We start from the raw sequence: 887,808 nt of genomic DNA, 5'->3' as shown, positions 1-887,808 counted from the left end.
TATCTCAACATTTTTATTCTGCTCTTAAGCAGTGGAATATGAATACTGCTAAAAGTATGATGTCATACCCCCACCTCAAATTATTTCTGCATTAAAATGGAAGATTTCATTCAAAGTGAGATGCTTTTTTTTTCTTGCCCATTTAGAAGAGTCATTCCAACAGCATTTTTAGGTCAGTGTTTTTATATAGCTTTAAAAAAAATGTTTGAAATGTGCCCATTTAAAATTTCACCTTGAGTGGGTCTGTATGCCTATAAAATTTAGTCATTTCAGGACATCCTTGAACATTTAACTCTGCTGTGCTTTAAATTTTTTCAATATTCATCCCTTGAGATAAGAGCAAATGTATAGTATGATCTGACAGTGGCTCAAATTAGGCCTTGTTACCTAATGTGTTCCTATTTAAATTCTCAAGAATTAAATTTTATCACAGCAGCAGTTAAAAAGAAGCCTGAAATCAACATCTCCAATTCAGATATCTGCAGAAATCAGTTACATAAATTTTTATTGAGCTTTAAGTGTTGAATTTCTTAATAAAATGATTTAAAATGCATTCCTTCTGCTTTTTTTTTTTTTGTCTTTGTGTTTGAGGGCATTTGTTTGCTTTGGCATTCTATTTATAATGTTCTATGCCTGTAATAATGCACTTTTTAAAAAACACTGTTTCTGGGCTTCCCTGGTGGCACAGTGGTTGAGAGTCCGCCTGCCGATGCAGGGGACACGGGTTCGTGCCCCGGGCCGGGAAGATCCCACATGCCGTGGAGCGGCTGGGCCCGTGAGCCATGGCCGCTGAGCCTGCGCGTCCGGAGCCTGTGCTCCGGGAGAGGCCACAACAGTGACAGGCCCGCGTACCGCAAAATAAAAAAAAAAAAAAAAAAACACTGTTTCTGTCCTGTTTAAATGTGGTACATTTTAATCACTACATGAGCATTCATATTGACCAACATACCCTAGCTTAAATGCCAGTTCAGATACTCCTTGGATGTTTATGTCTGTCGCAAGGTCATGCTTAACCAGACTCAATTTTTATCATCTCTTCAGATCATATTCTATTCTGATACTGGTCTAGGTCACAGTCTTCCTAGTGGGATAACATGGCTTTGGCTTTTTCTGTAAAAGATTCAGTCATTTCTATGGTTTAATAAAAGATTGAACTGCATCTCCAATGAGGTGAATGGTATTTAAATGTGGTTATCTTTGATCATCTACTTTGAACCAAAATTGGAATTTATTTATTTATTTTTTACATCTTTATTAGAGTATAATTGCTTTACAATGGTGTGTTAGTTTCTGCTTTATAACAAAGTGAATCAGTTATACATATACATATGTTGCCATATCTCTTCCCTCTTGCATCTCCCTGCCTCCCACCCTCCCTATCCCCCCCGCTCCAGGCGGTCACAAAGCACCGAGCTGAGAATTTAATATTTGACCTGAGTCACACTGATTTCCTGTTTTTTATTTTATTATATCACAAAAATAAGAGATCATCATTTATGAACAAACCACGGAACCTCTGTCTTAACCAGGACCCAGCTAGAGGCAGAATGGGAATTGAGAGTATGAAAGTCAAGACTGAACTGAAGTTGATAGAGGGGAGTCTGGAGCCTTAAGAGAATCAGCAGGGGAAAGGTTGGAGAGTTTGTGCTAGGGAATTTGTTTTAATACTTATACTATGTCATATAGACATCAATATGAAATTTTTAGTGTATCAAAATAAAGCCTACTTACATGGTGTAAAAAGCAGTGAGTACTACCACATGTAAGATAGATAGCTAGTGGGAAGCAGCTGCATGGCACAGGGAGATCAGCTCGGTGCTTTGTGACCACCTAGAGGGGTGAGATAGGGAGGGTGGGAGGGAGGGAGATGCAAGAGGGAGGGTATGTGGGGATAAATGTATATGTATAGCTGATTCACTTTGTTCTAAAGCAGAAACTAACACACCATTGTAAAGTAATTATACTGCAATAAGAATGTTAAATATATATATATCAGTAAACCAAAATAATAAAAGCAAAAAAAAAAAGTGAGTACCAAAAAAGGTAAACAGTGGAAAGGTATGTTAATTCTTTAAATCAATTTTATAATGAAACTCAATTCTAAAGCAGTTTTTAAATATTCACGTAACACAAGGTAATTCTGGTGATATTCGATAGTTTGCAAAACCTCTCAGAAATCCATTTCAGCCTTAAGGTTAGGGAATTTTTCTAGCCACTGATTTAAATTGCTCATGCTGCAATTAGAGCTTGGGTCTTCTTATTGTCTCTTTATGGGAGATGGGATCAGGTCACCGTCCTTTAAGACTAGAGCTGGGGAGCTGTGGTCCCTGATCAAGATCTGGAAGAGAGTATCCGTGGAAGAGAGACCATTCTAATGGGCTTCATTTCATCTCTTCCCCGGGCTCAGCATGCTCTGGCTGCTGGTACTGCTCCAAAAATCATTTTTTCCACGTTGGCAATTATAATATTCTGATTCAGAGCAGAACCTATGAATCCGGACAATTAAAAAGCTATAGAAAGTAGACAGTTTTATCAGCATTTTAAAGAGGAACAATATAGCTACTGCCCAGGGTATAGCTTCTATCCTTACCACTCTGCCTCTATCCTTTTGTCGTCTCACCCAGTCTTCAGTTTATGTTTATTCAAACTTTAACTGACTCTAATATAGAAATGGAAATGAGATGTATTTAGCATTTTGTGCATATCAAAGTTTTATGTTGCCTATTCTCAGTTCTTTAACAAAATAAATGAACTGAATATTTCATCTCTAAGTGATGGGGAAAATATTTTGGATATCTTTTTGCAAGGGATGTGGGGAGGAATGGGCCCTTGCTTTGAGGTTTTTCTGGTTCAATAACTGGGGGAATGTTTCCCACCCTTGTTCAATGAGCTTTCCCCACTGAATGCAGTCCCAAGCCATTAAGTGCCCACTGTGAGCAAAATCCTTCTTTGGCTTCCTTCTTACAAGCTGAGTTTTCTCTGCCTTAATGCTTTTTCTCTCAACTGATTTTCTGATTGCCCTTGCACTCTTCTCTAGATCCCTTCCAAATTCTTCACATCTTTCTTTCATTGTGTAGCCCGGATCGGGATGTTCATGTTTCATGTATCTGATGACAAGTAAGTAACAGTGACCCACATTTACTACTTTTTGTGTGGCTAAGAATGACATGTTTCTTGCACAATTTTGACCTGAGAACTAAGAATGAAAAATACATATCTTAGCATTAGCCTTGCTAATAATTTGATGAGACCTTGATTGTCATTTTTGAGCTTTAGTTTTCTCTCTATAAAATAAAGTTGTATTAGATTCTTTGACACATTTCAATTCTGAAATATATATATAACTTTTACACACAACAATTAATTTATATTGTATATATTATATATAATGTTATATATAATATATATAATATATAAATATACATGTAGTTTTTGAAGTAATAAAATCTCAATTATATTTCAGAAGAATATATATAGTCATTTATATATGTGTATACATATATATATGAAAGTGTTCCCTATATATATTCTAGTTTTATCAGGCTATGTGAAAGTATATATGGAGTGATTTCTTTGTTAAAAAATAAGCATAGCACACACACACATTTGTCACCTGGCACAAATATTTCATTTAACTGAGAGAATTGATAACTAGATGCTCTTTTCCAGACCTCTTGAATTGCTTGGAATTTTTAACTATACCTTAGAAAGAAAATATGATTTTGCCCCAATAACTCCTAACGTAATCTTGGCTTTTAAATATTTTGTCCTTCTAATCTAATTGCATTGGAAAATATTATTAAGCAGGCACGTTTGATATTCTAACATTAGAGTAGTTCCTTTTTTTTTTTTTGGTTCATCAGGGCTCCTCTCAATCTTATAAAAATAACCTAATTCAAGGTACCAAGGACTTTTATCTGTATTATTACTGGCCTCCCGGGGTATTACATGACTCTTCTCAAAAAGTCCAGTGGCCATTTCCTTAGTTCAATAAGTAATATGTCTTGGACAAAATATAAGCTGTGGTACTCTTGAGGAAAGCAATTATGTCCATTTCAGCAACGTAGGAAATACAGGAAAAACCAGCATGGCTCTCTAAAAAGGTAATGCCTATGGAGGAAAGGGTGTTTTAGGGCTTCTTTCTTAATAATTTGATTTTTATACTTACTATAATGCAATAAGCTATAAGATGCATGATATATGTAGTAAGACTTAAAAGTATAATATAATAAATACCTATGTACTGTACTTCTAGGTTGAAATGTAAAAACATTAAGTATAGTTGAAATACACTGTATATTCTAATGGTAGCCCATGTCTTCCCAGCAGAAGTTACTAATATTCTGAATTTTAGGCTTATCATTCTCAGCATTCCTTTATATTTTTACTACATGTGTGCCTATTCTAAAACAATGTAGTATTGTTCAGCATGTTTTTGACTTTTATATAAATGACATAATACTGACTTATTCTTCAACTTGCTTATTTCACTCATAAGTTTGTGAGATTCACCTGTGTGAATACTTTGTGAGGCTCTGTTTACTAGCATGTAGTAGTCCATTAACATATCACAATGTATTGATCCCTTTTTCTACTGATGACATTAAGTTTGTGTCCGGTTTCCTGCTTTTACAAATAGTCTGTGAACGATCCTGTGTGTGTCTCCTTGTATACGTGTGTGCAAGGGACTTCCTAGGACTACATAAGGCTTAAGTGCCATATCTTCTTGACGGTTTGTGTCTGTCTTATCCCAAAGCCAAAACAGCATCCTCAATATTTTAAGGATTTTAAAGTTTTGCTTTTCACATTAAAACATTTTTTTTTTATCCACCTGGTATATGAAGTCGGGATCCGATTTTTTTTTTCCATATGCATCACCAGTTGTTCCATCACCGTTTATTTAATAGGTGTCCAGGAAGGGTACTGGTAAGCTAACCATAAGGCATTCTTCTCACTTAGACTTAAAAAGAATGGAAGGGAAAAAAGAACCTCCTTTTTTTCCCAACAAAGAAAAGAATCTCTCTTTAAAATTTGTCTACATTTCCCTCCTTCCTCTAGCCTCATGTCTCCCTGCTCTTACCCACATGGAATCGGCTTCATTAATAGAAAATATATGACTTAGTGGAAGCAGTACCTTGGGATGGTATGACTTCTTATCTTCTAAGCCAGAGGTCAGTAAACTACTTTTTCTGTGAAGTGCTGGATAATAGATATTTAGGCTTTGTGAGCCAAGAGGCAGGCAAAATCAAGGATATTACATATATGTGTGTGTGTGTGTGTGTATATACACACACACACATATATATGTATGTGTATATATATATACGTATATATGTATGTGTGTGTGTATATATATATATATATATACACACACAAATAGGTATGTACATACACACCAAGAGGGAAAATAAAATTCCACAATATTTGTATTAACAAAATTATAAAAATAATTGAGTATATATTTTGATTATGCAAGTCTACTAATGTGCAGAGTAGAATTCCTGATTATCTCATTTATTCCTCCTCACAACCTGATGAGGTAGATATTATTAATACCGGTATTATATTTATAAGGAAAATGAAGTTCATATCGGGTTACCCTGTTAGCAAATGTTGGAGCCATCATTTGAGCCTAACTCCAGAGCTTGTACTCTTGACCCTCATATAATTTTGAGAGGGGGATTAATATTAAGTATTAATATTAATAAAGAATTTATATTAATATTAAGTAATTTACATATTAATTTTAAAGATGAAGAAATAGAAGTGCAAAGAGGTTGAGTAACTTGGACAAGATATACACTTTGCTGTAGGACTGTGTCTGTCTAATTTCAAAATCATGTTCCTTCCCGTCTACTCTGCAACTTCAAAACTTCCAGGAACCTCCAAAACATGGATAATAGCTGTAATTAGCAAATCAGGTCTCAATTTATGTTACCATTTTGATTGAAATATTTTAATATAGAAATTAACAGCTGTATACATTTTTCTTTTTCATTATAAAAGATAAATAGACAACACAGTGTTGTACATAAACTATACCTAAATTTTAAAAAAAGATAAATTGAGATTAAAAAGGAAAGATCATATAATACAGAAGGGTATTTGGGGAAAGGTAAAAAGTAAAATTCATTAATTCATTTTTTTCCTCTCCTCCCCTATTTGCTCTCTCCTTATTTCCCTTTCATTTTTCTTTTTATTAAATAAATGTATTTATTTTATTTATTTTTGACTGCATTGGGTCTTTGTTGCTGCACGTGGGCTTTCTCTAGTTGCGGCGTGTGTGGGCTACTCTTCGTTGCGGTGCGCAGGGTTCTCATTGCGGTGGCTTCTGTTGTTGCAGAGCACGGGCTCTAGGCACGTGGGCTACAGTAGTTGTGGCATCCGGGCTCAGTAGTTGTGGCTTGCGGGCTCTAGAGCGCAGGCTCAGTAATTGTGGCGCACGGGCTTAGTTGCTTCGCGGCATGTGGGATCTTCCCGGACCAGGGCTTGAACCCGTGTCCCCTGCATTAGCAGGCGGATTCTTAACCACTGCACATAACATAAATTTCTAGCCCCCTTTCATTTTTCTTTCCTTGTTTTTTCTCTTTTTGTCTCCCTCCCCTTTTGTGTGTGTGCTATAAGAGCTGCTCAGAATAGAAGAGAGCCGTGCCTGCCCAAGAGTAGAATTAAGATCCCAGAGAACTCAGGGTACTCCTGTTGACCAAACACAGTGGGAATCTCAAAGCAAACATAAATTCTGTTAATGGATGAATTTTTTAGTTTCCCGGCATCAAATCAATGTTCATCAAGTGTTGTTTACTGCGTGGCAACCATGTGGTGGATTCTGTGAGAGAATGCAGATGAAAACACCTACCTCTGCCTTCAAGGAGCTCACAAGCCAGTGAAATTCTAACGATCAAAGCAAACTTGAAGAGTAAAGAGAAAGACGAAGTAAACTCATGCAGGGGAGAGACTTGGTAAGCTCTGTCGCGGTCACCTCACATCCTTCATTAAGATGCAAATTAATCAATGATATAAATTGTCAGTTAAATGATGCATTTGATTAGGCGATAAGTCTTATTAACTTCAAGATAAAACAACTTGACAAAAGCCTAATTACTCTTTGTGTATTTGGCTTCAAAGATGCATTTTAAAATGCTTTGCATAGCGAAATCAACAACTAAAATGTACTTGTCACATGCATAAAATGTACTTGCCAAGTACCACACCAGATGTTTCACATGCATATCTCATTTAAAGATTACAACAATTCAATGAGGCAGGTGTTATTATTGTCACTGTTTTAGATTATTTTAAAATTTCAAAGTATTTGCCCAATTGTTATACAGCTAATAGTGAGCATAGTCGTGATTTGACTTAGAGAGTAGTTAGGAAAACTTGAAAACATGGTGACATTTGAAAAAGATCCATGCTGCCTTATAATTAACATTCAATCCTACGGACAAACTAGAAAAAATATATCACATACACAGCATTGTATGAACTGATAACTAAATTAAAGTTTTGCCTCTTCTCCCAAAGGGGTTTTTTTTGGCAACAAATCAGAAGCTGAGCTCTCTCTCTGAGGTTTGGATTAGTGATTTTTGGTTTGGTCTGAAATGAGCTAGAGATGTCTGCCTCTAGTTCTAAATTCTAGATTATATGAGAACATGAAGCTCTGTCCCTACTACGTGTTACTTTGTTTAGCAGGCTCCCGGAGGATTCCTCTGGGCTTGGCAGTTAGGTTGTATATGCAGTTACATATATATGTTCCCTCACATGGAGGGCCAAGCAGGAGAGGAAGCTACTTGCGGGAAGGGCAAAAAATCAGATTCGACCTCTGGCTCCGCTCCTAACCCATGATATGACTTTGAATAAAGTTGTTTTATACTGCCTTTAAAATGGGGATTAAAAAATGGTTTCTCTTCTCACTTCACTGGCAGATCAAAAGAGACCGTTTATGTGAAATGGCTTTACAGAGTTCAAAGGGGTATGCACATGCAGGGCGCTATTTTTTAGATAACAAACGTAGATGTATGCTCAGGAGCTGGTTATCCTGTGGGCGGGGGGGAAAACCAGAGCCCAGGCCAGATGGACTGAAGCAGGGGTAGGGCCTCGTTCACACTAATTCCAAGAGTAGGCTAGTTCAGCTGTATCCAAAATCCCTCACAAACTTTTCTCCACATTTGAAAACCTATTTGTCAGGGGAAAATATATTGGTTAAGAGCTCAGGCTTTGTAATCTGAGAATCTTGTGGAAATGTCCCCTCTCGGCCTTGGTCTTCTCATCTGCAGGACAGGGATAACTACAGCATCTGCTCATGAAGCTCTGTGGATTAACTGGGCAAAAGAATGCTAAGGACTTAATCTGGTGCCTTATAAACTGAAAGCAGGCAGTAAGTAGTAGGTAGTGTATTTTACCATGGTCAGTAGTAGTCTCAGCAACAGTAATGCAGAAATATGAGGAGGGGACTTGGACAGTTTTTTTCTTACACTTGTGAATGGAATTACTTGGGACCTAATTTGCTTGTATTATGCCTGAACAGTGGTCTTGCATACAATTTTCTTTCTTTTTTTTTTTTTTTTCCTGAGTGAGGGGTTATTACTTAAAAAAAAAAAAAACCAGTCATCTCTAATACAGATTTTCTCCTTTTGTGCCATATCTGTATTTCCTTTCATTTACATATAATTCACTATTAACTGGACCTGGGGAGAATCTATGACATTTAAATGATACGAATCTTGACCATGGTTTTTGCCCTGTGGCACAGATTCACAAAGTCACATAATGTTTGTACCTCATTACAGAGACTGTTTTTTCAAAAATGCATTCAGTGTTTGCATACTAGTTAACATTTCCTTAATGAGATATATTTAATTTGGCTCAAATAAAACAAGTGCCTGGTTATTCAACTCGATATGCACATCTGAACATAAGTTTGATGAGGTTCACTATTGGAATTTTCTTTTTGTCGTGGAGGTTTATACAGTTGAAGAATAACATGAATGGTTGAAAGTCCTAAAGCATAATTTGAAGGAGTGTGAAACAACCCATATTTATTGTAATAGCACTTGGGCAATATCTCATTTCCACTTAGCTTCAGTGCTATAAATCTAATTTGTTTGCCTTGTACACTTATTGGATTAATTACAGTAGAACAAGCTAAGTGATATTAATGTAGCAGTTGGCTAAACTTGATACAAACACGATAATTAAAATGATTATTTTTTAATTTCTCCCCTTTTCAGTAGTTTAATAAGCTGAATCTAGTGTTATAAACCTTAAAGAATTTGATTTGAGAATCTCTAGGCTCTTCTGTCAATGTGTTTTCATTGTTGATAGTGGATTTCAGTGTATTGTTGGGAGTTTCCTTCAGAAAGGAAGCATCTGGGTCCTGCCTCCATGCGATATCTGCTTATTTAAAAAGTGTATTGTTTCCGTCATTCTTGCAGCACCATGGGATAATCACGTGTTTCCATTTACACACCCAAATCGATGCTGGTAACACACATAACGCACACACGCCTGCACACACACAAACACGCATCCTTGTTAGAGAAACCGTTCCCTCTGGCATCAGTAAAAGAACATATATTTATTTCAACATTTCCTCCAACAAGCTATTTGTTGCCTCAGCATTACCCAAGGCAAAGATTGTCCTCAGCTGCTCCCCCATCCCGTCTCTCTCTTGTTGCTACATGTTTGATTATATCGGGAAAGGTACTGTTTCTGTTAATGTATAAGCAGAAGGCCTCTGGGAAGCAAGGAAGTGAAAAATGGTCACTGCCAAAGGTATACTCCTTTCATCCTAAAAAGGTTGCCTGAGCCACTCTTGGTCCTCCCATTATGTTCCTGTGCTGTTTGCCAATTAACTTTTCCCAGTGTGCAGGGGTCACTGATCTGGACAGCATCCTTTGGTTTCCCCTCTCATTGATTCCTAGCAAAGCTCTTATAAATGCACTGTACTTGCTTTTTGGTTTTCCCTCAGTGGCTGGGTTGCTTGGTGAGAATTTGATGCACAGGTTTAAACAACCTCTTTACAAAGTGGAGACAAAGCAAAAATAGAAGGGGGAAAAGTACACTCAAATGAGCTAGAACGAGAGAAAACTTTAGCTCAAAGTTTTTAACTGAAGTACCTTGATTTTTGTTGCTTTCGAGAATTTTAAAACAGAGAACAACTGAGAAATGGAAATCGTTTCTTCCCTCTGTATGTCTCAGAAGGATTTTCTGCTTCATATCCGACTCTGAATGACTCTCTCTGTAGTCTACATTTAAAATGTCAAGGAATTTCACCAGGCCTTTAGTAAATAAGGATTCAATTGGCAATTGGAGAAGCTTATCATCTGCAAGTTTCTTCAATATTCCCAACACTTTTTGAAAGAGGGAACATTCCTCAGAACTCAAATCTGGGCCCTTGATTTTCTATCTTTACATCCTGCCCTCCAAGGCAGTTCATTTGCTCTTACAGAGTCAGCTCTTGCCTCCATGTTAGACTTACCCAGATCTTTATCCCAAACACTAACCTCTCACCCACGCTCAAATCCCTATCATCAGCTGCCTGCTGGACATTTCTTTTTTTTTTTTTGCGGTACGCGGGCCTCTCGCTGCTGTGGCCTCTCCCATTGCGGAGTACAGGCTCCGGACGCGCAGGCTCAGCGGCCATGGCTCACGGGCCCAGCCGCTCCGCAGCACGTGGGATCCTCCCGGACCGGGGCACAAGCCTGTGTCCCCTGCATCAGCAGGCGGACTCCCAACCATTGCACCACCAGGGAAGCCCTGGACATTTCTTTAAGATGTCCCGTTGTCAACTCAAACTGAACATATGCACAATGAATGGAACTCATCTTCCTTCCTCTCCCCTCTGCTCTGATAGGCAGCCTCTCCACAGTCCACAATTCTTTCTGTCTCTCTCTCAGTCTCTGCCTCACCTATCCCTCTCTCTTTCACAGCAGTTCTAGTAATGATCAAAACTGCGGTCATTATTTGATCTCCTCTCTCCCCAGCTTCTTACATCTATGTACTAGATAAGTCTTCTGCATTCTTTCATGCCTCTCCTCTGCCCCCTTTCACTACAATTCTGTAACTGATCATGCAGGTTTACACAAGCATTTACTCAACCAGTGGTTATTAGTCACCTATGCCTTGCCAGGCACTATAATAGGCACACTGAGGATTTGATGTTAGGAGAGAAACTGCCATGGCAACAATCATAGCAATTATCCCCTTACAACGCTCTCCTACTTGGTATCTTGGAAGCCAGTGTCTCTTCCTGTCCAATCCACTTGTCCTCAAGTTAACCTTCCCAAATATAACTTGGATAATATTTTTCTAAATATCATGGATTTAACTATCAGTAAGTCTGTTCTATATATTTTATGACCTAAAACCTTTAGGAATCTTCATGTAGAGCATCATAAGCCACCCAGCTGCATTTAGAATCATGGCTGCATGTCCATTAGCAAAATGGAAGACCATCTCGCCTTTATCTGCCAGCCTTACTTCTCCCAGACACTGCAGGGGATGAGGGCAGGCGCTTAGAGCCTCATACTGCCGGAAGCAAGACACTCTGGGGAAGACTGGAGTGCTCAAGGGTAACGAAGCCCATGCGTCAACTTCCCAGTTGAACAAGTTAGCCCCAGTTAGTGCCGAAGCCACTGTCAGTGCCCATAACGCCAGCTGTATTTCTGAAAAACACGTTCGGAAGATTCGTAAACAGATTAATGCGGGTAGACCACACTCTGCTCTTAGAACGTCAGGGAGAACCACCCTGATGAAATGATATCCATTTCTTTATGTTTAAATATGTCCTCTTTTATGATGATTATTACAGAAGCAGCAGATGTTATAAAGCAAGCAGTACGAAAGTATATGAGGTAGAAATGGAAAGTCCCTCGTGTGACCTCTGCGCCCACAGATTACCAGGCGTGAGGAGAGAGTGCTGCACTGCTATTTTCACTCAGCTTTGCAGTCTTCCTGGTCATTGTGACACCTTTCCTTTCCCAAATACCTCCGGGACAAAAGTAGAAATGAAAAGCCGATGTAGCTGGCTCATTTTATCCCAAATTTCTGCTCTCAGTGGCATTCCCAAAAGTAGGAGAAAAGTGGAAGCCACGGAGGGTACTCAGGAGACCCTTCAGTGACCACAGAGTTCACCACCACTCCCAGGCCTGGATGCCGGTCATTACGCTGCAACACACACCATCTGAGGTCTACACTACTGGTGTCGATGCTCTTTGACCACTAGGTGGTTCTGTAACCTATCGGATGCGATTCCCACTTGCTGGCTGAAGTGAAGAACGGAAACATTAGGGTAGAATCCTGTCCCCACGCCTTCCGCATTTGTTTCTGTCTTAATTTTCACCCACCCCTCTGTGTCCAAAGAGAATCTGACCACAAAGCCAGCATGCACAATCTCACTAGGCTGCTCTGTTGCGGAAGAGAAGAGGGCCATTTCCTCCACCAGGCCAGGTTCGGGCTGTGAGGCTGCAGGCTGTTTTCTACATGTGAAGATGAGTGGGACTCCCAGGCACTCTGTCCTGGTTGCAGCAGGAATGGAAATTTCCCTTACCTGATGGCTCCACATCTGCTGCATTCATTTATTTAACACACACTTACTGGTGCCTATTATTATATGCAGGGAACCTTGCTGGGTCCAGAAGCTAGAGAGATACTGGGGTATCTAGTCCTTGAGAGTTTAACAGTCATATAGGAGCAACAAGCAAGTTGCTTGCCCAACACCCATCCTCCCTTCGCTTGGATCTCAATCTTCCCCTGGGAGCACCTCTCTTCCCTCCCTCCACCCATGGGTATCAGGTATCTGACTCCACCTCTGACTTCCTGGTGGGGCATCTGACTCCCTCCTGGCCTGAGCACTGCTTCCCCCCCCCCTCAACTGATTGGTTCAGGGACAAGCATATCACCTGATCCAAAGAGATGCAAACTGGGGAATTTTGCTGGGACTATTGAGAAACAAGCTTTATCTCCTTTTATCCTGGTCTTGAACCTGGGAGTATGTAAGCCTGAATCTGTTGGCAGCCACCTTTCCATCACATGAACTCTGAGAATGAAGCTAGTGTGGAAGAAAGCAGAGTTAAGAGATAGAAAGAGATTGGGCCCTGATGATGTCATTTGAGCCCTTGAATCAAAATATGCCTGACGCTAGATCTACTGAAGTGTCAGTAGATTTCCACTTTGCTTCATCTTGTTTGAATCACATTTTCTGTCACTTGCACCAGATGTAATAAATGATATATAATATATGTAATAATATAAATAATAAAGAGATAACTACAATGCCATGTGGTAGGCGAGTGATCTGATAGAAGTTAGTACAAGCTGTTATGGCAATAAATCGGAGAGATAGCTAACCCAGAAGCAGGGATGGCTTCCTTAAGAAGTTCATTTGTTTAGAAACTAAGAATTGAGCACTGTATTAATTTCCTGGAGCTGCCGTAACAAAGTACCACAGACTTTGGCTTAAACGCTAGATATTTGCTTTTTTATTTGCTTATTTTCTCTCAGTCTGGAGGCTAGAAGCCTGAGATAAAGGTGTTGGCAGGGTTGGTTTCTTCTGAGGCCTCTCTCCTTGGCTTGTAGACAGCCATCCTCTCCTTGTGTCTTCATGTGGTCTCCCCTCTGTACCTATCTGTGTCTACTTTTCTTCTTTTTATAGGGACACCAGTTATATTGGCTTGGGGCCCACCCAAATGACCTCATAATTCATGCTTTAAAAATCCTATCTTCAAATACAGTCACATTCTGAGGTACTGGGAGTTAGGGCTTCAACACACGGATTTGAAGGGGATACGATCCCGCCCATAACAAGCACCTAATTTGGATGCAAAGACAAATAAGAAAGGATTATTGCTATCATTGAGCATACAATCTACATAAGACTGCAAAAATAACCATAATACATAGCTAAGTAAGTGAAACACACACATTTACTGAGCACACTGCTAGAAGCTGTGGATTTGTCATTTCAGATAAGACACTATGCCTGTGAAATCACTAGTATTAATGGAGATAGTGTACATTTCCGGTCTTTGACGAAGAGGTCACTTCCAGGTAGTGTGGTATTTGCAAACACTTTGAAGAATGGTAGAATTTCAGTAGAGACAGCCAGGGTAGATGTGCCACATTCCCCCACATCACCCAAACAGACTAAGTCACTGTTTACCATCTCTTTCCACCTTCTTTCCCATTTCAGTGCATCACACCATTTTAAGATTTTGTTAAATGCTTTTTTTAAGGGTAACTTTTACTTAATGATTCCTTTGATTAGTTTGTTGTTCCTCATTTGCATTCCATTTCTGTCACTGTCAAAAAACTGTAAAAACTCTGAAATGTTTCCCTATGTGCAAGCTAAGAAGTAAACCTGCCAGAGTTTCATGGATGTTGACAGGTGACTCGAGACTGCCGGGTAAGAGATGAAGGACAGTTTTTTACTCATGGCCTTTGTTCGCATCAAGAAGAGGGTCAGTGATACCGGCTCATGCAGTGGGGTGTGTTACAGGAGAAGAACCTTGAGTTTAGGGAAGCCAGATCTTTTATAATATGAGGTAATCATGCATGTTCTTTGCTCTTGAGGGAGACACTATCTCTGTCTTACAAGGCTGTTCACTATACAAATATCCTTCAAAAGACAGCCTGGAACAAAGGGGCAGTGAGGGCCTTGCTTGCAAGATGTGCAGAAACCCAAGAGGCCCACAGGGAATTATCTTCCAATAGTCATAAGCAGCTTTGGCCAAACAAATTTCCTACTGCTTTCATGATAAATAAGTCCCAAGACATCTATGTGTGGAAAGGTTTCACCGGGTCTTGGATTTAGACTCTGGGTTTTCCACTTTTCTGTGGTTTTGATGAGTCTAACCACCCATTCCGCAATTCTCTCTCTCACTTATCAGCAAATATGTTATGCTCTCACCTTTAACTTCAGCTATTCGTCACATCTTTCTTCAAATTTCTCTAAAATATAGTAACTGATTTTACCACGGGTCAGCAAATCTTGGGCCATTGGACCAAAGAATGGTTTTTACATTTTTTAAAGAATTGTAAAAGACAAAATAAAACAAAAGCAGAAGAACATGGACAGACACTGCATGTGATCCATAAAGCCTGAAATATTTACTTGGTGGCCCTTTACAGGAAAGGTGTGGATAACAGCCATGTTCTAAACCTTTGGAAATGCTATAATAATTGAGCACTGTCCTCTTCCCTCCCTCTATTCCTTAACTATTTAGGTAAAATCATGGAAGGTTTAGGGTTAGCTATTGAGTCAGGCAAAATTTCTCTGATGATATATATATTCATTGCATTTTATTTCCTTCATAATAAATCAGGTTTTATTTTCCCTCTTCTCCCTCACATATGTCTTACCATCACCTGCCCTGTGCACCAAATGCAACAACCCATTATAACAAGTAGTATTTATTATATGGTTCAGGCAGAGTTCCAAGCACTTTAGGTACATGTTCCTACTTAATCCTCACCCTGACCCTTTGAGGTAGTTACTGGTATCTTAATCATACAATAAAAAAAACGAAGGCACAGTTTGGTTAATAACCTATCCAAGATCATGCAGCTTCTAAGTGGCAAATTAACAAGTATATTTTACTGCTCTGTCCATTCGTAGTGTCTGCCTTTTGAGGAGCAGTGATCTATTGTGATAGAAGCCTCGGGTCGCCACCAGCAGAGCAGGTGAGATGCTGACAAGATACAGGAGGAAAGATAAGAAGGACTCTTACATGTCAGGACTCCCATTAGGCACTTTAAAAAAGTCACTTTGTTTAGTGCTTGACAACAAAGGTGAAAAGGCTTTTTTCATTTTTCTACAAGAAGAAAATGGAGCTCAGAGAGCCCCCGAGATTTGCCATATACTAGAGCTAGAATTTGAATGCATATTTGTCTGAGTCAAAATTAATTTGTGAAATTGGTGCTCTGTCATTTGGAGGAGCAGCTGTCAAGGGCCAGTAGGCAGCTCCTTATATAGTTTGTTGATCATGTAGACTGGGTTTAAGCAAATGTTTATAAAGCACCCACTTTATAAGTAAGATGCTGGATGCTAGTGATACAGAGCAAAAACAGGACCCAACTGCTTCCTTTCTACAAGTTCTTGGTTAAGACATTACATGATTTAGGAAAGAAACTAGTATTTTTCAAATGTCGTACCTTGCACTTAAAGCTGGCTTTCTTACATTTTTGAGTCACCTGTTTGTTTTCTGCCAGTCAATGACCTAGAGCTGATTAGAAACAGGATTTCCCACCTTACCTTGGGAGATAAGTGGATTTCTCAGGGGAGTTAATTTTCTTTAGAAGCCATCAGTATTTTACAAATATTTTCTTTAGAAAAACTTTGTATGTCTATATTTAGCCACATCATCAGGTAGATGCTAGTAAATTCCACCTCAAATATTTGACAGATATTTTATTGTCTCTGTGTGCCAGGTGCTGTTCTAGATGCTGAGGAAACATTAATGATCAAAATACAATTTTTAAAGTGCTTTCATTAACTCTGGTATTCTTCCACAAAATTCATAACTTCAGTTTAATCATGAGAAAATATCTGATAAACCCCAATTGAGGGACATTCTACAAAATATCTTATCAGTATCCTTCAAACCTATTAAGGTCATGAGAAACAAGGAAAGACAGAGAAACTGTCACAAACTGGGGGAGATTAAGAACCATTATGACTAAGTGCAATGTGGATTCTGAAACAGAAAAAGGACATTAATGGAAAAACTGGGGAAATCTAAATAAAGTCTGTAGTTTAGTTAATAGTATTATGCTGATGTTAGTTTCTTAGTTTTGATAAATGTACCACGGTTTTGCATAAGATGTTAAGATTAGGGGAAGTTGGGTAAAGGGTATACGTGAATTCTGTATCCTAGCTTAGCAGCTTTTCTATGAATCTAAAATTATTTCAACATAAACATTTTTAGAAAATCCATGCCTTCACAGAGATTAAATTCTCATGGGAGAAGGAAAACAAAATACAGTAAGTAAATTGTAAGTCAATATCAAGACTGGATGATTTTGAAAACTCTCAGACACTCTAAATGGCAAAAGATACTAAAAGTCAGAAACAGCTGCCCAAACAGGGGTACAGAGAAAAGGCTGAATGTGTGACTGTACCTTTTGTTAAAACCTCAGAAAGACAAAAAGATCAGAGTATTTAATCACAAAACAGCCCTTTTGCTAGTTTGTTCATCGTGCATTTTTGACATTAAATTTGAATTTTTTTTAATTTGGATTTTTAAGAAAGTATCACATTAAAATATCATTTATCTCTATTACTGAGTTTTGTGGGCCCCCCATTCCATTTTGCCCAAGGCGAGTGCCTCACTCACCTCGCCCATGTCCTGGCACAGCTCACCACAGCCCTAGTGTTATTATCCCTATTTGACAGGTAAGGGAACTCAAGCATAGACAGGTAATGCAGGGCCAGGCAGCAATGATGTGGTCAAGCCAGAATCCAAAATCTATGTACTAACACTATACTCTACTATACCATCTCTTCCTTATACTGATAATTCTTAAAGACTATTTCAATATGGCCCCAGACAGCAGAATTTGGTGATTCTGTTACCTCTACTCTCACTGGTTTACCTGAATATGCAGCTTTTCACTACCATCATCTCCAGCAGAGCTTCCTGACTGATCACTAACTGGGTGACCTCCATGGTGAAGCAGACACACTGGACTTTTTGCTGCAGTATCAGTTAGTAACCCAGTTCTGTAACTCCACGACTCTTCTATGAAATAAGGGGCCTAGACTTCCTATTGCCTATTTTTCTCCCAGTCTCTTTTATGTGAGCTGTTTAGTTGGCTATAAATCAGATGGTTAAAGTAACAGTGTAGTGACAAATAATGTTGATTGTGAACCCCTAATCACTCCCAGAGAAAAGTTCAGGTCCAAAAATTGCTTTGGCTTATTATGGCCAGTCATCAAGGACACCAACAGTACATAGCATTTTTCAGTGTACTGTGGAAGGATTGCATTTTTTTAACACAGAAAAAAATAACATAATATTTTCGTTTAGAGTCGAAGAGAAAAAAAAATGCCTAGATTGTTGTTAGGGAATCATAGCCATAGCCATTATCCAAGTGGCTCCTACATCCTTCATGGTTAGTGTGACACATGGTCAAAGTATATACAAGCATACTTGAAAAGATTCTCAACCCAACCCAACCTTCCACCCCCCAAAACATCCACAATTTCTTCCCCACCTATTGACTGCTTTCTGAGACTCTTAGAATAGGAAGCCTTTCAGTCTACAATAGGAGTTAAATCTAGAATGCCATACCCCTGGAAGAAGGAGCACACAATTTAAATTCACCTCAAATTCTAAATGGTATCTATTAATCCTTTACAAAGAAAAGGAGAGAAATAGGGAAGTTGGGCTATATGGAGTCCAAATCGTAGGCTACGTGCTGACTTCCTTCAAATCATTGTCTACTGCTCTTCTTATAAAAGATGATACTGCCTGAGAGCATTGGAGTTGTAACCACATTAGTGAAGTTTGTAAAAGGTTCCGGCAGCACGTTCTTTGCTGAAATATCACAATAATGTGCAAAAAACTTTTGCAAGGTGTGAGACGTTCACGGGCCCATGTGGAATTAGTCAAGAACCCTAGAGAAGCCTCAGATGATAATATTGCTTTTGTAATTGTTAATCCAGAAGGATCCAAGTTAAGACCTTGCCAACTAGGGCCTGTCACAATTTGGAGGTAAGGATAGAGAAAAGAAAGTTCCCTTAATCAGAATTACTGTGAATTGGGCTTCCCTGGTGGCGCAGTGGTTGAAAGTCCGCCTGCCGATGCAGGGGACACGGGTTTGAGCCCCGGTCCGGGAGGATCCCACGTGCCGTGGAGCGGCTGGGCCCGTGAGCCATGGCCGCTGAGCCTGCGCGTCCGGAGCCTGTGCTCCGCAACGGGAGAGGCCACAACAGTGAGAGGTCCGTGTACCGAAAAAAAAAAAAAAAAAAAAAAGAATTACTGTGAATCTTTTACCTCCAATTAGATTGCTCCCATGGATGGCTTCCCTTTGCCACTGAAGGAGGCTGACCTCTCCGTGGCCTATGATGTTCCGCTTGACTGGCTGCAGCCGGCCTCTCTAACCTCAGCTCACGTGACTGCCCAGCCCCTCGTTGGTTACTCTTAGTTCTCAAGCACTGGGCTTCTTTCCTGTACTTGGATCAGCCTTTCTACAGTTCTTCCCCTGGGCCACTCCTACTCATCTTTCAGATACCAGCTATCAAATATCACTTCCGGGGCTTCCCTGGTGGCACAGTGGTTGGGGGGTCCGCCTGCCAATGCAGGGGACGCGGGTTCGTGCCCCGGTCCGGGAGGATCCCACGTGCCGTGGAGCGGCTGGGCCCGTGAGCAATGGCCACTGAGCTTGCGCGTCCGGAGCCTATGCTCTGCAGTGGGAGAGGCCACAGCAGTGAGAGGCCCGAGTACCGCAAAAAAAAAAAAAAAAAAAAAAAAAAAATATATATATATATATATATATATATATATCACTTCCTCTGGGAAGCCTTCCCTGATCTCTGGGACTATTCTAATGCCTTCCAAGTAGATATATTCACACTACCCTGCCCTTCCTCATCACACTTAGTGTAAGCACACTTGAATCATTATTTGCATAATCATTTGTGTGATGCTTACCTCTGCCACCAGATTAAAAGTTCCAACGGAACAAAGATTTAATCTTGTTAACGATTACCTATAAAGACCTAACACAGTGCCTAGCACACAGTAGATACTCAATACATATTTATTAAGTGGATGAATGAATTAAAGGTAGTTTATTTGATCTGGAAAGATTCTTGGAGAGCCTAGTCCAAAAACCTAATTTATAGAGGAAGAAACTAAAATCTCAGGAAATTTGCTGTCTTGTCCAAAGCCCAACCCCAAAGCAAAATTAGCGCTAGAACGCACATTTCTTCACTTTCTCTGTACTTTTTTCCCCCTGTCCTGATGGAAAGTTCATAGTCTAGTGATTCATCACACTGGAGGGAATAGCAATTCCTGGCAAGTTCTTCAGGACCTTAATGAACTCGCAGGTTTGTGTTTTATTTAATATTCACTTTATTTAAAATGAGTCCACAGTCTAAGTTTATTTCCCCATTTCTCAGTTAATTGTCAAATGTTAATTGTCATGAAGAAGAGACAATGTGGCAGTTTGGCAAGGTTCTACTGAACTAACGAATGTTTAACAGGATCACAGATGGAGTCATTTGCATACAGGAGATATTTTTTTCCAGGGTTTTGTCCCAATTAAAAGTTACAAGTTCAAACCAGGTTACCAGTTCCAACCAAAAGAAGTTTCCACATTTTAGAGCCTGAAGACATGCTACTCTTTCTTCAATATATTCCCTTTTTCCTTTCCCACATTTGACAAGCTAAGAAATATTTAATAGTGATGGCCTTCTTAAGTAAAACAGAATAGCTACAAAGTTCTTCATGCCTGCCCCCATCGATTGGACAGGCAGCCGATTTTAAGGGTCCAACAAGAAGAAACGTTGGTTTAATTTCTTATGCAGCCTATAGTAAGATCTTATTTCAGGTAAACAATTGAGTGCCTTCTTTATGCCAACCACTGTGGTCAGTGCTGGGGTTGCAAAGATGAATAAGGCATGGTCCCTGCCCTTGAGGAGCCCCAGAAAAGTAGGGGAGAGAGACACACAATCCTTTAATTCCCATACAAAGTGCTAAGTACAGGAACAGAGGTGTAAAGAGGATGCTTTTCGAGGCTGGAGGAAAGATTACAGAGATTACTTTTTCTCAGATGAAGCCTTGTGTGATCCAAAATTTAAAGCATGGGCAGGAGTTACCCAAGTAAAGAGAGTGGAAAAGGATCTCTAAGCCAGAGTTAGAGTGAGAAGAGGGGCATGGATTGTTTCATGTAAAGGAGACAGGCTGAGCTATCTCAGAAGAGAATATACTGGTAAAATAAAAAGGGTAATAATAATAAGCAAAGCTATTCTGAACTGTCAAGCCCCTGTAATCTTCAAGGTATATTAAATTAGGGCTCCCCCAAACTGATTTGCATTCCATCTTCACAGTTCTCCTTGTAATTGATTGCATGCTGCCATTGCTATTATTAGCTTAAGATTCTTTTAAATCAACCTATTTTAGCTTCATCCTAAGCAAGATTATCCATTAAATCAGTGATTTTATCTCAGTTATATTTTTCTAATACTTACTAAAAATAAGTACATAACTATTAAAATATAAAAATGTGTTCCTTCTGGAATCATCTTAAATATAACCAGGGGCATACACACATCACCTTGGTTAAAAGATTGGATCTTTTGGTTAAAAGATCTTTTAAGCAATCTTTTTGGTTAAAAGATTGGAGTAAAGAAGAGGCTGGCTAGTCCATGAGTCCAGCTCATTGGATTGATTTGATTAAGGAGGGCAATAGGGAGTTCAGCACAATGCTGAGTTTAAGGCATGATTCCTACCATCCAGGTGCTCAGTGACAGCTTGGTTTAGTTTTCCTGTTCATAAATTAATTACATTGCTATGGTCTGAATGTTTGTGTTCCCTCAAAATTCATGTGCTGAAATCCTAATGCCCAATGTGATGGTATTAGGATGTGGGACCTTTGGGAGGTGCTTAGGGCATGAGGGTGGAACCCTCGTGAAAGGGATTAGTGACCTTATAAAAGAGTTCACCCCTTTCACCATGTGAGGACACAGTAAGAAGTCTGCAACCTGAAGAGGGCCCAAACCAGACCATGCCAGCACCCTCAGACTTCTAGCCTCCAGAACTGTGAGAAATAAATTTCTGTTGTCTATAAGCCACCCAGTCTGTGGGATTTTGTTATAGCAGCCCAAATAGACTAAGACAAACAACAACAACAATAGTAGCAGCTACCATAGGATCAGTCCTTGTGTGTGTCAAGCACTGCACTTGGTACTTTACCTTCCTTTGCTTATGTAATCTTTACAACCCTCTATGAGATAAGTTTGATTGTTATGCCCATTTTAACAGGCTCACAGAGGCTAAATGTCTTGTGGGAGTTCTGACCTTTTGTTTAAGAGAAAAGATCACAAGAAAGCTGCCCCATGTAGTTGAAAGAAAGCTTTGTCCAGACTCTGGAGGCCAGGGCTTTGGTCTCAACACAGCCACTGGTTCACTGAGGACTTCAGAAGAGTCTATTAAACTCTCCAGGCTGCAGGTTCCTTCTATGAAGTGTTTACACTCCATGATGTCTAAGATCATTTGTAAGCTGGAGACTCTTTCTAGGTCTGTTTCTTTATCTGTAAAGTAGGGCTAATAATACCAACTTCATAGGATCATTGTGAAGATAAAATGTAGGTAAAGTCCTAGCCAAGGTCTGAGACATGGTAAGAATACAATAAATGGCATTATAAATAAATACACTATTAACCATAATAATCTTGATAACCACCCTGATGATTTTCAAAGTGGATAATTCATCCACAGATAAGTGAGACTGAATGAATTATACCACTATATAGAAATGAGTGGGCTATCTGCTTTTCATTTCAGGCGGACAGTTGGGTTTCTCTATGCTTCTGTATCTTTAAGTCAGAGACTAATAACATACTCTTCCCTGGTGTGGTAGTTGGTCTCCAAGATGTTCTCCATGATTCTCCATGCCTTTGGTAGTCCCTCCCATGTTGAAATGGGGTGACGTGTGTAACCACTGAGATATTGTGGAAATGCTGTATGACTTCTGAGGCTAGGTCCTAAAAGACATTGTAGCTTCTGCCATACGTTCTCTTGGATTCCTCATGAGGACACTCAGGCAGCTCCATGGAGAGGCCCCTGTGATGAAGAACTGAAGTCTCCTGTCAGTCAGTGAGGAACTGAGGTTTTTACCCACCGGCCACAGGAGTGAGCCATGTGGCACGTAGATCCTTCAGCCACAGTCAAGCCTTCAGGTGACTGAAGCCCCTGGCAACATCTTGACTGCAACCTCATGAAAGACCCTGAGCCAGAACCGCTCAGCCAAGCCACCCCCGAACTCCTGACCCCAAGGCCAAAGAAAGTCTGAGATAATAAATATTTGTTATTTTAAGCCTCTCTGCCTCAGGGTAATTTGTAATGCCGCAAGAGATAGTGAATACAAATGAATCATCGCAAAGATTCGAGAAAATATTTTAATTGAAAGCATATAGCCACATTGGTATAATCTAATTCAAGCCATCAAAGAGCTATGAATGCTCAAAGGGAAGGAATAAAGAAGGGGGAGAGGAGAGGCATGAAAGAGAAGGAGACTGCAGGCTGCAGGACAGAGGTCTCTAAGAGCATCTTCTCCCTAGCAGCAAAGGACAGCAGAAGATTTCACCAGGCATGACTCACCAAGTTTAGGGACTCATTCAGAAGCAGCGTGGATGGTGGTAAGGGAAATGCATCTGCAAACACATCAAATCCACCAAAAGCCTTTTTCGCAGTCACAAAGTCCAAGGCAATAGTTTGGAATGGATCTCATTTGAATAGCCGAAGCTTCATCTCACCAGCTATTTAGTCCTGATTCCTTATGAATAATAAAATGTGTTAGAATCATTTTCCACTTAGCAACAACTATTCATGAATGGCCAGTGTTACTATTCATGCTTCTCTGTTAAAAACAGGCCTCTTTTCTTGCTTTCTAAAAGTGAATTGTATACTGTGAGCATGGATTTGGAACACAGCAAAACCTGGTTAATTCTGTACTACTTTATCCTGTGCCAGTTTGTAATAATGCCTCTGAGGAAACTGACCTGAAGATACAATGCAAAAGATACTTTGAGGTCGGTGGGGAGGGAGGAATTGCAACTTCTTCCTTTTTCTTTCAGCTCCTGTCTCTACTGTGTAATTGAGTGTCCACTGCCTGGTTTGCCCTTGTCTATTTTGTCCTTGTGAATACCATCCCTGGTCTCCTGGTTTGAAAATTACTTTCCCCTAGAATGCTTTTGAGGAAAGCGAGCATGCCTGGTGTCTAGTCCTGGTCAGTGTTCTCTCTATCCCTAGCAACTTTACTCACCCTTTTTTATGGAGGATCTTTCGGCCATAACCTCAAAGCCCCATTACTGTCGAGGCTGTTGTGTATGGCCAACTTGTCGTGTGTGGGGATAATGAAGAAAAATTCTTCTCAATTTAGAAATGTCTCCTATTCTTCATTTAGATTTCAATTTAAATATTACCACCTAAGGCCTTCCAGGACCAATCTGTCAAAAGTGGATTCTTCCCAGTTACTCACCAAAATCCTCTGCATACGCCTTTCCTACCATTCACTATAACCTGTCATTGCCTTTATTTGCAAATCTTAGGGGCAGCCTGCATGAGTTCTAATCCCAACCCCATCATGTGCTGGCTAAGGGGTCTTAATGCAAGTTATGTAACTTTGTTTTCAAAAAAGTTTTACATCAGTAAAATAAGGAACTCAGAGAATTGCTGTGAGGATTGAAGGAGTTAATACGTGTAAAGTACTGAGCATGCTGCTGGGCACATATTAAGTGCTACATAAACACTAGCTATTGTGATCAGCCCCCTCTCTAGAACATGAAAGGCACAAAAACAGAGGTCTTGTCTCTCTCATTTTCAGAGCCCCACCCCAAGCACGTGGCCTGGCCCACAGGAGATGCTCTGTTACTAGCAGTTAACATGGAAACCCGAACATTGCTTTTCTCAATGATTTCTAAAATCCCCATCATGAGAAATTTTTCAGTGTCATTTTATTTTCTTGGGTCTGCCTGCTGCCACTTTATTCAGGCCCTCCCCTCCCCTCCCCCACCCCTCCCCCACCCCTCCCCCACCCCTCTCTTCCCCTCCCCAACCCCTCCCCAACCCCTCCCCACTCCTCCCCCACCCTCCCCTTCTCTTCTTTGTCTCTCTCCACCAGATGCAGGTGCAGACCCACACATCTTATTGTTTACTTATGTAGGACAATTTCAGCTTTCAACTCCACCTTAGACTATGCTCCCAGTCTTTCTTTGCAGATCCAAAAGCAGGCCTTTTGAGGAGATTATCTATATCTATATTATATAACCATTATATTTATATATAATGTATAAAACCATGTGTCATATATATATTAGCCATCAAAAGCATTCCTTTCTTCCCTTTGTACATGACTTCTTTTGATTTAAAAAACGTTTATGTTAAAGAAAATTACATGAAAATACAGAAGATTAGAAATAACAGAAATATATATTAGAAAATATATATCTATATTATGTATTAGAAGATACAGAAAATTAGAAAGAAAAATATAGTTTAAATACACCCACAGACCCACCACATAATGTATATAATCACTGTCAATGTTTTGGTATATTTCCTCTGTTTACTTCCAGACTTTGCTTCTCTTGACGGCTCTGGCTTCTGTGCATGTGTGTATGTGTGCATGAAAGAGAGACAGAGAGAGACAGAGAGACAGCAGAGGTATAACCAGCCATACTGCATCATGCCCTTTTCATTCAAAACTGTTTTGTTTTTTTTTTTAAACATTTATTTATTTATGGCTGCGTTGGGTCTTCATTGCTTCGTGTAGGCTTTCTCTAGTTGCAGCGAGCAGGGGCTACTCTTTGTTGTGGTGCGCGGGCTTCTCATTGCGGTGGCTTCTCTTGTTGCAGAGCAAGGGCTCTAGGCGCATGGGCTCAGTAGTTGTGGCTCACAGGCTCTAGAGCGCCCGCTCAGTAGTCGCGGCGCACAGGCTTCGTTGCTCTGTGGCATGTGGGATCTTCCTGGACCAGGGCTTGAACCCGTGTCCCCTGCATTGGCAGGCGGATTCTTAACCACTGCGCCACCAGGGAAGCCCTCAAAACTGTTTTTAAAAGAAGTGTCATAGTCATTTATCTGTCCCACAGGTGTAATTGAGTAGCTAATTCAGCAGGCACCAGACTGAGGCTGCACTGTGAGTAAGACAAGGCTTATCAGATCCCAAAGTTTGATCTCTTACTACTTACCCACCCAGCCTCCATCTGTTCAGACTACTGATTTGTGAAGCATTTAAAGCAGTACCCCAGGAGCCGTTTACTGTATAAATTCCACACGGGGCCTCGCATTAAAACTGCAGACCTATATCTTCCAAATGTACTCCGGTTACTGCAAAACTTCAAGGTTTACATGGAAAGTGTTTTTCCTCCTCCTCGTAATGACTGTGGACTTAGCACCTTTTCCTCCTTCCCTCTCCCGGTGATGGGTACCTCCAAATTCCTGCCACTAGAGACAGTATTTCTATGAAAACACCAAATGAGTCCTTTTGTAGACCTGGGAGAAAAATCCACTGGCATGTATACACTGAGTCACTGGGAGTGCGGTTTGTGTAATACTAAGTTAACTGAGTTGGGCCAAATTTCTCCTCAGAAGCTGCAGTGGTCGATACCCCCAAGCAACAATGCACGGAGGTCACTGTTACAACTCAGGAAATGTATATCAGATTCCGTTATCTAGGTACTGCAGAGAGGAGCTAAAGCAGAGGATATGGGGGAGGGGCCTGTCCCGGGAAGGCCCCAAAGCGTCCTGCGTTTACAGCATCTCCTGACGCACGGGGATGTTGTAGAATGCTTCTCCAGCTGTCTCTTCAGTGTTGTAGATGTTTAGGGGCCAGGCCTTGGAGGTCAGCCACTCCCAATTCAGACCTTGGCCCTGTCGCTTACCAGGTGTGTGACCCAAGGTGACAAGCTTGTTTTCTCTGAGGTGCTGCTGTCTGTACCTCAGAGGCTCTTTGTGAGGGTGAAATAGGATAGGGCGTTTCAAATGTAAGCCCAGAAACTCACACAAAGGGCGGGCTCAGCAAACCCTGGGGAGCGAGTACTGCAGGGCATTTCCTGTGGGCTGGTCCCTGCACAGGCTGAAAGGCCATGGTTTCTGCCCTCTACAAGCTCAGCCACATGAGGTGAAAAGATTACCAGATAGTCACGTGGTAAGTTGTGTCATCCCCACTGGAAATGCAGGCCTGACTGGGAGCCATAACCCCAACCTGGCCCCTCAGGTCTGCAGCAGGGGCAGCTGGACGCTACTCCTGAGACAGATGCTGCCTATCTGCAGCCAGTCCAGTGTGGACCCAGCCCACAGCCGGGGTGGAAGCAGCTAGTCAGCACCACAGGGACTCTGCTTTCCTGCCACTGACAGAGGAGGTTGTTGTCTTTTTCTGTAGAAGACCCACTCCTTTTCCCCTCCCTCATCCCCACAGAGCCTAGACTCTGCTTGGCAGGAAAACCTTCCTACTCACTGCTCAGTCTTAAGCGCCTTACTCTGTATCATTTTCCCTGAGTTAAGATGGCTGTTTACCCAGAGCATCATAGGGGGGACGAACTCGTACAACCTGAGGCTTAGAGAGCACCTAGTACCGGATGACAGGGAACAAGTTGTGTTTTATGGAGTCGCCATTTTGACTCCCCCGTAACTTGACAGCACGTTGCACAGAAGTAAGTCATTTAGCCAATCAGTGAGCCTGTCCAAGCAGCCAGCACCCATGTCTCATCACGTCGTTGTTAGTTCCTGCTCGCTAACAGACTTTCGCATTGACGGTGAGAATGGATACGTTAATTTTTTCCACTGTAGTTCGTGTATTTGAGATGCAGATTTGTATATTTTTGTGGTGGGAAAATATTTGGAACTGCCTGCTGTGTTTTCACTGGTATTTCCTGTGAATCCCTTGACTCTTCCCTAAATTGGGCCACCAAGCTGAGAGATTGCCTCAGGAAGGAGGAGACACAGCAAAGGCTTTTGAGTTTTTAAAACTGTGTGTTTGCATTTCAGATTGTAGGATCTGAGGGGGCGTAGAGAAGTTAGGAGCAAAGCTTCCTAGCCTTCCAGACTAGAAAGTTGCTCCAATTAAGAGCAGGTGAGGAAGAGAGTGAAGTAGGGAAGCTTAGACTCAAGGATATATCTGAAAAAAAAAAAAAAAATGGCCCTTTAATCTTTCTTCCCCTTCGACCCCACCTGCCAACCTATGCCCAGGTGGATGAAATTCTACGAGTGGGTGACAAAAATCCAGCTTGGTTTGGGAGATCTAAGAGAAGAGAGGAGCTGTGCCCTGCTTCTGGTTTTGCTCCGGGAAAGGATGAGACCCCCGAGAAGAAATAGCTACATGGTACTTGTAGGAGGATGGACCCAGGACAGAAAAGGGCAGAGCTTCTATGCGTGGCTTGAGAAGAGCAGGACATTCCCCACACACCTGGCAGGGCTCAGCAATCAGATAGAGACAACATCAAAGAAGCCCCGGGCCAAGAACAAGCCCACCCAGCAGCCCCTTGGGGCCCGAGGGACTGGGATCAGGTGGGGCTGAGGGTATCAGAGGAGAGGAAAACGGAGCAGGTAAGCCTGTTCCACAAAGCCTGGGTGCTACGCTCCCCCTCCCCCAGGAACACAGATACCACTCTCGAAAGGAGGGGTGCACCCTGAATTGACTGATCCTGGGTTTCATGATGGAAAGAGGCTCTTAGGAGGAATTACGTTATGGAAAAATAGTTAAACTTCTTGCTTACTGGAGTTTGTGTACTGAGATTCCTACCTGCTGTACTCAGCGGCATTTATAAATTTAGATAATTACAATAGCTTTGGAATATCTTCTGTGGATGTCAGGTGTCTGGTATTGCTCTATATTGCATAGCTTAATGTGTGTGGGTTGGTGGGGGAGTACAGCCTTGGATTCTCTTCTTAGAATAATGTTTTTAAATGTATAAAAATACAGGCTTACAAAGGAAATCAAATAGGGAAATAAAGTTAGCAAAATATTTAGAAAACAAATTTCTGATGTAGTAATTATGTGATTCTTTACTCATGCACTAAATAACACGATCTAGCAGTCTAATAAATATAATATCAAAGTGGTGGTAAGTACATACAATATTAACAGACGCCTATAGCAAGTAATACGAAAAAGTCTGATTTGTACTGATGACAAGAAACAGGTTGTTTATAGTACTGTGGCTTATTACCTACATGCATAATTAAAGAAAGATTCATTTTAGTTAAAGGTTAATGAAAATAAAGATAATTTTTCCCATCCAAGTTCAAAGATCTCCTGGATTCTACCCATGAACTCTTGAAATCTTCAGACCCCTGTACCATCTAACTTTCTTTATTGACCAAAGATTTCATCTGAACCTTTCAAAAAAACCCCACCAGACTCCATGTGAGAGAAAAAGGTCGGGGGTGGGGGTGCGTTGCAGAGACAATATCACCTAAAATAATTTCCTCTTAACAAAGTGTCCAAGAGATTTAGGGGTAGTCAGTTCTCGACAAACCCTTCTGCATTCATTATCACCCAAGATCATAAACTGAGGAGATCATAATCCTAGGTAAGTGTTGGGAGTATAGACAAAAATATCCCAGTTGGCCAGGGGCTGAGTTTTAGATAAAAACTAATTCCCTGGCCTTGTAAGCGGGATAAGTTTCTTAAAGGTAAGATACTTTGTTCCCCAGTGTCCCTAGGGCAGTAACTAGAAAATGGCAGTAGTTGACAAATGCTGTTCGGATGAATTAATTAACTGATGGATCAGGCAAAAACATTGAGTTTCGGTCTGGGCAAAGTGATGAGCACCCAAGTGTCATTTCCTTAGCAGCAACCTTGGCAAAGAGAAAGGGCTTGATTAAAGTCAGCTAGTGTTATTTTTACTTTATAAGGCATTCTTTCTGTATCCTAGTATCTAGCCTTGTAGCCTTAAAAAACGAATGTAGCTTTCCAAGGGGCTTCTTTATCTCTAGGGTTTGGATAGGGATTAGGTAAAAATAAATGGCACAAAGAGTATGAAGCAAATAGCACAGAGGCTGTATAATCAGTAAATGCACAATAGTTGGTATTGTTACTATGATCTGATGTAGTAAATGTAGTAGTTTTATTATTACTGTTAATATTACTGTTAATAATATCAAGGTATTGAGTCCAATTTAGTAATGTGTTAGAATCACAAGAAGAACATTTAAAAATACTTATTCCCCAATATCTCACTGAATCAGCATTTCTGGGGAGGGACCCAGAATCTACCTTTTGAAAAAGCTGGCCAGGGATTTGGAAAGGAAGTAAGGAATAGGAAATTGGAGCCCAGAGGGAAACCAAGTTATTATAGTCAACATATTAAAACATTATTTTAACGCAAACTGAGCACTTGTCAAGGTTTCACGTATTCGTGGGAGAATACAAGAATACATTTAATGTATTCATGAGAGCACTACAAGAATGACAAAGCAAGTTCCACAGATGATATGAAAACCTGGGATTTTATAGGGAGTAGAAAAAAATAAGTAAGGCTGAGAATAAGAATGCTCAATTGGTTACAAAACTGGTGAATGTCCTTTAGGATAATAAAGCCAGATTTCTGGATTATTTTTTTCTACCAGATGGAAGAGAAAAACATTGTACTTGATCATTTTTCTGTAAGTTAACTTCTAACTTAACAGAGTTGTAAAATGACTGGTTCTTAATCAACAGTAAATAGAAACACAAAAAAAAAAATTGATTCTCAAGTAAAAGGTCATTGTGGGCCCCTTAATTGCATCTGCAAAACGAACACATCAACCTGACTGATTTCCTTCACCTTGAAAGTCTAAAGTACTTTAAGTATAAGTACTTATACTTTAAGTATAAGTACTTAAAGTACTTATACTCAGGTATAAAATACAGGCCACGATTTGTATGTGATGTCATATTTTGGTACTGGGAAATGAAGTAACAATTACTCCTTGCGCCACCCCCTCAGAAATAGTTACTATGGGTGGAGGGCAAAATGGGTAAGGGAGGCCAAGCGTATGGTGACAGATGGAAACAAAACTTTTGGTGGTGAGTACCCTGTAGTGTTTACAGAAGTCTAAATACAGTTCACCCTTGAATAAAGCGGGGCCTAGGGGTGCTAACCCACCATGGATCATGTAGTATTGTATTACATATTTTTTGAAAATTATCCACATACAAGTGGGCCTGCATAGTTCAAACCTGTGTTGTTCAAGGGTCAACTGTATAACGTCCACACGAAACTTATATAATGTTATCTATGTGGAAGTAAAAGAATGGTACAAATGAACTTATTTACAAAACAGAAATAGAGTCACAGATGTAGAGAACAAACTTAATGGTTATGGGGAGGCAGGGAAGGGGAGTGGGGAGGGGTAATTGGGAGACTGGGATGGACATATACACACTGCTATATATAAAATAGATAACTAATAAAGACCTACTGTATGAGCACAGGGAATGCTATTCAACACTCTGTAATGACCTATATGGGAAAAGAATCTAAAACAGAGTGGGTATATGTATGTGTATACCTGATTCACTTTACTGTACACTTGAAACTAGCACAACATTGTAAATTAACTATACTCCAATAAAAATTTAAAAAATAAACCAATATTACCTCAATTTAAAAAATAAAGAGATAAAAATCAAAATGAAAAAAGTTACTGTGAAATATTCTCTAGTCGTCCTGCTCTGATGCAATATCTCCTTAGTTTTCCTATTCTGCTGTGATCTGAGGAGTGACTGGAGGGTTCTACCTTTTGCTCATTCAAATCATCACCACGCCGCTGCCTGTTGATGACACCTGAAATCCTACCATTTGAGATTCATTTCCTGAAGCCCTTACTTTTTGTCTAAAGTCTTTCTTTCTTTTTTCAATGGAAAATACCCTGAAAGGGAATGTTTGTGGGGACTAAGACAGCAGTTGTTTAAATATAGCTCTTCTCTGACCATGCTTCCAGCAGAGACTTAGCTTTTCCTCATTTCCTTACAGTAAGCAGTATCTTTTTCCTCCAGAGATTTAGAGAAGGGAGGGGAGAAGAAAGAACCAGCTGGAACTCTCCAAATGTTGTGAATCTGATACCATAAATGAGCTTTAATCACACAGGGGTAAGAAGCTGAGAATTTGGGTACTTCACACAGATGCCTTTGATGTACCTCCTAGCAGACGTGCAGGGTCTGACTTTCCTCGTTTTGCTTTGTCAGTGCTTTCTCTCTACTGTATGGAGGATTGAGATGGTAGGGACCATGGCAGAAACATGAAGGAAGAGGTGGTATGTTTATACATTGGCTAGATACATTGTTTTGTCTGCCCCTCATTTCCACATTACATCCCTATACATTGTTCAAAGTATTCCACCTGTCACAGTTGATTTGTCCAGAGGAGACATGTGACTTGCATTAGCCAATCAGAACAGCCTTGGGTATTTTGGACTTGAGTTCTAGATAATAAAGTCATTTTCTCCTGGAGGTAAGTGAAGCTCTTAGCCATAGAGCTTGAGGAATATCAACAGCCATGCTTCTACTATGTGAAAAAGCCTGCAGGCAGTAAGACAAGCAAAATATATAAAGAAAGAACAGAAATGGAAATTGAAGAGAAAACATTCAACGGTGTATGATCCCAGTTCCAGCTGAGACACAGATTCACCCACTTCTTAGGTTCTACAGTGGCCTTGCAAGGTCACGTGAGTGCCATAAATTATTCCAACCCAAGGCTAAATCAATGGTAAATTCCTTTAGAACAGGAAACATGTCAAGGCTAGTCACATGATTGTCACTTAGGAAAAAAAGAATATTGAAAAGAAGTTTGGAGAGACTATCAGGTAACAAGAAGACAGCATTTCTAGTTCCTCCTGTGGCCCAGAAGGGACCACAATGAAGAAAGCAAACCAATTTAATGAGTGAGAAGCTAAGCTGAAGATAAACCAACTGTATCTCTCAATGAATCCACCTTACTTTCTGAAGAAGCACATTGGAGGAATATGTGTGATAAGCAGGTGAACCTTGAGTGATGAACTGTTTTAATATTGCCCTTCAATTTGGGAAAAGGTGACTACAGGCTTGTAAGCTCACCGTCATCTAGTTCCTGTTTAGAGGATACAACTCAGGCCAATCAGAGCCTCTTTTCTGGGGATGTGGAATTGGGACAGAGAGCTAGCTTAGGTCTGCCTGGGGTGCTGGATGCATACATGTCAAATCAGGAGCTGGGTACAGCCACATTCTGCCTGCCATGGGACCAGAGGTTCCCAGGAAGCTGATCTGATAAGAAAGAGCCAGGATCCACGGAAGCAACTCACACAGAGAGGTGGAGTTCTGAGGGTTCTGGCTCATAGCTTCAACCCCTCCTGACCACCAAGCAACTCAGGCCATCTCGTGCCATCCACAAGACCCTGTTGTAACTGGAGAATAAATCCTCATCTGGAAGGTAAGGCAAGCAGAGTTGATTTCTGTTACTTGCCACCAAAAGAATCCTAATACTGCCGGCAAATGTCTTTCAAGATACTCTCAAGAAAGGCAGTTAAAGTGTACTTGCATTGTTGAAATGCCTAGAAGTTATCTAAGTTTCCGTGGGGCAAATGTTGGTGTGTGCATGTCATTCACTCCAATGTAGTACGCTACAACTAAGAGGCTGAGAATTGCCTCATGAGAGGTCCCGCAGTTTTGGAAATGTGCTACCTGCTCTGTTTCAACAACTTGATTTGCATTCAAAATAGAAACCTGGAATTCAGATTAAGAGTGATCTCTTGCCCCTCTCTGTCACTTTATAGAGCCCAAAGTGAAGATACGGGTCTGATTTTCAACAACGGTAGCATAACAATGACAATAATAATACTAATAATCATTTGTTTTGTGGCTTACGAAATGCTTTCACATACGTTTTCTTGTTCCGTTATTTTCTACTCACCCTCCCAGAAAGAGGTGATGTGAGGCAGTCGTTATTAGCTCCATCTCACGGAGCAGGAAATTGAGTTAGAGAGATGAAGTGACTTGCCCAGGTCAGTGTGGCTGAACAGTACTGCTGGGGCCAAATTCAAACCTTCTGACCTGGGGTCTGGTGTTTTCTCCAAAACCCTGTGTTGCTAGGAAAAATGCTCTCACAGAGCTACACGGGACTATCCACCCAGAGGGAAACAATGTTACAGGAGTGCATCAAACAAGGTAACTTACCTTTCTGCAGAGCAAGGAGAACCTCTTTCCCAGTGCACAGAATGGCACTGTGCCAGAGCACAGAGAGTGACACTCACCCCTCAGAGCCTGTGGGTCCCCACAAAATCACCTGGGTGCAAAAGAAGTTCACATGACTGCAAAGGACTTAGGACAGTGTTTGGTGTATCATGAGCTACATATTTGGCTGGGTGAATAAATGAGTGAGTGAATGAATGAATGGATGAATAAAATGGGAAAAAATGTATTAGTCTATAATCTAGGAATATATATATGTATACACACACACACACACACACATATATACACACACACACACACACATATATATATATATATATATTTTTTTTAGCCATGTGGTTTGCAGGATCTTAGTTCCCCAGATGGATTGAACCCAGGCCCTGAACAATGAAAGCACAGAGTCCTAACCACTGGACCACCAGGGAATTCCCAATAATCCAGGAATCTTAACCTAAAAAGACTATGCATAGGCTTCAGAGGACCCATGAAACACTGAAATTTGAAAAAAATTTCTTGTATTATGTGCATTTTTCTGGAAAGAGGGTCTGGGTTTCATCAGTCTCAAAGAGCTGGCTGAGACAAAAGGTTAAGTATGACCGGTATTAATTATAAAGGGAAAAGAAAATGTTGTAGAAGAAAATTCTCCCTTTTGTGACCAAATAGGCACCTTGCTAGTATGTTTTGGGATCGAGGAATCAAGCCCAGCCATGTTTGATAAGGGCTGGAATTAAGAAAGGTTATTTGGGTCACTTTTTTTGGCATACTGAGGGAAGATCAAATCAACGAGAGAGTTCCTTAGGATGGAATTGCACAGAGAATGCCTACAAGTTAGGCCATTTCCACCTTGGTTGCCGAATCCTGAACCAAAGTTTGAAATGAGATAGTAGGATTTTGATTCAAGCTTTGTTTCCTTCTTTTTGGCCCTCATTCTTTTATTCTCAAATGTGGTGAGACGCTGAACTGTCACACAGATGAGTGCTGCCTGTTTAACACACTGTCAGCCTAACTCTCAGGGAATTTCCTCCAGGGGAGCATAAGGCAGTCGAGGGTCCTTTGGGAAATCTTTCCTCATTCCAGATGTTAAGTATAAGACAAGATGTGTTCTAGTGTGTTATTGAAGGCAAAGACTCTGAAGAGAATGCAAAAATGAAAAATCCTAGCTAAAATCAAAGTTCCTTCATCAGATCAGAGGCATCTGACAGATGTTTAAGTGTCAGAATAAGTGCTGACTTTTTTCTCTTCTGTTACCCTTCAAGCATGTCCACTCTAGACCCCTATTGTCAGATTAGGTGAATAGCTGGAAAGTAACAAGAGGGTTAATTAAAGAAGCTTAAAAGAGAACGGAAAGCATTCTCATCATTCTTAATTGCCTTATCACACTTTCCTTGTCGCAAGGGTGTTTTGATTGACACTTCTAGTTTAGGCATATTTGAAGATGTAAACTCGTATTTGTCCTACTTGAAATCAAATGTATGTATAGTATTAAATGTATTAGATGATCGTATTATCTTTCCTCTTTGAGTCTCAAATTCTATTTTGAGAATTTAAATTCAAGCTTTCAACATTTTAGAGTTGAGAACAGGAAGTAGAACAGAGGATGTATCAATATGAGGGCATTTTTTTCTTGCAAGTGGTATCCCATAAATTCGGTGACTTAAGCAAAATGAGAATGATTAGTTTATAGATATAAATAATACAAGGGTAAGGCTAGCTTCAGTTATGGTTTCATCCTGGGTTCAAGCAATATCACCAGCCTTTCTTTCTTTCTTTCGTTCGTTCTTTCTTTTGCTTTCTTTCTTATAGTGACTCAATTCCCAGGTTCCTCATAGTAGCAATATGGCTGCATCTGCTCCAGCTCCTGCTTATTCTCAAGTCACATCTAGTGAAAAAGAGAAACTGTCTCTGCTCAAGGACTGCCAGCCAACATTTTATTGTATCTCATGGGTCTGTTAGGTTCATGTGCTCATTCCTGAATCAATCACAATGATCATGGGAATAAGAGCCACTGATGGGCTTCAGTTGAAGGAGAAGTGAAGTGCATGTCCTGTGAGGTGGGCGCAAGGGAAATTCCCTAGTTCAAATTAGGGGCTTTATCCAGAATAAGCAGGGATGGATTTGGGGAAGGCAAACGACAGTGGTCTACTCCTTTATTCTAATAATTAGATTACTAACAGGTTTAATAAAAAACAAGAGGCCTAGAATCCAGCACCCAGCACAATGCATGATATATGCTGGTTGGCTCAGTCAGTTTTGGTTGGATGAATGAATGAATCAATGAGTTACTAAAAAATGTGTCACACTCCAACACATGTTGAACCTCCAAACTCCAGGGGAGGTAACAAGTTCTCTGTGCTGTCCTCTTGGAGTCCCCCTCTTTCATTTGTTGTAAGATGGAGGTCAACTTCCTCCCCAGTTCTTCCACAAATGGCCAGGAGAAGAGGCCCCATGTTCCCTGCAGCAGCAACAAGTTCCCTAAATCTTTTCAGCCTCACATCCTTTATACCCTGGAGGGGATGAAGGGCTAATTTTCAGTGGCTGCCCTTGCCAGTCCTGTGGAGTACCTAGTACACAGCGTTTTATTCTTGGCCTTGGGGGGCCCCAACCAGAACCCAGATAGAACGTTCTATCAACATGGTGTTACGTATACTTCAACACATTCACACATACAGAAGAAAATGAACACATAGAGAGGAAAAAGAAAGAGAAAACCAAAGAAAAAAAGAAAGAAAAAGTGGATCCTGCCAGCTAGAGCTCAAAGATGGTACCTGTCAGCTGGGATGAGGTAGAAGGAAAGCATATAGATAGTGCCCACAGGAAAAAAGAAAAGAAAAAAAAAAGGTTAAAAAGCGTAACGTTTTTAAAAAAGATGTTTTTTAAAAAGATGCCTCCACTGCCTAGAGCTTGAAGATGGTGCCTCCCAGCCAGCAGGCCCCTACATGTGTGCTGAATTAGATTCATGTTCCTCAGACCGACACCTTACGATGAGCAAATGAGCCTCCTTCACATGGAGTCTGGGCTGCTTTCCATAGGCTGCCTCTTCACTGAGCCCTAACTGGGTGAGTTTGAGCGTGAGCCCTTTAAGAGCTGTTTTGTTGCAGGAAGCGGAACCCCCTTCCAGGGCCCAGAGTGGGCTCTAGTCTAACACTGAGAAATGAATTGTCCGAGGAGACACATGTGCTGACAAAGCAAGAGACTTTATTGGGAAAAGGCGCGGGACGGAAGGAAGCAGGGTCAGGGAACCCAGGAGAACTGCTCTGCCACGTGACTCGCAATCTCGGGTTTTATGGTAATGAGGGTAGTTTCCGGGTTGTCTCTGGCCAATCATTTCTGACGCAGGATCCTTCCTGGTGGTGCGTGCGTCGCTCAGCTAAGATGGATTCCAGCGAGAAGGATTTTGGGAGGTTGGTAGGACATACGGACTGGCGTCTCGTCTCTCCTTTTGACCTTTCCCGAATTCTTTCGGTGGGCGGTAGCTTGTAAGTTCCGCGTTCCTTACCAGGACCTCCTGTTGTAAGGTAACTCATGCAAGTGGTTCCCGTCTGGGAAGTGGTTCCCGGGCCTGGCCAGGGCGGGAGGATTTGGTCAGTGTTTCCCCTAACAGTTTCCCAGATGGGTATAGCCTTGCGGTCTCGTGGACAGAAGCCCTGTTGGTTTTCTAAGCTAGATGTTTTGGGGGACTGTCTCTCAGGACCAGGTCTTAAAAGCTGGGTTGCTCTATGTGGGGTTCAAACTCTGTTCCACAGGGAGAAGCTCTGGGTTTTCAGTTCCCTCCTGATTGTGGGAGGCCGTGCCGGGGACGGGGTTTTTGGCGAGATTGTGTGCCAGCCTGTCCTGTTTGATTTGATGTAGCTGCAGATTCGCAGTTTCCATGAGAGGAGGTGAGCCCAGGCTCCTCCTGTGTCGCCGCCTTGAACCAGAATCTCTCTTTCTTCTCGATCTGGGACTTCCTTCTTCTCCTGCCCTAGGACATCAGAGCTTCTGGTTCTCGGGCTTTGGACTCAGAAAATTACACCAGAGGTCCCTCGATTCTCAGGGTCTGAGACTCAGCCTGGATTATACCACTGGCTCTCCTGGTTGCATGCGGCAGATCGTGGGGCTTCTCAGCCTTCATTCATAACACTTGAACCAATTCCGATAATAAGTCTACTCTTTTTTTTTTTTTTTTTTTTTTGCGGTACGCGGGCCTCTCACTGTTGTGGCCTCTCCCGTTGCGGAGCACAGGCTCCGGACGCGCAGGCTCAGCAGCCATGGCTCACGGGCCCAGCCGCTCCGCGGCATGTGGGATCTTCCCGGACCAGGCCACGAACCCGTGTCCCCTGCATCGGCAGGTGAACTCTCAACCACTGCACCACCGGGGATGCCCTATAAGTCTCCTCTTGAATACACCTCTATCCTGTTGGTTCTGTTTCTCTGGAGAATCCTGACGAACACACTGCCATTATAAAGTAAGGCAAATCTAGTGAATTGAAACAACACTCATTTATTATTTCAGAGTTCTGTAGGTAAAAAATCCAATGGGTTTGGCTGGTTTCTCTGTTTTGAGTCTCAAAAGGCCAGAACCAGGTGTCAGCAGGGTATGTTCCCTCTTGGAGACTCCAGAGGAGAATCTGTTTCCAGGCCCCTTTGTGCTGTTGAGAGAATTCAGTCCCTCACAGCTGCAGGACTAGGTCCTTGCATTCTTGATGGCTGTCAGCTGGGGCCTCTCTTAGCCCCTAGAGCTCACTCACCAGTACCTGCACGGAACCTGCCATATCTCAGAACCAGCGATGGCGGCAAAGCCTTCTCACACTGTCCGCATCTCTCTGTCTCCTCTTCTGATTTTCAGGGCTCCTGTAATCACATTGGGCCCATCTGATAACACAGAAGCATCTCTCTATGGGAAGGCCAACTTATTAGTAGCCTTAATTCCATTGCAAAGTCCTTTTCGTCATGTTAGGAGCAAAAGCCATGGAGACCAAAGTCCTGCCTACCAGACTTGGTATGTGTTACCTTCTAGAACGTTAGAATGCGTTTATGCTGACTCCAGCATTGTATAAGAATTTCCATTTCCTCATTCTCCTCAAGCATAGGTCGTCTCAGTCGAGCAATGAAAATTGCAAAAAAACTTCACATATGATAGGTGAAAAGCCATCTCAGTGTTGCTTGAATTGTGTTTCATAGACTATTAATGAAGTGGGATTTTAAATCCCACTTTGTGAAATGGTCAATATGCTGTAATGCAGAGATCCAGGCAGACAGTGGGGCCGGCAGCTATGCAGTGGGAGTGTAACGCGGTGATTCTCTGCCCCGCAGCTGGGCGTGGAGGAGGTGCAGCTTGGAATGACAGCGGGCAGCCTGAGCAGATGGGCAGCAGCTGAAGCTATCAAGAAGCCATCGCAATCGATGGTAAGTTCACCAGGACTGCTTTCGCCAAGTGCTGGTGTGTGTTTTGACACAAAGCCCGCAAACCCCTGTCTTTTTGTTTTAGCGTCTTGTGCCATAACATACTTCACAGACTATTTATTTCTCACTTAAAAAACAATTGATGCCAGATTCAGGTTGCTTTCCAAACAAAGGATGTGAGGACCAGAGAATTTAAACTGCAGGATGACTGCTGAAGAAAGAAAAGACAAACACACTGAGAAGGCAAAGCAGAGCAGGGCTTTCGATGGTCTGACATAAACTTGGTAAGATAAATACATGCATTGCAGCAAAGTCCTGTATTTTATACATAGAGCTGATTTCATGAAAAGAATGGTGATACTCATTTCAGAGACTAGAAAACTACACATAGATTTGGATTTTATCTACACATGTAGCTAGGGAAGCATTTGGCTCAAATGACCTGGATTAGGTAACAAAAAGGCTATGAATTCAAAGCCTTTACCTTGGATTTTCTTGTACGGACAAAGTGAATGGAAAACTTGGTGGAGGCTGTTATTTTAAACCCTGCTGATACATTGTTTGAAATATCAGACCAAGGTTCCTAGCATGGCGATTATATACACATACTTTGCCTTTTGGCAATCCACAGTCTGCGTTACTATAACTAATTCATGAGCAGCCAGTGTTCATTTGATGCATGAATTTGACTTTACTTAGAAAAAAGGTGACAGAAAAATGTCTGCAACTGTGTTAATCTTGTAGGGGTGGGTAATGACTGGAGGGGGGCTCCCAGAAGGCAGATCATATTCTATTTCCAGAACCGAGTATTAGTTTTACATATATGTTCAGTTTGTGAGCCTGTGCACTTAGGACGTATGCACTTTCCTGAATGCATGCTATAATTAAATAAAATATATTAAAAAAGAAAGGTGCATGGCAGGGGTGGAAGATTCAGTTTGGCTACATTTCTGAGTTGTGGCAAAATCGCCAAAATTACAGATGGTTGTAGAAAGTAGTTCTGTCAATTCCAGAGATTACAAACTTGTGGTCTGCATGCCAGGTTCAAACCCACAGATGTGTGTGGGCTATGGGCTTAAACAAAAATTAATTGTGAACCATTAAAAATTGAGAGGCTTTACATCAAAATGTAGATTGCAGGATTCCTTTGAAAAGTTAGCAGATCCTATAGCACTTGGCTTACATTGTCACATGGCAACAATCTGGGGGAACAAAGTAGAAGCTGCCTCCGGTACACAAGGCCTGTGCTTTCCACTTCGTCACAGTCTTCACCACTCCCTGTGGTCCCTCTGACTAACTATGTGACCTCTGTTGCCTGTTAGCCAATCTAGTTGAATGTGCAATTACTGATATTCCGATGGAAAATTACAGTGGGCCTCACAGACCCAGATACCTGGTAGCTTTTTGATGTGGAGTGAGGTTTGGTTTACAAAGGACACAGAGAAGTATGGATTTGGTCATTGTATGATTAACCTCTAGGAAGTTAGTCTGAGTGGAGAATCTGAGTCTCTCGATCGATCTGTCCAATTTGGGCTCTGTAGACACAGACAAAGTCTTCATCACAGCCCACCATCCATATTGTCTGAAGACCACTAAGTGTTGCTTTTGAACTAAAGTCAGAGGAATGAATTCCAAATGAAGCCAGTGCATATGTTTGGAACAACCGCAAAAAATAGATTTTCAGGTTTCAGCTGTGGTCCTTTCATTAATCACATCTCCAGTCCCTGGGAGGTAAGGCTCACTTGAAAATGAAGTGAGGCAAGACTTGGAATTGCTGTGGTTTGTGCTGGCGCAGTCCGAGCAGCCTGCCCACACAGATCATATCAGAAGAGGCGAATGGAATCAGGATGACTGTGGAAAGAGAGCCTCAGCGGAGTCAGCTGCAGACCTCAGCCTCCTCTGTGGGAATCAGGGAACCCAGGGACACAACCTGAAAACACAGATCCTGGCCGTGGGTCCCACTAGAAAGGCAATTACAACTCCAGGGTGTGAGGATGATGACCCATGCATTGGTCATCTGTGTTCCTGCAACAACGGTTTCCTGATGTTTTTAGCTAATGTGTGAACAGGTCCCAGTTAACAGGTCCTAGTCGTTGTCTCCTTTACAAAGACAGTGGGCGTTAGAAACGAGCAGATGCCTGCAGATGTGACTGAAAAATCTCTCAAGTCCTGTAAGTCCCAGGATTTGTCTTCGTTTGTGAGCTATTTTAGAGCTGCTGACATTTTCAAAAGGCCATCCACATGGCATTCGCGTTCCTGTCCTATCTTGGTTTTAGAATAACGTGGATTTTATAGGTATTTTTTTTAAATTTTTTTATGTGGGCCTTGCTAGATTTTTAGTTCTAAGATGGGCCTTCTCTAAATGGTTCTAGGGTTTGGAAAATGGGAGTAGTGTATGGTATGCCTGAACGGAATTCCATCTTGTCACTTGTGCCTGTTGTCTGAGAGGCCCCACTGAGGGGGACAGAAAAGAGGCGCTTTACCTAAATAAAACTCTTGTGACTGGAGAGGTTTAGTAGTGAAGCACTGACATTGACATTCCTTGGGTCATTTAGACACCAGTACACAGAGAATCGAGTCACTTGCCCATGGTCCCAGGACCAGTTAGCAGCAGGAATGACACTAGAACCCCAAACCTTTAGTTAAATCAGGCTCTCTTTTACCAAGTAAAGTTGAGAAGTAAAACAACCATCTAAATACTTTGGCCCAAGGACCATTTGGAGTGTGTCAACAAGATAAATATTTCTGCAGAAAGTGAGGATTTCTATCTATCAAAATACATATGTTTCCAAGTATCCATCTTTGGTGTCAAATATATCACAGCAATTCTATTCTTTCTTTCTGTTTTCATGTCGAGGTTAAGTGACTATTCTTTGCATTAATCCAGCACCAAAAACATCCTACCTTCACCCCCCTATAACCGTACTTCTTACCCTGTGTTAAAATAGTCTGATTATTTGTCTGTGTCCCCACTAGATGGTAAGCATGGAGGGCCCACAGCCCAGGGTTGTGCAGAGCTGGTCACGAAAAACAATTGTCAGATTGTCAGGAATTTTGCAAGCCATTTCACAACAAGCTAGCAGCTTGAAATCCTCCATGGGGGAAGTACTTACACCATGCAAATCGGCACATGGTACAAATCAGAGCTTCCTCTACCTCCACAGAGCCAGTTTTCAACATTTTCCAGCATCCCTGTGGTCAGAGACCTTATTTGTTTGGTCCATCACCACATCCTCAGTTGTGCCTGGTCCCTAGTAGGTACTCAGTAAATGTTTGTTAGAGGAGTGAATGATACTTGAATGAAAGGGTGAGTGAGTGAAGGTGTCTCTCGGTTTCTTTCCCATCCTGATTTCCTATAATTTACTGAAAGCTAGTATGGGCATTGCACGGGACTCCCTTAGCAAAGATTCTAGGTCCTAGGAGAAACTGGAAGTCCTTGGCCCTTGGAAACAAGTGAATCTGGATTTGACTCCCAGCTCTGTCATTAGCAGCTATGAACTATAGGCATGTGATCTTTCTTCTCAAAGCCTCTAGGAATTTTTTTCCTCTTCTATAAAAAAAGCGTAATAATACAACTTGTGGTGTTGTCATGAGGGGTAAAGATAACGTTATGTAAGGCACCAGTGCACAGACACATAGCCTCTGTGCAAAGTCACTTTCTTGGACTCATATCACAAATACCAGGCACGTTTTCCTGCAGGCCTCAGATACTGCCCATCACACATTCGGCTTTAATATATTCAAAGCAGCTACAATTATCCAAAATTATTTGTTTACTTATTTATTGTTTGTCTTTTGTCAAGAAAATAAGTTTCAGAGACCAGGGTCCTTACCTGTCTGCTTTGCTGCTCTGTCTCCAGTGCCTTGAATGGTGCCTGATACACATAGTAACTCTTGATAAATATTCTTTGAATAAGTAAATGAAAAAACAAATAAATGATATTATTATTTATTAGGTGATGGTCTGTAGCATTGCTCAGAAACTACATCCCACAGACCAAATCCAGCCTGCCACCTATTTTTTTTTTTTATTGGAGTATAGTTGCTTTACAATGTTGTGTTAGTTTCTGCTGTGCAGCAAAGTGGATCAGCTATACATATAATATATCCACTCCTTTTTGGATTTCCTTCCCATTTAGGTCACCACAGAGCACTGAGTAGAGCTCGCTGTGCTATACAGTAGGTTCTCATTAGTTATCTATTTTATACATAATAGCATTTATATGTCAATCCCAATTTTCCAATTCATCCCCCCGCCCCTTTCCCCCCTTGGTGTCTATACGTTTGTTCTCTATGTCTGTGTCTCTATTTCTGCTCTGCAAATAGGTTCATCTGTACCATTTTTCCAAATTCCACATATATGCGTTAATGTACGATATTTGTTTTTCTCTTTCTGACTTATGACACTCTGTATGACAGTCTCTAGGTCCATCCACATCTCTGCAAATGGCACAATTTCATTCCTTCTTATGGCTGAGTAATATTCCACTGTATATATGTGCCACGTCTTCTTTATCCATTCTTCTGTTGATGGACATTTAGGTTGCTTCCATGTCCTGGCTATTGTAAATAGTGCTGCCTAATTTTAAAAATAAAATTTTATTGGAACATAGTCATGCCAATTCATTGATGAATTGCTATGGTGGCTTTTACACTGCAGCAGCAAAGTTGAGTAATTACAACAAAGATCATATGGCCTGTAAAGCTGAAAAGATTTACTACCTGGCCTTTTATAGTAAAAGAAAAAGGCAAAACTTTGCCGACCTCTGATCTATAAAATCATCGTGGAAACGTACTAATTTAAAGCTCAGAAAATTGAAGAATTTCCTCAGCATTGCTAAATAAATTGGTGGTGACAGGGAAGAGGAAATGGGTCTCAGGGCACTGAAGTATAACATCCTAAGACCCAAGAAGATGAGGAAGGCACCAACCATCCCCCTCCTCCAGGCAAAACATCTCAACTCTCAAACAGATGAATGTCTGTACCGTTTCAACATATCTCAGTACAAATCTCTTTTCTCTGAGTTTGGATGATGATTATATTTTTCCATAGGTTTTTTTTTTTTTTTTTTTTTTAAATACTGGCACCAAAGGAAAATATAGTGAGCTTCCAAAGGGGAGGGTGAAGTTTGAGATGGCAACAGCATTGCAAAAACACGCCCGGCTGAGCTCCAAACTCTCATCATGACAGCAGTATCTAATTATTGCACTAAACTTTGAGAAACCTGATATTATGCAAATAAACTCCAGCTGCATTTTATGACAGCACATGCAATTTTTATAAAAAATTTTAAATCCTTTTTATATGGAAAAAAATCTTTCTCTTACACTATTTAGAATTCACCAAAGATACAGTCTCATAGAGTCTAATAGCTTAATGCAGTACAAATGTTGGAGTACATTGAAATGCCCCTTTACATAAAGAATTCTGTCTTTCTGGCATATGTAATATTTGCTGCTGCTTGCTGTTTGGAGGCGGTAGGAGGGCTGTAGAACTTGCTATGGTCCTGTGGTGACGGTGGTGGTGGTGGTGAGTGTTCCATTTTTCAAGGCAGCAATATATAACTTGAGAGTTAAGGAATAAGAAGGAGTTAGCTACGTAAAGGAAGGCAGCAGTGTGTTCAGGGCAATGGGGGAAGTCTTTGCTAAGGCTGGAGCACAGGGAGCAAGGGGGAGAGAGACCTGGGAAGATGCTGGGAGACGGGGGAGCTGATATCTATAGAGTGCTTATTAAGTGCCAGGCACCGTTGTAAGTACTGTGCATGTATTAACTCATTTCATCCACACAACATACCTGTGAGGGAAGTGCTATTATTATCCTTATTTTATAGCGGAAGAAATGGTGGAAAAAAACACCTGAAAAAAAAAAACTTGCCCGGTGTCCTATAGTTAGCAAGTGGCAGAGTTGGAATTTAAACTCAGGAATCAGGCTCAAGAAGTCACACTCTTGGGCTTCCCTGGTGGCGCAGTGATTGAGAGTCCGCCTGCCAGTGCAGGGGACACGCGTTCGTGCCCTGGTCCGGGAGGATCCCACATGCCGTGGAGCGGCTGGGCCCGTGAGCCATGGCCGCTGCGCCTGCGCGTCCGGAGCCTGTGCTCCGCAACGGGAGAGGCCACAACAGTGAGAGGCTCGCGTACCGCAAAAAAAAAAAAAAAAAGAAGTCACCCTCTTAAACAGTGGAGCTGAGGTTAACTGTCCAGGTTCTTGAGAGCTTCCTTGTATGCGATTCTCAGAAGCATCTAGAGAACTATTAGAATTAATAAGGAAATTGAAAAATGTTACTGGATACAAGCTCAATATACAGAATCAATTGTATTTCTTTTGAGCAGCAAGAAGGTAAAAGTAAACAAAAATACTATTATCAAGTGTTGTACAGCTGCCTTCTGAAGTCCGGGGGAGGGGCAAAGTAGCTAAGAAAAATCCTGTTGAAGTATATTGGGCCTTCACTGAGTCCATTGCTACTATTCTCCAAAGAATGGAAGCAGGACAGAGGTCAAGAGAGATTCTGAGGTATGTAGAAAGCTGAAATTCTGACTGGAAAGTAAAAAGAACTCCTGAGTGACCCCAAAAGCTGGCAGCCAGGCTGTAAAGCAAAGTGAGATCTCCCATGGTTCAGAAAAATGGTGGTTCAGCTCTAAAGTATAAAAAAACCTTTGGTATCTGCTAAGGGTCTGCCCTTAAACCTTGCTGGATGGAAAGTCCTAATCCCTCCCTTACAGCTGTTTAATCAATGGTGAGCAGAATTTAAAGTGGCAATAAACCAGACCCAGTTTACCTACAGATCAATCCCCCTTACTGTCAGCCTCTCAGAAGTGATATGGCCTTTTCTAGGAATTAATAGTATTAACTTCTGTTTCTGCTGTCTTTTAACATATAAAAATTTGACACACATAGTGGAACAATAAAATGTAATCCATGGTCAAAAGGGAAAAAAGACAATAGAATCAGACCCAGAAATAGTTACGTTATTGGAATTCTCAACTGGAACTTTAAAATACCTGATACATATGTTAAAGGAAAAAAACTATTAAAAAAAGAGGGCTAAGTAGAGTTATACACAGTATTCATAGGTTAGATGACAAAATATTATAAAGATGTCCTTTATAATTGTTCTATATATTCAATGAAAAATTAAAATCCCAGCAAGTTTTTGTTAAAACTTTCCAGGCTGATTTTGAAATTTGTATAGAAATTCAAGGGACCAAAAATATCTCAGACACTTTTAAAGAATAAGATAGTTGGGAGAACTTACTTTACCAGAAATCAAGACTTATTTTTGTTATGTAATTATTACAATGTGGTATGGGCACCAGAATGAACTAATAGTCCAATAGAATAGAGTCCAGAAAAAGACCCCCATACATGTGGACATGAGATTTATGACAACGAAATTCTTATACACTCCTAAAGAAGGTGTAATTTAGTTCAGCTTCTTAGTAAAACAGTTTAGCATTATCTAGTGAAGCCAAAGTTACATGGGTTCTATAATTTGGCAATTCCCACTCATAGGTTTATACTTAGGGTTGCCAGATTTAGCAAATAAAAATGCAGGATGCCAGTTAAGTTTGGATTTCAGATAAAGAATAAATAAATCTTTAGGTAGACTCCATACATTATTTTGGACATACTTATAGTAAAAATAAATGTTTATTGTTTATCTGAAATTAAAATTTAACTAGATGTCCTTCATTTTATCTGTCAGTCCTAAATATACTCCTCAGAAATGTGTGCACAGACACACCAGGAAGCAGGACAGGAATGTTCATGACATTATTTGTAATCACCAAAAGCTGGAAACAGCCCAACATCCATCAACAGTAGAATGGAAAAGTAAATTGTGGTATGTTCCTACAATGGAACATTATGCAACAATGAAAAGAGATGAACACTAGCTAGACTTGACAACGTAAATAAATCTCAGTAACGTAATGTCTAGAAAAAGAAACCAGAGACCACAATCATCCCTACTGTAATTACATTTGTAGTCAGTTCAAAAAAAAGTAAAAATGAGAGAGAGAGAGAGAAAAAGACAAACTAAACTGGTGTTTAGGAAGGTATGTGTAGGTGGTAAATTATAAAGAGATTTTCGTGAAAGCCAAGATAGTGGTTACCTTTACATAGAAGAAGGAGATCATGTCTGGGAGGGGCCTGAAGCTGGTTTCTGTAGTGCTGGCAAAATTCTATTGTTTGATCTGGATGGTGGTTACCCAGTTGTTTGCTTTGTGTGTTACATTTCACTTCAGGCAGATTTTAAAAAGGAGTAAGAATATAATACATTCTCTTACTACCTCTTCTTGTAATAAGTGCTTTGTAATTCTCTTTCTCTTCTATCCTGAAATGAAATTCATAGATAGTATAATTTATTTATACACATAATATTAACAATAGCAAAAAATTAAAATGTCTTAACTACAATATAGAGAAGAAATAAACGTAATTTACTATGAAACACTATGTATTTTAATCTGCCACATGCTCAGTCCTATCTTCACTTAAAGACATAAGGAAGTAGTTGTGTGCTTACCTCTGTATATTGAATCATCATGAATGTGACAGGGAAGTTGTACTGCTGATTCAAATACCATGAGATTTTTCTGAAATGGGTGAACAGCTCTTGGTAATGTTCAGGAGAAAGTAAAAAAGAAAACAAAAGCCCTTCCCTCAATTTGCATTGCTGGAAAATTGCTTTATATCAAAACTGTACCGAAAAAACCGCTTTAAATTTATGTGAAAACAAAGATTCTGTGCTAAGGTAGTTATAAATAGATTTCTCAACTACAGGATTGTCCTTTTAGAAGATGAAAAATCTTGCAAATTTTGGGACAGTTCTCCCTTATGCTGACTTGCCAAAATCAGCAGGATGTCTGGAACCTCCAGCTTCCCTGAATGCAAGCGGTGCCCTCCAATCATTGTGTAACCGAGACACCACTAGAAATTTCCAGAACACCCTTTAAAGAGCTATACCGTCTCCGCTTAGAACTACTAGCCCAAATCTTTGACCTTGTGAAACTGTTAGAGTAGCCAGAGTTGCCATAGAACTAGAGTCCTAAATTTTTGTCAGTAGCTTTATTTTATTGCATTTCTTAAAAATTTCATTAAACGGCAGCAAAATACACGCAGATCCGTTATGAAGGAAATGGCCATCTGGAGCTTTATCTGGTAGCCTTAGAGTTAACTTAGAGAAATTCAACTCTCACTTTGTCTTTCAACTTTTGTGATGCCCAAAAGAGAGGCGAAAGGGAGACATAGATGGTACAGAGCAGCAGGCAAAGTCAAAACCATTGTTTTGGGGAACTAAGAGAAATGACAGAGCCCATCTAATGCCCTCTCCAACCATCCGCTGCCTGATCGGACTTCCGCTTTTCTGACCTTCTTGTCAGAGACCCAGTTGTTTCTCACTTTTTGTTTTTGGAGGCAGCTGTTTTTGGAGCCAACCAGCATCCACCTATGAGTGGGCAGGAAGTCCTGCCTCCTTACAGGACTTCTGAGGCTTATAATGGGCAAGGGGCTGGTGAAACAGGATGGGTTCTCGTTCTGACCGGTAGCTCCCAGGTAGGACTTTTAACATTTCTCATAAGAAATGTTATCAGTGTCTATCACTGTTTAATCATTTGGGAAGTTTGTTATTTATTTCTCAGGTAGGCTGAGTTGGAATTTGCTGTCTCTGCCTACGATAAACGGTAGTTAGAAATATGCTTGATTTGAAGGAGAGTAGGCCCTGGAAAGTTTTGCCATTTGGCGATGGTGGTGTGGAGGAGGGCAGGAGGAATGCAGATAGGAAAGGAAACTGAGTTATTTTCTAGCATGTTAGCTGGTTTATTTTTGAGATCCAAGGTTTCTCTGTTGGCTTATAAATGCTTTGAAGAAATTTTGCTTTTTCTTCCTTTGCAGAGAATGAAGTTCAGGTCTAAGAGGTTCTGTTATGTATTGCTAAATAAAACTAAATGTTACCTTTACCAAATGCTTTCTGAAAGCTCTCAGATCTTATACAGGTTGCAATTATATACCAGATTGTCAGCTCCCTGAGTGCAATGTCTGATTCATCTTTGTAGCACTCTTATTAGCTGAATACAATTTGTTGAATACAGAAACTAATGAAGAAATTTACCTCCAGACATTGCAAACATGGGGAGCCCATTAATTTGGCAATTAAAGGACAAAGTACACTTTCTGAAATTGCTAACCAAGGGACAATTTAAAGTGGAACTTTATATTTTATTTTTTTATTCTTCTTTTCATACCAAGTTGTTTAAAGAATAATATCATTCTTCCCTTCCATAAATTTTTAATGAACATCTATTAAGTGCCAGGTATTATATTAGGCTTTGAGAATATGAGATGAAAAATGCTGACGAAGTCCCTGTTTTCCTCATGGAGGCTGTAGTCCAGTGAATATTCGGTGTAGGATGTAACAACCTGTCTTTACATTTCCTTTATAACAATGATTCAAAAAATGGATGACCAGTCCCCAGGTCATGTGGACTTCCACCTATTGTATTGATCTACATGCTGAGTCTTTTGAGGTAACCCTATTAAGAACCGGGAGGAGGTAGGTCTACAACTATTCCCAAGCATGTCTTTTAATCTGGCTCAACCTCAAGTCGAGGTCTCCCCCAGATCTCTCCCCCGCCTCAGTTTTACACTTTCTGACTTGAAAAGTGATATATTTTTACATTATCAGATATTCATCTCTCAGTCTCACTGTCCACCTTTTACTGGCAACCGAAAACCCACCGGGACGAAAAGGATTTGAAGGGGGATGGCTTTAAATCACAAATAATCCTCAGTGGTGATAACAAACTTCGGGAAAAATGAATACCAGTGTCCTTGTGACCAAACCTTGAAAAGGCATTTTACTGCTCTGCCGACATGTATTGATAGAATCGCTGAGCCATGGAACTTTACAGTTGGAGGGATCTTGAAGGTCATAGGGAGGTCAAGGAGTGGGCTGAGGATCACCCACATCCTGATCATCTGGGAGGCTTGTGAAAGATGCAGGCACAGGCACCCATTCCCAAGAAGTTGCACTTTTAAGATGCTCCTGGGCGTTCTTCAGCGCACCTTCGCTTTGTGGATGGGAGTGCTACAGCGACGTCTAAGGACCCAGCAAGTTAGTTTTAGAGGCTACACCAGAACCAGAGGCTGGATTCCAGCCTAAGTCTTTCTCCTAGTGCTACGTCATGTGGCGGTGAAATGCCGAAGTAAAACAAATCAAGTTCCTCTCCTTCCCCTAAGTCCCCTTTCTCTCTTGTGTCTTGAGGTAGAATAATCAGTGATTATAAAGGATAAGAGGAATTTTATCCTTTCTTCCTAGCATGTGCCAGATATTTTTCCCTGATGAAGCACATATGAAATTTAAATGCCATATATTTCCTTCCTAGACAAGTGGCCACCCTGTGCTCCAGATCTTTACCAGTCTCTACACTGGAACCTGGAAGGAGATCTGATCTGGCCCTGCTATAATCCAAATAGGAAGCTGCTGGCTATGGGTGGTTGATGGCCCAGGGACTGGCCAGGTTTCTGTGAAATCTATACATATTCTGGGATTGTGAGGACTTCCCATGTAGATTATAGTTTCTCCTGTCTTCTCTTGTTTCTATCCACCTCAGCCCAAACCACGTATTCACAAGTGCATGAACGTGCTTGGAGAGGAAACAGTTGGTGGCCAAAGCTGATGTATTTCCTTCCTCAGGCCCATTTCCATGCCTCATAGACACAGGTACTGGCCAGGAACTGAGCTATTAAGAAACAGAAGCTTATGCCTAAAGGATACAAGAGCTACTGAAGCTTGGGTAATTACAGTCATCCCTTGGTATCAGTGGGGGATTGATTCCAGGACCCCTTTGGGTACCAGACATCCACGGATGCTCAAGTCCCTTATATAAGATGGCATAGTATTTGTGTATCATCTATATACATCCTCTTGTATGCTTTCAATCATCTCTAGATTACTTATAGTACCTAATACAAAGGAAATGCTATATAAATAGTTGCTGGACTGTGGCACATTCAAGTTTTGCTTTGCTTTTTGCAACTCTGTGATTTTTTTTCCCAAATATTTTCAATCTTCCATTGGTTGACTCCGTGGATGCAGAACCCATGGATACACTGTATAAAAATCAACTATATAAGAATCAGCAGAGCTAAGGCACTTCATCAATCAGACAAGGATTGCTATAAAGAGAAAAAATGGTACCCCAATGGAGAAAGATGGATCTTGAGATTCAGCTGCCCCAGCTGTCACTGATTCCATGTCTTGTTACTAAGACAGACCCTTCACAACTCTGCCTTTTTGTGAGCCATGTGACGTATTGACTCTAAGAACCCCCCTGAACAGACTTGAAGTACCTACCACAGGGCTGGGGCAGCTCAGGGCTTGGAGGAGCTCCATCTACAGGCCCCTTTCTGTGGGCGATCAGTACATGTCCACAGGGACAGGGATGTGATGGAGTCAGGGAAGAAAGGTATTTTTAACTTGCTCCTGGTTTGGGGATTGGTATAGCCTTTGTGTAAAGGCAGTTGTTTTTGTTCCAGGATGGAGCTGAACTCCTATCCTAACACATTTAATGATAAGCCATGCTATGCTAATTGTTTATATTGTAGAAATGCTGGAAATGGATTCATGTTGCTAAGATATCATACTGATTATTGAGGAGTTTCTGTCTGTTCGTTTGGTGAAGAACAGTAGCCTTCCCCGTCTTAATTAGATTAACTACAGTTATCATCATCACCATGATAGTAGACATTTATTTAACACTCCTAGGTATCAGAAGTACTTGACTTTGATTGTCTCATTTGAGCCTCATAACCATCCTATGAGGAAAATGGAATAATTATCCTCATTTTACACAAGAAAAAAGTGAGGCACAAAATGGTTAATTTACTTCCAGTAAATTACACATCTAGTAAGTGGAGAAGTTGGGAATCAAACTCAAGCAGAGTCCAGAGCCCATGTTCTTAATCTCCTATACCATTACAGCTTCCCTAATTGTACTGTTAGTGTATAAGAAATAGTGGTGGCCTTTCTTTCCATTGTCATTTCATTCATTTATTCAGTAAGCATTATTTAAGTATCATCTCAATATGAGATATGAAGCTCTGTCACAGACACGAATAGGACAATTTTTGCCCTCAACGATCTCACTTTGTGGGAGGAAGACATGCATCTAAATAAATGATTATGAATGGAGTGTGATAACATAGTAAAGGCGCTTACAATGTGTTTGGTGAGGACACAGAGAGTTAGGGAAGGCATCCTGGAGGAAACCGTTTTCCATCCGGGTCCTGAAGGTGAGGAGTTAGGCACCGAAGATGGAGGAAACAAGCAGCCCAGGCAAGAGGAAGGTCCATTATGCACTGCTGCATGCAGGGTCCTGCACTGGCTTTTGGGAGGGACACAGACCAGTTTCTACTCTCCAAGAGCTAAAGTTGAGTGTGAGAGTTGCATTGACAAATAACCAATGAAGAGTGCGTTCATAGCGCAGACCCAGACAAACCTCTGTGGAAGTATAGGGGAAGGAGAGCTATTCCTAGCTCTGGGAGAAGGAGGGGGAAGCTGGGGGCTTCTCCATGGAGCACCAATGTGAATCGGGCTTGGAAAGATGAGAAGAGTTTTTCAAAATTGAGAAGTAGAGGAGTGAAAGAATGTGGGCTATTTAGGGAACAATCTGTTATGAACGGAAGGGGGCACATGGAGGTGGGTAATGGGAACTCCGAGGGGCATGGTGCCAATGCTTCGAAGGCCTGGAGTGCCACTTGAAGAGTTTTGGACAAGCACTGATGAAAGGTGGATACTTTTCCAGCAGAGGTATTGCTAGGAATTAGAGTTTATCCTAGATCAGTCATTTTCAAACTTGCTTTTCTCTACAGGACCTTTCTTTCAAACACAGTCTGAGATAAAACCCTAAATAGTAAACCATTAAGAATGAAGCCACCCCCTTGGCAAGGGGTGGAAAGGGCTCGGGATCCAGGCTGCTCAGCCTTCACTGAGGACTCTATGCAACACAACTTAAAATCATCCTACAAATGAGAGGTCTGAGCCTGGAGAACAGGGTGTTTCCAGGCCCCTTCCCAGGCCAACTTGTTAGTCCATCATCAGGCACACGGCGTTTGTTTCTGGCAATGTGGCAACACCAATGTCAGGTTTGCCCATCAGTGCTGATCTGATATATACATAAAACAAAACAGCGGTTCACAGTTCATCAATGATGAGCTGGGCTGAGAGTTTATCCACACAGACATCCACATTACTTAAATGAGGCCCTTGAACGAAGCTGTTCACTGCTTAGAGTTCCTGTCTCGAGGATAGCTCTTCCTCAGTGGAATCCTGGGGGCTTGAAGGAGTTAACACAACTTCAGAATTACCTCTCCCTTTCCCACAGAAGAACTTGCCCACAGGGAGAATCTGGCTCCATGCTGAGAATTCACTGCCAGAAAGTGAAATGAAAGCGTTCACTGGATCTGTGCACCTGGATACCCCCAGGAGAAAGGAGAGAGGGAAGGGATATTTCATTTCTAGAGTTTCTAGCAACGTATCCCAACAGGCCAGGCTGCAAGGAGAAACAATGATCCCTGAAAGCAATAAGCCAGAAAAGGCCCAAGATACGTCAAAGAGAAGACCCCCCAAGAGAGTGAGTCAGATAAAATACAGGACACCCAGTTAAATGAATTTCTGATAAAGCACAAATAACTTTTTAGCATGTCTCGAATGTTGCGTGGGACATACTTAAAAAAAATTATTTGTAATTCAAATTTAATGGGGTGTTCTTTCTTTTATTTGCTAGATTGGCAAACCTATCCTCAAGCTGCCTCCCTCATGGAGGTGTGCCCCCTTTCTATGTGCCCTTGAATTGAACTTCAGCCCAGTTTTTGGTCCAAGGGCTCACTCCACACCCTTTAAGCATGAACTCAAGCTTCTCCACACCGCAGTGGCAGACAGCCTGTCCAACAAGGGAAAGGGGCTGCACCCTCCAAAGCCCTCATGATTCTCCCAGCATGCTCCTTTTGAAATCCTGGCTGGTTGGTCAGAGGCCAACAGGGGGGTTTGGCAGGGCAGGGGATTAAAGAGGCCTAGTGCCTGATGAATAAATGTTTACAATAACCACATTCCCTCCTTGACTAGCTGGGGAGTTTCCATCAGAGCTGCATTGCCATTAGGCAAGCTGTGTGCTTTTTTGTTAGAAGTAAGTTATTGGTGCCTTGCTGCTGCAAACAGAAAACATCTGTGGAGAGCCCACAAACAGGAAACTCTGGAGGGGAAAGGGGGAGAAGTCTCATATTGTCTGCTGACCCTGCTATATGCATTTTTGCAAAGGAAGAACCTAAGTTAAACCAACAACCCTCAAGTATAGGTATAAGCTAGGACCAGAGCATGACAAAGACTGAGTGGCACTGAGCAGGCTTCGTCCTGTGTTTCCCTTTTTATCTAAGCTGGCTGCATTGAAGAGAGGTCTAGCTTCTGCTAGCTCTGGTTCTCCAGGGATGGTGGCAGCTGCCAAAATTATCTTGCTCTGATGCCCCATATGCAAGTACAGCTACAGGACAGGGATGCTGTTGGAGCTTCCAAACATATATACCATCCTGAATTGCTGCAACTAGAGGAAAGCCAGCAAAAGAGCAGACCTGACCAGTTTCCCACAGAGGAAGTGTTTGAGCTTCGTGTGTATTGGCTCTGAGAATGACTTTCAGACTTCTGCTTTCCCCTGGGCTAGTAGGTTGAGAAAATTTTTAGGAATGAATGTCTAGTAGCCTAGAAACTATGAGGTGCCCCAAATTGAAAGGATGTGGCTAGAGAAGGGAAGCAGGTAAGAAATTTACTCTCCATCTTTTCCCGGAAAGAAAGGAGGATGATGAGGAACAGATGGAGCAGGGAGCGGGGGAGGGAGGGAGGGAGGGGTGGAGCCTGGGAGGCAGAGCTGGAGACACACAGCCCTCTTCCTTGGCCCATAGCCAGCTTGCATGGTCCTCACAATTGATGTGCCTATGGGGTTATATAACTCATCCAGAGGACCTGGCCCTCTGTGACGTCTTAATGACCCAGACTAAGGAAAAACTGAATCCAACTGGATGAAATTTCCAGTGGAATATAAAGGTCAGGGGGAAGAGTAACCCCAAGTCACCACAGGAATGTGTCCTGGTCATCAGTGAGGATGATACAAAGTTACGATTTATGTTTGGCAGTGGAAGAGTAAGGAAAAAAAAAACACCTGAAAATGGATCGTTAGCAATTCTTATAGAAAGAAAAAGCATATGAAGGTGAGATTTGGCCAAGGTATATTCCCTATTCCTGCCATATAATTTGATTGATGAATCTGTGGTTCTTAAAAGTCAGAGTACATTAGAATCACCTGGGGAAATACATTTTAAAAAAGCAAAGAGAACACTGATTCAGGGCTCCATTCTCAGGTTCTAGTTGTGAAGGTAAATCTGGTGCAAGCACCCTTCAAGAAACAATATTTAGAAGGTGTCTGGGTAATTTGCATCCTTGGGTATCAGGTAAGTCACTCTTACTGACTCCTAGCTCCAAGGAAAAAGAACCAATGGGTGTTTAAGAGTGGGAGCTTGGGAGTCAAATTTAAGCTCCACTCCTGGAGTCTGTTACTTGCTGATGATGATCTCCAGTAGTTACTTAACCTCATTGAACCTCAGTTTCCTCATCTATAAATTCAGGATATTATAATATATACTATAGTACATGCCACTTCAGGTGATTCCACACATAAAATGAGACGATGCATGGAAAGGATTTAGCAGAGTCCTTGGCCAAAGAAATGTGAGTTGCTACTATCATTGTTTCCACTCCATCATCATCACCATGACTATCATCATCAGCGATAATTTGTCCATTTATTGAGAACATGCTGTGTGCCAAGGCAGTAAGCTAGTGGTTATTTTATTTTTATTTTATTGTCAAAATAAATGTAAGGGACAGATTATTCTTCCCATTTGACATATGAATAAGCAGAGGTTATGTAGCCTGACCCCCATCACCCTGATGAGACTGAGAAGAATCATAACTCGTCTTTTGGTGGGGATGTGAAATGGTGCATTGGCTTTCGGTAGGGATGTGAAATGGTGCAACTGGTGGTTCCACAAAAAATTACAACTAGAACTACCAGAAGTGGAATCACTGGATTATATGGTAGTTCTCATTTTAAGTTTTTTGGGGAACCTCCATACTTGTTGCACAATGGCTTTACCAATTTATATTCCCACCAACAGTGTACAAGGATTGCCTTTTTCCACATCCTCACCAATGCTTGTTATCTCTGGTCTTTTTCATAAGAGTCTTTTTAACAGCTGTGAGTTGATATCTCATGTGTGATTTCGGTTTGCATTTCCCAGTTGATTAGTAATGTTAAGTACTTTTTCATGTACCTGTTGGCTATCTGTTTGTCTTCTTTGGAAAAGTGTCTATTTAGTTCCTCTGCCCTTTTTTAAATTGGATTGCTTGTTTTATTGCTGTTGAGTTATATGAGCTCATTTTCTCAGTCTCTTGCCAAAACGATGATGGTGAAAAAAAAAAATCAGTGTTTTAAATTTGCATTTCTTGTGAGATTCAGCGTCTATTAATGTTTTTATTGGCCTGATGTATTTTTTCTGTGACTTGTCTGTTCATAATCTCTGTCCATTTGTCTACTATGTTGTCTTTTACTGATTTATGGATACTCTTTATGTATTCTGGATATTAATACTCTGTATATTGTAAATGTTGCAAATTTATTCAGGTCTTTCACTTCTTATTAAACTTTTCTTATGACTTATTTTTCATTAAGAGAATTTAAACTATCAGACCATTCAATCGTTTCTGAGGTCTTATATTTTTCTAAACCCTAAATTTTAAAATTACTATACATTTTTCTAATATTTCTCTTGTTCTATATTATATGCTTAGCTCTTGAATCCATAAAGAATTTGTGTTTGTGTATAATGCTTGGTAGAGATTTAATTTTATTTTATTAAAAAAAATCAATAGCTAATTTTCTCAGCACCATTTATTAAACAGAATTTCCTTACCCATGATTTGAAATATTACATTTTTAAAAAACTATTTACTTATTTATTTAATTGGCTGAGTCAGGTGTTAGTTGTGGCATGTGGGATCTTCATTGTAGCATGTGGGATCTTTTGTTGCGGTGCTGGGGCTTCTCTCTAGCTGTGATACGCGGGCTCCAGAGTGCACAGGCTCAGTAGTTGCGGCACGCAGGCTCTCTAGCTGTGGTGCGGGCTCTAGAGTGCGGGGGCTCAGTAGTTGTAGCGCACAGGCTTAGTTGCCCCGCTGCAAGTGGGATCTTAGTTCCCTGACCAGGGATCAAACCCACGTCCCCTGCATTGGAAGGCAGATTCTTAACCACTGGACCACCAGGGAAGTCCCTGAACTATTACATTTATTTTAATACAAATTCTCTTGCATACATGGATTCTGTTTTATTTATTTTGTCTATTCTCATGCTAGTTCTACACTATTTTAACACTTTTAATTTTTAAGTGAATTCTAGCTTTTAAAAATATCAGAAAAAGTGAAACTTCCCCCTCAATATTCTTTTCTTTAAAAAAGTTTTCTTAGATATTCCAATTTTTCTTCTCCAGATAAATTTCAGAAACAACTTGTTAAGGGCTTTTTAATCCTTTTAAGATTATTATTGAGTCTGACTTGAATTTGTAAATTTATTTTGAGAACTTGGTTTCTTTAATCCCACCCAGGAATACAATATGTTAGTCTACTTACTCAGATTTTCTCTTATATACTTCAGTTAGGCTGTATAGTTTTCTTCAAATAGATTCTTGTGTATTTCTTGTTAGGTTTATTGATAGGGGTTTAATAAGGTTTTGTTGCCATTGTGAATGAGAGTTTTAAAAAATGTATTACATTTTCTAATTGCTATTACTTGGGAAAAGGAACACTACTAAAGTTTACCTATTGCTGTAGTATCTGGTCACCTTTTTGAACTCATCTATTAGTTCTAATAATTGGACAGTTAACACCTTAAGTTTTATTAAAAAAATAATTATTGAGCACCTATTATGTGTTGGAGATATGGCTGGTCTAAGCCCAGAGAGATTGCATTCTAGTGGAGGATTATGAGTCACAAACAGGGAAACAAATATACAAGCACAAGAACTGTAATGCTGTGAAGGAAATAAAAGAGAATGATGTAACAGAGAGGGAGTAGGACACTCTAAATATTACCAAGGAACGCTTCTCTGAGATGGTGCTGGAGACCAGAGACTCAGCCATGTCAGGAGCTTTCCAGGCAGAGTAAACAGCAAATGCAAAAGCCCTGAAGCTGGAAAGAGCTTGGCAGTCCAAGGAACAGAAAGTAAATCCAAGTGGCTGGAGTGGGAGTGGACAAAGTGGGAGTTCAGAGAGGTAGATAGGAACCCATATAATATGAGGTGTTTTAGGCTGGGACAAGGAGTCCAAATGTAAGTGTAGTTTGGAGCTATTAAAAGGTCAGAATAGTGCAGCCATCTGATTTATGTTTTAAAACAATTGCTCAGACTACGTGGAGGAAGAGCTTCCAGTGAACAGGAGTAAAAGTAGGAGGAGGTTGTAAATGGCCCAACCGTTAGTGGGCCACTCAGCCATTGGTCGATGCTGCAGTGGACCCCGCCCCCAAGTGAGCAGCTGTCAATGAGCAGTCATTAGAGGGGCACTGAGCCAAGGGTCGGCGGTCATCAGGTAGGGAGTGATAAGAGGCAGATCCCGGCCTTCTCCCCAGGGCCCTCCAGCTCACCCGCCCTCGGGTGAGGGGGGGGTGAGGGGGGCCCAGGGAACAGGCTGGGGCTGCGTCCTGCAGGGCTCCAGAGCCCTCGCCAAGACCGCCCACTGGCCAGGCCCAGGCCCAGGCCCTAGGGCAGCGGTGACCCTCTCCCCCAACCCTGCCTGTGCAACCAAATGGCAGCGGCAGCCTGCATGGGACACAGTGTTGGGGACCTGGCCCCCACTGTTTGGGGGGCCTGAGGAGCCTGAGGGTCCGTTGGGTCCTGGGCACCTGGCTCCCTCAGCGTTGACAGCTGGGCAGGATCTGGGGACCTGGCCCTGAAGGAGCCAACTGAGATCTGCCTCTTCAGCCAGGCCTGGGCACTGGCAGGAGGACCCAGACTGGGGGCTGGATGAACGCTCCGGGGCAGGGTAACTGCCACCACCCCCACCAACGCCCGCAGGGACCCCCTTCTGTCAGCCAGGCCTGGACCTCGAAGGGTGAAAGTTGTGCCTTGGGACCTTCCCCTGTCTTGTCAGAACAGAGAGTAATATTTGTCTGGTGGAGATTTGCAGGAACACCGTTACCTGACTTTGACCTGACCTCGAGAACAAAGGATCTGACACCAAGAAGTTTGCAGCAGCTAACCACACCCCTCCCTCACCTTACCTATAGAAGGGCTTTGCTGAAAGCTTTCAGGGAGGTTGGGTTTTTTTTTTAAGGCAGGAGCACCCATCTTCTTGCATGGCCCTGCACTAGAACCTTTCTCTGTTCCGGTCTCCGGTGTTCTGGTATTGTTTGGCCTCACTGTGCATCGGGCATATGGACTTGTGTTTCGGTAACAAGGTGATGGTGGCTTGACTAGTTTGCCGGCAGTGGATGGAGAGAAATGGTTGCATTCAAGATACACTATGAAGTAGAATGAATCAGACTCACTGGTGCATTTAATGGAGAGGATTATTAGGTTTTTGGCTTGAGTAACTGGGTGGATTGTGGTGCCGTTTTCTGAGGTAACAAACACTGGGGAGTAGTGTTTTGTCAAGGGAGAGGGAGGATCAAGGATTCTGTTTGGGAAATGTTTACTTTGAAACATGGAGTTGACATCCAAATGAATATGTCAAATAGATGGTTGCATGGATTCGTCTGGAGCTCAAGGGAACAGTCAGTCCTAGAAACATAAACTTGGAATTTGGAAGCATGTAGATGGAAGTTAAAGACGTAGGACCAGATGAGATAATGTGGGGAGAGAAGAAAAAAGAACAAGCTTTCAGTCAATGTGGCATTTAGATGTCAGTTATGAGAGGAAGAGACAGCAACCCATAGAAAACTATAGGAGTAGGAGATAGCAAAGGAGCCTGAGAAAGTGAGGAAGGAGGAATTACAGAAAAGAGTGATGTCACAGAGGCCAAGAGAGGATGGAGTTTTAAGGAGAGAGCTCCAAGAATGCCATCAAGCGCTGCTAAGAAGTTGTGAAAGAAGAAGCAGAGTTGATGACCATAAAAACAACTTCAGGGACTTCCCTGGTGGCACAGTGGTTAAGAATCTGCTGGCCAATGCAGGGGACATGGGTTCGAGCCCTGGTCTGGGAAGATCCCACATGCTGTGGAGCACCTAAGCCTGTGGGCCACAACTACTGAAGCCCGTTCGCCTAGAGCCCATGCTCTGCAACAAGAGAAGCCACCGCAATGAGAAGACCGTGCACCGCAACGAAGAGTAGCCCCCACTCGCCGCAACTAGAGAAAGCCCACATGCAGCAGCCAAGACCCAACACAGCCAAAAACAAACAAACAAATAAATAAATAAATTTATTCTTAAAAAAATAATAATAAAAAAATAAAAACAACTTCAGGGAAAGCCAGAGGGTAAAAGCCAGGTTGGGGTGAAAGCCGGGTTGGAATGATTTGAATAATAATGGAAGATGAGGAGTGGAGGCAGCTGGAGTGGACAGTTAACTCCTTAAAGAAGTTTTCCTGCAAAAGGAGTGAATAGATGAAGTTGTTGCAGGAAGGGCATAGGGAGGCAAAGAATGGTTTGCTTGTTCAAAAGATTTTAGCTATCAGAGCTTCTTTATCTGCTGAAATGAGTAAGTAATCCAGAAGGAAGGAAAAAAATCAAAGATGCAGGAGAGGGAGGAGGAAAAAAATGCATGAGCAGAGTCTTTGCGAGAAGAGAAGGGAGGAGACCCAGAGCTTGAGTGGAATGGGAGTGATCTTTGATAAGAGGAGAGGCATACCTTCTATCAGAATTTGCGAGAAAACAGAAAATATGAGTACCTCTACAGATAAGTTTATAGATTTTGCTGTGGTGGAATGGAGACGTTTCTCTCTGAAAAGGGGATTCAGATCAATCGATCATGTCTAGGTAAATGATCAAAAGATCTGGAAATAATTATAGGATCCCCTTTTCTTTTACAAATAAATATCTTATTACATTGGTTACTGACTCCAGTCCAATACCGAATGCAGTGATGATAATAATCGTCCTTATATTTCATTTGCTTTAAAGAACATAATTCTACCACCTGACTACTAAATAAGATACTTACACTTGTAGGTTTCTGGTAGATACGGTACAGCAAATCTTTACATTTACATTTTTATATTTTATTACATTACATTTACATTTCCTAGATTGAATCATACTTGGGATTGTTTATCTTGGTATAAATTCAGCAAGATGGTGCTGTCTTTTTCTTTAAATGCACTTCTTGATATCAGTTGCTAGTAGCTTATTTAGCTTTTTAAAAAATGTATATTCATAAGTGACAAGGGCATAGAATGTTTTTATGTATGTGATATTCATAAATAAATTTTGGTTTCACGGCTATGCTAGTTCCATAAACTGATGTAGAAAGTTTGCCTTATTTTTCTAAGCTTCAGAACAATTTTTTCAAGGAAGGAAAATTATGTTATGAAAGAAATCTCTTGTAAAACCATTTGAGTTTGGTGAATTTGTTTTAAAAGGAAGTTATCAGAATACATACATACATACATAGTTTCTTCTGTGATTTCTTCTGTGATTATTTGTCTCTTCAAGTTTTTTACTTCTTTTGTGGCCAATTTGGGTCATTTTCTTTTCCTGGAAGATATTCATTTCATCCCAATTTTTAAATATGTTTTAAGAAGTTTTATATGCGATGATACAATTTTTAAAATCACTGTATCTGAAATTATGTCCTTTATCTCATTTCCAAAGTGGTTTATTTGTGTCTTTGAATTTTCCTTAACTGGATTTGCCAAAATTTTGATGTCAGATAAGATTTTATTTTATCGAATAATTCTTCTAACTTTGTAAATTCAAGGTTTTAAAAAAATTATTTACTTCTGCCCTTGTAACTTATCTTTTATTTCTTTGAGTTTATGTTCTTTTGCTACTTTCTTGCACTAAATTCTGATTTATTTTCATTCTTCCTCATTTTCTAATAAATGCATAAAAAGCTATAAATTTTCCACTGAATACCACTTAGACCATAGCCCACAAGTTTTAACATGAAGTGTTCTTATTATAAATCATTTCCAAAGAGCTTATAATTTTAATTTAGATTACATCTTTAAGACTTATTTTGAACGTTGGTTTTAATTTTCAAGTGATTATTATTTTTGTCATCCTTTGTTAGTAATTTCTAATTTTATTGTGTTATATTCAGGGAAAATATATTTCAGTATTTAAAATTTTTTGAGGTTGTTACTGTGGTTTCATATATTGTACAATCAGTTTTTGAAATGTGTTTCATCTATATTTTAAAATGCTCTACATTCATTTTGATTGACCACATTTTAATATATGTACTTTTTAATTAGTTTAAGCTTGGTAGTGTTTAATTCAAATATAAGTTCTTATATTTCTTACAATACATTTTTAAAATTTAATATTAGATCCAGTGTAGAAAACACAGAAAATTATAAATAAGAAGAAAAAATCCAAGCCCTGTGAACTTAGAAATAAATATTAATATAATTTTGGCATATATTTTCAAAACTTTTAGCCTTCTTACATGGTTAAGATAATGCTGTACATATACAGTTGCATCCTGAATTTTTTCCTTTTTTAGCTTCTGTATTTCTGCATGTCAAATAATTCTTCATAACTACCATTTTAATAGCTAAATATTCCATAATAAGAATCTACTATGATTATAAAGATGTTTTACATACTTTTCTATTATAAATAATTCTGTTTAGAATTATTTATAATTCTAAATATAATGTATATTTATATTTACATCTAAATAATGTATATTTATATTTACAAAGAAAATAACTTTGTATGTAAGTCTTTTCCACATTTAAGAGTATTTTCATAGGATGACTTCACAAAGGAGAAATTAAGTCAACAAGTATGAACATTTTTAAGGCTGTTTGTACTTATAAGCATTTTATATATATATCAAACAAAATCTGTGCTTTTTTTATATAAAGTATACAGTCAAACTACTAGAGATCATCAATCTGTCTTCCTCAATCTATCTCTACTGCTGTAACAGTCAGAGAAGAAGTCATAGTTTGTATATCCTTCCAGACCTTTCTACATGTGTTTACATACATGTGTCTACATGTCTGTTTAATGTTTCTGTATACATGTGTAAGAGAGAATACATGCATGTACAAGTGCGTAATATACATTAAGCATTCACATTTTTATATAATTTGGAGCTTGTATGTGTGTGTGTGTGTATATATATTACACGTTAAGAAAAATATATGCTAGTTCAAGTAAGAAACTTTCACATTGTCAGGTGCCTAATGATTAAAAATAGACCTTCACAGTATGGATTCTCTCATTTCCTCATTAATGTTTTATAAAAGATTTAACAAAATAGTGAATTTCTCTGACTTCCCTTCATTATCTGGTAAATAATTGTCAATATTCTCTAGTTTCTTTATCAAGTTTGAACACTAGTGTAAAGGCTTGCTACTCTTGCTACTCTTTCCTTAAATGTCTTTTAATTAATTAAGAGACAGAAGAACTTGTCACAGTGGAGGAATATCTTCTCCTTGGACAATCAACTTCAAGAGAGTGGAACTCAGAACACAATAAGTTCTCCTAAGATGCCAAGAAAATGGAAATTAATAGATATTCACTAGATGGTTGGTGGTGGTGTACTAAAATGAGCATAGCATCTTCCTTCTCCCTTTGGGTTGATGTTATAATTTGGGGGGCAACCCCTAAAATAGCAAAATAATAGTTTGACTATCAGGTGCAGTCAGGCTGCAAGTTACAGAAAACCTCAATTTCAATTGGCTTGAATACTAATGAAGGCATGGTTTCTGCTAACAAGAATTCTCAAGGAGCTTAACTCCAGAGTTCATTAGTCCTGTGGCTGATGACGTCATTAGGAGCCCCTCCTTCTCTTGTTCTTCTTCCTCAGCTTGTCTGATTTGTCCTCTGCAAATTCCTTGCCTGTGGTCTCAGTACGATTGGCACAGTTTCAGCTGTCCCACGCAGACACTGAAAATGTCTAATAATGAACTTGTCCTTATAAAATTTTCAAATAAGAAAGACCATTTCCCAGAAAGTCCCTAACTGACTTCTGCTCTTGGCTCATTGGCCTGCCTCACATGCTGATCTAAATCAACTGCATGAGTAACTTGACCAGTCAGCATCCGTTCTCCCTTGAAGCAGGTGACACTATTAAGGAGGATGGATATCCAAACAAAATTAGGGATGCAGTAGGAAGGAAGAAGTTGAGGAAAGGGAAGAAATATCATGTATGCAACTGACTGTGTCTACAAAAATGTGGATAATACTGCCCTATTTACTCTATCTCACCAGTACAATACGTTCTCAGTTAAGAAAACTTTACCACCCCTTTATATGATACTGTTAAATACAAGAATAACTCATTTGTATTCAGTATAATTGATTTTATTTTTCAGTTGGTTACATGGCATAAAACAGACTTGGTCTCTCTTTATGGGGATATGTCTGAAGAATAAATTAATGATACTGCTCTAGTTTCGTTTTCTCCCTTGACCAAAGGCCACAGATTACATCACTTTCCAGGTATTCTCATGATGTAACAATCTATATCCACGAATTCCTCAGAAGCCTGGTACTGGGAACCTTTAGGCATTAATTTACTTTTAATTTATTTTTATCACCACCATTTATATTTGGAGGCTTGTGCCTTGATGGTAATATCAGCCTCTCCTGCTGCTGTTTATTAAACTCTATGAAATTACAATATGCAGCATTAAATCAGGGCAGGAAATGAAATTGAAAACCACCTTAAGTACTGCTGATGTCTTGTTGGCACAGGCTGAGCCTCGCTACTCTTTCTGTTCTGGTCTGTAATTCACAGGACCCTGGAGGCAATTACGCCTCCCTCACTGAGAAATCAATGAAAAGGATACAGCAAAGAGTGATTAACACACATCTCCATTTGTAAAGCATCCCCCAACACTACCACCATAACTACCCTGTGTATCTTCTGATCACAGATTAAAGAATAAGCCCTCACAATTTTATTTATTGGAGTGTAATTTACACGTGAAATGTTCATATCTTAGGTATGCTGTCCAATCAGTTTTTTTTTTTTTTAAAGAAGATGTTGGGGGTAGGAGTTAATTAATTAATTTATTTTTGCTGTGTTGGGTTTTCGTTTCTGTGCAAGGGCTTTCTCTAGTTGTGGCAAGCGGGGGCCACTCTTCATTGCGGCGTGCGGGCCTCTCACTGTTGCGGCCTCTCCCGCTGTGGAGCACAGGCTCCAGACACGCAGGCTCAGTAGTTGTGGCTCACGGGCCTAGTTGCTCCGCGGCATGTGGGGTCCTCCCAGACCAGGGCTCGAACCCGTGTTCCCTGCATTAGCAGGCAGATTCTCAACCACTGCGCCACCAGGAAAGCCTGTGTCCAATCAGTTTTGATAAACACATACTCTTTTGAAGACTGTGCCCCTATCAAGACACAGAACATTTCCATCAACCCAGAAGTCACATGTGTACCTGCCCAGACAATCCCCCTAACAGAAACAACCACTAATCCTATTACTTATCACTATATGATATTTTTGTATATTCCAAAGTTTCATATAAACTGAATCCTATAGTATGTCATCTTTTGCATCTTGCTTCTTTCTTTAGCATAATATTTTTGAGAATGACTCATGTTATTTCAAGTATCAGTAGCCGATTCCTTTTTATTGCAGAGTAAGATTCCATTATAGGAAAATACATGGTTTACTAATCCATTCTATTGATGGACATCTGGGATGATTCCAGCTTGGGACTGTTATGAAAAAAGATGCTATAAACAGTTTTATTTGGCTTTTGCTGTACATATGTTTTTATTTTTCTTGGATAAATAGGAGTAGAATTGCTGGGTCATAGAGTATATGTATGTTCAACTTTTGAAGAAACTGTGAGGTTTCTGAATTGGTCATTCCATTGTACACTCCCACCAGCAATATATGAGAATTCCAATTGCTCTAGTATTTGATATTGTCAGTATTTTACATTTTAGCCATTCTAGTAGGTGTGTAGTGGTGTTTCATTACTGTTTGAATTTGCTTTTCCTGGATGAATGATGTGAACACTTTTTCATATGCCTGTTGGCCATTTGCATGTCTTCTTTATGCAAAAATGTGAAAACAAATATGTGAATTGTCTCTTGAATCTTTTGTCCATTTTTTAATTGCATTGTTTGTCTTATTATTAAGTTGTGGAAGTTCTTCATATATTCTAGACAGCAGACTTTGGCAGATATACTTGTTGTGAACATTTTCTTCCAGTATGTGACTTGTCTATTTTCTCAAGAGTGTTTTGAGGCCACAGATCCCTCTACTTTTTTTTAATTAACCAAAGCCCACAGTTTACATTAGGATTCATTCTTTGCATTGTACATGCCATGGATTTTGATAAATGTTCAATAACAGGTATCCATCATGATAGTGTCATACAGAATAGTTTCACTGCTCTAAAAATCTCCTATGTTTCACCTACTCTTCCCTTTCTCCTCCCAAAACCATTGTAACCACTGATCTTTTACTGTATCCATAGTTTTGCCTTTTCCAGAATGTCATATGGTTGGAATCATACAGTAGGTTGCCTGTTCAGATTCACAGCTCCCTTTTGAAACGTATAATATCTTACAGATTCTAAGCAGAAATTGATTTTTAATGGATTTTTAATTATCTTTTTTGTTTTAGAAAGTATGTTGATAAAAAAATTATCTATAGGTTTTTTTAAAAAATTGACAGTTTGAAAGTAGAAAGAGTCCAGGAGGAAGAAAAGTAGTTGGCCTTAATTTAACACTTGTCATGTAAACTATCAGCCAAGGAGAAAAACAAATCTTAGAAAAGACTGAAGAGCATTGTTACCAAGAATCCGGCTCTCAGGTCTAACCTGGATTTGAGCCTTGGATCTTCCACTTACGAGATGTGTAACTTGAGCCAGTTATTTAACCTCTCCAGGCCTCAATCTCCTCATTTTATCATGAGGATAATAATAGTATCATAATAATAAGGTTAAATGAGAAAATACACGGAAAGTGCTTAGCAGTCATATAGTTAATTCTTAAGAAATGCTTCCAGTTCTTATAATTACAAACCATTGGAGACACACCTGAAATGAATTCAGGTTAAACACTAAGCCTGTCATTAGAGAGACTGTCTCTGGAGCTCTGGGCAACATCTGACCTTAAGGTGAGATCTTTGAGCTACGTTTTCCTGCTTCTGGTCTCCAAAAAGTGTAGAGAAATATCAATATTATAGAATGACAGTGATGTGAAGTTGGTGGCACTCCGGGTGGGAGGGGAGGATCTTGAGGCAGCTCTTAAGGATAGATCAAGCACTACGCTGGTATTGGCACGCTCAGTTGGATATGTCAAATGATGTTTCAAATAAAATTTTTGGAGCAGGGGAAGCAGAGGTGCTGCTGAAGCCTACAAAAGAAAGGTGTCTTCTTTGTTAACAGTTTATTCTAGACTCTACAGAAAGAGCATTATTTTTTTGAGAGCCTAGTTTTGAACTTACCCAACACCACGTGCTCTGCTCAAACTTGAATACATGAGCAACAAGTATTTTGGAATTCATTGCGAGAACCTCTAAGGAACTGTCTTTATTAACCATTTTTGCTTGGACTTCCACTAATATCTAAGGATATTTCAAAGGTCATAAATCCACTGTTTTTTTGAACTGGTCTAAAACTAGATACACATCCTCATCATAGAAGGTATCATTGTTACAGTGGTAGGACTTGGCCTGTAATACACAGTTGACCCTTGAACAATGAGGGAGTTAGGAGCACCACCTCTCTTCTCAGTTGAAAATCCACATGTAAGTTTTTAGTCATCCCTCTGTACCTGCAGTTCCACATCTGCAGATTCAACCAACCAGGGATCATGTAGTTTGTATTTACTGAAAGAAATCCACTTGTAAGTGGACCTTGCAGTTCAAATCTGTATTGTTCCAGGGTCAACTGTAAGGCGGTTTTCTGCTTTAATTGCAGGAAAGAGGCTAAGAGCATGTATATAACTCTTGTCATCTAGATCTTTGGTCTCTAAATTCTTTTGATAACACATCTACCAATTTTTAAAAAATAGGTCATACTCACTATAAATTTATTTACTAATAAATTAAAATTATTTAAGGTACTGTTATAGAATAGTACAGTATATACCTCTAATATATTGGCACTAATATATTATGTATTTAGAAAATGTACACAAAGTACATATTAAAAAGGACAAGATAAAAAGGAAATAAATACTATTTAATATTAATATACCAATGTAAAAGCAGCCATCTTGCTCTTCCTAAACATATCATTAATAATACTTTTAGAGAGAGAAGTGTCATTGACCAAGCTTCATTATTTATTTTATTTTTTAAGATCTCGGTTTAATTATCTGTGATAAAGTGAACCACTAGAGTGATTTTCATTTAGTTCTATTTTCTATAGTTCCTATCACGGTTGAAAATGATAGCGCCAAAAGATTTGTAGAACCAAATGGAGGAAGGATACTATTGACTGGCATTGTTGAATTGTGACACACATTGTTTCATATCCACCCACTAATTATGTAAAAATTTTTATTGAAATCTGACAAATTTCCATCTCCTCTGATGCTAATAATTTATTCTTTTAAATAAAAAAAAGGTTTTGTTGAAATCAATTCTTTAGTTGGAAGATTTTTACAACAGGTTTGAAAAACAGGGCAAGAATGAAATAGAATGCTTAGATTAGGAGTACAGAATTTGGGGAAAGTATTGGGTAGACTTAAATATAGTAGATAAATTCTGTTTAGAGGGCGGGGCAGAACTGGCCATGCACGTATGAACAGTAAACAGTTTTAAGTGTACAGATAAGAGAATTTTTAAAGGAGACATGTTCACACATATTTTCAGGAAGAAATCACATCATGATAAAAACATTTCCAAATATTTATTTTCAAAATGCTCTTTCCTTGGCATGAGTGGCTTTTGAGAAGCAGTTATTTTCTCACTTGTTATTAAAATATCAAATTGTGCATCGAAAGAACAAATTAAATAGGTGGCTCATTAAGAACTCATGCTAGAGACTTCCCTGGTGGCGCAGTGGTTAAGAATCTGCCTGCCAGCGCAGGGGACACGCGTTTGAGCCCTGGTCTGGGAAGATCCCACATGCTGCAGAGCAACTAAGCCCTTGAGCTGCAACTACTGAATCCCATGCTCCTAGAGCCTGTGCTCCACAACAAGAGAAGCCACCGCAATGAGAAGCCCATGCACCACAACAAAGAGTAGCCCCGTGCCGCTTGCCACAACTAGAGAAAGCCCATGTGCAGCAACGAAGACCCAATGCAGCCTAAATAAATAAATAAATTAATTAATTAATTAATTTTTTAAAAAAGAACTCATGCCAGAAGTAGGAGAAATGTCAGTTCTGCCATTAATATACTTGAATTATTGATGCGATCTTCCAAATTGTCTTTACAAAATTGTCATTTGTCCATTTTGTAAAGATCAGTTTAGTTTAAGTACTTAATAGTAAGCTTCAAAAATTCCCTTAACCAGATCAGTGTCACTGTATGTGAGACATTGGACTGACCAAATGAAGATGCTTATGTCAGTCTGTGTTATAAATATCAGTAGGTCTTGATTTCTTTTTATTTTTATATACAAATAAGTGCAAATGGAAGTTCTAATATTTTCTAGAATTTTCTTCTCACACTCTTTGGATCATCATGGCACACCCCCTGGAGCCATTCCCTCCCCTGTTTGGAGACCACTAGGGCAGACCGTTACTCTCCTGGGAAAGAGGAAGGCACTTCATGTCTCAAGTACAGATTTCCCTGTCCCAGCTTGGCTACACCCCTACTGTTGGCCCCTTCCATTAAGAACATTCCTCTTCACCCTTCATAAACTTTTGGTTACATGTCAAGATTCTGGTTTTGTAAGATCATGTTTACAATGTAGTCTAATTTCTTTGTTATCCATATCACATGAAAAGTTCAGCAAAGGAGAGTGTTGAGTTCCAGCATGTCCTGGGAGAGATCAGAGGAGTGAATGAAATTGATGGAGTTTGGCAGATGGATGGATGGATAGTGTGTGTGTGTGTGTGTGTGTGTGTGTGTGTGTGTGTTGTTTGATGAATTTATCTAGTATTTTTTTCTCAGTGAAATTCTGTCTTCTTGCTCCCTGAGCTTAAACATTAAAGGGTTTTTGCTTGTTTGTAAACAAAACAAAACATTCTTTATGACTGAAGGTTTTAGAAGCAATCGATTTCTTCTTTACATAATTATGTAGCTCTTTTTTTCTTAAATCAGGAGAAACATGGAAGGCAAATCCCATATAACCAAATAAACTATCCTTTGCAGTGTAGAATAATAGAGCAACCGTGTAGTTTTATGTTTCACCTATGGTTTATTTGGTCTTCAGAGATGTGTGGACTCTATGTGTACTAGTTTGGGTTCTTTACAAAGAAAATTACTCCATATAGAAAGAGTCCATGCCTACAGTCTAAGTAAGGAAGTACTGATATAAATAAGACCATTTCTTATCAGTATAAAAGTAGGTGACATACATGTTTATAGTTGAAAGGAACCCTATCTTACAGATGAATAAAATGAGACCCAGAGGGATTAGGTAATTTCCTCAGGATCACAGAGTTTGCTAATAGGAGATGGAACTGGACAATGTCTTTTGACTCCAGGTAGGTGAGCTTTCTACTAGAATGCTCTACTGGTGTTTGTTTTTACAGGGAAGTATAGACATCAACTATATTTGGAGGTAGCATGAACAGGTATTTACTTAGAGTGAAATGGAGTATCTCTGGCAGGGCCAAGACTGGGGCAGCTGTAAACTGCCTTCTTGTTGTACCAGGAAGAGTTTCCATAGCAGTGACCATGACTGGAGAGAGACTAGTTCATGTACACGGCACAAGATGACGTCCCAGAAACATGGACGAGGAACCGTAGCATTTTGGTTTCCTGGAACGTCCAGGGTCTGATCTGCTTTGGATTAACGATATTACTGGAGTTAGCTCCAAAGGAACAAGGTGATAGAAAACAGATGGTCTAGGCCTCACTATGTTCTAGACGTCCCCTTAGGGTTTTCTTCTACTATAAGGATTAAGGAATAGGATATAGAATGTCTATATACTTAATTGTAAATCAATGCCTTTAAACTCTTTTTTTACCTGTTGAGATATAAAATAACCAGGGACTGTTGGAGTTACCACATTACTAGCATTCCTCTTTTACGATCCATCCTACTCTGTCCACCCTGGCTGTACCACGTACTAGGCTGGGTGACAACTCTAGCTGCTCCCTGGTAGCTCAATAGAGCACACCTCCACTGTGTCCTACCCACAGGAGATTCCTTTCCAATTATCATATCAATAATAACTTTTAAAAATGAATGTCCATTCAAAAGACATTTAAACAGTAGCTCCATTGTTTGATTAATTTCTGTATTTAGACTCTCAAGTAAACACTGTTGCCCTGTGATTTCAGTTCTGAATGTAGACCCAGTATATCCAGTAAACTTTTAGGTGCATATAGATAGTGCTCAGCATTGCAGAATGCCTTTTGTTCATTCAAGAAATAATAACTAAGTGAGTCTAGACAGTTACTTCAAGTAAGGGGATGTCAACTCAGATAAGGCATGGTTGGGTCCTGCTTTCTTTGAGCTTACAGTCTAGTGGGGCAGGCAGACAAGCAACAACCTGGAAAGGGGTATTCTGGGGTCAGTCTGTGCAGATTATCTGTAAGAGAACAGAGAATTTGTCTTCGGGACCATCTGGAGAAGCCCTACCCCAGGTGCTTAAGAAAGACTTTGTTAAGCTGTGAAGATCACCTGTCTTTGGAAAACCCTTCGGAGTGTGGTGAGCAGCTGTGTGGATGGTACCAAGATGGAGAGCCCAGGACTGGTGAGCAAAAACAGGGCTATAGATGTGAGGACACTTCAGGTGACTGGATTAAGGAATCAGGGAGAAAACAGTCATGGTCACAGAATTTGTTTAGTTTCTGACTGTTGGCCTGAAGCTCCTACCTAGCTGAGGATAGATGGTTTTTTTTTTTTAATTGATGAGTTTTTTTTATTGAAGTATAGTTGATTTACAGTGTTGTGTTAGTTTCAGGTATACAGCAAAGTAATTCAGTTATACATATATATATCCGTTTTTTTATTGAAGTAGAGTTGATTTACAATGTATTGGTTTCAGATGTAGAGCAAAGTGATTCAGTTATATATATATAGTATATATATATTAATACATATATACTATATATAAAAATATATACTATATATAAATATATATACTATATATAAATATATATAGTATATGTATTTATATATAGAGTATATATAAATATATATACTCTATATATAGTATATATGTATTTATATATAGAGTATATATAAATATATATACTATATATAGAGTATATATGTATTTATATATAGAGTATATATAAATATATATACTATATATAAAAATATATAGTATATATACTCTATATATAAATATATATATATACACATATACACACACACTCTTTTTCAGATTCTTTTCCCTTATAGCTTATTACAAAATATTGAGTATAGTTCCCTGTGCTATACAGTAAGTCCTTAGGTGGGTTTTATTTTTAAAGCAGTTGTAAACTTTTTCTAATTGAATGATTTCACATAACAATCCAGATTTCTGACCTTGAAAAATTGGAAGATCTATTAATACTGCTTTAATTTTCCCAAGTGGTAGCAATGGAGTCAGCTGTATAGTGACGGCTCCCTGTGGCTGGAACATCATAGGAGCTGGTTCTCCCTAGGCTTCACTACTTCCTCCTCTCTCACCCTATTTATCATCTAACCCTGAGCCTATGTCATCCCTCACTCCTTAAGATTCCTGTCCCTTTTGTTTAGTTTCAGTAAAACACAATCGAGGTACTGCTGTGAAGGGATTTTTCAGGTGTAAGTGAAGTTCCATGTCACTTGATCTTAAGATACAGAGGTTACCTAGGCTGCCTGATGTAATTGCACAAGCATGAGAAGGACAGGATATGCTCTTGCTGCTTTGAGGATAGAGGGAACAAGTGAAAGGGAATGCAGGTGGTCTCTAGAAGCAAAGATCAGACTCTGGCTGACAGCCAGTGGGAAAACAGGGACCCCAGTGCTATCATCATAAGCAACTGGTTTCTGCCAACAATCTGAATGATCTTGGAAGTGGATGCCTCCCCAGAGCCCGCAGATAAGAGCCCAGCCAGCCTATACCTTGATTTTGGCCTTGTGATAAATACCTTGAGCACAGCCCAGCCAAACTCACCCAGATTCTTGGCCTATAGAACTGTAAGATCTGTAATCCAAAAATGGATTTGTGTATATCAGTAAATTTGTGATAATTTGTTATGCAGCAATAGAAAATGAATGCGTGGGCTTTGGGATCAGGCAAATAGGGGTTTTACTCTGGATCTGCCACTTGCTATCTGTATGACCCAGGGAGAGTTCCTTAAGTTTCTTTCCTCATCAGTAAACTGGGGATACGAATACAACCCACCTCATAAAGTTGTTGTGAGGATTAACTGAGCTAACACAGTGTAGAACTAGCCTGGCACACGGTAAGTGTTCAACAAGTATCAGCTCCCTTTAAATAAACCTTTCAATGTTCTGGCATCTTCAGTAAAAATGGAATTTTTGAAAATTCTTATAAAGCAAACAAACCAATTGGAGAAAATAGTAAAGTGCTGGCATGTCGTCACAGAGACCAAAACTGTTGATTGAAATACTTTGTCACTGTTTGCCTATTATGAGATCTTTTGGGCCACAGAGACCCTAAGACCCTGCACTGCCAACTTACTGTAGGATGAAAACTCCATACTTGGAGAAGGGATAAAACTTGGGTTCCTGTTTCCAGTCCTGTAAATAGCCAAAGCATCTTGGGAATACCCTTCCATTTTTCTAGGCTTCGTTTTTCTTGTCTATAAAATGAATGCAGGCTTTGTAAAGTCCCCAGGATCCTCCTTACTCTCCCTCTGGAAATGTTCTAAATGAAAGATATAAAAAAGGTGCTGCCTGCTCTAGGGAAACAACTGTGTGTATGCATTTTGAAAGCTGGTAGAGGGGTGAGATCCAGAGTAGAGAATGGAGGCTTCTCTGTTTTCCCAGGTGGTCATTTCCTTCCCATTTTCTCCTACTTCTTAAGGGTTTGGAGAGCTGAAGAGAACCTTGGTGAATGGCAGAGTAATTCATCTATCAAAAAGACTGCTCTTCCAGGATGTGCCAAATATTCATCAAGCTAGCTAGCTTCTTCTTAATCTGTACACAGTAATAATGACTTCCAGAATTAGAAGAGAATTAGGGCAAGATTATTATTAACATCTGCATCTTGTTGCTTGGTACGCTCCTTCATATATTATGAAATCTATCTTTTTGCAATTTTCAGCACTCAGGAAGCCTTACCAGGTATCATTTCAGCTAAAGCACAGTGATGAACAATGCCAACCCTAACACTGGGCAAAACACTTCGTAGATGAAAGCATTGGCATTTGGGACCACTTATGCTGCTGTCCAGTTGTGAATGATTGCTGGTGTTCATGTTTATTCAGCAAAGATCCTTGGAGACCTGTTTGAAAGGGCACGTGTTCCCTGGTTAGGGAAGACAAGCCACTCTGCTCTCTGGAACAAAAAGAAGGGCAAAGAGGAGGTCATCAGTGACCTTAATTATCTGCTACGTGTGACCTACCTGCTGGGAGCTTATTAATGAAGAACTCACAGAGGAGATGGGGAGCAGGCTTTGTTTTCAAAACAACTACTGGCTGTGTGCCTTTGAGCAAGGTACTTGACCTCTCTGGGCTTCATCTGTAAAGTGGGTATGAAGTAAAAGAGGAGACTCTTCCACCAATCATTCCTTTCAAAACTTTCCTCCACATTATTAGAATGTGAGGAAGTTCACCTATATTATTTTTCTCAATCTAAATGAATCCCCTTTGTCAGGATTGACAAGAAATCCAATATCAGTTGTTACTGGATAGTGGCATGGGCAGCATTCAGCAGTCCAGCTGAGTTAATGCAGTCCTGAAGCATGGGGAAGGGGCTCTGTTCTTCAGTCCACTGTGGTGCCCATGAGATTTTCGTTGTTCACATGGGCCATTCCAAAGTGAACAGCTCCTGTGTTCATGGCATCTATGCCTTCAGTACCTATCCTGGCTCTTGGAACCTTCAACATGGCTCCTGACACCACAGAGCATGAGTTCAGGACCCAGTTAGCCAGGCTCTGTTCCCACTCTACCTTTTCTCATGTGTGGTTGCAGATTCCTGTCATTCTTTTTTTTTTTTTTTAATTTAAATTTATTTATTGATTTATGTCTGCGTTGGGCCTTTGTTGCTGTGCGGGCTTTCTCTAGTTGTGGCGAGTGAGCGAGCGGGGGCCACTCTTTGTTGCAGTGCACAGGTTTCTCATTGCGATGACTTCTCTTGTTGTGGAGCACAGGCTCTAGGTGCGTGGGCTCAGTAGTTGTGGCTCGTGGGCTCTAGAGCACAGGCTCAGTAGTTGTGGCGCACGGGCTAAGTTGCTCCACAGCATGTGGGATCTTCCCAGACCAGGGCTTGAACCTGTGTCCTCTGCATTGGCATGCGGATTCTTAATCACTGCGCCACCAGGGAAGTCCCGATTCCTGTCATTCTTTGTCCTTCTTCTCCCTTCAGATCTCTGAGAATCCAGCCTCTCTCCTCTGGTTGCATTATTTCTCCCTCCTCCAACCTTGAAGACTTTCCACCTTGGGTCACGCCAGCTCCAACTTTCAGTAAGCCTAGGCCAGGGGCCACAGTGGACTGGAACATGATGAAAAATGGCAGCCACCACTAGGGGAAGGCAAGATGGACTGGAAAGCTCTGTGGTGAGCCACTGAGTACATGCCCATCTGAAGGAGGGAGTTACTGCTCAGTTCCAGGTGATTTATGCCACAGGGGAATAAAAGTTCAGAACTGTAGGTTTTCCAGTATTTCAGGGTAAGCAGAGATCCAGAATTTTTCAGGTTTAATTTCCTGACTTTAAAATTTCAGTGCAATTAAAATATAAAAATATCATGAAGACCAAATAGACCACATCTGACAGGGGCCAGTTTGTGATTGCATTAGTTTTCCAGGGCTGCCATAACCAAGTACCACACACTGGGGGGTTTAAGCACTAGAAATTTATCATCTCACAGTTCTTGAGGCTACAAGTCTGAAATCAAGATGTTGGTAGGGTTGGATATTTCTGATGGCTGTGAGGGAAGGCTCTCTCCCAGGCCCCTCTCCTTGGTTAGTAGGTTGTCATCTTCATATTCACGTGTTCTCCCTGTATCTTCACACCATCTATACTCTCTGCATGTCTATGTCCAAATTTCCCCCTCTTTGTAAGGACACCAGTCACATTGGATTAGAGCCTACCCTCGTGACCTCATCTTAACTTTACTAAGTATATCTGTAAATTCCAAATAAGTTTACATTCTGAGGTACTGGGGGTTAGGACTTCAACATATGGATTTGGGGGGATTATAATTCAACCTATAACAGTGGCTTCAACCCAGACATTTAAAAACAAGTTACTCTGTTTATCAACAGAAGATCCAATCTCCGGTACACAAAAGATTGGTTACTGGGTATGGGAAGGTGGAGAGTGGATCAGGAGGAAGGCAAACATCACTCATTCTTTTGAGACACGAAGCCACAATCCATTCATCAACCAAGTTATCTGCTCAGCATGGCATCTAACACATAATAGATTCTCAATAAATATTTGTTGAGTTAGAATGAGTTAAATTTGATCAAAAATGGACAGAGAGGGCTTCCCTGGTGGCGCAGTGGTTGGGAGTCCGCCTGCCGATCCAGGGGACACGGGTTCGTGCCCCAGTCCGGGAGGATCCCACATGCCGCGGAGCGGCTGGGCCCGTGAGCCATGGCCGCTGAGCCTGCGCGTCCGGAGCCTGTGCTCTGCAACGGGAGAGGCCACAACAGTGAGAGGCTCGTGTACCGCAAAAAAAAAAAAAAAAAAAAAAAAAATGGACAGAGAAAAAAAGGAGAGAAGGGCATAGACTAGAGGTGAATAGAGATATTTAAAGATGCTCATGGAAAGAGCTGAAGGAAGTCCATTCTTTACAGCAGGATAGGAGCTCAGCCACTTTGTAGTGGGCATCAAATATATCTGGTGTGGATTGGGCATTTTCCTGGCTTAGAGGAAAAATGTAGGACATGTTCTAACCTGAATAGAATTTGGGGCTGGCGGGGTGGTTGTGTGTGTGATGTGAGACTTAATTTCTCAATGTTGAACAAAAAAATGAATCATATAATTCCTAATGAATTATTAGTGCAATAACCTACATGTTTATTTTGTTCTCTTCTTGTTTCCCCATATTTGCTTAATGAAATACGTTGGCAGAGTGGATGATTTCTCCTTTTCTGATGAAGAATGCCTAGAATTTGGAGACAAATCCAGACTCACAACTTGTCCTCTTATTTGCTATGTTCGCTCAGCCAAGATGGCAAGCTTCTGAGTCCTAAATTTCTCATTTGTAGAGGATTAAATTGTGAATTCTAGGTTCCCTTTGATTGAATTCTGGTATCCATTATAGGACAGAATGACAGTACTTCCTTAGATCAAATCTTCCTTCAGCACTTTTTGAATCAATTTATCAATTTTGATTTTTCCCCTGAGTTTATTTTGTATTATGAACTATGTTAGCCAGATACCGCCCTAAACTGGCTTAAGTACAAGAGAAGAAAAAAGCAGTTTACTTGCTGATGGAACTGAGAAGCCAAGCATGGTTGCTCCTAGGAGCTCAAATAATATCATCAGAGTTCTGTTGCTCTCTTTGCATCTCTCAGCTCAGTTAGATCCTGCTTGGTTTTATTCTCCAAAGACTCTTTCTATGTAGTGAGGAAAAGATTGTCAATAGATAGCTCCATGCTCACAGCAGTCTTCCAGCTTTAAATTCAGAACAAGAGATAAAAATCTCTATGTCTCTAGTATAAAAAAAAAAGTCCGGAAGACTTTGATTGATGGTGCTTTAATCACATACCCTTTCCTAAATTCATCACTGTGTGTCAGAGGTTGTAGTACCCTGACTGGCTGAGCCTGAGACACATGCCAGGAGCAAGAGAAAGTGGGCTAGCTCTTGACTCCTAAATATATGGGATGGGTAAGGACTGACTCCTCCAAAGAAGGGGATGCTGGACTGATGAGAACATAACCGCTGTAGTGTTCAAAGGTCTTTTGCTTTATTCAAGTTATTTATTAAACCTTCTAAAAAATTTCTACCACTGGTTATTTCAGCCTCGTAAATATTAAATCTGACAATGAACATTGATACTTTGGGTGGACATACATAGCAGACTAAAAACATTACAAGCTTCTAAAGGTGAATAACTAATAAATGTGTGCATATATGCATACATATCATCACACACACACACACACACACACACACACACACACACACACCCACCCACCCCTACCTAATTCATTGTCTAGGTAACTATGTCCAAACACTTCAATGTGGCATTCATGGCTCTTCCTAAGATGTTATAAAATATAACCCTGTACAATTTGGGTTCAGAGATGGAATACCACTTTGCAGCTTATAATACTGGGACTCGGGGTTTTTTCTGAGCTTTGGTCAGAAAGGAATAAGTCAATGAATAAGGTTAAGAGAATTCTGACAGTCTCCAGCACAAAGGTGTGGGTGTAGAGGGACTATTAGAAGTCTGTTTGCATAGGAGCTAAGGTTCCTCCTAGGGAAAACAAAAAATAAAACAAAAAAACAAAAGCTGTATGCTCTGCTGGGTGAATGGGTGAATATATATGTGTGTATATATATTCACATACATATATATATATATATGGACAAAATATATATGTGGGCTGAGGATCTTCTCTGGAAAGATTCCTGCTAACAGGAGAAGGACCTCAGCACCACCAGTTAGAGCCAGCAACAAAGCCTTAGTTCTCTGTGTGGAGAACTTTCTAGAGTGTGGGTTGTCCTTTGGATTTATCCTTCTGTTATAGCTCCCCTTGGTGAAATACGAATCACCTAAAGAGCAGAGCAGCTATATAAGTAAAACGTATAAACATCAGGTGCTCCAGAGCATCATATGCACCTCTGTGGCAGAAAGTAAATCAAAGCAGAGAGAGCCGTTCTCTCTACTTCCCAGGAGACACTGCACAGTGCATTCCAGGGCCTTTGTCATGGAGCCCCATGGAGCAGAGGTGGTCACAGGGAGGCCCTGTTGTACCCTGAGTAGCAGCAGTGGTCATGGGCGGGGCAGGGAACTGAAACATCCACAGAGCCCTCGGAGCTGCAAGGGAGTTGGGGGCAGTAGCAGTAGTGCCCTCTGTGGAGCCATGGTGGTCACTAGAAGGGACCATCTCCCCAGTCCCCATGTTTGCCTTGTGCAGACAATTTAGCTCTGCCCTTACTGCTTCAATCTAATTTCCCCTCTCCCAGCTCAAAGTTATCTTCAGTTATTTGATCATTATACTGAATATCATGATGTTAATTATCAAAAGACTCTGAAGTTACCTTTACCCCATCTTGGGGAAGAAGTAGTGAAGAATGAATTTTGAGGACATTCATGTGTATGAATAATTGTTTTCTTCACCTACACACACACGCGCGCGCACACACACACACACACACACACACACAGAAAAGACTGAATAGATATACACTGAAATGTTAACTCTGGTCTGTAGTTGTCTCTGGCTGGTGAGATTATGAGAAATTTTTCCTTTCTTTCCTTTTCTTCTCTTTCCTTTCCTTTTCTGTTTTTTTTTCTTTTTTGGGAAGCATTTTTCTAAATTTTCATTTTCTAAATTTGCTATAATTAATTTGATTTGTCATTATATTAAAAAAGGCCAATTTAAAAGAAAATAAAGACACAAGAAAATCTCTAACCATTATTAAGTTCATTTGAGACTCTAGCTCCTCAGTGAAGATATTTCTAGCTTTTCCTCCACCTACTCTGCCCCTCAAATAATAAGGAGCTTTCAACCCTCTGAACTGGGGCCGCACCACCACCTCTGCAGGCACTGAGCCCTCACCAAATGCTGGCTGTCTGTTGAAAGTACCCAGCCTGGGGCCTTAAATTAGTCATGTAATGGTTCCAACTCTTTTCATTCAATTAAATTTAATAACATTTGATTAAATGTCCAAGTGCTATGCTGGGCCATGGCCCTGTGTATATACAAAGTGTAGTTAATGGGCCCAGCAGGAGTGCCTGAAGTACATTAAAGTATGATCCCACCTTCCTCATTTAATCCACCTTGGTGTTCCCAGCTCCTGTCCCACTCCACCCCCATCTACATGATTCCTAACCTCTTTCCAGATCTAGGTCCCTATGCCGTCTGTTGCCTATCCTTTTCAATAGGTTAATTCTGTCTGCTCTACAGGGGTTATCACTTGCCGTGTTCAAGGAATACTAAGGGAAGAGGATGATTTTTGGCCCACGAAGAAGTTGACTGATGCCCTCTGAATTAGTCAGCACAGGCTTCTATAACGAAATATCATAGAGCGGGTGGCTTACACAACAGGAATTGATTTCTCACAGTTCTGGAGACTGGAAGTGTGATGTCAGGGTGCCAGCATGGTTAAGTTCTGGTGAAGGCCCCCTTACTGGCTTGCAGACAGCTGCCTTCTCACTATATCCTCATATGATGGAAAGAGAGAGCTCTGGTAACTCTCCCTCTTCTTAAAGGGACACTAATTCCATCATGGGGCCTCACCTTCATGACCTTATCTAAACCTAATTAGCTCTCAAACGTTCCACCTTCAAATACCATTACATTGGTGGTTAGAGCTTCAACATGTGAAATTTAGGAACACATAAACAATACCCTCAGTGCATTGGCTTTCAGTTTTCACAGTTTAGTTCGGTGAATTTGAGATTATATTATCTGGCTCTGTATAGAGTATCCCTCACAAAATAGAATACTGCCTCAGAAAAGTTATCAGTATAAAGAATCCCTTTCACAAAGCATATGATCATATGACCATCTCAGTAGATACAGAAAAAGCTTTTGACAAAATTCAACATCCATTTATGATAAAAACTCTCAACAAAGTGGGTATAGAGGAAGCATACCTCAACATATAAAGGCCATATATGACAAACCCACAGCAAGCATCATGCTCAATGGCAAAGAGTTGAAAGCATTTCCTCTAAGATCAGAAACATGACAAGGATGCTAATCCTCATCATTTATTCAACATTGTAGTATAAGACCTAGCCTCAGAAATCAGACAAGAAAAAGAAATTAAAGGAATCCAAACTGGATAGGAAGAAGTAAAACTGTCACTGTTAGCAGATGACATGATACTATACATAGAAAATCCTCAAGATGCTACCAAAAAAACTGCTAGAACTCATCAGTGAATTTGGTAAAGTTGAAAAATTAATATACAGAAATCTGTAGCATTACTATACACTAACACCAGACTATCAGAAAAAAGAAATTAAGAAAAGAATCCCATTTATAATTGCATCAAAAAGAATAAAATGCCTAGAAATAAATCTAAGGATGTAAACAACTCATACTTGGAAAACTACAAGAGAGTGATGAAGGAAACTGAAGACAACACAAATGGATGGAAAGATATACTGTGCTCATGGGTTGAAAGAATTAATATTGTAAAAATGACCATACTACCCAAGGCAATATTCAGTGCAATCCCTACCAGAATACTAATGACATTTTTCACAGGACTAGAGCAAATAATTCTAAATTTTGTATGGAGACACAAAAGACCCCAAATAGCCAAACAATCTTGAGAAAGAAGTACAAAGCTGGAAGTATCATGATCCCTGATTTCAAACTATACTACAAAATAATCAAAACAGTATGATACTGATACAAAAACAGACACATAGATCAATGGAAGAGAACAGAGAGCCTAGAAATGAACCCACACTTAAGTGGGCAATTCATCTATGATATAGGAGGCAAGAATATACAATGGGGAAAAGACAACCTCTTCAATAAATAGTGTTGGGAAAACTGGACAGCTATATGCAAAAGAATCCAACTGGACTAGTTTCTCACACCATGTACAAAAATAAATTTGAAATGGAGTAAAGACTTAATTGTAAGACCTGAAACCATAAAACTTCTAGAAGAAAACGTAGGCAATAAGCTCTTTGACATGGTCTTAATAATATTTTTTTTGTATGTTTCCTCAGACAAGAGAAACAAAAGCAAAAATAAGCAAGTGAGACTATGTCAAACTAAAAAGTTTTTTGCACAGCAAAGGAATCTATCAATAAAACGAAAACCCTGCCTACTGAATGAAAGATGATATTTGCAAATTATATGTCTGATAAGGAGTTAATACACCCAAAATACAAAGAACTCATACAACTCAACATCTAAAGAATAAACATGCAAATTAAAAAATGGACAATGGATCTGCATAGATATGTTCCCCAAGAAGACATACAGATGACCAACAGGCACATGAAAAGAAGCTCAACATCACTAATCATCATGGAAATGCAAATCAAAACCACAGTGAGAGGGACTTCCCTGGCGGTCCAGTGGTTAAGACTTCACCTTCCAATGCAGGGGCTGCGGGTTCGATCCCTGGTTGGGGAGCTAAGATCGCACATGTCTTGCGGCCAAAAAAGCAAAACATAAAACACAAGCAATATTGTAACGAATTCAGTAAAGACTTTAAAAATGGTCCACATCAAAAAAATCTTAAAAAAAAACAACACAATGAGATATCACCTTACACCTGTCAGAATGTCTGTTATTAAAAAGACAACAAATAGTAAGTATTGGCAAGGATGTGGAGAAAAGGGAACCCTCGTACTCTGTTGGTGGGAACGTTAGTCGGTGCAGTCACTATGGAAAACAGTATGGAGATTCGTAAAAAAATTAAAAATAAAACTACATGGGACTTCCCTTGCGGATCAGTGGTTAAGACTCTGCATTTCCACTGCCGGGAGCATGGGTTCAATCCCTGATCGGGGAACTAAGATCCCACACTCCACGCAGTGCGGCCAAGGAAAAAAATAATAATAATAAAAATAAAAATAAATAAAACTACCATATGATCCAGCAATTCCATTCCTGAATGCTAGACAGTATTTGTCAATTGCCTGAAGAAAATGAAAACACTAATTAGAAAAGATATATACACCTCTATGTTTATTGCAGCATTGTTTACAACAGCCAAGATATGGAAGCAACCTAAGTGTCCATAAGAGTCCATAGATAGGTGAATGGATAAAGAAGATGTGGTGTATATATACATAGATGTATATACAGTGGAATATTACTCAGCCATAAAAGGAATGAAATCTTGCCATTTGTGGTAACATGAATGGACTCAGAGGGTATTATATTATAGCAAGTGAAATAAGTCAGACAAAGAAAGACAAATACTCTATGATTTCACTTATATGTGGAATCTAAGAAACAAAACAAATGAACAAACATAACAAAACAGAAACAGAGTTGTGGATACAGAGAACAAACAGGTGGTTGCCATAGATGAAGTGGGTGGGGGGAGGAAAAGAAAGAGGTGAGGGAGATTAAGAGGTACAAGCTTCCAGTTGCAAAATAAATGAGGCACAGGTATGAAATGTACAGTGTGGGGAATATAGTCAACAGCTATTTAATGTCTTAGTATGGTGATATAATTAGACTATGATCTATCATTTTGAAATGTATAGAAATATCAAATCACTATGTTGTGTAACAGGAACTAACATAGTATTGTAGGTCAATTATACTTCAAAAATAAACAAACTCATAGAGAAAGAGATTAGATTTGTGGTTACCAGAGACAGGAGAGGGGGGAGGGGGAATTGGATGAAGGCAGTCAAAAGGTGCAAACTTCCAGTTATAAGATAAACAGGTACTAGCGATGCAATGTACAACATGATAAATATAATTGACACTAATATGTGTTATATATGAACGTTGTTAAGAGAGCAAATCCTAAGAGTTCTCATCACAAGGAAACATTTTTTTCTATTTCTTTAATTTTGTGGGTATATGAGATGATGGATGTTCAGTGAACTTATTGTGATAATCATTTCATGATTTATACAAATCAAATCATTATGCTGTACACCTTAAACTTGTACAGTGATGTATGTCAATTATATCTCACTAAAACTGGAAGAAAAAAAGAATCCCGTGATTAAAGATATTATGAAAAGTCTAGACAAAAATAAGAAATCTATATCTCTCAATTTCTACTCTTGATCTGAATCCTTTTATAGCCACATTCATTGATGATTGAATGCTATTGATAAAACATCTATAAATATATATTTCACTGACATTAATGGTAATTTTTCCTTAAGTACATTGTCACACAAGTTTTTGGTGTTCTGATATTCTGGTAAACAGTATTTTTCTCAAGTGTTGAAATATCAGTATTTTGGGGGAGGGGTCCAATATAATTATTTTATATCTAAAATCTGAATTATTTCTGTCCTAAGAAATTCCTGGAGAGTAATAAAGTAGATTAAAATTTCAAATCAAATAAAGATACAGCTGTTTAGGAAATGTTCTTCAGTACCTTCAAAACCCTCAAGAGGAGGAATAAAAGCAAAGTTTCTATTGAAAGAATCATTCTTTTTCTAGTTCAAAGACTTCCTGAACAAAAGGGAAATAAATTGACAGTACTAAAACTGATACAGGGAACTTAATCTCCATTGGAATCTCAGTCTATATATGATCAAACTAGCAGAAGAGGAATCAGTAGAGCTTTCTTTAAAACAACAAGTATGGTTTACCATCATTTAAAAAATTACAGTTCTTGAAAAAAACGATTAATATGTTCTCAAAATAATAAAACAGTAGAGGGGATAGTTGGAGAGGAAAGAGTCAAAGGAAAACATTTAGAGTTATATCTGTCTTCTCAGTATTTGTCAATTAGAATCATAAAACTTTTCCAGAAGCTGGAACAAATTTGTGCTAACAATTATAACACTTTAGGATTGCCTTCTAAAAAATCAAATATATTCCACTTTCAGTGTTCGTAGTGTATACTGTATTGGTTTATATTTAATATTTGGGTTAGTTTTGGATAATGCTTATTTTACCTGTAAATTTTTGTTTGAATAATATATGTTTTTATTTATCTTTTTATAGATTTGCTTTAACTTGTTGCTTTTTAATATATTTATGTTTTTGTTTTCAATATGGTGAATACTTAGCTTTACTGACTTTTTATATTATGAATTTTGAACATATAAATTAAGAACATATCTAAGTGAATATCCATGCTTTTATAATATACAAAATGTGTACCAAAATGCTTTATTGTCATTTTGATATTTTTGTACTTTGAGGAGTTGGTTAATAAAAGTGTGAAACTGTCACAATTAGGGAGATTTTTAAATACTGGGTATTTTAACTTTATCTCATCCTTTGAAAGTTTCAAGTTTTTAATGTTTTATAATGAAAGCAATATATTAATAGTCCATTCAGAAAATGTATAAATAGATTCATATATTGAAGGTGGGTGTTCAGTAAGTTTTTACCAACGGGAAGCACAGCGCAAAAAGCTTAGAGACTGTTAACTCTACAAAACGATACATATTTATGTTGTCTGGGGATTCTTTAAAGAAAAGCTAGCATTCAGCAAGTAAAAACAATGAAAACCATCTGATGATATAAAAACTATTTTGGAAAGATTTCTGGGGTTCCTAAATTTATCACAGTTAGTTCAAGCCATGCTTTCTTCTCCTTAAAAATGATCTGCTCCTGCCCCACTACTCCCCATAATACTAGACAGACCCGAGGAAAGTCATTTGATTGCTTCCATTTTCCATGGCATCTTGTAGCATACTTATCATTACTGGAAGGGGAAAATGAGAAAATATTCCTTGACTTTTGTTCAGGAGATGTTTCAACTGTATGTATCTGAATAGCCTTACCTGAGTGTCTGGTGTATGAGGTCATTTAGCTGAAATCTTCCCTCTGTCACAGGGTGCAAGCAGTATGACTACCAGAGAGCAAATAGAGTCATTCCAAACATGCATTTCTCTGTGTTGCCTTAAACAAAGAAACAGGACGAGCCTGTGTTCCTAAAGAATAGAGGATTTTTTTTTTGTAAAACATTTTTTTAAATTGAAGTATAGTTGATTTACAATGTTGCGTTAGTTTCTGGTGTACAGAAAAGTGATTCAGTTAGATATAGATATAGATATATAGATACAAATATAGATATATAGATTCTTTTTCAGATTCTTTTCCATTATAGTTTATTACAAGGTGTTGAATATAGTTCTCTGTGCTCTACAGTAGGACCTTGTTTTTTATCTTTTTTTTTTTTTTTTTTTGCGGTAGGCAGGCCTCTCACTGTTGTGGCCTCTCCCGTTGTGGAGCACAGGCTCTGGACGCGCAGGCTCAGCGGCCATGGCTCATGGGCCCAGCCGCTCTGCGGCATGTGGGATCTTCCCAGACTGGGGCATGAACCCGTGTCCCCTGCATTGGCAGGCGGACTCTCAACCACTACGCCACCAGGGAAGCCCTTTATCTATTTTATATATAGTAGTTTGTATCTGCTAATCCCAGACTCCTAATTTATCCCTCCCCCTCCTGCCTCCGGTAACCGTAAGTTTGTTTTCTATGCCTGTGAGTCTGTTTCTCTTTTGTAAATATCTTCATTAGTATCATTTTTTAGATTCCACAATAAGTGATATCATATGATATTTGTCTTTCTTTGACTTACTTCACTTAGTATGACAATCTCTAGGTCCATCCATGTTGCTGCAAATGGCATTATTTCATTCTTTTTATGGCTGACTAATTTTCCATTATATATATATATATATATATATATATATATGTATATACACACATACATGCATGCATACACCATATCTTCTTTATCCATTCTTCTGTCAGTGGACATTTAGGTTGCTTCCATGTCTTGGCTATTGTAAATAATGCTGCTATGAACATTGGAGTGCATTATCTTTTCAAATTCGAGTTTTTGTCTTTTCTGGGTATATGACCAGGAGTAGGATTGCTGGATCATATGGTAACTCTTTGTTTAGTTTTTTAAGGAACCTCCATACTGTTCTCCATAGTGGCTGTACCAATTTACATTCCCACCAATAGTGCAGGAGGGTTCCCTTTTCACCACACCCTTTCCAGTATTTATTATTTGTAGACTTTTTGATGATGGCCATTCAGACTGGTATGAGGTGATACCTCACTGTGGTTTTAATTTGCATTTCTCTAATAATTAGCGATGTTGAGCATCTTTTCATCTATCTTTTGACCATCTGTATGTCTTCTTTGGAAAAATGTCTATTTAGGTCTTCTGCCCATTTTTTGATTGGGTTGTTTGTTGTTGAATTGTAGGAGCTGTTTGTATATTTTGGAACTTAAGCCCTTGTCGGTTGAATCATTTGCAAACTTTTTTGTTTGTAAGTTGTCTTTTCATTTTGTTTATGGTTTTCTTTGCTGTGCAAAAGCTTGTGAGTTTGATTAGGTCCCATTTGTTTATTTTTGCTTTCATTTCCATTGCCTTGGGAGACTGACCTAAGAAAACTTTGCTACGATTTATGTCAGAGATGTTTTGCCTCTGTTTTCTTCTAGGAGTTTTATGGTGTCATGTCTTATATTTAAGTCTTTAAGCCATTTTGAGTTTATTTTATGTATGGTGTGAGGGAATGTTCTAACTTCACTGATTTACGTGTAGTTGTCCAGGTTTCCCAACACCACTTGTTGAAGAGACTGTCTTTTCTCCATTGTATATTCTTGCCTCCTTTGTCAAAGATTAATTGATCATAAGTGTGTGGGTTTATTTCTAGGCTCTCTATTCTGTTCCATTGATCCATATGTCTGGTTTTTCATGCCATACCACTCTGTTTTGATTACTGTAGCTTTGTAGTATTGTCTGAAATCTGGGAGGGTTGGATGTTCTCTTTGGGAAATATTCATTTGCTGATGGAAAAGGGGCTGATTGCTCACATCAGTTACAAATGATTTAAAGCCTCAAGTGCCAAGAATTTATCTCATACATGAAGTCCAGCGCCACCCTTATCCACATTAATGTTTGTAACTTTGAAGAGACACTGGGTCACTGCAAGGAAAGAGAATACTTCAACTACATTGGCAGTCCTGGTATTTGTGCTAAATCCCATCCTACTGGGATTGAGCCCTTGGGCAAACATAGGGATGGTGGTCTTGATTTGTCACTTCTAAAGGTATGTCTTTCTATATATATTGATTCACAAACATCGTCTCCATCCTTTCCATGGAAGCCTTCCTCAAATAGAACTCACACTTAAACCACATGTAAATGTGGATAATGATCGCTTAAGTGTTGTCAGATAATTTGGCACAATGCCCTGCAAAATCAGTGGAACTGTAGGAGAGACTGCTTTTATCCTCAGCATGGATCAAATCAAGACATGAGAAGGAGCATGCCTTCCAAGAATGCTTTTCTAAAACATTGCTGGGGAGAAATACAATTGAAGGGAAATCTGACATGTGGCTGGAATATGTTAGGTAACTTCTCAACTTCATAATCAAAAGCAGTTGTCATTCGATTGAAGTAGAAAACCGAGGAGGAAGTTGGTTTGTTGTACTACTTGAATCTTTTGAAGTTACAATCACCTATACCTACAAATTCCCAACAAAGACCATATGTTATTAGACGTCTTAATTGTGACTTCATTTTTTAATTTTAAATTTGAGTCTTTTAAAAATAGTGAGAAGGAACAGGAGAGATTAATGGGAAAAAATGAACATCTAAGAAGCAGTTAACTAAGATATTTGAAAGTATGCAGTGAATTTGATTCATAAATGTTTTACTGTCCCAATGCTGTTTCTTAAAATTGTAGCTCATGATTCCAGTGGAGGTAGAATCTATACTCAAATAATATTCAATAAATTGAATTGAACGTAAATGAAGCTCAATTTCTCAGGGAATATATATATATATATATATATATATATATATATATATATGTATGTAACTTTCTATCAGAAGATGAAATGGAAATGAATATAGATAACTAGTAAAAAATATATGACACCTTATTTACTAATGTATTTTTATTAGCCTTATTTTTCATGTCTTTTTATTCTGTATTTTTGATGCTTTTGCCATCTTGGAGCCTTGCTAACCCTGGAGGGACTGCCTGTCTCAGGGTCAGCTAATTCCTAGAGATAGCAAATAACCTGCCTGTGAATGTGCCTTTCCTATGCAGACCAACCAATACAGAGCTTATACTTCTAACCACCAACTTTACTGAGCTCTTCCACTCCGAGCCCCTATTTCCCTAACTTAATCATCCCAGGGTCTGACTCCCAAACAACCAGGAATACCCCCTCCACCACAGAGCCTGCTGAATTATTCAAACTAGCCTGTCCTAGTCTCACCAATTACTTCCTGAAGCAACCACAATAAAGGCTCCTGACACAATATTCCCCTCTCCCTCTGCCTCCTGAGCAATCCTGGCACTTCCCCCCTATGGCGTGGAGTGCCCCTTCCTCTTGGGATCTGTGAGCATACAAACTATCTTTTCAGTGACCGTAATAAAACTTATATTTTAAAGCACAGCCTGGTGATATAAATGCTTCCTGTGTTATGGCAGACTAGATTTCTTCCAAATCAACCTCCAGGTACAAATCATAAAAATGCTGAATGAAACATAAAAACATACTTTAAAATGCAGAGCTAGTTCACTAGCTAATAAAGAAAAGCCACATTGATGAAAAGTACAGCTCCAGACAAGTAACCAGGTTGATGGCTGGAATGCCTCCTGAGGGTATTCACTAACCTCTGGTGCCTAGAGCTTCAGTTTTAGTTGGCTTTACATGGGAAGCAGAAGGCGAAGCCTAGACATTGCACAAGGTGGGGAGTTACTCTCGTAAAACAGGGACCCCTCAAAAGTGTTGAACTTGGTGGATGAACTAGAAAAGGCTAGAGCCCAAAAAACCAAGATAATCTTGGTTTGGGGTTGGGAAGGGGAAATGGTTAATGATCTCTCTTGAGGATTCATAGTATTAACACTGACCTCAAAGAAAGGTGGGGCTGGAATTCACAATGTATTTGCATCCCCCCAAAACCTCAGGCCAAGAAGTTTGTTTAAGTGGTCCTAGATTGGAAGAATATTCAGCTGCCTGGAAGAAGCAAATGGAAGTCATATCTAGAGAAACTAACCTCAACCGTGGTCTCCAACACTTCCCACAGATAAAATTCCAAAAACTTTAATGCACATCAGCACATACACAAAAACATTGGAATACATGATAGCATCTAGGTACACTGTCATAGCCAGAAGCACAGTAGCCTACTGAGTACTCTAAAAGTAGTGTTTCCTAAGTGAATTTTCAAAATAAAGAGCCTGGGCTCGATGACCCTTGAGGTCCCTTTGATCTCCACAGTTCAGACACCTAAAACACTAAACTGTGAAACAGAAAAGAGTTGCTGGAAATGCACAGCCACCTGAGAGGTCGAGGTTGAGGTTTTCAGAAGGAAGGTACGGAGTTGCTGACTCAGCCTTGACGTTTTCTGGGCTCTTCGCCTACATAGGCCGAGGAGTGGTGTATGGACATCCTACTCATGTTTGGGATGGTGTTAGTCATGCTGTCTTTTGGATGGGGATGAGGATTTCCTATTTCCTTTCACATTCCCCTCGAAGCATCAAGCATGTTCCTTTACTGCCTGAAGCAGTGTTTTGACCACAGAGAACAACCAGGAGAGCTCTGTGTCATGGACTATCTCAGTGCTCTGTGCAAAGTTCCCTTGCAGCTGCAGAGAATTGCTCAGATGTACAGAAACGCCACAGGCCCTGATTCTTCCTCCCCCTCCCCCTCCCATTGGCCTTCTCATCATGGTGGTTTTGCTGTGATTATCAGTTATTGCTTGGTTAAGCACCACACTGCCGCTTAATGGCTCTGAACCTATGGAGAAGTTATTCACCTCTTTGAGCCTCAGTTGGCATCCTTATTATCAAAGTAGGCATATTCCTAGTACCTACCTTTTAGGGTTGCTGTAAAGATTAAATAAGATAATCTCCCTGAAGCACTCAGCACAGCACCTGGTGCGATGTGTTCCACAATTGGCAATCAGTGTCACTGCCTTCCCAACTGGGGAAGATAAAATTAAGGATTTGATGAACACATCATCCCTGAGGTATGATGAGAATGACCAGATATCTGAGCTATCTAGAACCTTCTGCACATTATTAGTATGCACTGAAGTTTCAAGCCATGTTTAAGAAAGGGAGTTTTGAGCTGAACCAAATTACATATTTGTTTGTTTGTTTATTCCATAGCAACTTCTTATTCTAAAAAGGATTTGAAGCACCCCGAAGAGACTATATATATCATGCAGCAAGATATAAAATGAGATGTGGAAAATAAATTTCAAGAGGAAAATCAAGGTAAGAAAATTGAGATATATAGTACATGACAGAGAAAAATTTGTAATAGAGTCTTAAACATCTGGTATCTAATGCATTTCAGTTGTTCTTAAACCCAGAGAAACTAAATCTGGAACAGAGAAAGAAGGGCATCAAAGGTTTTGAGTCTATTTCCCTAACTCAGGAGATTATCCGTGGCTTATGGCAAAGCCTCCTACAAAAGGTTAATTACGTGCTTCTTTAAAGGATGGGCAGATGACACCTTTAAGCCTCTAAGAGGCCTCAAAAGGACCTTTACGATGCCTTTGTTAGCCTGTAGGTCCCCGAGGTGTAGCTGGAGGGTCAGAGTGTTGGGTCTTGCTCAGTAGTGGGCATTTATTTTGTTTTTGTGATTTCTCCGTGCTCTTTGAACACCCATCCTATATTTGTGGACATTTCTGCCTGTAGGGGATGCTCAGGGAGAAGCAGTTGACCCTAACATTTATTCTTCTCCTTGTGCTGTTTTCATAGTCCCTAAATCTGATTCTAAAGAAAAAAAAAAGCTATATTTTCAGGTCATAGAGCTTAAGCATAGTGTAAAGCAGAATAATATAAAAACATAGTCACAATAAATGTTATTATTTTAAGGCTGTGTTTAATGGAGCTTTGTAAATGCATGCAATAATGTTTCCGTTTTAGAAATTAATTCATGAAAAGGAGGCTTTTCTAATATCTATTCTCAAACTATTTTGCTCCTCAAATGTACATAGGTTCCCATAAGGTATTAAATGAACAATGTATAGTTAATTTTCTAGAGTTGCATTCGTATAGTTCTCTAGTCATCTGGGTATTATTAGATGTATTATGAAGAATTTAGTACAATAATTCCATTGTTTTCAGCTTGAATTGTTGGCGTTAGCAGTTTAAATGGACCACCTATTTTTCCAAATTAATTTTTCAGATTTTCTGCAGTCTCATATACTCTTTACACTTCACACTTTATCCCTCTTCTGCACAGTTATAAAAAAAAAAAAAGTGTTATTTGATCATCAAAGCATGGAGAAGATTGTCAATTAAAACAGGAAAATCTGGGGCTTCCCTGGTGGCGCAGTAGTTGAGAGTCCGCCTGCCGACGCAGGGGACATGGGTTCGTGCCCTGGTCCAGGAAGATCCCACATGCCGCAGAGCGGCTGGGCCCGTGAGCCATGGCCGCTGAGCCTGCACGTCCGGAGCCTGTGCTCCGCAACGGTAGAGGCTACAACAGTGAGAGGCCCACGTACAGCAAAAAAAACAAACAAACAAACAAAAAAAACAAAACCAGGAAAATCTAAACAATATTCCTTAAATACTTTACTTGCTTTGGATTGCGTTTTCCTTCACGCTTAAAAAGTCATTGCATTACTGGATTTCAACCATTCTAAAGCACATATCTTTTTAACAGAGCTGAAATACATATATGTTTCATAATCAGTGGCATGTCATGGTTTATTTGACTGTTTTTTATTATCTGAAAATAGAAAATAATGGCATATGTTGTAATTGATATGTCTTAAATCCAGTGAAATATGATGGAGATGTTTATAAAGCACTGTTTTCTGGGTATTCTATACGGTACTAGGTGCTGGAGAAATGCAACAGCCCCTGACTGAAGGCAGCAGCTTCCACATGTGCCCTAGGAGCTCTAGGGCTTCTTGTGAGGAGGGAGCTTGGGCTCACCCTTGCAGAAACTCTGTCCTTTTGTTCTTTCTTTCTTTCCAAACAAATGGGACTTCTCTACAAGCTTTCCTTAGAAGAGAGGCTGTGTTGCTACCTAAAACAAAACAGAAGTTTGAAAATTAGTAACCAGAGAGATTGACTACCCACAGCAGAGTGAACATAGCTCTTCTTGAGCTCCTGCTGTGGGATGGACCCAGAACTAGATACAGTACATATGGAGCAGGGGATTTTATTGAGGTACTATTTTGTGCTTTGTCGTGTACAATTTTACCGCTCTTCCTCCATGTCTAGCCACGCTTCGTTCTCTTTACCCCCGGGAGGTTCGTGGCAGGGCCAGAAACAAGAACACCTCTTCCTGGTTCTTATAAACAATTCAGTCCTTAAAAGATGATGCTGGCTGTCCTCCACCTCCCCGCCTCCACCCTGGGGAAGGGTGTAGGTATGAGCCCAGCACTGTGGCCCCCTCTGTGAAGGTGGTCTCAGGAGATGGCTTCCAAATACATATAGGAAGGTGGACCCCACTTACAGGACTCTAATTCTCTGTAGTAATCTTGACAAAGACTCTCTCCTGGACCACATTTTAGTCAGGCTCCTCTGAACCCTCTGCTCGACTAGGCCCAAACTTGGGCTACTGTCTCTGTCCTTGTAGAGTCCAGTTTTAGCAAGAATCCTGCTACGGCAGTTTAGCCAGAATCCTCCACTTTTGAAATCTGAGCACCTTCAGTATCTGCCCCAGTTCCTCATCTGCCATCATCCCGCTGGTAACATCTAAGCACCCTGGCTGCCTTCAGTAAGAATCCAGTTAGGTCAGTTTAGCAAGAATTACCCTTCTGTCTTAGTAACCTTCCATCCACCACCCCTTCTCCCCACTCTGCTCCTTGGCTATAGATCCCCACTTTTCTTTATCATATTTGGAGCTGAGCCCAATCTCTCACCCCTACTGCAAAACCCCATTGCAGTAATTCCTACACCAGTCCCAACAGTCCTGAATGAAGTCTGCCTTACCATCATAACAAACGTCAGAATATTTTGTTTCTTTGACAATCTGTGCCCCAAGAGTGCCAAGACAGAGCACAGCCACCAGACCTGCAGAGACAGTGAATGTCTTCTTGGCACCCAAGGTGGGCAGATGTCTGGAGGGGTCTTTGGTGCTTTGACAGGTACAGCATAATGAAAGGAGAGGAGGAAGATCTCTAGAGGTGGCTGTACTTGAATTTCACACCAGCCTGCTAGGACGCTTGGAGAAGATTTAAGTTGATCTAAAAAAAATACATTTCCTGTACAGCAAAATTTGGACTTGCAAATTTATATCATGACATATTTTATCCCATTCTGCATCACAGCATCTGAAACGTTAGTGTTATAGCCATTTTCCCATTGAGATCTTAGAGTCTCAGAAAGAGAAGAGATTTGCCCAACTTTTCAGAGTAAGGCCATCAATGTAGAACATATGTGTACTAAAAGGCATAACAAGGATACCTTATTTCCTGGCAGAATTATTTAATTCCCTACTTGACAATTACTTGCTTGTCTAGTCATTCTTTAAAGGTATGCTTTCTCATTGCTTTCGTTTTAAGGGTGTTGAGTCATTCAGGAAATGAAGCCAGATTTGAGGAAATATTCTTAATTATCCCCCAAATATCTGGATACAAAGTAAACAAAAAATAAATAAATAAAAGGAAACATTCAGCTTCATCTGGAGGATTAAGAGCCCTGTAGGCAGAGTCAGCATGGGAGAAAGATGAAAGACATTCATTTAAATTGTGGTATAGTGTCCTGCCCTGTGTTTATTCTTTTTCTATTCAAGTGAAGTCTAAGATGGAACCTCAATATTTAAAAAGAACAAAAATGAATGGGATCCTCAGGCAGTTTAAATTTTGACAGAGGCTGAAAATATACCATTGTTTATGCAATCTATGAGGCATCTTCCTCGGAGCTCTGAGGGCATCCTAAGCAAAGCTGAAAACTATTTTTGGGAGGAGGACCCTAGTAGAAGGACAGTAGGATAGTGATAATTAGCATGAACTCAGCAAAGTGCTAACAGATGGCAACCCATTTTTTAAAACTGTTCGGGAAGGCTGAACACAGGCTTAGGAGTCTAAATTAGTCTCTTCCACTTAGCAGCTGGTTAACTTATGGCACATCATTTAACCTCTGAGCATCAGCTTTTTTTTTTTTTTAACATCTTTACGGGAATATAATTGCTTTACAATGTTGTGTTAATTTCTGCTGTACAACAAAGTGAATCAGCTATATATGTATACATATATCCTCATATCCTCTCCCTCCCACCCTCCCTATCCCACCCCTCTAGGTGGTCACAAAGCACTGAGCTGATTTCCCTGTGCTATGTAGCCGCTTCCCACTAGCTATCTATTTTATGTTTGGTAGTGTATATATGTCCATGCCTCTCTCTCACTTCGTCCCAGCTTACCCTTCCCCCTCCCCGTGTCCTCAAGTCCATTCTCTACGTCTATGTCTTTATTCCTGTCCTGCCCCTAGGTTCATCAGAATGTTTTTTTTTTTAGATTCCATATATACGTATTAGCATACGGTATTTGTTTTTCTCTTTCTAACTTACATCACTCTGTATGACAGACTCTAGGTCCATCCACCCACTACAAATAGTTCAATTTCATTACTTTTTATGGCTGAGTAATATTCCATTGTATATATGTGCCACATCTTCTCTATCCATTTATGTCGATGGACACTTCGGTTGCTTCCATATGCTGGCTATTGTAAATAGTGCTGCAACGAACATTGTGATACATGTCTCTTTGTGAATTATCATTTTCTCAAGGTATATGCCCAGTAATGAGATTGCTGGGTCATATGGTAATTCTATTTTTAGATTTTTAAGGAACCTCCATTTTGTTCTCCATAGTGGCTGTATCAATTTACATTCCCACCAACAGTGCAAGAGGGCTCCCTTTTCTCCACACCCTCTCCAGCATTTATTGTTTGTAGATTTTTTGATGATGGCCATTCTGACCGGTGTGAGGTGATACCTCATTGTGGTTTTGATTTGCATTTCTCTGATGATTAGTAAGGTTGAGCATCCTTTCATGTGTTTGTTGTCAATCTGTATATCTTCTTTGGAGAAATGTCTAATTAGGTCTTCTGCCCATTTTTGGATTGGGTTGTTTGTTTTGTTGATATTGAGCTGCTTGCATATTTTGGAGATTAATCCTTTGTCAGTTGCTTCCTTGCAAATAATTTCTCCCATTCTGAGGGTTGTCTTTTTGTCTTGTTTATGGTTTCCTTTGCTGTGCAAAAGCTGTTAAGTTTCATTATCTCCCATTTGTTTATTTTTGTTTTCATTTCGATTACTCTAGGAGGTGGGTCAAAAAGGATCTTGCTGTGATTTATGTCACAGAGTGTTCTGCCTATGTTTTCCTCTAAGAGTTTTATAGTGTCTGGCCTTACATTTAGGTCTTTAATCCATTTTGAGTTTATTTTTGTAGATGGTGTGAGGGAGTGTTCTAATTTCATTCTTTTACATGTAGCTGTCCAGTTATCCCAGCACCACTTATTGAAGAGGCTGTCCTTTCTCCATTGTATATTCTTGCCTCCTTTATCAAAGATAAGGTGACCATATGTGCGTGGGTTTATCTGTGGGCTTTCTATCCTGTTCCATTGATCTATATTTCTGTTTTTGTGCCAGTATATACTATTTTGATTACTGTAGCTTTGTAGTATAGTCTGAAGTCAGAGAGCCTGATTCCTCCAGCTCCGTTTTTCTTTCTCAAGATTGCTTTGGCTGTGTGGGGTCTTTTGTGTTTCCATACAAATTGTGAAATTTTGTGTTCCAGTTCTGTGAAAAATGCCATTGATCGTTAGACAGGGATTGCATTGAATCTGTAGATTGCTTTGGGTAGTAGAGTCATTTTCACACTGTTGATTTTTCCAATCCAAGAACATGGTATATCTCTCCATCTGTTTGTATTGTCTTTAATCTCTTTTATCAGTGTCTTATAGTTTTCTGCATATAGGTCTTTTGTCTCCTTAGGTAAGTTTATTCCTAGGTATTTTATTCTTTTTGTTGCAGTGGTAAATGGGAGTATTTCCTTAATTTCTCTTTCAATTTTTTCGTCATTAGTGTACAGCAATGCAAGAGATTTCTGTACAATAATTTTGTATCCTGCTACTTTACCAAATTCATTGATTACCTCTGGTAGTTTTCTGGTAGCATCTTTAGGATTTTCTATGCATAGTATCATGTCATCTGCAAACAGTGACAGTTTTACTTCTTTTCTGATTTGGAATCCTTTTATTTGTGTTTCTTCTCTGATTGCTGTGGCAAAAACTTCCAAAACTATGTTGAATAATAGTGGTGAGAGTGGGCAACCTTGTCTTGTTCCTGATCTTAGAGGAAATGGTTTCAGTTTTTCACCATTGAGAATAATTTTGGCTGTGCGTTAGTGATATATGGCTTTTATTATGTTGAGGTAGGTTCCCTCTATGCCTACTTTCTGGAGAGTTTTTATCAGAAATGGGTGTTGAATTTTGTGGAAAGTTTTTTCTGCATCTGTTGAGTTTATCATATGGTTTTTATCCTTCAATTTGTTAATATGGTGTATCATATTCTTTGATTTGCATATATTGCCGAATCCTTGCATTCCTGGGATAAACCCCTCTTGATCATGGTGTATGATCCTTTTAATGTGCTGTTTGATTTGTTTGCTAGTATTTTGTTGAGGATTTTTTTTTTTTTTTTTTTTTTTTTTTTGCAGTATGCGGGCCTCTCACTGTTGTGGCCTCTCCTGTTGTGGAGCACAGGCTCCGGACGCGCAGGCTCAGCGGCTATGGCTCACGGGCCTAGCCGCTCCGTGGCAGGTTGGATCTTCCCAGACCGGGGCACGAACCCGTGTCCCCTGCATTGGCAGGCGGACTCTCAACCACTGCGCCACCAGGGAAGCCCTCGTTGAGGATTTTTGCATCTATGTTCATCAGTGATATTGGCCTGTAGTTTTCTTTTTTCGTGACATCTTTGTCTGGTGTTGGTATCAGGGTGATGGAGGCCTCTGAGAATGAGTTTGGGAGTGTTTCTCCCTCTGCTATATTTTGGAAGAGTTTGAGAAAGATAGGTGTTAGCTCTTCTCTATATGTTTGATAGAATTCGCCTGTGAAGCCATCTGGTCCTGGACTTTTGTTTGTTGGAAGATTTTAAATCACAGTTTCAATTTCAGTGCTTGTGATTGGTCTGTTTATATTTTCTATTTCTTCCTGGTTCAGTCTCAGAAGGTTGTGCTTTTCTAAGAATTTGTCCATTTCTTCCAGGTTGTCCGTTTTATTGGTGTATAGTTGCTTGTAGTAATCTCTCATGATCCTGTGTATTTCTTCAGTGTCAGTTGTTACTTCTCCTTTTTAATTTCTAATTGTTTTGAGTTGAGTCTTTTCCCTTTTTTTCTTGAGGAGTCTGGCTAATGGTTTATCAATTTTGTTTTTCTTCTCAAAGAACCAGCTTTTAGTTTTATTGATCTCTGCTATTGTTTCCTTCATTTCTTTTCATTTATTTCTGATCTGATCTTTATGATTTCTTTCCTTCTGCTAACTTTGGGTTTTTTGTTCTTATTTCTCTAATTGCTTTAGGTGTAAGGTTAGGTTATTTACTTGAGATTTTTCTTGTTTCTTGAGGTAGGATTGTATTGCTATAAACTTCCCTCTTAGAACTGCTTTTGCTGCATCCCTTCGGTTTTGGGTCATTGTGTTTTCATTGTCATTTGATTCTACGTATTTTTTGGTTTCCTCTTTGATTTCTTCAGTGATCTCTTGGCTATTTAGTAGTTTATTGTTTAGACTCCATGTGTTTGTATTTTTTACAAGGTTTTTTTTTTTTTTTTTTTTTTTTTTACTGTAATTGATATCTAGTCTCATAGTGTTGTGCTCAGAAAAGATACCTGATATGATTTCAACATTCTTAAATTTACCAAGGCTTGATTTGTGACCCAAGATGTGTTCTATCCTGGAGAAAGTTCCATGAGCACTTGAGAAGAAAGTGTATTCTGTTGTTTTTAGATGGAATGTCCTATAAATATCAATTAAGTCCATCCTGTTTAATGTGTCATTTAAAGCTTGTTTTTGTATCCATTCAGCCAGTCTATGTCTTTTGGTTGGAGCATTTAGTCCATTTACATTTAAGGAAATTATCTATATGTATGTTCCTATTATCATTTTCTTAATTGCTTGGGGTTTGTTTTTGTAGGTCTTTTCCTTCTTTTGTTTTTCCTGCCTAGAGAAGTTCCTTTAGCATTTGTTGTAAAGCTGGTTTGGTGATGCTCAATCCTGTTAACTTTTGCTTGTCTGTAAAGGTTTTAATTTCTCCTTTGAATCTGAATGAGATCCTTGCTGGGTAGAGTAATCTTGGTTGTAGGTTTTCCCCTTTCATCACTTTATATATGTCCTATCACTCCCTTCTGGCTTGCTGAGTTTCTGCTGAAAGATCAGCTGTTAACCTTTGGGGGATTTCCTTGTATGTTATTGGTTGCTTTTACATTGTTGCTTTTAATATTTTTTCTTTGTATTTAATTTTTGATAGTTTAATATGTGTCTTGGCATGTTTCTCCTTGGATTTATCCTGTATGGGACTCTCTGTGCTTCCTGGACTTGATCGACTATTTCCTTTACCATGTTAGGGAAGTTTTCAACTATAGTCTCTTCAAATATTTTCTCAGACCCTTTCTTTTTCTCTTCTTCTTCTGGGACCCCTATAATTTGAATGTTGGTGCATTTAATGTTGTCCCCAAGGTCTCTATGACTGTCCTCAATTCTTTTCATTCTTTTTTCTTTATTCTGCTCTGTGGTAGTTATTTCCACTATTTTATCTTCCAGGTCACTTATCCGTTCTTCTGCCTCAGTTATTCTGCTGCTGATTCCTTCCAGAGAACTTTTAATTTCATTTACTGTGTTGTTCGTCATTGTTTGTTTGCTCTTTAATTCTTCTAAGGCCTTGTAAACGTTTCTTGTATTTTCTCCATTCTATTTCCAAGATTCTGGATCACCTTTACTATCATTTTCTGAATTCTTTTTCAGGTAGACTGCCTATTTCCTCTTCATTTGTTTGGTCTGATGGGTTTTTACCTTGCTCCTTCATCTGCTGTGTGCTTCTCTGTCTTCTCATTTTGTTTAACTTACTGTGTTTGGTGTCTCCTTTTAGCAGGCTGCAGGTTCATGGATCCTGTTGTTTTTGTTGTCTGCCGCCAGTGGGTGAGGTGGTTCGGTGGCTTTTGTAGGCTTCCTGGTGAAGGGAACTGGTGCCTGTGTTCTGGTGGGTGGGGCTGGATCTTGTCTTTCCAGTGGACAGGACCACTTCTGGTGGTGTGTTTTGGAGTGTCTGGAAACTTAGTATGATTTTAGGCAGCCTCTCTGCTAATGGATGGGGTTGTGTTCCTGTCCTGCTCGTTGACTGGCCTGGGGTGTCTAGCGCTGGAGCTTGCTGGCCCTTGGGTGGAGCTGGGTCTTAGTATTGAGAGAGAGAGAGATCTCTGGGAGAGCTACAGCTGATTGATACTGCATGGGGCCAGGGCACCTCTGGTTGTCCAATGTCCTGAACTCGGCTCTCCCACCTCAGAGGCTCAGGCCTGACACCAGGCCGGAGCACCAAGACCCTGTCAGCCACACGGCTCAGAAGAAAAGGGAGAAAAAAGAAAGAAAAATAATTCTTTTTAATAAATAAATAAAAATTATTAAAATATAAAAAAAATAATAAAAAGTAAAAAAAGAAGAGAGCAACCAAACCAATAAACAAATCCACCAATGATAACAAGCGCTAAAACTATACTAAGATAAACATAAAAATCGGAAACAAATCATCACAGAGAGCAAACCCCAAGTCTGCAGTTGCTTCCAAAGTCCACCGCCTCAATTGGGGTGATTCGTTGTCTATTCAGGTATTCCACAGATGCAGGGTACATCAGGTTGATTGTGGAGATTTAATCCGCTGCCCCTGAGGCTGCTGGGAGAGATCTCCCTTTCTCTGTTCGCACAGCTCCTGGGGTTCAGCTTTGGATTTGGCCCCACCTCTGCGTGTAGGTCGCCCTCAGGCATCTGTTCCTTTTGGGAGGTCTGAGGTCTTCTGCCAGTGTTCAGTAGGCGTTCTGTAGGAGTTGTTCCACATGTAGATGTATTTTTGATATATTTGTGGGGAGGAAGGTGATCTACACATCTGACTCCTCTGCCATCTTGAAGGTCTCCCTCCTGAGCATCTGCTTTATCTTCCAGAAAATAGGTGTCGTAACAGAATATACCTCATGGGTTGATGTGAGGATTAAATGAGATGATGGGTGTAAGCTTTTAGCCTGAGGTTTCCACATGTTAAGCACGCAATAAATGGTTGCCGTTTTAGTGAGAATTATTCCACAACAACTGCTGTTAGTTGCACCCAGGAGTCTACAAGTACTTTGAATTAAGCTCTGGCAGCAACCGTTCTGTCCTCTTCCTCCTCCTCTTCCTTTCTGTCTTTCTTCTTCTGATCTCTTCCCTCCTCCTTCTGCTCCTCCTTCCAACATGATTTGAATTGAGCTAATGTCAAAGGTCTAGAGCCCACATCTTTTCAGCATGAGCGTGAAAAATGAGAGTTTCACAGTCTCTGCCTAAATTCATTTAGAGGGAAAGCTTAGATCTGGAGGAGAATGACTCATTATTATTCACAGCTCTGTAAAAACTAGAAGGTAAATATTGGCCTTCTGGATGCAAAGCATTACATTTCCTCTAAAATTTGTGTGAAGTGGTTTCCCGCTAAGAATATAAAATAGATGATTTTGTTTTGAGAGCAGTTATTATTATGCAGATTAGAGATTAAACACCCAAATATCTTATTTGCTAATTCACCATTCATGAGAAAATTAGACATGCTAAAATTTCTCCTTTTTAGAGCAAAGAATCTTCTAAATTCTCAACTCAAAACGAGGGCTGCCATTTGAAACAGATATTTAAATGCATGCAGATCTTTCTCAAAATCTTCAATTCAGATGAAAAGTGTAATTCAGTTTTCAGTGCTGCTGCTTTTTGACAAAGCACTATGATTTCTTTCTTGTTTCTTTTTTTATACGTATATGCAGACAATTGCAGTGAAAGCAGTAATTAATTTGTAAGACAGATGAATTGAAAGTTCAGCATTCTAAAGAGGTATTTCAGTGCCTCAGAGCAATCACAGCATTGTGTTTCCTTCTCTTTCTTAATGGGTCTCAACTTCCTGTGGCCTTTGTTGCTAGGAAACTAGTCTTTACTGAATTGAAAGCCACCTTTTTGTATTGTTGTTGACTCTATGGAGGCTGAAAGGAACCAGGCAGATCTCTACTCTTTCAAGATTATCTGTCAGTGCCTATGGATGATGTGAAAAACCCTGAGCTCAACATTATTTCTGGAGCCATTGCTGAAAACCCCAGGAGCCATCCAGTTCTCTTATAACTTCCCTTTGGAAATTTCCATTAGCCTATCCTGTGTGAAGTCAAGTACCCCAGAAGTAGATAGATAAAAAGAATCTGTGGTCCATTTCCCTTCATTTCCATATTGCATTCAGGTCCAGGCCACCTTAGGAACACTGACTGATGTTTAGTCAGGTAGAGCTTCAAAGGAATGAGGCACTCCTGGGCAAATTGCATACTTTCAGTTTAGTCCTTCTTGTATTCACAGTACAAATTCGGAATCTGAATGTATGCTGGAGGCTTTTCAGCTTCCTCAGTGGTATTGAAATTACCAAAATGCATTTGCAAGATGAATAACTGTGTTTTAGATGTCTTGGTCACAGGAAGAAATAGTGAACACAACTTGTTTCCTCCCTGGTCCAACTCAGAAATACAGATTCTCTTTAACAGCATTTTGATTCTGATGCAATTTGAAGAGTGTATATTCAGAGGCAGAGGTCATGCCTGTAAGAAGCAAATCATCTGATGGTAGAAGTAAAGGTTCAAGGTAGGGCGTTAAAGCAGCCCTGAAGTCCAATATGACCAGAAATGGACCATCAGCCAGTGGGGGAATGGGGTAAGAAGCTCCTAGAAGAGCTCAAAGACTGGCTGACTCTATTCTTTGAAGCTTTTCTGTTTTTCTTTTCCCATTCAATTATGCTCCCTCCCTTTTGTTAGTGTGTGTGTGTGTGTGTGTGTGTGTGTGTGTGTGTGTGTGAGAGAGAGAGAGAGAGAGAGAGAGAGAGAGAGAGAGAGAGAGAGAGAGACTGCACTGTATTTCAAGCTTGAATTGAGCTAATGGCAGAATTCTAGAGCTCACATCTTTGCAGCATGAGCATGGAAAATGAGGATTTCCAAATCTTTGCCTAAATTTTCTTGGAGAAAAAGCTCTTCCCACTACCCCTTGATCTCCTGTTGCCTTAAGCATATAGATGGTATATAGATGGCATGCACCAACAGTTACTAGATTTACTTCAATGGTCCCTCACAGATGACTCTGAGTATATCTAAATTATACCCCAAATTATGCATGTCTGTTGTTAGATGCAATCAGTCAGATGGGTTGAAAGAAAAACCAAATATAGACACAGCCAAATAGCTGATTATACAGCAAGCCATTTTAATATGATTGCATCAGCAGTATTTTCATTTCTGCTGTCATCAGAGCATCCCCTCAGTTTAGGTAGCTGGAAATGGAATAAGAACATGTCATCTTCAGCTGTGACCATGAGGAGAGGTGCTGGCAGCCGGATGGCAGCTGGCCCAGAGGAAAGCAGTAGGGGAGCTGAGGGGACCTCCAGCCAGTCTAGAGGACCATGGTAGCACTGTGCATCTTCTTCTGGCTTCTGCCACAGGTGCTAGTGCATGCTCATTTCTAGCCTTCAGAATAACCCTTGTTAACCGAGCCACCAGCCTGCTGATAGATGCTGGGCTCAGACGGACCAGCTCAGGATTCCTGCATCTCATGGACCAAGAGCTCTACCAATTTTCCTTTCTCCCAATCCCTTCCCAGGGGACTGGGCAGAGTCTCCTTTTCCATCCTCAAACACAAAAGCTCTGATGCTGCTGCCTTTCCTTGGCAGTGGAGCCGTTTTCCCATCCTCCTGATACACCCAGTTTTTTGAGTTCTGCCCTCAATGACTCAAAGGAAAGTTACTCTCCTAAAGGCGGTAAATGCTTCCAAAGAAACTTTCTGAGATATAGCTTGTGGATAGGAAAACAGAACTCTGGCAGGGCATCAGTCCATACTAAATAAGGATAAAACCATTCTTCCATTTCAGAAGTTACGTCTGCCTTTTCATAGTGGGATATTCACAATAAGGCAGTGCTTCTTAGTGCCGTAGAATTTGGACTTTGGAAGAAAGCCATCCGGATTCAAACTGTACCCTACTGGGAGCCATGGGCAATTACTTTACCTCTCTAAGCCTCAATTTCCTCACTCATGGAAATTATAGCATTTTCTAATATAGAATTATTAGAATTAGAATTAGCAAATTCTAATATAGAATATTAGAGGAATATTCATCTTACAAAGATTGTTGTGAGGATTCCATGAGATAATGCATATTCTTAGCAGAGAACCTGGCGTAGAATAAAATGTACAATAAGTAGTTTCTATTATTATTATCATCATTATGTCTCACTGTAGTATCCTATGAGCACTTTCCATGCATTACTGGGTACTGGGGAGGGAAGATGAATAAAACAGATATTCTACTCTCAAGGAACTCTCAGTTCAGTGAAGAAAACAGACATGTGAAGAGTAAGTTACAGGAGAAAGTGGTGTTTTAACAGAGGAAAAAATATACTGTCATGAGAATCTTGAGGAAGTCTAGAGATAGAGATTCCGGAAGTTTTCACAAAGGCGGGACGTATGATCTGGCTATTGAAGGAAGAATAATAAGGGGAGAAGGAAAAAATTTCAGGCAATGGAGAATTTATCTAAAGATAAAAGACTCTTTCTTGCTGTGTTTGGGCAACTTGAGTCAGCTTGGCACTAACCTTGAGCTTGGTGTGCCTATGGGTAGGGTGTGGTTTGGAAGTGTGAGAGCCTAGAAGAGACAGTCTTGGTGTATTTCCTTCCTCCAGTAGGCACTTATGGAACTTTCTGGGCTGTCTTATCTGTACTAAGACTGTCAGCTAAATGGCATAATCCAAATTTAGTAATTCATTAGCCCTAACTAGTAGCAGTTCAACAAGCAAATGGGCAGGCTTTCATTGGGATTGCTTGTATTCTCAGATATTGGTAAAGATAATAAATATTTCAGGCAACTCTCTTAAAAAAACCTACCCGTGGTAAATTAATATAAATCCCCACCTAAAGTTTCTACTACCCAATACAATACGTCTGGCTTTCAACAAAAATTACAAGGCAAAACCTACCCAAAACCTACCCTTGCCTCTGTGTTTGGAATATTTCATGTGAAAATTTCTCTAACTTGAATGATCTGGGGTTTTGGTTTTTGTTTTAACTTCATTCTTCATACTTACAGCTTAACATTTTCTTTCTTAAAGAAAACAATTTTCATCATAAGTTATTTGAGGGGCATTAATGCTTTTTTAACAAACTCTGTAGTTAGGATGAGAAACTCTTTCTTATGGTTACAGAACTATTGAGTGTCTAAAAAGTGTTGAGGTAGACTAACATTTGAATCCTGCTTCCACTGCCTACTGTCCTTGTGTCCTCAGAAAAGTTAGAGCTCCATGTAAGCTTCATTTATTCATCTTCAAGTTGGGAACACTTCTTCACTTAAAAAAATTAGTAGACTTCTTTAGAGCAGCTCTAGATCCTTAGCAAAATTGAGCAGAAGGTACAGAGACTCCCATATACTAATATGCCCATATATGCAGAGCATACCACACCATCAACTCTTCACTTTCGAGGGATAATTTTGCTGGGCCTAAGAGTCTAGGTTGGTGGGTTTTTTTCTTTCACCACTTTAAACAATTCACTCCATTGTCTTCTTCCTTACATAGTTTTTCATGAGAAGTTTGCTATAATTCTTATCCTTTCTCCTCTATAGAGAAGGTGGTCTTCCCATTCCATCCCCCAGCTTTTCCCAAAGTTTTCTCTTTGTCGTTAGTTTTCTGCAGTTTGAATATGATATGCCAAGGTACTTTTTGTTTTTTATTTTTCCTGCTTGGTGTTCTCTGAACTTTCTATATATGTTATGTGGTGTCTGCCATTAATTTTGAAAGCTGTCAAATATTATTACTTCAAATTGTTCATGTCTTCTATTCTCCTTCTTGTATTCCAATAATGTGTATGTTGAAACTATCTGTTAGTTCTTGGATGTTCTGTTTTTTTTTTTCTTTCCCCATTCTTTTTCTCTTTGCATTTCTCTTTGGGAAGTTTCTACTGACCTAGCTTAAAGCCCACTGATTCTTTCCTCAGCTGTGTTCGGTCTACTGACGAGCCCATCAAAGGCAGTCTTCATTTATGTTAGAGTGGTTTTGATCTCTTAACATTTCCTTTTGATTTTTTCTTAGAGGTTTCATCTCCCTGCCTGCATTACCCATCTGTTTTTGAATGTTGTTTACTTTTTCCATTAGAGCCCTTGACACATTAATCGTAGTTATTTTAAGTAATCCCAACATCTGTGTGATACTAGAGTCTGGTTCTGATGATTGTTTTGTTTTTTTGAAGTGTTCCTACCAATTTATGGTTCCAGTAGCTTCTGCTCCAGGCAAGCAGTTCTGGCAGTGACTCTCTCTGTGTGCCTATCTCTCTGTACTTCAGGGCAGCTGTTTGTCCTTCAACCTTGGTTCTCTGGAAAATGATTGATCTTTAGATTGCCCAGATTTTTGTTGTTGTTCTAAGGACAGGAGTGATAACTTACAAAACTCTTTGCACACTGGAGATGAATCAGAAGTCCAAGTTGGGAATAAAAATAGTTTGTGTGTCAGAGTTCTTTGGGGGACGATCCAGTGAGATCGTGCATGTAAACTGCTTGGCATAGTTTCAAGCACAGAGTAAATGTTTAGTAAATTTTAGCTTTTATTATCATATCAGAGAAGATTTACAATTGTATTCCTATTAACATGCAACAAAAACTAAGTATTTTACTACAGTACATTTCTTAAAAGAAAAAAAAAAAAAACTTAAAGTAAAAGAAACTATTTTAACCAGACTACACGAATCCAGCCAAGTAGTACAAGATTAAAACTGAACACCATCCAAATTCTAAATTATATCTCCAGTTCCAAAAATACACAACAATTCAGTCTTGTCATGCTTCACTTACCAAAGCATACTTGCCATTGGAAATAAACATCTCAGTTTCTAGGATCCAATGATTTTTATATTCCAGGTGCTATGTGATATAAAATTGATTTTCCCTTTGTGCTTTCTCTGGAACTATTCAATATGTAATGAGAGAAACAGCCAGGTGAACAGCTAATTGTAATACTCTACAGTGAAAGTGTGGTAAAGATATAGGAGGAATGTTATGGAGTGATTAAGGCAAGGCCTCTGAACTCATTCTAACTGCATTCAAATCTCATTTCTGTGATTTCACCTTGCAATGAGATTTTAGGCAAAGTATTTAGCCTCTCTCTGGGTTCACTCAAATATAAAATGGGACTAATGAAACATATAGGTTTCAATGTCTGTAGAATGCTTAGCATAGAGCCTGGAGCAAGCGAGGTATTTGGCAAACTTAGCTCCAACAATTAGCTATAACAAAATGTTGTGAAGAAGAGTAACTTAAGATTGATGGTGGGAACAAAGTTTTGTTTATCAAGCTCTCCCAAATGCCAGGCACGTAGTAAGTTCTCAGTACATCACTCAAGTCAGTGAATGACTGAATGAATGAATGAGTCATTAATTCTGCAGGGTGTACAGAAGGTGTCCCAGGGCTGCGTTTGAAACTGGTTTGTAGGGTAAGGAGGGAATCTCCAAGTGGAGAAAGGAGAAAACAACAATTGTGGGGAAAGATAACCTGTCCTGAAAGAGCAAGCTGGGAATTACCCAGTGTGGCTAGAGCTTGGGTACAGAGGGCGATATTACCTATTTAGGAAACATGGAGGTTCCAGAAAAACTTTCTTAGAAATTTTGCTTTAAATATGAGAAATAAGCTTTTGAGTCAGCGTCCCCAAAGTCTTATTCACCTTTTCTTAAAATTGCCCTGCCCATTCCTGACCTCAAAGACCTGAAAACTAAACTAAACTAAAAGAACCAGGTAGTGGAATAAGCAATTTGGGACTGTATTTAGGTTTTGATTTCCAAGATTTTTAGGAAATGGAGAATTTTTTTAAAAAATTATGTGGTCATGTAATTCTACTCCTCTGGTTTTGCTATCTCAAATTCTACTTCTGTGATTTTTCAATCTCAGGTATACCTAAAGAGCTGCTAAAATTCAGATTCCCAGGATCTCCACCAGACTTACTGAGTCAGGATTTCTGGATACAAGAAACTAAGAATATATATTGTAAACATGTATCTCAGCTGAGATACATGTTCAGAACCTCCACAGATGTGCTGAAGGTGAAAATACAAGACCTGCACACATCCTGCTCTGTTTTCCCTTCTACCTTGTGCTCAGCTGTTCTGGGACACAGAGGACAAGGGGGAGAGGTTGTGGGATGATACTGGAAGGGATAGAGCCTGAACTAAAGTCACAGCAGAAGTAGACAGGAGGAGGGATGGGAGGGATGGGAAACGTTAATGAAATTTCTCTTTCAGTGGAGTGATTATGTGTAAACTTATTATTTATGCCTTCTATATTCTTCCCATTCTTTACAATAATTCAATAGTACTACTCAGGGACAAAAATTCTAGTAGTTGATATTTACATTATCAGATTTTTACATCTTATTTTGATTAAATCAACTTTCTCAAATTATTTAGCAAATATTTATCTCTTTGAGGAAACTTCTTAAAGGCAAGGAAAGATATCAACACTCTAGACCATGGGTAACAAGACAAAATAAATCACAAATGAACTCAAGAGCAGTGTTATATAGATGACAGAGAAGTATATGACCTTAAGTATACTTTATACAAGAATATAAAAAATTCATGTAAATAATAACTTAGAGGTAATATGTTGTTTTTCAAAAGGATCCAACATAGGTTCCCCTTTATTTAAAATTTACCAATTGATTTTCCTTGAGTGCTAAATAGTATGTCAGTCATTATGCTAATTGTCATATATAATCCTCAAAAACGTATCCTATGAGATACATGTTCTATTAGCCACATTTTACAAATGAGAACATTTAGTCTTAAAAAGACCCAAGAGCTAGGAAGTGGCAGTTAGGACATAAACTCATGTCTCCAACAATCCAAAGGCAATACAATACAGAGTGCCATCCCCAGACATTTCGATGAGGATGTCATACTTTAAGTTAAAACATTTCAGTATTCAATAAACTGAGGAGTGACATAGTTTACCTGGGAAAAAATGCTTGGGAAAAAAGTAAATGGGGGGCTCCCCTGGTGGTGCAGTGGTTAAGAATCCGCCTGCCAGTTCAGGGGACAAGGGTTCGAGCCCTGGTCCGGGAAGATCCCACATGCCACGGAGCAACGAAGCCTGGATGCCACAATACTGAGCCTGCGCTCTACAGCCTGCGAGCCACAACTACTGAGCCCACGTGCCACAACTACTGAAGCCCGCGTGCCTAGAACCTGTGCTCCACAACAAGAGAAGCCACCGCAACGAGAAGCCCGCACACCACCACGAAGAGCAGCCCCCGCTCTCCACAACTAGAGAAAGCCTGCGCGCAGCAACGAAGACCCAACGCAGCCAAAAATAAATTTTTAAAAATCAAGAAAGAAAATAAAGTAAATGGGTTCTCTTTGTTAGTTGCTCTGATTCGTTTTCTCACTTCCCTTCAAAAACAGACCTACACTGCCCTGTAGATATAGCCAGTGGATAGACAGATGCAGTCTTGATGGTGAGACTCTCAGTGTCCTGGGATTTCTATAGTCTTCAAACTGGAGGAGACCAGGTAGGGAAGTACTAGTTTATGGTATCTAAGAGGAATTAATTAGGCAAAGCTAACTCTGCAGAACACTGGAAGTCCCTGCCTTCAACTGAGACAGGTGTCACTGTCTTAGACATCTCAGTCTGAAGAGGGATCATTTCAGGAATCACTAACATTTTCACCTTGTGAGATAGCAGGTTTGCTGACCATGTTTTAGGAAGTGGAGGTTTAAATGTGTTTTGGAGTGACAACTGACTTAGAGGCATTAGTATTTTACCGTAACACTCTAGGATCAAGCTCTCCTAATAAAGAAAGAAAAACTAGATTCTTGGGCATTGAAGCAGCTAACCTAGAATTGAAATCCACTCAAATTACCTGAACACACATTTCTCTGAACTCCTACCATGGCCAGTGGATAATTGTAACCTCTCCATGTCCCTGTGGCTGGACTTGCAACACTATAGATTTTCATAGGAAAAGCAGAAAGGCAGGTCAATGTTCCAGATGTTTCCAATGATCCAGATGTCTGGTGTGATGGCAAGGCCTATCCAGATGGTCACTGAATATATAATCTTTTGCCTGGATGTTGGCTGCCATCTGTACACCCAGGCTTAGAACCTAACAGGGCATCAGTCAATACCACGTTGTCTGGTAATTAGAGATTTACTTGGGTACATTTTGTCTACTGGGAGCCTGCTGTTTCAGTCATCTTCCAGCCAGACACATTTACCTGAATATTCATGGTCACTTAGAAGGCACTTGGCACTCACACGCTGACTAATAGTTTAATTTCTCCCACCTACCCTTCAACATCTGATCTTTCTGTCTATTCCCTAGGCTTTTATTATTGCCCCTTTCAAATTTTGAAGACCTCTGGAGAGAATGCCACAAACATGCCTTGGAGGTTGCCTGAATTTGTATTTTACCCATCTGAGCAATTTGTATTTGCTGGAGAATGAAGTCACCTGTCACACTGTTGCTCACATGCAATATCGTGGCTTTTCCTGTTATCCACTCTTGTTTGTCTGTCCTCCTCTGGACAGCCAGAGATCTTTTAAATAATCCCCTTAGGAAAAAGCCTGAAATCTTTACCATGGCTTAGAAGTCATCCAAGGTCCTATCCTTGGTCTCTTTTTAAACTTTTGTCATGCTTGCTTTCTTTTCTTCTTTCTTTACTTCTAAAGCAGCACTTTTCCTCTGTCATCTAAAGCTTCACACATTCATGGATCCCAGCTTCCCTCCCTCTCTGACTCAGTAAATTTCACTTAGATCTGAGACGAAACCTCCTTTGCTTAGAGAATATGTCCAGGAAAACACCAAGCAATGTCAGTGTGCCTTATCTACACCCCTGAAGAATCCTAGCTTCCCTTTATATATCCCACCTTGTCTGTAATTATTTCTTGACACTTCCCTCTGGACTGTATTATCCTAAGGGTCAGCAACTGTGTGTGTTTTTAAGTGCCTATCCCAGTATCTGGCACATAGCGGCACTCGCAAATATTTGCCAATTAGTGAATGAAAATGAAAGTAGAGGTTTAACTTGGCAAGTTTAGGATCAATGTAATAATATGACAATATTGAATCAATGCTTCAATTGAATCAATGATTCAGTATCAACAAACATTTTCTTGAATATTTCTCCTATTTGCCAGGTACTATGAGAGCTACAGAAATAGTAGTATATAGTCTCTTTGGCCAAAGAATGTATCTAGTTAAAATACTTGCTAGAGGATGACCACTATAACAGTATATAACTTTTGCACATTTAACCTATAGGCATACAGTAATATTAATGACTGGATGAGTGATTATTTTCCATTCTTTCTTCTCCCTTGTTGGTTTCATCATGACTGTGGTTTACATGGAGGTTTAGGATGTTGGGTTCTCAGACTTCTCTTTTGGGGTCTGTGTTTTCTCTCCATTTTAAGGAGTAATTGGTCCTTACTGGCCTTTATTGCCTCAGCCTAAGATGCTGTCTCATCCAGCTCCACTGTTCTACTCTCTTCTATGAAGCTATGGGACAGGGAAGAAAAGCTGCTCCTCTTTCATGGTGCCTGGGTTCCACGCCTAACACTTCCTCCTTGGGTTGAAGATGTTTGGAAGTACAGGAGGCATAGACTGAGATCAGGCTTGAAATTCCTCCTGAAGCCAAGCACCTGCTAGGGAGGGGAGAGGACGGTTTTCCTTTGTGGTCGACCAGGCATGTGGTGTGGTGATAGAGATTTTGGAAGAACTTTGTCCAACCTGTTCTGCTGGCCTGGCACTTGGCTTAAGGTTTGACCTTTAAAGTGTTATTTCTTCAGCTTAAATCCCATGTTAAATTCTGTTTTTCTGGACAGGTTAACACTTAACTCTTCACATGGATTGGTTTTTCAGGTTGATTTCTAACTAAAGACCAGTGTGAGACTCAGAACACACTCAAAATGTTTGACTAGGTTAAGGACAGTACAAAGAGAAATAAGTGACAGAGGGCATCTATGGGGTGTCTCTGGTAGAGTGGGGAGGAGAAGAAGGATGGGGTGGGATCAGGGTAGTTACAGGCAGCTGTGGTATCATAGGAAGAGCACCGGACTTGAAGGCAGACAGACCTGCTTGGTCTTGGCTTTGCTACTGATCAGCTGGGTGACCTTGAGCGCGTCCCATCTTTGAGGCTCAACTTCCTCCTTCATTAAATAAGAAGAAGCATCCTACTTGAAAGGATGGCAGTGAGGCTCAAAACACAAAATATGAGAGATGTTTATAGATGGTAGCACATGAAGCTGTCATGAGGCGTTATACTGGCAAAGTATTGAGTTGATGGGCTCTAGAGCCAGACTGCCTGGATCTAAATTGTGGCTGGACCGCTCAGCAGCCTGACCTTGAGTAAGGCACTCCCTTCCTTTGTCTGTAAAATGAGCATGCTAAGTGTACGTACTTCTTAAGACTGTGAGAATTAAACACGTTCATATACATAAAGCTCTTAAAACAATCCTGAAAGACTGTAAGTGTTTAGCTTAATAAAATGTACGTGTGATGATGATGATAATGATGAGGGGGATAATGATGGTGGTGATGGTCAGCAGAAGCAGCAGCAGCAAGAGGCACTGAGTTGTTAAGAGCAAAGACTCGGGCTTCCCTGGTGGCGCAGTGGTTGAGAGTCCGCCTGCCGATGCAGGGGACACGGGTTCGTGCCCCGGTCTGGGAAGATCCCACGTGCCGCGGAGCGGCTGGGCCCGTGAGCCATGGTCGCTGAGCCTGCGCGTCCGGAGCCTGTGCTCCGCAACGGGAGAGGCCACGACAGCGAGAGGCCCGCGTACTGCAAGAAAAAAAAAAGAGCAAAGACTCAGGAGATATCCAGCTGAGTTCAAATCCTGGTCCACCCCCTGTTAGAGTAAACAAGATGCTCCATGTCTCTCTGATCCATTTCCTCATCTGGAAAACAGGCATCAAATACTGCCTACTGAACAGAAACGTTTAGAAGATTAACATAACTCATCTTTAGCTCACACAGTGCTTGGCCCATGTAAGTATTCAGTACATTTTGGCTATTATTATTGAAAGGTCAATGTTAACAAAGACTCAGAGTTAACAGGGCTGGGGAAAGATGAACATCAAACCATGAAAAATCAAAAGGGTGTTAAGATAATCTCCCAGGGATCCCAGCTTTCTCCAGCCTCTGGGACTTAACTCAGCACAACTCGTGGCCGCTCCTGCTCTTTGCCAGCTCTTCTGTCTCCTTTTTGTCCATTTAGGTGACATATTTTGAGTGTTTACCACATACCAGGCAGTGGGACGCCATACTTGACAAGGACTGTCTCATTTAGTCCTCCCCATATCTCTGTATGATGACCACAGTTTAGGAATGAGAGGCACGAAGCACAGAGAGGTTTAGTTACCTTGACCAAGGCCACAGAGCTAAGAAAAAATAAAGCCTGGAGTAGAACCCGGTTCCCAGCAACTCCTTGTCATAAGGCCATACTGCCTTCCATTCCACCTTCCTACGGCGCTTGTGACCCTGTTGGGGCCATCAAGCTGGCCTCTCCCAGCCCAAACTTCAGTCGCGGTATTTTCTGCTCATTCCCCGGTGTGGCTGGCAGCCTCTTAGAAGCAGAAAAACAAAATGTCTAAGCCTTGCCGAGAACCAAAGTAGCTGCTTGAGCTGATTAATGACTAAGGCGCTCTGGGGTTATAGAACAATAGTCATTCTATTAGAAGGCAGAAGTGCACAGTTCTCAAAAGAGTTCCAGAAGCAGACAGCCCTGAGATGCCTGTGACACTGCAAAAGTGAAGTATACTGAGCCCCAACGTCTCAGCTATAGAATGTGGGTAATAATACCTATCCTAAGGAGTTGCTGTAGTCATCGAATAGTATAACATGAGTAAAGTGCTTATGCCTAGTGTTACCAGCATTTCTGAGGCACACACTGCAGAACATGGCAAATCAGAGTTAATTTATCTTGCTACCAGATAGTGTACGAGACTGGAAATCCAGAATTTGGCCTGCGTTTGGGTGTTAATATCTCCTCTGAGGGGAGACATTGAAGAACTTGTAGTGTCCACAATTTTTGCTGACTAATCTCTGAGCCTCTCTTCTGGTTCAGCGAGAGGACTCCCGCACGTTCCCAGGAATGTTGCCAGAAATGCCCAAAACAGCCCATCTGATGCTGGTTCAGTGCGGCTTCCTGTGGGATTCAGGCATGCTTCAGAGCCTTGTGCACGGTGAGGGGCAGGGGAAGAGGGTCAGCCTGGGAGTCAGGAGCCAGGGCTAACCCCAGCTTGGCTACTGCCAGCTCTGTGTCCTTGTGCCTCAGTTTCCCCATCTGTGAAATGGACATCGAGAAAAAACAGACACAACCCTCCCAGAGTGATTGCAAAGCAGTTAACTCTTAGCAAACATTTGCCGAGCACCTACTGTATGTCCAGGCACCATGTTGGGCTCTAGAAATCCAAACATAAATGAGGCCTTCTCTGCACAGTAGACAGCAAGCTGCCCTTCGCTGGAGGGGAAGCCACATAGAACACCATTCTTCCTACCATGCCTATGTGGTCACACCTGAAGCTGTAGCAGTTTGGCAAAATCACTAAGCACACAGCAAAATAAACAGCTTTGTGGTCTTAAACATGGCATTAAGCCTCTCCACCTCTCAGCTAGCTCATCTGTAAATACCACCTCTCCCTTAGAGCTTCTGTGAAAATTTGGGGGATACTGTATGCTTCACAGGAGTTATATTTTTAAATGATTAATAAGTTTTTCCTTTCAGCCTTTCAGAGTGCAAGGTCTTCTCCTTAGTTGCATGGGACATCTATCTTGGGAAGTACTTGTAAGGGGGTGTAGGTGTGAGGAAGAATGTATTAGCATTTGTTTTAGAAAAAATACAAAGAGAGAAGGGGTGATATTTAACCTCTGACATTCAAAATATGATTTTCCAGAAAGGTTTGACTTGCTTCCTGGATGTTGCCTGAACACTACCTAAGGGACCATTTAAACTATAATTATTAAGCTTGAAATGGAATTGGAACAAGAATTGTTATTTTTTTCTTCTTAAGCAGAGCATTGGGCCTTGGAAGGGACACCAGATAAGTTGGAGACAAATTGAGTAAGCTGTATTTGCTCTGCACATCTGGTTTGAAAACGGAATTAAATTTGTACCTAGCACAGTTTTGGGAACATAGTCAATAGTTAAAATTATTATGTTTGCTGTCTGAATTTATAATAATTACAATGGAAGTATGCATAGCAAAAAAAGATGCACAGTCCAAAAATCATTTATATTTAACTTTTCCTGGTAACACATAAGGAAAGGAAACCACATAAGGCTGAGAGCTCATTGTAGGCAGGAGGTGTACCTTATTCATCTCCATATCTCCATCACCCAACAGAGTCCTTAGAATAGAGTTAGCATTCCATAAATGAGAGAATTAACAAATTACTCCATATGTGGACATACCATGGTCCAGTTTTGGAGAAGCAAAACTATCAACTTACCCAGCTTACTGGAGATGGTATTTGGCGGTTATAACAAAAAAATCACAACCCCTGGTGGGCAGTCCTAAGTCTCTGAACAAGTTGTGTAACCCTGGCCAAGCTGTTTAGCCGCTCTGCACGTCAGCTGCCTCTATGTGCAGAACGGAACAGATTATCTGCCAACCTCACAGGTTGATTGTGAGAACTGAATGAGAACATTGTATGGGAAAGCAGAAAAACGCTAGAAATATGAAACGCTTCATTCCCAAGAAACCTTAAGATGAATAGGCCACCTGTGGAACTCTGAGGCTTGGCTGTTGTTTCATACCCAGGAGGACCAAGGCATTTTAAGAGATTATTTCATTTTTCTTCCCTGCCTACGATTTAGATAAGGTACAGTCTTAATGACACCTGTTTTTATAAAATTGAGCAATTAAAGCGTCCAAAGAATCCATGAAGTCAGCTAGAGAGTGTGATTTGAAATTATTTCTCTTATTTTTAACCAAGACTTTATTCTTATTAACAGTTCCTAAATTTCTGGCCTCGGTTGGCTTCTTTTAAGATCAGAGTGAAATGAATTTTATGACTTCATGACAAAGCCAAGCATTTATTATTATAACTTCAGTCAAAAACAGATGAGGCAATCTGAGCAAATTCCAATGGAGATATTGGCCCAGAACTAACCAAATCGAAACCTCCCCTAACAACCACATAGCATCTGCCTTCTCCACTCTGTGGCTGAGCTGAGTACAATACCTTTGCCTAGGAACGAGAATGAGCAATTACAGAATTCAGAAAATTTCACTTTCATAGTAGAAGCAATAGAAGATCTCTAAAAAGCTATCCTAAAATCAATAGCATCAGTGTTAATGAATAATCGATGTGCACCTACCCTTTCTGCCCAGCTGTGCTATCCACCTCCCTTAAGTCAACTGTCCCTCCCAATCAACATTCCCTCTCCCAACTACAAGGCCTTCTTAAACCAATAGTTCTCAGTGGATCTGTTCTCCGTAATAGTGATTCAAGGATGCCACCAAATTTTGTTGCATGAATTGTTAATATATTTTTGGCTTCCCAGAATCTACTTTTTTCTACTTTGGGGTTTCCTTTGGAGGACCTGCCATGTATTCCTTCTTAGTTCCCATGGTTTGGGTGGGCCTGACCCCAGTCCTAGATGTATAAGTGGGCATGTGACCTAGGCCTGAGCAAACCAGCATTTCTTTCCCTTTGGCTCAGGATTTGGTTCAAGAATGGGCACACGACCCAACTCGGACCAGTAAACATTAGGCCCTTGTTCAAACTGTTGGGGATAGAAGAGAGAAGCATTCCTTTTTTTGCTACATTCAAATCTGGGAGGTTTTCGGCCTGGAGCTTACATGCTACCATGTGGGGTTTGAGATTAAAGCCAGCTCATGATTTTCCTTTTAAATGGAGCCAGTTTGCATTGAGTTTCCTACCTATTGTGAGGGACTTCCCTGTTTTGTCATTTAAAGTCCTGCATCCCAGGAAACCTCTCAGTTCTGGGCAAACCGGGATGATGGTTACTCTATACATTGCCCACAAAACAGCCCAAGCTGACGCAAAGGTATACGATACAGTTCCTTACAGTTGGGACGACATCACCTTACTGTGCTGTGCACTGATGGAACATTGAACTAATGCCTCGTGTGACACGGGCAGTGTTTGGCACAATTTGACGTAAGAAATGAGGTGGTAGATAGAACAAAGTCAAAGAGGGTAGGACAAAGTCAAGGCATGAAAGAGGGATTCCTCTTCACTGGAACCTCTGAGGACTTTGCCTCTGAGTAGCCAGAAAGGACAGGGTCAGGCAGTAAACCTTTCCGATCAATCAGCAAAAACTGAAAGGTTGACAAGGAATGGTAATGCTCTTCTGTGAATGGGTTCCCGTACACTGATAGACATATTTTTTCCTGTGCTGTGTCATTGTAATTACCGCTCACTAGTTTTAGTGTTACTTTGAATCTTTTCATCAAGCCATTAAAAATCCTAGTTTTCAAACATGTGATGTGACAATTAAAGGATATAGAATAATTGCCCTGACCCTTAATTCTTTCTCCCTTTGTGTATAGACCTTACTTCCTCTTCTTAATTTTAAGACTCTTAGGGGCAGACGTAAGTCTTACTTATCTTAGGTTCTCCTTCCACACCAAAGTCAGTTTGAACATGGGTGGCAGTTTAATATTTTTGGAACAAATTAATCTGAACCCTTTTAGGGCATAGTCATTTTACTTATCATTTTACGAATAGAATTTGAAGGAGTTTAAAACTCTTCACTGAATATGGGTTCTTTTCAGACATTAAATTCTCCGGATGTTTTGAGATAGCTGGATCACATTTGGAGGGGTTCGAGTTATCTGCTGGGAACTGGAAAAGGTACAGATGAATTTCCAGTCTTTGATTCTTAGTGTGCAGAGAAGGTTTGTGTCTGCAACAAAGAAGCATTTCAGAAGTGGCAGATTTGTTTGATGCCAGTGGGGGTGAGAAGTGTTAGGTAAAGGAATTATAATAAGATTTCTTTTTTTGGAGAGAGGAAAAATAAAGATGGCTAGAGATCCAGGGAGGAAAAGAGAAATACGTCACTTTATAAAAAGTCAAAGATCTCTCTTTCTATTCTTATCAGCTCAGTAGATGATTCTGAAGCTGAAACTCAGAGACTGTAACCCCATGACTAGAGGGGTATTTTATTTTTTATCTTTACTAGAATTTAAATGTGTCGGATCTTAATACCTTTAAATTTAACTTTATGTGATATTTGGATTCAAGAATTCCCATGGAACTATACACAGCCACAGATCTCACAGCATAAGGCATTTATGCATATAAATTATAAACATATATGCATAGGACTATATATATCTATTCATATAAATGCATTTATCTAAATACATGTATATGTATTCAGAACAAATGCCTACAGATAATTGTATTTCAGAACTGAACAAAATGCAAATTTCATCATTGTGACTCAGTAGTATTGAAACTCTCTGTGATTCTAGCAACTCACTCAATGTCCACAGTGACATAAGAGTCAGATAATTCTGCTTCTTGGGGTTTCAGGTCACATCAGGACTTAACATCTGTTCACATAGACAGAGACTTTGCTTTCTTCAAAGACGTACTCGCTCAAGGTTCTTCTGAATAAGCAAGGCTAGTCATTCCTCCCTGTCTACAGTCCCCTTCTTGTTAAACCTGTCTTTGCTTCCTTTCTGAGAATCAGCATCCTTCCTGATACTGAAACTATGAGTGAAACTATGAGGACCTAGTTCAGGCCATGGGTCTTGTGCTCAAATTTTGGTTCTGCCATTATTATTTCCATGACTTTCATTTCTTCATCCTAATAGGCCCTCATTTTTAAAAAAATATTTATTTATTTGGTTGCACCAGGTCCTTAGTTGCAGCACGTGGGCTCCTTAGTTGAGGCAGGTGGGCTCGTTAGTTGCGGCATGTGGTCTCCTTAGTTGTGGCGTGTGAACTCTTAGTTGTGGCATGCATGTGGGATCTAGTTCCCTGACTAGGGACTGAACCTGGGCCCCTGCACTGGAAGCGTGGAGTCTTATCCACTGCACCACCAGGGAGTCCCTAGGCCCTCATTTTATAAATGAGGTTATTCATAGTGACTGCTTTGGAGTTGGTATGAATTAATAAGTGTTAGTTCTTAGAACACTACCTGTCTTGCAGTGATGTGTTAGCGTCTGCTAATATGACCCCAACGCCATCCCCTTTAACCACTGATAATTGGACCAGGAGTGGCTACCTCCCTGGGAATACGGAATTCATAGTATTTAAGTCATAATGTCATTTCAGCATTCGGTTTGGTAGTATTTTTTTCCTTTAAAAAATGTATATTCTGAGTAGTTTCAATGGGTAAAAAAAAATGTAATTGTGATTTAATGCTGCACAGGGTTTTGGGTTTTTTTTTTTTTTGGTCACTTAGTATAGCAGAGTCAGTTAGCAGAGAGCTCTAGACCTTATAAAAAACAGAATGGGCATCACCATGCTTGAGTCATGAGTACTGATAAACAGAGAAAGCTTAGTTTGAGGGGAGCTTAATAGATACAAAGTGTTGAGCAAAACACTTTATGTGTAGTAACTCATTTAACCCTTACAACACCACGAGGTAGGTACTGTTATTATGTACCATTTTACAGAAGAGGACACTGAAGCACAGATTATTTAAGATTCAAACCCAGGAAGTCTAGTTCCAGAGTCCACACTCTTACCTACTACATATATTGATGTTGTGTACCTGAGCAAGTGAGTGAGAGAGGTGAAGAGAGGGAGGGATAGAGAAAGGGGAAGGGGAAAGCCCATGCCTGGCCCCATGTCTCCTAAGGCCCAGTTCCTACTCATGGATTCAGTGAATTACTATTATAACATTTCAAGAAATGTTCTGTACAGCAGAAACTAACACAACAGTGTAAATCAACTATACTCCAGCCAAAAAAAAAAAAAAGCAGTGTTCTGCTCTATCTGGTTTGAATGGCTTATTCTTATTTGCTGATTCATGGCTCTGACTTACTTCTGCTTAGGGACAAATGGAGTCTACACTGACCAAGGGGACACCATACTTACTCATGCAGCAAATTGTTCTTTATGGCCCTGGAGGCACCTGAAGACTGTGAACCAACTCTCCAGCATAGAAGGCTGGAGGAAGAACTCAGATGCCTGGTATCAGTTTAAAGTTAGGTTCAGGATTCCTCCAGCCGCAGAAGGAACGAGAGGCACGGGTTATTGCTGAAAGCAGGATGACATAGTTCCCTCCAGGTTAGAACTAAGGTTTATTGAAGAACAGATGGTGCCAAGAGGCAGTAGCTCCCTCGCAGTGTCACCTCAGATCATTTGCATTCTAGCCTTTTGGCTTCTCAAAAATATTCTCTCAGTGACAGCTTTCACTGTTCAAGTAAATAGATAGTTGAAATTGGACAGAAGATATTTTAAATTAGGAATTCAGGCATCTCCATGGAGATCCAAGTCACCAAAATAGGTCAGAGGCAGCTATGTTTTAAAAAAAAGTTACTGGGAAGTTAGGGGAAAAGGAGAGAGACAGCTGTGATGTCCCAAAAAGAAAGAAAGAAGAAGCAGCCTTTTTCTTTTTCATATGAAAATGAGATTCACTGAAAGCTTTAAAGCATTGAAAATATTACCTCCAGTGACCTGACTGCCTCTCAGTGGTGACACATGTCATTTGAAGAAATGCCAGAGAGGAAGAGGAGAAAATTACATTTGACCCATCAAATATAGGTAGCCATTGAAGGGAAAACACTGACACAAAAGTCTCTGAGTCCACACAGTTTGTTCTGATTGCCCCAATATTTTACTTTTTATCTAAGCTTTACTCAAGTCCTGGATGCACTGAAAAGAGCCGAATTCCTGGCCTGCTGGCAATGAGCTCGGCTTCATTCCTCATGTGTGAACTCAGTTTCAAAATGAATCTCTCCCAGTGGAAAGAAACAGGCAAAGAAACAGTGGAAATTTGTACAGCTCAGTTTGTGTACAGATTAAGGAAAATGGACTCAGTGAATTTGGAATAACAAGATGGATTTTTTTTCCCTCTAGGCAACATAAAAAAGATGAAATTCGTGACCACAATAAATGTCAAGCTAATTAACTACTACAAAGCACCATTCTTACTGTGGGTCTAATCCCTTTTATGAAAAAGCTAATTGGGAGGATTGTAAAGACATCAAAATGTCAGAATCCAGAGATTTTTAAGCTGTGGGTGATTGTTCCCTGCCACAATGTGAGCAAGCGTTTTATTTTCCTACCTGCCAGACTTTGTTTCACCCCCATTCTCTGATTTTTCAAGCTCCAACTCTCTCTGCTCATTATTCTCTCCACTTCAATGTTTTACCTTTCACACATAGGATTAGTGTTGTATTTGGGACAGGAATCAAGAAAGAAAAGTCAGGATGGAGGGGAGGATGGGGGTGTGTTAGAAGATGCATCGGAGGGCCTGTAGGCAGAGAAGATGGACCTAAAGGACTAACTTCAAGGGCACGTTACCTATGCGGTGACCAGGGCCCTCTGCTTAGAAGGGACCCACCCTTGGCTTAATGCTCTGCTGTCACCATCTTGAAGTTCTTAATAATTTTGAACAAGGAGCCTCACATTTTCATTTTGTATTGGGCCCCACAAATTATATAGCTGGCTCTGAGGGCTGGTGGGAGAAGAATTCCCAAGGAGATGTCCTGAGGAGTGGCAGGAAGATAGCAAGTAGAAAGGTTTCCCAGAAGATTATGGAGAACTGGGTTGACATGGGAGGTCCCAGTCGTCTACTCAGCAGGACTGAACTCCCACAAGTCAGAAAGTGAAGGCAAGAAACAAGAAAACCAGGAAAGTGCATGTGGTCTGGTTGGTCTTGCCAAGAAAGCTACTATTCTTCTCTTTCTCCTCCATCCAGCATACCAGCACCCTCAATTCCATGCATAAAGTTAAATTCATTGGCCTTAAGATTTTGCCTGCTCTTAGAAAAAACATTACATGATGCAATTATTGATAGTAATAGTAGTCATTTACATTTATTCAATCAGACAAGAAATATTTACTGTGTATTTCCTATAGCAAGCCATTCTTCTAGGTACTATGGATATGGGGTGAGTAAGGCAGTACAGAAGACTTGCACTCAAGGAGATTACATTCTAGTTGGGAGACAGAAAATAAAACATATAAATAAATGCACAAAAATGATAATAGGTGATACTGAAAAATACTACATAAAAGATAAAGTGATAGGTAGAAATGGGCTTTAGAGTGATCTGTAGTGACCTCTCTGAGGAGGTAGCATGTGTTTGACAGCTGAGTAAATAGAAGGCCACTCTGCAAGGATCTGGAGAAAGAATGCTCCAAGAAGAAGAAGCCACACATGTGAAGGCTCTCAGAAGAGAACTAGTTTGGTGTGTTTGAGGGGCAGACAGAAGGCCAGTTTGGCTGAAAGCTAGTAGATAATGGAGAGAGTAAAGAAACATGAGATCAAAAAGTCAGTCGAGGTCAGATCACCTTGTAGTCCAGAGGAGGAATTTAGATTTTATGCAAAAATAATGGAAACCATTAGAGAATTTTATTGTAGGGGAGTAGCATGATCCAATTTACATTTTAGAAAGCCTGCTATGTAGAGGATGGACTATAAGAGGTATACTGGCAAGAACAGGGACAGGAAGATGACTTAGAGCCATGGAACTGACCAAGGGGAGAGATAGGTGGCTGCAAAAAGAGAGGTGGTGTGGAGATGGTAAGAAGAGATGGGATTCAGGATAGATTCTGGAGAAGGACTGGTAGGACTTCCTGATGAACTGGATGTAGAATGTTAGGAGCAAGGAGGAAATCTGGGTGACTCCTACACCGTTGGCTTGAGTAACTGGTGATATTGTGGCCCCATTACTGAACACGGAATGATTGCAAAGAAGAGAGTTTTGCTGTAGTGAAGGTGGGAGTGGGGAGCAAGAATTCTCATTTGGTCCTTTTACATTTGAGAAGCTACTAGGTATCTAAGTGGAAATGCTAGATAGGCCGTTAGATATACGAGTGTGGTCATGAGAGAAGAGATCTGGCCCAGAGATATAGGAGAATTATTAATGTCAAAGTGGTTTTTTGTTTGTTCATTTGTTTGTTTTGGCCACGTCACCCAGCATGTGGGATCTTAGTTCCCCACCAGAGATTGAACCCGCACCCCCTGCACTGGAAGTGCGGAGCCTTAACCACTGGACCATCTGGGAAGTCGCCTTGAAGTGGTTTTTGAAGTCAAGATGGGATGAGAATTATTAATGTATTGAGGACTGAATGTAAGCAAAGATGATGAGAGAGCCAAGGACAGACCATGGGCACTTCAAGATTGGAGGTCTAATGTGATAGTAGGGGGTAAAAACAGGAGAAGGGTTGTCACAGAACCAGAGATTAAAACATTTTTAAAAGAGGGGAACAATTGACTTTGTAGACATCCAAAGAGAATTAAAGATAGAGCAAAAGATTAGCCATTGACTTTGGCAAGATGAAAATAATCAGTGACCTTGAAAAGGACCATTTATGTATAGTGGAGTTAGAAGTGGGGAAAAAATGCCCAATTAGAGTGTATAGCATAGAATGAGAAATGCAAATGGGTGTGCAGACAGCGAGTGTGGACAGCTTTTTTGTGACTTGAGAGAGAGAGAGAGAGAGTAGATGGGATGGGAGGGATTGGGAGAGAACGAGGGAGAACAGAAATAGAATAGTAGTAGGACACAGGGCCAAGGAAGGGTTCATTTTTTAAATCTTTAAAAAAATATTATTTTAAGTCATATTTGTACAGAGTTGCAGCTCATTTAGTAGAGAGAAAGAAACTGATAATGCAGATAAACTAGATACAATCGAAATTCTCTTAATTAACCTCTACTTCAGACTGGATTAGCTGTCTTTCTCCTTTTTTTTTTTTTTTATAAAACAATGACCCCCATGGTGGTATTTTACACTCTGAAACCCATGAATAACTGTGTTTTCCAGTTTGATCTATTGTTTATAAAGAAGCAATTGTGTTCACCTTCAAACCTGCTAAACCTAATTTATAGACTGAATGTTGCCCTCCACCCCAATCCATTATGTTGGAGTCCTAACCTCTGATGTGATTTTTAATTTTTTGGGGGGGGTTCAGATTTTATTTACTGGAAATTATGTGACATTTTAAAAACACCTGTGTTTGTAGAATAAGACATATTACAGGAACTAAAAGTTATGCTGCTAAGTGACTTTCATATGAAATAGTAAGTCAAAATTATAGAGTATTTACAAAAAATGAACAATTATATCACTAAATATCAAAATTTATAGAGTTTGGTTACAGTTATACTCAAATGAAATTCATAGCCTCAAATATATTTTTATTAAATAAGCAAGAATGAAAATAATTAAACTGGACATTCAAATGGAAAAGTTAGAAAACAAAAAAAAATGTAAGGAAAATAGGAGGAAGGAAATGACAGAAGAAAAGCAGAAATTAATGAATCAGAAAACAAATAATTTTCTGAATTATTTACTTGAAAAGACCAATGCAAACAGGTTTCATGTATATGTATGGCCTTGTGCTCAAAATAGCTCCGCCTTGGTTTAAAGCTCTGCTGTTGCTGTCTTGAAGTTCTTAATAATTATACCTTTCAATTTGGGTATTATGAATAAAACACCATGAGACAATGGAGCACATACATGAGCAAAGGAGACTGGTGCAGTATGCATGCTCCCTGCTGTTCCTTACCACATCACGTGCATATAGCATTTGTGGGTGATCCATGAGTATAGAATTTCAGCAGACTCATGATATGTGGCAGTTCAGCAAGACACTGAGTACAAGGTAGGTGTGTTTTATCTGTTAAGTAAGCAAGCAAGGAAGCTGACAGCTCCCAAAGACCAAAACTTAACTCCAAATGCAGAAGAAAGACAATGACATTTAAAAAAACTGGAACAATCAAGGAATCCTACCATATCCTGTCGTACTTATGTTATATCCCTAATTAGCCAGCTACTTACATTGAAAATAATTTTTTTCAAAAAAGTAAAGGAAAGTAAAATCTCTTTTCTGTTCAGTCCTTCTCACTCAACAGTAAGCCAGAGTATCTATAGAATGTGCACATAACAATAAGTAAAACAAAAAACAGTTTAGTTACTTTTGTGCAGCATTTTCACAATTGTGGTAATGAAATTCATATGTATGCATGAACTAAAGCAAATTGTATAATTTCTGTGATTTCATATATGATTTAAATGCTCTTATACTTGCATTTAAACCTGGCATTGCACAATACAACAATGAACAGTAAAATTTATATTAGTAGCTTAAGATTTTAACTGTTTTTTTTTTTTTACATCTTTATTGGAGTATAATTGCTTTACAATGGTGTGTTAGTTTCTGCTTTATAACAAAGTGAATCAGTTATACATATACATAAGTTCCCATCTCTTCCCTCTTGTGTCTCCCTCCCTCCCATCCCCCTTATCCCACCCCTCTAGGTGGTCATAAAACACGGAGCTGATCTCCCTGTGCTATGCGGCTGCTTCCCACTAGCTATCTATTTTACGTTTGGTAGTGTATATATGTCCATGCCACTCTCTCACTTTGTCACAGCTTATCCTTCCCCCTCCCCATATCCTCAAGTCCATTCTCTAGTAGGTCTGTGTCTTTATCTCTGTCTTACCCCTAGATTCTTCATGACATTTTTTTTTCTTAGATTCCATATATATGTGTTAGCATACAGTATTTGTCTTTCTCTTTCTGACTTACTTCACTCTGTATGACAGACTCTAGGTCCATCCACCTCACTTCAAATAACTCAATTTCATTTCTTTTTATGGCTGAGTAATATTCCATTGTATATATGTGCCACATCTTCTTTATCCATTCATCCGATGATGGACACTTAGGTGGTTTCCACCTCCTGGCTATTGTAAATACAGCTGCAATGAACATTTTGGTACATGACTCCTTTTGAATTATGGTTTTCTCAGGGTATATGCCCAGTAGTGGGATTCCTAGGTCATATGGTAGTTCTATTTGTAGTTTTTTAAGGAACCTCCATACTGTTCTCCATAGTGGCTGTACCAGTTCACATTCCCACTGGCAGTGCAAGAGGGTTCCCTTTTCTCCACACCCTCTCCAGCATTTATTATTTCTAGATTTTTTGATGATGGCCATTCTGACTGGTGTGAGATGATATCTCATTGTAGTTTTGATTTGCATTTCTCTAATGATTAATGACGTTGAGCATTCTTTCATGTGTTTGTTGGCAATCTGTATATCTTCTTTGGAGAAATGTCTATTTAGGTCTTCTGCCCATTTTTGGATTGGGTTGTTTGTTTTTTTGTTATTGAGCTGCATGAGCTGCTTGTAAATTTTGGAGATTAATCCTTTGTCAGTTGCTTCATTTGCAAATATTTTTTCCCATTCTAAGGGTTGTCTTTTGGTCTTGTTTATGGTTTCCTTTGCTGTGCAAAAGCTTTGAAGTTTCATTAGGTCCCATTTGTTTATTTTCGTTTTTATTTCCATTTCTCTAGGAGGTGAGTCAAAAAGAATCTTGCTGTGATTTATGTCCTAGAGTGTTCTGCCTATGTTTTCCTCTAAGAGTTTGATAGCTTCTGGCCTTATATTTAGGTCTTTAATCCATTTTGAGCTTATTTTTGTGTATGGTGTTAGGGAGTGTTCTAATTGCATACTTTTACATGTACCTGTCCAGTTTTCCCAGCACCACTTACTGAAGAGGCTGTCCTTTCTCCACTGTACATTCCTGCCTCCTGTATCAAAGATAAGGTGACCATATGTGCGTGGGTTTATCTCTGGGCTTTCTATCCTGTTCCATTGATCTATATTTCTGTTTTTGTGCCAGTACCATACTGTCTTGATTACTGTAGCTTTGTAGTATAGTCTGAATTCAGGGAGCCTGATTCCTCCAGCTCCGTTTTTCGTTCTCAAGATTGCTTTGGCTCTTCGGGGACTTTTGTGTTTCCATACAAATTGTGAAAATTTTTGTTCTAGTTCTGTGAAAAATGCCAGTGGTAGTTTGATAGGGATTGCATTGAATCTGTAGATTGCTTTGGGTAGTAGAGTCATTTTCACAGTGTTGATTCTCCCAATCCAAGAACATGGTATATCTCTCCATCTATTTGTATCATCTTTAATTTCTTTCGTCAGTGTCTTATAATTTTCTGCGTACAGGTCTTTTGTCTCCTTAGGTAGGTTTATTCCTAGATATTTTATTCTTTTTGTTGCAGTGGTAAATAGGAGTGTTTTCTTGATTTCACTTTCAGATTTTTCATCATTAGTGTATAGGAATGCCAGAGATTTCTGTGCATAAATTTTGTATCCTTCTACTTTACCAAATTCAATGATTAGCTCTAGTATTTTTCTGGTAGCATCTTTAGGATTCTCTATGTATAATATCATGTCATCTGTAAACAGTGACAGCTTTACTTCTTCTTTTCCCATTAGGATTCCTTTTATTTCCTTTTCTTCTCTGATTACTGTGGCTAAAACTTCCAAAACTATGTTGAACAAGCATGGTGAGAGTGGGCAACCTTGTCTTGTTCCTGATCTTAGTGGAAATGCTTTCAGTTTTTCACCATTGAGGACGATGTTGGCTGTGAGTTTGTCATATATGGCTTTTATTATGTTGAGGAAAGTTCCCTCTATACCTACTTTCTGGAGGGTTTTTATCATAAATTGGTGTTGAATTTTGTCGAAAGCTTTCTCTGCATCTATTGAGATGACCATATGGTTTTTCTCCTTCAATTAGTTAATATGGTGTATCACATTGATTGATTTGCGTATATTGAAGAATCCTTGCATTCCTAGAATAAACCTCACTTGATCATGGTGTATGATCCTTTTAATGTGCTGTTGGATTCTGTTTGCTAGTATTTTGTTGAGGATTTTTGCATCTATGTTCATCAGTGATATTGGCCTGTAGTTTTCTTTCTTTGTGACATCCTTGTCTGGTTTTGGTATCAGGGTCATGGTGGACTCGTAGAATCAGTTTGGGAGTGTTCCTCCCTCTGCTATATTTTGGAAGAGTTTGAGAAGGATGGATGTTAGCTCTTCTCTAAATGTTTGGTAGAATTTGCCTGTGAAACCATCTGGTCCTGGGCTTTTGTTTGTTGGAAGATTTTAAATCACAGTTTCAATTTCAGTCTTGTGATTGGTCTGTTCATATTTTCAATTTCTTCCCGATTCAGTCTTGGCAAGTTGTGCATTTCTAAGAATTTGTCCAGTTCTTCCATGTTGTCCATTTTATTGCCATAGAGTAGCTTGTAGTAATCTCTCATGATCTTTTGTATTTCTGCAGTGTCAGTTGTTACTTCCCCTTTTTCATTTCTAATTCTATTGATTTGATTCTTCTCCCATTTGTTCTTGATGAGTCTGGCTAATGGTTTATCAATTTTATCTTCTCAAAGAACCAGCTTTTAGTTTTATTGATCTTTGCTATCGTTTCCTTCATTTCTTTTTCATTTATTTCTGATTTGATCTTTATGATTTCTTTCCTTCTGCTATATTTGGGGTTCTTTTGTTCTTCTTTCTCTAATTGCTTTAGGTGCAAGGTTAGGTTGTTTATTCGAGATGTTTCCTGTTTCTTAAGGTAGGATTGTATTGCTATAAACTTCCCTCTTAGAACTGCTTTTGCTGTATCCCATAGGTTTTGGGTCGTCGTGTCTCCATTGTCATTTGTTTCTAGGTATTTTTTGATTTCCTCTTTGATTTCTTCAGTGATCACTTCGTTATTAAGTAGTGTATTGTTTAGCCTCCATGTGTTTGTATTTTTTACAGATCTTTTCCTGTAATTGATATCTAGTCTCATAGTGTTGTGGTCGGAAAAGATACTTGATACAATTTCAATTTTCTTAAATTTACCAAGGCTTGATTTGTGACCCAAGATATGACCTATACTGGAGAATGTACCATGAGCACTTAAGAAAAATGTGTATTCTGTTGTTTTTGGATGGAATGTCCTATAAATATCAATTAAGTCCATCTTGTTTAATGTATCATTTAAAGCTTGTGTTCCCTTATTTATTTTCATTTTGAATGATCTGTCCATTGGTGAAAGTGGGGTGTTAAAGTCCCCTAGTATGAATGTGTTAGTGTCGATTTCCCCGTTTATGGCTGTTAGTATTTGCCTTATGTATTGAGGTGCTCCTATGTTGGGTGCATAAATATTTACAATTGTTATATCTTCTTCTTGGATCGATCCCTTGATCATTATGTAGTGTCCTTCTTTGTCTCTTCTAATAGTCTTTATTTTAAAGTCTATTTTGTCTGATACGAGAATTGCTACTCCAGCTTTCTTTTGGTTTCCATTTGCATGAAATATCTTTTTCCATCCCCTTACTTTCAGTCTGTATGTGTCTCTAGGTCTGAAGTGGGTCTCTTGTAGACAGCATATATATGGGTCTTGTTTTTGTATCCGTTCAGCCAATCTGTGTCTTTTGGTGGGAGCATTTAGTCCATTTACATTTAAGGTAATTATCGATACGTATGTTCCTATTCCCATTTTCTAAATTGTTTTGGGTTCGTTATTGTAGGTCTTTTCCTTCTCTTGTGTTTCTTGCCTAGAGAAGTTCCTTTAGCATTTGTTGTAAAGCTGGTTTGGTGGTGCTGAACTCTCAGCTTTTGCTTGTCTGTAAAGGTTTTAATTTCTCCATCAAATCTGAATGAGATCCTTGCTGGGTAGAGTAATCTTGGTTGCAGGTTTTTCTCCTTCATCACTTTAAATATGTCCTGCCAGTCCCTTCTGGCTTGCAGAGTTTCTGCTGAAAGATCATCTGTTAACCTTATGGGGATTCCCTTGTGTGTGTGTGTGCGTGTTTTTTTTTTTTTTTTGCGGTACGTGGGCCTTTCACTGTTGTGGCCTCTCCTGTTGCGGAGCACAGGCTCCAGACGCACAGGCTGAGCGACCATGGCTCACGGCCCAGCTGCTCTGCGGCATGTGGGATCCTCCTGGACTGGGGCACGAACCCGTGTCCCCTGCATCAGCAGGCGGACTCTCAACCACTGTGCCACCAGGGAAGCCCCCTTGTGTGTTATTTGTTGTTTTTCCCTTGCTGCTTTTAATATGTTTTCTTTGTATTTACTTTTTGACTGTTTGACTAATATGTGTCTTGGCATATTTCTCCTTGGATTTATCCTGTATGGGACTCTCTGTGCTTCCTGGACTTGATTGACTATTTCCTTTCCCATATTAGGGAAGTTTTCAACTATAATCTCTTCAAATATTTTCTCAGTCCCTTTCTTTTTCTCTTCTTCTTCTGGAACCCCTATAATTCGAATGTTGGTGCATTTAATGTTGTCCCAGAGGTCTCTGAGAGTGTCCTCAGTTCTTTTCATTCTTTTTTCTTTATTCTGCTCTGCAGTAGTTATTTCCACTATTTTATCTTCCAGGTCACTTATCCGTTCTTCTGCCTCAGTTATTCTGCTATTGATCCCTTCTAGAGTATTTTAAATTTCATTTATTGTGTTGTTCATCGTTGCTTGTTTCATCTTTAGTTCTTCTAGGTCCTTGTTAAATGTTTCTTGCATTTTGTCTATTCTATTTTCAAGATTTTGGATCATCTTTACTATCATTATTCTGAATTCTTTTTCAGCTAGATTGCCTATTTCCTCTATATTTGTTAGGTCTGGTGGGTTTTTACCTTTCTCTTTCATCTGCTATGTGTTTTTCTGTCTTCTCATTTTGCTTATCTTACTGTGTTTGGGGTCTCCTTTTTGCAGGCTGCAGGTTCATAGTTCCCGTTGTTTTTGGTGTTTGTCCCCAGTGGCTAAAGTTGGTTCAGTGGGTTGTGTAGGCTTCCTGGTGGAGGGGACTAGTGCCTGTGTTCTTGGTGGTTGAGGCTGGATCTTGTCTTTCTGCTGGGCAGGTCCACGTCTGGTGGTGTGTTTTGGGGTGTCTGTGGACTTACTATGATTTTAGGCAGCCTTTCTGCTAATGGGTGGGGTTGTGTTCCTGTTCTTGCTAGTTGTTTGGCATAGGGTTACCAGCACTGTAGCTTGCTGGTCGTTGAGTGAAGCTGGGTGTTGGTGTTGAGATGAGATCCCTGGGAGATTTTCGCCCTTTGATATTACATGGAGCTGGGAGGTCTCTTGTGGACCAGGGTCCTGAAGTTGGCTCTCCCACGTCAGAGGCACAGCACTGACTCCTGGCTGCAGCACCAAGAGCCTTTCATCCACATGGCTCAGAATAAAAGGGAGAAAAAGTAGAAAGAAAGAAAGAAAGAAAGAAAAAGAAAGAAAGAAAGAAGGAAGGAAAGAAAGAAAAAAGAAAGACAGAAAGAAAGAAAGAAAAAAGAAAGGAAGGAAGGAAGGAAGGAAGGAAGGAAGAGGTTAAAAGAAAATAAAGATAAAATAAGATAAAATTATTAAAATAAGAAATAATTATTAAGAAAAATTTTTTTTAAAAAGTAAAAAAAAACAACAACAAAAAAACGGACAGATAGAACCCTAGGACAAATGGTGAAAGCCAAGCTCTACAGACAAAATCTCACACCAAACCATACACATGCACACTCACAAAAAGAGGAAAAGGGGAAAAAATCATAAATCTTGCTCTCAAAGTCCACCTCCTCAATTTGGGATGATTCGTTGTCTATTCATGTATTCCACAGATGCAGGGTACATCAAGTTGATTGTGGAGCTTTAATCCGCTGCTTCTGAGGCTGCTGGGAGAGATTTCCCTTTCTCTTCTTTGTTCTCACAGCTCCCGGGGTTCAGCTTTGGATTTGGCCCCGCCTCTGCGTCTAGGTCGCCGGAGGGCGTCTGTTCTTCGCTCAGACAGGATGGGGTTAAAGGAGCAGCTGCTTCAGGGGCTCTGGATCACTCAGGCCGAGGGGAGGGAGGGGTACGGAGTGCGGGGTGAGCCTGCGGAGGCAGAGGCCGGCGTGACGTTGCACCAGCCTGAGGCGCGCCGTGTGTTCTCCCGGGGAAGTTGTCCCTGGATCCCGGGACCCTGGCAGTGGCGGGCTGCACAGGCTCCCTGGAAGGGAGGTGTGGATAGTGACTTGTGCTCGCACACAGGCTTCTTGGTGGCGGCAACAGCAGCCTTATCGTCTCATGCCCGTCTCTGGGGTCTGCGCTGTTAGCCGCGGCTCGCACCCATCTCTGGAGCTCCTTTAAGCAGCGCTCTTAATCCCCTCTCCAGGTACGTGGGGAGTTTCTTGCCTTTTGGGAGGTCTGAGGTCTTCTGCCAGCGTTCAGTAGGTGTTCTGTAGGAGTTTTTCCACATGTACATGTATTTCTGATGTATCTGTGGGGAGGAAGGTGATCTCCGCGTCTTAGTCTTCTGCCATCTTCCCCCTCTCTCAAGATTTTAACTCTTTACACAGAATGATATTAAACTGCTAGTGTTGGAGGGTCTCCTGCGGAGGTGGGGGGTGGCTGTGGCTCATCATAGGGACAAGGACACTGGCAGCAGAAGTTCTGGGAAGTACTCCTTGGCATGAGCCCTCCCAGAGTCTGTCCCCTCTCATGTGATTGTATTTGGAGATAGGGCCTTTAAGGATGTTCTAAAATTTTAAATGAGGTCCTAAGGGTGGGGCCCTAATCCACTAGGACTGTTGTTCTTATAAGAAGAGGAAGAGATGCTGGGAGCATGCACACTGAGGGAAAAGACCTTGTGTGAAAACAGCCAGAAGATGGCCATCTGCAAGCCAGAGGACATCATCCCATCCTATCATATGGCCTCAAGGGAAGCCATATCTGCCAATATCTTAATCACGGACTTCTAGCCTCCAGAAGTGTGAGAAATAAATTTGTTTTTTAAGCCACCCGGTCTGTGGTATTTTGGTATGGCAGCCCTAGTCAAACAGTACAGCCTATTGTACTCATTACTGTAATTATGTAATTTAATGAAATACTATATAAAATGAAGAAATCATGCAAAAAAATTGTATGAAAAATTAGCTGAATGCTTTGGAAAGACTTTTTAGTAAGTTACTAAAAACGTTGTTCTATTGTTATGAGCAACACAGCTATAAAAGATTGCAGGAAATCGTAACAATCAAGGATATTGACCTCAGATCATCTTTACGTGTCCTTCTGTTCTCACTGTATTGTAAAGAAACAAAACTAATATTCATAGATGACACAATGTATGCAAAAGCGGAACCAAAACTGCAGTTTTTGTCCTGCAAAAGATTGGCAAATAAACGAATAGGTATACGTTAGTTATAATTATTTTAATGATACCCAGTTTTAGTTAGCATTTTTGATTTATGGATCAAGTGTGGTTCCCAGCTGTATCAAATTAGAGGACATTTGCCTCAAAGTACTTGAGGAGGTGAGATGGGATGGGATCCAATGCACAAGGAGAAGTGTTTTCTTTGATAGGAGAAGGGATACTGCTTTCATTTTCACAGGCAGAGATTTAGAACATATGATGTGGGTAAACTGGTAGAATTGATAGTGGGAAGATGAGACTGTTCTGATCTTAATGCATCTTCTTCCTCTTTAAGTCTGAGGCAAAGTTATCAACGGAGAGTAGAGAGAAGAGTGTGGTGGAGATTTGAGGAGAAAAGAAAGTATGAAATAGCTGTTTTGAAGAGTGGGAAAGTTAATCTACTGAAGAAGTGTATAGGATCGTCTTGTAGTATTGAGTGCCCATCTAAGTTTTGTGATCATAAATTTTAAGTGAGTCCAGTTAGTCCAGTTGCCTAATTTTCTCCAATAAAATTTATCTGCATAGGAGACCATTTACATTTAAAGTATATTTGAGTGTAATTAGGGTTGGTGTTTGCCTGGCTAGTGTAACAGAAAGAGTGGGGCAAAGAAGTTAAGGTGTTTTAAAGGTAGTTATTTTTGTAAAGCAATTATGGTCCAATAAAGTTGTTAAAAAAAAAAAAGAATTTATCATTCATTCAGCTCTGAAGTCCTAACATTCTTAAACATGGAGTGATCCGTAACACAGCATTCACAATGAATTCTGACATGTTGCGATGGATTTGGGTGGGCTTACAAGTGTGAAGAAATTCTAAAAAATAAAATAGAAAATAATAAAGGCAATTATTTGAGTGGCGCACCATGGGATTTGGGCTGGATAAAGAGGAAAGTTAGGACATAAAGCAGTGGCAGTTCATAAAAATGATAGTAATGTGATAGAGAACTCAGTGGGGTTAAAGAACTGTTGGAGATGGAATATTAGCATGAAATTACTGGAAGGATGAGCAGCAAGTTCAAAGTTTGAAGTAGAGATTCTACAAGTGGCACAGTTTCTGATGATTAAAAAAAATCTGAGAAGTGACCACGTGAATGGGCGGCTGAGGTGAGGTGGAGAAACAATCACTTGAGCTAAGGAACTGAGAAGCCAACATGGTGGATGGGCCATTGTGTGTATGCTGGGGCCACCAGTCATGATGACAGAAGTAATCCTGAAGGAGAGGTGAGTTAGGTGCCCATCACTGATGAATGGGAAAGAGTTACAAGAAGTTCAGAAGATAACAGAAGGGGTAGGGGGCATCAAGTCTCAAAGTTTTAGTGTGGATGATTTTTCAATACTGAGAGGAAGTTTCAGTTTGGTCAGTGAAAGGGGAGCTTGAGAAGTTACTTAAAGAGTGTTACTTAAAATTGAGGGCCAAGCCAGAATGCAGGAGGCAGGGGGAGGAGTCGCTGAGGACGAATTTGTCTACATGTGGACCAGCAGACTGGCACAGTTTAATCTGTGTGTGTGTGTGTGTGTGTGTGTGTGTGTGTGTGTGTGTGTGTGTGTGTGTGTATGTACAAAAAGGCACTCTCTGGGGATGGCAGAGCACCTGTGATGGAACCAAATAGTTCACTGGGTAGTGAGAGTCCACTCTTAAATCTCATCCCCAGAACCTCTGCCTCAAAACAATGGTGTAGACATCCTCTGAGATGTTGATTCTAAGAATAGATGGGATGGCCATCCCTAGCTACTGAAAGCTGGGTACTGGAGGGTTTCTGAGTCTGAGCTCAGCTTGTGGTCTTCATCTGCAAAGCCCTTCTTTGCCCTCAGCATCTTCTCATGGTGCCAAGTGGCATCTGTGTCAGCCCACATTCATAAAATAAGAAGATAACTTGGTGCTCGGAAAGCAAATGTGGTCACTGACTGGGAGCCTTCAACCAGGAAATTAGAGCCCACAGTAAAAAAATCTTAGGTAAGAAAAGGGACATGGCCTCTGTGTTACATTTAGTGGGAAATGCTACCCAGGGCAAAGGACAACAATTCAGAGAAGTGTGTAATTATAAATATACAAAGGAAATTTTACGTAGAAGCTTTCTCCAGGCAAGTTAGTCAATAATTCATTTTGGAGAAATTGCCTAAGGTTCCATTTGGAACAATTTGGGTTATGCAGTTTGTATTATTACCAAGCTTGGATCTTTTACCAGTTCCGTTTGAGCTGTTAGATGACCCCTTGTCAGTGCAGGTGACAGTGATTGGCAGAAGTGAAGCACCAGGCAAGCTTTTCTCAGGGAAATGCCCCATGAGATTGTTATGTCTACCATATTCTGGAATGGGCGTTTGGGATGAGCTCTTCCAGTACATGAACTACTACTAATGACTGCAGTCAGTTTATCAAGGGTACTCAAACTAGGTGACATGTAGACAAATACAAATAATTTCAGGTTTTGCTGCACATTTGTGGCAGAAAGCAGCCTCAGGATAAGTTCAGCTTTGGATGGATTGGAAATATAACATCAACATACAAGTTCCCAGTGTTGACTTCCCATATATCAGATGAGTGGCTGAGCTAGAAATTCTTTAAAACCCTACACTGCCCCCAGATTCTAGGATTCTGATTCACTGCATCCTCTTCACCCAAATTAGCACATCTTTGCAAATAGAAGGGTTAGGGGCAGACATAGTCTAGTGAGTGTGACTTTCAACTGAGAATGAGGAAAGCATTTGTATTGCCTTAGTGGAATATGAATGGGGTCTTTGAAGTAGGCAGACTCAATCTCATAAGGTTATTGTGGTCATCAAATAAGATATGATATGCAGAAACTGAGGCTGAGAGAGAGTATAGGACTTCTTTTGATAACTAGCAGAACTCAAATCCAAGCAGCTTGCTGGAGCCAACGCAGAATCCATCCTAACTAGTTTAAATAGAAAAGCAATTTATTTAGTTGACTGTTAGGTAACTCACAGGCATGGAGACTACACAGAAGGGGAAAAAAGTCTCAATTAAACCCCTGACTGCCCCAGTGGACTCCCCACTGCTGTAGCTGCCAGGCACATTCCTAGCAACCAGTTTTGCCCAAGGACCCCTCCTTGACCCTCCTCCTCTGATGTCCCTGGAAGCTGTTCTCCTTTATTATACCAGAAGGAATTCCTCTCAGTGCTGGTTCTTTGTACCCCTAGCTTCCAGTTCAAGTGTTGTGTGGATGCATCTGACTGACAAAGCCTAACGGCAAGAGAACAGACTGAGAAAGTGAATTTCCTGTGTCTACCTTCCAGTGGAGAGGTGCTGACTCAAAAGGTGGGAAATTCTTTAAACAGAGAGAGAAATTTGAAAGTGTGCTGGAATCCCCAAAATAATAACAGATGGCTCCCAAATACAGTGCTTCACATTCGTGAAGCTGACAAATTACAAATACTTTCATGTTACTTTCATTTAATCCTTTGGAAAGGAGTAATACTGAGAAAGAAAGACAGTAGTCTCCATTTTCCTAAAAGGAGAAACCATTTTTGGGGTGTGGAAAGTCTACAAAGGTTAAGGACTAGACATAAATTCCTCTAGTTAATGAGGGCAGAGCCAGTGCGTAAACTAAGCCCTCTGGGTCAATGGTCCTTTATTTATTGTCATTGGGCTTCTACTTACTTAGGATGGTATTTGCTATTGATCATTTACAAAAAGCATAAGAATTTAGAAGTAAAACAAAAATTCACCTGAAATCTCACCACCCAGAGATAACACATATTTTTATCGTAAAAATGGGGATCAAGTGTTATGTAGGGTTCCGTTTCTTACTCTTCCTCTTAACATTATATCAGGGACCTTTCTCCACATCATTAAAAGTCTTCCAAAACATAATTTAAATGACCATATAATTTCATTGTACATACCAAACATAATTTACTTAACTATATCTTAGTTGTCAGACACATCACTGCAGTTTTGCTATTATAAATAACACTGGGGGCTTCCCTGGTGGCGCAGTGGTTGAGGGTCTGCCTGCCGATGCAGGGGACACGGGTTCGTGCCCCGGTCCGGGAAGATCCCACATGCCGCGGAGCGGCTGGGCCGATAAACCATGACCGCTGGGCCTGCGCGTCCGGAGGCTGTGCTCCGCAAAGGGAGAGGCCACAACAGTGAGAGGCCCACGTACCGCAAAAAAAAAAAAAAAAAATACAAATAAATAAATAACACTGATAAATGTCATTTTTACATAAATCTTATATGTAAATATAAATATATAAAAATAGATTTATAGATAGATTATTATAGGTTATAGATATTTGTAGTATCTAAATATATGGAACTTCAGCAATACTGGGTCAGATGGATTTTTGTTCTTGGTAGATGACTTGCTTTTGTTTGTTTTTGTTTACTTTTGCTTGAGTATTTTTGTCAGATTTTTTTTTCTGTACCTGGGTAACTACCAATGTTTGCCAAGATTTATCTACACATGGACTTCTCTTCATTATTACAGGGCGGTGGTTAGAAGCCTCGGCTCTAGAACCAGACCAAGTGGCACTGAGTTCCCTGATTTGCAGTATGCTTATGTGACCTTAGGCAGGATAGCAACCTCTCTGGGAGTCAGCTGCCTTATCTATAAAGTAGAGATCATAATTTTTTATAGTTGTGAGTTAATTAAATTAATATGAATAAAGTCTTTAGACAAATGGTCAAGAAATCTTTATTATTACCAAATTATCCATTATTTTCTATTATGCTAATCCATTCTTCTCTCATCTCTGACATTTTTTCCTCTACCCCTAATCCTTTCTTACTGTAACATGTATGCTGCAATTGCTCTAGCTTGCTCCTCTAGAAGTCCTCTAATTCTCAGGTATATCTCTCTATTCTTTCTTCCTTCTGCCTACTTACCCCCTTCTTTTCATCTCTTGATCTTTTTATATTTTTCTCCTGTATCCTCAGAAAGCATTTCCAAGTGTGTCCTCCACGTTACTGATTCAGTATTCTGTCCTGACAAGCCTGACTTCACTACCTCCAATGTGGATTTTGATGATCTTGTTACAATTGAACAGTCTCCTGGCAATTCCTAATGATATTATCCAGCTTCTTTTTTATCTTGGCTCGCTCTCTTTACACTGTACCCTGTTTTCTTCTCAGCTTATTCTCCTAATAACTTTCTTCTCCTGTTTCATTTAGATCATATCTTGTAGTATGATAGTAGTAGTAGCCTACTAACAATGTCACATGATATTTTAAAATTTTCTTCTGAGCTCTGTACAGATCATTGTTAGAAGTCTGTTCTTCCAAAACTTCAGAATGATGTTTTTCTCTCCATTGTTTTCCAGTATGTTTTCATAAGATCCTTGGGTGTGTTTTGGGTCCTCTTTATTCATCTTCAAACAAAGAGAGATCTTTTGGAACTTGGCATTTGTCCATAGACGGATTCTCTGGATCTCCCTTGACCCTATCATCCTCCCCTTGGGTATGCATCAAATTCTTTTCTAAGTTCTTCTGGTGGTTGTTTCTAATTTGCATTTCAGTCCCCAGTGTCAAATAGCTGTGTATCTAGTGTGGCTCTGTTGTATGGGACAAAGATTTCCCCCACATACACTGTCTGGTTCTTTGATATTCTGAACTAATACGGTATTTGGAAAACCAAAATTCCTAGCATGCAGTTTTCCTATCTTTATAGGAATCATATTCCAGGATGCAATGTAAAACAAAAGTCCCAACCACTCCTTTCTAGCCCATTATTTTATAGAAGTTGTTTCCAAATGGATACAGAAAAGTGGGAGCAAGGAAGACCTTCAAAAGTTGTAGCCATGCATTCAAAGCTGACCAGTTTTCCATTTGCTAGAGATTCCAGGTCTTTGAACCAGGTAACTGACAGTGGTAGAAGGATAGTTTTTTCTGCCATCTTTCTGTACTTGAAAAGGCTATTTCAAGAGGTAAAATACAGATATAGTTCTTCCTGATTGAGTTTCCTAAGCCAGCTCAATTGATCTTAGGTATAGTGGAAAGTCATCCTAGATTCCAGCCATGGGCTTCCTTTTAGTATTAGTCTTCAATGTGGCTAGTTTTCATCTTTTCTTTTCTTCTTAGGTACCAAAGTGGGAGATCAGGATAAGTTGCATCAGGGACTGCTGGCTGTGCCCTTTTTATAAGTGAAAGTTTCACCTGTTTATCTTTAAAATGTTTAATGTAAATACTTTTTCTAAATGACAACTCCCCTTGATATAGCAGTCTCTTCTAGCTCTTAGTTTTACGTCTTTGCTACCACATGACCACATTTTGCTATATCTCCTGTTTATCTCTATATGTGTGTCATCTTCTTCCCACCCAGCAGTGAACTTCTTGAGGGCAGCAACCTTGCCTGGGTCATCAGTATATATCTGTTACCCTGCCTTGCAGAGAGTAGTGCTCTGGAAATCTCTGTGTGAGCAATGGCAAGGGAGCACAGGGAGGCTCTTCATGGGTGCACTTATGACAACAGAAGGAAAGGTTGGGCATCAGCTCCCCCTAGGGCCATACTACAGGGGTTTTAAAAGTAATTTGAGCGAACACAATTGCAAAAATATGTACTATGCTCCTACTACATGAAAGGTATTTGGGATTCCAAGATGACTAAGCCTCGTCTGCTGCTTTCTCCAGCATGGATAGAAAACAGCCCGTGCCTGAGTAACTCTAATAGAGGGCAAACCATAGTCATGCTTTATTAGAGATTCAAATCAAGCATGGAACTCCACTGAACTAGATTATTTCCACTTGATCACCCAACAAATTTATTGAAGAACAACTTAAGGCAAGGTAATAAGCACGAAACATTCTCCTAATTCTGAGTAGCAGACTGTGAGAAGGCGCCAAAAGACTGTATTTGATTTGCCTGGATAATGGAGAGGAGCACCCATGGCGCCCATATTCCCTTGTAGTGACCCGTCGTTGGGAAACCTTTGCCCTGGATCCTCAACTCATAGTTAGGCAAACAGCTACAGCTCTGGAATCAGGTGTCGGCCTAAACATATCTATTGTGTATGATGTTCTCTTCTTCCCACTCAGTTAAGAAAAAGCCTTTTCATTTTTTAGCAGCAGTGCTGTTCATTACAGGAGAAACTAAGGTGCCACTCGGGGTATCTGTATGTGTTACTGGAAATAGCCTGTGCTTTCTTAAGCAGTTCTTAGTTGTAACTAAGTTTTGTTGCTGGAAACAGCTTTGCCTAATTTTCTGATGCCACAATTTGCTACATTTAGCATTTAGCTGATTTTTCCTATTTCCTTCTTCCTAATTAAAAGATGAAAGATTTTTCCAGAGGCCTAATTCTGGCTAATAATGTGAAGGCAAGGAGTGATTGATAGTATCAGGAAAATAAGGCATATGAATAATACAATCGTTTTTAATCACCTTGCATATTTGTAAAGGAAGCAGGAAGTGATACATTGGCCATTTTAAAGATCTGTAAACCAGGGCACAGAGCAGGAAAAGTACAGGTCATGGGTGAGTCAGTAAATTAGAGAAATGAAGCATCATGGTTTTTATCTCACACTTGTTCAACTGCGTTATCTGGTTTTCCCTTTATGTTATAGGTACCACACGTTTTCTGAAGGGCAAGGATGCACAACATTCTAATGGTGATAGTAATAACCAACTAGACTGACCTCTTATGATATGTCAGGCACTGTGCTAAGTGCTTTTTATACATTATCTCATTTAATCCGTACAACAGTGCTGAAAAGTAGGAATTATGTCCATTTCAGTGGTGAGACAATGAAGGCTCAAAGATGGTAACTGCCCCAGCTAACAGCTAGTACGTGGTAGACTTGAGATTTCTGTCTGACTGCCGAGCCCATGTGCAGCCATGCTGTGCTGTCTTGAGACCATCAAGTCTCAATCGCTCATTTTACTTTTGCCAAATCTGTGGCCCAGAGAAATTACAGCTCACTGAAAGCCTTCCAAAGGGTTGGTGAGAGAGGTGGAATAAAAATGCAGATTTCTTGATTTCCAGAAGGCCTCTTGCTGAGAGCGAAGGGGAGCGTTTCTTTGTTGTAGATAAGTGCTCCAATCAGTACTGTTTTGCTGAATGTCAAAGCAGAAGCACACTATTTCTAGCATTTTTACAGATAATATGTGGAATATCTATATTTAGGAAAGTTACTTCCAAACTTTGTCACCTACTTCAAATTAAAAACGATTAGCAGTTAAAAAGTGTGGTCTGAAGACCACTTGCTACAACCTAAGCTAATGTTCTTGTGTTGAGTCTGATATAAGAAATTTCTGAATATCAGTGGGAATAGCACTACCGATCTCCCGATCAGCACGTACATCCCTGAGAACTCAGTGCAGTGAGAAGGGCTTGGTATTTGGGGTCAGGAGTCTACTAAAGCCCCATTCTTCTTTTCCTGTCTGTGTTGAGTTTGGTGAGGTGGTCTAACCTCTCTAGCTCTCGGTTTTCCCACTATAGATATAGTTATGTCTTTTATAGATCACTTACTTAAGGAATGGTTAAAATATGGCATGTGAAAAGAAATTTGCAAATGGGAAAGGGTATACAAATGTTAGTTTCTATTCTTAAGAAGTATCATTTTCATCCTAAGTTTAAAAAAAGTCATACTTGTTTTAACTATGTTTTTTCTACTTACAGTCATTGATTCGTTCATTTTTATATACATCATTTGTTAAGACATCTGCCATGCCTCACAATGGGAGGTTATAAGGAATATATAAATATTAGAAGGCAGAATCTGACTGCTTATTCATCCTCTACTCTGATGCCTAATAGACTTCTCAACATATTCAAAACTGAACTCCTGACCGCTACCCCAAATCTGCCTCCTTTCACTCTTCTCCATCCCATTTGATAGCAACTTCATCCTTCTCGGTGCCCAGAACAAAAACTTTGGAATCAAATTTGACTTCTCTTTTTCTCACATACCCCACCTTCAACCTTTCAGAGGACGTTATTAGCTCTGTCTTCAAAATATACTGAGAATCAGAATGCATCTTTCCATATCCACTCCTGCTACCCTGGCCAAAGCTACTAGAGTGGGTTGGGTTATGTCTCCCCAAAAGATACATTTTGGGGAGTCCTAACTCCCAGTACCTGTAACTGTGACCTTACTTGGATAGGATCTTTGCAGAGGTCGTCAAGTTAAGATGAGGTCATTCTGGATTAGGGCAGGCCGTAAACCTCATGACTGATGTCTTTATAAGAGAAAGGAAAGGGAGATTTGGATACAGAGAGACACGGAGGGAGAGGACAGCCATGTGAAGATGGAGGCAGAGATTGGAGTGAAGCAGCCACAAACCACGGAGTGCCTGGATCCACCAGATGCTGGAAGAGGCAAGGAAGGATTCTTCCCTGGAGCCTTCAGAGGGAGCATGGCCCTGTCCCAAATCTGATTTCATTTCAGAATCGTAGGCTTCAGAACTAGGAAAGAATACATTTCTATTGTTTTAAGCCACTAAGATTATGGTAATTTGTTATGGCAGCCCTAGGAAACTAAGAGAGCCATTATCACGCTATGCCTGGATAAGTGCCGTAGCCTCTTAACTAGACTCTGCTCCCAGCTGCATTTCCTAAATACATTCTCAACACAACAGCCAGAGAATCCTTTCCAAAGCATAAGTAAGATCATGTGCCTCCCCGGTTCAAAACTGACTTCTTATCTCAGGGCAAAACCCAGAGTTCTTCCAATGGCCTTTGAGGCTCTACAGAATCTGACATTTCCTCCATGCCCCCCTCCTTCTCATCTTTTTTATTCATTCTATCCCAGCACACCTGGCTGCCTGCCTCCTTGTTTCAAACACCCAGGTGCTCTGCCTCAGGTCATTTGCACTTGCTGTGCCAGAGGTGATAGTCTGATATATAACCACCATGCAGGCATGGACCAATCAGAATGAAGGCTGGCGGGAGGGCTGGAGCTTAATCCTAGAAGCCCTCTGCTGTGTGAGGAGTTCACCTTTAGTCTTCTACTCCCTGGAGAGGTGGCTATACCATATAGTGCAGACATATTTCAGTATTTTAACAACCTGTTTGGTCTTACTAACCTTCCTGGATGAACGTCAGCTTCACCTCTGCTATATTTTCTGCTTTTTTTTAGAAACTTACAAGGTTTACTCTCTTACCACCTTCAGGTCTTTGCTCAAATGCTACCTTCTCTGAGAGTCCTATTCCAAGCACGCTATTTTAAATTGTACCCCTACACTGCTTATCTAACTCCTCGACTTTCTATTTTTCTGTGTAACTTACTGCCATCTGACATATAGATATATTTTTTGCTTATTTATCTTATTATATATAATAGAATATAAATTACACAGGACAGAAGTTTTGTTGTTTTGTTTTGTTTGTTCTGTTGTGCTTTGAATTTTTTGTTCTGTTTAATCACCTGCTGTGATCCCAGCACCTAGAACAGTGCCTGGCATGTCATAAAAACTAAGTGAACATTAGTTAGATGAATGAACAAAGGCTTTCAAACAGCTTACAGAATAGCTGTAAGTACATCTGTGGAAACAGTCAGAGAGGAGTCCTGAGCAGCCCACGTACTACAGGAACTGTCATCTGTATCAGCATCTCATCTGGAATGTTGAAGCCTAGGCCAAGGGAAGATGCTCCCCACTCCGCACTCTCCCGTCTCCCCCATCCCCTCTTCCTTCACCAGGGAGAGCCAGTTGAGTGTGATAGGCCCAGATGGGTTCTCTCCAGCAGCCCTCTTCATTTTTATAATTGTGATTAAAATGGCTTTTATGCACAATCCCAGCATCCTCCTTCATGGCAAAATAGTTTTATTTCTGTTTTGTCAGGTAAAGTATCATTAACAATTTGCCTTGTTTTGACAGCATGGAGCTATAATTAGTTTCTACAGGAAAATGCTCCAATTAACACAGTGTTTACTCCTTGGCTTGAATCTAAATGGAGACTGGAGGAAGCTAACTGAGAAAATTTTAAGAGTATCATTGACATTAGCAAGAAATTCACCTGTGGGTGAAATAAGATGCTGTGTGACAGCTTAGCTACCTCTTTGTTCCAGGAATAATGTCCCCTCTCCCTGTCAACCGCCAAGACATTTTACCAATGGCCATCTCATCTGTGATCGCTCCATTCTCTGAAATCCTATCATATTTATATTATCACTCCTAACACTAGGAAATAGGTACTAGTTTTTTAAAATTTTTCCATATGTTTCCTAGATAAGTTAAAGTTAAAAATAATTTACTATGCAGTAGATGGATGATAGATAGAAATGGACAGCCAGAGACAGATAGATAGTAGGTAGGTAGATAGGAAGAGATCTCTAGGGTAAGTTTAAGTGAAAAAATTAGTCTGAAGAACTGTGTATGGTAACTCTTGTGCTATACAAGTGGGAAGAATAAGAATATATATATTTGTTTATCCTTTCATCAAGAAGCACTGGAAGGATGTGTAAGAAACTATTAATGAAAGAGTTATCTGTAGAGGCGAGGGGGAACAGAGAGAATGAGGATGCTATAGGAATAAGGTTCTCAGTGTTATACCTTTTATATCACCTTGATATTTGAAGCAGGTAAATATATTACCTATTCTTTTTTTTTTTTTTTTTTTTGCAAAAGGACTATGGTGTTAGACGTACGCAGGACCTAATGCAATGCTGCTGACACCAAATGCTCAGAAGCTGAGGTTGACTGATTGCAAGTAAAGCAATAGGGCAGGTGTGGCTAAGTGCGCTAAACCAGCACATTACTCTATGTCCATGTGGACATGCTTCCACAAAAACAAGAATTCATTGTGTTCACTGAGATGATCTTTTCTCAGCTCCCTGTCAGGCTGAGCCTCCCTTTCACTCCGTGTCCTATAGAATTACTTAAAAGCTAAAACTTCACGCCACATTCTTCCTCTTATAATAATAATTAGCAGGTATGCACTGCTTCACAGTTTACATGGCTCTTTTGTAAAATTGTTCCTTTGGACTGTTACTTGTGGAGCCTATGCCTTTGTTCTCTTAGTCTAAGCAGTCACGTGTCATCGATGTTCTGGGCCAGGCTTGGAAGAAACATGCAGCAGAGCATAATTGCTTAAGTGGATGAATTCTGAATCAGAAAGACTTTGATTGGAATTGTAGATTCATCATGTATTTGCTCTGTGATCTTAGACAAGTTCCTTAAATGTTCTGAACCTTTGTGTCTACACCTATAAACTAGGTATAACGATTCCTACCTATTGAGATTTTTGTGATGCTTCTATAAGGTGAGAGAAGTCAAACATATGTCACTATATCTCATATACGTGAGTACCTAATAAATATTAAGAATGACTTGTTATTATTGCTTTTATTTGTATGTATTCATTTCAAGCACATCTGGAAAGTTTCCTCCCACCACCCTAAGTATCTTTCATGCTCGTTGGCACAATGCTCACTAGGGCATTAAAGATACATTACTTTGGTGTAGGTATGTTCTCTACCAAGGTTTTCTCATTAAAAATGCAAATTTACTTAGTTTAACTTCGATATTGTTTTTTTTCCCCCCGGGATGACTAACCAAAAGCAGGTACCAAACTGAATGGAAACTGGGAGTAGTTTTAGAGCATGGGCTTCTCCTCCTTAGGAATAACAGACCATGGAGGCAGAGGTATGGGAGTGAAGGGGATCTGCACAGCCTGGGAGATCAGACAGGCAGGAGACACTCAGTGCAGTGACTAAAGCTGAGAGCAGGACAGGAACAGGGGCTGGAGGGCCTGAGAGAGAGCCCTGCTCCACAGACCTGCCAGGCCACGCCACAGGCACCACATGGTGAAAGGTGTCAGCTCAGATCCTTGGCACCTGCATCTCTGCCTGTCAGAGCATACCTGGTCATGAGTTTGAGTCTTGCCACTGCATCTGAGCAGGTGTGACTGTGAGACTGTCCACTGTGTACGTAGCTCCCTTTGCCCTTGTAAATCACAAGCTTTGGAGCACGCGAGTCTGGGGCCGTGTTTCTGCATGACCACCAAGTTTACATCCCAATGTTGATTCATTTTTGTCACCATCTTGAGAATTTCCCATAATAATCAGCTTAGTCTTGAAGTTCTTTTATTTTGGTGTTTAGGGTTGATGCCTGTAGCCACAATTTCCCACAATTAATTCAGTCTTATAGTCATTTCAGACGAACAGGTGTCTTTCTTCCTGAGCCAGCAGGTGTCACTATTGATCATTGGAAAGAAACATGGTAGACTCACCTGGTAGGAATAGATCCATCTCTGATTAGGGAAAAAAGAATGAGTTTTTCATTTCAGGTTAAAGAGCTACTACCTCAGATCCACTGGCTTCCTGGTAGATAACTGAGTTCTCAAAAGTGTATATATTTCTTCAGCACTGACTACCTGCAAGGACAAGGCAAGTAGAGGTCTTCATGGAGAATGGAGTTGAAGAAATGGTGCTCTTGGTTTCACTTACTAGTATCAATGCTCTGAGAGTTACTTATAGCCTTATTTTCTATATTCTTTTTTTCTCTATTTAGTTAAATGTAGCCAATTCCACTAAATGAATCTTCCATGGTACATTTTAGTTCCAGATTCCAGAATTGCTTTCTTCCTTTGGTCTATTCCTCAGTTGTTAGACTTGATTTCAGAGAATTCTGTGCCAGAAACAGTCAGGTGTGTAAATCATGGAGTGCACGTCAAAATCAAAAGGTAAACTTGGGGAGAGGTATTTTTTGACTATGCGTCATCCAAGGTACTGTTCTCTCCTCCAACACATAACTCAACGTAAGACAGTTTGTTAAATGTGTCCATGCCTATCTTTCTCCTCCTGAAATATATACTGAAATATTATATGGTGACTAAACTATGGTGATTCTTCTGTGAAGCCTACCCCAACCTCCTTCCCCTCTAGAGAATTAATTCTCTTACGTAAGAGCCCTCCATTCTTAAATCTTTATTTTCTCTCACTATTTCTCTTGTTTAGTTTGCTGTATGTGTATTTTTCTATGGCTGAACTGTGAGTTCTACATTTTTTAAGAAAACCAAAGATGTTAGATATTATCTACCCCAGACCCACCTCATTTTACATGTGGATTATGACAATAGCTAGCATTACTTGACTCACTTTTGTAATTGAAACTTCTAGAGTAAGCCTTGCATAGAAGAGGTACTCAATAAATATTTGAATGTCAGGCATTTCAGATGTCAGTGATGTAACGACAAAAACCCTCCTCTGCTCCCTTAATGAGAAGCTTATAGTCTGGTAGGGGAAATAAAACATTCATATAAATAAGATTTCCTACCTTGTATTAAGTCCTATAGGAATAGTGCACATAAAGTGCATTGGGAACTCAGAGAGAAAATGTTTCTGAGTGGCTGGTCATGGAAAGTTTGTGGAAAAAGTAGTTTTTAATCTAGAAAAAAAAAATATATATATATATATGAGAGAGAAAGACAAGTAAGATGAAAGTATGTGGGATGAAGCAAACAGTTAAGCTGAAGCACAGGGACAGAGAAGCCTAGAAGATATATTATGTATGTTGTTCAGTTAGATGAAACCTTGACTAGGTTTAAAAAAAAGAATGAAATATGACAAGAAAAATAATTTAGGCCTTGAATACGTAGCATTTTATGTAGACAGGGAATTATTGAGTTTGAATCAGGAAAATAACATCTAGAGAACGGGGTATATGATATTCCACATTTTTAGAAAATGCAATATTATAATTTAATATTTTAAATGGCACTATATTATCACCTTTGAAATTCTTCTGGTGCCTGCAATAACTTAACTTCTTAGACTAATTCTAGGTAATTGCCTGGGAAAATGAGAACACTTTCTATTTAAACCATGCACTCCCAAAGATTTGGGGGACAAGAATTTCAGATAAAGGGAAGGGCAAGTGCAAAGTCCTTAAGTATGCTCGAGAAACAGGGAAAAAACAACTATTGATGGAAAGTTGGAGACCTTTACCTGGTAATGGGAAGGGAGCAGGAAGTACAGGAATGGTCTTCTAACAGGGAATAGCAGTCTGGCCAGGGAAGCACCACTGATTGGCTTTGGGAGGGAGCTCTGTTTGGCTGGGCTCTGGTCACCTGGCCGTCTCCTGGCTGAACCAGAGTAATGAGAGGAAGAATTCATGAGACAGGGCTTCCAAGGACATCTTGGTGTTTCTTTTGTTGGTGGCAAGCCTGTGGATTTAGCTTCACCACAGTACCCAATGGAGAAGAGTCAAATCTCCAATGGAAACTGAAGCATTGTTAGGAAGAGGGGGAAGGATTTCTAAGTGGCCTGAAAACAGCAAAAACCTACTTCAAGGGGAGAAACATTGATGCTTGCAACAGAAAGAAAATGGCTAGTGGAAAATGGCTAGTAGAGAGGAGTGGAGTGATTTCTTTTTATGAAAGATCATATTACTCAAGAACCATAAAAAAAAAAGAACCATATAAAAGGAATCTTGACTTTCACCTGCTCTTATCCAGACCCTCTCAGACCCAGTATATTCAGATTTCCATTGAGTGAGACATTACACTATGTGTTCGGAGCTCATGTATGTTTGAAGAGTGAGGCTAAAGAGAATTTTTAAGATCAGAGAGGCATTGAATAACTGGAGTTCGGAGGAAATGCATTAACAGTGACAATAGTGCGAGTATATTATAAAATTGTAAACCTTGAGCAAATTGTGTACAATGCTGACCCAGAAAAGAGCCAGATGGTGCTAAATAAAACCTGAGCACTTTACCACTTCAGCTATTTTCTCTTCCGCTGCTGATTTATGGAATGGGGAGGATTTATAGGCCTGGTGAATGATTACTGACCAAATATATCCTAGGAGAAACTTCCTCAACTTGAGGGTTCTAACGCACAATCCAAGTAGACCTCTTATAACATTACCTAACATTCATACCTGCATGTTGTATGATTTTTTACTATCTGTCACATGATTTTCTCTATCTGTCAAAGACCTCATCTTGTCCGAGTGTCAGCCTCCCTGTGATTTATTCTATAATTGATTCCACCGGCTAAAAGCTATTTTTTTTCTCTAAATTTCCATACAGTTATAAATGCCTTTCTCATAAAGTGCTCACTGTATTTTTGGCGTTTTTCTAGTTAACTTTTTAACCCTCACATTTCCCAAGAATAAATAATAACTATCAGGAACAGACTAATCACAATCTGTACTTATGAGAAATTTGCACATTTGTTTACCTATGTGAGTATACATTTCTATAGTAGATCCATTTTACCTCAGTAAACAAACGAGTCAGTAGCTCAGTCTAAAACATCTGCATTCAGGTCAGTAATGACCTTATAGTTTTTGTTTTTGTTTTTACAAGAATTGTAAAATTTCACTGGGTTAACTTAAGTACCCAATAAGGTGGCCTCCCCAAAGCAAAGTGAGTTCCATAGTGTTTCCATGTCTGAGTAAGAACTGCTGACAATTTTTAAATGAGGCTTCCTCCACTTTTATCAAGATTACAAGTGTATTCTAGACTGCAGACCCTTAGGGATAGGGACCATGTCTGCATTAGCTCTATACAATGCCTGCCTGTGGTAGCGTCTTGCCTCAGAATTGATAAATAAATAGTCCCTAGTGTTTCTGAGGAAGACTCTCTGTTTGTTGTGGAGTAACCAGAACTTTAATCTCTGTCTCAGGCTGGGGGTAGGTTCTGGTAGAAGGCCCATTAGAAGCCTTCTGAGGATATTGGAGAAGTCCCCGTGTAGGGGTAATGGCCCAACCTTCCCTAAGGAGGTTGAATTCTTTCTGGTGTCTTTCTGGGGGAGCCTTTCAGAACTGCTGGACTCTTTTTTTTTTTTTTTTCCAGTACGCGGGCCTCTCACTGCTGTGGCCTCTCCCGTTGCAGAGCACAGGCTCCCGACGCACAGGCTCAGCGGCCATGGCTCACGGGCCCAGCCGCTCCGCGGCATGTGGGATCTTCCCGGATCAGGGCACGAACCCGTGTCCCCTGCACTGGCAGGCCGACTCTCTACCACTGCACCACCAGGGAAGCCCTGGACTCTTTTTTAAGGAAAGCTCTAGCAGAGAGTGGTGGTTGGCCAGTCTGAATCACCTGTACCCATAGTATTAGTTACCTGGATGGTAGATGGCAGAGGTATAAGAGACTCATGGAGTTATTAACCAAGCTGACTCTGATGAGCTATCGGACTGGAAAAGGGATTTCACGTTGAGAGCCAGAAGAAATTGCCAGGATGCAAAACTATTTCACTGTACCTGGTCCTTCAGGAAGCCCAGTTCTCTCTGAAGGGGGTTTTGGTGGAGACAGTGACACAAAAACCACTAGTCAAAGGCCCCAGGCTCAATTTTCCCTCTGTTTGGTATGAATAACATATATCTAGAACAAATAGGAGAATAACATATTTACAGATAGTTAATTAAAGTTCTGGGGTAAGACTTGGGTTTGAATCCTGCCTCTGCCATCACTTACTTTATAATAAGAATGTTTTTAAGCCTCCGTTGCTTTGTTTATAATATGAGGATGATAATAATAGTATCTTCTTCACTGTGTTGTCATGAAATTAAAAAAAATAAATTATATAAAATGTTTAGCATTGCGCTTAACTGTTGGTGTCGATACTGCTGCTACCACTCTGTTGCTATTCCATAATCACAGAAAACAACCCCCACAGTGCCTTCAGGTGCTCAGATTTTTAAAAATTTATGGCAGCTTTCCTTCAGTGGATCCTCTCCTTTTCCTCTTCCTTCCTTCCTCCCTTCCTTTCTTCTATATTCATATATTGAGTATCTGGCCAAGATCTGTGCTAGGTGCTAGGGGTGCAATGATAAACTGAGTATCTGTTCCTCAGGAGGTCATAGACAAGTAAAGAAGAGAGATACATAAATAAGTGATTACAGTGCGTTGTGACAATTACAATAGTGGGCACACAGTGTATAGTGTAGCATGATGGAAGTGATGCATAACCTTAATAAGGAGAGAACGTTTAGAGGCCAGGATGAATGATTGTTTGCCAGGATGATTGAGAATGCCATTTCAGCAGAGAAAAAAGCAGGCATAAAAGTGCTTTGGGTGTCCTACGTGGTACATTTGGGAAATCATGAGCAGTTCCGTGAAGGTAACACAGTGCAGTCAGAGAAATACTGGGACATGACGCTGGGATACTGGCACAGTATGTGAAGTTTGGAATTCAGGGAAATGACATCGGTTGCTACACGTTAGGATAAACGCTCTGGCAGGAATGGGGAGAAGGAACTGTTTAATTCCACGTATTTCTTTTTTTTGTTGTGTTAGTTTCAGGTGCACAGCAAAGTGATTCAGTTATACAGATTAATAACAGATGTCTCCTCATTTGATTGGCCACGATTGCATCACACGCCCATTCCTGAACCAATCACTTGCAAGGGGAATGTGTTATTGGCTTTGCCTAATCAAAATTCACCCAGTGTTTCCTGACGCACACATGGCTGATCAGTACTTGAACAAAGATGGAATTTTCTCGGCAAGGAAAAAGGAAGGCCAGAAACACCTGTTGAGTAGACAATCAGTAGTGTCTGCCACTGAAGTCAAATAGATAGGCCTTAGTGTCCAAGGGCATGTTACAGCTAAGGAGAGAGAGATGACTCCCAGCCTTCTGTCTTAGGCCACTGAAATAAGTCTAATAATTATCTATATAGACATGTTTCAATAGGTTTAGATTCAGAAGAAGGACTGTATTACAGTGCCTTAAGTTCCTAAGGGACAAAGAAAAGTCTTGAAATGTGAGTTTATCTTAACTGCTCTATGGAATTAGTTCTGTTTTGTATGAAAACTGAATATTCACCAAACTGTTACCCTAAATTGAGCCCATTTGGGGACAATATGTGCATATCCAGTGGTTGGATCTCATTTGTCAATAAAGTAAACATGACTATGAATGTCAGGATTAATGCAAAATAAATTATTCTGCTTAGAAAGAAATTCTTTTTAAGGCAGAAAAATTGAATTTTCTTTTATATAAGATCCCTAAATAAATATTGCACATATTGTTTCCTCCTTCTATACTCACTAAAAATTCTTAAGCTTAAAAGTTTTTTTTTTTTACCATGAACTAAACATCCAGAATTCTATTTCCAAAGCAGTCAATCTTTGCAGTCATTCTCATCAGAGTCGCTGAAAAAATGATCTTCAATAAGGGCACATTTGGCCTCTCCCTATAGTGGGAGGCCTGTCTATTTTGTTGCTATGTTACAAATGCACCATCCTCGTACTATAGGCAGGAAGACGGCTGTTTGAAATTAGCCTATACAAAGCCAATAATGGGAAAATAATAAATCTGAGACTTCTGAAAGCACCAGGCCTTGTTCATGTTTTTCTTCTCTTCCTTTTCAAACAAATTTAATTTTTCTTCCTTTATCCCTTCCTTCTCTTTCTTTTCTTTTCCCCAGGAAAACATATTCAGTGTTCTTCAGTAACTTAACATAAAGAGAACTAGATGATAGATTAAATTTCAGGTCAAAAGCCTTCCTAACCTGTGAATTTTCTACCACATCTTCCATAAAAGAAACTTAACTTCAGCGCTTTGTACATAAAAATTATGCCCAGCAACATGTTAATTTCAATTTGTGGTTCAACCAGTACAAGGGACATTCTAAATATTGATTCATGTTGGAGGCAAACTGCAATTAGTGTAAACAGCATGGAGAGATTTGACACTAATTTACAACAAGAGTGTTAAACCTTAGAGGAAACACTGAGCCCTGTAAAGTAAAATTTCACCGTGACAGCCTGAAGGATCAGTGATGTGTTCAGCATGATTCTGAAGTAGATGAAACGGGACAGGATTCCACTATGTCTATGGCATGGAGAAAATAAGTTATAATTCTATAGCTTTCTAATTAAATAACATTATAATCTACTTTGTAGACTATCACATAGTCGTCTTAGAACATAGTCAATTTGGGACATTTATGTTTATAGGTGTGAAGGTGCTTCATCCCCTTAACAGACATTTTCTAGCTACCTACTATGCATATTTTTACCCCAGAAGCTTATAACCCCCTATCTACTGCAGCAACCTCCTGGTTGGCCTTCCTGATCACCTTCTCTCACCCAACCTCGATTCATTTTATGCTTTATTATTATAGGGCAACATTGATCCTATCACTCAGATGCTTTGGCCCTTAGCAATGCCTGTCACCTGCCTCATAAAGTCCATACTCCTCAGACCGACATCCAAGGTCCTGTGGTATATGGCCCCAGTCTCTCAGCCCTATATGCCATTGTTCTTCTACTTTTGTTATTGGCGTCAAGGCCCTCACTTGAAGAAGGGGTCAATCATGCTAACCAGATGTCTGCTTCTTTGAGGATAACGTATAAATATGGGACCATTTGTTTTCTTTGACTGCACCACATATTCTTCCTGCCTCTGCATATGGTCTTCATTCTGCAAGGGGGAAATCCCCATCTCACTCTACCTCCATCTTTTCTGAGTTTAAAGACTTGTGGAATCTCAGCTTACAGACATAGCAACTCCTACATCTTATTTCCCTAACAGTAAGTATAGTGGTTCCTTACTCATGTTCATCTTTATGGCACGTATATGGCTGGTACTTTGAGCAGAGAATAACATTGAGAATTCACTGTCTTGATGGTGAAAATAGCTCAGTGTTATTCTTCTGTTCATTTGGTAACAATGAGAGAAACTGAAGAATTCCAAGCATATAACCAGCTCACTGAACATTTTTAGAGGGCAAATATGAAGCTGAGGTTCAGAGCTTGGTCTCTGAAATCATGCAGACATGAGTCAAAGCTGGCTCTACCACTTACTACCAGTGTGATCTCAGGAAGGTGTTTTTAATGTACTGTAACCTCGATTTTGTCATAGAGGAATGAGAATTGAAATTGTATGATTGTCACAAAATGGGAATGTGATTTATGGACAAATACCAACAAAAACACTTAAAGGATGGAAACTCTATTTATGGAAAAGGGAATAAAAAATTATGGACATATATTACATGAAGCCAGAGATGAGGCAATAGGCTCCCAGTTGGAGATATTGACTCTTTGCAGGTCTTCAGCTCTTGATGACGTTGTAAAAATTGCCAAAGATTTCACCCCCACAGTGAAAAGATTTTGCAAATTATGACACATACTCTTACCATTCTCATGAAAGTTTATGTCTTCCACTTGACTCTTCTGCTTTGATAGTATCCGCCTGCCCGCTAGTTGCAAATCACAGGTGTAAGGCAACCATAGCCTATTCCTAAGTGTTTATTGTGATATTAGATAGGTCATTTTGCTTTAGATATTCCTGAAGTCTATTCGTGTTCTAATATTTCCTACTTCATTTGATAGAGAAAAGGATTAAATGAGATAATATGTGTAAAGCATTTAGCATGGTACTGGACATAGGATAAGTGCTCATTAAATCATAGCTGGAGTTATTATTTGAGCTTTTGCACATTACTCTTTTTCCTCCAGTGGGGAAATTAAGTGGAGTGATTTAGAGTAAGCCATCCAACTCTTTTGCAGGTGGAACTGCTTTGGATTTTCCCCAAGTCTTACCATGACCAATGGGGAATAGGAAGTAGAATGGGAGACATGATATTTTTAATATTAGGAAGTAAAGTTGACCCTTGAGCAACATGGGGGGTAGGGGGATCAACCCACACACAGTCAAAAATCCACATGCAACTTTACAGCATGTCCTCTGTATCTGCGGTTCCTCATTCAAGTAAAGATTCAACTACCCATGGATCATGTAGTACTGTAGTACGTATTTATTGAAAAAAATCTGTGTATAAGTGAACCTACACAGTTCAGACTGTGTTGTTCAAGCGTCATCTGTACATATTGTTCAAGAGGAGTGTGGAATCGGTGTCATCCTCACTTACCCCTTGAAAGAACATGCTCTTTGTTAAGGTGGAGCCAGAAAGGGTGGAGAAAGGCAATGAAGGGACAGGCAGCTGTGATAGTGTGATTTCTAGTAAGAAATATATTTTTGATCTTCGTCTCCATTTCTGGCATACAGCTCCAAAAACTTTTGGAATTTCCTGTGATGAGAGCCATAAGGTGTCTTTTGTTATGTTAATGAGGTGATTTTTGGACCTCACCTAAGGATGGGGGCTTGTTGCCAAGAGAACCAACCATGTGATTAGTGAGATGGAAGCGTTAGTCCCACCCTCTGACCTCTGGGGTGGGGAGAGGGGCTGGAGGTTGAACCAGTCTCCAGTGGTGAATGATTTAAGCAGTCATGTCTATGTAATGAAGCCTCCATAAAAACTCAAAAGGACTGGGTTCAGAGAGCTTCTTGGGTTGGTGAACGTGAAGAGATCTGGGGAGAGTGACACACTCAGAGAGAGCACGGAAGCTCTGTGCCCCTTTCCCCATACCTTGCCCTATGCATCTCTTCCATCTGGCTGTTCCTGGTTATGTTGTAAGTTAAATGTTTCTCTGAGTTTTGTGAGCCACTCTGTCAAATTAGTCGAACCTAAGGAGGGCGTTGTAGGAACCACTGATGTACATCCAGTCAGAAGTACAGGTAACAACCTCAATTTGTGACTGGTATCTGAAGCCTGGAGAGGAGTTCTGTGAGGCTGAGCCCTTAACCTATGGGATCTGCTGCCCTTCTCCCCGTAGATAGTGTCAGAATTGAGTTGAATTGTGTGACACCCAGCTAGTGTCTGGGAGTTGCTTGGGAAAACCACCCACCACACATATATGTTGAGATTGGTATTAGAACCCTTTGTCAGTCATTTGAAATCTATAGCTCCTCTGTCTGGCTATTGGAGAACTCATCTCTACTGTAGTAAATTCTCATTAAGCAGCACATAGTACTGGACACTTGCTGTGTGTTGAGTGTCCTGCTAAATTCTTTGAGGGAATAGAAGGAAAATATTTGGCATGCTGCTTCCTCCTGTTCAATCTGACCTCTTACCAATTGGAACGCTCAGAGCTCAGCTTTTAGTTTTGCTTTTTTTCCTTCTTTATCCACACTCACACCTTTGGTGAGCTCATCTAGTCTCATGTCTTGAAATTCCAACTATATGCCAATGACTTCCAAACTTACATCTCCATCTAAACCTCTCTCCTAAACCGCAGATTCATATGCCCAGATGCCTTCTACAGATCTTCATTAAGAGATCTAATAGATTTCTCAAGTCTGACATGGATTTTAGTCATAACTAAATCCCTAATTCCACCCCCCCAACTTAGCCATCCTCATCACCCGCAATAAAATCCTATCCCATGGGCACCTCACCCTCTTAGTTAGCAGTAACTACATCCTTCTAGTTACTAAGACCAATAAGTTTGGAGTTTTTGTTTATTCCACTCTTTCTTCAGATTCCCCAAATAATTTGTCATAAATCCTGTTGGATTTACCTTAAAAATTCATCCAGGGGCTTCCCTGGTGGCGCAGTGGTTGAGAGTCCGCCTGCCGATGCAGCGGACACGGGTTTGTGCCCCCGTCCGGGAGGATCCCACATGCCGCGGAGCGGCTGGGCCCGTGAGCCATGGCCGCTGCGCCTGCGCATCCGGAGCCTGTGCTCCACAACGGGAGAGGCCACAGCAGTGAGAGGCCCCCGTACCAAAAAAAAAAAAAAAAAAAAAAAAAAAAAAATTCATCCAGAAGCTGACCACTTTTAATTATTTACATTGTTACCACTAAGGTCTGAGTGATTATCATCTGGATTACTGGGTTACAATAGCTACTTAACAGGTCTTCCTGTTTTCAGCCTTGTCCCCAATTTCATGGTCTGTTCTCAGTTCATCAGAGTGATGCTCTAAGAACCTAAGTCAGACCACGTCATCCCTCTGTTCAAGATCACGATTATCATTCAGATTAAAAGCCAGAGTCCTTACAATGGCTCATGGGACACTATGCTTACCCTATCATCCTTCCAGTGATTTTCCATCAAAATCACATAAAAGCCCAAAATGCCACATATGAGCTGACTCTGATCACATTCTCTTCCACCCTCGCTTACTCTACTCCAGTCATGCTGGCTTCTTTATGATTCCTTGAAAATGTTGAGTATGCTCCCATCTCAAGGTCTTTGCACCTGCTGTCTCTGCAGCCTGAAAAGTTCTTCCTCTTGTTCAGCAGCTCAATCTCTCACTTCCTATAGGTTTCCTCCAATCAAATGCCACCTCCTCAGGGAGCTTTTCCCCGACTGTGCTATATAAAACAGCATAGTTAATGCCTATCGGCTCCATGTCCCCCATCCCTCTTACCCTGCTTTCCTTTTCTCCATGTTACTTCTCACCATCTGAGACCTTACATATTAACTGTCTATCCTGGATTTTCCCCTCCAGATTCACTCTCTTCTCTTCCACACCCATTCTGTTCACTGGGAGGCTCACCAGTATGGACTGCATCACATGGGCATTCTGGCCTGCGGCCTTCTAGATTCCAGTTAGGTTCAACCACTGGTGGACACTGGCAGAGACTGCACCATGGGAGGAGGGTGAGGTTGGAGTGTTAGCACCCATCTCCCTTCCCGCCATACTGCTTTTTGGAGTGTCTGTTTCTTCTCCCATGGCCACAGCTACTACAGAATAGTGGTCTCCCACAGCTACAGGTCTCGGTTCTTGTGACTGACTGCTCCCTTCTCCTAACCCTTGAGGCCAAGAGGGTTAGCAGCTGTCTACTATTGCTAGCCCCAGGGTACATCACCACGTCTTGTTGGTTTCCCTTAATCCTGTAGCACCTTTATAATCAGTCCCTTCCTTAAACTCTCCCCAATCTAATTACCCTGCTTGACTGAGCCATGTGTTTCCTGTGGACACCTCAATTTCTCAATTTGTTTACTTCTTTGTTGGCTGTGTCTGCCTCTACACACACACACACACACACACACACACAAATGTATGATTCCTCAAGAGTAGGGATTTTGTGACTAGAATACCTGTCACATAGTAGGCAATTGATAAATTTCTTGATGGATAGATAATGAATGAATGTGTTCTGTTTCTTATTCTCACGAGAAATTTATGAGATAGGAATTATTGTCTCCATTTTGCAAATAAGGAAATCAAGGATCAAAAAGAAGTAACTTGCCTAAGATCGTGCACCTGGTACAAGACAGTACTGATTGGAATGTGCTGTATTTGCATCGCTACCTTGCATTTTCTTTTCATTAAATTATGTAATATCTTTCATATTGCTATTAAATGAAAAGTTGTTAATTTTATCATGGTTCCATGATATTGGATTATGTCACATAGTTGGTGAATTAGTCAGTTGCCACGGTAGTTAAATATCCACAGAGAAATACCTTAGCTTTTAGCATACAGTAGAAGGCTTACTGATCCATCAGCTAGTAAAGAGAATATATTTTAAATCTAGCAAGTACATTAAATCCAAACCATATGTAAATGGCCTTGACTGATAAGGCTGTTTCTTGAGCGTACTGCTAGAACTGCTCCAGCAAAGTTGTTTTAAGTCTCCAGTCAGATGAGAGATGGGAGTCTGGGCTAGAGGAAGGCAGATTCAAAGCCAGCTAGCAGGAAGTGCTTTCAACCCTGGAGGAGTTTGCTGATGTAAGGCGGAGAGGGACCCAGTTCCCACAACGGAAAGCAAGGGCTCTAGTCCTTGTTTTGCGCCACACTAGCTAACTCTGAGGGCCATGAACCACGTTCCTCTGAAAATCAAACACTTTACCTTCTTACTCTTCTAAAACCTACCAGAAATACTCTGTTCTCCTCTTTCTTTCTCTTCCATGACAGCTAGGCCTCTGGAGACATGGGGTGGTAAGAAAAGTATGCTAGTAGGTTAATGTCTTTTGAGGGAAATAGATGAAGAAAATCATTTAGAAAAAAACCCCAGGCAACTACTGTGCATACAATTTCCAAATGAAAATAAGCAAAAGGTCCTCATTGTAAAGGGAACATATTTTTCAGGTTCAGACTGCTCTCGTAGGACTTGAGCTTCTAAACCCATTAAAAAGTGGCTTGTCTTCTCTTGGTTGCCCCATGGGAAGTGAAGGAGTCATCACCCCAGTGTCTTCTCCAACATAAAAAAAAGCAGACTAGAGGGAGGCTGCTTCCAGTCAGCGAACCACCAAATGCCTGTTGAACATCTGTCATGTTCCCTGTGCAGCACAGGATACAGAGCACGTAGTGCTGAGCTCAACGTTGTGGACCCTGCCCTCATAGGGCTTACATCCTACCAGGGGAAACAGATACGAAATAAATAAAGAGTTACTTCTGAGGACACAAAGGGCTATGGTGGAGAAGTAAAGAGTCTTGTTAGAGCTTATTAGAGGCGAAGCTTATTTGGTAAACAGAGTCAGGATATCCCTCTGAGAAGGATGAGCCTGGAAAGATGCGGGAGGCTGTGGACCATGCCTGGTGTATTTTTAATTATAAACCCAAAACTAGCACAGGGCCTGGCAGATACTCAGTTTGGGTTATCATGGCTATGTAACAATCCACTCTGAAAGTTAGTAGCCTAAAATGACAACAACTTATTCTTCTTTCATAATTCTGTGGGTTGGTGGGACTCCACTGAGGATTATTTTGCTCCACATGCCATTGGCTTGGGCTGCAGTCATCCAGAGGCTCCAATGGGCAGGCATGTGCAAGGTGGCTCACTCTCGTGTTGGGTACCTTGGGAGAGATGGCTGGAAGGCTTGAGCTCAGCAGGGATGGCTGGAACCACTGGGCCTCTCTGTCCATGCAGTGCCAGGGGCTCTGCTACTCCATATGGCCTCTCCATGTAATTTTTCCAGCAGGGTCACTGGACTTCTTACATAACAGCTAAGATATCCCCTAAGTGCGAAAGTAGAAGCTGCCATGACTTTGTAAAGCTTAGGTGTGACGCTGGAATGGAGCCACTACTGCTGTATCATGGTGGTCAGAGTGAGTCCCAGGACCAGCCCAGACTCAGTGAGGGAGAGGATCACACAGGGTATGACTCTCTGGAGGTGTGGTTCATTGCGGGAGGTCATCTTTAGAGTCTAGGCGTCCCTCTAGGTGCTCAATAATTTTATTTTTAGTAATGGGGGAAGAAATGAGTAGGAATCAATGTGGAGGGAGAGGCATAAGCAGCATCTTTGATGATAGAAAGGCAGGTACAATTATTTTTTGAAGGACCTGGGAGAAGTTCAGCTGGGCTGGAGCACAGCGAGAGAGGAGGAGGGTTATGGATGAGACTGGAGAGTGAGCTGGGAACAGGCTGAACCTGGAGCCTGACTACCCTTGAACTTTTCAGTTATATAGCCAAATAAATTCCCTTCTCCTGGTGCCAGTTTGAGCTGGGTTTCTATCTTTAAATTAAAAGGCCTGACTAATGGTAGGGAGGCAGCAAATCATGCTTCCAAGGAGAGGAAGGCCCTGGGGGTGACCTCAGCCCTGAATGCAGAGCCATTTGGAAACAACCTGTTCTGTGCAAATGTGGAACACTGTGATTACCCCAGATGTGCAGACCAGAGGTCGGATAGGATCTGCCCCTGACATCAAAAAGAGAAAGGTCTGTGGGTGGATGTTCCAATGGCTTCAGAAATCCCTTTCCACAAGCATAATTAACATCAACAGCCAACTGCTGCTCAGTATTCCTGCAGTAACTGGTCAAACGCTTTAAAGGCTCTTCTCAGATCCCCACAATGTAAATTTGCTTGTGTCAGTTTCCACAAGCCACAGTTCCAGCTTTCTGAATCCTAGACCCACACTGCCTTGGGGGTTTCTATATTACAATTTATTGAGCAGATTCAATAAGATAATTCATGCAAAATGCTCAGCAGCACGTAGTCAGAATATAATAAAGCCCCAGTAAGTGTTAGTTTTTATTTTTGTTGTCTGATTTTATTTCTGGAATCCCAAGTGGTTTGATGAATGTGGTTTAAAAAAATCCCTGGCTTTAGGCCCCCAAAAGATCTAAAAGGATAGGGGGAGCTAAATCAAATGGAAAGAGAGCTTCTCTAGGGCCCCCTCTGTGGGCCAAGCTAAAACCCAGATGTTACCCATCGTCTTAGAGATGAAGTCCCAGAGGGCCGCAGAATAAGGGTATGTGTGTGTATATATATATATATATATATACAGAGAGAGAGAGAGAGAGAGAGAGAGGGAGAGAGAGAGAGATGGATATAGGTATGGATATAGATATAGATATATCATCCCTCCCTGACCTCTGTGTTTAATCAAGGCCTATGCAGGGCTGTGGGGACAGTGACCAGGGTTCCTGATGAGGCTTCAAGCCTTCCCAGGTGGCCTGACTCCCTCTTATGGCATACTGTGTGTTCCTTAGCTGTGTCATGCTGCCGCCTGCCATGTGGTCTTTGCCTGTGCCATTCTCTCTGCGTGGAGTTATCTCACCTCCATCACATTCAAATCTCAGCTCAATTTTACTCCCTCTGCAAAGCCTTCCTAACCCCAGTCAAGGCCTATTTATGATCCTACATGGTATCATATCACTCCGGTCCTTTCCTTCAGAGTTCTGCAACACGATTTATTAATATACTCCTACCACTGTGATTCTTTGATGAATAATGGACCCCCTCACTTGACTATAAGCTTCAGGAGAGCAGGATCCATGGGATTTCGTTGGTTTCTTTTCCTTTCTCTTAAGCACCCAATATAGGGTGCTGACACAAAGTACATGCTCAGTAAATTCTGGTTGAGTCAATGGAGCGTGAGAACAATGGATGCCATCTATTGGGATTATAGACTGAACTCATCAGTTTATTCAATCAAGCCAGGCCATCCCAGAGAAATCACTGAGTTCCCAGAGGGGTGGGAAATCATTAATTCCAGAAATGATCCATTGCTCCTTGTCTAACCCTGAAATCAATTGCTTGTCGTTTGGGGATTGATCTCTTTTTAAGTGTTTCCCTCCTTAAAAGATGGCTTTTCCTAGAAGAGTACTTCTGGCTTGCAGGAGAGATACATACAGAAGCTAAGACTTTTTCCTCTTGCCAAAATGTGCAAAACAAAGTCCACTGTACACTCCATACAACATGTCCGCCTTTTCTCTGAAGCACTCGAGAAAGACATTATATAAAGATTAATAGACTCTGGTTTAAATATAGCAGTTGTCTACAAGGAGCACTCATTTTCGGCTGTGTTTAGCTGCCTACTTCAGGGTAGAGGCAATAAAGTGTAGTGGTTTAAAGGATGCACTTTTCAGGATCACGTGAGGTCATTCAAACCCAGGATCGGTCTTCCCTGTCTGTGCAACCTTAGGCAAATAAACTTACCCTCAGTTTCCTCACTCATAAAATGGAGATATTTACTTCAAAGAGTTTTTGGATGGATTGAGTGAGGTACTAGCTATGAAGCAGTCTGTGCCAGACACATAGTAAGGGCTCAGTTAGTGAAAGTTATATCATTATTCTTCTAGAAGGTTCTCTTTTTCATATCATTGGCAAAGAGTGGTGATGAGGTTGTGAAGGGGAAAATAGATTCAATTAATTCCCTCCAAGGCTGAAAGAGACTTTTCCCTCCGAAACAAGAAGCACTTCTATGGATAAGCTGGAATTGTTACAACCTAAAGTAACCAATGGTTTTTGCAGTCACCATATCCTGAGCTTTCTAGCATGTTCATAGCCATACCTCTCTTGTTTTTCACGTCTGGTAGAAAACTACTTGTGTTTTAAGGCTGGCTATTCACATTATGGCCAAGACTTTGGTGATTCCTCTATGTATTGGAAGCAGCATGTTATTATGGAATTCTCCCAGGTTTGAGTCAGAAAAACCTGAGGTCAAATTCAAAGTCTACCAGTTGGTAGCTGTGTGAGCTAGGGCACATTTCTTTGCCTCTCTGAACATTGGTCTCCTTCAAGGGATTGGCAGAGTGAGGTGAAATGATGGAGATAGAGTGGCTGGCATACAATAGCAGACGACTGGGGTAGGGTATTAGTGGGGGCTATCTAATTCCCCTCTTGGGGTACACCTTCCCATAAAAATGCTGCCTACGGCAGAACAACTTGCATGGAGTCAAAACTTGCCTGCTGGGTCAAAACTTGTCTTGTTCTCCTTTTACCAGGGCTTTGATAGTTGTACGTGACGAAAAATTTCTAAATTCTTTAAGCTTCTGTTGTTACTTGTAGAAAATGAATTATTCTTTGCTTTTTCTTTTCAGTCCTTATTATTTTGTTTATTTGTTCATTGTTTTAGTTTTTTAATAACATCTTTATTGGAGTATAATTGCTTTACAATGTTGTGTTAGTTTCTGCTGTATAACAAAGGAAATCAGTTATGTATGTATACATATATCCTCATATCCCCTCCCTCTTGTGTCTCCCTCCCACCCTCCCTAAATGGGTGCATTTAGGTAGTCACAAAGCACCGAGCTGATCTCCTTGTGCTATGCAGCTGCTTCCCACTAGCTATCTATTTTACATTTGGTAGTATGCATATGTCATTTGCTGCTGTTTCTTTGTCCCAGCTTACCCTTCCCCCTCCTCATGTCCTCAAGTCCATTCTCTATGTCTGTGTCTTTATTCCTGTTCTGCCCCTAAGTTCTTCAGAACCTTTTTTTTGTTTTGTTTTGTTTTGTTTTGTTTTTTCAGTATGCGGGCCTCTCACTGTTGTGGCCTCTCCCGTTGCTCCGGACGCGCAGGCTCAGCAGCCATGGCTCACGGGCCCAGCCATTCCGCAGCATGTAGGACCTTCCTGGACCGGGGCGCGAACCCGTGTCCCCTGCATCGCCAGGCGGACTCTCAACCACTGCGCCACCAGGGAAGCCCCAGAACCTTTTTTTTTTTTTTTTTTAGGTTCCATATATATGTGTTAGCATACAGTATTTGTTTTTCTCTTTCTGACTTACTTCACTCTGTATGACAGTCTCTAGGTCCATCCACCTCACTACAGATAAGTCAATTTCATTTCCTTTTATGGCTGAGTAATATTCCATTGTATATGTTTGCCATATCTTCTTTATCCATTCATCTGTTGATGGACATTTAGGTTGCTTCCATGTCCTGGCTATTGTAATTAGAGCTGCAATGAACATTGTGGTACATGACTCTTTTTGAATTATGGTTTTCTCAGGGTATATGAGTAGTGGGAGTGCTGGGTCGTATGGTAGTTCTATTTTTAGTTTTTTAAGGAACCTCCATAGTGGCTGTATCAATTTACATTCCCACCAACAGTGCAAGAGGGTTCCCTTTTCTCCACACCCACTCCAGCATTTACTGTTTGTAGATTTTTTGATGATGGCCATTCTGACTGGTGTGAGGTGATACCTCATTGTGGTTTTGATTTGCATTTCTTTAATGATTAGTGATGTTGAGTATCCTTTCATGTGTTTGTTGTCAATCTGTATATCTTTTTTGGAGAAATGCCTATTTAGGTCTTCTGCCCATTTTTGGAGTGGGTTGTTGGTTTTTTGATACTGAGCTGCATGAGCTGCTTGTAAATTTTGGAGATTAATCCTTTGTCAGTTGCTTCATTTGCAAATATTTTCTCCCATTCTGAGGGTTTTCTTTCTGTCTTGTTTATGGTTTCCTTTGCTGTGCAAAAGCTTAAATTTCGTTAGGTCCCATTTGTTTATTTTTGTTTTTATTTCCATTTCTCTAGGAGGTGGGTCAAAAAGGATCTTGCTGTGATTTATGTCACAGAGTGTTCTGCCTACAGTTTCCTCAAAGAGTTTTATAGTGTCTGCCCTTACATTTGGGTCTTTAATCCATTTTGAGTTTATTTTTGTATATGGTGTTAGGGAGTATTCTAATTTCATTCTTTTACATGTAGTTGTCCGGTTTTCCCAGCAGCACTTATTGAAGAGGCTGTCTTTTCTCCATTGTATGTTTTTGCCTCCTTTGTCATAAATTAGGTGCCCATATGTGCATGGGTTTATCTCTGGGCATTCTGTCCAGTTCCATTAATCTATATTTCTGTTTTTGTGCCAGTACCATACTGTCTTGATTACTGTAGCTTTGTAGTACAGTCTGAAGTCAGAGAGCCTTATTCCTCCAGCTTCGTTTTTCTTTCTCAAGATTGCTTTGGCTATGTGGGGTCTTTGTGTTTACATACAAATTGTGAAACTTTTTGTTCTAGTTCTGTGAAAACTTCCATTGGTAGTTTGATAGGGATTGCATTGACTCTGTAGATTGCTTTGGGTAGTATAGTCATTTTCACAATGTTGATTTTTCCAAACCAAGAACATGGTATATCTCTCCATCTTTTTGTGTTGTCTTTAATTTCTTTAATCAGTGTCATAATTTTCTGCATACAGATCTTTTGTCTCCTTAGGTAGGTTTATTCCTAGGTATTTTATTCTTTTTGTTACAGTGGTAAATGGGAGTGTTTCCTTAATTTCTCTTTCAGATTTTTCTTTGTTAGTGTACACGAATGCAAGAGATGTGTGTTCATTAATTTTGTATCCTGCTACTTTACCAAATTCATTGATTAGCTCTAGTAGTTTTCTGGTAGCATCTTTTGGATTCTCTATGTAGAGTATCATGTCATCTGCAAACAGTGACAGTTTTACTTCTTCTTTTCTAATTTGGATTCCTTTTATTTTTTTTTTCTTCTCTGATTGCTGTGGCTAAAACTTACAAAACTATGTTGAATAAGAGTGGTGAGAGTGGGCAACCTTGTCTTGTTCCTGATCTTAGTGGAAATGGTTTCAGTTGTTCACCATTGAGAACAATGTTAGCTGTGGGTTTGTCTTATATGGATTTTATTATGTTGAGGTAGGTTCCCTCTATGCCCACTTTCTGGAGAGTTTTTTTCATAAACAGGTGTTGAATTTTGTGGAAAGCTTTTTCTGCATATATTGAGATTATCATATGGTTTTTATCCTTCAGTTTGTTAATATGATGTATCACATTGATTGATTTGCATATATTGAAAAATCGTTGCATTCCTGGGATAAATCCCCCTTGATCATGGTGTATGATCCTTTTGATGTGCTTTTGGATTCTGTCTGCTAGTATTTTGTTGAGAATTTTTGCATCTATGTTCATCACTGCTATTGGCCTGTAGTTTTCTTTCTTTGTGACATCTTTGTCTGGTTCTGGTATCAGGGTTATGGTGGCCTTGTAGAATGAGTTTGGCAGTCTTCCTCCATCTGCTATATTTTGGATAAGTTTGAGAAGGATAGGTGTTTCCTCTTCTCTAAATGTTTGATAGAAATCGCCTGTGAAGCCATGTGGTCCTGGGCTTTTGTTTGTTGGAAGATTTTTAATTACAGTTTCAGTGCTTGTGATTAGTCTGTTTATATTTTCTGTTTCTTCTTGGTTCCATCTCAGAAGGTTGTGATTTCTAAGAATTTGTCCATTTCTTCCAAGTTGTCCATTTTATTGGCATAGAGTTGCTTGTAGTAATCTCTCATGATCCTTTGTATTTCTGCAGTGTCAATTGTTACTTCCCCTTTTTCATTTCTAATTGTGTTGATTTGAGTCTTTTCTCATCTTTCCTGATGAGTCTGGCTAATGGTTTATCAATTTTGTTTATCTTCTCAAAGAACCAGCTTTTAGTTTTATTGATCTTTGTTATCATTTCCTTCCTTTCTTTTTTATTATTTCTGATCTGATCTTTATGAATTCTTTCCTTGTGCTAACTTTGGGTTTTTTTTGTTTTTCTTCCTCTAATTGCTTTAGGTTTAAGTTTAGGTTGTTTATTTGAGATTTTTCTTGTTTCTTGAGGTAGGATTGTATTGCTATAAACTTCTCTCTTCGAACTGCATTTGCTGCATCCCATAGGTTTTGAGTCATCATGTTTCCATTGTCATTTGTTTCTAGGTAGTTTTTGATTTCCTCTTTGATTTCTTCGGTGATCTCTTGGTTATTTAGTAGTGTATTGTTTAGCCTCCATGTGTTTGTATTTTTTACAGTTTTTTTCCTGTAATTGATATCTAGTCTCATAGCGTTGTGGTCGGAAAAGATACTTGATATGATTTCAGTGTTCTTATATTTACCAGGGCTTGATTTGTGACCCATGATATGATCTATCCTGGAGAATGTTCCATGAATACTTGACAATAAATTGTATTCTGTTGTTTTTGGATGGAATGTCCTTTAAATATCAATTAAGTCCATCTCGTTCAATGTGTCATTTAAAGCTTGTATATCCTTATTTATTTTCTTTTTGGATGATCTGTCCATTGGTGAAAGTGGGCTGTTAAAGTCCCCTACTATGATTGTGTTACTGTTGATTTCCCCTTTTATGGCTGTTACCATTTGCCTTATGTATTGAGGTGCTCCTATGTTGGGTGCATAAATATTTACAGTTGTTATATCTTCTTCTTGGATTGATCCCTTGATCATTATGTACTGTCCTGCTTTGTCTCTTGTAACAGTCTTTATTTTAAAGTCTATTTTATTGGATATGAGAATCGCTACTCCAGCTTCCTTTTGATTTCCATTTGCATGGAATATCTTTTTCCATCCCTTCAGTTTCAGTGTGCATGTGTCCCTAGGTCTGAAGTGGGTTTCTTGTAGACAGCATATATGTGAGTCTTTTTTTGTATCCGTTCAGCCAATATGTGTCTTTTGGTTGGAGCATTTAATCCAGTTACATTCAAGGTAGTTATCGATATGTATGTTCCTATTACCATTTTCTTAATTGTTTTGGGTTTTTTTTTTTTTTTCGGTACACGGGCCTCTTACTGCTGTGGCCTCTCCCATTGCGGAGCACAGGCTCTGGACACACAGGCTCAGCGGCCATGGCTCACGGGCCCAGCCGCTCCACAGCATGTTGGATCTTCCCAGACAGGGGCACGAACCCGTGCCCCTTGCATCGGCAGGCGGACTCTCAACCACTGCGCCACCAGGGAAGCCCCTGGGTTTGTTTTTGAAGGTATTTTCCTTCTCTTGTGTTTCTTGCCTAGAGAAGTTCCTTTAGCATTTGTTGCAGAGCTGATTTGGTGGCGCTGATTTCTCTTCACACTTGGCTGTCTGTAAAGGTTTTAATTTCTCCGTTGAATCTGAATGAGATTCCTGCTGCATAGAGTAATCTTAGTTGTAGGTTTTTCCCTTTCATCACTTTAAATACGTCCTTCTACTCTCTTCTAGCTTGCAGAGTTTCTGCTGAAAGACCCGCTGTTAACCTTATGGGGATTCCCTTGTATGTTATTTGTTGCTTTTCCCTGTGGCTTTTAATATTTTTTCTTTGTATTTAATTTTTGATAGTTTGATTAATATGTGTCTTGGTGTGTTTCTCCTTGGATTTATCCTGTATAGGACTCTCTGCATTTCCTGGACTTGATTGACTATTTCCTTTCCCATGTTAGGGAAGTTTTCAACTATAATCTCTTCAGATAGTTTCTCACACCCTTTCTTTTTCTCTTATTTTTCTGGGACCCCTATAATTTGAATGTTGGTGCATTTATTGTTGTCCCCGAGTTCTCTGAGACAGTCCTCAATTCTTTTCATTCTTTTTTCTTTATTCTGCTCTGCGGTAGTTATTTCCAGTATTTTATCTTCCAGGTCACTTATCCATTCTTCTGCCTCAGTTATTCTGCTGTTGATTCCGTCTAGAAAATTTTTAATTTCATTTATTGTGTTGTTCATCATTGTTTGCTCGTTAGTTCTTCTACGTCCGTGTTAAACGTTTCTTGTATTTTCTCCATTATTTTTCCAAGATTTTGGATCATCTTTACTGTCATTACTCTGAATTCATGTTCAGGTAGACTGCCTATTTCCTCTTCATTTGTTTGATCTGGTGGGTTTTTACCTTGCTCCTTCATCTGCTGCATATTTCTGTGTCTTCTCTTTTTTTTAAACTTACTGTGTTTGGGGTTTCCTTTTAGCTGGCTGCAGGTTCGTCATTCCTGTTGTTTTTGGTGTCTGCCCCCAGTGGGTGAGGTTGGCTCAGTGGCTTGTGTAGGCTTCCTGGTGGAAGGGACTGGTGCCTGTGCTCTGGTGGGTGGGGCTGAATCTTGTCTTTCTGGTGGGCAGGGCTGCATCCACTGGTGTGTTTTGGAGTGTCTGTAAACTTAGCATGATTTTAGGCAGCCTCTCTGCTAATGGGGTTGTGTTCCTGTCTTCCTAGTTGTTTGGCATGGAGCATCCAGCACTAGAGCTTGCTGGCCATTGGGTGGAACTGGTTCTTAGCATTGAGACAGAGATCTCTGGGAAAGCTCTTACTGATTGATATTATGTGGGCCCAGGAGGTCTCTGGTGGTCCAATGTCCTGAACTTGGCTCTTCTACCTTGGAGGCTCATGCCTGACACCAGGCCAGAGCACCAAGGCCCTGTCAGCCACACGGCTCAGAAGAAAAGGAGAAAGAAAAGAAAAAAAAAAATAATAATGAAAATGAAGAAAACAATTTTTAAATTAAAAAATAAATAAATAATAAAAAAAGAAGAGAGCAACCAAACCCATAAACAAATCCACCAATGGTAACAAGCGTTAAAAACGATACTAAGATAAACATAAAAATCAGGAACAAATCAGTTGCCGACAGCAAACCCCAAGTCTATAGTTTCTCCAAAAGTCCATCACCTCAATTTTGGGATGATTCGTTGTCTATTCAGGTATTCCACAGATGCAGGGTACATCTAGTTGATTGTGGGGATTTAATCCGCTGCTCCTGAGGCTGCAGGGAGAAATTTCCCTTTCTCTTCTTTGTTCACACAGCTCCTGGGGTTCAGCTTTGGTTTTGGTCCCACCTCTGCCTATAGGTCACCCTCAGGCATCTGTTCCCTGCCCAGACAGGAAGGGGTTAAAGCAGCAGTTGATTAGGGGCCTCTTGCTCACTCAGGCTGGGGGGAGGGAGGGGTACACTGGTCATAATTGGAATGTGGGGTGAGCCTGCAGCAGCAGAGTCCCTTGCAACAGCTGAGGTGCACCATGTGTTCTCCTGGGGAAGTTGTCCCCGGATCACGGGACACTGGCAGTGGCGGGCTGCACAGACTCCCGGGGTGTGAGTCGGGGGGTCTGTGTAGTGATCTGTGCTTGCATACAGGGTTCTTGTTGGCAGCAGCAGAAGCGTTAGCATTTCATGCCTGTCTGTGGGGTCCAAGCTGATAGTCACGGCTCGCGCCCATCTCTGGAGCTCATTTAGGCAGTACTCTGCCTTATATGAGCACACAGGGAAGGAATCCCCTCTCCTCATGCACCCCAAAACAATGGGTTCTTGCCTCTTCAGCACGTCCAGACATTTTCCTGGTCTGTCTCCTGGCTAGCTGTGGCGCACTTACCCCCTTCGGACTGTCTTCACACAGCCAACCCCAGTCCTCTCCCTGGGATCTGACCTCCAAAGCCCAAGCCCTCAGCTCCCAGCCCCCACCCGCCCCGGCGGGTGAGCAGACAAGCCTCTCGGGCTGGTGAGTGCTAGTCAGCACAGTCCTCTGTGTGGGAGTCTTTCCGCTTTGCCCTCTACACCGCTGTTGCTGTGCTCTCTTCCGTGGCTCTGAAGCTTCCCCCCGCCACCCCCTATCTCCTCCAGTGAAGGGGCTTCCTAGTGTGTGGAAACCTTTCCTCCTTCACAGCTGTTTTTTCTTTTTTCTTTTACCCTACTCAGGTATGTGGGGAGTTTCTTGCCTTTTGGGGAGTCTGAGGTCTTCTGCCAGCATTCAGTAGGTGTTCTGTAGGAGTTGTTCCACATGTAGATGTATTTTTGATGTATTTGTGGAGAGGAAGGTGATCTCCACGTCTTACTCCTCCATCATCTTGAAGCCAGAGAAAATGAATTATTCTTTGAATAAAGATCTCACTGAGCCTAATTTTTCTCTCATTTCTCATTTGAGGGTAGACAAGGAAATGGAAAAGGCATTGGTCACTATAAAGTTTTACAAGGATCTGAATAGTTCTCTCTTACCTAATGTCCAGGTATCAGGATCTGTAAAAATTTCTCTACCTCCTGATGGCCCAACTCCCAGTGCTCACATTCCTTCCAAAAAATTCACTGCCAAGTGCTCATTTAGGACTATGTGCCATACACCCTAATAGAAATGGGACAGAGAGAGGAACGATATGGTCTAATAGAGAACAGCCAAGGAAAAACAGATGATTGCAACATAGGATTACAACATAGAGTGGTAAAGGCCAAGATGAGTACAATATGGGATGATAAGGAGGAGATGAGAGTAAGAGGATGAAGGTAGAGGATGTTGGCTCTTGAGCTCAGACTCAAAAAGAAAAGAAAGGGAATGTGCAAAAAGATACTGAGGCAACACAGACCCCAATAAGTGTATGCCAGAGTAGTAGTTTTGCAAAGCTTGAATGCAAGGTACAGTCACCCTTTCTGCAGAATATTCCTGCTATCTGGTAATTGCCACTTTCTAAAATATCCCAGGAAGAATCAGATCTAGAACAAGGGTAAGTGGAGGTTTGTTTTTATCTTGCTAGTTTACTCAGTCAGAAAAAACTGAGCTGGACTATTTAGAAAAGAAAACCCAACTGGTAAATAATAATAATTTGGTTATTCTGTTGATCAAGATACACATTCAGTTACATATTTGGAACACAATGTGACTGAACACCAAAATACTCGAAACTATTTTCTGGGAAGTTTCCCTCAATTGGACATTTTTCTTTACCTTTAGCATAAGCCTAGAAATATTGTGTGATCAATAATTACTTTGCCACTTGGTTCCTTTCAGTGAGTAGAAGAACAAACAATGTAAAACTCTAGACCATTGCCGTTCTTCCAAACGATGTAAAAAAAATAAAGTCCATCTTATTTCCGTATATTCACAACCTAGTTTCAGGGTCCAGGAAACAAAATGTTCTAATGACAGTTCTTGAGAGAGCTCCACGTGGGCTACACATTAAAATGCTTCATTAAGCCATGAAAAGTAAGTAGACCTTTCAGCAGGAAAGAATATCTGGTACAAGGGTTGGAGACTTTGTGATCCCAAAGTCACAAATTATTCGAGAAATACAATTCTGATATTCAATAAAACAAGTTAATATGAATTTTATTCTAATGCCACCGTGATGATGTGATAAATACAACTTGCAGAAGATGTTTAATTCTGTTTCTCAGAGTGTGGTCTGTGGTCCTATTTCAACAAATGTAACAGCTGTTTATTTAGGACCTTGTAGGCATTGTAATAGGAACATGAGATACATCAACAAGCCAAACAGACAAAACTCCTGCCCTCGTGGAGCTAATACTCTAGTGGGGAGAAATAACTAATAAAGGGTAGAGATAATAAATAAGTAAACAATAGTATTTATTAGAAATGGAGGGCTTCCCTGGTGGCCCAGTGGTTGAGAGTCCGCCTGCCGATGCAGGGGACACGGGTTCGTGCCCCGGTCCGGGAAGATCCCACATGCCACAGAGCGGCTGGGCCCGTGAGCCGTGGCTGCTGAGCCTGTGCGTCTGGAGCCTGTGCTTCATGATGGGAGAGGCCACAACAGTGAGAGGCCTGCGTACCAGTTAAAAAAAAAAAAAAAAAAAAAAAGGAGCAGGAAAAGGGAATGAAGGGTGCCATGGGCACTGGGTGAGGGCTGCATTTTCAATAGGTTAATTGGGATAGGCTTTATGGAGAGGGTGGCCTTTGAACACAGGACATGACAGAGGCGTAGATGTCTGTAGAAAGAGCATTCCAGGGAGAGGGGACAGTCCTAAGTCAGGAGCAGTGTGGCTGATACAAAGAGAACAAGGTGGGAGTAGGAGGCGATGAGGTCAGTGAGGTAATGGCAGGATGGGGGCAGATCATTTAGGACTTGTAGACTTGCAGGTGGAATGAGGAGCTACTGGTGAGTTTTGAGCAGAGTTGAGAAATCTGATGTTTTTTGGTATATTACTCTGGTTTCTGAGTAGTTGAGAATAGAATATGAAGAGTGAAATAGAATCTGGGAGACCAGTGGAGAGGCTGTTGCAGTGGTCCAGTATTCCAATTTATGACTCAGCTAGGGTGGTGGATGGGTGATTTTAAATGGTTGGACTCTCAGGATATTTTGGAAATCTTATCAATACAATTTGGTGTTGATTAAATATGGGATATGAGAAAAAAGGGGGAAGAGTCACCAAGGATGATTCCATGGTTTTTGTCCTGAAACGGTAAAAGCTAGATGCCTTCAATTGAGATGGGGACGTTTGTGAGTAGAGAAGATTTTGGGGGCAGGGGAGACATTAGCAGTTTGGTTTTAGACACGTCAAGCTTGAGGTGTTTATATTAGACTTCCAATTGGAAATGTAGCGTAGGCAGTTGGATACGTGAGGCTGGAGTTCAGAAGAGAGGTTTGGCAAAGAGTTTAAATTTGCAGATTTTTGGCATAAAGATGGTGCTTACAATCATGAGATTGGAAGAAATTACAATGAGAATGCAGACCTCTTTTTGATTGGGGGACACTGTTCTGCCTACAGTATTGTGGAAGCCTATCAATAATGCAAAATCCTGGGCTTCACACCAGACTTACTGAGTTAGAGTCTCTAGAGCAGGGTGTCCAAGAATATGTTTTATATACAAGCCCCTTAGGTGATTCTTATGTGCTCCATTGGCTTGCTGATGAAAATAGGTGGTGATGAGAGGGAATGAGTGAGCATCTGGTTCCAGTCCTTACCAAGGCCATGGTCCCTATGGAATATAGTGACCCTGTGTATAATCAGAAATCCCCCCATGGTCACCATTGCTGGTCATCCATGTTATATGGCAGTATGGGCAATTCTCAACAAAGGACAGGCTACAGTTCAGAACCTTAGTGGTTACAGGACCTTTAGTAAATGTTGACTATTTTTAATGTTACAAACAATGCCCTAGCAAACGTCTTTATACATATTTTTGATACATGTGTAATTATTTTTGCAGGATAGATTCCTAGAAATGAAACAGCTAATCATACTGAATATGAATTTTAAGTTGTCTTTGGTAACACCAAATTGCCTTTCAAAAATCCTTTCCTAGTTGATACTACTCTCAGGATTCCAGTATCTTTATCAAGAAGGACGTTAGTTAATTGGGGCTATTGAAAAATTTTGGACACCTTTTCTATGCTTTGATAATGTATATATTTGAATCCTTCCTTTCCAAAGAATTTAAAAACTACATTTCCCAGTTTCTTCTGCAGTTAGGAAACCACCAATTAGAGTCAGTCACATGAAACTTGGATCAGAAAAGAATTACATAAGAGACGTGGTTAGGCACAGGACATCGTTTTTGCTGGTGCTGGAGGTGGCAGACCTTGTGATTCAAGGTCCAGGATGGCAGCAGCTCCTTCATTAGGACGGTTCTGAAGCCTTGCAGTGAGACCTATTCTGTAACACAGCTTAGAGCCTGTTTCTGCAAGTATGCTAATTTTCTGAGCATCTAATAATTTTTAATGTTTTATTTCTGTTTAAATTAGCTATAGTAGATTCTATTGTGTGCAACTAAGAACTGTGATAGAGTCACAAAAAAAACAACAAATAGCATCTTTCAAATTTTTGCCAATCTTACGGGCAAAGTGAGTTTCATTATTACTCATATATTTAAATAATGACTTTTCACGTCCTTTAGAGGAAGTCAGATCTGGAAGTGATATTATCAGAGCCATGGTTTTGCCTAGGAACAAGATGGCAAAACTACAGTGTCTCCAAACCTTTTATCATTTCTTTAATAGCATTATTGTTATTATGAAAGCATTCTGAGCAACTCATTTAAAGCTGAAGTGCTTCATTATTTATCTGAGATCACTGAGGTATCGTAATTTTCATCTTCATTACATTAAAGAATTTATGTGCAAATATTTCTTCTATCTATGAGATAAGAGATTTACTCCCACCCTTAGAGTTTTCAGGGAGATTTTTTTAATAAAATCATTTATAAGGAACTCTAACTCTCTTTGTTGTACCTAATGAATGCACTGGCATGGCATCGTATCATCCATTCTTGAAGAACATGGTTGGATAATCCTCCCTCTTTATTACCTGTTTAAATCTTTCTACCATTATTATGCATATTTACCAAGCATGCAGAAAGTCAAAGTATGTTAGCATAAAAATCAGGAAGTGCTGTTTAGTGTTCAATGGGGCATAAATCTGTCATTTTCAATGGTAAAATCAATCTATAACTTCTCATAAAGCATGAAGTAACCCTATAAAATATATGCTGCTTCCCCCTAGTTGTACATGCAAAAATTTTCGGAAAGCCAAGTCAAATCAATATTTACTAATTATAATTAGTATTTTAAGTGTAACTTTTAAATAAAATAAATAAATAAGCTAGCATTTTAATCAGCTCAGGCTGCTATAACAAAATACCATGGACTGGGTGGCTTAAAACAACAGAAATTTATTTTCTTACATTTCTGGGTGCTGGGAAATTCCAGATCAAGGTGTCAGCAGGTTCATTCCTGGTAAGAGCCCTCTTCTTGGCTTACAGATGGCTTCCTTCTCACTGTGTCCTCAACTGGCAGAGAGAGAGAAACTCTGGTCTCTCTTCCTGTTCGTATAATGACACTAATCCAGTCAAAGAGTCTCCACTTTCAGGAGTTTATCGAAACCTTCCCAAAAGCTCCACCTCCAAATACCATCACATGTGAATTAGGGCTTCAACATATGAATTCTGGGGGGACACAAATGTTCAGTATATAGCAGCTAGATTGCAGACTGTAAATTCCAGCTTTTGACGAAGCTTTTGAATTTATTCCCAGTTGACCAAAGTAATTTAAGTCCCTTAACTTCACTTTGCATTTGTTTTAACAATATATTAAATTAGAACATTGGTAAATGTACTTTAATAACAAATGTCTAATTTTTTATTCAACTATCAGATTTCCAAATGAAATAAATGATCTATTTACATGCATCGCTAGACCATCTGGTTCCATGTGAGGACCCGACACGGAATCAACTAATTGTCACCCATGTTTATTCATCACGCTTAACTCATTTCTTATAAATAATGAAAATCTAGGACCTTTAGTAAACAAAAAATTTTCATCACTAGTTGAAAGATTGACCTCCTTAACTATATAATAGAACAGGACAAAAGAGCCCAGCAAAATATGTACCTAAGAAAATTAATTGCTAGTCAACTTCATTGTGTCATTCCAATTTTACAGAGAGGGAAAAAAGGGGCAGGGGCAGCGTATGGATTTTAAAAGATCTAATGGAATTAGAAGCAGAGGTCAGTATTCCAAAGATTTGAGCTTGTTGTTTAGTCAATTAAATTCAGATTTTCAAGGGCATCTTTGAAATTCTTTCTTCTGGATTATTTCCCTGACCATCTTAGAATCCAGGATCACCCTCAACATTTACATGCACCAGGATTGCTGAGCTCACACATAAGCAACTGATAGGCTGATGAGGAGGAAAAGGTACAAAAAATCCAGAACAGCAAATAATTTTTAAAATGTGATCTTTGTTTGAATTAAAATTATATGCAGAAAACCCTCAAAAGCCTAATGTATTACAAAAGCATTATAACTCATCTTTTAGAAAAGATCAGTGTGAAAAATTGTGTGGTGATTCTCTTAATTTAATGATTATGTGGCAGGCAGTCTTGAAAGCTACCTCCTAGTCCATTTTCACCTTAAACATTACATTTCCTAATCCCCTGGACTGGGTTAGTTCTCCTTTTTAGACACACGACAACACCTTCCGCTGATTCTTTGTATAATTATTTATAGTCACGTGCTTTGTGATTCTACTGTAAGTGCCAAGAGGAGCAGTGACCTCTGTTTTCTCAGCAGATAAATGGTTCTCAATAGATATTTGTTAAATAAAAGAACAGGACAGACATGGCGCGTCTTTCTGGAACACACGTTGTACTCAATGATTTGGGGTGTTTTTAAATTAAAACAGGCATAATTGTATCATGAAATGAAATTCCAATTCATGTGTTTTTAAGTTAAAACAAGCATAGTTGTATCATGAAATGAAGTGCAGAATTCAAGATAGAATTGAAAACTTCTCCGTGAGAATGTTCGCTTTCCTCTGCCATTAATGCTATTTCAGAGGAAAATTTAACGATGTGGTGAGTTTGACTGTGACGCTCCAACGATCAGGTAATCGAAGCTAACAAAGGTCAGTCATTTCATTAGGAAAGGAGAAGGGACACCTTCCCTTCCATGGAGAAAACAGGAGGAGACAGAGTAATGAAGTGCAGAGTGTGCCTTAAATGAGTTATTTTAATGCCTCAAATTTTCCAACTGTAAAATGAAAATGGCCCATGAATCTCTAAAATTCTGTTGTGCCTAAATTCTTGGGTTTTTTTGGCCTACCATCATTCTTATATCCACAAAAAGGAAAAAGGTAGGAAGCAAAAGTCATATTTCTTTTTCCTTCTTAAGCTTCTAAGTGTTGCATTCATCTTTTAAATGACATCTGTAAACACTATGTAGTTGTTTTTGCCCCTTTTTATGAACTTGTAGACCCATTCATAGATCTAAAAGAGAAGGGATAGTAGAACCAGTATCAAACCACAGAAGCACGTTTGTATGGACCAGCCACGCACTGGTTGTCAGCTGAGTTGTTACATATTTCATCATTACAACTAGATGTAATGGAAAATATTAATTTGAAATGCTACATTTAAAGAGGGAAGGTCTATTTTATATCATCCCTTTCCTATCCCATCCTTTTGCCCTCTTTTTCTTTCTGTGGGCTTGACAATTTATCTTCATGTGAAAAAGTTTCTCCAGACTGTGTCCATAGTAACTACTATACCATTAATACAATCCCTCAGGGGTAGTTAAGATAAAACAGTTGCTATGCCTCTGTACCAAGCAAAGATGGTCTGAATACAAATAGAAGGGAATAAGTCAATGTCAGTGTGGTGCCAAGTGCTGATAAAAAAGTAAGTGGTTGATATTGCAAGCAGAGGAAAGTAATGTAAAACACCAATTATACTTTTCCAAGTCTGTGCGCATTGCCTAGTGATTGCTTGATGCAGTCAAACTCCACAAAAAGAAGTACTTGTTTTGTTCTATTATATGGTGTCATAACCAAATGCATTTAATACATATCGGCTACAAATATGACTTTAAGACATCAGTGCTGTGCTCTTATGTTGTGCTCTTTGTTAATAATAATGAAAATGCCTGCCAACAGCTGCTATGATATACCCCATACACAACCTAAAGACTGGCAAAGTAAGAAATTAAAATCAGGATTCCTAATTCAAAACTCAGACAATTTGAAGTGTTTGTAAGTCTCTTAGAAATGGGAACTCTAGTGCACTGCTGGTGGGAGTACACCGCTGGTGGGAGTGTAAAATGGTACAATCACTTGGGAGAGCAATTCGGCAATTACCCAGTAAGGTTGAAAATGCAAACGCCTACAATGCAGCAATTTCACTTCTAGGTGTGTACCCTCGAAAAACACCCGTACATGTGCACAAGAAGTCATGTCTGTAATAGAAAAAATAGGGGTGGGGAGCAGTAAACGTCATTGATAAAGCAGTGCCTAAACTCTGGTGTAGTCAAGTGATGGAATACAGTATAGCAGTTAGCATAAATAGATCTTCCTGTACTAAGCTGGACAGATACCACATTAAGTTAAAAAATGAAAGTGATAGAATACACAATGTAAAATAGACCATTTTTGTAAAATTTAAAATCACAAACAATAGTAATATAATATTTGGTTTCTGGCTCCCTAGTAAAATACAAAAACGTGAATTAGAAGGATACCCACAAAGTTTCAAAAAGAAGCTGTTTCTGGAGAGGCAGAGAAGGAAGGAAGGGTGTGGAATCGTGGAAGGATACAACATACTTCAGCTTTCCCTGTATTGCTTTATTTTTCCTTTATTAAAAACAATTTTAGAAGCACATATGGCTAAATCTTACTATTAGTTAATTCTGGTTTGAGGACACAGAGGTGTTTTTATACCATGTGCTTTTCTGTATTAATTGCTTTTCCAATTAAAAAAACAAAACTTCCGTCACTTTTGGTCACTTGGTACAACTGGAATACTGTATTTCTTGAACTTAAGGAACCAAGACTCTATATTTAAATTGTTTAATACACTGTATTTTATTCATTTACAGTGTTTATCCTAGTTCATGAGTAAACTAGGAGCTTTGGGAAGCTTTCTATGGAATTTCAGTTTAATTAATTCTCACTTATACGCGTGGTAGGTGTAGGCAAACTAAAGTTTTAAACATCTGTTTATACAAGGTTTACAAACCAGAAAGCATTTTCTTTGGTTTGTCCATGTTTTCCTTTTCCAATGTGAATATTAGCATCAGTTTACAGGTTTTTTCCCACTGAGAGATTCAGAGTTAATGTTGCTATGTAAATGTCACATGAATTCCATTTTGGAACAATTTATGTAGCCACACAAAGTGCGGAAATGAGAGAATTTTAGTCCAGAGGGTCTCATCTAAGTATAAACAATAAGAAAATCACTTTTCATGCTGTGGAGTTTTAACGCTCTCTCTTTCTCATATGTCAGACATGTGTAAATCGTCTTGTCTGAGCCCCAGAACTGATATGGACAGTTACCTAGACCCTGCAAAGAGCTAGAAGAGGACATGGGAAGGGAAGGAGGAGGAATAAGCTTTGACCTTAGACAGACTTGGGTTCAAAGTCTGGCTCTGTCACTGTCATTCACTCCTTGTGTGACTTTAAGTGGACTTGCTGAAGTCCAGCTGTGCATCAGGGATAATAAGACGACCCCTCAAGGATTGGGTGAGGACTAACGTGAGATCCTGTGCTCACAGTTCACGCAGAGCTGAGACATGGCACACATGACGGGTGGTTGCCATTATATTTATTGCTGTCATCACCACAATCTAAAGGGCCTAAATCCCTGCTGCCTTTTAGCTGATGCAAAACCATTTCTACTTAGAATAGAATTCAACAAGTTTGTGCTTCTTGGATACGCCTGCTGCTGCCTATAAGGGGAAAAGGCAAGAGAGTTGTAGTCTTTGCAGAGAATATTAGGGATGAGTCTTACCAGGATTGTTATTTTTTCTTTCTCTTTAAAAAATTTTCTTTACTTTGCCTTTTTTCTTGTACTTTTTAAAAGTTTTTTTGGGGGGTGGGGGGTTATGTTTTAAGAAGCAAAAAAAGACTATGGTTACCAATTGATTACCCCTTCATTTCTCTCTGCCCACTCAGTTCATCCTCCTGACTCTCTCCTTCTAATAAATGTATCCCATATTTCAATACAAAGGGCCATTTCTTTCATTCACTGCTATTGAAAAGCAGTCTGATAGACGATTCCCTTTTTAGATGTTTACTGATAATGGCTTAAGCTCATTCTCTTTCCCAGAATAAGGAAAACAATTGTAGTATGTAGGATGTACATAGTATGTAGAAAGTGCAACCTTCCCCCCAATTTTTTTAATAGTGAAAGTTCTCAAAAAGTCTTCATGGGTTTCTAATCCTGGATTTTCAGTATTGTGACAAGATGGCAAAATAGCTACTTTTGTGCCCAAAGCCCTAATAACCCACCATTCAAATGATGCCATGCAGATGCCAAACTCTTCTGTCTGCTTTAAGATTGACCTTGATTCTTGTTTCGACCCAGGATGACATGCAAGTCATCAGCTGTCCTTCTCAAGGCAAAAGCAGACCTCACTAATTGACCACCGCACTCTTGCTGGCAGAACCTGGTTGTGACCAACAATCCTTCCTGACATAGCACTCCAGGTAGCAATCAGCAATCTTAGCTGATGAGGAAAATGAAACCTGTTTGCCCTCACTGACATAAAATACATTTGTTGTTTTTCCAGTTGTAGAAAAGGGAAATGAAAGGTGGCTCATTTAAAGAAGAATTAGAAAAAAAAAAAAAAAAAGGGAATTCCCCGGTGGTCCAGTGGTTAGAACTCCGTGCTTTCACTGCCGAGGGCCCGGGTTCGATTCCTGATCAAGAAACTAAGACCCCACAAGCTGCGTGGCATGGCCAAAAAGAAATAGAAGGGAAATTATGGGTTTTGCTTTGGTTTTATCCAGTACCCCTGAACATTCAGGATTGCGGAAGGAGCTTAAATGTGAAATGAAATAATATAATCATACACAAGTTTATATGTATATACACACATACATACATACACCCACACACATATATATATAATTTGGGAATGGCTGTTTAATGATTAGGGTACTAAGAAGGAGGATTATCTTTGTTTAAAAAAATAACGGAAAATGCTAAAACCATTTGCCTTTCCCAATAAGCTCCTATTATGTTTTAGGTTTATTTTAAGCTAGAAATAGAAAACTATTCCTAACATGATGCCACGCTGCATTTATTTCTGGCCTCATCAATTGGTCAATCAAGTGACACTCTCTGGATGCCTTCCTGGACTGAATGAAACTGTGGAGTAGGGTTAGAGCCCAGCAAGGCAGATTTACACATGGTTCAATGATATTAAACCTTCATGGTGATTGCATATGTAAGATGAGGACCAAAGAAGGAATCCAAGGTGCTCTTGAAGTTTTGAGTCTGGGTACATTGGGAAAACAGTGGATTCTAATAGACACAGGAAGTCAGGAGGAGAAAATAGCAGTTCTAGGGGACAGAAAAAGAGTTTATATTTAGACTTGTTTGACTTAAGGGACTTCAAGTGGAGACCCTCTTTTGAGAATTTGGTGTTACAGGCCTGGCCTTTGAAAACCTAGTGATAAGGATTTTGAAATCATTGTCCTTGAGCAGGTGGGGGGAAGAAACGTTGACCCATTTCAACTTCATTTGTTACCTGAAACATCTCTTGAAGGGTGCCAGAAATAGAGAAAAGGCAGATCTGAGCCTGTGCTGAGTCACTGGGATTCTGAAGAAATATGAGAGTGGCTGCTACAGAGTTTCCTTATGAGGAAGGGGAGGCAAGTTACAAATGGGAATCTGGTTGTAAGGTGATGTCATAAGCTTGTGTATATAGAAGTTTACAACAGATTGAAAAAAATAGATGTTTATTTTTAGAGTGGGAGTGGGAAATGATTATGGGAGGGCTCCTAAGGAACTGCCACTTTCGTATGCGTTGATCGGGTAGAAAGGAGGTCCTTTTAAACAAACTACTCAGGCTCCACTAGAATTATAAACATTTCTGTGTAAAAACATAAAATTAACAAGTCACTGAAAGAAATTATCAGAGCATAACGATATTAGATAATATGTAAAATATTCGATAAGAACAGTTCAAAATTTCCTTGAAGTTTTCAGTTATGTTGACACTACTCTTAGTTGGGAAATAGAGATGTGTTTATTTTAAAGGAAAGGTGACATACCTTGATCAGTGTTCTTTGGAGACTCTAATATTTACCGAGGACAGTTAGCAAAAATGGCAATGAAGACTCATGTAGGTCTGTTGAGACTCATTCTAAGCCCGGTGAGAATTGTTCTAATCTAAACCAGGTGATCCCAGCACAATGCAAATCATTGACCCTCTTAAACTATATGGGATTTGAATGTTGAAGAGCTGCTCGTTCAGTGGTGACTCATGCTCAATGCAGAAGATATTAAATGGTCTTTCCTCTTGAACATTTTAGATACCAGCTCCAATTATACCAGTCACAAGGTGATTTCATTTAATTCGACCTATGGTGAAATACATTTTGACTTGTGACCCAGAGTGTGTCCATGCCTGTGCACACCCACACATAAATTGTAACCAAAGTTTTACGAAGCAGTTAACTTCACCATATGTGTTGCACTTTCATATGTTCTATGCTCTTTCCTTTTCTTAAATTTGTCATGATGCTCGAAATTGATTTCATGACCCACAAATAAATCATGACGCAGAGTTTGTAAAACATGGAGCTGCACAGTCATATCTCTTATATGTAGTCTTTTTCAGTCTCCTTTTTTGTTAATGTCTTATGTACTCTCAGAACTAATAGCTAGTGCTGTTTCTTAGTCTCAGCATGTGAGAAGCTATATTATCCCCACAACTGTAATGATTGATTGTACTAAGTAGATGTTAGCTTGACAAGAGTTGTCTTAGATTTATTTGCATTTTTTTCTTTTTATTTAACGTGATATTCTTACCACACTGGAATCAGAGCAAAAAAGAGGAGAAAACGGGGTAAACCTGTTGATCTACAGGTGATTTAGTGATTACTGTGATTTAGTGATTACTAAAACAGAATTAGAATGGTAAATGCACTCTGATCCCATACCCTAATCACCTGCCCTGATTTCATGCCCATGACCCAGACCTGGCGCCGAGCACAATCTACCTCTTTGGTTAGCCATTGGTTCAGAAATAGCCTCTTAGCCCAGTCAAGTTAATTAGACCCCGTTGGGGGACCTTTATTAGAGTCATGAGGAAGGAGAAGTTCTCTTTCCATCTAAGATTGCCTAAACATGAGATAGAAGTCAGGACCTGCTGCAGCCGTTTTTGCCACCAAGAGGGAAAAACCTGCCTAAAGATGGAAGCAGCATAAAAGCAAACAGAGCCAAGAGTTGGAAAACCTCAGGATGAGTCCTAAGTACAGCACTGCAGTCCCCATTTCTGGTTGTACCTGAAGCTTGCAAAGTCTCAGTGAGTGCCATTTATTTTATTTTGGGGTGGGGGGGGTAGGAGTTTATTAATTAATTAATTTATTTTTGCTGTGTTGTGTCTTCGTTTCTGTGTGAGGGCTTTTTCTAGTTGTGGCAAGCGGGGGCCACTCTTCATCGCGGTGCGCAGGCCTCTCACTGTCGTGGCCTCTCTTGTTGCGGAGCACAGGCTCCAGACGCGCAGGCTCAGTAGTTGTGGCTCACGGGCCTAGTTGCTTCGCGGCATGTGGGATCCTCCCAGACCAGGGCTCGATCCCGTGTCCCCTGCATTAGCAGGCAGATTCTCAACCACTGCGCCACCAGGGAAGCCCCAATGAGTGCCATTTATAATCAAGTGACCTGATTAAGAAGGACAAGAGCACTGGAGAAAAGTTGATATGTATATTTGAGTGGTGGCATTATAGGTGATTTTATACTTTGTTTTTTTTAAAATAATGTAGATGTATTGATTTTCAATAAGAGGGTTAAAATTACAAGGTAGCATTCCTCCAAATGCTTTTTGGAAAGTTGGACAACTGAGTCAATCTTATTTGGAGATAATATTCAAGATACACCCAAATTCTGTATTTATAAAATGCTGAAATGATCTAATTTAATCATTTGATCATGCAGATTTTTCCTCCCGAGTTCCATTACCCTCACTGTTTCTATGAACTAAAATCAACAAATATGGGAACTTTTGTCATCCTCCAGCATGCATTTTCCAGAGAACACTTTCCTGAATGTTGTTGAGGAATGCAAATAAAAGCAGTAAGAGGAATTATTAATGTCTTCAGTACACAGAAACTTGGGGGTAAATGTCTTAAGTCAGACTTGATCCCAGGAATAAAGAGGGAGTGCATTCTGCAGTAACACCAGGTTTGCCCCCACTGGAGGAGCATGGGGTAGAGAGGGAGTGGAGGGGAAGGACAACAGTCAGTGTTGGCATAGTCATTTTCATGTGATTGAATCACATATGTTTTTAACTTTTTATTTTGAGATAATTATAGATTCACATGCAAGAAATAATACAGTGATCACCTGTCCCCTTGTGTAGTCTCCCTCAATAGTAACTCTTGCTTAATTACCCAATATCACAACTAGGAAATTAACATCCATCAACCTCATTTTGATTTGCCAGTTTCACATGCATGCGTGTGTGTGTGTGTGTGTGTGTGTGTGTATTTAGTTCTATGTAGTTTCATCACATGTGTAGATGCTTGTGACCACCACTACACTCAAGATACGGAAGTGTTCCATCACCACAAGGATCCTTTTTGTAACCACATCCACCTACCACACATCCCCTGACCCATGGCAACTACTAATCTGTTCTCTTTCTCGATAATTTTGTCATCTGAAGCATATTTTTCGTACCTGTATCTCATATTCTAGAAATATCTAGAATACTTGAATGTGAGGCTTAGGAGGACCCTTACATCCCTGTAGTTCACCCTCTCTTAGAGAAATCTTTTGACAGCCATCTCTTCAGCCTTTCTGTTAATGGGGAGGTGGTGGGTTTCATAATAGAGAGGAGCATAGTCAGTCATATCTCTGCTCTTCTGTGTTTGAACTGCAGGATTTCTGACCTTCAGCTGCCTTATATGTAAAATGGGGTTAATATTTGTACTTATAGAGCAGTTTAAAGTTTAATTGAAACAATGCAGGTCAAATGCAGCATCCAGCTAGTTAAAAAGGAAGAGCCCACTACCACATCACCTCAGACCATTTATCTCACAACCAGACACCCAGAATTTCTTGGAATCCTTCTCTCACAGGCTCTACTCATTGGCCTTAATTTAATTTTTAAGTACTACAGAATAAATTGGGTCCGTGTTCCTACTGACAGCATTTCAGCTCCATGAAGCCAACTCCTATGCTTGTCTCTTCTCCAGCCTCCACTTTCTTTAACTGATCCCCATACGGTTCCTTGAGGACAGAACGGGCTCTGTTTACCATCATGTCTTCATCTCCTAAAACAGTGCCTTGGTCACAGTCCATGCTCAAAAATATTTTAACGGACGGCATGCTTTATGTTCATGATTGCTGTGTTCCAGACACACTTCATTTGGCCGATTTCCCTTTTTTTAAAAAAATGGCACCTCAAAATGGCATTTATTAATCTTCCTGAATAGAAAAAAGGTCACACAAAAAATTTAATTTCTGAGCTCCAACAACAAATAGCAATGTATAGTTTTATTTTGAACATAAGAAAAAGAAACAGACTTAAATACAAACTTCTGGAACTGGAGTTACTTCATAATAGAGGAAATCCTATATTTCTGGTTAGTTTTCTAATCATGCTTATTAAGTCTCAGCTAGCTTTTTTGGCTGGCTGGTTAGTCAGCTAAACCACTAGACTTTTGCATAGGAGTAGCCAGCATAGCATCAAATGTTTCTTCCATGTTGGTTAAAATTAAATCCCAAAATCAGTGTCCCTTCTTGCTTCCTCTACTTTTTTCAGAAAAGACATTGTCATCAAACCAAGTCCAGGACTATCAGATGATCTACTTCCAAATAAATGAGACTCCCAGCTTAAGCTTGGAAAATTGATTCCATCTCTTATTCCCCATCTCCACTACCATTTCCCTAGTGCAGGTCATTATCATCTCACCTGAAAAATTGGCAACAGCCTCCTCATTTTCTCCAGGTTCCTGTTCTTGCCCAACTCTTACTGCATCTGGCATGGTCTTACAGAAGCAACAATCCCACCCTTTCCTTTCTTCCTCGCCTGATCTCTCTCATCCTCGTCACCCCTCATTTACCATGCTCCATCATTTAAGCATCTTCTAATGCCTTAATGACTTTGTGTTCTTTATTACTCCTTGATTTTTGAGGCTGTATCCTCTGCCTGGAACAATTTTCATCTGACTATAACTTGTCCCTCACTTAGACGTCTCTGACCCACAAGGTCTTCCCTGTCCCCAAGTCAAGGCCAGATAGCTCTTTTCAGGGCCCCTGGACTTCCCCCATTACAGCACTCACTGCTTTATATTCCCTTATTTCCTCACTGAAGTCAGGGTAAGGCGGAGGGTAGGAAGAAACTATATTTGCATATATGCTATATACCGTAGCATGGGGGTTATAAGAAGGTTTCATCTTTGAAAATTGAAGGAACGAATTGTTAAAATATGCAGGTTGTCATTTTTATATGGTGAGTAAATAAGATGGGGGGTACAGAATGGTGTAATTCTATAATAGTCTAAAAGGAAATGTTCCCATTATGAGTATTTTTCATAAGCATACATTATGCTTCAAATTTTAGTTCCCAAACAAGTTTTAAGAATCCTTTCTGTCACACAAACATTTTGAATATAGGACAAACAATTTCTGCATTCCCTGTGGGCTTTCCTTTTATGGAGTAAGAGCTATACATTATCTGCCCTCTTTCCACTCCAGTTATAGACTTTCTGCTAGGCAGCTGGATGTTTGAAATCTCTCCTCCTGTGTCACGAAGATCCAAGGCGTCTGAGTTTGTGATTAGCAAGAGGAATTGTGCCTTAAAACATACATCATTCCCAATGGAACTGGAACATTAAATGTTTCATTTATTTTGTAGTAAAACAATATTTTTCAACAAGGAACAGTTGCCATCCAACTCATTCTGTGTCTCTATTTATATTTTCCTTGAAAAGAAAGCTTTTGTTTTCATTTTGATTACTTTTCTTTGATGGTGTGCCCAGTACCACAAGGTGAAATTAGAAACTTTAAAGTCTCATTTCAGCTTATATTATAGCAAAATTTCATGTTCTCGTAGAAATTAGTTGAAATGCCTTATCTCCATATTAGGGATCTTATTTTGTCCTGAATAAAGAACTTCAATGAAAAGGAGTCCCAACAATTTCTTATTTCTGTTATCTCTGGAAGTTTATGGAGCAAATGATAGGAAATTTACAGATACATGTGCATGCATGTGCAAGTGTGCACACACACAAGAATATTTATTGCAGCATTATTTGAAATGGCAAAGAACTGAAAACCAAATGTCCACTTAAAAATAGTTGAATATATTATAGCACATCTATACTATAGACTATTAATAGTAGCCATTAAAGAAATCAAGTTCGACTCATATCCACAATTCATGATTTATCGTTAAGTGAAAAAATAACTCTTCAGAATCATGTGTATAATACAGTTCCTTCTAAGGGCAGCATGGGAAGTTGGGGGAAATTCTTCTGTGTCTATGGAGAGAGAGAGAGAGAGAGAGAGAGGGAGAGGGAGAGAGATGTGTATGTAGTTTTGAGGACATTGATAAAAGACTGGAATATCCTAAGCTATTAACATTGGTTATTCAGAAGGTATGATTGGAGGAGGGATATTTATATATGTTTAAACCATTTCATTTCTTACAAATAATATGATTTCTTTTTAAACTAAAAAAATCTAATGAAAATTCCTGACAGAAAATAAATGATCAAAAAAGAAGAGTAAAATGAAGAGAAGCCATAATATATCAGGGCTATCCATCTGTTATTCTGCACTCCATCAGTAGGGGAAAGGAGAGCCTGTGGTGCATGCCAGGGGAAGATACGTAAGACACAGGCAGTGAGAGGGTAGGAAGAGCTAAGGGGAGAGGGAAGATGTGAAAGAGAATGTTAAAGAACAATAAAGATTTCTCCAAGGTTTACTGTCTGCTGAGAATGCCAGCCCTACATTTAATTAACATGTGCTGAGCACGTACTTGGTACAAGGCACTATGGGGTGCTGGGGACAAACACACAGCACCCCTCCCTCCCCCCCAGTCTGTAAATGATAGTGAGGAGATAGGGCTCTGAATGGCATGGGGGCACTGGTCCAAATTGTCATGGGAGCTAGGAAGCATTCAAGAACAATTTCATTGTGGGCGAAGGAAGAAAAGAAGGAGAAATCTATATTGAGTAAACTGCCAAGACTCTTCCTAGTTTTTACTAGGATTTTTTTATCTGGAAGATTTATTGTCAACCTCCTTTCAGAGCAGATAACATGTTACCCTAAGTCAGACTGTAGGGATACCACTAGAATAAAAAGTTGACATAGTCATTACACAATAAGTTTAAGAAACATGCTTTTAAAAAATATATCTAGAAACCTTGATAATTGAAAAAACATAAAATAGGGCCATTTGTTGTTCTGGTAACATTCTGTATTTTAACCAGGGTAGTGAATACATGGGTGCTTCTTGTATTATTATTTCTAAAACTATGCATACACATTGCAAATATTCTTTGTCGCATCATGCATATGAAAAAAGTAACAACAAAAAAGTGAATTATTTTTGAGAAGTTAACCTTTCTGTAACATACCAGTTTACCTTGTATATCAAACTTTCTTGATGACATCTGGGTAAGAATGTTAATTTTTTCTCCCTTTTTTCCCCACCAAATATGCTATTTCTACCCACAATAATTCATTTAAGCAAACAAAGCATGATTTTTAATGAAGTCTCCTGGAAATTTTAAACAAAAAGCAAACAGTTAACATTAAAATGAGTTGACACATCATGAATCCTCTGATATTTATGTATTAAATTTTGCTTGAACTTAGGCAATGACAAGATAAATGGTGAATATTCTAACAGTGTCAAAATGTTGTGAATATGCAGCAGCTGAACAAGTCCTAAGTGCTTCTGGTTTCTTTTGGAGTGGGGAAGGGGTGTCAAAGAAATTTTCCTGGAATGAGTGACCAACTTCTCCTTGAAGGTGCTGAATGCTGGCCCCACTGAATACACAAAACACAACTTGTTGACAAAGTGGAGTTTATTGCTTGGTGCAATGAGAGAAAACACCCCTCAACAGAACTTTAATAGCATCTCAGAGGGAGATGGACCAAGATGAGATATTTACTGAGATTTTCAAGTCTGGGTGAAGGTAGGTGTTCCGGAACAGGGAGGGTTGGGTGAGTATCACGCTTTGGAAGAAACAGCAGGGTGAAAAATTTGAGACAAGGATTTCAAAGAGTCTTTGGGATGTAAATTGTTGTTTGATGCTTTCCATTCAAAAATGGATCAGTCTTTCAATTCTTGGTGTGAACAACAAAGTGTGTTGCAACTTTTTCTTCTGGGAAAGAGTCTTGTGGAATAGTAAAACTATGTTGATGAAGACAGTGGAATAGTAAAGTCAGGTTAATCATTATAGATAGTAAGCTGTGTGGATGATTTCCAGTCTTAGTGAGCAGAGAGTCAGAGGCAGCAGGAAAGAGGCACCCATCATTGCACCCACACATCTAAATACTTGACATCATGTAGCCAGGCCTTAGTAGCCTCCTCCTAGAGGAGGTTGAAAGTGATCTGTTATTGGTAGTCATTGGGTGTTTGTGATCTGATTCTTTCTCTGGGGCTTAGTCTGGTCCTTGTTTCGGTAATTCAAGGGCTATGCTAAATCATCTTCTTGGTGCTTTCATTCTCATGAGTATAGACAGGTGGGAGATGGTACAGGATAAGAGCAAGGAGTCTAGAGTCAGATGATGTTGGTTCAAAGCCCATCTCTACCACTTAGTAGCTGTGGGACCTATGTCAATTGCTTAACTTCCCAATGTCTTCATTCTCTTATTTTAAGAGTAGGCATAAGAATAAAACCAACCCTGCTGAGGTAAGTAAAACACATTAACTCATAATAATTGCTCATATGTTTGCAGTGGTGGTTGTTGTCATTGTTATTATTCTCACTTTGTGGGGTCAGAGGTTTCCTTCAAATGTGGACCACTTAAAATATTTTAGGCTAGAGTCAGAGAGTTTTTACTTATATATCAATAATTGATATGGGTTGAACCAGTATGTATTCCTGTATGTTAAGTTCAAACAGAAAAATAACCAAGCATATAACTAAGAACTGGTGTTTAAAGTTATTAAGGTAAACATAATGGAAAAAAAATTAGGTCATTAGTTTAATTTTTTAATGATATAAAACAATCATAAAATAATTCTAAGAAAGATTTTCTTAGCCTTTATAACTTAACATGCAGGTGTTCGATTGCTGTGTATTGAAACTGTGTTTATTAACTGGTCTGGTTTCTCTTTCTTTCTGTCATGAAAATAAGGTGGATTCTGTATAATCTTAACCAATCAGATTTAGGACTGTAGAATTTGGTCACTTCACCAAATTCCTTCCTTGTTTTGCACCCACCACTCTTCAAGGTCCAGCTGGCAATTGCACCTTTGTTTGTTGACTTGTGGCACCCCTGGACCTTTTTTACTTCTCCAGAAGTGGCTGAGAGCAGCATAAGGTACTCGGCTGTTGGCTTGGCATTGCAGAAAAGGCATCGTGGCCTGGCTTGCCTTCTGAATGTCAGTCTACACAGGATAGCAGTGGAAAATCAGAATGAGGGTTAAAATTGAAAAGTGAATCACATTTGGAGGGGAGTCAGCTCCCTGCACTAGCTAAATTTTGAGAGGTATTTCTACCCACGTGGCATAAGCATCCTAACCCCATGTATTTATGGCTAGGTATAGAGGCTGGATTTCTGTTGTGAATTTGTCAAAGACATATTTTCACCCTTAAGAATGAGAACCAGCTGAAATACAAATCAAGTGTCTTAGTCATGATTCTCTGTGTGTGTGCTCAGGCTTGATTTTCATAGATATATTGAAAAGAAAATTTGAAAGAAAGGTGCAGATATGTTTTCTCATAAACCGTCAAGGTAATTGACGTAAAACTTGTCAGGTAGCTAAATTAGACTATTATAGAATATTGGCACTTATTTAGTTAAATCTTCCATCCAAAACGAAATTATAATAACTAACCAGGATTTATTTGAACTTTTATTTCTACTTTTAATAAACTTTATAAGCTGCCTCTACTCTTATGAACCAGTGTTGAAAAGTTCTTCCTTATATTAAGACAGAATTTGTAGCTAAATAATTCTGTCTTTACCCCTACCTCTGCTTCTCTGAGCTGTATTAAATATAGATAACCCCTTTCTAACTTGATTTCCCCGCAAAACCCCAATCCACAGATAATTGCTGAATATTTATTTTACGCTAGGATGCATAGGAGAATAAAACAGAGATGGTCCCTGACCTCATGGGGTTTGAGGTTACTACCTTATTTTCACCACACCTCTTCTTTTTCAGGCTCACTATCACTGATTGCTTTCATTTCCCCCAGGTAACATTTATCTCTTACCCCCCAGGTCAGACACATAAAGCAAGAAACATAACACTGTACACATTTCTCCAGATGTGATTTGACTAATGCAGAGTACTGAGGTACTTATCTTCACATCACTATTATCATTGAAAGCAGGCCTCACAGTTGAATGCTCAATAAATATTTATGAAAGGCTCTGGGTACTCCACTCCTTCTCATGTGGTCTCAATGGTTTTAGTTCTTCTATTAACTTCTCATGGTGGATGTGACCATAGAGTATGTGCATGATTAAAACAAATGCTTGGGGAATAAATAATGAACCACATATGACTTAGAAGTTAGTTTCTTAAAGAAAAAATTAAATCCACCTTACAAAATTCCTAGGAAAATATTTGCATTCAAGTGAGTCTCTGGCCACAGTAAAGTGAGGTTTTCAGTCTAAATGATTCATGTTTTAATCTGAAATGATATCCCTGCATTGGTACATGATTCAGGGTAAGTTTTGTCTACCTACTCTCTGTTGACTATCACATGGTTGTACTGAACTAAGTTGATCAGGTCAAAAAAATTTTATTGGGAATTCCCCGGCAGTCCAGTGGTTAGGACTCAGCACTTTCACTGCCAAGGGTGCAGGTTCGATCCCTGGTCAGGGAACTAAGTTCCCACAAGCCACGTGGCATGGCCACTTTGAATCTAGGTTTTAGGAAATGCTATGTTAACATACTCTCTCAACCTGTAGAACTCACTCTCTTAGACTTCATACTGACACACACAGAGTATTGGACCTAGAAGTCTTTCCATGTGGTATTTCCCATGCTTAATTATGTCTCAAAGAGTAATCTTCAAAGAGGACAGAGAATTCCAGTGTAAAGGCATTTATTTGCAAATGCCTTATTTGATTGTAACTAGCAATTAAAGGTAGACAAGTGTGAAAAGGGTCTTTGCTACGGTAATATGATTCTCTCTCTCTCTTTTTTATTTTTTTATTTTTGGCTGTGTTGGGTCTTCGTTGCTACGTGTGGGCTTTCTCTAGTTGCAGCAAGTGGGAGCTACTCTTCATTGAGGTGCGCGGGCTTCTCATTGCGGTGGCTTCTCTTGTTGCAGAGCATGGGCTCTAGGCACGTGGGCTTTAGTAGTTGTGGCATGTGGGTTCAGCAGTTGTGACTCGTGGGCTCTAGAGCGCAGGCTCAGTAGTTGTGGCACATGGGCTTAGTTGCTACGCAGCATGTGGGATCTTCCTGGACCAGGGCTCGAACCCATGTCCCCTGCATTGGCAGGCGGATTCTTAACCACTGCGCCACCAGGGAAGCCCAATTCTCTTCTATTGGTCTCACCAAAAGACTCTATCTCTCTATTTCCTATCCTGGTACATCAAACATCTTTGTTTAATTCAGTCCTTCTCATATTTCCTAAAAAGTAGTATTTATACTAGTGAATCTTAGCTTTTCCAAACAATAATATTTATGTTTGTGATTCTTATCCACAAGCTTATGAGCTTTAATTTTCTTTCTATGGTGAGTCTTATTTAGTTTCAATAGTACTCTCAATCTCTCCAAATCATGTTTTATTTTATTCTCTGACTTCAGTAGTATAGATGACATCTTAACAATACAGTGTCTGTAGGCTTTTTAAACAGATGTCGATTCTTCTCTACAAATCATTTACAATACTGGCAGAATCAGAACCAAGTCACCCACCAGGATCTGCAGAACATCTCTCAGCTGCTTGAATTGGTGGTATATTCTTATCTAGGGCAATTTGCACAAACTCTAACATGGTATAATCAATCCATCCATTATTGAATCTATCAAAGCCTGTGGTCATCAGCAGCTATTAAGATGCTCTCAATTAAGTGGGCTGGTCAAATCAAACTCCACTCATATAGTGCTTATAGACACTATCTATGCCGAAATGACATAATTTCAAAACCCAGACACAAGTACTAGGGAATGGGGAATAAAATGAGCCTTTGTGTTGGGAGTCTGACCTCTTTGTAGATTAGTTCTTGAGAAATAATTAAGCATGGGGAATACTGCATGGAAGGAGTCCTGGGTCTGATGACAGGACAAAGAGCCTGACCAGCAGTGAACCTCCACCTGTTAGGCACCGATAATCAAAATGATTTTAGGAAATCATTTGTCAAAAATACAAAGTATTTATAATTATTTCGAGTTATAAAAAAGATGTTTCAGCGATAAGAAACTGTTTTTTAACACTTCTTTTCAAATTGTTGAATGGCTTTTGTTTCCCCTACTCAAAGCTTGATTATTATGAATGCCAAAGAACTTCTCATTTTGCTTTTGATTTGCTATACACTCCCTGTTCTTTCTGAGTAATATTTTAAATTAGCTTGTATTACCTCATCTCTAAGATATCAGTTTCATTTGAGAGATAATACAGAAGAGCTTCTGTTACTTTGCTTTTCTTATTCCTACTTCGATTCTCTTTTTAAATTCACTTCTGTTTGCAATTGCTGCTTGTCACAAATGAGCAACGACCCTTATGTGAAAAAGAGGATGAACATAATTTCCGATAAACTTTAATTTAGACAAATATAGTTTGCTTTTGAAGCAGGCTGCCCATGTGACTAAGTACATCAGGCAGAGTCCTACTCACATTGACGTTGGTGCAGACAATAACTGAGGGTATGCTTGGGTAGGAGGGAAGAGCTAGGAGATTCAGGTTATGTGAACATGTTCACTATCAGCTCTCTGCAGGGATCCAGCCTCACATGAATGGCAGGAAGAGCCTCTTCACAAAAGAAAGGAGCAAGTTCACATTCCTTATTAGTTCCGAAGTGACCTGAGAAGTCAAATGGGTCATCAGTTCATTTTGCTGTCTGCAAAACGAAAGCCCAAGGAGGGGAAGTGATTTGTCCAGGTTCCCATAGCTGGTTAGAGACAGGCTGGGACTAAGACCCACTCCTCCACTCTCTCAATCCAACACATCTTCCACTTCACAGTGACCTGGTAAGGACAGTGGCCCTTAGCGTATGACACACTGTGGAGCTTTTCTTTCCTAACCCCCTGGTGCCTATGAAGGCCCATACAATGAGCCAGCAGAACAGAAGATCATCTTTATGCTATAACATAAAGTATCAAAATACCTCTACAGCAGTCACTCCCTGGCCTTTAGCACATCAATCCTATTGAAAACAATGTTTTCCTGTACCACTGTAGGTGATCTTGTGGAGAATGCCCAAGCAGACGATAAATATACTGCATGTAAGTTTCTTCAAGGCAAGGATCAGGCCTTCCCTTTGGGTTCCACCACAAGGGCCTAGAATCATAAAATGTATAAACTGACACTCATTCCACACTTTGTGAATGCTAAATGTTGACCAGATTTTTCAGCATTTTATGCTTCTTTATAATCAGATATTCTGATCCTAACGCTGGGCTACCTTTAAAGGATACAGAAAGAAACTCTTTGGGTCTAAAGAATGAAGGATAGAACTGAGATATTTTGGCCTCGAAGAGCCAGAGGAATCTTCTCACCTTCTCAGTTCTACTGCAACTAGTGTCAAGCTATTCTGTAGAGCTGGAAGTTGATGAGATAACAAAAGAATTTCAATAAAAACCGCCAGTACCACCTACAATATGGCCACAGTTACCTAGCTCTAAATGACATGTCATGGAAGACAGAATGGCATAGTTTTAAAATCAGACAAGTCTGGATTCAGGCTCAGGTTCACCACCTACCACTGTGACCTTGGGCAAATGACTGAAGTTTCCTAGCCTCAAAATTGACTAATCTGTGAAGTGGGGATGAGAAAGCCTATCTTGTCAAGTTGTCATTAATGGAAATAATGTGCATAGAGCATTCAGCTCAGGCTCATACAAAATGTTTGTTAAATGGTAGCTCAGACTGTGACACTGAAGCAATTTATCACACAGTATTGAGGAGCCTGGCCTTGGCAGTCACAACAGACACAGGTGAACCACAGGTCCCTTCTTCAATAGCTCTGTGACCTTAAACAAATAATGTAGCCTCTTTAAGCCTCATTTCACTCATCTATAGAATGGGGATAATGATACTTTACAGTTTTCATTTTATTTTATGATTGATATAAGTAATAACTGGTGCATAATAAAATATCACCAAATAGCAATAATGTTACTGCTATCTCATAAAGCCTTCACATGTGTCCTATGAAATAGGTATCGTTTTCCCATTTTATACAAGATTTTATAGAAGATTTATAATCTTCTATTTTATAGAAGATTAAAGCTTGAAGAGTGTAAGAAACTTGCCCAAGATCAAGGTTCTTAAGTGGCTGAGCTAAGATTTGATCTGGGACCTAGGTCCCAGTCTATGCCTTTTCCAATATGTCAACCTCTCTCTCCTCAGCACGTCGCCCTCCCTCCCTACATACACCTTCTACTTGTTTCCAGGGAACCTGTCAATCAGCTTCCTCTTCCTTTTATTCCTGTCACTTTTTTTTTCAGGCATAATAGAAACATTTGTGGTAAAATAATAATTTATTAAAATTTTCAATGGAAAATTGAGCTTTTTAGAGCATCATCTAAATTGACATATTTCTCCAGAATTTTTAATTCTCCCCATTTCTTCTACTAACATGATGCATGTTAATGGCTCTCAAAGGCTCTGGGTTTCGTTAAGGCTATCTCCAAGTAGCTTCTGTTTGTATCATAATGGTTATGAGAGAACATGTTAGTCCTTAACTAAGCCAAGTGCGTTTAAATACCTTTTATTTAACCTAAGATGAGTGTACAAACTAAAAAAGATAAAATTTTTAAAATTAAAAAATCATTAAGAAATCCACTGGTATAACAAAAGGGAAAAAATTAAATAATAATATGAGCTGCTGCCTGTAACTGGCCCCACTTTACTAATGAGAAAAACTTCTGGCAGTAATACTAAGGAACGATTTGTGGGATTTTTGTTTTGCCTTTCACAGATGTACAGGGCAAAGGTAGTGATTTAGATGCAGACCCTGGACCTAGACCTGAGGCCAAATCCTGACCCTGCCAATTATTAGCTGTGATCTTAGGCAAATCAATTATTCTTCCTAGTTCTCATTTTGTCTTGGTAAAATTAGTGTAATAAAAGCATATATGTTATAAATTTTATATAAAGATTAAATAAGTTGGATCTTATAAAGCACATAGCACAGTGTCTGTCTTCAGTCCATGGTAGCTATTATTTTTATTATGCCACAGACTCCAAACCTTCCAAAATCTCCTTAGTTACAGAATATGGGATGCAATTCCATGATCCAAGGGCACATTTCAAGGTCACCAAACCAGTCAGTTAATCATTTACCCGGATTTTCCCCTTCTACCCTGTACCATTTTGAATCTTGTCTTTAAACAAAGAAAACCCCATGAGTCTTGAAATGTTAGAGAACTTGTGTCAATATAGCACCAAAACAGCTACTCAGATTGGTGAATTTGATCATGCAAATGGTGATTTCACTTCAAAACCAAGTTTGGAACTGAACTTAAACAATAAACTTTGTCTCAGCAGCCCTGAAGTCCTAGACTGAAAAAGACCACACAATATTTTATTTTGTCTGGTACCTGAAGTAGAAACTCATCTTTTCTGCCTCTGCTTTTTTTTTTTCCCAGTCATGACTTTTTTTATTTTTGCTTATTTATTTCTATTCTTTGTTGACTTGCAAAAAATATTTTTACATAGTTATGATCAAGTTGTACAATCAATTTTATATCCTGTGCATGTGTTTTTTCCATGTAATCTTTTTGTGAGGCACTGTTGTAGACTGTATTCTTCTTCCCAGTACTTCATCACTCCCTACACTATACCATGTGTAGTTCCTGAGATTACAGCTGGAGTATATTTTCCACCCCCTTGATGTCAGCTTGGCTGTATGACTTTATTTGGCCAATGAAATGTTAGTAGTTGTGATGTGTACAGAGGCTTTACCCATTTCAGTGCTGGGTCTGCTCTCTTGGGCTTCTGCTACCACCTTGTGAAGATGACGTTTTGGGCAGCCCACCAGTCACGGAGGAATGAGAGATGTGAACTCAACTCATGGCTGGAGCCAAGTTCCACTGATCCCGACAAGATTAGCCAAAATCCAGCTGACCTTCTAGCTGAGGCCAGGGATGCAGGATTCCAGCCAGACACCCTGACAGAGGTCTGAGACAGTGAGCATTGATGTGGGGAAAAGAAATAAGTCAGAGGAGGTCATCTAATCCTGAGCAGGTCATAACTTCTCTGGTTTGAGTCTTCATCTTTGAACTACAAGATAGCATAATGCCTGGGGCAGACAGAGCCAGGTCTGAGGTTGTGGGTCTCCTCTGTCCAGGGTCTGATTGTTTGTTTGTTTGTGGATTCCAATTTTCTCAGCCCCGGGGACTCATAACCCTTCCCCATTCCATTCTTCCCCTTGGGCCCACTCGCAGAGGCTCTGCTTCCCTTCTTAGACTATCATTTCCCCTCTGCCTCTGCTTTTGACAGACCAGTCTGGGTATGTAAAATATGCTGGGTTTATATTCCATTCTCAAATTTTGTGGGATTTATCAATTCTGTGGTCTATAGCAAACCGCCATCAAAATGCGTCCATCCCTACACCATGGATTGTAACCACACTGTGTAATGCGTGAACTTATTCCTGCCTCTTGGTTTGGAGTATCTGGGAGGAAGTCGGTTTAATGGCTGGGTCACACACTACATGGACATATAAGTAATAATAACACCAGCTTCTGCATCCCCAAAACTGGTCCAGGGGTTTGGGTACCTTCTTTGCTGGGTGAACCCAAGCACAACGGCCTTCTCCCCTGCCTCCCTCTTAGAGCCAGTGGTTCCTGAGAGCAGCATAGGAACTCTGTCCTAACAGTGGGAGAAGGGAGGGGAAAGCAGTGCTTACTGCTGCCAGCAATCCTACTTTCTAAACCTCTGCCAGGTCTGTGTCCTAAGGCCTCTTCTCTGCATCTCCATCACCTCCCTGATCCAGACCCCTTCTATCCATTCTCCACACTGCGGCCCATGGGAGCATTTAGAATGCAAATAGTATCCAATCATTTCCTGACTTAAAACCCCTCAGGGGCCTCTTATTATGCTAAGGATCAAGTTCAAACTCCCACAAGTGGCCCTCCAGACCCTCATCTGAGGCCTTCCCCCCTAGTCTCCACTCAACCACATGGCACAGGCATACTGCCCATATTTTCGGTCCTCAAACCCCATCAGGGCATTCAACAGTCCATCCCCTCCGCTTCCCTGAACCTCAACTTTTTTCTTCTCTGGCTAGCTCCTACAGGCCTCAATTTGGCCATTTGTACTTCCTTTTAAAGTTTTCATGATTCTCTCAGACCAGATTCAGTGTCCTCCCCCCATCCCCTTTGTAATCTGTACTTCTTCTTTGAAGCTCTTATCACAGGTACCGTTACTGAATGCAAGTTCGTGTGCCCGATGCACCAACAGACCGAAATGTCAGGGTCTAGAGCAGAGACAGGTTTATTGCAGGGCCATGCAAGGAGACAGGTGGCTCATGGCCAAAAAGCCCCCAACCCCCGGAAGGGTTTAGCAAAGCATTTTTAAAGGCAAGGTGAGGTAGGGTCATGGTTAGTTGTTGCAAATTTCTTGGCTTTGGAATTCTTTGTTCTTGTAGCTGTCCAGGTAGGTCAGGTCACCATGTTCCTGTAAACCTCCAACAAGACAAGTGTTATTCTCTGTTCTGCAACTTTTTCTCTCTATACGGATGGACTCTTAAAGGTCAGAGCCCTGTGAATAGGCTATCCTGTATATTTCAGGCTGTAGGCAACATTCTTTTACAAAAGTGCAGAGCCAGCAGGACTAAGCACAGGCAACAAAGCACAGAAGGTTCAAGTAAAAGGAACAGATCTAATATGGAGTCAGATTTGTTCTTCCTTATCACAGATACAGCTTATGAGTTGTGTGATAGTTGCTAAGTGTCCATTTCCCCCATGAGAATGTAAGTGTCATGACTCTTTCTGGCTCACTGCTCTGTTTTCAGCTCCTCACACAACTCCCATTTGGTTCAACACCCAATGCACTACTTCTCAACATGCCCAACAAGAATTTGCTAAGTGGACATGTGAATTAGTGAAGGGATGGAAGGATGAACAATGCATACTGAGAGGAGCCTCTGTCTGCTCTCCCAGATCAAGACTCAGCAGGTAGGACTCTCTTACATGGACTTGGTTACTGGGCTAAGTTTGCATTGTGATGCAGCAGTTACAGGTGGAGCCTGGAAGCTGGTAATTTCACATTCAGACACCCTCAGAGCTTTTCTCACAGAGCCCATACACGCCCTTGGCTGTGGTCTGATGTGTGTGAGCACCACGAGACCCTCATCTCCCCAAGACCAAGGACCATGAAAGATTCTGATTTTTTAACTCCGTTGCACCTAGCTCAGAGATTTGCACATATCAGATGCTACAGTGTGTTTAATGAATATATAAAATGTTTAATGAATATGTAATAAAATACACAGACAGTTGTTTTTCTGTAAAGGCTATAATAGAAATTGACCCTCTTGGCCCTGTGCTATTTATGTTTTTGTGTTCCCATTACTAACCTGTTAACCCTTTTCCCTTTCAAGTCAGGCATTAAACAGACCCACTCCTTTCCTCCTATTGATTCAGCTACAATGTCTCTGAAGCACATGTAGTGCTTGGGAGGAAAGGGACAATATATAAAAACATGATTGTAATGAGTATTAGGATGTTTCTTTCAACTTTCCTCAGATGTAGGTTCTTAGACCAAATACTGTAAGTAATTAAATATAAATTTCAAAACTTATTACAATTTCAAGACAATTCCTTATTAATTTCTAACCATTCCATCTTGTATTCATATTTATTTTATAGTTCAGTTAGTGGCATCTTGTCCTCAACTAAGCCACCTAATTACATGAAAGAATCAAAAACTGCTAGAAGCTCTAATATTAAGAAAGAAATTCAGACTCTAGGTCTATCCACCTCATTACAAATAGCTCAATTTCGTCTCTTTTTATGGCTGAGTAATATTCCATTGTATATATGTGCCACATCTTCTTTATCCATTCATCCGATGATGGACACTTAGGTTGTTTCCATCTCTGGGCTATTGTAAATAGAGCTGCAATGAACATTTTGGTACATGACTCTTTTTGAATTATGGTTTTCTCAGGGTATATGCCCAGTAGTGGGATTGCTGGGTCATATGGTAGCTATTTGTAATGAGGTGGATAGACCTAGAGTCTGTCATACAGAGTGAAGTAAGTCAGAAAGAGAGAGACAAATACCGTATGCTAACACATATATATGGAATTTAAAAAAAAAATGTCATGAAAAACCTAGGGGTGAAACAGGAATAAAGACACAGACTTACTAGAGAATGGACTTGAGGCTATGGGGAGGGGGAAGTGTAAACGGTGACAAAGCGATAAAGAGGCATGGACATATATACACTACCAAACGTAAGGTAGATAGCTAGTGGGAAGCAGCCGCATAGCACAGGGAGATCAGCTCGGTGCTTTGTGACCGCCTGGAGGGGTGGGATAGGGAGGGTGGGAGGGAGGGAGACGCAAGCGGGAAGAGATATGGGAATATATGTATATATATAACTGATTCATTTTGTTGTGAAGCTGAAACTAACATACCATTGTAAAGCAATTATACTCCAATAAAGATGTTAAAAAAAAAAAAAAAAAAAGAAAGAAATTCAGGTTAAAACATATTTATGTCCCAACTATTTAAACACTATAATAACTGTGATGATAGACAGCATTTACTTGGGATTGTATAAATCAAAAGAAATACATGCTGTCTTAACATATCAGTGTGAAAAGTCATGGCTAAAAAAGAAAAAAAAAACCAGTGCATTTTAGACTTCATTGACTATCTTGTATTTGACATTTAAAAAAGTGTCATAGGACATATGTAATAGGGCATAACTCCTATATGGTCATTTTCCAAAGTGAAGAGTACTAAAATGAACTAAATGTGGAGGGGGAAAAATGCAAAAATAAAATGAAAGTGATTCAGTGTGAGTTCACACACACACACACACACACACACACACACACACACACTGCTCTCACCATGGGTAAGATACGATCCGCAACCTCAACATGTCAAATTCACCCAGTGCTGTGCTAATTTCTGTCTGCTTTCTGCTGAAATCCAGGAGAAATTTCGCTCCTTTTCTGTTTTATTCACTTAAGTTATGGCAGACCTCAAAAGGAGCCCAGGAGACTGTGAAACCCTGAACTTGCACTGAAAGAGGCAGAATGAAAAAAACATTTTTTCACAAAGATCAAGGGAACTGAAAGCACCATTTACATAACAGGGTTCAAATTCTGCTTTACCCTCAAGTTCATCCCTGCTATCTGGGCTTGCTTTCAGCATGCAGGCTTTCATCATAGCCATGTTCTCATTACTGTGAGCGGTGCCTGCAGAGGGCCAGGTGTGGACTTTTGACATGCAGGAGACCACTAACCTGCTCAAGATGACTCCTTGATGGAAATTCACAGCATGGCACTTAACATCAATTCGTGGTTTGACAAGACATGTATTGCAGCGCGCACCTTACAATAATATATGCAGGGATCACAGTGCTTTAATTGGGAAAAGCAAGGTTATCATTATTAGAGAAGTTCTATTACTGGTCCTTTAAATAGAGGAATAACATATCTGTCCAATAGAGTCCACAAGCAGTAAATAATACCCCTTTGGGTGTCTCTGCTGTCTACATGCCAGAAAATGATAAGCAGGAAAGAAGCAAAAAGAGAAAGGTTATAGAGTGCTAACTAGGCATGAGCTGAGTGCTTTATGAACATTTTCTCATTCAATTCCACCGCTACCCTGTATAGTAGATTTACGGTATCCCTGTTTCACAAATGAGTAAACTGAGGCTCAGTTCAGTAACTTGTCCAAATGTATCCCTAGAACAGTGCCTGGTATATAATAAACACTCAGATATTTGTAGAAGAGAAGAAAAGAGGGAGGGAGGGAGGGAGGAGAAATCTGGTAAGAGCTCTATTTAATCAAAATAACAAGTAACGAAAGTTTAGCTTAGAGCAATAGTGGTGGGATCAAAGAGGAGCAAAGAGATTCATGAGATATTTAGAGAAGTAATATTATAACATTAATAAAACCAAATACTTAATACCTGCTATATGGCAGGCACTATTGTGTTTCACTTATATTAACATGTATTCAATTTTACTTAGTTATGTCAGCAGATTTTTACTTATTTGTTACTTACATTAACGTTTAAGCCTTACAACAACCCCATTTTTCAAATCAGGTCAAATGTCTTAGGTCAGGTTCCCTAGAAGCAGAGCCTGAGATGGGTTTTCTTGTGCAAGTGATTTACTGAGGAAGTGATAGAAGCAAGGAATCTTGGGAGAGTCCTAGAGCATGAATAATAAATACCACAATTTTAACTGATATAAGGCATGGGGCCTTGACATTTATACTCTACATCAGTCAGGCATTGGTTGCAGGCAGGGCTTGGGTTCAGGCAGTTCTCTGGTAAAAGGGCAGCTGTGAGCTGTAGCAGCCAAGAGTCATCATCAGTATCACCAATATCATGCACATCATTCTCATCAACATTAGCGGGGGAATGCTTGCACCTACCTGGGGTAGGGAGTCTGAGTGAGGCATCAACAGGGCCCCCTACATCCAGTGATGTGCCTGAGTCACGCAACTGGTGCCAATGCCCTTAAACTTGATGACCAGGGTATGTCACCTTCCCTAACCTTATCCTCTGATTAAGTCTCAGAACTGTTTCAGAAATTCATTGCTCAGGTTTTGCACCTTTTGCATGAGTGGGAGGGGATGCCAGGAATAGATAACAGAGGCAATACATTGAATTGGGGAGGCCAGGGAAGCCATCCTCCAGAAAATTATGACTGAGCCCAGGGCAGGAGGCAGCGTTTTCTTCCTGAAACATAGATCTGATCATGTTAATCCTATTATGGAAAACAGCAGCAGCTTCTCCCTGCTTATAGAATAATAACTTTACTTCTTAGAATGGTTTCCAAAGGGCACCAATATCTGACTCCAGCCTACTGACTACCTGTCCAGACATACATCCACATACACTAGGTCCTGCCCCATTGAACCACTCATCAGTCCTCTAACATGCCAGGCCTTTACCCACACTGTCCCTTCTGAGCATGATGCCCTTTCTCACTACTACTTCCTTCCACTCTCACCTCCTCGCCACCACTGGAAATTCTACGTACTCTACAATGGCCAGCTCCAATCTACCTCTTCCTTCACTGCAGCTTTCCTCAGCGTCCTCAGTCGGAATTAATCCTCTGAGTTGTATGCCCCCTGCGTGATTTCTGCAGGTCCCTCCCATTCACTTTTCACAGTCTGCCTTTCTCTGTAGTGATGCATTTCCTTACTAGATGGCTAAATTCTTAAAGCAGTAAAAGAATCTGGGCTCTTCTGGTTGTAAGTAACAGAAACTCAAACAAGCTTACACTAAAAGATATATTTTTTTTGTTGTTTGTTTGTTTTTGCGGTACGCGGGCCTCTCACTGTTGTGGCCTCTCCCGTTGCGGAGCACAGGCTCCGGACGCGCAGGCTCAGCAGATATGGCTCACGGGCCCAGCCGCTCCGCGGCATGTGGGATCTTCCCGGACCGGGGCACGAACCCGTGTCCCCTGCATCGGCAGGCGGACTCTCAACCACGATGCCACCAGGGAAGCCCTAAAAGATATTTTGTTGGTTCCCAGAACATGGAAGTTGAAGATGAGCAGTTGGCCCCAGACATGGCTGAGTCCAGAACTCAAATGAAGTGAGGTTTCCCTCTTGCAACTTTGACTCTGACCGTAAATATGGTCATAGCAACTTTGGTTTTACCATTCTCACAGCGAGTTTCCAGTGAAAGAGGTGAGCTGCTTCCCCAGCAAGCACGTGACTCTCCATAGCTAGTGATTCCAAATAGCTTGAAACTCTTTCCCCAGGTCCCTATTGGTCCTGCTCCATCAGTGCCCACTCCTGGAACTGTTATTGGGTCCAAAGCGTGGGTATCCTGATTGGGTCAGTTTTCCACTTCCATGTGATTGATAGCTTTACCAAAATCACATGGATGGATCACCAAATGGAACAAAAGAGGTTCTGCTACCAGAGCACAGAGAGGATAGACAAGCAAAATCAAAAGATACCCAGTCCAGCTGTAAGTATTATTACCCCTGAAGAAGAGAGGGTTTGGGAATTCACCAAGAGCAAGGGAGAGGGGAAGTAGGAAGGAATGAATAAACAAAGGATGGGGAGAAGAGGCGATAGAAAGGAGCCCAGGGCTAAGTTTGACCAATGGGCAGCCTTGCAGGAAACTGGAGAATGAAGGCTGAGGTCTGTAGGGCAGTGTCCTTGGGGAGTTCTTGCTCTGCAGAGGAGCAATAAAAAACTCTGTCTTGTTTTAAGACGAGTATTCTTATTTTGCGGGGCTTCAAAATAAGGAAACTCATAAAACTTTATGGATATGGGAAGAAATGTCAGAGGGACTTTGGCTTTAACAAGCGGTTAAAATATATTCTCTTCAATCTTTTAGGAACCTAATAAAAATTACAAGAGCCCAGAAAGGCAAGAGGAGAACATGTTACATGTTTTCCCCTTCTTATTAAGCTTTGACCGACTTACATTTAAGGAGAAAAAACAAAGAAATCAGTTCATGAAATAGTAGAGTATGATTATTTTGTGTCCAAGGTTTATATTTTCCTTCTTGAGTTTTTCTTTTCTCTTTTTTAAAGACTTCCATTTCCACGACCCCCCCTCCCCCCAATGTTGAAGCAGTTTTGTCTTTGTCTTAATACATCGTTTTCATTTAAACAATGTTCTTAGTCACACTGGGGCATAGTACAGGAAAGGAAAAGCTGAGCCTCGGTACACAAAGAGAACACCGGTGAGTCACCAGCCTCACAAGCAGGATTCTCAGAGCTGTTCTCTGAGGAGCAGAGAAATAGCCAACCCAACTTCCCAGGATAAAGGGAGCTCATTCATGACATAGATCACTAGAGGAGGATGTTTTCGTCACAGACATAATTGGTTGTGTGGGGAATCATACTTGCAGTTTGGCCCCGACACCTTCATTATACAAATATATACATGTCAGCCTTGCATGAGTTAATTCACTTTCTCACTGCCATCATGTGATGCTGGAGAGTCACTGTCTGATTATGTTACTACAGGTAGTATTCCAGGTGGAGAAAATGCTATCCTAAGCCTCCATTATAGCAAAAGTTAAAAAGAGAGAGAGGCTTTAGAAATAAGACTGCTCAAGAGAAAAGAGACTGGATGGAGCAAACACGCGGCTACTTTGAGGACCAAGACACACTCATTCGCAAGCAGTGACCAGGTCACTTCAAAACATCAGACTGCCAGAGTATTTTTAATAGAATGTACACATTGAATTCGTAACTCTCAGTTCTAATCAGCTAAGACTAGACTGAAGTAGAAAAGAGTGCTAAAGCAGAATTGTTATATCCAAATTCAAATTAAAAGAAGGCATAATACGACACATACTAGGAAGAGACAAATTTTAAATACAAACCAAACAAACAAACCCCCTGAAGCGTTATCAGGAATGTCATTGGCAGTAATGAGGCTTTAATGGAAGTAGTGATCAGTAAATAATGGTAATTATAATGGGCTCAAAAAGTACATGACACTAATTTGAGGTTGTGTGTATCACATTTTGCAATAGTTCACCACTTAATTTTAAACTCTTGAAGATTATTATTTTTCAATAAAGATTTTAACTATTTTCAATAGACGACCTATTATAATTTACTTTGGCTCTTATTTATAATTACTATGTTTTGAGCTACTGTATGCTAAGCATTTAAGTGCTCATTATTTTAATTAACATTCACAATAATTCTACAAGATAGGTTGTCACCATCTCCATCTTACAAATTATAAAATGAAACTCAAAACTCAGAGTATTTCTATGACCAAAGTGACCTAGTGGTGATAGAGATGTGATTTGAATGTCTCCCAGCTGTGATGTTCTTTCACTGTACTACACTCTCAGGGGTGATTAGTGGGTGTCCTTACCTAACTAACAGATGGGGCCATGGACCTCTGCATCACTTCTGGCCTGCCCCACACCATGACACTTCTCCATGGAACCCTTAGTTTTCAGCTCTGTCTCCCTATGATGATTAATTGAAATAGACAGTTGCCCAGTTTATACATGGCTTTAGGCAAATTACATAATCTAATTGTTCAAAGTACTTCTAGTGACCCAAAAGAGTTGAGCAATAGGAGGCTTATATCTATGGCCATCACTTTCATATTTCCTCATTTATATTAAAAAGAGAAGTAATAAAAGGGTTTGGACAGGCTTGTTCAATAAAAACAACATTCATGATAATAGTGGTTAATATATATGAAGTACATATGTGCCAGGCCTTGAGCTAAGCACTTTACATAAAATATCTTATTTAACTTTCCCAACACTGTGGTAAAGTATTATCTCTACTGTAAAGATAAGTAGATAAAGATTCAAAAGCCTTAAGTGATATGAACAGAGATTCACAACTTTAAGTGACCAAACGAGAACTGGGCCAGGGAAAAGGGGTTCATGGCTTTGTAAGCAAGGAAGGTAACACAAATGAGTAAAACAAGCCATGAAGGGGTCATGGCAAATGCCAGAGCAAACGCAGGGGTGGCTACTCAGTTCCATTTTGAGGCTGTGCAGAAGTGTGCGCCTTCCGATTTTTTTCAAGTCAGTAATCTGAATATTTTTTATGTGAAATCTCCTAATTTTAAAATGTCAGCATCTATTTATTTCAAATGTGTTTCTTTAAACATTTCAAGTACCCAATAATCATATCTGTGGGCTGAGGGTCGTCGCAGCCTTTCTGATGCCACCTCTGATCTAGAGCACATGGCCTTAGCCCTCGGCCTCTTGCAGTTCCAATGTCTCCTTAGGTCATCTCTGCGAATATCTATTTCCAGGACTATCATTTTTTAGATCTGCATCTTCCTCTTCCTTCAATAAATGGAACATCATTCCCTGAACTCTCTCTTCCCAGGAGCAAACTTCCACTGCTCTGGCCGTAAGACTGATAAATGTTTGCATCTACAAAGTACAAGGGCCAACTTTTTATTAAAAGAAATATATGATGCCCTTGAGGGTTCCTTGCCTTTTGCCCTGGGAGAGATTAAACAGATATACTTTCAGGGGCAGAATTCCTTCAAAGTTTGGAAACTGTGACTGTATGTGTGGTGCCCTCGAATTTTTCGTTTTGCTGAAAACCATCTGCCTCTTGTTATCCTGATGTGCCCAGTCCTGACGGCAGTGCTGTAGCGTAAAAATTGGTTCCATCTAGGTTTCCATCTTGGGATCCAAAAACTTGTTTCAATTGATGGATTCTCCCTTTAGGGTTTTTCCCTAAGACAGCTGGGCTCCCAGTGTGCCTAATCTTCACCTCATCTTCAGCCAAAGCAGAAGAGGAAAGCTCCAAAGGCTTAAAAAGACTGAGCAGCAGCACTTCATGCATTTATTCTCCTTCCCACTCATGTTATTAATATCTGGGCAGAAGTGTGACAATGAGAAGTTTTGATGTGCACAAGGAGGGTGGCTACAGCAAGTGAGCATTTTCAGTTTAATATAGTACCAGCCAATTAGGCTGTGCTGGGAAAAAAGGACCGTAGATCCTAAATCTATTTGCAGATAAGGATTTAGGTCCTAAATCTATGTTGCACAAAATGACTAAATGCTGGTTTGAATTAGAAAATAAGCTAAAAAATAATGTAGAAAGCTAAGAGCTGTGATGAAACATTGCTCTAATCTTGGCCTAGGGATTTATAAATGCCATTTCTCTCTGGAAAGTAAAAGTTCTTTTGTAGATAGATGTATGCTATTTGAAAAATAGGATTTTAGTGGACTCTTAAAACTACTGTAGAATTGGGAGCAACACTCTAGTTAGGCACGACAGTCGAGTTATGACTGAAAGGATGAAAGTATCTTTCTATACATGTCCACAGCCTTTCCCCTCCTCTCTGTGTGCAGAACAGTTTGGACTTTGCCTACTCTTCCCCTCCCTCATCCTCCACAGAGGGCTTTTCCACTGGTGATGCTGAATTAGGAGACTAGATGAAGGAAAAAAGCAAAAAAGCACAGAGGACATCTTATTCTGTAGAGAACCCTAAGCAGTAGGGAAATAACCTACTGGGAGTCCTTTGTGTGGGAAGGCAAAGCATGGAGATGAGGAAGAGTTGTCAATCAAGAGGGATTACAGAGGCTGAGTGGAGTAGGTGATGAGGGAGTTGGCTCTGGAGAGAGGAAGAGATGTTCCAGAGATTTCTGAGTCCATAGGCGAGAACAGAGAATTTTAATACTAGTCCCATTTATGTTGCTTGAAAGATGCACACCTTATTAGGACTCCTATTTGAATGATAGCACTTTGAATTTCAAGTTTCTCATGGACTGAACCGCATGGACCATGGCTTTAATAGGGTTACAACTGTAAATAATATTGCCTGTCTACCCCTCCTTTCCTCTCTATCAGGCCCTCTACTTCCAAAGAGACATAGATACTTCACACAGAAGCACAAACACATGTGACTTTTTCTCAGCCGAAGGTCAGGAGACCTTTCAATAAATATAACACTATTCCCAGATTTCAGCGGTGGTGACCTCAAGTAGTTTATTGTGATCTTTTTAGGGAGACAGACACCTTTGTGACTCTTTAAACCTCTTATTCATCCATTTAATCAATAAATATTTACTGACCACTTACCATGGAGCAGGCACATGTTCTTGGTTCTGAGGATATAGTAGTTAATCCCCCTCTCTCACAGAGCCTACATTTCTTTTTTCTTTTTTTTTTCTTAACACAGCAAGTTCTTATTAGTTATCTATTTTATACATATTAGTGTATATATATCAATCTCAATGTCCCAATTCATCCCACCACCCCACCCCCCCAGCTGTCCCCCTTTGGTGTCCATACGTTCGTTCTCTACATCTGTGTCTCTATTTCTGCCTTGCAAACTGGTTCATCTGTACCATTTTTCTAGATTCCACATATATGTGTTAATATATGTTATTTGTTTTTCCCTTTCGGACGTACTTCACTCTGTATGACAGTCTCTAGGTCCATCCACATCTCTACAAATGACCCAATTTCCTTCCTTTTTATGGCTGAGTAATATTCCATTGTATGTATGTACCACATCTTCTTTATCCATTCGTCTGTCAGTGGGCATTTAGGTTGCTTCCATGACCTGGCTATTGTACATAGTGCTGCAATAAACACTGGGGTGCTGCATGTGTCTTTTCGAATTATGATTTTCTCAGGGTCTGTGCCCAGTAGTGGGATTCCTGGGTCATATGATAATTCTATTTTTAGTTTTTTAAGCAACCTCCATACTGTTCTCCATAGTGGCTGTATCAATTTACATTCCTCCCAACAGTGCAAGAGGGTTCCCTTTTCTCCACACCCTCTCCAGCATTTGGTGTTTGTAGATTTTCTGATGATGCCCATTCTAACCGGTGGGAGGTGATACCTCATTGTAGTTTTGATTTGCATCTCTCTAATAATTAGTGATATTGAGCAGCTTTTCATATGCCTCTTGGCCCTCTGTATGTCTTCTTTGGAGAAATGTCTATTTAGGTCTTCTGCCCATTTATTATTATTATTATTTTTTATTTATTATGGCTGTGCTGGGTTTTCGTTTCTGTGCGAGGGCTTTCTCTAGTTGTGGCAAGCGGGGGCCACTCTTCATCGCGGTGCGCGGGCCTCTCACTATCGCAGCTGCTCTTGTTGCGGAGCACAGACTCCAGACGCGCAGGCTCAGTAGTTGTGGCTCACAGGCCTAGTTGCTCTGCGGCATGTGGGATCCTCCCAGACCAGGGCTCGAACCCGTGTCCCCTGCATTAACAGGCAGATTCTCAACCACTGTGCCACCAGGGAAGCCCCTCTGCCCATTTTTTGATTGTGTTTTTTGTTTTTTTAATATTGAGCTGCATGAGCTGTTTATATATTTGGGAGATTAGCCCTTTGTTGATTCATTTGCAAATATTTTCTCCCATTCTGAGGGTTTTCTTTTCAACGTGTTTATAGTTTCCTTTGCTGTGCAAAAGCTTTTGTTTAACTAGGTCCCATTTGTTTATTTTTGTTTTTATTTCCATTACTCTAGGAGGTGGGTCAAAAAAGATCTTGCTGTGATTTATGTCAGAGTGTTCTTCCTATGTTTTCCTCTAAGAGTTTTATAGTGTCCAGTCTTACATTTAGGTCTTTAATCCATTTTGAGTTTATTCTTACGTATGCTGTTAGGAAGTCTTCTAATTTCATTCTTTTACATGTAGCTGTCCAGTTTTCCCAGCACCACTTATTGAAGAGACTGTCTTTTCTCCATTGTATATCCTTGCCTCCTTTGTCATACATTAGTTGATCATAGGCGTGTGGGTTTACCTCTGTGCTTTCTATCCTGTTCCATTGATCTATATGTCTGTTTTTGTGCTAGTGCCATACTGTCTTGATTACTGTAGCTTTGTAGTATAGTCTGATGTCAGGGAGCCTGATTCCTCCAGCTCAGATTTTTTCTCTCAAGACTGCTTTGGCTATTCCGGGGCTTTTGTGTCTCCATATAAAGTTTAAGTTTTTTTGTTCTAGTCCTGTAAAACAAATGCCGTTGGTAATTTTATAGGGATTGCATTGAATCTGTAGATTGCTTCGGGTAGAATAGTCATTTTCACAACATTGATTCTTCCAATTCAACTTTACCAAATTCATTGATTGGCTCTAGTAGTTTTCTGGTGGCATCTTTAGGATTATCTATGTATAGTATCATGTCATCTGCAAACAGTGACAATTATACTTCCTCTTTTCCAATTTGGATTCCTTTTATTTCTTTTTCTTCTCTGATTGCCATGGCTAGGACTTCCAAAACTATGTTGAATAAGACTGGTGAGAGTGGACATCCTTGTCTTGTTCCTTATCTTAGAGGAAATGGTTTCAGTTTTTCACCATTGAGAATGATGTCTGCTGTGGGTTTGTTGTATATGGCCTTTATTATGTTGAGGTAGGTTCTCTCTAGGCCCACTTTCTGGAGAGTTTTTGTCATAAATGGGTGTTGAATTTTGTCAAAAGCTTTTTCAGCATCTATTGAGATGATTATATGGATTTTATTCTTCAATTTGTTAATATGGTATCTCACATTGATTTATTTGCATATATTGAAGAATCCTTGCATCCCTGAGATAAATCCCACTTGATCATGCTGTATGATCTTTTTAATGTGTTCTCGGGTTCTGTTTGCTAGTATTTTGTTGAAGATTCTTGCATCTATGTTCATCAGTGATATTGGTCTGTAATTTTCTTTTTTTGTAGTATCTTTATCTGGTTTTGGTATCAGGGTACTGGTGGCCTTGTAGAATGGGTTTGGGAGTGTTCCTCCCTCTGCAATTTTTGGAAGAGTTTGAGAAGGATGGGTGTTAGCTCTTCCCTAAATGTTTGATAGAATTCACCCGCGAAGCCATCTGGTCCTGGACTTCTGTTTGTTGGAAATTTTTAATCAGAGTTTCAATTTCAGTGCTTGTGATTGGTCTGTTCATATTTTCTATTTCTTCCTCGTTCAGTCTTGGAAGGTTATACCTTTCTAAGAATTTGTCCATTCTTTCCAGGTTGTCCATTTTATTGGCATAGAGTTGCTTGTAGTAGTCACTTATGATGCTTTGTATTTCTGCAGTGTCCATTGTAACTTCTTCTTTTTCATTTGTAATTTTATTGATTTGAGTCCTCTCCCTCTTTTTCTTGATGAGGCTGGCTAAAGGTTTATCAATTTTGTTTATCTTCTCAAAGAACCAGCTTTTAGTGTTATTGATATTTGCTATTGTTTTCTTTATTTCTATTTCATTTATTTGTGCTCTGATCTTTATGATTTCTCTCCTACTAACTTTGGATTTTGTTTGTTCTTCTTTCTCTAGTTCCTTTAGGTGTAAGGTTAGATTGTTTATTTGAGATTTTTCTTGTTTCTTGAGGTAGGATTGATTGTATTGCTATAAACTTCCCTCTTAGAACTGCTTTTGCTACATCCCATAGGTTTTGGATCATCGTGTTTTCATTGTCATTTTTCTCTAGGTATTTTTTGATTTCCTCTTTGATTTCTTCAGGGATCTCTTGGTTATTTAGTAGCATATTGTTTAGCCTCCATGTGTTTGTGTTTTTTACATTTTTTCCCTGTAACTGATTTCTAATCTCATAGCATTGTGGTTGGAAAAGATGCTTGATACGATCTCAATTTTCTTAAATTTACCAAGGCTTCTGGGAGGAGTCAAGATGGCCATGTGGGAAGACGCAGAGTTTGCATCTCTCCACAACTAGGGTGCCTGCCGGATGCTGGTTGGGGACCCCAATGCCCAAGGAGATGGGAAGAACCCCTAAGCGAACCAGTAGGATGTGGGGGGGCTGAGTGGGAGGAGAAGTGGAGGCCAGACAGGACAGGCACCCCTGAGGGGTAGCTGAGAGGGGGGAGGGTTTCCCACACCTGAGGGACCCTCAAGAGCTCAGATCAGGGGGAGTGGGCCCAGCATTTCCCGTGCCCAATTAGCCAGGGAAGTCTGCCTGGCTCTCGGGCCAGGGGCTATGCCCTCAGAGGTCCCCTCCAGGCTGGATTTGTCCTGGGGGCATAGAAGGGAGGGTGGGAGAGAACAGGAGAGGCCGGCAGAGGGGCCCTTCAGGACCAGAGGAGCTGGAAAGGAGCAGAGGGCATTTCCCCTGCCCACTGGGGCCCAGGGAGCCTGCTGAGCTCCCAGGTGGATCTCCCGCCCTCCAAAGCCCACTCCAGGCCGCATGGGTCCTAGGGATATAGGATGGAGACTAGGGAGATCAGGAGAGGCAAGCGGGAGGGGCCCTCTAGGACAGGAGGAGCAGGAGAGGGTTGGAGGGCGTTTGCCCACTCACTTGAGCCAAGGGAAGCCTGCTGGGCTCCCAGGTGGTGTGCCCTGCTCTCTGAGACCAGAGATGGGAGGCATGCCTGGACCCCTTCTGTTCTGTTGAGCCTAAACTCCACCCCCACCCCCCCATCCCCCCACCTTTTCCAGCCCTGTGGGTACTAAGCATAAGCCCTGCCCACCGCCCAAACCTTACCCCTGCTTACACCCTGCCATCCACAGCCAAGGCCTTTTCCACCTTTTTGTTTTTTCTCTTCCCTTTTTTTCCTATTGTGGCTCTGTTTTACCTTCCAGTTGTTGTTTCATCTATATTTTTACTTTTATTTTTTTTCTAACATAGCTTTTAGTTTCCTAGTCTAATTTTATTTTTTACTTTGTTATTGTACTCCTTTTTTAAATTTTTGCCACCCTGTGTGGCTTGCAGGATCTTGGTTCATAAGCTGGGAGTTGGGCTGAAGCTCCTGCGGTGGGAGCTCCAAGTCCAAACCACTGGACTAACAGAGAACCTCAGACCCCAAGGAATATTCATCAGAGTGAGGTCTCCCAGAGGTCCTCATTTCAGCACCAAGACCCAGCTCTACACAACAGCCTACAAACTGCAGTGTTGGAAACCTCTCGCCAAACAACCAGTAAGATAGGTACACAATACCACTCATAAAAAAAAAAGAAAAGAAAATGAGATGGCAAACAAATATGTCACAGTTGAAGGAGCAAGGTAAAAACCTACAAGACCAAATAAATGAAGAGGAAATAGGCAACTTACCTGAAAAAGAATTCAGAGTAATGATAGTAAAGATGATCCAGAATCTCGGAAATACAGTGGAGGCACAGATTGAAAAAATACAAGAAATGTTTAACAAAGATCTAGAAGAAGTAGAGAACAAACAAACAGAGATGAACAACACAACAACTGAAATGAAAAATACACTAGAAGGAATCGATAACATAATAACTGAGGCAGAGGAATGAATAAGTGAGCTGGAAGACAAAATGGTGGAAATATCTGCCGAGGAGCAGAATAAAGAAAAAAGAATGGAAAGAATTGAAGACAATCTCAGAGACCTCTGGGACAACACTAAACACACGAACATTCGAATTATAGGGGTCCCAGAAGAAGAAGAGAAAAAGAAAGGGTCTGAGAAAATATTTGAAGAGTATGTAGAGGAAAACTTCCCCAACATAGGAAGGAAAATAGTCACCCAAGTCCAGGAAGCACAGACAGTCCGATACAAGATAAACCCTAAGAGAAACACACCAAGACACATATTAATCAAACTAACAAAAATTAAATTCAAAGAAAAAATATTAAAAGCAGCAAGAGAAAAACAAAAAATAACATAAAAAGGAATCCCCATAAGGTTATCACCTGATTTTTCAGCAGAAACTCTGCAGGCCAGAAGTGAGTGGCAGGATATACTTAAAGTGATGAAAGAGAGAAACCTACAACCAAAATTATTCTACCCCGCAAGTATCTCATTCAGTTTTGATGGAGAAATCTAAAACTTTTCAGACAAGCAAAAGCTAAGAGAATTCAGCACCACCAAACCAGCTGTACAACAAATGCAAAAGAAACTTCTCTAGGTGGGAAACACAAGAAAAGAAAAAGAACCACAAAAACAAACCCAAAACAATTAAGAAAATGGTATAGGAACATACATATCAATAATAACCTTGAATTTAAATGGATTAAATGCCCCAACCAAAAGACAGACTGGCTGAATGGATACAAAAGCAAGACCCACATATATACTGTCTACAAGAGACCCACTTAAGACCTAGTGACACATGCAGACTGAAAATGAAGGGATGGAAAAACATATTCCATGCAGATGGAAATCAAAAGAAAGCTAGAGTAGCAATACTTGTATCAGATAATATAGACTTTAAAATAAAAAATGTTATAAGAGACAAGGAAGGACACTACATAACAATCAAGGATCAATCCAAGAAGAAAATATATCAATTATAAATGTTTATGCATGCAGCATAGGAGCACCTCAATACATAAGGCAAATGCTAACAACCATGAAAGGGGAAATTGACAGTAACACAATAATAGTACGGAACTTTAACACCCCACTTACACCAATGGACAGATCATCCAAACAGAAAATAAATAAGGAAACACAAGCATTAAATGACACAAAAGACCAGATAGAGATCATTCCACCCCAAATTGGCAGAATACACTTTCTTCTCAAGTTAGCACAGAACATTCTCCAGGATATATCACATCTTGGATCACAAATCAAGTCTCAGAAAATTTAAGAAAATTGAAATCGTATCAAGCATCTTTTCTGACCAAAATGCTATGAGATTGGAAATCAATTACAGGAAAAAAAACTGTAAAAACCACAAATACATAGAAGCTAAACAGTGTGCTACTAAATAACCAAGAGATCACTGAAGAAATCAAAGAAAAAATTAAAAAATACATAGAAACAAATGACAACAGAAACACAACAACCCGAACCCTATGGGACACAGCAAAAGCAGTTCTAAGAGGGAAGTTTATATCAATTCAGTCTCACCTCAAGAAACAAGAAAAATCTCAAATACACCATCTAACCCTACCCTTAAGCAACTAGAGAAAGCAGAACAAACAAAACCCAAAGTCAGTAGAAGAAAAGAAAACATAAAGATCAGAGCAGAAATATATGAAATAGAAATGAAGAAAACAATAGCACATATCAATAAAACTAAAAGCTGGTTCTTTGAGAAGATAAACAAAATTGATAAACCCTTAGCCACACTCATCAAGAAAAAAAGGGAGAGGATGCAAATCAATAAAATTAGAAATGAAAAAGGAGAAATCACAACTGACACTGCAGAAATACAAAGGATTATAAGAGACTACTACAAACAACTATATGCCAATAAAATGGACAACCACAAAGAAATGGACAAATTCTTGGAAAGGTACCATTTTCCAAGACTGAAGCAGGAAGAATTAGAAAATATAAACAGACCTATCACAAGTAATGAAATTGAAACTGTCATTAAAAATAGTTCAACAAACAAAAGTCCAGGATCAGGTGGCTTCACAGGTGAATTCTCTCAAATATTTAGAGAAGAGTTAACACCCATCCTTCTCAAACTCTTCCAAAAAATTGCAGAGGGTATGAAGCCACCATCACCCTGATACCAAAACCAGAAAAAGATATCATAAAAAAAGGCAAAAAAACAGACTAATATCACTGATGAGCAAGATGCAAAACTCCTGAACAAAATACTAGCAAACAGAATCCAACAACATACACAAAGGATCATACACCATGATCTAGTGGGATTTATCCCAGGGATGCAAGGATTCTTCAATATACGCAAATCAATGTGATACACCATACCAACAAATTAAGGAATAAAAACCATATGATCATCTCAATAAAGGCAGAAAAAACTTTTCACAAAATTCAACACCAATTTATCATAAAAACTCTAGAGAAAATGGGCATAGAGGGAACCTGCCTCAACATAATAAAGGCCATATGTGACGAACTCACAGCAGACATCATTCTCAGTGGTGAAAAACTGAAAGCCTTTCCCCTAAGATCAGGAAGATGACAAGGATGTCCACTCTCACCACTGTTATTCAACATAGTTTTGGAAGTCCTAGCTACAGCGATCAGAGAAGAAAAAGAAATTAAAGGAATCCAAATCAGAAAAGAAGTAAAACTGTCACTGCTTGAAGATGACATGATACTATACATAGAAAATCCTAAAGATGCCACCAGAAAACTACTAGAACTAATCAATGACTTTGGTAGAGTAACAGGATACAAAATTAATGCACAGAAGTCTCTTACATTCCTATTCACTAATGGTGAAAAATCTGAAAGAGAAATTAAGGAAACAATCCCATTTACCATTGCAACAAAAAGCATAAAATACCTAGGAATAAACCTACCTAATGGGGCAAAAGACTTGTACTCAGAAAGCTATAAGACACTGAAGAAAGAAATCAAAGATGACATAAACAGAGGGAGAAATATACCATGTTCTTGGATTGGAAGAATCAATATTGTGGAAATGACTATACTACCCAAAGCAATCTACAGATTCAACACAATCCCTATCAAACTACCCATGGCATTCTTTACAGAATTAGAACAAAAAATTTTACAATTCATATGGAAACACAAAAAACCCCGAATAGCCAAAGCAGTCTTGAGAAAGAAAAACAGAGCTGGAGGAATCAGGCTCCCTGACTTCACACTATACTACAAAGCTACAGTAATCAAGACAGCATGGTACTGGCACAAAACCAGAAATATAGATCAATGGAACAGGATAGAAAGCCCAGAGATAAATCCACACCCATGTGGTCACCTAATTTACAACAACGGAGGCAAGACCATACAATGGAGAAAAGACAGCCTCTTCAATAAATGGTGCTGGGAAAACTGAAAAGCTACATGTAAAAGAATGAAATTAGAACACTCCCTAACACCATACACAAAAATAAACTCAAAATGGATTAAAGACCTAAATTTAAGACCAGACACTATAAAACCCTTAGAGGAAAACATAGGAAAAACACTCTTTGGCATAAACCACAGCAAGATCTTTTTTGACCCACCTCCTAGAGTAATGGAAATAAAAACAAAAATAAACAAATAGGACCTAATTAAACTTCAAAACTTTTGCACAGCAAATGAAACCATAAACAAGTTGAAAAGACAACCCTCAGAATGGCAGAAAATATTTGCCAATGAAACAACGGACAAAGGATTAATCTCCAAAATATACAAAGAGCTCATGGAGTTCAATATCAAAAAAGAAGACCTAAGTAGACATTTCAACAAAGAAGACATAGAGGCACATGAAAAGTTGCTGGACATCACTAATTATTAGAGAAATGCAAATCAAAACTACAATGAGGTATCACCTCACACTGGTCAGAATGGCCATTATCAAAAAATCTAGAAACAATATATGCTGGAAAGGGTGTGGTGAAAAAGGAACCCTCCTTCACTGTTGGTGGGAATGTAAATTGATACAGCCACTATGGAGAACAGTATGGAGGTGCCTTAAAGAACTAAAAATAGAACTACCATATGACCCAGGAATCCCACTACTGGGCATATACCCTTAGAAAACCATAATTCAAAAAGACACATGCAGCATTGCAGCACTATTTACAATAGCCAGGACATGGAAGCAACCTAAATGTCCATCGACAGATGAATGGATAGAGAAGATGTGGCACATATATACAATGGAATATTACTCAGCCATAAAAAGAAATGAAATTGAACTATTTTTAGTGAGGTGGATGGACCTAGGTTGTGTCATACAGAGTGAATTAAGTCAGAAAGAGAAAAACAAATACTGTATGCTAACACATATATATGGAATCTTAAAAAAAAATGATACTGAAGAACCTAGTGGCAGGGCAGGAATAAAGGAGTAGACGTAGAGAATGGACTTGAGGGCATGGAGGGGAGGGGATGGGGAGCTGGAGCGAAGTGAGAGTAGCATTGACTCATATACGCTACTGAATGTACAATAGATAGCTAGTGGAAAGCAGCAGCATAGCACAGGGAGATCAGCTCAGTGCTTTGCAATGACCTAGAGTGGTGGGATAGGGAGGGTGGGAGTGGGGCTTAAGAGTGAGGGGATATGGAGATATGTGTATGCTTATGAATGATTCACTTTGTTGTACAACAGAAACTAACACAGTATTGTGAAGCAATTATACTCCAATAAATATCTTTTAAAAAAAAAATTTACCGAGGCTTGATTTGTGACACAAGATGTGATCTATCCTGGAGAATATTCTGTGTGCACTTGAGAAGAAAGTGTAGTCTGCTGTTTTTGGATGGAATGTCCTATAAATATCAATTAAATCTATTTGGTCTATTGTGTCATTTAAAGCTTGTGTTTCCTTATTAATTTTCTGTCTGGATGATCTGTCCATTGGTGTAAGTGAGGTGTTAAAGTCCCCCACTATTATTGTATTACTGTCAGTTTTCTCTTTTATAGCTATTAGCATTTGCCTTATGTATTGAGGTGCTCCTATGTTGGGTGCATATATATTTATAATTGTTATATCTTCTTCTTGGACTGATCCCTTGATGATTATGTAGTGACCTTCCTTGTCTCTTGTAACAGTTTTTATTTTAAAGTCTATTTTATCTGATATGAGTATTGCTACTCAAGCTTTCTTCTGATTTCCATTTGCATGGAATATCTTTTTCCATCCCATCACTTTCAGTCTGTACATGTCCCTAGGTCTGAAGTGGGTCTCTTGTAGACAGCATATATATGGGTCTCGTTTTTGCATCCATTCAGCAAGCCTGTGTCTTTTGGTTGGGGCATTTAATCCATTCACTTTTTTTTTTTTCCCATTCACTTTTAAGGTAATTATCGATATGTATGTTCCTATGACCATTTTCTGAATTGTTTTAGGTTTGTTTTTGTAGGTCCTTTTCTTCTCTTGTGTTTCCTACTTAGAGAAGTTCCTTTAGAATTTGTTGTAGAGCTGGTTTGGTGGTGCTGAATTCTCTTAGCTTTCCCTTGTCTGTAAAGCTTTTGATTTCTCCATCAAATCTGAATGAGAGCCTTGCCAGGTAGAGTAATCTTGGTTGTAGGTTTTTCCCTTTCATCACTTTAGATATATTGTGCCACTCCCTTCTGGCTTGTAGAGTTTTCTGCTGAGAAATCAGCTGTTAACCTTACAGGAGTTCCCTTGTATGTTATTTGTCATTTTTTCTCTTGTTGCTCTTAATAATTTTGTTTTGTATTTACTTTTTGTCAATTTGATTACTATGTGTCTCGGCATGTTTCTCCTTGGGTTTATCCTGCCTGAGACTCTCTGCGCTTCCTGGACTTGGATGGGTATTTCCTTTCCCATGTTAGGGAAGTTTTTGACTATAATCTCTTCAGATATTTTCTCGGGTCCTTCCTACTCTCTCTTCTCCTTCTGGGACCCCTATAATGTGAATATTGCTGCACTTAATGTTGTCCCAGAGGTCTCAGGCTGTCTTCATTTCTTTTCATTCTTTTTTCTTTATTCTGTTCCGCGGCAGTGAATTCCACCATTCTGTCTTGCAGGTCATTTATCCGTTCTTCTGCCTCAGTTATTCTGCTATTGATTCATTCTAGTGTATTTTTCATTTCAGTTATTATATTGTTCATCTCTGTTTGTTCTTTAATTCTTCTAGGTCTTTGTTACACATTTCTTGCATCTTCTCAATCTTTGCCTACATTCTCTTTCTGAGGTCCTGGATCATCTTCACTCTCACTATTCTGAATTCTTTTTCTGGAAGATTGTCTATCTCCACTTCATTTAGTTGTTTTTCTGGGGTTTTATCTTTTTCCTTCATCTGGTGCATAGTCCTCTGCCTTTTCATTTTGTCTTATCTTTCCGTGAATGTGGTTTTTATTCCACAGGCTGCAGGATTGCAGTTCTTGCTTCTGTTCAAGCCTACATTTCTTTTTACACATATAGTTTTCTCAAGAAGATATTCCCATTAAGTACACAAAGCAATGTGAGTGGCAAGTTATGAACCTGATATTTAAGTAACCGGGAAAATTAAATCATATTGCAAAATCCTCATGCTACAATTATAGGGAAATAAGGATTATACCAAATATTTCCTTCTTTATCCATTCCAAAATAACTAAACTCAAAGGGAATTAAAAGCATTTACCCTCCACTAAACAGAGCCTGGCATAATTTAAAGAAGCAGAGGGAGACAGGGATGCAAGCTGAGGTCCATTAGGCTATAGTTTGATCGCAGCTGAGTCCCTGTGCTTTGGGCAAGTTGCATAACCTAGGCCTTTAATCATCTATAATATGGGGTTAATAATAGTAACTACCTCATTAGCGTTTTTGTGTGGATTAAATGAGCTAATACATGCAAAGTATTTAGCTCAGTGTCTGCCGGAGTGTGTGCAATCAATTGTTATTATTATCTATTCTTATTCTTTTGTTTCCTTGCCTTTAAAAAATGAGCTGGAGGCATTCAGATCCTCTTAAGGCAAGACTTTCCACAAAAGCAATGAAAAAGAAAATTATGGATGACAAAACTCACTGACAAGTGAAGAGATACACTGAGCAACTCAAATAATGATATGTAAGGGTGGCGGCAGGTCCGTGCAAGATTTAGAACAGATAGAACACCCTCAGAATAAGAGCAGAGGTTGTGGTTTCCCCACACAGCATGTGCGTTTGTGTCTCTGTGTGTGTCTGTCTAACCAGAAAAATTATTTTCTACTAACCACAGCTAACGCTCTGACAATAAATGACAACTTTGACAAGCTTGCATCACCAAAGAGGCAGCAAGACTCCAGCAATACTAGTTCTGGGTCCAAGAGTCTGAGAAATTTCCCCTGATGGAACAAATTATGATCAGATTGACATGGGCAAACAATGCAAGATGCCAGTGTTGAGCCAGCAAAGTGATTTCCTAGGCAGAGGCCTCATTGAGTGAAGAAACATATGACGTCTCTATACTCTAGAGTCTTTCCAATGCTTGGATCAACATTTAGGCTTTCAAGCAAATTTTCTCTAGCTGTGTTTTCTTGATGGGGCAGGGAGGGCATCAGACATTCTAATTCCCAAATTTGTCTGCACCTTCTTTATGGGAATGTTGCCAAAGGATAAATTATCAGGCAAATGGTTATGCTGAGTGATCTCTAAGATTGTCTAATTTTGATATTCTCCAGGAAATTGTAGTTTCATCTTATGAATCTCAGCAATGGTCTCTCATTTGGAGACAGAATTTGTCTTCATGCTCTGTGCAATTCTGCTTGTCACCAGGAAGCAGGATGGTGCAGTAAAAGGAGCACAAGGAGGGAAAGCTGATGTGGATTCAAATCCTGGTTCTGCCGTATACATTTCCTCATACGTAAAATAATATCCATCCAGCAGTGAGGCTCTGAGGATTCAAGATCATCTCTATACACTCACTGAGTGCTGACGATTGCTCTGATTTTTCGCCTAGCCTCTTTTCCCCATCTCTGCATCAGCTTCTTTCTTATCTCTTCTTGCAAGGTTCTTTTTAATGGCAGTATTTATCAAGCAGACGGTGTACAGCAGTGGTTGTTACAATGTGCTTTGAAGGGAAACTGCCTGGTTCTACTACTGATTAACATTTGAACTTTGGGCTCATATTTTAACTTCTTGTGCCTCAATTCTCTTATGTAGAAAATAAGGAGAATAACAGAAACTACTTCAAAGGATTGGGACAGGATGAAATGTGTGCCACGTGCAGAGCTTTTATAGTGTGAGCTATTATTATTTTTTATTAGTATTTAGAAATTGTCTAACACTGGATCAGTATAAAGTCATCAACCAGTCAAGTAGGAGGGAGGGATGAGACCTGGGAGACAAAGCATCAGAGAAAGAGAAAAGTGAAAACCTATTTACTCCACATCATGCCCAGCCTGAGTGGCATAGGAGCAGAGGACAGGAAGCCCTCTCTCAGAGCCCATGGAACTTCAGTTTCCTCAGTGTCATCTCCTTGAGGCAAGGGATCATGCTTTGTTTGTGCGGGTATCCTTAATGACTGGCCCAAAGAAACACTCAAGAAAAATCGTTGGAATAAATAAATGTAAGACAGAATATAGAACTTTGAGTTATTGCCAGGCTGTCAAGCCTTCTGACTTATTTGGCAACCTGGACAGTTTACAAACTGGTAACACACAAGGTAACCTAAAGCCATTTACAACTTGTCGACAGGGGACCCGGAACTACATCCAGGTGATTTGTAGTACACTCTTCAGGGCCATTAAAATACCTGGAAAGGCCTGAGCAAACAGGACATCTGATCAACTTTATAAAGCATGTGCTCCTGGGCACAGTTCAACACAAGTAGCCCAGTCCCCTTGCTGCAGCAAGAATTCTTTTAGATCATCTTTCTGGCAGCAGAGTGTCCTCCCCAAAGGTGGGACTGTTATCCATGCGACCTCTCAAAATCCATTTCTCTACTGTGACACATTCAGTGACCTCCTCCAGTGTGAAAAATGGTATCCTTGTGGCTCAAAAGCGTTCCCCCCCCCACCCCCGCTCCCTGTTCAACATGAGTCGTCTGTTTCTTCTTGCCAGTAGGACACTTCCCGTGTTCATCCCCAAAACTTCCCTGTAAAGAAGGCAGTAGGGTATAAAAATAAACCCTTCAGAAGCAGAAATGGCTCACTGGGTAGCTTCCTGGCTGCTCTAAAGTCCTGTTCTAATACTAGCCCACCAGCCAGCCGTCAAGTAGAGAGCTGTTTAGAATGTCAGCTCTGAAATTAGACTAAGTCCTTACCCTTGCTCCAGACTCCCCAGCTGTGTTACCCAGGGCAAATTTCTTAACCTCTCAATGGTTCCATTGTCTCTCTGTAAAATGGGGCTAAGAACGGTACCTATTTCATAGCATTTCGTGAGGATTTAATACGTTAATTCAAGCAAAGCATTTTGAAGAGTATCTGGTTCATGATAAGAACACAATAAAAATCGCCTAGGATTTTTATTTCTGAGGCCACTGTGAATTCTCAGCATTGAATGCACATGTGAATGAATGACAAGTGGAGCCAAATTACTTGCAGGACTGAGAGTGCAAATGTATGAGGGCTGTAGCACTCAGCCCACTCTTAGTTCCTTCTTTCTGATCTGGTTATTCACTAATGTCAGTAGCCAGTTTTGAGAAGGAAATTCTTCTTTTTTTACACTCAACGAAATATCAGTCCCCAAACGAGTCTGAAGTGAATGAAAATATTCCATTTTCATTCACCTTTAACTCTGAATCACTGTCTGTTTCACCTAACGGGAGAGGTTGATTCTTTTAAGTAGGATTTAGAAAGAGACAGGACGTAAGTACTGTGACAGTTTAATTCTTGTTTTAAAATGTGTCCTTAGATCATGTGCCCTTGCTTTCTTGCCTTGGCACCCAGGAGTCCACTGGCACGGAGCTGTGCTCTTAGTAGAGAGTGCTGAGCTCTCAGTATGCGAATGTGGCTTGGGCCGCCTTCCCCTCTTGTTTGCAGTTGAAAATGAAGTAAATTTCTGGAAACCACTCACCACGTATTGACATCTGTGAATGGAGACAGGAAAAAAAAAGATAGTATAATCATCTCCCGCCGAGTACAGTAAACTGATCTGAGACTTTTCAGGAGAGAGCTAGGATTACAGTTTATAACTTTGTCTAGGTCCTTCTGATTTTACATTTTTCCTACTCAGAAGGGAACTGGCAGGAGTGTTTGACCATTACTGATGGATTCAAAAGCATTTGGTACCTGCTGTCATTTGTGTTTCGGAAACACGTTGGTGGAAGAAGTGAGCCATTTGCGTTTTCCCGAGGTTCTGCTGCCACGTGCACCAAGGGACAAGGATAAGAGGAAGCTGATGGCTGGAACATCTGCTGAAAGTGTCCAACAGCAGTGTTGGATGGAGAGGAGCCTAGAAGTTCCTACTAATGTTTTCCACAGAGACAATCTGATACATTCACTTTGTTCAGGCCATGAGGAGGTGCAGGGGAGATGAATGAGGCTCTTTCTGTGCAGGTCTTTTCCCTGGCAAAGAAGCCCACCATCAAAGAATACAGTGTGACTGCCTCTACCCGGAGTGGTTTGGCAGACACATTTTGTAACCAGTGATGGTGCCAGCTGTTTGTAGCAGGCTCTGCCACAGCAAATCAACTGTGATATTAAAAAGAAAAACAGCCTGGCAATGTGGAAATTATCCCATCCAGCAGTGTTTCCCCAAACAAGAGGCTTGATTTTGCTGCCCAAGTGAGAGTGACAGAACTGATTAATCCTTTATTCCCCATGTCATTCTCCTCCATCAGATTTTGGTTGTCTATTTGTTAATCTTTTATATAAAAAGGCAACATTGTGACTATTTAAATAGCCCAAGGAAAGTGAGGATTTGGCAAATTGCACAGTAAAATTAAGCCAGCCAAATGAAGAAGCAAAGAAATCGGGTCATGCAAGGTAAAGAAATCTATTGTCCCCTGAACTTTCTGGATTGGCTCTATCTATGATGAGACCACTTTCTTTTCTGCTATAGTAACTCACATAGCCATCTAGGTTATTTAATCTGTGCAGACAACTGGTCCATATACTTTTAGACCCAAAATAGATTTTTTTTTTGGCAGTCTGAATAATTTACAAGGCTGAAATTAACAGGAAATGTCCAGCTCTTTCTTCATTTTGTGCCAGTTCACCCCAGTGAGCAGCATCAGGAAGAACAGGGACAAGGAAGAGGTTTGCGCCTTTAGCTGTTGAGCAGTTCAGCTAGCCAGGTGCAGAGCAGTGTCAGATGGGATAGCTTCATGTGTCCAGCCCTTGGTGCCCAGATACTGTAGAAGCTCAGTAAGTATATGTTTTCTTTCTCCTTTGTCTCCACAGAGTTGTAGAGGTGCAAGCTCTTCATTTACAAAGCCGAGGCCCATGCCTCAGGAACCAGCAAAAGACCAGGAGCTAATGGAATCCAAGAAGAGGCCAGTCCACCCAGTGACCACTGGGCTCTCGATCTCTTCACCAAACTTTGTAAGTAAGAGAGTCACAGCTAGTACCATGCTACTCTATCAAACAACTAACTAATTGTACAGCCTTGGGTACCAACAAGCTGAGAGCTTCTGGGTTGGTGAACACATCACCATGCTAGGAGGGTGGCATGCCTGGAGAGGGCCTGGGAGCTCTGCATCCCGCCCCCATCTCTTCCATGTGGTTGATCCTGAGTTCTATCCACCCACCCCATACCTTGCCTTATGCATCTCTTTCATTTGGCTGTTTCTGAGTTGTATCCTTTATGATAAAAATGGCAAGTGTAAGTTAAATGTTTTTCTGAGTTCTGTGAGCCATTCTAGTGAATTATCAAATCTTAGGGGGGTCATGGGAACCTTCAAATTTGTAGGCAGTCAAGCAGAATGCAGGTAGCCTGGGGACTCTATTTGTGGCCGAAGTCTAAAGGAGTCTTGTGGACTAAGCCCTCAACCTGTGGGGTTTGTGCTAATTCTGAGTAGTGTCAGAATTAAATTGAATTGTAGGACTACAATGTACCTATATAACTAGCTGTAAATGAATAAACATACTCCTCAGTATCCTTGCCAGTCAATACCGAGTGAGGTAATTTGCAAGTTAACATTTTTCTAAAGTGAAATTTAGGGAAATAGGCTACGTATCTTTTGATCATTGTGCTGAGTGTGAGGAAACACAAGGAGAAATTTCCATTTCAGTTTCCACATCTATAAAATGAGCATCATATTGGTACCTACCTCATGAGGTTGATGTAGAATTAAATACAATACTACAAGTAAGGTGCTCAGTACAGTGTCTGGCGCAAGAAGCACTCAGTAAACAATAATGATAACTACCATTTGTTGAGCACTTACTATATGCCAAACGCTCTCGGAACTTTACAAACATAGATTGAAGGGCGTATGACAATCTTATGAAGTAGATATTGTTATACCTATTAAACAATAAGGAGAAGAACAAATGCTAATTAAAGGTTAGATGACCTGATAATTTCTTCTGATACAATCAACGATCAGTTAATAGACAGTTGTTGGGCACAATGCTTATTGGATGCGGGTTCTGGACACCCTGCGATGTAATCTCAGCTTTCCTACTTAGCAGCAGGCGACCTTGGGCAAATAACTTAATGTCACTGAGCCTCAGTTGTCTTTTCTGGAAAATGGGGCTAATAATCATAGCTAATAGGGTTGTTGTGAGGCTAATTTGACAATATAAATGAAGCACGTTTGGCCTGTAAGGAGCTGGTAATACCCCAGTTCAAAACATGCTGCTTGTTTTGAATCCCCGGCCACTCCACTTACTAGCTGGGTGACCTTGGGTAAGTCACTTAACCTCTCAGGCCTGGCCATGGTGAAGATTGAAGAGCTTAAAGTACATAAAGTGCTTATTTGGTAAGTGTTCAATACATAAATAAGCGTGTTTATAGACATGAGTTTTTACAATTGACAGGGTCAAGCAGGAAACAGTATCAGACTGAGATCACAGGCAGGAAAGTCTCTAAGGGTTTTAAGGAGGCAGAGGCTGGGCGCTGAGCAGGTCTAAGTTGAGCCTCAAATTCAGTTCAATGCAACATTTAGTATGGCAGGCTCCGTACTGGGTTCCAGGAATTTACACATGAATATGGGCAGTCCCAGCTGTCTGGGGGAGCAGTCTGTCTGGTGGGATAGATGGGTTAGGAGGCATCAAACTATGAAAATGTCCTGGGTATTACACTAGAGAAAGGCAAACGAAAAGGAGAAGCCAAGTAAGAAAGATGGGAGCACTGGCCTGTGCCTGAGGGAATGACGTGAGGCTCAGGGGAAGCAAAGGAGAAAACTGGGTAAAGAAGCTGGTTATCGATCTGCTAAGCCACCATGCTGTCTTGAAAGAACCCAGAGGCCTGCAGACATGAACGATGACACTGTAAAAAGTTTGAGGGTTGTTTGGAAGGGGCTTTGATCAGATCATTGAGATCATGTTCTTCCCTTCTGTCAACTGTAACTGCAGTGTCCCAGGTATTCCTTGTTTTCTGACATTTAACTTAGCTAGGGTTGTCTGAATTCCAAGCTGAGAACGTCCAGCTCGTTCTGTACTTCTGTATTAGGTAAGACTTTTTTTGGCAAATGGCAGAACCCTACTCAAACTACATTAAGCGAAAAAGGGAATTTATTGTCCCACTTAATTGGAAATCCGAGGATGTTTCTCGTTTAAGGGAGATCTGGGGCCTCCAACTAGACAACCACATGCTCACCCTCCCGCCTCATTGTTCAGTTCAGCTTTTCTCCCTGTTGGCTTTGTTCTCAAGCAGTCTCCTCAGATTAGCAACCCCTCTGAAGAGAGTTACTTTTTTGCCAGTAGTTCCTGCAGAAGTTGCCAGGATATTTTCATTGCCTTGGCTTGGGCACATGACCATTGACTAGGGAGGTGGAGTGTTCTGACTGGTCGTGTCTGGCCGGGCATAGCCTGAAAGCCATTGGGTAAGATCCGTGATACTCAAACTGAATGAACTGAGAGTTGCGAAGAGGTGGTTCCACAAAAAAACGATGAGCCAAGAAAAACTTTTATCCACTACAGTGCTTTCTAAAGGAAGAAGGAAGTAGGGAGAAGAAGGTAAGGAGATAGAAGGGGAAAGGGGTTATTTCTGCAAAACCAGTATTTCCAGATCAATCGACTCAGTCGTGGATCTGCAGTCGCTCTCATTGTGGATTGAACTCTTTTGACTTTTAAAGCTATTTCATTCCCCATTTTTTAGAATTCCAAGCCTTTTATTACATTCTTATATTGCCTCTTGTTCTTGATTTCCATAGACAGTTTTATAGTGATACAATGAAAAAATACTTTGGAGAAAAATATTTTAGGAAGAGGTTTCCTCTGTACCTAGAATAGCAGGGGCTGTGTGTGATTTGGCTGCTTTTGGTTCTTAAAGCTGCACCAGTTTGGAACTCTTGGGATATTTCTACCGAACGGTAACAGCAGTGGATTATTCAGATGTTGAGCACTGGGGTCTCTGACCTGGACTTTGATCTCTCTCTCTCTCTCTCTCTCTCTCTCTCTCTCTCTCTTCTCTGCCACTGAATACAGATGTGACAGTATGTTTACCTAGAAGCAAAGATCGTTCTCTTAACCAGACCCAAAGATCCTGGGACACATGGACTTTTTGTCCAGAATATTTGGACATGTTTTCAGTTTTTCTCCATGTGCCCAACCTTTTCTCCTTTTTATTTTACTTGTTAACAGTTGACTTTGATTTTTCAACCAGCTCACTTGTTCCAAAGAAGGGTGCTAGGCACCATGGAAAGCCTTAAAAGTAGAACTGTACAGCACAGCTGAACCTTTTTTTCCCCCACTTACCCTTCCATTGTAATTGTTATTTAAAATAGCTTCAACCCCAAGACTGGAACCCCTTAGCTGTCACCATAGCTGCCTCCACTCTCCTTGCATGTTTGATGGTATGAATTTAATGTGCCATCAGTTCCCAAAGCCCTGTTTTCCTGCCCATTCAAGACCTCTCCCCCACTATCCTGAACCTCAGAGAGTTCATGTTTAGTAATTGAAGGAGCTAAGAACCTTCCCATGTGAATCTACAAAGGGAGAGATCTACAGCGCCAAAGCCTCAAAGCCATAGGCTTCACCAGTAGGGCTGCCCCCAGAAATCTCACTTGGATGTAAGGTAACCCCTATAAATGATGCAGCTCCTTTCCACTTATAGGGAAGACTTCTGGTGTCTGTCCTGTGGTCACACATGGCCCTGGCTGACTTACGCATGTGAATTCATTTCCTCTGTGAGCACTGTGTTGAATAAGCACTGTAGGCGGTTGTGGCCAAAATGTATTTCTCCTGAATTTCATTACTGCAGTTCTTCACTCAGAAAAGTGGTTGCAGGCAAGGAGAAGCTGAACTGAAGTAACAACTCCAGGACAAACCCCACCAGACAGTGTTTTGACAGCTTAAGAGCTGCCACGGAGTCCGTCATGTGGTCAGGCTTCTCATGGGTTGTCTAGATGCCTGGCCATCCAAGCTGCCATTTTTCACTGATTCATGGTCAATTCTGAAGGTCTTTATTTATAATCCAAAGAAACTTTCACACACACACACACACACACACACACACACACATACACCAGAAAGAAGAGGGAAACCTTTCAAGGAATTTTTATAAATAATGTTCCTTAATGGACATGGCGCTTCCCACAGTTCCCCAGGCTCTGTCTAAATGGATTAATATTTTCACCTGGTCATCAAATTTCCTACATAAAGAGAGGAGAGCTCAAACATCTTATTTGAGAAAGACCCTGCAGCTGTGCAAATACAGTTTGCCTGAACATTAATCCATCTGTCAGGTGAGATTTCCTTCTTCAAATAGCAAGAATTCCAAGTGCGGTGGATTAGTGTCTAAGCTAAAAGAGTTCTCAGCTATGCAAAAGCTGAGTTATCGTGAAATCCATTCAGGATCCTCTGGGTATTCAGATTCTGAGTTTTCATGGGAACCAATGGACATTCCTCTCTGTCACTTGACCCAAGCGTTTCAGCATCGTATTGAATTCTGACCCACTCCGTGAAGGGTCCCTTAATGATTCTATGCATCTTTCATTTATTCAAAAACATCAGGTGCATGTTGTGTGCCAGCCACAGTGTTGAGAGCTAAGGAAACAAAGATGAAGAATACCTCCCTTCAAGGAACTTGCAGTTTAAGTGAAAGACGGGTATTACAACACAGTGTGATAGTGCTTTGCAAATCAAGATAAAGTAATACCCCAAAATGGGAGTGGGATCAACTTTGAACAGGGAGGTGTGTTTCAGGAAGGCTTCTCAGAAGAGAAGATACCTGAGCCTGGGATTTGAGGAACAAGTAGGAATGGTGAGGGTCAGGAATTCTAGACAGAGGGACCACCATGTGCGAAGTCATTGAGATATAAAAGAAGTGTGAAAAGGGAGCTCCAAGTGGCTGGAGAGGACCTAGTACAGGGAGCACAGGGCAAGCTTGATAGGAGGCAAAACACGTAGGGCCTCTGAATCATTCATTCTTAAGTGTGGAGCCATTAAAGGCTTTCCATCAGAGAGGTGATTTGAGCAGGTCTGTATTTCCGAAAATTTGCTTTTGGCTCTAGCATGACAGATGGCAAGTCACATTATACTTATTTTCTATGTCAAATAATCAGTAATTTATATAGCTTCTCTTCTTTATTAATTTATCCTAGAGATGGCATATATACACTACAATTCCCCCTCTTCCTGAAGCATGAGAGATATTGCTAATCAGTTTTAATATCTTTCTCGCTAAATTCAGATGCAGACTAAACCTCTTCTCTCAACCCTAATATTCAAGCGTTCATTATCCACTACCTGGAGTTGGCATCGAATTGAGTCTTGTTCTCCACCCCTGGCCTATTGCTTGCAGGGCCTCATTGCTCTGTATGCCATTTGATATCTGTCTTCCTCTTATACTTGCCCTATCCTCAGCATAAGGCAGCTCATTCCAGAGCAGCCCCTCTCCTCCTTTATCCCTTTCTCTCTCTCTTTATCTCTGTCTCTTTCTCTTTATCTCTATCTCTTTATCCCTTTCTCTCTTTCTCTCTCTTAGCATAACTAGCTGCCTCTAGTTCTTTGCTTTCTCTGGCCTGAGGGTCCTGAGTCCATTCTGTTTCCTAAATCCAGAAGCTATAATTGAGTTGTTAGGTGAGTTTGACTTATGGCTGCTCGCAGTGCCTATAGCTTCCTAAACGCTTCTGAGAGGAGCCTCATTACAGGTAACGTCAGCTCTCTTTCTGTGCCAATTATAATTTATCCCAATCTTTACAGGAGCATGTTTACCCTTTTTGTTCTCAGGATAATAAAGCAAATCAAACTGTCTTCTTTAGTTCTTTCTGTTGGCTTCACCAGATGAATTCCTATGTAGTATACTATGGCTGCCATCATAAAAGGCCATCTTTCAAGGTTAGGTTTACCTTGCAATTCTGCTGTGACCATGCAGGGGAAAGAAAGAAGAGGAAATAAAAGAAATATACTAGGAAACTGGTAGGTTGCCGACCTTTGTCAAGATCTGGATTTTAAGTCAGCAAGCTATTATTTGAGTTTCAGGCTCTGAAATGACCTTAGATATGTCACTTCTTTCCTCTCTCTGCCTTCGTTCCCTTACCAATAAAATGAAGACATAGGGCTTCCCTGGTGGCGCAGTGGTTGAGAGTCCGCCTGCCGATGCAGGGGACACGGGTTCGTGCCCCGGTCCGGGAAGATCCCACATGCCGCGGAGCGGCTGGGCCCATGAGCCATGGCCGCTGAGCCTGCGCGTCTGGAGCACAGGCTCTGCAATGGGAAAGGCCACAACAGTGAGAGGCCCGCGTACCGCACAAAAAAAAAAAAAAAAAAAAAATGAAGACATAGGACGAATTCTCGTTTTGTCCAAAATTTTCTTTAGTTCCATGCATGGAGTTTCCTGAGAAATGGTATTCCTGTATGGAATAGAACACTAAAATTGATAGGCAGGCAGAGGAATGAGAGCTAGTAACAAATGTTGGGAAGGAATGACCAGGAAGGTAGGAGAGAAATGAGAAAAGTATAAGGTCATGAAAAACAAGAAAAGAGAGGGTCTTGAGAAAGATGAATGAGCCATGTCCAATGTTCTTTAGATGTCAAATAATATAAGGACTGAAAAGAAATGAATATTTGACTTTAGTGACCAATAAGTAGTCTGAAGAGTGATTAGACGTGAGAGTAGAGAAAGGTATAGAGAGAAACACCCCAAAATATTATTATCGGCTCCCTTGGTGGCGGGAAGAGAGTACTAGAAAAGAAGGCAGTAGAGAATATTAAGTTTTTTTAAAAAAATTATTTACTACTTGACCCTATATTAGTTTTGTAATTTTTAAAAGTCCAGATCAAAGAATGAATGAGAAATGAAAAAGTAAAGACAGCAATTATAAGCTCTACTTCCAAGAAGTTTGTCTAGTGAGTATAAACGTTTGACACAAGATTTTTGTGGTCAAACAAAAGGAGCCAAAGTGAAAAAAATCTTTTCATTATTCACATTTGACTCAAATTTTACCATTCCACAACCGTAGCTCTCCTCCAGAAGTCTTTTCACTGACGAAAGAAGAAAGAGCAGGGTGAAAAGAGAAAATAGCACCTGATATATAATAAACTCCTTCCATTGACGAAAGTCATTCTGGAGGCTGCATTTGTACTACTTACAGATTTCTCCACGCCAAAGTGTCATTGCAGGTGTGGGATTTGGAGCTCTAATCTAAGTTGGTTTTGTATTATCGTGCAGCCCCTACATGTAATCTTAATGAAGGACACCTCCGAAGAGCGTGGTACAGAGGTAAGCCCGGAGCCTCTCCTTAGCCACTCTTTCTAACTGCCCTCTATAGCTTCAAGAAGCTTTAAAGCTTTAACTCTGAATGAGCTGGGATCTCACACTTGGGACCAATATTGGGCATCATCCATAAACCTAACTGGGGAAAGAAGATGTAAAGATAAGCAGAAAGAAACTACTATCTTAAGCCATGTTTTAAAAAGGTTTTTTGCATAGTTAAAAAAAAAACAGTTGGCATTTTGTCAATATCCGAAGACTACTGGGAAAACACGTTTTACTGTATAAGTGTGTTTGGAGGAAAAAAAGGAGAAAAAACAAATAGAAAAACCTTTTGAGCTCAGGAATGAAAGACAGTATTGTAAACCTGGCAACTACTGGAGCTTTGAAAAGCATGAGACAAAAACAAAGGTGTGGGGAGGTGGTGGGAGGAAAGCTCAGTCACTTAGCAGTGGAATTTTCTCATATTCTTTTAGTGAAATGCTTGAAAATTTTTTTTCTAAAATTTTATTCTGTATAACATGAGGTAAAATGCCCTTTCTGGTCACAACAGTGCATCACGTCATCTAAAATACCTCTTTCCCATAGAAAACTTTCCTCCAGTCATCAAGGCCACACATACTTTGGCTGAAATTTCTAGCTTTCAAAGTGAGGACACATTGAAGAAACAACCGGGGGCTTCCCTGGTGGCGCAGTGGTTAAGAATCCGCCTGCCAATGCAGGGGACAAGCGTTCGAGTTCACTGAACACACTATTTGCTCAAGTCATCGATGACCCCCTAACTGCCAAATATGATGGACATTTCTCAGTCCTTATTAGTATCTCTATGACCTTAGACTCCAATCATAATTCCCTCTTGAAAGACTGCCCTTCTTTGGATTCTGCACCATCAGAACCCTGTTTTGACTCTTTTCCCTCTGACAGCTCGTAGTTCCTATGTAGACTTCTCTTCTCTCAAGCCCATTGCAGCCCCTTGACTTCTTTCTCTGTGTGCCCTCTCTCTGGCTGGTCTCATCATCCATTCCAATGGCTCCAGACATAGATGTTCCTACCTACTGTTCATATCCACTGGAATGTCTCATAGACTGTTCAGACCCACTATGACCAAACTGAACTCTAATTGAAGAAGCTTCTCTTCCAGAATTGCTTCCATATCTCATTGAATGGCACCGTTGTTCCCCAAGTTCCCCTGTCCAGCAACTTGAAAATCACCCTTGAAAACTTTCGCTTCAACTTCTTCTATCCTAATTCTTCCTTCTTAACAGATGTCCATTCAACCCAGCTGCCTCTACCTACTAAACAGAACTCCAATCCAATCACTTTTCTCCACCCCTTTTACCACTATCACAGTTCTCTGTTTCCAGTCTTGCTCCTGGCTAATTCATCACACTGCAACCCATAGTGTAACTTAAAAAGCCCTTTAAAATGTTTCACTTTGTCCAAATATCTATTCAACAATCACATGATGTAGTAGTTCTCCCTGTTCTGGGATTCTCTAAGCTCTCTATAGCTTTTCTCTCTACTTTTTTTGCCTATGACTGGTCCTTGGGGTCCCTTTTTTCAGGGCAGCTCCTGTTCACTGTAGGAAGTCAAATCAGGGTGGCGAGAGATGTCTCCCTACTCACCTCCACATGCTCCCTCTGCCATGACTCTCCCACATTTATGGTCATTATTTAATTCTCATCTCCTCTGCTAGAGTATAAGCTCAGAAAGGACAAGAAAACTATTTAACTTGTTTTCCACAGTATCTTCTGGGACAGGAACAGCATTCTGTTCATTGAAGCTGCTCGGTTTGTTTAATCCTGGGTAAATGAATGAATAAATGAATGCCCTAAAATCTGTTTGCTAATGCAACAGTGGCTTTTGGTCCTAGTCATTCTGCTACTAAAATAAAATAATAGAAATATTTTCTCATTTTCAGGGAGAACTGAAGTCCAGAATTATCTTAAGCTCAAAAAAAACATGCCATAAGGTTTCCATACCTGCTACTAGTCATGTGTATACCACACTGTACAAAAGCCTTTGAGATCTGAAACAAGTTTGAACGTCCCAGCTTGAGCTACATTTCACACTCTTCTGCTCTGTCCTGAATATCTTATCTCTCTGCTTAGACTCACCCCCACCCCCTAACCCTCACATATATTGGTACATTGCTCTGCTCCACACAAAGGCACCCAGCCAGCGGGCCAGTGAGAGGGAAATCGGTCTCAAGCCCTAGGTCTGGCAGAAGGTTGCTGAGAACCCAGAGGAAGGGATGCATTTTTCTAATTTGTGTTCTCAGAAGGAGTACATTTTTGCAGTTTGCACAAAGGCTACCCAAAGTGCTAGCAGATGGCAATGTGCCAGCTTGACCCTAATTTCTTGAACTCCCAGTGCAAAGCTCACCTTGATTCATGGGAATAGCCAAAAACAGATCTCTAAACTGGCTTTTCTATTCCAGTTTCTAATTCAGATAGTCCAAAAGATTGATCTAGTTCACCACTAAGAAGCCTCACTGTTTGTGTTTTTTTTTTTTAACATCTTTATTGGAGTATAATTGCTTTACAATGGTGTGTTAGTTTCTCCTGTATCACAAAGTGAATCAGTTATACATATACATATATCCCCATATCCCCTCCCTCTTGCATCTCCCTCCCACACTCCCTATCCCACCCCTCTAGGTGGTCACAAAGCACCGAGCTGATCTCCCTGTGCTACGCAGCTGCTTCTCACTAGCTATCTATTTTACATTTGGTAGTGTATATATTCCATGCCACTCTCTCACTTCGTCCCAGCTTACCCTTCCCCCTCCCCGTGTCCTCAAGTCTATTCTCTACGTCTGCGTCTTTATTCCTGTCCTGCCCCTACGTTCTTCAGAATCACTTTTTTTTTTTAGATTCCATATATATGTGTTAGAATACAGTATTTGTATTTCTCTTTGTGACTTACTTCACTTTGTATGACTGACTCTAGCTCCATGCACCTCACTACAAATAACTCAGTTTCGTTTCATTTTATGGCCGACTAATATTCCATTGTATGTATGTGCCACATCTTCTTTATCCATTCATCTGTCGATGGACACTTAGGTTGCTTCCACGTCCTGGCTATTGTAAATAGTGCTGCAATGAACATTGTGGTACATGACTATTTTTGAATTACGGTTTTTTCAGGGTATATGCCCAGTAGTGGGATTGCTGGGTCATATGGTAGTTGTATTTTTAGCTTTTTAAGGAACCTCCATACTGTTCTCCATAGTGGCTCTATCAATTTACATTCCCACCAACAGTGCAAGAGGGTTCCCTTTTCTCCACACCCTCTCCAGCATTTATTGTTTGTAGATTTTTTGATGGCCATTCTGACTGCTGTGAGGTGATACCTCATTGTAGTTTTGATTTGCATTTCTCTGATGATTAGTGATGTTGAGCATCCTTTCATGTGTTTGTTGGCAATCTGTATATCTTCCTTGGAGAAATGTCTATTTAGGTCTTCTGCCCATTTTTGGATTGGGTTGTTTGTTTCTTTCATTATTAGTGTATAGGAATGTATATTTCATCATTAGTGTATAGGAGTGTTTCCTTAATTTCTCTCTCAGATATTTCATCATTAGTGTATAGGATTTCTGTGCATTAATATTGTGTCCTGCTACTTTACCAAATTCTTTGATTAGCTCTAGTAGTTTTCTGGTAGCATCTTTTGGATTCTCTATGTGTAGTATCATGTCATCTGCATACAGTGACAGTTTTACTTCTTCTTTTCCAATCGGAATCCTTTTATTTCTTTTTCTTTCTGATTGCTGTGGCTAAAACTTCCAAAACTATGTCGAATAATAGTGGTGAGAGTGGGCAACCTTTTCTTGTTCCTGACCTTAGAGGAAATGGTTTTAGTTTTTCACCATTGAGAATGATGTTGGCTGTGGGTTTCTCATATATGGATTTTATTATATTGAGGTAGTTTCCCTCTATGCCCACTTCCGGGAGAGTTTTTATCATAAATGGGTGTTGAATTTTGTGGAAAGCTTTTTCTGCATCTATTGAGATTATCATATGGTTTTTATCCTTCAATTTGTTAATATGGTATATCACATTGATTGATTTGCATATATTGAAGAATCCTTACATTCCTGGGATAAATCCCCCTTGATCATGGTGTAGGATCCTTTTAATGTGCTGTTGGATTCTGTTTGCTAGTATTTTGTTGAGGATTTTTGCATCTGTGTTCATCACTGATATTGGCCTGTAGTTTTCTTTTTTTGTGACATCTTTGTCTGGTTTTGGTATCAGGGTGATGGTGGCCTCATAGAATCAGTTTGGGAGTGTTCCTCCCTCTGCTATATTTTGGAAGAGTTTGAGAAGGATGGGTGTTAGCTCTTCTCTAAATGTTAGGTAGAATTCGCCTGTGAAGCCATCTGCTCACCAACAGGCTTTTGTTTGTTGGGAAGTTTTTAAATCACAGTTTCAATTTCAGTGCTTATGATTAATCTGTTTTTATCTTCTATTTCTTCCTGGTTCAGTCTCGGAAGGTTGTGTTTTTCTAAGAATTTGTCCATTTCTTCCAGGTTGTCCATTTTATTGGCATGGAGTTGCTTGTAGTAATCACTCATGATCCTTTGTATTTCTGCAGTGTCAGTTGTTACTTCTCCTTTTTAATTTCTAATTGTTTTGAGTTGAGTCTTTTCCCTTTTTTTCTTGAGGAGTCTGGCTAATGGTTTATCAATTTTGTTTATCTTCTCAAAGAACCAGCTTTTAGGTTTATTGATCTTTGCTATCGTTTCCTTCATTTCTTTTTCATTTGTTTCTGATCTGATCTTTATGATTTCTTTCCTTCTGCTAACTTTGGGGGTTTTTTTGTTGTTGTTCTTCTTTCTCTAATTGCTTTAGGTGTAAGGTTATTTGAGATTTTTCTTGAGGTAGGATTGTATTGCTATAAACTTCCCTCTTAGAACTGCTTTTATGCATTCCATTGGTTTTGGGTCATCTTGTTTTCATTGTCATTTGTTTCTAGGTATTTTTTGATTTCCTCTTTGATTTCTTCAGTGATCTCTTGGTTATTTAGTAGTGTATTGTTTAGCCTCCATGTGTTTGTATATTTTACAGTTTTTTTTCCTGTAATTGATATCTAATCTTATAGCCTGTGGTGGAAAAAGATACTTGATATGATTTCAGTTTTCTTAAATTTACCAAGGCTTGATTTGTGACCCAAGATATGATCTACCCTGGAGAATGTTCCATGAGCACTTGAGAAGAAAGTGTATCCTGTTGTTTTTGGATGGAGTGTCCTATAAATATCAGTTAAGTCCATCTTGTTTAATGTGTCATTTAAAGCTTGTGTTTCCTTATTTATTTTCATTTTGGATGATCTGTCCATTGGTGAAAGTGTGGTGTTAAAGTCCCCTACTATGATTTTGTTACTGTCAATTTCCCCTTTTATGGCTGTTAGCATTTGCCTTATGTATTGAGGTGCTCCTGTGTTGGGAGTATAAATATTTACAATTGTTATATCTTCTTCTTGGATTGATCCCTTGATCTTTATGTAGTGTCCTTCTTTGTCTCTTCTAATAGTCTTTATTTTAAAGTCTATTCTGTCTTATATGAGAATTGCTACTCCAGTTTTCTTTTGATTTCCACTTGCATAGAATATTTTTCCATCCCCTCACTTTCAGTCTGTACGTGTCCTAGGTCTGAATTGGGTCTCTTGTCAACAGCATATATATGGGTCTTTTTTTGTATCCATTCAGCCAGTCTATGTCTTTTGGCTCAAGTATTTAATCCATTTACATTTAAGGTAATTACTGATATGTATGTTCCTATTACCATTTTCTTAATTGTTTTGGGTTTGTTATTGTATGTCTTTTCCTTCTCTTGTGTTTCCTGCCTAGAGAAAAGTTCCTTTAGCATTTGTTGTAAGGCTGGTTTGGTGGTGCTGAGTTCTCTTAGCTTTTGCTTGTCTGTAAAGGTTTTAATTTCTCGGTCGAATCTGAATGAGATCCTTGCTGGGTAGAGTAATCTTGGTTGTAGGTTTTTCCCTTTCATCACTTTAAATATGTCCTGCCAGTTCCTTCTGGCTTGCAAAGGTTCTGCCGAAAGATCAGCTGTTAACGTTATGGGGTTCCCTTGTATGTTATTTGTTGCTTTTCCCTTGCTGCTTTTAATATTTTTTCTTTGTGTTTAATTTTTGATTGTTTGATTAATATGTGTCTTGTCATGTTGTTTCTCCTTGGATTTATCCTGTATGGGACTCTGCACTTCCTGGACTTGACTATTTCCTTTCCCATATTATGGAAGTTTTCAACTATACTCTCTTCAAATATTTTCTCAGTTCCTTTCTTTTTCTCTTCTTCTTCTGGGACCCCTATAATTCGAATGTTATCATGTTTAATGTTGTCCCAGAGGTCTCTGAGACTCTCCTCAATTCTTTTCATTCTTTTTTCTTTATTCTGCTCTGCAGTAGTTATTTCCACTATTTTATCTTCCAGGTCACTTATCCGTTCTTCTGCCTCAGTTATTCTGCTGCTCATTCCTTCTAGAGAATTTTTAATTTCATTTATTGTGTTGTTCATCAGTGTTTGTTTGCTCTTTAGTTCTTCTAGGTCCTTGTTAAAACTTTCTTGTATTTTCTCCATTCTATTTCCAAGGTTTGGGATCATCTTTACTATCATTATTCTGAATTCTTTTTCAGATAGACTGCCTATTTCCTCTTCATTTGTTAGGTCTGGTGGGTTTTTACCTTGCTCCTTCATCTTCTGTGTTTCTCTGTCTTCTCATTTTGCTTAACTTACTGTGTTTGGGGTCTCCTTTTCACAGCCTGCACATTCATAGTTCCCATTGTTTTTGGTGTATGCCCCCAGTGGGTAAGGTTGGTTCAGTAGGTTGCGTAGGCTTCCTGGTGGAGGAGACTGGTGCCTGTGTTGTGGTTGATGAAGCTGGATCTTGTCTTTCTGGTGGCAGGACCACATATGGTGATGTGTTTTGACATGTCTGTGAACTTAGTATGATTTTAGGCAGCTTCTCTGCTAATGGGTGGGTTTGTGTTCCTGTCTTGCTAGTTGTTTGGCATGGGGTGTCCAGCACTGGAGCTTGCTGGTCATTGAGTGGAGCTAGGTCTTAGCACTGAGATGGAGATCTCTGGGAGAGCTCTCGCTGATAGATATTACGAGGGGCCGGGAGGTCTCTGGTGGACCAATGTCCTAAACTCAGCTCTCCCACCTCGGAGGCTCAGGCCTGACATCTGGCTGGAGCACCAAGACGCTGTCAGCCACAGGGCTGGGTCAACCTGGAGAAGATGGACTGAAGCCAGGAGAAACCTAGAGGATGGGAGACCTGTCAGAAGGCTTGTTTGATGAAATCCAAGGCAAATGATGGTGACATTCTGTATCTAGGCTCCACTTGCAAAGGGGAAAGGGGTGCCTCGGGAAACCAAGTGCTCTCTTCCACGACGATGGCTCATAAGGGCACGGATTCAAATCCTCACTCTTTCAACACATTTAAATCAGTCCCAGTTAAGTGTTTTGTATAAGGGTTAAAGTGTTATTTTCTCAGCATTGTTTTCCGGTGATAGTTTTACTAAGGAACCATTTCTGCTTTAGCAAAGGCAGTGAACAATTTGTCTTTTGGTTTGTGGGTTCACCTACATGACCAATTTATGCCATTCCAGGGGTGGGATGAAGGGAGCAGTAATAACCTCAGCACTAGGGATTTAGCTCAGTGACCCAGCAAGTTGGGAATGTGCCCGGGCTTCTTTAAGGAATCATCCAACCGTGACTGTTTTATTCAGTTCTCTAAATGCAGTGCAAATCATGCAGTTATTTTTCTTGATTCTAAAGATCTTTGGTTTTCATCTTTAATTGTTTAAATGCGCTTTCTAAATTGTTCTTTTGGGGATATTAATATGCATTGCTTGGGGTGAAATAGAAGTACATGTTGGATTTGAGAAATGCTAAATCAAACACAGTTGAACAGGTTTCTCTCCAGTAGGATTTACTGAAGATTTTATTTTCAAAAATAAATTATGAATCTCCAGGGATTGGAGTCTCTAATGTGAAATGTTTTCAAACATAATTGTCCAAGAAGCCCCCTTCAAAGTGCAACTCTTCAAGGACTGATGTTCCACAGAATCCACTCTGGAAAACGTTGGCCAAAGTGTTGCCTTCCAGAATTGCTTTGCAACATTCCTTCCAAGTTTGTGGAGAACCAACACACAGGTCATAAGATTTCTTTTCAATCACCATAATGTGGAATCTTACCAAATGACATTTTGAAAGTTTAATTTCTTTAAAATCTAGTAATTAGATCTCCCTATGTGATGGACAGAGACACTTAATTTTGGGGGTTCAGGCATGTTAGAATTTAAAATCTAGCTAGATCTAGGAAGATTATGAAAAAAACCCATTGGATTTGGAGTTAAATTCCAGACTCAGGAAGGACATTTTCTTGTTCATTTTCTTTTTAATAAATTTATTTATTTATTTTTGGCTGCATTGGGTCTTCATTGCTGCATGCAGGCTTTCTGCAGTTGTGGTGAGCGGGGGCTATTCTTCGCTGTGGTGTGCAGGCTTCTCATTGTGGTGGCTTCTCTTGTTGCGGAGCACGGGCTCTAGGTGCACAGGCTTCAGTATTTTTGGCATGTGGGCTCAGTAGTTGTGGCTCGTGGGATCTAGAACGCAGGCTCAGTAGTTGTGGCACATGGGCTTAGTTGCTCTGCGGCATGTGGGATCTTCCTGGTCCAGAGTTTGAACCCATGTTCCATGCATTGGCAGGCGGATTCTTAACCACTGCACCCCCAGGGAAGTCCCTGTTTGTTTTCAATTCTAGGGTTTTGTTTAGTTTTGCCCTAAAATTCTCTATTTTGACTTTATAAAATTCTCTATAATTGCCTTTCCTTTTCCCTCTCCTAGTTTTAGGAAGCCTAATTTTAGTATCTCTGTCGGACTTCCAGTCCTTGGTTTTCAAACTTTGATATATATTAGAATCACAGGTAGGCATAGAGTGTAGAGGGAAGTGGGGGACAGTAGTTGGGGAGGGTGGTTGAGAGTTTCTGATGCCTAGTCTGATCCCAGGCCAATTACATCGGAACCCCAGGGATTGGGGGTTTCAATTTAGTCTCTACACACTGTGAGGTTAGTTTTATGTGTCAACTTGTCTGGGCCACGATATTCAGTTTTTGGTCAAACACTAGTGTAGTTGTTGTTGTGAAGGTGGTTTTTAGATGTGAGTAACGTGTAAATCAGTAGACTTTAAGTAAAGCAGATTACTCTCCATAATGTGAGTGGTCCTTATTCAATCAGTTGGAGGCCTTTAAAAAAAAAAGGCTGAGGTCCCTCAAGGAAGAAGGGATTCTGCCTCCAGACTGCAGTGGCAATAGCAGCTCTTCCCTGACTCTCCAACCTGCTGGCCTGCAGAATTCAGACAGCCCCCATAATCGTATGAGCCAATTCCTTAAAACCAAGCTCATTATATATATAGATAGATAGATACATATAGATAGATACATATAGACACACCACACACACACACACCTATACTCATATACTCTATCTGCACGTATGTGTATATATGTACATCATATCGGTCCTGTTTCTCTGAAGAACCCTAAGTAATACAGTCTCATTATCAAGCTTAACTACTTTTACCAGAACTACAGCCTCCCTAATCTTCAGCTGCATCTGTCTTCCTCGTTATAACTTATGAGTAGAATAACTATTTTTACAAAGTAACATACTGAATTCAAACAATAGAATCCTTTATATTCAAGCATGGAGAATAATACATCTTTACTTGACCAAATTAGTTTCTTAATTGGCCTTGCTCTTGTAGCTAAATGTATCATGTTAATCTTGAACATTTTTAATAAGTAGATTTATATTAGAGACCAAGTGTTAAAATTGTTTAAACTTGAAAGGCCCAGTTCACAATGAAATGAAACAGATTCTGGTGGATGTCACTGAGCTGCCAATAAGGATTAATTGTAACTCAAATGTTCTTTATTATTCGTTAATTATGTAATTGTTATTCATCCAGGCTTCTTGATTTTCCATGTTAAAGAATCATGCTTCTCTTTCACCCAAGCCTTTCTGTTTAGTTAACTAATTAATTAAGGATGGGGATATTCTGCATTTATTAGCATCCTAATGGGAGATTGATTCCCTGTAGCCCAAACATCTACATATGTTCAATTTTTGAGCTCAGCTTTCTCTCCTTTTAAGTGATTATCATTTTAATTGCAGATACTAGGAATTAAAAAACATGCCCTTAAACATCCAGTCCAGTCCAGATCATTAAAACTGTCCCTTGTAGACAAATGCAAATGTTGGTACAAGCACTAGAAAGGAATCACACATAACCAGAGCAAGGTATCAATCATCACTAGCCAAGGATACCTGTGGTCTTTGCCATTCCTGTCCTTGAGGTCTGAAGGGCCAGCAACTTTGTAGGAGCATCCACTGGCCTAAGGGTCATGCAAATCTAATTCTTTTTCTTTTCCCAACAGGCTTGGAAGCCAAAACCATAAACATTTATTGAGCTGAACTGTATCAAATATTAAAAATTAGGACATTGTCCCAGAGCCAAAGACATATCATCCATGTTTTAAAGAACCTCGGGAACGTGGGCTACAGGGTCTTGCATTATATTCAGTTAACCACAGCATGTCACATACTGGTAAAAGAGGGTTCTCTGGTTCCTGGTTGGGGGAAAACCATTTTAATCAGTTGCGTAGGTGGATAGAAGAATGCTTAGTTGCTAGTTATGCATTAAAGCCTACCTTTTTTAAAATTTATTTTATTGAAGTATAGTTGATTTACAGTGGTGTGTAAATTTCTGCTGTTCAGCAAAGTGATTCAGTTTTATATATATATACATATATATATATACACATTCTTTTTCATATTCTTTTCTAATATGGTTTATCCCAGGATACTGAATATAGTTCCCTATGCTGTACAGGAGGACCTTGTTGTTTATCTATTCTATATATAATAGTTTGCACTTGCTAATCCCAAACTCCTAATCCATCCCTTCCCCACCTACCTCCATCCTTGGCAACCACAAGTCTGTTCTTTATGTCTGTGAGTCTGTTTCTGTTTCGTAGATAAGTTCATTTGTGTCGTATTTTAGATTCCACATATAAGTGATATCATATGGTATTTGTCTTTCTCTTTCTGACTTCAGTTAGTATGATAATCTCTAGGTCCATCCATGTTGCTGCAAATGGCATGATTTCATTCATTTTTATGAAAGCCTACCTTTCATTGCGGGAAAGTGTAGAACCAGCTACAAAACTTGCGGGACCCAGTGCAAAATGAATTGTGGACATGCATAATGCACTTATCTCCTCTGCTCACCATAACACTCCATTGTCTCATTGACCTTCACTTACAAAACACAAATTCGAAGATTAAGTTATTAAGAATTTCAAAACTGACAGCAGAGTTTTAAACCAAGTGGTTCCTTCTTAGGGTGGGACCCTATGCAACAGACAAGTCCTGTTGCATGATGTTGGCCCTGAACAAGGATGAAACTGTTCACTCCTTTAGGCGGGGTGGGGGGGGGGAGCTTTGATGTTAACCTTTTTTGGTACTGAGGTGGGTTTCTTTGCAAATAATCCTTTTCCTTTAAATTCAAAGATGCCAGAAACATTATTTAGATAAACTGGCTCTACATTCTCAGGTGGTAGTAAGTTAACTCTGATGACTTTGGCTTACACATATGACTTTGGCTTACCACAAAGGATCATATCCTACAAAGAGGCAAATTTACCACTAGGACTTTAGGGGCCATGGCTGGAAGTGAAGCAGCAGAGTTTAGGAGTTAAGAACATGAGCTCTAGAACCATACAAAGCTACATTCAAACCAAAACGTTTTCATTTCTTTTTTTTTAAATTTTTATTTTATATTGGACTATAGTTGATTTACAATGTTTTGTTAGTTTCAGGTGTACAGCAGAGTGATTCAGTTATACATATACATATATCTATTCTTTTTCAAATTCTTTTCCCATTTAGGTTATTACAGACTGTTGAGTAGAGTTCCCTATGCTATACAGTAGGTCCTTGCTGGTTATCTGTTTTAAATATAGAGTGTGTATATGTCAATCTCAAACTCCCAATTTATCCCTCCGCCACCCACCTTTCCCCTTTGGTAATCATAAATTTGTTTTCTGTGTCTGTAAGTCTGTTTCTGTTTTGTAAGTAAGTTCATTTATACCATTTTTTTTTTTAGATTCCACGTATAAGTGATATCATATGATATTTGTCTTTCTCTGTCTGACTTACTTCACTTAATATGAAAATCTCCATGTCTATCCATGTTGTTGCAAATGGCATTATTTCATTCTTTTTAATGGTTGAGTAATATTCCGTTGTATATACGACCACATCTTCTTTAACCATTCATCTGTTGATGGACATTAGGTTGCTTCCATGTCTTGGCTATTGTAAACAGCACTGCAATGAACATTGAGGTGCATGTATCCTTTCGAACCATGGTTTTCTCTGGGTATATGCCCAGGGGTGGGATTGCTAGATCATATGGTAGCTCTATTTTTAGTTTTTTAAAGAACCTCCATACTATTTTCCATAGTGGCTCTACCAATTCACATTCCCACCAACAGTGTAGGAGGGTTCCCTTTTCTCCACACCCTCTCCAGCATTTATTGTTTGTAGACTTTTTGGTGATGGCCATTCTGACTGGTGTGAGGTGATACCTCATTGTAGTTTTGATTTGCATTTTTCTAATAATTAGTGATGTTGAGCATCTTTTCGTGTGCCTCTTGGCAATCTGTATGTCTTCTTTGGAGAAATGTCTATTTAGGTCTTCTGCCCATTTTTGGATTGGGTTGTTTGTTTTTTTGATATTGAGCCTCATGAGCTGTTTGTAAATTTTCGGGATTAATCCCTTGTCAGTCCCATCATTTACAAATGTCTTCTCCCATTCTGTGGGTTGTCTTTTCATTTTGTTTCCTTTGCTGTGCAAAAGCTTTTCATTTTCCCGCAGTGCTGACCCCAGCTAGACAATCTAGACATGGAGCTAGACTCCATGTCTGGATTTGCACATGCATGTACACAAAAAGTTCACTAAGACTTTTGTGTGTGTAGCCAAAGTTATGAAGGCAGGAAGTGAACTATGTTGATGTTATAGAACTATAAGCAGTTGCTCTTAAAATATTCTTCATTTTCACCAGTTTGGACTCCACCCTGCCTCCATCTCAGGAGAAAAGACAAATGTCCTCCTCTGTGTTTTTCTTACTCAGATTAATCGAGGCTTCCCTTGGTTTCACTCTCTCTTTCCAGTCTACATGCAACCCTGTAGATACACCCACATTTTTCTGAATGGAGACCCCAAGCTCTATGTTGTGCTTATTTTCAAATTTGAGGGTTTTCTTTAAACATTCATTATGTATCAGTCTCTGTCCTAAGAGCTTGACATAATACTTAATCCTCACAACAACCTTGCTAGGTATTATTATTGCCATTTGACAACGAGTTATCTGAGGCACAACAAGATTAAGTAATTTGCATAGCTAGTGATAGTAGATTTGGATTTCAAGTGTAGATCTATTGGACTTGGGCTTTTAAGAATTGCTAAGTCAATACAGTGCTCATGGGTAACTTCTTGTTTGGGGGTGTGTTCACTCACATCCTCATCCATCATAGCATCCCCTCTCTTCATTGTCCTTCCTGCCTGTATAATTTCACTGCTGCAGTTTTATAACCAGGATACATACCAAAGAGTCATAAAAAAGGGAAGAAACAAAGGGAGAAGTGAAACCAAATTAATACTTAAGAATCTTAGTGTATGAGTTAGCAGGAAAATAAATTCAGAATGTGGGATTTTATATATATTTGAGAATGTTTTAGTTTATTTTAGTAAATTTATTTGAAAATCATCTACATATTTAAAGGCCAGTAAAAAGGATAAGAAGGGAAATATGTGAAACCACAGAAGAAGGAAAATGGCTTGATTTCTTTCCTTGGTTTCTGGAGATGTGTAACAGGGAGTGAGACCAAAACCTCAAATCCTGTGTCTCCTGAGCATTTTCATTTCACATAAAATAGCTGTTGTATCTCAAGGAACATTGTTGCTCCATGATTTAACGAGATATGTGCATATACTAAGATATCCTTTGGATTTAGGATATCTTCTCAAAGAGCTTAGACTCAGCATTCTAGAAGAAGCAGATTAATAAGTATAACACTGTTTTAGCTTGCAACTTTCCCCTCCTTGACTTGATTTTCCCCACCATTCATTTATCCATTCAACTGTGCCAGGCACTATTCTAGGCTATGGGGCTACAAGTCAAGTGATATGTTTGTTCTTATTGTGTATATTTTCTACTGCAGGGTGACAGCAATAATACTCAAATTCCCAGTGACACAAGAAATAGTGTTATAAAGAAAATGGAACAAGATTAGGGTTAAAGAGTACCTGGGGGTTACTTTAAGCTGTGGTCAAAAATGGCCCTTCTGAAGAAAAGACTTTTAAGCAGAGACCTAAAGGATAAGACAGGTCCTGGATCTGGGGTCTTTGGTGGACAGGAAACAGCACGCTCTGAGGGCTGAAGGAGGTAGCACTGATAGTTCTGTTTTTCCTACGTATAATTTCTCTCCAGAAACCTCTTGTGATGTCATCAGGCCTGGGAGTGCCTCTGAAGTTTGCGGGCTTGTAAAGTACATGGCTTTACAACTATCTGTCTCTTCCCATCGCTCTCATTAGGTTTTCAAATGGGCCAATGGGCCAAAGATTAAATTATGATAACAATAAAGAAAATGTGGTAATGAATGTTAAAAAGTTATCACAGAACTGACTTTTCCTTCTCCTTCTGTTAATGCTGCGATTAGAAAATTTCTGTGATTAGAGAATTTTGAGTGTACCAGCAACAAAGAGAGGCTTCACTTCCCAAATGTATATGTGAAACCAGCATGCCAGGTGAATACACACATGCGCACACGTGTGCCAAATAATAAGGTTTCCATTCCATTAAAATGTAATGTAAGGTTTGGATGTTTATCTCTCTTCCCCACTGGCCCTCATTTCTATCTCATTCTTGCCCTGTCTCTTTATAGCATTGTATAAATTAAGGACTAGGGATCTTGGAAGCAAACAAGGATGAGATTGATGGGTGGGAGAGTAAGTAGGATTGTTTTGGAAAAAAATTGATGAGGGTCAATTATAGTGCATCCAATGACTTCTTTAAAAGAACTGGCAAGATGTTATAATTCCCTGCTCTTTTCTAGATAAAGTCAGTGGAAAGATATTCCTACAAAGAGAATTCATGAATCTGGGGTAGAGAATAAAATATATATATATATATATATGTATATATATTTCATTTAATACATACAGTACCTGACTATTTCCAATGCCCCTGTAGTCTAATTCTATTCAGTCTTAGTCAGAAAATCCAAATGTTTTGGACCTCAGTCATTAACAGGACAGCCACCAGATAAAGTGTTTGATTTCCTATAGGAAAATATGAATAACTGGTTACTGGTCATCACAATGAACTTCACATAAAGCCATGTGCAACCAGCTCTAGAACACATAGAGTGATGGCACGTTTGAGTCTGAAACATCCTTTGAGAATATCTTTGGACAACTCCTTATTTCACAGACCACAGAGCTAGTCAATGTCCCTAATGTCTATTTGGGTGAAATTGAGAACTTATCAGAGGGAAAACGTACATCAAGCAACCAGCAGAGTTTCATGAGCTGTTTCAAAATCTTGTTTGTTTCAAAAGCTGTTTCAAAATCAAGTTCTTCTGCTTCATTTCTTACTGATAAAGCTACTTTACTGACAAATTGAAATATGACTAAGAGTTGAATAACTTTGGTCACCCTAGGAAAAGTTACTTATGGCATTATGATGTAATCAGAGTTTATTTCTCCTCTTTCTTTAACCTGAACCATGAAAAAGGTTTCCCTATAGTGATGTCTGTTCTCATCACTTCGCAGGATAGTCTCTGCTTTCCCTTCCACATCCCCTTCTACCCTTTCCCCACTCCGTGCCCGCAGAAAATAAACCCCTGTTCACCGCAGCAGCCGGACTCCCCTGCCCTCCGATGCAATTGGCTAAGACAGTGGGTATTAGCAGAAGATAAAAGAGTTGGAAGACTGAAAAATGCTGGGGTGTTTTGTCCCCTGGTTCCTTCCCTGCATGGGCCACAACGCCTGCAGAAAGGAACATCTCTTTCCCTACAGCTACAGCTCTCTCTATGCTCCCGTAACTGCTTCCTCCCCTTGCCCCTTCTGGCTGTTAGTTGATAAGCGCCTGCTTCTGCTCATCCTGTTATTATTCATTCCTGGTTTCCCTTAAACTCCCTCATATCTTTGTAAACAGTCCCTTTGTTAAACGCTCTTCCATTACCCCATCTGTTTCTTTAGAATCTTAACTGATATACTATTATTTCTTTCCTGCTATTAACTAATTTCTTCCCAGCCCACAGCACGTGTATAGGTCAGCCAGGACAGAAACCCCTCTGGGTATTTCAAACTAGAAGGGATTCAACCTAGTGATTTGCAGAATCTTTAGACGAACTTGGGAAGGAGGATCAGGAAAGATCCTTGCTAGCTTTCCTAAGATCAGGGTGCTACAGAAATTTCACAAAACAGCAGCCAAAACCCCCAGCAGCATCTAAGTGGATGAATCACATCAGACTGCCCCAAAGCTGATGCAAACCTCAGGTCAGCCAACAGCCGTCACAAGGAGACAGTAGCTTCCCCTCTTGGTCGCCTTCCAAATCTGATACTGTGCCTCCTTTTAGCAGGAACTTACCTAGAATCCTCCTTTTAAGGGATTTGGGAGAATGTATTATTCCCCTGCTTTTTCCATGGGATACAGGGAGCACAGACAGGGAAGAGAATGATACTGAGCTGGCAGTAAGGAATCCACACAACGGCCGCTCAGTAAATATTGGATTCACCTTTTCAGCACAAATGATACTCTGCACCATCTACAGCATCTGCAGTGTGCTATGAAAATATCTAAACTCTGTGGGCGACAGAGCCATAGGTACTGCTTATACTACTGTAACTTGTCGTCTGCATCTATAATTGAATGGCGTGCTAAACTGCAGGAAGGCAAGTGAAAACAAGGTATAATCTTTTTTCCGTCTGCATTCACAGGACTCCAGAATTAGAGAGGCCAATGCTCCCTCCAGAAACAGAGGGACTTCCTTATAGAGCTGGAGTGTGGCACAAAGCCCCCGTCAACCCAGCCTTTCCTTCGGGCGCCCAGGCCCACTTGTCCTCCTAAGGACGTGGAGTGGAAATCAGCCCTCCCTCTTTCTCTACTTCCAACAGTTGTTTTTTTTTTTTTTCCTCCCCACCGAGGGGAGAATCACTAAAAAACCCAGCACCAGCTCATAAAAACCTGTGGGCTGCATCAAGATCATAGGAAAACGTTTGGAGACAAATGTGAACGCGATACATGTTAAACACTGAGGCAAAGAGTGAAGCAACCAGAGCAGAAGCAGATCCAGGGATTCCCACATGTGGCACTGGTGTGTGGAGATAATGGTAACGGTAGGATCTCATGGGGACTAGCCCAGGCTTGAGTGTCAGACACATTTGGGTGTACTTCTGCCTCTGCCGCTAACTCTGCCTCGGGGCAGATGACTTCATGTCTCCAAACCTCTGCCCCACCTGCAAAACTAAGATAATCATAGTACCAACCACATGGGGTTACTGTGAGGTAAGCCATACAAAAGGATTTAGCACAGTGATGGATGCAGAAGAAGTTTTCAGTTCCTGTGCGTTTTTAGAAGGAGCATTGCTATGTAAATTCTTCTTTTCTGTGTTGTTGATCAGGTTCTGCAGGCAGAGCCTCAGATGTAGCCTATCACCTGCGCAAACATGCTGCGAAATTACCGTCCTGACTCCAGCGAAGGGAATCAAGAGGCAGGCTCACGTTACTTTAAATACGGTGATATTAAAGGAGAGCCCGTGGGTGTCCCTTCCATAAAAGCAGTGTGTCTCACCAAAGTAACGACCCATTGCAATACTTCAGTCGCTGGGCTGAGCTGACTCCATTTTTGCTTTGCAGTAGACCTGTTAAATCCTGTCATAGCTGTCTGCTTTGCAAAGAGTTCGGTCCCCTGCCAAACTCCAAAATAAGATGCTCAGTAGCTTTACCCCAGCTGTTCACTTCAGTTAGCACATGTCAATACAAGTGAGGTCTAATATGGTTCGGTGATTTTCCATCTCTTGTCAGTCAGCACAGCCTTCTGCTTCCTGCTCCCTGTCTGCTCCTGGACTTCTTAAAGAATTTCTTACCATTTTGTTCTGTTTCTGTTTCCCTGATGCCTTCCTTCTCATTTTCCTTTTGAATGTTTTATCAAAAACTGGCAGCAAGTCTGAACACTGGCCAGAAGATGAAAGGCACACAAACTTGGAAACAGAAAAATACACACAGTGCCCATCTGACCCGCTCCCTCACCCCACCCACCGCCAAAATAGAGTCTTGAGCCTAAAACTTTAATCCCTAAGAAACTATTGTTTACTTGCCCAGAATTAATTAAGCTAATAAATCTACCAGCTTCCCAGGTAATAATTTGTAGTCTGAAACAAATTCCTAGTTGAGGCAAGGTATTTGCCAGGTAAGGCCTGGAATCTACTGACTGGGTGGTAGCAAGAGGCATCTGAGAGCTTTTGGCTTATGTGCACATCAAAGCTTACAGCCCACTTTAAAATGACATGGGTGGGACTTCCCTGGTGGTTCAGTGGTTAAGAATCCGCCTGCCAGTGCAGGGGACACGGGTTCGAGCCCTGGTCCAGGAAGATCCCACATGCCGCAGAGCAACTAAGCCCGCGAGCCACAACTACTGAGCCCGCGTGCCTAGAGCCCATGCCCTGCAACAAGAGAAGCCACTGCAATGAGAAGCCCCCACTCGCAGCAACTAGAGAAAGCCTGCGCGCAGCAACAAAGACCCAATGCAGCCAAATATAAATAAATAAATTTATTAAAGAAATGACATTGGTGCTTGCTGGGGGAGATAAGGGGCCATATGGCAGCACCCCAAATTTGCCAGAGGGTAAAGCTAAGAAAATTTGTGTCACAGAGGAAGCAAGTATGGCCTGGAGGTTTCCAGATTCCCACAGATAACTATACATTTATATAGGATAATTATGTAGGTTTTGACTTGATATTTTTTATTAGTTTTCTTAATGACTTACATAGGTGGAAGTTATTTGAGCTAATTTAGAGCAGAGAGAACTGAAGCTTAGAGAGGTTATGAGCTGTCCAGAGTCACATGCTAAATATGGTGGAGCCATGCCAATTTCTTCTTTGTTAAAATTAATTTTATTTATTTATTTATTTATGGCTGCACTGGGTCTTCGTTGCTGTGTGTGGGCTTTCTCTAGTTGTGGCGAGCAGGGGCTACTTTTCATTGTGGTGCATGGGCTTCTCATTGCAGTGGCTTCTCTTGTTGCAGAGCACAGGCTCTAGGCACGCAGGCTTCAGTAGTTGTGACACATGGGCTCAGTAGTTGTGGCTCACGGGCTCCAGGGCGCAAGCTCAGTAGTTGTGGCGCACGGGCTTAGTTGCTCCGCGGCATGTGGGATCTTCCTGGACCAGGGCTCAAACCCGTGTCCCCTGCATTGGCAGGCAGATTCTTAACCACTGCTCCACCAGGGAAGCCCTCATGTCCATTTCTTTATGATTTATTTACTATAAGGAGAAAGTGAAAATCCTGTTGGATTTAGTTTGCCCAGATAGTTGTATAATTCAATTAAACCACTTTCCCAGAGCCCCTGTCTACGGCACTTTGCTTTTTTTTTTTTTTTTTGGTGACAGAAGGCAGTCCATCAGAACAGGAAAACCTTGAAACTCAGTGTCATTCACACAGCCATTTCCCCAGCAGCAGAGCAGACATTGTGAATTTGGGTTTATTCTTGGAATACCTCTGCCTTTAGTCCTCCAGACAGCTATAATCTATCAGTTCAAATTGACCCACATGATATAAACCTAGTTGCTATTTCTAACTAGTCTAGTGCTCTTTCTATTTCAAACCAATGAAACATCTAAATATAAAGGGGAAAAAAACCTTTTGAAAAGGAACTTCTTCAAGTTCTGCATATAATTTTTTGACCATCATTTTCAAGACTGTCCTTCAGACAGTTATCTGAGCTTCACAGATAACTGTTTAAATAACCTGTCTTTCCATCGGCCATGTATTGGATGCCATCATGTTTGTAGAGTCTTGAATGTAAAGTAGATGGCCATCCTCTCTCCTTCCCATGTGATTTCAGCTTCTCTGCCTATGACACTGTGGGATAAGGCAAGGTGGGAGCTGCGTTAATTGACTGCTTGTTGAATACCCACTAAATGCCTGGCCTCCTTTTAGGAGTTGGGAATATAGTGGTGAACAAGATGAGATCTCTGTTTTCAGAGAGCTTACATACCAGAGGAGCAAGACAGACAATAAGCAAATAAAACCAGAAATATAGAAGATAACTTCAGTTATTGAAATGTGCTGTAGAAGAAATAAACCACCAGCAGCTGTTTGTTACTCTTCACAGACCATCTCTAGCCACTAGCAACAAATGGCTTCACCTGACAGACTCCTTAACTTCTGCTAAATTTAGAGTGAGGGTCAGAGCCACCTCCGCTTGAAGAGGACGTTCAAGTTACGCTTCAGGGACCACATTTAGCTGTTGGCAAGGGATGGCTTTACCTGACAGGCTCTTTAACTTCTTGTATATTTGAAGTACATTTAGTTAAAGAGTCATCAGCAAACAAATGTGAATTGTCCTTAAGGAAAAAAAAAAAGAAGTAAATTTGGGTGGAGGTGATAGAGTGTGCTTTGAAGACCTCTCAGAGGACATATTTGAACTGAGACCTTAGTGGTGAGAAAGGATCATTCTTTGAAGATCTTGGAGCAGAGCATCCCTGGCATGCAGCATCCACAGAACAGGAGCAGCATCGCGGACACCAGACAAGCCTGGCACGTTCAAGGACCAGGGAGAAGGCCCCAGTGACTGGAGCTGAGTAAGGAAAGAACAGCGTAAGCGTAAGCCACAGGGGTGGCTGGGCTAGATTATTTTAGTGCCTTGGAGGCCATGGTAAGGAACTTGATTTTATTTTAAGTTCACTTTTGAAGTCATTGGAGGGCTGTTAGTACAAGAGAGACCTGAAGGGATTTACATGCTTAGGAAGCAAGTAAGAATAAAGCACAGCTGCTGCCCTCAAGGAGCTGACAAACTACAGCACTAGTTATTGTGATTCAAGGCAGTAATTGAAGGATGAGTTCCAAATGCTGAGCATAGGCTCCAGGAGCCTCTGGGATCCAGCTGGTAAATGGTGTTCCGATCTGTACCGAGTTTATAAGCTAATATCAGGAGTTTAGCATGACAGAGTAAACTTAGCTGGAGTCTCTGCATTCAAGGGGAAATATTCGTCACTTTTATTTTCTTTTTGAAATGCAATCACTAACTTTCATAGAGCACAATAAAATCTTTCAGTTCCTTCAGAAAAGGCTTGTGTGGTACAAGTTCTGACACCCAATCTTTCATCTCTTTGATCTGTGCAAAAGGGGAAGCATAATCCCCTGACCATTTTGTACTCAAAGCAATCCCTCTTCTTCTGTGTTTCCTGATGGGGACATTGAAAGAGGAGTGTTTGACAATTTTAAATCTAGTTAATAAAAAGTACAGTCATTACTGAAGCAATATCCTTCGTCCAGGAGATTGTAAGGTCCACAGGAACAGAGTTCCATTAGTTAAGATCTCTGAGTTCCTGCAGTTGCTCTGTGGTGTTTTTTTTTGCTCTGTGATCTTTTGCAAACATTTTCACTTTGGGGTTTGGCTATGGAACACATGGCCAAAATGAGGGGGTTGACTTAGACCATCCCTGAGTTCTTCAACATCACTTTTACTTCCAACGACCTGCTAACTCCTCTGTATTTGCGTTGATTTTAGTCTGCCATATTGGCACTGTCCTGTACCTTGAGAAACAGAATAGAGGGCAACTGAATTTGGGAATTTTGTTATCCTGGGCTTTAGAGGAGGAACTATGTAATTTCCCCCAGCGGGGCTTTGGGACCTTCATGAAGGGGAGGCAGGTAAACTTGCACCAGCTATTTGTAGTCTGCTGAACAATGTTAACTTGCTTTGAGCATTTGAATACTGAGAGGCTTATAAAGGAATATAAGGCCTGCTTCAGAGGACTCATGATCCATCTTAGAATGGAAGACATAAACATATGAGAGGTGAAATAATACGGTACAAGGTGAAAATGGGATATGCCACAGGGAGTTATGTGATTAATTTTTAAATGAAAAAAGTATGGAGCAAACTAAACGCAGGAAAAACTGAGCTGATAACTTCTGAGGGACGTATTCATTTATTTATCTAATTTTTTCAATCATCGAACAAGTAGTTATTGTGTGCTCACTTGGTGCCAAGAGCTCCACTGGGTGCTGGAGGGAAAGAGGAGAGCTGACATGGACATGTTGTTGGACAGATAGATCAATAACTGGAATCTCTGGGAGGGACTCAGAGCTGCTGATGTGTCAGATTTCTCCTCTCTTCTGTTTGCCCCAGGATGATGTGCGTAGATCTAACTGTGAACTTAGGGTATCAGAGTTTCCTGTGAAACCATCTGGTCCTGCACTTTTATTGCTGGGAGTTTTAAAATCACAGTTTCAATTTCAGTACTTGTGACTAGTCTGTTCATATTTTCTGTTTCTTCCTGGTTCAGTCTTGGGAGATTGTACCTTTCTAAGAATTTGTCCATTTCTTCCAGGTTGTCCATTTTATTGGCATATAGTTGCCTACAGTAGTATATTATGGTCCTTTGTATTTCTGTGGTGTTGATTGTAACTTCTCCTTTTTCATTTCTAATTTTATTGATTTGGGTCCTCTCCCTTTTTTTTCTTGTTGAGTCCAGCTAAAGGTTTATCAATTTTATCTTTTCAGAGAATCCGCTTTTAGTTTCATTGATCTTTTCTGTTGGTTTTTTTTTTAGTCTCTATTTCATTTATTTCTGCTCTGATCTTTATGATTTCTTTCCTTCTACTAACTTTGGGTTTTGTTTGTTCTTTCTCTAGTTGCTTTAGGTGTAAGATTAGGTTGTCTACTTGAGATTTCTCTAGTTTCCTGGGGTAAGCTTGTATCACTGTAAACTTCCCTCTTAGAACTGCTTTTGCTGCATTCTGTAGGTTTTGGATGGTCATGTTTTCATTTTCATTCATTGGGAAGGTGGGGGAGGGATAAATTAGGAGGATGAGATTAACATATACACACTACGATATATAAAACAGATAACCAACAAGGACCTACTGTATAGCACAGGGAGCAGTACTCAATATTTTGTAATATCACGTAAGGGAAAAGAATCTGAAAAAGAATATATATTTGACTGAATCACTTTGCTGTACACCTGAAACTAACATGACATTGTAAATCAACTATACTTCAATTTTAAAAATTAATTAAAAAAAAAAGAATTTCCTGTGACTTCTCCCAAGATTTGCAGAATCAGAGACGTAAGCAATCATCAGCTACCTATTACCTTTCTCCAGTGTTCTGTGCAGAGATCACACATCATCGATTAGAATGCCTCTAAGGATAACGAGTTCCTTTCTGAGATGTCCATTTCCACTATTACATGGCTGTAGCAGTTACCCTGTTTCCTTCATACTGAAACAGACTCTACTCTCTGCCTCTTTTTTTTTTTTTTTTTTTTTTTTTTGCGGTACACGGGCCTCTCACTGTTGTGGCCTCTCCCATTGCGGAGCACAGGCTCCAGACGCGCAGGCTCAGCAGCCATGGCTCACAGGCCCAGCCGCTCCACAGCATGTGGGATCTTCCCGGACCGGGGCACGAACCCATGTCCCCTGCATTGGCAGGCGGACTCTCAACCACTGCGCCACCAGGGAAGCCCTTTTTTTTTTTTTTTTGTGGTACCCTGCTTCTTTCATATAGTTGTCTGCCTCTTCGTAGGGAAAGCTGTTGGCTCTTGCCCCAGAGAAAGACTTGCAGACCTACTTCTCTGCTGGGACCAAAGAAACAATTTAAAACAGTGTAATATCAAAGAAATAATAGTATTTTAAAGATAAATAACTTAATTAAATTACTCCATTACCTATCAACATCTGCGATTACGTAGTAGGTAAGGTACAGGCAGACTCTTTCAGGCATCCTTTAGCTCTGACTGTTCATTTCGCAAAGACTACTACGTTGTTCATTATGTATCACACACGGGTGTGTTTAATTTAGTAAGTAGGACATATATTCACATTAAAGCCAAATTCCCAGACTTAAAAGAGACTATGAATTTCAGAAGCTATTTTCTGGAAGTTTGTCATAGATTCTGCTTTCATTAGCTCAATTAGGATGACTTGGCAGTCGTTAAAAGTGACTTTCTGCATAATGACTTTCCAGTGAGCTGTGTTTCCTAGCTCTTAGTGACCCCTGGGACCTGAAATAGATCTATAAACAAAGAAAATCGTTTGCATATTTTCAGAAATGCTTTATCTTGCACCACTTAGATTTGCATCTTGTAGTGACTTTGTGACAAAGCACTCTTGCATTCATTAACTTAGTGTCCACATGCAGCACCCTGCCATGGACCTGGGATCTAGTGGTTAACAATCCCCGTTACTGCAAGAGACAGACACCCAAATCAGTAGGCTCAGGGCCTGATTGGTTCTCATGCCATTTATGTCAGGTTGCAGGCACAGCTGCTCATGCAGGGGCCCACACCATGTGCTCAGGACTAGGTCTCACTCTCTTCATCTCTCGGTTGACCTTCCTCTGGGTTGGCACTGTCCTCAGGCAGGTTTCCTTCATGGAAGCAAGATGATTACCAGCATCTCCAGGCCTACCTGGAGAGATAGTGCCAGAGGAGAGAACCACTACTCCCTAAGTCCGATAATCAAATTCCATTGGCCTAGTTGGGCCATAGGCCCATTTCTGGACCAGTTTCAGATTGTTCCATGCTGATTGGCAAGGACTGAGCCACAAGGTCACTCTGGACCAGGGGTTGGAGGAGTAGTGGGATCATCCCCCTGAACCTAGAAGTCACTTAGAATGGGAGAAGGAGCAGCTCTGGAAGAAAATTGGGGAGTTGGATGCTTGGCAGGCAAAAACAGTAGATGTCCTCTATAGAAACCTTTTTCTAAAGCAGGGTTGCAAAACTTTTGAATCAGCAGAGAGAGTCTTTTAGGTGGGGAGATAAATGAGCATTGATTTTTGTATTTAGCTAGTTAGTGGCAGAACCTGGGACAGAACCCAGGTCTTCTGACTTCTAGTCCAGTTGACCTTTCATAATGTTTCCCTTTTCAAAGTCAGTCACACAATTTGTGGGGTTCAGTGCAAAAGGAAAATGTGAATCCCTTTGTTCAAAAATTTAAGACAGGGCTTCCCTGGGGGCGCAGTTGTTAAGAATCCGTCTGCCAGTGCAGGGGACACAGGTTCAATCCCTTGTCCAGGAAGATCCCACATGCCGTGGAGCAACTAAACCCATGCGCAACAACTATGTAGCCTGCACTCTAGAGCCTGCGAGCCACAACTACTGAAGCCTGCGTGCCTAGAGACGGTGCTCTGCAACAAGAGAAACCACCGCAATGAGAAGCCTGCACACCGCAACGAAGAGTAGCCCTGTCACCTCAACTAGAGAAAGCTTGCGCTCAGCAACGAAGACCCAACTCAGCCAAAAGCAAATTAATTAATTAATTAATTTAAAAAAGAAATTTAAGACAGCCACAGCCAGGCATTAAACCAAGTACACAGATCACACTCCCATGAGGCCAGCCGTGTTCAGCCAACACCACTCCTTGTATGCAGGTCACAGTGTTTGTCACAATATAGGCATGCAAAGACTTAGAAGACATTATCTTCTATTCCACCCAGCTTTCAGTCTTATCTGGAAATGGAAGAGTTACACAGACATCAACAAAGATACAATGGTTTTAAAGAAACGCATAAAGCTGGGCTCTGTTTTATGTGAAAAAATCCACAGATCACAGGAGTGAATGTTATCTTGGCTAAATAAATAGGAGCATAAATTCCAAAAAGAGAGAGGAGATAGTCCCCCTCCATGTTGATCAGGTTCCGTATCTAGTATTGGATTATGTTCTAACTTCCATATCCCTTAAAGACATTTTTCAAAGATTTGAAACCATGTCATCTGTCCAAAGTAGCAGAGATTGGTTTTATTTTCTGCTGTTTTGTGTAAGCATCTCTTATAGATTGAATGGTGTTTCCCCCCAAATTCAGATGTTGAAGACATAACCCTCAAAGTGACTATATTTTGTGATAGGGCCTTTAAGGAGGTAATTAAGGTTAAATGAGGTCATAAAGACAGGGCCTTAATCCAGAAGAAATGGTGTCCTTATAAGAAGAGGAAGAGACACCAGGAGCATGGACATACAAAGAAAGGCCTTGTGAGGACACGGCAGGAAGGCAGCTATATGCAAGTCACGAAGAGAGGCCTCAGGAACCACCCCCGCCCCCGCCAGCACCTCGAACTTGGACTTCTCGCCTCCAGGATTGTGAGAATTAATTCTGTTGTTTAAGATACCCAGCCTGTGATATTTTGTTATGGCAACCCTAGTAGACTAATATATCATCTGATAAATATCTATTTAGCGAGTAAGAGGAATACTTAGAGAAACTGAGTATCCCAGAGGAGAGAAGATTTAGAAGAAATATTAGAATTAACTGTGGAAGAAGGAGTGTGTTCTGTGTATCCCTAGAGGGGAGACCTAACAGCAGTAATTGGGAGTTATAGGAAAGTAGGCATTGCATCAACATAAGAAAGACTTTCAACAGCCAGACTTTATTATAATTCCTCCAGGGAGGACATTATCACAGGCTCCTAGAGATTAATAACAGCTCAGAGGGAGTCCAGTTGCAGGGAAAATACCTGTGAGGAGAGACCAGTCAGAGAAAAGCTCAAAGCATGAGACTTTCTGAGAAAGGAAATGGGGGGCAAGATTTTCTCCTTCCAGGATGGTTACTGCAAGAGGCTCAGGCTCTAGAGAAAGGATACTTCCTGAAATTTAGGGAAGAAAAGTGAAGATTGTATATTTCTTAACAGAATAGCCAGTTTGCAAAGGAAATTATCAGAGATTAGACTGGGCTATTTAAAACTGTGGTTTAATGTATTACAAGGCAAGTTTTTAAAAAAGTATACCTCAAGTACTTGGCAGAATCTTCCTATTGCCTTGTTCTGTATTTGGCACAGTTTAATAGTTAATAAGGAGAACTCACTGTACTGCATTGATGTGGATACATTTCTACAAACACACACATGCAGTTGGGATATTTTCCTGAAGGTACTTAGCTGTTAATCCTAAAATGAAAGTCTAAACTGCTGTGTTATCGGAGGAAATAGTATCAGTTCATCTGGTAATGACAAACAGAGCAGAGGGTAGAGTCCAGAGGGGAAATCAGTTCATTTCTTTAAGACTCTGCTTCAACCATTAAAGATATTAAAATATCACACTAACCACTACTGATGAGTGAGGGAAAAAATAGCTACAAGAGCATGAAGCATAGCAAATTATTTCAGGTAAAGGCCAGGACTTAACCTACAAGTCACTTAGATTAATCCCGTTGCTGCTTAGCACGGAAAATACAACTAAGCAACCTTCCGTTTTTTTTCTAACACTCTGTCAAGTTCTCAAGTTCTCTAGGATATTATTATCTGATAGATAATGTGAACCACTTGTGTAATTTTAATTAAAAAAAAATGAAAAGAAACAGGTGAAATTAATTTTGATAATACGTTTTATTTAACCCAGTATATCCAAAATATTATCATTTTAATGTCATTAATATAAAAAAATCAAAGATATTTTAGGTTTTTGTTTTGGGATGAGCCTTAGAAATCTTGCACTAGCCTCATTGCAAGTGCTTAATAGCTGCGTGTGGCTAGTGCCTACTGTACTGCACAGCACAGAGGGAAAGCAGTGGCTGCCAAACTTGTTTTAGGATACACGCCCATTAGGAAAAAAGTGAACATGCATCTCAACATGTGCATGTGTATTTCTTTAGAAGTTGTGTACGTGGAGTATATTCTAAATACATAAAAAACATCTTTTTTTAAAAAAAATCTGTATCTCATTTGATTTGTATTTTTGTATGTTTTAGAATGTATATATTTATAATATAACCCATGTGTGCAATTTCTAAAGAAATAAATACGTATATGCTGGGATGTACATTCATTTTTTTTTCCTCATAGGCACATCTTAAAATTTTTCACTTACTGTTAATTTCAAAATTTTATCTCACTAATATGACTGTTATTAGTAAATACAATGTGATAAAATAAGCCTCATTATCTTTGAAAATCTCGATTTAACATTTGTAATACTTTTTTTTTTTTTTTTTGCGGTACGCGGGCCTCTCACTGCTGTGGCCTCTCCCGTTGCGGAGCACAGGCTCCGGACGCGCAGGCTCAGCGGCCATGGCTCACGGGCCCAGCTGCTCCACGGCATGTGAGATCTTCCCAGACCAGGGCACAAACCCGTGTCCCCTGCATCGACAGGCGGGCTCTCAACCACTGCGCCACCTGGGAAGCCCATTTGTAATACTTTTAATTCAGCAACCCAAAGATCTGTCACTATGTTCAGTTTATTTTGATTGATTTTAATGGCTGTCAAAGCTGAAAAAAAAAATGATATTCCCAAAGAGAAATAGATCTAAATTAAAGAATTGCATTATTGGTTGTGCTTGAAATCATGATACTAAGTTTTCATCCCATCCACCAATTATGCAGAAGTGTTTGCTGTAATTTAACATGTAAGTTTCCACTTCCCTGATGTCAGTTTCCACTTCCCTGATGTCAGTCAGTGGTTCCTTTAGTTGCATTCTTGCATTTTTAATAAATGGAGTCAAAGCCAACTGAAACTCTGTACTATGAAGATTTGTAAAATCATTGGAAAATTCTGTGTGTCAGGCGCTAAGAAACCTTCATGGTTTCCTCCTCCTGAAGTCCAGGCCTTGGTAGAATCCCCCTTCCTTGAGTATGGGTGTGACATGCGACTGGCTTCCAGCCAATAGAATATGACAATGGTGATTTGATGTCACTCTCATGATTATGTTTGGTTATATTAGATTCTGGCTTAGCAGACTGAAATGAGAGACTCTCCTTGTGGTCTGGAGGAAATGAGTGGACATGCTGGAGAAGCCCACATAGCAAGAAACTGTGGTGACCCTGAGGTCCTGTGAACAGCTTCTAGGACCTACAGGCAGTCTCTAGTTAGCAGCCAGCAAACATCTTGGGTCATAACAGTCAGAAGGAAATGAATTCTGCCAACAACCTAAATAAACTTGGAAGCAGATTCTTCTGCAGTTGAGTCTCCAGATAAAAACACAGTTCAGCTGCCACCTTAACTGCAGCATGTGAAACCTTAGGCAGTAAACCCTAAACACTGCCCACACTCCTGACCCAGGGAAACTGTGAGATAACAAACGTGTGTGTTGTTTTATGCTGCCAAATTTCTGGCAATTTGTTGTACAGCAATGGGAAACACATCCTGCTTCTAATTTGTCTAAGTGTACAGATAGGAGATTTTTTATAGTTGGCATGTGATCGTGTTTACAGAATCAGAAAGCAATGGAAATATATCCAAATATCTATTTTCCAAATGCTCTATCCAAAACAAGAATTTCCTTTGTAAAAGTCTACTTTGACAAAAGTATGTATAAAGTCTACTGTAATTTAAAAGTCTTGATTTTTGAAAGTTTTTAATTTTTAAAATTAATCACATGGGTGTAGCCATGTGTGCTTTTGTGAATTTGACTTTTTGACTGTATTAGCTTACTTATGAATGATATGATGAATGAATTTCAACTTTAGTACTATGTACGTAACATTTTCCCAGAAACTTCTTAAAAAATTTCTAATCAGAGTGTTGTAGGAAAAAATGGGGCATGAGAGGACGGTCACGTTCCAGTGAGTCCCTGGGATGGGACGCTGAGTGAGGGTCCTTGACTTCACGAAGGGAAGAATTTAAGAGTGAGCCATAGTAGAGTGAAAGCAGGTTTATTTAGAGAGATACACACTGCATAACAGAATGCAGTCCATCTCAAAAGGCGAGAGTAGACCCCAGGTGTAGAGGTGGTTAGTTTTTTATGGGCTGTGTAATTTCACAGGCTAATGAGTGGGAGGAGTATTCTAACTGTCTTGGAGAAGGGATGGATATTTCTGTGAACTGGGGCACCACGCACTTTTTGCTTTTATGGTGGGCCTCAAAACTGTCATGGCACCTGCGGGTGTGTCATGAAGCATATGCTAATATTCACGATGAGCGTATAATGAGGCTGATGGAAGTCAAATCATCTGCCGTCTTGGGCCTAGTAGGTTCTACTATTTTTTCAGTATCCTGTTTTTCTTAATGATGATGTCATTCTTTTAATGGTTGTGCCCTGCCTCCTTCCTTCCTGTCTCAAGAGAAGCCACTCTATCAGTGAATACACTTAAATATTTCTTCATAAAACATTTTTTTAATTATAGAAGTTATCCGCTCTAGAAAATATATCTTCTCTAGTTATCTTTAATTTAGTGACACACCAAAAATAGGCAATTCTTCATGTTGTTTATTATTGAAACCTAATCTAGCAAATGGCATACATCAAGACATTTAGAAATATCTGTACTTTCATCTTAGCTGTAGGATAAAACTCCTGTCATGTATCATCTGTTCTAGAAGTTATTTCTTCCAATCTTCAGCAGTATATTCTATGTATATTCCAAAAGTGTTTTGCTACTGTGGTATAATAAAAACATAATACTTGATCTTTGGCCCTGGTTTCTGGCACAGAGCTCCTAAAACCCTTGGAATTTCCTAAGTGGTAGAAGTCTTTTGTTATTCATAACAACCCCCTTTCTGACCATACCTGAATTTATGCTAATGAGGGGACTAAAGGCAGGACCGCTAAATAACTTCAAGTTAGGAGCTGGTCAGCAGAAAGACCAAGCTTGTGATTAAAGGACTGGAACATTCAACCCCACACCTTGACCTCTGGGAAGGAGTGGGGGCTAGAGATTGAGTTCAGTCACCAGTGGCTAATGATTTAATCAGTCTTGCCTATATAAAGAAACTTTGACAAAACTCTTGAATGAAAGGGTTGGTGAGCTTCTAGGTTGGTGAACACATCGACATGCCAGGAGAGGGCATGGAAGCGCTGCACTTTGGCCTCCTCTGTTCCATTTGGGTGATCCTGAGCTGCATCCTCCCTCCCCATATCTTGCCCTATGCATCTCTTCCATCTGGCTGTTTCTGAGCTGTATCCTTTGAAAGCTAAGAGGAGATAGTGTATTCAAAAGGACAGACTGTTATGCTGAATCCTGCCTAAAGAGCCACTAAGATGAGGACATTGCATTGGCAAAATGGAAGTTACTGGGAACCTTGACAAGAGCAGTTTCAGTGGAGTAACTGGGAAGAAGCCAGCTTGTGAATAAATAAGAGTGAGTTGAATGTTAGAAAGCGGATTCCACATATGTAAACAACTCTTTTGAGAAGTTTCATATAAAAGGGAACAGAGAAATGGGGCTGTATCTAGAAGAATATGTGGGGTTAAGGGAAAGTTTGGTTTTGTGATTTGTTGATTTTATGATGAGAGATCTTGGAGCATGTTTGTTTGCTGAGAAAAGTGAAACAGTACAAAGGAAAGAGAGAAACAAATGGAAGGGAAGGGGATGAAATCTGGAGCACAGAGGAGGAGCTGGCTTTGAGAGGAAGAAGGTCTTGATTTCAATGTGGTTAGAGAGAAGTAGGAGAGAATTCAAGATTGTAAGTATAGATTGGTTTGGCCCTTTGTCGAAAGATGAGGAAGTTTTCCCTGGTGACTTCTCATTTCTTGATGCAGCATGAGGGGAGCTCATCATTAGTGGAGGAAAGAATGTGGGAAATATGAGGAAATAGGAGGAGGCATGAAATAGTCTTCTGAGAAAATAGGGAATCCAACCTACTGGAGAAACAGTAGGATTACTGGAGTGCATTGAGTACCTCATGGAGATATAACAGGAATTAAAGTGAAAATAACTCTGTTTGTGAATTTATCTTATACCATTCATGTGCTCAGCTGTAATCTTAAAGAAGGCAGATGATGTTCATGTGGGCTGAGGTTTTTCCAGCAGAAGCTGGAGAAGGGAATGATGGACAGTCAAGCTAAGTGGATTTGTAAGGGAGTTATTATAATGATGGATGATGGAATCAAGACTAAGTAAGATGGTAAACGAAGCCAGAAGGGGCTTTGGGCAGGGAGTGGGGAAAGGAGCAACATGTTATGTCCTATACATTCTCTCAGATATGAAGGGACTGAGTTGACAAGCCAAAAGCTTGGATCACAAAATGGTAGGTTTGCCTGCTCAGTGTCATGCACCTGGTTTGGATTTTTCTTTTCTCTACAGTGACTGGCTTGAACACTTACTTATCTTCTTACTTAATCCTATGAGTACTTGTTTAACTAAAAATTTGGCACTGGTTTTCCCCAGTCACCTTGAGGTGAAGCCTTCATTTTCGTTATATTAGTAATGCCTCTGAAGGAAGATTCCTTTCTTTGCTTTCTTACAAGAAGCATTTAACTCAAGATCATTTCAAAGTCAGTCATTTTCACCTTTTCCACTTAGTGTTTAATGTGCAGAACCAACAGACCAGCCATGTTGCTCTTACACAGCCTCAGTATCATTTAAGATATCTACCTCATTAGTCCATTTACAGTCTCTGTCAGCACATAAAGTGCTTGAGACATGACAATGAAAACACACCTGTGATTAGCATCTAAATTAAATCATCCAATGTCCTATGATTTGCTTCTTAGCATAAATCATGTCTAACCACTAGTATGCTTTCAAGGTCAGCAAGTTTAGACTCTGGTTGTTCTACAGAAGCAGTTGAAAATAAAAATACCTTGGTGATCAATTACTTCTTGAAACTTCTGCTTTTACAATGTCCAAGACTTGAACTTGGACCTCATTCCAAAGAATGGGAGGCCCAACATTTATGGAAATGTATAAATATCTTTTGAGTATGGTCCTGCACCATCACTTTAAGGTACAAGACCCACTCTTGCACAGTGCTTCCATGATCACAAAAGAGTCATCCTCAAATATCCGCATTGACCATGGTCTTCATTCTGACCTGACCCAGCTTGTGCTTTGCTTCCTATATGTCCTCACTTCTCACTTCTCTCTTTTACATAACATCTGGCGCTATTGACCCGGCTTCATCTTTTTGCTTTTTCCTTCAGCCTCAATGAGACTCTCCCCTGACTATGTCATGTTTTTGGACATGCTGTATAATAAGCATCCTCTCTGGCTTGGAGTGGCCTCTGGAAGCTCAGACATTGACATTGGTATTCAGAAACACCACACTCCCTGGGTTTGCCTCGACCGCAGTGTAGACAATATGCGCCTCATCAATATTGTATTCAAGTGCTGAAAGTCTTACATGTCTGCCAAGAGTCAGTCTTCTATGCATAGGCCCGTCTGTCCTGAAGAAGCTCCAAGGATGGTGTTTGCCACACAGACGCCGTTTAATGAACACTTGAATGCATAATAATAATAGGTAATACATGGGCTGTTTACTCTATGGCAATATTACCAAGCGTCGTATGATTTATATAATTTAACCTTCAAAATAGCCGCATGAGGAAGGTACTGTTATACCTTCAATCATTCTGTGAATACAGTACAGGGGAAGATTTTAACTCAACTTCCTCCTTCACCCCCATTTCTGGTCAGTGAGGAGACTGAGTTTTTGGACAGTTCTAAGTCTCGTGACTATAATCATAGCATCCACTGCAGCACTCCCATTCCTAGCCTTAAGCAGTGGAGCAAGCGCTAGACCCTGAAGTCAGGCTAAGTGTCAGTGAACCTAAGACCTAACATGGATAACTAACGTGCATTGAGCATTTTCTACAAGCCAGGCCTTGTGTATTATCCCATTAAATCTTCACTGCCTCCTCTAGGTATTGTGCTTCTTCCAGTTTTAACATGTCAAGTAAGGCTCCAAGAGGTAAGTGATTCATCCAGAGTTACCCAGCTAGTAAAGTGGTGGAGCTGGAAACAAACCCAGTTCAGTCTGGCTCTGAAGCCAGTAGTATTCTTAGCCACTGTACTCTACTAAAGGAGTGAAACTTTATGTTGTAAAGTCATGTTTCAAGGCTGCTTCATCTTGAACTTTTACAAAAACTCAGTTGACCAAATGTTTACCTAAGGTGCTGCCTTGTGAAGTCTTACAGTTGGATCAAAGTTGAAGTATTGATTTAGAAATTGCCTCACCAGTTAATAGTTCCCTTTCCTCTCCCAAATATAGTCAATACTAAGAAAAAGGAGGAACAGAGTTTTTCACACACAAGGGAAACCTTCTCTGGAGTGGAAATGGGGCCATTGTTTGACCCTACTCATTGATTTGTGTGAACTTTTCTTCCACTCTTAATGTGAGTTATAGCTGGGAATTGAGATAACTGAAGCAAATTCTGAAACTTTGGGTTTTTTCCCAGCTATCATTCCTTTTGTTTTTATTGAGGTATAGTTATTTACAATGTTGTGTTAGTTTCAGGTGTATGGCAGAGTGATGCAGTTATTAAATATATATTCTTTTTCAGATTCTTTTCCCTTATAGGTTATTATAAAATATTGAGTATAGTTCCCTGTTCTATACAGTAGGTCCTTGTTGGTTATCTATTTTATATATGGTAGTGTGTATATGTTAATCCTGAACTCCTAATTTATCCCTCCTCCTCTTGCCCCTTTGGTAACCATAAGTTTGTTTTCTAGGTCTGTGGGTCTATTTCTGTTTTGAAAATAAGTTCATTTGTATCATTTTTTTTAGATTCCATATATAAGTGATATCATATGATATTTATCTTTCTCTGTCTGGCTTACTTCGCTTAGGATGATAATATCTAGGTCCATCCATGTTGCTACAAATGGCATTATTTCATTCTTTTTTATGGCTGAGTACTATTCCATTGTATATGTATACCACGTCTTCTTTATCCTTTCATCTGTTGATGGACATTTAGGTTGCTTCCATGTCTTGGCTATTTATTGTAAGTAGAGCTGCAATGAACATTGGGGCACATGTATCTTTTCAAATTATGGTTTTCTCCAGATATATGCCCAAGAGTGGACACTTTGTTAGTAAAAGAAAAACAAAGCTGTCAATTGAGGTCTTGAGTTAGGCATAAGGGTTTCCTCTGGAATGAGTGGGCTGCCTGACTCCTGTCTCAGTGGATCAGGCTCCTCTGCTGGGGTTTCATGGCCATCAGAACTTGTCTCCTGCCAATCTGTCCAATTCCAGTCCTCATACTTTTTGATGATCCAACAGGCCAGTCCCCACTTCTATACCTGCACTCATGTTGTTGCCTTTTTGTCTCTGTCCTGCTCACTTATTCAAATTTGCCTGCTACTTCGTCTAACACCAACCGTGATCTCACCTTCTGCACAAATTCTTACCTGTTTTGTGTACTAAGGGTACAAACTTTGGCGTTCAGAAGACCTGAGTTCAAATCTCAAAGCCTCTACTTACTGTATGCCATTGAGTAAATTGTTGAACTTCTCTAATATTGTGACTGATCAGACCTTCCTCAGGAGTTGTAAGAATTAGATTAAATCACACATGTAGAACACTTAGCTCAGGGTCTGGCATGTAGCAAGCGATTATTAAATGTTATTTACCTCTTATGATTTCCACTAAGAGCCCTTTATTCTAAGCTGTACTCTCAAGGGAAAGGGAAAGACTCATAATATTTATTCGGGCTGATAAGGCGGGAATGGTCTTAGGAGGCAGTCTATGGTAACTTGTCTCCAAGAGGGCCGCCATCAATCCTTTTCTATATTCCTATATTTTTATGCCGCTGTACCATCTAAATGTAAAATCTATTCGTCTCCCAACCCTCTGAACTTAGCTAGCCCTTAGTGATTTATTTGACCCAAAAAATGTAGCAGAAGTGACATTTTCTTACAAGAAGAGTTTCTGTGAAGACTTGCAGCTTCCTCCAGGTCTCCTGAAACAATCCCTCTAGGAGAAGTTGACACCAGGTAATAAATTCATCTATTCCAAAATTAACTGTTGTGAGAGACCCAGGTCACAGGGAGAACCCCAGGAAAATAAGAAACAAAATGAAACATGTGAAGAGAGGCAGAGACATCAAGGAGCATGGTGACTCCACTCATGTGAGTAAAGACCCATCTTGGAAGTGGCTCCTCCATACCCAGCTACCCTAACTGATAATCTGTAAGACTTGAGACCTTGAAATTCCTGGGAGAAAACAAGGGAAAGTCTCCTTGACATTGGATTTGGCAATGATTTTTTGGATATGACACGAAAAGCACAGACAACAAAAGCAAAAGTAAACAAGTGGGACTACATCAAACTAAAAATTTTCTGTGCAGCAAAAGAAACAACAGAATGACATAGCAACCTATGGAGAAAATATTTGCAGACCATATATCTGATAAGGGGTTAATATCCAAAACATATAAGGAACCCATACAGCTCAACACCAAAAAAAAAAAAATAAAAATAAAAATGGGCAAAGGATCTGAATAGATTTTTTTTCCCAAAGAAGACATACAGTTGGCCAACAGATGTATGAAAAGGTGTTCAAAATCACTAATCATCAGGGAAATGCCAATCAAAACCACAATGAGGTATCGCCTCACACCATTAGGATGGCTGTCATCAAAAAGACAAGAGATAAAAAGTGTTGGTGAGGATGTGGAGAGAAGGGAACCCTTGTACACTCTTGTGGGAAAGTAAATTGGTGCGGCCACTATGGAAAACAGTATGAAGGTTCCTTAAAAATATAAGTACCAGGGCTTCCCCAGTGGCGCGGTGGTTGAGAGTCCGCCTGCCGATGCAGGGGACACGGGTTCGTGCCCCGGTCCGGGAAGATCCCTCATGCCACGGAGCAGCTGGGCCCGTGAGCTGTGGCCGCTGAGCCTGTGCGTCCGGAGCCTGTGCTCCGCAATGGGAGAGGCCACAACAGTGGGAGGCCCGCATACCGCAAAAAAAAAAAGAAAAAAAAAATATATATAAGTACCATATGATCCAGCAATACCACTTCTGGGTTTATATCCAAAAGAAATGAAATCAGTACTTCGAAGAGATATCTGCACTACCATATTCACTGCAGCATTATTCACAATAGCCAAGATATGGAGACAACCTAAATGTCTGTCAGTAAATAAATGGATAAAGAAAATTGTGTGTGTGCATATGTATACATACATGCACACACACACCCAAACACAATGGAATATTATGCAGTCATAATAGGGAAATGCTACCATTTGTGACGACTTGAATCAACTTGGAAGACATTATGCTTCCAGGTGACATAAGCCAGACACAGAAAGACAAATACCATTTGATATCACTTATACGTGGTATCTAAAATAGTCGAACTCACAGAAACAGTGCATAGATTTGTGGTTGCCAGCAGCTGGGGGAAATGGGGAGATGTTGGTCAAAGGATACAAAGTTATAAGTTGAATAAGTCCTGGGTATCTAATGTACAGTACAGTGATCATAGTTAATGATACTGTATTGTATGTTTGAAGTTGCTTAAGAGAATAAATTTTAAGTGACCTCATTACACAAGAAAAAATACTAACAATGTGAGATAACAGAGGTGTTAGCTTGATTGTGGTAATCATTTCACAATGTATACATATATCAAATCATCATGTTTTACTCTTTAAATATATACAATTTTTATTTGTCAATTATACCTCAATAAAGCTGGGGGGAAAATTAAAAATGTATTTAGAAAATAAAAACTTTTTTTAATTCTAAAAAAGAAAGAAACCACCCAAACAAATTCTTCCCAAATTCCTGATCCACAAAGCTATTAGCAAAATAAATTGGTTGTTTTAAGCCACTGTGTTTGGGGGGTAGTTTATTATGTAGTAACAGATGATAGAGCATGGTCTTAGCCTCTTGAGGTTGACATAATGGAGGATGGACAAGGCAGTGTTGCAATGACATCTCCCTTGATAGCTGGTGTGGGAAACAAAACAGGATTAGGTACCCCCTTGAGACTGTCCCTTTTCTCCTGTTCCTAAAACTGGCCTGGGAGTTATCTCTGTTATAAAGAGATTTTAATATACTGTGGTAGAATGTAAAATAGTTAAGAACAAAGCTTTGGCGTCCTAAAAATGTAGGTTTACAATGTGACTTTGCCACTTATTAGCTATGTGACCTTAGACAAAGTGCCTAACATTTCAGAGCTTCTATTCCCGCATTTGTAAAATAGGATAATTCTTACCTCTCAGGGTTTTATACAACTTAAGTGAGACAACGAGCATAAAGCACCCAGCAGAGATCCAGGCACAGAGTAAATGTTCAATAGATACTAACCACGACTATTAATATGCATGTACTGTATTCACTTTGGTGATTCACCTTCTCTCCGTGATTCCACAGCAGAAAATTTTGAACTTAATACCATATCTTTAGAAAATCTAATTTGTACCACAACATCCAGCCAATATTTACTTATATTGACAATATTAGTTCTCACAGACAATGATTTTCCCAATCTGAACAAGGGGAGCTGAGTCACTGGTAGATAATCCAATTGCTAATGGCTTGAAATCAGAATATTCACTTTATCGAGGTCAAGCTGTCATTTTAAGGGGAATATTGAAGTAAGAAGTTTCCACTTGTTATTCACACTTCCTACCAGATTTGGACTGCCTTTATCTGCACTCACATAGTAGATTCCTGTGATTATTACATCACAGTGTTAGCCAGTGATCACAAGAATCAAAGGATACACAATGCTACATGGGAGTTCTTCGACTCTTACTGGCTTGTTGTACCCTGCAAGCACTAGTCTGCAGCACTTTCCAATAGTTTACTGCATTCCCCAAAGTCCACAGCCAGGGCCCAAGAGCCCCACAGGCCAGACGGTTCCCCAGTTCACTCACACTATAGGGCCATTATATGTTCATTTTGGCTTGTAGGTCCTACGAGGTTAAGAAGAAACCTCATAGGGAGGAAGAAACCTGCTTTTCAAAGACTGAAACAGGGTTATTTCTTAGAACATGGAGACTATAGGTCCCAGAGGTGGTATTTATTCATTCTACAAACATTTGCTAAGGCTCAACTAAGTGCCAGGCATGATGCTAGGTGCTGAGGACATAGCAGTGAAGAAGCTCGAGTGTGCACCAACAACCACAAATAATTTTGAAGTAAGGCAGACACTTCAAAAGATCACTCAGATAACCTTTAAATAAGTGCTATGAAGGGGAGGTAGAAGGTGCTCTCCATTAACCAGGGAATTAAGACTGAGTGTCCAGGAATGCCCCTCTAGGAAAAGAACATCTAAGCGGTAGCTTAAAGATTGAGTAGGAATTAGCCAAGAGAGGGGAGTAAAGAGCATGTGCTAAGACCAGGCCTGCCCCTTGGCTGGCTCTAGGACAAGAGTGCAAATGGAGGGTCCAGGTCCAAAGTCCACCCTCTTCCTTTCTGCCTCCATTCTGTACTGTGAGGGGATTTATGCTTATATGTGGACGCCCATCCCAAACATTCAGGCTCTTAACCCGTCACAAGGCAAACAGCCACCCAGAGTTATGCACTCTGTGATGTGGTGTGCCTTGAAGGTGGCAAACTCTGGGGAGAGGCCTCTAACATGCTCTAAAAGTTGGGTCCCCAGAGAGTGGCCTAGAAATGGATACACGACCTGGGCTCCAGGCAAGCACATCATCTTGCTCTGTGGACTCCTTATCCCATTGTGGAAATAAAGCCAGAAAAGAGCCAGAGTGGGTGTTTATAAAGTACAGGCCTGGCAGGGCCCTCATTGTCAGGCCTTTGGACAATACAAGACCAAGCCCTAGGCAGGAACTCTTCTGCAGACTCTGTGACTTAGAAGTCTGGACATGCATCAGTGAGTTCTCCTGGAACCTGGTGCAAAACTGTGTCTGAGCCTACACATGTATGCATGTTTCTGGGAGGTGTTTCACAGTTTCCTTCAGCCTCATGAAGAAATCCCTAACACCCCAAGTGTTAACAATCACTAGAGCTGTTAGACGTTGTCCAGGTGACTCTGAGATCTCTTGGAACTCATAGCTTCTGTGATTCCCAGACAACCTCTACTCACAAAGCTGGCTCTCTCACCCGAGCCTGGCTGTAAAGAATCCAGGAGAAAGGGGCTGGATAAGGAAATATTTGAACATTAATTGAAATTCCTTTCAATTGTATGTCCTTCATACTCACATAAGACTTCTAAACATTTTGGAAAAGCCATACGGCCATCCGTTGGAGAACGTAACTAACCTTCGTCCAAAGCACTAAATTTCTCAGCAGCTAGGAAAGGCTATCACCAAAATTTTATTACTTCTCCCACAGTCTAGAAAGAATGCATTTTCTAGACTGAAAAAAAGAGTGTTGGCAGGGACACATGAAAATGTGGAATCTAATACCCAGGCATCTATTTCACTTATTTTGCTGACAGAAAAAGTTTTAAAGTATCTCTTTTGAGTTTCTTTTGCTGGTGGTAAAGAGTGTTTACCCCATTCCTTCATTCTTTTACCTAGAGGGACCACTTGGAGTTGTTTTCCTCAGTTTTGTCTAAAAGTAAGAGTTAAACTTATTGCACAAAATTATGAGATTGTTCCAAAGAGCTCAAGTGGCTTTGGGGTTTTAGAATTGGATTATCCTACATAGATGATAATACAGTGCAGTCATATCTAAGGATAGTGGGGGAAGTGTTCTCTGACAGTAGCTTTTTCAGCCCAAAGAGAATTCGTTCTCATAACCATGTCTTTGCCCACCACCACTGTTTAGGAAGCAGGATCTCAGGACAGAGTTAATGTTTATTTAGTGTTTATTATGTGTCAACTCTCTATTAAGCCCTTTACACATGTTAACTCTCTATTTCACCGATGAGAAAAACAAAGTTCAAAGAAGTTCGGTAACCTAGATGGTAAGGGGTAGAGTGAGTATTTGAAGCCAGATCTAGTTGACTCCAAAGTCATTGCTCTCCACCTCCGTGAGGATATAAGGAAGAAAGAGGCCCTCTTTTAAAAAGGCAGACTCATGCGAGGAACACTATGTGAGCATAAATTCATACAGTGCTTGTAGTGTACATGAGCACTCAAGAGACAGGAAATGGGCTGATTAGTACCAGATGGGGCTCGTAAGACAAGTTTCATGTGCAGTCCTGCAGGGGGTGGACGGCAGAGTTTCTGCCTGAATGCACACCCTTGCTTCTTACTGCTCTGCTCTGCTCTGCACTGAGTCTCCTTTGGGAAACATTTGTCCAGAGCAGTTTTTCAGGTAAGGATGGGGTTGGTGTGGGTTTTTTTTGCTCAGGCATAACAGGAAGCAATGGCTTATTGTGTTCTCATGAATACACTATGATCTCCAGATGGACCTGACAGACGATCATTCTCAAGAAAGATGAACTGGAAAATATCGGGTTGCAAGAATCCTATTACAATAACATTCAACAACCTTTGACTTCATCAGTCTCAAGAGAAAGGTGGCTTTGGGGTAGTAGCTCATGATTACAATAATAATGATGACTGACATTTGTTGACGATGTCAAGCCTTATGTGCATCCACTCAGAGAATCTGCAAAACAATCCCAGGAGGTGGCTCCTGGCATCCCCGTTTTAGAGATTAGGACACTGAAGCTAAGGAGGTTAAGTGGCTACCAGCCTAAGGTGGGTCAAACACTAGGAAGTGGCAAGGCTAAGATTGGAAACCAAAGCATGCTAATTTGTAGAGCCGCAGGCTTGAGCACAAGCTGCCTTCTGATGCCTGGTCCCTGACTATTGGGAAATTAATCATTTATCTTTCCTGATGAAATCACAAGGTGAGGTGATCACTTTGGAAAATGGAAGCATGGGACCACAAGGTGATGCTTATCACTAAGTTTCACCCATTTCCTTTTTAAAGTATTGCCCCCAATATACAGAGAAAATAAATAAGTCCCTAAAAATCTATGTTGTTATCTATGGAGGATGATGCTTGAGGGAATTATTGAATGGAATTGGGAAAATCACAGATATTAAAATGGGCCACTAGGTCTCTTGTTTTACATGTTCATAACGTTAAGGGCTATCATTGATGCTAAAGCCACAGTCTAACACCAGCATCCTATGGTCATCCCTCACAGAAGAAAAGAAAGAACCCCAGAAGTGAGGATCTCTCCACCCACCCTTCCCCCACCCTCTGTCATGTCTTTCCACTGGCATTCCTCCAGTATATTTGGAAGAGAAATCTATGGAAATCTATGAAAATTCTCAACCCAGAATCTTGGTATATTCAATATGTCAGTCCATCACTGAAGAAGTATTTCTGTACTGAGCACTTGGCAAGGCACTTTGGGCACCCACAAAATAGTACTTACCTACTTTTCATGCTTTTTCCACTTAATACAATTCAATCCTCACTATAGCCTTTTGAGTTACTATTGTGTGACCACCCCCTTTTCCAGAGGAGGAAACTGAGCCTCAGAGAACCTAATTAATGAGTTTAGGGTGACAACCTAGTAAGCAGCAGACCTGAGAATAGAAACTTGGTCTGGGTGCCTTCAGCTATCTGCATGCCTCCCAACTGTACTTTGTGGCTTACTATGTACCCTTCACGTACATGAATGCATTTAGATATCACTACTCCCTAAGATGTGACTCAATGATAAGGAAAATGAGACTCAGAGAGGTCACCCAGAGACTGGACCCTAACTCCAGATGGGTCTGACCTCAAAGTTTTTCTCATTATGAATGGCTCTGTCTTGGACATTCGTGGGTATCTCTGAGCTGTGCCCTTTGCTATAGCCAACCAGTTTAGGTTTCTCCAGAAAATGTGGAGGGTCCTCAGTCTGCACAGTGGTTTTCACCTGAAGAGTGTTTGAACAGGAATGGTTCAAATTTAATTTGATTTTAAATCTGAAGATAAATGTGTTCATTCATTCCTACTGCAACTCTAACAGCTACCAAGCTGGGTAGTGGCTTCATCTCAGTTTTACACATGGCAAAAATATCAACCATGTTCAACACTTCAAGTAAACAACTAACCAAAGGCAAACATATTTACTTGAAATTTTGCAACACAGAATCAAAAAAGCATTTGGAAAACTCCAGGGTTGACAGTATAGCATCACTCTCAAGCTCTTTGAGGCAGAACTCACAACATTTTATTAGATGCTCCCAAACAGGAACCATGCCTGGCTTCCGTCATGTGCAAGATCTGACATAGTGTTTGTAACCAAACGCTATTTATTATCATCACTATTTTGTGTTTCGCTTGACATCCATGTAATTATGTTTATTCTGAAGGCCTCCAACATCATCTAGAGCTGACTCCAAAGAGACTTGACAAAAGTTGTTACAAAGATACTCTTCAGTATATCTCAGTGAAAACAAAATTTCTGAGACTAAATGAAAGGACCCAAACTTTCCCCCTTCTTTTTGCCAATAGGAATTGAATAATGTGCCACAAGAGACATTGCATAAGGGCTACTGGAAAGGGTTGGACTGGATGCCCTCTAAAATTTCTTCCAACTCCTAGGGCCTCCGCTTTGTTTTCCATTTCACCTAAAATTTGTCTTCTGTTCATTGTGTCCCACAATGACAGTGCTTTGTTGAAATGCCCCATGAACTGATTCCATTTGAGAATCTCAGCTTTAAAAATTGGATTTAAAAGTGCGAGTTGCTTATAGCAAATACTGTAATTTTTATATAATTGGAGTTAATTGGAGAAACGATTGAGTTAGTGTGACATGGTATCAGCCTAACAGTGTACTCCAAATCCTAGAAAATACATTAGAAAACTGACCCAATTCTCTTGAGTCCAGCAAAAGCATGTAGATCTACCTAAGTAGATCCCAAATGTTTCTCATTAATATTTCCTAAATATCCACTCTTAAGTTAGGTGATATTTGCATCCTTTTTGTCTAGCAATTATAAGCTCCACTTCTACCATAAGTTAAGCATTGGAGACCAGTGAATGAGATTTTAAAAACAAAATAAAAAGAAATGTTCATATTACCCATTTGAAATACTCAGGGCTCATGGGTGAAACATTTGCTTATAAGGCATGACTATAGTATGTGTACTATTGCACCTATTATACTATGTTGTAATAAGTGCTTAGAGAGCAAGTGTTCTGTTTCACTGGTCCCAGACAGGATTTGCTGTATTAACCATTCCACATCGCACATTCACAGGCAATTAACCAGATTCTTACAATGTCCGCCTATTCTCCAGGAAGCAGGAAAGAACCAAGCACAGTACTAAGCACGGAGTAAACATTCCACAAATACTCTCAGTTGGGTTGCTTAATTGGACTGGAATCTGTTTCCATTCTTTCTGGAAATGAGGGTGCCAACTAGCACAATGGGCCGGTGAATTACTAAATATTACTGACGCCGAAATTCACTTTATATCAATACGAGCTTCCATGAGGGCTTACCTACCTGCTAGAGATGAGCTTAGGCAAAACACCATCTGCCTTAGTCAGTATTAAATTCTGAGTCCTTCGAGTACAGGTTTGGGTGTATTCCTGTTTCTCTCTGTGTGTGTCATCAGCACAAAGTGTCTAATTTTGTGACTTAGAGTCCAGTACACCAGAAGGATTGCGAGGGACCAAGAATGAGGAAGGCGAGAAGAGCTTAGTCGGCCGAATTTGAGAATGTTTGACTCATTTCTAATTCTGAGTCTCTGTATGTACTGCCCATCTGTCCCCACTCTCTTGCCCTTCCTTTGCCAATCTGTACACATTAAAATTGCTAAGATCCACATGAAAACCTTTCACCTCAAGAAGACCTAACATCTACTTAGTGCTTCCTGTGTACCAGGCTTTACATATATTATTCTGTTTGGTCTTCCAAACAACCCTCAGTGGATGTGTACCAGCATCTGTATTATTGATGGGGACATGTGACATAGAGGTGAAGGTGACAGAGGTGAGTGGTAGGGCAGCATTTGAACCCAGATGATTCCAAAGCCTGTACCCCTTGTTGTTGACTGTAAAGCTACAGAACTTTTCAGGACCTGCCCTGTCCCACCCAACCACACCTTATACTGCATCCCTTTAGAACTACTTTTAAACTACAAACCACAGTTCTGCACACATGACTCTGAAAATACCTTCTATTTGTCTTGTGTTAGTAAATGTTGGCTTCCCAGATCAATGTTAAGGTCTTCTAGAACAGGAACTTGGCGTTCCGCCTTCTCCAGAATACAGTTTGTGTGGTGGGCTGTAGAACAGCTCAAGTTCAAACCTAGATCCACCGCTCACTAGTAGTGTGACCTTGGGCAACTTACTGTGCTGTGTTTCCTCACCTGCAAAATGGGTATCAAAAATATACCTACCTTAAAGTTAGGCTTTTCTCTGGGATAATGTAAAGAAGATAAATGTCTACAAAACTGGTAGTATTATCCTATAGATCTTTATTAAATATTAGCACTATGCTGCCAAGATTGCTGTGCTCCCAAAAAACTTCCCAAAACACATAATGTCTTTTCAAATTATCTGAATTATGTGAAGTATAACATCCATGATAATGGCAAATTTTATTGGATATGCTGATCCTGAAGATGATGAGAGAAGCCAAATGTTTTGATTTGGTTCACAGGAATGATGTAGATCAGTCAGCTTCCTATGTTTATTGTGAGGTTAGAGGATCAGAGGAATAGTCCACAGGGAAGATTTTATCACTGTAAACAGAATTAGTTACATCTTAGAGGCGGCTATTCAGAAAAAAACTGTTTGTCTTAGTCTTTGCAGGAAATTGGTTTCTAAGACCATAGTTGCCCATGTGTAAGGAGTTGGCTTTGCTGGGAAACTGTTTATTTTCAACAGCCAATAGTTTCTTAATTGTTTTGCTGTTAATTAGCTAAGGATGCGGTTTAACTGAGATCAAAGTATTCAAGATGCAAAGCGTATTTAGTAGAGGAAAATGTCTAATTAGCTTCCTCTAGTACATAACTCCATTGCTTCCTAGCCAACGGGGACAACACAAGACAGAAATCAGATGTGCTTACTTGTTGCCTAATTCAATCAGAAGGGGGGGCCTGAAGAGCCTCTTTGGGTTATTAAATGACAGTTACAGAAGCTGAGGAACGTATATGTGCAAGCAAGGATGCAGGTAGGGAAGAGTTTGTTTGATGCAGAATGAGAAAGGATTTTTCAATGAGGGGACCTCCTTAAGCTACCTGAAGTTGGACCGGAAAATAATTTTCCCCAGATGGTAAGAGAATCACTGAATATTCTTTTTTTCCTTCCAGTTTTGGTTGAGAGTTAAAGACAATGATAAAAATCATAATCATTAATTACATTAAGGAAGTATGGTTGGTAGGGATGCATGTGTGTGAGAGAGAGGGAGAATTACTGAATCACTCTGCATGTTATATTGAAGTGGGAAGAAATAAAACAGCAGTCACATACTGGAGCTGAAAAAACTCTGAAGGCTACTGTTTCTCCTTGGTCCCCTCAACAGGTCTTCCAGAATTAGCCCTTTCCTCTTTCGTATTTCCCACACACCTGGAGATCACAAGCTAATTGAAAATGAGCACAGATCTACCTTGTCAGAATCCAGACAGGGTTTCTTTTAAAAAATGGATAAAGGTGAGTTTTACTTCTAAAGCAAATGCATAACCCATGTGGAGTAAGGTCTTCACAGTGCCTTAGGTTTGGACACATGGAGTAAATGGTTTGAATGCTTATTCAAATAATTTACTCTTGCAGGCAGGGTCATGTCTTCACTGCTCTCTGCTGTGTCTCCAGCTCCTAGCAAAATGCATGGCTTGCAGTACAAAGGCTACAAATCCTGTCAAATGGTTGAGTATTTTATGGATGAATGAATAAAATAATTTGAAGTTCAAGTAAACTATTCAAATCTATTTTTTAATGATTAAAAATAGTAGTTAAGCCTACCATTTGCTGAACATGGGCCATGTTTTGTGTTCTGTGCTAAGAGCTTTACCTGTATCATCTCCCTGGTGAGCCTGTTAAGCTCTTGGCCTTATTCAACCTGGAACTCCTTGGTAGTAAGATTATAAGCCCCATAGGACAGAACGAACTGATGACAGGGGAAAATCTTAGTTACTAAGATTCATTTTTCAGTTCATTTGACAAAAGAATTGATTCACTGCTTGCCATATACCAGTCCTGGTACTAGGGATTCAGTAGTAAACCAGAACTCAGCTTCTGTGTATATGCCTGTCCTTGCAGAGCTTCTAGTCTGTAGGGGAGATTCACAAACAAAATAACGTTTGTAAATTGTTCAGTAACAGTGAAACCACCACAGTAATCAAGATAGTGTAGTATTAATAAAGGGACAGGCACATAGATCAATGGAACAGAAAGGAGAGTCCAGAAATAGGCCCACACAGATACAGCCAATTGATTTTTTAAAATAAACTTTTTATTTTGGAATAATTTTAGATTTATAGAAAAGTTGCAAAGATAATACAGAATTCCCATATACCCCTCTTCCAGTTTCCCTTAATGTTAACAGCTTACATTTCCATGGTACATTTTACAAAACTAAGAAATTGACATTGGTACAATACCATTAACTAAACTCTAGACTGTATTTGATTTCACAAACGTTTTTCTATTAAGATCCTTTTGGTGTCCCAGGATCTAATCCAGGATACAACATTCAAATGGCCAGTTTATTTTTGCCAAAAGTGCAAAAGCACTTAAATGGAAAGAGAATAGTCTTTTCAACAAATGGTGCTTAAACAATTTGCATTTACATATATAAAAGAATAAACCTTACACTGTATATGAAAACTTAAAATGAATCATAGCTCCACTTAGGTAGATCTACATGTGAAATGTAGACACACAACACTTTTAGAAGAGAACTTTTGAGAAAATCCTCATGAACTGGCATTAGGCCAAAAGATATTAGAAATAACACCAAAAACAGTATCTATAAAAGCAAACATTTGGAGTTCAACAAAATTAGAAATTTTTAGTTGCAAAAGAAACTGTCAAGAGAATGAAAAGACAAGACGCAGACTGGGAAAAATATTTCCAAATAATATATTCAGAAAGGACTTATGTCCAGAACATGTAAAGAAATTTCAAAATTTAACAGTAAGAAAACAATCTACCCAATTAAAGACTGAACAAAAGACTTGATCAGACACTTCAGCAAAGATAATATAGGGATGGCCAATAAGCACAAGAAAAGATGTTGAACATCATTAGCCATTAGGGAAATGCAAATTAGTGCTGCTATGAAATACCACTGAGTGAGTACCCATCAGAATGGCTAAAGTTAAAGACACTGACAATCCCAAGTGTTGGCAAGGTTGTGGAACAGCTAGAACTCTTATACATGCTGATGGTAACGCAAAATAGTACAGCCACTCTGAAACAACAGTGGTGGCATCTTATCACAAAGTTAAAAGTATACCTATAATATGACCCAGGAATCCCACTGCTGGTTATTTATAATAGAGCATGGATTGGCATATTGTGACGAGCATGAAGTCCAGTACTCTGCTTATTTCTGTAAATAAGGTTTTACTGGAATGCAGCCATCCTTATTCCTTTATGTATTGTCTATGGCTGCTTTTACGCTAGTTGCAACAGAGACTACATGGCCCACAAAGTTAAAGTATTTACTGTCTGGCCTTATACAGAAAAAGGAGACCATCCCCTGCTCTAGAGAAATGAAAACATATGTCCACCCAAAAACCTGTATACAGTGTTTTTACAGCAGCTCTATTCATAATCACCCCAAACTTGAAATGCCCCTTCAACAGATAGATGGCTAAACAAATTGTGTTATGACCATACAATGGGAATATTTGGAAGGAATTATATTTAAAAGAAGCAAGCTATTAACATAGGCAACAACTTGGAGACTCTCAAAGGCATTATGCTGACTGAAATAAACTAGTTTCAAAATGCTACTTAATGTCTGATTCATTTATATGACTTTTGAAAAGACAAACTTCTAGTAATGGAGAACAGCTCAGTGGTCACCATGGATTATGGATGGTGGAAGGATATGATTACAAAGGGAAAACTTGTAGAAGTTTTATGGGGTGATAGAATTGTTCTACATCTTAATTGCAGTGTTGGCTTCATAAATCTATACACGTGTCAAAATTTGTAGAACTGTACCCCCCAAAATGTCAATTTCACTGTATATTAATTTTAAATAATTTAAAATCAAAACTTAAAGGTGAAGCTGCCTGTCCAAGGCCACACAACTAGCCAGAAGTAGACTTTAAACCCAAGGTACCCAGAAGGGCTAAGTCATTTGCTTGGTATCACATTCTGAACGTTTCATCATGGCTGTGTTGAAACTTAGATGACCCTGTTCCTTTGGGCTTGGGCTTGGGTACTTACTAAGCATTACACCTGTGGCCAAAGCCCCTTGCCTGTTCTCCACTGTTATGAGGTATCTGGCTCCTTCAACCCATTCCTTTATGTGGTTTTGGGCAGAGATGTGAGTATCCGTATCTCTAGATGCCCAGCCAGCTGCCAGGCCATTATCAACATCATCATCCCACTCATCGGATCCTACATTTTTCAGTCCTTTATAGTTTTCAAACAACTTTCTTTTTTACTTGAACTTCACAATTACCAAGTGGAGAAACAGGTCAGGCAAGAATCATTTATCCACATTTTATAATCAAAAAAAAAAAAAAAAAAAAACCCAGAGGCTTAGCCACATCCAAGAATTTCCCCAAAGTTACAAGGTAACGTGAGGCAGAGGAGTGTTTAGACTCTAAGAAATCTGACTCCCTGCACACACTGCTTTTCCACGACTTAGCCTTTTATACAGATCATTCCTGACCTTGCTGAAACCTCTTCTGAATCAGATTGTGGAACTGTGGGATTAAGGCATTCACAAAGCTATTGTGTGAACTCTAGCTTAGAATGAAACCTTGTTGATACATGGGTGTTTTTTGAGTCTATCAACCCATCGGCCTGTTCTCTGAGATCTGCTGAGGCCAGAGTTCATGAGCTTTACCCATCAACTGAAGTCATTCTAGAGTTTTGACATCTGAAACTGAACCTCCCCTTATGTCTTGGATTCTTCCCTTCAGCAAACACAGACTACAGCAAATAAACTTTCTATGACCAATCACTCTTGAAGAGGAAAGCTGGGTCAACCAGATAAATGTCTCTGGCCTACTTGATGTGTCTTTTGATAAAAACCTTCTTTCAAATTCTGAATTAGACTTAGCATGTTAGATCATGGGGTTACTAACCTTGACTTTTCATTGTCACTGGTGTCCCTTCCCAAATGTATCTTTGAAACAAGTTTTCCTAAAGCATTCAAATCTTGAATTAGAAAGCACGTATTTCTCATGAGGAGGTTGGGATTAACACGTACACACTACTATATATAAAATAGATAACCAACAAGGATCTACTGTATAGCACAGGGAACTATAGTCAATATGCTGTAATAATCTCTAAGGGAAAAGAACCTGAAAAAGAAAATATATATATATATTCAGTTGTGTATATATATATATATATATATATATATATATATATATATATATATAACTGAATCACTGTGCTGTATACCTGAAATTAACATGATATTGTAAATCAACTATAATTTTAGAAACTTAAAAAAAGAAAGTATGTATTCCTCACATATTGAATAGCAGACATTTAAATGAAAATGTAAAAGGGCTTCCCTGGTGGCACAGTGGTTGAACATCCGCTTGCCGATGCAGGGGACACGGGTTCGTGCCCCGGTCCGGGAAGATCCCACATGCCGCAGAGCGGCTGGGCCCGTGAGCCATGGCCAATGAGCCTGTGCGTCTGGAGCCTGTGCTCTGCAACAGGAGAGGCCACAACAGTGAGAGGCCCGCGTACCACAAAAAAAAAGAAAAAAAGAAAGGGTAAAAATTATTTGGAGGCAAAAAAAAAAAGAGTATTTGACCATCACCTAAGCCAAAATAAATGCTTTTTTACTCTAAATAGAAGATAAGACCCAGGAAGGAAAACCCTGGTGTCATTAGTGGGCTAACGAGGTGGATGAGATAAACAAGTCTAGGAGACTGTCATTAATTCCATTCCTCCCCCTCTCAACTTACCTTCTTTTCACTTTGCATATACCGCAGAGAAGGATGTACAGATCCAAGGGAAATGGTGCAGGGAGAGTAAATTGCGGTCTGCATTTGAGAAAGCAGTTTGCTCTCAAGAGAGGCAGCCAAGTGATGTGTGCTTAGTGAGCCAGACTAATTCTGTTATCTCGCTGCTGTCTGTGAAAGTGCTAAATGTCTGCAGCTTCCCCGCCCCCCGGCAGGTGATTCAGCACCTTCTACACTGAGGACCAGATCTGACTGAAATATCACTCTTGTGTAACCATATTATTCTTGCTGACTCAAAAGGAGACATGACGCTGTGTGTACGTATCAAGGTGCTTCTGCATATTTCTTTACTGGGATGTTTATGTTTTTAACATGGGCATACTTTCCTACCCAGTCTTCTTTCTTTGGTGGCACATGCTATAGTGTCTAAAGACACTGGCTCATTATTTCTGACTCTTATGACTTTTATTCATATTACTCACCCTTAAGGTCCTGTTTCTTCCAGTCATTGCTGTAGGTGGAACCAGAGAAGGAAAACACACACAAAATGATTTCTGGTTTTAATTTTAATGGCAACTACAGTCTCTTTCCCCATTCAGTTATTTTTCTTGGATATAATTCCTGGATGCCTAGTTTCAGGGAGAAACAATCACCAAATAAACATAATATCAAGTTTGTATTAATGTACTGGGATGGCATTTAGTGTAACATCTTGTTACTGTGACTTACAGTGAAGAATAAGAGAAGGAATACACATTCACTATCGTAAATTACAGCGAGGCAGAAATGTCATTTGTGTAAATATATAAAATTTGGTCTGTGCGTGTATAAACACGCACACAAGGCCTGCTATGGAGGAAATGAGATCCCTTCTACGTGTTCATTCACTCAGTCAACCAACGTAAGAGCACAGTCTGATTAAGATGGTTTCGTGTTGTTGGACGTGGCGGGGGGAGCAGCTGCAAGTGGTGGAAGGTTAGCCAGTTCCACAAGATCTACAGGGCTGTTTCTCCTCCCAACAAGCACCTTTTGGAGCATCAGTGATGTACCAGACATTGAGAATACAGCAGTGGGAACAGCAGCGGGAAGGGGAGACCTCTTCTCAAGGATAGTCATTAAGCAAAGAAAGAACATAATTACAAGTGATTACTGCTGTGAAGGAAATTAATAGGGAAACATGATCAAGCATAATGAGAGTGTGGTGAGGAGAGAGGCTACCTCAGGTCGGCTGGTTATTGCAGGCCTCTCTAAGAGATGAAGGAAGAGGCAGAATCAGTCATAAGAAGAGAAAGAATATTCCACAAAGAGAGAACAGCAAGTACAAAGGCACAGGCTAGCCTTGTTGACGGCAGAGAAGAGGGGTCATGTTGGTTGGAAGGTGGACAACTGAGAAGGAACAGGTATGTGATGAGATTGGAGTCACATAGGGACGTGTAGAACGTGGTGGAGGGTTGGTTTTTTCAAATGCAACGAGACGGGTTTTTTGTTTTGTTTAACATCTTTACTGGAGTATAATTGCTTTACAATGGTGTGTTAGTTTCTGCTGTATAACAAAGTGAATCAGCTGTATGTATGCATATATCCCCATATCTCCTCCCTCTTGCCTCTCCCTCCCTCCCACCCTCCCTATCCCACCCCTCTAGGTGGTCACAAAGCACCAAGCTGATCTCCCTGTGCTATGCGGCTGCTTCCCACTAGCTATCTGTTTTACGTTTGGTAGTGTATATATGTCCATGCTACTTTCAGGACTGATCTGTGATCTGATAGCAGCTCATTCCAGCTGCTAGGAGGAGGGAGAGTTGTGAAAGAGATAGGAGGAGAGAGAAAGCAGAGGGAGTCATGAGGAGAACACTGTAGTCATCCAAACAAAAGAAATAGTGAATGGTGTTACTTAGTAGCAGATGAGGTGGTGCCCAGTGAGCAGATACATGACATGGGAAACACAGAGTCTGCCTGTTTATTGGATGTGAAGCATGAGGGAAAGGGAAGAAATAAGGATGGCTCCTGGGTCTACTATGGTCATTTAGATTAATTTCAGCTGAGACAATGCTGAAGGACATTCTATTTTATGCTGAGCACCTTGACTTTTCCTTACAGAAGGAAAGTGGTCTGCAGGTGGGCTGTCATTCAGGACCTGAGGCCAGAGTCATCGTTTAGCAGTGTGTGTGATCTTAGGCTAGACACTGCCCCTCTCAGAGCCTCTGAACCACTTCCACTGAGCTCCAAGACCCTATAACTCTTGAAGATACTTTTTCATTGGTGTAGACTGCACATCCTCATAGTAACCTGAGTAGAGATGGGAATGTGGCATTAAGAGGAACTGAGGCAAATAGAACAGTTGGTGCAGTGCACCCCTCGTCACCACCCTGTAATCTTCAGGGAGTCTCCTTATTGGTGCTCTTTCTATAGTTCATCTTTGGACCTTTCTGTCAGCACAGCACTGAGAAAAGTCCAAAGGCAGGGAAGGGGCAGCCTGAAATACCACCACCAGAGGGCAGCATGGAGCTGTTCACACCCAGAACAGCCCCTGAGGTCATCAGCACCTCCCCTCCCCTCTGCCAGAGCGCGCAGACCAAACTCATCCTAGGAAAGAGTGGTGCTGGGGTGGAATCACTGCTGCTAAAGCAAAACAGGAAAGGAAATGTTCCTTTCAACCAAGGTACCAAGAAGAGCATGAGAGTATCATTGCTGGAAAAAATGACAAACCCTAACTGCAACTGCATCTCACAGAGTCTAAACAACAGATAAAAAATCATTATTATCTTTAGCTACCATGCATGGAATGCTATATAGCCGGCACTAATAAATGGTTATATACACTATCTCATTTAAGTTCTATATAAACCCTGGGACCCATATCCTGGGTTTTGCCCCTGTTTTGCTGATACAGAAACTGATACGAAGACATGAAAATCAGTGGAAAAAGCAGTTTTGTGTAACTACAAAAGTCTGTTTAACTGTAAAACCTCCCCTCAAGGCTGCTGTGCATCTCCGTACTATGTCCTAGCACTGGGCTGGGTGCTCTAGGGATAGAAATGAAGTGTTATATAGGATTTTGAGGCCTCAAAGAGCACACACTTTCAGAGTAGGAAGAATGAATTAAGCAACTAAGGAATGATACAAATACATCTATAATACAGAGTTTGATAGCTTGGTAAAACTATGACTACACAACTCTCAAATGTTTTTCTCTCATACCACATGACTTCTATAAGCAGTCACCTTCAGATATAAAAGGATGAATGAGAGAGTGAGGTACACTCAGTAACCCTAACCCTAACCCTTCAATCATTCATTTATTCTCCAAATAGTCAGTAAGTATCTCTGATTACGATAGACACTAGATATCACACTGAAACATACCTGGTCCTTGCCTTTGAGGGGATTGTAATCTAGCTGGGGTGGTAAAAAAAAAAAAAAAAATAGACGATAGCAAATAAACCAACCAAAAAATGTGGACTTGCAGTTATATGTACCATAAATAGGGTCCAGTGGCGAGCTATTATCCCTGGTGACCTCAGTGCTCTGTCCAACAGTTTCTTGACCTTGATTCTTATGACCTTCTTCTCCACTCCAGCCACCTGGAGCAGGTCTTCTCTGCTGTGATCCTGTTTCCAAATCCTTCTGTGATGGTAGTGTCACGAGCACGTGTCTCTCACACGCCCCTGGATCCTAGTCAGTCTTTGCTATGCTCTCAGGCTCTATCCCCTTTCTGACGTCTCTTGCCCAATCTGGACTCCATGGAAGGTCAGTTTAGCAATGGCCTTGTTCCTGCTCTAAAATCCTCCTGACCTTCCTCAGAATCTTTCTCTATCTGTGCCCATTTGTCTTTTGCTCTCTAGGCAGAACAGAGAGTCTCTTGCCCCTGTACACATTCCATGATGAGGGTGAATGGTACTTGAGATGAATTCTGTCAATATCACTCATTCATTCATACCTGCCTGCGTGCTCTACTTTATTCCGCGGCTGTGTATTGACCGCTTGCTATTTTTCCAGCATTGCAATTGGCACAGAGACACCGCAAAGCAGTCTAGGATCAAGAAGGAGCAGCTCAGGTGCACTGAAGCATTATGAGAGAGACGGGGTGTCTTGCTATTAAGATGAAGGCGGCTGGGCTTCTACCCTGCAGGACCTCGAGGTCATGTTAACATTTTGAACTTAGAGAGAGAGCGAGACAAAGGAAAGATACTGGGAAGAAGTGTAACATGATTTGATTTGCAGTCTCCAAAAGGCCACACTGACTGCTGTGTGGGGAGCGGATTAGAGAGTGCCAGAGTGGGAATGGAAAGAACGGTTGAAAGCTGGTGCAGTAACCTGGGTGAGAGGTGACAGCTTCCTGTGGATAAAAGCTCTTCTAGATGAACACTAAGTTCTCTTCAACCTCTGCGGCCCTTGGACTGTGTGATTCTTCACAAGTGCCTCGAGGCTCTGGTCCCAGTCTCCCTCCCCTAATTTATGTCATGCAGAGAGTCTTGTCCCCCATCCTGTGCACTATGCTGTAGAAGAAATGAGCCACTCTGTTTTCTGAACATTCTGCCACATTCCCCCCTCCAGGCCTTTACTCAAGCTCTTCTCTCAGCCTGAATACCACCCACCCTGCACCTCGGGTCTGTTCTAGAGATCTGTTCTGATCACCGCACAGAGAATGATGATACTCTTCACAATTTGGGTTTATAACTCTGTTATATCACTAGTGTAATATGAATTGCATTTCCCTTACTTCACTCCTGCTCTCTCCTGAGTTGTGAATCTGTGCATGTTTTATTAGTGTTTTTATTTTCCATACTACCTTGCTCAGTGCAGTATGTTTATGGATATTAAATGTTTGTCATAGCAAATCAAAAAGAACACAATTCAGCCTAATCCAATTCAGTTCGATTCAATTCAGTTCAATCCAACGCTTGTGTATTAGATATTTCCTTTATAAGGTGTAGGCCCTTTAAGCTCAGACATTTGTATTGTGCTTCTTTGTATGTCCTACTTAACTCATACAGTAGGTAATTAATAAATATTTATTGACTGGTTCACTTAAATTTAAAGACACTCATTTCTGTCTATCTTATAGATACTGATAACGTTCTTGTGTCAAATATGACATGTGTAAGCTTGAAAGGTATAATTCCATACAGTTAAATGGTCAGGAAGTGTAATATGGACTTCTAAAGAATTCCAGCACAGGTCTAATAAGATAAAATGAGTTTAGGCAGCTGTGTACGAAGGTGTAACATATTACAGTATTATTGGCAGGCTCAGGTTTAGGAGAAAAAACAGTCATTACTGAAGTGGGGAAGGGGATTGTGGTTATGGTGATATACGTAAGAGATATCATGAAGAACCTGCCCCTAAATATCTACTTTACCAAAGGGAACCCTCCTGTGATGCCAACAGCTGAAGGTGACTTTTATCTCATCCTAATTGCTCAAGGATAAGCAATCTGTAACTCCAGGGACCCCATCCAATTCACTGGCATCACATTACTTTACAAGTAGGTCCAGGCTCACTTACCTGAGCTTACCTGAGAACAGGTGGCTCATCTTCAAGGCCACCCACTGCCTATTTCTTATGTAATGGAGGTGTTCCTGTGAAGGACACCATATTTTTTTATTCTGGTAAATACATAACATAAAATTTACCATTTCAACCATTTTTAAGTGTCCAGTTCAGTGGCATTCGCACGTTCACATTGTCATGCAACCACCACCACCAATCATCTCCAGAACTCTCTGATCATCGTAAACTGAAATTCTGTACCCTATCATATTTATTTTTTAATTATAAAGTAATGTCTTCTAATAGTAGGAAATTCAATGATATCAGTGTATAGAGTGAAAAGTGTAAGTTCTTTTACCATCCATTACAGGCCCATTTCTTGCTGTTAACAGTTTGTTGTGTACCCTTTGGATCTTTGTGTGTGTGTGTGTGTGTGTGTGCATTACATATACACACACGGTCATAGAGATATACTGTTTCATAAAAATTAAATCATAATATATGTGCTCTTTTGCTTTCTTCATTTAACCTAGTATTATGGACATTTTCCTATTCCTAATATATGGCTGTATGGTATTCCTTTTGCTGGCCACTTAGTATTCCATCATGTGGACATACCATAATTTATTTAACTATTGTCCCAATTATGGGCACTTAACTTTATTTTTAAGTATTTTTCCTTTTAAAAACAGTGTCACAATGAAAACTCTGATATACTCAAGCAAACATTCCTTAGGACACATTTCTAAAGGTTGTATTCCTAAAAATAAAGGTTGGCACAGGAGAGAAAAAAAGGTGATGTATACTGACTGTCGCATCACTCTACACAAACGCTTTAACTGCCTGTTTCCCAGTAATATGTTAGGAAGAAGGGCTCTGTGCTTACCAACCGTTAGTAACCCCGGCATAGTGTGGATTTGCTTGAAGTCACTGCCCTTTTTGATAGGATTCTAGATGCTCTCAGAGGAGGAGTTAACAGAAAGGAAAGGAAGCTGCTAGTCCATAGAGCACAGTGGGTTGATCCAGTTTGTAAAAATGAGAGACACACAAGCTCATACGTGGACTTTTCTACAGAGCAAAGGCGATGGGCATGTTTCCTGCTTCCTTGATTTAACCCGTCTTCACAATCAGCTCATCACCCTCGTGCATCCACATGAAAATTCTAGGCTTCCAGCTAGACCACACTAGTGTCAACATTCATAAGTGGGGGAAGACCTGTGCCACAGATACACATAATTTTCAATTTAATCAGTTCAGATGTATCTAAACATGAAGAGAGACTATGGAAACAATGGGCCACTTGAGAATTGAGCTTCAAACTTCTGAGCAGTATTTTCTGCTTATTATTAGCAAAACCCCAAAGCAGAGCTGACATCATCTGGGGTAAAGGAGACTTGTGTTAAGGGTTTTTTGGGTTTTGTTTTTGTTTTATACGGTGATAAACTGGGGCCATACTTGGAGCAATGCATGACTCTTCTGTATTTGCATAGCATAAACTTACATCCATTAGAAAAGCATGTTGTTCATTTAATTTTCCACTAAAATCAGTGGTTTTAATTAAGGAGAAAATGATGAAATCTAAAACTTGAAGAGGCCATTGGTTTTGCCAATAACAGACCATGCTAAGTCCTACCAAAAATTTTTTTTCTATAATTAGCTCACCTGTAATTCATTCGTTAGAAAGGCAGCTATGTATACAAGCAGAAAACCAGACTGCTGAGCTGGGGAGTTTCTAATAACTGGACACTGGGAATAACTATTGAATAGCAGAAAAACATGAAGCCAATATTTGTCCTGACATAGTATATTTCATGGCAGCTTTCCATAGCAACTGCATGAAAGGGGCCTTTTATTTTAGAGCCAAGCCTATCTAAAATGAGATGATTCTTTTAAGAGCAGTTTTTCCATAAGGCCAGGTTTTAAGAGCAAGAATATCCAATCCCACCCTCCTCATGACTAAGTGAAGGAAAGAGATTTGAGAAAATCTGTTCTGTGGTCATGACTCTGGGTATTTAAAAAATCAACACGGAGCTTTGGAAATAGACAAAATCTAAATTCTTAATGTACCCGCACTGATACATAGGGTATTGCCATTGTGGCAGTACCTCTCTAAACTATATGTTAAGCTGGAAAATTTCAAACACGATGGGGACTCCTCTCAGGTTATCTACCAACAAGTTGCCGGCACATTGTAGTAGATTTTCACGTTGTCTCTGCTCAGCTTACAGGGACCCGCATAACTGTTCTTTTAAGCTTGAATGGTGAGTGCCTGGAAACTAATTTATATTGTGTGTCTCTCCTGGACCTCTCTGCCACTGGCCATCCAGCTTCTCTTTCCAAGGAAGTTTGGCATTTAGACTAAAAAATATGATTGAGTCTGGGCTGGTAAATGGGAGAAATCTGTTATGAATTGTGAAATTCCCATCTTCTATTACCACGTATATAGAGGAGAGAGACAGACAGACAGACAGAGAAGCAGATGAAGAGAGGCGAGCAGAGAAAAGAGATAGGAGAGAGGTCTTTATCGTTGCTGGTTCTGGTGATTTCCTGAAGCCCGGCTGAGTTCTTGACTTTGGGTCTTCATGATAATCCTCTCTATCCTTATAACAGATACCCCACTTTTACTTACGTTAAGCTGAATAGAATTCTGTTACTTGAAACAAAAGTTCTAACTAATGCTCATGTTAGAGTATATCTTTAAGGAGAGATCAGCTAGGTATAGAGGACAGAAGAGGAAAGAAGAAAGAAAAAAATTTATTGAGATCCCTCCATGTGTCAGGCAATTTGCTAGATGCCTTAAAAATTATCTTACTACTCCTCGAAGTAACTCTAAAACATGGATGTTATTTCCCCTCATGTTTTCAGGTAAGGGATCTGAATTTCAGACCTTCATTCTTGAGTTACAGGGCTAGTTGGTGGCAGATATGGGATGTGTATTCAGATTTGGGTGGCTTGGGCTGGGCTCTGGTCTAACTTTGATAAATAACAGTTATCTTGATATTTGTGCGATTTTGAGCAAGACACTTTACCCCATTTGTGTCTTTGTTTTCTTTTTTGAACGTGGGGAGCTTGGGTTAATATAATGTTCTCTAAGGTCCTTTCCAAATCTATTAGCATAGTATCATTTGAATGATTTATTTAGAACCATGCTTCTTGATCCTGGTGGTTGGTGGGGGTTGGAGGCAAGGGTGAGTGATATCCAAGCCTCCTTGAGTGCCCTTTTAAATTATACACATCTGTCATCCCTTTCCCCTCCCCAGAAGCTCTGCTGAGTGTGGGAAAGTTGTAGGTAACAGAGTTGGGATTTGAACCCAGATCTATCTTGTCATTTCATTATGCTGCTGCCCTCTCTTCTACTATACCTGTTAGAACATAGAAGAAGCTCGATATTTTTTTCAACTGAATTGCATTAATATTGACCATAAATGACTAATGTGTTCTATTTTGAGTGCTTTGCACATTTTAGAATTAGCTTGCCAATTTCTAATAAAAGTCTCGCTAGTATTTTTATTGGAATCGCATTGAATCTATAGATCAGTTTGAGGATATTGCTATCTTAAAAATACTGAGTCTTCTAATCCATAAACATAATATACTTCTCCATTTTTTCAAAGGTCTTCCTGAATTTCTCTTAGCACTGTTTCATAGTTTTCAGTGTAGAATTTTTGTATGTCACTTATTAATATGTTTCTGGGTATTTGATGTTCCTAGATGCTATTGCAAATAATATTATGTTAAGTTCATTTTCCAATTGTGTGTTACTAGTATACAGAAATATGATTGATTTTTATGTATTAACTTTTTTTTCCTGTGACCTTATTATACTAGAAATTTGTTGATTAATGACATGAGAGATTTTGGACGTGAAAAATCCCACTTTGGGGTTCAATTGACAAAGTATACTTGGTAGGCAGAATAACTCCACTCCCTCAAATATGTCCATGTCATCCTCAGAACCTGTGACTATGTTAGGTTACATGGCAAAGGATGATTAAGGTTGCAGATGGAATTAAGATTGCTAATCCACTGACTTTAACAGAAGGGGATTATTTTGAACTATTTGGGCAGGTCTAATGTAATCAGGAGTCCTTTAAGTGGACTAGGAGAGCTAGAGGGATACATAACCACAGAAGAAAGATTAGGGAGATGAAGTGTTGTTGGCTTTAAAGATGAAGGATGGGGCTACGAGCCAAGAAATGCACGAAACATCTAGAAGCTGAAAAAGGTGAGGAAATGGAGTCTTCTCGAGGCTGTCCAGGAAGAAGAAATGTGGTTCTGCCAACACCTTGGTTTGGGCTCAGTAAGGCCCCTGTTGAACTTTGAACCTCCAGAACTGTAAGATGATAGTGTTGGCTCTAACCTTTAAGTTTGTGCTAATTTGTGATATCAGCCATAGAAAACTAATGCAGTATAGTTCAGAGTCACCCTCTGTTCACGGAACCCGCCCCATCCTGGCATCCTGCAAGTTGCCAGCTTTGGGTCAGGAGGAAACAGTAACAACATTCACGTTTTTGCCACCATCTGTGCTGCAAAGCTGAGTGAGCTTCAGGAAGGTTTGAAAGCAGATAACAGACATCAACAACATGGGAGCTAGATCAGGAGAAGAAAACTTGGTAGATGCCACGTGGTAATAGCACTAGCCAGAGGGATTTGTAGGAATAGACGAAGCACCACTTGAGAGGATTTCTTTTAGTGAGGGCAGATCCTATTTTGAGAAAGTAAGAGTCTGAAAGACATTGTAAGTTTTATGTATGTGACCCTCTATGTAGCCTCCTGTAGATGAGACCAAATGACTTGGGTTATACTAATGATAATAGTTAATTACACTAATGTTTGTTAAATGTTTTAAGTGTTCAGATGTAATTAGGGAAGTTTGAAAGTTGCCCCTATAATGAGATCATCCTTGCATATTTGTATTCCAATATCTTGAGCAGGGAAAAAGGGGGTAGAATGTGAGGGGTTGGGCTGGGAATTACACTCAGCCCTCAGCCTGCCTGTAAGTCTGAGTGAGCTCTCACCGTGGGGGATTCCTTGGCAGGTGTGGTGATTATAGATTATTGTCATGGGTCTAAGTTGTGATTTCAGTATGCTTACCGCCATTTCCTTTTTGGTCCATGTCTATATTTTTAGTAAATAACAAGGCAAGGATAGATGAGGAAAATATAGTTATTTTTGTCTTCAGTGCATGTCAGTGAGAATGATACTGTCCATGAAGTTTCAGTTAACAATAAAACAGGAGCTACACAGACCAAATCAGAAGTAAAATGAATTTGCAATAATGTTACTCATAGTAACATGTAAAAATGTGTCAGTATCACGTGTCATATGACATTTGCCTCTAAAATGAGTGGTATCTGTACATGTTCTTCAATATTATAATTGGTCATCTTATTTCTATTGCCTATGGAGCAAAAGTCTGAAATTAAAAAGTTTAAAATGAAAAAGAATACACGTATGTATGTATGTATACACGTATGTATGTGTATATATATGTATATACACATATTTATACACATACATATACACACACACATATATACATATATATGTGTATATATATACATATATTTATATATTTTCTTACAAAATGGCAATTTGGAAATAACAAATGGTCAGTTTTATAACTCACATCCTTATAAAATACTTTCATTAGTTATTCTCCCAAAAGAATCTTTAACCTTTCACCATTAGAAAAAATATGGATGTGCCTATGGGAATGAGCGCATATGAGTTTCTGAGTTAAGGAAGCACAGTTGGAAACAGCTGATTTATAGTGGCCTCAACAAATTCCATTTCCATTCTTTGCTTTTCAGTTTAGTTAAAATGTATTGACTGCTTCCACTATGCCAGGCACTGTGCTAGGTGCCAAGGATACAGACATGATTAAAACACAGTTCCTTTCCTCAGGAAGTCCAGGCTGTGAAGAAGGAGGCAAACAAGTGCCTCAAACCAAAATGCAAGACTGTGCGGGCGCCAAGGAGGGAGTGATTTAGCTTGCCTGGAGAGAAATTAAACCTTCATAGAAAGGGCGACATTTGAAAGGACCTTGAAGGAAAAGGAGAAGGTCAATAATTATACATTTTAAACAATGAAACAGCATAAAAACTCTAAAAGAAGGTTCAGTTTGTATCTTGTAAGCTGCCTGTATCACTGGAACTCAGCATTCATCCAGGGTCGGGGTGGCTGTAGGACCAGACAGACGGTTGGAGGAACGAAGTTTCATCTGGCCCCATCAGCCCTGTCTTCCCAGGCCAAGCGTCCTCCATTTGTGGAAAGAGAGAAGGCACAAACACCTCTTGCAAAGTCTGTCCAACACTTCGTGTTTCCTTAAGAAAAAAAAAAAAGATAGCAGGGCCTTTCTGCCACTTCCTGGCTCTGAGATGGCATCATACAAGTTACTTAAGCCTTAGTTTCTTTATCTGCAAACCCAGGCAACTAATCCCTCCCTCAAGTGTTTTTGTGAGGATGAAAGAGAGAAATGTAAGGAAAGCCTATGCACATTGTCTTACCCAGAGGAATGGTAGCACGGTGACAGCATTGACTGGTGGTGATGGTGATGGTGTAGAATGGTCTGGTCTCTGGGCTGCCTTGGGAAGACTCTGAACATCCCACGAGGTGGGTAAGAACACCGTGATCCAGCCGAGCCTGGCTCTGACCCAGGGCGACTTCCTACCCATCTGTACTTCCCTTGCCATTGTTCCTGTGGCTCAGATGTCTCAGGCAGCTGCTCCAACTGCTGCCACTGGTGCCCTGACAGCTGCGGTGAGCCAGGCAATGGTCTATTAAACCAAACCCCAACTGGAAACCATCAGCCCTAAATCATCCCAGCAACAGGGTCCCCTCCTCCACTTCACTCCTCTCCCCTGCCTCTTCCCATCCTTTGATTCACCCGCTCCATCACGATCGCCTTCCATCCTGACCCTTTGCTGCCCCTTTCCCTCTCTTTTCTCCCGCTTCCTCACTCCTTCACTTTTCTTGTCCTTATTCCTCCCTGCATGCTTGCTCCTCCTCCAGGTCTGGTTTGGCCAGCATGGTATACAGAAGGAGTGCTGGATGTGAGGTCAGGAGGCTCAGAGACTGGTCATGGTTCTGAGATGGTGGGCAATCGGCTTCACCCTCTTGGGATGTGGTTTCCTCATGTGCAGAAAATAAGGGGTTGGACCAGAATGATCTCCAAGTGTTCTTTCCACTGTAAGCTCCCATTCTGTTACCTTTTGTTCTGTTTGCCTCTGTGCCTGCTTTTCCTGTTTCAGCTGGCTCATCTCTCCACCTGCCTCTCTCATCTGCATCCCCACCACTTTGGTCCAAGCCACCATCACAAGACCCACAGAAGCAGCCTCCTGCTAGTAGAGTGTCCCTGCTTCTGTTCTTATCCCTGCTCAAGATGTTACCCAGGCAGAAGCCAAAACGACCTTTAAAAATGTGGATGCAATTGTTCACTCCTCTACTTAAATTCCTCCAGACTCCTTCACCGTCATTGTCTATCTCATTACCCTGTGTATTCTCTTCAGAGCAATCAGTACTGCCTGAAATGATCTTTATTTACTCATCAATTGCTCTTTGTGTTGGTACTTGTTTATTGTTTTTCTTCCCTACTGGAACAGAGACTCCGTGAGGGAGGGAACTTGTCAGTTTTATTCGCTCTGTATCCTCATTGCATGTAGTATTCTTTCAAGAAATGCTGAATAAAGAACCTCCCTCTGCCATGAGACCCATCTCCCCTCTTCTTGAGATTATCTTCTAACTACACAATTTTTTACTTAGAAATATCTCTGCTGGCTAGAAATTCTACCTATCCTTCTCCATCAGCTCTGGGATAATTACCCTCATTCATTTTTCTCATCCACCCAGGTCCATGTTCTCATAGGATATGGTAGCAAACAACGGTGACTTTGAAACTAATTCTTCTCTCATTTTCATTTCAGTCAGTGTCGTTGGGTGATTTAGGATAAAAATTACAGAATAACCCTTAGGTTCTAATCTAAATAACTCTTTTATATAATGCCAAAGAAGAAACTTATTTAAGAATATTAAAACCTTCAAGATTCTGTGCTTGGTTCTTGGGGAGCTGTTAGGAATGGCCAGGTTCTTAAAAAGAAAAAACCACTTTGAAATTGGTAATGTTAATATGTCCATTTTACAGATAACAAAAATTGGGAATTAGAGAGGTTGTGTAGCTAGATCAAGGTCACAGAGCCAGTGAGACATGAAGCCAGGGTTTGAACCAAGGGAGTGTGATGCCAGAACCAAGCTCCTAGTCACCGTGTTATTTCTTTTTGCTCTTTAGAGTATCACCCCACTTTATTTTCATCGCAGCACTCATAAATATCAGATGTTGTCTGATTTGTTGATATTTCCTGACAGTTTTGTGGGTGATTCCTTCCACTGTAACATCAGTTTCATGGGTGTCCTGTCCGGCGTATTACACATTGCTCAGTGCTTACAATAGTGCCTGGTACCTAATGGACCCTCAACAAATGTTTGCTAAATGAATGAATTATTTGCATGTTAGAAGATGAGATAATAGAAGGCCTGATAATTCTGTATATAAAACTCCATCTCTGTCGACAAACTTTCTCAAAATATTTCCAGTGGTGGCATATCTTCATCCTTTGAGAGTACATTTGATTTTTGCAATTAGCCAAAATGTTAACGAACTTGTTTTGAAGAAGAAGAACATATGGTCATAAATTATTATGGCTGTTTTCTTGCCCTAAGGTTAGACCTGTTTGCAAGGACCTAACTTTCTATGCAATTGGAGCCTTTGGCACTGTGGTGAAGCCTTTGCACTCCATCACAGAGAAGAGTTTTTAAGAGCATAAAATAAAATTCATGGGATTACAAAGGAACCAGTAATATTGAATGCAGTTATCAAAATATAAAAACTTGTGGTATATTATTTGCTACTTTATTGACACATTAAATAACAAGATCTAAAAAATTGGGCTAATATCTAATTTCTATTGGCAGCAAAGTCATAGGAATTACTAACGCTTTCATAATGAAAAGAAATATTAAATTTCATAAACAGGTTAATAAAAATAAAGATATATGGGCTTCCCTGTTGGCGCAGTGGTTGAGAGTCCGCCTGCCGATGCAGGGGATGTGGGTTTGTGCCCCGGTCAGGGAGGATCCCACGTGCCGCGGAGTGGCTGGGCCTGTGAGCCATGGCCGCTGAGCCTGTGCGTCCGGAGCCTGTGCTCCACAACGGGAGAGGCCACAACAGTGAGAGGCCCGCGTACTGCAAAAAAAAAAAAAAAAAAAGATATAATTTTCCCCCATGCAGGTATATAGGTCCCCTGAATTTTATCCGTAGACCCCATGGACCCCAAATTTAAAAATCCTGTTTTAGAGGAATTCAAAATAGACTCAACAATAGCAGCTACATTTAAATGAGTGTATTACCTCAGAAGGAGACAACTAAAGGGGTTATTCTTCATTGGTGCATAAGTTCTGACATACATGGTTATTTTCTAAATTTAGCTCCACATTTTTCATCCCATAGCAACTTTGTAACTATTGATAAAGAGCATATTTATCATAATTTTAATATATGTACTCAGTATTTACCTACACACCTATAAAGTGAAAATCTGAAAACATAATCCTTGGCTCTTATGCACTTATAATTTTTATTGATTGATTACAAATATTAATTTGAAATAGTTAATGTACCCATGTGATTCAAAATTTCAAATGATATAAAAAGGCAGAAAATCTCCTTCTACCTCTGTCCACCAGTCACTGGTTCTCCTCCCAGATGACAACCACTGTTATCCAATCCTTATACATTCTTTCACTGATATTTGATACATACAAGCAAATATGTTTACATATTCTTTTGCCTCTTACCATAAATTGTAGCATGTTATTCACAGTATTTTCCATGTTATTACTGTTTTCAATTAAAAATATGTCTAGAAGATAATTCTATTTTGGTACATTAAGAACTTCTTTGTTTCTTTTTGTGGTTGCACAGTCCATCTTTTGGAAGGATTCACCATAATCACTTAACAAGTTGCTTATGGATGGACATTTAGGTTGTTTCTAAATGATTTACTATTATGCACAAAAAGAGGAGCAGCAAAAACGTATCATTTACTATGGACATTTTGTCATGGACACCTCCATATGTGGGACTCAGAATCATGAAACCCAAATATAAGTAGGCAGTAAAAGATTTACATCACATAGAGGCAAATATACTGAGAATCACAATATTATGGACAATTCTCTAACAGGACTGAGGGGAACAATAGGACACCACCGTCAGCTATTTTCTAGCAGTCTCAGACAAGTTCACTGTTTTTCAGGACTAAAGGAGTGGTTACTGTGGATAGAGAGGATGACCCAGGTTCGAGAGCCTGATTTGGAGAAAGTGTGGAAATAGTAGCCAAGCAAATTTGCTCTGTTTTTGTTTACTGTGGCTTTCAGAAACAGAGGCTCGCTTGCGTTAATAATACTCTTTGGGGGACTGCCCTGGTGGCACAGTGGTTAAGAATCCGCCTGCCAATGCAGGGGACACAGGTTCGAGCCCTGGTCTAGGAAGATTCCACATGCCGCGGAGCAACTAAGCCCGTGCGCCACAACTACTGAGCCTGCGCTCTAGAGCCCGCGAGCCACAACTACTGAGGCCCATGTGCCACAACTACTGAAGCCCACACGCCTAATAAATAAATAATACTCTTGGTTCATGGCATGGCACCGCCGTGGATCCGTGGGAGGCTCCTCTCTTGTACTGATTTATTCTCATTCACTTCCATTTTCCATTTCCACACCCCTCTCCCCAGTCAGTCTAGTTGAATGCATTTAAAGTGTGTAATTTTCTTTAGCTACAAAATGAATATAATGATATTTTGTGTATGTGCTTTCGATTTACATAAATGAGGCTGCGTTATAACTCATTCCATTTCTTCTTTCTCAGTCACTGCGATTTACGGTCCCTCTGTGTCGCTACACGTACATCTAGTCCTTTGCCTCTCAAGGCCATGTGGTCTCATCCATCACACTGTACCCACCTGCTTTCTCAACGACGGCCAGCCAGGTTGCCTCCAGCACCTAGCCACCACAGATTATAGTTCACATCCTCCTACATAGCTCCCTAAGGGTCTGTGTGAGAATGTATTTGGTATACACACTTGGAACAGGATTGCTGGGTCATAAAATGGAGTGCCAAAATGACACCCCCAAAACAGTTCCCCCGTCAGCAACAGCAGAACACGTAAGGGTTTCTCAGCTCCACATCCCCGTCAGCTGCTGACATTATCCTGCTGTCTAATCTTTTCCAGTCAAGTGATATATTATTATTATGTCAATTTGCATTTATTTGTTTACAGATGATTTTGAGCATCTTCTCAATGTTTGTGGGTCCTTTTAGTGTACTTTTCTACAGATTGCCTGTTCATATTCATTGTTCATTCTTATAGTGGGGTTTCTTTTTTTTTTTTTTTTTTTTTTTTGCGGTACGCGGGCCTCTCACTGTTGTGGCCTCTCCCGTTGTGGAGCACAGGCTCCGGACGCGCAGGCTCAGCGGCCATAGCTCACGGGCCCAGCCGCTCCGCGGCATGTGGGATTTTCCCGGACTAGGGCACGAACCCGTGTCCCCTGCATCAGCAGGCGGACTCTCAACTACTGCGCCACCAGAGAAGCCCCAGTGGGGTTTCTTTTGCTTTATGATATGTAAGAGTTTCTTATACCATGTAAGTAAAAATCCCTTGTCAGTTTTAAATGTGACTGGCATATTTTCCAATATTGTCATCTCCCTATTAACTTTGCCTTTCATTGAACAGAAATTCTTACTTTTGGTGAAGTAATCATATTCACCAATAATTTGGCTTTATGCTTTTAATGTTTTGTTCAATAAATTATTTTCCCAACCTAGGAAACAAAGGTATTCTTCTACATCTTATTCTCTTACATTTATCATTTTATCTTTTACATTTAAATACATCTGGAGTCCACCTCTAAATATGGTGTTAGAAAGTGATCCAGTTTTATTTTGCTCTAGAGACAGAGAGAGCTTTGACCCAATGTGCCTGAAAGAAACAGAAGATGCAGGGTGGGAGAGATGGAAAAGAGGGAGGGAATAAGATATCTGGGACCCATACAGAAAGGACAGAGAAGCAGAATTCAAAGATTCTGTCCGACCTGCCCTAGGAGGCACCCTGCTCTCTGTGGTGTGTAATCAAATACTGAAAAAGCCAGCATTAAATACTCTTCTCTTACAAATAAAGCCACTTTCAGGAGGAATTCCCCAGCTGCATTGACGTTCCGGTACATGGCTTTAAATATTATATACCCTGTACACAACAGAAGGACTTTCCCAAGTGAGAGGGAGAGTTGGGTGGGTGGGGGGAGAGGAAGCTACAAGAGGGAGAAAAGCCAGCACATTCAGAAGCAGAGAGTTGAGAACTGATTGTGCCCATGATGGCCCGGATGTTAGAAAAGTCAATCATTTCTTGCTCTCAGAGATGAAAATTCACCTGTTTACGAAAGGTAACTAGTTCCTGTCCAGTGTCTGAGTCTTGAGCATTCTTTTATTTCCAGTGTACTGTTGGCTGCCTGTGGTTAATTCAAGTGCCTATCAAAGAAAGAAAAACCTGTGGAAATAATCTAACCAAACTATAGGCAAATGGTTAATATCTTCAGGCTTATGATCTACATATATTGTAAGAAACTCAATGTATTATTCTAAGTTTTCTTCTTTGTAACCCAGTGGTCAGCCTTTCATTCCTCTGCAGTTTTACCCCTACTGAGGCTTTCCATCCTACCTGCTGGGAGGCTGTGAAATTGTCCTAAGACCACAGTTCAAGAAGTATAAGAAAAAAGAAAAAATTGGGGGAAGGAAAAGAGGGCAGGAAAAAAATGTCCATTTTCAAATCTATAAAAGTGGCTCTAAAAGCTGGCATTTTCTTGTCCAGAAAAAAAAAAAAGAAAAAAAAAATTGATTACCCTGTGGGAGGAAAGAGCAGAAAGGAAGTAAAGGTCACAGGGAGTATTTTTTGCTTGTTTGATGTTCTTTCTGTTTTTGCCCAGAATATTTTTTTTCACTCAAGAGAAAATTCAAATCACTGTCTTTAATCTGTCTCCTGGGCCCTCTCTTACTACCTCCCCAGAGGAAAGACTATTTGAATAGAAGACATCCTCAAGCTTCTTCACAAAAGTCACAATTATATGAAATATACCCAACTTGGAAAAACATCAACAAGGTGGAACAAAACATCATGATTTGTGAATAAAAGTCACATGTGGAGACACATGTCTGGTCAAAAACATTGCTTCTGTACCACAGTGTGAAAAGTTTCTAGAATTCTGGGGTTAGACAGCCTGGGTTCAAATCTTGTCTCTGACCCTTATAAAATATGAGGCCTCCTGTCATTTACTTTGTTCCTCTGAGCCTTGTTTTTTTCACCCATAAAACTGAGGTAGTAATAGTACCTACTTTATAGCATCATTAAAAGATTACATGCTACATACCTATTAAATACCTAAAATTAAAAATACTGACAATGCCAAGGGCTGATGAGGATGTGAAGCAACTAAGCCTCTCCTATGTGGCTGGTGGGAGTGCAAAATGTTGCAGACATTCTGGGAAATAGTTCGGTAGCTTCTTATATATAAAGTTACCATATGACCCAACAATCTCATCTTTGGATATATTTACCCAAGTGAAATTAATACTTATTTTCACATTAGAAAATGCATGCAAATGTTTAGAGAAGTTTTATCTATAATCACCAAAAACTAGAAATAACCCAAAAGAGTGGGTGAATGAATAAATAAGCTGTGGTATATCCATACAATGGAATATACTCAGCAATAGAAGGGAATGAACTATCGATACATGCAGCCATTTGGAGGAATCTCAAGAGAATTATGTTGGGTGAAAGAAACCAGTCTCAAAGGTTATATATTGTATGATTCCATTTATTTGACATTCTTGAAAAGACAAAACTCTAGTGTCCTAGAACAGACCTGTGGTTACAATGGATCTGCTCGGGGTTAGGGGTAGGGGAAAAGTGTGACTACAGGAGATAGTGGAGAGGTTTATGGGGTGATGGAGCTGTTCTGTATCATGCTTGTGGCATTTCATAAGTTTATGCCTGCATTAAAATTTATAGAACTGGGGCTTCCCTGGTGGCGCAGTGGTTGGGAGTCCGCCGGCCAATGCAGGGGACACGGGTTCGTGCCCTGGTCCGGGAGGATCCTGCATGCCGCGGAGCGGCTGGGCCCGTGGGCCATGGCCGCTGAGCCTGCGCGTCCGGAGCCTATGCTCTGCAACGGGAGAGGCCACAGGGGGGAGAGGCCTGCGTACCGCCAAAAAAAAAAAAAAAAAAAAAAAAATTTATAGAACTGTATACCAAAAAGTCAATTTAACTGTATGATTTAAAAAATAAAACTTTACACAAGAGTATATGAAATAATGCATATTTAGTATAGTTCCTGGCACATAGTAGATTTTAGCTATTAGTTGTTTCAAAGACTGTAGTATAGAGTACATCTCCATGTGTCTAATTTAATAGAGTCAACTGATACAGTTCACAGGGTTTGCCCAGGCCAAAGATGAGAGAAAAGAAAATAGGATAAATTGTGTAAATAGTGCAGGGGATTCTGTCTGATCACCTCTCTCAATTAGCATATGCTTGGAGAGCAGGAGAGATGGGAAGAATGAATATGATCTTCTCTCACTGGGCGCCAGTTCCCACATGTGCCTCTCCTAGCATGGGCATCTCTCTACCCTGTATGTGCTACCAGTGTTTAAAGATAAAGATATTTCCTAACCTACAACCCCCAAACACAAACCAACTGCTTCATCTGGAAGTAAACCAAAGAAGCAGGAATGGCTTTGGACATTTGGAGGAAATTTGGACAGTGGAGGAAAACTGACTGTTTGGGGCTTACAGGTACCCAGTTTGTTATCTTCCTAAGGGACTGTCAAGGGTAATTCGGGCTATATGTACCTTTTACTATGCACACTGAAAATGATTTAAGATCAGCTTTGTCTTTCAGAAATCAGAAAACCAACTGATGTTTAATCCAGGCTGTCATATACACCTATTGGATTGGCTATTTGCTTATCGCCCTTATGCCATGTTCCTTGAGCATGTATCAGCCATTATGATTTTCAGTAGTGGACAGCAGAGATAGTTAGATCCAACAACAAATGTCCACATCTCCCATTGTTTCAATTTAATGGAGGCCAGACAGTCTAATGTGGTACCCTTCCCCAAATAAATGAGTCCTGACCTAAAAGAACTTCTCTTTGGGAGTGGCATTTAGAATCTGGAACACACTCTTTCCATTATTCTCTATGAGTCTACAAAGTCTTCATCTCTTAAAGATGGATTTTTATTTCCAGAAAAGCAAATGTCATTTTGAGCTAAATCTTGTGTTTAAGTTAGAAAATCCTGTTGGAAATACCAATTTTGGTTTAGGGGAAAAAAAGGATGTGGCTACAAAGCAATGAGCTGGTTTTGGGAGGGCTCCCAAACTGGTGAAAGCCCATTATATAGACTGGAAAAATGTTAACAAACTGGGAAATTGTCTTTTAAGTATCCTCAGCCCAGCGTGTTACTCTTTCAAGTTGACTTGCTTAAACGAGGCAATATTAATTTGAAAGTATACATTCCAAATCACTTTTAAGTCTCATGTTTCTCGAGTCCTTGTTTTGTTAAGAGGAGCACAGTCTTCTTGTAAGTGCCAGAGGTATTTGATTGAAAAAGCCAAACTGAGTATTGCATAAGCTTGAATAGGAAAACAACAATTGCTAATATTTTATTGCACTGTAACCATGTGCAAGGCACGCTCGTAAGCATTTGACACGTGTTGTCTTATTTAATCCTCACATTAACTTTGTACGAAAGCTACTACTGCTGTACCCATTTTATAGTAGAGGACTGGGAGCCAGAGGCTAAGTAACTTGTCAGAGGTCTGACAGGTGGTAAAGTGCAGCCCAAAGGCCCCTGGTGAGGGCAGCCTGACACCTGAGTGGCTGTTTCCCAACCCCTGTGCTAAGCTGTCTTCCCGGGAGTGCATGGAAAAGGATCAGGATAAAAGCCCAACAATCTAAGACAGGAAATGAGAAGCAAGGGGGACAACAGAATGTGAGAGGGGCTTCAAAGTCATGACTTAGGGAGAAGAGGTGCAAAGTAGCTAACAACCCCTTGCTCTGACGCTCTTCAACACTGGAAAGTTGTCAAGAGTCATCCATCATTTACAACTTTACCAAAATATTTAAGTTAGTAATCCACTCAGCCAGTATCACTGATCCCTGATACTGTGCTAAGCTCCAAATGAGCTGGGCACGCAGAGCTGAACTTAACAAGTACCTGATTTCAAGGAGTTTTTGGTCTATTATGTGGTCTATAATTTACTTTAAAAACACTTCATCATAGACAATGTATTGTAGATGCATATGCGTTCATCCACATCCTAATCAGAAATGCACACTGCAGGGTGGTCAGCCAGCACCTAACCATTAGGGCCACACCCCAGAAGCCGGGGTGCTACAAGAGTTTCAGCCTTCTTTATCTTTGATCAACAATAGCTTTTGCTTATTAGCATAATGGATGCTAGAAAGGCATTCATTCGTGAAATTAGGGTGTTCAGGATGTCAGTTGGCTAAAATAGTCTAGAAACATAACACCATCCATGCATGGCAGAATCTGAGCATCTTCTGACCTCAGTGGTCTTTGCATTTTGATTGAATGACGTAAGCTGTGTACAGAAACTTATGGAAGCTCTAGATAATGTTATCTTCCACCAGAAAGTCAAACCTTTCTTCTGCTGGGTGGATAGATTGGGGCTGAAGGAAGTACCTCAAACCTGTGACTGGGCTGGGTCTCTCTTGGGTTTGCTTCTTTGACCAGTATGGGACCCTCCTTTCAAGTGAGAGCCTGCCGTGTTGACCAGGACTCCATTCCCCTGTAAATCCTTGACTTCTCAGTACTAACAAAATACAGAAAATTCTGCTCTGCTTTTCAGAGGCTTTTGATTTTTAGTCTCCCGCATCTTGAAGCTTTAGAATTCTACACATTTCTTGAGAGGAAACCAGCTGTGTATTTGAGGCCCCTCAACTCTCCAGTTTTGTCCTTCCAGTCTCACATGAAAGTCAACATTTCTGGTTTCCTATCCCCTCGCAGTGGTCCTCTGCTGGACCGGTCTGGATTCTCAGCTCTGGCCACACCTGGAATTGGCAAATGCTCCCGGACAGGTCAGCTCACCACTGCCTCCGGGGCCCTGTTAACCAGGGTTCCTCCCCTAGCAGGTCAAAGTCTTCTCAAAACCATGAACTTAAGGAAAATTCTACTCTCCTTTTCAGAGATTTTTCAATTTGTTTTCTAAGCCTCATGCTGCACAGCTTCAGAATTCAGGAAATGTTAGTGAATTCCCTGGTGGTTCAGTGGTTAGGACTCTGCGCTTTCACTGCTGCGGGTGTGGGTTCGATCCCTGGTGGGGAACTAGGATCACGCAAGCCACTGCCAACAAGAACAACAAAGAATTAAGCAAATGTCTTGCGCTGAACAATAGCTGTGTGTGGAGACCATTCAGATCACCAGTTTTGGTTACCCCGGGGCGGCACAACTGCCACAGTTTGCTGTTTTCTCCCTCCCAGCAGGGGCCTTTGCTGGAGCCCAATTAGGCTGTTCAGCCTCTTGGTCACACCCAGACCTGGCAAATGCCCCCTGGGAGAAAGCTGCTGAAGTTCTTTAGATCACCCCTCAGGGAGGTTCCCACCTGGAATTTTAGCCCATCTCATCTTCATTGTTTTTGCAGCTCTCTGACGCCTTGAAACAGATTTTATTTTTAATTTTATCCAGCTTTGTTAAGTTACACTCAGATGGGAGTTTTAAGCTGCCATAAACCACTCCATTCTAAGTGGAGGCCCTATCCGTACCTTTTGAATGACAGCAAATGCTGGGTCCATTAGGTTGCTGATTTGGAGGACTCCATGTGCACAACGCCAGCCAAGAGTCAACTGTATCCTTCTCCATACGTGAACTATATCATCAGTGTATGTCCAGCGAGACTTTCATGTAAATTGTGATGCGAAAAGGACAGAATTGGGATTAAAGCGATGGGTTCTAGACTGTCTGGTGTCTGCTTTCTAATACATTGTATAGGTGTGGAAGGTTCTAGTTTAAGACTTTTAAAAATTTAAACCTAGTAGCACAGTTGTAGAGGAGGAGATCTTTAACTGTAAACTAGCTCTACATTTTTTAAGCGTACCAGTTCTATAAAGAACCTAATAATTGTGAGTGACCAAATTGATGTGGGTCCGTTCTTAACATGGCTTATATTGTTACTGAATCCAAGCTCAGTCTGTTCGCCTCATGACCAGCCAATAATTGGGAGATGAGGTGCTGAGGCAAGGAATAGTGACTTTATTCAGAAAGCAGGGCATCCGAGAAGAGGACGGACTAGTGTCCTAAAGTACCATCTTACTGGGGTCTGGATGCTAGTTTCTTTTATAGAACAGAGAGGGGGAGGAGGTGAGGATGTAAAGTAAAAAGGCCGTAGGTCTTACAAAATTTCTCCTGGTTTTGGCCAGCCTCTGAGAGGGTATGTGTTAATTTCTTCTTTTCTGCCGCCATTCACAGGTGGGCAGGGTCAGGGTGTTTCCCTGTGAGCTGAACAAAGTCACTTTAACATTCAGGCACAGGGGCAGGGTTCCCTGAGGCAGGCGTTATGTATGCCTGTAGCTTATAGACAGAACAAAAGCAATGGAAAAGCAAAGGTCAAAGTAGAAGAAACAGATCCAGTGTGGAGTCAGATTTTGTTCTTCCCTGTTAAAACATATAGACCAATTTATAGTTTTTCAACTTATGTCACTTCTTGGGGAGTAAATGCTATAAATCCACAAAGTGGTATATAAAGCATTATTTCCTATTTCTTTTTGTTCTGAAAATAACTTTCTGTCCACTGAGCAATTTAATTGACCTGGTTCTAGAGGTCCACAACTGTAAATACATTTGTTTTTCACCTCTGGGCCCCTTGGTTTTTGAAAACATCAATCCTGGGTCTTCTCAGTCTTGCTCTTTCTTTACTGAGTGCTTACTTTCTCACTTATATATTTACCCAAATCCCTAATTCTAGATCTTATCCAGAAACTTTTCTTCTCTAGCTCTGTATTCCTTTATTCATTCATTCAACAAAGACTTACTAAATACTGCTATATTACATCCACAGCTACAAACTTTATGTAACAGTGAAGCCGAATCTGGCCTCTGTACCCTAACACTGAATTAAATCTTAGAGACAGAGTTTTGGGTGAAGTAGAAAAGAATAGCTTTATTGCTTTGCCAGGCAAAGGGGGCCACAGTGGGCTATTGCCCTCAAAACTGTGTGTGGGGGGGGGGCGTGGCCCATAAGGAGTTTTATAGCCTGGGGGGTGGATGTGTTGCTGATTAAGGGTCAGGGTGCACAGTGCCTGCATTCCTTCCATCCAGAGATCATCTGGTGTCAGGTGAGGATAGGCAACTGTGATCTCTGGAATGAAGAGTGCTTCATCGGGTCTTCCACTGGCTGGGGGTTTTAATTCTGCAGAAGAGCAAAAGTTCCCTTGAGGTAGAACCAGGACTCTGCCCTCAAGGCTATACTATTGTTTCTTTGCTGCTCCTCCCTTGTCTCTGCATCTCCTTCCTTCCCTGATTAGCAATTGTTTGAACCTGCTCTTTGGAACTCAGACAAGGGGACACAGAAAGGCTTTTATGCCCAGAAGCCCACAGGGTCCTGCTTGGTATCAATAACCAAATCATGGTTTTGTAGCAGAAGAAAACAATGATATATGATTCCTGAAGATAACTGGTATTTGGTTGTACAATCACCCTCTTCTGTTAAACAGAGAGTCTGATGCAATGTGTACCTTTGTTCATTTTGTCGCCAAACCTTAGCATACTGTCTTGCACATAGTAGGCATTTAATAAACCTGTAACATTAATAAATTAGTCAGTGAATAATGCATTAAATTCATCCAGGGAATAAGTAAAAGGGCACAGACAATTTATAATATCTTGCATGATCTACTCCTGAACCTTATCTAAAATAAAAACCTATGTTACAGCGTCAGAGATCTGTTTGGTATTTCAGGACAAAGAAAGCAAGGAGACAGCAGAAAAAAAACACAAAAAAACTTTCTCTAAAAAAATCAGTCTTTGCTTTTGAAAGAACAGAATAATGAGGATCCAAGGCTCATCAAAACAGAGAGGCTTGCAAGCCACTCTTGAAAAGAAAAACGAGTACAGGTGAAGGTTTACATTCAAACCAAGAATGAGAAAGACCTGACAAGACAAGAATGTGGAGGTGTTGAAAAGCCCATTTAGGTTAAACAAGACAGGAAGTTGAATTGGCTTTCTAAATAGAAACTACAAGAAAAAGTTATATTGAGGAGTCCTGAAGCAAAATAGAAGGAAGCTCATTTTACTAACTTCTCCTTCAGACTCTAGTGAGACCCTTGGTGAACTACGTCACACCATCTGTACATCCTGAGTGTTCTAAACACTGTGCTGGAAGGAGTAGTTGAGAAACAGAGTATGTGAATGCACTTCGATATTCATGAAGATTTTTTGGAGGCCATCAGTATGCTGAAGAAATGATTTCTTTTGCCTGTGGGCTTTTTTCTCTCTCACTTTTTTCCCCTTTTAAATGGGGATAAAAGGAGGAAAGAAATGTTTTCTAGAAACCATTTCTCTAATCAAAGCATTTGTTTCTTACCTCATCTTCATCAGAGAACTTTTGCCCACGTTGATATAATAAATGATCAAGCATGGTGGGAACACATTTAACATAACCGTGATGTGTGCAACACACCTGATGCAGGAAAGTTAATGATGTCGGTGAGTTGCAGATGGTTCCAAATTCATTTGTAGGTAGATGCAGAGGATGAAGGCCAATGTCAAGCACAAAGCAAACATTTGGTAAATACAGTCAAATGAATGGAACAGTCAGTAAACCACAAGTATGTGGAAAAACTGTGTGTATCCAGGGAAAACATTATAGAAAGGGTCCAAGCTCTCTGCTAGGTCATAGATTTATTGCATCATCAAGAAACGAAACAGTAAAATGAATCCAGATTTGTACTGAACATCTAAAAAATTGCTTGCAGATAAAGGTGTCTCCGATTGCAAGAAAAGGACCCAGAACCTTTAAGTCATATATATAGACCCTGAATAAAAAACAAAAACACTGCTCCATGCAGTTCATATCGTGAAAAACAAATGAGGTTTGATCTAAGTGTGGACTCTGGCTTCATCTCTACTAACTTTTTAACTAGGATGTTATTTCACTCTTTTGAGCCTGTTTCCCCATCTGTGGAATGACATCATCATACTTACTTGGAAGTATGAGTATTAAGTTAGTATATATATATACACACACTAAGCTGAGTTCATGAAGGTAAAGGTCTTGTGGGTCCTTCTCATTTGATAGGAATTTTCTATTTAGTTTCTTTCCTCTTGAAATATGTTCACTAATGATCCTTTTTTACAAAATACTGTGCTTAAACTATTTTCCAGGAGAATTGGGAATTTATTAGGTTGATCACAGAAGCACGCAATAAGAATATAGCAAGTACATTGATACCAAGGAAAGGTTTCTTCTTATCTGACTACTGTTCTTGTTTTCCTTGGACATTCCATCTCTGCATCCCCATCACATTCACCCTAGATCTGGATATGACAGTCCTCTGGAACATAGATGGAAGGGGCCCAACAGAGGTCTGATCTGGTTGGGTTAGGCCCCGTCTTCCCCCTGGTTGCTGTGTCATCGGCCTAGAGATTTCTTTCTGGCTGACTGTGTATGGTCTCTATAAATGTGCTTTTACTGTTCTATTCAAGAATACTGCAATTCTCATGCTCTTGGTGAATCCAGACAACCAAGTGTATCATCTCTTTATTCTCTTGGGGCAAAGAGCCTTAGATGGTCTAAAATAAGGCTAAGAGATCATAAGGCCAAACAGAACAGTCATTGTTCCCTTTTAGCTAGAGCAGTAGTTCCCAAAGTTCAGTCATTTTAATTTAATGAATTTGATTTTTGCTGTATCAGCAAACCAACTCATGTTATCCTCATACGTTTTTATCATAGTTGGCTAATATTTACTTACTATTCTTTTAAATCACCTCTCCTTTTTAGTCAAAGTTATTTAAAAGAAAACTTCATATTATTATTTTAATTATATAAAATCACCGTAAAAAGTAATTTTAAAAATTAAACTGTAACTAGACAGTTGTCTGACTAAGGTTCTGAGCTTGTGACCTCGTTAAGGATGAAAATTATGAAGTGTAAAAGATGTGTTAAAGATTTAACAACTCCAAACTGAGACTTTCTGCTTGATGAGATCAGCACTGGAAAAGAATTTTAAAAGGAATCACTTCCTCACTCTATGGTTCAAGGAGATTTAATGCCTTATCTAAGGACTGTCAGTAACTAGGAAAAGTATGTTCCAGTTGGGTGCTAAAAGCAACCCTTTTTCTCTGGTTATAGGGAGCTACCAACTCCCTGGGGCCCAAGGAAAGTACATGTGTCATGGCCAACATACAGAGTGAGAAGACACACTTTTTGGTGAATAAACTGGCAAATAGAAGACATTTAACAAATGTTAGTTCCTTGGAAGCCTTTCCCACCTTCCCTTGCATTCGTGTAAGTTCCATTTCATGTCTCACCTTAATAAAAACAATAACAGGTCCTTCCTGAGGGCTGTGTATATACCAAGCAGTTCCAGGTTTCATTTCAAAGCACTTTTATAATTTTTTTACTTGAGGAAACTTTTATAATACATATAAAATATCTATTAATTGAGAAAAATGTTATAATTGAGAATCAGAGAGGTAAAGCAACTTGTCCCAAATCACCCAGGGCATGAATATCTTACAGTTTGGGTATTCTAGATACAATTAGAAATAAGGACATTAGTCAGCTAATTAAGTCAAATAGACAAAACACATCATAATTAGTCCAATTATCTGAATTTTGGCTTGACGGTATGAAAGTCTGGCTCAGAAATGATACTGTTCGTTTTTCCAGGAACAGTTTTGTTTTGATTTTGGCTTGGGTTATCTGGCTTATTGCCTTGGCTTCTCAGCAGTGACTACCATAGTATTGTTCACAGAAGCATTTCATAAATATAGATTGAGGGAGGAAGGAAGGGATAAAGGGAGAGAGAGAGGGAAAAGGAGGGTGGGTCTTTGTAAGCAAACCCACTTGAAATACCCACCAGAGTTGAGGTCTAAGCCAAATGACTGCAGATCAGTCTCACCATTTTCCATCTCTTTCACCACTTTAGAAAGCTCATTCAATTTTTTTTATCCTCTAGCCCCCAAATGGAGCTCACAGTACTGGCCATATTCTCCTTACAGGGCTGTATGACGATCCAATGAGACATGTTCCCAGAGGTACTTATACACGTAAACACATTGCTTCACGTGGGGTTTTCCTCTTTCCTGTAGACCTAACAGAAGCTCTTCCCTCCTGGGAAGCTGCAACTCTGCAGGACTCTTCGGAACTATGGTCATACCTGGCAAGGCTTTAGGGATCGAACTGAATAAGAAACTCAATCCTATGTAAATTCTCCATGCCTTGTATTTGCAACTGTAAAAATCCAGAAACACCATTTCCAGCTTCATGTTGTATTAATAATATTCTTTCAGCCCCCAAACAATTCAGTCACTCTGAATAGATTTAAGATACAATCACTCAAATTCAGACGTGGCCTCCCTGAAACTAAACAAAACAAGACACACTTCCAAAAACCAAAACCATGTTTGAACTCAAGTATCTGATTTGACAGTTTGGAGGGTAATGATTAGGTAGATGAATGTCTTGATTGTCTACTTCATCTTGTATATGTGTTTGAGTACCCACACTATAGTTATAAGTATAAACCATGGAGATTTTTCTCCTATATCTGATTTTTTTTTAATCCTGAATTTCTGTAATACTTGCAAACAAGAATGTTTGACCCTTAGCACTTTTCCATTTAGTTTTAAAACCTCAGGAGTAGCTTAATAAATATTAAGTCTATGTTGTTCTCATATGTTTATGGGCAAGTTATCACAATAGGACTTCTAGTTTCTAGTTATGATCTCTTGAAAATGCCCTTTGAACCTTCACTCAGAGCTTATGGAATTAATGACAGTTTGTTTTTAATCTGCAAACTAAAGCACTGAACCAACAAAAGTCATGGGTTTGCTGAATTTAGGTTTTCTCAACTCCGATTTTCGATGTCAGGTAACATCCACCAATTTGCCAAGGGCCTTAGTACTGCTGTCTGCAGGTTAATTATATGCTTCCTAAGCCCTGAAGCCCCTGGGGGAAAGGGTAAGCTGTGACAAAGCGAGAAAGAGGCATGGACATATATACACTACCAAACGTAAAATAGATAGCTAGTGGGAAGCAGCCGCATAGCACAGGGAGATCAGCTCGGTGCTTTGTGACCACCTAGAGGGGTGGGATAGGGAGGTTGGGAGGGAGGGAGACGCAAGAGGGAAGAGATATGGGAACATATGTATAACTGATGCACTTTGTTAGAAAGCAGAAACTAACACACCATTGTAAAGCAATTATACTCCAATAAAGATGTAAAAAAAAAAAAAAGAAAGAAAGAAACAGCGTCTCTCAAAGTATCCCCACCAGGAGGACCGATAACTAAGAGTGAACTCCATAAACCTCCAGGACTTGGGGACATAGACTAGAGCAACTCAGGGTGAATATACATTTAAAGACTATGTTTTATCATATGAATCTGTGGGAATTTTGCACATATAGCTGGAGTTGAATACAGAGCTACCATATACACTTGAATCCATCCATTTGTCTCCGTCTCCAGGGCTGCCACTCTAGTCCAAGCCCTCCTCTAGAGGGCAGCAGTGGTCTCCCAATGGGTCTCCTCACACCACCCTGCCCTCCTGCATTCCAAGGTCCACTCAGCAGCCAAAGTGATCTCTGAACTCTCAAATCTAATTATGTCACTTCCCTAGTTTAAGAAAAAATTATTCTCAAAACTCGTAGAAGTAAGGCCAAAGACCTCAGCATCAGCTCTCCCTGCCTCTGGGGTTTCATCACAGAGCGCTCTCCTCTGCTTTCCGTGCGTCAGCCTCCAACTCCTGTGCAACTGTTACTCCTGCTGTCTGAATGCTTCCCCCTCTTCTTCTCCAACACAGAAAGTGGTAGGGTAGTGGTTAAGAATACTGGTTCTGGGAAATAATAGGTAGGGTTGTATTGAGGAGTCAATGAGTTCCTACATGAAAAATCTTAGAACAAAGCCGGCACATACTAAACACTCCACAAGGGATGGATATTATTTACTGGCCGTTATTCATCCCCAGCTCTCAGCTCACAGAGCACTTCCCCAGGGAGGCCTTCTCCAGTTCCCTCAGAGGATGTCAGAACCACCTGTTATTCATAACTTCCTGCCCTTCCATATTTATAGGACTTGTCTCAATTTGTAGTTATATATGTACATGATTATTTGATTAATTTATGTCTCTTCTCTTCTGCTAGACTGTAAGCTTAATGAGGACAGGAACCATGTCTATTTTGTTGATTACCTATTCCAGATAGGTAACTCAGTGCCTAGAGAATATGGGTGGTCACTATATATTTAGCAAGGGATGTTGAAGGAATGAAAGGATGTATGGATGGATAAATGTATGTAGTAAAGTATGAAACTGATGAAGATAAAGTGCCAAAAAGATGATTAGGGATCTAAATACAAAACAGATCATTTCTCTGTGGAAATAGAGATGAATGTTGGGTGGTAACATATTACCAATTATTTAAAAGAAGGAGAGTTATCTGAGATTTGTTTAACAAATATTTATTTCCTGCAGAAGGTAGCACCCGGGCTGAACCGCATAGGGTGGGTAGGGTTGCAGGAAGAGGATGGTTCTAGCGAGGCCTCACGTGGTAACGCTAAAGAGCATAGACCTGGTTTGAATTCCGGCCCCACCACTCCCTACTAGCTGACAGGGAGCATGCTACTTTATGTCCCTCTATTCCATTTTTGTTCTGTAAAATAGGGTAACAATCGTGTATCCTCACAAGGATATTTTGAGGCTTATGTGAATTTTGAATGTGAAATGTTCTGCTCAGTGCCTGAAGCGTAGTGACAGGAAGCTGCCATGCTGGACTCGATCTGAAAATAGCCAAGGGAGGAGCACAGTGTGTGCTCTGTGCTGCAAGGGGCAAGAGGGATTGAAAGTGAATCACGGCCCTGCAGAAAATCTGCTTCTGCTTCTGCGAGATTGGACATAGAGCGGCCGTATATTACAGGGACATGTAGCTCCATCTACCTGGTACCGAATCCTGTTCTCTCCTTTCACCCCGTTATGAACTCCAGGTCCTTAGGGTCTCAGCTGATATTTTCACTGTTGACAAAACTGACTTCCTAATTACTTAGATCACTTGAATTACTATAAGTTGATTTCTTTCAAATATGTATACTTCTAGAGACACCACTAATTGTCTCTTAATAAAACAAAATCCTAAAACAATCTCATTGTTCTTTCTTCCCCTAGGCCCTGCCAAAAAGAATGGGGAACATGTACTTTTGAAATCACCTCATGTCTCCTTGATTTCCTCATTCACCAGACAAAATTTAATAATGAGCCCAGCACCATTCACAGGGAAGGGAGAAAATTTCCCATACCAGTCCTCAGGAAAAGAGACAGGAGACTGATCGCAGGGTGAAAATTTAATAGCTGCCTGACGTTGTAAGGAAAAGACGGGCTGAAGCATTTGAGCAGTTGTGAGCTTAGGAAATGGGTGATTGTGTTATCCCTGCTGAAAAGGGACCTCAAGCCAGGTTTTTACTCTTGTGTTCAACATGTGTGGGCTACAAAGACCACACAGATGACAGATGACCCAGAAGGGTCTGCTTCTCCATGAAGGCAATAAATAAGTTTTTTGCTTGGTGATAATATAAGTTGAATGATTATGGCTGGTGGACAGAATTAGTTTTAAGCTTGATGGCTGTGGGCAGTGAGACTTCCTTAATATAGAGAGACATTAAATTATACTTGAAATTCTCCCATGAGACTATCCTTACTTGTGAGCATACAGTTTCCTCCATAAAATTCAGATGATTTCAGATCCTTAGTGATTCTATGCCTGAGAGACTAACATTATTCACGAAACTACTTTTCTCTGGCTAAGAACAGATAATTCCAGTAACTGTGTAGCTTAACTCATTTATGTCATTTAATTTTCCAATAATCCTTTTACTGATGTCACCTCACTAGGAAGTAGTGGAGACAGGATTCAAACCCAGGTCATTTGGATGCCTAAACTTCTCCTGCCACAGTATTGTCTTCCCAATTCAGGGCATTTCAAAGAGCACAAGGGCCTTTGATGTCCAGAAGTTTCTACCATTTTCCAAAAGTCCATTTAAAAAATTAAAAAGGCATACCTATGAATGTAATTTATGCCTGGTATTTCCACAGTAAATTTTAGTTTAAAGAGTTACCCATTCATTATACTATTTAATCCTCAGAATAACCTGGAAGGTAAATATTATTTTTTCTTATTTTACAGACAGAATACTGAGGCTGGGAGGGGTCAGGGAACCCACCTTGGGTCCCACAGCCAGTAAGTGGTAATCAGGCCCGGATTCAAACCCAGTTTCTGTGTCTCCACAGCCCTCTCTGCCTTGGCCTTATCATTAGTTCTCAGACCTCGAAGGAAAGCTGCTTTATTTTCTCTGCCTTTCCTGTCTTGCCACACAGTCTTTGTGTTCCTTTACGCTTCCTGATGAAAGATCCAAGTGCAAGTAGGCAAGTGCTCGATGCTGCAAGCCTGTGATTCTGGACAATCTGATGCAATCATCTTTCTGACTGTATCCTCAAGGAATAAATCACAGGAGAGAGAGCTGCTGGGGTTTTTTGTTTTGTTTTAAACAATAATAGATATTCAAGTTGCTATCAGTGTTTGAGATTTCTAATCAGCCAGAAGTGTCTACTCTATAATATATGCTGACCTTCTAGGCTGATAAACCTGCATAATTATTGACTTCTGCAGAAGTTGGTATTGGCATATTATTTTGGGGACATAGTTCTGACAACCTCGGGAACAGCAAGGATGATAAATCATTACAGGGCAGGCTGGCTGTGAGAATGTTACTTTCAATTGTACCAAGCAAATGGCAGATGGGTTTATATCAAGGCTAGAAGTAAATTTAGGTCTTACCCACATGTTCAATCCCAGTCGAACCAGAATGGCAATTTTTGTTTCCATCAGTTGGGGAACCAGTCTGTAAGGGGTTTGTTTGCCATGTCTGTGACGGCATTTGTGCCAGCTGAAGCTGATGTATGTCACCCACTTAAATGAAAGCGTAGGGTCCTGGTTTGATTTAGTGAGACCTGTCATCATACTGGAAAGTTAAAAATCGATCAGCGGTTTCTTTTTGTATGTCATGGCAAACCAGATAGCACCCCCAGTTTTTTTTAGAATTATTTAACCTATAAATGATTGACCATTACTTAGCATGGTGTCTGATATTAGTTCCTTTATTTAAGAATAACTATTGAGTTTTACCTACTATATGGTAAGTCCTGTGCTAGCACTCGGTATACAGCTAAGTATAGTAGAGGTGATCCCCCTGCCCTCATAGGGCTTACATTCTAGAGAGAAAGACAGAGAAGTAAATTAGCAAAATAGAACATGTCCTTAAATGCTCAGGGAAGGCCTCTATGAAGAGGCAGTATTTGATCCCGCACTGAAGGATGAAGAGAAGCTGGCTATGTGATGACACGGGGAAGAGCCTGCCAGGCAGAGGATGGAGCAAGTGCCCCAAAGCAGGAGGTGCTGGCTTGTTTGAGGAGGAGAAAGGAGGCTGAAATAGCTGCCAGGCGGTTAGCAAGTGTATAAGGATGGCATGGGGGACGGGTGAGAAAGAATGGGAGGGGTGAGTTCAGGAAGGTAGACAGGCACCAAATCATGTGGAGCCTTGCATGTTTCAACTCAGTCAGGTATGTGTACCTTTATCCACTTCTTCTACTTCCCCTGAACACTAAGGAGGCACTACTGGCTCCTTCATGTTTCCTTGGGTCTTCTCAGAAATAAGTGGTGTTCTGTAGAGTAAAGCACAGGTAGTTCTAGTGTAGAAGGACTTCACGACACCAGGAGTAAACTCCATCTTGAATTTTGGAAGGAACCTCAACTCTCATAGATGGTTTTCTCATGAAGAAAATGACTCTAGAAGTTTTGTTTGTTTTGTTTTCATATCAAATTTGACAGAGAAAGGACCCTTCCTTTTGAGTAATGTAACAGATTAGCATAGAAATAAAACAGTTATAGACACATATTGTTTGACTTGGTGCTACAGTGATGGTAGCCCTTCCAACATGAGAAAAAATTACAAATACGATATATTGGATTTGGCAATATTGAGTTTTATGAAATCTCTGTAGTTGAATAAAATGGTAAAAATCCAGAAAACCCTGGGGCAGAGGTGGGCATTCATGGTGAGCCCCTTAACTCTTCTCCTGGACAATTCCTACTCATCCTTCAGATCTTAGCTCAGTCAGCGTTGCTTCTCAGAGAATGGAGAAGGTTACCATGTTGCCAGTGGACAGTGAATATCAGACAACAAAGGACAGTGATCTCTGAGAGAAGGAAACACATGAAGTGAGTCCTGCAATTCTGCCAGCTTACTGTCTAGAGTTTCCAAGCAGCAGTACAGGAAGAGGAACCCAGATAAAGCCCAGGGGTCTCCCTGAATCAAGATGTTGTTGAGAGTCCGGGGAGAACAAGGTGGCTAGAATTCAGAAGAGGAGAGAGCTGCACTGAAGGAGTTCCCCGGAGATATGCAGAGGTTCCCCCTTAAGAAGTACTCAGCACAGGACTGGCCGGCACATGTGTGTGAGGAGTCTACCTGAGCATGAAGAAAGAATCACCCAAAAGGATTAGAGGAATAGTATTTGGGACTCACACAGGGCCAAGTATAGTGCCTGTTCCTTTCAGCCAGATTGGAAAACCTCCTGATTCATCATTCATTGGGTAGAGCATTCAGAAGATCTTGCCTTAGAAACGGTGAACCTCTAGACTGATCACTGCTCTCCTGTCATCTAACAAATCCTGAAAGCAAAAACCCAATAGGATCAAACTGTTTCCACATTTGTGATTCAGAACAAAACTCAGCAATATTTACAGGAATACAAAAATATTCAGCACCCAAGTTAAAATTCATAATGTCTTGCAATGAATAAAAAAATTACTAGACAAGCAAAGAAGCAGGAAAATACTACGTGTGACGATGAGAAAAAACAATCAGTTACAACCAACCCTGAATTAGCAAACAAGGATTTTAAAAGTTACTATAACTATATTCCATATTTTCAAAAAAAGTAAGTGGAGTCAAAGAAGATATAAAAAAGACTATACCCTAATATTTTGAAAATTGAGCTTTTAGAAATGAAAAACACCATGTTTTAGATGAAAAATACCTCATAATGGCAGATTAGACTTTGAATAAAAAAAGATTCATGAACTTAAAGACACAGCATAGAAACAATACAAAATGAAGCAAAGAGAATTTTCTTTTAATGAAAAGAGCATCTGTGAGCTGTGGAACAACTGCAAGCAGCCTAACATTTGTGTGTTTGGAGTCCATAAAGGAAACAGGGGAGGACAGACAAAAAATATTTAAAGAAATAATGGGCAAAAATTTTCCAAATTTGATAAAACTAAAAATTCACAGATCTAAAAAACTCAAAGGAAAATATACTAATTTGACATCCTAGTCAAACTGCTAAAAACCAATAATTAAAAAAGAAAATTCTAAGCAGTCAAGAAAGAAAAAAGACATGATACATGGAGAAGAGCCAAAATAGAAATGTCAACAGCTTTCTCATTGTATACCTTGCAAGCAGGAAGACAATGGAGAACCATCTTTAAAGTACTGAAAATATTGTTAACCTAGAAACCTATACAAGGGGCAATAATTTTCAAACATAAAGGCAAAAATTGAAAGAATTTATCACCAGCAGACCTGCCCTTCCAGAAATAATATTGGAAGTCCTTCAGGAAGAAAAGAAATACTAGGTGAACTGTGTGCAAAGGAATGAAGAGCATTGGAACTGGAATGATGACCTAAACAAATTGAGAAAGATATGCTGCTCATGGGTTGGAAGACAATATTTTTAAAGAAGTCAGTTCTTCTCAAATAGATCTATGGATTCAATGCATCCCAAAAAAATCCCAGCAGGCCTTTTTATTGAAATTGACAGGCTGATTCTGAAATGTATATGGAAAGGAAAAGAACCTCTAGAATAACCAACATAAGACTACAGTAATCAAGACAGTGTGATAGTGGTATAAAGATAGACATACAGATCACTGGAATAGAACAGGGCCTAGAAATAGACCCACATATATATGGACAACGAATTTTCGACACAGGTGTAATGGTGCTTCAGTAGAGAAAGTGTAATCTTTTCAACAATAGTACTGGGTCAATTGGACATCATATGCAAGAAGGAAAGGAAGGAAGGGAGGGAGGGTGAACAGGAGGAAGGAAGGAAAGGAGGGAAACACTTAAATTCATACCTTACACCATAGACAAAAATTAACTCAAAATGGATCATAGACCTAAATATAAAACCTAAAATTATAAAACTTCTAGGAAAACACATGGAAGAAAATCTTTGTGATTTGACTTAGGCAAAGATTTCTTAGATAAGACACAAAAATTATAATACATAAAAAAAAAAGCAGTTGATAAACTGGACATTGTCAAAGTTAAAACTTGCTCTCTTAAAAAATACTATAACGGGCTTCCCTGGTGGCGCAGTGGTTGAGAGTCCACCTGCCGATGCAGGGGACACGGGTTCGTGCCCCGGTCCGGGAAGATCCCACATGCCGCGGAGCGGCTGGGCCCGTGAGCCATGGCCGCTGAGCCTGCGCATCCGGAGCCTGTGCTCCGCAACGGGAGAGGCCACAACAGTGAGAGGCCCGTGTACCGCAAAAAAAGGAAAAAATAAATACTATAAGGTAATGAGAAGAGAAGTCACAGACTGGGAGAAAATATTTGCAAGTCGTTTATCAAATAAAGTACTCACATCCAGGATAAAGAACTCTGAAAACTCAATAATAAGACAAACAAGCAAATTTTTTAAATTAGCAAAATATTTGAACAGATATCTCACCAAAGAAGATAACAGATGGCAACTAAAGCATATTAAAATATGTTCAACATCACTAGTCATTAAAGAAATGCAATTTAAAATACAGTACGATATGACTGCATACTACCAAAATGGCTAAAATTTAAAAGACTGGCTATAAGAAGTCTTAATGGGGGTATGAGAAAACCAGCACTCTCATACTCTCTGGTATGAATGTAAAATGGTACAACCACTTTGAAAAATGTTTTGACAGTAACCTTAAACATATACCTGCCATGTGATTAGCGATACCACACCAGGATATTTACTGAAGAGAAAGAAAGCATATGTCTATACAAAAACTTGAACGTCAGTGTTCATAGTAGCTTTATTTGTAATAGCCCCAAACTGGAAACAGGTCAACTGTCCATCAAAGGTGAAGAGATAAACAAACTGTGATATATTCATATAATGGAATACTATGCAGCTATAAAAAGGAATGTACTATTGACACAACAATGTGGCTGAATCTCAAAATAAATATTAAGTGAAAGCAGTCAGAAACAAACAAACAAGAAGAGTGCACACTATATTATTCCATTTATATAAACCTCTCAAAAGTGCAAACTAATCTCTAGTGACAGAAAGAAGGTCAGTGCTTACCTGGGGGTCAGGTATGGACAAGAAGATTCGAAGGGAAGGGATCACAGCTGGTCACAAGGAAACTTTTGGGGTGAGGGAAATATTATCTTGACTGTGGTAATGGTCTCATGAGTGTACATGCTTGTCAAATCTTTTCAAATTATACCCTTTAAGTATACAATTTGTTTTATGTCAATTATTTCTCAATAAAGCTGTCAAAAATATTCTGTTGCCTGAGGGCTGTTCTTCCTTTAATACGAGGCAGATTAGCTTGGGTTAGAGTGGTGTTAAAGGCACACCAGCAGATGATACTTTCACCTTGAAGCACAAAGAATGATTAAAAACGAGAATTCAAAAGGGAATCACTTTTGCCTCATGTGATTCATTCAATGTTATTAAATTCTCTTTCCATGGATCACTTTAAACCATCTCATATATCAGCAGGTGGTAAACATCCACCCTATGCTTTGGGAAACACTGGACCAGGAAAAACATTGTGGGAGTATAGAAACTATTATCAGGTGACTTTATTTAATAAACTTTGAACTGAAACTGGAAATCCAGACTTGCTTTTAATCTTGATGCAACAATGACTCTAGACCAACCCTGCTTATGTGAGGAACCAGGATACCCTTCCAGGTTCCCATTAAGCCACTGAGTGATTATGACTTAGAGTTTCTTCATACCCCCCAATTCTGCAGATATTAACAGCCCATTGGTCTTCCCCAAACAAGGTGGATGAAATGCCTGTCTTCAATGTAAGAGCTACAGTAAAAAGTAAAATGTTAAAATAAGTTTCCAAGAGCAATGGAGAATGAGTAAGAGAGTCAAGAGAAGGGGATTACTGTGAGCAGTGCTCTAACAAAACGATAATGGCCAAATCTTCTCCCAGTCTGTGGCTTCCTTCAAATATATATGTTGTGCATGGATTCAAAATCAAATCATGATGTCAGCCAGTGGGATTTATTCCAGCTATAAGAAGAAGTGGTCTCCCCAAGCATAGAAAGCTAGCCCTCTTCAAAAGATGACTTGAAAGCAAGAGTCGTAACACTCTTGGGATACCACAGGTCAGCATAAATGAGGAAATTAGCCAAGGTTGAGAAGCTGCAAAATGAGGCAAGTACTACAGAAGATTTATCTGAGCTATGCTTGCCTGATAAAGAGAGAAAATTTCATATGCCATTGTATTGGTTTTCTGTTACTGCTGTAACAATTTACCACAAACTTAGTCGCTTAAAACAACAGAAATTTATTATCTCACAATTTTTAAGGTTAGAAATCTAACATGGGTCTCAGTAGGCTAAAATCTGGATGTCAGTAGGGCTGTGTTCCCTTCTGGAGGCTCTAGGGTAGGGCCTCGATTCCAGAAGTTGTCTTTTCTGGCTTCTAGAGATGGCCTGCGTTCCTTGGCCCACAGCCCTCTTCTCTTCAAAGCCAGCAAGGGTAACTTGAGTCCTCGTGTTGTATCACTCTGACCTTCTCTTCTGTTGTCACATCTCCCTTTGCCTCTCTCTTCTGCCTCCCTCTTCCACTTTTAAGGATCATTTTCATGATTTTATAAATCCTTGATTTATAATGTTGTGTTAGTTTCTGCTGTACAGCAAAGTGATTCAGTTATACATATATATATATACACATTCTTCTTCATATTCATTTCCATTATGGTTTATCACAGGATATTGAATATAGTTCACTGTGCTATATAGTTGTTGTTTAGCCACACTATATATAATAGTTTGCATCCGCTATTCCCAATTCCCAATCCATCCCTCCCCCACCCTCCTTAAGGGTCTTTGTGATTACATCGGGCCCACCCGGCAAATCCAGAAAAATGTCCCCATTTCAAGACCCTTAATCACAAGCACAAAGTCCCTTTTGCTGTGTAAGGTAATATATTCCCATGTTCCTGGGATTAAGAGGTGAATATTTGGGAGGGGGTGCACTTTATCCTACCATAGGCATTGAGTCACTGATATGTGTGGAAACCATTGCCTGTATGGGGACAGGAGCGATTCTAACTCTAGAGAAGGATTCTTGGCGCAGGAACAGAAAGCAGGTCCCTTTGTGGTGTCCTACAGAAAAGGGCAAGAATATCAGACAAGTGGGAGAGCTGACAGGGAGAGCTCAGATTTGAATTATGCAGGAAAATCACGAAAGAAACAAGGGGTGGAACTTAGCAATGAGAAAGAAAAGGAAGAGAAGGCTGCCTTGGTGAGCGTGCTTTTTCAAGATCTTTTATCTCCATGATTTCTAGATGAGGACAGCAAGGTTGCGAGGCTGCCTTACAGCTGATTTAAGGATGGATTCTGGCCAAGTTTGCTCACAGGTCTGTGCTGAAAATCCACCCCCTCCCCAGTATCACCACTTTCCCTAATTCATCAGTGAAATATGCACCTTATTCCTTACTCAACATTTAGGCTTTGGGTCTGTGAAAAATGCATGTCCCCTCTGGATGTGGTAGAGCTCTGAGCTGTCATCACTGTTAGAGGAAGGAGGTCTTTCACTCTCCTCTAACTCCCTGTTGAATTTCCACCAGCCCCTGGCTCCAGGGTGGAGGGGTTCCAAATCTCTCCAGATTCCAGAACTTAGCTAGTGGGGTCAATATGATTTCAAAAGTTATACACAGATGAATAGCTTTCCTTCTTCTATGCAGAATGTATAAGCTGAGTCGGACACCCTTTAAGGTCTCACTTCCTCAGATGAGCCTAAACACATCTTCACATCAAGTTCCCATGTCAGGACTCCAGTAGGAATGGAGTATGATCCAAAGGTCTGAGTCACATGTTCCGTCTCAGCTTAACCAGGAAACCACTTGTAGTTTCTCACCTGTAACTCTGTGCTTTCCTACCCTCCTCTTTGAAACTCTTCTAGGAAACCAACTCTGAATACACACACACACACACACACACACACACACACACACACACACACACACACACACACACACACACACACACACACACACACAGCTGAATCCTGAAATACTAAGTATCAGTGAGACCCTGGACAAGGGGCAAGTTCTTAAGCTTTCGATGGTTTAGTTTTCTCACCTATAACATTGAGATACTGTGATGTTTATCTCATGTGATTGTCATGAGAATTAAATTAGTTCATATATGAAAGGTGCTTAGAACAGTCCAAGACACATAGCAAACACTCAATAAACATTTTTTTTAATATATTAGAGACTCTTCCTTTGTGCTGCCTTAATTCTCTTCTCTGTCACTCTGCTGACACATTTTCTGTGTCATTATCTTAGTCATTACCTGCTTAGACATCTCTCCTTCATGAAGCTGCAGTTTCCTGAGGACAGGAACTGTGTCATGTCTGTCCTTTTATCCCTAGCATTGAGTACAGTGCCTGACACACAGGCACATAATGAATATGAATGAATAAATACGTCACAAAGTGAGAAATATAAGATCTGAACATATAAGTATAACCTTTAATGCTATAGAAAAAAAAAAAAACAAAACGAATGAGAGGAAATATACCCCCGATTGTTAAGAGTGCATATCCCTGTAGGGTTGAAATGATAGATAATGTGTTTTCTTCTTTCAACTTCTCTGTTTTTCTTATAATGAGGGTGTAGGTAGGGACAGAGTGGACACACAGCGGTGCATACAAAGGACTGAGCCCTGCTCTAACCAGAGAGGTTCAGGGATTATGTTAGTGAAGATGTCCTAACAGCTAACAGATGAACTTGGAAATTTGGGCATCTTAATAGAATAGAAATGTATTCCTTACACACACGTTGAAGGGGATGTGTATGTGTGTGTGTGCACATGTGTGTACTCCATTCAGGGACCCAGCCCCGTGGAGGTTCTGCCATCAACATATGGTTGCCGGGTTACCCTAGTATCTACGTCTGGCCGGGAGACTGAGGAAGGGAGAGCAGATGGAGGTTCATATCGGAGGCTACACATCGTGTACTTCGGTTCTGCCTACGTTCCCCTGGTCCAAATTCAGCAACAGTGCCCCACCCAGCAATGGAAGCTGGTAAATGTAGTCTAGTTGTCTGTCCCAGCAGAACGGAACAGGTCTGGTGAACAGGCAGTGGGTGAGTTAGCTTGCCTCCCCTGCATTCCCTCCAACCCAGCCTGTTGACTCAACTTCCTAACTACTTCCTAACTGGTCTCCCCATCCTCTGTCTCTCCCTTTCAATTTATCTTCTACACTGCTGCCCAAGTGACTTCTCTAAAATAAATATTTGACTTGTCATTTGCCTTACTTAGCTCCCTGTCATCTACTGAATAAAATTCAAATCTCTGTAAGATAAATCTTTCAGTCCATAAACTCAAGTATACAAGTAATATTTCTGTCTATGATTGAATTTAACTTCAGTGTTGAGCTCCCATCCTGCCAGGTAGTAGAGGCTTAACCTTCATTCAGAGTATCCACCTCCCTCCTTTATCTGCGGTAGAGCCTCTAAGAGTTTAGGGATATCACAATGCCAAAGCCTTAAGTAGGCATAAGATTCTCAGCGGTTGTCTCGGAGGGGTTTTTTGAAAGAAGCCAAGAGCATCTCCTATCCTTAGAATACTCCAGGAAACCATCTTGAGTATCTCATTAAAATAGTCTTTGAAAGGAAACAAAACAAGTCCAGCAGTACTGAAAACCAAACAAGCAAACAAAGTAACATAGGAAAATTAGAAGTCACTGTCATGGGAGGGGTGGGGAACCATTTAAAAAGTTCGTGGCAGAAGGGGAAATCTCTTGTGCACCTATCTTAATAAAAGCATAGAAAAGCAACTGGAGATAAGGAATCTAGTATAGTAGCCAGCTAGCTAGTTTGCAGTGTGAATGAATGGTAGCATGTGTTTTAATGCTTTTAACTGGTATTTTAATTTATCTCTAAGCACCATATTTACATAGTATATATCTCCATTCAAACCTAAAATAAAACTTTCACTTTAACTTTTACTGGCCTGCAAAATAATTTCAATAAACATTATAGAGATATATCTGCTTTACTGACTTATAATCAAATGTATGAAGGAAGGGGATGTGTCCAGATAGAGAAATGACAAAACATTATATCTGGAAGGAACCTTTATCCTATATACGGACAATCTGGGGTCTGTAGAAGCAATGGGTACCCAAGATCATGCAGCTAATAAGTGACAAGCTGGGGCCCGGATCCAGACACCACACCTGCTTTCAGCTGGAACAGTGTGGATAGTTGAGGAAACTGGAGTGTTTCGATGAGAGTTGCAGAAGGTAGAAGCCTTCAGAGCTGATGGGAAAGTGGATGTCAAGGCATAAAGCAACAGTCAGCAGCTGAAGGTTTCCTTGTCCTTCACCTTCTTCTAGACAGAATCAGGACTCACTACTAGGGCTCTAAATCTCCCCAGAGCTAACGTTGCTTCTTGCTCACACTCATGGACCTAGGTTCACCACGCACATTCCCCCTCCTCTGGTAAGCACCTCTGGCGGCCTTTGCAGAATGACCCCTCCCCAGTGCGTGCAGTCTTGGGGGTGGTCCTTTCTTGGGTCTGATGTTCCTTGGTTGAGGAGAGTCCAAGTGATCCATAGGCCAAACAGAGTCCCTCTCATGGCAATTTGAATCTCAATCAGAATGACACAAAGATGAAGAAACAGTTGGCGCCAGTCACCCAGTGATACACCCTGAAGAGACCGTCCATCCATGCCTGCTGCCAAGGTACCCAGTGCATCCCTAGTTCCCGTCTTTCTGAGAACTGGCTATTTAGCTTTTCCTTCAGTCTCAGATCCTCCTTTCTTTGCCTACATTTGTTAGAATTGCCTTTGGTTACTTGCAAATAACCTGAATTGATAAAACATACAGTGGGCAGTCTTACTGATCAACCTCCACCTAACTGACTTTTTATTAACCACATGGATAAACTAGCGTCTCAGCATCCTGATCACTGATCTCTAATACGCCGTACTCCAGGATATCCACATACTGCATTTGAGTTCTATACTTAACAAGCGTCATCCTGTTCATGGCAATTATGCATGTTGTTACAGTTTGGTAACATAATTAAATATACATTAACTAATGAAATGAAAAGGCAAAAATGGTGTTTATTCTTGTGAAAAATGGGTTGAATTCTTTGGAGCCTTGATAAAATTAAGCAACTTAAAAATGCTGTTATAAATTAGGTGTGTGTGAGAAGACAATCCGAAAATGGTACCAAATTTTAAAATTCTAGGAGCTTTTAAGTTGCATTGCTTCTCAGCGATTTTAAGTTCTTGTTCCAATGTAAGCAAATCAAAACTGGAGATCACAGAGAGTTCCTAGTGGGTGATACAATCAGCAGACCGAAAATCAAAGAAAAGGCTTTGGCCCTATGAAAAATGGGGAAATCAATGAACGTTTCTGTGTGCTAAGTTAAAATACTTAAGGGATACAGTCGTCCCTTGGTGTCCTCGGGGGATTGGTTCCAGGCGCCCTCACAGATACAAAATCTGCAGATGCTCAAGTCCCTCCCATAAAATGACGTAGTACTGTCGGCCCTCTGGTATCCATGGGTTCCGCATCTGCAACCTCCTCCCCCACAGATACAGAGGGTCTACTGTATACCATTAATTATGATTTTTTGGTTAAACTATATTTTTTCAATTTAATTAAGTGATCAAATTGAATAGGAGGTCTTTGTATACAGAAACCAAGAGGGAACCACATACTATAATTTATCAAGTGTTAGTACTCAGTGGTACTGGCCTGTCTTGAATTTAGGGATCCTTCCCACAAGTCTTTGCCTCTCAAAAGATAAGAGTGGCAAAATATATGAGGGGTCATCTAGTTCACATCTTCTCTTTACTGCTGTGAAAATTGGGGCCCAGAGACGGGAAGTGACTGCTGAATCATCCAGTGGTTGATGGCAAGGTTGAGACTATGACCCAGGTCTCCTTAATGTATGAGCTCATCCTGCATCACAGAAATTTGGTGCAAAGGATTTTATCCATTTATTTATTCCCTTGTAGCTAGAGCTCTAAAAAAAAAAGGAATTATTATAAGAAGACAATGTGAAATAAATTATCAGGTCGTTTTAGAAATAGTAACCACTCAAAAAGATATGAAGCTCATTATTCAGAAGTGAAGGGAATGGGAATGAATTACTCTGGGAACACTGAATAAACTGCAGTTAACTTACCTGCAAACTTTTTAACTATCTGAATACTGATGATGGGCCATGCTATCCCTGGTCTGCTTTCTTCTGTGTCACAGAAGTTCCTGCATCCCCATCTCACTTACCTGATGCAATTCTGTAGCAAGAAAGCTACATTTTACAGTCACTGACCAGACCAGCAAGGTCTTTTCCTTAATTATCCCAGAAATAAAGATGTCCTTTTCACTAAACTAGATGTGAACTTGAAGGTTAGTGGTCGGTGAGGTCAAAAAAGTAGGATTGGCTGATCTACTTTTCACCGACTCAACTGACTGCATTTTGGGCAGAATTGACAAGATTGAATGATGGTGTGGTGTTGGGTAGTCAAGGACAAAGAAAGTTTATTTCACATCTATTCTAGACACCACGTTGGCCTCCAGTGGGGTCAATACTCTTTTCCAATCTTCCCTCCTCCTCCGCCTCCTATGAAGATAGTTGCCAGATTTTACTTCTCTTCCTTCACAAAGGAAACACAATGCTGCTCAAAACCCAAGATTTGAGGACAGACTGCCAGAGTGAAGACAGGAAGGAGTCTGCCTCTTTGCTTGGTTTGACTTCCCCGGACTCTCCAGCAATCTAGACCGGACAGGAGTGACAAAGTCAAATACTACAGAGCTAGTCAGTTAATATATGTAGTGAGGTGGACAGACTGGGCTGGGGAACTCTGTATAAACTGGAAAGTCCATAATTCATCAGAGGGGCAGCCATGGTGTGGCTCCAGCCTCCTGGAGGCATGTGGGCATCCCAGTCAGCTAGATCTGCTAACTTAATTCTTTTATTGGAGTAGAGTTGATTTACAATGTTGTATTAGGTTCAGGTGTACAGCACAGTGATTTTATATATATATATATATAGAGAGAGAGTGAGAGAGAGAGAGCGAGAGAGAGAGAGAGAGAGAGAGAAAGAATATATATATTCTTTTTCAGATTCTTTTCCATTATAGGTTATTACAAGATATTCAATATAGTTCCCTGTGCTATACAGTAGAACCTTGCTTATATATATTTTATGTATAGTAGTGTGTATCTGTTAATGCCAAACTCCTAATTTATCCCTCCCCCTCCCCCTTTCCCCTTTGATGACCATAGGTTTGTTTTCTATGTCTGTGAGTCTATTTCTGTTTTGTAAGTAAGTTCATTTGTATCATTTTTTAGATTACACATTTAAGTGATATCATATATTTGTCTGTCTGGCTTACCTCACTTACATACTTCATAATCTCTAGGTCCATCCATGTTGCTGCAAATGGCACTATTTCATTCTTTTCAATGGCTGAATAGTATTCCATTCTCTCTCTCTCTCTCTGTCTCTCTGTCTCTCTGCCTCTGTCTCTGTCTCTCTCTCTATATATATATATGTATATATACCACAACTTCTTTATCCATTCATCTGCTGATGGACATTTAGAGGGACATTTAGATTTCCATGTCTTAGCTATTATAAATAGCGCTACTATGAACACTGGGGTGCATGTATGTTTTCCAATTAGAGCTTTCATCTTTTCCACATATATGCCCAGGAGTGGGATTGCAGGATCACATGGTAACTCTATTTTTAGTTTTTTAAGGAACCTCCATATTGTTTTCCATAGTGGCTGCACCAACTTACACTCCTACCAACAGTTAGGAGGGTTCCCTTTTCTCCATATCCTCTCCAGCATTTATTACTTGTAGACTTTTGATGATGGCCATTCTGGGCTGGATCTGCTAACTTTCTAAGAGACCTAGAAGTCTAATTGTTTCATGTAAAAATCTCTTTATATTAAAATTACTTGAAATTTTAAACACCGTTGAAGCTAAATAAAACATATCTTTGAGCCAGCTACAGTCCATGGGCTTCCAATGGGCAAATCCTTGCTTCCCTAGGTCTCTCTTACTGGTAGGTGTGCTTCAGACCTGCCAGCTCCACATGGAAATGGTAAACTTGAGGAAATAAGGCCTTGAATTTTGGAGAAAAAGGTGAAGCTTCAGCCTGCTGAGTTTTAGACCACTTGAACCAATCTAGGATCAGTGAAAAGAATCCTTCCTTTGACCCAGCCTAGCTGGATTGATCAAGTTCAACGTTAGGATCTGGGCCAAAATGTCAGTATGGTAAAAAGTACCTATTTCCTAGACTAATTTTCTTGTTCTCTATTGATGAATTACCCCCATGGTCCTCTGGGATACTGGTATGGCAAGAATCCCAGGCCCTGGATGTCTTTCTTTCCTTTATTTGCAGGTAATCCTGTTACACCCCCCAAAGCCTCCTTTGTATGTGTGTGGATGAAGGGAGTAGGCAGAAGATGAGGCTCAACGTATCCTGATAAGCCATGAATCAAACGAACTATACTGTCCATTTCATTGACTCTGTATAGACGCATCAAAAATTTTGGAAGGCCCCTCTGTAGCTCACTATTACGGCTGCAGTAATCTTATGTAAGAAAAAAATATTCTATGTGTTTTCCACCTCTAGTGTTTCAGGTATCAAGCATTCCTGTAAATAAGTAGAATCCAATAGGACTAATTGTTCATTATAGAAAGATCAAAATACTTTACATAGCCTTTGGTTCCAAAGACTTCTTCGGGTAATTAAAGAATGCCATATTTTGGCATTTGGTCTATCTTATTACCTCAGTACTTGGTTAATAATTTTTTAACTGAAAATCATCTCAATGAGTGAAACTACAGTATGTTAGCTGAACCCACCAAATAGTCTGATACTCATCATTAGCAGTGTGAGAAGTCACAGGCTCTATTGTGTTAACCATTGAATACTTACGTGCAACTCTGTATACTAATATGAGTAAGAGACTCATTGATCCACTTCTTTGGAAAGTACTCAACAAACCATCAGGAAAAAATCTTTGGGCGAGATCAGCTACATTGATAAAGTAAATTCAGTCATGCTTCCTTTGTTTTCTGGACCTGTTTCCCTTGTGGTGGAAAGGGAGGGTTAGGCAGGATCTTCTCTAAAAATACTTTTCTCGCCCCTCCCAACACTGTGAAGTGGGCTGGACTCTGGACTCCAGTGTCTGGGTTTGAGTCCTTGCTCTACCCTTCACTCGCTGAGTGCCATTGGATAAGTCCTTCTTTAGGCATCAATTTTCTCATCTGTTAAATGGGAATAATAATATGACCAATCTCACTGTGTGTGTAAGGATTAAATGTGAGTGTAAGGATAACACCTGTGCTTGGAAACGTGTTTGTTATGTAATAAGCACCCCAAAAATGTTAACTAATAATATCCCAACACTAAAGTAAGCACAGGTCCAAATGAAGAGGCCACTGGCTCATTGAGAAGGAGCCCTGCCTTCTCTTCCTAGCTCACAGTTAGCCAACTCTGACCCTGAGTAAGTCAGTCTTTCAAGGCCCCTGATTCTGCATCTGTAAGTAATGAGTAGGTTGAACTGGTGGTGTTGATTCTCAACAACTACTAACTAACTTATAACTTGCCAGAGGTGAGATTTGAGAGCTCCTGGCAATGCTAAAGAGTGTATTTCTATTTAGATTAACTAACCACACCTCTAGGACGTGGATTAAAATGAATAGATCCATCACATTGTCTAGGATGGAGAATTTAACAGTCAAAAATTACAGACAATATAATACTTTTTGTATTTCAATAGAGGGAAACATTTCCCTAGGCAGGAAAAATGTGGGAGAAACACTTGGGCCATTCGCTCCCTCCCCCTCCCCCTCCCCCTCTTCTACCCTTCCCCTCCTCCTGCCTGAGCAGTTGAGTGAGTGGGGGCCTGGGGCTCAGCATTCTTTCTATAGGGAGCAGCTACGCCTCCACACACATGTGCTGAGGGGACTGTCCGATAAGAGGCCGGCAGCTGTCTGCCTCCACCCTGGCCGGGTGGCAGGGCTTCTTTCATTCAGAGAGAAAAGTGTTAGTGGTTGCAGATCCATGCTCTGTTCCAGCTCAACTTTCAGTACAAGCTGGCATTTTAACCTCGAACTATCTCATTTCCAGTGATATATTTCTCAATGAGATCTGAACCCAGAGAAGGAAGTGAGCTGTTAGTTATGTGGGCCCCAAAGTTCCAATAAATATCTTGGGATCTATTTGAATTACTTAGAAGAAAAATGTTCAAGCTCAATATGCCTTATTTATACGACGATGCAATTCCCTAGCCAGGCCAGACCACAAGGATCCAAAATTTTCAAGGACCTATATACAGACTTTCCTGGTTAAAAGGTGCAAGTCTTAGGATTCCAGCTGCCTGGCCACTGTCTTCTGAGCCAAACCTCCCTGGTTGAGGACTTTTTCCTTGGAATGTGACTGCCTCTCCAGTTCCACCCTGCCTCTAAAAGGTTCTCTGTTCCAGCTCTGAAATCCTGAGGAACTATCCATCTTGCTCTTATTTAAACATTCTAGCCCAGAAATAACTTGCAGAATGAAAGGGAGTCTTATGTCAGCTCTGCTTAGGCAGTAGCACATGGCGACAAGCATTTTCTCTGCTCTCTTTTCCATACTCCCTATACAGCACTAATCAGGAAAAAGTTCTCTCCTTCTTGACTTCACATGCCAGAGTTTGTTTGAATATCCCGAAGTATTCCAGCAGCTGAAGCAATGGCACACATCATTGCCAGAGTGACTGTATTTTGTATCCTTTCACTTTTTCTGCTGGTCCTTGCAAGTGAGTCGTGATGGATTTAAATTTTCTTATAAGGAATCTATTAAGCTGTCCAGATAATAAAAGTAAAACCAGCATTTGTTTCCCTATGAGACAAATTAATGTCCAGCCTCCCATTGCATATAATAGCCATACATAATAAGCAGTGGGATGCATTTAACCAGGGATGATGCACTGGGCTGTGGAATTTAGGTTCCATCTGACTCAGGTATCTGAGAGTAATGAAGATATATATCTTTGAACTACAGTTGATGGGCTCTGCCAGGCATCCATTGATTCTACAAATGGTTTCTTTTCCAGATTGTAAAAAACCTGATAAGCCATTTCCTCTAATTACCACAGCTCTTCAGGCAGAGCTGGGATGGCTCCCGTATTGATCCACTCCACTCTCAGCCCTCACTCCAGCCCTAGACAAGACAGAGTTTCCTTTAAAACATTTCAAAACACTCCAAATCATTCTTGTGAAATCCAGAGAAGTGCAATTCTTTCCCCTGGATTTTTTTTATTTTTCATAACGCTCAGTCTCTTGCTTTAGCCGTGCAAAAGGAGGATTGTTAGACGTGGAAAGTCAGAGAAATGTGTGTCTACCTCCCATGTCATTGAGTTTTAAAACAGGGAGATCACAATCTACTTTGAGAATTGCACACTCCTGAGAATTCCAGCTAAAGTGGCAGGTGAGACAAATAGGAATAATGTGTGAGTACAGAAATAATCTCGAGTTGTTTTATGTTTAGAGAGTATTCTAACATTTATCCTAAAGTATGAAAAATAATAAATCACCACAGATGGATTGCAATTTTAAAATAGTTTCTCCTGCTGCAGCTGGATTGACACTGTCTTTTAAGATCTGTGCCACTGAGCAGAATGCTACCAGAAAAGCCATGTCTAGACTGAATCAAGGTCTAACCAAACAGCTTCCAAGGTACAGAGGGGAGAGGGAAGCCCCAGCTCATCTTCCAGGTGCTCTGGTACCCAAAGCCCCTCAAGGGATTCAGTGACAGGATACAAGTACCTGGAGGGTAAACTCTGAAATACTTTTCATGAAAAAAACAACATTTACAGAGGTTAATACAACAAATGCTGATGCACCCACCACTCAAAATGAGCGATGTTTTGCCATAGTTAGTTCAAGATCTTCTTTTTTTCCGGTACGCGGGCCTCTCACTGTTGTGGCCTCTCCTGTTGCGGAGCACAGGCTCCGGACGCGCAGGCTCAGCCGCTTTGCGGCATGTGGGATCTTCCCGGACCGGGGCACGAACCCGTGTCCCCTGTGTCGGCAGGCAGACTCTCAACCACTGTGCCACCAGGGAAGCCCCAAGATCTTTTTTATTTAAAGAAATAAACACACACACATTACATAGAAAGCTGACACCTACTCTGCAGGTGTCAAATATTTACCTGGTTCCAATCTCAGAAGCAACTCTCATCCTAAATATGGAATTTGTCTAACCCAGCCTTTTCAACTTTTACTGTGTGTCTGTCTACATATATCCAAAAATGCTATATAGCATTACCGTGCTCACCATTTTTCATTTAAATAAACAGCATCAAAATGTAACTTGCTTTTTCTCATTCGGCAGTGTTTTTAAGATCTGTCCGTGCTGACATATGAAGACATTCCTCATTTATTTTAGCTGTTGCACAACATTCCATCTTTATCAATATATCACAATTTATTAATCCCCATCCTCTTACAGATGGACATTTGAGTCAATTCCAATTTTTTGTTATTAAAAACATTGCTGCAAAGAACATTCTTTGGCATGTCTCCCTGTTGCACATGTGTAAAAGTTTCCCTAGGATATAAACCCAGAAGTGGAATGGAGGGTAATAGGCCATGGGCATTTTCAACTATGCTTAATATCGCCGAGTCACTTTCCAAAGTAATTATACCAGTTGGCACCCCTACCACTGATTATGAGTTTCCTTTTCCCCACTTACACTTGATGTTAGCAAACTTCTTAAATTCTGCCAATTTTATGATTAGGAAATATCATCTGGTTATTTTAACTCCCTGAATATTAGTAAGATTGGGCATCTCTTCATATGCTTATTGACCATTTGGATTTCTTTTTCTGTGAAATTTCTACTTGCATCTTCTGCCCATTATTCTGTATGGTTGTTTGTCTTTATCTTTTGATTTGCAGGAGTTTCTTACCTAGGCTGCTTACCAATCCTTCTTCTTAAAACATATGTTACATCTAGAAGCTCCGCCATGCCTTGACAATTAATTTAGATTAATTATGGACATTCATTTACTCAGGCCTTTTTTGGAGCACCAAAGGTTAATCTAAAGAATTTGTGCAATAGTTATCATAAGAAGTTTCTTGGTCTGGGCATACGGTGCTCAGGAGAACCAATAAATGATGGGGAAAAGGGTGGAACCTAGAGGTTTGATGAGGAGGCTTTGGAAGACAGTTGTGTCATCTCAGGGGTACACCGTTATGACCTAACTAGAAGAGGTTTCTCAGGAAATGATTAGAATTTTAGCATCATCACCACTCCAGACATTTCTAATGCTCTTAGAATTGCTCAAGCTTTGTAACCAGATACTGATATTCTATTTTTAACATTTACATTGGTAACTTCTCCCTTAAAGGCAGAGAGGCTACCCACTGACCTGCCACAGTGACCACTGTAAATGGTATTCCACCTGAAGTTTGCTGCTGCACAATGAGAATGCCAGATTTTCCTAAGCAATGTCATCATTAAAGTTGTTAGACTGAGTATCAGAAGTATCATTTTACAAAAGCTGTATTTCTAGGAATTTTCTATAGTCTTTTTTTATTGGTAGCAGGGGTCTTTCTACTTAAAATTGTAGGAAGGCAATTCAACAACAATTAAATTTAACAAATACTTATTAAATAAATAGACAGGACCCCCCCTATACCCCTGAATAGAGGAGGGAGGGTATTGAAGGCGAACGTAGAAAGCAGAAGAATAAGGAACTCGCCATTAGCAACTGCTCCACCACCGTGGATGGAAAGCTTTCCAAGCAGCTGTTTGGGGGAAGTTAAGAATAATTAAGACTCCATTAAAGGAAAAACCCAGAGTGGCTGGCATCTCCTGGATGTGACAGAGCTCTTCCAAGACACTGAGCAGCAGTAAAGAGACCAGAAACAGACACTTCAAGTATAGGGAGTGAAAGCTGGGCAAAGTGGTAAAATAGAAAGGTGACTGCTGGTTCCACTTCCTCACCAAAAACAGGGAAGAAATGGTTCAGAGATAAAGTGGTTCCTTTGGATCTACCCACAGCCCTAAATCTTTCTGCGTTCCCAAGGAGCTAGGGGAATCGCTGAACTATTCATGGAAACTTATAGCAGTTGGGCCTCCAACTTAAAGATTGCAGAGAATATACTTACATGGTTTAGGTGAGGATCCTAAATGATGAGGATCCGCACAGAACCTGCCCACCTGTTTTGGACTTAATACTAGGCCTAAATCAATCTCTTCATGTTCGGGAATGGATAAACAATACAGAATCTATAAAAAACATTCTGGGGCTTCCCTGGTGGCGCAGTGGTTGAGAGTCCGCCTGCCGATGCAGGGGACACGGGTTCGTGCCCCGGTCAGGGAAGATCCCACATGCCGCGGAGCGGCTGGGCCCGTGAGCCATGGCCGCTGAGCATGCGCGTCCGGAGCCTGTGCTCCGCAACGGGAGAGGCCACAGCAGTGAGAGGCCCGCGTACCGCAAAAAAACAAACAAACAAACAAAAAAAAACATTCTGGAAATTCAACATAGATAAGTTGAAATCAAGAAATAGAAAAAGAACACCCATCTGAAAAAAATACTACATCAAAGCAAAAATAAAATTCACATAACACCTGTTTTGTGCTCCACAATAAAATACAATGAAACATCGTCTGTGAGGCAAAGAAGAAAGATTAGATGAAAGTCTCAAACTAAGAAAGAAAGGGAACTATGCAGATAGTGAAAAAATATTAAGAAACTATTACCGTAACTAAAATTTTTAACTAAATTATAATCAATAAAGAATAGAATTACTACTGTAGAAAACTGAATTAGTCATGTAAAGGAAAAGATTGAATCACTCTCCCAGATTTAAAAGACAAGTGAAAAGGGGAGAGAAGCACATGAAAATTGAAATAAAAGTTAGACACAATAGAAAAATACTTTCCTGAGCTGAAGATCTGAATTTGCAAGTCAAAGGAATTTATCATGTAGCAAGCAAAATTATTAAAGTGAGTTTGGCACTTACCCATGTCCTGGTTAAATCATTGAATTTCAAAAGTAAAGACTGTTTCCTACAAAGAGAGAGGGTTGGGTTCTACGGAGGGAGAAGGATTACTTGTAAAGGAAAAAAATCAGCTTGCCCTCAGAGGCCTTCTATACAATATTAAAAGTCAAATAATAAGAAAAAATATATTTAAAATAATATATGTAAGATAGTATAATAAATTAAAATAATAATAAAACAAATCCACAAGCTTCTGAAGACAAAAGTCCTAAGGAGCAAAAGACATGAATCAAAACAAAGAACCCAAGAATGAGTAAGTTATTTTAAAAATGATTAATAAGGAAGATTAATACTGTTTCAATACAGAACTGTTCATGTAATTGTCTTAAACATTATTACAAAACAGCATGAGAATTTAATAATTCTTAAAGAGGAAAATGTGTAATACTAGAAAAATAATAATTTACAATAATAAATTTTTGTGTCAAAAGTCCAGAATATGCAAAGAATTAAAGAGGGACATTGAGGTAGTTAGAGAAATAAGTAGATTTCTGAATTTTTATGAGGGAATACAATACATAAGGTTTCATTCATAATGTTGATAACCATACTTTTTTAAAATTTAAGAATAACAATACCAATTGCAGCAACATGGATGAACCTAGAGATTATCATACTAAGTGAAGTAAGTCAGAGAAAGACAAATATCATATGATATTGCTTACACATGGAATGCAAAATATGACACAAATGAACCTATCTATGAAACAGAAACAGACTCAGACATAGAGAACAGACTTGTGGTTGCCAAGGGGGAGGGGGGTGAAGGAGGGATAAATTAGGAGTTTGGGATAACATATATATACTACTATATATGAAATAGATAACTTAACAGGACCTACTGTATAGCACAGGGAATTATACTCAATATTTTTTAATAACCTATACAGGAGAAGAATCTGAAAAAATATATGTATATATATATATACACACATATATATATAACTGAATCACTGTGCCGTACACCTGAAACTAACACAACATTGTAAATCAACTATACTTCAATTAAAAAAAAAGAAAGAATAGGGCTTCCCTGGTGGCGCAGTGCTTGAGAGTCCGCCTGCTGATGTAGGGGACACGGGTTTGTGCCCCGGTCTGGGAGGATCCCACATGCCATGGAGCGGGTGGGTCCGTGAGCCATGGCTGCTGGGCCTGTGTGTCCGGAGCCTGTGCTCCACAACGGGAGAGGCCACAACAGTGAGAGACCCGCATACCGCAAAAAAAAAAAAAAAAAAGAAAGAAAGAATAACAACCAGGAAAATTTAAATCAAGATACATGCCATTCAAGTTATCAAAAGGAAAAATGATAAAATACATCATACTTTCTCTCCATCCTTATCATGGGCCAGTCCCAAAGCCTACTGTAACCGAGAGCGTTAAGCCACACTTTACAGTAGTAGTTCGTGGTTAACAACATCTTCATGAGAAGATTTACAACAAATTAATAGCCACACTAGATACATGCCATAGGAAGTCACTAGCAAGCTATGGTTTGGATTAAGAAAAACACTTTGGTCTTGACAAGCAAACACAGTATAAGTAGCAAACTATTCTAAGTGCTCTTTTCTGCAATGAGATGAATTTAATGCTTACAAATTTCCTTGGCTTGCACTAACGTTTCAATGAGTTTTTATTCCTTCTGTAGTTAACCTGTTGAACTCCTGGCTTTGAATTTTATTTTTCCAGAATTTCTTTACTAATAAAACTACCCCATAAGTCTCATGGGCTTAAATTTCATTTAGATATTCAGAATCATTAATTCCAGAAGGGATAATAAATGAGCACTCAAGTTGAATGAATTTTAACCTCCTAGATTAATGAAGACTCACTCTCCATACCCTTGGTTCCATCTCCGTTAATATATATTCAGTGCATTGATATTTTGCTATATATGGAGATGCTGAATGCACCGTTTTATTTTGTTTTTTAAATCAGTGAGTGAAATTTACAGTGTCTTCCAAATATATGTATCTTTGGTATAAGGGGAAAGCAATTTGATAAATAGAGAAAAAATAAATAAAACCCAAAGGAGTGAGTAGACGGAAAGTTAACTTTTGTATCACTGCTGAATTTATAACCTATGTTGGCAGTTCCATATAAGATACTACAAAGATGGTGTTTAAGGAGAGAGAGCTAAACTTGAGAAATATCTAAACAGTATATACTTCTTGTAATGGGGGCGCATGATGACCTCAAACCCCACCTCCTCACCAAAAACCTACATTGTTCAGGCCCAGTGTAGGGCAACAATCTCCTTTTGCCACATAACAACACCATCTTTCTCTCCCCATATAGAACACAAAGTATTTTTTTTACATTTAGAGAAATAAGAAACTTACAAGATAAACTCATGTTTTAAAGTCTATTTTTGGTTAATTTGCTCCAGTCATAAGAAATAAAAGAAGGCACACTTGATGATAGTGTAGGTGAAAATGGTAATAAATTTATTTACAATTATATAGAAGGAATGGATTTTAATTTTTGAATAAATTTTTAAGGTAATGGTTTGCTCTTTCAACAATGATCATATCTTTGACTTAAGACCTCATTGATTATAATGGTTGTTATTGCCTGCCTAAATATCCCAGGCACTTGTGACCATTACTGCCCTTTTCTTTCTTACAGCTTATAGTTTTAGGTAATAGCTACCATTAGTAAACATTATTATCTTTTACATTATAACTATAACTCTGCTAATAATTAATATATTTGTTAATCATTATTTCTTGGATTTTTAACCCAGTTTGTTAAGGATCTTGACTGTCAAATTAGGGCCATGTTACTTTATTCTTTACATGGTGATGAGTGTGAAGAGGAGGCAATAATGAGTTGGAGTCAAGCCCAGTTCCTGACACATAGTAGAAGATAAACACAAGTTGAATGACTAGGATTAGTGTCTATTGAGTATCTACTAGGTGCCAAGCAGTGCTCGGTACTTCACATCATTGTCACATTCTATCCCCCCAGTCCTTGTGTGTATTACGATTCCCATTTTTCCAATAAGGAAGTAAAAGTTTGGATAAATTAACCTACATGTTGGTTGCATTGCTAAAATTTGAATCCCAATTCATTCAACTCTAAGTCACAGCTCTTTCTACCATGTTCCTCATACCTAAACATATGTATCACTGAAAATTACTCACATGCTATGTAATACATAGGTTTGAAAAAGTTCTAGCAGCCTCAGTTCAATCATGAGCAATAATGCAACTATTTACAGTTCACTCATTTCTTTAAAGTAAAATTATTTCTAGTGAAAGATGATGCAAGTTTATATTACAGTGGAGCTAACACCAATAGCACTTTAAGAAAACGTTTAACAGAATCATAGAAGCTGAGGGTCTGAAGGGACTTCAAATTTCATATAGTCTAATCATAGTTGGAGATTTATGTCTGTTGCTCTGTTAGGATGTTAATACATCAAGTTGTAAATTCTCTAGGATTACTCTTTGCTGAAGAAAGAGAAACCATGGGTAGAGTGAGTTGCCAGGGAATCAGTGTAAGTGCTGAAGACAAATTGAGTGAGAAATGGAGAAGTAAATTCAAGTACTTCAATTTCCATCTCCAAACCTGAAGACCAACAGTAATAAATATTCAACTGATGCTGGGCTGGAAGAAACTTGAGGTCCCTTTATACCATGAACTTCTGTGATGAGACCAAAGGCCTTTTCAGAATGATGGTGATGATGATGTTGATGAAGAATTTTTAAAAACCAACATATAACCTCATGAAGCTGAGAGGGTGGAGGAATTGATATTTAAAGACTCACATTGGTTCTGTGTATTCGGCTGGGAGGGCAGTGACTTGGAAGCATATAGGGTGGATTTGTATGCAGTTGGATTTGGGTGAACATGGTAGGCTGAATAGTGGCCTCCCAAATAGGTCCATGTCCTCTTCCCAGAACCTGGGAATGTTACCTCATATGGCAAAAGGGACTTTGCATGTGTGAGTAAGTTTAGGACTTTGAGATAGGGAGTTATGCTGGATTAGCCTGGTGGGTGCAATGTAAACACAACATCCTTGTCAGAGAGACCCTAGAGGAGTCAGAGTCGGAGGAGAAGACGATGTGAGGAAGGAAGAGAGATTGGATCGATGGGCTGAAGATGAAGGAAGAGGGTACAAACGAAGGAAATCAGGTGGCTGCCAGAAGTTGAAAATGTCAAGGAAACAGATTCTCTTCTCAGAACCTCCAGAATGAGCCAGCCCTGAAGACACTTTGACTTGAGCCCAAAGAAACAGATTTTGAACTTCTAACCTCCGGAACTATGAGAATAAAGTGGCATTGTTTTTAGCCACTAGGTCTGTGGTACTTTGTTATAGCAGCAATAGAAATAGGATATAGCGAGTCACTAGGCAGAACTGAAATCCCCACCTGAGCACTTTTTCTTCAGAAGAACACTTCAAAGAAAAATGAGTTTTAAAAGACAAGTCATACCGTTAACATGAAACACTTGTATCTGCAGGATTCGTGTTATGAATAAGTCACAGAAATGTCTTTCCTGACACTTTCCAGTAACATGGTTGGCTCCAGGGTGTCTATGGCCTGTTTGTCCACTTGTGTGGACAGTTGGGCTGCTCTTTACACTTGACCTCTCCCCTGACATCTGGACTCACATTACTCACATTTGATTGCCCGCTCAGCATCTCCACTTGGATGTCCTACCATAACCCCGTGTCAACAAACCAATCCAGTCTCATCATCTTCCTAGCAAAGTATACAGTCATGCCCTGTGGTTATTTCTGATCCTGTGGAGTCTGCTTAGGAAAGCCATACCTCTGTTCCCCGGTGCTCCTTATTTCCCTTTTGATTAATAACATACCATTGCCCAGACCCAAAATGGTGTTTCACCTTTGGCAACTCCTTCTGAGTTCCTATCTCATGTACTTAATTACCGAGCACTGTAATATCTGTCCCCAACTTTCTACTCCCACCGTTCTGTTCAAGTTAAGATCGCTGCAACCTGATTGCAAAGAGAACGGTCTTCTAATGATTTTGGATTTCACTCTCCAATGCTTGACTCCATCTTCCCAGATAAATATTCCTAAAGAAATGCTCTTTCTAATCATGTCATTCCACTGATTTCCTTTGTCCACCATTGCAAGTTAAAAAGCTCATCAAGGTCTCCTCCCTCTTCCCATTTTGTTTTCCCTCTCTTCTCTTCTTCTTCTATCCTTCCTCTACCTTCTAATTTAGGATACCTGCAGTTCTCCAACAAACCCTGTTTCTCTATCTGTGTGTCCTTACTCTGTATTTGTTCCCTGCCTAGAAAATTCTCCTTTCTGGAGCCCCATGCCTGTAGGCTGAAATATTGCCCATGTAAGATAAGGTTAGAAGGTATGGTAATTGTAAAATAAGTCCACAGATTCTTTAATAGGTCTCTCTACAAGAGGGGGAGTCTAATTTCCTTCCTCTTGAATGTGGGTTAGACCAAGAGACTTGCTTCTAAAGAATAAAATATGGCAGAAGTGACACAGTGGGACTTTTTATATGTCATGAAAAGCATTGCAGCTTCTCCCCACCCCCCTGCTTCCTGTGAGAAAGCTAACTACTGTATAGTGAGGACACTCTATGAAGCAATTCTGTGTGAAGACAAGGAACTGATGCTTGCTACCCTGTGAGTGCTCCATCTTGGAAATGGATCCTCCAGCTCCAGCAGGCCCTTATATGACCGCAGCCCCAGCTGACACCTTGACTGCAAATTTATGAAAGACCCTGAGCCAGAAGCGTCCAGCTAAGCCATTCCCGAAGTCGTAACCCACAAGAACTGTGAGAAGATAAGTATTTGTTGTTTAAAGCCACTAAGGTTTAGGGTAATGTTTTATGCAGCCCCCAGATAATTAATACAATAGTCAATCATTCTTTTTTTTTTTTAATTTCAACAAGAATTTCTTGAATGCCTTCAATGTGTTGGATTTGGACCTAGGGACTGGGGACGCAGGGGTGAACTTACAAATCTGGTCTCTCCTCTTGTGCTACTTATAGTCTGTCGGGGAAACACATTAAACAAGTAATTACCCTAATATTTATCTAATTACCATTATGATAAGGTCGATAAGGTAAAAGACAACTGGGCTATAATAGCATTAACAGATCTGCTCTAGCAGAATGGAGAAGGCTTCTAAGCACTAAGGAATTAAGAGTCCCAACTGATAGTCCAGGGCTTTGAAGAGGCCTTTGGGCAGCAGTAGAGTCCAAGGTTAGGAAGGTGGGCTTTAGATCCAGCTGCCTTGATTTGAATTGTCTCTGGTTCTTACTAATTGCATGACCTCCGGCAACTTTCTTACCTCTCTGACTCTTAGTGTCCTCACCCAAAGGAAGTCATCATAATAATACCCCCTCACAGAGTTTTTGAATGGAATAAATGAGCTAATACGTATGAAATAGCTATAGTAGTGTCTGGCATATTGTATATGCTCAACAGAAATTAACTACTGATTTCTATTTTGAGTGTCTCTGTCTGGTCCATTATTGTTTTCTAAATCAATGGAATCAGCCCATAACTTAAGCCCTAGCTTTATCTCTCTATGAAGGAGAATTAGCCCTGAGCTGTAAGCGACCACCTTCTCAGAACCTAACTTTAAGTTCACTTACCAAATTGACACCTGGGATTGAGGCTTTTAGGGTGGTAGAAACAGAAGGGAACCTGTGAAGTCCTCAGAGAAGTTCTGGTAGCACACGGGCTCGGGTACAAACCTACACAAACACCACAAATTATTTACTTCAGACATACTATTTGTTCAATTTCTAGTCTTATACAACTTAAACTTCCAATATGGCAGGAGTCTCTCTTTAATATCCAACTAAAGGCTTTTTACTGTCATCACTGAATTTTCCTCGAAATACTTTTTTAAATGCTTGTCATACAGCCAAACGAAATAGGGCGCAGAAGGAAAAGGAATTGGTCACAAACACTTTGGCCTATACAAATGAACTAAGACTTTACAAGGATATATCCAGGTGAGATGAAATCTCAGAAGAGCCTAGATGTAAGATATGAGTCAGCACCACACACATAATATAATGGTGAACTGTGCATTTCCTACCACATGAACCCAAAGTGCCTGCAGAATATTCCGAACTGATAGTGGGTGTATGTGGCTGAGGCACAAAACTGAAACACACACACACACACACACACACACACACACACACACAGCAACAGATGATGGTGAAAATATCGGTCATCAAATCCTGATGTTGTGCAGATCAAGTGTTTGATTTCAGTTGAGCTTAAAGCTCCTTTTCTACGTCTCCCATCATCCCTCAACCATGCTTACCCTACAATTTAGACAAGTATTTATCAGAAAAGCATTGACTGAAGGAAAATAGAAGTCCAGCTAATACTCTGTGCTGCTAATTTGCTGATTTTTTTCCCCCCACTAATATTGTTTGCTGGTTTCTCTTCCCATTACCTCTTTTATTGCCAGGTTTTGTGTTGAACAGTAAATCCCGCCTAATACAAGATCTGAAATAATTGTTCTTGATGAGACAGGGGAACACCAGTGCTTTTCTGTTCAAAACAATTCCCAGATGAACATTCATGACTTATACCACTACAGTGTTTACAACAGGCTTTTCTAGGCATTTTTGGCCCCACAGAGAGTTGACGATAATGATGCTGAGACTGTTAGAGGCACCAAAGTGTTCACTGAAATGAACCACACCACGAAGCCTGGCATGCAAAATGAACATATTTTGTTAACTTACTCATTTAGAGGGGGCTGAATGCTCTTTAAGAAATTAGATATTTCCTTTGATCAGCCTTGTAAGGGTGAGGCAGAACTAAAGGTTGTCAATGAAAGGATGCAACTTGCTGAGATCATTCTGCATAGTTTTACATGCATGGTACACTCAAAGAAGCAGTGAGAATAGTTCCAAAATTATGGATGTGTTTCAATAAATCCCAGTAAAGTGTACAGACAGTATCTAGGGTCATGTCAGAATTTATACAAGCAAAACTTTGTATAAAACCCCATTCCCTGAGCTTAGTGCAACGTTTAGTGTGGGGTTTTAAGATGCATGGTCATGTGGAGTTTGGTGGTGTGGCAAAAAGTACATCACATTCAAGCAAGATGTTACTTTGCTTCTCTGATTCACTACATTTGTTTTAGGTAAGACTTTTTCCCCAAGTAATAGAGAGTCTAGTTGGCTTAAATAAGAGTGGAGGATTTATATTAAAGGCATGGATGGGGTTGACTTGAAACTCAGGTCAAGATGCAGCCAGTTCTTGAAAGAACCAGAACTAGGAAGACAGGTAGCATTCTCTTTCCTATCTCAGAGGTGGTGGTGGTGCCTTCCAATAGTAGTAGCTGAATCCAACATGCAGCTGTTTGAACTTAGATAGAACCAGCTTCATTGTGCCCCATCAGTACATCAGCCCCAGCCCAAGCCAGCCAGTACCTCCTCTTCAGAGTCTAACACCAGCCCCATGGGGGGGTGGTGTACTCTCTGAGCTCAGAGAGGACTGAGGGCTCTGAAACTAGGTCTGGGTTTCAGCTCTAGGGCCCCTCCTTCAAGCTCCTCAGTTTTAATAATTCCATCCTCTTCCTTTTGTTCCTCCAGCCTTGGGAGTGATAGCTGCTTCCTGCAGTTGTTACCTTCAAGTTTATCTTTTTGGTTACAAAGCTGACAACCTTATACCTGGTTAACAATTCTTTGTATTAAATTATTTTTGTTCAAATAACTGGTGGGTTTTCTGTCTCCTCATTGGACCCTAACTGATATAGGTGTCTGTTATTGAACTACATGGTTTCTGCAGTCCTACCAGCTTTAAAATTTCCTAATACACAAACGCACTTTGGTAAATCACAAATATTACACAAATATAACGCCAGTAGTTGACCATTAATGACAAATGCCTACACACTAAGCACCATGATAAGAGGCTTCCTTTCATTATCTCCCTTTGTCCTCCCAGTAATCCTATCGGGCATGGGATGAGATTATCCTGGTTTTATAGAGGAGGTAACTGAGCTCAGGGAAATTTCATAACCTGCGTAAGGCAGAAGGCTAGTAAGAGACAGAGCCCAAGATGCAAGTCTGGTTCTTCCCTTTGTTTCTTTCAATCAGCTTTCATAGCAGTTATGCATGATGTTGTGCAGATATTCATATCTATGGCATTTCCCCTCGGACTGTAAGTACAGAGTGGAGGGTTCTATTTAGCTTTATATGTCTAATGTAGTCACTGGTGTAGATCGATACACAATAACTGTTTGTCGAATTGAAACTTGAAGAAAACGATTCAGGTGAAAAGACAGGATAACTCATGAAGAGAAGCTAAGTCCTAGAGTTGTTTGGGGCAACCAAATGAAATGGCTTTCATAGCAGATGTGGGACTTGGCATCTAAACAGTATGATTGCGTGCCCAAAAAAGGAGAATTCAGTGCAAGATATTCTATATGCAGAATCCAAGTGAGTGCTCAGATACTGGTGTCACCCCAAGAAACATAGACCTAGATTCAGAGAGAAAAGTCATTCTTCTGTGGCCATAAAACTACAAGGGATCTCTGGTCTGAACTAAAAACCAGAGTATTTAATTGGTATTTAACTGGTATTAAATTGAGGACACATAACTTGCCTAATTCAAATGTAATTTTTGTCCTAAGATGTCCTCCTGCTTTAAAACAGGTGGTCCACTTTTACGTGGCCATACAGGGAACCCCAGTGGCTCTGTCTTTATGGGGAAATAAACCCTAATTTCTGGAAAGTGATAGCATAGAGTTATCCCAACTGTAGTGACATTGGCAGAAACCCTTCTAATTAAGAAGTACCCAGAGACTTAACGCAGTTATGATGCAGCATTTCCTACTGAGAAAAATATAACCATCTTTCTATAATTTGGAAGACTTGACTTTAAGCATGCTGGTGTGTTGGTATGGTAGTCGGAAATTTAAATATTTCAAATTCAAAACACCCAAATGATCTTTAGAATCAATTAACTAGTCCTGCTTTTCGGCAAAAATGTGCTATAATTTCAGGCACACCATAATGCTTATTATTGACAAACAGAAAGAAAAAGAACTACTTAAGAAATTTTAGAGCCTTCCATATTGAAGCACTTGGGAGATTATTTTGCCTTTCCTAATGTACCCATTTGTTTGTTATTAACAAATGCTCAGGCACTCAGCTGCTCACATATTTTTTGCAGCTGTTTCCTAAGAGACCTTGAGAATGTTTCAAGGTTCAACTTAGTGTCAAGCTGTTGGAAGTTTCCAAATCCAATTTCTAGGCATAAAAGGTCACAGTCTCTCAAGCCTGGTGTCATGGATTTTTTGGTGATGTTTCAATGCAAGAAATTCACTTTTTGTTTTGTTTTATGCTACAAGTATATTATACTTTATTATCCATTAAACAGTGAGTCTCTAAGAAGGACTAAACGGCCGTGAAAATATGAATTCTTCAATTTGCATTACAATGAAAACTTTTCCCTATGGAAATATGATTCAATATACTTAAAAAAATTAAGACTGCAGTAAAATATCCAATATCTGGTCCTATCCAAGTAAACTAAAAATCTTAACTAATCTTTCTCAACAATCTGGGCCTTAGTTTACCCATGGATATAGAGCAGGAAACATAAAATAATAAAACAAATTACTGTTTTGAAGTCTGTCTCTCCAAGTGCCAAGTGGTAAAGTAATGGTCTTCTTCTGAAGATTGAAAATCTGCACATGAGAATTTATAAACATCTGAGATCCCACCAGCTGGCAAAATTGACTTTAGCCTACACAGCACTTTTTTTTCTTAATAACTTAACAATTTAGTTTAATATTGTGATATTAGAGTAGGAAATCTCAAGTACTTTATCTAATATTTAGAGCCTGTTAGCTATTAAAAAACACCCCTTTGAGTTTCAGTTGGTTCCAAACAACATCTGTGATCCATATTCCTAAAGTACACAGAAACAGAAAATCCACACATTATTTGGTTTCACAACTGAATATTTTGATATTAGGCTATATTAATGAGCCCAATTATTAAAATCATCTTAAATTATTTTCCCAGGGAAAAACAATGCAGTGTGTTAGCCATATCTTCCTTTCTCTGCCAACTATCCTGAACACTAGTCTGCGCTATAAATTAGTACAGTCCATGATTGCAGCATGGAGTTGTCTGCAAACTTCCTTAAAATAGGTACTTTATAGTAACTATCAATACGCACATTGACAAAAAACACACATTTCGAGGGAATTCTGTTGCCAATTTCAGTCAATTAAAGGTGGAAGCTATGAAATTGCTGAAGGCAAATGAGGTACTTAAAAAATGTTTTTTCCCTCTTTTGTTCTTGCCCATTGCAATTAACAACAAGGGGATATTTTAAGATATCAAAAAGTTGATCCCTAGGGCCATCCAAATTATTAAAATAACTTTGATGTAAAGTATAATAAAGTACATTAGAATATTGTGTGTGAGTGTGTATATTTACAAATAAGAATACCAGTATTAACAAGAGCTGGAAAAATTGACTTCTTGGGATCCTTCCAATTCTAATATTCTATCATGATTCAGTACCTTGCCATTATTGACCAAATTTCCAGTTTGTCCTGAAATTGTCAACTAGAACCGTTACACAATTAGGTAAGCAAATCATTTCCCAATACGATGCTGGCTCACTAAACCACTGGTTATGAAAAAAAGTCCCAAATTGCCAATTTCATAATTTGATGATCGAGTTTCCCTTTAACAAAGGAACAATTTGGCTCTTCCTTGAGAACAAGCTGCTGCCTGAATGTTTCCGTTCCCCGCCCCCAAGCTCCCCACTACTCACCACACACATCTATACACACACGTCATGGACACTTCCTCCTCACTAGGGGCTAGCCTCTTCTTGGATGATGTTAAGACAAGTTTTAACCTGCTGCTGCTTAAAAGAAATGGTTTGGGTTTGGTTCTTATCAGTGCCTGGCTTAAAATATAATTAATACAGAACAATATAAAAGGAGAGGGAGTTTCAGTAACACCGCCAAAAAAAAAAAGTTAACGCACCTAATTCTCTCAATTAAGCACACAGACCTCACATATGTAGATTATGCTTGTTCATCTTATCCCTGTCTTCAAGTTTATTGCTCACAGTAACCCACTCAAAAGTTTAATGTGTGCCTGAAATGGTAGAAGAAAGGAAACTTAACATTTGTTGGGTACCCACTATGAGCTAGGCATTAAGGATACTTTCACATACATTCTCAGTTAGTGAGCCCTCCAATAATCCTTTGAGATTGGAATTATTACAACATCTCCATTTTACTTATAAGGAAACTGAGACTCAGAGAAACTAAATGCCTACTTGATATTGATCATGAGTGGCCTGGATCCGAGTTGCTTTTTTTTTTTAAAGAAAAACAAAATCTGATTCCTGGGCCAGTAATCTTCTGGGAAGATACAAAATGGTACCTAAATGGGTAAAGTAGGCAGTGGGTGTTTTGTAGTATCTAGCAGTTGTGCAATTGATAATTATTTGGGTAATTATTTCTTTAGTTATTTGCTTTCCCCTTTCCTTACAAGTTCTGTGAGGAAGATGTTGGTTGTTCTGTTGGTTGTATGTCCATCACTGTCCAACACTGTCCAGTGTTTAGCATGTAGTAGATGTTCAGGAAGTATTTGTTGACGATCTAATGTGCTCTGTCTCTCCTGTTAGCTTTCTCAGAGACATCTTCTAAGGAGGTTTACACAAGGACAGAATAATCATTGATATGCCCACCAACACACTTCTCCATCAGTTTAATCCTGCGCATAACCAATGGTCATTATCCTTTGAAAGCAGACTACAGCCAGCTTTTAGCTAATTGCTTTCAAATCGATTAGAAGTGTTTTCTGAGTAGAATAATAATATATTTAATGATTATTGAACCTGTACTATATGCCAAGTTCTGTATGTGCTTTACGTGCACCATCTTACTTAATTCCTACAGTAGATATTGTCATTCTCCCTATTTTAAAGATAAAGAAAATGTGGTTACTTTTCCTAGAAGGAAGAATAATGAAGAGTGAGGAGGCAAAAAAGCAACAGAAAGGCAAACAGCTGCTCTGGGGATGGAGAGCCCAGGAACACAGAGACTCACATTTCTCAGACTAGTAACCACAGCACCCTGACCTCCTGCCCCATCTCCCACAGCTGCCTCAGGGAGCCCACACTCATAGGGACAACCCACTCATGATCCTTCACTCTGGCCTGCTCCCCATTTCGGCTGCCTGGAGCATGGTACCTCAACTCTTCCTCTCCGAAGTGGTTCCTCTTCCCACAGAGCAACATTCAGGAGCACCGAAAGCCATAGAACCTTCCAGACACTGCCAAGAATGGCCACATTCCCTCTGGTCCCCGCTGCTCCACAGCCCTGTCCTAGGTCGCACCCAGATGTGAGGACTCGGACCTATGCTGTGAGGCCTTAGAGAAAAAAGCACCGGGGTTCCTTCCCCTCACCACTGGATTTGCCAGTATCCAAGCACCTACACGTAAAACTTGTTCTCTCCAACTCTCTCTCTCTCCCCATGAACTAGAAGTCTGGGAGGCACGTACACTGACGGACTGAGTTTCCTGGTTAGGCTTCAACATCCGGCTCCACAATCCACAAAGAAAGATCACTCTTCTTTACGAAAGGGAAGGCAGCGTGTTTTGTTTATTTATTTTGCTGCATAATAAACGCCCCCAATTTAGCAGCTTACAAGAACAACCACCTTATTGCTCGTGATTCCATGGGCTTCCTTGGCTTTATGGTTTTTGTGTCTTTCTTGCTTTGATTCTCTCACGCGCTGTAGTCAGCTTAGAGCTGGGCTAGAACATCCAGGATGGCGTCACTCCGTCCCTCCCTTCTTCCCTTCTCCCTTCATTCCTGGAGGTTCTATGGAACCTCCAGGTCTCAGCAGAAATGCTACTTCCTTCAAGCAGATAGCCCTGACTTCAGGAATGTGTCTCTTCCCTTATAGCTGAACTTCTCCTTCACAATCCTCATCACACTTTGTGCTGTCCTGTCCCATTTGCTGTCTATCTCCCCCATAGGTTATGAGCTTGATGAGGGCAGGACCATGCCCATTTTATTCATCAATGTTATCTTAGTATTGAGAGTATAGTACCCGCCTAGAGTAAGTGTCCAGTAAATATTTCACTGAATGACTGACCACTAGGAAGCCATTTCTTAATTTTCAGAAGTCATCATTTCTCCTGAATCCCAAGCCTATTCTATTTTTTCTAGGATCTATAAAGTAGGTCCACACATATGAAATGAAAAAGAAAGATGTATTACCTGCATTGTGCCAACAATACAAAGCACTCCATTCTCAATTACTTATAAATTGAAATTGATTTGTGAATATTATAAGATTATCTGGATAATTCCTCCAGTTTCTGTTCATTTGATTATATGTATAAACAGAAAAACAAAAATTCTTACACTTGATAAAGGTTTGTTTTTTAACATTTATTTCTCCTTGTTAGCAGACAGCGTTTTAGGGGACTAATAAAATCCATGGTCAAATCTATGTATTTATAAGCTGGGGGAAATGTTTCTCAATTCTTAAAAAATAAGGTTTCCTAGCTCATTGGCTTTTGACAGTTTCCTGCTTTGCCTCCAGAAATACACAGGAAGTGTTTAATTTGACGTCTATTGATACAAATGCTACAATCTGCCTTGGGGAAACCAGCTGATAGGGAAACTTGACTTGTAAAACAATTTTGCTTGGATGATCTCAGCTAATCTACTGATATTTTTTCCAAGAGTTTTATTCAGAAAAAAATATAATATAAAAGGTAAAGTCAAGCAGATCAAGAGTTACTCAAAACACATTAGAACCCAGGTTTGTCAAGTTTCTTCGCTTGAGCTATTTCGATAAGCAGGCACCATCTTTAATATTTGTTTATATCAGTACTGGCTTGTTTTCTGTCCTATTGCCTCTTAAAATTAAACTGTGATTATTATTTGGACATTTTTACTGACTTATTTATTCCAACAGGGATTTTCTTTAAACTCTGCCTAGGAAATACAGTTACTAATGCAGCTACAGTGAACCACAGCCTCAACTTCACAAAAGTAGCCATTTCTTTTAACCAATTTTTAATTCATGAAATACAAAGCTGAGAACCAGAGATACATAAATGAAGTCCCAAGACTCTTTCCTAGCTGATCACCTGCTTTTGTATGTGTCTTAATTTCACTATCTTCACTATTATCCTTTTTTCATTGTCTTTTCTTTCCTTCTCTATGCTTTATTTCCTCTTCTTCCCAGGATGGCTACCACTGTTTCTTCTATCCTTTGAGAAGAGGGTAGTCTGTGATTTTAGATTTGGTTCTATATAATACATATTTTATACTTCTGCTTTGAATATATGTATTAGACATGGCATGAAATGTATTATTGCATATTTGATTTGTACTTACAGGAATTTAGGGGCTTTGTTTCAGTCTCTGCTGTATCCCCAGTTTGTAAAATAGCCCCCAGTACATTACTGGCAAGCAAGGCATATTTTTTGCAAGAAGAAAAGAACAGAACACAAGCGAGGGTTCAAATGTGAAAACTCTCTTCTTTAACAACTTTGCAAACATGTTGCCAAACAGTTTTGCTCTCAAGGAAATGAGGGAAAACATTCCGTCATCAAGTATTTGTCATTTGTTAACTGAACAGACTGATTTCACAGGTTCTGTTGGCCCAGTGAAATATGCAGTGTTGAACATTCAGCACCTTATATAAACTCTGGGAAGTCGAGGTAAAGGGAATGGAAAGAGGATGATTTTCAGTTGAGGATTCACTTTGAAAGGAGGAGTTTTATAAGGCCCTAAAATTGGTCCTTGAGTATCCATTTACATTTGCTCCAATCCAGTTTAATTTCTAATGCAACTAGCCAAAAACATTAACAAGGGCAGGAAGAGATTTCTGGTTTCCAGAAGTGAGTGCTTGGGCCACAGCCAAAGCTATCACCTCGGATGAAAATAAAATGATTTACCACAGGAGAAGAGTTTCTGTCTCCTTTCATCCAGGGTTAGGAATAGGGGGCCATGTGGGACAAGTTTGTTCAGGATGCTAATAACTGCCGTCAGATTCTAAGTCACAGGATGCAAAGTGATGGTCCAAGGACCGAATCTGGCCCACATGTGTATTTGATTTGATCTATGCTGTTTTTTTCATTGAATTATCTGCCAATATGGAAAGGCAGGAGAATTCACATAAAACTCTGGTCTTCTTTTTTTTCCCCTTGAGAAAAAAGATTAAAAACAAAAGCTATGGCAACACTGGGCCTACAGTCCCAAATGTGGCAACAATTAGCTGGTATTGAAGTACAAATTCCCATTACTGCCTATTTCCCTACCATCGTCCCAGCCTTGCCTATTTTCACACTGAGACTGAAAATAGCTTCAGTTTGCCATTCCTCATCTCGCATTGTTTTCTTTCTTAGAGTCTGCCTATCTCACCTATTTATTTTATCTGTCTGGGCCCTATATACAACTACCATCCTAAACTATCCCACAGATGTTGTTAGATTTCCCTCCTTCTGGCTGTGAGTGAGTGCGCAAGTGTTCTGATTTGTGGCTAGATTTCCCTCCTTCTGGCTGTGAGTGAGTGCGCAAGTGTTCTGATTTGTGGCTCTACTTCTGTGGTTCCAAATCAACTGGCTGATTGTAGTAGTTTCTCCAGAACCTCTGTATACATGTGGTCACTGGAGAGGTGGGAGTGGGCTCAGCCAGAGGACTAGCTGAGTGAAAGAATCAGTCATTTCTGTGACTGTAGATATAGACAGGGTTTCCCAGCTGACGGCCTCATAGTAACCCACTAGAATCTATTTAACTTGGGTGGACTTGATATGCCTTTGGCAAAAGAGGAAAAGAAGTAGGGTTGTCAACAGAAGAGGAAGACTAATCTGAATGTATACAATGCTATCGTTCTTTTACAGCACACATTATTTATTTACATATACATATATATGAATATGAGCATACACAAAAGCATTTATGCTGTCCCTCAGGGCTATGTAAGGCAGTTTTAAAGTTAATTTTAGCTATGTAATTTTTCCCTTGATTTTCTTATTTTTTTTATTGACTTAGATTACTTTTGTTATAAAATATAATCCTAAATATATCCCTAAATATTATAAACATAAAATTAGACATTAATAGTAAATGTATATAGCTTCCAATACGTTTAAACCCAAAATACATCGACAAATAAATGCAACCCAAATAACACAAACAACACAAGTCAGATGTCTAACACCAATTTAACATGATTGATGTTGCTTTGCTGAAATAAACACTAACAATATAAAGACACTTACTACATGATACAGGTTCTTTTGATGAAATCATACTGTACAAGTTCATAGTATCTTATCTGAAATCCCTGGGGCAAGATATAATGTATAATTTTGAAATTTCATACTTTAGAAAGAGGCAGTACGCAATAGTCAAATGCACAACTATTTTATCATGTAATATATGACTATTCATAGTAAATGGGATAATTAAAAACTATAAATAGCCTAATATCAGTGCAGGTCAGTTTTTATCACTCAGTAAGTTTGTCACAAACTTGCTAATAAAATGGCTGGGCCATTTAACAAGTCCTACAACCTTGGGAGAATTATTTAATTTCAATGATCTCACCCACGAAATAATTTAATTAGATTAGAGTAACTAAGCCGTGACCTGCATCCAGAAAGAAAACCTGAATATTTATTCATGGCCAGCAAAAGTTGCAGAATAAATACTGTACTTATCAGGTGTCTTCCTTCACTACAGTGAGCCAAACTCCGGGTTAAAACAAGGACCCAGAGATAACTGAAGCCAATGGCTGGACTCCAGTAGCTCCTGTCCAGTAGAGGACATGTAAATGAACACATGACAGTTCACCGCGGTAAGAGTAACAATACCTGCATGCAGAAAAGGTAGACTAATTTTGTAAGCAGGGAGAGATTAGGGAACACTTTCTTGGCTAGTAATGTAGGTATCTAAGTGGGTTTTGAAGCATGAGTAGGAATTCATAAGACAGTGGGCTATTATTAAAATAGCTCTGACATTTTGGAGATAAACAATACTGTAGAGGGCACTGGAGGGAAAATCGATTCTCCTCTGTTGTTTACCAGCTTAATCATTTATAGTCTCCTCTGTGACACTGTCCAACTCAGTCTCAGTGCTTTCCTACACCGATCATGAAGTCTGAGGGTGCATGGCTTTGTAGAATCTCTCTTCTCTTGATAGGGAAGAACGTGCAGTTGTCAGGCCCTGCTTTGGTCCTATTTGTGTTCTAATACTGAAAATGCCAAGTGAACAAGATTCTTATCTATTTATTAAGACATTCGCAGTATTCTCTGAGAATGTGGTTTCTCCTCTCTCTCCCTTCCTTCCCCTCACACCCCTCAACCAGTTCCTGTTGGTGGGAACTTGAAAATCCTAAACCGAATTCTTCCAGGCTCTTCTAACTCAAACTTTTCATTGATTGCCCTCCCTCTAAAGGGGTGAGTTAATGAGCGTAGTTCCTTCAGTGGCATGGGAAGCACTGCTTGCACCTGGCTGGCACACTTGTAGGGCACCCCTTATCACGGTCCAGATCCATGATGGCATCGAGACCCATGTGGGTGCCACAGAAGAACTGATCACTAGCGTACACTTAAATAGCCTTCAAATAGTTGTTCCACACTTACTTATCAGAGAGGTGGAAAACTGCTCAGAGACTGGGCAGGGAAAAAGACCTTGGTGGCAGCACTCAACCTCTCCACTGACATTCTGAGCTATTTAACTCCAGCCCCCAAACTTGCCCTCTCCCTACTGAAAAAGTGAGGCCCTGCAGAGAAATGGGACCAACTTTTTAGAAGGCCATTTGGTGATTATATCATGTGACTGCCCATGTCCCTTTAGAGTCCCACCCGCTCCATCCTCAACTGGCTCATTAGAATATTCATCCAAATATATACAGTGGGCTCCTGACTCTCAGAGAGGAATCCGGGAAAGTATGACTGTCTTCCTATTGTTACACTGCAGTGCCATTTGGGTGACCCCATTAGCTGGTACCACACTGACATTCAGTCTGTAAGGATCAACGCTAATCTCTCCTAGAATCTTATGAAGAGGGCTTCCAAAGAAATAAAGAACACCATATTAACATTTCTATTGTGAATCAAAGTAGGCTCCTTTCCAAACTCCAGCAAATTCCTTCTGAAAAGGGAATCATATAGCTGACTTGCTGAGTGATTAACCTCTTTCAGGTTGAATACTTTGCTTGGTGCTAGTGTCAGAAAGATGAGGACATCAGCATCCCTGACTCACATTCTAGATTCATCACTGACTGGACATTGTGGTTTGACTGAATTCCTGATGTTAAAAATGACAGTAGTGGTACTTACCTGGCTGTCCAGTGGTTAAGACTTCGCCTTCCAATGCAGGGGGTGAGGGTTCGATCCCTGGTCAGGGAGCTAAGATCCCACACGCCTTGGGGCCAAGGAACAAAAACATAAAACAGAAGCAATAATGTAACAAATTCAATAAAGACTTTAAAAATGGTCCACATCAAAAAATCTTAAAAAAAAAAAATGACAGTAGTATAACCATTCTTTTCCAGGGTTACTTTAGGAAGTTCAGGAGTGTGATGGGTCAAGTGTCAACTCTGCTCATGCAGCATGGTTTAGGGGTTCAAGTGATCAGGAAAGGCGTAGGAGGCATGTTCCTTGGTGATGCTTTCATGTTATAGCTCACAGAGGGTCTGGAGAGCTGGTGTGGCATCTAGAGCTTAAAGTACGTCTGTTTTTTAGCAACTCGATCAGTAATCACCTCACTGCTCTCTTTACTGTTTGTAGTATGGTTCCCCTCACCACATTCACACCTGTCTGTGCAAAAGGCTTCACGATGCAGAGTGTGGATTAAAATGTGTGCAAACTTCATTCCAGTCCTCAGAGCTTGTCCATTTGTCTTTGATCTCGAAGCCAGTCAAGGAGAAAACCCATGTCTGTTTCTAATTCTACCTGGATGTAAGCTGTAGACAGACATATCATTATAGAACAAAGCTCAAGAAAAAAAGGAAGATAAATTTTCTTTCAAGTACTTAGTCTCAAAATTTTCCAGTTTAAGGATGTTTTAGATCAAGAGTGGTGTAAATGAAGGAGGCAAAGGCAGGGTAAAGTAATGAAAAAGCCTGAAGACTTTATTATTTATACAATTGGAGAAAATACAAATACAATTTGACTCTTCGGTGCAGCATTGTTCCATATTTACCCTGAAACAATGTTAATGGGGAGACAGAGTTGTTTCTCAGGGCTCTGTAGAAGTTTGCAGTGGGTCTGATGTGGGGAGAGGTGGTGGAAGAAAAACGGAAGGAGAGTGTTTAGGAGATGTAGCCGGCAAGGACAGGTAACAGCCAGCCTTATGGACTTCAGCCTGGAGTTCAGTTTCGTCCTGAAGGTAGTGGGAAAATATTGAAGGGTTTTCATTAGAAGAGTGACATTTTTTAAAATACAGTTTTTTTCATATATACATACAATGATTATCTTGCTTTTCAATATAACATTATCTCACAAGTGTTTTTCAAGTTTACATTTACAAGTGTAATTTTTTTTTTTTTTTTTTTTTGCGGTACGCGGGCCTCTCACTGTTGTGGCCTCTCCCGTTGCGGAGCACAGGCTCCAGACGTGCAGGCTCAGCGGCCATGGCTCACGGGCCCAGCCGCTCTGCGGCATGTGGGATCTTCCCGGACCGGGGCACGAACCTGTGTTCCCTGCATCGGCAGGTAGACTCTCAACCACTGCGCCACCAGGGAAGCCCTACAAGTGTAATTTTAATGCTAGTCCACTAAGAAAACTTTCCTTAATTCGTCAACAGCTGGAAATTCGTATTATTTTATCATGTATTTTTAATTATCCATTTACCTCTCTGAATATCCATCCAGACTATGAAGTCAAGGACTGAATTTTCTTTCCACTTAACCTTTGTCATCTGGTGTAGAGCTTGATATAAATAGAAACTAAACCAGGAGTCTTCCCGCCAATATCTTCCAGAGATTTGGAGGACTCTCTTCCAAATATTTCAACCTTGGGGGGCAGCCTTTCCTCTTTACTTTAGTGAGCTCCTGTGATATCCTCAGCCCCATATATGTTCAAGCAACCAGTTAACCAGTTCAAATCAACTGCAAGAATCGTTCTGACTTGCAGTATGCATTGGCCCAAGTACTTGATATACAGAAATGAGAAGTCACTGTCTCTCCTGCTGCCACACCACACCACACAAACTGGGTGCAGATGTAAATCTTGTATATGTGATTAAATTACAGGCTAACCATCTGGTCACTCAATTCAGGCTTACCTCTCTGAATAAGTCAATCCAGCTTCACGAGGGAAAGACCCACCTTCCGTTTTCCTGTGCCACCTGGGGCTGAAGCAGGGAGTTTAATTGTGTGAAGCTGAGATCAAGTTCCGTCGTCCTAAAAAACAGGAAGTTGCTGTGGCTTCTTCTAGCCTCGCCTTCCTTTTTCTCTGTTTAATTCACAGCCCTTCCTCAATCTGGGCCACCCCCAATATGAAATGGGATAACCCTGTCTGTAAGGATCAACCCTAATCTCCCCCAGAATTCCACAAGGAGGCCTTCCAAAGAAATAAAGATCTCCACATTTCTGTTTCAGTTCTGAATTAAAGCAGACTCAATCCCAGGTATATTCTTTCTGAAAAGGGAAAAGCTACACCAGGAGGATTACAATTTACAGGGAGATGACTATTCAAAAAAAAAAAAAAAAAACTTTTGGAGGGACAAATGACGCCCATAAATTAATTTTTGCCCTGGCTAAGGAAAGGTGAAGTTAATAGGGGAGAGAGAATCTCAGAAAGGAAAATGAAAGCCAACATGCTTCTGGCTTCTTGAGGATGCCCCCTGAGTTGACTAATTACCTACGAGGAGATTATGAAGTGATTTGTGAACTTCTCTTGCTTTATGGGGGGAAAAATGGAAGAACTACCATGTAACTCTATTGGGTGGGCTAGAAATTGACTTGAGAAAAAATCACCGAGATACTGGGAATGAAAAAGAAACAGAGGGCAAAAACCTACTCAGCAGTAATAAGCAGGGGGACAACTACCTTAGACAGTGGTCTCTCAGCTGGCTAATGGAATCATGATGTGGGTCCAGGACAAGTCTGGGGATTTCTTTCCTCTTCTGCCTTTTCCTTGCTTTCTCCCTTCCTCCCTCTCTCCCTCTTTCTCTCATCCAATGGGTAAACATCTTGTTCTGTGATGGGTACTTCCCAGGCACTAGGAACATAGAATAAGACAGCCCAGTAACAAATGACATAGAATAGGAGGGAGAGGGCTTCCCTGGTGGCGCAGTGGTTGAGAGTCCACCTGCCGATGCAGGGGACACGGGTTCGTGCCCCGGTCTGGGAAGATTCCACATGCCGCGGAGTGGCTGGGCCCGTGAGCCATGGCCTCTGAGCCTGCGCGTCCGGAACCTGTGCTCTGCAACGGGAGAGGCCACGACAGTGAGAGGCCCGCGTACCGCAAAAAAAAAAAAAAAAAAAAAAAAAAAGGGAGAAAACTTTTTCACCAAATTTCTCTCAGGAAAGAAACGGTATTAGTTTGTAAAAGCCATTCTTGATGAATGGGTGGAATAGAAGTGATACCTTAACAAGCCTAGATACGGCTGAGGACTACATATGAATGAGGCAAAGGGAAAAGTGCTTTTGATGCACCAGAGAGGAGGAGGGGAGGTGGAAGGGAGCGACTAATATGGTGAAAAGTCAGGCTTCACAATGTGAACCTTCACCAGAGTCCCAAAGTATTCAATGTAGATTTCTCGTGAAAAATCAGTAAAGGGGCTGAGTTCTATGTATGGGATGTCACAGAGCACAACAGAAACAGTATGCAAGGGGCCAGCAGAGACCAGAGCGGAACCAGAGAGAAAGGTGAGAGTGACACCATAAGGACTCACAGGAGAAGTTCTGTCCCATCACAGGCCATGTAACTGGAGTCCAGGCTGATTTTGACCAGATTTGCAAGATTCAGAGGGCTTATGGGCTACATCAGGGTTTCACATTCAGTTGGTCACAGAAGTACATTTGAAAGTCCATACACCCATCATCGGAGAATACAGGAAAAATATGTACTGCAAAGCCCAACTCACTGGATGGTGAATCAATAACATCATACACTTTATATCATATATAATTGTATGGCCCCAAGTGTCCATGTATGCATAGATAGGCTTCAAAGAAATCCATGAACTCCCTGAAATTACATGCAAAATGTAATTATACATACATGAGATATATGAAATATAAATACATATGAAAATAGCTCACAGTAAAAATAACTACCATCTATTGAGTGTTTAATATGTATTTACTAAAAGTTTCATACACAATTATTTCATGTTTACAACCCTGTAACAATAAAAAACAAACCTGAAAATCGAAGACCGTGAGTCACCCTCTCCAGGTCACACCACTAATGCATGGCAAACAAGGACTTGGACTCGTGGCAGTTATTAGCCTACAGCCTGAACTGCCTCCACCGATGTGCCCTCTGAACTTTGCTGAATCCCAGGTCAGACTTTGTGATCATTTCACATGTTGTTTTTGCGCAGAGAAAAAGATTAGAGCATTGGACTTAGGTGCCTTGTGGGGCTCAGATTCTACTTATATTTTCTTTTTTTTTTTTGTCCTTGAAATATCAGATTTGCCTTTTTATTCCATCAAAATATTTTTTTACATCTTTATTGCAGTATAATTGCTTTACAATGGTGTGTTAGTTTCTGCTACATAACAAAGTGAATCAGTTATACATATGTTCCCATATCTCTTCGCTCTTGCGTCTCCCTCCCTCTCTATCCCACCCCTCCAGGTGGTCACAAAGCACCGAGCTGATCTCCCTGTGCTATGTGGCTGCTTCCCACTAGATACCTGCCTTACATTTGATAGTGTATGTATGTCCATGCCTCTCTCTCGCTTTGTCACAGCTTACCCTTCCCCCTCCCCATATCCTCAAGTTCATTCTCTAGTAGGTCTGTGTCTTTATTCCTGTCTTACCCCTAGGTTCTTCATGACATTTTTTCCCTTAAATTCCATATATATGTGTTAGCATACGGTATTTGTCTTTCTCTTTCTGACTTACTTCACTCAGTATGACAGACTCTAGGTCTATCCACCTCATTACAAATAGCTCAATTTCATTTCTTTTTATGGCTGAGTAATATTCCATTGTATACATGTGCCACATTTTCTTTATCCATTCATCCGATGTTGGACACTTAGGTTGTTTCCATCTCCGGGCTATTGTAAATAGAGCTGCAATGAACATTTTGGTACATGACTCTTTTTGAATTATGGTTTTCTCAGGGTATATGCCCAGTAGTGGGATTGCTGGGTCATACGGTAGTTCTATTTGTAGTTTTTTAAGGAACCTCCATACTGTTCTCCACAGTGGCTGTATCAATTTACATTCCCACCAACAGTGCAAGAGGATTCCCTTTTCTCCACACCCTCTCCAGCATTTACTGTTTCTAGATTTTTTGATAATGGCCATTCTGATTGGTGTGAGACGATATGTCATTGTAGTTTTGATTTGCATTTCTCTAATGATTAATGATGTTGAGCATTCTTTCATGTGTTTGTTGGCAGTCTGTATATCTTCTTTGGAGAAATGTCTGTTTAGGTCTTCTGCCCATTTTTGGATTGGGTTGTTTGTTTTTTGTTATTGAGCTGCATGAGCTGCTTATAAATTTTGGAGATTTATCCTTTGTCAGTTGCTTCAATTGCAAATATTTTCTCCCATTCTGAGGGTTGTCTTTTGGTCTTGTTTATGGTTTCCTTTGCTATGCAAAAGCTTTTAAGTTTCATTAGGTCCCATGTGTTTATTTTTGTTTTTATTTCCATTTCTCTAGGAGGGGGGTCAAAAAGGATCTTGCTGTGATTTATGTCATAGAGTGTTCTGCCTATGTTTTCCTCTAAGAGTTTGATAGTTTCTGGCCTTACATTTAGGTCTTTAATCCATTTTGGGCTTATTTTTGTGTATGGTGTTAGAGGGTGATCTAATCTCATACTTTTACATGTACCTGTCCAGTTTTCCCAGCACTACTTATTGAAGAGGCTGTCCTTTCTCCACTGTACATTCCTGCCTCCTTTATCAAAGATAAGGTGACCATATGTTCATGGGTTTATCTCTGGGCTTTCTATCCTGTTCCATTGATCTATATTTCTGTTTTTGTGCCAGTACCATACTGTCTTGATTACTGTAACTTTGTAGTATAGTCTGAAGTCAGGGAGTCTGATTCCTCCAGCTCCGTTTTTCATTCTCAAGATTGCTTTGGCTATTCGGGGTCTTTTGTGTTTCCATACAAATTGTGAAAATTTTTGTTCTAGTTCTGTGAAAAATGCCAGTGGTAGTTTGATAGGGTTTGCATTGAATCTGTACATTGCTTTGGGTAGTAGAGTCATTTTCACAATGTTGATTCTTCCAATCCAAGAACATGGTATATCTCTCTATCTATTTGTATCATCTTTAATTTCTTTCATCAGTGTCTTATAATTTTCTGCATACAGGTGTTTTGTCTCCTTAGGTAGGTTTATTCCGAGATAGTTTATTCTTTTTGTTGCAATGGTAAATGGGAGTGTTTTCTTGATTTCACTTTCAGATTTTTCATCATTAGCGTATAGGAATGCCAGAGATTTCTGTGCATTAATCTTGTATCCTGCTACTTTACCAAATTCATTGATTAGCTCTAGTAGTTTTGTGGTAGCATCTTTAGGATTCTCTATGTATAGTATCATGTCATCTGCAAACAGTGACAGCTTTACTTCTTCTTTTCCAATTTGGATTCCTTTTATTTCCTTTTCTTCCCTGATTGCTGTGGCTAAAACTTCCAAAACTATGTTGAATAAGAGTGGTGAGAGTGGGCAACCTTGTCTTTTTCCTGATCTTAGTGGAAATGCTTTCAGTTTTTCACCATTGAGGACGATGTTGGCTGTGGGTTTGTTATATATGGCCTTTATTATGGTGAGGAAAATTCCCTCTATGCCTACTTTCTGCAGGGTTTTTTTTATCATAAATGGGTGTTGAATTTTGTCGAAAGCTTTCTCTGCATCTATTGAGATGATCATATGGTTTTTCTCCTTCAGTTTGTTAATATGGTGTATCTCGTTGATTGATTTGCGTATATTGAAGAATCCTTGCATTCCTGGAATAAACCCCACTTGATCATGGTGTATGATCCATTTAATGTGCTGTTGGATTCTGTTTGCTAGTATTTTGTTGAGGATTTTTGCATCTATGTTCATCAGTGATATTGGCCTGTAGTTTTCTTTCTTTGTGACATCCTTGTCTGGTTTTGGTATCAGGGTGATGGTGGCCTCGTGGAATGAGTTTGGGAGTGTTCCTGCCTGTGCTATATTTTGGAAGAGTTTGAGAAGGATAGGTGTTAGCTCTTCTCTAAATGTTTGATAGAATTCCCCTGTGAAGCCATCTGGTCCTGGGCTTTTGTTTGTTGGAAGATTTTTAATCACAGTTTCAACTTTAGTGCTTGTGATTGGTCTGTTCATATTTTCTGTTTCTTCCTGATTCAGTCTTGGTAGGTTGTGCATTTCTAAGAATTTGTCCATTTCTTCCAGGTTGTCCATTTTATTGGCATAGAGTTGCTTGTAGTAATCTCTCATGATCTTTTGTATTTCTGCAGTGTCAGTTGTTACTTTTCCTTTTTCATTTCTAATTCTATTGATTTGAGTCTTCTCCCTTTTTTACTTGATGAATCTGGCTAATGGTTTATCAATTTTGTTTATCTTCTCAAAGAACCAGCTTTTAGTTTTATTAATGTTTGCTATCATTTCCTTCATTTCTTTTTCATTTATTTCTGATCTGATTTTTATGATTTCTTTCCTTCTGCTAACTTAAGGGGTTTTTTGTTCTTCTTTCTCTAATTGCTTTAGGTGCAAGGTTAGGTTGTTTATTTGAGATGTTTCCTGTTTCGTAAAGCAGGATTGTATTGCTATAAACTTCCCTCTTAGAACTGCTTTTGCAGCATCCCATAGATTTTGGGTTGTCATGTCTCATTGTCATTTGTTTCTAGGTATTTTTTGATTTCCTCTTTGATTTCTTCAGTGATCACTTCGTTATTAAGTAGTGTATTGTTTAGCCTCCATGTGTTTGTAGTTTTTACAGATCTTTTCCTGTAATTGATATCTAGTGTCATAGCATTGTGGTTGGAAAAGATACTTGATACAATTTCAATTTTCTTAAATTTACCAAGGCTTGATTTGTGACCCAAGATATGATCTATCCTGGAGAATGTTCCATGGGCACTTGAGAAAAATGTGTATTCTGTTGTTTTTGGATGGAATGTCCTATAAATATCAATTAAGTCCATCTTGTTTAATGTATCATTTAAAGCTTGTGTCTCCTTATTTATTTTCATTTTGGATGATCTGTCCATTGGTGAAAGTGGGGTGTTAAAAGTCCCCTACTATGAATGTGTTACTGTCGATTTCCCCTTTTATGGCTGTTAGTATTTGCCTTATGTGTTGAGGTGCTCCTATGTTGGGTGCATAAATATTTACAGTTGTTATATCTTCTTCTTGGATCGATCCCTTGATCATTATGTAGTGTCCTTCTTTGTCTCTTCTAATAGTCTTTATTTTAAAGTCTATTTTTTCTGATATGAGAATTGCTACTCCAGCTTTCTTTTGCTTTCTATTTGCATGAAATATCTTTTTCCATCCTCTCACTTTCAGTCTGTATGTGTCTCTAGGTCTGAAGTGGGTCTCTTTTAGACAGCAAATACATGGGTCATGTTTTTGTATCCATTCAGCTAATCTGTGTCTTTTAGTGGGAGTATTTAATCCATTTACATTTAAGGTAATTATCAATATGTATGTTCCTGTTCCCATTTTCTTAATTGTTTTGGGTTCGTTATTGTAGGTCTTTTCCTTCTCCTGTGTTTCGTGCCTAGAGAAGTTCCTTTAGCAGTTGTTGTATAGCTGGTTTGGTGGTGCTGAACTCTCTCAGCTTTTGCTTGTCTGTAAAGGTTTTAATTTCTCCATCAAATCTGAATCAGATTCTTGCTGGGTAGAGTAATCTTGGTTGCAGGTTTTTCTCCTTCATCACTTTAAATATGTCCTGCCAGTCCCTTCTGGCTTGCAGAGTTTCTGCTGAAAGATCAGCTGTTAACCTTATGGGGATTCCCTTGTGTGTTATTTGGTTTTCCCTTGCTGCTTTTAATATGTTTTCTTTGTATTTAATTTTTGACAGTGTGATTAATATGTGTCTTGGCGTATTTCTCCTTGGATTTATCCTGTATGGGAGTCTCTGTGCTTCCTGGACTTGATTAACTATTTCCTTTCCCATATTAGGGAAGTTTTCAACTATAATCTCTTCAAATATTTTCTCAGTTCCTTTATTTTTCTCTTCTTCTTCTGGAACCTCTATAATTCGAATGTTGGTGCGTTTGATGTTGTCCCAGAGGTCTGTGAGACTGTCCTCAGTTCTTTTCATTCTTTTCTCTTTATTCTGCTCTGCAGTAGTTATTTCCACTATTTTATCTTCCAGGTCAGTTATCTGTTCTTCTGCCTCAGTTATTCTGCTATTGATCCCATCTAGAATATTTTTAATTTCATTTATTGTGTTGTTCATCATTGTTTGTTTCATCTTTAGTTCTTCCAGGTCCTTGTTAAATGTTTCTTGCATTTTCTCTATTCTATTTCCAAGATTTTGGCTTATCTTTACTATCATTATTCTGAATTCTTTTTCAGGTAGATTTCCTATTTCCTCTTCATTTCTTAGGTCTGGTGGGTTTTTATCTTGCTCCTTCATCTGCTGTGTGTTTTTCTGTCTTCTCATTTTGCTTATCTTACTGTGTTTCGGGTCTCCTTTTTGCAGGCTGGCAGTTCGTAGTTCCCGTTGTGTTTGGTGTCTGTCCCCAGTGGCTAAGGTTGGTTCAGTGGGTTGTGTAGGCTTCCTGGTGGAAGGGACTAGTGCCTGTGTTCTGGTGGATGACGCTGGATCTTGTCTTTCTGGTGGGCAGGTCCATGTCTGGTGGTGTGTTTTGGGGTGTCTGTGGACTTACTATGATTTTAGGCAGCCTCTCTGCTAATGGGTCGGGTTGTGTTCCTGTCTTGCTAGTTGTTTGGCATAGGGTGTCAGGCACTGTATCTTGCTGGGCGTTGAGTGAAGCTGGGTGCTGGTGTTGAGATGGAGATCTCTGGGAGATTTTCGCCGTTTGATATTATGTGGAGCTGGGAGGTCTCTTGTGGACCAGTGTCCTGAAATTGGCTCTCCCTCCTCAGAGGCACAGCACTGACTCCTGGCAGGAGCACCAAGAGCCTTTCATCCACACGACTCAGAATAAAAGGGAGAAAAAGTAGAAAGAAAGAATTAGTAGAAGTAGAAAGAGAGAATGAAAGAAAGAAAGGAGGGAGGGAGGAAGGAAGGAGGGAAGGAAGGAGAAAAAGAAAGGAGATAAAGTAAAATAAAATAAAGTAAGATAAAATATAATAAAGTTATTAAAATAAAAAATAATTATTAAGAGTAAAAAAAGAAAAAAAAATTAGAAAAAAAAAAAACAAAAAAACGGACAGATAGAACCCTAGGACAAATGGTGGAAGCAAAGCTATACAGACAAAATCTCACACAGAAGCATACACATACACACTCACAAAAAGAGGAAAAGGGGAAAAAATCATAAAATCTTGCTCTCAAAGTCCACCTCCTCAATTTGGGATGATTCGTTGGCTATTCATGTATTCCACAGATGCAGGGTACATCAAGTTGATTGTGGAGCTTTAATCCGCTGCTTCGGAGGCTGCTGGGAGAGATTTCCCTTTCTCTTCTTTGTTCTCACAGCCCCCAGGGGCTCAGCTTTGGATTTGGCCCTGCCTCAGCGTGTAGGTTGCCGGAGGGCGTCTGTTCTTCGCTCAGACAGGACGGGGTTAAAGGAGCCGCTGATTCGGAGTCTCTGGCTCACTCAGGCCGGGGTGGAGGGAGGTGCTCGGAGTGCGGGGCGGGCCTGCGGCGGCAGAGGCCGGCGTGACGTTGCATCAGCTTGAGGCGCGCCGTGCGTTCTCCTGGAGGAGTTGACCCTGGATTCTGGGACCCTGACAGTGACGGACTGCACAGGCTCCCCGGAAGGGGGGTGTGGATAGTGACCTGTGCTCACACACAGACTTCTTGGTGGCGGTGGCAGCAGCCTTAGCGTCTCATGCCCGTCTCTGGGCTCCGCGCTTTTAGCCGCGGCTTGCACCCATCTCTGGAGCTCCTTTAAGCAGCGCTTTCAATCCCCTCTCCTGGCGCACCAGGAAACAAAGCGGTAAGAAAAAGTCTCTTGCCTCTTCGGCAGGTCCAGACTTTTCCCCGGACTCCCTCCCGGCTAGCCGTGGCGCACTAACCCCCAATCCTCTCCCTGCGCTCCGACCGAAGCCCGAGCCTCAGCTCCCAGCCCCGCCCGCCCCGGCGGGTGAGCAGACAAGCCTCTCGGGCTGGTGAGTGCTGGTCGGCCCTGATCCTCTGTGCGGGAATCTCTCCGCTTTGCCCTCCGCACCCCTGTGGCTGCGCTCTCCACCGCAGCTCTGAAACTTCCCCCTCCGCCACCCACAGTCTCCGCCCGCGAAGGGGCTTCCTAGTGTGTGGAAAGCTTTCCTCCTTCACAGCTCCCTCCCACTGGTGCAGGTCCTGTCCCTTTTCTTTTGTCTCTGTTTATTCTTTTTTCTTTGGCCCTCCCCAGCTACGTGGGGAATTTCTTGCCTTTTGGGAGGTCTGAGGTCTTCTGCCAGCGTTCAGTAAGTGTTCTGTAGGAGTTGTTCCACGTGTAGATGTATTTCTGGTGTATCTGTGGGGAGGAAGGTGATCTCCGCGTCTTACTCTTCCGCCATCTTCCCGGAAGCCCTACTTATATTTTCTGAGGGTCTAAACATTCCAAGCACTTGGGGGAAAAAATCCCATTCCATCCTCTCAACCCATTCCATAGAGGGCCGTAGGTAGAAATATCTCTGTTGACAATTGGAAATGCTGACTTCAGAGCGGTCAAGTCACAGTGCTTTGGTCAGTGGCACAGGGGGTCTGGCACCCAGGTCTTGTACTCCACCAGTCATTGCCCAAGCAGGAGCCAGGCTGATAGACGCTTGAGTTGGAGGGGAGTCATCCAGAGGTCCAGTTGAACTGCTGTTATGAGGTACATCAAATCAAACTGCAGTTTGAATCCTACAAAAGAAGGGACCTCAGAGATGTGGCTTTATTGCTGGGGTCAGAGATCTGTACAATGTGCACAAAGCAGCGGGAGAGAACAGACAGAGTCGCTGGAGACGTTTGACTCTGAGCTTGCCAACTTAGGTGTCCCAAGAGAATCGCCATCGCACCCTTTAGAAACTTCACAGGGTCATCCTGCTTGCTTGACCCTGCCTGGTATTCCCTCACCTTGGGGGAGGGATAGCTTAGCAAGCCATACATGCAATTCCTGGGGAAGAACAACAGGTCCTGCAGACGAAATGTACCCTCCTTACAAAGACGTCTGTGCTCTTGGTTAGGGTGAAGGCCTTGGGGGTGAGTGAACCCCAGAAGTCCCAGGAAGAGAACCACATGGCCATCAACAGAAAGGGAAGGCCTATCCAGACCCCAGTTGGCATTCCATCACCAAACTGAGAGAGGAAGGAGGTGCAGGGACTGGATGATTTCCTTAGTACCAGGTGGGACAGAAGTGGTTAGGATGGCATTTCACTGACCATTGCTTAGTTAGAATAGAAGCACAGTTGAGCATTTTTCAAGCAAGAAATAAAAGAGCAGAAGAATTCTTAGGAAAGACCCACCACAAAGGGACCATTGTTCTTTCTGCTTGAGGGGAGAGGATGACATATTACACCTTCACGCCCCCCAGAAGTAACACCTGAAGTCCCTAAGGACTGGCTTAACAGTGACTTTATTGGCCCCTTGTCATGTACTTATTGGCTGAGCAACAGGGGAAGAAAAAGGAAAGCTTTTCTGAATTATCCTGGGTGAGTAGCTAGGACTGCTCAAGACACACAGCATCAGACTTCTAGAAAAAGACCCCACAGCTGACTCTAGTGCCGTAGTTCTCAAAGTCCACCATCAGCAGCAGCAGCTGGGAGCTTGATAGAAATGCAGATTCTCAGGTCCCACCCCGGACATACTGAATCAGAAATTCGGGGGATGGGGCCCAACAATCTGTTTTAACAGGCCCTCCAGGGGATTCTAATGTATGCTAAAGTGTGAGACGCTCAGCATAATAGAAAAGACTGACTCAGGGTCCAAAAGACATGGGATAGGGTCCACTTTGGACACTAACTCATGGTAAAACTTCGGGCGAGGTTCTTAAACTCTCTGAGTCATGACTTTATTCTACTCTGTGAGGATAAGAGTCGTAATAACAAGGTGGTGTAAAGGATAATAAACAGGAATAGTTAACACTTGGTCCCTGCCCACTCAGTGAACGGTAGCTTCTGTGGGGTCATTCAGAAGACCACAGTTAGATCACTTCACACTAACCAAGGTTCAGGCAGCTGTTCCTCTTAAGCCAGCACCATATCTAAGCATCACTCCTTACTCTTAAAACGCTTTATTTCTCAGAGAATGGACCACCTGTTTCAGAATTACCTGGTGTGTCAGTGTAAAAACACAAACATCAGTGCTCATTTCAGTCCTACTGAATCAGCATCTGGAGAAGTGTGGTCTGGGTATCTACAAGCTTTAAAATTGTTCCCGGAAGATGCTTCAGCAGACTGAGGTGCAAGAATCATCAATTAAAATGAAGAGATAAGACTCAGCTTGGCTGTGGTTTAAGCATCGCAGTCACTCTCCTACAGACTGAGGCTGAAGGAGGCAGACACGTGGTCTCAACATTATGCAAGGAAGTAGAACCAAGAAGTGAACTTGGTCCCTTGTTCACCACCCTTACTTGTGGTGGCCAATGAGCTACTGTCTGGATTTCTCTCAGCTGGCCGACCTGGAACTGAGTCATTTTTAGTGATTTCTGAGGGAAAATGCCCCTGGAGGTGGCAGAAGAGAACTGAGTTCTTGCGAGCCTGTGATTGCAAAAGATGCATTAAGTGGAAAATTCTGGAGTTTGGTTTTCCAGGAAGATGTGGTACCTCTTTAAGGAGGTTGTAATCTGTTAGCCTGGGCACAGCTCGAAAACTTGGTACTATCTCTTTATCTCCTCCTCCAACAAAGATTGCCAGTTAATTAGCTATTCTCCAGAAACCTCTGGTTTCAGAGGAAGGAATGGCCACCTGGGCATGTTCAGGATGTGCTCCTTGTGGGGAACGTAAGGAAGAGGGGCTGGGAGAGAGGGGCTTGGAATTCAAGTGACCCAGCCAAGCCACCAGTTTGCAATTCTGTAAGTCCCCTTACTGACGAATGTATATGTCAAGCAAAACTCAAAGCATAATATCCCAAAATGACAATAATGGCTAACGTTTGTTAGGCCTCCCTATAAACTAGTAGCTTTACATTTATTATCTCATTGAAACCTCACTACAGTCATAAGCAGTGACTACCAACAGTGTGGTCCATTCGAGGATGACAGAACTGAGGCACAGAGAGCTTAAGTAACTTTTCCAGACCCACAGTTAGTCAAGTGCAGAGCTGAGTTTTGAACCCAGGCAGTATGACTCATTGTTGTGTCAGAGCCCTAAACCCTTGCTACTCAAAGAGCAGCTCCTGGACCAGCATCCCCCAAGAGCTTAAGAGAAATACAGATTCTCAGACCACACCCCAGATCTACTTAAGCAGACTCTGCATTTTAACAGAGATTTGTGGGTACAGTAAAGTTTGAGGACTGTTGTAAAGCAAATGGGTTTTCTGCAAGTGTACTCAAGTACCACCAACATCAAAAACACCTGTGGGTGCTGGTGAACTATGCAGATTGCAGGCCCACTAGAAATCTCTGAAGCTAAGGTCAAAGAGGCTACAGCTGCAACAGTTCCCCAGGTGATTGCTATATATGCTTAATTTTGAGAATCACTGCCTTTGGTTCTTCTGCCTCTGTCCCTGCCTTGCCAGTTAAGAGAACAAGAAGGTCAAATTGGAACAGGTGAATGCTCTCTGTGCAATGATGACAAAAAGAATGGGGAGAATAGCTCAGGCAGCCAAAGTAGGAAGAGCCAAGGAGAAACTTTATCTCCCCTGACTTTCATGTTTTCCAACCCAGACTGTGCCATGGACATTTTAAGTCCTATTTCTTTTTTGTTTTGTTTTTAAAGAATGCCTTTGTGAAAACCTATACCTTTTCTGTCTCTGACTCCAAGGCCAGTGCTGAGGTTATTTCTTTACACTGCAGTGATTTACATAATATTTTCCTCCTCCACAAACCTATAAATGGAAAGTGGAGTCTCAACCTGTTTCAAAACACTCCAGAGGAAGGTACCAAGTTGAGGAAGGGACCAAGTTGAGGAAGGGACCAAGTTGAGGAAGGGACCATGTTGATCAGGCCTATATGGCACACCTGATAGGAGGATTGATGACTGATATTTGTGTCCTTAAGGACGGCTCAGCAGGATCAGTAAACAGTGCTGGTCAAGTTCTTGTCTAAGTTCTATTGTTGACACCACAGAAACCCCAGAAGTGGGGGGGCGCAGCAAAGCATAAGGAAGTGACCTTGAGCCTTGAGTTGTCATTCTGAGCAAGTGGCACAGGCTACCACGGCGCCTCTAGGGAAGTTGCTTAATTTATTCAAGCCATGGTTTTCCCGTTTGTTCAGGTGTTTCCATTTCAGCCATCTCGTGCGACCAGGCAAGTCATGTAAACGGGCGGTCAGAAGCAAGTCAGCAGGAAGTGCGCTGCGGTGGACAAGCTTCTCCTGAGGGCTTGCCGGTGCGGGTCTCCGCATGCACTGTACCAGCCAAACAGAACGCGGCTACAGCTGAATTTGACTCCAGATAGACTATCTCTCGGGGGCCTTACAGCGCATAGTCACAACGTTTAGAGTTTGTTGACCATTGGGGATCAACATGTCCACTGCCTGCTGGGAACTAGCCAGAATCAGGAGGAGATGGAAGAGACCCGATAGAAGTTGATGATCTCAGCAGTCCTGTTACTTCAACTGAGGATGACTGGCAAATTGCTGAGCTTCCCAAGGACAAGCTGAGGACACCAGGCCAACGAGGAACCGAGATTTTTCCTGAAGGTAATGCGGCTGAAAAAAGATTCTAAGGAAGATGCATTATTATTCTGGTAAAACTTCCAAGAAATTTTTGATGCTAGGATATGGGAAAGAGTGGTCACTTGTTATTTTTTTGATGTGAGAAAAGAAGGTGAAGATTTTAAATAAATGTATCCCTAGTTTTATTTTCCAGCAAAAAAGGAAAAAAAGAATGTTCATATTTGTATAATGTTCATATTTGTATAATTTCATATTTGTATAATTTATTTTACTGTTTAATGTTCATATTTGTATAATTTATTTACTTGATTTTTACTCTCATAAATATGTGTATTTAAAAGGTATTAAATCATTAGTTTCCCTTGTTTTAAAATTTTATATTGTGAACTCTTACAGATTACTGTTAATACTAGCATTTTATTCAAATTTTTATTTTATACAAAATATTTTAAAAGATTTTAAATGTTGATATGACAAACACTAACATGAAAGTACAATGGTTTGGGTGACATCTCTGGCTCTTTAAGGGCAAAAATCCACTCTGTATTTCCAGGTATATGGAGGGACTTCAATTAGGTGTTTATCAGTTTAATACTTTAGTTCTCAAAGTGTGGCCCCAGGCCAACAACATCAGTATCACCTGGGAACTTGTTGGAAATGCAAATTCCCAGACTCCACCCCAGATCTCCTAAATCAGAAACTCAGACTGGGTTTTAGTAAACAATCCAGGTGATTCTGATGACCCCCTTAAAGCTTGACTGTCTCTGATTTAAAATTTACTGTTAATTGGAGCCACTAGCTAGGGAATGGGTCTGAGCAGTACTTCAATCCTGACGTTCTTACATTATATTCCTCATACTTATAGGTATTAAACTAGAGCACTTACAAGTATAACGAGCCCCATGACCAACAACTAGGAATATGGTGATCTAGATGTCACAATCAAGGTGAAGGTACAATCGACTGAAACTGTCACTGAATAAAATCCAGGTACCTTCTGCAGGTAAGTGGAGGACGATTCTGGTTTTTTATTTATTCATTCTTTGTTTTGGTGCCTGTTGATGGTATGTTTCATTCTGTAGTAACAGGTTAAATGGTTCAGAAACAGCCTGTTTAAGCAGTGACTTGATGCAGTACGACTTACCTATGATAGTTATCAAGGGAAAAAACAGCACACTCCTAAATAAAAGGGATCTGCCACTTAATTTTTTATCTTGGAGCATAGAAGGGGGAATGATTTCATGAGTTTCTTTGGTGTGCAGGAGCAATCCATCTCCACGGAATCCTGGTTTGCTAATGCCTATTATTTGGGGATAATTAACATTTTTTGCGTATTAACCTACAGTTCTCTTATGATCTTAAAAATGTTGCCCATTAGTTGTCATTGTTGTCATATTGTGCCTGAATGAATTAAGCACATCTCCAGAGCTGCTGTATCAGTGTTCCTTTCTCGCAAGGTAGCAATTCTTAAAATTGGAACACAGTGTGGGCCACTGCCTAGCAGCGATTGATTTGTGAGAGCTTATAAAGTGTTGCCAGGCTTTCTGGGTGACATGCAATAAGTCCTTCATGAGAAACTCAAAACAGAATATATTTTCCCATTTATTCCAAAGTTCCTTGTACCAAGATACTGAATTTACGCTCTGTGTTTGCTCATGGTAGTGTTTACATGTTCTCTCTTTGGTCTCAGAAAACCACATGAAATCAAATTTTCTTCTGTACATTTACACATGCAAGTAGCTTATATAATCATAAGTGTGTGTGTATAAACGGATTATTTAGAAGGTTAACAAAAACTGAACAATTTGAAGTGAATTGCTGTAAATTGTCCTTGATTTTTGAAATTCGCAACCAAATGTTAGAAATTCATCAGCATTCATGGAGTCTAGTGAGTCTCCTTTTGGATTTTAGCAGATTAAGTTTTACCTCTAAAGTTAAAGTCTTTGAATTTTATTCTAGGCCCAATTCTTTCCTTATTGTTCATAAGATGCTTACTTCCCATCCGGTGGCTAATGTTGACTAAAACTCGACCGTGTATGAGGTACTGTACCGAGCACAGATCTTTGGCAGTGTCAGGATTGAGCATGCCTTGCCTTCCTGGCTCTAACCGTCTGGTGGGATAATACAAACACTAATTAGCCACTAAGGTCTATTTCCCCTTCTTCCCGGCTGGACATTTAGCAGCTTCCACTGCTGCTGCATGTGACAGTTCTAGCAATGAGTGGCTGAGTTCTAGCAATGAGTGGTACCGAGAATGAGCAAAAATGAGGTGTGTCATTCCAGGCCTGGCCCCAAAACCCTGCCATGTACCTAACTCTGCACATAATTTCATGTGCACTTTAAACTTCCTAACGGGTATACTAGGGAAGAAAGTCATTGAAAGAGTTATTGAAAGTGTTTTCAGTGACAGGAAGGTAAACTATTGGACATGACCTTGTATGTGGGGAGCCTTGGGTCTCAGGAAAGTCCCCAGAGAAAGATAAGAAAAAAAAAATTTACACTTGGTTTGGTCATTTCTTGTTAAGAGTTACTAGTTTTACCTAAATAAGAGGAGACCCCAAAAGAAATTCAGCTGGGTATAGTGGAGACAAAACTATCAGATTAAAGGGAAGTGTAAGATTTTATAGATTCTAAGTGGTGTACTTTATTTGTGTTAACACAGAAGGAATAAGCTAGGGCATGAAAGTCCACACAAGTGGCTTCTGCAATCTTAGATCTACATAAGAATAACAGTAATTGCTTGTTGTACAAGTGTGTGGCTCTTTTTCCTATAGTCTTTGAAATCTTTGGCTATTGGTTAAAACAGGTGCTCCAGTAAGGAGGATCTTAAAGAATTGCTTTGTCTTTGAATAGAAGTTGGTCATTTTGGACTTTCTTTGAACAGTGGCGTACAAAGATGGGGTGGGAGCACTCTGCCAAACGTAACATAGGATAAGGGGGTTCCTTGTCTGTAGAGAATTTTAAAACAATAATAAAACCAACTAAAAATTGGCCTACTTTTCACTATGGCTATGCAACGGTAATTCTAAGCAATGCCAGTAACAAAATACTTTTGCTACCAGAGCAAACTGCTCACACAACCCACTACGTTTATCCCCCAGCCCAGTTTGATAAACTGCTAGGCACCTTAAGTATCTTTTTTTTTGAATTTTATTTTATCTATTTTTTTATACAGCAGGTTCTTATTAATTATCTATTTTATACATATTAGTGTATATATGTCAATCCCAGTCTAGCAGTTCATCCCACCACCACCCCATCACTCCCACTTTCCCCCCTTGGTGTCCATACAATTGTTCTCTACATCTGTGTCTCTGTTTCTGCCCTGCAAACCGGTTCATCTCTACCATTTTTCTAGATTCCACATATATGCGTTAATATATGATATTTGTTTTTCTATTTCCGACTTACTTCACTCTGTATGACAGTCTCTAGGTCCATTCACGTCTCTAAAAATAACCCAATTTCGTTCCTTTCCATGGCTGAGTAATATTCCATTGTATATATGTACCACTTCGTCTTTATCCGTTTGTCTGTCGATGGGCATTTAGGTTGCTTCCATGACCTGGCTATTGTAAATAGTGCTGCAATGAACACTGGGGTGCATGTGTCTTTTTGAATTATGATTTTTTCAGGGTATAGGCCCAGTAGTGGGATTGCTGGGTCATATGGTAATTTTATTTTTAGTTTTTTAAAACCCTCCATAGTGTTCTCCATAGTGGCTGTATCAATTTATATTCCCACCAACAGTGCAAGAGTGTTCTCTTTTCTCCAACCCTCTTCAGCATTTGTTGTTTGTAGATTTTCTGATGATGCCCATTTTAACCAGTGTGAGGTGATAACTCATTGTAGTTTTGTGTTTTTTAAATTAATTAATTTATTTATTTTGGGGTCTTCGTTGCTGCATGCGGGCTTTCTCTAGTTGCAGCAAGCAGGGGCTACTCTTTGTTGTGGAGCACAGGCTCTAGGCACGTGGGCTGCAGTAGTTGTGGCACATGGGCTCAGTAGTTGTGGCTCACGGGCTCTAGAGCGCAGGCTCAGTAGTTGTGGCACATGGGCTTAGTTGCTCTGCAGCATGTGGGATTTTCCCGGACCAGGGCCTGAACCTGTGTCCCCTGCATTGGCAGTAGGATTCTTAACCACTGTGCCATCAGGGAAGTCCCTTATTGTAGTTTTGATTTGCATTTCTCTAATAATTAGTGATGTTGAGCATCTTTTCATGTGACTCTTGGCTATCTGTATGTCTTCTTTGGAGAAATGTCTATTTAGGTCTTCTCCCCATTTTTTGATTGGGTTGCTTTTTTTTTTAATATTGAGCTGCATGAGCTGTTTGTATATTTTGGAGATTAATCCTTTGTCTGTTGATTTGTTTGGAAATATTTTCTCCCATTCTGAGGGTTGTCTTTTCATCTTGTTTATGGTTTCCTTTGCTGTGCAAAAGCTTTTCAGTTTCATTAGGTCGCATTTGTTTATTTTTGTTTTTATTTCCATTACTCTAGGAGGTGGGTCAAAAAAGATCTTGCTGTGATTTATGTCAAAGAGTGTTCTTCCTATGTTTTCCTCTAAGAGTTTTTTAGTGTCCAGTCTTACATTTAGGTCTTTAATCCATTTTGAGTTTATTTTTTATATGGTGTTAGGGAGTGTTCTAATTTCATTCTTTTACATGTAGCTGTCCAGTTTTCCCAGCACCACTTATTGAAGAGACTGTCTTTGCTCCACTGTATATCCTTGCCTCCTTTGTCATAGATCAGCTGACCATAGGTGCATGGGTTTATCTCTGGGCTTTCAATCCTGTTCTATTGATCTATATTTCTGTTTTTGTGCCAGTACCATATTGTCTTGATTACTGTAGCTTTGTAGTATAGTGTGAAGTCTGGGAGCCTGATTCCTCCAGCTCCGTTTTTTCCCCTCAAGATTGCTTTGGCTATTCGGGGTCTTTTGTGTCTCCATACAAATTTTAAGATGTTTTGTTCTAGTTCTGTAAAGAATGCCATTGGTAATTTGATAGGGATTGCATTGAATCTGTAGATTGCTTTGGGTAGTATAGTCATTTTCACAATATTGATTCTTCCATTCCAAGAACATGATATATTTCTCCCTCTGTGTCATCTTTGATGTCTTTCATCAGCATCTTATAGTTTTCTGAGTACAGGTCTTTTACCTCCTTAGGTAGGTTTATTCCCAGGTATTTTATTCTTTTTGTTGCAATGGTGAATTGGATTGTTTCCTTGATTTCTCTCTCTGATCTTTCATTGTTAGTGTATTGGAATGCAAGAGATTTCTGTGCATTAATTTTGTGTCCTGCGACTTTACCAGATTCACTGATTAGCTCTAGTAGTTTTCTGGTGGCATCTTTAGGATTCTCTATGTATAGTATCATGTCATCTACAAACAGTGACAGTTTTACTTCTTCTTTTCCAGCTTGTATTCCTTTTATTTCTTTTTCTTCTCTGATTGCCGTGACTAGGACTTCCAAAACTATGTTCAGGAATAGTGGCAAGAGTGGACATCCTTGTCTTCTTCCTGATCTTACAGGAAATGCTTTCACTTTTTCACCATTGAGAATGATGTTTGCTGTGGGTTTGTCGTATATGGCCTTTATTATGTTGAGGTAGGTTCCCTCTATACCCACTTTCTGGAGAGTTTTTATCATAAATGGGTGTTGAATTTTGTCAAAAGCTTTTTCTGCATCTATTGAGATGATCATATGGTTTTTATTCTTCAATTTGTTAATATGCTGTATCACACTGACTGATTTGCATATATTGAAGAATCTTTGCATTCCTGGGATAAATCCCACTTGATCATGGTGTATGATCCTTTTAATGTGTTGTTGGATTCTGTTTGCTAGTATTTTGTTGAGGACTTTTGCATCTATATTCATCAGTGATATTGGTCTGTAATTTTCTTTGTTTGTAGTATCTTTGTCTGGTTTTGTTATCAGGGTGATGGTGGCCTCGTAAAATGAGTTTGGAAGTGTTCCTTCCTCTGCAGTTTTTTGGAAGAGTTTGGGAAGGATGGGTGTTAGCTCTTCTCTAAGTGTTTGATAGAATTCACCTGTGAAGCCATCTGGTCCTGGACAGTCCTCTGCCTTTTCGTGTTGTCTGTCTTTCTGTGAATGTGGCTTTTGTTCCACAGGCTGCAGGATTGTAGTTCTTCTTGCTTCTGCTGTCTGCCCTCTGGTGGATAAGGCTATCTAAGGGGCTTGTGCAAGCTTCCTGATGGGAGGGACTGGTGGTGGGTAGAGTTTGGTGTTGCTCTGGTGGGTAGAGCTCAGTAAAACTTTAATCTGCTTGTCTGCTGATGGGTGGGGCTGAGTTCCCTCCCTGTTGCTTGGTTGGCCTGAGGTGACCCAGCACTGGAGCCTACCAGCTTTTTGGTGGAGCTAATGGCGGACTCCGGGAGGGCTCACACTGGTGAATACTTCCCAAAACTTTTGCTGTCAGTGTCCTTGTCCCCTCAGTAAGCCACAGGAACCCCCACCTCCAACACTAGCAGGTAGGTCTGGTTCAGTCTCCTATGGGGTCACTGATCCTTCCCCTGGGTCCTGATGTGCACAGTATTTTGTGTTGCCCTGCAAGAGTGGGGTCTCTGTTTCCCCCAGTCCTGTCGAAATCCTGCAATCAAATCCCACTAGCCTTCAAAGTCTGATTCTCTAGGAATTCCTCCTCCCTTTGCTGGACCCACAGGTTGGGAAGCCTGACGTGGGGCTCAGAACCTTCACTCCAGTGGGTGGACTTCTGTGGTATAATTGTTCTCCAGTTTGTGAGTCACCCACCCAGCAGTTATGGGATTTGATTTTATTGTGATTGCGCCCATCCTACCATCTCACTGTGGCTTTTCCTTTGTCTTTGGATGTGGGATATCTATTTTGGTGAGTTCCTGTTGATGATTGTTCGGCAGTTAGTTGTGATTCTGGTGCTCTTGCAAGAGGGAATGAACACACATCCTTCTACTCTGCCATCTTGAACCAATCTCCCCTGGTTTTCAGCATCTTCCTTAAGTATCTTTTAAGGATAGTTTTCAAGGCTTTTAGTATACCAGGAGATGTGTCCTACTAGGAAATACAATCACAGCATTTTTGACTGAAACATAGGCTATTATTTTTGGACTGAAAAGTGGAGCCAATGATTCCAGGAAAGCTTTATGCAACAGTTTGTTCTTAAGATTTGTAAAAGGACCTGAGCAATACAATATAATTAAGAAGAAAACCATTCCATGCATTGGATAAAGAAGATGGCATACCCCCAAACTAAGTAAGTGAACCAAGAATGGGAGATGACCTTAGGTAGAATGTAGCAAACAACAGGGTAGCAGGCATGTTGGGGTAGCAGGCGTGAAACTCGGATGACGAGTGTCAAACTTTTCTGTTGTGTTTGGAAGGAAGTTATCAGGTCCCTATGAGTATTCATACCACATGGTCAAAGCAACAATAATAGAAATACCACCACTCAGCTATGAATAAGTAGTGCTGTGGTTTTGGGTAGGGAGAAAATCGGAGGTACCCCATCATGATTCATATGGAACACGTGATCAGTATTAAGGTTGTGGGGTTTGTAGGCAATGATTGCAGAGCCCTGCTACTTTCAACAGTAGTTGTTTCATACAGGTGGAATGTGGAGAACCAGTCATGACTTTGTTGACCTGCCAACAGCAGGTCTGAGCCCAGGAATGCTTTCAGGGGTGGCTGTAGGGCTCCAAATGCTAGATTCCAAGTCTCAATTAGTTTGACCTCTACCTTTTACCAGAGCTCCACAAGCTCCTGGTTTTGACCATCTCTTTTCCCATCACTGGACCTCATTCAAATGAAGTGACATTTAAGACTGACACCTCTTTTCTGTGCCAACCCAGATCAAAGCATTAACCCAGAAGCATGTGGGCATTGGAGGGGGGAGTATGACTGCTTGGTTAAGACACACATGAAAAGGATTAGGAGATAAGAGGGGATTGAGAAAAATGAGTGTTGAGTACCACTTTGAATAATGGGAACTACTTCAATAGCTAATGAACCCTCATTTGCCATGGCATAAACCATAGTCATCAGATCTCAGCAAGAACAGAAATGATTCTACTTCTCACCCCTGAATACTGTTCATGAGTCCTCCGTGAGCTCATGTGCATGCTGTCATGAATAAGCCACTCCATCATTATATTGGCTGATTTCAGAATGGGAGATGTCGATAATGAAAGTGAGCTTGCTTCTGGTGTGGTCCTTGCCCTGCTGCAGATACATGTTGCAGTTCTTTAGAGTCAACGTAGGATGGAAGGAATAGTCATCTAATCCATTGTTACTTTCCTCCACTTGAGGCACAGCATTAGAACTTCCTTGGCAGGGAGCTGAGGAAAACTTGCCCAACAAAAGCTCTGTGCAAATTCCCATCCCTCTGTGCCAACTAAACAGACCAATGTCTTTTCTCTTTCTTTTCCTAAGTGTGGCTCCAAAAGCTAAGGCAGAGAGGAGAAACCACCCAGGAGGGACACTTGAGGGAGTGATGAGGGACCGCATTTGTTATTAAGGGAAAGCCCTTAATAAATGGGCCCTACATCTGAGCCAGAATTGCAGTTCTATCAAGATCTCCACTGGTGGGTCCAAGGCTCCCAGAATTTAAGGACAAAGCTTTGCACACTAAGAAATGACAAAGCCCTCACCACTCCAACTCTCTAGGCAGACAAACTTGCAAGTGGAATTTTAAACAAGTTTTGGCAAGTTTCCAAGACCCTTAAGTTTTAAAAAATCCATTAAATAAAATCCTTTCCGAAGATCAGCATTTCTTTTAGCATTGCTGAAATTTTTTATTTAATGTGCCTCTTAGAGGCATAAACAATCTATGCAACGATTAATTTGGAGGCCTTCCTCTCTGGCAGTGGTGCAAATTGAAAACGAATCATTCAAAAGATGTTCTGACTAATCAGGTGAATAGCGTTCCTCATAGTCCAGCCAGAGGCTTTGTTTTGCTGTGAGTTTTAATTTAAGGGAAAAAAATGCAAGGAGTAAGAAAGAACAGAAAATGTCAGTACTGCTTTTTCCATTGACGCTTTGGTCAGCTTTGCCAGTAATGATATTTTTATTGGATTTAAATATCTGGGGGTCCTTTTCATTTATTGTAGCCCTATTTCCTTTTGTTTTCTTTTGCGTTATTCTATATATACCTATTACATTTTGGAGGATAGAAGTTTGTGTAAGTCTTCAGTGCTTGGAATGTATTTATATAAGTGCTTTTCTCAATTTCTGAAGCTGTACCGTTGCATTGCAGAGCTGGCAAATTTTTTAAGTTGCTGGTTATCATTCAGGTTTTCTGCCTCCCAGTGAATCAAGTTATGGTCAAGGCTTCTACACTTTCAGTCGATCTAAGACCTAACCTTCCATCCCAACTCGGAGTTTCTCTTTCTGGGTGGTGGCTAATAGCCAATAGACAGAAGAAAGGGGGCCTCAACAACATTTTATAGGAGGCTAAATATATGAAATAATCTCCACAAGCCGGAGTATAGACGTGTATAAAGCATTTGAAACTTTAGACTGCTTTCTTGAACATCAATCAGGTCACAGTACCACCTAGTCTTTGGTTTTAAGGAAATGCCTGGTGGAGTCATAACTAGTATTTTTTTCCCAACAAAAAAATAGGGTTAGAGGGAAGGTCCAGGAACTGCTGCAATTTATAGACCAATGGCCCACTGAAAGCTCAGACCAACAATTAGGAACCATGGAAATTGATTTCTAAGACATTATTGAACCACGAGGCCTTAAAATTATCACTTATAAAATCACTCTTTATTTTCTAAGTTCAAAACCTCTTCAAATCCTGGGATCTGTGGATGTGTTAAAGAGATGTGTTGGTGGTGGGTCTCCATTCCTTCTCACAGTCATTAGGAGAACTTATTTCTCATTTCAAGGTTGCCAGCTCCGAGCTCTCTGACCTAGCATGAGGTCAAGTCTTTAGTCTTTCTGGCTTCTATGACTCACCGTTACAGGTTGAGAAGCCTTCATGGATCTCCTAGTGCAACTTTCTATCCATGAAAGGCAAGTCCTTACAAAATGTAGGTACCACCCACTTGATGTTCCTGCTGCCTTAGGGTGGTAATTTGGTCACTTCAGCTCATTAATGGTGAGAAAGAGATTAGCTCAAATGATTCTCAGCGATGGAAGTAACCTGCAGGGAGTGCCAGGGATCAGGGAGGGGAGAATTTCTCAGTCTTACCGTCACTCACAGTGAAATAGAGCTCTGGAATATGTAGCCAACGGCCTAGATAGAGGCACCACCTTCTGTGGCCCACTCTCTGTTTGTTCAAATAGTATTTGTGTTCCTAAAAGCTAGACTCTACGGGCATAGGCACCATTCAACACTGGGCACTCCTGTTGGGCAGAGTTAATACCAGATAATTGTAGGGGCAGCTACCTTCCCTAAGCACCTAGTGTGACCATATAAGTTATCATTCAAACCAGGACACTTTAGAGAGGGAAAGGCGGCAGTATTAATACCCAGGAGGGACTTCTCTGGCAGTCCAGTGCAGGGGGTACAGGTTCAATCCCTTGTCAGGGAAATAAGATCCCACATGCTGTGCGGTGCAGCCAAAAAAAAAAAAAAAAAAAAAAAAATTTAGAAAAGTAACAAGAGCAAATAATATCCAGGAACAATAGCCCAGGACTTCCCTGGGAAAACTGAAATGTCTTGCCCTCCTACTTATGACCTACGTATGGGTACCATGTGCCATACATCACTCCCTGTACCAATCAGCTGCAGTCAGTAGCAGGCTGATTTCACTAAAATCTTATTAGTCATGTAAACTTAAGGAGGAAGAAACCTGTTTGGGAAATTCAGTGTAAAGGGGGAAAACTGGATGCTGGCCCTAAATCTCCCTTATCCAACCAATTATCAAGCCTTGCTGATTCTATCTTCTGAAGATTTCTCTCATCCATCCTCATTTCTCTATCCCCATTACTCTCACTTGGGTTGCAGCCACCATCATCCTTCCCCTAGATTATGGCAGCCTCCTAAACGTTCTCCCCACTCCAGCCTTGCCCTCCTCCAATCAATTCTCTAGGTATCAGACAGAACAATTTTCCTAAAACCAAAATCAGGCATCATTCTAAGCACAGGGAATCCAGAAGTAGATTAGCAAGTCAAGGTCATGCTTCCAAGGTACTTAGCTTCTAACATTCAAGACAGATGATGAACGAGTAAACTGGTGAATAATGATTTCAGACTTTGATAAGAGCCACAGAGGTGTGCAACAGAATGCGATGATTGGGAGTAAGGGAAGCAGGGAGGAGGCTACTTAAACTAAGGTGGTCAGGGAAATCTCTCTAGGAAGATAATGTTGGGTTAGATTTGAAGGATGAGACGAGACAGCCGTGTTGAGCACCAGGGAAATGGCATTCCAAGCAACAGGAAGAGGGACATTAAACACCTGAAAGCAGGATGCACTCAGATGTTCTCAAGAAGCAGAACAGGAGACCTGTGCAACCGGCACACAGTGACCAAGGGACAGAGTAATTTGTAAACAAGTCAAGAGGGTAGACAAGGGCCAGGTCACCTAATCCCTTGTCAGCCGAGGTAAGAAGTTTGCATTGCTCTTAGAATAAAAGTCCAAAGCAGTTAAATGTTAAGCAGAGGAGCTGATGAAACGAATTATCTTTTTTTATTTAAGCCTACTCATTTCTGTGTGAAGAATAGATTGTAGGTAAAAGGGGTACAGATTAGAAGCCTGTATCCCTGTTCAGATGAAAGAGGATGGTGGCTGTGGGAAAGGAATGAAGCTTTTTGATATTTTACCATATTGGTGGCATTTGTGGCTACTTAGAAAAACTTTTACAATGAAACATGTATCTTTCAAACGTGTCCCAGTCTCCTTTTATTATTCTCTTGAATGCATAATTCTTGCCATACTTTTATTTCATTTAGTGTTTGTTACAGCTTTATCCTTTGAAAAGCAGGTTTTTGATTTGTGGTTTTTGTTCATGTAGCTTTGTATACATCTTTATACTAGCGAAGTATGAGGTATTTAATTTTAGAGAATGAGAATTGAAGTTCTAGAAATTCCTACAGACATCTAGAAAATGGCTAGAAAATCTATCCCAATGTGTCTAAAACTTGGCTCCTGACTGATTTTTTAATTAGGAAAATCATGAGTATTTAAACCCACTGCTTTCCAATGTTTACATCTACCTCCAATTACAGTTGTAGTGGCTTTCTGATTGCCAGCACAATAAAGAATTTGTTAAATTTGGGGGTAAATACTCTAGTGTTCCAAAGTGAAGGGACTGTAGTCTTCAGTATCTTCAGTATCACTTCAGGTTCAGTGAGTTATACTCATGCCTGGTGGATGGATGTCGATAGGGTTAGAGATGCAGAAAATGGGGATAGATGCAGATATCCATCAGTTCATGGGTATCATCACATATACAGATCCATGCCGTGGAGAGCAGTCTCTTGCTTTTAAAGGCTGTGAAACAATGTAGAGTCCTGCTACCTTCCATTCTTTAAAAAGTTAAGATCTATGTTCTTTGTATATTTGTTCTCTCTAAGGAGCAAAGGCAGTTAATACTTGGCTGATCGAATCCTAGTTTGATCTTGTTCAAGAATTGGGCATTAGCTTGTTTGCAGAGCAACAGAAATGCTTTCCTTAGTGTCTTGATATATGTCCTTCTGTGCATGGAAGACACATGCAGTACAGATGCGTCTGGACCATTTTCAGCATGCTCCCTATGGGAAGTCTGCAGGAGGAAATACCTTCTTGATTAAATTCTCGGAGGCTGACATTTTTTGTTGTTCAGCCTGCTGAATGATTTCACATGTATTTTTTGCAGAGTCAGAATTCTTTAGCAATGTACAGAATAGTTACTTTCTTGGCAGCGTGAAGTTCTTTTGGCCACTAGGGTGGGGAAGTCATTTTAATTGTGTGAATAACAGGCAATTTCAGTTAGGCAGAAAGATATGTTACCTCTTGGTCATTTAAAATACATTTTTAGGTCAAATAATTATGACATGAGGGAAAGATTACACCATCATTTAATGAATTTCAGACTTTTACAAGCATTCTACCCACCCCACACCACCACCCCAGCCTCCCACTTTTCTTCCTAAGGAACAGCTCTAAAATAGAGTTTCAAAGGTTTCAACTCTCTTACCCAGTAGGCCCCCGAGATTCTGCCTTTTTGTGGGCACATGGCATTGACCTTATCTGCAGATCATCTCCGTGGATTATGTTTTCATTAGACATGCCCCTGGGGAAAAATATTGTCCAAAAAAAGGTCCTGTTCTGGACCCACCCAGAATGACATAATATTAAGTGTTTTCCATCTTCAACAGTGATAGAACTCACAGCCAGTTTGAATTTAGTTAAGTCCAATGTTTTCTTTCTCTTTTTGGTTCATAATTTCCCAGGGGCCTGCTACCTTCGTGCTTAGCTGGAAATGCAGCATTCTCCAGCAGAGAATGCTGTCTGGTATATTTAAAGAAATTAGGGCCTGGGACTTCCCTGGTGGTGCAGTGGTTCAGAATCTGCCTGCCAATGCAGGGGACACGGGTTCGAGCCCTGGTCCGGGAAGATCCCACATGCCGCAGAGCAGCTAAGCCCGTGCGCCACAGCTACTGAACCTGAGCTCTAGAGCCCGCGAACCAGAATTACTGAGCCCGTGTGCCACAACTACTGTAGCCCACATGCCTAGAGCCCATGCTCCGCAACAAGAGAAGCCACCACAATGAGAAGCCCGCGCATAGCAACAAAGAGTAGCCGCCGCTCACTGCAACTAGAGAAAGCCGCACGCAGCAGCGAAGACCCAACGCAGCCAAAAATAAATAAACTAATTTAAAAAAAGAAAAAAAGCAATTAGGGCCCTGAATGAGAAGTTCAGTTATAGACAAAGATAAAAGATCAAATTTTAATTAGCTATGGAAATATTATTTTGTTAAAGATAATTATAAATTATTATAAAGTTATTTTATAAATTGAAAACAAGAAAAACAAAACCTTTCATTTTATGGGCTCTATCTATATTTTGCCTTTACCTCATCATTTCGCTTAATTCTCTCAAACACTGAGTTGAACACTCTTATTCCTGTGTAAGGTATTTGCAATTGTGCTACAAATAGGTGACCAGCTAGGGCTGAGGGGTTTCTTGGGATGTGGGACTGGCAGCTAAAAGTGGGCAAGTCCCAGGCAAACTGGGACAAATTGGTCACCCTAGAAACTACCCATCTATTTAGTAGCCTAAAACAGAACGATCATTTCTCACAGTTCTGTGGGCTGAATGGGTGGTGGTTCTGCTGTTTTCACCGGAACTCTCCATATGGCTGCTTGGCTCAGGCTGGATGGGATAAGATGTCTGGGGCCTCAGCAGAGATGGCTGGCCCTCTTCCTCCATGGAATCTTTCATCACAGCGTGGGGGCCTCAGGGTTCCACAGGTTAAGTGGGGAAGCTGCAGGGCCTCTTGAAACCATGCTCAGAAGTTAAATATTGCCACTTCGACCACATAGAGTGATGAAGACACAGCGCCAACCCAATTCAAGGCATGGGAAAATAGACTTCAACTTTTAAAAAATCTTATTGAAAGATTCATTATTGATGAATTGGAAGATTGGGATTGACATATATACACTAATATGTATAAAATGAATAACTAATAAGAATTTGCTGTATAAAAAAAATACATTTCAAAAATTCAAAAAAAAGGTAGACTATATACATTATGTATAAGGAGTGAAAAAAGAATATCACTAGAGCTCTACATCATTAGAAGGATTAAGAGAATATAATATACAACTTTGCTAAAAAATTTGATTACTTTCTTGAAATGGGCAAATTCCTTGAAGACAAAAACTCCAAAGCTCACTCAAGAAGATTACTTGAATTAGCTCTATGTGTGTTAAATAAATTTAATTAATTAAAAAAATCTTATTGAAAGATAGTTGACATACAATATTACGTGAGTTTCAGGTGTACTACATAGAGATTTGACATGCATACATTATGAAATGATCATATGAGAAATATAGTAACCGTCTGTCCACATACAAAGTTACGACAATATTATTGACCATTATTGTGCTTATTTATTTTATAACTGGAGGTTTATACCTCTTAATCCTCTTTAGCTATTTCACCCACCCTCCCCTCTGGCAGCCATCCATTTATTCTCTATATCTATGAGTCTGTTTTCATTTTGTTTAGTTTTTTAGATTCTGCATATAAGTGAGATCACATATGGTATTTGTCTTTGTCTGACTTATTTAGTATAATGCCCTCTAGATTCATCCATGTTATCGCAAATGGTAAGATTTCTTTTTTATGGCTGAGTAGTATTCCATTGCATTCCATGCTTTTGATGGGAGGAGTTGCAGAGAATATGGTCATTTTTAGTCCATCACAATCCCCATGATATACATGAGATTCAGTAAATTTAAGTAACTTCTCCAAGACTACATAGCTCTTACATGGCAATTCTAGCATTTGAACCCAGGTCTGTGTGTTTGAAAAACCCATGAGTTTTTCTGAGTTTGAGTCACCATGCCCTGGTGGGGTATAACTACAACATTCGATAATCCAGAGAGCAAATGGGTATTTTCCTGCAGTGCTGGGGTGGAGTGGTGGAGAACAGAGAAAGAGACATAGAAGCAGTGATCTGTGATGTCTGGATTACTGGCATCACAGAAGTTTGTCCAGTGTGTTTGGAGAATATATTTGCCTGATACTTGCCTGATTCTATAAATATGTTCGGGCTCCTGCTGTTCTCCTGCCCCCTACTTAAGTACAAGCTTATTTCTAAAAGTAAATTCTTCAGTGGGACTCAGATATTCTATATTCTTGGCCTGATGTTTCTCTTTCCCTCATGCATTGTATCATTCTTTTTCTACATAAGCCTTTGGATCATCTTTTACAGTTTGAGAGTTTGAAAGACAGTTGTCCCAAGTCGGTTGTTTTCAAAGCGTGGGGGTCCCTGAGTCCCTTTCAGGGAGTCCATGAGGTCAAAACTATTTTTATAATGCCAAGATATTATTTGCTTTTCTCTACTTTCATTCCGTCTTGGGTGTAAAGTGGAGTTTTCCAGAAGTTACGTGATGTGTGATACTGCAACAGATTTTAGTGGAAGCAGATATGAGAATTCGACTCCTTCCTAATAAGACATTAAAGAGACTTGAAAAAAAAAAAACAAACAATGATGAAGTCTTCTCTTTTGTTCCTTTTTTTAAAAAAAGTTACTTTTCATTAAAAATGTATTTTTATGTTAGCATATAAAGAGTTTGCTGTGATTTCTAAATTAATACACAAATATTTTTAAAGTTTCTCATTTCGTTTCTCATAGTAATAAAATAAATTTTAATTTACTTTTAATTAAAGAATAATAATAGTCACAGAAGCTCTTTGGTGTCCTCAATTTAAGATAGAGTTCTGAAAGCAAAAAGTTTTCATTATTTTATTAGCTGCCATTTGCAAAGCTTGGGCAATTTGCTCTCTTTGAATCCTCCCAGCAAACCTATCAGGAAGGTTCCCCATTAATCTCCTCCCAGAGGCATAAACTAGGGCTCAAAATCATTAGCCACACAGCTTGCATGCTGTGCAGCTAGAATTTGAAGCTAGTTCTGTCTGACCCCAAAATCAAACTTGAAGGAATCAGTAACCTCCTTGCATGCAGTATACCTGTTGCTTTTCTGGACAGAGAGGTTGAAGCAGAGGTCAAGAAGACTGGAGTAATTATTTGAGATGGCTCAGGCAGCTAAAAGCCAAGACCTTCTGCTGTCTGTTCTACTCCTCATAGGGACTTGTCCTTTCAAATGGCAATTCCTTTTGTGAGAAAGGAATGCCTTCAAATTCAAACGATACTATGAACCTGGTGGAGGTCTGTTCCTCTTATAACAGGCATTTCTAATAGCACAGTATGCAGACTCTGCTGAGCACTCAACAAGGAAGAAACGTTTGTCCAGTTATCACATTCTAAACTGCCAAAATACATGTGCGTTGCCTTCAGGTTTTCAGTTATGTTACAGATCAGCTTGTGCATTTTATTTGTTCGAGTCTCTTTTGTAAAACAATTACAGTGGTAAAAACAAAGAAACTATTGAGTACTTAACTATGTGTCGGTCACGAGAGGAAGACTTGATACCAAGGTCTCTCTGAATCCTCAGAAGCATACTCCCAGGCTGGCAGTGGGGTGTCCCAGCTGCTTTACAGATACGGAGATGGGCTTGTGGAGGGGAAGCTACTTGCCTGAGGTCACCCAGCTAGTAAGTAGGCGGTGAGTCAAGTATCAAACCCAGGTCCGGGTGGTTCCCAGACTAAGATTCTTAACCAGCATTCATTGCAAGATCCTAAAAGGCAATGTCAATCTGTCTATGGAAAGGAGTTCCCCAAAGTAAACTTGAAGTAGCCCAGGTAAATTAGGAAAGTGTCACAATTTTATGGTCAGAGATTTTAAGGAAAAACCAAGTGATGCAACCTCTTCGTGTAATGAGAAAACAGATACAATTCTTTAATTTTGTCCTTAGCTTAACCCTTCACTAACATCCAGCAGCTCGGAGTGTACAGAGAAAGGCAGTAAATTCCTCATCTGTATCCCAGCGTGCCAACTGTTTTGGTTTTAATTGTGTCAGGTGTGTCTTACTTCTGCCTGGAGGTCCTTCCTTAGGTTTGAAAATATCATGATCACATCAACAGTGTGAGAGGTGGTGGGAGAGCTGAGGTTCCACATGTGTCAACAACAGATGTGCACGTCTCCTGGAGCACTGGAAAAAAGAGTAATAGGAGTTCCCTTAGGGCTGTGCTCCACGTGCCCTAGGAGGGGATAAGGACAAAAGCCTCTTGTAATTTATATTGACTGCTGAGCTAACCAGGTGCGTTCAGCAAGCGTTCCAGTTGGAAATTTGGGTTTTTAACAACCTTCCCAACAACCTCTGATTCCCCTTAAAAGTTCAGGTTGCTGCTACTGTCGTAAAAAGCTGGGAATTTTGGCCTAGAAAAGGATCATCTCTAGGCCAGCCTCTTACATAATTTGAATAGCATTTGTAAATTCTTTGAGCAATAATACAGAGGAATTAATATATTGTGAAGACCTATCTGACCAGACATCTTGTTGTTGCTTAGAAACCTAACATTAGAGACACACAACAGACAACTTTTGTCATTCTAAATCCATGCACTTAATTATCTCCACCTTAAATTAGCTCCAGAAACACAACAAGCACCTGTATACAAGTCTAGATAATGCAGGAAGATGACCAGAAGGTAGAAAGTTGTGCATGTAAACTCCTTTCTGCGGCCTTCTACCCTCTGTCTGATCTCCTGGCCCAGGAAGGCAATTAATCCATCTGAGCATTCTATTTCCAGTATTGCTCTCTGGCCATAAAACAACAATGCCTGCGCATATCTCTTTGGCACTCTGTTCATTTGAGCAACTTTATTGAATCCCATAATTCTTGGTAACTTATGAGACTCAAAACTGCAATCAAAGGCAGGAGAGTGCACTCCTCTTAAATCTTCCACTAGATTATAAGGTCAGAGCTGGGTTCTTGTCTCTCTGTCCCCTTAATAATGCCTTCCCCCCAAGGGCCTTGCAAATGGTGAACAAGTAAATAATATTACAAATAATGACAGTAACAGCTCGGGGGCTCTGTGTCTCAGATAGTACCCCAAGAGCTTTATCCAGCTCCCCTAGAAGTAAATACTAGTCCTATCCCTATGTTTTTCCCCTTTTACAGACTGAGGAGTACAGGGCAAGGCCCAGTCTCCCAGCCAACAGGCATTGGAGCCCACGCATTCAACTGTTGGCACTCTACTGCTTCCAAATGCTTGTTGACTGAATGAGTGTCTTTGTAATTCATATTTTCTTTTCCTCTCTCCTTCATCCTCTCCCCTGGCTATCTCTGTCTCCTCCATGAGTCTCAGCTGTTTGTCTTCCTTTTTCCCTCTGAATTCACTGGCTGGCTTGGAAGAGCACAGGGAAATCATCTTTTTGTTTGCCACTTGAAGTCTTCAGTTACTTTCAGACTTGTCAGTTGTTGTGGAATCATTATTTCATGCCCAGCAATTCATCTGGGTTCTAAGATATGCCTGTCATTTCTGTACCAGCACCATATCCAAGCGCATTGAACCGGGGGACACCTCGGTCCTCTGTTCTTTTTTGTTAGTTTTGCTCCTCTGTGCCTGAAGTCAAGACAAAGTGGCTTTGTTTGTTCACCTTCCTGTACCCCTTCCCAGGTGCAATGAGCCTGGAGGAAACCAGGCTTTTTTTAAGTTTAGCTTTGTTTTTGCTTTGGAGCCATGGGTAACATTTTTCAAATTCTGTTTGCTAAATTCAAGACTAGTTAAATTCTTAAGCACTGACCAGGTAAACATTTTTTTGGTCCAAAGGATGGCTTTGGGTAGGGGCTTGGGGACAGTCAGGCCAGGGTGGTGAGGAAGCAGAGGCCTGGAATACTGGAAAGCATGTAATGCGGTGGACACAAAAAACTGTAAACTGCGTTATATTTCAAGGAGGGTGTGGGGCTGAGCTAGCTACTCTCCAAAAACAAAACTTCCATTTGGATCCATGTACCCTGTTTGGTTGCCCCATAGTGCACCCATTTGCAGATACCATGAGCATAATTCAAGGGGATCTCTCACCCTGGAAACCTCATTTGGGAAGAGTATAGAAAAATGCCTACTGACAGTGACAGTCACGTGACTTGACCAATAATGTAATCTACCAAACCTCAGTTATCTCATCTCTAGAAAGGAAGTAGTGGTAGCTCTACTTCGTAAATTTGTTGTGGGGATTAAATTAGAAAAGACATGCAAAGCACTTGGCATGTTATCTGGTCCACAATACACAACGAAAAATGGGAGCTCTTTCTAACATGAGCCTGCCCTGCCATTTGACATTCCCAGCATTAAGGGACCAATTCAATGGGTTTAGGCATTTAAAAATGCTCCTCCCAAGGGTATTTATAGAGTACTCCTTTAACACATTACTGCATATGAATTTATCAGCATTAGCCAATGCTCCAGGAGCAGAAAATATTAATAATGACTATCATTGTTTGAGCACACACTGCCTCCTAGGCGAGAAGCTCAACACGCTCTCAACAACTTTATGCTCTTAAAAAGGTTGGACAATTTACCCAAGGTCATTGGACTTGAAGTGGTGGAAATGAAGTGTTAAGCCAGGCCTGTCTGACACCAGGGCCCATGCATGCCCTTGTTACTATGCTCTATGACCCCCAATATGCTTTAATGAGATAGAAGAGGTCCAGAGAATGCCAAGAAAGGCTGGGCCTCTTCAGAGTGCCAAGGCAAAGGGCATGGAGTCACTTGGCAGAAACAAAATATAAGGGTTCCAGCAATACAATGGCAGTGAGAAGCACAAAAGAGTCAGTCGGGGAAACTGTTTACAAATTGTACTTCTTCAAACACCCTTGCCTTGGCTTCCAAGCTCTGCCTGTTCTCTCTTTCCCACCTCTCCGAGCCTCTGGCCTGGTCCTACAGCTCACCATATTCCTGTGGGCCTTTGCATATGCTGTTCTTTTTCAAACAGGGACCATGTCTTCCTTGTATACCACTGATCCCCAACACCAAGCCTCATTCCTTGCAAATAGTAGTTGACCTATAGATTTAAATGGGCAAAAGATTAATGAACAAATGAGTAGGACTTTTTAGAGCTTTATCTGGTGCTGGATCTAACCAGCTGCTGTGTCCAGGCTCCACAACTTGCAATTGCTCTTTTTCTTGTGTCTTATAACCTCATTTAAACACCCACATTCATATGTTTGTGCCATTTAAGCATCTGTTCCTGCCTAGTCAACCAGACAAAGGGAAGATGCCCGAACAGGCTCTGTTGTCATCCCCCTCCCACCAGTGCAACTTGAAGAGGCAGTAAGAACTGGGCCACCTTGTCATGAGGCCTTCTGCTCCTCAGCCCCCTGCTGCCCCCATTCCCCTGGGTGGTATTCGCCACCTAACGAGATATGTAAGGGGTCTTCAGGGATCAGTGGGATTAGATGCTGTGGAATTTGGTGCAGAAAGTACTCTGTAAACAGCAAGTCCAGCCACTTGTGCGTTCCGTGCCCTACTTACAGAAAGTGACTCTCTCCATCAGCCCAAGGGCATATTAGATGGCATAAGATAAACCATTTAGATGTTTTACTCTAACATATAATTTAATACAGGGAAATAAAAAGGCAACAGTAAGGGCATGCTCTCTCTGCCCTGATGGCTTCTGCTATTTTAAAACATAAAATTAATATGGGTCAGGTCAGAAATGTTTCATTCTGATTTTTGACTCAAACTTACATTTTCAGAACTATGCTGTATCATACAAGAATATATTTTTGTTTGGAGAAATTATAAAATTCGACTGATGATCGTTTTTCATCAAAGGGCTTTGAACGGTGGAAAGGCAGGTCACGTGCATCCATGTAACACCAATGAACGTGGTATAGACCAGACTGTTTTCCCATAAACATAGCTTACAGTTGGCTGCCCAAAGTAGTGATACTGGTTCATTCTTTTTTTTCCCCAGAGCTGTGTGTCATTTAATATCTAGAATTAGTTAAAGAGTATTAGTTATCTATTGTTGTTTAGCAATACTGCCACACACTTTGCAGCTTGAAACAATACATATTTACTATCTCATGGTTTCTGTGAATACGGAATAAGATAGAAACAAGAGGAAAGGCCAGCGCAAGGAAGCTTTGTCAAGTCGGCACCTGCTATAGACTTTGAGTACTCAAATCCATTAGACCTTTGGAGGACATTTATGCAATGCATTTCCTAAGGAGAAAGGGGAGAAGTATGTATCCATATCCTCCATTGCCCAGTGTTCAACAGTGGTTCCACAGGCATTAAGTCCCCTACAGTTTGGGTCTGTGCATTTGTGAGTGCAGAGGGGGTTCCCGTGGACACCCCATGCCACAGCATTAGAAAAGACCTAAGGCTTTAAGTGGATCATCTGCAAGGCTGCAGTCAAGGTGTGGACCAGGGCTGGGGCTTCATCAGAGGTTCAACTGGGGAAGGATCCATTTCCAAGCTCACATGGTTGGTGACAGAATCCAGTTGCTTACAGACTGTCAGAATGAGGGCCTCAGTTTTCTGCTGACTGTCAGCTGGAGGCTTTCCTCAGTTCCTTGCCAAGTGGCCCTCTCCACAGGCAGCTCACAACATAGAGCAGCTTGCTTCTTCAAAGCCAGCAAGGGAGAGAGCTCCTTGCAAGACAGACATTATAATCATAAGTATTGTAACCACTTATATACCGAAATCTTTGCCGTATTTTATTGGTTAGAAGTAAGTCAAAGTTTCTGTGTACACTCAGTTGGAAGGGATTACAGCATGACATGAACACTAGGAAACAAGAGTCCTGGGGCCCACCTTAGAGTCTGTCTGCCATGGTGGCGAAGGGGGTGCAAAGTATGATGTCATCAAATCAGTACACATTTAGTTGTTTTATGAAAAACATTAGTGACCCACCTAAGCCAACATAAATTCAGTTTTATGCAAGCCTTTACAACTCCAACAAAGCACTCAAGTTTAAAAAAACACACAAAAAACCCTACTATACTATTGTATTATCAAATACCCAAATCCGCTCCTTAACAAAATCTGTGGGGTTTTTTTTTTTTTTATCTGAAAATATTCTTTCCCAATGACATTACTTCTAGCATTTAGGCTCCCTAAGGATAAATTAAGTCACTTTTAATTAAGCTCCTCTTCTCCATATAAAATTATTCTGTGGCATTTTCCTTAACACTTCAGTGTTTGGCTATTTAGCATAACTTTAATTAGAGCATTAACAAAATTACACAAATATACTAGTTCGGTCAAATCACTGAAACTTAAAAAAATAACCAAAAACAAAATTTCCTGTCCCTGGTCTTTCCCTTTAATTAGAACGAGGCAAGCCACTGTGTAACATACTTAGTTTTAATAATGTTGTTTCCGGGAGCATGTTTTGTTTTTCCTTTGTTATGCTTAACGTGGCACATCTTACAGATGTTGAGAATAGTTCAGAATGTCTTGAAGGGACAATGAAAGGCTGTGGTTTAACAACAAAGCGCTCACAACACTGAGAGGCCTGTTGGTCACAGTTGGCTTGTTGAAGTGTAAGATCCTTGTTTAGTCTTCAGAAGGAATGTGTTCCTGGTGGGGCAGAGGCACATATGTTTGTATGCACTCCGGTGTCCTTTATGGTGAATTTCCCCAAAGGCTTATTGTACTTATTACATCATTTGTTTTTATTTGTAAGAGTATTTTGGAAGGTTCAGAGAAGTTGTAGAGTCATTACCGTTTCTAGCTTTCAGTGGTTATGACTGCCTGTGGAAATTGTGTTAAAGGCAAACAAAAGTAAATAAAAGTCCCTCTTCTGTACCTTTCCTCTTTATCTGCATTTCCAACCCCTCAGAGATGGGGACCCAGCTCTGTGGGATTATACAGAGCCGAGCTCCTTCTGCTTTATGACATTTGTCTCCCGAGAAGGGCTACCTGGATTTTTGGATGTAGGTGAACCATCTGCATGAAAAATTAAAGCTGGCATATTTATTTGGAAAAGCAGAGTGAAGTTAATGACCCTACAAAATTCCTGACAAATGAATTTATTTTTCCCATCCTTCAAATGAGGTAACAAGGCAACTCTGTATCCAGTCCTGGGGAAGTTGATGCCTCTGACTAAAAGTCCATGACATGGGTAACCTGCCAGGGCACTGGAAAAGCAATCCATCTTAGGAAAATGAAATTAGTTTTAACTTTACTATTAAGTACTATAAATTACCCTCCTGGGCCCAGCCATTTAAGCACCCATTATTTTTCAACATGCTGATGTTTCCTTTTCCAATATCAAATAGAACTCAAAAGAGAGGAGTCTTACTATTCAAAACATATTTTTCATAAGATCCAAAAACCATTAATGGTATCTCCTCGATATACATATGTGTAGTTTTATATGTGTAGCATGGTAAAGCTGTTATTGTTTGTGCTTCTGTTCATGTTTCGTGTGGTGTTGTCATTTATTGTTGATTAACCATCTGTTTAGTACAATGTGTTAGAGCAGGCACTGTGAGAAAAGAGAGGAAACCCTTTTCCTCAGAAAGGTTCCAGTCTGACCAAACTCGTGACCTTGACCTTCTTAACTGCTCCAGTGAGTTCCATTGCCTTGGGAGTGAGATTGACCTCCTAGCCAGAGCTCAGATTCTAGATGATCTGGCTACCACCAGCCTCTACATAAGATGCTTCAACAGTTCAACCAGACAGGTGTTACTATTCCCACCGGGTGGATGCAGAAACTGAGGCTCAAAGAGAATAAGTAATCTTGCAAACTTTTCCCAGGTAACAGAGGGAGATTCAAGGCCAGAGCTAGTATCCCCTAAATCCCTGATCTTCTTTCATTCTCCTAATCTGTGATTATGTAATAATGCAACCAATCAATTTAGTGAGATGAGGAGCAAATACATATTTTACGAAACTGGGATTGTACAGTAGCCTCTGCGGGAAAATACTGGATTCAAAATGAAAACGCTAAGTCCCGCTCCTGGCTATGCCGATAATTAGCTGTGTGATCTTGGATAAATCACTTTACCTCATTTTCTTCTTTTATAAAAAGTGATGAAAGTTGACTAATAATTTCTAGGCAATAGTTCCTAAATCTGGTCCAAATAGGGAAGGCTGCACCTTATAGGTCCACACTTGGTGATTCTTTGCCGTGTATATTAGCATGTTAAAGGCACCATGGGTTCATGCATGAAGAAACCTGTTAACAGCACTTTTTTAAACTTATCTGACCCCAGAGCACTTAGTCATATCTTACAGAGCTTTGTCCCCTAGAAAATAATTTGGAAAATGGTTTTCCAAATTCCCTTTAGACTCTAAAGTTTGATAGTTGACATTTTCGCTTGTGAAATGTCCCCTATCTACAACCCATGTGTTCTCTTTTAATTGTGACTTTCCATCCCCTCCTTGGGACTGAACACAGTGGGCAACAAATAAATGCTATTGACGGATTCATTCAGCTTTTCATGTTAATGTATTCTAAAGAGTGCTTATTTTATGTTTGGCAAAATTTAGTCTAACTCAGAGCACTTCTGGGATGAGAAGTACTGTGTTCTGAGAACTGGGTGAAAACCACCAACTCTCCCTAGAGCCATCTAGAGAGACGCCAGGTGACAGTTCAGTACCATTAGGCTATGGAAGTTTCACTCAAATGTAAAAACAAAAGACAAATTCTCTCGTTAGCAGACTTGTGATCTAGCTGTTCCACCTGAATTTAGTCTGTAGAAAGTCGAAGTATTTGGTGTTGGGTGTCACTGAACAGTCACATTGATGTGACATTTTTTTTCATCCTCTCTCCAGTAGCTTACAAAATGTGTTGGCTTAGCTAGATTCTCCCAGGGAGAGAACCCTCCTTTTCACCATTCAAGAATGCCACTTGGTGTCTACTTCAACAGTAAGTTACCAAACACCGCCCTCCTGGTTTGAAAGAGCTTATTCACAATGAAAGTACCAAAGAGTTTCCCAGGAATTAACTTGACGATGTGACATTTCTTATTTGTGTGCGCCCAAGAAAACAAAGTAATAGTCGATATAATAAATACACAGAAACAGACTTTTCAAAGGGACAGTTGTTATTAATAAATAGCATTGTTTTTCATCTTTGGAAAGCATGTGTGTCCAAGCGATTTAATATGGTAATAAAATGTTTTACAGTCTACCAAAAAGCATAAAGATGCGTAACACCTTAAGAGCTATATAACTCCACCTGTACCTATTAATAAAAACCTCTTTTATCTTTACGTTTAAAAACCACACAAGGGCTTCCCTGGTGGCGCAGTGGTTGAGAGTCCACCTGCCGATGCAGGGGACACGGGTTCGTGCCCCGGTCCGGGAAGATCCCACATGCCGCGGAGCGGCTGGGCCCGTGAGCCATGGCCGCTGAGCCTGCGCGTCCGGAGCCTGTGCTCCGCAACGGGAGAGGCCACAACAGTGAGAGGCCCGCGTACCGCAAAAAAAAAAAAAAAAAAAAGATCCTATGTAGAATGAGATGAGAAAATAATTTTAATATTATAGGCTCATAAGTAAGAACACTGAGAAAAATGTTTCGGTTTCTTGCATCTTTTACAAGTGCAAATTGTCCAAAAAGGGCCTCTCCTAAGCATGTTATATAGTGTTGCATGTAACGCAGTTGTGTAGATCTGAAAGCTGCAGCATAGAATAGTGATTAAGAGTAGAGAATCAACTTTGAAGTAGAACCAGAGTGTGGATCATAGTTCTACCACTTACTAGCTACAAGCTTATTTTTAAAAATCTTTGTGCCTCATTTTCCTCATATGTCAGTGGAAGTATACCTTCTTCACAGGTTGTTTTAAAGATGAAATGCGATAAAGTCTATAAAACAATTACCCAGTGACTGCCTCATAAGCAAGTAATAAATAGTTATCGTATTATGGAGACCTATCAGTTCATTTGACAGGAGAGCCAGAGGTAAGGTTGCTTCATCCAAGGAGCACCATTTCCCTGTGATCCTCTTGGCTGCAACCCACTCTGGTTGGCTTCATCCATAGCAGTTCTGGGCCTCTCATTCATGCACAGTGATTCCATCTGAAAGCTCTTGTCCAGAATTCCCTAGAAAACTTCCTTGTGTATCAGTGGCCCAAGTTGGTCATTCGCCAAGTTGAGGCACATGGACCATGGTATTGAATCACAGTCAGTACTGTGAATTCTAGATAATTCAAACCAGCAAATATTCAGTTTAACCTAATGCCCATGTCAGACATTGTGTTAGTCTTTGAAGATAAAATGATTTAAACCAGGGGTTCAGAAAACTTTATTCAAGAGTCAAAAAGTAAAATTTAGGCTTTGCAGGCCAAGAAATAAAATCATGGATGTTATGTAGGGACTTACATACCCACATAAAATGTACCCATTTAAAATGTGAAACCATTCTTAACTTGCAGGCCATGTGAAAACAGATGGCCCATGGGCCATAGTCTGCCTGTCCCCAGTGTACCCAGCTCTGGTCTCTGTCCTCATGGAGCATGTAGTTTATTCCAAGTGACATGACCTATTGCTGCTTTTTCCAACCTTCCCTCCCAATCCCCTTTGTCATTTGAATGAAGCTGAGCCTATTAGCAAAATTATTTGTGCAGAGTTACCTACCCATCTACCCAAATCTCAGAATCATTGGTCAGGGGGTATGCCACAAAGAGTAGCTGTTGATGATGATGATTTTCAAGTGTTTAGGTGAAGGCCATGGCATGAAAACATAGGAGCACCAGGTCAGAGATTCTTAAGAGCTCAGTACGGAAAGAGAAAACATTAACCAGGAAATTGTCCCTTCAAAGACTTACCTTTAAAAGATCATCCTGTGGGGTGCATGATGCATATATAACCAAGTCATCATACCTACACATGAGTGAGCTCCTGCACATACAAAGCAAACATTGCTTAGCCACAGATGTTTCCCAAGAGGCCATGCCACTTAAAGCCCATCCCACATCTTGGACCACAACGTAAACTTCTCTCCAACTCTGAATTTCAGTTGAAAATAAAGCTACTCCTCAACAGGTAGAAGGACCAGAAAAAAAGATGTGCACACTGAGTCACACAGGAAGTGGGAGTTTGCTCCCAGCGCAGGGCTCAGCCATCCGCTTTCCAGTAATGCTGTGATGTCCCCTCAGAGAAGGAGATGAAGCCATGTACTGCCTAACTGTGCCCCACCCCATATCGTTTGCTTTTGCAGCTTGACTTCACCACCTTCAACTTTTTGGTGCCAGATAGCCTTTTCTGTGTTAAGACTGTCATTTGGGGATTGAAATCTGCAAAAGACTCGTTTGCTACCATGTGTAAAGTCAAAGGGAGGGTGATGGCTGGGCAGGGCTGGTGCTGCAAATCAGATTTAGCAAGTTGTTTCCCTTTTTTGAAGTAACTCATGATCATTAAACCAAATTGTTTTTCTTCTAATATTTTCTGTCCCAAGAACAGTATTCAAAACGCATGAGCTGCTCTTGTTAATTCCCAGCTGACTGATTAAAATCTATCCCAGGGATCTTCACGCTTAAAGACAGGATGCAAAAAGAAGGCAGGATCTTGAATTCATTATCTGCTTGGTCTTGTAGTTGTCTCTTTTTCTGATAGTCAAAAACCTTTCAGATCCATGAGTTCATAGTTGGCGTGTAATTATCTAAGTGGACCAAACAGTATTTATTCGCTTGTGTATGTTAGGCTGTACAAGCTCCTAACAAGGGCTACAGAAAGCAAAATAAATAGTTATGTCTTTCTTTACTTAGCTTTCAAGGACTGGAGAAATTTTAAAAAGCCAAAGTGATCTCAGCATCCAAAACCCCCAGTGTCTTCCACAGCATATCCACAGCTACTCCATCAGGAAAGCTCTCTTTCCTGATGTTCTATAGCCCTTAACAACGTGGGTTAAAAATTAGACTGCTTTGTCATTTTTCTAATTGAGTCTTGAGTCAATGAGTCTTGGCATCCCCCTAGAACGTACGTTTTTCTCAGGGTAGAGAATTCAGGTTTAGGTAACTCTTGTGTTTGCTAGTATTATGGCTAACTAAATCGTGGCCATTTTTATTTGGGTAATATCAAGAAGGTAAGGTCATGTTTAAGGGCTTTGAGTCAAAGCTCTGAGTCTCAAAGATAATAGCTTTTATCTTGGGCTCAGTTTTCTCATGTATACAATGGGGATAATAACCACACTTACCCCTGTTCTAAGGACCTTGCTTGTGAACGCACATACTACACTTGACATGCTTGACAGAAGCAAAGCATAAAGCTAACTGCTCAGTTCATGGCTGCTGCTGTTTTGTTTTTTTTTTTAAAGCACATTCTCTGCATTCAAAGACCTTATTCTTTTTAAAAAATTATTTATTTATTTATTTTTGGCTGTGTTGGGTCTTTGTTTCTGTGCGAGGGTTTTCTCTAGTTGTGGCAAGCGGGGGCCACTCTTCATCACGGTGCGTGGGCCTCTCACTATTGTGGCCTCTCCTGTTGCGGAGCACAGGCTCCAGACGCGCAGGCCCAGTAGTTGTGGCTCACGGGCCTAGTTGCTCCGCGGCATGTGGGATCTTCCCGGACCAGGGCTCGAACCCGTGTCCCCTGCATTGGCAGGCAGATTCTCAACCACTGTGCCACCAGGGGAGCCCCTGCTGCTGGTTTTATTGCTGCTCTTCCTCCCTCACCCGCAAACAAAATACCCTCAAAAATTGAGTAACAGTCTGAGTTTAAGACAACTTGGAATAAACAACACAATAAAACCTGATACCAATCCTAGGAACAAGCCTACAGCCAGCCAATGTTTTCTCATTTTCAGAAAACACGATAGGGAATAATAGCCCAGTTTGGCCTCAAGAATAAAAATTAAGGCTAATTGTTCATTTTTCGAAGGAAGTCAGAATATGATCCTTGAAAACAGTTTGCTTTCTGGGTAAAAAGTCTTACACAGAGACTTACTTTCCAGGGACAGGGTCTAGATCGAGCCAACCCTGTGCAAGTCCCTGGATTGCCTTTTCTCTGAATCATCCCCTCCCCTGGAGGGCTGCTGTGAGTATACTCTGATTGATGAGGATAGAAATAGGGACACAAAAGCAAGCCATTGCCAGGCCTCAGGTCCAGGCTTTTAACTGATAACAGAGTATTTGCTAGTGCTTCTTTTGTACTCTCCCCTTGAGCCAAAGTGGTTTTGGACATTCTTCTGCTGTATTCTGCAAGGTTTGGCCGGGCAAGAAGTATAAGCTATGGTAGCTCAACTGCGTGTGTCTTGCCAGTTTCCTTGTGCAAGATGTAAACACTGGTCTTGAGGACATTAGGATTCTGCTGGTTGCAAGAGGCAGAAAACAGAACATAAAGCCAGCTTAAACAAAAAGGTCAACTTATTGGTGCATATAAATGAAAAGTCCAGGGTTTGGGAGGTTTCAGGGACTTAACCAACGTCCCTAGGCCTTGTTTTTCTTCTCTCTCCTAGGCCTTGCATGGGATCTGGGGCATTCTCGGCTGTGCCGTGGTGCTTTCTGCAAGATGTAGGCCTGAATTGAGTTGGTGCCCCTTCCTAAACCAAGGCTGGCAGAAGGGAATTTTCTGGTGGGCTTATGCCTGGGCCACGCATGTACCCCTAGGGAACTGCTTGCAGTACAGTTAACTCTACTGCAGTACTTGAACTGTGAGTAGAGGAAGAGTTATCCCCTAACAGGGAAAGATAGTGATACTGTTTCTAAAAGAACACTTAATACCCAAACACTATTGTAAGGAGACTAGTGAAGAGGAGGGACATATGTCGCCACCTTGGTGATGTCACTGCCGGTAAGAAAAACTGGCTGCCTGCCAGCCACTGAGGGTCTGGAGAGCACAGAAGCATCTGTAGGTTTCTCCTGTCATCTACTTACCAGTCATTTGCTTCCTTCACATTCATTTCCTAGAACTTCTGCCAGTGCACAGAGCTGTCCACATACTAAAATTAGAGTCCTGTGCCCAAGCAGAGCTTTGGGGGATGGAAGGGAGGACATCAGGGGTCAGTGTAGCATAGTATATACTCACCTCGATGCTTTTGAAGGTGTTTTCTGTAACTTGAGAAGAAAACTTCTAGGAAAGTTTGGCCATTTAAGAAGAAGGTAGGCAAGAGTCAGGACTTGTCACAGCCTGTACTATCCTGTGAAAATACAGAGGCAGCAACTCTCAAATTTTCCATAATTGAATGTTCTGTTCAAACTGCACAAACAAGATGCCACTGATCCGTGATCCAGAAAACAGGTGCAGAGTTGTTTTCACAGCCATGAAGGCAGATGGCTTTGACCCCTGCACTGCAACCAACAGCACACGTTTCTGAGTGTCATCTTCTCTGCAAAATGTGTTCTGGCACCGTGGGTGGTTGCCTTTGTTGTTTCAGTAGCCACAGCAGCTGAAGTAGTGCGGTTGACATTTATTGAGTTTACATGGGCCAGTCATCATGCTAAGAGCTTTACATGTTTCACATCTTTAAGTCTTACAACAATTATTTGCGTTAGATAATACCTCCATTTTGCAAAGCAGAAACCTGAGGGATAGGGAGGGTAATAACTTGCCCAAGGTCACAGAACATTAAGTGGTAGCCACTTTTGTGCTTAACCAGCAGGCTTCTGGCAAAGCTGCCCTTCTGCTGACACGTAACAATAGCTGACAGTTAACCAAACTCTGAAACATTCACCACGTGCCAACCGTTAATGCTAATAACTTTCGAGCCGACATCTCTTTAGTATTCACAGTAACCATGTGATGCACACCCTAGTAGTACCTCCACTTTACAAATGTGGAAACTGAGGCTTGCGAACTCTCAGTAACTCACTCAAAGTCACACAGTGTGAGTCCAGAATCTGGTGCTCAAGTTCATGCTCTCAAGTATGAGCCAGTCCTGCCTGTGCCCTTTACACTTCATCCCGCTGAGCTGGAGTTAACTTGTTTAGATGCCAGCTTTCGCCCACCAGACTGGGAGATCCTTAAGAGCAGGGATACTGCCTTAACCACCACCTGGCTCATAACAGGTGCTTAATAAATGTCTTATCCATTTGTTTTCTCAGTGCCAGATACAGTGCTTAACACATAATAGATGTTCTTGTTATAAAATAAGTATAAATGAGTGGAAGAAAGAGGGTGTGAATGATGGCTATGAGGCCAAAAAGGATAATCTTTCTCCATAGAATAGTAATAAGATAATTAGTCTCTTCAGAGGTTGAACCTATAGCCTGTACTTTGCAGAACTCAGTTAAATCCAAGTGAGTTAGTCTCACAATGGAAATGACTTGGCCTTGGCCAGTCCTCCACAAATATCACAGAACTTCAGTCACTTCCCTGTTGCTGTAATTTCCCCTATTAAAAACAAAATCAAACAAAACCAAGACTCAGATATTATAGAAATTCATCTAATAAAGCACAGCTCAGGGCAGTTCTTTCTGGTCTTGTCTTTGCTGGGTTTCAGCTCTCCTGACCTTTAACATTTTTCTCTACAATAACTTTTCAGCTGTCACAGAAAATGCCATTAACACAGCAACTAATTCAGCCTCCTGAGAATCAGACTTTAAGCTCCCCGAGGGCCAAGTACTAGGCACTCTAAATACATGGGGAATAGACATGAGACTGAAGAAGCAAATGTAGCTTTTCCCAGGAGGGGAGTTTTTCCAAAAAAATAAATAAATAAACCCCGATGTAGACAATTAAAGGAGGCTGTGGTTTCCAGCCAGCTGGAGAGGTGAAGAATGCAAATAACGAGAGATGTGTTTGAGAAGAACCTGTTTGGGAACCAGAGGGAAGCCGAATATGGTATTAAGCCCCTACTTGCAAAACTCAATTGAAACAAGTCCACATTCAAACAATTGTGGTTTCTTTGAGCTCAGAAGACAGCCGTCCAGAAAGATGACTCACCAGAGAGGCTAAATGTATATGTTGCCTTGAGAGCAGGTTTTCCACATGTGAGAACGAATTACTCAACCTGTTGTGGACACAATAGATGATATTTACATTAAATGGAAGAACTGAGCAATCAACCATATTCCACCACTGCTCACCCACCTCCCAATGGGAGGATTTGCTCAGTTTCTGTTTCTCTGCTGATCTCTACCTTTCCCATTCATTCTCTGAATAGACAGGGACACAGGATTGTTTTACGAAGATCCCACCCTGTGGCAGGTACCCTTGGCTGCCCAGCTCTCAGCCTTTCCTGCCTACCTTCCTTACTGGTGGAAGCCTGACCTTGTTTTGGCATTCATTCTCCATGTATGTGTGTAGGCTCCCAGGTGATGAGTGTTAGGTAGCTTAAACCAATCATGGGAAGCCCATTCTCCTTACCGGACACTGGTGTGCACACAGCCTGATCTAGCCAATGAGATATAAGTAGACGATATGAGCAGTGGGTCAGGGAGGATTTTTCTTCCCTAATAAAAAGGCACGTGAAAGGAAATACCCAACCTATTTTGTTGCTAGATAGCTCACATCTTGTCTGCAGTAACTCCTATAGTTAAACCGTCTTTGGCTCATGGTAGCCATCTTGCTACCAGGAGGAGTGAGCTTTCCCACACCTTGAAGGCAGCAGAAAGATGGCGAGCACCTGGATCCTTGAGGACAGTGTCTTCCCACGGAAATCGTCAAACTTGCCTACAGACTTCTTGCAGTGTGAGATAGCTTCTTGCTGTGATGAAACAGACTGTGGCTAGCTAGTTTACTTGCTAAAGTGATACAAGTGAGCCTGATCCCTGTTTCAAGGCAAATTTTTATTTTCTGAAATATTCCTGCTTTAGCAGTTTTATCTAGCGTCTTTTGAGAAAATGAAGCTAACACGGTAGTCAGTTTTGCATAAACCAACTGCAACATCCAATAAAACCATTAAGAATGCAGACTTGAAAGTACAAGTTGGTATACTTTCTCTGTCAAAGGCCAGGTAGCTCATTAAAATTTTTCATCTTTATGGGCCAATCTAGTCTCTGTTGCAACTACGCAACTCTGCCATTTCAGTGCAAAAGCAACCATAGACATTACATAAATGACTGGACATGGCTATGCTTCAATAAAACTTTATTTTCAAAACATGCAGAGGGCCAGACTTAGCTTACAGGGTGTAGTTTGCCAGCCCTGGTTTAGAGTTCCCAAAAGATGCATTGCGACACCATGAAAAACCTTCTGATGGCTTCGTTTTATGACTGGGGATTGCCTACCTTTCTGACTTTGGTACCGCTCTTCACCTTGATGCCAGCCACCCTGGTCTTCTTCTTGTTAATCTGCCAAGCTTTCCCCCCACCACCCTCCTAATTTCAGGGCCTTTACATTTGCTGTTTTTTTTCCCCAGAATGCTTTTCCCTTGTCATGGCTAGCTTTTATTTTTTTTAATTGGGGTATAGTTGTTTTACAATGTTGTGTTAGTTTCTGCTGTACCACAAAGTGGAGTTCCCTGTGCTATATAGCAGGTTCTCATCAGTTATCTATTTTATACATATAAGTGTACATAGGTCAATCCCAATCTCCGAATTCATCCCACCCCTCCTCCCCCACCTTGGTGTCCGTACGTTTGTTCTCTACGTCTGTGTCTCTGTTTCTGCTAGCTTTTTTCTCACCATTCAGGAGTAAACACTGATATCACTTTCTCAAAGAGGATTTTCCTCAGCACTTAATCCAAGAATCCCACTTTCCCCTAGTCACTTCCCTGTCTATTATCTGCTTCATCTTCTTTGACTGTATCAGTGTCCATCTCCATCTCCCCACCATCAACCCCTGTACCCCTTAGAAGTCAAGTTTCTAAAGGGCAAGGCCTGTGATGATCTTGGTCACCACTCAATTCCACAAGTCCAGAAATGAAGTAGAAAGTAAATATTTGTTGATTACTGCATGAATGAAACTCTTGTGGGCTATCGTTGGCTTAAGGAAATGTTTTTGTTTGTTTTTAAATTTATTTATTTATTTTATTTAGCTTTGGCTGTGTTGGGTCTTTGTTTCTGTGCGAGGGCTTTCCCTAGTTGCGGCGAGCGGGGGCTGCTCTTCATAGCGGTGCGCAGGCATCTCACTGTCGTGGCCTCTCTTGTTGCGGAGCACAGGCTCCAGACGCGCAGGCTCAGTAGTTGTGGCTCACGGGCCTAGTTGCTCCGCGGCATGTGGGATCTTCCCGGACCAGGGCTCGAACCCGTGTCCCCTGCATTAGCATGCAGATTCTCAACCACTGCGCCACCAGGGAAGCCCAGGAAATGTTTTTAAACGTTTTCACATATTTAATACAAAACAGTGCTTTCCTAATCTTACAGTATACTGCTTTCTGCAAGATGGCTCACACATGACTCCCTGTAAAGTTTTATCTATCAGTAGCAAAAGTATGTTATCTCTAAACATGTAGCTGGACGACTAATAGAAATGTTAATAATTACTGACCACTTGACACTCTGGGTCAAGAAGTTAAGAAAAGTTGGGAGGAGGGTACTTTCTTATTCCACCTACCAAATAATTCTGGAAACACTAAAATGGCCTGTTTGTCATATTGTGAGCTTATTAGGGCTTTCTTTCCAGGAAGAATCAAAGCAGGTAGCTGTGGCCTAGATCCAGGTTAAGACCTGAGACCACATTATACTCAAAGGTTGAGCTGTGTTTTGGGAACCAGGAAATATCTGCGTCATTGAATAATACAAATAAGGGAGAGGAGAGTCCAAGCTTGTGTGAAGGATCTTTTTGCTTTTTAAAATCTTGCACAATGATTTTCAACCAGGGCTCTGACCATATGAAAGGACTACTTTACTCCGCTGACCCATAAAGGACTTAGAAAGCCCCAATACACTTACAGATAGAATGTAACACAGTTGGAAGAGGAAGGGGAAAGTAGGGGTGGAAAGTATATTTGTTCGGGGCTGTTTCCTAATGTGAGTTAAGACTAGATTTTCCAAAGTTTTGGGTCATCTTCTCCACACCCCGCAGAGTGAGTCATCCCCACCCTTAACAATCGCCTTGCCTGGCTGTGGGCCACTTGCCGGCCCTTCTCAGACCAGGAAATCGAGATAAAATACAAGCCCTGGCACTTGACTAAATTTTTCTAAGCCCTCTCATTAAAATCTGTGACTCTCCCATGAAACTCGCTCCCAAATACTCCTTTTAAAATCCCCCAAGGGATACGATAGAGAAGAAAAATGTCCTCGAGAAAGGGAAAAAAATGAACAGAGCTCTCATTAGTACTTTGCTTTTCATTGATCTCAAACTTATTCACCCACCTGAGGATCACTCCCCAGTGTTTTGAAAGTCAGCTCTCTCAGTTTCCAGTGGAAGCAAGAACCGTCTCTGTTGCTCAGGGAGTAGAGACGGAGCCAACCTATGCATGAGTGCTGGCCGTTTCAGCTGGCCACAGCCAGCTCTCCTGTGTTTATGTGGCAGGCATCGTGAGCCACAGTGGAAAAGGCTGACTGTTTTGGTCCAGCCCGAGCAGCAGCAGAGAGAGCAAACAAAAGTGTGTACAAAATAACATAAATACAAGGTGGGTATTGCGTGCAGTTGGGACAGCCGCTGCTAATTCCAGCCAAGTATGACCACAGAAGAATGTAGGCCCAAAGTTGCCAGATCTTCTGATATTTTTTTCCCCCAAATCCATAAACTTGGATTATTCTTCCAATTTCTAAATGTTAGAGCAATAAAAAAAAAAAAGGGGGCCCCAAGCCAAGTGTGTCCACAAGGCTAGATTGGGCCTATGGGTTGCCTGTCCGTGGCCACTGGGAAGCGGTCTCGTAAGTCCATATAGAGACCTAGGAGCTGGGATGTCCTCAGAGAGCATCATCCACAAACTCCCTGTTGGAAGGGGGGTTTGTAGCATGTTAAGGTATGAGTCCAAAGCTTCTGAGTTGCTACTCCCATCTTGACCATGACCAAGAAACTACTCTCTTTTTTAATTTAAGAAAATGTAAATTAAAGCATAATTTTTAAATTGAAGCATAATTGACTTATAATATGTTATTAGTTTCAGGGGTACAGCACAGTGATTTGGCATTTTATACCTTATAAACTGATCACCGTGGTAAGTCTAATAACTATCATCATAGAAAGTTATTGCAATATTATTGACTATATTCCCTGTGCTGTGCATTACATCCCTGTAACTTATTTTATAACTGGAAGTTTGTACCTCTTAATCCCCTCCACCTATCTTACCCAAACCCATTCCCCTCTTCTCTGGCAACCACCAGTTTGTTCTCTGTATCTCTGAATCTCTTTCTGTTTTGTTTCGTTTGTCTTGTTGTTTAGATTCCCCATGTAAGTGAAATTATATAGTGTCTGTCTTTCTCTGACATTTCACTTGGCATAGTGCCCTAGGTCCATCCATGTTGTCACGAGTGGCCAGATTTCATTCTTTTTATGGCTGAGTAATATTCCATTGTATGCATGTTCCACATCTTCTTTATCCATTCACCTGTCGATGGACACTTAGGTTGTTCCGTATCTTGGTTATTGTAAATAATGCTGCAGTGAACATAAGGGTGTGTATATTTTTTCGGGTTAGTGATTTCATTTTCTTTGGTTAAATACCCAGAAGCGGAATTGCTGGATTCTATGGTAGTTCTATTTTTAATTTTTTGAGGAACCAATCTCCATACTGTTTTCCATAGTGGCTGCACCAATTTATATTCCCAACAGAGCACAAAGGGTCCCTTTTCTCCACATCCTCACCAATGCTTTTTTTATTGATGATGGCTATTCTGACAAGTGTGAGGTGATACGTCATTGTGGTTTTGATTTTCGTTTCCCTGATGATTAGTGATGTTGAGTATCTTTTCATGTGTCCGTTGGCTGTCTGTACATCTTCTTTGGAAAAAACATCTGTGGTCCTCTGCCTATTTTTAATGGATTTTTTTGTTGTTGTTATTGAGTTGTGTGTGTTATAAGAAGGTTCCCTGCTTTGCTGATTCCCCATCTTTGATGCACATGAGAGCAGCATATAAAAATGGGGTTAGGGCTTCCCTGGTGGCACAGTGGTTGGGAGTCCGCCTGCCGATGCAGGGGACGCGCGTTCGTGCCCCGGTCCGGGAAGATCCCACATGCCGCAGAGCGGCTGGGCCCGTGAGCCATGGCCGCTGAGCCTGCGCGTCCGGAGCCTGTGCTCCGCAAAGGGGGAGGCCACAGCAGTGAGAAGTCTGCGTACCGCAAAAAAAAAAAAAAAAAAAAAAATGAGGTTAACTATTTGAGATTTTCAGTCTCTTTTCTATCATGGTTGACACGCTGGGAATGGGAGGGATAAAAAGCTGATTTTTACGAGTTAAGAATTTTTTTGCCTCTATATAGAAATGGTGGGGCTTCTTTGTCTAAACTTAGACTTCAGCTCAATTCCCTTGCATTTTCTTTCCTCAGGCTCTAGCCAAACATGAGCCTCAAACTGATGAAAGTTTTATGTTTCCAGTTTTGCCCCTGGTTCCCAGAAAATAAAAACTAAGACACAAGAGTATCTCTTGTTGGCATAACATATGCTTTCAGATAGGTAACAGTTTGTGTTTTCATTAATTAAATTTCCTTCAAAAGCCTATGATTTAAGTTAAAGACAAATGAGTTCTGTTCAACTAATGACTTCTAGTTAAACTATTACTGCACATGTCATGAAACTAGAAGTGCCACCGAGTTCTTTATCAGTAAACCTCTCCCTCTTCCTCGCTTCCCTCTAGCAGCTCCTTGTGCCTCCCTCGGTCTCCTCTTTGTGTTGAGAACGGAATTCCCTCCAGAAAGCAGCATTTGACCCCAACGGCTCCCTGCAGAGGTGGTCCCTGTGCTGTGGTCCCTGCTGGCACGAATTGAGGCCTGGATGTAACAGGAGTCCCGCTGTGCTCGCTTGACTCTGCTGCCCTTGCTCCAACCCCTAGAGAGTTCTGTCTGTCACACTCTGTGTTTGGGGACTTCCCTCAGATCCTCAGGGTAACCCCTCTCCAATGCACAATTATTTTGAGCTGGTTAAATGTTGCTTATAGGGATCTAAGTTTGCCTTTGTTTTGAGCCCTGTATCTCCTTCTAGATATACGTTGAGTTCTTCTTTTAAATATTCTTCTCTTTCTTAAAAATGTGGAAAACTATGCAGTGGCAAATGGATTCTCAGATTCTAATTTATATCCAGATGTAACCACTGTAGATATATTGGTTTATTTCCTTAAGACATTAAACATAGATATAATTTTGTTTTTGCTTCAATGCCCCATTTATGGTAAAAACACACCATTGATTTAATTTGTGCTCCTAGAACTTAATGAGGCTGGCTCCTTCTTATCATAGCTCTTCTTAACTCAAATGTTACCACCTCAGATAAGCCTCCTTGATGACCTTTTCGAAAGTAATCATCCCCTCACCTGTTGCACTCTGTCACATCCCCCTATATTGTTGTATTCTTAAGACAATACTGTGTGAAGTCATCTGTGTCTCTACTCATCTGCATTTATATATTAACAACCCTCACTAGAACATAAACTCAGGAGAGTAGGAAACTTCTCTGTCTTGTTCACTGCTCTGTCCTCAGAGCCTAGAATAGTGCCTCTTCTCTCTTCTCAAACCCTGCTAAAATGATAGTACAAGGATTTTTTAAGAGTTATCGATTGGCAAGGACAAGAAGCAGGGGTGAGAAGAAAAGTGTAGTGGAGGGACTGCCCTGGTGGTCCAGTGGTTAGGACTCTGCACTCTCACTGCTGCGGGCTCAGGTTCAGTCCCTGGTCAGGGAACTAAGAGCCCACAAGCCACACAGTGCAGCCAAAAAATAAATATAATAAAGTAATACGCATGTAAAAAAGAAAAAAGAGTGTAGTGGAGGTGAGGGGTGGTGCTAGAAAAAGTAAGTGCTGATGGGTTCCTGTACCAGCCCTCCAGGGTCCTGGTGAACCCATCTTCCCAGAGTGTACACTCTAACTCTGATTTAGTATCCTTTCATCTAGCCCGTGCTGATCCTGGATCTGGTCTAAGGATCATGAGCTTAAATATGTTTTTCTGCCAGTAAAAAGATGAAAGAATCAATTCCTTCAGCCCCATCTTTTCAGAGATGCATGTTGTTAACATTTGAGCAAACTTCTAATCTTGTTTCCATACTTTCTGTTTTTACATAATTAACATTGCACTCATCTAAATAGATACTGATGCTGCTGGCAAGCTAATAAGGTAGACTTCACGCTTTTGCCTCTTAAATCCACCAAATAGTGTACTTAAAAGGAAAGTCACGTCAATAATATTAAAAGAGATACAGAAGCCAAACGGGAAACTGGTAGAGAAAAGTTCCTATTAATTTATATCTTTAATACTTCTTATTCTTTGTGTCTTATTACAAATGACATTTATGTGATTAAAAACAGGTTATTTCCTAGTAGCCCTTCTCCTCCTATTACATATTTTTCATCTGAATGTATTACTTTTCAGCTTGTGACACAAAAGTTGGTGACTGTGGAAATGATTATAATGTCATGAAAGATTGTGGCTTTAGAGGGAAAATAACCAGCAGGGACAGAACCTAAGCCACAAAGTTCCAGTGTTGCTGCAAATCTCATTAGAAGAAATCAAAAAGGGCATTGACCCCATAATGTGAACTGACCCCATAAATGTGAACTGGTTTAAACCCTCTTTCATGCACATCTCTGAAACTACAGGCTGGGCATCTGTTGGGAACAAAAAATGAAGGTTCTAACTATTCCACAATCTTTGAAGTGAGTCAGGGATAATTTGGGGAAATGGATCTATAGCCAGATGAATTTCTGAAAACCAAATCCTGTCAAATTAAAATACTTCTTTTATAACTTTGAATATGGTAATTAAGGATGGAGTAAGTCATCTTTAAATGGTTGTGATATTTCCAAGTGAAGAGGGAAAAAATGTTAGTTGATATTCTTTTAAGAGAATGGCTCAGATTTTAAGCAATTCTTAGGTTCATGCTCAGTATCTTTTCAATAGTGGGGCTTCCCAGCTTTCCACATTGATAATGAATTGGTGATATGTCATCTTCTTCTGGAAATGATGGAATGAGATCTTCTTGGATGACTTCCCTGCAGAAAACCACTTTAAACTTTGATATAACGTAAAAAGCTGGAGATACTGGAGAGTGAACAAGAGACGCTCCAGTAGGAAGGATGCACTTACAGGAGGGTAGAAGGGGAGCTGTATAAATTAAGTTCCATGTTCACAGCTTAGGCTGAGGACAGATGACACAGCATACTCAAGGCAGCAGGGGTGCTTGTGAAAAAACAAAGTCTTTCTGGCCAGGAGAACCAAGATACGCTGAAAAGAGTGGAGGAATAGCCAAAAGGAAAGTTCTGGAGAGAGAGATGTAGGGAATGCCCAAACTCTGTCTACCCGTATCTGTGACTGTCTCTTAAGCTATCATGCATGGTGTAGACTCAAGGCAACTAAGCTGAAGACAGAAGAGATGAACAGAGACTGCAGCTGCCACCTAAGAAACAGTTTGGTGTTGAAGTTCATAAGATAATCACCACCCAAAACAAAAGAAATAACACTTGATGGAGGAAAATAACAACATCCAGAATCTCCACTACTTAATATTCACAATGTTTAGGATACATTCCAAAATTATCCAACATACGAAGAATCAAGAAAATGGGACATGTTCTCAAGTGAAAAGAAGATCAGTTGAGTCTGACCCCAGAATGATCCAGATGTTGGAGCTAAATGACAAGGGTTCGAACATGGTTATTATAACCTAAATGATGCATAGGATGAATGAATAGATAAGAAATTTCCTCAGAGAAATAGAAACAATAAAAAAGAAGCAAATGGGAAAAAAGGACCAAACGAAAATCTAGAACTGAAAAATATAATATCCGAAATTAAAAATTAACTGGACAGACTTCAGAGTTGAATAGAGTTGTAGAATAGAGTTGTAGAAGTGAATTTGAAGATAGCTTAGTAAAAAATTATCCACTGTGAATAATGGAGAAAAAGACTGAAGAACAACAGAAAATGAGCTGCAGAGACCTGTTAGATAATATCAAATAGTCCAATATATGTGTAAATGGGATTCTATAAAGAGAAGGGGGAGAGAATGAAAGAGTGAAAATATTTGAAGAATTCATGACTAATTACTAAATTTGGTGAAACAAAAATGTAAATATACACAATGGTCAATGAAAACCAAGCAGAATAACCATAAAGCAGCCCTCACCAAGGCTCATCATAGTCAGACTATAGAAATCCCAAGATAAAAAGCAAACCTTTAATGCAGCAAGAGAAAAATGACACATTACATACAAGGGGAGAGTGCTCTGGTTACTGGATGGTTTCATGGCAGAAACTATGGAGACCAAAAGAGGGCAGAGCATTACCCAGCAATCACCCTGCAAAATAAAGACTAAGTAATGAAATTTTCACATAAAATGAAACTAGAATAAATTATCACCAGCAGACCTGAACTTCAGGATACCCTAAAGGACGTTCTCCAGGATGAAAGAAAATGATATAAGATAGAAACTCAAATCCCCAGAAAAGAATGAAAAGCACTGAAAATGGTAAATGAGTAAACACAGAAGACTTTTAAAACATTTGCCTTTTTCCTCAATTTATTTACAAACCATGTAACAGTTTAAAGCAAAAATTGTAACATTGTCTTGTGAGATTTATAATGTATGTAGATGTAATACAAATAACCCTTTAGCATAAGGGAAAGAAGGGTAGATATGGACCTATCTGGATACAGCACTTCTACAATTTATCTGAAGTGGTAAAATATTAACTGCACATAGACAGTAAATAGTTATGGATGTATATTGTAATCCCTAGGGCAGCCACAAAAAATAATAATACAAAGAAATATAGCTAAAAAGCTAATAGATTCAAGGCACATATGTTAGGAAAATATGAGAACTCTATGCTGTTCTTGATGACATTCTCTAGTCATTCCTTGAATTAGACTAATTATTATTATTATTAATGATAATAATGAGCGAAGCCTAACTCATGGAATGACCAAAGGATGGCACCCTCATTCTGTCATCTTTAATATTTTACATTATAGATGCCACAAATAAAGGCAACAAAAGCAAAAATAAACAAGTGAGACTACATCAAACTAAAAAGCTTCTGCACAGCAAAGGAAGCCATCAATGAAATGAAAAGGCAAACTACAGAATGATGGAAAATATTTGCAAATCGTATCTAATAAAGGACTAATATCCAAAATATATAAAGAACTCATACAATTCAATAGAGAAAGACAACACAATTAAAAACTGGGCAGAGGATCTGAATAGACATTTCTCCAGAGAAGACATACAGATGGCCAGATACATGAAATGTCCTCAACATCACTAACCATCAGGGAAGTGCAAATCAAAACCGCAATGAGATAATCACCTTACACCTGTTAGAATGCCTATCCTCAAAAAGGAAAAAATAACAAGTGTTGGTGAGGATTTGGAGAAAAGGGGACCCTTGTACACGGTTGGTGGGAATGCAAACTTGTGCAGCCACTATGGCGAACAGTATGAAGTTTCCTCAAAAAATTAAAAATAGGACCCCCATATAATCCAGCGATTCCACTTTTAGGTATTTAACCAAAAGAAATGAAATCACTATCTTGAAAAGATATATGCATCCCCATGTTCATTGCAGCATTATTTACAATAGCCAAGACATAAAAACAACTTAAGTGACCATGGATGGATGAACAGATAATGTGATATATAGGGAGATATATAGATGTACACAGAAAATTGCATGTGTATATGTGTGTGCGTGTGTGTATATACATGCATATACATAAAAATACACACAAAGAAATATTAGCCATTAAAAAAAAAAGGAAACCCTGCCATTTGTGACAATATGGTTGGACCTCGAGGGCATTTTGCTAAGTGAAATGAGTCAGACAGAGAAAGACAAGATCTCACTCACATGTGGAGTCTTTAAAAAAACAAAAAAACAAAAAACTGAACTTATAGATACTGAGAACATATTGGTGGTTGCCAGAGGTCGGGAATGGGTGAAATGGGTGAAGAGGGTCCAAAGGCACAGACTTCCAGTTATCAGATAAGTAAGTCCTGGGGATATCATGTACAGCATGGTGACTATAGTTAGCAAGGCTGTATTCTGTATTTGATAGTTGCTAAGAGAGGAGATCTTAAGAGTTCTCCTCACAAGAGGAAATTTGTAACTAAGTGTGCTGACAGATGTTAACTAGACTTATTGTGATCATTTGCAATATTTGCATATATCAAATCCCTATGTTGTACACCTAAAGTGAAAAGAGTGTTATATGTCATATACGTCAATTATTTGTCAGTTTAAAAAATGTTACAGTATAAAGCATTACGTGGTATACTGTGGCGTGGACTTTCACATACATATGGTAAAGGCAAGGTAAGACCCCCCCCCCCCGTTTTAGAAAGGAGAAAACTAACTATGCAGAGAGTAATGAATTGATGATTCCCAAAGAAACATTAGGTCAAAGAATCTTTCCCCAACACCAGTCTGTGGACCTCAGCTGCCTATCTAGAATGGACTAAAAGAATTTCTTACACTGATGACTACTGAGGAAGGCCTAGTTTCAGGGAGAGAATAGATAGGTTATGGGTAGAATGACATCAGAAACAGAGCACATACCTATGGGTCATGTGTTTATGTGGAAGAATGCTTTAGACCCCTGACGCTAGTTGATTATGATGAATTTTATTTTCACAGGGCAAAATTCACAACTATTAGTAACGAAAGAGGAAGTAATCTGTAAGCAGGGCCTCTTTCAGGAAGGAGGTACAATTATCCCTATCAAGACCTCAATCTTGAAAGCCTCTTCTGCCCACATAGTCGAGACTATGAAATACCCATCTCTTTGGGACGGCCTTTGAGTAATCTTAACAGAATTTTACCGTAAATGGTCTCGTATTCATGGCAAAGAATAAATTTCTTTGTTATCTTGAGCTCAAGTACATAGAGAATGGGGGGGATGTTCTGTATAGCAGTTTGGCCCTTAATATGCTGAGCACTAAAAGTTTTAAAAAGCAATCTTTGAAAATAGATATCATATCTAAGCTGGCCATCCATTCTGTTTTTATGTCTCAGCAGTTTGGTTGGGCAGGGGGAGGGAGATGGTTGTGGGGGGGGAGAAGCTGATTATAAGTTTCAATAAATTAAACTTCATATGCTTTCATATTTTGCTTTGACTCTTAAGATATTCAGGTCACCAAAATAGAATTAGTTACCATTGATCAAGACAGGAACAATATGGGAACAATATGGGCTTAGAATTTTTCGTTCATCATCTACAGAAGAGGTTTATATAGATAGTCTAATGGAGCATTTGACTTGCTGACTAGGTTGCTTTCAATTCTTAGGTCCTAGGACTTATTGAAGAGTTCCCAAGGAAAATGGGATGATGGCGATTTGTGCATTTTGTTTGGTCCCTGTTGTATGCTAGGCATTCTACAGAGGGATTTACACTTGTCATTTCATTTCATCCTCAGATCAGCTCAGTGAGGCAGTTGATATGATGCCCATTATACAGAGGAGGAAATTGAGCTTTTACAAGTTGGACAGCTAGTAAGTGGTAGAACCAGGGTGTGGACCCAGATCTACCTAACTCTAAAGCCCATCTCTCCTCCCGCTCCTCTAAATCAATTTGTTCTCCTTCTCTTTTATAATACATACTCCTTGTGGGCCACCAGGCACCTAAATTGATTTTGAGGACACCAGCATTGCATTATAACCACCTCAGTGATGTTATAAGAAAGGATCAGGGGCATTTCAGAATTTCAATTCAAAGAAATCATTTGATGCCCTGCGTGTCAAGGTTATGAATGCCAGTTTGTTAAATGCTCTCATCTTAATGCAGATTGCCCTCCAAGAGGAGGCAGTCTATGCTTCCAGATGGTCAGGTCCCTGAGTTTCTTAATCCACATGATATCTGGCAAAGTGATGTCATCAGGAAGTGTCTCAAATATTGGAATGAAAATGATCTAAGCATAAACAGGATTGTTTGATAGGTGGCTGACTAAATTAAAGTACAATCAAATAGAACACCTTTTTCAGACTATCACATCGCTTAACATAGAAAATCTTCACTCCACTGTTCTTATCTAGTACAGCAGGAAATCTCTTCTGTTTGTCTGAATTGCAGACAGATGTTGCTTTATGCCAGTGATTCTTGTCTCCATCAAACCCAAAGTTCACTTTTCTAAAAAAATAACATCTTCTTGACCATACTATATAGAAATTCATAGATTTGATAACTCATATAAAATTTTAGAAAAGAATACAACACCCTATATATGATGTAAAAAGGGAAATAAAAGTCATAACATTTAATCAGTAAAAATCTCAGGTGTGACAACCATAGAAGAGATTTTTTAAAAGACACAGCGTATTACCATAGATATTGCTGTTACTAATACTGATAGCATGTAGTACCATGAATGCAACCACAGTGCAGCTTGATACAGGTGTGTACACTGGTGACTCAAAAACTACTTTGTGTATTGCTATCTGTGGTGTGATTTTTTTTTTGCTCTTCCCTCCCACCTTCCCAATGATGACAGCCTCTTGGTAAAGTTCCAAGGAAATCAAAAGCCAGTCTCCTTCTGTGATTTTTACAGTAGTTGCGTTCCTGGAAAATTCAGACTGCATTACAACTGTATAAAAACATTCCGTGATTATGTCTAAAAGAGTTGGTTTTAGGCTCCACGATGTCTGTCGGGACAATGCTTTGTTGTATAAGACGGCCTAATCTAGTCTACCTGGACCCCATTCACTAAATGCCAGCCGCATTACCTCAATCACTGGGGCTAGCAAAAAATGCCCCCACAAATTGCCAAGACATTTCTAGGGAGGTGGTATCCCCCTCCGTGAAAACCACTGCTTTGGGCAGCCCACTGAGTTCCTGAAAAGCTGTGTGTAAATTTAATTTTCTTACCTGGACCTGCATTTTCACATATTAAGCTTTCGAAAAATGAGGTACATTTTTTAAAAAGACAAACCGGTTTCTGTAGCATGAACAAAAATGTCCCTGATTCACTGTAAGTAACGTTCTTGATTCACCCTAGATAGTGACATAAGACACTACGCACTGATGTCTGCCAAGGGAGAGCTCAGAGTTAACTTACATATGTACAGAAGCTGGTAAACAAAGAGCAGATGGGCCACAAGTATTATAAAGATGCACTGGCACAGGTACAGGCATCTGTATATTCATCTGACTCAAGGGCTAGGCAAAGGCCCCCTGGCTGTCTCACAGGTCCATGGGGTCAACTCAGGAAAAAGGTGAGCCCAGGGAGAGGTGGATGTCTCCTAGCCCAGAGTTGCTAGGAGACAAAAAGTCTGTGAAGGAAACAGAGGATGTGAGTCAGGGTAGAGTTTGAATGTGTAAATGTAAACATAGGGTTAAGGGTAGCAGTGATGTCACTGTCAGCCCAGGTGAAGGTGACCAAGGCTCTGAGAACTACCTGGTAGATATTGCTTCCTGAGTTACGTGCTCTTGCATCTGGATCTTGAACTGGAGGGAGCTACTGATGGATGACCCAGAAGGATATTTGAGTCCCCATCCTGGAATGGTAGCAGTGCATGGTTTATTAGCTTCTTTCCCTCACTGTTCGCAAGACACCTTCTGCTACCTTTACATCTCAGGAAACCCAACCCACTTCGGCTGTGTGAGGCAGACATCTGTTCACCATATTGCATGGACCAGGGGAGTGTCTGTTTTTCTGTCTCTTTGGGAGAAGGAATGGTGGGCATGACTCCACACAGAAATTCTGGCAAGCCAATAAAGACCACCGTCCACGCTCCTTCAAGCTAACCACACACGGCTCAGTCTTACTGTAGTTTGCATGCCTGCCTTAGATTCCTCTCTTTAAGAAGCCTCCAAAAATCAGGCCCAGACAGACTCCAACACCTATTCATCTGAAGTTAACTAGGCAATGTGCCTGGTGTCATTTGAGAGAGCTGTTTGGCAGCCAGCAATTTTTTTTTTTTTTTAATGACATGATTGCCCAGGCTTTCAAATCCCATTATGAAACTTTTTATCCTTTACTTGGGGCTTTTTCTTTTTTTAATCTGCCATTTTAGTTTGATGGAAAGAGATGATGAGGAGAAATATTTGCAAAATTGCTCTTTGGTGCCAGGTGATGCAGTGAGGCATGATTGCTGAACACATTTGGGGGATCTATAGGTGGCCCATTCTTTCCTGTCCTGAAGCTCTTAATGACTGACAGAGTTGGCTATCAGGGAAGCCAGCCCTGGCATGGATAGGAAGAGGGTAGGACTAATTTCAGGGCAGCTTGGAGATTCATTAGACGAGCTCTAGGGAGCTGCCCTGGGGCTAGCTCCACCCTTGGTCACAGAAAACAAGGAGACCCCTAGCTGTGTCCTGCTATGCATTCAGAACCCTGCATGGAGACAGCCCATCTGTTATTAGAAACAGTCATCAGCCAACAGCAGTGTTATGCCTGCTGCTTCACTATGGTAACACATAACTTCAGGGCTGTAATATGATCCACTTCACATCAAGGGGAATATATGGTACATCATACCTACCCTAAGTCAGAACACGGGCTTCAGAACTGGCTTTAAGAGAAACAGTCATATCTTCTCATGAACATTCTCTTAGGTGTTTCCAGGCGTCAGACAGTTCTTCTCTCATATCAGCTTGCCTATACAAAGCTGTAGGTGATGTTACAGCATGGTACTCACATCTTCTCAAGTGTTCATATACATTCGGTTTGCTGGGAGAAGTAGATGCAGGATTCCTGGGGCACTCGGCCTCATAAGAGCCAGAAGGTTATTTATCTTCACAGCTGTGACCGAGCATCTAGCATGGTACCTGACTATGTAGTAGAAATGAATAAACATGGAAGGCAAACAATGGCTGAGTGGACAAGCCATTCTTCCGCCCTCCCACCTCCTTCTCTCCCTGACTCCCCCATCCCACTCCACCCCACTCCCATTTCTCTGAAAAGCTGGGTCAAAGTCACTATAAAATCTAGTCATAGAATAGACATAGTCAGTGTTAAGTGGCTTAAAGAAGTGGTGTACATATTGGTTATGAGTTTGGACTTGGGAGTCAGGAAGACCTGCATTTGAGTCTTATCTTCTACCACTTGTTGTTTGGGTGACCTTGGACAAATTGTTTAATATCTCTTAGCCTATTTCCGAATCTAGAAAGTGGAGATAATAAGAGTCCCACCTTATCCATTTGTTATGAGGATTAGAGATAATTCACGTAAAGTGCTTGGCACTGTGCCTGGGATTTTAGTATTCAATTTATTATTTTTCCATAGGCTGTTCATTACCACTATGTGGGTATCAGTCCAGCTAGGTGACCACAGCTAGGCCTGTGCCTCTCCGAGGAAAATAGCTATCTCCTTCATCTCTGGAGCAACTGGAATGATTCTTTGTACTGACTTGACCATTGATTAGCTTGGTTGCTGTGGTTACATTACTTAACCTTTGGGACTTCTTTGTTGTAGACAGAGATGGCTGCTCTATCTACAAAGATATTCACATGTGAAAATGATTGGGAAGGGTCCTAAAGAATGAGTTTTTGGTTTATGCTATTGTCTAGATGCCTAACATGTTAGGATTAAGTTAGGGAGTGGGAAGGAACATAGAAGTCTGGGGGTCCTGTGGAACGTACATTAAAGGCATTTATCCCAACTTTACTGACTCACGCATCAATGAATTGAAGGATTCGTGATTCATAACAATAAGGCCAACTGCTCTAGCTATGTGTAGACCAGTAAACATGTCCTTTTGGGAAAACTAAATAAGTCACATGACATCAGTTTTTATTTCAGTGATACTCCATGATGTTAAAAAGAAAATTGTTTTAGCTTTAGATAGTTAAAAAAAAAAAAACTCAGGCCATATTATTTTCCACCAGTATACAGTTTTTCACTCATACACAGTAAAACAAAATCACAAGAGTGGAAATGAAATGGCAAAGAATGTAAAAGAAAATAGTGGATCCAATCATCTTCATTATTATGTGAATGTTATTTGAGCTTACCATGCTAAGCTCTTTGCATATATTATCTCACTTAATTCCAGAATATAGACACCGTTATCTCTGTTTGTATGGGAAGAAGAAATTAAGGCTTATAGATATGAAGTAACTCGGCCAAGTCACAGGCTGTGAATTGCAGAGCATTGCCCTTTTTATGATGTCTGCTTTCCTTGTTTTGTTTTCTCAATGACGGTTGAGGTCATCCCCTCTTGGTGACAGAGCATGAGGTAGAGTGACGTTTATAGCACTGGATGACTCAGATTGCTATTAATCTCCTCCTGAACTGGCAAAAAGTCAAGAATGATCTTGTGCCGTTGACACGGGCTATGGTATCCCATACGTTTGCCTCCACAGCCATAGGTCTGAATCACTCTGCAGTGACTGAGGTTCTACCCCGCTTACATACCATCAGTCCCTTAATCCCTACAATGATCTGTTGGGTGGCCTTTTGTCCATTAGTCTACTGTTCACTTTCCTTCCTCATCATTTATGGAGCATGTCTTATAAGTAAAGCCCACCCATACTGGGCATATGGAGTCAGACAAGTGAAAAAGATTGTCCCTGTCTTCCAAGAGCAACTGCTTTAGTGAAATTGCCATAAATGACTAACTAGGTAGGTCAGTAGGTAAGTAAAGAGATGCATAGATAGATGAGACAGTGACAAATACAAAAATAAAAGCCAGAATAATGTGAGCAGGGATGGAAGGGTGACTAATTCCAGCTGAAGGCTGGAGATCTGAAAATCCCTCTTAGAAGAAGTAGAATTTGATATGGGCTTTGAAAGATGAATGAGGGCTGAATCTGGGAGAAGGATCATGCTACTAGGCAGAGAAGGCTCTCTTAACTGTCAGATCCAGAGATGGCCATCTTACATGTTTTTTCCACTGAGCCCAGGTATAGTATGAATTCCCTTCCCTATACACTAGTCTAAGGGATCACCACCAATTCAACAGAACTGATTGATTTATGGGATGAATCCTCTTGACCGTTCCTGACTTAGCACTTTAGTGACTTCAAAGGCAGGGCTGTTACGCTAAGAAACGGGAATGGTTACATCCCAGTAGACTCAAGTAAATGGCCATTTGGGTTCAGAGAGGGACAAAAATAAAGCACACAACACATGTAAGTACCTATTTAGAGATACGTCCTTGGAACCTCTAATCTCCTACCTTTCTCTCATCTATACCTCTCTGGATGCTTTATTTAGCAGAGACATTTCTTGTGCATCTATTTTGTGCAGGGCGCTTCGCTAGTTACCATACAAAGAAGTATAAGATATGGCTTCTGTTCTCAAAGAGCCATCAACTAATGGGAGTAACAAGGCCAATGTTCAGAAAACTCTGTTCAAGTCCATATAATCAAAATGTCATCTGCATAAGCGTTTCGAATTTCTCCATTATCCCATCTACCACAAAGTGAACTGGCATGAGAAAATTCTGTCTCTAAAATGTAGCACCTGGCTTCAAGAGAAAGGGACCCGCACAATAAGAAATGACTTTTTTCTCTCAAGATTTCTCAGCTTTAGTCCATCTATGTGATTTCACATTCAAATGCAAGTTTTGAGGTATATCCACAATTTCCCTTTGGACTGGGCAGCATTGTAGGCTGTGAATCCCAGTTGATCATCTTACCTGTAATAATGAGCCTGTAGAAGTAGGGAGAAAAAATGACAAGATAGAAATCCCTTTCAAATTAATGTTGGAGCCAAATGGAATAAACTACGTTTATATCTGACCCTGAATGTGTAGAAGAAGAATACAGAAAGTGTATTTTCAACTAATTTAAATAAAAGATGAAATTGAAACAGAAAGCCAATAGCCAAATTAGTCATCTGGTTACAGAGAAAACATACTCTACTTCATTGTTGTAATAGCAAACAGCAGTGGAGTAGAAAATTGACTGGTCTTCTTATACTGGGATAAAATCTGATGCTTGGTTGCTAGGGAAGCTCTGCTCATATTAGCCTTGACTACATCCTCTGTAATGAATTAGAGCCTTTAACATCTCATCAGCACATCACGAACACAAGTTTTAAGAGCCATATTGAAAAATGTGAGATGTTGCATTATTGTTAATGTTGTGAGAACAAGTGGTAAGAGGTCAAATTTACAGTTCTGCAATGGTTCTTTTGCATAGTACTTTATACTTCTGTTCTTCTTTATGTATTTTCACCTTGCTTCACATTTTACCATTTCAATCTTTAATCATCTCTAATCCATTTTTTGTAAATGTTTTTATACAGGGGTATGTTGATTATTCTTGACCGAAGCATTTGCATAAACAAGTTTGAAGCTGTATTACCAGTCTGCATATGGGTCCTTCTGTCCACTACAAATGTGATGATGGAACACAAATAAAATTTGCATTTACATACATACATATACTTTTTTAGATTCCTTTCCATTATAGTTCATTACAAGATATTGAGTATAGTTCCTTGTGCTATACAGTGGGTCCTTGTTGGTTATCTATTTTATATACAGGAGAGTTCTATAATGTTTAAAGTGAACCTATTTTGTTTTGAAGGCGTTTGACAAAGTGAAATAGCAGAGAGCAATATCCAAGATCAAACAGCAAACTGGAAAGTAAGGGATATAAGGAAAGAGGGAAATACTTACTTGCTTTGTATCCAAAGCAAGACTTCCCAGATAATTCACCTGACTGGTCCAGTCGTGGATCAAGTAGCTTGATCCTAGCTTCATCAAATTGGATTACAATTAAGACTCCAACACACAAAATACATATTTTAAAATTTCTTCATTAACTGTCTTTCTTTCCACACAACGTTCTATCACTGTTTTCTCTCATTGTGATTTTCCGATCTTAGAGTGGTGTAAATCAAATATAATAGCAAGAGTAAAGAAAACAAAATCACAACATGGAGAGAGGGAGCAGTCGAGAGTCAGGGCATGCATGAGGATAAGCACTCCAGGCACATGCACTCAGATCCTCTCTATTGAAATGGAATGTGCCACGACAGCATTCCAGGACCCCCTTTCCAACCTATAATTAATGTGTGTCTCCTCTGTGGCATGAAACTACAGATGTTCTCAGAGGAGAGCTACGGGCATTTCAGAGCATGGCACAGGGCTGGGAGGAGAGCATCGTGGGTAGATGACCACACACCATCATTTCCTTTCCTGATCTCACCAGAATGTCATCAGCAGAGCCACAGCTCAACAGGCGGGTAGTAGAAGGTATGGAGATGCATTTTAGACAGAAAATAGGCACTCTATGCATATACAAGTATGGTAGATGTTGAGTCCCATGTGTTACTGTCTTTTCTCCTAATTTGTTTCAGTCCTTGAATGTTTTATTATAATTGATGTGTTCATTTTCTGTACTTATGCCCAGGAGTGTTTCAGTGAACATAATTTTAAAATTCAAGAAATCCATTAAACAAATGGTTTATGTTGATAAAATAGATTAATTCAAATGATTGAAAACACATAGTACCAGCTCTGAATGAAACAATTCTTTAAGAAAAAAAAAAAAATCACATTATCAAAACTCTAGCCCCAGATTGCCACTTGATTAGTCTAAAAATACAAGGTTGGCGTGAAGCCCAGAATGTTGGCAAGTGGAGCTTTGATTGACCTAGACAGACAAGGGATTCCAGAGCCAAGGACCCCTTGTTAAACAAGGCCTGGCTGCAGTTGCCCAGGGTCTAAATTGGGGATCCATTAGCAGAGATCCACAGTGGACTTCAACTGTCACGATTTGTGTATACAGAGAGAACTTCTCTTTAGTCAGGATGGTGACTACATGAGGCTTTCAATAGGTTGGAATTTTAGGTAGAGTTCATGTTGAAGGGAGAAATCAAAATTTAATTTGGTTGGGGGTGGGTAGAATGTGTGTGAGAGTAATACAGATATAACTAGTGTTGTTGGTCACTTTCTTTCATGCTAAATGTTTGAGGAATTGATTTCTCATAGATCTCTGTGTCATATGTAGAATGTTGAAAGATACATGTCATTTATCTATCTATAACCAAGTGAGCCTGACTTGTACCAGCTAGCTAATCGTGGATGACTATAATAGCAGTGGACACTTGGTCTTCATAGCGAAGTATGCCTTCTATACACTTTGCCCGTGACTTTAATTGGGCAATGAGAGTCCATTGTGATCTGAGCCCCTCCTGATCCTATGGTTTTTGTTTCTTCGTTTCTTTCTTTTGCCTGTCCCAAAGACTCTTTTCATGAAGGCTGATTTGTCAGCCACAAAAAAAGTGAGATTTTGTATGATAATATTTGTGAAATTATGTGTGCAAGTGCACCATAAACGTTTATTGTTTATGCAGATCAAAGTTGGTATATTAATCTAAAAGTACAAAGAGTGTGTTTCACTGTTTGTCTTATAGATTCAAACTGGTACTTGGAGTTTATAGTATCGACTAATTTCATATTTTGCATATTCAAATTCTGATGACTGCAGTTAAATTTAATTCGTTTCAAAGGAAAAAGAAGCATCCTTTTTATCTTCTTCCACTGACTTGCTTTACCCTCGTTTATTTTTCTGGGTTGAATTGAAGATAGACTAGTTTAAAAAAACAACAACCCTCTAGAATCTCTTGACCATTTTTTCCATAACCCCAGTTGCTGCAGAGAGGATCTTTTTATTTGATTTATCATATAATCTCAGACTCCGACACTGTTTTCTTATCCATAAACTGGGATAAAAATACCCTTCCTGCCTTCTTTTCCCAAGTAATGTGAGAGTGTCCCTTATTGGTACTGAAAATTTTTTTCAAATATGCTGAGTGATACATAAATGTATCTTTTTTTTTTTAATGCCTTCCGTGTGTTCAGGAGTTTTACTAAATGTCGTGTCATATTTTCTGAATGATTTTGTTTCAGTAAAAAAGCACCAGATTTAAATGTACTTGAGTCAATTAAAATCTGGGTTTTGTTTGTTTAGTAGGATTTATCTGAATTACATCTATCTATGCTTATTCTCTGTTCCTATTCTCTCTTCCTTCTTCTTCATGTCCTTTGGACTTAACAAACAAAAGGATGGAGATGATAAAAAGAGGCCGTAGTCCAGTTGTCTGCTTTGGGGATTGGAGGGGTGATTGGGAGGAAACAAATCTCTGAGATCTTCAGTCCTGTGTCTCACTTTTGCCTATAAACAGTTGGGGAAATGGGAAACCCTATTCTCTAAGGAACAAAATTGATTAAGCTTCTGGCCTCTCCGCACATGGAGGAGACCACGCAAGGGAGGTGAAAGGGGAGTAGCATCAGGTCTGGCTGCCTTGTCTTAGTGGGGCTTGTTTTCTTCCTATGTTGTCAAGTACGGGCGTCATAAAACAATCATCTTTACTGAACACTTGAAGAGCAGTTGGTCTGAATACAGAAGGAGGAATTGGAATTTAAACCCTACAGAGCCATTTCTAAGCACAGCCCCTTCCTGACAGTGCCTTTCTTCATAGAGCTTCGTGGAGTTCATAGAGTCAGCTTCAAAAGGGCCCCCGACAGAGAAATGAGTGGCCACCGTTACAAAGCCCACTGAGAATTTGAGATGTCCAAGTGAAGTGGCTTTATAAAAGATCCTTGTTTTTGCTTAGGTTCTAAGTTACCTGCAGGAGGAAGGAAAAGTTACAATATAAAGCCAGAAACTTGACTGCCCTCTTTTTGCATGGGAAGGGAATGGCAGAATCTCCCTCAGAAGAGAGAGCTTTTCGTTCTGGAAAATACCTTGCTAGGATTCCTTGAGTATGATATGGGAACCCCTGCCCCCTTTCTCAGGGGTCATATTTCCAAAGAAATAAAAGAGGAGCTAAAGCATCACACCTGACATAACAGGAGTGAAATCTATTTATTTATTTATTTACTTACTTATTTTTGGCTGTGTTGGGTCTTCGTTGCTGCGCACGGGCTTTCTCTAGTTGTGGCGAGTGAGGGCTACTCTTCAACGCGGTGCATGGGCTTCTCATTGCGGTGGCTTCTCTTGTTGTGGAGCACAGGCTCTAGGCACGCAGGCTTCAGTAGTTGTGGCATATGGGCTCAGTAGTTGTGGCACACGGGCTCTAGAGCGCAGGCTCTGTAGTGTGGCACACAGGCCCAGTTCCTCCGCGGCATGTGGGATCTTCCCAGACCAGGGATCAAACCTGTGTCCCCTGCATTGGCAGATGGATTCCTAACCGCTGCACCACCAGGGAAGTCCCAGGAGTGAAATTTAAAAATGAGGACCCTGGCAAAGCCAGAGGGAGATGAGGAGAAAGCCCAGGAAAGTAACAGGAGACAGAGATGTGGGAGAAACAATGACAAGTGGTGGAAGGACCACTGGCTGCGTGTTGCCTCTGTCCTTTCATCAATCACAACAGCCTTAGGGGCAGTAGAGGGAATCCAGGGACAGGTTTGAGGAAAGAAAGCATGCCCTTTCCATGTCACCCTTCTGTTCCTATAGGAAAACAGAAAAAATGCTATGGGAGCAACAAGAACCAACTGACCAGCCCTCACTTTGGGAGTCTGGACCTTACCAACAAGGGGAAGGATGAGTGGGTGCTTACCACTTGTTCAGGAACTGCAGGCAGGGCATTCCTTAGAGGGAACAGGGTATGCAAAGACTTGGGGGTCTGAAGGGACCTGAGCAGCTTAGAGAAAAGCTCTTTAAATTGTGATGGCTCTTTTCAGGCATGCTAAGACATTTTTTCTTCACTGTTAAAAACTGGGGAACTCCAGAAGGAATTTAGGCAGGAGAAAGACAATCAGATTTGTGTCTTCAAAAAAGAGCTCTGGTGCGTGCCTTCCAACCATTTATTTATTCAGCAAGTATTCATTGGGCTCTGATGTGCCAGAACCATACTAGGCGCTGGGAATACAGTGATGAATTAACTAGTTCTTGCTGTTATGGCACTCACAGCTTGGTTAGGAGATAGATGTGTTCAAATTAGTCACAGAAATTAAAGTTTAATTATAAGTAGTGGAAAACTATAGAAGAGGGTGAAGAAATGCTTTGAGAATTAGAAGGGAGAACTAATTTTGTTTGGAGGTTGAGTGGGAATTGGGTGACATGAGGCCACCCAGCTGGAACTTGACAGATAGGCAGCCATTGGCCAAGCTAAGAGAGAGGTAACGTCTATGTAGACTTTGGGAGAGCGAGAGGCTTAACAGTTAGGAAGCTGTTCTAATGGTCCAGGCAAGTTCCTGTTGCCTCACCTACAAAAATTCAGGGATTGGTCTCTGTTGGTCTCCAAAGCCACCTACAGCTCTGAGTTCTATAGAATTAAGAGTCTGCTATGTGTTTGACATTGTGCTAGGTGCTGATTAGGAAGAAAATAAAAGATACATAGATATGAATCCCCAACAGAGTGACCGTCCAACAAATTGGACATTTGGTGGAGGTTCAGAGAGTTTAGCTCTAGGTTTGTGTTATGTTTTATAGAGACTTAACAGAATTCTTAAAACACTTTTAATTATTTCTTGTTGAAATGACAGATCCATCTACCACTCCCCAGGGCCCAGCTTCTGTTTCTTAAGCTTTTTCTCTTGAATTGCCTCCAGTCATGATGGATGGATGGATGGATGGATGGATGGATGGATGGATGGATGGATGGATACATAGATAGATACATAGATAGATACATAGATAGATAGATAGATGAAGAGATACAGATATATTTGAAACTTAGAATGTCTAATACAGTACTGAACACCTGTAGGACTATACTGCTCATCTTTACAGTAGAGATAAAGGTGTTATTAACCATCTGAAGAACTGCCATGTAATTGGTGACTAACTTACAGAAACAGTGCCTTGCACATAAAAGGCACTCGAAAATATTTGGATGAATGAATGAAATATTCATCTGCCTCAGTGTGTTCAATTGAGAAACAGAATCAGATGTCCGCCACAGACTCCCTAGGGCTGCGGTCACATCAGTGTGATTATGGCGCTCTTCTTAAGTGCTGCATGTGATGGATAAATTGTGTTCCCACTCTTCTCCAGCCCACTCTAAAGGAGTCTTGTCCTGCCCACTCATTTTCTCTCCATCCTTGATAAACTTCAAAGAGCTTCCCTCCCTGATTTTTTAGGGCTTTTGTATTCAGAAGTGGAAGAAAGTTGAAAAGATGCTCAGGCTAGGATTGAGGAATGAGTGGTATTATTTTTGTTTTATTTTTTCTTATTCATGGGCCACCCTTTCAGTAATTCTTACACTTGTGCATAAGTAGGATCACATCATAATTTCTAATTATGGCCACCATTTTAAATAAACTTTTACTTTGCTTATTTGTTGATATACGCACTTTAGCACCCCCAAGAAGAGTTCATTTGTCTGTCTGTTTATCTTTCTGTCTTCTCTTTGGAAGAGCAAGTTACCAAAGCAGCAGCAGTGGGCAAGGGAGGAGGATAGAGGAAAGGAAGAATTTTAAGCAACATTTCTTTAATGCCTGAATCCGAGATGAGCTATTGGGAAATTCTGTCTTGACTGCTGGACTGTTTGAATAATCAGGACACAGCTTCGGAAAGGGCTCAGGTAGGGACTGACTGCTCCCTTCCTGAAGGTAGTCTTTCCTCATGACTGCCCTTCCCCTTAGCAAGGACAGATTCGAATTTCATTAATGTAGACACTGGAACTGAGACAGATACAGGACTTGGCTAATGGGTATGAGTTATAGGGAGGCATGTTTAAGCTCAATACATTTTTCTAACAGGTAGAAATAATTCATGAAAGAGTGGGTACCCTATCAAAGTGTTGACAGAATTAATGAAATAGACCTCATCCTGGGTAGATGGTTAGGGTAATTAACATGGAAGGTCCTCCCCTTCAGGGAAATGCCTCTAATTTAGACACAAAATGCAGGTTGAGTGGAGAAATACACAACTCTTATGTAAACCCAAGATAGAATCCCTCCCCCCCCCCCCCCCCCCCCGCTCACAACTCTAAACCCAGGGTACGCTGGCTGTTTTTCAAGCTAGTTTCTCAACAGTTCTGATGGGTAGAATGTACTCTTCAAGGTTCCATTTTTCCCCCCACTTACCAAAAAGGCTCTTCTAACTTGTTGGCCTACAACTACCACCAAGCTCAGTGTCAAGGTTTACTTTACTTTTTTTTAATTTTATTTTTATTTTATATTGGAGTATAGTTGATTTACAATGTTGTGTTGGTTTCAGGTGTACAGCAAAGTGATTCAGTTATACGTATACATATATCCATTCTCTTTCAGATTCTTTTTCCCATATAGGTTATTACAGAATACTGAGTACAGTTCCATGTGCCATGCGACTATTTTATATGTAGTAGCGTGTATATGCTAATCCCAAACTCATAATTTAAGGTTTACTTTAAGTTTTAAAAAAAAGAAAAAGATTTGTTCAAGTACAGTGTAAGTGAACTTGGTTATGGGATGGTTTAAAGTGTTTGGGAAAGCCTTCCTTTATATCCCAGAGAGGCAGGAGGTCTGGCAGTGACTACATGTTGGGCACCTACTAGTCTCCAAAGTTTGGAGCATGGCAGAAAAAGACTAAAATGCAAGATTAGATTGAGAATAATACAGTCTGATGTGAATAGCCAAATTTAATTAACCACTTATGGTATGTCATGCATTGTGCTAATGTGCACTGTCTCGTGTAAATCTCGTGGTGACCCTCCAGTGCAGGCGCTGTTATTTTCCCCTCACAGATGAGTGAACAGGAGGGGGTGGGGGAGGGGAGAGAGAAAGAGCTCATCAGACATTTCTCAGTGAGTATATAGTAGTGCAATAATCAAACCTAAGTTTTCAGCTGCTAAGCTTAAGGAAAGAGACGCAAAAAGAATGATATTTAACAATGGATGGAATAGACCCAGAAGTAAGGAGATCCATCAGAACCAGCTGGAATAAATCTCAGAAGGGTTCTTGGATAAGGTACAATTTCACCCATTTCAGAGGGTATGTGGGTTCCAAATCGGCAAGAGTGGGTATTAGGGGACAAGGAATAAGAGTAACTCTTTCTGCTCACAAAGAGGACTGGCCTCTCTCAGAGCATGAATTTGGCTGGGAGGCAGTGGAGAGATGTGAACTCCCTGGGCCTGTTCAGTCTGGAAGAGACCTGAGACTTTGCACCCTGGAAACATGGCCCAGGAGGTATGCATTGTGTGTTGTCCCCAGTGCTTATTATGTTGCTGTTTGGCTTGCTTGACAGGTCTGTAGTTTACACCAGTAGCATGAGCAGTAGATCCAGTTTCCACTTAAACTACAATACAATCCACTTTGCTATACGGTATAAACTAACACAATGTTATAAAGCAACTATACTCCAATAAGAATTTTAAAAAAGAAAAAAACAACAATACAATCATCATGCATTAAAGCAGGAAGTATTCTGAGTATTCTAAGAATGCATGTACTCATTTATTGGAAACCATGATTAAAATAAATTTTAGTTTTATTTTTCTCTTCTAAGGCCCTTTTCGACAGTTTAGCTAACGGCAATCCTCAAAGACAGTGTTTCCTGTCTTTGAGGATTTGGAGGCTAGGTTAACCTCCAAATCTCAGTGACTAAACAAAACCAAGATTTATTTCCCCCTCACTTAAAGTTTGCTGCAGGTTTGATGGTTTTCCCCAATACTCTTTTCCAAGTAGTGACCCAGGATCCAGTCCTCTGATATTTTCTGGTTCTATTATCTCAACAAAAGGGCATGGAGAATCCATACCACTCTACTACACTTCGGTTTGGTAGCCCGTTGCCATGACTAAGTACAGGGACCCACGCTGCTGCAAGGTACTGGGACATACAAGGAAACACAAGTCCATAGAGTGGGCAGTAAATGTCTCTGGCACTTTGCATCCTTTGCCCCTTTTTCCTACACAGAGAACATATTGAATCCCTCCCTAAGAAAGACAACCCAAAGTCCCATCCAATAGAGGCACCGAGCTCAAAATCTAGGATTTCTGGGTGGTGGCCAATAGTCATTACCTGGTTCAGATGTGACTCCTTTTGGGCTAGAGAACTATGAATTAAAAAGGCAAGTTATCTGCCGCTCTCCAACAGATAACCCCAATGGAGAATGATGGAACAGGGACCTGGTAAATGCAATTGATACTCCCATTTGGAAAAGGGAGATGCACCACAGTCACTGGTTTGTTGCACTCTGAGATGTCCCTGGACAATGGCTGTGGTGGCTACCTACCCAAATGTGGGGGGAGGTTCCTCAATGAGACCCTGATTCTGTTCTCTGGTAGGAGAGGGCAAGTCCCCGGTCTGTTACTTTCTGCAGCACCTGGCTCCACCGTCTGGGAAGTTCTTAATCTCCCCTGATTTTCCTTTGCTCCATATAAAATGGATATTGTGGCATATGCCCTCCTTAAGGGCTTTCTAATCAAGGGAGTTTGAGAGCTAAGGGTCATTTTAAGTCTCTTGATTTTTAGACAAATACAGCTTTCTCAAAGATTCAGAAGACTTCCAGTACATTTGCTTGCAATCAGTTCCATGTGCCAGGAACCCCATCCACATCTTGTTTGAGACATGGCTTTCAAAACTGCCTCATTTCTTTGTTGGTTCCTTCCAACTGAACAGCCACACATGAAATCTGATCTTTGCCCTGAGTCATTTGGATCATGTGTGTTTCTGGACATTTGTTATTCACAGCCTTTTTATATCTTATTTCCCACAGTTCATGGTCCAGTTGCGGTGGGTTTTCCAATCTTTAAAGGCATCACATTTCTGGGCTCTGTTGCCTTTCATTTCTGCTAATTCTTTCTAGAGCATGCCTTTCTTTTTTCTTTCTCTTCTTTATAGCATGTGCTGACTGCAGCCAGTGGTGGCCAATATACACTATTGATGTTCTGTTTTCTAAAACTCTTCCCCCTACAGCCTCCAGCTCAGCACTCACGTGGTCTCCCTCCCAAGTTACCACAGATGACAGTTTTAACAAAATGTCTTCGTCACTGAATAACAGTCTCCACATTTCTAATCTTTGTTATCAGTTTCTTCACTGCCTGTCACCTGACTGCTGAGTGAATGCTGTACATTTTAGGGCTTGCTAAAGCAGCACTCCACCTTTGGTGTCAAGTTCTGCATTTGTCTTAAGTTAGTTTATGCTGCAGAAACAAACCCACCTCCAAATACCTGTCACACAACATATAAAAGTTTATTTTTTACTCAGAGTCTACCATGGGTCTAGTGACTCCCTTCCAAGCAATGATTCAGGGCTCCAGGCTGTTTCCATCTTGGAGGTTTACCACTGGAACACATGGCTTGCAGGGTCATCCGGAAACGGGAAAAGGGCACTTAGATGGTCATGCACCAGCTCTGAAACGTGTTGGCAAATGCACGTCACTTCTGCTCTTGGCCTTGCCAAACAGCCCTTGCCTCTTCAGTGAACAGGAAGTGTCTCTGGCACAGCTACTTGATCAAACCTTGAAGGTAGAGCCTGGAATCTGTATTCTAACACATATTCGGCGTTCAAGAACATTTGTCCTAGGATAAGTGGTCCTATGTTATTCATAATAAGACTGAAGCCTGGAGATGGTGCCATTTATGCAGGGCCACACAAATTTAGTGACAAAGCTGCTTGTGCTTCTTAGTTCAGGTCAGCTCCAAATCTCTGATGTATAAAAGCCCCATCGTAATGCAAGGCATGCTCTTTATTCAAGATCATACTGAGAAGCCATCTTTTCTATTCTTCTTCTTTTCCTGGGGCCCTAAGAGTTGAAAGAACTGTGTAGGAAAACAGATGAGAGCAGCATGCTAGCAAATTCGAACAAAAGCCAAAAAGACAGAAAGAGAAGAGGGAAAACAATTTTCCCAGAAAAGAGGAAGCCACTTGATCAAGCCTAAATTTGCTAATGGTTCACACCCATAAGCTTAAAAAAGTGAAAACCCCTGACTAGATATTTTCAGTCCTTCGCTGGACCAAACGACAGGGTCAGAAAGCTGTGTGTGTACCCAGGTATCCATACGGTAATGGTGAGGATTTGGGGGATCCTTTGCACTTCTGTAGAGCTGGCTTCACCTGTGAGCTCATTCCCAAACAAAATCTGCTTCTGTACATCTGTTATAAATGTTCACATTTGCTGGGAGTGAAAATATTATCCTGTCAAAGTGAAAGGGATACGCTTCAGAATTGAGGGAATTGGCTTTGGAACTTGCAGATTTTATCCTTGGATCATACCCGCAAAGAAAAAGATAAATTGTGGGGTGAGGAAGAGGGAAACTCTTCCTTGCTAAGAGGACAGAAATAACTTGAGCTAATTATATTAACCTTAAAACGTAAGTGAAAATTAATAACAAATAAGAAAAATTTTAACTCTGAAAATAGCCTCTCCTCTGCACTATTGAAATCCTATACCCTTTGGTGGAATAAGCTTAGGTCAGGAGCTAACCTGCCAAAATGAAATTCTAGAAATAGGGAATGCTTCAGGCGTCCTGAGTCCAGCTGAGTATCTTGCAGTGTTTTCCCAAACTTTTGCGTTCAGTAAAATATGATTTAAATTTCTCCTCGAGCCTTTACTTTTGGAAAACCATATGTATTTTTTAACAAATTTAATTTGGATGTTTCTTATTTTCTTGCCCTTTAGCTCATTAAAACATTATGTTGTAGGAGTCATTTGTTTGGGAAGCAATCTGATTCTTTTGGAAAATCTCTGGAAGCCTTTGTTGTTGGGATGAGAAGCAAAATTGTGCCTGATCTTGAGTGTATACATTCAAAGTGAACTGGAACATTATAGAAATTTCTGAATCAGGGGTTCTCAAAGTGTGGGCCCCAGACCAGCACCATCATTATCACCTGGGCAGGGCCCCTCTCACTAAGAAGGGCCTCATACTTGGTTTGATGCTGTTGCCATCTTGAAATTCTTAACTTTGTTTTGTAAGTAAAGTCCAGTGGGAAAAGAGGACAGCAGAGTGCTGGTAGGAGCAGATTTCCCCATTCACAGACAGCATTCACAGCGTCCCATGAGCACAGAATTCCAGGGTACTGCATATGTGTGAGGGTTCCTTGAGATTCAAAGCAAGTATAAGGTAAGCATGTTAGGTCTGCAACTGAACCAACTAGGGGAAGTTAGGGAGATGAGGGGGCACTGACAGCCCACAGAGGTCACACTTTCTATTTGACTCAGAACTTTCTTTGAACCCAGAAAACAAGCAATGGCATTCTAAGAACAACAGTCCACCAAGAAACCCTATCATATCTTCTCTAACTTGTGAACTAGCCAACTACTTACACGCAAAGAAGGAGAGAGGGCAACACATGGTTCCTTATCTTTTCAGAACTTCCTTACCCATCAGTAATTCAAAAGTAGCAAAAGTTGGTAGAATGCATATATATCAAGAAATGCAATTTAAAACAGTAGACTCAGTTTTGTGCAGCAGTTCCACTCTTCTGGTTAGAAAGGAATATATGTGTGTATAGCATATGTATATATGTATATATATGAGCTACAAAAGATGAGTTGTATAATTTCGGTGATTCCACAGAGGAGTTCAATACTCTTTATAACTGGCATTGTGCAACTTACAGATGAACAGTAAACTTCATGCTAATAATTTTAATTTCTCTTTAGAACATTAAATGGCAAATAAAAAACACCATGACTAGTTGAAAGGGACCATGGAAGAAAGGAAACAGTTTTATCTTTTAGTACTCTAATTAATGGCACTGTTTTTTCCTGCTTTTTGGATAAGGAGTCCTGTATCTTCACTTTGCTCTGGGTCTTGCAAATTAAACAGCCCTTCCTGGGAACTTATTAGAAATGCAGATTCTCAGGCCCCGTGCCAGACCAACAGAATCAGAAACTCACCAGGAGGGAGAAGGGAGGGGGACAGCGGCACGTATTTTAACAAGCCTCCAGGTGATTCTGAACCATGGGCAAGTTTGAGAACCACTGGTCTGAATCATTTAAGCTCGAGAACCCTACAGCTGTATTTACCCAGAAGTCTCAGGCCTGTCTGACTGCCTTATTTTAACTAATCTAAGAGGCAGTTGAAAGCACAACCACCTTCATAACTGGCCTCTGAATGTCCATCACATGGTGCTTGTGAGCCTCTGCTGTGGAGTCAGACACATCTGTGTTCACCTTAATGCAGCCATGCAGCTTTGGGCAGGGTTCTCCCCCTTTCTGATTCTCAGTTTTCTCAGCTATGAAATGGGGATATTAATGCCAGCCTCATAGTGTGATAGAATATATAAATGAGTGTCTGGTACGTGGTAAGTCCTCAAGGAAAAGGCGTTGCATCTATATTATTATTAATAATAATTAGTATTATCTGTGTTGTGTATTGCTGGTGCTATTAGCCTCACCCTGGACCAGTCTCTGAGGCATCACCCTTGCTTAACTCTCTCCAAGTTGCCCCCTGTGTATCAGGTTGAGATGTAAAACACAAAAGAAACCCAGGAAAGGGTAGAACTTTTCCTTTTACTAGTAAAGGGGAGGGAATGAGAAACAGAACAGGATGTTTCTTATTCTTGATTAGGCATTTTCTCTTCTAAAAGTTCTGCCTTCATATATAATTTTACCTTACAGTTCTAAAGTAGATGAGGAAGTACCTAGTCCCCTTGCCTGGATGATGTACAGAAAGAGATTCCATGATAGCTAAGAGCCTGAGCTTTAGAGCTGGACACATCTGGGCCCATTTTGCCCTGGTGATCACAAGCCACTTGCAGATGGGCTAGAAGTCTCTTTCTTTAAATACAAAAAAGTACCAATGTATAGTCCCGGCATACCTCAAAGATATCGTCGATTCCAGACCACCACAGTAAAGAAAATACCACAGTAAACCGAGTCACAATTTTTTGGGTTTCCGAGTACATATAAAAGTTACGTTTACACTATACTGTAGTCTATTAAGCATGCGGTAGCAGTATGTCTACAAAAAGCACATACCTTAATTAAAATATAATTCTCTGCTAAAAAATTCGAACCATCATCTGAGCCTTCAGTGAGTCATAGTAGTAACATCAAAGATCACCATAACAAATGTAATAATAGTGAAAAAGTTTGCAATATTGCAAGAATTACCAAAATGAGACAGAGACATGAAGTGAGCAGTGTCTGTTGGAAAAATGACACCAACAGACTTGCTCGAAGTAGGGTTGCCCCAAACCTTCAATTTGTTAAAAAAAACATGAGATGGAGGGCAATAAAGTGAAGTGCAATCAAATGAGGTCTGCCTCTCCCGTGGAGGCAATGAAAAGAAAGAGGCCACAGCTCAGTCACAGGCTCCGGGGGGTCCATACCTGTGTGTAGCTCTAGCCCATCATCAGTCCATCATATGTATTGGCAGATAACTTCCCTGAGCCCCTTTCCTCACTGTACAACTGGCATAGTAGTAACAATCCCTCCTGCCCACCTCTAAGTTTGAGCCCAAAGAACTATCCCAAAGCACTTCATAAATTGTTGAAGCTTCAAAGAACATGAGGAAGTTTTGTTACTGATATCGCTGTCTTCAGAACGAAGGTGGTAAGAACCTGAGAAGGGTATGTTGTTAACTCATCTCTGCTCTTCCTGGGAATCCAAAGATTTTGGGGGGACCAAGTCCTATTTACTTCTGTGTGTTTATTGCAACAAGGGAAAGTGTGTTTGAGCACTAAGCTAAAAAGCGATCTATAGAAAGGCTGATGTTGAGTGTTAAATGGTCTCCTGCTTTTGCAGAGATCTTTAGAAGGAGGAAGTGTTCAGAGCAGATGCACAGTTAGCATCATGAGAACTCGGATTCGAATCCAGGACTGCCTGAGGTTTCCTCAGTGCCAAGTGTGGTACCTGAACCGCAATGAGCATGGCTGTCGGATGAGCGATGGGAGGAATCACCTGCCTTCTGCTATGCTCACATCTCGATCCTACCGTGGATTCTATGTTCCCTGAGGATAGATGTTGCCTTCTTAAGTGAGTTATTCTTTGCAACAGTCCTTCTCACACATGAAGGTACATGTAAATCACTGAGGAATCATCTTAAAATATGGATTCTGATTCAATAGGTCTGCTTGGGGCTGGAGATTCTGCATTTTTATTGATTTGAGCCTTCTCCCTTTTTTTCTTGATGAGTCTGGCTAAAGTTTTATCAATTTTGTTTATCTTTTCAAAGAACCAGCTTTTAGTTTCATCGATCTTTTCTATTGTCGTCTTCATCTCTATTTCATTTATTTCTGCCTCTGATCTTTATGGTTTCTTTCCTTTTACTAACTTTTGGGTTTCATTTGTTCTTATTTCTCCAGCTGCTTTCGGTGTAAGGTTAGGTTGTTTATTTGGGATTTTTCTTGTTTCCTGAGGTATGATTGTATTGCTATAAACTTCCCTCTTAGATCTGCTTTTTCTGCGTCCCATAGGTTTTGGACCATGATGCTTTCATTTTCATTTGTCTCTAGGTATTTTGTTATTTCCTCTTGATTTCTTCAGTGATCCATTGGTTGTTTAGTAGCATATTGTTTAGCCTCCACATCTTTGTGTTTTTTACAGTTGTCTTCTTGAGTTGATTTCTAATCTCATAGCATTGTGTTCAGAAAGATACTTGATGTGTTTCAGTTTTCTTAAATTTACTGAGGCTCACTTTGTGGACCAGCATATGATCAATCCTGGAGAATGTTCCATGTGCACTTGAAAGAATATGTATTCTGCCGCCTTTGGATGGAATTCTCTATAAATATCAATTAAGTCCATCCGTTCCAATGTGTCATTTAAGGCCTGTGTTTCCTTATTGATTTTCTGTCTGGGTGATCTGTCCATTGATGAAAGTGGGTGTTAAAGTCACCCACTATTATTGTGTTACTGTTGATTTCTCCTTTTATGGCTGTTAGCATTTGCCTCATATATTGACGAGATTGGGTGCATTCAGGATGGAATGGTATGACCATAGAGCATTTGCCTTATACATTGAGGTGCTCCTATGTTGGGTGCATATATATTTACGAAACAGACTTTAAAATAAAGACTGTTAGAAGAGACAAAGAAGGACACTACATAATGATCAAGGGATCAATCCAAGATGAAGATATAACAGTTGGAGATGCTGCATTTTTTGTTGTTGTTGTTAGATTGTGCATTTTTAACAAGCTCCCAGGTAATGCCAATGCTGCTGGTCCACAGACACTTCGTGCAGTAAAGTTTACAATTGAAATCCCATTGGGAGTTTACAGAGCCCACAGGTGAGGGCTCTGCGTTGAAGGAAGAGCCCTGAGCAAGATGAAACTTGGAGGCAGGTGCATGGCTGGGCGGTGCCTATGACCAGCTGGGGACGAGAGCATTGGTGAGGAGGTGTTGAGGGACTATAAGCAACGTGGCGTTAGAGGTGCCAGCTTGGACCCATGGTCTTAAAGAATGAAGACATGACTTCCAATCAGACCCCCTAAACTGGACACCAGAGGGGCTTCAGGTAGGGATCTCAAGATAATATTTTGCCTGGAAAAACATTCCAGCAAATAGCACACTATGAAACTGTTATAATGATTCCATTACTGCTCAGCACACTTCACAACACTCGGCATATGTCCTTAGCCTGACTCTGCCTGCTCTTTTCAAGGCTAGATTTCTAGAACCTAGTAATACTATGATAGCAGTAGTTAGAACACTGGTAGGAGTAATGGTCAAGGCAGCAGTTAATATCTGAGAACTTACGTGCAAAAGATCCTTGTATTTGTCTCATTTAATCCTCACAACAACCCTACAAGGTAATTACTGTTATTATCCTCATTTTCCAAGTAAAGAAAATAAAACACAGGAAGTATTTTAAGTGACAGGGTCACACAACTAATTAGTGGATGCCCCCACTCTTCCCCACCCCGTCCTCTCCCTTCCACCTTCCCTTTGGCCCTCAGGCTGTATGTGGTCATTAAAGGAATCACTGTACTCCAAGGGTTGCAGTAAATACCCAAGTAGTGACAGGGACATGGAAAACGCAGCTGTTTCCTTCCTAAGCATGGGGAGACGAAGTCGTGAGCAAAGTAGAAAACCTTCACTGTTGTGGTAGCAAGCACAGTGCCATTTAAACTGATCACCAAATCTTCCCCATGAGGGGAAAACACTTAAACAGAATCAGTGAGGGCTTCCCTATGAAAACAATACAAGAACATTTACCATGAAGCTTCCATGAAATCTTGTATCTGCTACTCATCTACCCTGCTGGATAGGGTCCAGAAAGAGCTTTCTGCCTCCTTATTCCAATATTCAGGGCCCAGGATTCCTCTCTAGACAGCACGCTCCTTCTTTTCTGTATCTCAGCCCTGCAACAGAGCCTGGCCCATGGGATATGTTCAACACATACCATTAATAGATTAATTAACCCGTCTACTAGTAATGGGCTCACTCTACTCAGAAAAACTCGTGGAAGTTGTTTTGGAGTTCCGTCCTCTACATAGAGGAATACAGTTGAGGGCAACAGGGAGAGATGTAACGGATTTATTCCACAAACAGTGCCAAGTACCGCCCTCAGGGCCTGGGTGATGATGACCACATGGGTGCCTGCTGACGGCTGGAGGCAGACGGACCTAGATTTGAATCCCATATTTACAAGCTGCTACTCATATAACTCTCAGAGAAGTTCTCAACATCTCTGTGCCTCAGTCGCTTCATCTGTAAAATGGAAATGATGTAGCAGTTCCGTCTTAGGGTTGTTGGATCAAGGAAGGTAAAGCATCGTGCTCAGCATATGGTAACAGGACATGTCAGCTACATGACTGTGACATGATGGTCCCTGCCCGCAGAGCAGTTGGTGGCAAACTTTCTCAGTAAAGGGCTGGGTAATAAATATCTTATGCTTTGTGGGCTACATATGGTCTCTGTCCCAACATATGGTCTCTGTCAGTTCTGCCATTGTAACATGGAAGTAACCACAGATAGTACAAATTGACTCTCGTTATCATTTTAACATGTCATGAAATATTCTCCTTATGATTTTCTTTCCATCACTTGGCCATGTATTAATAAAAGCCATTCTCAATTTACAGACTGTACAGAAACAGGCAACAGGTCAGGTTTGGCCCATGCATCATAGTTTGCTGACCCCTGGTCTAGTGGGGAAAAAGACAAAGACAAAGCTGTTGCAATACAACATGTCACAGTGCTGAGAAGGCAGGTATCTATTCTGCCTGGCAGTGAGAAGAGAAAGATTAGAAACAGCTCCAGAGAGAAGGAAACACGGGAGCTGGGCTTTTCAGAGTGAGTAGGAGTTCACCAGACGGGACAGATAAGAGAAGGAAAGAGCAATTATTAAAGAATAAGCAAATAGGAAAAACATGTCTTTCTAGAGAATTGACCAAAGTTCATTGCTACAAAGAGAAAGGACTCTTGTAGTTTCGCTGATTTTCTCATGAATTTGATTACCTTCTGTGGTTGTTTCTTTTTTTTTTTTTTTTATACAGCAGGTTCTTATTAGTCATCCATTTTATACACTTCAGTGTATACATGTCAATCCCAATCTCCCAATTCATCACAGCACCACCTTCCCCCCCGCTGCTTTCCCCCCTTGGTGTCCATATGTTTTTTTCTTTACTTCTGTGCCTCAATTTCTGCTCTGCAAACAAGTTCATCTGTACAATTTTCTAGGTTACACATATATACATTAATATATGATATTTGTTTTTCTCTTTCTGACTTACTTCACTCTGTATGACAGTCTCTAGATGCATCCACGTCTCTACAAATGACCCAATTTCATTCCTTTTTATGGCTGAGTAATATTCCATTGTATATATGTACCACTTCTTCTTTATCCATTCATCTGTCGATGGGCATTTAGGTTGCTTCCATGACCTAGCTACTATAAATAGTGCTGCAATGAACATTGGGGTACATGTGTCTTTTTGAATTGTGGTTTTCTCTCGGTATATGCCCAGTAGTGGGATTGCTGGGTCATATGGTAATTCTATTTTTTAGTTTTTTAAGGAACCTCCATACTGTTCTCCATAGTGGCTGTATCAATTTACATTCCCACCAACAGTGCAAGAGGGTTCCCTTTTCTCCACATCCTCTCCAGCATTTGTTGTTTGTAGATTTTCTGATGATGCCCATTCTAAGTGGTGTGAGGTGATACCTCATTGTAGTTTTGATTTGCATCTCTCTAATAATTAGTGATGTTCAGCAGCTTTTCATGTGCTTCTTGGCCATCTGTAAGTCTTCTTTGGAGAAATGTCTATTTAGGTCTTCTGCCCATTTTTCGATTGGGTTGTTTGGTTTTTTAATATTGAGCTGCATGAGCTGTTTATATATTTTGAAGATTAATCCTTTGTCCAATGATTTGTTTGCAAATATTTTCTCCCATTCTGAGGGTTCCCTTTCTGTCTTGTTTATGGTTTCCTTTGCTGTGCAAAAGCTTTTAAGTTTCATTAGGTCCCATTTGTTTATTTTTGTTTTTATTTCCATTACTCTAGGAGATGGATCAAAAAAGATCTTGCTGTGATTTATGTCAAAGAGTGTTCTTCCTATGTTTTCCTATAAGAGTTTTATAGTGCCTGGTCTTACATTTAGTTCTGTAATCCATTTTGAGTTTATTTTTGTGTATGCTGCTAGGGAGTGTTCTAATTTCATTCTTTTACATGTAGCTGTCCAGTTTTCCCAGCACCACTTATTGAAGAGCCTGTCTTTTCTCCATTGTATGTCCTTGCCTCCTTTGTCATAGATTAGTTGACCACAGGTGCGTGGGTTTATCTCGGGGCTTTCTATCCTGTTCCATTGATCTATATTTCTGTTTTTGTGCCAGTACCATATTGTCTTGATTACTGTAGCTTTGTAGTATAGTCTGAAGTCAGGGAGTCTGATTCCTCCAGCTCCATTTTTTTCCCTCAAGACTGCTTTGGCTATTCGGGGTCTTTTGTGTCTCCATACAAATTTTAAGATTTTTTGTTCTAGTTCTGTAAAAAATGCCATTGGTAATTTGATAGGGATTGCATTGGATCTGTAGATTGCTTTGGGTAGTATAGTCATTTTCACAATATTGATTCTTCCAATCCGGGAACATGGTATATCTCTCCATCTGTTGGTATCATCTTTAATTTCTTTCCTCAGTGTCTTATAGTTTTCTGCATACAGGTCTTTTGTCTCCATAGGTAGGTTTATTCCTAGGTATTTTATTCTTTTTGTTGTAATAGTAAATGGGAGTGTTTCCTTAATTTCTCTTTCATATTTTTCATCATCAGTGTGTAGGAATGCAAGAGATTTCTGTGCATTAATTTTGTGTCCTGCAACTTTACCAAATTCATTGATTAGCTCTAGTAGTTTTCTGGTGGCATCTTTAGGATTCTCTATGTATAATATCATGTTATCTGCAAACAGTGACAGTTTTACTTCTCCTTTTCCAATTTGTATTCCTTTTATTTCTTTTTCTTCTCTGATTGCCGTGGCTAGGACTTCCAATACTATGTTGAATAATAGTGGTGAGAGTGGACATCCTTGTCTTGTTCCTGATCTTAGAGGAAATGCTTTCAGTTTTTCACCATTGAGAATGATGTTTGCTGTGGGTTTGTCGTATATGGCCTTTATTGTGTTAAAGTAGGTTCCCTCTATGCCCACTTTCCGGAGAGTTTTTATCAAAAATGGGTGTTGAATTTTGTCAAAAGCTTTTTCTGCATCTATTGAGATGATCATATGGTTTTTATTCTTCAATTTGTTAATATGGTGTATCACATTGATTGATTTGCATATATTGAAGAGTCCTTATGTCTCTGGGATAAATCCCACTTGATCATGGTGTATGATCCTTTTATTGTGTTGTTGGATTCTGTTTTCTAGTATTTTGTTGAGGATTTTTGCATCTATATTCATCAGTGATTTTGGTCTGTAATTTTCTTTTTTTTGTAGTATCTTTGTCTGGTTTTGGTATCAGGGTAATGGTGGCCTCAGAATGAGCTTGGGAGTGTTTCTTCCTCTGCAACTTTTTGGAAGAGTTTGGGACAGATGGGTGTTAGCTCTTCTCTAAATGTTTGATAGAATTCTCCTGTGAAGCCATCTGGTCCTGGGCTTTTGTTTGCTGGAAGATTTTTAATCACAGTTTCAATTTCATTACTTGTGATTGGTCTGTTCATATTTTCTATTTCTTCCTGGTTCAGTCTTGGAAGGTTATACCTTTCTAAGAATTTGTCCATCTCTTCCAGGTTGTCCATTTTATTGGCATAGAGTTGCTTGTAGTAGTCTCTTAGGATGCTTTGTATTTCTGTGGTGTCTGCTGTAAGTTCTCCTTTTTCATTTCTAATTTTAATGATTTGAATCCTCTCCCTCTTTTCTTGGTGAGTCTGGCTAATGGTTTATCAATTTTGTTTATCTTCTCAAAGAACCAGCTTTTAGTTTTATTGATATTTGCTATTGCTTTCTTTGTTTCTATTTCATTTATTTCTGCTCTGATCTTCATGATTTCTTTCCTTCTGCTAACTTTGGGTTTTGTTTGTTCTTCTTTCTCTAGTTCCTTTAGGTGTAAGTTTAGATTGTTTACTTGAGATTTTTCTTATTTTTTAAGGTAGGCTTGTATAGCTATAAACTTCCCTCTTAGAACTGCTTTTGCTGCATCCCATAGGTTTTGGATCATAGTGTTTTCACTGTCATTTGTCTCTAGGTATTTTTTGATTTCCTGTTTGACTTTTTCAGTCATCTCTTGATTATTTAGTAACGTATTGTTTAACCTCCATGTGTTTGTGTTTTTTACATTTTTTTCCCCCCGTAATTCATTTCTAATCTCATAGCGTTGTGGTTAGAAATGTTGCTTGATATGATTTCAGTTTTCTTAAATTTACTGAGGCTTGATTTGTGACCCAAGATGTGATCTATCCTGGGGAATGTTCCGTGCACACTTGAGAAGAAAGTGTAATCTGCTGTTTTTAGATGGAATGTTCTATAAATATCAATTAAATCTATCTGGTCTATTTTGTCATTTAAAGTTTGTGTTTCCTTATTAATTTTCTGTTTGGATGATCTGTCCATTGGTGTAAATGAGGTGTTAAAGTCCCCCACTATTATTGTGTTACTGTCCATTTCCTCTTTTACAGCTGTTAGCAGTTGCCTTATATATTGAGGTGCTCCTATGTTGGGAGCATATTTATTTATAATTGTTATATCTTCTTCTTGGATTGATCCCTTGATCATTATGTTGTGTCCTGTCCTTCCTTGTCTCTTGTAACATTATTTTAAAGTCTATTTTATCTGATATGAGTATTGCTACTCCAGATTTCTTTTGATTTCCATTTGCATGGAATATCTTTTTCCATCCCCTCATTTCACTCTGTATATGTTCCTAGGTCTGAAGTGGGTCTCTTGTAGACATCATATAGATGGGTCTTGTTTTTGTATCCATTCAGCAAGCCTGTGTCTTTTGGTTGGAGCATTTAATCCATTCACATTTAAGGTAATTATTGGTATGTATGTTCCTATTACCATTTTCTTAATTGTTTTGGGTTTGTTTTTTTAGGTCCTTTTCTTCTCTTGTGTTTCCCATTTAAAGAAGTTCCTTTAGCATTTGTTGTAGAGCTGGTTTGGTGTTGCTGAATTCTGTTAGCTTTTGCTTGTCTGTAAAGCTTTTGATTTCCCCATCGAATCTGAATGAGATCCTTGCCAGGTAGAGTAATCTTGGTTTTAGGGTCTCCCCTTTCATCACTTTAAGTATATCATGCCACTCCCTTCTGGCTTGTAGAATTTCTGCTGAGAAATCAGCTGTTAACCTTATGGGAGTTCCCTTGTATGTTATTTGTTGTTTTTCCCTTGCTGCTTTAAATAATTTTTCTTTGTCTTTAATTTTTGCCAATTTGATTACTATGTGTCTCGGCGTGTTTCTCCTTGGGTTTATCCTGTATGGGACTCTCTGCACTTCCTGGACTTCGGTGGCTATTTCCTTTCGCATGTTAGGGAAGCTTTCCACTGTAATCTCTTCAAATATTTTCTCAGGTCCTTTCCCTCTCTCTTCTCCTTCTGGGACCCCTATAATGCGAATGTTGTTGCATTTAATGTTGTCCCAGAGGTCTCTTAGGCTGTCTTCATTTCTTTTCACTCTTTTTTCTTTATTCTGTTCTGTAGCAGTGAATTCCACCATTCTGTCTTCCAGGTCACTTAATCCATTCTTCTGCCTCAGTTATTCTGCTATTGATTCCTTCCAGTATATTTTTCATTTGCGTTATTGTATTGTTCATCTTTGTTTGTTCTTTAATTCTTGTAGGTCTTTGTTAAACATTTCTTGCATCTTCTCGATCTTTGCCTCCACTCTTTTTCCAAGGTCCTGGATCATCTTCACTATCATCATTCTGAATTCTTTTTCTGGAAGGTTGCCTATCTCCATTTCATTTAGTTGTTTTTCTGGGGTTTATCTTGTTCCTTCATCTGGTCCATAGCCCTCTGCCTTTTCATCTTGTCTGTCTTTCTGTGAATGTGGTTTTTGTTCCACAGGCTGCAGGATTGTAGTTCTTCTTGCTTCTACTGTCTGCCCTCTGGTGGATGAGGCTATCTAAGAGGCTTGTGGAAGTTTCCTGATGGGAGGGACTAGTGGTGGGTAGAGCTGTGTGGTTGTTTCTTGATTTGGGATGATATTACAAAGACCCCCCCCCAGAGTAGACCTTGCATTTGTCTTCAGTTGTCATGTTTTTTACCCCCAATCCCAGCCACCATTACTGACTCAAAACACCCTCCTAAAAGTTCTACCTGAAAATCTCTAAAGAAGCATCTGTTGACAGAGAACGCAACCTTTCCTTTTGGACAGTTTTGTCTTTCAAGTCTAACAACATGTGTACATCTTGAAGTAATATCACTCTCCTACTCTTTAGTAAGTTAATTAGTTGCTTCTCTGTTAAATGTTCACTGAAAATACATTTTTAAAGACATAATTGACGTATAACATGTTAGTTTCAGGTGTACAACATAATGATTCCATATTTGTATGTATTGTGAAATGATCACCCAGTAAGTCTAGTTAACATCCATCACCATTCATAGTTACAAAATGTTTTTTTCTCATGATCAAAACGTTTTAAGATCTATTCTTGTAGCAACTTTCAAATGTACAATACAGTATTATTAAGTATAGTTTTAAAATGTATTTTAAGTAGATTTTTTAAAATTCTGGTTTTTATATCTATGGGAATCTCACTATGAAAAATTAGCCAAGTCTTTTGTTTACAAAATTATGTCTCTGAATATTTTTTAAGTCAGATCAAGAATGGATTGACTTAAAGAAAATGGAGATTATTTGGGATTGTTTTTAAATCCAGCTGCCTGAAATCTACAAAATTTTTAAAAGTATTTTTAATACTTAGGATTTGTCCAATAATACCGTATTGAACAGCTGTAAAAGTTCGTGAACTTTTTTTTTTAGTTTCATTTTAAAACAAGTCTGATTTTTCAACCCTTTCAGCATCTGAGGCTCAGAAGATTATAGAAAATAAGTTATTTGAGTTTGATTCTTTTATTCAACACATATGTATTGAGTGCCTACCATGCACGAGGCACTTTGCAGGATACTGAGGATACACAAAGACTGAGGCACACTCTCTGGCCCCACAATGAGATAAAGGAACACCTAGCAGTGTATTGAAGCAGGTCCAAGGCAGAAATTATACAAAAGAGAAGATATTCTACCAAAGTCATTAGTAGATCCTTATGGGAAACTCATTTTCAGCCAGAGGCAATTCTTCTATACTCTTTATTCAATCCAAAAGAATAGTGGCAACTTGTAGTGGTAACAAAAATGATTATTGAATGCCTATTACGCGCCAGACTTTGAGCTGCTTCACTACACTATGATATCGAATCCCCATAAGATTTCTATGAGGTATGTGCTATCAATATATCCCCATTTTTACTCCTGAGATCACACAGTTACTGTGTACTGGGACCCTGACCCAACCTGGTTCAGCCTGATTCCAAAGCCCATGCTGTTCCCACCTCACTATACTGATGATGTTTTCTCTGATATATGCATCAGCGGTTGAATCATTTTTTTTTAAATAGGAACACCTCCAATTAATTTTACCCATGGGAGGGCATTAACGAGTAGCTGACTGCTTTATGTGTACATGTCTCGAAGCACCCATCAGCTGTAGAAATGAAGGCAGTGCTAAGTTGTGCACAAATGCAGTTATATGTACAGCCACATAAAAATGACCAAAGGAGGGGGGAAGGTAGGGCAAAGGGTGAGCTGTTTCAGACCATTTCAGTGATTATCCTCCAGTGTGGCTTCTAAATCCATTCCAAGGCAATTAGGATTGTTAAGTAGCAAGAAATCCTTACCTGATCATACCTGCAAGTTTAAAGATGTTGCTCACTCATCACTGATAATTGGTTTCCTTAAATTAAATAACCATCCAAGACAAGTCGAGGCTAGCACGGTGTTGGAGATCCATACTTCAAGGCAAGAGAAAGGCAGCTAGGGAAGGAGGGGTTCTCCAATCAGGAACTGCAAAAGTAGAAGGCGTGGAGGTTGTCTGTGCTTTCAAGTACATGAGTTCAAGAACAAGAGTTCCTACAGAGAGAACACTTCCCTGAGCCAGTTGTCTGGGGAAACAGACCGAGTATTGGGTCTCCATTGCTTGTTCTCCAAATCAAGCCAGTATTAGCACTGAAAGGAAGAATGTGAACTGAGAGTTGTTTTTCTCTGTGGAACATGTCCTATCTCATGCCTTTCACTTAGGGTTTTTGTGGCTGTCCCAACAAGCCACTCAAGAATCGCCCTTACCGGTGGCAGAGGGACCACAACACGACAATTAATTTCTATGATTAAATTTCTTTGCCAGTGAGTCAGCTGAGTGAGTTTCCATAAAGGAAAAAGAGAACATTCATTCTTTTTTCATATATATTATCTCTGAAAAGTTTTATTACCAAGAATAAATTGGTAGTATTTCCTGAACAGGCAATACTAAATGAAAATAATAATCAAATCTAAAGCAGACCTATTTGTCATAGTAACATATCTAATCTCAAGGTCTGGTCCAGAAGAAAAATTATTCATAGAAAGGAAGGCCATTAGGCTTGGAGATCTTAAGAACCTGCATTACATGTAAGAAGCATTTTTACTTTCTTCCTTTGAATTTCTACTGGTGGAAATTATTCAATGATATAATTTTCTTTTGGAAGAAATTTTAGGAGAAGAGAATGAATATTAATTACAACACTCAGATCCATCTTTACTGCTACTGCCCTCACCCAAGTCACCATTATCTCCACGCAGACTATAGTAACGGCCTCCTGTTTTCCCACTGCCCCTCCCTCCCCCTCAAATACCACCAGTTTCCTCCCATGGCTGGCTCAAGCTCAACTGTCAGGTCTCAGATTAAATGCTTAATCAGATTAAATTTCCTCAGAGAGAATTTTGCTAACTACAATGCCCACCATTTACTGTCTATCTCATTTAATTTATTTCCCAATTGCTTTTATAGCACGGTCATCATCTTCTTCATCTGGCTTCCCTGCTGGAGCACCATGGCTGCCTCATTTGCTGCTGTGTCTCCACCTAGCACAGGGTCTGGCATATAACGATCCTCAGTGTTTGATGAATAAATAAATGGTTGATAGAATGGGCCAAGCACTGGGCTTAATAATTTACAAACATTTTCTTGTTTAAACTTATGAAAATCCTCTGAAGGAGCTACTATCCTGACTTGGTGAACGAGAAAATTAAGGCATAGATACAGTCTTATAGCTTGTAGGTAGAAAGTGGGGATTTCCACTTTAGATCTATCTGACTCCAAAGTCACTTTTATTTCTACCAAATTGTTTTGCCTTCCAGTAGGAAATTTTTCTCACAAAAGAGAGGTTTTTGAACTTTTTTAATATCCAAAGACATCCAACTCCAGCCGACAGAGCTTTGTGATCTCAGACCAAAGTTCTTAGGTCTTAACCTTTGAACTAAAAAAAAAAAAAAAAAGTAAAGAATGAGCTTTCCATTGCTTATTAAATGGATTTGACATTCTTAACCCCTTTGTCCGCACACATGCCAACCCAAAACCGTCAGGAGGGATCTTCCGGCTAGTTAATGAATGTGCAGTGTTCAGCCAGATAATGGCTATGATAGACATTCTGCTTACAGTGCTTCTGAATTGGCTTCTTGTGCATAAATCAGGACTGTAGCCTATACACAAGCATCGCTTACAGGACCATTTTAGTTTGGGCATACGTAATCTTCAGGACGCCCATGCACAGCATAAGCATTCCCAGTATAAATGGAATGATACATTTATTGAGATACATGTGTAGGTGTGTGTGTGTGTATATATATGTGTATGTATATATGTATACACATACATATACACACCCACAAATATGCATACACATATTTGCATAGCTACATATAAAATAACTCTATCTCACCGGCAAACTGAACATGGTCAAAATTTGTTGCCAAGAAATACAATTTCCCATTCATTCATTAAGTTTCTATTTATAGCTCTGTTTTCTAATCTAGTTGTTTGAACTAAGCTTTTCTTTCAAGCTTTCATGCCTCATGTCAGTAGTGTGTTTGCCAAAGTATAAGTGAGCTTTTACTCTATTTCAGTTTTATAACAAGAGGCCCGTGATCCATAATAGATTCACCTATTTGAAGCCACATTGGATGACATTAAACAAAGGTTTGCCTAGAATATGGTACCCACACCGCGAACGGTACACAAGATGACTTAGGTGGTATGCTCCATGGGGTAGTGAGAGACGAGGAGAGGAATCAGTCTGCTCCATCAGAGTGAGAGCCAGTCTCAAGCTGCAGAGGCCAACATTTCATTGTATTTATTTATATGGTTACCTTCTATTCATGGCAAATTATATTAATTTTCCACTTATGTCAGCGATATTTCATTTCCTTTTTGGGTAAATACACTTAAGGAAAAAAATGTCAAGTTTAAAATATTATGTAAATAATTGTACAAGAGGTATGTGAGGTGGCAAAGATCATGCAAGTCATATGCAAATGACTGATGGAAAAAACTAGTGGAGGCCACAGAGGTCTGGGAGTCAGAGTTCACCACTTAATAACTGAGTAAACTTGAGTAAGTTACCTAACCTCACTTAAGAATAGCTGCAGTAACCTCAGAGCTTTCATCTGTTCAAATGGAAAATATATCAAGTGGAAAACAGCAGATGCCAGCAAATGATCTTCGTAATGATAACGTCTGCTTTTATTACTATTAACTATCATTAATGAAACGGTGTATGTGGAGTAGCTAATACAGAGCCTCGTGTACAGTACGTGCTTAGCAAATATGGGCTGACATTCCCTCATCAGCAGCTTTCTTCACAGTAGGCCTGTAAATAGATGATGATTCATGACCCGGTTTTAGCTGATACCAGTCTAGTGTGTGAATGTTGTGTGGCCTATTTTGAGATGTGCACTTGAAGGCTACGTTGTATATGATCAACATGGCATACCGAATTCTAAAAAAAGATAAATAGTGAACAACCTTTCTATGTCAGCCATGCCTACGAGGAGTGAAGAAGTTCTGTGAACAGACAGCAGCCTTCTATAATGTAGAACACATTCTCCTTCTGTTTTTACTGGTATGAAATGAGTTAAATATTAATCATCTGTTTGTTTGAGGTTCTAAATGTAAAGGTTGAAACGGTATCTTGAATTCCTGAAGTTCTTTCCTAGAAAGAAGTATATATCAGGAAATTCAGCCACAAATCCAACACAAATTGAAAAGTTTCTCAGGAAGAAAAATAAAGGGCAACCTGAGATGATTGAGAAAATAGACACAGGGTTTTATGTTATCTAAGAGCACAGGAAACTTGTTATATTTACAAGGTCCCATCTCAAGAGCCCTGTGAAGACAACAAGAGGAGACAAGTGGAATTAGACATGTGCTGACTTCAGAGAAAACTGGGAAATCAACAAAATGGAAATTTAACAAGACAGCGACCAGGGCCCTGAGAAAAAGTGAGAAACTACTAGGAGCTAGTGAAGCCTGGCTGAATATAGATATGTGTACAGTAGCAAATATTTCTCTGGAAGTGTGTACATTTATTTATTTATTTATTTATTTATCTATCTATCTATCTATCTATCTATCTACCCTTGGCTGTGTTGAGTCCTTGTTTCCGCGCAAGGGCCTTCTCCAGTTGCGGCGAGCGGGGGGCCACTCTTCATTGCAGTGCGCGGGCCTCTCACCGCCGCGGCCTCTCTTACTGTGGAGCACAGGCTGCAGACGCGACGGGCCCAGCTGCTCCGCGGCATGTGGGATCCTCCCAGACCAGGGCCCGAACCCGTGTCCCCTGCGTCGGCAGGCAGGTTCTCAACCACTGCGCCACCAGGGAAGCCCCTGGAAGTGTGTACTTTTTAAAAAATGTTTTATTATGGAAATTGTTCAGTATACACAAAAAAGCGAGAGTGAGTTTACAATCTTCGTAGACCCACCCGCCAACCTTCAACAATAATCAACTTTATGCCAGTCTTGTTTCATCTAGCCTCATAGGATTTGGGTGAGGAACGGGGCTAGAGCATTTAAGGCCAGTTTTAGACATGGTGTCAACCATAATGACACAAATACTTCAGTATGCATTTTTAAATGTTAAGGAATATTTTATATAGTTACTATGCTATTATCACTCATAGAAAATTGACAGATTCCTTAAAAACATGTAATACCTAATTTCCCAAGTTGTTTCAAAGATGTCTCCGTAAAAGTTTGGTCTAAATCAGCATTAAAACATGACCACAAGATGCATTTGGGTTTTTTTTGGTCTCCTAGATCTCTTTCATCACAGCCCCCCTTTTTTTATACCATTGATTTGTTGGAGAAATTGAGTCATCCATCCTATGTCCTGTTACATATTCAGGATTTGTCTGATGGCTTCACTGTGGTATTATTTAACTTGTTCCTCTGTCATCCATATTTCTTATAATTGGTGGCTAGATTTAGAGGCGTCATTAGATTCTAGTTCATATTTTAGGCAAGAATGTTTCACAGGTGGCACTGTATACTTTCTATTATATTATGTTCTGAGGCATATAATGTCTGTCTGCCCCACTTTTAGGGATTGAGGGATGGGTTTATATGCTTTCAGCTTGATCCCTCCTTTATCAACTTTGCCCAACAACATTTCACATAATTTTAGCATTGCCTGCATCCATGATTTTATTAAGGTTGCAAAATGGTGATTATTTCTGTCTGTCATTCCTAATTAGCTGGAATTCTTCTATGAAGAAATTTACCTCATCAACCATTTGGTTACCCTGAGATATAAGAAAGGCAAGAGAAATTCTTGATTCTTTTCCTTTATTTATCAGTTTTTGGAGCAATAAGATGTGCCCCGGAAACAGTGTTGTTGTTTTTTTAATATTATTGTTAGATGGGTTTCAATCTGTTATCATTATTCTTTTTGATATTCAAGTTGCCCTGTATTTAGTACAGTGGAAACACCTTATGGTTGGGCTCTGTGTCTTTTGGCATTTTCCCTATTAGTCTTTAATGGCTTCCTTGCTTACTAGCCCAGGCTTAAGCCAATTTCCCAGGCTCATCTCGTTCATTTCCTGTTCCAGACCTACACTCAGCCTTTTCTAAGAACTCTGGTTCCTTTTAGAGAGACATAGCATTTAGAGACCACAATCTGGGTGCTAGAATTGCTCATCACTCCTGGATGATCATTGTTTCTATGTATTTTCAGTAGGCAAAGCCAGGACATAAAAATGAAGTGGAAAAGAAAATCATGATTTCCTACTGATATTTTCAAATAATATGTTTTTTTGGTTGATTTTATACTTGCATGTATTTCCTTTTATGCTGAAATTCTAGGTCCTTAACATTAAGATAATTATTTGTTTTATAATATACCTATAATAACTAAAAAATAAGATTACAATATTACCACTGATGACTCCTGAATACAAAAATTGGTTTGTTTGTTTGTTTTAAGAGAGAAAAGGCAATATTAGTAACATACATGGATTAGTTTGAAAAGCTATTCATGTATACCAGACTGAATTTGCCATGTCACATTAACGTGAATTGTATCAGTCTCAGAGTTTGGATACTTGGCATACTGGTTTTTAGAAGACTTTACCAAAGTATTTGAAACTATAATTCAATGAACAATCTAATTTATTTTAACTGCTTGTGTCTCACTCCACTGCCCTCTCACCCCATCTAATAACACTACTACATACACTCCACAAGGGTAGGGAGGTGTCTTTTATTCACCAGTATATTTTGTAGCAACTAGCACATGCTTATAGTACTCACACATGTATGAGTCAATCATCCTACATGTTTTAGGGGAAGTCACTGATCCAGATGTACTGATATAGTCATAGGTGACAACACAGTGTCCACCTGTTTCTTCAGATTCTCTACCATTGTTTTCCAGGCAAAAGTCACAAGTGTTATTTATGGATCAAGAGCTAAAAGGGCTCTTAGAAGCCTAATTCAATCCCTTCCTTTCTCAGGTGAGACATTGAGTGAGCCAGAGATTCAGTCGTTTCCTCCAAATCACCCAGCTCACTCCTGGCAGAGCCAGAATTGGGACCCAGAGCCCTTCTTTCCTGGTCTGGGATGCTTTCTACTCAGTTATACGGTGGGCTGCTTTCTCACCCAAACCTACATCCTCTCTGGACCAGCACTGATAAACAGGGCAGGCAAAAGTTAAACAGTTAATTTATTCCCTTTCAGAAGGTTTGAATACATTCTCTCTCATTAGGCCTAGATTATTGATGAATTCAACTCGACATGCTATTGTTTCTTGTTCTAACTGAAGACATTAAGAGTGATTGAACAGGGCTTCCCTGGTGGAGCAGTGGTTGAGAGTCTGCCTGCCAATGTAGGGGACACGGGTATGTGCCCCGGTCCAGGAAGATCCCACGTGCCGCGGAGCGTCTGGGCCCATGAGCCATGGCCGCAGAGCCTGCGCGTCTGGAGCCTGTGCTCCGCAACGGGAGAGGCCACAACAGTGAGAGGCCCGTGTACTGCAAAAAAAAAAAAAAAAAAAGAAAGAAAAGAGTGATTGAACAAGTTGTCACAGACCTAGTTTCGTTCATCTCTAACTTCAATTTGTATTAGAGTGCAAAGTCCAATACTGCTAGAAACAGTAATAAATGATTACTCTGTCTAACCCAGGAAAAATTCAGTGAATTAAAAAAACATTTGACCAACATCTACAGATTTCATACTTGACTTCCTAATTTTATACTTTAGATAAAAACTGAAGTTCGCTTATTAATCTTTGTTCTTGATTACCAATTGTCATCTGACTTTACAGCATAATAGAGGACTGGCTGTTCTCCCTCTTCATTCATTAAGTCCAAGTTGAAACATCTGATCATTATTAGGTCTTATAGGCATAATGACTCCGTTGAGGTTCCATGCCGGGAAATAAAGCTCAAAAATCCTCTTAAATCATGAGATATCGAGCAATGTGGTGACTGCATTTTGGTGCTATACTTATTTTGCATTTGAACTTTTAAATTGCTTTGCTAGGATTTTAAGTACAGAAAAAATACTAAAATTTCAAGCCATTTTTAAACAAAGATTACAGAGTAATTACATGCTAATTAGGTAATGCTTTCATTTGAATGGTAATGAAAGTGGCTAGGGTGTACAAAAAGATATGGACTATTTAAATTAAATTCCATCTGTGATATGTCATATTCAGGTGCTTGTTTTTATTTCAGTTTCCTATAAATTCTTAACATCTTAACCTCCTCCAGGTAATAGACCATAATGGAAATTTTATCAGCTTCAGCTTATCACAGCAACACCATCTTTATTATTTGTAGATCTTTACTGGGTTTTTTTAATTATAAAAAAGTATACTTTTAAATTAAAACATACACATATATACAGGTATGTCAGTCATATTGCTTGGAGAATTATCATTTGTCATGGGGGAACATCTGTATTTCAGAATGTATCCAGTTGTAAGTTTTGGAAGTGAATGCTTTTGAAGAGAGATTTCTTCAGTCTTTAAAAACCAGCTTGCCACTTAAATATATTTCACAAAGATTGGAGTTTGTTTCATTCAGATAACTGAGAGTTTAGATGGCACATTCAACGTTTTTAGCAAGTTCAGCCTTTATCCAAAACAATACTACTACATGTGTAATCCTTGTTTAAAAACACAGTGCAGCAAAGTAGGAAAGTCTTTTTATAAGAAAGCAATAACTATGCATGGCAAAGAAAAAGGTTAAATAATATTTAAAGATATAAAGTAAAAAGCTACTTTCCATAACTCCCAATTCCCAGCCCCTTAATCAGTGATAACTGTAGTTAACAGTTTCTTATATGTTTTTATAGTAATAGTGAATGCATATACAAGCATAAATTTGGTAGCATAATTTTTAATAAATAGAACAATACCGCTTCTTAAACTTAATAATATACCTCGGGCATCTTTCTGTGTTAATACATCTAAAGTTTAGCTATATTTGTTATCTCCTACTGATGCCTGTTTAGGTTGTTTCTGTTTAGGTCGGAATGTTGAAGTGAAGTATAGGTATTAGATAGACAGATTTTACTTTGCTGGGTCAAGGAATTTGTACCTTTAAAATTTGACACCTATTTCCAAGCTGCTTTCTGAAGAGTTAGTACCTACTTTTAGCTCTACCAACAGGTTATAAGATAACCTGTTTCTCCACACTCTTGACCACATTGTATATTATTAAATATTATCATCTTTGCCAATCTGATAAGTGAGAAATGGTATCTTATTCTTTTGTCTTATCTTTGAGTAAGTTGAATATCTTTTCATGTTTACAAGCCGTTTATGTTTCTTTTTTTATAAACTGAAAGTTCATCTTTCCCCAGTCCCATTTGCCTTTGCGTGATTGATTCATCTTCTTGGTTTATATGAGCTCTTTTAACATTTAAAAATAGCTACTTTTTATTATATGTATTGGAAACATTTTTTCCCCAGTTCTCGTTTCTGCCATGTGAAAGTTTTGTTTTGTTTTGTTTTTCTTTAAATGGATTTAAATTTATCATTTATTTCCTGTCTGGCTTTTGTGTTCAATCTTGCTTAGGAAAAACTTCACCATTTTGGATTTTTTTCTGTTTTTCTAGTACTTTATCAGTTTCACTGTTTCAATACATATGTTTAAATCTTTGAGCTGTCCAATGGAAGGAGTAATACAGCCTTAATATTTTCTTAATATGGTTAGTCAGTTTTTTCAAAACTATTTGAATAATGTGTGTTTTCCTCTCTAGTTTGAAAAATCTTTATCATATGCACATATGAGACTACATGTATATTTAAGCTTATTTCTAGGCTCTTGATATTTATTTGTTTTATCTGTCTATGCGAGAATAAAACTGTTTAATTGCTATTGTTTTTATGTTTAATCCCTATATAAGGTAGTCTAGTCACTGAATCTCCTATTTTTCAGATTTTCATAGTTTACCCTTTTAAATTTAATTTTTATCTGATTTTGTTTACTTTTCCATATGTATTTTCAAACCAGCTAGTCAAGTTCTGGAAGAAAAAAAAAGAGCACAAGCAAGCAAGAAAGAGACAGAGACAGAGAGAGGAGCCTTACTATTGTGATGAATATCACTTTAAAAAAATCACTTTTATTTATTTTCTTTGCGGTACGCGGGCCTCTCACTGTTGTGGCCTATCCCGTTGCGGAGCACAGGCTCCGGACGCACAGGCTCAGCGGCCATGGCTCACGGGCCCAGCCGCTCCGCGGCATGTGGGATCTTCCCAGACCGGGGCACGAACCCGTGTCCCCTGCATCGGCAGGCGGACTCTCAACCACTGCGCCACCAGGGAAGCCCGAAAAATCACTTTTAATTGATCAATTTAGGGGGAATTAATATCTCTAAGATATTAAATATTTCTACCCAAGATAATGGTATGGTTTCTATTTATTCAAGTTTTCTTTTTGAGAGTAGTGTTTTAAAGTTTTCTTTATATATCTCATACATTTTTTGCTACATTTATTTCAAATATTTTATATTTTTATTATTTTTATGAATGGGATATGTCTGATCCTTTTATATTTATCAGACTATAAATGGCTTTTCTTGTGGCAGGTTATATCTACTATCTGTTAACATTTTTACTGGATACTGAAGTCTGTCACATGGATTTTGGGCACCTATGATGATCAAATGACTTTTCTCCTTTGATCTGTTACTATGGTTAGTGATATTAATAGACTGACTGTTGTTGAGCTATCCTTGCATTACCTGAATATATCCTATTCTCTTAGGATATATTATGCTGTAAATGTTCTGCTTGGTCCTATTTGCTAATGTTTTAGTTGAGGGCCACCTCAAGTTTTCAGAACAAGCAAGAGCCATATCTGTTTTATTTACTGCTATGTACCCAGCACATAATACCTAGCCCTGTGTCTGAAGCAGAGGAAATTCTCAGTAAATATTTGTGAAAAGTAGGGTGGTTCCATGAGCCATTTGATGTGATTCTCTCTTAACTCTTCTCATCTATTCTAGAAAGAGAATCCATGATTAAGAGTAGCCTAAAGGTCAGCGAGTTGGTCATGTGAGGATCCATCCAGGTCCTTTGAAAACTTCTTTGTGTGTTCACCTGATCTTTTGATTACTCATAGCCTTTTTAGGTCCTTTCACCCATTTGGACTAGACATGTTTTTCTCCTTGTGCAATCTTCCAGACATCAGCAAAGACATCTCTGACACGGGCAAGACTAAGTTTTCAGAACAAGCTGTTTTGTATTAGCATGAGGCACTTCTAGGGTGTCTGATCTGGACCAAACCCATGTGGAGCTAAGAGAAGAGCTTGAGCCTGACCTGGCAGATGCTGGTGTTGGCTCAGTGGCCACAGTTTAATTGTCAGAGCTATTACCTGGCCAGGGTTCCAGGCAGCCGCCCAGGAGCCCCACCAGTATAATTCCTGTAGGCGCCTTTTCTTTTACTCTTCTCATTAGCTTTCAGCAACGGCAAATGAAATCCTGTCCTTTAGTGTCTCCACGAGCATCTCCATTTATCTCAGAAGAGTTCGGTGGCCTGGGTGTGTGGGCCAGTTCTCTAAGTAAAGTCACATGTGGAAACAAGCAGCGTAGAAGAAAGATATGGCCAACAGCTACTTTGTGTCAAAACAGCTGTGATGACGGATGCTGCAAATGAGCAGTGACTAATTGTGACCAATCTGCTCACCTGTGGTTACTCTGGTACTCCCTCGGTTTCTTGTATACTGTTGCATTTTCCCCCAGCCTTTCCCCATAGCTTCTTTCTTAGAGTCACAAAATTGATTCACAATCTCAAAAATTCCCACATATCTCCTTTTTTCCTTTTCAGTGTTCCATATTTCTATCTAATTAGCCTCTTTTGGTGTTTCCTGTAGCCAGTTGTATCTAGTTGATTTCAGGCTATACCCTTGGGGGTCTTGTACCCAAACATATAATACTTAAACTACACTGACTGTCCAGTTGAAAATTCTGTTTCCAATTAAATATAACCTATTGTTTGTTATTCCTGAATTAATAAATAAGAGCATGCTTAAGGAAATCAGATCAAAATACTAGGTTATTGACTTTCACATCATCAACTCACTTAAAGCTAGTGTAGAGGCAATTCATACTGCTGAATAAATGGATAGGTTATTTGATAGCCTAGTGCAATGCTTATTTCCTTCCTAGGTAGAAAACCACATAAATTCTAGGGCAAGTACCTTTATTTTTTTTGATATTTATTTGTTTTCCTTATTTTTTTTGGCTGCGTCGGGTCTTAGTTGCAGCACACGGGATCTTTGTTGAGGCATGCAGGATCTTTTCATTACAGCACACAGTCTGCTCAGGTTTCTCCCTAGTTGCGGCATGCGGGCTTCTCTCTAGTTGTGGCATGCAGGTTTTCTCTCTCTAGTTGTGGCGCACGGGCTTCAGGGCGCATGGGCTCTGTAATTTGCGGCACATTGGCTCTCTCATTGAGGCGCACGAGCTCAATAGTTGTGGCGCGCGGGCTTAATTGCCCTGTGATATGTGGGATCTTAGTTCGCCAACCAGGGATCGAACCTGCGTCCCCTGCATTGGAAGGCAGATTCTTTACCACTGGGCCATCAGGGAAGCCCCTAGGGCAAGTACCTTTATAATCTAGAATATTCTGAAGTGTAACTGTGTTGACATCTGTTTGGGAACTTCAGAGGCTAAGCCTTTCTCTATAAGGTCAAAGTGAGATGCATTATTGAGTTGGATATTGGGATAATTAAAGCTACAAATAATGACCCTTACAAGGAATATCCTGATAAACTGGTGATTTCAGAGCCAAACAGTTACTCATTCTTTAAAACTATACTTTTGGGGCTTCCCTGGTGGCGCAGTGGTTGAGAGTCCGCCTGCCGATGCAGGGGACATGGGTTCGTGCCCCGGTCCGGGAAGATCCCACGTGCCACAGAGCGGCTGGGCCCGTGAGCCATGGCTGCTGAGCCTGCGTGTCCGGAGCCTGTGCTCCGCAACGTGAGAGGCCACAACAGTGAGAGGCACGTATACCGCAAAAAAAAACAAAAAACAAACTATACTTTTGAACAAGAATTACCTGCTTTGTTGATGTGGATCACATTAGCTGAAAATTCCCAAATTTTTGCTTCACCTTGTGGGGCAGACTTGGCATGGGACTACATCGTATGTTTCTTCTAAGATCTTCAATTTAAGCAGGAACCACAACCAGCTGATGATCCCTATTGAGTCACTCCTGCTTCAGAAATGAAGCCTTCCTGTACAGCGCCAACTCTCACTTTTTCCACATTACATAATCCTCTCTGTTCCCCAGCATTTCAATGCAGCCATCATATAAGTGGAACCAGGAGTGTGGTTTGGTTAATGCTTCATGTTGATATTGATGGACTACAGAACAGCGGGTCCCTTGTTGCCTAGCAACCAAACAAAGTGCCTTATCCTACTGACCTCAGTGTGAGTACCGCTGGCACAAATGCTGCTCCATCATTGAATGGATTGTTGTTTCCTTGTTCCTGGTGATTCCCAGCCATGGGGATCAGCCTACCCTGATAAGGCTTCTGATTGAATGTAATGATTCCTAAATTACTCAGTTAATAAGCATTCAAATGGAGATTTAAGTCCAGGATTGTCAAACTCCAAAGATAGTCTTTGGGTTTTTTGGCTTTACACATCAGAAAAGAAAACAGAAACCACTGGCAAAACAATCTGACATTGTTCAAAGAAGGAACATTCTTAACACTTTTGAGTTACCTATATAGCTACTAATAGTCATAACAATTATAGTAGTAATAACCATGCAGGTTAACATTTCTGGGATAACCGGGAATTCTGGGGGTTGACTCACTGCTAAGCACTTTGCATATATTATCTTACTGGAGACTCACAGCCATGCTGGGCTGTGAGGTACTGATCCTACACCCATTTTCTAGCCGGGGAAAACTAAATTGCCCCAGAGCACAGGGTAGTACATGGGGAGCTGGGATTAGCCTCCAAGTCAATCAAGCCCAAACCCCAATTTTCAACCTTGGCATTCACTGCTGCTGGGTACCAGAAGATGCACAGGGTCCCTTAAGTCTCCCTAAGGAAATGTGGGAGGACTTTTGGCTCTTCCTGCTATTGAAAAGCCGGTTCTCTCTTAAGAATACTTCCGTCCATGTGGATCTGCCTTGGCATCGGGCACAATATTGGAAGAGAGAGAAAGTACCTCTATGGGTAGGATACAGCCCACTCTTTTTTTTTTTTAATTCAAGTATAGTTGATTTATGATGTGTTAATTTCTGCTGAACAGAAAAGTGATTCAGTTATACATATATATACATTCTTTTTCATATTCTTTTCCATTATGGTTTACCATAGGAGACTGAATATAGTTCCCTGTGCTATACAGTAGGACTTTCTTTTTTATCCATCCTATATATAACAGTTTGCATCTGCTAATTCCAAACTCCCACTCTCTCCCTCCCCCAGTCCCCCTCCCCCTTGGCAACCACAAGTCTTTTCTCTATGTCTGTGAGTCTGTTTTGTAGGTAAGTTTGTGGAGAGATAGCCCATTCTTGTTTGCATTAACCAAGGTGTGGGCAGGTTCACATTGGGCCATACCTTCCCTGAAGCAGAGATGAGTGAGACTGGGAGCGATGACAAAGAGAGATGAGGGGAGGGATTTACACACTGTGCTCTCTACCCCACCCATCTACAAATCACAAGTTGGCAGGCACTCCCCTGATCCAGTTTAGTGGTGCCAAGCACAATATCCAGACTGTGTGGCCACAATGACTGAGCATACTCATTGCTCTTACAAACCATTAAAGTTTAAAGTGGAATGAAAATTATCCCAGGAACACCGGCTCTGTTACTGTGAAATCATTTGTGCTTGACTCATTGAAGGAGGCCTCAAGGTCCCAGAGCTGTATAACTAAGATCTGTGTTCCAGTCTTTCTGCCCCCGCTGGCTGGAGGTGAGAGAGTAGGGCGGCAAAAGGTGACATGACCTCCCAAGGGCCAGGGAATGCCCTTGGTTACTTTGTTGGCTGGGATGGGGGAACCAGATAACCAAGCTTATTAAAATTCCTTGATACAAAACCAAAAATGGTTTCTGGGTGAGATCGAAGCAACTCCCTTTTTAGTCACATGTACAAAATTCACTGCCTGAACTTGGTGACCTCTGTTTCGTTGCTTAAAGAATTTTACGCTTCTTTCTGGATTCTCCTTACTGGTTTGAGACCAGGGGTTTCATATATGCTCCTCAGTTCATAGAAGCTTTCGAGAGATGCCTAAAGGGTTTCGGGGGGGTGGGGGTCAGGGGTGCAGGGATGGGGTGCACCATCCTGGGTGCCTCCAGGCAGGCCCCTGCTACAACCAATGCATCCAGCAGGTTCTCCTCTCTGTGTTTTCTGAAATGGGTTTCTGCTGGGGAATGCTTTTATTTCCCCACCTTTTTTGGGTAAGAGTACCCTGATTGTCTTCTAGAAATCCACCACTCTCTGTCCTCTGCCAAACTCAGAAATGAGTGTGTATGAGACTCAGGCCTCATCAGCGAGGGTCTCTGATCCATCTCACCCCAAAGGCAATCCTGAAAAGGGCACTCGACCCACTTGGGCCAGTGAGCACTGGGCTGCCCAGGCCCCAATCTAGGCCCATCCCTTTCTAGCTCTCTGATATGGTATCTCTAGAGCCTCAGTTTCTTCATCTATAAATAGGGATAATGCTGTTTATACTTAGGGTAGCACCTGTCAAGTAGTACACATTTTACAAAATAGGAACCATTATTTATGAACCTGTGAGGGTAATTTATTGCTGAGCTCTACTAGATCCTTCCTAATTGTTCCATTTATCCGTTACCCAAAATGTCCTTTATAACATCCCCTCCCTTCCAAATAAAAGTAACAGCATCTCCTCATTTTACTCTCTCTCCACCAACCGAATCCCTAGCCAATTCGCTTTTATTTCTCTTCTAATCCTTCTCCTTCCTGCTCTGGATGCTGCGTGCAGGAGGGGCCTGGAAGAAGTTTACCTTCTGCTGACATCTCATGCTTACAATACCACACCGCCCACTGTGACGATTTCTCCATCTTTTCACGCACCTCCACCCTCAGGACGAAATATTCCCTTTGTATTATAGCATCATTTTGCAGGTGCAACCATGGTTAGGTACAATGCTCGCTTCCCTGACTGAAATGTTTTTGTTTTTGTTTTACTGAAGTAGAGTTGATTTACAATATTATATTAGTTTTAGGTGTACAACATAGTGATTCAACTTTTTTTATAGATTATACTCCATTTATAGCTATTATAAAAGACTGGCTCTATTCCCTGAGCTGTGCAATATATCCTTGTAGCTTATTTATTTCATATGTAGTAGTTTGTACCTCTTGATCCCCTACCCCTCTATTGCCCCTCCCTCCTTCCCTCTCCCCACTGATAACCACTAGTTTGTTCTCTATGCCTGTGAGTCTGTTTCTTTTTTGTTATATTTGTTCCTTCATTTCATTTCTTTTTTTAGATTCCACATATAAGAGATAACATACAGTATTTGTCTTTCTCTGTGAACTATTACTGAGGGGTAATACCCTCTAGGTCCATCCATGTTGTTGCAGATGGCAAAATTTCTTTCTTTTTTATGGCTGAATAATATTCCATTTTGTGTGTGTGTGTGTGTGTGTGTGTGTGTGTGTGTGTGTGTGTATGGCCACATCTTCTTAGATATATCCAGCATTACTTTGAATCTACTTCAATTTACTTCAGTTTTGCCCTGTGCACGTTTTCCAAAGCCCCTCCTCCAACCTTTTTATGCCACTTGCTGGGCTTTTACTATTTCCTTGCCTCAGAGAGATTTCCAGGGTAGAGAAAACAGAAGGCTTTTGAAGACAAGGGCTCTTCCTATCTGAGGAGATGGTGCTAAATACCCTCAGAAAGGAAGAGGAGGCAGACAGAGGAATGCCCTCAGGAGTGAGGCGAGAGTAAGGAGACAAGTCTCTGTGCCTGGGAAGGGGAAAGTCAGACAGCTATTGAAGAGCCAGATGTCAGTGCCACTCATAATCTCCACCCCAAGGAGGGGGCGGGACTCGGAAGGGGAAGGCCGCCTGGTACACCTGACGGGGCTGAGCCTGGGCAGGTGTTCTCCAGCCTTGGCAAAGTTACCGTCCATGAGTGAGACACAAAAATAGACTGCAGGGCTTGAAGAGAACTCGAGGGTGAGGATGTCAGCAGCAACCGTGACAAACTGAAGACTGGGCGTGATCTTAGCCTCCTGTGCTACCCAAGAAGGGGATGGCTCCAGCCATGACTGAGTTTAGCCTTCCTGCCGTGCTGGCTGGTGGGACGGGCACTGAGATTCGACTTCAGTTGAAATAAAGCACAGTAAAGACATGAGGCCTACACACAGCTGTGCACTGAAGTGTACCCTGACATCGATAACCACACGCCAGCATCCACAGCTGGTCCCCGTACGTGTGAACATTTCAGTGAGAGGCTGTATCAGAGAAGGCCCCAACCAGGAAGGGGGAAAAACAGTACCTCCCAAAGGTAAAACATCTTCATCTGAGGTCCTGTGGTCGGCCTTCAATGTGGTCAGTAGTGCCAAGAGCCAAAATACATCCTTTAAAAAAAAAAAAAAAAATCACTTCCTTACCCCCAGGAAATTTATGCATCTGGAATTTTATGAAGCCAAACCCACTAGTCAGTGTCAGAACTGGAATGAGAGGAAACTTTCTGTAGAAACACCCTCCCATCCTCTCGTGTCATAGGTGAAAAATGGTCGGCTTTGTTTTCTTTGCTTGTGAAGGGAAGAAAAAAATATCACGATGCTTAGTCTCCAGTATCCTCATTGCCAGGTGCCTTTATAGTTCCCAAGTTGTCCCATCAAACTGAGTTACAACTCCATTAAAATGCCACACTCAATATTTTTTGTCTCATCCCCTAATACTCCAATCCCTGGCTGTCAGCAGACACATCAGGAAACTCCCCTATCCGGAGGATTTGGTTTAAGGTTTATCTTGGCCTGGGAAAGAGAGGAGAAGTTAGGAAAAGAGGAGGGGCTCAGAGAGAACCCAAGCGGCTGGCAGTGGGGAACGACAAGGCTTATTCATTCAGGCAAGTCAGGCCCTTCGGGTCTCAGCAGTAGGGGCAGGCAGACGGGTAGGGACCCTGTGAAGTACCATTTTAAAGAAGAGATGCGGCCAGGCTGAAGGAGCGCCCATCAGCCCCCAAGGGGAGGAAGTGAAAGCGGTTCCCCAGTCAGCAGCTCCTCACCAGAAAAGGGGGGAAAGTGGCCCCAGGTTGACTCAACCCAGCAGATCCTGTCCAAGGACAGTTATGGAATGCAAATATTTAGAAATCCTGTGGTTGTTTAGCGCTCTTCAGAGCACTAAACACACACGGTGTGTCCCCAAACCAAGATGAATGAGCCCTGCTTCTGAAGTTCCCTGACCTGCAAGGATAAAAGGAAACAAACTGTCAGACAAGGGTTATCTTCCCCCCATTTTGTGCTTGTAAATCTCTGTCAAACATGCATTGTTTTCTGGTCCTAAGTGTCCTCTTCATGGAGGCAGGTGACTTTGGATATGCAGAGTTACTCTTCCAGTGACTCTCCCCGTGGCTTTCCACGAGAAGGGATTGGAGGAGGAACAAGAAGAGGAAGGGAAAGGGATTCGAAATGAGAACTGGATGTTCTTCACTGCGTAACTGTCTAAGAGCAGAGGATGTGCTTCAGCCCCTTTGCAGCTCGACAATAGGGCCTGGCCCTCTGCCTGATAGATGTGAGTCAGGTGGGGACGGGCACCTGGTGGGGTTGGAAGAGAGGCTAGGTGGCCGTGCTCTGTGAAAGGACAGCTGGCCTCCTGGAGGTCACTGGCCTTCCTCTGAGCACCACCATGATTTTTTTGAAAGGAAATAGAGAATATTAAAAGTCTGAATAATTAAGCCTTTACTGAAGGGACCAATAAGATTCTAATCCATGGCCCCAAAACTACAGGGATTGCTAACACAGCTAGCTGGTACTTTGGAGTTAGTGGGAGATTCCTTTTCTGGGCGAAGAGAAGTGGGGAAGGAATTGAAAACTCACCAGGGAGTCTTGAGTAGAAATCTTGAACACGCACCAGGCGCTCAGCTGCCGTGTACCTGAGCAGGAAGGAGACGACGTGAAAGTGGGGAAAATACCTATTTAGGACACCTGGGCACACAAACCGGGAGAAGGTGACAAACTTGTGACTAGAGGAACAGCAGCTCCTTCCACGAGTTAGAAATACTAAAATTCTACACGCTGAAAGCAAATGAAATCCTTTCACGAACTCACTGACGGGGTTCAGAATGGGCGATCGTCCCGTGCAGTAGTTGTCATCATGGCTTATGGCTATTACACCTCCATATCCTGCTCACTCCATCTCCCCTAAGGTCTCTGACGGCAAGTCTCTCTCTCTAGCCTGATCTCGCACTTGGCGTGCCTGGGTATGCGCTGTCTGAGATCTAGCATCGTGAACCACGTCATCGTAAAATACGAGAGGTTGGGATAATTGAGAATTGGGGTACAAGAAAAGCTATGTGACTGGGGCACACTGCTTTAAAAGAAAAGAATCTTGAGATTGACCGTCAAGCCGTTAGATGGCTTGATGGGATGCAAGTGCGAGGTTGGACGAAAGCAGGGGTCCCCCGAGTGTGGTCCTGGAACAGCAGCAGCAGCGTCACCGGGGCGTTCATTAGAAATGCAAATTATCAAGTCCCGTCACCAAGCCCGGCTGCATTAGAAACCCTGAGGGCGGGACCCAGCTGCCTGAGCTTCACAAAACCCCTCAGGCGAGTCCAACGCAGCCCGACGTTTGAGAACCAACGGACTAAGAAATGAAGCTGATGATCTAAGGAAGACAGCACAACATCCCATATCAGGACCATGGTCTTCTGGCTTCCCATGAGCACTTGCTCCAGCCATACTTCATTCTTTAGGCAGATGAACCCTTCTCTTTGGAAAGAACCTTCAGAGACTAGGATCAGAGTGGATCTTGTGTGTCTGTTTCCTTATTTGGATGGTTTTTTACAAAAAGCCACGTTCTGCAGCTAGATTACCAGGCCGATCTCTAAATGTCTCTTGTCAGGTTCTCAAACTCAAATTCAAGCCTCAGAGGACCAAGGTTTCCGTGTTGAGGGTGTTCAAAAAGAATGTGCTTTAGGCGATGGCCTCAGACATGTTTATCATGCCTTTGAGCTGCTGTGCCCGTGTCCTCTCTCGGTATTCGTAAATAGAGCACCCATCTGGGACAGTCTGAGAATGTGGCTCTTCTAGGTAGGATGGGGCCCAACTACAGGATAACAAAGGATAATCTCCTAGACTCCGGGAGACACCAGATTGTGGGTCAGAGGCCAGATGTACCAAGAAATAGACACATAACTTTTCCAGGACTAATCAGCTTGCGTGATTTCGATCCTGAGGGTAGTTTTGACAGTCATGGGCCATGAAGCAGCTGCCAGCTTCCGACAAAGATAGAGCCATGCAATGAGGGCAAAATACCACCCAGAGTTTATGGGGTAGCGTGGGGAGCAAGACGCCACACAGGCTGATGCCGCAGAATCCCACTACATTTATTATGGCTATCAGCACCGTGTTTTTCTCTTTGGCCATCACAGTGTTTCCCGGTGAAATGTAGCCTGTGCTTAACTGACATAGGAGAGAGATTGAGAGGCGGTAATGACCCAAAGTGTCCCCGTGCCATGGGAGTAGAGCAGTGCGGCTGGATATAAACATAACTCAGAGACAGATGTTTTCACAAGCTCCTGTTAAAGCAATCATCATTGCCATATTTTTTAAAAGTCCTCGTGTGCGTGCCCCCTCCCATTTTTGTGACAGTCAAGGTATCAAGGAGAACAGGGGAAGAGGTTTCTGTTCCAGTATTGACCAGAGACCTTAACTAACTTCTCGGATAGACCAAAATGTACGTTTTCACCAAAATTTCAAGTCATGTAAATTTTAGCTGCCCCGTGTCCCTGTTTCCCACTGGGGAAATATTGCAAGTCAATGTTATTCTAAATCGATTATTTAGGGAAATAGTTTTTTTCTTTTAAAGGGAACAACAAAAAGCCACTGCTCTAACACCTGATTCTATTCCATCTTGAGAACGTTCAGCAAGGACCAGTAAAGAGAGCAGATTCAATTTTCCCTCTCAGAATGATTAGACGGTGTACTAGTCAGAAATGCATTCAGCTCGATTAATAGCTAACTGACTGAAGTCATTTAAACACATAAAGGTGCATTCTCCTCTCACATAAGGAGCCTACAGAGAAGCAGTTTGGGGTCAGAAGGATGCCCTCAAGAATCCAGACTTCTCTCTCTTCTTGGTCTACCATCCTTGGCTTGAGCTGTTTGGTCTCATGGCAGCAACAGAGCTGTACCTCCAATGTTGTGTCCGTGTTTCAGGCAAAAGAAGAGAAAGCAAACTTCTACCTACATCTCATTAGCAGCCCTGTTGTATGGCCATATTTGGCTGTAAGGGAAGCTAGAAAATCAGGATTTTAGCTTTTAAACCTCTGAAGGGGAGAAGAAATTGGGTCAGCTAATCTAGAGTGTATTATTACAGATGTCATAATAAATAACAGACCTCTGCATTAATTAGTCTTGGCATGTTTCGGGAAACATCATCAAGGACCTTCTCCTGTTACAGGTTCATATAAGCAACAAATCATGATTCAGTGCGATAAATACTAAATGCCAAGTGTATTTGGCATAAATACTTCCCTGTATTTGGCAGGGAAGACTAGGCCATTGCTTCTCAAGCTTTACTGGGATATCGTTGAAATGCAAATACTGATTCAGTGGATCTGGGATGGGGTCTGAAATTCTGCATTTACAACCGGCTCCAAGGAGAGGCCAGTGCTGCTGGTCCATGAATAGTAAGGGTCTAGGTAACAATTAAACAGGGCCTAAAACAGGAGTAGGAATTCACCAAGTGGAGAGAAGAGAAGAGTGCCCCCAAGGCCGGGGGAATGGCACGCCCAAGTGCATGTGCGTATCCCCGTTCATGCAGTCCTTTGCAACACTCTTTCTAAAGAATTTTCTTCAAAGATACATATATACACATGCATGGATGGATGGACAGACAGGTAGGTAGATAGACACATACAATAAGCAGATATTATATATTCAGTCAACTGTGCTATAAACTTGTGACCAGTGTAATTCTCAGCCAGTGAACACCTTACCACACTCTTCTCGTCTGATGTGTTGGGTTTTCTCTTCTGTGACCTTTCCTTCTGCCATTGACGTTATATTCTAGGAAACAGGTTTTACCCATAACGATTGGTGAAAGACTTGCCAGTATCAGTCCTGGATTATAAGTCCCACGAAGACAAAGGAAGAGTACCGTGTTCAGTGTTTAAAAAAAGAAGAAAAGTGAGCTTTGCTTCTTGAGTCACTTCATGAAGTAGTCAAGGGCACAAACAATAAAGATCGTCCATCCCTTCAATGGCATGAGGCCAATCATAGTATAGCTGCAGCTTGGAATGATTGACTGACAGTTGTGTGACCCGTGACCTAGAAGAAGCTATGACCAGAAAGCTGTCATGACTTTAGAGGATTCGAGAAAATCTGAAGAGCCATTGCCAGTGAATGCAGCCAGACATACCTCTCTGGGGAGACCGTGCTGAAATGTATGTGCTGAAACATACAGTTGGTTCAGGCATTTCCGTTTCCAGGAGTTCACACCCCACCTACATGAGGGATGCTCTATGGGGCACATTTAGAGACTAGCACATAGTCTGATATTTTGGAGTGGAGGACAAGAGGGGAGGAATGGGAAAAGATGAGGCTGCTCTCATCTCAAAATTAGGTTGGTTGAGCCATGCTGAGGTTCACCTTACCCCATGGGTAGTGGGAAACTATCAAAGTTCATAAGCAGTGGGATAACACAGTCCCATTTGGACTTTAAAGGGATGACTTTGTTGACAATGCAGTGGAAAGATGCAGGGAGAGTAGAGCAGCTAAACTGGCGTCAGGGAGGTCAGGTAGGACGAGAGAGAAGATGAGACACTGAACCAGAGCAGTGACTCTAGGAAGAGAGAAAAGTAACAAGATGTAATTGTCATGTTAAAGGTAGGCTCACTTGGGCAGAGTAAACTTTAAGATGTATGGCTGAGGGAGAAAGGAGAAGTTGAGGATGACTCTAAGACCAGGCTAGCAGTTCAGACTCGCATGTGTTTTTTAATTTATATTTGATGGCCTGCAGTTGTTCAAAGGCTCTCTATATGCATTTGCCTTATTTTGTCCACTTCATGTATCTTTGACCCCTGCCTGAGGCTGAAAGCTTTTGAGACCGAGCACAAGGGGGTTTGGCTTGGCCAGCAGGATGAATGATAGTGCCTCTAACTGAGGGAGTTAACCCAGGAGAGGAGCAAATCTTCAGGAGGAAGATGATTCAGGCTAGAGCTTTACCAATAAAGAGAAAAGAGTAGTTTGGCGCTCATGGGTCTAGGACTAGCTTGAACCTTGATTTACTTTCTCTGTGACCTTGAGTCAGTTACCTTGGCCTTCCAGTAGCTATAAAGCAGAAGAAAACATGCACCGCCCTTGTGAATAGCTCCCCAGAGCCGCTAGGCTCATAGCATTGATTCTGGCCAGTACACATTAATCAGTGTCATCCCTTCCTCTTTATAGGCATCTTTACGAGTCCTCATTTCCTTGCACACCCAGCTCTCTAGACTCAGAAAATATGTGTTGATGACCCGGACTCCCACTGTTTCCCCCAAGCAGTGCCGCCCTGTGCAGTCAAAACCGACAGAGGAGAAAAGACAAGTCTGGTGTATCAGGTTTCCCTGGGATCCACCATCCAATTCTCAGTATGCAAGAATTTTTAGAAAAAGTTCAGTGTTTATTTTCATGGTTACACTAAAGACCTCTGGAAATACCATAGATAACCACAGCACCAATAACTATTTAATTTATTACATTTGTACATACAGATGGAAAGAAGCCAGTCTTGGCATAAAGACAACTATAAACAAATGTAAATTACAAATCAGACAGTCAGATTGGAAATTGAAATAGAAAACATTCAAAGTCCACCTAAAGTTTCCCATTCCCCTGTAGCATTAAGGTATTAAGTCCTTTTACTTTTCTTTTTTTTTTTTCCACTAATCTGAAGTCCCTCTGCAGTTAATGAGCTTTTCTTTCTTCTCCTTATGCATTCAGTTTAAAAAGGCAGGCACTGGGGATGCAAAGATCAAATAAGACCCTGCCCCTGGTCAAATCATGGTTTAATCCTGTGCCTTGTGCAAAGTTTAGGTGTAAAAAAAAATTTTTTTGATGAACGAGTAAATGGATTAATTTAATCTGTTAACTGTCGTAAAACCCTTTTTGGGGGGGTGTGGGGAGTATTACTCTTTTCAGTGAAGAATTGTGAATAAACTACAGCTGAAGGTAGAAAGAAATCAAGTTCTAAACCTGTACCTTTGTGATCACGTATTTTGGTCCCCGATTATCTCAAATATCCATTTCTCTCCTCAAGCTAAAGAATCTTGATTAGGTCAAATGTTCAAGTTTAAATATCTGAACTAGAAGCGAACAGGTGATATTTTTCTTCCAAGTGGTGCAGCTATTGTTTCCCTCCACCTGCTAACAAGTAGCCTCAGTAGGTTTAGCTAAACTCATTGGTTTCTCTTTGAAGTCAGAGCAGTGAAACTAATTTGTTTTCAGTGTCCAGAGACCCTAAGCCTGGTCCATGTTACTATCTACTCTCACTAAGCCCAATGTAATAACCGTGTAATCGGTGTCTTTACGTCCTCTCTTGCCCGCTCCATCCTATTATCCACACTATAAGCAAAGTGGTCTATTGAAAGCACAAACTAATTACATTAGCTTAGTGCTTTAAAACCCTCCCATTGCTCTTGGCATAAATACCAGAATCCCTAATGTGGTCTTACACCCAACAAGATAGCTCTGTCCCCACGTCTCCACACTGGGCTTAGACCATGCCTCTCGTTCCCCTATTTTCTCTCATTGCCCCGTACATCTCTCTTTGTAGCAGTAATCACAGGAGCAATTTTTGTTCTTTTTAAATTGCTTGATGACTGTCTCCCTCACTTGAAAATAAACAGCAAGAGAGCGGTGACCACCTCTCTTTGGGCTCATTGCTAGATCCCTAGTAGCTAGCTTAAAGCTTCACATGCAAAAGGCATTTAATATATGTTCATTGCATGAATGAAGCAATCCACAAATAAATGATCGATTGTTCTCTCAATCACCAGATGCTGTTTTTAGTAGTAAGAAAACTTATTTCAGGGATGAAAACTTGCCCATTTTGCCTACTTCTCCAGTAAAGATTACCTTCTAAATATTTCAAGGCCTTGATGGTAAGCTGTGAAAGGATTTGTATTTCTACCATTCCAGAAGAATGGAGGAAGAGGGGAAGCATAGTTATGAACTACTGTCTCTGAAATTCTCTGTGATTGTCTGCATTTATCTGGTGCTGAATGAATCCTTATCTCTCTAGTAAAGTACTGCGTATTTTGTCTGTAGAAATCAAAGATTTGGGTATCTAGTCAAATCAATTCACAAATGTTGTAGGAAATGTTCTTCCTTGCTTCAGTTTTATTTGTGCACTGGCCTGCCTTTTGTAGTTCAGCTAATTGTGACTCTAGACTTTGGACCACAAAGATGAGTAAGATACATGCGCTGTTCTTGAAGACATCTAAGCCCAGCAAGGAGTGTGACCTCTTAAACAATACAAGACAATAAGAATTATAAGTGTGTACAAGTCCTAAATGAGAAGGAATTGATATGATTGGAGAGTATAGACTTTTTAAGTTTATATAATCAGGAAACCAAAAAAGTTTATCACAGTTGGCCAGGCACTATGGATACCAAGTAAAAAAGAATGTCCTGGGCTTCCCTGGTGGCGCAGTGGTTGAGAGTCAGCCTGCCGATGCAGGGGACGCGGGTTCGTGCCTCGGTCCGGGAAGATCCCACATGCCGCGGAGTGGCTGGGCCCGTGAGCCATGGCCGCTGAGCCTGCGTGTCTGGAGCCTGTGCTCCGCGACGGGAGAGGCCACAACAGTGAGAGGCCCACGTACCGCAAAAAAAAAAAGAAAGAATGTCCTTTATTTTGTGTGTTTAATTAAACCTTGTATCCAGTTAAATTTTGCCCTGAACAAGAGCTTGCTTTTTCATTGCTTTCTATGTAAGTTCCATTGCCCTAAATGGCTTCTTCATCTCTGACCCTTAATTCTTGCTACCAGCTCTGTCTATGGCATTTTCCTTCAAGTGACCTCTCAGTAATCAACCTTGACTCCTCTGATACTTCTGTCTACTGGAACATGGACAGAACCAAAGGATGAACTTGGTAGTCCTGTAATTCACCCATCCGTCCAAATTAGGTATGACTTGTACATGCTTGTCATCTAGGTAGGGAAACAGATATGAACAGAAACTACAGCACCAGCAAAAGCAAGGAACTTGGGATGAAAGCCACAACAGCATGTACTCAAAAGCATGGACTCTAGAAAAAGAAGACTAAGTTCAAATCTTGCTGCCATCTCTTATTAGCTGGATGAAATGAAGCAAGTTACTTAACCTCATCAGTAAATTGGAATGATAATACTCATCTCATGAGGCTCTAGCAAGTGTTAAATTAAGGAATTTATGTAATATGTTTAACCTAGTACCCAGTACAGAGCGTGCACATAATAAGTGATAGACGTGACGATGATGAACAAAAGGATCATAAAAACATATATAAGATGCTCCAGGAAGCGGGTGATTCTGCTTAAGAAGTGGCTCGCTGAAGAAGAGACGTTTGAGCTAAACCTTGAAGGGTAGAAGGAAGCCAGGAAGGGGCTTGGGAAGATGACATTTCAGAGAAAGGAAAAATGGTAAACTAAAATAAAAGGTAGATTTAAGGCTAACGAGTCTACAGAAGAACTAAATGATGTTAGCTTGAATCAGGGGCTCAGCTATGGATAACAGAAAAGAAGAATCTGAACCAAATCTGGGATATATTCCCTAGACTAGGTTTCAGAGTGGTGACATAAATTATATTAAAGTATGTTGCGTGTAAAGTATATTCAGTTAACAACTTGAACTTCATGAGATGGAGCTGTTATCAAAGGTCGCCGTCTTCTTCACCAGCATTTATATGGAGCCCTCTAAGTGTTTTACAGTCAGGTTTAAAAGCTGTTTCTGTTGTTGAAAACTCTTCTTACCTCTTCTTAAATCATAGTGCACATTTTCAGGGTCACACTAAAAATTCAAAGATACAGACCACGATTTCCTTCTTTACTCAGAGGCTACATTGTTCAGCTGGGCCTAGGAAGGGAAGTTCTTCCAAACTTTTTCAAAACCTACTTGGGGGCATTACATTCAAATAGGGCATGCTCCTAAAATCTTACCATTTTGTGTCAGCGTCTCTGTCTCCCCACATCCCCCATTCTGGCCCTTCTTCTTTGTCAGCTCAAGCTCTTTGATAATTGACACCCTCACTTTTGAGACTTTGAGCAATTTGGTATTTTGCTTATGTTTGCTTTTTAGCCTCATATACTCCATAAATCACCCAATAACTTCTATTCCATAACTACAGAGCTGACACTTGAGAAACACAGTTTGCTATTTTATTCTCCTCTCCCATTATCCATTCAGCCCCTCCATATGTATTTTTCTTACACACAAACCCAGTACTAAAAATACACATATGTTGAGGGTTCTGCCAAAATACTTAGTGAGTAATCTAACTTGCCTGAGACCGAAAGAAGTATGAGGGTCCTGAAATAAATCCCTTTGAAATGAATGAACCAATTTGTTTGGAACCTGATGTATTAAGACTCCGTAAGTGTATGGCTGTGGATATAAATTCACTGGGCCAAATCTATACACCTCACGTCAGCCTTTAGGATTGACATCCTTCCCCCAAATGTCACAGGTTCAGCCATTGTTTTCGTGCACAGTGCAAGCATATCGTAGCCCCTGTTTTCTTTCTCTAATTTCTTCAAAGCTCTAATATTTACCTAAAAGTACCATGTTTATTTGTTTACTTATTTGTTGTCTGTATCTTCTCTCTGGATTGTCACTCTGTGAAGGAAAAGGGGACTTTCCCGTGCTGTTTCCCACCATATTCCCCACACTAAATCATGCTAAGTGCTCAAATTTGTTGAAGCGATTTTTCAAACCCAAAGCCCCATAAGGCCAAATTAGTAACTTTACTTGCTTGTATTTCTCCTAAAAATAAAATAATAATGATGGCTATAACTTATGAGTACCTGCTACCTGGCTAGTACCGTGCTAGCATTCTGACATAGACCTGTGTAATCCCCACAGCTACCGTGCACAATCTATACTTGTATTTTATTGCCTTTGCAAATGAGACTGTCAGATCTCAGAGAGGTTGACTAACTCACCCAAGGTCACAGAGCAGGGAAGCAGAGGCTTTAGGGATTCAACGTAGATTACCATCAAGTACAATGCAGCCTCTTGAAGTTATTAGATGCAGCCCTTTTGTATTAATTCTGGACTGAGGCTATAAAAAGGTATTGTCAGTTTCAGTGGCTTGCTTCGCTTCTTCTTAGATGTTGTGGTTGTAGGGATGATTACTCATTCTCCTGCTTCTCATCCTTCTGTCAAGTTCAGTTTTCTACATCCTTTGCGAAGAGCAAACTAAAACGGATCCCTTTTCCAAAACTCATCAGTCTCTCCCAGTTACATTTCTAAGCAAATCTGAAGGGCCCCAAGCCTTACAGTAAAGTCCCGCCATCGAACGAGTCCGACAGCTCTCCCTGATCCTGTTGGATTTTATGGTTTATCTGAAGTGTCTGACCAGCTGTGTCAGAGTGGCAAACTTTCCATACAAAAGCAAAGCAAGAGGGGAAGTATGCCCTTCGCCTACCAACTGGCATAGTTTCTTCTGAATTCCATTCCAAGTTTTGCCTGAGACTTTTCGAGAGCTCTGGGTCTATTCCCTTACTCCAGTGAGCCAAGTCAGGGCCACCATCTGTCCAAATTAGGCAGACTGCTCCTTTTATTTATTTATTTGCCTTTTGAAAAAGGTCCCTTGAGTTCTTGTACATATTTTAAACACGTCTTATCCCATTAGGTCACCGTTGTGTTTGTCTTGCCTTTATAGGAAGAAATAAATTCTAAAGAATTTGGAGGACTTCAAAATTCATGGAGTTTCCCCTGCACTGATATTCTACTCTAATATTTGAATGAGTTGTATGTGTTAACTCTGTGCAGATCATTATAAATATATGCAGGTTATTCTACTTCAACATTTCCTCAAAGTTGTTAGGAAAAAAGGCCGTATCTTGCAGGGCTGGGGGTCATTGGCACAAAGTTTAAACTCTAAATACAGTGGGAGGCTACTAATGGGTTCTAAACAAAGGAAAAGCATGATTCGATTAAATATTTAGTGTGACAGAAGCACCTGAACCATGTTTGTTTAACAATCTTATGAGATATATCCTCACACGTCTCAAAATCTCCCCATATAAGGCAGTCATACCACACTCAGCTAATACTCGCTTACATTAATTGTTAATACTTTGGATTGGTCAGAGTATTTTTCCCTCCTAAATGGATAGGAAGGTCAAAGCTGAACTGGAAGACCACATTGATTTGAGTGTCCGTTGAGTTGGCAGTGAAACAGAAAATGTTGAACCAAACAACCCTCTTTCCATGATAATAACTGAAGAGACAGAGCACATCCACTAGGGACTTCCATCCTCAGGTCCACAATGGAGCACTTGTTCCAACAGCTCCTTGGAAAGAGTTGAGGAACCCAGGAGACTTGAAGAAGCAAATACATGTTCCAGTCCTTGCATAGTGGATGAGAGGAGCCAGAAAAGAGTGGACCAGAAAGCTGGACTTTGACAGCAAGTGAGGTCACAAGAGATGGATGAGGGATGAGATCATAGCCCATGTGGTCCAGGCTTGCCGTTACCATATGAGAGGGCACAGCCTATCTGAGAGCCTCAATGGCCATTTTCTTAGGAGATGAAGCATGAAAAGAAAGGCCTGAACATCAAAGATAATCTGAAACTGAGATTTAAAAACTCATAAAATCTGAAATCACCATCTGAAAGCTAATGGAGTGTTTAGGTCTTGAGTTTGACTGTTAAGGGCTAAGGATTAAGAAGAAAGGAGAGACTGACTCTTGGTCAATGGCAGCGTGTTTCTAAGGCATGCTAAAGCCCTTGAAGAAGCCCTTTTGAACCGTGCTAAACTTATTAACTTCTCACTGACAGAGTCTGTTTCCAACACCTGACAGCTAGGATCCTGCTCTGGTTGAGGTAGAAATGTTACACACTGTTTTATCTCTCACTTCGTCAGGGCACCGTGTAAGCAGTCTGACCAAACCAAATCTGTTGTCAATGCTGGGAAATGCCTCTTGCCTCCTGCTCTGACAGGAAGTCACCACGGTTGGTTTAGCTAATAGAATTTCTTAAAAGTTCCTTTGACACGCAGCACTGAAAGTCACGCTATGCTCTCTTCTTCTTTTAAAGAGTGAGACTCACTTTTTAAATGGTCCCATTCAGGCACATTTACGAAGTGCCCGCCGTGTGCTGGATGAGGAGTATATGCAGGTGTGTGCTTTCTGGCTAGAGGAGGAAGGGTACATGTGGCACCTGGAGTACCTACTTGTGGGCGACAGTTGATTAACAGCAGAATTGGTGGGACTGCATTCCCATCCACGCCCGAACAATAAAGGCAAAAGAGATACCTCAAAGTGGAGCCTAGCTTTAAGTCAAATGAAAAACTGATTGAAAGAGTGAACTTTCCTAGGATCTACTTCAAGCAAAAGAAATAAAAATTAAAACATAGCTGCTTCTGAAATGTTCAGACCTAGGAATCGCAACTTGATGGTAGAGCTGCCTCTCTGAGACTATAAACATGAAGAGAGGTATCCAAGTTGTTCTCTGTTCGGTGCCCAAAAGACATTTTATTCCCGGGAAAACAAAGACATAGACCCAATGGCAGAAAAAAATCAAAGACTGCCCTTTAGCTGGTTACTTAAAGTCCTTCCTAGCTCTTCTCTCCCTCACTGAAAGAAGATTTAGGTGCAAGAAAAGTTAATTAAGATAGATTTTCTCTGGCTTCTGTATAAATACAGCCGGAAAATGGGAAACTAAGTTGTGGGAGTCTGGGTCATTCTCTAGTTTGAAATCATTAATTTGAATCGACACTGTTTTTTGTTTTTTTTACATGAAGAGATTTGGCTTTTCTTTGATCCCTTCCAAATAGAGACTTGTTTGTACTATGCTCTAAGACATATAGAATAATTAAAATTATCTGTCAGATCTATATCTCCATCTTGTCTCCTTCCCTGTTGCCTGTCCCTTGCTCTCCGTGGCTGCCTCCTGTTCCCAGTCTGCCCAGCATTGAGGTCCAGCCATAGATCCCCCAAGTAACCGCACAAGTTGAATGTACCCTTCGACACACAGCTTCTGCGGCCCCACTGTGACTCACAACCAGTGTGTCCACCTAACAGCTGCCCCAGGGAGGAAGGGAAAGGAAAGCTGTCCGTGTGCAGAGCAAGGGACACTCAAGCGAGCCACAGAGGGATGCCACCTGCCCCCAGGTTGAGAAGTGACTTGTCCCCAAGTTAATCTTTGTTTCTTATTGGAACTGTTAGACAGCCCCACGAAATCAGAGACCCTTCCACTTTCGCCCCGAAAGGAATTAAGAGGTAACATCACCTGCCACTTGAGTACGTCTTGTGAACTAGATACTTTCTAAACACTTTATGTGGGTTAATCCGTTCAATCCTCACAACAACCCTATGCGGTAGGTATTATTATTACCCCTGTTTTACAGATGAGGAAACTGAGGCTCAGAGACATTGAGTAGCCTGCCCAAGATCACAGAATAGTAAGCTGAGGAGGCCCTGTGAGACTAAGTAACGAGCCCACAGTGGAAAATAATCCCTCTATGGAGTCTCTTCTGGTGTCGTCCACCCGTGTTCCCCACCCAGACCCCCAGTCCAGTCAAACTGGCAACATTGTGCTTCTGCTGTTCCCTACACACAGCTCTTTCCTCGCATCCATCCCGCTTTACTGCTCTTACCTGTTTGTATTGGGTCTCTCCCTGGCGGTCCTTGGGGGCGGGGGTCCTGTCATCCTGATCTCTGTGTTCCCAGTGCCTAGCATAACCCTGGTGCTTATCCCACTGCAAATGTTTTTCTTCTCTTGTATTAATTCTGATCAATTGGCGGTGCTTCTGAGGAAGTCTCTGTCATCGTTGGGGACAGGGTGGTAAGGGTGATACGCTGTGGCTGTTGTGGGAAAGGAGAGTGGCGGTACATCCACCACCCCATCCCCTGTCCCTGATTCCAGGGGCTGGAATAGTGCACACTAAGTACATTTGGTTATGTTGTGACTGTGTATTCTGAGTTTGTTCCCGTGTCCTATAGACCCAAGAATGTTTCACCCATTAACCCAAGCTCTTCCAGAAGTACAGCTGGCCTGTGTGATTCTGAGAAAAAAATCACCATTCTTACAAATCCTTTTGATTACAAGACCTGGGAATATCAGTCTCTGGAAATCCTACCCAACCATAGCAAATCAGAAAAACCAAGGCTTTGAACAGAGGTTTGAGAGTCTCCGGGCATGGGAGGGTTTAGATGCCAGGGTTAGAGATGAGTGCAGAGAAGGAGACAGATCCCTGGGGCGAGTGTCAGGCAGACAGGTAGGAAGACGTCTAGGAGGGTCGTGGCAGGAAAGTCAAGGGGATGAGAGAGCTTTAAGACAAGGTTTATTATGTACCGTGGGAGTTTGGGTAAGTGCCAGGGCTACACCGTCTGTAAAATGGTGAGATTTGAAAGGCAGTGTGTCCCTATGGCTGTGACACTTATTAGCTGTGAGTCTTGGGCCAGTTATGTAATGTCTGTGGGATTCATATATAAGATGAAAAATAAAGGTATTCCACTGTTGTGACAACTAAGGGAGAACAGGGCTTAGAACAGTGCCTAGGTGCAAAGGACATGCTTAAATAACAGTTGTGAAGACACCTTGGAGTTATTTCAGTGCTTTCAGCATGTTAAAGGTAAAGGAATGAGTGGGCAGCAGGGATTCAGGTCCCAGCAGATCCAGGTGCACTTACTGGACATTTGGTCCTGAATGAACAGAGATGCTACAGAAGATGAAGGTGTAGGAAAGGAAACAGACATAGTGGATCCCATCACACTTCCCTCCCAAGCTCCAGGCTATTCTAGAGTGGTCTCCCCCATAGCCTCTTCAATCTCTATCTATCCCACCACTCTTCTTTATTTTTTATTTAGTGCTTGACATTATCAAACATTGTCTTGTCCATCTATTTGTCTATTGTCTTCCCCACCATCACCCCCTTCCACCCTAGAATGTAAATTCCCTGAGAACAGCATCTTGGTTGTCTTGTCCAAGACAGTCTGTATCTGCAAAGCCTAGAATTGTCCCTGACTGTTGTTCAATAAATATTTGTTAAATTAGTTAATTGTTGAATGAATGCCTTATGTCCTCAATCCCACCTAAGGGTGACCTGAGCTCATTTGTCAGCAGAGAGAAAGAGTCCAGGGGTAGGGGAAATCTTGACAAAGAGGAGAACAAGAATTATTAGGAGCCCAGGATCAAAAGCACAGGTGGAGGGATGAGAGTGGAAAGGATGGAGACTATTTCTTGACCTGGATATCGGGTTTCATCAAGAGCTAACAGCCCTCTCACTTTCACTCGCAGACAGCTGGGCTCTGATACTCGTGTGACTAGGCAGTGCTGTTATAATCATCTTTATAAAATAGATCAGAGGATTATATCCAGCAAGTAGCCATCTGACCTCCTTATGGTCCTCACAGCCTTTCCTTTACGTGGTGGTCTACTCCCTAAACTAAGCTGACCTTGTCTTATTAAGAGCAACTCTAAAAGATGCGCAAGGGCTTCCCTGGTGGCGCAGTGGTTGAGAGTCCACCTGCCGATGCAGGCGAAGCGGGTTCGTGCCCCGGTCCGGGAAGATCCCACGTGCCGTGGAGCAGCTAGGTCCGTGAGCCATGGCCGCTGAGCCTGCGCGTCCGGAGCCTGTGCTCCGCAACGGGAGAGGCCACAACAGTGAGAGGCCCGTGTACCGCAAAAAAGAAAAAAAAAAAAAGATGCTCGAGTGGTTAATGTGAACCCTGTTTAGAAAGCTCCATGCACACATGGGAAGAAGTCTTGGCTGAGATGAAACAGCTCATCTAAATGTAGTTAGCAAGTGAGTACTCAAATCTCTAGACAGTATTTAATAGAAAGGAAAATCTCCACCTATGAGTAAGAAAGTACAGCTAGGAAGACTAGCAGAAAGGAGAGAATTTCCCTGACTTCTAAGCTTTAACACCAATAAAGATACACAATGAAGTATAACTTTGTGCCTGAAATAAAGGCTACACAGTTTGCTCTGTGTTTTAATATATGCACATAGGGATAATACCTTTCTTGTGACATTTGTCCTTAATATAGTAGTTTGTCTTTGGAAAGGAATCTCATTGGAACAATTGGCAAAAATAAAATTTAGTTCTATGACCATTGGTGCAGAAATGCATAAAATTCTGGAGTCCACAGCAAACTGCATGATAAACGGTAAAGCTAAAACTACAAAAATGATCAAAAGATATTTCTCCAGACTTTGGCAGTGGTAAAGAATATAAGTTGAATTTGGTTTTCAGGGTAATTTTCATTAATAGTAAAATCAGATCATTTGAGAAACAAAGGTATCACGAGTGTTTTCTCAAAAGTTAGGAGAAAAGGACATCTGATTGAGATATAAAAAAAAAAAAAAGATCCTCTAAAGACAGCCCAACATCATTAGGAGTGTTATTGAGTCATATTTAATGAAGAGGACCCCATTTGCCTTTTTTGCACTGTAATATTATATTTCTTATATTTTAAAAACCGGCATGACCATATATATGAAACTCAACAGCAGATAATTTCCACTGTCTGCATTTCTTTATTTCCCATAAATTTTTGTTAAACTAATTATTGCTTTGAATTAATGCTAGGCTTCCTCAGTCCCATTTAATGAGCCCATTTGTCAGCAGGGTGACTCTGGGAGTCTAAGGGTGAACAATACTGGAAACCAAGAATCCTAGAGAACCCTCATTCCCAATGTTTACACTTGTTCATTCAACCAGCGTTTGTCAAGCTCCTATCCTGTGTTAGGCATTTTTATAGACAGTGAAGACAGGGGTGAACATGATGAAGACTCTCCCCTCCTGGATAAGCTCATCTAGAGAGAAGACAGATAAAGAAGAGAGGAAAGCTGAGGCCAGAGCTATGGAGCACATTTAGAATCTGACAGTAGTAAAACAAGGCAAAGAGACTCAGGAGTCCGTTGTAGGATAGAAGGGAAAAAAAAGGAGCTTGGCATCATAAAGCTTTAAGGGTTTCATCAAGAAGGAAAGCATGATCAGCCTGAGCCATGGCTATAGCAAGAGACCCAGTACGATGAAGGCAAAGAATTGGCCACTGGATTTGGTAAGATTTCAGTCAGTAAAGACATTGAAAGAGCCAATTCAGTGGAGTGGATGGGGACAAAAGCCATCTAAAGAAGGATGAGGAGGGAACTGGGAGGTGAAAAGCAGAAACACTATGTCTAAACAACTCTTTTAAGGAGTTTTGGTACAAAGGGAAATTTCAAAATAAAGCTAGTCTGGGAACTAAAGGAGTCCACTTCAGAAGACAGTAAGTCACAAAGACAGTGGTGAAACTGGAGACCCAGCACACGTTTGCTCAGCTCAGCTTCAGTCGTACAGAAATTGAAGCCCAGAGTGTCAGATCTCCAACTTTTCAAGAAAATCTTGAAGGCTGTATTTTTTAAAATCTCCCAATTGTACATGTTGACTCAACAAATCACATCTGTAGGCCAGATGGTTCAACAGATGAAAACCCCTGATTTTAGTGATTAGACCAGGGAGGGAAGGAGAAAGGTTGCCTGTCTTCTGCTCTCAGTCCTACCTCTGTTCTCTTTCTGAGCAATATCCACCTCACATACTTGCTCTTCCATATTCTGTTCTAAAGTGGAAAAAAATTTAACCACTTCATTTTTGTCTGTCATACCAAATAACTAGTTTTACCTTTTCTCAATTAAATTGATGAGTTGTTTTGCTTCATTATTTATTTCATTTATATTATTATTTACTAAACCAACAAGAAGAAGTAGAAAAGAGAACTTAAAAAGCAATAATGTTTACCTTCTTTGTTCTTTTTTGTGGTGAGAACAACCAAGAGCTACCCTCTTAGCAAATTTCAAGTACACAATACAATATCATCAACTGGGGTCACTTTGCTGCACACCAGTTCTCCAGAACTTACTCATCTTGCATAGCTGGAACTCTGTACACCCTGACCAATGTCTCCCCAATTCTCTCTTTCCCCAGGCCCTGACAGTCACCTTTCTACTCTCCATTGCTATGAGTCTGACTATTTTAGATTCCTCACCTAAGTGAGATTATATAGTATTTGACCTTCCGTTACTGGCTTATTTCACTTAGCATAATGTCCTCCAGGTTCATTCATTCCTGTTGTCACAAATGGCAGGATTTCCTTTATTAAGGCTGAATAATATTCCATTGTGTATGTGTATGTGTGTGTCTCACATTTTCTTTATCCATTCATCTGTAGATGAGCACTTAGATTGTTTTCATATCTCGGCCATTGTAAACATGTTGTATGTCACAAATGTATACGTATATCAGGTTGTCAGGTCATCTATCCTAAATATATATAATTTTTAATTGTCAATTTTACCCCAGTAAAGCTGGGGAAAATAGAGGGAAATCACCTGTAGCATACATATACACTCCACATGGATGAAGGGACAAAAGAAACTGTGTACCTGGGGAGCTGCCAGGCGTTCCAAGAAATTAAAGATGGTCTACTGCTATATGGTATGCCCTGCACCATTCTGTTAAGCTAAATACAATAAATATAGTCTTAGATTAAAACAAACAGTAATAACATTTACAATAGCAGCAAATAAAACATCAAATACCTAGGTATAAGTGTAACAAAAGATAGGCAAAACCCTACACACAATCACCTACAAAACATTATTAGGAGAAAGTAAAGATGATGTTAAATAAATGAAAATATATTTCATGTTCAGTGATTGGAAGATACAATATATAAATGTATAAATATTATCAGTTGATTTATTGATTAAATAGCTGGCTTTGAGGTAGGCAATTCCAACCAAAATTCCAGAAGGTTTTTCTCATAGAAATTGACAAGGAGATTCTAAAACTTAAATGAAAATGCGAAGGCCAAGAATGCCGAGGTATCATTGAAGATGAATAAAGTTGGATATCAGAGTTCATTGTAAAACTACAATAATTAAAACACTGTGGTATTGGCACTATAATAAACAGTGGAACAGAATAGAGAGTACAGGAATTGACCCATCCGTATACAATTACTTGAATTATAACAAAAGATGGCCTTTTCATGGTGCTGGGACAACTAGATATTGAATTTTGACCTCACCATTCACAAGAATCAATTCAATCATATTTTTAGATCTAAGTGTGAAAGGCAAAACAATAAAATACCTATAAGAAAACATAGGAGAATATATCTTCATGACTTTGAGGTAGTCAAAGATTTTTAAACAAGATACAAAAAGCATTAAAGTGCCATAAAAATTGATTAATTGGATCACATTAAAGTAAGAAGTTCTATTTATCAAAAACTACCATTAAGAGAGTGAAAAGGCAAGCCACAGGGTGGGAGAATATATTTGTGATAACCTATATCTGAACAGAGGGTGTATATATTATATCCAAAATATATATGGAACTCCTTCAAAGAGGAAAAGAACCAATAACTCAATGAAAAGAAAAAATGGGCAAAAGATTTGAAGGGCACTTCACAAGAGGATATTCATATTACCACAAATATATGAATAGGTGATCAACATTATTAGTTATCAGAGAAATGCACATTAAAGCCACAATGAAATACCACTACAGAACCACCAGAATGGCTACAATTTAAAAGACTGATCATTCCAAGTTGCTGGCAAGCATGAGGAGCAACTCAAGCGCACATACTTGTGAGAGGAATGTAAATTGGTAAACTTTGAAAACTTTGGTGGGAACAAATGTTGAACACATGCATTGGAGATTTACTCACAACCCAACAATTCCATTTCCAAGAATATTCCCAACAGAAATTTTTACACCAAAAGACATAATCAAGAACATTAATAAGAACATTATTCTTAAGAGCCCCAAACCCAAATATCCATTAACAGAAAAATGAATAAATTGTGGTCTATCCATATAATGCAACGCTATTTAGCAAGAGAATGAACAGATTTAATAGATGCAAGGATACAGATGAACCTCTCAAGCATAATATTGAGCAAAAGAAGCCAGAGGCAAATGAATGCATACTGTGTAATTCTATTTTTGGATTTTCTAAAGTCCAAAATCTGGCAAAACTCATCTATGGTGATTGAAGTCAGGATGGTGTTTACCCTTTTAGGGGTAGTGACTGGGAGGTGGCTTGAGGGTCTTCTGGGTTGCCACTAATATTTGCTGATCTTGGTGGTTGTGTTCACGTCATGAAAATTCATCAAGCTGTGCACTTATGATCTGTGCACTTTCCTGTATGTACATTTCCATTCGATAAACAGCTTTCTTTTAGACATAGCTACTGAGCACCTATGATGCACCAGGCATGATGAAGGTGTAGGGAACATGGTGGTAAACAAGAGGAACATGGGCTCTGACCTCATGGGACTCAGTCCAGTGAATGATTAAATGAGCTAGCTGTTTTTTCCTTTCTGTAGAAAGGACAGGTCATCTTGAAGCTCCGAGATGGATGTACAGAAAACCAAAATTGTAGTGACTGTTTCTTCATTTGGGTGTGTTTAAGAGATTTTAAACCTTCACTTTCCCTAAAACTGAATTCACCATTTCCTCCTCACCCATTCTCAAAGGTAGAGGGATTCATACCCTGTACAAGACTCATCCCTCCACCTCTCCTCTGAACTCTAACTTCCTACCCATATCCATATCCTTTAACATAGTACATTATTTTTTATTTGCATGAATATTTCCCCCACTGGACTGAATCTCTTGAGAGCAGCTATTACCACCCTTTAATCCTGATGCCTAGCAAGTGCTTGACCTATAGTAGGTACTCCATAAATATTAGCTAGATGGATAGATGGATATGAATATACAACTTCCATGTAGGATACTTTTATTCTTTCATTTTACTTTTGGTGTATCTTAAAAATATATTTGAACAACGATCCTTCAGTCAGTTCTTGGTATGTCAGTTGATTAAAGGCTGAGAAGAAAGAATATCTTCTGGTGGTATAAAGTGTTCACTCTCATAATTTTGACACTGCCCAATATGATAGTTGAGTTGTCTCAGACACCAAGTGACTCCAGCCTGTGTGAATTGGTTAGCTACTAGCAAAGTCAAGCCACTAAATATCAATATATCTAAAGTGAGTACATTATAGCACTAAAAATAACCAGTATTTCTGTACTACAAGTTCCTCAATGTGAACTTTCCTAGCAAAATAAATCAGTGGCACAACAAAAAAGAGTGAATTAGCGTCTTGGCAAGTAAAACTAGCATCATCTGTAACGTAGCAGCCCAGTCTTTCAAGCTTGCCAAAAGCATCTAATAAATAGTCTTGTTGGAGATACCTTTTGGAGCGCCTTCCCACGATGACTTTCCTTACCCTCAGCCTGAATGGGTCCTCAGCAATCATTTGTTACTACACGACCCAATCCACTGGCCACTGTTGATTGGACAAGGGCCGGACACTGGGCACAAGCTGAGCTAATCAAAGACTCTAAATTAGGATCATGGGAAAGAAACTTAGCCTCTCCTTAGTCTCTCCATTTGACTAGTCTTCTTTTTTTGTTTGTTTGGTTTTGTTTTAAGATCATCTTCTCTTTTTAATTTTAATTTTATTGAAGTATAATTGATTTACAATGTTTTGTTAGTTTCAGGCGTACAGGAAAGTGATTCAGTTATACATATACATATATTCATTCTTTTTAGATTATTTTCTCATATAGGTTATCCCAGAATATTGAGTATAGCTCCCCGTGTTATACAGTAGGTCCTTGTTGATTATGTAGCTTACATATAGCAGTGTGTGTATGTTCATCCCAAGCTCCTTATTTATCCCTCCCCCCACCCCTACCTTTCCCCTTTGGCAACCATAAGTTTGTTTTCAATATTTGTAAGTCTGATTCTGTTTTGTAAATAAGTTCACTTGTTTCATTTTCATTTTTTTTAAATTAGATTCTACATATGAGTGATAGCATATGATATTTGTCTTTCTCTGTCTGACTTACTTCACTTGGTATGCGTAGTCCAATATTTGGGTTTGAGAACCATGGCCCTCCAGGTTCTGCCATGAGAACTGGGGATCAGCAGAAGCAGGTGTCAGAGAGTAAGAATGAGATAGAAATACAGAGAGAAGCAGAGGCAAGAACTAGGGAGAGGTTGTGGCCTGACTTCACAATGGTTTTCTACTCCAGGTGTTTCTGAGGCCTGGCTGTGCTCCCTGCCATAAGATAAGACTCTCTTATGAAAAGGTACTCCTTTATGTGTAGCTTGAGTTGGTTTTTTGTAACTTGAAACCAGGATGTCCTAAGCAATATGTTTTCATTCTGTTGTCTGGGAAGGGGCATTAACGGCTTCCAAAACCTTCTATTAGGCTAATCTAGCTTTAACTAAATTTGATTTATATATGGTAAAAGTTAATCCATGGTTATGACATAGGCATACGAAATGAAAAGTAAAAATTGTCCTCTATCTGCAGTCCCTAAATCAGTACCCCTAATAGTACCTTATCTATCGCCTAAGAAAGCGATTATAAATATAGAGGCAGATATATTTATATCTTATTTACCTAAATGGAATCATTTTATAAATGCTCTGCATCTTGTTTTTTATAGAGTGGTATACCTAGGATACATTCCAAAGTACACCTAGGATATGTTCCAAAGTCCAAAAATGTAGATCTATCTTCTTATTTATAAGAAGGATAAATATCTTCTATAAATATCTATCTATAGGATATCTCATTGTATGGAAATTCTGTAATTTATTTAATAAATCCCCTAGGATTTAGGTTGTTTTTAGTTCTCTAGTACTATAACTAATGCAGCAATATCTTACCCATGTATCTTTAAGTAATTTTGTGAGTCTATTTGCAGTATAAATTCTTAAATTATAATTGCTGGGGCCCATGATTTAGGCATTCTACAGGTCAATAAATATTATTTAATTGCCTCCCATTCCATGAGTCTAACTTTGAAGAAAGGGGCATTAAAACCTCCTATAAGTGGGGCCAGAGAGGGTGTGGAGTAGTCAGTCAGAAGAAGCACAAAACACTGAAGTGTGAAAGGGAATATGGTTTTGTGTGTGACAGAGGCTAAAAGATGTTCGATTCTTCCTCATTTGATATAACGAAGGTCACTGAGCTCTTAATTGACCATATTGAGTCACCACGATATATATTCACATTCACCCATATCCTGCCTGGTAGATTGAGATGTGAAACTAAAGGCCAGGCCCTCTGTGGTTGAGAATTCATGAACTCAGCAGACCCTTGGGGATGGGACTTCTCCCTCTAACCCTCCACTCCCTTCCAAAAAATCCTTCTGAACAAAAGGGGAAATAGTAAGGCTTTTTCCACTCTCTCAAGGTTTATGTGGCACTCAGTGACTTAGAAAGCACAGTTCAGTCCTTCTAGGACTCTGGAGTAGCTATGACAGTAACACACACTTTATAGACAATGAAACAATAGACCAAAAATATTTGGTGACCTCCCCACAGTAATAGAACTGGTAAGTTTTAGAGTCTGAAACCAAACCAAGGGCTTATGGTTACAAAACAGGCTACCTTTAAGCGGAGCCACTTAACTGGAATAGCTGATTTTGACCCCCCAAAACAAACGATTTATTTGTAGCTAGTTCAAGCAGTTTGTTAAGCAGTAATTAGCTTTTCAATTGGGTATTCGGGAGCCATGGACACACAGCTCCAGGGAATCAGCAGGGACCTGTTAGGGTTTGAATCTCAAGGTTTCGCTCTCAGGTTATTGAGTCAAGACCTAACACGTGATAGAAAAGAACAAAATCCGTTCAGCTGAGGGTTTGTTGAGGATGAGTTCTTAGGAAAGAGATGAGTAAATACTTCTGACCATTAGTCAAAAAGTCCTAAATTAGCAAAGTTTTCTGAGAAATTTTGACATGTTAGGAAACACTTAGAACTATAGAAATGGTTTTCTGCAACCACTCCATCTCCCTACACAGACACACACACACACACACACACAAAAGCTACCAAGGGTCATTCTTAAATTTCCTTGCGGTTTGAGTTCTGTTGCCAAATCAGCAGCAGTAAATGTTGGCACACAAGGGCACACCACTCCCTGTGTCTGGTTTCTGTGGGTCCCTCTTGGGAAACACAGTTCCCTCAAGCGCCTAGGGCTTGGCCTTGCAATCATGAGTGTTAAAAATAGATGTGTACAAGCAAGAGGAACAACCATGGGAAGTGGGTTTGGGCATTTCCTTTGGTCATATGTGCATCTGTTACCGCCAACTGATTTATAGAATGTGATTACGGATAGCTTACAGTAACAATTTCTCTACCAAATACCTCACTAATAAAAACATATGACTCTTCAGAGGCAAACTATGGTGCCAAACTGAAGAAACTCTCAGGCTGATTCCTAAAATAAAATAAATCAGCATAGCTGATAGGCTTAAATATTCAAGGTGTTGACCTTCCCCTGCTTATTCATGATCTCAGTGCTTTGCATCAGTGGTCTTATTCAGAACCATGGAGTTGAGCACCATCACACACTGATAACTCCACGGCTCCTCCAGGACTAAACCTCTCCACTGAGCTCGAAGCTTGTGTACTAGTCACTTGCCCCTTGACATCTCCAAATGATCATCTCATTAGGGCCTCAAACTTAAACAAAACAGAACTTTGTGGAAGTTTTTCCCCAAGAACCTACTTCTTGCCTGTTTTTCCCCAAATGAGTAAATAGTACCATCGCTCACCCAGTTGCTCAAACCCACCCTTAGGAATCATCATTGATTCCACTTTTTCCCTTGAATCAGGTCCATCAGCAGGTGATTGACATCTTCCGCTGTCTACGACTGCTCTTCTAAGTCCACGCCTTCTCTCTTTCCCCCCTGGACTGCTAAAACGTGCCTGATTTTGCTGCCAATTCCTGACAACCCACTTTCCCCTGGTAAAACCCCCTAAGGTCTTCCCATCACACTTAGGATAAAGTACGGATGCTTTATCTTACAGGATCCAGGTCCTCCTTACCTGTCTGACTGATCTCATTCTACGCCACAGAGACTCAATGTGCTCCCATGTCATTCTTTCTGCTCCTCAAACATACCAAGCCTATCCCCTACCTTAGGGCCTTTGCCTCTTCCTGGAATAGTCTCCACCCAGATCTTCATAGGGTTGGTTCCCTTTGTCATTTGGGTCTCAGTTCAACCACCACCTCCTCAGGCCTTCCCTGAGCACCCAAATCTCTATGATTCCTCCCATCCCTCAGCCATCTTTTATTTTCAACATGGTTCCCATCACTACCGGAAATTATCTTTTCTACTTTAAAATTTTTGGTCTCCTCCATTAGAAGGTGAATTCTTTGAGGACCAGGGACCTCGTCTTTCTGTCTTCTCACTGAATTCCCAAGGCCTGGCCCAAGTTGAATGAATCCTTGCCTGACTTGGTTGATATGGTCAAAGCCAGTGTGTGAGTGTTAACCCAGATGGAGTGAGGCTGCCTTACTCCCAGTAAGAAGTGTCACTATGGGCTTGGTCTCCACCTCATGTAGGAATTTCTTCTGGAGGAGAAATGAAGCTTCCAGCCAGGGCTACCTGATCAGTTCAGGCAGTTTTGTCACAAACTTCATCCTGTTTCATGTTCTCTGATACAAATGGAACCAGGAAGCTCGTGACAGATTCATGTTTTCATTTACTCTGCAAATATTTGCTGAGAGCATACTATATGGAAAGACAGGGGTAGCGAGAGTTCAGTGGTGAAGGAGACAGAAATAGTCTCTGATTTCTTAGAGCTCATAGTCTGGTGGGGGAGACAAGGTTAACAATTAACTACACAAATAAACATTTAGTTATTTTGTGATGGGGGCTAGGAGAAAAGCACAGGAGGTTATAACAGGGAGACCTATGCCCCCTGGATATTTGGAAAAGGACTCTCTGAGAAACCATCATGCTAGGTTGACAGTGAGGCAAGAGAGAACCACCATCACCAGGCCAGTCCTGCCTCATTTCCCTTCTCTTTCCCTCCATAGTCATTCCCTCTATGAGAAAGGAGGACATTTTCTCTGCACGAGCCTGACAAGGCTGCGTGACCCTACTGCCTCTAACAATTGGCTTCGGAGAACTTGCCTGGGGCAGTAAGGGGGAAAGCAGACGGCCACTCGAGCCAGCTTATCTGTGATATGCTCACCCTCGATCCTTCCATATACTCACTAACCAGCACCACCATGACTACTAGAGAGCTGCATGTATACCCCCTAGCCTCCTAAGCACTTCCTCTCCGACTGCCTTCCGTCCTCACCACTATTGTGGTAGCTACCACCATTCATTCCCTTTACGGATGAGAAAACTGATACACAGGGAATTGTGGTCACTTGCCCAAGGTCAAAGGAGAAAGTGACAAACCCAGAATTGGAGCCCAGGTCTATCAGCCCCACTCTTAGCCACCACACTGTGCCACTTCTCTGTGGTAGAAATCAACAACTGGAAACTTCTCCAGGGCAATCTGACTTGGTCAAGAATCAGTACGACTAGGGTCCTCCAGTCCCTGAGATAATTCGGGATGGAAGGAGAAGCCTTCTCTTCAAGGCTTTGTGTTACTTAATTTTACCGGATGTGAACCCCTCCACGGAAATCTGTTTACTAGTCACTTCTGCACTTTCAAGGCACAGTGTACTTTGAAGATAAGAACTCATTCATTCTCAAAAAATTTATCTGAGTCGGAAACAATTGTGAGCACTTTGTAGATAAGGCAACTGAGGTAGAGGACGGACAAACCAATATGGCCCACCTCTCCTAAGCTGTATCGGAAGTGGATGACAAAATGCAGGTCCCATCTCTTGTGCTTCAGTCTGGTCAGACAGCATCTCCAAGCTTCAGCTTCCTCTTCCAAAGCATGAGGGAACTAGACAAGGGCTTCTCTGGGAACCGCCCTTTTCCCTAAATCGCATTACCCGGTGTTGGGTGTGGTGGTCACCAGTTAGCTCTGCCTGCCCAGCCAACGGGCTCTTTTCTTTTGGTGCCTGCTTGTCAGTGTTCCTGTGGGGACCTGTTCTCCCTTGGGAGCCCAAGTGCAAGTCCCCAGGAAGAGGAGGGAAGGGCATGTGGATAGATACAACCCGTGCATCCCAATGGAGGGGAGTGTTTTCCCAAAGGAAAATGAAGTTGTCATTAAGCAAAACCCACCCACATCCACCACAAGGGACTGGAGGACTTAAGGTTCTTCCAAACCTGGATACAAGGGGCCCCAGCCCTAGGTTCGGCCAGAAGAGAGATCCCTTGAAACAGTAAGGCAAGAAGGGCATTGCCGGGGAACAAAGGATCGACGTGGGGTTCAGGTAGAGATCTAAGGAGGGAAAGCAGACTACCTGGCTCTTATTCCAAAGTTTCTTCTAACCTGCTCCTTTGCTCCAGAGTCTGCGCCAGGCGCTCTGTTGTCCCATCGTAAAAGGAAGATCTGTGGTTGTTTTAATTTTTAAATTCCAAACAACATTTATTTATATATATATTTTTAAATCCTATTGTTTCCTCCTCCATAAGGAAGGAAAAAAAAAAACCTGGCCTAATTTAAGGCTATTTAGATGAGAGGATGGAAAGATACGAAACAAACGTGACAAAAAGCCAAGAACGAACTAGAGAGATTGTGGAAGAAATTAGCTCTAACCGGAAGTTGCAGACGTGGCTCCAGGGCTGATTCAGGCCCTCAGCCATGTTTTCTTCAGCCAGGACAGTGAGGTCTTCTAAATTGAATTAATTGCCAACATTTAAAAATCAGAGTATTTCCTATAAAAAGATTTTGCCTGGCAGCATTAGGGTAGAATCGAAGAGCACCTGTTCCCTCTGGACACCGCCTAAATTCTTGTCTGCCACATCTGTGGAAACCTACTCATCATTGACGTTAACTGCTAGCCCTCCAGAGACATCTGTATTTTGCAGCCTCTGCTTTAGATAGTTCAGCAGCTATGGCCACCAGAGCCAATGCAGACACTTCTCTGAGCTTCCCTCCTCACCCCGGAAACTGAGCAGCTCCTAAGAATGTGAACCTGTGCTGTTTATCTTGTCACGCTCTGTCAGCCATCCCTTGGAAGAAAAGAACCTAAATCAATACCCAGACTAGTTGGAGAAAATAAGATCCATTTGAGATGGGATTTCCATTTCACTTGGGCTTCTGCTACCGGAACCAGTCGTTTACTGTGAATGGCCCTGAGGAAGGGGAGCCACTGAGGATGGGAGGGAATGAAATTAAGAACGACACACAGCTGAGGATCTGCCAGGCAGGGGAGCCAGCCAGCTTCCAGAAACTGTCAAAGCCTGGATGGGGCAAAGTGGGGGAAAGGGTGCAAGTTGAAACAGCCCCGCAAAGGAACTAGAGAGTCATACAGAAAAATAAGGTATCTGAAATGTTTGTATCCAGACAAGTGAGGATTTAGCAGTACTATTTATTAGTGCACTTAAGCAATTTAAGATCATTCATAGGTACATTTTAGGTTGCAGAATTAATTTTAGTTTTATTCAATAAATTAGTTCTTTCTTCATCCATGCATTCATTCAACATTTATCGAACACCTTCTGTGTGTCAGGCACTGTCCTAGATTTTGGAAAGGCTGAGCATGGGAGATGAGCAGAAGTTCAGTTTTAATTTGTTGTTTTTATTTGTTTTCATTTATTGGTGTAAATTTTGACCTAAGTTTTCCCTAAATCTCAATAAAAATCCTAGAATAATAATTCAGGGGTTGAGCCAGAATAGCCTTTGACACAGACAACAGATTCACAGCATGGGAGGAAAAGCCACCCAATCAGTAAAAAGCTTTTTAGCACCACCCATATTTGTATATGTGTTTGCTTGTAAATTATATATACATATATATATGTATACACACATATGTGTGTATATGAACATATGTATATATATATTTATGTATTTACATTTTGTACATTATAAAATACACAAAGAAATGGATAATTTGAAAAGAATGAGATTTTTAATTTTTGTATTTGCTATTTTTTAAAATAGAAATCCTAATATTTCCCTGCCACCCTATAGTGCATTGTCTCCTGCACTTTTTACGGTGTGTCACATCATGGTGGAGACCACTGGATTAGGCCACCATCCCCTAAAGTCATAGTGGGCTCAGTGGTAAGAGTAGCAGATGCTGGCATCAACAGGACTTTAGATGGTCTTCATTGATCCAATCAAGTGATGGTGGGTCGTGGGCTTAGCACCTCCCCAAAGCTGCTAAGGTCCCCAAGTGATCCTCTAGCCCACTGAGCTCACAGAGCACATGATGATCTTTCCCAAAAGTAAACCTGCTTGCAGAACTCCATGGCTTGCAGCCCTTCAGAGGCAGTCCTTGCACGTGACAGCAAAGCACAGAACCCTGAACCAGCCTGCCCTGCCAGCCACACCTCTCACCCGCCCCCATTGCCTCTCTCCACCAGGGGATCGTTTCAGGCCCTGCAGCAGCTGCATGGGCTCTTCTGCCCCAGGCTCCTCACACAGTCCTTCCCTCTGCCCCGAAGGCCCTTCATCCATTCTTCACCTTGAATGTCACTTCCTCAGGGACCCTTCCTTGACCCTGCCATTCTAAATCCAGTCACCCGTTAATATCCTCTCAGCACGTTTTTAATTTTTTCTTTATAACAATAACAACTTGGAATCACAAATATATTTGTGTGCTTTCTGTTGAACATCTGTCTTCCCACTGGCGCATTTGTACCTGCCAAGTGGCCCGGCCAAGTGGATGGCATTTAGCATATGCTCAATAAAGATTTATTATAGGAAAGAAAAGAAATGAAAGGAGGACAAAACTGATTCCTTTTTAAATATGGAGGCACCTACGTATATAGTTTCTGAGTACTGACAAAGAGACATTTCCGAGGAAATAGTTTCTGGCAGAAATGTTGGTGAGGTTCGCTAAGGTGAGGTTCATTGCCAGTGAGGCAGACTATTAAATGTGTCTGTAATTACGGGAAAAAGAAAAAAAAATGTCAACTAAGGAAGGCCAGCAATTTTTTTTAATGTGCTCAAAAGAAGTAATTCAAATGTTCTTATGTTCTTGGCTCATGAGAAATACTAAAAAAAAAAAAAAAAAAAAAAAAAAATTGTTGAAAGAATGAATGAATGAGCCAATGACTGAACAAGGTGTAAGAGGCCAAAAAATATGAAATACTGAAATAATAAAAATAATGTTCAGCGATGATAAACTAGCTTAATAAAGATGGTAGGAAAATAGACACGATACCGTAGCACATTAGGAGTAGAATAGTAGTTAATATTTATATAACAGTTAATTTGTGCCAGCCACCACTTCAGAAATTATGTGTACGTTAACTCATTTAAGTCTCACAACCATCCTTATTAAGGTAGGTTCTTTTATTGTCCCCATTTTATAGACAGGGCAACTGAGGCACAGTGCGTTCCTAACATGCCCACTGTCTTGCCAATGGTAAGTGACAGCCCAGGGCATCTGGCTTATATCTGTGAGTTCTTAACCACTGCACTGATCCAGCCACTTTCAATTAAATGAAAATACACACACATACTGTGACATCTGTTGTTTCAAAGAGCAAATTCATCCTTACCCATGGCCCATGAGGAGTTTTATTCCAATTTTTTTATGATATTAAAGAAAGGGCTATTCATCTTTGAGGTTAAAAATATGTCTTGAAAAGGGTTGAATGTCCTGACTTTCTAGGGTTGTGTGGATGAATGCCTCCCAAACATCATACATCTCCGGAGAAGGGAATTCATTGACTCGGCAAATTTTTATTTTATATCTACTAAGTTTGAGTCACTGCTAGGACCTGGTGATTCAGCAGGACCCATAGTCCCTGCCCTCAAGAAACCTATAACTGGGGAGAGAAGCTAAACAAATAATACTTTTTAATGACTGTTGTGAGAGCTATTAGGGAAAAAAATTACATCAGGGTGCTACAAGTAAGGAGAAGCAAGCCATAGTGAGCAGTTCAGAATGAAGGGAGCTCTGGAGCCTTTGTCTCAGCCCTCTACGTGTGTGTGCCCCATGGCCAGAGAAGGTGCTTCTCTGATCAAATCCTGCCCCACCCCTGCTCCCACCAGATACGTGACCTTGGGTAGGTCTTGGCGTCTCTCTAGTGTCTCCATTTTCACACCTGTCAAGTGTGAATAACATGAATGCTCATCTCATGAATGTATTGTGAGTAGTAAATGAGAAAATAATTGCATAGCGCTCAGAACTGTGCTTACAACTACAAGAGGGTGGTCAGCAGTAAACAAGAATTAGCAGCTATGATTACTAGGAGTAGTAGTGTAGTATTCTATCAGAACCAGAAATCTGCATCTAATAAGAAAGATATTGAAGGCAGTGTCAATATGAGGGAATACTTTAAGCTCATAACCAAGATGAATTTTCATGTCATATCACTAAGGGGTTTGCTGAAGCACCTGGAAGACCTGCCAGAATGACTCTCCTGCAAGTGTTCCTGTATCTCTCCATGCTCCTCTTGAGTCAGAATTCCCAGAGTCAGAGAAAGAAGAGTCTGTTTTGGCTTTTCCCTGAAACTTAATTGAGTGTAGCTGGTGTCTAGATACTGCATCCTGATATTTCAGAGTTTAATATAGTTATTTGGGGTTTTGTAGGAGGAGTCTTGAATTCCCCAATTTTTGATGTATTATTATGAAGTGATGGGAACCATAATTATTCTTTATCCTTTCAAGTAAATTTAACTTTTTTTTAACTTTAGTATTAATCACTACTTTAAAACACAACAAAACCGTTTCAGTTTCATTGTGCCTAGATAACATGTTGCCTTGAATTTTATTTTGCATTTGCCAAGTTTCTAGGTCTCCAGTATCAGAAAATTAATTGGAGGTTCATGTTTTCTGTATTAAATAGAAAAAGTCATAATGGAGAGAAACTTCCTGTGAGTGCCCCCATTCCTGCCAGTATGGTGTCCCAGTAAGCTCTTAGGCACATCACGGAGGGGAAAGATGGGGAATTACCCACCTCAGGACTCACAAGGAGGTAAGGGTGGGAGAGCAGAGGGAGTTGATGGCAAGGCCTGAACGAAGGAAGAGAAATATTTCCACCTCCCATGAGTCAAGTCTCTCCAGCAGGCTCATGGGGCCTCCTGAACTTTGCAGCTTGGCTTTAGTCCAGACATGAAATATGGAAAGGCACTCTTGATGCAACGCTTTCATCACCACCGCTGTTTTGCCTCTCTTTCATCTTGGTCAAGAGATACAAGACAGGTTCTTTTTTTTTTTCACAAGACAGGTTCTTGTAACCGCTCCCTGTGATTGCCATGCTAACAAAGTTGTTTACATGGAAATTCAGAAGATTTCGGAATCAAAGGGCATGTGGACATTGTAATCAAGAAACTGTCTTTAGGTCTGCAGAGACTGTTCCCATATGGGAATGATTCGATCTAGCTGCTAATTCTCATTCAGTCTTTTCATGATATGTTTAATAGTGCTCAGGGTCATTGTCTGTTTGGTGACTAATAGAATTAGACCTCCATTTGGGGAATTCCCTGGCGGTCCAGTGGTTAGGACTCGGCACTTTCACTGCTGTTCTATCCCGGGTCAGGGAACTAAGACCCCACAAGCTGCACAGCACGGTGAAAAAAACCAAATAAATAAAATAATAGACCTCCGTTTATATGAGGCTATATTATTAGTTGTATGAGTGACCAGAAAGATTGTTCATGAGGATTACAAAAGTGCACGTGGGCACGCGTGTGAGTGCACAAACGCTTATCAGATAAGTCTTCAAAAAATCACTTAAGTTCCCGATGAAGAGACAGCCAGTTCCAAACCAGTAATCCCAAACTCACCACATGTGTAGGTGTCACTTTAGCAGCTGGGTTCCGGCCATCTCTGTCCCAGAGGAAGGGGCTATAATCCCACAGAAAGCAGAAGATTTGGGAACACCAGCCCTGGGAACTACAGTCTGTCCTCCCAAGGTTCTTTCCCCTTTAAGCAAATCCTCTCCACGCAAGAAATATGTTTATTTGTATTTTCAGTTAAGTTGACTATTTATTCACATTTCCTGCTGATGAGTCATTTATGCAGTTTACTGAAAAAAACAATAAATTGAGAATCAAAGCACTGCAAAATTAAGGATCAAAGACGCAAAACTGACGTAAGCCCCAAATAGGTACGGGTTAAGAATTTAATCAGCACACACATCAGTCAGCACACCAGGAAGGTGTGGAAGGTGCCAGGGAGGCGGGGTTTTTGGATTCTTTTCCTGGGGTCAACACAGGCCTGCCTCCATGGGGCACCTCTCCTGGTTTTGCTCGCCAGATACTTGTAAACAGATCACACACCGGTGTTTGGTCAAGGAACCAAACCACATTTGTCTGGAGTCCACGTGAGGAAAGATCTAGGGCTTGCTCCACATGGTGCCTGTACAAAAGGTATATGTGTTTGTCTCTGTAAGTAAGAGGCCTGAGTTGAGGGACGACCACAGGAAAATGGCCCCGGGTTTACAAGGTGTTAAGGCAGAGAGAGGCACCAGTCCTCAGCACGAGATTGCTGGGGGAGCAGGCTTGAGATCCCTGCCCACACCCTCAGTGGCTCGGTCTGCATTCCACACACAGACTCCTTTGTCCTTTTCTTCTCCAGGACTCATCTGGCCGCAAAGCTGGAGGATGAGTGTTATTTTCATCTCTTGCTCTGCGCACATGTGATCTAACATTTTAAAAGATCAGAGAGGCAGAGATGCATATACACACAACACAGTAGCTTCATTAAAATATCGAGTGATGAAAAATATCACCAGGAAGCTTAGAAATGGATACAAATAACATGTGTTTCGTGAGCACGTACTGTGCGCCACGTGCATTATCTGTGTTAATTCATTCTCAAAACAATCCTATGAAAGGGCTGCCGTTGTTACTTTGTTTTCATAGATGAAACAGCTTGAGCCACTGTCCGCAGAAAGTAAAAGGCAGTCCATCTTGACTCCAAGTTCAAGTTCTTAGCCCACTACTGTGCTGTCTCCCTTTGAAGATGAATCAATCTGTCTGCACCTGACTATATTATCATATCAATCCTTTCTATTTTGCAAAGAACCAGTTCTCCAAATTAAAAGCCTCTTAATACCACCCTAAATCCACAGTCTGTAAAGCACACCTTTGAATTGTCGAGTACATTTTCCTTACAACAAATAAAGAGAAAACTTTGAACTTTTCATTCAACCCGTTGAAACACTGACCTTCACATGTTGCCTAACATAACAGGTGAAGTTACACAATCATTTTATAGCCCAGTCCTATCTCTGCTGTTATTACCTTCAGCCTTTAAAGGACAGACCTGATCTAAAGCCCACAAGGGTCTCTGGAGCTCCGAGAGTTCTGCCTTCCCTTTACTAGCTACATACTCACCAGTCTCAGGTGTCCCAGGTGTCTTAGCTTCCCTGAAGGGAACAGACATTCCTGCTCTGTTCTCTTTCTCCTTTTACAAAAACTACTTTCAACTACTCCCCTGCCCACCTGCTTCTATAACCTCCTCCTCCTCAGTTTTGCATGCTTCGACAAGTACAATACTGTTGAACTGCGGTGAAAACTCCACAGTTTTCCAAGGTCAGGTAGTACCTACGACTTTACCAAGGGCTGAAGAAAAGGATCAGCTTTAAAAGTCAGTCTCTCTGTTCTGTTGCCTTCTCTCTTGTCTGCTTGGGCATCCCCTGTTCTCCCACTGTCTGTAGATGCTGACTAGTCCTGAAAGTGAGATAGTAGAGTGACCCACATTAGCCTTTATCTTCTAGAGCTCAGCTTAGAATATCTGGCGTGGAGTCCTTTACATGTGAAGTTCCAGTCTGTAATCCAGTAACCCGCTCTTCTTAAATGTTTATTCATCCAAAAGCACCCCTCCTCAGCAGAGCATGTTTTGAACTCACTCATGAGATCACTGTCTTCTACTCACTGGGACCCAGTTTGCCATGCACAAAAGTAAAGTGGGTTAAACCGTTTCTGAGGTCATTTCCAGCTCTAAGGCTCTTTGATTGTAACTTAGGTTTCCATTTTCCTACATGAGAATTTCCTTCCATCCATCCATTTATGTATTCATTCATTGGGAAAAAATGTATAGGCATGGAGTACCTCCTCTGCCCTAGGTATTGTTCTAGGCAGAGGGATTAAGTAATAAGCAGGATGGATAACATCTCTCCTCGGTGGGGTACATAACCTTCTGTCTTTCCTCTCCCCCAAATGATTCGTAAGCATAAAACAAACCCGTGGTAGAGTTGTTCCAACAATGTTGCATATGGAGTGAAACTTGAGTTCAAAACCGCTTACTACATGTGTAACCTCTTGTAGGTCACTTAAGCTCTCTGAGTCTTTCTTCATATAGAAAAACAGAGCCCAAAACCTATGTCATGAACTTGTTGTATAGAATAGAGATGTGTGCAGAGTGCCTAAAGGATGGTAAGCTCTCAGTCATGGTCAATGATGTTGCTGTTATTGTGGGCAGCAAGAGCTAAGACTGTACCCAGAATGTTCACCTTAGGCCATTCTCTTTGCCTTTGTTTAACTGATGGGATTTTTGCCTCAAAGGGCATCTCCTCTAATTTAATCAGGACTTCCTTGCCCACCTCCCTTGTTGAAGTACTTGGGTTTGCCATACGATGACCCAGTGGGTTGTGCCCTGTCTTAGTTCTCTATTGCTGCTATAACAAATTATTGCAAACTAAGTGGCTTAAAACAACATCAATTTATTATCTTACAGTTCTGGAGCTCAGAAGTTTTAAATGGGTCTCGTTGGGCTAAAATCAAGGTGTCAGCAGAGCTACATTCCTTCTAGAGGCTTCAGGGGAGAATCTGTTACCTTGACTTTCCAGCTTCTAGAGGCTCCTTCTTCCGTCTTCAAAGCCAGCTGTGTAGCATCTTCAGGTCTCTCTCTGGCTCCCCTTCTGCCTCCTTCCTTCATTCTGAAGGACCCTTGTGATTACATTGGGCCCACCTAGATAATCCAAGATTTTTATCTCCCTATTATAATCCTAGCTGGTTAGCACCCTTCATTCCATCTGCAACCTTAATCCCCTTTGCCATGTAACCTAACACGTTCATCAACTCCAGAAATTAGGCCAGGGACATCTTTAGGAAGTCACTGTACTCGCTACCACACCTCTCCTTAAGTTTCTCTCGTCCATCTCCATCTTTGCATTCCTGCTCTTACTTCCCTAACGTTGCCTCTAGTCCCCAACCTGTGGAAGCAATACCAGTATGGAGGGCCCCATAGGAGTTCTCCAGGGGACAGATCTGGGTCCCAGACCATAAGCCGAGGGGCCTGAGGCCCAGGGGAGTCCTTGGGTATAAGGACCAATCTGCCCTGATCCCACCCTCCTGTTGTCCTTCCCTACTCAAAACTCCTCCTTGCCTCCCACTGCTTTCTGACTACAGTATGAGCACCTCATCATGGCCTGAAAGGGGCTGCCTCCACGATTGGCCCTCCTGGACACCTTGTCTGCAGCACTTGTCACTTATTGCAATTGTGAGTTTAAATGGCTGGTATCCTGAAAACCCATCACCAAAGTCTAAAAGAAGGTCTCTGACATCAGACAGCTTGGATTCAAATCTCGGTTCCACAACTCATTATGATCTCGGAAATGTTATTTAACCTCCTTGAACTTTTATGTTCCATGTGTAAAATGGGGGTGATACCTTTCTCAAAGAACTGCTATGAGGATCTTCAGTCCTAGTCCAGTAACTGATGCATCATAAGTATTTAATTAATGGAAGCTATATAGCAAGGGTCAGCAAACTTTTTCTATAAAAAGCCAGATAGTGAATATTTTAGGCTTTGTGGGCCAGAGAGTCTCTGTCACAAACATTCAACTCTTCAACTACTCATCATAGTGTGAAAGCAGCCACAGTCAAAAACTAAATAAATGGGCATAGCTGTGTTCCAATAAAACTTTATATACAAAAGCAAGCAGAGGGCTCTATTTGGTCTGCAGACCAGTTTGTTGACTCCTGCTATATAGGCATATGTCAGAGGTGCTCAATTCATGTTCATTGGTTTGCTGTTGCCAAAGCGATTAAACAAATACTGAAGAGCCTCCCAAACTCTTCAGTAATCTGCCCCTGGCTTTGAAATCAGGGTCGGAGGTCCTACCCACACTTGACTGACCTTGGAGACCTGTAAAATATCACATATTAATTTCTCTCCACGTGGTAGGCTGACAATGACCTACATCCTTTCTTCTTCCTCCTGTTGAGAGAAGGAATCTAATTCCTTTTATCTTGAACCTGGGTTGGCCTTAGTGATTTGCTTGACCAATAGACGGTGGCAGGAGTGACATTCTGAGACATCTGAGGCTAGATCATAAGAAGACTTGAAGCATAAATCAGGATCATTTACAAAAAGGAGAACAAAGGAAAAGAAGCCTTGAAGCTTCTTCCCAGGCCTCTTGGAATGCTCACTCTGTAAAGCCCAAGCCTTACGGGCAGGCCAGTGGGCATTCCCTGCAGAGCTCCCAGCCGTCAGCCAGCATCACTCACTCTCCACCCCAGACAGAACCCAGTCACGTGAGTGAGGAAGCCCCAGTGACGCCATGTGGAGATGAACCAGCCTGCAAAGCCTTTCCTGATTTCCTGGCACACAGAATTGTGAATCAGATAAAACGGTGGTTTTAAGCCACTACGTTTTTAGGTGGTTGGTTACATCGCCACAGATAATCAGAACAACTGGGAATTTAACTCTGTAAGCGTAGCAGTCTGAGTCTGATTTGGTCACTAGTGTTTCCTAATATTCTAGTATAGCGCCTGACAGTGGGAGGTATTCAGTAAATAATTGTTGAATAAATGAATGAATGATGAATCTGTTCCACCCTGATTGCCTGGCAAACTTCTCTGCAGACTTCAAACCTCAGCTTAAATATCGTTTTCTCTGACCGTCCACCATTCACCCCATTATGTCAGATTCCTTCATTCTTTGCCTTTTCCTTCATTATGCTAATTCCTATTACAGTGCATATAATGATTCTTTTAAGTACATGTTTCATGCCCGTCCCCCTTCTAGAACATGAGCTCCCTGAGGGCAAGGATGGGGTCTATCATGTTCCCTGCTCTACCTGGCACCCAGCAAGCACCCAGCATCAATTAGGCACATAGTAAATATCGTTAAATAACTAACAGAGGTTGCTATACAAAAAAGATTTTACCTAGAAAATTCTGTTTGTCTAAGTCCATTCCAGAAAGCAGCATACATCATCACTGTGCATAAAATACCAAAAAGTCCTAAAAATCTCCTGCGGGGCCTTTTCTTCCTGTCCTTTTCATTTTTTTCGCTTAACTGCCTGACAGAGGTTTCTGCTTTCCCCACGCCGTGAGCGTCCACACAGCTGCACCATGAGCACAGATTGATTCAGAGGGGCAGCTTCCTGTCACGTGGGGCCTCTGGAATTAGTTTTCTGTCACAGCCAAACAGTCTAGAAGGGCCGGAGGCCACCTCTGCTGATCCTCAGGCAGAAGCCAAGGTCCAGACTCTCAAACCCGCCTGCCTCTGAAGGTTCAGTCCTGGCTGCCAAGTTGCCCTCTCCCCTGTGTGAAGGAGACAGGCTGGTTCTTCACAGGCATCTGCTGAGAATGGGGTGAAGGGGAAGGCTGCTGACAGGGGCTGTAACAGGGCTTACTACTGCCTGGGAACCTGGGAGAGAGGTTAGGGCACCAGTCAGGAGCCTGAGCAGAGAAATAAAGAGCTCACCCCTAGGCTAAAAAGCAACCCTTCATGTTTTACTTCAGTGCTTTGAATTTCCAGGGCACGTCCCTCACCATCTGCTAATGCCCAGCTTCCCACCTCCACGCAGGCATGGGTAACTGTAGCATTGGCACACGTCGAGTCAGAGGGCCCTAGCTCTGCCACTTACTGACTCACTCATCTGAGTAGGTCACTGAAAAGCTCTGAGCCTCAGTTTCCTCACCGTGAAATAGCCATCCTGACTATCTGATGGAGTTGTTGTAGGCCTCCAGGATTCAGAAATAACAATAAACACCGTAAATAACAACATGTGAGCACTTCCTGTGTGCAGACCTTGTGCAATAAACTCTAGATGTATTACATCACTGAATCCATACACCTGGCTTCTGAGAGAGAGCTTCTTCTTATTCCCATTCTTACTGATGGGGAAACTGAGGCTGCAGAAAGGTTTAACCACTTGCTCAAAGTCACCGGCTGGTCGGTCCACGGTGACAGGGTCCATGGGACTTTCCATCACCCCAGAGGTTCAGAGCTCAGACTTGGGGGCCAAACAGCAAAGATGAAAATCCAAGCTCCTCAGTGGACCCGCGGGGCGATCTTCCTCTGACCCCCTCACCCGTTCCGCAGCCTTTGCCAAGCAGCTCCGTGAGATGACTTTCCTGCTCAAACTGATGGTGGCCCCAGCCACGTGACCAGGTGCTAAGTGATAGGGAGCTCAGCTCAGCGGGAATGCAGCCACGTTCGTAAAGCGTTCATTTCTCCCCTCTGGACTTACAAAGGCAGTGTTCTCAACTGGGCTTTTAATACAGTCCACTGTTCCCCATACTTCAGGTTGGTCTGCTTCCAGACACAAGAAGCTGAATGTACTTTTTATACCTGCCCCTGTTATTCTGGCCTTCTAAAGAGGACCAAGAAATGGGTGGGGCTCGCTGCAGCCCACAGAGCGGCCAGACCTCTAACCCCCAAAGGATTCTCGCTGCAGCCGCAGGAGAACTGAGAGGGCTCAAAAGTAAAATTGTCCCCAGTGGTAAAAATCAGACCAAATAGTTCAGTGCCTACCTGGGTGTCTTCTTGGTAAACAGTCTGAAATCCTCTTTCCCCTGGAATTACCGGCTCGGTGAAATTTGCTTTCAGTATTTACCAGATATTTTGAAGACACGGGCAAGCTGCAGGAAACAGACTCCCACTAGGGTGCCCCCAGACTGCACTGAACCTTCCCCACCTGAACACCAAACTGCCTTGAACCTGAAGTCCAAGACATTTCTCCAGCCAGAAAAGAGGCCTTTGCTGCATTGAAAAAGGCAAACGAGAAGGAAAACTGTGGACCAGATGATAATTTCAAGGATATTCTGCTTGGAAGACAAACGCAAATGTTTTTCAATATGCTTACAATAACACGGGGATGACGTGGCTGGTGCGTTGCTAAGGTGCATTTAATCCTTAGAGCAAGCAGCTGAATGGCAGAATGTGCTGCTCATTTGCAGATGAGGAAAGTAAGGCCCAGAGAGGTAGAGGAACTTGCCCACAGTCACAGAGCCTGCAAGGGCAGCCAGGGTGCAGCTCTAGATCTGTCAGACTCCAAAGCCAGTCTTTCTCTGTGCCTCCCTGCCCACCTGCAAGCTGGATTGCTTTCGTCTCATGCGCTGAGAACTCCTTGGGCCCCCTCCACACTCCTGCCAAGAAGCAGCTTCAAAGATTGTCTGAACAAAGGAGAACCCGACTACTAAGGTTAATAGCCGGAGAGCACCACGCACATTTTTGTTTATGTCTGTGCAAGAAGGGACCGCTGCTGGTGGGAAAGGGAACGTTTCTGTGTAATAACTGGGCTTATTGTCTGCATGACAACAAGTATAACTGGTTTGACTGATGCTGTCAATGAGCCCTATTGGGGAGGGACGGGCCTGGTTTTGTAGTTGAAGCAACTAGTTAAATTGACTGAACTTTCCACTTTTCCGATTGTCCCTGTGGCACCATATGGACAGGACCAGAAGCTCAGCTCAGAGGTTTCACACATTCATATAAGCTTGGCTGACTCTCTAGAGTCCTAGGTTTGACAGTGAAAGAGCAAGTCTGAGGCCTTCTCCCTTTCGGGCATGTTCAGAATGTCAGAGGCCACTTCTGTGCAGCTGAAATTTGCCAACCATTCACCACTTCACTAGAGATTCTGTTCCTGCCTCATGCCCCAAGTGGTATTTTGGATGCCATTGGAATTTGAAATGTCATTTTTATGTTTTAGTAAGAGTAACACACAAATGCACGCTGAGTGTAAAACAAGAAATTCAAATGACATAGCAATAGATAAAAGAAAAGTGAATATCCGTTCCACCCACACTCATCCCTACTTTCAACCTTATTCCCTTCCCTAGAAATAGCTATTAACTCATGGACATCTTTCCATGCTTCTTTCTAGGTAGATAAATAGATAGAATGTATGTGTATGTGTGTAGGGTTTTTAAAAATCATAATTGGTATTAGACTATATAAATTATTCTGCAACATGCTTTTTGTACTCAACAATCTCTTTCCATTTAGATCTCTACATTATCCTTTAAAGTGCTGCAGAGCATTTCATAATTTATTTAACCATTCCTCTATAATTAGACATTTAGGTCATTTATAAGTTTTCACTATTGCAAACAATGTTTCAGTGAGCTTACTTATACATTTATCCTGTTACATTCTTCAGAATATATCTGAGGGCAGATTCCTAGAAATAGAATTGCAGGGTCAAAGACGTGTATTGTTGTTTGTTTGTTTGTTTTTGTTTTTGTTTTTTTGCGGTGCGCACGACTCTCACTGTTGTGGCCTCTCCCATTGCGGAGCACAGGCTCCGGACACACAGGCTCAGCGGCCATGGCTCACGGGCCCAGCCGCTCCGCGGCATGTGGGATCTTCCCGGACCGGGGCACGAACCTGTGTTCCCTGCATCGGCAGGCGGGCTCTCAACCACTGCGCCACCAGGGAAGCCCAAAGATGTGTATTTTTATGTCCATTTTTATTTTGATAGAAAAACTGCCAGATTACTTCTCTCCTCGAAAAAAATGAATGAGCAAATAAAAAACAATGCCAGTTTCCTCTCCAACCAAGCGTCTATGAAAGGAAAAGTGACAATTTTGTAACACCAACTCCTCAAACCTCTGCCTGAGAGTATTCCTCTGCCAGCTAAAATGTTATTCTTGGTGTCAGAACTTCTTGGTGGCTAATGCTCTCTTGGGAGCCCGGTTCTGTGGAGGTATTTGGTGAGCTGCCCCCTACCCTACCTTAGCTAGAAACGCACCCCACTGCCAGCTCGGGCTCCCACTGTTGGGTGTTCTCCGTAACAGTCTTTTCTCTATATTGTAACTTATCTAGTCCTATTTTGGCTCTTCAACTGGAGAATAACCTCCTCTGGGACAGAAACCATGCCTAGTCACTTTTGTATGCCCAGCACCTATCATACTGTCTGGTAGTGATCAGTGGTCTCTGAGCTGTTGTCTTAATGAATGGTAGGAAGGAGGGAGGGAGGGCGGAAGGGAGGGCAAAGAAAGTAGTCGGTTCCCTGAGGGTCCCAAACCCAGGGAGGTTTAGTAAAACTCTGTGTGAAGTGGAGAGACTCAGGGTTACTAGATTTCTGCTGTACCCGAGAAATCTGAGCACTTGGAAGCAAAGAGAAAATGTCTTTTGTTTCTAAAACATTACCCAGCCATGTATGTGGATTGAGGGACGCTGCCCATCTGTAATCTAAGAACTGCAAGGTAAAATACAGGATTTGTGAGACAGAAAAGCCGCGTATGTTTTGTTCTTTTGAGTTTTCCAAACACGCTTCGCTCTTTTCTTTTCCTGCGGCTCCCTTAGATGCCAACGAAGTTGTGTTTGGAACCATGAAAATCAGGGGAGTTTCTGGTTTGAGTCCAGTCTTAACCTGTCCTCTTGGTGCTCAGAGGCCTTCCCACGACCGTGACCACGACCACACTGGGTTCTCTCCCACTTCATTTTCCAGACTTCATCCAAGCTTCCTGCCTACTCCATCCCGCCTTAGCTTTCTACCCTATGCAAAGGAACTCTCTGAAGGGAATCCTCTTCTTATGATTTAAACAGCTGGAAAATTGCTTTGTCTTTTCTCTGCCCACATGTTGTACACAGGACTTATAGGATATGTTTTATCATCGATTCTTGAGCTGACTTAGGCGATTTCCAGGAAATATTAAAAATTTCCCAAATGCAGTCAAGTTCAAGAAACTGCCTAGAGCCATTCAGACTGAACTTGCACAAATATGTAAGGCCCCAGCGTGTAATGATCTCAAGTATCAGAGGAGAAGCTCTACTTAAAGGCAAGCAAGCACACACGAGGAAAAGGAAGGAAAAAATAAACGGAGAGCTGAGAGGGAGAGAGGGGAAAAGATCTTAAAAGAAGGACGTGAACACTGTCGTTAAAGGACGTGGCCAAAGGTGGCACGTCTCATTGAATCAACTAAATTGATGGATCCTCAGGTGTCCTCAGGTACTGTGTTCTCTGGAGGACCCTCTAACACGCTAGTTTAAATACACTCCATTTGCGCAAACTAGCTGCTTGTGTGTCTGGGACACTTGTTTTTCTGTTAATGACCAAATATTTACCCATTAACACCCCAGTGGCATGAATACCCCGCGCCTCTGAGATGGTTGTAATGTGTCAGCCACACTGAGCCTTAGCTTTGCTGGTTAGTCCAGTAGTGCTTTAGTGTTTCCTGTCTGGCCCCGCCGCCCGCTATCCACAGGGGCTTTCTCTTCGTCCAGCAACGCCTCTCCCATTGCTGTTCCTGAATTTAGAGCTTCATGATGGGAAGACCTCTCTGGTAACCCTATATATTTTAGAGCCAATGAAGAATTATAAGTATTTCCTCCTCTGCAGTTTTCATTTTCATCCTCTGTCTTGTGTCTCTCACACTGCATATCACAACTGCTATTACCACCTGCATCCCAGGACATCTTTCTAAATGCTATTGTTTGCTTTTGGATTTTACATATCTATATATAATATATACTTACATATGGCATGTTATAATCTCTGTAACATATATAATATTACAATAATAGTTATTATTATGAGCATATAATTGTTTTATTTGTCAAACTAGTAACATATTTGAACTTACTCTAGACCAGACGTTCTTGGCTACAGCGTTGAGAGGCTTGTTGCGTGTAGCAGTGCTTTTGGTGGCAAGTTGCCAACACCCAATTCAGACTGGGTTAAACAATAAAAGGAATGTATTAGCTCCTATAACTAAAATACAGAAATAAATAGATATGTACACGCACACACATATAGATGCGTTATAGAGACTTTTGGCTTGTCTGTGTCTGGCTCTAGCTCCTTTGAGCTGCAATGCTCTCAGCTCTGCTGGCTTCCTCTCCAGCGGACATCACTCATGGAGGCAAAATGACAGCAGTGGTTCTGGGTCCCACGTCCACACTGCACCGCAGGTAGGAGGGAGAGCTTGCCTTCCTCACCCTACCCCCCTACCCCAACCAGTACCCCACAGCCCTGGCTTTCTCTCCAGGAAAAGAGAGCTCACACTCCTTCTCCTGAACCAAACAGAATGATGAAGGGTTTGCTTCAGTCCTAGAGCTGGGGATGGGGCAGTATCACCCTAACCCCATGAGTATTATGCACTAGGAGAGGTGAGAGGTAGGGACGGGAGGGCTGGCAGCAGTGAACACACAGAGGGCAGTGGAGAAAAGGGAAGATGTGTGGCTACTGAGCCCAGAACGCTACATCTTTTGCAGAGTATCTTATCACAGTCCAGAAGTGCCCTAACTGGTAATGTGAGTGGGTGTGGCATGTGAAATACTATCTAATAGATATGACTCAAGATATCGAGAACCTCTGTTCTAACCCATCAGCTGCCCAGGGCAGGAAGCGTGGGTTATTCCTCTTTGTGGCTATAGCACGTGACAAGTGGGAACTGAATTTACTCCTGTTCTCCCTTACTGCCCGACTGCCCCTCTCTGTTTTCTCTCTTGTTAATATCCTGGTGTTTACCCTCCTCTTCCGTAAACTTGCCTCCCATCTCTTCAAAAGGTCCACCACTAGGGAAGGACAAGTCCACCATCCACCCTTTCCACTTCTTTTCTGGAGAATAGAATTTGGGAAAAAGGAACATAAATGCTTGACTATTTGATCATGTGAAGTAACCTCACTGAGAAAGTCAACTAGAGAATGATGTGTCTCCTCTGCACTGTAAGAAAAGGCCCCCATCCATGACTTCAGTGCCTTTTGGCTGTGGAGCAATGTGGGGCAGACCTGGAGCTGCCTGCGGCTTTGATGTGATTGGATTTCATAAAATAAAATCTTTATTTGGACTGACCATGTGCCATTTGTCACATGTAGACATGATACTCTGGCCCACTGTTTTAGGATGTGCATTTCCAATTATTCTTCACTTAGAGGTGGTAAGTTAAAGCCGAGCTGCAGATGTCCCTTCGGGACATGCACTTGTAAAAGATCTGTTTGTATAGTCTGGGTTATAGTCTCTGACCGTAGATCAGGACTTCCTCTACTCAGAGGGACATGGTTTAAACAGGGCTGGATTGTAATATTTAGAAACCATAAGCACTGACAAATTATGGTGCCCTCTGAGGTTGAAAACAAAGCAGTCCTTAACTGTAAAACACAAGATTTACATGCACTCAGGGATCAGAATAACTTCATTCTGGCTTCAGAGATGGCAAAATTCTGTTGGCAAAAGGCAATTAATCTGAATTCTTCTCTCCTCTGCCCTCTTTCATCTCTCTTTTAGTGCCCTTCGTTTGCTGGTGGGACATTAAGTACATGCGTGTTCTGTCTTTTGAATAATCCAGTCCTGGGTCCAGAAAGGAATCAGGTAGCTACCTTTGCCCAGTAAGTTTTGCTATACTAACCTGCTAAGTGAACTTACCCTGGCAAAACACAAGCAAAAAACGAAACAGGTAGAAAGCCTTAAGGCAGCTTGGTTCTAGCAAAAGGAATATTGAGGTCACCAAAAGAATCTAGCCTCCCAGATCCTGAACGTTCCAGTTGCTGGCGTGGTGACCTCATGGGGAGAGAAGTACCCTCTTTGACCAGGAAATACAAAAGCCATTCAAGAGTTTAGTTCCCTCAGCCCCAGTGATGAACATTCTTATCCTGTCCTCCTATCTTAAGCCAGTCTTCCTTTTCTATGCCCTTGACCTAATCCCCTCTGGCCAATCAAAGACAATACTTCAGCAATTCTTCCCTCCCTTTCTTTGTTGAATCATTCCCATCAGCCGGCAAACATGCCATTGTTTCTCGTATCTTTAATAATAATATTAATAACCTCCAAGTCCCCCAAGGCTATACCCCATTTCTTTATTCTCCTTGACAATAAAATTCCTCAAAACCGTTGTCTTTACTTAGAGACTCTAATTCCTCCCCTCCCATGAAGTCTTAGGCCCTGTGCAGCCTAGTTTCCCCAACTCCCCGACCCCATGGAAAGAGCTCTCTTCAACGTCACCAGTGACCACTGGTCACTAAATCCAATGGTCAGTATTAAGCTCTGACATCAGTTCACATTATGCCACTTGGTTTTCCTCCTACCTTCCCAGGCTCTGCTCCTTGGTCTCCTTTGCTTGTTCCTCCCCTTCTTCTCTACAAAGTTGGGGTGCCCCAGGGACCCCATCAACTCTCATTTTACTCCCTTGGTGATCTCATTCACCTTGTGACTTTAGTCTTCTGTTGGCAACTCCAAGAATTCTATCTCCAGCCCAGAACTCTCTCCTGGACCTCAGACTCATAACCAATAGCCAACCCAACTTGAATGTCTAATAAGCATTTTTTAACTCAACATGTCCAAGATGAACTCTCATTTTTCCCTTCCAGTCACTCCCATCCCTACCAAACCTGTTCTGCCCTCAGTCTTCCCCACCTCAGTTGATGGGAGCCCACAGTTCTCTTTTGCTCAAGACTCTGACCAATCTAGCAGCATATTATTATCTTGAAAACAGATCCAGAGTCCAGACTCTCCAGTTATGACTACCTGGTCTAGACCTGCCAGGTTTACTAGCCACCCTGCTTCTACTTTGCCCCCTGTAGTCTATTCTCAACACAGCAGCCACACCAATCCATGTGGAGCAAATCAGATAATAGTCCGCCAGTGGCTTACTTGGGGTCAAAGCCATGGTCCCACATAATTTGGCCCCTCTACTTCCTGACTCTTTTCCTATTACATTCCCCTTCTTAATTCCACTGCAGACACCCTGACCTTCTTGCTCTTCCTCAAGCACACCAGGCATGCTTCTGCCTCAGGATCTTTGCACTGGAGATCGCTTTTGCTTGAAATGTTCTTCCCCCTGATATCTGCATGACAGATCTTTCGCCTGCTGCAAGTCCTTGCTGCAGTATCACTCTCTTGATGAATCCTATCCGAGCACCCCACTTAAAACTGAAACCTGGGCTTCCCTGGTGGCGCAGTGGTTGAGAGTCCGCCTACCGATGCAGGGGACGCGGGTTCGTGCCCCGGTCCGGGAAGATCCCATGTGCCGCGGAGCGGCTGGGCCCGTGAGCCATGGCCGCTGAGCCTGCGCGTCCGGAGCCTGTGCTCCGCAACGGGAGAGGCCACAACAGTGAGAGGCCCACGTACAGCAAAGAAAAAAAAAAAAAAAACTGAAACCTGCCCACCTCCCACCACTCCTGGTCTTCCTCACCTTGTTCTGTTTTTTTCCAAAGCACTTATCACTTTCTAACATACTATATTATATATGTATTAGATATAATTTATATATATATATATCATTTTCAATGCCTATTATTTATTGTCAGTCTCCCAGCAGCCCATAGAATGTAAGTCCCTGTAGGATGGGGTGGGAAGCTTATCTGTTTTATTCACTTTATATCCAGGTGCCTAGTGCAGTGCCTGGCATTTCCCAGGTGCTCCATAAATAGTCATTGATTCCTAGTCCATTATCAACTATTTTCACTTTTTACATTGTGAGCATTTTCTATGATTAACACTTTTATAGTTGATTCTATGTCCAGTCCTGCGTGTATAAGTGACATATTTAAGACCCTAATTCCGTGACTCTGTCACTATCGTGTGAGTAAAAGCATTCAGATTTTCTCTGTAAATGGAAAGGACTTTCAAGCCCCATCTCTCCAGGCCTCATCCTGAGGCATCATTTCTGTTTCGGAGTACTGCAAGGAAACTAGCAAGGCATAATGAAAATCAGAGCTAAAACAGCAATCTGTTATTTCTACACATTCCAAAATTTTTACGTCAAGGCCTTTTGCAGTGGCATAGTGGTTAAGGGCACAGGCTTTGGAGTCAGACTGCCTGATTTCTTATCATGGCACCAGGATTTACTGGGCCTATATTTTGTCATCTATAACACTGGCATTACTATTTTCATCGTTGTTGTTGTTTTTGGTCCCATAATAGTTGAATGGGAGATATGGAGGACAGCATAGTGGTTCTCCAGAGATGTCCACATCCTAATCCCCGAACCTGTAAATATGTTACTTCATATGGCAAAAAGGGACTTTGCAGCTATGATTAAGGTTACAGACCTTGAGGCGGAAAAATTATCCTCAATTATCTGGGTGGGCCCAACGTAATCACGTGGGCCCTTAGAAGGAGAGGAGGTGGAAGAATCAATCAGAAGAGGCAGGAAAGACACGAAGCATGAGAGGGACTCACCCCACTGTTGCTGGCTTTGAAAATGAAGGGGCAATGAGCCAAGGACTGTGGGAGGCCTCTAAGAGCTGAGAACAACCCTGGCCAGAAAACCAGCAAGGAAACGGGCCCTTAGTCTTATAACCGCCTGGAGTTGAACTCTGCCGACGAACTGAATGAGCCCGGACATGCGTTCTTCCCTAGACCCCAGGGAGACCAACACCTTGATTCTGACCTTGTGTGACCCACGGCCAAGCCCACTGTACTTCTGATTGATAGAACTGTGAGGTAGTAAATTGATGTGCCAGTGACTCGGAACATGGAGGACAGCCAGCTAGCTACTATTCAAATACGCCATATTACTGCTGCAGAAAGGCTTTCAAGTGGGATTATATGACTGGGATATGTAACACTGTAACAACATGCTTGCCTTGTGTTACACACCATGCTAGGATCTTTACATACATCATCTCATTTAAAAGAGAGACTGGGGGCTTCCCTGGTGGTGCAGTGGTTGAGAGTCCGCCTGCCGATGCAGGGGACGCCGGTTCGTGCCCCGGTCCGGGAAGATCCCACATGCCGCGGAGCCTGCACGTCCGGAGCCTGTGCTCCGCAACGGAAGAGGCCACAACAGTGAGAGGCCCGCATACCGCAAAAAAAAAAAAAACAACAAAAACAGAGACTGGGGCATATACATTGCAAGACCTCTACAACGAGGGCAGAAGGTCAAGAGTTGGACCGTGAAAGGAGAAGAAAATTGTTCCAGAAATCATGGCTGGGGTTACTCGATTCCATAATTGTAGTAGTTTTCATTGAAATATAATATTTTTATTATATAAAATTCAAAGATATAGAACAGAGACTCTGACAGATATCATTCTACCCATCATCCAGATTTCACTAATGTAAGCCCTTTTGCCATATTTTACTCAGATCTTTTCTTTTTCTGATAAAAAAAAAAAGTCTGAGATATGCTGTAGTCCCCCTGTGCCTGGCCAGCTCTCATCCCCTCCTATTCCTTAGAGGTAACCACTCTTCCTAGATGGTGGGAATCCTCTATGTCCACGTTTCTATACTTATTCTACACGTGCATCTACCCATGTAACACAGTGTATTGTCAGTGTCCGCCTTCCACAGGTGGCAGTGTGCTGTACCTTTCCTCCTGCAGTGTGCCTTTTCCATTCTATATTATGTCTGCAGTGTTTATGTTGATATGTGTAGATCTAAGTTATTTGTTGTAACTGCTGAATAGCATTCTACTGAATGAATAAACTACAGTTTATTTACACATGGATAGACGCTGAGCGTGTTTCCAAATTTTAGCTACTACAAAAACCTCTATAATGAGCTCTCCTGTGCATGTATTTTTGCACGTGGAGACTTTGTGTATAAATAACTTACATCTAGGAGAGAACTCATGCCCTATAAGCTATGCACATCTGTGCAGCTTCATCTTCTCCTGACATTGCCAAAGGGCTCACACCGATTTACACACCCACCAGCAGCACAGAATTTCCCCAGGAATTTCAGACTCTCCCCAGGAATAATGACTGTCAAACTTTTAAAACATTTCCCTATCTGATATGTGTGAAACTGTCCTTTTAATTATAATGTCCTAATTACCAGCCAGTTTCTGCCTTCTAGAAATTACTTATTTATAACTTTTGTCCATTTTTTTAATTGGAAGGTTCATCTCTTTCTGGTTCATTTGCAATTCATTATATAATCCAGAAACACGTTTGCTCATTATAAGAATTGCAAATATCTTCCCCCAGTTGACTGCTTACTTATGTAACTTCATTTGGGGTGCCTTTTCCAAAAAGTGCAGAAACTGATTAAACACAGTCAAGTGTGTGGATCTTTTCTTTTGTGGTGTGTGCTTTCTGAGTTGCGTTTGAGAAGCCCTCTCTACCCTGAGAGGATTCTTCGAGGTGACTTAGAGGCAACCCAGGAAGGAGAGAGGTGAGAAGAGGCCATATTTGTGGGCGTTTCTGTCTCTGCTCCACTCAGAATAGTGCCTCATATGTCTGTTTTATAGTTGGACTCCTATAGCTTTGCATTGAAGGAGTTGCCTTGCTGTTTAAAAAAATTATACTTTGAATATTGTTGTATTTGCTCTGAGACTCCTGTCCACTGAGACAAAAAGAGAAAGATAATGAGTGGCATTACTTGTAAAAGAAAATAAAGAATAAAAGTAATGTGTTAGCTTTTGTTTTGCTGGGAAAAGAGGACTACCAATTTGCCTGGAAAGGGAAACTCTTAGCACTAAGTCTTAGGTGCAGTGTATCGCATGGACCCTGTCAAGGAAGGACCCAGTGAGCAATGGAATAAATAGTAGGTTTCAGAAGGTTGAGAAAGATTCTCATACGCCCTTGCTTATAGAACTAGATGGAGACAAGGGATTCATGTGGGAATGCAGGGTCCTTTCAGAGCTCTATCGAAACAGGGAAGTGTGTGTGTTCTGGCTGTGTCCCAAGTCACAGATCAGCTCTGAGCTCCACTTAAGAGCTCTGGTACCGTAGCATCTGGTGAATCACAGGGTCTGGGGGAGGGAGCAATTCTCCCCTCATCAGGTGTTCATTCTAGTTTTCAGCCTCTCCTCTTTGTCCTCTCTCTAGTGGGCATTAGAGGGCTGATTATTTAATGAACTCATATCCTTTCTGTTTTGAAGGATACGTGTATTCAGCAGCCTGCAGAGGTGAAATTAACATACACAGAACACTGCTACCTTCCAGTTTATAAAACCTTCCCACGCACAGCTCCATGTTTGTGAATGTAGTGCCTTTCACCAGTTGGGGAAATCTAGCTCATTCTTTATTGCGGTGATGGCTAGATAGCTCAGATTAGCTATCTTATTTTGAAATATTATTTTGAATATCTTATTTTGAAACACACGTATTTTCAGAGATACCCCTATCCCTAGCAAAAGTACAAAGGCAAAAGAATAGAACATTTTACTCAATTATTAACTTGGCTTTTTCTTAAACTCCTCCCCAATATATCTTCCCCTTTTTGTCGTTTTCTTATCTTAGTTTGTATTATGGTCTCATTTTACATTCTCCCAGCTAGGGCTCCTTGGTTATGCCTCACTTTGTTTTTCTATGTAACCTGGTTAAGTTTAAAATGATCTGTTTTCTTAAACAGGGTTAGCACGCATGATAATATGTTTCCTGGCATTCTGCCACTGTCCTGTCACCCAGCTCTCTGGATTTAAAGCTTGTTTCTTCAGGAATGTGCAGAACGGTTCTGAATAAAGATAAAGAAAGGAATTCAAAACTCTTGTCCCAAGAAAGGCATGCAGAGTGATTTTTCATACCTATACAGTAAAGCAGATGACTCAAGCTTTTCCTTTGAACAGTAAGAATGTAAAATTAACTAATACTCAGCCAGATTTTTCTTCCCCCCTCCCTGGAGTATGTATCAGTGGAACTTCCACTGTGTGTCAATCCGTGGACATTTCTTCAAGAAATCTTCATTTCACACAGGTCTGGGAATTGAACCAAGTAAAAAGAACACATGGATTGCTTCCCAGATTGTGAAAGATCTCTAGGTCCGGTTCTAAACCACTGCATGGCTCACACATACGCCATCTCAAGTGTTTACTGAGAAAGCATCACGTATCTCAACTTACATGCCTTTCAAAGTACAAAGGAACTAGATCCACTCAATGCTGTCAAAGTCCTGGCAGATAGAAAACAGAATTCCTCTCACAGGCTTTAATTGAAGAGACTTTAATAAAGGCATTATTTGTAGGGTAAATGGACCAACAAAGAAGGTTGAAGCTTCAGGGACCAACAAGAGGAAATGACTTCATTTCCACCCCTGAAGCTAAAAAAAAAAAAAAAGAAAGGGTGTCGTAGGAGCCCAGTAGAGCTGGGGCTGGCAGGGGAGGGCCGCCTAGCAGGTGCTGGGGCCACAGAGGAGCGTGGCCAAAAGACAGTGAGGGGAAAATAAGGAGCAGGGACAAAATATGCCAGCCTCTCTTGCTTCCTGCCCCTCGTCTCCTGCTTCCAGGGACCAAACCCCAGCAGACAAGCCAGCAGGCAATGGAGCCCTGATGGAGTGGTCCATGCACCAGCCTCCTGAGGCACAGAGAAGGAAGGAGGAGCAGATGTCAGAGGAGAGGTGGCTGTGGTGGGCAAGCAGAAAATAACCAGCACTGGGGTTAAGAGCGAGCGGGTTTGGGTTTCCCTGGTGGCGCAGTGGTTGAGAGTCCGCCTGCCGATGCAGGGGACACGGGTTCGTGCCCCGGTCCGGGAGGATCCCACATGCCGCGGAGCAACTAAGCCTGTGCACCACAGCTACTGAGCCTGCGCGTCCGGAGCCTGTGCTCCGCAACAAGAGAGGCCGCGACAGTGAGAGGCCTGCGCACCGCGATGAAGAGTGGCCCCCGCTTGCCACAACTAGAGAAAGCCCTCGCACAGAAACGAAGACCCAACACAGCAAAAATTAATTAATTAATTAATTTTAAAAAAAGAAAAAGTCCATCTCACATGCCTGGTCAGTGCTTGTCACCCAACTTCACAGGCAGACCAGAGAATTTAAAAAAAAAAAAAAAAAAGAGTGAGTGGGTTTGAAGTTTGCTCAAGACTGTCTTTTTAAGGGTAATCTGATTCAGTTCATGAGACTTGGGGTCTGGGGGTGTTGGTAAACGTCTTAATTTGTTGTGAAGAAGGACTCTGGTCTTCTGAGTAAGCTGGCCTTGTTAAGATACATGAGCTGAGAACCATTGATTTGACCTCTACTGACTTGATAGAGTGACAGAGTGTTTGAGCTGGAGGGATCTTTTAGAGAGTATCTAACCCAACCACTGCTCTTTAGAGACAGGAAAAATGAAGCTTTTAATGTTCCTTCCTTCCTTCCTTCCTTCATAATAAGACAAATATTTATTTGAATGCCTACTGTGTACATACTCTTCAACAGTGAACAAAACAAAATCCTATTCTCGTGGAGACTGTGTTCTACTAGGGGGAGAGAAGCAGTAAACGACAACAACATAGTATATGATATGTCCGAAGGGGATATGTGCTGTAAAGAAAAATAAGGCAATATAAGGAGTGAGAGAGTAAAGGAGGACAAGGGATGGGGTTTCTCCTTTATAGGGTAGATGTAGAAGACCTCTTTGATTGACACCATTTAAGCAGGGACTGGAAGCGGGTAAGGGACAAGGCATGTGGATATCTGGGACAAGAGCATTCCAGGAAGAAGGAACAGACAGTATGGAGCCCTGAGTGGGAGTGTGCTCGGTGCAGAGTTCAATGAGAAGGGGTAGGGTGATGGGAGATGAGGCTGTGAGCCAGGGCTCACGGGAACTTTGCAGGCTGCATGGAACTTTGTTTCATTCTCAGGGTGATGGAAAGCCATTGGAAAGCATTGAGCAGGGCAGTGACATGACCTGATTTGGGTCTTAATAAGATCCCCCCGGCTGCTGTGTGAAAGTAGAATGCAGGAGGGCAAGGGCAGAAGCAAGGGGACCAGTGAGGATGCTGTTGCAATAATCCAGGGGAGGTAGGATGGTGGCTGGGACCGGGGTGGATGTGGCGGAGATGAAGAAGTAATCAAATTCTAGGTTTGAATGTAGAGTCCACAGAATTTTCTGATGTAGGAGACAAGTGGTAGTGAGAGAGAGGAATCAAGGATGACTCCAAGCTTTTTGGCTTAAGCACCAAGAAAGGTGGGGCTGATATTACTGAGCTGGGAGAAGGTTTGGTGGAGTAGGGCTGTAATCGAGAATTAGGTGAAGGTCTTGCAGAGTTTTAAAGGTCTATTGGTCTATGCAAAGTATATATATATATATGTATACACACACACGTATATACACATGCATACACATATATACAAATATATACACATATATACATATACACATATGCATACATCTGTGTGTGTGTGATGAGGGTGAAGCTCAGGAGAGGGCTGAGACTTGAGGTATAAATTTGGAGATAGTATTTAAAGTCAAGAGAGGATGATGTCATCTGCAGAGTGAGTGGAGCTGTAAAGGAGAACAGAACTTAGCACTGAGCCCTGGAACATACTAATAAGACTAGTTACTCATTTTAATTCTTATTCTTCTAGCTATCACTCCTTCAGCTCTGTGTGCCAGGTACAATGCTAAGCACTTCACGTGCATTATCCTGTTTAATTCTCTTAACAACGCCGTGCGAGATTGACTAGTATCCTTCTTGTACAGAAGACAAAACAGAGGCTCAGAGGAATTCACCAGCCTGCCAAAGTCACACAGCTAGCCTGTGGCAAAGCTGGGAATCAAGCCCAGACAGTCTGACTCCAGCCGAAGCAGCCAGCCCAGGCTGACAGAGCAAGTTTGTGGCCAAAGATGTCTGATAAGCTGCTCGCTCGGCTACGCCGCGTCTGCTGATCAAGTTTTTTTGCTTCCACGCCGTCCCTCGAAGTGCAGAATCACACTTGAACACAGAGCATCCTGATAGGAAGCACACCCCCGGGCCAGCCCCAGCTTACACATCTGACCTCATCTCTTACCCCAGCAGCGGCCAAGGTTCTGAATCCTGTGTCTTGAGTGTCTCTCTGGTGCTCAGCGTAGGACCTGGGCTGCAGAGGCTGCTCTGTTGCTGTGGACTGACCAACTGCAAGTCCACTGCGACCTCACTAGCTTATCTTGATGATGAGTCAGAGGTGAGAATGGAGGTCATATCCTCATGGCTGAGGTTATCAATTAGGGCTGAGAAGAAACCCACCTTTTGGAAGTCACACAAGACAGAGGACTTCCTAGTTAGATCTGTGATACCATGCCTTGTCCAGGAGAATTAATCACAACAGAGGACGTGAGCTGAAAGGTGGCCAGCGTCCATTCTAGAGGCTGTGTTTGGTATTGACCTCCCCTGGGGTGTAGCTATCCCAGCCCCAGCTGGGGCTCCTCTCAAAGAACGGCATTTTGCTGTGTGTGTTGTACCTAGGCAGGCGCGGATAGTGTCGAGCTGTGGATCTCCACCACTAGTCTTCAGAGATGGGGCGGAACCATAATTGGAACCTTTCAGAGAGCAATTTGGATAAACAGACAGTCAGTCCTCAGTTATAAATAAACTGCTATCAGCCATCTGAAAAAGACAAAATGATCTCAATGTACCAAAATGCACAGGGACACGCACCTCAGAATGCCGAGGGAGGCAAGACCAGTTGCGTGACCTGTAGCTTCCACCACCTCCATTTCCCAAATTGGTTAGGAGCTGGGTGTAAGGAAGACAGCTCAGGTTTGGGAGTCAGGTGGGCCTGGGTCTGAATCTTGTCCTGATGTTCTGTAGAGGTGACCTTGAGCTAGATGTTTAGTTCCTTAGCACCCAGTCATCCTCATTCATAAAGTGGAGAGAGAGGAGGAATAATTCCCAGTTAGTAGGGTTGCTGTGAGACTGCAAACCAAATAGATATGGAAAGCACCAATATGGGTTATGGGACATGATGTACATGGTAAATAATAGCTCTAGAGATGATGATGACGATGGTGGCAGTTACGGTGGTAATGATGAAGATGACAGTTATGATGGAGGTGATGATGCTGACTGTAGTAATAGTAGTGATGATGATGGTGATGGTGACAGTTATGCTGGTGGAGGTGATGATGTTGATAGTGATAACGGTAGTGATTGTGATGGTGACAGTTACAGTGATAATGATGGTGACAGTTATGATGGTGGAGGTGATAATGTTGACAGTGGTAATAGTAGTGATGGTGATGGTGACAGTTATGATGGTGGAGGTGATGATGATGAAGTGATAGTGATGATGATGATGATGGTAGTAGTAGTAAACATCATCATCCAGCATTTGAGGACCCGGGCTGGGCCCATGACTCTGAAGGATATAAACTAGATGTTGGAGAGAGAATTGCTGCTTCAAAGAAGAATGTTTGATTAGATTAAGTTTAAAATGCTTGGAAAAACTAACTACTCAACAGCTTGTTGATAGAATATTTAACATTTATTCAGTGTTGATAGAATATTTAACGTTTATTCAGTGTTGATAGAATATTTAACATTTATTCAGTGTTGATAGAATATTTAACATTTATTCAGTGTTGATAGAATATTTAACATTTATTCAGTGTTCACTGGTGTGCCAGGCATGGCACCAGGTAGTTTATATATATTTCATTTAATCCTGACAATACCCCTTTGGAGAACAAAGCATAATTAGCTCCGTGTCAGATTAGAAACCCAAGGCTCAGAAAGGTTAAGTGTCTAATCTGAGGTCACACAGCCGGAAAGAGATAAAGCAGGAATTCAAGCCCAGGGCTGTCCAGTTCCAGAGTCCAAGCTCATAACCACTGCACCATAGTGCTCATGTCCCAACCAGATGTACAGTGGCTTTTCTAAGAGGGAAGAGGTGAGCATGCTCTGAGGTAGTAGGGGGTACATAAAGCGTATGCTGCTGGTTCTTATGAGACGTTCATACAAATAATTAAAAGCATGTTTGTGATACGTATGAGGGTTTAAGCTAGAGACAGCAAACAGGCAAATCAGAGAGAGATCTTCTTGGCCCTACACAGTATTTCTAACATTGAAAATCAGTAGATCTCACCTTTGAAATCCAGATTTCTTGCTTTTCTTTATGAGTTGGATGATCTAGAAAAACTGGATCATATTCCAGACTGGCTTCATTTAACTGGAGCAGCTGCTACTTGTAGCTCAGGTATTTGTTCTTGAGCTTGTCCAGTGCCCAAAAACTCCCTCTTTCTTTTGCCTGCAAACTTGCCTTGTTTGCACACCTGGGCTGGCCCTGTGGATCTACAAAGAGTGCCCTGCTGTTGAGGCTCACACACGGGACCAGGGAGCAGCTCAGGTAGCAGTTAGCAAAGCAGAGGTCCTTGCCTGGTAAATGCCAAAGCTGAAGAAAGAGAGGAGGACCTGCCCTCTGACGGACCAGCTGTCTCCACCCAGGGAAGATGGGTCTGTTGCTGTAGCAACCGGAGTTTGCTCTGATCATCTCCACCATCAACCAAGAGCCCCTGATCACCCATCGCCTGTCCTTCCTGCCCTCCTTGCTGGCTACTGACCATTAGATCCTTTCTCTCCCTTTCACAACAGTATTCTTTCTCACCTCTCTTACAACCCATCATTTTTACTGTGGTCTTTCCCTTAAAAAATAACCTTTCAGAAGGTTATTTTTCTCTTGTTTTCATCTTCCCACAAGTAGTTCCCCAAGTTCATGAGAGAGAAGGACCCTAGCAAGCCAACAAAATAATATAAGACCTCCTTTTAAGCCTTTCATTGAAAAGAGGCAGGTGTAAATAAAAATAGAGATAAGCAAACACCTTGTTTGTATCCCAGACACGGCTACTATCTTGTTTGATCTTCAAAGCAGCCCGTGAGGTGGGCAGAGTGGGAAATACACGTTGATTTTTTGGAGACTTTAGTTTAGAAGTGAGGTCATCTCAAAGGGTCAGTGGCCAGTAGGCAAGAGAACGTGGATTAGTGCTCAGGCCTGGCCTGGAGTGAGTCAGCACAGACATAACTCAGCTCCCACCTCGCCAGTTAGTTTACCCTTATCGTGGACCTTTGCTCTCGGAGAACTGAAACCAAAAGGCCAAGACCAAGGATCTGCGAGTTATAGTGCCCTTCCTCCCTTCTTTCCTTCTTTCCACGAATGTGCCAGGCCCTGTGCTGACCCCAGGCCACACAGTAAAGTCCATGTGAATAATGCCAAGAGAGGATGGCTCAAATGCTACAAGAGCATTGAGCATCTGAGCCATCCTCTTGTATGGCTTTTTATGATTTCTGAAGTCATTTTGTAGCAGTCCCGTATGCCGAGTGTATACCCATTTTACAGATGGAATTAAGGCTCTGAAAAGCTCAGTAACATACAGCTAGTAAGCTGTAGAGCTGGAACCCAAAACCAGGTCTTAACACTTTGGGATCAGTGCTCTTTCCACTACAGATACCTCTAGCGCCTAACAGTGCCTAGCACACACCAGGTGCTCAACAAATTCTCGCCCAACCTAAATTAACATCACATCCCCTCTCAAAGTGACTCAAAACGTCTAGCATCAACATTTCTCTTTTATGGCCAAGAAAACAAGGCCTCTCAGGAATCTTGCAAACCTACGGTTCAGATAAAGTCAACAGCGCCTGAAATTAATCACTATAATTTTCACCTAAAGCAATATATGAAGCTAGAGAGATATAAAAACAAACACCTCTGCTGAGGCAGATAATGGCAGATAAAGCTTTTGCTTAGGTTTGTTGACATTCTTCTTTGCCCAAGGACAATCTGTTAAGAAGAAAATATTTTTCTTCAAACCACATTCCAGACTCAAAGTCCAATATTGAATAGTAAGTAGTAGAGCGAATTGTTTAACCTCCTCCTGTTCTTCCCCCGCTCCACCCACCCAAGTGAGTTTCCACGTCTTCCGGTTGGGTGGGGGGGGGGGAAGCCTCCTCCTTGGTTTTTGCTCTTTTTTGCAATTTGGTGGGAGACACACGGAGAGCAGTTTGATAGGAAAACTTTGGCTTAGTTTGGCTCATATATCAGTACAGAAGCATGCGTGAGCAATTCAAGAGCCAGTTCTGTGCTTTGAGCCTTCCGTGTTGGAGGCCTGGCTGGTCCAAGAAGATCTGCTGCCTGATAGCATTGTCTGATCTGGTCCAGCCCTCCCTGCAGAAGGCCAGGCCAAAGCCAGTTCTCTCTCTCTGGAAAGGGCAGCCTGGACCCTGGCACATATCAAAGCTCCTGTCTAATTCACCAAGTTCATGGTCTCCTCTTCCTTCTCTCCTAATTGGCCCTCCTTGCCTTTGTCCTGTTCAATCACCTCTCCACCACTCTCAGAACTGATAGGCATGTGGACTGGTGACAGAAGTGAATAGACAACAAGAGTATGGATCCAGTGAAACAAAGCAGAGAGTGCTGCAAGGGAATAAAACTTTTTAATTTAATTTTTATTTTATATTGGAATATAGTTGATTTACAATGTTCTGTCAGTTTCAGGTGTACAGCAAAATGATTCAGTTATACATATACACGTACCCATTTTTTTCACGTTCTTTTCCCATATAGGTGATTACAGACTTTTGAGTAGAGTTCCCTGTGCTATGCAGTAGGCCCTTGTATATTATCTATTTTATATATAATAGTGTGTATGTGTTAATCCCAAACTGCTAATGTATCCCTCCTCTGACCCACCTTTTCCCTTTGGTAACCATAAGTTTGTTTTTGAAGTCTTGTGAGTCTGTTTCTGTTTTGTAAATAAGTTCACTTGTATCATTTTTTTTAGATTCCATGTATAAGTGATATCATGTGATATTTGTCTTTCTCTGTCTGACTTACTTCACTTAGTATGACAATCTCTAGGTCCATCCATGTTGCTGCAAATGGCATTATTTCATTCTTTTTACGGCTAACATTCCATTGTATATATGTACCACATCTTCTTTATCCATTCCTCTGTTGATGGACATTTAGGGTTGCTAAATGTCTTGGCTAAATGTGATGGTTGCTTCCATGTCTTGGCCATTATAAATAGTGCTGCAGTGAACATTGGGGTACATGTATCTTTTTGAATTATGGTTTTTCTCTGGATATATGCCCAGGAGTGGGATTGCTGGATCATATGATCGTTCTATTTTTAGTTTTTTAAGGAACTTCCATACTGTTCTCCATAGTGATTGTACCAATTTACATTCCCACCAAGAGTATAGAAGGGTTCACTTTTCTCCACATCTTCTCCAGCATTTATTGTTTGTAGACTTTTTGATGATGGCCATTCTGACTGGTCTGAAGTGATGCCTCATTGTAATTTTGATTTGCATTTCTCTAGTAATTAGTGATGTTGAGCATCTTTTCATGTGCCTCTTGGCCGTCTGTATGTTGTTTTTGGAGAAATGGCTGTTTAGATCTTCTGCCCATTTTTTGATTGGGTTGTTTGTTTTTTTGATATTGAGCTGCATGAGCGGTTTGTATATTTTGGAGATTAATCCCTTGTCAGTCGCTTTTCTCCCAGTCCTATGTTGTCTTTTCATTTTGTTTATGGTTCCATTTACTATGCAAAAGCTTTTAAGTTTCGTCAGGTCCCATATGTTTATTTTTGTTTTTATTTTCATTATTCTAGGAGGTGGATCCAAAAAGACATTGCTGCGATTTATGTCAAAGAGTGTTCTGTCTATGTTTTTCTCTGAGAGTTGTATAGTATCCAGTCTTACATTTAGGTCTTTAATCCATTTTGAGTTTATTTTTTTGTATGGTATTAGAGAATGTTCTAATTTCATTCTTTTACATGTAGCTGTCCAGTTTTCCCAGCACCACTTGTTGAAGAGACTGTCTTTTCTCCATTGTATAGTCTTGCCTTCTTTGTCATAGATTAATTGACCATAGGTGCATGAGTTTATTTCTGGGTTTTCTCTCCTATTCCATTGACCTATATTTCTATTTTTGTGCCAGTACCGTACTGTTTTGATTACTGTAGCTTTGTAGTATAGTCTGAAGTTAGGGCGCCTGATTCCTCCAGCTCCGTTTGTTTGTTTTCCTCAGTATTGCTTTTACTATTCAGGGCCTTTTGTGTTTCCATACACATTTTTAAATTTTTTGTTCTAGTTTTATGAAAAATGCCATTGGTAATTTGGTAGGGATTGCATTGAATCTGTAGATTGCCTTGAGTAGTAATTAACCCTCTGGCCCAGTGTTTTTCCATTCTTTTAACCTTTTCTCTCAGTTTTTAAATCACCCAATGCTTCTCAAAGTATAATTTCTGGACCAGCAGCATCAGTTCTACCTGTGAATTTATCAGAAATGCAGATTCTCAGGTCCCACTCCAGACCCACTAACTCTCTCTGGGTAGGGCCCAGCAATTTATAGCTTAGCCAGCCCTCTAGGTGACTCTGATGCACACTCAAGTCTGAGAGCCACTGGTTTAAATAATTTCCTTCCTCCCACTCGGTATCATTCTCCTGGATCTGCCCACAGCTCTCTGTCTTCTAATCCTGATATAAGTGACAAAGATTTTGTGATCACACTAACTGCTACAGAGTCTGCAAACCATCATCTTTGAGATGAGGTCAGAAGGAATGTCAACCTCCGAAAATTCAGCTAAAATTAGTCAGTAAGGTGTGATGGAAAGAACATGGACTCTGATATCAGATGGCTCCAGGTTCAAGTCCACCAGATGTTCAAATCCACCACCTGCTAGCTGTGGGGGTCTTAGTCTAGTTATTTACATCTTCTGTACACTGTCCATAAAACGTGGATAAAAGACCAAAGTTATAGGGTTATTATAAAGACTAACTGAGACAGAGCATGTGAAGTGATTATAACACACATCAACCACTCAGGAAACATTTCCTTCTTCCTCTTCGCCCCATCACCAATAAAATCACAATCAAAATAGGTACATCTGCACCTGGCTGTTCCTCCTGGCCTCTCCCAAGGCTTTGTCAAGGAGGTCAAAGTATCTTCTTGGGCTGGTCAAAAAACTAAAGTATCTCTCAGTCTGTCATCTAATCAAGATGCCTGGCTTCTATCCTCGGGGTTAGAATGTGACCAACATAAATGTTATGTTGTAGTCCTTTTATTTGCTCTAATCTTATGATGACTGTCATCAGAAGAGGATAGTAGTGGGCATGAAATCTAGAGAATGGAGATTCGGAGTTTAAGAATTGTTAGTAGTCAGCCAGAACTATCCAACAAAAAGAAAGTGACAGGTACTTTATCAGAGGAAGCTAATGATTTTGGCCCCTAAAAAGGAGAAGAAGGGGGCAGTTCAAAGCTTTTCTATAGCCTGGGCAAAACAGCTCTTAAAAGTATTCTATTCCTTTTGTGTTGAGTCTGTACTAATAATTTATCATTTATTGACTTCTTACTATGTGCCTGGTCCTAAACTATTAAATGATGCATATGCATTGGTGCATTGAATCCTCAGAAGTAATTACTATTACCCTCCCCACCGCGACCCTCAATATACAGATGAGACAACTGAGATTTAGAAGCTAAAGGCAACTTGCCCGAGATCACCAAGACCTAGATTGAAATGCAGGATTCCACTCCAGAGCCTTGGCTCTTAATCACTAACCTTCAAATTCCTAATTCAATTTCCCAAGTAGCTCAATATGAGGGAGTGAAACCAGTATTCTTCCCATTGAAAAGTTTTATGTTCCCACTATGTATCACTCTGTTGGCTTTCTGATTTATAAATCTGTCTCCATTTAGTTTCCTTATGAGTCAGTGCCTGGGAGCTTGATAAACTCAGAGACAGCTGATTGAATAAAGTGTCTAAAGCTACAAAGGTGAGGGCTAAGTCTTGTCCTGAGATTACGTTACCAAGGAACTGCCTACCTGAGCAGGCCTGCTGGAGGCAGCTAGCCAGCCAGCGAGTTATCTTCTTTCATAACACCTTAAATACAGTATAATTCAATCACAACTATACAGTATTAGAGAACTCAGAGAAAAATTTAGGATGATTATGTTGGAAAGAGCAAGTTTCAAGGATACAGTGGAGTTAAGTGCTGCCAGAAATTCTACATTGAAGGTGGAAAATAGGTTTCATTTTACCTGACAATTCCAATCAACTGATGGGAGTGATTCCCTGGGATCCTGCATTAAGAAGGATTCTGAGGCCACTTCTGGGCTAAATAGTAGAGAATGTCATGATTGATTAGCTATGTCTGCCATAATCATAGGATGCCCATGTGTCTTATATTTACATGGGTGCCCATGTGTCTTATATTTACCATCCCTTCCCTAAGTCCTCCAATTTCAGTGGATATTGACAATTACTTTGAATGTAGTATCCAATTACATTTAGGTAGAAAATAACATATTTTGAAAACTATATACCAATGATAAATTGTATACATTTTATACAACACATTTGTATGAAATCATATGGGGGGAATACTTGCCGGTATATGTGGAAGTTTGTATTTACTTTTTAGGACTTCTGTCCCCAGAAATTAGTTTCCACCTTAGCATGGTAAAATGTAAGAGAAAAATTGTTTCAGAAATTTGGGAATTCATTTGAGTGCTGAACTTTCTTGTGAACAGAAGTAGATGTTATTTTGGGGACATGGGTCTATTTATTCAACATAATTATGAAATCATAAGTTAAACCTTTTAAGAGGGTAAAAAGCACTTTGGTTTTTATTTTAAATGCTGTGATGGGAGATGTGTCTATTCTGTAAATTGGAAAGTAATTTAAGTCCCCCAAAACTTCATTTGAACTGTCATTATTTGTAGATGATATGAGTGCGTACACATAATTTTTTAAATTAACAGATAGGCTACTAAAATTAATAATCGAATTTAGAAAGATTGGTGCATATAGTGTCAGTACACAAAATATCTATCGTATTTCTATACACCAGCAACAATTAGAAGTGAAAAATTTTAAATACCATATATAATAGCATCAAATGAACATGAAATAAGTAGGATAAATCTAGTGAAAGATGTATAAGACTTCTACAATGAAAACTACAAGACATTACTGAAATAAATTAAAGAATACCTAAATAGGGCTTCCCTGGTGGCACAGTGGTTGGGAGTCCGCCTGCCGATGCAGGGGACATGGGTTCGTGCCCCGGTCCGGGAAGATCCCACATGCCGTGGAGCGCCTAGGCCCATGAACCATGGCTGCTGGGCCTGTGCGTCCAGAGCCTGTGCTCCGCAACGGGAGAGGCCACAGTGGTGAGGGGCCTGCGTACCGCAAAAAAAAAAAAAAAGAATACCTAAATAAACAAAGGGCTTTACCATGTTCATTGACTAAAAGACTCAACCTTTTTCTGTCCAAATTGGTCTATAGATTCAATGAAGTCTGAATCAAAAAAACAGTAGATTTGTGTGTGTGTGTGTGTGTGTGTGTACACACACAAAAAAATTTTGGCAAGTTGTTAGTGAAGATAACCTTAAAGAAGAAACCTAGAAGATTTGCATTACCAAATCTTAAAATTTATTATAAAACTACAGTAATTAAGAAAGTGCAGTAATAGCATAAGAACAGACAAAAAAACCAATGGAATAAAATCCAGAGAAGACTCCCTCATATATAGTCATGATATTTTTGACAGTGTTGTCATTGCTCTGTAATTAGGAAAGGATGACCTTTACAAAAAATAATGCTGAGTCAATTAAATTATCATATAGGGGCAAAATTAATCATGACCTCTACCTCACACCACTTACAAAAATCAATTTCAGATGTGAAAGGATAAACAAAAATCTTCTGGAAGATAACATGGGAAAATACTTCCAACACGTTGGGATGAGCAATGATTTCTTAAGCAGGACATGATAGGGTGGCTGATAGGGTTGCTGAATGCATAAAAAACAAGACCCTTCTATATGCTACCTATAAGAGACTCACATCAAACCTAAAGACACAGATAGACTGAAAGTAAAAGGATGGAAAAAGGTATTCCATGCAAATGGAAACAAAAAGAAAGCTGGGGTAGCAACACTTATATCAGACAAAATAGACTTTAAAACCAAGTCTGTAATAAAAGACAAAGAAGGGCATTATATAATGATAAATGGGTCAATCTAAAAAGAGGATATAGCATTCCTAAATATTTATGCATCCAACATAGAAGCACCTAAATATATAAAGCAAGTATTAATAGACATAAAGGGAGAAATAGACAGTAATACAATAGTAATAGAGGACTTTAATACTCCACAATATCAGTAGATAGTTCAGTAGATAGTTCATCCAGACAGAAGATCAATAAGGAAACACTGGCCTTAAATGACACATTAGACCAGATGAACTTAATAGATACGTACAGAACATTTCATCCAAAAACAACAGAATACACGTTCTTTCCAAATGCACATGGAACATTCTCCAAGATAGATCACATGGTAGGCCACAAAACCATAAATTTAAAAAGACTAAAATCATATCAAACATCTTTTCTAACTATGATGGTTTGATACTACCAATTACAATACTACCAATTACAAATACTATCAATTACAATAAGAAAAATGGAAAAAATACAAACATGCGGAGGCTAAACAACGTGCTAGTAAACAACCCGTGGTCAATGAAGAAATCAAAGAGAAAATTAAAAATTGCATTGAGACAAATGAAAATGCAAAGACAACACACCAAAATCTGTGGGATTGAGCAAAAGCAGTTTTAAGAGGAAAGTTTATAGTGACACAGGCCTATCTCAAGAAACAAGGAAAATCTCAGATGAACAATCTAAATTATACCTTAAGCAACTAGAAAAAGAACAAACAAAGCCCAAAGTTAGTAGAAGGAAAGAAATAATAAAGATCATAACAGAAATCAATAAAATAGAGACTAAAAACACAGTAGAAAAGATCATTGCAATGAAGAGCTGGTTCTTTGAAAAGATAAACCAAATTAATAAACCATTAGCCAGACTCACTAAGAAAAAAAGAGAGAGGATCCAAATAAATAAAGAAATAAAAGAGAAGAAGATACAACCAACACCACAGAAATACAGAGGATCATAAGAGATTACAATAAACAATTTTATGCCAACAAATTGGACAACCTAGAAGAAATGAGTAAATTCCTAGAGACACACAATCTCCCAAGACTGAATTGAGAAGAAATAGAAAATCTGAATAGACTGATTGCTGGCATTGAAATCGAATTGATAATTTAAAAACTCCCAACAAAAAGTCCAGCATCAGATGGCTTCACAGGGAAATTCTACCAAGCATTTAAAGAAGAGTTAATACCTATCCTCTTCAAACTACTCCAAAAAAATTGAATAGGAAGGAACACTCCCAAATTTGTTCTACAAGGTCAGCATTACCCTGATTCCAAGACCAGACAAAGACACTACAAAAAAAAAAGAAAATTACAGGCCAGTATCCCTAATGAACACAGATGCAGATATCCTCAAAAAATACTAGCAAACTGAATACAACAATACATTAAAAGAACTATATCAAGTGGTTGTACTTGACTTGAACTATGATCAAGTGGGATTTATCCCAGAATGCAAGGATAATCCAACATTTGTAAATCAATCACGTTAAGAAGACAAAAGATAAAAATCATATCATCTCAATTGATTCAGAAAAATCATTTGACAAAATCCAACATATATTTATGATTTAAAAAAAACTCTTAATAAAGTGGGTATAGAGGGAACATACCTCACCATAATAAGGCCATATATGACAGACCCACAGCTAACATCACGCTAAGATCAGGAGCAAGACAGGGATGCCCATTCTCACCACTTTTATTCAACATAGCACTAGAAGTCCTAGCCACAGCAGTCAGACAAAAATAATGGAGATAAGTGTATTCAAAATGGAAAGGAAAAAGTAAAACTGTCACTGTTTGCAGATGACATGATACTGTGTATAGAAAACCCAAAGTATTCCACCAAAAAACTATCGGAACTAACAAATGAATTCAGTAAAGTTGCAGGATACAGAATCAGTCAGTTGCAGGATACAAAATTTCCTGCATTTCTATAAACTAAACAAATTAAGAAAACAATCCCATTTACAATTGCATCAAAAAGAATAAAATACCTAGGAATAAATTTAACCAAGGAGGTGAAAGACCTGTACTCTTAACACTATAAGACATTAATGAAAGAAATTGGAAGATGACACAAATAAATGGAAAGTTATTCCATGTCATGGCTTGAAAGAATTAATATTGTTGAAATGTTCATACTACCCAAAGCAATCTACAGATTCGATGTAATCCCTGTGAAAATACCAATGGCATTTTTCACAACACTGGAGCAAATAATTCTAAAATTTATGTGGAACCATAAAAGACCCTGAAAAGCCAAAACAACCTCAGGAAAGAAAGGCAAAGCTGGAGGTGTCATGCTTCCTGATTTTAAACTATACTACAAAGCTGTAGTAATCAAAACCATATGGTACTGATACAAAAAGAAAAAAAATAAAAAACAGACACATAGATCAATGGAACAGAATAGAGAGCCCAGAAATAAACCCACACTTATATAAAGCAACTAATTCACAACAAAGGAGCCTAGACTATACAATGGGAACAAGATAGTCTCTATAGTAAATTGTTTGGAAAAACTGGATGGCTACCTGCAAAAGACTAAACCTGGACTACTTTCTTACGCCATATACAAAAATAAACTCAAAATGGATTAATGGCTTAAATGTAAGACCCCAAACCACCAAACTCCTAAAAGAAAACATAGGCCATATGTTCTTCGGCATTGCTCTTAGCAATATCTTTCTGCAGCTTTCTCCACAGGCAAGGGCAACGAAAACAAAAATAAAAGAGACTACATCAAATGAAAAAGCTTTGCACAGTGAAGGAAACCATCAACAAAATGAGAAAGCAACCTGCTGAATGAGAAAAGATATTTTCAAATAATGTCTGATAAGGGGTTAGTATCCAAAATATATAAAGAAATCACACATCTTGGTATTTTTTTTAATCTTATTTTTAAATGGGCAGAGAACCTAAACAGACATTTTCCCAAGGAAGACGTACAGATGTCCAACAGACACATGAAAAGATGCTCAACATCACTAATCAGGGAAATGCAGATCAAAACTACAATGAGATAACACCTCACACCTGTCAAAAAAGATGACAAATAAGTGTCAGTAAGGATGTGGACAAAAGGGAACCCTCGTGCATTGTTGTTGGGAATGTAAATCAATGCAGTCACTATGGAAAACAGTATGGAGATTCCTCAAAAAATTAAAAAGAGAACTGTTATACAACCCAGGAATTCCACTTCTGCAATCGTTTTCCAAGGGAAATGAAAGCATTAATTGGAAAAGATACCTGCATCCCTGCGCTCATAGCGGCTTTATTTACAATAGCCAAGATATGGAAGCAACCCACATGTCCATTGACAGATGAATGGCTAAAGCAGATGTGGTATATGTATACAATGGAATATCCTCAGCTACATTATTTGTAATAGAAAAAAACTGGGAACAATACAAATACTCATCAACCATAAAATGGACAAATATTGTAGAATATTCATTCAGTGCAACACTGTACAGCAATGAGAAGAAGTGAATGCCTGCTCCATGCTACAACATGGATAAGTCTCTCAAGTAAGCATATGGCTGAGTAAAAGAAGCCAGACATCCAAGAGCACATACTGCACAATCTGTATAATTCCATTTATATAAATTCAGGAAAAAAATTTAATAGAAGTCAAACGAGAAATTCTCTTTGGGTGGCGTGGGGATCCATCTGGGTGGCTGAAAACGTTCTATGTTTTTATTTGGGTGGTGGTTAGGACAATGATTTTACTTTTAAAAATGCTAATCTAGGGCTTCCCTGGTGGCGCAGTGGTTGGGGGTCCACCTGCCGATGCAGGGGGCACGGGTTCGTGCCCCGGTCCGGGGGGATCCCACGTGCCGCGGAGCAGCTGGGCTCATGAGCCATGGCCGCTGAGCCTGCACGTCCGGGGCCTGTGCTCCGCAGCAGGAGAGGCCACGGCAGTGAGAGGCCACAGCAGTGAGAGGCCTGCATACCGCAAAAAAAAAAAAAAAAAAAAAAAAAAAATCTAATCTATAGCAAAAGAAGTCAGAATAGTGAATATAATGAGTTTGAAGGGGTACAGAAAGCTTCTGGGAGCTGGTGATGTTACATACCTTGATCTAGATGGGGGCCACTCACTTTGTAAACATTCATCAAACTAGTCACTTATGGTTTCTGGTCCTTCGAGTGTAGATTTTTTAACTTAGTAAAACTTTAAAATAATTTCTGTATTTGCGAGAGAGAAGGCAGTAAAAGCCCTAAATAATATGGTCTGACCATCCTCATTGGTGATAACAGTAAAAGAAAACATTTATTGAGCGTGTAATGCATGCCAGGCACTGTGCTACATACTTTATTCATTTAATTCTCACATGTGTCATGAAGATTGGTCCTATTATTAGCCCCAGCTTACAGATGAAGAAACAGGCTTAGCAAGGTCAAGGGACTTGCCCAAGTTCTCACCATTAGAAACAGCAGACCTGGGGTGCCAGCCCTGGTAGTCTGTCAAATGGTAAAATGGAATTCAAATAATGTTTCTTTAGAAAGAGAAGAAGACAGGAGTGTGTGTCCCCAATACCTGGTCATTTATGCCCTCAGAAAGCTGCCCACTGTCTGCCCGCCCGCCCGCCCGCCCAGTGGATTTGCTCTCAGCCTCTCAGGCTCAACAGCAGGATGCTGTGAATTGGCTTTTTCTCTGCACGTCGTCAGCCTCCAGGACTGAGGGGGGGCGGCTGTGTTTGCCTTGGATCACAGGGAATTGCTGTGGCTGGCACTCACTGGATTTCCTGTAACTGTAAAAGAGTGATGTCATGGTATTGGACCAGGGTGGCAAACAGGCCTCACTGTGAGCAGTGTGAAATGCCCCCTCTGTCCTGCCAGGCCCCAGACAGGCCCTCACCGCTCCACCGTGCATCTCTGCCACATGCACCTCGTCACACTCGCTCTCCAAGCCCTCCCTGAAGCCAGGCCCTTCTAAGAGCCCGATGACTGAAAGGACGAATGCTGGGGCCATTCCCAGGCACTGCCTTTCCTCAAGAACTCAGAGAGGCTCCTCAGCTGCAAGGGCTTCCCTGGTCTGAGTTGGAAGGATAGATGGGGCACTCTGCTTGGAGAAATTCTGCAGCGGTTTTCTGGAGGCTTCATGGCAAGGGACTAGATGTCTGCATTCCTTCAAGACAGTAAATACAACCCAGTAGCAGGAGGTGCCTTGAGTCGGGGGAGGGTTCCAGCATTTGCAGGTCAGGAGCCTCCTTCTGAGCATGTGGAGAAGCAGAAGCCACACTCAGGAGCGGAGACCTTCAGCTCCCCTCAGGAAGGTGGGCATGACATTTGAGCAGCCGGAGGAAATGTGGTAACAAATGAGGAGCCCCCCATCAGCCTCAGTCACCTGCCTTCCTCCCTCCGCCTTCTAGAGTGATTCCGTGCGATCCTATTCTTCCCAAGAAGGCCTCAAGTGCCTAATGTAGGTTTTACCAATATTTCTAGAAAAATCACCAGCACCCAAAGATTCCCTTCATCCAGTAATTTTCCTCTGGGTTCCTCTGGGTTCTGCATTTATACTCCATTGACCCATTCTCATGATTGATCCACTCTTACACTTCTTATTAATCCATTCATTGCCTCACTCTCTCATTTAACAAACATTTATCAACCACCTACTGTGTGCTCTGGGGACTCAGCTGTGAGCAAGAGACATTCTTCTTCTCTTTCCCGAGACACACAGTTAAGTATTCCTAACTCAGTTTTTATATATTACCTTATATCTAGATAGCATTTATTGAGTACCTACTATGTGCTAGGTACGGTTCTAACCATTTTACATGTATTATCTAATTCTCACAATACTCCAGGAGAAATTTCAACTTTATAGATGAGGAAGCTGAGACAGAAGAATGAAAAATAATGTCCTTTAGGCCTCCTCACTAATAAGTGACACACCTGGGTTCTAAGCCAGGAGGTCTTATTCCACCACCTTATTCTTACTAACTTAATATATCTATGTAGATGACTAGAAAAATATCTGGAAGTCTGTAACCAAATGTCAATCAAAGTTACACTGTTGTTTAGCAACCTAAATGTCTATCAGTAGATGAATGGATAAAGAAGATGTGGTACATATATGCAATGGAATATTACTCTGCCATAAAAGATAATGAAATAATGCCATTTGCAGTAACATGGATGGACTTAGAGATTATCATACTAAGTGAACTATGTCAGAAAGAGAAAAACAAATACCATATGATATCACTTATATGTGGAATCTAAAATATGATACAAGTGAACTTACCTACGAAACAGAAACAGACTCACAAGACATAGAGAACAGACTTGTGGTTGCCAGGGGTAGGGGAGGGATGAATTGGGAGTTTGGGATTAGCAGATGTAAACTATTATATAAAGAATGGATAAACAACAAGGTCCTACTCTATAGCACAGGGAACTATATTCAATATCCTGTGATAAACCACAATGGAAAAGAATATGAAAAGGAACCTATGTATATGTATAACTGAATCACTTTGCTATACAGTAGAAATTAAGAGAATATTGTAAATCAACTATACGTCAATAAAATAAAAATTTTAAAAGGTTATATTGTTGTTTGGAGATAGAGAGAGGATAGAACGACTAGTAATCTGTACTTTATTCTTGCCATGTATTTTGTATTCTCATTTGTTATCTCCCTCTCCCTCCCTCCCTCCCTCCTTCCCTCCCTCCCTCCCTCCCTCGCGCTCTCTTTCTCTCTCTCTTTTCCCCTCCCCCCCACCCATCTCTCTCTGTTTCTGTTTTACTTGTATGATGAGAAAAAATTGATAGCATTATAAAAAGATTGAAAGAGCAGGTTTATAAGAGCAAAGTAGTAGAGGTGGTGACAGGGAGGTGGGGCAGGAGCGTGCATTTGGGTTGAGGTCTGACAGGTGAAGACGTCTTTCCCTCAGAAAGTACCGCACACGAAGCAGATGCATCTTGACCTCAGGATTCTTTCAGCTCCTCTGCCCAGCCTGTAAGCCTTTTTGGTGACATTGACTGATATTTGCAAATAGGAAGATTCTAAAGTAGGTAGGATTTTTAGTGACCATGCCAGCCACATGAGAACAGTGTGTGCTCTGGGAACAAACATGTTGCATAATCACAAGCCCAGAGAAGGTTAACTGCACAAAAATACCTGCTTCAGAGTAAGGCTTGGTGTCAACTCAATCTCTCAGAGAAGTTACCAGTGACCTGGACTGCAGGTGCCTCCTTGCTCCAGCCATTACCCCGCTGCGAAGTAAACGATTACTAAACAGTTACTAGTATTTCCGTGACTTCTCAAGGATGCGTGCTGTTTCATTTGCTCAGAGGAAAGGATACATAACTCGACATTCCTGTTGTGGCAGCTGTTTTGCCCTTTAGATCATTTGATCCTCAAAGCAAATGCATGAAGTAAAATACGACCATCCCCATTTTACAGATGAGGAAGCTGAACCTTGGAAAGGTTCATAAATAACTCATTATATAGCGGTTTTCTAGGAGATGATCTGATAATCAAAAAAAAAAAGAGACCAATCTTTTAAAAAATAGATAAACGTAAGAAAAGTGATGGTACAAAACAAAAGGCATCACCGGCTCATCCATGTAGATATTGAAAATGAAGGGGTTGGGGAGGACACCCATTCTTTTGAGCATTCATTTGCTTTTCATAAAGTGGAACTGAAACCCTGTCTGTCCACCTTATGGTATATTAAGACCAAAGTACCATCTTCTGGGGCTCAACACAGTAAGGTTATGTTGGGGAGTTGTGTTTTATTCTAAGTACAACGGGAAGCCATTGAAAGATTTTGGGGGGGGGCACTTGACCTGAGCTGGTTTGTGTTCCCGGCTCATGCTGTATGCTGAGGGAATCATGGATTGAATGTCTTGTCTTCCTCCCTGGACAGTAGGCGCTATTCTTTATGCTGTTGATTCACTTATCCCTGTCTGTGCCCGTCAGGTGTCAGCTCTCTGGAAGTAGGGACCTTGTCTCTTCTCACTCCTCTGTCACTAGTGGCTGGAACAGTATTTCGCCCAGAGTAGGCTCCTGATAAATATTGGTTGAGTGACTAAATGAATGAATGAATACAGGAACAAGTGAATGAATGAAGTATCACACAAATAAACATAAAGGGCGGTGGGTGCTGTGAGAGAAGAGCGTAGAGGGCCATGAAAGCATGGAGGACACTGTGATTGGGGTGGGGAGGGTGATAATGGTTGTAGCTTGGAGGCAGAAGAGAAGAGAAGTGGGTTCAAGGCATACTGATGACATAAGATGAAGGGACTCGCTGATGTACTTGATATGGAGGCTGAGGGAGGGCACAGATTGGAACGTGAGCTTCATTTCCTCAGCCCTCCAACCTAGACATCCTATTCAATTCAGTTCAATTCAAGAGGAATGAGTGACTGTTTTCTGAGTTGTTTTATGAGCTATTTGTAGAGAAAAGCTGCAGAACAGCAAGCATGATTTTCTAAATAGTGAGATTCACCGACAATAGGGAGATAAGAGTGGTTATTTTTGCAGCATCTACAGGAATCAGTTGGTAGCAGTCTGTGATGCTTTCTTCATTGCTCCCTCCCTTAATCTGATATTTCTATAAGGTTTCCATGGCTGGTTTCCATGACACCATAACAGTTTTACCCATTCTATCAAAAAAAAAAAAAAAACTGATCAGAAAAAAAAAAAGCCTTTCCTGTACCTAAATGAATGCAGCTACTCTCCACCCCCAAGACACACACACACACACACACACACACGCACACACATACGCCCGCACGCACACACATTCATGCGCACACACCATCGCTCCAGAGAACTAGGTACACAGATATTTAGAACAACTATCAATTGATTTGCCTACTTGGGTTAAAATAGCTTTCATATCTCATAGACTTTTGTGGACCATCTGCTTAATGTTTGTAATGAGCAATTTCCAAGTTAAGTGTTCTTCCACTCTGGACTCTGAAAGTGATTCCCTGGAGATTGGTTGCGGAAGGCAGACACTGTTGTTTTACAAATTACGAATAAAAGTCCCCTCATCTTACTGTCCTCCAAGACCTGCTATTATTTTATTACCTTGGTTTCAAAGCTAGTAGAAGAGATGATTTTCATACATATATATGAAGCATAGATTTTCCTCTTCCCCTAACCTCCTTGTTCAGAATTTTTTGGCTAGACAGTCCTCCTGAGCTTTGCCCAGTGATGGGTTTTAGTTGCTATTTCTATTTCTTTGACATGAATGTTCTGGATGAGCTCACAGAGGGTTTATTCACAAGTTTCAGGAGGTCTTCATTCTCTAGATCCAAGCTGTGTCCTTCTGCAACGCAGGGGGCTATTGAATCCCCGCCATTGTGACTGATGGATGCATATCTCTGTTGATATTTCCAAGTCATAAAGCTATAGGATAACTAAATAAACAGCATGTGGAGTCCACCACTTCAGCCTTCCTCTTTTGACTGTAGCATGTTGACTTTTCTTGGGTGTGTACACCTCTAGATGGTGGGCAATTCTTATGAAAACAATTGAGAGACTGTGGTATCTTCTCAGGCCTAATGGTTCCACAAGGAGGCAGCCACATAAAACACATCTTAATCATCAAAACTCTTTGGGAGTAAAATAATAGAATGAGCACAGAGTGGGCTCTCTGACACCAAACATGTTGGTTTGGGGTCTCAGAAATGCCCACACTCATTGCCATTGTTCTAAATCAGTTTGCAACACATCCGATTTCTATTGATTTTCTCATTTGTCTCCATAAAGGTGAGATTCCACTAGCTCTAGAAACACAACAAAAGCCCCAAACAGGCACTTAACTAGCCTTATGGGTCCAGCTGGGAATTTCGTACCTTCTTGATGTCTGCAGGGTGATCATGTACATTTATGTTCTCAGTTGCATAAAGGAACTCTGTGATGGACAGATCACAACAATAGATGAAAGTTTCATTTATAAAAAAAAAAATCTCTTTGGGAATTGTTCTGCCATGGTTGTGCACAGAACCCTGAATAAGAATATGAGCCAGTTTTAATGGGATGGTGTCTAAAATATAACACAGTACCCGATGGCTTTTGGACACATATGTTCTTTTTGTTTATCTTGTGTGTAATGTGTATTAGGGATGGGGGAAGGGAAGCATTTTTTATCATGCTTAGAGCTCTTCAAAGTTTTCCCATTGCACCTGTTTCTTGCCACAGCTTACAGTGCCATGCATGGTCTAAACCCTGCTTTTTCTCATTTCATGCTCAGTCACCTGACCCAGTTTTTCTGTGGTCCAGCCACCTGTCATTTTTTTTTCAATTCTTTGACACCATCATCTTCCCTCCCATCCCAGAGCCTTTGTCCATATAGTTCCCAGTGCTGGACAACTCACACCACATACACATGGACACACACATGTACACTTACCAACGACATACACTCATCAATCACTAATCCTCTTCTACCTAGTTAACTCTTTGTCATTCTTCATATCTTAATTCAAGCTCCATTTCTGCAGGAAAGCCTACCTGACCCTCCCATGTTAGATAAGATTCTTATCTTATACATTCTTATAGAACCTGTTTTTTTCCTTCAGAGTACTTGACTCAGTTGCTAATTACATAACAATTTGGGTAATTCTTTATCAGTGGCAGTCTCCACCCCAGAATTTGTAAGCCCTGTGAGAACAGAGACTGGATCTATTTTTGCTCAGAATTGGCTTGTCAACCTCATACAATAGAGCCTGGCACATTGTTGGCTTGCAATTCCTATTAGATGGATGGGATGGATGGATGGATGGATACACATGAGTGTGTGTGTGTCTGTCTGTCTGTCAAGGAACGGGGATATTGCTAATGTAACTTGCAAAGTATATTTTTGGTTTCTTTAATATAGGCTATTCTGATCAACAAAAAGTAGAAATGATAGTGTTCTTCATATGAATCGACTTCTTTGCTAATTCTGCTTGCGGAATCAGCATTCATTCAGTCACATAAACACCATGAATGATTCATGTGCCTCTAGTTAGCATTCAAGGAAGAAAAATCTATTTATATGACTCACAAATATCATATAAATACCACGTCTTGTTAACTATGCGCCTGTGTTCATTGCCACTTAATCACAAAAACAGCAATTACTCCTCTCTAACACCATTAACAACCTCCTAACATGCCAGAGATAAATTACTCACTAAACAAACGTTTAAATACATTAGCAGCGCCCAATTGAGTGTTACGTTACACACCCTGCACATTCAGCAGCGGTCACTTCCCTTCGTTTCCCCCTTCCCTCCCCACCTCCCCACAGTGGAGCAGCCTGTGGAATTTGGGAGAGCTCCAAATAGATAGAATGAAGAGTCCAAATACGTATGCTGAAGCTTAAAGAGAAATGATATGGGAAGGCCCCGTCATCCTCTACTGACTGGTACAATACAGCTGGGAATGCATTTTTGATTGTGTACCGGATAATTTAAATAGTTGTAGAATGGAGAAAGGTTGAGAAAAAGCACGTGAGGAATCAGAGAGCTTAAAATAGTCAAGATTGCATACCAAGGCCAGGTTTGAATTTTAGCTACTAAAGCTTTGTGCACATCCAAAAGCTGGCTTAGGGAGAAATGGTCGTAGTATAATTCTGCTGGTAAAATTACTTTAAATGTAGAAACTGAGGCCTTTTAGAATATCTGATGGAAAACCCCCGAAAGAACTTTTTGGCCAACCCAATACTTTAGTTTCCAAATATGTAATCTAGTCCTGCCTGAAGGGTCCAACATCCATGGAATTGTGGAAAATAGGTTTTGTGTTTCATGAAAAATGCCCTCTTCCAGGACATATTTTATGAGGAATGTTGTGGTGAGTTCTGGGGCAACAGACACAAATGCCTATAATACAATTCTGAATTGTAGCTTCCATTGTCTTTTAAAATTTGGCAACCTTAGAATAACTAAGTTCTTAAAGCTTGAATTAATTTGCATGGATTTGAATCATAGAAATCATTCTCCTAAGTTTATTGTTTTGGGTGTTTTTAAAAGCAATGTACGCTCATTGAAATATTTATCTATATACAGATATATAGGTATCTGTATAGACATATAGTATAGATATCTACCTTAAATAGCACAGATATTTATCAATTCAAAACTAAAAGTTCATTTTCTTCTCCTGCTGCTGCCTATCATATCTCATTCCCCAGAGATATCCAGTGCTAACAATTTGATCTATTCCCTTTATTTTTACTTAAATAGAATCCTACCATATATACCATTCTGCAACCTACTTTGTCTTTAAAACCTATTTTAAATGTACCATTGGGGGAGGCTGGGTGAAGGGTACATGGGACTTACTGCCCTATTTTTGCAACTTCTCTTGAGCCCATAAGTATTTCAGAATAAAATGTTTTCTAAAAAGCAATAAACTTTTCACTTTAAAAAATTGTATCCTAGTTATAGTGCCACTTCAGTACATTATAATTACCTCATTCTGTTGAATGCTTTACTAGTATTTTATTGCTAGGGTATAGGGTACTGATTTTAACTAGTCTCCTGTTGCCAGACATTTAGGTTGTTTTCCAGTTTTTCAATATTACAGCAATGATGCCATGAACAGCCTTGTACCTGTGATACATTTTGACAGGCTAAGTGCTTCACCTATTTTGGTTGTTCTTCTGTATGAGACATATGTTCAAACTTTACAGTCTCCAGTGTAGCTCCCCTGAACCTTACAGTTCCCCAGAAGTTGCCTCTGCTTTTAGGCTGTGGTTTCTCCTGGAGGGAGCACATGATCACCAGGTCCTTCTCATGTGTTTGCAGGAGAGTCTTTAGGACGCCTGCATGACTGAGCAGCCTTCAACCTTGGCACAATCAAACAAACAAAACCACCTGCAAGTTCAACAAAGAGGAAAGATGGAGTTTCAAAATTCTCAAAGTTGGTTGAGAATATAAGCAACATAGATTTCTGAAAAAAATTGCTTAAAACTGTGCCATTGCCAGGACTTCTAAAACTTAGCACCTCTTCCTACTTGACAACCAATGATAGGCTTCATCAAAATCAATACTTCATCCCTAGGATAAAGCCAGACTCACTTTGAAAGTGGATGTTTGCCATCATAACGCATATCCATTTTGATATGTATTTTTGCAACAAATTTAGGAGCCTCTGCTGTGTACAAGGCATTGTGACATAGGTATTGGAATACAAAGATAAATAAGGTACCCTCTCCACACCCCTTCCCCACGATCACTCTATCTAGACCAGTAGTTCTTAACCTCTTTTTCAGCCATGGACCCCTTTGAGAGTCTGATGAAAACTGTAGAACTGGTAAAATGTGCATGTGAATATATATGCAAAACTTTACAAGTGATCTCAGCAAGTATCCCAAACTTGGGAGCCAATAATTAATCAGTGGACCTAGGTTAAGATCCCTTTGTCTACTGGATAAGCAAGATGGGCAACTGGAAAAATTAGAGATCATACTGCTAAAAGGTTGTTTAAGAAGAATGTAGTCATATAGTACCTTATAGTACTTCTCATTTGCAAAGTGCTTTCTCCTGTCAACATCCTCCTGTAGAAAGCTAACTCCATTTTTGTCAAATGAGGCAGTATGCTCAGAGAGGTGATGTGACTAGCCCAAGGCCACTCAGCCATAAGCTGGAAGAACTCTGGCCGTAATCCAGGTCTATGATATGTACTCTCTTTAACCAAATGGAGTAGATTACTCATATGAAATGCCACAAGCCAGGTTTTAAAAAATCCTCATGTCCCTGAAGAGATGAATAGTTCTGACCCATCATCAGGATTACCCTTGTATATAGATACATTTAACAAAAATTTTTATTGGAGTATAGTTGATTTACAATGTTGTGTTTCAGATGTACAGCAAAGTGAATCAGTCATACATACACATATATCCACTCTTTTTTTGGATTCTTTCCACATATAGGTCATTACAGAGTATTGATTAGAGTTCCCTGTGCTACACAGTACGTCCTTATTAGTTATCTATTTTATATACAGTAGTGTGTATATGTCAATCCCAATCTCCCAATTTATCCCTTGCCCCCACTTACCTTCTGGTAACCATAATTTTTTTTGTATATTTTTTAATTTAAAAAAATCTGTCTCTGTCTCTCTTTTTCATTTAGTACATATTTGTTAATATGATTAGTCCCCTCTATTAAATTATGTATTCCTTGAAGACAGGGACTATAGCTGGTTTATTTCCATTTCCTGGGTGCCTAGCAAAGTGCCTGACATAGTCAGCGCTCATTGTCTGTTGAGTGAATGAAAGTTCATTATACAAAGAAAGAGATTAGAGAGGTTAGTTTCTACCAAATGTGTTCCTCAGTTCATGTTCCGCCTTCAAAGATTATCTTTAGGACATGAAAAATATCATCAGCTCATTGACATATTTATTCTTTGTTTCTGCTCCATTTCTTTGTTTCCATTCCTCCTTTCCCATCCTCCTCATTTATTTAACTATCTGTGATATGGGATAAGTGGAACCAAGCTGAGTTGAGTCTAGTTTAAACATTCAACACTAAGTGGTCTTTCACTTTACATAATCAAAAATTTTCCATGTTACAAAAGATCAGAAAGAGAAATTCAAGACACAATCCCATTTACCATTGCATCACAGAGAATAAAATACCTAGGAATAAACCTACCTAAGGAGACAAAAGACCTGTACTCTGAAAGCTATAAGATGCTGATGAAAGAAATTGAAGAAGACATTAACAGATGGAAAGATATACCATGTTTGTGGATTGGAAGAATCAATATTGTCAAAATGACTGTAATACCCAAGGCAATCTACAGATTCACTGCAATCCCTATCAAATTACCAATGGCATTTTTCACAGAACTAGAACAAAAAATCTTAAGATTTGTACGGAGACACAAAAGACCCCGAATCACCAAAGCAATCTTGAGAAAGAAAAATGGAGCTGAGGGAATCAGGCTCCCTGACTTCAGACTATACTACAAAGGTATAGTCATAAAAATAGTATGGTACTGACACAAAAATATAGAAATATAGATCAGTGGAACAGGATAGAAAGTCCAGAAATAAACCCATGCACCTATGGTCAATTAATCTACAATAAAGGAGGCAAGACTACACAATGGTAGAACGACAGTCTCTTCAATAAATGGTGCTGGGGAAACTGGACAGCTACATGTAAAAAAAAAAAAAGAAATTAGATCATTCTTTAACACAAAATAAGCTCAGAATGGATTAAAGACCTAATTGTGAGACTGGACACTATAAAACTCCTAGAGGAAAACATAGGCAGAATACTCTCTGACATAAATCACAGCAATATCTTTTTCAACCTGTCTCCCATAATAACGGAAATAAAACCAGAAATAAACAAATGGGTCCTAATTAAACTCAAAAGCTTTTGCACAGCAACGAAAACCATAAACAAAATGAAAAGACAACCCACAGACTGGGAGAAAATATTTGCAAATGATGTGACCAACAAGGGATTAGTCTCCAAAATTTACAAACAGATCATGAGGCTTAACATCATCAAAACAAACAACCCAGTCAAAAAATGGGCAGATGACCTAAATAGACATTCTCCAAAGAAGACATACAGATGACCAAGAGGCACATGAAAAGATGTTCAACATCACTAACTATTAGAGAAATGCAAATCAAAACTATAATGAGATATCACCTCACACCAGTCAAAATGGCTATCATCAAAAAATCCACAAACAATAAATGCTGGCGAAGGTGTGGAGAGAAGGGAACCCTCCTACAATGTTGGTGGAAAAGTAAATTGGTACAGCCACTATTGAGAACAGTACGGAAGTTCCTTAAAAAACTAAAAATAGAGCTACCATATGACCCTGCAATCCCACTCCTGGGCATATATCTGGAGAAAAACATGGTCCGAAAGGATACATGCACCCCAGTGTTCATTGCAGCACTGTTTACAATAGCCAAGACATGGAAGCAACCTAAATGTTCATTGGCAGAGGAATGGATAAAGAAGATGTGGTATATATATACAATGGAATATTACCCAGCGATTAAAAAGAATGAAATAATGCCATTTGCAGCAACATAGATGGACCTAGAGATCGTCATACTGAGTGAAGTAAGTCAGACAGAGAAAGAGAAATATCGTATGATACCCTTATGTGCAGAATCTAAAAAGAAATGATACAAATGAACTTACTTACAAAACAGAAACAGACTCACAGACCTAGAGAATGAACTTACGGTTACCTGGGGGGGAAGAATGGGGAGAAAGGGATAGACAGGGAGGTTGGGATTGACACATACACACTGCTGTATTTAAATGGATAAACCAACAAAGTCCTACTGTATAGCACAGGGAGCTCTGCTCAATGTTATATGGCAGCCTGGATGGGTGTGGAGTTTGGTGGAGAATGGATACATGTATATACATGGCTGAGTCCCTTTGCTGTGTACCTGAAACTATCACAATATTGTTAATCGACTATACTCCAATATAAAATAAAAAGTTAAAAAGAAATCCATGTTATATGTCAAAATAGAAGAGACCTTAAGCAATAGTTTAATTTTTAAATTAGCTGCAGGGTTTGGATATTTTTTAGCTGAAAGCTTATAAAAAAAAAAAATACAAAAAAGCCAAACTGTAACTTACCATCCAACTCAAGCCAAGTAACAACTTGCCATGTGGTTGCTAAAACAATAAATAAATGAATGGTTTAACCCCTCTTGGGTCTTGGGATCTATACCCACCCTTGCCAAGAAGGAGTGAAGGAATAAGTCCATATATTATTTAACCACAGTGAACTCCCTGAGGGCAGGGTGTATTCCTGTTCCATCTTTGTACTCTAGAAAATTGTCTGGCACACAGTGAGTGCTCAGTAAAATTTTACTAAATCAAATTGGATTCCTGCAAAATTTATACATATCTATAATATATGTTTAGATACATGTACATATTATATAAATGTCCTGTGTGGGTGGATATCCTAAAAGGGCAGGCTATGCCCTGGATCTTCCCACATAAAAACTATAAAAAGCCCATAGTACTCATTTGTGTGTGACCACAGCTAAAGTCAGTTATGTTGTAGAATCCCAGCTACGATATGCATTCTCTGGTTAAAGCCACACTGCATAGTACCAATTCTTTATAATAAAATCTCTGGAACATTTTCCTAAATGAAAAGGTAAAATAATCTATTACAGTATATACTTAATGTACACTTTTTTTTTAACATCTTTATTGGAGTATAATTGCTTTACAATGGTGTGTTAGTTTCTGCTTTATAACAAAGTGAATCAGTTATACATATGTTCCCATATCTCTTCCCTCTTGCGTCTCCCTCCCTCCCACCTTCCCTATCCCACCCCTCTATGTGGTCACAAACCACCGAGCTGATCTCCCTGTGCTATGCGGCTGCTTCCCACTAGCTATCTGTTTTACGTTTGGTAGTGGATATATGTCCATGCCACTCTCTCACTTTGTCACAGCTTACCCTTCCCCCTCCCCATATCCTGAAGTCCATTCTCTAGTAGGTCTGTGTCTTTATTCCCGTCTTACCCCTAGGTTCTTCATGACCTTTTTTTTTTTTTCTTAGATTCCATATATATGTGTTAGCATACAGTATTTGTTTTTCTCTTTCTGACAAGAATATACAGTGGAGAAAAGACAGCCTCTTCAATAAGTGGTGCTGGGAAAACTGGACAGGTACATGTAAAAGAATGAAATTAGAACACTCCCTAACACCATACACAAAAATAAACTCAAAATGGATTAAAGACCTAAATGTAAGGCCAGACACCATCAAACTCTTAGAGGAAAACATAGGCAGAACACCCTATGACATAAATCACAGCAAGATCCTTTTTGACTCACCTCCTAGAGAAATGGAAATAAAAACAAAAATAAACAAATGGGACCTAATGAAAGTTAAAAGCTTTTGCACAGCAAAGAAAACCATAAACAAGATGAAAAGACAACCCTCAGAATGGGAGAAAATATTTGCAAATGAAGCAACTGACAAAGGATTAATCTCCAAGATTTACAAGCAGCTCATGCAGCTCAATAACAAAAAAACAAACAACCCAATCCAAAAATGTACACTTTTAGACTCAAGCCAGGACTGGAGACAGTTCTCCCCCACTTCAGCCATTAAATCTCACTGCATCACATAGCCCACCCTCTCAGCCTAGGGGGCCCCCACTGCACCATCTTGAGCTGAGTGTGGTCCGACAAGGTGGGTTATTTCCGCATATGAATGGCCTCCTCCTGCCGTTCATTTCAGCCTTGGTGGACAGTTCTGACTCACAGTGGCTGATGAAGGTGGTCAGGTAATAGAGCTGGACTCACTGGGAAGAAGTTAAGGCGGGTAGAACATGATGCTAAAATGCCAGTTTATGAAGGCTCAATGTGCTTTTAAGGAAATGGTTGACAAAACAGCTAAGTTCAGCAGGTAATTGGGGATTTACGGAAGTTATGCAACAATATCAAGAACGTAGGAAATGTCACTGTCACCTGGGAGGATGACCTGCAGCTGGAAGCAGCTAGGATCCATGGTAAGTCAGGACTCAGAGGATTTAAAGGAACCAGGAGAGCCCATGTTAAAGCACAGTCCCAGGAACATAATGTAGCAGCTCCTTATTGAGCATATTCAGATAGAATTCCCATTTTCAGGAATACATAGCAAGCTTATACCATGAAATTCTTAAGTTTCCTACTACTAAGAAGCACCCAGTCATTCCAAGAACAACAAGGTGGCCCAGAAGAAAGTCCCAACCTACCTTCTTGTCTAAATTACTTTTGCAACAAGGGAAACTGAATTGGGAAATGCTTGGGGCCACTGTAACATTCAACACACAATAATTCCACTTTCTCTAAAACTACCTCTCCCCATCTGGGGAGTGAATCCTGAGGGCTCTGAGGTAGCGGGCCAGGCCAACTCCACAACTCTCTTCCTTCTCTTCTCTAGACCCACACTAGCTGGACTGAAATGTGGTCACTCTCCACCATTACCTAATTTAGCACCCTGGCACTTAATAAATATGTAACACTATCAAATGTACTTGCAGGAAACAGCTTGGAAATGAATTGCCTTGTCTTTAAGCAGCTGCTTGGAAATTGTGCATTTTGCAAGAACCAAACGGACCTGTTTAAAAAAAATGTTATTCCATGTGTTACATGATATTCTTTTAGTGTTAGTTTCAAAGCCACATGACCCAGAATATAGCTCCCTTTCTAAAAGAGAATGACTCAATTTTTTATTAAAATGATAGTGATATTCATCTGTTGATTTAGCAAATATTTGAGTACCTATTTGTGTGCCGTACTGTTCTAGGCACTGGGAAGTCAGTGGTGAACAACACAGACACACTTTCATAGTGATTACATTCAAAAAAGCAAAAGCAAATGCACAAATAAGTAGATGTATAATGGCGTGTACTGTGAAGAAAAAGAATGTAGAGAAAGGGGATAAAGAATGATGAGTGATAAGAGATGCAGAAGTAGAAGGCATCTCAGAAGAGGTGTAATTAGGTAAGAGACCAAAATGGAATGAGAATGCAAGGCGTATGAATATCTAGAGAGAGTTCCAGGTGGATGGGAGAGAACAAGGGCAAAGGCCCTGTGGCAGGAGCATCCTTGGCCATACTCAAGGACCAGTAAGGAAGCCAGTATGTTTGAATGAGTGAGGAGGAAGTGAGAGAATATGAGGTTGGAGGAGCAGCAAGAAGTTGGATTTTGCCAGGCCTCACAGACCATGGTGAGGACTTTGGATACCATTCTAAATATGCTGGAAAGTCACTGGAGGCCTTTGAGTAAGGCATGATCAGGTGGAACTCTGGATTAAACACCCCCAAACAACTTTAAAACCATCCAACTGAAACCTTCCATTTCTAGTCAAAGGTGAACTAGATATGTAGGGAACCCCTTCCTGTAACAGGACATCTAAAGGTGATGGACACACACACCCCCAAATGTATGTTGAGCTGGCGTAAATGTAAAAGAATTCCTTGAAGGCTAAAAATGTAAGCCTGGAAGGCAAAGTAAGCACTGGAGTGGCATTTGCCATGGGATTATCTGCCAATTCCTGGCAAATTCAAATTTGGATTTTAAAAGGACTTGAGTCTAGAAGATAGAGGCAAATTCCGAGACATAAGCAGAGTAGGACCCTAGATCATGAGACTCATAGATGATGCTTCATTATTTAAAAAAAAGAAAAGAATCTCCAGAATCCAGAAGGAGATTGTGGAGTTAGAGCCGATTTGGGTTAAAGCCTTAGGTGGCATATGAAAAAATAGAGTTCCTCTGAGAATTCCTAAATATAGTACTGCAGTCCCACAGATTTGGGACCATAATTCATAAAACCTTTGTGGCGAAAAAAAAAAAAGGAGAAAATTTTAAGTGGTATGGGGTCAGGGGTTTCCCCAGAAGCCAGCTTCTGCCAACAGAAATCTTCTTGGAAATAATATATTTTCAAAACAGATCTTGAAAATACCTCACAGGTAAAGTTTGCAAAAAAAAAAAAAAAGAGCCCCATCAAAAGTTTATAAATACATGGGAGGTAAGCCACCATTAGTGAAAGACTGTAAAACTACAAACTACAGAATCAGACAAATCAAAAAGTCTACTTACAATCAGTGTATCAGCTACAGAACATAAAGATATTTGAATAAATATCTAAACAGGGCTTCCCTGGTGGCGCAGTGGTTGAGAGTCTGCCTGCCAATGCGGGGGACATGGGTTCGTGCCGCAGTCCAGGAAGATCCCACATGCCGCAGAGTGGCTGGGCCTGTGAGCCATAGCCACTGAGCCTGCGCGTCTGGAGCCTGTGCTCCGCAACGGGAGAGGCCACGACAGTGAGAGGCCCGCGTACCACAAAAAAAAAACCCCAAAACCTAACGTTTTAGTTGGGAAGGAAGCTCGCACAGATAACGTAAACATATAAAAATATGTGTACAGGGCTTCCTTGGTGGTGCAGTGGTTGAGAGTCCGCCTGCCAATGCGGGGGACATGGGTTCGTGCCGCAGTCCAGGAAGATCCCACATGCCGCAGAGTGGCTGGGCCTGTGAGCCATAGCCACTGAGCCTGCGCGTCTGGAGCCTGTGCTCCACAACGGGAGAGGCCACAACAGTGAGAGGCCCGCGTACCACACAAAAAAAATCTAAACAAAAATACTACTGAAGTTATAACAAAGAAATAATAAACTATCAAATTTGATTAGGCAGATACAAAAAAGGAACCAAACATATTTTCTATAAATGAAAATATAAAAATTAAAATTAGAAATTCAGTGGAGGGATTAAAAGGCAGATTAGACATAACTAAAGAGACAGCTAATGAACTGGAAGATGGAACAGAAGAATAATTCCAGAAAGAAGCACAAAGAGAAAGGGCTATAAAAAGAGGATAAGAGACAAAGGAAACAGTGGTAAAATCTATATATACATTTCATTGGAGTTACAGAAGGAGATCATAGACATAATGGAAATATTTGATGAGGAAAATGGCTTAGAATTTTCCGCAATTGATGAAACACTCAACTTCAAAAAGTTAAGCTCGATTTAGAGGGAGAAAGATGAAGGAGGAGGAAAAAGAACAAATGAAAAGAAATAATGCATGCTTAGACATATAGTGGACACTGCAAAACTGAAAGCAAAGAGAAATTGTCTAATTTGCAGAGTTTTTAAGTCAGGATGGAATTAAAATCTTTTACAGCAATAATATATGTGCTGCTACTGCTAAAGTAGCAATCAAAGGGAAATGTAATGCTTAGATTAGAAAAATTTAAAGGTTGTAAATGATCTAGCTAAGTATCTACTTTGGTTGTAAGGAAAATTTTGAAAAGTATAGTAGAAGGAAGGAAATAATAATGATATGAGTAGAAATCAATGAAGTAAAAAACATGCAATAGAGAAGATTAGCAAGACCAAAAGTTAGCTCTTTTTTTTTTTTTTTTTGGTAGTACGCGGGCCTCTCATTGTTGTGGCCTCTCCCATTGCGGAGCACAGGCTCCGGACGCGCAGGCTCAGCGGCCATGGCTCACGGGCCCAGCTGGGGCATGAACCCGCGTCCCCTGCATCAGCAGACAGACTCTCAACCACTACGCCACCAGGGAAGCCCCAAAAGTTAGCTCTTTGAAAGGACTAATAAAATTTACAATACAATAAATAATTGGCAAGTTTGATCAAGGTAAAAATGAAAGAAGGCATATATAAATAATATTAGAAATGCAAAAAAACATATGGTGCAGGTATTAAAAAGATAATAGAGTCTGGCAAAAGATTTGATCTGAAACATATATAAAGGACTCTTAAATTGAATAACAAGAAAACAAACAACCTAATAAAAATTTAAATGGGCACATGCATAAATAATAGGAAAATCATTTGAACAAGACTTGCAAAAGAAGATATATGAACAAGTATAGGTAATTATACTCAATATCATTGGTCATCAAAACCACAATGAGATGTGCCTACACATATACTAGGATGGCTAAAATTCTTTAGGTTTGTTAAAAAAAACAAAACTAAACTGATGATACCTAGTGTTGAGAAGTATGTGGAGCAACTGGAACTCTGATATATTACTAATGCAAATACAAAATGGTACAGATACTTTGAAGAACACTTTGAAAGTTTCTGGAAAAAATTAAGCATATACTTTCTATATGACTGAGGAATTCCACTGCTCAGTATCTACCTAAAAGAAATGAAATCGTATGTTCACACAAAGATTTGTACACAATGTTCATAGCAGTCATTATACATAACAGCCAAAAAGTGGAAGCAACCCAAATGCCTGTCAGTTGGAGAATGGATTTAACAAAATGTTGTATGTTCATACAATGGAATACTACTTAACAGTAAAGAGAGATAAACTACTGACACAATAACATGGATGAATCTCAAACACATCATGTTAATTGAAGGAAGTAATGTACAAAAGACTAAATATCATATGATTCCATTTATATTAAATTCTGAAAAGGGTAAAACTATAGAGGCAGAAGAGATATATGGTTGCATAGTGGCAGGGATTGAACACTGTAGGGTATGAGAATTTTTTTGAGGTGATGAAAGTATTCTAGAGCATACTGTAGCGTCGTTTGCATGATTGAACATATTTACCAAAACTTGTTGAACTGGGCTTCCCTGGTGGCGCAGTGGTTGAGAGTCCGCCTGCCGATGCAGGGGACATGGGTTTGTGCCCCGGTCCGGGAAGATCCCACATGCCGTGGAGTAGCTGGGCCTGTGAGCCATGGCCACTGAGCCTGCGCGTCCGGAGCCTGTGCTCCACAACGGGAGAGGCCACAACAGTGAGAGGCCCGTGTACCACAAAACAAAACAAAACAAAACAAAACAAAACAAAACAAAACTTGTTGAACTTTTACACTTAAAATGGATGAATTTATTGCATTTAAATTATGTAACAAACCTGTAAAGATGCTCAAAATAAAGAAGGTGAGAAAATATCATAAACTGCATTATGTCAGCAAATTTGAAAATGTATATAAAATGGACTATGAAAATTGCCCAAACCAATCCTAGAAAAAGTAGAAAACTTGAATGGTGCTATCACTATCAGTCGAAATCAATCAGTAGTTACAAAACTTCCTTGAAGATTACATAGGATCCAGACAGTTTTACAGATAAGTTCTACCAAACATTCAAGGAATGGATCATCTCAACCATAAACAAACTATTCAGAAAGTAGGGGGGAAGAAAATGATGGAAGGGGAGACACTCTCCAATTCATTTTAGAGGCTCCTGTAACCTTGATAGGGAAAACTGACAATAAAAAATAGAAGGGAAAATTACCTTCCAATCTCATTCATGAACATAGATACAAAAAATCCTAAGCAATATATTAGGATACCAAATTAAGCAATGTATAAAAAGACATAGCTCATAACTTGGGTTTTGGGCTTTTTCCCAAAATGCAAATTTAGTTCCAATATACAAAAATCTATGAATGTAGCTCACCACCACCATCCAGTGAAAGGAGGAAAAACGTGATTATTGCAATAGATTAAAAAAAAAGATTTAAGAAAATTCAACAACCATACATGATAAACTCTCTTAGCAAACTAGGAATGGGAAGGAGCAATCTTAACCTGATAAATGGTATCTATAGAAAACTTGGAGCCACCATCATATTCAGTTGAGAAACACAACTCACATTCCTATTAATATCAGAATCAAGACAAGATGCCCTCCATCGCCATTTGTGTTCAACAACACATTGGAGATCCTAGCCAGAAGAGCAAGAAGAGAAAAAGAAAACATATGAGCACTGAAAATAAGAAATAAAACTCACTACCGATATAATTATCTACATAGACAGCCCAAAAACATCTACAGAGAAATTCTTGAAATTAATGGAGAGTTTAGCAGTATTACTGGATATAAGATCAATATACCAAAGTCAATTGCAGATCTAGTTACCAGCTATAAGCAGGTAGAAAATTTATATTTTTAAAAAGATACCACTATAATAGGTTCTAAAATGTAAGGTATTGAGGAACAAATCCTACAATGGACGTGTAAAGCTTTATGTAGAAAATTAGCAATCTATTTAAGGATATTTTATTAAGTGCTTACAGTGTGCTAGGCACTCTGCTGGGAAATAAAAAGGCTAATAAGACATGATGCTCCTACTCTGCCAACACGCTGGTGGAAGAAACTGATACCCAAGCAAACGGATGTCATACTGCGGGACAAGTGCAGTGGAGGGGTGTTTAGATACAATGACAAGGATGCATCATGTTTGGAAGGATCAGAAAAGGGCGCATTCAAAGTGGGAGACACCTGTGCTTACTCTGAGGATGAATAGGAATTCTCCAGGATAGCAAGGAGGGAGAGGGAATAAGCCATGTTTGCAAAGCAGGGGGACCCAAGTGGGAATAGGAAAAGGTATGTGACATTCAAAGGACCGTACTATCCACAGTGATACCAGCTCAACAGGGCTTTGCTGAAAACGCCTTCAGGTGCCCCACCTCTGACCTCTTGGGCTGTCATACCATCCCATCCTGCCTCTTCCCTCCATCTCTGCCTATTAACAGTTTTCTGGACCTGAAATTCCAATTCAAATTGCTTTCCCTACTCTCCCATGCCCCTCATTGTGATCCATTTCTGCCCTCTGTTTAGATAGTACTTTGTACCTCCAATTTTAGTGGAAGCCCAGCTGCATTCTTCTGTTTACCAAATGGCAATTGAAGTATTTCTACTACCTTTGTAAACTATCAAACTGGTAATTGAACAGATACTCAACATATGTGTCTTAAATAGACTGTCACTGCTCAGCATAAGGGCTTCTGTAAAGCTGCTCCTTGCAGTAGATCTGAAGGAACTCTGCATTGTTTTGAGGTTTGTTTTATTGCATGACACCACAGTGAATGACCTTTGTCTAACCCACAGGGGGACCACAAGACAAAATCTGTTAACACTTGGCCTCTCAGATAAACTCCATCCTGTGTGCTTCAGAACAGTATAGAATTCCCACCCTCTCTCACCTCACTCTCCTCTCCAACCAAAATCCACTGTGTGAGAGTACAGACAAGTTATTAACTACTGGACTGCATTCTGTTGGTTAAAACGCTTGTTTGCACGTGAGCTTGCTAAACCTATGTACTACAAAGCAGGCTCATCTAAATAAGCACTGAAATCAGTTCTGATATTTCCTGCCACTGCACATCCTCTACATCATTTTTTTAAGTTAATTAGTTTGTACAATTCAGCATAAGTAATGCCATTCCCTTTCACGTTCAGAGGAAGTATGCAAGTGTGGAGTAGTAGGAAGAACACTGAACTTGGAGTTCCCAGGAAGATACTGCTGTGAAATTGGGGAAATCTCTTAAATCTTTAGAGCCTCAGTTTCCTCATTTTTAAGGAGGTGATAATGTCACTTCCCTGACCACTGTCATTTGGCTGTTGTGAGGATCAAATGGGTCAGTGGCTGTGCTAGCAGTTTAAGAAGTGTAAATAAGGCTCTGTTCCAACGCCATGTGCTATCATTATTACGAAGAGTAACCAGCACAAGCTGTTAAACATTTCCCTTCTCATGAGCTTATATCCTTTGAAGCTATTGTTATCTTCTTGAGTAGAATCAGCTCTTGTGAGGCATGCCCAGAAAATTCATTGTGGACATCGTTGTTTTTAGACTGCTAAGATTAATCCACATTAGTGAAATTTATCATCTTCCTTCAGCATCTTTCAGCATCATCCAAAAGTCTGTCTTATTTTTAAATTGACATATGACACTGTGTAATATAGAAATATAAAATCAGTATGCACATTTGGAGTTTATTTTTGTGTATGTTGTTAAAGAATGTTCTAGTTTCATTCTTTTACATGTAGCTGTCCAGTTTTCCCAGCACCACTTATTGAAGAGGCTGTCTTTTCTCCATTGTATGTTCTTGCCTCCTTTGTCATAAATTAGGTGCCCATATGTGCATGGGTTTATCTCTGGGCATTCTGTCCTGTACTATTGATCTATATTTCTGTTTTTATGCCAGTACCATACTGTCTTGATTCCTGTAGCTTTGTAGTATAGTTTGAAGTCAGGGAGCCTGATTACTCCAACTCTGTTTTTCTTTCTCAAGATTACTTTGGCTGTTCGGGGTCTTTTGTGTTTCCATACGAACTGTAAAATTTTTTGTAGTAATTCTGTGAAGAATGCCATTGGTAGTTTGATAGGGATTGCACTGAACCCGTAGATTGCTTTGGGTGGTATAGTCATTTTCATAATATTGATTCTTCCAGTCCAAGAACATGGTATATTTCTCAGACACTATAAAACTCTTAGAGGAAAACAGAAAAAACACTCTTTGACATAAACCACAGCAAGATCTTTTTTGACCCACCTCCTAGAGCAACAGAAATAAAAACAAAAATAAACAACTGGGACTTAATTAAACTTAAAAGCTTTTGCACAGCAAAGGAAACCATAAACAAGACAAAAAGACAACCCTCAGAATGGGAGAAAATATTTGCAAATGAAACAACAGACAAATGATTAATCTCCGAAATATACAAACAGCTCATGGAGCTCAGTATCAAGAAAACAAACAAGCCAGTTAAAAGATGGGTGGAAGATCTAAATAGACATTTCACCAAGGAAGACATACAGATGGCCAAGAGGCACATGAAAAGATGCTCAACATCACTAATTATTAGAGAAATGCAAATCAGAACTACAATGAGGTATCACCTCAAGCTGGTCAGAATGTCTATTATAAAAAAATCTAGAAACAATAAATGCTGGAAAGGGTGTGGTGAAAGGGAACCTTCCTGCACTGTTGGTGGGAATGTAAATTGATACCACCACTATGGAAAACAGTATGGAGGTTCCTTAAAAAACTAAAAGTAGAACTGCCATATGACCCAGCAATCCCACTACTGGGCATATGCCCTGAGAAAACCATAATTTAAAAAGGGACATGCACCACAATGTTCATTGCAGCACTATTTACAATAGCCAGGACATGGAAGCAACCTAAGTGTCCACTGACAGATGAATGGATAAAGAAGATGTGGCACATATATACAATGGAATATTACTCGGCCATAAAAAGAAATGAAATTGAGTTATTTGTATTGAGGTGGATGGACCTAGAGTCTGTCATACAGTGAAGTCAGAAAGAGAAAAACAAATACCATATGCTAACACATATAAATGGAATCTAAAAAAAAAAATGGCTGATGAACCTAGTTGCAGGACAGGAATAAAAAGGTAGACATAGAGAATGGACTTGAGGACTTGGGGTGGGAAGGGGAAGCTGAGGCGAAGTGAGAGTAACATCAACATATGTACACTACCAAATGTAAAATAGTTGGCTGGTGGGAAGCAGCAGCATAGCACAGGAAGATCGGCTCGGTGCTTTGCGATGACCTAGAAGGTGGGATAGGGACGATGGGAGGGAGGCTCAAGAGGGAGGGGATATGGGGACATGTGTATGCCTAGGGCTGATTCGCTTTGTTGTGCAACAGAAACTAACACAGTATAGTGAAGCAATTATACTCCAATAAAGATCTATTAAAAAAAAAAAGAGAGAGAGAGACATCCAAGTACTCAGCCCAGAGAAAATCAGAGCACGTGATTTATTAAACTGGTGTGATAATGTGGTTTTGCTCTTCATTAAAAAGAAAAGAAAGAAAGAAAGAAATAAAAAATAAATAAAAAAATAAAATCAATATATGCAAAGAAGTTACATTTTTACATAATAACAATGAAATACAAAGTAAAACAAATTAAGAAAATAACCCCATTCACAATAGCATCAGAATCAATAAAATACTTAGGAATAAATTTAACCAACAAAGTGAAAAATCTGTACAATGAAAACTACTAGACTTTGATGAAAGAAGTCGAAGAAGATGCAAACAAATGGAAAGATATTCCAGAAACATTGATATTGTTAAAAAGTCCATATTACCCAAAGCCATCTGTAGATTCAATGCAATCTCTTTAAAATTTCTCAGATTACTAATGATTTGAGGCATTACTTCTCTTCACTTGTGTAGTAGTAATTCAAATTTCCTCTTCTGTACATTGCCTTTTTGAATCCTTTACTTACTTTTCTACTGGGGTCGATGCCTTTCTTTTGTTAATTTGTAGAAGTTACTTGTGTTATTCATGTAGTGGGGTTTAGACATTTTGAGTATTTTTCTCATATTGCCTTCTGTGTAATAAATGTGTCCATGGTGTCTTCTTTGAACAGAAAGCCTTAATGTAAATGAACTCAGAGTCATCAGTACTTTGCCTTATGATATGTGCTTTTGAAAAAATTTTTTGAAAAGCTTTTCCCTGCCCTTAGGTCACCAAGATATTCTTCTACATTATGCTCCACTAACTTTATAGTTGTACCTTTTTCTCTTAGATCTTTAATCCATGTGGAGTCCACATTTGTATGATATATGAGGCAAAGATCCAGTTTTATTTCTGTCTTTACAGTGAGCCAGTTTTCCCAATGTAAGTTTCTAGGTACTGACTTGTGATATCCTTTTCATCATATTTAGTTTTCCACATATACATAATATCAGTATCTGAACTCTCTGTCCTATTTTATAGGCCTATTTATCTGTTTTTTGCTTTTGTTTTTGGTGGTTTTGTTTTTTGTTTGTTTGTTTGTTTTACCAGTGCACCACTGTTTCTGTGGCTTTTTTGTGTATTTCTATATCTAGTAGGGCAAGCTCCCTTTCTATTCATGTTCTTCAAGTTTGACTTAGCTATTCATTAACTCTTATTCCTCCAAATAAATTTTAAAGTAAGTCGTTATGTTCCTCAAAAAAATCTAAGTAGAATTTCTTTGGAGTTGTATTGAATTTATCAATTAAATGGGAGAATTGATGTCATTATAGTATAATATTAAGTTGTCTCATCCAAAAGCATAGGATTTTCTTCATTTATTCAGATCATCTTTTACATACTTCATTAATATTTTGAAGTTTTCTGTTTTCTCTGTATATACCTTGTACATTATTTCATTAATATAATTAAGTCTTAGATGTTTAATAGATTTCTTGATAGTGGGAATGATATATTATTATTTATTATATTTTCTGATTGGTTGTTGTTAGTGCTAAAAATTGATCTCGTAGCCACTGATCTTACTTAATTCTCTTACTGGTTCTAATAGTCTGTCTTCTGAATCTGTTGGTTTTTCTGGATAAATGATCATATCATATGCAAATGAAGATAATTCTATCTCTTACATTCTCTGTTAATCAGCTCTCACTAAGTTATGCTATGATAACAAACAATCCCAAATCTCAATGACTTATAACAGCAAAAATGTATTTCTCACTTCTATAGCTGTTGGCTACAGCTCTGCCCTAATCAGCAACATGCCATTCTTATAGCAGAGGAAAAGCACGGGGCAGCCAGTTAATCCACTTTATGACTGTTGAAGCTTCCGCTTAGAACTGGCATAGTGCCAAATCCATTCATATTCATTGGCAAAAATAAATCCCATGGTCAAGCCTGATGACAACAGGGTTTAAAGTTTCCTCCTCCAGAGGAAGGCTCTGCAAACTATATGGCTGAGAAGAGGATAGTAAATAATTGTGAACAAGAATATAATCTACCACCCTTTCTAACCCTCATTCTTATTATTTCTTTGTCTTTAGCTTCTTTTTCTTTAGCCAAGACTTCTAATGATAATAGTAAGCGTCCTTATCTTACTTTTTCTTTAAAGAGAATAAATCTTAACTTCCTACATTTACTATAATACTTACTATAGGTTCTTAGTATAAATAACCTTTATCAAGTTAAGGAAATCCTCTGCTATTCCTAGTGCTAAGAGTTTTAATCATAAATTTGAATAGTATCTTATCAAATGTATTTTTATCTTGATTTATATCATCATACAATTTTTTCTCCATTAATATGTTACTACACTAACACATATTAATAAATTTTCTCTGTTGAACCATCTGGTGTATCTGAGATAAACTCTACTTGATCTTAATGTATTATTTTTAAACTACAGTTATGTTAGCTAATATTTTATTTAGGGTTTTTTAATCCATGTTAATAAGTAAAATTGGCCTATTATTTTCTTTTGTGTGTTGTCCTTATCTAATTTTGGAATAAGGCTAGGCTAGCCTTGTAAGGTGATCTGCATAGATTTTTCCCTTTTTCTATTTTCTAAAGACTTGTATGAGATAGAAATTAATATTCCTTAAAAATTTTGTAGAACTTTCCATTAAAACCATCTGGGCCTGAACAGGGAAGACTCTGGACTCGAGACAATAGACCTGGCTTCAAGTCTTGACTGTGCTACCATGTACGCGTGTGTCTCACTTAACACCTCTGTGTCAATTCTCTTGTCTACAAAGTGAGGGAATTGGATTCGAAGATTGCAAAGGTCAGACCCCTTTTCACTGGGATAGTGTGTGATTGATAGTGCATTGAAAATTGTTATAAAGTAATTTACATAGATTTTTGTCTCTGCCAGTGCTCTAAGTAGTTAGAAGTGTAACTTACAGAAAATTTTTTCAAAAGCTATACTTTATTAATTAAAATGGGAAGGAAGAAAATAGCCTAATATTTATTCTATGTCTATCATGTATCAGGTATTGTCTGGAGTGTTTCTTCTTTTGTGATTTCAATCTAATCCCTCTAAAAGCCCAGGAAAATTCCTGTTCCAGTCAGAAGATCCTGGAAAATTCTCATTCCAGATAAGAAAGCAGACTCAGAGGTAAAAGAGTTTGCATAAGTTTACAGAGCTAGTAAATAACAGGAGTAGCGTTCAAGTTCAGGTTTTGTGATTCTAAATCCAGTGCTGTTGATAGCTGAAATTCTGTTATAATCCTGCCCGTGGAAGTCCCTTCCCTGTAAATTAACCGGCCGGTCCACTTCAGTGGACAGTGACTGCGGATAACAGCACGTGCGAGCAGAGCTGCTATGTGCCCTTCGTTTCATGCTTTTCTTCAGGGTCCTCCATAAGACTTACATTAGCAACTCGGTCTGAATTACCAAATGAATGTCTCTGTCTCCTTTCTGCTCTCACTAGCTCTTTTTGCTTGAAGAGGAAAAATAAAAATAAAGTATAGCTAAGTATTAAGGAAAAAAAAAACCATCTGGGCTTGAAGTTTTTTGAGAAAGACAAGTCTTTGTTTATTGTTTCAAATTATTCAGTACACACTGATGTAGTCAAATTCTATAGTTCTTCTCTATACCGGTTTTGGCCGTTCATCATTTATATAGGAATTTATCCATTTTAACTAGGTCATCAAAATTATTAGACTATAACTGATAATAAAACATACTATGATGATGGATAGAAATATAGCAAAATGTGAGAAATTATCTCCAAGAGTAGGATTAAAGGTAGTTTCTATGTTTTAATTTGTTCCATGTTCTTTTCATTATAGTCTGAATGTTTTACATGGATAGGATATTTCTTTTATATAATCAGAAAAAACTTAGGCTATTTCTGCTTTGCACTGAAACTAATCCATAAAACTTACCTAATTTCAGAAAATATTGATATTTTCAAACACCCGTGCCCCATTGTTGAATCCTCAGGCAGACTTGCTTTCTCAGGCACTAAATTCATCTGTAAACAAGTAGAACACTTCCAGGGGGAGACCATAACCTCTACATGGCCCGGAGTCTCCCTGTGCACTTTCAATATTTTATAAATAATGACAATTAATAGGCACTATTTCGCCTTCTTGGGTTTAAACCAGTTTATTTTATATAAAAGGACATTTTAACATAGCCAACATGGGTACCTTATTTTTAAATTTGCAGTTGAACTCTTGGAACAACAACTGTTGATTCTGTTTGTCTTTTTATTGCCTTTACTCTCCACTCAATTATGGAGCGGAGGGTAAAGGCTTTTATTAAGCAGTGTATATTTCACTTAAGGCCTCAAAAATATACTTTTTGAGGAAAAACCTTTGATAGTATTTTGGGGTGAGTGGTACCTTATTTATATTTGGTTTTTAATGTGTGTTGTGTGTGGGTCCTGAGGATTCAGGGAAGCTACTTTCTTTTGAAGAGCTGTCAGGACTTCCCTAGTGGTACAGTGGTTAAGAATCTGCCTGCCAATGCAGGGGACATGGGTTCGAGCCCTGCTCCAGGAAGATCCCACATGCCATGGAGCAACTAAGCCTGTGCGCCACAACTACTGAGCCTGTGCTCTAGAGCTTGCAAGCCACAACTACTGAGCCTGTGCTCTAGAGCCCGCGAGCCACAACTACTGAGCCCACATGCCACAACTACTGAAGTCCTCGCACCTAGAGCCTGCGCTCTGCAACAAAAGAAGCCACCACAATGAGAAGCCCACGTGCTGCAACGAAGAGTATCCCTCACTCACCACAACTAGAGAAAGCCCACAAGCAGCAATGAAGACCCAATGCAGCCAAATTAATTAATTAATTATTTTAAAAAAGAAAAGCTGTCGGACAACACAAATTAAATCTAGTAATTGAATAGACACAGCCAAACAGGTTCATCTAGTTCACACACATTTTAAAATAAATGAAAGAGAGAGGTAGAGAGAATATGTGTAGGGAGGGATTTTGACCATCCTCCCCTTTCAATTAAATGTCTTCAGTTCTCTAGGGAAATGTGTAAAGATTAAATACATATAATATGTATGTGTATATATACATGTATGTATGTCTATATAGGTATATATACACATGCATACATATGTGTGTGTGTGTGATACCTCCTGTACCCCCATCTTTGTCTTTCATTCATACTGAAATAATTCTAGGTGCTTCAGTACTTTTTCTTGAGATTGACAAAGGAGACTAAATGATCCTGAAGTGAATTAATTTGGGAGGGGCTAGAAACCACAAAAAATGATTTCCATTCACAGAACTCTCTGCCCTCATCTTCAAACAGAGAGCATGATTTGGGAACATGGCACATGGCAGATGTGCCCTTGTCACCATTAGATGGATATACAGGAATGTTAATGGAGAAAGAGTCTGAAGGCATAGGCTCAGTCAACTTTTAGCTCGGTGACCTTAGGCAAGATCTTCAGTCTCTCTAGCTTAGGTTTCCTCATCTACAAAATGGGGGTGATAACAGCGCCTCATGTGGTTGCCATAGGGATTGACGGAGACCACCTATTAAGGCACCACATTTTATACAGTTAATTTTTGTTGTCTTCTTCCCCACTAAACAGTTAGCTTCATCAGGGCAAGGAACTCTGTTGGTTTTGTTTACTATTACATCTCCAGCAACTAAAATAGTGCCAAGGATATAGTAGGCCTTCAACAAAGGCAACATTAGTTGAAAGAATGCTGAAGCAAAAGAAAGAGCATTTACTTAGAAATCGGAATGTACCAATAAGTGCCCAGTGAATAGTACAGGATGACAGTGATGACAGGCAGTAGAAATGGCGGTGGTGGTGGTCACGGCTGAGGCAGCAATGGCGGTGATGTGGACGGAGGTGGGGATGGGAAAAGACTGGTAGTGAAGTGTGGTGGTTCAGGGCAAAGGCTTTGGGAACAGACTGCATGCCTGGGAACACCCGCTCTGGACTACAACCAGGATCTCACTTTCCTCAGCTGTAAGATGGGTGTAATAATAGCATCTACTTTTGTAAGGTTGTTGTGAGGATTAAATGGTTAATATTTTAAGCATACTCAGAATAATGCTAGCTGATATTATCACGACTACTACCACATCTATTTCTTACATAACTGGTCAGTAAATACTATTGTGGATTATAATTTTAAAGGAAGGCTTTCAGAGAAATCAGCTCATCAGTATGGTACTATGTGAAGGAAAGACTGACACAATAGAAAAATCAGTAAAAGAATGGGAGATACAATCATAAATGTCCAGGAAATATAAGAATTTGTCTTCCTAACAAGTTATTAAAGAATGGGAGTTAAAACAATGAAGAAACACATTTAGAACTATTAGAAGGGCAAAAATGAAAACAGTGATAACACCCTATATTACCAAGAGGTTAGAGCAACAGGCACTTTTGTATATACCTGTTAAGAGTGTAAATTAGGACATTTCTGAAGGCCAGCTTAGCAATATATATCAATATCCTTAAAAGTCCCTTGGCCTGGAAACACCAGTTTTAATAATTTAGCCTGAAGAAATCATCAGACCGGTGTTTTGTAATACATGTATATAAATTACAATCATATCTTGGACGTAAGTAATGTTAGAATTTGCTTATGTATGGGAACTAGTTAAAACACTTCGTCCGTACAATGGAATAACCTTGCAGTCATTGTAAATGATCAGTATTTGTTGACATGGAAAGATGTCTGTGTTGTGTTATGTGAAAAAAATCATGTTAGAGGACAATTGATAGCATGGTCACATTTTTATTTTAAAAGTATATGTGCACATTGATAAAAGCCTAGAAATCTATATCTTAAGTATTGAGTTGATGTTAGTGTGGTTACCTCTGTGTTATAAAATTACAGGTGACTTTCCTTTTCTTCTTTATAGTTACTTGTATTTTTCCGAAATTTTAAAAGTAAGCATCTATTACTTTCATAATAGGAGACAGAATGCTGTCAAAAGGCCATTTCCACATTGTAAGAAAGGGAGATTAATCAAGTGATAAAGTGTCTAGTTAATTTGACCACTGAGGTCAACCAAATTAAAAAATTCAAACTCCAGAGTCAATTCTATGACCTGAAACAGCAGCAGCTAACAACCGGTCACCACTAGTTAGTGGTTATTAGTTTTTTGGGGTTTTTTGTTTTGGGGGGGTTTTTTGGACACGCTGGGTTTTCGTTGTGGCATGTGGGCTTCTCTAATTGTGGCATTACGGCTTAGTTGCCCTGCTGTGTGTGGGATCTTAGTTCCCCGACCAGGGATCGAACCTTCATACCCTGGAAGGTGGAAGGTGGATTCTTAACCACTGGACCACCAGGGAAGTCCCAGTGACTATTAGTGTTGACTCTGCCCCAGAAGGGGGGTGAAGGGAATGTTGTGAAATCTCCCGGTGCATTTGGTGCAATGACCCATCTAAAATAATGGCAGAACCATTTGAGACCATGCATGGTCAAAGGCGAGACTTGGCCAAAATGATTTGAACACCTTCAGAGATGACCAAAGACTGAATTACATTCTGCCAAGTGGAGAAACTAGCAAGGAGGAGCCCTCTGCCTTTTCTGCAAGCGCCACCTTCATTAATACCTCCTTTGCCTTGGAATGGTATGCTGGTTCATTTGTTTGTTTAACCCAGTGGTTTACAAATTTTGGTGCATCAAAATCACCTAGGAGACTTGTGAAAACACAGATTGCTGGGCCCCTCCCCTGAGGTTTCTGATAGCTCTGGAGTGAGCCCGGAGAAGTTGCATTTCTCGCAAGTTTCCAGTTGATGCTGATGCTGCTGGTCCAGAGACCACACTTTGAGAACAGGAATGACCAGCCTACATACCATGTATATAACCGTATGGATTATTCCCTTTAAAAATTACTCTATTGCTAGGGCTTCCCTGGTGGCGCAGTGGTTGAGAGTCTGCCTGCCGATGCAGGGGACGCGGGTTCATGCCCCGGTCCGGGAAGATCCCACGTGCCGCGGAGCGGCTGCGCCCGTGAGCCATGGCCGCTGAGCCTGCACGTCCGGAGCCTGTGCTCCGCCGCAACGGGAGAAGCCACATCAGTGAGAGGCCCGCGTACTGAAAAAAAAAAAAAAAAAAAAAAAAAAAAAAAAAAAAAATTACTCTATTGCTAGAACAAAACTGAAACAATCAATGAAATCCAAAGTTTCAATTGCCATATAGCCTGATTTCCTATCAAATCGAAGTTTTCATTTGTTTATGTTCCCTTCTGAACTTTGTCCATGTGAACATACTTTTTTTTCATATTTGCAGTAATCATAGATAAAAGTAGGAAAAAATCATAAAGTTTTCCCATATTATTGGGTAATATGTTCTCCTTATCTCCTCCAGTTAACCGGCGGATGGCCTGGTCCTGATATAAATCCTTCCATAGCCTTTTCTTTGCATATATATGAGAAACAGTACAGGAAGAGGTCAAGAGCTCTGGCTGCCATCCAGATTAAAATTCTGGCTCCGCTCTTAGCAACTCTATGTCCACAGACATCTCTAGGTCTTAGAATCTTTCTTCTGTAGAATCAGAGTAATAATAGTACTTGTATGAGATGGTTGTGAGATTTAAATTAGTTAACACGTGAGAAGCACTGAGCATGGTCCCTGGCATGCAATAGATACTAAATGTAAACCATCATTATTTGTGCATATACAGAGGTTGTTTTTACATACACTTCTCTGGGCCATGTGTTCCCTGCAGCACTGACATTCCTCAGGGTAAAGAGATAGAGCTGTCACTAACTCTAAGAGCTAGATAATATTCTACAATAGCAGGGATGCATCCCTCCTTAGTGAGCCATTCCCCTACTGACAAGCATTCTGATTGGGTCCAGATTTTTACTACTTCAAATGCTACAGCAGCATCCTTGACCCCCTCAGTCCTTCAGGGCAGCTGGTTCTGCCCTTCCCCTTTTGCACATTAGCTGCCCCTTGCCCCAGACCCCTCCTCAGACAGGAGTTTCCTCCACAGGCCACCTCCACTTTGCTGTCCTCTTCCTCAATCCCTCCCCTGTCAGGCTGGCCAGGCCGGAGTAGAAGCCCCTCTGAGCCCCGAGGAAGACCAGCTGGCAGCAGATATGCTGTAGGCAGAGCCCCTGAGACACCGTCATCCTGAAGTTATGCTGCTGCCATCATGCCTGGAGTGGGAATGAAGGCAAGACCAGCGGAGACGTGCCAGGAAGGCATTTTGACTGTGATGAGGGAAGCAAAAAATACCCAGGCAATCAGTTTGTGGATGTAGCCCAGATGTTTTCATCCATGACCTGGAGAACAACTCTGGCAGGGACCCCAGTCCCAGATTTAGCCTGTTTTAGGAATGAGCCGCTAATAATAATACCTTGTATGGGCAGAGGACTTATGTGTTCTCAGAAGAGTTTCTGTTGTGTCCTTATGGGTTTTTCTGCTGGGTTAAGGGACACCCACAGCTTGGATCAACTGAGTTATGATTTAGTTGTGTCATTGGCATTGCTGAAATACTAGATCCAGCCACCTGTGAGCCATGTGTTTGTGTTGTAAGGCAGTTTAAAATGCTCCCTTAAAATTCCCATGAGCTCATCCAGGTCCCCCTGGAAATGAGAACTAACAGTGATGGAAAGTGGATGTGCCTGGTGCCGTTCAAATGTTATCTGACTCTTAATCCTCCCTGAAACCCGGAAGCTGTTATCCCCATTTTGCAGATAAGGCCACTGAGGCTGAGAGCAGTGAAGCCAGTTGCCTGAGGTCACGTACCTGCTTAGGAGCAGAGCTGGAATTCAAGCCTGAGTTCATGTGAATAAAAAATTGTGTCCTCCCCACCACATACCCAACTAAACCACCAAACCATAACGTTTAAAAAAAAAACAAAACTATTTCTGGAACATATTAAGGAAAAAGCTGCTTTCCCATAGGTGACTAGGATTAGATAGGTTTGGAACACCTGTTTAACGGTTCTGTCAGGCTAGAAACCAAACATTATGGTTTGTACTCCTGTCCGAGCATCTACTTGTGAATGTGGTGACGTGCTTGGTGATGATGATGACGTTGGTGGTGACAGTGGCAATGATATCTTTCATTTACTGAGCACGCACTGTGTACCAAGTACTTGGATTCTCACACTGACCCCTTTCATTTTTACAACAAGCCAGGGGTTTTGTGTTGTAAGGCACAAAAATCGCACAAAATCGCACATACGCACAAAAATCCTGCCCAAGTATCCAGGCGTGCACAGCTAGGACACAGCAGGCCTGGGATATGGCCTCAGGCCCCTGACTCCAGAGCCTCTGCTTAGAACCACATCTCTGCGCTTCATCTAACATAGAGTACCCGTAAAAGAAAACAGACATTGGAAATCCTCCACAAGCTTCCACTGCCCTGATGGCCATTCTGGGATTTACGTATTTTATTCTGCAGGGTTCATACGTATTTAGACACTTTAAGTTAATCACGGCCTGTCACGCTTTATCTGGACTGTTCATTGTCAGCAAGCACATGTAGATTTCAGGACCCAGTCCTCCTCTGCTTTGCATCACCGTTTTTGATTATACAACCATCCTGTTAATAGATGAGCTCTACTGCGAGCAGAAGGCCATTTTTATGGAGTTGAAGATAATATAGGTGCTCGGCCTAAATTAATGGGGTAATTTCCTCAGTCTTTTTGGTCATTTGTCACCACGGACTTCCATACAGCTCAGACAGACCAGTCATGGCTAAGATGACACTGTGTCCTCCAAGAAATGGAGAAAGAGCAGAAGCTGAATTCTGCTCAAAGCCTACAAAACTCCCGAACCTGAATTTTAGATCTACCCTTGAATTGCTCCCCCGAGTGGGGCAGAGCTGCTCACTTGTTTACGCGCCTCTTCACCTCACTGTCAGAGGCCATGAGTACAGTGATGCCCGCCCGCCATGTGCCAGCCACATTGGCAGCAGCTACGCATACCAAAGGCATGGCGTTTCTGCTGGCCTCGACAGCAGGCTTTTATACAAGGAGAATTGTAAGTTCTTACTCGCACAGTGGTACACGGTCTCAACTCTTCCCTCGCTAGAATCAGTGTGAGAGCCAGCCACTGAGTCCAGGAAGCATCACTTTTTGGTTGGCCATTTAGGAACTTTACTTTCACTGAGATGAGGTCGTTCTTCCTGATTCTGCCTTTTCCCAACCTGTGTTCCAGAGGCGCTCCCCGCTGCAGGGCTAGGCAAGGAACCAGGAGAGAAAAGGTCAAAAGCAGGTGGAAACCCACTACATTTGCTCCTCCCCCCTTGGAGAGTCATGATAGGAGTTGATCTATCAAAAGCTCTGAGGAGGGCTTCCCTGATGGCGCAGTGGTTGAGAGTCTGCCTGCCGACGCAGGGCACACGGGTTCGTGCCCCAGTCCGGGAAGATCCCATGTGCCGTGGAGCGGCTGGGCCCGTGAGCCATGGCCACTGTGCCTGCGCGTCCGGAGCCTGTGCTCCGCAATGGGAGAGGCCACAACATTGAGAGGCCCGCGTACCGCAAAAAAAAAAAAAAAAAAAAAGCTCTGAGGAGTCCTGCAGTATAGACACATATTAACTTCGCTTTACCCAGTGTTGCCCAACGCTTTTTGAGGATGGGAGTTCGTGTGGCTCTAAAGCCACGTTCTCCCAAGTGGCCATGGCCCCCCCTGGATTCTGGGGTCATGAAAATGAAAAATACAGCATGCAAAGGCCAATGGAATCAGGGAATCAAGCAACTGCATTGACTTCATGGTGCCCCACCTCCTTCTTGAGAGTCCCGGAACATCCTGACCCAGAAAGGTTTTCACAAAGATCCAAAATGAAAACAACTGCCCACAACCTCCTCCAGCAGTTCCAAACCACTCCTCACCGACACTGTCATGATGATGTGATTTCCTACGTCATGATGAAGTTGGGGAAGAGGAGACAGAGCTTACCAAGAGAGACAGCAGCCCCTGTCCTGTTAGGTCTCATCCTTTCTTTGAATATTGCACACAGGCCACGGCAAGGCTGATCTGAACCTTTAGTAGGTTTCAGAAACCTCAATTTATAGGTAGATGGAAACATGCATTTTTTACCTCCCTCACCCTTATTTACAGAGGCCTGAAGTTAAGTCCTTACCTCTAAAGAGGTATTTGTTTAACAGAAATATTCTAATGCAGCTAAAAGAAAGGGAAGCTGCTGGAGCCCGTCAGGACCATCCTGGCAGGGATTAAAGATGGGAGGAAAGTTTGAGAGTTTTCTGCTCCCTCTGAGTTCACTGCTAATTCTGTTTCGGTCTCTGACCTCTGTTGGATTAATAACATTAAATCCCAATAGAAACCTACTGACCCCGACAGAGCACAGATGTTCCCTAGAACCCAGTTTGGGGAATGTTATCTTACCTTATCCAGGCCTTGTTTAAAGGCAGAATGTTAAGAATTCTTTAAATATTTAAACTTATTTTTAGTTCCCCAAGTAATACACATGACTCAATCCTCCTCTTAAAAGTGAGAGCGTTGCAAATAAAGCTGAGGTCCCCTTTGACCAATATCCTCACATTCAGTCCCATCCCCCACGTCTCAGAGGTAATGAGAGTGTTTTGCCTCCTACTTCTACATATACAGCATACCCGTGCACGTGTGCACACACATTCATAATTTTTATAAAATATATGGTTTTGGGTTTTTTTTTTTTGACAGTAATGGTATCATACTGCTTGCAACTTCCTTGTTCCGGTGCAAAATGTGTTTGGGAGATCTATCATAATGATACCTATCCAGTCATTTCTTTCAAGTGCCGCGTGGCATCTCCTCTTATGATTTCGCCGTAGTTTCTCTGTTTCCTTTCTGTTGGACCTAGAGGTTGTTTCCGCTGTGGGACTATTCTAAGCCATCCAGCGCTGAACATCCTTATCTGTGGGACCCTGGGCACAATCAAGGGATTACTAGGGTAGATACCTAGAGATGTTACTGCTGGGTCACGGGGCACATTTTTATTTTTAAATGGTGCTGCCAAGCTGGAGCAAAGAGCTCTCATTTGCAAGAGGGCCAAGGGAAGGGATCTCTACAGGAAGTCAAGAAAGTCAGAAAGGAGATGAAGGAGGTGGGTGATGAGCTGCTTTGAAAAAGCCTCCAAGGGCTTCCCTGGTGGCGCAGTGGTTGAGAGTCTGCCTGCCGATGCAGGGGGCACGGGTTCGTGCCCCGGTCTGGGAAGATCCCACATGCCGTGGAGCGGCTGGGCCCGTGAGCCATGGCCGCTGAGCCTGCGCATCCGGAGCCTGTGCTCTGCAACGGAAGAGGCCACAACAGTGAGAGGCCCGCGTACCGCAAAAAAAAAAAAAAAAAAAAAAAAAAAAAAGCCTCCAAGATTTATTTTCATGCCAGCAGCCCCCCAAACCCATTCACCGTCAAGGTTAAAGTTAGGGTGATCTTTTCTCAATCCAAAGACTGCCTTTTGCCTTTCTGGGCCTTCTATTCTCCTTCCAGACTCTGCTGGGTATTCTGCTTAAGTTGGTATCCTGGTCTATCCTACCTGCTGTAGACTGTGTGTGCACACAAGTGGGTGAATCAGACAGGCGTATATTATCATTGAATGTTTACTATTGGCTTGAAACATGACTTTGAATTATATTTAAGAGGGAAACTAAAGAACTCTTATTTAGTGAGAAAGAAGTGACAGCCAGTTCACATACTGTTAAACCAAGTAAAAGGAAAAAAAGAATATACGTGTCACAATGATGAATTTTCACAGAAGATGACAGATTTGCACTGAAGAGCAATAGGGTATTTATCAGCAAGAAATTAGTGACCCATTTGTAATCAACTAGGTTTTCTAAACTCAAGAACATTTAAAACCCCAGACTTATTTTAAATCTAGATATAACAATTGTAAGCACACTACTCGTGATACTTGTTTCCTGCAAAATCTAGGCACAGAGGTCTTATGATGATGTGTCATATCAGGGAACTTTTAAAAACGGGAAAACAAAAGATAGACATCTACAGGTGTTAAAGGCCCAAGGAGACCAAGGAAGCCTACTGTCATCTCTTACATAATACAGTTCTTCCCGTCCCCCCACCCATATCACCCCTTATACTCCCAACACCTCCACAGTGATTCTAAATTAACATGAAGGAGTCGAATAGTGACGTAAGCGTCTGCTACTGAAATTAGAGCAGGGTACTTTTGCAATTATACCCTGGAGTATAACTTCCTCAAGGATGGAAACTTTTAAGACTTGGTAATAGGAGTCAAAGAGGTAGGAACAATGGTTTATGACTTTTTTACTTTCAACTCAGAGTACTGTTTGTGGTCTATGCTTTGGCACACCCAGCCAGCAAGAATGGCAAACGATATAATTTAAGGGGCACCAAAGGGCCTAAAATATGACAATATATCAGTGCCTGAAATTCCCGCCATTAACGTCACAACCTAAGGGCCTGGTAGAGACATGCTCATGATGTTTTTAGTATTAGTCTTTACTTTTAAATTAATATCTATGTACAAGATTACAAAGAAAATTTTTTTAACATTACAGAGGCTATACGATGAGAGCTAAAATTCTCTCTCCACTTCCTTCAGCCTAGAGTTGTATACTTCAAAAGCTACTAAGCTACTATTAACATTTCATAAGCCATATATCCTTCCAGAAATCGGGTAGTGTACGATAGATAGATAGAAAGGTAGACAGACATATATGTATAAATGTCAGTGCATAAAAGCCCTTTAAACAAATAACATCCTCTTATCCCTACTGTCTTTACCTCACTTTTTCACTTAATACATCTTGGACATCTTTCTAAGTCAATATTTTTTTTATCTTCCACATTCTTCTAAATAGCTGCATGGTATTCCAGAGGTCCATACACCATAATTTATAAATCTGGTCCCCTAGTTATAAGCATCTGAAAAATTTTAATTATTTTGCTATTATAAATAATACAGAAATCAACATCCTCAAATATATATATAATTGCATATAGAAGTGAGTATGTTCATAAAATTGTTTTCAAACTGTGGAATTGCTAGGGCAAAGAAAATATGCGTTTTAAACTGATAAATATTACCAAGTTTCCATGGAAAAAGTTTATACCAGTGGTGTACAAAAGTGCCAATATTCCCCTGCATCCTCGCCAATACTGAGTTTTATCAAGCAGAGTAATTATTGTCGAGTTAGTAAAAAGATTTTGTTTGATACTGTTTTGTCAATCTAGTGAAGTGTGTTGCTTTACTTTGTGTTTCTTTCATTGTGATGAGGTTGAACATCTTTTCATGATTATTGGTCACTTTTTTTTTTCTGTGAGCCTCTTCTTTGCTCATTTAAAAATTTTTCTATTTTGTGCAGTGAATGGTACAAGCTATCTGTATATAAAGATGGGCTTTGTCATGTGTGCAGCAAATATTTTTTTTCTTTTTTTTTTAGTACACAGCTATTTATTTGAGTATATTTTCACATGTTAACATTGTTTAAATCAGGACAGTCTTAACTGATGTAGTTGTCATTGAACTATCTTAACCATTTTGTTTTAGTACAATTTTACTATTTATGGATTCACAAAGATCATATGTCAAAAACCAAAGTTTGAAAAATCTGTTTTTAAGGAGTATATAAGTTGTTTTGAACTGAAAAGGGAAAAAAGGCATTGAAGAAAAATATTTTTTCCTAGTTTATTATTTATCTTTTTACTTTCTCTATGTCATTTTTTACAATACAGAATTATTTCATTTATGTGGTTTTCCTTTATAACTGCTGGAATATATTCATTTTAGTTCGACATTTGATGATTTCTTTTTTTTTGTGACTTCTGATTCTTGAATCAGAATGTTGTGATTCTTGAATCAGAATCAATTCATAATTCTTGAATCACATGATTCTGAGCACATATTTGATACTTAACTTTTACTGACTCATATTTTAGTTACCATCTGTGTATGTGCGTTGCCCATATTAATCTCTCCAACTAAATTAAAAGCAACTTGAAAGTCTGAAGGAATAAAATGCTCTTCTTCACAGTTCCCCACTCCACAATGTCCAGTATCTAGAAAGGGGAAAAATTTAGAGCTGGGAGAATTTCAAATGAGAGCACTGCTAGGAAGAGTACTGTGAGAATCTAAAGAGTTATAGGTCTAAATCGACACTGACCCAAAGAAGGCATGAATGAGTTCCAAGACAAACCCAGTCTTCTTTCTCCTTTTGCCTGGAGTAGATAGAGGTACTTCTTAGTTTTTCATGATCTTGTCCTACCTACCTTCCCAACTTATCTTGTACCACTCCTTCCCTTGTTCTTTTTATCCTACCACACTGGGCTTCCAGCTGTGATTCAAATACGTGCCGAGTTAGCTCTCGCTTAGGGCCTTTGCCTGGAGTGTTCTTCCCCTTGATTTTCACGTTCCTAACTCCTTCTTTTCATTCAGACGTGTGGCAGATGAGATTTTCCAAAGATGGCCACACCCCTATATTATCCCTCGATGTGAGGTTGCTACTCCTCCAAGAGGTGGGGTCTCTGTTGCTCCCTGTGGAAAGTCGGTGGATCTGTGTAATCATCGTAACCAACAGAGCACAGCAGAAGCGACTTCTAAGGCTGGGTCACGAGAAATAATAGTGCTTCCACCTGGCTCGCTCACTCTCTCTCTCAGGACACTCACCCTTGGAACCCGGCCACCACATTGTGAGGAGACCGGGACACATGGAGAGGCCCTGTGGAGGTGTGCTGGCCAGCAGTCCCACTTAAGCACTCAGCCGGCAGCCGGTATCAACCACCAGACATGTGATTGAGCAAACCCTGAAATGGTTCCAAGCCCCAGACTTTGAGCCCTTCAGCTTGGCCCCAGATATTATGAGGCAGAGACAGGCTGTCTCCACTATGCCTTCTGAGAATCCCTGATCCAGAGAATCCGTGAACATTATAAGCTGTTGTTTTAAAGCCACCAAGGTCCTGGGTACTTCAGTACGCAGCCACAGTAGCTGAAATAAGACCTCAGCTTAAACACCTCAGAGAGGTTTTCCCTGACCGCCCAATCTAAAGTGGTGACCCAATTATCTCATCACCTTCTTTAATAAAATTCAATGATGCATGGCACTCTGCTAGTTTCCTTAGTTGTTTGGTTGGCTTGCTTGCTGTGTGCCTCCCTCAGCTAGAAAGTAAACTTCATGTGCACAAAGACCCCCTCTGTCTTATCCACCGCGAAGTCCTCAACACCCACAACAGTGTCTGCTACGTGGTACATTTGCTAAATTAATAAACAAATGAACGAAGGAATGAAGCATTCCTAGGCAATTAGATTCTTGCATTAGACCTTATTTTTTGGCTACTTGATATAACAAACTTTTACTGAGAACTTCCTCTGTTCTCAGGGAATGTGTTATAATTTCCTATTCTGTGGCTGTAAGTGTGCTTCAAAGAGTGATTTAATGCTAATAGAAGTCAAAATAAGTAATAAACAGGAGATTCATATGATGAGATTTTTTTTAACTGGGCTTAGAAATGACAGAAGTAGGGAAAAATAAAAGAACGGGAAGTAAGACAAACTCTTTGAACATTAAAAAAGAACAAAAAACAAGCCTGCCAAGGAGAGTGATAGTTTTTGGTCACTGCAAAGTGGAATTCTACCATTGTGATATGATTTGCAGTTTCCTAAAAACAGTATAGTCCTTTTTATTTATTCAAAGAATACCACCATGTTGGTCAGAGAATTCATTAGATGATACGGGAAAAGCCAGCTCCCTGAAATCCAATTCTCTATGGCTAGGTAGAATGGTAAACCAAAGCCTTCCCCTCTCCCTTACTTACGTAACACTCTTTGCCCAAAAGAGGTTGGAATCAATGCCCAAACCAATGGAAGAATGAGAGAATCTATAATGTGTAAATAGAACTCAGGCTTTTTTAAAAGTTTGAGTCTAAATTGTTCTTAGAAATTGTTCATGAAGTAAGTCTGGTTTAGCCAGCTATCTGGGAAGTTTCTTCCTAAGACAGTGAGTTTTCTTCCCTTGGAGAAGTATATTTACATTTTTGTTTTCAAAATCAAAACCACCCTGGCTGTTTTATAAAATGTTGGAGCCAATTTAACAGTTCCACTGGCCTTAGAGAAAATATTGGAATCTCACAAAGGAGCACAGAACTAGAATATTAGGAAGAGTTGCTAGGGTAAATATGTATTGATTATGACAGCCTTGGCAAAACGAACACCTGGCAGCCGTAAACCTGCAACTTGTTTGTGTCTGTTATAACTTCCAACTTACAGTAATGACTTCTTGTCACTAAACATGTTCGAAGTTCCTTGGCTAGAAAAAACACAGGACATGAGGCATGGCCTGTTTGAAGTTAACTGTTCCTATAGAATAATCATACAGTGCGTAGCAAATAATACTTTCCAGAGGATGCTAGAATTAAAATGAGAGACGCTAAATCCTGTTGATTCCTTACCATCCAACAATGACCTATTATTTCATGGCCTTTCATTATGTACTCACCAAAATACCCAAGTTGATGTTACAGTTGACCCTTGAACAACTTGAGGGGTAGGAGTACTGACCCTCTGCACAGTAGAAAATCTGTGTATAGTTCATAGTAGGCCCTCAGTATTCGAGGTCCCTCTGTATCCACAGTTCAGCATCCACAGATTCGACCAACTGCAGATTGTACAGTCCTTTAGTATTTACTGTTGAAAAATTCTGCATGTAAGTGGAGTCACCCAGTTTAAATCTGTGTTGTTCAAGTCAACTGTACTTACAACCACCTATACCTTTCCTTCTGATTTGGTATCTATTCTCTAACCTTTATCATGAATCTCAGTTTAGGTAAAATTCTTCATGGCCTTCTCTTCAAATATCAGTTGAGAAAAGTGAATTCAAAGACTACAAAGTGGGATTGCTTACCCCTCTCAATTGTCATCTGTTAAGTCAGAAGGCAGCTGGGGCTCTGACCTGAAAACAGGCCTCTGACCAATCATTAGACCAAGTCTTAATGAGACCAAAATTGTGGATTCAAGTCTACACATGGTTACTTTTACTTACTTTTCAAGACACCAGAGACTATTCCTCTAGTCTTTTTTCACATCTTTGATGAAAAGACAATTAGATGAGGAGAATGTGAAAATTCATCAAAAAACCGCAAATGTCCACTAAACAGCCATTGGAAGCTTGTGCTCCAATCTGCATTTACTATCTTATTTTAAGCCAGGTCCCCAGTCCCTCTTGTGAGGTGCATGTCAACCAGATGGGCCCTGCATAGGCATTAACAACCCAACTGTTAACTTCCCAACCTTGGAACTTGCCTTCCTGCAAGGAGACTAAGTGAAAGCTGATTAGATACCTTTTACTTAGAAAGTCAATTCACAGACTAGATTTTCTGCCTTTAAACTTAATGTCCTTTAGGTGTGCCATTGCTTTTAGCCCGACTATCCCTGTTTTCTAATTTTCCCTTCCAGTTCTTATGCTTGTTCTATTTTTACAGCATAATTATTAGGAAAAAATTTGTTCCAGGAACAATCACAAAACAATCCAAACCCAATCAGTTGAATAACCACAGTCATCATCATTATCATCATTACTCTTATAAGAAGGTGGCAAGGTTAACCTGGTATAAAAAACAACAACAACAACAAAACAGAGTCCAGCAAGCTTAAAATTCTTGAATGTTCTCTCTGTGTTAAATTCAAACTGAGGCAGTGTGCCAGAGAGGTGGGGCCTGTGGGACAAGATGGAGTTGAAGCAGGTCCTGAAGCTCCGGCTGCAGCAGGTCAGTGGCCACAGCGGCCTCTGCGGCTATCTACAGGTTTTTCTCAGGGCAAATGATGTGAGGGTTGGCGCATTAGTGGGGAAACACAAATATGGAAACAAATGCTGCAAAGACAACAAGCAGTTTTTTGGCCGTCACCGATGGGTTATATATACTACTGAAATGAATGGAAAAAACACATTCTGGGAGACTTCCCGGGTGGCACAGCGGTTAAGAATCTGCCTGCCAATGCAGGGGATGTGGATTCAATCCCTGGTCCCGGAAGATCCCACATGCCGTGGAGCAACGAAGGCTGTGCGCCACAACTATTGAGCCTGCGCTCTAGACCCCACGAACCACAACTACTGAGCCCGCACGCCACAACTACTGAAGCCCATGCACCTAGAGCCCGTGCTCTGCAACAAGAGAAGCCACCGCAGTGAGAAACCTGTGCACCGCAACCCAGAGTAGCCCCCGCTCGCTGCAACTAGAGAAAGCCCGTGCAGCAACGAAGACCCAATGCAGCCAAAAGTAAATAAGTATGTTAATTAATGAATGAATTTTGAAAAACACATTCTGGGGTGTGGATGGAAGCATGGCGCCCCCCTGAACGGCATCGTTGGCTTCACTCTATGACTGATGATCCTCCAACAACAAAACCACCTACTGCTAGTAAATTCATGTGGACAAACCATAAATTCAACGTGAGTGGCACTCCACAACAATATGTACCTTATTCCACCACTAGAAAGAAGATTCAGGAGTGGGTCCCACCTTCAACACCTTACAGGTAAAGGCAATGAAAAACAATTTACATGTAAAATATGGGGCTTTTCCTGTAATAGTATTTTTACTGCTTACTGTTAACTTGATTAAAGTTATTTGATAAATAAATAAATAAGTAAATTCAAACTGAGAAATTTACATTCTCTTTATTCCTTTTACCAAACTCCATATCCTCGTTCAAGAAAATAAGCTTTCAGGAGTGGTTTGTTTTTTTTTTTTGGAACAACTTAAATGGCAAGTCCAAAATCAATTGGTTCTGACACAACAGTGATTTTGATGAGTTAACTGCCGATGAATATACCATATGGATGAAATTTTTCCTGAAATGCATGTGGGTATGTTTAAGGGTAGAGCACTCGGGGCAAAACATATTCCAAGCTTTTCAAAAACCCATGTATTTGCAAAAATCATTTGATGCACTTTTTTTTTTTTTTCTGATTCAAAATCTAACCTATTTCAAGGACAAAGAATTCCTGATCTTTTCTAGGCACCTTTACTCTTCGTTTCTGTATGAGCACTTCCTTACCATCTTCAGAGAGGGAAAATGTCCAGCTCCAGAAACTAGGAGCTTATCCACACCCTCAAGTCTACAAGCAAAGCAGCAGGCTGGGAAAAAGAGACACTGAAATTCGTTTCCAGTGGAGTGGCTGATGTTGGGCTACTCCGTTCAACTCTAGCAGCCCACAGTTGCTCTGGTATTTTTCTTTAGCCATACCATCCTATTGATTCATATGGAGTTTAGGGTCAAGTCTCTTCTCCTGAACTGCTATCAAGCCAAGTTTCCCCAATCCCACAATGGAAACCATCACTGAATTTTGAATTTAAATACAGGAACATATAGTTATCCTCATTAGCCTTTATCTTGTTGGTTTTGATTCACTGCTTTAGTATATTAAAGTTATTCTGAATCCTAACTCAGTCAGACATTCAGGAGGAGTTACAGTATACAAGCACATCTGAATCTAATGTCAATGCATTTAGTGTTTAGTCTGTTATCAGTGGTATTCTAGATAAGATTCAGAATCCTTCTCAAACAGTGTTTCAATCCCTGCTACCAATTATTCTGGGTTGACATTTGAGATCACATTTATTCACTGTGCCTGATTTAGATATTCCCTTTTCTCTTCATTGGAATTATTCACAAATAGGCAGTCAAAATTACCATCTTTAGTACCTACATCTCTTGATCTAGATCTCTTTTAGAATTTTTGCCATAATAATCGTGCTCAGGTCATTTGAAAGCTATCTCCAAAACCTGGGACACACAGCTGAGTGCCTAGAATCACCTAGCTTTAATGGCAGGGTCACCTTCTCCCAGGTCCTCATCCTTTCCACATCATTAATCAGTGGACTTTTACCCGAAGCAACCTCTTGTGGGTTTTTGTGTGTGTGTGTGTGTGTGTGGAATCAGAACCCAAATTACTTTTATTTTTTTATTTTTTACATCTTTATTGGAGTATAATTGCTTTACAATAGTGTGTTAGTTTCTGATTTATAACAAAGTGAATCAGTTATACATATACATATGTTCCCATAACTCTTCCCTCTTGCGTCTCCCTCCCTCCCACCCTCCCTTTCCCACCCCTCTAGGTGGTCACAAAGCACGAAGCTGATCTCCCTGTGCTATGCGGCTGCTTCCCACTAGCTATCTATTTTATGTTTGGTAGTGTATATATGACCATGCCACTCTCTCGATTTGTCAAGCACTTGTCACATTCTATAGAAAAAATAACAAGCAATAGACATTAACTATGATTTCTATTGATACCAAGCTAGGTAAAAAAATATGGAAAATACTTTCCTAATAAAAGATTATATAGACCAAAGGCAAGAGCGTACTACTTCCTCCATTTTCTGTTCCATCCAAGAGTCTCATCCGTTGTGTTAACAATACCTGTGAGATGGTTCTTGTTTTCTATGTTCCATTGTCAAATTAATCTTGTTCATCACCTCTTAAGTATCTGTATGCAGACGATAAATTTAGCGAAGGTGGGAGTTTTGACTTGCCTCCACAAGCCCCGTGCTGAATGTGGTACCTAGTATATGTTAGAAGGCCAATAAGTGTTTAACGAATGATGAATGTGAGATTTAAACACTATTTCTTATTGTTTTTTCCAAGAAGTATTAAGTTCTTCCACTGTCATAGTTTGTATATAAAAGCAGTTTGAATAAGAACGAACAATTTGCTATGTGTATCAAATTTAATTTTCCGAATTTGGTAAATCAGAAGAATTTACTTTGAAATCAAAGGTGGGAGTTACTGATTTTCAATCTCTCTCATCTCTCCCCATCTCTCTTCATCTTGAGTCACACACGCGAATACACACACACAAACAACGGAGGAAGTTTAGTGAGCGTATTATTTTGTTCAGTAACAGAAAGGGATTTGCACACAGAGCTATCCAGACTGTCCCTTCGTTCCCTCTCATGTACAAGAATATTTTTTGCTAAACGGGTGGTATGGGTTATGCCAGAGCTCTGGAATCAAAGAGGAGCAAAGGGCCTCCCATAAAAACAATCATCAGATTCATCTTACTTAGCCAGGTAACCAGCTAACCAGGTAACCATTGACAATCCTATAACCTTCTGCATTCACCCAAAACAAACAAAACAGTGCCTGGTTCCAAAAGGAAGTAGAGGAGAAAATGAAATATTTCTGTCCCATTTACTTTTCAAGCAAAAGACAAAATGTAAGGTAGGATGTAATACGAAAAGCGCAGGTTCAGTAAGATCACAGTAGCTAAGTCACTGTGGGTACAAAGTGTATATTTTTGAGTGTACCTGGTGCTTTCAAATCAGGACATTATAATAACTGAAAATTATAGGTCAGTGATGGAAACTCATGGTTAAGAGCACAGCCTTTGAGGTTATGCAGACCTGAGTTTGAGTTCCTGTTTTGTCACTTTTTTCCTGTGTGCCTTGAACTAATTATTTCATCTCTCTGTGCCTCAATTTCCTCAGCTGTAAAGGGGATATTTACAGTTTCTATTTAACAAGGAGGTTGTAAAAATTAAATGAAAGAACACAGGTGAAGCCCTCGCAAAGTGCCTGGCACAAAGAAACACTTAATAAAATGTTTATTATTATAGCCATGGGTCTTACATTAATCCAAGAGGAATTAATTTGGCAGGAAGGTTGATAGATTGAATAGAAATAGCACAGAAGTGTCTTATCACCGAGAACATAGCCTTTCTGAGAAATCAGCCTCCCAGCAAGGCCAATAGCTAATTACAATTCATTTGGAATGAAAGGGGGGCAAATATGCCATTGTAAGAATCAGCATGGAGAATGGCTAATGAGGACTGAGACAGTGGTTTGAGGAAGAAAGAACACCAGTCAGTCTAGTGTGCTGTGGACAGAACCTCTAGCCAGTGGTCCCGAACAAGAGCATCTATCTGAAAATCTTCACGGCTCCATCCAAGAGCTGAATTAGAGTCCTGAGAAGCTAAGTCAGTCTTGGCACTTTGGTAGCCAACCAGTGGTGCCTTGGGAGCTGACTAACACCCTTTCTAAGACACACTGTGTGGGCGGGTCACGACGTACATTGCACCGGGGGTCTCCAGGGTGACTGAGATTGGAGGTCCAGAGTAGCAGTCCTGCCGGTGGAAGCTGACTCCACGTACAGGTCTATGTTTCATTAACTCCTTTCACTTGAGATCCCCCAGAGACCTCCATCTGGCCTCATGGAGCTCACAGCTCAGGGAGAGTGTGACCAGATTGGAGTGACAGTATGGGGTGATGGGTGCCCTGGCAGAGATACATGCAGGGTATTTGTGGAGCTCAAGGAAGACACATGTAACCAGTTTTCTTGGAGAAAACACCTTGGATGGGACATGAAGAATGAATAGGGTTAGAATGACAGTAGGAGCGGAGTGGGGGAGGAGAAGAGAGGAAAGAGCATGGGCAAAGGGCCAGATGTGGAGCAACAGCGTGGCATATTTGAGGGATTAAAAAATGGTCTGTGCAGCTGCAGCAGGGAGTAGGGAGTGCGTTCATTTTGGTGACGGATGGCCAGTATTAATTTGTACTTATTCTGTGCCAGGCCTTTGACAGGCAGACCCATTATGAGTATTAGCTCACTAAACCTGCACAGCAACCCTCTGAGGTAGGGACCGTCGTTCGCCTCGTGTTACTGAAGGGGAAACTGTGACTCAGGAAGGTTAGGATTCGTGATATTAAACCTGAACCAAAGGTGTCACCTCCTGGAAGTGAACTGAGATTTCTACCCAGGCTGTCTGGCGTGCACGCTCACACTCTTAGCCATGGTGCCTCCCCACAGGCACGGGGTCCTGCCACTGCAGGCACCTCGCCACAAGGGTTTTAAGACACAGGGGATTGGAAAGTGCTTTTGTGTAGAAGTTTATGTCTTTGGCTTGCCTAAAGTTAAATCGAAATTGTATGTTCCCCCCCGCCCCCCCAAAAAAACCTCTCCAATTTTTACACAAGTTTTACCTCTACAGACTCCCAATTCCTGCAAAGTCTTGATTAAGACTATTTTGAAATCCTTTGGGGGAAAAAAAAAACCCAAAAATCTGCCGTATCTGAGAGGGCTGTTCCGTCTGGGACTCAGGCAAAGTTCCTGAGTGTGCCTGAGGCTGGAATTCTCCTTCTTCCAGAGGAAGGAGCTTCCAGGTAGCCATGTGAGAAAGAAGAAAAGTCACTCTGTATATGTAACTTTTCCACACCATACAATAGCCAACTAGAATACTGGCCACTGTTCGGGTCTTACAGCACCTAGATGTGCTACGTAGGAGATGATCAAAGAAATATTGGGAATGGATAGACAAGAGCATGAGTAAATAAATGAAAGAAGTTTCTGTTGCTTATTTGTTCCTTGGCTTTCTCCTTTACGTGGTATATGATAGTGTAAAAGAGAAACATCTCTGACTAGGTTCAGAAGTTATAAGGACAGGTACAACTTCTATGACCACAAAAGTAATACCATCTTGAAGAGATTTTGCACACCCACGTTCACAGCAGCATTATTCACAGTAGCCAAAAGGTGGAAGCAACCCAAGTATCCACTGATGGATGAATGGATACACAAAATGTGGTATATGCATGCAGTGGAATATTGCTTAGCCTTAAAAAAGAAGGAAACTCTGATACGTGCTACAACATGGATGAACCTTGAAGACCTTATGCTAAGTGACATAAGCCAGCCACAAAAAACAAATGCTGTATGATTCCACTTATGTGAGGTACCTGAAGTAGACCAATTCATGGAGACAGAAAGCAGGATGGTGGTTGCCAGGCACCAAGGAGCAGGGGATAATGTGGACTTATTGCCTAATGGCTACAGAGTTTCAGTTTTGCAAGATGAAAACAGTCCTGGAGATGGATGGTGGTGATGATTGCCTAGCATTGTGAACGTACTCCATACCACTGAACTCTACACTTAAAAATGGTTCATATGGTAAATTTTACGTCATGTGTATTTTACCACAGTTTAAAATTTTTTTAATGAAGGCAAAATAAAGATATTTCCAGACATAAATAATGCAAACTATTACAGTTTAATTATAAGCATTAACATATGATATTATTATATTATAATATATACTTTGTGTAACATACAACTATACTATAATTATTGTCATAGCTAACATCTACTTTACACACTATATTATAATGTAATGATAATCTAACAATAATAATAACTGCTATTATAGCTAACATCTATTGAGCACTTACCATGGGCCAAATTCTGTACTGATTATTCTTTGCTTTATATGCATAGAATAATACTGTGTCAGCTACTATTATTTTTCCTATTTACAGATCAGGAAAGTGAGGTACACAGATGTTAAATAACTCTCAAAGGCATACAGCTAATAAATGCAGCTGTGATTATTCTAAAGGAATAGCTGAAGAGTGGTACCTGCATTGACATCTTAGGGCTAGACAAGCATGTTCGATGCACCTGACCAGTAGTTTGGAGTAGCCAGCTCAGACGTCCCAGTAGTTTCCAACCTCACACCAAAATTCCCCAGCTACAACTGATCGATAGTAATAGTAAGAGTAAAAGGGGCTCCCAGAGGCCTGGTACCAGAGTGAGGAGTTTGGATGCATTAACTTGTCCAAACTTCCCAACAACCATAGGAGGTAGGTGCCACTATTTGCCCCATTTTACAGATGAGGAAACTGTGGCATGGCGAGGTTAAGAAGCTTGCCCAAGGTCATACAACTAATAAGTAGTGGAGCCAGGATGTAAACCCAGGCAGTCTGATGCTGAACTTTGTGTGCTAACCACAAGGCCAGTTTCTTAAATTGTGACCGAGATTTAACTTCCTAGTATTTTTCGTAATAATTATAACAGTTAAAACTAATTGAGCACTCACCATATATGGGGCTAAATGCTGCCAATATGTTACCTCCTGAATACCCCAAAAGGACCCTGTGAGGGAGGTGCTGTAATTGCCCCACTTTACAAGAAAAGAGAATGTCCCAGGGCCTCCCCACTAGCAAGAGGTGGAAGCAGGATTCAAATCCAGGTGGTCTGATGCCAGTTGTACTCCTCGAGATGCCCCCCTGCCTACTCAGAGTGGCGACCTTGCATCATCATACAGGAGAGAGTTAGAACTGCAGGCTCTTGGACCCTCCTCCAGACTGAATGAATGAGAATCTGCATTTTCACAAGCTCACAGGTGATTCGTGTGCAGATTGAAGGTTGGGAGATGCTGGACTGCATTTCCCTCCCTTCCTGGAAGGCAGGCCGTAAGGATACAGCAGTAAACAACATAGACAAGGTCCTGTCTTCCAACAGCTTCCACACTGGTGGAGGGAGGCAAAAGGGACCACAGATAAAGAAAGGATTTCACAAGTGGTAAACCTGGGGTTCTTCTCAAGATGCAGTTTCCTGGTCTTCCTCCAAGACGTACTGAGTCTGAGTCTTGGGGGGTGGAATCTTGGAAATATGCTTTTCACAAGAGAATTTAGATGCTCGCTGAAGTTAAGGACCACTGTCCCCCCTGGTAAGGCACAGGGGAAGAATCAGAGAAGAGAAGAGAACACCAGCATCTTTCCTACTCTTCTTATGGGCCCAGCCCTTAGGACAAGAGAGAAACATCTCCAGTAGGCTAAACAACTGACAATCCGAAGATGAAGAATTGAACTTGGCCCTCTCTATGCATTAATTTAAAACACTGAACTTCAGAGATCCACTGATGCTACTTAATATGGTGCACGAGGCTGTAGGCACTCACAATTGACCCTGAGGGTATTGACCCGTTCCTATGGAAACAGGTGTTGCTTGTGAGCCTGCCCTTGCCCGTCTGCTGCACAGCCCCTGCACCCTTGGGACAGGTTGAACATGACAGTGGCAGCCAGGCCCTAAGCAGCCACTGACCGTGCCCTGAGCATATCCCAGCTCGTGTGAGGCACTGGCTCGATGCACGGCTCCTACGGCATCTCGTACACAAATCTTTACTAGCAGCTCTGACTCTCTCATATTACTGACAGCCACTAGCAGGCCTCAAGGGAAAGAACTAGGGGAAGAAATACAGGCAAATTGTTCCGAAGACTTGGAGTTTGAAAAGACAAAACAGAAGAACCAAGAGGAAAGGAATAAGGTAGGTAATGTGCCTTTTTTCAAACGGTGATCAGAACCATGATCAAAATGTAGAAGGACTTACTACATGCCAGGCCCTGCGTTAGGAACCAGCAAGCCTCGGTTAATTCTACAACAGTCCTGTGAAGTCATCATTATTTTAATTGTCCCCATTTGACATGAAGATGCAACGCTGTCACTTTGCGTTGCATCTTTATGTCAGATGGGGATAATTAAAATAATAACGAGATGCCATTATCTCATTATTAGGGAGAGAGAGAAAGGAAAGAAAAGCGGGGGTGGGAACAGACGAAGGAAAGGACAGAAGGACGGAAGAAAGGGAGGGAGGAAAAAAGGGGCAGAGCTCTCAGCTTTCTTCAGGGATAGAAGGAAAAATGACTGTGGGAGACCTAAAGCAAAAGAAATTTCCCTGAAGAACAGGAATAATATGAGTGGATACTGACATTTTACCTTAATTTGGAACAATGGAAATACTCAAGAGATTAACTTGTTTCATGTTCTATAAACTCAGACAAAAATAAGTTGGCTGAATTTTAACCACCACTAAATACACACACACACACACACACACACACACACACACACACACACACACACACATATCTTGGGAATGAATGGAAAATTTGGCAATCCGATTAACTGTAGCTTACAATAAAATAGCAGTAAATGGGTGTTTTATATGCCCTTTGTTTCCCATTCTCCTTGGAAGATTGTCAAGGATTTAATGAAGCTAATACTTGGAGATTTAAATCTCTCATAACAAGAAACCAGAGCCTCTCCAACACTAACAACTGGAAGGAACTCAAGTTCTCTGAGCCCGTGGAATGTGCCAGGCACTGAGCTAAGTGCTATGTGTACACTGTCCCACCGAATCTGCTCAACAAACCCACAGTGAAGATATGATGCGTGATTCCATTTTACAGAGGAGGTAACTGAGGCTCGATAAGAGTGTGTAACTTGCCTAGATGTTGAGTCGAGGAGCTGGAATGGGTACCCATGCAATGGGACTCCAGAGCTTCCCCTCTTAAGCACTAGGTTAAACACTAAGATATAATAATGTTGACATAAAAATTCTTTCTTTAAATTAGCCAAATTGGTTGCTTGGAATTCTGTGGAAGTAAAAATGTATATAGGTTGGCTAATTGTTTTTAATGGCTTTATAGACAATGCTTCAGAAAGCCATCATCCCCCCCCCTTAGAGTGGTTTGACCTCCACCCAGGATGCTGAGGGAATACCTGTGATTCCAGGATGTTGTTAAGGAGTCTTGGGCCGCTCTGTCATTCAGCATTCTCTGCCCAGCCACCATGGGAAGTGCACATTCCCACACAGGTCCATTGGGCGTGGCAGATGCCCCACAGGGCTGATGCATTCATTCATTCAGTATATCTTAACCAACTGACAGCCACATGCCAAGCACCAACCTGGGCATTTTACGTGCTATTATTCTTTAATTCTCAAAAAAGCCCTGAGAGGCAGGAGCCGTTATTATCCCCATTTTATAGATGGGAAAAGAGAAATCCACAGCTGTTAACTATAGCTGGGATTCTCAGCAGGTCTGTCTGTTGACTCTGGAGTGTGCTCTCTTAAGTACTATGGAATAGTGTGCATGAAAAGATAGACATGATACCCACCCCGTAGAATCTATCACAACAACAGAGGAGATGTACAGTCAGTCAGCCTCTAATTACCCCATTAATTACTTCCTAACATTATGGAAAGTACTGTTAACACGGTTGAAGTAGAGGACCCTGTGCATGTGTTGAACGGGAGGAATTGACCTGGAGGATTAGGAAATGTTCCCTGAGAAAGTGATGGTTCGGTTGAGAGCTGACGTGAGGAGTTAACCAGGAGAGGAGAAAAGGGGAAAGCATTTCAGAGAGAGGGGAACAGTATAGTTGAAGACCCTGACATATTAAGAAATAGTGGTGTGTTGGAGGGGAAGAGGACAGAAGATGCAAGAATGTACTGTCCTCATCCCTTCTCTTATACCTTCATGTGTCGTTTTCTCTACCAAGAGAGGGAATAGCCTCAAGTTAAATCCACCCACTGTCACATTCTCCACTGTGTGCCCACTGTTGCCAAATACACATTCAGCACATCACTGATAAATGAATGAAACAAATGGACGAGTGCATGAAAACTGTTTGCTCCAAAGTCAAACAGTTGTGCTAGGGAGGAAAAAAATCCATAAAATCAGTTTTTCATATCACACACATATATGTTTTGTAGCTGATTTTTCTGATATTTAGCTATAAATTTTAAAAGTACAGCAGACCCTTGAACAACATGGGTTTGAACTGTGCAGGTCCACCTACATGCAGATTTTTTTCAGTAAATAGATACTACAGTACTGCATGATCTGTGGTTGGTTGAATCTGCAGATACAGAACTATGGATACAGAGAGTTGACTGTAAAGTTATATGAGAATTTTCGACTGAGCAGAGGGTCGGTGCCCCTAACCGCCCCCCGCATTGTTCAGGGGTCAACTATATATGAACTAATGAGGAAAGAATAGTCTTTTCAACTAATGATGGTGGGAAAACTGGATATCCACATGCAAAAGAATAAAGTCAGACCCCTCCTTTGCCTTATACACAAAATTAACTCAAAATGGATCATAGATTTAAATGTAAGAGCTAAAACCATGAAACTTTTAGAATAAAACATAAATCTTTTTGACATTAGAATAAGCAACAGTTTCTTACATATGGCACCTAAAGCACAAGCAATCAAAAAAAAACACAAATTGAATTTCATCAAAATTTAAAATGGTGATGCCTCAAAGGACCCTCTCAAGAAATTGGAATAACAGCCCTGAGAATAGAAGAAAATGTTTGCAAATCATATATATCTGACAAGGGACTTGTATCCAGAATATATAAAGAACTTTTACAACTCAATGATTAAAAATCAAATAGCCCAATTTTAAAATGGGCAAAGGATTTAAATAGACATTTCTCCAAAGAAGATATACAAGTGGCCAAAAGCACATGAAAAGATGCTCAACATCATTAGTCACTAGGGACTAGAAAAACAAAACCTCGGTGAGATGCCACTTCATATTCATAAGGATGGCCAAAATAAAAAAGACATAACAGATGTTGGGCAAAGATGTGGACATTGGAACGTACATTGCTGGTGGGAATATAAAATGGTGCAGCCACTTTGGAAAACAATTTGGCAGTTCCTTAAAATGGTAAGCTTAGGGCTACCATGTGACTCAGCAATTCAACTGTAGTGAAGAGAAATGAAAACATATGTCTACATAAAAACTTGTACACAGATATTCATAGAAGAATTATTATAAATGTTTTAATTTAATTTACTTTTTATACAACAGGTTCTTATTAGTTATCTATTTTATACATATTAGTGTATATATGTCAATCCCAATCTCCCAGTTCATCCCACCACCACACCCCGCCCCCACCCCCACTTTCCCCCCTTGGTTCTGACTTACTTCACTCTGTATGACACTCTAGGTCCATCCATGTCTCTACAAATGACCCAATTTCGTTCCTTTTTATGGCTGAGTAATATTCCATTGTATGTATGTACCACATCTTCTTTACCCATTTGTCTGAAGATGGGCATTTAGGTTGCTTCCATGACGTGGCTATTGTAAATAGTGCTGCAATGAACATTGGGGTGCATGTGTCTCTTTGAATTATGGTTTTCTCTGGGTATATGCCCAGTAGTGGGATTGCTGGGTCATATGGTAGTTCTATTTTTACTTTTTTAAGGAACATCCATACTGTTTTCCATCGTGGCCGTATCAATTTACATTCCCACCAACAGTGCAGGAGGGTTCCCTTTTCTCCACACCCTCTTCATCATTTGTTGTTTGTAGGTTTTCTGATGATGCGCATTCTAACCAGTGTGAGGTGATACCTCATTGTGGTTTACATTTGCATTTCTCTAATAATTAGTGATGTTGAGCATCTTTTCATATGCCTCTTGGCCATCCATATGTCTTTTTTGGAGAAATGTCTATTTAGGTCTTCTGCCCATATTTTGATTGGGTTGTTTTTTTTTTTTTAAATATTGAGCTGTATGAGCTGTTTATATATTTTGGAGATTAATCCTTTGTCCATTGATTCATTTGCAAATATTTTCTCCCATTCTGAGTATTGTCTTTTTGTCTTCTTTATGGTTTCCTTTGCTGTGGCAAAGCTTTTAAGTTTCATTAGGTCCCGTTTGTTTGTTTTTATTTCCATTTCTCTAGGAGGTGGGTCTAAAAGGATCTTGCTGTGATTTATGTCATAGAGTGTTCTGCCTATGGTTTCCTCTGAGAGTTTTATAGTCAAGTGTTACATTTAGGTCTTTAATCCATTTTGAGTTTATTTTTGTGTATGGTGTGAGGGAGTGTTCTAGTTTCATTCTTTTACATGTAGCTGTCCAGTTTTCCCAGCACCACTTATTGAAGAGACTGTCTTTTCTCCATTGTATATCCTTGCCTCCTTTGTCATGGATTAGTTGACCATACGTGCTGTGCGTGAGTTTATCTCTGGGCTTTCTGTCTTGTTCCATTGGTCTATATTTCTGTTTTTGTGCCAGTACCATATTGTCTTGCTTACTGTAGCTTTGTAGTATAGTCTGAAGTCAGGGAGTCTGATTCCTCCAGCTCTGTTTTTTTCCCTCAAGATTGCTTTGGCTATTCAGGGTCTTTGGTGTCTCCATACAAATTTTAAGATTTTTTGTTCTACTTCCGTAAAAAATGCCATTGGTAATTTGATAGGGATTGCATTGAATCTGTAGATTGCTTTGGGTAGTATAGTCATTTTCACAATATTGATTCTTCCAATCTAAGGACAGGGTATATCTCTCCATCTGTTTGTGTCATCTTTGATTTCTTTCATCAGTGTCTTATAGTTTTCTGCATACAGGTCTTTTATCTCCTTATGTAGATTTATTCCTAGGTGTTTCATTCTTATTGTTGCAGTGGTGAATGGGATTGTTTCCTTAATTTCTCTTTCTGCTCTTTCATTGTTAGTGTATAGGAATGCAAGAGATTTCTGTGCAATTTATTTTGTATCCTGCAACTTTACCAAATTCACTGATTAGCTCCAGTAGTTTTCTGGTGGCATCGTTAGGATTTTCTATGTGGAGTATCATATCATCTGCAAACAGTGACAATTTTACTTCTTTTTTTCCAGTTTGGACTCATTTTATTTATTTTGCTTCTCTTATTGCTGTGGCTAGGACTTCCAAAACTATGTTGAGTAATAGTGACAAGAGTGGACATCCTTGTCTTGTTCCTGATCTTAGAGGAAATGCTTTCAGTTTTTCACCATTGAGAATGATGAAACCACAGCAAACTGTGGGTTTGTCATATATGACCTTTATTATGTTGAGGTAGGTTCCCTCTATTCCTACTTTCTGGAGAGTTTTTATCATAAATGGGTGTTGAAATTTGTCAAAAGCTTTTTCTGCATCTATTGAGATGATCATATGGTTTTTCTTCTTCAATTTGTTAATATGGTGTTTCACATTGATTGATTTGCGTATCTTGAAGAATCCTTGCATCTCTGGGATATATCCCACTTGATCATGGTGTATGATCCTTTTAACGTGTTGTTGGATTCTGTTTGCTAGTATTTTGTTGATTCCATTTATGTGAACTTTCCAGAATAGGCAAATTCACAGAGACAGAAAGTAGATTAGTGGCTGCCCGAGGTTGGGGCAGGGATGGGGAGTAGCTGCTAATAGGTATGGGGTTTCCTTCTGGGGTAATGAAAATGTTCTAAGATTGTGGTGGCAGTTGCAGAACTCTAAATAATTTGGGTTGGCCAAAAAGTTCGTTAGAGTTTTTTCATAACATCTTATACTAAAAACCATTGAGTTGTACATTCTAAATGGGTGAATTTTATGGTATGTAAACTATACTTCCATAAAGGTGTTTTTAAAAACTTGTAAGAACTAGAAGTACTGTCACAATCTTCAAATTTACTAGAACTGCTTTTTTTGAAGTATAGTTGATGTACAGTGTTGTGTTAATTTCTGCTGTACAGCAAAGTGATTCATTCTTTTTTTAATATTATTTTCCATTATGGTTTATCACAGGATACTGAATACGGTTCCCTGTGCTATAAAGTAGGACCTTGTTGTTTATCTATTCCATATATAATAGCTTACATCTGCTACCCCCAACCTCCCACTGCATCCCTCCCACAACCCCCTCCCACTGGTAACCACAAGTCCATTCTCTCTGTCTGTGAGTCTGTTTCTGTTTTGTAGATAGGTTCATTTGTGTCATATTTTAGATTCCACACATAAGTGATATCATATGGTAGTAGACTTTCTCTTTCTGACTTACTTTACTTAATATGATAATCTCTAGTTGCATCCACGTTGCTGCAGATGGCACTATTTTATTTTTTTTATGGCTGAGTAGTACTCCATTGTGTATATGTACTGCATCTTTATCCATTCTTCTGTCAATGGAGACTTAGGTTGTTTCCATGTCTTGGCTACTGTGAATAGTGCTGCTATGAACTTTGGGTTGCATGTATCTTTTTGGATTAGAGTTTTGTCTGGATATATGCCCAGGAGTGGGATTGCTGGTTTATACAGTAATTCTATTTTTAGTTTTCTGAGGAACCTCCATACTGTTTTCCATAGTGGCTGTACCAACTCACATTCCCACCAAGAGTGTAGGAGGGTAGAACTGCATTTTTTTTTTTTAATTTTTCACCCTTAACTCATGAGAAAAGGCTCTGATATTGAGTGTCTTTCCACCCCTCTGTCTCCCATAAAAAAACGCCACTTCCAAGACTGAGGTGGAAGAAATGAAAATTAGGTCAGGTCTTCTAAACTTTCTACATCTGCTCTCCTGCCCAGTCGTAATCATCTTCCTCCTACTGAGCCCTGAAACCCTAGAGAGTCCTGAATTATTCAAAGAAATTTAAAATATTTTCTCTCTAATGTTTTCTAAGCCTCCCCCCAAGCCCAAAAAGTCTGTGAACAGAAAGATTGAAATACATTTTCTTCTTAGTCCAAGCTAAGCAGAACAACTAAAACAGCAACAATAAAACCAACCCATTCCCTAAGAATTCTAGCTATGTGGGATTTTTTTCTATTGTTGCAGCAGCATCTTTTAGGCAGACGTTGGCTGCAGCCTGAGGAATTTAGGTTACACAAAAGTCATTTTCTTAGGAACATTGTTGAACAATGGGCTATTGAGCAAACATGTAAGTTTTCAGTCTATGGACATCTTTTTGTTTGTTTGTTTCTTTTCTTTCTTTTTTTTTAAAACATCTTTATTGGAGTATAATTGCTTTACAATGGTGTGTTAGTTTCTGCTTTATAACAAAATGAATCAGTTATACATATACATATGTCCCCATATCTCTTCCCTCTTGCGTCTCCCTCCCTCCCACCCTCCTTATCCCACCCCTCTAGGTGTGGTCACAAAGCACCGAGCTGATCTCCCTGTGCTATGCGGCTGCTTCCCACTAGCTATCTATTTTACGTTTGGTAGTGTATATATGTCCATGCCACTTTCTCACTTCGTCCCAGCTTACCCTTCCCCCTCCCCGTGTCCTCAAGTCCATTCTGTAGTAGGTCTGTGTCTTTGTTCCCATCTTGTTTCTTTAAAGATTTTTATCTGTGAACTCCAAACGGCAGTGGGTTTCGTCTTCTCATAAAGTAAGAGGGCAAACACATTTTCTTATAATCCCCCTTCATTCCTATTACCTATAATATTTAATGGTTTCCCTTCAACCCTCTCAGGCCTTGGGATCTCTCCTCTGTTTTACTGTTGTTCATTTTTAAGCTTAATAACCACCTCATTCTATGCATCATCTCTCTGAAAATTTCAGAGAACAGCCATGTAAGAGAAATGCGCTCTGAATTTAGAACAGTACATTATGTGTATACTTTTATATTACTTTCCATTTGTGCTCTCCAATGGCATTGGCCAACCTCAATGGCAAACAAATGACAGTGATGTTTTCCATTTGGAAAGGATGGCTTATTTAGCAGATATATAATAGCATTTATTTTCTTTACCATTGAACATAGTTTGGTGTCTGCCTCCCAAACCAGTTCTAGGCATCAGCCCACCAAGTTTAAGTTATTTGTCATGGCCAAGAAGATTATAACCTCAGCGCTTTTGTTTTGTTTTGTTTTATTTTAAGCCTTTTCTTAACCCTGAAGAACTGATAACCTATCAGAAAAGCTGTCTTTAAGATTCACAAGACTACTATTTTTAGTACCAATTACAGTCCCTAGCAGGGAGTGATAATACCAGCCAATAATTATTGAACTTTTACAATGGCCCAGCCACTCTTTAAATATATAGAGATAGAGAGACAGAGATATAAATAATTAATTTACCAACAACAACCCTATGAGATAGGTACTATTATTATCCCTATGTTACGGATGAGGACATTGAGATACAGAGAGATTAAACAACTTGCCCAAGGTCACACGACTGGTAAGTGGCAGAACTGGGATTTAAACCCAAGACTCTAGCACCCAAGCCACTAGACTATGTTGCCTGGTAGCAGGAGCTTAATAAACCTCTTTGAGTAAACAAGGAGAGAATATAGAGCAACAAAAGAAATCTACGACAGCAAAATTCCATCTGTTCACCTCCACCCATCTTTTCCAGGCATATGCCCTCCAGGAAGCCTCCCCAGATTACTAGAACAGAAAGGACATTGTTCTGTTGTCCCTCCTCCCAGCTCTTTTACCTGCTTCCTAGTCGTGGAAAGACCTTTACAGGGGATATGTTTATAGAGAAAAATGTGTGCTTTGCAAAGCAAGCCAGTTCCCAGGAACCCAGATATCAGTGAGCAAATGCACAAAGTAAATCTATTCTTTGACCCATTATCACTGTAAGAATAAAACAGGATTCTGGTACAGCAGAATATGGAGAGCGAAAATTCTGCAGAAACCCAGAGTTGTGACACTGGGTTTTAACCTTATCTGTCCCCAGCATTGACAAGAGACCAAGATGGCATGGTTAAAATTGGATTTTATTGACCCATTTGGAGCCCTCTCTTTGGTTCCCTGCTAATGAATCAGACAAATTAACCAGGCTGCTCTTTCTCAGTTTCCAAACCAGAAGTCAAGATTTCCGGTCAGAAGCCCCTGGCACATCTAAAACTGTAGTGGTGGCAACACTCTTTGTGCGCTGAACACATTGTAGCTGCCTTGGTCATATATTCAGAAGTGGCAGTTAGACATATGACAGCTGAAGGTCCTGAGAGAATGGCCTGACCAACACTTTCAAAAAGTGAAGAGGGGGACTTCCCTGGCGGCCCAGTGGTTAAGACTTCATGCTTCCACTGCAGGGTACGTGGGTTCAATCCCCCCAGTTGGGGAATTAAGATCCCACATGCCATGCAGAGCGGCCAAAACAATAAATAAATAAAAATAAAAAATAAGAGACGTGAGACAGATGAGATCTCTCTCTCCAAACCTGGGGATGTAGTAAGAAGTTGTTCATCTACAAACCAGGAAGAGGTCCCTCACCAGGAACCAGATCACTCAGCACCTGGATCATAGACTTCCCAGCCTGCAGAACTGTGAGAAATAAGTTCATAAAAAATAAATAAATAAATAGGAGTTAGACTGAGGTAACTGAGATCACATGGGATGAACAAAAGCCCAACAACCTTGCCTCACCCGTTGGGAAATTTCAACTAAGGCTGGTTTCAGCCACGTCCTGAAGGGGATGAGTATGCTGCGTTATGTACATTAGCTCGTTTAGTCCTCCCAACAGTCCTACATGATTATATTATTATCCTCAGTAAAGAGAAGGAGAGTAGAGCAAGGTTTGAACCCAAGTCTTTCCAGCTCTAAAACCCTTCCTGTAACCATTACAAGTCTCGTAACTCAACGTATATCTAAGCGTGAAGAAATAACCTTTGCAGTAAATACCTTTCTGGAACCAATTTGACTCATTTCAGTAACCTTCCCGGTAGGATTTTATGGGCAGTGGGCAGTGGAAACCCAATGGGCAGTGGAAACCCATTGACCTAAACATATTTCTCTCAAGAGCCTGATTTTCCCCTAGTCTGCCCTTTGGGGGTAAGGTATTATCTCTAGAACACCCCAGTTAAATAGAGATAGGAGATAATGCGTTATAGATAATAATAAATTTAAATATAGGTGATGATAAATTATTAACATTCTTGTGGTCTTGTTATTTTATTACAACTCTTCTGTCATATTACACTTGGGTAATAAAATTTGGTTGTTGGTGTTCCAATGTTGTATAATACATCAGGTTTCAAAATCTTTTCAGCAGCATTATTTCATCTGATCATTTTGTGAGGTAGGCAGATAGGAGACTATTATTCCAGTTTTACAGAATGAAAACTGAGGCTTCGTATTTGGATGTGGCACAATGGCTAAGCAGTTGAGTGGGCACTGGAACCCACCCATGTTTAACTCCCAAATCAGCGCTCTACAGTGATCATTATTCCACACAGCTTCTCATAAAATCCACCGATACACGCTTTCACACAAACATTAATTGGGTTGTCCAGTTAATCTGTCTCTCATATAGCTTTCAGAGACCCAGTCCATGTCAGTTTTAATGGGCAAATAATGAAAAGATCCAGTATATTGGATACCACAGCGCTATCCGAACAAAGAAAAACATTGCAAGTAAGGATACTCATGACAATGTGTTAAAGGAAAAATTTAGAAAATAATCCATCAACAAGGAAACAGATGAATAGTGAGGTAGTCATACAATGGAATACTACACAGCAGTGAAATAAATAACGACTAGCTAAATTCAACAGCGTGATTGAATCACAAAAACCAAAAGATGCCAGTTGCAGAAGGATACCTATAACACATATAAACTATAAAAACAGAATAATACCATAAGTTTGCATATGTGTGTAGCGAAAGTATTAAGAAATGTGTGGAAATAGTAACCAAATTGGGACTACTAGCTGCCTCTATAGAGCAGAATGCGATCAGGGAGTGGTAAGCAGGGATGTAAACTTGCATATGTAATGGATACCTGGGGGTTGTGATGTTTTTCTTTACACATTTGTGTATATCTTAAATATTTTATACCTTTTTCAAAAAGAAAAGTGAAGAAGGCAATCATTCATTCTGCAAACATTGACTGAGGGCAGGTACCATGTCAGGCATGGTTCTGGGTGCTGGAGTACGTGGTGACAAGGTAGACGCTGCACCTGCTGTCGCAGACCCTCTCATCTAGCAGAGAAGATAGAAGAAGCAGGTGTCGTGCTACGAAGCACAGGGGGCTATGGAAGTTTGTGACACAGAGACCAAATATAATTCAGTTGACCTAGGAAAGCTTCCAAGAGAAAATGAAACTTAAGCCAAGACTGAAGAATGAAAAGATTTAGTTATTAGGAAAGGGAAGAACAGCCCAGATTCATTGTATTCCAAATGTCCATGTCTAAAACTAACGTTGGAGCAAGCAAGGGAGAAAGAAGCATGAGATAAGGCTGGACGATGAGGAAGAAGTCAGACCATGCAGGACCTCCCATTCATTCCTTGCTGCCATTTCAACTTTTTTTTTTTTTTTAGTTGAAGTATAGTTGATTTACCATGTTGTGTTAGTTCAGGTATACAGCAAAATGATTCAGCTGTATATATATATTCTTTTTCAGATTCTTTTCCCTTACAGAGTATTACAAAACATTGAGTAGAGTTCCCTGTGCTATACAGTAGGTTCTTGTTAGTTATCTATTTTATATATAGTAGTGTGTATATGTTAATCCCAAACTCCTAATTTTTCCCTACCCTCCCGTTTCCCTTGGGTAATCATAAGTTTGTTTTCTATGTTTGTGAGTCTGTTTCTGTTTTGTAAATAAGTTCATTTGTATCATTTTTTTAGATTCCACATATAAGTGATAGCATATAATATTTGTCTTTCTCTTTCTGACTGACTTCACTTAGTATGATAATCTCTAGGTCCATCCATGTTGCTGCAAATGGCATTATTTCATTCTTTTTTATGGCTGAGGAGTACTCCATTGCATATATGTACCACATCTTCTTTATCCATTCATCTGTCGATAGATACTTGGGTTGCTTCCATGTCTTGGCTATTATGAACAGTGCTGCTATGAACATAGGAGTGCATGCATCTTTTGAATTATGGTTTTCTCTGGATATATGCCCAGGAGTGGAATTGCAAGATCATATGGTAGCTCTGTTTTTAGTTTCTTAAGGAATATCCGTACTGTTCTCCACAGTGCTGCCATTTCAACTTGATGGAGCCTGGTATGGGGCTACATGCTGACAAGTACAGAAATGGGAGGGAAGGGTGGAGAGGGAAGCAGAATATCGTAAACGCTTCAGTGACTTTACTCTCTTGCTAGATCCAGACTTGTTCCCATATTCTCTCCTAATACAGAAGCAATTTCAGCAATTAAGGCAGGGCGCAAAAGACAGGGAGACAGAAAATGTATGTACGCCAGCTAAGGCTTTCCCTCCCCTTCCTACGAAAGAATGGCTCTGGCACATTTCCACATTGAAAGGTGTTTTACCATTTGTCATAGGCAAGTTACACAACTCAGTTAGTGATTAAATTACCAACAAAGTTGCTATTTGAGGAGGAAAGGTTCAAGGTTGTTTCTTCCTCCTGTGCTTTGGTTTAAAGGGAATTGAATTAATTCTTTCTTAATCTCCTTGGTTAGAAGAAAGGAACATAAAAAATCATGTCCGGTCTCCCGTTGGTGGTGTAAAAAGCACCATTCAAGCTCATTCATCAACTGCTAGGGTCCCTGTGTCTAACCTTGGTCCCATGTTTAGATTTATAAACTGTGAGATCATTGTCAGTTTCATTTATCTCTGTTATTAATTTTACTGGGCCTCCTTCAAATGACATTATATCTTCTTATCTAATTCAAACAAACGTCTTACTCATGGCTAGAATGTAGATGGTGAAATCTCATGGTTCACTCAATAATTGAGATAATCTCATTGTTTTGTTTTCCTAATAGAATCTTGCATGCATTTCTCATGCTTGGGACTCCACACAGTTGCACCAAACTTTTCTTAAAACTGCTGCTCTTGAGCATTCTCTGTGTCTCAATGTTTCTATGAGGATGGAACATTCTTGCCCTGTTCTTCAACTAGCATTTATCTTGGTCTATTTATCTTATACCGAATAGTAACTCAATTTGGCATTTGTGTTTGTTTACATTTATTGCAATTAAATATACTGATGTTGTATTAGCTAAAGGAACAGGCTTTAGGGTAAGTCCTACATTTGAATCCCAGCTCTGTGACTCCATGGTCACTTAACCTCAGTTTCCTCATCTGTAAAATGGGAACAATAATAGCTAATTCATAAGGGTGTGGTGGAAATTACATGAGATTATTTTCAGTGCTTTGCCTGGGCTGAAACCATTCAGATTTTAGCAAAAACAGATTAAGATACTGTACTCTGTATTTAGCTTGACTAGAAATACAGTTTATCATTTAAAGATTTGAACCTTTGAATTGTGACTTGTGAAAGGGATTTTCTCTGCTTTGTACCATCCCATACTTAGGGCATTTGTATCTGAATCATTAGTGTTTCCTGGATCATGTAAACCAGCCAGGCTTTAAGGTCCCTTTGTTTGATTTGGTTCCATTTTCCTGGTGACTTTCCTAGCTGTCAGAGGTGGACCTCTTGGTCTGGGGGAAGCAGTAGACTGCCCTTTAACACTTTCTTCAGGTGACTGTCCCAAAACAGAGCATTCCAGATTCCCAATCACAGCAGCCAGTGCTGCCTGGTAACCAGGAACAACAGCTTGCAGTCAACGGGATTATCATCCACAATCAGCCTGCGACAATCATAGCTGCCACCCCAGGCCCCATGCACTTTGTTACTTTTGGGGCTTTATACCTCCTCTAATCTCTGCCTGGAACGATCTTCCCTACACTCCTCCTTTATCAGATTAATTTCTATTCATTTATCAAGTCTCAGCTTGTATGTCACCTTCTCCAAGAAACCTCTGCCTCCACAGGCTGGGAATCTCTATTACGCACCCGCCATGATATTCTCTAGTTACCCCTATTATGTGTGAGCAGTCCTCGTTTTGCGTAGTTCTGGTATGCACGAACTTCAATTACCGCGATTCAGTTATATAACATCAGTCCTCCAACAACACAGTTCAGACTTCAGTTACCACGGTGTATGAACTGTGAGTAACTGTATAAACTTCACTGCTGGCTTTTCAGTCCACAAAGCACTTCGTGAAGAACAGATTCACATCGTGATCACTAACAAATTATGTCACTTTTTCAAAATTCTGTTGGTGAGTGGTCACTGCACTTTTGTTATTCATTTCACACAAAGGCAGCAAAGGCAGTAGTTGTGTTGCCTCCTTGTCTCCCAGTGATAAACCCATGTGACATTTTATAAATATGGATAATCGAAAGAGGGAATTAGCCAGGAGAGATTGAAGTGCAGCAAAGAAATGAAGAGTGATTACCTTGGAGGTCAAACTTAAATGTACATGGAGTTATAGAAGAAAGAGCTGACCATGGAATGTTGACATCTTTCCCATTGGACATGGTCTAGATATGCAGCCAGAGGAACCTGGTGAAGGCAAATTTATTGACATAAATGAGCAAAGTGGTCATGACAAAAAGGATGATTGATGTCCCAGAAGAAGTGATCCTGGCAAACCATTTCACATTGAAGGAGCTCTCCGAGATACTTCACATTGACGTAGAAAGAGCAAAGGGTAAAATGTTAGAAGCTGATCCAGATTTAAAAAGGAGTATGATCATTTCCCAAGACATAGAAAGTACGTTTGTTCCGTGCTGTTATATGCTGAAAAGAGAAGGGAAGCACTGTTCAAATGACTCTGGATACGTTTTTTATACTAATTCTCAATGTTTCTAATGTTTTAAATTACAGACTACTAAATAAATAATGGTCTTACTATTTTTTTCATTTCCCTGTACATTTATAACCAACAATAAGAGAGTTTTTAAAGGTCATGGAAAAATCATACTTCTCCCCTTGATTACGATCGATGATCACTTTGCAAGTTTCAGTTTGCAGGGTAATTTTTATGGTCCTGTGCTACTGTGCAAAGTGAGAACTGCTGCATTGTACTTCGTTGCTACATACACTCGCACAGATATAATTTTGAGTCGGGATGAGTGAGGGAATGAATCAATGAATGAATGAATGAATCCTACGTGGGCCTCCCCTATATAAATACTAGGAATGAAAGAGGATATTCCCTTCCTTCCTCGCCAGTGTGATTTGACATTTCCTCTCCATCTGAATGCATGACCCATATTCCAAGGAGTAGATCTGCTTTGTGCTCAACTTAATTCTGCAGCCCTATTAATGGCCCTGAAGCTGGGGGTAAGTGCCTCAACCCGCAGGTCAGTGCAGCCACTTGTGAGGCTCCACCAGGCCCAGGTCCAGCCCCAGCTGGTGACAGTCACAACCATCACTGTCTCAATCTAGAGCTGCGTTTGTGATTCAGATACTCCCAATCTTAGACCACGGTCATGGGGCCTAGGGATATCTAAATACATGAAATTTTCTGTTCTAATATAAACTTCAGTCTGGCCAATAGCACTTACACCCTCTCCTCCCACATCTTTACTAAAATTGTTAATGAATATCTAGATTTCATATTCATTTTCTCTTGCTGAGGAGTAGTAAAGTGGCCAATATGACAACATTGGCATGACAGCCCTTCAAATCCATGAATGTGATCCCAGGATAATGGAAAACCTAACTCTTCTGGTATTTTCTAGAACTTTTATCATGATAACTGTGTTGGAAGTGAGACTGGGAAGAGAAGGACTCGGAAAGGGGCAACATTCCCACAGGTTTTGGATGTCAGATAGGTCTGTTATTAAGACAGTTTCAGAAAATACCACAAACAAACTTATGTGTCTTTTCCTCCTGGGATTCTTCTCTGAGGATGTTTGACAAATTGAATAAGCTCTTTCCAAAGGCCCTTAATAATTCCTTACTCCATGGCTGTAGTGAAATTTTCTTCCAAACATGTTGTGGGTGTTTGGGAGCTTCACTCCTCCCTCTATTTATTTGGCAAACATTTATTGAACACACACTCTGTCCCCAGCTCTGCACTCAGCACTGGAATCAACGCTGAGCCGTCAGACATGCCCTTCTGGGACTTACAGACTGATGGCAGAAACAGACACCGAACAGACGAACAAATAAAAAGATTTGGAATTAGACTCCACGCCACGTGCCATGAAGGGAGCAAACAGGGTGAAGGGAGGACAGCAGGAAAGACCTTACAGAGAAGATGGTCAGGGAAGAGCTCTGAGAAGGCGAGACCTGAAATAGGAGGAGCTGAGGAAAGACATTTCCTCACAGAGGGGGCAGCAAGTGTGGGAAGTGCTCAAGGAAATGTAAGCAAGGAAACTGAAAATCATGTGCATAATGGAAGCCGTTTAAGGCCAGAGTAGCTGGTGTGGCCCTCCGGAGCTGCCTTTGGCCATGGTGAAGCTGGCACGCCCTCCGCAGCCTGATCTTCTCGGGCCGAAGGCGGGTCCATCAAGGAGACTTCCGTGGGGAGCCTGGACTTCCCCCCCATCTGTTTCCTATTTGCAGCAGGCCTGTCCTAAGACTGTGGCTCGGAGACACCCTCCAAGTGTGCTTCTCTGAAACTTGACCTTGACTTGGGAACCACACTAAAGGTTCTTAGTTCCAGGTTAATCTTTCCCCGAGTGCTTTCTCTTTGAACAACTTAAAGGACAGCCGTTTTCGTCATCATCCCCCGCTGCCTATGAGCAGGAGGCTGAACGGTCTTGCCGGCACGAACACCAGGGGGGCAAGGGGACCCTCCTGAAGGGGTCTTCCTGAGGTTGTGGGAGGGGACAATGGCCCTGGGCCAACTACCCACAGGAGGGAACCTTGCTGGGTTAGGGGCACAGAGAGTCAGCTAGTCTGTTTCCCTGTCCTTTTTGCTTCAGGATTTCAAAAGCAGCACAGCCTACGTGGCTGAAGCTCATGATAGCACATAATTGGGAAAGTCTGTGATTTGAACTAAGCCAGGAGACTGCTTGCCACAGGTCACCATGTCATACAATAAAAACTATAACTATATGTAGAACAATTTTTAGATAACCCATTATAGGACTCTTTTGGCTGTTTCATTCCAGCTATTTACAGGGACTTCATAACACATGTATCTGTTATGACAAGGTTTGGGGGAAATGGGATAACAGAGAAGCCGATATATCTTCTCTCTGAGATCCTCAACTTCTTTATTAATTAAGAAGGAACAGATACCACTGCTGACCTCACAGAACTGTCGAGAGGACCAAATAAGCTGATGTGTGTCAGGTACATGGCCCAGGCCGAGTCATAAGGGTCCTAAACAGTCACTATTATCATCATATTATGATGCAACACTATTTCTCTTTAAAAAAAAAAATCTGTAACTCAGACTTTCTACCCCTAGGACACACGCTTCCATCAGTGAGAGCCAAGCAAGGGTTTATTCTGTGTGCAGGGGGATTATTTTTAGAATTTTCTTCGTTTTCTTAAGAATTTAGAAATTGTAGTTGGAACCTTATTCTGTGGATGGCACAGCTGAGTCCCACAGAGGACAATTCTGAAGCCACATGGAGTCCAGCAAGTTGCTGGTAAAAATAGTAAATCCGTAACTGTCGTCTTGGCTTCATTAGAACTAGTGACATATGGTCTACGCTATATTTATTCTACTTCCTGGGCAAGAGACACTTTGATACTCATTACAATATAAAATAGTTACAATCTATATATAAAGGGCCTAATCTTAATCATTGTGATTTTTGATACCAGTAAAAAAAAAAAGTAGAAGAAATCTGTATATTATGGTTCTTAATGTATTTCTCAAGTGCTAACCATGTACCAGCCACTGTGCTCAGTGTTCTGTATGAATTGCCTTATGTACTGCCCTACCTATAAGTTAGATACCATGCCTATGGCCATTTTACAGATGAGAACACAGAGGATTGCAGCTGTAAGGTATGTGGCCCAATGTTACCCACCTAGACAAACCCTCATCTATGTCATCTTCACCATGCTCTCTGTGGGACAAACTTGTACCTCCTCTCCAAGCTAACTGTGATGGGTAAGAGCACAGACTCCTGGGCAAGTCACATCACCTCGTTGTGCCTCAGTTTCCTCCTTGGCCACACAGGGACAATAATCCCATTTGCCTCGGTCAGCTTCTGTGAGAATTAAATGAGATGATGGCATGTAAAGGACTTAACCTGGAACAACCAGTCTCACCCTTTAGGAACCCGACCTACCCCTTCTGGAATATCACGCTTTACTTGATCGGAAAGAATTTCCCCGGATTGTCTGGCCTGACAGTCCGTTGCTCCCAGCCAAGTTCATGTTATGTAACTAGCTCCACCCCCCTGTTTTGATTTCCTCAGATGGAAGGTTAATTTTTTATAGTCATTACAACTTCCTTAATCAGTGCCATTTAATTCCCAGTCTAAGAAATATACATAGTCCTGTGATTCTGTTGGTTTCTGGACTAAAAGATTTAACAGATCTCTGGTGTCACATGCTTTTCTGTTCGCAGCTTTCCTCTTCATAGAAATGAAATCTTAAGGATATCCATCAGGACAGCTCTGAATATATATGTATTCTTTTTTTTAAACATATTTCTTGGAGTTTAACTGCTTTACAATGGTGTGTTAGTTTCTGCTTTATAACAAAGTGAATCAGCTATACATATACATATATCCCCATATCTCCTCCCTCTTGTGTCTCCCTCCCACCCTCCCTATCCCACCCCTCTAGGTGGTCACAAAGCACCGAGCTGATCTCCCTGTGCTATGCGGCTGCTTCCCACTAGCTATCTATTTTACATCTGGTAGTGTATATATATCCATGGCACTCTCTCACTTCATCCCAGCTTAGTCTTCCCCCTCCCTATGTCCTCAAGTCCATTCTCTACGTCTGCGTCTGTATTCCTGTCCTACCCGTAGGTTCATCATAACCATTTTTTTCTTAGATTCCATATATATGTGTTAGCATATGGTATTTGTTTTTCTCTTTCTGACTTACTTCACCCTATGTGACAGACTCTAGGTCCATCCACCTCACTACAAATAACTCATTTCGTTTCTTTTTATGGCTGAGTAATATTCCATTGTATATATGTGCCACATCTTCTTTATCCATTCATCTGTCAAAGGACACTTAGGTTGCTTACATCCTGGCTATTGTAAATAGAGCTGCAATGAACATTGTGGTACATGACTCTTTTTGAATTATGGTTTTCTCAGGGTATATGCCCAGTAGTGGAATTGCTGGGTCATATGGTAGTTCTATTTTTAGTTTTTTAAGGAACCTCCATAGTCGCTGTATCAATTTACATTCCCACCAACAGTGCAAGAGGGTTCCCTTTTCTCCACACCCTCTCCAGCATTTATTGTTTGTAGATTTTTTGATGGCCATTCTGACTGCTGTGAGGTGATACCTCATTGTAGTTTTGATTTGCATTTCTCTGATGATTAGTGATGTTGAGCATCCTTTCATGTGTTTGTTGGCAATCTGTATATCTTCCTTGGAGAAATGTCTATTTAGGTCTTCTGCCCATTTTTGGATTGGGTTGTTTGTTTCTTTGATATTGAACTGCATGAGCTGCTTGTATATTTTGGAGATTAATCCTTTGTCAGTTGCTTCGTTTGCAAATACTTTCTCACATTCTGAAGTTTGTCCTTTTGTCTTGTTTATGGTTTCCTTTGCTGTGCAAAAGCTTTGAAGTTTCATTAAGTCCCATTTGTTTATTTTTGTGTTTATTTCCATTTCTCTAGGAGGTGGGTCAAAAAGGACCTTGCTGTGATTTATGTCAAAAACTGTTCTGCCTATGTTTTCCTCTAAGAATTTTATAGTGTCTGGCCTTACATTTAGGTCTTTAATCCATTTTGAGTTTATTTTTGTGTATGGTATGAGGGAGTGTTCTAATTTCATTCTTTTACATGTAGCTGTCCAGTTTTCCCAGCACCACTTATTGAAGAAACTGTCTTTTCTCCATTGTATATTCTTGCCTCCTTTATCAAAAATAAGGTGACCACATGTGTGTGGGTTTATCTCTGGGCTTTCTATCCTGTTGCATTGATCTATATTTCTATTTTTGTGCCAGTACCATACTGTCTTGATTACTGTAGCTTTGTAGTAGAGTCTGAAGTCCAGGAGCCTGATTCTCAAGATTCCTTTGGCTATTTGGGGTCTTTTGTGTTTCCATACAAATTGTGAAATTTTTTGTTCCAGTTCAGTTTTTTCAGTTCAGTGAAAAATGTCATTGATAGTTTGATAGGGATTGCATTGCATCTTGATTGCGTTGAATCTTGGAATGTTGATTCTTCCAATACAAGAACATGGTATATCTCTCCATCTGTTTGTATCATCTTTAATTTCTTTCATCAGTGTCTTATAGTTTTCTGCATACACATCTTTTGTCTCCTTAGGTAGATTTATTCCTAGGTATTTTATTCTTTTTGTTGCAGTGGTAAATGGGAGTGTTTCCTTAATTTCTCTCTTAGATTTTTCATCATTAGTGTATAGGAGTGTGAGAGATTTCTGTGCATTAATTTTGTACAAATTGACTTTTTAAGTATTGTTGGGGAAATATTCATAGACTAGATGAGAGAGAATTGGGACTTGTGTATTCTCTCCCTCTCATTCTCTTCCTCTCTCTTCTTTTTTGAATTTATTTTATTTATTTTATTGACGTATAGTTGATTTACAGTGTCACATTAGTTTCAGGCGTACAGCACAGTGATTCTAGTTGTGTGTGTTTATATATATATATATATATATATATATATATATATATATATATATATATACACACATGTATTTTCTTTTCCTTTATATATAGGTTATTACAAAATATCAAGTATAGTTCCCTGTGCTATACAGTGGGTCCTTGTTGTTAATTTTATATATAGTAGTATGTATATGTTAACCCCAACCTCCTAATTTATCCTTCCCCTGCTTTTCCCTTTGGTATCTTCCTCTCTCTTGACAGCTGTCCAACTCAAAGTACCAAAGTGCCACTCACATCAGGGTCCACTAGATCTACCTACCACACGGAAAACAAATACCTGGATAGTCAGGCAAAGATTTAGGCTTTTTTTTTTAATTAAAAAAAAAATGTTGTGCTGTTTAACACAGCTCACTGAGCACTTCCCTTTGCATGTGTAGACACAACCCTTTTTAAATCTGTATTAAAAAATAGAACTGGCAATGGCTTTTGCTCCCATTCAAGCTTGCCAAAAGGGTTGGAAGTGAGCATGCTTCTTCCTGCCTCTCTTGGCTGTGTTCTCTCTTAAAAGTTGGTGGAGACAGAAGCCTTCTCTTCCATAACTTTCCCTTGAGCAATAAGTGGACTAAGGGGTGGGGTCCAGGAGAAGGGCCCCCTCCTTTCATAATCAAGGAGGTGGTGACGTAGAAATATCAGGTGCTGGCAACAAAATTTTGGAACTTCCGATCAAGTGCCCATGCTGTTGTTTAATCCTTAATCATCCCCCTTGGCATACTTCCCATTGCTACTGCTTGCTTAAAATTGGAAGGGACTAATTGCCTCAATCTGTATTTTCTGTAAAGCTATGCTCAATGCAAACCCCACAGGGACTCCTTGCATGATCATCTTGACCTAATAGGCTGTTTTATTTGCTTCCAAACAGTCTCTTCTATCTTCCCCTTACATTCTAAAATTTTCTTAGTCCCAAGTGACAGTCAGCAGTATGGGAGATATTTAAATGTTTCCTGCAGAGAAAAAAGATGTTAGCTGAATTCCATACCCATCTCTCTGAATGGGTTTAACTATCAATGGAGTTTGCTGCCATGCACAGGGGTCTTTATGGAAATTACCTTAAGTATTTTGTTTTTCCTCAAGACTGTTTCAGAGACAAAGAATAATCATTATTCTTCAAATCTTCTACACCAAAAAAAATGTCAGATTGTTTCAGCTAATTAAAATTGAAATTTGAGGGCTCTTGTAATCCAAAACATGTCATTCAAATGTAGGCTTTCTCAGGAGAAAAAGTTCATTGTACTCCTCAGGAATAAAAGTCCAAGATCCACCCAAGTTATTACATCAACTTTTGGTTTATACTCACAGCTAATCCCATGCACAAGCCGAGAAGGCCAGCCCCTAGGTGCTGTCCCTGTTTTGCCAGAGAGGCCCTAAAATCTCTCTCCCTCTAATGCGTGGATTCTACCTTTTGTGAAAACTGCCTTAAAATCCCTAATAACCACAGAAGGAAACATGTAATCAGTCCCTAATAACTTGCAGTCAATTTGTTAAACCTTTCCCTACCTTGGAATTAAAAGTGTTTTCTTCCCATTGCTTTCTTTTTGTAGATATGCCTATAGGTAGATACAGAGGCAGAATGAGTGTATATTACTTAGGGAAAAAAATGTTAATTTCTTACTCCATGGTAAGAGATGTGGTAGCACACAGTTGCTTCAAGTGAGGAAGGAAGAAGAATGTTAGGTTGAATGTGGAGAGACAAAAACAGGAGACAGAGATAAAGGCATGGGGTACCTAAACCACAGTGGTGTTGGACCAGGCTGGACATGCTCACCAGGGCTGGGTCAGGTAAGGTGTGAGCACAGAATAAGAGAGACACACCAACTTCTGCAGATGGCATTTTCCATTCCCATCTCTTATTACCTGTGCATACCAGCTCTATAAGATTAACATGTCCCTAAAATAATATTTGGTCTCTGAGTCTCACTTCGTATATTATTGCAGTGAATTCTAAACAATCAGAGCCAGTTTCCAATGCTGAAAGCATTCCACAGAAATAATGTAAATAGTCCAGCTTCAATCAGGTATCCATCCCTGAGCCAAACAACTAGGACCAAGAATGCAAGCATGGGTGCATGGACCCGATCCGAGCAGGCTGAAGAGATGCTCTCAGAGGAAAGAAGGGTTAAAGGAATTCTGTGACTTATGTGACCTCAGGGAAAGTAATTTCACCTCTGTGAGCCTCTGTTTATCAGTAAAATAGATTATACCTCCTACTGTAAGGATCACTACTCTGTAAACCTTAAACTGCTAGTCAAGGATTTGGGGACCTGAGTTGACTGTAAGTTTAAGATGAATCACGAGTCTTATGAGGCTGCCAAAAAAACAAGCATGATCTTGGATCATAATAATATAAGTATATGCATTAAAATGAGAGCGATAACAACCTTCCTCTATTGGATAAAAATCTGATTCCTGTGGAGTAGAGTTGAGTTTGAGGCACCTCACTAAAAGAGATATTGGCAAACTGAGACAGGATATGGCAGAATTTAATAATTTCAATACTTCTTTACAGCATACCTTCATATAAGTTAGAAAAGCTTTAAAAAACTCCAATCCACAGGGTCGTAAACAGGTAGAAATGTATTTATTTTTACATAGGAAAGTGTCTACAGAAGATTGTTTCTGGCGTCAGGTCATTGGTCCAATGATGTTAAGGCTAGCATCTCTGTTGATGTGATTGACCTTTCCTCATGGTTGCAAGATGGCTGTCAGCGCTCCAGACATCTCATCCATGTTCAAAGCAGGAAAAAGTGGAGAAAGAGGGCTATTAACTTGATCTGTCCACAGTACCAGAAAAGCAAAAGCTTTCTCTGAGAAAACTCAAAGAAGACATTTTCTTATATCTCATTCATTCAAACTGTGTCTCATGGTCACCTTTAATGCAAGAGAGGCTGCGGAGGTATTTGCTAGAAGGTGACAAGGAAAAATGAGATCTACAATAGCTATATTTCAGCCAAACACTACTATCTGCCACGATTGCCATTATTTCCTTTCCTTTTTTAAAAAAAGAAACATTTCAGGTATATATAAAAGAGAGAATCTCATTGGTCTAGCTTAGTCAGGTATCCACCCTGACCCATCAGCTATGGCTAAGGTACAGACACAAGTGCAAAAGTTTCTTACTATAAAAAGTGTTTGTAATGTGCACCCAAACAAGAATACTCAGCTAAAAAAAAAAAATCACAAATCCAATTGAAGCCTCCTGCACACTTCTCAGTTGCATTTCCTTACCCTGATCCCATGACCAACCACTATCCTGAATTTGGGATCTATTATTCCCACACCTATTTTCACTATATATGGTTATTCTCATAATGTCACTTGGGCTGTTTTAAAATTTGTGCAAATACTGTAACTTAGCCCTCTTCAATTTCCTTTCTTAGCTAATTATAATTTTTGAGAATGATTCATGTTTATACATATGGTCTAGTTCATTCAGTTTCACTGCTGTATAAAAAGCATTTGTTGAAAATAGTACAATTTGTTTATGCATTCCTTCATTGATAGACATTTAGTTTATTTATAATTCTTTGCTACTGTAAGAATGCTGCAGTGAATTTCTAGTACGTGCCTCTTTCTGCATACATGAAATTATTTCTCTGAGGCATATACCCAGAGGTGGAATTGCTGGGTCAAAAGTTCTCTGAACTTTTAATTTTACAAAATATTGCCAAATGGCTCTCCAAACTGATCTATCAGTTAACCATCCAACACAGGGTATTTTTGTTCTAATTGCTCCACATTTTCACCAACAGTTGGTATTGTCAGGCTTCTCAGATTATGCCAATCTCATGAGTGTGAAATGGTGTGTTGTCTCTTTTAATTTCCCTGGTTACTAGCGAGATTGAGCATTATGTCAGATTTTTATTGGCCGTTCGGCTTTCCCCTTCCTTTAATTTCCTGTTGATCTCATTCACCCATTTTCCCATGAATTTGTTTTCTTTTCTATGTCTCATTCCCCCGGCCAGACCATGAGCATCTCTAGTTGAGTCATGGCTTCCACCATTCATTCAATTAATATCCACTAGTGTATATGCCAGACACTGTGAAAGCATTGGAGGTACAGATCCTTGCCCTGGAGATATTATTATGTCTTTACAGTTCTTAAAGTCTGTCTGGCACATAAATAGATTTGTTGAATGAATGAACAACCAATAAACACAATTCTAAGGTATCTGGGAGCTGTCCTCTGTGGTCTTTGTGTGGACAAGTCCTCAAACTTACTCTGTATTGCTCTAAAGGGAAGACTAATTTTAGACAGGTAAAAGCTACATGGAAAGACTTGGGCTCAGACGTAACAAAAATCTTTCTAATAATCAGATATGTTCAAAGATAGGGTAGTGGATATCCATCACTGGAGGTATTCAAGAACAGCCTGATTAACTACCGAGCAAACCCATTGTATAAGGAATAAAACATTAGCTAAGGAGTTGGACTAGTAAGGTCTTTCTCTATTCCCTGAAATTTTATAAAATGCAGTGTATCATTTTAGTTCACTCAAGATCCCACTTTTTATTATTATTATTACTATTTTAATTTATTCTTGGCTACGTTGGGTCTTCGTTGCTGCGCGCAGGCTTTCTCTAGTTGCGGCGAGCGGGGGCTATTCTTCATTGTGGTGCACGGGCTTCTTATTGCAGTGGCTTCTCTTGTTGCAGAGCATGGGCTCTAGGCATGCAGGCTTCAGTAGTTGCAGCACGCAGGCTCAGTAGTTGCAGCATGCAGGCCCTGGAGTGCACAGGCTTCAGTAGCTGTGGCACGTGGGTTCAGTAGCTGTGGTTCGCCGGTTCTAGGGTGCATGGGCTTCAGTAGTTGTGGCATGTGGGCTCAAGAGCACAGGCTCAGTAGTTGTGGCACATGGGCTTAGTTGCTCCAGGGCAAGTGGGATCTTCCCAGACCAGGGATCAAACCCTAGTCCCCTGCATCGGCAGGGAGATTCTTAACCACTGCACCACCAGGGAAGTCCCAAGATCCCACTTTTTTAAAAAATCCCTCACAATTATGTGTAAAATTCATATCTGTCCATCTGATGATTTTCATAATCAAATGCCCGCGATTGCTCACCAAATGCCATAAATCTGACCTTTTCTTATGCCTATGGTTAGTTTCATAAATCATTTCCCTTACGGCCTTTTCAATTTACATAACCCTTCACATTATGACAGAAAGGATTCAACCTTTTTTTCAAGCAGATGACCTAATGTGTTACACCATAACGCTTGAGAAAACTTGAAGAAAGATTTGCTTCCTATCCCAGCACTACTCTTTGAGGAACAAAATTACTGCTCTGAATCCAGCCCTTCTATTACCATACATGCATCTGAAAACTTAGAAGTCAAGCTTGGAATTAGGATCTCCATTGGTTTAAAAACACACACAGGTCTCCTAGATTCACAGATTTTAAAGCAGGAAGAGACCGTAAAATCCTTTATGTTTACTCTAGTCGGGCCTCTGGTATCGGGCGGCACTAAAGAATGAAAGAGCACTCCTCTTTCACCCTCTGAATATCTACCTTGTTTGCACATCGTAGATTGGTATATGGCCACTTAAGCGGTCAGTAAACATCTACTCGAGTGCCTGCGGGGAATGCGACAGTGTGCTGGAGTTAGGACTGGCAGGATTTATGAGAGATAGAGTCTCTACTCTCCAGTAACCTGCAGTCTTAGTGGAGAGAGAGGTCACATGTGTACAGAGAACAAAGACAATATGACAGACACGAATGGACGCCAGAGTCTGGTCCATAGTCAGCATCAGTAGGTGTGTCTGTAACAAGAGGGCCCAGGAGGGACCCCAGCGCTCTGGCTTCTGTGCCTGGACGGATGGTAAAGCCATTCGCTGAGAGAAGAAACACTGGAAAGGTCAAGACTGACAGCAGAGGAAGCAGGGAGCAGGGGAACAATCATGAATTTGTCTCAGCCACACTGGGGTTCAGGTATGGCTGAGGGTCCGAGAGCTGGATGCAAGAGTTTAGAGCTCGGAGGAAATATCTAGGATAGGACACAAGTCTGTGAGTCATTTGTACACAGGTGAGAAATGAGAAGAGAGAGCCTAGGGCCATACTTAGAGAAACGCTGGATAGAAAAAGATGTATCCACAGAGGAGACAGAGGAAGGCGGTGGTGGTGGGGGGAGGGTATCACAAAGAAGAGGGAGCAAGAGAGGTCAGAGGAGTTGAATGCTGCCGAGATGCCAAGTACATGAGGGCATGGAAGGAGTTACTGGCTTTAGTTTGAGGTGGTCAAGTCAGGGCTTGGGCTGATCCTGAGAAGCAGCGTGGGGATAGTACCCAGACATGCAGAGGACGAGGACAAGCATTCTGGGCCGGGGAACAGCGCTGCCTAAAACCCAAACAGCAAAGTAGCCGTTGGGGTACGATGTGTGTCACAGTGGAACTTTCCTGTTTAGTCAGCTTCCGGAAGGGGACCCTGGAGAGGAAGCCTGGGCCAGGAGGGCCTTGGATGTCTGGCGAAGAACTGGAATCTTCCTCTCCAACAAAAAAGACCCATCGTTGGTTTCTGAGCCCAGAAGTGACTATGTAAAGCCGTGACAGATGCTTGGTAGCTGTGGGAGAGACGGTCCTTCTCAGTAACTGGGCAGGGGGCACACTTCCGAAACACAAAATCAAGCTGAGATTCAGCAACAAAGGACAAAAACACTCTTCTGAGTGGGCAGATTTGTTGCACCGTTCTGTGAGCTCGCGGATGGGAAACTCTCCACCCTCAAAGGGAGGCCCGATTTAGAGGTGTTGTTATTATAGTAATAGCCACTGCCTCTCCCTCCAAGGAGAAGAGCAGAAAACCAGAGCTCCCGGCAGAAAGGAAAACAGTAACTACTGTCCTTTTATAATTCCTGACTTGGTGAGTTACATAAGCATGGGCTGTACCACGTCCAAGGTTCCCACAGCAGAGCTTTCATCTCCTCTGCCTCCAGGACGTTGGCTAATTTGACTAGTAGGAGGTCTCTGCTTGCTCTGGTGGACTCAAGGCCCTCAGGGCAGTTGGGAGCAGGGATTCACATCTGTGTGTTTTAGAAACAAAATGCTATGGTCCTGACCCTTCTCCCTCCTGCCTCCCGTTTCTAGCAGGGAAATAGAGGAGGGAAGCCAGATAAAGGGGTTTGGAGTCCTTGCTGGGGGATTGCATCGGGAGAGGGGTTGCTAGAAGAGTCAACAGAGTTGGTGGCAGGGAAAGAGAGGTGAGAAGAGAGAGAGGGACAGCCATGAAGCGGATTCCTCTGTGTGTGCCTCCTTCCTCTCCTCCCACCCAGGTGACAGTGATGACAGCATTATGCCTTCCTTCATTGACTTATTGAGAACTTACTACGTGCTCAACACTGACCTGGGCACTAAGGATTACCCAGTGAACAGCTCAGGCAGTATCCCTACCCTCATGGAATTTGATTCAAGCAAGCAATCACATCAGCTGATGTGCGTTTGCAAATATGATGAGTGCAGACTAACTTCTAAGAATGAGCAGGTAAGGCCAGACCACAAGGGCAGATGGGGCCATGATGGCAGGGAGGTCCCCAGACCAGACTACCCAGCGGCCCCCTCCATTGATCAGGATGTAGGTAGTTATCTTAAAAGCACTGAGCAACCAAGGAGCATTTTTAAGCAGGGGGTGGGTGGAGAGATCAGATTTATATTTGAATCCTCGTCAACACCAACAATAACGCGAATGTTACTGCAACTAGCACTGCATACGTGTCTGGAGTTAGTAAGATGCTTCCTCCTCTTCCTGTCCACAGGGTTTATCCCTGACCCTGGCCCTGCACTTCTTCTGGGGTCACTTGGCTACAGCAGAGGGAGAAAGAGGCAGCAGGCAGATGTTCCCCTGGAAGAGTGGCCAAGAGAAACTGCTTTCAGGCAGCTGGCGCACACTTAGAAACGTGGGAGTCAGATAAGGGCATCTTGGAACTGTTCGGAGGTTAAACTAGCCGCTTAAGAATGCCATGCATATGAGGAAAATGCCGAAGCTACACTGTGCAGTGGGAAAAGCCAGGGACAAAGCACCAGAGGCAGCATCCAACACCCTGGGTGTCTCTGTGTGCTCGTGCACTTATAAGTATGCATGAATATGTTTGCATAGAAAAGAAGTCAGTACACAAAAACTCTTAACAGCAGGTAGATCTGCACAGCGGGACTAGGGCTTACGGGGTTTTTATTCTTCTTTAAGCCTCACTGGGTATTCCAAACTCCTCTGCTCCTTAGAGTCCCAAACTGCACTTCAGAGGGACCAAGGACAGGGCTCATTCAGTGATCTCTTCAATCAACCAGTCATCACTGAGTGGCTCCCTCAGTGCCAGGGGCTGTGATTCCGATAAGGAGAGAGAAATGGGTCACCACCCACAGAAGGAGACCAAGCCACTGAGCTTCCCTGAGCCTCACCCTTGGAGGTTTTACCACCTATTCTACCTGCCAAGGAAGCCAGGAATTTTGTAGGGCTAATGTTTTAATAAGTTTATATTGCTGTAGTCAGCTGGATCTGGAGATCAGGGCTGGCTTTCAGGACTGGCCAAAGTAGAAAACAGTTGACCATTAGATGTAAGTCCCCAAATATCCTTGTCCACACCCATGCGACGGCACTTGGACTCTCCATGTGGGGTCTATCCTAAAACAATGCCTGAGATATAGAAAGCATTTGGAAATGTTTCTGGACATATTTGCTAGGAACCTTCCAATAGCTGATGAAACCGAAGCCAGAAGAGGGATTCACATCACTGAAAAGTCTAGGGTAGTACTGAGTCCTATTGTCCTGGCCTGGTCACATGTCCAGCACTGACCCAGTCACTTTCCTAGGAAGACAGAATATATTGATTAGCTAGATCTGGGTCAGGTACCAATCTCTGGAGCCTGGGGGAGGGGTCAGCCTCCCGTGGAAGCTCAGATTGAGTTTGGGATAGGAATGGTTCCCCCAAAAGGAAATCGAAATGTTGTTACCATAAGATGAAGGAATGGGTGCCCGTCAGGCAAAACTAGCAGATGCCCAGAAAACCAAGGGAATCACTTAAGGCTTTCTGGAGGCATTTGCTTCCAGCTGAGTGCATGGAGGCCACATGGTGTAGTAGGCGGAACACTGGGCTCTGAAGGAAGAGACCAGCATTCTAGACTCACTGTTTCTCCTGCCTCTTGTCTATCCCCAGATCCATCGCCACGGTGTTGCCATGCTGATCCAGCTAAAATGCAAATCTAACCATGCCTTAGCATGAAATTCTTCACTGCCACCCACCCCACCCCTATCTCCCAACCCTAGCCCCACTGCCTGCAGGATCAAGTCCAGAGCCCCTCAGTATCATGAAGACCCTCTGCCTGCTTTTCTACCTCATCCCCTTGGCCTCACACTGTCATCCCAGCAACCTGAGTTCCCTGTAGCTCACACCCACGCACACACACCCCGAGCTGAATCTATTCACGACTTTGCTCATGCCTTGCCCTGCAGTGCCCTTCACCTTTCCTCGCCCAACTTCTACATTGCCAACTCCATCTCATCCTTGATAACCTGGCCTAGACATCATCTCCAAGAAGCCCTCCACTCCGCGCTTCCATGAGCACCATCATACCGTAAAGATACCTCTCCCTTAGCACTTGAAGTATTCTAATTACCTTCTTGTGATTCTAATCCAACAAAATAATTGTGGTAGAAATCTCACCTTACTTATATATACCACCCCAGGTGCTGGCATGCTCACTGGCCCCAAAGAGATGCTTATTAAATATTTACTGAACTGAACAGTTCAGAACTCCATTCCCCCTTATCTAAAATGAGAACATTGGACTGTATAAGCTATGAGATTCCTTCCAGCTCTGAAAGGTCACGGATCAGTCTAGCTCTTGTCACTGGAGAGAAAAATCAGGAGAGAATGAGACACAGAGAAAGTAAGTTTTGATTTGCAGGCAAAGATTCAGAATAAGTCCTAACCAAGAGACAATACCCCAGCCCAAACTGGGGAGCACATGAATTCTGTATACTTAAGAGGGAATAAGGTCGGTGTGCGTCCAAAACAAAGTGATGAAAAATAGAACTGCTTTATCTCCAGATGTGAGCTCACCACGTAAAGCACGTGGCCACTCACAGACACAGCATGTAGCACGCCCTGGTCACAGAGTAAGCACTCAACAATTTTGTTGAATGGAATGCCAAAACCAACCTTTTCTGCTTCTTCACCCAGAGGATGGACTGGCATTTAGCTCGTAAGGGGAGAGTGCAGGAAACATCATACAAACATTATAAAAACAGCCACAGACTATCCTGACAGATTCCCAAAAGGCCTGCAGTTCAGCCCGAAAAAGCTCTGAAAAAGCTTTTGCCAACCAAGAGGGAAGGACAAAAACTTAAAGAATAAAAACTAAAGCTCCATGAAATGCTGAAAGCTTAATAGCAATAAGATAGTCCCGCCAGACTGTGAACGACTCGAACATTTGCAGGGAAGGCTCATCTAAGTGTTATCGCCCACTTCTTCAGATTCCTTTGCTATTCTTTTGACATCTGGTAGAGATTGAATGAGAGGCAGATTGAATTTATGGTTGGTGGAAAACCTAATCTGAAAGGAGGACAAAAAAGTCAGTATTTCATCATTGTTAGGCAGAATGACTTGCCCAAGAGCTTCCCCATTTTTCAAAAATTACATGTCAGTCACTTGAGGAGGGGGAACTATAAGTTAAACTTTTAGGAAAATCACATATTCTAGGATGAAATATAATCAAAGCGTTAAGGAGACATTTGCATCAAAATAAAATTCTGTTTGATTGATCTAGCACTGATTTTCTAACACTCAAGGGAGAGTTTATTTTGGAGGACATTACCTCATCATCTTTGTTGCTGGTTAGTGTTTTTATATCCCTATGAGTTTGTGCCAGAAGATTTATTTTGTCTCATGGCCAGAGTTCTGGTAATATAAATGTACTCTGCTTCATTTAATTTCTTCATTTAATTTCTTCTTGGGTGATAGTTGTCTGTCTTTTCCCCTCTTCTAGCTCAGACTTCCTGAAAATTTTATGTAGAAAATTAGTCCTATTCTTTCTGAACCTGAATTGATTTTGCCCAGGTCTTGTTTCAGAAATAATAGCAAAGAGAAATAATGGACTCCAAGACCTTGAATTTCACAGATTCCTTCTTTGCAGTCTGGCTTGAAGCCATCATATGAAGTCAGAGCTTTTTTTCCTCTCTCTCTCTCTCCTCTTTATCGCCCACATTTAAAGAGTAATCACTTGACTCGTGTCACTGGTTTATATGACTTTATTGTTACTGCTGAAGATAAATCAGTTTAAGAGCTGGTAATTAAATCACCTGCTTACATTTTTTTCCCTTTAAAAATCACTCAGAACCAGAACCGTTTTCCCCCCTAGTTCTGAGAAGCAATGTCAAACAGATCTTAAGACTCTTGGGCGTTTGACATTGAAGGGAACCCTCAAGGTTGTGAAGTCCAACAAAATGGGGTGGGTGGAAGAGGCAGCCATCTGGCTGTCATTCATCCCCAGTCTTCACATGACAGTCTTATTTGACCTCGTTTATCCAAATATTTGCCCTTGTTCTTTCTTTTACTTTCTTTGTGTACACCTCTCTCTCTTTTTATTTTTTTTCCCTCCATAATGTAGAGCAAAGTAACTGTTGCTTGGTAAATTGACCAAGAAAAAAACAAGCACATCTGAAAAAGGAAGCCAGTATCCACCTCCACCCACAAAATGAAATTCATGTGAACAATTTATTTATTTGCTCTCATAGATGAGGTTAGCCAGATGATGTCTAGGTTTCCACTTTATGATATGTAGAAGCAGTCGATTTTTAACGCAATTTTTAAAGGTTACTTTTATTTAGTTATTATAAAATATTGGCTATATTCCCTGTGTTGTACAGTACATCTTTTGAGCCTACCTTACACCCCATAATTTGTGTTTCCCACTTCCCCACCTATATATTGCCCCTCCCCCCCCCACTGGTAACCACTAGTTTGTTCTCTATATCTGTGAGTCTGCTTCTCTTTTGTTATATTCACTAGTTTGCTGTAATTTTTAGATTCCACATATAAGTGATATCATATGCTATTTGTCTGTCTGGCTTACTTCACTTAGTATGATAATCTCTAAGTCCACGTGCGCGCACGCGTGTATTGGGTTGGCCAAAAGGTTTGTTCCTTTTTTTTCGTAAGATGGCACTAGTAGTGCTTAGTTGTCTTTAACTTTATTCAAAACAATTTTGTTAGATTGTATCGTGACAACTGTCATATCAGCGTGCATTTAAAACAAAAAAATTTATCTAAAGTGAATTTTTGTAACCATTTTACTATTGAAGATGGAAGAAAAAAGCAACATATTTGGCATATTGTGCTTTATTATTTCAAGAAGGGTAAAAATGCAACTGAAGCACAAAAAAGGATTTGGGCAGCATATGGAGAAGGTGCTGTGACTGATCGAATGTGTCAAAAGTGGTTTGCAAAGTCTCGTGCTGGAGATTTCTTGCTGGACGTTGCTCCACGGTCGGGTAGACCAGTTGAAGTTGACAGCAATCAAATCATGACATTAATTGAGAACGGTCAACATTATACCATGCGGGATATAGCCAATATACTTTAAATATCCAAATCAAGCGTCGAAAGTCATTTGCACCAGCTTGGTCATGTTCATCGCTTTGATGTTTGGGTTCCACATAAGAGAAAAAAACCTTCTTGCCCGTATTTCTGCAAGAGATGCTCTACTTAAACGTAGTGAAAATGTTCCGTTTTTTTTTTTTTTTTTTTTTTTTTTTTGCGGTACTTGGGCCTCTCACTGTTGTGGCCTCTCCCGTTGTGGAGCACAGGCTCCGGACGCGCAGGCCCAGCGGCCATGGCCCACGGGCCCAGCCGCTCCGCGTTACGTGGGATATTCCCGGACTGGGTCACGAACCCGTGTCCCCTGCATCGGCAGGCGGACTCCCAACCACTGCGCCACCAGGGAAGCCCAAAGTGTTCCGTTTTTAAAACAAATTATGATGGGTGATGAAAAGTGGATACTGTACAATAATGTGGAACAGAAGAGATCGTAGGGCAAGCGAAATGAACCACCACCAATCACACCAAAGGCCGGTCTTCATCCAAAGAAGGTGATGTTGTGTATATGGTGGGAATGAAAGGGAGTCCTCTATTATGAGCTCCTTCTGGAAAACCAATGATTAATTCTAACAAGTACTGCTCCCAATGAGACCAACTGAAATCAGCACTCGATGAAAAGTGTCCAGAATTAGTCAAGAGAAAACGCATAATATTCCATCAGGATAACGTAAGAGCGCATGTTTCTCTGATGGCCAGGCAAAAACTGTTACAGCTTGGCTGGGAAGTTCTGATTCATCCACAGTATTCACCAGACATTGCACCTTCAGTTTTCCATTTATTTAGATCTTTACAAAATTCTCTTAATGGAAAAAATTTCAATTCCCTGGAAGACTGTAAAGGGTACCTGGAACAGTTCTTTGCTCCAAAAGATTAAAAGTTTGGGGAAGATGAAATTATGAAGTTGCCTGGAAAATGTCAGAAGGTAGTAGAACAAAAGGGTGAATATGTTCAATAAAGTTCGTGGTGAAAATGAAAACTGTGTCTTTTATTTTTACTTAAAAACTGAAGGCACTTTTTGGCCAACCCAGTATACACACACACACACACACACGCGTGTGTGTGTGTGTATATATACACGTGCACCACATCTTCTTTGTCCATTCATCTGATGATGGACATTTAGGTTGCTTTCTATATCTTGGCTATTGTAAATAATGCTGCTATGAACTGCAGTCTTAAAATTAGCTCCATATTCCTTCAATAATGGTTGATTTTTAATGTCATGTTGCCTCATGATATAGGGCCAAGGTGTCTGTATTAGGATAACGATTTACGAGAACTGAGTTTTAGACCCAGCATTGTCTCCACCCAGCTGTTGGATAAAGCGCCTTAAATTCTGTGGCTCTCAGTGTCCAAACATGTAAACTTGAACTCAAAGTCTCTTCCAGCTCTAACATTCTGGAGTCTTTGATCTGTTCTAAATATCTTCTCTGAAAACCAACATTCTGTTTTTAGTCCTCTTATGATCTCCAAATTTAAATTATTCTTAAAACAAAAGCTGCATGAAAAGAATGTTTTTCACTTTGATCACACAATTTTTCTCTCTAACATCCATAGGAAATATGTAACAATATTGATAGGCTCTGTCAATTGCCAATCTAAAAACATTCCCACTTTGTGGAGGACGATTCCTCCTGCCCTAGGATGTGCTCTGTAGGAGCCAGCATGACAGTGGGCTTTCTCTAGTCCCACCCCAATTGGGACCCCTCCCCACCACAGAAGGGGCTTGGCCACCAAAGGAAGAGAAGTGTTTCTGAGCCCATCCCTCAGGTTCACCTGTGCAACTTGAGGTAACATCAAGATGCAAGCTGTCCAACAGACCAGCTACTATCCCCACGTGGGGATAGTACACTCTTGAACACTTGAAATGTGTGAATTAAGATGTGTTATTAATATAAAAATGCACACTAGATTTCAAAGACTTCTATGAAAATATAGATGTAAAATATCTCGTGACTAATTTTTCACTTTGATTCCATCTTGAAATGATAATATTTTGCATACATCTGGTTAAGTAAAATCTATGATTAAAATTAATTTCCCCTGTCCCTTTTTAGGGATGTGTGCTAATGCGGATGCTAGAAAATTTTCTATATGCGACTCACGTTCAAACAAAAAAAGATGCAGAGGTTTCTGCTTTTCCTGCCTCACTCCTCCATTGGGCATATCTGACTCACCAAGAAAGGGGGCTGTGATCAATTAGAAAAATCTACTGTGAGTGAAGGGTCAGGAGGAGCGTGCAAGGCCTATTCTGAGAGCAACTCAGATGAGCACATTTCTTCACACCAGGCAGAGAAGAGAGGCCCAATACCCCCCAAAAAGAGAAAATGGCTCTCAAAGCCAAGTTACATAACTTCTGATGTTTTTTAATTTCTTTGTTAAAAGTTCGACAAATTCACACTGATTTCAGCACCAAGAAAGCTGCCAGTTTGGCAATCCCATGCTGAATTTTCTCTCTGATCTGAGGTACAAAGTTACTGGACTGTGTAAGTTTTCTTTCCTGCTATAGTACTTCTGACCTGCTTGGAGAGGTTACAGTCAAAACTGTAAAACTACAGCAATGAGATTGCATTATGATGTAGGACAAAGTTTGTACAAGTGGAAACAAAAACAACACCCAAACAGCCTGATGCTAACGCAAAGAGAGAGAAGAAAATCAATTGACTTTCACAACCTTGTTTCTCTCTAAGAGGTCTTTTAAACAACTTGCGAAACTCTACATGTAATCATTTGTATGCTGTAGGATCCTCTTTACTTCCTACATCTTACACCTGACCAGTTCCTCTCTGACTACCCTCCCTACTAATCTCCCCAGACACAAGCTATGCTGAGCCTTGCTAAGCCACTCACAGTTTCTCAAGTTACCCCCAATCCCCTCCCTCCACCTAGGAAAAAAAGGTACATATTCTGAGGCCTCCCTAAACCTCAGATCAACACTCTACACAAGCTTCAGGTCCCACACACTTAACACCTGAATTGAATGCTGTGCTTATGTGTTTTCCTCCATCTCCAGTTTGCAAGATGCTTCAAGCTATGGACCAAATACTATTCAGGTTTCTGTCAGCAGTGCCTGCATAGTTTCTGGCCCATTACAGGCAGGTAAAAAGTGCTTGTAGAAAAAATAAGTGAGTGAATGAATGAACAAATGAATAGTGGGTTCTATTGTTTCAGTATAAAAGACTGGAATTATTTTATTAGGCAAACTAAAATGTTACCTTCTCCAATGCTAAATTGGATTGCCTTCACTTTTGAACTTTGAAGCCTCTGTTTAAATCCAAAAGACATAGAGAGATGATCTATTTCTCCATGATATAATTTAGGCTGAATTCTGTTTATTAGCAAGTGTTCAGGAAGCATCATGAAGAGGCAGTCTAGGCATTTGATGATAGATAAGCCATCTGGATGCATTATCAGTCAGACCATATGACACATATTTTGACTTCTGGGTCTAGGTATCAATGTAAGGACAGATTCATCCATCTACATTCTGTTATGCAGGCCCCATGTGATCAATAAAATGAATTTTGCAAGAGGTTTGGTAAGTGAGAGATTTATTTCTAATAACCATGGAAAACCCGAGTGAAATCAGCTAGCCCAAACCAAAATGGAGGCCATTCCATCCTTACCAAGGTCTAAAACAAAAATATTTATTCATTCTCTTATTTATTTTATTTAGGGCAAATCATAATATGTGTCAGTAAAGAAAATTGAAAAAATTATTCTTCTGTTTTTACACCTTCTGTGGTAGACTATAATCTTCATGAGGGCAAGGATCTTCTTTATTTTGTTCACTAAGCAGTGACTACCTCCACAGGGAGTACTCCTTAAATATTGTTGACCAGTTAGATGAAAGAATGATACTTACACGTGACGTAGAAAAAGATATGCTATAAAATTTTCTCATAACCGCTTGGTGTTAAGAATGGCACATTTTTGGTAAATATGTTCTCTTCTATGAAAAGAACTATGATGCGATGCTACTGTAAGACTATAGCTTTCTCCCCTCACCACTCTTGAATGTAAAATTAAGAGAAACATGCTTTAGGTCAAGAGGAAGCCAAAGGAAACGATTTTCATTCCAGAAACATCAATAACCGAGCACGGAAAAACATTTTTCTGCAAAGTGACCACATTGGTGGATTCTTCAAAGAGTCCATTAGTTAGGGAAGGAGATGCTGGTACTGAGAGGAAGATAACAATCCATGGGTGCTTGATGCATGACTGCTTCAGTCTCTCTTCCCATAGGCTGCGAAAAGGTTGCACTACGTTTCTGGGTTTCTAAGTTATCTGAACCTTTATAAGAATGTCGAAAACAGATCTTGGGAATAAACTTTTTCACAGAATGGAAGGTTACAACCTTAAGGGGACTTGGTGCCAGAGTTAAGACTGGTTAAAAAATTGGTTTGCAAAGGACAGTATTTTTTGGTCAAAATTAAGTCTACCATTACTGATATTACTCTAAAGGTGGCCTAGTATGGAAGAAAAATAGCAAGAGAAACACATTTTACTCAAGTATGAGTCCTGAGACTAAATTTTTTTCCAGTTCACTAAAATAGCTTTGAAATTTTGAAAAGATTGTTACAAAAGATAAGAAGGGACACTGCATAATGAATAAAGGATCAATCCAAGAAGAAGATACAACAATTATAAATGTTTATGCAGCCAACATAGGAGCACCTCAGTACATAAGGAAAATGCTAACAACCATGAAAGGAGAAATCGACAGTAACACAATAATAGTAGGGGACTTTAACACCTCACTTACACCAATGGACAGATCATCCAAACAGAAAATAAATAAGGAAACACAAGCTTTAAATGACACAATAGACCAGATAGATCTAATTTATATTTATAGAACATTCCATCCAAAAGTAGCCGAATACACTTTCTTTTCAAGTGCACATGGAACATTCTCCAGGATAGATCACATCTTGGGTCACAAATCAAGCCTTGGAAAGTTTAAGAAAATTGAAATCATATCAAGCATCTTTTCTGACCACAACGCTATGAGATTGGAAATCAATTACAGTACAAAAACTGTAAAAAAAACAAATACATGGAGGCTAAACAGTGCGCTACTAAATAATCAAGAGTTCACTGAAGAAATCAAAGAAGAAATTTTAAAAAAATACATAGAAACAAATGACAAGGAAAACACGACAACCCAAAACCTATGGGATGCAGGAGAAGCAGTTCTAAGAGGGAAGTTTATAGCAATTCATTCTCACCTCAAGAAACAAGAAAAGTCTCAAATAAACAATCTAACTCTACACTTAAAACAACTAGTGAAAGAAGAACAAAGAAAACCCAAAGTCAGTAGAAGGAAAGAAATCATAAAGATAGAGCAGAAATAAATGAAATAGAAACGAAGAAAACAATAGCAAAGATAAATAAAACTAAAAGCTGGTTCTCTGAGAAGATAAACAAAATGGATAAACCCTTAGCCAGACTAATCAAGAAAAAAAGGGAGAGGACACAAATCAATAAAATTAGAAATGAAAAAGGGGAAATCACAACTGACACTGCAGAATAAAAAGGATTATAAAAGACTACTACAAACAAGTATATGCCAGTAAAATGGACAACCACGAGGAAATGGACAGATTCTTGGAAATGTACAATTTTCCAAGACTGAACCAGGAAGAATTAGAAAACATAGACCTATCACAAGTAATGAAATAGAAACCATAATTTAAAATCTTCCAACAAACAAAAGTCCAGGACCAGACGGCTTCACAGGCAAATTCTATCAAACATTTAGAGAAGAGCTAACACCGATCCTTCTCAAACTCTTCCAAAAAATTGCAGAGGGAGAAACACTCCCAAATTTATTCTATGAAGCAACCATCACACTGATATCAAAACCAGAAAAAGCTATTACAGAAAAAGAAAATTATAGACCAATATCACTGATGAACATAGATGCAAAAATCCCGAACAAAATATGAGCAAACAGAATCCAACAACACATTAAAAGGATCATACATCATGATCAAGTGGGATTTATCCCAGGGATGCAAGGATTCTTCAATATATGCAAATCAATCAGTGTCATACACCACATAAACAAATTGATGAATAAATACCATATGATCATCTCAATAGATGCAGAAAAAGCTTTTGACAAAATTCAACACCCATTTATGATTTAAAAAAACTCTCCAGTAAATGGGCATAGAGGGAACCTACATCAACATAATAAACGCATATATGACAAACCCACAGCAAACATCATACTCAATGGTGAAAAACTGAAAGCATTTCCTCTAAGATCAGGAACAAGACGAGGATGTCCACTTCACCACTCATATTCAACATAGTTTTAGAAGTCCTAGCCATGGCAATCAGAGAAGAAAAAGAAATAAAAGAAATACAAATTGGAAAAGAAGAAGTAAAACTGTCAGTTTGCGGATGACATGATACTATACATAGAAAATCCTTAATATGCCACCAGAAAACTACTAGAACTAATCAATGAATTTGGTAAGCTTGCCGGATACAAAATTAAGGCATAGAAATCTCTGGCATTCCTATACAGCAACAACAAAAAATCAGAAACAGAAATTAAGGAAACAATCCCATTTACCACTGCAACAAAAAGAATAAAATACCTCAGAATAAACCTGCCTAAGGAGGCAAAAGACTTGTACTCAGAAAACAATAAAACACTGATGAAATAAATCAAAGATGACACAAACAGATGGAGAAATATACCACGTTCTTGGGTTGGGGGAATCAATATTGTGAAAATGACTATACTGTCCAAAGCAATCTATAGATTCAGTGCAATCCCTATCAAACTACCAATGACATTCTTCACAGAATTAGCACAAAAAATTTTACAATTTGTATGGAACCATAAAAGGCCCTGAATAGCCAAAGCAATCTTGAGAAAGAAAGATGGAGTTGGAGTAATCAGGCTCCCCAACTTCAGATTATACCGCAAAGCTACAGTAATCAAGACAGTATGTACTGGCAAAAAAACAGAAATATAGATCAATGGTACAGGATAGAATGCCCAGAGATAAACCCATGCACGTATGGTCACCTAATTTATGACAAGGGAGGCAAGAACATACAGTGGAGAAAGGACAGCCTCTTCAATAAGTGGTGCTGGGAAAACTGGACAGCTACATGTAGAAGAATGAAATTAGAACACCACCTAACACCATACACAAAAATAAAGTCAAAATGGATTAAAGACCAGACACCATAAAACTCTTAGAGGAAAACATAGGAAAAACACTCTTTGACATAAACCACTGCAAGATCTTTCTTGACCCACATCCTAGAGTAACAGAAATAAAAACAAAAATAAACAAATGGGACTTAATTAAACTTAAAAGCTTTTTCACAGCAATGGAAACCATAAACAAGACAAAAGGACAACCCTCAGAATGGGAGAAAATATTTGCAAATGCAGCAACAGACAAATGATTAATCTCCAAAATATACAAACAGCTCATGGAGCTCAATATCAAAAGAACAAAGAATCCAATTAAAAAATGGGTGGAAGGGCTTCCCTGGTGGCGCAGTGGTTGAGAGTCCACCTGCCGATGCAGGGGGCACGGGTTCATGCCCCGGTCTGGGAAGATCCCACATGCCATGGAGTGGCTAGGCCTGTGAGCCAAGGCCGCTGAGCCTGCGTGTCTGGAGCCTGTGCTCTGCAATGGGAGAGGCCACAGCAGTGAGAGGCCTGCATACCGCAAAAAAAAAAAAAAATGGGTGGAAGACCTAAATAGACATTTCACCAAGGAAGACATACAGATGGCCAAGAGGCACATGAAAAGATGCTCAACATCACTAACTCTTAGAGAAATGCAAATCAGAACTACAAAGAGGTATCACCTCTAGCGAGTCAGAATGGCTATTATCAAAAAATCTACAGACAATAAATGCTGGAAAGGGTGTGGTGAAAGGAAACCCTCCTGCACTGTTGGTGGCAATGTAAATTGATACAACCACTAAGGAAAACAGTATGGAGGTTTCTTAGAAAGCTAAAAATAGAACTACCGTATGACCCAGCAGTCCCACTACTGGGCATATACTGTGAGAAAACCATAATTCAAAAAGAGACATGTACCACAGTATTCATTGCAGCACTATTTACAATAGCCAGGACATGGAACCAACCTAAATGTCCATTGACAGATGAATGGATAAAGAAGATGTGGCACATGTATACAATGGAATATTATTCAGCCATAAAAAGAAACAAAATTGAGTTACTTGTAGTGAGGTGGATGGACCTAGAGTCTGTCATACAGAGTGAAGTCAGAAAGAGAAAAACAAATACTGTATGCTAACACATATATATGGAATCTAAAAAAAAAAATGGCTGATGAACCTAGTTGCAGGGCAGGAATAAAGAGGTAGACATAGAGAATGGACTTGAGGACTTGGGGTGGGAGGGGGAAGCTGAGGCAAAGTGAGAGTAGCATCAACATATATACAGTACCAAATGTAAAATAGTTGGCTGGTGGGAAGCAGCAGCATAGCACAGGGAGATCGGCTTGGTGCTTTGCAATGACCTAGAGGGGTGGAATAGGGAGAATGGGAGGGAGGCTCAAGAGGGAAGGGACATGGGGACATATGTTTTCATATGGCTGATTCACTTTGGTGTACAACTGAAACTAACAGTATTGTGAAGCAATTATACTCCAATAAAGATCTGTTAAAAAAAATTGAAGTTAAAAAAAATCTTGAGACAAATGAAAATGGAAATACAACATACCAAAACTTATGGGATATAAAACAAAACAAATAAAGCAGTTCTAAGAGGGAAGTTCATAGTGATAAATGCCTACATTAAGGGAAAAAAGTCTCAAGTAAACAACACAACTTTATACCTCAAGGAAGTAGAAAAAGAGCAAACTAAGTTAGTAGAAGGAAGGAAATAAGAAAGATCAGACCACATGCATGCCACAACTAAGAATTCACATGCCATGACTAAGAGTCTGCATGCTGCAACTGAGAAGCCTGCATGCTGCAACGAAGATCCTGTGTGCCACAGCTAAGACCCGGCACAGCCATAATAAATAAATAAATATTTTTTAAAAAAACAACTTACCAAATCCTGAAAATTCTAAAAAGAAAACAAAACAGAAATAAATGAAATAAAGACTAAGAACACAGTTAAAAAGATCTATGAAGCTAAGAGCTGTTTTTTTAAAGCTAAACAAAATAGACAAACCATTAGCTAGATTTACCAAGAAAAAAAGAGAGAGGACTCAAGTAAATAAAATTAGAATTGAAAGAAAAGACATTACAAGTGATGCCACAGAAATACAAAGGATCATAAGAGACTACTATGAACAATTATATGACAACAAATTGAAGAAATAATTAAGTCCCTGTAAACATACAACCTACCAAGACTAAGTCATAAAGAAAATTTGAATAGCCCAATAATGATTATAGAGACTGAATCAGTAATCAAAAATCTCTCAATAAAGAAAAGCCCAGGACTAGATAGCTTCACAGGTGAATTCTGCCAAACATTTAAATAATTAATACCAATCCTTTTTAAACTCTTCTAAAAAATTGAAGAAGAGTGACAACTTCCAGAACCAGGTTAGCATTACCCTGGTACCAAAGCCTGACAAGAACACTACAAGAAAAAAAAATTACAGTCTAATATCCATAATGAACATTGATACTAAAATACTCAACAAAATACTAGCAAACTGATTTCAAGAACACATTAGAAGGATAATACACCATGACCAAGTGAGATTTATCACTGCGATTCCAGGACAGTTCAACACATGCAAGTGAATAAATATGATACACAACATTAACAGAATGAAAGATGAAAATCATATGATCATCTCAATGATGGAGAAAAAGCATCTGACAGAATTTAACATCCTTCCATGATAAAAACTCAACAAATTAGGTATAGAAGGAATGTACCTCAACATAATAAAAGTCACATATGACAGGCCCACAGTGAACATCATACTCAGTGGTGAAAGCTGAAAGCTTTTTCTCTAAGATCAGGAACAAGAAAGAATGCCCATTCTCACCACTTCTATTCCACATAGTATTAGAAGCCTTAGCCAGAGCAATTAGGCTGGAAAAAAAAATAAAAGGCATCCAAACCAGAAAAAAACAGGAAATTTGTCCCTGTTTGCAGACGACATGATCTTGTATATAGAAAATCCTGGAGACTCTATCAAAAAACTGTTAGAACTAGTAAATGAATTCAGCAAGTTTTCAGGATGCAAAATCAACATACAAGTCAGTTGCATTGTGTGTGTGTGTGTGTGTTCCAGTAAAATTTTACTTACAGAAAAAAACACATAGAATTTGGCCCACAGACATGGTTTCTCAACTCCTGGTGGTGAAGCATTAAAAAACACCTGTCTATAAGGTTTGTAAGAAATCAGGCTAAATGTTGCCCATGCTTTGGTTGGAAGATTTGCTTTTATTTGAGAAATGCTTTCCTCTTGCATTATCAAGTACCAAGGGGATATGTGAGTCTCAAAGATGCCTCTTCAGGCATACCTATCATCACACCAGATCAACTTCTTCAATTTAATTTTTTCTTTTTTTTTAACTGAGATGTAATTGACATAAAATTTTATTAATTTCAGGTGTACAACAGAATGATTTGATATATGTACATATTACAAGAATGACCACCACAGTTAAGTCTAGTTAACATCCATTACCACACATCATTACATATTTTTTTCTTGTGATGAGAACTTTTAAGATCTACTCTCTTAGCAACTTTTAAATATACAATACAGTATTATTAACTATAGTCACCATTGCTATACATTACATCCCCAGGATTTATTTTATTTTATAACTGGAAGTTTGTACCTTTTGACCACCTTCACCTGTTTCACCCACTCCCTAAGCCCCACCTCTGGCAACCACTAATCTGTTCTCTGTATCTATGAGTTCAGGCTTCAGCCTTTCTTGAGTTCATTGTTGTTTTCGTTTTTGTTTATTCCACATATGAATGAGATCACATGGTATTTGTCTTTCTCTATCTGATTTATTTCACTTAGCATAATGCCCTCAAGGTCCATTCATGTTGTTGCAAATGGCAAGATTTCCTTCCTTTTATGGCTGGATAATATTCCATTGTGGATATATATATCACATTTTTTATCCATTCATCTATTGATGGACACTTAGGTTGTTTCCATGTCTTGACTATCATAAATAACTCTGCAATGATCCCTGAGGCACAGATATTTTTTTGACTTGGTGTTTTTTTCTTCAGATAAATACCCACAAGTGGAATTGCTGGATCATATGGTAGTTCTACTTTTAATCTGTTGAGGATCTGCCATGCTGTTGTCCATAGTGACTATACCAATTTATGTTCCCACCTACAGTGCACAAGCGTTCCCTTTTCTCCACATCCTGGACTTGTCATCTCTTGTTTTTTTGATGATAGCTGTTCCAACAGGTGTGAGGTGATATCTCATTGTGGCTTTGATTTGCATTTCCCTGATTATTAGTGATGTTGAGCACGTTTTCATGTACCTTTTGGCCATCTGTATGTCTTCTTTGGAAAAATGTCTATTCAGGTACTCTGCCCGTTTTTTAATCAGATTGGGGTTTTCTTTGCTATTGAGTTGAATGAGTTCTTTATATTTTTTTATATTAACCCTTTATCAGATATATGATTTGCAAATATGTTCTCCTATTCAGTACGTGGCCTTTTCATTTTGTTGATGGTTTCCTAGCTTTTTAGTGTGATGTAATCCCACTTATTTTTTTATTTTGTTGCCTTTGCTTTTGCTGTCAAGCCCCAAAACTCATCACCAAGACCAAACAAGGAGCCTTCTGTTTGTTTTCCCCAGGGTGCTACCTAGACATGCCTAAGTGTGTGTGCCTTCTCCCAATACCACAGCCAGCTTTCAGGGTTTGCTTGTGAGCTGTCTGCAAAAACTCGCACTCACCTAGTGGTGGGGGAGCACACAGGAACCAGCTGTGGTTGGGGGGATGCACCAGAAAATTGGGGGTGCCTCTGGGCCATTTGGGGAGTCCACAAGCAAGGCTGACCTCCTGATGGAGTCTGTAAAGCCATTAACAGGACCCACAGCCCTCTTTGTTGAGTTCTGAATCCTGGTGGCTATGAGTCCCCACTTCTCTTCCCTGCTCCCAGTCTCTCCCAACCATTTAGCCATGCTGATCCCCTCAGTATTTTGGGTGAGGGAGAAAGAAGTGTGCCTCTTGGTTTACATTCCATACAGCTGGAAAGCTGGGCTCTTACTGGCTACACTCTCACTTGCCCCTGTGGGAGAAATTGGGACTGAGGAGGTCTTTCTTGGCATCAGGCTGTGCCACCTTGGGAGCGGGGTGATGCAGATAAAGTGAAACTCTTCTTCTTACCCTCTTCATTGTGTGTATTCATGGATTATTTTTTTCTCCAGTCATGTGCTGGAACTTCTCTGCTGGATTTTCAGCCTCCCATAATGGTACTTTCATCCATGGAAGTTGTCAAAATTGATGTTCTGTGGGTGGGATGACAGCTGAAAACTCTGATTCCACCATGTTGCTGATGTCACTCTTCAGTGAAAGCTTGAGAAGACTTTAAAAACTTTGTGTATAAATTTTTTTCTATCAACATTGTTGTCATCTTCATATCAACGTGTACAGCCCTAGCTCCTGGATGAGTCACTGGGATGCTATAGCGTAATGGTCCAAAGTGGGGTCTCTTGTGCTACAGAGTCAAGCTAAGTCTTCCATTTATTAGCAGTTTGACTTTAGGGGGGTTATTTAATAACCTCTCAGAGAATGGGAATAATAATAATATCTGTGCACTTCACAGGGTAAGTGTGAAGGTTGGATAAAACAATGCGTGTAAAGTGCCTGGCACAAGGCAAGCACTCAAAATCATTGACTTTTTATTATTATCATCATAATCATCATCATCACAAAGATTAGTAAAATGTGTGGTCATTTGGGACCAGACTGAAGTGTTTACCTTTAACGGACTCTGAAAAAAATTCATCCTGTTAAGAAAAATCATAAAATAAGCAAGGTTGTGAGAGGAAGAGTATACTTCTATAATTAAAAAAATGTTAAGACATCAGCAACATTAATTTTTACAAAAAACTATTTCCTAGAAATGGTGCATTCGAACTAGTTACAAGTGTGCTCGTCTATGATGCTTAGCTTTGAAAAATCTCGTTGTATCAACATTTCTGTCAATGTTTCCAGCTTCATCTGTGTCACGAAATACAGTGGAAAGCTATAAACTATAATTCTTTTAAAAATATTATAAAACTCAGGTTTTACCCTATTCTGAATTCAAACAAATGAGTTTTGTGAGTATAGAAGGAGGGAAGGAGGAAAGGGAAAGGAGGAAGGAAAAGTCTTTTATAAATTTACTTGTAAAGAAGATATTTGCTAGAAAACAGGTTTACTGTAAAACCATCTTTGCTCGTGGAAGACGAGTAAAGCCGCATCCCTAAGCAACTGTGGAACAGCTGTAAGGACTGACGGATTTTTACCCTGTTAACTCAGTCCTTTGTTCCCAGCAGAATATTTCTCAAAACCACAGCACAGGATGAGGGAGCTTCAAATAAATCATGACCATTGAGACTAGATGGACTGCCCAGTTATCAAACTCTGAACTGTCCCTTTCAAATTTGATCTGGCCCAGTTTAACCTTGTAAAGAGAATTTTAAGGTTCTAATACTGAAGTCTTCAACAGGCTCCTCTGAGGCAGCCTCCTCCGTTAAGCTGATATATTTTACTTCCCCTGTATGTCTACCATGGGAGGAGATGTAGGTTCCAGCAGCAGTTTTTTTAACTGTTCAAATATTACAGGTTGGATCGGAGAGGCTGTATTTCACAGACGTTCCAAAATTATTAGATTGCAGGCAGTCTGCTTTGGCTTCACGGGCTTGCTTTCTTCGGGGGAGGGTGTTGAATACAGTTCTCCAGTCCCCATTCCAGACATTCGGAAACCACATTTCTGGAGTGGAGGTTGGGGGAAGGACTCAGTATACTAACAGCTCCCAGGTGATTCTTATGTGTAGTCATGTTTAGGAATAGCTGCTATAGGACTCAGACCAAGAAAACCTTACCTGGTTGACCTACAAGGACGCTATGGCCCTGTCTTCCACATATGATGCCGTAAATCTTAACTAAATGGAAGAATTCTTAGTGGGAAGTGGGGAGGGCAGAGGTCAGGGGACTTCAGGCATCCTGCAAGGCATCCTCTTCACACCTCTGCCTATTCTTTATTTTCAAATAGTATCTGTGTTTGTAAACACAGTTCATTCAGTGTTTATTGAGCACCTACTAGGTATGCTAGATGAGCAACACAGAGCAGCTGATCAGGTGGATGTTAACTAATTCGAACATATGCTGATGCTATTAACAAGTGCAGTGGGAGAGGGCGTTTCAGAGGAGGAAACTCACAAGGTGCACCCCAGAAGCTACTTCACTGCACAGAAAAGTGAGGCAGAGGTGTTCAAAGGCGGTGAGACTGTAGGACGTTTTTTGGTGTTTTCAAGAAATAATGAAAATATCCTGGACCCTTACTGTTCTCCAACAGAAAATAGGGGTGATAGCTACCTTAGCTGAGAAGGCCTGGGAGCAACTACCTCCCAATGCCTAGATCTCGGTTTCTAATACCATCCTCCAATGAAGGGAACCAGGGCTGCTTGGAGAAATGACAAACCCTAGATCTGGGGCAGGAAATTTACAAGATGAGCCTGTCAAAGGAGCATAGGAGCCACTGAAAGAGCTCCCAGTGGCCCCAGGTGGCGCAATTTGAGGAAGAAATAAAGCAGTATTGAATTAGAACCCAAAGTAAAAAATAAATACTCATAAGTCCACACTGATATAAATGATGGATGGAATAAATAAATGGGGGCAAAGAACTAATCTGCCATGAAGAAGAATTCCAAATAAGTAAATATTCTCAAGAAGGAGGGCATCACTCCCCACCACCAGGTGGGCTGTGCATAGCGACTTCCCTCCAAACAGTGCAGTGTGGAAACGGAAGGAAAAAGTGTCACTTCACAGGGGAGAAATCTGACAAACACTGACTGAGCTAGGTGACCAAAGCTCGCATCTAAAGTGATAAGTCATCTTTTTGTTTAGTAAAGTATAGTCGCTTTACAATATCGTGTTCATTTCAGGTGTACAGCAAAGTGATTCAGTTTTATATTTTTTTTCAGATTATTTTCCATTATAGGTTATTACAAGATATTGAATACAGTTCCCTGTGCTATACAGTAGATCCTTGTTGCTTATCTATTTTATATATAGTGGTGTGTATCTGTTAATCCCATACTCCTAATCTATCCCTCATCTCTCCCTTTCCCCTATCATAACCACAAGTTTGTTTTCTAATGTGTCTATGAGTCTGTTTCTGTTTTGTAAATAGATTCATCTGCATTAGTGTTTTAGATTGCACATATAAGTGATATCATGGAATATTTGTCTGTTAGACTTACATCACTTGGTATGACAATCTCTAGGTCCATCCATGTTGCTGCAAATGGCAAAATTTCATTCCTTTTTAAAGCTGGGTAATATTCCATTGTATATATGTACCACATCTTGAACGTATGCACCCTTAGTACGATGGGATGAGAAAAGTGCTTCTTCTCTGGGGTCTTCCTCCTAAAAATGCATCACCTCAGAATAATCATGAGAAAAAAATTAGAAAAATCCCAACTGAGGGACGTTCTACAAAACACCTGATCAGTACTCCTCAAACTGTAAAGGTCATAAAAAACAAGGAAAGTCAGAAAAACTGTCACAGCCAAGAGAAGCCTAAGACATAAGAACTAAACGTAATGTAGTTTCCTGGATGGGATCCTGGACCACAAGAAGGACAGTGAGGAAAAAGTAAGGAAATCTGGAGAAAGTATGGACTTCAGCTAATAGTAATGGATCAATACTGGTTCATAAATGTGTCAAATGTACCACATTAATGCAAAATATAAATAATAGTGGAAACTGGTTGTGAGGTATTAGGAAGTTTCTGCACTGTCTTTAAACTTTTCTGTAAATCTAAATCTATTATAAAATGAAAAGTTTATTTTAAAAAATAGGGATGCTCACCTGCCTGCCTGCCTGGTATTGTTGTTATGAATATCAAATGGCTTAATGTATGTGAGTGTACTTTCTAAACTCTACTGCACACCACAGATATGAAAGGGATTTAAGTATGATTTTATTTCAATAAAATTACTTTTATTTAAAAATTTTTTAATTTAAATTATTAAATTACTTTTAAATATTTAAAAGTATCCTTGGTGTGAGGCCGCATAGAGACTGATTAGGCAGGCTGCGAGAAGACCGTGAAGAGCCCCAGAAGATACGTTAAAGAGTTTGGATTTGATTCTGAAAATAATGGATCATTAAAGGTTTCTTAGCAGAAGAGGAGTGCGATTGGATCTGAATTTCAGGACTGGCAAAGGAAGGAGGCTGGAGTCATGGAAAACACAGAAGTCTGGGCAGAGATGCTCAAAACAGGGCAGAGGTGGTACAGGGAGGAACCAAGTGGCATTGGCATCCCTCTGATGGGCATGATTTCCCCCTCTGTACCCCAAACCAGGAACCCTCCAGCCCAGACTTTCCAAGGACAGTGTTCATTTGATATCATTTTAATATTTCAATAGAAGTGATTCATTATTGAATAAGTGTATGTGAATTTTTATACATTGGTTAAAATTCTTATAAATACATAAATCACGCAGAGATATTTTGTTGTTCCATGGGTCTGATTGGGGTTTGAGAAGGTTTATCCTAATCGTGGCGGCCTAGCACATGTTAGTGGGTCATTACTCAGCCTCAGTTTCCTTCTCTATAATATGGGCATCATTATAGTACCTGCCTCATAGGTTGTTGTGAGGAATAAACAAGATAACCAGTGTAAAAGCATGTAGTTCATTTCCTGGCACGTAGCAAGCCCATGGCAAATGGTAGCTATTATTAATGGTGGTGGTAGAAGAAGTAATGGGCCTCCTTGACATTGCTCAGGAGAATTAATAAATGTAGTAAAATAAATAAATTCCTGCTGCTACTCATCCTGAAGCACCGTATATATTTGCCCTGGTGAGAGCAACTAGACCATTGCTAATAAGTGTTGACAGTTGCGAGCATCTGCTGTCAGTGACTTTCCTCTTCAGGCTCATATATAAAGCCATTGTTTTGGTACTCTGCTTCATCTTAACACAAAGTAAGCACTCAACAAACATTAGTTCTTCTTAATAGTATTATTATGCCACGCCATACTTCTCCCAATTGTTGGTCTCACAGACTTGTTCTATCCAGTTTCAGGTGCCCTGGAGGATAATTGCCCATCTATTTGAAATGCCCTCCTTGGCATCCAGAGTTAATTCTTGTCTACTCCATAGAGCCTACGTTTTATGTCAGACTCTCCCAAACGTACCCTCCAGGTATCATGAAAGTCTATCCAGCTGTTTCCCGGGATGTGATGACAGGCAAACTGACAAACTTAATTTTATGAGCGTAGTTGTGAAGGTTCTCTGTGCCCTGTGCCCTGCTGTTCTCTGTGGCTAAGCTTTCATCAGCAGCTTGAGGGCGGGGTCCTGTACCACCCATCCACACACAGGGCTTAGCCTGCAGTGGGTCTTCATTAAAGCTGGTAATAGACACTGCTGGGAAAAACTTCTAGGAAGCGCCACCTCTCTTCCTAAAAGTTCCTGGACAGAGAGGCACAGCACTACCAAAGCAAACTTCCTGCCGCACACAGTTTTACCTGGGTGAACTCTCCTTGTGAAACTCCAGTGCATGAGCCACTTCTAACAGTCCCATTTACTTTTTAAAGAAATGAGGCTATTTTCTTCTCTATTCCACCATTCCAGAAAACTATCTGTAGATTTTTTTTTAAGGCAAGAACAATCTAATAATGAGTAATTTCACTGGTCTATATTTAGTAGCAAGGAAGATTTTTTTTTTTAGGTCACTGCAGGGAAGTTCTCAGAAACTGTAAGTTGGGAAGGGCTGACAGAAGGTAGATGTCATAGTTTTTTTTTTCCTTCTAGAGCAGAGGGATTCGCCATCAGGAACCAGGTCTCAGAGAGTAGGGACTCAGTTTCCTCATCAACAAAACGGGTGTTATAGTACTTACCCTGTGGGGCTTTGGTGAGGATTAAACAAGATAGCAACTGTAAAACGCTTAGTTCAGTTCTTGGACACTCTTGGTCCATCTCCACCTGTCCAACTGTCGGCCACCACCTCCATTACCCCCCCTTCGCTGGATAGCCTCATGGCTGGTTCCATACTTTAGGCTCCTCCCTCTAATCTCCCAGTTTGCCCTTGTCCTTCCTAAAGCCTAGCTCTGAGGTGCCTCTCTCTGCCTTGTTATCTTTCTAGACTTCCTTAGGCCTTGGGCTGGTATTCTTGGCCTCCATCACTACACTACATCCCGTAGTTCTAGACCTGCCTCCCACTACCTGCCTGCACAGTCACTTAGAGTTTCCCAGTCATGCTGTGTGCCGTCCAATAGATAGCTAATACTTTGATTAAATGAGATGATTTATGTAAAGTCATTACATGAATGCCTAGAACATGATAAATAGTATTGTATTGATAACTATTGGCATTGGCATTTTGAAATATTTTGAGCATACAGAAAAGTTTAGCATAGAAAGTAACAAATACTCATGCCCCAGCCACTCAACTTTATCAAATCATAATATTATGCCATATTTTTTCATATCTTTTTTAAGAAGCAAAACATTCCAGGTGTTACTGAGTTGAAGCCCCCTCTGTACTCTTCCCACCTCCCATTCCCATCCCTCCCTTCATAGCAGTGGCTACGGTCCCAAATTTTGTATTAATCATGCTTTTATATTTTTATCTTGTGTTCTAAAATTTTATTTAAGTGGTATAGTGTGGTCCATAGCCTTTTTCAAATTACATTTTTGGTCAACATTATGTTTTTAAGATTTATCTGTGTTGGAATATGTAATTTTAGTTAATTCATTTTCATTACTGTGTTGTATTTCATTATAGGAGCATTTTATAATTTATTCCTTCCACTTTTGAGAGACATTTATATTGCTTCCAAAGTAGAGATAGAATAAATATCAGAGATCATTGTGCAGATGAGAAAATGGAGCTAGAGAAGGGAAGTAATTTGGCTAAAGTCGTAGAGAAGCTAGTGGACACAGGACTTTAAAGGAAATTATAGTACCCTGCAGTGGCCAGTTTTTGTTTGCCCAACAGACTTTCCCATTTGCTTTCTTCAGATTCCTTAGAAGAACTCATTCCTCATTCCACAAGACCCTGTTGGGAGTATCAGTCATTCCCTGGCCAATGAGCACGAGAGCCCATGACTCAGTGGTGGTCAATCACAATACCAAGTTCCTTGGTGAACAGTGATGGGGTCAGAATAGGCCATGTGACTTAAGCAGAGCCAATCAAAATCTGTAACTCTGGGGTTTCCCTGGTGGCGCAGTGGTTGAGAGTCCGCCTGCTGATGCAGGGGACACGGGTTCGTGCCCCAGTCCAGGAAGATCCCTCATGCCGTGGAGCGGCTGGGCCTGTGAGCCATGGCCGCTGAGCCTGCGCGTCCGGAGCCTGTGCTCCGCAACGGGAGAGGCCACAACAGTGAGAGCCCCGGGTACCGCAAAAAAAAAAAAAAAAAATCTGTAACTCTGACAAGCTGAAAAAATACATGCCTGGGGTTTCCAGAAAATATTTTTCTGCCACGTAGAGAGAGTCTACCTCCAGCCAACAAACAAAGAGAAGCAGAGACAGAGGGGAGAGAGAAAAGAGAGAAAGACACAGAGAGGCTTAATGACATTGTTTGAGCCTTTGGAGAAAGCATTCCTAAACTTCTCATTTATGAAAGCTGATCAATACCTGTCCTTCTCCTTTGTTTTTAGCTTACCCAGTTTGACATGGGTTTCTTTAACTTGCAAAACAAAAGTCCTGACTCTGTTTCCTCCTCTTTCTGTTCTGTCACCACTGCACCCCCTAGATATTCAGTAAGCAGTTAATTGAAAATGATGATCGCGGTGAAGTCATACGAATACCACTAACCTTGGACTTAGGAAACACAGCAAGACTAACTGTGGTCAAAATTATAATGAGCCATTTCTCTTCTCTTGTATATTTTACTCTGACCTGTCATCAATTCATTCAATACATATTTATCATGTTCCTACTGTGTGACAGATGGAAGATGCAAAACAAGAATAGCACAGAGGACATAGAGGTAATAAAATACTTTTCTAAGTATTTTGTAGGAAGTGGTACAATATTAATTCTAAATAGACTGCCATTAGGAGATAATGCCTATTCAAATACTTAGAGAAAAAACTAAAAAGCCAAGAAAGGAATTAAATGGTATATTTAAAAATACCTGATTAGCCTAACAAGAAATAGGAAAGAACAAATAGAGGAATGAAGAGGAATGGACAGATAGAAGACAAATAATAAGGCAGTAGTCTTAAACCCAACATTATCAATAATTACATTAAGAATAAATAGCTTAAGCCACCAATTAAGAGGCAGAGACTTTTTTTTTTAGTCCAATAAAATTTTAATTTTTTACATTAACAATTGTATTTCCCATTTGCACTTTTTTTTTTTAACATCTTTATTGGGGTATAATTACTTTACAATGGTGTGTTAGTTTCTGCTTTATAACAAAGTGAATCAGTTATACATATACATATGTTCCCATATCTCTTCCCTCTTGCGTCTCCCTCCCTCCCACCCTCCCTATCCCACCCCTCCAGGCTGTCACAAAGCACCGAGCCAATATCCCTGTGCCATGCGGCTGCTTCCCACTAGCTATCTACCTTACTACGTTTGTTAGTGTGTATATGTCCATGACTCTCTCTCGCCCCGTCACAGCTCACCCTTCTCCCTCCCCATAACCTCAAGTCTGTTCTCTAGGAGTCTGCGTCTTTATTCTGTCATACACAGTGAAGTAAGTCAGAAAGAAAAAGACAAATACCGTATGCTAACACATATATATGGAATTTAAGAAAAAAAAAAAATGTCATGAAGAACCTAGGGGTAAGGCAGGAATAAAGAGGCAGAGACTTTTAAACGAGAAACAAAAGCAAGACCTATTTGTTGTCTGTAAGATACACACTTTAAATATCAAGTAAGGTTAAAAGCAAAAAGATGGAAAAATATATCATGCAAACTGTGAGGAAAGCTAATGTGGCTACATAATATCAAACAAAGATGACTTAGGAGTAACATCAGAGAAAAGGACAAACATTTCATAATGACAGAAGGGTCATTTCATCAGGAAGACATAGCAATTATAAATGTGTATTAACTTAGAAACAGAGGTTCAAAATACATGAAGCAAAAGCTGACAGAACTAAAGGCAGAATTAAGATAAAGTTACAATTATAGTTGGAGATCTTAACCTCCCTCTTTCAGTAATTGGTAAAACAAGTAGACAAGTAGACAGTAACTGATAGAGCAAGTGTTGTATATAGAATATCCAAATGCTATTAATCACCCTGACCTAAATGATATTTATAGACCATATGAAATCACTGCAGAATATACATTATTTCCAAGTGCATGTGGAATACTCACCAGAATACCCCATATCCTCAAATATAAAATAAGTCTCAATAACTTTTAAAAGATTAAGATAAAAGCATATTCTCTGACCACAACGACATTAAGTTAGAACTTAATACCAATAAAATATCTTAAAAGTCTCCAAATATTTTAGAACTAAACAATGCATTTTTAAATGACACATGGACCAAAGAAGAAATTAGAAAATATTTCAAAATGAATGCTAAAGACAATACAGCATATCAAAATGTGCGGGATATTGGTTAACCAGCATTTAGAAGGAAATTTGTAAATTTAAATGCTTATTTAGAAAAGAAGAAAAAGGGCAAAAATCAGTGATTTATGTTTACACCTTAAGAAATTAGAAAGAAAAGAGCAAATCAATACCAAAGTAAATAGAAAGAAAGAAATAATAAATATAACAGCAAAATTCAATGAGATGAAATGAAAGACAAACAATAGAAAAATTTAACAAAACAAAAAGGCTATTTTTTGAAAATATTAATAAAATTGATAAACCCGTAGTGAGACTGATTAATGAAGAAAGGATGAGAATACAGATTACAAATGTCAGCAATGAAAGAAGGTGTGTCGTTACATGTCCTACAGACATTAAAGGGTAATAAGAAAATAGTATAAACAGCTTTATACCAATAAAACTTGACAACTTAGATTAATTGGACAAATTCCTTGAAAAATAACTTGTCTTTCCTTGAAAGACATTCAAAGCAATCCCAATAAAAGTCAAGTTGGCTTTTTGAGGAAAGTGATATGATCATTCTACAATGTATATGGAAATGAAAAGAACCTGAAACAGCCAAAACAAGTTTGACCCAGAAAAGTAAATTTGGAGGGCCTCACACTACCTTATTTTAAGACTTTCTATGAAACTACAGGAAGCATGACAGTGTGGCATTGGTATAACAAATAAATCAACGAATCTGAATACAGAGTCCAGAAGTAGACCTACACGTATTTTTCGATTGATTTTCAACAAAGAACCCATGGCAATTTACTGGAGAAAATAAAATCTTTTCAATGATTTGTCCTGGAAAAATTAGATAAGTATGCAGGAAAGAAGGAAGAGAGGGAGGGAGGGAGGGAGGAAGGAAGGAAGAAAGGAAGGAAGGAAGGAAGGACTTTATACCATATACAGAAATTAATTCTAAATGGATCCTAGAGCTAAACATAAAAGCTTGAACTTTAGACCTAAACATGAAGACTTCTAGGAAAAAACAAAAAAAAACAAAAAAACTTAGGATAGGGCTTCCCTGGTCGCGCAGTGGTTAAGAGTCCGCCTGCCGATGCAGGGGACATGGGTTCGTGCCCCGGTCTGGGAAGATCCCGCATGCCGCAGAGCGGCTAGGCCCGTGAGCCATGGCCGCTGAGCCTGCGCGTCCGGAGCCTGTGCTCTGCAACGAGAGAGGCCACAACAGTGAGAGGCCCGCGTACTGCAAAAAAAAAAAAACTAAAAACTTAGGATAGTATCTTCGTGAGCTTGGGATAAATGAAGATTTCTTAGATGATACAAAAAGCACTAATCATAAATGATAAATTAGACTTCATAAAAATTTAAAACTTCTCATTAAAAGATAGGGATAAAATATTTATAATGTATAGATTATGCACAAAGGGTTTGTATCCAGATATATAAAGAACTATTGCAAATTAATTTAAAAAAAAAGTAAAGATGGGCAAAAAAACTTGGATACCTCACAAAGAAGATGTATGAGGGGCCAGTAACACATGAAAGTGCTGAATACCTTTAATTAAAACCATGAGATACAATTTCATATCCACTAGAGTAGCTAAAATCAAAAAAGCAATACCAAATTTCGGTAAGCATGTAGAGCAGCTGGCATTCTCGAATGTTTTTGGTGGGATTGCAAAATGGGATAGCCACTTTGTAAATCTGTTTGGCAATTCCTTATAAGGTTAAAGATACTCTTATTCTATAACCCAGCAATTCTACTCTGAGGTGTTTATTGAAGAGAAATAAAAGCATATGTCTACACAAACCCTATACAAGAATATCCATACCGACTTTATTTAACATCCAGAACCTGTCAGCAAATGTCCATCAGCAAGAGAATGGATAAACAAACTGTGGTATGTCCATATAATGGAATAGTACTCAGCAATAAAAACGAACACAGTACTGATATGTCCAACAACATAGACAAAACTATTGTGATAGAAATCAGAGCAATGGTTTTCTGCAGTAGATTAGGATTGATTGGAAGGAGGCACGAGAGAGCTTTCGAAGGTAATAATAAGGTAATGAAATAATAATGAGGTAATGAAAGCATTCTGTGTCCTGATTGGAGTATTGGTTACAAAAGTCTATATGTTTGTCAAAGCTCACCAAATTGAACAAACATTTGGAATCTTTGCATTTCACCATGTGTAAAATTTACCTCAGTAGAAACAATGATCTCTTTTCTATTAAAGGGGAGACAGGGTGCTACTGAAGGAAGATGTACCTATGAATCCTGGCTTGACCGCTTACTAGCTAAGTGACCTTGAGCAAGTTACTTACCCTTCCATAACTTACATTCCTCATCTAAAAATGGAGATGATGATAATACCAATCTCATTATGTTTGTTGGGAAGATTAAAGAATGTAGCCCCTGAAACCGGCTTAGCACAATTCCTGACCTGATCTCCTGCCTTCCCAAGTAGGCTCAGTCTTGAAGACCTAGTTAGTCCTTGTATCTTTCCTATGAACTCACCCTCTTAAACTCTAGCCCTCACCACTTTGTTCTTGATCCTTCTCTCGCTCAGTACTTTGTTTCTTCACCTCACATTTTGATAGAGCCCTCTAGCACTCTCCTCCTTTTCCCTGTGTTTAAATGTGATCCCCACAGTAGACTGCAAGCTCCTTGAGACCAGGACTCTCTCTGCTATCTTCACACCCTGGGAGTACGGGAGGTACCCAGGTGGTATTCCACAGTTGCTTCTCCGTGTTATTATTTAATTTGTGAATAGGTGATACAAAATTTTAAGGTGGAATATTCAGTGATGAATCTCACATTGTTCAAGAATTTTAAATAATAAAAAATATTCAATGAAGAGTCTCTTTCCAATCTCTCTTCTCTCTGGTTCGCATGCCCCCAACACCACCAAAAAAAAAGAAAACTCCTGTTATTCCACATATTTCTCTGTGAAAATATGATACGTATTCTTATTTTTCCCCCTTAGTTACATAAAAGGTAGCTACCATAACACTTGTGCATTTTGTTTTGTTTCAAATGACAATGTATTTTGAACCTCTTTGCAAATCACTCATAGAAATCAATCATAAAATGTCCTATTGATTCATGTGCTATAGGTTATTTCTAATCTTTTGCTGTTACAAAAATGCTATAGGGAAAAACTTTTTATACAGACCTTTCACACATGTACCAGTACAGCTGTAGTATAAATTCTTAAAAGTGAAATTTCTGGGGTAAAGAATCTATGCATTATTAATTGATACTGTCAAATTGTCCTCCCTAGGAGCTTACCAATTTATATATCCACAAACGATGACTGACGCTGCTTGTTTCCCAAAAGCCTCGCCAATAAATGAGTGATCAAACACTGGGATTTCTACCAAAATCATAAGTAGAAAATGGTGTCTCAATGTAGTTTCTCTCATAGGAACCTGAGACTCTCGTTATATGTTTATATACCATTTGTTTTGTCTTCTTTGTGAATTGTCTATACCTATCCCTTGCCCATTTTTCTTTACAATTGTTGGCCTTTTTCTTTTCAGTTTCAAGTCATTCCTTATATATCGGAGAGATGAATACTTTTCAGTACGAATTGCAATTTCTCGGTGTGTCCTTTGAATTTATTCTCCGCTCTTGTGGTTTCGAATGCTAGGCCAAGTGGTTTTAATTTTTACATACTTTAATTTATTCTTTTATTTTATGGCTTCTAGATTTTGAGTCATAGTTATTAAGGCCTTCATATATATTTTTTTGATTTGGCTGTTTCATTGTACAAAAGATAACCATCCAAAAAGATGGAAGATTTCACTGTAAAAATGGAAACCTCAGGAGTACTAAAAGAAAAGACAGATGCTCCTTGACTTGAGCTGAGTCCAATTTAATGGACACATTTTGCATGTTTGGGGACCCACTTAACTCCACATTAGACACAGAGAAGGAATCTTGCTAATCTTGCCTGGGGACATTTTACTTTGATTATCCCGTTGGCTGAAACATTGATGGCAGCTCTAACTGGGAACTCATGTTTCTCACTCTGGCTGTGGTCCAGACACTTTTTCTAAGTTGCCGCTTTTGTTGCTTTTGTTGCATTTCTTTGTTTTGCTTTGTTTTCTCATGAGCAGGAAAACAAGCAGTTGTCAGCCACAGTGACTCAGAGACCCTTATCATTGCCTTTTTCTGCCTATCACCGTGGGCCAAAACAAGGGAATTAAATCGTTCACGCATTCACTCATCCAACAAATGAATGTATTAAGCATCTATTAAATGTAAGGCAGCCTGCTCAGTGCTAAGCAGACATGATGGAAGAAAGCAGGCAAAGCCACTACCTGCCTGAAGCTTATATTCTAGCATGAAAGGTTGATCTTAAACACGTCATAAGAGCTAAGTGCCAGGAAAAGTTATAGGGTGTTGTCAGAGTTTGTAACAGGAACCCCTGCCCTAGTCTGACAGATCAGGGATGAATTCCCTGAGGAAGTCTCTTTGGAACTGAGTATTGATGGAGTAGGAACTAATCAGGCAAAAGGCAGACAGAGACTTCCAGACAGAGGGGGAAAACCAGAAGAGAAATGGCCCCAAGGCCAGAAGGAGCATGGTGCCGTATAGGAAGCAAAGAAGGGTGAGGTGATTGGCTTGGAGAAGGGAAATGGCATACAGGCTACACAGGGGCTGTTGTCAGTTGGGTTCCCTGGCTCTTGGGATCACCAACTAGGAGGAGAAGAGGAAAGAGTAAGATTACGTGGACGGAGAAGTTGGGCTATGGTGCAGTCACAAGACTTCAGCTGACTCTGCAGGGAGCTCTGAACTGGGATGCCCTTCAGTGTTGGGACAAGGGGGACGGCCTTCCTGTCCCAATGTTGAATAGTCAGTAGGCCTGGGCTGCTCTCTGCCAGCTAGTGCTGATAGTTGAGGACTGTCAGATGGCAGCACTGCCAACAGCTGGGAGGAGAAGTCCTTTGTCCTGGAAGGGAATCTGGGCAGCAGAACACAGTAGGAGCAAATCCCTATGAGCATTTCAGGTCATGCTAAAGAATTTTAATTTTGTTCCAAGTGAAGGAGGATGCCAAAGGAGAGTTTTACGCAGTAAGAAAAATCATCTGATTGACCTTTAAGAGTAGTCTGGCTGCTTTATGTACATATTTTAAGTGGATGAATGTGGAAGAAGAGAACGCACTTAAGAGGCAATTGCGGGCTTCCCTGGTGGCGCAGTGGTTGGGAGTCCGCCTGCCGATGCAGGGGACACGGGTTCGTTCCCCGGTCCGGGAGGATCCCACGTGCCGCGGAGCAGCTGGGCCCGTGAGCCGTGGCCGCTGAGCCTGCGCGTCCGGAGCCTGTGCTCCGCAACGGGAGAGGCCACAACAGTGAGAGGCCCGCGTACCGCAAAAAAAAAAAAAAAAAAAAAGAGGCAATTGCAGTGGTGGCAGGGACTTGAGTGGTAGCGGAGGAGAGAAGTGGGAGGTGGGAAGGAGTTTGACTGGGTTTGGCCACAGTGTCAACAAGATTTACTGATGGATTGAATGTGGTTTGGTGGGGAAAAAATAGAGGAATCATAGATGATGACTTTGGATTGAGGGTTTGGATTGGGCAGTTCCTAGACGGTGGTGCCACTTAATAAGATGAGGAAGACGGGAAGGAGCCCTGTTCTAGGCCTTCTCATCACATATCCCAGGAAATCAACTTTGTAATACAGTTGTCAGCTATTTTCTATCTTTGTGCTATTCCAAACACACAAGGACACGTTACCCATTCTTTGGGCCATAGTTTTCACTTGAAACACAGGTCAAAAGCCTCTCATCCTTCAATGTCCAGGTCCAGTGCTACTTCCTCTGTAAAACCTTCCTTTTTCATAAAAACATTGGTGTGTGTATAGATCCTGATATTTTATATTTGGGGAAACTAGAAATAAGGGAAATTAACTGACTTGCCCAAGACTGTACTGGATACCAACAGAGCTGTGACTAGGCTTCAAGTCTCCTAATTCAGTTGCTGAAAACTGCATTAAGTCAAGGGAGAATGGAAAGTCAACAAGGAGGGGCAGAGTGAAGGCCAGATCAGTTAGGAGTTGATTATGGAGGTCCAGGCAAGAGATGATGGTAGCCTAGCCTAGGGTGAGAGTAGGGAGAAGAAGTGAACATATCTAAGAGGCTTCTAGGAAGTAGAATGGCCAGGACTTGGTGTTGGTTTTGGACAGAGGATGTGAGGGAGAGGCAGGTGTCAAGAGTAACTCTTTGGATAACCTGTCTTTCCCCAAGCTTGGAAGCACCAAAAGAAGACTTGGTTGGTGAGGAAAGATCATGAGTTTGGTTTTAATTTCATTGTTCAGACCTGAACTCATACCTCTGGGGTTAGGGGCTTGGCACTGGGGCCTCCCAGTGGGATCATTAGGTGACTAGTACTTGAACCTCTGTGGGAAAACTGCAGGGCTGGTGCTCAGACCTCGAATGGCTGTTTGTCCCTGGTACTTGGAACACCGAGAAACAATGGACTAGAGCTTCACGCTGCGCCCTCTCCCTGCCTGTCTCCTGCCTTCCAAATTTCCATCCCTGCTTCCCACCGGCAGAACCTCACTTGGAAACTCAGCTGTCTGGGAAATGCAGTATCACAGAGCAGAACATGGGGCAGTGAGCTTGGGGCTGAAAGACCTTAGATAATAACCAGAACAACAGGTTTAGGGAATGAGCCCTGGGTTAGGAATCAAAACACTGGGTTTTCTTTCCAGCTCTGCCATCAGCCAGGTGTGACCTTGAACATGTCACTTCCCATCTCTGAGTCTCTTTTCCCTTCCTTCAGATGTGTAAACATCTCTTTGATGTTGCACGTACTTAGGTGTCTGTCCTTAAAGAAGCCTTCTCTGACCCCCATCACTTAGGGATTTGGTGCCTCCTGTTCCTCATATAAACACGCCTCTCCTAACCTCCTTTTTAAAAATTTACCTTACTTTTTAACTGAGAAATACGTAACACACAATTAAAAGCACAGATCTTAAATGCTCAGTTGGGTGAGTTTTTGACAATTGTATACACCCATGTAATCACCAGTAAACTTTGCCATTTTAAAAAAATTGTATTTATTTTTTATTGAAGTATAGTTGATTTACAATGTTCTAATTTCTGCTGTACAGCAAAGTGACTCAGTTATACACAAATATATATATTTTTAATATAAAATTTGCCATTTTAACCATCACTTAGTATACAATTCCGTGGCATTAATCATATTCACAATGTGTGCAACCATTACTACTACCTGCCTCTTAGTATCACATTGCATTTTACTTGCCTGTTGATAAGTGTGAATCCCCTAATAGAGAGTAAACCCTCAAGGACTAGAATCATGTGTTATCCCAGTGATTGGCGTTTAGTAAATACTGGTATTTGTTGGTTGGTTGAACAAGTGAGTGAAGGAACGAATGTCTAAAGTCTCACTGAATGTGTCTTTTTATCTAGTAACTATAATAGAGTCATCTAACTTCTCCTTTAATTCTCCTCCCTTTCTCAAATGTTTATTAAGTATCAACAGGTTGTGCTAAGCTCTAGAAATCAAAAGACAACCTGGGCAGAATTCCTGCCCACAAGTCCACAGCCAGGTGAGGGGGTCCAGACAAGTAAATAAAGTGTAATAAAACAATTAATTCTTAGGAGGAAGATGAACAGGGTGGGAGTTATGGTTGCAGAAATGAGGTTATGCCTTATACTGACTTGGAAAATCAAGGACAGCTTCACAGAGATTAAGAAAACAGGCTTAGTGGTGTTGAGTGGCAGGGTGGGGTGCAGAGTCTAGAGAAACTGCAAGGAATTCTTTAGGGCCAGAGTCAGGGTCCTTTCTCCTCCTGGAGTCCCACTTTCTGCCTCAATGCATGAGACTGTTTTTGGCAGAGAAGTAAAATAGTGTCATTAATTTTTTTAAGCATAATGGGTTTTGCTTACCCCCTTCCCACCCCACTTCCTCTTCACTAAGGTTCTTCCTTGTTTCTCAATGCTTCCCTGTTTCTCAATGTTTCCCTTGAGTTAGTTTCTCCTCTTTGTGCATACTTTCTTTAAACGGGTGGCTTTCATTATTTGTGGCTTCTCATATAAGGTCTTTGTTCAAGACCTTGGGGTTTTCCCAGAGAAAGCCATGTAAATCTCTAAAATAGTTTTACATATTTATTGGTCTCATTCAAAAGTAGCTGATAAGGGAATCTGTACGTCCTTGCTACTATGAGTACTCATATTCACACACACACACACACACACACACACACACACACACACACACACTCTCTCTCTCTCATGTCCCCCACTCTACCTCACTCTCCCATTGTATGTATCTTAAGGACTCAAACCACTAAGAAGTAGTTGTCTGTGGTCAAAATGGTGTTATCAGACTTTAAATAACTTAGGGACCAAGATGGTCCCTAAGGGCTGGGTGATTAGATGGATGAATGGATGGATGGATGGATGGATGGATGGATGGATGGATGGACGGATGGACGGACGGACGGAAAGGTGAATGACCGAGACAGTCAAGCTTCTGCAATCATGCCGAGGTCACCCTTAGTAACAGCCCTTAGTAGGCAACTCAGAATGGGTGTTGGCAATAATGATGACAATAGTAATAATACTGATGATTGTGTAATGTAAGTGCTACAACAGAAGAATGAGAAGATGTTCTGAGAAAGGATGTCAATGAGATTCCAAAGAGTTAGTCAGGGCTAAGACTTCATGCTTTCCCTCTTTTGTTCATTGAACTGAATATTTATGGGGCAGTCTTCTTAGGCATCACCTTTTGTTCAGCCCCTACTATGCATTGTCGTGAATACAAAAGAAGTAACAGATGGCATCCTTGTGTGTTTTAGGGTAATTCGTGACCTGACGTAAGAGATCCCCTTCTCCTTGTCAACCCTAAATTAAGTGATTGGGTGAAAGATTGTGAACTCTCAAGCATGGGAATCACCCAAAAGCGTTTTTCAATAAAGACTTTATTTTCTACTCAAGATGATATTAAGTAATAATAAGATATTATCCACACTTTTTCTCAGGTTCTAACTATGAGGCATCTTACTTAGATAGTTTGAGAAATCCAACCAAGATCATACCCTATTTTCAGAAGCACAGATAGAGAGGTCCATCTATAGGCAAGCTCAGTGGAGATGTAGGGGGAGGACATGCCTCTCTCTCTTTTGTGCCCAAAATGGTTTATTCAGAGAAAGATATAAAGATGTAGAAGAGTATCTCATGCTCTCCTTTCCACCTCTCATTGTCACAAGGGAAATTACACATGACATTGGATTAGCCCAAGTGTCGCATTGCCACGCAGTCCAAAACTCCCTCTTTGCCCGTACGAAAGAGGGATTGTCGTGTGGCCAGGAAGATTTCCAGAGGATGCAAAGCAAGGTTATATGAAGACCCTGGCTTCTGCCCAAGAAGAAATTTGACTCCAGTTGCAGAAATAGAAATAACTCAGAAGTCCTACAAGCCAAGGGTGAAAAGATGAACCAACCTCACCAGCTCCTCTTATGAAATGAAGGCGGAAGTATTTGACAGTAAGGCTATAAGCAGAAGTAGCAGCAGCTAAAAAGGCAGGAAGACCTGTGTGCAAGGTGAATTTACATTCGAGCCAGAAGTGTCAGCAAGCACAAACTGTGAGGGGGCGCGTTGTGCTTGGCACACGTTTTCCACACACAGCTCATTAATCTGACGGATTCCAGGTTAATCGTCACCTCCCTGAAGAAAGCTCCCTAGTCAACCCTATCGTCACCCCCTTACCCCACTCCTGCCCCCAGATATGGAGACTTGATCAGGGTCCCCTGTATATGCCCTCATCAAATCCTATGTTATTTAGCCCATTACATTAATCACATTTGTGATTAGTCATTTACGAGATTATCAGTTGCCTCTCTCTCTCCCTGACTGGGCTATCAGCTCCCTCGGGGCAGGGGTCACGTCCGTCATTTTCTTGCTGTACATACTCAGTGTTCGCACAGTGCCTGGTTTGCATCAAAAAATAAATAGTTTTTTGAAATATTTAATGAGAAGAAGCATTTACTCTGCAGAGGACACAGCCTTGAGAAGATTGAAATGAGGAGCCTGGCTTCGGAAGACAGGTTGTTGCAGCGATTTACTTTCCCGCCAACAGGGTACGAGGGTTCCCTTTTCTCCACATCCCACCCGTCACTTGCTACTTGCGGTCTTTTTGATGATAGCCATTCTGACAGGTGTGAGGTGATATCTCGTGGTTTTGATTTGCATCTCCCTGACGATCAGCCATGTTGACAAACTAGTGATTACCAGTGGAGAGGCGTATGGGATTAAAAGATACAAACTACTATGTATAAAATAGATAAGCAAGAAGAATACTACATTGCAAGGCACAGGGAATGTAGCCATTATTTTGTAATAACTTTAAAGGGAGTATGATCTATTAAAGTATTGAATTACTGTGTTGTACCTCTGAAGGTAATATAAGATTATAAAGTATACTTCAATTTAAAAAAAAAAGAAGAAAACAGGTTGCTGTTGCTGTCCCTGGAGACATACCACCCAGCCTCTGGGTTTGAAGCCCTGGGCCCCTAGCAACGGCACCTCTGGGGTCCCAGTTCCTGCCGCAGGATGCTTAAGGATGAATACTTGGTTACCTACATATGTCCCCAAAACAAATAGCAGAGGGAACGAAACACAGACTACGTGCCACATAAGCAGAATTATTACTAAAATTAATGCTTCTCAAAGCCTCAGAAAGGAGTCAGTGAATTAAAGGTTTATATTAACCTCATTTCACTTTTCTTTTCATTTACAGGAAATTGTTTTAATTTTCCATGTGCATCTGTTTGATGTTTACGTCACTGACTGTATTAAAAAAAAATAGCTGCAACATTCTGTTTTGTTCTAAGTTATTTAAATAGAAAAAGGACCCCAATCGATATCTTATTAGTTGCTGTATAATAATTTGTTTTCAAAGTACTGGATTCTTTTAACATTTAGGATACTATACATGTCTTTCCTATTTGGGAGTGAGAGAAATATTTTTTAAGAACATCATGTTCAAATAAATAAGGAAAACATCTCCCTTCTCTTCAGTGGTCCTAGGCATCGTATTTTATATGATTAACTTAGATATCCAGGCCGTTGAACTGTCTGGGTTTTCTATACTTTTTGAAAGAATAAGGCTTTTTATGGGATAGGTAGAACATTACTTTGAAGCAGGGTTTTTGGACCTGACAATTCTTTGTTTTGGAGGCTGTTCTGTACATTGTAGGATGTTTAGCCTCTCCTACCCGATTCCAGTGGCATACACCCAGCTAGAGTTATAACAATCAAAAATGTTTCCCGGCATTGCCACGTGTTCCAGGGAGCAAAATCACCACTGTCGAGAACCGTTGGTTTAGAGGGTGGGAGAGGCTAGCAGGCAGAGACTGTTTCTTCATCCTTCAAGAAAGGCAGACCTAGATGAGGCAAGACCCATCTTTGGCCTTTTTGGTCATATTGGCCTTTTTGGTCATATATTTTCCCAATCACCAATTTGGTCTCCTTAAACCACTTTGGACTGGATGCCGAAATGCTTCATAGAGTCCCATCCCTTGGTGAAAACATGGGACAGAAAATGTCTTTCTGAAATGCCTGGAGGCTTCCCTCCCTATACAGTGGAGAGAATACTGTACAGGCATCTAGTCAGACCAGCAGTCTGCTACTTGTTCCCCATGTGACTCTGGGGACTCCCAAGCCCCTCAACTATACAAAGTCCTGGTACAATACTTGGTTCCCATATCAAAGAATGGTTGGAAGAATGAAATCAAAAGGTACCCAATTTTGTTTTGCACAAGTGACAGAGTCAGACCAAGTAATACCTGTCAATGTAATGCCCTTTCCTGAGAAAATTACTTTATCAGTGGCAGGTAGAACAGAGCGTGGTTATGGGTCTGGTCTTTGAAATCTGAGCAGCCAGGGCTGAAAGCAGCTACCTCATTTTACCAGTTGCGTAGCTGGTATACCGACTAGGACACATAACATCTCTTAGCCTCTCTTTCCTCATCAATAAAATGATCGTAACATCTATTATAAAGGGGAGACTGTGAGAATTATAGAATATATGCGAGGCATATTGTACAAGTGTCCAACATAGGAGAGGCACCCACAAGTCATGTTTGCCATGGCTGTTACCATTGTTAATAAGTGCAGAAAATATTATCTGCTGTCTGGCTCATGGGAGAGACATTTGGGAGCAGAGTTTCCCTTAGGATCCCTAAACCAGAGCTTTAACGGGAATGTCCACTTAAATTGCTTTGCTTAAGTCCAACAGCGCAGGAAGTCATGTTGGAAAGATTAGTCCTTTGTCAGGCTTTGATGGCAAGAACTGTGTCTTATTCATATCTATATTCAAAGCACCTAGCACAAGGCATGGCCAGAGTAGATGCATTCAATCCTCTACTTGACAGGTTAAATTTCTAAGCATCTGCTGTGTACCAAAAACAGTTCTAGGGTCTGGAAGAAGGAACAAAGATGAGCAAAAACAGGTGCAGTCATGGCCCTCATGAAGACAAGAGTCCTATTGCAAAGACTGCAAATCAAAAACTCACAGGGAACAGGCAGATGTCAGAAAAGCCACACAATCTTTTTGGTCTCTTTAATTTTCCCACTTATGGTAGACACATAGTTATAGAGAAATCATTCTCAACCTAAAAAAACCCAGCATTATAAAAATGCTAGTAAATGGCAGACACTATAGTCTCAGTTTTAGAGACAATAGTGCGTGGTAAGAAGTGTGGTTCGCAGGAGAGGAGAATGCTACTACTGAACAGTAAAGGTGGCACAGTCTCCGAATGGTTTTGAGATTTCTGGCTCAGATCAGTCTGAAGAGAACTGATTTTCGATAGTGGGGTGCTTGTAATGGACAGAGGGTGGCAGGCAGTTGCGAGGGCAATGGGTAAGATACAGTATGATCTCCAGAAGACTGGGTTATAGGAACCATATTCCCTGAGTCCCTGAGCCCACAAGGCTGAGCCACGTACCTGACAGTGTAGGCAATGTTGCACAACTAGGACGATAATGACTGGCCTACCTCTTTATAAAGATCTTTTTTAACATTCACCCAAATTATAGAGATGGGGAAGGAAAAAAAAATACTTTTCATTCAGTCGTCTTGAGAAGACTGTCAGAAAATTCCTCTCCAGGTGATTTTAAGTATCTTGTTCCTGTGGGAAGAAGCCAATAGAATTAAGCATCCCTCTGCTAGATTAAATCTTAGTGCTTTTAGAATGGTTAATGTCTACAGGGCTTGTTAAATGACTGGGGTTGGTCTTCATCTCCTGGATGCCTACGATTAGAGTCTTGACGGAGTCACATGGGATGCCCCAAGAGAGATTAGGACCACCCAACTTTTTTTTATTTTTCTTTTTCTAAAATTTTGGTCTTTAGGCTGAAGCGTCACAGGACTCTGGATAAGGAACAGAATGAAGGTAGGATTATAGGGAAAGGCAAAAGGAGCTAAAGGACATTGAAAGAGGAGATTTCAAAAGAGTTTGGGGTCATCATAGTTTTAAAATAAATGTGGAGCAAAATTCCAAACTGTGCATTATTTCCTTCTAAATAGGACATTAGCTGGGTCATTTTTAATTAAGAGGTCTGCAACATTCTACATATAAGAAATTGTGCTGTTTTGTGGTCTTTGTCATACAGGTTTCAGACTCGTCTGGTTTTCTCTTGGCACACTTATAAAAGCAAGTATAAACTGAATGCTATTTTAATAACCTTTATGGTACAGTATTATATATTAGATGCAATTCATTGTTTCTCACCCCGTATTTATTTCCCACAGCATACCACTGCTTTTACATTAGATGTTTACCCTACAGGGAGAAAAATGGGTCTGAAATATAAAGCTAGCCCTTTCTTTTTACAGACATCCTGTAATTAGCCCAAGTTTTCATCTCTTCACAGCAAGATCCCGCTGCACAAAAGTTCTCTTTTCTCAACATATTTTTGCCAGATGTTTCCACCAAAAAAAAAGTGTAAGGCAAAGTATTTTGTGTGCATTGGTGCATATGACTTCATCCTTAGTAACTGCCTCAAAATGCTCCACCTCCTTAATTAAGTGAATTAGTTCTCCTTCAGTTCCTGTGTAGAGAACATCTATTGTCTCCATCTTCACAAACTCTCAGCATTTCAGCCATGTGTGACTGTCCCGTGCGCCCTCAGGAGGGGTCAAACAGCTTCACTCACACTCATACTATATTTTTAAAACCCAGAGTAAACACTTTAGCTTTTTGACCGATGAGAACTCAAATCACTGCAAATTAACATGTGAAATTGCTGTTCTCTCTCCAGTTAACCTTACAGTTTTATCTGATTAAAGAATGATTCTACACTCTGTGTTGAAATATTATGATAAGTTTGCATCCGTATTAGCAGTCAGGCTCTATTTTGTTTCAGACAGCAAGGTTTTCAGCTTTGCTAGAGGATACTTCTATGTATTCTAAAATATTTTCCAGAAGATCAGCGCCCCTGAGGCCAGGGAGATCAGGAGAGGCAGGAGGGAGGGACTCTCTGGGAAGAGCAGGAGAGGAGCAGAGGGTGATCGCCTGGCCCACTCGGGCAGGGGAGGCTGCTGAGCTCCCAAGCTGCTTCCTTCCCTATCTGAAGCCCCACCTAGGCCGCGTGGGTCCTGGAGGCATAGGAAGGAGGCCGGGGAGATCAGGAGTGACAGGCTGGAGGGGCCATCCAGGAGGAGCGGGAGAGGAACGGAGGGCAACTGCCCCACCCACTTGGGCCAGGGGAGCCTGCTGAGCTCCCAGGCCGATCCCCTGCCCTCCAGGCCACATGGGTCCTTGGGGGCATAGGAGGGAAGCTAGGTAGATCAGGGGAGGCAGGTGGGAGGGGCCCTCTCAGACCCCAGACTGGAGGAGCAGAAGAGGAGAGGATGGCGTTTGCCCTGTTCTCTTGAGCCCAGGAAGCCTGCTAGTGCCCAGGTGAGGTCCCCTGCCCTCTGAGACCAGGCTGGGGGGCAGGCCTGGGCCCCTTCTGTTCCTTGAGCCTAAGCCCCATCCCCCACAGCCCCCAGCACCATTTCCAAGTTAGAGAACTTTCCAAGTTAGAGAAGCATTGGACCCGCCCACCACCCAAACCTCACCCTTGCTTAGGCCCCGCCCTCCACAGCCAAGGCCTTCCCCCCACCACACTTTTTTTTTTCTTTTCCCTCGTCCTCTTGTTTACTATTGTGGTACTGAGGTACCTTCCAGTTGTTGATTCATTTATATTTTTATTTTTACATTATTTCTAACATATCTGTTAGTTTCTTAGTCTAATTTTATTTTTTACTTTGTTATTGTTCTCTTTTTTTTTTTGCCACCCCACATGGCTTGTGAGACCTTGATTTGAAAGCCCAGGGTTGGGGGGAAACTGCTGTGGTGGGAGCTCCGAGTCCGAACCACTTGACTAACAGAGAACCTCAGACCCCAGGGAATATTCATCATAGTGAGGTCTCACAGACTGCCTCATCTCAGCACCAAGACCCAACTATTCCCAACAGCCTACAAACCCCAGTGTTGGAAGCCTCAGGCCAAACAACCAGTAAAACAGGAACACAATCCCACTCATAAAAAAACAAAAAAAAATGAGATGGCCAAAAAATATGTCACAGATGAAGGAGCCAGGTAAAAACCTACAAGACCAAATAAATGAAGAGGAAATAGGCAACCCACCTGAAAAAGAATTCAGAGAAATGATAGTAAAGATGATTCAAAATCTTGGAAATAGAATGGAAGCACGGATTGAGAAAATACAAGAAATGTTTAACAAACATCTAGAAGAACTGAAGAACAAACAAACAGAGATGAACAACACAATAACTGAAATGAAAAATACACTAGAAGAAATCGATAACAGAATAACTGAGACAGAAGAACAAATAAGTGAGCTGGAAGACAAAATGGGGGAAATAACTGGCAAGGAACAGAAGGAAGAAAAAGAATGAAAATAATTGAAGACAATCTCAGAGACCTCTGGGACAACACTAAATGCACCAACATTCGAATTATAGGGGTCCTAGAAGAGGAAGCAAAAAAGAAAGGGTCTGAGAAAATATTTGAAGAGATTATAGTGGAAAACTTCCCTAACATGGGAAAGGAAATAGTCACCCAAGTCCAGGAAGCACAGAGACGCCCATCCAGGATAAACCCTAGGAAAAAGACACCAAGACACATATTAATCAAAGTAACAAAAATTAAATTGAAAGAAAAATATTAAAATCAGCAAGGGAAAAACAAAAAATAACATAGAAAGGAATCCCCATAAGGTTACTAGCTGATATTTCAGTGGAAACTCTGCAGGCCGGAAGGGAGTGGCAGGATATACTTAAAGCGATGAAAGAGAAAAACCTACAACCAAGATTACTCTATCCAGCAAGGATCTCATTCAGATTCGATGGAGAAGTGAAAAGCTTTTCAGACAAGCAAAAGCTAACAGAATTCAGCACCACCAAACCAGCTTTACAACAAATGCTAAAGAAACTCCTCTAAGCAGGAAGCACAAGAGAAGAAAAAGACCCACAAAAATAAACCCAAAACAATTAAGAAAATGGTAATAGGAACATACATGTTGATAATAATCTTGAATGTAAATGGATTAAATGCTCCAACCAAAAAACACAGACTGGCTGAATGGTTACAAAAACAAGACCCATATATATGCTGTCTACAAGAGATCACTTCAGACCTAGGGACAACATACAGACTGAAAGTGAGGGGATGGAAAAAGATATTCCATGCAAATGGAAATCAAAAGAAAGCTGGAGTAGCAATACTCGTATATGATAAAATAGACTTTAAAATAAAGACTGTTACAAAAGATAAGGAGGGATACTACGTTATGATCAAAGGATCAATCTAAGAAAAAGATATAACAATTATAAATGTTTATGCACCCAACATAGGAGCACCTCAATACATATGGAAAATGCTAACAACCATGAAAGGAGAAATCGACAGTAACACAATAATAGTAGGGGATTTTAACACCCCACTTACACCAATGGACAGATCATCCAAACAGAAAATAAATAAGGAAACACAACCTTTAAATGACACAATAGGCCAGATAGATCTAATTGATATTTAGAACATTCCACCCCAAAGTGGCAAAATACACTTTCTTCTCAAGTGCACACAGAACATTCTCCAGGATAGATCACATCTTGGGTCACATCAAGCCTTGGAAAATTTAAGAAAATTGAAATCGTATAAAGCATCTTTTCTGACCACAACACCATGAGATTGGAAATCAATTACAGGGAAAAAACTGTAAAAGACTCAAATACACAGAGGCTAAACGGTGCACTACTAAATAACCAAGAGTTCACTGAAGAAATCAAAGAAGAAATCAAAAATACATAGAAACAAATGACAATGAAAACACGAAGACCCAAAACCTATGGGACACAGCAAAAGCAGTTCTAAGAGGAAAGTTTATAGCAATTCATTCTCACCTCAAGAAACAAGAAAAATCTCAAATAAACAATCTAACCCTACACTTAAAACAACTAGAGAAAGAAGAACAATGAAAACCCAAAGTAAGTAGAAGGAAAGAAATCATAAAGATCAGAGCAGAAATAAATGAAATAGAAATAAAGAAAACAGTAGCAAAGATCAATAAAACTAAAAGCTGGTTCTTTGAGAAGATAAACAAAATGGATAAACCCTTAGCCAGACTAATCAAGATAAAAAGGGAGAGAATGCAAATCAATAAAATTAGAAATGAAAAAGGAGAAATCACAACTGACACTGCAGAAATACAAAGGATTATAAGAGACTACTACAAACAAGTATATGCGAGTAAAATGGACAACCATGAAGAAATGGACAAATTCTTGGAAAGATACAATTTTCCAAGACTGAACCAGGAAGAATTAGAAAATATAAACAGACCTATCACAAGTAATGTAATTGAAACCGTAATTAAAAATCTTCCAACAAACAAGAGTCCAGGACCGGATTGCTTCACAGCCTAATTCTATCAAACGTTTAGAGAAGAGCTAACACCAATACTTCTCAAACTCTTCCAAAAACTTGTGGAGGGAGAAACACTCCCAAATTCATTCTACGAAGCCACCATCACCCTGATACCAAAACCAGACAAAGATGTCACAAAAAAAGAAAACTACAGGCCAATATCACTGATGAACATAGATGCAAAAATCCTCAACAAAATACTAGCAAACAGAATCCAGCAGCACATTAAAAGGATCATACACCATGATCAAGTGGGGTTTATCCCAGGAATGGAAGGATTCTTCAATATACACAAATCAATGTGATACACCATATTAACAAAGTGAAGGATAAAAACCATATGATAATCTCAATAGATGCAGAAAAAGCTTTTGACAAAATTCAACACCGCTTTATGATAAAAACTCTCCAGAAAATGGGCATAGAGGGAAGCTACCTCACCATAATAAAGGGCATATATGACAAACCCACAGCAAGCATCATACTCAATGGTGAAAAACTGAAAGCATTTCCTGTAAGATCAGGAACAAGACAAGGATGTCCACTCTCACCACTCTTATTCAACATAGTTTTGGAAGTCCTAGCCACAGCAATCAGAGAAGAAAAAGAAATAAAAGGAATACAAATTGGAAAAGAAGAAGTAAGACTGTCACTATTTGCCGATGACATGATACTATACATAGAAAATCCTTAATATGCCACCAGAAAACTACTAGAACTAATCAATGAATTTGGTAAGGTTGCAGAATACAAAATTAATGCACAGAAATATCTGGCATTCCTATAGAGCAACAATGAAAAATCAGAAAGAGAAATCAAGGAAACAGTCCCATTTACCATTGCAACAAAAAGAATAAAATACCTAGGAATAAACCTGCCTAAGGAGGCAAAAGACTTGTACTCAGAAAACTATAAAACACTGATGAAAGAAATCAAAAATGACATAAACAGATGGAGAAATATACCATGTTCTTGGATTGGAAGAATCAATATTATGAAAATGACTATACCACCCAAAGCAATCTACAGATTCAGTGCAATCCCTATCAAACTACCAATGGCATTCTTCACAGAATTAGAACAAAATAATCTTTCAATTCGTATGGAAACATAAAAGACCTCGAATAGCCAAAGCAATCTTGAGAAAGAAAAACAGAGTTGGAGGAATCAGTCTCCCTGACTTCAAACTATACCACAAAGCTCCAGTAATCAAGACAGTATGGTACTGGCACAAAAACAGAAATATAGATCAATGGTACAGGATAGAATGCCCAGAGATAAATCCACACATATATGGGCACCTAATTTACAACAAAGGAGGCAAGATCATACAGCGGAGAAAAGACAGCCTCTTCAATAAGTGGTGCTGGGAAAACTGGACAGCTACATGCAAAAGAATGAAATTAGAACACTACCTAACACCATACACAAAAATAAACTCCAAATGGATTACAGACTTAAATGTAAGACCAGACACTATAAAACTTTTAGAGGAAAACATGGGAAAAACACTCTTTGACATAAACTACAGCAAGATCTTTTTGGACCCACCTCCTAGAATAACAGAAATAAAAACAAAAATATGCCAACACATTTATATGGAATCTAAAAAAATAAAGTTGTTCTGAAGAACCTAGGGGCAGGACAGCAATAAAGACGCAGATGTAGAGAATTGGTTTGAGGACACAGGGAGGGGGAAGGGTAAGCTGGGACGAAGTGAGAGAGTGGCATGGACATATATACACTACCAAATGTAAAATAGATAGCTAGTGGGAAGCAGCCGCATAGCACAGGGAGATCAGCTTGGTGCTTTGTGACCACCTAGAGGGGTGGGATAGGGAGGGTGGGAGGGAGACGTAAGAGGGAGGAGATATATGGATATATGTAGAGCTGATTCACTTTGTTATACAGCAGAAACTAATACCATTGTAGAGCAATTATACTCCAATAAAGATGTTAAAAAAAAGTTATTATAACAAAATTACAAAAGAAGATGTGGCACATATATACAATGGAATATTACTCAGCCATATAAAGAAATGTAATTGAGTTATTTGTAGTGAGGTGGATGGACCTAGAGTTTGTCATACAGAGTGAAGTAAGTCAAAAAGAAACAAATACCGTATGCTAACACATATATATGGGATCTAAAAATAAAGTTGACTGATGAACCTAGTTGCAGCGCAGGAATAAAGAGGTAGACATAGACAATGGACATGATGACATGGTGTGGGAGAGCAAAGCTGGGGCAAAGTGAGAGTAGCATCAACATATATACACTACCAAATGTAAAATAGTTGGCTGGTGGGAAGCAGCAGCATAGCACAGGGAGATCTGCTCGGTGCTTTGTGACCACCTAGAGGGGTGGGATAGGGAGGGTGGGAGGGAGGCTCATGAGGGAGGGGATATGGGGTCTAGTGTATGCATATGGCTGATTCACTTTGTTGTGCAACAGAAATTAACAGGGTATTGTGAAGCAATTATACTCCAATAAAGATCTATTTAAAAAATAAAAATTAAAAATAAAATTAAAAAAAATAATAAAATATTTTCCACCGTTATGATCTTACCTATCTCTGCCATCGACACTGAATTTTGTAAGGTCAATAGTGGAGGTGACCTTAGGAAATCTGATTCAGCCCCCTTTTTTTGGTAGCTGGCAAAACAGAGGGAGTTGCCCCAGTCATACATCTAATTGGTAAAGACATCTTGACCCTCATTCTCTATTCCACATCTGCTAATAACAGATGGCACTGAATTTTCATGTGGAAAACCAAAAGAAAACAACAACAACAAAATCCCATCACCTTTTATCAATGACATAGGCTTAGTATTACTGATGATGATGCTACAGATACTCCTACCAGTGGCATGTCAATATTTCTCTCCAACTATTTATTTCATGGGTTGGGCTGATGTAGCCACGCTCTCATTTAATAAACTTGGAATACAGCACGATTGTAAGCTCCCAGAAGGATGGGTGGCATAGGGTTAAAGAGGAGGAAAAAAGTCTTTCTAGTTAAATATGAGTCCAAATCTCAACTTTACCCTTTATAGAAATGACCTGGGCAAGTTATTCAGTTTCTCTAAGCCTCAGTTTTCTCATTTAAAAACTGAATTTTTTTAAATTGGGATATAGTTGATTTATAATGGTGTGTTAGTTTCTGCTATACAACAAAGTGAATCAGCTATAGATATCCCCTCCCTCTTGGACCTCCCTCCCATCCCACCCATAGGAACTTCTTCAGAGGGCTGTTGTGAGGAATGAATAAATGCATTGATGAGCATAAGCATGGATAGTGTAATACCTGGCACACAGCAAGCATCTGACATACAGCTTTTGCTATATTTGGTTAAAATCCCAAAGCTTGGGTGGATAGACCTAGAGTCTGTCATACAGAGTGAAGTAAGTCAGAAAGAGAAAGACAAATACCGTATGCTAACACATATATATGGAATTTAAGAAAAAAAAATGTCACGAAGAACCTAGGGGTAAGACAGGAATAAAGACACAGACCTACTAGAGAATGGACTTGAGGATAGCGGGAGGGGGAAGGGTAAGCTGTGACAAATTGAGAGAGAGGCATGGACATATATACACTACCGAATGTATAATGGATAGCTAGTGGGAAGCAGCCGCATAGCACAGGGAGATCAGCTCTGTGCTTTGTGACCACCTAGAGGGGTGGGATAGGGAGGGTGGGAGGGAGGGAGACGCAAGAGGGAGGAGATATGGGGATATGTGTATATATAGAGCTGATTCACTTTGTTATAAAGGAGAAACTAGAACACCATTGTAAAGCAACTATACTCCAATAAAGATGTAAAAAAAAAAAAAATCCCAAAGCTTGGCAACTGCCTGGATTAGAGAGGCAGGGAGAAAAGGAGCAGAAGGCAGCCTCACAGATGAGGGTGAGGTTTCAAGCCCAGGTTACTAGACATTCCTAGTCCTCTCCAGTATCCACCTTCTCTCTCCCTCCCAAACATGAGAGACCCTGCATTTCCCAGCCTCCTATCAGTTAGGTGGGGGCCATGACTGGCACTAAGGTGAAACTAGTAAGTTGCCTAAAGTAAAAAATATAAGGAACCACTGGCTTTTGGGGTCACACCAGTGCCAGTCCTGTGTTTGCATGACCCAGAGAGCCCATGCCTCCTTAGGTGTCACACTAAGGGCTTCACTCCTCTCAGCCTCGTCCCACCCCTGAGTAAAGCCATGTGACGAGGGCTGGCCAGTGAGCTGCACCTGGAAGTGACCCTCAAGAGTCAGTACTGGACAATCCTCCATGCCCTCTGCCTCTGCCTCTGCAACTGAGGAGGCTGCCGGTTCTAGATGGTGGAGCTCAGTGGCTCCATGTCAGAGTCCCTTGCCAGCCTACATGGACATGTAGCATGATGGAGAGAGGAAATTGTGTTGAGCCACTGAGGTGTGAAGAAGCTTTTTTTTTTTTTTTTTTTTTTGCTGCTGTAGCGGCTGCAACAAACCTAGCCTGTTTTTATTCTCATTATTAGCATTATCCCAATCAAAATAAATCACTTCATTTTTGTCACTCTTCTGAGAATCGAGCCCAGGCAGAGTGAAGTTGAAATGTTAGCCTTGGCCCTTTCTAGTTGTATTTTCTCTGAACTTCAGTTACCTTGGTCGATAAAATTGCACTAATAAGCCATGACTTGCAGGGTTCCTGGGTGAGGTTGAAGTGCGGGGTTGCATTCTAGCTGGCTGTAAGTGGGAATGTCCTTCTTGAGAAGCTTCTCGTGGCAAGGGAATGTCTCTGTGTCCCCAAGACCTAGCACAGTGTCTTGGCATGTTACAAACGTTTAATAGATATTTGTTGATTAAGTTAAAAAAGACCGCTTTACAAGTTATAACAAATTTTCTACAGAGTAAAAGCTATGAGCCATCAGTCAACCAAGAAAATGGCCCAGATTTTCTCCTGGGTCTCCCTGTGAATCTCTTATTCTTTCAGTGCCTGCATCAGCTGAGTTGTCAAGGTTACCTGCATCATCTTTGAAATATTATTAGATGTTGACCCATATTGTGTCAAAATTATACATAGACCTGAATGTGTGTTTGCCTCCCCTACTGTTCTGACTACTCTCACTCTCTTTTCTCATCTGTTTCCCTCATTCTACTGTACTTAAATTGATGAAAGAGTTTAAAGCCTGGCTCTTTACCAGAATGAGATATTCTGTATTATACTGACTCAGTGAGATTTCAAGGGACTTAGATTCAAACCTTGAATAAGTTGCAAAGTTCTTTTCTTAGCATTTAGGTGACATTCCATCTGTTCCTTCTAAATTAAGTAGATACGACCTGGAGTTCCCCTCATAGTTCTGATCAGTTCTCTTACATTCTTAAGCTTTCATCATTACCACCATCATCCCCACCCCCGTCATCTTAAGCTTTCATCATTATCACCATCATCCCCACCCCCCGTCATCTTAAGCTTTCATCATTATCACCATCATCCCCACCCCCGTCATCTTAAGCTTTCATCATTATCACCATCATCCCCACCCCCGTCATCTTAAGCTTTCATCATTATCACCATCATTGTGTCAGCAGTGTATTTATCTGGTCCTCTGTTACTCTGTTTACTCTAAGTGCTCCACATGCCTGGTATCACTTAGAATAGTGAAACACATGCCAGTATTAGTCCTATTCTACAGATGAGCAAGTTAAGGTTCAAGAGAATAAGAAACTTAGATATCAGATATAGGTAACTAAATACCAGAGCAAAGATTAAACTCAGGTTCGGTTTGACTCCAAATCCTGTGACCTTACCTTGCCGTTGTACTGACTAAGCAAGAGAAACATGAAGGGGATCTCAAAGGTGACCCAATTCCTTCCTGTTTCATTAAGTTTTAAAACATATATTTGAAAAATGGCAGTGATACCTAATATTCTGAGTATTTCAGTAGGGATGGGAAATGGGGAAGAATAATTGGCAGTCCAGTCTGAAGAATTGGGCTTAAGTAAAACATTACTTAGAAAAATATACCCCATTTCTTTATAACTTACATTTTTAAGAGAACAGGAAGGGGAGACAATTTGGCAAAATTGTTGATTGAGAGACAATTTTTTTTTTTTTTTTTTTTTTTGCAGTACGCGGGCCTCTCACTGTTGTGGCCTCTCCCGTTGCGGAGCATAGGCTCCAGACGCGCAGGCTCAGCGGCTATGGCTCACGGGCCTAGCTGCTCCACGGCATGTGAGATCTTCCCAGACCGGGGCACGAACCTGTGTCCCCTGCATCGGCAGGCAGACTCTCAACCACTGCGCCACCAGGGAAGCCCCCTGAGAGACAATACTTTTTAAAAGTCACATTTAAATGTGTGCATGGCTAGGGACTTCCCTGGTAGCGCAGTGGTTAAGAATCCGCCTGCCAATGCAGGGGACATGGGTTCGAGCCCTGGTCCGGGAAGATCCCACATGCCGCGGAGCAACTAAGCCCGTGAGCCACAACTACTGAGCCCGTGAGCCACAACTACTGAAGTCCGTGTGCCACAACTACTGAAGCCCACACACCTAGAGCCCGTTCTCCGCAACAAGAGAAGCCACCGCAGTGAGAAGCGTGCACACCACAACGAAGAGTAGTCCCCACTCGCCGCAACTAAAGAAAGCCTGTGCACAGCAACGAAGACCCAACGCAACCAAAAATATAAATAAATAAATGTATATTAAAAAAAGTGTGCATGGCAAGATTAAAAAAGTTAAGGAAAAATAGCTCCCCAGCCCCCTCCCCCTCAGATGTGGCTGGAGCTTGAGGCGTGTAGGGCTGGAGACGCGGCAGACCCGGGACCCAGAGCGGCTCGGAGGCGGTGAATAATAGCTCTTCAAGTCTGCAATAAAAAATGGCCTCCAATAAAACTATATTGCAAAAAATGGGAAAGAAACAGAATGGAGAGACTAAAAAAGTCGAAGAGGCAGAACCTGAAGAATTTGTGGTAGAAAAAGTACTGGACCATCATGTAGTGAATGGGAAGGTGGAGTATTTCCTGAAGTGGAAGGGATTTACAGATGCAGACAATACCTGGGAACCCGAAGAAAATTTAGATTGTCCAGAGCTAATTGAAGCATTTCTTAATTCTCAAAAAGCTGGTCAAGAAAAAGATGGAACAGAAAGAAAATCTTTATCTGATATCACTGATATCATCAGTGAATCTGATGATAGCAAATCAAAGAAAAAAAGAGATGCTGCTGACAAAACAAGAGGTTTAGCCAGAGGTCTCGACCCAGAGCGATAACTGGTGCCACAGACAGCAGTGGAGAATTCACGTTTCTCACAAAATGGAAAGATTCAGATGAGGCGAACTTGGTGCTGGCAAAAGAGGCAAATATGAAGTGTCCTCAGATTGTAATTGCTTCTTATGAAGAGAGACTAACTTAGCATTCTTGTCCAGAAGATGAAGCTCAATAATTGTTTGCATTGCTTTATATATATATATATATTTTTTGATTTATTAGTGTGAAGAAATAACTACATTCTAATGAAAATCAAGTTTGATATGTTCGTTTTGAAGTAGTATTGGGGAAGTTGTGGGGTTTTTGGGGGGTTTTGTTTTTGTTTTTTTTGCATCTGTAGCACTGGTTACTTTGAACAAATAAAAGCTTTCTGTAGTTGCTTCCTTTAGCAAAAAAGAACATTTGATACCACGGTATATTATTTCCTCTGCATTAGAGAACAGCTTTTCTAAATGTTGGGGAGAATCTCCATAGTCATTACTTAATCAGAATTTCGAATTTGCATTTAACTCATATATGCCTAAGGACCATTCTGGGTTTTTTGTAGGTGTATACATAAAATACGTATGTAAATGGTTTGGGGTTTTTTTTGCTTATTGTTTAAATACATTTACCAAAACAAAACCAGCCTTTCACAACCATGGATAAGCCCATGTTTCTGGGATTCTGTCATTTTGAGCAATATAAGAAATCACTTCAACTTAAATTGAAAATTTAAGTCTTAACCTTTCAAATTAAATAATTTTGTAATTAATTAGACAAATTAATGTAAACAATTTAAATTGGATATTTTTTTAAAGCAGCCCTATCAGAATCTGCATCCATATCTACCATCATATAAAGGCAGTTTTATATGTAAAACCCCTGAAAGGAAAATTTTATCTCTGTCGACCCAAATGAAAAAACTAGAAAACTTCTGGTATGTTTTAATTAGCCAAGCAAGACTTAGTTAAATGGATATTTAAAGCTTCCTTTTGGCAAACGATTCTTTTATAAGAAGTTGAAATCCCCGTGCTGTGTTTACTGAAAGACTGTGATACATGGAATGTCTCAGCCTTGTTCATGGAAACCTAATCAGATGGTTAGAGATGTTGGCAATTTAGGATCTGCAGGAATAAACGAGGGAACAAACTTTTCTAATCTAAACTTGACCTTCATGTTTTTTCAAACTTTACCCCAACCCATTCCTTACATGTAGGCTCAATCGTCTCAGTATTTTGGGTTACTGGTGCAGCAGAAGCCAGGAAAAACAATAACTTTGTAGTAATCAGAATATTATTCAACTACATATTGTTTACTGTATTTTAAATACTGGTGAACAGTGGTCAGTAAATAGTTTTATGTTCCTTTAAAAAAAAGTTGATAAAATGTATACTAATATTATTCTTCAGGCTAATTTAAAGCATTACACTTTGTTAAAAATAATAAAATTTTCTTTCGAAAAAATGACCTTTCAAACTGAATTTCTTTAACTCTTGAGGTTGAGCGTCCTATGTCTGTTGGCCATTTTTATTTCCTTCTGTGTGAATTATCCATAAAATTTGCCATTTTCTATTGAAACGTGTGTATATATAAATAATTTGCAAGAACATTTTATATATTATGGAAATTAGACCTTTTGACTGTCATTATACTGTATTTCCCAAGTTTGTCATTTATACTTTCTTTGTTTATGGCATTTTCTGTAAAAATTTATTTTTTCACTGTTATGTTTAAAAAGGTAGCTTTGATACTTCCTATAACAGAGAAAGAATTTGGATGTTAAGCCTAGTTTCACAAATCTATTTCGTGCCAATAACAAGAAGGCAGGGAACCACTGTATAATTTGTGAGGCAATTTGCAGAAGACTTCCTGTTAGTCTCTGGCTTCATTAAACGATAGCCGTGTGCTGATCTGGCTACTTTCCATGCAAGGCCTGAGCCACCCTATCAGCACTCACATCAGTTTGCAATGCCTGGTTGATCAGAATAGGTGTTAGCACCAGCCCATAAAACTACCGCTAATTTATGGATTTGTTGAAATGTTGAGTGATTTGCTGCTGAGAGAAAGAATTTAAGAAAGAGAAGGATGAAAGAAAGCTGGAAAGGAGGGAGAGGGAAAATAAACAAAGAGAAAAGGAAAGGACAGAATAAAAGCAAAGGAAAGAAATAGGAAAAAAGACAAAGAAAGAAGTAGAAAAGAAAGTTATTGAAAGAAAATGGAAAGGTAAAAAAGGGAGAAAGAATAGAAGGAAAGGGGCTTCCCTGGTGGCGCAGTGGTTGGGGGTCCGCCTGCCGATGCAGGGGGTGCGGGTTCGTGCCCCGGTCCGGGAAGATCCCACATGCCGCGGGGCAGCTGGGCCCGTGAGCCGTGGCCGCTGGGCCTGCGCATCCGGAGCCCGTGCTCCGCGGCGGGAGAGGCCGCGGCGGTGAGGGGCCCACGTACCGCAAACAAAAACAAAAACAAAAAAGAATAGAAGGAAAGAAAGAAGAGAATCAAAATATAAGTAAAGATGGAGGATAGATGGATGGATGGGTAAATGGATGGATAGATGGGAGGGAAAAGAAGGAAGTGGGGGAGGCAGGGAGGAAAGAGAAATCAAAATATAAAACTTCAGGCTAAATTCATTTCAATTATACAAAGAATCATAAATCCTAGGGATGAAAGGGAATACAAAGTTCCTTTAAATCTAAAGCTCTCCTTTTGCAGGAAGAAAAGCTGAAGCCCAGTAAGGATGAGTAAATTCCCTCAAGCTCACACAGCATGTTCATAACCGCATGAGAGTCAGATTCCAGCCCAGTCTCCTGACTTGCAGTCTAATATACCTTCTCTCACATTTTGTTTCACTGGAAACTTGCTATTTGTTTGAGTTGACTTCCAACAACTTCCAACATAAATAATATTATAGCCCAAAGTGGGCCTTTTGCTAGACCAGAAAATCTTACCCCATGTGATTTTATTAAATTGTAACACATTGTCATAACAGAATTTAACCTATGATGTGTAAACACCAAAAAAACAAATGAGCTAGCAGTTCCTTCCTACTTTAAAAAAAAAAAAATTAAAAGGGAAAGCTGTTTGCAACCTGTAATAGAAAAATGTATTTCAAAGGAAATAACTTGGGAAAAGGCCAAAGTCTTCATTACTATTTGGTAGAATTTTGATTTTGTGCCATAGGTACCTGAGAAACATTGTGCTTTTGTCTATTGCTGTTTAGGAACAGATAGTTAAAGAGAAAGAGAAGCGGGAGGTGGATGTAATTGCAGTTGGCTTTTCATTTCAGTGAGTGTGATTTAAGTTCGAGATATGACTTTCCTAAGAAGGGGAGTGGATGGTGAATGGTTGAACATCAAAAAGAAAAATTATGAACGACTGGAAAACCATAGTATTTCTCCAAATGCCCTTAAACACAGAAAAGATCCCCTTTCACTTGATGTAAATGTGCCCCTCATTCTTGTTGTCAGGAGGCAGGACTGAGTGAGACCTCAGATTTCTTTCACTCCTATGATTCTCTATGATCCTCTAACAGTATAAAAAAAAAAAATCCCTTTGCCCTAAATAACCAGTTATTTTTTCTGTAAGCCCATTTTTATTATTTTTTGAATTTTATTTTTTTAATACAGCAGGTTCTTATTAGTTATCTGTTCTATACATATTAGTGTATATATGTCAATCCCAATCTCCCAATTCATTCCACCACAACCCCGCCTCCTCCTGCCCCCTGCTTTCTCCCCTTGGTGTCCATACATTTGTTCTCTACATCCGTGTCTATTTCTGCCTTGCAAACCGGTTCCTCTGTACCATTTTTCTAGATTCCACATATATGCGTTAATATATGATATTTGTTTTTCTCTTTCTGACTTACTTCACTCTGTATGACGGTGTCTAGGTCCATCCATGTCTCTACAAATGACCCAGTTATTGCTCTAACTTTCTATTTTACTTTGGCAATGGGGAACTTGCTTCATTCTATTAATTTATTTTGGATGACACTGTGCTATATTATCTTAGCTGTTTAGAATTGGTGCCAATGCTGTCAGAGTATTTAGTTTCATCCATTCATTCAACAAATATGTATTGAGCTAAGTACCCACTGGGTACTGTTTTAGGTGTTGGGCATACAGCATAAACATCACAGATTAAAAACTCTGCCCTCACAGAATCGGCACTCGGGTGGGAGGGTGGGCAGAGATAGACCATAAATAAAGTGGTATGATCGCATATGGTGTGTTAGGAAGTAATAAGTGCTACTGTGAAAATGAAACAAGGGGCTAGAAAGGGCAGGGGTAGTAAAGGAGCCTTAATTTTCAGTAAGATGATATGGAACCAAGGCAGATGGACTCTCTGATGAGAAAACACTTGAGCAAAGACCTGAAAGAGAGAAGGAGTGAGACACAGGTATATGGTCCCTTGGTTCTAGTATCCCCGGTGGACACCAAAATCCATGGATGCCCAAGTCCCTTATGTAAAGCGATCGAATTGCCATTGGCAGTTGGTTGAATCCACAGATGTGGAACCTGCGGGTACTGAGGGCTGACTTTATCTGAGGCATCTTTCAGGAAAAGGGAACAAACCTGAGGAGAGACCTTTGGGCTGAGTGGCGGAGGCACTGTGAGTGAGGGGAAGAGCTCAGAGAGGTTGGTGCCCAGAGCTTGTAGGGCTGAGTAGCCATTGGAAGGACTTTGACTCTAACTGTGAGTGAGGTGAAAAGACAAGACACTGGGGATGCTTGAGCAGAGGGCCGTGACCCACATTTTCACACTATCACAGTGGCTGCTGGGTCGAGAACAGCAAGAAGGGCAAGGGCAGGGGCAGACCCACCAAAAGGGACAATGCCATTCTAGGCAGGAGGTGACGATTTGTGTCATGATAGTACTGGGGAAGGAGGTATGTGGCAGATTCTGATATACTGAGGCTAGAAATAAGAGAATTTGTTAACGGACTGCATGTGAGGTATGAAAGAAAGGGAGGAGTCAGGATGATTTCAATACGGTCTCATTACCTTCATTCCATTATATAATCACATAAATCTTCAAAATCCACTGCAACCCTCTTCTTCTCTACCTCCAGCCACCCCAGGTCCAGTTATATTTACAGCCAATATGTTAATACAAGTTGTCTGCCATTAGGCTTTACAGAATTTATTCTGATTTTCCCTTCATATGAGCTTACAGAGTCCAGACTGAGTTTGACTGTCATTGTAACTAGATTTTTGTTATACATGTTTCTTCTTCCTTTCCTATAGTTTCTAGAATTTTATTTATGTTTTCATGGCCTGATTGTATATGAGCTTCTGTTGTTATTTTTAAACTGGGGAAGCATACTTGGGAGGGAGGGAGAGATGAAGGAAAGGAGAAGGGAATGGATGGATGGATGGATGGATGGATGAATGGATGGGGAAAGAGATAAAGGGATGGTACAGCCACTGTGGAGAAAAGTATGGAGGTTCCTTAAAAAACTAGAACTAGAACTACCATATGACCATAATTCGAAAAGATACATGCACCCCCATGTTCATTGCAGCACTGTTTACAATAGCCAGGACAATGAAGCAAACTAAATGTCCACCAACAAAGGAATAGATCAAGAAGATGTGGTACATATATACAATGGAATATTACTCAGCCATAAAAAAGAATGAAATAATGCCATTTACAGCAACATGGATGGATCTAGAGATTATCATACTAAGTGAAGTAAGCCAGACAGAGAAAGACAAATGTCATATGATATTGCTTATACGTGGAATCTAAAAAAAAAAAAAAAAAAGATACAAATAAACTTATATACAAAACAGAAATAGACCCACAGACATAGAAAACAAACTTATGATTATGGGGAACGGGGGGAGGGATAAATTAGGAGTTTGGGATTAATATATACACACTACTATATACAAAATAGATAACAAACAAGGACGTATTGTATAGCACAGGGAATTCTACTCAATATTTTGTAATAACCTATAAGTGAAAAGAATCTGAAAAAGAATATATATATAACTGAATCACTTTGCTGTACACCTGAAACTAAAACAACATTGTAACTCAACTATACTTCATTTTTAAAAAAAGAGAGCTAAAGGGAAAAAGCTAGGCAAAGGTTGGGGTGGGGGGGTTGTTGAGAGAGAGAGGGAGAGAGAGAGGGAGAGAGAGAGGGAGAGAGAGAGGGAGAGAGAGAATATGAAATGGCCAAATAATAAATAGATAAGTTGAGTTGGAAAGTAAAGATGTAAATGCAAGGAGACAGAGAGAGTAAAAGAATGTGATGGCTCAGGATAGATTCATCACCCCTCTCGGAACAATTAAAAAAAATAAGTGTAGCCGGTGTAGCAGCAGTATGTCCCCAAGCTGATGACTAATAGAACTTAAGGTAATAGTTCACATTAATTTATTTTGAGGCAAAGGATAAAAAAAGAGAGAACAAAATTTAAAAGACTAAGAGGAAAACCTAAGTTCAGTATATGCTAATTCAGAAAAATGTTTTTATAACTTCAAGAAGGAGGACAGCATTCTAAATTTATTGTTCTAAAAAGATAGCAAGATAGGATAAATAGTAGCACCAGGATGATGACTTGGATGTGTTAAATTTATCACCTTGAGACCAGAGTTATTTATATATTCATGCTCCATATCCTTGTATGATAGCTTTTAAGAATATATATAATAGAAAAGCAGAAAAGAAACAAGTGAAGGAAACAGAGTGAAGAGGAAATATTGATAAGAAAATAAAGTGAAGGATAAAATTAATACACAACCACTCACCTCCCTCAGAAAAAGAAAGAAAAACAAATGCAAACATGAAGTTCTGCAGAGTCATTAGAGATAGTCTATAAGTTTGGTTTTGAGCTCCTTACCAACCAAAGCAAAGAAGAAAATATGATAATGTATAAAAACCTACAGTTTCTATAAGGTTAAAATAAACAAGCACTATTGTGGAAGCTAAGACTAAAATGTAAAGAAGCTGTGTTCTGTGGGGCCACATAATAAGGATAAAGACCTTGACGATATTCTTTCAACAAATACAATAACACGTTTCTTAGAACCAGTTTCTTCTTAGGCTCTTAATGAATTTTTCATCTTTTCCCCTTCTTGAGCAAAACATCACCTCTTAATTCTGGTCACTTTTATTTCATATTCATTGTTTTAGAACAATTACAAATGTACCATAAAATGATCGTTGCCACCATGGTAACCATTTGACCTGGCTGTTACTTTGTATATGCCAGTTAACGGGATAAAAGGGCAACAGTTTCTAGGTGTAATTTCTGCAGATATTTTATGTAAAACAATGACATTTTTGCAACTTCTGCCATTTGACCTGTGTCGAGCAAGCTTTCTGGAAACAAATCCACTTGACAGATTCCACTATGATTAGGACTGAATGAAAACCTTCTGATTGGGACTGAAGCCATGATTGTTGGTTGCACTGTGGGTGTTCTTAGGCCGGGACAGTTCTCTGGGCGTCACCATCATTAGTATCAATATGGCCACATAATCGGTCCCTCACTTTCGCAACCGTTACAAATGTGCTTGAAATGGAGCTCATTTACAATCTAAATGCATGTACGGGATGGCAGTCAGGGCACTGTGCTAATTTAGGTATTGTGTTTTTAGGGGCAACAAAAGATATGCTAATATTTTCTTCATCTTCAAATTGACTATAAATTGTGCACCCTTGTATACCTCCTCCTCAGGCAAATGAGGAAGTCCCAGTTGTTAAAATGAATGTATAAAAATCAAAATGGAAGTTTTTATCCTGGCACCTCTGCTGGATGACAGAGAATTATCAACAATGGCAATATTGCCCTGGAACACAGGATTTCACTTCTTTCCACTGGGTAGTCAGAGCGTGTGTGGGGATTTGCTCTCAGCCCCTCCAAAAGTCCCCTCTTCCTCTTGTCTTAACCCCTCTCCCCCTCATTCTTGTGCCTGTGCAGACATCTGAGTCGCCCACTGATCACTTTCACTTCTGCTGGGGAAACTACAGCACGCTTCTTTAGAACGTGGAGAAAAGGTAAAAACTTAGATCTTCTGATACCAAATCACTGGGCTTTGGAAGGTCAGTCATCTGTCAAGACCAACAAAACCATAAAATGCCCACGTGTCTCAGAGGAGCACTGGGGCGTAAATGGGGAAGGAATAAAAAAGAGTCAGAAAGGGAAGAGAAGAAGAAAGAAAGGCAAAGAGGTGAAGATAGAAACAGTGTGGTGTGAATATCCACGCACTCATCTATAAACGCTTGTTGAGCATGGGGAAGTGCCTGGCACCAGACGTCACATGTTAGTTTCCACTAGGGTCTGACTCTGGGAATATCTGCTGAATCAGTAGCTCTGAGCTGAACAAGGAAATTCACCCAAATTAAGAGAATCATGGTATTAACCAGGGTCACTCCAAAAAAAAAAGTTACAGCCGAGAGGAAGAATCCTCTGATCTGAATTTTTCTCATCTTGTGAAATTCCCTGCTCCACGTTCAAAGCAAACAACACATCCATGGTCACCATTTGTCCATCAAGGCCTGTGCAGTTGGCTTCCTCTGGAAAAAGGAATCTGCGTCACTACTAAGCTAGATTTCGTTCTTCTGCTATTTCTGAGTGTTAGCCCAGAAAGGGGCCAGCTTCTGTGAGCAGGGCTGCAGAAGCAGGTGCAATTTATGTCCCACAGATACTAACTTTGATAAGCACTTAATGGAGGCCTACTTTGTGTAAGAATGGAGAGAAACAAAGTACAGCTCCTACCCTCTTGGGGCTTTTAACTGTAACTTCATGGGGAGAATTTTCTTGTGTGTGGCTCCTTCCCTCAAAGAACAAAGAAGGCGTGTCAGAGGCTGCTTCAGTCAAGTGTCAGGGAAGGGAGGTAGGTGGTATTTTCATTCCCATTCTACAGGTGGGTAAAGTGAGTTCTAACAAAGTCATGTTACTTGCTAAAGGCCACCCAGAGGTCAGAGCTTCAGAAGAAAAAAAAAAATTGATCACAGGGCTGATGTCGTGTAGCTGGGTAGTTTAAAATGAAAAGGAAGAAAACATTCTTATCTAAAAAGAAATGTGTCGCTCTGAGTTTCTCGGTTTCATTTACTCAGCAAGTAGGTGCCACGCACTATTCTAGCAATGAGGATATAACGAAACTCATATGGTGCTAGATAAGAGAGCCAGACAAGGCATTTTTTAACATATATATGGTGCATCAGGTGGAAAGTGCTATGAAGAAAAGGAAAACATAGAGGGTAAAGCATGCTGGGTGGGGGCTGTTTTAGATGGAGTGGGTGGGAGGCTTCTCTGAGGAGATGACGTTTGAACAGATGTCTGAATAAAGGGAAGGAGCTCGTTATGTGGTTATCTGGGGGACTCAGGGCAGGGGAACAGCAATTAGAAAGGAAGGTGCTTGGCAAATTTGAGCAACAGCATGACCGGAGCACACAGAACCTGGGGTGGTGGGGAGACGCGGCCAGCAAGGCCGCCAGGGGCCAGGGGGTCACCTCTGGCTTTGACACTGAGTGAGACAGGGAGCAATAAAGGGTTTTAAGCCAAGGACTTGCCATGACCTGACAGTTTGAACAAGATCCCTCTGGCTGGTGTGTGCACAGACTGGAGCGAGGTGAGAGGAAGCAGGGAGGCAGTCAGGAAGCCGTTGCTGAAAATTATCCTGTAAATGAGAGACGGTGAATCCTCGGGTGGAGGTGGAACAGAGGGCCTGGTGAAGGTGGTCGTTTCCACGCAGGTTCTCAAGCGTGAAGTCTGCAGGATTGGCTGAAGGGTGGGGATGGGGTATGAGAGAAAGAGGCTTGCAGATCAGAAAACTTAGCTGTGCTATCAATCTCTTACAACCTCATATTCCAGGATACCCATCGGGCCAAGGAATACCCACCCTTCTCCTGGACACCCGGCCTTTCAGCCTAACGAGATGACTCTCTGTTTAGTCCTGGTTCCACCCATTGCTAGGTGAGAGCTTAGGGCCCGTGAGGGGCCCTCTCAGGTCCTCAGTATGTTGGCTGAGAATTAGGGGTGGTCATTTCCTCTCTACTCACTTCAAAAGGAGGTGTTGAACAAAACTCTAGAATTTAGGCATCTCAGGCTTAGGGATTATGATGATTAGTTAACGTCATAAGCACCTTCAGAGTTAACTTTATGAGTCAGCTGAGTTGACTTTGGGGTATTATTAATAGATTCCAGGAAGCTCCCCTGCCCAAAAGTCTCGCTCTAATGGCCTCTCATGATGAAAGGGTTTCACAGTTAGTCTGATTCTTCCCTGTTCAGGCATCGTGGACCCCAGACATACTCCTTTAAAACAGAAACTCTGACTCAAGCTACTGTCGGTCATTTGCCATTTTAGGTGAATTTTCATATCAGGTTGCCTTTCTGCCATTATAGCTGACTTAAGTTTGAATGGGAGGAAGGAAAGAATGAATATGGGGCAGAGGATGCGACAGCTGGGGAGTTGCTGAGTATGTTGTGGACAGATTGAGAAGATCCCTTGCAGGGAGAACCTCCAAAAATACATTCTGTCTATTGTGAAATATTATCCAGATTTGCCTCACGTCATAGTGTCTCTCTCATCTAATAATAATGCAGTCCTAGAAGGGCACCTCCTTGAAATAATTGCAACAAGTAGCTACGGAAACCAAACTGTTTCAGAAAAATGTTGAATTCATGGAGAACAGCATGCCTTAATAGCCCCTTTGGCTTGCTTTGTTTAAACAAACTCCCCCCAAGCATCTCACGCTTCGCTAGTTATGAGTGTCCCTACATTACCTCAGCCTTTTACAAAGTTCTTTTCCCCTAAATATTTCTGGAAATGCTCAGGGATACTGACATGTGATCAGAAATAATTTGGCTGACTGTCCCCACCATGGCGGGAATCCATGGACTGAGACTCTGACGCTTCCCCAAAGATGCTCCTCGGGGCTAGAAGTCTGTCCCCATCCCCGTGGCTGTTACAGTGACCATCACCTGCAATCCTGGTGAATTTGGAATACCTGCCAGTTCCCTAAACTGGAAGCTCTTATCACGTCCCTGCTCAGCAAAGCAAGAGGAGGACGCTCGGGGTGACATTCAGCCAGAAGTCCCACGGCACGTTTGCTCAACCTCAGAGGTCACAGTGGCTCGTGGTAGGGCTTCCCCACAGGAGGTGTGAGAGCCAAGCAGGGCACTGTCAGCCCCCACCCTGACAGTTCTCCCCGAGCACTGCGTCTCCAAGGTTGAAACTCTGCTGCTGTCACCCTTGCAGCTGCTCTCATCTCCTCGGGGAGAGTCGTCTCTGTGCCCAAGCCAGGATAACTGGAATTCAAAGTCAGAGGATGTCGTTGCTGTAGTACACTCAGCTAGGGGACCCGCTGCAAAGTTGCTTGAGCGCCAATGTATTTCTACCGTTATAGGGTTATCATTCTCCCAAGTCACACCCACTGTGCCTTTCTCCAAGGTTGCAAACATGCCCCAGGCTGCCCGAATCTGGAGAAGTTCTGGGATCAGTTGAGAGACTCCCTGTAATTCCCACTCTCCGCTACTGTCAGCCTTTACTCCTGGAATTGCAGTGCCAGTTTCCTTCTTCCCTGGAGGCTCCTGTTCCTCTACAATATGTCCTCCACCTGGGAGCACCTCGTTTTGCAGATGTTGGTTTGCAGTGCATTGGTGGGCAGGATTCCAGTCTTTTCTCGGGAGGTTCCAAAGCCCTTCTATTGAAAATCAGTAGAGACAAATGAATACATTGGGAAAGGGAGTGGACTAGTTCCCTCCTAGAAGCTCCGGAGCCACAGTCTACGCCAGGTCCTGGACTCTGTCGTCCTAAACCACGTCTGAACCTTTTCCCTCTTCTCCCCTGAAAGGACAACCAACCGTCCATCCCATGAAGCCACAAAGACTAAAACCTCCTCTCTTCTCCCCCCATCTGTGTTCAAGGAACATTGTAGATGATTGAATTCAGGACTTGTTTAGCTGATACTAATGGTTAACTGTGAGTTCCTAAGTGGAAGTCAGAATTATCTGCAAGTTCAGAATGGGAATGTGTTTTTAGTGTTTGCATGTAAATGCTCAACACTCCCAAACAGGGTGGGACCTGGTTGAGGAGATAGGCTGTGAAATATAGGCTACCAACATCTTTCCTTAAAATAACATGCATTGTGAAACTTTTCTCCTCATAAAAGTAATATATCTTTATTGGAGGAAGTAGAAAATTACAGAAAAACATGCTGAAGGAAATAATAATCAACTGTCATCCACTTCTGAGAGATAACCATGGTTAATATTTTAATGCATTTCCTTTGAAATTATTTAGCATAAATTAATATATTTTAGAAAACATAATCTAATATAAAGGCATGAAATACATTAAGATTTTTTTTTAATTCATTTGTTTTATTTATTTTTATTTTTGGCTGCATTGGGTCTTCGTTGCTGCACTCGGGCTTTCTCTAGTTGTGGTGAGCAGGGGCTACTCTTCCTTGAGGTTCACAGGCTTCTCATTGCGGTGGCTTCTCTTGTTGCGGAGCACGGGCTCTAGGAGCGTGGGCTTCAGTAGTTGTGGCACATGGGCTCAGTAGTTGTGGCATGCGGGTTCTAGGGCGCGCGGGCTTCAGTAGTTGTGGCTCGCAGGCTCTAGAGCGCAGGCTCAGTAGTTGTGGCGCACAGACTTAGTTGCTCTGCGGTATGTGGGATCTTCCTGGACCAGGGCTCGAACTTGTGTCCCCTGCATTGGCAGGCAGATTCTTTTTTTTTTTTGGCGGTACGCGGGTCTCTCACTATTGTGGCCTCTCCCGTTGCGGAGCAGAGGCTCCGGACATGCAGGCTCAGCGGCCATGGCTCAGGGGCCCAGCCGCTCCACGGCATGTGGGATCTTCCCAGACCGGGGCACGAACTCATGTCCCCTGCATCGGCAGGCGGACTCTTAACCACTGCGCCACCAGGGAAGCCCTGCAGGCAGATTCTTAACCACTGCACCACCAGGGAAGCCCCAGTAAAGATATATTTTTAAAAGACAGTACTATATGTGTTTTATACACACAATTTATACATACCGATATATATGTATATATAAATATGGATTACTAGTAAGTATAATACAATAAGTATACCTATACTTATTATTTTATTGTAAGCATTTTCCCAGGTAATTAGGAAATCATGGGGGTTTTTTAGAGAGGTTTGTTTATTAAATAACAATAGACCACAATGTTTCAGGTATCGCATATTCTTTGTGTTAAATAGATACAGAGTTAACCAAAACCTGCATGTTCACATGCAAAAATCCTCTTTGACCCTTTGTTAGTTCTCATTACCTGTCCTAGCTTGAGAAGAAAAAATGTCATTTTCCTTTAAGGGGAAATCGTGATTTATGATGGCAGCATTCCATCTTATGGATGCAACATAATTTATTTAACCATTCTCCCACTGGTTGAGATTAGGGAGCTTTCTAGTTTTTTATTAGCACACAGTGCCTCTCTTATTCTTAGTGAGGTAGGACATATACTTAGGAGCAGAACTTCTTTCTCAAGGGATAGATATTTGGCATTTGTGGGTATAATGTCATGCGAACAGCCGGTTGTAATGTGGTACCAGGTTCTAGGTGGGTGACTGGGCTGGAGAACAGGCAGCAGCACATGGTTCAACTTCAGCTTTTGTTTCTGGTGGGAGGAATCCAGATACCCAGTTCCTAACATTCTTCTATCTTAAAGTGGATACATTACCTTGTCAAATCACTTAACTTACCTGCCTCAGTTTCCTTATCTAGAAAATAAGGATAACCTCATCGGTTTTGTAAACGGTAAACTCCTACACAAGGTGAAGCATTCGTTTAACCATATAATGTGCTTATAGAGCTAAGTGAATTCATCAGTGCTCTGCCTCAGACGGCTGATTTTGATTTCTGGATCCATCGTTCATTACTTATTATTATGTAACTTAGGCAAGTTACTTAACTTCTCTTTTCCTCCATTTCCTCATCTATCAAATGGGTAATAAAAGCACCTCATAGGTGAGGATTAGGTAAGATCATGCTTTTAAAGCATGTAGCATGCATTCGTTACTATTATTGTCATTGTAACTTACTATTAAGCAGTGGGTTTAGACTCAGGGTGAAGCTGTTTGGAAGTCACTGGCTTCCCGTTGAATGTTCTTAAAGCACTGGTGGTATGAGTATGTCTATATCATGCAGTTACAAATGTTACCAGAATACCGAGGTAACTTTATTCAAAAGGCCCAAGCAAATTAGTAAAATCAGTGTTTTTCAAAATGTGCACCTGGAAGTTGTCATTTCTGCAGTGTGCCCCAGGGACCTGGTAGGGAATGGCGTGCTAAATTGAATGGTAAGGGCAATGGGAATTTCAAGACCCGCCCCCCACACACACCAAGAGCATAGCTTTGTTTTCATGGCAAAAATTGTTAGCTGATGAACAAAACCATTTCTCCTTGGACCCACAAGTGGACCCCGTGTCCCAGATCCCCTGCAGGTAGGCGTTACCATGTGACATCGTGGGCCTTGTAGTCTCGGTCTCAGCTGCCCACCTCTGCCACTGCTGCATGAAAGCAGCCCTAGGCAGTGTGCAGACAAATGCGTGTGCTATATCCCAGTGCAACCTTAGGAAACTTTGCTGTAGTTTGCCAGCCCCTGGACTGGAGCACAGCAAGCAAGGAAGAGTTGTACCACGTGGCTGGAAAGGCAGAAATTGCCCCATAGGAAAGACCTTGTGGACCCCAGCGTGAAGTTTTCCTTTTACCCGAAGAGCAGAAGGGAAGCCTTCATAGGGTTTTGGAAAGAGTATGATCTGGTATGAATAAGCCCTCAGTCGACCAGTATTTCAGTTTTCAATCACCATGTGAACCACTGGTCGCCCTTGATTACTTCCTCTGTAGTGCCTCCTCCTATGGAAACTCAGAGCAAGCTTCTGACTGAGATGGTATCAACAGCCAGACCCCAAGGCGCCTCATGTGGCAGCATTTATAACCTTGGTGAATTTGCCGCGGCTTTCGCGTTAATCCAAGGCAGTATCGGAACCCCGAATCTGTCGGCCCACATCTCTTTCTTCCTGTCAGACTTACACTAAGTTCAAATGATAAACGTGTTAAGTCAGAAGCCCAGCTTAGTGACTGTCAATGAAAACCGTAGTTGCCACCAGTGAGCTGTCCCCACCGACATACCTACATTGGAATAACATAACAATAATCCTGATGGTTGGCGTCTACTAACATGTGCTGAGTACGGTATGAAGCACTCAGCCTGATTACCTTGTGTCATCTTCACCACAAGCCTAGCAGGTAGGAACCGTGGTTAAGCCCCCTTTACAGAGAAAGCCAGAGGTTATGTAACTTGTAAGATGACAAAGCTAGTGGGCGGTAGAGCCAGGAACTGAACCACATGGTACAAACTAGAGTCGGGGCTCTTAACTGCTACAACATGGTGTCCCAAAGAAGGCAAATATGCTCAGAAGGTTGCTAGGGGACGTTAAATCCACGAGGGAAAGGAAGGCAGAAAATCCAGTTTTAAGGTGCAACCATTTCACAGAAGAGTGATATCGCCGGCCGGTCCTCACCTCACAAAGTCCTTTGGTTACAGCCTTGCACCCACTTCTACCCTGGCCATGGCCTTCCTGCTAAAACAGGAATTCCCAAATCCTGTTATCTCCCAGATGGGGCCTAAGAAAGCAGTTCTGAGTTTTGTTTTGCCAACGCTCTTTTCCCTCTGCATCTGGTCTTATCTGCCATTCTGCCCCTTTAGTGACTTTGCATCTATTTTAAGTGAACTTCATAGTCAAACTATGAGGGTAATTCCTTCCACCCCACCCCACCATCAGGGCAGTCCCCAAACATGATTAATCATCCTTACCTAATAATATGCAAAGTGCTTCAGAATCCTTATTTATATCCTCCTGTAAAAAAAAAAAAAAAAAAAAGAAGGAAAGAAAGCAGCCATATCTGAAGTGGGATGTTTCAGAAGAACACAGTTTGTCCCACTAAATAATGAAAATCCTTGTCTCTAACAGTGTGGACCAGGGCTCTTACTCAAGGGTTAGAAATGTTCACAGGGGAGAGCATCCAACTTTTGAACTCCTTCAAAGAAAGCAGCAATGGAGGAAAAGGTCTGCTTTGGTAAACAAAACGGGGTCCGTACGATTTATGAATTACATCCCCATGAACAAGTCAAATCCTCCACCTACTAACATGGATACACCACCCAGAGAACAAGCGAGGTACTTCACTGTGAAACATGTTGGGGGAGCCAGTAATCACGGGGCCCCATGGGCTAACCCCAGATACACAGCTGTTCAGTGCCCTCCAGAGCCTGCACATCTCTCAAAAGGACGAACTTGTGACTTTGGGACAGTGTTTGACCCACGAATTAGTGCAACATAAAGTTGTAATAAACTTTGTTTTTTCAAAGTGCTGCTTTAATGAGCAGATGAATTATCATGTGGGAGTTTAAAAATTAGTCAACAGACTCTTAACAATCAGGTCCTTTAAACTTGGCCCTCCCTTGCCCTCTAAACTACTCTTGATCATAATCTAAATGAACCTTAACTTCTCACCTAGAATGGAACACATGTATTCTTATAAAACAAATATTAATGGAATAACTCTTGTGCTTTATTCTTTTAGCTGATCTGTATCAATGTAGCAACATTCCAAAGAAAATAGAAAGCATATGTTTTTGGTTTTTAATAACATTTTTCTTTTTTGTTATTACCACGGACATAATTCACATAACGTAAACTTAACCACTTTTTAAAGTGCAATTCAGTGGTATTTAGTAGAGTCAACCATCCCCACTATCTAATGCCAGAGCATTTGTATCACCCCGACAATAAAACCTGCACCTGTTAGCAGTCTCTCCCAATTCCCTTCTTCTGAAACCCCCTGGCAACCACTAATCAACCTTCTGTCTCTGTGGACCTGCCTATTCTGGACATTTGACATAAATGGAATCATATAATATATGGCCTTTTGTGTCTGTCTTGTTTCACGTAGCATAATGTGTTAAAGGCTCATCAATGTTATAGTGTATATCAATTAGTACTTACTCCCTCTTATGGCTGAATAAAAGTCTGTTGAACGGATGCACCACATTTTGTTTATCCATCCATCAGTTGATGGACATTTAGGTTGTTTCCACTTTTTGGCTCTTATGAATAATGCTGTTATGAACTGCCATGTATAAGTTTTTGTGTGACTATATGTCTTTATTTCTCCTAGGTAGATACCTAGGAGTAGAATTGCTGGGTCATATGGCAGCTCTATGTTTAACTTTTTAAGGAACTGCCACAGTGGCTGCACCATTTTATAATCGCATCAGCAATGTGTGGGAGTTACAGTTTCTCCACGTCCTTACCAGCACTTATTATTTTCCTTTTTAATTTTTTAATTCTAAAATTTAAAAATTTTAATAAAATTTTTTAATTCCTTTTTAATTTTATTTTTTTAATTTAATTTTTTAAATTTTTAATTTAATTTAATTTTTTCTAATTAATAATTTAATTCCTTGTGGGTTTGAAGTGATACGTCATGTGTTTTTTATTTGCATTTCCCTAATGACTAATGATGCGGAGCATCTTTTCACGTGTTTATAGACCATTTGTGTGTCTTCTTTAGAGAACTGTCTATTCAAGTCGTTTGGCCATTTTTTAAAACATAAAGTTGTCTTTTTATTATTAAGTTGTAAAAGTTATTAATATATTCTGCATGTAGACTCTTATCAGGTACATGATTTTCAAATATGTCTTCCATTTTGTGGGTTGTCTTTTCATGTTTTTCGTTGTGTTCTTCAAAGCAGAAAAGTTTTTTATTTTGATGTGGTCCAGGTTATCAATTTTCTTCCTTGTTTGCTTGTGCTTTTGGTATCATATCCAAGAAACCATTGCTTAATCTGAGGTTATGGAGATTTACACCTGTGTTTTCTCTAAGTGTTTTATAGTTTTAGCTCTTAACATTTAATTCTTCGTTCCGTTTGGGGTTAATTTTTATATATGATATGAGGTAAGGATCCAACTTCATTCTTTTGCATATGGCTATCCAGTTGTCCCAGCACCATTTGTTGAAAAGATTATTCTTTCTTCATTGAATAGTCTTGACATTCTCAGCTAAAATCAGTTGTCCATGGACATAAAGGTTCCTGGACTCTCAGTTCTATTCCATTGATCTAAATGTCTATCCTTATGCCATTCCACACTATCTTGATTACTATGACCTTGTAGGAAGTTTTGAGGTCAGGAATTATGAGTCCTCCAACTTTACTCTCCTCTTAAAAGATTATTTTGCTCTTCTGGGTTAATAACTTTTTAAAACATCAAGTTAAAAATGAAGCTGCAACTCACTAAAGAAAGACAGTTTCAAGCAGGCACTGTGACCTGTGCTTGGTATATGCTACTTTTGAAATGTTTATTGCATAGACTGGATTGGTTTAATCTCTAATTCTGAATGCCAAAGTCACTTCTTCTTTTGAGCCTTTCCTCAACCCTTTCTCCTTTCTAAGAAACCAGTAACTTCTTCATTCATACACTGTACATACATCTATCAGCACCTGGAACATTTTATTATATTTATTTCTTTATGTGTCTATTTCCCCCCATTAGACTATAACCCCGTAGAGGACTAGAATCATGTCTAATTTGTCTCTGGATCCCCAAAGTCATGTCCTGAGTAGAGGGCCAATATGTGTTTGTTGGAAAGAGAGAAGACAATAATGAAAGAAGGGAGGATACTTGAGAAGGGAAGCAAAGTAAAAGAGAAAGAGAAAAGAAATAGCTAACACTTACTAAATGTTTATAATGTTCCAGGCATTGTTTTAAGAGGCGTTATCTCATGCATTCTCACAGCAACCCTATGAGAAAAGTACTCTTATACTCCCCATTTTACAGATGAGAACCTAAGTGACGGGGCTTCCCTGGTGGCACAGTGGTTAAGAATCTGCCTGCCAATGCAGGGGACACAGGATCGAGCCCTGGTCTGGGAAGATCCCACAGGCTGCGGAGCAACTAAGCCCGTGTGCCACAACTACTGAGCCTACGCTCTAGAGCCGTGAGCCACAACTACTGAGCCAGCACCCACAACTACTGAAGCCCATGCACCTAGAGCCCGTGCTCCGCAACAAGAGAAGCCACCGCAATGAGAAGCCTGTGCACCGCAACGAAGAGTGGCTGCCGCTCGCTGCAACTAGAGAAAGCCCGTGCAGCAATAGAGACTCAATGCAGCCAAAAATTAATTAATTAATTTTAAAACAGAACGTGAGTGACAGAGTTCAACAAAGTCACACAGCTAGCAAGTAGCCTAGGCAGTCTGGCTCCTTGGTCATGTTCTTCAATACTATGCCAGGCTGCCTGTCAAATAAAGACTAAAATAAAGATCCTTGGGCTCCCTTTAGAGACTGGTTCAGTAGGTTTGAGGTGGTGCCCAGATATCTGTACTTTAAACAAATTCCCAAATGATTTGGTGGAGCGCTCAGTTGGAAACCGATGCTGTAAGGAATGGCCAAATAAAACACAATGGAGGGTCAAAGCCAGGAGGATTTTGCTGTGATGTCACGCTTGGGAGGAAATGCCAGGAAAAGCAAGAGAAAACTGGGTACTAGTAAAGACGAGGGGGAAAGAAAAACACAAGCTACTGGTGGTCTAAACAAGAAGTAGAACTGACCAAGCAGTGAACACGTCAGCCACCCCCTACTTTGGCCCCCAGCTGGCCCTGGCTGTGACTGTATGGCATATCCTGCAATGACATGTACCTTCTACCAAGTCCTCATCATACCTAAAATAATAGGATTTCAGAGCATCCTATGAGCAAATAAATGAACCATAAGGGCAAATAAGAACGAAGAGTAAGAGAAAGAACTAACATTTACTTACTTCTTCTTATATGCCAGCCTATGTTCTAGATGCTTTATGTATAAGAACTTACTTAATTCTCATAACAATCCTATGGGGCAGGTACTGTTGTCTTCCCTCGTTTTACAGGTAAGGAATCTGAGGTACACAGAGGTTAAGAAGCTTGCCAAGGTCACATGGTAACAAATGGCAGAGCCAGATTCAAACCCAGGAAATTTTGCACAAGAGCTCACACTCTCAGGCTGCTTCTAGACGAAAGATAAAAAGGAATGAAGGATGAGGCCATTAATGGTGCGATTTAGAAAAGCTACTTGGCGGGACTGCCCTGGAGGCCCAGTGGTTAAGACTCTGCACTCTCAATTCCGGAGGCACAGGTTCCATCCCTGGCTGGGGAACTAAGATCCCATGTGGTGCACGGTGTGGCCAAAAAAAAAAAAAAAAAGTGACTTAGTTGCAAATTTTCATTTGAGAAAAGTGAACACACAAACCCTTCTGAGGCCCCCTGTTGCTGACCCACCTCTGGTAGGAATGTTAGAAAGACCATGGGAGCCCAAAGGGCACTTGGCTCCCTCCTCCCAGAGACTACAGGGGGCACCATGGGTGGCTGGTCATTTGGACTCCTGTGGCAGTGGAGACAAGCCAGGACTTGTTCCAAGTGTCTAAGACTCCCAAATTAGGGTTAATTGAGTCTCTTTTTGGTAAATTTCATTAAAGCAACCATCCAAAAAAAAAAAAAAAGAATGTATTTGTCCTGAGTTATCTAGGTAGGGGAAAATGACTTTTTTAAATGACCACTATTTTGGTAGCAAGAAAAGTTTGAACGATGCTACCAGGAGCTCTGAAGGAGCCCCCTTTATCTCTGGAGATTTTAAAACATGTAAAATGTTTGGAGGATATACTTTTGCATCTGACCTTAGGATCTGTAGAAACATTGTTTGCTGTGTTTCCTGATGGTGACTGAAAGCCAGCAACGAGTGGGTTACATCTAGGGCAGGGATTGTCAAGCTCCACACTGCTGGCATTTTAGGCTGGATAATTCTTTGTCGTGGTGACTGTCCTGTGCATTGTGGGGTGTTTGGTAGCATCCCTGGCATCTACCCATCAGATGCCAGTGAGATTCCCCCCCTTCCAGCTGTGATAAACAGGCATCACCAGCTGTTCACTGGGCAAAAATTACCCCCAGTTGACAACTACTGATCTAGGGGAAACCATTGTAATTAATGGCTCCTCTATGATCTCTTCATGCTTTGCATGAAATGTTCACATTTCAAGCACAGTGCTTCAAATACTCAGGTGTTATCCCTAAAAATATTTATAAACAAAATACATTTAATAGCAGGATATGAATATGTTTGTGTCCTTGGAAGAGGGACACATATGTTCTTGGTGATAGTAAATTGGTAATACTACTATTATTATTACTATTAACTATTACTACTACTGTTATTAGTGTCAAGTACTGTGCTAAAATTAGCATAAATAATCTCATTGAATCCTCACAACAGCCCTAAGAGAGAATCCAATCATTATGCCCATTTAATAGACTGGGAAACTGAGGTAACTAAGTCAAGATCACATATCAGATCAGAAGCATCAGAGCCTGTGTCCTTTCTGGTTCTGCCCTAGTCCAAGCCAGTTTCTTTCTCACATCATGAGCTTTGTCATCTCTCAAGAGGCTCACACTATATCTATCTGCCCCTACTCGACACCAACTCTTGTTCATCCTTTAAGTCTCAATATGCCTCCTCCAGAACCTTCCCTGATCCCTGACCTCCTTTGTTCCTGTCACACCCTGTACACATCTTCATTACTGCATTTACTGTGTCACATCATCTGTTTGTGTTTCTGACCCCTCTTCACTGGAAGAGCTTTGAGGGTCAGAAGCTTCCCTTACTTATCTCTGTCTGCAGTGCCTTACATATAGGCATACAGGAGGGGCCCAATAAATACGGGCTGTCCAGTAAAAACTCTGCAGCTAGGAACAGGATTACTTCTGCATGGGTTGAAAGAGATAGGGACCAGAGCGGAGAATGACAGTTGAAAAGAGGAAAAGAAACGTTCCCAAGATCATGTAGTTGAGGGTGAGGCAAGAAGCGGTCCCCAAAGCCAAAACTGAAACCCAGTCCCTGTCCCCCTGCTCAGTGCTTTGTCCACTGTATTGTACAAACATTGATGGTCAAGTGAGTTTGTTTATTTTTGGCTGCATTGGGTCTTCATTACTGCGCGGGCTTTCTCTAGCTGTGGCGAGCGGGGGCTACTCTTCGTTGCGGTGCGCGGGCTTCTCATTGCAGTGGCTTCTCTTGTTGCAGAGCACGGGCTCTAGGCGCGGGCTTCAGTAGTTGTGACACACGGGCTCTAGAGCTCAGGCTCAGTAGTTGTGGCGCATGGGCTTAGTTGCTCCGCGGCATGTGGGATCTTCCCGGACCAGGGCTCGAACCCGTGTCCCCTGCATTGGCAGGCGGATTCTTAACCACTGCGCCACAAGGGAAACCCCTGAAAGAGGTTTTGATGGCACTGATATAAGTAAACAAATGAATTTGTGGGTTGACACATGACCAACAATAAATTCATAAAAGGTAAATATTGACATCTGAAGATTATATGTCACTATGTTTACTGTGTAGAGAACTGGACCAGGAATTAGGAAGGCTTGCATGTTCATTTTGGTTCCTTGGCAAATCAGTGAAGACTCCAGTCAAATCATTCCATTTCTCTGTGCTTTTCTTTCTTTTGGCTGTAGAATCTTCCTGGTTAAAGAGCATGTAATCAACTTCTGTGCTTTTAAATGTCTTTCTCTATTTGAGCATGCTCAGCTGGATTGGGAAAATCTGTGGTTCTCTTGGGTTTTAGAAGGATAAAATCCCACAGTGATCTGTAACTTGGGTGGTTTATACAATTATAGAACCCCAAAGCTTTGGGGAGCCTGATAAATCATACAGTGAAATTTTCCAGCTGAATTTCTTTTACAGAATCCCCAGCAGGTGCTCAACAAGTCTCACTTCACATTCCATGATGTAAGGAGGAAAGTGGTTCAATTTGAAGGAAGCTAGTGCAGTGCGCGCGCGCGCGTGCGTGCGTGCGTGTGTGTGTCCTTTCTGATTGGCGTATGCCTATGTGTCCATCTCACGTTCTGTAGGGCTTATGATCTGTTGGTTTCCTTACATTGCCAGTCATTAGCACAGGGCTTAGTGACAACAATAATCATGTAACGTAACAGTACTTATGAAACGTCAGAGACTGTGCTAAATGCTTAACATAGAATAGCTTGTTTAAGCTGTATAAGAAACTTATGAAGCAAATACTATTATTACCTTTATTTTTCAGATAAGGAAACTAAGACTCAGAGAGGTTAGCTAACTTGCCTAAAGACGCATGTCTACTAAGAGGTACAGTCTCAAGTTTATTTCAGAGAGAGCTGGAGCTATTAATAACTCAATAAATGTTTACTGAATCCAATTAATGATATCCCTATCTACCACCACCTCTCATTCCCCTGCTACAGATGAGAGAAAAGTATAAAGTTTGCATATGGAAAACGATAGCAATATTTGTATAAGTATTGTGGATTTAATTCAACTGAAGATTGGTTTTTCATATTATTGGAGGTTTTCCTTCAGCTATCAAGTTAGAGTTTCAAAAACACAAATTAGAAGAAGATATAAAAATATTTTAATATATACTTCACTAAGCTGTATTTACAGATACTGTGTTTAAGTTAATATATTATCAAGTCTACTATAAACAAATCAGTATGGAAAGCAGAGTAATAATTTAGGCTTCCCTAAAGAGAAACTAGATAAGACATTTCTTTTGGAATATTACCAGGCTTTATTTTTTTCTTTTAAAGCACAACCTAAAATAGAGAAGCAATTTCTATATTAATAAAAAAAAAAAAAGGAAATCTGAGGCAGATGTAGCCAGCATGAGTGAATTAACTGCAGGTTGACGTTCTCATTTATAGACATGTGTTTTAAATAAAGAAGGAGATTGACCATCTCACCTAGTTAATCATTAACTGGAAACTCTAGCCAAACTCATGAAGCAGGTAAAGTTTATTTTCAGGCGTTCAACTGGCTTCTCTCTCTGGCTGCTCTTTTGGGGTCACCCTAGATGCCTAGTAACCTTAGCCTGCCTCTCTCTTCCAGAAGGAGCAGCACCCTGTGTTTGAGACCTTTACTTCTTATGTCAGGATCCTTTCAGATGCAAGTTTTAAAGAGCTAACACCAACTGGCAGAAGGGAAAAAAAAAAAAAAAAGAATTTATCGGAGTGTGTAATTGTCAAGTCTAGGGGTAGCCCTAGCCTGAGGATCTAGACATTCATATTATGTAATTGAGAATCTATCTGACTCCAGATCCCTTTCCTTTTTCTTATTTTTTTGTAAACCTCTTTCTGACAGAGGTTCTAAGTAGTAGAATACAGCTGCTCCAAGCTGGAATCTTATCAGCTTAGCTACTCCTGTTGCAAAAGGGCAAGTCCCTGAAGGTCTTAGAATGAAGGCTCATTTGTGCCTGTCTCATGCCCATCTCTGACCTAAGGCCAGTCCTAGCCCATCTATAGAGTTTGGGATGGGGTTAATCCCATCACAAACACATGGACTAAAGTTGGGAAGAGGATAGTTTTCCAAAGGAAAATTGAGGTCCTAGTACTACCATATGCGGAGAGTGAATGTGTGGCAGGCATGAACAGTATCTACCCCATCTGGTTATCGTAGGAGACGTACCAGGCACCCTCATAGGATGGAGATGGAGCATCAGAAGCCTGTGGTGCCCCTAAATGATCCCATGCAGGTGACTCTTCTTAGTTCATATGTAAACCAATCCTCTTGGATTTATAATAAGTTAACATAAGGATGCATCCAGCAAAACTGGATCCGTAAGCAAGATGTGAAGGATCTTCAGGTGGTAGCTTGTTTTGCATAGCCATCCACGACTAGTGCTCTAACTGAATTCTTCTAGAATGCCTAGAGGAAGATGACAGTAGAAATTGAGCTGGTAATAGGCAGTTTTTTAATAAGCCCATTAGTGTGGCACATTTGGGTGCTTAATGGTTGTCATGAATCACATTTGCCTGAGTAATTCCAATTCTGTACTACAGAAATACTTTCACAATGGTGCATAAAGATATAGATACAAAGATATTCATTGCAGCATGGCTGAAAATCGTGAAAAATTGGGAACAACTTAAATATCTGTCAATAAGGGAAAGGTTAAATAAATTATAGCCAAACAGTGGAAAGCTGTGCTGGTATTACCTGAAAATGTTTTATGGAAAGATGTCCAGAAATATCTTATTTGATGAATAAGGTTGAAAAAATGTATAGTAAAATCCCATTTTTGTTTTCTTAAGAAACTGTGTGCACATGCATAGACAAGAAGGGTCTGAAAGAATGCACACCAACTCGTTAAAACTGTTACACCTGCAAGATGGGATCATATGGGGGAGAGTTTTTACTTTTTAATTTATGCATTTGTGTCTTCTGTATGTTTGGATTTTTAAAAATAAGGATTTTTTAGCATGTATATTTTAAAGTTCTTTTTAAGACAGAAGTAATATCTAAAATTATGTTTTGGGCTTCCCTGGTGGTGCAGTGGTTAAGAATCCACCTGCCAATGCAGGGGACACGGGTTCGAGCCCTAGTCTGGGAAGATCCCACATGCCATGGAACAACTAGTCCGTGTGCTACAACTCCCGAGCCTGTGCTCTAGAGCCTGCGTTCTAGAGCCAGTGCTCCGCAACAAGAGAAGCCACCGCAATGAGAAGCCAGTGCACCGCAACGAAGAGTAGCCCCTACTCGCCACAACTAGAGAAAGCCCGGGTGCAGCAACAAAGACCCAGTGCAGCCAAAAATAAAATAAATTAAAATTATGTTTTTTTCTTCTAATGCCATCCATACGCAGATAGTCATTTCTTCTTGGGAGCCCCCAATGTTCCCTCTGTAAAATCTTTCTCCACTTACCATTTTCATAACTCATACCCTCACTCCTCACTGCTCTCCATTTGCTCTACAGAATGACCCAGTCAAGACTTACAGCATTATTAGGCATTATTTCTAATAAAAAAAGATGGACTTCTAAGGCATATGTGGAATGTACTAACAGAATAGCCATTCAATAACCTTTTATTTTTTTCTCCCCTCACAATTTATCCCCTCACTAATATCAGGGATTACTTGAACTCTTTATAATAAAACTAAATTTAGATAGATGGATAGATGGATCGATGGATGGATGGATGGATGGATAGATAGATAGATAGATATCTCATATGTGGAATGAAATTGAGCAATTCGAAACAGATTTGTTGATCTGATGAACAGAAACACATGCGAAATCACAGGGAGGTAAAATAGGAAATGAAAATCAGGACCAAGGAAAGAGGAATAAAAATATGCTGGACATAATTCAATAACTATTTGCTGATGGTAATTATAGGGATGGAAAACCCATCAGGCCTATGGAGCTAAAATTAATCAGCAAGTATTCATGGAGTGTGCCTCCCGCTTCTATTACTGGTTCTGGCTTCCTGCCTGCCCAGTGCCCAGGCTGGAGACATTTGCACGACAGTCAGCTTGTCAAGACAGAAGGAGCAAAATAAGCAGGCAGAGGCTCACAGCAGCCTTCTAATACCCCATCATGTTCACTGGAATCACAAGCAAGTGAGATAATTTCCTTCTGTGAAAGGCTATAAAACTAGCTTAAAAGTTGTAAACATCACTACGTCAACTTAAAAGAGCCGATTACTAGAGGTATTATTTCTGCAAAGCAATAGTCAATTCATTTGTACACTCTGAAATTTTTAAAGTACAAATCCTTATTCTTCTGTTAAAGTTGGGAAGAGGAATCAGTAGGACTTGTAACAGCTATACTTAATTTTCAGGGTTCTTTGCTGACAACCATTTTAGGTCATGACTAATTCCCCTAAAATGTAAAATATGATATTTGTGTCACTGTTAGTATTTTGATAAATAGTTGTTGTAGTGGACATCTGTTGTTTTCTGCATGGCCTTTTCTCCTACTTTAATTTAAAAGCCCAGTTACTGGGAGGAGCATCTCTCCTCTCTCTCTCTGTCCTTCTCTCCTTCTCACTCACTCTCTCCCATTTGTATCCTACTTTTTTTTTTTTTTTTTTTTTTTTGGCGGTACGCGGGCCTCTTACCGCTGTGGGCTCTCCCATTGCAGAGCACAGGCTCCGGACGCGCAGGCTCAGCGGCCATGGCTCACGGGCCCAGCCGCTCCGCGGCATGTGGGATCTTCCCGGACTGGGGCACGAACCCGTGTCCCCTGCATCGGCAGGCGGACTCTCCACCACTGCGCCACCAGGGAAGCCCTGTACCCTACTCTTAAATGTCAGTGGTGGGCACTTGACCTAGGCTTTGGCAAGCAGAGTATACATCCCTTACATCTCTTGGTCATAATCATTGCTTCAGGGATGAGCCCATGACCCAACTAGACCTATGAAGCTCCTCCCAAGGACATCCACTAAAATTTTTGGAAGAGAACTTTCCACGGAAGTTACTAAGCTGGTAGAGTGTTTTAAATCCAGGTGCTGCGGGCCACCAAGTGGAGATAACTTTCCCAGGAATAAAGCCAAAACAGAGGAAAGTAAAGCTAAGAGAGAGAGTTCAAGTCCTTTTGATATCATTTGAGCCCCTGCATCCAACCATGCCTAAAACTAAACTTCCTTTTGACCTTTAAGTAAATCAGAAAACTTTCTTTTTGCTTTAACAGTTGGGTTTCTTTTAAATCCATCACAAAAATGTCCTGATAAAATACTAATGGCAAATTTTCTTTGTGTTATTTCCATAAGAAATAACCAAATAAACTGGAGAAGACCTTTCATAATTCAAACGAGTCATGCTCACCTCCTAGAAGCCCTCCTGACCACCATCTCTATGCCCACACCTTCCTCCCTACCTTTAAACAGCCAGGTGACTTGATGCATATGTACTGTAGGTGCAGCTATCACCACATTTCTACCAGTCTGCCTTATTTGATAACGACTTGTTACTGTGTCTGTCTCCGTGTCCTCCAGCACACAGATTGTATCTTCATAATTTTTACATCCCTGCAGCCTTACACTGGGGCCTAACATATAATAGCTGCTATCTTGTTGAAGAAATTGTATTTTGCTGAAGAAATGAATGAATGGGAGAGAAAAATAGTCGGAAAAGTCCCTTCTGTTAATAAAGATTCCATGATTAATGGGAACTGTGGATAAAATAACTAGTATCAGAAGACCAAAGTATACCAAACTGATATATCCAAACTGAATCCTCAAACTGTCAGTCATTGGTGGCTGTTTAGTTGAGAAATTGTCTTTTCTCTGGTCATTAGGATTGAGAAGCTGGGTGAATGGGAAGGAGGTGGTTGTTGTTTTTGTTTGCTTGTTTGTTTTGCAAAACATCGGCTATATTTTAAATTCCATAAAATTTAATAACCTCTCGCAAAATGCTAAGACTGAAACATACAACCTGTAACATAGAGTATAGGTTGTAGGTTGTAAGGGTGGAAGCAGGGAGAGCAGTGGTAGCCAGAAGCTTGCTGGTAACTAGAAGGCAATCCAGTAGGGCGGCTTACAGTAGGGGCCTTCTGTGACAAAGCAAAGAATAACAAGATACTGAGAAGTGTAAAAAGAGGCAGCACTATCTGTGTAGCACAGGGTGATCAAGTGAGAGCAAGTTTTACAATTAATATGGGCGAACTCTAGAAAAAAAATCTACTGCAGGGCTTCCCTGGTGGCACAGTGGTTGAGGGTCCGCCTGCCGATGCAGGGGACGCGGGTTCGTGCCCCGGTCCGGGAGGATCCCACATGCCGCGGAGCGGCTAGGCCCGTGAGCCATGGCCGCTGAGCCTGCGCGTCCAGAGCCTGGGCTCCGCAACGGGAGAGGCCACAACAGTGAGAGGTCTGCGTACCGCAAAGAAAAAAAAACAAAAAAACCCCCACAAAAACAAAAAAATCTACAGATTGGGATAGGATCAAGGCATTGGGATGCAAAAATAATCCCTCTATGTGGGCAAATATCTTTTTTTAATTAATTTTTATTGGAGTATAGTTGCTTTACAATGTTGTGTTAGCTTCTGCTGTACAGCAAAGTGAATCAGTTATACATACACATATATCCACTCTTTTTTTAGATTCTATTCCCATATAAGTCATTACAGAGTATTGAGTAGAGTTCCCTGTGCTATACAGTAGGCCCTTATTAGTTATCTATTTTATATATAGTAGTGTGTATATGTCAATCCCAATCGCCCAATTTATCCCTCCCCCACCCTTTTCCCCTTGGTAACCCTAAGTTTGTTTTCTACATCTATAACTCTATTTCTGTTTTGTAGATAAGTTCACTTGTACCCTTTTCTTTAGATTCCACATATAAGCAATGACATAGGATATTTGCCTTCCTCTGTCTGACTTACTTCACCTAGTATGATAATCTCTAGGTCCATCCATGTTGCTGCAAATGGCATTATTTCGTTCTTTTTTATGGCTGAGTAATATTCCATTGTATATGTGTACCACACCGTCTTTATCCATTCCTCTGTTGATGGGCATCTATGTTGCTTCCATGTCCTGGCTATTGTAAATAGTGCTGCAGTGAACACTGTGGGGCATGTGTCTTTCCGAATTATGATTTTCTCCAGATATATGGGCAAAAATCTTAATAAAATTTCGAGATGAGTAAGAAAACTTCTGAGTACTTGAGTTCCAGTTATGACATGTTACTGGTATTTGGGGTTTCCCCTCCCCTTTCCCACTGCAGAGCAATCAAGCCTAACTTTCTTCATGTGCTTCAAAGATCTGGACTTGAGCTCTAGCACTGCCTCTGTTTCCTTCCCTCCTTCCACATGCTCCTCCCAACTCCTCTCAGGGGCAGCTTTCTATGCACTCACTTCCTCCAACCACTGGGCCTTCTCAGTCTTGGCCAGACAGTCTTCCTTCAGCAAGGGCAGTTTCCGAAAGTCCATCTCTTCCATGGAGCTGCTAAATGACTGGTTCGCCTTCCTTTGGCCTCCAAAATGCTTCCCCTGTCCAACCATATCTTCCCACCTCTGCCGCCACCACCCCAGTACAAACCTGTGTCTTACCCTGGACCAATGCGCCTGTCTCCTCGCTGCTCCGCCTGCTTCCTGTCTTAGCTTCTGCACCCCAGGCTCCACGTTACAGGCGGAATAAGCTTTCAAGTAGTAAATTAGATTACATCCATAATCAGTGTGCTGATAAATGTTTAACAGCTGCTGGGAGAGAGTATCTATGTATCTATTATACATTTTACTGATATAAAGAATGCGTATCACACAATTTACCAAAAAGTAATAAAATATACAACACTTTTTCACAGTAAATTCTATCCATATATAACCCACTGATTTTCACAGAACGGTTTCAGTGATTTTTGCCAAACTCTTGTATCCATAGTCAACCTACAGCTGCAATTCAATTATGTTTGGCAAAAGCAGATCATGTTTGGTTAATATTCAATTCAGCAAAGAAGGTGCTCATGCCACTGCAGTTCAAACATGAATGTTGGTGATTTCTTTACGTTAATGGGCGAGATGAAAGTGAAACAACAAAGATGAACGTTCGGACTACACTTTGTCTACAATAGGAGTGCTTCTTTGCTGATCAGATAATAGTTTTCAAGTGCTGGAAAAATATTTCCTCAATTTTTTGTGTTATTCATAAAGGAACACACTTTGAAGTTCAATCTTTACTGTTAAAATGTTCTCCTATCACTTTCTTAGGTTTAGACAATCAACACAATAAATCAAGCTCTGATTTGCAGTGTTTTCCAATTTCCATAGTGTAAATACTACACCATGATTGATTTCAAACTACTGAAATAACATTTCTGAATGCAAAGTTGGGAAGAGATGCTGTATCACACCAATTATATAGGCTATCCATTATGCAGGATGGACAGAAGTAACTTTAAAGCATAGATAATAGTAAAATAATTAAGAAATGACGTTTTGAGCATTTATTACCGTTCTTTTTAAAGTATTTTATTTAATTGTAAGTTTCTAAATAATTTCGTTTTTAATCTTGGCCATGATGAGCAACTGACTGACAGAATTCCTGAAAATTTAGCAATCAGCTCCCCAAGCTGGTACAGCTGGCTCCAGCATTCTTCTGAATTGTCACTCCTCTGCTCAAACTTTCAGGCCACCCATTGCACTGATTATCTGGGCAATGAGTAAAGAGAGGCAATGACAATTCTCAATAAAATTAATAAGTCCTTTTGTTGTGATGAATTAACAATGAAAAAATTCTACACATCCCTCCCTGTTTTCCCAAGCTTGGTGTTTAAAAACTCCTTTGTATGCATCACCCTGTTTGACTTACAGATTCCTGTGAGGTAGCAGGGGTAGATATCATTATCCTTCTTTTACAAATAGAAAAGCAAGACTGAGAAGTGAATGACTGGCCCCAGCTGATTGAGTTAAGCCAGTGACAGAACTGGATTTCAAATTCAGGTCTCATATTGACAAACAAGAGGCTACAGAAAATTTGATTAATACTGACATCAAATTTAAAAGTTGTAACCAATGTCCTTTTTAACACTTCGGAGTCTGATATAAAGTACATTCATATCCTGTTAAGGGACACCCGCCCCCCCATGCCAAGGATGTTTTGATCTTTTAACGCCACTATTTCTAACTTAGCTTAAAACAAAACAAAAGCCCAGGGTGACCTAATAAATAAATAAGGTGTAAGCACTAAAATGAAAATGTAGGTTTTCAGAAATGAGCTGAGGTCCCACCTAGAAATGGAGCCAATTGAGACAATCTCTACCAAAGGAACACGGGATATAAAAGGAGATTAAATCAGAAGAGGAAGAAAGCTAATGACATAATGGCCAGCCACAAATGCCACGGATGAAAAACAAAGTACATAATACTTGTTACAGTGATTCAGTGTGCTTGCTCTAATATCTCCAAACACTAAAAACATTACTTTCCTGCTCACTGCAACATTTATCTCATTTATCTGCTGATATTTACTTCAACGTTGAATCAGGTACTGCTTAGACTAAGCTCTGCCGGCGTAAAGAATGTAGACTTAACAGGACACTCAGAAGCATATCATGCATACGAGTACAAATTGTGATATTTTAGGTAGCTTATGATGAAATCATTGAAAGCATCCTGAGAAGCAGCAAAACACCAGGGATGCTGATAACAATTTAACATTTCCCAGTTCATGTGAGAATGTTAATTCCAATTACAAAAAGAAGTACCAAAGTGGAATTCATTATGATTAAGAACTTGCTGTTCTAAGTGTGAATTGTTTATAAAAGGCAGGTCTGGTGTAAAATGCAAATATTGAAGCACAGAGAGATGGGGCATTCGAAGCTCAGCTGGATTCCCTTGAACCTCTTACCTCTAAAGTTAAACAAAAACAGCAGTGTTTCCCAAAGACAAGATACTATTTTAAAGAGACATCTAATAGCTATGATAGCTGTAGGAACACTTTTGTGTGTTTTTTTTTTAACATCTTTATTGGTGTATAATTGCTTTACAATGGTGTGTTAGTTTCTGCTTTATAACAAAGTGAATCACCTCTACAAATACATATATCCCCATATCTCCTCCCTCTTGCGTCTCCCTCCCACCCTCCCTATCCTACTCCTCTAGGTGGTCACAAAGCACTGAGCTGATCTCCCTGTGCTATGTGGCTGCTTCCCACTAGCTGTTTTACATTTGATAGTATGTATAAATGCATGCCACTCTCTCACTTCGTCCCAGCTTACCCTTACCCTTCCTCGTGTCCTTAAGTCCATTCTCTATATCTGCGATTTTATTCCTGTCCTGCCCCTAGGTTATGCAGAAACTTCTTTTTTTTTTCAGATTCCATATATATGTGTTAGCATACGGTATTTATTTTTCTCTTTCTGACTTACTTCACTCTGTATGACAGACTCTAGGTCCATCCACCTCACTACAAAAAACTCAATTTCGTTTCTTTTTATGGCTGAATACTCTCCCATAGTATATATGTGCCACATCTTCTTTATCCATTCATCTGTCGATGGACACTTAGGTTGCTTCCATGTCCTGGCTATTGTAAATAGAGCTGCAATGAACATTTTGGTACATGACTCTTTTTGAATTATGGTTTTCTCAGAGTATATGCCCAGTAGTGGGATTGCTGGGTCAAATAGTAGTTGTATTTTTAGTTTTTTAAGGAACCTCCATACTGTTCTCCATAGTGGCTGTATCAATTTACATTCCCACCAACAGTGAAAGAGGGTCCTCTTTTCTCCACACCCTCTCCAGCATTTATTGTTTCTAGCTTTTTTGATAATGGCCATTCTGACCGGTGTGAGGTGATAACTCATTGTAGTTTTCATTTGCATTTCTCTAATGATTAGTGATGTTGAGCATTCTTTGATGTGTTCGTTGGCAATCTGTATATCTTCCTTGGAGAAATGTCTGTTTAGGTCTTCTGCCCATTTCTGGATTGGGTTTTTTTGATATTCAGCTGCATGAGATGCTTGTAAATTTTGGAGAGTAATCCTTTGTCAGTTGCTTCATTTGCAAATATTTTCTCCCATTCTGAAGTTTGTCCTTTTGTCTTGTTTATGGTTTCCTTTGCTGTGCAAAAGCTTTGTAGTTTCATTAGGTCCCATTTTTTAATTTTTATTTTTCTTTCCATTTCTCTAGGAGGTGGGTCAAAAAGGATCTTGCTGTGATTTATGGCAGAGTGTTCTGCCTATGTTTTCCTCTAAGAGTTTTAAAGTGTCTGGCCTTACATTTAGGTCTTTAATCCATTTTGAGTTTATTTTTGTGTATGGTGGTAGGGAGTGTTCTAATTTCATTCTTTTACATGTAGCTGTCCAGTTTTCCCAGCACCACTTATTGAAGAGGCTGTCTTTTCTCCATTGTATACTCTTGCCTCCTTTATCAAAAATAAGGTAACCATATGTCTGTGGGTTTATCTCTAGGCTTTCTATCCTGATCCACTGATCTATATTTCTGTTTTTGTGCCAGTACCATACTGTCTTAATTGCTGTAGCTTTGTAGTATAGTCTGAAGTCCAGAAGCCTGATTCCTGCAGCTCCGTGTTTCTTTCTCAAGATTTCTTTGGCTATTCGGGGTCTTCTGTGTTTCCATACAAATTGTGAAATTTTTTGTTCTAGTTCTGTGAAAAATGCCAGTGGTAGTTGGTTAGGGATTGCATTGAATCTGTAGATTGCTTTGGGTAGTAGAGTCATTTTTATAGTGTTGATTCTTCCAATCAAGAACATGGTATATCTCTCCATCTGCTTGTATCATCTTTAATTTCTTTCATCAGTGTCTTAGAGTTTTCTGCATACAGGTCTTTTGTCTCCTTAGGTAGGTTAATTCCTAGATATTTTATTCTTTTTGTTGCAATGGTAAATGGCAGTGTTTCCTTATTTTCTCTTTCACATTTTTCATCATTAGTGTATAGGAATGCAAGCAATTTCTGTGCATTAATTTTGTATCCTGCTATTTTACCAAATTCATTGATTAGCTCTAGTAATTTTCTGGTAGCATCTTTAGAATTCTCTGTGTATAGTGTCGTGTCATCTGCAGACAGTGACAGCTTTACTTCTTTTCCTATTTGTATTCCTTTTATTTCTTTTTCTTCTCTTATTGCTGTACTAAAACTTCCAAAGGTATGTTGAGTAATAATGGTGAGAGTGGACAACTTTGTCTTGTTCCTGATCTTAGTGGAAATGGTTTCATTTTTTTACCATTGAGAATGATGTTGGCTGTGAGTTTGTCATATATGGCCTTTTTTATGTTGAAGTAGATTCCCTCTATGCCTACTTTCTGGAGAGTTTTTATCATAAATTGGTGTTGAATTTTGTCAAAGATTTTTCTACGTCTATTGAGATGATCATATGGCTTTTACCCTTCAGTTTGTTAATATGATGTATCACATTGATTGATTTGCATATATTGAAGAATCCTTGCATTCCTGGGATAAACTCCACTTGATCACGGTGTATGATCCTTTTAACGTGCTGTTGGACTCTGTTTGCTAGTATTTTGCTGAGGATTCTTGCATTCATGTTCCTCAGTGATATTGGCCTGTAGTTTTCTTTTATTGTGACGTCTTTGTCTGGTTTTGGTATCAGGCTGATGGTGGCCTCTTAGAATAAGTTTGGAGTGTTCCTCCCTCTGCTATATTTTGGAAGAGTTTGAGAAGGATAAGTCTTAGCTCTTCTCTAAATGTTTGATAGAATTCACCTGTGAAGCCATCTGGTGCTGGGCTTTTGTTTGTTGGAAGACTTTTAATCACAGTTTCAGTTTCAGTGCTTGTGATTGGTCTGTTTATATTTTCTATTTCTTCCTGGTTCAGTCTTGGAAGGTTGTACTTTTCTAAGAATTTGTCCATTTCTTCATGGTTGTCCATTTTATTGGCATATCGTTGCCTGTAGTAATCTCTCATGATCCTTTGTATTTCTGCAGTGTCAGTTGTTACTTCTCCTTTTTCATTTCTAATTCTATTGATTTGAGTCTTCTCCCTTTTTCTCTTGATGAGTCTGGCTAATGGTTTATCAATTTTGTTTATCTTCTCAAAGAACCAGCTTTTAGTTTTATTGATCTTTGCTATTGTTTCATTCATTTCTTTTTCATTTATTTCTGACCTGATCTTTATGATTTTTTTTCCTTCTGCTAACCTTGGGGTTTTTTTGTTCTTCTTTCTCTAATTGCTTTAGGTGTAAGGTTAGGTTGTTTATTTGAAAAGTTTCTTGTTTCTTGAGGTAGGATTGTATTGCTATAAACTTCCCTCTTAGAACTGCTTTTGCTGCATCCCATAGGGTTTGGGTCATTGTGTTTTCCTTGTCATTTGTTTCTAGGTATTTTTTGATTTCCTCTTTGATTTCTTCAGTGATCTCTTGGTTATTTAGTCATGTATTGTTTAGCCTCCATGTGTTTCTACTTTTTACAGATTTTTTTCCTGTAATTGATATCTACTCTTATAGCCTTGTGGTCGGAAAAGACACTTGATACGATTTCAGTTTTCTTATATTTACCAAGGCTTGCTTTGTGACCCAAGATATGATCTATCCTGGAGAATGTTCCATGAGCACTTGAGAAAAAGTGTATTCTGTTGTTTTTGGATGGAATGTCCTATAAATATCAATTAAGTGTATCTTGTTTAGTGTATCATTTAAAGTTTGTGTTTCCTTATTTATTTTCATTTTGGATGATCTGTCCATTGATGAAAGTGGGGTGTTAAAGTCCCCTACTATGATTGTGTAACTGTCTATTTCCCCTTTTATGGCTGGTGGAATTTGCCTTATGTATTGAGGTGCTCCTATGTTGGATGCATAAATATTTACAATTGTTATATCTTCTTCTAGGATTGATCCCTTGATCATTATGTAGTGTCCTTCCTTGTCTCTTGTAATAATCTTTATTTTAAAGTCTATTTTGTCTGATATGAGAATTGCTAGTCCAGCTTTCTTTTGGTTTCTATTTGCATGGAATATCGTTTTCCATCCCCTCACTGTCAGTCTCTATGTGTCCCTAGGTCTGAAGTGGGTCTCTAGTAGACAGCATATATACAGGTGTTTGTTTTTTTTATCCATTCAGCCAGTCTTTGTCTTTTGGTGGGAGCATTTCATCCATTTACATTTAAGGTAATTATCCATATGTATGTTCCTCTTACCGTTTTCTTGTTTTGGGTTTGTTATTATAGGTCTTTTCCTTCTCTTGTGTTTCTTGCCTAGAGAAGTTCCTTTAGCATTTGTTGTAAAGCTGGTTTGGTGGTGCTGAAATCTCTTAGCTTTTGCTTGTCTGTTAAGGTTTTAATTTCTCTGTCGAATCTGAATGAGATCCTTGCTGGGTAATCTTGGTTGTAGGTTTTTCCCTTTCATCACTTTAAATATGTCCTGCTACTCCCTTCTGGCTTGCAGAGTTTCTGCTGAAAGATCAGCTGTTAACCTTATGGGGATTCCCTTGTATGTTATTTGTTTTTTTTTCCCTTGCTGCTTTTAATATTTTTTCTTTGTATTTAATTTTTGATAGTTTGATTAATATGTGTCTTGGTGTGTTTCTCCTTGGATTTATCCTGTATGGGACTCTCTGTGCTTCCTGGGCTCAACTGTTTCCTTTCCTATATTGGGGAAGTTTTCAACTATAATATCTTCAGATGTTTTCTCAGTCCCTTTCTTTTTCTCTTCTTCTTCTGGAACCCGTATAATTCGAATGTTGGTGCGTTTAATGTTGTCCCAGAGGTCTCTCAGATTGTCCTCATTTCTTATCATTCTTTTTTCTTTATTCTGCTCAGTTATTTCCACTGTTTTATCTTCCAGGTCACTTATGTGTTCTTCTGCCTCAGTTATTCTGCTATTGATTCCGTGTACAGTATTTTTAATATCATTTATTGTGTTATTCATCACTGTTTGTTTTCTCATTAGTTCTTCTAGGTCCTTGTTAAACGTTTCTTGTATTTTCTCCATTCTATTTCCAAGATTTTGGATTATCTTTACTATCATTACTCTGAATTAATGTTCAGGTAGAGTGCCTATTTCCTCTTCATTTGTTTGGTCTGATGGGTTTTTACCTTTCTCCTTCATCTGCTGTGTGTTTCTCTGTCCTCTCATTTTGCTTAACTTACTGTGTTTGGGGTCTCCTTTTCACAGGCTGCAGGTTCGTAGTTCCCATTGTTTTTGGTGTCTGCCCCCAGTGGCTAAGGTTGGTTCAGTGTGTTGTGTAGGCTTCCTGGTGGAGGGGACTAGTGCCTGTGTTCTGGTGGATGAGCCTGGATCTTGTCTTTTTGCTGGGAGGGACTATGTATGGTGGTGTGTTTTGGGGTGTCTGTGAACTTAGTATAATTTTAGGCAGCCTCTCTGCTAATGGGTAGGGTTGTGTTCCTGTCTTGCTAGTTGTTTGGCATAGGGTGTCCAGCACTGTAGTTCGCTGGTCGTTGAGTGGAGCTAGGTCTTAGTGTTGAGATGGAAGCTTTTGCCGTTTGATAATACGTGGAGCTGGGAGGTCTCTGGTGGACCAATGTCCTGAACTTGGCTCTTCCACCTCAGAGGCACAGGCCTGACACCTGGCTGTAGCACCAAGACCCTGTCAGCCACATGGCAATAAGATGTCCTTGTCAAATGGGGTCCTAGCTGATTCTGAACAGAACCATGAGACACACAGAGACATTCCAGGGACAGTTTTTTTAAAATAAGTTCTGACAACCCACATAAGATGCTCGTGTTGGCTTAATATAAAATTAACATATTCAATGGACTATCATATTCAAAATTATTAATACATATAAAAATTTATTTGATTCCCATTTTCATTTGATATCATAGATCTAAAGTGGGGTGGAGGGATAGGATGATAGAATCAATGGAAACTACAGCCACGACAAGGAATCATGGGCTATAGGAAAATAAGTTACAAGGTCTCCTTATGTCAAAGGAAACATGTGATAAACAACAGTAAAGGTGGGAATGAATGTGGTATACGCTGTGCTCTTTCTTCATCAGGCTGTCTCTTAACTGAAACTACTGAATGCATTCATCTCAAGTAATCCAGGTTCTCCATTCTCCCTGGAAAACATACTGATTGATGCAGGGCAGGCTGAACACTGGAGCCGAGATTACTTCCTGTACTCCACACATTGCTGTTCCCACCAGTTATGCTCTGTGCTTACCAACACTTCCTGGTGTTTTGGGAGTTTTTTTCCCCAAAAAATATGTTTATTCCATTTGTGTCGTTCTTGTAATTACTTGATTTAATTAAATATTAAGTAAAATGATGAAATATGAGTAATAGAAGAAATAGTTGTTGTTCTATAAAATCTAAATGGAAAAACGCCCTATAAATAACTGCTGTCAAACTAGGTGGATGTAAGACTACTTTAAAAGACTGTGGCAAGGGCAGGGGGGATGAACCATAAAAATTTAGAAATCTACACTCATTTTGTAAGTATTTTAATTTGTTGCTCTTTAAAGAAAACTGGGGAAATCGTAATACTACATATTAATAATAATTGCTAATGATGATCGAACACTTAATATACCCCAGGAATTAGTCTAAGCACTTCACATATATTGAACTTGTTTACTGTTTATAATAACTTGAATTAATACTATTATCATCCCCATTTTATAGATGATGGAAACTGAGGCACAGAGAGTTAGGTTGCCCAAGGTTACATTCTTCATAGAGGTGGTGGAGGCCAGCCAGCCAGTCTGGCTCTTAACAGCTATGCTGTACTGATGCCATGTGGGTACAGTTTATACATGAATGAAAACATGGAACGCCAGTCAGTGGGCTCCCCAAAGCTTTAGACCTTCATCAGAGGATTAGAAAATAAATGTTCAATCACAGGTTGTAGGTTTTAAAGCTTAAAATTTCCAAGTATAATTTTTTTTTTAAGATTCCCTTGCTTTAACTTTTTTTTTTTTTTTTTTTTTTTTCCGGTACGCGGGCCTCTCACTGATGTGGCCTCTCCTGTTGCGGAGCACAGGCTCCAGACGCGCAGGGTCAGCGGCCATGGCTCACGGGCCCAGCCGCTCCGCGGCATGTGGGATCTTCCTGGACCGGGACACGAACCCGTGTCCCCTGCATCGGCAGGCAGACTCTCAACCACTGCGCCAACAGGGAAGCCCAACTGTTTATTTTTTAACTGACTTTTTAATTGAATTAAATACCAGTCCAGTCCCATCAGTGAGAAGGTTTTACCCTCTACGAAGGGGCAAGTGAAAACGGTGGTCTTAAGTACATACCAGAATGGGAGTTGAGATCTGTGTACACTGGCATAGGGATTTACTGTAGATACTTGAGCAGGAGCATGACAGGATTTCATTGATTTGGAGGAGTAATCTGGCAGTGAGGCCTGGATTATTTTAATAGAAATGATACAAGAGATGAACAAAATGGGAGAACTCACTTGGATAATATATCAACTGCTATATAAATGTAAAAAGTGGTTTGGTTACTATTCAGGTTTAAGGTTTTATTGACCTTAGGACACAGTCTCAGACCCTTTCCATTCCTTCCTTCCTTCCTTCACTCATTCATTTAACAGATATCCACTGGGCACCTACTATGCGCTAGTGATATAGCGATGAAAAAGACAGACACAGGCTCTGCCACCACAGGGCTTTTATATTCTAGTGGAGGACACAGAAATTTAACAAATGAATCCAGAAATAACAAACTATCACTGTAATGTGCTACCAAAGTACAGGACAGTATAGGAACAAACAGTAATAGGTCTTTGTTTGTTTTAGGAAGGAGTACTCGGGTGTTTAAACGTAAGACAGTTAAAATGAGGATCTTGAGTACTACCTGTACACATTTCATTAACTCATTTGGCCTCCACAACAATTCAGTAAAAGTGATATTATGACTAGTTGACTGAATGTTTTACTATAACTACGTACTGGTCTGTGTTGTAGGAGTGGGACATATAGCAATGAACAAGACAGAAAAGGTTCTTGCCTTGATTGAGTTTGGATATATTACCTTCATTCTCACCTTTGCTTCTGAGACAATCAAATATATTCCCCCTCAGACGGGGATTCATCCTATTTCTTCTCCTGTAGTAATTATAACTTCCCAGGGTTACAGATTAGTAATTTTCATATCTACAGATTTAAGATAGTATATATAAAACACTTTCAATGGTGCCTGGCAGATAGCAGAAGTTCAATAAATATAAACTACTGTTAGAATTGCTGTTGTTATTACAATGCTTAATCTCATGTCTTTTCTGGTACACTGGATTTCATTTCTTGAACTAAATTCCATACACACTTACTGCAAGCCTATCATGGAATTTACATACTCTTTCATGGAAGTTACAAGATCAGTGAAGAAAAATCTCGTTAATAGTGTCTATTTCTATCCTCCATGCTTAGCTGTGTGGTCTTGGATACACCTCAAGCTCTGTAAGCCTCAGTTTCCTCATGTTGAAAAATTAGAGTAATACCTATCCATTCAGCTATTGTCAGCAGAAGTGGGCAGCAGACGTGTGTGTATGTGTCTGTTGGGTTAATCAATAAATGTTAGCCATAAAGCACAATTCTAACTCTGAAAAGCAAACACTGGGCTAATCTACAGTTTGTGCATGCTTTCAAATGAGCATGCAAGACTAAAGAATGAGAGTTTTTTTCTATCAAATTAAAAAATTAACAGGCATATTTAGACCACTGAAAAGAAAAAATCAGGAAAATTCCACACTTTTGCTCCATTGAAAGTGTTTTCAAGGGTGATTTTTAATTTGAAATGATGTGTCCTCTCCCATTTTAAAGTTATCCACTGGACCTGCAGGAAAAAATGAGTGGGGAGAAAGTTAACTGGGAACTCTTATAAAAGCGGATGTTGTTTAAAAGCAGGGTATCCACCACCTACAATGTGAACAGGTAAGAGAGATGAGGTGGATTTCTTTTAGAGCACAGATTCAACTATGCAACAGGTTTATGGTATGGGAAGAGGTACTTGATTAGGTATCTGTTATGGTCCCTTTACATATATATGTACAAATTATTATATGTAATATACTACATATATAAATAGTTCCTACTATTCTAAGCAGATGTACAAGGATGATAATTTCGGTACGTTACTTAACTCATTTTTAAAACATGCATAACATTTTGTATTGTAGGTTTGAGTCTTGATTTTTTTTTCATGAAGCTGTTGGTTGTTTGGGGACCCAATGCAGCAAAGACATCTGATTCTAATATTTGAGACTCAGAAGGCAGGACACCTGGCAGGTAGGCTAAGTAGCGTTCTCGAGTCAATTCTCATTTACTATCCACTATGAGCACCCAAGACAGGGGCTTCCCTCCAGTTGACTTGAACCAAGGGAAAGAAAAGAGGAATCATCTCGTCTGTATCCAGAGGGGTTTTGTTAACAACTGGGTTGCTCGGCTTTCTTCATAAAAATTCTCCTGGCTGAGGGTTCTAGCAGCCAGGGTTGGCTGAGGGTTGGCAAAGGTCTTGGTTCCCTTCTCTCTTCCGAGGCTGTGAGCGTATCTTCCTTTGCCAAGATGGCGGCCCTGGCATCATCTGGAGGCGGCCCGCGCAGATCGCCTTCGGGCGGGCGGCTCGCTAATAGCCTAGTTCTCTCCCGTCATCTCGAACGACACACGGGGCAGCGCCTACACCCCCAGAACCGAGAGAGGGCAACCTAGGCTGCCCGCTAGAGAGAACCTTGGCCAAGATGGTGGACGCGCGGCCGGGCGGTGTCAGCTGCCTTTACCAAGATGGCGGCAGGCGGCTTCCGGCACGCACTCCCCCCAAATCCTCTGCAAGATGTCAGGGCAGAGCAGCTGCCGCCGGTCTGAGCGCGGCCGGGCGCCCGGGCAGAGCTAGGTGGAGCTGCGGCAGCCTCCGACCCCGGCTGCAGCTGGCAAGCGCTGTCACCTGTGGGGTCGCAAAAGTTACCTCCCCAACCCCTAAAGCAACACAGCACAACCTTCCTCCGAGTCACACAAATCATAATATGTGCCGCCCAAGGTAGGCGGCTCGATCCCGGCGTCGCCCAAGCCCTCCAGACGCGGCGAGCTGGGGAAGGGGGCTGGGGCGGGGGCCACCGGCGCGGACTCCTCTCGCCCCACTCCCCTTTCGTTGGGGACAGGCCACGTGCTTCCCTCGGACAGAGGGGGAGGCGCGTAACGGGAAGAGCTGGAAGGAGTTTAATGCTGACATTTTAAAGCTGCGTGTGTTCTGTTTTATTTGGAGGGATGGGGGTCCCACGAACACGAAAGGGTGGGCGACGCATTGAGGCGAGTGCAGCAAATGTCAAGATTCGGGGGAGAGGCCTCCGCGGGAAACTTGGACGTGGGCCCCGAAGGGGGTGGAAGGAGAGGTCAGGAGTTGGGGTGGGGGAAGGAGGGCGTACTGTGCAAGCAACTTACTGTTTCGCTTGCAACTTGCTTTTAAGCCTGCCACCTCCCGCTTTCCTTAAAAATAATAATTTAAAAATGCAAAGAAATCCAGTTCGCTGGAGGTTTTGCATTTGGCGTGCAACTTCCTTCAAGTGTGAGCGCGCTAGGAGGGAGGGAGAGATGGGGGTTGAACTTGGCAGGCGGTGCCTCCTTCTGCCGCCGCCGCCGCCGCCTCGCAGGCTCGGAGAAGAGGGTGGGGGACAGTCGGGGCGCAGGGGAGGGTGGGTTCTGCTTTGCAACTTCTCTCCCGGTGCGAGCACGCGGCGGCGGCTGCAGGCAGGGCCGCCCAGACGATGCGGGGGTGGGGGACCGCCGGCACGCGACTCCCCCCCGGCCCAGAGTATGTATGCGCCGACCCCCTTCCCTGCCCTCCCCTCCCTGAAGCCTCCCCAGAGGGCGTGTCTGGCCGTCCGGCCCTACGAGGGGCCGAGACGCCGCTGCACCGTTTCCGTGCAACCCTGTAGCCTCGTGCGAAGTGACACACTTCGCTCAACTCGGCCCGGGGGCGGCGGCGCGGACCACCCTCGCGGCTCTGCTGCGGGCCGCGCCCCGGCTCCCCCAGCCAGCCCGCTGTCACCCGCAGGGGCGCTGACGGTTGCTGCCGAGGGACCGGGCGAGCTCCGGAGTGGGTCGGGAGTCGCAGAGCTGGGCTGGGGCGGGAAGGAGCAGCGAGAAGAGAAACTAGAGAAACTCGGCTTCCCTCCGAAGCCCGCCCCAGAAAGACCAGGTCGGCCCCCGCCGCCGCCTCCTCTCCTTTTTCCTGGGGGGTGAGGGGTGGGGGTCGAGGAGAAGCCTCGGGCGCCCAGGAAGCAGCCTCGGCGGGGGCCGTGCCGGGGGGCCGCGGGCGGGCAGGCGCCGTCGCGGCCGGGGTGGCGGGGCCCGCGCGGAGGGCGTGGGGGCGGGGGCCGCGGCCGCCCCTGCAGTTGCCTAGCGTCGCCAACAGGTTGCACCGTTCCCCGCGCCGCCGCGCGGCCCCTCGGGCGGGGAGCGGCCGGGGGTGGGGTGGGAGCGCGTGTGTGTGCGAGTGTGTGCGCGCCGCGGCGCCGCCTCCGCCCGCCCCCAGCTCGGTCCCGCTCGTCTGCAGCGGCCGGGCGGCCCTTTCGCTTGTCCGCGCTGCCTCCCCTCCTCCTCCTCCTCCTCCATTTTGCGAGCTCGAGTCTGTGAGGGGAGCCCCAGTCACCGCCCGCCCGTCGGGGACGGATTCTAGTGGGTGGAAAGAGACGCAGCAGCCGGAGCGGCGGGAGCGGCGGGGCGCCGGCACGGAGGACGCGCGCCCGAGAGCCCCGGCCCGCGAAGACGGGCGCGGGGCGGGGAGCTGGCTTGTCAGCCGGGAAATGGGAGACTTTCTCAAATAGGGGCTCTCCCCTCCCCCCATGGAGAAGGGGGCGGCTGTTTACTTCCTTTTTTTAGAGAGAAAAAAAATCTCTCGCTCCCGCTCCTCCTGCTTTCACACGCTAAGTTGTTTATCTCGGCTGCGGTGGGAGCGGCGGACGGTGTGGGGTGAGTGGCGCCGCCGGCAGAGGTAAGGGGAGGGGAGGGCCGGGGGCTGGGCCCCCACGGGCGCTCGCTCCCCGAGGTGCGGGCCGGGGCCGGGAGGCCGTTCGGGGGCGCCGCGGGAGCCTGCAAAGTTTTATTAGCTTCGGGTAGTGGGGGTGGGGGCTGGCGAGGGCCGGGGGACGGTGACGACAGGGCAGCGCGCGGGTGACAGCGCTGGCCTCTTCCTCTCCCTGGACCGCCGTCCCCTGGCCGAGGGGGAGGAACCCGAGCTCTCTGCGAGTGGAGCCTCGTCGAGCCGTCCGGGTTTCCAGGCTCTCGTTCGCTGGTGAGGAATCCTGGTCTCTCTCTCTCTCTCTCTTTTTTTTTTTCCTTCTTCCCCAAGTCCCTTTTCTTTTCCCTCCCAGGGGGCCTCCCAGACACCCATTTTTTTGGTGAACGCTGAGCCGCGTCTGAATCCTGCTCGCCCGACTCTGTCCGCTCCACCCTAGAGCGCCCGAGCGCGAGCAGGGTTTGTGTCGAGGCTCCAGTGCGTCTCCTTTCTGGCGGGCGCGCAGGGGTGTGTGTGAGTGTGTGTGTGTGCGCGCGTGTACACACGCAGGGGGCTGACAGCCTGCTACTCGGAGACTTCGGCCAGGGCTGGTGTTATCTGGTAGAAGTGGGCGTGTCGGAGAAAGAACTCAACAGGTCTGGACATATTTCTTTTTTAACCTCGCGCTTTTCTCTACCCCCCCCCCCCCCCGCCCCGCGAGGGTTTGTTCTTTAGCGCTTGGCATCACTTCGCTCCTGACGTTTTGAAGTGGCCCCTTTTAGAAGAAGACCCTCCCGAACCATAATAGTTTCGTGGTGCGATTTTTGACAAGCGCTAGTCGGACGTTTTGAGGTTGCAGACTTGGTAATTGCAGCCTTGTAATGCTGCTTAAGACCCCTTGGCATGGTTCATTAAGGCCAATTACTGTGACAGGGTTATTTGCAATTTAAACGGGGGGATAAAATCGTTTGAGGGATCGTTTCGTTTTATGAAGTATTGTTTTGGTTTCGAGTTTGAAGGCAGCTGTCAGAGTGGCGTGGAAATTCATTAGGCTCCATTTGATACCTTGTGTTTAGAGATCGTTATCAGCTAAACACGGCGGAGGGGCGGGGAGATAAGCAGTTTACCCTCAACCTCAAGATTTGTAGTGGCACGTCCCCACCTCTCTGTCTACCTTCATCACGCTCCACTTTTAGCGAGGGCCAGTGAAGTTTATGCTTCTTAAAGTCTCTATACGGGAAAACTTGCCTTTCATTGGACAGGATTTGACTATACTGTCGCAAATATGCTTATCAAAGTCTCTGCCCGCCTCTTAAAACATCTTGATTGTCAACAATCTTCTAGCAACCTAACCCTCTTGAGAGTAGGCTCAGAATTAGGATAGGTGAAGGTTTAGAATGCAGGGAGAATTATTCTGAGCATTGTATTATTTTACTTGGATTTATATGAATGTGATTTTACAGTTCTGGGGTGGTTATTTTTCCCTTTGTTTTTCAATACTTCGATATATGGAAAGGAAAATCTTAATTTAGAGACATAATAGTATTTCATACTGAGGGTCTTAAGCAGTTTTAAAAGAAAATGTAGCTTCATCTAGATTTTATTGTGTTGTAAGGGTTTGAGAGAGCTATATTTCTTATACTGTATTTAAAATATTGTAATGAGAAGCTACTACACATTCCTTTTTAAATCTAAATTTTAGTTAGCTTGTATACAGTGTGTTTCATTTCATATGTCCAAAATTTGAAAGCAGGCACTATTAGGCACATTCAGTAAGAAATATCGGTTAAAAATAGGAGCCTTTTCCTACCCTATTGGAAGATGAGCAGACCATCATTGTTTATCTTCCAAGTAAAATGCATGGTTCACCAGTAGATTGTACTAAAAGGTTTGGATGTGTGACCAGCCGGTAGGAGAGGAATTGGGAGTAATTAGAGATAGAGAATTCTAGCATAGTGTTTATCAGATTTTATGTTTATTAGTTCTCAGAAAAGCCAACAGCCTTGACTGGTTGAAAAGAGGTAGGAATTTCAATGATCATACTTCCTTTTTTTTAATTAAATACTTTGACATCAACTTGAACCTTCAGAATAAACAGATGTAATGAATTATAATGTCCGTGATTAACAAAGTTACCAATTTGTGAGTGGCAGGATGAATAGCCAGGCTTAGTTTGATACAGTTTTGTTCTCAGCTGTGCAAATGGACTGCATTGTACTTTTAAATGTGGCACACTGAATGGGAGCAGGAGACACGGCTTTTATTTTACGGAAGTCAGAATCTACTCTTCTGATAACAAGGAATTAGATTCGGAATTAACTAAAAGGTTCATTTAACAGGCTCTTACTAATCGGATCACGGTGATAATGTGATTTTATAGCTTATTATGTCCCCCTCTCTTTTTTTTGTAGCTGATATTCACTGATGGACCCCAAGGAATCATTAAGCCCCCCCAGTAGAGAAGAAATCCCCAGCAGTGTGCTTAGTCGAGAGAGGGGAAATGTGATGGACTTCTATAAAACCCTAAGGGGAGGAGCTACTGTGAAGGTTTCTGCATCTTCACCCTCACTGGCTGCTGCTTCTCAGGCTGACTCCAAGCAGCAAAGACTTTTGGTTGATTTTCCAAAAGGCTCCGGAAGCAATGCGCAGCAGCCAGATCTGTCCAAGGCAGTTTCACTATCAATGGGACTGTATATGGGAGAGACAGAGACAAAAGTAATGGGAAATGACCTGGGATTCCCACAGCAGGGCCAAATGAGCCTTTCCTCTGGGGAAACAGACTTTCGGCTTCTGGAAGAAAGCATCGCAAACCTCAATAGGTCGACCAGTGTTCCAGAGAACCCCAAGAATTCAGCATCAGCTGCTGCCTCTGCTGCCCCCACAGAGAAGGAGTTTCCAAAAACTCACTCTGATGTATCTTCAGAACAGCAAAATTTGAAGGGCCAGACTGGCACTAATGGGGGTAATGTGAAGTTGTATACCACAGACCAAAGCACCTTTGACATATGGAGGAAAAAACTCCAGGATTTGGAGTTTTCTTCTGGGTCCCCAGGTAAAGAGACAAGTGAGAGCCCTTGGAGCTCAGACCTCTTGATAGATGAAAACTGTTTGCTTTCTCCTTTGGCAGGAGAGGATGATCCATTCCTTCTGGAAGGAAACTCAAAAGAGGACTGTAAGCCTCTTGTCTTACTGGACACTAAACCTAAAATTAAGGATAATGGAGATCTGATCTTATCAAGCCCTAACAGTGTGCCACTGCCCCAAGTGAAAACAGAAAAAGAAGATTTTATTGAACTCTGCACCCCTGGAGTAATTAAGCAGGAGAAACTGGGCCCAGTTTATTGTCAGGCCAGCTTTTCTGGAGCAAATATAATTGGTAATAAAATGTCTGCCATTTCTGTTCATGGTGTGAGTACCTCTGGGGGACAGATGTACCACTATGACATGAATACAGCATCCCTTTCTCAACAGCAGGATCAGAAACCTATTTTTAATGTCATTCCACCAATTCCTGTTGGTTCAGAAAATTGGAATAGATGCCAGGGATCTGGAGATGATAACTTGACTTCCTTAGGGACTTTGAACTTCTCCGGTCGATCGGTTTTTTCTAATGGCTATTCAAGGTAAGATTAATGCTTTCTGTTTCTTGAGAATGGTACATTTAAGATCAATTGATAGATTTAAATATTCATTTATTTGAATGTGTTCGACAACAATTCAAGTGCTTTTTCATGTGAATAAGTTTAAGCGGGCTCTTGAAAGTAGGCATGGTAGAAAACCTAAGTGATTGGTCTGTACAAAACCCTTCCCAGTATTTTTTTTTTCCCCCTGAAATAATGGTATTTAGTATCCCATTGGCCAGTAATAGAAATTTTTATGTAAAAATTTAAAAGAATACTGCTCATTTACAGGTGTCTTTAGTAAAAAATATGTAAATTCAAGGGGGTATAGTGTTTAGAAATATATATTTATTGTGCATATTTTTAAAGCTGTTTTAGAATATGCTCTTACACTACGATGAAAAACACCCGTAATACTTCACGTAATCAAACGTTGTGCTGTATTTGTACATTTGTGAAGTGTTAGCCTGAGGAGATTGAAGGGTTAAAAATTAGAAGTACTAACAATGAACCCTTTTCTTCAAACTGAACCTTGAAGAATCTGAGTTCTGAGATTGCTAAAGCAATGCAGTCAGTGCGCAGTGTACCTGACGAGAGTGTTAGACGTGGGACTTGCCCACAGCGTTCCTGACCTAAAGCAGATAAGTTGTGTCTGCTGATTGGTCTCTTTAAGAAAGGAATTGGTGGCAACACGGTGCTTGATTTTACTTTCAAATGTTCTTACAAGTTCTCAAGTAGATAGCTGATGGCCAACATTGTTGAGCTTCAGTCTCAGCTATGTTTGATTTGTTTCTCTGTCTCCTTCTTTCTGCATCATTTTTAAGTATATTGACATTTCCTTTTGACCTCAAAAAGGTCTGTTAAAATGTAATTACCAGGAGAAAGTTCTAAATGTAGGTGTATCTTCCTAGGAGTTAAGTTCTCTATCCTGCACCCCCACCCCCAGTTCAGATAAATGTATATCACATTTTAGGTGTGAAGGAAAATATAAAAATGTAATTGTAGAGACACAAGATTGATTGATTAATCAGTGGGTTTTTTTGAGGGAGGAGGAAGGGCATAGTAGACACAGTGATTTCTTTGTATGTAAGTACTGTAAGTTCTTAAATATTCGTGTTCACATTAACTAGTCATTGAAGATTTTATTTAAAACTCTCTTTAAAAATGCTTTTTCTGATAAAGGTATATTCTAATACTGAGGTGTCTCTTTTCTTTCCTCTTTAAGTAGGAAGCTTTGCTTGTTGGGGAAAAAATTTAGACTTAGATTTAGGCTATGTTCTGTTCCTTTAAAAGGCTTAGATGTTTCTTATCAAAAGAAAAAAAAATCCTTGGTTCTTGTGTGTCTTAACGTAAACTACCTACTAATCTATTATTAAAATAATAATTATCTTTTACTTAGAAGAACACTTCAGCTTTTTATTGCTATCATTCTGAATTGAAGGTTTAAAATGTTTTCAGTAAGGAGATTTGAGATGTTATCGCATAAGCTGTTGTGTTTAAACGTTAAAAGACATGCTGTGTTTTAAATTTTTCAATCTCAAATTTTTGGCAGTGGAATTGATGATTGAATGTGCTTGTTTGTCTTGAAAGAGTAAGTACAGTTGGTTTGACTAAGCTTTCTGTAGGAAACTTACATTGATTTATAAAACATGGAATCGTACAAAGAAAAATCATATATCTTAGGAAAAGCTTGGTGATTATTAATGCTTTTTGTTCTGATAATCAGCATGGTAATGTTATCATTTTCCTTACTGTAAAAAAGGCATGGAACAAGAACTTATCATTTTCCATTCACAGTGAACTTTCATTAAGCCCTATAGAATCTAGGATCTGGAGAGTAAGTCTTAGATGAATATAGTTATCCTTAAATCATTAAAGATCATTTTAGTACTTTTTCTAGTAGTTTATAACATTTAAAGTGTGTCAGCCTCATAACAGCCATATGATAGTAGACAAAGCAATGATGATGTGGCTCTTTCAAGATTCTTTAATATCCAGTGAAATGATTATTTTATGCCGATGTGTGAGTTGGAATTATAATCAGTAGTTTGTGTCCTAATGAAAAGGTATAATATCTTTACAGGATAGTTTGAGAAAGCTTGAAAATTTTGTACCTTATGGGATTAACATCGGGAACTGTGATTACCCAGAACAAAGCTTCTTCCAAATAAATTGAAACAATGTTTCTTTTTCACCATCATTGAATTAGCCTGTTGTTTCCAAACAATAGCCTTGATATAACTAAAATTGGTTGCTTTCTTTTCTCTATATGTTACTTTGGTTCCAGCCAAACATTAAGGCCAGTGACCCTGAGTAATCAGCAGGTAAATCAACATGTTGAGACAACTATACTGAATACTGACTTTCTGAATTTAGATATAGAAATATTAAATCCACTAATAACTTGCCTTCTATTTAAGTTTTTTTAAAGCAAAAATTGTAATTTGACTTTTTAAGATGTCACCTAAAATTGCTTTTTCTTAGTATGCTTGAAAAAAGTCACTTTACACTCTGTTTTGGGAGGGAAGGCAATTCCTTCTGATGTGTCAACATAGCACAACATCCAGTTATTATGTTAAATTGTAAAATTATGAGTGTCATGATTGAGCATAGTAAAGTTTTTTTTTTTAAGGTTTAAGTTCGTTGATAGTAAAACAAGAGAAACCTCATTGATACTCAAATACATTCTTTAAGTAAAACGAACTAGCCATTCTACCTTAATATGCTTTTTAAATTCTGAAATTCAGTAAATTTAGCATAAACGTGTAACATTGATGAAGGCAGATTTCTGCATGATTTGATTTTCAGCATTGTTTTACTTGAGCATTAATGGTGAAACTGCTGAAAAGAGGCAAAGAAGTAAATGGTTTCAGGTGGAATTAGAGCTTTTATTGGGATTATGTTGAAACTTTAGTGTTAAAAAGTTGATCGTTTTCTGAAGAGTATGATTATTGGAGAGAAAGAATGACGCAAGATGAATTTGTAAATTCAGTCTTAGGTGGAGTTTAGGGCTCTGTTGGTTGCCATTTAATGAAGCTATGAAAATTTATGTAGATTTTAACATCTCATTATTAATTGCACCTGTGTCTAATTTTATTAACATAATGCAAATGAAGACCTGTACAAGCATAGGATGAGTGAAGCAAATTCTGTCCCTTTTTCATTTTTCTAATTAACATCATGTTGAATGTTTTCTCAGAGAAGGGAGGCATAAAGAAGAGATTTTTATTGATTTTCCCCCTTTTTTATGGATACTTTCTTTACTTCCTTTTTCCTCTCCTTCCAGAGGTTCTGGCAGTGAGTGTTTCAGTGTCTTTTTTAACCTTAATGTTTCTGATATTCACTCATAAAACGATTTCTGAATGTTAAAGGAGATTTGCTTTTGGCTCTTTGTGTATTTTTAGCTTTATGATAATCTTTTCCTTTTCTTAAAACCCTCTACTTCTTTATGGCTATATTAGTAAAAGGAAAAAAAAAAACACAAGGTAAAACACATTGTGTATTCAGGTGTGTCAATTTAGTGTGGAATGACTCCAGTATAGAAATGTGTGATTAGCGTGTGGTCAGATTTTATTGAAATTACTTCTTGTGATGTTTCTTTGGCTAGTCCATTATATTTTTATAACTGATAAAATAATTTGTATTATAATGCTGTTTTGGTTTTATCTATTGATGTTACAGATATTTTAGTTAATCTGACCACTTTCAACATTATGTTGACTGTTTATAAATTTTATGAAAGACCTATTCTGAAACATACCTTCCATAAATGTAGCTTAAATGCAAATTGTAATAGTAGTAAAATTCATATGTGTGTAGAGATCACTTTAGGGGCTTTTTGAGATTTTAGTGAAGGAGAGATTGACTCAAAAGGGTTTATTTTAGTATGAGTGACTAATGTGAAAGAACATCTGTATTAATTGGTTGATTATAAGTCTTAATCCACACTGGCCTGCAGGTGATTGAAATAGGCTAGTTGTTAGGAAATCTTAATTTACGTTGGGTTTAAAATAAGCCTGGGACATATTTCTTAAAACCCACTTTTTCTTACTTTTAAGATCACACCTAATTTTACTGAGCAGTAAGTTCTCATTATGTACTGCTGTTTATCTGAGCAAATTAAATAGACAAAATAGGTTTGTGCCTAATAGCATTTACCCTTCTGAGGATATCCTGGTAATTGGGTAATGCCGTTTTTACAGGTATTTGCCAAAGTAATGGGCACTTGCTTCCATATTTCTGAGTCAAGGAAAATGTATATTGGTAAATCGTGTTGCAAAAGAATTTTCAAGAAATATTTTGTTGAATTAAACTATAACTGAAAAAAATCAACTACTTATTGACCTCTATAGAAGTGTTTCGAAGCCCATGCTCTCCTTACTTCTGTAACTTCAGAGAGCCAGCTGCTCTCATTTCCTTCTGGCTTGTTCTACTCGTGTTTTGTATTTTCAAGTAAATAAAAATATTCTTATGGGGAACTTCCATTTAGGGGAAAAAAAAAAAAGAAAAGATCTGTTAAGTGTTCCTCTCTCTTTGAATTGTGCATGATCATTTTTATGTTAGCCTGGATTAGAGTGTGAGTTTTAATGGTAATTTTTGTATTGATTTTACCCAGTAAGTTATAGTTTAGAAAGTAAGCAGTTTTATAGTGCTTCAAAAATTAGTTGTAGAGAGTGATTTCAACCCCCAGACACCTAATTTTGACAGGTTGCCTTTTTATTCCTCACTACCGTCACAAATGTCCCTTGAATACGGGTTTCCAGTGGAGTTTGTGAATTAGAGGGTATTGGGGGAAGGCAGGCAAGAGAGGGAGGGGCGGTGGAGATGTGGAAAGGTGGAAGATAAGTTTAGAAACATCAAGAGCAATTCCGAAAACCAACAATTTGGATCAGCTGTCATGAAGTCAGAGGACTAAAAAAAGAAAAATTTAGGGCTGTGTTTCAGGATTACAATTTAGTTTCTTTTATCTGAGGTAAAAATCTAAAGCTAATTGTGGCAATATAACCCAGATGTTTATAGGATTACGTTGTTGTCTTTTGCTATACTTTATTACCAAAAAAAAAAAAAAAAAGATGGAATGGAGATTTTAATTCCTTTTAGATATTTCAGCTAAGATCAAGTTCATATTTTCCCCATTTTTATAGGCTGCTATTTAATCAATAACAATCTAATTACTGGCATGTAGTTGAAACAAGGATGATGTGTTATGTTGATATAACCACTTTATATTTCCTAGTGCACTTTGACATGCACTGTCATCTGACTATGGAGTACAACCCTCTTCTCTAGTAATATATTTCCATGGGTTGCTTATTTTTCTGCTGGAATGTTAAGGAAATAAGTTCTTATTTATGTTACATATATATAATAAATTATGGGATTCTGCAGTTGCCAGATGGTCATTTAAACTATTTATATTGCAATATGGTCCTTAAAGCCAATTATTTTGAATGGAGATGTGTCATCACCTAATTTTATCTCTGGGCCAGTTTAAATATTAATGACTTATCTTAGTAGAGCTGCATGCTTAAACATACTTTTCCAGAGTAACTCAAATATTAATTTTGAGTGCTTTAAAACTTTTTTTCTTTTGAGCAAGTTTCAGCGAGATTAAAACTATCTGTAATACAACAAATTTAGTGAAAGCCTCTTATTTTAGAATTTTTTTCTTTCACGCTGTTAGCGCTCCAAAAATATCTGTGGGGAGAGAAAGGTTTAATGATATGATTAGCTGTAAATGTTTAGCACGTTATCTTACATGGAATTTTAATTTTTTTAACAATTTGAGAGTTCAACTTAAGTATGCAGTGTTTAGGACATACAGTTTGTTGCAATAAATGTTAACTTTTCTTTTTACAATAAAATTAACCTTTATTCTAGTTGATTTCATAATTATTCTTAATATTTAGCTGTGGCTATTATGAAAGTATATTTGATAGCCAATTTTTTAAAGCTATTGTGAAATGACATCTAACTTAGTACATGCTTTATTATTTCATGCTGGTTGGGGCAATGCAGTGACTTATGACCTTATGATTGTCACATGTTGAACTGTAAAGCTCTACCGGTTTGCTATGGACACTTTTACTTTGTTGTTGTTTTACTGTTTTTGTGCTTTTGTAATTATTGGGGATAAGGGTTTTCTTAATTTTAAGATGATATAAATTGCAAGTTTGGTGGTTTTTTTCCCTAATCTTCAAATCCCTTCCAAACAATTTAATTTAGTTATTCAATAGTAGAAATAGTAGAAGGAAGTAGACCAAAAATTAGAAGACTTGAGTTCTCAGGCTGAGCTGAACAAATCTATGACCTTGAGTAATTAGGTGTTTTAGAGTCAAAATATTTTCTTTACAATTATATACGAATTATTTTCAAAACGTGTGTGTACTTCTGTTTCTAAAATTCTACAATCTTCTTAACCTATTGTTTTAGTGAAGGAGGCAACTGGGGTAGGGAATGATATACTAAAACTGGGTCTTTGTACATTATCAAGAAGTACAAGACAAGAATGAACCCAGATTTGGTATTTTTATGAAATAATAATTTAAAATAACGTAGTTGGTGGTACATAGAAAATAATATGTAAACACTGTTGTTGGTAGAGCCAGAGAGGTGGGGCTCTTGGGTTCTCAAAGCTTGCTTTCTATGTTTGGTACAATGATTTTAGATTAGAGCTTAAGGGGAGTTGAGAGCTCATCTACTCCCCACACTCTCATTTCTGAGATGAGAAATGAGACCTATAGAAAGTGTCTAGAGAAAGATCACAGAATTAGTTAGTGGTATCACACTTTGAATACCTAATTCTCAATAGTCTAAACTCCTCAGCAGGCTTCTCTCAACATCTAGTCTCTAGTTGTAGAGATCTGAAACATAATACAGATGAGGCAGGTATTCTATGAAAGTTACTTTGAAGTTAACTATATTGTCCATATTCTTTCCTATATATTTTTAACCTTAAAAATCTTAGGAAAAAAGATCATTAAAAATCTTTAATTTTGTGGCACCACTATGCTAAGGACTTTGTATGCATTCATCTCATTTAAACCTCTTAACAATGCTATGAAGATTTTTAATTCTAGTTTCTATATTGTTACTGATTCTGTCCTTAACTTTGCAGTATTGAAGGCAGCTGTTATTTACCTTAATTTTATAGGTGGGGAAATCTGAGACATTTAAAGAAAAAAAGAAAAACATAGGAATACTTAATAGTGATCTGAAGGGAAATATTTGATATTGTGTTAGAAATCCCTCTTGGATCTTTAATAATTTTTATTTGTCATCAGTGAATTTGTAAACAAAATATAAAGGAGAAATGGGATCATGCCTCTCTGCTGTCTTGCATACATTTGTGTAGTCACTTACGGCTCCCCGTCACAGTTTCAGCTTCTGGAAAATAGGGAGAGCACCCAGCATTCTTGCTTGCGAGTCTTATGCATGGTGGTTTACTTTGAAAATTAAAAAGTACTATAAAAATTCAACGTGGAATTCTTAAAGCTCTGCAACGTCTCCTGAGCTCAAACCAGCATGACCCTCACTGGCTTAAGTACATTGGGACATCTGTGCCTATGGAGGTATTTCCTATTTATCAAGCACTAAGACTTTTTCAGTGTCTACTATGTATAATCCCTGAAGGGTCATGGATCCCAGTTTTATAAGGACTAATATATTTAAAACTTTCTAGTGCCAAGATCGCTTTTTTACATTGATATATTTTTCAGTTTGGGGTTTTTGTTAGCTTTTCAACGCCATCTGAACTTAATAGCCATACTGATAACTTCAATCACATTGTTATCTTTTTCTAAATAAACGCCAGAATACCCCCCTTTCTGTTTTACTGTCTGGTATTCTTGTACAATCAAGTATGCAAAGATCCTTTGTCATTAAGAAACTTTAATTTGAAAAGCTGTGAGAAAAAGAGCTTCTGACTATAATGAATACCAAAATTTATCCTAAGTTCATAAATTTGGGAGAATTATGAAGCTCACTTGACTTTATTTACTGACTTTTTTCTTTTTGATAAAGTGGTTGAAAAAAACTGCAGAAAAATTTAGTGGATTAAACCAAAGATATAAATCTCTTTAGATAACAAAGAACCGAGTACAGAAACACGTTAAGTGGCAGTTTCTTATCACTAGACACATACAGTGGGCTGGTGTCGGTGCAGTCAGTGGGTACTAGGTTTTGAATATAATCTAAGAAGAAATGTTTCTAAAGGATAGGTAAGAAAAATAGGTGAAATAATCTCTAATTCAATATATTAGGGATGAGTGATCCTTTAATTGATAATAATCATTTAACAAGATAATAATCACTTAACAAGATAATAATCACTTAACAAGACTGTGCGGTGCTTTGGGGGGTACCAAAGACACTATTTGAAAGAGAAAACAGAGAAGCCGGAAGAAAAAGTTAGAACTAAGAAATCCATGGAAGAAGAAAATGGAAGTTCTAAATGCCAGTTCCAGTGTCTGGTTGAATCTGATTTTTCGAATGCCTAAGTGCTTCTGTATGAATACTGGGAAATATATAAGCAGCCTAGTTACACTGTGTTAATAGGTGGACGAGCCACAAAGGCCTGTCCTAGGAAGGGAATTCTTGAGATGGGTGGAGTGGGAGGTTAACTACAACATCTCAAAGGTCCTTCCAACTGCTCTGGCAGCAGCAAACACTTACTGAGCTAGGCATTGGGCATCCACAGATAAAGAAGAGAGATATCCCCAACCGCGACTTCACAGATCTTCTCGAGGTCTTCATACTTGTTCCACCCTGCCTCCCACTGCACCCCACCCCACAACTTTCCACATCCATTTTGCTTTTTGAAATGTCCACTTACCCCAGAAGGCATAACTGAAACCTCATAGAGGAGGAGAGTGTGTGGATGCATGGGAAACAGGAGTTGATTCAGTTATTTGGGATAAAAAGGCGGTAACAAGGAGTCTGAGACAGATGGAAAGAATGAGCTGATTAGATGAGGAATGAGTAGTTGGGAATGAGCCAGCAGGAGACTTCGTCACCTGTGGAGGAAACTAATATGTACAGTGTTGTCATCCTATACATTACATGATATAAGACGAGGAGAAAACATGATTTGCGTGCTTAGTGCATAACCTCAGGTTATACCCCCTTGGTGTAAGACTTTCTTTTTCTTCTAGTCACTTAAGAATATCTCCTAACTCTCTAGAAGAAGCATAATCCTCTTTTTAGGTCCCCTGATGCATTTTATGCCTGGGAACATTCTCCTCCCGGATATCTACATGGCTCTTTCTCTCACTTTATTCAGGTCTCCACTTAAACATCAGCTCCTAAGAGAGGCCTGACTGCTTTATCTGAAATAGTAGCATCTTTCACATACTCTTCCCTTCCCCTCAACATTATATACCTAATTGTTTGTGTCTTATCTGCTCACCTGCTGAAACCTGAGTTCCATAAGAGCAGTGATATTGTGTGCCTTGCTTATTCCTATATCCCAGCAAGTCGAAGAGTGTCTAGCACATAGTAAGACCTCAATAAATACACGTTGAATGTATGAATAAACAAACTTCACATATAAACTAAGATGTATAAGGATGGATTGCACTCCTGTCTTTCCAGAGAAAGGATATGTCAGCAGATAGTATCACTGAGAGAGATGGTAGCCCAGGTTATCTTCTCCAGATAGGAAACAGGTTTTAAGATGGGTAAGCGCTTATGTATCCAGAGACAAAGTGTACATAAAGAATTTTATTTTTAATGGTTGTCAGCCTTTAAGTTGGCTCTAAGACTTTGAAATGAATTGCTCTTTCACAGTGTCTTACAACAACTCTGGTACATTTACCATTGGACAAATTAGGGTAACCAAAGCTTTGAAACGAAGAGTTTGAGGTTTGGCTTTTTAAAATTTATCCTGCTTAAGCTAGTAACCTTTTGTAGCTTTCATCTTTATGTTTTTCACTTGTTTAAGAATTGAGGTTATGCTTGCAGACATCTAATGTGTACATTTGTGTTGATTTATCTAGACAAGTCAGGCAAGAAATCAATTTGCCCATTTTTCAGATAACTGTGTGTATAATGACTGAATACTCCAAGGGAGGAGGTATCTTATTTTTGCTTGAACTTCCAGATTATCGTTCTTCAGCTTATTTAGATTTGACTTATTCTACCTATAGTTTTGACTTCTTCTATCTATGGTATATAGCAGCAATTCAAAGTTAGTAAGATAAGTTATCTCTTCCACTAAGAGTGGTAGGAGAGTTCAACCTAATATGGTAAAGACAGTCACAGAAAAGAGAAAATGTAAGGTAAGTAGGTATTAGCTAAAGCCAGAAAATCAGATGTGGTCATTTAAGAATGAACTGCTTTAGTATTCAGGAAAAAAAGAGGGGAGGACCAAGGACAGTGCTCTGGAAGGCATCCAAAGAGAGCAGCCACAAAAGATAATGAATAGCTGGAGAATTAGGAGACAACAACTTTAAATTGGGGCGGGAGAGAGTGGTATATGCTGTCAAGTCAACTAGGATAGAAGAGAGAGAACAGAATATCATAAACACGAGAGACTTGTTGAAGCCAGTCTTTAAAATGTATAAACGTTCTCAGAAGTCTCAGAGTGAAATCCTAAACGGAACAACAACACAACTAGATTTAATTTAGTTATTTAAATTCAGAAAGAAAGGAAGAAACCCTGAGTTTGAGATCTTAATCGGTCTTTCAAATTTAGTTGAAAATATTGAAGTGGATAATAAGAAACATGCTTGTGAGACCACAAAGACCCTGACACTGGGTGAGGAGTAAGAGACAAAGGCAGGAAACCAGGGGGGAATTAAGTTTCTGTTCCCGGAGAAGCCAGCACAACAGAAAAACAAAAAACAAAAAAAAAAAACTGGCCATACCCTCATTCTAATTGACTGCAGCACTGCTTTCACTGTTATTCCCCTAATCAAAAAATGTCTGTGATTCTGTTACTTACAGCATTGCGGTTCTCCATCTTCCTTCCACCACAACCCATACGCCAAATAGCAGCCACGTGGATACTCCAGAACCCTTGGAGAACGTGGGTTATGCACAATTCATGCAGCTGTATCCTGATCTGTCATATCCAGGAAAGCACATCTGAGTGTAACTGAGATCATAGGATAGTCTGTGAATTGGCTCTTCTAAAGATGGTTTTTGTTTATTACTATTTTCACAAATGCCTTTTCAAAACTTACAAAAATGATGTGTTCATTCCCTTCAGCAAAATTATACCAAGAAAATGTAATAAACTTTTCCTTATTGTCTCTCCTTTCCTCTTTCTTCCTTCCTTTCCTTTCCTGTTTCCCCTTCCACATTTCTGTATACTCATATAAGCATACACACGCACATATAAAGCGTTCTGGGTTGTTTGTTTTTAAATAAGAATAGGATCATCATATACCAGTTTCTCTGCAGCCTGCTTTTCTAACAGTACACGCTGAACATCCTTCCAGATAAACAGATGTAGATCCCATTCTTTTTAATTAGTTGTACAATGTTCCATTCAGGTTGTTTCATGATTTTTGCCACTACAAACAAGGCTGCAATAGACACCCTTTTCTGTGTATCCTTACAAATAGCAACTTTGTTTCTAAACATAGATTCCCCCAAAGTAGGGTTGCTGAATCAAGGGTACATACACTTACATTTTTGACAGGTATTTCCAAATTACTTTCACAAGGGTTACAGCAAATCATTCTAAGCTGGCAGTGTTTTTACTTTATAATGAAAATACGTAAATCATTATTAATAACAGATTCCCTGCCACAAGTCCTAAAATTGATCACAACATACCAGCGTGCCATATGATGTAGCTGAGGACTACTGCAGTCTGGAATTCAGCCTCATCCTCTCTGCTTTTAACATTGTGTAACCTTCTAGACCAGTTTGATGCCCACTCAACTTCGTACACTTTCTTTTATGTAGCCCAGCCCATAGTAGCCTCTTCCTTCATCTGATGGTATCCAATGGCAACTACTAACCATACAGGTTTTTATACCTAAGTCAGTGATACAGCACATAGTAGGTGCCCAGTAACTATTTGTTGGATTAATACTGTTTTCTTTATTTATTATTTATCTCTTCAACTAGATCCATTCTTTTAAGACAAGCAAAGCTAATGCTACAGCACTTAGCACTTAAGATACTCAGTTTAGGTTGGCTTTTTAAACAAAGAACCACAGAGAAGAAGAGCAAATAACGTGGTTTTACCTTTAGTCATATATTTTACCCCTGTCAGGGCAAATTTGGAACTGTAAGAATCCAGTACCAGCAATAACAGTAACAACATTTGTGTTCAGCAGTTACTATGTGCAAGGCACAAGTCAAGTTGCAAAGGATACAGCAGCGAGCAAGGCCAGTGTTGTTTCTGTCTTTGTGAAGCTTATGGTCTTATGGGTGTTACATTTAAAATATTTGTAGGAAATGTTAAAACAATGGTGTCCGATTTCAGGCTCTTTCCAGCAGAGGCTGTGGAATATTTATCTCTTCATTCAGCATTTAGTGCCACTTCTGCCAGGCACTGAAGAGAAAGCCCAAAGGCAGCCAGACCTTTACTGGGAGGGCAACTGCTTGTTGGTGATAGACCTGTTTCCCAAACTAGCTTCACCGTTTCTGTATCTGTGTGTAGCAGCAAAGGAATAGACAGAGTAGTTGATGTTGGCATGTACGCCAAGGGCATTCCTTGTTCAGGAAGGGTGCCAGTCCCCATCACTACCTAAAACACAAACCACCAAGGGGTGTGCTCCTGTCATTCACTTCAGCGGAAGCCAGTCTTTCTGTCCAGTCCTCACTTTTCATATGAGGAAACTAAGGCCAAGTACAGTTAGGACAGTACTGTGGGTAAGAATTAGGACTCTGCAGTCAAATTCTCTGGGTATGACTGTTTAACAGTTGTGTGACCTTGAGCAAGTTTGTAACCCTGTAAGCCCTCAGTTCCCTCACCTTTAAAATGGGCACAATGAGATGACGGGTATAAACCCCATAGCACAGTGTCTGGCCGTTGTAAAGCACTTGTGAACTGTTAGCTAATTTTAGTGACATGGCTAAGATTAGACAGCTCCTTAAATGCCAGAGGTTCCTGCTTGAGGACTGTGTCCATTATGCCAGACCATGCTATTCATAAGCTGTTTTTAATTAAGGTAATTCTTAAACTAGCTTCATTGTGACCTTAACTTTCAAACTGAGTAATTATAGTGACATAATGGAGCCTTTCACCTCTGGTACCATTATCAGATTTTTTGGCTGTAAGTTTGAAGAGGAACTGAAAAATGCATATGTGATGGATGTTTTGTTAAAATGAGTGCAGAGTGCTTCCCTTCTGGCTCTTCTCCACTCCATCCTCCCTCCCCACCACACTCCTCTACTCTGAGTCACTCTTCCACTACTTGAACCTCTTAGGAACTCCGTTAAGGTAAATCAGGATAATTGTCTGAAGAAGAGCAATCCTCTCACGTCTTGACAAACTTTTGCGGTTTTATAAGTAAGTTCATTGCTTCTGTCATCTGATCTCTTTATGTATCTTTAGCTTCTTCTTAAAGAGAATATTAACTCTCTAAAAGTCATATTACAGTATAAAGTTTCTACCTCTTCAAAGAGGGACTTTAAGAAAATAGTTTTTTAATGATTCAAAATGAATTAAATCTCAATTAAAAGGACTTGACTTTCTGGATGTAGATTTCCAAATACCTAATTGTTCATGTTGATATCTAAATTTATTCTATTTCAACAAGCTTTTCCGTGTTGGAGCCATGTTTCAGGAGCAACTTTGTTTCACTTTCTCTGCTTTCTCAAAGTGAATTTGTTTGATAGCTGTATCAGGTAGTACTTGCTCTATAACAAACCGTCCCCAAATTTAATGCCTTTAAAATAATACCCATTTTTTTTCCTCATGAGTCTTCAGGTCAGCTGGGCAGTTCTGCTGCTCTGGCCAGGCTCAGCTGATTTCGGGTGGGCTCACTCAGTGTGTCTGCGGCAGCTGGCTGGTTGACTGTAGTGATGAAGGCTAACAGCCCTGTCTCATTATCCAGCAGGCTCTCCAGAGCTTATTCAGAGTGTACCAGCAGGGCTCCAAAAGAACCAGCAGAAGCATGCAAAGCTTCTTAAAGCCTAGACTTATTTCTACCTATTATCAAAGGTTCTATTGGTCAAAGCAAGTTATAAGTCCAGGTCAAGATTCAGGCAGGAGGTGCAGGAGCGGCAAAGTTACACTGCAAAGGGCATGACTAGAGGGAGGGGTCCTCTTTTGCGTTGTGTCCCAATAGTTATGGGAATTGGGTGGATTTGAAATTGTGATCCTTCGGTTGGTGATATTCTAATTGCTTATGAAACTTGCCCAGGGTGGAAAGGCAGAGTCATTGTGACCAAAAGGATAAAAGCCTGGAATTCAGAGACTGAGGTTCAGATTCCAGCTCTATCACTTATTTCTGCAGTCCTGCACAACTTAACCTTCCTGGTAGGCACTCAGTAATGGTTAATTCACCTGTGTAATTTATTATAAAGAAAGGGTTAGGTTAGGTATGTGCTAAGTACTTACATAATTGCTTTTATTCATGGGTCCCATACTCTACTCAAGGTGTAAGACTCAGTTACTTCTTTAGAATAAAAAGGAAGGAAAGCGTGTTAGGGAAGGGAAGAGGAATATTTGGCTAATTGTGGCCTCAAAATGAAGTGACCATTCACTGGGGAATTTCCCTATAAGAAAAGAATGGCTGAGACCCATAGTTAAGAGAGAAAAATCCATAGGTCTCTTTGGGTAGGATTCACTGTGATTCGTGGGGTGAGAGTTAGACACAATCCAAATCTACATTTTAAAAAAAGAATTCTGGCCCCTCTTAGACACACCGGGTGCCTTAACATCAGATTGGGGAGCTGTCATACCTAAATCAGGTGTTACATGAGATAGGGAAAAGAACAGTATCATCCCACATTAACAGTTCTAAGTAGACTGCTTTTAAAAAATTAAAGGAGCCACCTAGAAATAAAATCACATGAATTCTTTTCCTTGTGCTGAAAACAGTTGTCATATTGGGTAGCAACTAGACACAAATCTCTCTATCCTACTAGTAGGAAATAGAAAAGGTCACACACACACAAACTCACATATATATGGTAAAATTAAATTAGCTCAACTCACACAAAGAGCCAGGTATTTCAGAATCCAGACAATCAGAAACGTTAGCTGGAGTTCTTATTGCCTCTTCTAGGAGGGTACCGGGTACATGATCTCAAAAACTGAAAACTGAGACGGAACCACCTCTGGCATCAGCTAAGGGTGTGAACACAAGTCAGGTGATTTGTACCTCAGCCACCTTTCATGCTTAATAATTACACAGTATTCTAAGAAAAGAACATTTGGGTATATAGTTGACCCTTGAACAATACAGGTTTGAATCTTGAGGGTCCACTTCTATTACTGAAAAAAATCTGAGTATGCACTACTATACTACACAGTCCACCGTTGGTTGGATCCACAGATGCAGAACCAAGGACGCAGGGGATATGGAGCGCCAGTTGTAAAGTCATACTCAGATTTTCACTGCGTGATGGGGGTTGGCAGCCAACCCCCATGTTATTCAAGGGTCAACTGTACTTATTTGATTAATGATAAATAAAATATTTTAGTGTGGACAACGAAAGTGTTTAGTTTAGAAGCCCTTAGTATTTTTTAACGCTAAGCTACTGGTATTTATGAATTTCAATCTTTGCGGTTTTTTTTTTTTTTTTTTGGATCATTTCCCAATTTCATTCTTTACAAAGACAATTTTCAACCATAAACCAAGGGAAACCAGCTTCCCCAAATATACTTAGGATCCAGGGATATTTTCCCGAAACATTAATGCTAATTTCATGTCAGTACATGTTTGCCAAACCAACAAAAATAGACTGTGCTAAGGAAAGAACCTTAGTTTGGAAGGACAGTTACTTGGAAAGAAGAAAATTTCGTCAGGCTTGTGAAGTTCAGTACTCAGAAGTGGATGGTCATAAAGAGATGGCAGTAGAAGAGTGTTTCTCCCCACTAGTACCTGCTGATCATGTGGGCCACTAAGTGTATGACTGAGGACCTTCCACCTGTTCAGTGTTGCACTTGTGCTTCAGGGAAGGTGGAGAAGTCATATTCTTCCTGATCTCAAAGGAGCCTCCATCTAGCTGGGGAGACAGGATGTAGATCCATAAAGTAATTAAGAAACAATGAACTGTAGCAGGTGCTGCAGAGTGTTCCAGGGCAAGACAGAGAAGGTGAGATAGAAAGAATCCTGTAGAAGAGGAGGCTCCCTTAATGTCATAGATCTGTAGGGCCTCCAAGTCCTTATCGGAGAACTTATCTAAGGTTCCTTACCACTCTTAGCAATCGAATTGCTACTGCATTTGTGAGACATAGAAAGGCTGTGCTTAACCCTTCCAATTTTTCAGTTTATTTCTCCCACTTCTCTTGTGCGTCAAGTATGAGAACGTTTTCAGCTTCCTGTAATCATCTAAGTTTACTCTCTTTTTCCTCTACACCTTTCAACTTTCTACTGGGTAATGACTTTTCCTATTTTGCTTAGAAAAATGCTAATTGGCACAGACCTAATTTCAGGAAGCCTCACTTGAAAGCTGAGGGTTGCCAAAACTGTGGTAGAGCACTGTGCCTCCTTTAAAAGGGGAAAAAGAGGGAAAAGTTGCAAAATACCAAACCCTGCCCTGTTTTTGCATCTCTCAAATATTCATCCAGAGACCATTAAGAAATTAACACGAATTTTTTTGAAATAAGGATTTTTTTCTTAGTTTTTTAAAAAAGCACTTTACACTTAACTCTTTTATTCCTCTTTCATTAATCAATTGGGCAAGTAATGCAAACTGATAGTCTCAGAGGAGTAGATTGACAGAAATTAGGTGGCGGTGTGCTATTATGATAGATGCTGATCTTTTGATTACTTTTGATATTTTGTGTGCTTTCCAGAAGTTGACAATTTGCTTGTAAATGGAAGTACATTATCTTCAATTCTTTAAAACATGTAAAAAATTTGAGTAACATTCTAATTTGTAAAATGTGTGTATATATAAAAATTTTGTCTCTTAAAAATGTATCACAGACATCTTCCATGTCAAACAAATCTTTCTTTTTTCTTAATTTTTATTGGAGCGTAGTTGATTTACAGTGTTGTGTTAGTTTCAGGTGTACAGCAAAGTGAATCAGTTATATATATATATACACACACACACCCACTCTTTTTTACATTCTTGCCCCATATAGGCCATTACAGAGTATTGAGTAGAGTCCCCTGTGCTACACAGTAGGTCCTTATTAGTTATCTATTTTATATATAGTGGTATATATATGTCAGTCCCAATATTCCAATTTATCCCTCCACCCCACCCTTACCTCCTGGTAAGTTTGTTTTCTACATCTGTAACTATTTCTGTTTTGTAGATAAGTTCATTTGTACCCTTTCTCAATTCCACATATAAGTGATATCATATGATGCTTGCCTTTCTCTGTCTGACTTCACTCAGTATGACAATCTCTAGGTCCATCCATGTTGCTGCAAATGGCATTATTTCATTCTCTTTCATGGCTGAGTAATACTCCATTGTAATACTCCACTTCTTTATCCATTCTTCTGTTGATGGACATTTAGGTTGCTTCCATGTCCTGGCTATTGTAAATAGTGCTGCAGTGAACATTGGGGTGCATGTATCTTTTCAGATTATGGTTTTCTCTGGATATATGCCCAGGAGTGGGATTGCTGGATCATATGGTAGATCTGCTTCTTTATTTCTAACATCTAAATGGATATACTATATTTAACCAGATCTCCACTGAAGGGAATTTAGATTAACTCATTTGTTCATATGTCAGTGTTGCATGGTTCATCTCTGTGTTTGTTTATATATGTATATTTTCACCCTCACTCTTTCAAGTCTTTCTGTAGGTTTAAGTCTTAGAAAGGAAAAGTTCTGAAACTGCCTTAAGTAACATAAGAAACATTAAATAGTTTTCTTGTATTTTTCTTTAAAAATTATGTGTCCTCTAATGATTAGCTTTCACTGACATGTTCTACAGAAAATTCCTAAAATCTTTGGTTTAAGAATAGGTGGGGGCTTCCCTGGTGGTGTAGTGGTTAAGAATCTGCCTGCCAGTGCAGGGGACACGGGTTCAAGCTCTGGTCCGGGAAGATCCCACATGCCGCGGAGCAACTAAGCCCATGCACCACAACTCCTGAAGCCCACGTGTGTAGAGCCCATGCTCTGCAACAAGAGAAGCCACCGCAATGAGAAGCCCGAGCACCGCAACGAAGAGTAGCCCCCACTCACCGCAACTAGAGAAAGCCCACGCACAGCAACAAAGACCCAACTCAGCCAAAAATAAATAAATTAAATTAAAAAAAAAAAAAGAAAAAAGAATAGGTGGGATGACTAGACTTTCTTAGCTGAAAGAGTGAGGGCCTGAGAAGGATTTTGGATAAGTTCAAATATAGCTGCTGACCTGATGTCAGCCTGAAGTCTGGCAAGGTTCTGTGTTGAATCTAGCATCTCCCTGCATGCCAACATCCCATTACTGAGATCTGTGGTTTTCATCACTCCATGATAACTATCCCAAGTTATAAGATAGGGCCTCTGAAAACAGGCAGAATATGAAGGCCTAAGGAGCTTAGGAAAAGTAGCATAATCTAGATACTAAATGAAAACGTGACTTGAGAATTCAGGTCCTTTCTTCTTGATTCACCATGAGTTTTTAATCCCACTGCTCTGTAAAACACTCCCCGGGCTGATAGGAGGCTGAGGCAAGTTATTAATGATTTAGAATATTGGAAAGTTAAACAACATAAATATTGAAGAGTGAACAAACGTCGGGAAAAGACAATAAAGGCAGTGGCATATTTTATATATTTAATAGAGTGGCTTAAATAAGACAGTTGTAGAAGCTGAGAGACAGGAAAGAAAAAAATGAATCTATGTGATATCTTGAAAACACATTTTTCTGTTTTACCCTAGGTACCTTTTTTTTTTCCCTCAAGGTAACAGTAGTGTGTGTTTTTTCTTTAAATTTCACACGTCTGTAAACCTAATAAATAGGTTTTTTCTATTTTTTTTTATACAGCAGGTTCTTACTAGTCGTCAGTTTTATACACATCAGTGTATACATGTCAATCCCAATCGCCCAATTCAGCACACCACCATCCCCACCCCACCACGGTTTTCCCCCCTTGGTGTCCATAGGTTGGTTCTCTACATCTGTGTCTCAACTTCTGCCCTGCAGACCGGTTCAGCTGTACCGTTTCTCTGGGTTCCACATATATGCATTAATATACGATATTTGTTTTTCTCTTTCTGACTTACTTCACTCTGTATGACAGTCTCTAGATCCATCCACGTCTCAAATGACCCAGTTTTCTTCCTTTTTATGGCTGAGTAATATTCCATTGTATATATGTGCCACATCTTCTTTATCCATTCGTCTGTCAGTGGGTATTTAGGTTGCTTCCATGACCTGGCTATTGTAAATAGTGCTGCAATGAACATTGGGGTGCATGTGTCTTTTTTTTTTTTTTTTTCTTGCGGTACGCAGGCCTCTCACTGTTGTGGCCTCTCCCATTGCGGAGCACAGGCTCCGGACGCGCAGGCTTAGCGGCTATGGCTCACGGGCCCAGCCGCTCTGCGGCATCTGGGATCTTCCCGGACCGGGGCACGAACCCGCGTCCCCTGCATCGGCAGGCAGACTCTCAACCACTGTGCCACCACGGAAGCCCGCATGTGTCTTTGAATTGTGGTTTTCTCTGAGTATACACCCAGTAGTGGGATTGCTGGGTCATACGGTAATTCTATTTTTAGTTTTTTAAGAAACCTCCATACTGTTCTCCATAGTGGCTGTATCAGTTTACATTCCCACCAACACTGCAAGAGCGTTCCCTTTTCTCCACTCCCTCTCCAGCATTTGTTATTTGTAGATTTTCTGATGAAGCCCATTCTAACTGGTGTGAGGTGATACCTCATTGTAGTTTTGATTTGCATTTCTCTAATAATTAGTGATGTTGACCAGCTTTTCATGTGCTTCTTGGCCATCTGTATGTCTTCTTTGGAGAAATGTCTATTTAGGTCTTCTGCCCATTTTTGGATTTGGTTGTTTGTTTTTTTAATATTGAGCTGCATGAGCTGATTATATATTCTGGAAATTAATCCTTTGTCCGTTGATTCGTTTGCAAATATTTTCTCCCATTCTGAGGGTTGTCTTTTGGTCTTGTTTATGGTTTCCTTTGCAGTGCAAAAGCTTTCAAGTTTCATTAGATCCCATTTGTTTATTTTTGTTTTTATTTCCATTACTCTAGGAGATGGATCAAAAAAGATCTTGCTGTGATTTATGTCAAATAGTGTTCTTTCTATGTTTTCTGCTAAGAGTTTTATAGTGTCTGGTCTTACGTTTTGGTCTCTAATCCATTTTTTTTCCCATATAATTATAGAGTCTATTTATTTATGGAATAAAGGACCAGCTAACAGTATAATCTACACTAAAGCCATGATAATTCTTCATGAACTTAGTTGGGAGTTATCCAGAGTTCTTCTGGGAGTTATTCTGAAAAGCAACTCCATTATCTTCTGACATCAATAATGTGAACCATCATAAAGGATGTTTCAAGAGTCTGGCTAGTGAACTTCATTTCCATTTTGCTTTGGATCAGTGGTTCTCAAACTTCAGTTGCATCAGAATTACTTGGAGAGTTTGTTAAAACACAGATGCTGGGACTCATCCCCAGAGTTTCTGCTTCAGGAGTCATGGGGTGGGGCCTAAGAATCTCCAGTTTTATTAAGTTACCAGATGTTGTTGCTGCTGTTGGTTGAGGTCCACACTTTGAGCAACATTGTTCTAGTACACAGTTAACATGCATGGAAGATACCTAGTCTACATTTCTAAGTTGGCCAGCATCCAGGGAATTTCAGGGGTCTTCCAAATGCCATCAACTCTACTGAAGCTCTCTAGAGATCCCATGAAGCTCCAGACATCTCACAAACCCTTTGGACTTCTAGATAAAGATGTAAACATATGAAAAACCCAGAGGTAGGGGGGATTACAGTTCTTAAATTTCTAGGAAAGCTTCAGGCCCTTGGAGGCTCTGCTGACTTTTGAGTCCAGATCATAGGGTTATCCTGCAGCCTACCTAATTATATACTTGGTCCAGTTGATTTTGTTTTGACTTAATTCTCCCCAGCAGACCAGACCCTGTGATACTTTTAGCATCTCGCCCCTGCCCAATTATGCCTTTCTAATATTACAGGCCTGTTACATATACTCCTAAATTCACAGCCATTTCAGTGAGTTTTATGATGATTATAATTTGCTTTCCGGTCCCTTCCCTCCCCCCCCCCCCACACAGTGTATTTTATTTTTACAAGAGATAAATAAACTGACACCAAGCATTGTAAACGGATGACCACAACAAAAGCAACAATGATTGCAATTACCAAACACGAAACACACTCATACCATGCCATAATATTGACATTCAGTCCAGTAATCGTCCACTGTAACAGCTCCTTTACTTTGCTGTGAAAATTGATTTGTATATTTTTTGCCTCTGAGTCCTTATGGGATTTTTTTTTAATTCAAACAGAAAGTCACAAAAATTATAATCATCCTCATTAGTTCACTCAGTCCCATGTAATTAATTTTTTTTTATCTTGATCTTTTGTTAGCACTTTTATGAATTCATCAGTTTTCCATTAGAGTTCTGAAGATGCTTATTCATTCAGTTCAGCAGTATAGTCAGTTACCAGAAACCTGTACATGTCAGAGTCTTTTCCATGCATTCCCTGAAGATGAAACCCTTTTATAGGAACATTTTTGAAAAAGTATCAGAGTACACCCAGAAAGGTCTGTAAATGACAAAAGACTTAAAAATGACCATGGTTAAAGATTTGATGAAAGTTCATAATAATGCAGTTGACACGGAAATTTAGTTATTTCTGAGATATACATTTTAAAGTAATAACTAGCATTATGACTTATTATACCAGAACATATAAGATTTTTAGAAATTTCATGTAATGTCTGAAACATTTACATTAACATATTTCCGTACAAATAACCCAAACAAAGTACAGTATTAGTTGTTTTTCTTGTTTGTTTTTTTATACTGCAGGTTCTTTTTTTTTTTTACATCTTTATTGGAGTATAATTGCTTTACAATGGTGTGTTAGTTTCTGCTTTATAACAAAGTGAATCAGTTATACATATACATATGTTCCCATATCTCTTCCCTCTTGTGTCTCCCTCCCTCCCACCCTCCCTATGCCACCCCTCCAGGCGGTCACAAAGCACCGAGCTGATCTCCCTGTGCTATACGGCTGCTTCCCACTAGCTATCTACCTTACGTTTGGTAATGTATATATGTCCGTGCCTCTCTCTTGCTTTGTCACAGCTTACCCTTCCGCCTCCCCATATCCTCAAGTCCATTCTCTAGTAGGTCTGTGTCTTTATTCCTGTCTTACCCCTAGGTTCTTCATGACATTTTTTTTCTTAAATTCCATATATATGTGTTAGCACACAATATTTGTCTTTCTCTTTCTGACTTACTTCACTCTGTATGACAGACTCTAGGTCTATCCACCTCATTACAAAAGGCTCAATTTTGTTTCTTTTTATGGCTGAGTAATATTCCATTGTATATATGTGCCACATCTTCTTTATCCATTCATCTGATGATGGACACTTAGGTTGTTTCCATCTCCGGGCCATTGTAAATAGAGCTGCAATGAACATTTTGGTACATGACTCTTTTTAAATTATGGTTTTCTCAGGGTATGTGCCCAGTAGTGGGATTGCTGGGTCATATGGTAGTTCTATTTTTAGTTTTTTAAGGAACCTCCATACTGTTCTCCATAGTGTCTGTACCAATTCACATTCCCACCAGCAGTGCAAGAGTGTTCCCTTTTCTCCACACCCTCTCCAGCATTTGTTGTTTCTAGATTTTTTTGATGATGGCCATTCTGACTGGTGTGAGATGATATCTCATTGTAGTTTTGATTTGCATTTCTCTATTGATTAATGATGTTGAGCACTCATTCACGTGTTTGTTGGCAGTCTCTATATCTTCTTTGGAGAAATGTTTTTTTAGGTCTTCTGCCCATTTTTGGATTGGGTTGTTTGTTTTTTTGTTATTGAGCTGCATGAGCTGCTTATAAATTTTGGAGGTTAATCCTTTGTCAGTTGCTTCATTTGCAAATATTTTCTCCCATTCTGAGGGTTGTCTTTTGGTGTTGTTTATGGTTTCCTTTGCTGTGCAAAAGCTTTGAAGTTTCATTAGGTCCCATTTTTTATTTTTGTTTTTATTTCCATTTCCCTAGGAGGTGGGTCAAAAAGGATCTTGCTGTGATTTATGTCATAGAGTGTTCTGCCTATGTTTTCCTCTGAGAATTTGATAGTTTCTGGCCTTACATTGAGATCTTTAATCCGTTTTGAGCTTATTTTTGTGTATGGTGTTAGGGAGTGATCTAATCTCATACTTTTACTTATACCTGTCCAGTTTTCCCAGCACCACTTATTGAAGAGGCTGTCCTTTCTCCACTGTACATTCCTGCCTCCTTTATCAAAGATAAAGACCATATGTGCGTGGGTTTATCTCTGGGCTTTCTGTCCTGTTCCATTGATCTATCTTTCTGTTTTTGTGCCAGTACCATACTGTCTTAATTACTGTAGCTTTGTAGTATAGTCTGAAATCAGGGAGCCTGATTCCTCCAGCTCCGTTTTTCATTCTCAAGATTGCTTTGGCTATTTGAGGTCTTTTGTGTTTCCATACAAATTGTGAAATTTTTTGTTCTAATTCTGTGAAAAATGCCACTGGTAGTTTGATAGGGATTGCATTGAATCTGTAGATTGCTTTGGGTAGTAGAGTCATTTTCACAATGTTGATTCTTCCAATCCAAGAACATGGTATATCTCTCCGTCTATTTGTATCATCTTTAATTTCTTTCATCAGTGTCTTATAATTTTCTGCATACAGATCTTTTGTCTCCTTAGGTAGGTTTATTCCTAGATATTTTATTCTTTTTGTTGCAGTGATAAATGGGAGTGTTTTCTTGATTTCACTTTCATATTTTTCGTCACTAGTGTATAGGAATGCCAGAGATTTCTGTGCATTCATTTTGTATCCTGCTACTTTACCAAATTCATTGATTAGCTCTAGTAGTTTTCTGGTAGTATCTTTAGGATTCTCTATGTATAGTATCATGTCATCTGCAAACAGTGACAGCTTTACTTCTTCTTTTCCAATTTGGATTCCTTTTATTTCCTTTTTTTCTCTGATTGCTGTGGCTAAAACTTCCAAAACTGTGTTGAATAATAGTGGTGAGAGTGGGCAACCTTGTCTTGTTCCTGATCTTAGTGGAAATGCTTTCAGTTTTTCACCATTGAGGACAATGTTGGCTGTGGGTTTGTGATATATGGCCTTTATTATGTTAAGGAAATTTCCCTCTATGCCTACCTTCTGCAGGGTTTTTATCATAAATGGGTGTTAAATTTTGTCGAAACATTTCTCTGCATCTATTGAGATGATCATATGGTTTTTCCCCTTCGATTTGTTAATATGGTTTATCACATTGATTTGCGTATATTGAAGAATCCTTGCATTCCTAGAATAAACCCCACTTGCTCATGGTGTCTGATCCTTTTAATGTGCTGTTGGATTCTGTTTGCTAGTATTTTGTTGAGGATTCTTGCATCTATGTTCATCAGTGATACTGGCCTGTGGTTTTCTTTCTTTGTGACATCCTTGTCTGGTTTGGTATCAAGGTGATGGTGGCCTCGTAGAATGAGTTTGGGAGTGTTCCTCCCTCTGCTGTATTTCGGAAGAGATTGAGAAGGATAGGTGTTAGCTCTTCTCTAAATGTTTGATAGAATTCGCCTGTGAAGCCATCGGTTCCTGGGCTTTTGTTTGTTGGAAGATTTTTAATCACAGTCTCAATTTCAGTGCTTCTGATTGGTCTGTTCATATTTTCTGTTTCTTCCTGATTCAGTCTTGGCAGGTTGTGCATTTCTAAGAATTTGTCCATTTCTTCCAGGTTGTCCACTTTATTGGCAGAGTTGCTTGTAGTAATTTCTCATGATCTTTTGCATTTCTGCACTGTCAGTTGTTACTTCTCCGCTTTCATTTCTAATTCTATTGATTTGAGTCTTCTCCCTTTTTCTCTTGATGAGTCTGGCTAATGGTTTATCAATTTTGTTTATCTTCTCAAAGAACCAGCTTTTAGTTTTATTGATCTTTGCTATCGTTTCCTTCATTTCTTTTTCATTTATTTATGATCTGATTTTTATGATTTCTTTCCTTCTGCTAACTTTGGGGTTTTTTTGTTCTTCTTTCTCTAATTGCTTTAGGTGCAAGGTTAGTTTGTTTATTCGAGATGTTTCCTGTTTCTTAAGGTAGGATTGTATTGCTATAAACTTCCCTCTGAGAACTGCTTTTGCTGCATCGCATAGGTTTTGGGTCGTCGTGTCTCCATTGTCATTTGTTTCTAGGTATTTTTTGATTTCCTCTTTGATTTCTTCAGTGATCATTTCGTTATTAAGTAGTGTATTGTTTAGCCTCCATGTGTTTGTATTTTTGACAGATCTTATCCTGTAATTGATATCTAGTCTCATAGCATTGTGGTCGGAAAAGATACTTGATACAATTTCAGTTTTCTTAAATTTAACAAGGCTTGATTTGTGACCCAAGATATGATCTATCCTGGAGAATGTTCCATGAGCACTTGAGAAAAATGTGTATTCTGTTGTTTTTGGATGGAATGTCCTATAAATATCAATTAAGTCCATCTTGTTTAATGTATCATTTAAAGTTTGTGTCTCCTTACTGATTTTCATTTTGGATGATCTGTCCATTGGTGAAAGTGGGGTGTTAAAGTCCTCTACTATGAATGTGTTACTGTCGATTTCCCCTTTTATGGCTGTTAGTATTTGCCTTATGTATTGAGGTGCTCCTATGTTGGGTGCATAAATATTTACAATTGTTATATCTTCTTCTTGGATCGATCCCTTGATCATTATGTAGTGTCCTGCCTTGTCTCTTCTAATAGTCCTTACTTTAAAGTCTATTTTGTCTGATATGAGAATTGCTACTCCAGCTTTCTTTTGGTTTCCATTTGCATGGAATATCTTTTTCCATCCCCTTACTTTCTGTCTGTATGTGTCTCTAGGTCTGAAGTGGGTCTCTTGTAGACAGCATATATATGGGCCTTGTTTTTGTATCCATTCAGCCAATCTGTGTCTTTTGGTGGGAGCGTCTAGTCCATTTACATTTAAGGTAATTATCAACATGTATGTTCCTATTCCCATTTTCTTAATTGTTTTGGGTTCGTTATTGTAGGTCTTTTCCTTCTCTTGTGTTTCTTGCCTAGAGAAGTTCCTTTAGCATTTGTTGTAAAGCTGGTTTGGTGGTGCTGAACTCTCAGCTTTTGCTTGTCTGTAAAGGTTTTCATTTCTCAATCAAATCTGAATGAGATCCTTGCTGGGTAGAGTAATCTTGGTTGCAGGTTTTTCTCCTTCATCACTTTAAATACGTCCTGCCAGTCCCTTCTGGCTTGCAGAGTTTCTGCTGAAAGATCAGCTGTTAACCTTATGGGAATTCCCTTGTGTGTTATTTGTTGTTTTTCCCTTGCCGCTTTTAATGTGTTTTCTTTGTAGTTAATTTTTGACAGTTTGATTAATATGTGTCTTGGCGTATTTCTCCTTGGATTTATCCTGTATGGGACTCTCTGTGCTTCCTGGACTTGATTAACTATTTCCTTTCCCATATTAGGGAAGTTTTCAACTATAATCTCTTCAAATATTTTCTCAGTCCCTTTCTTTTTCTCTTCTTCTGGAACCGCTATAATTCGAATGTTGGTGCGTTTAATGTTGTCCCAAAGGGCTCTGAGACTGTCCTCAGTTCTTTTCATTCTTTTTTCTTTATTCTGTTCTGCAGTAGTTACTTCTACTATTTTATATTCCAGGTCACTATCCGTTCTTCTGCCTCAGTTATTCTGCTATTGATCCCTTCTAAAGTGTTTTTAATTTCACTTATTGTATTGTTCATCATTGTTTGTTTCATCTTTAGTTCTTCTAGGGTCTTGTTAAATGTTCTTGCATTTTGTCTATTCTATTTCCAAGATTTCGGCTCACCTTTACTATCATTATTCTGAATTCTTTTTGAGGTAGACTGCCTATTTCCTCTTCATTTGTTAGGTCTGGTGCATTTTTATCTTGCTCCTTCATCTGCTGTATGTTTTTCTGTCTTCTCATTTTGCTTATCTTACTGTGTTTGGGGTCTCCTTTTTGCAGGCTGCAGGTTCGTAGTTCCCGTTGCTTTTGGTGTCTGTCCCCAGTGGCTAAGGTTGGTTCAGTGGGTTGTGCGGGCTTCCTGGTGGAGGGGACTAGTGCCTGTGTTCCGGTGGATGAGGCTGGATCTTGTCTTTTTGGTGGGCAGGTCCACGTATGGTGGTGTGTTTTGTGGTGTCTGTGGACTTAACTATGATTTTAGGCAGCCTCACTGCTAATTGGTGGGGTTGTGTTCTTGTCTTGCTAGTTGTTTGGCATAGGGTGTCCAGCACTGTAGCTTGCTGGTCGTTGAGTGAAGCTGGGTGCTGGTGTTGAGGTGGAGATCTCTGGGAGATTTTCACTGTTTGATATTCTGTGGAGCTGGGAGGTCTCTTGTGGACTAGTGTCCTGAAGTGGCTCTCCCACCTCAGAGGCACAGCACTGACTCCTGGCTGCAGCACCAAGAGCCTTTTATCCACATGGCTCAGAATAAAAGGGAGAAAAAGTAGAAAGAAAGAATTAGTAGAAGAAAGAAAGGAAGGAAGGAAGGAAAGAAGGAAGGGAGGGAGGGAGGGAGGAAGGAAGGGGAAAAAGAAAGAAAGAAGATAAAGTAAAATAAAAGTAAGATAAAATATAATGAAGTTATTAAAATAAAAAATAATTATTAAGAAAAAATCTTAAAAACAAAAAAAGACGGATGGTTAGGACCCTTGGACAAATGGTGCAAGCAAAGCTATGCAGACAAAAGCTCACACAGAAGCATACACATACACACTCACAATAAGAGGAAAAGGAAAAAATCATAAATCTTGCTCTCAAAGTCCATCTCCTCAATTTGGGATGATTCGTTGTCTATTCAGATATTCATGTATTCCATTGATGCAGGGTACAAGTTGATTGTGGAGCTTTAATCCGCTGCTCCTGAGGCTGCTGGGAGAGATTTCCCTTTCTCTTCTTTGTTCTCACAGCCCCCAGGGGCTCAGCTTTGGATTTGTCCCCACCTCTGCATGTAGGTCGCTGGAGGGCGTCTGTTCTTCGCTCAGACAGGACGGGGTTAAAGTAGCTGCTGATATGGGGGCTCTGGCTCACTCAGGCCGTGGGGAGAGATGGGCACGGAGTGCGGCCGGCATGATGTTGCACCAGCCTGAGGTGCGCTGTGCGTTCTCCCGGGGAAGTTGTCCCTGGATCCCGGAACCTGGCAGTGGCGGGCTGCACAGGCTCCCCAGAAGGGAGGTGTGGACAGTGACCTGTGCTCACACACAGGCTTCTTGGTGGCCGCAGCAGCAGCCTTAGCGTCTCATGCCCGTCTCTGGGGTCCGCGCTTTTAGCCGCGGCTCGCGCCCGTCTCTGGAGCTCCTTTAAGCAGCGCTCTTAATTCCCTCTCCTCTTGCGCCAGGAAACAAAGAGAGAAGAAAAAGTCTCTTGCGTCTTCGGCAGGTCCAGACTTTTCCCCGGACTCCCTCCCGGCTAGCCGTGGTGCACTAAACCCCTGCAGGCTGTGTTCACGCCGCCAACCCCAGTCCTCTCCCTGCGCTCCGACGGAAGCCCGAGCCTCAACTCCCAGCCCTGCCCGCCCCGGTGGGTGAGCAGACAAGCCTCTCGGGCTGGTGAGTGCTGGTCGGCACCAATCCTCTGTGCGGGAATCTCTCTGCTTTGCCCTCCGTACCCCTGTTGCTGTGCTCTCCTCGGAGGCTCTGAAGCTTTCCTTCTCCGCCACCCACAGTCTCCGCCCGCGAAGGGGCTTCCTAGTGTGTGGAAACCTTTCCTCCTTCACAGCTCCCTCCCACTGGTGCAGGTCCCGTCCCTATCCTTCTGTCTCTGTTTTTTCTTTTTTCTTTTGCCCTACCCAGGTACATGGGGAGTTTCTTGCCTTTTGGGAGGTCTGAGGTCTTCTGCCAGTTTTCAGTAGGTGTTCTGTAGGAGTTGTTCCACGTGTAGATGTATTTCTGGCGTATCTGTGGGGAAGAAGGTGATCTCCGCGTCTTACTCTTCCGCCATCTTTCCCTCGTCTCCTGTTTTTTTTATACTGCAGGTTCTTACTAGTCATCAGTTTTATACACATCAGTGTATACATGTCAATCCCAATTGCCCAATTCAGCACACCACCATCCCCACCCCACCGCGGTTTTCCCCCCTTGGTGTCCATAGGTTTTTTCTCTACATCTGTGTCTCAACTTCTGCCCTGCAAACCGGTTCATCTGTAACATTTTTCTCGGTTCCACGTATATGCGTTAATATACGATATTGGTTTTTCTCTGACTTACTTCACTCTGTATGACAGTCTCTAGATGCATCCATGTCTCAATAGATGACTCAATTTCGTTCCTTTTTATGGCTGATTAATATTCCACTGTATATATGTACCACAGTTTCTTTATCCATTTGTCTGTCAGTGAGCATGTAGGTTGCTTCCATGACCTGGTTATTGTAAATAGTGCTGCAATGAACGTTGGTGTGCATGTGTCTTTTTGAATTGTGGTTTTCTCTGGGTATATGCCCAGTAGTGGGATTGCTGGGTCATATGGTAGTTCTATTTTTAGTTTTTTAAGGAACCTCCATACTGTTCTCCATAGTGGTTGTATCAATTTACATTCCCACCAACAGTGCAAGAGCATTGCCTTTTCTCCACACCCTCTTCAGCATTTGTTGTTTGTAGATTTTCTGATGACTCCCATTCTAACTGGTGTGAGGTGATACCTCATTGTAGTTTTGATTTGCATTTCTCTAATAATTAGTGATGTTGAGCTTTTCATATGCTTCTCGGCCATCTGTATGCCTTCTTTGGAGAAATGTCTATTTAGGTCTTCTGCCCATTTTTGGATTGGATTGTTTGCTTCTTTAATATTGAGCTGCATGAGCTGTTTATATATTTTGGAGATTAATCCTTTGTCCGTTGATTCGTTTGCAAATATTTTCTCCCATTCTCAGGGTTGTCTTTTGGTCTTGTTTATGGTTTCCTTTGCTGTGCAAAACCTTTGAGCTTTCATTACGTCCCATTTGTTTATTTTTGTTTTTATTTCCATTACTCTAGGAGATGGATCAAAAAAGATGTTGCTGTGATTTATGTCATAGAGTGTTCTTCCTATGTTTTCCTCTGAGAGTTTGATAGTGTCCAGTCTTACATTTAGGTCTCGAATCCATTCTGAGTTTATTTTTGTGTATGGTGTTAGGCAGTGTTCTAATTTCATTCTTTTACATGTAGTTGTCCAGTTTTCCCAGCACCACTTATTGAAGAGACTGTCTTTTCTCCATTGTATATCTTTGCTTCTTTGGTCATAGATTAGTTGACCGTAGGTGCGTGGGTTTATCTCTGGGCTTTCTGTCTCGTTACATTGATCTATATTTCTGTTTTTCTGCCAGTACCATATTGTCTTGATTACTATAGCTTTGTAGCATAGTGTGAAGTCAGGGAGTCTGATTCCTCCAGCTCCGTTTTTCTCCCTCAAGACTGCTTTGGCTATTTGGGGTCTTCTGTGTCTCCATACAAATTTTAAGTTGATTTGTTCTAGTTACCTAAAAAATGCCATTGGTAATTTGATAGGGATTGCATTGAGTCTGTAGATTGCTTTGGGTAGTATAGTCATTTTCACAATACTGATTCTTCCAATCCAAGGACGTGGTATATCTCTCCATGTATTGGTATCATCCTTAATTTCTTTCATCAGTGTCTTATAATTTTCTGCATACAGGTCTTTTGTCTCCCTAGGTAGGCTTATTCCTAGGTATTTTATTCTTTTTGTTGGGAGTCTTTCCTTAATTTCTCTTTCAGATTTTTCATCATTAGTGTATAGGAATGCAACAGATTTCTGTGCATTAATTTTGTATCCTGCACCTTTACCAAGTTAATTGATTAGCTCTAGTAGTTTCCTGGTGGCATCTTTAGGATTCTATGTATGTAGTATCATGTCATCTGTAAACAGTGACAGTTTTACTTCTTCTTTTCCAATTTGTATTCCTTTTATTTCTTTTTTTTCTCTGATTGCCAAGGCTAGGAGTTCCAAAACTGTGTTGAATAATAGCAGTGAGCATGGACATCCTTGTCTTTTTCCTCATCTTATAGCAAATCCTTTCAGTTTTTCACCATTGAGAATGATGTTTGCTGTGGGTTTGTCATATATGGCCTTTATTATGTTGAGGTAGGTTCCCTTTATGCCCACTTTCCGGAGAGTTTTTATCATAAATGGGTGTTGAATTTTGTCAAAAGCTTTTTCTGCATCCATTGAGATGTTCATATGGTTTTTATTCTTCAACTTGTTAATATGGTGTATCACATTGATTGATTTGCATATATTGAAGAATCCTTGCATCCCTGGGATAAATCCCTCTTGATCATGGTGTGTGATCCTTTAATGTGCTGCTGGATTCTGTTTGCTAGTATTTTGTTGAGGATTTTTGCATCTGTATTCATCAGTGATATTGGTTTGTAATTTTCTTTGTAGTATCTTTGTCTGCTTTTGGTATCAGGGTGATGGTGGCCTCATACAACGAGTTTGGGAGTGTTCCTTCCTCTGCAGTTTTTTGGAAGAGTTTGAGAAGGGTGGGTATTAGCTCTTCTCTAAATGTTTGATAGAATTCACGTGTGAAGCCATCTGGTCCTAGACTTTTGTTTGCTGGAAGATTTTAATCACAGTTTCAATTTCATTACTTGTGATTGGTCTGTTCATATTTTCTATATCTTCCTGGTTCAGTCTTGGAAGGTTATACCTTTCTAAGAATTTGTCCATTTCTTTCAGGTTTTCCATTTTATTGGTATAGACTTCCTTGTAGTAGTCGCAGGATGCTTTGTGTTTCTGTGGTGTCTGTTGTAACTTCTCCTTTTTCATTTCTAATTTTATTGATTTGAGTCTTCTCCCTCTTTTTCTTGATGAGTCTGGCTAATGGCTTATCAATTTTGTTTATCTTCTCAAAGAACTAGCTTTTAGATTTATTGATCTTTGCTATTGTTTTCTTTGTTTCTATTTCATTTAGTTCTGCTCTGATATTTATGATTTCTTTCATTCTGCTAATTTTGGGTTTTGTTTGTTCTTCTCTCTCTAGATCCTTTAGGTGTAAGGTTAGATTATTTACTTGAGATTTTTCTTGTTTCTTGAGGTAGGCTTGTATAGCTATAAACTTCCCTCTTAGAACTGCTTTTGCTGCATCCCATAGGTTTTGGGTCTTCGTGTTTTCATTGTCATTTTTCTCTAGATATTTTTTTATTTCCTCTTTGATTTCTTCAGAGATCCCTTGGTTATTTAGTAACGTAGTGTTTAGCCTCCATGTGTTTGTGTTTTTTACCTTTTTTCTCCTGTAATTCATTTCTAATCTCATAGTGTTGTGATTAGAAAAGATGCTTGATATGATTTCAATTTTCTTAAATTTCCTGAGGCTTGGTTTGTGACCCAAGATGTGATCTATCCTGGAGAATGTTCTGTGTGCACTTGAGAAGAAAGTGTAATCTGCTGTTGTTTGATGGAATGTCCTATAAATATCAATTAAATCTATCTGGTCTACTGTGTCATTTAAAGCTTCTGTTTCCTTATTTATTTTCATTTCAGATGATCTGTCCATTGGTGTAAGTGAGGTGTTAAAGTCCCCCGCTATTATTGTGTTACTGTCAATTTCCTCTTTTACAGCTGTTAGTAGTTGCCTTATATGTTGAGGTGCTCCTATGTTGGGTTCATATATATTTATAATTGTTCTATCTTCTTTTTGGATTGATCCCTTGATCGTTATGTAGTGTCCTGTCCTTCCTTGTCTCTTGTAACATTCTTTATTTTAAAGTCTATTTTACCTGATATGAGTATTGCTACTCCAGCTTTCTTTAGATTTCCATTTGCATGGAATATCTTTTTCCATCCCCTCACTTTCAGTCTGTATGTGTCCCTAGGTCTGAAGTGGGTCTCTTGTAGACAGCATATAGATGGGTCTTGTTTTTGTATCCATTCAGCAAGCCTGTGTCTTTTGGTTGGAGCATTTAATCCAGTCACATGTAAGGTAATTATTGATATGTATGTTCCTATTACAATTTTCTTAATTGTTTTGGGTTTGTCTTTGTATGTCCTTTTCTTCTCTTGTGTTTCCCACTTAGAGAAGTTCGTTTAGCATTTGTTGTAGAGCTGGTTTGGTGGTGCTGAATTCTCTTAGCTTTTGCTTGTCTGTAAAGCTTTTGATTTCTCCATCGAACCTGAATGAGATCCTTGAACGGTACAGTAATCTTGGTTGTAGGTTTTTCCCTTTCATCACTTTAAGTATATCATGCCACTCCCTCCTGGCTTGTAGAGCTTCTGCTGAGAAATCAGCTGTTAACCTTATGGGAGTTCCCTTGTATGTTATTTGTCATTTTTCTCTTGCTGCTTTCAATAATTTTTGTCTTTAATTTTTACCAATTTGATTACTATGTGTCTCGGCATGTTTCTCCTTGGGTTTATCCTGTATGGAACTCTCTGTGCTTCCTGGACCCGGGTGGTTATTTCCTTTCCCGTGTTAGGGAAGTTTCCAACTTTAATTTCTTCAGATATTTTCTCAGGTCCTTTCTCTCTCTCTCCTCCTTCTGGGACCTCTATAATGCGAATGTTGTGCATTTAATGTTGTCCCTGAGGTCTCTTATGCTGTCTTAATTTCTTTTCATTCTTTTTTCTTTATTCTGTTCTGCAGCAGTGAATTCCACCATTCTGTCTTCCAGGTCACTTATCCGTTCTTCTGCCTCAATTATTCTGCTATTGATTCCTTCTAGTGTAGTTTTCATTTCAGTTATTGTTATGTTCATCTCTGTTTGCTTATTCTTTAATTCTTGTAGGTCTTTATTAAAGATTTCTTCTTCTCGATCTTTGCCTCCATTCTTTTTCTGAGGTCCTGGATCATCTTCACTATCATTATTCTGAATTCTTTTTCTGGAAGGTTGCCTATCTCCACTTCATTTAGTTGTTTTTCTGGGATTTTATCTTGTTCCTTCATTTGGTACATAGCCCTCTGCCTTTTCATCTTGTCTATCTTTCTGTGAATGTGGCTTTTGTTCCACAGGCTGCAGGACTGTAGTTCTTCTTGCTTCTGCTGTCTGCCCTCTGGTGGATGAGGCTACCTAAGAGGCTTGTGCAAGTTTCCTGATGGGAGGGACTGGTGGTGGGTAGAGCTGGCTGTTGCTCTGGTGGGCAGAGCTCAGTAACACTTTAATCGGCTTGACTGCTGATGGGTGGGGCGGGGTTCCCTCCCTGTTGGTTGTTTGGCCTGAGGCAACCCAACACTGGAGCCTACCTGGGCTCTTTGCTGGGTCTAATGCAGACTCTGGGGGGGCTCGCACCAAGGAGTACTTCCCAGAACTTCTGCTGCCAGTGTCTTTGTCCCCACAGTGAAACAGAGCCACCCCCTGCCTCTGGAGGAGACCCTCCAACACTAGCAGGTAGGTCTGGTTCAGTCTCCCCTGGGTTCACTGATCCTTCCCCTGGGTCCTGATGTGCACACTACTTTGTGTGTGCCCTCCAAGAGTGGAGTCTCTGTTTCCCCCAGTCCTGTCTAAGTCCCGTAATCAGTTAAATCCCACTAGCCTTCAAATTCTGATTCTCTAGGAATTCCTCCTCCCGTTGCCCGACCCCCAGGTTGGGAAGCCTGACGTGGGGCTCAGTACCTTCACTCCAGTGGGTGGACTTCTGTGGTATAAGTGTTCTCCAGTCTATGAGTCACCCACCCAGTAGTTACAGGATTTGATTTTATTGGGATTGCGCCCCTCCTACCGTCTCATTGTGGCTTCTCCTTTGTCTTTGGATGTGGGGTATCTTTTTTGGTGAGTTCCAGTGTCTTCCTGTCGATGACTGTCCAGCAGCTAGTTGTGATTCTGGTGTTCTCAGAAGAGGGAGTGAGAGCACGTCCTTCTACTCCGCCATCTTGGTTCAGGCTCCCATAGGTACCTTTTTAAATGAATTATTTCATACATATCAAAAGAAGTATATAACATATGTATGATTTACAGAATAATAAAGCAAACACTTCTTTGTACTCACCTCCCTAACATAAGGAAGAGATCATTACGATTACCTTTGAAGCTCACTGCATGCCCCTTCCCAGTCATATCACCCTCCTACCCAACCTTTGGTAACTATAATACTGAATTTTGTGTTTTTGCTTTCTTTTGCTTTATGATTTTATTACCTATTTATGTATCCCCAAATGATACATTATTTTGTTTTAGATGCTTTTTAACCTCATGTAATGGACTCAGGTTGAATGTAGTCTTTACAACATATTTTGTTGTTGTTGTTGTTTTGTTTTGTTTTGTTTTTTTGCGGTACATGGGCCTCTCACTGTTGTGGACTCTGCCGTTGCGGAGAACAGGCTCTGGACGCCCAGGCTCAGCGGCCATGGCTCACGGGCCTAGCCGCTCCGTGGCATGTGGGATTTTCCCGGACCGGGGCACGAACCCATGTCCCCTACATCGGCAGGTGGACTCTCAACCACAGCGCCACCAGGGAAGCCCTACAACATATTTTTTTTTAATTCAATATTGTAAGGTTCATCCGTATAATCTGAAGTATATTAATACAGATGTATGTTATGCCTTTGATTAAATATAGTACATTTATCTGTTCTCCAGTTAATGAACGTTTGGGTTCATTTCCAGTTTTCTGCTGTTTCGATCAATGCTGCTGTGAAAATGTCTCTTAGTGTACCTTCTGTAAGAGTGTTTTCCTAGGGAATTATATCTAGAAGTGGAACTACTCAGTGAGAAGGTATACACATCCACAATTTATAGATAATTCCAGATTGTTTCCAAGCAGTGTTGTAAGTGTTCTTTTTGCCCCACATGCTCACCAACATGTGGTAGTGCTGGTCTTCTGTGCCAGTTTGGTGTATGTGAAATATTTACATTTTTATTCTTCATGGTACCATATAAGTAGATTTTAAAAAAATATTTAGAAATCAAGGCAGGTTTTTTTTTGTTTGTTTTCTTTTAATGCAGAAATTGAGATTAGGACTTGGAATAAACATTGTTTACAAAAGTGCCTGAAAGGAAATCTTTTTGGTATTCTGGAGCTACTCTGCCTCATTGAATAAAACTAGTATGTTAAATTACACATGTATGGTTTAGAAGTCAGAGCAGTAATTGTGCTTATGGAACAGAATGATAGTAAGCTGTTTCTGAGTGACTGTACTAAGGACACTTGCTGTGAGTCCTTTTCGGCCTCCCCAACTTATAGTTGCTAAAAGTTCCAACAAGCTTTAAAGACTCATGTTAGATGAGAATGATGGTGACCAGCTGTGTTAGAACATGGGAGCCTACTGCAGAAAATTTTGAAACTTACTACAAGTGTTAAATGAAGGCTAAGGAAGAGAGGTGGGAAAAAAGGTTGGAGAGAATCCCTTGAGCAGTTTGTGGGAAGACAAAACAATTATTTGGGAAAGGAAAGAAAAATGTGATAGTATTTTACCCTAGCAACAGCGGCATAGGTAATTGTAAGTTATAGTAACGCAGAATTCTTAACAATATACAGAACATTCCCATTTTTGATCCCATTTAATGATAATGCTAGGAGAAATGTATCATTTACCACTGCTTTATTGATAAGGAGACAAAAGGTAAGAGAGGTGAAACAAGTTGACACCCATCTGGTAAGTGACAGAGATGTCGTGCATCCTCAGGGCTCTTCTTCTCAAGCTCACAGTTCTTTTGCTTCATACTTTTCTTACTCCTGAGCGTCACAGCTGCAGTTTCTGCTGAGGGTAATGTCTGTCAACAAGCACTGCTTCTCTGTCTTCTGAGCACTCTGATGTCCTGGTAAGGACTAAGAAGAAAAAGCTGAATTCCTGCTCAGGAGCTTACAGTCTTATGGAATGATGAAAAAGACTGATACGTAACAAGAAGAGATCAAAATGGTTTCTAATTAAATGCTAGACTGTGCAGTACAAATCTGCTCTAGTTGTAAATCAGAAATCAAGGGCACTTTCCAGAATGGAATAAAAGTGCGAAAATTGAAAGTTAAAGTTATTTTCAAAATTCTAATTGAGTTTTCTTTTAAGAAAAGCACTTTCATTCTGGTATTTAAGGTATTACTAATTTGTCTGGTAACTTCAAGTAGCCACGTAATGTAACATGGATGTACATATAATGAAAAAACAAAAACATTTTTAAAGACTACTACCCAAATGTAAAATACAGTTTTTTCCTTTTCTGGTCTTTGGTCAATTAAGGACTCATTTAGTTATGAGTAAGACTCATGGAAAACATTTAGTTTCCTATATTTCTATACTTTTATTAATAGCCCTCCATACTTTTCATTTGATTTTTCATTTGGCTGTGGTGTAAAGAATTCATGAACATTTACAAAACAAATTTTAACAGTTTTTCTGAATTGATACATCGTTAGTGTCAGATTGCCTTCACAATCTCAGATACTAAGCTTCTAACTACTTATAATTCCTGATAATTTGCTTTTATATAGAGCTAATTCATTGTATTTGAACTTGAGTTTTCTTCAAGCCATTTTATGGATTTCTTGGGAGTCATTAAAAACTTCTAAGTGAGAACTTTTGGGGCTTCTGCATCTGTCATGAAATTGTTCAGGCGAGTAGGTGTTTGAGTAGGGGTACAACCGATAATAGCCTGAAGCCAGACCACTATAACCTCAGCTAAAGGCCAGTCATTGCTAAAGCCTGGGAAGACCAATGTGTTGTAATACACACATCTGTAGCCAGTGTCCTTAATACACTGGCTTCATGTCTCAAGACTCCCTTCTGTAAATATGCAGCTTCAGAAATTCATTATCATTCTGCCCCAGAAGAGAGAATCTCAAAATTAACTTATTCCCTCATTTTAAGTAAAGTTGGCTAAATAATAATGACATATTTATAATTAGTGTCTTTTTGAGAAGGATGATGATAACGCACATTATACTTCAGAGTTACCATTTTGTAGGTCTTTTAAAAACAACAAGTCAATAGGCTTCCTCTGCCTGGAGACTGTGCAAGTGGTACCATTTTGTCATTGGCTCCTAGCTGCCAGCCCAAGATGACATAAATTCAGCCAAAGAGAGCAAACTTAAGTTGATAGCATCTGCAACGTGTTTCAGAGCTATTATTTTTGAATAGATATCAGAAAACATCTTTTTTGAGGGTTGGGGGAAAAGGGTTTGGAGGGACTACTATTATGAAGATCCACTGAGCTGCTTCAGCGTTGTACTAGTATCTTAAACCAAAGAGCAAGATTCCATTTTAATCTCCTTTTCCATGAATTTTTAACTTTGTCCATTAAAAAAAAACCTCTCCACTGAAATACATTCTTTATTAGCCAAGTGAGTATTTATTATAACATCTTTCACAAATTGTATTATTGTTTGATCCTCATAGTCTGGTGAGGTACTTAGAACAAGTATAAAATTATCCCTATTCTTTTGAATAAGAAAACAGGTTCAGAGAGATTAAGTGACTTGGATGTTAGTTCAGCAGAGCCACGATTTGAAACTAGGTCATTACTTCTTAGTCTGTGCCTTTTCCCACTATACTTGAGTGCTTTCTGCTTCACAGAATTATAAACATGAATATTTACTTCTCATATTTTTCATTCAAAAGTGCATTGATTTTGTAAATTAAGGCATTTCTGCCCATTTTCATGGTTTTCAAGCACTTTCATCCATAAGGAGCTCCCTTTGAAAGCTTTTGTGAACATCTTTTATCTCATCTTTCGAAGAAGAATAAATGACTAGTGATTGGTCAGATTCCAGTTCCAGGGAAACTGATTAGAAAAGATGCACAGGTACCAGTGTGCTCACAGCTTTCTTACAGTTACACGCATTATTGTGTAGAGCCTCTTCAGCACGATGCCCAGATGACCTGATCACCAAGCCAAATGTGAAGTCCTGGATCCCAACCTCAAAACCCATAATCTCATCTTCTCCAATGAGTAGAGGTAAATGTACAGTAAGTAGGAGATTTCTACAGATGAAACATCCTTAAAACAAGTTCTAAAAACACTGTGATGGCTTTCAAATTTCCCAGAATCCTTATATCCAATATGGTTGAACTCTTCTCAGAAAAAGAAACTTATTTGAATTGCAAAATCTTAAAGATGTCTTAAAATAGGTGACCTTTAAGGTACACTCTAAACTTGAAACTGATACTTGAACACACCTTCACCATCTGATTTGATATTGTCAAAATGTATGAGGAATTAGAGCTCTAGTAAGTTTGGAGTAGTTGTCTCAAAATAATATAATTCTACATGATGGATTATTTTTTCCTATTTAATTAAACTTCACATTAGAACAGGATTTTTCAGCCTCAGCACTACTGACATTTTGAACTGGGTAATTCTTTATTGTTGGGGGATGTTCTGTTCATTGTAGGCTGTTTAGTAACATCCTTGGCGATCAATCATTAATCTTTTTGTCTCTATGCATTTGCCTATTCTGGAAATTTCACATCAATGGTATGCAATAAGTGGCCTTTTGTGTCTGCCTTCCTGCAATTAGAATGTTTTCAAGGTTCATCTGTGTTGTCACATTTTAACAGTACTCCATTCCTTTTTATGACTAAATAATATTCCATTATATGACTGTACCACATTTTGTTTAATCCACTCATCAGCTGATAGACATTTAGGCTGTTTCCACTTTCTGGCTATTGTGAATAATGTTGTTATGAACATTCGTGTATAAGTTTTTGTGTGGACATATGTTTTTTATTTCTCTTTCATAGATACCTAGGAGGGGCATTAATAGATACCTATGTTTAACCTTTTGAGGAACTGCCAAACTTTTGCACAGTGGCTATACCATTTTCCAGTTCCGCAAACAACATATTAGAATTCTAATTTCTCCACATCCTTGCCCATACTTGTTATTCTCTTGTCTTTTTTGTAAGGGCCATCTGAGTGGGTGTGTGTATCTCATTGGGGCTTTGATTTGCATTTCTCAAATGACAAATTAAATTGAACATATTTTCAAGTGCTTCTTGGCCATTTGTATATCTTTGGAGAAATGTCTGTTCAAATCCTTTGCCTGTTTTTTAATTGGGTTGTCTTTTTTTTTTTTGCGGTACGTGGGCCTCTCACTGCTGTGGCCTCTCCCGTTGCGGAGCACAGGCTCCAGACGCGCAGGCCCAGCGGCCATGGCTCACGGGCCCAGCCACTCCGCGGCATGTGGGATCCTCCCGGACCGGGGCATGAACCCGTGTCCCCTGCATCGGCAGGCGGACTCTCAACCACTGCGCTACCAGGGAAGCCCTGGGTTGTCTTTTTATTGTTGTTTGTAAGAGTTGTTTATATGTTCGGAATACTAGACCCTTATCAGATACATGATATGCAGATGTTTTCTCCCATTCTGAGGGTTGTCCTTTCATTTCCTTGATCGTGCTATTTGAGTCACAGATGTTTTTCATTTTAATGAAGTCCAGTTCATTTTTTTCTTTGCTTGTGCTTTTGTTGTCATATCTTTGAAAACAAGTTGCCTAATCCACTGTCACAGATTTTTCACCTGTGTTGCCTTCTAAGAATTTTATAGCTTCAGCACTTATATTTAACTCTTTGATCTGTTTTAAGTTGGTTTTTGTATATAGTATGAGGTAGGGATCAAACTTTATTCTTTTACATATGGATACCCAGTTGTCCCACCACTATTCGTTGAAAAGACTAATCTCTCCATTGAATGATTTCAATACCCTGGTTGAAATCAACTGACCAACCATAAATGTATGGGTTTATTTCTGGACAGTCAATTCTATTCCATCAGTCTACATGCCTGATTTTATGCCAGTACTACACTGTTTTTATTAACTAATTTTTCATACTAAGTTTTGAAATTGGGAATATGAGCCCTCCAACTTTGTTCTTTTTTCAAAATTATTTTGGCTATTCTGTGTTTCTTGCAAATTCACATGAATTTTAGGATCAGCTTGTCCATTTCTGAAAAATGGCAGTTGGAATTTTGATAGAGATTGCATTGAACCTGTAGATCACTTTGGGGTATATTGCCATCTTGACAGTATTAAAGTCTTCCAGTTCATGAACACATGATGTCTTTCCATTTGTGTAGATCTTTAATTTCTTTACAGTGTTTTGTAGTTTTCAGTATAGAACTCTTGTGCTTCTTTGGTTAAATTTATTCCTAAGTATTTTATTCTTTTTGAAGCTGTTGTAAATTTGTTTTTTGTGTTTGTTTTTAGTTTCATTTTCAGATTGTTCATTGCTGCAGTATAGTTATGCAACTGATATGTTGTGTTATTTTGTATCCTGCAACTGCTGTATTTGTTTATTAGCTCTAGTAAGTTTTTCGGGTAGATTCTTTAAGATTTGCTATACATAAGATCCTGTCATTTCCAAGTAGAAACAGTTTTGTTTCTTCCTTTCCAATCTGAATGACTTTCACTTCTGTTTCCTGCCTAACTGGCCTAGCTAGAACCTGCAGTGTAATGCTAAATAGCAGTGGTGAAAGTGGGCATGTTGTATTGGTCCTGAACTCAGAGGGAAAACTTTGTTTCAGTATGTTGTTAACTGTGGGTTTTTCATAGATATCCTGTATCAGATTGAAAAAGTTCCCTTTTTTCCTAGTTTGTTAAGTATTTTTATCATGAAAGGGTGTTGGATTTTGTCAAACACTTTTTCTGCATCTACTGAGAAGATTATGTGGTTTTGCTTTCAGCCTCTTGTGTAGTTTATTATATTGATTGATTTCATACACTGAACGAACCTTGTGTTCCTGGGATTACACTCACTTGGTTATGGTTTATAACAGTTTTTGTATGCATCTAGATTTAGTTTGCCAGTATTTTGTTGAGGATTTTGCCCTTACCTTTATAAGGGATATTGTTCTGTAGTTTCATTGTAATATATCTGTCTGGCTGTGATATCATAACACTGGCCTCAGACCAAGTGAGGAAGTGTTCCCTCCTCTCCTGTTCTTAATTCTTCTTTAAACAGTTGGTTAAATTCACCAGCTAAGCCATCTGGGCTTTGTTGGAATTTTTTTGATTACTAACTTAATGTCTTTACTTATTATAGGTCTATGATATTTTCTGTTACTTTTTGAGACAGTTTTGGTAGTTTCTAGAAATGTGTCCATTTCATCCAGGTTATCTAATTGGTTGGTATACAGTTCATTGTGTTCCTTTATAATCCTTTTTATTTTTCTAAGGTCAGTAGTAATGTTCACACTTTCATTTCTGATTCTGGTCATTTAAGTCTTCTCTTTTTTTTTTTTTGGTCAATCTAGCTAAAGTTTTTATTGATTTTTTCACTGAAGCAACTTTGGGTTTTGTTGATCTTTTCTATTGTTTTTCTACTCTCTACTTCATTTATTTCTACTCTAGTCTTTATTATTCCTTTATTTATGCTTCTTCGTTTTCTAGTTTCTTAAGGTGGGAGATAAAGCTATTGATTTCAGTTCTTTCTTCTTTATAAGGTAAACATTTACAGCTATAAATTTCCCTCTTAGCACTGCTTTTGCTGCATCCCATAAATTTTGGTATATTTTATATTTTGTTTTCGTTTATCTCAAGGTATTTTCTCATTTCCCTTGTGATTTTTTTTCTTTCTTTAACTAATTATTTGGAATGTTTAATTTATATATATCTGTGAATTTTCCAAATTTTCTTCTGTTAATTTCTAACTTCATTCTGTTGTGATCAGAGAACATAATTTGTATGATTTCAGTCTTTTAAATTTTATTTGACTTGTTTTATGGTCTAATGTATAATCTGTCCTAGAGAATGTTCCATGTGCACTTGACAAGAATTAATGTTATTCTTTTGTAGTGTTTTTCTTTTGGAGTGTTTTACAGATGTCTCTTAGATTTATTTGTTATAGGGTGGTGTTCAAGTGTCTATTTCCTTGCTAAATTTCTTTCTAGTTCTGTTATTGAAAGTGGGGGCATTAAAATTTCTAACTAGTATTACTGGGTTATTTCTCTTTTGTTAGGTTTTGCTTCATCTTGTTGTTTGGTGCATATACGTTTATATTTGTTACTCACTTTTATCATTATACACTGTCCATCTTTGTCTCTGGAGACAATTTTGGTGTTGTCTACTTTATCTGATATTAGTATAGCCACTCTTGTGTGTGCTGTTTGAATGGAATGTCTTTTTCCATCTTTTTATTTTCAGTTTACTTCTGTCTTTAAGTCTGAGTCTCTGTAGACAGCATATAGTTGGATCATTTTCTTAAATCCATTCTGCCATCCTCTGCCTTTTAATTTGAGAGTTTAATCTGTTGATATTTAATATAATTATTGGCAAGGAGGACTCTTTTGTTCCTTAGTTCCTCCATTACTATCTTCTTTTGTATTAAAGTTTTCTAGTGTGATAATTTTAATTCGCTTGTCATTTATTTTACTCTTATTTTTTGAGTTATTTTCTTACCGGTTGCCCTGGAGATTACATAGTCTCTATATATCTCTATATTAGATTGTTATTGTTACAGATTTCATCTTTATATATTTTGTGCCTGTCCACCTAGATTTATAATTACTGTTGATGCAGTTGTCTTTTCAATAAGGAAGGGAAAAGGAGTTATAAACAAAAGATACATTTACACTGTCTTGTGCATTTACTTATGTAGTTACCTTTCCTTGTGTACTTTATTTCTTCATGTGTATTTGAGTTACTGTGTAGTGTCTTTTCATTTCAGCCTGAAGAACTCCCATTAGCATTTGCTGGAGGGCAGGTTTGCTAATGATGAACTGCTTCAGTTTTTGTTATTTGGGAATGTATTAATTTCTCCTTCATTTTTGAAGGATTGTGTTGCCAGATATAGAATTCTTGACTAACTCTGAATTCTTATAGCACTTTGAATAAGTCATCCTACTGTCTTCTGGCCTGCCCCTGGATAGTTTCTGATGAGAAATCACTTGTTAGTCTTATTAAGAATCGCTTGAACATAATGAGTTGCATCTTTCTTGCTGCTTTCAAGATTCTGTCTTTAGCTTCTGATAGTTTATGATGTGCCTATGTGTGGACCTTTTTGCGTCTATTCTTTTGGAGTTTGTTGGGCTTCTTGGATATTTTTCATAAAATTTGGCATATTTTTGGCCACTATTTGTTTAAATATTCTTGCCGCCCTCTTCTCTTCTCCTTATGTGACTCCCATTTTGCATATGTTGGTGTATTTCATGGTGTCCCAGAGGTCTCTGAGCCTCTGTTTGGTGTTTTTGTTTGTTTGTTTTTTTCCATTTCAAGTTTATTGATTCTTCTGCCTGCTCACATCTGCTTTTGAGACCCAATAGTGAATTTTTCATTTCAGTTATTTTACTTTTCTGCTCCAAAATTTCCATTTGGCTCAGTTTCATAATATCTCTTTATTAATCTACTCAATTTAATGACACATTGTTTTTACTTTCCTTTAAGTTCTTTAGACATAGTTTATGCCATGGAACACAGTTAAAACAGCTTTGTCTAGAAAGATCAACATCTAGGCTTCCTCAGTCAGCTTCTGTTCTTTTGTGCACTTGCCATACTTTCTTATTTCTTTGCATACCTTGTAATTTTTTTTGAAAACTGGATATTTCAAATATTACAATATGGCACTTCTTCCCCCTTTGCAGTGTTGGTTGTTTTCGATGTGTATCGTAGATGTTGTGTGTTTAGTGACTGTTTGAACTAATTCTGTAAAGGTTGTATTCTTTGTCCATTGTGGACCCTGAAGTCTCTATTCCATTTGCTTAGTGTCAATTAATGATTAAACAGTGGTTTTATTAAATATCTGGAAACAATAAAATTTTCCAATCTTTGCCCAGGGGCTCAGTGTGTGTGTTAGGGTGAGCCTTTAACTTTTAACTCCTGGAGTTTACAATTCTGCCTTAGCCTTTACTTCCAGCTTCCATAGAGATTCAAGGTCAATAGGAGGTGAAATCCTAGGGCCTTCTTAGATCTTTCCTGAAGCCATGCATTTGGCCTTCTAGATTTCCAGAATATGTCAGACCTTTTCAAAGCTCCAGACTTTCCTTCTAAGCTTCTGGTTAGTTTATTGTTTGCCCCCAACTGTTATCCATCACCTCAAGCAACAGCAAACTAAGACATTAGCATGAACATTGCCAACAAATCCCTCACCCCCAGCCACACATTGCAACCATGCCCCCTACCGCTGAAATATAGCACTTGAGCACTGAGCCCGGTCTGAGTTAGGCAAAATAAAGACACTCTTTTTGAGGTGGTCTTCTAGGGAGCCACCAGAATGGTCAGAACAAATAATTAGAATTCTTTGCAAATAAGTACCTCTGGTACTAGGAATGTGGGCTGTTATTTTCATGACTACTGCTAAGCTGGAGAGTAGGGGATGGGACTGGGTAAGTTAAAAACACCACAAAGTTTGCTATTCTTAACCAAGAATCAGTGGCAGGGCTGGGGGTGGGGTGGGTGTTGGAATAAGCATTGTCTGGGTTGCTGCAAGCCTTTGAGGGTTCCAGAAACATTGGTTCTGACCGTTTGTGCCTTCTTATTCTTTGCTCCTAGCGGGGGTGGAATCTGGAGTTCCTTACTCCACCATTTTTGCTAATTTCACTCTTTTTTAAAATTTTTATTGGAGTGTAGTTGATTTACAATGTTGTGTTAGTATCTGCTGTACAGCAAAGTGAATCAGTTATACATATATCCACTCTTTTTTAGATTCTTTTTCCATATAGGTCATTACCGAGTGCTAATTTCACTCTCTTATATTAAAAGTGCTTTTTGAAAAACCCAAATGTTTTTTCTCTGAAGTCTCTCCAGTTCTGAAAAATGGAAAATACTGTCATGGCCCTTTGGTTTGGAAAATGAATTCATATTCGCCAAAAGCCAGCATTAGAGCTCTTGCAAACTGTTTTACTGTTGGTCTTAACTTTACAATCTATCGTCTTGTATATTGGCTACTACACAAGTGGTCCTGAACTGTCACAAGTTCAACTTTGGAACAAATGAGCTTTTTTGTAAAGAAGTTGCAGTTGTTTGAAAAGTACATATTTATGCCTTTTCCACCAAACTGCTTTTCTTGGGAAACCTAGAAAATTCTTATAGCAGCTGACAAACATTTCAAGCCACTCTATGGTGGTACTGCCCACCATCCAGAAGTTTCAGCAGTAGTGTCATCTTTATCTGTATGGTGGTATTTGAGCAACTGATTGATTTAGTAGTGTTTTTCAGACTGCTCTGAAGAACTGTCACGAACTATAGTGGTAACTCCAGGAGATGGGGTCTAACACAGAGAAATCTGCCCAGGTTTTATTACATACCTTTCCAGTGAAGCTTTTCTTTGAAGAAAGAGTTCTAGGGTTTTAAAATTTATTTCAAATGCCATTTGTTATATTATATTTTTATGTAATTTTAGTGAAATTAATTGAAAATAGAAAAAATTATGGTGCTGATATAGGGATTGTAAAACGTGTCTTTTCACTTATCACAAATGATTTTTAAAAATCTAAACATCTTTCAAAACCATATCATATAATACACTAGAAGTAGTTTTACTAAGTTTGCAACTAGTGGCAGAGATTAGAACTCATGCATTTAGTATATTTCAAAAAAAAATTTTTATATTCCAAAATTTTGATCAAATATTTTGCTATAAAAAATGCCTTGGATAATTATTCTTTAATCACGTATGTGAAAAATGTGGCTTTTCTTCTGCAACCTAGTAAGCTTTTCACAGTATCACTGTGGCTTTTAACTTTTTACTCAACAGAGTAAGCTTGAAACCACACATACCACTTTAAACTATGCATTCATGTATGCTTTTTCCTATAAAATACATGAAACTCAAATCTGTAATTTTGAAATTCAAAAGTGGTTTTATTTTCTTTAATAGAAATAAAAGCTTGATTTTTAAAAATCCAAACCGAGGAAACAATTGTGTACTTTGGTACATTTCTCTATTAACATTGATTATATACCATGTGGCCCATTAATTAATAAAGGCAATCACTTCAGAATTCATGAGTGGCAGAAGTCACTGAGTACTTTGGGAAATAAGAGGAGAAAGCTTTTGTTGAGGATCATTGAGGAAGATTCTAAGGCAAAAAGGGGCAGAATAAGCAAAAATCTAGAGGTTCATTATAGGCACTCAGAACATACACGTTAAGTAAATGAATGAAGGAATTTAAGTTGGCATATTGAGGGACACTGAGAAAACATACTGACTGGAAGACAGTTCCTGCAAGAAATTGGTGAGAGAGATGCTACAGTCCAGATTTTGGTGGGCCTTGTTAAAGTTCTGGCTTAATTTTTATAAGGAAAAGAAGGTTTGATAGAGGTTTGGAAATGAGGCTTGGGGCTGATAGTGGAGACAATGTGAAGTTTTAGGGCAGTGCTTTCCAAACTCTGTTTAAGTACAAATACAAGTTTGATGGTAAGCCTGGCATTCCAATTTCAGTTTTACTGGTTTCAGCAAAACAGCTTCACTGATCTGATTGCTTCCCATATAGATTAGTATTATGACTTTGTATAAAATATGCTTTATCAGTATGATATCACTTCTACCTGCTTTATGTGTTGGGGGTTCTGCATAAGGGTTACTTTTTAAAACGAAGCATTTTGCAGCTAAGGGCTTGAAAACTCTTGTTTTAGGAAAATGGATTAAAGCAGGTAAAACTACAGACAAAGAGCAGAGTTACGAGGTTCTTGTGTTCAGACTTCTTTGGTAACATTTTCACAGTAGCATTCCTTTCAGAAATACTTAATGGTACCAGATATTAGACAGTTGTAATGGCTAAAGTGTTCAGAGGATGCTACAGTATTCATGACTCATAATCAAAATGACATTAAGGCTATCCCTCTTCAAAATTACATCATTTACTTGTGTGGAATACTTGCTGTTAATGCAGGTGTCCCAGAGCCTTTCTTCCTTTCTCATGTCCTCTTGTGACCTGTGCACTGCTGAACTAACATGGGTCTCACTGAATATGATTAAGAAAAAACATCTCTGATGGAGAAGTCTCTGTATACTGAATGTTAAATAATAATGTCTTTTGGAAAATGGCAGCAAAATATTTGAAAGGATGACTAAAGAAGTAAAAAGAACAAAACTTAACAATTCTATAAATGTTTTGTTTATTGGGGTGGGGAATGGGAAGAGCTGCTGGTAAGAGAGGATACGAAGAGAAGAGATGTCTACTTTCATTTCCTTGTAGCCCAGCCCCATTCAGCCAAATCCTGACATACTTTACTGAAAATAAATTTCCTATTCAGCAGCACATAATAACCTAAAGATCAAGGCATCTTAACTGGGCTGTTTTCAGATGAAAGAACTGTTCATTTGGCTTGAAAAGATATTCAAGAAAATATCTACTAAAGTTTTTTCTTGTTTACCTCAGGTTTTCTGGTTACCTATTAACCAAAATTTCAGAACTACTTTAGTTCTTGATGTCTAACAACTATCTAAGGGAAGGTGAGGCTTGGGGGAAGATGAGATGATACTTAGGAATACATACCACCTTAATATAAGAGACAATTAAATTACAATTATGAAGGTATGTATTTTTCAGTGAGGACAACTAATATATTACCACAGTATTTTCTTTTTTATCGAGTGTTAAAAATGCTAATTTGAAGGTACTACTCTGAAAAACTTACATAAAAGATAGTGGGGGAGGTGAAGAAAAGGAGGAAAGCAAGCCCATGGCATTACCCTATTTGTAGTTCATTACCCTATTTGTAGTGCCTACATTGCCCTTCTTTCGTTCAGCTCTAAAATGAGGATTACAGAATTCATTTAAATTCTTTTAATTATAGAATTATTTTTCACTTAGTAGGTAAAATGTACATCTTTTGATTTCCTTCAGTTTCAGCTTTCTCGTGCTTTGATGCTCAATTTTATGCAGAATAGAGTTGTTTTGTTAAACAAAACTTTTTTGTTTATGTTTTTTTCATTGGTTAAAATTGAAAGGGAAAGTTAGATATTTATCTGAAAAATGGAACTATTTATAGAAGAATTATATTTAACTATCAACCTATTAAATTTGAATTTTGTCAATACTATGCATAATCTTATTACCAGGCTATTTATCACTGTGTTGACAAACCAACTTGCTGTCCTGTAGAAAATGTACTAGGAAATACATTACCCATATAAAATAAAACTTTCAACCTATTTAATGAATAGTTGATGATTGTTAGCCCTTTGGGTTTAGAAGTGACTGAGAAAGTGAGGAAGTACCACTTTTGCCTCATCATTATTTTGAAATCCTGTTTATAAGCTATATAATTCCCAAGGCCATGAGTCTAGCACCTTTCCAGGTATTAACTGTTGTAACAAAGACAGAATTTGATTTTATTTACCTAGTGAAGTCTAATTTAAACCTCACACCCTAGTGAGATCTTAGAAATAACATGTACTCTGACCTGTAACTAGTCCCAGTACTCTGTGTATGTCCTCTCTCTTTTGGGGCTCCTAAAAGAGAAATTTAACGTAAGTATGATGATCATTAATACTAAACCCCCCACCCCTAATTTTTTTTAGAAAGTAGTATAGGATAGTTTAGTAAGTTATTTGATAGAATTTGCACATGATTTTTTTAAAGAAATGGAAATTGAGAAACAAAAAAGTTAAAGACGTGGCAGAAGAATTATTATCATAGGACCAAAGGTTGCAGGAACTAACATTCCGAATTTACTGGGCATAACGGACTTAGAACATGGAGAAACAAACAGACAAAAAACAACCCATACTAGCTCCAAGGGCCTAAATAACCCTACATTTAATAAAATGATTCACTCTGCCATTTGGGCTTGGAAATTAGGTAAAATTACTGAGATAACTAGAAAATGTCTGTCATGAAATGATTTGTTTAGGGTCCTCTAATAGTAAAAGGTGTAAGTCTCTAGAACCTACTGAAAAATTGACTCAAGAAGCATGTAAGAAGAAGCCAGAGAAGCCAAGTCGTACATAATAGTTCTTTCTGTTTTATAGTAGTTAGCTTTGGATGTTTCTGTGGTCTTACTAGCTTCGCCCTCTTTCCACAGAGGCTGTTGAAGGTATCTATCATTTCTGTGTTTGGTCATCTTTTTGCTCCAGATATGCACCTTTAAAAGTACTTTTGGTTCCTAGGGCCCTTTGAGCTGGGGTTTGTTCAAAATGGTTGGTGACTTGATTCTAGGATTATTTGATGAGACATGCCCTTTTTATGTCTGTCACTCATTTTAACATTCATTGAACACACTGAGTGAAAGATAGGTTCTGAACTTTTCAATGGCAGCTGATAACAATGATAGCAGATAATCTTGGGGAGACATTTAGGGAATAGCGATAGTAGACAAGTTTGGTCCAAAAGAAAAAGGTTTATTACTACCTGGTTTTCCCTAAACTAGCCAGTGTGGGTGGGAAGAGGCTCTCCCAAGCGCCAAGTAGCAAACATGATTTCTGAGGGCAGACCAGGAATCACTTGTTTGGATCATCGTGCTATTCTTACCCACGTCTCTCTTGTTAATGAGAGTTCATTGTTTCTGTTTTTTACTCCTCCTCTGGACATTCTGTTTATTTTACTATTCTCAATCTGCACACTAAACACTGCGTATTTAAAGGTTTCAGTCTAATTAAGTTCAAATCCATTTTAAGATAGATATTGTAGCCTTTAAAAGTTATACTTAAAAGGTACTTAAAATGATTAGAGGACACCACTCATTCCACTGATAAACTATTATTTTAAGATTGTCTATTGAGGGGCAATTATTTGACTTTAAAACGCTGAGGTTATGGAAACTGGATTATAATATTTTAGAGCAGTATTAAAAGTAATACCTCTAAGAATTTAATAAAGCTTATAAACCTCTCTATTGCTCTGTCTTGAAAAGACAGTCTGACTCTGTCTGTAGGCATTCATTCTTTGTGGCGTGATTGGTCGACAAGGAGTAAACAACTTACTGTAAATGGGCACCACGCCAGCTGGCTTCAAGCAGCCTCAAGCTTGTGATTTGCAGTCAGGGTTAGGAAAATGCCTTTTAACTTATTCATTTCCGCTTCTTTTAAACAGGGAAAAAAGGCACAACTATACTGATTTAAGTACCTCACAAGATCTTTAGGAATCCCATGGAACTTATCAGTACTATTTCACTGGGTCTGAATACCTCTCACGTAACAATGATAAGTTTTAAAAGGCAGTTTTAAATATTAAAAGAAATTTTTCGAATTGGCTTGCCCTCACCTTGTCTATTTGGGATTCTGTTTGGGAGCTTCTCTGACCTAGTTTCAAAGAATTTAATTTACTGGCCAACACTATTTTGGGAAAAAAATGTTGTACAAAAAACTGAGTTTGGGCTTCCCTGGTGGCGCAGTGGTTGAGAGTCCGCCTGCTGATGCAGGGGACACGGGTTCGTGCCCTGGTCTGGGAGGGGATCCCACATGCCGCGGAACGGCTGGGCCCGTGAGCCATGGCTGCTGAGCCTGCGTGTCCGGAGCCTGTGCTCCACAATGGGAGAGGCCACAACGGTGAGAGGCCCGCGTATGGCAAAAAAAAAAAAAAAAAAACTGAGTTTTTTTTTTTTACTTTATTTTTTTACTTACATAAGATAAACCCAAAAAATATCTTCGAAAAGAGGGAAAGAACTTACCTTTCCTCTAAAGATGTATTATGCCCAAAGCAATTGTTTGGAGCTGATGAATCATTTAACCACCTAAGCCAACTGAGGGTCATCCCTGCATGAAAAGTGGAGGCTCCTGAATTTTGTACAATTTTTTATTGAAAAACTAGTCAAGGCCTAATGGTCTTCTTGAATATTCTATTATACTGTATCCACAATTCAAGAAATGCTTGTGGTTAGTTTTTTGTTTTTTTAATTAAGGTTAGAGCAGTTTTGTGGAACCAAATTATTAATTTGAAGGTTTCTAAAAGATTTTTGTAGATTTTTATTTACTTGGAAATTGGATGAAGGACATTTTGTCTAAATTAAAATTTACTTTAAAAATTAAAGCATTAGGGGGGACCTTCAAGATGGCAGAGGAGCAGGACATGGAGAGCACCTTCCTCCCCACAAATACATCAAAAATACATCTACATGAGGAACAACAACTACAGAACGCCTACTGAACGCTGGCAGAAGACCTCAGACTCCCCAAAAGGCAAGAAAATCCCCACGTACCTGGGTAGGGCAAAAGAAGAAAGAAAAAACAGAGACAAAAGAATAGGGACGGGACCTGCACCTCTGGAGGGAGCTGTGAAGGAGGAAAAGTTTCCATACACTAGGGAGCCCCTTCATGGGCGGAGACTGCGGGTGGTGGAGGAGGGAAGCTTCGGAGCCATGGAGGAGAGCACAGCAACAGGGGTGCAGAGGGCAAAGCAGAGAGATTCCTGCACAGAGGATCAGTGCTGACCTCACCAGCCCGAGAGACTTGTCTGCTCACCCGCTGGGGCGCACAGGGGCTGGGAGCTGAGGCTCAGGCTTCGGAGGTCAGATCCCAGGGAAAGAACTGGGGTTGGCTGCATGAACACAGCCTGAAGAGGGCTAGTGCACCACAGCTAGCCGGGAGGGAGTCCAGGAAAAACTCTGAACCTGCCTAAGAGGCAAGAGACCATTGTGTCGGGGTGCGCGAGGAGAGGGGATTCCTTCCCTGTCTGCCCACAGAAGGCAGAGCACTGCCTAAACAAGCTACAGAAACAGGTGTGAGCCGTGGCTGTCACCTCGGACCCCAGAGATGGGCATGAACCGCTATTGCTGCTGCTGCAGCCATCAAGAAGCCTGTGTGCGAGCACAGGTCACTCTCCACACACCCGCCCCCGGAGCCTGTGCAGCCCGCCACTGCCAGGGTTGTGTGATCCAGGGACAGCTTCTCTGGGAGAACACATGGCGCGCCTCAGGCTGTTGTGATTTCGTGTTGGCCTCTGCCGCCGCAGGCTCGCCCCGCATTCCAATTATAACTGCCGTACCCCTCCCTCCCCCCGGCATGCGTGAGCCAGAGCCTCCTAATCAGCCGCTGCTTTAACGCCGTCCTGTCTGGGTGGGAACAGAAGTCTGAGGGCAACCTACACGCAGAAGTGGGGCCAAAACCAAAATTTAACCCCAGGAGCTGTGCAAACACAGAAGAGAAAGGGAAATCTCTCCATGCAGCCTCAGGAGCAGTGGATTAAATCCCCACAATCAACTTGAGGTACCCTGCATTTGTGGAATACCTGAATAGACAATGAATCAACCCAAAATTGAGGCAGTGGACTTTGGGAGCAACTGTAGACTTGGGGCTTGCTGTCTGCATCTGATTTGTTTCTGATTTTTATGTTTATTGTAGTATAGTTTTTAGCACTTCTTATCATTAGTAGATTTCTTTATTGGTTTGGTTGCTCTTTTTTTATTATTTTTTTATTTTAATAATTTTTAATTATTTTATTAAAAAAATATTTTTTTCCTTTTTTTTTTACTCCCTTTTCTTCTGAGCCATGTGGCTGACAGTGTCTTGGTGCTCCGGCCTGGTGTCAGGCCTGAGCCTCTGAGGTGGGAGGGCAAGTTGAGGACATTGGACCACCAGAGACCTCCCAGCCTCATGTAATATTAGTCGGCGAGAGCTCTCCCAGAGATCTCCATCTCAACACTAAGGCCCAGCTCCACCCAGCAGCCAGCAAGCTCCAGTGCTAGAAACCCTATGCCAAACAACTAGCAAGACAGGAACACAACCCCACCCATTAGCAGAGAGGCTGCCTAAAATCATACTAAGTTCGCAGACACCCCCAAAACACATCACCGGACACAGCCCTGCCCACCAGAACGACAAGGTCCAGGCCCACCCACCAGAACACAGGCACCAGTCCCCTCCACCAGGAAGCCTACACAAGCCACTGATCCAAACTCACCCAACTGGGGGCAGACACCAGTAACAATGGGAACTACGAACCTGCAGCCTGTGAAAAGGAAACCCCAAAGACAGTAAGTTAAACAAAATGGGAAGACAGAGAAATATGCAGCAGATGAAGGAGCAAGGTGAAAACCCACGAGACCAAACAAATGAAGAGAAAACAGGCAGTCTACCTGAAAAAGAATTCAGAGTAATGATAGTACAGATGATCCAAAATCTTGGAAACAGAATGGAGAAAATACAAGAAATGTTTAATAAGCAATGTTTAACAAGCACCTAGAAGAACTAAAGAGCAAACAAACGATGATGAACAACACAAAAAATGAAAAATTCTCTAGAAGGAATCAATAACAGTATAAGTGAGGCAGAAGAACGGATAAGTGACCTGGAAGATAAAATAGTGGAAATAACTACTGCAGAGCAGAATAAACAAAAAAGAATGAAATGAATTGAGGACAGTCTCAGAGACCTTGGGGACAACATTAAACGCACCAACATTCGAATTATAGGGGTCCCAGAAGAAGAAGAGAGAAAGGGTCTGAGAAAATACTTGAAGAGATTATAGTTGAAAATTTGCCTAACATGGGAAAGGAAATAGTCAATCAAGTCCAGGAAATGCAGAGTCCCATACAGGATAAATTGAAAGAGAAACATGCCAAGACACATATTAATCGAACTGTCAAAAATTAAATACAAAGAAAAATATTAAAAGCAGCAAGGGAAAAGCAACAAATAGCATACAAGGGAATCCCCATAAGGTTAACAGCTGATCTTTCAGCAGGAACTCTGCAAGCCAGAAGGGACTGGCAGGACATATTAAAGTGATGAAAGGGAAAAAACCTACAACCAAGATCACTCTACCCAGCAAGGATCTCATTCATATTCCACGGAGAAAATTAAAACCTTTACAGACAAGCAAAAGTTAAGAGCATTCAGCATCACCAAACCAGCTTTACAGCAAATGCTAAAGGAACTTCTCTAGGTGGGAAACACAAGCAAAGGAAAAGACCTATAAAACAAACCCAAAACAATTAAGAAAATGGTAATAGGAACATACATATCAGTAATTACCTTAAATGTAAATGGATTAAACGCTCCAACCAAAAGACATAAACTGGCTGAATGGTTACGAAAACAAGACCCGTATATATGCTGTCTACAAGACACCCACTTCAGACCTAGGGACACATACAGACTGAAAGTGAGAGCATGGAAAAAGATATTCCATGCAAATGGAAATTAAAAGAAAGCTGGAGCAGCCATACTCATATCAGATAAAATAGACTTTAAAATAAAGACTATTACAAGAGACAAAGAAGGACACTACATCATGATCAAGGGATCAATCCAAGAAGAAGTTATAACAATTGTAAATATTTATGCACCAAACATACGAGCACCTCAATACATAAGGCAAATGCTAACAGCCATAAAAGGGGAAATTGACAGTGACCCAATAATAGTAGGGGACTTTAACACCCCACTTCACCAAGGGATAGATCATCCAAGATGAAAATACATAAGGAAACACAAGCTTTACATGACACATTAAACAAGATGGACTTAACTGATATTTATAGGACATTCCATCCAAAAACAACAGAATACACATTTTTCTCAAGTGCTCATGGAACATTCTCCAGGATAGATCATATCTTGGGTCACAAATCAAGCCTTGTTAAATTTAAGAAAACTGAAATTGTATCAAGTATCTTTTCTGACCACAATGCTATGAGACTAGATATCAATTACAGGATAAGATCTGTCAAAAATACAAACACATGGAGGCTAAACAATACACTACTTAATAACGAAGTGATCACTGAAGAAATCAAAGAGGAAATCAAAAAATACCTAGAAACAAATGACAATGGAGACACGACGACCCAAAACCTATGCGATGCAGCAAAAGCAGTTCTGAGAGGGAAGTTTATAGCAATACAATCCTACCTTAAGAAACAGGAAATATCTCGAATAAACAAACTAACCTTGCACCTAAAGCAATTAGAGAAAGAAGAACAAGAAAACCCCAAAGTTAGCAGAAGGAAAGAAATCATAAAAATCAGATCAGAAATAAATGAAAAAGAAATGAAGGAAACGATAGCAAAGATCAATAAAACTAAAAGCTGGTTCTTTGAGAAGATAAACAAAATTGATAAACCATTAGCAAGACTCATCAAGAGAAAAAAGGAGAAGACTCAAATCAATAGAATTAGAAATGAAAAAGGAGAAGTAACAACTGACACTGCAGAAATACAAAAGATCATGAGAGATTACTACAAGCAACTTATGCCAATAAAATGGACAACCTGGAAGAAAGGGACAAATTCTTAGAAAGGCACAACCTGCCAAGACTGAATCAGGAAGAAATAGAAAATATGAACAGACCAATCACAAGCACTGAAATTGAAACTGTGATTAAAAATCTTCCAACAAGCAAAAGCCCAGGACCAGATGGCTTCACAGGCAAATTCTGTCAAACATTTAGAGAAGAGCTAACACCTATCCTTCTCAAACTCTTCCATAATATAGCAGAGGGAGGAACACTCCCAAATTCATTCTATGAGACCACCATCACCTTGATACCAAAACCAGACAAAGATGTCACAAACAAAACTACCGACCAATATCACTGATAGATGCAAAAATCTTCAACAAAATACTAGCAAACAGAATCCAGCAGCACATTAAAAGGATCATACACCATGATAAAGTGGGGTTTGTCCCAGGAATGCAAGGATTCTTCAATATATGCAAATCAATCAATGTGATACACCATATTAACAAATTGAAGGATAAAAACCATATGATCATCTCAACAGATGCAGAAAAAGCTTTTGAAAAAATACAACACCCTTTTACGATAAAATATCTCCAGAAAGTAGGCATAGGGAGAACTTTCCTCAACATAATAAAGGCCATATATGACAAACCCACAGCCAACATCGTTTTCAATGGTGAAAAGGTGAAACCATTTCCTCTAAGATCAGGAAGATGACAAGGATGTCCACTCTCACCACTGTTATTCAACATAGTTTTGGAAGTTTTAGTCACAGCAATCAGAAAAGAAAAGGAAATAAAAGGAATCCAATTTGGAAAAGAAGAAGTAAAACTCTCAGTGTTTGCAGATGACATGAAACTATACATAGAGAATCCTAAAGATGCTACCAGAAAACTATTAGAGCTAATCACTGAATTTGGTAAAGTAGCAGGATACAAAATTAATGCAAAGAAATCTCTTGCATTCCCCTACACTAATGATGAAAAATCTGAAAGAGAAATTAAGACTCCCATTTACCACTGCAACAAAAAGAATAACATACCTAGGAATAAACCTACCTAAGGAGACAAAAGACCTGTATGCAGAAAACTATAAGACACTGATGAAAGAAATTAAAGATGATAGAAACAGATAGAGAGATTTACTATGTTATTGGATTGTAAGAATCAACATTGTGAAAATGACCATACTACCCAAAGCAATCTACAGATTCAGTGCAATCCCTATCAAACTACAAATGGCATTTTTCACAGAACTAGAACAAAAAATCTCACAATTTGTATGGAAACACAAAAGACCCCGAATAGCCAAAGCAATCTTGAGAAACAAAAACGGGGCTGGAGGAATCAGGCTCCCTGACTTCAAACTATACTACAAAGCTACAGTAATCAAGACAGTATGGTACTGGCACAAAAACAGAAATAAAGATCAATGAAACAGGATAGAAAGCCCAGAGAGAAACCCACACACATATGGCCACCTAATCTTTGATAAAGGAGGCAAGAATATACAGTGGAGAAAAGACAGCCTCTTCAGTAAGTGGTGTTGGGAAAACCGGACAACTACATGTAAAAGAATGAAATTAGAACACTCCCTACCACCAAACACAAAAATAAACTCAAAATGGATTAAAGACCTAAATGTAAGGCCAGACACCATAGAACTCTTAGAAGAAAACATTCGCAGAACACTCTTTGACATAAATCACAGCAAGATCCTTTTTAACCCACCTCCTAGAGAAATGGAAATAAAAAGAACAATAAAGAAATGGGACCTAATGAAACTTCAAAGCTTTTTACACAGCAAAGGAAACCATAAAAAAGATCAAAAGACAACCCTGAGAAGGGGAGAAAATATCTGCAAATGAAGCAACTGACAAAGGATTAATCTCCAAAATATACAAGCAGCTCATGGAGCTCAATATCAAAAAAGCAAACAACCCAATCCAAAAATGGGCAGAAGATATAAATAGACATTTCTCCCAAGAATATGTACAGATTTTCACAAACACATAAAAGGATGCTCAACATCACTAATCATTAGAGAAATGCAAATCAAAACTATAATGAGGGGCTTCCCTGGTGGCGCAGTGGTTGAGAGTCTGCCTGCCAATGCAGGGGACATCGTTTCGTGCCCCGGTCCAGGAGGATCCCACATGCTGCGGAGCAGCTGGGCCCGTGAGCCATGGCCGCTGAGCCTGTGCATCCGGAGCCTGTGCACCACAACGGGAGAGACCACAACAGTGAGAGGCCCGTGTACCGCAAAAAAAAAAAAAAGGGCTTCTCTGGTGGCACAGTGGTTGAGAGTCCGCCTGCCGATGCAGGGGACACGGGTTCATGCCCCAGTCCGGGAAGATCCCACATGCTGCGGAGCCGTTAGGCCCATGAGCCATGGCCACTGAGCCTGCGCGTCCGGAGCCTGTGCTCCACAACGGGAAAGGCCACAACAGTGAGAAGCCCACATACTGCCAAAAAAAAAAAAAAAAAAAACCTATAATGAGGTACCACCTCACACCAGTCAACATGGCCATCATCAAAAAGTCTACAAACAGTAAATGCTGGAGACGGTGTGGAGAAAAGGGAACCCTCTTGCACTGTTGTTCGGAATGTAAATTGATACAGCCACTGTAAACACTATGGGGGTTCCTTAAAAAACTAAAAATAGAACTACCGTATGACCCAGCAATCCCACTACTGGGCATATACCCTGAGAAAACCATAATTCAAAAAGAGTCACGTACCACAGTGTTCATTGCAGCACTGTTTACAATAGCCAGGACATGGAAGCAACCTAGGTGTCCGTTGACAGATGAATGGATAAAAAAGATGTGGCACATATATACAATGGAATATTACTCAGCCATAAAAAGAAATGAAACTGAGTTATATGTAGTGAGGTGGATGGACCTAGAGTCTGTCATGCGTAGTGAAGTAAGTCAGAGAAACAAATACCATATGCTAACACATATATATGGAATCTAAAAAAAAAAAAAGGTTCTGATGAACCTAGGGGCAGGACAGGAATAAAGACGTAGACCTAGAGAATGGACTTGAGGACATGCGCAGGGGTAAGGGTAAGCTGGGACGAAGTGGGAGAGTAGCACTGACATATATATACTACCAGGTGCAAAATAGATAGCTAGTGGGAAGCAGCTGCATTGCACAGGGAGATCAGCTCGGTGCTTTGTGACCACCTAGAGGGGTGGGATAGGGAGGGTTGGGAGAGAGACGCAAGAGGGAGGGGATATGGGGATATATGTATACATATAGCTGATTCACTTTGTTATATTGCAGAAACTAACACAACATTGTAAAGCAATTATATTCCAGTAAAGATGGTAAGAAAAAAATTAGAGCATTATATCTAAGAAAAATATGTGTCTTTTGACAGTAAAATCTTACATTATCACTTAAGAATAAAGTAGTACGTTAGTTTGTATCTTTCACCCTTAAATACTTTAAAACCTCTTTCAAACCTGAAAGTCTTTCAGGTAGGATTTAACTGCATGGCGTAATACCTGATTATTAAAACAAGTCAGTTAGTTTTCTTTGGTGAAGAGACATTTATTGAGGTGGCATATTTTTCCCTTTCTAAGATCACTTAAATTCCTGTCTGTTCTTTCAATGCATTTAAAACTAATATAACTGCACGCTGTAAACAGAAGGACATTTGATTTTAGATAGCATGTCCTTTCATTGTTAAAATATGAAAGTAATTTTTTTAGAGCATACAGTGTACTTTAGTGAATGTTTCAATTCTCCCTGAATCAGTATTTTTAAGTTTTCTTGGGCCATAAACCCTCTTGAGAATCTGATGAAAGTAACTGACCTGCTCCCAAAGAAAAACTTCACGAGACACAGATACATACAGTGGCTTATCATTTTACCAATGAGGAAATTCTTGGAACTAGCTAAAGCTCATTCATGAAACTCGAGTTAATAAATAAGCCCTATGGTTCTGTCAACATTTCAGAAAGAATAAAATCTAGAAGGGTTAGGTTTGAACATCTCTGTTGTTACCAAAGTTTACGGAACTCAAATAATGTGAAACTCCTTTCCTCTTGAAAAATAAAAAAAGCAGGTCAGAACTGGGATTAGCATTTGCCATTTCATACAATAATGCTTTACTTATTTTGAATTGTAATAATGGGCTAAAAATTAGGATATTTGATGATGTAAACAATACTAAGAAATTGGCCGTTATCTCTAAAAAGTATCCATGGCAGTTTACAAAAAAAAGTGAAGTCGGGACATTTATCTTAATTTGAATTAAACTAGAATTTAGTAATGACAGGGGCACCAAACAAATTATTTTGATTGTGTGCCCCAAGAATGTAACATATAAATTATATGTTCTGTCACTTCTAACTGGTGCAAAGACTGTGATGAGTAAAAAGTAGCTAATCACCAAATTAGAATCCCCTGGGAAATTCTCGGGCTGTCGAGAAAATAGCAGATTTAATAAATTTGAATTTGGGGGCTCAGGATTGGTTATTTATATACTGATAAAGCCTTCTAAATGCTTCAAATATTTCTTCTGAGAATTGCTGGTAACATGATAGCTGTGGCCATTATAGGAGTATTCTGTCATATTTAGATACTAACAATATTTTGTGACTGAAAAATTAACCCGGCATGTAAAAAAGGACAAGTTATAGAAGATGTTGAGATTTTCAGCAATATGAATGAAAATGTTTTTCCTCTAATTGAGAACATGATAAATTACAATTACAGAAGGGGAACAGACTTCATGGCATTCTTCTATAAACCAAGAAGATATGTCCATGATAATCAATTCATGCTATTAAGTGAAATTTTAAGTTCACAATAATAAATTTTTGCTGTACCAATCTCAGTAAGAAAAAGTTTTTCATAAATATTATTTGTTTGGGATATAGGATTTATAAAGTGCACAGTAATCTTCTGATTGATCCTAGTCTAGGATCATTTCACTTATATATCTATATATATGTGAACATATATATGCATTTTATTTGTATATCATTTATTTCATTCACCACGTAATGTAGTACCAAGGCAAGCAGCATAAATTATAAAAGGGCAACATTTTGCTAAGCATTTTTATCATCACTGCACTGCATCAAGTGTGTGTTTACCCACATGTGTCATTGTGCAAGATCTTAGAAAGCCACAAAAAAAACACCCAAAATTAAGGGAATGGGAATGTTGTGAGGGATTCAGCTATGCCTAAAATTACATAACAAAACCCACTTGACCTGTTAGGTCATCTTTAATACCTCTTTAGATGTGTCCCAGGCCTCTCTGATCTGTTTGGAGTAAAATTGGTCTGAAAGTCTTAAATGGTTTTTGACCCATATTATTATTTCCTAATAAGCATGTGGTATAACTGGAAAGTTATGAAGCCATGACACTTGCTGGTCTAGTGCAGTATGTACAAACTACTGTCTTCCAATTACAAACCATTGGACAGCTTCTGCAAGATTGGTAGGGGGAAAACCTTTAAAAAGAAAGCCATTATTTCTTGTCATTTTACTTAGCTGAGAATGTAGTAGAACGAGTGAACTGATAAGAGGATGGAAATATTTTCTACAAACAGTTTAGTATTTATAAAATTCATTTCTAAGTGTTTAAAACATCATTTCCAAAAAATAAAATAATAAAAGAAAACACCATTTCCCCTCTTTAAGCGATATGTTTCATGCCATAACACAACAGGGAGTATCTGAGTTATATGACGATTCTGCTCTGTCAGATGTTTTTGTTCATGGTGGTGAGGTAAATACAGCCCCGGACCCATCCATCCCCCTTTTTTTTAATAAAAGAAAAAATTACTCTCACCTACGTGCTTATAATGAAAATCTTGACTTTTTAAAAATGTTTAAAAAAATTTTAAGATCATTTTTTACGAAGTCAAGTGTGTGGGGTGTGGGCTGTTAAGAGTGTGGGCAAAATGACTGGACACAGATTGGTACAAAATAATGGAAGTCTTTCAGTGTCACTCTAAGGAGTTCGGATTTTATTCTGAAGGCGGTAGAGAACCATTATGTTTTTGACCCAGGATTGATTTGCTCTAAGCTGTATCTTAAAAAAATTACTCTGGCAGTCACCTGTAGGATTAGTTATATATTTATTGCTTTGTTTTATTTGAGGAAGGGAGAGCTGCAGAAGAGAGACCATACAGAAAGGTGGTTATATGAGCCATTAACAAAGATCAGGCAAGCAGGAGTAAAAGCATGAACTGGAGTGGTGGCAGTGGAGAAGGAAATACATGGACAGACGTGAGAGTCACTTGGAAGATATGATGAGGCAACCGATTGACCTTGGAGAATCACTGGTTTTTGTCTACACTATTGACATCTTTCCAAAGTTACCAATTACCTTCTTGTTCTTAAATCCAGTGGACACTTTCCAGGAACCTACTGTGTACCAGCCCTGTGCTAGATACCAGGATCCTGTTTGTAAAGGCTTCTTCCTATGGTTTTTGTAACCTAGTACTCTTTCTAGTTTTCCTCCGTCTACCTCTCTGGCCTCCTCTTTGCAAGTTCCTCTTCCTTTGAGAGTTGCTCAGAGCTCTGAACTAGGCCTTCTTCTCACTTTCTCCCTCTTCCTGAATAATCTTATCTCTTCTGTTGCTTTGGCTACAAGCTGTCCACATGCAGTGGACACCTGTATTTTCTGTGTCTCCAGCTCAGATGCATTCCCTCAACCTCCTGACACTTACTTCCAACTACCTACTGACTGTCTTCTCTTGGATGAGTTATAGCCCTCTCAAGCTCAACATGTCCAAAATAATTCATCAACTTATTCCAAGCCATGCTTCCTTTTGCCTCCTTCTTTGATCTTATACTCTGTCCTGCAGCTAGAGCATTCAAACATACAGATAATGATCAGATCACTCCCCTGTTTCTAATGCCTTACGGTCTTCATTGCTTCAGGACAGTCTAACAGTTCACCGTGATTTCAAGGATTTTTAGGATCTGGCAATAAGCTTTTTATTGTGTAACTTTTCCAAACTATTATTTCCCTCTTTCTTGCCTCTGTGCCTTTGCATAATGCTGTTGTGTATATATCACCCCACCTCTAACCCAATATCCTTTCCACCTGGCTAGCCAGCTCCTCCTCGTGGGTAGCCAAAAGCCAGCTAAAACTCACATCCTCAAGCAAGCCCGCTCCTGATCCCCCACATCTGGGTGAGATGTCCCTCCTTAGTACCAGGCATTTTCTCTATCCTAGCATGTATCCCATTGTATTACAGCTACCTGTTTACTTATCTCTGTCTCCCATTAGTCTAAAAGTTCTGTGAGAGTAGAGGACTGTGTCTGTCTTTTTCACTGTGATATACCCAGTGCCTGGTACATGATGGGTGCTCAATAAATATTAAATAAATATTCAAAATATTTATGCAAAAAATAAATGTGAAAAAGTGAGCAGGAAGAGAGAGGAAGTTGAAAGGCAAGGAAACAAGACTATGAAAGATGTAGGAAAGGAGCAGGATAAGAGGTAGAAGAGTTGAATTTGTTTTAGGAAATACTGTGTTTTAGACCAGTGTAACTGAAGCAAAAAACTGAGGCCTGGGTGTGGGCAGAATCATCAAACGATGGGTAGTGGTAGGTGACAGAATGGAAAGATATCCAAGCTCCAAAGTAGACCTAGAAGAAGGAGTAAAGTCCTCTAAAATGATAAATACTAGCAAGGACGATTAGGGGATGGAAAGATAAGCCTATTCCACGTACAGCTCTCGCACATAAGGGATTACTGAGTCATGGTAAAGAGAGTAACAGCAGTGGTAGAGGGAAGGAAGAGATTTCTAATTCCTCTTCTTGGCCTTTAATCTCAGACTGAAGCTGTGAGAGGAGGAGTAGCCATCGTCAGACAGTGTCGTAAGGAAAATGGTGTCAGCGGGGAAGCTTGGGTGTTTTGTAAAGCAGTGCAGCTAAGGAAAATTGTGCTAACATTTTTTAACCAGCACCACCAAAAAAAGACAGTATGATCATCTTTGACTCTCCATCCTTCCTCAGGGACTTGGGAGGGATAAGAAGAGAAGAATTCTTCTGAGTGTAAGAAGCTTCTACCCTCCACCCGTTCCTTATTTCAGTTTTTACCACACGTTACTCAGCAATAATTAGGAATTTGTATAAAATTTCACTAGGATGGCATGCATGGAGAGAAAAGTAATTATTTGGATGTTTTCCTCTGCCAATCCAAGGAGTATTTGTGGAAAAATATTTACAGTATAGTAAAACCCATTCTCCTTCTATATTCATATACAGACTTTAAATTGAGCCCTTAAATTTTTTTAAAAAGGAAAAGCAATTAATCTGACAAAAAAGTATATTCATATAATACTGTGTTGAATGAAGGAGTGATTCAGTGGATAAATGCATGAACATATTTATGGATAGATGGATGGATATGCATAATGATAAGGATAATGGATGGGTATGGATAATGCATCTAGATCGACATCAGGGCTTGGCAGGCGTACAGCCCACAAGCCAAACCTGGCCCTTCAAAAGCCATGAGCCAAGAATGGTTTTTACATATTTAAAGGATTGTAAAAGCAAACAAGTAAACAAAGAGTACGTGACACACGGTCCACAGAGCGTATAATATTTACTGTCTAGCCCTTTACAGAAAAAAACTGCTGACCCTTCATCTAATCATTCTTTTCAGTGGGTGTATGATATTCATCATATGGATATATATAGTCTGTTCTCATTATTCTCTCTAGTTACGTTCCAGAGTACTCTCAATGAACATCGAATTAGCAAATACTGAGAGCCAGATACTACCAGGACAAATACAGGGTTAGGTTTCTATGATCCTTTGTTCACAATATTTTTGCCAACCTATCAGTATGTAACCTTGTTTCATGTGTGTTCCTATTTAAAGCTGCCTTATTTAGTAAGTATCACTGATTCATTTACATTGAACTCATGGCCAATAGCACTGTAAATCAGGCCTGATCAAAGCTTTTCTGATACTATATCACTCCTCTTAAGGTACATCACAACCTTCTTGTGCTTAGGAATACTAAACAGTTCATTTTAAACAGGGAAGTCACCAGCAAAAACACAAAAATGCAAAAACATGGCATTAAATATACCACAAAAAGGACACTTGTTTACAGTATGAGATCTGAAACATAGTGTTTCATAGTGTCATTTTGTTTGACATCAGCTGGGAACACGTGCATTAAGCAACTCAAATTTTTCACCATTCTGTGCTCATCCACAAAAGGCCAGGAAAGCACTGTGAGCAATTGATTTTGGAGTTAAAAATAAATTTCAGCAAGTAGGCGAACTTGCAAATACGGAAGCTGCAAATACTGAGAATCACCTATACCAGTTTATCTGATCATTAAATCAGTTTTTAAAAGTAGTTTTACACTACCTTAGAACCTTCCCTGATTTTTAGTCAATGTTGTAGCTTATAGTTTCAGTGGGCATTTTCAGTAGTTTTATCAGAAGTCACGTTTCATATCTTATAATTGAAGTCCCAAAGTATGCTATACGAAAGGTGAGTTGACGATGTGAGGCAAAATCAACAGATATCTATCATCATAACTTTTGAGCTGGAAAAAATTTTAAACCTTCACGGAGGTCCTGAGATTTGAGATGAATACTAAAGAATCGTGTGCAGGGTAACTCTATCAGGCTACCTGTATTTTGAGGGTCTGGGCCTCAGACCAAAAAGACACAAATGGACAGGAATTCAGGTAATATGGTCAGAGGACAGAGTTTGAAAACTGACACTGGAGTGTGTACTTAAAGGAGCAAGAGCTCCACCTGGAAAGGCAGACTGGGCACAGGCAGTGGAGAGCTGTATTTGCTAACTGAACAAACTTGGCCTCTATCTTCTACAAAGCAAAGCTATTGTCTTTTGAGGGATTGCATAAAAGCTGCATTTTTAAAAAATAAATTTATTTATTTTTGGCTGCGTTGGGTCTTCGTTGCTGCACGCAGGCTTTCTCTAGTTGCGGCGAGCGGGGGCTACTCTTTGTTGCGGTGCACAGCCTTCTCATTGCGGTGGCTTCTCTTTGTTGCAGAGCATGGGCGCTAGGTGTGTGGGCTTCAATAGTTGTGGCTTGTGGGCTCAGTTGTTGTGGCTTGTGGGCTCTAGAGCGCAGGCTCAGTAGTTGTGGCACACGGGCTTCATTGCTCCACAGCATGTGGGATTTTCCCGGACCGGGGCTGGAACCCATGTCCCCTGCCTTGGCAGGCAGATTCTTAACCACTGTGTCACCAGGGAAGCCCGAAAAGCTGCATTTTAGTGGCATATAGTTGATAGAGCTTTTACCTGCCTGAAAGTATCGATGTCATTTCACCAAATGATATTCCTCCGTGTACAGTTTGGTCTAAGTTGCTACCATGGGAGTGCGATTGCACATTCTTGACTAGGGAGAGGTGGTGGCTTTTTTGAGCTGAAGTTCGTGGGTACCAAAAGTTCCTACCTAATTAAGCTCTTGGCAATCTCCATTTCTATGCATAGTAAAACGGGTTTCCCAAAAAGTCATTGTGTATGCCCTCTCGTGTCTATGACAGATATCAGAAATGTCATGTAATTTAAGTGGAATTTACAAGAGAAGAAGGTGGCCTTTAATTCTTTAACAGTGTGATAACCCTGTAAAAATAATTAACATAAGATTTGGGGCACAGAGCTAGTGGCACTGGCTTAAGTTACAAGTTTTCGTGTGCAGATTTTTTTCTCTTTGTTTTTTTTTGGGGGGGTGGGGGGTGGTTCGCGGGCCTCTCACTGTTGTGGTCTCTCCCGTTGCGGAGCACAGGCTCCGGACGTGCAGGCTCAGCAGCCATGGCTCATGGGCCCAGCCGCTCCGCGGCATGTGGGATCTTCCCTGTCCGGGGCACAAACCCGCGTCCCCTGCATCGGCAGGCGGACTCTCAACCACTGCGCCACCAGGGAAGCCCTTCTCTTTGTTTTTTAATAGAAGTAAGGGGGAAATGCCAGTACTAATTCCAGTTTCATTTCTTACAAATGGTAGTGACTGCAATTTATAAAAATGTTACAGGTTTTATTCCCTTTTGTAACAGATGAGAATATTTTGAATTTTAGTCTCTACTTTCTTACCACTTTAATAAAAGACAATTAGAATAAATTGCAGTTAAAGATAATTGCAAAAGATTTTTATATTTATGGATATGTGTATATTTGGCATTTTCTGTATCAAATACACATTTTATATACTGTTACATCTAAGCATCAGGAAAAGATGGAGGGGGGACTTCTTATTAAGAGGAGCTTCTCCTCTGAAAAGGGATGTCTTTTACAGTGCTACTTACTGAAGCCTGTATTGTAAATCATAAGACACTGAGCACATACAAGGTCACCCACTTACTGCTGCTTTGGTAACATTAGAAACCAGTTTTCAGTAACCTTTGTAACATGTACTGTGTTTCTGCCAAGCAACCTTTAATTATAAAAGAATCTTACTTGATTTTCTGATTCTAATTTTTTCTCCCTAAATTTAAAAACTGCTTGCTACGTTTTTAGTTTTTAAAAGTATAATTAAGTTTTGAAGTTTCTGGCCATTTCAGTTTTGCTGCTATACTTTATTAACATCTTTTAAGAATGCTTCATTTTGACCACTCCTGGGATCTGAAAGTTATTTTTTTTTTTTTTTTTTGAAAGTTATTTTGGTGGCAGTCTTTTCCTTGTATCCTGAGAGTATCCAAATTTGGGAAATTTAAATTTTCTAGATCTATAATTTTATTATAGAAACACAAAAATCCAGTTTCCTATATATTGTTCAAGGCCCTAGGCCTTTTGTCAAATTATTTTAATGTATTGATGGCATAGTAAATGGAAAAATCATAAACTGATGCTGACTTTTTAAGTAGCTGGATAGAGACCTGTTTTCCTCTTCCATCCTGTCTCATCTTTTCTTCGGGAGACCACTCTGTATGGATTGAAGATTTGAGGTCTGTGGGTGGGACCTAGGTGGGAACAAATTAGGAGACTGTGCCATACTGCAAATGGCAAATGCCCGAAATTTTAAGTTTGTTGTGAGGAAGGGGGAAAAAAGGAAACAGTGAAACAGTGACCCTGACATAGCCCCTTGGCTGACCACAGCCACTGCTCATTTAACCAAGCGGATATCAGCTCAGTCGCTTGCCAGTTGTCTCTAGCTTTTCAGTAACTTACTTTGATAACCTAGATTTAGGATTCTGACAGCATGCAATGTATGCCTCTCAATAATCTGCCCTTTATTAACGGTATAACATTGTATGTTCAGCATAGTGGTTAAGAGAGTGGCATCTGGAGTGGTCTACCTCATCTGGGATCCAGATACAGATATTTGCTAGTTGTGTCGCTTTCTTTGGGAAAATTACCTAACCTTTCTGAGCCTAAATTTCTTCATCCATAACATGGGGCTAATAATAATGCATGTGCAAGATGAGAAATTTGACGCCACTAGTTGCTAGTTATATGACCTTGGGCAGGTAACTTCTCTGAGTGCATTTTCCCTGGCTATTTGGGGATAATAATAGTATCTACCTCATATGGTTGTAGTGAGGATTGAATAAGGTAAGGTTTTTCTAAGGGTTAGAAAGAGCTAATATTTATAAAATACTTAGACCAGTGTTTAGTACATAGTAATTACTCAATTGTATCATTGCTGTTATTTTGCTATGGCTCTGTTTGGTTGACTTGTGTGCTAACAGGATACACTGAAGTAGAGTTTAAGAAGTGACTTCATGTTAGAGAAAAGCAAACTTTTATACAATGATGATAAGTAGTGGAAGACTGTTGGGAGTCTGTTTTTCTCTCTTTCGTGTCTAATTTATCCTAGTCCTTTTAAAGTCTGGATTCCCCAAACTAGATACAGTAATAATGTAATATTTAAATGCTAAGTACTGTATCACAGTAAAGTAACTTAAAGACTGCTCCATGTTATACCTTACGGGAACATAATTAATAAAACTGTAATTCAGAAAAAATGCTGGCCTAAAATTGATTTATAAAAGTAAATGCTTTTTATTAACTGTCCTTTTATAAATTAATTAACCACAAACAGTTGAGTGAGAACATATGCAATTTCTCTCTCTATAATGTTGGCTTTTTAAATCTATATTACTTGCTGTATTTGGAAGAGCACAGAAATGGAGATCATAAAACCTGGACTTTAGTCCTAGTGCCATCACTAAATCCCTCAGGACCTTGCAGAGCTTCAGTTACCTCATCTCTAAATAGGGATAAGAATACTGTCTACCTTCCAAGAATATTATGAAAATAAGACAAATTGCTAATGTGAAAATACTTTGAAAAGGTTATGTATTATCAATATACACAGGATGACAGTACTGGGACTATTGCTACTAACAGTGCATAAAAGAGAGGCAGCATAGAGCACGTGCTGCTAGTTAAGGGCATGGACTCTGTGTAGCTGGAATGCCTAGAAGAGAAACCTGGCTCCACTAATTGCTAGTTACATGACCTTGGACAGGTAACTTCTCTGAGTTTGCATTTTCCTTGTCTGTTTGGGGATAGTAATAGTACCTACCTCATGTGGCAGCGGTGAAGATTGATTAAGGTAAGGAATGTCAAGTTCACTCACATTGCTTGGTCCTTAATACACACCTGCTATTACTGGTTCTCACGAAGATAGTGTTAATTGTTGCTGTTCATCTCTGGTTGTTTGCCATTATATGTCTGAGTTAGAGAATCATGGACATTAGAACTGAAAGAATCCTGAGAAAAGTATCAGGTGCAGCTCCTGCCACCTGCAAGATAAGTGGCTTTATCTGTGAGTCCCAGAAGAGGGAGCTTGGAATTCCAGGGAAGCTAAATGAGTTATCGATGGTCACTCAGTGAGTTGGTGGTAAGACATCTGGAATTTCTCTGGTTGCCCATTTCTGGGAATGGGGGGACAGGGATCTGCTTTGCACTAAAATGCTGTGCCTTTCTAAATATGAAAATGCACTATGACCATTTGTTACTAAAATTTCTGTCTTACCACCTTTCCCTAGATGCTATCTAACGTTTGCACTTCATGGCTTCCAGATCTCTTGGGACCTTGGTTAGACAGTATTTTCTACTGTTCTTTAGTATCTTTCTTGGTCCTGTTCTGTTGTCTTTACTTTGAGGTTCCCAAAAGAGCCATACTCTATATCAAAAGACCTCTGCACACGCTACCTTTTCTCCCTTGACCTCACTCCCTCTTCTCCTTACCTTTCCAGCTTTTAGCATTGATGTCATCTCCTCCAGGAACACTTCCCCGACACCTCTCTCTACCTAAAGGTCCTTCCATATTCTCCCATGGCAGCGTGAACCACAGAATATTATAACTGCCCATCTCCTTGCATGTCTCTTATAGTGGGCTATAGAAGCTTCATGAAAACAGAATCTGTGTCTATCTAACTTCTCATTGTGACCCGAAGTACATAGCACGTTTCCTATCTCCTATAGCTCCTGGTTAAGAATTCGGTCAGCCTTCCTTCCTTGCTCAGGACTTTCTGGATCCATCTCAGAACATTTTGGGGCATCTCCTTCTCTTGGTTTTGCTAACATTTTTCTTACTGCCTTTTTTTTTTTTTTTACATATTTATTGGAGTATAATTGCTTTAAAATGGTGTGTTAGTTTCTGCTTTATAACAAAGTGAATCAGTTATGCATATACATATGTTCCCATATCTCTTCCCTCTTGCGTCTCCCTCCCTATCCCACCGCTGCAGGTGGTCACAAAGCACCGAGCTGATCTCCCTGTGCTGTGCGGCTGCTTCCCACTAGCTATCTACCTTACGTTTGGTAGTGTATGTATGTCCATGCCTCTCTCTCGCTTTGTCACAGCTTTTCCAATTTCTCCTAAAAATTGATTCTTCAAATGTGTATGCATAGTAAATGTTATTGATCTGTAATCAAAATGCAGAGGAGCACAGAACTCAGTAAAGAAGCTCCTCAGCAAGAGGTCTGAGAATCTAGATTCCAGTTCTCAAAGAGCTACCACCTTGGTGGCCTTGGACAATTGACCCTCTGAGCCTGTTTCTTTATTCTTTTTTTCTTTTTTTGGCTGTGGTGGGTCTTGGTTGCTGCGTGCGGGTTTTCTCTAGTTGCAGCAAGTGGGGGCTACTCTTTGTTGCGGTGCGAGGGCTTCTCATGTGGTGGCTTCCCTTGTTGCAGAGCACGGGCTCTAGGTGTGCAGGCTGCAGTAGTTGTGGCACGTGGGCTCAGTAGTTGTGGCTTGCGGGCTCTAGAGCACAGGCTCAGTAGTTGTGGCGCACGGGCTTAGTTGCTCCATGGCACGTGGGATCTTCGTGGCCCAGGGTTCGAACCCATGTCCCCTGCATTGGCAGGAGGATTCTTAACCACTGCGCCACCAGGGAAGCCCTGTTTCTTTATTCTTAAAGTGAGGATAGTAGTAGAGCTCATTCTGAAAGATGTCACCAAGATGAAAATAATCAAGATAATTCCTGTGCTGCATTTGGCACAGTGCCTAACACATATTAAGTGAAAATTAACAATAATTAATTGTAGATTAAATTAGCAAATTAACAGATTAAATGAGGTAACCAAAAGGAAAGAAATTCTGTTAGAACATGTTTCAGAGCCTTTTTTTCTGTGAAACACCTGCAAGGCACCTCTTTGTTATTCATACTGTTTTGACTGTGGCTGTCCTGGATTCCTGTGGAAGGTCTGAGTGACCAATTTGTCATTTTGAACGTGGCGTCAGTAGAAGAGCTTATGACTCATCAATCACGTCATCCTGGACAAGCATCAAATGGGTGTGAGCCAGGACATGATGTGCTGAAAGACATTCATTTCTCCTCTTTTCCTTCTCTGTGTTTTCTTTGCCACAAAACTCTAGTCATGTCAAGCCCAAACGTTCCATAGTAAGAACATTTCAGCTCAGTTCATAATAAAAATTGAGGGCGTTTGTGTATATTATCTGTTGTAAATTGAATAATGCTATATTCAGTCATAATTTATTTCAAATAGGTCTTTTCTTTCCCAAGGATTCTACTTTAATAACGAAAGAATAATAATTCTTTAAGAATATTTAAGAGCAGGTTTATATTAAGTATTTAATGTCCTTTCACTTTCAACTTTCTGGTTGTAAAGCAAAATAACTATATTAATACTAAAGGATATGAAGCATATGTCCTGTTAAAAGAGTTTTGGCAGTTAGAAGACTTGTCTTCTGGCGTTGAAAAGGCATGTTCCTTAGGGCAGCTGTGAACAGTATATACAGATGTCCCTGAAAAGACCAATGGTGGATGTAGTTCTTTGTACTTTTGTACAGATTGGCATTCTGGTTGCTGAGTGATTGACTTCTGTTTTCAGTTCTTCTGTTCAAACTCACTATTGTTCTAATGACTTTGCTTAAGTAGAGCACCTCCTTTTACTATAAGCCATCAGAGCACTTACCTTTAATTTTTTAAAGTACTCAAATGAGAACCTCATAAATTAAAGAACAACTATAATTCAGAGTCAACCCATCCAACCAAGCCTTTGGCAAAAGGAACTTTCCTTTGATTTGCTTTCCTTTAACATTCTACGGTCAATTTTTGCTGATTTTTTTCTTTGGAGCAATGACTTGTTTAATATATTTCAGGCTTTTGACTTAACCAAGTAATATAGGTTAATATTTTGAAACTACAAGAGCTTAGAAAACATCTGAAAGAAGAGTTTTGCCTACGCCCACAGATTGAAAAGTTGTTTCATTTTTAATAGATGAGCTGCCTTCATTGTGTATACTTAATGGCTGGCACTCAAAAATACTTGGTAAATGAATGATACCATCTTTCAAAATATTTAACCCTCCCAGAAGGCAGAACCAAGGTTTGGATCTTCTAAATTTTTGCATTTCCATGTAAATTTTGAGAGTCAGCTTGTCAGTTTCTACACACACACAAAAAGCCTGCTGAGATTATGATTGGTATTGCATTCAGTTTATAAATCAATATGGTGAGAAGACACATAACTAACATTTTATATCCTTCCATTTAGTTAGATCTTCTTTAGTTTCTTTCAACAATGTTTTCTAATTTTCCCTTAGAGCTCTTACCTTTTTTTCCCATTTATTCCTATGTTTTGTGTGTATATATATGTATTTGTTTTGCTGTACTCATAAGTGACATTAATTTTAAATTTCATTTTTGAATTGTTTGTTGCAATATATAGAAAGAGGGTTGATGTTTGTATATTGTGCTCTGTCACCATACTAAATGTATTGATTTATTCCAATTTCTTTTTAGCCAGTATTTCTTTGAATATCTTTCTGCTTCGTTCTCACTGTCTTCCACTTCTGAGACTTCATTTACATGTGTGTTAGGCCATCTGATATCGTCTCTCAGGTCCCTTAAGTACTATTAATTTTTCATCAAGTCTTTTTTACCTCTCTGTTCTTCAGACCATATGAAAATTCCATGGATATTGCGTATGTAACAGTTCACTTAATCCTCCTGTTTTTTGTAAGGTACCTCTGCCCTCAGCTCTGTCTGGAATCCTTCATTCCAGAGCCCTTTTATTTTGCTCTTTACAGAGAAAGGCCTTCAATCTTCTGTCTAGGAGGGGATAGATAGGGTGAAAGGAAGGATGATAACTTCTAGTTTCAAAAACTGGGATCAGAATAACAGAGGAATCCACCCTGGAGGAAACAGAAAATATGCAGAGAGAAGGGACTTTCCAAAAACCTATCATCTATATGCTCAGAGATAAGAAAAATATTGCATTCATCAAATAAGAGTAAGGGGCTTTAAAAAAGGGAAGACGTTTTGGAGAATAAAAGCAAACTCTTGGAAATTAAAAAGGTGACAGCATAGATGCAAAGCTCAGTAGAAGGATAGGGATATTAACCCAGAAATAAGAGCAAAGAGACAAAGAAATGGAAAATAGGAGAGAAAATGAGAGGACCAAAGAGTTCCAGAAAGAGAAAATGTAGACAACAAAAGGAAAGAAATCATCAGGGATTGGAATAGGAGATGTAATATAGGGATTAAGTTATTTGTGCCTTTCCCTATTTATTTTACTTAGAGTTTGAAAAAGAATTTACTATAGAACAAAGCATACATAAGAATAAACAAAACACACGTATATACAATTTATTGAATAATTATAAAGCTAGCACTTGTGTCAGTATCATGCAGGAAAAGAAAAAGAACATTGCCAGTACCCTGGAAGCCTGCGGTGTGACCTTCCCAGATTACAGTCCCATTCTGCTCCCCCTCCCTAGAGGTAACCACTATCCTGATACTTATAATTATTTTCTTGCTTTCCTTACTACCTATACATACACCCTTAAACAATATCTTAGTTTGCATCTTTTTGAAATTTAATGAATAGAATAATATTGCATGTATTATTTTGTGTCTAGTTTCTTTCTTTCTACATTACATAATTCATCCATGTTACTATATTTAACTGTAGTTCACTGCTGTTTAGAATTGTACCACTGTTTATATATCCGTTCCATTATTATGAACATTTGAGTAGTTTCTCGTTTTGGTTTATTAACAAAAAATGCTGCTGTCAGCATTGGTATACATTTTACTGTATATGCACATTAATGTCTTGATGAATATTAATTTCTTGGTGTATGTCAGGTGGTGCAGTTGTTGGATCATAGGATATTCTTGTCTTCATCTTTACTGGGTAATGCCAAACTGCCTTTAAAAGTGATGTACCATTTAAACTCAGTTCCTTCTTATTGTTAAATGTTTAATTTTTGGCAATCTGGTGTGTATGTAAAATGGTATTTTATAGTGGTTCTAATTTACATTTCCCTGATTACTAACAAGGCTGATAAAATTTTGGAATTCCTATCTTATAAAGTATCTGTGTAAGTTTTTTGTCCATTTTTTCTAGCAGGTTTTCTGTCCTTTTATTTGAAACGTAAATTTGTAAATATTCTCAGAGGACAAGTGGCTGGGGTGCTTTTCCTTAGACTTTAGCCTAAATCCTGTATCATTTTGTCAGTTCACGAGTGCTTTTAAGGTGATTTTTCAAAACATTTTTTATCCAGCATTTTGTTTTTGTCAGGCAAGTTGGCCGCATAACCTGGCCTCCCATTTCTAACAAAGAAAGCTGTAAATGCTCAACAGACTTGGAACCAATCTTCCTGATTTTGACCCAACCTTTAACCCAAGTTTCTGAGCTTTTTGGAAGTTCTGTCATACTAATTAGGTTGCTTCTTAGCTTTCCCCACTGGTAACTTAACAGACCCCAGGACACTCAATCCAATATAAAATATTGCTGGTATTCTCTCTTCTCTTTTTCCCCCCCAGCGCTATTGTGGTATAATTGACAAAAAAATCACTTCTCTTATCTTTATTCTTAGAGGTTTATGCCTTTTAAAACAAATGTCATTACTCTCATTTTACTGGGCTCCAGAGGGAGCTGAAATAAAAGCTTGCGTTAAAAATATCATCTTTAACCAGAACTATAGATGGCTGGTCATTTTATTTTCAAGCTCACAGACACTTCAAACAATAATATGGCTAAAAGAAGTATTAAGTGAGCAACAGTACAGGCTCTGATCATCATAGACTGTACCATCAGACTTGAAATATTTTTAAATTGATTTAAAGTTAGGGCTTTATAGATACATCCTCAGTGGACTAAGTGTTGAAATAATGTCTGAAACATTCTTATAAATCAAGAGAAGACAAATACCCCAGTAGAGAACTAGGCAGTGATCATCGCTTGACAGCTGACCAGATTTGTTTTCTGTTTGGAGTGGATGCAGGGACATGCATGTGCCTGCTTTCCTGGAACCAAGGGGAGGGTAGGCAGTTTAACACCATGTGTGAAAAGCCCTAAATTATCCATTGGCTTTCCTTGACCTTCTAGGTATTTAACTTAAGTATATAATCAAAGCTGTTTGGAAAGGTTTATGCAGTGGTATTTATAATAGTGAAAAAACAAAAACAAAGAGTGACCAATAATGAGGGACTGGCGAAGTTAAAACTTTGCCACCATCAGAGAATCATGTAGTAAAAGGTTATCTATTGACATATAGGACGTTTTCTCAAAATGCTAAGTAACGAACAACAAATGAACCATGTCTCACATATAAAACGCTGAGCCATCTATAGTATTATCCCCAAAATAAATAAGATGAAGGATTTGTATAGAAGTGTTTGCTGGGTTTTCTCTGACAAAAGTAAGATGGCATTTCTTTTCTAATTTAAACTTTTTGGTGTTTTCCAAATTTCTTAACTAAATATTATTTTTATAATTTTAAAAAGTATCTTCCAGTTTAGCTTTATTTGGCAAATTACTTTTTTAATGTATCTACTTGTATATTTCTAAATGAATGTAAAGCAATAATCTTGGAGTAGATTATGGATTAGATATAAAGAAATAAACTAGGAAAAAATAGTTTGGGCTTTTTATGGACATAGTAACAAGTTTTCCTCAGTGTGGGGATCATAGTTGTATTGAGTTTATTCAGTTTTCCTTTCCCACATGAATGAAAAATGGGGCAAGTCCACACCTAGAACCGCCTTAGCAAGTAACACTCTACTGCACATGATGCTTGCAGGGAGAAAAGCAATTTTCTATTCCAAATGAGACCTTCAAGCCCACAAATAGAGTCAACGAGTCATTTCAGCTACCCACTGCAGTGGCAAGAAAAGTGTGAGTCTTTCATGTTCTCTACCGTAAAACTGTTTCTCATTCTTTTCAGGCTTACACTACATTTCAGAAATAAAAATTATCTTTATATTACTCTTTTTGGGGACTATGAGAAAAATTGAAATTTCAGACAGGGATGTCAGATCTGCACTGGTATTCAGCACGTTCTGTTTCCTGCATACAGAACTAACTGCTTACATAAGAACTCAATTTTAAAACACTCTCTAATGGCTGACTGTTCACGTTCTTATTCTTTTAAGGAAGTGATGTGGTTTAGTTAAAAACAATTTTTGTAATACTTTTGATAAAGTGTTTAAGATAAGTTTGTGAGAATACAGCGTTGATTTTGTTTTTAAATCTTATGCAAATTATTTTAGAAAAAGAATTACTATTATTTGATCATAATTGCATATCAAATTCAGAGCTTGTAGATTGCAAGTTTCCCACTGCAACAGTAGCTCCCATTTATCTGTTCTCAAAAAAGTGCTGCTCGTGCCCTTGAAATTTTTATACTCCTAGGAATATCCCCAAAACTTTTTAAAGCAAAAATCATGTCATCACTTGCTTTCAGACTTTCTTTCCCATTCCCATATGGTTTCTGAAATGTTAGCAGACACCATTTTAGAAGAAACAAGTTACTTGTCTAATATTCTAAATTGAACTGCAGTAATCTACAGAAAAATTAAAGCTTGCTTGTTCTTTATTAAGTTCAGCAAAGTGAAACTATATGATAGCTTATGTTGCTTATCACTGTTATTTATGAAATTTTATTGAGAAAATCTGTACATAGATAAACATTGAAGTCATAGTACATTATATTTTCAGTATGTTTTGACTGATATTTAATTATATAATTTAGCAAAGGAATTTTAGAACAATTCACATGTGTTTTCAAAATGTAGTCACCCTTTTTTATCTATGTCTGGAGAATGCACGGTAAATAGATAATAAATGAGTATTGGTGAAAAGTAGTAATTCTAGATCTATGGTAACTGTTACTTTGGGTATCACTTGACCTTAGTTTCTCTGAAATAGGAGCTCTTAACATCCTATTATCACTATAATGTTGTACTAATTTAATCTACCATATAGTTAGCCAGAAGTCTATTATTACTGTATGTGCTAAAAATTTAAAAAGCAGTAGACTTTTCAAATAAACTGAAAATACATCTAAATAATTTTTTTTAACTTGAATTCTGATTCAGATTTAGACTTTGCCTCTCAGTATTATTTTTTATTTTATATTGGAGTATAGTTGATTAACAATGTGTCAGTTTTGGGTGTACAGCAAAGTGATTCAGTTATATATATATATATACATGTATCTGTTCTTTTTGAAATTCTTTTCCCATCTGGGTTATTACAGAGTATTCAGCAGAGTTCCCTGTGCTATACAGTAGGTCCTTGTTGTTAATCTGTTTTAAATATAGCAGTGTGCACGTCAATCCCAAACTCCTAATCTATCCCCGCTGCCCCCAACCATAAGTTCGTTCTCTAAGTATGTGAGTCTGTTTTGTAAATAAGTTCATTTATATCTTTTTTTTTAGATTCCACATATAAGTGATGTCATATTTGTCTTTCTCTGACTTACTTCACTTAGTATGATAATCTCTAGGTCCGTCCATGTTGCTGCACATGGCATTGTTTCATTCTTTTTAATAGTGGAATAATATGACATTGTATATATATTCCACATCTTCTTTATCCATTCCTCTGTCAGTGGACATTTAGGTGGCTTCCATGTCTTGGCTATTATAAATAGTGCTGCAATGAACATTAGGGTGCCTGTATCCTTTTGAACCATGTTTTTCTCTGGATATATGCCCAGGAGTGGGATTGCAGGGTCATATGGTAGCTCTATTTTTAGTTTTTTAAGGAACTTCCACACTGTTCTCCGTAGTGGCTGCACCAGTTTACTTTCCCACCAACATTGTAGGAGGGATCCCTTCTCTCCACACCCTCTTCAGCATTTATTGTTTGTGGACTTTTTGATGATAGCCATTTTGACTGGTGTGAGGTGATACCTCATTGTAGTTTTGATTTGCATTTCTCTAATAATTAATGATGTTGAGCATCTTTTCATGTGCCTCTTGGCCATCTGTATGTCTTCTTTGGAGAAATGTGTATTTAGGTCTTCTACCCATTTTTCGATTGGAATGTTTGGTTTTTTGATATTGAGCCTCATGAGCTGTTTGTAAATTTTGGAAATTAATCCCGTGTCGGTCACATCGTTTTCAAATATTTTCTCTCATTCTGTGGGTTGTCTTTTCATTTTGTTTATGGCTGTGCAAAAGCTTTTGATTTTAATTAGGGCCCATTTGTTTGTTTTTGTTATTTCCATTACTCTAGGAAATGGATCGAAAAACATCTTGGTGCAATTTATGTCAAAGACTGTTCTGCCTATGTTTCCCTCTAAGAGTTTTACAGTATCCAGTCTTACATTTAGGTCTTTAATCCATTTTGAGTTTATTTTTGCATATGGTGTTAAAGAGTGTTCTAGTTTCAATCTTTTACATGTAGCTGTCCAGTTTTCCCAGCACCACTTATTGAAGAGACTGTCTTTTCTCCATTGTATAGTCTTGCCTCCTTTGTCGTAGATCGATTGACCATAGGTGCGTGGGTTTATTACTGGGCTTTCTGTCTTGTACCATTGATCTATATTTCTGTTTTTGTGCCAGTACCATACTGTTTTGGTGACTGTCGCTTTGTAGTATAGTCTGAAGTCAGGGTGCCTGATTCCTCCAGCTCTGTTTTTCTTTCTCTAGATTGCTTTGGCTATTCAGGGTCTTTCGTGTCGCCACACAAATTTTTAAGGTTTTTTTGTTCTAGTTCTGTGAAAAATGCCATTGGTAATTTGATAGGGATTGTACTGAATCTGTAGATTGCCTTGGGTAGTATAGTCATTTTGACAATATTAATTCGTCCAGGTTAAGACCATGGTGTATCTCCGTCTGTGTCATCTTTGATTTCTTTCATCAGTGTATTATGGTTTTCCAAGTATGGGGCTTTTGCCTTCTTAGGTAGGTTTTATTCCGAGGTATTTTATTCTTTTCGATGTGATGGTAAATGGGATAGTTTCTTGAATTTCTCTTTCTGATCTTTCATTGTTAGTGTATAGAAATGCAACAGATTTCTGTGTATTGATTTTGTATAAAGGGTCCTGGGACTAGTTCTCTAACTAGTTGAGCTTTAATTTCTAAGTTCTGAGTTTCAATTTATGCTTCTATACAATGGGATTAGTAACATCTGCTTTCAGGATATTAATGAGGATTACAGAGTATATATCAGGTGCCTAAGACGTAAGAAGTGCTAAATGGTAGCTGTTATTATATAGTCCAGTTGAATATATAATTCTACTACCCTAGCACCTTTTTTAAATTAAATAACTACAGTGTTGTTTGTTTTTTTTTTGGCTCTATCAGTCTTCTTGACATCAGTGGACATGTTAATTTATGTCCATGATTTTCTTCTAGTCAATAGATGTAAATCTTCCATCTATAAAACTGGTAGTGTGGCTAGACAGCTCCTTTCTAGTTAAGGCTGTATCCTATTAAGTGTTATGAATTTTTCAAACTATACAGAAATTATTCACATCATTGTATATCCCCAGCTGGATACTTTGGTGGAGTAGTATATTTCATAAAAATTAAATGCATTTCAAAAAATTCTAAGGTCTAATATGGTAGTCAGGCATAACTGCTTCAAAGCTCCTCTAAGGGCAAAAATGGTGTTTTGAATATGCAAAACACTTCTATTTCTATTTTTGTATTTTTGATACGAGGTCTCTGTGTTATTAACTCATAATTTAATGGCTCGTGTGACATTGTCTTAATAATGTAGAATGTGAATATGCTAATTTAAGACTTAAGTCAGTATAACAAGAATCTAAAGGAAAAATGGAAGTGACTAGGATACTTTTGTATCTTTTTAATTATAGATAATTTCTACTTCATTGTGATAACAAGGATAGTCAGAAGAAGGAAAAACAGAAATTATTTTTGATGTTTACCTTTACCTCAGGACTATCTACTTGATGACTCACACACTCTTTTAAAAACTCTGTCAAGCTGAACAGATATTACCCTGCGGGTCCCTGCCAGATAACACAGTGATGAGGGTAAGGAGCCTGGATTTTGGAATCAGACAGTGCTGAATTCAAATCCAGATTGTGCTAATGCGACTTTGGCCAAACACCTGGCTTAATTTCTGTATTCTCATTTGTAAAATGGACTAGTGGTAAGGATTATTTGAGATAATACATTTATTAAAGTCCTTAGCCATGGATCTTGGTTTGCAGAACTAAAAGTCAACCAATTGGTGTCCAATACGATTATTACTATGATGGGAGTGTTTTGTTCCACCTACCTGAAAACCTTCCCAGTCTTAAATTTTTCATCTAACTGCCTGCATTGCAGATGTCCCTAGAAGAGGAAGGAAGAAAGGAATAAGTAACCTTTACATCATTCCAGAGACTAATTTCTTATTCCTTTCTTCCTTCCTCTTCTAGGGACAAGTTCACCAATGTTCTCACTGTATATAAATACTTCAAATTATTCCTTTAAATTGTTTCAGTGGATATCTTAGAATCAGGGTGTGAAGTGAGAGCATCATCATCAAAACCTGAGGGAAATGCATATCAGTAAGGAAGTTCTCATACTAATGTAAGAATCTAATTTAGAATCAAGTCTTGGCTTTTGACTGAAGGTGGGAGTATGTGGCTTTAGACCAAGTTCAGGTTGGTTTTGAGGGTTTTGTTCTTTCCTTTATACTAAAATAAAAATGAATGTAGACACAGCTGTTCTGCATTTTGTTTGATTTTATAAACATCTTAGTAGGAATTGTGCTAATTGTACAGTATGAGATATACATTAGTGTGACTAAATTTTCAAATGATACACAGACTGTCGCACAATTATAAGGCAATTGTTTTTACCTATTTGACCTGCTCTGGCAATCCTTATTTGGCCAGAAATCTTTTGCAGATCATGTTCGGAAGCAGGCACAGGGAAGTTGCTTCCTTTTGCTGTATATCACTGAGACATCAAACCACAGCCCTCAAAGTAGAAGGCAGTTCATCCCTCAATTTGAAGACCTAGATCCACCTCATCTTCTCAGTTTTGCCACTTCATTGTAGGGAGGGAGGTGGAATACTGGTTGAGAACGCTGATTTTGGTGTCAGAAAGCTAGGCATTTGAATCCTGACTTTGCTAGTCACTGTGTCACTGTAGGCAAGTCAGCTTCTCTAAATCTGCTTCCTCATCTGTAAAACACTGAAAACAGTACCCACCTCGTACGTTTGTGGAGAGGATTAAAGGGGATAATGTATATAAAGAAAGAAAGAGCTTGCAGAGTGGCTCCTAGTAGTAGTGAGGTGATAGATGTTTATGAGATTGTACCCATAATACAGTTAACATGTTAGCTGCCTCAGATTCTTTTGCAGAGTATAAAAAGATGTAACATATAAGTAAGCTAAATAAAATAACATATACTGGACACTGTAACAAGATGCTGGTGATATAAGAGGCCTAAGACATGGACCCTACCTAAAAGGAATTATTGATGGAAATATAAATCAAAAGATACCATGTGTAAAGTGCTACATGGCAGTGTTTAAGGGAGTCTAGAGGTTGTCTTGGATCAGAAAGGCCACGGCAGACACTCCAGGCTGGAAGAAGAGATCTCAGGACAAGCTTCGAGGGAAATGAGGCACATAGTAGTCCCTTCATAAATACTTGTAGAGGGACTTCCCTGGTGGTCCAGTGGATGGGACTCTGCGCTCCCAATGCAGGGGCCCTGGGTTTGATCTGTGGTCAGGGAACTAGATCCCTCCTGCCGCAACTAAAAAAGATCCCGCATATGATGAGGAGGATCCCATGTGCCACAACTAAGACCCGGTGCAGCCAAATAAATAAATAAAATAAATATTAAATAAAAAATAAATATTTGTGGAATATAGGATCCCTAAGGTGATAAAGAAACCAAATGGTTCGTGTAGAGGAGTGGGAAGACATATAATTGGAGAAAGAAAGAGGAACCAGATTGTGGACCATGTTGGGCTTGTACTGCTTATTACACGGAAGGGCCTCGGAGATTTTTAATTATGATGAGAAAAATGAGTTTTAGCGTTGTAGGGGACATAATGGAAAGAGAAGCAGCCAGAGCCAGGAGGACTACTTAGTATAAACCACTGCAGTGGTTAAGGCAGGAGGTGAGGGAAGACATGCATTAAGATGGAGGCAGAGTGGACAGAAAGGGAAACATACATCATAGGGAATAATAAATAGGATGTGGAAAAGAGCTGGAATTGGCAACTAAGTACTAAGGGTTACTAAGTATAGTGAGAGGAAGTCAGGTCTCTGAGAACAGAGTGAGATATTTAGAAATATGTGGTGGTTGTAGTTGAGGTGGAAATGCACAGCGTTTTTTTCTTGTCAAGCGTTTCACAGCAGTTATATTACAAATTACAGTAAATGATCAAAATTCCAGAATCCAAAAATTAAATAATTTCCTTCAAACTAATGTAAAATGAAATAAAATACAAACCATCAACTTAACACTATTCTAAATTAAAGTACAAACCCAAAACAGACCACAGTTGGTGAAACCTACAAAGTAGACACACATGACTAAAACCAAAGAGGACTCCCGAAGTCCAAATAACTGAACGTACAAAATACAAAAGATGCAGGTACAAGCCCCAATTAAAGCTTATAATGGAATTACAAATAATTATAATAACCACAGCATTCAGCTATGGGACTTGACTCCTAAGTTACCCACTGAGTAGCACTGTAGGAAGACAAGGTATTACCACCCCACTCCCTAAAAATAAAACCCAAGTAAAACTACAAATACATTGGTATATGAGAAAAAACAAGTCATGAAAGGACATTCTTAAAAATTAATCACAACTGAGATTCAAGCTCAAAAATTTTGTTCTTGCCTTATTTGAAGATGTCACATTCATAATTCTGCATGTACTAAATCATAGTTATTCTTGTGTGCTCTTAAGAAGAAAGCATCAGATAGAACAAAATCAGGTCTTCATTCTAGAAATAACCATGTAATGAAAAAAGTTTTCTCCTCACTGTGCTTGCTACTTACTCTTGGTCTTAGTGTTCTGTTACTAGAACATCATTACTCCTCCCTTCATTGAAACTCATGTCCCTCAGTGCAGGCCTGAGCAAATGGAACTGAAAACATGAAACAAGATTTCATCTCTTAGGAACTAAGTTACCCAGCACAGTCACTAGACTGAGGACTGATCCTTCCAGAGAGAAAGAAACACAGAGGAAAACACGTTAGATTAGACTTTAAGAAAGGAGCATATAGATAGGGTGACCATATTCTCTCTTCATATAAATAAAAATACAGGTCCAAAGAAGTCTTTCACAGACCCAAGTATATTCTTGCCTACTTCCTACCCCTACCTTGGGAAATAGTGACAGCTTCTTTGGAGTTTATTGATTCAACTCCTTCATTTTACAGACAGGGAAACTAAGTGCAGAGATGTTAAATGACAGGCCATTGGTGTCTCAGAGATCTAAAAAAAGACATCTCCTCCAACAGTCATCCTTTACTGAAAATGTTCCTGGACACTACAGTACAGCTTTACAGTACAGGCTTTGTTGCTCTAACCTCCTCCCTAAGATGAGTGAGTATAAATGATGCATAGTTTGAGGAAACTGTCTTAGTAGACACCTAAAGTTAAAACCAATAGAAACCTCTCTCAACAAATGCAAAGCAAAGAGATTAATCAGTCTTCTTTTTTTTTTTTTTGGCTTGCTAAATAAGATAAAATGCACTCTGCTAAAACCATTTAACAGAAATATTGTGAAAGCCTTCCCCCAGAGTATTTTTCTATTTGATTTGAAAACTATTCCATAGCTTATTATCAAACAAATCAGTAATCCTTTAGCTAATGCAGGGATAAATGGGCAGTCAGAAAATATAATCACCTGGTGTGTGCAGCTGAGTATTTACATTTTTCCTAATGAACAAAGATAAGAAAAGTGCAGGTGACTTTAATGTGTAAAAATCACCTCTTAGTGCTAGTGCTAGAGGGAAAAATAAAAGCAAATTACTAACTCAAGCTAATCACTAAACTGGTATAGTCCCTGGCCTCAGCTCTGTTTTGAATCTCTTTTTGGACTTGTCTTGAATCAAAGAATATTTACAGCTACCTCAGTAGGGCAGTTGCTCCATTTTAAAAGATAGTTTAGAAGGTCTTACAATAAGTTTCTGGTCCTTGTTGAATTTTCTTTTTTTTTTTTCCTCACTTTATGTTGCTTAAAGATTTATAGCAAGGATTTCTTAACCTCAGCACTGTTGACATGGAAGCTGGATAATTATTTGTTGTGGAAGACTGTCTGCTGTGCATTGTGGGAGGCTTAGCAGCACCCTAGCCTCTTCTCACTGGATACCAGTGGCATTTCCCGAGTTGTGACAACCAAAAGTGTCTCCAGAGGTAGCCAGATGTCCCCTGGGGAGTAAAACTGCTCCCGACTGAGAACCACTGCTTTATGGTATTAGGACAAAAACTGGTAAGCCAGTGAGAATATACCTATTCCATTTGTAGTTGGTAAAAATTAATCGAGTTGTAGCAGCTTTATTTCCAGGATTTTTTCCCACGTTAATATTTGCTGTCTGAGATAATATCAGTTTTGCTTTTTTCCAAAATGAATTTCTTGCATTTCATTGAAAAATTGTTGATTAAATTCACTTAAATTGAAGGCTAAGCCAACCACACCATTTGGGTTTATCGTAGTTTATCGTCTCTCTTCCTTCCTCCGTGGGGGAAAGCCTCTCACTTAGTAAGCAATACTGTATCATTTCGCCAAGTACATTACAGTCCCCATTTAGAAATAAGGCAATTGAGATTTAGAGACATTAAAAGGTCACGAAGCTACTACACTGCAGTTAGGTTATGAATTCTAGCATGTCTGACTTAAAGTCCTCACTGTCCTCTTTAACAGCAGTTCTCAACATGTGATCTATGGACCCCTGGGAGTCCCCATTCCTTTCAAAACTATTTTCATGATAATACATAGTCTTTATTTGCATTTTTCACTCTGTTGACATTTGCACTGATGGTACCAAAACCAATGATGAGTAAAACTGCTGGTGTCTTAGGGTACAGTAGTCATTGTATTTAACTGCAGTATACTCACAGTTAAAGAAGAAAGCAAGCCAGTTCCACTTAAAGATACCTTTGAGGAAGCAATATACTAATTCACTTAAATCTCCACCCTTTAATATATGTGTCTTCTTAATATCCATTTTGTGTAAAGCACTTGTGCTGCATATGGTATTTGATGGTTGTCTCAAACAGTCTTACATGTGCTTTTCTTTAAGTTGAGAGTTGAACAAACTACTTTTTTCATGGTATAGAATGGATAAACTACGGGTTTTCAGCCTTGGGAATTTGGCAAATGTTTTCTCAGAAATGACTGAAGTGAGCTTATCACTTCAAGGAAGACAAGTGACAGTACTTGTTGCCAATCAATAAAAATTAGAGTTTCCCAAACAAAATGCAGAATTTTGGAAACCTTGTATCTGCCACTGTGAGCTTGACAAATACAACTCTTACATTGTATAATGAACTGTGTCAACATTTGGAAGATCTGCATAACTTAGTGAACCAGTATTTTCCAAATGACTAATGCATGACAGTTCAAAATCATGCATGGGTAAAAGATCCATTCAAAGTACAAGACAGACCAGTGGATTTTAATGTAACACAGGTACAAAAAAGTGCACTGATAGGGTTTTAGATTCCTCATTGCAACACTAACGTTCACGAAACTAAAGTGTCGATTTTTGGTGCAGAATCAAGAAAGAATATCTACAATTACCTGAACTTAAGTTTCTGGAGGACCATTAACCTTCCCCTGTCTCACAGAGAACGTTCTTCAAAGCACTTCTCATTCCTTGGGATCCTCCAGAAAGGAAGGAGAAGTTGGGGGAAGGGAGAAAAAAGGAGTTAATGCCTGAGGGTTAAGGAGAAACATATTGTTTGATGATCACCAAGCGTGTGCCACTACTTTATGTAACTCAAATATATAATCTACACAGAAGGTCCTAAAATGGTACTAATAAGGAAAAAGAGTCAAGGGTTTATCAGCCAGCCACTGTCACACAGTTGTTAAAGCACTGGAGCTAGGATGTAAGTCCAGATTTGTCTATATATATAGCTGAATCACTTCTTAGTAGTACTACCATGACACTGAAGCAGCCAAAAATATTCTGCTACTCCTACCTAGATCAAAGTTTCTAGGTCCACTGTCATTTCAGTAACACATTTTCATGTATGATATGACCTCTGTATCCTCACAGTGCCTGGCATACAGATACCAGGAATCGTGCTGAAAGGGTGTAATTTACCTGCACGTTTTACATGTTTCTTAAGGTGTGTGTAACTTCCATCCATCCGTGATCCTCCTTTCATCAACTGCCTTTCTTGCAAGAAAATTAAATAGAAAAACCTGCTTTGTACGTATCTTTTCTCTCTCTAATGTAAACTCAGTAGCCTCAGGAATAACTTGATGTCCAGCACTCTTTCCATTTTGAGTGGGAGACAGCATTCAAGTATTCACCTGAAACAACACATTTTGTTATTTCCACTCTTCACTTAAAGTTCTCTGGATACAGTCAGTTCATAATAGAACCTCTTAGCATCTCCAGAATGTTTGTTTGACACAGCTGTAAACACACACTGAGCAAAAGACCGGGACAATTCAGCTTTTCTGTTCAAAAGCGGGTGTAGGGCTTCCCTGGTGGCGCAATGGTTGAGAGTCCGCCTGCCGATGCAGGGGACGCGGGTTCGTGCCCCGGTCTGGGAAGATCCCACATGCCGCGGAGCGGCTGGGCCCGTGAGCCATGGCCGCTGAGCCTGCGCGTCGGGAGCCTGTGCTCCGCAACGGGAGAGGCCACAACAGTGAGAGGCCCGTGTACCGCCAAAAAAAAAAAAGGGGGGGGCGTGTAATATGCAGTCTTATTATGGTGTGCTTTTTCTTTCTTGTTGTCACGTGTCCTTATTAAAAGATGATGATTCTGTATGGTTTTCCTTTGAGTTCTAACCATTTTGTTGAACCCCCGCCCTTTTAGCAGTATCATAGGGTCACAGTTGCAATTGAATAACATTTTGTGTTCTTTCATTTCTCCCAATGGGGTTCACTGTAGGCCATCATAGTGCTCATATTTGTGTGACAAAAACTGATTTTTTTTCATTGATGTCAGTGGTACACTTAGCAGCTTTCCATGTATTTAGTTTTTATCTGATGTAGCCTAGAATGACTGCCAGAACGGATGCCGAAGGCCTGACTTAAGTTCCAGATTCTTAGTTGCAGTTTGATCAGTCCATTTGTTCATGTAGTTATTTTTTTCTTTTTTTTTTTTATGTCTGCATTAGGTCTTCATTGCTGCACGCGGGCTATCTCTAGTTGTGGCGAGCAGGGGCTACTTTTCATTGCAGTGCACAGGCTTCTCATTGCGGTGGCTTCTCTTGTTGCAGAGCACGGGCTCTAGTCCTCTAGGAGGACTCAACCACTGTGCCACCAGGGAAGCCCTGTTCATTTAGTTTTAACTTTCTCTTTTGTTTGCCATCTCTAGCTCACAGTTGAGTGGCCTGAACGTGTTTTGCATGTGCTCTAATTATAACTGAGAATTTGGGAATACTGTCCTAGATTTTAGACTTAATACTACTTACATAATACTTATATCAGGCTGTCTCATAAAATCTTGTTTTCCTGAAAGAGAAAAGAATGAACATTTATCAGGTGCCTGCTGGAGGGAGGGAGGAACTATGTGCTAGACTTTGTGTGTTCTCTTGTTTTCACAACACACACACAGGTGATGTCCTTCGAGTTTACTTGTGAGAAAACAGAGGTTCAAAGTAGTAGATACCTATCCAAGGTCACATAAGCTTTGAAATGGTAGAACTGGGATCTGAAACATGTCAATTTGACCACAGACAGGCTCCCTGATCAACCTCCAACAACTGCATGACCTCATCTAGAGGTGATGACATCCTTTTCACAGGGTTGTTGAGAGGACAGATGAGATTCTATTCATGAAAGTGTTTTAATACTATAAAATACTACCAAAGTACTGTTTAAACATTTTTAATATGTATTTCTGTGTGTGCGTATATATATATATATATATATAAAATTAGTTGATGAAACATTGTAGCGTTAACCTTTCAAATCAATAAATATTGCACTTATTTTCCATAAACTAAATATACAAACAACTGGATGGTCCCTAAAAATAGATGTCAGATGACAGAGATTGGCTGAGCAGGAATAGGAGCATCTTCAGAACAGAAGCCAAGGAATTTTTTGCTTCCCTAACACATTGCTCTGTTCACTCACTCCAAGACCTTCCTACTTCTCTGTAAAACTCTGGCCCAGAGCAGCTCTGCTACATTAGTCACAAGTTTCCATTAATCAAGGATGGTTCGTGCCAGACCTACAGCAGAGTCATTTCAGGTTATTCTCTTCCATTGTAGGCTTTCAATATGCACTCAGTACACTCTCCCAAATCTAGCAGGGGATCAATGCCTTGTGATACAGAAGCATCCAGAAATTCTCCTTGACAGTGTTCAGAGAACAATATGAAACCCTGGGGCCTATTCCCAGAACTAGAGTGGTGGGAATGCTGTCAGTCGCTAAGCCTCTAGATAAACATAGGGTTGGCTAGCTTCGTTTGAGGACAGAATTCAGGGGGAGCTTTGGAGTTTATCGACCTAATTATTTAAAGTGACATTTACAAAACAAATTGTCATTCTACAATTAACTTTAACTTTTTTAATATTTATTTATTTAAAATGTTTGGCTGTGTTGGGTCTTCGTTGCTGGGCGCAGGCTACTCTTCGTTGCGGTGCACGGGCTTCTCATTGTGGTGGCTTCTCGTTGCAGAGCACGGACTCTAGGCGCGCAGGCTTCAGTAGTTGTGGTTCACGGGCTCTAGAGCACAGGCTCAGTAGTTGTGGCGCATGGGCTTAGTTGCTCCACGGCATGTGGGATCTTCCTGGACCAGGGCTCAAACCCGTGTCCCCTGCATTGGCAGGCAGATGCTTAACCACTATGCCAGCAGGGAAGTCCAACTTTTAACTGTTATTCCAAAAATAGAATAACAAAAAGATGTTACTTAATAAATATACTTTCTAACCATGTTAATTACCCAAACAATTTCTTAAGTCAGTTGGCTCTGTGATTTAGTTTAAGCATATTCGTAATTGAGATTTAATAATAATTTATTATTTATCCCTAAATGCCATCTCTTTTAGAGAATAGGCAGATAAAGAAAATCTCAGGGAGAGATTTCTTATATAGGTGATGAACAATACACTTTTAATGTGTAAAGTTCCAAAATCAACAGATTGCTACCATCCATATGTTTGAAGAACACATGACCAGAGAAGGAATTAGCAGTCTCTAGAAACTATTTTCAGGGACTCTTTTTAGTTACACAAGGTTAGAAAGGTTAGGAACTCTTTTGAGTTATACAGTACACAATACAGTTTTGGTTCTAAAGTTAGCATGTAAGATGAACATTCCTTAGAAATATACAACATTGGAAACCACTGTATCATCTATAATGAAGGTTTTATAGTTAATCTTTCCTCTAGCATTAAAGGGATCACTGTTTCGTTGGTTTATAAAAATATATCTTTATAAGCAAATGTGGCAAAATGTTGAGAATTGGTGAGTATAAGTAAAGACTATACATCCATTGCACAATACTTTCAACTTTTGAGTGTTTGAAAATTCTCAAAACAACAAGTTAGAAAAGGAATATTTATCTTTTGTGGTGAGAAATCTACAAAATGAAAACAAGACCTAGCAGAAGCAGATTCCCATTTTCCATCTTTTTCTCCAGGGCATATGTACACAGAGTGGGGAGGGCAGCATAGTCCTTACTGTTGAAAGCCCAGTGCTGGAAAAAAGTCTTACTTGCTGCAAGCCAGACTAGAAAGTTGTAGGAGGTAATGTTTCTGCACCATTCTCTTCTAAGTCATAAAAAACTGTCATTTCAGCTAGGATGACATTGGAATGAGAGATGCTGGACCAAACTTTAATACAGTCATACCTCAGAGATACTGCTGGTTTGGTTCCAGACCACAGCAAGAAAGAAAATGTTGCAATAAAGCAAGTCACTTTCCAGTGCATGTAAAAGTTATGTTTACACTATACTATAGTCTGTTAAGTGTGCAGTGTGTCTGAAAAACAATGTATATACCTTAATTTTAAAATACTTTGTTGGGCATATACCCAGAGAAAACCATAATTCAGAAAGACACATGCACCCCAATGTTCATTGCAGCACCATTTACAATAGCCAGGTCACGGAAGCAACCTAAATGCCCATCGACAGACGAATGGATAAAGAAGATGTGGTACATGTATACAATGGAATATTACTCAGCCATAAAAAGGAACAAAGTTGGGTCATTTGTAGAGATGTGGATGGATCTAGAGACTGTCATACAGAGTGAACTAAGAAAGAGAAAAATATCATATGTTAATGCATATATGTGGAACCTAGAAAAATGGTACAGATGAACCGGTTTGCAGGGCTGAAATAGAGACACAGATGTAGAGAACAAACCTATGGGCACCAAGGGGGGAAAGGGGTGTGTGTGTGTGATGAACTGGGAGATTGGGATTGACATGTATACACTAATATGGATAAAATAGATAACTAGTAAGAACGTGCTGTATAAAAAATAAAATAAAATTCAAAAAAAATACTTTGTTGCTAAAAAATACTAACCATCTGACAATTTTGCAGCATTTGTTAAGTGCAATAAAGTGAAGCACAATAGAACAAATGATGAGTATATTGTAAGAAATTTTAACTCAAGCAGAGGAATGGGTAGAATTGTAATGAGACTTGAATGAAATTAGAAAGATCCCTGTACAATATCTTAAAATTAGAGGAAAAAAAATGATGTCCTAAGGAATCTTTGGCGGTTGATGGAATATATATCTCTTGATCATGGTGGTAGTTACACAATTATCCATGTAACAAAACTCATCAATTGTACACTTATAAATGGTTAATGTTATTGTATGTAAATGATACTTTAGTAAAGGTGATTATAAACAACTCCCAAGCAACTAAAAATTATAATATCTAAGTCCATTCTTTTTAAGGGATACGTTTCTTTTTTTTTTTTTTTGCCACGCCCCATGGCTTCTGGGATTTCAGTTCCTTGACCAAAGATTGAACCTGGACTACGGCAGTGAAAGTACCAAATCCTAACCACCAGACCCCAGGGAACTCCCAGGGAATACTTAAAAAGAAATTACCTCACTCTTAATTTTGTATAGAAGAATAAAACGTTATTTGACTATATCTAGGTAGGATATTTTAATGCTTGCTAGTACTTGAAGCCAGAGTTCAGTGTGAACATGCTCACTGTGGAGTGAGAAGGTAAGAGAACTGTATTTTGATACTTCTGTGACAGTCATGACAGTTAAATCGTCACACTGCTTTCTTCCTTTTTTAGCCCTGGAATGAGACCAGATGTAAGCTCTCCTCCATCCAGCTCCTCAGCAGCAACGGGACCACCTCCCAAACTCTGCCTAGTGTGCTCTGATGAAGCTTCGGGATGTCATTATGGGGTCTTAACTTGTGGAAGCTGTAAAGTATTCTTCAAAAGAGCAGTGGAAGGTAGTGTGTGTTTTGAAGAGTTTTATTATTTCTCTGGTTCCTATTTCTCAGAGTGGATTCTGAAATTTCTATTATATGCAAAGCCTATTAAGGCTAGAAGTCAGTAAAAGCAGGGGGAGGAGGGTAGCTCCTAAGTGCTCTAGTGGGGAAGAGATACTTTAAAAAACAAACTAGAATAAAATAGAAAACTATAAACTGAAGGGAGGGAGTATGATCAGAGAACAGAAGATAACTAAGAAAGTGCTATCATGTGAAATGATGGTGTTAGGTTTCAGCAGTAACTAGTGCTCATTGTGTTAGTATTATGGGCTTTAATTCCCATGAATTAGCTGGTTTTAAAGCCACCAACTATTCCAGTCTGGCAAAAATGAGTGATAATGAGAACTGTGAGGGGGAAAAGTGTTTTGTTTTGTTTTCCAATAAGCCAGGCCTGTGCTTTGTGATATAAATGTGGTGTAAGACCTGATCCCTGCTCTCTGGGAGGTCACAGTGTACTTGGAAGTGAAAGATGACTTAACAGTTACAAGGTACAGAGATTATAATACAGAGGAGCAAGTGACAAACTGCCTGAGGAGGTCAGGAAAGAAGGTGTTTTAGAGGAGGTGACTTCACTTGACAAGTATTTATATTCATGTAAATTTTACCCTTGTTACAGATTCAGCCTGCACATCAGCTCCTTACAGAAGGAAAAATTCATTCCATAAGCAAATTATTGGAAGTCACACTAAAATTTTCTAATATGACCAGTGAATCCTCTTAGAAAAAACTGTTTTGTAATTTGGTTATTTGTAAAGCATTTGGAAGGCAGTGTGGCCTGAATGGATTACCTAAAGCTCTGATTAGATAATTAGATTTTTTAAAAATTAACGTATTCATTCACAGTACGAGAAAGATTATTATCTGGCTTCAGTTGAGTTTGCATGTCCTTAAGAGTTAGATGAGTCATTTTCTTTTGTTTGGATTGCTTTTCATATATTAACAAACTATAAAATTACTTGTGTTATCCCGCAGAGAGCACGGGGATGCAGGCTTTAACCAGTTTGGTATCATCCAACTACTGAGTAGAGTCATTAAGTAAAGCCCACCCCTAATTAATGCAATGTCTCTAACAAAGTAGATGTTATTTACCACAGACAGAAGCTTCTTCTTGTCCTTACTTTATTCAGCACTTTCTTCACTGATTAGTTCTTTCCATGGTATATATAAATGCAGTGATAACAGTATTACAGTATTTCTGTACATCAAAATAATATTGACAAATTTTAATTCTGAAAGTGAAATTCAGAATGAGACAATGGAGCCTTAAGAGAAATACAGGAATTAAAAAAATTTTTTTTTTCATTTGTCCTCATTTTAACTAAAATCATTCCTTAAAACAGGGCTACAAATTCCAATTCCAGTGCCTACAGGGACTGAGTGTGGGTCATTCTGGCCAAATATAATACAACTGGGCAAGGAAGGGCAGTTATTTATGTTAGAGAGTGCAAGCATGCTCTACCTAAAAGCATCCAAATGCAATTTAAAAAAGAAAAAAAAAGCTAAACATACTACAAATAAGACATCACTGCAGGCCATATGCCCTCTGGCCTTAATCTCTGCTTTAGAATTAAATTCTTATACTTGTTTTAAGGTAAAATTTCATTGAATATTAGCTATACTATTTCAAAATGTATACCTTACAAGTATTTCAGTTAAATATGATAGCTAGATTACATGATTAATAAGAAAAGGTTAAAATGTGAACTGTGTTAAGTAAATCCTTTATTTGGACTTAAATTTTCTCCAGGGTCACTTCCAGCTCTAAAATTCTGTAATCATTTGCTAAACTAACTTCATGGCAGTTCTACTTTTCCTTTCTAGACATGATAGAAATCTGTTTTTAAGTCCAGATACATATTTTGGAGCACTTTCTTGAACACTTACAAAGATGAAGCTTGTATGATTTTCATTACACTACATTCATTCCATTTTTTTTAACACCTGCTAGATATTATAGGTTGTCCACCAAACTGGCAAAGTATTGTAAATACCCAAACATTTAAATATTTTTAGGAAATTTGCAAAAGTTTTACTTATTTATTATCCATACAACCCAGATCGAGGATTGATATTTTGAATTTTTTCATTCATTATTCTAGGAGTTGCTTTTTTGCATACAGAGAAGAATTTGGGTAGCTCCATTTCTTGAGATGTATACTAGCTGAATGATCTTTTTTTTTCTGAGTCCCTTTTTCTTATGTTCCCTTTGCACAAATTGCATATAATCTTTGTTGGTGGGTCATAATGGAGATGGATATCAGCTACCCTTCATTTATGACGTACCAAGCACTATATTTTATATGTCATACCACTTAATTAACAGCTCTGTGGGATCTTAGATGCTATTATGATCCATATTTGATAGACTAGGAAACTGAAGCTCACACAGTTTGACAGAGCTAGGATTCAAACATAGCTGTCTCCAAACAGGCTCTTAATCTCAATGCTACACTGACTTCCTGAAAGGATAAAAATCGCATCTCCTGGCCGTTTATAATCTAGTTAAATACTGAGATGAAAGCAATAACAAGGGAATTATTTACTAGCTAGTGTTTATTGAGTGCTTACAATGTGCTAGGCACTATTTTAAGAACCTTCTACACAACTGCCTTTAACCCTTGCAGAAGCACAGCAAGGTAGGTGCTAATTTTCCAACTTTACAGATGGAGAAACAGGGGGTTCGGGAAGGTTAATAAACATTACTAAGATCACACAGCTAGGCAGTAGAGCTGCAAATCAGACCAAGGGCTTCCTGGCCCTTTGCCAAGTGCACTTTGCACTATACCACACAGTTTTTGAGAGCAGTAAAGAAAGATGCTCAAGCTGACAGTCACAGTTCACATTTGAAACTTGGATACTTCCAGTAGGGTATACAAACTACAGAAAACCCTAGGACATGCCCTTTGCTGTGCTGCCCATTTCCTATACCACTTTCATTATCTTGATCATGTCCAAGCATCACTGTTCTATTTACTACCTAATATTTTTCTTGGATCACTCTTGTTTATAACTTTATTTTAAAACAACTTTACTATCTCTACTGTATTAGTTATCTATTGATGTGTAACAAATTACCCCCAAAATGAGTAGCTTAAAACAAGAGATGTTTATTGTATCACGCAGCTTCTGAGAGTCAGGGATTTGGGAGCAGCTTATTAGCTGGGTAGTCCTGGGACTCTCATGAAGTTACATTCAGACTGTTGGTGGAAGCTGCAGTCATCTGAAGGCTTGTGTGGGGCTAGAGGATCCACTTCCCAGCCCATTAACATTGCTTTTCGCAGGAAGCTTCAGTTCCTCATTATGTGGGCCTCGTCTAGTGCTGCTCTCAACATAGCAGCTGGCCTCCCCTGGAACAAATGATCCACAAGAGAGGCTGTGACAAATATGGGAACATAATATCTTTATAACTTAATCTCAGATGTGATATACTTGTCACTTGTGCTGTATTTTATTGGTCACACAGACCAGTGCTGGTATAGTTTGGGAAGGGACTATCTAAGAGTGTGAATACCAGGAGACAGAGACCACTGGGGGCCATCTTGGAGGCTGGCTACCACATCTACCAGAAATAGAAATAGAATCAATTGCCAAAAATAGATTTTTACCATAAAAATATAAATACAATGCAAACAAAACAATGTTGAGAAATTCCAGCTGGCCCGAAGGCTCTTCTCCTGACATCTGCTCTCTCTTTTTAGTTAGAAAGGGAATTTACCAAGTGGTAAAGGACACAGGAATTCCAAACTAAGATGTCTTATTGTCTTATCAAAATGATTGACAGGGAGTGACTATTAGTGGTACATGTCCATGCCTTGTAAATAGTGACCACTATTCTTTTTATAGATAACGCACCCAAAGGCTTGTCCAACTTCATACTAATAACCAGAAAGAGCTGATTTGAACTTACGAAGGTACAATGCCCCCTGATCGTGTAGCTCAGATTCTTAATTGTGCTCGAGACATGCCTGGGATAAAGAAATCATTATTAGCATAGCATGCACATTCTCATCTTTTGGTTAGATATAAATAACGCATTGAAACTTTTTCTGTGTTTAGCAATGAGTAATTTTTTCAATTAACTACAGGACAGTGATTCAGGGATATTCTTACGGGGTAGAACTTCTGTGTATTATAACTGCTTCAATTATGATGGCATCTGTTGTTCCTACTTAAACTGTATAGAGGATAGAATTATTGCATTAGTGCTTCCATTTCATGTCCAAGTAAGGAAGCTAGCAAACTTACACAATACAGAAAGGAATTGAAACAGCTCGTACAGACATTTGGCATTGGAGAACAACTCTGGAACAAAGCTGAATTGTAGACCATTAGTCAATTCTGTGGCCTATTTCTCACAAAGAATTGAACCTGATACAGTTAACCATCTACCCCAAACTAATGCTTAACAAGCAGTGTGATTTAACATGTTAGGAAGAAATGAATATAGTTTATTTTCATCCAAGTCAAGTAGATTATTCTAGGCATAAAGTATCTTTTCCCAGAAGTTAGACTAGGTATATTCAACCTAATGAATTGATGATTATGATTTTTTCTCTTTTCTTTGAATATGATTTATTTTTGAGAAGACAAATGTCCTGTAGTCTTCTGAAGACCATCCCCTCTAGTGTAAAGACACAGACTCTTAATTATCTAGTGTATCTATTTAGATATGCTGGTCTTGTGTAGGAGGATCCTTTCAGCTTTTGCCAGGCTAGCAAATCTTCAGATAGTTTTCTTCAACAAAAGAGGGTACAATTGAGGGGAGGGAGAGGGTAGGAAGACTTTCTGTCTGTCCCTTTTTTTGTTGTTCTTTTTAATTAATTAATTTATTTTTGGCTGCATTGGGTCTTCGTTGCTGTGCGCAGGTTGTGGTGAGCGGGGGCTACTCTTCGTTGCGGTGCGCGGGCTTCTCATCGTGGTGGCTTCTCTTGCTGCAGAGCACGGGCTCTAGGCGCGCAGGCTCAGTAGCTATGGCCCGAAGGCTTAGTCGCTCCGCGGCATGTGGGATCTTCCCGGACCAGGGCTCGAACCTGTGTCCCCTGCTTTGGCAGGCGGATCCTTAACCACTGCACCACCAGGGAAACCCTTTTAAATTTTCCTTGAAAATTTCTGACAGGTGAAAACTGCATTTCTGCCTCTTAGCACATTTAATACTGGGTGGCAGAAGATTTTAAACAGTAACCATCTTTAGTATTTGGAGTCAAAAAGCATGTGAAATAATGAACAAATCTCCCTAAGTCCTATATACAGTAGCTTAGTTTGCCAGGTCTGTGATACACCTAACTAATTGCTGGCAACCTTAACATAATTTAAGTGTTTACCTATCACTTTATTTAAAAATTTGGAAGGGGAGCATGCTTTATTTGCATACGGTGGTGCAATGCTGAATTAAAGTCATTTTCCTTTTGTGACTCTCACAGTATTTTTAAACCAGTTTCCTCTTTCTCTAGTCCTCCTTAGCATTAAGTTAGAAATCATAATAAAATAATGAGATCTTCTATAAATAGAATAAATAAAATACAGAGATCTTCTGTAATTGGTAGAAGAAACAACTGTTTAAAGCACAATTTAAAGAACAGCTTATCAAGAAAGAGGTTACCCCTGGTAGGTAGGGACTGGAAGGGGGCAACAAGAGGGTTTGTGGGGGAACTGTTCTGCTTGATATGAGAGCTGATTACATGGAAGTGTTTGGCTTATGAAAATTTATTAGGTTAGGTGGTACACTTAGGATTTGTGAGCTTTTCTATATGTATACTGCAGTAGAGTTTTTTTTAATGAACTATGTTTGTCAAACAGAATATGAAAGGCTTTTTATTTTAAGTTGACCTCTCAAGTTTGTAATGAATGTAAGAAAGTACACTGTATGTTTCTTAATCAATGCCTTTGGTCCTTGGCTATGTTCCACCCAAAACAACAACAGCAAAGAGCCTCTCCATAAAAATATCCTTTAAGGCCTGTGAAATTTTAACAGTGTCTTTATTTTCCATATAGGACAGCACAATTATCTTTGTGCTGGAAGAAATGATTGCATCATTGATAAAATTCGAAGAAAAAACTGCCCAGCATGCCGCTACAGAAAATGTCTTCAAGCAGGAATGAACCTGGAAGGTAACGTAAAAATATCTAAAATGAACTGTCTCTGCATCATATAAAAATGTATTGTTTTACTTTTTAAAATATACATAAGCAGATGTAATAATTAAAAGTAGGATTTTTTAATGAGTATTTCATATTCTGCTTAAGTTTATTCACCAACTTTTACTGTACACAGTGAGTTCAGTGTAGCCAGACTATATGCTAAGAAAGAAAATTATGTAATAATGAAACTTATAAGACTTGAAGAAACATTACTTTGATCTTTCTTATTTCTTTTTTCAACCTCAAAACTATTTGCTACGGTTAGAAATGTTTTTATACTAGATATAGTTACATGTCCATTATTCTGTTATTTACCTTTTACTTGGCACATATGTGTATATATAAATCTTTTGTTACAAATCTACAGGGGGGAAAAAACTCCTCAAGGAGGCATTGGATGGGTTTTGTTTGTTTTTCAAGCAAAGAAGAAATCTGAAACTAGTTATAAGTTTCATATCCTGGTTTATATAACAAGCTGTATAATTAAAATTGATCTCATCATTTAAAATCTTTCCTCTGGAAAAAACGTTTGGAATTTTGCCTTAGTTGAAACTGCAAGTTCCATGAAGGTGGTAGTGGTGATCTAGTAACCCCTGTGCACTTTGATTCAACAAGTACTCACCAAGGCAAGCACTAGACATAAAACAGTGTCTGCATTCAACATCAGTAAAATAGTGCCTGTATTCAAGTACTTTACTGTCTAGTTAGGTTGCAGAGTCAAACACAAAATGGTACAGCACACTACAAAAGGAATAGAGAGCTACAGGAGCAAAAGGAAGGTCACCTAATTCTGTCCTAAAAGGCAGGGAAAGCTTCCTAGAAGAAGCAACATTGAATTTTAAATCTAGAGAAGTTGAGTAGGAGTAGGTGGAAAGTAAGGGCAGAGGCATGATCAGACTTGTTATTTTGGAAAGACTAATCTTGTCGAATATGGTGATATTAGAGGGAGCATGGAAACCATGTGGTTCTTTTGACAGAAGAGAGACTGTTGGTGCTATCTAGTACACACTGTGTGTATATGTTTTTAAATATAAAGTAGATTTATGGTTGTGACTGTAGTCTAATTCCCCAAACCAGACACACAACATTATCTTCTCAGTTCTTCATATTACTTCAATAGCAAAAAAGACAGATTAAATTAGTCTTTTCTTCACCATGTTTTACAGACCTTCATGACACACCAATCACTTTATTACAGAGTGTCAACACGTTAAACATTGCTTTAAAGAAAATGATAGCTGGGACTTCCCTGGTGTTCCAGTGGTTCTCTGCGCTCCCAATGCAGGGGGTATGGGTTCAATTCCTGGTTGAGGAACTAAGATCCTGCATGCTGCACGGTGCGGCCAAAAACACAAAAACCCCAAAAATATTTTAAAAAGAAAAAAGAAAATGATAAATGCCCATCTTCTTGTAGGTGTTACAAAAGCTACAGAGATTGATTACACATTCATGTAGAAGTTCACTTTCAGTACCACAAGGATAATTTCTTCTTGTTACCAAAAAACCCAGATAGTTATTCCTAACTTTCTTACATATCACATCTCTGTGCATATTCTAGTTTCATTTTTCTGTTCTCTCACCATTTAAATAAATATATATTAGCCCGTGTCAGGTTTTAGTGCTTGGTTTATATATTTTTTTCTCCAGCCCCAGTTTTTCTACTTTCCTTTAATCCCCATGTTTTCATCTCAGCTATTTTATATTTAGAAATAAGTTTACTCAAAGGACAAGCTCAAATAAAATTCTGTCATATCACTAATATAGTGTGGTTGCTTACCCAGTAACATTTTAGATGCTTTCCCAAATACACATCAAGCTTTACTTTGATCTTTGGAGCTTTAAGCTCTTTTGAGCAATTCCTCCCCTATCCCAAGTATAAGGGAATTTTTTTATTCAAAAGAAATAAGATATATCACCTATAAAATAATGATTCTGATGGACCAGGCTAGTAAGTTTGTCCCATTTCTCCTCCTTCTTACAATTTAGTAACAGCTGTAGTGCCCTTTGCCTTTACCTCACCGGAAGACCAAGGCAGCGAGTGACATCTCATTTTCTCTGTATTATCAAATATACCATCACTGCCATTTCTAATCAGGTCTTCCGTTGAAAAGTGAACTTTTTTGAATGAATAAAAATTTAAACGTACAATTTAAACTAAGCTGCAGTTTCTCAAAACACTGAAATAAAAAACCACACGGCATGCTTCTATAAGTTGTCATATAAAATATCAGAATACTGGGGAAACTAGCCTTTGTCAAGAGCTACTACATGCTAGTCTTTGATATACATTCTTCTACTCAAAGAGGTTATTTTGGACCCTCATATTAAAACCACCTTCAAGTAGGACCAAGATTATTAACCTCATGTCCACTTACACTACACAGTTCTAGTTTGTTATTTAATCATATATTAGCTATTAGGTAGCACGTATCGTGCAGTTGATAATGTAACTCTACTTGTAGAAAAATTTAAAGGAAGGCTTTAAAAAATCTAATAGAGTTTTTGTGTATATGTGGTTTTAGTGTGAAAGCCTCACTTTTGTTTTTAATTATTCCAGTATATATAAAACTTTTATTTGGAGTAGGTATGTGTGTGTCCCAGAAGTATTTGGTGGGCAATAATACTTAATAATACTTAGTACTTAAGCATGAAACACATGGCTGAACTACATTGTTCTTCTTTGTTTTTCTTTAAACAATCTTTAAAAATGTTCTCTTGTTCATCGGAGTGTTTCCCCTAAGCAGTTTCATGATAGCCCTCTCAGAGTAATTTTGCAGACGCAGTCACCTCTCTCAGAGCCCAGTGCTCTCCATAAATGTAACTTAGTACTGCAAGTGCTGTATTTTGATACTGTTGCTCCATACCAAGCGACTCTCAAGATTTATTTTAAGGCAACCTTCTTCACTGCTTAAAGTGCCTGGCCTTTGAGTACAGTAAGTTTTTTAATGGTGATCCTAAATGTTTTTTCATTTTAAGGTGTATTGTAATTATTCCTAATTATAGTTTTATTTTTGTCATGAGGGTCAAGTGGAACTTATAGGCAAGGAGGCTTATGGTATCAGATTTCATAACTAACATTTTTAAGCTAAGTTTTAAGCTAAATAAGATTTCTTTACTTTTCTTAAGAATGAAATGGAGCTATCACAGACTCGTGAACACTTCTGTAGCGATCGTATATTGACTGCTAATCTCCTGTATGCTCCAAGGGGTCAGGAACTTAGAGGAAAATCTTATTAACTAAATTGTGATTAAAAATAGTGATTGCTTAACTAATTCAATTAACGACTCCTTGCCACAGCTTTGTGAAAATAGTACAGAGTCAGCACAACACAGTTGGGCTCAATAGGCCTTTCTGAGCTTGAAGCATCAGTTCTTAGATAAGCAGTAAGAAATTAAACTGATTATATATTGAGTACAGAAGATGATTTTTTACCTTTGATCTTTATTTTTTTACGTTTTTATTTTTTATTGAAGTATAGTTGAATTACAGTGTTGTGGTAATAACTGCTATACAGCAGAGTGACTCAGTTATACATATATATGCATTCTTTTCATATTCTTTTCCGTCATACTTTATCACAGGATATTGAATATAGTTCCCTGCGCTATAAATTAGGGCCTTGTTATGTATCCATTCTGTATGTACCAGTTCGCATCTGCTAATCCCAAACTCCCAATCCAGCCCTCCCCCACCACACTCTCCCTTGGCAGCCACCAGTCTGTTCTGTGTCTGTGAGTCTGTTTCTGTTTTGTAGATAGGTTCATTTGTGTCCTATTTCAGATTCCACATATAAGTGTTATCATATGGTATTTGTCTTTCTCTTTCTTAGTATGCTGATCTCTAGTTGCATCCATGTTGCTGCAAATGGCATTATTTTGGGGTTTTTTAATGTCTGAGTAGTACTCCACTGTGTACATGTACCACATCTTCTTTATCCATTCATCTGTCGATGGAGACTTAGGTTGTTACTGTGAACAGTGCTTCTATGAACATAGGCATGCATGTATCTTTTTGAATTATAGTTTTGTGTGGATATATGCCCAGGAGTGGGATTGCTGGATCATATGGTAACTCTGTTTTTAGTTTTCTGAGGAACCTCCATGCTGTTTTCCACAGTGGTTATACCAACTTAAATTCCCACCAACAGTGCAGGAGAGTTCCCTTTTCTCCACACCCTCTCCAGCACTTCTTATTTGTAGACTTTTTAATGATGGCCATTCTGACTGGCATGAGGTGGTACCTCATTGTAGTTTTAATTTGCATTTCTCTGATAATTAGCAACGTTGAGCATCTTTTCATGTGCCTATTGGCCATCTGTATTTCTTTGGAGAAATGTCTATTTAGGTCTTCTGCCTATTTTTCAAATGGGTTGTTTCTTGTTGTCGAGTTCTATGAGCTGTTTGTATATTTTGGAAATTAAGCCCTTGTCAGTCACATCATTTACAAATATTTTCTCCCAGTCTGTAGATTTGTCTTTTCGGGTTTTTTTAATCGTTTCCTTTGCTGTGCAAAAGCTTGTAAGTTTGATTAGGTCTCATTTGTTTATTTTGGTTTTCATTTCTATTGCCTTGGGAGACAGACTTAAGAAAACATTGGTACGATTTATATCAGAATGTTTTGCCTATGTTCTCTTCTAGGAGTTTTTATGGTGAGAAGACTTTAAAATCCTCCAGTTCGTCCTTGTCCTTTCTTCTTTGTTTTAATGTGGAGTGTAGGAACACATATTCTAGACAAATTTAAAGTTATGGTTAATTGAAGTTTTTACCGTACTGTTTCAGTATATTGACTGGGGATATGCATGTTCTTGTTTACTTTGTCAACAGCCAAGTACATTCCACGATTTGGAGATCTGGGTGTCAGTGAGATACCTTTGGTTGTTTAAAAGTTTCCTTACGTGTAGGAGCTCTTCCTTTTTTAAAACTTTATCACTCCTCTGTAGACTTGGACTATGTGAATTCAAAATATTCTGCAACTGTATTTTACCACCAGTTGTGGCAATGATCATTCTTATACAGCGCTTAACATGTGCCAAGAACTGTTTTACGCATTTTATATATTTTAACTGACTTAGTTATCAACGGACCCTATGAGGTAGGTACTAATATTATCCTCATTTTACGGAAGAGGAAACTAAGGCCCAGGGAATAACTTGCACAGATACCCAACTACTCAGTGGCAGAGAGCCAGGATTATATTCGATTATATTCAAACATGCTGGTTTCATATTTATGCTCTCTCTACTACTACAGCATAGTGTATCTTCAATAGAGCGTGGTAAAATAAATTAGAACAGATCTATCGTGATCCTGTTTCTCTGTTTTGAAATGTTAACTAAAAATTCTTAAATGTCTCAGCACGGAGCACAATAAGAAATGGGACCATTCTATTCAGTGTAAACAGCAGGGTTTTTTCCCTTTCTAACACTGTACATTGAGATACATAGTTCTTGCCACCACATCTGTCCTCCACAAACTAGGTACTTTGGCATTTTAGGGACAGACGATCTAATAGTGATTAGCATTTACTTTTTCTTCTTTCATACAAATTACATTCCTTGCCCTTCCTTGGAGTTCTGAGTGCTTTCTCTTTAGGAATACTAAAATTCTTTTCTTGCCTAATATTTTTATTTGTCACTAGAACAAGTAAATTCAAGAGTGAATACTAAAAAATCTATAGAATCCATGCTGTAATTTGACTGTACTGTTCCAAACTAAGTCAAAAATAAAAGATGGTTTTAGTTACTTTATATATTACATGAAAATGGATACTTTAGGCTTACAGAGTCATGAATATAAATCTCTCATAAAAGGGAAATTATCCACTGGTAATTTATGTAAAGAAATTTAAAGTTTTTGTCTTCATCTCCACAAAGGTTTTTAAGTCCCATATAGTATCCATCATATAAAGGTAAAAAGTAGATTCTTCTGCTGTTAGAACTAATACTGTTTGTTTTTAGTGTGTGATCTCCTATGTCATCTTACTGTCTTGATAAGAAGGGGACTTTGTGCAAGCGTATAAACGGTATCACTGTCTTCATTACATATACCCATAATTAGATTAACCGTAAGCCACAGTTACTAGTCTGGGATTACAAACTGAGATTCTTTCTTTCAGTTGATAATAAAAGTAATTTGCTTTGTATAACTAATGACAGTTTTTACTTTGGAGAGAAACTGAAACAGAAATTACTTTATGGAAGAATCTAGGTGAGTGATTTGCTTATATTGTTTTAACATAGTGTTATAAGACACTTAATTTGATATAAAGTATAACTATAATGAAGAATGGCTTATCTGTAGAGGAAATTAATAAATGAACGGTTCCTCTTGATCCTTTGCTTTCAGGCAAAAATGTGTTTTTCTCTTATCATAATTGCTAAATAAAAGATTTCTCCTCTTTCAAATTAAATAGTTGCAGAAATTAAAATACCTCTTTAATGAACTGTGCTGCCCAGATTTTCCCATTACAGCTGATTTCTGTGTATTTTTTTTTAATATACCCACAGCTCGTAAAACAAAGAAAAAGATAAAAGGAATTCAGCAGGCCACTACAGGAGTCTCACAAGAAACTTCTGAAAATTCTGCTAACAAAACAATAGTCCCCGCAACGTTACCGCAACTCACCCCTACCCTGGTGTCACTGCTGGAGGTCATTGAGCCGGAGGTGATATATGCGGGCTACGACAGCTCCATTCCAGATACAACTTGGCGGATCATGACTACACTCAACATGTTAGGTGGGCGGCAGGTGATCGCAGCGGTGAAATGGGCGAAGGCGATACCAGGTAAGATGCAAAGATAACGCAACTAAGGCACAAGTCTCAGAATCTTTTAAATAAAACATTCGGGCTTTCTATCACCCTGGTCCCATGGCCTCCTGCCATCCCCACTCCATCAAGGGGGGAAAGGGTATAAATATCAGGGGAAATTTTTTTTTACCTTAAATTCACTGAATGAGTATCATCCCAGAACAGGACTCTTGGCTTTCTATTTTACTATTTAGTATAGCATTTTACTATTTAGTATAGCATTTTACTATTTAGTCCATATTTACTCACATAGACAAAAGGTGACAAAAATTGGCAACTCTTAAGTTTTCTTACATTGAATGCTATTAAAAAGTACTGAGGGCTTTGGTCTTAACATGTCAGATGACAAAGGAAAACTGTGCCCACTTTGTGCTTCCTTTCCTCTATCTGTTAAGAGTCCTCCAAAACTGTCTTTGGCAGCTCCCAGAGAGATGATCTTCTCTTTGGCAACTAGAATGTTTCCTCATACCTTTATTCCTCTTAATTCAGGATTCAGGAACTTACATCTGGATGACCAAATGACCCTACTGCAATATTCATGGATGTTCCTCATGTCATTCGCCCTGGGGTGGAGATCATACAGACAATCAAGTTCCAACTTGCTGTGTTTTGCTCCTGATCTGATTATTAATGAGTAAGTCATTTGTGAGTCATTTTCCTTCAGGACTGAATCAATCCTACCAGGTATCTTGGAACTGGGCAAACTTGAAATAGAGTTTATCAGTGCTTGAGGCAGGCCAAGTGTAATGCAGAGCAAATTACACGTGGCATTATTACTGTAATTTAAGGATATTTTTTTAAATAGTGAGCATCGCTTTGGGTCAGTAAAGTCTACAGCAAGTAAAAAGGAATCTTACTGTGGCCTTGTTTTAATTAGGTAACCCTATTTCAGAAAGGAAACAGATGCAGTGTTTGCATTGCATGATGCAATTCATACTGCTCTTGCTTTCAGCAGGGACAGTTACAGATGGGGATGACAGGTATGGACCCAGAGACAAGAGGTATCTCTTTGCATGGCAAGGCTCACTCAATGTCTGTGACTTGGAAAGAACATGGGAACAAGATTTTATTTTTAAATTTGGGAGAGAACCAACCACACTTTAAGATTTGATCAATCAGCTGTTCTCTAGTCCTCTAGGCCTGTGAAATACTTCAGATATCCATTCCCCCGTACCCAGTGCAGTTGTTTTCTAACTAGTTTTCCGCCTCCAGTTTATCCTCCATCATGCTAAGTTTTTCTTCCTAATGCAGTTTGATCATATAATGGATCACCCCGACACACAGGTGTCTTCAGTGAGCACTCAGGGCATACTCAGCATGGTTTCTGGCTTTCCAGAATCCAGCCTCACTTTATCTCTCGTTGTTCTCCTTCACATACTTTGTTCCCACTCAGCGTGATCTGTTCTTCAAACATACCCCTAGCTCATGATGTTCATACCACCATGTAAAACCTCTCTGCTGTACATCCCTAGCTCTCGTCCCTTTCTACCTTTTTGTACTCACAGCTTATTTCCTTTATTAGAATGCAAAGAGGAGAGTCACACACTCACATATACCTACCCACTGGTCTGGGCACAGTGAAAACTGAAGGAGATTTGTGTTCATGTGAAAAAAGATAGAGATGTTAGAATTGTGAGCTCTGGGTGCTCCTAAGAATTCCCAAAAAATTAATGAAATCTTAAACCACATTATTAGAATAATAGTCTCGTTGTACTCTATGTGAGTTAACCCATCATTAGTAGTTTGTGTTCAGGATGCCATATTAAAAGTAACAGTGACTGTAAATATGTCCAGAGTGGCAAGGAGTTTGGAAATTAACATCAGCTGATGAACAGAGGATGAATGGAGGAAGGGGAAAAGGACACTTGAGAACGCTGAGGACAGCCTAAAAAGAAAGACATCCTGTGAAGATAAAGCAAACATATTGTTTTATCTGTTGGGTATGCCAGGCATAAAAAGAACAGGTAGAAGTTACACAAAAGCATCTATCTGAGCTGAGCTGAGTGTGAAATGGGAGGGGGCTTGCCTGATGTAGTAAGCTCGAATTATTGTATCTATTTTAGTAGAGACTGGATGGTGCTAGCTCTAAATATTTTAAAAGAGGCTGAATTATTGAGTTAGACTTGGGGTGGTTGCTCTATTGGTAATATTTATTTTCCAGCACAGTATTCATTGAATCATATTTGAGTACTTACCAAGTGCCAGACACTATTTGAGAGCTTGAGCTATAAGAGATGAGGCCCCTGCTCACATACTGATGAGGAAAATCAAATAAATGACCAAAATTATTTCAGAGAGCCATGACAGAATAGTGTGGGGGGAGGGGAGAGGGGTATAGGCTACTTTAAATTTGGGGACCACAGAAGGCCTCTCTAAAGAGCTGAGTGCTAAATAGTACAAAGAACAGCTTATAGGAAAGGTAGGGCATCTCAGGCAGAAAAGATGAGTACAAAGGCTGGAAACAACCTTGGCATGTGTAAGGAACTGAGAGAAAGCCACTGAGGATGTTCTGTGAGTTTAGAGAAGTGGACAGGGACCGAGTCAAGCAGCATCTTGTAGGCCATGAAATAGAGTTTAGATTTTATTCTCGGAGCATGAAGAAGCCAGTGCGCGGGGGAGGGGGGATTTCAAACAGGGGAACATCAAATACTTACCACATTCCTAATTTGTGCCTGGTACAGTATTAGCAGAGAACTACAGCAGAGAACAAGACAAACAAAGTTCCTGACCTTTATGGCTTACACTCTAGTTGAGGAGACACAGATAAGCATCAAATAAAGAATCTCAGACTGTGATGGAGTTTTTACTAGAGAGAGGCCTTTTTCAGATAGGGTGGCTAGTATTTGAGCTGATGAGACCTGAAGGAGAAGACCAGTCTTCACAGTGAGAAGAAACATGACAAGAGGCGTGTGAAATATGTACTATAATCACACTCTTTGTATTCCAAGAAGGGGCCATATCTCTGCCGTCAGTTGGTAGGCACTGCCATGTGGTTCACCAGACCAGATCTCCACACATACTCTTCTACTTTAAAGAAAGAAGTCACCTTGACTATCTGTTGCCAAAAAAAAAGACTGCTCAAAACCACTGCATCACAATTTGACAAGATTTTAAGTTGTTCGATCAAATTTAACTGATAAAAATATGTAGCTTATATGTATATTCAGAGACATTTGAAATTTCTTAGTACTTGCTCCTCATTTCAGAATCTGACCATGCTTGCTTAAAAAGTTAAAAACATGTTAACTGGGCTTCCCTGGCGATCCAGTGGTTAAGACTTCGCCTTCCAATGCAGGGGGTGTAGGTTCGATCCGTGGTTGGGGAGCTAAGATCCCACATGCCTCGCAGCCAAAAATCCAAAACATGATCAATGTTGTAACAAATTCAAATAGAGAGTTTAAGAATGGTCCACGTCAGACAAAAAAATCTTTAAACCAAAACAACATGTTTGACTACATTTACTCTTCTTAGTCACTTGCAATTTGAAGTCATTTAATTGGGATTAAAACTGTGAACAGGTTTATATGAAACACCAGCATATCCTCTTTTATAAAATTAATCTAATTCAGAGTTTTTATTTGGGGGGGCACTCAAATTTAGACTTAAACAGTTACAGCATAACCTTATAGCATAACCTGGTATTTCTTACATAAAGTAGGAGTTAACAGAAATTTTTTCTCAGTGTTCAACTTTATTGGAGGATAAATGGCTTACAGAAACAATAGCTTTTAAGTGGGCATTCTTATTTCCCATTCTTGTGTCCTTATGCTGTTGTGATAATAATCATCTTTTTTTTTTTTCCTGTTAAGTCCAAGATCACTTTCTGTCAGAAAATTAAAAAAAAAAAAACAGCTCTTGAAGTATTTTTGAAAGCATGAATGAGGCTCAGTTTCAGGCTCTTAGTGTCATTTAAAAAGTCTGAGACTCTATTTGAAAATCATAGATGTGATACTAACTGTTGAGAATCCTAACTGAGAATTCATTTGGGGTACCTTTAGTGGGAAGAATATTCAGTTTCATAATGTCAGTCAGAGGCAGATTTTGGGTATCAGAGTCAAGTTCTAATTCTGACTCTCTACATAACTGTAAACAGTATCACATACAGTTGTCTTTAGAATGGAATGCTGTGAAAGAAAATACCGTTTGATTTTCAAATGGGTAGGATTTAAAACTGTGTTGTCTAACTGGACATACTCAAATACTACCATAAAACCTTTATTTAAATGAATAACTGGTAATAAATTCTGTAGAAATAAATTATAAAATACTTAAATAAAACAAATGTAGAAAAATAATTTCTCCACTATATTAAGGAAAGCTTTCCAAAATTCTAATCCAGAGAGAATTAGCATTAATTGCAATAGTTAGGTGAGTTCATGGCTTTGCAAAATAGAACAAAAAAGTACTTTTTTGGGGAACAAGAATTATTTCTTCCTAACTCAAACACTGATATTTGTCTTTCACAGGCAGAGAATGGCTTTACCCTGCATGTATGACCAATGTAAACATATGCTATATGTTTCCTCTGAGTTAAACAGACTTCAGGTATCTTATGAAGAGTACCTCTGTATGAAAACCTTACTGCTTCTCTCTTCAGGTTGGTAGAACACCTACTCTCTTCTAATATTCACCTGAATATTCAAAAGCATAAAATATAGAAGTCTAGAAACAAAGGTTTATTTGTATGTATACAAAGCACTAATAATTATACCAAGTCTAGTTTCCTGCTAGTCAGGTACCTTAGATTTTCATAAATGTAAATTTTAGAAAGGTACAGCCAGTGATACCAAGATTCATAAGATAGATAGGTATCATGGAGAAATGGAGAAGTATATGAATCACATGGCAAGGAGGAGGCGGGCTCTACCGACCTGTAATATCTACAGCCTTCTTCCTTCCTGCAACCTTTGACAATGCCGAAGACACAGAGAAGGAATGCCAACAAGAATGATTTTTGTTTCTCTACTACACTGTTATTTGGTGACAAATTTTAGTTATACAATGAGTACTACTGCGTATAAGAAATTACGGATGAGACCTAATAAAACTTAAAAGCTTCTGCACAGCAAAGGAAGCCATAAACAAAACGAAAAGACAACCCACAGAAAGGGAGAAAATATTTGCAAACAAAGTGACCAAGAAGGGATTAATCTCTAAAATACACAAACAGTTAATGCAGCTCAATATCAAAAAAACAAACAACCCAATCAAAAATGGGCAGAAGATCTAAATAGACATTTCTCCAAAGAAATACAATGAAATGGCCAAGAGTCACATGAAAAGCTGCTCAACATCACTGATTATTAGAGAAATGCAAATCAAAACTACCATGAGGTATCACCTCACACCAGTCAGAATGGCCATCATCAAAAAGTCTACAAACAGTAAATGCTGGAGAGGGTGTGGAGGAAAGGGAACCCTCTTGCACTGTTGGTGGGAATGTAAATTGATACACCCACTATGGAGGACAGTAAAAAGTTTCTTGAAAAACTAAAAATAGAGCTACCATATGATCCAGCAATCCCACTCCAGGACATATATCTGTAGAAAACCATAATCCGAAAAGATACACGCACCCCAGTGTTCACTGCAGCACTGTTTACAATAGCCAAGACATGGAAGCCACCTAAATGTCCATCGACAGAGGAATGGATAAAGAAGATGTGGTAATACACAACAGAGTAGAGTATTAGCCATAAAAAAGAACAAAATGATGTCATTTGCAGCAACATGGATGGACCTAGAGATGGTCATACTGAATGAAGTAAGTCAGGCAGAGAAAGACAAATATCATATGATATTGCTTATACGTGAAATCTTAAAAAAAATGATACAAATGAACTTATTTACAAAATAGAAATAGAGTCACAGATGTAGAAAAACTTACGGTTGCCAAGGGGGAAGCAGGGGGAGGGATAAATTGGGAGATTGGAATTGACATATACACACTACTATATATAAAATAGAAAACTAGTAAGAACCTACCATATAGCACAGGGAACTCTACTCAATACTCTGTAATGGCCTATAGAGGACAAGAATCTAAAAAGAGTGGGTATATGTATATATACAATATAACTGATTCACTTTGCTGTACAGCAGAAACACAACATTGTCAATCAATTATACTCCAATAAAAATTAATTTAAAAAAAGAAATATGGGAGAAACAGATATAACCTACAAAAGATGTGCTTGATTACTATTAGAAGGTTGGTTAATGCAGCACTGGAGCTCGACTGCTGGACAGAGGTATTCTATCTAGAGTTTACAGAACAATCTTGAAAGTTTAGATGAAGTTATTGGTGTATGAACTTCAGTGAGACTACTTTCAGCTAGCAAAGGCATATTAGAAAACTTCTGAAAAATAGAGTATCTTGTCTATCTTAGTAAAAATACGGCATTTTCAACAAAAAGAAGCCTTCATTCCATTAGTAACTGTGGTTTCAAAGTTGCTGAATAACTGTAAGCTGTGGATGCTCACATGACTATATCTATTTAAGCTTTTCCAAAGCACACATCAATATTAATGCCTTCGTACTATCTTCATTTTACGAAACGTTGTTTATTTAATGTCACTAGATTTAAGGAATATTAATATGTCAAAGTAAGAAAAATACTCATTTTTAAGGTTACCTGTAGCAGTACTCTTGTTAAAGAAGTGAGCTTGATGTTGTTTGAGGAAACAGTTAAATTTCTGATCATGAATCATTTTGATTGGTAATATCCATGTACAGGTCAGTGCTAATACTAACCTTACTGGTAAAAAATGATGCTTTAAGTTTTATACATTCCAGACTCACTGAGCTATATGTTTTTGTTTTTTTTTATTGTAGATGATAAGAAAAAGTAAATTGAACCAGTATATATCACTGGTTCTTTAAAAAAAAATAAAATCAGAAGAATGAAAATACATACCTTAAGATATAATTAGACTTCTACTCTGACAGAACACTGATAGGTATCCTTACCTCCTGCTAAAAAAATGCTGGACTAAAACTTTGTGCAGGCAGGTACTGAGAGAGGTAAGCTGCACTCTGAAGCTAGCTTTCTCTTAGAGGATATTTGCAAAGCCTGGTAAATTAGTATACTTAGTAAGTTTAAAGACAAGTGCAACTGTAAAAACAAAACAAAACAAAAAAACAATGATGGCTCTAAAGGCAGATTAGACACATCTGAAGAGACTTTAATCTGAAATACATATCTGAAGAAATTAGCCAGAATACAATTTTTAAGATGCATATATATGTGTGTATACATGTATTCATATTTATATATGTGTGTGTTATGTATGTATGTAAGTGAACAATGATAAGAGGCATGATTGAGTGAGGAGGTCTAAAACAGTGCTTCACAACTCTTTTCATGTCAATGCTATAAAAAAACAGCATTCATACATAGCACAATGAGGTAAATGAATAAGGCTACTTGCAGCCAGTGGCAGCCAGCATAACAGACATTATCAACACATTTGTAACCCATTCGTAGCACACCGGTTGAAAAAGCTCTGGTCTTATTATAATCATCAGAGATCCAAAATGAAAGGTGAAAAGACAGAACGGCTGAAAACTTTCCAGAACAGCAGCAATTGAAGAAAGTGGAGTAAGTTTTTTCAGAAAGCTAAGGAAAAAAAAACTGAAAAATGAGGGTGGCTTTCCAGTTTCAGCTCTCACAGTTAAACAGCTTGGCAGTTATCACTCCCATCCTCACAAATAACTAAAAGCTGAGCAAACTGACAGTCAATGACTTTTTTTTAGATCCATCAGTGAAGTAAGGTCACAGGGCAAACCACTACCTGAAAATCTGGAGAAACAGGCAAATACAGAGAAGCCCAGCCAAGATCAGCTTTCTGGAAGCAGAAGCTACTGGAGCCAGTAACATAGGAACACTTACAGCATTTTTTATGAATTTCTGGAGACCAAGTGAGGAATAGCTGGCATGTTAATAAAAACTCTGGGGACCCAGTCTTAGGGGGTTGTCCCCCACAGTTTTCTGGGGTTTACCTCCAGAAGCCCCAGCAGGTTTTCAAGGTGAAGATCAGAGAAAGATTCCCTCATGTTTCTGACCTGGAGAAAAGGGGCAAATAGATAATTCCAGCCCCCTGTGTCTCATGTAAGGGAGGAGAAGGAGGGAAAAAAAGGTTCAGAAGCACGTCTAAAGGTCAGAGCCTACGGACTCAGGCCTACTATAATTAATTAAGAAAAAAGAAAAACCTGAGATTTAACCATAAAAGTATAAAACACTCCACATCCCCAACACCTTACAACCATATGAACAGAGTTCCAGTATAATCCAGAATTACAGCTGGGAGAGCTACAGAACACAGCTATTTAAAGAAGGTGTTCTTAGGGAAACTCCAAGACAACAGGGGAAAAAAATAAGAACAAGGAAATTAGAGGAAACTGAAACCTCTTAACACCTATAGCTTCAGAAAGCCTTAAACACAACTGCTCCTAGCCAGATTAAAAGCCTAATTAATTACCTCAGTTCTGATATGTCATATCCAGCTTTCAATTTAAAACTACAGTCTGGAGAGAAAAGCATCAAAACCAGACTCAGACATGACACACATGTTATAATTATCAGATAGGGAATTTAAAATAACAATTAATATATTAAGGGCTCTAATGGAAAAAATAAACATATAAGAATATATGGGTTTTGTAAGCAGAGAGGTAGAAACTCTAAGAAAGAATCAAAACGAAATGCTAGAAATTAAAAATACTGTAATGAAAATGAGGAGTGCTGGGCTCATCAGTAGATTTGACACAGCCAAGGAAAAGAATCACTGAGCTTGAAGATACCTCAGTAGAAACTTCCCAGACTCAAATGCAAAGAGAAAAAGGAATGAAAAAAATGCAACAAAACATTCAAGAACTGTGAGGACAATTACAAAAGGTGTAACATACAAGTAATGGGAATATCAGAAGTAAAAGAAAGGAAGGAACAGAAGAAATATTTGAAGCAATAAAGGCTGATAAATTTCCAAAATTAATGACAGACGCCAAAGCACAGATCCAGGAAGCTCAGAAAATACCCAGAAAGATAAATAAATAGCAAAAAGTCTATACCTAGGCATATTTTACTCAAATGACAGAAAACCAAAGACAATAAGGAAATCTTGAAAGAGGCCAGAGGAAAAAACAGCTTGCTTGTTCCTTATAAAGGAACAAAGATAAAAATTACATTAGAATTCTCATTAGAAACCATGCAAGCAAGAAGGTAGTGAACTATTTAGTGTTGAAAGAAAGAAAAAGATCACCCATGTAAGATTTGGTGTCCAGTGAAAGTACCCTTCATAAGTGAAGGCAAAAGGAAGACTTTCTCAGACAAGAATCTGGGAGACTTAGTCGCCAGAAGACCTGCCTTGCATAAAATGTTAAAATAAGTTCTGCTGAGGAAAAGAGATTAATTTAGTTCAGAAACATAACATTTCATTTTTCTTCTTAATTGATCTAATAACTGTTTAATAATAGCAACAGTGTATGGGATAATTATAACATATGGATAAGTGAAATGAATGTCAGCAATGTTAAAAGGATGGGGGTGAAGAATTGGGAATACTGTTTTAAGGTTACCTGCACTTCCTATAAAATAGTACAGTGCTATTTGAAAGGAGATGTAGATTAGTTGTAAATGTACATTGCAAACTCTAGGGCAGCCACTAAACACAATTTTAAAAAGAAGTAATAATTGATATACTGAGAGGAGAGAAAAATAGAATCATATGAAACACAATAAAAACTAGAAAAGGCAGAAAAAAGGAAATAACAGTGAGTAGCAAACAGTCACAAACATGTAGATATTAATCCAGATACCTCAACCACTTTAAATTTGAAAGGCCTAAGTATACCAATAGTCCTTTTTTTTTTTAAATGAAGGTCAAAAGAAAATGTGCCACCACAGATCCTCAGTAAAGTAATATTGAAGGATATACTTAGGCTAAGGAAAGTAATCCCATCTTTAAAGAGGGAAAAAAGAACAGAGAAAGTGGTAAATATTTAGATACATTTAAACTGACACTGTATAACAGTAATAGTGTCTTTGGGGAGTTAAAAAATAGAACTAAAGCACACAATAATTACATACATGCAAGAAGGCAAGAAGGTGGGCTTCCCTGGTGGCTCAGTGGTTAAGAATCCGCCTGCCAATGCAGGGGACACGGGTTCAAGCCCTGGTCCGGGAAGATCCCACATGCCGTGGAACAGCTAAGCCTGTGCACCACAACTACTGAGCCTGCGCTCAGTAGGCTGCGAGCCACAACTAATAAGCCCACGTGCCACAACTACCGAGGCCCACACACCTAGAGCCCCTGCTCCGCAACAGGAGAAGCCCACGCACCGCAACAGAGGAGCCCCCACTCGCCCCAACTAGAGAAAGCCTGCGCGCAGCAACAAAGAGCCACTGCAGCCAAAGATAAATAAATAAATAAAATACATTTATTTTTTTAAAAAGGGAAGTTTGATAAGTTAAAAATGAGTTTAAATTTCAAGGATGACAACAAGAAATAGAAAGAGTGTACAGAGTATACAAAGTACATACCAAACCATGAGTGGTTGGGGGGAGAACATGGTAAGAAAAACCAATCCAAAAGGATAAAAGAAACGAGAGGTGGTGGGTGGGGAAGCATAAACAAAGGCATGATAAGAGGAAGTAACAAATAGATGGTACAGATAAATTCAAATATATCAGCAATTTCATTAAATATAGATGGACTAAATGCTCCAAGGCTCCAAGATGAGAAGATATAGAAAGTGCAAGACTGGATTAAGAAAACAGTCCAACTTTGTGCTATTTATAAGAGATACACCTAAATAAAGATGTTGAGTGGCTGATATACTATGCATAGTGTAACCCAGTGGTGGCAAACTTTCTGTAAAAGGGCAGATGGTAAATGTTTTCAGCTTTGCATACAGTCTCTGTCAGTAGTACTCAAACTCTGCCCCTTGTGACGTGACCACAGTCATCAACAATACTTAAGGAGAACAGGCATGGCTGTGTTTCAGTAAAACTGTATTTACAAAAACAGGCTGCAGGTAGTGGGTCATTGCTGACCACTGCTTTACCCAAAAGAAAGCTGAAGCAGCTACATTATTATCAAAATAGACTCTAAGGCCCCCCCCCCAAAAACAGTTCTATATTTAAAGATACTCATTAGATAAAGCATTCTACTCACCAGGAAAATAATTCTGAATATATAGCCCTGAACTACACAAAGCAAAAATCCCAAGGATTATTGGGGGTAATTTGGAATGGATGAAATTCTTTTAAATATAAATACTGAATAGGATTTCTCCCCTAATTATTTTTAGAATGAGGACAACCAGCAGGGAAAAAAATTTATAAATAAGCAGTCATTATTTTAAAAATTAGCAATAACTAGATTATTTGTAATATAATAATGTGTAAAAACCCACTTTTAAAAATGTGTAAAAATTAACCCACTTTAAACATGGCAGTGATAAGAGTATCACTCCTGATTAAGTGGCCTTCATTTTCACACTAACACTGACATCTCAGAAGTGTCGACTTTGCTTTATGGAATCAGGACGTTTTCATATGTATTCTTTGGTCTAATCCTAACCAAAATCCTATGAGTGATATACCACATTAAAAAATGAAGGATAAAAACATATGATCATTTCAATAAATGTAGAAAAAGCATTTGACAAAATTCAACATCCATGGGAGGGAGATGCAAGAGGGAAGAGATATGGGGATATATGTATAGCTGATTCACTTTGTTACACAGCAGAAACTAACACACCATTGTAAAGCAATTATACTCCAATAGAGATGTTAAAAAGAAAAATTCAACATCCATTTACGATAAAAACTCTCAACAAACCCAGTATAGAGATAGGGTACCCGAACATAATAAAGGCCATATATGACAAGCCCACAGCTAATGTCATACTCAGTGGTGAAAAGCTGAAAGCTTTTCCTCTGAAATAAGGAATGAGAGACAAGGATGCCCACTCTAGCCACTTCTAGTCAACCTAGTACTGGAAGTTCTAGCCAGAGCAGTTAGGCAAGAAAAAGAAATAAAAGGCATCCAAATCAGAAAGGAAGAAGTAAAACTCTAACTGGGGTCTGCACATCCTGGGTGGTCTAATTATTACTGCCTGTTTAATTGTAATCAATAAAGCTATTTGAAAAAAAATTTTTTAAGAGTTGTAAAACCCTCACTATTTGCAGATTATCTAATTTTATATATAGAAAACCCTAAAGATGCCATCAAAAAAAACTGTTTGAACTAATAAATTCAGTGAGGTTGCAGGATACAAATTCATTTTACAAAAAATTAAGAAAATAATTCCATTTACAGTTGCATCAAAAAGAATAAAAAATATAGGAATAAATTTAACCACAGAGGTAAAAGACTTGTACGCTGACAACTGAGACGTTTCAGTGAAAGAAACTGAAGGAAGTAAAAATTAAATGGACATTCTGTGCTTATGTATTTGAAGAATTAACATTGTTAAAATGTCCATACTGTTCATAGCAATCAACAGATTCAATGCAATCCCTATCAAAATTCCTATGGCATTTGTCACAGAAACAGAACAAACAATCCTAAAATTTGTATGGAAGCACAAAAGACCCAGAATAGCCAAGCAATCTTGAGAAAGAAGAACAAAGCTGAACACACGCCCTGGTTTCAAACTATATTATAAAGCTGTAGTCACTAAACAATATGGTACTGGCATAAAACCATTCACATAGATCAATGGAACATAACTGAGAGCCAAGCAATACAGCCGTGCGTATACTGACAAAGGAGCCAACAGTATACAATGGGGAAACGACAGTCTCTTCAGTAAAGCTACATGCAAAAGAACGAAACTGGACCACTATCTTACACCATACACAAAAAATAACTCAAAATACATCAGACTTGAACATTAAGTCCTGAAATCATAAAAGTCCTAGAAGAAAACATAGGCTGTAAGCTCCTTGATGTCCGTCTTGGGGTTGATTTTTCGGATTGGACACCATAAGCCAAGGCAACAAAAGCAAAATAAACAAATGAGACTATATCAAACTAAAGAGCTTCTACACAGCAAAGGGAACCATCAACAGAATGAAGAAGGAACCTACCAAATGAGAGGAAATATTTGCAAATCATATATCTGATTAGGGTTAATATTCACAACATATAAAGAACTCATACAACTCAATAGCAAAAAAACAAATACCCTGGTTTTTAAAATGGGCGAAGGACCTGAACAGACATCTCACAAAGACATACAGTCAACAAGTACCTAAGAAGGTGCTTAACATCGTTAGTCATCAGGGAAATGCATGCAAATCAAAACCACACCTTACATCTATTAGAATGACTATTATCAAAAAGCCCAAAGATAACAAGTGTTGGCGAGGGTGTGGAGAAAAAGGGGACCTTTGTGCACTCTTCAGGTAATGTAAATTGGTGCAGCCACTATAGAAAACAGTGTGGAGGTTTTTCAGCAAATTAAAAACAAAACTACTGTATGATCCAGCAATTTCACTTTGGGGTATTTAACCATAGGAAACAAAATAAGATATGGAAAAGAGAAGTGCACCCACACGGTCACTGCAGAATAATTTATGATAGCCAAGATATGAAAACAGCCTAAGTGTCTGCTGATGGATGACTGCATAAAGAAAATGTGGTATATATATTCGCTGGCATACTACTCAGCCATAAGAATGAATGAAATCTCATCATTTGCAACAACGTGGATGGACCTTGAGGGCATTATGCTAAGTGAAATAAGTCAGAGAAGACAAATACCATATAATCTTACTTGTATGTGGAATCTAAAAACAAAAGCTCATGGACACAGAGTACAAACTGGTGGATACCAGAGTTGTGTGTGTGTTGGGGGGGTGGGTGTTGAGGGATGGGAGAAATGGGTGAAGGGTTTAGAGAGTACAGACTTCTAGCTATAAAATAAATAATTCATGGCGATGTACAGCAGGGTGCCTACAGTTAATATGATACTGTATATTTGAAAATTGCTAAGGGTAAAATCTTAAAAAGTTGATCACAAGAAAAGTTTTGTAACATTTATGGTGATGGATGTTAACTAGACTTATGTGGTGATCATTTTGCAATATATACAAATATTGAATCATTGTGTTATACACCTGAAATTAATGTAATATTATATACTAATTATATCTAAAATTTTTTAAATAAAAAAAATTTTTTTAATTCACTGAGAAAGAGTAGGAAATGGGTTCAGGGAGGTTATACTCAAGTCCACAGGGCAAGTAAGAATGAAAAAGACTTCCTTCTCCTGAACCCACTGCTTTTCCTCTATTCCAGCATTTTCTAAGATGTCAGCAGCAGTGAAGTTTTAAGTTTGGGAAACAATGTGTTCCCCTCTCTGGAGAGTGCATCATTATAGCTCTGAGAAGTCCTGAAATCCAGAAATCTGCCTAACTTTGTATTACACACTTAGTTTTGTTAAATTCTGACCATCAAATCCTTTTTTTCCTAATCATCATTAACACAGAACCAGAGTTCCTAGGAGCACACCTTAAGAAATGCTAGCATGCACAAAAGTCATAATCTCTGCAAGACTAAGTGAAATCATGGTTAACAGTCTGTTCACAGTCCCTCTTACTGGTATCATTTTTTGAAGAGTAGTGTGAAAAACTGATTTTATACCAACTTTATGATCCATGAGGTATTTTCTATATTTCTGTACATAAGGAAAGGCAGATATTTGCTCCCCAGTAAGGCATATATATAAGCCACATAAAAAATCAAGTTTCTTTTTAGATTGGAATTGTACCAACTCAGTATGTTAACACAGTGATTAATAAAATGTATTTCATGCTGATTTTAAGGTCCTAATTGACTGGTGATATCACAGATATTCCAAGATGTAATTGGAAGAATAAACACTGTTTTGTTGAAACTGTCTATGTCTGTACTAGAATTAAACTCAAGGGCAGAATGACAGTCAGTGTATTATTCATTTGGTCTTCAAATTAGCTTTGTGAACTAGGGGGGAAGGTGTTGACCATCTCCATTCATAGATGAGAAACAAAGTGATAAACCCAAAGTTAAGTCTTCCAATTTTCTATTATCCCATATTCTCTCATGGCTGTATTTTCATAATCCTTCGAAAATGCTTATGTTTTAATGGAGTGCATTAAGAACAGATAGACTGTGTAAACCATGAACTGTGCTACTACTAATAAATGCCCTACTTGCATAAATGAAAAGTTATCACAAGAAAATTATTTAATTGCTTACATCTTAACCTTTTAGTTCCTAAGGAAGGTTTGAAGAGTCAAGAGCTATTTGATGAAATTAGAATGACCTACATCAAAGAGCTAGGAAAAGCCATTGTCAAGAGGGAAGGAAACTCCAGTCAGAACTGGCAGCGGTTTTACCAACTGACAAAACTCTTGGACTCCATGCATGATGTAAGTGTCAAACAAAAATCCAAATATCAAAAGAGACATAAAGTATGTCCTGATTAGTGTATATAATTGTATACCACTAGTTGTTGGGGTTTTCTTTTTTTTCCCATTTATCGATTTTCGTGATGGTTCGATTTCAACCTATAAAGTTCAGTTTGGCACACATTTCTCCTAAGGCCAATTATGAAATACTGTTTCATCTAATTATGTGCATCTAACATCATGATGCTAGTACAGAATTTAACAGCACTATTTTTTTTAAAGGTAGAATTCCTTATTTTTGTATGAATTTATCCAGTAAGTTCGAATGTGTCCTTCATATACTATGGTACTGCAATTCTTCACGAAATACTTAATTCCATATAATTCTATATACAATTAAAGAAATTCAAAGATATTTGGTACCTGAGTGCTCATTTTATTTAGGTAAACTTCTTTTTCACCTGGGGAATTCCAGCAGAGATTGGTATATTCTAAGTCAGAAATTAAAAAAAAAAAAAAGAGGCCAACAAGAAGCATGAGATATCCCTACTGCTAATTTTTTAAGACTGTTCATTACTATATATTCTCTTGCAGGTGGTTGAAAATCTCCTTAACTATTGCTTCCAAACATTTTTGGATAAGACCATGAGTATTGAATTCCCAGAGATGTTAGCTGAAATCATCACCAATCAGATACCAAAATATTCAAGTGGAAATATCAAAAAACTTCTGTTTCATCAAAAGTGACTGCCTTAATAAGAAAGGTTGCCTTAAAGAAAGTTGAATTTATAGCTTTTATTGTACACACTGTCAATCTGTCCTGTAGCAGTTTTTTCTTTTTTGTTTTTGTCTGGTTTTGGTTTTTGTTTTGTTTTAAATACGCACTACATGTGGTTTATAGAGGGCCAAGACTTGGCAACAGAAGCAGTTGAGCCATCACTTTTCAGTGATGGGAAAAGTAGAAAGTGATAGTTGGTGGATCCCAGAAATTAGAAACAATAACATGGGGGTAAGCTCCACTTTCAGAGAAGGGTGGCACCTAAACCACCAGTGCCTGAAGTCTGCGTGATGAACTTTCTGCTCATACTTTTCACAGTTGGCTGGACAGAATTTCCTAGACTTTTTGTTGGTGTACTTTCCCCTGTATAGTTAGGATAGCACTTTTTGATTTATGCATGGAAACCTGAAAAAAGTTTACAAGTGTATATCAGAAAAGGGAAGTTGTGCCTTTTATAGCTATTACTGTCTGGTTTTAACAATTTCCTTTATATTCAGTGAACTATGCTTGCTCATTTTTTCTTACATAATTTTTGTATTCAAGTTATTGTACAGCTGTTTAAGATGGGCAGCTAGTTCATAGCTTTCCTAAATAAACTCTAAACATTAATCTTCTGTGTGAAAATGGGTTGGTGCTTCTAACCTGATGGCACTTAGCTATCAGAAGACCACAAAAATTGACTCAAATCTCCAGTTTTCTTGTCAAAAAAGCTCATATTTTGTACATATCTGCTTCAGTGGAGAATTATATAGATTGTGCAAATTAACCGTCCTAACTGGTGTAGAGCACCTAGTCCAGTGACCTGCTGGGTAAACCATGGATTACAAAAGACTAATTAAAAAAAATTTAAAAATAAAAAAAATAAAACTACCAAGAGGCCCTGTTTGTACCTAACGCCCTATCTCTGCAGCGGTTAGATGGCAAGAAAGTTGGTAAACTGTCTTTCAGGACCTTTTGTTGTAGTTCGTATAACTTCTTAAAAGTTATGATTCCAGATAACCGGCTGAAACACAGCTGAGAAGATTTTAATCTGTCCAAGTAATTCCTCCCACTAAACTTTACGCCCCCCCGCCCCAAAATCTGTAATATGGCAAAAGTGGCTAGACACCCATTTTCACATTCCCATTTGTCACCAATTGGTCTTTCTTTCCTGGGGGTACAGGAAAGCTCAGCTACTGATTTTTCTGATTTAGGACTATATGTCAGACTTCCGTGTTCGTAAAACTATACATCCCTTACATCCTTATGTGTGCCATGGAGTTCAACAAAAGTCATGTGAATTTCTCCTCCTCACTGTTGAGAATAATTATCATTTTAAACAAGATAGAAGCTGTAGTAGCCCTTTCTGTGTGCACCTTACCAACTTTCTGTAAACTCAAAACTTGTATTTACTAAGCCACAAGAAATTTGATTTCTATTCAAGGTGGCCAAATTATTTGTGTAATAGAAAACTGAAAATCTAATATTAAAAATATGAAACTTCTAATATATTTTTATATTTAGTTATAGTTTCAGATATATATCATATTGGTATTCACTAATCTGGGAAGGGAAGGGCTACTGCAGCTTTACATGCAATTTATTAAAATGATTGTAAAATAGCTTGTATAGTGTAAAATAAGGATGATTTTTAGATGAGATTGTTTTATCATGACATGTTATATATTTTTTGTAGGGGTCAAAGAAATGTTGACGGATAAACCTCTATGATTTATAATGTGTGCGAGCATTCATACAGGCAGCAGTGGGCTCAGAAACCAAACAGGTCTGCTCTAGAGGAAGAGGGAAATGGAGACTGGCCCTGTGTGCTGTGAAGGTTCGCGAGGCTCCATCCCATTGAGGTCAGAGAGGAAGTAACCCTCTGCCTCCCAGAATGGCCACCCTTCTCATTCCAACAGTGAGTCTGTCCGCGCAGGTTTAGTTTACTGAACCTCCCCTTGCGCTAAAGTGTGTAATCAGGGGACAGAAAGGCGGTGCTTACACACCTACAGGCACCATCACGTATAGCCTCTCCAACAGTTTAATAAAAACAGAGGCTTTAGAAGTTTGGCAATAATACGCATAGAGGTACCAGCAATATGTAAATAGTGCAGAATCTCATAGGTTGCCAATAATACACTAATTCCTTTCTTTCCTTACAAGAGTTCATTTCCAAATGAGGACATGTTTATGTTTTCTTTGAATGCTTTTTGAATGTTCTTACTTTTCGGTATTTTAGAGAAATTATTTAATAAAAAATGTAATCATTTGCTTTTTGAATGCTCTCTAAAAGGGGCTATTCCTTTGTAATTGTTTAAATTGATCTCAAAGTATTTTAAAATGGTTTGTAACCCAGCTGGATGTGAAATTTTTGGTGCCTAAGAAATACCGCTTGAATATTATCATCAGCGACAGTGTTACGTTTCAGAAAGAGCTTCTGAAAGATAAATTATTATTCATTTATAGAACGCTGCAGAAAGCACATCACACGGGAATCTGGACTTTAGCCCCAACGACCTTGGCTCCCCCAAAATAGAGCTCAGTGAATAAAAGATATGTGCACTTTGTGGTTAAAAGGAAATGGACTGACACTCATAAAACTATAGGAGGCTGTACATTAAATGGAAAAAGAAGCTGTGACAATTTAGGATATGTGGGAAAGAAGAAATTTACCTGAATTATGTGTGAGTATAATTATGGATTTAAGTGAAGAAAGCTATGGTGCTATTTGAAAGCAGCTTCATCTTCTATGTATGTGGTATCTTGCCATCCCAAGCTGTTGACGTTTGTAGTAATTTCAGCGAGAGGTGACGTGCCTAGGTGACTCACAACAAATCTTGAAAAGTATTAATTACTGGTGGAAAAAAATGACCCTCTCTATATTTTTAGGCCTTGCTATGGGATATCATACAAGTGCTTTGGGATATGTATACCCAACTGTCTAAAACTATGAGGGAACCCTAAAAGAGCACCTTCCTTCTCCTGGGGAAAAAAAAAAAGACACCCCAAAAGGAAAACTAGCATGATTAGTGTTTATGAAGAGCTTAATATTTAGCACAGGATGAGCTCTGGATATGCATATAAAGGAAAGCCAGCCTCACTTCAGAACTGGGGGATGGGAGAATGAGCAATTCCAATTTCACTTATCTATCTACACAACCTATTATCGTTAAGTCTTATCATTTTAGTTCTCTGTTAAATATCCTAAAAGTACATCACCATGAGATAAACAATATTATTATACTTTGATCTGATAGAAGTCAAGAACTGTGGCAGCCCTCAGTGAGATTTTGATCTTGGTGGATCACCCAAAAGACTGTAGCTGTAGAAGAAAGTGTTTTTCTGTACCTGGTTTGAGAATTGGAAGAGAAAATAAGAGTGTAAGGAGGACATGTTAACCACTTGGAATGGAAGTTCATCGTTTTCAGTCAGCCTGGTCCACCAAGGATTAGTTACCAGGTTTTTGGGAAAGGATTACCTTCTCTCTAGAAAATGCCTGAAAGAAGGATTTTATTTTCTGATGAAAGGCTGTATGAAAATACCCTCCTCGAATAACTTGCTTAACTACACATAGATTCAAGTGTGTCAATATTCTATTTTGTATATTAAACAAATGCTATATAATGGGGACAAATCTATATTATACTGTGTATGGCATTATTAAGAAGCTTTTTCATTATTTTTTATCACAGTAATTTTAAAATGTGTAAAAATTAAAACCAGTGACTCCTGTTTAAAAATAAAAGTTGTAGTTTTTTATTCATGCTGAATAATAATCTGTAGTTTAAAAAAAAAAGTGTCTTTTTACCTACGCAGTGAAATGTCAGATTGTAAAATCTTGTGTGGAAATGTTTAACTTTTATTTTTCATTTAAATTTGCTGTTCTGGTATTACCAAACCACACATTTGTACTGAATTGGCAGTAAATGTTAGTTAGCCATTTACAGCAATGCCAAATATGGAGAAACATAATAAAAAAAAATCTGCTTTTTCATTATATGACTCCAACATGCTTTTGTAGAACTCATGCAGTTCCAATTTTCCTGCTTTTTTCCTCCCTCTTCTACTGAAGGTGGAGTTACCACTTCAGGAAGCTTAAGATGCTAAAGTGGACATTTAAATGTCAGTGTGGCAATGGTTACACGCTAATATGGCAGAAATTCAAAATGAGCTTAACCCTGGCTTCAAAGACCCGAAGACTGTCCCATCTATGCCTCAAACGGTCATGTACCAACTACTGTTAAGGGAAGGAAGAACTCACTCACTCCTAAGCCTTGAACTATAACAGTCTTTCTTTATCATGAAAACTGATATTTTATGTAAATAAATGTATTATCTAGTGAAAATTCTTATCTTAATTTCAAATCAGCTCTTTCTTCAGAAAAGGACATAAACATTTAGTAAATATAGCAATCTATATAGTATTTCCAAAAGCATATTGTGTTCAGGTCATATCCATGAACTGGATGATCTAACAAACTTTCCTATCAATACTCTTCTCTCCACAAGTGACCTCCATCCCTAAGGAAAGGGTATTATGATTTTAAAACCAAGTTTGCCTTACCCGTCATATGTGCACCAAGTATTTGCTACGTACCCACTATATGATAAATACTGAAGCTAGAATATGAACAAGAGAAATACTATTGCTACCCTCAGTCACTTGCAAAAGTGTAAACAAACCTCCTTTCCCAGTGTCTTAAGGTACAATGCAGAAGTGCCAGATGATATGGCACCAGTATGTATACACATTATTGCTTTACCATTCACTTCAAGTATTAGCCTTACATTTGTAGAACACTTGCACATACATTATACTAGTTAATCCTCGCCTACCCAATAAATGAATGAAATAAAAACAAATTCTGAGGAAGACATTAACTCTGTTTTATAAAAAAGGGGAAAAGCTCAGAGTTTAAACTGATTCATACCTGCTAACTCCCATCTTATTGAAGTTTGAATGAAAAATCTTTGTAATGAGGCCACATTTATCACATGTCAGAGAACATGCCTCTAGTCTACAAGCTCCCAGGGAACTGGTGTTGCTTTTCTGTTGTTAAACTAAGCTAGTGTTTCACATTTGCTGAGCACTTACTTTGTGCCAGGCATCATGTTTCAATATATTATCTCATTTAAACTTAGCAACCCTATAAAGTGCTACTATAAAGTATACTATTAACCTCATTGTATTTATATGAGGAGACTGTGGCTTAAACAACTAACTTGCCTAGGTCACAAAGCTTGGAGTGGTTAAGTACGACTTTTTTTTTTTTTAAACAAACACTGGGCATCTGGCTCAAAAGTCCATGTTCTTAAGCACTACTGAGAAATTATTAATACAAAGCTCCTAACTAGATTAAATGAACCTATATTGACCATTCTATATCAGCCTTTTGACATCATCTCATTTAATCTAATCATTTTTACTACCATATCAATTTGGACTTAGACATTTAACAATGATAATTCCTTCTCTTAAAAACATGTGTCCTGGGCTTCCCTGGTGGCACAGTGGTTAAGAATCTGCCTGCCGATGCTGGGGACACAGGTTTGAGCCCTGGTCTGGGAAGATCCCACATGTCGTGGGGCAACTAAGCCTGTGTGCCACAACTACTGAGCCTGCGCTCTAGACCCCGCGAGCCACAACTACTGAAGCCTGCGCGCCTAGAGCCCGTGCCCCACAACAAAGAGAAGCCACCGCAGTGAGAAGCCCGTGCACAGCAACAAAGGAGCGCCCGCTCGCCGCAACTAGAGAAAGCCCATGTGCAGCAACGAAGACCCAACGCAGTCATAAATAAATAAATAAGTTTATTTTTAAATAAACGTGTCCTATCCCTTGGGGATGTTGATGGTAAAAACAGCTGCTCAGAGATGACAATACCCTTTGGTTTGTCAAATATACAAGGAACCTGTCTCACTAACACCTAAAGGAAAATCAACAAACTTATTTCTTCAAGCTATATAGGGCACATAGGCTACACTCAAAGTGAGGAAGACAGTTGTTTTTAAATGAAAATTGATGCAAAGTTTATTCTTAGTTTGGCAAGTAAGAGCCTGATTTTGGGTGCTGAAAATACAGAGGCATTTACACTAGTTGAATATGTTTTTAGACCTTCAGCTAATCTCTATTAACTGGCAGTAAGTGGCTCTTAAGAGCATTAGTAACTAAAGGGGTCTCCTTTTTTTTTTTTTAATCAAGCTTCTGTTTCCCAGTTAAAATGAAAAAAAAAAGCATTTTGCTAGGGAAACATTTTTTACTTTATTCGGTTACAGACATGCTAATCTCACAATAGTTCATACAGACCAGGGATCCCCAACCCCCAGGCCATGGACTGATAGTCCGCGTTAGGAACCGGACAGCAGGAGGTGAGCGACAGCAGGCAAGGTGAGCGAGAGCAGGCGAACAAGCGAAGCTGCTTCTGCTGCTCCTCATTGCTCCCCATATCACTCTCACTACCTCCTGAACCTAACCCCCCTCCCAGGTCCGTGGAAAAATGGTCTTCCACAAAACCGGTCCCTGGTGCCAAAAAGGTTGGGGACCACTGATATAGACCACATCAGAAACCAAAAAAACTTTCCTAACTCTATCCAGCCCACTTGAATAAAAAGTTTATACTGTTCACCTTCTATATCCTCCCCATAAATAGTCAATAGAATAATATGTGTACACAATGTAAATATGCCATAGCTTTTCTATTAATGTGGCATGGTCTTGGAAAGTACTGTCTTTGAGTATACATGGGATTATACTGGAAATAAGAATCTAGATCATCCAAAGCCATTAGGGTTGTTTGCTAGCATTACAAGGAACGGAGATAAAAATAAAACTCTTGGCAGAGGGGAAGATGGTGCAAGAGTAAGGCGCAGAGATCACCTTCCTCCCCACAGATACACCAGAAATACATCTACACGTGGAACAACTCCTACAGAACACCTACTGAACGTTGGCAGAGACCTCAGACCTCCCAAAAGGAGAGGGGATTAAGAGCGCTGCTTAAAAGAGCTCCAGAGACGGATGCGAGCCGTGGCTAACAGCGCAGACCCCAGAGACGGGCATGAGACACTAAGGCTGCTGCTACCACCACCACCAAGAAGCCTGTGTGCGAGCACAGGTCACTATCCACACCCCACTTCCGGGGAGCCTGTGCAGCCCACCACTGCCAGGGTCCCAGGATCCAGGGACAGCTTCCCCGGGAGAACGCACAGCGCGCCTCAGGCTGCTGCAACGTCACGCCGGCCTCTGCCGCTGCAGGCTCACCCCGCACTCCGTGCCCCTTCCTCCCACCCGGCCTGAGTGAGCCAGAGTCCCCGAAGCAGCTGCTCCTTTAACCCCGTCCTGTCTGAGCGACGAACAGACGCCCTCTTGCAACCTACATGCAGAGGCGGGGCCAACTCCAAAGCTGAACCCTGGGAGCTGTGCGAACAAAGAAGAGAAAGGAAAATCCCTTTCTCCCAGCCTCAGGAGCAGCGGATTAAAGCTCCACAATCAACTTGATGTACCCTGCATCTGTGGAATACCTGAATAGACAACGAATCATCCCACATTGAGGAGGTGGACTTTGAGAGCAAGATTTATGATTTTTTCCCCTTTTCCTCTTTTTGTGAGTATGTGTATGTTTCTGTGTGAGATTTTGTCTGTATAGCCTTGCTTTCACAATTTGTCCTAGGGTTCCATCTGTCCATTTTTTGTGTTTTTTTTTTTTACTTTAAAAAAATTTTTTTTCTTAAAAATTTTTTATTTTAATAACTTTATTTTATCTTACTTTACTTTATTTTAATTTTACCATCTTTCTTCCTACTTTTTCTTCCTTTTATTCTGAGCCATGTGGATGAAAGGCTCCTGGTGCTGCAGCCAGGAGTCAGTGCTGTGCCTCTGAGGTGGGAGAGCCAACTTCAGGACACTGCTCCACAAGAGACCTCCAAGCTCCACATAATATCAAATGGGAAAATCTCCCAGAGATCTTCATCTCAACACCAGCACCCAGCTTCACTCAACGACCAGCAAGCTACAGTGCTGGACACCCTATGCCAAACAACTAGCAAGACAGGAACACAACCCCACCCATTAGCAGAGAGGCTGCCTAAAATCATAAGTCCACAGACACCCCAAAACACACCACCATACGTGGACCTGCCCACCAAAAAGACAAGATCCAGCCTCAACCACCAAGAACGCAGGCACTAGCCCCCTCCACCAGGAAGCATACACAACCCACTGAACCAACGTTAGCCACTGGGGACAGACACCAAAAACAACGGGAACTACGAACGTGCAGCCTGCAAAAAGGAGACCCCAAACACAGTAAGATAAGCAAAATGAGAAGACAGAAAAACACACAGCAGAAGGAGCAAGATAAAAACCCACCAGACCTAACAAATGAAGAGGAAATAGGCAGTCTACCTGAAAAAGAATTCAGAATAATGATAGTAAAGATGACCCAAAATCTTGGAAATAGAATAGAGAAAATGCAAGAAACATTTAACAAGAACCTAGAATAACTAAAGATGAAACAAGCAACAATGAACAACACAATAAATGAAATTTAAAATACTCTAGATGAGATCAATAGCACAATAACTGAGGCAGAAGAACGGATAAGTGACCTGGAAGATAAAATAGTGGAAATAACTACTGCAGAGCAGAATAAAGAGAAAAGAATGAAAAGAACTGATGACAGTCTCCGACACCTCTGGGACAATATTAAATGCACCAACATTCGAATTATAGGAGTCCCAGAAGAAGAAGAGAAAAAGAAAGGGACTGGGAAAATATTTGAAGAGATTATAGTTAAAAACTTCCCTAATATGGGAAAGGAAATAGTTAATCAAGTCGAAGAAGCACAGAGAGTCCCATACAGGATAAATCCAAGGAGAAACACGGCAAGACACATATTAATCAAACTGTCAAAAATTAAATACAAAGAAAACACATTAAAAGCAGCAAGGGAAAAACAACAAATAACACACAAGGGAATCCCCATAAGGTTAACAGCTGATCTTTCAGCAGAAACTCTGCAAGCCAGAAGGGACTGGCAGGACATATTTAAAGTGATGAAGGAAAAAAACCTACAACCAAGATTACTGTACCCAGCAAGGATCTCATTCAGATTTGATGGAGAAATTAAAACCTTTACAGACAAGGAAAAGCTGAGAGAGTTCAGCACCACCAAACCAGCTTTACAACAATGCTAAAGGAACTTCTCTAGGCAAGAAACACAAGAGAAGGAAAATACCTACAATAACGAACCCAAAACAATTAAGAAAATAGGAATAGGAACATACATATTGATAATTACCTTAAATGTAAATGGATTAAATGCTCCCACCAAAAGACACAGATTAGCTGAATGGATACAAAAACAAGACCCATATATATGCTGTCTACAAGAGACCCACTTCAGACCTAGAGACACATACAGACTGAAAGGGGATGGAAAAAGATATTCTATGAAAATGGAAACCAAATGAAAGCTGGAGTAGCAATTCTCATCTCAGACAAAATAGACTTTAAAGTACGGACTATTAGAAGAGACAAGGACACTACATAATGATCAAGGGATCAATCCAAGAAGAAGATATAACAATTGTATATATTTATACATCCAACATAGGAGCACCTCAATACATAAGACAAATACTAACAGCCATAAAAGGGGAAATCGACAGTAACACATTCATAGTAGGGGACTTTAACACCCCACTTTCACCAATGGACAGATCATCCAAAATGAAAATAAATAAGGAAACACAAGCTTTAAATGATACATTAAACAAGATGGACTTAATTGATATTTATAGGACATTCCATCCAAAAACAACAGAATACACATTTTTCTCAAGTGCTCATGGAACATTCTCCAGGATAGATCATATCTTGGGTCACAAATCAAGCCTTGGTAAATTTAAGAAAACTGAAATTGTATCAGGTATCTCTTCCAACCACAACACTATGAGACTACGTATCAATTACAGGAAAAGATCTGTTAAAAATACAAACATATGGAGGCTAAACGATACACTACTTAATAACGAAGTGATCACTGAAGAAATCACAGAGGAAATCAAAAAGTACCTAGACAAATGACAATGGAGACACAACGACCCAAAATCTATGGGATGCTGCAAAAGCAGTTCTAAGAGGGAAGTTTATAGCAATACAATCCTACCTTAAGAAACAGGAAACATCTCGAATAAACAACCTAAACTTGCACCTAAAGCAATTAGAGAAAGAAGAACAAAAAAACCCCAAAGTTAGCAGAAGGAAACAAATCATAAAAATCAGATCAGAAATAAATGAAAAAGAAATGAAGGAAACGATAGCAAAGATCAATAAAACTAAAAGCTGGTTCTTTGAGAAGATAAACAAAATTGATAAACCATTAGCCAGACTCATCAAGAAAAAAAGGGAGAAGACTCAAATCAATAGAATTAGAAATGAAAAAGGAGAAATAACAACTGACACTGCAGAAATACAAAAAATCATGAGAGATTACTACAAGCAACTCTATGCCAATAAAATGGACAACCTGGAAGAAATGGACAAATTCTTAGAAATGCACAACCTGCCAAGACTGAATCAGGAAGAAGTAGAAAATAAGAACAGAGCAATCACAAGCACTGAAATTGAAACTGTGATTAAAAATCTTCCAACAAACAAAAACCCAGGACCCGATGGCTTCACAGGCGAATTCTGTCAAACATTTAGAGAAGAGCTAACACCTATCCTTCTCAAACTCTTCCAAAATATAGCAGAGGGAGGAACACTCCCAAACTCATTCTACGAGGCCACCATCACCTTGATACCAAAACCAGACAAGGATGTCACAAAGCAAGAAAACTACAGGCCAATATCACTGATGAACATAGATGCAAATATCCTCAACAAAATACTAGCAAACAGAATCCAACAGCACATTAAAAGGATCATACACCATGATCAAGTGGGGTTTATTCCAGGAATGCAAGGGTTCTTCAATATATGCAAATAAATCAACGTGATACACCATATTAACAGATTGAAGGAAAAAAACCATATGATCATCTCAATAGATGCAGAGAAAGCTTTCGACAAAATTCAACACCGATTTATGATAAAAAAGTAGGCATAGAGGGAACTTTCCTCAACATAATAAAGGCCACATATGACAAACCCACAGCCAACATCACCCTCAATGGTGAAAAACTGAAAGCATTTCCACTAAGATCAGGAACAAGACAAGGCTGCCCACTCTCACCAGTCTTATTCAACATAGTTTTGGAAGTTTTAGCCACAGCAATCAGAGAAGAAAAGGAAATAAAAGGAATCCAAATCAGAAAAGAAGTAAAGCTGTCACTGTTTGCAGATGACATGATACTATACATAGAGAATCCTAAAGATGCTACCAGAGAACTCCTAGAGCTAATCAATGAATTTGGTAAAGTAGCAGGATACAAAATTAATGCACAGAAATCTCTGGCATTACCATACACTATGATGAAAAATCTGAAAGTGTAATTAAGAAAACACTCCCATTTACCACTGCAACAAAAAGAATAAAATATCTAGGAATAAACCTACCTAAGGAGACAAAAGACCTGAATGCGGAAAATTATAAGACACTGATGAAAGAAATTAAAGATGATACAAATAGATGGAGAGATATACCATGTCCTTGGATTGGAAGAGTGAACATTGTGAAAATGACTGTACTACCCAAAGCAATCTACAGAATCAATGCAATCCCTATCAAACTACCACTGGCATTTTTCACAGAATTAGAACAAAAAATTTCACAATTTGTATGGAAACACAAAAGACCCCGAATAGCCAAAGCAATCTTGAGAACAAAAAATGGAGCTGGAGGAATCAGGCTTCCTGACTTCAGGCTATACTACAAAGCTACCAATAATCAAGACAGTATGGCACTGGCACAGAAACAGAAATATAGATCAATGGAACAGGATAGAAAGCCCAGAGATAAACCCACACACATATGGTCACCTTATCTTTGATAAAGGAGGCAGGAATGTACAGTGGAGAAAGGACAGCCTCTTCAATAAGTGATGCTGGGAAAACTGGACAGGTATATGTAAAAGTATGAGATTAGAACACTCCCTAACACCATACACAAAAATAAGCTCAAAATGGATTAAAGACCTAAATGTAAGGCCAGAAACTATCAAACTCTTGGAGGAAAACACAGGCAGAACACTCTATGACCTAAATCACAGCAAGATCCTTTTTGACCCACCTTGCAGAGAAATGGAAATGAAAACAAACAAATGGGACCTAATGCAACTTCAAAGCTTTTGCACAGCAAAGGAAACCATAAACAAGACCAAAAGACAACCCTCAGAATGGGAGAAAATATTTGCAAATGAAGCAACTGACATAGGATTAATCTGCAAAATTTACAAGCAGCTCATGCAGCTCAATAACAAAAAACAAACAACCCAATCCAAAAATGGGCAGAAGACCTAAATAGCCATTTCTCCAAAGAAGATATACAGATTGCCAACAAACACATGAAAGAATGCTCAACATCATTAATTAGAGAAATGGAAATCAAAACTACAATGAGATATTATCTCACACCGGTCAGAATGGCCATCATCAACAAATTTAGAAACAATAAATGCTGGAGAGGGTGTGGAGAAAAGGGAACCCTCTTGCACTGCTGGTGGGAATGTGAATTGTTACAGCCAGTACGGAGAACAGTATGGAGGTTCCTTAAAAAACTACAAATAGAACTACCATTTGACCCAGCAATCCCACTACTGGGCATATACCCTGAGAAAACCATAATTCAAAAAGAGTCATGTACCAAAATGTTCATTGCAGCTCTATTTACAATAGCCAGGAGATGGAAACAACCAAAGTGTCCATCATCGGATGAATGGATAAAGAAGCTGTGGCACATATATACAATGGAGTATTACTCAGCCATAAAAAGAAACGAAACTGAGTTATTTGTAGTGAGGTGGATGGATCTAAAGTCTGTCATACAGAGTGAAGTAAGTCAGAAAGAGAAAGACAAATACTATATATGTGCTAACACATATATAGAGAATCTAAGAAAAAAAAAGTTGCCATGTAGAACCTGGGGGTAAGACAGGAATAAAGACACAAACCTACTAGAGAATGGAGTTGAGGATATGGGGAGGGGGAAGGGTAAGCTGTGACAAAGTGAGAGAGAGGCATGGACATATATACACTACCAAACGTAAAATGGATAGCTGGTGGGAAGCAGCCGCATAGCACGGGGAGATCAGCTCTGTGCTTTGTGACCACCTGGAGGGGTGGGATAGGGAGGGTGGGAGGGAGGGAGATGCAAGAGGGAGGAGATATGGGAACATATGTATAACTGATTCACTTTGTTATAAAGCAGAAAGTAACACACCATTGTAAAGCAATTATACTCCAATAAAGATGTAAAAAAAATAAAAATAAAAAAAACTCTTTCCAAGTGGTGGTAATAGGGGATAGTGTGCATAAAAACCAAACAAAGATTCAGAGAACATGAAACTATATCATAAATACCTCTTGATCAGTTTCACTACCAAGTATGTGGCAAGTGTGCTAGAGGAGTCAATTAAAAGACCACTAAGCCAATACTAAAACTTCAGCGTGATGTTCCTGCCCTCAAGGAATCAAAGATGAGACACGTGGCTCATCAATTCCATTGCTCTGTGTCTATTCCAAAGGAAAAAACATGGGCACACGACGAGTTGCATGCAGATATTCACAGCACCATTATTCATAATAGCCAAGAGGGGGAAAGAACTCAAATGTCCATCAACACAACATTAATGAATGAACACATACACAAAATGCAGCAGAGCCACACAATAAAATACTACACAGCAATAAAAAAAAGATAATGATGCATGCTATAATATGGATGAATCTCAAAAACATTATGCTAAGTAAAGGAAGTCATACCAAAAAGACCACATATTGCTTGATTTCACTTATATGAGATGTCTAGAGAAGGCAAAGCTATAGAGTCAGAAAGCAGATCAATGGCTTCCTATGGCTGGGGATGGCATCAGGGCCTAAGTGAAAATAGGTATGAGGGAACTGTATGGGAAGATGGAAATGTTCTAAAATTGCATTATAATGATGGTTTTGCAACTCAGTAAATTTAATAAAAATCACTAACATGTACATTTAAAGCAAGTAAATTTTATGGTATGTAAATTTATGGTATGTAAATATAGATATATACATATAGATATATATAAAATATCTAGGAGTGGACAAGCAAAGTATAATTGCCATTCACTGTATCAGAGGCTGGTACAAAGTACTTTGTGCAGCTGTTTTTCAGGAAAGCCTATGAAAAGGTGTTTTCGTTGTGCCGGGTGCTAAAGGAAGAGTTGAAGTTCAGCACAGACAAGGACTTACTCATTTAATATTAATAGATTTCTCTCCCAATCTTTTATATGTTGTACTCACCCTGAGACAGCAACCATGCACAAACAGACTGCCAATGTGACAGATAACAAAAACTCATAGCATACACGACTGCTCATTTTAAATACAAAAGAATGTGTGGCACAAATACTGTTAATAATTTTAGACCTTAGTAGTTACAACTTCATAATGAGACAAATGTGGGTTCAAGCCTTACTTTTGTCCTTCACTAAGTCTGCGACCTTGGGAAAGTTCTACAGCCACTTTAAGCCTACTTCCACAACTGAAAAATGGAAGTAATACCAACATCTTAAAGGAATGAGAATTAAATGAGATACGACATATTTAAGCTGCTTTAGTTCAGATACTACCATACAGCAAGTGCTCAAGACATGTTAGATTTCAAGGAAATATAAGAGAAAAATCTAAGACATCTAAGGAAATCTAAAAGAAGAGGGGAATTTTGTTTTTAATGCTCTCCCAAAAAACATACATAAAGGGTCAAGGTGAATCAGATGAAGAGTGATGTGAACACCAGAACTGCATACAAATTTCCAACCTCACATATCCTAATTAATAAAAGTCACACTGTTTTGTTACTGGCCTGCATTTTCATTATCCTGTACATTCCCAACTACCAGACCTTGGCAGGGGTCATCCAGAGGCACTCAACATTCCTTCAGAGAGGGTCTTCCATTTCCAACCCATATCTGAAAGCATGAGAAGAGCAGTGCCAAGGCAGTAAGATCAAAGGAGAAGTGGGAAGTTATAGATTTGATCTAAGTCTTCTGTGCAGAATTTTTCTTGGTCAATGAGAAGTCTGGCAAAGAAAGGGAACCAGCCTGTTTACCCCACATGGAGAGTTTCCCAAAGCTATCACTGTAGCTGATACGTATAAATATGAACTAAATTTCATTAACTGTTATTAGTGAGAGGGAGGACAATCTGAGCTAAAAATCAAGATTGTAAATTTTACATAGCCAAGGGAATAGAAAACATATCCACACACAAAACTTCTACACAAATATTCACAGCACCATTATTCATAATGCCCAAAAAGTGGAAACAATCTAAATGTCCATCAACTGATAAATGGATAAATAACATGGTATATTCATACAATGAAATATTATTTAGCAATGAAAAGAAATGAAATACTGATACATACATTTTTTGGATGAACTTTGCAAATACTATGCTAAGTAAAAGAAGCCAGTCAGAAAAGATCACATATTTTATAAACCCATTTACATTAAATGTCCAGAATAAACAAATCTGGACATTTATTATGGACAGAAAGTAGATTTGAGATTCCCAGGGGCTGGGGGAGGAGGAGGGGATATTAAAGAGTGACTGCTTAATGGGTACCAACCTTCTTTTTAAGGTAACGAAAATGTTCTAAAAGAAACTTGTATTGATGATTGCACAACTCTGCGCATACAAAAAGCCTTTGAATTGTACATTTTACCTGTACGTTTTTTGGTATCTGAATTGTACGTTTTTTGGTATCTGAATTATAGTTCAAAAAAAGATGTTTAAAAAAAAGGAAAGAGGGACTTCCCTGGTGGCACAGTGGTTAAGAATCCGCCTGCCAATGCAGGGGACACAGGTTCGAGCCCTGGTCCGGGAAGATCCCACATGCCCCAGAGCAACTAAGCCCGTGCACCACAACTACTGAGCCCGCACGCCTAGAGCCCGTGCTCCGGAACAAGAAAAGCCACCGCAATGAGAAGCCCATGCACCACAACAAAGAGTAGTCCCCACTCAGCCCCCGCTCACTGCAGCTAGAGAAAGCCCACACACAGCAATGAAGACCCAATGCAGCCAAAAATAAATAAATAAATTTATTAAAAAATAAGAAAGGAAAGAACTAGATAACCTAATTAGCCCTATATCTATTGAACTGAATTTTCAGTTAAAAACCTTTCCATAAAGAAAACTCTAGGCCCACATGGTTTCACTGGTGATTTCTACCACACACTTAAGGAAGAAATAATACCAATTCTACAGAATCTCCTCGCAAAACAAAACTGCACAGGAGGGAATACTTCTCAATCCATTCTAATCCATTATGCTGATACCAAAATTAGACAAAAATTACAAGAAAAGTACAGACTAATATCCCCTGTGAACATAAATGGAAAAATTCTACACAAAACTTTACCATATAGTATTTAACAATCAATTACAAGGATGACACATCATGATCAAAGGGTTACACAAGGAATGCAAGATTGGATTCACATTTCAAAATCAACCGATGCAATTCACAACAGTGAAAAACTGAAAATGAAAAATCCATATGATTATCCAAATAGATACAGACAAAGCATTTGACAAAACCCAACATACACTCCTAATTTAAAACAAACTCTTAGCAAACTAGGAATAGAAGGAAACTTCCTCAACTTTATAAAGGGTATTTACAAAACATCTTCTGCTAGTATCATACTTAATGGGAAAACACTGAATATTTTCCTCCTAATTTCAGTAAAAAAAAAAAAAAACAGGGATGTATATACTCTTACAACTTCCATTTACCACTGTACTGGAGGCTTTAGCCAATACAATTAGGCAAGAAAGGAATAAGATGCAATGAGATTAGCGGGAACAAGTTAAACTACCTTTACTCATAGACAACATGATCATCTATCTAGGGAATCTACAAAAAAGGTACTAGACTTCAAAAAGTTAAACACAGGGGCTTCCCTGGTGGCGCAGTGGTTGAAAGTCCACCTGCCGATGCAGGGGACACGGGTTTGTGCCCTGGTCCGGGAAGATCCCACATGCTGCGGAGCGGCTGGGCCTGTGAGCCATGGCTGCGCATCTGGAGCCTGTGCTCCGCAACAGGAGAGGCCACAACAGTGAGAGGGCCGCGTACCACACACACACACACACACACACACACACAAAAACACAGAATTACCACATGACCCTGTAATTCCACTCCTAGGTATAAACCCAAAAGAATGGAAAACAGGTACTCGAGCAAATACATTTACACATGTTCATAATAGCAGCACTATCCACCACAGCCAAAAGAGGGAAATAGCACACATGACCATCAATGGGTGAATGGTTAAATAAATTGTAGTATGTATAAACAATGGAATAGTACTCGGCCATAAAAAGAAATGAAGTACGAATTCATGCTACCATGTGGATGAACCTCCAATTAAGTGAAAAAAGCTGACACAAAGGGTGATATATTGTATAATTTCATTCACATGAAATACCTAGGATAGACAAATCTATTGATATAGAAAGAAGGCTGTTGGCTGGCAGGCTCTGGGGGAAGAGAATAATGGGGAGAAATTACTTTATGAGTAAAGGTTTTACATTGGGGTTATTAAAATATTTTGGAACTAGACAGAGATGGTGGTTGCACAACACTGAGAATATACTAAATGCCACTGAATTAAATGGTTAATTTTATGTTTTATTAATTTCATCTCAATAAATTACTAGTTTTAAAAAAGCTACTAGAACTAATGAGTTTAGCAAAAAAAGAAAATTACAGACCAATATCACTGATGAGTATAGATGCAAAAATCCTCAACAAAATACTAGCAAACAGAATCCAACAACACATTAAAAGGATCATACACCATGATCAAGTGGGATTTATCCCAGGGATGCAAGGATTCTTCAATATACACAAGTCAATCAATGTGTACACCATATTAACAAATTGAAGAAGAAAAACCATATGCTCATCTCAATAGATGCAGAAAAAGCTTTTGACAAAATTCAACACCCATTTATGATAAAAACTCTTCAGATAGTGGGCATAGAGGGAACATACCTCAACACAATAAAGTCCATATACAACAAACTTACAGCTAACATCATACTCAACAGTGAAAAGCTGAAAGCATATCCTCTAAGATCAGGAACAAGGCAAGGATGTCCACTCTCACCACTTTTATTCAACATAGTTTTTGGAAGTCCTAGCTTCCAAATCAGAGAAGAAAAAGAAATAAAAGAAAACAAATTGGAAAAGAAGAAGTAAAACTGGCACTGTTTGCAGATGACATGATACCATACATAGAAAATCCTAAACATGCCACCAGAAAACTACTAGAACTAATCAATGAATTTGGTAAGGTTGCATAAATAAGAACACACAGAAATCTCTTGCATTCCCTATACACTAACAACAAAAGATCAGGAAGAGAAATTAAGGAAACAATCCCATTCATCACTGCAACAAAAAGAATAAAATACCTAGGAATAAACTTACCTAAGCAGGTAAAAGACCTGTACTCAGAAAACTGTAAGACACTAGTGAAAGAAATCAAAGAAGACACAAAGAGATGGAAAGATATACCGTGTTCATGGATTGGAAGAATCAATATTGTTAAAATGATTATACTACCCAAGGCATTCTACAAATCCAAATGCAATCCCTATCAATTTACCAATGACATTTTTCACTGAAAAATGAATTTTACAAAATCTTAAAATTTGTATGGAGACACAAAAGACTCCCAATAGCAAAAGCAATCTTGAGAAAGAAAAATAGAGCTGGAGGAATAAGGCTCCCTGACTTCAGATTATACTACAAAGCCACAGTCATCAAAACAGTATGGTACTGGCACAAAAATAAATATAGATCAATGGAACAGGAGAGAAAGCCCAGAAATAAACCCACACACCTATGGTCAATTAATCTATGACAAAGGAGGCAACAGTACACAATGGTGGAAAGACAGTCTCTTCAACAAACAATGTTGGGGAAACTGGAGAGCTACATGTAGAAAAATGAAATTAGATGATTTCTTAACACCATACACACAAAAACAAACTCAAAATGGATTAAAGACCTAAATGTAAGACCGGACACTATAAAACTCTCAGAGGAAAACATAGGAAGAACACTCTCTAACATAAATCACAGCAAGATCTTTTTTGACTCACCTCCTAGAGTAATGGAAATAAAAACAACAATAAACAAATGGGACCTAATGAAACTTAAAAGCTTTTGCACAGCAAAGGAAACCATAAACAAGATGAAAAGACAACCCTCAGAATGGGAGAAAATATTTGCAAATGAATAAATGGTCAAAGATTAATCTCCAAAATATACAAACAGCTCATGCAGCTCAATATGAAAAAAACAAACAACCCAATCCAGAAATGGGCAGAAGAGTTAATAGACATTTCTCCAAAGAAGACATACAGATGGCCAACAAACACATGAAAAGATGCTCAACATCACTAATTATTAAAGAAATGCAAATCAGAATTACAATGAGGTATGACCTCACACTGGTTAGAATGGTCATCATTAGACAATCTACAAGCAATAAATGCTGCAGAGGGTGTGGAGAGAAGGGAACCCTCTTGCATTGTTTTGGTAGGAATGTTAATTTATACAGCCACTATGGAGAACAGGATGGAGGTTCCTTAAAAAACTAAAAATAGAATTACCATATGACCCAGCAATCCCACTACTGGGCATATACCCAGAGAAAACCATAATTCAAAAAGACACATGCACCCCAATGTTCACTGCAGCACTATTTACAATAGCCAGGTCACAGGAGCAACCTAAATGTCCACTGACAGATGAATGGATAAAGAAGATGTGGTACATATATACAATGGAATATTACTCAGCCATAAAAAGGAACGAAATTGGGTCATTTGCAGAGACGTGGATGGACCTAGAGACTGTCATACGGAGTGAAGTAAGTCAGAAAGAGAAAAACAAATATTGTATATTAATGCATATTTGTGGAATCTAAAAAAATGGTAGAGATGAACGGGTTTTCAAGGCAGAAATAGAGACACAGATGTAGAGAACAAACGTATGGACACCAAGCAGGTAAAGGGGTGGTGGGATGAAATGGGAGATTGGGATTAATATATACACTAATATGTATAAACTAGATAGCTAATGAGAATCTGCTCTATAGCACAGGAAACTCCACTTTGCTGTGCAGTAGAAACTAACACAACATTGTAAAACAACTATACCCCAATTAAAAAAAAAATGGGCTGAAGACTTAAATAGGCATTTCTCCAAAGAAGATGCACAAATGGCCCACATGAATATGAAAAGATGGCTCAGCTTCACTCATCATTAGGGAAACACAAATTAAGACCACAAACCTTCTACCTGTTAGGATGGCTATTACCAAAAAGTCAAAATACAACAAGTGTTGGTGAGGATGTGGGTAAACAGGAACCCTTGTATACTGTTGGTAGGAATGCAAAATGGTGGAGTTGCTATGGAAAACAGCATGGAGCCTCCTCAAAAAATTAAAAACTTAAGTACCATATGATCCAGCAATCTCACTTCTGGGTATATATCCAAAAGAATGGAAATCAGGATCTTGAAGAGATATCTGCACCCCCAAGTTCACAGCAGCCACTATTCACAACAGCCAAGATGTGGAAACAATGTAAATGTCCATCAGGGGATGAAGAGATAAAGAAAATGTGGTATACATATACAATGGAATGTTATTTAGGCATTAAAGAGAAGAAAATTCTGCAATATGCAACAACATAGATGAACCCAGAGGACATTATGCTAAGGGAAGTAAGCCAGTCATAGAATAATAAATAATGCATGATACCACTTACATGAGACATCTAAAATAGTCAAACTCATAGAATCACAGAATGGAATGTTGCTTGCCAGGGGCTGGGGGGAGGAGGTTAAGGTCAGGAAGTTGCTAATCGATAGGCATAAAATTTCAGTTATGCAAGATGAAGATCTGCTGAACAACACTGTGCCTAGTTAACCATATTGTATTGTACACTTAAAAATTTGTTATGAGGGTAGGAAAAATTTACTATTTTTCTGGCTCACAGAGCCCTCCTTGAAGAAAGAGCTTAATGTACAATGTCAATAAATAATTTGGAAATACCTTCAAAGTCAACGGCGAGGGTGACTTATAAAGCAAAGAAGAAAGTTTTGTTACTGCATGTGTTTAGTAATGCCTTTGAAAATCTGTGTTTAGCAGTTATTTCAATAACATTATATAACAGTCTGAAGCATTAAAAACGGACTGGGGCAAGGGAATGTAGTCAAAAGACTAAAAATAATTTTTATCTAAATTATGAGCTTTTTCAAGTATAGCTGGTACTTTCAATAAAGTCCACAAGAGAGCTGGCAAATCTCAAGCTATAATTAAGAATTTTCAAAGATTAATCTGTACATGAAAGCAAATAACACAACAGTGGAATTATTCAAATTGCAGGCTTCAGGAGGTCAAAAATAAGACAAAGATTTAGATTAAAATGCTGATTTTGTAGTGAACAGACCTCTAATCCTAAAAATGTGAAAATATACTTTCTACCATGGAAATACAGTGTGTCAGCATCCTCCAGGATTGTTACAATTAAAAAGACAGACAATAAAAAGTGTTGGCAAGGATGTGGAAAAACTGGTATCCCTATACACTGCTGTTGGAAATGTAAAGTGGTGCACCCACTGTGTAAAACACAGTGCACTTCCTCACATAGTTAAACCTAGAATTACTGTATGTCCCCGATATTCCACTCCTAGGTATATATTCAAGAGAATACTTTTTCTTACAAAATAGTTTTTCTTACACAAAAACTTGTATATGAATGTTCACAGCAGCATTATTCACAATAGCCAAAAGGTGTAAACACCCAAATGTCCATCAACTGATGAGTGGATAAATAAAATGTAATATATGCATACAATGTAGCATTATTCAGCCATAAAAAAAGAACGAAGTACTGTTACATGCTACAACATGGACAAACCTTAAATGCATGTGAAGTAAAAGAAACCAGTCACATAAGACCACATATTGTATGATTCCATTTATAAGAGATATCCAGAGTAGGCAATCCATAGAGACAGAGAGTAGATGAGCTGTTGCCAGAGCAAGGGAAGCAGGGAGAGAGGAAATAACTGCTAATGGCCATAACGTTTCTTTTTCAGGTGATAACAATGTTCTGGAATTAGTGCTAATGATTGCAGAACTTTGTGAATATACTAAAAATCACTGAATTGTACACTTTGAAAGATACAGTGCATCAGAGCAGGGTGATACATCTGATTAAACAAGGCACAGTCTCTGTGACCTGGGGGCCATGAACAGTTCAGCTGTTTCCCACTTAAATATATCACAAATTACATACCTTCTTGTGGCCAAGTATCAAAGACAGACACTGTCAAATCACAAACATGAACCAGAAAGCTGATATGACACCACCTCTCATGTACAAAGCTGCCAGAGATTCAGCTGAAAGGCTGGATTTTGCTGAAACCTCTTATGGTTGATGTGTTCCAAGAATTCATCAATAAATACACATTTAAGTACAGAGCTGAGAAAATATTTTTCCCAAGCACTTCTTGCTCTAGCCAGATCCATCTTTTGGTCTTCAGAACTACAGGAAGAAAGTCTCAGCATTATTTTTACCTTGAATACGAATGTTTCCAGAATATACTAAATTCCTGACTAAGTGTTTTGTAAGAAACTGTGTTCTGTGTCTACAACATGGGAATAAGGCACTGTAATAAATATGATCCTAAAAGGACCCATTTCCCCTACCAGTTATGGGTAGATGGGAAGAAATTTGTCCCAAGCATAGTAATTAATATCACCAATGATATTCAATAATCTGGAAAAGAGCTGTTGACTACAGCAGAGGTTGACCTTCAATTATAATGAGGGTCAATAAAGGGCCAATTACCCAGAACATTAAAATTCACCGACAACAGCTTTTAGCACTCCATTTTTAAAGAAAAAGGATTATGCCCTTAGTGTTTACACTCCAAATCCAAAATTGTAGGATGCTATCAGGGGCTCTTATAGTCAACACAGACACTCAAACCAAGCTTGTAGTACCACAGATTACATGTGCTTCACAGCAAAGGCCTACGTTTGTGTTGATCACCTACCCCCAGAGCTTAGCACAGTGATTAGCATTTTATTAGTAACATTTCTTAAACTAATATTTGATGAAATCCAATCTAAAATAATGACCTTAAGCCACTGTAAAATGGGAATTTAAAAAAATATAACATATCCCTCTTATATCTCTACTTACGAAAGCAGTAGAGGAAGAGAACTTTTAGAGGGATTTTTCACGTTCCCTTTTTCTTTTTTTTTCTTTGCGGTACGCGGGCCTCTCACTGTTGTGGCCTCTTCCGTTGCGGAGCACAGGCTCCTGACGCGCAGGCTCAGCGGCCATGGCTCACGGGCCCAGCCGCTCCACGGCATGTGGAATCTTCCCAAACCGGGGCACAAACCCGCGTCCCCTGCATCGGCAGGCGGACTCTCAACCCCTGCGCCACCAGGGAAGCCCTCAAGTTCCCTTTTAAAGCACATACTGACTATAGTCACTCTTCCAAGAGCAAATTAAATAAGTACAAAGAAATACTGTACAATAGACGTCTACCATCATTTTTGCATCTGGGGCAAAGGATGAGCTTGGATAAGTTAAATACTTTATTAGCCAGGCTGCCCACAGGAAGGGACTGATTATTCTCTTTTGACCCCATGATAAAGGATTAAAATGAAGTCATTTGTTCTCAGGTTCTAGGGACAAGCTGGCCACACGTGTTTACAATGGACCTCCCGTACAAACACAAAAAGAGAGAGAGCAGAGGGCAAATCCTAGGTGTTTCGTTAATAGATTATACCTGTAGTGAAAAGGGTTTCCTCTGGTTTGGGGCCACCACCTATAGGCTGCACTACAGTATCCTGTGATAACTGTGTAGCGTGAACAGACAGCAGGCTCTCACCTCCACCACCTACAAGTTACGTGAGCTTAAAACTCGTCTAGGCTTTAGGCTCTTCATCGATAAAACACGTAATCATCACCACAGCTGACTCGGGATTTGCTCAAGGAAGAAATTAGCTTCTGTATATGGAAAACAGCTGGAACAGAAAGCAGATACTCGAAAACATAAATCCCCTCCCTGAACCTGTCACTGGTATCAGAGGTAAACCCAGACACACACACACACACACACACTCCACAAAGGTTTTCCACGGCAGTTTTCCAGCACGTGCATCCAGGGTGCCAAAAAGAATTAGGGTGTCCTTGCCCTCGGGGAACGTCCAGTCAGGCTCAGGAGATGAGCAGCTTGAGCGGCTATACAGACTTATCACTAGGCAGGCCCGGCTGCGGCTGAACGCCTGCCGAGCCAGTGTGAGGCAGACACCCTACACACCTGGGCGGGTACTTAAAAAGCTGGGCCACAAGTGCTAAAAACTCGACTCAAACCAGCTTAAGCAATACTACAATAAAAAAAAGCCGTACCTCAGAGAGTACGATGTTGAAGCTCAAAATCGGCTTCTGGCAGCACTCACCTCTGCACACGTCCGCCTCAGGCCGAGATGGGTTTCTCCCTCGGTCTGCAACATGGCGCCGGCCACCCGTTTGCCTGCGGCAGAGACGCAGGGCTTCCTTCCAGACGGCCTTTAAGAGCCCATACTTACTTCTCATTGGCCCAAACTGGCTTGGGCCTGCCTACCCTTCAACCAATCAGTAGCAAGAGAGAGCTGACTAATCATGACTGTCTTAAAGCCTAATCAATGGGTGGAAGGGACGCTTCAGAGTCAATCGCGCTATTACAAAGCACCCAGTAAATGAATATTTGGTGAAGGAATGGATAGAGTAATGAATGGCTGAATCTATAATATAATGGAATATGTGCTCTTTTTGAAGGATTTTTTTTTTCCGGGGAAGGACGGGGGGGGAGGGGTGCTGCTTTTGATTTGAGTTCCATATAATTACAGTCACCTGAGCATACCCGAAATGACTTCATTGGAAAGCTATCAGCAATTAGGCAGACCACCATTAATATTACCAATCAAGTAGTACGAGTCAGGCAGTATGTAGAGTGTAACTTGGGCTTAAGAGCACAGGATTTGGAGACAGGCCTGGGTTCAAATCCTGTCTCTACCATTTACTAGGTATGTCATCTTGGACAAGTTGCTTAACCTCTGGACGTCTGTTTCCTTATCTGCCAAATGGAGAAACCACAGTTCCTACCTCACAATGTTTTTGTGAGGATTCAATAATAAAACATAGGTGAATGGTCAGTATACTGAATATTTAATGGATGCTAGCCGTTATTACCATTCACAATAAATCCATCCCAAATCAGCTTTACTTTCATGTAAACTGTACGTGAAACTAGGAGAGGAAAGGCACCTGTTCTCTGGCTGATAAAGCATTAAAATAGTCCTCTTATTAGCTGGAAGAATTGGGAGAAGGCAGGCTGCTCTCATATAAGGTAGACTGGTCCTGTTCTATGATAATGCCATCCTGGATGCCCTGCCACTAAGAAGGCAAGCCACAGATAATATTTTTGTTTCTTCTCTATTTTTCTAAAATAGACACATGTTACTTTTACAATGAACAACAAATAAACAGTTGATCTTAGTTAAGTATCAGAGTGACAGGCATGCACAATAATTCTTTGGAGTTGACAGGAAGATGGGCTACTGTGAGCTGGAAGACCTCACTGGAGTAGGAGGTGGAATCTTCAGCTCTGGGAGGAAGACAGGGAAGGAAGTGGGTGGGGGAGGGGGGATATGCCAGAGGAATAATATGAGCCCATCTTTGGGGACAGGAACATATGATGAACAGTTACTGCTTTGGTGCTGAACATCTGTTTACCGTTCTTCTAGTAACACTCCCTCCATATTCTTTGGGAGAAAGGACCCTCTATCATTCTCAGTTCACGTGCTGACCTTGCCCCTGAGCTTGACTAGGCAGATGATGAGTCAGCATATTCCATCCAAGTAGATTAGAGGTGGTCATGGGAACCAAGTTGGTCCAGGGTAAAGCCTAGAAGTTTTGCTGAAATTTTGGGGACAGAGGGACTCTCTGAGGTACTTTAGCTGATAGAATGCCCACCTGGAGCTATGCCCACCTGGTGGCTATGTTGGTACTGTGAGAAACCCTGCCTGAAAATGAAATAAAGCTGAGGGAAGAGACAGAGGGGGCAGCTCTCTGATGACGTCATTGTGCATCTGGATACAACCATTTCTGAATGCAATTGCATCTCCTGGTCTCTTCACTTCTGTGGGCCAACAAAATCCTTTCTTATTTAAGCCATTCTGAGTTTGGTTTCTATCACTACCAGCCAAAAGAGTCTCATTCAGGGACTTCCCTGGCAGTCCAGTGGTTAAGAGTTCACCTTCCAATTCACGGGGTGAGGGTTTGATCCCTAGTCAGGGAGCTAAGATCCCACATGACTCTTGGCCAAAAAAAAAAACAACCAAAAACATAAAACAGAAGCAATATTGTAACAAATTCAATAAAGACTTTAAAAATGGTTCACATCAAAAAATATCTTTTTTTAAATTAGTTATCTATTTTATACACATCAGTGTACACATGTCAATCCCAATCTCCCAATTCATCACACCACCACCACCCCCGCCCCCCGCTTTCCCCCCTTGGTGTCCATACGTTTGTTCTCTACATCTGTGTCTCTATTTCTACCTTGAAAACTGGTTCATCTTAAAAAAAAAAAAAGTCTCATTCAGTGGCATACCAAAAGAAGGCATACCAACAGAACACCTTGCAGGGAGGAATATTTTATCATGACCTGGTTTAGAATTGCCAGCTCAGTAAAAAAGCACACCAGCTCTTAGCTGTTTGACTTCTCTATAGACAATGTATCTCCTTATTGGTGGCCCCAGGCACACTGCTCCTACCGTCCCCTCCCACCCCATCCCCACTCCCCATCTCTGCCCTGGTCCCATACAGTCAATGAAGAGGAATCATAGATTTTGAAATGCGTATGATCTCAGAAAGGCTCTAATTCAATCACTCCATTTATCAATAAGGAACTAAGACCTGGAGAGCGAATAAATTCGGCCAAGGTCTGACTTGCGTTGGTTCAGAGAAGCGTTAAGAAGGGGCAGCAGAGTGCCCGAGTAACCCATGAAACAGATGAGCAACATAAAATAAAAGTCCTCCGTGGGCCTGGGGCATTTCTGTTCCCGTGCCCTCTGCTATCCACCGGGTGCGGGTATGAGTGGGGAGTTTTTTCAGTCTGCTGCTTTCATGCTCAAGGATTCAGCCATAGCCATCAGCTCGAAAGACTAGTCTATTTTTATCCAGGCAGAGATTCTGGCACTTGGACCACGTCTTTGTTTCAAACACAGCTGAAGAGCTGGGTTGAAGAGCAGAGATCTCACCAAATCCCTTGCACCTCCTCACGCTGGCACACACCATCTTAAGATCAGGAGTGCTCGGAAGGGCTTTTGTGGATGAAAAGCTAGGAAACTGTCCCTAAAACAGTTTACGGACATCTCCGGATTAGGGGTCCACCAGCAGTTATAGTTTCACATATGTTGATGAGGGATAAGATTGAGACCCTAGACCCGCCCCTCCCTGATCAAAGTTAGATGACTGTTCTGGAAACAACAAAATCCCCACTGCATTTCCCATCCCCCCACCCCCACCCCAAACATCTTTCCCTTTAGTCACTCTTACCCTGGGTTAGTTGTAAAACAAACAGAAAGGCTGCTCTCTCCATTTCTGCCTACACCCTTAATTTGGTCCTGCTGGGCAGTGAAACAAGTACCTTGACGAGAAAGAAGGGGTAGAGAAGGACAAAACTACTGTGTTATTAGATTGATTTTCTGTTGGGCATTTGGCCCTAGACAACTGTTTATAAGGAAGGTCAGGTGTCTGAAGATCTGGGTTCAAACACCAGCTCCAGCAGTTACAGGCTTTGTGAACTTGGACGAATCATTCTGTGCCTCAGTCTTCTCATCTGTAAAACGGAGCCCATCGTACCAGCTTCACAGGGTGCTAAAGTGAAAGGGAGTCAAGTAAGTTCTCCCTTTAGTGTTCATGGATGACAGTTACCAGGTCAGATTACTGCCTGCCAAGTTCCTTTCCCACATCTCCACACTCAAAGAATCCAGCAACAGAGGCCCGTGGGACACTCGCTGGGTCGCTGACCTGGGCAGCGGTCCTGCTCGAGCTCAACTCCAGACATCCTGGGTCTCAGACCGGTACTAATGTCTTTAATGGCTCCGAGCTACACTCATATTTACCAGAAATACATAAATCAGGTAATTATGGGTGGCACAAAACAAAACAGGGCCCAAGGAAGGTCAGGCTGACAGAGCACAGAGAAAAACTCCCCTCCGGCGCTGTTCCCGCCCTGGCCCAGGGTGGAGGCCAGCAGGCCCTCATCTGTCAGGTGGGAAGCATCAGCTGGGCCTGAAGAGTTAGCAGCTGTTTTGCCTGGCTGTGGCCTCCCACCTCCAAACAAACCTGGTTGCTTTCTTTTTTAACAATAAGGTAGAGGCAAGGTACTCTAAGTCCCTTCCCAGAAGGGAGGCATGAGCGCTCCATCCTGCAGCAAACAATCCTTTATTCATCCTGAAAGAATCTTCCAAACTCTTCCTAGGCCAGCAAATTCCCTATAGAAGGCTTCTGCAGTGGAAGCAGCCAACTGTCTTCAGAGGGAATTTTCTCCTTTATGGTTGAAGTCTGCAGTGGCCTGTGAGAGGAATGGTTTCTGTCCTACTTTGTTGGTCCCGACAGGATGACCATGGGACAAGGCCCTTTCAGCAGCTCTGTTCTTCACAGATGGAGCCTTCTTTGAGTCACAGCTTAAATGTTGCCTCCTGCTTGGAGCTGTCCCTGACCCCATACACCCTTCTGGCACCAGGAATGTCTCCTTCACAACTCTCACATCTTTCATTTTTGTTCATTTCTTTATTTGTGCACATTTGACTAATGCAAATCATTTGTTCGTGGCTGTCTTCTCTACAGGGCTGTGAGGAGAGGAGGGGTCAAGTCTGTCTTAATCATACCTGCAACCCCAGGATTTAGCATTGCGCCTGGGCCCCAGTGGGTGGGTGTTGAATGGGTCTCACCCATGTCACTTCTTTGGGCTTCAGCTTCTCCAACAACAAAGGACAAGCTTCTGGATTACCTGACAATACTGAAAACCCTGTGATTCTGTGAGGAGAGGGCTACAAAGAGCCCGGACAAGTTCACCTCCATGAGTCAGGCTCCCACATATAAGCAAAAACTGAGGGAGGGCTTACAAGTTTCCAGCTAGCAGTTATGTTGAAAAGCTGGGCCATGCCGTTGTCCGATGACTCATTGCAGATGCCCTCACACCCTCAGCAAGGTTAGAGACCTCATCGGAATGGGGATTCCTGGCCAAAATGCAACTGGAGGTTTAGCATGCCACAGCAGCTGAACAGGAAGGGTACCAGGGAGAAAGAATAAAGGCGATTGGACCACACTAGGCCTGGTCTTCAGCTGAAGCATCTTCTTCCGTGTTTGGGGCTCTACCCTCCACCCTCCAGTCCCCCAAGCCTCTCACCCCTCCCCCCAGAGCCCTGGACTGAAAGCTCAGGCAGGCAGGAGTCCCTGGACCCAGCTCCAGTCTCTGGGCTCAGAGGGAGGAGATAGTCTTACTGCAGACTCAGAAGTGCCTGTCCATGGCACAGACTAAGGATGTCATTTCCAGCTGGGGGTTCACAAGTGCCAGTTTTAGAAAGGTCCTCCTCCCCCCTTCTGTGGGCTCTTTCTAGTCCTGTATTTTAACCCCGAAAGGGATCCATTGTGGCAATTAGCTAAGCAGATAAACCCCTCTTCTCTGCCTTTTCTCTTGGCAATGAAGAGCAGTTTACACGCATATTGAAATCAAAGTGCACTTACCCTTTGAATTGTCTAAGAATCTCTATTACTGCTACATTTGCATTCAAAGTGTGAAAGGACATGTTCAAGGACATTCAGGGAAAACTTGTTGTAGTAGCAAAAGATTGAAAGGAGCTTAATGTCCATCACTAGGAGATGTTGAATAAATAAATAACTACATCCCCAAGTGATGCAGCCCTACGTAGCCATTAAAAAGGAAGGTCTCTATGTATCGATACAGAAATATTCCCAAGAATATTAAAGAAAGCAAGATGCAGAAGAGTGTTTACAGCATGCTGTCATTTACTTAAAAATCTGCATATACCTAAATGCGTGTTACATGTGTTGAATTATGTCATCCCCAAATTCTTACGTTGAGGACCTAATGCCCAGTACCTCCAAATATGATCTTACTTGGAAGATAAGGTCTTTACAGAGGTAGTTAATTAAAATAAGGCCATGAGGTTGGACCCTAATTAAATATGACTGGTATCCCTATAAAAAGGTGATATTTGGATACACATGCACAGAGTGAGAACGCCACGTGAACACAAAGGCAGAGATTGGGTGATGCACCTACAGGCCAAGGAATGTCAAGGATTGCCAGCAAGACACCAGAAGCTAGGCAACAGGCATGGGACATACCCTCTCTCACAGCCTTCAGAAGGAACCAACCCTATCAACACCTTGTTCTTAGACTTCTAGCCTGCAGCAGCCTTGGTAAGCTAATACAGCCTCTGTGTGTGTGTGTGTGTGTGTGTGTGTGTGTGTGTGTGTGTGTGTGTGTGAACAAACACACACACAAAAAGCCCAATGATATGGATTGCCTCCACGGAGGGAAACAGAGGTGGGAAAGAAAAATCTCACATTTCTTTTATACCTTTTGAATTTTGGACGCAGTGTGTGTATGTATTACCTTCTGAGTTCCTCCAAGCTCCCCACCCCAACCCCCAATAAATCATTATATATACAAGCAAATAAAAGTAGCCTTCAGGAGACTACACTCCTCACCCAGAAAATAACCACGTCTTCCCAATCTAACCTTCAGGTATCAATATGCTTTCACCTCTGGTGCCAAGTCCGACCGATTGTGAGGGTTTGTTTCTGGGCTCGGAGGAGGAGAGTTCATCAATCAGTTAGCATGTCTGCCAGGTGTAGGGAGGGACCAAGGGGCGGGAGCTACAACATCGGCCAGCCCTGACCTATCCCATTACTGGCCCAGGCTGGGAATTTCAGGTTGGTTTGGGAGTGTAGAGGGTAGTACACAAGTAATCCTCATCTTCCTGTAATGGGAAGCCTTATTATTATGGAGATCTACTACAGTGTATGGGTCAGACAGGTGGCTCCCGAATATGTGACAGGATGACTCAGCTCACGTCTGAATCTGGGCCAACTGTGTGTGAAGAAATCCTTCTTCCTTTCTGGAGTAAATGGGCAGATGGATAGTCATCGTGTGAATCACAAAGCCCAAGGCCCCAAATGTTTGTACAGATGGAGAAAAATGAGATCCCGTGCAGGAGGCGCCCATCTCCTCAGACTATGGGGTCTGCCCCCTGCATGTACTGCATCTGTCAGAATGCATGCACTCCAAGAGGCAGACCAAGCCCCCGGGGTGGAGGGGCGCAGAGCCTTGGCGTGACCACAGGTACTGCCTGGACCTTGGCCACCTCCCAAAGTAGAAATGACCAGAAAGTTGGAACAAAACTCATTGTGGAAGAAATTAGAACAAAGGCTGTTAAGTGAATGCCAGGGTCAGTCTAACCCTGCTTCTAAATATCATAGGAAAACATGACCATGTGTGCAAATGGACACCTCACATGTCAGCATTTTATGCTGTTTACATATTATTCTATCTCTGGGGGATAATAGCTAAAGCCTTTTAACAAGATCAGCTTTTTCTCTGATCTCATAGAAAGTAAATTACCCCAGCCAGCAAATCCAGGATACATTTTTTTTTTTTTTTAATGGCCAGAGACATCCCCTCAGAGATCTGCTGAGAAGGCAGGAGATCAGGGAGACAGGTAAAGAAAGAATACAAGTTCACCTGGAAGAAGGTTGAGATAAAGGTGAATTTGGAGCCTTGGACTCTACCTTGCATAAGAACCAACATTCTAGTATTTAGGCAAGATTATAAAGCTACAGCGAAAGGGCGATGCTTCTAGGGCACAGTGGTGCTCTGTGGTACTCTAGGCACGTTATACATGTCTTTTCCCCAAGACAGGCAAGTTCAGCGCTGGGAGTACGTAAGTCAACAGCACAGAATCCTCGATCATGAAGAGGATGCAGTATAAACATAGAAACAACCAATGACAAGGCAGACTCGCGGGTTATACTAACAAAGGCGCGGAAAACATGCTCTGGGAGCAGAGAAGAGGGAGACAAGGACACTTCCTTTCCAGAGAAGGTGACTTTTGAACTCAGTTTGAAAGGTAAGTAGGGATCTTCTGGGTTAAAAAATGGAGGAGAAAGGAGAGTCCAAACAGAAGGAAGACCTCGTTCAAAGGCTCACTAGTGAATGAATAAGGAGGATTCAGGGAACCAGCAAGCAGCCTCGTATGCTGGAGGGTGGGGATTTGGGGAAAGATGAAGCTGGAGAGGTGGGCTGAGCCTTGCATGCCCACTCGAGAGTCCACACTCCATCCTTGAGTCGCTGGGGGAGCCAGCACATGCTTCACCATGGTGGGAGAATCATCACATTTCCTACTCCGGAGGTAACTTTGCCCTTAATGTGAAGAGTGGACCAGGCTTGTGGGACCTGGTAGAAGGGAAACTAGGTAGGAGGCTGCTGAAATAGTCCAAGGGAGAGAGAGATCATAAAGACCTGAAAGTCAACATGTGACATGAAGAGGGAGAATCAGGTCTGGGCCGTTTGGGATTTGGAATGGACAGGACCTTCCTAAAGGAACAGCTCGGGGGAGGATGATTTTGAGATTTCCAACTTGGCTTGTGACATCACCCAAAACAGAGGGCATAGGAGAAGGGGGGGCGAGGTGTCATTTTGGACGTGCCGAGGCTGAGGTGCCTGCGGGTCATCTAGCGATGTCCAGCAAGCAGGCAGAGATATGGGTGTGGAGCCCGGGAGAGAGGAGTCTGGAGGAATATCTTTCTTATGACACATTCCTGTCAAGCCTCCATTCCTGGGGTTTGGCTAAGGCCACTGTGGACAGATTGGTGGCGGGGAGTGCTATTCTGAGATCCTGAGTGTAGACTCTCCCAGTCCTAAGAGCGAGGCAGGTTTCTTCCTCTGCCTCTGTGTGGGGACCAGAATTTGCACAGGCTCGTGTGCCTGGCAGAGAGTGGAAGTGAAAACATATTCCACTGTTCCGGGGGCCTAGCACTGAAGTTCCATCTTCAGCCACATGTTTTCCAGGTAAACTTCTCACACAAGATGAACTTCTTGCAGAATCACAGAAGTCTCCAGAACCCAAGGGCTCAGCTAGCGAACTGGAACCTTGAGATGGGAGAGAAAGAGGCAGGAAGAAGTTCTCTCCCCACGCCCCCGCCCGCCATCCCCAGGACCCCAGTAGGAACTGAAGTCAGAAGAAAATCAACAGTAAAAGCAGCTGGTGATTGGTGTTATCAGAAGATGGGCTGGCCAGGGCAGGTAAAGGAGAAGGAAGGAAGTTCCAGCATATATTAATGGAATGGCTCTGATTCTAGATAATTTCAGAATGACATCAGAATGACATCATAATAACATTAGTTTATACCTGAAGATACGTCAGGATGCATGAGCATAAAAGCTGTATCATTTGCATTATCTCACTTACTAAACACCATCCCTGCGAGTTTGGCTCTGTATTAAAGTTATTACCCCCATTTTGTGGACGAGGAAAATTGGAGGCATAGAGGTTTCATGACCTACCCCAAATTGTCTATCTGATGAGTGGCGTATCTGAGTTTTGGAAGCAGTCTGTCTGACTCCAGAGGTGCCCTCTTAACCACAAAGCCCCAGGCTCCCCAGCATATGTGTGCAACTTTGTGCTGCTAAAAGTACTGCCACATATTTATGTCCTCCAGATGGACAGCGACAGGGCCAGGACTAAACTTTTAACCTGAAATGGCTTTCTATGGAGTTCACTGGGGCTGGAAGGGAGACCCAGGATTTGGTGCACTGCTGTCCCTTCCAGGCATATGAGCCTAAGACATAGCATCAGTCAACCCCACTGGCCTCCACCTTATGCAGGATGCACTTCATAAAACCTGCATTTCCTATAAGACCACACAGGGACCCCAATCCTTGGACCACAGCTGCCAAGAGGAACTGAAACAAAGTGAGTCACAGAAGGCAGATGGAGAGTCACATTTTGTACTGCAAACCCAAAACGCTCTCTTTAGCAAATCCTCATGTTGGTTTTGTACTCATTTTCCTCTTGGCTTCTAAACTCTTTAGACTACACCCAGGGTTTCATTACTGTTGTTAATTGATTAACAACAGAAACTGCTGTCAGTTACTTTGTGCGCTGGACATTAAAAAAAAAAACCCACATAATTTCAGACTTACAAAATGTTGCTAAAATAGTGAAGAATTCCTGGACACCCTTTCCCCCCCACACCTCAAATGTTAGCATTTGCTCTATTTACTTTATCTATCAATCATTTTTTTCTTTTAACATTTAAGATGTTGTAGATCCGATGCCCTCTATCCCTCAGTACTTGTGTATATTTCCAAAAAGTCTGCCTACAAATCCTGCCTCTCAAAACCACAATGCAATCATCTAAATCATATTAACACTGATGCAATATGTTAGTTACCTAATCAGTAAACCTTACTCAGATGTTGCCAAGTGTCCCTGTAATGTTCTTTTTAGCCCAAGAAAATCCACGATTAGGTGTTACATTCCCTTTGTCACGTGTCTTGACATCTGGAACAATTCCTGAATCCTTCTATTTCATGACATTGACATTTTTGAAAGGAACACACCTCCGTTTGGTTTGTCTTCCTCATGGTGAGATTCAGGTTATATACTGTTTTTAGGAATTCCACTGAGGACATGATGAGTTCTTCTCAATGCCGCACAGAAGAGACATGCTGTCAATTAGTCCTAGTAAAAGGTAGTGTCCGCTGGTTTTTTCCACTGTAAAGTCACTCTTTTTTTTTTTTTTGGTGGGGGGTGCCTCTCACTGTGTGGCCTCTCCCGTTGCGGAGCACAGGTTCCAGACGCGCAGGCTCAGCGGCCATGGCTCACAGGCCCAGCCGCTCCGCGGCATGTGGGATCTTCCCAGACCGGGGCACGAACCCGTGTCCCCTGCATCGGCAGGCTGACTCTCAACCACTGCACCACCAGGGAAGCCCTGTAAAGGCACCCGTTTATCCTTGTGATCAATGGGTCTCTTGTGAGAAGATACTCTGAGACTTGGCAAACATCCTGTGATGAATCATCCATTGACGATTCTCGACTGACTCAAATACTGTTATGGTTGCCAAATGGTGGCATTTTAATTCAGTCATTCCTTCTGCCATCATGAGTTGGCTCTCAACTGTAAGGAGGAGCTTTCTTGTTCGCCTTATTTATTTATATTGGCATGGACTCGCGAATTCTTACTTTATTCGGTTTGTTATAATTCTTTACTACCATCTTTTACTTTGACACTCAAGTTGTCCCAGATGTCTGCCAGGTACTTTATGTAAGATATTTCATATAATTCTCAAAGCAACTCTATGTAGTGGGGATTATGATGATCCCTATTTTGCAGACAAAGAAGTTGAAACTCAGAGAGATTAACTTTTGTAATGTTTAATTGGTGGCGTTTCCACATTTTGATGCCAAATGCTTGACATATACGTACATATACAGGTATATGAATTCCCCCCCCCAATCCTCCTGATGTCCCTGCCATATAGGAATTATCCCCTCCCCTCCTATTTTAAGATGGGAAAATAGGCTCAGAGAGGTTAAGTAATCAGTCACAAAAGCTGTGATGAGAATTCGGAGGCCTAGTTGAAATCCTATGCTGTTCTTCAGCAGACCACGTTGCCCCTTTAAGCTGTTTTTCCTTTTGCAGATGGGATCCATAAGCATCTAGTCTTATTTAATTCTACTCAGGACAGAGGAGGTAAAGCTGTGGCTTTTTTACTCATTGCCTGCATTTGTAACTATTTTTGCTTTGGCTAAAAGCTACCCTGATTCTAATCAGCACCAAAGCTAGGAAGTTGTGGTGATTTAGATCTTGCCAGAATCCTTGGCGCTCTTGGAAGTTCATGGCAATTGAGTTACTAAAAAATTTAATCTCTCAAGGTGAATGTGTTCATTCCAGTTTTTAAGGAAGACTTTGGTGAGGTCGTTCATCATATAGTCACCCTTGGATTTATTGTCTATGTAAGTATGGATTTTTCCATTACTATGCTTGTGTTAATCACAGCACAGTGAAGAAACTTCTCATTCATGAATCTGTAGGCCAAGGAGAGTTGCTAATAGCTACCTAAGGAGAACCCAGACATTTTTGATATTTAATTGAAAAGGAAATGCATGTATTAAAGCATCAATCATGTCCAGCTTTGACCCCAGGTGACCTCAAAATGAGGTTTGAGGACCACCAGACTTACAATCACCCCAGATGCCCATTACAAACACAGAGTCTGTTACTCTAGGAGGTGGATCGAAAAAGATCTTGCTGCAATTTATGTCAAAAAGTGTTCTGCCTATGTTCTCCTCTAAGAGTTTTATAGTATCCAGCCTTACACTTAGGTCTTTGATCCATTTTGAGTTTATTTCTGTGTATGGTGTTAGAGGATATTCTAATTTCATTCTTTTACATGTAGCTGACCAGTTTTCCCAGTGCCATTTGTTGAAGAGACTGTCTTTTCTTCATTGTATATTCTTACCTCCCTTGTCATAGATTAATTGACCATAGGTACGTGGGTTTATTTCTGGGCATTCTATCCTGCTCCATTGATCTATATTTCTGTTTTTGTGCCAGTACTATACTGTTTTGATTACTGTAGCTTTGTAGTGTAGTCTGAGGTCAGGGAGCCTGATTCTTCCAGCTGTTTTCAAATGGGACCTAATTAAACGTAAAAGCTTTTGCACAGCAAAGGAAACCATAAAGCCCACAGGATAGGAAAAAATATTTGCAAACAAAGCGACTGACAAGAGATTAATCTCCAAAATATATAAACAGCTCATGTAGCTCTATGTCAAAAAAACAAACACCCCAATCAAAAAAATGGGCAGAAGATCTAAATAGACATTTCTCCAAAGAAGACAAACAGATGGCCAAAAAGCACATGAAAAGATGCTCAATATCACTAATTATCAGAGAAATGCAAATCAAAACTACCCTGAGGTATCACCTCACACCAGTCACAATGGCCATCATCAAAACGTCTACAAACAATAAATACTCAAGAGGGTGTGGAGAAAAGGGAACCCTCCTACACTGTTAATGGAAATGTAAATTGGTACAGCCTCTGTGGAGAACAGTATGGAGGTTCCTTAAAAAACTAAAAATAGAACTACCATATGATCCAGCAATCCCACTCCTGGGCATATATCTGGAGGAAACCATAACCCGAAAAGATACATGCACCCCAATGTTCATTGCAGCATTACTTACAATAGCCAAGACATGGAAGGAACCTAAATGTCCACCGACAGAGGAATGGATAAAGAAGATGTGGTACATACATACAATGGAACATTAATCAGTCATAAAAAAGAATGAAATAATGCCATTTGCAGCAACATGGATGGACCTAGAGATTACCATGCCAAGAGAAGTAAGTCAGACAGAGAAAGACAAATCTCATATGATATCACTCATATGTGGAATCTAATTAAAAATGATATAAATGAACTTATTTACAAAACAGACTTACAGATTTTGAAAACAAACTTATGGTTACCAAAGGGGAAACGTGGGGGGAAGGGATAAATTAGGAGCTTGGGATTGACATACACACAGTGCTATATGTAAGATAGATAACCAACAAGGACTACTGTATAGCACAGGAAACTCTACCCAATATTCTGTAATAACCTATATGGGAAAAGAATCTGAAAAAAGAATGAATATATGTGTAACTGAATCACGTTGCCGTATACCTGAAACTAACACAACATTGTAAACCAGCTATACTCTGATAAAATTATAAAAACAACAACAACAACGATACAAACACAGAATCTGGGGCCTTGTCCCAGACCCACTGAATCAAAATTCTTCAGTTTTAGCAAGCTTCCCAGAGACCCCTGATGCTCACTAAAGTGGAAACGGATGCTAGGGCCTCTGACCCAGCGTTGTTCCTGCGTACTCACAATGATGCTGGCTCTGTGCCAGCAAAGTCAGCCTTTAGGCTACTTGACCTCTGCCTTGCCTCTTGCCCACAGCAGTTATCAAGGGAAGGTAATCCGCCAGTTTCACTGCCCTTGGGGAATGAGCCTGGGGTGGGCTCCCATCTCCTCCCTCCTGCAGGCAGCAGGCAGCAGAGGGAATGCATTGTCCCTCAAGTACTCTGATCAACATCAAGAGTTCTCACCTTCTAAGGGCAACTTCCCTTGGACATCAAATTTACAGGAGTGAAAAATCGAGTTGACCTACATCACGTGTTTAAGCCAAGCCATGTGAGTCACAGGACACTGCATTCTGACAAGTTATGGCTTTGGTGTCTGCCCAGGTGTGTTCATTTTGGCCATGACTGGAGACGAAAGTGGGGAGAAACACATGATAGGCGGGGCTGTCCTTTACGGGGGCGATGGGCAGAGCCCACACAGCCCTAGGTGCTTCCTAAGACTGGTAGACTGGACACACTAATGAATATGAAACAATGCAACAAACATCTAGAAACTGCCAACTTTTTCCAAGGTATTGAAGAAATCCACATTGTAATACTATAATATTGATTTTGGAGGATGGCCAATTTTATCAAGTACATTAGTAAGTGTCATTTCATTTAATGGAAACAACCTTAGAAGCATTCTTAGGTCCATTTTACAGATGAGGACACTGATACTCAGAGAACATAAGTGATTACCTCAAGGTCCAGTTGTTTGGAAATGGCAGAACCAGACTTCATGTCAGGTTTTCTGACTCCAAATCCAGTGCTCTTTCCTCCTGGGAAAGGATCAGACAATCAAGGGGGAGAAAGGACTGCACAGAAACCACTCTGAAGCTTTGTCTAGAGCTCAGGACTTCAGCTGTAAGTGAAAGAATTCAATTCCAACTTTGGAGCAAAATAAGAGTTTATTGGCTTATGTAACAGAAGAGCTCAGGTATGTCTGGACGCAACACGGAGTGCTGGTATTCTTTTTTTTATTTTATTTTAATTTTTTGATTGAAGTATAGTTGATTTACAGTGTTGTGCTAATTTCTGCTGTACAGCAAAGTGATTCAGTTATACATATATATACACATTCTTTCTGTTTTTAATATTCTTTTCCATCATGGTTAATCATAGGCTATTGACTATAGTTCCCTGTGCTATACAGTAGGACCTTGTTGTTTACCCATTCTATATATAATAGCTTACATCTGCTAACCCCAAACTCCCACTCCATCCCTCTCCCAACCCCCCTCCCCTTTGGCAACCACAAGTCTGTTCTCTATGCCTGTGAGTCTGTTTCTGTTTCATAGACAGGTTCATTTGTGTCATATTTCAGATCCCACATATAAGTGATATCATATGGTATTTGTCTTCCTCTTTCTGACTCCACTTAGTATGATAATCTCTAGTTGCGTCCATGTTGCTGCAAATGGCATTATTTCATTCTTTTTTTATGGCTGAGTAGTATTCCACTGTATACATGTACCACATCTTTATCCATTCATCTGTCATGGACCTTTAGGTTGTCTCCATGTCTTGGCTACTACGAACAGGGAGCACTGGTATCATCTCTCTTAGCACCACTTCGAGGCTTTCCAATTCGTAGGCAGACTTCCCCAACAAGGAGACAAGAGGGCCGCCAGCAGTCCTCACAGCTTCAAATCCAGAAAGAGAAAGTCTCTCATCACCACAGCCTAAGAAATCCAGAAGTTGGTTCTCAGACTTCATTGGGTCCTGGGCCCATTCCTGGATCAACCCATTACTTTGGCTGAGTGGATCTGATGATCTCATAGGACTGGTTAGGGTCACAGGTTCACCACTGGATCCAGGGTAGGTTGGTGTCAGTCTACCCAAAATCCTGGGACCTGAGAGTAAGGGAGGGGTGGCTCCCCAGAGAAAAACTGAGGTGCTGTTAGCAGAAGAAGGGGTACTGGCTGCCAAACAGGCAAAATACAGCTATTCCCCTTGGGGTGGAAAAGATGAAGAGCATTTGAGCCTGAGAGAACCCGGGGGGCACAAGTGGGAGACAGCACCTTGCACTTGGGTGTGGACAGAGTAGGTGCCCAATAAATATTGATAAATGAATGAATGAACGTTGCTTCAGACTGTGGTAGAATAATGAAGAGTGGGGGCCTCTGGGGCATAGGATACATAAAGGAACACTGGAGAAAAGATGCTGGGGCCATACTGAGAAGCACCCTGTGTGCCATGCTGCTGTTTTTCAGGTCATGAGAGCTTCTGAAGGGTTTCTGATCAGGGCTGTACCATGGTCAAATTTGGAGGAAATAAACCTTGAAAATTTTGAAGTGCTATACTAAGCAAGAGCATTATGTTCTGTGGGCCAGGAGTGCCCTGCTTGCCTGTGAAGGTTTTCCTGTGAGCTGTGGAATCCCTTTATCTGAAAGTCCTTGAGACAAGAAAACTGTGAGCACGTCATGGGGAAGGGTCGCAGCAGGCTATCCCAGCCTGATTAGACGCACCCTTTCAGGGCCTCCAAGTATGTAGTCCCACCCAGATGAAGGTGAAGGTCTGAACTCCAAGACACTGGAGTTTCTCAGACTCACATTTGCGGGATGGTCGAACAGGTCTGGGTGTGGCCCTCAGGGTGTGTGAACATCTTTCTTAACCAAGGAGCACTTGACGCCATGCAATCCCATGTCGTGATTAGGCATGATTTATGGGCATTCTCTATCACAACTGACTGGGGGTCCTTGACGAGAATTCCAGGATGAAATGTCTCAACACTAATGTACCCCCGGGATGAGCCAAATCGTCAAGAGACGACTTGTATCAACTGGGGTTGGAAGCGTATGGGCAGAGCGCTCCAAACGACACCATTCCTCCCTATTCTTATGAGCAGTCATGGCTGCTTCTGGTCCAGAATGGAGAACAAATGTCAGAATTATTAAAAAAAAAAAAAAAAATGCTGTGCTTGCTGAGTTCAGGCATCAAGGCTCCTCTTTTGCTGAACTCATTCCAGGAGTGATCACACTGGAGCAGTGCTTGCCCATTTTATATTGCAGAGAATATTTCAGATCTTCTGCTTGCTTTCTGAAGCAACTTTTCTAAGAGGTGCACTACTAAAATCTCAACAAATAAATACTCAACATAAAGTATGAGGTCTCTCAAATAAAGAGAAGTAGCAGACAGAGTTCATGCTAAGAAGTCATTTGAGGATGGGGGGGGAGGGGACGGCACTTACCATGCTTCCCTGATATGACAAATTCACCTGCTGTGACCTGGATACCTTGTCCCAGGATGAAGCCCTGGCACTGTGGATTTCACTAGGTCCCGGGCCTGTTCCTGAACCAACCAATCACTTTGGTTGGGTGGATGTGATGATCTCATAGCCCCAACCAGGGTCACAGGTTCACCACTGAATCAAGGATGGATGCCAGCCCACCCAACCCCATGGAACCTGAGGGTGGGGCTCCCCAAAGAAAAACCGAGGTGCTGTTAGCAGAAGAAGGGGTACTGGCTGCCAAACAGGCAAAAACAACAAGGATTCCCTCCTCCCACCAAAGGGTGAGGGAAGTGAAGGACATTTGAGGGCTGGAGCTCCAGAAACCTTCCCCAGAGTTGGGGCAGTGTGGGAGTTAAGAGCATCTGCCCACTGGGGTTGAATTTCTGCTCTGTTACTCATTAGCTCAGTGACTTTGAACAGGTTACCCAACCTAATATTTGGCTTCCTCCTCTCCAGGATAGGGTACCAACAGAACCTATTTCATAGGATTGATCTGAGGATTAAATGAGACGATGCACGTAAGGCAATTAGTATAACGAAAGTGCTCCATAAATGAAACTGACTAGGTCACTGTCATCTTGACATGCAACAGTTCAACCCCACTCCCCGGGGGAGACCTGGGTGAGAGCCTCACTCTGTAAGCAGACCGTAGTGGAAGTCAGATGTTTTCTGTGTCCTAAAAGCACCCACCCACCGTCTGCTTTGAGTTCTCATGCTCTTTCCTCAAGCTCTGAATTTTTAAGATCTCATGAAGTTCAAGAGGGGGGTTAAAATGCCAAAATTCTCTATTTTGGAGCATTAATAGATCACGCTAGAAACACTGGCTCTCCCACAAGAAGACACATGCTTGTGGGATTTCTCTGGTAGTCCCATAACAGCCTGAAGGTCTGTCGTCGGCAGCTGGATTGGGGTGGGGAAAGGGACCGTTTTCAAATTGTTACATTTTTAAAAATTTGTACATCATATATTGCCAAACAGAAAAACATGGCTGAGCCCTCTGCAGGGACTGCCTCCTTGCTGTGTCCTCAAGGATGCTGGGACTGGCAAAAGATTGCAGCTGGAGTCCCTGGGGCTGCCCAGAGAACCAGGAGTGTCTGCACAGAGCTCCAGAAGCGGGGAGCTTTTCTCCCAAGATGAGGGAGCAAAGGGCTCCTTGGAGAAAAGAAAGTTTTTAATCAAAAAACTGCCTGCTCTTACTCCAGCCACTGTAAAACCAAGCTGTTTGTCAGAAATTGTACTTTCTGAAGGGCTCACTACTGCAAAGGCCGTAAGGAGGTGGTTGATATAGTTCCAAGGAGGGAGGAGGCTGATGTGGGGGATTGAAGAACCAAGTCAAAAATGGAAGGAAAAACTTCCATCCAATTAAAAAAGTTTACGCATTTATGTAAAATCACATGTGCGTATCTATAAAGAAAATTTAAAAAGAAACCGTAAGAGCGTATGGGCTCTAGAAGCAGACAGACCTATGTTGGAATTTCAGTTTCACCACTTCTTAGCTTGTGTGACCTCCCTGATCCTCAGTTTCCTCATCTATGAAATTATAGTATTCCCTTCACATGTTTTGAGGATTCAGTGAGTTAAGGCATGTATAGTAGTGTCTGGTACTCAGTAAGATAGTGATAAATGTTAGCTGATATTGTCATTTATTGAGAGAAGACAGAAGGCTAAAGACTAAGGGAGTAGGGGTACAATTCTCAGAAAGACCTTATCTGCTCATGTTCCAATCATAGTGAACTCACCTCTCTTTCTTTCTTTCTCTTTCTCTCTTTCCCCTTCATGCCTCAGTCCTTGCTGTCCTTGTGCTTTCTCTCCATTTTTCAAGATCTCCAATGTCACTTCTTTGTGAAGCTTTCTCTGGTACCTGCCTCCCAAAGAGAAAGGATCAATCTTCCCTGGAGCCCGGGACTACCCACCACACACAGAAAGTGTAGCAAATTGCACATGGTAAACTCTGGTTCTTGTAGACCTGCCATCACCGAGGCCAACTGTGAGTTCCCTGGGGACAGAGATCATGTCATATACTTCCTGGTTTAAACAGCTCCTGGCACACAAGAGGTCATCACGAAGTGTTTGCTGAATGGAAGCATGAAAATAGAGGGTGACTGCTCTAAAAAGATGGCTCCACTCTAAGGAAAAACAGAAAGGAAATGGACGGAAGCTGCATCCTGGGAAACTTCAGTTAGACACAAAGAATTCCCTTGGTGAGAGTGTTAGATACCAGACCAAGTTCCCATGGGACAGTGTGGAATTTCCTTTAAGGGTCTTGAAAAAGGAATACTTCTTGTGGGTGATTCTGATATGGGTTTGCTTGAAGGCAGGTCTCCAGCCTGGTTTGAAGTTCATAAAACCACCCATAAGTAATTTAGATGACAGAGAAGGGTCGGGGCTCTTGGTCAGCTGGCCATCCAGATGGTTTCTTGCACCAAGTGCTAGCAAGGAGGCTGGGTAAGAATGTGGCTGTGTGTGTCTGAACAGAGGCTGGGAAGTCTCTCCCACAAGCCTGAATCCCGGGACGCAAGTGAAGAGAGTAGCTTGCCAAGGACCACAACATTGTCACCGCGTGTTCAAGCACCCACGTCTAATGATCCCATTTCTTTCTTTCAACCAGAAGTGCAGAGGAAGACAGGAGGAAGGACTGGAGTCCAGAGCAGTGGCCTCCCACCTCCTGTCACATGGTCAGCCCCCCAGGGGCCATCTGGCCCCTGCCACATGCCAGGCCCTGTCCTGATGGAGGTATTAAGAGGGTGACATAAAATGTCAAACATTTGATGACAAATAATGAGTTAATTATAGGTAGAAAGTACTATGAAAGGGCAAAATGGTATGATCAGGAGAAAAGGTGGAAAAAGAAAGATGGTTCCCCTTCACTGTCATTCCTCTATCTAACACAGGCAAGGCAAGCATTACTCTCCCACATCTCTTTCACAGATAAAGGTTCAGAAAAGGCAGAGAATCATTTAATAATTTAAAAAAAAGTCTTTCCAATAATCCACACCCCCAAATGCAAAAAGGACATACAGCCACTGTGTCAAGAGGAACCTTTTAGTTTTAGGGTACACACAAGACCAAGAGGTCACCAAATGTGATTTGGTGCCTAGAGAAAGGACCTGTGAATTCAAGTCTTGACTAAATTTGCTGGTTGGTCTTGGGAAGGCATATCGGCTACCTGGGTTTTAGCAAACAGAGCCTGGGGCAGGCCTCCTGGGGTCAATGTCACAATACACAGTGTGACAGGAGTTGCCAAGTGCTGTGGGGATACAGTGAGTCAAGGCTTCGATCATTTCAGCCGAAAACCATCCTGCTCTGGTCCCCACTGGCTGATACCGGCCAGGTAACGCAGGGTGGTGGTTGTGAAGGATGCAGCCTGGCTGGGTACCGCTGCAGTCTCTCCCATGCGCTGAGCCTCGCCGACCCCGAGCAGGAACCACGTTGGTTAGAGGCTCCCTTGGCTGCTGTGCAGGCTGAACTCAGGCAATCCTGACTAGCCCAGCACAGTTAATTAGCTGCAGCTTAGCACAGTGCTATTAAAACAGGGCGAGCCAAAGACACTGTCACATCTGGGTAAGAGAGACATGTGGTATCCGAGCAGAGGTTGAGAAAGAATTGAGAAAAGAAGGAATGAAAACCCTGATTTCATTCCCCAAAGAGCAAATGTGTTTGAGGTCTGAGAAAATCTTTCATTTACGTGATTTCAAGTATCAATCAAGTCCACGTCTAACCAAGGTGCTCTTAGGACCAATCATGCGGCCGGAGCTAATAAGCGAAAAACACCAAACCAACCACAGGATGTGACACAATTTGAGCTCTGCTCTGGTGGCTAAAAGCAACAAGAAAATGAACACCTTTCCCATTAGAAAAACCGTAAGAGTAGAAGTGATGGGGGAGTGATGGGAGTCTGGTGGAAAGGGCAAGGACATAGATAAGATACAAATCCGTACATACATTTCATTCTCCACACGATGGGCATCAGTTATACATGTGTGCCACTCAGGAGGTCTCACCTAGGTACCCTATGACCCCACACATCTATGAGGCTTCAGATGCTGGGACAATTTTCCAGCACAGGGTGTAAGCTCGGGGAAGGCAGAGGTGCTGTGAATCCGTGCTGTTCATAGGGGTAAACAGCCCTTATTAAGTGGCAAATGAGGACAGTATAAACAGTTCACATGTGACCCACATATTCAAATAGTCATCCCTCAGAACGAGGCACCAGGGGATACTCACTCGCCTTCTGCTTGCCCAGGGCAAGCTTCTGGAGCCAGAAGCCTTGCCCTCCATCCCCAGAGTCCAGGCTCCCCTGCCCTCTCCTTCTGGCTCCTCTGTTCTCACAGCAGAAGCTGGGAGTGAATTGTAAACCTGGGTCCCAGGCTGCAACTCAGGATGTACCTGGAGGGGATATGATGAATGAGACAACTCAATAACATGAGCTGGCCTGGGACAGCATGTTACAAGTGACTGATTTACAACCCTGGGGGACACGCCCAGCTGTGTGGTGGGACTGTCTGTATTTTGGCTCTTTATTCCATCCTGTGTTAATGAAGTTCCAGAAAATGGTTGATTTGATGATCAAATTGAGGGAGAATAAAATATGTATTGTAGGAGATAAAGTCAGAAACATTCATTGGAATGTGACTCTTTGGGGCTTAACTGTTTAACATGCATGACAGCTTCCCCTCAAGTTCACGAGCAGTTGACCTCTCCCTAAAGGAAATCAGAGCTCCCCAGAGCACATCAGAAATCAGCACTGTGGTTGTCACCAGTGACCTCAGGAGCCCAGACTTGTGATCTTTGATCATGGTCTTTGCTTATTTGAAAAAAATATTAAAATATGCATCCTGTCAAAACTTTATCAGAAACTCAAGAAACAAACATACCACCAAATGGAAAAGTCATTTAATTCAAAAATCATACTTCCACTAGTTTCACAGGGATTGTCACATAAACCAACCGAAAGTAAGAAAGCCAAGTTTCAGAGGCCACCCAACAGAAACTGTATTTTCTTTACAGATATGCTTAGTGACACAAAAGCACATTTTTTTTTCTTTTCAAGCCTGAACATGGCAACACTGTTTTATGAATAACAGGGAAAAAGTTCTATTCTAGTCACAAGTTACTTTTTAATTACGAAATAGGATTCTACACACACCAGTCGATATTCAACACTGAATTGAAGTTTAAAACAGTGCATTTATGTTTTTCAAAAAAAAACCTTAAAGTGCCATTTTTAAGTAGTTTATTGATATTACATCACACAGCACTTTATAATACACTCAAAGGCAGCCTAAGTTGTGAATTAAACATGCAAATATTTTCTTCTCCAAAATATGGACAAAATGTCTTTTAGAGTGCTTGTGAACACTAGCCTACTATGAACCCCTAATTGTTTATGAGTTTGATCTTTTTTCAACATGACTCTTAATAAGTTAATAAGGAATAGAGCTATAGATAGTAATCATCTGATAAATACGAACAGAGTTTTCAAATGGCACTTAAGTTACATCTTTGCTCGTTCTGATAATCAATAGCCTCTCTTGGTTCTCTGATTCTCCAACTTCAAATCTTAAAGGCTGTCAAGGCTCAGCAACCGCCAGCTTAGGCGGGTTTTTCTAGAAGACAGTCTGTATCTTTACATATGTAAATGTGAGCTGTACATATACATACACAAACACACACTAATACGTATACACTTAAGAATCATCAGATGAACCTCTTTTCACAGGTTCAAGGTTGACCCTGGCATCTGGATACCCAAGGAAGCTGCGTGTAGGGTCTGTTTGGACAATTTGGTAGAAATGGTAGATGTAGAAATGATTGATGTCAAATGTCTTGGCCTCTCCAGGTAATGCTGACACTTTGTCACTACTCTTGGTTCTCGCTGACTACACTAAATGGAATTTTGATGTAATAGTAATTCCTATACTTACACGTGTCCAGGACTGTGCTAAGCCTTTGCTCTCTAAGGCATTCTGCCTTGAAAACTGTTTTCATCTTGTAGTGTCCTGTAAAACTTCTGTAAAAAAATTAGCTGTGAACTTTTTATGTGATAGATTTCCCCCCCTATTAAGAACTATATTTATCCCTCTTTTAAAAAATCCAAAGTTCTTCAGGATGGTTTGCCTTTCTCTTTCTGCTCTTAGCCTTACTTTATACCCAATCCTTTTTCTCCTAAGAATACAAGTGCTTCCATTAGGAGATCACATTTTAGCCAGGGCTGGCTCTGAATGACGTCTGAATTCTCTATATGGCCTCTCCCTGTGCTTTGGGAAGCTCTTTAGTTAGACAAGTACTGTAGGTGGTGGAAGGAAACAAGCTAATTATGACTTGGTGGAGTCTGGTCTCAGGCATGCTGTAGGTTTGTGCAAGGTCCATTATTCTATGGCTGTTGTCATCTGGAGGTTACATTTAAAGAAAAGTGGTTCAGCACACCAGCCTGGCTGCCAAACACATCTGAGCATGATAAGATACATTTTTTAAACGCCGACACAGGGTGTGTGAGAGGACACCCAGTTGACTTGAAAGAGATGTGGGGCAGGGCTGTCTAGGTAAATGATTACTGTCAAGTTTGCCAGTCATGACAGATTAACTCCCTAGACAGTATAGCCAGGACATTCCTTTTAAAGTCAGGTAGCTAAGTGGCTGTTTAGTTTCTTCAGGGCTGGCTACCTACTTGGGTAACACGGTTGCTCATAAAACATTCGATGCTAGGGCGAACTGTGAGTGCCATGATGGCCACTGCTGTACCTGGGAGTCCTGGGTCTATAAAAATGGATGGTCCAGACTTGCTTCTTCTGGAAACAGAAGCCAGAGGATGAAAGGTGCCAGTAGACAGTCATGAGTAGTTGATCATGTTATGTTCAGTCGATTATTTCTGTCTCCCCACTCCACAATCACGGATGTTTTTAGAGTCTATACAGTCAAGACAGAGCTTTTGGTGTGACAGGGGTTGCTGTTTTCAAGAGACACAAACTCTGATGGTAGAAGGACTTCCCTGTGAGCTACAGGTATGACACACATAACTGCAGAATCCTGGCAAACAGTGAAATCACCTTGTCACTAGCATGACTCTGTGTTGCTAATGCCGGTTGGCCAATACCTGATTGTTCATTTATTCTCCTTCTCTTTGCCTTTCTATCCAAAAAGCACTCAGCAAGAGGACATGAACTAGAATTATGCTGAAGAAACAAACAAACAAACCCCAGTTTGGTGTGACAGAAGAAAACACACAATGGCTGTAGAAATACTAAAACACTAAGCTAAAAACTGGCTCCAGTCCTAGGATACAAAGGCCAGCAGTGCTATACAGGGTCCATCCCTCTATGTCCAGATTTGAAAACAGAAGAGAATATCATCAGTCTTGAGCAAGTCAGGACTTTACTTGCCTGGGCGGTGGGGGAAGAACGTGAAACTAGTTGTCTTCTCAAGGCATGGCATTCTGTAACTACAGAACTCTGCTGAGTACCTGGAGGAGGTGAGAGAGACTGATCTTGATGCCCCCAAAAGACTCAGGCTATGTCTGCCTACCTGATCCCAGGGCCTTCCAAAAGCAACACGAGGCTCCTGGGAAAGCTCAGGGATTTTGCTCAATAGTATTCCACTCTGATACCCTAATGTGCCCTAAGATTCCCTATTCCAGAAGACAGAGTTAGAGGTGGGGAGCAAAGACAGTGTAGGGTAAAACCTATTTTCAGCCTTCAAGTTCCTTCTTATTTGTCGGCTCATATCCTGAACAGTGTCTCCAGTTCTGTAGATGATGGGAAGGAGGGGAGCCTGGCCAGGGCAAGGAAGCAGAGCAGCCATCTGTCAGGGCCCAGCACGGTCCAGAGAAGCTGGGAAGGGGTCTACCTAAAATTCCCATTGGCAGTAGCTCCATTTCCCCCGGCTTTGGATCAGAGGTGAATGAGGAGGGAGGCACATGCTTCCAAGTGGTCAGGCTGGGGCCAAGTGTCGGCAGGTAAGCTTCAGAGGAACTTCCAAATCCAGGGCCTGGGACTTGCGGCCGT

At 40.2% G+C, this 887,808-nt stretch overlaps 2 protein-coding genes, 1 long non-coding RNA gene and 1 pseudogene across 20 annotated transcripts; 3 read left to right on the top strand and 1 right to left on the bottom strand.

Moving 5' to 3' along the window:
• The first annotated feature begins 37,239 nt into the window (after positions 1–37,239).
• NR3C1 (nuclear receptor subfamily 3 group C member 1) lies at positions 37,240–844,552 on the top strand. 17 transcript variants are annotated; one of them, XM_079916194.1, is made up of 18 exons: positions 37,240–37,274; positions 39,166–39,258; positions 91,664–91,771; positions 189,647–189,814; positions 197,948–198,152; positions 199,992–200,154; positions 226,220–226,360; positions 373,499–373,924; positions 374,766–374,903; positions 710,217–710,325; positions 715,438–716,649; positions 808,966–809,132; positions 815,160–815,276; positions 821,813–822,091; positions 822,605–822,749; positions 826,582–826,712; positions 837,383–837,540; positions 838,114–844,552. In XM_079916194.1, the coding sequence occupies exons 11-18, from the start codon at positions 715,451–715,453 to the stop codon at positions 838,264–838,266; spliced, it is 2,349 nt and encodes a 782-aa protein (XP_079772320.1). In that variant the 5' UTR covers positions 37,240–37,274; positions 39,166–39,258; positions 91,664–91,771; positions 189,647–189,814; positions 197,948–198,152; positions 199,992–200,154; positions 226,220–226,360; positions 373,499–373,924; positions 374,766–374,903; positions 710,217–710,325; positions 715,438–715,450; the 3' UTR covers positions 838,267–844,552. The 17 variants fall into 17 exon arrangements, with proteins under 17 accessions (XP_079772320.1, XP_079772318.1, XP_079772310.1 ...); XM_079916192.1 differs by having other exon boundaries at positions 37,249–37,388; positions 808,966–809,129; XM_079916184.1 differs by having other exon boundaries at positions 37,249–37,388.
• LOC307183825 (NADH dehydrogenase [ubiquinone] 1 alpha subcomplex subunit 12-like) lies at positions 580,164–581,096 on the top strand (the record flags this gene model as incomplete). The annotated part of the gene is made up of 2 exons (XM_079916922.1): positions 580,164–580,400; positions 580,775–581,096. The coding sequence occupies 2 exons, from the start codon at positions 580,164–580,166 to the stop codon at positions 580,973–580,975; spliced, it is 438 nt and encodes a 145-aa protein (XP_079773048.1). The 3' UTR covers positions 580,976–581,096.
• Positions 668,449–669,200, top strand: LOC307184464 (chromobox protein homolog 3-like; annotated as a pseudogene). Its single transcript has one exon. The product of its transcript is annotated as a chromobox protein homolog 3-like (transcript).
• On the bottom strand, positions 804,397–863,178 carry LOC307183544. The gene is made up of 3 exons (XR_013827521.1): positions 862,982–863,178; positions 813,076–813,133; positions 804,397–806,563 (listed from the first exon to the last, which is right to left on the bottom strand). It is a non-coding gene; the product is annotated as an uncharacterized lncRNA (long non-coding RNA).
• Positions 863,179–887,808: the final 24,630 nt, after the last annotated feature.

The sequence above is a fragment of the Stenella coeruleoalba genome (genome assembly GCF_951394435.1).
Source record: "Stenella coeruleoalba genome assembly, chromosome: 3".
NCBI lineage: Eukaryota > Metazoa > Chordata > Mammalia > Artiodactyla > Delphinidae > Stenella > Stenella coeruleoalba.
This window is presented reverse-complemented; position numbering and strand designations above follow the sequence as displayed.

Coding starts and splice junctions, on each gene's coding strand:
- NR3C1 (XM_079916194.1), top strand. CDS start 715,451: ATGGACCCCAAGGAATCATTAAGCCCCCCCAGTAGAGAAGAAATCCCC. Junction 716,650..808,965: donor TTTTCTAATGGCTATTCAAG/GTAAGATTAATG, acceptor TTCCTTTTTTAG/CCCTGGAATGAGACCAGATG. Junction 826,713..837,382: donor CTTACTGCTTCTCTCTTCAG/GTTGGTAGAACA, acceptor TTAACCTTTTAG/TTCCTAAGGAAGGTTTGAAG.